Below are 1,143,633 nucleotides of genomic sequence, written 5' to 3'. Positions count from 1 at the left end.
CTGCTGTGTTTTCAGAAACCTCTCTCAAAGCCATTGGCCAGCTCCTGCACCAACAAGTCACAACCACTCTTGCCTGAATTAGTCCACTGTCTTTTTGAGTAATCTAATACAAGCCAGTTTTTCCTTCCTTCCTTCCTTCCTTCCTTCCTTCCTTCCTTCCTTCCTTCCTTCCTTCCTTCCTTCCTTCCTTCCTATTTCTTTTGAGGCAGGATCTCATGTTAAGATGATCTCAGACCTCTCATCCTCCTGAGTTCTACTTCTCGAGTGCTAACAGAGTCACCCTTGCCTCCTGTCTGTCAGTCTATCTGTCTGTCTGTCTGGTTCCCATCTTGCAACCAGAAAGGTCTTTTCAAAATTACTCTCCCCACCATCTTACCAAGACTTCTTTCAGGCCCAGCGGTTCAGGCTCTATCTAGGCCCTCCACCTCACTGAACACCCCACGGCCTCTGTTCCTTTTATTTAGCGGACACTTTGCATTTGCTTAGCTCCTTCTAGCCAGAGAACACTGTTACATTGATTCCCAGCCAGAACTCAGTGGTGATGAGTTTGGGTTCCTTTTACAAGCAGTGGAGACACTGAAGGAGTTTGAGCTGGAGGAGTGACAACATGCATGTTGGTTTATGCCCCCGAAGGCACACCTGACTACTGGATTAAGAGTGAACTTGAGAAGAGAGGATTAAATATCTAGGCAGCTGTTGGAGTCTGTTTCGGAGGCCCCAGGTGGAGGCTTGGACAAGGGTGAGAGGACAGAGAGAGAAAACCAGTTTGGAAACCGAGATGGTCAGAATCTGGTGATGGACTGGGTGACGGAGAACAAGGGGCATGGCAGACTCGAATTGGACTCTCCAAGCTTTGGCTTGGGCCACTGAGAGGATGTGGGCTCATTTCCTGAAGTCCTTGGAAGGCACAGATGGGGATTCACTGGCTTTCTCCACTGACTGCCTCCTGCCGGGTTCTTCATGGGCTCTGAACTGTCAGGGCAAGGAGGGCAGAGAATGCTCCACAGGTAGTAAACTGTGAAAAATACCCCAGGGAGGAGAAGACTGAGGAACCTGGCCTGGAGAAAGTACTGAGGAAGGGCAGTCCTCGGAGAGGAGCTTGAGAAATTACCTTGCCTGTCCATGACAACACAGCCATCCCTCCGCACACCAGCCATCATCCCTGTCTAGTCCAGATACCATTTCTTACCGTTTCAACTTCTCTCCCCCATCACTTCCCACAGCCCAGTGCTCCCCTAACCCAACTTCTGGCAAAACACCAACTTTGGATGAATCCAATTATCGCATGTCTCTGGTTGCTAAGCAGTGTTGGAAATCTACAAGGATTGGTGTCACTGTAAATTGCTGGTACCACTCCATATTTGCTGTCTCGGACTTCAGTGGACCCAGTATGGCTGGCTTCTCTAGTTCTCTTGTTAGCTCATGGCTGTTCTTCTATATACTGATTCAGTCTGGGTTCCAAACCTGCCTGTTTGCTTGAAAAATTCTATCCATCCTCTCTCTCCTTAGTACCCAGCCCCTCCTCTATCTGCTTCTCTATAACTATATTAAAACTTGCTCAGATCTCCCTATTGTTAAGCAGAACACTGACAAATGACTCATTTAAGGACCTCAACGTAAGACCTGAAATTCTAAAACTGCTAGAGAAAAAAAATTAAGGATTTTTATTTAAATTTAACAAACAGTAGTAAAGTAGAGGCTTTCTGAACAGAACTCTAATGCCATAGAAAACAAGGCTAAACAGTCGACAAATGGTACCTCTTGGAAATAAAAATATTCTGCACAGCAAAGAGAACTTCAATTGGGTGAAAAGGCATCCCAGGAACTGGAGAAAACCCTGGCCAGCTATGCATCTGACAGAAGCAGCTTCTTGTCAGAACTATACAAAGAGCTCAAAAAGCTAAACGAGAAAACAAACTACCCAATTAAAAACTGGGCTGTGGACCTAAACAGAGAGTTTTCAAAAGAAGAAATCCAAGCGCCCAGTAAATATTCTAAAAGGAGCTCATCTTTCTTTAGCTGTCAGAGAAATAAATGCAGGTTAAAACTATTTTGAGAGTCCATCTCATCCCAATCAGATCAGCTATCAACAAGAAAACAAGTAACAACAAATGTTAGCATGGGTGTGAGGAAGGAGAAGCTCTTGCACACTGTTAGTGGGGTTATAACCCGAGTATGTACCCAGCAGCTTCTCTAAAAGGCTAAAACAGAATTACCATGTGAGCCAGTTATGCCATACCTAAGTATGGGCCCAACAGACCCCATGTTCTACTACAAGAGACCCTCGCGCATCTACATTCATTGCAGTTTTATTCACAGCAGCCAGGAAATGGAGATGGCCTAGATGTCCATCAGCAGATAATCGAAATCTGTTCGTATACACAGTGGAATTGTATTCATGTGTAAAGGAAAATGAAATTTGCAGGAAAACATATGGAGCTGGAGAATATTATACTGAGTGAGGAAACACGGGCCCAGAAAGTTGAATGCCACGTGTTCTCTCTCGTAAGTGGACCAAAGCTTTGGAGTTTTTATTTGTGTGTTGAAATGGTCTCTGTAGACATGGAAGCTAGAGGAAGGCCATGGTGAAGAGAGAGGTAGGGTGAGTAGGGAAACCACAACACATGTCGTATGAAAGTACAGTGGAAATACTGATTGTGGCAAGACTCAAACAAGGACGAGGTGGAAGTGGGGACAGGAAGGGCTGGAGGAGAGATTAGCCAAAGCTAAGGATATATGTTGATGTCATATGAAAACCTACTGGTTTCCAAGCTAATTTAAATATATAATTTAAAAAGGAATTTGAATAGAAATACCTTGCGTGAGTGCATAATATTGATCCCAGAAGATGTGAGTTATTAAACTGAAATCCCAATGCCAGCTATGAGATACATCCTTATGAGCTGTTGATCAGAAAGGTCTCAGAGGACCCCAAAACAATGCAAGTTATTACAACGATTTTGTTTGCCTACCAGGACTAGATGGTAAGGCCATACTACTGATGACACCACACATTTTGGATGCAGGGCATGAAAAAGCCATGCTGCAACTGAGCTGGAAGTGTTTTCCCCGCTGGCTAGGGTTCATGGTCCCAGAAGCTGCTTGCAGATGATGAGAGAAGAAAAGCCAACAATGATCTTACCCAGCTGTGGCACTTCCATGCTGCTATACCAGCATAGTAGACAAGATGTACCCATTGGTGCACTGGTCCTAGGACAGTTACAAGGCTGACTATTTGTATTCTGACTGGACCTGGGGCCTACTCCCAAAAGGGAGTTCATGCCTGCAATTCTGGACTTGATCAAAGGATATCTTTGATCTAGGTCCTTGTGGTAAAACTACTGCCTCTGATTTGCTAAGCGGACATGATACCAAACTGTCTCCATACATAATTATGTTTACTGAAATAGACTGCTGCTCTTGGTCTTACTCTGAAAAACTTCTTTCTTTTCTTTTTTTTTTTTTTTCTTTCAGAAAATGAAAGTTAATCCAGAGATTTGTAGCTGCTCAGGGTGCTGAGCATAAGTGACTTTCAATACTCGACAGATCATCTAAACCATCCCTTCCAGGGTTCAAAGAACATCACAGAAGAGGGGGTAAGAAGAATGTAAAAGCCACATCACAGGTAGAAAAACTGTGAAACACTGTCTCCTCGGCATGGCATGGCTGTTGCACTCATGGACTCACAGACACTATGGCTACCTGCACAAGACTGATGGAATCAACATTCAGTCATTGATGACAGAGGGGCTCAGGAATAATGGGCTTTCCTTGGAGATCTGTTGGCAATCGATGACTTTTGGGAGAGGGAGGCTATTGTCTCTATTGGTATGGCCACTGGTGAGATACCCATTCTCTAGGAGACGGCGCTCCACCCATGTCCAAGAAGGCAGCCCTGGTTAAGCTCAGTGGATCGTAGAACAACAACAATAACAAAAAAAGACATGACAGAAGAATAGGAACTGAATGAGAAGATAAGGATTTAGTGGGGAAGAGGAAGAGGGTAGTGTGATAAGTGTGGTCAGAAGGTATCACCTGAATGCATGAAAATTTTTACTTTTTTAAATTACAAAAGGATAAAGAACTTACTTCTCTCTTGTCTCCCAACTAGATCTCTTACCTGTCCTCTCATTAAAACTTTCTGAGAACATTGTCAATATGTTTTTATTTCTGTGTTAGTTGCTATCTATCTATCTATCTATCTATCTATCTATCTATCTATCTATCTATCATCTACATATTTTGAGTCAGGCTATCCTGTATTCCAGAGTGGCCTCTAACTCCTCATTTAGCCGAGGGTAACCTTGAAGTACTGATCCTCCTCTCAACAATTACTGAGTGCTAGGATTACAAATGTGTGACTCCATGTCTAGTTTGTTCTATGCTGATGATGAAATCCAAGACTGTGTATCCTAAGCAGGACTCTGCTAACTACTCAGCCATACCTCAGGCTCTACTTACACTTTTATATTATAACTTTACAACTTTTCGTATCAGAAGGTAGAGTGTATTTATATGATTCTTGAATCCGGACTAGTCTTAACTTATGGTAAAACATATCAAAGAAACTTAGTGCATGTCTCTCCACTCCGCCACGCCTCTCCATCATATGAATAGATGTGAGCTAGTCTTCTGGAAACGATAATTATTGTGATCCAGCCATCACAGCTCATATCCAACCAAGCTTCAGGCAACCACCAGGTAACTACAGGCAAAAGCTCATCTGTGGTCAGCTGAGCCCAGCCAATATCATGGAACCTAATGACTGGTGAGCAGTAATGCAGGATTGCTTTAAGAAGCTAAGCTTTGGATGATTTCTTATATTATAAATAATATTATGGTTTCATTCCCTATCATTCCCACAATGGTTGCCTTTACTTTGCTGAATTCATAGCTTATGTGTCTGGCATAAATTGCCTTCTTTGTAACATTCACTCACTGGACAGTAGGATTTATTCATCTTGGTACATGCTCCAGATGCAATGCTATGCAGACAATCTCTTTATCTCTTAGCTGCCCAGTGGTGTGGGGTTTTCATCATTTCACCTGCCCTAGTTGTTTCTGATGCTGTGAAGAAAAAAAAAAAAGACCCTAGCTAAAATGAATTTAAGGGAGAACAAGTTTATTTTGGCTCGCAATCCCAGGTTATAGTCTATCACTGTAGGGAACTCTTTGTGACAAGTGCTTAGAATCGCTGGTCACATCACATCCACAGTCCAGACGAGGGGTGGGATGTGGGGGCGGTAAATGCATGCATGCTTGTGCTCATCTCAGCTTGATTTCCCCACTTTTACACAGTTTAGAACCCCCTGCTAGGTAATGATGCCACCCACACTGGGCTGGGCCTTCCTACATCAGTTAACTTAATTAAGGCAATTCCCACAAACACACACACAGGCCAAGCCAGTGTAGACAACCTCATTCAGACTTTTCCACGGGTGGTTTAAGGCTGAACCTATCACACTGTCTTATAGATAAAACACTCAAGAAGAGGCTAATGACTTGACCACAATCACGTAGACGATATTGGTAGATCCTAACTTTGAACCCAGGTCTTTCGAATTCTAAATCTCTCTCTGGAACCATTTCGTTACCTTCCCCCACTACATGCAGCTCCAGGGGTATACTATGTTCTCATCTCTTATTCATGGACTTTTTTTTTTTTTAATATACCCTAGCCTTCTGTTTCTCTTATCCCCTACTCACCCTTGAGACCTCTGTTGAGATAGTAGCTCCTAAAGAAGCCTCTCTGGCTTCCTTTCCTTCCCTAAGAACAAACTAGAGAACCCTCTTCTCCTCTGGTGTAACTATTGCATCCTGTGGGCAAACCTGCCTGCTCCCGTAGCCTTTTGTTGAAACTGGTTCTCCCTTTCATGTCTGTGAACCTCTTGAAGACAGGGACTCAGACCCAAGAGAGGAGCCATGGATTACTGTGTCTGTTTTTCTCAGCCAAGGACCATGATCTAAACTATTCCAAAAGAAGAGCTGCCGAAATGTCATGTTGGCAGAGCCAGGGTCAGACGAGCAGAGTCTGAGTACCCAAAACTGCTCAAACCAACAGCTGCTCTTGCAGAAATGGAAACTCAGTCTATTGGGCAATGTCTAAGCCAGGGAGTCTTAAAATGAACTTCTCACAGACAGGGCGTTTGCAAAGCCACTCACCCCACACCCAAATATGTCGGCTTAAGAGAAACTGCAAGAGATCAGGAGGGCTCGGCTCTTTCTTCTTTATTTCGCCAATAGACATTTTCTACTGTGAAAACAGACTCTAAAAATGTGCTAGAAATGAGAGATTTATGGAATAAAATGGGTTGCCTTGCCCATAACTCAGGGGATGAAAGACTGAAATAGCCTCAAAGGGTACATGCGTTCAACCGTGAAAGACAACACAGGGAAAGACTCGCCCAGAGCCCACGTCTCAGAAGCTGCCCTCATCCAACCAGGAAGTACGGACACCATGTAGCATAGGGCCATCGACTCCACTTTAGCTACCTCTGATGTGATGAGGCAGTGATGAAAGAAGCTGCCTCAAGGAGGGGAAAGTCTTTAGGAACAAAAATCTGCATTCTAGAAAATGTCCCAAGCAATTAAAAACAAATCAGTAAGTGTGTGGGGAGCAGACTCTGATAGGGCAACGCAACATATCCAGAATACAGGACAAGAAGCTTCTCAGGGAAGCATCAGGAGTCTTTAGCTATTAACCATTTAAGAACTTTCTCCAAGACCTCAGCTCTGAAGTCGAGAGAAAAGAGTGAATGAAGGGCTGTAGCGGGTGGGAGCTGCTCCTGAGACTGGGTATTTGTATGGTGGCAATGGCTGGGTATTCGTTTGGATTACAGGTACCACTTTGTACACAAGTGTGACAAAGACTAGAGGAATTCATGCTTTCCTAGTCTGTGGACACAGCCAAACTACATTTCCCAGTATCCCTTGCAGTTAGAGGTGTCTACAAGACCAAGTTCTAGCCGTTGCAGTACGGGAAGAAGAGATGTGTACATCCAGGCTTGCCCTTTAGATAGCCTCATACATAATCTGTACAAGATAAAAAGGCCTGGAGACAGATGGTAACAGTGGCCACACAGCAGTGTGGACGCGCTGAAAGACCACTTGAAAAAAGGCAGAACGGTAAATTTTATGTGATTGAACATTTTACTCATTTAAAGTTTTTAAATAAAATAAATTTATTTGAAAAAAAATAAAACTCCCAAGCATGCTTCTCTTCCTTTCCAAAGGCTGAAACAGAGACAATTTTAGGCTAATCTAGGAAGCCCCTGAAAATGTTGAAAATGATAATCTCCATAAAAGCATGGTTAGAAGGATGGTAAATAAAGTTCTGTGGCATTTGAGCCACTGTACTTGTTGGGGTTTATGTTCATTACCTAATGCTGCATGGCATTGCCCCAAATCTTAGTGGCTTAATATGGCCTTCATTCCACACAGTCTCTGTGAGTCAAGGCTTCAGGTAGGGCGTTACTGACCTAGGTTCTCACTTCAAACTCCTCACAGGCAGCTGTTCAGTTAACACTCAGAGCTACAACCATCTGAAGCTTGACTGACTAAGGAAGGCAATATCTGCTTCCAGGCCCACTCCCGAGATGGTTGGCATGATTCAGCTGCTCTTAGGCTGTCTGCCAGAAGCAGCCCTCAGCTAGTGGCTATGGGAGCCTCTCCACAGAGGAGCTTGCAACATGGACGGATGCTTCATCACGGCAGGCGAGCAACAGCCAGGGGGCATGGAGGAGTAAGATGGAACTCTGGGTTTGTAACCTCACCCCAGCAGGGAAATCTCTGCTTTCCGCCACACTCAGTTCACTAGAAATGAGTCGCCATGTCTGGCCCTTGCTCAAAGGCTAATACACATAGGTAATAAAGGAGAATCATATGAATGAAAGCCAGAGGCAGTATCTTTGGAAACTACATGGCCTATTTGTTTCAGCATCTGTCTTGCCTAACTGTTACAATAAGCCCAATGGAGCCGTTTTTGGCTTTGGCTTTGGTATGGGTATTTCTGGCGCCTTGTGTATCTCTCCCATTTCTGGAAGCAGAGGCAAAAGTTCAAGTTATGTCTAACTGAAGGGTAAGGGGTGGGTGATAACATTCTAAGAGTGAGTTTTTCCAGAATGACCTATGTCAACCTTGTGATCACAGTTGTCCAACTCCAATATCAGATGAAAAGCTTCTTTGGTTTGTTTGTTTGTTTGTTTGTTTGTTTGTTTTTTTCTATTCTACCCCTACTGACGGAAAACCACAACAGAACATTCCTGCTTTTTTGTTTTCTGAAGATTCTGCCCAGCTTCTGAAGATTCTCCCACTTCTGAAGGTGGGAGCGGAAGAGCATCAACCCAGCTTTCACGAGGCCTGAGCCAGGGAGTTGCTGGCCAGACAGCTGTCAGATGCAAACATCCTTGCTATGTGCACCGCTCCACTTAATTGCTCATCTGGCTGAGCCCCATTCCTCTCCAGATGTTGCATCAGAACACGGCTGGAATTCTGCTCTCAGCCCCCTCTTATCACTCTAATTAAGCCAAAATAATAAGGCAACATGTTAGATGCGACGATCAAGTTTTAATTAGACTTTGATAAACCCAATGTGAATTTGGTCTCATCAGGTGCCCCATTTCTGATGAGCAGTGAGGCTGGTGAATCATGAGATGGTCTGGGTATAAATAGAATGTGGTCTCGGTTTTATTTGTGTGTACAGAAGCCAGAGCTTCGGTGTGTTTGTCACAATAACCCTTTACATTGGGAGAGCACTTTACAGTTTGTAAAGTTTTTTTTGTTTTGTTTTGTTTTAATCGCTTTTGTTTTTTACTCCAGCCCATTGCTGTGTAATGGTCTGAACCAAGGCTCATTTGGCACCAAGCATGCAAGCCCAGATGGCAGAAGGAGAGAAAAGATAACATTTAATCAGTTCCTATGCTGTGCCATGCGCTGTGCTGGGAGCACCATCCACGGAATAGAAGTCAAACGCCCCATCAAAAGCCTTAGATCTTAAGTGTTGAGGGAGAACTCCCACCCAGATCTGTTTGCTTCCTCTGTGGCATTCTCTTTGCCACCTCCTGAGAACAGTTTTCCAAAGCCATCCTGAAAGATGGCTGTCATGGAGTCACAGAAATAGATCCACCCTCCTTACTGGTCTGATCAGGGCACTGAAAGATGAAGGCATGACCTGGGGCACACAAAAATTTAGTTGCAGAGCAAGACAAAAAAAAATGAGTATGACACAGCCACTCCCTAATTAAATTCAATTTTATTTAAAAATTCTTGTTGAGAGTGAAGTGTGGGCTGTGTACTGCTTTGGGGATGGATCCATGAATTAAGGCAGGAAAAGTTCCTGGATCCAGGGGTTTCCATTTTGTATTGCAGGAAGGGGACAGTTAGTGAACAAAAAGGGAATTCCGTAATTCTGATTTAAATTGTACGTGAAGGGAAGTTACATACTGTGGTGGTTTGAAAGAGAAACGTCTCCCCCAGGCCCTGGGATTTGAGCACTTGGCTCCCAGTTGGTAGTGTGCCACTTGGGAAGGTTATAGAAGGTTATGCTTCAGGAAGTGTAAAGTTCCTAGGGGAAGTATTTCACGGGGGGGGCAAGTTTTGAGAGTTCACAGCCTCAACCCGCTCTCATTTCTCCCTCTTCTTTGTGTTTGCCATTGGAGAGGAGAGCTTGCCCCGGCTGCTGCCACCATGCCTTCCCCACCTGCCTAGACTCCCCTTCTTGAACCTTAAGTCAAAATAAACTTTCTTCCATAAGATGCCTTTGCTTATGGTGTTTTACCACAGCAGCAGAGGAGTAACTAATAGACACATTCTGGAGAAAGAGACCAAGCATGGAAGATCAAGAAACTGTGGGAGAAAGACTTGGAGAAAGATGGTACACCAGATGGGGGCTGCAAGCAGCAGAACTGAGTGAGACTGAATGTTCCTAAAAAGACACTATAGGACTAGTCCATGGGTGGCCTGCACAAAGGCACCTGCCCCTGGGGGTGGGTGTCAGAGGCAGTGCCCCCTGCAGGAGGCTGCATGCACTTACAGCAAGGAGGGCTATTTTTCTTGCCCAAGGACAGTGCCTGGACTTTCAGGGGCTTTTAGCCCACCGCAGCATGTCTACGGAGGTCAGAGGGCAACTTGCAAGAGCTGGCTCCCTCCTTCTACTATGCTGGTCCCAGGGATTGAACTCAGGTCATCAGGCTTGGTGGCAGACACCTTTGTCTATTAAGCCATCCTGCTGGCCTGTTTCCCTCCATCCCAACTGACCAGCCTCTACAGAGTGTGACTGGTTGTGAGGTTCCTCATCTCTGCATTGCCTCCTTCCTCGTGACTCTGATTCTGAGTGGCGACCCCTTTGCTACTCTCTCCAGTGCCTTTGCTGAGTTCTACCCACAGGACAGCCTTGTGGTAGGGCCCATGCTTGCTCACTGCTTTCATTCTCTATGGTCTGGGGACCATTCCAGGCATTGTAGATACTACTCACCAAGGGAAGATACAATGCATAGTTCTGTTGGTGGTGGTAGCAGGCCATACTCTATGTGAAGAGGCAGAGTGGCCCGAGGGTTATGTCTGAACAGAGACATATATACACATGAAGAGGATATGGCCAGTGGCAGAGAAGCACAGTAGGGACATAAGAAGAGTTGCTAGAACAGGTCTGGGCAACAAGGTGTTTGACATCTTCAAGAAAGCTACTGTCACCAGAGCAGCATGTGACAAAGACAGTAACCAGAGTGAGTGCTCCAAGAGCGAGAAGAGGGCTGTGGAAATGGCTCAGTCAGTAAAGTACTCCCTGGCAAGCATGAGGATCTGAGTTCACTCCCTCAGAAGTCTCATTCAAGAGTCAGATGTACATTTCTTTAGTATCAAACCACTATTGGAGGTGTGGTTCCCTGGCCAGGAGGACTGGGGTGGCACCCGTTGGAATATTATATCTATACCCATGGAACTCCTTTTGGAGGGGGATGTTTCTTGGCCAGGAGACTGAGCTGGCCCTCATTGGAGTGTTAGGTCTGCACCCAGGCCCGAAACTCCCTTTTCTCAACTAGGAAGAATTTCCTCTTGACAGATCTTCTTTGCTGCTTTTCTATTCGCCTCTCTAACAAGGAAACTCCGGTACCATATAGAACCGGGTTAGAGGTTAGAGCTCCCCAAATATTTTGGCTTCTTGCAAGAATGAAGCTGCCAAGATTCCCAGGGATGTTTCTGGCATTTAGTCACAAAAGGAATTGGTTATTTTTTTTTGGGGGGGGGGAGCCTTTTAACCCTAAACTTCCTGTACAAGTTTTAATCCTGTACCCAGCCCCATTCTTAGCCTCCTTCCACCTACCTCAGGCTTATGAGTCAACTCTTATTAAACAGGCCCTTCTTCCCTATTGCAGACTCTTACTCCAAGATAGGACAGAAAGGAAAGTCAATGTCATAATGAGCTTGAAGAAAACCATTTTAAAAATAAGAGGAAGGTTTTTTTTAATATTAAATATGAGTCTTTTTGTTAAATACAATAAAACTTCTGTTGAGGGCAAGGAATTAAAATCTTTTTATCTCCCTCATCTTAAAAGATTTTTTATATGAATGTTTTAATCCTTCCTTATCCAGTAAAACCTTTGTTTATGCAAAGGCCTCCTGCTGTATTCCAGGAATTTGAAAGCCTGGAAAAAGGACCCCTTTCCCCTTCATTCTTTGTTTTTTGTAGTGCCAATTCTTTTCAGACTAGTCAATCAAATACGGTTGTGAGGTCAGACCCCCACCAATGAGAAAAAGACACAGTCACCATCTAAGTTAGAATAAAAATCATGTCTCTTTGTGTTCACTCTTCTGAGCGCATTGTCTTGATCAATAGTAAAGTTTGCCTTGTCCAGACACTTTAAAAAAGGGGGAGGGGAGCACGAGAGTGTGCAGTGTAATCCCAGCACTGTGGAAGTGGAGATGGGAGGCTCCCTGGGGCTCACTGACCAGCAAGCCAAGACTAACAGGGAGGTCCCAGGCCAGTGAGAGACCCTGTCTCAAAAATAAGGCCAATGTCTCTCCCGGGGAACAACATACCAGGTTGTCCTCTGGCCTCCACACACATGAGTGTTCAACCCCCTCTACACACACATACACACACACACACACACACACTCACACACACTCACACGCACACACACACTCACACACATACCTAGACACGCAGGGACACTCAGGCATACAAGATTAAAATTATGAGAAGCCCAGTGTGACAGCTGTCACTGTCATTCTGCCTACATTCCACCCTTTTCTCTACATTAAGTTATTTGGGGGGGGTGGAGTGTAAAATAATTCATTCAACAAATGAAGTGTTTCTAGGGCCCATGCCACGCGCCAGTCATTGTCCTTAACACCATTCTAGTTTAACAATTAGCAGCAGAGACAGATATTCCGCCATACTACGGCTTCTGCTCCCAGCAGCTGAAGATGCCTTAGAGATGCTTTCTCCTGGCTGAGACCCTAGTAAGGCTAAAGCTGCTAATGGAATTTATGAGATGTCTTCTCTTTAGATCCTCAAGGTTGAGGAGTAAGCCAGGAAGGGCTAAGGGATCCAGACTGGCGGCACTTATGTTGATCGCTACTGTGAGGAAGATGTGCTTTGTCCCCTGAAGCACATCCTGGGGCAGCTTGGGCTCCAGGATGGCAGCACAGAGTTGGTATGAACGTTAGGGAGTGGGGTCTAGTGAAAGGTGTTTAGTTCTACCAAGTAGTTGATGTGGCTCTGTCTGCTGTGCGTTCTTGTTCTTCTGGAAGGTTCATTACCCTTTCTTTGTTTCTCTGCCCAGCTGTGATGCATGGGGTAGGCAGGGAGATTCACAGGGGCCCGAGGGAATGTGGCAGCCTGATGATTAGGCTTTCAGCCCCCAAAACTCTGAGCTATATATACAAATCTCTTTTCTGATGACATTCCTAGCATTGGGTAATCTGTTATAGTCGCAGGAGATGGACTCACATAGTGACTCTTAGATATATTAGGAACATGAGGTTGATACTGGATCAATGGGAATCTGGGAGAAAATACGGCCCAAGAGGGCCTTGTGAGGATGAGTTTCTTAGGAGAGTTTGACTTGCCCTTACCCTGGGATGCTCAAAAATTCTAAAGATAAAAGGTAACAGGATGGGAGGCTTGACCCCACTTGTGTTTCACATGTGTATGCATAATAATTCCATCCAAATTATACTTGCCCTTCAGGACCCAGCTTAAGAATTATCTCTACCTTGGGGCCATCCTGTGTCCCTCTTTTCTACAACTGCCTCATTCCGTACTTAAGCCAGGGCTCCTGGTACCTGCCATAGAACCCAGCTCATGCAGTCACTCAACCAACCCTTGCTAAGGGCATGATGGAAGGAGGTGGGGGGTAGAGAGGGAGGATGCAGGGCCCATCTGGGTATAGTTTCATTTCAGGCAAGCTTACTGTTCCTAGGAGTATGTGTGTGGGGTTGGAGGAGCCTCAGGAAATGTCTGAGACTCATTAATTAGTCTCTCTTCTCCCCCTATGGCCCCTAGACTGTGGTCTTGTACATAATAAAAGTTCAATAAATGTGTGCTGAATGAAAGAAGATAAGCTTTGACCAGAAATATGAATCCAAGGGTTCAGTTTTCCCATGAAACTTTAATGCCAGAAAGGCTTTCTGCATATGAAATTCATCCTCCCCTCTCTCACCTTTACATAAGTCAGGCAGCTGGGGCTCCTTTAGGGACTTCTCTGGACATTAAGCTCTCTCTCAACAGTCTGAGAATTGAGCAGTTGCACTTAAGCAATTACCATCGATTTGTCACTATGAGCGGGGATGGGAAGAGGCTTGAGAAAGGACATGGAGATCAGAGACAAAGGTGTAGTGGACCCAGGGGGCTGAGAGGCCCAGGGACCTGGAGGCACGGGAAATGAAGGCCATGAACTCAGAGACATAGGGGCCTGTCCACTGACTCCTCATTTGCTCACTTCTCCTCCACCCTTGCTTCCAACAGTATCATGAGAGTTCACAGCCCTCAGCACCCGTTTGACAGGCACAGCTCAAACCAGAAAATCGGGGAACGGAAGAGATTTTCTTTGTTTTGGATCCAAAACCCAGGAGAGGGTTAAGAAAACCCTGGAGGTAATTTTTGAAGACAGGAGTCTCCTGGGAGCTGTCAGAAGAGGAAGGGGGCCTTAGAGAGGAACAGTGGCTCTCCCACTCTCAGTTTCCATAAACATGTGTGCTCATGGCTGGAGGTGATTCGGCCAGGGTGGAAAAGACCATGGATGTAAAGGACTAGTCAGCAAGGACTCCCTGGAGCAATGTCAGTAAGCGACTCCAAGGAGGGTCCCAGAACCCAGAACACTACACATCTGGATTAAGTGACAGAAGGCATGGGAAGCAGAGGAGGAGCCCTGGGAAGACAGAGCAGAGTTCATTAGACAGATACAAACCACAGAATGGCTGGAACCAACAGCAGCCTGAAGAAGCAAGGACAGGTTGTTCCCTGCTGTCCCCAGCAGGAGTGGGGCCCTGCCCGGTGCTTTCCTCCCTGTTCTTGCTGTTGCACAGGACACTTGGTGCGTGGCAAGCAAGCATTCAGCAAGATCCGTCAAGACATCACCAAGGAAACTTGCTTAACTCTTTTCAAGTCAAGGTTCTTCTGAACTTAGTGAGTCCTCCAAGCCTTTCCATTATAGAACCAGGGAACATCTAGTCTGGGGGTCTTTGCCAAGGAGTTGGGACTTGAGGACTTGAGAGCCCATAGAGGCTGTTGTCCCACTGGGAAAGAGAGATGCCTATGACATGGTCAGCATGAGCATATCTGTAGGACTCAGTGGCTGAGGAGACCCAGACCAGACTGAAATTCAACATGAAGAGAACACTGTGATGATAGCCAAAGGCTTCCTAGACTGAAAATAAAAGAGGAACAATCCAGGGTAGAGCTGGGGGGATGGATTAGGACATATAAATTTTTTAAATTAATTCTTTGAGAATAATACATATATATTAATAAATATACACATAATTATAACATATATTATATATAATATATATTTTATATATTTATTCCCAAAGAATAAATTTTTAAAACATAAAAAGAAAATAACAGACAAAAATATCAAGCTTTGTCAGACATCAAAGCATAATAAAGATCTGTACTAAAAGGAGTCAGTCGCATTGGAAGAGAACTGAATCCAGGCTGGGTAATCAGAGCACGCACTAGAAAGATCACCACAAGTCAGCGTCTAACCTGGGCTACAGGGGAAGTTCCAATCTCAAAAGGGGGAAGGAAGGGAAATAGAATCCGGACAGAAGAGTGAGAGCACAGGAGCTCAGCGTAGGATGAACGCGGCATCAGAAAGCCTCCGGGCCGCAAAGGTTCTTCAGTAGGGTGTGTTCAGGGCGGCCGAAAACGCTAAGCTGCTTTTTGTCTTCCTTTCTCACACTGTCCTGGTAACCAGCCCAACTCCAGCTAGAGTTATTCGGGCAGAGGAGCTGCACCTGACAACATGCCTCCCTCAGTTCCCTAGAGGTGAGTCTGCAGGGCATTTTCTTGATTAATGGTTGATGCGAGAGGGCCCAGTCCGCTGCAGGCGGTGTCTCCTCCAGGCAGGTGGTCCTGGGGTGTAGAAAAAGGCAGGCTGAGCAAGCCAGGAGGAGCAAGCCGGTAAGCCGGTGGCCTGCACTTCTGTTCCTGCCTTGACCTATCTTCACTACAACTATAGGCTGAAACACACCCTTTCCTCCCCAGGTTGTTTATGGTCAGGGTGTTTGTCAAATCAATAGGAACTAGCTAAGACATACACCAAAGCAAATTCCAGATGGAGCAGGGATTTCATCATAAAAAATAAAGCCATAGAAGTACTGCAAATAAAACATGGGAGAATTCTTTTTTTTAATGACTGTGGTGTGAAGACAGATTTTCTAAGCATGATAAAGATAACCAAGCTGAAAAAGTAATGACTGGATTCATTTGAGTAAAAACAGGAAGTTTTCTCTACGTCCAAGAGTACTGTAAATAAATGTGGAAGACAACAAACAGTCCGGACAAAAACATCAGCAACCCATGTGGCTGAGGCCAGTTTTGCTTCATATGTAAAAAAAAAAAAAAAAGCATTTTGCAGATCAATAAGAAAATAACAAACGAACCGATAAAAATAAAAAAGCATGGGCGGAACAAAACAAAATTCACAGACCAGGCAAAGAAAGAGTTGCAGGTGTCTGTTACTATTTTTTAATATTTTTAAGCCATTCTTATATTTGAAAGAAGGGAATGAGACATTCTCTTGTACTAGGTCTGAGAAATCAGGGATTTGATACAGTCCAAGGGTTACAGGGAAGAGATATCAGCCCTTCTAGGTGCTGTTGGTGGACACAAACTGGTGTAGGTTTTGAGGTGAGGACCTTGACAACATCTCTCAGAATGGAAAGAGGGAACCAGATGGTCAATGGATGCAATTTATGCCTCAGCGCTAAGCTCTTCCTGGCCAGTCCTCAAGGCACCAAGTCTACTGTTCTCAGCCACATCTTGAGAGCCATGCAGCCAGATCTAGAGACTCTCTTCCAGGCCAGGTCAGCCCAGAGAGTGGCACCTCTGTATCTACCACCTGGTCCTTACACGCCCATGATGGTGAGGTGACTGCAGATGACGGCTCTGCCCACCACTTTCTCTCCAACCCTCATTAAGAGGAAAGGTGAAGAAGCCAGGGGAGCTCCCAGACCCGCTGGGTGTCCTGGCTTCCTCCAGAACGAGCATCAAGAAAGCAGCCTGTGGCAAAATGCTGGCTGGATGTGGGCCACAAAGTTTTCACTGTGCAAGAAGGAATTGGTTGTTATAGAAAGGGGATAGGTGAGGGCTGGAAAGTTGCTTTGCACGGGTAGGAATCTGTCACTATGGAAACTGTGCAGAGTGCCTGTTGACACAAATGACCCTTATGTTGTTTCTGAACCCTGCTACCTCCGTCCAAAGGAGGTAGTCACCATGGACCCAAATTCTCCCACAAGACAGTGGTCCAGGGATATGGTGTGATGGTGGTCGGGGGAGGGGATCTTATGACAGGCGTGTCCTTTAAGAAAGTGAGAGTTGAAGCTACGTCGCCTCTGCCTTCCTTGTGTTTGTAGGAGTGAATCCCGACTTCCCATGCCCAGACACCCACCTCACTCTCTTCATCTGTTTCTACCACACCTTCCATAAATAATCACGCCCCTCCTCCCCCAATGAAATATTAAATCAGTATAGACACTTTAACATAGCAATCTATCTTCTGGGAACTTAGCTTTTAGATACGCTCATACATGTGTCAAAGACATGTAAGATTACATGATTGGTGGTAATCGTAAAAGACAAGAAATAATTTAAATGTCAATCAGTGGGGAACTAGTTAGATAAATTACAGGCTACCATGCAATGGAAAATTAGGCAGCCATGAAAAAAGATGACAGCTGATGTAGATGCATCCAAGATATATTAATTTTTAAAAAGCAGGTTACTGAGCATTCCATCATTGATACAAAACAAGAGTACGTGTGTGTGGACTATTTCCAGAAGCAGAGGTGTCTAAACAGAAGTTTTCCAGTAACGAGGATCCCCCTCCATCACGTGCAGACCACCTCTAGCCAAACCCTAAGGAAGAGAAGGGTTTCACTCTCTGAAATATAAGGCTCTTCCTGAATGCCCAACCTAGCAGTCCCAAGCATAGAACTAGGCTCTTGCTTAGGGTTGTTATATGAAAATGAGCTTGGTCAACAAGGTCTCCAGCAAAGACAGGGCTGGTGGTGCTCTCTCCTAGCTGGATAACTACAACTGCATGGGGTCTTCGTCAGAAGGACAGAAACACGATCCCATGCTGAGCTTTCCCCTGACCTTTGCTCCAGAGACCTAGCATCTGAGTAGAGATTTTATGCTACCTCCCGGGGCTGGGCCATGCCCCTGGGGGTGTAAGCAGAGGGCTGGCTGCTCCTGGGGTCCCTAGATCTGCACTTGGACAGAGAGCCAGGCACAGTTACTGGCTTATGGTTCTGCTCTCAGGGATTCTGTGCATGCCCTCTGGAGTACTAAGCCGGCCCCAGAGCCCTCAGCACTGCTCCTGAGCTCTGTCTGCGGAGCAAGAGCTGTCTGTCTCAAGAACAGAGTGCTGCTTGTCTAGTCAGGGAAGACCCCAATACTGGGCACTGCTGCCTGCTGGGGAATCTGTGCTGGGTGGGCCTGTGAGCACTGGGTACCACAAGTCAGGACCGGAGGGTTGAACGCATCCGTTGAGTAGCGATCATATCTCTGGCCTGCCTTCTGCTGTTGCTGCCGACATCACTTTGTCACGAACTGCCTGTAACCAGGATACAGGTTATGTTACTTTCTAACCTTCTGACCTTTTCAGTATCTTCCCCAAGACTTCTACCCTACAAATAAGCAAACGTATGTATCAAGTTCCTTCTGTACGTGGCACCTGAGGTAGTGTTGACTTCTGCTGTGCGCTTGGTAAGACAGAAGCCTTCACACCTACTGTGTGTCGGGCACTGCGGTTATCTTGCTGCCTACCATGGGCTGGATCCATCATTTGATAGTAGTGGGGGTAATAGCAAAAGCAGGACCCGCTCCCTTGTCACTGGGACAAGCGCACAGTGCTCTGGTTGTTTTCTGGGCTTCTAGGAGTGAGTTCAGCCGTTAGCACAGAGAACTCAGTTGGCCACACTCCCAGAAAGCTGAGGGCTGGAAAGATGTATGGACTTCATTTCAGGAGAGGTCAGGAGATCTGTGATTGGCTTTGAATGCTGATGGATTGGAGAGCAAGACAAACCCAGTTAGTCCTGGCAGGCTCGGGGAGCTCTGTGTATATCATGGGTCAGAGGCTAGACCAGAGAGCCCAGGCTGTGCCATGGCACCCAAGGCCTCACTGTAGCCGCTGTACTGCTCATTCCTTTTCTCCCAAAAACAGTAGTTTAGGCTACTGCAAGCCGCAATAGCAGGTTTCTTCTGCCAGATGCTTCTAGGAGAGGATGCCAACATCTGTGTCCCTGGCCACCAGCCTGGAAGTGTGGTCAGTGGCTACGACATGGTCCATTTAGCAGTCCATCTCTGCTGGGGGTCATTTTCTTTCCCTCTATCCTCCTACACATGCTAAATCTGCATCCCAAAGGCTGGCCTAGGCTCTCTGGAAAAGGATGGCTCCAGATGGTCTCGTGCCTTGCTGAGATCCGTCACAAACTCCAACACAACCCGAGAACTTGTGCAGCCACTACTACAGCCTACGGCATGCAACACCCCTGAGGTGGCAGGTGGTAAGTGTAGCAGCCTCCAGCTGCCCATCTGAGTCACTAGCGAGTCTCCTTGAACTTCTCCAGGCTTTAGCGTTTGCAACAGCAGCAAAAGAAGGAAAAGGGTGTCTATTTTACAGGGTGGCTGTGAAGATTAAATGAATTAATATATCTAAAAGCACTTAAATCAGAGCCTGGCACACACTTAGTGCTCAATAAATATCAGCTAACAGCGCCACTAACCATGACATAGTGAACACCAGGCACCATGCTTCACTTCCTTTATGGAATTCTCACACGGGGCTTTGGTGGCTGTCATAGCCCTCATTTGCTGATAAGGGAACTGAGTCAAACACAGGAGAAGGAGCTTGACATTGAGGAAGCAGTAGAGCTGAATTCAGAGGAGTCGTTCTAACAGACGGCTCTAACCCCTGTGCTGGGCCATCCAGCAGCAACAGACTCTGGATGGATTTGCTGGAAGCATCATTGGATGCCATGACAGTGCCCCTCTTCACTAATGCCAGGGACTATTCCTTGTGCCCAGATCATCTGTGTCCATGGGAGCTGGCTCTGAGGGGGCTGCAGTAGCTCTCTCTTGGCATCAGTTTACTGGTAAATACAGTAAGGCGGTCACTTTCTCCCATCACCAAAGCTCTCCTTGTTTTTATCTCCTTTGTTCTTTTAAAAGAATTACGGGTCACTGTAGGGACAGAGACCTACAACAGGTTGATTTGTTTAAGGAAGAAATGATACCTCTCCCCAGCACCTTGTCTTGGGTGGGGGAGGGGAGTCCTGGCTGGGCACAACAAACACCACTGGCATTGGAACATGTGAAGAGAGAATACCTATATCATTGATATGGTGCCTCAAGGGGTCCATCCTTGTTAGCTTTAACTGTCAATTTGACACAGCCTACCTAGATCAGGTTGGCCTATGGCCGTCTCTGCAGGGGATTGTCTTGCTTGTGAATTGATGTGAGAGCGCCTAGCTCACTGTGGGCAGCATCATTCCTTACAGGGGTCCTGAACTATAAAAAGCTAGCTGAGCATGAACCTGCTGCCAGCCAGCATGCAGTATCCTCCACAGTTTCTGTTCCAATCCTGAGACTGTGTAGTGAGTTCCTTGGTCAGACATAATGTTGTGTGGATTAGCCATCAGGCCTGCCTTGAGGTTTCTGCCTTGGCTTCCCGTTAATGATAGATTACAACCAGGAATTACAATCCAAATAAACCATTACCTCCCTTATGTTTCCTTTGGTCAGGGCGTTTTTGTCATAACAACAGAAATGAAACTAGAGCATTTCCCAAAAGGTAGACTGAATTCTGTGCAGCCTCCCGGACCCAAACCCAAACCCGGGGGGAGAAATGGAAAGGCTCTGGATTTGCTCTGTGCAGGAAATCCAGCATGTGGGTTGTCTTACGAGGAAGGCACTTTTCACCTCTGAACATGGCTTCCCCTCCTCATAGTTTGTGCTGTTGTTCACAGACCATTTATTCACCCAATGATATTTTACTTTGTTTTGTTTTAGCATTTGCTTTTGAGATAGACTTGCTATGTATTCCAGGCCAGCTTCATATTTGTCATCCTCCTGCCTTAGCCTTCCAAGTGTTGGGGTCACAGATACGCACCACCACACCCAGCTTCACACTGGTTGAGTACCAACCTTGTGTCAGAAACTGGAACAGGAACAATTGACGAAGAGCACCATCCTGCCTTTGACACAGCTGGATATTGAGAAGGTTTCTCAGAGTTGGAAAGGCAGCCCAGTCAGCTGTCCATCAGTCACTTGCTTAGCACGTGTAAAGCCGAGAGTTCAATCCTTAGTTCTGGAAGAGCAGCAAAAGACTATTGTTTTAAAGGTGAGTGTGTGTGTGTGTGTGTGTGTGTGTGTGTGTGTGTGTGTGTGCATGTAGGCATCCTCAGAGACCAGAAGAGGGCATCAGATTCCCCTGGAACTACAGTTACAGGTAGTTGTGAGTCACCTAACATGAGTGCTGGAAATGGAACTTCATTCCTCTGAAAGAGAAACAAGTGCTCTTAATCTCTGAGCCATCTCTCTAGCCTCCAACAGAAGACTGTTGTCCACTGGGCCGTGATGTTTTGATGGCTCGCACACCGCTTAAGGAAGGCTTTAAGAATGCTCTTACACATTGCAGTGTTTCACATTTGAGTTTGATGTCTACATGGCAAGCATCCAACCCCCTAGCCCCATACCCACACGGCTGAGCAGAGGCTGGCTGGTGGCTGGTTCCGCTGAGGAGATGACAGGGATATGCAATAACACAGAGATGGAGGCTGCAGAGATGCAGCTATAGCAGGCAGCACTAGAGTCCAGGGAAGCCGGTCATGATTAGAGAATCCAAGGTCTGCGTGGGCAGACCGGCTCCATCAGTTCAGGGTCCGGGAAGAGTTCCTACTGGCAGGATGAGCAGAGGAAAACGCATGTGAGATGAAAAACGGCTATTGGGAGAGAACCAGAAGCAGGTGGGCTCGCTTAGGATTTAGGGATTTGAGGACACAGGCAGAAGGCAGAAGGCCCTTGGGGGATTAGATGGAGGAGCAGGTGGCTATGAAAGCAAGACATAGAGGAAGATACTCAGAGAGTTGGTCAGTGATTCCGTCTAACTCAAGGCTCTTCAGATTTTTCTCTGCTCAGGGCAGTCAACATCTCTCCACAGTGCAGAAGAACCCCAAAGGCTAGAATTTGAGCACTTGCAGGAACCTCAACAAGCCAAGCCCAGGTGTCAGTTGGATAGTCTGAGAGGTCCGGGGTAGGGTCATGGGCTCCAACATTCCTCCCTGAGTTAAATCTGGAAAGGAGAGGGTCTGGGTCCTCCCCGTAGAGATCCTGGGGACATTAGAAACTAGGGGACGTTGGGATGAGAGGATCTGCCTCTGCAGCTGGCCACCAAGTCATCCTCCATAAAGGAAGTCTTCAGAGAGCTGCTCCCTAGGTCAAGGTCTTCCCCAATCTAGGAGTGGCTGCTGATAGCAGGAGGTCCCATGGGACAAAAGGGGTTTCCTCAGCTCTTGTTCTAGAGATGCAGAACCACAGAGCCTGGGGTCTTCCTCTGTTGTGTGACTTCTAGAGAGATTCATAGAAACCATCAGCCAGAAAAAGAGCTAACACCACCCCCAAAACCAATTGCATCTGAGGCCAGGCTACTGAGCCAAACCATTCATTAGAGATACTTCCAGGCGCAGGGAGGACTCTGGGTAGCTTCAGCGCTGTAAAGCCTACCCCAGCATGCCCTACAGCCTGAAAAGCCTGCATCCTCAGGGTCACCCACACAACTTGAGGAAAAGTCTCCTTTTGCCCAGCAATTGTTCACTGCTTGAGGAGAAGCCTCGGGAGCCCCATGACTTTCTCGGAAATTTCAAGGGCCTCCCCCTCCTCCCACAAGGGGACGTTTCCATCTGGAAGAAGCAGATGTTCAACAAGCTCGCCCTGGGTGGCCACCATGGCTACTCTGCATCTAAAGGTCTGCAATCCCTGACACTCTCTATAACCAGGTGAAGAGGAATGATATATGGGAGGTTACGGTCTTTGTCCCAGATCACAGTCCTGTAGGTCTAGAATTCAAACAGGGCTGTGAGAGGCCAGGTGGTTGTGTCAATCCTCCCCCTTGTCATTTTCAGGGAATTGGCACCTCCAGTCACACCACAGGGACATCTTGTTTTATGGCCTTTCACATGGCATTTCCATAACCACAACAACCACGCTCCTTGGCAGGGATATAGACTCAGCTCTTGTTGGCGCTCTCGATGGCTAGCTCGCTCTGCTCCTTCTCTCGCTGGGCAGCGTGAGCTCCAGACAGCTGGAGCCCATTTCCACCCTTGTTCTGGCTTCTTCCACGTGGCAACTGACCCTTCCAAGCTGCTGATTCTTAACACTAGTGTCAGTACTTTTGTTTCTCTCCGGCCCCTCAGTGGAATACCAGCTCACCCATCGTTCTGCCAGCTGACACCCGGGAGACAGACTGGCCCTGCCTGATCTGTGCACGCCGTCTCCCCTTCCATGAGGGCTGTCTCCCCTTGCTAGAATCTCTCCCTAAATATCTACTGATGATGTCACAGTCTTTGAGCCAGATCCTCACCCACATTTAGTCCAGCTTTCCCCGACCACACAAACTCATCTTTCTCCAAAACTGGTTCTGCCAGCTGAGATGTTTCTATCCTTAAATGGTCTAGCCCAGGATGTCCAAAAACCTGTCCCCATGTTAACTGTGATCTGCTATGCTGCAGCTCAGCCTAGGAAAGACCAAGAAGTTCAGCAGATTGGCCACGGTGATTGACAGGAGAAGCTGGACCTGCTGTTCCATCTGGCACAACCCTGGATGAGCCCAGGCACTTGGCCCCTGAACAAATGCTACTGTGAGTCGTGACTTAACTGTTTCTTGTCTTCTCTCCCTGAGTAGGCTGTGGTGTCTTGAGCTTAGCCTCAGATTCTAGGTCAAAAATAAATAACTGCATCAATGATTAGAGGAGGAGGAGGAAAAGAGAAGCAAGCTCATTTAACAGACATCTGCTTTGGAAAGGGCACTTAGCAGCGGCTGTGAACTGAGGACTCTACCCAACCCCAGTTCATGTGTTGATGCCCTAATTCCTAAGGTAAGGGTATTTAAAAGCCATTGGGGGCTAATCAGGGTTAATGAGTGCATACGGGTTGGGCCCTAGTGATAGGATTCCTGTCATAGAGACGCTCCTCTCTTTCTCCCTCCGTCCCTCTCTCTCTACACAATAGAATGAAGTCATGTGGGTACACTGTACTATGGTGACTTCTCCATGCCAGGACATCAAGACTCCAGTTGCAGCCTTACCTTCCTGGCACCTTAGCTGTGGACTTCCCAGTCTCTGGAATGGTAATGGAAGCTACTGAAGACACCAAGTCCCTGGCATGTTTGTCATGCAGCCTGAGTTGGATGCACCCTGTCTTAATCCTCACTACCCACTGAGGGAAGGATGGCTTATATCCTTCTTCCTTATAGTACTCCAGTTTCACTTCTGGTGCAGGTGTGTCTCTCGTGCTTCGTGAACCCTGTTCACAGTTCAGCTTCTGACCTTTCACCCTGCCACAAGGTAAGCCTGAACATGTGAACATCACTATCAAATCCTAGCTACAGCCGAGCCCAGCCATCTGGGTTCAAACTTTAGCTCCGAGAATTACCCTTTGTAGCCTTAGGCAAGTATGTTAAGGGGTCTGAAGCTTTGAAACAGTACGTATTTCCTGGCCCCTTGAGGGTATTCGGTTAGCCCATGTGATGTCATGCCTATAGTGTTGTAAATGCTCAACAAACACTGTTATCCATGTTGTCAGTACTGGCGGGAGCCTTAAAGGGGACAGTTCATTGTTACAGCTAGGCAAGCTCAGCCTTCTTGGAAAAGGAGGGACAATAAAGAAAGCCGCCTCGTTTCTCCTGCCTTGAGTTTGATCATGATGTGGTTCTGCTGTTATGGGTTCGAAACCAATAACCTAAGGACAAACCCTTCAACATGTTAGTGCGACAAGTCAGAAATTTGGAGCAGTGCAAGCCAGAACTTCTGCTTAAATGGGATGAGATCGGCCAATCCGTGTTCTGTTCTCTCAGTGACGAAACTGAGGCCGGAGGGGTGACAGAGCAGTAAAGTAGCTCACTCAGGATCACACAGCTAGACAGCAGGTGGAGGACTCGAACACACAACCCAAACCTCTTTCATCAGAACCAAGAGCAGTGGAGACTTGGAGAGAGGAGTGTGTGGCTTGGAGAGGAGGTGAGGGAGGGGCATACTTCTCCTGACTCTACTCGGAGCTTCCTGGGGAAGAGGTGTACGAGCAGGTGCCTGCCTGCCTCCAATGCCTCAGCTGTCAATAAAACCCCCAGCCTGGCTGTGGCAAGCTGCAGATTCATGCAAATTCGGGGCCTATATTTAGCAGTAATTTAGCTGTCATCAGTCAGAGAGAGAAGAAAAAAGCCCTCCCCGATGTAATGGTTATTCATATCCACTACCTACTCTTCTGGTGCCTCAGAAATCCGAGGCAATCTGACTCAAAGTGATGGTGGCACAAAGGGGGCTGACTGGCTTGAAATATCCGACAACCCCCCCCCCACACACACACAGGGCAGGCAGAGATGATGGGGTGATGGTCTGAGGACAAAAGGAGGGAGGGTACGTTGTTTCACGGAGAGTCATGATAAAGGGAGCAGAAATGGAGATGAGTCAGTGGTAGCCATGAGTCAGAGGGTGTCAGAGCTGGAAAGGTCTGTGAAACCAAGCAGCCTCATCTCCTGGGAAACTGAGGCCAGGGAAGGGAGTCATCAGAACAGCAGTTGCCCTAATTGCTACTGATTGAATCTCCTTCTCCGTGCCAGATAGTGTGCCTAGTCCTGGCGGACACTTGCTGGATCCTCCCAGAGACGGGAGCAGATCAAAATGAATGCCCCCAGCTCACAGGTTGTTGACTGGAGACTCAGGCACAGTGAGGCTACCAGCTGGGTCTGTCAGATGCCAAGGCCATTGCTTGTAACCATAATTAACAGTTTCACAGTTGACACTTGCCAGGGCTGGACTAGACCTTGGCTTGACCAACTTCCTGGTCTTTATATTCTCCCATATCACATGAGCACAGGGATGGTGATTGGTGGGGAAGAAGGAAGGAGGCAAGGGCGAGGGCGTTTGTGATTGAGGTGGCTGGAGGTTCAGAGCAAACAAATATTGTTGATGTCTACTTTCAGCCAGGCAGCCATTGGGTTCCTTAAGGGCTGTGTCTGGGGTGTTGGAGAGGCTGGGAGGAGAGGAGGGGCTGCTTTCAGAAAGATGCAGGATGGGAGAAGGGGCATTACCATTATAGGAATACTGGGGTGGGAGGCTTGGATGCAGAGACAGAAGATGGGGATTCACTCTCTCACCCAAAAGAAACCAGGTGTCACCATGCAAGGAGCCTCAGAGAGAGTGCTATTCAGTGAGCATACTTGACCTAGTTTTGCCTGGGTCAGGAAGGAGCTCTCAGCCCACAGAGCCTAACTATAGACTTCGAGAACAGCCAGGCTCCTTACCCCGAACCATTAGCACCCGGCTTCCCCCCAGGCAGACTCCCAAGCACTAAGAACTAACTAACGTGGACTTGTGAGCCAGATGACACAGAGCAAGTCACCTGACCTCACACCTCAGCTTGCTCCTCTATCCAATGGAGGTAAGAAAATCTCTTCTGCACGGGTGGCTCCATCCACGGAAAGTGTGGAGTTCTGAGCCTGGCTCAGTGCTCTGGGTAAGTTGTTCTCATTATTGTTGTTTTTAATATTATTATCGTCGCGTTTGTGGTTGATAATTCTGAGGACTTTTGCCCGCTAAAGCAGAAGGTGTGTAGAATGGAGTGCTTTCCCTCAGTAAATTCCAGGTGATTAAATTACCTTCTTGCTCTGCCACAGGCTGTCTGAGCCAGCCATTCAGATAATACATGAACACATATTTCCACCCAGTTCCCCACCACCGCACAACGATCTCTGCAGCCCATCTGGCTTCACACAGGATGTTTAGACCCAGAGTGACACCCAGCTGCTCCTGTTCCACGTGCACCCCAGAACTGTATCTGCACAGTCATCTCCCCCTGGGCTCCAGTCACCTGAGTCAGAGGCCCAAGAATCCCTCCTCTCTGTCCTGGAAGCTTCCGATATTGACTGTAGCTACAGAGTCAGCACTTTGTAACTCATGCAGCCAGGAAAAATTGAGCCAAATAACGGCGCTAATGGAGAGGATGGAAAGAGAGAGACTGATGTCTCCAGGCCACAAGATGAAGGAGCCATGCTTCAGATCGCAACCAAGTGCTTTAGCAGCTGCTGGCTCCCAAAATAAAGAAAACATGAGAGCTTGCCAGACGCGGTGGCACAGGTAGACAGTCCCAGCGCGCAGGATGCTGAGGTGAGAGGATTACAGGTTCCAGGCCAGCCTGTGCTACAAGGTGAGATCCTGTCTCAGAAGACTAAAGCAAACAAACAGGATGACACAACAGTGACTCGGGAAGGTCGTGAGAGAACGTTCTGTCTGTTCGGCTGCTTCTCAAAAAGGCTGCTTTGGCTGTTCTCTTTCAGAGCCCTTCACCAGGGGACAGGTGCACAGAGCACAAGGTCACCAGCCCTTGGTGGCTCTCACCTTGGGTGCCATGCAGCAGCAGCGGCCGACGCAGCAGCAACGGCAGCAATAAACATTTGAGACCTGTCAGCTCCCAGGGTCCCCCTACATCTGTTAAACACAGAGTCGGCAGCTCCCAAGGAGGGTCCCCACAGTCGGTTTAATAAACCCTCCGGGGAATTTCGGCAGCACCCTCCGGGGGAGGACCACCAGTCCAGTCAACAGGGCTGATGCCTTGCTGTTAGAATCATCTGGGGAGCTTTCAGCACTCCCAGTGGTCAGCCCGCAGTCCAGACCAATTAAATCAGTCTCCAGGGGTGGGATTCAGACTGCAGCGTTTCCAACTCTCCCCACCCCAGGTGATTCTCGATACCCTCGGAGGGTTGCAAATCGTCGATCTAAATATTTAATAGACAACACCGCAAACCTACAACTTTCCAATCGGCTGCACTTAACCAAAGCCATAAAATAGTTTTGCCTCCACTTGAGGGGAGGAAGCTCAACTTTATGCTGCCTGCTGGAGTCTGATACGTCACTGTGTCTGTTTGCTTAGGAGTGGACAGGCAGATAAGGTTATTAAGGAGCTGCTCAAAGCTACCTTTAAGGCAGACTGCACAAGTCCTGACCAGTCTCGGGCTAGATCCTCGGTCCAGAGCTAGACCGTGACGTCACAGACTATATAAAATGTGAATGTCACTTCCCACCATTTCTGTTTCAGCTAAAACAGTTACTTCAACTTCACGTCAGCTCTTGGAAATGACATCACTAGGTGGCTCAGAATCCAGTAAGGCCAAAGCCACACATCAGTCACACACAAAGAATAGTTTGTCTATACTCCCATCACAGGGACTGACAGCCCGTGGGGGCATAGCACGCTAAACAATGTAACTGAGAAATATTTGCCAGCGAATGTGAAACTTCCAACCGTGGTTCTTCGTCCAGTAAGGAGTATAGGTATATGTCAAGACTTGAATTAGTGTATACACGTGTGTGCCTAAGGAGGCTCTGGGTATCAGGTATCAGGTATTCCGTGCTATCTTATCTTATCCTTCTCCATCTTACCCATTTAGACATGTCTCTCACCGAACCTGGGCTAGGCTGGCAATCAGCAAGCCCCAGGCTAGCAAGCCCCTAGCTAGAGCTGGGGTCACAGGCATACAGATGGCCATGCCCAGCTTTTTACATCAGTTCTGGGGATTTGAAATCAGGTCTTTATTCTTGTGCTAAAAGTTCTCTTACCCATTAAACCATCTCTCTGGTCCATCGTCCAGTATTTGAATCTCCCTCGGTCAGATTTCAAAGCCCATGCTCTTAATTCTACTCTAGAAAAATAATCATGAGGAATCAACAGAGGCAAAAACAACAACAACAAAAACTTCATCATTAAAATATTTATCTTATCAGCAAGGCAAGGAGGTGCACGACTGTAATCCCAGCACTCAGGGAGGGAGAAATAAGTGTATCTTGTGAGTTCAAGGCCAGCCTGAATCTACAGAGCAACTCCAGGACAGCCAAGGATACACAGAGACACCTTGTCTTGAAACAGACAACAACAGAAAAACCAGAAACAACAAAAGAGTCTCAAAGCCCACCCTCAGTGACACTTCCTCCAGCAAGGCTGCATGCAGCACCATTTAAAAAAATTATTTTTAAATAAGATATTTATTTGTCACTCTTACTCTACTTCCCATCTCTTGATGGCGTGTTCACCATTATCAGACTAGTGACCTGAGAGGGAAAGTGAGGCAGGAAAGGCTGGGGGATGGTGGAGAGCTCAGACCACAGGTGAGTGAACAGGAAACAGATTTCTCTAGAGGCAGACTTCACAGAGCATCTCATTTAATTGCAGAGAAGAAAGGGTATTTAAAACTTTGGGGAGTGGGTAGAGGCTTTCAGGGTAAGTGTACGTCATTGGACAGGGCCAAGGTGCTGGGGATTCTTTATTTGCATGAAGAGGAATTCCAGGTGCTTGCTGGACATGTCTTTCTAAGGAGAGAGAAAGTTTAACCTGTTACCAAGCCACGTGACCACCTTAAAGGTGGCAAAGGTCGGGTTGGAAAGTCTACCTACACCAGGGCATGCAGGCACAGGGCATGGTCCTACTCTTGTTGGCCTCCAACAAGAGTTTGAACAGGCCTTGACCTCACTCCTGCTCCAGGGCAGCTTTCCTGGTAGCAGGGTTTACTAGCTCCACGGTTATCAAAAAGCTGCCTACAGCAGCAGGAGGAGTTGTGAGACCTAAATAAGAACGTCAGTAAGAGCAATGCAGACAGGGCCCATCCTTCCCTGCTCAGTGGCCAGAGGCAGGCTCTGCACTTAGAACTTCATGTGGCATAACCGTGCCATTTCATTGACCCCTTAGCTTATCTGTGGGTTCCACATCCATGAGTCCAATCAACCGCAATCACGAACATTCTAGAAATGTGTCATCTGTAAAATGCACGTGACATGAGGAGGAATAATCCTGCGATATTTAAGCCACTTCGACTTGGGGGTTTGCAACCACAGTACAAGAGGCTGGTTCATCACCAACGCTTTGGACTCCCTTACTTCCCGTGAACCCATCGCAGCTGTCTCCGGGGTGCTATGAGTGATCTGAAGGCCAACTCGGAGGGCAGAGGATTGCACCTAGGTTATATGCAACCACCCGAGCCTCTGGGGGTTTCATTTGGAGGTCCTCATCACCAGTCCCTCGTGGAACCTGCGCCACAGCTGTGCGTGTGGTAGAAAGAATGACAGTGACGCAGAGTCCCAGGGTTTTATCTTGTGGATATTATCAAGAACATCTAATCTCACCTCTGTGGGATAGCAGGCACAACTGCACCAGGCTCCCTTTGTCAGTGGGTGTGGCAATGCAAAGCTGTTGAGCGATTTATAAAGACAAGTTGCTTTAACACTTCCAGACCCTCAGACACTGCAAAAATTGGAGTCATACCACCACAACCCCTCTTCCAATAGTCCCCCTGTGATACACACGGGACGTCAGGAAGGAACAAGCCTGTGGCTTTTTGAAACCACTGAGGCACGGAGAGCGTGACCACAGCATAACCGATTTTCCTGACCGATGCTTTTCATAGTATTCTTTCATTAGCCTTAGGACATGCAACCATCTGAGTACTTCCTACCCATCCATAAAGGTATAAACTGAAGCTTGAGGGGAATTCAAATACTAACTTGCCCAACTCCCTGAACTCCCGAGGTTCTGAATGAGGCTAGCTCGCTGTAGGCTGTTAATGCAGAGAGTCAAGAAAGAGCGCGGCCGCTCCAAAAGCCTGTTAGAAGGAAGTCACTGAGATCAGTAACCTTAAAGGCAATGTGGCAATGGGGAGGACATTTCTGATGAAATATCAAGTGAAGGAAACAAATGACCAGGCCGAGGGGACATCACGTTTACAATCAGCTCTGTGCGGCTCTGCTGTGGCTGACTGTGGTTCTCCCTCACGTAATAAACCTCGTGTTGAAACTTAGCTTCCAGCGTAGCAATGTGGGCAGCGGTTAGGAAGGAGGTGACTAGGTCTTGAGGAAGCATTCATGATGCTCACATGGAGCTGGCTTCTGGGAGACAGAATTGTTAAAGGAGTTTCTTAGGCTGAGAGGAAGCTCATCTGGTGAAGTGCTCTTGTGGGGACCTAAATTCAATCCCTGGAACCCGTATTAAAGAAAACAAAGACCACTGTGGGCCAGAAAGATGATATAGTGGGGAAAGACACCTGCCACAAGCCCGACAAACTGAGTTAGGTCCCTTCTGTGGTGGAAAGGAGAGACCTGACTCCCCACCGCCATCCTCAGAGCCCTACATACCATGCACTCACCCTTATACACACACAAATAAATAAATGTGACTTTTTAAGTGGCGCTGTGTGGGTCCTGGAATTGTCATGCTGGGGCGGGGGGATCCCTGGGGTTCCTGCCCACATGGCCAGTTCCAGGCTTGTAAGAGATGCTGTCTTAAAAACAAACAAACAAACAAGCAAACAAACAGAAAACAGAGTCAGACAGCACCTGAGGAGAAACACCTGAGACTGTCCTCCGCCCACCCCACCCCGGCACCCCGTGGTCCTCACTTTTTTCCACACAGCCACTTAAATGCTGCGTTTCCACACCATGATGTTAGTTTAAGTTTCTCACCAGAGGCCCACGGGAGCCATGGTGGGGCCATGCCCTTGGGCTACCCAGCCTCCAAGTATAGGAGCCAAACTAAATACATCTTCTCTATGAGTGACTCTGTCTCGGGCATTTATTGCCGCAGCAGGAGACAGGCTGACAGTGCTGAGGGTGAGTGTGAAGGAAAAGCACAGATGTAGAGGTGGCTGCTGTGCCGTAGCACGGGGACCGTACGAGGCCCGTCAAGTTTCCCCGGTGTTACTTCATGACTATTTCATTAATAAAACAAATCAGTCTCTCCGCTTCCAGATGCCTACATCTGCGCAGTGTCAAACGCGTGGGTGGAATGTGAAAACGCGTCATCTGTCAGCACCGAGCATCCCTCGCCCAACATCCAACATCCGGAAAAATCTAAATGAGCCAAATGACTGCATTTCTCATACCTCGCTGGGGGCTGGGGAGTGAGGAGGGCAGGTCTCTCTGAGCAACTTGGGATCTTTGCGGAGAAATCGAGTAGGTTGCAACGCTGAGGGGAGTAACACTCCTCTGGGAAGAAAGGCCAGCGGAATAGACAGACAGTCTCTGCTGGCAAAGCAGGCGCGAAGCACTTTCCCGTGCAGCCACCCCTACCTCAGCAAGAAACACGGTCACCAGAGAGGGCACAGTTAGCTGATGACAGGTATGTGAGAGGGGTACGTGTAACCAGGCTGGCCCCACATCTCAGGGTGTGATGCACTGGACGCTGTTCTGGCTTCTGTGCGGGAAACGATGCCCGTGGCATACTCGTCAAGCACGGAGCATGCCCAGTCTCGGGACTGGACAGATGGAGTCCACCCACAGAGGCTGTCGGGAAATACCCGGTAAAATCCCCGTGGGTGCATCTCAAAAGGGCGCTTGATCCAAGGAGTAGACAAGCTACAGGTTTCCTGGTGGCCTCAGATTTGGTCGGGCCACAGGACAGTGTTGCCTCAGAAGAACAACCAGGGTTGAAGAGATGACCCGTGGGTTAAGAGCACTCACTGCCCTTGCAGGTGACGTGAGTTCAGTTTCCGGAACCCACAGCATGCTGCTGACAAAGGCCTGTAACTGCAGCTCCAGGGAAGTGTCTCCAGCCTCCTTACACAGCTGCACTCATGGGCATATACCCACACATACATACACACGCACGCGCGAACATAATTAGAAACGTAAAATACAAAATTCTCTAGTAAGAGTCTGAACGTGAGACAGACAGGGTAAGAGTGGAAATACAGTGACACAGAGGGAGAAGGTGAGGCAAGAATGTGTCCCTATCTTCACGCGCAGGAAAAGTCTCCATGACTCGGGCATGGCTGGCAGTACAGCCTGGTGATCAAGTAGAGTCTTCCACATGCCAAACTGTCATCCAGTGAGAAGGTCAGCTGGCTGTGGGGCTATGCCTGGGATAACTTACCTGGTGTTGTTTTCTCAGGGTCCTTCCTACAACCTACTGTTTCCTGGAATAGCAGGAAGTGTTTTTGTTTGTTTGTTTGTTTTTGTCCTAAGATGCTGCATTGGTTCCTCCTTGCTCTAATGGAAAGAAAATACCTGAGGCAAGCAACCTGAGGAAGGAAAGGGTTATCTTGGTTCTCAGTTTTAGGAGGTGCAGTCTATTGTGTGTGTGTGTGGGGGGGCATAGCCTCAGGGGGCTCTACAGTGGCAGAAGGTTTTATGGTGGCACAAGAGTAGAGCTGAAACTCCTGAGCTCGTGTCTTAATAGAACAGGATGAGGAGAATAGACTGGAAGTCGATTTGTTGGTGACCTTGGGGAGATGTTTTGGCTAGCTTGTTCTGACCATCAGGTTGCTCATGTTGACAGTAATGTGTCCACATGCTGTTTGGCAACGATCTTATTGAATGTCCTTCTGACAAACAAGCCCCAAGTCAGGGTAGTGGTGGGATTAACCCGGGAAGCAATGCCATGAATCCTCAGCTTGTGTCCATTTCTCCCACTCTATTGCCTGAAAGCCTCTCCGTTCCTGGATGTCAGGGTCATCCCAGTAATGGGACAGTATGAAGATAGTGAAGAATAGGCTTTTGAGCCTCATCCTCATGGTTTCTCTTCCTTCTGGGGAAAAGCAGCTTCCTCAGGTGTGGGAAGATAGTGGCTATTTCAAGAGAAGAAAACACCATCTGCAAAAACAAGAACATATTTTGACTCTATGTATTCTTTAATTTTTTTTCTTGTTTCCAGAAAAGTGTATTTCTTACAATGCCCAGCCACTTTCACGCCCATCATTTTTCCCTGGCATACCATACTGTTGCCTTCAAGCCTGTTCACTAATTTCCAGCTACAGAAAAAAAAAAAATTACTCCCACTCAGATATCCAGTCCCCATGGGCTTAAGATCTATTCTTCTCTCAACTTCTCTGTGGCTTCAAAATGTCATTTTCAGGTGCTGAGTTTCTTGGGTCTACATGCAGGGAAGTTTCTTTACCCCTTACCTTGTGTGTGCAGACCGTGGTCAGGTCTGCTACATTCTGCCTCCCTAAGTGACCTCAGGTATCAATTGCCTTCACCTCCACAACTGCTTCATTCCTATCAGCTTCCAGGGTCTTCTTTGGGTGTTGATATAATGTTCTTTTGGAATGTATACACCTTACCCTGTTCATTCAAATGCTGATTTCTCTCCTCCACTCTCTGGTTTCAATCCGGACACTGCATTGTGTTACTTATTCTAAGGATTACCTGTCTCAACTTTGTGTAAACATGCCAAAATAAAACAAACAGCCACAAAGTTGAACAATGGAGAGGAAGGGAGAGTTGAGGAAGCAGAGGACTGGAAGGAGTTGGAGGCAGAGGAGGAGTAGAGAGGAGAAAAACTGGGAGAGGAGAGGCTGGAGGAGAGGTCTTGAAATGACGTGGAGAAATGAACCGAACCTAAGATATAACTAAAAGCAAGTATAATTTGGGAAATCTGAATGGTAGGAAACTATGTGGGCTTGGAGGTTTAGGATGGAGTAACTATTGCCCAGCATTGTGTTCTAGGTTAACTAAATAAATCCTAGTCTTTGTGTGGTGACTTGGTTATACAGCTGTTGAGGATAAACTGCAGCTTTATTAAAAGATATATCAATAGTAAATCTTAAACGCCATGTACAACATTTGGGCTTTCTCTTTCCCCTACAGTTAATTCGCAATCCTTTAGCTAGAGAGACCATTTTAAAAACAGAACTGATAGGCAGTGCATGTTTTATGCTTAGAGAGCACAGCCGAGGTGTTCACGTGCCTCACAAGTTCTGAGGTACACTAACATTGCCTGCCCTTCGACCCCATCCTGGAACAGTGTCCTTGCTCACACATCCTTTTTATGCTGGCCTCTTCTCTGGTCAGTGACCACAATAAGTCTCTCTACTGTCCTGTCCTTTATGTCTGGTGCTTCCTGTGTGCGCAATGTTCCCCTCTCCCCATTCTCAGTTCCTGTTGTCCCCCAGGTCTCAGTTCAAACACAACCATCTCCTCGAGGCACCATATTTAAAACCAAAGCGCCTGTCAAAATCACCTCACCTCTTTGCTCCAGAACCTTGTCTTGGTCTTCAGTGAGTTTTTGGATGTGTGTTGGCTTATTTGATGCTGTCAGGGCCATCTAATCTCTGGAGAGGCAGAAACCGTATCTGTTAGATCTGCCATTGCTTCCCCAGTGCCTCTGAGGGCAGCTGGTGCAGAGTCTGCGTCCAGGAAGTGCTTGTTCACTGACTGAGAAACCTCACCTGACCATATGTGGACAGGATCCCAGAGGATTTTCCTCCTCCTCCCAGCCACAGCAGTCGGACCACAGGTCCCTCTCAGGGGAGAAAACCAGAAGCTATTTATTATTGCTATTGTTTTGTGCTAATTGCGTGTGTGCCCTGCGTGTATGTCTGTGCACCATTTGTGATCCTGGAGCCCAAGGAGGCCAGAAGTGGGTGTCAGATTCTCCGGAACTGGAGTTGCAGATGATTGTAGGCCGCCATGTGGGCACTAGGAACTAAACTACGGTCCTTTGGAAGAGCATCCAGTGTGCTTTTAACTGCTGAGCCATTTTATAATCGTTATTCCCGTGACGTGAGAAAACGCGAGATTAACCCCTTCAGACACCTTCGCGCACTAGCCCTGCAGCGCGGAACTACTACCCATGAGCACGATGCTGTAGGGTAGGATTCGAGGACTTCATCTTACGTAACTGAACTTCGTATCTGTTGAATGACGCTGACACCTCCGATCCTCCGCCTTCCTCCAGGCCCTGGCATCTATCATTTTACCTTCTGCTTCTGTACTAGAGGCATCTATGTAATACGTGCCCGTCCATGACTGGCTTATTTCACTTAGCATAGTGTTCCCAAAATTAAACAGTGTTCTGTCGTGTGGCAAGATTTAAGGAAGGACTCGGTCGGAAACGTGCTGGGCAGTCCACAGTCTTTGCTTCTCAGACTAAGTCAGAAGACGCTCAACTGAAAATGGATGAGACTCAAGGACCCGGCGCAATAGTGAGCCCTAATGTCTCTTTACTATAAGGAACCCCCTTGGATCTGGGTTTTAGTGTCCTTGCTTTGCATGCTATCGTCATACTCTAATGAGGGAACACCAGTACACATGTGAGGCAAGGGTGAAGGAACTCAGGGGTTGGGAGCAGGGCAGGTCTTTGGCGGTTGCCTCACTGGGGAATCTTGATCAATGCAACATCAAAGGACGATATCTGAGGACTTTAGAGAAACGGACACCTATGAAACAGGAGCTGCCTCATCACTGCCTTCTCCGGGTCCTAGAGCAGAATTGGGTGGGCACCAGGCAATGGACACGCTCTGGGAATCAATCAGAGGAAGAGCCCAGCTCTTAGTCATCAGCTATGGCAGGAGCAGAAGTCAGGCAGCTTATTAAGGTTATTGTGGCCAGAATCCTTCGCCTTAGTCACAACTAAACAAACAAACTGGAGGCCCAGAAACAAAACAAAACAAAACACAGCTTGGCACAGAGAGGCCTGTAATGAAGTGTCTTGACACTGATTGGGATTTAACTGTGGGATTCAGCACTTGGAACCTTGTTCAGCCTGCTTCTTATTTCACCCTTTTCTCCTCTGTCCCTGGAACCAGTATATTTCCCAGCAGCGGCTCTTCCACATTACTTTTCTCCCATGCTTCACTTACTCCAGACAGACTCTGGGATTAACTCTGGCAATCCATTCTGTTCAGATGAGGGAGCTCTTCATTTGGTCTGATGAACGTGAGAACACAAGTAAATGATTCATTCTCAGTTTGCCATTCTCTGTGGAGTGCGATACGGATGCTGCTGTGGGGACCCCAGTCTCCTCCTGTGCTGGCTCTGATGCCTTGGACTGGTGGAAATGGGGCCTCCACAAACTGGTTCAGCCCAAGGCCTGCCCTTCTCTGCTATGTAGGTTTCCAAAGCACAGCAATTCACAGCGGTCATTTGGGGTCCTAACAGCTCAAGGCACAAGCCAGCGGTGACTATTGGCTGATCGTTGACTGGGTGCTTTCTTTGTGAGGCTGGTGCATAGATGGAATGCGGGAAGTAGGAAGCCCCTGCTCAGCCGCCACCTGCTCCTAGCCTCCGTCACAGCAGACCTGGAATTGGATGTCATCTGAGCTATTCCCTCTGAAACAAACAAAAACAAAACCACAAAAACAAACAAAACAAAAACCATCCTTTTCCAGGCTCTTTTGTCCCTGGGAGTCTAGCAGAATGACTTCCTAGAAGAACACCGAAGAGTGGAGACTTCAAGGAAGTCTTGATTTCTCTGGCTGAGTCATCCACCTGACACTGATATTGGCTCCAGTACTGCCTTTAACCTCCTTTCTGGCCCCTCTACATTGAGATTTCCTATGGCAGAAACTTATTCTTCTTTGGTTCCCAATTTATAGACAGGACCTATTCCACAATGACCATCACTGACTGCCAGGGTTGAACCACACAGCCCAGCAGTGGCAAAGCCGAGTGTGTCAGTGTGCTTAGAGTTACAACGCCCAGATCCCAAGATCTAAGTTTGTGCTCCTGTGAGCGACCTCTGTATTCCAGGTGACTCCTCATTCTAGGAATAAGGCGGAAGGACTATGCCCGGCCTGGGACGTGCCCATTCTGAGAGACAAAGGGACAAACCAGAGGTTGGACACAAGTGACACATCTCAAACTTCTACTCAGTCTAGTCCACTCATCTTCCATTGGGCAAAGGAAGAAACATGACCAAGTCTTCAAGTAAGTAGGATGATGTGCCTGACTCCTAGGGTGGGAGCTGGGGGGAGTGCACAGAAGTATGGAACAATCTAGAAAAGCAAGGCCTCCTGACAGTAGAGTTGTCCATCTTTCCTTGGTACCTGACTTCTGAAAGTCCTCTCTCTAGGCCTGACCTTTAGGCGATGAGAGAGAGAGAAAGAGGCAGGTGTGAGGAGGAAGAAGGAGGGGACGACAATGGGGCTACCTTCCCAAGAAACCTATGTTTGCTTTGCGTCTTTGGTGAAGACTCCACAGCGTTCATACCAGCACGAGGAGAGCCAGGACAGGACTTCACAGCTTCTGGGACCGATTTCAAACATTTTCAAACAACCATTAGTATTCTTTGTCTTCCAGGAACCATGCCCTCAAAATAAAATGCCCAGAGCCACCATTGTAGGAAACAGGACAAACACAAATTCAGCCCTTCCTCTAAGTTTGCATTCGTGAATTCTGTTAACATGAGCACAGAAGAAAGAACTGCTTGATTGGGTCTCTGCATCTCAAGCCAAGATGCAAACAGAATCTCCAGTCAGAGATGCTGTGCCTCTTTTGGAACTTTGGAACTCCTTTGGAGTCTGGATTCCCCTCCTCCCTCCATACCCTGCCTGCCTGTGGCCCGGGGTGGTACCTGGATATCACACTGGGTCCATGAGGAAGAACAAGAAAACCCGAGTAGAACTGCTGTCTATCTGAAAACTACATTCTGAGTAGTGACAGGCAATAGTGGAGAATAGTCTGTAGATGTCACTCAAAACTTCATACTTCTAAACCCTAGGGAAATCAGAAGATGATGTCTGGCTAGCTTGATCTCCCACAGGGCACTAGAAAACAGAGGTGGACTGATGGCTGTGCCTGGTAACTGGATGTGGGCCTTGCCTCCCAGATGACACCCAGTATGTAACTGTACACATGAGTTTAGCATGTTCCATGCATTTACGGTAGCATCTGGTGGCTGTATGTCTATTGTTTTCAATTCTTTATGTGGCCTGTTGTTTTCTAGAAACTGTCTATTCTCCTTTATACAACTTCTGCCAAGAACAATGAAGGGGAACGTTGCCCCCTTTTTTCAAACTTCTTACCTAACGATTTTGAAGCCATGACAAAGGGTACCCCTAAAGCACAGAGGTTGGTCTTGGGTAAGTGTTTGGTACCATTCACTTCTGAAACATTCTCTAATGACTTGTCTACTTTAGCATTCATTTTTCACATCTTGCATGGTAGAAGGATTGAGCAAATATGATGTTTTGGCTTGACTGACCTGGACTCAAATTTTGGCCTCTAAGCCATGTCTGTTCTCTGAACCTCAGCTTCCTCATTTGTGAAACGAGTTTCTTCACTCTCTTTTCTTGTGGCTGCTGTGTAGATGAAATAATGAGGTTATGTGTATACGAAAAGAGTGCACATTGTAAAATATTCAATAAATGTCAACTCCCTTTAAAAATCCCATCCACTTAGAGTCTCACAAAACGCAAAAGCTCGATACATGCAATAATTATACAGCAAGAGCGCTGGCTCGCAGACACGACTGGGAGAGACAACTGCCCTTTCAGAGGGGTCATGTGAGGCAGGCCAGGAGCTCCCTCTGCAATTAGGAAAACAGGTGCCTTTGCCCACGATACCCTGCCCTGTCACCTGGCTTTCTAAGGACAGGCTAGTCTTGCTGGGGGCTGGGAAGGCGTTTTCTCTTTCTGACTGTCACATCTTGCTTTATGAGACCCGGGAGTCCGGCGGAACATCTCACAGTGGCACACACGAAGGCTTGGTTACTGTACTCAGCGTTCCTGCTTGCAACGACAGAAAGCCACTTGGGCCGTTGTTGGCTGGGCAACCTAAGGATCAAGCAAGGCCTAAGGAACATGTACAGCTAGCTGATAGCCACAGGGATGGATATGGGCAAGCTGGTGGTCCAGGCAGAGTTTCCCTGGAGCAGTTTCCAGTCTCTCACAACTCTCCTCTGATTACTTTGCTTAGATTTTTCCCTAATAATACAGTGAGCCTGATCCTACCAAGGTCCTTTTAACTTAGAGGCTTTGCACAGTCCAGAGGGTGAGCCTTGGAATCAGAAGTCCTTGCCCCCTGCTGAGAGGAAGACAGGTGCAAGGCCCTGCTTTGATACTACACTTGTTTCTGCAAGTTTGTCTTGTCTTCTGCTATCCTCCAACACTTAGCCTGGAGGAGAGGCAGTATCCAAAAGATGATGTGTCACTTGTTATTCTTGTAGCTGTAGACAATATCTGACAAAAGGCAATCGAAGGAGGATGGATTTATCTAAGGCCATGGCTGGAGATTGTAGCCCCTCAGGATAGGGGCAGGATGGGCAGATGAGCTTGCTCTCATCTCAGAAAGCAAAACAAGGACAATGTGGAGGCCAGGCAAGTCTCAAAGCCCACCCTCAACACCTTTTTCCTCCAGCTAGGCCTTATCTCCTTAGGGGTCACAACTTCTAAAATAGTGTCACCATGACCTCATGGGAAACATTTTACATCCACACTGATGGAAAGTTAGGGTTTTCAGGACTGAAAAACAGACATACTAACAGGTAGATAAATCTAAATGAATAATGCACAAATAATGATGATAACAATGATTATGTCTAGTCTAGAATATTATAGAAAAGCTTTGAACAGTAATGACCTTTATCCATGAAAATGAATAAGTACAGTCTTAAATTTTGTTACTTGCTTGTCTAGATACCTTATACATTTTGTTTATTTTTTTATGCTAAAGGGACAAAATCTCTAAGCTTACACATACTTTCCATACTATGAAGATGGTGAATACATTTAGGGGAAAAACCAATCAGTACAAAAGAAGGCAAGAAAGTAGAAGGGAGGCAGGTACAGCGGCGCACACTTTCAGTCCCAGCACCAGAGAGGCAGAGACAGGTCAATCTCTGTGAGTCTGAGGTCAGCCTGCACCACACAGCTTCCAACTAGCTAGTGCCGTGTAGGGTGGCCCTGCCACAAACAAACCAGCGGAAGGCAAAGCAAAAAAGGAACCCCAAGAGAAAACACAAAATAAAATGGCAAACTAACTCCTTAGCAACCTTAACAGTAATCTCAGTAAGTATAAAAATGAACAAATTTTCTGCTCAAAATAAAAAGGTGGCCAGAATGGGAACGGCTTCCTTCTAGAATTTAATTTTTGCTCTGTGTGTGTGTGTGTGTGTGTGTGTGTATGTGTGTGTGTTTGTGATTAGGTTTGTGACTGGATATGTGTGTGATTGGGTGTGTGGTTGGGTGTGTGTGATTCTGTGTAATTGTATATGTGTGTTATTGTAAATGTGTGTGCATGCATATTTGCACACACATAAACACACAGTCATATGTGTGGAGCCAGATCAGAGAAAAACATGCAAAAGTCAGAACCACCATGTGTGTTCCAAGAATCTTGTTCCAAGGCTTGGCAACAAGTGCCATTACTGCCTGAGCCAATTTGCTGACCCAAAACAGCTTATGTCTATACTGTGTATAAAACAGAAAGTAATCAGAATCAAACAAGATTAAAACATGCAGAAAGAAAAGATAGTCCAGTTAGACACTAAACTAAAAGAGGCTGATACAACTCTATTGGTCTTATCTGGTTAAATAGACTTTAACACAGAAAGCATTGCTAGTCATAAAAAGGGTCACCACATATTGATAAAAGTTTCATTGTTAAGAAGATTTAACACTACTAAATGTGCATGCATACACAATATTGCCTCAAAATAAATAAAATACAATAGATAGAACTGTAAGAAAAATGTGTTAAACCTGATTTTACAATGTGGGTTTTAAAATATGCTTATGGTATAGCCATAAATATGCTAAGCAAAAAAAAGGTCAGTAGGAATGTAGATGATATGAAAATGTGTGTGTGTGTGTGTGTGTGTGTGTGTGTGAGTGTTTCCAGAGCTGAATTAGGGGCTCATACATTGAATGTAAATTTTAAAAGCTTGATCTAAGTGAACTCCATGGCAACAACTAACTAGTAATATTTTTTCTCATGTTAATAAGAAATGTCAAATGAAGTCTAAACAAATTTCAAATAATTTGTACTGCATTGACTATACTTAATGACCATAATGCAATTAAGTTAAAACAGTAACAAATCAATAACTAGAAAAACACTCACTCGAGAATTGAAAATTAGGCCTCTAAATAGCTCCTATGGCCAAAAAGGAGAATGTAAATTTGGAGGTGCCTAAAGCTAAGCCATACTGAAAATATTATGAGTCAGCAATGTGAGCAACACTAAACAATACTGATTGGAAAATGTGCAGACTGAAATGTTTATATTAACAAAGAAGGACACACATTAATGAGATAAATTCATTCTGACATAAATAACAAACACTAGAATAAACATGTATTAGCTTCTTTCTGTCGCTGTGACAAAACACCATGACCAAGTCAATTCACAGAAGAAAGCATTTAATTAGGCTTATGCTTCAGAGGGTTAAAGACCATGAGGGTGGAGCAAAGACATGGCAATGGGAAGAGCAGAGATATCACATCTTGATCCACACCTAGGAGGCAGAGAAAGAAAGCACACAGGGAATGGCTAGAATCTTTTGAAACCTCCTCAGTGACAGATCTCCTCCAGCAAGGCCACACCTCTCAATCCTTCCCAAACAGTTCCACCACCCGGGGACCAAGTATTCAAACATCTGAGCCTACAGGAGCCACTCATTCAGCCATTCTCATTTCAAAACACAATGAAAGTAAACAGAAGAAAACAAGAATAAAAACAAGCTATTAAAAGTCTGAGCAAATACAGAAGATTTGACAAAGGCGTAGATAAATGCCTCAGAAAGACTGAACTCATTGCCAAATGCATAGTAAGCTATCTTAAGAGAAATTTAAATATTTTATATGGAAATGGAACACATGATGCACAGAATAAGAAACTAACAAGAAACATTTATCGCCAAATTATACCAAACTAAAAAAACATACAATATATAGAAACTTTTAAATTTTTCAAAACAAAATAGAAAATATAAACAGTTCTATCACAAAGAGCACCAGTATCTTAAAACTGCCCTGTATCAGAAACAAGGGACCCAGGAACAAAAGCATAAGCATTACCTTAAGTATTTAACAAAAAGACCAATCCAAGATTACACAAATCATTTTAGCTCATTTTGTGGGGTTAGTACACTTTAACACATGAACTTAGAAAAAGCAACAAATTAAGAGAAAAATCATGGTTTCTTGTTCATAAATACTGACACAACAAATGTAAACAAAGTAAGAGCAAATGACTGATAAAACAATATCAATAAATATAGTTCCCATCATTAGAGATTAAAGAAGAAACAGCGTGTGATTATCTCAGGAGATGAGGGAATATATAAAATATAGTTTAGTTTTCATTGATCACTTTCCTTGAAATAAATATTTATAAGTGAAGAATAAGAGGAAACCTCTTTAACATGATCTAATGGCTTTCAATAACTTCACACCAGGGAACATGCTGATTCACTTAAATTTGTTTAAATTAAATTTAAAATAAGAACACATCATGTGTTTTTTTTTTTTTAACTAGTAAAAACTATATTCTAATCCTAAGCAGTTGAATAACACAGACAAATGAAAATCTGCAGCGTTACCTAAGAGCAAACAAAACCATCATTATTCTTGGAGGGGTTGAAGCAGCTGCTTCTGGTCTTGAGCTCATGGATTTGTAGTCCTCCCCCAACCCCTGACTCCCACAGCCTTCAACTGAGTTTTTCCACCTATCTTCCCTGCCAGTGACTGAAACTCCCTGAATCCATGAGCTGAAAATAAAACTTTCCTTGTCTAAGTTGCTTCATCAGGCATTCCGTCAGAGTGAGTACTGTACAAAGAGACTTAAAAATTATGTTAAAGAGGGTACTAAAGCTTTGGGGTGACAGACAGATATCAACTATTTCATATCCAAACACCACAATCAGATACAAGGACAGTGTAAAATAAAACTGTGCAGGATATGGAAAAAAAATTACTCAACTCAAAAAAGATATAAACAAATGAAGAAATATACTTTTCACAGACAGAGGGGAAAAAAGTAGTAATACATTGAGCGATGCAATTCCTATCACAATTCAACAGAATTTCTGATGGAATTTGACAAATAAGCTATAAAATTTACAGGGAAAAAAAAAACAAAAAACATCCTCCAAAGAAGAATTAGTGTAAGGGATTGGCTGCATCAAAATTTAAATGTACTGCACAATTATAGCAATTATGACAGTGTTGTTTTATTGAAGGAACAAATCTATGAAAAAATCCACTGGGACAGATTGGAGTGTCCAGAAACAGACCCATGAATATTTGGAAATTTAATGTCTAAATAAATAGGAAAAGAATAAGGCTTTTTAAAGTGTTCCTTAGAGAGCCAGCAACTGTTAGAGAAGAAAAGTAAATTGTAATATTGTCTCAAATCATAAGCAAAAAATCAATTCTAAATATATGAAATACTTGGTGCAAAAGAAATTATATAACTTTTAGAAAAGAATATCTTTAAGACCTCAAAGTAGGAAAGAATTTCAGAAATAAGACTTCAAGAGTATATCACAAAGGAAAATATAAATTTGATTCGGTTGAAATTAAGACTTTTATTCATTTTGAGAGCCCAGAGTGGAAGGAATAACATTCATAAATAAGGAATGTCTCAAAGGGCACATATTCGGCAAATACACAGTGCTACTACAAATCAATAGGAGAAAAAAAACAAAACAAAAAACAAAAAACAAAAAAACCAGGCAGCAGGTGTGGAAAGCCAGTTACCAGACAGATGTGGAAATAAAAATGACCCATATGAGAAAAAACTGCCCTGTTTTTAAAAACAAAACAAAAAAAAGTTTTTTATAATTAAAGCTAGTGGGGAACATCATTAAGTTATTTATTTAAAAGCTCTCTCTGACTTTTTTTTTAATGTAGATCCATCATAGCTTTTAACTTCCCTTTTAGAACTAATTTTGGTATGGCTGGATCTTGAGGAAGCGCTATTCCTAGTTGTCTGAGAAAGCGCCAGATTGATTTCCAGAGTGGTTGTACAAGTTTACATTCCCACCAGCAGTGGAGAAGGGTTCCCCTTTCTCCACAACCTCTCCAGCATGTGTTGTCACTTGAGTTTTTGATCTTGGCCATTCTCATGGGTGTAAAGTGAAATCTCAGGGTTGTTTTGATTTGCATTTCCCTAATGGCTAGTGAGGTTGAGCATTTCTTTAAGTGTTTCTCTGCCATTCGATATTCCTCTACAGAGAATTCTCTGTTTAGCTCTGTTCCCCATTTTTTAAGTGGATTACTTGGTTTGCTGCTTTTCAGCTTCTTTAGTTCTTTATATATACTGGATATGAGTCCTCTGTCAGATAAAGGGTTGGTGAAGATTCTTTCCCAATCTGTAGGTGGTTGCTTTGTTTTGATGACGGTGTCCTTTGCTTTGCAGAAGCTTTTCAGTTTCATGAGGTCCCATTTATTGACTGTTGCTCTTAGAGCCTGTGCTGTTGGTGTTCTGTTCAGGAAGTTTTCCCCTGTACCAATGAGTTCTAGGGTATTTCCCACTTTTTTTTCAAGCCTATTTAATGTGTCTGGTTTTATGTTGAGGTCTTTGATCCACTTGGACTTCAGTTTTGTGCAGGGTGACAAGTATGGATCTATTTTCATTTTTCTACATGTAGACATCCAGTTAGACCAGCACCACCAGGTCCCGCCTCTGAGAAAAAGGTATCAGACGGGTCTGATGCTCTTTGGGTGGATGACACCTAAATGAACATCGGTACAAAGTCCCAATTTATTTCTAATATCAGAGATCAGACCTCTACTCTTGCCTGATGCGTCTAAAACAAAAAGGGGGAACTGTAGAGAGCTGCGGAATGCTATGCCTTAAAGATGGAGCTGGTTTCCGCCTTCCACCTTCCCGATGGTGAGTGCTCTCTGTCATGAACAATTCCACATTTGGCTAAGGCTGAGGATCTGGCTTGCTTCCATGTATGTGGACCTATCTGCATTGCCCATGTGGCATGCCTGGGTTGGCTACCCAGAGGCTATTTAAGCTGTGGGCTGGCTTTCCCCAGGGTCAGATGATTGTTCAAGGTTCCTGAATAAAGTGCATTGAAAAAAAAAAAAAGAACTAATTTTGTTTTGTTGTTCCATATCCCACAGAACACAGTATGTGACACACAGACCAACTGAAATAAAGGAGGACCCAGAAATGAACACTTCCAGCCACAGCCAGGAGACTTCCAACATGAGTGCCCAGAGTATACTTTGGGGGGAAAAACACGCGCTCTTAAACAAGTGGAGCTGAGGACACCAGCTATACACATGTATGACCCAGAAATTAGTTCTCTACCTCTTGTCTGCGCGGAAAACAAACTCAGAATGGATCAAGGGCCTTAAACATAAGACCTGAAGCTTTGAAACTGCTGGAGAGAAGCAGGGACACACTTCAATATATGAGCAGAGACAAGGACTTTCTGAGTAAGGTCTCAGTGGTTCAGGAAGTGATAACCAGAACTGACGAATGGGACTGCATCAAATTCAAACACTTCTGAACAGCAGAGACGGGCCACCGGAGTAGAGGGACAGCCTGGGGAGCAGGAGAAAGCCTTTCCCAGCTATTTATCTATTAGGAGATTAATATTCAGAGTATTTAAGTGACTCAAAAATTAAACAAACAGCAGTAGCTTGAGTAATAAATGGGCAAATGAGGTAAAGATTTGTCAAAAGAAGAAATACAAATGGTTACTAAACATATGGAAAAAAGGTTTGTCATCTTTAGCTATCAGGGAAATATAAATCAAAACTACACTGAGATTCCTTCTCATCGGAGTTGGAATAGATATAACCAAGGGGGGGGGGATGCTAGAAGATGAAGGGAGAAAGAAACCCTTCTATATCTGCGGTGGGAATGTAAATCATTCCCTATGAAAATCGGTATGAAGGTTCTTGAGAAAGCTCAAAACAGAACTGTCACACGATCCAGGCTAGGGATGACACACGGAGCAATCTAAGTTGTCATATCCCAGCAACACCTGCTGATACAGGTTTGTGGCGTTACAGAACCTGCTTAGATGCCCATCATTAGGTAAATTTTAGCTACAGAAAATGTGGGTGCACACGCATATGGAAATGTATATGTGGAATATTATTCAACCAGTAAGAAGAGTGAAATTGGCCTGCAGTGGAGGAGCATTTGCCCAGCAGAAGCAAGGCCATGTGTCTGATGCCCAGGACTAAAAAAGAAAGAAGTCAAAGAAGAATGGAATTGTGTTGTTTTCAGGAAAATAGACAAAAATGGAGATCATCTTGTTAAGCAAAATAAGCCAGACCCAGAAAACAAGCATTGCATCTTTTCTCTTGGGGGATGAGTCTAAAAACTAAAACAAAGACCCAAAGGCAGATTATTATGGATGAAAGGGGTACCAGGGGGAGGCAGAAAGGGAATGACCTAGAGTGCTAGGGATGGTGTGATGCAGATACACAAAAATGTCATAATGGAGCTCATTATTCTGTGCAATTACAAGTTTAAAAACAAACAATGAGATACATCGCTCTGTAAGACTGTCAGCATTGAAGGAGAGAGGAGGCTCCTTCACAGTTTAGCTGCCTGCAAGTTCTGCAGAGGACTTGTGCAAAGCTTTCCTGAGTTGTCACCCAAGGTGGCGTTTGGCTTTTCAGTGACAAAGATCTCTGGTCACCTGTGTTCTATAGGTTATCCCAATAAACATATTGGTCCACCTAGCTGGGTATAGATGGAATCTTTTCTTGATCTGTCATTGCTGTCTCTGTTTGGGCTGAACAGAAATAGTCTCCCCAGGAAAAGTACCGCAGACTTATAGTTCATACCTACATCTAATTTCTGGTCCTTGTAAAGAGATCGGTCATATTAAATCAGGAGCCCACTGTACTCTGTATGACCTCATCCTCACTTATTAATTACATCTGCAAGTTGTAATTTCCCCAAGTTTACATGCTGAGCTACGAGATTTTAGGGCTTCAATTAGTCGATGTAACAGGTGGCAGAAGGTTGTTTAAGGCAGCGTACGACCTCCTTCCATCCTCTGGGCCCGAAAATCCATGTCCTATGTCATAAGCAAAATCTATTGAACCAAATCCCAGCATCCCCCAAAGCCTTGAGCCATTCCAGCATCAACTCTGAATCTAAAATATCACCTAAATATCATCTGCGTCAGACACGGGAATGACTGGTGAGTGTTTTTTCCTGGGGATCATTTCCTTTCCATCTGTGAACTTGCTATCTGTTCCTAAAACGCAGCACTGACAAAGCCCATCCCACAGCACTCGGGAGCAGCCAGAAGGGGTCACAGCTCCCGAACAAGTCCAAACACTACAGGGAAAAATTCCATCAAATGGTATGGCTTCAGCACAGTTCCTCTTGGCTCTCAGGTCATCCCTTTAGGACATGGGAATTGAAAGTCCTGTCCTCTTGATCGTGAGCAGGAGCTTTGTGAAAATGACAGACCCACTGGCCTCTCATACCGGTGGCTCCTTCTTTCTTTCCTTCCTTCCTTCCTTCCTTCCTTCCTTCCTTCCTTCCTTCCTTCATCTCAGCCAGTTTCTGCTCCTTTCCACTCAAGCCAGAAGGGTTTCTGCTGGCATAAAACTTTTCAAAGTCTTATTGGCCTCCTGTGAAATTCATGTTGGAATCATGCCATTGCTAGAGGTTTTCACACACCTTTCCTAAATAATCATTTCTCATTCTTGGTTCCTGTACTACGAAGATGGTTGGCTGAGTCTCCACATTGCATGCTGTTGTGGAATGCTATTCTGCAAGCAGAACAGCCATTGCCATCTTAATCCTAGCAGTTGCGATTCCCCAAAAAGTGACCCTGAGATCATCCCTTCACAGGAGAAAGAGGTTGGCACTGACCAGAGATTCCAGCCAATCTCTCTTTCCTCCGCTGCCTCTCAGTTGTCTGTAACTCTGCCCCAGTTGCATTTGGTCCCAAGAAGCACCACAGCATACAGAAGCTTAACTGGAGCTGAGAGTTTTCGGTGATGCAGCTATTTGTGGTGGGGGAGGACCTATTCTGCCATGAATGACTCCTCACCCGTGTTTCTATAAACGTGCCTAATAAACACATTGTTTCGTCGAGCCAGACTTGGGAGGAATCTTAACTTTGGTCAGCCGTTGGTGTGTTAGGTGGACAAACAAACATCTACCTGCCCACATCTCCCCCAGAAAAGTCACAGGAGGCGTGCCGACCCTCTTTAGCAAGTGGTTACCTGGCGGCAGGCATGGCCGAGTTCACAGAGCATACAACAGTCTACAGAGGCTAACTCTTCCACCACATCAAGGGCTGCCTCCTCTTTACTCCACAGTCCTGCTTTAATTCATCTCTCCTTTCTCAGCAGGGACTCAGCAGGACAAGCCTTTAGCACTTTGTGTAGAAATCTTCTCTACTAAATACTTATACAGATGCCTCCTTTCCAGCTCACAGAGAACAAGGCAGCACTTCCTCCTAGCTTTCCTTCTGTCAGAAACTTCACCAGATGCACTGTGTTGTTTTGAAGAGAAACGGCCCCCATAGACTCATGTGTTTGAATGCTTGGCACATACAAGGAACACAATTAGGAGGAGTGGCCTTGTTGGAATAGGTGCAGCCCTGTTGGAGGAAGTGTGTCACCGTGGAGGTGACTTTGAGGTCTCTTTGCCCAGTGCAAAACACAGTCCCCTTCTGCTACCTGCCAATCAAGATGTAGAAGTCTCAGCTTCCTCTCCAGCACCATGTCTGCCTGCATGCTGCCATGCTTCTGCCATACACTAAACCTATGAAACTGTAAGCCAGCCCCAGTTAAATGTTTTCCCTGATGAAAGTTGCCGTGGTCATAATGTCTCTTCACAGCAATAATCCCCAACTAAGACACACACATCTTTCAGTGGACACCTGTATCTTCTGAGACAAGAGATGCTTTCTGCACAATGCTTCTCGTTCCTCTCTAAGCCTTCATCCTTTAATGTTGATAGTTCTACCCGCAGTTTGACATCATCCCGATTCTGATTTAACTCACAACATGCTAGAAGGGTTAAACACTACAAATGACCTTAAACTGCCTTTGTAAGTTAGAGGAGCATATTGTAAGTACCAAAGCATAAACTAAAAACATGAATAAATAAAACGATAGGAGTATGGTTGGCATGGCAATGCGAGGGTGAACAGATTATAAAGTGTAGAAGGGGGAGAGGAGGAGATGAAAGAGATGGAGAAAAAGGAGAAATGGAGAAAGTGAATAAGGAGATGATAGAAGAGGAGAAGTAGATGGTGGAGGAGACGGAGAAGCAGGAAGAGATGGAGGAGAAAATGGAAGAAGAGGGAGAGATGGAGAAGGAGGACATGAAAAAGGATGGGGACATGGATAAGAGAAAAGGTGGAAGAAGTATCATGGGATAAGCAGAAAACAAATTACCAGGTTGCAAACTGAAACCTCACCACACTGATAATTACATTAGGTGTAATTATTGTCAGCACTCCAATTAAGAGAGGCTGCTGGGATATATTTATAAATCAAAGATCACCTGTATACTGTATATAATATAAGAAACATAATTTAAATATAATAACACAGGTAGGCTAACACACAAAGAGTAACCACAGAAAACCTGCTCTAATTGTACTGACATTAGACTAAGCAACAGAAATAAATAGGATCATTGCACCGAGATAGAATTTTGTTCATCAAAGAAACATGGCCCTCTTAAATGTGTGGACTCATACAGAACTGTAGGCTATATAAAGGCTTTGGAGGAGCAGAGCAAAAAGAGACAAACTCAGTCAGGGCTGGAAGTTGTCATGGCACTCGATCCAAAGCCAGTGAGAGGTAAAAGGTGGTCTGGGTAGAAAAACCTGACCTATCAAAACACTGGGAAGAAACTGGCAATTTAACATACTGCTCCAACACCAGGAGACACGTGCCATTCACTAAGACAGATCCAATGCTGGATCATTAATCTTCGTTAATCTAAAAGAATTGAAGTCCTAAAAAGTGACTCTCCAAACACAGGGAAATTAAATTGGAAATCAGTACGGAAAAAAAAAAAAAAAGTACCTAGAAAAATCACTAGATGTTTAGAAACTGAACCAAACATTTTTTTCCTAGCTCACATCACAAGGAGACTTGGAAAATACTCCAGGTTGAATAAAAACAAAGCAAAATGTATCAAACCCTGTGCAATAACGCTTGAAAGGGCTTGAATAGGGCTTGAAAGGCAGAGCTTCTGTCCCCAGATCTAAGAAAGAGTGTCTAACACCAAGCTTCTGCCCCAAGAAGATACAGAAAGAAAGCTATTTAAGGCCAAAGTAAGTAAAGAAACAAATTTTAAAAACCATAAATTAGTAAACTATAAAACTGACCAAAATGATAAAGTTAATAAAATGGAAACCTCATGTTTTGAACAGAACAATTTAATTAAGAAATCTGTAATGAGTGGATTTGATCAAAATACAGAGAAACGTATCCAGTATCAAGAAAGGCTGACACCATCACTTTTATTATGGAATGGCACATGAAGAGCAGCGGCCTGCAGTGAGTTCAGCATTGTAGGAAATACAGACAAACACCTTGACCAACAAAATCTTCTATAGCCCATTTGAAAAGAAACAAGGAATATGAGAAGCCCCATATCTAAGAGTCAAATCCAATTTATGTGTGTGTGTGTATATATATATTCTTTTTTGTATACATGCTCATGGGTGTGGCACACACGTATGTGCAGAGGTATGCATGTATGTGTGTGCATTCACATGTAGACAACAAAGGTCAGGCTTGGGTTTCACTCTTCAGGAGCTGTACATCCTGTTTGGTGAAACAGCTTGCTCTTATCTGGAGTTCTTGGATTCAGCGAGGCTGACCAGCCTGCCTCACAGACCCACCATCCCCAGTTCACCGGTGCTGGGGTTGCCACGACACACCACCATTCCTGGATTTTTCTCCTTGGGATTTGGGAACCGAACTCAAATCTCAATGATTGCGTGGCATGAAAGAGCCATTGTCCCAGCCCAGAATTGAATTCTTCTTTGACGCTTCCTCGTGAGGAAGGTGTGTGGTCTATGTAGCTTTGCTGCACATTCTATAAAATGTATTCTTTCTTTCTTTTATTTTTATTTTTTACTTCTTTTGGGGGACATGTCACAAGGGGTGTGACATAGACGAACTAGGAAAAGATTGTGATCAGGACGCATGATGTGAAACTCTCAGAGAATCAATAGAAATGTTATGTAAAAAAAAAAAAAACTTAAGGAAGAATAAGCAAAATCCAAGTTTCATATAAAATCTCTCAGGTAACACAACTGGGAGAAAATAAATGGCTAATACTTTGTGAGTACAGAATTGCTATGACACACAGCCTAGATAAAGAAAGACACTATGAGAAAAGCAATCTATAGTTCACCATCCTCTGTGAACATAGGCACACAATCCCTAACCACATACTGGCGAATTAAATTCAGCACGCTATAGAAAGATAACACATCCAAACTAATTGGGAAGGTAATATTACTTAACCTTCAAAAATCAATCAGTATAACCTACCATAATAACAGAATAAAGGAAGAAAAGAGCCTATGATCATTTCAATAGAAACAGGAAAAGCATCTGAAGCCTATTCATGACATAATCCCTCGGCAGAGCAGGAATAAAAGGGAACTTTCTCAACCTGATAATGGACATCTGAAAAAGAAACACCAAAGCTACCATTATACTTAATGGTGAAAGACTAAATGCTTTGCCCCTAAATTCAGAACAAGACAAAGAACCCTGTTCACACCGTTTCTATTCAACAGTGTACTTGGTGTCCCAGGCAGCACAAAACAACAAGACAAAGATACCAAAGGCAGAAGTTGACACCATCTCCATGTAGAAAATCCTGACCAATGTACAAAGAGAGCCACTATCAATAAGTGGGCTTGGAAAGGGCAGATTGCAACACGGACTGCAGTAATAAAAAGTGCATGTATTTAATTGGAAGAAGAAAATCACACCACTTACAATAGCATTGAAAAACATGAAATACCCTGGGTTAAATTCAACGAAATAAGTTCCAGACTCATTGCAACAACAATGGTAGAAGGAGAGAGAGATGCACCTTTAGGAGCATGGATGCAATGTTGATCCGATGTCTATCAGATTTCTACTGGTTTATAGGTTTTATGCAATCAAAAGCTAGGACCTAAGGGCTTCTCTATAAAAGTTGAAAAGACGTTTATAGAACTTGAGGGAAACAAGGTATAATACATAAACCAGGCCTGGTGGCACACACTTGCTATTCCAGCAAGCACTGGGCAGGTGAAGGCAGGGGGAACAGGTAGGTGTTCAAGGTTATCCTTGGCTACATGGTGAATTTCAAACCATCCTGGTCCATGTGAGACATTGTCTCAAAACAATAAAAAAGAAAGAAAGAAAGAAAGAAAGAAAGAAAGAAAGAAAGAAAGAAAGAAAGGAAAAGAAAAGAGAAAACCTAAAAAATGAAAGTTATAGAAGAGCAAAGACTATTTTTATAAGAAGAACAAAATGCAGGGTTTCTACTCTCTGATTTAAGGGTTTGACCTATGGCTAAAGCTGAAAGCAACGAGATAGTGCCTCATCAGTACAAGGGTAGGCATACAGACCAATGCAAACTGGATGGAATTAGACTCACTTACACTAGCCGGATTATTTTCCATAAAGGTACTGAACGGGTGGGTAGCATTTTATTGCACCTCACAAATACTATGTCTTTTAACAAAGTACAGTTTTCTTCCAGCCCTGGATTGGGCAAACCCAAGTATGATATTTTCTCCAGTGTAATACACTCATGTACCTGTCACATTTTGATAGTTTCAACCTATGTTAGTTACTTGTATATTGCTATGGTAAGACGCCATGACCAGCATGACTTATAGAAGAAGGGACTTACAGTTTCATAAGGATAGAGCATGTGAGCATCATTGTCGGGAGCATGACAGCAGAAAGGAAGGCACTGGAGCAGCAGCTGAGGCTTACTTCCTTATCTGCAAGTAGGAAGCAGAGAGGGCACACCAGGAATGACGTGGGCTTTTAAAACCTCAGAGCCTACCCTTAGTGACACGCTTCCTAAAATTAGACCACACCTTCTGATCCTTCCAAAACAGTTCCACCAACTGGGGACCAAATATTCAAATATGTGAGCCTGTGGGGGCCATTATCACTCGAAGCACCACACAACCATATTTCAAATTTCACAATGGTGAATAAAAGACTACCATTGTGAATGGGGGTGATCAGTGGTCTTTGCTATCCTTATCGAGGTGCTTTAGAGGCACTCTAACCATATCAATATGGGATGGCAAACGTAACAACGGAAGAGTGCTCTGACTAGTCTGGGTCAGTCTGCTGTCCATCTACCTCTTCTCCAGCTGCCCTGCTCTCTGAAACACAGCAGTATCAAAGTTAAGCAAAGTATAAACATCCAGTGGCATTGAGTAGTGAAGGGGAAGGTTTTATACAGCTCTCATTTCAAATGAAAAGCTGGGAATAATCAATCTGATCAAGGAAGGTGGGTCAGAAGACGAGATGGGCTGAAGCTGGGCTTTGGGTGCAAAAAGTAGCCAAGCTGTGAGTACAAAGGAAAAGTCTAGAAGGAAAAAGTGCCACTGCAGAGAAGGGTTAGAAAGTGAAACAGTCTATTAATGATACAGAGAAAGAGTATATTAGTTCATTTTTTTTTTACAATTACACACACATACACACTGTATTTTGATTATATTCACCATCTGCTCTCTTCTCTTGTCTCTCTCCACCTGCTGAATCTCTCCTTTTTCCCAAGTACACCTCCTTTGGCTTTCTTGTCTTTTGTCTGTGTTACACGGAGTTTAATTGGAGTTTCTTGCATGAGCATGCTAGGGGTAATTTACTGAAGCATAGGCAGCTTGACTTCACCACTCAAGAAATTGTCTCCTCTCCCCCAAGATGCTATCAACTGGCAGCCTCATGAGCATCTCTCTCATCCATGAGAAGCTGAGGGTCTCCATCTTATGCAGGTCTTGTGCACTGGGTGCAGTGGCCATGTTATGCCTGAAGGCAGCTTTCCACAATGCTCATCTTCTAGCTCTTACATTCTTTCTAGCCCTTCTTTCATGATGTGCTTTGGGCCTTGATGGGGTTCTATAGATGTCTCATTTAGGTTTCTGGTGGTCTGGGCAGATGATTAAACCCACTACCAGAGTCCTTAAGCCAAGTCTAATGCAGAGCAAGACGGAAGTCTTCTCCAAGTCTAGAAATGCTGAGAAGTGAGAAAACTGCAGAAGGCAAGCTGTGTCTGTCAGAGGTCAGTTTGTGTTGCGTAAGGAAAGAAGCTATCTCTACAATGAAACGAAGAAACAAGAGCTGGCATGGAGATGCCATGGATCTAGCTGAGACCATTGAGGAAAGCAGATACACTGAGCACCAGACTCCTGGAGGACAAGAAACAGCATTATATTGAAAGTGATGACATCTGGGACTCTCGCGTTCATCCGAGACTCCAGTGACCTAGAGAAAGGTCATTCGCTGGCTTCCAAGTCTCAGAAACAGGCTAACTCCTGCTAGGGACTAGTGATGGCTGGTAACTGTAAGTTGAAGTTAGTTCTCATTTCCCTTTAGAATCACACTAAATGAGCTCAGGTTGGGCTTTATAGATGGAACAAAAACCCAGGGAGATAGCACACCCGATGTGCAGCATGGCTGCTGAGTATTTTAAGCCCACAGTTGAGACCCACTGATCAGAGAAAAAGGGATTCATTTCGAAATACCACTGCTCATCGACATTGCACCTGGTCACCCAAGAGCTCTGATGGGGATGTACAATGAGATTAATGTCGCTTTCATGCCTGCAGGCACAATATCCATTGTGTACCCTATGGATCAAGGAGTAATATTGACTTTCAAGTCTTATTACTTGAGAAATACATTTTGTACGGCTGCCACCCCTGTGGGTAGTGATTTCTCTGATGGATCCCAGCAGCACACACTGAAAATCTTTTGGAAAGAATTTACCATCCTTGATGCTGCTATCAACATGGCATCAGGGGTGGAAGCCAAAACACCAACACTAGCAGGCATTTGAAAGGAAGTTAATCCCAGTTCTCATGTGTGAGTGGGAAGGGCCCAAGAATTCAATGGAGGAGATAAATGTGGGTGAGGTAGAAATATCAAGAAAACCTTGACATTTTTTTTTCTTGAAAAATCAAGAAGTAGAGCCCAACGATGTGACTGAATTGCTACACAGTCATAGTAAAAGCCAGAATAAATAAGCTTCTCTTTTTATTCTTTAAGAGCGTTTTATTAGGCTTACTCTGCAGATGAGAGCATAAACTAGTACAACCACTGTGGGAACGGAAATGGAAGTTCCTCTGTAGTTTAAAACTAGAACTTGTATCTGATCCAGCTACATCACTCCTGGGCACACCGTTAAGGAACTCAATGTCCTGCCACAGCGACAGCTATGTTCCTGTTTATTGCGGACCTAGCCAACAGCAAGGAACCAGGAGCAGCCCAAATGTCTGTCAACAGAAGGGATAATGAAAATATGCCACACATACTCAAGGCCTTGCATACTATTTGTGGGTTTTGTTATGAGAGCTGGGTGTCTGCACTTCTTTCCTTTGGTTTCATGTCTGAGGTTGAATAATGGGTTAGAACACAGGAATGTACAGCCTAGGCTGGGTTGGAGGTTGCCTGTGGCACATTCAGCCAAGGAGGGGTTTGGTAGATTCAGCAGTCTCCATGGAATTTTGTTGAGCTCTTGAGAAAAAAAAGTAATGAGAGTATGAGATTTGCAGGAAAATGAGTCGAAGTGGTAAAGTCTTTTATTAAGTGTGTTTGGTGGGGGGTGGGGGTGGGGGTGGTGCCCTAATCTAAAAGAGAACAAAAATCACACATTTTCATCCCCATATACATTCCTGCTTGCGTATGTGCAAATTAGGAATGTGGAAGTGGGTATGGACTATGAACCTCCATGGGAGCAGCTGCTTCTTGGAGCTGAGCAGACACGGTTTCTAGAGCCAGAAGCACCTGGAGAAGATGCTGTGAACATCAAGATGATGACAAAACGTTTAATGCATCACACACTTCGCTTATAGACCAGCGGCAGAGTCTGAGAGAATGGGTTCCAGTTCACCTGTCGACAAAATGCCAGGGGTCAGCATCACACACCACAGAGATCCTTCCTGAAGGGCCAAGTCAAACCATATGGTAAACTTCCCTGTTGTCTTCCTGCAGGAAACTGTAACCGCCACCATGACCTGAACTCATCAGCAGCCATCAGCTCAAGGTCCAGATCCTCCATCTGAGAAAGAGCATGATCCACTGGTGACTCAGGGGATCCTCAGCATTTATTGACAATTAAGTGTTTTAAAGCAAGGGATGCCCAGTTATCTCAGGGATGTAATGCTGTTGCCCAGTTAACAGACCTCAGGACGGCATGAAGATCACCCTTCCGTACCGGAGAACTGGGGGAAAAAAAACCCACATCACTCAAGGACTAATGATTTGGCTCAGCGACAGAGGCCCCACCTACCACTTCCAGGGACCTGGATGCAACCCTAAGCATTGAAAACGGAAATCGGGTCACTCACTCTATTTCAGTAGTCCGGAAAATAGAAATCATACCATCTACAAGGTATAACTGCGTTAGTCTTCCTCTGTTGTGGTAACAAGTTACCACCAAGTTAGTGGCACGTAACAGTATAAATCAACTAGCTACAGCAGCCCAGGACATGTCGTGGGCCAAGCTAAGGCTAAGGCGGCAGCGAGGCTGTGGCCGTGCTCCTTTGAAAGACTCCAGGGGTCCATATGTCACTCCCCGAGGTTGACCACACTCTTGGTGTGTGGCTTATATCCTTCCGCCTTCAAATTCGAGAACAGTGCTTCACTGGTCTTTACACTACATCACACTAACTTCTTTTTTGTCTTGTATGTGTGCGTGCGCGTGTGCGTGTGTGTGTTCGTGTGTGTGTGTGTGTGTGTGTGTGTGTGTGTGAAAAGGTCTCTCACCATTTGGCGAGCCTGACTGTCCAGTCAGCTGTGTGGACCCTCCTGTCTCTGCCACCCCAGCAGGAGAGTTGCGGCTGTGTGAGAGCACACCTTTGTTTCACGAGCATTCTGGGGATCAGAACTCAGGACGCCATGGTTGTGCAGCAGGCACTTTACAAACTGAGCCATCACCCCAACCCCTCTGAATTTTCCATCCTGCTTTCTTGTTCACTTACTAAGGGCTGGTTCAACCCAGACCATCGAGGGTAACCTCCCTACTTGAGCATTAGGATATTCCCACCCATAAATCGATCTCTAGCCTTAATTATCCATTGTCATGTTATTTTGTAGCGGTGGGGGTATATGCCCATTTCCTCATGAGTGTGTTTGCCTTCTGTGGGGGAAACAGAAACTTTCCACCAACTGGTACTGGTTCAACTGAATGCCCATAAGGGAAGGCGAACCTTGCCCGTTACCTTATCCCAGCTACAAAATTACTTTGAAAAAGATCATATATTGAAATAAAAAAGATGAAAGCATGAGACTTCTAAAAATTCTTACGACCTAGAAGAAAGGTGAAGACGTTTCAGTACACAGAGGGAAAAATCCAAAGAAGAAAAACATGGTAGATCAGTCCGAGTCTGTGAGAGAATCTTTGATCTTTGGAAGATGCTAATTTTCTTAATGGAGAAGGCAAGCTTCAGACTTGGAGAAAATATTCACATTCATGTGTCTGGTGAGTGATTTATATCTAGAATGTCTAATGCCTCTGGCTGAGTAATAGGAAGGCAAACGCACTCATTAGGAAATGGGCAAATCTGGGCTGTGGAGATGGCTCAGTGGGTAGGAGTGTTGCAGAGCAAGCATAAGGACCTATGTTCAAATCCCCAGCACCTACGTCAGAAACCAGACATGGCCATGAATTCTTATAACCCCAGTGGTGTGGGAAGAAGGAAACAGGGATTCCTGGGACTTCTAGCTTCACATTCTGTGAGAAAGTTGATTTCTGGAACAGGATGGAGAGTGACACCTCCTCTAGCTTCATGTGCATGCCTGAACAGACAACCACATACATGTGTGTACATGCACCACACACACACACACACACACACACACACACACACGCACAGAGAGAGAGAGACAGAAACAGAGACAGAAAAGAAAACAGGTTAATTTTGAACCAATAATTCTCCCAAGATGATACATAAGTTAAAAAAAAAAATACATGATAGAATGTTTCAATACCATTAGTCTCCAGGAAAATGAATACGAAAATAATGGAAAAGATAACCACTCTCAGCCAAATGGCTACTATTAACATGACTGACAATAGCAAGTGCTGACAAGGATATGGAACAGCTGAAACCCTCATTGATTCCCGGTATGTGGAGCATAGAGTGCTACAGCTACTTGAAAGACAGTTCGGATGAACTCAACGACGAACTCTTCCACTCCCCTCCCATGAGGGAAGAGCAGCCTGGCTAGGCCACAGAAGAGGACGTTGCAGCCAGTCCTGAAGAGACTTGATAAACTAGGGTCAGATGGAGGGGGAGGAGGTCCTCCCCTGTTAGTGGACTTGGAAAGGGGCAGGGAGAAGAAGAGGGAGGGAGGGTGGGATTGGGAGGGAATGAGGGAGGGGGCTACGGCTGGGATACAAAGTAAATAACCTATGATTAATATAAAAATAAAAAAAATGTAACTAATAAAAAGAAAGAAAGACAGTTCGGAGGTTTCTTATAATGTTTAGCTTTTTTTTTTTAACCTGAAAGGCCAGGACTTGCACTTGCAGGTGTTTACCTTAGAGATATGAACACGCCTGTCCACACAAAAGCTGGTATTTAAATGTTCATAGCAGCTTCATGTCCCTTAGCCATTAACTCAAAACAACCCAAGAATCTGCTTTCAAGAACACGGCGGCATATTTACATAATAGAATATGATGTAATGCCGAATGTCAGTAAATATTAAGGGCGTTAATACTGATGAATCTCATAAACATAATATTGATTTAAGTCACTGCATGTATCAAATCCATAAACATCTCCATCAGGTAAGTGTTTGTGCATCAGGGAAACTATGCAGTAGAGCAAGACAGTGGGTGACACAACATGAGGTTCTCTGGAGGAATTAAGTAGGAATCTGAGTCAGGGGCTGGGCTTGCAGAAGGAGTCAGAAATACAACCAACTTGCTTTTTTTTTTCACTCTGTCTTGTGGGGGTTAAGTTTGTGTTCTTTTTTAGAAACGTCATCCTAACTCACTTCTGTATCAACCTAGTATTTAAAGATTTGAAATCAGGGTATTGGAGATGCTTCCGCTTGCCCTCTGAGACCCCAAAGTCTCTGGACCCTAGCACAGAGGAAGAAACAGACTTACTGTTGAAGCCATCTGCCCCCTCGCCATCCAACAGTTCTTCCCAGTGTGAGGACCCCAGACTGCAGAGCAGACCCTTCATGAGTTAAGTATGGCCACTACGGAGGAGTTTCACTCTTCTAGAAGCAGAACTAGATTGGGGTGGGGGGTGGGGGTCCTTGCTGGAGGAGAGATAAGCCTTGGGGCTCCCTTCTTTTACCACAAGCAAGCTAGGAAAGCAGTGTGATGTTTGGGGAATGGTCACAGGTTCTCTCTCTGGGATGGTTTCTTCTGTGCGGCGGTGCTCCTGGCAGCGCCCTTTCCAGGACTGCATTAAAATGCACCTTCTTTCCTTCAGCCAATAGCAGGCTGTTTGCCATTAGCGCATCTACACGGAGGAGACCAGCTCTCTTCAGAAACTGCTCCTTATTCACTCATTAGCCCCAGCATTTATGAAGTACTCACTAATTGCAGGTGCTGTTTTGTTGGGGATGACACAGAGGCATAAAACAGTCTAGGGATTTTTGCATAAGAAGCTTTGAAAGGGAGAGAAAAATATATTAACATGTAATTACCACCCATTAACTTTGGTGCTGGCTGGGTTCTGTATGGAGGAGAGAGCTGCCGGGCTCATCTCATCGGGAGGCAACGTCTGAGATGGACCTAGGAAGAGGCAAGAACCAGACATTCTCAGAAGCTAGACAAGGCACTGGGCTTCTTGTTGGGGTCTCTGCTGAAGCCAAGAGATTTCTGCGGCTGGAGCTAGGACCTCTGTGGGAAGCTGATGGTTAGGAGTAAGGCAGACACATGGAGCCAGGTTTGCTGATGCACACCTGTAATACCAAGACCTGAGGGGCACAGACAGAAGAATCACTTCAAGTTCAAGGTCAGCTTGCTCTCTCTAGGGATTTCCCTCCTGTCCAGGGGCATATAGTAGAGAGACCCTGTCTCAGAACAAACAATAATAACACAAGTTTAGAATTTAAGTTCTAGGGCCGTCAGGCTTAGTCAGGGTCCCTGAAGACATGAAGCTATTCAAAAGGAGTCCTTAAATTGTTATGTGCACTAAGTATTGAATCATAAACATTGCATCAAAGAGCATTTTTAAATCTAAATAAATATTGCCACATTTTTTTAATTTTATTTTTCTTTTTTGTTACATTTTGTTAACTCTGTGTCCCAGCTGTATCCCGCTCCCTCATTCCCTCTCCAACCCCACACTCCCTCCCTGGTCTCCTCCCTGCCCCTTTCCAAGTCCACTGATAGGGGAGACCTCCTCCCCTTTCATTTGACCCTGTTTTATCAGGTATCTTCAGGGCTGGCTGCAAAGTCCTCCTCTGTGGCCTAACAGGACTGCTCTTCCCCTGGGGGAGGGGGGTGTCAAAAAGCCTTCCCTTGAGATCCTGTTAGAAATAGTCCTTGTTCCCCTTACTTTGGAAAACTACTTGGTTACTGAGCTACCACGGGCCACATCCGAGCAGAAGTTCTAGGTTATATCCATAGATGGTCCTTGGTTGAGTGTCAGTCTCAGAAAAGACCCTGTGCCCAGATATATTTGGTCCTTGTAGAGCTCCTATCCTTTCCATATCATACTAACTCCCCTTCTCACAATTTCTTAAAATTTAGAAAAATTTTAATAGCTGTGCTATTTGGGGCATCATGCACTTTCTCAACCTACACCCCCTAAACATATGTTGCCATCATGGATCCAGGTTACGGGAGTTGTGTAGACACACTGACCAGTTAAAGGAAGGGGTGATGGACCTCCCATTGGCTGAAGCAACAAGCGAAACAAGGCAGGTTGAAGAAGATTACAATACAGTCATGTTTCTGATCTAGAAAGATTACATCAGCACCAAGGGGTCAATGTGGGTTACGGAGCAAAAGTCTCTTTGGAGACAGAGCCACTCATTGGGAGACTGTGAGTGATGGGAAGACAAATGACAAGCTGAGCTGACAGGGTGGTGGTACTAATGTGTAGAGAGAAACATTCAGGAAGCATTGAAAAGGGAGAGTTGAGAGGCTGAGGCAATTGCTCAGTTGGTAAAGTACAGGCATGAAGACCTGAATTTGGCCCTTGTTAGAAAAATAAAAACTGTTGCCATGATATGCTTCTATAATCCCAGGCAATGGGGAGGCACAGGCAGGAGGATCCCTGGGACTAATTCAGCCAAGTCTGTGGGCTGTCTTCCACATGCACACAAACACACACACAAAGAGAGAGAGAGAGAGAGAGAGAGAGAGAGAGAGAGAGGTGAGAGAGGAACTCTGAAGAAGACAGTGGATCCAGGATGAGTCCAGGTGTTTTGGTCTCACGGTAACTGAGACCATTCACCAAGGCCACCTATATCACTTCCTGTTTGCCCTCACTGGCAGCCTCCTGGGTGGCGAGTCCTGTGATCAGCCTCATTCCAGATATAACCTGGAGCTTTCCCCAGGCTCCACGGAAAAAGAGGAGATTTGGGAAGCCTTGATTGAGTGCTTGAGGAAAGAGGAGGCAAAAGGAACACAGACAAGAGGTTTAGGCCCTAGCGGTCCCTTGCGAGGACAGAGGCGACTGCGCTAAGTCTGAGCCTTGGTTCTGAGCTCTGTGCGTTTATTTCATGAGTGACATTACCATCCCCATTTTTACAGAGGGGAAAGCGAGCCCACAGGGGTGAAATAACGTATCTAAGAGAGCACATACGGTGAGTGGGGAGAACAGAACTTAAACCTGGCCATCTGCCACCAAAGGCCACTCTCTTAGCGGCATCTCAACACCCCAGACCCATCTGATCACGACAAAGCCTGCCTAAACGGAGCCACGCCACTTGACCCTAGAGAGAGCTCACTCGGAAAGCGAAAAGATTGAGTCTGCCCAGGCCAGAACAACAAGAGGCCGGGGGAAGTGGGTGGTCACCTAGGGTCCCTTGCTCAGCGAGGAGGACGTGGGTGGGGGCTGTGGAGCCTGGAGGCATCCGGCTGTGGGCCTCCAAGCCTGCTCACGTAAGGGAATGAGGGGCTGCAAATTTCCATGGGAGCTGAAGGGAAGGCGCTATGGTGGGAGGGGCTCGGAGGCTGGCTGGAAGCTCTCTGGGATATGAGGGGGAGGCATTTTACAAGAAAAGTCAGGTTCTCTGGGTCTTGTGAAATTGATTTTATTTTTGTGTCTTAAGTTTGTGCCAGGATGTTATTTCTCAGTTGAATTCCTTTGACTACTTCTATCTTGAAATTACACTCTCATCTTCTTCCTGTAGCTACGCATTCATTCCCACTTGCGAACGGGGCCATAGAGCAGACAAGCCTTGTTTCCTGTAGGCTAAACATGCTGTCTGCTGTTGGCCATGACCCAGAAAAGCACGCTCCTCCGACTCCAGCAACTCACACTAAGTCAGGCCTTTTCCCTAACCAGTCAAGGCTGATTTGCCTCTCTTTATTTTTTCGTTTCCACTTGCCTCATTAACTCTTCACTCCAAAATCCCAACTTTTTTTTTTTTCCGTTTTAGACACTGCAGAAAGTCAGTGGTGCCAAAGATGAGGAGTTTGAGGACCATGCTCCTTTGCTTCCTGCCTTACCCTCAGCACCAGATGCCCTCCTAACAGCACCGCTCTTGGCCAAGACTTCCTCCTACTTCTCCAGCCTGTAGAGCTGACTCCAGAGCAAGAACCACGGCAGGTTTCCCCTGCTGTTCTTAGGGGTTCAGGGAGACACCGTGGTCACTGACTACATCTGCGTCCTCAGTCACCTGATCCTCGTAACTTAATCCTGATATTTATCCTTCATATCTCAACTCAGAAAACAAACAACAAACAAACAAACAAACAAAACCCACAGTGTCTAAAAGGTGAGAGGGCGAAACAATTTCCTCCACGGCCTTTGTGGCTAAATTGGTTTCAGATCCTTACTCTGGATCTGATTGGTCCCATTTGGGTTTGTGCATCATCCAGTGGCCAGCCAGGATGATGGAATGTGAGGCTTGATTTTGCCAGGCTCCCACATGCTGCCCCCTAGAGGTCAGAAAGGAAGTCGAATTCTTTCCGAGTTGACACAGGAAGAATTGATTCCTTAGATAAGAGCAAATCACAGGGGTGGGGAGATGGACAGCGGTACCTGCCTGCACTCCCAGCACTGGGGAGGTGGAGACAGGAGGGACTTCCCACCCAGCCACTCTACCCAAATCACTGAGGTCCAGGATCAGAGAGAGTCCCAGTTTCGGTGGCTAGTCATAGAAGCGGCCATGCAATGTCAACCTCTGGCCTACAAACACATGTACCCCCAAAGAGCACAGGCACACACACAATAAAAAGAAAGAAAAGCAAATAAACGGGGTTCAGTTAGGCAATGCTGGCCCAAGAAGGAGACAGGCACACATTTGCAATGGCGGCTTGTTTCCCAGGGATAATTCTAGACCTTGATTAAAAATTCCCCCTCTGTCATCTTCCGTTTGCCTGTGTACCAAGTACACCATTATTTAATTAGCATGTTTCAAGGCTTTCTCTATGTACTTAGAACCTCATTTTTAAATACATTTCTTTCTAACACGGTTACAAATGAAAAGCCAACATTATTTGCCGAAAATGGGAGGGAATCTTACTTTTTTTTTTTAACAATAAAAACAAAACCGTGTTATTAAATTCATTTCAGAGACAGTGGCCTGCTAAAAACAACCCCGAGACTGTGGCCTTGTTCTCTTTGTTAAAAAGAGAGATTATCAAGCGTTAGAGAGGTGTAAAGACACACTAACACCAAGCAGAGCCTCTCTCCCCGATGTAATCAGAAGGCCTCGGCAAGAATTGAAAAGGAAATTACTTTCTCACTGTGTGATTTGATGTGATGTGGTGGCACATCCGCGCGGCCTCGGGAAGTCACGTGCGTGCCACTCAGGATACTCCGAGGTGCCGCTGGTGATCCTGCTCCACGCTCTCCAGGACACCGAGTCTGAGCTCGGTCAGAATCACAGGATGAGGGAACGAACACGGGGAGGCTGAGGACCGGCCGGGTGTTGGCGGGGATGAGGCACGCGAACAGTATGTTTCATCCCTAGGAAATCCCCTCTCTGTCTCCTTCGCCTTCAAAGTGAACGGAAGAGATGACAAGGGTTGGGCCTCTCCATCCTCCCCTCCCCAGGGGGCTGTCTTTCTCCTTCAGAGATGTGCTTCTTAGATGGCGCCAACAATCTTCCCAAAGGGACCCTTCCTTCTGCCCAATGCAAAACCTGAGCTCCACCCTTCACACCTCTGTTTCATTCTGCTTTTCACCAGGACTGTTTCCCTGGCGTGCTCAGTCCTTCCACCTCCTAAATATTCTCAGTGGTGTGTGTGTGTGTGTGTGTTTGCTTGCATCTGCCTCTGCCTTTCTTTCTCTTTCCCTCTGTCTCTGTCTCTCTCTCACACACACCCACACATATCTGTCTCTCTCTGTGTGTTGCTCTCCATGACAGTCACAGTGGTTCATACCTCCATGATCTCCCTTTGGGGCTACTGCAAACCCCTTTTCAGAGTGGCCCACCGTGTGCCCCCTAGCCTTCCAATCCACTTCCGTCTTTCAGCTGAGTGGTCCTGTCAGAGTGTGCACTGGAATACTTGCTTCCTTGTACTAAGATGTCAGCGACTTTGTTGCAATTAGGATAAAAATTCTAGCAAGTCGTGTGTGTGTGTGTGTGTGTGTGTGTGTGTGTGTGTGTGTGTGTGCTACTCCCATATGACCCCACATTACCTGCCTGCTCCATCCCTGGCCTGGAGGCAGCCCTCTCCTGTCTTTTTCCCACACTTTTTATTCTACTACCCTGGGAAGACTGCCATTGATAAACATAGATTTGTGCATTCATACATGTGCACACACCATGTGTGTGTACGAGTATGCCTCTCTCTCTCTCTCTCTCTCTCTCTCTCTCTCTCTGTTATTCTTCCTAACCAGACAAAAGGCTCCTTGAGAGAAGGGGAAGAGTCTGCCTTGTTAATTGGCATTTACCAACCACTAGTCCAGGACTGGTTCTCTCTGATTTCTTTAAAAATCACAAATAAATACCTCCCACAAAGCATGTCTTTAACATTTAAATTGACAAAGGAGAAACTGTGCTGACTTAGAAGAGGAGGAAACTATAGGCTAAACATTAAATGTGTCTGTCAAGAGGCTTGGTAGCAGAACAGTTTTAATTGTGTGGCTTCGCTATGTTTAGGGACAACTGGCATTTCATGCTTAGAGCTTAGTTGGTAGAAATGAAAATCTTTTTAAGTCAGGAAATGTAAGAAAAAACATGAGAGTTCGTTAAGAAATCGGGAGGGGGCACCTCAGTGTGGCTGAACACTCACCTTCTTGTGCCCACAGGAGGAAGGGGACCAGTGGGCATGTACGAATTCCAAAAAGGGGGGGGGGCTGGGAAAAGGCTCACCAAATGACACCTCCTCACTTGTCTTGCTCCTTCTGAGAACTCAGCCCGACATGGGAAAAACCCACCTGGGACAAATGGGCCCAGAGAGGGAGTAGGCAGGCCTGTTGCTCAGCTGGTAAAGTATTTGCCTCCACAGCGTGAGAACCTCAATCTGGACACCCCCCCCCCCAACCAACATACAAGGCATGTAGAAAGTGGTGGGCCCTTGCAGGCCCGGTACTTTGAGGCGAAAGGTGGAGGCATCAGGACCTATGGCTGTTTACCAGGCTCATTTTGGCCTCCATGGCAGAGTTCCAGACCCAGGAGAGATCCTGTCTCAAATAAAAAGTGGAGAGAACCTGAAAGCTGACACCAGGGCAGGCGCATACCACCATCCATTTACCCATCAGCCGCAGGTGAGTGCTCACGGGCCGGAGTCTCTTGGTTCCTGTCTCCGGCTATGCAGGCTGGGCCAGGGAAACTCCTTATAGGTGGGTTTTAAAACTCAAGTCTCTTCTTCCCATTACATCAGTTAGGCCACGAGGGCCAAGGGCATAGCGTGTGCACAGGACAAACTCTCATGATGTCGGTATGAACACACTGCATGCCCATGCTCAGAGCAAAGACCCCAGAGCTTCCAAGCGATCTGCCTCTTGCAAAGTGGGTCTATCAGAGATGTCAACAACGGAGTGAGTCTGACCATCAACACCAGCCTGCAGCTGGATAAACCAGTGGATGCTCAGTGACTTGCAGAACTTGACTGCTAAACTTCCTAGAACCTTCTCAACTGCCTCTCAGAGGTAGATTACTATTTTAAGTTCAATTCTCAAAATCTACAGATAGAGAAATTGTTATTTAAAACACAGGTAGTCGGGGCAAACAATTACCTATAACTCCAACCCCAGGAGATCGAACACCCTCCTCTGGTCTCTGTGGCACCTGTACACACTTAACACCACACACACACACACACACACACACACACACACACATTCACAGACACTTATGCACACACATAAATTAAATAATTGCACTAATAAATACTTTTTAGCACACAGGTAGTAAGTATCCAGAGCTCTGCACATCATAATTAGCCTATTGCTGCCTATGCTTTTGGGATTATTTACATCTACGGCATAAGCATGGTGGAAATACTGCCTTGTGGCCCTATTCCCCATCTCTTCCCCACTGCGTTCAGTGACATCATGCTGGTGGTTTGAAATCAGCCATGGTGGGACTGTTTATGCCACGGAAATCAGGAAAGGATACAAATCAGGGCTTCGGTTATCGTTTTGTTGATTGTCAAGACTTGAAAAAAAAGGGGGGATGGGTAAAACATTAATGACACAGATTAAATGGAAAACCCTGCAGTGTCTGTAAATGTTACATAGAGTGGCACGCAAGGAGGGGAACCTTCCTCCGGTGTTTGGAGTGTTTTCAAGTTTGGTAATGCAGCTACTCATGGCCTTGATGAATGGAGGGAGTCCTGGCAAGCCTTCATTGCTTCATGTGTGTCCTACTCCTTAATGTGGAGAAAATACCGGCCACCAATCAGAGGGCTGTACTTATTCCCTAGTTCCTTTCACAGGTTGGCTGTGAACACAACGGTTCAGCAAAAATCAATGAAGGTGTTGAGAGGCCCTTTAGCTACAGGGAACACACAATATAGTATTTTCAGGTTTTTTTTTAACCGTATGCTATGTGTCCTTTCAATTTGTGACATTTTAGCAAACTTACAGAGATATGCTTATGGTGCATGCTCATATTTTTGAAATGTAGCTGTCAAACATTGGCAAACCCACAACTTGTGACCTCCCATACCAAGCAGGAGACTGTCCCAGAGAGATTGCTACAGAAAATAACATCGGTGCAGGGAAGCTATACTCCATGAAGCCCTAAGAGGATCCAGGATAGAGCAATGCCAATGTTTGCCCAGCCTTGATTGGAGGGGAGTCACACTGGGCTTTGGAATAGGAAGCATGAAAGGGTTTCTGCTGAAGCATGCCTGTTTCTGCTGTTGTTGGAGAGAGCAAAGGCTTCAGTGGGTGTCTCCATGTTGATATCATGGTTTCTTAACATCATATTCTGGTCTTTATAGCTGTTGCTGGTAAGCATTCATAATGAGGTACAGGCTGTTTTGCATTATCTCTGGGGTTTCCCCCAATAAATCCCCACAGCATCTCCATATTGTGGCAACCCAAAATGTCTGAAAACATTGCCCCAGAGAGATAAATTGCCCCTGTTCAAAAAAAAAAAAATTCTACTCAACCAGAAAGGTCACTTGTGTGGGAGTTGCTGTTCTGGACACCTATGTACAGGCCAACATAAAAGACAGGCCACGTGTCTTCGCTTACCCTCTGGCTTACTTTCATCCACTAGAGTGAAAGTCCTGTGAGCAGAAAGGGGTCTGAAGCCCATCAGGGGACACAGCTGGCGCTGAGGTCCTCAGTAACTGAGCTGTGCTGACCAGACCTGAGTCTAGCATTCACGTCCAGTACACTGCTGGTAAGAGTCCACTCTCCTACCTTTGAGTCCACCACAACTAAGAAGCATTGAATGGTGCCTCAGCTCCTTTCACTTTGAGACCTTTTCAAACATTCTTCCCCAAGCATGTTCATCTTCTACTGACACATGACAATGCACCACCAGCTTAGCCGCCCAGAGCACCCATTTTTAAAGTTCTGCGATCTATTCAGAGTGCTGTTGTAGGGTGCATCTTTTACCTCCCGTTTCTAAGCTCCCAGAATAACAACTCATGAGACCCAATTATTTTCTTACAAATACCTAGGCCATATAGCTAGGCTCTTCTCTGACTAGCTCGTAACTTGAAATAACCCACTTATACTAATTTACATTTTGCCACATGGCTGGTTGCCTAGGTTCAGGTACCATGAGTTTGTCCTTTTCACATCTTGCTGGCTAAATCTAGCACTCCTGACTTCATCCCAGAATTTCTTCTGCCTGCAGGATGTCCCACCTTCTATTTCCTGCCTCAGTTATAGACCATAGGATTTTTAATTGACAGGTGTTGCATCCATACAATACACAAGACATTCCTACAGAATATTTCAGGCATCCTGTGGGAGTTCTCCACTCAGAGTCTCCCAAGCCTGAAGCCAAGGACTTCATTCTCATTGAGAGCTCAGAGTCCATGCTCAAACTAATTCAAACTGATGGCAGAATTCATCTCCTTGTTGTCAATGGGGATCATGCCTACCACCAAGAGCTCACTCTCCTGCCCCTGTCACATGGGAAACTCCATGTTCAAAGTCAGTTGTGAAGAATTTCCCATAGCTACAGCCCCTCATTCTTTGAATATTTCTTTGAATCTCTCTCTCCAGGAAAAGCTTTGTCTCTTTCCAGGATTCATGTCACTAAGCCATACAATATACCACATAATACAGCCTACTTATAGGAGTGATGTCTCACAATATCCATACATTTCTATCTACACAGAGGTCTGTATCCTTGGGGAACTGCCTATTACATTTGGACTCTATGGTCCCCATTCAATTTCACTATCTCAGCTCTTCTCTCTTTTACACTCAACTCAGATGTCCTGATTTAATAACAACAGTAGTTTCCCTTTATTATTCCTGACAGTCATGCCCCATGCTTTACATATAGCATTATCTATTCTCCATAGCAACCACATGGAATAAATATGGATGTTAGTCTTTGCACATGAAGTTTTCTCTTCCTAGCACTCTTCCCCCAGATCATCTCTATGTTTATTCTCTTGGTCTGCTCTGATATACATTCAAATGTCACCTTCTTGGAGAAGCTCTTCCTGATGACCTGTAATGGTTAATCTTGATTGCCAGCTTGACAGAATTTAGGATCATCTAGGAGGTAAACCTCCAGGCATATCTGTGAGGCATTTGCATAGTGGTTTAACTGAGGTACGAAGACCCATTTTGAATTCCTTGAGTTGGGGTCCAAGTACAGTATTCATCTCTCTCTGCTCCTTCATGGCATATGATGATTAACCATGAGTGTTAACTTGGTGGAACTTACAGTCACCATAGAAACAAGTCTCTGGGCCTATCTGCAAAGGCTTATTTAGATTAGATTATTGAGGAGGGAAGGCTCACCCTAAATGTGGGTGGCACCATTCCATGGGTTATGGTCAAGGATTAATTCAAAAGAAAAAAAGAGAACTGAGCACACCCACTCATTTATCTGTTCTCTGACTGAAGATGCAATATGGCCAACTGCTTTGAGCTCCTCTAGCCAAGACTTCCCTGCAATGGTGGCTGGTACTCTGGAGCTGGAAGCCAAGTAAACCAACCCTTCCTTCTTTCCCAACCCCTCTCCCTCCCTCCCTCTCTTCCTTCCTTCTTTCCTTCCCTCCCTTCTTCTTTCTTTCCGTTGTTTTTTTTTTTTTAGTGTGTTTCGTACCAACAACAAGAAAAGAAAGTGATACATTTGGGGATGTACATGGGACCGGCTGCCTCTAGCTCCTGATGTAGTGTTTTCCCCATCACAATAAATTCTGTCCTCAAAATATGAACCCACATAAGCCTTTGCTTCCTTAAGTTGATTTTATTAGGTGTTTTATCACTGCCTGAGAAAAATAACTAATTCAGGCTTTCTAACTGTACTGGGAAAGCCACTTTCATCCAGACAGTTTTCTCTGCCCCATGTAGCTCCCAAGACAATTCATCCAAATGGTATAGAAAGTCAGTGCTTCCCCACAGAGATGCTGCACTTTCACTATACATTATGGAGAGACAAGTAGATCTGTTCTTAACGCCCTGCTCATGAAAACAAAGAACACCAACAAGAAGCCACAGGGCAGCCATCAGAAGAGCTGAACGTTTTGTGGTTGGGGTTGGACTCTACCCCCAAATTGTGAGCCAAAATAAACTCTTTTCCCTTGCTTTTGTCAAGTGTGTCATCACTGCAATGAGAAAAGTAACCGACACATAACTGTATCTAAAAATAAATCTCCAGAGAATGCCAACTAGTAAATCCAGAGGGGATAATGGTAGAATTAAAGTTATCACTACTGGTCAACCATTGTGCTCGTAGCTGGTTCTGGTGACGCTCCCCTTGCTGGGGACGATTGCGGAAGCGAGTCAGGTAGAGCTTGATGAGTAATTGGATAATCATGTAGCCTCAGAGTGTCTCCCCATGAAATAGTTATTCAACATGAAAGGAGAAAGAAAGTGTCTTTGTGCTGGAGAAGGATGGAAAATGCCACTTTGACTGAACGACTCGAGCTAATTTCACCAGTGATGATGGGACAAAGCCACCGGGTACCTCCTGATGGGATGTGCTGAGCAGGACAAGCTACAGCTTGTCCTGACACATCAAATGTGCCCAAATGAAGAGGGACGGCCTCTGACATGATCTGATTGGCTGTTCTTTGATCACCTCCCCCTGGGGAGAAGCATCCTTACCCGGTCACAGAAGACGACAATGCAGCCACTCCTGATGAGATCTGATAGACTAAGATCAGATGGAAGGAGAGGAGGACCTCCCCTATCAGTGGACTTGGGGAGGGGCATACGTGAAGAAGGGGATGGGAGGGTGGAATCGGGAGGGGAGGAGGGAGGGGCTTATGGGGGGATACAAAGTGAATAAAGTTTAATAAAATAAAATAAAATAAAATAAAATAAAATAAAATAAAATAAATGTGCCCAAATGGAGAGGTCACTCTATAAAATAACTACTCTGTATTTCAAAAGGTTTCATGGTTAAAGTATTTCATTGGGATAGCTTAAATGTAATAAGATTTATGGAGGAGATAACAGCATTGGTGTTAATATTCTGACTGAGGATGTCAGATCAGTTTATAGACTCTGATAATTGTACAAATAACAGGTTTTGTGTGTGTGTTTGTGATTGACACCCACAATGTTACAAGAACTCAAAATATTAAGCATTAAAGGAACAAATAACCTAATCATAAATAGGCAAATGAGCTGAACACTTTTCACATGAAGAAACACAAATAGCCAATAGATTAAGAACACACAAAAAAGTTCAACGACTTTAACCATCAGAGACATGCCAATCAACGTTACATTGAGATTCAATCTCACCCCCGTCAGAAGAGCTATAATCAAAGAAACAAAACAAATGCTGGCAAAAATAGAGGTGGGAAAAGCACTTATACACTACGTCTGGGAATGTGAACTAATGCAGCCACTGAGGAACTCAGTACAGAGGTTGGTTCCTCACAACACTAAAAATAGAATGGCCATATGATCCAGCTGTGATGCTTTGAATAGTCCTCATAAGTATTGGGCATTTGAATACTTGGTCCCCTTTTGGTGGCTGTTTAGAGATAATTAGAAGGTATGTGTGGCCTTGCTGGAGGAAGTATGCCACTAGAGACAGGCTTTGGAGTTTCAAGAGATTCACAGCATTTCAAGTTAGCTCTCTCTGCTTCCTGTCTGTGGATCAAGGTGTGACCTCTCAACTTCCTGCTCCAGCTGCCATACTTGCCTGCTGTAATGTGAATAGACCAGCCCTCTGGAAACTTAAGCCTCAAATAAACCCTTCCTTCTATTAAGTTGGTCATGATGTTTTGTCACAGCAATAGAAAAGAACTTATACACCACTTATACATATACTTGAAGGGATTAAAGCCAGCAGACAGCAGAGAAACCTGCATGCTCAGGTTTACTGCAGCACTCTTCTCAAAACCATTATGGAATCAGCTCATTAGTGGGTGAATGGATGAAAAAAAATGTGGCACCTATACAAAATGTTATTTATCCCTTAAGGAGAATGAAAGCGTGTCATTTCCAGGAAAATGGATGGCACCAGGGATCATCATGTTAAATGAAATAAGCCAGGCTCCATAAGACAGGTATCACATTCCTCATATTAGAAACCCACAGTTTCCTGATTTTTATAATTGCTCTGTCACTCTGCAAAAATAAAACAGCCCTTGCTCATAAGAGATACATACTAATGTATTTCAAGCTTAGGGACAGCCAATCAGGAACTTGCTTTCAAAGGGCTCAGGGGATGATAATATTAAAGGAAGAATGATGATGTGAACGTGGCAAGATGGAAAATTAGAGAAGCCGTGTAAAGGGTGTATGGGAACTCTTTCTTACAATGTTTCTGTATATTTAAAATTATTTCAGAATAAAGTTTATCAAGAGAAACATATAATAAGCATAGCCCCGCCCCATTCTTTATCCCTTTCTCTGCTCTTCTCTGCAGTCTTTGCCATCACTGGGCACAGTATGTATCTTACTTAACTGTCAGAACTTCCCCAGAAAGTAGGTACTGTCACTCTTTCCTGCTCATACAATCCCTCCCCCGAGACTGCCTCTACCCGTGGGTGTGTCCCTCTCTCGCTCCTTTCTGATGCTCACAGCAATGCTCAGGTCTTCCTTGACTAGACTGAAAACTCCATGCAAGCAGCCCCTTTGTTCCCTGATGGTTCCCCTGCCTCTTCCACAGCATCTGGCAAATATTTTATTAAATACCTCCATTACCAAGAAGAGACCTAGGGAAAGTCATAAGTGGTAGTACCAGGCATTAAATGAGGGCAAAGTGATTCTAGAATCACAAACAACTCTACTGAATCAGCTCTGCTTTTCCAAGATGCTCTCCAGCTTACCACAAGACAGCTCTTAAAGACACTTCTTGACACGCCTCCCAATAGCCTTCAAATCCTGGTACTTGTGAGACCTTCCCCTTTGAGTGTTGACTGGACTTTTTAATTTACTTCCAGTAAATAGAATATGGTAATAAAGGTGAAATACCTCTTCTACGATTGGTCTAGGTATAAAAGTCTGTGACATCTATGCCTTGCTAGTAGATTCTGGTACTTTCCCTGCCTTCTTTCTGACTTACTACCTGTGATATACTCATTGTAAAGGTCCATCAGACAAGAAATCAAGGGAGGCCTCCAGCCAATGGTGTGCAAGAAACTGAATCTTGCCAACAAATAGGTGAGTAGTCACTTAAGAAACAAATCTTTTCCAGTGAAGATCTCTTGCCAGACTGTGGCTCCAGCAGACACTTGGATTACAGCCCATGAGAGATCTCAAAGCAGGGGACACAGGTAAGACAGGTCAAGGTTTCTGACTCACAGAAGCAGGACAATAAATGCTGTCATTTGAGGACAGTGGGTTTTGCAGTGCATCTAAGAAGCACAGCTCACCAACAGTACAGATCACCTTAGGGTAAAAGAGTTGGGAAAAGGTATTCTAAGAAAATGGACCCAAGAAGCAATCAGACAGAGCTATTTTAATATCTAACAAAATAGACTTCAGAGCAAAACTAATCAGAAGAGATAGGGAAAAACACTACATACCCATGAAAGGAAAAATCCACCAAGAGGATATTGCAGTTCTAAACATCTATGCACCCAAATGCGAGGGCACCCAGGTTCATAAAAGAAACACTTCTGCAGCTAAAATCACATATTGGAGCAATTTGCTGCTGCAGACCAGTGCCTAGCTAATATTCCATCCTCCTGCATCTGCACTTCATAATAACCAGGAATTCTGGGTGTGTGTCTGTCTGTGTTTGCCACCCTTCCTGTCTCACACACTTGAAACTTCTGGGCACCAACTGTGATTTGCTCAACACTTCCTCATAGCACAGTGCCTGTCTGATCCTTAGAATTTGAAGAACATCTCCACACCATTGGTGGCAGTGTAAACAGGTGCAGCTGCTGTGGGGACCGTGTGAATGTGCCCCTGAGCACTGGAAAGCAAACTAACCTGTGATTCAGTCATATCACTTCTGAGTTCCTACCCCAAAGCACCAAGGAGCACCAGGAAGCACCAAGAAGACAATAGATTGGCATTTCTATAACAGACGAATGATGGAAACACACCAGCACCAGCAGATAAAGAAAACGTGGAAAACATACACAGTTATTGCTTGCCCACTAAGAAGAAAGAAATCACATTTGTTGAAAAAAAGAGAAAAACTGGAAATCATGTTCAGTGAAATAACCTGGACTCAGAGACAAATATTGTACATAGAATTATTGTAGAGGCACAAAAGTATAAAAGGGATCATTAGAGAAGAAAGAAGGGGGGATATATGAGAAATTACCTTAAATATATAAAACAAATGGTCTATTTTATACAATTAAATATATACTAATATAAAAGAAAGTAATAAAAACACAGCACTATGTATTATGAGAGCATTCATAGGAAATTCAAAAGTTGACAATCCAAATGTGATACCAACGGTCTGATTTGTGATTCTCTTTGGGGAGTGAGCAGAGCTGGTGACTGGGGACACAATATTAGCATTCTGGGATGTGATGTCTGGCTCCTGTGCTGGGTAGTGATGACATGAGTTCTTGTTTATAATGGTTCACTGGTTTGAAACCTGTGTTTTGTGTTTTTTCTACTTGCTTATCATATTTGATTATTAAAGCTTTATTATATATATATATGTATATATATATATATATATTGAGAAATCAGAAGTAAATTTTGGGATCCAAGCATGGAACACTTGATGGTCTTTGGGATACAAGCAGGGACTTGATGATCCTTGATCACAGCACTAGGAAGATCGTGATGAGTTCAAAGTCAGCATGGGCTCATAGCAAGATGCTGTCTTCAAATGACTAAATAAGTAAGAGTTGAGCCTATGCATTAGCGTAGGCATTTAGACAGTTATTTGGACCTAATAAAATTCTTAGTTTTGCAAGTCTCTGGAGCAGAAGCTGAGTTGTGGCCACTTTGTCATGGCTTGGTTCCCTGTGAGCTCTCAGCTGGGCGGCCATCTGTACCCTAGACAATATATTTAAGTGTCTTCAGCATGTAATTCTATTTTGTTAATTGTGTGTGTGTGTGTGTGTGTGTGTGTGTGTGTGTGTGTGTGTGTGTGCTGTGAGGAGGATTCACATACTGCGGCATGTGTGTCAGGATCAGAGAACAACTTTCAGGACTCAGTCCTCTCTTTCCACCTTTCTGTGGCCTCCGTGAACTGAACTGAGGTCATCTGGCTTGCACCTTTGGATGGCAAGTACCTTTACCCAAATTAAGCCATCTTGCCAGTCATCCAGGCAATTCCTGAAAATAGTACTTGTAACACTAAACCACATGAGAGGACAGAGTGACCTGCCCATCTACCTGTTCTAATTGATGTACTTTTAAACCTTTCAAGGAAAACTACTTCTCCTCCTTCCTCTTTACCGCACAAAGAGTTAGCCATAAAATTTCGGCTAGGAGTAATCACATCCTAAATCAATGGCTTCTTTTATTTTTTCTTTCCTTTTTTTTTTTTGAGTTTAAAAATAAAATTCTTCTAACATGTTCATTTTAATTTAAAAAAACGCTATTTTAAATGGTAGGGAGCCTTTTAATTCTCCACTCTGGGTTATAAAAAAATAATAGATAGGCAGAAATGTGTTATTAAAGCTATTTTTCTTGGCGTTCTGGTAATTTAATAAACTGCTGAAGCTCGGCCTTAAGACTTTACGATGCAGCAAGAAGAAGACTTGTCCTGTTGATTAATAAATAGCCCCTGAGAGCCCCTCCCCCAACCTGGTTTCTGGGATGCATCCTGAAGGACAGCAGGCTGCTACTGAAGAGTGAAGGAGACGCAGGGAAATTTGCCTAAATATGAATTAGCCAATGGATTTTACAGTAGGATCTCTCTCAGTTTCTCTTTCAGTTTCTCTCTCTCTCTCTCTCTCTCTCTCTCTCTCTGTGTGTGTGTGTGTGTGTGTTTTCCTGTATATGTCTCTCTGTCTCTGTCTCTGTCTCTCTCTTTCCTCTCTTCTCTAAAGCTTAGGTTGTTAGCAGATGGTTAGGGTAGCTCTCAGAAAACAAGTTTTGGGGTTGGCAACTCCTGAGCATATCACCAACCCCAGGAGGTTTCCACAGGAAGGTCATTGAGGGTACTTTCCTGCTTCTCAAGCCATCATGACAAAAGGCTACATGCTGGCTGACTTAAATAGCAGTTTTATTTTCTCTCAGTTCTGAAGGTCAGAAGAACCAATACAAGATCAAGGTTGTCATCAAGACTTGACTCTTAAGTTCACTTGCAGGTGGATGCTGTGGCACTGTCCTGCTCTCTTCTCATGTATCCTGTTCTTTAGAAGGTGAGCAGGCTCTCTAGTATTATCTCTCATTATAAAGGCGCTAGCCCTGTAGTGACAGCTTTACTCTCAAGACCTCATCCAACCCTAGTTGCTTCCCAAAAGTTCATCTCCAAATAGCCCGTCTCAGCACAGTGAGATTCAGCACCTGTTCAGTTTGGTAGGGCAACATCATTCAGCCTATAACAGAGGATGGGCTGGGTAGCAGATCTGATCCTTGGCTCCCAGGGGTCCTGAAATTCTACAGACCATTTCTGCTCTGCCTGCTGCTCCCCTCCTAGGCTGTGCCAGGACAGGGCACCAGCTGGACACCCAAAGCCAGAGGAAGGACAATTCCCCACGGATCTTCAGTTCATACTCTGGTCAGCATCATCTTACAGTGGCAATTTCCACCCAGTTCCGGTTGTTGCACTCGGTTTATGAAATTCCAAACACTTAGCAAAAACAGCCTTGCTGTGGCTTCTTCCAACACAAACACCAGGAAGCTGGCTTCTCCTCCTCAGAGATGAAGAGCACTGCTCATGAGTGACCTCCTCTCAGCCCAGACACACTAACCCCAACCACACATCTCTGCTCCCAGATGCAGACAGGAATTCCTGCTCTCCACATCTCCTAACCCCACCCCCTTCGGTTGAATGGCAGCTAATTCCTGCAGTGGCTGCCTTTTCTTCCTGCAGGTGTTTCTGAGCCTTATCGATTGTAACAACCCCACCCCCTTTCTCCTTTCTCCTTTCAACTCAGTTAGCTCTGTTAAGGCGAAAATATGATAGTTTGTGTAACTAACATCTCGTTCCAAGTCTGATGCAAGGTAGGTAAGTCATAAATGACTTGTTTGGAACTCCCTCCCCAAATGCAAAATGAATAGAACAGTTGGAGAGGTAGACGATTTATATATGTGTGTATGATGTACATATGGATGGATGGATGGATGTGTATGTATGTATGTATGTATGTATGCTTGTATATATGTACATTACCTGATCTCAAGAATCTTTACTAGTGAGAATGAAGATCATTATTTCGTTTTTTAATGTGCCAGAATTGGAAATGTCTATATGTGAAAGAAATTCACAATAGCATTTGATTTTTATCAAGAGTTTGCTTCTTCTCAGATGAGCATAGCCCTTGTACAGGGTTTGCCTGGCAGCTCTGGGGCCAAAAGGGTGCTAAGAGCTCAGTCAGCCCTTTCTGTCTTGTGCTCAGCCTGCCTCACAGAGCACTCCACCTCCAGTAATTATGCACACACTCCTGCTTACTTCCCGTCTAGCCAAAACCAGGTCACATGTGCCCGGTAGTAAAGTGTTGATCTGCGAGTGGGGTTCTGTACCTAAGGGGAAGCTGGAAAGGCATAATCTTTACAGCTAGAAAATAACTAAGGGTTGAGGATGCCCTAGCATCCTTGAGGAAAGCCATGGAAGAGGACCTGAAGTCCTGGAGGAGAAGTTCATAGATCGAGTAAGCCTCCCAACTTTAGGCAGCTGCCTTCCTTTTCCTTGTGTGAGAGTCTACTGCCAATACCCGCCAGGCCTCCATCCTTGCACCTCCGTGTCTTATTACAGTGGCTTAACACTGAAGAGTGACGTGGAAGTTTTAGTTCTCCAAAATATTAGCAACAATAAAACAGATGGTATAAGTTATAACGACTTTATCCACTCTGGGTTGTGTTACGAGAAACAGGAAATCGGGTGAAAATGCTGTCTGAGTGACTCACCAAGCCTCTCTCCAAACTTTACTTTCTGCATGTGCAATAAACAGGAGACTCAGGGGATTACCATAACGTTAGGTAAATGAAGTGATAGATGTAGCGTCTGACCACCCCATTGGGGGGCTTGGCAATGAGAGGCTGTTAAAATGGCATGACGAATTTCTGGAACCCATGAAAACATGCTACTCTTCTGCTTTGTTGCTGAACTATGCATGAGCTGTCATTAGTTTTGAGAGTTGAAGATAATGTCATCCTGAGGAAAGGAACTGGCAAGGAGTGGGAACAGGACGTATGAGGTGATGACAGACCATAGAAGGGTTTGATACAGAGACCTGGGCTCAACATGAGTGTCTTCCCAAAGGCTCATGACTGAAAAGTTGTCTGAGAATCGGGTTGTCTACAGCTTTGAAGAGTTTGTTTCCCCTTGAGAAATCCTTGTGAGGGAAACATAGTGAAGGGAGGACCTGACACAGATGGCCAACAATTTCCAAATGCATCCTCTCTGGTGCAGCTCACCTCTCAGGGGGCCCCAGAAATAACCATGGGAAGACGTATGTTGGGAGCTTTTCCTGACTCAGGACTTGGAAGTCTGGGTGGGACTGAAAATAGCACTATTTTGGGACGTTCTGGAAACGTTGAGATGTGGAAACTACTTAGAAGAAGTAGGTCGCTGGGGGCAGCAGGTCCTTTGGGTTCATTGTTTCTGTCATGCTTTTTGACTTACGGTCAAATGTGAATTAAATAGCTCTTCTCTGTCCTTCATTTCCATCCATGATGGTATTCTCTACCTACATTCACAGAATCAAGTGACAGAGGACTAAATCTTCTCTCCTTTAGCTTGTCTTTGTTAGCAACTTTGGTCACAGTGATAAAAAGTTGACAAAATACCAGTAATTTAAAATATATATGTATGTATATAGGTATATATGTACATATACACATATATGTGTGTATATTATATATACTATGTATTAAGTATATATAATTATATATATGTATATGTATATATATATGTATATGTATGTATATATACATATATATATAATGTTGATTGTCTGAATTCCTAAAATCTAAAACGAGGTTTAGGGTCTATGTTCTTACTGATCCTTAGTTGTTTCTATAATAACCTCATCATCTTCATAATAACTGTGACTTAATGACTAAGTTTAAAAAGTCAACAGTTGGGGTAATGGCTGGGTAGGTAAGAATGATTCTGAGCAAGCATGAGGACCTGACTTTGGATCCCTAAAATAGCTGGGCCTAGCTGTACATACCTGTAAGCCTAGAACTGGAGAAGAGGTGGGGAGAGGAGATTTGCTGGCCTCCTGTATAGCATGAAATGGAGAGTTTTAGATTCAATGAGAGAGTGTCTCAAGGGATTAAAGTGGAGCGTGATAAAGAATGCTTGATGCTCTCCTCTAGGCTCTACATGCACACAGATAGGTTATTGGGGTGATATATTTGTGCACTATGTAAAGATTGTCTTTGTATTATTCAAATGTTGATTTCTGTACCAGCAGAGAGCTGAGTACAGGACAGACTTTGTGCCATTATTCCTACGACAACATCATATTTTGTAAACACACCCTCCAACACATTTTGATTGGTTGAACAAAGAGCTGACCAGCCTATTACAAAGGCAGGGGAGAATAGGCAGAACATCCAGGCAGAGAGAGGAACGAACTCTGAGAAGAAATCTGAGGTGGGAGGATTCACCAACCAGACACGGAGGAAGAAACAGGTGCTGAGACTAAGGTACTGAGGAGAGGGAACAAGCCACATGGCAGAACATAGGTTAATATAGGCAGGACAATTTAAGTTAAGAGCTAGTAACAAGCCAAAGCTAAAGCCGAGCTTTCATAATTAGTGAAAAGTGTTCATGCCATTATTCAAGAGCTGGTACTCCAAAGAAAGTCGTATTATAATTGTTCTCAGTGTGGGGGTCTACAGCTCCAAGCTTAGAGACTGAGAACAGTCTGGGGTGAAACACAGGAAAAAACATTTCCTTTAATCACAAGCTGCTCTGAACTAGGCCTGAGAGGTAGGAACACCTGCCACAGTGTGGGCCCAGAAATTTCCTAGAATGGGGTGAATAGGCTTGGCCAGCCATTACCAGCATGACGATCAGCTTGGCTCTCATGGGAGTGCAAACAGCAGCCCAGCCCAGCATGGCACATGGGTCCAGGACAGGCAGTGGAGAACCATTGAAACCTGCTGCTGCTGTGCAGGCAGTCAAACAGTGCTGAAACCTGAGTCTGGAAGAGAGCTGGGTAGAACTGAGGTGGGTGGAGCCAGCAACTGGAGCCTTGAGCTAAGCTAAACAGCTCAGAAAAAGACAACAGGCAGAAAAACAAAACAAAACAAAACAAAAAACAAAACCTAAGCCAGGACTAAAAACCTGAAGTCCTAAACTTCTAAAAGGGTAATGTGTTAAATTTGAATACAGTAAAAGAGAAAAAATAAACAAACAAAAAAACTGAACATAAATAATCATAGAAAATAATAATTTGAAAGTAATAAAATGAAATTCTTAAAAAGAGTGTTAGGTAAAATTAAAAAGAATAAGCCATGTAAGGATGGGACATTAGATGGTTTAAAAATAGAAACAGAAAATAAAAAGATAAATAACTTAACTGAGATTGACTCAATACAGATTATGATTACTATCATGCTAGTATTTCCTATTTTATTCTTAATAGGCATAATGGATTTCTAGGCCCTCTCAAAGGGAAAAAAAAAGCTTTATGGCTAGAAGAAATTAAAAATTGATTGATGAGAGACAAGCCTTAGGAAAAATTAGACTTATGAATAAAAATGAAAAAGATACTCAGAGACAGAGAAATTAAGACAAGAGCCTACTGTGCCACTATATAATAAAATTAAAGAAGGTGAGCCAAAAATTGTTAGAAAACCAACCTTAGCTTATCTGGTTACTATATGATGATATCATCAATCTGTACAACAAATACCAACAGATGATAGGCACCCCAAGGTTGTAAAGAATTTGGCTGGCATAAAGTAGAAATGCTAGATTAAAAAATTAAAGGAGCCATAATTTCATATGGCATACATTCACTATTTGTGAAGCAGATATTAATTTTCTGGACAATTCAAAATAGAGTAATCCCTGAAGACTTGAAAGATATGACAAAAGCAATAGTAGAAGCTTGTCATCAGTTGCAATGGTGATCATGGTGAACGGAAGAAACTTAGGAGATATAACAGAGAAATAAGCCTATAAATATCAATATTTCCCAAGATCAGTTGCTAGGTAAAGGTCCATATGCTGAGGTACAGATGCAAGTTGAAAAGGATACCACCTTGGCGCAATGTCATACTGCTGGGATCCTGGTCCCTCAGAGGAGATAAGGAGTCAGTGAGAGAGGAGTAAGTAAGGCAAGGTGTCAGGGGAATCTTGTATCCTGACTGACTGGTAGTAAAAGTGCTTCTTTATTAACACAGAACTCAATAGGCAGGGATAAAGTCATGTTGTTCCAAAACATAGATCATATCATTTTTGTCCCCAACACATGTTTTAACTTCCTCTTGGTCATAAGTTTAGTCATCATTGATAAACCATGACAGAACAAAATTGTCTTTTATAATCATTTTCCATCATCAACACTACAACCCAACTTTTAAGAATCTTGAAGCATATTTTGTTAAAGCATGACAGCCTGTTCTCAGGCTGGTAGCTTTTGTGGTTTCGAGGGCACTAGACAGAAAGAAAATCTCCAAGACAGCCTGGGCAGATTGCCATGTCCCGAGCAATGTATTATCAACGTTTAATGGTCACAGTAGTAATTGTCATTAGGCCCAAGAACGATCTTCAAGCCAAAACTGCTGCCATTATTATTCAATTTCTGCCATAATACAACATCTATATTTTATATATTTGTAGGATTTATACATCTAATCTTGGTTTTCTTTGGGGTTTTTTTGGTCATATGACACCATAGTGGCCCTACACAAGCTAACTTTTCTGAGAAAGAGAAGATCTTAATACTTTGTTATGCCAGGATCACGGGACCCTCAGAGACCACCAGGAGATGACTCGATGCAAGAGCAAGAGAGCTTTATTACAAGAGCGATCGAACTCAGGACCCAAGTCTCACTGTCACAGCAGTAGAGAAGTGGGACCCCGAAACCTGAGTAAGCAGGGTTTTTTAAAGAGAAAAACCGCAAGTAGGGGGTTCCCATGACAGCAAGCAAGGGGGTTCATACCTTGATGTTACAGGATTGGGTAAAAGCCATAGGGGTGAGGTGACCTTTTACATAATCACAATTGCCATTCTTCTAAACTACATCTGGAACGTTGGGGAGAATTTTCCCAACTGATTCTCATTGATTAGTGCCAGGTAGATTGTCTTTATTATTTTCTATCAAGTATTTATTCTGTGATGTTTCCTGGAGGCTGTTGCTAGGAGAGTTAACTTTGTTTTCTGCCAAGTGCATATTCTGCAATATTTCCTGGTACCTGAGTTCAGCTCCCTGTCAAGATGGTTCCTCATTTCAAACTGGAGTCACACAGGCTAACTTAAACTCTTCAACTTAATTCTTTTTTTCATTATTCACAACATTCTTTGTCTATCAGTATAAGTTCCAGTGTAGGGCAGAGATAATTCCAGCCAATTTAACTTTGTTGCTGTATCTTTTCCTAGAGGAGAATACCATATGTAGCCCCCAGTCACCTCCAATATGCCATATAATCACCTGGACATACAGCAGGAAGAGCTGCTCAACTTGATCTGCTGCCAACTCATCTAGCCTGCTGAATATTGTTTGCCTCTTTAAGTTTACTTTGTTCTGATGGTCTTGTTCTTTAGTAAGTACCGGGTCAGATGTTCCAAAAGTATCTTGGAGTCAGAGCCTCATAATGAGGTCTTGGCATCTTTATTTGAGTCACAACCTCCAAGGGTATAAGGAATGCCCTTAAGTAGGGCCAGATAAGGGTATCTCCCTAAAAGCAGAAATAGTTATGTTCAGTAGTTCCTGGGGAAGTTTAGAAGAAGTACTCCTGGGAGAATGCAAAATAATTCATAAAAATATTCCCATCAGCTGGGCATGGTGGCCACTAATCCCAGCACTCATAGAGGCAGAGGTAAGCAGATCTCTGTGAGTTTGAGGTCAGCTGGGTCTACAAAGCGAGTCTGGGACAGCCAAGGCTATACAGAGAAACACTGTCTTAAAAAAAAATGAAATGAAAATTCCCATCAATACATCATTGCACTTTGTACAAATAAGCCCCCAAGAATGCAACTTGTGGTGATCAAGATCAAAAGTGATCACACAATGGAGATCATACAGCTCAGCTTTGCTGGATCTTTGTCAAGCAGCAGTGCTTGCTTAATGGCTTTTGCTGTTCCCATTAAATACGGCTGCATCATCATACAGGAGCTTTAAGTGCTTGGGACAAGTTTGAAAAAACAGGAAAATGGTCTGAAATTACTAAAATTATGCAAGGTCCAAAGGAAGAAGTCACTGATGTTTTTACAAAGAATGACTTCAGCTGTAAATAGAAGACTATCAGATTCAGAAGCTAGACAAGTAAGAATCATTTCAAAAGTGCTAATTCAGAATGCAAAAAGGTGATCAGGCCTCTAAAGGCAAGATCAGCACCAATAGATGAATGGATTAGAAATACAGCTGAAGCTGGGTGTGGTGGTGCACTCCTTTAATCCCAGCACTCTGGGAGCCCAGAGGCAGGTGGATATTTGTGTTTTCAAGGCCAGCCTGGTACACAGAGTTCAGTATAGCCAAGGCTACACAGAAAACCCTGTCTTGAAAAAAATAAAAAAAAAAACAACAAAGAAAGAAAGAGAGAGAGGAAGGAAGGAAGGAAGGAAGGAAGGAAGGAAGGAAGGAAGGAAGGAAAAAAGGAAGAAAAGAAAAGAAAAGAAAAGAAAAGAAAAGAAAAGAAAAGAAAAGAAAAGAAAAGAAAAGAAATACAATTGGTATTGGATCTCATACTTAGAATGCAACTTTAATAGGAGAAAAAAAATTTAAAGGTTTTGAGAAAAAAACAACCTGTGCAATGTCTTGACTATGGCAAGCAAGGTCATTTCAAAAAAAATTGTAGGCAGAGCCAAGATAATTCAGAAAGAAGGCCTGAACTTTCTGGAGTATGCAGAAGATATGTCAAAGGCTGGCACTGAACTAATGAATGCAGAACAAGGAACAAACAAGGTAACCCATGCTGGGAATTGCCCAAGGGGGCCTTTTGCAGGCCTGGGTACCAAACTGAAGTCAACCATCTGATGTCAACAATATAGAAACTCTTCCACAGTACAATTAAACAGCACTGCATTGGACATAGCCATTAATAACCCAGATATCAAGGTCAGAGCAACTTAGGTGGCTAAAACAGAAAAGCCAGTATAGACCAGAAAACAAATACTTTGGCAGGCTGCTATAAATGCTCAGAGGCCAAAATTAAAAGTATTTATAAATGCTTTTAAAACTGAAGTTTTGGTAGACATGGACAGATATAACAATAATTTCACTAAAAGCTGGGCCTCCAGATTGGCCTCTTCCTGAAGTAAATATTCAGCTCCTAGGAACTGAGACATTGTCTCAGGTAAAATAAAGTCTACAATGGATTAAATACATAAGACCAGAAGGTCAAACAGGAAATTAAAACCATATGTGACTAATATAGCCGTAATCTATGGGAAGCGATCTATTGTAACAGTAGGGAGCACAGATTAGCATTCCTCCAGTTTTAGAGACAGGCTGTGAAAGAAAAGATATTCTTAGTGAAGATATTGAAAATGTGATCAATAACAGTTACAGACTATCCATGAGCAGGGCACAGCAGAGGTTGGCTCCTCAACTTTATGTGGGGGATCCCCTGCTGATAGAACACCGACTAGCCTACCACTAAAATGGCACATAATTAAAAAAAAAAAAAAGTTACAGGCATTAGAACAGCTGGTCCAAGAGCAGCTGGAGGCTCAACGTGTAGAAGAGTCCACCGGGCCAGCCCTTGGAATTCTTCTGTATTCTTTCATTAAAAAGAAATCTGGAAAATGGAGGATGTTAACAGGCCTGAGGACAATCAATAAAGTCATCAGCCTATGGGTTTCCCACAACCTGGGGTACCTTTAACCTCTTTATTACCCAAGATGTGGCCTATTATAGTATTTGATTTAAAAAATTGCTTTTTCATCATCACTTTGCATAAACAAGATAGAAAAACATTTGCTTTCATAATGCCTACTTATAATAATTCTCAACCTGTTACAAGGAAGCATAGTAAGAGGAACAGGGACTATTTCTGACAGGAACTCAATGGCAGGCTCTTTGACCTCCCTAACCCCGCCCCCAAGGGAGGAGCAGTCCTGTTAGGCCACAGAGAAGGACTTCGCAGCCAGTCCTGCAAAGATACCTGATAAAACAGGGTCACGTGAAAGGGGAGGAGGTCCTCTCCAATCAGTGGACTTGGAAAGGGGCAGGGAGGAGATGAGGGTGGGATTGAGAGGGAATGATGGAGTGGGATACAGCTGGGATACGGAGTTAATAAAATGTAACTAATAATAAAAATGTTTTAAAAATGAAAAAAAAAAAAAGGTAGCATTGCCTCCAACGTTAACATCTTGCCGCAGGGATGTTAAACAGTCCTACCTTATGTCAATATTTTGTACAACATATTTTAGAAATAATCCATAAGCAGTTTCCTCAACCTATGATTTTACCCTTACATGGATGATACTTTGCTGACTCAGATGCAGATACCTTAGAAAAATATTTAATGAAGTAAAAAAGAATTTTGCCTTGTTGGGGATTACAATTTGCTCCTGAAAAAATACTAAAAGGATATCCTGCTAATTATCTAGGATATAAGGTAGGCCTGCAGAAAATTTGATCACAGAAAGTACAAATCAGAAAAGATCCATTGCAAACTCTTAATGATTTTCAAAATTTGTTGGAAGGTATCAATTGGCTAAGGCCCACAATTGGATTGATTACTCAAGAGCTAAGTAATTTATAAGGACTTAAATAGTCCAAAAAAATTATCATCTGAAACTGAAAAAGAATTGGCTCTGGTAGGAAAGAAATTACATGATGCTTGTTTGGATCCAAAGAGGGATTGTATTTTAGTTATTTTGCCTTCCTCTCATTCTCCCACAGAAATTCTTATGGAGAGAAGATAATATCTTAGAATGGATATTTTAACACACAAATAGAGAAAAAAAAATTAAAGACTTGTGTAGAAAAGGTTTCTAAATTGATTCTAAAAGGAAAAATAAGACTTGGCCAATTAGGACGAATAGAACCAGCAGAAATTGTGGTACCTTTTCCTAATGCTGAAATGGTGTTATTAGGGTAGAAAATAAACATTGACAAGGAGCTTGCAGTAATTTTGGAGAGATTAACAACAAATACCCCAAAAGTAAATGACTTCAATTTATAAAAAGAACTAATTGAATTCGCCTTCACATAATAAAAGGGACACCAATTTCTGGAGCTTCTACATTCTGCACTGGTGCAAATAAATCAGGAAAAGCAGATTACAAGTCAGAAAAAAATAAGCAGAATGGCTTATAGCCTTTATGGTTCAGTATAAAAATCAGAGCTATATGCCATTCTTATGGTGTTATCATAATTTCCTGAAACTCTTAATAGACTTATTGACTTTCAATAAGCAGAAAGGGTTGTTTTACATATAAAAACCATTGAACCTATTCTGGTAACTTCACTGTTTATTCAGCTACAACAGTAATCAGAAATAAAAATAATCCATTGTATATAACACATATCAGATTCCATACAGGTCTACTCAGCCCTCTAGCACAAGGTAATGATAAAACTAGTAAGTTACTAATAGGAAATGTTCTAAAAGCCTCAGAATTTCATAAGAATCACATTGTTAACAGTAACGGTTTGAAGAAAGATTTTTCTATCACTTGGCCACAAGCCAAGGAAATTATAAAGGTCTGTCATACTTGTTCTTTGCACAACCAAACTTCGTTACCTGCAGGAAGTAACAAAAAGGCACCAAAAAAATTGCAAATGAATGTTTCATTTTGCAAAGTTCAGAAAATTAAAGTATATGCACCGTACTACAGACACAAATTCAAGATTTCAATGAACTGCTTTTAGTTCTGAAGAGGCTGATTCTTTAATTGCACATTTATTAGAAGTTATGGTTATTATCTGGATACTTGAATAACTTAAGACTGGCAATGCTCTAGCATAGGTCTCTAGTTAAATTAAATAGATTTTTGCATATTATAACATAAAAGATCTTACAGGCATCCCCCACAGCCCTACAAGACAATCAGCTATGGAACAATCTAAAGGTACTTTAAAAGAGATGCTTAGTAAAGAGAAAGGGTTAACAAAGACCCCTAGAGATGGATTATATAATACTTTCTTAACTTTAAGGTTTTTTTGAATGTTAATGAGCAAAAAACAGCTGCTGAGAGACATTAGATAATGCGGGGGGGGGGGAACAACTGAATTAAATCAACCTATATATTTTAAGGTGTCCTAACATCAGAATGGGAATGAGGAAATGTGTTCCATTAAGGGAGAGGATACGCCTTTGTTACAACAGGAAATAAAAAGCTGTCGATTCCTTCAAAATTAATAAAGATTAGATTTGACCAGGAAATACCTCTTGAAAATTTTGACTACAGATATAAAGAACAAAACCAAGAAAAACAAAACAGGTAATGTAAATTCTAATCCCTTTACTTGCAAACAGCTCTGAAACTGGCTAAGACATGAATGCCTATACATAGTCAATAAATCTGGCTGGCTACAGAGAAGAAAAATTTATATTATAGTTTGGTTACAGTCCAAATTAACTTATAAAGTTTGATGCCTTTCGCCTGCTCAAACAAAGAGCAGAGAATCATCTTTAGCTGACTTATGTGCACTGCTCATTCCCTACATGTGTTAATATATATATATATTACCTTTAAAAGTTTGCATGATTTCAGAACAAAAGGGCCAAACACCAGTGAAGACAAGACAAATAGCCCAGATGACCCAGCCTCACAGACTGCTGTAACAGCTCTTTCCTCAAAGATCTGCATACAGAACAACTTCAGAATGACTAGTAGGATGGTCCAGCCCCATAGTCTGCTCCAGCCAGGACGTTAGTTAAGCCTTGCACTTTTCTGTCACACACAGGCTGAACAGCAAATGTGACAGCTAGCTCTCCTGGGACCTCAAAAGATGCCATAGCCCTCAGACTATAGAAAGTAATTTAAGAAAACAACACCTCATTCCCAGGAGATAGAATGGGTGGTGTTTTTGTTGTTGTTGTTGTTTGTTTGTTTGTTTGTTTCTTTTATTGTTCAGTGGGTGATGGATGATTGTTGTCATTTTGTGGGGGTTGTTTGCAAGTTGTTAATAGTCTTAGTCAAAGATAAAACAAAATAAAGGAGGTTAGATTCAGGGATTCCTTTCTCTCTTTTTTTTTCCTCTATCCTTCTTTCTCTCCTATCTAGTGTTAAGGGAAAAAAGGGGGAAGGGATGAAAAGAAAAAAAAAGAAGGGATATCAAAAATCATAGAATAAAATGGTAAATTACTGAATCTACTTTTAGACTAAAAAGTTAACAATAAGACTCAAAATTCATAATTGGTATAGATTATTTTATGTTGATACAAATTTAAGATTATATTTTTCCTACAATATTTTATATATATATATATATATAATGTTTCAATTTCTTGTTTGATGCATTGTATTTATGAAACTCATTATAAAAATATAATATGAAGTTCTAGTCCTTTTGAAGCTATTATTACAAACTGTTTAGGATAATTAAAAAATACAAGTTAGTAGTCACTCAATCAAACTTATGATCTAGTTAGATACTGGTTCAGTTAACCACAGAAATAAACTTTATTTAGCCTCCTGTAGATGTTTTCAAAGTGAATCAGATAGTAAATAGCTAAAAACAAGCAATATTTGCCTACTCAGATATACTATAGATAGATGGTCATCAAATACTTCAGAGATCTACATAATATAGCATTTAAATATGTTTTAATAATGAAAAGCTTTTTTGACAGTGAGACACGTCTGCTCCTGGCAGCACCCCACACTACTTCAAAGAAGATGATTAGCATCAAAGAACCTACATATAGAGTTTGCTTCAAATGTGGCAAAGCTAGCGACAGGACAAAAAAATTGCCCTTGACTCAACTGCTGACAGCACACTGTCCGAGCTATGAACAAGCAGGACATAAAGAAAGTCAACTGCTGAACTTTGCCAAGACAGGGTAGGCCAGTCCTTCATAATTCCTGCTTCACAGAAAAGTCTGCTAGATATTCTGGGACAGTAGGCCAAAGTGATGAATGCTCCACCCAATCCTGGGTGACTTTCCAGGCTGCCAACAGTCTCTGTCATTTGTATGGTTTTAGGAGCTGCTTGCTCTGCACTTTCTGTTAACTCATGCAGTATTTATTCTTCTCCAATCTCTGATGGGGTTGAAGACTAGATAGCTATAGCCTTACAATTTTCCTTGTTACCAAATTCAGAAAAACACCTCACAAAAGAGATGTAAAGTTTGTAAAGAGACACAAAAGTTTAAGTTGTAAAGGATCTAAGAAAATGTTTTAATGTCTAAAAAGGTGTTTTTAGGTTGGTGAATGCAAGTTATGAAAGTTGGAGGTTATACAAGCAAGTTAGGATAGAAAGTATTTTGCCAAACACAGATGGACTGAACATTGTGAATGTAATTCTTACTTAATTGTTCTTATTGTATACAGTTTATTGATGTTAGAGAAAGAGCCTTTTATTGCACTAAAAGGGGGAAATGTTGTGATGACCTTTTTGTGAGCTGTGTAAAGATTGTCTTCGTATTATTCAAATGCTGATTTCTGTACCAGCAGAGACAGGACCGACTTTGTACTGTTATTCCTATGGCGACATCATATTTTGTAAACACACCCTCCAACACATTTTGATTGGTTGAATAAAGAACTAAATGGCCTATAGCAAAGTCAGGAGAGAATAGAGGAGACATCCAGGCAGAAAGAGGAATTCTGGGAAGGAATCTGAGGTGGGAGGATTCACCAACCAGACATTAAGGAAGAAACAGGTGCTGGGAGTAAGATACTGAGGAAAGGAAACAAGCCACACGGCAGAACATAGGTTAATATAGGCGGGACAATTTAAGTTAAGACTAGTTGGGGAACAAGCCAACGCTAAAGCCAAGCTTTCATAACTAATAAAAAGTATTTATGCCACTATTCAGGAGCTGGCACTCCAAAGAAAGTCTCATTATAGATAGGCATGAGCACTTACACAAGGAGGGGAAATATGAATGGGACAGGCACTGTGTCTATGCACTTTCAGTGAGTAAGGGGTCAATTTCCCTGGATAGGGGATAGTTACCTTGAACGTTAGGCAGTTTCTCTGAGTCAGGGAAATGTTTAAAGATGCCTCTTTTTATGACTGCCCATCTGGTTCTGGGGTCTTTGGGAGGTGATCAAAGCTACAGAGTATAATGTTGTAACATTGGAAAGATATTGGGGATTGGTGTCAGGCCCTCCCTTAACTAAGTTTTCTCTCAAGAATATCTTAAGGAAAACACGATCACAAACACTTCAGAAAATCTGACTCTTGGCCTGTAATGAGGCCCTGGGCATCATGTCCTGCTGAGTCAGGAGGAATTGCAACACAATTTAATGGGCATTTTAACACCAACCTTTATTGGGCACCAAACTAGAACATGATCTACATGCAATTTCTCTGCCTCTCTTTAAACATTTGTTTCCTTTAAGGTAAAACACCACATACAGGAACCCCACCCCCACCCCACCCATACACACACATTAAAAAATCTCACTGCTGGGACAGTGTTCCCCACACCCTCATCCTCTGTAAATTCATACCGCTTCCCATAGGCAGCCCTTCAGCTCCCCTGGCTCTTTATTCTGGTGTTTATAGCAGGACTTCTTAGTTGGTTCTGTGAGTTTCAATGTCTCTGGAATCATCTATTTCAGGTATGACCTCCCATCATAATAAGCAACTTTTCTCTCTTTGCCTCCTACAGCTGTCTTGCTCCTGTATTTATATCACCATGTTTTGCTTAAATTCATATTTGAGCATTTTATCATGAGGGCCACATAGTATCATTCACTGGTGATTTTGGGGGTTTTGTTTTTTGTTTGTTTGGTTTTTTTTAGCTAAATTTTCCCACTCCTACCAATGTCATAAAATAGCTGTCAATACAATTTTTGAGAGTCACCTATGATAATTAATCTCCCACTTTCCTATTCCTCGACCTCTCCCATGCCCCTATTGACACACCTCCTTTCGAGAGGTTACAGACTTCCTACTCTAATTCAAAATGGTGTGGGGGGGTGGGGCTCTAGGAAGGTGCTCTTCCTTGAGGTTCTTGAGCTAAACCTATCCTGTCTTCTCACCCTGGAAATCCCCTGAGAAATCTTCTTGCATTGAGTCCCTGTTTTCTTGACAGGATCTCTTTCTTGGTCAGTCCCCTTGTCTTAGGGGACCCAACCTCCTTCCCCCACTTTCTGGCAAATATGCAGGGAGATAAACTTCTGTGGTACTTTGCACGTGTGAAAACAACTTCATTCTACCTTCATCAGTTGACATCTGGGTTTGCAATTCCAGACTGAAGTTAATTTCCAGTTAATGTTATGACTTTGTCAATGGATATTCTAGATTCTGGTGTTGGTTGAGAACCGTGGGACCATCCCAATGGCTGAACATTGTATGTTGGATGTTCAAAGTCTTTCTGGAATTTTTAGAATCTTATCCTTAATTTCATAAGGCTATGCTTTTGTTTAAGTCTCTCCAAGTCACCTCTTGGAATATCTGTTTGGACCACTCCATTTGGGAGAGTACCTCAGGATCCACCTCTCTGTTTTTACTAGAACTCCAGCTACCCAGATATCCAGGCCTCTGGCCTTAACCGTACTTTGTTTCATCTTTTATCACTTATAAATCACCCTGTTTCTCTTTATTCGCCTTGAGAACTCTCCTTCTGACCCCTTAACAAGAAAAAAAAAATCTTGAATAACAAGAAAAGAAGACTCCAAAATTCTTTTTTTTTTTTTTTCTTGACTTTGGTCACCAAAAGTATGCTTGCAGGAAAATTTTCCTTTAAATAAACAAACAAATAAAATCCTTTTATCTCCTTTAATTTTTGTTTTTTAATTTATTTTTAATTAATTACAGTTTATTAACTTTGTATCCAAGCTGTAGCCTCCTTCCTCATCCCCTCCTAATCCCATCTTCCCTCCCTCTTCTTCCATGCCCCTCCCCCAGTCCACTGATAAGGAGGTCCTCCTCCCTTCCCATCTAACCCTGGCCTATCAGATCTCATGAGGACTGGCTGCATTGTCTTCCTCTGTGGCCTGGGAAGGCTGTTCCCCCCGTAATGGGGAGGTGACCAAAGAGCCAGCCACTGAGTTCATGTCAGAGACAGCCCCCGGTTACCCTTACTAGGGAACCCACTTGGAGACTGAGCTGTCATGGGCTACATCTGTGCAGGAGTTCTAGGTTATCTCCATGCATGGTCCTTGGTTGGAGTATCAGTCTCAGAAAAGACCCCTGGGCCCAGAATTTTTGGTTCTGTTGCTCTCCTTGCGGGGCTCCTGTCCCCTCCAGGTCTTTCTATCTCTCCCTTCTTTCATAAGATTCCCTGCACTCTGCCTAAAGTTTGGCTATGAGTTTCATCATCTGCCTTCTGCATTGATGCCGTACTGGGTTGAGTCTTTCAGAGGCCCTCTGTGGTAGGCTCCTGTCCTGTTCCGTTTTCTTCCACTTCCGGTGTCTACCCCTTTGGCCTTTCTGAATGATGATTGAGCATCTTACCCAGGGTCCTTCTTCTTGATTAGCTTCTTTAGGCATACAGCTTTGGTATGTTTATCCTATATTATATTTCTAATATCCACATTTTAGGGAGTATATATCATGTGTATCTTTCTGCCTCTGGGATACCTCACTCAGGATGATCTTTTCTAGTTCCCCACCATTCACCTGCAAATTTCATGATTTCCTTTAATTGCTGCATGGTGTTCCATTGTGTAAATGTACCACAATTTCTGTACCCATTCCTCAGTTGAGGGACATCTGGGTTGTTTCCAGATTCTGGCTATTACGAATAGAGCTGCCACAAACATACTTGAGCATATATGGATATATGGCTAGGAGTGCTATAGCTGGATCTTGAAGTAGCACTATTCCCAATTTTCTGAGAAAGTGCCAGATTGATTTCCAAAGTGGCTGTATAAGTTTACATTCCCACCAGCAGTGGAGGAGGGTTCCCCTTTCTCCACATCCTCTCCAGCATGTGTTCTCACTTGAATTTTTGATCTTAGCCATTCTGATGGGTATAAGGCGAAATCTCAGGGTCGTTTTCATTTGCATTTCCCTGATGACTAAGGATGTTGAACATTTCTTTAAGTGTTTTCCTGCCATTTGATATTCCTCTATTGAGAATTCTCTGTTTAGCTCTGTACCCCATTTTTAATTGGATTACTTGATTTGTTGCTGTTTAACTTCTTGAGTTCTTTATATATTCTGGATATTAGTCCTCTGTCAGACATAGCGGTTGGTGAAGATCCTTTCCCAGACTGTAGGCTGTCATTTTGTTCTGATGACAGTGTCCTTTGCTTTACAGAAACTTTTCAGTTTCATGAGGTCCCATTGATTGATTGTTGCTCTTAGAGCCTGTGCTATTGGTGTTCTGTTCAGGAAGTTGTCTCCTGTGCCAATGAGTTCAAGGCTCTTCCCCATGTTTTCTTCTAATAAGTTTAGTGCATCTGAGTTTATGTTGAGATCTTTGTTCCACTTTGGACCTTAGTTTTGTGCAGGGTGATAAGTCTGGATCTATTTGCATCTTTCTACATGTAGACATCCAGTTAGACCAGCACCATGTGTTGAAGATGCTTTTTTCCATTGCATGGTTTTGGCATCTTTGTCAAAAATCAGGTGCCCATTCATGTACGGGTTTATTTCTGAGTCTTCAATTCAATTTCATTGATCCACTAGTCTGTTTTTATGTCAGTACTATGCAGTTTTTATTACTGTTGCTCTATAGTACAGCTTGAGATCAGGGATGGGGATACTTCCAGAAGATCTTTTATTGTAGAGGATTGCTTTAGCTATTCTGGGTTTCTTGTTGAGAATTGTTCAAGGTCTGTAAAGAATTGTGTTGGTAATGTTATGGGAATTGCATTGAATCTGTAGATTGCTTTTGGTAAGATGGCCATTTTTACTGTTAATCCTGCTGCACTATGAGCATGGGAGATCTTTCCATCTTTTGATATCTTCTTCTATTTCTTTCTTCAGAGACTTGAAGTTTTTTTCATACAAGTCTTTGACTTGCTTGGTTAGAGTTACACCAAGGTACTTTATGTCTTTTGTGGCTAATGTGAAGGTTGTTGTTTCCCTAACTTCTTTCTCAGCCCTTTTGTCTTTTGTACACAGGAGGGCTACTGATTTTCTTTTTGAGTTAATTTTGTATCCAGCCACTTTGCTGAAGGTGTTTATCAGCTGTAGGTGTTCCCTGATAGAATTTTTGGGGTCGCTCATGTATACTGTATCATCTGCAAATAGTGATACTTTGACATCTTTTCTGATTTGGATCCCCTTGACCTCCCTTAATTGTCTTATTGCTCTGATGTACCAACCAAGGATCATGCATGGAGAGGACATAGACGCCCTGCAAGATGTAACCCATAGGCAGCTCAGTCTCCATGTGGGTCCCCAAGTAAAAAAAAAAAAATTGATGTCCTTTATTCCTTAGTTCATTTATTTAAAACCTTCATCTTGAGTTTCTTATTGGGAAATATCTATTTCTAATAACCATCAGTTCCTTCTGTGATTAGGAACTATTTACCAAAGGACATTTATTGTGGGCTGATTTGCAAACACCTCTTTAGACCTTCTAAACCTCTGCTTCTCCATCATAGCCTAGCTGCTGCCCTCAAAGTATGTATGTGTATTTCTCTCCCAGTTTTCCCTCTAGGCCCTCAATGCCACAACCTTGACATACTGCCACTAAATCTCTTCAGAGACGATGTCTCGTGTCTTCCATAGAACTGCCTTGGGGTCTGTGAGGCTGGGATGGCAGCTGCTTACAGTATCAACCCCTTGCTTTCATCAGCCTTGAGCAGTGCTCAGCATGTGGGACCCCAAGCTCTGTACACTTTGGCTCTCTGTGAGGAAGTGTTACTCGTCGTAGCTCCTTTGACAATCCTGCATGATCCATCCTTCAAGGCACTTACCGTTCCCCCATCACTCTTCTGCCTTACATATAGGATGAGTGTGCTGGTTAGTTTTAACTGTAGGCCTGGGATGGGGGGTGGTGTTCTGGGTTGTTGAAGTGAAAAGACCAAGCCCATCATGGCAGTACCATTCTCCACAGAAAGGGGGCTCTACCTCTATAATAGTGAGGAAACCTAGAAGCAAGCAGGCAACAAGGATGTATTCATTTCTCTTCAATCTTGACTGTGGATATGAGGCTTTAACTTCCTGCCTTGACTGTCCTACAATGCTGGACCATAACCTGGAATTAGAAACAGAGAAAAATTCTGCCTTCCCTATGCTGCTTTTGCTTTTTAGGGTATTTCCCTATGTTGCTTTTAGTCAGGGTATTTTTTAAAAGATTTATTTATTTAGTTATTTGTGTATATGAGTGTTCTACCTGCATGTACTCCTGCACTCCAGAAGAGGGCATCAGATCCCATTACAGATGGTTGTGAGCCACCATGTGGTTGCTGGGAATTGAACTCAGAACCTCTGGAAGAGGAGACAGTGCTCTTTCTTAACAGCTGAGTCATCTCTCCAGCCCCCTGGTCAGGATATTTTATCTCAGCATCAAAAGTGAAACTTAGACAGTAGGGTTATAATGTCCCCTATTTTTCTTAACTAAAAAAAAATCTGTTGCTGTTGTTGTTTTGTTATTTGGGAGAAAGTTTCAGTAGTAGTCAGAAATATATTTACTACCCCATCTTAAACCATAGTCTATTGAGTAGACATTAAGTCTGTCCTGAGTCTACATCATCTTTTAATCTTCAAAACTCAGGCCACTTTCATTAACAGAACTGAGGTCCAGAGCGGATATGTTCTCTGCCAATGTCAAAGTTGGGAAGTTTCTAAGACACCAGATCTAGTCAGTGGTTCATTCTCTCTGTCTCTGTCTCTGTCTCTGTCTCTGCCTCTCAACACGCTGAGATCAAGGAAAAGTGGTAAACTATAGTCATACTGGGCTGTGATAGTTTACATCTTCAACCTGACAGGATCTAAACTTGCTTTGCAGATAGCCCTCTGGGTATGTCTTGAATTTTCTAGATTGAGGGCACTGGAGAGGGACCAACATTTCATGGGCCAGGTTTGCAGACTGCATGCAAGGGAGAGACCTGGCTGAGGACCAGCATCCATCACCCTCAGCTTCCAGGCTGCAGATGCAGTTGAACCAGCAGCCTCATGCTCCTGCAGCCAGGCCTTCCCCAGCATGATGAACTGCTCCTTGAACGATGAGTGGAAATAAACCTTTCCTTCCTGAGGTTGCTTTGGTCATTTTCAAACCAGGAAGATAATTAACAAAGGACAACCTGTTACCCAAGCATATCAAGAAGAAACAGAGTCGTGGAGGTCCAAAAAGTAACAGGAAGCTCAAAATTTAGACCACAGAGAAAGATGAGGTATTTAGTCTTCAGGGAAACTGAGGGGGAGAAATTACTTTCCCAGATTCCAAAGGAAAGGTCAGTGAGTCTAGTAACATCATACTATGAGGTCAAAAGAAATACTTTTGTGGCTTAAGCCCATCCCAAGACTTTCTGTGTGCCATTGCTTGTGGGGCCAGAGTATAGTGTCTAACGTTCTTCAGATCCACCTCTGACTGTACAGTTCAGCCTCCAGGGACCCAGCACCATTGATAAGTGTGTTATAGAGGCAAGAGTGGTGGTCCATTTGTGTGCATGGACCAACAAGTGCATCCTGACGTTAACAACCCCCGTTTAACTTCATCTTGATAACATGCATTTAAAACGACAGCACATGGGGGATTTCACTTCACATACCAACTCTGATTGATAATAGCTGCTTGCAGCACCATCAGGAAAATGATTCTTCAGCTCTGGCCAGCTTCAAGAGAATAAAATCCTACAGTTGACTAGTGATGCCTTCCCATAGATCACCCAGAGAACCAATTCACACGGCCTCCTATGTCCATAGTGTGTCTTCCATGAATGTGACCAGGTGTCTCTCAGTCATTTAAGTCATTGGTCAGAACTGGACACGACAGGGTCAAGAATTGTGTCATTAAATGCAGAGTTGAAATTGACCTCGAGGTTGGCACCAGTGCAGCATCGTTAAATAGTTTGTCACATTTTAGATTGATTTTGGTTCCATTTGCGTGTGTGTATGTGTGTGTGTGTGTGTGTGTGTGTGTGTGTGTGTGCATGCGTAGATCAGAAAACAACTAGGAATCCGTTGTCTCTCCTTCTAACAGGTGCCCAGGGATAGAACTTAGGTCATCAGGCTTGAAAGCAAGGGCCTTGACCAGCTGAGCCATCTTAACGGCCCTTAAGATTCATTTTGAAACTGTGTCCTGTGCCATTACTGGGCCCAAGAGAGACTTTCTGCGAAACGACTTTCTATAAAACTTCTACCTGGGACAGACTACAGGTGAGAGTGTTTTTTGTATAATGCTAGGAATGCAGAACCTGGGATGTTGGGGAATAAGCGACTCATGGGAGAAAAGAGTTAGGTGCACAAGCTTTTGGCCTCTGAGGTTCCTCACATAGATAGCAACACTCCCTGGACCCCAAATGGTGTCTGAAGGAACACTGAGACTCATGGGAGGAAATTGAGCAGCAAAAATTGGAGACACCACAGCAAAATAAATGAACAGGTACATGCATGTTCAAGCAGCTCATAGTTTTATCATAAAATATAAACGTTCTAAATTAAGTGTCTTACTTTCTATCTTACCAACAACAACAAAAACAAAAACCAGTCTTGTTAGCTAAATACAGGTGCCTGTGTGGTCTTACGAATGGGGGGTGCGTCAGTGGTGTGCTCTGTGTGTGAGGGGGGCTATGAGGTGAGCGTTGGTCAGTAGATGAATCTGGTCTTGCTGTTTTCTGTCGGCCACCTGGTTGGAACCTTGGCTTTCCAAACTTCACACCAAGTTGTTGCAGAATCCAGAATTCCAGAACCTTTAGCCCTGATCCAAGGGCAAAGAGAGGAGGTGGGGAGAGAGAGAAGTCTAAAAGCGGATGCCATTCCCACTGGAGGAAAAATAAGGGCTGTTCATCACGGGTCCGCTGGGCGCCGAGTTGAACCTGGAAGAGAGGGGTGATGGGTGCTGTGATGAAGTCTGGCGTTCCCGAAGAGACTGGAAAAAAAATAATCTGTTGGTGCTGTGGCCGCCAAAGGTTAGGAAGCTGGAATGGGCTTGGAGTTGAAAGCTTTAGCATCCTACAGAGCCTCTGGCTCTGGGCAAGTTAAATACAAAATGGCGCTGTTGAAGGACGATGAAGAGCTGAGTTCCCTGCTAGGGTGGTGCAGGGTGCTGTGGGGTGCATGTAAGGATAATGTCTGAGTACAAGCTGTCTCCAGGAAGGGCCACAAAGAAGGCAGTGTTTGGAACTGAACACCTATCTGTCTTAGAGGAGCACATTCGTCAGGGAAGCCCAGAACTTTGAAGAAAACAGGGCCTGTCCTGGCAGCTGATCTGCCTTCAGGCAACACCCCAGTGCCAGTTCCCCACTCAGCTAGCCTCCAGGCTCAGCCCTGCTAGATCTGTCCTTTTATCTCAACACTCCTCAGAGAAGCAGCTTTTCCACACCACTGGGTGAGTGCCTGGGATGTTGTGTGACTCTGTTTCCAAGAGCAGAAATCCACACACTTCTCTGATTTCTTTCACTAGCACACTTGTATGCACACTTCAAAACAGAGTTCAAAGGCCGTCTCCTCCACAAGGCTTCCCCTGACCTCTTCAGACCAAACAACTAACACAGACCTCTGGGACCTGACTGCAATTTCTTCACCCATCTCCTATCACACTTCCAATGGAACTAGAGCTTAATACAAATTGCCGCAGAGCAAACGGCTAGATTTAGTCTAATCCAGGGATTCTCAGCCACTTTTCCACTGGGCGCATGCATATTACAAAAGAGAGTCACCTTCAAGTCACCCTCCCATAAAATGAAAAAACAACAAAGTGGGAGGGCTGGGGAGGGGCGGAGAGTCAGAAGCAGAAGACTGTGAGTGTGCTAATGGTCTCAGCTGCTCATAACATCTGTGGCTTTTTAGTTAGGATAGCTCATGGACCGACTAAGATTTGGGTAATATTTCATTTCCCTTACACTAAAATAAGCTCCAGGACAGCAGAGATAATGCCTGGCTGCTGAGCACCCAACCCAGGGCCCGCCAGCACATCCCTAACAGGCAAGTTATCTGTGAAAACCACACCTCTGTTCCCCTTTTAAGAACCATACTGGAAGGGCTAGAGAGATGGCTCAGCGGTTAAGAGCTTCAGCTGCTCTTCTAGAGGACCCAGGTTCAATTCCCCACACCCACATCGTGGCTCACAGCCATCTCTAACTCTGGTTCCAGGGGACCTGATACCCTCCTCTGACCTCCTTGGGCACTGAACAGATGTGGTGTAAGAAATACGTGCAAGCAAACACATATGAGCATAAAAAAAAAAAGCACAAAAAAGAAAAGGTGAATTATAAGTGACTGAAAGTGATGGTAGCATGGTATGTGTCTGTTATCCTAGCGCTTGGGAGGAGGATAGAGGGAGATCACAAATTTGAGGCCAGTCCGATCTCACCAGATCGTGTCTCATACAAACAGGGGCTGAGGTGTGCCTCGGTGGTAGAGTGTTTGCCTGACGCGTGGAAGGCCCTGGGTTTCATCCCCAGTGCTGGAAGAAAAGCAGTCATTATAAGATACCATGGATATTTGGTCTGATTTATAAAATAAAAGCTGAAACAGTAATGATTATCAGTAAGTAGCAAATTAACCAGTTTCTTTTTTCCTCTCATAGCTGATCACTGCACCTTATGCCCCTAGCTTCTCTGGGTTGATCACCTATAATATAAACTGCTAAGGCTATGGTCTAGAGAGCATGAACACAGGGCTTGGAGAAGAAGTGGTGTATATGGACTAGAGCTACCAAGGAATGCTTCCTGAGGAAGAGGGGAGAGAGGGGAGGGAGGGAGGAGGGGATACGTCAGCTCCTAGCAGTGGCTCTCAACCTTCCTAATGCTGAGACCCTGTAATGCAGTCCCTCGAGTTGGGGTGACCCAAAACACAAAATTATTTTTGCTGTTACTTCATAAATGCAATTTTGCTGCTGTTACGAATCCTAATGCAAATATCTGTGTTTTCTGATGGTCTTAAGCGACCCCTGCGAAAGGGTTGTTTGACCCTCAGAGGGGTTGCGACCCACGAGTACGGTGAGCGTGCACCCTGACTCACCTGAGATGGCTGACACAATACTGTTTCCAGAGCAAGGATTGCTCATGCCCCAATAAACGCTCACGCTCGTTAGTTTACTGCCCGGAGGATAAGTTATGTCGTGTCATCATCCCCGATGGGGAACGCAAGTCGACTTAGCAGAGGGACTGCGGGGCTCTCCGCCTCTTCTGAGGCCTAGAGGCCCTTGCTCCTTCCTCTCTCACTCCACCCCCTCTCATCTCTTGCTTCCTCTGCTTCTGATGATCCTGCCTGTCTTCCAGACCAAACTGCCCGCCCAAGTCCACGCACGCTTCTTCCCTTGCCTGATCCAGCCTCACCAGGTCTTGTCTAATCCTTGGTTACATGAGTTTCACAGCAACAGTATTACCCAGAATCCCCCATGTTGGCTGCCATAGTACATGGCTCTCATTTCCCCACTAGGTTTTCCTGGCTCCCATGTGCTCCCTTGCAGAATCACTTCCTACATGTGGCTTCCACTTTTTTCCTGATTCTCCCATAGCTCATACACACACACACCCCTCACTAAAAGCTGCTTCCTAGATCTTTTTCTGGCCCCTTTTCCCCTCCCAGACCCTCTACCTGCTGGAGGCCCCCAGGCTAGATCCTTGGGGTCTCCTCTATGCATGCATACTCCCTAGGGATCCATCCTGTCCTGTGACTTCATCTATCATCTATATTCTAATGACCCCCAAATCGGTCACCAGCCCCAACCTTGTCCCCAAGCTCCAGGATCCTGTATCCACCTAACTACCAATAGTTCTGTCTGTCTGTGATGATTTGAATGAGTAATGCCCCTCTCATAGTCTGAGGCATTTGAACCCCCAGCCTCCATTGCGGGGCACTGTTTGGGGAAGTTTGGAAGGTGCTATCTCCTAGAGGAAGGAGCTATGTAACTGAGAGGCAGGCTTTGAGAGGGCGGGGCCTCCCTTGACGTCTAGTTTGCTCTTTTGGGTTCATGCTGTAGTTCAGAATGTGAGCTCTCAACTTCCTGTCCCTGCCTCTATGCCTGCGGTTTGTCGCCATGCCTCCCCTCCCAGATGGACCAGTAATTCCTCTGAAACCAAAAACCTAAATGATCTCTTCCTTCTGTACCTTGCTTCTAGCCATGATGTTTTATCAGTGAGAGAGAGAGAGAGCAACTGACACCAACAAGTTAACAAGTTCAGTGCCCAAGGCCGATGAACCGTGGATGAACATCCTTGCTCTAGCCATGGCAGTCTAAGCATTGGCCACTGTCACTCGCCCGGTGCACAGATCAGAAGCCTAAGCCTTGTGCTCCCACCCCCCACTGGCCACCCCACCACCCGAGAGCCTGTCCCCCCTCGTTCCTGCCATACGCAGCCGTGATCAAGTCCAACCGATTCTGCCAAGAAAGCGAGCACCCTAGATCCGTTCACATGTCTGTTTCCTCACAGGAACCACCCTTCTCTACACCATCAGCGTCTGTCTATCTCATGGGCCGCACTGAAGACCCCAGCCCTGAGCCCATTCTCCCCACCTCGGCCAACATGATCTGCTCTGTACAGGAAATGAGAGCATGCCGTTCCCCAGCTCAAAGGTCTCCACGACACCATGCTGCTCTTAAAATTCTGACCAGGCTGACTGTTCCCAACCTGCTCGGCCATGGCTGTGTCTCTGAATTCTGTTCCACCCACTCTCTCAACATCCCCTTGTCCTCCAGCCACACAGGGGCCTTTGCATGTCTCATCCTGGTGGAGTGCGTGTCTCTCTGTGGGTGCATGGTGGTTCAGAGAGCCTCCTTGGCAGGTCCGGTGGTTCGTGCCATTACTCCCGGCACACAGAATGCTGAGACAGGAGGAAAGCTGTGAACTCAAGGCCAGCTCTAGGTAGCATACTGAGACCCCGTTTAAAGAAAAAGGAGGAGGAGCCACCTCCTCCTTTGGGTCTTGCCTCTGCTGACATGTTTTCATCTTATGACTGTGCCCCACCCCCAACTGTAAAGTTTGTGAGAGAGAAAAAAAAAAGCATTTTGTGTGTTTTGTTCACTCCACTTCACATTACCTCCGACAGTGTGAGGCACAGAAATTATTCGAGTCAGTGTATTTTGTTTTGTTTGAGACAGCGTCTCACCATGTAGCCCAGGCTGGCCTCAAACTCAAGATCTCCCTAATTCATTCCCTGAGTGTTGGGATTTCAGGTATGGTTAATCCCAGAGATCAATCAGATTTGTATGTATGTATTTGTATGTGTGTGTGTGTGTGTGTGTGTGTGTGTGTGTGTGTGTGAACCTCTGTGTGCACATGCATGCACATACTTGTATTCAGGTATATGGAGCCTAGAAGTTAACTTTGGGAGTCTTTCTTCGGGAGCCATCCACCTTGTTCTTCAAGATTCTCTTACTGGGACTGGAGATCACCAATTAGATGAAGCCGGCTAAGGAGGCTTCAGGAACCCACCTGTTTCTGCCTCTGCGGCACCGGTGTTACAAGTGCTGCCCTGTTTTCTGTGCAAATTCTGAGGATCAGTGTCAGGTTTGCATGCTTGCGGAGCAAGCCATCTTCTAGCTTTTCTTATTTTTTATGAACAAATCATCCTCTCTAGGGATGTGAGCTGGCACCTGTTTCTGGTCCCATCCTCCCGGTTTCTCCAGCTTCTCCGGGTTCCATTACCTTCCATTAACTGCCTTCCCTTACTTGTCTCTCTTTTTTGTTTCCAATGACTCCTACTCTTCTCAGTCGTGTGCCTACTTCTTGGGATGCTCCTTCCTGTCCTTTCTTTCCCCCCACCATCTCCCCACAGATACACGGAGACCAGGCTTCCAGCCTTCATGCTTACAACTCCCCTTGCTCCCTGGAGAGCTGGCTTTCCGGTTTGTCCCTTAAAGAATCGTAGGTGGTGATGCCGGCAGGGGTGACTGCCAGCTGAGGGGTGTTTCTCTGTGTCCCCTGGCAGCCTCATTCACTCTCCCCTCCAGGAAGGCAATAGATTACCTCTTGCTGAGGCCCCCAGACTGCACCTTGCCTTCTGTTCTCTCCCCTCGGCCTATGTATTTGCTCTGATGTGTACAGGCCTTTATTAGATACCCTGGCCCTACCATCCAAAATAGCCTTTAATAATCCAGTCCCAACCTCCCTTTCCAATCCTGTTTTCCACCTTTTCCAGGGATAAATCAAATACTTCAAACCATGCACATCTCTGTCCCCAGGCCTCTAGCTTGCCTTGCACCTTCTGGGCTGGAGCGGGGGGTTGGAGGGGTGATCAGCAGAAAGTCACTTGGCTAACATTGCCTATCATGAGTGGGGACCTCGGTTCAATTCACAGCACCTCCAAATCAAGAACTCAAGGGGAGCCTTTAAGTTATTGCCTTGCCCCTTCCCACAGCAGGGCCTGAGTCCCCTATCCAGATTGCCTCCTCTAGCCACTCACTTGTACCGCCACACCCCGAAACACACCTTGGGGCCAGAGAATATGGCATCAGTCCTGTAAGCCCTCACTTTTTTTTTCTTTTACGTGTATGTATGTGTGTCTGCATGAGTTTAGATATGTCATGTGTGCCCCTGCCTGTAATCCCAGCACTCAGGGAGGCAGAGGCGGGAGGATCTCTGTAAGTTTGAGGCCAGCTTGGTCTACAAAGCGAGGATAGCCAAAGCTACACAGAGAAACCCTGTCTCAGAAAACCAAACCAAACAAACAAACGTGTGTATGTATGGGTTGCCTGCAGAGGCTAGAAAAGGGTATCGGATCTCCTGGAACTATAGTTACAGATGTTTGTGAACTGCTGTATAGTGAGTGCTGGGAACCGAACCTGGGCCCTCTGCAAGATAAGTGGTCTTAATGGCTGAGCCATGTGTCTAGCCCCTAGCCCTCTGCTTTTTGAAGGGAAGAGGTATGCCTTATTATCCTGGTAGCTTTACATTAACTCTGTGGACTAACACAGCATGTTCTAGTGGGTGTGATGATGGTGGGGGCGGGAGGTTCAACATGAACTGCTGGGGGGGGGAGCAGGAAAACGTGGAAGGAAATCACAGGGTAGAGTAGTGAAGTACCACTATCGACCGCATTCTCCCAGTACCCCAGGCAATTAAATGATCAGAGCGTTCCAGCCGTCAGGAAATCTGCTTGGCTTTGTTTCTCACAGTTTTCCCTAAATAGCTCTGACTATCAAAACCTCTTTGAAACATTGATCCCTTTTCACGAGATACTAGGGGAGATGGAGGATTCAAAGGGCGAGAGTCTGGGGTCATGCAGTGGGTCGGGGAGGGGGGAGGGTGTCTGCTGGGCACAGTGAGAGATTGAGAGGGCAGGTTTCGGTATCCCCCTTGAGAGCCAGTTCTTAACCTAGGACCTGAGCTTCTCCAAATGGGGTGCACACACCCCATGATCTGCCTAGGAGTCTGAGGTCCACAGGAGTAGCGTGATGGCCCCTGCCTTGGGTCACCAGTGTTAGCTGAGGGTTTGTCTTGTTGGAGTGAGTGGCTACTTGTTAAGTTTAAAACAAACAAACCCCACAACTTTGTTAGTCCACACCACGCAAAATCCAAGAGGAATCTTAACTGGCTGGTTTGTGTTGGGAGTTTGCAGCTGAGCCCACACACAGGCCCAGGAAATTCCGGACTTTGCAACTGTTCGGGAGGTTTCAGTGGCTAAAGCTGTGGAAGACCCTTCACGGAGACTTGTCAGGAAGACCGGAGGGGATGCTTGAGAGATTAGCCTGGAAGGCACTCTAGATGCATCCAGGAAGGGGATAGGAGTCATATATAGATTAGCTAACCATATTCTTTGCAAATCATTAAATGATAACGACAGGGCATCCTGAGGCAAGTTACTTGCAGCACCCTCTAGATTCCGATTGGGCAGCTGCAGTTCTACCACCAGCCTATAGGTGGCAGCCAGCTAAGGCCCTTCAAAAGGCTCCTCTTAGACCCCAGCCCAGGCTCACCTCCACCTCCAAGTCCGCAGAGACGTTGGGCAGGGGTACAAAGATATGTTCCACCGCCTCCCACAGGGGAACAGACACCGAGAAAGGCTCTCTAAAGCCCGCCCCATTCACCTGCCCTCTGTGACAGCCATCTAGATGCAGGTCAGCTCCCCTCCGCCACCACAGCTGAGGACTTACCCATATCCCTGGGGGAAGAGGTATGGAGGCCCGTCTCCTGCCATCGGGGGAGGGTCTCGGGGATTGGCGGACAGCTTCTGGGGTGTCCTCTGAGGATAGGGGTAGTTGGGCTGGACGAAGGGGATGTAGCTCATCAGGGGGGTGTAGGAAGAGCGGAAGATTTGCTGGCCCATCTGCTGTGGATTGTACGGTGTCACCTGCAGGGTAGAGAGAAGAGAGGGGCAAGTTCAAGCCCTGACCCTCATCCTGTCTACTAGCTTACCAATCTGTGCGTCCCTTACTTGGGTTCTGAATCTGAGCCTCAAACTCCTGCTCTATAAACTGTGCGAACACTGTCTACTCTGTGCGGGGAGGGTCGGTTGAGAGAAATAGAGGAGGAGGCGCGTCGTGGTTCAGAGCAACTGGCCATCATTTCTGCACTCTCTCCTGTCTCCCTGCCTTTCTGTCGAGAATCACCTCCCCGCAAGCTCCTTCTTCAGTTTTAGCTGTGAAAGAGAACCCACCTGCTGTGATTCAAGGTTACTGGCTTCCGCATTAGGACCTTGACCAGACTGTGAGCACTAGACAGCCCCACCCACAGTAACACCCCCCCCCCCAGGAAGAACAGACCTGTGCTGGGGGGACCACCGCATCACCACCAGCGGCGGTTATCAACCCCCTGAAATCCAGCTGGAGAGGCGGCTGCCAGCCTCCCTTAATGCTGCGGCCCTTTAAAGTTCCCCCAACGATAAAATTATTTTTGTTGCTACGTCATAACCGTAAGCTTGCTACGGTTACCAATCGCGATGCAAACATTTGCGGTTTCCCAGGGTCTTAGGTGACCCCTGTGGAAGGGTCTTTGGAACACAGCCTCCCCCCAAAAGGATCATGACCTAGACGTGGGCAAACGCCCACCAAAAGCTGGGGCTCACACTTTCTTATGCCCAACGGGTCCCACTACTGACAGCTCAGGCACCGGAAGGCCTTTCCTCACATGGGTTCTTCTGTGCGCTGAGGGGCGTCTCTGTCAAAGCTTGGAAAGTTTCTGGATTTCCACTGTAGCCATAGAAGCCTGCAGTTCTCAAAAGCTCCCTTTCTCCCTGCATGTCCACGTCTGCTATAAACCCACTTGGGCTAGAATCCCTCAGAGCTGCAGGAGACCCTGCAGCCGGCCTCTGTCACTACACCTCTGTACCCCGAGAGCCAAGACCCTGTGGTCTTATCCTGATTGTCAGTGTCATTGCATTTAGGGTGTGCTGGAAGGGTGCTTCCAGAGAAGGGTAACAGGATGGAGCACCCGTGCTAAATGTGGGCAGCTTGGGTTGTTTGTTTGTTTGGTTGGTTGGTTGGTTGGTTGGTTTTTGTTTTTTGAGACATGTTTTCTCTGTGTAGCCTTGGCTGTCCTAGACTTGCTTTGTAGACCAGGCTGGCCTTGAACTCTCAGATTTCCACTTGTTTCTGCCTCCCTGCGTGCTGGGATTACAGCCGTGTGCTACCGCACCCAGCTTGGCTTGGGGTTTTCAGGCCAAATAAAAAGGAAAAAAAAGAAGAAGAAGAAAACCGCTTGAACACCAGCCTTTATCTCTCTTAGCTTCCTAACTGTGGACACGATGTGATCAGAGGGCCTCACTCACCGTGGTGGGCTGTACTCTCAAGCTAGGTGAGGGAACCAAAGAACAACAAGGCTAAAACTCCCTTAAGTTGCTTTTGTCTGTTCTTTCACCGTCACAATGATTACTCCCATTTGAGAGACAAACTAAGGCTCAGCAAAGTAAAATACAGCTTAGCAAGCATCTCCAGTCTCTCCAGCCCTGATTTGCAGCCAGAGCCCCCAGGGAGAGCCCAGAGTGTGGGTCCGGTTCCAGCCTTGCTCTGTTGTGCACTCTCTGGAAGCTGAGCTCATCCCTCCGATCTTTGCCGTGATGCTCAAAGAGAGGTTGCAAGGCCCAGTGACACTGGATTTGTGTGTGAAAAACCTGAATGGCCAAGTGACCCAGGGGCTCGTGGAGGGGACAGGGGAGGACACCTCCCAGGGCAGACTCTGTGGGGGCCATACTGGACTGGGAAATATCCCTGGTCTCCCACAATGGGACTGGTAACGGGTGAGTCCCAGAGCTCACACCAGCCTTGTCCAGGGATACGCCCATGATTCCATGGCGCCAATCAAAGCCATCGCATGCAACGTCGTTCGCTGCTCTGGAAACCACCTTCAAATATACTCTTATCTTTTACAAAAGCACAGAACAGTGTGCTAAGAATGATAGATACCCTTGTTCCAAAAATCTTATATAAATAGATGTCCCTAGCAGGATGTGAAAGAAACCAATAAACAGTGCTGGCCTGTCTTCACCATGTTTTACACTACATTCTTCAAATAGATACACACTCATAATTGCCTAGAAAAAAAGACTCTGGGCCTGGAGGAGGTGTTACTGTTCGTAGGTGGAGAGAGGTAATATGACTGGGATTTCTGAGGCAGACTGTCATCTCAGGTAGGATGAAGGAGGCTCTTATTCTCGGTGGCGCAGGTCCTGACCAAGGTAGTTTTCGCCTATGGGGCCATCGCTACCCTCCAGAACATACTAGCATGTGCCAGCCCAGAGATGAGGTTTTCAGGGAAAGGCTGGGACTCCCCGGGAAGGAGAAAAGCAGAAGAAACTGGAACTGAAGGGATGGATTCCCCGTGGAGCTGTGTGTGAGGTCTAAGTTCGTTGGGGAATGTGGCACACTGGTCTTCAGCCCCCTCTATGTCCCCAGTCTAAATTACTTTCCTCATATCCTATGTTTGCCCCAAGTCACAGTACCCTGAGCCTGCTTCCATGTCAGTCAGTGGGTACTTGTGAGCCTATAGGCTGGCTCAAGCAGCTTGGGAACATGGGAGATAGCTACATGTATTTCTCATGTGGTGTGTGTGTGTGTGTGTGTGTGTGTGTGTGTGTGTGTGTATGTGTGTGTGTAGGTACTCGCACCACTGTGCATACGTGGAGGTCAGAGGACAACCCTGGGTGCCAGTCCTCACATTTCGCCTTGTTTTTGAGGCAGTGTCTCCTGTTGTTCACTGCTATATATGCTAGAATAGCTGGCCTGTGAGCTTGTCTTTGTCTCCCGTCTTGTCCTAGGCATGCTGGGATCACAGACTCACGCTGCTGCATCTGGCTTTCCATGGGTTCTAGGAGTCTGAACTCCATTCCCCATGCTTCGAAGGCAAGCTCTTTCATCCAGTGAGGCATCTTCCAGGCCCACCATCTGTTTCTCTCCATGAAGGTGTGTTCCTATCTGTGTCCTACTCTTCTGACATTGTACTTTTGTGCATTTATCTATGAGAGGTGTCCATCATGGTGGCCAAGAGTATCTGGCTGCTGGGACCAGGCCTCCATTTGTCCTCTGAATTAATATCCAAGAGGCCTTTGCACCAGAAGTACCTATGTAACTCAGACATTCAGCAAACAAAACTGCAGGATACCAGTTGGATCAAACTGGAAATTAACTGTGAACGTATTTTTAACATAAATAGTTCTTGTACAATATTTAGGATTTACTTTTATTTTAAAAAAATGTATTCACTATTTATTTGAAATTCAGATCAGAGTGTCTTTTATGGGAACTACATAGCATGGAGATGATTCTCTGGCCCGCACAGGCTGGGCAGAGCTGTGGGGTTAGCTCTGGCCAGCTGAAAGTACGTGGCCATCGCCATGTACAGAGCAGAGGCTTCGGGAAGGACTGTGACTTTCCCCTTATCTTTATGCACTCCTGTCACTCAGTAAGAGGGGAACGATGGCTCCTGCATCTTCAGGTCACACCTCCAAAGAGAAAGGAGGCTAGACCTGACCCTGATCCACATGCCAGTTCAGCCAACCCAGAGACTCGGGAGCAAGAACAGTGACTTTATGAAGGTCCCCGAGTCGTTGAAGCTACTTGGTTGTCACAGCAGATCCAGGCTTATATGTAAGTGTTACGGTACAATCTCTTTGTGCCTCAGTTTCCCCGTCAATAGCATACATTATAAGGTGGTTGAGAAGGTTCAGTTAATATAGGAGAAGCCTTTGGGAAGGGCCTGGCATTGTCGTAAGGTAAGGACTCTGTTGAGTGATATCTGGTATTACCATGTGGCGACACTGGTCTGTGATTCAGCAGCTCGGTATGTGTGTGTCCCCTTAAGAAGGTGATAGGCCAGAAAGTAGTGGTGGTGAGTGCTGGGCGAGGATGAAGAACAGCTATCTTTCTGACCTGAAGACCTCCATGGAGCCAGGGCATAGGAGCGGAAGGCACCTACTCACCTGTCTGGAGTAGCACCCCAGTGGGGGGTGCACAGCCTGCTGGTAGGGCATCCTGGTTGACCTTTGTGGGTACAGGCCCTAAGGAGAAAGAGAGAGGTTCCTGATGCTGGCTGAGCATGAACACTGTATACCTCAGCATCCACTCATGGGCCTAGACCTACTTCCAGGGCTGACTTCCCATATCCAGCTGACCAACTCCAGGAAGTTGCCTAGAGCTGACTGGATCAGGCTGTGGCCAGCTCAGCTCAGATCACATGAGAAGCCCCTCTTCAACAGACTCCAAAGCTTTCTTTCTGAGTATTTGCGGAGGCTGGTGGGTCCCCGAGAAAGCTATACTCCACCTTCTGAAAGACTCTCCATTATCTTCAGAAGAGTGGGTGGCCAGGCCCACGAAGCCTGTGGGAATGGCCACATAATTGTTGTCACAATTCTGCGTGTGTATGTAGAAGGCAGAGACGAACCTCCTGTGTCATTCCTCGGGTGCTGCCCCTCTTCATTTTCTTAAGATAAGGTCTCTCGCTGGCCAGAGGCCCACCAAGTAGACTGTGTTGGCTGGCTGGTAAGCCCCAAAGATCCTCCTGTCTCTACCTCCCCAGGACTGGGATCACAACTCTGCCTAACAACGCCCAGCTTTTTCATTTAAGTGCTGGTGGGTCAAATCCAGGTCCTCAAGCTTGCAAGGTAAGCAATTTATGGACTGTGCTGTCTCCTCAGCCTTTGTGGGCCATTTGTACCTTTCCCTAAGCCCATTCTCACCCAGCACTTGAGGTGTTCTACACTTCTGTGCATCGTTTCTGATATTTTGATAAATCCGTGTCCAAGAATATCTGCATGTGTAGGGACCTGCATCTAGCCAGCTGTGATTCTGTGTACAGATGTGCAACTGTGCTCTCATGCGCTCTCATTTGGGTTTCTGCTGTTACGGGCCCGTGTGCATCTGTAACTCATGGTGAGGGTAAGCAGGAGGATAAATAAAGCAATGCCAGGAAAGAGCGGAGAAAGCACCTGGGCACATAGTAAGGACTCTGTAAATGTTACGTCTGTCCATCATCCCCCACTGGCCCCTCCCTCCAGAATCTCTAGCAGCTTAGCCTGAGGGGATGGAAATTTTATTCACAACTCTGATTAAGGGTGGGATATCCTTGTGGCCATACAAACACAAGACACACACACACCTAGCAGAAATGTTACAAAGCATGAGCCCCTCCAAATGTCCACCCAGTCATTACCTACATCACAAGGGTGTCTAGTCCCAACCCCTCAGGCTACGTGGAGACCAGGATAGCTACAAATGCAGCCTAACATGAAATTGTAAGCTTACTTAAAACACTATTGTAAGATTGGTTTACAACTATTGTGTAACTTGATAGCATGATTCTAAGGCATGAACATCATAGATGACACTGTATGGTCCCAATGTCATGTAAAGCAAACATGTTTGCTCTTGTAGCCCACAGGTCATGGATTGTATACCCCTTGATTTTATGTGTGGCTCTAGGCAATTCTTCATCCAGCGTGGCCCAGAGAAGCTAATAAGCTGGACACTCTGCACCTAGGATGATACTCAAATCCCAGTGCACCTCTTAGCCCAGGACATCTTTCCAGAGCATTCTTCATCCCAAAGTAACTGCCTCTCTTCTAGGCTTGTGTCAATCACCAAAGTGCTAATGATGGACACCAGCTCCTGATGATGTCCTTAACTCCTCATGAAGGGCTCCCCAATCTCTGATGTGAAGTCAGCAGAGAAGCCTCCTGAGCCTTCCTTCCTATCCCAGCTTCCAGCTCTCTGAGAATTAAGAATAGCACATCCTGTCAGAGAGCCCTGCCCATCTTCTGTTACTAAGCAGTGACACTTGAGACCTTCCTGTCTTGGCCCCTCCCACTTTCGCCAGCCCTTGCCTAAAGCCAGTCCTTTCACCACCTTTCATGCCCTATAGCTTAAAGTTCTGCAACCAGGACAGCCTCACCCACTACCATGCTGCAGCCAGCTCCCAACCACCTGCCCTGGCATAAACCTGGACTGAGAAGTCCTGCCAAAGGGATGGGATGACCTTGCTCATTCCCGGCCCTCGGTGAGCTAGCTATAAGACCTCTGGGTAGGTTGCTGAGGGCTCCTCTATGGCTGCTTCATTTCAAATCCATTCATTCGCCTGACACCTCTCCCAGGGCTGTAAACAACCAGGCAGCCCTGCACCAATACTGCCTGTGCTGCGCAGGGCCACACTGAGGCTGATGGAGGGCATGCAGCTGGCCAGCCCTGGCCCCTCCTTGTGAGAAGTGTTGTTGTGTTCATTAGTATGAGAAAGGCTGCCTGACTCTAGGGATGTTTGCGGTTGTTAGAATTGCAGCTTTGTAAAATCACGAGCGAATAAGGGCAAATAAAGCATTCACTCCTCTTCGCTTGAGGCCATAGCCTTTCCCGGCACAGCGTTCCTCCTTTATCTTGAGATGCCCAGGCTTCGTGTGGGGGAACCTTGTCTTCCTATCTCTGAGCGTCTCCACCGCAGAGCTCTGAGTAAATTGGATTTGGGGCCTCATCTTTATTCCTTAGGCCCTGTGTGGAAGACACTGTGACAGACTAGTCCCCTGTTCTCTCTGCCCCCTCAAGGTCTACTGAACTCCCTGACCCCCTTTTCTTAGAGGGCCATAACTGAATATTAATGAAATGAACATCTGTGTCACACTGGGGATTTTAAGAGTCCTTCCCTGTGAGTGGGCTCAATTAATCCTTACAACCCAATCAGGTTCTGCTGCTGCTGTAATTATGATAAGCCCTGCTTTCCTACAGACAAACTGGGACTGTTAAAGAACTTGCCCAAGGCCATACAGCACAGATGCTGCCGAACCCTCTCACTTATCTTCAGGTTTCCAGATGTGCCTTCTTTCTACTATATCAGAACTCCTGATCAACTCCTGATCCTGGAGTTGTCTCCAAGCAAGTACTAGGAGATTCTGAGATGCTGATGCCGTGAAAAGATAGAAATGCTGTCTTTATCTACCACCTGAGAGGATCACTTCCTTCATGGCCAACTTCAACTGAGCCCTTTCACTGCCTGAATTGCTCACAGAATCCAGTAGGTCCTCTTACATAGGCATAGACACAACTTCTTTGCAAAATTGGATGGATGGATGGATGGATGGATGGATGGATGGATGGATGGATGGATGGATGGGTAGATGGATAGGTGGATGGATAGGTGGATGGATGAGTAGATGGATGGATAGATGGATAATGGATGAATAGCCAAGTGAACAGAAAGATAGATACATAAAACAAAAAAACCAGAATGAGCAGCAGTCAGGGAATGTTTCAGCATGAGCCTGAGGATATACCTGTTTGAGACACTACATGGCTAAACTTCTAATGCATGTTATAGAAAATCTATAATTTGATCTACAAGAAAGTACTCTCTGCTTCTAGAAATTTGCCATGCAGAGGTGCTGACTCAGTTTCCCTCCTTCTAAAATTCACAGCTGAAGATTAAAAAAAAAAGTGACAGCACATGCTGGGGAGGATGAGGAGAAAGAAGAACCATCCTCCATTGTTGGTGGAAGTGCAAATTTGTACAACCACTCTGGAAATCAATCTAACACTATCTCAGGAAAATTTGAAATAGCACTTAAAGGCCCAGCTATACCACTCCTGGGCATATACCCAAAAGATGCTCCACCCTACAAGGACACTTGTTCAACTATGTTCATAGCTGCTTTATTCATAATAGCCAGAATCTAGAAACAACCTACATGCCCCTTCACTGAAGAATGTATAAAGAAATTGTGGTACATTTACACAAGGGAATACTAATCAGCTATTAAAAACAAGGAAATTATGAAATTCGCAGGCAAATGCATGGAACTAGAAAAGATCATCCTAAGGTAACGCAGATCCAGAAAGACACACATAGTCTGTATGTACTTAACGTGGAATTTAGCCATATTGTACAGGGCAATCATTTTACTACTCACAGACCCAAAGAAGATAAGTAACAAGGGTTCAAGGAAGGAAGCTTAACTCCCACTCAGAAGTAGAAATAGAATAAACAGTAAAAGTGGTTGAAGATAGGGAACAGGTGAAGAGAAGGAGCATGGAAAGAAATGAGGGTGATATCAGGCCTGGGGAAAATGGAGCGGGAAGACAGAGGGCTTGCAGAGAGAAGAGAAACCTTGGGCTTCTCTGTGACAAGGCGGAGACCTACAACAGGGTAGGGTCCTGAGAGAATATGAGAGCGACTCTGGCTGAGACAGGGATCATGGAGACTGAAGAGGCCACCCTCTAACTAGACACGACTCCTAGTGGAGAGAGGGGAAGATCAACCCCCCAGAAAAACTTCAACCCAAATTTACCCTGCCTACAAGATGTGCAAGGATAAAGGTAGAGATTGAGGGGATCTCCAACCAATGACTGGCCCAATCTGAGACCTCATGGGGGACAGCCAGCCTCTGACACTATGAACAATACTCTACTGTGCTTAGAGACGGGAGCCTAATATAGCTGTCCTCTGAGTTGCTCCACTCAGCAGCTGATGGAAACAGATATAGAGACCCACAACCAACCATTGGGTAGAGCGCAGGGAGCCTTGTGGAAGAGTCGGGGAGGGGGAAATAAAAGGACCCAGAGGGGACAGGAGCTCCACAAGAAAACCAAAAGTGCCAATAACCAGGGCCCACGAAGGCCTGTGGAGACTGAGGCACCAACCAAGGGCCATGCATGGACTGAACCTAGACCCCCTCTACAGATGTAGCTGATGGGCAGCTCTGTCCACCTATAGGTTCCCTAGTAAGGAGAATGGGGGCTGTCTGTGACATGGACTCTGCTGCCTGCTTTTTCATCACTTTCCCCTAGCAATGCTACCTCACCAGGCCGCAGGAGAATAGGATGTGCTCAGCCCTAATGCAACTTGATAGGCTTGGGGTGGGTTGGGGTGGGTGGGTGGGGGTCTCCCCTCCTCTGAAAAATAGGGGAAACAGGGTAGGACCGGGAAGAGGGAGGGGGTTATAACTGGGATAGAAAATAAAAACTTTTTTTAATTTTAATTTTTGTTTATTCAAAATTTAATTTTTTTTAATTAAAAAAAGAAGTCGGGGAGCCAAGATGGCGGCGCCAGGAGAGCACTGTGTCTGAGAAGCGGGTCAGCACTCTCTGTGCAGCAACCAGGAGACTGAACTCTGGGCCCTGAAACTACAGGGATCGTGTTTCCCAGGTGAGGGGAGGCTCCCACAGCGTGGGAATCGGTTGGGTCCACTCACGGCTACCCAGCCAGAACCCGGAAGAAATCCCGGGTAACTCGGGCTTTGGGTCTCCAGGCTGGAGCCGCAAGTCTGCATGTCCCGATCACTTTCCCAGGCTGATGGGTAGGCACAAGGGTGCCTGAGACTGGGAGTCCCAGTCGCAAGAAAACCCCACGGGGAAGCAAAGTTGTGAGTCTGATCACGGGTCACCCAGTCTTTCCCCGGAAGGTCTCTCGGACCTCGGGTACCCACCGCCATCACAACTGAGCTCCCGCCACTCGGAGAGCTGCACGCGCAGCTCTTCTGTACTGGTGAGCTGGTACAGAAGAGCTGCGCACCCCAGTGCAACAGGGACTGGGAACCCCTGTCCGGAGAGGGCCCCACAGGGAAGGAAGAAACCGTGCTGCTGGGGTCACCTAGGGAAAGTCTAGCAGACTGCAGATCGCAAACAGGTGAGTACGCCCAGCCATCACAGATCCGGGCCCAAACAGGGAAACAGAGTGATTGGAAACTCAGCTCCCACATACTAGCAGGCGGGCACACGCTCTGCCAGCCCAGAGGCCTGCTTTGTACCAACTACTCCTTACAGACAGAACTGTGTGCCCCAAGACACCAGAGTCTTAGAGTCACTGTCTGGAGAAACCCTCACAAGGAACAAGGAACGAAGCAAAGAAGATGAACTTAGGCAACCCAGTATATCTCCGGAAAAGGTCCCACAGACTGGCCCAACCCAGGGAACTACTGTGCCCCAGATAGCCTGCTGTTACCAGGACAGCAGTATTCACCCGCCACAGATTACCTCTTGGGTTCTGGGGCACAAAGCCCCAACCTCAGACCTACAAAAGACCGGGAACCGTGAGATCAACCCCCAGATACTGCTCCAAGGGGCAACCAGTTATCCCTAACAAAACAGACCAAACCACGGGACACACAAGTTACAGCAGCTGATCACTAAATTTACAGCAAGAAACCCAGAAGGAGGGCAGCCGTCTCCAGGACTTCTCCTGGTAAGAGGAGAGCCCTCTTGACTAATCAGGACCACAGTTACCACCCAGGTCTCTATGCCTGAGGTGAGCTGTAGCAACTCCTGAAAAACACCGGACATCCAGTGACTATACCCAAAAAGCTGAGAAGTCTTCCTTCAGGAAAAACCATCTTCCAGCCAAAGGGATTCTCTCCACTACAAGAGTCCAGGAACAACCAGAAACTAAATTCAAACAACTAAGATAGCCCAATGGGTAGAGGACAGCGTAAAAGTTCAACCAACAAAAGCCAGAGCAATATGGCATCTCCAGAACCCAGTTATCCAGGGGCAAATAGCCCTAGACACCCCAGAATAATAGAAATTCAAGGAGATGACCTAACATCTATGCTCATGAAGAAGATAACAGAGGAAACAAATAAAATACGAAAAGAAATAGAGGAAGCTGCAGCCAAACAGTCTGTGGCCTTTAGAGAGGAAATGCTTAAATCACTGAATGATATAAAAGAAACAGTGGATTGTTCAAACAAACAGCTGAAGGAATTGACGGAAAAACATGAAAATACAATCAGACAGGTGAAGGAAACCAACAAAATAGCTCAAGACCTGAATATAGAATTGGAAAAATTAAAAAAAAAAAAAAACCACAAATGGAAGAAATTGTGGAAAGAACTTAGGGAAGAAAGCAGGAACTACAGAGGTTAGCATAACCAATAGGCTACAAGAAATGGAAGAAAGAATCTCAGGTGTGGAAGATACAATGGAAGAAATAGATGTATCTGTCAAAGAAAATGTTAAATCTAAAAAATTCCTGACACAGACCATCCAAGAAATTCAAGACAACATAAAAAGACAAAACCTAAGAATAATAGGAATAGAGGAAAAAGAAGATTCCCTGCACCAAGGCCCAGAAAATATCTTCAACAAAATCATTGAAGAAAATTTCCCCAACTTAAAGGAGAGGCCAATAAGAATACAAGAGGCCTATAGAACACCCAATAAATTAGACCAGAAAAGAAAATCCTCCCGCCACATAATAATCAAAACTGTAAGTATACAGAACAAAGAAAAAGTACTAAAAGCTGCAAGAGAAAAAGGCCAAGTAACATATAATGGCAAACCCATTAGAATTACACCTGACTTTTCAACAGAGACTATGAAAGCCAGAAGGGCCTGGATGGATATCATGCAGATCCTAAGAGAACACAGATGTCAGCCCAGGCTACTATACCCAGCAAAACTCTCAGTCCTCATAGACGGAGAAAACAAGATATTCAATGACAACAACAAATTTCAACAATACCTACAAACAAATCCAGCATTACAGAAGATACTAGAAGGGAAAATACAACCCAAGAAAACTAGCTACATCCAAGAAAACACAGGAAATAAATAACCCCACTACAGTAAAACAAAAAGCAACCAAGCACACAACCGTATGACCACAGCCAACATCAAAGTCAAAGGATCTAACAGCCACTGGTCATTAATCTCTCTCAATATCAATGGACTTAATTCTCCAATAAAAAGACACAGACTAACAGAATGGATACGTAAACAAAACCCAGCAATCTGTTGTATACAAGAAACACACCTAAGTCACAAAGATAGACATTACCTGAAGGTAAAGGGATGGAAGACGGCTTTCCAAGCAAATGGATGCAAGAAGCAAGCAGGAGTAGCCATTCTAATATCTGATAAAATAAACTTTCAACCAAAATTAATCAAAAGAGATGGGGAAGGACACTTCATACTCATCAAGGGAAAATTCCACCAAGAAGACATCACAATCCTGAACATCTATGCCCCAAATACAAGGGCACCCACATTTGTGAAAAAAACATTGGTAAAACTTAAACCACACATAGATCCCCACACACTAATAGTGGGAGACTTCAACACCTCACTCTCAACAAAGGACAGGTCAACTAAACAGAAATTAAACAAAGAAACAATATCTCCAACAGAGGTCATGAAACAAATGGAGCTAACAGACATTTACAGAACCTTACACCCAAACACAAAAGAATTTACCTTCTTCTCAGCACCTCATGGAACCTTCTCCAAAATAGACCACATAGTTTGTCACAAAGCAAGCCTCAACAGATACAAGAAGATTGAAATAATCCCTTATATCCTATCTGATCACCATGGAATAAAGCTGGACCTCAACAACAACAGATATAGCAAAAAGCCTACATACACATGGAAACTGAACAACTTGCTACTAAATGCCAGCTGGGTCAGGGAAGAAATAAAGCAAGAAATTAAAGTCGTCCTAGAATTCAATGAAAATGAAGGCACAACATATCCACTTATGGGACATAATGGAAGCAGTGCTAAGAGGAAAGTTCATAGCACTAAGTGCCTTCAAGAAGAAATTTGAGACAGCGCATTCAAGCAACTTAATGGCTCACTTAAAAACCCTAGAAAAAAGAAGAAGCAGACACACCAAAAAGGAGTAGACGGCTGGAAATAATCAAACTCAGGGCTGAAATCAATCAATTAGAAACAAATAAAACAATTCAAAGAATCAATGAAACCAAGAGCTGGTTCTTTGAGAAAATCAACAAGATAGACAAACCCTTAGCCAAGCTAACTAAAAGGCAGAGAGACACCATCCAAATCAACAAAATCAGAAATGAAAAGGGGGACATAACTACAGACACTGAGGAAATCCAAACAATCATTAGGACTTACTTCAAAAGTCTATACGCAACAAAATTTGAAAATTTAAATGAAATGGACAATTTTTTTTTGATCGATTCCACTTACCAAAGCTAAATCAGGACCAGGTAAATCAATTAAATAGTCCTATATCCCCCAAGGAAATAGAAGCAGTCATCGAAAGTCTCCCATCCAAAAAAAGCCCAGGACCTGATGGTTTCAGCGCAGAATTCTACCAGACATTCAAAAAAGAGCTAACTCCAGTTCTCTTCAAACTATTCCACAAAATCAAAACAGAAGCAACATTACCAAACTCATTCTATGAAGCCACAGTCACCTTGGTACCTAAACCTAACAAAGACCCAACAAAAAAAGAGAACTTCAGGCCAATCTCCCTTATGAACATTGATGCAAAAATACTCAACAAAATACTTGCAAACCGAATACAAGAACACATCAAAGATATCATCCACCATGACCAAGTAGGCTTCATCCCAGGTAAGCAGGGGTGGTTCAATATACGGAAATCCATCAATGTGATCCACCATATTAACAAACTGAAAGAAAAAAAAAACACATGATAATCTCCCTAGATGCTGAAAAAGCATTTGACAAAATCCAACATCCATTCATGATTAAAGTATTGGAGAGATCAAGGATACAAGACACATATCTAAACATAGTAAAGGCGATATACAGCAAACTTATAGCCAACATCAAACTGAACAAAGAGAAACTTAAAGCAATCCCACTGAAAAAAGGGACAAGACAAGGCTGCCCACTCTCTCCATATTTCTTCAACAGTTCTGGAAGTCCTTGCTAGAGCAATAAGACAGTTGAAGAAGATCAAGGGGATACAAATTGGAAAGGAAGAAGTCAAATTATCACTATTTGCAGATGATATGATAGTATACCTGAGTGACCCCAAAAACTCTACCAGGGAACTCCTACAGCTGATAAACACCTTCAGCAAAGTGGCTGGATACAAAATTAACTCAAAAAAATCAGTAGCCCTCCTGTATACAAAAGACAAAAGGGCTGAGAAAGAAATTAGGGAAACAACAGCCTTCACAATAGCCACAAATGACATAAGGTACCTCGGGGTAACTCTAACCAAGCAAGTCAAAGACTTGTATGAAAAAAACTTCAAGTCTCTGAAGAAAGAAATAGAAGAAGATATCAAAAGATGGAAAGATCTCCCATGCTCATAGTGCAGCAGGATTAACAGTAAAAATGGCCATCTTACCAAAAGCAATCTACAGATTCAATGCAATTCCCATAAAATTACCAACACAGTTCGTTACAGACCTGGAAAGAAAAATTCTCAACTTCATATGAAATAACAAGAAACCCAGAATTGCTAAAACAATCCTCTACAATAAAAGATCTTCTGGAGGTATCTCCATCCCTGATCTTAAGTTGTACTATAGAGCAACAGTTTTAAAAACTGCATGGTACTGACATAGAAACAGAATGGTGGATCAATGGAACCGAACAGAGGACCCAGAAATAAACCCACACACTTATGGACACCTGATCTTTGACAAAGATGCCAAAACCATACAATGGAAATAAGATAGCATCTTCAACAAATGGTGCTGGTCCAACTGGATGCCTACATGTAGAAAAATAAAAATAGATCCATACTTATCACCCTGCACAAAACTGAAGTCCAAGTGGATCAAAGACCTCAACATAAAACCAGACACATTAAATCGACTAGAAAAAAAAGTGGGGAATACCCTAGAACTCATTGGTACAGGAGAAAACTTCCTGAACAGAACACCAACAGCACAGGCTCTAAGAGCAACAATCAATAAATGGGACCTCATGAAACTGAAAAGCTTCTGCAAAGCAAAGGACACTGTCATCAAAACAAAGCGACTGCCTACATACTGGGAAAGAATCTTCACCAACCCTTTATCTGACAGAGGACTCATATCCAGTATATATAAAGAACTAAAGAAGCTGAAAAGCAGCAAACCAAGTAATCCACTTAAAAAATGGAGAACAGAGCTAAACAGAGAATTCTCTGTAGAGGAATATCGAATGGTAGAGAAGCACTTAAAGAATGCTCAACCTCATTAGCCATTAGGGAAATGCAAATCAAAACAACCCTGAGATTTCACCTTACACCCATCAGAATGGCCGAGATCAAAAACTCAAGTGACAACACATGCTGGAGAGGTTGTGGAGAAAGGGGAACCCTTCTCCACTGCTGGTGGGAATGTAAACTTGTACAACCACTCTGGAAATCAATCTGGCACTTTCTCAGACAACTAGGAATAGCGCTTCCCCAAGATCCAGCCATACCACTCCTGGGCATATATCCAAAAGAGGCTCAAGTACACAGACAGGACATTTGCTCAACCATGTTTGTAGCAGCTTCATTTGTAATAGCCAGAAGCTGGAAACAACCCAGATGCCCCTCAACTGAAGAATGGATGCAGAAATTGTGGTACATCTATACAATGGAATATTACTCAGCAATGAAAAATAAGGAAATCATAAAATTTGCAGGTAAATGGTGGGACCTGGAAAGGATCATCCTGAGTGAGTTGTCCCAGAAGCAAAAAGACACACATGGTATATACTCACTCATATAGGCATACAACATAGGACAAACCCACTAAAATCTGTGCATCTAAAGAAACTAAGCAAGAGAGAGGACCCTAACTAAAACGGTCAATCCCCATCCTGAAAAGCAAAGAGGATGGACATCAGAAGAAGAAGAAAACAGGAAACAAACTAGGAACCTACCACAGAGGGCCTCTGAAAGCCTCTACCCTACAGACTATCAAAGAAGATGCTGAGCCTGATGGGCAACTGTTGGGCAGAGTGAATGGAATTTTATGTAAGAAGTGGGAAATAGTAAGAGCTGGAGAGGACAGGGTCTCCACAAAGAGAGCAACAGAACAAGAAAATTTGAACACAGGGAACTTTCCAGAGACTCATACTCCAACCAAGGACTATTCATGGAGATAACCTAGAACCCCTGCACAGTGTAGCCCATGACAGTTCAGTGTCCAAGTGGGTTACATAGTAATGGGAAGAGGGACTGCCTCCGACATAATCTGACTGGCCTGCTCTTTGATCACCTCCCCCTGAGGGGGGGAGCAGTCTTACCAGGCCACAGAAGAGGACAATGCAGCCACTTCTGATGAGAACTGATAGACCAAGATCAGAAAGGAGAGGAGAACCTCCCCTATCAGTGGACTTGGGGAGTGGCATGCATGCAGAAAGAGGAGGGAGGGTGGGATCGGGAGGGGAAGAGGGAGGGGCCTATGGGGGGATACAAAATGAATAAAGTGTAATTAATAAAAAATTAAAAAAAAGAAGTCACAGCCAGCCCTACAATAAGAATAGCAGTGTCTCTGAAGACATGAGACAGACTTTTATGCTCAGAAACCATGTTCAAACCTTGCTCAAAAAGGCCAAGTCGATGAAGCATTGCAATGCGTCCTGACACCATGAGCTTTGGGCATGCATTCAGCAGGCCTGACTTCCAACCAGGGAAAAGCATACAGTTGTTCCTGATTTTGAGATTGAGTGTATCCCCCGTGTCTTTGATTGACTCCTGGGCTTGCCCTGGACTCCAGGCCTCTTCATCACCTTTGAGTGCCCTCACCTAGCACGGTGCTCAGCTTACAGTAAGCACAGAGCAAAGGTCTTTAAAAATTACTTAAGAAGATGAATAAATAAATAAAAATCAGTCAGTCAATGAGTAGGTGAATAAATGAGCGGGAATTAGGCAAGCCCCAAACTGCAAGGGGCTGAGAATGCCAGTGAAGGATGCCATGAATTAATGACCCCGATGCTTCTCTTGAGATTGTGTGCAGATGATATCACTAATGTGAAGATGATGCCCCGTGATTACCCTCGGACAATCTCCACCCTCATCATGAATTGCAAAGATTTTTGTACCGGTGGAGGGCGGGGAAGCAGGGACTAATTTTTTTTTTTCTTTCTTTCTGAAAATGTTGAAAACAAAACAGAAACGGGTCCTTCGCTAAGCTCCTTTAAGATGAAGATGAAAGGGAGTCCTTAGAGCAGAGAAGCCCCCTGCCTACCTGGGATGTCTAGGCCATTTGCTTCCTGCTCTGTTGTAAACAAAGGAATGGCACTGGCCCCAAGCAGAATGAACATGGAGGAAGACAGGTTGAGCGTGACACAAATTCCTTCTCCATTTCCACGTTCAAGACCTGCTTAGGGTGGGCCAGGCCAGCACATGGCTCAAGGTCTGGATGCACAGGTCTGAGACCCTGTGCTTCCTAGAGGAGCTACGTGACACGATGGAGAAGAGCCAGGAGCAGGAACAGAAGGCGATGGGGGAAATCTTGGACGCTGAGCGCCTCTCCTGAAAACACGGAGCACTACCTAAGGGGACTGTTAAGTTATTGGATCGGACAAAGGCTTAAACTAGAGTGGACATTTATTTGATTCTTTCTTCCTTCTACCAAGCAGGCCACGGCTCTTAAGGGATATTAAGTTAAATGGACAAAATGAAGAAACTACATTTTCCCTCGCATAAATAAGCTCCGTGAGTAAAATTTCAAACCTGGCTACAAGTTCTTCACGATCTACTCTGTGTGGGAGTTGTAATTCTTTTTTCAGCTAGGATCCCAAGATCATGTGTGCATACATGGTATTCACGTGTGGGAGCACATGAGTGTGTGTGTGTGTGTGTGTGTGTGTGTGTGTGCACCAAGTGGTGAGACGGTCTGATCACTATGAAGATAAGAGCAGAGGTCCGCGGGTTAACGATGTCGACTCTCAATCCTCATGTAACCTATGGTTAGGGATGGAGTTTGAGGGGAGTCCCGAGGTTCTTGCTGCAGCATGCTCCTTGGAGGGGTGCGGGGGAGGAGCTGCAGCGGCTCCCTTACCTGATACTGTGGGAAGGTAGAGTGGCTGGAAAACACCGGAGGAGGTGGACAGTTCAGATTGAGCCAGAGAGGCTGGTTCAGGGTGGTGGAGGTCAAGGCTGTGGTGAAGCGGGGGGCGAAAACGTTCCCAGCATACTTAATGTTGTTCTTGTCAGGCACCGTCGCGGGTGGGTTAACTGCAAGTCAAACAGAGGGAGAGCATCTAGTGCCTGTCCCAGTGAGAAGCTGGAAGCCCTCTTGGCCACAGCTACCTGGGGTACATATTCTCGCGGGTGAGGTCCTTTGAGTTCCAAGAGGGTCCTTTTCGGTTTAGGAGATTTCTAATGGCGCTTGCTCATTTGGAAGGGCTGGCTTCTCTCCCCATCACTCACTGGTAAATGAGGCTGGTGAGCAAGGCATGCAATAAACCACATTACTGGGGCTGTATTTCACCTGCTTGCAAAACCGAATTCCAGCTTTGTCCAGACAAGTGCAAAGCTGTTGCAAAGGAAGGGTCCCCCCTGTAATGATTAAATCCACGGGACCAGGGGTGGCTACCCGGCAACACTAGAAACTTTGTGCAGGTTGTTGGCTCTGTGTGTGGGAATGGCTTTCTAAATATTTCAAAGGTTAATTTTATTTTTTTCTTTATGTGTATGTGTGAGCGTGTGTTCATGCATGTGCGCGCACGTGCACATGTGTGTTTGTGTCATGTGTGTGTAAAGACAGCAGGTGTCAGATTCCCCGGAGTTGGAGTTAGAGGGTCCTGTGAGTCATTCAACATGCGTGGCTGGGGACCAAAATCAGGTCCCCTGGAAGAACAGTAAGCAGTCTTGACCCCTGAGCCCTCTCTTTAGTTCTCAAAGCCAAGTATTTAAAAACATGAGATAGTTCAGTGCTGGCTAACTTAATACTGAGTTTAAAAGAATGAGGTTAAGTTTAATTGTTATTGAGTGTGAATACTGGATTTTTACCCTTTGCAGAGACAACCATGGGCTATGAAATCAGCATCTCTTTTTTATTGACTTGTTTGTGTTTGGAAAGGGGTTTTTGACTTTATGACTGACGCAGCTGTAGGAGGGCGAAGGAGAGGCAGCCGGGCTGGGTCACTAATTCTCTCATTGTGGAAATAGTACAAAGCATGGATTTCTCCATGGCAAACTGAGAAGCTGCAACACATCTCAGGTTGGAGGCGTGTGCCACATCAGTTTTTGTTTGTGCCCGTGGGATCTCTGAAAACCAATTACATTCCTCTAGCAGTTGGATTCCCTTTGGGGATGCTGGGAGAAAATCATTTCCTCCATTTGATGGAGTTAAAAATCCTGAGACCTGAGGGGAAACAGTGACTTGCCCACGGACAGGATGAGGTACCCCTACCTGGACTTAGGAGGGTTTCCAGGTAAACCTCCAGGTAGATTTCACTTACATTTCAGATCCAGCCCGTCCATATCTACTTTGCTTCGAAGCCTCAGCTGCCCGCTGGGGTTTTTGGTGGTCCCAAAGAACTCATAGAGCAGGTTCTTCTCAACTGGCCACACAGGCTTCTTGGTTGGCAGAGTCACGGAGATGGTGCCCACTGCGTCACTGTGAGCCTCCTCACCACAGGTGTCCTTCCGGCTCTGGGGCCACTGGCTAAGAAAGAGGCTCTCTCGACCTTTGGCCAGCTCTTTGGTGCCAGGGGTTCGTTCTACAGGAGAGAGCTTGAGTCAAAACCTCTGGAAAGCAGATACTTCTTGTAGATTACGTTCTTGTAGCCCATAGCTCACACTGAGGTCTAGGCTATGTGAGGAACCAGATCTCAGTCAGTTGCATCCACAGGCTCATGCTGACGTCTGCTCTGATTGCTGCCCACTCTGAGATTCTTGCCTTATACATTTGCCTCTTTATCTGTCTGCTCATCCAGCTCCCTATTGACCCATTCACCTACCTACTCACCCATCCACTCTTATCCATCTTTACATTCTCTCATCTGTTCATTGGTTTATCCAGCCAGCCACTTGTCTATTTATTCATCTATCCATTCATCTACCTATCTATTCATCTGTCCACTCATCCATCCATCCATCCATCCATCCATCCCCATTTATTTATCCATCTATTATCATCTATCCATATACTCATATCTTTTTCCTCTTTTTTTCTTAGACAGGGCCTCACTGTTTAACCCTGGTTGACCTCAAACTCACTTTGTGAACCAGGCTGGCTTTGAACTCACAGAGATTCGCTTGTCTCCACCTCCTGAGTGCTGAGATTAAAGGCATGCAACACCATGCCTGGCCATTCATTCTTATTCTTCCCTTTCTCTCTCCTCTCTTCTCTTCCTTCTCCCATTATTTTTCCCTTTCTCCCTTCCTTCCTTCTTTCCATCCACAGTGCTTGGATGTGGTCCAGCCATGAGGGAGCACGTGGCTTATTAAGGAGACACACTTCCCCACAGAACACACAGTCTGGGCCGTGCTGTTTAGTCCCTCATCATGCGCTTCACCTCTGCTGTGATTCTCACAGGCCGTTCAGCTCTCCCATCAGTGCCAGGCCAAGCCCTGAGTACTGGGGACACAGTGATGAGTCAGAGCCAGACTGCCCTACAAGAGCTCACACAAGGAAGAGGGAAATGTGCCCAGAAATAGCTCTAGGACAGCAGATGGGCACTATGAGGTGACAAAGAGACAAAATGGGAGAAGATACTGGCTGGGATCTTGTCTGTCTGAGAGGATCCTAAAGCCCAGAAGGAAGGAAGGTTTAGCAAGGCTCTTATTTGAGGCTATCAGAAAGGTGTTACAGGCCTGGGCAACTACAGAGGAATGCTGGGAAACATCAAAGGGACAAAATGAGTCACAGTAAATGACTGGAGTGTACAGAGGGCCTGCATAGGCACCAGAGTCAGACCTCACTGAAATGCTCTGAGCACCCATCCCTCCCAGAAGAACACTCTGACCCAGAGCTCGCACCCTTCGTTGCTGTAACCGGAATGTGTATGGGGGGAGGGGGTGGGTAGTGGAGGCAAAACATTCTAAGAAAGCACAGTGTCCTCACTGAACACTGACAGAACTTCTTGCCATTATTCCCCAAACAACGTGCTGTAACCACTATTTATACAGCATTTACATTGGATTAGGCATCATCAGTCATCTATAGTGTGTGGGAGGAAGTGCGTAGGCTGCATGCCATTACGCGTAAAGCTCTTGAGCATCTTTGGATCGGGTGTTTCTCCAAGAGATAAGGCGATAACTTTATAAATGTGCACACACATATATTTTATATACCATATACATATAGTCACACACATATATATGGACATAATTACAATTAAAAGCAGAAAGCTGGCTTTGCCCTCTGCCCCTTGCTCCTTCCTCAGACTGGACACCTATCTCTGAACTTCCTGTCTCTGAACACCTCTACGGAGCTTGGCTGAGAAGCCAATCTGCAGGCTGATGGCTAGTGCTGCCCTAGACACCTTGCTGGCACTCGGGAATTCTGATAATAGCCCGATCCAAGGACCTGTGTGTCAGTGTTACCGTCCTATCGTGGACCCCCAACCGACCCAGCAGCCCTGAGGGCCTCTGCATTGGGCCTGGACCTTACCTTCCCAGCAAAGGGAAGCACTGCTCTAGCCAGGGCCAATTTAGGGGACAATGACACTTTTAGCAGAACACGTCCCCAGAGTCTCTTCCAGGAGTTCCTTGGTTGCTGAGTTTAGCCCCCAGCTAGAATGCTGAAATAACCGCTAATAATAGTCATTCTCCCCAGAGGCTGGCATCTTTGCAGCCTCTCACACACCTACAGTCAGTCTCTTGAACATCTGCAAGACACCCCCCCCCAACAGCTGGGCACTCTCTATCCCTCTCCCTCTGTCTGTCTGTCTGTCTCTGTCTCTCTGTGTGTCTCTCTCTTCCTCGCCTGCCTGTCTTTCTGCTGCCTCCTAACTATGCAAACACACGCACTTCAAGCACACTCACCAATATTCGCACGCAGGCACCCTCAGACGTGCCACCCCTGTGCTTTCTCTAGTGAGTGCACTCACCCTGTACAACGATCCCTCCGGCATAACTTGTTCTTGTTTCTCAGAGAAGAGGGTGTAGGCCCTCCCCAGACCGGCACTGTCAGTTAACCAGCACACTTCAGCTTGGGGGTGACCTTTCTTTTGGTTGGCATGAGTATAATGTATTCTCCTAGTGACTGGGGACTGTGGGAAAACAGTCTGAACATACACAAAGTCCAGAGATGGGTAGGGAGCATGGAGAGGGGGATGAGATTCCTGGCAAGACTGGAGTTCCTATTCAAGTGTTGAAAAACATGCTTATCTGAGCCTCTGGAGTACCAGAGGACAAATCCCAGGACCTACAGTTTGAACTGTGCCTGGATAACTTACGCCCTAGAGAGGGTGGACCAGTCCTGATGACTAGTGTGGGTGCCTCCATAATGAGGTAAGTGACCTCCAGATGCCAACCAACTTTCTCTCCCAGCCTAGACCTCAGGCAGGGACCTTTCCTGATAAAGTAAATACTTCCTCTGGCATGCTCTGGGTATCTAGTAAATCAGAAATTACACGTCTTCAGGGCCTTCACAAACAACTGGTGAAATGTTTGTCACATCTGCCTGAGAACCTGGTTTTGGATTCCCTGAATCTATATAAAGAGCTAGATGCAATGGCTTATGTCTGTAATCCTAGTGCTAGGGAGACAGAGCCAGGGCATTTGGAGCTCACTGACCAGCTACTCTGCCTATGCGACCCTAAATGTTTCCATCTCAAGAAGTAAGATGGAGAGCCACAGAGGAAGCCACCTGACATTACCTCTGGCCTCCAGACATAAGCATATGTGTATTCCTCCACATATGAACATGCTCACATTGACATACTCACCCAGACACACCCAGACACACCCAGACACACACACACACACAGACTGCACTGTTTTGCTTTGCACAAATATGCACTGTGGCTTTTATCAGCTTCCTGATCAAGACTCTCCTCTCTGAAAACCCCCTCACTCCCATTCTCAGTCCCACTCACCAATCCAGTGGTGGCCCTCAAGGTTGGGGTCAGCCTCGGTCTTGGAGCAGATCTTGGCAAACACTGGGAGCTGCCTCTTTGGAGGAGAGAACTCAGGGAGCTTGTCAGGGAGTGTGGGAGGAGGCGGTGGTGGCAGCAGCAGGAATGGGCCCAGCCCCATAGGCTCTCGGGGTCCAGAGCCATTGAACATGCTATTCTGCAGGAAGTCCTTAATGACCTTGGTCTCTTCCAATACCATCTTGTTGTCCGGGGCCTTGGACATTTCAGTAGACTTCAGCGGGAACTGGGCCAGGAGCTTGCTGATCTCCGAATTAGAGGCACCCAGACTATGGCCCTTGTCCTTAGTCCCTTTGACACTCTTGACCTTGGCGGCATGAAGGATGTCCGTGACTGTAGACATGGCAGAATCAGAGTCCTGCCTGCTACCGATGATGGGCATGGATAACTTCTGCTCCCGAAGCTTCTCACCAGCCATTATGGAGGACCCTGCATACTCAGTGCTGTCTACCCCGAGAGGAGGCACAAGAAAGCAGGGCGCCAGCTCTCGAGTCCCCTGGGGAGTGACAATAGGTGTTGCAAGCTCCCCAGAGCCCTCTTGGACCAAGATGAGATGTTCTTTGGTGAGGCTTAAGAACTCCTGCTCCACCAGTAGGGAGATCTCATCCTTGCCACCGCTCAGCTCCAAAGCTCTGCAAAAAATAAATAAATAAAATAAAAGGGTCCAAAGACACAGAGGAGTTAGTATGTTCACCGGCTCACCAACCAGTGGCCCTGCCAGCAGGATGCAGGCTTTGGGGAAAGAGGGTGGATTCCCAACCTGTGGAAAACATGTTTCCTCGTGAGAAAACCTGTTGCTTTCTCAAGAAGAAAGATTAGCCAGATAGACACAAAGCCAACTACCAATAGGGCTCAACAGTACCCACTAGCCCATTGAGGGACCATCTGGGAATGAGGGGCCACCTGGTAATGAGAAAAACAACTGTGGTTATTTGAATTGAAGCCAGGTGCAGAGAGCTCTTGAAGGGGTGAGCTGTTCTGAGAAAGAACCAGCTGTAAACTATAGACCAAAAGTGATCTGGTTTTCAGGTATAAAAACCCTGTGCTTTGCATGTTCGGGGTCGTCTCCTGTCTTTGGAGGGGCGACCCTATCGAGATAGTAATAAAACCTCTTGCTTTTACATCGAGTTGCGGTCTGTGAGAGATCCTGGGAAGGGCGAGATCCTGAGCTCCTGAGCAGTGAGACTCCAGGTCTTACATTTTGATGCGTTTGGGCGGAAAACAGCGTGCCCCTTCCCCAACCCTCATCAGACTGGCCTCAGAGGTCGAACTCGGAACAGGTTAGTCTGATTTCTGGTTGTATCTGTTTAGGCGCCTATCTGGACCTTTTTGGTCGTCTGATCAGTCGTTGCGATAGACAGATGTGTCAGAATATTGCTTGACTGGGAACTGCTCATCTGTATGACCCTGAGTAAGTTATTCAGCATCTCAGGCACTCTGATATCCTTGTGTGGTTCCCAGGAAGATGGGGGAGGGTTGCTTGAACAGTTCAGGCACTCTCACAAAGGTCATCCACCTATCAGCTATTATGTCTGCATAGCTCAGGCTCACAGCCTGACCAAATCCTACATCCCAGATTCCACAGTGCAACCATCTAAATTCCTGTATCCACCATTGCTGGCGTGGCCCCCAACAGGGTCATGGCATCTGATTTGTGTGTGTGTGTGTGTATTTGCTTGGACACTGAACCAGTTCATAAGGCTCTCCCTGCACCCCTGTCACTGTCCCTGACCTCCAACACTGATCTATACCCCAACAACCTGAGGACACTTGATGGGCCAATGAATACCTAGCTCCTGGTTAGTGGTTCTCATGGGAGGGAGGGGGTGGTAAGCCTGCCATCCCAACCTACTAGCAACCTTGGTGAGGGGCACCTTCCTTCCTCACTGTGCTCCCAGGGACCTTGGGAACCCCAGCTTAGAAGCATCAGCTATGCGTGCTCGAATGGTTCCTGGAAGGGGCAGGTACAGTTGCCTATGCCTGGCACATTGTGGAAACCTAATCAGCTGCCACCCAGGGCATGGGGAAAGGGAAGATGGTTAAGAGACAGAAGGGAAAAAAAATAAAAGGGATGTCATGGGGTTCAGCTGCTGCAGCTTCACTTGTAGGTAAACCAAGACATGGTCTCCTTGACAATCCACTATCCACTAAGAAGGCACAGGAAGTACCCAAAACAGTGTCCATGGGATGCCCCTACTTTTCCGATAGTGACGTTTGATTATGCGGAAGTTCACACACACATGCAAGCACATTTCTCAATGCACACAGGTCTGTATAAAACAGTCAGGTTCACAGCTCCCTCAGAACCAGGGGAAGCGAGCCTTGATGGTCCACAGAGAAGACTCACTTCCTACTCTCAGCCTCTCTTTCCCTCATAACTCTTCTCTCCCTCTCAAATATTCCCTTCCTTTTGCCTCCTTCCCATGTCTAGACTTAGGGCTATAAATAGGCCCTACTCTCACCGCTGTGCCCTCAGAACAATCAGAGTAAAGAGGATGCCCCAAGTTTCAGATCCTCCTCCTCCCTTTCAAGGGATCAGGTGTGTCTCCACTCCTAGGAAGGACCAGTCACCTGAAGGGCCAGTTTTAGTTTTCTCCCACCCCCCACCCCACCTTGGAAAGCCAGGTGTATGCCAATAGCTTTTCTGAATTAGCCTCACCCCAAGGATGCTTTTTTTTTTTTTTAAACACTGTGAACATGGCATTGTGGTCACACTTAAACAACAAAAGAAGCCTTTATCTCTCAGAGCTACACGTTAAATATGTGTGGATCAATTATATCTGGGGTTTCCTTTAAAAACTAATCCAGCTGAGGGAGGAAGGTAGAGGGAGGGAAGGAGGGAGGAAAGAGGAAAGGAGAGGGAGAGAGGAGGGAGGGAGAGGGCACCACAGACAAGAGCCTTCATAGGCTCTATGTGTCAATCACCGGGAAAGCTGGAGGCAGACACCTGGGGCCATCACGTTAGTCTACTGGCATCTATATTTGGTTTCTGGGTTACACATACACACACAAGAGTCACGCACTGAATCTTCAAAAAGGCACCAAGTAGTAGGAAAGCAGCTTCTTTTTTTTTCCCCAGTGTCTCTCTGTGTAATTGTGCACATGAGTGTGTATGTGTATGTGTGTGTATGTATGTGTGCAAGACTACCTGTGTGGGTGGGTGGGTGGGTGGGGGTGTTGTGTGCTTATGTACATGCAGAAGCCAGAGGTCAGCTTCAGGTGTCTTCCTTAGGAACATTGCTCACAGAGTCTCCCACTGGTCCAGAGTCCATCAGTCAGTTTAGATTGGTTGACTAGCAAGCCCCTGGAATCCTCCTGTCTTCACCTTCCTAGGGATGGGCTTATAAGTACATACCACCACACCCGCCACTTTTGTGTATGTTCTGGGAGTTGAATTTAGGTCCAACGGTACTTGCAAGGCTAGTAGTTGAATGACCGAGTTATTCCCTAAACCCTCCATAGAAAACACCTTCTAAAAGACCATGAGAACACCCCAGGCATGGCTCCCACTTGACATCAACTGATACTCCCATCATTCCCAACCTGGGAGCCAGGCGATGGAAAAGGAGCAGTGGTTGCTGGATGGCAATTCCTGTGCTGCTCTTCACCTTCTGTCTAAGCCTTGTTTCCCCTGTCTGTCAAGGAAGTAACCGCCTCTCAACGTTAGATGTTGTGTGGTAGGTAAGTTAGGCAAAGGCAACACAAGCCTGGTGCATAGCAAGCCAGATGACCGGTGTTCTTATCAGTGATTATGTCTGTAAAAGGACACCCTAACCCACTTCTGCCCAGCCTGCCACCAACACCAGACTGCTGTGGGCAGCTGGAACAATTCAAACCTGACTCACTTGGTTCATTCCCCTCTGGGTGCTCTGCCCAGGCCAATGGGGTTGTTTAGAAGAAAGCACTGTACCTAGAATAGAGGTGCACAGCCCGGCTGTGAGCTCTCCAGGCACCTCCCCCAAGGCCACTTGAGGCATCATTTGTTATAAATCTACCACAAGGCAAACGGGAGGCCAGAGAGCAACATTCATGCACACACTTGGTCCCTTCCACATTCCCAGACACTTGACGGTATCATCCCCACTTCACAGATTGGAAAAGTAGCCCTGAAAGACTAAGAACATTGTCAGCATTCTAGGAAGGAAGCCCGTGTAGGGGAATAGAGCTGGTCCACCTCCTGGGCTATATCAACCTCTTTAGCCAGCCTCCTTCCTGGAGAGTTCCTCCATCAAAGTGCCCCAGCTCCTGCCTGGGCTTTGTTCCCCAGTCTAAATGCAATCAGGGATGTTTCCACTCCATCCCATAACATCAGCCCTCGGAAGATCACCATGGTGACTCCTGAGCCTGTCATCTGTGGCATTAGCCTTCTCTGACAGCCACATGTCAGCAGCATGTCTGATGAGCATGTCCTTGGAATCTTCTACCAATTTACAGTTTGAACTGTCTAGCTGGGAAAGAGTCCAGGGCAGAGCCATGAGGACACTGCCAAAGACCCTACTTGCAGCAGGACAGTAGCATGACAGTTACCCGGTAGGGTATCAGCACGTGGAGAAAATAAAGCAACCGACTCCATACCATCCATACCTCTGTGAGAACCTTTATCAAACAGCCCGCTGAGATCAAGATTCATCGAAGACCCAGAAGTCCTTAATCCCATGTCTTCCCTGCCTCCTCAGCCCTCTCTATCCCCAAGAAAATAAGATAGGCTCGTTCTTGTTTGCTTTAGAAAACTGCATGGCCACGGAGCAGGGACATCCTCAGAAATCAGATCAAGCAATTCCCTTGCTTAAAACCATCTTGTGGACTCTCATTACTCGTGGGATAAATCCAAACTCCTTGATGATCCCTAGGACACTATAGGAATTGGCCCATCTCCCTCTCCTTCCACCAGGTTGATCTTTTTTTCTACCCCTTGAAATGCCAAGCTCATTTGTGTGACAAAGGACCTTTGCATATTCTGTGGAGTGAATGCTCAGTGTACTCCCTGGATCGCACCTGGTTTCTCTGCAACTTTCAGGTGTCAGTTCAGATCCCATAATCTTCAAGTATCCTTTCCTATCTGACTATGAAAGAAATGGTCTTCTCTCTCAGCATGCTCTGAGGGGGTCTCCATCAGTCTGTTTTCTTCTTCTTCATGGTGACTGTCCCTGTCATAGTGGGTTTTCATTAAAAAGATATTCCTTCCGTGTCATATGCAGTCCACAAAGGCAGGGACTCTGTCTTGGTAGTCACAGAGGCTTTGGAGCCTAGAACAGCACCTGTCACAAAGCTCCAGCTCAGAAAGGATGTGTTGGCTAAAGGAAGGAAGGAACTCTCTTGTCTCTGTCCTGTGCTGTGTACTCCCCCTCCCCTCTCCTGGCCAAGAACGGTGCCAGCTTCCTTGACTTGTTGCTATCTGTCTGGCTTTGCTTTCTCTCTTGGTTCTGGACTGGCATCCCCTTAGGCTGGTCAAAAGACCACCTCTCCAAACCCTTCCACTTAGCCTGCTCCCCAGGCACTCCCTGCCAGGCACAGGTGGGGGCCTTTCATCAGATGGCCATGCTCCCTGACTGGTGTGGGCACTGGGGTGTGCAGAGCCTCAGAGAGCCCACACCTGACTCTCAGCAGTTACCTGGGGTTTTGAGGGAACATTTCCCAAGTACCACTTAACTTTACTAAGTTCAAAGATAAGCACACATTTCCTGGAATCCAATAGGAAGTCGTGGGGGAGGGGAGGGATGGAGGTACTCCGTGTTGTTTCAGATATGTAAGCATGTGCATCTTAGTGTATACCATCAGTGCCAGAGGTCTACATCAGATAGCTTTCTTCATCACTTTCCACTTTACTCACGTATTTTTGAGACAGGATCTCTCATTGAACCTGGAGCTCATCAGTTTGGCTACGCTGGCTGGCCAATGAGCTTAAGGGAATCTGCTTGTCCCTGCCCCGCCCCCCAGCACTGGGATTACAGATGTGCATTGCCAGCCTTTATCTGGGTGTCAGGAATCTGAACTCAGGTCCTCATGGTTGCACAGAGCACTTTAACCACTGGACCATCCCACCAGCCCCTCACCTCTTCCCCCTGAGCTTTGCTAGCACTGGCAGCCTGCAGTGTTCGCTCTTTCCTTTGGGTTGAGAAGCACCACAAAACCAACCCGACTCTATCTAGTGAAGCATTCCAGGAAGGTCAGCCCAACTCCTGAGCTCCGGATAAAGGAATCAAGTACGAACCTATGCCAAGGTTCTGGGACTCCAGGTCCATACTTGCCCCTCTGCTTCACCAGCCTCTGAAAAAGATGATGGTGTGCTCTGTGGCCCCAGTGCTGTGTTAGTTCTGCATTTGCAATGTACAGAATTGTGTAAAATATATAAAATAAAGGCTACTGGCTGGCTGGCACCCCTTCCTTGCGTACTGACTAAGCAAGCATGTCGTTAGCTCCCCCAGCAGCAGTTCTGTGTACATGATAACACAGAGCAAAGATGAAAACTGCTACTCAGCTGAGCCAAACAACAAAAAAAAAAATGCAAGCAGGAAGTTGTTAGTGCCAAAGGACAACACCAAGACAAATATTTTCTTCCAGACATGGCATCTTAAAGCAATGGGAAACACATCATCCAGCCCAGGTGCCCTGGCTGATTAGAAAGAGAAGCCAGTAGAAGGCTTTGGAGTCACACACACAGAGTCAAGCTTCAACTGCAGTCCATCTGCAGACTGACCTCTGACCTCAAGGCTCTTTGCGTGGTGGAGAACAGCTCGGTAGAGTAGCTAGGAGGCAACTTTCTGGAGGGAGACAGAAACTAGACTCAACTCCCCAGCATTTAGCAGAGGCCAGATCGTTTACAGGTGACCTCATATCTAAGCCACAGGGCCTATTTATGACAATTAACAGTAACTGTTAGCATTTATTACGTGATAACACCCTCCACACTCTCCACTATAGCCTCGGTGGGGTAATATGATCATCTGATGAAACACCTCTGCTTTATCACGGTTTTATCAAATCCTTTGACAGCTGCTTCTCTCCAGGATTCAGTAAGAATCAAAGACTTAAAACATGCTCGCAATTTAGTCTTAACCTGTTGTTTCTCTGGAGACTGACTACCCTACCTCACCTCCACGGCAGACTAGCCCAGACTAACCTGCTGAAGGATGACACACGAGATGGAGGAAACCTCCAAGGCGCCTCAGCCCACAGTTGTCAGGCCCAGCTGCAGAAGCATGTACTAGCCATGGAACCAGCTCAGTTCAGTCAAGCTGATTAGAAGAATCAGCTGAACTCAGCCCACATTGCTTAACCATGGAAATGGGGGCTAAGTATGTGGTTGTAGTTGCAAATCACTGAGCTTACGGTGTCTGACCAGCCTTGATAAGCTGAGATCCAATCATTTAGGCCTACCTAGCCTTTGCTTCCGTCCAGCCCGGTGTTTCCATATGACTCCAGTCCACTGCTACCGTCCCCAATCTCCAGACCTATCTTGGGTTAAACCTGTATGTTCAGACTCAGTCTGGTGAGTCCTGCCTGGACAGTTTCCAACCTCCCGGTTTGGTCCTAGTCATGTATCCTGTGGGCCATCCCAGCCTGGCCCATCCTGAGCCTAACCTTCCCAGACCATATCCAACCTGCAGGCCTAGCCTAGATGGCACATGTGTGACCCAGCCTGACCTGGTATGTCCTGGGAATCTTGCCTTTCCCTACTATCCCAACCCTCAGGTCTAGCCTCAGACTCACAGGCACACAACCAACAAAATAAGAAAATCCACACATCTAGGTCTCATCACAAATACCAATAATATGAAAGGCCAAAACAGTATATCCCATAAAGTCCACTAGTCCAATCGTTCTCCCATGAGAATTACCTAAATGAACTCCAAGACACAACACTTAAAAGAACAATCAAGTTCATCAAAGAATTCAAGGAGTTTAAAAAAGACATAACAAACCAGCTCAATGAACTTAATGAGACTAGCAAACAATATAAATGCTTGAATGAGGGCCAAGAAAACACAAACATGGCAGAGTGAAGTGTCAAGGACTATTCAAGATTTGAACACTGAATTCAGTAGAGAAATATTGAAGAAAACTCAAGCTGAAGTGAAGATGGAATTGAAAAACTCAACAATCCGATTAGAAAACTCAGGGCTTGGCCCACAGACTGTCGTGATGAACACATGTGGAAGAAACTAAGAAAGTGAATGAACAGTCCGATAAATAGCATCAGCAGAAAGCCTAGATCCCTCATTTTGAGGCTGAGGAATTTTAGTGATACGGCAAATGAAGGAAGATGTAATCTTCTAGTATGAGTCCAGTAAGTGGCTTGTCCCAATTCTCTCAATTCTCTGAGTCCAAATTTAAGATTAATTAAATGACAACTAAACAAAATTCTGGAGTTTAATTGGCTCTAGACAGAACGATTGTTTTCTTAAAAAACTTGTTTCTCCCCACTTTTTCCCCATCTCTTTAAATGTCATCATTGTTCAACTGTGAACTCAAGACAAAACTCTAGGTTCTGCTTCAGGTCTATTGCTCACTCAAACTGCACAGGGAACCCCCCAGTGGATCAAGTAGAAGACAGGATATCTTCTTATCCTGTCTTGACGTTGAAGTAGAGGAATTATACCACACAAGCAAAGAAAAAGAGGAAGATGAAGACAAAGATGAAGAAATGAAAGGAACATTCAGGAACTGTAGGACACTGTGAAAAGACCAAAATCTTTGAAATAGGCATATATGAAGAAGAATGATGCCAGGTCAGTGACCTAGACCATGTCTTCAACAGGTTCATGGGAGAAATTTTTCCAAAGAAAAGGAAAGACACCCCCATACAGATAGAAGGAGCACTCAGAACACCAGAAAAGAAGCTCCCCACGGCACATCACACTTAAAACATTATATATTCACAACAAAGCATGGGAATGGAAGGATGCAAGAAAGAAAACAAGAAGCAAAACAAATGAAAACAGAAAAACACCCCAACATCACAAGTCACATATAAAGTAAAACCCATCAGAATAATATTTCATTTATTAATGGAAACTTTAAAACCCAGAGGAGCCTGGAGTTCGGTAAGTTTTAAAAAAACAGAAACAAAAACAAAAAACCTAGACTCCTGTACCCAAGGGCTCCAGAGAAGGAGAGACCCCCCCCCCCCGGGGAGACAGAGGCTCATGGGCTGGCCTGAATTTTCCCCAAGGGAGTCCCATCCTGGCTAGGGCTGAGGATGGTGGCGTCTCTGTTCTTTCTGCCTACATGGGTTCAGAAGCCAACATTCTATTCATTCCCAGATATCACACTGCTCGGGGTGGCCTGTCACCAATGTGGAGAGAAGAGGGGCAGCTGGTTCAAAGCTGCCTGTCTTCCTCCGACTTCCCTCTGCTCAGGTCCAGCACTCAGTGAACTGCTGGGTATCCTCTCCCCATACATCCTGCAGCCATGCCACACATCAGTTATGCGTGTACCCGTGCACCCCTGCCAGACATGTATATGCACACAATCATGCATACACACCACAGTAAAACACATATACCACATATCACAACATATGCACTTATGTTGTGTATATGTGTGTATACACACGTATCACAACCAGATATGCACACTGTAGCCACATATCCGTCCATACACATACACACAACCATAGCCAAGTACACACACATACATCCTAAAGCCACACATAAAACCTGGTTATACACACACACACACACACACACACACACACACACACCCATAACCTTCTTGCTTACAAATAAATGTTGAGTCCACCTCTCTGGCCACCGAGAGACCCTGACTACTACTCTCAGTTCAGAGGTGCAGTTCAGTGGTCATCTACACAGCCTGTGGTCCAAAGGTACCTGGAACCCTGCTCAGCTGCCTGCCCTCTCTTTTCTGGTAGGGAGTAGACGGTGGACCTTGAAAAGGCTTTGGCCTCCCTGGCCTGCCAGCCCTCCTCCCCTCTCCAGGCCTCAGCAGGATTAAGTGAGATGATGAACGTGAAAGCGCTTGGTAAATTGTAAGGAGCGCTATGCAAATGTTAGCGGTTCTGACTGAGAGGAGGCAGAGGGAGCAGGAGAGCCGGACCTGGCAGCATAGCATGCGGTGGAGTCCCGCAGGCCGGGTTCATACCTACACAGCCTGAGTCCCACGACACACAAGTGCCAGCCAAGGTGTAAAATCATTGAGACCTCATTTCCTCAGCTGCTAAGTGGGGACCGGATGGTGACACCATCCCGGTCAAAGGTAGCAACACTGTAAAATCGCTCTGCTCCCAGAATGCCAAGCCTGTTTATCACATTTCTCAGCAAAGGTCTTCACACACAGTAGAGCCCACTTCCTTAAGTGCCCTGGCAATGCATAAAGGACTCAGTAAAGATCAGTCTTCTGCCTGCCTGCCTACCATGCTTTCCTTTGGAACACTCCCTTCTCAACTTTCAGCTTGGGTTTTCTCACCTTTGACCCCTAGAGTAAGCCAGAAGTGTCTAAGAGAGGCAAAGCATTTGTTTCTATAGTAGATTCCTGGGCATTAGGGTGTGGAACTGGTCCCAAGTATAAACACTTTGAGTGTGTCCTTCCTTGCCCACCCCCTACTTCCCCTTCTGCTTTTCCTGCATGTCATCCTTAGAGACACCCTGGATGTGTGGCGCTCACTGCCCTAGATTTATTTATTTATTTAACAATTCATTCATTATATATCCCCATTTTAAGACCTCTCAACTCCTCCCAGTTCCTCCCTCCCTCCCTCTTCCCCCCACCCCCTTCCCCTAGTCCACTGAAAGGGGGAGTTCTCCTCCTCTGCCATCTGCCCATAGCTTATCAGTTCTCATCAGGACTGCCTGGATCCTCTTCCTCTGTGCCCTGCAAGACCGCATCACCAGGGACAAGTGATCAAAGGGCAGGCAATTGAGTTCATGATAGTGACGGCCCCTGCTCCCCTTACTCAGAGACCCATATGAAGACTGAGCTGCCTATGGGCTACATCTGAGCAGAGGGTCTCGGTCCTCTACCTGCATGGTCCTTGGCTGGTGCATCAGAGCAATAAGACAATTAAAGGAGATCAAGGGGATTTCAAATAGGAAAAGAAATCAAAGTATCACTATTTGCAGATATGATAGTATACATGAGTGACCCCAAAAATTCTACCAGGGAACTCCTACACCTTCAATAAAGTGGCTGGATACAAAATTAACTCAAGAAAAAAAAATCAGTAGCCCTCCTGTGAACAAAAGGCAAATGAGCTGAGAAAGAAATTAGAGAAACAACAACCTTCACAGTAGCCACACACACACACACACACACACACACACACACAAAACAAACAAACAAACAAACAAACAACAAAAAAAAGTATCTTGGTGTAACTCTCCTAGATTCTTTACAGTAACCCTGGCACTATCAGTCATTGGCAACTGGAAGGAAGTCATGCCCATCCATACTACCTTCCTTGAGACTCCCTGAGGAGAGCAAATGTTGAGTGGGACAGAGACCTGGGAGAACGGGGTGTGGGGAATGAGGGACTCAGTCAGCTGGGGAATGAGACAGGAAATACTGGGAATAAATACAGCAATAAAGGAACTTCGCTTGTGAGCTACCGAGTGATTCTTATTGTTCAAATTATCTTTAAAACTTTTCATTTGAATCTGTTTAATAAGGGAAGGCTTACCCCAAGGAAGAGGTATTTTTTTAATGTGACTTGGGAGCTGAATTGGAAAGAACGTTGCAACAAAGATATTAAAAAGGGGATTAAACCAAACCACTGGTGGCCCATCTCTGCAGGCTCCCACAACCTGCGACACAGCTCCTGAAACCATAAAATTAAATTACAAAGGGGGACACGGGACGCGGGACGTTAATCGTGATTCATCATCCTTCCCGGCTCATGGCTCCTGGTGCTAAGCAGCCTCCGAAGGCTGTTGAGAAAGGTGCCTGCTGTCCGGTGAGCTCAGACACTGAAACCCCTCAGGATTTCCATCTTTCCTCAGCTCCTTTCCTCCTTTGGTCAAGTTGCCTGACCTCTCTGAACCTCATCAACCCCGTTCACAAAATGAGAGTAATAGTGACCATCTACACAGAAAGGTTTCTAGGAAAAGGCAATAAGAGTAACTGACGTCTAGAGCTTCACGTATGCAAGTTGCTTGAGAATGTGCTAGCTCCCTTTCATGCAGCCTAAGGCAGAAGGACAAAACCTGCCACGTCTTAGATTGCATGATATTCTCTTCCCCACATGCTTCGATGCTCTTTGCGTTGGCTGTGACCCTTTGCTTGGATCCTAGCCACCTCTAGGCCTCACTCTTCTCAAGGTGGCATTTTAATGGCTCATCCATCATTCACTTCCTCCCTCACTCGTACATACTGCATAATCACGGAGTGCCAGGAACTTGGCTGGACGCTGTAGAGACAAAGATGAGTAAGACACCATCCCTGTCCTTAAGGAACCCCGTGGTGCAGTGCTACAGGGGGCTGTTACCATGAGGCAGTATGCCCTATGCATCCGGTGATCATCACCTCATCAGAACACCAGGCTCCCATACCAGGAAGGAGCTGACAGCAACGAGAATACTGGCTTTAGTTTGGCTTTTCAGTTCCATCACCGTTATAAAGACCACACTACTCTGCCGTTGGTGTCAGGGAGGCATTTCTCTCTTGGGATTATTTCCTCTGCTTTCTCTCATTAGACAATAAGAGTTGCAGAATCACCTAAACCTGTTCTTCATTTTTGCCATGGTTAACACAAATCTCTTTTTCTTACTTGAGTGGTTTCCTTTAGCTTGACACAGGAGACATAAACTCTCCTCCCCCCCTCCATTGCATTCTTGTGCTCTCATTTCATCTTTGATGGTGAAATGTTGATGGTGAAGGTAATTATGGTGGTGGTGATGGTGCTGAGGAGGAGGAGGACGTTGAAAGTGATGGCAACAGTGATGATGATGTTACAATGACAACAAAGATGGTGGTGTGATGCTAGTGATGATGATGATGGTGAGAGTGATCATGTTGGCAATGATTGTGTTGATGGTGATGGTGATGGTGATGGTAATGGCAATGATGATGGCAGTGTGATTAGTGGTTATGATGATGATGATATGGTACTAGTGTTGATAAAGATAATAATAGTTACAGCCATGAAATGATGCTGATGACAATGATGGTGATGGTGTGATGCTGACAGTGGTGATGATGATGTGATGTTGAGAATTGTGCTGGTAATGATAATAATAATGATGGTGAACATGATGAACAATGATAGTAACAGCCATGATTATGGTGATGGCAACAGCAATGATAATGACAATGATGGTGTTGTGACAATTATGGTGGCAGTGGTAATAATGACAATGAGTAACAGAGCTTTTATCTCATTCCAGGTACCATGAAGGCATGACATTCATTTCTCCACCAACACAACCCTTCAGGGTAGTCACTGTAACCTTTCTCTATTTTTCAGATGAGAACAACAAAGGACACATCCTAAGTAACTTGGTTTCAGCTAAGGAGGGCCATGATTCTAATCCTTCCGTCTAGTTTCTGTCTTACAGAATTTTAGAAAACCCTGAAAAAAAGAAGGTGAATATACTTGTTTGTTTAAAGTACTGAAGTGAACAGAAACTCTCTGCAGAGGAAGCTTAGGGATAGTACACTTGCCAGGTCCCCAGTTCAATCCTCAGTGATACAGGAGATAGCATACTTATCCCCTGTTTTTAAGAACACATAGGAACTCAACAGATAAAAGGAGAAAGGCATTCCTGATAGTTGATAGCCTGGGGAGAGACAAGGCCATGTATGTCTGCTGGTGCTCAGCTTGGATTACAGGACATTGAGAACAGTAAGACGTATGTCTAGAGATGCCACACAGGGCTGCCAGCCTAGCCAAACAAATAGGGGCCAGTGGGAGATGCTTGAGCAGAGCTCTTGACAAGCTTCAGGAAGATGAAGTCAGTGAAGGGTAGAGGACATCCTTCAGGAGGAGGGACCAAATGCACCAGAAGATGAAAGTGAATGATGGTAGAAATGATAACGATGAGGAAGGAATGACTCAAAGGCCCTGATGGAAGGAACCAGAGGAGAAAGGCCAGGGGCTCTTGAGTCTCTGTCTCTCCAACTCACTTACCCACTTATTAACAACTGTAGAAAGAATGCCCTGTTGGAAGAGTCCTTCAAACAAGAGAGTGCCTTGGTTTCCCAAGTCTCTCTGGCTTGTCCTGGGTAGAAGGCTGGAATAAGTAAGGATCTACTGAAATGAGTGAACTTGAGCACAGAGCACCAAGCTAACTGGACTCACTCCTGGTTTTGTTTTGTTTGAGTTTTGATTGCCATATACTAGCTCACATGACAAGCAAGGATGCAGGTTATCACACAACATCAACAGGACAGGTGCTGAGACTCAGCCTGGGAGGCTGGGGAGAGAGACACATCTGCTTATGGGTTCCAACCTGCAGCCCACAGGGTCTCCACTATCATTCTTCACCTGGTGAGAGATGTAGAAAACATGTGTTCCAGCAGCATGGGGCACAACTGCCTTCTACAGACTCTCAAGGAGGTGTGGACTCTTGGAGGGGAAGAAAGCATAGCTTATCCCTTTAGACCACAAAGATACCCAGAACTGGCTCCTGGAATGGGGCACCAGGCTGGGTCTCCACGTGTGGGTCGTGTTACTTTCAGTCTCATCTCAAGGCTCCAAGCGTTCAAGATAATGGTAAAAGACAGTGCGTGTCTGAAGTGATTTCTCTAGCAAAATAAATCCACTCAGTTGCTTAATAACAATAGTAGAAAAAAATTGCCCTGTTGGGAGCGTCATTCAGACAAGGCAGTGCTCTGGCTTCCGAAGTCTCTCTGGCTTGCCCTGCGTAGATTGGCTCAAGCATCAAGCACAAAGCACCAGGTTACTGGGCTCATTCCTGATTTTGCTTTTTGTTTTGTTTGGATTTTGGACGCTTCATACAGATTTCTTACTGCAGACTTGATCTTCCTGCTAGACTCTGGCTTCGCATGATCCTCCGCAAAGCCTTTGAACGCTGTAAACCGGGCTCTACCTGATTTGACAAGCGCCGTTGCCCAGGAAGGGCCTGAAAGCAGTCAGGGAAGCTGAGCACAGCCAGCCAGCCCAGGGTCACCTTCCTACTCCTTTCCTCTCTCATGGTGCAGTCCATCCTTAGAAAGCGCCCAGCCTTCTCCAGACTTGCTGGGATTTTTCCACAAGCTCTACCTTCTCTACCTTCACCATCCTCAAGAGCATGATAGTGAAGCTATTGTTAATGATGGCACCATCTCCTTCCAGGTACCCACATATTCTACTACACTCACAGTGCAGGGGCACCCAATCTATTCTTAAAGCCTTCCCCGAGTCTCAACCACATGCTCCTTCCTTAGCATTAGCATGCTTATTGTCACATGTCACTCTTCATCCTTTACAAGACACCGAAGCTCCATGAAAGATGTCAGGCCCTGTCTCCTCTTTTCCATCACAAAATAATGTTTTGTTTTGTTTTTTAACCAAACCATTTTCTCGAAGACAGTAAGTGCGCCTTAAATGTTTCCTGGGTGTTGCTGCTTTCTGATGAGGAGTCTGTGTGCTATCCTACTTATTGGACTGGCAACAATTCAAGGGAAGGGGGTTTGCCCTTCTTAGCCCCATGCCCCTGAGGCCTGGCCTACAGAAGGCAATGGCAAGCATTTGTTGGAGGAATTAAAACAAAAACAAATCAAGGAGTACTGTTCTGTAAGTCGGAGCAGTGGAGGTAACAGAAAACCCAGAGCCCCCATTCTGAGGCTGAGGAATTTATTAGTGTATGCTGTGGCGAATGAATGAAGATGTAATCCTCGAATATGAGTCAGTAAGTGGCTTGCCACAATTCTCTAAGCCCAAATTTAAGGCTAATTAAAAGATAACTGAGCAAGATTCTGGAGTTTAATTGACTCTAGACAGAACTATTGATTTCTTGCCAAAACCCGTTTCTCCCCACTTCTTCCCCACCTCTTTAAACGGCACCATTGTTCAACCAGTAACCCAATCTAGAAACCCCACATTCCACCCTCAGAGCTTCGGTGTGTCCAAGCCATCAGCAGGGTCCCTGGCTCCCTCATGTTGCACATGGAACCCCCCACTCCTTTCATTTGTGGTGCAGTCACTGTGGTCCAGATACTATCCCATGTGGGCCTCAGCTGGCCTAATATAGCATCTTCCCACAGACCCTTGACTCCTCTCACACACCATAAGAAACTAAAGGGATCTCTGAAAAACTCCTAGAGTCTGCCAGCAAACACGCAGTAGATCTAAGCTCTATGCAGTGGCACTTTGAGACCTCCTAAGACCTCACCAGGCGTATGTGGGTCTCAGCTGCTGCCATGTCCCCACGCTTCAGGTCCCTCCAGCCACAAAGCTTACATTGTCCTTTCAGGGTCTTTGTGCTTGCTGTGTCCCCCTGTCCTCCACCTAGATGTTTCTTCTAGGATTGCCAGGTAGCCAGCTGTTCTTTGGCATCTGAGACTCAAAGGGTCCTACGCTTTGGCCTCATGGGTCTCTTGCTGTTACGTCGTTGGATGTTGCTTCCATCACTACACTTGTTGCTCTCTGAAATTATCCCACCACTTTTACATGCTTATCGTTGGTCTCCTCCAGTGAGAACATCTTCATGTTTTGCACCTACCGCAGACTTTTTAAATTTTTACTTATTTTCTGTTCTTTTATCTGGTTCAGAAAGGTTGTGTCCCCCCCCACCCTCGCCATCATTAAGCACTGTACCTTCTTAACAAATACTTTTTTGATTGACTAAATGAACTCCTATGTTCCTATAGAGCAAACAGCGTGAGAAGGAACGTGACCATGGTGCCAATCATCACCTGTAGGAACATATAATGCAGAGGAGCACATACAGTCAGCATGCACTGGCCCCAACCACATATCTGCACTTGGTTCCGGGGACCCTACTGCCATGAGCACCAGCAATGTAAAAAGGAATCCAACAAATGAGTCAGTTAAAGTGGAAAAGAGAACCAAGGGAATTCAGCATGCAAAATAAAAAACAAAACAAAACAAAACAAAAGTCCTGGGAGGGATCTTCTGCTATCCTTTACCATCTAAAGCAATACAGAGAGAATAGATTAATTCTGGAGTTACCCCAAAAGGGAATGCAGGTCATTTAGTTTGAAGGGAAGAGATTTCAGCTGTAGGGGATTCAGGCCCCTTTGAGAGAGCTCACAGCTTCAGATGTGGCATTTCTCCATCAGAGAGGTATGAATGAGTGCTTGACAAGGTCAGCAAGGAAGTGACTCAAGAAATTCAGGCTGGCCTCCAAGAGCTCATGTCCAGGTTTCCGTGACATGTAGGGACAGGGTCAAAAGAAATTTTTTTTTTCTGGGGACTGGAGACATGGCTCAGCAGTTTAAGAGCACGGAGTACTTTTCCAGAAGACCTAGCTCCAATTTTTTCCAGTACCCATATGGCAGCTCACAACAGTCTGCAACTTCAGACTGAGGGGATCCTATAACCTCCTCTGGCCTCTGTGGACACTAGGCACACATGTGGTACACACACACACACACACACACACACACACACACACATACTTTAAAAAAATCTTTAAAATTCATGAATCACAAGATCCAAAACCTTAGCTATCCTGCAAAGAGATACCATCAAATCCATCTCTACAGACTAGGCAGGAAAATGAACAGTAGGCAGCTGTCTCGTGGCCTGAACACACAAGGCGTTGGTTGTGGCGTGCTCTCTGGTTTTAAAGTCTGTCTGTGATCACTCAGAACTTGGGGCAAACTGACTGCTAATAGATGTCTTACGTTGTAAGGAAAGATGGCCAACCTGGTTACAGCTGGGCCAAGATGGTCCAGTACTTCATTTCTGAAATTCTACTCTTTTTTTTTTTTTTTTTTTTTTTTTTTAGGAGTAGAACCTCAGACCTCAGGCCAAGGAACTAATTCAAACCTCAGCCTACTCCCCTATAACAAAGCATTTTAACATCTTGGGAGGCTGTGAGTTTGAGTTCATCCTGGGATGTATAATGAATGAGTCCCAGGCCAGTCTGGGCTGCACAGTGAGACCTTGTCTCATGAAAACAAGCAAATAAATGAGAGTGAATTTTATTTAAAAGGAGGGAGAGGAGCAATTGAAATTGGAATGGCACAGTTTGATAATTATGGAAATTTAGGTCTACATGCACATGGACTCTCACTTTCCTAATTTATATTTTGGGTTTGCATATAGTGAAAGTAAAAAAAAAATGGAAAGTTTCAAAAGGTACCTACCCTGTGCAAAAACACACAAAAAAGGGCAGAGTTTACAGAAATTATAATTGTCATTATTAAAGGGAATCTGTCAATCCTAATTGCTAGCAGAACCACCGGACAATCCTGATTTGTCACCTCCTGCAGCCCCTCCCATCAGCCCCATTTGGCAGATGAGGAAACCAAAACTGGGATCAATCACACAGTCACGGGTTCTGCAGTCAGCAAGGGGCTGAGCCTGGTTATCTGCCTGCAGTGGCGCGGCTGGCTTTCATTTCAAGAGCTCATTGTGTTCCACGGGGTGGATGGCTACACAATTATGATGTGGTTTATTCGTCTAAGCCAATGGATTCCTGGGTCTCTGCTCAGCCTCAAAACTCTTTCAAAGGCAACCACACTCAGAACTCCGGTTAGTAAAATTGACAAGAGCCTGAATAGCTCGGGTTGAAGTGTATGGGGTCGGAGAGAAGGAGATCAGCCCTGTGAACAGCCTGCTTGACTCCAGGGTGGCCATCTAAAGGAGCCTCTTGGCGCACAACACGAAAACCTTAGATGGAAGCCAACAGCGGGGTAACCCTCCCACCCCCAAACTCAATGAATTGCACATTAAGGCAGCCTTGTTTGTATAATTCATCTTTCACTTTTTTTGTTTCTCATCACATTGGACCCTTGTTATCAACTCTGAGGCAGACGAGGCAGGGTGCATCATCCTTAATTTTCAGATGAGGAAATCAAGGCCAAATGGGGTGAAGCAACCGGCCAAAGGTAGGCCAGTTCAATTTCCGGCCAACTGAAGACTGGAAGTAGAGTCTGTCTCCATGAATTCGGTATGACCTGGCAGAGAAGGGGCTGTCTACTGGAAATTGCTGCTGACCTTTGATCCAGAAAGTGGATGATCAGCTCATTGGCCACTGGGAGAGCTGAGTACAGACCTAAGGTTCCCCATGCCAAGGCACTGTCCCAGAGCAGATGGCAAAGGAGTTCAGTGCCACTGAACAGGCTAACGGCAGGATTCTGGCTGTAGGAAGGCCATTTCCCTCAGAGCTGGGTCCTGCTGAGCACAGGGCAGAGAAAGCAGAAGCAGCCAGCATGCCTTCCACCTTCATCTGCAACCAGCAAAGGAGCCTGCAAAAGGACTGCAGCAAGTGCAGACCTGAGCCTCAGCTATATTTTGCTTTCCCACCCAGCTATTGCTTGAAGAGTCCTGAAACCAGAGGCAGCTGACAAATGCCTGAATGGTTCCCCTCACTCCTGAGCATATCTGAACTGAGTTGGAGCATGTGTTTCGGGGCAGACAACACTTAATTATCACTCAGTCTTTAATTAGCACTTAATTATTAACACTTAATCCATCTGTAAAATGGGGACACTAATACCTGTGTCACAGGGATGCTGGGAGGATTAATTAACACTTGCAGCCCACTTTGAAGATGCAGAGCTTTGAAAGAGTACTCAGCAGTGGCGTTAATCACCACAGCTGATGCTCTCCCTTTCCTAATGAGATCCCCTCTTCCTCTCTGCTCCTTCTTCTCTCCAATAACCAGCCCCGATGATATCTCCTCAGTGTTTCCCTAGTACACAAACACTTAGCTCTGTGTTTCCCAGACATGGGATTTCCCATCCGGGAAACCGGCTATTTACAGCATCTTCCCGCACTTTAATTTTCTATTATGTCCTCTGAATATGTCAATGCCTTCCCAGTAAATATTTTGATGTGTGCTCTTGCAGTAGCTCTGCGGAGGCTAAATGGGACAGCTGCTCTCTGTATTAGGGGATTCCAGATGTGGTTTCCAACCACAAGACTCATCTGTGCCAATGCCTGGACTTGTCTCGGGAGACAGGGAGTGATCATCTAGTTGCCTCTGGGGACAGTAATGAGTCACTTAACCCTTTGGCTTGGCGAGAATGCGCTTGCAAGGACCCTAGATCTTCATCTTAGTCTCCTATGCCTTTAGAATGAAAGAAAAAAAAAAAGTCTCCTTAGTTGCTGGAAAAGAAGTTGCCAGGAATGGTCTCTTTGCTCACCCCTGGAACTTCAGGACCGTGGCCAGCTCCACCAAACCACTGAGACTCAGTATTATGGGAATGGAGAAAATCTATATAAGAATTTAACACTGGACACGAGCTTTCAACCCAAAGTCAGACTCCATTCTCCCTCCCTCCCTTGACCATCAACCAAACTGGGGACTACTCACTCGTCTTGGAAGCTGACAGTGGCAGTCATGGGGGCAGAGAGTTTCTCCAGGGAGGTCCTGGGCTGCAAGGATTCCGGCAAGCCCTGAACTCTCTTCCAGATGTCATGGCAAATCTTGTCGAGGCTATCCTGGGGTGTGTCCTGGTGGATCCAGACGTATCTGGGGAATGGCCCCAGGGCGGAGGGACGCTTGGCCACCAGGGCCGAGGATGGAGGGAGACCATTTCCACTGGCCATCCTCTTTCTCTCTTTCCGGAAGCCCCTTTGTCCACCCAGGGCTGGGAGACAAAGGGACTGTCCACCACCAGACCTCATTCACCAGAAATGGAGCTGAAGACTGGGCCTGGGAAGTAGTCAGTTCTGGCCGGCTGTCGCTCCAGCCAAGGGGTGGGTTTCAGAGGCCTTTGGTTTGGGTAGGGATGAGGAGTAGGGGGCAACTTTCTTTTGGGGAGGGGGGGCTTATGTTGACTTGTTTGTATTTGCTCTTTCCTGACTTTTGCCCCCCTCCCCCTCTCCCGTAGAAGAAAATATTTAAAAGTCAACAAAAACCAGTAACTTGGTAACCGTGGAATGGCCCGGAACTCAGGAACCAAGCGCCTGGGCGGGCAGAATGACATCTGGGAAAGGCTGGAGGGGAGGACTGGCTCTCCCCACAGACCCCGGCACTCCCCCGTTTGGGACACCCCTGTGACACTTTTCAGGGCCTGGGACTCAGCCCATTATCGCAGGCCAAACCGCCAGAGGGGCTGGGTAAGGGCGGGGCACTGTTACTAGACTGGGCCCGGACCGGCCATGGGACTGTGGGTTCCCACCTTCCCAAGGATCCGGTGCACCCCGAGGGCTAACGGCCCCAGCCCGCCTCAGGTCCTGGCTTTAGTTCTCCCGGCCGCCCCCTTCTGTCCCTCTCTCTCTGCTGCTGCTGTTCTGCCTCCCAGGAAAGATATCTCCAATGCGGTGTTGCTGGCAGTCAGCCTGGCCCAGGTCCCCAGCGGACACCTGTGGTTCCCGGCACCGCAAAGGGTCCCGACCCTTAAAAGGGCGCCGATTGGGCAGGGCAAGCCCGGGCGGGGTCACCGGATTGGCGTGCCAGTAGCTCCCACACCCCTGCCGTCGAGAGCTGAGATTCTTTCAGTGGGTTCAAGCGCAACGGCTCGGCGGCGGCTGGGTGCGCGGGGTCACGGGCCGGGCGTTCGCACCAAGGGTCGCAGGTGGAGTGGGGGCGGGGTGCAGTTGGCAAGACCCAGGGAAGCTCCCCCTTAGAAGTAAGTCAAAGTGAAACACCCTGTCCGTACCCAACCTCTGCATCCAAACTTCAGCTGCTGCGGGGGTGGGGGCGGGAATTGGCGGAAACCTGCCCCTTTGTTCTATGGTTTCAATCCTAACAGCCTTTCTTATGCGAGCACTGAATAGCTGGAGCTGAGCTCAAATCTATTCAAGCTCACGAGTTCGGTACCGCTTTTTATTCGGCGCACACGGTGGGAGGAAACTGAGCCTCCAAGTTAGAAATAGTTGTGTCCCGAGTTCAAGAAGCAAGACCGGAATTCAAAGCTCAGGAGTAAAGCCTGATCTAACGCCCTTTAGCTCCCAAGCAGGCCGCAGCACTAGGACAGTGAGGCGGGAGGAGATGGAAAACAAACAACAACAAAGACCTCACTCACTCAGGCTTTATTAGGGACTGGTAGTCCGTCGTCCAGTCAGTCCCCCTCCCGAGAAAGAGGCGTTTTCCTTACAGAAAGCCTGCACAGCACCTTGCCAGGCACTCCCTGGTCCCCCAAAGCAGCGGTTACTCCTCCCAGGGTCCACCCAGGGAAAACAGCCGCCGGAAGTGGAGGAAGAGAGACTAGAATCAGGTAGTCTCAGCCTGGAGAAGCCAGTCACAGTGATCTCCTCGCTTCCCCTGACTCTTCCCTTCCCCTCCAGAACTCATGGACCTTCCTTCTGTACCAGGTGAGCTTCTGGGCACCGGAGAAGCAAGATGATGGAGAAAGACCTGGTACTTTCCCCCGCCCCCACCCTTTGGGGCTGTATTCTGACCGAGGGAGGTGTATTATTAACCCAAATAGCCAGAAGCGGTGATTACAGATGGGCCAAAGAGCTGCCGTTAAAGTAACGGATTATGAAGAATCTCATTTGTGAGCGGGGTGTGGTGGCGTGGACTTGCTCTGTAGACCAGGCTGACCTCGAACTCAAAGAGATCCTCCTGCCTCTGCCTCCCTGAGTGCTGGAAATACAGGCATGGGCCACCTCCCAGCAAACTGCAGATTCTTAAAGTGTCATTACTGCACAGAAGATTAGTTAAGTGTCACTAGCTTGCCTTTGACATGATTTGGGGGGAAGCATCCAACCCCATGGTCCAGATGGAAAACTTACAGGTGTCCAGCCAGACCAGCCTGAGTTGGATAGAGACAGTAAAGATAAGGGAGTGTTCACGGCTCAGGCCTTGGGGGCTCAGGGGGCCAATGGACGGATGGTGGGAGTAGGTCCAGGTTCTTTTTGTCTTTGTTCTTTACCGTTTCAAATAGCCCAGGCTGGTCTTGACCTTGTGTTTCTGAACATCCTGCCTCTACTTCCTGTGTTCTGGGACTACACACACACACACACACACACACACACACACACTACCAGGATTGCTTTAAGTGGTCCTGGGGACTGAACCCAGGGTTTTGCGCATGCCAGGCAAGCACTCTACTAAGAGATCTGTGTTCTAGCCTTACCCTTTAAATTTTTTTTATTACATTCGTGTATGTGTGTGTATGTGTGTGTGTGTGTGTGTGTGTGTGTGTGTGTTTGCAGACAACAGAGGTCAGAGGATAATTTGCAGGACTTTGTTTCTTCATCCCATTATTGGAGTCCTGGGGTTCAAATTCTGGTCATCAAAGTTGCTGGTAAACACCTAACCTCACGCTAAGCCATACTGCCAGCCTACCCCTAACCCTTTTAAACTAACCCACGTGTGTAAAATACCTGTGATGTCGGCACTGAGGAGGCTAAGGTAGGAGGATCTCAAGTTCCAGGCTAGTCTGAGCTACATAGCGAGTGCCATCACATTTCTGGTTCACAGTAGACGCTCAATAAATACATGTCGGATAAACTAGCAGTATCCCGTAGAGAGAGTGTCTGGCATGCTGTAGGCACCCACTACACAGCTCTGCTCTTTACAGAGGGGCTGAGTTCCTGGAAATGTTGACTCTGAGTTTTGCAAGCTGAGCTTCATTCCTTTTTGATTTTCATTATGAAATTGAAGATGTGCTCCTTTGGGGAAAAATTCCGAGGACCTAGACTGAATAAAATTATAGTTAAGAATGTAGAAAACCTTTTAAGATAGTGTATTTAAAGGAAAAGTGATCACTTCTGATGAAATATTAATAGTTCTGAAAATGTCACTCAGTGTTTGTGCCGCTTGGCATTTGGTTGGCTAACACCCGTGCTTAGAGCCGAGTGCCAAGACCTTGCACTGCCCAGGCCACAGGATTCAGGAAAGCCAGATGCCTCTCCCTCTCCCCAGAACCAGGCACTGGGGGGCAGGGAGGAGGGGCTAACCCAGAAAGGACAGAAGGAAAAAAATAAAACAAACAAGCTGGGATAGGAAACAATGGTAGAGGTGGGTGTCTTCGATCACAGAGGCTTCTTCAAGATGCTGGAAAGATCCTTGAGTGCTGTCTTTAAAGCTGCATAAAGCCACGTCCCATATGAATGCCCCCCGTCACACGGGGTTGTTGAAATTTTAATTGTATTTTAACATAGGTTTAAAAATTCAGTTCCCGGACTGGAAAGTAGATAAAGTACTTGCCCTGGAAGCAGGAGGCCCTGGGTTTAGATTTCCCCAACGTCCACGTGAAAGAAGTTAGGCAGCAGACGCCTGTAATCCCAGCACTGAGGAGGTGGAGACTGGAGCGTCCCTGGCATCCTGGATCCTTCACTGTTAGCCCCACACAGCTTAGAGCTGTCGGAGAGGAGGGAATCATAACCGAGAACATGCCTCCATGCAATGAGTCCACAGGCAAGTCTGCAGGGGCATTTTCTTAATTAGTGATTGATACGGGAGGGTCCAGTCTACCTTTGGTGGTAGAACCCCTGGAGGGGAGGTCCTGGGGTGTATGAAAAACCAAACCGAGCAAACCAAGAGGAAATATGCCAGTAAATGGCACTTGTCCCTGGCCTCCTGCTCCAGGTTCCTGCCTGGAGTTCCTGCCCTGACTTCCTTGGATGATAAGACCACGACACACAGCTATAAATAGAAATAACCCTTTCCTCCCTGAGTTGCTTTTAGTTATGGTGTTTTATCACAGCAATAGGAACCCTAACCGAGACCCTGGGGTTGGTGTGTGTGTGTGTGTGTGTGTGTGTGTGTCCAGCCATTCTAGAGGAATCAGTGAGCTCCACTGTCAGTGAAAGACCTTGTCTAAAAAAAAATTAGAATTCACCTAGAATTGTGAGAATCCTTTCTCCCTTAATTGGCTTTTGTCTGGGTATTTTGTAACAGCAACTGGGTAGAGAAAGGAACCCAGTGTGTTGACCTTTGGCCTCCATACATGCGTATACACACATAGGAACATGTCTGAGTGCACAAGCCCCCCCCCCCGACATATACACCAATTTTAATAAAATAAAGTAAAAAAAAAAAAAAAAAAAGAGTTCCTCTCCTGAACTAGGCACATCTCCAGTGCTCAAGAGCCACCTGTGTCTGGAATTATGTTGGAGAGCACGGAGGACATACTACAAAACACATGGACTCTAGAGTCAGATTACTTGGGTTCACATTAAGATTTCATTAGGTTTTGAGTTGTCCTTCACTGGAAACTGAGGTGAACTGCTGTGTTCTTTAGCATATTGGTTTGTCAGGGCTAGAGAGGTGGCTTAGAGGTTAAGAGCACTGGCCTCTCTTCCAGAGGTCCTGAGTTTGATTCCCAGCAGCCACGTGGTGGCTTGTAACCATCTATAATGAGATCTGGTGCCCTCTTCTGGCGTGCAGGAGTACATGCAGATAGAACACACACATACATAAAATAAATCTTAAAAAAAATCAATAAAAGTATATTGGCTTGTCGAGGCTGTCGCACTACTACACGCTTAAAATGCAGAACTTTGCTTCCTAATAGTTCTAGAGGCTAGAAAGTTCAGGATACAAGAGTCAGCAGAGCTGCCTTCATTCGCAAGTTTGATGATCAATTTTAATTGCCATCCTGACATCATCTAGAACCCCCTGGGAACGAAGTGCGGGTGAGGGAGTGTCTACATTCGGGTGGCCTGTGGGCATGGCTGTGGGAGATAAGATAATCAGCCCAGATTACGTTAATTGATGTGGGAAGCTCCGCCCACTTGTGGGAGGAGCCATTCCCTGTGTAGAGGATCCTGAACCGAGAAGTGATGAAATGGGCTCAGCTTTAGCAAGCAATCGTGAAGTCACTGTCCCTACTCTCCACCGTGGATGTATGGCAGCCTTGCCTTCCCCTCATTGGCGGACTGTCACCTAGAATTGTGAGAATCCTTTTTCCCTTAATTGGTTTTTGTCTGGGTATTTTGTAACAGTAACTGCAAAGAAACCAAGACAGGATCTCTTTCCCCTAGGTTTCTCCCTCATCTTCACATAGGTTCTCTCTGTGCACGACCCTGTCTCAGCTTCCTTTTCTTAAAAGGATCTCATGGGCTGGGGAGGTGGTTTGGCTGGAAAAGCACTTGTCAAGCAAGCACTAAGATGTGCTTGCTTTTGATCCTCATTACCCCATTGAAAAACTGCACATAGTGGTCCTTGCCTACAGGGTTGGGGAGGCAGAGAGAAGTGACTCTCTGGGGCTCGGTGGAATGGCGCTGGTGCTAGATGCTCTACCGTGAAGTAACTGTTTAACACACAGTAATCTCTAGCACAACACCTGGCCCCGAAGGGGCCTACAAAGCACTGTCCTTCAGTTTGCTTTTTGATTACACTGACATTTATGCTACTGGAGTTTCCAAGCCACAGCTTCTGGGCCAAGTGCAGGGAGGGAGAATTTGAACTGTTCTGGGGAAACCATCGGGTGAACCTCCCCAGGATGTGTTTTTTTTTTTTTTTTTTTAACACATGCATGTGTGCTTGGCGTGTGTGTGTGTGTGTGTGTGTGTGTGTGTGTGTGTGTGTGTGCATGCATGTGTCTACACTTGTGTAGGCCAGAGACTGACTTCAGGTGTCTTCCTTGATTGCTCTCCACATTTTTTTTATTTTTTATTTTTTATTTTTTGTAACTGGAGCAGGGTCTCCTCTCCCAGCCAAGAGTATAGCTCGTCATGTGGGCTAGTCTAGCTAGCCAGCTTGCCTAGGGAAATCTCTCTGCCTCCCAAATGCTGGGATTAAGAGGGTGGCTATGGTCACTTGGCTTTTTATGTGAATTCTGGGTAGATGAACTCTTTCTCGGGGCTGCACAGCAAGCACTTTATGCACTGTACCACCTCCCCAGCTGGCTGCACTTTTGAACACCCAGTCATGAACCCCCTTGTTGCCAGGCACAGGATTAGAGGAATCCCGTACCCTAGACAGATCACCGCCTTGTGAAGGAGCAAAGCATCCCATCAGCACGGAGCAGGCATGGCACAAATTAAGCTCATCCAGGGAGTTAGCTGAGCTTAAAGCGGTCACAGACACCATTTTATTTATGAGTTATTTTAACTTGGAAAAGTTCTTAAATTCCCTGTTACTCTGACTGTGACCCCAGGCAGCTTGTTTCACCCCTCTATGCTTCAACTGGCTCCTCTACAAAATAGATGTAATAAAAACACGGACCTCAGAGAACTTTCTGGTGCCAATTGAGACAATATATGCGAAGAGCTCAGAAGTTAGTATGGTGACCACGGTATCTCCAGTGAACATTAGCTGTTGTAAGGGGGAGGGTTCTTGTCCCCACCTACCCTTTTCCTACTTTCTTTTTATTTTTCTTTAAAAAACAAAACAGACAAAAACAAAAAGCAACATGGTCTGTGTAGCCCAGGGACAAGCTGAATTTCTGATCCTTATGGTCCTATTTCCCAAGGAGATGTTGAAACTACAGGACACACTTTCACACCTGTTTTTTTTTTTGTTGTTGTTGTTTGTTTGTTTGTTTTTTTTTTGTTTTGTTTTTTTTTTTTTTTTTTTTTTGCTGCTGGAAATTGAATTCAGTGTGAGGCAAGCACTCTTCCAAATGGACTACACCTCTCCAGCCCCATGCCTTTGATCTGGAATCAGAAAGATCTCTGGGGAAGACAGCATTCCTCCCCCCCATCCCCCAGCCAAAGACTGCTTCCATGCCTGACACAAATATGACTAGGTTACAAAACTTACAAAAGTGGGCATGAGCTAGGTGTGGTGACACACGCCTGTGATCCCAGCACTCTGGAAGGCAGAGGCAGGCAGATCTCTGTGAGTTCAAGGCCAGCCTGGTCTATAAAACCAGTCCAAGACAGCCAAGGTTACACAGAGAAACCCTGTCTCCAAAAACTAAAGAAAAAGAAAACAAAGAAGAAAAAAGAAAGAAAGAAAGAAAAAAGAAAGGAAGGAAGGAAGGAAAAGAAAGAAAGAAAGAAAGAAAGAAAGAGAGAAAGAAAGAAAAGAAAGAAAGAAAAAAGGAAGGAAAGAAAAGAAGGAAAGAGGAAGAAAGAAAGAAAGAAAGAAAGAAAGAAAGAAAGAAAGAAAGAAAGAGAAAGGATGAAGAAAAGTGGACATGGCACAGGCTCTTTTAAAATCTCAATGGAGCACAGGGCACAGCTCAAAGTACATGCCCTAGAACAAACACATAGAGAAAAAGAAATTCAGAAAGCCCGCTGTTTGGAGGCTGAGGCAGGAGGATCTCTAAGTCTGAAGCAGCCTAGTTTACGTAATGGGTTCTAAGTCAGACACACATAGTAAGACCCCGTCTCAAACAAACAAACAAAAAGAAACAAACAAACAAAAAAAAAACAACTGAAAACAAACAAACAAAGTCAACCCGTGTCCACCCTCCTCCTCATCTGGCATATGTTACTAAGCCCACCACCTACTTCTTACACTAAAGGTAACTTTTCAGATATAAAAGAAATTTGCAGAGGTTTTTCTTTTTTGTTGTTGTTGTTTTATTTTGTTTGCCGTTTTGCTTTTGAAACCGTTTTTGGCCACAAGTAATTTATTTAATTTATGGTCACTGCAGGTTCTCCCCAGTCTTGGTGGTTGCTCAGGAAATCTTGGGCAGCAAGCAAACTCTAACCTGTAAATCCTTATCAAAGGTAATGAAGTTTTTATGCCTACCAAATCTGACCGTTTATGAAATTGACATGTTACACTTTTCATTTAATTAAATACACACAGATTTCCATGTTGTCTTCTTCTTCTTTTATTGTGGGGCTAATAAATTTCCAGGCCTCAAATTCTTTTGGAAATCCCTAAAAATCTATAAGGACACACCCCTCATCCCCATTTTCTTCATATCCAAAGAGTCAAACCGCCCAGAAGTGGGTCTGGGACATTTGATGATTTGAAATTTCTTAAGGTACAAAGTATGAGAAGAAAGAGGATGTTGATGCTATGCTCTCTCAGTTGTGGGAGAAGGCTGTAGACTAGCCAGCCGTTTCCAGGGCTCTAGAAAGAAATGTATGTGCAGTGTTCTGGAAACAAGGCTGTGCCTTGGTGCCATCTGTCTCTAGGCAACATCACCAGCAATCCCTCAGGCCTGGCGGTGGTGGTGGTAGGGGGATCATTTCTCCTTACTGCCTCCTTTTTGCCCACATGTGAGGTAAGTAGGAGCTTGGAAGGTAGCAACTGATACACTTGAGTTAAAATGCATGCTCTGCTATTTGCTCACTTGCTCTGTGCCTTTGGAATTCGCTCTGCTGTGCCTTCATATGCAAACAGACCAAAATAAAAATAAAAACCAGCAAGCAGTTAGTGGGATTTTGAGTAGGGAAACGAAGGTTGGGGATATATTTAGCTCCGTGGTGGAGTTTTGCCTAGCATAAGTGAGGCCCTAAATTCAACCCTCAGTACTAAGAAAAAAATAAAAAAAGAAGTAAACAGGGCAAGATGTACATAAGATTCCTAGTATGGGTTCTGGCCTTCACGATAGAAAAAAAAATTACAGAAATTATTATGAACAATCTTGTAAAAACAGCAATCTATGAGAACTATCCTTAAAGTTGGGCTGATGGATGAAAAGAAAAAAAGTTGGGTGGTGGTGGGGCACTCAGGAGGCAGAGGCAGGCAGATCTCTGTGAGTTGAGGCCAGCCTGGTCTTCAGAGAGAGTTCCAGGACAGCCAGAACTACACACAGAGAAACCCCATTTCAAACAAACAAACAAACAAACAAAACAAAAGGAAAGGACAGGACTGCTCCTAGGTATGATGAGGGAGAAAGTTCATTATAGAGATGTGGGAGAGTCAGAGGTAGGGACATCTGGGAGAGACCAGGGTGGACATGACCGTGAGCTGTGGAAGGATGGGGGAGGAGATAGGGCAACCAGATGCAGCAGCCAGGCAGCACAAAGAGAGTCGGTAACCAAAGTGGTTGGAGTATAGAAGGAAGGGCAGCTAGGGAAAAAGCTGGGCTGGAGAAGTCTAGGATGGGATAGGGGCCAGGGTGTGCCACCCAGGAGGACCCTGTAACAGGTAGAGAATGAGGGATGCAAGTGGAACATGGTGGCCACCATCTGCTTTGGTATGTTATATAGGCACCTCAGCCATTTGTCCTGAGTTTGAAATGTAGCAGACAGAAGTGGCTTGCAAGGTTGGCCCAATAAAACATCAAAGCCAGTATAAGGCTAGCATTTCCCCTCCCATTTTTGGTTTCTCTTCTAGACCTCAGTTACTCTAGCCACCAGGCAATTTTTTTTTTAATTCTTCATTAATTACACTTTATTCACTTTGGATTCCCCCTGTACCAGGCAATTTTTAAAGATACTCTATACAAGATCTCTGCTGGGTTAGGTAGTTTATGTCAATTTAATACAAACTGTAAATCAGAAAGAGGAATTGAGAAAAATGCCCAAATCCTTGGAACATTTTCTTGATTGGTGATTGATGTGGAAGGGGTCCAGCTCATTGCGGGCGGTGCCCCCCGGGGCTCCTGGTCTAGGATGTTACAAGAAAGCAGGCTGAGGGGCTGGAGAGGTGGCTCAGCGCCTAAGAGCACTGGCTGTTCTTTCAGAGGTCCTGAATTCAATTCCCAGCAACCACATGGTGGCTCACCACCATCTATAATGGGTTCTGATGCCCTCTTCTGTCATGCAGGCATACATGCAAATAGAGCACTCATATGCAGAAATAAATGAATTCTATCATAAAAAAGGAAAATAATAATCTTAAAAAAAAGAAAGCTGGGCAAGCCACTGCGCAGCACTTCTCCATGGCCTCCGCATCAGTCGTTCCTGCCCTGACTTTCCTCAGTGTTAGCGTGTGACCTGACGTGTAAGACGGAATAAACCCTTTTCTCCCGGAGTTGTTTTTGGTAGAGGGGTTTTATCATAGCAATAGAAACCCTAAGTAAGCCATCAAATAGGAACTTCGTGCTTTATCCTTCCTTTCTTGACTTTGCACTGGGACACTGGTCCCCTCTATGCGTTCCTTTCAGCTTCTACAAACTTAATGCTGAGCTGCTGCGAGGCGGGCTTTCAGACTTATAAGTACGAGCCCACGATGATTCCATCAGAAGAGGGTAGGAAGAGCTGCCGCTTCCAGGCCCCTGAACGGCCTGACCGAATGGAGGTAATACGATAATAAAGCTAGATGTCCCTGCTTGTGAGCCAAAGCAGAAGTGGAAACAGGTCGAGAAGCAGATTTTTTTTTTTTTTATTTTCTGACAGCAGAAAGCACACATCTTCATCTGCAGAGACAGAGTGCTTCCTGGAAATGACCCCAAGCATGAATTTATCATGAGTCCTTGTATAAAGGACACTGAGTGACATAGGGGGCAATATTCAATCCTGCTTCCATACAAGACAGAAATGCTGTGAAGCTGGTCAGTTTCTCATATCAGGGCTCTCTGAGGACAGAGAGTGTAACATTAAATCACAATCCAGGGAAGACATTTCTTTAAGAAATTGAGTCAGTGAAGTCTAGGAGGTAGTAGAAGGCCCATTTCACAAACACTACTGAGAACCTTCTCAAAATTTTACCCTTCTGTCTGTTCATCTGGCCGTTCACACACTCCCCATCTCCCTACCCATCCAAGATCCATCTATCCATCCATCTCCTCATATGCCCACTTATTCGTGTTCACTGAATGTCCACTGTCTAATTTTCTGGTCCTGTGCTAAAATACGCCAGTGAAAGCAATTTAAGGGGAAAGGATTATCCACATCTAGGAAGAGGCTGAATAGGAAAGTTGTGTCAAGCTATAAAGTCCCAAGGATGACCCAAATGACACACTTTCTCTGGCAAGGATCCACTTCCTAAAGGTCCCACAGCCTTCTCAGGGATCCACGTCTTCCAGTCTGTGAACCTACATGAGACATTTCACTTTCAAGCTCCAAAATCCACCAAGAACCCTGAATGGCACTAGTGAGGATTACTTGTAAGCTCTCACATCTGCACCAAGTTTGGAAGGGCAAATAAGAGAAGGCCAGACGCAGGAGGGGGAGGAGAACATTGCAGGAGGATGCAGCAGCACACAGCAGGGTCCTGAAGGAAGGCTCCCAGTAGGAGTGTGAGGGCCTCAGAAGGGCAGAAGCAAGGAGCAAGAACCTGAGCTTGTCTTGACAGACAAAGACAGATGATGAAGACCCTTGCAGAAGGGCCTGGCAGACAGGAGTTTGGATTTCACCCTGTAAGCTCACAGAAAGCACGTGAAGAGCAGTCAAATTATGAAGCTAAGTTAGTATTTAAAAAAAAAAATAACTGATGACAAAGAGTAAGATTGGCTAGGGTAAGAGCAGAGGCAGGGTGCCCGTGGCTTAATGAATGGCATCTTGGTCAGGATCTTCATAGTGTTAAGGAGGCTGATTTTAGAAGACTAATGATACTGTAGACATGGGAGCCAAGTGAGAGCATTAATGGTGACTCCCCAGGTGAATGAAAAAGAAGGAAAGGAAAGGAAATGACCACTCCTAGGTATGGAGGAGGAGAAAGTTTAGGATGGGTATAAAGTAGACACAGCCAGAGGCGGGCTTCTTGCAGAGTCTGGAGTGATCATGAACCTGAACCCTGAGGGGAGGAAGAGGAGAGGGGAACAAAGTACAGCAATGTGTAGCTCTTCTTGCCTCCATCACACCCCATCACTCTCCTTGCATAATTAGCTGCGCCTTGTTGTTTAACTGTTCTTGATAAACCATCAATCAAGTAAGGGCAGGACCCATGGGGGATGTCTCAATGTCTCCTTCTTTGTTTCCTTAGGATCCAACACAGAGCCAGACACATAAAGGAATACTTGTGGCACGAATGAATGAGTGAATAAGTGGGGAGTTTTGAATGGACTGCCTAGGAAAACAGAGAAAACAAAGAAAGCTATTCCAGGGCCCGACTAGCTGCAATAGCAGCCCCCAGTCACTCAATGGCTTATTACTGTGAAAGAGTAGTTTATACAGAATGGTCCAGGGTGGGTATTTCCAGTGGGCAGGTGACTTCTCATGGTGATTTGAGAGCCAGACCTCATCTATCTGTGGTTTAGCCATCCCCAAATGTTCTACAATCTAGTCCACCTCTGCTTACTTTTTTTTCTTTTCTTTTTTTTTTTTTTTGGCTAGAACCTTGTCTCACACTGCACCTAGCTGCAAAGACGTCTGGGAGATGTAGCCCTGCTTCAGTTTGCACTAAAAGCTCAGTACTACCAAGTTTGGATGGGACCATTATTTGGGGTGGAAGGAGCCTCTCCAGGCATCATAGGACAGTTAGCAGCAACCTTGGCCTCTGTCTCTTAGATGCCAGGAGCACCCATCAGTGTGACAGGGAAGAATGTCTGCACACATGGTCAAATGCCCCCTAGAGGGAAAAATTACCCTCCATTAAGAATCTCTATCTTGAAAGCTAGCAATAGAGGCATAGGATCTCTGTGAATTCAAGGCCAGTTTGGTCTGCAAAGCAAGTTTCTGGACATCCAAGGAGACCATGATTCAAATAAACAAGCAAACAAGCAAACAAACAAATGGAAAGAAGAAAAAGGCAGTATTTGTAGTGTCCAGCCAGCAAACCATGCCTAAAGGGTCATCTAACCCAACAGGGGATCAGAGTGGGAAGGACTTAGGGAAGACTTATCTGGAGGAGGTAGCTTTTGAGCTGAGTGGTGGTTAGGAGAGGAAATGATGATGCAGGCATGGGAAGTCGAACGAGGAAGGCTGTTAAGGACAGCTTGAAGAAGCTATACTTACCCTCATTCCTTCTGATAATATATTTTTCCCAGGGTTTTTTTTGTTGTTGTTGTTGTTGTTGTTAACATTTAAAACATCTATGGCATGAAAACTAAGGGAAGATAAAATTCCTTTCTGCTTGTGATTCTGTGATATTATAGGTTTGGTTCCACAGGTTGGTAGAATGTTTGTTTTAAGACATAGTGTAATCTACTGTCAACTTTGTGGTTGAGCTGGGTTCCTTCGTAGACCAAATCCTTTGTCACTTTAAGTGTTCTGAGATATACATGTTTAGAAAGGATAAAAGTTAAGGTGACTTAAGTTTCATCTTGTAATTTTTTTCATCCCATGTAGTTTTAATTCTGCATGTACTAGTCTTAGAAGAGCACAAGTTAAAGCAGCTTGACAGAGGATTTCCCCTTGTGGCTTGTTTTTCAAAGTACTGAGAACAAACCTTAAGCTTCTTCCCTAGGTCTTGTAACTCAGCAAGGCTTGTGAATGGAAAGAGTACCCAACCACATTCTGCTTTAAAAGGTTAATACAGATGAGATAAAAAGGTGAGAAGAAGAAGAAGAAGAAGAAGAAGAAGAAGAAGAAGAAGAAGAAGAAGAAGAAGAAGAAGAAGAAGAGGCTATAATAGCTGGTTGATGATGGTGCATGCCTTTAATCCCAGCACGAGGGAGACAGAGGCAGGTGGAACTCTATGAGTTCCAGGCCTCAGCCAGCCTGTTCTACAGAGTTCCAGGACAGCCATGGCTACACAGAGAAACCCTGTCTAGGAAAAAAAAAAGCTATAATAAACCCTGCAGAGCCCCCTTTCTATGGATTGTGACCTGACACACGGGGAGAAAACTGATTTGCCTTGTCCATGATGTGAGCCCTGTTTCTTTCCTCCTTCCACGACTAGAGATTTTCCCAGAAGAGTACGAGAACTTGGTGGCTCCAGCATTCAGTAACACTGGAGGATAGTGTGGACTCCGGCCCTACGCACTTCTCCCTCTGTGTTGTGAAGCTCCGTGTGGCTCCTCCTGGGCTGTTCATCCATGATTCTACAACCTGTCCTGCTAGCATCGTACTCCAGCTTTACCCCTGAGAAATCTTCCCTTCTGCCTAATTATACTGAGGGCTAAAACACCAGCTAGGCCCCAGTCTTCCTTCTGAGTCCAGCCTTGGCTGCAAAGACCCTCTGTAGGCTCACTCCTCCGCTTGCTCAGTACCCATATCCGGCCTAGCCGTCACATGGCTGTAGCTCTCGTTTGTGGACTCTCTCATCCCTCTTTCTCTTGCTTCCCCCTCCACCCCAGCTGTAGAAGGCTCCCTGATTTCTTCTTGGGTCAGAATGAAAATTTCAGGGCTCCCAGACTACAACAGTCCTTACTCGAACCAGGCTGAGTTCTCCGAAGCATCAGGCTTTGTTTTCTTTCTAAAACAAACTACGATCTTATCTGGATATTAGGCTTATCTTGGCAAGTCACTTCACTGCATTGGGCTTTTTTTATTTTTTATTTTTTTTTTCTTTTCTTTTCTTTTATCCTCCCTGCAATGTGATATTATGAAGAGACCTTGACCTGGGGCTGTCTGTTGCTTATCTGGGGAATGGAAGTGGTGGGCCAAAGAGCTGACTCTGGGCTGACAGCCATCCTCTGCTAGGCCTGAGGGAGCAGGAATATCTGATTCCTACTTCTCAGCTCCTCTGAAGGTATCACCATTGCAATCCCCCAATCCTTCCCAGTCCCACCTTTACCCATATTGCACTGACCTGGGATGCAGACCATTGCGGGAGCATCCTGAGGGGTTGAGCTTTTCCTGGGTTCCTCCCCTTCCTTTTTCACTCCTCACAGAGAGGCCAGAGTTGTGCCGCTTGGTTCCATAGATATGAAAATGTACCTCTTAAACCAGTGCTGTGTCCACCCCCCACAGTAGCCCCTGCTACAGTCTCTGTGATGTCCACAGGCTAGGAGACACCCCTCTTTGTTTCTTCTTTACCCACCTCCATGCTGGGGCTCAAACTCAGGGCTTCATGCTTGCCGGCCAGCCAAATGCTCTACCCTGAGCCCCAGCAGACACCTCGCTGCATATGTATTCTGATTGTCATCCGTCCCCATTCCCCTCTGCCTGAACAGGCCCCCTCACATGTTAGGGACTGACTTCCTGCTCCCACTTCCCAAAAGACATACCCTGATGGCTCTTCTCCCATTTTTAGTATATGACTTTATTTGGAGATAGAGATTCTAAAGAGGCGATTAAGTCAAAATGAGATTGTTTACGGTGGGATATTAACCCACAGTTATCGATAGCCTTCTAAAAAGAGGAAATCTGGATGCAGGCATGTAGAGCGGGGAGAGCATGGAGGATGCGAGTGAGTTGAAGTCCTTTGTATCAACAAGCCAAGGAGAGAGACCTCAGGAGTAAGCAAACCCAGGGACATCTTGAGCCTCCATAGCTGTGAGGAAATCATTGTTGCCTAAGCCACACAATTGGCAGTTACCTCAGTCCCAGCAAGCAGACACACCTCTCTTTCTACCGCATAAGGATAAAGTCCAAATCCTCACCAGCCCTGAGGGGATCTGCAGGATCTGCCTCCTGGCTGGGTGTCCTACAGCTCCGCTCACCTCAATCCAGCTTTACCCTGTGTCACTGAGAGCCTTTCATGAGGAAGCTTGCTTGACCCCTCTGTACAGAAAGCCCTTTGCAAGTTGCTTAATTAAAGAACCACTTCTGGGGTGACATCGGAGAGGGCTTCTCAGGTGTTCCCAGAGAAATGCTCTCCACACTTCCCTCATAAGCACCCTTCATCAGGAGCCTTAGGCATGTTTGCTTACTTAAAAGCTGCAACAAGTCAAGAACCATCCACTAACCTGTGTATTCCTTACCTAAAACGGCACCTGGACACGTAACAGCGCTCAATAAACATTTGTCGAGTAAATGAATCTTCATCCTCTTCGAGACCTTATCCTGGCATCAGGGTCCAGCTCAGATCCTCCTCGCCTCCCTAAAGTAGCCTTCTGATATCCCAAGTTCAAAGCCCACTTGGTGTGCTAACGTGGCTCTCAGTAGCATGCCTCTCCTTCATCCGTGGTGATTAAACCTGTCTGACTGTATCAATTACCTGTGGGTTTGCACCTCTGCTTCCTCCCAAACCGGGACCGCACACTGAGCAGCTCCACAGGGCTCACAGCACAGCCTAGCACAGGGCCCCTGAACGCAGGAGGTGCTGTGGAAATTTGTGTAGACCCAGATAGATCAGAGTAAACCCCAGAGGTGGATGTGAGTAAGTGGGTCGTTTACAGGGATTAAAAGCGTGCCCCTGACTTCCACAGACCCCAGGAGTGGAGAGACAAGCACTCCCCGTCCCCCACAAGAGGAATAAAGGCTAAATCGGGGCTGCCTATTGCTTATCTAGGGAATGAAGGGGCAGCCAGAGCTGATTTCTTGGGTCGGAGGAAGTCCATTGGCTTCGAGCCCCGGAATTATGGAACAGCCCAGCTGTAGGCTGCAAAGGCCTCGCCATCACTGCTTGCCTTTCCCTGGAAGAGAATCCTGCCCACAAGAGGGAGGAGAAGGGCCAAGAGTCCATCCTAGGCAAGACCCAGGCAGCTGGCAACCTCCCCTAAATCCACAGCACCATACCACTCCTCACCCCTCGCCTTGCCCGAATGGTGGAAGGCCCAGCCAACCTCAGTTAGCTGAGCTCTTTGGGGGGCTGGGGCTGGACAATGCGAAGCGGACACCCCACCCCCCTCGTTTCTGCCCCAGGCATATAAAGCAGGCCTTTCACTGGGGCTTTCTGGCTGCTTCAGTTGGTTCTTGGCACCCAGCGAGAGATGGCCCAGGGAAGCAAGTGTGATGGGGGTGGGGAATGGGGCCCGCAATTCAGAGAATTCTCCATACCCACCCCGGGGGCCAACGGGCTGGCTCCCCAGCTGTGAGATGAGCTCATGCGGGGAAACCGGAACAACCAGGGGTGGGGTGGGATGGGGGAGTGCTCTGCTGAGCAAGTTTTTGATGGGAATAAGAAACTGGCGTCCACTCTTCCTTCATCCCCCCTCCTCTCCAATCCCAGCCGTAACCCCGGAGCCCTCTCGCGTGCCTTTCCTGCAAAATTCCCAGGCTCTCCCACAGCTGGCCAACTTGGCTTTCACCCACCCCCAAACCCAAGTCACCAACCCCGAAGCCTCTCGCTTAGCCTTTCCCAGGAAATGTCCCGGCCCTGCCGCCCGCCATCAGTGGTCCCCGTCTCCTGAGCCTGCAGGATGTCGGAGCGGCAGCTTGGTCAAAGCACTTGATTGCCAGACTCGCTAAACGCAAGAGCTGCCTCTCTGGGTGCCTCTAGCAGAGGGGGCGGGGTGCCCGCCGGCAGGTGCCTCTACGCTGCGAGCGCCAGGCGGGGCCTCCTCCCCCAGCCCTGTAGCTCCTGGTCCCCTCCGGCCTCCGCCACCTCCCTAAGCGTCTCTTCGCCCTAGGCAAGAGTTTGGCGTAGACGACGGAGGAGCCATCGTGACTGGCAGAGCAGTCTAGGGTAGACCAGACCGAGACTGCTGCCGAGGCGGGGTGGGGGATGGGGTGGGCACCTACTCTGAGCGCTTGGGGTCTGAAGGCAGCCGTTACCAGCCCGAGGAAGAGAAAGGCTCACTTTCCTGGGAGAAACTCATCTGGCTTGGGGCTCTGGTTGGGAGGGTGTGTTGGGGGGGGGTACAAGCAGGGCCCGGTCATTTAAATTAGAGGATAAATTGTACAAGTAACTCTTACACGGTGCTTCCAGCGATCACATCCCCAACCCCCATATCCCAGTAAACATCCCTGCGATTTTGTCTTAGGCTGGGAGTAGGACTGAGTGAAGGGGATCCTTCACCCCTGCCTCCCTCACCCCTCAGTTCTTAACCCTGCCTTTCTCTCCATCCGCGCACCCATCTCCTGGAACCGGCTACTGCCAAGTGAGCTCCCGAGAGTCCTCCCCAGCTCCAAGACCGCAAGTTCAAAGCCAGCACCCGAGATTGTCTAAGAGCCATGACTTGGGGAACTGCAATCTTCTTTGATTACCTTTCCCCAGACAGTATTCCCATTTCCAAACCCGGAGGAGGCGAGTATGCGCCTGTGTATGCGAGTGTGTGTCTCTACGCGTGTGCATGCGTGTGTACGGGAGAGGGTGTATTAATGGTGAGCCTCAAAATGAAAGCCGGAGGACTGAACTTAAACCGGTCAATTGTAAAACAAATAGGAATAAACAACCCTTTAGATGTAATTTGTGCTTTATTTGGAGGTGCAGGTGGCGCTGAAGAAGCCCCCCCCAGTTTTTTTTTTTTTTCTTTTTTTCCTTAGCTGAGCCTCCACCCTCAGCATTTGGAGCGGCGGAGAAGCGGCTCCGGAGTGATTAATCCGGGGATAATTCACCCCCCCCGCCCCCCGGCGCGAACCCCGCGAAGCAGGATTGGAGCGAGTCATTTCCGAGAGCGCAGCGCGCCTCTCCCCGGCCGGGCGGACACTTGGTTCATTCCAGCCGCAGAAGCTCAGGGCTCCCGCGTACCGGGATTTTTTTTTTTCCCCCTCCCGGAGCAGGAAGGAAAAAAAAAAAAAGCTACAGAGCTCTCCTGACCTCCTTTCTCCTCGGCGGCTAGCGGAGCCTCTCCCTCGGGCTGCTGGCCGCGCTATGCCGCGCTCGCGGGGACCGGAGCAGAGATGTTGCGGCTGCCCGGCAGGGAGGGCTCGCGGCGAAACCGGGATTTGGGCGCTCGTGCCGGGCACCGGGAGTCGCTGGGGCCGCCCGCCGCCGCCGCCGCCACCGCCGCCGCCGCCGCCGCCGCCGCCGCTGCTGCTGCTGCTGGGCTGGGGGCTGCTCAGCGCCTCCGCTGCCGCGGGTGAGTCCGGCCCGCGCCGCGCGCCCCACCCGAGCCCACCCAACCCCGACGCGGTCCCGTCCCTTCCCCCACGCCGGCTCAGCTTCCTCCTTCCGACTACCCACCCTCCTGCTCCTCCTCGCCTCGGTCTGCCTGGAGATCCTTCATCTCCATCTTCGACCACATCCTCACCTCCTACCCTCACGGACGTCTCCAACCCCAAGCCGCAACTTGGCCCGATCCGGCCGGTGTGGGGGACCTGGGACCACAGACGTCCCCTCCCCGGGTTGCAGGGCACCCGGACTGTGGCTTCAGTTTCTCCAGCCTGCCAGCCTCCCCCCTCCCCAAGATGCCAGCTTTTCCGGGATAAACTTTCCCGGAGCCCTACTCCCCCATCCCCTCCCCATTCTGCCTGGCACGCCCGTCCTGGGGGTTGGAGAGGCTCGGCGCGCCCCCTCAGCGTCTGCAGGGTCTGTCTTTCCCTGCCCCCGCCCATTTTCTCCGACCAGAGCCCTTGCCCCCGCCCAAGCAGCCCGGAGACTGCGGTCGCCACCCTCCTCCTCGTACGCCCTCCGCCCCCTCGGTGCTCCAGCTGGGGGCGGGATGCAGGTGGGAGCGCGCCCAGGACCTGGGTCCGGCGCAGTCTTTCTTGAAGGGCCCGTGTCGGGGTCTGGAGGGGTTCGAACCACTGGAGGTGGAAGCAGGGGGTCGCGCCAGGTGGGGAGGGAAGAGGGGGAATGTCGCCGCCAGAGTCCGCGCCGACACATCCCTTCTGCTCGGTTCCCACTCCGCGCCAAAGTGCCCTTTCCCGCGCCCTGCTGCAGCCAAACGCCTGGGCTGCGGCATCCGTGGCTCGGGTGGCGGACCCGATCTCCTTAAGCCAGCCGGGACAGACTTGAAGGGTGTGGAGAGTCCCGGGACTTTAAGATGGATGTCTGGCTGCAGCGTACAGCTGGGGCGGGGGGAGGGGGAGGACGAGGTGGGAGGTAGAGGGGCCTGGAGGCACGTGGACCTTTTAAGGAGCCCGGCCACACTGGAGGTTACTGGTTTCAACTGGTCCTTTTCTACTTTCCCCGCCGCACCTTCGGAAGCTTAGCCGCCATCTAGAAAGTTCCGTTTGCCTGAATTGGGACCGGTCTACCCGGGGATGCCTGGAGCTGCGTTTTCACACCCCCTGGGAGAGAAAACCCTAAGCGCTTGATGCCTGGGTCCGGAGCCGGGACACCCGGCCTAGAGCAGCGCTTTTGTGGTTGTTGCTTGTTTGCCTGGTGTTTTAAAACCACAAGTTGAATCTCTCCAGCCTTGTCCTGGACCATCCCCAAATCCTGTAGCTTCTTCGAAAGTGCGCCCCTCCCCTGGCCGGCCAGAGAGCGAGTGGTAAAAACTCTCAGGCCCTCTTTGGCTTTCAGCGTCTAGTGAACTGTTCCCTCAGACCTTGTCATAGTCCCGACAGTCGTTCAGTGTCAGGGTTCCCTGTCGTGAGGGCTTCCTAAGACAGTCCTGTCTATCTATCCCTACTTGACCGGACTTTCTCGGGTTCTCCTGAGGAGTCATAGCCACTGACACCCAGAGAGGGGCGCCCGCGGTGCGCGTGCCTCTCAGCTTTGGCCTCTCGCACGCATTCACACCCACCGGGAGGCTGCCCGCATCAAATGCTTCTGGTTACCAAGACTTCTCACATGAGGTGTGGGGTCTGTTGTTCTTTGCTGTGGGGTCCATTAGGATGTCTGTCCAGGCAAAGACCCTCTCCGTCTTGGCCAACTGGAACTTGTTTGGGAATTGCCAAATTTGTTTTTCTTGATAGGTTTGTCCCTGCCCCCTTGGCCCCGGGAGAGAAAAAGGCTAATTCACTCGGGCCTGCACAGTGTTCATCCGTACTGGAAGGCTGCCTTGTTGAGATCCGTTTGTCGTTGTCGCTTGGGTAGGTGCGTACGTTGGAGGGTGTGTGTCTCAAGGACGGGCAGTTGCTCCCTGGCAGGCCCAGCCCTGGCTTGCAGAGCGCTAGTTTCTTTTGGAAGCTCTCCTGTGCATTTCCACGTACCGTCCCGCCCCTGTGCAAGCAGCGAAGATTTAGAAATGGAGTTAGGGACCGGAGGTCTGCAGGAAGTGAGGTGTGAGGCCTGGCGGAAGAAAAGACATTCCCTTTGTGATCTCTTTGCACCGTTGACTTTATAAAAGATTGCCTTGGGATTTTGGACCTCTCCTGGCCAGGGGGCTGCTGGATAGAATGACTAGGAGGATTTGGTGTGTGTGTGTTCGTGTTCCTTGTCGATGCCTGTTTCCTTCCATCCTTCCTGGCCTGCCTCCCATCACACTCATACCCCCTCTCTGTGGGACCCCAGCCTCTCTAGAGACCCCTCCTCAGTTACCTGCCCTCCTACTTTCCATCAGTCGTCAGGAAAGAGGCTTCCTCCTTGAAGCCTGTTTACTGCCGGCTTGTAGGCAGGTGTGTCTTTCACGTAATACACCAAGAAAATGTCTTGCTTGGCCTTCCTGACCTCATTCACCCAGCTCCGCCCCCCCCCCAAAAAAAAACCTGTTCTTCAAAGGGGATATTCATTCACTTTCCCTGTTCCCAGTAGCTCCTCTGAGCCAGTCCTTTGAAGTTTCTCGTTTTCAGGCTGTGGGGTTCTGTTTCATTGCCTCCCAGCCTCTAACATTAACACTCAACCTCCTCCCTGAAGCGTGGGGCCCTGACACAGTCGCTGTTCTTACCCTCTCCGCACTCTCCTGGCGAGCTCATCCCTGCTTCGTTCTGTTCTCTAATACTTTTCCGAGGCTGCCAGACAGATCTGTCCTGCCTAACAATCTCCTGGTATACGTCTGTTGGCTCCCTAGTCCACAGACACGTTCAGTCCACTCAGCCTGCACACTCACCTGCCCTCAGGGCACCTTACCTTGGTGCTTCCTTCCCACGTGCCTCCAGAACTGCCCAGCTACCCAGAGCCTTAGGAGGGCCTTCATGCCCTTCTGCAGCAGCACTGGTCCTTGAGGTCTGAAATTTGATACCCTCAGTTCTTCCTCAAGCGTTGTTGCTATTCTCTGGAATGAGAGACTCTAAATATTGAAAAGGCTGGTATGTCCCGGAGTCCTTAAGGAGTAAGGACAGATTTAAGGAAATAGAACAGATATTAAGCTGTACATGTAAGGAGTTCTGATTTTTCTCGCATGTCCCCACCTTTCTGGTTTAAAAACGAAGCTTTAGTCAGTGTCTTTTCCATCGCTTGTTACTTAAGGGTTGACTTCTAAGTCTGCCTCTTGCACCAGAAAGACCCAATGTTCTGTTATGGTATCCAATAAATGTAACAGTGTTTGTCTCAATACTAAACCGTGAGCTTGGGGGGGGGGGGGGACAGAAACAGTGTTTTCTTTCTCTCGGTAGCCCCAGCACCCAGTTACTCCAGGCCTGCTCAGCACAGCGCTGGTGTTTGATGGACAGCTGTTCCACCAGCAGATCCTTTTTCAATGGTCTTTTCCTTGGACAGTTTTTCCAGGGACCGATGAAGCAAGCCCGAGTTTTAGGGACTAAGGAAGCCAGCTAGTTTGCAGAGGAAACACAGGGAAACACACCCAGATCCTTGTTGTGTTTTTTTTTTGTTTTGTTTTTGACTCACAACTAATGTCACAACTAATGATGAGCCGGTGTGCTAGATTCTAGAAGCAATGCAACAAGTCCTCAATACTTCCGGGCCCCCAAAAGGGGAATGTGCAAGGAAAGGCATTTAACTGCTTGCTCACCAAGGGGTTTGGACTTGAAATCTCATTTACTATTGATTTGTGGGCCTATGGTTTTTGTTGTTGCTGTTTGTTGTGGTGGCTGTCTTTTTAAATTAGGCCGACTGTAGTACAGCAGGCAGTGCTGGCCCATCTCGGGTTGGTGACTGTATGGCTTTATTGAAGGAGAAGCTGGAATCCAAGAGACTGAAAAACTAGTGTGCAGGCTCGGATACACTGAGGGGCTCTGTTGGTCCAGAAGAATCCAGCAGGTGGCTTTGGCAGCAGCAGCTCTTGTGTCTGACTCACCCACTTCATTGTCACTGTCACTGGAGCGGGAGTCAGGGAAGCTGGCCGCTCAGAAGAATACATGCTTCTCCTAGAGACCTGGATGATGTTCCGAGGTCTCTGAGGCACAGGCTCCCCAACTCCAAAGGGACACGTCATTCCTCTGTTAGCATAAGATTCCAAAAGAGAAGGGAAGCTGACCGACTGAGGCCGCTGTCCTTGCCTTGGGAAGGTGCCGCAGAGACATGGAGGACAAAGAAACCAGCCAGGGAGCCTGTGTACCTTTAGCACACATTCTTCAAGCTAAGGTGCTCGTGACGTTGTCTGGACATCCAGGGGATTGAGACCTGTAGCAAAGGCTCACTGAGAGGTTGCTGTCAAAGTCTCAAGTGCTAGTGGCCAGGCCCCAGGTCTACCTGACTTGAGATCCTGTATACATTCCTCCAGATGCCATTCATCCCAGGGGACCTAAAAGGTATCAGCCACTTGGACTCCTTCCCTGGATCCTTTACTTTCAGTCATCAAAAAGAGCAATGGCTCCATCATCTTCAGGGCAAGTGTCTCAGAGATGAACGCAAAGTCACTTTGGTGCTGAGCCCCAGACACCTCTCTAGGTAGAACGCTGATGTGGGAGCTTATATCTCCCCACATCCTCCCTAAGATTCCTTAAAGTTCAGTCAGCTTCTTGCCTGAACTGTGGAGCTTCCAGGACAACAAAGCCCTCCGTTGTACCCTCTTCTCCCACCTGACATGGATCCTAAAGTGCTATTGGTTTTCCTATCCAACGGCAACGAATCATTCTTCAGGGGGAGTCCTGGGTGGCCACCACCAGGAGCCATAATCGGAGAAGTGCCTCTGTACAAGCCAGGAGCATCAAGGCCACTCATGTCAAACCCAGTACACAGAAAGCCTTCGAGTCTGTTCTTGAGCCATCAGCATCTGAGGCCTGGGTGGGGCAGGAGCTCTTGACTCACGACTGTCCTTGTTGGAGAGAGTTTTTCCACTGAAAACTCCATTTCCCACCTATCTGTTGCCATATCACCGGAAAATTCAAAACTGAGCTGATCTCTGAGGGGCTGGCGGCCCCCTCCCAGGAATCATCATCAGAAGGATTTTATTTTGTGATGCTAAATATAACATAGGTAAATTATTGAGAATGCCAGATAACTCTTATAAATTTACTTGAGACTCTCTGTGTGGTCGAAGGCTCACATTGCTGCACAAATAGCATTCTTCCCAGCCAGGGTCTCCTTCAGACTCACTTAAGTGCAATTATGATCCAGAAACTTCAGAACAGGAATCGCGTCCATCTTCTACGTTTTCAAGTAGAAAAACAGACTAAGTTCCATTACTAGGGAGCTACATCTATTTATTGATTGAAAGTAAGCAAGTGTGACAGTTGTAACTTTAAAAGGAGAAACCGGAGAGACTTTGAAATTTAGACCATTGGTGGAGTGTATCATCAGAGGACACAGGCGTTTTGTGCAGCGTGATTGATGGCTCTTTCTGAGACAAGCCGGCGTGGTGCAGTTGACTCAGGCCTCTGGAGGTTTGTCTCTCCATCGCTGCCTGCCTCCTTGCCCCACCCCAGTCTTAAGTCCCATTGACAGTCATATAGCACCACTTGAAGAGTAGGGGGTCAAAGATGGATAGAAGTTCGGAGATTGGCAGGATTGGGGGGTGGTGTGGGTGTGCCTGATTACATTATGGTGATGAGGAGTTGAAAATGCAATAGTTTATTTTGCCATTAAACTGTCCCTAGCCTGAAACAGCCACCTCCACAATAACAGCTTGGCTTCCTGGGTCTTGTGTGATCCTGCCCTCCTGGTCCTTGTCATATAATCAATCCTAAAAGGTTGGCTTACAGCAGAGAGTCCAGGAGAAAGGCTTTGTTTGCCCAGGAGTCAGCAAGCTAGTTTTCCAGCTTTGCATTTGGCCTCTCACAATCTGTGTGGCCTTGAGATAATGGGCCTTGAGATAATGAAAATCATAACCTCTCTTTAATTGGGTCTCTATTTCGTTACCTGTAAAATGGGAGCAGCAGTAAGGACCACCCTGCTATGCCAGAACGGACTTAGATGCTCTTGATTCCACAAAACAGAAGGAAGCCAGAGTTGTTACTCTTGGTTCTAAAGTTCACTAGGGTTAGTTCTGTACATCGGTCAGGCTGATGGGTGTGAGCTTCGAGAAATGAGGCGCCTACAGTCTGCCTGCCTGTGCTTTGTGGTGCTCAGGGCAGCAGGTGAGGATGGGCCCCCTCAGCCTCCCATCTCTCACCCACCCTTCCCTGCTAAAGCCAGCAACAGCTGCTCCTTAAAACCGGGAAAGAAGAACGAACTCACCCCCATCCACAGCTCACCAGACCTCCTGGATGCAGCCTCCACACCCTGACCCCTGGCAGAAGTGCTCTGTGAATCTGGGAGAGGCAAAACCTTCACCAACACGTCCATTCAGGGAACAAGATCCAAGCCGAGGGTTCTAACACAGCCTGATGTATTTGAATTGTAAGTAAGGTCTTGTAGGTCTTGAATTGTGCACGGTCCTTATAAAGTATGGAGGGGTGTAGCTAAATGACACCGACTTATAGATTTCACCTGGTTTCAGGTTTCCAGCTTGATTTACTCAACACTGAGCTTTGAAAAATCTCACTGGGCTTCTTCTGTGGGTCTAGCCAAGGACTTGGGTTTCTAAGGCAGTGTAATATTAGGAGTTATTTACCTGTTATGTCTTCTGGATCCGTTTTTCCACTCCTGGCTTTTTTTTTTTTTTTTTTTTTTTTTTGTGCCCTCTGACTATGCACAAAGTGCCGAAGAACCTCTTTGTACCTTTTCTAGCTCCTACAAGTTTTCTTGGGACCCCACTTGATGATAACTGTCATTAGGAATGGGAGCCTGGGGTCCCTCATCACAGGCTATTTTTGTAGCAGCTGATATGCCAGGACCTGGTTCTACCCTGAGTACCCAGACTGTCTGCTTTCCCATGCCCTCATCAATACTTAGTGTTACCCACCTTTCTGATTCTGCTGTTTGTGTGAGTTTGAAGTGACATCCCACTGTTTTGATAGGCGTTGCATCTTCTGGTTACTGGCCAGTCTGCAGGTCTACTAAGTCTACTATGTGCTCTTCAGCCGTTGGGTGATTCTTTTGGGACTTAGTTTCTGCAGAGCTGGGAACTGAACTCCGGCATTCTACGCAAACACTCTCTCACTGAGCTGCATTTACAAACTCATGTCCCCTCATGTTTTACTTTGAGACAGGATCTAAGTTGCCCAGACAGGTCATGAACTTGTGGCCCACCTGTCTCAGCCTCCCCAGTAGTTGGAATTATAGGCCTATACCACAGGGCCTAACCAAATTGTTAAATTGGATTGGATTCTCTCTCCCTCTCTCTCCCTCTCCCCCTCTCTTCCCTCTCCCTACTCAGGACTTATTTAGTTTTACTTTACATGGATGGATGTTTTACCCATATGTACGTCTGTGCACATGTGTACTTGGTTCCTCTGGAGGCCAGAAGAGATTGTTGGATCCTCCAGAACTGGAGTTATAGACAGTTGTGAGCTGACAGATGGGCACTGGGAATTGAACCCAGGTCTTCTGGAAGAGCAGCCAATGCTCTTAACAACTGAGTCATCTCCCCAGCTCCCTAAATTAAATTGTTACTTAAACTTTTAGGGGTTGATTTGCATTTTGTATGTTTTGAAGACATTGCCCTTTGTCATCTTGAAGGTTAAAAATAGCTTCTTTCTTTCCTTGTTTGCTGTCTCATTCTTTGGAGAGAGGTGTTTCAGTCTGACTCAGTCCAACACATCACATTTTAAAAATTATTTAATGTTTGAGGCAGCATTTCCTATGTCCCAGCCTAGCCTTGAACTTGCTGTGTAAGATGACTTTGAACTTCTGATTGCCCAGCCTTGACCTCCCAAGTTCTGGGCTTATAGGCATAGATTGCCATGGCTGGAAGCTGAGCCCCTGGCCTCTTGCTTGCTAAATGAGAATTCTACTAACTGAGCCACATCCCATCCTCAGCAATGTTTCAGGGAAGGCGGGAGCTGAGGAATCTGAGAGCACTGGAGAGCTTGGGAACACGGCAGGTTCCCAGTCCTACCTGGCCCACTGTATTGTGGAGCCCCAGATCCGCTTTGTCCGTCCCGCACTCACAGATTCTATAAGAGGTCTCCTTAAAGGCCCTGTTACCTAAAGATCTGAGTTAAATACAAATCAATCAATCATGGGTGCTTCACTGAGAGAAGATGATAAAACAGGGACCTTCTGCAGGCCATTTGCTGAGGGCCTGTAATATCCCAGACCCTTAGATGGGCTTCAGTGATCTTATATTCAGTGTCCACAGCATCATTTCTCATGGTAAAAGGTGGTAGCAAACCTAAACATACATGGATGGAGAAAGGAATAAATACGTGCTGGCGAGGGTAACACAGCACAGATGTCCTTAGTCATGTTGAACTGAGCTCTGTGTTGGTTGATCTTCTCTTTGGTGTCATTAAATACCCGACAAAAGCAAGTTAAAGAAGGAAAGATTTATTTTGTCCCACAGTTTGAAGGGACAGTCCGCCATAGTGGACTGGTGGCAGGAATGTGAGGCAGCTGGTCACACTTGCATACGTCATCATTGAGCCTAGAGAGATGGAGGCTGGCGTCCAGTTGGCTTTCTCCTTTTCATTTAACCCAGGACCCTAGCCCATGAAATGGTGCTGCCACACTTAGGATGGGCCTTCTCACTGCCATTGACTCAGTCTAGACATTCCCTCACAAGTGTGCCCAGAGGTTTGTTTCCATGGTAATTCTAAACTCTTATCAAGTTGACAACAGAGTAGGTCAATGATAGGTCCATGGCAGCATGGCCTATGACCCCTCTCTGATGTGGACCCCAGGGCAGGACAGAGTCAAGAGGATATAAAGGAAAAGGGGGCATGGCTGCTTGTCCCAATGGGATGACCCAATGCAGTGGGAAGTGACCAGTATCCAGGCCAACTCACAGAATACAGTGAAGACGGTAGGCAGAGGGGCTGCTGGTGCTGGGCCAGCTTGTGTTCTATAGTGGTATAAGCCAGTGTTTGTGCTGGAGGCCACAGGGATCAGGAGGCTGCTGTTGGATCCCTAGCGAAGCAGAATTCCACTCAGGTGCCAGGAGGAGCCAGTGTTGGGTGCTGGTCTCAGGCCACTCCTGCAGCTCAGAGTCACTGCCTGTCCTTCCACAGCCTGTGCTGAAGGGCTGATGAGGAGTCGGGCAACCAGAGGAGGGACAGAGAGCATGCTTGGGCAGGCAGTGAGGGCCATGGCCTTCTGTGCCCTTTGTTACAAGAAGGCCTCCAGAGTCTTCCTCTCTTCACGTGCCTCGTTGGGCTTTGTGGCCTTGAATGCTACTTCAGACATAGTGAAGCATTAACCATCACTGTCCTCAAAGATGGTTAAGACAGTAAAGTTGATGTTATGTGTAAGTTACCACAACATCACTGAATCGAATAGGGGCTGTCTGTGTATGTCTACAGAAGGAGCTGGGGAAATCTCCCAGAAAACAGGATGCTGGGGTGAGTTCTGAAGGAAGGTATAGCAGTGAGTGGGCAGAGGCTGTGGGAGCTCATGGGCGTGGGTAGGTTCTTGGTGGAGTGAGTACAGGGCAAGTTCAATTTCAGAGAGTTCAGTGGTGGGAAAGCCTGCTAAAAGGAGAGAAAGTTGGCATCTGGAGCAGAGAATGGTGGTTTGGTGGGTTGCCAACCACCGGTGTCTGAAGGCTTAGGGAAGGGTGAAGGTAGGGTGGTCTCAGAACACAGGTGCTGTTGGGGAACCTAGAGGACCATAGAGAGGTGAGCTGGGAGGGGCCTAGAGAGGACCTTGTTCCACCCATGCGTCTGCCCTGTGTCCTGGCCTCCTGGACCTGAAGGAGCTGTCAAAGGTGCATGAAAGCCACTCACAGATCCTCGATCTATGTCACCGTGCTCCCTCTGCATGAGTGTTACGAAGTTTTCCTCACCGGGGAAAAATGACAATAGAGCCCCTGTCTGCTTTAGCAAGGCACTTCAGGGTTCCCACTTGTGGGGAGGCGTTCAACCTCATCTAAGTGAGCCATGGGTACTATTCAGTCTGGTTTCTGCCTCACCTTCCTTCCCTTCCCTCCTTTCCTTTCTGACACCCCCTTTTTCCTAGTCCTGTACTTCCCTGGACATGAAGACCCATACTTTCTGTGGAGGTCAACTTTCTCTCTACCTAACCCGCCCCACCACTCACAGCCTCTTCCTCAAACTTAGCTTCCTTGCCTCCACCCAGGACCCTCCCTTCTCTGGCTTCGCCTCAAGTCTGGCTTCAGCCCAGCAGCTCTGCCAGTTAGCAGGGTTTTAAGACCTTTGCTTGCTCCGTCTGCTGTTGACCCAAGGTCTGGCTCTCTAGAACATTAACTGAGAACCAAGTGTGGTGGCCCTGAGCTGGAGACACAGATGCAAATGCCGTTTCAAATCAAGTTCACTCCCCAAAGGACAGTTGTAAGGACTAGGAGCCCAGGGAGCTCTCGGCAAAGCAAGAAGCAGTGTGGCGCGCACTGAGCTGGCGCGCACCGAGCTGGCCTTATCTTGCAGATTCTTCAAGCGTGAACAGGTAACTAGTTGGTGCCAAGGATACAGGGTTGGATGTTTGAACAGCAGGCTGTTTTGGGTGCTTTCGCATCTGTACTCCTACCTCTGCATTCTAACTGTTTCTCCAAAGCTGTTCCTTACAGAACTCTCACAGAAATGTTGAGGCCTACACCTTTCTCTCTTTATACCTCACAATACTCCAAAGCGATGGGTCTTTTCGAAGTTGGGTAAGCTGAGGGATAAGAAAATTCAGTTTAGCCAGGCGTGGTGGTGCATGTCTTTAATCCTAGCATTCAGGAGGCAGAGGCAGATCTTTGTAAGTTCCAGGCTAGCCTGGTCTACACAGAGAGAGTTCAAGGATAGGTGATGCTACACAGAGAAACCCTGTCTGGAAAAAAAAAAAAGAAAAAGAAAACAAAAAGATTCGGTTGCTTGTCCAAGTCCATACAGGCAGGAGCAGAGAGAGTCTGGATTTGAGATTTCTTTAGTTTAAAAACCCATAGGCTCAGCCAGTCCACGACTTCCAGTTAAGAACCAAGTCCCAACCTGCCTCTCATCTTCAGAATCAGTTATCTTGAAGTGAGCCAGATCGCTGCATTTTTCGTACATTTGCCCCACCATCTTTTTGACCCACCTTCTGTCTGTCTGTCCAGGAGCGATTCAGGTGCTCATCTCTCTAGGATGGAAAGTGAAGTTTACTGGAAACTATCTCCAACACTCCACACTGTGGTCCCATCCCTGTGACCCTGACCGTGAAGGATGCTAGGAAGGTCTTCCTTGTAGGAACATCCTCATTGTCTTTGCAGTCGCCTTTCTACCCGTACTCATTCTCCTTACTTCCTGTCCCTCTGCCTCTCCTGTCCCCGGGACTACTGTGCCCAGGAGGTGATTGCCAGGGTGACAGCTTGTTAGTGAGATGTGCACGATATACTGGGCAAGCTTAGCATTCCTGAACTGCTCAGCACGCTTCACATAAGCCCTGGGGTGTGGGAGTTCCTCAGTCACCAAGTCCTTCCTCCAGCCTGGATTTGTTAGGTGACACCCCAGCACACTCGGGGAGCCTGATCCTCAGCTTCCTTCCTTTCTTTACTAATTCCCACTATTCTGGATTTAATGCTTATTGGAAAGTGAACAAAAGCACGCACATGTTGTTTTCCTCAGGTCGCTGGTGGGAGGCAGCATGGAAGGCTGTAGAAGAAAGCTCTGGAGTGGGGCAGCCAAGCCCAGTCTTCAAGTCTCCCCTTCATCCTGGATGAGGCAGCACCTAGTTCCGTGGGAGAGATCCACCAGAGCAGAGGCGCCCTAGCCCAGGACAGGGCATTTAGAAATACTCCCTGAGAAAAGCCAGAGGCTTATCAGGGAAACTGAGGTAAATGGTCAGTTATGCAAATAAAAGTGCTAAGACAGGAGGTCTACAGACACTAGAAGGCTCAGGGATGGCACCTGTCTATCTATCCACCCATTTATTCACCCACCCACCCACTCACCCATCAATCCACCCATCCACTCACCCACCTACCCATCCATCTATCTACTCACCCACCCTTCTACCCTTTCATCTACCAATACACCCATCCATCCATCCACCCATCCATCATTCACTTTCCTACCCCTCCATCTATCCACTCACCCACCTACCCACCCATCCATCCACTCACCCACCCTTCTACCCTTTCATCTACCAATACACCCATCCATCCATCCTTCCACCCATCTACTCATTCACTTACCTACCCCTCCATCCACCCATCTACTCACACATGCTTCTGTCCATCCATTCATCTATCCATCCACCCATCCACCCATCCATCCATCCATCCATTCATCCATCCATCCATCCAGCCAGCCAGCCAGCCATCAGTCCATCTACTCATCTACTCACTTACCCACTCCATCCACCCATCCACTCACACACTCTTCTGTCTAGCCACCCATCAATTCATGCATCCACTCACTCACCCTTCTACCTATCCATTCATCCATCCACACACCCACCCATCCATCCATCCATCCATCCATCCAGCCAGCCAGCCAGCCATCAGTCCATCTACTCATCTACTCACTTACCCACTCCATCCACCCATCCACTCACACACTCTTCTGTCTAGCCACCCATCAATTCATGCATCCACTCACTCACCCTTCTACCTATCCATTCATCCATCCACACACCCACCCATCCATCCAGCCAGCCAGCCAGCCAGCCAGCCATCAGTCCATCTACTCATCTACTCACTTACCCACTCCATCCACCCATCCACTCACACACCCTTCTGTCTAGCCACCCATCAATTCATGCATCCACTCACTCACCCTTCTACCTATCCATTCATCCATCCACACACCCACCCATCCATCCATCCATCCATCCATCCACCCAGCCAGCCAGCCATCAGTCCATCTACTCATCTACTCACTCACCCACTCCTCCATCCACCCATCCACTCACACACCCTTCTACCTATCCATCCATCCATCATCCATCTATCCATCCATCCATCCATCCATCCATCCACTCACCCATCCTTCTTCTGATCCACCCATCTACCCACCCACCCATTCATTTATTCAGTCTTTCAGGAAGTGATGGGGAGAGTAGTGAATGCACCAGAGGACAGGCACGAGAGACAGTAGACCGACTGGCAACATGCCCCAAGGCACTTGGTGGTTTCTGAGAAGTTCAGCTCCCTAGGTTCTACTATACCTATGGAAAGAGAATCTGTATTTTCACAAGATCCACAGGTAATTCATGTCCCCTCAAGAACGTGAGAGCACCAGGTGTTACATTCTCTGAGCACAGACTTTGGACTGAAAGCAGTGGGTGACACTTGACTCTGGTTTACCCTGGGCTTCAGTTGCACTGGTAAAATGGGCTGAGATTATGTTTTCAATGTCATGTTTGTGAATATCCATGCTTGCAAAGTGCCTGGTGGGTTTTCCTGTCCGCATAATGATAAGCTTTGGACCTTTAGTTTATACAACTATCCCCAGCACCTGGGACGTTGTCTGTAGCCTTGTAGATGCTCAGTAAATACTTAGTGAATGAATGACTGCTCATCAGGTGGTTGTCAAATCAAACTGGACACTCTGGTGATTGCTTTCAAGAACAAGTAGGGTTTTTCTCTCTGTTTTCTGTGTGGCAGATATTCCATGGTGAAGGGTTGTCCTGAGGCAGAGCAAGGGGACGTTTTAGATCTGAAGCCGGGAGACAGATGCTCTAGTGAGACTGTGTACCAGGCAGACGAGATTATTACTGACGGTTTGGTCTGAAAGCCACTGTTACAATGGAATAATAATGCAGATGCTAGACTCAGTAAGAATTAACTGATGGCTTTAAAGAGAGAAAGATCATATTTTGGACCCTAAAGTTAATTTGAACTAATTCTCTGCTTCCCTTCCCTCTTGCTCCAGCCCTCGACAGCCCCTCCCATTTGTCTCTGTTTCCGGTGTTTCTTGCCCCTTCTGGACACAAAGCTCCATCTTGAGACTGTTCACATCTCTGGGGTATTTCCCTGCACCACTGCCTTTCTTGAACGTCTTGCTTCATGCAAGAAGTAGATGCTCAAAAACCGGTGTGTGCACTGTGCCGCTGAATATGTGCAGCAGGGACCCGAGGATCCTGTACTCCGTGCTACCCAAGGCTCTTACCCCAGCTTTACCGTGGCTACTCTGGGCTCCAGCCCCTCTGTTTCCTTTAGCCCAGCAACATACTTGATTTGAATCTTAAAAATACTCTAACACCCGTCCTCTGACTCTGCACCCACCTCTGGCTCTCACCCTGTCTCTCTCCTCTCCTTCCCATCCCAGCCTGCCTTCCTGTGAGAATGTCTGCCAAGTCCTTTCTCAGTGCTTGTCATCTGGCTTTCACCCTCCTCAGCCCAGGGGAAGTGCTCCAGCCTAGGGCACCATGTGACTTCCTATTTACCAACTCCAGGCAGCTCTCTTGACTTCTGGACCATCACTTCTCTGGCTGCAGCCTGCCTCTTGACCTTCGGACTGTCATTCAGCCTGCCTACCCACTCTGGTCTGGTGATCGTCATTGCTCCTTTCCACTTAGAGCTCTCTCAATGTTGCCTACCCTTTGGCTGGCTCTGCTTTTGTTCTCCATTTCAGTTGGTTCTTGGGGTTTTCATAGCCTCATGCGAATGCTGATTGACTGTATATTAGGTCTCTGGAAGAATGGTAGCTGCTCACTGCCCTACACACCCACATAGCAACTGATGGTCTGCCTCCGAACGCCACAAAAGGAATTCTTCCTGTCTGTTGTTCCCCTCTGTGCCTGCCCCTTGCCCCCCATAGTTTTACCATTCTACATTCGTTTTTGCCCCGCCTCAATGAATGGTTTTGGCAGCTATTTGTCTTCCTGGGCCAGGAACCTGGGAGTTATCTTTGAGTTCCTCTCCTCTCTATCCCTTTGCTAATCAAGCCTCAGACATTTTATCTCCCCAGCAACGCTCCAGCCTGCAGCAGTGTCTCTGTTTCTGCCATGGCTTGGAACTCACATGCTTTGTCCTGGACTTTGGGAGCACTTAAGAGTAAGTGTATGTCCTTATAGTAGTGTTGTCTATTGTTTCTCTTGTGACCTCTTTCTGTCAGTGGACTGTGACTCAACAGGGCAATGCCAGGGCTGGCTTTCATCTCTGAGCTGGAGGAGTTGGGGCCAGATCAAAACTGGGGAGAAGTTGGTATCCCCGAGGAAGCAGCAAAGAGTGGGAAGCTGGTGAGATAAAAGTGGATAAGAGTGTCCATGGGAGATGTTTCAGCTGGCACGCCACTGGGACCCACTCCTGTCTGCAGTTCCAGATGTTAAGCAACAGGCAAACTGAGGTGATAAGTTGATTCATTTCCTGGTAGCTGGGTCCATGGGATACCTGCCAAACACAGGCTGGTAGGCTCCGTGGTGGAGAACGGAGTCCCCCTGAGGTAGACAGATTCTTCCGCCGGGCATCGGAATTATAACATCTGCTGAACTGAGGTGACGGTTGAGTCTCCAGCTAAGACTCAACACACACTTCAACATGAGCAGCATGGCCGTGCTCTAGCTGCCAGATGCCGAAGAGCCCAGGGCATTTGCTAGAGGAGAAAGATGGCAAGCTGCTTTGCTAACCCTCCCTCACATGGACAGAAGAGAGCAGCTTCCTCTCATGGTATCACCTAGGTAGGGGTGAGGTGCCTAGATAGTTCTCCTGCTTTTGATATGACCCAGCTCTGTGTCATGGCTGTGGATGTTCTGGGTCCCTCTAAAGAGGGGTCCTTCCTTCTACTACCCCTATCTCCTCTTTCACTGGGGGTCCAGTGATCTCCAGATGTTTCCTTCTTCTATTTATCACTGTGTTTACATTCAGCTTTTCTAGTGGATGCTGTTGATACAGACTTGGGTCTCTATGCTTGGGTGCCAGACATTTTACTCATTTCACTCAGCTGTCTCCCCAGCCCTAGGATGCATTTCTTAAGAGGTAAATGGATTCTCTTCCCACACCTATTTTTACTCCTGTGTTTTCAGCTCTTTTGGCCCATATCACCATATCAACTCTATCCCTCAATCCCAGCCACCTTGCAACAGTGTTGTGGTGACTTCTTCTGAGAGCCAGGGACACGGTTCATAAGAGTGCTCAAAGGGCCCTACTTCACTGAGGCTCTGTGAGGGCAAAACTGTATCCAGGTGAAGAACGAGGCCTTTCTTATCCTAACGCGTGTCATGACTCACACTAAACCATTCTCTTTTTTAACTCGGGTGGTTCTGTTCTTTGGCCCCAAGAAAAGCACTTTTCTTGGGGTCCGGTTCTTATTCCTTTTGCTTAAGATTGAAGCCACCCCATTCATTCTCGCAAATGTACCTCATTTCAATCCCCTCTTTCAAGACCCCAGGCAGTCTTGCATATGGGTGAATTTGTCATCCAGTCAGGCAGAGGTGGCCTGGGAAATAGCATTCTTTAACTGTTGGACCTCCAGGGTCTTTGGAGGGCTACAGCTCAGCCCCACCAATCAGCATAGACAAAAAAACTGTGTGACCTCACTGCTTGGGAATTGGTCCAGCCTGAAGCAGACATTTGGCATTTGGCCTGTGCATTTTGATCATGGGTAAATGCACTTTCTGTTAGGCTCCTTGAAACATTGAAAATAGCTCCCAAACTCTCATTATTGCCTTTAAAGACCTGTAGGGGTCTGGGAACCGCAGGCAGGGAACACATGTATTTTCTAATTTTCCCACTACACCCTTCTCCGCCACCATGCCTTTCTTTCCCTCTTCAGATTGGAATCAAGACAGTAGAAAACACAAGAGGAATCAAATGGAGACTTTAAGATACTAGCTTCCTGGTTGGTCAAGCAGATCAGAGAATGTAGCCTTTGCTATGTGGCCAGATTACCTTCTTGATACACTAACTCTTGGATCAGAAGGATGTGGGTACTCATTGTCGTCCAGTGGGCTGGCGATGACCCCAGGCTTCTTCACAGCACCAGGCTGATGGACAAAGGTCAAGAGTAGAGGCAGACTGGATGATAGGGGAAAATGCGAGAGCCGGAGGGCGACCTTTGGCAGCCCTTGCCAAAGTGTGCCCCTGAGAAACTACACCACGGAACAGATCTAGTGTAAGACATTTACTGGGGGAGGGAAGAGTAAAAGGCAGTCTTGGAGTGGGGATGTGAAAGAGAGATAGAGGCAGACCGACAGCGAGTGAGACAGAGAGAGGGAACAGGAGAAAGACACACAGGAGAGAAGGCAGAGAGAGGGGGAGAGGATGAGGAGAGAGAGGGCAGGGAGAGAGAGAAAAATCTGGGGTGTCTGGGGCCCTTTTACGCACAGCACACATGTCCAGCACACCTGGTGGCGGCAGGTGATGACGTAAGTCGCTGCTCGGTCCCAGTGGACTGGATCCTAGCTCAGTGGGCCAAATTATCTACCCCAAATACTTCTGTTTCAACGTAGGGGGAAACAGAATCCAGAGACAGGCCAGAAGGAGGCATATACCATTGGTACACTGCCTGCTGGGACACAGGATAGGAATATCCCCTGCCCCCACCCAGACAGGATTTAAATCAGCGCTCACACAGATCTTTGCCAGAGGAGCTGGTCTTCAGTGGGTTGGCACCACTGGCAGCTGAGCAGGGCTGGCATAGGCAAGCCCCGCTTCACCTGCTGAAGAGGAGGGCAGGACCCCCACCCCCACCGCGGGCTCTGCTGTGGATGCCACTGGAGTGGAAGGCTCCTGGAAGGCCTCATCCAGACTTAGGAGGTGTTGACTAAACTTGTGATCACCTGACCCACCTGACCCAGGACATGTTTGAGTTAAAAAAAAAAAAAAAAAAAAAAGACCGTCTTTCTTTTCTCGTCATTGTCTCTGGGAAGAGTAAGTGGGTAAGGAAGATGAGTTAGCAGGTAAAATTGTTAGGACTGGGGACCATCGTTTAACACACGTTGGTGCCTGGTTTGCCTTGGTTAACAACTCCGTGGTGGACCGCTCTGTTTGCTATGTAGGTGAAGGGATGAAATGGGGTGGGAAAACAGGTAAGGGATGAGAGGAGCTGGCCAGGGGGACAAAGGTGGTTCAAAGCGGGAGACCTAGCATTCCAGGACGCTTTTCTTCCTTCAAGCATCTTTCTGCTCTCCCTCCCCTGGCGGCTTTTTCTTTGTGTATATCTAGCTGCCCATGCACTCATTTAATCAAGTTGTACTGCCTGCTCCCGGTGGCTGGCACTGTTCTAGGGTATCATAAGGGTTTTTTGGTATCTGCCACCCGGCCCTGTCCCTTAAGCTTTCATTCATTCCAACACATTACCTCTGGAGTGATCAGATAATTAAACAGATAATTTAAATGCAGTGTGATTAGCTTGGCAACAGAGACTAGCAGGGTCTGGGAGGGGATTATGGGAGCAGAGAGGAAGGAAGAGGAGAGGGATCCAGTCTGGGGATCAGAAGGGACTCCCTGAGGGTGACCTTGTTTACTGAGGTTTGGAGTTAGTCTGGGACAAGGCTGGGAAAGGGGAACAAGGGCTTTTTTCCACTGGCCACTGCTATTGCTAATGGCATGAGAGGCAGGACCTCTGGGATGCCCCTACTCTGAGACCCATGGGCCCAGTTCTGACTCTGATGATGTTGGGTATCCCTCTCTGTCCATGCATTATGCTAGATGGTTAATACATGAAATCAGAGTCTGTGGTTTCCAGACCTCAATGAGGGAGATGGTGGAAATGTTTCCATTTTATAGACTTAGAAACTGAGGTTTGGAGGAATGGAATAGCTCTCACCAAAGTCCCACAGCAAAGGAAGGAAGAGATGGAACTGGGACACTCTTTTCTACCCATGTGGAGCTGATCTTTAATGGGTCAGTACCACTGGCTTTTCCCACCACAGAACTCAGCCAAGGAGCCCTCTAGAGACCCCAGCACAGGCCCAGGTCATACTGATTCCATTGTAATGGTAATACTGTTTTCTCTGTGCACGCAGTTTTTGTCTTGGGCCTCCTTACCAAGTAATGGAAGTCTCAAAACAGATCCTTGGGGCAGATGGCCTTATTGTCTTCATTTTGCAGACGGGCAAACTGAGGCTCTGTGATGTTCAGTTACAGTTCAAGGTCGCAGGTGGCGGGTCAGTGTTGGAAGTGTACAAAACCGCACGACTCCGAATCCTACTGAACAGAGGCTGTGATAGGCCTGCTGAGTGCTGATCCCATTGGGCAGGTGAGGTACTTATCAATGGACTTTACCACAGCTGTCTTCCAAGGAGCCAGTGTCTTGTCTGAGGGGTGGCTGAAGGGGCAGAAGAACCACCTTTGGGTCTCAGCTCCAGGGCTACAGTGTCCCACTCCTTTGCACAGTCCTTAGTCTCTCGGTTGTGTGTATCATTTTCTCACGGCCACCAGATGGAGATGACTGAGGGAGAGACCCTAGGGACAGGATAACCAGTCTCTTTCTTGCAGGCCAGAGCAGTAAATGTGTGCACGTGGTGGAAGGAGGGGCTCAGAAAAGTTGCTCAGGGACTTTGTGAGTCACCTGCTTGACCTGCGTCCCCTCTGCACGGGTTATGGAGATGAAAGGACATAGGCCCAGCTTGCTGAACACAAGCTCCTGTCAAGGAGACAGGGAAGCCACCACTGCAGAGTGTAGGGCTCTGGGAACCAGGCAACACCCTCCGCACCTCTTCCTCACCCAAACACGACCAAACCCTCTTTGCCCCACCATCTGCGCCACAGCCCCCTCATGCCATCCCGTCATCCTCTTGGAACCTGAGCTTTGTTATCTCCTTCTGTAAATCCCTACAGAAGGACATCTCTGGTGGCCCCCCTCTCTTGCCGTTTCTCCTCCAGTTTAGCAGCTGGAGCTTCAAGAGCTTCAAGCCATGTGGAGGAGTGCATCTTCTTCTACCCCGATATTGTTCTGGCTTGCTCTGCTCCCACTGGGGCCTTCATTGCCATTGTTCAAACTCACTAGGCATTCCTCTAATAATGGGGGCTCCCCATCCCCTGGGAGCCTCACTCTCAGCCCCTCCCTCTCATCATCCAGTGGCTGTCACTTCCTTTCCTGCGGTAGAGCACTCCCCTGTGCCCTCTGTCTGGGTGATTTCAGAGTCTTTTGAACAGCCAGCATATCATCGGTGTGTGTTTCCGCTTGTCCTTGGTCTCCTTCACTCAATCTCACACCACTAAGGAGTTTGTCTCATTCTCTGTGGCGTACTCAACTCCAGGAAAGATGTCTTACGCTTAGTAGGGGCCTTATGAATATTTATGTGATGTTGAGTGAAAAGAGACACTGAAAATTCATGGAAGCCAAACTCAGGGGAGGAAACACCTTGTGTGGGCGTGGAAGCATTGCCTGCTGTTGTTGAGGATGTTAGAAGAGGGATTAAAGGGGCAGCAGGTTCTTACAAGGAGGGGAGATGGGGGAAAGAATCCAGTAGACTGTCTTTCTCATAGACAGAGTCCCCGTGGTTGGAATGTACCTATGTGAGCTGGGGCTGAGAGTAGGAATTGAATTTGAAGGTGGGCAGATGGGCTCATGGGAAAGGGACTGTAGACACAGATTTGTCCCAAAACCTTGTGAGTCACTTTGGAGGTGGCTGACAAATCATTACAGAGGTTCTCAGGGGACAGTGTGAGACATCAAAAGCATAGGAGATTTGGACGGACAGAGAGAACTCACAGCCAGGCCCTCCCATAGAAGAGACTGCCATTTCCTCAGGCCTCATTCTCCACCTCTAATCTCTAATCTACAAAGTCTTTGCAGAGAAGCTGGAAAGACAATGTGCACAAAGCATTTAGCTAGGCCTGGCTTCGTCCTAAGTCATGGTTGCCAAGGTGACAGGGCCTGCTGAATTCTCTGGGATCAGTGACACTGAGAGGAAGCTTGTTCCTTAAGCTTCTGGTGTGGCAGCAGGTGGTCTTGGCCCTCGCTTGGGAGGAGCCCTGTGTTTGCTCAGGCAGCCTGCAGTCAGCCCTTGCTTTCCTCCAGGCCCTTGGAGGGCCAGGCTCCCTCCTGCCCACCTCAGGGCCTTTGCATGGACTGAGCCTTCTCTCTGGAGGATTCTTGCCCTTTTTGCTTCATTAACTATGACTGAGATTTCACATCCTCCTTGGCTCCCCAAGCCGAGATTGTCCTCACAGGCTCTGTCCCTTGTCTTCAGAGGGCTTAGCTCAGCTGATTATGTACCAAAATAATTTATCTATTGCTGCTGTCTTCCTTTGTGGGAAAGCAGACTTCAGGAGGGTGAGCCACAGTAAACAAGAGGTCCTCAGCTAACATCAGTAATTACTCGGAGCTGGAGTGACAGCTTAGCTGGTAATGGGCTTGCCTTGCAAGCGTAAGGACCTAGGTTCGAGTCCCTAGAATGCTCATTCAAAAATCAGGATGTGGCGGTATGTATTTGTAATCCAGCATTGGGGAAGTAAAGACAGGTAGATCTCTGGAGTTCGCTGGCCAGCCTAGACTATTTGGCAAGCTCCAGATCTTGTCTCAAAAATCAAGGTGCCAGAAGAATGACAGCTGAGTTTGTCCTCTGACCTCTACACACATGTGTACACACATGAACCTGCACATTCCTACATGTATGTATACACACACACCCACACGAGGACTTAAGAGGGACATGACATACACAGTTGAGTAACCTTGCCTTACACTGTCCCTTCCAAATGAGAAAGACCAGGCCCAGGGAGCCACTGCAGCTGAGACTCTCCTAGCTTTAGAAGGGTCCCAGCTCCTTAGGGACAACAACAGCAGCAGCTAACTGTGCTCTGTGCTCCAGTCACAGCCCCAGGCACCCTGTGCACTGTGGAATGAGGAACACAAGATCCTGAGAAGTGCATGTGGTATGATCCAGTTTAAGAAAGTAAACATCGGGCTGGAGATGGAGTCGGAGGTTAAGAGCTTGCACTGCTCTTGCAGGGGCTTGCATTAAGTTCCCAGTATCCCCAACAGGCAGCTCACAGTTTCTTGCAACTCCAAACTCAGGAGATGGGAAGTCCTCTTCTGGCCTCAACACACACACACACACACACACACCCCAATTAAAACTGAAAATAATTCTTACAAAAAGATAGCACCAAACCCATACAGCATATGTGAACGTTTTATATGGGGTATATAAGATTATGTTTGTATATGATTTGAGAGCAGGAAGAAAACATTGAAAGATGCAATGCAGATTTTAAAACAGTCACCTCGGTGACTATGTGTTGGCACTAGTGGCTGGTGTGCATAGAGGAGATGTGGAGTAAAGGAGACAGAACCAAGTGGAGATAGGGGGAAAATCAAAGGCAGCAGTGTACTGAAATTCCAGGATTCATGAGAGGATTGTACATATGCATTTAGGCAAGATTATCTGTGAGTATGGAGAAAAGAAGGGAGAGAATGTGCCAGGAGAAAGGAACTCTCCTGGCAAGGTGCAGCATGACACGCACTTTTCTAAGGTCCCACCCCCATCCCCAGAAGTGCAAATTGTTGCAAACTTTCTGGAAAGCACCCTAGCAATGCGTTACCAACAGCCTATAAAATATTCATATATTTAGACTCAGTATTCCATTTCAAAGAGTTACCCTGAAGAAATGGAGCCAACCAGTCATGTATATCATACAGCTTGTTCTTCAGAATTGACAGGAAGAACAGAAACTCAGCAGCTAACTATAAGAGGAAAGGTAAACCACCTTAAAAAGAGAAAGGAGCTGTCCCAACTGTCCTAGATGTGTAGGCACTCACGTTGTCTTCATTCTGCAGGTGGGGGAGACTGAGGCTCAGTTGTGATGTCACTGTGAGGCTTGTGATAAAGGTGGACCAGCTGTTTAACCCAAGTCCTGGTAGAGACAAACTCCATGGTTCAAGATACGTACCCCAGTTCCCCGAAACGTAGGAGTTGCCCGGCCAACAGTGATGACCCCAGCTTTTTTTTTTTTTTTTAATGAAATTATAGACAGGAACATTTTTGGCGACAGAGTTCTTCATAAGTACCTTAACTTCTGATTCACATGGATGGTCATGTTTTAGGAGGTAATGAGTGGCTGGGAAAATGGGAGATTCTAATTTCTCCTCCCTGGGGTGGCTTGGAAATTGTTCTCTTGATGGCAGCTTGCTGGAACGGAAAGAACTAAACTTTTAGAGTCCAATCTGAATTGGAATTCTGGAGCACTCTCGGCTGCTGTGGGATTATAAATGAGTTACGGAACCCCTCTGATTGCTCTTCCCGAGTCAGACAGTGGCAGACGCAAAATGGAAAGACGTCGGTGTCCATCCTGCCTGGCTGCATGTGGGTGTTTGTTAAGTGGTAGGTTGCTGGTCTTCCCACTTGGAAAACACACGTTTTGGTTGAAGTCTTGCTGAATGCCATTATATGGTCCATGGTGTCAGGCTTGATAGTAGTAGGTCAGACCAGGGTGAAACTGGTCCAGGGGTACAGACATCACAGCCAGGACATAGCAGATGACGGCTCAAAGCTGGGGTGGGAATGAATGAGGAAAAAGGGTACATGGTCAGTTATGTGGTTAGGACCCTTAAAGTTACAGGGTAGTTTTAAGCCCACTGCGTTTCCTCTTGTTTGTACCCTAAAGTCTCACTTAATCAGAGAGCAGTGGGAAAGCTTGGAGAGGGAAGGAAAAAGATGATGAAGGGTTGGATAATGAATTGTTGCTAAGAGAGTTCCTACGTCAAAAAGAACTTAGTGGAGCTTGGGGGAGCGGGAGGGTTTCAGTCTCTCCTTTTCTTGAAAAGTTGTTAGACCTTGGTGGTTCCTGTGACGTAAGCAGGACCAGTCTCTAGGCCAGAATGGGGAGATGCAGTTCCTGAGTGAACGGCTGGAGGGATAGGAAGCGATGGAAGGAAAGATAGGTAGATGAGATGGAGAACTAGATTGGATTGAGCTCGGCTGACAGATGAACAGTGGGACGGACTAGGATGTGGGGCAGCTGATGACTGCATGGGGGAGTGGAGTTGACTGATGAGCTGGTAAGATGGAAGGACAGATGGGATAGGGAGGCAGGATGGAATGAATGAGGAGATGGGAGGAGCGAGAACGGCTAGATGGAAGAATTGGCAGAGATTATAAGGATGAAATGGGGTAGCTAAATGGAAAAAAGTTAATGGAGCAGACAATGAGTGTACTTTCGCGCGATGGGATAGATGAATGGGCCTAAGAAGAGAACCCTGGATGGGCAGGTGGAATGATGACTGTATAATGGGTAGGTCGTGGTTTTCATGATTTATTCCTTAAGCAAACCGGTTTAAGGACTGGCTAGCCAGAAGTGGTGAGGCAGGGGGGTAATGTGTACCAACTCCTAAAGGGAATGGCTGTGGCTTGGTCCCTGAACTCTGAATCTGTTACCAATTCTCACTTCTTTAATGGAAACTCTTGGCAAATGTGCAGGGACACCATCACAGACCATGTTTATACAGCTCCATGGAAACAGCCCGTGTCTTCTATTCTAACCCACACACAGTCCTTACTGAGTCTGACGTGCACGCACATGCGGGGTTTGTCCACTCTCATGTTACCAATAATGGATAGCACCTGTTTGGACTCTGCCTAGATCCGCACGAGACCCGGTGGCTAACAGCCCTGGGACAGTTCGCTTCTATGGCTGTGACAAAACAGCCGAGATTAGCAAGTGGAAAGGAAGAAAGGCTTATCTGGGCTCATGGTTGCAAGGTTTTGGTTCATGGTTTCCAGCCCTACTTTTGTTGTTCTTCGGTTAGTCAGAGGATCATGGTGGGCATCATGCGCCGAAACAGAAATTCTCAGCTTTTATTTCATGTGTGTACGCGTGTGGTGTGCATGCATGTGTGTTTGCATGTAGTTAGGTTGGAGCACATGTGTGTGCAGGTATGTGTGGTCTGCATGTGTCTGTGGAGGTCTGAGGTGGGTGTCATGTCTTCCTTGATCACTGTCCACCTAATATATTGAGCGAGAGATAATTGAACCTGGTGCCCACTGTTGCTAGTTGGGCTCCAAGGCCTGCCCAGGGAAGTCTCTGTCTCTGTCTCCCAGGAGCTGGGATTACAGGCAGGACACCACCCCTAGCCAGCATTCAGGACAGCTCTAGGCATCCAGATGCCGGTCCTTCTGCTTGTGTGGCTTTCCAGTGCTTTACAGGCTGAGCTATCTATCTCCCCACATCTCCCCGAGACAAAGCACATGTACCCAGTCTGGCCTCAGACTCATTATATACCTGAGGATGACCTTGGGCTTCTATTTCTGCTGCCTCATCCTTCTGAGCGTAAGAATCAGTGTGGTATATGTGATGGTCTGGATGGAAATCAGTACTTCATTCATGCTAGGCAAGCACTCCACCAGCTGAAGGAGGGGGGAAGAGAGGAAGGCAATGAGGGAGGGAAGAAGGGGGAGGGAGAGAGAGAGAGAGAGAAAGAGAGAGAGAGAGAGAGAGAGAGAGAGAGAGAGAGAGAGAGAGAGAGAGATGCCTGGGCCTCCCAATATGTCCCTCAAAGGCATACCTCTGTGATTACTTCCTTCAACCAGGCCCCACCTCCAAGCATTTCCAACAGCTCCGGAACCTAGGAATTTCTCAATGGGTTAGCCCAATGATGAGGTCAGAGCCCTCAAGATCTAGTCACCACCCCTCCATCCCCGCCCTCAGGGCTGCTTCAAGAGGGTCCAGAGCTTTGGAGACTTTTAAAGATGTCAACCAGCCACCCACACACACTCACCTGGGCGGATGGCCCTGCTGCAGCTAGGGGAATGTCTCCGGGAAACAGCTTGATTTGAAGGCAACCTCTGCAGCGAAGCTGAGTTTTTCCAAAGCTTCTTGTCAGCGAGTCCATCCGTGTGGCAGAAGCCGAAGTACACTTCTCCAGGTTCTCAGGTCCAAAGAGTTGCAAGATGTCGTCACCCCTCAACGACCTAATTTCCTTTTCCTCCCAGCCATGGGTCTATCACTTGCCTGTTCTTTCGCCTCCCCTTAAGTTTAATTAACTATAACTACTTCTTAATTACTATAAAAGTGATCCATGCTCAAGGCAAAAATCCAGACAGATGGTTAAAAAAAAAATCCCCCTAGCCCCTAGTTCCACTTATTAAAAGTGTTCTCTGAAATACTCCAGAAAATTTAAAATGTATAAGAAAATAGAATCATAAAACAGACCTTACCTTTCACAAAATAGAGTCATTCAGGGAATATTGGGAAGACCTTTCTGTAAGGTGATTATTTTTTCACTCAGCAATGTTTCTTACACATCTTTCTGGGTAGGCATATAAAATCTGAGTTCCCCTCTCATTGGCTTCATAATATTCATAAACTGCTGTCAATAGGTCAATCGATTATATATCATGTAGGCATTTTCTAGTTTCTGGCTACTCCAAACAATGAAACAAAACAATTGAAAGAGAGAGACAGAGAGGGAGAGAGAGAGATAGAGAGGGGGAGAGAGGGAGAGAGAGAGATAGAGAGGGGAGAGAGAGAGAGAGAGAGAGAGAGAGAGAGAGAGAGAGAGATTTTTAACAGGAGCAAACCTGCCTGTAGGATGGATACATCACGCCAAAAGGTGTATGCATTTATGCTGATAAACAGGCTAGACTGCATGGGTTTAAATGATGTCAAGAGTCTGGGCAGTGGTGTCCCACGCCTTTAATCCCAGCACTTGAGAGGCAGAGGCAGGTGGATCTCTGAGTTTGAGGCCAGCCTGCTCTACAGAGTGAGTTCCTTCCAGAATAGCTTGTCTCATAAAACAAACAAACAAAAAAATGCCTTCTCATGTATCTGAGAGTTCTTAGTGACTTTTTGTTCTATGTCAGAATCTTCTAGATGTCAATGCAGGTTTCAAGGTCTAATAGTCAATGGCTCAACAGGCTGGGTATGTGCGCCAGACAGCAGGTTTAGGGTGAGGTTGGGAGATTTGCTTGTCTGAGGTTCCTGGTGGGTTCTGAGCAGCATCTGGATCCCACTCCCTGTGTCCCCCAATAGCTTTGGGGGAACTTCCCAATCTGATGCATACCAGACAGGAATCATGCCGTTGCATTATTTTAACAAGAAACCAAACATCGTGTGTGTGTGTGTGTGTGTGTGTGTGTGTGTGTGTGTGTGTGTGTATGTGTTTCTGTTTGTGTATACACTGAAGTCAGAGGTCAAAATCAATATCAGGTGTCTTCTGCTTTCTCTTTCCACCTTATTTTCCAGACAGGGTGTCTCACCGAGCCTGGAATTTGCTGATTTGTCTAGACTGGTTGGCCAGCAAGCCCCAGGGATCCTCTTGACTCCACCTCCCAGCTTTGTGCTTACAAGCGTACACCACCATGTCCTGCTTTTACAAAGATGCTGAGACTCAAACTGAGGTCCTCTAGCTTGTGAGGAGAATACTTTGCTCACTGAGCCCTCTCAGCCTATCCCCAGCTCATGGACATCTTTCCATGTTTTTTTTTTTTTCCATTTTTCCATTATTTTTTAGACATCTGCGTTTTTCATGGGGTCTTGATCATCTTCTTTAGCATTAGTCATGCTTTCCTTGTTGATTTGTGAGATTCTCTGCAGATGAGTGGCACATGCTGTTCATCTGTGCTAGTTTGGCAGATACTTTTCCTCATTTGGATGCTGTCAGTAGACACTGTAGTATCTTTATTTTTACATGCACGCTTTTTTATTTTTATTTTATTTTTACTAATTACAGTTTGTTCACTTTGTATCCAGAGGGCTTTCTTAAGATTATGTAAAAGTTAAGAATAAATGTCTCCCCTCCTCCTTCCCTAGACAGGGTTTGTCTGTGTAGCCTGGCTGTCCTGGAACTCCCTCTGTAGACCAGGCTGGCCTTGAACTCAGATCCACCTGCCCCTTCTTCCTGAGTGTTTGGGTTAGGGATATTCACCACAACTGCCCTGAATGAATGTGTCTTGGTGCTTCTTCTTCTTCTTCTTCTTTTTTTTTTTTTCTAAACTGAAACAGAACAGCAAATGTTACTATGGCAATAGAGTAATTGCTTAATAAGAAATGGAAATGTGAAGTTTTCCTGCTTCTGAATTAACCCAAAGGGCTCTCTGCAGCCTTTTCATCCCTTGAGCCTATGAGAGAGAAAGAAGCCCCCATTTGATGCTCTCCTCCTCTTCAGGCTATAGCTGTGATAAGTTGAGATGAAAAAGAAAAAAAAAGTTTGATGTGTGAGGGCAAAGTGTGTCAAAACGAGGAGGCCGCTTTTAGGCAAGCAGACGTTTCTAGAGAGATGGAGACAGAGAGAAACATGGATGCAGCCAGCTTGAGGCAGCGTGGGGAACACAGAGTCTCCCAGCTTGTTTCTGGAGGTCTGGGCGAGGGACTACTCAGAGCTGTCTCCTGCGTACTGTTACCTGGCCCGTTCCCGTTTGACTGAGCCTCAAGGGCTGCTATCCTAAAGGAGGTCCAGACACAGAAAATTGGGAACCAGCTCTTTGGACACCCCACAGTGATGGACTGACTCCATCATGGAGTTACAATGCTTGAGAGATTTCTAAAAAGCAAGAAGGATGTTTCTGGAAGGTTGTCACTATGCAAGGACCAGTACAATAAGTCATTCTGTCCTAAGACCTGACACGGGGCTGACGTGCTGGGAGTGTGGGAGCCAGGCTCTGTGTGTCACACCTGTAATCCCAGCTACCTGGAAGAGGAAGCCTAGGAAGAGGATTTCCAGGCCAGCCTGGGCTACAGAGGAATCCAACAAGTGGGACTGGACGGGTTAGAATCCATTTGAGTGGTCCCTGAGGAACATACCCAGCAGGACTTACCTAACTTTGTACCCAGGAAAGAGACTTCTGTGGAAATTGGTTTGTGTGGCTCTGCAGGCTGGTGAGTCCCCCGCTGTTCCATCCAGGAGCTGGGTCCCACAGATGTGCTGACGTAATTCAGCATGTGGGGGTGGGGGTGGGGGACCGCGACCAGGTCAGATAGAGCTCTGGTGTCCACAGACAGGAAACTCTCCAGCCTAAGGAGAGAGGCCTTTCTTGTGCCTTTTTGAATTTGGGTGGCACCTATTCGGACAGGTGGAGGGGGTCCGTCTCCCTCACTTGGCGCATACACTAGCTTCTTCCGGAAGCACCTTTCCACATACCAGCAGCAAGGCCTTACCTGCTCTCTGGTGTGTCCGTTAGCCCAAGCACGTTGGCACCGAAGATCAACCCATCACAGGAGCTGAGAGGAGGAATCAGATCACTGAGGTGGGGATATTGGGATCGTAAATGGGAAGAAGGGTGGCTGAGGGAAGTGGGTATACACACAATTGGTCTCTGTGAGTACAACCTGTTGCTTGGTAGGGCCTGGTGGTGGTGGTGTGAGTCCCTGCAATATCTTACAACTGTGGCGGAGGCAGGCCTCCATTGGAAAAAGGGAAAGCTGACAGGCTTGGCCTGCAGGACACGTCTGCGGTGCTTCCATTCTGGACTCAGCGAAAGAGCAGCTGGGCTATGGGCTCTGCCGCCATTCAACTTCTGCCTATATTCCAGACCAGGACTGTTTCTGCTACCTCCTCACAGGTCAAAGCTATGTTACAGCCCATGCTTGTTCTCAAGTCTGGGGTAGGAGACGTTGATCACAAACAGAGAATGTTCCGGAAGGGTGGTCTTAGAGGACATCCTGCTGTGGGTTGTCGGTGGAGTGGCCCCCATAGGTTCTTGTGTTGCTTGGTGTTCACCTGGTGGTGCTGATATGGAAAGCTGTAGAACCTTTAGAAGGTGGAGCTTTGCAGGAGGCAGTGGGTCTTTGGAGGCAGGCCTGGTCCTGTGATTTGTGGTCAGGCTCCACTTCCTGCCTTTTCCCTGCTTCCTGTTCCATAAAGATGTGAGGAGGTGGGAAACCCAGCCATCCCTGAGCTGCCTACTGCAGTGTCTCCCCTCCCTGGTGGGCTGTTTCCCCTCAAACTGTGAGCCGAGTGAGGCAAACCCTTTTCTCTTCAAGTTGCTTCTTGACAGGAGAAAGAATAGCATCACAAAACTTGGGAAATGGATTCTGCTGGCTGAAACCAGGAGAGGCTGCTGACAGGGGATTCTAGAATGGTGGAAGGTGGATAGTGTGTCGGGGGAGGGATAAGGGGAGGACAGAGGGCAGGAGGGTCCTTTAAACTCAGTCCCCTGGCTGGTCCTTCTGCATCTCCTGATCTCAGCTGAAGTTCAGGGTCATCCTAAAATACGAACACCAGACTCACTCACGCTGCCTCTGAGAAGTAGGACCATCCTTCTGGGCTCCCGTCCTCTGTCCCGTTTTACCATCTCTCTGCCAACCTGGGCATAGCGAGCTGCGGTCCACCCCCAGTCATTATGCCTGGCACTTTGTTATCATCATTGCCTGGAATGATCTTTCCTCATGGTCTTCACGTAGCTCCCTGTTCCTCAGCCTGCCTGTCTTTACTCAGGCGTGACACCCTGAGGGATGACCACTGCAGGTGCGTCGCCTTCTCGCTGCCTCCTCTCACCCTTCGTCACGCTGCTCATGGGATTTGGCTAGCGTTCACTTGCTGTCATCTGTCTCCCTCACTAGAAAACAAACCGCGTGGGTCACGAGGACAAGGACTCCGAACCCCCATTTGCCTATGGCAGTCCTGACGCACATTTAGCACCTCATCAATATTTATCAGTTGTATGAAGGAGAGGCTTCAGGGTGGGTGGCATCGAGAGAGAGAATGAATGGTGATGAGTGTTTATCGAGCTCCCTAGGGCCCGAGCTTCCTATCTGCCATCTTCCTTAATCATCCCATTGTGTCTGCAAGGGAGGTTCCAGTATGCTTCCCTTATAGATGACAGAGCTGAGGTTCAGAGAGGGTGAACTGGTGCCCAGAGCTGCACAGCCAGCAAAGAGCTCAGAGGCCAAGGGGGACCCACCCTGCTGTGCTTCATCAGGTGTCAGGGAGACTGTGCATGGTGTGTGTATACACCTGAGCGTGTGCCTATCTGAAAAATGATGGGCACAGCAAGCGAGAACCTAGATGTCACAGGACATCCCTCATACTTCTGTGTGTGTGCCCAGGCGTGAAAACCTGTTCCTGTAAGCACACATATGCAGATATGCTTCTGTACAGGCCGGACGCTCGCAGCGGTGAGATGCACTGCCACAAATAAGCACAGTACTGAATAGAGGGGTACCCATAGTGTTTGCAAAGAGTCTTCCAGAAGGCAGCTAGGGCCCAGGAGAAGGGCACTTGGTGTGTGACTGGGTGCTAAAGAACTGTGTATGCAAAATAATTTCCTGTGTGTGTGTGTGTGTGTGTGTGTGTGTGTGTTCGCATGCCTGAACATGAATTCTACATGCCAGCGCTTGGGCACTGGGAACCATCTTGCCAGTCTGAGTCATGGCCCCAGGAACAATCAGACCTTGACTTTGAGCACCATTCCACTCCCTACCCCCTAGCCCCTGCCATTCCAAGCTCTCTCCAGTAAACAGGTATGTTCAGGGCCATTCACTGCCCCAGCTAAGACCATACTTTTGGTTCTGTAAGGGGTCCAGAATGAGCTGGGCTGGGGAAGAAAAGCCAGGCAGGCCTATCCTGCATCCAACACCTCCCTCCCAGATGGGCTGCTTCTGCCCATCTCTAGGCAGCTTGCAGAAGACCCAGGATGTGAGTCTGTGCTTGGCAACCACGCCTGGCAACAGGCAGGGATCATGGAGGCTGGCAGCAAGTGGAGCCTGCAGGGGCCTGTGTTGCTCAGGAGGGCTGAGGCCTGGTACACTGAGGTCAGTAGGCAGATTATATTCCTGAGCTCCTGCTTTCATTGGACACCTAAGACTTGGCTTTCACTGAAGCAGCGTTTCTTGATAACCCGAGGACTTGGAGCCCATGCTGCATGCTGTGCGTGACTTCTGAGGGAAGGGGAAGGTTGGTCATCCCCTCAAGCTCAACTAAGTGGCTCCGCAATGGGCACAGTCACCTGGACGGTGTTCCCCTGAAGCTCCTGTCTAAGTCAATAGATGTCCACATTAAGCCTCAGTGTCCACACTTCCTGCTTCCAGGACTCTCGGGAGCCTTAGAAGTTTCTGGGCAAGCAGTGGCTGCTGAGCTCTGTCCAGTCTGGAGGAAAGGAGAAACCCTCAGACTAGGAACACTGAGCTCAGAGCCCAGAGAGGGAGATGACCATGCTGTGCCCCATGTTGGGGGTCACACATGTGGAATCCGGCAGATGGAAGGAGATGCCACTTCCCAGGCGGGAGACTGAACCAAGGGCTGCAGCCAACAGCAAACTCGGGTTCTCACTGGCCATAATTTGTGGTCATGGAAGTCCAGGGTGGAGAAGGTACCAGATGAGGTTGGGGTGATGAATTCTGCTGGAACTGTGGACCGAACCTCTTCCCAGGGAGCTCCTCCCAGTCCCTTCCCTTCGTTAGAGGGACCATCTCTGCTGTTTATCTCCACTGACGGACCTATGGGGCTGCTCTACCCTCACTCTTCCGGCTGCACCTGCTGTGTGCTCTCTGGCCTGAGTCAGTCTCACAGACAGATTTCATCTGACCCCTGGAATGAGGATCCCGCTGCCCCTGGGGTTCCACAGACCCTAACCTAAGTACAGGGTAACCAGCTATCTGCCGGTCTTCCTGTCAGCTGCTTGACTTAATCTCAGGCCACCCCCAACAGCCACCCTGGGATAGCCTCAAGTACACCTTGCTAAGAGCCATTAATAATAGACTTAGAGGCTGGGGTGGGGTATTTTAGCCAGTAAAGTACTTGTAGTGCAAACACAAGGACCTGAGTTTGATCCACCAAAGCCACATTAAAACAAAACAAAACAAAACAAAACAAAAAACCCTGCCTGTGGCTGAGAGATGGCTCAGAGGTTAAAAACACTGACTGCTCTTCCAGAGGACCCAGATTCGATTCCCAGAACCCTCAGGGTGGCTTGCAACCATACAGAACTTCAGTCCCAGAGAATCGAACACTCTCTTTTGGCTTCCAGGCATACCTGGCAGGCACATGCAACTAAAGCACCCCCACAGATAAAATAGAAACAAAATGAATCTTTAAGAAAAATATATGTAATTAAGATAGAAATCGACTGAGGAAGACACCTGGTGTTGACTACTTCATACAGAAGTATACACTCTTTCACAGCTGTGTACATACATACAGGGAAAAAAACCAAAAGGATTTAGTTTTATTGCTTTCTGCCCCAAAGTGTAGGGGCCATCACTTTCTGCCTCCAGGTATGAATTTTTTGTTTTTTCCTGAGGGTTCTCAGAGCCCTGACCCTTCCTCTTTCTCCTCTGGTATTTGTCTCTTTTCTCACCTTGATCCCTCTCATTTTATTTTTCTCCTCCACTGCCTCTTTAAAATTAAAGCAAGTTTACAATAAAAGAGGGTTGCCTGCCTCTCTCTCTCTTGGACCTTGAACTGTGCTCTGGCTTCTCCCTTGCTCTTTCACCTAAGGCCAGGCTGTTCATTGTATATGCCCTCTCCTTTTCCTCCTGCACCCGGGCTCTGAACAGCAGGTGACAGGGCCTTTGTCATGGGGCTCTCATGGAAACCCTGACTTCTCTCCTGCCTGCCTCGTCACTCTCTTGTTGCCTTGTGCTGCTCCCGATTTGGTCTCTGGGCACGTCTGCCTCTCCGCTGTTTCTCTGACACTTCCACCTTTCAGGTTCTTCCCCCCTGGCTCCCGCCCTGGTCTCTCTTCCCACCTCTTTTCTGCTCTGCCTTTGTGTCTTTTTGTCTATCAGCCCATCTTCGTTAGTGCCTGAAAATGAGTCTCTCACTTTCCCTGTCATTGTCTTGCCTTTCTACCCATTGGACTCTGTGTCCTTGTCTTTGCACACACACACACACACACACACACACACACACACACACACACACCTGCTTCATTTATGCATCTCTTCTACAGCCCTGGCCGGAGCCTCCCTTGTTCCACCTCACTACCAGGACCACTCACAGTTGTTCTGCGCTTTCCCTGCCCTGAAGTGCAGTGGTTCTCAACTTGTGGGTCGAGATTCCTTTGAGCATCAAATGACCCTTTCACAGGGATCGCGGATTAGATATCCTGCATATCAGATATTTGCATTATGCTTCACAACAGTTGCAAAATGACAGTTATGAAGTAGCAACAAAGTCATGGTATGGTCGGGGCCACCACAACATGAGGAACTGTATTGAAGGGTTGCAACAGTAGGAAGGTTGAGAACCACCGCTCTAGTGGAACATGGGGTTCCCGAACCTGCCCCCCCTACTCTCTGTAGTCTCATATCCAGCTGCCACCACAAGGAAGTCAGCGCTCGTGACTCTTAGAAACCCCACAGGGTGTAAATGGTAGAGCAAAATGGGAACTCAGCACCCTCTGCTTCTCTGGGATGACACTTGGTGATTGGACAGTGGCTTCATGCTGGGTCTAACCAACAGGCTCGGTTGGCTCCTACAGCATCTCAGAAGCTCTGCCAGCCAAGGGTCCTGGGCTCTACAGCAGGAGGCAGGGACTGTGAGGCACAGCCCAGCTTTATCTTCTAGGCAGTGAAAGTGGGGGTGCTGGGGGTGAGACGGGGATGAAGTGAAAGCTGGTCCTGATTTACTTGAGGCAGGCCTCAAACAAGGACTCCAGTGACTGCAGGTTAAGGGCAGGTGGTCAAACACCAGCTGAGGAATGCAGATAGGTGGCTTTCAGGGTGAGGCTTGTTTCCAAGCCAGTTACTGTATGGGCACTGGAGCTGATCTGAGCCACGGCTCAGGCAGGATGAGCTGTCTGGCTCCTGTGTCTACAATGAGGCCTGTTGGGTTTTAGATGTGTTTGAGGAAGCTGGGGTCATTGTTCCTTCAGCATCACTGGGTCTGGGGCCACATACGAGGGTCTTTAGGTAATCCCCAGGGGCTTTGTCAGTCCCCCTCGGAGCCTCTTTTGGGGCCTGGATGGGTACAGTGTAAGTCTGGCTGTTCTGAAAGGCAAAGCGTTGTGGCCCCATGAAGGAAAATGCCCTCAAGCGGCCATGGAGCTGGTATGGGGGAGGGGAGTCTGGCTCTGTGGCTCTGCGGAGGTGTAAGAGCATCAGGCCCGGCAGCACCTCGCGTAAGTGTAATTACATCCCTCCTGCTGACAGTTCCCGCCATGCTCTCAATTGGATGTGACATTCTTATTAAATAACTTCACCAGTAACTAGTAATAATAACATAGTCTTTACTTCCTGACCTAAATCGCCCGATGCTATTTTGGTGAGCAACGGCAATGCCGCAGGGCTTCTTCAGGAAGGTCTACCAGATGCCCCGGACTCATGCACACAAGCATACACAGGCACATCTCCAGCTACGCACACACATGTATGCACACACGCCCGTTACCTCGACTACACATGTACGTATGCGCGTACACACACTCAGTTGCATGCATGCATCCACACATGCATGTGAAGACTGAGGCTGACCAAAAGACTCTTTGCATTGCCTGAGCACAGCCTACTGTGTGTACCCCGGCGCACAGGCCTGGGCCCAGAATTTGCTTTCCAAATTATGGAGGCCTGGATCCCCAGGCGGTTAGCAGGACCCTCCAGCAAATTCAGCCATCCCAGCCAAGCTGCTGCGCCCCTCTTTTCCTGGGTCGCTTTCTCTACCTGTTCATTTATGTCTGCCTTCCCCCATCCTGGCAGTTTCCTGTCTTATTTTTATTTCTATCAGTGAAATTGTATTCATCTTCCGAAGACCAGTGCAGACATTCCCTCTGCCAAGAAAGCCATCTCTGCTTCTACCCTAGGCTCACACTCTGGGTTATCGCTTGCTTTATTGGATGATTCTGCCCTACATTCTCTCTCTCTCTCTCTCTCTCTCTCTCTCTCTCTCTCTCCCTCTCCGTCTCTCTCTCTCTCTCTCTGTCTGTCTGTGCTGCGTGCCCTTATGTGTGAGTTGTATGTCCCTGTGTGTGTTACACATTTATAAGTGTGTGTGTTTAGAGGCCAGGTGAGGATATCAGACATCTTGCTCTATCTGTGCCTTATTCCCTTGAGACAGATTTGTTACCAAGCCAAGTATTATGCGGGCACCTGGAGCAAGTGGCATCCAGTGAGCCAGAGACACTCTCTTACCACCCCTCCCACCATGGTGCTGAGTTTACGAAGGCACACAAGGCCACGCCTTTTAAAGAGATCGTTTTTATTTTAAATTTTGCATGGGCGTGTGTCTGTATACGTGTGTGCACCTGAATACAGGCACCCACAGAGTGCTCTTAACCACCGAGCTGTCACTCCACCCCTGCACCCACCTTTTTATGTGGGTACTGGGATCCGAACTCAGTCCCTCACACCTTTGCAGCAAGGGCTCATACCTACTGGGCCATTTCTCTAGACCCTTGACTTTATTTCTGTGGGAGAGAACACACACACACACACACACACAAAACACCAAACCTACCATTAATCACCAAGTCTCAGTGGTCAGTCATACCTCCTTACCATGATCTTATGACCTTTTCAAATATAGAAATATATATATATGTCTATATACACACATGTACATATACATGTATGTATGCACATATGTGTATATAGACATATGTATATATATTTGAAAAACCATGAAGTGTATTTGAGACAGGATTTCTCTGTGTAGCCTTGGCAGTCCTGGAACTCACTCTGTAGACCAGGTTGGCCTCAGACTCATAGAGATCTGCCTGCCTCTGCCTCCTAAGTGTTGGGATTAAAGGCGTGTGTCATCACTGCCCAGCTGATCTTAATAATTTCTAATAAGGAGTCCACCAGTCCCACTGGGAGACCACCAGAGTGTTCCCTGGGCAGAAGTGGACGCAGGGTCATGGTGAGGGGGCATAGCTGACCACCGAGACTTGGTGACTGACAGTAGGTTCTTTTCTCTCCCACAGAAATGAAGTGCTTCTAAGTCTGCTACTTTGTCTTGTGTTTTTATTTTCCATCTTGACAAAAAGGAGGAAGAAAAAAAGGGAACTGCTCACTCCTCTAGAGCAAATAGAACCGTGGCTTTGGTTTCACAATTTAGGGGGTTGATTTTGTCTGCCTTTGACAGTTCTGTCGTGTTCCTGACAGTCACAATTTGGTTTCTCTCTGGGCCCTGGAGATGATAAGTTGGAATGCCAACCTTGCATTGATCCACTGGGGGGAGGGCACGGCCTCATCCTGTCTCTCCTGAAGCTGTGCTCAGGAATTGGGAGTTCCGAGCAAACAGGGAGAACAAGAGAGGGAGAAAAGAAGACAGCATGGGTATGCAAGTGAGTATGGGCCAGCCCTGTCTGACCCAGGGGTTTACCCTGAGTTTGAGATGGGCCCCTTGGAGTTTCCTAGACCTCTTTTCCACATCAGGTCAGCTTCCTAGAGGACAAGTGTGAACAGATCCTACTGTGTCCTCCACCTTCTCCATCTTCCTCAGTCTATTCAGCCTGCATCGTGTTTCTATCCTGTCCAATGGATGTGATCACCTGAGCAGAGGGAGCCTAGAGGGTTTCTCTCTGGATCCTCACAGCAAAGGCCTGACCTACCATAAGTGTTTATGTGTACACTGACTGTATAATGAATAAATTGATGGAGGGAATATATATATATATATATATATATATATGTATGACAATGGATAGTTGGAGAATGGATGGATGGGTGGCAGATAGATGGATGGAAGGATAGTTGGATAAGGATAGATGATGGATGGATGGATGAATGGAAGGTAGATGTCTGGATAGGTGCTGGCTGGCTGGCTGGATGAATGAAGCATGAATGGAGGTAGGATGGGCAAATGAACGATGGCATCGCCATCTAGAGCTTATAACTTCTCCCGTAAACTGAGCAAAGAATTTCACGTCTACCTTGGACTTGACCTTCAGGTCTGTGTTAGCTGTGAGACTCTGGACGTTTATTTTGCTGGGGATAAGTGTGGTACTTATCTCACAGGGCATGCGTACCAGGGTGCCTTGGCCGAGATGCAGATGTTAAGACGCTTTTAGGATCCAGACCACATGCTCTCCTTCCAGGTAACTGAGTGCAGCCCCAATTTCCACAGGGATGAAGGACTTCACGAGGAAGGATTTGAATCTTGAGAATCAGACTGACCTGAAGACATCTACTGGGTTGGGGGAAGGCCCATATGAAAATTAAAACACTGGGCATAAACAAAAAGCTTCAGGGAAACGAAGGGGCCAGACAGCGAGAGAACAGACTCAAGGGCTTAGAGGTTGCAGAACTGGAACCGCTGCAGCCCATTCTATCTTCTGTGACCCCCAAACGACAGTGCCTTCTGAGGGGAAGGGCAGCCAGGAAAAGGTGGAAATAAAAACGGCCCATACTTCAGTTGCAAAATCTCTCCATGCTGAAGTTTCTCAGCCTTGGCCACTGGGCTGGTCATGTTGCTGAGGAGTTCGGACCTGAGCATTGTGGATGCCCAGCAGTCTCCATAACTACTTGCCACCACCACACCCCTCTTCTTCCAGAATTGTGACAGTCACACACGTCTCTAGACATTACCAAATATTCTCTGGGAGCAAATGCAGCCCCCAGCTGAGGACAGTTGTTCTTCTGGACTGGAAGAGGATGTGCGAGCTGGAAGGGAAAGTGAGAAGTGGAAGTCAGGAAGTAGGAAAGAGATGCAGCAAAATTCCGTGTAGCTGTCTACAGCATTAACACTCTTGCATGTCCGAGTATCTGAGATCTAGACGAATCTATGTTAACATGTGGCTTTCAGCACCACAGTGAAATGAGGACTCTGTTGGGAAAGAAGACAGTGATGGGACAAGGACTCTAAAACCCAAACATATGATCTTACAAGTGAGAGTGCACCCCCAACTCCTAGAGGGCCGATTCTCAACTTTAGCCACACCATTGCTAGAGCCCCGCTGGTGGATAGCTAATGTAATCGGTCTGGGGTACAGAGCCTAGGCACTAATTTTACAAATTCCCAGGTGCTGTATAGTTGGAAGCCAATGTGTTTAGGTAAGGATTTGCAGGGCAGAGGGTAGGGATGGAATAGCGTAAGCAAAGACCTGTATTATGTCCCCAGCATTGTAAAAAGCAAACAAAACCTCCAGCAAGGGTGAGTGCACTCGGCAGCCAGGCAGGCTTTCACCCCCTTCCGCTCCCACCCAGACCTTCTGAATACCTTGGTGGCTATCATACACATTAGAATTTGAAAAGCGCTGGCTTGGGATACAGGAAGAGCGATGTGCTGGAGTTGATGTCAGCCTTCTTACAGAAAAACAGTTACATCAGTCTGACACAGTGTTTTCTTTTGCCAACCCAGAAGGGATGAGGGACAGAGACAGTATCATAGATATGTCTGCCTGGTCCTTGGGCTTTGGAAGGTGGTCTGGTTGCCTCCACCAGATGAGTGAAAAGACATCTTGTCCTTCTCCTAGTCTGCTATATGTATTTCTCCCTCTCTTCTTTTCTTTCTGTACCGAGAAGACTGAAGAATAAGGAAGACCCAGGCTCCTCCCCACCTTCATGCTTCCTAATCTAGTCATCGGGGATTCTAGACATACAGTGAGCTACACACTCTATAGGCACTGAGGATCCAAAGACAAGAGAGATAGACAAGACAGACAGATGGATGATAGATGATAGCTAGATAGATGATAGCTAGACAGACAGATAGATGATAGATAGATGATTGATAGATAGATAGATAGATAGATAGATAGATAGATAGTGTTCTGTCCAGTTCACGAACCCCAAAAGACCAGGAATAAACAGACTCCGCTGTAAATACATGAGGTTCTTTTTATTGCAAATTACAAGCTGCAGCTTGGGCCCACACACCCCCCACCGCCGAAGAGGTGGGAGCCGAGCACGCGCGCGTGCCCAAGTTAGTTGGGTGATTTAAAGATTCTGGTCCATCCCAGCATGCCCAAGGCAGGGGCAACTCCTGCCTGGCAAGCCTCTATTGGTCAAAATGCTACATTATGAATCGATTGGCTGTAGAAAGGTTCCCAGGCCATTAATGATCTGGTGTCCCTCCCTAGGGGGATGGTCCAGTTTCCTAGCAACTGTATCTCTAGTGGGTGGGGAAAGAATGCAGTAAGGCGGTCCTTCCCCTCAGGGCATTACTGGACTTCTCCACCCACCTACTTCAGGTCTTAATAATAGCTAATTTAGCTTTTGGTCTCTCAATAGATAGATAGATAGATAGATAGATAGATAGATAGATAGATAGATAGTAGGTGCTAGTTTTTCAAACACTACTTTATTTGGGGGTTTCTTAAAGCTTATACCTCCCTTCCAGCCCCCCAACCCCAGGTAGGAAAAAAACAAGATTGTAAGAGAAAGGGCATGTAGACCTCTTCTTCTGGCTGGGCAGGTTCTTAGGGGCAATACCAATCTCAGTTGTCAGGATATCCAGAAGTCCAGGTAACCAGGTAACCAGCAGACCAGCAGACCAGCAGACCAGCAAACACAGCAAGAAGTCCTCTGTCTGCCTCCTCCAAGCCTCCTCGCCTTCTTCCTCTGGGCTATCATATTTATACCCCCCCCCAAGTCCTCAGAATTCAAATAACCCCAGCTGGCAAAGACCACACCCTCGCATGAGACAATTATCAGCTGTGGACAAACTAAAATCCCAGACTTGGGATTATAACAAAAGCATGCTTACTTAACATAGCTGAGTTTAAAAAAAAAACAACTTTCATTACAATAGATAGATAAGTAGATAGGTAGATAATAGATAAATGGTAGGTAGGTAGGTAGGTAGGTAGATAATGCAGGAAGTGAAAGAGGTGGGGAAGGAAGGAAGAAAATCAATGTCTGTCCTCAGGGAGTCTGGATATTTGTAAGCCACACAGTTAAATAAATAATATTGTGTTGAGTGGTAAGGACTGCTGTGTGGGAACATAATTGCAGAGGATGGTGACTGGAGAGATCTCTCAGAACATATATGGATGGTAAGTGGCAAGACCCTCCCCGTTAATTGGTAGAGAAATTAAAATAACTAACAAAAGTTACCACTCTGTTTAACATCTCAGATTGTTTTCTCATTAATCTCACTTCAATTCCCAAATCTTACAGTGGTTAAAAATAGTAACATAAAATGTTCTGTCATTATCATCAAGGGTGCACTATAGCAGTGCTAGCTGTATACACTTGCTGTGTACCAGATCTCTAGAACATTTGTGTGAGAGTGTATATCTGCTAGTGTGTGTGTGTGTGTGTGTGTGTGTGTGTGTGTGAACACGATTCACAGTTTGAGGGATCCTCCCCTTCCCTCATCCATCCTAACACTAGGGTTGTGGGTATATTTCACTGTTCTCCTTTTTACAGGCATTTTGGGGTGCAAACTCAGATTTTCACACTGTATAGAAGGCATTTTACCAACTGAATGTCTCCAGTCTCCTGAAGAAGGTCTTCATCTTGTAGAACGGAACTAGCCCCTTTTGACTCACTCAGGAAGAGGTGACCTCGGTTGAGGAATTGCCTCCATCAGATTGGCCTGTTAGCATGGCTGGGGTATTTTCTCGATTGCTAACTGATGCAGGAGGGCCCAGTCTACTGTGAGGGATCTGTCATCCCTGGGCAGAGCAGGTCTGGGGTGTATAAGAAAGCTAGCCAAGGACGCTCTGGGAAGCAAGCAATCAAGCAGTATTCATCCGTGGTTTCTGCTTCAGCTCCTGCCTCCAGGTTCCTGCCTTGAGCCCCTGCGCAGGTTTCTGCTAATGATGGACGAGACTCGTTAGTCAAACATGTCCTTTTCTCCCTCAAGTTGGTTTTAGTCACTGTTTCATCACAGCTCCTGAAACCATGCTAGGACAATCTGCTTCTGGCACAACGGTTATTTCTACCTTCCTGATTCATGGCAACTGCCACTGTAGTTTTTGTTTCTAAGCCAACTTTGGTTACTTCATATACAGAGAATCAGCAGTATTGTCTTACTGTATCTTCAAGGTCTATCTGTGATGGAGTGAATAAAAGAGGTTTTCTTTTTGTTTTTTTGTTTTTGTTTTTTTTTAAGACCAAATAATATGCTATTAATGTGTCCAATACAGTTTCTTTCTCCATTCCTCCATCGGTGGGCATTCCTGTAGCCTTTACCCATTGGCTATGGTGGGAGCATGACAATGATTAGTGCCAGCCAGACTTTTCTGTGATCACATTCTTGATTCTTTCATAGGCATAACCAAAGTAGGATTCCGGAATCAAATAATAATTTTATTTAAAAAAAAAAACTTAACACTTCCCTCCTTTTTTTTTTTTTTAATAAAAGCAATTGTAGCATCTTAATGTCAATCAATGAATAAATGTTTCCATTTCCCCACTTCCTCGACAGTCCATGTGAGTGCAGGAGCCCACAAAGATCAGAAGGGAGTGTCAGAGTCCCGGGAGCTGGAGTCAGATCCCCTGGAGCTGCAGCCATAGGCCCTGACATAGTTGCTGGGAACTGAAGTTGGGGCTTCTACAAGAGCAGCGAACACTCTTAACCTGAGCAGTCTCTTGTGGGTCTGTATTATTCTCTCTGATTCCCCCTTCTTACTCCCTTTCTCATTCTCTTTCTTCATCCCGAGTGGTCTCCTTTTATTTTCCCAGCGTGCTCTTTAGTTTTTGTCAGCTTGACACAAAGTGGACAAACCTGGGAAGAGGGCACCTCAAACCAGCCAGTGGCATGCCCCTGGGGTGTTTTCTTTTCTTTAAAAGATTTATTTATTTTATGTATATGAATGCTCTATCTGCATGTACACTGCATGTCAGAAGAGGGCATTAGAATGTATAGATTTTCATGAGCCTTCGATGTAGTTGCTGGGAATTTAACTCAGGTCCTCTGGAAGAGCAAACAGTTCTCTTAAACACTGAGCCATCTCTCCAGCCCCTTCTTTTTTCTTTTCTTATTCTTATTATTTTCTTCTTTTTCCTCCTCCTTCTCCTCTTCTTCTTTTTTGGTTTTCCAAGACAGGTTTTCTCTGTGTAGCCCTGGCTGACCTCGAACTCACAGCCACCCACCTACCTCTGCCTCCCTGAGAGATTACAGGCTCGCACCACTGCACCAGGTTGTGACATTCTTTCTTTCTTTCTTTTATTCTTTTTCTTGCAGCCTTTTTATTTTTTATTTATTATAATTTATTCACTTTGTATCCCAGTTGTAGCCCCCTTTCTCATCCCCTCCCAATCCCACCATCCCTCCTTCTTCTCCTCCCATGCCCCTTTCCCAGTCCACTGATAGAGGAGGTCCTCTTCCCCTTCTATTTGACCCTAGCCTATCAACTCTCATCAGGACTTGCTGCATTGTCTTCCTCTGTGGCCTGGGAAGGCTACCCCCACCTTCAGGGGGAGGTGACCAAAGAGCCAGCCACTGAGTTCATGCCAGAGACAGTCCCTGTTCCCATTACTAGGGAACCCACTTGGACACTGAGCTGCTGTGGGCTACATCTGTGCAGGGTTCTAGGTTATTGCCACGCATGGTCCTTGGTTGGAGTATCAGTCTCAGAAGAGACCCCTGTGCCCAGATATTTTGGTTCTATTGTTCTCCTTGTGGAGCTCCAGTCCCCTCCAGGTCTTTCTATCTCCCCCTTCTTTCATAAGGTTCCCTGCACTCTGCCCAAAGTTTGGCTATGAGTCTCAGCATCTGCATTGATACCATGCTGGGTTGAGTCTTTCAGAGGCCCTCTGTGGTAGGCTTCTGTCCCATCTCCTGTTTTCTTCCTCTTGTGATGTCCATCCCATTTGCCTTTCTGAATGAGGATTGAACATCTTACCCAGGGTCCTCATTCTTGCTTAGCTTCTTTAGGCATATAGATTTTTAGTATGATTATCCTATATTATGTGTCTAATATCCACTTATAAGTGTGTGACTTTTTTTTTTTTTATTAATGATTGACATGGCAGAGTCCTGCCCACAGTGGGCAGTGCTGCTCCTGTGCTGATGGTCCTGGGATTTAAAAGAAAGCAAGCTGAGGAAGCCTAGAGGAGCAAGACAGTGAGGCTTATTTCTCCATGGCCTCTGCTTTGGTTCCTGATTCCAGGTTCCTGCTTAAGCTTCTGCCTGGCTTCCCTTGATGGTCATCTCTAGCCCTAACCAGATGTAATGAACCTTTCCTCACCAGGTCACTTTTGGTCACGCTGTTTGTCATAGTAAGAGAAAGCAATCTAGAATATGCCATCTTTTGTCTCAACTGACATCTCATGTATAGGAGAAAACGTGTAAAACCTGTCTTTGTAGGACTGGCTTGTTTCACTTAACAGGACCATCTCCAGATCCACCCATTGTTCTGCAAGTGATATAATTTCATCTGTGCTTTAACGGCTGAGTAGGACTGTGATATTTACCCTTTTATTTGTGGGCCGGCATCTAGGCTGGTTCCCCATTTTGGCTCTTGTGAATAGTACAGGTGATTTTGAATCTTTTGTGTGCGTACCGAGAAGTCTGGATGACATGAAAATTTTATTTAATTTTTATTCAGAATCTCCATAAATATTTTCATCATAGCAGCACTAACTCATATTCTCCATTGTAGGGAATATGCCTAATGGTCTCAATATCTCTCTCCTTCCCTCCTTATCCTCCTTATCCTTAGTAGTATTTGTTCCTTATCCTTAGTAGCATTTGTTCCTTTCTTTACTTTCTTCCTTTTTTTTTTTTTTTTTTGTTTTTGTTTTTGTTTTTGTTTTTAGAGACAGGGTTTCTCTGGTAGCTCTGGCTGTTTGGGAACTCACTCTGTTGACCAGGGTAAGATGAAAGCCTAATGCAGTTTTTCCATTTTCAAAATTGTTTTGGCTATTTAGGGTCCTTGAAATTCCACACTAATGTTAAGATTCTTTTTTTTTTTCTTCTGTTTCGGTGAAAAATGGCATTGGGGTCTTCCTACAGGTTGCACTGAGTCTGATGATTGTGTGGGGGGACATTGTGAACACTTTCACATCACTTCTTCCAGTCCAAGAGCTTAGGATTAGGAGCCCTTCCATTGATTTGTGGCTTCGTTAATTTTTAAAAATATTTTGTAGTTTTCACTATTCATGTCTCTAAGCATCTTGATTAAGTTTAATCTTTAAGTATGTTGTTCTTTTTGATGCTATTGAAAATGAGGCTATTTTCTCAATTCCTTCCTAAAGTTGTTCTTTGCGTGTACATAGAAACAAAGTTGACATTTGCGTGTCAGTGAGTCTATATCCAGCAATCTTGCTGAATTAGTTTGTATTTCTGATGAGTTTGTATGTGTGTGCACTCAGTGTAATTACATAGTGTAATATGTGTGTGTGTGTGTGTGTGATTATTTCACCAAACAGAAACAATACTAATCTTTTTAATCTTTTCTGTTTTGGATGCCTTTTATTTATTCTCTTTGTCTTCTGGCTAGGACTTCCAATGTTTTTAGTGAACAGACATGATGAGAGAGGACATATGTGCCTTGCTGTGGACTTTTGAAGACAAACTTTTAGTTTTCTGTTATTAAATGTGATGCTGGCTTTTTATGTGTGACCTTTATTATATTGACTAACAAATCATATTGAGATCGATTTTTGTAAGTTGAACTATCTTTGCATTCCAGGGATAAATTCTGTCTGGTCATGGCGTCTAAACCTTTTAATGTATTACTTAATTAGATTTGCTAGTATTTTGCTGAGAAAATTTTCGTCGGTATTTATCATAGATATTAGCCCCTAGTTTCTCTGTAGTTCATCTGATTTTCCTAACTGGATAATGTTGGCTGCATAACATTATTTTGGAAGCACTCCATTCACTTCAATTTTTTTTTTTTTTTTTTTTTTTTTTTTTGAGGGGGAAGAGTTTGAAAAGGATTAGAGTTAATTCTTCTTTAAATGTTTGGTAGAATTCTCCTGTGAAGCCATCTGGTCCTTGGCTTTCCATTTTGGGGAGGGTTTTGATTACTGATTCAATCTACTTTCTGGTTACATCTGCTCATATTTTAATCTCTTTATGATTCAGTCTTAGTAGTATAGTGTGTTTCTGGAAACTTATCTATTTATTTTTCTAGGTTAGCCTTTTTTTTTTTACTTAGATTTTTTTTCAAGTAGTCCCTATTATCTTTTTTATTTATGTGACATCAGTTGTATTTTCTTTTTACTTCTGATTCTTGAGTGTTTCTTAGATTGTCTAGCTAAATTTTGATGGACTTTTAAAAAGCAATTCTTAGTTTTATTGATTTAGTCTCTTACCTTTCTATTCTCTATTTTTTTAGTTTCTGCTCTGATCTTTGTAATTTTTTTTCTTTCTAATTTGGGGTTTAGTCTGTTGTAGTTCTTTGGGTGAAAGGCTTGTTTGTAAATGGTTGGTTTGGGATATTTGTGAGTCACTGCACTACTGTTAGCCTTCCTTTTCCCGAAAGTCTGTAAAGTCTGGGGATGTTTTCTTTCCGTTTCATTTACGATGTTTTAAAGTTCCTTTGTGATTTCTGTCTGCTTGAAGTCATTTATTCTGAGGGGTAAAATGTTTAATTTCCACGTACTTGTTAACTTTTCAATTTGCTTTTTTGCTCTCAGTTTACAGCTTCCATTCCATAATGGTTGGAAACAGTGATGGGTGTGAGTTAGCCTTCTAAAAAACTAAATTAATTTATTTGTGTGCATGTGTGTGTTTGTGTGTGTGCATACTTGCATTCATGCGTGCGTGCGTGCGTGTGTGTGTGTGTGTGTGTGTGTGTGTGTGTGTGTGTGTGCTGAAGCACACATGTAGAGCTCAGAGGATAACTTAGGGGAGACATTTCTCTTCTACCATGTGGATTCTGAGCATCAGGATGGAGCTCATGCTGTCAGGCTTCATAGTAGCCACTGAGCCATTTTACTGGCCATTCTTAAACTTCTTCAGACTTTTTGGTGGCCCTAACATGTAATCTGGTCTGGAAAATGTTCTGTATTTTCTGTTTCTTTCCAGTGTATGTCTTAAGGATTCCATGGTCTATCTGAGATGAGATGCAGATTCTCTTTGGCTCTATTGCTCTTCTGTCCCCTTGACCTATCTCTTATTGGAGGTGAGATACTGAAGCCTCCTCTTGTATTGTGGAGGTGAGATACTGAAACCTCCTCTTGTATTGTGGAGGTGAGATACTGAAGCCTCCTCTTGTATTGTGGAGGTGAGATACTGAAGCCTCCTCTTGTATTGTGATTCCCCTTTAATTCTGTCACTGTTTACTCCATGTATTCAGCTGTTCTGCTGTTTGACACATATGTTTATACTTACAAGTTTCTGCTTGAGCCAACCTTCATTCCATCAGAAGACATTTGGTTGTCCTGGACTTGCTTTGTAGTCCAGGCTGGCCTCGAACTCATGGAGATCCACCTGTCTGTGCCTCCGCGAGTGCTGGGTTTACAGGAGTGCATCACTGCACCTGGTGTCAGAATAGTTTTTGACTCTGCATTTTGTCCACAGTAAGTTTGGTGATGCTACTCATTTGTGTTCACCATTTAAAAAGAATATCCCTTTACTTTTAGACTGTGTGTCTTTGTATTTAAACTGAGTTTCTTGTAGAGAGCATATAGCTAGAGCTTGTTTTAAAATCCACTTATCTATTCAGTATCTTTGGGTTGCTGAGTTAATCCATTGCCACAGGAAACAATTACCAGTAGAGAAGGTTTTATTCTCATTTTGCCTATTGTTTTCTGTCTTTCAATTCTTTCCTCCCCGTTTTCCTCTCTTGCTGCCCACCCATTCTATAGTTTCCTTCCTGTTTTTGTAATAAAATACCCTGACCAAAAAGCAACTTAGGGGAAAGAAGGATTTTATTTGTCTTATATTTTTAGATCACAGTCCATCACTGAGGGAAATTAGGGTAAAAACTCAACTAGAACTTAAGCCAGAAACTGTAGCTGAATATTGCTCGCTGGCTTGCTTATTCGCAGACTCATGACTAGCTAGTGGTCTTAGACAGTCCAGGATCACATGCCCACGTAATGGTGCTGCTCACAATAGACTGGGCCCTCCTCCATCCATCAAGACCATCAAGACACTCTTTCACAGCCAGTCTGCTCTGGGCAATCTCTTAATCAAGACTCTCTTCTCAGATAACTCTAGGCCGTGTCAAAGCAACAGTGAAGCTAACTAGGGCAATTCCTTTGTGTTTTATTGATTTTTCTGTTCTGTTATGACAGGATTTGATTTGTTTATTTTGTCCTTCTGTGTATCTCCTGTAGGTGTTTTCTTTAGGATTAAAATGGAGACGATACCAGGCTATCTTAAACTCAACCCATAGATGTGAATCCCAGGCAAGAACCCTGCTCCTTCACATCCTCCACACATCTCATTGGTCTCACGGGTTGCACCTCCTTACATTTTGCATCAATTATCTTAATTTTGTAGTTATCTTGATTTTGTGCTTCCATCTTAAAAATACTGTTTAGGAAGACAGTTGGATGCTCTATTGTCTATCTACTTATGTTTACCAGGAAGCTGCATGTTTCCGTGTTTTCATGTTGCTTTCTAGCACATCCTTTCATTTCCACTTGAAGGGCTCTCTTTAGTAGTTCTTGTAAGGGAGATCTAGTGGTAATGAATCGCCTCAGCTTTTGTTTATCTGGGAAGGTTTTTACTTCTCCTTCGTTTCTGAAGGACAGTATCTGCCAGATAATGTGTTCTTGTTTGGCAGTTTGTTGCTTTCAGCGCTTTGAACACATCACCCCCTTCCCTTTGGGCCTGTCATGTTTCTGCTGAGAGATCTGCTGATAATCTTAAGAGACCACCCCTGTCTGTGATGAGTCATTTTTCTCTCACTTTCAAGTTTCTCTCCTTGTCTTTGACTTTTGATTATTGGGAGTCTTTTTGTGGCACCCCACTTGGACTTCCATTTATTTGGAATCCTTAAAAAGCTCCCTGAATTTAAACATTGATTTCCTTCTTTAGCTTTAGGACATTTCCAGCAACTATTTTTCTTAAATAAGCGCTCTGCTCCTTTTTTTTTTCTGCATTCTAGGATCAGCCCATTGGACGGTCTCCTTTATATCTTGTGGGCTTTGTTTGTCTTCTTTGTTCTTTTGTTCAGCTTTTCTTCTGATTTCATGGGGCTTGTCTTTGAGTTTGTGTATTCTTTGGCTTAAGTTGTTTGTTGAAACTCTTCAGTGAAATTTTATTTATTTTAGAGTTATTTCTATTTATGTGTCTCCATGTGCATCTTTCTCTGTGAGGGTACACGCATGTGTCCGGGGATGCCCTTGGAGGACAGAAGAGGACAACATATCCCCTGGAGCTAGAATAACAGGCAGTTGTGTGTTGGGAGCCAAACTAAGGTCCTCTTGGAGAGCAGAAAGTGCGCTTAACTACTGGGCCACCTTTCCAGTCTTCCAATAAAAATTTAAAATTTTATTTTTTCAGCTCCACACTGTCTGTCGGTTCACTTTCTATTGTTTTATCTTGTCAATATTACCACATTGCTGCTGCATCATTTTCCTGATTCCACTGGTTTTTCTATTTGTGTCATCTTGTGGCTCATGGGCCACAAGATGACACAAATAGGATGATCATTTTGAATTCTTTGGAAATTTTTAAGTGTATTGTTTTTGAAATGTTGGTTTCTGATTCTTTTCCTTGGGTTATTTTTTCTTCTATGTTTGACAAAACAAAACATTAATTTTTCCCAAACCATTTGGACCAGCCCTGTACAAAACCCTTGCCAGTCTGCCTGGTGTTCTGGGTTCCCTCAAACCTTTCCTGGGGTGTATCTTCTGTTATTTCCATGTTGGAGAGATTTGGTGTATTTTGTCTTGAGTTTGTGGCCTTTTGCTCCTCGTGTTTCCTTTCTGTAGCACTGGGGTTCTCTGGGTTACAAAAGATACTGGGCTATGTAGTATCCTACAGTGTAACTCCCCCCACCCCCGAAACAGCTAAGTTATATTTGTCCCTGTCAACACTCCAACTTCAGGAAACATTTAGTCAGCACTTCCCTGAAGGACTGGAACTTTACACACTTGTTACACTCTCCTTTTCCTTTTCAAAAGAGAGAAACTGCATGATAGATAGACTTCTCATCTCCCTGAGCTCTGCTGCCTTGGCGGGTCAGGGGCAATGGGCACAAAAACACCTTCTTTTACACATTTCAATACAGTTCTTCTTTACTTTAACTCTTCCTGTGTTACTGTGACTTATTTACCGATTTTTGTAGTAGTTTCTCCCCCCATCACTTTTTTGTTTTTGTAGTTTTTTTGTTTTTCTCTTACTCTATAGCCCGAGCTGGTTTGACACAGCAGTCCTCCTGCGTCAGCCTCCTAACTGGAGAGATTATATGCTTTAGAGTTCTTATAAAGGTTTCTTCAGACTATATATTGCTGTTAAGGAAGTTTTTCTGTGGGAGAACATGGCCCTGGGCTTCCTATCCCATCACTTGGGTAATGTCACTCCTCCAGGTCCTCCTTTGTGTTGTTGTTTGGAGCTAACATCTTTCTGTATGAGCCCATGTTGGCCTTAAACTTGTGCTCCTCCTGTCTCGGCCTCCCAAGTGCTGGAGCCACCCTCAAATGCCATTTCCTCCACGCACCCTTTTCCACTATCCCACTATCCCTAAAGGCCAGTGGATCAGGGTCGTTTACTCACACAGGTCTTGCTGAACTAATAAAGTCCTTCCAGGCTAACAGATGGTTGAAAGCGCTTTTAGTGCTTTTAGTTTGCTCGCCCATGTGCAGTCCGGAGAGCTGGTCCATATGCCCTCCGGGCACTCTGGAGATGGTTGTGTTTTAAGAGAATGCTCTGTTTCTGGGCTCTTCCTAGAACCAGAGGATATGCCTCCCAGCTCTGCCACTCCTATTGTCCCTCAGGCTTTTGATTCTCTCAGTTCTCTCATGACCAGACTCAGGCATCCTTTGTGATCTGCAGAAGTAGTTGATACCTCAGAAAACTGAGGGCCAGAGTCTATTTCTCAGCAAGGCTAAGAACTCTGAGCCCTGAAGTGGCTTGATGAGGCACAGAGATTAACTCAGTGCATCAGAGATGAAGCAGGTCGTATTCACTCACCGGGTGACCTCAGCTCTGAGCACTATCAGGGAGGGTCAGACTGTCATGTGGGAAGCCTTAGGGAGGATGCACTGACCTCCCATAGTCCCATGCTCCTTAAGCCCATGAAATGTTCACATAAAATCCTCAGCATGGGGACTATGTGGCTTCTAGAAACTACTATTAGACTGTGCCCTCTACAAATTTCCCTGGTAGAAGGCAAATATATTTATTCCTTTATTCAGTGAATACTTTTGATTTTTTTTCCAAAGGTGGGAATTTCTGCCCCAGACTCTGACTCAATGACATTACTTCAGTATGCCCACAGGCATTAGGGACTTTTGGAGCTCTTGAAATGTTCTTGGTCCCGTATTCTTAAAACCCATAGATCAGACCACTGACTAGGGATCCTTTGCAAAGTGTACAGTTATAGTACTTGGTGCCAGAGTAGGAAGGATGCTAGGACATTTGGTATACTACGTGGAGCTGGAGCTCATCAGGTCTAGTAAGGTTCTGGATAAGCCGCCAAGGCCAGAACTAGATGTCTAGGGAAATAGCCTTGGGAATGATGTCTTATGGTGGAAGAATGGGGTCACTGAAGCAGGTTCTGAGCCAAGTACTTGAATATGGTCAGCCTCAAGTGTTGTTCACCATAGTTAGCTTGTACATGGAAAAAGGGGAATAATGGAACCATTAGAATCTCCTTCTACAGAGATGTTTAAAACAATGTGTTTCTCCACTATTCTCTGACAACATTTGTAGGTTATCTGTTACCTACTTAGAAATACTTAAAAATAAATTTTCTCCCAGGCTAAGATGTACCATCTTGTCCTCCATCTGGGGAGAGGGAAAGGGGTACAAAGCTGTCATGGAGTCAAAAACCATCTTGTCTTATCCTGCTAAGGAAAAACATTTCAGCCTGAGCCAGCATTTCAGTTCTTCATGATACATGTGGTATATGGCCAGCCCTACTGTTCTCCTCTCTTTCTCTGCCCCCTCCTTTGTCCTTCCCTCTGTCACTCCACCACAGTATAGAACGAACGTGTTAAAGTCTCTTTCTCACGTCAGATAAAGCCAGGTTTGGTTCCTGGCTTTGCCGGCTTTCACTGTAGGTGTGGGTGTGGCTGTGGCATTTGCTCTCACCCTCATGAGGTAAGCAGGGATAGGAGTAAACATTGCATGTAGAAGTATTGGTGGTGTGTGGTAGTGGGTGGTGGCACTCCCTTTGACCTTCTCACTAATATTTGAATTCCATGCTGGACCTTCATGGATCTGGTGGCGAAAGAGGCAGGCCATACTCGGTGACATCAGGAGCTTAATGTTGTGCAGGATGTCTTGGGAAACAGTAGACAGATTATACCCGGATTCGACTCAGTCCAACTATGATCGTGCTGACTGCTGATCTCTGGCTTTTCTATTCCCAAATGCTTTCAGACAGAGCCATGGCAACTGCTTGGACTCTCTGAGCCTGCAGTGAGTCGGGTCCATATGAATTTTATTTTTATAAATGCACTAGATTGTAGTCTGTTTCTTCTTTCATTCAACAATTGTTTCCTCAAGGCTTACTACATGACAAGTACTACTTTGTTTGGTTGTGTTTATCAGTGAATGAAACAAAGAATGTTCCAGCAAGAGAAACCAAACAATCAACACAGTATGAAAGTAAATGACATGGAGTGCCTTAGAGAAATACATGCTACCAGAGAAAGAGAATGTAGCACAGGTCAGGGGCTTCCAAGCAGCCAGGGTCAAGGGCACACAGTGAGTTTATCTTCTACAGAGGGTAGTTAGGTAGAGGCAATGCTGAGCAAGTATTTAAGGGAAGAAGACAAAATGAGTTTGGCTTTTCTGGAGGAAATGATTTTGTAAGCAGGAGGGGAATCAGGGTCAAAGGCCCCAGGAGAAAGCATAGCCCACTCATTGGAGGAGCAGGTAATACAGATGTGTCAGGAGAGGTATGAGCTACAGCAGGAAGCTCCAGGAGGGCAGTGTCTTTCTATTCCATGCCTGGCTCAAGACAGCAGCAAACAGTCCCTGAATGATAAATCCTTATTACCATTCAGGCTGGTCTGAGCTGAGCCAGGCCAGGACTGACCCCTTGCTAATTAGCTTGGGCTTTCCCTTTTGATGGGAGCAATTTTCAGATCACCAACAGAGCTCATGTACATTTCAAATGTGCAGTTAGGGGCAGGAAAACATAAAGCTTTTTTCTTTGCATGAAAAAAGAGCAAAACATCTGCTGAAGAGTGGGGAAAACAGGGCGAAATGCTCCTGTCCCCAGTGCCTTCATTTAAAGAAAAGTCTGGTCTGAGCCAGCCTGATAGTTGTTGTGAATCCCGTGGACATTTTAAAAGTGTCTGAAGGAATAATGGGTTGAGTTCGCAACAGGAGAAGGGAAGCAGCAGGTGGCCACAGGTCGCACTCTGTGGTCCTCAGACCTCTGCTGTCAGATTGGAGTTTCCTTTTTTTTTTTTTTTTGTCTCTAAGGAGCCAGCCTCCTACCTATCCTCCTCCTTGTCTTTGGATGCCGGAAACATCAAGAAAGCACCCTTTTCAGGGCTGCCATTTTCCTTCCTCTACTTACCACCAGATTCCTATGATGAATCATTTTAAACATGACCTCTGGTTCCATCTGGAAGAAGGCTGGAGGACAGTGCTTCCGCAGTCGAGTTTCCAACGTCAAAGTTGCTTCCTCCCTATCCCCTTTCCTTACCCATTCTGTCTATTCTTCTCCCACCATCCAGTTGCCAACTCTCTTTTTCATTTCCCACCCTGTGCATAGATCCTGGGATGTGTTGTCCAGGTATTCCCAGTGACCTGTGGTCAGGAGAAACAGTCATATCCTAGGACTTTAGTGCTTCAGCACCATGGACAGGGCAGCAGCAAGGCACCAATGTTTATCTGGGTCAGAGTCCTAGGGGCAGCTACATGAGGGTGACTTTGAGACCCCCTTGTTATTGACAGAACTGGGGCTTGAGGTAACTGAGGGATTCAGCCGTACTCCTTGATAGTAAATAGCAGAGTTAAAAGCCCAGACTTACAGATTATTTTCTGTTATACAAGAATTTTGCTATTCATTTTAATCAACAACTTCTCATTGCATTTGTCTAGTGTTTGTGTGTTCACATTCACACACACATGAGCACATACATATACATGCCATAGTGTGTTTTGGGGGTCAGAGGGCAAATTGTGGGACTTGATTCTCTCCTTCCAACATGTATGTCACAAGAGTTTTAAATTCAGGCTTGGACCAAGTGCCTTTATCCATTTGGCCTAATTCTCATGCAGGCAAAAAGCTTACTGGTCTCCTTCCCTTTGGACTGAGGCCACTTCCGCTATGAAAAGATCAGGGCCAACAGTGTCCATGGGTTTTTAATGGATAAAGCTACAAATGCAGAAACAAAATAAGTAGGTGAAGGCACGGGTGACTGCCACATATCAATCTGTTCATTCAGCAATTATAAAATGAGTGCTGTGAAGAGCCACAGCCTGACTGTGGATTTGGGAGCAAACCCACTGTGCTTTTACATTCATGTCAGTTCATTTCTGTTTGCCGAATTACTGTTGCTGTTTTCTGATTTTCCTCCTGGGAAGTCCTCTGTGCACTGCCTTCCCTGTGTGGCTTCTTCTGGGTTGCCGTGTCAGAACTTGCTGTTCAGGGCTCATGCCCCAAATGACAGACGGTGGGCAGGCAGAAGCCTGGAAGTTCAATTTGATGTGACCAATGCTGAGGAAAGAGTCCCTTAAGCCAAATGTATGCTGAGAGTACTTCAGGAAGAGGGTAAGCTTCCGACATTGTCCAAAATAAGTATCTACTCGCCTTTTCCATCCATCCACCCATCCATCCATCCATAATGAATGATGCAGTAGTGGATAAAGAGGGAGAATTTTGCCTCTTATTACCTAGTGTTAATTTCTGCTTCTGTAACCTATTAGCTACTGATCTTGGGAAAGTTGCCCAGTCTTCCTGAATCTCAGTTTTCTTATCTGTGAAATGAGAATTCTAATAGTGCCCATCTAATTCAGTTATGAGGGTGTATGAAATGGACTGCTGACATGTAAAATGCAGAAGGCAGAAAAAACATGGAATGACCTATGACAAGACCCAGCACTCCAGGAGAGCTGCGGTCATGCCCTGGACATAATGGGTAACCAATACTGTTCTTCAGATTAGAAAATGGGATGAACTGAGCCTTGGAGTTTTGGATGTTGATCCTTCTGCTTAGCCTTTCTGCCTTGGGCCAAAAACCATAGCCCAGGTATCTTCTCAGAATCAGACAGTTCAGTGATAGTGTCCTGCTTTCATTCTAAAAGGTCTAGCAAAGAGCTGCCGCAGACTGGCAGAGATACCTGTCTCCAGACATACTCAGGTCCTTTGGTTAGTACAGCCCAGGGACATGGCATAACCCAATCAGCAAGAGTCTGCCCCAGCAGAAGAGATGTCACTGCAGTCCGGAGTCCAGGATTCCCCCAGCAGAGAACAGCCCCTGGCTGGTGGCAGCTGACGTTCATGAAAACAAGCTGCATCTGGACGGCCAGGCAGAGAAAATTGCATTTGGTCCACAGTGATGGCTTCCATGCTCAGCGTGTCCAAGAGAATCCGAGAGCCTGGAGGTAGAATTAGGATGCCAAGTGCTTTGGGATTATTCCCACAGAGCAATTGGTTGTGGTTCAGGGGCAAGCTTGCTGCCTTGCCCCTTCCACCAGCAACAAAGGTCTCCTGCCTTTGTTGCTCATGTCCTCAGGTTGAGAGGAAGAAAGAGCCCCCGCTTTGTTTCCATGTCCCTGAAAGCACTATGACCACGCCCAGCTTTTCCTAGTAATTCCCAGGCTCTGACCAGTAGTGCTAGGTGCAGAACACAGCCAGGGTTGTGGCTTTGGGAGACAAGGGTCCTTGGAAGGGGAGGGGCAGTGAGGTGGGATGTCCTGAGCTTTGTTTTTGACGGCCTGGGTTTGAATCCTAGCTCTTCCTCAGCTATCAGTTTAACATGGAAGTGTTTCCCTTGCACCGGTTTTCTCAACATCTATTAATAGGACAAAAGAATGGGTTTAGTTTTAACATTGTCATACATGTATGCTGTGCACTGTAGTCAAACTCACCCCTCCGACTGCACTTTCTTGTCTTTCCTCTTCTCCCCTCCTTCTCAAATAATCTTCTTTTCACTTTCTTACTTTAGTGAAAGTGTGTGTGTGTGTGTGTGTGTGTGTGTGTGTGTGTAAGGTGAGGAATCTGCTCATATTTATGCACGTGTCGCTAAGAAGATGACATCAGATATGCTTCTCCAGCACTTTCCCTGCACTTTAGTTTTTTTGTTTTTTTTTTAAGCCCACTGCCCCCTCCCAGCACCAGAGTTACACACATTCGCAGAAGCATCAGGTTATTTTTGTTGTTATTGTTCTTTTATTGTTGTCTTTATAATTACAATAACATCATGAACACAGGAATATGAACTCAAGTCCTCATGTTTGCAGCAGCAATCACTTTATCAGCTCTATGTTTTGTTTATTTTTTTAATCTAAATTTCATATATAATATCTTGAAAACATGTGATATTTTTTCTGTACAAGTCTGGCTTTTCTGGCCTCTCTGGCTTTATCCATTTTTCTGTAAATGACATAATTTCATTGGATGGGTATTTTTTTTAAACCTTGAAGAATTCAAGGCCTTCACCTTGAGGAGGCCAGAGGTGTAACAGCCATTGCAAAGGGCCATTTCACAATCTCTGCCTCCCTTCCCCTCCACTACCTCCCGACTGCCTACTAGCTCTGCCGGAAACCAGAGCCTCCTGGAAGCAAGCAGCCCTCCTCAGCCCCTCCGAAGGAGAGACTGAATTTGGCTTGGGCCTCCAAGGTCCTCACTGGAATCCGGGGAGTCCCTAACTTGGATGGGTGAAATTACATCTTTATTTGAAACAGAGCACATTAGGGTTAGCTGTACCTGTGTATTTGCCCCTGATATGATCATAGGTTATTTCCATAAGATATCACAGTCGCTAAAGCCACCTCCACATAAATTGCTTCAAATGACACCGTTATCACTTCTGCGGCTAGATCCTGGTGGCACTGCTAGGACAAAGGCAGAGCTCTGTTACTGTATAACAAAATCTCAAAATATTTTGAAAACTGTAGTTCAGCATCTTTTGAAATCATTCATATCTTTTTCTTATACATTTGAAGATGTCCTTTACAGAGGGCTCACCAGGCTGCTCAAGGGGACCATGGCACAAAAAAAGGTGAAGAAATCTTCTGAAAAGTGAACAAAAAAAAAATTTTGGCAATAGGTCCCCGTGTGCATTAGACAATTAGAACAATTTTCAACTGGGTGTTATTCCCCCCAACCCTCACCAGGGGGTACTTGTCAATTCTGAAGCTGTTTGTGGTTGTTGGAGGTAGTTAGTATACAGCTTGTCCAGTGGATGGAGGCCACTGATGTGGATAGGAACTATCCTGTGACAGAGGCTCTTCAGATGTGCTGAGAACCACTGGGCCAGGCTATCCGCTTAGCCAGCTTGGACACCTCTTATTATTAAGTCTGCTGGGGCCAAGCATCCTACAACTTCACTAGAAACACCCATGACCACTGTTTCCTGTAACGCCCACTGCACATCTATTCTGCATACTTGAGTGTGGACTGAGCACCAAGATCGCGGAGGTGGGGTGTACTGAAGCCTCTCTGTGGCTGAAGGCCAGTTGGACGCGACCTGGTGAACTTACGTGCAAGGTGTTTCTGGGTGCCAGGCAGTGCGCTGGCTGCCAGCTGACACAGCTTCTTGTAATCTGGCCTTTGGGTCCCTCTTTCAGGGGAGTGGCTTTAAGCTTTAGCCCTGTCCTGATGGGACCTATGGAAGACACTCGTGGATGTTTCCAAGGTGTCTTTCATAGGACCTCTTTGTTCTGGCAGGTACCCTAATGACTGTCAGCCTGTGATCCTCTCCAAGGAGACTTGGCACATTGGCATATGTGGTTTCTCTTGTCTGACTGTTGTCTTATTGATGTATTAATACCACAACAGCTCTTCCTTAGGAGAGCTCCAACAGGGAGGAGACATAGGCTCGGGTGTGCCCGTCAGGTGAGGCATCCAGGGAGCAGCTCAACAGAGTGTTTGAAATCCTGGAAGTGGAGCTCATCTCTTACACTGCCCGCATTGCTCAGCGTTGTTTATAGAGAGAAGAGAGCAGCCTGTCTCATAGGACCAGTGAGAAGGGAGGATTGTGGGGGACATACACGCTCATAGGGTGGGGAACTCTGGTCAGAGAAAGTAACCAGTGAGTCAAGGCCTTTATTGGGGTCCAGCATGTTATTCAGGTGGGTTTGCCATCAGATGTGATGATTGGTAGATTTCGAGCAAGCAGGCTCAAGTTCCTGGAGCTCATGCCAAGATCTACATAGTCCATGTGGGGTTTAGGGGCCAATGGAGCAACTTAGTTAAGTAGGTCATATCTCACTGTCCCTTAGGCAGGTGGCCAAGGCTGTAATCTGGATGTATCACGTAGGAAAGGGAAGATTAGAGAATTGCATCAGGGCACATAAGGATCCTTCTGCTATAAGAAACTCAACCCTTTATTCCAAATGGACACTGAAGCAGTGTGAAGAAGTAACATACTCTCCTGGGGGTAGGTGGGATGGGCCAGCCCATGGTCCGTACCCTCACGGAACCCTCATCTCAGGAAAGACAGATGCTAAACAACGTGTTAAGATCCAATGGAGATGCTCTAAGAGCACACATCAGAGTGCTTGTGTGTGTGTGTGGGTACCACTTAGTGTGGGAGTCAGGAGGTTCTCAGTGGAGTTGGTGAGAGCAAGAGAGAATGTTTCAATACAAAGAGAGAATGTTTTAATCGGAAGAATGGTTAAGTTACAGGTCTCAGAGGGAGTGACAGCGTGGGGCATCAGTGCACCCCGAAGGACTCTGACTCCTGCTGGGGTGCCCTTTAAGAGGTGGCAGAGTGCGAAGTCTGGGGAACGAGCAAGAACTGGCTCAGGAGGAATCGTGGGTGCCATGCTTGGGATCAAGGGAAGGACAGCTGAAGGGCTTTAGGCAAGAGTGGCAGGGTGTCTTTGTTTCTCGGAAAGGGAAGAGAAACCCGTTTCCACCTGGGACACCAGTGAGGTTTCCATGTAAACAGAGTGTGGAACCAAGCGCTAGGCTGACGAGGTGACGATACTCCCCCATTGGTTGAGCAAGGTGAAGAACAGACCAGGGAACTCTGAGTCAGAACAAGGGAAGCCCACACAATCTGGATGGAACTAATTTTCGTGCCGTGTTCAGGATGAAGGAAGATTGAGCTGGATTGAGAGAAGAACTGTGTGGAGGAAGTTTGATTGTAAAGAAGCAGGGGTGTGGGGAGAGTCGCTTATCTGCTGGTCACACTAGGAAGACTCTGAGGAGATGGTCCATAGATTGTGCATGGAACAATTAGGTAGGCACAGCAGACAAGGACACACCAGGCAAAGGACCTAGCCTGAAAGGACCAGGCGAGCTCAGAGTGAGGAATCTGTTCGTGATGTATGAAAACACGAGAGGCACAGTGAGAGGGGTCAAGCTGAGGCTGGCCACCAGCATCCCTTACTGAGGAGTTCTTGGTCCTTTCCTCGGGTATTATTGAAGAGCCATCAATGCTGCTGGGCCCAGCCTCTGCCATCTGCATCCAAAGTGTCCTGCCAAGAAGCATCATAGAGATGGCCAGTGGCGGGCGGCATACTGGAGGTGTTTAATGGTGTCCCTGTGGCCAGTGGGACACCTTTGGTCATGATGATTTATTCAGCGTCTGCCACCATCTCCTGAAGTTTCTCTTCAGGCAGGTTCATTAATTACAAGGCTTTGACGAATCCATATCTCCAGCCCAGACTGCGCTCCCAGACTCCAGTCTCCAGTCTAATTGCCTTCTGGCCATCTTCGCCTGCCTGTCCCACTGGTATCTCCAACTAAATTTGTCCAAAATTGACCTTATCAGTCAATAAATATTTACAGAATTGAATTGAATTTTCCTGCCAAATTTCTCCAAAGAGCTAGCTCCTCAAAAATTATCATTATTTGTAGACAACATGATTGTGTACCTAAAACACCTAAGGGAATCAACTGAGAAATTTTAGAATTAAGAGCCACGTTGGCCAAGGGATGAATACATAAAAATCAATAGGTTTTCTGTGTATTGGTAATAACAGAAAAAAAGTAGGAAAAAATGTTATTCACTAGGGCAACAAAAAGCACAAAAACTTTCTGGACATAACCGGAGCAAGATGGGGTAGGACTTTCAGTAAGAATGGTATAAGTCTTTCCTGAAGGGTTGGCTTGTATTTATTGATCATTTATTGTGCGCCAAGGGCTATACTGAGTGTTTAGCTATGTTGCTGTGGCCACCACATTTGTCTGTACCGCCATCGCAGAAGTGGGTTTTCAAGTTATTTGTTTATTCAAGTGTTATTTATTGAGGCTTGTTTGTGCATGTGTCACAGTGCATGTGGAGGTCAGAGGTCAACACTTGGGGGTCAGTTCTCTCCCTCCACCATGGGTTCTGGTTGTCAGGTTTGTATGGCAAGCACTATCAAAGTGTTGAAACTAAGTCTGAAAGAGTTTAAATAAATAGCTCAGACAGCACTAAGTGGCAAACGTGACATTTGAATCCAAGGCTTTTGCTTCCAGATTTTATCATTGTAACCTGTTCATTAAGCCACCACCCAAATAACCCATATATAGGCCAGTGAAGTTGATGTTTTTTTTTTTCTGAATCTTATAATATTCATTCATCTCATTCAGTCATCTACTCAAAAGCTATGTACTGAGTTTCTGCTACAGCTAATTATTATTGGATTGGGTACTAGAAAAACAATCTGAATACAATCTCCAGGAGCCTCTTGATGAAGACAGCCACATACACATGTCATTATATCACCATCCGTGGAAGCAACGGTGTTCAGAATGAGTGATGATTGGGCAACAGGGTACTTGAGGCTGCCCTGAGAATTTTGAGCAGGTTTCTGGAGGAGGCAATGAAGCTGTAAGTGCCTGCAGTTAGCTTGGTGAGGAGTAGCCTGTGTGCAGAGCTGGGTGGGCAATTAGCATTCATTCATTCTTTCTTTCAGCCTCTATGAACATCTGCTAAGGGCCAGATGTGGGATCGGGGGCCTGAGAAACTGCAGAGAATAAACAGGGCCATGATGTCATGGAGGGGCACCTTTGGAGGCCAGTTGGCCATGCAGATTGTTACAATATACAAGTCACAGGCACTTGTGCTGGGATCATTGGAGTAGAATAGTAAGGCCTGGACTTCACTCATGGTGACCTCCTGAAAGCATGACACTAGCTTGAAATCCTGAAAGAACTGATTGTGTCAACCAGACCTGCTGCGAAAGCAAGAGATTTGGTGGGCTGAAGGACCAGAACTTGCCAGAGTCATGAGGAGGGGATGTGATGGGCTCTGGGAGCATCCCAGATGCACAGTAACAGGTGATCAGGAAAGACAAAAGTAGGACGGAAGAGGTGGGTACCTTAAGGCTTGGGGGGTCAGGGAAGAATTTTGTCTTTTTTTTTTCTTCTGCTGACTGTTATGCCTGCTTGAGTGACTTTGTCAATGTAAATAAAGGAAGAACATTACTGAGAATGAGAAAGATAAGTGTGCCTGCTCATAAAAGCTGAATGTTTTAATCTGTGTGAGGAATCTAAGCAAAACGAAAGACACACAACCAGGTGGAAAACAATGCTGGCAACAAACATGATGGAAGATTAAAAGCTTGATTCTACAGGGTGAATACAAACTGACAAGAAACAGAAAGGCCTGATGCAAGAATTGAGTGCAGAAAATTTTGAGCACTCTCTATGTCAAATGCAATAAGATTAAAAGTCACATGGGATGCACAAAGGATTTACATATAATATACATGATATATAAATATGTAAATCAACTAGAAAAATTATAATGAAAAATGAGCCAAGGATTTCATCAGATAGGTGACTCCCAAGAGGAAGAATTAAAATGATTAGGAAAAGGTGAAGTGTTATACAATGGTACGTGTCTACAATACCAACGGAGGCAGGGGAATAAGGAGTTTCAAGCCAGCCTGGGCTTTACAGGGAGACTCCAAAAAGTTAAAAAGAGTGAGAAGAAATGGAAGAGAAGCAAGGAATGGAGGAAGAGAGGAGAAAGGAGACAAAAAGAAAAGGAAAGCCTGTTTGGAGAGATGGCTTAGTGATTAAGAACGCTTGCCACATGAGCATGAGTTCAAATCCACAGCACCCCTGTAAAAAGCCAGGCATGGTTATATATGAGTCTGTATCCCTAGCACCATGGAAGGTAGAGAGGAGGAGCGCTGGGGCTTGCTGGCATCAGCCCAGCTCCAGGTTCAGTGAGAGACCGTGTCTCAAAGGAACGATGTGGAGGGCTGTAACTGGTCTTAGCGACTTTGTGGGATCTTTTTTCTTCCATCCTTCTCTAGCCTCCTCTCACCCTTTCAACCCCCTAACACTAGATAAGAGAGAAACAGGATAGAGAGGGAAGGAAAGAGATCCCCGAGTAAAGTCAGGGGTTGGAAAGGGGGCATATCACTATCGTTAGACCACTTAATCCTGATTAAAGGTGTCAAGCTCCTTGGGGCAAATTTGGTCTTCGTCCTCAGAATATCTAATTTCTTCTTGTTGTTTCTTCTTTGCACACGACTTAACAAACCATGACCAACAGCAACCACCAACCAACCATCAACAATCCATTCTGTCTCTCGGGGCCCTAGCATTTATATCCCCTCTAAAAAGCACCTAGATTTCCAAACATCACACCATCACAGAAACCATCTGCAGCTGGCAGAATCACGCCTTGCTAGAGCACGAGGCAAATCATAGTCAGCTGCTTCGAAGCAACCCTATCTTCCCACACCTAGGACTGGAACAAAAACATTCTTATTATATTTCTGTGTTTTTAAAAGAAACCGAAATTCCAAAATTGTCACTACAGAGGGGAGTAAAGAGGATGCTAATGTCCTCCTCTTTCCTCTGCACATTTGCTCATGGGCATGTATAATTGCATATATATCCCATATATAAGACACATACATATGCAAACACTCACACATATGCATACACACATGTGTTCTTGGAAACACACACACAAAGGGTGAAAAATAGATGTAGTTTCTGTTTCAACCAAGCTAGCAAAACCATCTCAGCAAGAAAGTCCACAATGCTGGCGAAGACGCCCCGAGATAGGCATTTAGAGACATGGTGATGAGAACATAATTGGCACACATTCTAGAGGATACTTTGGAAATCTAGAGGCGAAGGCCTCAGGGATGTTCATCCTCTTTGACCCAGCAACCTGAATGTTTGCAGGTTTGTCATAGAGAAATTATCTAAAAACCACCACCAACAAAATCTCATCCAGTTTTCTGGGGTGTTCTCCTGTCTCGGCTTTGTAGGGTAACTGTATCAACCAGAGCCTGAGAGCAAGGAGGATCATTGTGGTTACTGGAAGAGAGATTCAAGCTCCCCTCCTTTTCCTTTCCCCACCACCATATAGGAAAAGGTGCCTGGCTACATGAGTCCTGGCTCCCGCTTCATCAGTATTTCTGGCTGCAGCAGCTGCACTGGTTAACTCACTGACAACCATTTGATTTCAGGGAGACTTCCAAGTGAACCGGCTTTCACCCCTTTCTAACCATGCCCAGCAGTGCCCACTGCAGAGGTCAGTCAGCCTGTAATTACAGTACCCCAGCAGACGGCAGAGCTGGGTGCAGTGGCTGCATAAATGGACGCTCATTCTGGGCTTCTGGCCATGGAAACCTGTTTTCCTCTGCACGGCCTGGCATCCTGTCACCAGACCTTGCTCAAGTCCAGGTTGTATTTATAAGCAGGATTAAAAAAAAGAAACGATCCAGAAGCAATTCAGATGGCTGACAATAGAATGGTTGAGTAAACTCTAGGATAACTGTACACTGGGATGTTAGGCATCGTTTTAAAATGCAGTTTATGAGCAGTTTCAGGATCTTGGGGGAGAAAAAACTCATGTTGTGTTTACTGAATTGTTACAAAAGAAAACCAAGAAATGACCCGAATGGCCATACTCAGAGGAGTGCCTGAATGCATTGAGACACATCCATGCCAGGCAATATTACGCATTTATATAAGAAATAAGTTAGATCTGTAGCTACTGAACTGAAAGGTGTCCCTGTCGTATTGTTACGTTAGGAGGCAAGTTGCAGAGAAACGAGCTAAACTGCAATATCGTTTTAGAAAACAAAATCATAAAATTTCTCCCAGAATATGTCCATATGCTTACATGAGCAAGGAGGGGATGGTGTGTTGGGGGGGGGGGTGTCACCATCCTGGATACTGACTTGGGTAACTCTGATTGGTGCTTAAGAGAGGGAGTACCGGGGCACCCTTCTAGCTCAGTCTATAGAGCAAGAGACTCCTAACGGACGAGGCTGTAAATAAACTCATTTATGCCTGTGTATCTATGTGTATTATAACAACATCGCCTTTTGTAATCTGAATAATAATTTACTGCAAGGCCTTCCAAAGGATATGCGCTGTACTTTCTCAACAATTTTAACTGTGCATGGGAAAAAAAATTTAGGAAACAGAAATATAAATAGCCGTTGCCTCTGAAGGAATGCGAGATTAAAATCATTTCATCCTTTTAAACCTTGCCTGTAATTTCAAGTGCTTTACAAAGAACGAAATGTATGTTATTATTTCACACACGGTGGCCTTGCCCCCTCTTGCCAGCCAATCCTGCGTCTGCCTGGTACAGCCTAGCCTCTGCTCACCTTTCTCAAGCCCTCCTGCTCACCTCTGCTGTGATTCATGTATCTTTGCAGCAAATGGTGATTGAATTCCGGGCACTGGGGACGTGCCGGGCCAGGACTGAGCTCTAACGTTATAGCATCTTAACTTCCAGAGGGACCATTTAGGTATCAAACTGAGTGACCTCCTCCAAAACCCTCATCACGGTCTCTCAATGGCATCCTCCTCTTTCTGTCATCTTCCTCTCTAAGAATCACCCTCTGGGTCTCTTCCTCTGTTGTCTCTGTCTTCTGCCTCCATCTCTCTCACCTTTATTGTCCCATTACATGGACAGTGTTTCTGGGATCCATGTCCTGGGCCCCTCTGCTTCTCTGTTTATGGCAGGAGAGATCATAACCGGATTCCAAGTCAGTGTCTCCAGGCTTGGGCAGGTCTGAGCGGGGAAGCCATCTCTGGTAGTGTGTATGGTGGTAGTGTTGGTAGCAGTGGTTGGACTAGGCACAAATGAGGTCAGATACTAGCCTCTGTGAGGTCTCTACTTAAGAAACACTGTAGGTACTCCTTAAATGAGTACAGTTAAAGCCTCGCTTCCATGGGTGGATGAAGGCTGTTCTGGTGCATGACCTAGGCTCCACGGCTTATCACAGGATTGACCTAGAGGAGTGAATCATGAGTGACTTAATGCAGTCACATCACTGTGCTTTCACCCGGCTTTTAAGGTTCTGGGGTGAAGCAGTCTTGGTGCCTGTAGCCAAAAGGGGGTGTTCAGGGAGGGGTACTTGGGTGTTTTGGAAAGCTGTAAAATGAACGCTTTACTTCATTATTCTTGCAGTTGGATGTCTGGCTTCTCTTCATTTGTGAGCTTTCTTGTCCCTTTGCAGTGTTCGTGTGTAGCGTTTGTTCTGTTCCCTGTTATTAGTAACAAACACTCATTCTTTCCACAATGAAGGTATTCTTTTTCAACCCAATGTTTGCATGCCTTTTGATTTTGTCCATTTCAAACAACTCTCTGTCACACACACATACAGAAACTCACACACACATACGCACCCACAAACTCAGACTCACATACCCACACAAACTCACACTCACACATATATACTCTCAAACATACACATACACACACTCTTATATAAAACTGTTAATCTTACAGTATCGCTCAGAAAATTAGGGAACCATGGCTATTCATTTACTTGTATTTTCTCTAATAACATTATAACATAGATATTTTGTTTTTAGAATTTTGTTAGTCCTTTATTCCATATGCAATTTACTTTTATATATTGTCTGAATTCAGAAGATAATTCTTTTCTGAAATAGTTAATTATTTTGGTTTTTTTTTCTGTTTTTATTGATAAAAAAACAACTCATCTCAGTTTTTTTATTTTTAAATTTATTACAATTTATTCACTTTGTATCCCAGCTGTAGCCTTCTCCCTCTGCTCCTAACCCTGCCCTCCCTCCCTCTTCTCCTCCCATGCCCTTCCCCCAATCCAGTGATAGGGGAGGTCCTCCTCCCCTTCCATCTGACTCTAGCCTATCAGGTTTCATCAGGACTGGGTGCATTGTCTTCCTCTGTGGCCTGGTAAGGCTGCTCCCCTCTCATGGGGAGCTGATAAAAGAGCCAGCCACATCAGAGGCAGCACCTGTTCCCCTTACTAGGAAACCCACTTGGAGACTGAGCTGCCATGGGCTATATCTGTGCAGGGGTTCTAGGTTATCTCCATGCATGGTCCTTGGTTGGAGTCTCAGTCTCAGAAAAGACCCCTGGGCCCAGATTTTTAGGTTCTGTGGCTCTCCTTGTGGAGCTCTTGTCCCCTCCAGGTCTTTTCATCTCCCCCTTCTTTTGTAAGATTCCCTGCACTCTGCCCAAAGTTTGGCTATGCTCATCTTAGTTTTTGTGCATATTAGGTGCTTTTCTTTTTTTTTTTTTTTTTTTTTTTGGTAGCATTACTTCAGGTTCTATCTGTGCACTGAGAATCCCCTCCCCGACACAGTTTCCACATGGCATTCATAATACGACTTAGCATCCTTTATTATAAGAATACTAAATTTTCTACCCTTTAAAAGACAATACACTGTCCACATAACCTATTTTTCCGGTTAAATTTAGGTGTCATTTTCTCAGAGTTAAAACATGGCCTTGGGCTTTTGACGAGCATTACATCAGGCGGATAAATTAACTTTTCAATAATTTTTGAGAGGTTAATATTATAAATTAACCTTTCGGTAGTTAGGTTTTTCCACTCAAGACTACATCATTTCTCCCCAGTGCCTCTGATTTAAAAAAGAAAAAAAAATTCCTCTGTAAAACTCTTTTCCATAAAGTGATTACACGTTTTTTTTTAACTGCCTCCCTCCCTTCCATCCTTCCTCCTCTCTTCTCTTCTTCCTTCCTCCCTCCCTCCCTCCTTCCTTCTTTCTCTCCATTTCTTCCTGCTTCCCTTCCTCTCTCCATTTCTTACTTATACCCTCCGTCCATCTCTCTCTCCCTCCCACCATCTCTCCCTCCCTTTGTTTCAGGACGCTAAGGTAGAATCTCGGGGCCTTGTTCTCATTAGGTGAGCCCTGCATCCCGAACTATACCCACGAGCCTGCCTACACAAGTCTCCCTAAGTTTGTTTCCGTGCGTGCTGCGCGCTTTGTAGTTGCCACGAAAGGACCTTCACCTTCCCACTTTCATCTGTGACTGGCAGATACGAACTTTATTGACTTTTGTACAGTTTGCATTGGGCTACTTTGCTGAAATCTCTTCTCAATTCTAATAGCTTTGTGATCGATTCTCCTGGACTTCCTGGGCATATTAACATGCCGTCTGCCAGCCATCTCTTTGCATCCGTCCTCATTTCTCGTTTATTTCTCTGCTGTTGCACGCTGAGCTTTTCCAGGCAGGCACGTGGTCCTCGGGAGGATGCTGACATCTCTGTCTCATTTTCTGATCCCTATCGGGTGTTTCACCTAAAGTACAGTGTAAGGGACTGATTAATGGAAAGGCAGTGTTTTTTCTCCCTTGTTCTGAATGCTTACTTTAATCAGAGTTACATGTCTAATTTTATTAAATGCCTCTTTAGCATTTATTCAGAAGCCCTTCACTTTTTCCCCCTTAATGGAATACTTTGTATTAAGAGATTTCTTAATAGTAAAGTCATTTTAGAGATTAAGTATCCTTTGTCAGTTAATCCCTAAGGTGGTTTTAAAAAATTAGTGTTGAGTCAACTTATCAGCACCATCATTAGAGGAAGTGGCCAGCCTGTGTGAAGTCCTAGTACTGAGCAACGGGAGCCCTGGCCCCATTCTTTAATTCCCCTCTGCTCTAACTCAGCCTCTGTAAGTGAAGATATTACTAGTGTCTGCCACGTGTGGCTATTGTGAATGTTGAGTCAATGAAGGTGAACTCAGAGTTGTCTAGACAAACACTGTCTGACTACAAAGGCCCTCCTAGCTGATTTTGAACTGATTGTGTGTCTGCCTGTTACTGAGACTGTAAGATTTAAAGCTTTCAACCCACATGGTTTCTGTTCTTGGGCTTGCAGCCTCAAACAAAAGAATGGAAGTATGCTGGTATGCTAAGTGTTGGCCAACATAGGTGAAGGCGGCATGGCCTTAGCACACTGCTGAGTCCTCTGGCAGCGTAGTGAGAAAATATAGACATACAGGACTGAGGGACGCTTTGGCTAGAAAGCTGAATGTAGGAAGGGAGAGATTTCAAAGCATCAAACCATGCAGAGACTCCCATGGACATCAGTTTTCTTTCCTTGTTGAAGAGCAGAGAGGAGCCAATGGATACTGGAGACAGTGGTGATGGGGTTGGCTCGGTTCTAGTTCTCTCATGGAAAGATGCCTCGATGCCTCGGAATGAAAAGTGAAGAAGATGGGAAGGACCAGAGTACATGGAGTAGTTTGGAGACCAAGGAAGAGCTTGGAATAAGGGGGCGGGAGAGAGATAAAGACAGAGACACTGGCCACGGGGCTGTGAAGAGAAAGGTGTCACTTTCAGTCTTGTTTAGTGGGGACACCATCTCATCCCCTAAGCGAAGGAGCAGCAGGCAAGGGAAGAAGAGTGGGTGTGCATCCCAAAGCAGTCAGGCCTGGAGCCCAGGGCTGGCAACTGGCTCGCACCATGCGGCGCTACACCATCGGTGCACCAATGGGCAAGTCCTCTGGGCTGGACCGAGATAAGAGGCTCCACCATGGAAGCAGAGCAGTCAGATGAGAGGAAGAGGGTGCAGCGGTACGGGAGGAACCCGCAGCATGGCTGCTTCTAGTGTGGTCCCTGCTGTAGCAGCATCAATGGTATGGGAGCACCAACAGGAACTGCCACCTCTCTAAGCCCCCTCCCGGCCTCCCACTTACCATCCATCTGAAGCTCTGTTTGACCCAGATCTACAGCTGGCAAACGCAGAGTGCGGCCCGAGCTGCAGCAGCCGAGCAGCGTGAGGGCCTCAGAGAGGTCACTTGGCAGGAAGACAGGTTGCAATATCTCCAGCACATTCGGTCCGTGACCTCGCTGCACGTGCTCGCAGGTAGACACGTGGGGACTGATGGGCGTGGAGAAGGATGAGGAGTCAGGCTGTGGTTCCAGTTGGTCTGGCTGTGCAGGAGAGGAGAGAGACAGGACTGGTGTGGGGTTGCTTTGGTGAAAGGTAGAGTCTGGAGCACATCTGAAATGAGAAGACCCCAGGGGAGAGGAGACAACAGGACAGGTGCAAGAAATGTCCTGAAAGGGCCAGGAGGTGTATGACTCCAGTGATCCCATCTAGGTGGAGGAGGAAGGATGGCAGCAGGGGGCAGACACACTAGTGGCTTGTATTTTCTAGGGAGCTTGGGGGTGGGGTGACGCCATCATCTGAGAACAGGGAAGCTGCAGGCAACGGAGGAGGCTTGAGATGGTCCCCTGGCTTGGTTGCAGAATCGCCGATGCAGTCTGGCTGTGGTTGTGTCTGACTTGAAGCTATGAGCACCAGTTTTACTCTTAGAGGGCTGTTCCGAGGCTTCAATATGATGGAACACAATGCACCACGTGGGCACTGGCTGTTACTCATCTTCCCTCCCTGCCTGCTATGCCCAGGGCGGCCCATGGGAAGTACTCAGAAAAGTGATGGTTCTTTGACACGGTATTCCAGCTCTTGGAAGCTACTTGGAGTTCTTCTGGCCACACTGAAGTTCTTTCTTTCTCTCTCCCAGGCCAGAACTGCACGTTCCAACTTCAGGGTCCCAACGGGACAGTGGAGAGCCCAGGGTTCCCTTATGGCTACCCCAATTATGCCAACTGCACGTGGACCATCACCGCGGACGACCAGCACAGGATCCAGCTCGTATTCCAGTCCTTTGCCCTGGAAGAGGACTTTGATGTCCTGTCAGTATTTGATGGGCCACCCCAGGCAGAGAACCTTCGGACAAGGTACCATCCTCCCCACCTCCCTGGTGCAAGCAGCTGGCCCTGAGCCGAGCTTGGCGAACAGCAGACCTCTGCTTTATTACTTAAGTTTCTATTAGCATACATGAATTACACATGATAAGGTATACAATGAATTTTGATCACAACTGCTCTTTTGCCCTCTCCTGCTCCCACTGACTCTTTTCCAACTTCCAGTTAGTCCCCCTTCTGCTTTCGTATCTCCCGTCTCTGAGTATATAAGTGTCTGAACCAAAGGGTTAAATTAGGGTTACCTACCACAGCATGGGCAAGGCCTGAAGCATGGGCACCTGACCAGTTGCCTACACCACTGAAGAAGGTGCATCTTTTTCACCTCCAGTAATTATTAACTGCCTAAAATCCTCAGGGAGGGGTGGGACCTTGTGAGACCCTCCCCTCTCCGAACCTTGATGGGCTCAGTTTTATACTAGGAATTAACTTCCTTTCCATGAGGCCCTCCCTTAACACTTCTGCTTGCTTGCTATTGTTTTGTGACTAAGGTTTTGCTGTTGTAGCCCATTATCTCAAATTTGTAATCCTCCTGCCTCAGTCTCCTGAGTGCTGGGGTTACAGGCAGGCCTCACTCATCATGCCTAGCTTCTCTGTTTTTTTGTTTGTTTGTTTGTTTGTTTGTTTTGTTTTGTTTTGTTTTTTCTTTTTAAGCCTCCCAATTCTTTCCTCTTAACTTTGAAAAATACGATAGACAAGGCTATGTCAGACACTTGGGAAAACTGGGCAGAAATCAGAAGAAGTAATAGAGAAATTTCAGTCTTTTCATTGGTACTGATTTTGTCAGCATAAGTACAGCTTTGTCTGTCTGTCTGTCTGTCATCTGTCTGCCTTTTGGGTATATCCTCCACACACAGAGAAATGCTTATATTTTCACCTGGCCCCAAGTCCTGTGGAGCTGAAGGCTGTGAGTTATGGTTGGTGCTGGGTTGTGCATCATGGGTCTGGAACCATGGAGATTTGCTAAAATTGCCCTTGCATTTGGATACCTTGACTGTTGGACTAGAATTGAATCTTCGGGATGGCCCTCATCTTCTCCGACTCCATCATGTCCACTGGAAGCTAAAAGCAGAGGGGCGCTGAGAAGCCTAACAGTTGGGCCTCTGAGTTGCCTCCTAAGACAAGGAGGTCAAGGAAGAGGCGAAGATGGGGTAAGAGGGTGTTACCCTCTGTGGGAAAGGCAGACTTTTGGGCAGAGATCTCCAGCACAACAGCTTTCTGTGTTTCATTGACCCAGAGGCCTGCCACTCTGCATTAGCCCTGCCTTCTTACTTAAACGTCCAAACTTCTCAGAGACCTAAAGGGTTTTTTGTTCACTAGCCAAGTTCCGGGGTATGTGGGGGGTGAGCTTGTCTGTCTCAGGCTTACACTCTAAGCTGGCTTGAGGATGTTCCTAGACTATATCCCACATCCTGTGCAGGGTGTCAGTGAGTCTGGGAAGCCTGCAGCAGAGGTAGGGTACTTTCTCCCAGGGATGACAGGGTTCACCCATCTTCCTGTGATACTGTGCAGGGTGTGGCATACAGGTGATAGTCAATGAAACCTCGTGAAAGGGACTAAAGTCCCCTTTCATTTAGTCAACAAATATTCTGTGACCATGTCTTATGCTGGTGCAGACCTGAATGCTGGGGGGACACGGCAGTCAGCAGAGCAAAGCCACCGTCGCCATGGAGCTCGCACGCCGACGTGGAGACAGCCATAGATATCTTAGCGGAGGCTGTGCAGGCAAAGTGGCACAGGGTAGCTCGTGGGGCTGGGTTTTCCAGGGAGGCCAGGGAGGGCCACCGAAAGGGACAGGTGACAGGTGTCCTGGCTGGGCGTTTAGGGAAAGTTTGCAGGCCACGGGCACGGATGTTGTTGAGGTCTTCAGGAAGGTGTTCCCCCTAAGCGCAGCCCACCCTGAGGAGGCTGACTCACTACCTGACTCAGTTGCTCTCTGGTAGGCTCCCTGTGTGGGCTCCCCTCCTTGTCACATTCCTGATGTTCATTTCAGTTCGTTTCAGGGTCTGGCAGCATCAGCCAGGAGGAAGGGTTGGAAGGATCTCACTGCCTCTGAGCTCCCTGGGTAGCGCCCACATGGGGCAAACCAGAAGGAGGAAGGAGCCCAGATAACACGGGGGTGTGCCACCCTGGGAGGGGAAGGGTGGTGCTTCTCAGAGGCTGGGACTCCCATGATGATTTTTCTGAATCATCATATTACATCTGGCTGGTTTACTCAGGTTTCCTTGTCGAGGAATCAGTTGATGTTTTTCGTGTGTGTCGAGGAAATCAGTCATTGTCACATACGGGCCTAGGACTGTGGGCATCTGTCTTCATGGCACCTGGGTCTGCCTCTCCTTCTTCGTGGGCTCCCATGTTCTCTCCATTCCCTTAGTCTTGACAGACATTTTCCTGCTTTATTGGTCTTTTGAAACCTCCAGTGCTGGGGCTATCAATTTTATTCTTTCTCCATTATCTCACATATTGATTTCTGCTTTTATCTTTATCCATTCTTTTCTCCCACTTACCTTAGGCTGGCGTTGCTCTTTGCGGGTTTCATGAATTGAATTAGTCCCATTATTTCTTGTTTGATAATAAAAGCATTAAGAGGCATTTTTCCCCTAAGTGCAACTTTGGCCATATCTTGTAAATTTTGATGGGTAGTTGTTATTTCAGAAAGAGTTTCTAATTGCAGTTTTGTTCTTTCTTTGACTCTGGAGGCTTTCCCTCAAATTTCAAATGTTATTTGTTTATTCTCTTAAAACTTATGATCTAGTTTTATTGCATTATGATTGGATTATGCCTTTCAACTTTAGGGGGTTGTTGATTTTCTTTCTTCCTTTTAAGACCGTATTTTATAAATGTTCTATGAGTATTGGAAAAATCAAATATTCTGTATTGAAGGATGGGAATTCACATTATTAATCCTGTGGGCTAATTTCTAATTTCTTATTTATTGTTTAATCGATATTTATCAAGAGAAATAATAGACTGGTCTCAGGCTTGCATTTTCTTTTGTCTGCTGTCATTACTGCTATTTATAAGTTTAAAAAAAACTTCGTATGCTTTGAGGCGGTATCTTCAACATATACATCTTTTCGTTTTTACATTTTATGTGTGTGTGTGGCTTGTTTGAGTGGTGAACACGTGTATGTGGGTACTTCTGTGTGCAGAAAGGTCAGAGGAGGACTTCAGGCGTCTCACTCTGTTCTTCTCTGCCATATTCGAGCCCAGGTCTCTTACTGAACCTGGTGGTAGCCAACAAGCCCCAGAGATCTTTCCGTCTCCATTTTCTTACAGCAGTGAGGTCATAAGCTTGTGCACAGCCATACCCAGCCGGGTGCTAGGGATTCAAACTCAAGTCCTCATGTTTGCACAGCAAATGCTCATGCCCACTGAACCATTTCATCAACCCAATTATATTTTTAAAGAAATATATTCATTATTTTTGTGTGGGGGGACACAGGCATGCAGGCATGCTTGCATGAATGTAAGGTGAACGCAGGCGCCCACGGAGGCCAGGCATCTGGTCTCCTGGGGCTGGAGTTACAGGCACACAAGAGTTACCTAACAGGGGTGTGCTGAGAACTGAACTCAGTCCTCTTGCAAGATCAATATGGTCTGTTAGTCACTGCACCTCCCCAACTCCTGATAAATATTTTTAAACATTGAATCTTCACAGTGAAATTTTTTTATTTTCCCAATATAAAAATTATCTTCCTTAATCAAAAATTTCTTTTGCCTTTTGTTTTTTAACTTAGATACTAATAATGCTATTTTTTTCCTTTTAGGATTACATTTATCAGGGCAGTCTTTGCCAGTCCCTCTATTTATCTATGGCATTTTTTTAGGGATGGCCCTTATCCCTAAAGCATCACTGGGTTTTTGAGAGTTCCTGACAGCATCAGCACCTTTTAGCAGCAGTTTTGTCCACTCACCCTTCTGGGGTATCACTGATGTGCTTATTCATCTCTCATGTTGAATGCTTTCTATTTTTAAGCTCTGTGGCTGTCACTTCTTTTTTCCTGTGTTCAAGTAGAAGATTTCTTTACTTTTTCCCCCATGATTTTCACTCCGCTCATGGTTAAAGTGACTTCCTTAAAGCATATTTTAAGCTGCAGCTCTCTGTCAACATCCTGCTAACCTTTCCCTTAATGGAGCCTGACTGGCTGGGCGGGCGTCGTCTAGAGAAGTTCCTGAGTGCAGTAGAGCCTGGGGATCGAGACCTCTTATTTTCTTGATGTATCTCTTTCACACCTTGGGTTGCTTCCACGAGAACTGTGAGATCAGGTGGAGTGGAGTCTCACTAGAGCCTTGATGCTCCCTGTTGAACTGGACAACCAGCAGGTTTTTACTCTTTCGGTGCCATTATGAGTAGAATTGATTTTCTGATTTCATTTTTGCTAATCCATAGAAATGTGGTTGACCTCACTGTATTGATCTGTGCTCTGTAACCTTCTGAATCCTCTACTGCTCTGCACAGCTTTGTGTATGTCTCTGAGAGAAGGCGATCTGACTTCCACATTTCTAGTTTGAATAACCCACCTTTCTATCTGTGTCTAAACACTGGCCAGAAGCTCCAGTAAGACACTGGCCAACCATGAGAGTGGCATCCTTGTTTTTGTCTGAGTGACAGAGGGGAAGCGTGTAGGTTCCCACCATGAAGTGTGTTAGATATAGTTGTATTGCAGATAACCTTTAGACAAAGTCTTTTTGTTCTGTTTGTTTTGTTTTGTTTTGTTTTGTTTTGTTTTGTTTTGTTTTGTTTTGTTTTGAAGCTGAGAGCTTTGGGATAATCTGGTTACTTTATGAGAGATACACAGCAAAGGGTATGCTCAGGAGACTGCCAGGCCAGATGGCAGCCTGGACCAGAACAATGGAGAGAGGAGATGGGGTAGGTCTTTATGCTATGAGGAATAGCAGTCCCAAAGGTCTCTAGTATCTTTCTGGGGACTTGAAGGGAGTGAAAGAATAAGCAGATGATGACCCAGCGATGTTTAGCTCAGACACAGAAAATGGGTGCTGGGAGCCTGTGGTGAATCCCAGCCCACAGGAAAATGTGCACACAAGCATGTTACATATACATGCCTATCATGGAATATCTATATAAGGTAGATGCATGCGATGTGCCGTGAACACTCATTTGATGTGCAACAAATAGCACACAAACATCTCTAATATAGATGCGTGATGTGTGAAATGTGACCTGCCATAAGGCCAGGGCATGCCTGACTAGCATGTTTGTGCACTGACGTTTTTCTTCAGTAGGACAGGTGAGTAATCTCTTGCAGTGTTATCCTGTGAGACACTCTCGGTAAGATCCCCAGGTTTTACACTGTGTGTGTATGTGTGTGTGTGTATGTGTGTGTGTACACATGCATAAACATATACACACAGACATACGTATATGTTGCAGTGCTGGGGATTGAACCCAGGGCCTCACATTCGCTAAGCCAGCGCTCCACCCCACCCTCTCTCATTTCCAGCCCCTAATCTTTATTTTTCATTATTGCTCTGATGTCATGCAAGTCTGGCTTTCCTGAGCTTTAACTGTGAGGTGGAGGCAACCGTCTGACCTCCCGGGGCTGCTATGTGAGCCTTCAGATGCAGGGGAAGCATGATCCCCACAAGCTCCAGAAGTGTCGTTTAAGCCCTTCCTGCCCTCCAGTGCTTGAACCTAAGAACTCAGCTGTTTCCCAAAGGCCTTGGGGCTGTCCTGACACTTCACCCGTGCCTTCCCACCAGAGAACTGAAGGCACTGTGGGAAGACAGTAAGGAAAGCACTGTGCCCAGGGAAGCTTACCATGGTGCGTGCAATGGAGGTGCATGCTTCGTGTTACTCAAGGCAGCAAGTTTACACATGCAGCACATAGGCAGATCATACAGCATGCACGTGTCTGCCATGAGTATGTATGGGAGGCAGCATTGGGTGCGTGTAGTGTGTCACAGATCTATCTGATGTGTATGTGTTTGTACGAAATGGGTGTGCGAGGTAACCTGTGCGCGCTGTGCTTTTGTATAATGGATCTGTGTGCCCCGCCTCCCATGATGCGCCTCTTTCCCTTCCTCTCCCACACTGATGGTGGAGCAGGGCCTCCAAGAGGCCTGCAGGCAGGTTTCTCTCCACCCACTTTACTCGCAGGCCTCTGTATCTATTGCCTGCACCTTAGCAGGCAGGCACTCGCAGTGACTGCACTCAGAGCACTCCTCCCTCTCCTCATCCCTCCAGCAGCACCCTGGTCATCTTTACCATATTCTGGTGGCTCAATAGTCAACCTCACACCCACCTTTCTGCAGCTGCTTACCCCTAGGGTGGGTTATGAGCTGCGGTTTAACCCCCTTTGGAAACCTAAGCACTTTGAGGCAGAGGCAAGCCTCTCACCAGATTTTGCTGTGTCAGAACCTTGCAGGGAACTGTGCTCTTATGCGCACGTCAGACCTCCAGCTCGTACCCAGTTGTGAGGCCCTGGCAGGCTGCTGTCACACTGCCCTCGGTATCAGAATCCATAAAATTGGCCTGTCATAATATATCTATCTTAGTTATTCCGTGTTTGGCTGATGATGATTAAATAAAGCCATGTGTGTATACTGTCTTGAGTTGCACTAGAAATGAGTGAAAGTAATATTTACAGAAAAAAACTGAGAAAATACAAGCCTAAATTTCCAAGTTGTAAGTGGCTCTTGACCAAAGGCAATCTGTATGTTCGCAGGACCTCTGACAATGCTTGGAAATTTGTGTGTGTGTGTGAGAGTGGCAATCCTGGGAATTGAACCTGGGGCCTCGGGCATGCTAGGCAAGCACTCTGCCACCGTGTTAGAATCCTGGCCCTCCTAGATGTTTTTGATTGCATGTCTGCAGGGTGCCAGTGGCCTCTGGCACACTGAGGCCAGGGGTGCTACTACAAATCACATGATGTGCAGGGCACCTGAGCACAGCAAATGGCTCTGGCTCTAAATGCAGGAGCACTGAAGCTAGGACACCCCAGGGACACTCCAACATTCAAGGACCCCAGCCTCAGACTGCTGGCGTGCCGTCCTCCTCCTCCTCCTCCTCCTCCTCCTCTGTCCGTGACCTTGGGCAAAGGCATCAACCCATCTGAGCCTCAGTTTCCTCCTCTGTGAAATGGAGCTTTCTCAGTGACACTGTACTGGCAGCCACACCTGGCATCGCTGACAGAGGGGTGCCAGTAGGCACCGCGCGCTGTGCGCAGCTTGCGCTATAGGGAGACACCATTCATCTCCCCGCGCCTGCCTCTCTCCAGCAGGAGTTCAGAGCATCTCCTTGCAAGATCTCACATTTCATCTAGTGCTATTCACAAGCAGCCACATCCCGGGGTGCCAGAAGGCAGCGTCTGGCTGCTTGAAATTAAATTTACAATAGAAGCTGATCAGTTTCTTCACATAATGGATCAGGGTGGGAGAATGGGGTAGGGAATGGTCCTGGAGGCTGAGGAGCCTGTAGGAGTTTGGAAATTAGCAAGAACGGAACAAAGTGCCTTTCCAGATAATGCAGTGTCAGCCCTGCCTGGATGAATTACAGAAACAATCCCCACGTCCCTGCTTTTGTACAATTAGATGGCCTTTCAGAGCTGGCAAACATCCCATTGAACTGCAGTTTAATGTGGAATGAAGTTTGCTAATGGAGCACCAGCCAACGTAATCTACGGAGGCTCTGCTAATAAACTGCATCTCTGTAAGTCGGAGGGTTTATAGGGCGCTGGTGATGACTGCCCCAGTTAAGCAAAGCTAAGCATCCCTTAATTTAGACGTTCGGGCTCCCGTTATGGGAAGCGCTATGACTCGCTCCTTCAGTTACTGGCAGTCGACATTCTGCCATCAGCCTAAGGTGGAATGGAGTCGCAGTCGTTTGGAGCTGGTTGCAGATCTCACTCAACTGGCGTTAGACACCTGCTTGCAAGTTGTAATGATCCGCAAATTTGCCAGATTTACTGTCTCCTCATGAATATGAATCGCAGCGGACGCCCACCGTAGGACCTTCCCAATGGATCCCGTAGGGTGCTTTGCACATCGGCAGAGCTGTCCTTGGCAAGTCCTCCCTCAGGTTTCCTTTGGGAATGTGCTTTTTTGTGGACAGGAGGTGGCTGAGAGGGCCCCTGGGGGTGAGGGAGAAATCTTCTGGCGGCATGAGACGGAGAGAGGACATTGAAAAAGGACAGGAAGTTACGTGACACAGAAAACCCATTGTTTGCCAGCCACTGTGCTAGACACATTTGTTGATTCACTCACTGTTTGATTTGACATTTATTGGAGGCCTACCAGGAGGGCCAGGTGTTGGAGATGTAACAGTTAAGGAGACAGCTTTTTCCTTCAAGGAACTTCCAGAATTGTGAGGGAGCCCTGTCACTTACTAGGCTGAGAGCTGAGGTAGGAAGCCATCCTCATCTGGGACGAGGGTCCTCTGTGGCTGCTTGTTGAGATACTCTCTTTCCTGCTAGCCCTTTGCTTGGCCACCTCTCAGCCTCCACATCCCCATGCAGCTGTCATGTCCTCAGCCAAGGAGACTGAGGTAGTGACTTGCCCCGTTGCTGTGACAGAATGCCTGACACGAACAACCTAAAAGGGGGTGTGGCTTCCTTTAACTCAGGGGTTCAGAGGTGCCAGTCTGTGGGGAGAGCATGGCAGAGTGGAGCAGGCCACACCGGAGTGGCTAGGAACCAGCAAAAAGGGAATATGGCTCCGAAGAAGCAAGGGCAGGATACCCTAGCAGACACGCATCCAGTGAGCTACTTCCTAGGACACACCTCCTACTAATGCCAGCATACTAACAAACGATCTATCAGTTGACTCCCCAATTCATTAAGCCCACTCCCCCAGAGTCCAGTCACTTTCCCCAAGTCCATTAGCTCACGGCCACATCGTTAGTACATGAGACTAGGGGAACATTGGATTCCTCAATATCCAGAGGCTTTCCCAAACAAGGCTCCTTAGTTTACAGCCAGACCCTGAGTGTGTGAGACTGCGGGAGACATTTCACAGTTGAACCATAACAGATTCTGGTACACACTTCCTCCTGACCTGGTGAGATGCCCACTCAGGTTTTATATGTGTGTGGTATTTGTCCACCCCACAGTCCTGTGATTCCAGAACTCTTTCTTCTCCCTCCATGGTAGTTCCAGGGGCTACTACAGTGCCTGACATACGACAGGTATTTAAGAGTGAATGAATGAATGCATCCTTTCTGGAGGAAAGGATTGCAATTGGATGCAGAAGGAAGAATGCGGAGGGTAAGCCATGATGACAGGTTCAGGAGAAAGCAAGAGAGGCAAGATCCAGAAGGACTAACAGTGGGCTGACTTGTTGTGGCTGGAGTGCTGTCGTGGAGAGGGACTGGACCGTTGGGGGTTCTGTGTGCCTTATGGGAAGCTTGATGTATATCCTCAGAGAAGCACGGAGGTTTTTAACTGGCACTATTCTTGCCACCTGTTAGAGAATTCCAGGCCTCTGCGCTGCCAAGGGGCCAGAAGATAATATGTGACTGAACTGTGGATCTCCAGAGTCCCAAACTAACCTTTCCTACCACAGATATATGCCATGCCATTGGATCCGTGGCACACATATCATTTCTTTAAAAAAAAGAAACTCCACCTCACTTGTTTTCAAGCAATTCCCCTCAGGTAGTAAAAGCAATAAGCACCCATTGCTTCAGAAAAGGCAAGCAGTATACAGAAAAAGACAGGGCCCAGTGTCTCCATCCCCAGCCCTTGTACCAGCCTGCTCCCTGGAGGAAGCTGCTGCTAACAGTTTGGTGGGTATCCAATTTCTTCTTAAATAAAGATTCATTAACTGCCCATGAGGCTTATTGGGACATCCATCAGCCCTTTAAAAATTGTTCTGATGAATTAAGTGTAAACTAATTAGAAACATGGATTCAATTACCCTCGAAACACACAAGGGTTTAATAATTAATAGGAAGAGGGCTTGAGGCCAAAGACATTATGGATTTTTTCAAGCCCCCAACATTGGAAAAGTAAATATGTTTGATTCACCTAAACGCTCAAAAATTTGTGCCCAAAGGCAAACGTGTTTCTGGGAGCTGTGTCTTTCCTCAGGAAGGTTACCTACAATGAATGGACAGTCATTGTAGGATCCAAGCTCTGTGGGGTCTTGCTGGCCAGTGCTTTGGGAGATAAGGTGGTGGTTGGAGGTTTGGGGCCACTGTATTCAATTTCCTTGGTGACCTTAAGCAGGAAAAGTTTGGAGAGAACTGGATGCCTGCTGAGGTCACCTGTGAGATTACCACTCTGAGTTGTGGGCCCAGAGCATCTAGAGAGCAAGGCCAGATCAAGAAGGCAATTGTCGGGGAGGAGAGGAAAAGGGGCAGGTATTTCTGTGTATCTTTTGACCTGTGATTGCCCATTTAGATGGCGTAGAAGAGAGTCAGATATGAGGCTAGAATAAATAGTTCCCTCTAGTGCCAGAGGCTTTACGAGCTCTGTTTCCATTAATCATCCCAGAAGTGACAATTATTAACCCCCATTTTTTATTGCCAATGCTGTGTAGCTGTGGCACCCATCTTCCAACTCTCAGAACTGCCTGCTACCTGATTTCACACAAGTTGACTGACAGGAGTTTGAGGGCAGAGTCCACCAGGGTTGAAGTTCTGGAAAGCCATTGCAGCGATCCAGGGATGCCATGTGTTCCTGGTAGGTCTGGGCAGACACTGTGGAGGGAGGAGTTGGCAGCAGGTGACTGCACAGGCAGGTGAGCAGCAGAATTGGGGTTCAGGAGTGTTTTCAATCATAGCAGGGCCTCACAGTTATGTGAACCTTGCTTATCAAGCAGCTGTGCTGTTTAATAGCAGCCAAATTTTAAGGCACTGTAGGACCCTAGGCCAAGGCCAAAGAAGTGGTGCTGTCTCTGCTCCTCCTCACCACTGGCCCCACCCACAGTGTTGCAATGGTCACAGAATCAGCATCGCTCAAGAGTAAAGCTGACTGCTTCTGCATGTTTACCTGCTTCTCACTTGCCTATGGCATGGTTGCTGAGATAGTACAGTGCCCCTTTCTTAACTTTCAAGTCTTACTTCCTGAACATTTGAGGGCAGCAAAAACTGCTACTCATTGGACCCTGATAACCTGAAGGTGTTGTCTTCAGGGTTGAGACGAGCCTGAACTTGCGTTTCATTCCAGCTTTCCTTATCTTGGTTAGCAGAAATGGCACCCACAGACACAGCCAGGGCTTCAGTTCTTTGTTCTCCTAGATCTTAAGTAAATTGAAAAGAACACCAAATCATCTCATCTTTTGTGGGAGCAAAGAACCAAACTACTCACACTTAGGAAATCTGGGCTGTATCATGCAAGGGTGAGCTGTGATGAGTGCCAGTAGGAGACTTGGGTTCCATCCCTTCCTGGCCAGTACTTTACTTGAGATGATGGTGGTGGTGCTGGTGATGATGATGATGATGATGGTGATGATGGCAATAGTGAGTATTTTGGTGTTTTGAGGCAGGATCTCAGACATCCAAGGCTGGCCTTGAATTCTCTGTATAGCTAAAGGAACTTTAGCTTCTGATCCTCCTGCATCTTCCTCCCAAGTGCTGGGATTATACTCATGTGTCTTTGTATTTGTTATTGTTTTCTTTGTACGGTGCTTGGATTTGAACACAGGGCCTCATGCAGGCAAGGCAAGCACTTTACCAACTGAGCAACATCCTAGTCTTACTTCAGTCCTTCAGGCTAGGTTCATTCTTCTGACTTTTAAAATGAAGACTAATATTGAGGGGAGCCCCAGAGCTTGGTCCCATCCCAATACCTGTGACTGAGTGATGACAAAGATGTCTTTGACATCAGGGTTTATTCTCCGTTGGCACATTAAGCATCATGGTAGAGAAGGCTAACTGCTGACATCCATCTTGCCTCTACTCTGATGTGTAGACTTGTCGGTGGGAAGCTGCTGCCTAACCAGCTAGGTAGAGCACGTGGTTTAGTAACCAGTAGGCAGAAGTCATGTACTCTCTGACCAGCTCTGGCCCAAAAAGGCTTCCCTACCCTGTTCTCCTGTCTCCTTTCCTGAGTCAAGAACTGGAAGAACTCAGGTCCCTAGGGGACTCCACAGGACAGAGCCAACCGAATCCCAACAGCTAGCTGCTCCTGGTTGACTGGCTTGATACTCTTGTCCAGGTTCCCCTTGCACCATAGCTGGTGCTTCCTTAGCTACTTAAGCTCTAAGGTGGCATTTGTAAGTTTATTTTAGAGCTCATAAGCAAACAAGAACTCGGGACACCTCAGGCCATAGCTTTGTTGGGGGAGGGGCTGACCTTGGGCTTTGTTTGCTCTGAGAAGTTGAAGCCAAAAGATGCTGTCTCCTTTAGGGACTAAACCACATGTGTTAAACAGTAAGGCGCGACTTTAAGTAGTACTTTTTCGTGCCTCTGACTCTCCCTCTTTCCCTCCTTACCTGCTCCCCTTTCTTTCTTCCTTTCCTTCCTTCTTCTCTCTCTCCCTTCCTTCCTTTCTTTCTATCTCTTGTAGTGCCAGGGACTAAACCCAGGGGCCTGACACAGGCAAGGCAAGTACTGTACTGTCAAGCTATAGTCACAGCCATGGTGTTACTGTTTATTTAGAGACAGGGCCTCCTGCAATTGCCCAGGCTGGCTCTGAACTCACTCTGTAGCCTAGGCAAGTCTTTAATGGATAGTTCTCTTGCCTTAACCTCATGAATTACACTTGTGTGACACCATGCCCAACTGTGGCCCTGATGTTTGTGGCTGTTTTCTTGACATCAGGATACGGGCCTTGCTGTTCCTACTCTCGTTGCAGCAGACAGGACACAGGATGGGTGGTGAAGAAGGAAGGCCTAGATGCTCCATGAGTGAGCATCCTTATCTGCCTCTTTCTAGCAGTGTGGCTTTGAAAAGGCTTTTCCTCTCTGGTCCTCAGTTTCCATACCCACATGATAGGGTCTCTGTCGTGGTTGTTTTTAACTGTCAACTTGATAGAACCTAGAGTTATCTGTGGAGATACTCACCTGAGGAATTGCTTAGGTCAGATTGCATTGTGGGCATGTCTGTGGAGGACTGTCTTGGTTGTTCGTTGATATAAGAGGGCTTAGTCCACTGTGGGTGGCATCATCACCAGGGAGGTGGTCCTGCACTATGTAAGAAAGCTAGCTGAATCCTGAGTGAGGTAACCCAGAAGCAGGAAGACACACACAGTATATACTCACTTATAAGTGGATATTGGCTATATAACATAGGATAAAAAACTAAAATCTATAGCCCTAAAGAAGCTGAACAACAAGGAGGACCCTAGGGAGGATGCTTTGTCCTCATTTAGAAGGCCAAACTGGATAGACATCGGAAGCAGGAGAAGACAGGGAACAGAACAGGAGCCTACCAGATATCCCCCGAAAGACTCTATCCATCAGGGTATCGAAGCAGAAGTAGATGCTGAGACTCATAGCCAAACTTTGGGCAGAATGCAGAGAATCTTATGGAAGAAGGGGAGGATAGTAAGTCTTGGAGGGGACAGGAGTTCCATAAGGAGACCAAAAGAGCCAAAACAAACAAACAAACAAACAAAAAAACTGGGCAAGGGGGCCTGCAGAGATCGATACTCCAACCAGGGACCATTCATGGAGACGACCTAGAACCCCCTGCTCATGTAGCCCATGGCAGCTCAGTCTCCAAGTGGGTTCCCTAGTAAGGAGAGCAGGGGCTGTCTCTGACATGAACTCAGTGGCCAGCTTTATGATCACCTCTCCTGAGGGATGCAGCCTTGCCAGGATACAGAGGAAGGCAATGCAGCCAGTCCCGATGAGACCTGATAGGCTAGGGTCAGATAGAAGGGAAGGAGGGCCTCCCTTGTCAGCAGACTGCAGGAGGGGCAAGGGAGAAGAGAAAGGGAGGGTGGGACTGGGAGGAGATGAGGGAGAGGACTACAGCTGGGATACAAAGTGAATAAATTGTAGTAAGTAAGTAAATAAATAAATAAATAAATAAATAAATAAATAAGTTAAGAAAAAGAAAGCTAGCTGAGTATAAGCTGGCCTGAGAACCAACAGCTAGCCTCTTCTGTGGTTCCTGCTGTACTTTATTGGCTGTGAAGTGTGTTTCTTGGTTGGAGGTAATGCTGTCTGGAATAGTAAGCAGGACTGCTGTCAAGTTTCTGCCTCAAGTTCCTGCCTTGAGTGTCCATTAATGAAGGAATTGTAAGCCCCATAAACGCTTTTCTCCCTTGTATTGCATTTGGTCAGTATTTTTTTCTTCTTTTAATTACAACAGCAGAATGAATCTAGGACAGGCTCCTGTAGTACTGACCTCACAGACAGGTTGTGGGGACCCTGCTTCCTGCGAGATTTAATACTCCTAGGACATTCTGAACACACAGTGAACCCTCAGCAAATGCTCTCCCGTCATATATACTGTCCCATCTAAAGGTCCATCTCTTCTAGCCACCCCTCTGCCTAACCCTGGTTACACTGATGTCACCTCCTGTCTCAGGGATTCCAGGGACTTTTGCTGGGTCTCCTTGCTGCCAGTCACCCTTGTCCTTTCATTTTGCCCTTGAGGGTAGAGACAGAAGGATCTTTTGTATGCCTTTCTTTTCTTTTTAAAGTAAAACTTTTTCAGCTGGGGAGATGGTTCAGATGGTTGTTTCAGATGCTGCTAAGCCTGACGACCTCCATCCCTAGGACCTACATGGTGAAAGGAGAGCACCTGCTCCTGAACATTGTCCTCTGACCTCCACATGTGCACTGTGGCAAGCATGCACCCCTAAACACACACACACACACACACACACACACACACACACACACACAGAAATATACACAGAGTGATAAATAAATCAAATAAAATTTATTTATTTGTTTGTTTGTTCATTTATTTTTTTTGAGACAAGGTTTTTCTGTGTGGCCTTGGCTGAACAAGACTCACTTTGTAGACCAGCCTGACCTTGAACTCACAGAGATCCACCTATTCCGCTGGGATTACAGGCATGGGCCGCCACACTGGGCTTATCCAATACAATTACTTAGAAGATATGGTGGGGGAAACATTTGTTAGATTTTCCATGGCAAGTTACTCCTTCACCATCACCGCGTGCTGGTGCTGTGGAAGGAAGTGCTTTAGGCTATGGATAGCTCTAAGAGATGGGGTCCTCCTTCCTTTCACTGAGAGTCTTCTCACACTACGTGGGATACATCTGTTCTCACCCATGTGTTCATTTTTGGGTGTTTGTGCCAGTACCCTTGTGTGTCTAGGTGTGTGCTTTCATGTGGAGGTCAGTGGCCTTCAGATGTGATCTCACAGGGGCTGCCCATCTTGGTTTGAGACAAGGGCCTGTGGGTTACTGAGTAAGCTAGGCTGGCTGGCCTCCGAGTACCTCTCTCTGCCTTGTATGCCACCATGCCTGTGTTCCTGCATGTGTTCTGGGAATGGAACTTAGATTCATTCTCACGTTTGGGACACTCACCCAGACACTTTACTGACCAAGCCGTTTCCCTCGCCTTCATTTGTGCATCTGTTCGGTCGTTCATTCATATCCCCGTGGACCGTGTCTATTGATTGTAACTTTCCTGGGAAGCTGTTTTGAGGGCTCCTGTGTCTTTGATACTCCCCGCCGTTATTATTTATGTTCTGCAGCCATTAGGGCATGCTTCACTTTCCCTGTCCCTTGAAGATGCTCCACATTTGTCGTGTGTGTTTCCTAACCCAGCTCTCTAACCAGCCATTTTCCCCAGAAGCTTCAGCTTCTTCTGTTGAAGAATGAACTGGAAATGAGTATCTGGATGTCAGGTGTATGTGTGTCCATTGGGGTGTCACTGCTTTTAGGCCCCCTCTGCTCACAAGGTAGGGGGACATATGAGCACAGTATCCCAGTAAACCAAATCCATCTCTACTCCCACAAGTTCACATCAGTATTTTTATTAAGCACAGCACGTGTTCAGATTGGAGCCTTGAGCTTGGATTCAATTACCCGTGGATCATTAACGGGTCTCTCTTAGTCTCTGACCTACCCCAACAGCAAGCAAAATGGCTCCACCCACCAGGCATCTGTGCATGGTTCAGCAGGAATGGGTAACTGAGGACTATTGGCCTGTACTCCCAGGGGTATGACTTTACAGTCTAGAGTTCTGTGTGTGCTGCTCCTTCAGCCTTTGCTCCTGCAGACATCAAAGCTTTCCAGAGTTATTCAACACCTGTCCCTTCTCCTCCTTCAGTGATTCCTGATATATTTGTAGTACAGATACATTCTTTAGCACTGCCTGTATTCCAACCTGACAACCCAGGATCTCTTCAATGAATTTTTTTAAGTTTATAAATACAGGGATTTGCCAGCCAGGGAACCTGCATAGAATTGACATAGGCCCTCTGCACCTATGTTAGTTAGAGTTGTGTAGTCTGGTCTTCTCGTGGGACTCCTAATGGTAGGCTATGCTAGGGCTGGCTGATCTCCCTGGGGAGCCCCGCCCTTCTTCTGAAGAGAAATGGAGAAGGAGTGGATGTGAAGGAAGCAAGAGGAAAGGTGGGGGGGGGGACTGCAGTCAGGATGTAAAAATAAATAAAAAGTTAAATGATAAATAAATGAGCCAGCAAGTAGATAGATAGATAGATAGATAGATGATAGATAGATAGATAGATAGATGATAGATAGATAGATAGATAGATAGATAGATGATAGATAGATAGATAGATAGATAGATAGATAGATAGATAGATAGATAGATAGATAGATAGATGATAGATAGATAGATAGATAGATAGATAGATAGATAGACAGACAAACACAGGGATTCATTTTTTGTGTTACAGAGTTCCATAAACTTTGACAAATGCATGCTTCTAGGTGTCTACCATGAAAGCATATACAGAGCAGGTTTTTTTTTTCTGACTTACATATAGTGACAGGTGATTCCTTTTCTCTTAGGTGTGTGTATGATAACCTCTGGTATTGTTCTCCAGGCACCATTCACATTTTCTTGGCGTCAAAGTCTAGTGGCCTGGGACTCTCCAAGTAAGCTAGGCTGGCCAGCCAGTGAGCTCCAGGGATCCTCCTGTCTCTGCCTCCTGGATTCTGTTATTCCAAGGATGCACCACCATGCCTGGCTTCTTTTTTTTTTTTTTTTTTTTTTTTTTCAGTGCAGTTTATTCAGGAACATTGAACAATCCTCGGACCCCGGGGAAAGCCAGCCCACAGCTTAAATAGCCTCTGCATGCCTGGCTTCTTAAATGAAGCTTCTGGAGATCAAATTCAGGCCTTCATACTTATAAGCACATTACCAATTTTTCTCTCCAGCCCCTCAGAGGACTGCCCCCACCTGGCACTGTCATACCCATGTTCAATGAATTTTCATTGTTTTCACCGCCATTACCCTTCTTCAGCTGAAACCTTTTTCTCCCCAAGAGTCCTACTTTAACTTTCACATCTTTTTTGGTCTGTGACTAACTGAGTTGAGTTAGCGTTGCTTGTGTGAGCTGGATGGGAGCTTATACGCTCACAGTTTATTTTTAAACAGTGGCTCGGATCTTCTCATTCCCCTCTTCAGAACTCCAGCAGTTTCCATCTCACTGGGAAAGACCCACTCCCAACCATGCCCGATCATGCCTCATGCAGTTTGTCCCCATCCTCCTCTGTCACCCCTTGTCCACACCACCTCACCTCTTTAACCCAGTGTACATGCATGCTCCAGTCCCAGGCCCTTTGATAACTGTCCTCCAACTGAGGTGATCACTTCAAGACACCCATACAGGAAGTTCTCAGCACTTCAAGAGTCTCTCTGTTGCTCTTCACATGTGTTTGACATGTTACATTTGCACTCTCTCAGCTGTACCTTTTCTCTGGGGCATAGACTCCCAATCTGACATTGCAGCATTGTCATTTTCATGCTTACCGTCAGCCTCCAGGGAATGGACTGGAAGTTTCACGTGACTGGGCCTCTGTTCTCTCTCGTATCCCCAGTAACCAAACCAGACAAAGAGTAGGGTGCCCATTACGTTGTCAAATGAGCGACATGGCGGTTTTTCATGCGTCCCTGCAAGATAAATCACGTATCATTTAGTGCACCGAGTTTTAGCATCCACAATGCAAGGTTTTCCACCTTCAGGATGCTCATATAAACCAGCCTCAATAATCCAGTGGGCTCCTCTCTGTGTCAGCTGGAAATGTGCTCTGCCTGCCTCTACTGTCTCACAGGCCCTCTTCTGTGGTAGGATGCTACACTTTTCCCTGGAGTCCTACTTTCCAGCCATGGGATGCCCTTCCACTTCTTCCACACTGAAAGCTCTCCCCAGCCCCCATGTTGCTGCTGTTCCTCAACACACACACACACACACACACACACACACACACACACACTACCCCATTACCCCTGGCTGGGGCGTCACTTCCTCCCCTCAGGGACTCCTGGTTAGAATTAGAATTACCTCTTTTTCTCGATTCTATTTTCCCATTTCTCTTGGGAGACACAGTTGTGGTTCATATGTAGGATTTTAAATATAGTTGAGTGCAGTTAGCCTACAGAAATACAATAAATATAGGCCTCCCATATTTGGTTCCAGGATCCTGTGGTGGTTGATAGTGATTTTCAAGTTGACAAGACTTGGAATCAGCAAGGAGACAAAACTCCGGGTATGGATCTGGGGAATTATCTAGATCTGGTTAATTGATGAGGGAGGGCCCAACATAAATGTAGGTGGGGCTATCCCATGGGCTTGTGGCTTGGACTGAATGATAGCAGAGAATGAGTCAAACATGACCATCCATTGCTCGCCACTTCTTGACTGGACAAAATGTAACAGGCTGACTCAAGTCCCTCCCTCCATGAGTCCCCAGCATGATAGACTGTCCCTTCAAACTGTGGGCCAAAATATGCCCTTCCTTCTTCTTTTTTTCCTTAATTATTTCTTCTCAGGTTTTTTTTTTAAATCTATCAATGCAATAAGGTCAGATAAATACAGACCCCCAGAGACACTGGAGTCTATGGATGCTCATATAAAATGGCACATCATTTATATACAATGTAGGCATAGCCTCCCTACATTTTAATTATTCTCTAGATTATGTGTATAAAATACAATGCAAATGTTATGTAAATAATTGCTATGCTATGCTGTGTTGCTTAGGGACTGACTTAGTGGTTTAGGACAGAGAGAGAAGTGAGGCAGAGCCTTCTTACCTCTTGGCACTTCACTTTTCTCTGCCTGGTCCTGCCTCTGTCTACCCCCTCCTCAAAGCCTTTGCACTAAAGTCTTTGGCCCTTCCTTACCCTACCACCACCGGCATCTCTGCTATAATCATTGGACAAAGATATTAACCCATCTCTACCTAACAAATATCTAGTACTCATAAAGATTTTACCTAGGATCAGAGCGAATCAGAGTGGAACAGGGACCAAAAGGAAATGGTCCTGGGTTCAATTCCTAGCATGGCAAAGAAATCGGGTGGGGGTGAGAAGGAAATTCAGTGAGTTCATATGCATGGAGAAGTGTTTGTAAAGGCTAAGAATAGAATAACCGAGGACATTATCACTAGACAGATGACTATTGTGTCATGGCCTGAAAGAAAAAAAAAAAAAGCTGGTGTCTCCACCTATTTCTCATTGCCCCAGAGGCACCTGTTACCTAGTTGTGTGCTTCTAACCTCAGAATGTTCCAGTAGGTCTGATGCAGAAAATTTAAGGGAGAGGAACCCGACCTCATCCAGGAAGTTCTATCGACATAACTGACCCTGAAGTGTACAACATGGCACCCGTGTAGTCTGGAACAGCGATGATGACATTGGCCAGGGTCATATGTTCTGGCCGTGCAGACAGTGAGGCTAGGTACGGGTGGCAAGCACTGAGGTGATTTATGACCCCATGGTGCCCCTGAGAATCTGTAGCTGGTAGGGCAGCACCTTGAATCCCACCCTAAGGAGAAACTGTGGTCCCAGTTGGCACCACTGAGCTCCCACGCACATGACGGGCTGTTTCTCTGCAGCCCCTGGTTCGGTTTTCCCATCGCCCTCCATGTTTTGCCCTTTGATAGACAGTGGCATGCCTGTTGAGCCGCCGCAGAAGGAGGAATGCCCGTGTGCTGCCTCAGCTTCCTCTGATTTATTACTTATTCCCAGAGGACTCTGCATTATTTTATGGTGCCCTGGCTGACTGACAGAGGCACCTCCAACTTGTCCTTTCCCCAGAATTCTTCAGCCATACATCACAGACAGTGCTGATCTTGGACTCACGTAAACTCCACAAAGCAGGGGAGAAGAGTAACAGGTCCCAGCTCGGATAACCTAGCCAGGTCAGGTTTTAGTGATAACAGGATACTGAGGCTGTACTGAGACAAAGTCTCTCAGAAATCTAGAAAGCCAGCAAGACCTTTGGTAGGAGGGGTCAAGGGATGCATCAAGAGCTCTCCCAGATCACTGCAGGCTTGAAAAACCTACCACCAAATAGGACTCCTCTCTTCAGGTGCAGCCCCTTGAATAGGGCTCCTCCCAGTCTCGTGTAGTGGCTGAAGCTTCCCAGTCCTCATAATTTATTTATCTTTGTTTCATTAATGCAGGGCATAATTCATTTATTCCATTTTGTAGATGAGAAAGCTGAAGTTCAGAATAGCCAATAACCTCAGGGCTAAAAAGAAGTCAGTCTTCAGCATTTTCTCCCTATCTTGATTCAGTGCCCTCCAGTCACATGGTGACTAGTTTTGTGGTGGATAAGATAAAGTTGCAAGGCCAAAACAACTTACTAATCTACCCTAAGGAATTCAGGGAGGGGTGTGGATAAAAGGAAAATCATTTACAGACAGCCATCTTCTCCTGCAGCCTCGTAGATCTGCCATGTTGAAATTAACTTGAACTTAGCCCAAGAGGAATGCAAGGTAGACCAGCTGTCTTTATCGCTTGACTCTTCCTCTACCATAAGCTGGGTGAAAGCCTTGACATGGCATGGTGAAGTATCTGGAGAACCCCAAAGGAGTGGGCTCCTTCTATTTTGGAGTATGTAGAATCGTAAAGATTTTCTTTAATTAGATAGTGCCGGATAGATTTAATTAAAGCTTCAAACCTGCAATTTTCTTTGTTTGATTGATCAGTCGGTGCTGATTGCCTGCAGCAATTATGCAGGAGGAGGGGGCTTTCAAATTCTGATGGCAAGAAGAGGCAGATGGGGTCCCCTCTTGGGTACTCAGTTGTCAGAGTGGTCCCAGAAAGGTTTGAAACACACAAATGTCTGCTGGCTGGGCGAGTGTAAAATAGGGCACCCAAATCATGCTTCTGTTTAAACCATGGTTTTGACTTGTGTGCCTCAGTAGAAACCTCCCAAATGTATCCATGCCCCCAGGCTATGTAGTATCCTGTTATTTTTGTTTTTCTTTTATGAAATAATTGGAGCACATTGTTGAGAAGGTTTTGCAATGACCTTTTAATTTGTCTAAACTCTAGTAGAGTTTCAGGAGAGACAGAAGGCTTCCTACTAACTGTGAGTGTGAAGGGGACTGAGATACAGCTTTGAACATGGGAAGTCCTGGGTTTGAATCTTGCTCCTGCTGATTACTTGCTCTCAGATCCTGGGCAAGCACCCTTGAACTCTTCTCCCCCATCTGCAAAGAAGATTTGTGGCAAGGATGTGTTGAGCTGATGTGTGCATGTGAAACATCATTGGCTCCTGTGTCTTGAGACCTTATTGGATGTCTGCTCTTCCCCCTCCCTGCTCTCCCCACCTTACTAAAATACCACCACCATCAATTCTTTATGAGCTCAGGAGGCCGCTGTCACCTTGGTCATTATTACACATGTAGCCACTGACACCTCTGTTTGATACATACTAGGCCTCAACAAATACTGCTCTAATGAGCGAATGAATGCCAGGTACATCTAGGTCCCCAAAGTGACAACAGCACAGAATGGAAGAGACAGCTCTGAAGAAGTGCCACACTCATGAAGCCTGTGGATGTAGACTGTAGTGGCCTGTAGCCAGGCAAAAGTGCTCCTTAAAAGCAGGCTCTTCTCTTCAGACCTAGTCAAGCTGTCTCAGGGCTAAGATTCCTTCTTAGTTCCACACTGGTGCAGGAGGCCAAAGACGACCATCACAACATCAGAGCCTAGAAAAATGTTTTAAGTTTAGAAATATAAAACAGGAGCCAGCAAGATACCTCAGTGGGTAAAGGAGCTTGCCGTCAAGTCAGACCATGACCTGAATTCCGTCTCTGGGACCCACACGGTGGAAGAAAAGGCCTGACTCCCATAAGTTGTCCTCTGACTTCCCTGACATGCTCCTGTGTTGAGCTCAGAACACTGCAGACCATAAATAAGTAAATGGGATTTTAAAGCCACACAACAGGCCTCAAAGATCTGTGCATGAGGTTATTGGCTGTGTGAGAATATGGACCTGGCCAACAAGGCACGAGGAGGCAGAGGCACCTGGTAACCATGCAAACACGGGGATGATTCATTATGTTTCAGTTTTTTTCTTTACTTAAAAAGGGTTTAACACATGGTTGCATTATTTTTATAATAAGAATACATTTTCAATCAACACAAAGTTAAATGTAGGAAACAAAAAAAAAAAGGAAACAAATAAACAGATTCTTCCCCACCCAAACCCACAGAGGGGCAATGACAAACTCAGAGCCCAAAGGGGAATGGCCAGGATGAAGAGAAGGTCAGTGCGTTCTGGAAGACAGGAGGACTTGGGCGCTCACTTGAAGAAAGGAGATGCTTACAGGGAGTGAGACATGTTGTCACAACTAGGAAAGGACATAAGAGCGGCAGGCATCAAATGTTGGCGCTCAGGCTGTGACGTGGACATTCCAGGAGAGCAAACCTCTTTGCCCTGACCTTGGCATCTATCTGGAGTGGGGTTCCGTGGTTCTGGTATTACCAGTGTGAACAATTGACGATCCTGGGACTGTTCCTCTGTGGGACACCTGCGCCATTGGTCCTTTAGTGCAGGTCACATTTGTGGCAGCCCTGACTGTGGAGAATCAGGCCTTGTAGCAAGCAGAGGGGAGAGAGATGCACAGCTTGGAAAAAGGCTTTCGAAGGACTGTTGATTTGACTTTGTCCGAGTGTGTGTGGGGTGGGTGGCCCTGCAACCTGGAGGCCTGGGGCTGACACCGAGGGTCTCTTTTGGTTGCTTTCCACTTGGTGTCACTGAGTCGTGAGTGTACTCACCAGCTAGATTCCAGGGGTCCGCTTGTCTCTGCCTCCTTAGCTTTAGTATTGCAGGCACATGCTGCTGTGCTGGGCTTTCTCTATGTGGGTGCTAGGGATCAGAACTCAACGTCACCAACTAAGCCATCTTCTTAGCCCCAATTTGATATTTTTAAATGTGCTTTATTCCAACCTTTAAACCACACTGAAGCTGTTATTTTGTAAGAATTCTGAGAGACTCTGGGCATATCCACGGTTGACAGCCTGGTCTCAGTGGAACCTCTCAATCTTGTACATGAAGGGATTTGCTGGTAGTCTGGGGAATTGACCATTTTCCTGTAGAATGTCTGGGGACGACCCAGGAATCTGGGTTTCCAATGTGGTCGCTGGAGGGGACGAGGGTGCTGGTCTCACAACCTACTCACTCTGGGCTCTCAAGGAAAGCCTTCCTGCTAGTCTCCCTGAGCCCCTGGCTCCCCTGAGCGGTAAAGTATTGGTCACTTTGGCAAAATCCTCAGGCTGTAACTTCAGAGTCTGTGAAAGGCACCAAAGCCACTTCAGGACCCTCCACCCCCCTTTTACCCATCCAGGTGTGCTGGACCGTATCTCAGCGGCACCACATTACAGACACAGTACAAAAGCTTTACGTTTTCTTTGCAGGGTTCTGTTTGTCCCCGTGTCTGTTTATCATTTGCAAGTAATGCTATGTTGTATTAATCTGACTTTTCTGGCTAATAGTGCATGTGCCTCATTCCGCTTGAGCATGGGGTTGGAGTAAATGTCCACTTCTCAGCATTTCCCCATCTGTGTTCTACTGATGGCCACGGGTTGTCACTGAGAGGACCCGAGCGTGAGTTCACCTCCCAGAGCCAGGACTCTTAGGGTGTCCCTTCCCGCCCTGGTGAGGACCAGCTTGTTCACCCTTTAAGAATTCATCTTCTCTGCAGGTAGGGTGGGAACAGTGCTACTTCTTCCGTGAATCTTTGAGGGCACGATGGGTCTGCCAATACCATTGATTGTCCTCTGCCTCCCGGTTGGGCTGCTTCATTCTCATTTGCAGGAATGTGAGATAATTCTAATTCTTTTATGTTGCACATCACTCTCTGCCAAGCCTGCGCAGCGGCTCACAGTACCACCTCTCCGCCAGAGTTTGAGCTCTTTCTGCTTAGCCTGACCATCAGAAGGCCCCATTATTGCCATACAGTTGCCAGAGGCTTAGCATCCTGGGCAACTGATGTGGTAATGGCTTAGATGTATCCCTGAAGCATGGCCATAGTGGGACTTCCTGGTTGAGTATTTTAAAGCATACACACTCCACTGACAGAATGTCTAGGTCCCTCACTTGCTACTAAAGGCCGATAGCTCTGACAGTGCCCATAGCTTACTTGCTGATCAACAGCTGAAGGCCTGAGTGTTTATTTTTAGGCTGCCTCATAGTGTAATGGCTCTCAGGGGCCCTGGTTGGTGTTTTACTGTTTTCCCTCTGAACTGTTGCCAGTGTCACGTTCCACTGAGGTCAAGGACCGTAAGAGTACTACATGTCCTTATCAATTTCAGGCTCATTAAGGTCAAGAAGTTGAGGTTTGAAAGAGCCACCTCTGTCTGGCTTGACTTGTCAGTAAGTGGCCATTTTCCACACTGTGGTGTGGTCCTGTTCTAGTGTCCACTCTATGAGGCAATACACTGATCCTGTATGTGGATTTGGGATGCCTGACACAAGTACTTTCTCACCTAGGAAATGAGTGTCGTGGTTTCAGAATCTTGGACTGCAGGTAGATGACAACAGCAGTACCAGGCTACAGGACTCAAAGAGGGATCTGGGACTTAGGTGTGGATTTGTGTGTAAGTGGAGCTACCTTGTGGCTAGGGCCAGCTCTGGTGCCCAGTGATGCTGTTTGGTCCCCTGGGTAATCACAGCAATAACCGCCACATGCCAGATAGTAGTGCCCAGGGCCCAGCTACATGAGTTCAATCCCCAAACTTCTATTTACATCTCACTCCATCTCCCACAGCCTGAGCTGTAAATGGAAATTCATTCCATGGAGTATTAAATATATTTTCCACACTGGACAGCAGTGAGTGATGACGGCCCTTAGTTCTGAAAGAAGCCACCAGCCTGAATGTCTGGATGACCCAAGGATGGGCCTGGCATTTTAGGGGCAGGGAGATAAGATGCAGCTTGGCACATGGCTTAGTAGCCTTTCTCCACTGTGGCTTGGCTGAATTCTGAGTCTGTAGACAGTCTTTGTTGTGGGAGCTGACCTCTCCATCCTTGGCCTGCTGGTAGCCCCTCTCCCTCTACTGTAGAAACCAAGATGTGTTCAGACAGTGGCTAGTGTCTCCCAGGGCTGGGTTGGAATATCTGTGAGAATTAAGAGATGAGACACCCCAGCACTGCAGCCTGGGTCTCTTCCATGCCACAGGATGTGTATGGTCTATGGTTAGTTGCCTGCAGGGAAGGCCTTGAATGCAGGTGCCTCCCAGCTTCACGACTGAATCAGGGGTGTGGAAGGGTTGGGACCCCAAAGGCAAGGCCAGTCCGAGAGGGCAGCAGACAGGGCTTGTTCCTCAGCCATCGAAAGCCTTTTTATCTCCTTCCATTAAAAAGATTCACGGCCCTTCTGTTACTCCGTTTCCGCAAAGAATCAATTGAAAAGATCAAAAAATACGGCATCTGGAGAGGTTAAAATTAGATTCTCACAAAATACAAAGTGGGGAAGAGAAGGAAGAAAATAGAAACAGGAGGCCCCACGACCTGCACAAATCTCCCATTTGCTGCCAGCGAGCTGAGCTCTGAGGCTCAGAATAGGAGTTCCCGGATGGCCTGTGGGGAGAGGAACGTAGCCGCCCTCCAGGATGTACCCCCCCCCCGCCGTGCTTCCTCAGGCTCTCAGCTTCCTCCTCCCTTTCCTTCAGTATGAATTTGCATTATATAAACATTCTAACTATAGGAAACTTGGAAAATGCAGACCATCCTAAGGATTTTTAAAACCTCAGCTTGATATAGTGACCCAGAGAGAATCATCTAGATTTTATCCTATTAGATCATACGAAACACCCATGGCCCCTTGGAGCCCCCTTCCACTCTAGATCCTCCTTCAAGGGTGGTTGGGCCCTTTTGGCTCCTCCTTTGTCCTCACCCTTCCTGGACCACTCTTTGAAGCACCACTCCTTCTAACCTCCTTCCAAGAGGCTCACTGCTCTCCTTTTCATCAGTCTTTCCTCTTCTAGATCTCACTCACCCAAGGGTGCAGTTCAAGCCACAGTTGTGGTGTGGACATCCCAAAGAGGGCCTGTGATGATGGTCTGATGGCCAGGTTTGGTCAGGGGACAGAAGTGGGTACTGGGGTGAGCACAGGTGGGAGAGAGCCAGGAGACAGTGGGAAGAAGGGATCCTGGAGGATTTAGAGGTGTCAAAGAGCTGGAGAAAGTCGGCAGGATCTAGGCTGGGCTGTGGCTAGCATAGAATGGGATTTTGTCCTTGGGATTTATTCGTTCATGCACTCATTCTCCAAAGGGCACACTGCCAGGGGCCAGGCACCGAGGCAGCACCTGTAACACAGTGATTACCCCAGGCTGTGATCAGTCTACACTCGTGTTTTAGGAAAGGGGAAACAAAAAAGCACAACACACAAATCCCCGGCTCTTCTTCATAGCTGGCCTTCTAGAGGAGACCAATAGGCAAAGAGAAAGATGCAGGGTTACAGTTTGATAAGCTCTCAGTGTGTGTGTGTGCGTGTGTGTGTGTGTGTGTGTGTGTGCAGCATATGTACAGGCACATGTTAGAATACTCATGTTTCTGTGCACATGGAGGTCAGAGGTCAACACTGGCTATCTTCTTCCATCACTCTGCACCAGAGTTGTTGAGACAGCATGTCTGAACCTGGAGCGGGTGGGTTTCAGTAGACTGGGTGGTCAATAGACTGCAGGAATCCTCTTCGTCTGTGTCCACCCAGAGCTGGGGTTACAGACACTCAGCAGCATGCCCTGCCTGGCCGCCATGTAGGTGCTAGACCTGAACTTGGTCTTCATGCTTGCACCCTAAGCACCCTGCCCACTGGTCTACCTTCCCGGTCTCTTGATAAGCTTTGTAAAGGGAACAAATAGGATGCTCGGGGCAGAGTCACGGGACAGTTGGGTGCCCATGTATTCATGGAGGGGATATAGGGATTGCAGCCAGTGAGGGAAGAGGATGAGGCAGAGGCAAAAATCCACTGGCTGAAGAGTTAGATCTTTTTCCAGGTACTGAAGAAAGTCCATCAGTCCCTAACTCACCAACATTAACCAATCAGAATGAAGCACTGGCTGGCACAGGGAGCCTCATGTCCCCTGAAAACACGGGTAACTGTCCATCTTTTTTTTTTTTTTTTAAACAGGTAACAGTGATCTAGCCACAATGTCACTGAGTGCTTGAGCCTAGCAGGAACAAGTCAGGCACATGGCTGAGACCACCCCCCCATTCCTTTGTATCCTACCGTGTCCTTATGCTTCGGTCCCAGGGAAACATTCAATCAGTTTAGTCTGCAGTGGAGTAGGGGGTCCTGAAGCTTGATGTAACTTGGGGTGCCAGTTTTATCAGGAAGCCAGTTGGGAGAACGGAGCATCTTAGGCGTTCAGTTTGTACAAATGCTTCTTGCCCAGCAGAGATGGCGTGGAAAGGCAATTCAGGGCTGGGGTGCAGTGAGTAGGAGTCAGGCTTCTTGCAGTGGAGGTGGAATGAGCTTAAAGGCCAGTGAAGGACCAGGTGTATGCTAAGAGCCAGGGCAGGCAACGTGGTGGACACACCCAGATCCCACAGAACCTCACAGTGGACAGAATCTGTGCTTCTGTGGGCTCCATCACACACTTCCGTTTGCCACTGCAGCCCTATTCACTGGTGGCTTCCCTCTCTTAGCAGAGGACACTTATTTTTCTTCATTGATACTACAGAAGTTTAAAGGATTTTTCCCCCTGAGACACGGTCTTATATAAGCCAGGCTGGCCTTGAACTCGCTACACAGGTAAAGATGACCTGGAGCTTCAGGTCATCTTTCCATATAAGGTGCTGCCTTACAGGTACACACCACTGGTTCTGGGGGTGGAGCCCAGTGCTTCCTGCATGTTTGCCAAGCACCCTTTCAACTGAGCTATACCCCATTCTGAGGGTTTCCTTTCCCCCTTCCCTACCTCTTTCCTTCTACTTTTAGGGAAGGTATTCTGGGAATCAAACCCAGGGACTTCTATGCACAGGGCCAAGGCAGTATCACTAGCCCATGGAAATTCAATATTTTGTCATCACCATCATAGTTGGCACCGCTGACATCATCATCATCTTCGCTGTCATTATCACCACCACCAACACCACTATCACTACTGCATCCATTCCTTTTCCTATGCCAGACCTTCTGCTAAGCACCTTCCCGTATGAATAAGTGAGTCAGCGCACAGGTTTGTTTGTTTGACAGTGCTTCCTATTATACAGAGGAATTAAACAGAGGACAAATGACCCACGAAAGGCTTATACAATGTGAATGACAGGGGCAGGGGGTCTGTCTGATTGAAGAGTGTGGGCATTCAGCTCTAGTTGGTTCTTAGACAGTGCTTGAGAGGAGCATGATGGCCTTCTGCTCACAGTCCAAAAGCTGTGCTTTGCTACTGGCTGTCTTTGGAGTTACCATCCTCAGCTAAGCCTGAGTCCTTGTCTGACCCTGACCAGGTGACAATGATTGGCTTTCCTGTCACATACACCCCTGGTTCTCTCTCTCTCTCTCCCTCTGTTTTTAGGGCTGGAGAAGTCAGGCCTGCCAGGCATTATGGGCTGGAGGAGGAAGCTGGAGCCACTCTGACCAATGTCATTGTCTGCCTAGAGTCTGGTTCACCTTCTTGCCCCACCTCCACCCCCAGCTTGCTTGCCAGTGCTCAGACGTGTGGTGCTATAAAAAGCCAAATAGTAATATGCAAATCACCCCGATTATTTATGGCCAAGTTAGTAAATAAGCTAGAGGGACAAGGTAGGCTGTTGTTTTTATGATCTCTGCAGTCCTAGCAGGAAAATCTATGGGCAGCAGAGCAGAGGGGAGGGGAGCAGTGCAGGATCCCATGGCTTAATAAACACAGCCTGATTGTCAAGTACTGGGATAGCCAAGGAATCGGGTGTGGAAGGGAGCAAAGAGAACAAGAAGCGGTGGCTAGGAGTGGGGTGCAGGGAGTGGAGGGTAGGAAGCAGCTGCTGGATTCAGTCTCTGCCCACACCACTGACCCAGCCTCCAAGCTGCCTGCTGGGAGGGGTAGAGACCAAGCCATAAATCAACTTAATGAGCTGTGGTTGCCTTGGGTCCTGCCAGTGTGCAAGGCACTGCCCAGCCAGGAGGCATTCTCTAGGAAGGATGCAGCCACTGACATCAGGAAGGGGTGAAGGAGGCCCAGGTTTCAAGTTTCAGGGCCTACAAAGGAGACAGGAGCTTTCTGACATCAACCAGCCTCATTAAGTGGGTTCCTCTGCATTATTTTGCAGTATCGTATCTCTAGGGTGCCAGCGTGGGGAGCAAAAAGACCTAGCAAGAGGCCCTTGGCATGTGAAGGCATCCAGGTGCCAACCAGGGTAGGGCCTAGCTGAAAGTCCTGTAGGACATTAGCCCTCCAGCCCTGTTCCTTAGCTACTCAGGTATTAATGGGAGTAGAGAGGGCTTGCCAGGTCCACCCCATCTGTAGCTAAGTGGCTAGAGCTCATGAGTGCTCAGGAGTGATGGGCAGTTATAGAAAGGAATTCAAAGGAACTTCCTTCCCTGTGTTTCTTGGACTCAACTCCCAAATAAACTCCCCTCTACTGAGATCCCTAGCCAGGTCTCCTTGGAAACCCAGCCCACATGGTTGTGGCTACTGGAAGCTGAGCCTCTGGTAGGAGGACACTCAGCCTTGACCTTTGGCTACCACACTCATGTACACACACACACACACACACACACACACACACACACACACACACACAAACTGAACAGCAACAAGACCCTGACAGTTTTCTTAACTGTGACACTAAACTTCAAGACTTTCAAACATTCTTCAAGTAACCCTCCGTTCCAGGTTTTTGGCCCTGCCTTTAGGACCCAGAAGAGAAGTAGGCAGGGGCCTGCTCTTAGAAAGCTTCAGGTTTTGAGGGAGAGCATGAATGAAGCAGATCAATAGTGATGCCTGGAGAGGCACAGACCCAGAAGAGTAAGAGGCAGGACACGTGGAAGGACAGGGGATACGGCTCAAAGAGGCCTCCCCAAGAAACTGAGGGAGATCCCAGAGGGTGGATGAGGTGGCAGGCACAGTCCAGATGTGGGGAATAATGGGGAAGAGTAGATTTATCAGACTCCTGGGACACCCAGGAAACGGAGTTCTAGAAGACCGCAGAGCTGGCGGCCAGCTGGCCACTGGCTTTTCTCTCACTGGTTAATTGACCCCGCGTGTTTGAACCAAGAGCTGATGACGGAGGAGGGGCCGAGAATATTGGAAGGGTCCCATCACCATGCCAACAGGAGAGAGAACTACCCAGGGTTTCCCACTGGGTTGCGATGCTCATTTTCTTGGCAGGCATTGGGCACACAGTTGCAGATTATGTCCCTGCTCCTCCTTTCCCGTGTTTTGTGATTTAGAAACAAAGACAGTTAAAGATACACGGGAGGAGAGATGGGGGAGCCATCAGCCTTTCCTTAGGGACATTCAGTCCTAGAGCAGTGTCCTAAGGTCCTCTCAGCTCTCTCGGAGCTCCCAGGCTCCCAGAGTCAACCCTAGCTCCCAGGCAATGGCAGTTTTTGGAGAGTGCTTCTCTAGTTCAGGTTTAGGGCTCAAAGACCACAGTGTGCCCTTACCTGCTTTTAAATGCAAGTTCTCTAGATTGCAACCCAATAGAACCTTTTGGATTCGGCCCTGGGTCATGCCAGGCATGCCTTGTGGCTTTATGTGAGACATAGGGGACCAGTGTGCCTTCCTCGTTCCCAGATGACGTGTGGAATCTATCGTACATCAGACTGAGGAACGGAGAAATGGTGTAAGGGCTGGGGAGGTGGCTCAGTTGCTCAAGTGCTTACCTTGCAAGCGTGAAGACCAGAGTTCAATCCCCAGACCCCATCTAAAAAAAAAAAAAACAAAAACAAAAACAAACAAACAAAAACTCCAAGTGTATGCTTGTAATTCTAGTGCTGGGGAGGCGGAGACAAGAGGATTCCTGGGAACTGCTGGCCAGCCAGTCTAGCCAAGTCAGTGAACTTCAGGCTCAGTGAGAGACACTGTCTCAAAAACAAGTAAGGTGGAGAGGATCTGAAGAAGACACTTGATGTCATCTGCTGGCGTCCACACTATGCGCACACACACATAAGTAAATACATAAAAACATAATTTCCTTCAAAGTATTGTATTACATTGATTGATTGTATGTGTGTGTTCAAAAGCTTGGGTGCATGGGTGCCCGTGCACACATGGTATGGCAAGCATATGGCGGCCAGAGGACAGCTTGCTGGAGGTTCCCTCCTTCAACCAGGTGAGGATTGAACTCGGGTCATTGGATTCGGTAGCAAGCACCTTTACCTGCTGAGCCATCTTGCTGGCCTATGAATAATTTCCTAAAGAAAAAATTATTTGCCTGATTCAGACATTTTTACACTTAAAAAGAACTGAAGATGATAATGGCTTCTGCAGAGACATTTCTCTTGACCAGAACACTCTCCAGAGCCCAACCCTGCCTTAAGAAGTTTATCCACCAAAGCTGGTTTTCCCTCTGCCTCTTCAGAAATCTCTAGAACAAGGCAAAGGTACAGAGAGGGAGGGAGGGAGATGACTTCCTCTCCTGGGTAGCCAAACCCTGTATAACAATGGACCCATGAAGAGTGTCCTTGTGTCGCTAATGGCTAACCTTCCTTTGGAACTTTCTTGTCCCCCCTTTTCTTGGAGGGATTCAAGAAGGTGGACTAATGAGAAGCCAGTGACCCCTAGAAGTGTCCCAGTCCAACTCAGAGATATGCTGACCTTTCTTTCTTTCCCAGACAAGCTACCCAGCAAATTGTCCTCCACTTATACCCTTCTAATTGTCCCTGCTGATTAATGAGATCACTTACGGTGTCAATTATTATCCTGCCAAGAGAATGGATATCAGACACCCATGAACTTGCTTATTCTATTAAAAAAATAAAGTAATGAGAGATGATTAATGGTGTGCGCCCTGAGAGAACCACTGGGAGGGATGGGAAGCAGAGAAAAAGCAAGGATGAGCATGTTCCAATTAGGAGACCAAAACAACTTTTGTTGAAGAACAGCTTCCCAGTGACCTGCCCCCTTTCAAAGCTACTTCTGCAAGAGCAGTCTGACCCTAGTGGTTCCACGTGCTTCCTTACCCAGTGGATCCACTTCAGATGCATGGTCCACAGACACTTCTCTGGAGTGAGTCTCCACATCCTCCTCATTACCAACTCTAGCCTGCCCTGGCTCCCCGTCCCTGCCCTTGGTAGGTTTCCGCAACTGCCATGTGCCAGGCCCTGTCCTAGGCATGATGCATACTAGGATAGCCAGAAGGACAACATCCTTGTTGGGACAGAATTTATAGGCTCAAGTAGAGGAAGCTGGGTAACGTGCACATTAAATACCTATGGATGAGCTGAGCTGTATTCATGTCCTGAGAACTGGAACCAATGGGAAGTTTATTCTGACATGGCTTTTGTGGCTATGAACACCACAGCATCCCAAGACCTTCAGCCAGAGCGCTGGAGACCCAGGAGCTCTGGTTCTGGGAAGGTCCAGTTACCTATCTCAGTCAGAAGGCAAGAAGGGGAACCCATGTCCCAGCTGAAGACAGTCCGAAGGCAAAGTCTTTCTTCCCCAGACCTTTGCCCTAGTTAGCCTTTTGTAGATTGAACGAGGCCCACTCACTCTGGGGAAGGCGTTGTGCTTACTCAGTCTATTGATTCAGATACTAGGCTCGTCAAGAGACAGCCTCACAGACTTGCCAGAGTAATGACTCACTAAACTTCTCAGCATCTTGGGCCTCATAAAGTTAGAACATAAGGGCTGGAGAGATGGCTTATCCAGTAAATGCTTGTTGTATAAATATGTAGAGCGGCGTTTGATTCCCAAAACCTATGTTAAAATTTGGGAGCCACGAGGCTCACTTTTAATCCCAGGGCAGGACAAGCAGAAGCAGGCAGGTCCCTTGGCTCTCTGGCAGCAGCCTGGCTACTTGGTGAACTCTAAGCCAGTGAGAGGTCTTGTCTCCACAGGAGCAGCACGTGAGGAACAACACTTGCATTCACTGGCTAACACCCACAGAGATGTATCTAGATGCACACATGTACCCACTTACACACAGAGACATCTCCCCCCACCACGAACATGTGCACACACAACGCAACACAAATTAGCTCATCACAAACCCACTCTTTGTCAACTTGGCTCTCAAACTCATCTTAAAGCACATTAATTCCCCAATTAAGACAACAACAGGCTGATAATTCCATTTTACTTGTCACAACCATCCAGCACATAACCAAAGAATGTACCAACCCCTTCCCTGGAGGAGGTGGTAAAAGCCAGGGGGAATGTTGACTCTTCTGTTTGAAATCCTCCAGCTGACATGCAGAGATGCAGAAATAACACTTAAACACACTTAGAAATAACACTTCGATGTAATGTGAAATCATTACATCTTATTTTCTATGATAAAGAGGTAAGAGATAAATAGACAAACACATATGCCTAATATGTACATTCTCTGTGTGAAAATGTATGTGCACTTTCATATACATGTCTGTGGGACTTACAGCAGAATAAGGAACACCTATACAACTGAAGTCTTCATTTCTGTATCAGGTCGCATGGTCATAGCTAGTATGTATAACTAATGCTCCCCAGCAGCCATACAATTTGCCTTCAACATGTACCTCAGTTGGTTGTGGTTCCCTGGTGAAGTGACCCAGATTTCCGTCTTTGAAGGGTGTGGGCCACAAACAGACTTCTACAGACTGGATTGTCATGCTTTTACACTGACCATAGCCACAGTCATTAGACCCAACCTAAGGGCTCTCTTCCATTTCAGACATACTTGTGGGAGTGTCGTGATGGGTCAGAGTCAGTCTCCTTGGCTAGAATGTTCCCTTCTTTGTTCATTAATACAGGGCCTTTCAGAATAGAAGGTGACACCATGACTTCCAAGGGGAATGGGGCCATTGTTGTGTCTCTGATGGAATCATGTTTCCTGTTGGAATTAAGACTTCTAGGGCAGAAGACCATAAGATTACCAGAACAGGAAGGTAAAAATAGCAAGAATAATACTGAGGACAATTAATCTTATTTGTACTCCAAATTCCTTAACCTATGAATCCCAATTCTGGGAGCAACAATGTGATACACTGATATTTTAGTCAGGGTTCATAGACTAAACTGTGAGAAGGGAAATCCATTCAAAGGAGATTTATTGGATGATGAACTATGTGCTAAGTAGTCTAGCAGTGGCTGTCTGCATGCTAGGGGTTAACAGAAACCCTAATAACTACTCACTCTCAAGACTAGATACTTTGGGAATCCCAAACTGTTGCTGAAGGCTTGGAAGGTTCCTAGAGAGCCACCAGTCATCAGTGAAAGACTGCAGAAACCAAGTTCTGATGTCAATGAAAGATGACAGCCGGAAGCAGTGGCAGCAACAAGGCCAGTGTGCTGGCCAGCAAACAGAAAGGTGGACAGGCACAAGCAGTACAACTACTCAACCTCTGTATGTCTGGGCTGCCCCCTGAGGGTCTCCCCTCGGAGCTAATCCTTCCTGGAATTGTCTTCATGGACCTGTCCAGTGATGTTTTAAGAGGGAGTCCCAAGAACGTCACTCAGGACAACCTCTAGTAGCCAGCAAGAAGAACCTTGTGGTCCAAGGGCAGGCGATGGGGTAGCCCCTTCCACTGTCTGTACAGCCTACCACCTTCTCTTGGCACCTGGGAGCTCACCTAGAATGCCAGAGATTCCACAGGTTCCTGTCCCCAGGTTGGCTTCAACTACACGTTGGCCATTCTTTAGTGTTTGGACACCTGGTGCTGTTTGCGTCTCCCCGGTCCACAAAGGAGAAAACCTCAGAGCTCTTCTGTGCTGTTTACTCATCTTAGTGCTGTGCTAAGGTGCAACTCAGGACCTGTGCATGGGGCAAGGGCTCTATCACTGAGACACATCCTGATCCCCCCAGAGCTCTTCTGCATAGGGCTGATGTTAGGCTGGGGTAAAAGGAACTTTTATTCTCCTGTTTCAGTTGTCTTGAAGGCTTACTGCCTCCTTCTGCTAACCTAGGCCTAGTCCTCGACGCTTCTAGCCTCTGTACCATCTAACCTAGGCCTAGAATGTTTTCTGGCTCTGAGACTTACTACTAATAAGCTCACTCTTTCATGTTCTTATTGAGTTCTGGGCCGGCTGGATCAACTGAGCTATTCTGGCTCAAATTCCTCTCCCACCCAGCATATTTACATAATGTGATTTTTCTCTCAGCTTACTCCTTCTCATTATCTGGCTCAGTCCATCTTCACCTGAGTTCTCTCTCTGCAACCTGTCTCTATTTCTGTTCCAGTAAAAACTGCCTCCTCTCTCTCTCATTGCTCCTTACATACCTTCCCTTTCCTCTCTGTTACCGTGAGAGTTAGGTGTACCCTATTCTGCCAAGTCTTTCTCTGATTTGTCACCTTTCCTTCCACTCAATTAGGCATCATTTTCAAACATTGGCACTTCCTTCTACAGTCTTTACCATCATTGTTTGGGATTAAAGGCACGTACCACCACACCTGGATCTAAGCTTTGCTTTACCTGAACCTTGTCCCATACCAGAATGGCCTAGCACTCAGATCTGCTTGCCTCTGTCTCCTGGATTAAAGGCATATCCGCACTCCAGCCAGATTACAAAGACATAGAAGGTCTTTGGATATGATCTCTTTCCGGAACAGCTATGTTCTGAATTAACATTACCGTATAGACTGTAGAGTTCCTGAAGTGGTGCGTCGTTCAGTGGCATTCCTGATAAAGAGTATCTTCCTTTTCCAGGCAGGGATGCTCTGTGGTAATGACCTGAAGGATGCAGGTGCAGAGGTAGGAGGCTTCCGGACCGTAATGCCCCATCTTTAGGAAAGGTCTCTTCCCCATTCACCATTCTTCTCTCATGGCTCATGTGCCTCAGATTCTGTCCCAGATGTTGGGCCAGTTTTTCAGGCTCCTGTGGAAGGAAGTAATATCTACATCTGCTAGAAGGCTCAAAAAAAAAAAAAAAAAACCCTCTCTTGGGGAGGCTGGTAATTAAGCAGTCATGGTAAACAAATGAGGACGAGCAGCTGGTTGTAGCCATTTGTTCTCCTGTCATTGGTTGTGCAACAATTTCATAAATTACATAGGAAGTTGGGCTTTCTTCTCTCCCCCTCCCTAGTGCGTTATCTCCTGGTTTGAAAGTGTCCTTCCTTTCTTGTTGCGGCTCCCCACGCCATCTAGATGATAACCTGATACTACCCTCTTAGACCAGTGCAGGCTGGTGATGTCAGATCCCCTGGCTGCCCTAGCACGGCACTCCCTGGGTAGCATAATACCGGAGTCTTCAACAATAAAAGTGTTAATTAGCAACTGTGTTGGTGTGCCCAGCACTGTTTTCAATGCAGGGGTCAGTCAGTGGTGAAAGCCAATGGTGAATCCATGTCCTCACAGATTAATGCCCTCACTGGTAAAGTGGACGTAAAAGTAAGCCTGTGAGATGGCTCAGACGGTAGAGGCACTCGCCACCAAACTGAAGAACCAGAGTTCAATTCCCAAGCCCCACGCAGTGGAAGAATACTGACTATTCACAAATTGTCCCGTGACCTCCACAAGGTGCTGTAGCATGACCACACACCCTGAAACACGATAAATAAACGTGATGAGAATTTATGAGTAAGGGTCAATCAGAGAAAACTTCAGATGTTGGTCATTGTTTCGGAGAAAACACAAAATGGGAAGATTAGAAGCCAGAAACCAGACAGGCAGAAGTCCCCACTGTATAACAGAGTTGTCCATGAGGTCCTTGGTGCAGGTGATGTGCAAGCAAAAACCTGCAGAGGAAAAGGGAACCAACTGTGCACAGCTGAGGAAGACGGCTGCAGAAAGCTGGGGGGACGGTGTGTGATGTGGGAAGGGCCTGTAGCAGACACTGCCCCAGTGTGCTTGAGAGGTGGCAATGGACCATTGCGGTTAGAGTGAGAGAGCAAGGAGAGGCTACCTGTGACATTGAGGGAGAGAGGGAAGGGTGGAGAGATTCCTTTAGGTCACTATGAAGACCGCCATCTTTTTTTTTTTTTTTTACATTTAAAATTTTTTTAATTAATTACACTTTATTCACTTTTTATCCCCTTTGTAGTTCCCTCCCTCCTCCCCTCCCAATCCTTCCCTTCCTCCTCCTTCTCCATGCATGCCCCTCCCCAAGTCCACTGATAGGGTAGGTCTTCTTTTCCTTCCTTCTGATCCTAGTCTATTAGGTCTCATCAGGAGTGGCTGCATTGTCTTCCTCTGTGGCCTGGTAAGGCTGCTCCCCTCTCAGGGGGAGGTGACCAAAGAACAGGCCAATCAGTTCATGTCAGACAGTCTGTGTTCCCATTCCTATGGAACCCACTTGGACACTGAACTGCCATGGGCTACATCTGAGCAGGAGTTCTAGGTTATCTCCATACATGGTACTTGCTTGGAGTATCAGTCTCAGGAAAGATCCCTGTGCTCAGATTTTTTTGGTTCTGTTGCTCTCCTTGTGGAGCTCCTGTCCTCTCCAGATCTTACTATTTCTTACTTCTCTCATAAGATTCCATGCACTCTGCCCAAAGGTTGGCCATAAGTCTCAGCATCTGCTTTGATAGTCTGCAGCACAGAGCCTTTCAGAGGCCCTCTGTGGCAGGCTCCTAACTTGTTCCCTGTTTTCTCCAAAGAAGGAGAAGACTGGTGTCCATCCTCTTTGTCTTTCTGGATGGAGATTGAGCATTTTAGCAAGAGTCCTCCCTCTTGATTAGTTTCTTTAGTAGGTTTTAGTAGGTTTATTGTATATTATATGTCTATATGAGTGAGCATATACCGTGAGTGTCTTTCTGCTTCTGGGATAGTTCACTCAGGATGATAAAAAGGTGCATTTTAATATTCAATCACAGCAGAGGTACAAATCTAAATGACCAACAAATATATTAAACTCAGACCAGCTTCTATTTAGAAAGGTAAAAATAGAAGTGGTGTTGCAATGATATATATCTAACACTGGACAAAATGGATATGGTTGGCAGATCTTGGGAGGAAGACCTACATCTTTATCCCAAATCATAGGGAAGGCCTTGAAAGTTCTGAGCAGAGAAGCAGACTGTCCTGACTTCAGTTGGTGCTGCTGGAGGCCAGGTTGTGCGCAGTTTGTAGGTACATAGACGGGGAAGGAGGGGGCCTGCTTAGGAGATGTTGGCAGTGACAGAGGGGAGATCAGCTGCTCGTCTGGTGTGGTCCAGGATGACAGGCATGTGATGTTAAGAAGGGGCTGGTTTCTGGATACCCTTATGTAAATGCCTCTGTGTAGGGTGTGTGTGTGTGTGTGTGTGTGTGTGTGTGTGTGTGTGTATGTGTGTACATGAGTGCCTGCATGCGTGCATGCGGTGTTTGTGTGTGGTATATGTATGTGGTATATGTGTATACATGTGTATGTGAGTGTACGTGCCCAGGTGAACATGAGTGGAGGACAGAAGACAGCATTAGGTGTCTTCCTCTATTGCTCCTCCTTTTACTTTCTGAGACAGGGTGCCTTATTGACCCTGGAGCTTGCTGGTTGGCTAGGCTGGCTGCCCGGTGACAGACAGAAGGGAATCCTTCTGCCTTCACCATCTCAGTTCTGGGATTATAGGCACACCACCACGCCCACGTGTATGTGGTGCTGGGGGTTGAATTCGGTCCTGGTGCTTGGGTAGCATCTCATCCCCGGTGCTGGCTCTCCAACCCTGTAAACGCCTCCCTTCGAGGATGAACTCCTTGAGGGCCACAGACGGCTTGTGAATATCTGCTCTCAAAAGCAAGCATAGCACATGACATTTAATCAGGTGGATATTTTTTTGCATGAATGACTATGAGCAAAAATTACTAAATGTTACCAGTGGGAACAGTCAGCTTCAGGTCTTTTTTTCAAATCTATCAGATCTCTTTGATCATTGAGCAAATCTCAAGCAACATCTTGCTTAGGCTTCCCAAGTTGCTACCAAAAATAAGATTGTCCGTGTTCAAGTCTTACAAGGTCTGCTGCCTTAGCTGTGCTCCTTATTTTTGCATAAGGACTTCTCCAAGCCATTAGTACACAAAAGTTCTTAAACCTTCTTCATTCAAGGTGCCAGTAATACCTCCACCATTGTCCCATGGTGCTTCATGGGTAAAAAGAAGAGCCCATCGGCCCCACATATTAAATAGTTAGAACCAAATAACTCTCTCTGTGTGTATTCGTGTGTGTACAACTTTATAGTAGCTAAAAGATAAATATAAGTTGAAAGATTTCAATTGAGTTCTTAATAACTATAGCCAGGGTCAGGGTATATGGCTCCATCAGTAAAATGCTTGTCATGCGAGGATTTAGGATCTGAGTTCTGATCCCTACCACCCATGCACAAACCTGGGCATGGTTGTGTAAGCCTTGTAATCCTAGCACTCAGGAGGATCCCTGGAGCTTGCTGGCCAGCTCCTTAAACATGAAACTCACTAATTTGGTAAGATGAGGGTTAGTGGAATGACTCAGTGGACAAAGGCTCTTTGCTGACTCCTGTGGGCACCTCCACATGTTCATCTGTGGCGTGTGCTAACCCTTCCGTACAGCGTAAACCAGTGTAAATAAATTTGAATATGATAAGAGAGTAACAGAGGAAGACATTTAATATCAACATCTGGCTTCCACATGCATGGGCTCACACATGCTGCCAGGTGGATACTGCATACATGTAGCCATACAAACTTGTATTCATGCCACACACACACACACTCACTCACACACGAGCGCATGTATAGAGGGATGGAGGGACAGAGGAAGGAAAGCAGGGAGACTAATAGACTAGTGGAAGGTACAGACTTGCTGCTCAGAATCTCCACTCTTGGAACTGAGTTGAAGACGGCCAGCCTCCTACCCTGTTGCACCCACTATCCCATGACACTCATTTTGTGTCACACCAAAGCCCCAGGCCATAGCCCTGCAAAGGTATATTATGTGATAGGACACAACTTGATGACAAGGCTGCTCTCCCCACCATTCTTCAACCCGACACACGCTACCCCAGAGTCACTGTGAGTTTCTGGTATCATCATGATAGTTGGGAGCCACGGCTCAGTTTCATACGGGGCATGACTTGTTCACCTTCTCAGGAAAATCTGCTCTCACCCCCCTGAATGCCCTTCTGTACCACAGCCGGGGTACCCAGTTGGCAGGCCCAGGAGCTGCAGTATTCTGGAAAGCACTTCTGCTCCGAAAACCCCTGTGCTTGGTGAATTTGCATTCTGCCTGGGCACAACAGCTTCCCTATTTTTAGACCTGTTTTAGCAGGTGGGCCTTTTCTGACTCCAGTTCTTGGCCTTGAAGCCAGTACACATCCTAGAAGAATACATGGGGACTCAGAAGTTACCATCACTTCCATCCAAGCATGCCTGGTATTGGTACCCTGGCCTCTCCGAACAAATGTACCTGTGCAGCCGAAAGCAGAGGTTTCTACAACCAGGGTTATCTTCTGGAGAGACTGGATCCCCCCTGGAGAAAAGTCTTTGGGAGCTGGATTGTCTTTTCAGCAGGCAGCAGGCCATTGCCAGCTCCCCCTGAGAAAATGGAGGTTTAAGGCTCTCAGTACGTCAAACAGCAGTATCAGGGTCTTCAACTCTTGGGGCAGCCTCAGCCCTGGCTGCTCTGTCTTGCAATCACTGGAGACTCTAAGGACTCTAGGATCAACAGTGTCATGGTCTCTTGGCTAATGTAGACACTCCCCGGCCTCCGTGAGGATCTGTCAATTCTGAGAGCATTTCACCACAATGCATGGAAGCCTGATTTTTTTTTTTTCTAAGTTTTCCAGTTTGGGAAGCTCTTGATGAAATGCAAATGGGAGTTTCCAGAGAGAGCATGAGTCTCTAGGGGTGTGGGAGGGGGTCTGTGTATTGTGTGTGATTATGACTAATGTCCATCAATTACCTGCTAATTACTAGATGATACCCATAATGATAGTTCTGTTTTTAGCTTAATGGTTTATGTATCTAGCAAGTGGCTGCTGTCTGGTGTGGAGCTGCTAACACATCAAAACGCTATTTGCCCAGCTTGTCAGTCTGAAAAGTTTGCTTACATTTGCTCTTTTATTTCCAAGGTCAATTGACATGACTTTTTTGGATATCATTGTTTGATGTGCTAAAAGCCTTAAATAAGAACCACTCAATAAATGCCCAATTGGCTATATTACTGTTTACTCCTAGATAATTCTATATTAGTCGTGCTCTTTAAGATCAAGAGTAGCTATATGCATGAATGGACCTCAGACAAGGGACTTTATTGCCAGGGCCTCAAATCTCCAAATAGCTGGGTGGGATTTAAGACTCCCAAGAATCCGAGCGACAGCCAGTGTAGCAATAGCCTGGATACCCTGACCTGCCTTCCCCGAGCACATCATGTCCCCAGAAAGGGTTCCACAGAACCTCAGTATACAGCAGGCACAAAGAGTAGAAGAGCCTGAATCATTAGAGTTTGGGAACTTTTGCATTAGAAGCCATTTCTGCCTGAGAAGTTTTCACTGACTGACTGTGTGTGTGTGTGTGTGTGTGTGTGTGTGTGTGTGTTCACTCATGTGCTAACTGGCTGGTGGTAAGCCCCAGGTGTATCTGTCCCCATCTCCACAGCACTGGGACTCTGACAATGCTCAGATTTTTCATGTGGGTTCTAGGGGATCCAACTCAGGCCCTCATGTTTGCAAGGCAAGTGCTTTACTGAATGAACAATCTCCCCAGGTCCCTACCTTAGTTTATTAAAGCCCCACAGGCTCTTTCTGTTTGCTTCTGAAAAGTCCCGGCTCGCCCGTGCTGAACGCAGCAGCCCCAAGTCTCTGTTTAATCAGTGAACACCCTGACACTCATTTTGGAAAGCAGCTCTTCTAGGTTCTGGGTCCTCCCCAGCCCTCCCAAATATCCCACTGTTGGAATCACATTTTAAACTTGTAGCAACCCCATCTTCCAGGGTGCTTCCTGGCTTCCTCTCTACTTTCTTCTGCCCCCTCCCCTTCATGACATGTGTTACAAAGTCTGTCTTTCCTGAGTGTTTCCTGGGAACGCCATATTCAAGGCTGTCTGAACGCCCTGGTGTCTCAGCCTACTCCATTACTCCATGGGCAGAGGTCACTTTCAGTCTGCCTTATGCCGGAGAGGTCAGAGGTAAACCTCTGGCATCTTCTTCGGTTGCTCTCTACCTCGTTTCGTTTATTTGTTTTGTTTTTGTTTTTAATACAGGGGCTCTCACCTTTTTTAAGCTGAAAATTGCAGGTTTGCCTAGGCTAACAAGCTGGTAAACTCTAGATACTCCTGTTTCCACCTGCAGGGACTGGAGGATTTCCAGCAAGGCTCTGAGTTCCTCAGTCCACATCTGAGGGTCTCTTCATCCTGGTGGCCATATGTTTAGGATGGATGCTTTTGAGACTGTGTGGCTGTCCATAGAAATGCCAGTAGGTCTATGGCAATGATAGTAGGTCTATCCATCCATCCATCTGTTCGTCCGTCTGTCCATCCATCCAACCATCCATCCAGAAACCTTCCTGAAGCTTGAGCAGGACACTCACAGAGTCTTCAGTCTGCTCAGGAGGCTCTGACCTGAACACAACAACTTCAGTTAAGAATTTTCTGATACTTGGGATCAGCGTTTGGAAGAAAACAGGATTTGGGTCAGGAAAGACCAGGTTCTGATGTGGCCATTAATCATATTTTTTTGTTTTCTGATGCTTTGACATCTTGGGTGGGAGGGCCATGGCTTGCTAATGTGAGACAGAAAAACCAGAACCTTGTTCTTTATCAAAATATCCATCCCAAAATCAGCTGCCTCCTCTACTGCTCTCTCAAGTGAAATGCTAGGACTTGGACCCTACCATGGCATCATGTCCGTGGAGTGGGTCCTGATGCAGCAAAGCACTGTCCCACCTTGCCTTGTTCTTCCCTGCAAGTCACAATAAAGGACTTAGCCCTACCCCTGCCCCCAAACCTTCTGTCTCCTACAGACCGCAGTACTCCCCCAGTGACCCTGTCCTTTTGGGAACTCTGTCAAACTCTTTTTTTGTCTTTTCAGACTGTTGAGACAGTGTCTCATTGTGTAGCCCAGGCTGGCCTTAACTCACTATGTAGCACAGGCTGTGCTGAACTTGAGACAGTCCTCTTGTCCTAGTCTTCAAAGTGCTGGGATTACAGGCATTGAAGCACTGTATCTGACTCCAGACTCTGTTTACAGTATCTCTTGATCTGTTGGCCACTCTGAACTTGACAATACTAAAAGCTACATTTGAAAGCACTGTGTCAACAAACCTTCCCATCCCAACGGGAAGTTTTGTTTTCTTTTCACCAACGCTTACTTCTTTCTAATCATGTGTGTTCTGAAAGGGCTAATTAGCTCTCTGTTTCATGGAATGATACTGGGATCCTAGGTGAATAAGGTTCAGAATCACTGCAATAAGGGACCAGCGAGGGGACTTGGCAAAAAGCGCTCCCCACTAGATACAGCATGCTTCCCAGCTCCCCAAACTTCTATGAACCAAACCCAGCTCACGGCCAGCTCGGACCTCATTGGGTTGGGAAGGCTTCATTCCCCTGGGCCTGTATGGAAAGCCTAGAAATTCAAGGATGTCTGGCGTCCTTGAGAACTCCATGGACTTTGGCAGGGATCTCAGCATGTAGAGTAGACTAGTCTGAAAAAGTCAAGATGCCTCATGCAGAAATGAAGCTGAGACACTGTGATGAGATTTGAATGATGAAGTCGCTTAGATGACAGCTGTGCGTTGGGGTGGGGAAATGACAGAGTGTTCTGCAAAGGAAGCAGAATACACGAGTATCTTGAGGCTGGGGCACTGAAGGAATGGAAGCCATTATTGTCCAGGAATGGGGACCAGAGGGACATAGGGAAGAGCACACTGTCATCATTTGGTTTCTGCACACATGGTGGGAAGTGGATTCTTATGAGTCATTTTCATTAGTGTCTTCAAATTCTCAATTTGAAGACCCCTTCATTGCCTGTACTGTGGACGGACCAGTGACTGCAACCCTTGAAATGCCCCCAGCCAAAGACGATGGGAAGGATCAGGGCCAGGAAGAAAGCGGAGCAGTAAATATGGCTGGTTTGGGTCAGGCAAGCATGTGCTCTCCCCGGAGCTTCTGCTCTTGACTGTAAGAACTGTAGAAAGCTGTGGGTGGGTTCTGAACTAAGAGTGGAGGCCTGGGTATTACCAGTTTCCAGGGCTCTGGGTTACTCCAGACAGGACTGTAAAAGCAGACAGAGGACGGAGGAGGAGTTGACACACACACACACACACACAAACACACACACGAGAGAAAGAGAGAGAGAGAGAGAGAGAGAGAGAGAGAGAGAGAGAGAGAGAGGGAGGGAGGGAGAGGAAGAGAACAAGAGCATATGCCATAAATGGAAGCAGAGACTCACTTTGCAAGTCTGGCCATATTCATAGAGTCTATATGGCTGATGGCAAAAGCAGCAGAACTGGGCTTCCCTACCACCATTTTGTCATGTGCCCCTCCTCTCTGCCACTGGAAGACCCTCTCATCCTTTTAGTATCATCTCTAACTTTGGACGAAAGTTAGAAAGACTGAAAGTTTGACCTTCTCTTCTAATAGGCAGCATTCTCTGGCCTCAAAGTCAGCAGCTAGTCAGAGCTAACCTCAGAGGGAATGGGCTAGTGGAGAGAGAGGGAAAAGGATGCTTTATGTATCCAAATATCCAAGATTTAACTCACCCCAGGTCCAGCATTATTGCCTTTGAGTGTTCTGAGCTAGAATTATCTACCAACCTAGGGAAGCAGCAGAGTGCTGGTAAACACCCGATTAGAGGAAATGCCTAGCAAACCGCAGCTCCATATATTGCAAGTGATAAAACTGTAATTGTTTGTTGACAGTGTACATTAGCTATTCTCAGCTTGTGTCAATATAGTAGCAAAGAGCCAGGGTCTAGGAATCTGCAGTGACAGCACAGGAGCACCACCGAGCTAACTTGGGGACCAGGATTCACAGTTTCCACACAGTAGAGGAAAGTACTCCCAAAGACACCTGCACAAGAAGAGCCCTGGCAATCTGGAAGTTCCCCCATGGCATTAGTTCCTTTTCTCAATGTGCTAGCCAAATGTCACCACACAGAAGAGACTTGGAGCAGGAAGGATTTATTTTGACTCATGGCTTTAAAGAGGTACAGTCCATGATGGTGAGAAAGGCAGAGTCTATGGTTGCGAGAGAACATGGCTCAACTCCTCACACCTTGGTAGATCAGCAAGCAGGACCAGAAGTGGGGCTTGGCTAAAACTCTCAAGGCTGGGCCCCATGTCCTGAAGTGTTCAGTACCTCCCAAGGAAATGTATTAGGGACCAAGGTTCATGTGCCCGTGAGGAACATTTCATATGGATTTATAACAACCGTGATAGTGTGTGTCATTAAAAAACAAAGTCTCACTGTTGGTCGGTGAAGGAGAAGGCTCTACCCGGGCTGAGTCTGAGATACGGACACAGCAGCAGCGTTCTAGTAGACACAGGCAAGAGGTCCATGGCATCTGCTGTGAACTAGGCTGACCAAGGAGGCAACAAGAGTCATAGGGGTGGGACTGGGAAATCAGAGCCAGTGTGGCTGAGCCTCGTTGGAGGTGAGGATAAAGCAGAAGTCTGTCACTGGCACCATTGAGGATGAGACAGGGCTTCTGGTACATCAGAAAAGCCAGAAGAAACTAACATCCAAGTGAGTGGAGATCTGTGGAGATCAGTCCATCTCCAGTGAAAACCCAGAATCTAATGGGAGTCTTCATTGTATAGAAATACAATACGGACCACAAACGTAATTTTTTAGCTTTTAATTTTGAAAAAAGTACTGTGCGTTCTAGTATTACCTACCAACTAGATAGAATCTACAGTCCACTGGGAAAAGAGCTTCTGCACACAACCGTGGGGATTTTCTTGATTGGACTGACTGAGGTGGGAGGACCTGTCCCCTGGGGGTGACACCATTCCATAGGTTGAGGCCCCGGATGGAATGAAAAAGGCAAAAGTGCGCCGAGCATTCATCCTTTGCTCTCTGCTCCTGATTATGGGTGTTATGTGACAAGCTGCTTCAAGCTCCAGCTGTCCTGACTCCCCTGCCATGACCAACTCTGTTTTTGAACTGTGAGCCTGAATAAGTCCTTTCTCCCTGAAGGTGTGCTCTTGTTGAGGTATTTTACCAGAGCAACAGGAGAAAGACACTTACACAATGATGGGCTCTTAGGAATTTGCAAAGATAGTACGGAGAGGTCCGGATTACCTTTCACTCAGACTTCTCTGCTGCTTACATCACGTGTGACTGGAGTACAGTGAAAGCCTGGAGTCTGACGCTCCGGCAACAGGTGTGTATGCTTCTGAGACAGGCAAGTGTAGGGATAGGTTAGCAGCCCAGGACTTTGTTGGCTCAAGTTGCACACACACACTCATTCCCAGGCACTCGACTTAGCAACCTGTGCTGCCGCCTGCACTGAGCTGCACGCGCCGCTCACCACACATAGCAGTGAGGTCACTGTGTTATATAGCCGTGTGGTAAATAAATGGGATTGGGCTAAATCTGTTTATTAGCCCTATAATTATCACGGCGGAATTATCTAACCCGCTATTATGATCAATAAGACACAGACACCTGTTATATTTTATAATTGCCTTAAAACACCTTAGGCTAGGCAAATAATTCCACCTACGCTATTTCAATAACCTCCCCCTTCATCTCCCAGCCCTATTCCAATGCTGTCCACCTTAACCATTTCTATCTGGCCTATCTCTCATCCATAATTCCATAAATACTTGCTTATCCTTTATCTGGATCACTCCTTTCCAGGACACTTTCAGAGTCCTTCCCCCTGGCCCATGTGGTTCCTTTTCCAAGCTTACCCATCGTGTCTTCTTCTTCCCTCCTCTTCCCATCTGTCTGCTTCTGTGAATCCCTAAGGCCCAGGAACCATAGCGACCCCTACCTTCTTCCGCCCTGCCCAGGTGTAGGCCTTTTTAATTAACCAATCAGGGATAATTGGGGAACATTCCTTTTCATCACGTGGTTCCAGGAGATAGTTCAACAGAATAACAATATCTGTGGTAGGGCGGTAATCAGATTGCAAGGCACTGAAATCAGCATTTGAATAAGCCCCAGACCGACCCCCCAACATATAACTCCTCATCCACCTCTAGTAACTGCCTCTTTGTGGCAAACAGCTGGAAACTAAGGGGAGTGGCCTGAGCCAGTCTAGACTGGTTTGAGGTGAATGCTCAGTAAGGCAAACTGTCCTCTGAGTGAACCTTTTGGGATAATTCCCTGTTTGTCATTTTATAGCAAGCATGTGATTAAACAGATGCACCATGGGAAATACATACGCGGTGCATTTTTATAATCCAAGTGTGCCAATCAAAACAGGAGATCACCTGTATCTCACTCCTAGCAACAAACCCTTCTCCTCCTCAGCTCAAAAAAGAAAGTCCCCAACGGTAACCAGGTCCTGGTGGGTACTTCTCACTCAGAGTCCCCCTCTCTGGCAGAGCATCTGCTCCGTAACTCCACTTTGCTTCTGAATAAACCATCTTCCTCCTTTGCTATTTGTACTTTGTTGGTTCTTTTAGCCAGATGCCAAGACCCTGGGAAGACTGGTCCAGACAGAACCCACCAGTAATGCTTCTGTATCATTTTTTTATGACAATAAAGTCTGTAACCCTCAACCACAACCACTCCACAATATTAGCCCCTCACACAAAAATTGCCCGGCACCACCCTTTTCCTGGCCACCCCACTCTCTTCTTCCCACCACCCCTAACCCACTCATCTGTTTTTATACCCCACTAATTTGACCACTTCAAAATGGCTGTGCAGAGGCTACACTTGCGTGGTGCTCTTGTAACCCCAGCACTTGGAAGGTAAGGTAGGAGGGTCATGAATTCCAGGCCAGACATGGCTACATTGAGAGTCTGAGACCAGCTTGGGCACATGAGATCCAGCTGCCGTGAATTGGGGTCACCGGGAGGAAGTAGTATTTACATCTGTGAGGAAAGGACCTGGGGACCAGAGCCAGTCACGTTCCCCTCCTCACAAAATAAATGTCATACAAATGGAGTCTCAGGGCTCATGATCCTTTGGGGGTCCCTTCATTTTCCACTGAGCCTGATGTAGTGGGCATGTGCCCACTGTGCTCCAGGTCTGTTTCTCATTCCCTTCTATGGCTGGGCAGCATTCCGTGGGGGCCTAGTGCAGGCTGTTTAACCGGGCCTCTGTTACTATGGGACATTAGGCTTGTTTCCAGAATTGAGTCATTAGGAGCAGAGCTCCTGTGGACAGCCACACACAGGTTTTTGTGTGGAAATAAGTTCTCACTTGGGCTTGTTGTCACATACCTATAATCCCAGCACTAGGGAAGGCAGAGGCAGACAGATCTCTGTGAGTTCGAGGCCAGCTTGGTCTACGAAGGGAGTCCAGTACAGGCAAAGCTACGGAGAGAAACCCTGTCTTGAAAAACCTAAATAAATAAATAGAGAAATAGAGAAATAAATAAATAAATTCACGTCTCTGAGATGGATGTCCAGCGATGTAGTTGCTGCACTGTGCAATTAGTACCAATTAGTACGTGGGAGTGTTTTCTTTTGAGAAACTGCTGGACTCTTCTCAGAGTATCGGCGTATTTTTACATTTCCATCAGCAGTCGCCCTATGCCATCACCAGCATCACGTAAAGCTATGGTCTTATTTTAGTTATGTGAATACATAGCACTCACATCTCACTGGGTCTTTTTACTTTTTATTTGGGGAATTTCACACGTGAGCATCGTACTTAACATCACCCCCACCATCCCTCTCCCTGCTCCATCCTTCACGAGCCTCCCCTCCCTCCCTCTCCCTTTCAAATTCATGACCTCTTCCTCGATTGATGTTGTTATAGGTGTGTGTGTACAGGCACATATATGCATGCATTCATACACACACACACATTCATTTAGTGTTGCTCATGTGTTTAGAGCTGGCCACATGGGATTGGATAACCTGCCAGGATGGTCACCCCTGGAGAAAACAGATTCTCCCTCTTTTGGCAGTTGTTGGTTGCCCCAGATCTTCGTCGAGGAGTGAGACCTTGGGAAATTTCTCTCCTCCACACTGGCCTGATGTTGTCCTTAGGCATGTCTTTTTAAGGCAGTCATGCTGCTGAGGTTTCAAGGGCACCGCTGTTGGAAGGCACTGCTTTTCGCCAGCCGTCCTGACCCTGTATATCTTACAGTCTTCCTGCTCGCTCTGCGGAGTCGCCCTAAGCTTCAGCTGTGGGGGTTGTGTTGTGCTTTCTCAGCTGGGATTGGCCACCATGCTGTTCTCTGCATTTTGAACAGTTTCGGGTCTCTGCAATAATCACCATCTGCTGGAGAGGGAATTTTCTTTGGCAAGGTGTGAGAGTTACACCTATCTGTGGGTATAATAAAACCATTTAGGATATACTCAGGGATTATATTGGTGTAGGAAATAAGCATAGTAGGTTAGTTCGCATGGTGTCTGATTTTTGCATTTTCTTGGATTGCTAAGATATTCCCCATCTTTTCATGCTCATTTGCCATCCATATATCCTTTTTGGTAAATGAATCTTTATTTTTCTGATTGTCTAGTTGGGTTGTTCTGTCCTTTCCTTGCTTTTAATCCTAGGGGAAAACATGCAGTCTCATACCACTCAATGGCACCAACTGGGCATGTTGCAAATGGTTTTCACAAAGTTGGAAAAAGTTTCTCTCTGTTTGTAGCTTCCGAATATGTGTGTGTGTGTGTGTGTGTGTATGTGTGTGTGTACATGTGGCATATGTATATATGTGTATGAATGTATATATGTGTTTGTGTGCATATATACACACAAATATATATCGTATATAAACATATGTCATACAGATGTTGAATTTTTGTCAAATGCTTTTTTTTTTACACCAGCTGATATGGCGAACAAATGTTTTGCTTTTAGCCTGTCAATATGGCAGTGCTGATGATTTGTTTTCAAATTCTGAAGCAGCCTTGCCTTCGTAGAGTATTCCCCTTCCCCCTGCCTTTGATCATGGTGTCTGATTACCCTTGTGTGCTGTGGAATTGCCTTTGCTCAGAGTGTGCTTAGGATTTGGGGGCTGATGTGCACATAGGATGTTGCTGGTCTTTGATTTTCATTATTTGCCCCGTCTTTGGTGGTATGGGAGTACTGGCCTTATCGTAGGAGTGTGGAAGGGTTTTTCCCCTTTAAATTGTTTGGAAGAGATTGTGCCCTGTAGAATTGGGGTTCATTTGTCTTGATACAATTAGTAGGATTCTCCACTGAATCTTAATACTGCATATTCCTTTTGAAAGAGTCTCCTTTAAGAAAAAGGCTTATTTTGTTATTTTTATTCATATGTATGTGTGATGTTCTGTGTGTGAGGGAGCCAGCAGAGGTCAGAAGAGGGTGATGGATCCCTGGGAGCTGAAATTACAGGCACTTGTGAGCCTCCTGGAGTGGGTGCTAGGAACTGAACCCTGGTCTTTTCTCAAAGGGCAATATAGCTTTTCACCACGGAGCTGCCTCTCCAGCCCTTCCCTTTTAGTGAGTTTGAAGGTTACCAGCTCAATTTGCATAAACAGTGTAAGGTTAATCGAATTGGCAAAGGTATGGAAATGTGTGCTTTTTAGGTAACTGATCATTTTCATTTAATTTGTGGAGAGTGTGTCTTCTGTAGTCATGGCTCTTATTTTAATAACTGCAAAACTGCGCTTCCTTAAACCTTGCCAACTCCGAATATCTGCCAATCCAATAAATGAAGAGTGAATCTCTAGATGTGATCTTCATAGGTTTCTTCTTTTTTCTTTTTTTAATTTTGGATTTGTGCGCGTGCGCAGGTGCTTGCGCTCAGTGTTTGGGGGTTTAGTTCCACAATGTGCTAATCCGCTTGAGTGTTGGATGTATGTGTGTGCACACGTGGATGTACCTGCTCACGTGCACGCATCTGGAGGCCAGAGGTTGCTATCAGCTGTCTCCCTCTATCACTCACCATCATTCGTTTTTAATTGTTTTTTTTAAGTTTATCATCTTATTTCACACATGTGGGCGTTTTGCCTGCATGTATGTTTGTGCACCCGGCACAGAAGAGAGTACCACCCTCCCTGAACCTGGAGTAACAGACAGACGGTTGTGAGGCATCGTGTGGGTGCTGGGAATTGAACTTGAGTCCTCGCCTGGGGCAGCCAGTGCTCTCCCTCAGCAAGCCACCTCTCCAGCCCGCTCTACTTAATTGTTCAGTTGGGGTTTCCCTGAACCCGGAACTCCCTGACTGGCTAGCCTGGCTGGCCAGCAAAAGCCCAAGATCTTCTTGCTTCTGCTTCCCAACAAGGGAACTATAGACACGGCCATCTGTGCCCAGCTTTTACAAGGGGTGCTGGGAATCTGCATTCAGGTCCCCAAACTTGGGCAGCAAGCTTTTATTTTTTGAAACAAAGTCCCTCACTGGCCCAGAGTTCACCATGTAGACTAGGATGGCTGGCCAGTCAGCTCCAGGGATCCTAGATCTCTGTCTCCCCATTGCCGGGATTGAGAGCACATGCCAGCCGTGCCCAGCGCTTTCCACTTTCAGCCTGGTGTCTGAAGACAGAACCCAGGATGATTGTGCATTCAAACCCTGTGCTTTACCCCTCCAGCTGTCTCCCCAACACTGTTTTTTTTTTTTTGTTGTTGTTGTTTTATTTTGATCACCCTTCAGGGTTTGTGTGTCTTTGTCCTTGTCTTCACCTTCTCACTTACTGATTTGTAAGCAGTCCCCTAGCTATGTATGGTTTGTGCAATCTCCAGTTTATGTATTCTCTTTACCCCTGTACTGTTGCTTTTGTCTCCCTCTCACACACACACAAGCACACGCATGGACGCACACTTTTAATTTTCATGTAGTTCATCCAGTAGATATTTAAGGCCTCCGGGGTACCAGGCTGTATCTGCACTTAATCAATTTTAAGAGGTAGACGCTCAGGTCAGCCTGGCTTCAGACAAAACCAAAGGAGAGAAGGAAGAGGCACCGATGTGTGTAGGTAGGCCCTGAGGAGCAGCATCTTCACGTGGGTGGAGCCTGACCGGTCTGGCAGCACTGTGTGTGGTCAGGCCTGTCTCCCGCCCCACTGCTCACTTTACCTCTGAGGCGATACCATTTGCTCTGCTAACATGAAAGACCCCTGGTAGTCCAGAGCTTACATTTTGCTGATTTAAGATCCAAAAATGAGAGGCTTTCAGGGTCTTTGGCTTATACCAAACGAAGGAGTCAGGGTGGCCATGCTAGGGTGATGTCAGCTCTGTCCTCCTCTCCACACCTTGAACCAGTCCGTGAAGGCGAGAGATGGTGTGAGGACAGGTCCGAAGCGGATGGGAAGATAGGTATAAGTCAGAACTCTGCGCTGTGTGGATAGCTCCCTGGCAGAATGGAGGACAGGAAGAGGCAAAAGAAGGTCTCCAAGCCGAGCCTTCTGAGAAGAACCATTCTCCTCCTTACAGGCTTCTAAAATTCTGTTTCCTTGTAATATAGGTGATAAAAAAGACTGTTTGCAGTACATGTATGTATGTGTGCATGTGTACATAGCTGTGTGTGCATCTGTATGTGTGTGCATTTATGTATGTACATGTGTGCATGCATGTATGTGTGTGTACATGTGTGCATTTGTGTGTACATGTGTCTTGGGAATGTAAATATGGAGTGAGGTAGGAAAGCCTTGTTAGATGCCTTTATGCACTGACACACTGAAATGTATTTTCTCACCCACGATCACCTTTTCTTCCCATTCAATTGAGTTTATTTTAAAATTAACATTAATCTTACAAGATTGAGGTAGTGGGAGGTGTCATCCAGCGTGGGACTTTTCACAGTTGGTATTTACAGATATGTGCTCTGACTTGTGGGAGCCCAAAGCTCTTCATGTGACACCTTACATGTCAAGATGATACACACCAGTGGGATTCACTGAGCGGAACTGAGTCTCCACAGATGTCCCAGCCTACCTAAAAACCAAGGTTGAAAGTGAACACTGAATTCGCTCCCAGTGCCTTCAAGGGCATGAGAGGAGGCAGGGGGAGTCCCAACAAGGGCTTGAAGGGCAAAGATGAAGAAGAGACTGAGCAATTTCACACCAGCCTGTGCACAGTTAGGTCTCAGGTGGGAGCTGTCATGCGCAGATGCCCCATGGTGGGAAAATGTGTCCTGAATGTGTTCTCTGGTGTTCAGTACTCATAGATAAATCGCGTGCGTACACACACACACACACACACACACACACACACACACACACACACTCCAGGCTGGCTCTGAAGTATGATTCTCCTGTCTCAGCCCCTGAGTGCTAGGCATTATAAGGCAAGTGTCACTATAGGTGTCCACTGTCATACTCTAAGCCTTAGAAGAACTTAAAAATGCCTCAGTGCTAAGCACTTATCACCTGAGACTCGGCAGTGCCTTTGTTTTTAACCTGAGCATTTCTTCCAATGTAAATTTTAGAAACAAAACATAAACATTTTTTCCCATTAAAAGCACGCCCAGCACGATTCCATTCCTGTGAAGTTATTTCATGGAATTATGGTCTCACCTGGTGATCCTTGCATCTTTTTGTATGTCAGCTGTCAAAATGATTGCTAGATTGTATTGGGCCCTTTATCTTTTCTGCTTTCTTCTTCTTTTATTAATAAGCACTTATTTTTTTATAAAATGGTAGATGTTCCTTTTAAAAATAAACAATCATAAGAGACATCCACACCCTGCTCCTAGGAGTCAGATGTGTTTTTCTCAGTAGGTGAACAAATCTTGTCTGAGAGCAGCTGTCAGTTGTAAATCCATCATGGATTCCTCTCAGGCCTTCAAAGGACCTCTGCCAGAAAGGGAGAAACTAGGAGATGAAACCAGAAAAAGGAAGAAAAAAACTACCAGCTCAGGAAGCAGGACTCCCACTCAGGGACCTGGCCTTGGCCTTGTGGAGTTGCCCTGCCATTTTTCTGTGTCAGAAGATACTGTTTCCGGTCCTTCCACTGGAGATCACTTTGCCCTTGAACTTTCTCTTTGTGCCTCTAGTTTGGGCTCCTTTCCTATTTCTCTCATTGTTAGTCAGCTTTGTGTTACTGTCACGACATGTCTAAACCGATCAACCTAAAAAGGGGAAAGGTTTATTTTGGTTCATAGTTTTGGACATTTCAGTCCATGGCCAGTTGTGCCCTTGTTGATTTGGGGCTGCATACTGTGGCTGCAAAGAAAAGCTGTTCATCTTAGAGCAGGCAGGAAGCAGAGAAAGAGAGTGTATGTGTTATGGGTAGGCGGTAGAGTGTTTGCCTAACACATGTGAGGCCATGGGGCTGATGGCAGTGGGGACAGAGTCCTAACACCACCTTCAAAAGCACAGCCAGTGACCTACTTTCCCCCACCAAGCTCCATGTCTGTCTTAGTGTTTCTATTGCTGCAGTGAGACACCATGGACAAAAAGCAAGCTGGGGAGGAAAGGGTTTATTCGGCTCACACTTCCACATTGCTGTCCATCACCAAAGGAAGTCAGGACAGGAACTCAAACAGGGCAGGGACCTGGAGGCAGGAGCTGGTGCAGAGGCCGTGAAGGGGTGTTGCCCACGGCTTGTTCCCCTGGCTTGCTCAGCCTGCTTTCTTACAGAACCTAGGACTACCAGCCCAGGGACTGCACCACCCAAAATGGGCTGGGCCCTCCCCCCCTCCATTGCTAATTAAGAAAGTGCGTATGGAGGCATTTTCTCAGTTGTGGTTCCCTCCTCTTGGGTAACTCTAGTTTGTGTGTCAAGTTGATATAAGAGCAGCCAGCACAACCTCCTAAAGGTTCTTCCACTTCCCAGTACTACGCTGAGGACCCGGCCTTCATTCAACACACTGGCCCTATCCAAACTCTGACATTGCTTCTGTTTAGATCTCTACTGTGCATCCGGCAGATACTCAACGAATCCTTAAGAGATATGCAGATTGTAATTAATATAAAAAATAAAAATTTAATAATAAAAAAAAAGATGTGCGATTTCCTCACGAGGTCAAACCTCTTTGTCTTTCAGGCTCACCGGCTTTCAGCTACCAGCCACCATCGTCAGTGCTGCCAGCACCTTGTCCCTGATCCTTATCAGTGACTATGCAGTCAGTGCCCAGGGCTTTCGTGCCAGCTATGAAGGTAGGTGTCTCCCAGTGGGACTGCAGGAGCTTGGAGTGCTGTCATAGCCACAGGCAGGTCTGGGCCCCTTCTGCTCAGGACAATAGGGCTGCAGATCTGAGCCTGCGCCTGCATGATACTAGTTAATAGGCAGTAACTCAGTTCCTACAGTTACCCCTTCCTGGACTCTCGGATTGTAGAGGCCAGCTGTCCTAGTTTCTCAAAAAGGCCTGGGGATATCTTCTGTGCCCTGTTCAACTGGTTTCGGGGTGTTTTCAGTTTCTGAACGCTGTTCTGTATTGCATTTGTTTCGATGAGGTGGCTCAGATTGGTTTTGAAAAGAAGAGCTATAAATTGTAAGTAAAAGTAAATAAGTAGCAGAGAGCTCAACACGGCGATGGCAAAGAGTCCGGATCACGTTAGTGGGAGGATAGTTCATTTTTCCTTAACAGTGTGGATTAGGGCTTCTTGGCTTGAGCTGTGCAAATGATTTCTGCTTCTCTTGGTCTGTTTAAAGACAGTGTCAGAATTCAAATTAACACTAATATCTTCAGATTATACACTATTATTATTATTAACTTTATTATGTTAGTTTAGAAGGTGGTTCTTGTACATCTCTGTCATATCCTTGGGAAATTTACATCTCATTAATAGGTAATTATGCCGCTCTTGGCTAAGACCTGAACTGCTATTTTGTGTTGCAGTCATTAATAGGCGTATTTTAAGACTGTTCATGATAATTAATAACAGCGATGACATAACACCCCAATAAAGCATGCCAATTACTCCAAAGCCTCTCTTCCTCACCTTTAAGAACTTAAAGTGTTAGTGATGCGCTCCTGAATGAAGCTGTAGCAGCACAGAAGTCAAGCCTACCACTGTCCAAAAGGCCAGGCGTACCCCAGTCAGAGTGGGTCAGGTCTCACCCCTGGTCCAGGGTGACCCAGCTGCGGGAGGGACAGGGAGGCAGTTGATGCGGCAACTGGATCCATTGAGGACCTCTTGAAAGATCTCAGGGCACACACTCCTGGGAAGGTTCCCCACTAAGTTGCGCAGGCCTTTAACCGAGGGCTCTGAGATGATCGTGCCCTGACCCCACCCACCATGACTGAGGGTCCCTGTCCTGACTGCCCACCTCACCTCAGCCCTGAACCTCCACATTACCTGAGTGGCTCTTGACAAAGACACACGCCTTTCACCTGAGGGCTCCTGAGATGCCTGTTTAAAAACGTGACGAGCTGCTCCCATTACCAAGTCTGAGAGCTTGGCCACCCTGTTTCTTTTTATAGAAAAAAAAAATCCCAAATCATTCAGTTTTACCAATGAAGACGCAGGAAGCCAAATGCCGTCTCAGAGAGGCAGAGAAAGAAAGCACCCAGCTGACCTTCCTACTCAGCTCACGTCCCAGAAGGAAAAAGCCAACAAGCCCAAAGCCAAAAGCCCAGGGCCGAAAGCTTGCTAGCTCAGCTCTTAGCCCAGGAGAGAAAGGCCTGCTAGCTCACCTGACAGCCCAGGAGGAAAAAGTCAAAATCCAAAGAGCTCAAAAAGCTCACTGTTCCCTGTTGGCTGGCTTCTTGCTGGTTTCTAGGGTTAACTTTATTAAATCCTGTGAACAGAAAGCTCTCGGATTAAAGGTGTGTGCTAGGGCTGGGTGAACCACACCACAACCGCAGGTTTACAATCAAGAGAACGTTCTTGGATTAAAGATGTGGGTGAGGGCTCAACCACACCAAACAAAAGACAGGTGTTTACAGTTCACAGTCCGGGTGTTCACAGTGGGATCAGATCTTTTGCAACAACCTTCACCTGGCCCTGCAACCAAACAGCCCCCGTGTTTGTGTCTCAGGCTTCTTCCTTGAGAGAAGCCTCTTTCAGAGCTTCTTCTTATTTTCTTCAGTAATGTATACTCACATACAAAGGAATGGATCTCATAACGACATACTTTAAAGTATCACATTTTTTACCATAGTCATCTTCCATTTTCTTCCTTTTTACTGTTAGTCTTTTTCCTCCCAAAGCATCCCCCTTGTACTTTCATTTTTCATAGTGTGTGTTTGTGTGTGTGTGTGAGTGTGAGTGTCTCTGTGTGTGACATGTGTATAGGTACATATTTGTGTTTGGTGCACATGCATGTGTGTGCATGCATGTGGAGGTCAAAGGTCAACTTTGGGCGTTCTTCCTCAGGAGCTATATACCCTGTTTGTTTGCTTGGTGTTTTTGTTTTGTTTTGTTTTGTTTTCAGTGTACTGGCACATGGGGCTTGCAAACTAGAATATAAATTGGCTGGCTAGAGAGCCCCAGGGAGTAATCTGCGCCAACCTCTCTAGCTTTGGAATTATAAGCATGTTGCCCATGCCTGGCTGCTTATATGGGTGAGGTTGTTGGTGCTGGGCCTCAAACTCATGTCCTCATGCTTGCGGGGCATGCTCTTTACTTCCTAAGCCAGCTCCCAGTCAAACTGTCCAATTCCATCAGTTCCCTTAGTCTTTGTGACCCAATAAACCATCGTGGATACATGCCGTATTTTCTTCACCCATGCGTGTGTCCTTGGTATCTCGGCTGGTCCCAAGCTTGGCTGTTGTAAGTAGAGCCACACTAAGCACAAATGTCCTGGTGCCTCTGCCACAGTCTGACTTGGCATCCTTTGGGCAAAGACTCATTAAGAATGCCACAGCTGGGTCATATGGTAGCTGCATTTTAGCTTTGTAAGAAACCCCCATGCTGATCTTTATACAGCTCTTCAGCCAGGCCTTGCTATCTCCATCTTGCAGATGGAACCAGCTATGCCAAGGTGGAGTGGGGACGGGCACCGGTGTGCAGCCTCAGGGGACTGGATGGTCAGGGGTTTTAATGATAGGACACTCTCCTGTCACAGAAGACTCCTGTCCTGCTGTGAGACCCTGCGTTTCCACCAGCAATGTGTAAGGGCTTTTCTTTCCGCACATTTCTCCCAGCATTACTGTCTTAAGCTCCTGGTTATAGCTCCCTCCACAGTGTGTGGCTTTGGAGAGATTGTGTTTCGGTCCTTGAGTTGGAGACAAGAAAGCGGTATTGCATAAACTCTAAGAGTGACAGACACGGGGGTCCCAGCCCTTTGTCCTCATGGTGTCCCAGTTCATCCCATCTTCTAAATGTTTATCTGGGGCCTCACCTTCATTAAGGCTTCAGGGAAACACCTGTGCCATTAACCCTGGTCACACTGCTCTATCAAGGGAGCACCCCACACATTAGCCTTCAGGCAGACCCCAGATCCTCTTCTAATGATGATGCCGTGACTCCCAGATTCTAGAAGAGCACCCCGTCCAGCCTGGGAGGCCCCCCGCCCACCAGGACTCCATCCTGTTCTCCATCCTTACACCTGCTCTATTTCCAAATGGCAATCAGGGCGCTGCTCCCAGTGGCTCCTCTTGGCTGGCATCCAAGCTGCCTGTCTGCTATCAAAGCAAGTCTGATCCTCCCTTCCTCCCCCCGCCCCACCCAGGGTGTGGAATGTGAAGATAAGGAACTGAACTGCTGGGGATTTGTGAGGAAGGTGAAGGTAGGTGAAGTGTCAGCAGCCACTTCAAGGCAGAGATCAAATGCCGCTCCCCAAGCTCGCAGAGGAGAAGGGTGCTCAGCATGTAATCCCCAGGGAAAGGAGCGTGGGCTGAGTGTGGACCAGAGGGAAGAGGATCAGCGTGTATTGAGCACTGACTGTATGCCAGGCACTTTGCATACATTTTTTCCTCTAATCTCCCACGACAACTCCGCAGCCAGGCCTTCCTATCTCCATCTTACAGATGTAACCAGCTAAGCCAAGGCGGGGAGGGGATGGGCACGGGTGTGCAGCTTAAGGGGACTTGATGGCCATAGAATTTAATGACACTCTTCTGTCACAAAAGACTCCTGTCTTGCACTCTGAGCCCTGGCAAAATTCTGAGTGAAGGAGAGGCTAAAGTCTGTTTCTCAGGTAAGAGGATTGGAGCTAAGATAGAAACAGGAGGACACGGGAAGGCTGCCCCATGTCCTTCCTGGATGACCTGGGCCACCCCAGAGTCAACAAATGTGCTCCCAAGTCCAGTGAGGGTCACCAGAAAAAAAAATAAAGTTGATACTAAACATTGAAATAATTTTCAATGTTGGTACATCCCAGGGTCTTTATAGGACAGATTTGAACTAAAACATCTTGTATGTTCATGGGCGTGCAGGTATGCTCATATATGAGTGCACATGCTTGTGGAAGCTGGAAGACAATCCTGTGTGCTGTTCCCGAGGAGCCATTCATCTTGCTTGATGACATGGTGTCTCTCACTGTCCTGGAGATCACCAAGCAGGCTAAACTGGCTGGCCAGAGAGCTCCGTGGAAGCACCAATCCACCGTCTCTGCCTTCCCAACACTGCAATTATAAGCCTGTGCCACCACACCTGGCCTTTTTTTTTTTTTTTTTTTAAATAAGGATTCTGGGGATTACACTTTGTGTTTGCAAAGCAAGTACTCTCCAACAGAGCCAGACTCCCCATCCCTAGACCAAAATTATTTTATCTGTTGCTAAAATTCAAATTGTATTTAATAGTCTGCATCTTAATTTGCTTCATCTAGAACCTTCATTTCCAGCCCCAAATCTGAAAATCATTTCCAGGACTCCTCCTCCTGCCCTCCCTCTTCCTCCTTCCAGCTCCGCCCCTGTCCTGCTCTATGTCCAGGTCCAGCCCCAGCTCCGTCCTGCCAGTGTGGACACCACGTGCCCACGCACATGCACACGTGGGATCATCTATAGACTCGATTGTGTAATCTGGCTAACAAGCTTAGCCTGTTAATAAAAGGAAACCCTCCTCCGCCCTTCCTAACATCCATTAGAAAGGGAGCCGAGGGGGCTTGCACACACCACAATTGTCTAACCGGGCAAGTCTTCAGCTCACATTCAGATGAAGAACAACCGTGTTTACACAACTTAAGGCCTCTAATTATCTTCCTAAGATGAATTCTTGGAAGGCCAATTGCTCAGCCAAAGAGTCTGCAGGCTTTACGCTCTGGTGCACAGTTCCGGGGTGTCCCTGGAAAGGTTAGAGCCGCGCACGTTTGCAGTGGCAAGCGTGGCGGGCTCAGGCCTGCGTCCCCCTCACCTAGCCCACCCCAAGTGCTAGTGAGGTTTAAATCAGTTTCATTGATTCAAATGGGCAGAGAATGAAATCTCATTTGCGGTGACAATTTGCATCTCTTTGATGATGGAGAAGGTGGAACACCTGTCGCCACTTACTGGCCATTTGTGGATCATTTTCTAAATTGCCTGTCCCAGTTTTTGCTTACTTCTCCATTGGGGCTGTTAGTATGTTTCTTATCTCTTTTGCATATTAAGGATATTAATGTGGTGGCTTTCCTTTTGATGTGGAGCAGTTTTAATTTATATGTCACTAATTTAAAATTTTAATTAAAAAAAGCCAAACCTTTTTTTGTGTGTGTGTGACATCTATTATGGGTGCTGTGATGAGAAAGACCTTTTTTTCTTTATGCCAAAATCAGATAAATATTCGTTTAGAGGTTCATCATATTCTTGTGTGTGTATGTATACGTGTGTATGTGTGTGTGCGTGTGTGTAGATACATGTATTGTTTCTCAGCCTCGACTCCTCTTGGTTTTTGAGGCAGAGCCTCTCACTAGCATGGGCTAGTGAACCCCAGGGGTCCTTCTGTTCCTGCATCTCCCATGCTAGGATTCCAAGCATACACTAAGTCAGCTTTTTACATAGGTTTGGGGGATCGAACTGAGGTCTTTGTACTTGACCAATAGAGGCCACTCCCCAAGCTTTCATTCTGATCGTTTGTATAATTTTTTGCTTCTTATTCTGAATTCCCGGGGAGGCGAGTGACATTTGTCTTCAAGTCTATGACTCGCTCCCTGCATGACAGAGATGGTCTCTGTGTCAGTTCCTGAAGGTGCAAAGCCTGGATCTTCCTCAGTGTGATCCAGAGTGTCCTCCAGATGCCTCTGGCCTCGCTGCCCTGTAAGTATCAATTTATTCTCTCACCCCAGGCCTCACATTTCCCAGCATCTCCCACAAGGCTCTCAAGGATGGCGTGAGGCTGTTTGTTTCCCTTCCAAGCTGAGCACTGACAATGTGAGCATATCAGACTTTCGAGTGAGGAGCCAGCCTGCTTGCAGGCCTTGCAGTCCCTACACCGTAATGGCTGAGGCAGGAGGATCTCCACGTTTAAGCTTGGGTGGGCTTCAGAGTGAATTCCAGGCCAGTCTGGGAAATTTATCAAATTAAAAAAACAAAAATAAAGGAGGATTTTGTGTGTAGCTCAGTGGTATAGCAAATTCCCAGGATGTAAAGAGGCCCAGGGTTCAATCTCTAGTAAGGAGGAAGGAAAGGATAAATAGAACGCCAATGTAATCCAAATACAGGCTCCTTCCCATAAATCTCCTATAGACACTCGGAAACTTGGTGAAGACAAGTTCGTTTATCGATGGGCCTGGGTCAGTTCAATGTATTCGACAGTGGAGTTACCTCCCCCTGGAAGCTGGCAGGATGAAGAACAGTTAACCTCCCTGGCAACCACATGGGCGAGGGGGCACAGTGCAAGGCTGAAGGGCTTGGGCTTATATTTCTGCATACCTGGAACCCTGCGCCTCCTGGCCCTGCACTTGAACAGCTCACCCATTTCTCTGCTATGGCCAGCCATGTATGATGAGAGGAGTGTTTGTTTTAAAATATCTTTGTGTGTGTGTGTGTGTGTGAGTGTGTGTGTTCAAGTGTGTGAGTGTAAGTGCATGTGTCACAATCAGGGGACAACCTCGGGTGTCGGACCTCTTCCTCCTCCTTGTTGGAGTCTTGACTCTTTTTGGCTGGAGCATACACCAGGCTCTCCCACCTCCGGTGTCCACTGCTTTCTTTTGTCTTCACCGCTCAGCTCCTGCGGTAAACACCTGGAACTGCAGAGTTTTACTACGACATTCATTTAGTACGTGGGTTCTGGGCATCTGAACTGAGGTCCACAGGTGTGTGGCAGGCACTCCACGGGCTAGGCATGCTCCCTCCCTAGCTTCAGGTGGAGCCGGTTAAGCTGACGATCTGGAAGGCTCCAAAGTGCAAGACTTTATGAAGTACCAAACTGACACCACGGGTTGAAATTCCACACTCGATGTCATGGGACAGGTCATTGCCAAAGCTCAGACACTCCAAAAATACCGCTTCAAATTAATTACCTTCTGACTCTGGTTCTCCCCCCTCTCCCCCCCAAGGTCTCTCGTAGGTATACAGAAACATCCCCAAACCTGTAAAACAGCCAAAATTTGACAACATTTTTCATCTCAGACATTTCAGATAAAGAACGCTTAGCTTTGTAGAGCTGCCCTGATAATTAAGGGAAAGGCAAGGTCACATAGATCCAAATGCCACCGAAGACACTCAGCCCAGGGCCTGCCATATTGTCGATTCTCACTTGTCAGCTCCCTGGTGCAGCCGCCCTCATCCTGACCTAACTTTGACTGAAATTCTTCAGGAGACAGAAGACACATGCCAGTCCCACAGAACCCGGTCCCAGCCTCTCCCTGTTTCCTAACTCCTGGATTTACATGAAACCCTTGGTCCAGGTGTTTGCTTAAAGAAACCCTCTATCCAGCCGTTCTGCTCTTAGAGCCTGACTGGCTTCTCCTGAGAAGTGGAATGGTTTGCAGCCAGGGCTCCTAGCCCCAACTGGAAGCATGCCCACTGGCCCCTGATGAAGTCCCGTCTCTATGGTCTACACCCTGAAGCCAGTGAGGAGTGAGGGCAAGGCCAGCACATCGGTGTCACTGGGGTATCTTTCTTCAGGGCTTGATGCTGGCTTTTGAACCAAGGGTCTCATGGCAAATGCATTAGGCCCTAGAAGTTTGGAGCTCTAGACAGGCAGACAGGCAGGAACGCACGCACGCACACACACACACACACACACACACACACACACACACACACTGCCTAACACTGACCTTTTCTTATATAATTAATCACAAAGTTCACAGATAAACAGATGTTCTACATCCCACATAACTCCCTACTTCACTTGAAAATCTAAGCTTACCGGGGCTGGCGGCACATACGGCTTGTGGTAGATGTTCTAGCATTAATTGAGCAACTACTGTATGCAACCATTGATTTCGCATTGGCGTCTCCTTGTCACAGTGTGCAGTACACTCCTAGCCCTTCTTCATCCTCCCCAAAGGGAAAGGGTGAGGAAGAGGTGCCGCTTCACAAGGGATCACAGCAGGGTGTGCTTCTGCTCCTGGGGAATGGGGGGGGTCAGCTGTGGCACTTCTGCCCTTCATCCCGGGGTAGTTGGACAGTTGGACATGGCAGTCCTGTGAAAGCAAGCCTGGGGACAGCATGTGCTTCCGTGTCTCCTGGAGACGAGGAGGTTGAAGGTGACTTGACAGTGCCACTGGGCTCGCGGGAAAGCTGGGGTTCAGAGCTAATCCCAGGACATTAGAGCCTTAAATCCCTCCACTTTCCTTTTTCTTGCAATTAGATAACCCATTCCCCTCCCCAGGGGCTCCGGTCTCTCAGACAATTTCCTGGTCCTGAAAGAAATTCCGGTTCTGGGGCATTATCGAGATGTCTTGAAATTGGGCTAATGGAAGCCATTTGGTACTACATGGATATGCATTCTGAATATGCAATTTGCTCCATTCAGGTCACTCTGGGCCAGAGCAGCAGGGCACAGGCTCCTCAGGGGCAGAGGTGACCAGCGTCCATTTCTTCAGCACCAGGAGTCCAATGTGCATTTGTTTTTTTACGTACCCGACTCCATCCCCCACGGCTCTGCCTTGAGAGCAGAAACATTCCTCTTAATCAGGGCTTCAGATTAGCAAATTAATACACGAGAGGCATGACCTTTAGACAAAATGTGTAGCACTTCTTCCCAAGTTGGGGGTTGGGATGATTTTTTTTTTTTTTAAATTACATCCTCCGTAAACCCAAGCGAGTTCTTCGTGAACCGTGCTGACACGCTTGGTGTGGCTCTCATGAGATAACCCTGGTAGCTCTGGCCCTGTCCCAATCATGTCTATGTCATTACGTGAGGCCCAGTCATACCTATGTCATTATGTGAGGGGACTCAGAGGGGCTAGTGCTGACGGAGGGAACATATGTCAATGGTGGCATTGTGTCCCATGCTCCCCTGTCCCCCTTCTCTCATTCACCCATTCAACACGGCTTTCTGCCCCAGACAGCCTCCCAGAGGGCGTTGAGGTCCTCGGATGCAGAAGCAGCCCCTCCTTTTGTGGCGCCCTGAGAACTGAGAACCCTGAGGTGGATAAAGAACAGAGACCCCGGACTCACCCGGATGGGGCTCACTGCCTGGATTTCTCTCCTACCAACAGGGAGACGAGGCTGAAGTCCTGTGCACAGCATGTCCGCAGGGCAGAGGTGGCAGGGCCCTTCTCTGTGGGGTGTGGGGAGGGTTCATAGTTGATGCACGGGTGCAGAGTCACCGTGCAGCCAAGGCTAGCTCTGCACCATTCGGGGGAGCCTGCACCCACCCCTGGCTGGTTCCAAGGAGATCGAAGTTCCCATGACTATGCCCCGTCTCTGCTGTGTGTCCTCCGGCAGGACACTGAACCTCTCAGCTCCTCCCATAGAGGAGGGTAACCCTTTCTTCCTTCTGAAGGAGTGTGGCAGGCTGTGGGGAGCAACCTAACCTGACGTGTGACCCATGGCAGTTTCCCTGTCCAAGGAGACTATGGCAACAGGTCGTGGTGTGCTTCGTGAGTAGAAAAGGAAAAAAAAAAAATCTTTTCCTTTGTCAAAACCTTTGGTCAGCCTTGTGGTTCTTCAAAGGCAAGGACTGTCACCTACTTTCTGTTGTCCCCGCTGTCATCACTCCTTAGCACGCAGCTGGGGCCCTGCAGTAGTAGCCAGTGCATGCCTCTCCTGACCTGGATCCCTGTGTATCTGGGCACACGATGCTCTTGGGCAGATTGGCCCCTTGAGCACGTGGCTCAGGAGGTGGAGTACAAACTGAGTAGTAGCCTCCTTCGTCTGCTCTCCACTGTGAGCGCGCGGTTGCAGCACGGGGCATGCGTGACATAAAGAGCGACTCGCTCTGAGCCCTACCTGGCTGTCAGTCAACGCCTTGACAGTCATTGTCATCCGTCAACGCTGTCAGTCATTGGCCTCCCGTACATCCCTTCCTCTTCCTGCCACGCAGGCCACTGGCAAGCCTTTGGAGAAAACAGGCGGTTTTCTCATCCTTCGGTCATGCCAGGTCCCCTCTCCTGACTCCCACAAACTCTCCTAGTCCCTGCTGAATCCCAATCCAGGAGACCACCTCTGTGTAGGATGTCTTTGCTCCCCAAACCATGTTCTTAGTCTTGGGATCTTTGCCTTCTCCGTCCTCAGGCCACCAATAGCCAGAAGCTTTATAGACCATCATGGTTGGAGCTTTGAGGGGTTGGGGAGAAAATAGACAACCACGTCTCCTCTACACCCAACCCCAAGTAACTCGTGATCACCAGCAACTCATCCAGTCTCCTTCGACTCCCTTGTTACAGATGGACAGTGACAACAATAAGTCCGCACCATAGGCTTGTTGGCTTTCAGGTGTTCCTCACAGGGACCGTCACAAACCGAACGCTGCAAGAACAAACGTGTATGCCCATCCATCGGTCTGCCGTAGAGCCCATGGCGGCTTCTCAGTAAACTGAGTGAGTTCTCCTGTGGATGAGTTTATACTCAAGGCAGCTGAGGAGCCAGAGCCAGCGAGAGCCAAGACCCAGGAAAGCCACAAGGTCCCTTAGTTATCAAAGATTGAAACGGCTTCAGGGCTGGGCATGTGGCTCAGTCACTAAAGAGCTTGCCTAGCCTATGAGAAGCACTGAGTTTCATCCCCAGCACCTCCAAAGGGGGAAAAAAATGAAAATAGCATCGTATCGCCTATAAAACTAAACTGCCCCTCAAACTTTTGAGAGTTGGTATAATACTGGGACAGTTGCAAAAAAAAAAAAAAAAAAAAAAGATGGGACACACTGGTCCTGGTGGTTGGTTGGTGGTGGTGATGTAAATGAGTCCTGCGGGACCATAACCTGACAGCCATATATTGGGAGTCATAAAGTGCTCGTAGCAGTTGACCCAGTAATCTCATCTCCCTCCTGGGAACAAATCCTACAGAAATAATTCAGCAGCAGAAGAAAGTTCTGTGCACGAGCATCTTGGTCTCAGCATTATTTATAATGATGAAGAATTGGGAACTGTAAAAACGTCCAACAATTGGGGAATGGCTGGGAAAGTTATGGCATCTCTGCCTAATGGATTTACACGGCCATTTAAAAGTATAATGACATTACTGAGAAATGCAGAAAGATGTTTAGGATATGATTTTCGGTGCCAAAAGTGGAGCACAGCGCTTCATTGTATTTATCACAGGCGTGTGAGGGAGTCCTCTAGGAATGGGCAAAGTGGGGGGCATAAAAAATGACCATTGACAGGGAAGGCAGGGAGTCTGTGGAGGGGGTGTTGAAAATGTTTTTAAAATGTGTCTTATGCATGTAGATGTGTTTGCCTGCATGTGTGTGTGTATACCATGTGTGCATAGTACCTGAAGAGGCCAGAAGAGGGCACTGTGATACCCTGGGACTGGAGTTACAGATGGGGGTGAGCTGCCGGGTGGGTGCTGGGAACTAAACCTGGGTGCTCTGGGACCATACCAGCGTTCTTAACCACCGAGCCATTTCTCCAGCCCCCAGTGAAAGTCTTTTTTTAAGAGTTCCTCTTGGTGGCTGCTTTGGTGTCACCTGTGTGATTAACGGGGAGTGGACCTAGCCCACAGTCAGAACAGAAACCAAGACCAAATGCAACAGCTAGGAAGTCCTCACTGGTGAGAAAAGTGCACCGATGTTTCACTGGCAAAGCCTAAAACACGAGCCACAAGTCGTGTGGTCTGTTAATAGCATTATAAATTCCGGGGGAGGAAATTCACGTGATAAAGCCCTGATAAGAATCAAGATCCCTTAGAGGGTTGTGGTCCCTGTCTCCAGCATAGGATACACAGTATCCACACAAAGAATAATTTGTAGAGGTCTGGGGGTGCCAGATGTTCATTCTGGATTGCTCTGGAGGATGGGGTCATGTCCAATGGAAAGGTATGAAAGTTAGGTCTTTTAGTGCAAGCTACTTGGGAGGGTTCTCAAGTTCAAGGCCCGATTAAGCCAAAGACTGTGTTCCAACTAACCAGGCATTTTCATTTGACCCTGCCTCAAAAAAATCCAAAAAGATCTGGGGATGTGGCCCAGTGCTGGAATGCTTGCCTTTCACGACTGTAAGTCAGAGTAACTGGCTAGTGAGTTCTCCATCTCCGGAGATGATCAAGCAGATATTTGGTTGATCAAGGCCTGCCAGGAAAGCCATTTGGTGTATACCTAAAAGTGGTGTGTGCGTTGGATTTCATCAAAACTAGAACTGGTGGCTTTAAAATGTAATGTTGTCCTATGTGCCACAAATAAAGAAAAAAATCTCTGCCATTTAAGTGATGGCATATCCTTGAAGGTAAGACTCATCCTGTTATTCTTGTTGTTGTTGTTATTTTAGTTATTCCAGTTTGAAAAAAAAAATCAACACAGAGAGAAAGGAAACTTAAGGGATGTTCTTGTGGTTTCAGTACGATACAATCTAACCACGGAGGATACGTGGGGTATTGAGAACATTCCACACCTAGGTTAAATGCTCTCCGACCTCCCTGACTCTCTCGGCCTCAGTTTCTCATTTGTAAAGTGCCACTAAAACAGACAGGCCTTGCAGAATTCTCCCAAGGACTTGGAAGCAGTATGAGTCAGCAAGTTAGCCCTGTCATTTTCAAGCTCGGCAGGTAGCCATGTTATCGTGGTGTTCCAGCCGGGGAGGGAGGGTGCAGCCACGCAGCTGCAGCCATGACTCCCTGAGGCGGACTACAGTGGCTGGATCTTACAGGAAGAATATGAGTCAGGGAAGGGCTGAAGACATGGATGAGGGAAGAGTCCAGAAATGAAGGTTGCCTGAGCAAGGGCCTGGCAGACAAGGCTGGCAAGAGAGGTGAAAGGCTTCCTCCTTAGCTGAAGTATGGGCAGGAAGGGGGCATGGGTAGGTGAGCCTGTGGGCATGGAGGATGTTCCCTTTGCTAATGGAGCACCTCCACCTGGCTCTTGGAAGCCAAGAAATGACACTGTCGGGCTTTTCATAGGTTTGCTGTGGTGCCAGGAAAGGACAGCTGATGGGTTTCAATGCAGCCTGAAAACCTCTCGGTGGTCCAGCAAGGCCGTGAGGCCTGAACGTGGGCAGGAGTGCTTCACGGGAGGCAAATGGGAAGGTTTTAGCATTTCAATCAGCATAAAGGAATAGGAAAATGAAGGCGTGCTCCCAGGAGGTCAGGCAGCTTCAGGACAACTGCTCCAAATGTGCTGATGGGCGGGGACAGCACACTACATTTGACTCCTGATTCCTTTCATGAAAGTGATGGGTCCTTGCGCAGGACTATAAGACTACCACTTGAGCCCTGGATACAGAGCAGGCAAGACAGGAGGCCACAGGGAGGCCACCACAGAGATCTGGAGGGCTATGCTGGCACTGTGTCTGGGCTCCTGCTAGAGGGCACAGCATAGTAGAAAACCCAGCCAACAGATGGAACAATGGAGCCCACTTAATGCCTGGGGACTATCACTTTGGCCAGTTGCTCAAGAGGAGCAGAGATCACCATCACAGGGCCTCTGACTAAGCACCATGTGGGGATGAAGTCTGAAGTGGAAGTAAGCCCTTGAAAGGGGTAGTTCTGCACTCCCCCTGACACAGTAGAGTCCTAGGAGGAGAGGTGGGCCACATGTGCTGGCTGTAGTTTTGAGTTATGTACCCAGGCTGGATCTAAAGCAAGAAAGAGCTCATTGGAGGGCAGAGAAAGGCTGCAGAGAGCTGCGGGGCAGGGGTGGAGTGGGCTGAGAAGGAGGCAGAACCCCTTCTCCCCAGCTGACTGCAGGCTTCTAAGGATGATAACAGGTTAAGGTGCATCCTGTATTTTGGGGATGGGAGGGCTGGCAGAGAAACCTAGGGAGTCCTCACAGTCGTCATCAGTTAGGCTGAAATCAGAAGATCAGTGAGGACTTTAAACTAGCATCCATTCTTTCTTTCATGCAGTCATTCATAGTGAAAGTGCCACCTACCTACAAGGCTTGCCAGGGGCACCGGAAACACTTCTGGGTGGTGTGGGGTCATGCCCAAGCTTCCAGTCTAATAAAAGAAGAGACATTAAACAGATAACCACACACTTAACTATAAATAAATGTCAACAAGTAAATGAACGTGTGAATGTGCAAGCATCTTAAGGCTCCTCTTTCATTCTTCTTAAGATGCATCTTTGTTAAAGGCTGCCCATCTGTGTGGAGAGATGGGAAAGCTGGGTGAAGCTGCCCGTGCTCTGATGAGTTCCTGGAAGATGATGGCACGGGGTTGGATCTCTGTGGCTGACCACCAGACACTGACTTGTAGCCAGAGTCCACTGGCACAACTGATATAAACCAGGCCATTGTCCTAGCGTTTTAGCCTAGCATTTCTTCACTTTGACTCACCAGAGCTTCTGCCCAGCCAAGGTGCTTTAGATGACAGGAGGCAATAGGGCGCAGCTGAAAGCATGGGTATTTGGAGTCAGTGCGGGGAGCAGGGGCAACTTGGTGCTCCAGAACGAATTCTTGCTGAGTCCTCGCCCATGGCAATGGAAGGCTGAATGTAGGACCATGGAGGAAGGTGAGTGGGAGACACTAAGTGCCATGTGCAGCTCTGGGCTTTGTTTGCTCCTGCCCCTCTCTCTGAATTAAGCACACTGGCCAGCATCTCTCTCATTGGTTGAAAGGACAACCAATAGGGGCTCTTCAAGGGGTCAGACATTTGGACTCAAACTACAATGTGGCATTCGGTCTTGGGGATACTCATTCACTCGTCCTTTCTTTAAGAACTGTGTCTCCTTCTCTGCCTCTCTCCCTGTTTTCCTCCCTCCCTTCCACCTCTGTTTCTGTCTCTCTTCCCCCATCGTGTGTGTGTGTGTGTGTGTGTGTGTGTGTGTGTGTGTGTGTGTGCATGTAAAAGCTAAAGGACAAATGTGCCTAAGACATGTTCTCTTTTTGACCTGGAAATTTGCCAGTTCTACTAGGTTGGCTGCCTAGTAAGTCCCAGCAATGTTCCATCTCTCTCTCTCTCTCTCTCTCTCTCTCTCTCTCTCTCTCTCTCTCTTTCTCTCTCTCTGCCAGGGCTGGTATTGCAGGCATTCTCCACGCATAGGCATTCCACAAACAGTCATTCCCCACCATAGGCATTACTCAGATTACTTTCACGGGTTCTGGGGCTGAAGCTCAGGTCCTCATGTTTGCACACCAAGCTCTTTTTTCACCCTGCCATCTTCGTCACCTGCAGAGCTTGCCTCTGGTTCTTGACTAGGGGTGGCAAGGGAACGAAGAAAGGACAGCGACACTAAGGAAATGACAGACACGTGGATACAGAAAAGCCGGGCTCAGGTGGTCTGTGCACACTCTGATGGATCCCCCACCAACTAACCTCAGTGTGTTTATCGCGTACAGCACAGGGAGAGAGGGCCACGCGGCGTCCTTAGGAGGTATCTGTGGGTGATCAGTCACAGGCTGGAAACCTCTGTGAGGAGGAAGCTGCAGTGCCAGTCTTTGCATACACTGGATAATGGCTTTTAAACACTCGTGTAGACAGAGGAAGAAAGCTTTGTCGATTTTGAGTCTGACCCATATGGGGAAGGCTTTTCCTTCCTCATGGGTTTCTCATGGGTCTGTGGCATCGGTTCTTGACATGGCTGGGCTCTTGTCAACCGTGCATGCTCACTCAGGATGTCATCTGCTCTTTACACCTCCACTCAGGCCTCCCTTGGCTTCCCACACCCCAGTCCCTTGTCTTTCCTTTTACAAATCATGGCACACATTCGTGGTGGGAAGTAACAGGGGGGTAGATTACAAAGTCACAAGGGTGAGAAATTAAAACCATCTGTTATCTGACCCCCTGTATAGCTTCATCTAATATATTGTTCTTCCATGCATCCGTGCATAAAATTAGAAATACATATGTACACATGTATATATAAAACACTTCCATATATTTGCAGTTTATATTGCCATAATTATTTAAGCAGTCCCCTGTGTTTAAAATTTAGCTTGTTTCCACTTTTTCCCTGATAGATAATGCTGCAATGAGAAATTCCTATACATAAATCATCGAGTTGCATCTGATTATTTCCTTAGAATAAATCCATACAGACACAACGAAGATTTCAAAGAGTTTGGGTGTGTGGTTTTCAGATTGCTTCCCAGAAAAATTAACGTTCTTACCAGAAACATAGATACATCCCCTCCCATCCTTCCCAGCACTACCTAGTGACACCTTTGAAGACTGAGGTGCCAGTTTTATTTGGGGGGGGTAGGAAGGTCTTCACTGGCAGGGGTCAGAGGAAACCATGCCAGATTGAGAGGTTGACCTCATGTCAGGCTATGTAAGAATCTCAACAGAAATTCCACAGTAGGGCTCCAGCCCTGATTTATACATTATTTAGTGAGGTTATACTGGAGTGCTCCCTGAGAACTGAGGGTGTACCCCCTATAGTCTAGATAGTGCTCCATAAGGACTGAATGAGTACTTCTGCAACACCAAAGAGAGTACTCCTTGAGAGCTGACAAAAGGACTCACTGAGGACTGAAGCAATGCTTCCCAGGACCGGGGAGTGCTTCCTGAGGACTTGGTGACTGCTTCTTAAAGATTGAGTGAGTGCTCCCTAAGAGCTAAGTGAATGTTCCCCAAGGATGAGGGGGTGGTGAGGGGAGGTGCTACTTAAAGACTAAATGACTGCTTCCTGAGGACCAAGAACATGCTCCAGCTGATCTTGTCACAGAGGCCACTTCCACAGCCCTGAGATCCAGCCTGACTCTCAGGAACATCTGAGTCCCAGAGAGAAATGGGGAGCCTCAGGCTGCTCAGGACATTTTCCTCATTAGCATTTTGGCTAGGATTCTGGGCTTTGACTCTGGTGTCATATTTTAGCTTCTATCATGGGCTCCAGCATGCTTTAGTGGGTCACAGGGCCTGCCTCTTTCTGAACTAGATGCAGAGCCTCTGGAAGTAGGGAGTTGACAGTCTGACTCTGGCAGAGGTCATCTGACACGTGACTGAAGTTCAGTGTACATGTAGATGGCCGGCCAGCACTCACCTTTCTCACACTTCCTGGGCACTTTCTGTTCTTCTGACCTAGGACAACTTGGGGTACTTATGTGTCTCTCCTGTTCTGGTATCAGGGGAGCTGGAGCAGCAGTTGAAGAAATGGGGGCAGAAAGCCAAGCACACAGTGGGCTGGACCAGGTGTTTCTAGGTTCTTGGTGTCTTGCTCAAAGAATTGAGAAAATGAAAACAGATATTTTATTTGGGTATAAAACAAAGGTACAGAATTGATACCCTTGCAAGGACACAGAGGGCTCTGAGTGGAATTTTTTTTCAAGTGCCCCTGCTCCCTGTCTGGGGCTTCTTTTTGGGAGTCCAGGAGGAGGTGGTTGTTAGGGGTGGAGTGTGGGTGAGTTTCTGTTTTGATGGACAGGCCTTTGTTATTTAAGGCTTTGTTCAGTGTGCATGCCCTTTCCCATGAGGGGTCTGATTTTTATCACATGAATACCCAGTCACACATGGACAGAGGATGGTAAGAAGGGGTTGGAGAGAGAGCTCAGTGCTTAAGTGCACTTACAGCTCTTTCAGAGGACCTGGGTTTGGTTCCCAGCACCCACATTGAGATCCACTGCCCTCTTCTGGCGTCAGTGGGCACTGCATGCCCATGGTGCATATAAACGCGTGAAGACAAGCACACAACACTATTTTATTTTATCTCATTTAAAAGATGGCAAATAGGGACTGTTTTCTAAAAGTGCAGAATACACACTTTGCCTCACTGTGCCTGCGCTCAAAACCAGTGCAGCCTGGACTTGGTGCGCTGCTCCCATCTCTACAGCATGCTGCAGAATGTGCTTGACCACCAAAGAGGGGGTGCTGGGCTGGCGAGACGGATCAGTGGTAACGAACACCGGTTGCTCTTGCAGAGGACCTGGGTTCAGTTCCCAGCACACACGGGTTGGGACACAACCATGCATAACCAGTTCCTGGGAATCCGACCAACGACCACCTCTCCTAGAATCCACAAGCACCAGGCGCCAAGAGAGGCACACAGGGGAAAACACACACACTCACACACAAAATCAAATAAACAAATCCCCTTTTAAAAAGACAGTTGCTAAGGTTTGGAGGGAGCTCTGGGTAGAAGTGGCAGATTGCCACGCCTAGATTCACTGAGAAAGGTGCAGAAATCACTTAGTAGAGTCTGCCTAGATCTGAATGGGAGGACTGCTGGTATATGTGCTACTTTTGCCATCCTAGACCTCAAATGTCACAGAAGAAGACATCACTGGATTGGTGATGCGGCCACCAGGATAGTATGCATTATCTATGCTCGTCTCCAGTAAAGCTGTTCATTAGCGTAAGGTGTCAGGGGAGAAGCAGGCACTACTCGTGGGAGAAAATCCCTAGCTCTTCAGATCACTGGGCCCCCAGCCTGTGTGGCCAGATTCAGAGAACATTCTGGCGTCAGGGAAGCTGCAGCAGCAGTTGAAGAAATGGAGGCAGAAAGCCTGGCACGCAGTGGGCTGACCGAATGAGGTGGAAGGCTGCAGCTCAGAGGACAGGACCCTCCTCGCTCATGGTTCCGAGGCCTGTGAGCTCCACCCTCTGATGGCGGCACTCCTATTTCAGGAGTACAGCAGAGCCTGTGTGACAGAGCCACCAGGAATTCCATGGATCACACCTGCTCCTGAAGGTGCTGTATAGGAAAGCTGTCTCCTCTTTTCCAATGCTGGGATTACAAGAGCCAGCCACAATGCCTGGCTATCTTACGTGGGTTCTGGGGATCAAATCCAAGTGCACTTGCTCACACAGCAAGCATTTTACAGGCTGATTTATCTACCCAGTGTATTTGGGGGCATTTTGAAATCTCTGCTTCTCTCCATCTCCCACACCAAACCCTCTCCTAAAACCTGGGCACCTCCTATTTTATCTCAGAGGTGACCCCATGGAGTACTCAAGCGGAAGTGAGCACACACCCTGCCACCAGCCAGGCAGAACCCTCACCCTCTCCCCTCTCTCTTGGCTCAGACGGAGGAAGGTCTCCCAGGCAGACATGCTTTGTCTGGTTCTATTTCTACTTGGGTATTTCTCCATTTCACAACTAATTGGCTTCCCTATCGAGACATCATTTTCCCTGAGCGGGGACTCAGCTCATGATTCTCAGTAGCAGTAAGAACATCCACTGATGGAAGACAGTAGAAGACGGTGCCCCGCTGCAGCCTTTCTGTGGCTACCACTATCAGAAGTGATTGACAAATGACCCATGAATGACAGCAGGCATCCCAGAAAGGATTGAGGGTGTCCATGGTAATCTCTCGCAGGTCGTCATGTTCCGTGGCATAGGGGAAAGTTGGAGATGATCAATTGGATGGAATTGTGATGGCATTTGAAGAAACCACAGGAGGACCTGGACCCTACTTCAAACCATCTGTCCCTACGAGGTTCCCTGGGGGAAACCCATTCCTCCCCCATTCCAATATGTGCTTCCTGCCCTCCCAGATAATCAGTGGTTTAACCCTTGAGAAATTGAAACGTCTTACAATCAACAGTTATAGCCCGGGTTCTGTTTTTCTACTTCTTTTTCTTCCAGAAAAAGCTCTAATTAAATTGACAGCACGTGTCATTATTGAAAGTGTGCTCGAATCAAGGAAATATGGTAGATATTCAAAGAATGAGGCTGGCAAAGAAACCCTTGATTACTAGATAAAGCTGGGGTTCCCAGTGCTCCATTGAGCTGGCGGGGTTCCAGTGAAAATGTCGTTATCCTGCTTCTGGGACAGCTTGTCGTGGTGCATGAGAAAAAGCAACTGCGAAACAATCTGAGTGAGAAAGGGATGCGGTTAGCTTAGTTTCGGGGCTAAGTGGTTTCAGGAAGAGTTGTATCTAGTGTCACTCCCTCGTCTATCACACAGCTTTACCGTCTCTCTTATATCCAACATGGAGGCTCCTGGGAACTTTGGCTTATGTGATACTAGAAAAAGAGAAAAAATGTGTTTCTCCCAATATTATAAATCAACAGTCATGAAAAATCTAGTATTGGCCATCTTGGGTCATGCCTCAGAGAAATCACAGGAGACTGGAAATGGGGAGAATACAGTGTTTGCATTGTGAAATGTCTCCTAAAGGCTCACATATTTGGACATGGGGTCTTTGATTGGCCGCCCTGTCTGAGTGTGGAGCCTTTGAGGATGGAGGTGTGGCTGGTGTATGTAGGTCACAGATAGTGGGGCCTTCATCAGTTAGAAACCAACCCCTGCCTCTGGTCTGAGCCTTTCACTTTCTGGTTGGCTCCCATGCAGCTTTGGCTCCTGCAAGCTCCTACCCTAGCTGCCATCCCTCCCTCACCACCGTGGACTATATCCCCCGAGCCGTGAGTCTGAACAAACCCTCCTACCTCAAGTTGTCCATGTTAGGTATTAAGCTCTGGGCATAGCGATGAGAAAATAGCTAATGCAGTTGTCCCATCTGATTGTCACGCCTGTCAAGTAAGCCGGGAGGGTATTGTGATTTGATGGAAAATATGTACAGAACCACATGAGATGGGGGGAGGGCATTGCGGGACAAATGCTGGAGAAATAAAAGCAGGAGCTGTGCACTTTGGGTTGACCTTTCTGGAAGGGCTGAGAACAAGCCTTCCTCAGAGACCTGATTTTGACCAGCCCTGCCTGAAGGAAGGCCAGTCCAGCACAGAACACCAGTGTGTGCAGGTAAACATGAAACACACACACACACACACACACACACACACACACACACACACATACACCGCTGCCCACCTGTGAGGGACTGGATCTGGGCATATACTCATGGAGGGAGCTTAAATCAGGCTAGCCAGGCAGAGGAGGGACCATATCTTCCCACGAAGAGGAAAACAAGTAGGGATGCCATGGCCAGTGCCTGGCACCCGGCACCCAATCAATAAATGGGAGCTATTATTATTGCCCATTAGGGATCATCCCTCAGCGCCGGCAGTCGGGGCGTGATGGATGCAGGCTGGGTTTGTGTAATGGGGATTATTTATTAGTCACCTTGTAAGAAGCAATGACAGTAAGGCACAAAACCAAGTTCCCGCAGAGGAGTCTTATCGCCTAGAAATCAAAAGCCTCTGTGCTGCCTCTGGAAACCAAGAGCCCTTGTTCTCGGAGATTAATCCAGTGCTTGCTGGTGAGAGCGCAAGGGGAAGGGGTTGTGATTCCCATGGATCTCAGCACAACTTCTACAGTAATTCTCTTCCAGGCCCTAGGTACCCAGGACCTAGGTGCCAGGAGAAGGGGAGAGGGAGCAAAGAATGAGTCCAGGGAAGTCCTGCCCCCCCAACTGACTTCTTTACTTGGCCTGTCTCAGAGGTGACAGTTTCGACAGTCCGTTCCTACAGGCTTGGGAAACAGATCCACTCCCCTTGGATCACGCACTATAGGCCCTCTTACCCTGCCCTCAGCAAAATCCTGGACCCTGAGCGGGTCCTGCTGACTTACATGTACTGCCTTAGAACGTGTAATGTGGTTTGTAAGGTTTACGGTTTCAGGAGCAGATGGAGCAAGGCCGCATTTATGCAATGGTGCTCATTTAGGGGTTGATGATGGCTGCCAAATCCCCGTGCGTGCCATCAACCCCTTTGTTAATTATTTGTTTAATGACATCTCAGCCTGACAACTGTTGAAAGCCTAAAGACAACAGTAAGAGAACTCTTCCCCAAAGATCATGGGGAAATTTTAAATTTATGTGTTGCCTAGAAGGCAGCGTGCAAATCACTTGTAATTAGCATGCAACAAGACTTGATGGCCACTCTGAATATTAGCATTTATGAAGTACCAGCTTTGCCCTGGCCCTCTTCGGTCATTATCTTACTTGTTCCTCACGGCTGCTCTCTGAAGTAAGGTGCTGTGAATTCTCATTGTCCCCATTTGACAGATGAAGAAAGTAAGGCACAGGAGACTAGTAGATGAGTGAATCGGTTAATTTCCTTGTTGCTTGTGACCAACACCTGGTAACAGGAGGATTTATTGTGGTTGCTAGTTCAAAAGATGCAGTTCATCCCGGTGGGGACAGCATGATGGCTGAAGTAGCTTGATAATCTGTGGCAGCAATGATGTATAGCTGTCACTGCTTACCTCTAGTCAGCTCTCTCCCCTAGCTAGGTCTGTGGCAATTGTTCTTATGTTGCTATAATAAATTATCCTAACAACTTAGGAGGGAAAGGCTTATTTCTGGCTCACAGTTTGAGGTTTTAGGTCATCATTGCCGGGGGGTGTGTGTGTGTCTCAGAAGTGGTGGTTTTGGGGGGCAGCCGGTCCCATGGCATCTGCAGTCAAGAAGCAGAGAGGGATGAGTGCATCCCGCAGCTCAACCCCCTTCCTCTGCTCACGCGGTTCGGGATCCCAGCCAGGGAATGGCGCTGCCCACACCACCAGTCGGCAGCTCTTCCCACCCTAGTTAATCCGGTTAGGGTAAGCTCCGCAGGCATGCCCAGGGGCCTGGCTCTAGATGCTATCAAGCTGACAGTTAGCACCAACCATCACTCTCTGCCACCACACAAGATTCCTCTTCCCCAGACGGCTCCACCAGCTCTGTTCAAACACACGCAGGAACCGATGGGGAGCCTTTCACAGCCAAACTGCAACCACTAGGGTGCCCAGAACCCAGAACTTCAGAGCTTGTGTCTGATGTGACCACAGACCAGACACCCTGGTACGGAGCTACCTCCTCAGCACGGATAATGATTTTAGTCTTTTTAAATAACGGATTTCTGTTATGGACACTAGAGCAATATGGTACAAAAGGAAAGTACAAAGCGTTTTGTAGTCAAACAGCATTCCAACAGTGGGAGAGTGAAGCATCATTAGTGTTTTGAAAGTGTCACCCTGTTCATCTAGCTACCTTGGGAAGACATCAAGTCTTTGGGACAGCTGCAAGGAAAGGCTTTCTGATAAAAATGGGCTTGCTGCATGGTCCCAATTTTGTTTTTACTTTTGGAAATTTTTACTTAATTTGAACAGATGGAGAAAATTAAGGAAAAATTGAAGGCATCATTAAGCTTTGCATAAATGGAGCTAGTTCCTAAAATACACTTATAAAGACAAGAGCCAAGTTTGATGAACTCATTAAGAAGTTATAGCCATTATCATCATTATTTAGTATTATTATTTTGAAACAGTCTGTCACTGAACCTGGAGCTTCCTGATTTGGCCACAGCCCTGGGACAAGGTAGACTTGAACTCAGTCCCCATTCTTATTTGGAATGCTCTTTGCTGACTGAGATCTCTCCTTACCCCTATTTTCATTATTTTTTATGAGGATGATTTTTTTGTAATATCAATTGTTATTTTGAAAGATGATGTCTTCATTAAATTTTTTTATTGCTTTTACTTGTTTGTATATTCTTATACAGGCTCTCACCATATAATTTTGGTTGGCCTAGATTTTTATTGTGTAGACCAGACTGATCTTGAACTCACAGAGATCAACCTGCCTCTGCCTCTCAAGGGAAAGAATTAAAGGTGTGTGCCCATGCTTACCCTTATTTGTTGATGTGTGTGTGTTTGAGTATGAGTATGTGGGTATATATGTGCCCTGACATAGGTATGAAGGTTAGAGGGCAGCTTTTGTGAGTCAGTTGATTCTCATCTTCTACCACATGGGATCTAAGGATCAAACTCAGGTTATCAGGCTTAGTAGCAAGTGTCCGTACCCACTGAGCCACTGTCCTGAGCAGCTGTTCTCATAATGTCAAATCTCAGCTCCATATTTCATAAGACTGACCACTCAACACCCATCTGTTTGCTATGTATTTTGCATTCTAGTGTTCTGTATTTTGATTGATCTCTTGTTCTACTGAAGTTCACTGTCAGGTAATTTTTACAAGAAGGGCTCATGGGTGTTGTATTTTCAAAATTCTTACATGCTCGGGGATGTCTGCCTGTTGTCTAAATACTTAAATGACAACTTCAGCGAGGCTACAGTTCTTAGGCTGTAATTCTCTCCAAGCTTGCACGGATTGATCGAAGCGAGGCTCGCCAGCATTATTTCTCTCCTGTTTATCTTGGGTTTTCTGCCTGGATGCCTGGGTGATTCATTCTTTTCCCCTCAAAGTTCAGTAGCTTCATAAGGGTATAGCTTGAAGGTGATGGCTATATATAAGATTTTTTGAGATCTCCTGGGCCCCTTTGATCTTGAGATTCAGCATTCTCTATTTCGGAGATGTTTTCATTGATTATATCTTTCTATATTTTTTCTCTATGGATATGTTGGCTCTCTCTTGTCAATACTCTCTACCTGTGTTCCTCTTCATCATTGTATTCATATATTTGATCTTTTTCATTCATTTATTGAATTTCCTCAAGCTTGCCGGCAATGCCCAGATCCTGGCTAGAGTGTTCCGTGTGTGTGTCTAATTGATCTTACCCACTTCTTCCTGTCTTCCTCTCCCCTCCTCTCTCCTTTCCTCTTATCCCTGTTCCTTCCCCTCTTGCTCTCTCTCTTCCTTCACTCATCTTCTGGGCTGTCTTTTTCCTCCCCTGTTCTGCCAGTGCACTTTTCATTCTGGCTGAAGGCTTCTTTGACATCTTGATACTATTGTTTTTAAATAAGTAATCTTAAAAGTAACTGGCTATTTCTTTGAGACTAGAGAATCGTGGTATTTTTAAAAATTCATCTTGTTTCTTTTGATCCCCTCTTTCTTTCTCCCCTCTCTCTTTCCCAATTCCCTCCCTCCCTCCCTGAATCAGCTGTTTGCTGAAGAATAAAGTGCCAGCCTCTGGGTTAGAGAGCAGAGGACTGAGCAGGTCTGCCCAGGCCAAGTTAGGCAGATCAGGTTAGGTTTGGGGTTGCAAGGTAGGTTTGGGGTTGCAACTTCTCTGCCCGCTGCCTCACCTTGCAGCTTCCCTGGGACAGAGGCTGGCCCATGGCAGTTGATGACTTCTCATCTTTAAAGCATTTTTTAAAGATTTATTTATTATTTACATTTATGGGTGTTTTGCCCACATGCGTGGCTGTGTGCTACATGAAGTACCTGTGGAGGCTAGCAGCGAGCATCAGATCCCCTAGATCTGGAGTTCCAGTCGTGAGCTGCCATGTGGGTGCTGGGAATTGAACCCAGGTCCTCTCTGCGAGAGCAGCCAGTGCTCCTAACTGCTGAGCCATCTCTCCTGTACCCTCTTCACCTTTTGATGGTGCTAAGTCTTCTTCTGATGTTCCCACTTATCCATGGCTGACACATTTCTACTTCCTGAGACTTACTGAAAGTTCACAGAAGACCTTTGTAGGGTGAGGTGCTCTGTCACAGTGAAAGCTGGCTTTGCTGATGTCTGAGCACGTGTGCAGAGGCTCTCAGCTCCCCTCCACGCCTGACTCCACACTGTATTTGTTCTTTCTGTTTTGCGGTGGGCCATGTCGTCTTTCACCGAGCTGTAGCCTTTACTCCCTGCTTTGTTTTTCTTGTTGCTGTTCCCTTTAAATATCAAGGGAAATAAAAAGTGTAAATGTCTTTATTTGACATCTTTAAAAAGAAATCTTTCCCATATCACCATTGTTTAATAGTTACACAGAATTCCATTATGCCAATGTAATAACAACATTTACCAAATTTATTCTTTCTCCTCTACTCCCTCCTCCCTCCCTCCCTACACCCTCTCTCCCTTCCTCTCCCTTTCTCTCCCCTGCCCTCTCCTTTCCCTTCATTGAGCTCAGAGCTTTACGCATGCTGGGCAAGCACTTTACTTAGCCATCTTTCTCATGGTTTAATTTGAGATAGGGCTTCCTTAGTTGCTTAGGCTGACCTGAAATTGCTTCTGCCTCAACCTCCTGAATAGCTGGAATCACAGGCATATGCCTCAAGACCCAGCTTAAAATCTTCTCTTGAAGGCTGTTCATCTTATCTCTTTTCCTTCCACGTAGTCTTCATCCTCATCTTCTTACGTTCTTTTCCTAAATGTAAACCAACCAGGCTGTGCGAATGTCCTTGGGTGTCTGCCCAGTTGCCCTAAGCAAGTTTAAAGGTCTGGGAGGAAGCCTCAGAGAGGTTAAGGATATTAGCTTTGTGGCATCAAGGCTCTTGTTCCTGAGACGGGAAACACAGTTAGGCCTTGAGATGACAGTATTAAAGCCTTCTAGCCATTGGTTCAGCTCTCTGTCCATCGCAGAAAAGACCCTTCCCACTGCCACCCCCCAAGCCCCTCTAATTTGCTTCCTTCTTTGGCTCCTCATTCTTGTAGTCTCAGCCCCTGTTCTCAGAGGGATTATCTGTAAGAGGATTTCTCTGCAGCTTTTCTCTTGGATTCACACAAAAGAACTCATATAAGTCTTGGCTTACGGGGCCTTAATGGGCCATTAGGGGAAACTGTAACATCTGGGGCCAGCTGTAGCCAGAGGCAGCATCAATGAGGTTGGCTGCTGGAGAGGCCCTTCCAGAGCCTTTTATTCACTGATTCACTGTGTTCATTAAGGCAGACCCCAGGCTGTGCATGACACCTGTACATTTTAACTTTCTTAAATCGTGGGTCAACTCTTTGGGAGTACCCACACATAAAAAGCTAATAATTGAATGCCTCACCTCTACTAATGGATGGATTCATGGGCACATGACCTGTGCTGGGTATCAAGAGACCCTTAGCCTAGTTCAGTGGTTTTCTCCAGTGATCATTAAGTTCTTCTTGATGATTGAACAAGGGTTCCTGCGTTTTTATTTGGTATTGGATACCTGTTGTATAAGCTGATCTTCCACGTGCCAATCACAGCCCCAAACTCCTTCACCTGGGCCATGCGAGTCTAACTGACAGAGGGGCTGAGCACTAGGTCTGAGCTGTGCCAGACCTGGAAGTCTACTAGCCCATGGGCTGGAGTCAGGACAGTCTAGAATGGGAACAACAACAAGGCTGGTCTGGGCATATAGATGGAGTGTCACATGGACCACTGTCTTCTGAGCAGGTGGCCACAACTGGTCATACTGAAAACTGGCCATTTTGCATGCAGGTGAGCTGGCCTCCTGAGCTGCATTTCAGGGGCCAATGGCATGTGTCTCTTAGATGCAGCTGAGCCATGGACATGACTAGCAATGTAAACGTTTTGGGGATCCTCACCCCATCGTCTTCCCATCATCTGTCACATGGCCAAGGCAATGAAACGCCATTCAGAAGATTGTGCAGCCACACCCCAGCCTGCCATCCTAACCGTCATGGCTGTCTAGCCTCCTTTCCCCTTCCACCTTTCTTTCTTGCTTTTCTTTCTTCTGTTTTATTAGCTGTACACAAAAAAAGATTTTTATTACTCAAATGAGCTCCCAGCATGTCTACTAATACACTCCTAATGGGTTTTAAGACTTAAAAGCAGCAGCATGGATCACCATTTGCCTGCTCAGCAAGAATTTGCCTGGTAGGAGGCAGGACAGGGGAGGGAGGCAGGCAGGGGACAGGAGCCACCTCCCTTGGCCATCCCCACCATGCAAATGAGCTGGGATGCGGTCCCAACATATTAAACAGATCAGAGCAGCTTCCCGTTCACATGTGCAAATTAGATTAATCAGCCCAGACTCAGAGAGGGAATAATAATGCCATTACTAAGGACACATGGGGACCCACTGGGATGTGAGGGAACCTTTCCTGAGCTGGGAATCATCTCTGAGTGACAGGCCATGACCTGGCTTCTCTCAAGGGGTCTAAACCTGCAGACGGGCAGCTCTCCAAGTGCTTCTTGTTAGGCTTGGCCAGCTCCCTCAGCTTCCAGAGCAAGGATAAGAAAAGAAATCCAGCTGGGGTCTAGCCATGGGTCCCTTGGTATTTAGGATCCAGCCCCACTCGCCAGGCCAGAGAGACACAGTGTGGACAGAGGCTTTGAAACACAGAGCCTGGCCCCTTTGCTCACCAACTAGGCAACCCTGGGAAAGTGATTTGAACTTCTGTGTTTGTGCCGATGTTCACTCCCTCCAAAGACGTTTCCGTGGGATCACGGAGGTGACACAGCAGCGTGCCGACCTGGATGTACCAATGCCACTAGTGCCCCTCACCTGCCACCCCTGACTCTCCTCCTTTCCCTCCCACCCCCTCCTTTTCCTAACTTCCTATCCTTTCTCTTTCCCTCCCTCCATCCCTTTTCCCTGTCCCTCTCTCTTTCCCCCCTCCTTTCATCTTTCCTTCCTTTCTTCTCTTCCTAACTTCCTTTCCTCCTTCCTCTGCTATGTTCTTTTCTTCTTTCCTGGTCCACAGAATCAATTCCGGTGTCCTCCAACAATTCCATTTAATCTGTTACACAAACTTCTCTAATTTGACGTTCCAGTAGACAACAACAAGCCTGTTTCACATAGAGATGATCTTTTGGGGGTCATCCTGTTCCCTTTCCTGAAGAGTGAGCCTTAGTTGGGTAATATTTTCCTTCTAGGTTTTTTTTTTTCTTTTGGTTTTTCTTTAAGCTCTCAGGTCCCCCTCCTGGGACTAGGCTCAGCCTGCATATCTTCCAGCTCCCAGCAGCCCCAGGATGACCAAGATCTGCAGCCAAGACATTCTGTCAGTTCCCAGCATGCTGCGCTCTGACAGCTGACAGACACGTAGTCTGTACACCTGTGCCAGGGCCTGTGGGCAGAGAGGTTTTCATGGAAGAGCCGGGTAGAGGGACTCCAGGCTCCACAGAACATGGCGTCTCCTCACCCCTCAGCACTTTCCTATGCCCCTGTGTGTTCTATTCCAGCAGGCAGCGTGTGTCCAGACTGAGACAGGTTGAGCCAGGGTGGCAGTTGCTTATGTGCAGATGACCACATTTTTTTTTCTGTTTCCTGTCCTGTGGATTTTTGTTTGCATCTTCTGTCTGTCCTCCTGAATCATTTGGGTGCTTTTTATCTTCTGCAGTAATACACAGACACTTCGAATTCTCAGTAGGGCATCCATTGTTGGCTTGGTTTGCTGGGCATCTTTTCTTCCTGGTGGATGTTCATTCTGACATTGCCCATCATGATTTTCACCACATCACTCCAGCTGACCCAGAGGCAGGCCCCTGTCCTCAGGCATCTTTGTATACAGGCCTACAGATATGGTTGGGGTCACCCCTTGGGTACCACCTGCCTGGTGCCCTACAACAGGAAGATACACATGGACTCCCACACCCCTGCTGCAGGTTACTAAGTATGAACCCAAGTGTACTTCGGAGCACCTAGAGCATGGCTTTTCCTCTTTGCAATAAGTGATTTTCCTTCCCAGGTGAAAAATGAGCAGAGATAAAATCAGGCCCTGTTGAGATTGGAAACTGACTTTGAATAAAATCATTAGTGGATGATTCAGGATGGGCCGGGACGACTAGCAAGACAGTTGTTTGGTTTCTACCTCCTGAGAGCCAAGATAGACTTAAGTGCTCTAGAGACTGCCAAGGTTCCTTATAGGCCTTTGATTAGAAGGCCAGTCAGAGAGCCTGAATCCCCCAGGCAGGAGGCCGGGCACGCTGTGGCTTCTGGTCCTGCATTGTTGAGCTGAAAGAAAGTAGACTCCAAGTGTTTGATGACCCAGAACGCAGCCCTGAAGCTGCCAGGCCCTGCCTGAAGCAGCGTCTTGGCAGTCTGTGTTAGAGGCCATATTTATACACTTGCCATCATGAGTGTAAATGGATGATTCTAGTCGGGAGAGAAGCAAGGGAGTCTACCCTGATGGCTCTTGGCGAGTTCTTCTCCCTTCTTCATCAACAGGAACTACATTTACCAGTTGCCTCCTGTGGTGGGGGTGCCGAGGGACCCTCATGAAAATATGAGTTAGTTCTGTAAAAGCAGCTGGTCTGTGGATGAAGCCAATGAGATTAAACTCCCAAGTCCATCAGTGTTTGAGAAGCGGAAATGACTTGAGGGAAGGGCTCCAGGGGGGCAGGCATCTTAACTAACAGCTAACTGGATTGTGTTCTTTGGGTGAATATTTATGGAATACCTACCATGTGTTCGGAACTGGGCTGGGATCTGGAAATATAATGAAAAACAAGAACAGGTGCTGTCTTTCCCTTTGCAGATTGAAAAGGAGCAAGTTTCCTTATAGAGCCTGTAAACGCATGTTAAGTGCAACTGTAAATAGGGTCAGGAAGGAGCTGCCCAAGGCACCGTGAGTGTGGCATTGGGAGGGCCACTCTAGTGGAACATGGCGGAGTCTGAGCCAACCCTGGAGAGTGGGAGGTCGCCAAGAGAACAAAGAGAAGAGTCCTAGCCCAGTGAACTGAGCCCTCTGCCCTCCATCCTCCCTGCCAGCAGCCCCATCCCCCTACTCCACAGCACTGTCTGTCTGTAGGTTCTCTGGGTGGTATTTAATGTACCTCCAAATAGGAGTAGCTGAATCTAGCACCCCTCTACACATCTCTCCACTGTCACTGTCTTTATTTGTTTAACTCCACCCCTTCCCCGGATTCCTTCGTGAAAGGCGCCAGCCCCCTGACCTCTGTTCCGTTGTCTCATTTCGCAACGCTGTACTTTCTGGAGTCAGATTCCCCTTATTCCTTCTGCAAAAGCTTTTTCCGCAGAGCACAGTGTGTGTCTGATGGACCCAGTGACTTAGTCGAGTTTGCACTGATGCGACCACAGTACTTAAAATTACAACTGAAGCTGAGAAAATCCTTCTCTTTAAATACTGTTTTAGAGCATTCTTCGAGACTCTCCTACAACGTAGGAGATTTTTGACCACATTTCATTGTGGTCATCTAAAGCCGCTGGCTCTTCGACTCTCTCTGTCCCCTCTTTTGCAAAGACCTTTGAGGGTGTTTGGGGGGAGGGGCACGATGCAGCTGTCTCATTTGGTGCTGAGCACTCTGGGGTCTCTTAGCATCTGCATGACGACCAGTGCGGTTCTCTGCGTTAAGTGCCGTCTATTGCAGGCAGTTCCTCTGACAACGGCTTAGAGATACCCTAATCCATGGACATAGTGTTACTGTTTTAGGAGTCGTTTCAATGCTGTACCTGTTAAGAAGAAGAGCACTAGTTGGTTTCTCCCTAGAGTCTGTGACCTATCTAGTTACTGGTTCTTATCCCCAGTAATGGTGCCAGATGTGGCTTCCATCTTATAGAGGAGGAGAAAGTGACTGGTTACTCCTGTAATATTCATGTCACTGTTGCACAGACCAGTCTTACTGTAGCTCCCACGGTACACAGCTAGGTAAGGTTGATAATTCCCCCCCCCCCCACACACACACAGCAGTGTGGATAGTACCTTCCAGCACTATGAAAACGAGCCAGGAGGTTTGAATCTCCAAGGTCAGCACCAGCTTGATTTCTCCATGTTCTATGACTCAAGTTTGCATTGTCTTTGGCAATGGGCTCTTACCATCAAGTTTTGGAAGAGCAATGGTGATAACTGGTAATGTTTGGATGTCTATGCAGCCCTTCTAACCAACAACCCAAAAAGGTAACCCAGTCCCGGCATTGGGGGTCTTTATTTGCTAGCCTGAGGTATCCAGTAGAAGCATTGTCCCTTATTTTGACTCACAGTTTCAGAGAGTTTATTCTATCATGACAGAAAAACATTATGGGACATTTCAGATGACATTAACAGGAATGTGTGCTAGAGAGGCTGGTCATCACATGGTCCAGGAAGTGGAAAGTAAGAAGAAAGCCAGGAAGAGATGTTGAAGGACTGGCACCTGGCAACCTACATCCTCCAGCCAGACCTCACCTCACAAAATTTTCAGAATAACAAAAAACAGTAGTAGCATCTAGAGCCAGAGCATTTAAAACATAAGCCCATGAGGAGGCATTAAATATTCAAACCATGGCACCAACCCTCATGGTTATGAGTTAGACACTGAGGGGCCATGGAACTTAATAGCATAAGGGATTATGTTCCCTGGGAGGAACAGCCTTTGAGCCATGCACAAAATGAAGCGAATTTGGGGGGAAGAAGTGGGAAGAGGAGGATGGCACAGGCCCTCAAAGGAGCAGCACTCAGTATTGTTTAGGGGCTGAGGGAGCTAGAGCAAAGGAAAGACAACTTTGTATGGCCACAGAATGGGAGCACCCAGAGAAGTGTTTCTTCCCTGAGGGAGGAAGTGTGCAAAAACTGGAGGGCATGAAGTTCAGGGTCAGGGTACTGCAGAGATGTCCTTCTAATCAATTGTTAATTAATCAGCATGTGCATGTGTGTGGGTAGGCATAAGCTGTACCACAGCATTCACCTGGAGGTCAGAGGATGGCTTGCTGGCGTCAGTTTTCTTCTGGCAGATGGGATCTGGAGATCAAACTCGGGTCAGTAGGCTTGGTGGCAGGCATTTGTCCCCACTGAGCCACCTTGCCAGCCCAGGAAGTGTCTTTTAAGATGCTCTTTTTGTCGGTGAGAGCAAAACAAGATGGCATCTGGAAGAAGTGGGATTAGTGAAGGAAAGAGGTGAAGAGCAATTGGGTGGGTAGATAAGATGCCAGGAGGGTGGGCTCACTGAAAGAGAAGAGGCAGGAAAAGCGTGTGAATGCAAGAAGCCAAGTTGTTAAGAAGGTAAAAGCTTCTAAGAAAGGAAGCAGCAGGGATAAGGGCCACTAAGGGAAAAAGAGGGAGGAAAGCCAGCGGAGACTACATGATGGCTCACCACAAATATGTAAGACAAGATTTTGAGTGATAAAGGAAAATGTAAATTTTCAAACAGTACAACCATCTAATAAGTTTGTTTTTTGTTTGTTTATTGTCAATTATTTCCTCCAACGATGTTGCAGAGAATCTCTGGGTTCATAGTTTAGTGTGAGGCCTCTTAGATCTCTTTCTCCACATCTAGAGCATTGCAGATATATCAAGATGAAGACACGGGCAGAGAAGCACGTACAAATACAGACATTATTTTGCTCTTATTTGCATAACTGGGATAATGTGCAGTTCTGAAACTCACTCTTTCTGCCCACGTCATATGTCTTGAGAACTCTGAATGTTTAGGTTGTTCTTGGAGCTCTGTGGGTTACTAAGTTTCTGCGGTGTGAGCTCTCATGCTGGATTCTTGAAGAAGCTCCTAGTTGTCTGTGAAGAGACCGATGATGGTATCTAGGCAAGCTCAGGGGCTTATGTTAGAACATCTGTTAGATGGATAGGGAGGAGAGGAATTGTCCGGGACAGTGGTTCTCAGTCTTCCTAATGCTGCAGCCCTTTAATACAGTTCCTCATGTTGTGGTGACCCCAAACCATAAAATCACTTTGTTGCTACTCCCATAACTGTAATTTTGCTACTGTTATGAATCATAAGGTAATATCTGATATGGAGGATATCTGACATGTGACCTCCGTGAAAGGGTCATTTGACCCCCCAAAGGGGGTCAAGATCCACAGGTTGAAAATTGCTGGCCTGGGGGAAAATATTTCTAGGGCTGGAAAGATGCTTGGTCAGTAAAGTGCCTGAATTCGATACTAGCGTCTGTGTGAAAGCAGAATGTGATGGCACATGCCTACACTCCCAGCCCTGGGAATGCATACACAGGAGGATCCCCAGAGCCTGCTGGCCGGCCAGCCTAGCAGAGTTGGTGAGAGACCTCGCCTCAGAAAATAAGATGGAGCTTGATCAAGCAAGACACCCTCGTTGAACTTTGGTTTCCACATGCATGTGTACACAAATATATACACACGAACACACATACAGCCTCAATTTCCAAACGGTCCTTATTCATGTTCTCACCCACCACGTAGGTTGATCTCCTCTCTCCTCTAGTCCTGAATTTTACCAGCCACTTTTTTTTTGTTTCTGCCAATCTGATTGTCAAATATTGCTTTCTCATTGTTGATTTGAATTGCATTTCCCTGATTATTAATGAGGCTCCTCTTTTCATATGCTTATCCTTTGTTTTCATTTTTGTTTTCAAGTGAGCTACCTGCTCATATCCGCTGCTCATTTATTCCACTTGATTGTATTTGCCTTTTTGTTATTGATTGAAGGCTCTTAGTGTATTCCAGCACCACCGTTTCCTCTGCTTTGTACATTATGAGGTTTTTTTCACCTCCTACTCTATAACTTGTATTTAAACTTTCTTTTGGTGTATATTTTAGAGAAGACTGAATGTAAAAGATAAATTTTAAATATTTTTTCCAGGGTTCTTTGGGCTAGAAGGGTTCATTGACTCCCAAGATCCATTCTGACAAGTTTATCTTCAGCCTGTAGGGGCTTGAGGCCATGTCTTACCAGACCTCCCATTCAGGCAGCCATGAAACTCATATATCTGGATGTGTAATCCCAGTCCCATATAGCTGCAGAGCTGGCTAATGTGGTGTCATTGGTGGTGGTGGTGATGGTGGTGGTGGTGATGGTGGTGATTGTGGTAGTGGTGGTGATGGTGGTGGTGGTGGTGGTGGTGGTGGCGGTGGTGTTGGTGGTGGTGGTGATGGTGGTGGTGGCAGTGGTGGTGATGGTGGTGGTGGTAGTGGTGGTGATGGTGATGATGGTGGTTGTGGTGGTGGTAGTGATTTTGGTGATGGTGATGGTGATGGCGGTGATTGTGGTGGTGGTGATGGCTGTGATGATGGTGGCGGTGGTGGTGGTGATGGTGGTGGTGGTGGTGGTGGTGATGGTGGTGGTGGTGGTGGTGGTGGTGGTGATGGCTGTGATTATGGTGGTGGTGGTGATGGTAGTGTGGATCTGTGATGGTAGCTCTTGCTGGGTTCTACATCCCCTTTTCTTTGTTCTGTTCTTTCCTGTGGATGACATAGAAAGATCTGCCAAGTTCACCAATGAGGTGGTGTCGTAAAGTAGACAGTTTCCAGTGTTCTCCGAATCCCTGACAATTCAAAGGTAGTGGCCTCAGTGGCCACCTGGAATGTGATCATCAGATTTCTCAAACTGAAATGCAGAACACACAGATGAATGTGAAGTTCATATAGAGAATGAGTACCCTTTAGTTCTAAGCATGTCCTATATGATAGTCCAGCATAACTATGTACCTCAACCCTTACTTATACTAAACAACCCTTCATTGTGGCATTGAAATCCTGTTTATTTAGCAACCCCACTGGCACAAGATAAAGATACCAGGTGGGCTCAGATCAGCTCACCTCTGGCTTTAACTCCATTAAAATGACAACTCAAAAAGTAACTCCATTAGTCTAGGGTCAGATGGAAGGGGAGGAAGTCCTCCACTATCACTGGACTGGGAAAGAGGCATGGGAGGAGTTGAGGGAGGGAGGGAGTGCATGAGGCTGGGGCTACAGCTGGCATACAAAGTGAATAAATTGTAATAAAGAGAAAAAATTATATTTAAAAAACAACAACAAAAAAGCAACCCCATTAAATACCCACATATTTAGACTTTAGGAGGTAAGGCACAGAGGATGAAGAGACTTGGCAGAGCCGGGATGTGGATGAAGGTGTGGGGTGGAGCTGCAGAGTAAGTGAGAGGGAGGAGATCATCTCTCTCCCTGCCCCTCCCAATGATGGAAAGGGCATGCAGGAACCCTGAGAGGGATGCAGAGGCAATCCCATGGGGAAAGTGGAGTGAGGGGCTGGAAGGCAAGAGAGTAATGTGTATTTCCTTCAAGACTCTCATCACCTTAAATGGAGTGAATCCACATTAATTCAAATTAAATAACTATTTAATTGGCTCTAACTCCATTCCCAGGAGTGAATTCACAGCTCATGTATGGATCCTTGGGCCTCTGATTACTGTTTATCTTATGCTACTACCCATGCTAACGTTTTGTTGGATACTTAAATTTTTCATTGCCTTATTGAGAAATATCATTAACATGTACCAACATGTACGCATGTATGTGTGTGTGTGCATGTCTGTATGTGTGCATATGCATGCAGGTGTGTGTGTGTGTGTGTGCGTGTGCCATGCATATGTGTATGTGCAGCAGTGGATGTGCTTCTTGTGTTTAGAGAGCACAGGTCAACATAATTTCCTTATCACCTTCCACCTTCGTTTCTGAGACAAGCTCTCTCATTGAACCTGGAGCTCACCAATCTTTGTGAAGATTAGCAGACAAGCAAGCCTCAGAGATCTTCTTGTTGCTGCCTGTGTCCTGCCAGTTCTGCCCCGCCCCCAACCAGCACTGGCATTATAAGATGCTGTGCCTGGCTCTTTACACAGGTGCCGAGGTCTGAACTCTGGTCCTCATGTTTGCCCAGCTGGCACTTTGCCGACTGAACCATCTCCCCAGCTCTAAAATGCACGGTCCTTAAGTGTGCATCTCACGAGCTAATGTAGTCACTTAGAAACCGACGCAGGCAAAATACAAGCCCTTCCATCAACCCCAGACTTCCCCTCTGTCCTTTTCTTAATCCTTCACCCCTACCTCCATCTCCAGCCAGAGGCAACTCAGCTCCTATTTGATTTGCTGCTTGCAGAATTTCACAGAATGGAATGATACGATATGATCATACAGAATCTACTTCCCAGGCCTGGTTCCTTCCAGTGTCAGGACTCTGTAGTTCATTCCTGTCTGCCAATGAGGGACAGGCAGTGGTAGCCATTTACTCTATAGAGTATTTACCTATTGATGGAAGTATTTATCTATTGATGGAGTATTTATCTATTGATGGAGTATTTATCTGTTGATGGAAGTCTGCATTCTTTCAAGTTTAGGGATATTCTAAATAAATGTGCTTTTGAAGGAACACTTGTTTCGTTTGTAGCATGATCATTTGGGTTTATAGCTAGGAATGAAATTATGAGTAGATCGTGTCTTGCACATATGTTGAGTTTCATTATTATCATTTTTTAAAAAACACCGGCTTAAATATTATTCAATGTGCTTATACCATTTTAAGTTTCATCAGTGATGTGTAATAGATACAGTGATGTGTAATAGATACATCTTTTCAAAACGTGGCATCCCCAGGCTTTTGAGTCTTAATCATTCTTAACAGGTGAGAGTAGTGGTTTGTTGTGGTTTTAATTTGCATTCTCTGATGGCCAATGATGGTAGGCATCTTTTCTACAACCATTTTGGATGTTTCAGTTCACAATTTTTGGTATTTGTTTTCTTAATATCTATGTGACTATATACATGTATTTTATTTATATGGAAGTATGTACCTGTGTGTTTGTGTGAGCAAGAGGCCAAATAGAGGGGGAAGGGCAAGGAGAGAGAAGTGATAACGAGGGAGAGTTTGGCTGTTTGATTCTTGCCTGTCTGAAGTCGTGAACAGTGCCCCTTATTTTCTTCAGAACTTGGATATTTTATCTTATACATACATTTGAGCCTGTGACCCATTTTGAGTTTATATTTTTATGAGTCACAGGGTCAAGGGTACTCCCCCTCCCCCAGGGTTATCCAATAATTCCAGTGTCATTGATAGAAACGACTACTAGTTCAAGTTGTGACTAAGATGCAACATGGCTGACTGCTGGTGAGCTCTTTTACTCCTTTTCAGCTTTTGTTTTCAATTAACATATACTGTTGAGTTTCTGCCACGTGTTAGGCATGGTTTCAAATGCTGGCCATCAACTAGAGATGGGGAAGGAGTTCCTGCTCTCAAGTCTCAACTGAGGAGACAATTCACCAAAAGATTTATACGTACAATAGACTACTGCTATTCAGTCATGCATGGACCTGGAAAGGCACTGTGTTAAGTGAAATAAGCCAGGCCCAGGAAGACAGACAGCACACATTCTCACTAAGATGTGGGACTGAAAAGACTGACCTTAGAAACTCAGAATGGTGGTCTCCAGAGTCTGGGGATTGTAGGAGATAGGATGAAGGGGTGTTGAGCGATGAGAAAAACCAAACAAAAAAAATGTAACAATAAGAATAAAGCAGGAACTGAAGCAAGATAAGACAAAGTTAGGAACAGCAGCAGGGCATGATGGAGTGAGATGAGGAGAGAGAGGTTTCTGAGAAAGAGACCTGAAGGATGGGATGTGGCTAGGCCTCAGCTTTCTGTACATGTGCATTTAAGGCGAAATGCACCTTCTCATCCCCAGAGTCTCCAGCCTGGCCTCCCTGTAGGGTTTGCTGTTATGGCTGGGACCCCCTGTAGAGCCCATGTTCGCTCAGATGTCCCATACAGCCCCTCCCTTTGTTCTTGATGCTCTGGCTTATGCAGTGTGATTGCATCTTGGCTGCAGGTGGTTAGGGGATGACTTCAGCAGATCTTACTCCATCATTCATTTCTTCAATTCAAAGCACGCTCAAGTGTCCTTGGCACAGCACTAGACCCCAGGGAGACAGGGATGACTGTAGTTACTGCTTTACTGGGTACAGCTGTAAGAGATTTACTTGCACTTCGGGCATGAGGTCGTTGCTCTGCAGGCAGGAAGTACCTCAATACAGCTCCTACTAGTATGTAGCTGCTGGGTTAAGTGCAGGACAAGTCAGGCTGAATCTAGGAAGCTCCTGCAATAGCCCAGATGAGAAGTGATACAGATAGGAATTCAATTAGCAAAGGAGTGTCCAGAGAGTGAGGACCCTATGGCTTCTTACTTAAGCAAAGCGGAGTGCCAGTGCCACTCATTTCTGTAGAGGGTACGGGATGAACAGGGTTCAATGAATAGGTAACATGATGAAAGGAGTCATTGGGGAGCGTGGTTGGGGTAAGGAGATCCTGGTAGAAACATCTAGTACTGTGATGTACTTAGAGGCCTTTGCTCATGAAAAAGGTGTAGGCTGGATGCTAGGTCTTGAGATCGTCCACAGAGGCTGTGATGGACGCCGGAAGGAGATTAGCTCCATTAGGGATGTATTCTCTGTTCTTGGCACATTGACAACTGTTCCGTATACCGGTGAAGATGTTGGATTCCAGTGCCCAGTTCCTTGGGTTCAAGTCTCAATATTACCACTTCCTGACAGAGTGACCTTGGACAAGTCACCTGTCTCCTGTTACTGCTTTATTTATAAAATGTTAAGGGACATAAACTTGTGATGTTTGATGCGGGATGCATTACTTGGTACAAGCGTGCTAGACAGTGTATTGTTTCACTGTACAGCTAATGAGCGTTAACCGTCATATCTTTTTAATTCCGATAAAATAGCAGCATCATTATCCATATTATAGAGGGGAGAACTGCCAAGAGTCCTGTAATCAGGTAGTGGAACCATTAGGACCTAAACACAGAACTATGTGTCTCCAGAGTCCACCATGCAAGGCTGTCTCCCTTGTAGGCAAAGCCCTGTGCCTTACTGAGCTCTTGACTAACACCCCTCTGGGCAGAGGCCATCCAACATTTTCCTGAGCCTTCATCACATCTGTGCTGCCAACCGTCAGCTCATTTACACCTCAAGCCTGGGGACAGGGGACCCTGCAGACAAGTTCCCAGGCCTTCCCCACAAGGAATGCTGTCTTGCCTAGACCCTATGGGTGTTTTGGCCTTTTGTAATCAGATCCTTCCTTGCCCAGGAAGCCCTCTGTAGGACCTCCTTTTCAGGATGTCCCTGTTCTGTGCCCCCCTGGCTCTCTGATCCTGGGCCTTTTAGGGAGAGATGCTTTTCCCCTAGCTTATGTGCCAAGTCAGAATGGGGCAGTGCCTGCCCCCTACCTGGCCAGGAGATAGAGGAGGAGAGGAGGCTTTTGTGTAGAGACTGATGGGAGTCTGTTAAGCACTGTCCTATGTTATGCTCCGGGTGTCCCATTTGGAGAAGAGAATTAGGCCGAGCCAGGAGAGCATAGAGGCTCAGGGCTGAAGCCAGGATTCAGACTTGCAGTAGGGAATACTGTTAGCAAAGAAAGTGCAGACAGAGGCAGACTGTGTGACAGGAGCCTGGTTAAGGAACAGGCAGGCAGTCCAGAAGAAAGCACCAAGAGCAGACGGAACTAGACATGAAGTCTGGCTCTGCTTACTGCCTCATCACAAACAACCCTGTCTTTCTGGCCCTTGGTCTCCTCCTCAGGAGCATGCATGTGACACTGGCAGTTCCTCCTAGGGTTGTGTGAGGATTTCTGCTATACCAAGGGTATCCTGTCCAGTTTCCCTTCTCTCACAAGGTACAGTCCTGCAGAAGGCACACCTGATGCAGCAATGGGAGGCAAGGAACAGAGTGGGCCTTGTATCTGGACACTGAAGCTCCACTGAGTGGAGGTTTCCAGGACTGAGCCAACAGTGGGCAGAAGTCATTAAAGAAGGAACTGGCCAGTGCCAGCTTTGGTCTAGGCCTTGAGCTGGATTTGGGAGGTGCTAAGGCAAAGGAGGAATCTTTCTGCCCATGTGGAACTCCAGATGATGGGGCAATTGGTCCTATCATAGAGCAGTCACAGCCAGAGTGTCAAGTAACATGGTCAAGGGTGGAGCTAGGGAACAGCTCCTAGGGGGATAGTTGATGATGTTGGGGTTCCCAACAGCCTATGATTAGACCATGCCTCCTGTGTCCCTGGGATGTGAGTGTTATGAAAGATCAAGGCTCTCTGTGTGCACCTCTAGATTGGAAAGAAGCACATGTCGGTACCAGCTGGACTAAGCTATGCACTGGCCTAAGAACCTTGACCTCTATCTAGAGAAACATCTAGACATCTAATCTACTGAATTGGTGTTTTCACACACCCTGTTTTATTCTCCGGAAAAACAAAAGCATCACTTGCTTTTTTATGTCTGGTACCCAGAGAGGTCAACTGACTTGCCTAGTGACACACAGCGAGCAAGGAGTACCCAGAATTCTCACTTGGGTCCTCCAGCTCTGCTGGTCAGATCTTCACTTTGCATCCCATCCCCTGCCTGCCAGCCGGGATGCCTTCCCAACAGATGATGCTCTTCTACCCAGCTGCCAAGGCCTGCCTTTTCTTCAGAGGAGCTGAGGCTGCCTCAGGCCCTGGCTCAGATCCGTCCCTCCTGTCCTCCCCCACTGTCAAAGCACTAGCCAGCACCCCTGGCATTATGGACTCCAGTGTGTGAGAGCAATTGTTCACAGCTTCCCTCTCACTCTCTCACATCCTTCAAACCCTGAAAGCCTGGCTCTAGGCTGTCTTCCCAGGGAGGGCTGGGATGGATGGATAAGGAAGGATGTCTAGAGCCCGGGAACTCATGGGCAGAGAGTGGCAGGCAGCTGCATGGTCCCTTCTAAAAGGATCCTCCAGGCAGCCTCTCCTCTACCCCCAGCTGGCCCAGCCTTAACACCTTGGCATTCAGCTAAGGTACGTATTTAGTTTGAATATGTTGGATGCTGAGAGCAGTGGGTGCTCTAACGTCAGACTCCCGTCTTTGTCCAGAATGCCTTGCTCCCACTGACAGAACAAGCAAACACAACAGATTTGTGTGTCTGGGGTACCTTTAGGTGAGCACCATCCACCTTTTGCACGGGGTTCTGCTCTAGAGTTCTTTCGAGAGGTTTGTTTCTTTTAAAAAATGCAAGGCTAAGGGGGTGGAACTCAGGTGGCAGGATGTTCACCAAGCACATAGGAAGTCCTGGGTTCAATCCCAGCACTGCATGGGAGTGGTGGTGGTGTGTACTGGTAACCCTAGTGTGAGAGAAGCGGAGGCAGGAGGATCAGGAGCTCAGGGCCATCCTGAGAAAAATGAGTTTGAGGCGAACCTGGGACACCTGAGACTTTGTTTTAAAAAAATTAAACCGTTTGGCCCTCCAAAATTTCAACATTACTTCCTTGCTGTTCCCGCTGTGGTCCTAGGACCCAAAGCTTGAGGGTGGACTAAGGCTGCATAGAGGTAAGGACCTCAGAACTGACCTACAGTGAGGATGTCAGAACCCACACTTACTGGGCTCTCATCTGATGGAGCACCATGGTGACAGGGTGGGGTTGAGATTGCAGACTCTCCCTCAGCCCTCAAGATGGACATGCTCTTCCACTCCTGGAAACAGGGGCACAGCAGTGATCTCTCCCCTGAGGGTCCCTTCCTCATCTGACCAAAGATCTTTTGCCCCAAGATACCCTATCTGCAGCAGTGTGGTGACAACCACTTGGAACAGCAATTGGGATCCACATCTTCACAAGCGCTCATTCTGGCCTTAACCATGGCAATCTCCTTCCTTCCGCTGCCGCAGAAAGAGAAAGGCTAAGAGGCAGCTGACGTGGGAATAGTGCTTCCGGGGAGGTGGTGGGAGAGGTAGAACTAAGTGGGGAGACACCGGACAGGCCACACCCCAAGGACAACTCTGGAGCACTGTGCACGGTGATGCTCCAGAAATGGAAAGAAAAGGGAGGGCACAAAGCCCCCTCCGATCCTGGGACCCCTCTAAAGGATCCCTTTGTCTCCACCACACCCATCCTTCCGTTCACTTTCCTTGGGGTACTGGGCCCCACTGTTCCTCACTCTATCCCATGCTCCCCAGGGACTCAGACTCAAACTCTCAGGAAGGCTTCCAGGCCTCCACGCCTCTCCAGATTGGGTGGTTTGTGTGTCTGTGTTCGTGCGTGTGTAGGTGCATGTGTGGAAATGTGCATGTGTGGAAATGTGCGTGTGTCTGCATGCATGCAGAAGCCAGATGCTGTCCACCCATTTCTCTTGCAACAGGCCAAAGAGGCTTGGCCAGAGAGCTCCAGGGTGCCACTTGTCCCCGTCTTCCCAACACACATGCGCTGAGCCATCTCAGTCCCCAGGCTGAGTCTCTTCCAGGCCCTCCACATACTTTCTGCCCCGCACCCCAGTTCTACCTGACATCCCAGAAGCCACTTCCCCAGCACATCCATCATTCAGTTATCCAACAGTCGTCCAGCCAACGCCTTCCAAGTTCTGTGTACCAAGCTGGGTTTTCAGTAGGTGCTGTCAACCACTCCTGGTACTGAAGGGCCAAACGTTGCAGGACAGGTAAACACCCGCCCCGACATTTTGTTAGTGAGAAGACTGAGGACTTGCTCAAAGGTAAACAGCTCGAAAGTAGAAAGCCTGGACTTGAATGCAGAGGTTTGCTTTAGAGCCCAAGTCTTGGTCACAGAGCCATTATGTAGGCTGGTGGCAGAGGGCACTCTCTTGTCCTCCAGATCCTTCCACCCTGTCAGCCTTCTGAGCTCCCAGCTCAGCAGAGAGACCCTCTGCCTCTGTCAGGAACTGCTGCCTCTGCCTTCTAGTCCTGTTTTCTGCTCATTACTTCTCATACCAGCCCGCTTTCTCCATCATCCTGCTGCCCCTGGCCCCAGGCTCCATCCTCTCTCACCTGGATGCCACATTAATTGCCTTGCTGTGTTCACCGTTGCTCCTGACAGCCCATTAAATGGGATTCCCGGTCAACATCCCCCCTGGGCCCTCTGGCCTCATGCACTGAGCTTTCTTCCTTTGCAGCTGTCTGATCCCCTGTTCTTCCAGGAGTCACCCATTAGTCCATCTCTGCCTGAGGGATGTCCTCAACTTCCACCCCAAACCAACTGTGCCTTTTAATCCTCTTAGATCCCCTCCACGGGATCTTTGTATGGATGTCTTTGCTTTATAAACATGTCATGTGTGTGTGCATGTGCATGCACATGTGTGCATGTTTTTGTATGTTTGAGTGTTTCCATACATGCACGCATATGTGGGGAACTCAAAGGTCAGGTGTTTTGCTCTATTAGTCTTTACCTTATTTTTGGAGAAAAGATGATCTAATTTCACAAACATGGAACTCATTGATTTGGCAAAGCTAGCTGCCCAGCAAGATCTGGTCATCCACCTGTCTCCACCCCTCCAGCTCTAGGATTACAGGTCCACACACCCAGCTTTTTATACTGTGGATACTGGAGTCAGGAACTGAGATTCCCACTCTTGCATGGCAAGTGCCTTAGCTCCAGAGCCATCTCCTAGCACCCCTGCTCCACTTTATGATGACACAGCAATGCTGTCACTTCTTGGTCATTTGTCTTTTTCAAGAGGCTGAGGACTCTGGAAGGCTTGGGGTCTGTCCACCTCTAGTTTTCATTGTATCCCCAGCACCTAGTCTAAGGTGTAAGGCTGCTCAAGCCAACAATATGTGATGAGCAAATGAATACCAGGGGTTGTGTGAGGTCAGAGGACAGCGGGCAGGTGAAAGCATGCAGCCCAGGCCCTTGTTCCACACAGGCACTGGATGAGAACTTCGGTCTTGTGGAAGGTATAATCAGGCTTGGGTAAGCCCTCCCTGGTGCTGAAATAGGGACAGAAATCTCCTGTGTTTGGAGTGGTGACTGCAGACAGCTGCGGGAGACTACCAAGTGCTTCGAGGGCTTCCTGCTCAGGCTGAGAGGGAACAGAACGGCTAGCGGGTAGTGACTGCAAATGTCTGTGGGTGGTGACTGAATGCAGCTGGAGCCAAGGCCACATACTCCTGAGGATAAGGCCCACAGAGAGGTGGGTGGTGATGCAGAGAGCTAGTGCTGAGCCTGGCAGCGAGGAGTCAGGGCTGCAGCGCCTGGGGTGGAGGCTACAGAGGGCTTGGAGAAAAAGAGCGAACACCCATTCAGGCCTTTGGCTATGTCATGCTCAGACTACACTGGCCCCAGGCCTCTTCTGCATCATACTTCCCTGATTCCTTACAAAGTGTGCCAGAGTCCCCAGGGATTGTCTCCTGAGCCTCCAGTGTTCCGTCCTCACTCCAGGATGATCTCCCAGGACACTCCTTTCCTTTCCCCATGTGTGTCAGCCACCTCACCTCTTGGTCCCTCAGTGAGCTTTGCCTCTACCACCTGGCCTTTGCGCATGCCAATCTCTGCCTTGAAAAGCTCCGCCTTCCCTTCAGATCTTAATTCCAGTGTCACTTTCTCAGAGGGCCTAGGCCAAATGCTACATCTTCATCCTCTTTTGTGTCTTCATCCTCAATAAGAGAACTGATGAGGGTACCTTTGTGCATATGTATTGGGCTTTCTGGACGCTTTTTCTGGAAGCGTCCAGAAAGCATGGCTTAGCACCATGGCTCTAGAATCTGGTATGCAGCAGATGCTCATACATGAAGGATGAACAGAGGGATGGAGAAGCCAAAGTCATAGCTCTCATTAATTAAGCACCTACTGTGTGCTGGGCCCTATGCACCCCCCCCCCAACTCCCTGCCTCCAGCCAATTTGGGTATGCATTCCTGAGCTTTCCTCTGTCTGTCCAGAGCATTTGAAGACCCTATCTTCCCTTATATTCTGCCACAGTTTCTCTTCACCCAGCTCCAGACCTTAGCAAGGAAGGCGCCTGTGGCCACTAGGCCTCGGTTTACTTATTTTAAAACAGGGCTTTGCTCTGAGATCAACTCTGAGGACCAACCCTGTCAGATGTGACCCTCTGCCTCTGTGATTTATTTCCCAGGTAGTTTTATGAATTCATTTCAGGACCAACCAGGTCTTCCCCAGGATTCTGAACTCCTGCAGTAGCCTGGTGCCTGGCTGTTCCTGCTCATTGTCATGGCCAGTAAAGTCTCCACAGTGATGGTTCTTCCTGGCTCCGGGTCATGCACTCCATCTGCCTACCTGCTTATGAGAATCTGGAAGATTTGGAAAGAGACATAATACCCAGACACAACCAGACATATAAACCTCAGAGACTCCAAGAAATGAGAGCTGGTAGAACCACTGCTGACTGTCAGGCATTGCCCTGCACTGAAGCTCAGAGAAGTGAAGGAAGTTGTACAAGGCCACATAGCTAGCTAGCCTTTGGACCCTGGCAAGTGGTTTCCAGGGTTCCTGTTAGCAGTTGTGTCGTGAGTCTGAGATATTCAGCACAGCCAGCCAAAAGTTACAAGCCAGGCTTGTAAAAGTTACAGTTTCACACACACACACTCTCTCTCTCTCTCTCTCTCTCTCTCTCTCTCTCTCTCTCTCTCTCTCTTGCGCGCTCTCATGCACTCTCTCCCAGTGAAGCTAATATATGATCTGACCCTCCTCTTCCTATTTCTGTCCCTGGGGTACATTAGTACCCAGCTCCCCAAAGCTGCCTCAAAGCCCCACACAGCCGGAAGGGGTCCCTGCTCAGCTCAATTAGATCTGCGCCAACAGTCTCTCTCTGACCTGCTGGAACCGAGGCTTGGTTAGCTCTGCCCTCCCGGTTCCGCTGGGTATTGTGTGACCTGCAGCAGCAGATGGGAAACTGTTTCTCAGCAGCTCAGACTCTCATGGCTGCAAGTGATATGCTTTCTTTATCTCTGTCCCATTAATTCCAACATGCCATGGTGGACACGGGAGGAAAACACTGAACAGACTTGCAGGAGCAGATAGAGTAAGAGTAGACCCAGGTGATGGAGAGGACGTTAAGTCCTGCCTGGAATTGCCAGTGGTACATCTCACCGGATGGGTACAGAGTGGGCACACATGGAGCCAGCAAAGAGCTAAGTAAGGGCCGAGGAAGTCAGCAGGAGAGGAGAGGACAGGGGGGTGCCAGAGTGATGGATGGTAGAGACAAGAGTGCTTAAAGGCTGCTCTTGAACCCAGTCCCACCACTCCCTGGCTGTGTAGCATTGGACAAGTGGCTTGACTCTCTGTCTGCAGGCTCTTCTTCTGTGAGACAGAGATGGCCACCTGACTGTCAAGGTGGTTGAGATGGAGGGGACTTAAAGAGATGGCCTTTCAGAGCTAAGTTAGTGCCATGCCTGGTGTGTCATGAGCACGCAGTAAGTCTTACTGCTGTCCATAGTGATGACAAAGATGATGAAACTTCAGAAGAAAAGAAGATGATACCAGGGTAAGGCTAGGATCCCAAGAGTGAAGCTGGAACTTAAGGATGCCCAAAAGCAAGAGTAAAATCAAAGAAGCCCGGGGAAAGGGCTGAGGGCTCAAGGGAACTCAGGGACAAAGCTGGGAGTTAATGGATCCCAGGAGAGAGGCTGTGACTAAAGAGGGCCAAAGGGTGAAGCTGGGACTTATGGATGCCCAGCAATAAGACTGGAACTCAAGAATCCCAGAGACATGGCAAAGGAAAGATTGACTCTTGTGTATCCTTGCATGGTCCATACCCAGGTACCTACAGATTCTCTAACACTTTATCAGAGGCCCTGACACCTGCCATGTTTACCAACCACAAATGCCAGAAGAATCTAAACCAAAAAGGCAAAGGTGCATTCAGAGAACCCTATAGATGTATAGACCATGCTAAGAGCCATGCACAGGTCACTTTAAAGAATATTATAGTGTCCTTATGAGGACCAGAGACCAGGGCCATTCGGAGGTGTCTGGTAGCACATCCTAGCAGAGCAAGAGGCCTCACCTCAAGGTCCACAGTGGACCTCCCAGCCTGATGCTGGGACAGTGGGAATGATGCTGGGGACCCAGTTCCCATGATGAGAAGACCCAGTTCCATTCAGCTTCTACCCCAGGCTATGTTACCTGTCCCTGTTGTTTCTGGCCTCCTCAAAGATCATTTTCACCAACAGGTCCTGTTTTCTGTACCAGTTTCTAGTCACGGCCTTACTGAGTACATTGAAGCTCACCTTCCCTTTCACCCTCCTTTCTTCCCTTTTACTTCTTCCTTCCTATCCCCTTCTTTCCTTCTTTCCTTCTTTCCTTCTTTCCTTCTTTCCTTCTTTCCTTCCTTCCTTCCTTCCTTCCTTCCTTCCTTCCTTCCTTCCTTCCCCCTCTCTTTTCTCCTTAAGCTTCCCATCGCCTGACTCTCCTCACTTTGTGGTCCATCAGCCTCTGTCTGGACCCTTATCACCATTATAATATCTTCAGTCCTCTCCTGACTCATGTGCCCAAACTCATAGTCAGCTCCAGAATTGGCCATGCTGCTTCCTGGGTCTCAGTGTGGCATATGGAACCCTGAACGATCAATATCCTGAGATTCCAGGCAGACTGAGTCAGCGCATTTTTCTCCAAAGAGACAGTGACCCAGATCCCATGGCTCAGCACCAAAGGCCCCAGAAGTACCAGCAAATTGTTGCTTTTAAAAGAGCAGAGAAATGAAAATGTGCACGGATATAACTTTTAACTTAAAACTCAGTGCCCAGTGCATTTGGGTGTCAGGATGGCTCTTGAATGGCATTTATGGAGCTGCTTGGGTGAGCACATGAGGTCAAACATCCTTATCAGCTGGGTTTGGAGGTGGGAGAGGTGACATCCAGGGAGAGTGAGAACACAGAGCTACTTCCTATCTGGAGGTCATCAGAGCTCCAATCCAGCTTGGCATACTCAGCCAGGGACCATTGCCAGGAACAGTGAGAGCATCCATAGGTGTGACGGAAGAGGCCGTGCTGGCCGTAAATCCTCAGCGCACTGGGAAGGGGAGGCCAGAGTTGGTCCTGTACATAGCATGTGTAGACTGCCTCCATGTGTGCAGTTGCCTGTATTTAGAGCAAGCAGGTTCTTGGTTGCCTGGAATTTATCATGGAAGGAATCTGGGCAGCCAGACATTGTGTGGGATTTCCTGATGTACGCAGTGTGTGTGTGTGTGTGTGTGTGTGTGTGTGTGTGTGTGTGTACATGCACATGCCTGAGTGAACATTTGGGAGGAGAAGAACTCTTATATACTCATATAGGTACATCTATTTAATTACAGTTCACTTGCTGAGCAGTTACTGTGCTGAGCAGGTCTTGTGAGTCCTAGGGATAGAGCCGTGAACCAAGCAAAGTCAGTGCCAACCCTGATTCAGTATAAAGTCAATACGGTAACCAGATACATCCATCCCAGGCCTGTCATGGAAAACCAAGCTTACCCAAGAGTATGCAGAAAGAGTAACAGGAGAACTGATGGACCGGATCCTAGAGCCACCAGTATCCCTTGATGTGGACCCTGAACAGATTGCAGACCATATGAAGGCTGTCCCTGGAGCCATCATATTTGGGGAGCAGATCTGTGGATGATGCTTCAGAGCTCAGGCCCCCTCTGATGGGCAGTACACTGAGGATATCCACGGGGGTGCTGTGGGGACTTCCTCTGTACTGCTTGCCCTGTAATGACTTCTGCAGGGCATGCTAGAGTTAGCTTGGTTCTGGGTAGGTGAGCAGAGCTTCAGTAGTAAAGAGTGACCAGCCTGGTCCAGCTCAGGTGGGCCCACCCAGCATCTTCCTTGGACATCGAGTGTGGCTCAGAGTGGTGGCACCATCTATGACGCCTTTGTCCTTTACCTCATAGGACAATTAGAGGTAAAGAGAGAAGATTCATTCCAATGAGCTAAAGTGGCTGGAACTAAGGAGGCCAGTTCTAGGTGCCTTCTGGGAGAAGCCTGTGGAACCCAGTGACTTCGCTGTGCAGCATAGGTGTCTTCATGGTTCCTTCCATTTCTCAAGTTCACTCTCATACTCCTTCTGGTATTTTCCTTAGGGATGCCATGTGCCCAGCCTAGATTGTAGTGGGCAGTACTCAGCTGTTGACCTTGGCATACTGGTCCTTTAGAGGATACATGCAGAAAAGTCTCTGCCACTAATCAGCCTCAAGATAACAGAGAGACCACTTAAACGTCTCCGGGTCTCAGTGTCCTTATCTGTGAAATGGAGGTAGCCATCTCAGGCTTTTGCAAAGTTTGCAAGGGTTTCTACACACGGGACATGCAGGGGAGCTAACTTCTAGAGTACACAAGGTCTGACCTGCTTATATTTGTGCCTCTGTTGCTCAGCAAGGTGCCCGTGTTTAGAAGTGGGTTCAGGAGAAAGGAAGAATGAGCAAACGGCAGGAAGAGTCCCTTCTGACGCTGGGGTTCTCCGTTTCGGGAGCAACGTGAAATTTGTGCAGCCCCACATGACCCACAGGGAGCTCCTGCAGGCTGCTTTAAAGTCACTGCCAGCACCTGGCCCTGTGAGCCTCCGCATTGTGTATTTGAGCCTTTGATATACGGAGGATGTTTGCCAAGGGAGAAAAATGTTATTGGACATTTTTTTTTTTTTTTGGTGGTTGTAAAGATTACTTCTTGATGAAAACACACACAAAGAAAGACTTACAAGCTGCCCTTAAAGTAGGCAAATGAATGATGTGTGTTTACAGGATCCCAGCCGTTGCTCTGGGCTGTCAGTTCTGCGGACTCTGGCTGGACTGAGGTGTCCAAGCTGGAAACAGCCTGCACTAAAGCCAGACAGTCCACATCACCAACTCCTTCCTGCTCTCTCACCCCAGTTTTTCCGTGTTCGTCCTTCAGAGGACCCAGCCTTTTTCCTGAGGTCAGATCTGGTCCATGCCCCCTTCCTAAAAACTAGTGAGTGCCCACCCCTTGAGCACGGGGGAGGCCCCTCCCATGTAAGATCCCTGTGTCTTCAACCAGCTCCTGAGCCCTAATGGGTACACGGCGGTCCCTTTAAGGCACTCTTGATCTGAACGCAGTTTCCTGAGTTCCCAGTGAGAAGAAAACTGTCTCCTAAGGCAGATGGGAAATGGTGAGTTCTGGCTTGGCTGAGCCTGGTGTCTGGTTGAGGAGGGGTTAAGGTAGGCAGGGTTGAGGTGGTAATGGGTGGCTGGCAACTGGGATGTGAAGCATCAGGGGACAAGCCAGGTTGTCTTTGGCTGCTCGTGTGACACTTTTGGTTTGTTCTTGCCGCTGAAACAAATCTCTGACAGTCACATGGCTGAGGACTACACAAATGTATTCTCTTTTAGTTTGAAGCCTCAAGTCCAAGGTCAGTCCCAGCAGGTTAATGAAGGCCGAGCTGTGGGCAGGGCTGGCTTCTTTTAGAGGCTCAGGACATGGTTGGCCTCCTTTCTGCTTCTTGGAGGACTCCATTCCTTGGGTGGTGGCCCTCCCCAGTAACTCAAACAAGATCCTTAGGTCATATCTCCAGTTCTCTAATTATCCTGCTCCCGTCTCCAAAGGATCCGAGTAGTCCATCTGGATAACTCCAGAGTAACCCTCCCCATCTCAGGTCCCTCAATTACAGCTGCAGGGACTCTTAGCATGACCTGTCTCCTTCCTAGGATGAGGAAGATATGGATGTGGATAGATATGGCTAGGTGGAGTTATTAGGAAGCCAGCCACAGTGTGAAATGGAAGACTATGAATGGATAGCCATTAAATAAAGGCATTCCTATGAGTCCAGATAACATTAGCTACACAGCACTATGCTGAGAGGTAAGACCGGAGCTTGCTCTGACTCCCGTGCCGCAGAGCTGGGCCTCATCCTGCCCAGTTCCTTTCCACTTCTACTCCATCCACCAGGCCAGCCCCTGCCCACCTGCCCAGAGCAGGTGAACTCGCTTTTTACCTTTCTCAAGTCCTGTCGGTTTGCACAGCCCTGGAGGCGCCAGTGAATCCCTGGGCAGGTCAGATGACCTCTGCCCATCCCCCTGACCAGGGTCACCAAACATAAGAGTGGTTTTCAGGAACATAACCATGCTGTCCCCTCCCAAGCAGTGACCTTGAAAGACACTGTACTAGGGAGTATCTATGGCTGGCATGTGGCTATCATAAGCATCCAGTCAGATGTATGGCCTCTCTCCTCATCAGACGCTCCAACTGTCCGTTGCCTTCACACATCTTGTAGGGCTAGAGCATGTCACCAGGACTCCCAGGACCCTTGAAGAAGCCAAGTGGCAGCAAGGATGGGCACTTAACTCTAACATGTCACCAACTCCAGATTGGAGGCTGGGATCCTAGGAAGTAGACCCTCTTCCCTATCTCTCAGAATAGATGCCACTCATCCAGCTGAGGCTGGGGCCCAGTCTGCCTTCCCAAGAGTTCCATAAAGTTCAGAATAGACATACCCTCTCCATTGAGCTTCAGGGGAACTGCTCCAGTTTCCCCTTTCAAGAATGTGAGTCCTGGATCTGCCTGGAAGCCTATATCTGTGCTCCCACCTACAGACAGTGTGGAAAGAATATCATTATGTGTCCTGCTTCCCACAAAAGCTGACTCTGGGGCATCGGGAGGGAGGCTCAAGCCTGGCTCTGTGCTGCTGGAAGTTCCAACGATCCTCCCATCCATAAAGGTTGAGAGGTTGGAGGAAGATGGGCTGTGAGCATTCATTTTCATGAGGCCGCTTCTGCCCATCCTGGGGACTCAAGGTCACTGCTAACGTGGCCCATGTGAGGCCTCCAGGGAGGACAAAGACAGGTGCAGCTCTGCCACTGCATGTTAATCACTAGCCCCAAGCCACCTTCCTCCCCAGAAGGTGTCCTTGGCCATGGTCCTCCTCAGTGCCAGCCACTTCAGAACCTCCGCCTCAGAGACCACAAGGGCTGCCGTAATGACGATGGTAATGGCTCTGATAATGATCATGGCGCTCATTTGCGGAGTGTTTAAGCTGGCCAGACACTGTGCTAAGATCCTCACACACATTATCCCAATTAATCCTCCCAGTAGTCATGTCATTACCAGCCTTACTTCACTCTTGAGGAAACTGAGGCTAGGGAATGAAATGTTGGTGGGGACGGTCAGTTCCAGAGGGCAGTGGCATAGACTCTGGTGAACAGCCTGTGTCCCACAGTTACATAGATCTCAATTAGACTCCAGATGTGGCCACCTATACCTGCTAGGTGTCTCGACAGTGACTTCACAGCCTTGGTCCTGAGTCTCGGAGAAGTGGGAGAGGGAATGCCGGGCCCATGTGGGCAAATGGCTTCTCCTCTGTCACACATAGTCTGAATAGTCTAGGAAAGTGCCTGAGAAGCAGCTGCCTTCCTTCCTTCTGGGGAGGGCCCAGCTGTTCTTTTGGGCAAACATCTGTTTTGCCCTGGCAGGCGGGATGGGGGAAGGGAATGTTGAATTGTCTACTCCCTTTGTGTCCAGGCCTGAGCTTCCTCTTGGAAATCAAATCATTTCTCAATGCTATGACAAAATGCCCAGCAAAGAGCAACTGAGGAGAGGAAGCTTTATGTTGACTCACAGTTTGAGGTTGAAGTCTGTCCTGGTAGGGAGGCTGTGGTGGCAGGAGTGTGGAACAGTTGGTCACACTGCTCCCACAGTCAGAGAATAGGGAGTTCTGAAGGGTGGTGATAAGCTCGCTTTCCCCCGTTTTTTAGCCCGCGGACTAGTATCGTGGGCCTTCCCACCTCAAGTAACCTAATCCAGAGACCTCCTTACAGAGTTGCAAGAAGTTTGTTTCCATGGTGATTTTAGATTTTTTTCTTTCTTTCGGCATCTAAACAGGGGTTGGGAAAAACAGCAACAACAGAACAGCAGCGGCAGGTGTGGGTGGTGCCCACGCTTCAGTATCTGAGCGTGCTCCAGCAGGAATGTTCTCACTTGGGCTGCCGGCCTCCTGCAGAAACCATCCGGAGGGGAAGGCCACCCTTCAGAGAGTGTGCTGACCTTGAGGGAACCTTCTGTCTCTGCATCCTTTCCTCTCTCTCTCTCTCTCTCTCTCTCTCTCTCTCTCTCTCTCTGGGTTCATGATGCTCCACGGTGGCCCTCATTCACAGGTGAGAGGTCTGAAGGAGCCACAGTCATCTCGAAGCACCGGGTGCAGCTTGGATCTCTCCAGGGACCCATTGCCTCAGAGGAGGCATTGGGTTGAAGCTCCCACACCAACTGGCCTGACCCTGGTGACACTTCATCCACCTAGGGGAGTCCTCACTTCCTGCTTAGCACCTGGCTGGTCATAGAGAATAAACTTGTTTTCAAGGATGCCTCTGGAAAGCCCTTCCGAGGGATGCGTGTGGGCCAGTGAAGTATGTTTGATGAGAGGTTGAGGAGAGAAAGGGGCATCTCTGTGGAAAAGAAAGAAATCAGTAAAGATCCAAGGATGGTCTAGTGTGGGGGGGTGTACACCGGAACCCAAGCTTACCCGTCGGTGTAGGTGTGCTGCCTGATATCCCCACAGGGCATACCTGAGACCCCTGGGGGTGAAGATCCTTGGAATTTTGAATCCTGTTAAGGGTTGTGCTGAGAAATTAACATCCCAAATCTTCAAACTTCTTTCCAGTGTGAGTGTGTGTGTGTGTGTGTGTGTGTGTGTGCGTGTGTGCGTGTGCACACTCAGGTGTGGGTGTGCCACTTACATATGCATGTTCATGCCTCTGTGCACATATGCAGAGGCCAGAGGAGCGCATTGGTACCCTGCTTACTCTCTCTCGAGTCTCTGGAGATACTGGCTGGCAGGCAACCCCAGCAATCCCTCTGTCCCTGCCTCTCCCCATCTCCAAACACTAGAGTTACAGGTGCACAATTGGCCAAGCCCGACTTTTATGTGGGTGCTGGGAATTCAACACAGATGTTTGTATGAATGCAGCAAGTGTTCTTAACTCCTGAGCCATCTCCCCAGCCCCTCTGGGCATGTTGTTGTTTTTTTTTTTAAAAATAATAATAATATTTCCTATTACATAATCAGAAGATTGGACATGTTGGTGCATGCCTGAAATTCCAGCTCTTGAGAGATGAAGGCAGAAGGACCAGTGTTCTCAGTTATCCTTAGCTACGGAGGCCAAGCCTGGGCTCCTGACACCATCTTTAAATAAATCAGAAGAGTGTGTACTTGAGAAAAAAAATAAATAAATGCTTTGCTGACCTCTTTAGACCTCTAATGATTCAATACGTATAAGACAGGAGTCATTTATGGAATATTAAAGCCAGTCCTCCAGCCCCGGCACCTGCTCCCATGGCGGTGACCAGCATCCACAGGGAATGGGCTGGAAGCTGCTGCAGAGCCTTCTTCCCGGGCTTACAGACACCACGCCACGCCAGCCTCTCCCTCTCAAAGGGACAGCACTTTGCAAAGTCTTTAAACTTTTCCTCCCACTCAAAGGCCGGTGCCACTCCACAGGGCTGCCCAAACCCCATGTCGCTTAACAAGAATAGGGACGTGGCTCCAAGCCGTACCTTGGGCTCCTGTTCACAGACAAAGGCTCGCTCTCACAGTGCTCCCTGCCACCTTTTAAACTGTCACCAAAGTAGGCGCTCTCACTCAGCGAGCACTTCCTGCCCGGGCTGAAGCATTTGCTGAAACCATTTACTCAGTCATTTTTTCCCCCTTGTTTTCAAACATCCATGAATCAGAGCCTCAGACCAATTGAGCGCCCCCTCCTTCTCTCACCCCCAGCTTCCATTTTCTACGAGCTCTCGTCTCTCGTTTCCTCCTCCCTTCTGCTCCCACCCCAGCCAGTGGGATCTACTCTGCAAGGCAGTTTTTCAGTCAAAGCAAAGATTTCCACCACTGGACACTGTGTAAGCAGAACAACGCACAGCCCCCCTTCAAGAGCCTGCGGTGTGCAGGTCAGCTGGGCTTCCTTGCTTGCTTGCCAGGTACCTCCACCACATGCCAGCCTACTACGTGCGTGATCCAGATTTAAGCCTTGGCGTATTTAGGGATTATTGTTTGAGCTGTTAGTTCGTCTGCTGTGGCCCGTACCTTGAAGGATTTCAGTTGTGAGGGAAGAAATCGTCTGCTGCCACCGCCTAAGCATGTGCAGGTGTACAAGGTCGCCAAGGATTGCCGTACCGCAAAAGGGCTGCCGGAAAGCTGCCCTCAGAGCCCAAGGTTTGACTCGTAGAGGAGGGAATTGAAAGGTCAGGCATTCACATGGATTCAGGTCTTGCAGCCTTTCCTCCCGGAAGCCACCCCTGACCTCTCCTTGCTGGCCCAGAGCAGGTGTGTGACGTCCTGCAGCCACACACCATCCTGTCCCTCTAGATTGGGCCCGTGGATCCACTGCAAACTGTGCCTCTTGCTACTTCCTGTCTGAGCTACGATTCCAACTACTTGACCACAAGCTGCTCTAGGCAGGAACTGTCCTCCAGGTCCCTTGCTGGTACTTGCTCTATGGTTGGTTTCTGGCTAGCCAACCTGAGTGGTCACCCAGGGTACCAAGGGCCTTGTGTGCTTTCATCCCCGGGTGCTGCCATCTTAGAATTCTCAGTCATGATTTAAATATGTCGGGCCTGTACTTCTGTGGGTCCCGGGCCCTGCATAGTTAGTAGTCCTTCCTGCCTGTACTTAATAAGTGGGGCTCAGTGTACTGTAGGGCCTGGGCTTCTGATGTCAGGTGAGTACTAGAAGAGAAACCCTGAAGGCAGGCGTTCCAGCTCCATTGCCCTTTGAGCAGTGCCCAGCTCTGGCTTGGGTACAAGGGCATCCTTCATTATTACCCTTGAGGTATGGCCTTGCCTAGTGTAGGCTGAAGAGGAGAGGCCCACTTGCCCTTAAGCGGCTCCTCCAGCATGGCCCTCTGCCTACGTGTGTGTTTATGCTGCTAAGCAGAGCATGTGTTTGTCCCTGGCATCATCTCAGAGCCAGACGGCGAGAAAGCCAGACATGACAGGCTCTGACGAGGCTGCACAAATCAGAGAGGACATGGCACCAGACGTCCAAGCTCTTCATCAGGCCTCATCCCAAGCAGTCCTCAGTGGGAAATGGGAAGAGGACCAAAGGGAAGAGGGTGTGGATGGGAAAAATTCCATGCCAGGCTGGGTGCCTCCAACTTAGGGGTCATGGACTTGAAACCCTATATACCTGGCAAAGGCAAGGGCACAGAGAAGACACCCCATCCATGAGGCCCTCTCTGCTTCTATACCTTCAAGGTGCAAATAACAACAGTGAAAGATGCGTGAGTGTCCTATGTGTGCTACTTGTCACATTACTCCAAGCCTCTGTTAAGGGTCTCTGTGGCTTCTTAGGGGAAGTGGGGGGAAGGTTTTGTCTGCCTCTATTTGAACAAGGAAATGGAGTTTTGAGAACAAGTGACCTGCCTCCCATCACTTGGGTCATAGGGACAGAGACAAAGATGGACCCGGGTGTTCCAGTGTCCCTCACCCATCTGTAGCCCGTAAGCCCCGTGGCTTTACAGGAGGGAGCAGATTGAAGAGAGGGGGCTCGGGGTGCTCAGCAGTGACCTCGAGGCGTAGGAGCCAGGTTAGGGTTGGGATGGTGAGGGCCAGCATCATATCAAAAGGTGTGTGGAGCCTGGAGTGGAGAAAACTGGGGGATTCCGGAAGCTCTGCCAGGTCTCCGCTCTAGTCCGTCAGTGTGTCAGTTGTAAGTCAGTCAGTCTGTCTCCTCCGTGTGTGTGTGTGTGTGTGTGTGTGTGTGTGTGTGTGTGTACCTGAACATGTGTGCATTCAAAAGACAGAGGTCAGCCTTGGCTGTCACCCACCTTGCTTTTTGAAACAGGGAGTCTCACAGCCCTGGAACTCACCAGGTAGGCCAGGCTTGCTGCCCAGCGAGACCCGGGCCTGTCTCCAGCTCCCCCAGGCTGGGAGGACAAATGTGCCATTACACTTGATGGTTTTTACTGTTTTGTTTTATTTTAATGTGGGTTCTGGGGCTCAAACTCAGGTCCTCACACTTGTATGGAAAGCACTTACTGACTGAGTCATCTCCCCAGCTCCAGTTTCTTGCTTTTTGTTTGTTTGTTTGGTTTGGTTTGTTTTTTTTTGTTTTGTTTTGTTTTGTTTTGTTTGTTGTTGCTGCTACTGTTTTCCAGCCAGTTATTATCTCTGATAAACTCTGTTAGGTACAAGGAAGGCAGAGAGGAAAGGTGGTGCTGGGCACTGATGAGGGGCTGACCCCAACACCAGGGACCATGTTACACACATCATGTGCACCTTCTCAGCACAGCCCAGGAGGCAGGCATTATCATCACCCCCACCTGATGACATAGTTGAGGCACAGAGACATAGCTGAGACATAGAGAGGACTGAGTTCTATATACAGTACGTGGTGAAACTGAGAATCCATGCACTCTTGTGATGCTCACTCCCTGGCCCCATTTTAACGGCAAAGTTCCTGTTGTTCAAAGAGGTTGTCCTGAGCCTCCGTTGCAACTTACAACACGCTAGGAAATCTTCAGTAATATTGGTGTCCACCAATGGGCATTTACTGCCAACTGTACCGCCAAAAATCTTTACAAAATATTTGGTCTTTTTAAAAAAAATAAGCAAACACCTTTCCTATAACTCAGCCACTGTCCATCCAAATAGGTACACTCAGATGCTTACAGCATTACTTGTAAGAACCCAAGGTCATAAATTGTGCAAATGTTCATAAGAAAGGCAAATGAATAACCTGTAGTCTGTGGTATGTCAATTCAATGGAATACTAGTCAACAATAAACAAGAATAACAAGCCTGAAGGTGGTGGCACATACCTTTAATCCCAGCACTCAGGAGGCAGAGGCAGGCAGAACTCTGAGATTGAGGCCAGCCTGGTCTACAGAATGAGTTCCAGGATAGGCAGGGCTACACAGAGAAACCCTGTCATGAAAGACTAAAAATAGATAGATAGATAGATAGATAGATAGATAGATAGATAGATAGACAGACAGACAAGAAGAGCAACCAACATACAACATGAATGGATCTGAATTATCCTTAATGAAAACAATCTAGACCAAAAAAGACACCTTTCTGAACCTTCTAATCCTCCTAATCGTTTCAAACAGTGCCACTCCCTGATAACTAAGCATTCAAGTTTGTGAGCCTGTGGGGGTCATTTTTATTCACACCACCACAATAGTTGTCACATAGTTGTGTTGGTCACTGTTCTGCTGCTGTGAAGAGACATCATGGCCAAGGAAACTCTTATAAAAGAAAACATATAACTGAGGACTTGCTTCAAGTTGCGGTGGCTTAGCCCATTGTCATCACAGCAGGGAGTATAACATCAGGCAGGCATGGGGCTGGAGAAGTAGCTGAGAGCTACATCCCCGTTGGCAGAGACTGAGAGACTGAGCCTGGCATGAGCTTTTGAAAGCTCAAAGTCCACCCCAGCAGTGATACACTTTCTCCAACAAAGACACACCTCCTAATCCTTCTAATTTTTAAAAAATAGTGCCATTCCCTGGCTGGTATGCATTCAAGTCTATGAGCTTACAGGGCTATTCTTATTCAATCCATCATAATAGTATATAGTTCCATTTATATAAAATTAAAATTCTAGCAGTTGCAAGCTAATTAAGAGGAAAGGCAGATTTGTGTCTGTACATTGGATACTAAAACTTATCAGTATATACCTACAGTATGTGTGGTTTCTTGCGTGAAATTATAACTCTGAGGACATTATAAAAGGAAGGAAAATATTTCTGTACTTAGACTTCGTACCAGACCAAATAAATCAGTGTTTAGGAATACAGCCAGGCAGTAGTACCTGGGAAGGCTCCTTGAGACTCCACTGGGCTGTCAGAGAGCAGAAGTGGCAAGGCAGCATTGGGAAGACAGATTAGCCAGGAATGTGCTTGCCTGGGAAGCCTGAGGACTGGAGGCTGGGCCCCTGAAGCCATGAAAAAACCCAGGCCTGGTGATGTCCACCTGCAGTCCCCATACTAGCGAGCTGGAGACAGGTGGATTTCAAGATCTCACTGGCCAGCCTGCCTACAGAGCAGAGAGACCCTGTCTCAAAAACAAAACAAAAGTTTGGATAATAATTTATTTAATATACCAAGAGAAGGATGTGTCCTTCAGCCTCTCTTTCCTTCAATGGCAGGGTCCGATATTGGGCCAAGAGTCTTCCTGTTTCCATTCATGAATGCATCCAGCTGTTCACTGAGGACCAAACAGGCAGCAAATATACCTGAACAAGCTAGGGATCAAAACGAGTAAAACAGACTCCCTCACTCTCATGGAACCTCCTAGGTGAAATAAGTAATGTGATTATATGCCTTCTTGGATACATTAGATGCTTAGAAATTCCATATAGAAAAACATATAAGGACATGGAGGTGAGGACCAAGATTTGTAGTGTTGAGCCCAGGGGGGGAGCAGGAAAAGAACTCACAGAGAAACCAGCATTTGAAGTAATGCCTGAAGGAGATGAAAGAATGACTCTCCCTGGTTTGAGAAGAGGAGGGTCCTATGCAAAGGCCCTGAGTTAAGGACATAGCGAGTTGGATAAAAAAGGACCAAGAAGGGACAGTGCAAGGGGCCAGCCAGGTCTTGACAAGGACTTAAACAACTCCAGGAAATAGCTAGGGAGATCTTTCGGGCTTTGACCAGGGAGGTGGCACTACGTCTATTTCTGCTGGGTGTCTGCAAGTCTAGTTAATCTCACTTAAAATCCCCTCTGTAAACCCAGGCTGCATGCAATGTTTGGATCCTGCAGAGCAGGTGGGTTTGTGCAGACGGAACCCGAATTTCCCTATTAAATTTTGATGCGACTTCCACAACCCCAAAGCCTTCTGGGTAAGAGAGCGAACCCCCCAAAAAGCAGCACTGCCCACATACAAAGCTCGCTTGCTTCTCCTCCCCGGGGGCTGCTCCCAGGCGGATCCTCTCACCCTCATTAAATCTAGATGAAGACTGCAAAGAGGAAAGGAAGCATGCAGGGGAAGTCTCTATTGTAAGCTGGGCTGCCTGGCTTTGCAGTTGGAGTCCTGAACAAAGGAGTCTGCGCCTTCTCTTCTCTCTCTGGCTCAAACCACTGGAATTTGCTAGGATGATTTCTATTCCGTTTTTTTCCTCTACAGCCACAGGCCCGTTCACAGAGCCCACACTAAGGATCTGTAATAAGTTTATTATATCACGCACATTGTTTAGTTCTCTAGACATCAGAGGAAAAAGGAGACCTATGCGGATCAGACAGGGGCAGTGTATTTCTTCAAGCCACACAGCCAACGCAGATGCCTAGGTCTGTCTGACTCCAGAATTATGCTTCCACCTCTCTGTGACAATGCCACACCCTCTAAGCTGTCCTGGAGACACTGGCATTCATTGCTTTCCCAGTGGGACAAAACACATCTGGCTAGCAAGAACCCCTGTTCCCGCTGTGAGTCCACCCACATAGCCCTCCAAGGCTTAACGGGACAGCTGTAGCAGTTGGGAAGGGTGGACTCGGGACAAGGCTGGAGGAGGCAAGGCTGGAGGAGGCGGCTGGTTCTCGGTGGGTTGCCTAGCCCATCATCTGAAAGCCTTGCGTGTCCTTTGACAGCTCATCAGGGGCTGACATGGGAGGTGCGACAGGACGGGGCGATCCCTGAACTACAGAGGTCTGACCCTCAATTCTTTTAAAGTAAAAGAGTTCAGCTGGTGAGCGGGGGTTGACAAAGAAGGGATGTTGCTGTCTATTGCTTATTGACAAGGCTTAGTTCTGGGACCAGTGCTGGCACAGAGTGGGAGAGAAGGGCAAGAGACAGAAATGGAGTCCTGTCCAAAGGTTATTTGGGTCAGAACATGGAGCAGACAAAGGATGGGTGCCACTCATAAAACCCTGCTGTGGGTGTACTCTTGGGTCACTGCCTTTCCAGACTCAACAATCCCCTTCTCCACACCCCCCACCCATCAGAGGGGGCTTCCCAGACATTCTACAGGCATATCCTGCTAAGCAGTAGGAAGTGCCTGGCCATCTCCAGAGGGGCCTTGTTCACTGAGGGAGAGGCTGCTGACTACCCAGCCCAGCCTGGTGGCCAAGACCACCATCTGCATGATCAAAGGCCACCTCTTCTTCCTACCTTGTGTTCCCATGGCACCAGCCTCCAGTACTTCTTTCTTACCTTCCTGTTTGCCTATCCATACCTTGAGCCCCTAGAAGGCAGAGCCAGTGTCTGCCCCATGTCTCTAGCCCCAGGTCACTTCACACAGTTCTAGCATAAATTCCTGCAGGATTAGGAAACCCCAGTTCTGAGCCAGCACTCTGGCCCTGTCCATGCAAGTGAGTCCAGCTAGAGGATCTTACCTACTGAATAACTGAGGGGTGCCAGAGTCTGAACAGACAGGATTTCTCAAACCTTTGACAGATAAAAGATGGTTTGCAATACAGAGGCCCCATTTCTGGACAGAAGACCTACCCAAGGGTTGGCTTTCAGGGGATTCCAGGACCGATCACACTAGGATGATTGGGGTAGGGACACAGCTTGAGCAGAGAAGGGAAGACAGAGTCCATGACCCTGGAGAGCATGGGGCATGATATAAGGCGACCAGGGTTTGGGGCAGGGAGAGCAACCTTCACAGATCAATTTGGTCTTCTGAGACCTAGAGGGCTCTGTTAGTGGGGGGAGGGGCAGGATTTAGAAAAAGGAAGAAAGTCAGATTAACAGGCAGAGCTTGGTTCGTTAATTTGACGTCTGTCCACATCACTAGAATCCAGCATGCAGCGATGAAGTCACTGCCCACATGTAGTTGACTTCTGGGACACAGCCGAATACTCATGATATGATGAGGATGATGGCTCACAGAGTGAAGGACAGAGAGCTGTGAGTCACGTCACTGGCCATCCAGGAGGACCGACTAAAGTTGCTGACAGCACAGTGGAAACCCAAGCGCTGTGAGCCATCCAGCATTTAGGCACAACAGGGCTAGGGCCAGCATGGAGTGTGAAAGGACCTGTGGGAGGAGCCTCTGGAAGCTTCTGCAGTGGGGGTCAAGGGTACGCAGAGGAAACGAAAGGGCCACTGGGGTGAACTGCTTTGGCTTCTTACGATGAGAGACTATTGGTATAAACCCTGACTACATCCCCCAGAAATCAGGGCTAAGTCTGTCATATAGAAGTAGAGCGGGTCTGAAGCCTGAAGGCCACCCCTGGAGTGCTGGGGGGGGGGGGGGCTTTGACAGTGGGAAGGAAGACAGCGGCTCATGTCTGAGGAGCAGGCTGCCCGGTGCTGCATTCAGCACTGAGAAAGGATGGGTGCGCACACGTCACTCCTGTGGAATGAAGGCCTCCTGCAGTCCCTTGCATTGTCAGTTAAGCTGCCAATGACATGAGATCAATGAGACATCACTCACAGACGTTGTTTCGCCGCAGCCATGTCCCTGAGCACACACTGGTCTCACGTGACACCCGGGCCATGCTGAACATGAAGCTGTGACTCACTTTCACTGGGCACCTGTGTCAGAATGTCACAGGGCAACGGGAGAGTTGAGGCAGACAGGCATGCAATGAGGGAGGGACCTGCGGCAGGTAGGTGTGATGCCCCCCCCCCCCGAATGAGCAATCAGTCCATGGTAAATGCATCAGCCTCCTACTGCTCTGTGACAAATACTCCCTGGTTAGCATGCATAAATAGTCTCAGGCTTCCGTGACTTGGAGGTCTCAGATAGCTTAGCTGGGTTCTCTACTGAAGACCTCATAAAACAAGAATCCCCAGGTGTCACAGGGGGTTGAGGTCTTGTCAGGTTGCTTGGGTGTAAGGGTTCCTCTCTCCAGGTCAGGGGACTGCGGAAAGGGTTCAGTGCTCAATCTATAGAACGATAGCATCTTGCTTCAAGAGCAGCAGAGTCCCTGATCCCTTTGAATGTCTGACCTCCGAACTTTTGGGGCTCGGCTGATTGGATCAGGCCCCATGTGGGTCAGCTTCTCTTCCCATTAACTCAGAGTCACCAGTGAGAAGGAAGGGGGACAAATTACATGTACAAAGGCACCTTCCTCTTTGCCATATATCTTTATCTAATCATGAGAGAAACACACCATCATAATCATGGCTGCCACCATACCTGGAGGAAGGGGTTTGAGGGGTGGGACCCAAGGCTGGAATTCTTGGAGGCCATCGTAGAATTCCACCCATCACACTAACAACATATACACATGTGTTCAATGTTCAAAACAATCCTAGATATTAGCACTTTCGGTTTACATGTGAGGAAACTGAGGCAGAGGGAGGATGTATAATAGGCCTAAGGTCCCACTAAAGTGGACCCAGGCCTTTGCAGAAACCTTTTGGAGTGAGGATCCCTGTGGCAGGAAGGGGAGGGGAGGAGAGAGGAGTCCACCAAAGTTCTCGCTGCTGTTTCATAAAGTGTTGCCATGGAAACCCTGCATGGAGCATCACTTAAAGAGCTGTTTGATTATTTTTGTGGGGTGGCGTTTGCGGGCGCAGAGCAGCAGTGCAAACACACGCGTGCACCGTGGTTGAGTTAAAAGGTCTGACAGCAGGCGCGTACCAGGAGTGCTGAAGGCCTGTTGGTAAGTGGATGCTCTCATTGGTAGGATCAGGGTTCTGCTTCATGTCCTGGATGCACAGAACCAGGCAGGTTAAGATGGCGATGATGCTGTCAGTCTTCAGAGACCTTGATTTAGAGAACACTGTTCTCAGTTGCTGCCTCTGCCTCCAGCTTTGGTGTTCCTTCTAGAACCCTTGCCCTCCCTCTCACAGGCCTTTTCCCAGGCCTCTCAACAGCAGCGTTGGAGTCTCCATCCCACTGCAGGTGGGATAAGATAGTGCGTGTCCTCAGAAGTTAATCTCAGATGCACTCAGCCTTGAGGCCCCTTTAATGAGTTCTAACTCCCATCAGGACACATACAGTCTGGGATCCTTAGGATTTTCCTCTTGTCTTAACCCCAGGGCTGGCCTTGCAGATGGCTGAGGCTGGAGGAAGTCCAGGGTGACAAAGGATGCCAAGATGTTCCCTGTGACTGCCACCTAGTGGGCCTGAGTGCCAAGCCCCATGCAAAGAGCTTTGCCTGAATGCTGTCCCACTCTCACCTGTCAGTCATTTCATCCCACTGGTGTTTAGTGAGTATTTAGTTCTGGAGAATGCGTGAAGCAATGAGCTGGACGAAGTTCCTGTTCATATGAACCCTGTGGTCTAGATGGACACTAGGTAAAACAGGGAAATAGCCAACTGTGTCAATAATTCAAACAGAAATGACCTGTGCAGTGATTACAGGCCTTTTAGATATGTGCAGAGTAGGGTGGCTCGCCAAGAGTCCATATGTAACTAGACACCTGAGTAAAAGTTTATGTTGAGGACATACGACCTGTGCAAATTCCCTGCTCTAGTATATTCTTGTGTTGCTGTCATAGCACACTGTGACAAAAAGCAGCTTGGGGTTAGAGTTTATTTTAGCTCATACTTCCAAGTCACAAGTCATCACCGAAGGAAGTTGGGACAGGGACTAGAGGAGAAAACATGGAGGCTCATTCTCAACTAGCTTTCTTATGCAGTGCTTACCCACCTGCCTAGGGATGGTACCGCCCACAGTGGGCCAGGCCCCTCCCACATCAACCATCAGTCAAGACAGTATCAGACAATGGCTAGTTCACTCAGTTGGACAGTTCCTCAACTGAAGGCCCTCTTCCCAGATGACTCTGAGCTGGTCAAGTTGGCAATCACAACTCGCCTGCACAGGCCCTGGCATAGGAACTAACTTCATAAGCCCAAGAAACAGAATAAAAGGATCTCCTGTGGTTGGAACAAGGCGAGAAAAGACCATGGGTGCCAAGAGGTTGGCCAAGGTGACACCCTACGTTTGTGTAAGGATGACTGGTTTATTAGAAAGGATATGTGAAGAACTTTCAGAGGATACCGTGAGGGAGGAGACGTGTTTAAAATATTTTTTCTGACCTCCCTGGCTGCTGGGAGAAGATATGCTTGGTTGTAGCCATATTTGGGGGTTCTAGTAACCAAATCTCTATAGACTTAAGTGTGTGGGCCACCCAGAGCAGAGATGTATGGATTCAAGCATGGGTGGCTCTGAGGGCTTGGATTTTTGTCAGGGAGAAGAGAGGCTTCTGGAATATTTTCAGCTGAGGGTGTCATTGGGGCGGGGCTAACAGGATGGTGGCCCTGCCAGCTCTTTTCCACCCAGCCCACTGGTGGCCCACACCTGGTACTCCAGGCTCCAAGATTTCCTGCTTACCCTCCTCCAGTTAATGAGTGGCAAGGACATTGGAGAGTCCGTCTGAGGAGGACTGTCATCCACACAGCATATCTTAGAGGTGGCTGGATGCCCTGCCACAATGCAGATAAACCTCACCGCTACCCACAGGGGGACAAGCCCTGTGGGATGTCACTCTTAGGAGGTGCCATTCTTGAATGACATTCAAGAAGAGAAAGCCGAGGGGTGGGTGCTCCAGCACTGTTTCCCCTCAAACCGTGAGCCAAAACAAATCTCCCTTTAAGTTGATTTGTCAGGTTCACAGTGATGACGAAGGCAGCTGCCACTGGTGTGGACATTGATGAGTCCACATGGTCAGCTCCACACAGAGACCTATGGGTGTCCAGCCTTATGCACAGCACTTTGCATCTGTGTGCGTGTTCATGCATGAGCACACACGCATGTGTGTGCAATGTATGCACACATCTGAAGCTGAACATGCCCATGTGGATGCTGAGTAGAAAGTAGGCCCTCAAATGTCTTGCTGATTCTCTGCCTTATTCCCTGGAGACAGAGCCTCTTGCCGAACCAAGAGCGAGGCTGGCAACCAGTAAGCCTTAGTCACCTCCTGTTTCTGGACCCCACAGCATTGGGACTTCATGTGGCCATGGCCAGCTCTTTGTGTGGGTGCTCGGGTCTGCATGCTTATGTAGCAAGCACTCTTACTGAGTCATCCCCACCAACGCTGCCGCCGTACATAGCAGTTTCTTGGTTCCAACTTTGACCTACCACACAGGTGCTTCCATTGTGCCCATTCTACAGATGAAAAGATGGAGGCCACATGACAGCAAGGGGCTCCTGCAATGCTATGGAGTGAGCGGAATGCAGACTCTAAGCTTGGCTTGTTTGTTTCCAGGCCTCGGTGCCTGTTTTACTAACACCCACATTAAATGGGGAGACTAATTACAAAGGTAGTACGAGTGTTCTGTTCTCAGGGATGATTTAAAGGCACACTGGGTGATTATTTCCTGGAATGAGCATCCTTTGCCTGGGCCCCAGGGTGCTCCGCGCTCAGCCTTCTGTGGGGAAGCTGACACTCCTTTTGCTTGATAAGTCACAGGAAAGCTGGGCACACTACCGTCCCGCCCCCCTCAGGAGGCACCTCATGGGGAAGAATAAGATAAAAACAGCATCAAGCTGAGCTCCTAATTGGCATTCCGTCTCCGGCAGCCCCTTGATGATGAAGGATTCTCGAATTGGCGATGAGTCACGTGGAGCAGGTGAAAAGCTGGGTGGTGTGGCTCAGCAGTGAGGTTCACCGGGGCAGTGCTTTTCGGACATGGAAGGCAGGGCTCACCCACACCTGGGGGTCAAGGACTACCGCCTTCTCAATGCTTTTGAAGACTGGCTTCTGTTTTCTCAACATGGGAAAATACCCATCACAAAAGCTGACCCTTTTAAAGTGCCCATTTGGAGTCCCTAAGGACATTGACATGGTCACACAGCCATCACCGCTGTCCATCTCTAGAGCACCTTCAGCCTCCCAATCATCACCACATCCACTGAGGCCTGGTTCCTGCTTTCCGGGCAGCCACCTCTGTACTTCCCATGTCTGCAAGCTGAGTGCCTTCTGGGATGCCACGGGAGCTCTACCTTACTGGCAGGCTGTTTTACTTAGCGTGGTGTCACTGGGGTTCTGAACAGCACTCGTGGTCTGGGCAGACCGTGGTCCATTCACCCCTGGATGAACTCTTCTGCTTCCACCTTTTGGTATGGCTCCCTCATACCTCATTTTTCACTCTCGCCTGGACTGTTACTGTCTATATGGTGGGAATCCATGTGACTGGGGCTCCTCAGTGTCAATCGACAGGACCGCCACCTGAACAGTACTCCCTCCCACCTGTCTCACCAGATCTCACCCAATGCCTGGAGGTATCCATAGCAACCCATATCCATGGGCTGTAGTTATGTTATGGCAGTGCCTAACAGTTTTGACTCAAGACAATTAATCCATGTTGAGGTTAGTTTCTTCGTCTGTAGGATTCCCACATCTGGGATCCTTACATCTGCCGCAGAGCTGGGGAGGGGACGCAGGAATCAGCAGCAGCCATTAGTACAGGCCAACCATCCTGGGGACGTTCTGCATAGACCAGATGATTTAGTCATCGAAGCTTCTCGGAGAAACTGAGACTGCAGGAATCTTCAGGTCGTCACCCAACAGCCAAGCTGCTATGATTCCGGTTCTGGCCATAGATGCTCCTTTGCAGGAAGCACCCACCACTGAGGCCCAGCTCATACATTTTTTGACATGATCCTAGCTGGCTACTACGCCAATGAAATCGATTTGTCTCCCTCAGGGAACAAAGCTTCCAAGCAAGGTTCTCATTAGGCTTGCATGTTCTGAGTCTGGCTCTGGGCTGCCCAGCTGGGCAAAAGCAAGAGGGATCCAGACCTGGACTGGAGATCATGCACATACTGACTCCCAAGAAGACTGTGTTGTTGTTTAGTTTTTAACATTTCTCTAAAGATTTCTGGTTCCCAATGGGTAGAGGCCTTCCTGGTTCTAGCCCCTGGGCCCCACAGATCCAGACATGCTAGCAGGCCTGACTATGGCTCCCAGGAGGAGGTGGGTCTGGAGCAGGGTGGGAAATGGTTTGGGGTTATGTACAGTGAAAGAACCTGAAGGCAACAAGGAGCTGGAGTCAAGAGAATCTTGTTTTTTCTGGGCTTGGTTGCAACACAAATGAGCCGATGGCCCTTGGGACAGGGGCCTGAAAAGCAGAAACACGCAGCGGGGCCTCTGTGCTCCTGGGCCAGGGCCAGCTGCTCTACCTGGAATGCTGGCCCTTCTCTGCCAAGATCGTGCCGAATGTCCCTTCCAGGAAACATGACTATATTGTTTTTTTCTAAAGGCTGGGAGCCCCTTGCTGTAGAGCTTGTACGACACAGGGCAACCCCAGAGGGTAGGAGGGTATCTGGGTACCGATATGCAAGACACATCCTGATTTTTGGTCCATGTTTCCCTGGTCACTTGGGGGTCAATGGGACAATGCGCTTGTTCTTCTGAGTCCCTAGGGGAAGCGTTGCAGACTCAGACCGGAAGGTCCCCACCTGACTCCATAAAACCATTTCAGATCCAGGCGATGCCACTGTGTGTCAGGGACAGCTGCCCACTCCATCTGTGGGGCTATCTGCACTCCCCAGCCACTGTCCACATTCTCTCTGTTTCAGCTCCACCCTCCAGCATTGGCCTGGCATCTCCCAGAGAACTCCAGGGACTTAGATGTAATCACAGCCCCAATTTACTGAGCATTTACTTTGTGCCAGGCGCAAAGCTAAGCACGTTGCCTGGTCTGTCTTACTCAGTCTTCATCACAGCTCCCTGAGGTGAGCATGGTAGGGAGTACCCCTGTGTGATCATGAGGCGGAGACTCGAGATGCAGTGGCTTGCTATTTATGTCACAGATTTGGGATTTGAACAGGAGCCCACGGTGTGCTCTGCTTCCCACTGTGTCTCAGCTGCCGAGGCAAAGACAGTGGGAGCACAGGATCCAAACCCAGGTCTTTGGGTTGGAAGAGCTATTCTCAGACCCATGACATTCATGGCTTCCTAACCCCTACAAAGCTCCCATGTACCTCCCAGGTCCTGGACTGAACCCATGGGTACTTGAGACAGTCCCAGGGTCTGCCATGAACCCTCAGACTATTCCAGAGCTCAAACACATTCCAGGCAGGCCTGTGAGTGTGGAGAAATTGACACTACTTTCTAGAGGTCTTCTGGCTGTGTGGAGAGACACCTGTGAGGAAGGATTTACTATTAAGCATGGTGGCTGAGCGGGGAGGGTGAACATCCTGACATAAACACAGACGGTTTCGTTGGATGTGTGGAGAGGTATGCTGAGTCTGTTGTCAGCTGTGTGAACAAACGAGACAGGCATGGAATTGTTGCTCCAGGCAACATCTACCTAGCATGCATGAGATGCTGGGTTCAGATAGAACCTGGCAACACACAGACACACACAGAGAAAGAGAGGGGGGTTCCATCTTCGTCCCTGACATCCCTTGAGAGGAAATTCTAGCCTGGTGCTGCAGAGGTTGGAGAGAAACTGAGCAGTGGTTAGGGAGAGCAGGTGTGTAACTGTATTCTGCATGTGTCTGTTCTTGACAGCTTTATATATTTATAATCTACTGTGATCATATTCACACACACCATTGATCTCTCTCTTATCCCCTTCTCACATCTTCCTAACTAGTCACCTGTGTGTGTGTGAGAGAGAGAGAGAGAGGGAGGGAGGGAGGGAGGAAGGGAGGGAGGGAGGGAGGGAAAGAGAGAGAGAGGTGGAGCAGAACAGAGAGATCCTTGTTGGTTAGAGGTCCTTGTTAATCAAGGCTGACTGTATAGGCACAGGTAGGGGGGCTTTTTACTCAAATGCAGGTGACTTCTAAGTGGCTCCCCCACTGAAGAAAACGACTCCCCCTCCATTTGTCTATTTCCCCTGCGTGCATAGTGGTGTGCACACTAATGAGTGAAAGGGTGCCCTGGGGATGGGTGTGTGTGTGTATGTGTGTGTGTGTGGCCGGAGAACATAAGGATACCTGGCAGATATGCAAGTCACTGTTGGCTCATCATAGAATGGGCTTCTCCAGGGTGGGGCCTATTCTAACTTCTGCCCCTGTGACCCCGAGGATGGATCACAGGGCCTCCACCTGCAATGGGGCTCCCAGGAGGACTTTGCAGAAGACACTAAACTCCAGAACTAGATAAAAATAAAGCAACAGGCAAGAAAAAAGCCAGGCCTGTCCTTTCCTCCATTCTGATTATCAAACTCAAAATGCTTGCTGAGTTCTGCCTTTGGCCTTCTTAAGGGAACTTGTGGGCACTGGAGCTCCAACGCTGATTCTTTAGCCAGAGGGCCACCATGCACCTCACCACCCCTCCTCTACTGTGGTGTGACAGCAGAGACAAGTCAGAGGACAGCTGATGGGGTCTACACCCAACTCCATATACCCTGGGCTTGTAAGATGAGCAGGCGTCCCTTTCTTTCTGTTCTTGTCTCCTGTGATGGGGAGAACCCCCAACTCTGTGTTATGATGTGATTTAGAAGGATTCAGGGTAGAGCTAGTCCACCGACGTGGTTAGTGAGCCGTGGGGAGAATGAAAAACGAAAGGAGAATGGCAGTTTGCAGAAAGCGTGTGAGGGCTGGGAGCACGCTGTTTGTAAGTATAGCAGCCTCCATCTTTGGCCTGTGAAGGGAGTGCAAGAGAAGGCGGGTGATGGTATTCAGAGCGTTGCTTCTCTTCTTGCAAGACACTGTGTCTTTGCTCCTGTGGGAAGCAAGCTCAGCTACTGACATTAAGTGAGAGATGGTATTTCAGGGCCCCAGACAGAGGGAGCCAAGGGGGAAGAAATGAGGACCGTGATTCTGTTGGCCAAGAGGCTAGTTTGCTGAGGAGAGCATCTCCATGGACATGGGTTCTCTGTTGGGTTCAAACAGCACTTCTCTGTTGCTCAGTGGGAAGCAGGGGACCAGGACCCCATTCTGGGGATGGGGTGTGCCGAACATGTCAAAAGCATACCTGCTATAAGTGGCCAAATGAAAATCTGGAATTCATTCCTTTGCCCCTCTTCTGCAATATACACTATCGTTAGCTGAAAGTGATAAGCTTACCTCTTTAGCAAGAATTGATCTAGCATCAAAAGTTACCACCGAGTAGAGGAAGCTGGGAATTCTGAGCCTCAGTCCCAGAAAAGCATAGGTTTGCATGATCCAGAGGGGATCATATTTATAAAAAGAAGAAAATTGGTTTCATGCCCAGCATGCAAGCACATGTCTAGGAAACCATACCCCTCTGGTCAGAGTTCCCAGAGTGTTGGGTTGAAATATAAGATACACCATTACGCTTGTATTACAAAGATCGAGTCGTCCTCAGCATATGTGTATCCCAAATAGCACAGGGTTTCTATTTAGGCTAAAATCTGATCTGTGTTTATCTGAAATTCAAATGTCACTGGTTGTCCTCCACTGCATTTGGCAGCTCTGTTCTGGGGCCTGGATGTTCTTTTGGTGGTGCTGTCCCTAGAAAATTAGAGATGACAGAGTGGAGGCCACAGGGTGAGAAAGCGTGGAGAATTCTGTTCTGATGTCTTCTGTGGCCTCACGGATCAGGGGACAGATGCCTTTGCAGCCTCCACTAGTCTAGGTCAGAGGAAGGGATCAAAGAGAGAGCGGTCGGTGTGGGGTGGCAACACAGGTAGAGGGCTTGAGCCTCAGGGGGTTGGTTTCAAGCTCAGCCCTGGTCCTGAGCAGGTCCTTGTGGCCTTGGGCTCCACTGCCCCTTCCCCACTGTCCTTTCTTCTTCTCCTGGAAAGAGGACAGATGCAGTGTCTCTGTCTGCGCAAGATTTGTGTCCAGATGAGGGCTGGTGACATGACTCAGCCGGCAAAGGTGCTTGCCCCAAAACCTGACCTGAGTCCAGTCCCTGGAACCCACGTGCTAGAAGTAGAAAACTGAAATTGTCCTCTGGCCTCCACATGTGTCCCGTGGCACATGCACATCTATACCTCCTACAACACACACACACACACACACACACACACACACACACACACACACACAAATGTAAAGAGTGTCCAGATGAAGCTCTGAGCAGCACCCCAGGGTATATTAAACATTCAATAGGTGGCAGCTCTTGAGCCGCCCCCAACCCCGACTCCTTTGGCTGTCTACATCTTCTGCTATGTTTAGCAAAATAGGTTTTCTAAGCCCAATCCGAGAAGTAGCAATGATAATACAGGTTGTACACCCCAGATCAGGCACAGAGCAGGCAGAATACCAGTCCTTCAGGTCAGCTCTTCACAGCCTGGGGCTCCTTCTGCCCCAGGAGGTTTGACTATGGTGTCAGTGGCTGTTTTCACACCACAGGGAAACTGAGCCATTGCAGCAGAGAGCATATTTTATTAGCTGTCTCTTTCAAAAGAAGTTTTCCAAACCGCCAGCCTAAATATGTATATATATATAAATATTATATGTAATATATATAGCATATAACATATTAATATATATGTATATTTTGCACACACATGTGTATACATATACAAATAAAAGACATGGTTTTCTCACTTAAAGACTGTGCATTTATTTATATTGAATTCACTCATTCCATATTTGTCCTCTCAGGCAGTAGGCCTACCCTAGCTGTGTAAAGATCACTGACACTGCTCTCGCCTCTCAGAGAGTCTAGAGATGGAGTCATGGAGAGAAAACTCACAGGCAGGCTCTGCTGCAGGGTATGTGAATGAATGAACAGGAACTTGTGATGCAGGAATTGACATGTAATCAAAACACAGTCTGACTGCACACAAGGCCTCCAGAAGCCCCAAGCACTTACAGCGTGAACTCATGTAAGTCTCGGGTGAATTAAATGGCCGAGGGAGCCTGCTTAGTGAGTGGTCCAGGAGTTCCAAGGCTGTGGAAACCACGGACTGATGGCATTGGGACAGCATTTTCTATTCTATCAAGATCTGCTCTTGAGGGATTTTTGTGGTTGATGCTAAGACACCGTATTAATTGGGGCTCTCTAAGGAAATAGAACTGAAAGAATGAAAAAAAAATAGTACATATACATATACATACACATAGGTATCTAATATAATATATTATATATGCATTATACATAACATGTATATGGAGGGGATTTATTAGATGGCTTACAGACTGTGATCTGGGTAATCCAACAGTGGCTGTCTCTCATTTAAAAGTCCAAGAATCAGGAAGTTGTTCAGTCCACAAGACTTGACATATCAGCATCTCAATCTAATGCTGGATTCCCAAGGAAGTCTTAGAGAACTGCCGGTCAGGCTTTGTTAGAAATCCCAAAGAAGTAGATCCTAATACCAGTGAAGGAAAGCCTCAGTGACAGGCTAGCTGGACTTGTTAACAAGAATGAGGGCAAGCAGGCAACAACAACAACAAAAAAGCCCCACAAAGCTTCCATCTTCCATGTCATGTATGTGGCAGATTTAGGGTGGGTCTTTTCACCTCAAATGATCCAATCAAGAAAACCCCACACAGGCGTGCTCAGCTTGGGTTTTAGTTGATTCCAGATATAGTAACGTTGACAACCAAGATTTAGCTGTCACAGACACCAAGGATAACAAGTGGTGTCACATAGAGGCAGGGATACTTAACTGGGATTTTGATGGGTGAGTATGGGCTTGCTAGATGGACACCTGGAGAGAAAAAGAGGGTGTTTGGGGTACTTGCTCTTCAGAATAGTAATGATAGTGGGAGCAGGGAAGGAAGCAGAAATGAAATCACACATGGAGCCTTACCTTGAATTTATCCTCAGAGCAAGGAAACACTTTGTTCAGAGGGGCCTTTCATTTCCCTCCCTTTACTCCTTGTTAACCTTCCAAACCATTAGTTATTCTCTAATGAGTATACTGGTATACCTTGGAGGGGTCCTCTACAGTACTCCCTCAGACACTAACAGGGAACAGAGTATCAGAAGCAGGGGCCCTGGTAGTGGGGAGAGTTGGGTCACACACAAACACAAAACTGGTGTTCAGAGAGCAGGACATGGCCAGAGCCTAGAGATTCCCTCAAACAGCTGACTAGAAAATGGAGTGGGGCAGATTGTCTATCTCAGCCTCATCTTGCTATCTCCTGGAACTGAAGTTATAACACAGGAGGTTTGGGACCTGGTGTTGGCCTTAGGCTCTGTAAGATTCTGAACCCTGTGAGCCCCAGTGCCAAGGATGGCAAAGATCACCAACCTGAGTTATAGGAAGAGGGTCAGGGTGAATGACTCATGTCTGACAAGGGTCAGAGTTGCTGGACAGGACAGGGCTATTAATTGTGGGGTGCTTGGTACCCCTGTCTTGCTTTGATTGACAATTGGCAGGAGATGGACAGATCAAGCTTGAGGTCTACCTACCTGCCTGAATGTCACCCTTGTTCTTCCAGGGAGGACAGGGTGACTCCCTGATCAGCATGCTGGGCCTTCATGTGGAATGGTCAGCACAGGAACAGCCCACTCTAGTCAGGGGGGATGTGGGCTCAGGGGCCAGGCACTGATAGGTACAGCCTTGCACATTTGGCCTTGGGTCAGCATCCTGTCTTCCCTGGCAAGCTCATGTACCTCAACAAGGAGTCCCAGTGTCTCTGTCCATAGGTTATTGAGAGAGTTGTGTGAGCTCATTAGGCCACTTAGTAAAGTTTTATCCGAATTGTTACTCACCCAGAATTATTCTTTGAGACTAGACCCAGTAGAGAACAGAATCAGCCTCCAATGACGTCCTCATGGAGTATGCTTTGTAGTAGGGCAACACTGTAAATCAGTGACTGTCAAACTGATGAGCTAGCAGGTGATATCTCATACCTGATGTTAATTTTATGTGAACATATTAAATCATATGTGAAAATGTGTTAGGTTTTGTGTATGGTGGTGCATGCCTATAATTCTAGCAGCACGTTGAAGATAAAGGCAACAGGGATCATGAATTCAAGTCCATCCTTGGTAACATAGTGAATCTGAGGCCAGCATGGGCTACATTAGACTCCGATTTTTAAAAAAAAGGAAAAGGAAAAAGAAGGAAGGAAAGAAGAAAGTCATATATGTAGCATGTAAACATACAGTCTATACATTTTATATAAATATATGATGATATATATGAATTTATTATATAGACATCTCTGGTCTAATAAAGGCTGAGGTGAATTGGAGACAGCGAGTAGAGACAGCTCTTTGGGGAATAGAAATACAAGCAAACCCTTGCCAAGACAAGGCATGGGTAAGTGAGTTACATTCAAAAGTCTAACAGCTAAAATGGCAGGAGTTGTGAAGGTGATGAGCATCAGGGGTGAAGCAGAGGGCCGGGCATCAGAATCATATCTTCTCTGTCCCTTCACCCTGGGCCCTAACCTTCCCTGTCCTGATGCAAACTCATCCCACCCACGGCTTCCTTTCTTCTTTGCATGCTGGGACTGTGGGAAGACGAAATTCTTTGCCCCGAATCTTTCCCAGCTCTCCTGCCACTTTAAGTCAGTCACATGGCCATGGGGAGTAGTCTGGTTACTTGATGTCAGGAGACATCAAGACATACAGATGGTAGCAAGGACATCAAGACATATAGAGGGTACTTATGGATAGCATAAGGGACTCTTTATTCTCAAATTAAAACAAAATCTGCATGACGCAGTTCTAGCTGTATTTCAACCACAGAGGAGGGCCATTGACGTACAATCAGAGAATATTATGTTGATTGGCAAGAGCGGGGCTCTGTAGAGGGCAAAACTCCCCACTGCTGATCTACAACAGAACTGTTCAATGCCAAGCACTGCTTTAATAATACCATTCAGGGCTGTGTTGGATGGAAATACCACACTCGTGATTTTGTAAGCAATCAAAGGGAAGTTTTATAGACAGGAGAGCAAGAGCGGCTGTAATATCTGTGCCAAAAAAACTCATGGGGAATACAACAACAGCAACAACAAAGAACTTTGCCTTAGAAAGACAGCTTTGCGGCTTATCTCTAATCTGTGTCTGTCCATAAGAACCTTCATTAGACACACAACAAAAACTACGCTTTAGACGTTATCCTTGATATTATGTAGGGACAAACACACAGATGGGTACAGTAAAAACTTAAAACTCAGGATATTAAATGTGGGCTTTGGGGTGATCACTAACTTCTGATGGAGTCCCCATCCCTAGAGGAGGCAGGAGGAAGGAAACTCAGATGTGGAGGCATTCTGCCTCTGTCGGAAGGGATGTTATGGCAGTGTGAACTACAGAGCCTGAAGACACGACCAGGCTCTTCTATTTGCTAGCTGCATGTCCATTGGCCAAGCATGCTGCCTCCACTCTCTGCTTCAGCACTGTCATCTGTGAAGTGGGGACATCACACACGTGCCCTAAAGGTTCCTTTGCTAGATTAAGTAAACTTGTTACACAGGCCTACAAGTATACCAAGTACTCAGTGGAGTATTGGAAATAAAATCTTAACCTCCTCTGCAGCCCTACTATGTGTTAAATAGAATCATCTCCAACAATCTGTTGAAGTCCCCAGTACCTTTCCAAGGTGACCTTTGGAAATGGTCTTTACAGGAGATGACTTCACGTTGAGGTCATGAGAGTGTACGCTGTCCTGTACAGGACACAGAAATGTTGCATTATGGGAAGAGAGACAACTAAAGGGACCTATCTACCCGCTAAGAACCCCAGAAGTTGCCAGCAGCCAGAAAAAGTGGGAGGAGGGAAGGAAAGTCAACCCCCACCCCCACCCAGCCCGGGCAAGGCTTCCTTCTGTGACCTTCTGGCCTCTATCACTCCTCTCCAGCGCTGACAATGATAGAGTATAGTTGCTAGCACCCAGTTGCTGTTCCGTCGTTACATCACCAGCCCTACCGCCTAGCATGGCCTTAAGAAGAGAAAAACTGCCTCGATTTCAAATGAGGAATGGACACCCAAAGAGACATGTGGTACAGTTTGTACCTCTGCATCCTGCCAGAGATGGAGAAGCTGGGTTTGAACCCAGCCCTCTCCAAGCCCCAAGACAGCTCACTCTCCCTTCAATGTGTGACCTCAGAGATTGGGATTAAAAAGTGACGTGAGGGGTGGGCCCCACTCGTTACAGCTGGGTCCCAGTTGAGACCCATTTCAGAGTGGTCTGATTATGAACAGCTCATTAGGTAAGGAACGGTAAGCATTTGAAAGTGACTTTTTAAAAAGAATCAACTTTTATTTATAGTGACGTTCCAGTCATTAATTTCAAAGGAAGAAAGCCCAAAGCAGAAGCAGGTTCATTAAAAATTTGACATTAGTAATTTAATTAAATTGGGTCTTTGCGTTTTGTTGCGGAAAATGAAACGTTAGTTCTACACCAGTTCTCAGCCGGTTTCCTGTCGGTTCCCTCCCCTCACCTTAGCTTGCTTTCTTCTCTAAATGTTTACCTGGCCCCCTCCAATCCCAGCACCCACACACGTATCACCATATTGCCTGTGCTGTAAGCCAACAGCAGAACACCGTAAGAAAGACTGGGGGAGTCAGGAGTAGGGAATCATGGGAAATACAACTCAGCCAGCAGTGGGGCATCTTGGGAAAGGCTGGACAAACCAGCAGTAAAGGATTATGGGAAATGCTCAGTGAGCCAGCAATGGGCATCTGAGAAATGTTCAGAGAATCAGCTGCAAGGAATCATGGGAAATGCAACTGAGCCAGCTGTAGAGGGTCATAGGAAATGAATGGGTCAGCAGTGGGGAATGATGGGAAAACTGAGCCAGCAGCAAAGGATTGTGGGAAACATTTAGTGAGCTATCAGCAGAGGGTTGTGGGAAACATCTAGTGAGCCAGCAAGAGGAGATCATGGGAAACAATGAGTGAATGGTAACAGAGGTTCATGGAAAATGGTAGCCAGGGCCAAATGACAAAATAGCAAAAGCTATAGTGTCAGGGCTAGAGAATGGAGTAAGAAGAACTCTTGAGTCCTTAAAGTTACTCCAAAGCAAGCCTCTGAGGATGGAGACCCATTCTACCTAGATGATTGTACTCCAAACACTGAGTGCAGTAAGCCCACAATACATGCTTGTTGCACAAATGAATTGATACATGAATGAATGAATGAATGAATGAATGAATGGCTTCAACAACTAATTGATGAACATACAATTATATCTCTTTAAGTACAAGACACTCTGTTAGTCTCTGAGTGAGCCAACCCCAGCCACTGTCCTGAAATGCACACATACACACACACACACACACACACACACACACACACACACACAACCACTGGATGTGTTGAGGAAAATGAGGCTCAAAAGAGCCATGTGTGTCTCAAAGTCATGCAGACCCTGACTAGAACAGGTCCAAAGCCCGCCACTCCACTCCGAATGGAGCTGTGGCCTTGGGGAAAGGGAAAGAAGGGCTACAAGGAGAGGGAGAGGAAGTTGGAGAAGCTGCCTTGTAGATGGCTGAGAACATTGGTGCTGGTGGAGAGGATCAGGCAGGCAGCAACAGCAATGTGGGCGGGAAGAGGCTGCTGCAAAGGCTTGAGGGAGGCCAGAGGGTGCAGCCTGCTCTTCTCCAGCTTCTTCATTGTTGCCCACTCCGGGGCTCCTGGCTCCTTATGCCAACTTTGTAGATAGAGCTGTAGCATTTTTTGTTTGTTGTCCCAGCTGCCTGAAACACCTTTGGCCTTGATAATTCTTGCTAATCTCAGAGTTTTACATTGGTGTGACCTTTTCAGGAAGCCACTTCTGAGGCCCCTGACTGATCCTTCTCCAACCATGCCGTGTAGGCCATCTTTAATAGTGCCATCACACCCCAAGGGGCTGAATGTGCCATTTCCTTGCTTTGTGCGCATGTGTGTGCCTGGCTTTTGTCCTGTGCCCTTTGAGTGCCTGGGCTCCTTTCAGTAGTTACCAGGACCGTTTTCAGAAAGGTGCTGTTGCCATCTCGGTTTACTAGTGGAGAAACTGAGTCACAGAATAGTGAAGAGACTTTGGACTCTAGTACTGCACGGGCTTCTCGGGGATGGCTTCCCTAACTGTTTGCTGGCAAGGGGAGGCTGGAGATTCATGGGGAAGAATGAACAATGACCCTGTCAGGCCTGCTCTGTGGTGCTCTCCTGCAGCCTTGGGAAAGGGTGGCCTTTGGAGCGCAGGCACTTTCCAATCCTGGGAGAGGAAGCTGGGTCAAGGGAAATGAGGAGACACATGGGCACACGAGTGCCGCATCCCCCCTCCGAGGCAGACAGGTCAGGGTGCTCCTGAACTCTCAGCGAGGCCATTTGCTCCGGATAATGACAGTACACACGCGGGTGCCGTGATTGCTCTGACTCCGGTTACACACCGTACAGCCTGTTCCCAGCTCCCAGTCCCCACTTTAAACAGGCTGGGGCCGATGAGAATTTTAAGTTTGTCTCTCCTCCTCTCTGCTTAGCCCAGTGGCGCCTTTAACTCCCTGCAGCTACTCGACCACAGCAGCCTCTGCCATTAGACAGGGCGGCAGTCACAGAAGAAAGGACACCGGGTTTAAAGAGGAGCGAGCAAGCGCTGTTCCATACTCCTTGGCTCTTGTGTGGGTTTTCTAATTAAGGCAGCCATGTGCAAGAACTTAGGGTGCCCCCCCCGAGGGTGGAGCGCTAGTAATGAGGGTGGAGGCAGCTCACACCCAGTGCCACACACCAACAAACAGAACACCTGGGTGTTCCATGAAAAATCCTCAACCTGCGACCTCACGCATATAACCCATTCTCTGGAGGCTGACAGAGGAGAGTCAGGTCCGTAGTAGCTGGCGGAGTTCAGAGAAGAAATGAGATCCAGACTGGTGGTTTGGCCCAAGGGGGCTTGCTAGGGCCTAGGATTCGTGAGCTCCAGCCCAGCTCACCGGCTGCACCCCCCTCCTCTCTTCACAGTTCTCCCGAGCCACACTTGCGGGAACCCAGGGAGGCTGCCCAATGGTGTCCAGCAAGGCTCCACCTTCAACCTGGGGGACAAGGTCCGCTACAGCTGCAACCCCGGCTTCTTCCTGGAGGGCCACGCGGTGCTCACCTGCCATGCCAGCTCCGAGAACAGCGCCACGTGGGACTTCCCCCTGCCTTCCTGCAGAGGTAGGTGACAAAAGAGGGGCCGGTGGGAACTGGAGACAGCTGGGAGGGAGGCCCCAAACTGCTAGTGGGATCTGTCTGTGGGCAGAGTTGTACCCCTCCCAGTGAGACTTGGATTCTCTTTCCTGGAAATCCCAAATCAAGGAACACTGAAGGTCCTTGGGTCCCTAGCTGCTCCCCCTAGGTCCTCAACCCCACCTGACTTCCTGTGCTTGGATCTACGCTCCTGTATTGGTTGCTATCCCCACAAACTGGCAGCCCAATATATGGTTATATATTCAGTCCAATATATCCAATAGGATTGCTCCCATATTAAGAAATTTACTGTAACTTTGTGGCCCACCCACCGGCCCCATTTCAGAACTATCTGCTTCTGTCTTATTAGATACCATTGCTGTTAGACACTCAGCCATGGAGCATTCCCCAGAAGATTCTTACTAGCCCTGTGTTGGCATCCTTCCTTTTTCACCTATAAATTCAACATTTCTCCTGCCTTCAAAACCCCCTTCTTCCAGCCTTTCAGAAAGCTCCAGACCCATCATCTTCCACGACCTGGGCGACCAGCTATCTGCAGGATTCCCAGGATTTCCCATTTGTAGTCCTGAAAGCGTCACGTCCCAGGAACCCGCTCAGTTCCTGGCAAGTCAAGACCTTGGTCACCCCTACTATTCTTTGTTGTCCCCGCCCACTCATAGCCAAATAAGTGTCAGGGGTTCCTATTTGATAACAAATAATGCATGATTTTTTTTTAAAAAGAGCTTAGAACCAGAAAAGAGGGGGAGCCAAGCGAAGCCTATAGGTTTTAACCACGGTGTGTGTACGCTACCTTCTGTGTCGTTGCTTTGCTGCTATAACAAAGGCAACACATAAGCAAAGTTTATTTTGACTGCTAGTCTGAAGGGATAGAATTTATCATGGTGGCAAAGTCATGGCTGCACTAGGCAGCCCGTTTTGTCTGCAGTCTAAAGGCAGAGAGAAAGGAATGCTGGTATTTCCACTTTTTTTTTTTTTTTCAGTTGGGGAGCCCAGGCTGTGGGATGGTGCTGCCCACATTAAGGATAGGTGTCCCTGCTTGAGTAAATCTCTCTGAAAATGCCCTCGTAGAAGTGCCCAGAGGGGTGTCTTCTAGGTGACTCCAAAGCTGTCAAGGTGTCAGTCAAAATCAACTGTCCCTCCTTCTCATCACCTTCCATTGCGTGATCGATTTGTTCCTATATTAAGGTATATACCTGGGTTGGCGTTCTTCTGCCTGTAGGTGATTTTCAGTTCCTCTGTAGAACTACTGTCTTAGTTTGCTTTCTGTTGCTATGGTAAAACACCATGCCCAAAAGCAACTTGGAGAAGAAGGGTTTTATTTGAAAGAATAAAGAGGAAGCCAAGACAGGAACTCAAGGCACAAATAAAGCAGCGGCCATGGAGGAATGCTGCTTCCTGGTTTTCTCCCCACGGCTTACGAAGACTGCTTGCTTTCTTACTTTGACTAGGACCACCTGCCCAGGGGTGGCATCACCCATGGCAGGCTGGGCCCTCCCCTCCCACATCAATCTTCAATCAAGAAAATGCCTTACAGACTTGTGGACAGGCAATCCAATGGAGGCATTTTCTCAGCCGAGGTTCTTTTTCTCCAGGTAACTCTAGCTTGTGTCAAACTGACCAAAAGTACTAACCAAGAGAGCTGCCATGCTCACCATGGCATACCCATCTTACCCCAAGCCTAGCTCCTAGTGCTGCCAGGCAATGCTACCCATTGCTTCCTCACTGCAGGCTAGCCCTGAACACCATCCTCAGAAATGCTGTCCCAGTCAAATGGGAATTGTTCTAGCCCGTAGACCGCCCGACTTCCCAATGGCCTTCTGCACTACTGACCAATCTTTTCTTCCTAAACCCTCATCTTCAACCCCGTAGAACCAGAACCCACCGGTGTTTGTGTGGGAGATCCATTGGCAGCTTAAATGGCTGCAGGTAGCTCTTCATTTGCTTCAAGTTTGAATTTCCTTTCTGATAAATCTTTCCTCTCAAAAGACCAGCCCCAGGGCCAAGCCCCTCTCGCTGCCCTCCCTCCGCCATCTGCACAGTTTATTCTCAGCAGCAGGGATGAAAATTACCTGGCACACATACCTATTCCCTTCTCCCCCTCTCACGTGACAAGACACCATCAGCTGATCCCAGCACCCTCTCCTGCTGGAGTCCATCTTCCAACAGACAATCCACCAGGTAACCAGAGTTGCCACTGCCTTAAGCTTGTTTACTCCTCCGAGAGAATTAGCCTGAACTGTTGCACCTCCCACAGACAGGCCCATGGGGACTGGAGCTGCTGCCCGATCTTCTCAAGCCCCATATCTTGCTAGGATCAGCCTCTTTTCAGGGAAGCCCAAGCTGGTTGGATCTGACCTTGGATCCCTCGCACAGGTGTGTGGCCCTGTGCGGCCTGATCCTATGTGCATCCCCCCTTCTCTGTACTACCCCTACCAATTCCCTACCCTGGGGATGTCACCCTTAACATACCCATCCTCTGAGGGACATGTCGGCATTGTGACATGGTAGCAGAACAGGAAATGGAGGAGTAAATGATGTTGTATGAGTTGTAATCCAGGAAGCAGAGTTCTTTCTTAAGTACCACAGACACCACAGCCTTTGGCCTAAGACAAAAACTAAATACACGTGTAATCCAAGTCTCACCTACAGAGCCCATATTCATCCTATGAGGCAGAATTCCTCCCAGAATTTACCTCAACTTTCCCTCTAACTGCCAGCCCTGGTTCTACTCTGGCAACTAGGCTGGGAACTTGGAACATTTTCTGACTCTCTCATCTCCATAAAACCCAACCCTCTAAAACTCAATAAACAGAAACCCAGAGACATTCACAGAACAGTATCATTTGGTGAGGGGTGTGGCAGCGCCAGCAACTCCCACCTCTGCACAGCAGATGATTTACCCCAAACATGGCTGATCCTGAGGCTTGTGGGCTGGCCTTCCTGCTGCTTCCCTCTGCTCTCCCTTGGTGACTCCACCTTTCCCTAAAAGGACCAAGACACCAGCCACCTCTTCTTTCTCCAGCCCCTTCTGCCTCAGCCCAGGACTTCTAATTCACTTTGTAAGCATTTAAAATCTTGATTCCCTCCCGATTTTGCATTCCCCAACACTCTCCTCTCCCCTAAAGTATAGAATGCCCTTTTCCTAACTACAGAGGACTCTCTCCCTGAAAGAAACGGGAGCTGGCTGCTAAAATGTCTTTTTGCAAACTCCAGTAGCAGAGACAAGTGGTGAGAGCCAGGTGTGAGCAGGTCCCCACCACCCAGTGTCTGTGTGTCCTGTAACGGGAGCAGTGTGTGCCTGCTGGCAGCAGCCACACCATATCTGCAGTCCATGAGTGTGACATGTATAGGACTCTCTCCTAATCTCTCCCAACTCCCTGCAGCTTCTCACAAGGTCATGATTCTTCTCTTCTTCATAACTTCCTTTCTGGAAACTGCCATATCTTTTTGAATCTCTTATGTGCAATATGATAGCCTGTTCTGAGTTCTAGTCCAGATGCAAATGACACTTTCACTACAGCCCTCCTTAGATAGGCATCATGCTCCATTCATTCGAATCCTGTTTTCTCCAAACTTGTTCTTTTGGTTGATTGGTGATGTTCTGTGAAGCATCACCACCCATGGTGGCCACAGTGAGCCACCATAGGCCCTGACCACACCCTTGGTCCTCTTCTATAGACTAGGCCCTCACAGCTCCAGGTTTCCCTCTGCAGACTGAAACCTACCAGGCCCACACACTGCACCTATCCTCTGTCACCATGGAAGGCACAGATCTGACCAAGTCTCCCATTCCTCAGTCTCAGCCCAGGAGCTCTTTCTCACTAACTTTGACAACTTTTGTTTCTTTAACATGGAAGCACAGTATCTTTCTAGAAAGATCCCCCCAAACCAGCTTGCCCCCTGATGTTCATTCCCTTCTGAAGTAGCTCCCACAGGAGCCACAGGGAGATTGTCTCCATCTGCACATAGAAGAAAAGCTTAGGGAGGAGGCCTCCTGCTGCCCACAGGGCTGAGGTGAGGTTCCTTCCTCCACTCAGAGTCCTGGACCTCCCTCTTACCCTGGAGCTTGGTCTTTATTCATGCTTCTTCCGTACCATAATTGCTCATCTGAAAGAGATTCTTCAGGCTGTCCTTCTCAGGAGGTCAAGCCTTCTTGAAGCAAAAGGAATGCCATGCCATGCCAGGTGCCACAGCTGTACCAGCATGGCTGGGTTCATGCTCAGGAAAGATCATGAGCCTCCCATACAGGGCTTTCCAAAGCTGATACCATTTGCAGATCAGCCTTCCCACTGGAAAGCTGCATGTGTTCACTGAATGAGCAGCAGCCTGGCTAGGCCTTGTTTAGCACTCGTGTTTAGCAGGCATGCAACTCAAGAGGGAGATTTCTGTGGAACACACAGCCAAGGTTCCCAAAGAAGACTGGAAAGCCCAGCTCTATCCAGAGTGCCACTGAAATGGGGATTGGAGGTTGGGGCAGGATCTAAGTCACAGCACAGGCAGAGGTTGGCTACTGGAGCAATTGGGGTTCAGGCACAGTAGTCCTGAAGTGGACTCTCAAGGAGCCCTCTTTCTGAGGATCCTGGCTGATCTGAGTTCTGTCCAGCCAGCAGAGAGCAGAAGGCAGGGCTTGTGATGTCTCTTGATATGCCTCTCTGGGCACATTCACAAAGGCAGAGGTCCCTAAGAGACACAAGCATGGTGGAAACTCTTTGATCCACAGCAAGGAAGACCACATGTGTCACAGGAGCCAGCCTGTGAGTGGAGGGCCATCAGCCCAGGATCAAAGGAAGCTTTAGAGAGGGGGAGGAAATCCAGAGAGAAGCAAGGAGGACAAGAAGCAGGTGTCAGGTAGAAACCGGCTAGAACAAGATGGCTTGGCTTGGAGAGTCAAGACAAGCACTGCTGGCTGCCACCAGAGCCCTAGGGGACAGGCATTCAGTCAACAGAGTCTGGACAACAGGCTTCAAGCTCCAGTGGGCACTTCTGGGCCCCAGGGGTCAGAACCTACAGACTATAAAATGGGGCCATGCTTGGAGTCATATAGGCTCTGGCAATAACAGCTAGAACTGTGTGGTCACTAGAATGAGGCTAAACTTCTCTGAGCCCTAAAATTGGCCTGTTAGCAGCCTTCCAGGGCTGATCACTCCTTCACTTGTTCCCTCAGTGATCTGACAACTTTCTCTTAAGTGCCTTCATATTGTGTACCAAGGAGACATCATTCCTCAACAGCCTATTTGTGTGCCATCTAGACATCATTAATTAGCTGCTAATTATGCCAGGTATTGGTCTAGATACAGGAAGCTACAGCGATGACCGAAGCAAACTCAACTCCCGTGAGCTAATGGAGTTTACATCCTGGCAACCAAAAGACAGGCAATGGTGAAAAATCAAATAAACTCAGAGAAACTCGGGAGCCAGGAAGGCAGTGAGGAAGACTGGATGGATGAAACACACCTTTCAAGAGAGACCTCTGAGGAGGCGAAGGGTAAATTGAGTCCTGAGTGACAAAAATGAGCCTGTTAGGTACAGATTGGGGAAGAACATCCCAACAAAAGGGACAACAAATACAGAGCTTGACTTAGAAAAGATCTGAGGAACTCAGAAAAGTCCCTCAAGGGGTCCAGGGAGGTGTCTTGGTAGATAAACTGTGTCCTGTGAAAGCATGAGAAATCCAGTGTGAACCCAGCACCCAAGTAAAAGGTAGGCCAGGCAGCTCACACCTACAATCGCGAGCTGAGAAGGCAGAGACAAAAGGATCTTTAGGCTCCCTGTAAGCCATTTTAGACAAATCAGTGAGCTCCAGGTTCATTGGAAGACCCTGTCTCAAAAATGAACACACACACACACACACACACACACACACACACACACATATGATTAAAGAAGACACCCCCCAACATTGACTTCTTGCCTCTACATGAACCTCCACACACATGTTCACACAAACACACACACAGGCTCATACATGTGCTCACATATACACACATTCCCTCTGGACACAAGGAGATGGACCGTGCTTGGGCAGGAGTCAAGAGGAGACAATTAGGAGGTGCTTGTTGCATACAGCTTATTGGGGCCGATACATCTAGGCCCAGGGTGGCCTCGGCAGAGCTGAAGGGTTGGGCCTAGAGGACCTGGGCCAGTTTGGAGTTTAGCTTATACAAACCTTGCTAATAAGCGAAGGTTTGAAGTTGACCAAAAAGCTCTTTCTGAAGTACTGGCCAGATCAGGATGATGATGGGCAAGCGAAGGGTGACCAAGACAAGTGCTGTGTCCTCCAGAATCACAAGAACTAGTCTTCTCAGGGTAAAGTTTGACTGCTTGTGAGCCAATGATATGGGGGTGCTCCAGCCAGGACTATACAGTGAGGACTTCCTGCGAGGAATCAGATGTCCTGGATAGCAGTTCAGATAGTAAGGGACCCAGGTGCCATACCTGTGACTGTCAATCGAATTAAATAGCTTGCAAAGCAATGCGAATTGTAGTGTGGGCTAGGACTAGCTGAGCCTGGGCCATACAATTGCAGCTCTGATAGTCTACCCCCTGCGTTCACTCTGGAGTCCTGAGTGCTTCCTGGAGGATGGCAAGCCATGGTGTGGGATTTGAAGTCCCATCCCCTGATCCAGGTCTGTGCCTTGTCACTTGTGTCAACTTGTTAAGAGGCTTTGAGCCAGTCACTCAGTCTCGCTGTGCCCATTTTCCCAGCAGTCATTGGGAGTAATGGCATTACTGAGTTCAAAATGGACTGGGGTTCTGCTTATAGATGCTTCCGGCAGAGGGCTTTGCTCCAGCTACTATTGTGACTCTCTGCCACAGACACTGCTGGCCAGCATAGAGTGACATGATGGCCCTGCTTTGTCTAATTTGCTCTTTACAGAAGTCTAAAGAGGCCACAGTGTTGCCAGTCCCTGTCGTGAGCGGAGAGGCAAAGGCCTGGAGAGGTGATGTGGATAGCTTTGTTTATGGTGATATTAAGAGGCAGTGAAGCTGGGACAGCCCAAGGCTGTGTTCCTGCTGCCACCACTTGACCACCAATGCCCCCTGTGGGCAAGGATGTTGGCTATCTAGTGACCTCAACAGGAGACTCATAATCCCAGCCATACACTGACTGTGAACTTCCTTCCGCTTGCTGGTGCAGGGTTTGAGAGTGGGCCCTCTGCACGTTGGGATGGCCCAGAAGCCTAATGTGTCTGCCTTAACACAGCTAGATCAGGCATGGCTCAGTGAGGCAGAGAGACAGTTGTGGAATGAGGCAGCTCTGAAGCCAGGGGTGTCCTGGGTTGCAGTTCCAGTTCTGGCATAGGTAGCTATGACTATGGGACTGTTTTAAACTCAGCGTCAGTTTAACCTGAAGGTTGTCTTAGTTCCTCTCCAGTGGCTGTGATATGATATGCAGATTAGAACAAATGAAAGCAGAACATTTCCTCCTGGCTCACAGTTCAAGGATATAGTCAACAAGGATATAGTACATAGCAGGGAAGTTAGGGTGGCAGGGGCTTGAAGCAGCTGGCCCCATGGCATCCTCCATTAGGAAAAGAGAGATGAATGCTGCTGCTGCTGCTGTTGCTGCTGCTGTTGCTGCTTAATTTCCTGTCTCCTCTTACATAGTCCAGGGTCCCAGCCAGGGAATGGTGCCACACACAGTAGACAGGGTCTTTCCACATCAATAAACACAATCAAGAGAACCCTGCACAAATGCCCAGGGGCCTTATCTCCTAGACGACTCTAGTGTCTGTCATAGACAGTTGACACCTCCCATCAGAGGGGTGACAAAGCTGACTTCTTAAGTGGCTTGAAGGTTCTCAGCGCACTGCCTGGCCCATGAGGGAGAGTCCACAAAGAAGAGCTCCCTAATCCATCCCGCACTGATCAGGAGTCCATCGCTAGGACAGATACATGAGAGAAACAACTAAATAGGTGGAAGGATTTGTTTTGGCTTGTAGTTTCAGAAGCTCAAGGCCAAGATCAGCTGGCTCCCTTGCCTTGGGCTCAAGAGAGGCAGAGCGACATGGGGGCAGGAATATGTGAAGGAAGCTATTCGATCAAGACATCCAGGAAGCGGGGAGAGAAGATGGGTTCACAGCACAAGGGACAGCCTCAAAGGACACACCCCTGCAACCTACTTTCTCCAACTTTGCCCTCATGGCCGGAAGTTTCCATCAAATTATGAACCCATTGATGGGTCGCTCTGGAGGAAGGCAGGGCCCTTAGAATCCCGTCACCTCTTGATGACTGGCTCTCCTTGCTAGAGTCAAGATCTCAACACGAGCCTTTGGAAGAACGCTTTGTGAAACTGTACAGGAATTACTGACCATAGCTGTCTGTTCAGGAGACCCAGATGAGGGGACACTGTCTGTGAAAAGAATGTGGCTAATGGCAGATTAGATTGTGAGATTATTCTCGTGAGCCTCCATCATTACACAGAGCTTCCATTTGTGGTTCTGGGAGGAAGAGGAGCTGATTTCCAGGCACATTGAGTAAGTGGTCTTCTTGTTTAGATGTAGAAACTTGGGTTATGTAAGCCTTAGTCTACTTCACATACCTTCTACCATGGTTCATCTGCTTTTAATCGCATGCACATCCACTCCTGCATAGGCAAAGGATGGTAAACGGGGTTTTCTCTAAGAATTCATTCTGAAGACACAGTTTTCCTTCCTGCACATGCACCTAAAGCCAGTTCAGACTAGATCATTTCCCTGTTTCTAGTTTTAGGATAAGTTCCAGGAGGAGGTTGTCAAAGTAACTAAGGGTTTTAGGGAACTACAGGTCAGAGTGGCCTATTTCTTTCTTAGGAGATGTGCATGCATCTCAGTATGGGTGAGGGATCCCAAATTTCTACGTGCATTGTTGGGAAATGTGTGTGCAGTTGAAGCCATGAGGGGACTTGGGTTGCTGAGTATTCTTATGTACCTGCCTCAAGGCTCTGACTTTAGGGGGTCAGAGCCCTGCTACTCCTGTTTGCACTCTGGAGTTCCAGGATAGTGACTCCACTCTAGGCCCTGTGGTGTTTTCATTCCTCTGAGGCTAAGGACCCTGAGCAGGAGGAGATGGACAGAATACGCATAATTAGTTATGGGGATATTTGGTATTTATGAAAGCATATGGTGGGGAAGATCTGATTCCGGCCAGGACCCCATGGCTCCCAGGCGTGCTCTTGGAAGAGGCCTGACACACACATTCCTGGTTCTTCTCATTCCTTGCTGCACTGAGTCGCTGAGCAGCTAACAGGCAGAGGGGACTTTCTGAAGTCATAGTTAATTGGAGAGACTTCAGGAGGAGCCAAAGCCAACCATAAATAAAGCCACAAGCTTGGAAAGGCAAATATCAGTACCTGTGCGCCGGAGAGCATGACTTGATGGTGGTACCGGAGGCCCACTGCCAGAGGAGAAAGTGTAGATGAATATTTTAGGGCTTGGTGGAAGCTGAAGGTTATATTTTACGATTCCAAAGTTGTAACTGTGAAATACGATGTCTTGTTTAAAGTGCGAGGAAATCTCCAAACAGCTTTTACAGCATCTTCAATCAGAACAGGATGGCTCCAGAGCCGGGGGTTCAGAGGAGCCCAAGACAGAAGAATGACAAATTCTCCTCTGATCACACAGGTGACTCTGGCCTAATGATTTTTTTTTTTTGTGACCAAGTTCCTGCTTGCAGTATGGTCCAGGGGTCCCTGACTAATGTTGGGACATTTGAAAATCTTCCAATGGTTTAACAAGCCACTGTCAAACTGGAAAGGTCTTTAGTATGGAAGAGACCCCTATTCTGGTATACAGACTCAGCTAGAATCCCAACTTAGCCACTTTCTGTGTGGCCTCAACAATGTAACTTAACCTCTCCGATCTTCAGTTTTCTGCTTAGTCTCCCCATTCACCAGATACTCACTGAATGCCTATTTTACACCAGGAAATGTGCTGGAAGCTGATCTCAGATAGTCTCTGCCTTCATAGAGTTTAACCACTAGATATGAAATACGTGATAATGTCATTGGCCAAAGTGTGGGGAGTAATTATAGGAAAGCATATGGTGTGTGTGATGGGGGTGGAGGGCGGGGGATGGGAGGCAGAGGGTGTTGTTTCTGGAAAGATCTTTGAGGAAGTAACAGATTAAGACCTGAAAGCTTGGGGGTGGGGAGAGCCAGGCTCAACAAGAGAGAGACAAGATTCTAGAAAGAGAGATAGGTGAAAGAGCCAAAAGGAAGCTTGTGGTGCCCCAGCTGGGGGTGGGAGGGGGGTGTCAGGAAACTGGGAGTGGGTCCTGATCCCACCTGAGAAGAAGTTAGGGATGGTTTTTATGGAGTGAGTGCATAGGGTCAGGCTAGCCCTCCTGCATCCATCCAGCCTTGCCATCATGAAAGAGGACGGGAGATCAGGCTGAGGTAGGGAGGGGCAGCCATCACTGTGGTGACTGGAGCACCCAGGACCTCAAGTTGTGTGCTGTGGGAGACATCAGTATCCTTGGGCCTGAAAGAGTAGGCAAAAGTCAGGTACAGGCCCACCCTCTGCAGACCAAGGTCTAGGACAGGACTCACAAGAGGAAAATTTGCTGAGCTGAGTGAGAACACAGTGCCACCCCTACCTCCACCCTCTCGACACACCCCACTACCCACACCTCCATCCCTTCCTCACATCACCCCCAAACCTGTCAGAGCTAGGATCCTTCGGGAGCCCTTTCGCTCCTACGCTCCTGCTGTAATCCACCCTCCTCAGTCTCCCCCACCCCAGGCCCACCCTCCTGCGGCTTCTACCATCCTCTGTCTCCATCTCAGCCACACCAAGGGCTTCTTTCTACTCTGGCTCTCTGTCTTCCGACTCCCTGCTGAGAGCCTTGCCTTCACCACAATGCAGCTTTCCTTCCACCTTCCAGGCAGAGCCCAAACCCTTCAGCAAGACTTGCAGCTTTTCTAGCTGACCTCTCCTTCCTCCCACTCTGACTCCTGCACCCTTGCGCTTTCATTGTCCACCCTGACCCTCTTCCTTCTCAACACCCACTGCTTCCTCCTGATCCCTTTCTCCTTCTCCTATTCTTCTCTCAAGGTTGGGATTGAATGTCCCTTCCTTCAGATGTCCCTACCCCCCCAGGACCTTCAGATGAAGCCATTTGCTTCCCTCCTCCAGGAACCTACTCTATCTAGCAAACCCCAGCTCTAATGTGGTCTCTTTGGTTTTTCTTCCTCAAGTTGACTCATTTAAGCAACATGTTCCGCTATTTATTTATGTCCTTAAAGAGTGAGCTGTCCTTTTAGGAGACCAGACCTGTGACCATTGTCATACAATCAGACGCCAGGACCCTTTCTTCTGCCCCCAAAATGAGTGAAATCAGGAGGCAGGAACCCTACCACTCACAGGCACCTCTTGTCCTTCCCCACAGCGGATGACGCCTGTGGCGGGACCCTGCGGGGCCAAAGTGGCATCATCTCCAGCCCACACTTTCCTGCCGAGTATCACAACAATGCTGACTGCACGTGGACCATCCTGGCTGAGCTTGGCGACACCATCGCCCTGGTTTTTATTGACTTCCAGCTAGAGGATGGCTACGACTTCCTGGAGGTCACAGGGACCGAAGGCTCCTCTCTCTGGTGAGTTTCCTGCCAGCCCCGCCCCCTCCTTCCCTCCTGGCCTCTGCAGCTGGGGAGGACCAGACTGCCCAAGGTGTCCTTTTCATCCTCCTCCCCACTGGCTTGTTTTGAACCCTGGAGTCTTTGCATCTCATCATAATGAGAAATCAGTGCACGGTTTTAAAGTGGAGCTGCGTTTATACGGGGATTTTTTTTTTTTTTCATATCTGATTCAAAGTGTGTCCTTGTTAGTTTCAGGCTGGAACTCAGGTGAGGAACCTGAACTAAAGCGGAAAGTGTTTTGGTCTCACGACACAAGCTTTGGATGGGGTCTTGTAGTGCTGTGTGGAATCAATGTGCATTTCTGGATGACACAAGCACCTTTGGGTGCCATTGCTTTTCCAAGCACTGCTGGTGCCTTGAGATGTGGGGAGTGCGTGTGTGTGGAGCAATGAAGCCACTTCCCTCCCTCTCGCCAGCTGTGCCAGAGGGTTGCTCTTTTTCCTGAACATCCCGAACATGCCCAGATGTTGGCAGGTCAGGCAGGACATGGGAGGATTAGGGGCCTGACAGCCATCCTTCATTGGTGCCTGCAAGCTCACAGTGTCAGCGTGTGCCTAAGAAGACTGAGGATGGCTTAGGGAAGTACCCTGCTTCCCTCTGTGTGAGCGGCCTTCCCATGGTTGTGTGACATATGAATGTGTGCCCTAAGAGTCACGCTGTGACTCTCTAAACAGAATAAGAAAGTCCAGGAGTATTTGTGTCACACTGGGATTCAGCAGAAAAGTTATAGAACAGACTGGAGTGGGCATCTTTGTAGATTTTATGGCAGGAATGGCTCAGGGCATGGGACACAGAGCAGAAGGGCATTGTTGAATATTCCTGGCAAAGCAGGAAGTAGGGGCTTGAGAGCCAGGGGAGGCTACTGTTTAAGGATACAAATTAGGGTAGTTACTGGGGTGATGGTCAGGCAGGGAAAGAGGGAGCTGGGAGGGAGGGGAAGGATGGAAGGCCATGACTGCATGCCTCCTCCATGCCAGTTATCATCATGGTAAAAAAAAATAAAAAAACCTCCTGAGCCAGAGCCAGGTGGTGGTGACGCACACCTTTGTCCTAGCACTCACTTGGAGGCAGAGATAGGCAGATCTTTGTGAGTTCAAGGTTAAGCTATTCTACAAAGTGAGTTCCAAGACAGCCACTACTATTACACAGAGAAACCCTGCCTTGAGAAAAAAGAGAAGAAAATCTCTCCTGAGCCAGATGCAATCCATTGAGGAGTGTGCTCTCTGTTGGTGAAGAAGTCTACCCGGGAGGTTGAGTGTGTCCTGTAAATGTGCCTCTGGGCACTGTGGAAGCAAAGGACTGGCATTCCCCTGAGCTGCCCAGCCTGCAGACCCTGGGAGCCAGCCTCATTTTGTAAAATGCTCATTTTTTTTCCCTGAAGGCAAATGTAATCTTTGTGCTCCTTGGAGAAAATATGAAAAGACAGAAATAAGGGACGCTGATGAAAAGCGTGGGGTGTGCCCCTTTGACCTTTTTTTTTTTTTAAGCTGGCTATTTATTTATTTTAATATTATAAATAGTATCCGAGTATCTCCGCTCATGTATTTTTAACTTAGCATGGAATCATGAAAATTTCTCTTGCATCATTACAGAGCCCTCCAAAATAGAATGTGATGAAAGTGGCAATTATGGAACATTTTCTACCCATAGGTGCCAGGCCAGTCCTAAGTTCCTCATAGCTGCAAAATCATTGCATGTTCATAAGATTCCTACGAAGCATAATTTCCCTCCCTTTAGAAAAGAGGAAGCCAATGACCAGAGCCCGGGGCTCAAGTTAACCCCACTCAAATCCTGTCTTTTTAGCTAGTTCCAGCATGGTGTCCGTGATGGGTTTCCATGGCAGTGTGGCTAGCTAGCTACCACTCAGTGTCTTTCTCTCACTGCTAAGACTGTGACATGGCTTGTTTATTAGGTCTGTTGCTTCAGCTTTTATAGACAGTCGTAAGGGTGAATGTTCCCACCAGCTCCCTCTCTTCAAGCCTCAGGCCTGTTTGACTTGGTTGTTCACCCTGGGGCCAAATGACTGAGTGTGGCTTCTGCCACCATCTGTGAGTCTACGCTCCACCCGAACTTCTGGACCCAATCAGATCTCAGAGCATCAGCCTGTTCCTTTCAGTCACCCGGTGGGGAAGACATTACACAGAAGAGAACGTTGGCGGGGTCATCTCCAACTCTTTGCCATAAGATTAAATTCATTTCTGCTTATTCGGAGGGCTGGTGTTACAGGTGCCGGGCGGGATGCCTTTGCTGCTCTAATTTATACAAACCTGGCACTTACAGGCGGAGTAAGCTTGGGGAAGAAGCAACTTTCTCCCCTGCACCTCTCCTTCAAGGCTCCCCGGGTACTTGCAAAAAGCTATGCTTCTGGTTTGGGTAGACCAGTAGGTGAGCACAGATGAGATTCTAGGCTGTGCTCTTGAACTCTGGGTCCTCTTGGAAGAGGCAGATTTGAATAAGTGGGCATCTGTTCATCTGTGAAGGAGAGGGGAAGTCCTTTGGAAGAGCGTAGCTCCCACCCCCTGCCCCGGCACCAGGTTGCCATGGATTCCGAGGCGAGGGGGCATGCGCTACGCCTGACTCACTTTCCATTCTCTTCTCTGCCAAGTGAGAAAAACATTGGGGTTTTTCATGAGGGACTGGGTTCATTGGGATGTTCTGGGCTGGTGCAGGAATGGTTTGTAATCTTCTGTTTCGCCAAGTAAAGCTATTTTAAAAGTGAGCCTGCCACCCCTCGGCACAGGAATTCATAAAACAAAGGAAACCAGCAGCCAAGAGTGCAGCAGGAAATAATCACCTGGCAACCTCGAGGTGATACAGTGAAAGATGGGTCGGGGGAAGGGGGACACTACAGATGAGCAGCAGGTTTGCCCAATGTCGGAGAGCATCAGCATACAACACCTGAGTGGAGTTAGTCCCCCTGGTTTATACTGTTTTTCCAGAATCCCTGGGTGCCTGCTGTGGAAAAGGCTGTTAGTACCCTGAGCCCTGAGCTGGGCTCTTCCACCATGTTTAGAAAGTCCCAGGACTTAGACTCTCTCTTTCTTCCTTCATCGTGTGGGAGCAGGAGATTGGCCCTGAGCAGTGCTTGAATAATCCCAAGGCAGTCTGCCCTACCCCTGACATACATATGCTGTCCAGATCACTGCCACCCACATATATACCACAGAGCCAGCATCCCGTCCCTTTCATGGGTGTGAATACACATATACACACTGGATTTTTTTGGCTGACATGGGGGGGGGTGGGGGGGTGTTCTCTCTGCAGGTAATACTCTTATCCAGTGTGGGAGGGCTTGACCTCTGACCCTCAATGGACCCCACGCCTTGCCAAGCACATTAAGTGAAAATTTCCTCAGCATCGATGATTGTCTTCAAGAGACCCTGGTATCTTCAAAGGGCTGGGCTTGAAGATGCAACAAGCTTTGTTAGGCTCTGGAACTTGGGTCTCTGGAGGACGTTGGGTTGGGTTGAGATGAGAAGTTGCTGCCAGCTGGCTACAAAGACGGCCTCTCCATGAATGGGGTGATCATTTCCAAACAGAAACCACTAGACCTATCCCTCTTCCTCCTTCCTCTGTCTTGTGGCCTGTCTTCCCATTGCAGCCCCTCTGGGGTTAGGCTTCAAGCTCCACCGTGCCATCGAGATGAGAAGAGGACAGCATGGAAGTCAGATACACTTGGCCTTCCACAGCTGTTAATCCCAGGACAGTAAACGACTGTCCTTTGAACCTTAGTTTTCACGCTTGAAAATGGGGTTCGTGCTATAGAGCATGCAGAGAGGGTCCAACGTGTGTACCGCTGCTGGGCTCCTCCCTGGTGCAGGACTCCCAGTGTGGGAACTACCCCAGGCCCATTCTCAAAGGGCTTCTTAGACCCCACCCTCACCTTCAGAGTCCCCCCTTCCGTTGTTTCTCCTTTCCTTCACTTGCTTTTGTTTGTATAGTTGGGGACACGAAAGTTCCAGTCTACTTTACAGACAGTCAGTTTCAGTGTTTTGGGGCTACTCTCTCTCCTTTTGAAAGACCTTATTTTAATTATTAGGCACTTGACACATGGGATTTGAGCACATTGGAGCCATTTGATCTCAGTGACTTTTGACTAGGTCTTTCACTGAGGGCCCATTTGAAGCAGCCGGAATCAGAGGGCACACGCTGTATGCCTGTGGGGGTCTGCTCACAATACCTATTTGCTTATTTGTTCATTCACAGCCAACAGTTGGTTCAGATTATTTGTGTGCTGTGCTACTCCCTCCTATTTATTTTTCATAACCACTAATTGAGACCCTTCCATGAACTGGGCTTTCCTAAATGCTGAGGACACAAAGACACAGACTGGGGTCCTGGGGAGTTATTTATTCACTTCACAAACGTTTTTGTAATAGCCATGCACCGTGCTGGACCCTGGGGCTCACAGCTAGTGCCACAAGGAGAGTATTATTTGATGGTTTTACAATATCATACGTTAGGTATTTTTCTAAGAGGTATAAAGGAGGTTCTCCCAGGGACTGAAAAGAGAAATGCAATGGCCAGGACTCTTTCAGCTCAACAATCGAAACTCCATTTTCAACCGACTTAAGCTAAAAAGGAAATGTGTTGGCTTCTGTCGTGGAAAAATCCAGGAGTTGGCTTCAAGTGCCACTGGATCAAGGTGAACAAATAATGCCATCTCTCTTCCCTAGGGTTTATGGATTCATTTTATTTTCAGGCAGGCTTTATGCATGAGTAGACAAAAATGACTTCCCTAGGTCCCTGCAACCCGTGTTAGCTGTTCTTGAAGGAAGGGGACATGATGCCTTTCTTTCTTTCTTTCTTTCTTTCTTTCTTTCTTTCTTTCTTTCTTTCTTATGTAATTTTTATTGATTGAGAATCTCATACATGAATTTAATGTGCTTGGATCAAGCCTCGTCCTGTTCCCTCCCTCCACTTCCTCTTCTATTCGCACCATCACCATCCCCTCCCAATTTCATGTGTTCTCTTCTGTTCTTCTGAACACGTCAAGTCCATTTAGTACAGCCAACATGGTCATGAGTGTAGGGCACCTCTCAAGGACCACATCCCTGAAGAATAAAAAGGACCCTCCTCTCCCAGCAGCTCTCAGCTGCCAGTGGCTCCTCAGCTAGGCGTGGGACTTCCTGACCTACTGCCCACAGCATGCCCACACCATGTCTGGCTGATTGTCCATGCTGTCACAGCCACTGCCCTTAGTTCATAGTGCAACTCCCCTGCTGGGCCTAGGAAACGCTGCTTAGCTGTAGTCAACCATTGCCTCTAGCTCTTGTTATTGCTCCACCCCTTCTTCCGCAGGGATCCTTGAGTTTGGCGGGGAGGGGAGGAGATGTGATGAGGTTCCATTTTGTGCTCAATGGGCTGAGCACTCTGCAGTCTCTCACTCTCTTCGTGCTCACCAATTGTGGGTTTCTGTGTCAGTCACCATCTACTGCAAGAAGCATCTCTGATGAGGGTTGAGAGATTTTCTGATTTATGGTTATAACAATATCTTTAGAAGTCAGTTTAATAGTATGTCCATTTGGCAGAATATCAGTGGTAGGTTCTCCTTTAAGGCCTGTGACCTAGGTTCCTGGCCCATTTAGTGGTGCCGGGAATCAGTTCTCTTATCGTAGAGAGGGCCTTAAATCCAATCAGAAAGTGTTTGGTTACACCCACCGCATTGGTGCCTCTGTTACCAGTGGGCATTTCTCTCGACAGGCTGGTCATTGCTACAGCTTACACGTTCACAGCGAGATAAGACTGGTAATCATTTTTCTTCCCCCTGTAGCATGCATAGCACCTTCCGGCACTGTGAAAGCTAGCCAGTAATCATGAAGCTTCCGGGTCAGTACTAACTCCAGCTTTCCAGGTTCTATGAGGCAAATGTGTGGTGTCTTCAGCAACAGACTCTTAAACCATCAAATTTTGGAAGTGTCCAAGAGAGTAACCAAGAACAACGGTGATAGTGTGTAATGTTTGGGGGGGCTGGCTATGTAATCCCTGCCTTTCTTGATGGTTCTCGCAGAGGCAGCACCACAGCCGCACTCAATCCCATGCCCACCCCCTCAAAACTTTGAAACCAGAGATATTCCCATTGGCCACAGTCAGGTCACATAACCGCAGACCTCTTGCTGGGAGTAGAGTAGGGATGAGTTCAAGGGTGGGTACCCTGGGGGCTGCAAAGTTGAACATCAAGGCTGTCTGTCCTTCAAACACATTGTCAGTCTCTTGTCAGATTACATCTGAGGTTCTGAGAAATGTGTCCCCCAGGGGTGGTTTTTGTGTTGAGTGGAAGAATGAATACGATTTTGCTACCAGACTAGAACAAGAAGGAAGGATCCGTGGTGTTGGGGGGGCATTGTAAGCCAGGTGCAAGGAGTGGGGCAGGGAGATGACAGTGCATGAAGGTCAAGATGAACAGCAGAAGAGCATGGGCTCAGGAAGAGTCTCGCCCTTTTCACAGAGAGGGTCGCCGAGTTGGAAAGCTACTGAAAGCCTTAAGCACAGGAGCAAGAAAACTCTGAATTTTAGTGGGGTCAAACCTGAAGGCCCAGAAGGCAGCTGTAAAACTGGTTTGCAGCCACCGGGGCAGCAGAGGGACCTGCCTGGGCTCCTGCAACCCTGACGGGGGGAAGGGAAGACATTAAGAACATCTCAGCCCTAGGGCTGAGGTGGCAGCTTAGTTGGTAGAGTGCGTGCTTAGCATGTACGAAGCGCTGGGCTCAATCCTTAGCCTCAGATACGCTGAGAGAGAGAGTGCCAAGGACATAGGTCAGTGCTAGGAATGTGGAAAGTGATTGCAGGAGCACCACCACAGGCACACCTACAATCCCAGCACTCAGGAGGTAGGGTGTAGGATGATCCTCAAGTTCAAGGTCATCCTCGGATACATAGTGAATTTGAAGCTAGCCTGAGCTACATGAGACCTGGAGGCTCACATGAAGGATGATGAAGGTAGGAGGAGGGTTGGGAGCCATCCATAACTCTTAACGAATGACTGTGGGAGGCACGTACCGAACAGAGTTCACAGGGGAAAAGATGGGGCTGCTGTAGAGGAGAGAGGTAATAAGTACATGCTGGCCACTCTAGCATAAAACAGGCGTTGTAAGGAAGCCAAGTCTACAGCAAGGATGGAAATAAGGCTGCCTGCAGGGACAGGGCAGTTCATAGCTCTGAATAGCACAACTTTGGGGTAAGACCTATAAGGGTGGTCAGTGAACTCAGCAGTCAAGCCAGCCAAATTTGGTGTTAGATTTCCCCGAAGAGTCAACACTGTTGTGGGCCGCCCCCATTTCTATCGCCAGTCTCCCCCTTCCACCACAGCTAATCTATCTCCACATAGTTCTTTGGCTTCTGCCTTGTCTGGCTTTGGGCCTGTCCCTGGCAGAGCATGGCGGTTGAGAAGACAAACCGGGCCTGTGCTGTGCGGAACTCAGGATCCCCAAGCAATCACAGAATGAACAGCAGGCCCCTGTGAAGTCGCCAACAGAAATGGGCAGGGTGGGGGAGGAAGGGCAGCAATGACCCATGAGAGAAGGGTCGGGGCACCATCACCGAGAGGAAAGGTGGAAGCTGGAACCCTCCTGCTGGGGGCGGGTTTAGCTTGTGGGAACCATCATGCCCTGGCTGCCTTTGGACCCCATGCATGATATGGAATGTGTCTTCTGAGGTTTTGTCCTCCCTGAATGTCAGAAGCTGAGTAGGATCAAGGTCCCACCCTGGCTGACATGCCCAGAAAGCTGTGGGGAATGTTACGAGGACCAGGGATGTTAAGCCTAACTCAGGGAGATGTGGTGAGCAAGCAGACCAACAGAGGCCGAGACTAGGAACCTGCTGCAGGTCCCCAGCTGTGTGATGCCCCCACTACCTCTCCTTGCCTGCTACACGGCATTGCTTTAAGCCACACCGAGAAACTGTTCGCGTCTGATGGAGCCCATGAAATCGCATCTGTTGTATCCATCAGGAGCCAGGCCATAAATAACTAGCCTTTTAAAATCTCATCTCATGCATCTCTCAGAGTTGGAAATAGCATTACAAGCTCCGTAGCAAAGCCATAGGAAAGGATTAGTGCCCTAGGAGGCCACTGGCATGCACAGGTCCGTAGGGCCACGGCCCCAGTTCCCAAGCTCTGTACTGAGAAGCAATGTGGCCACCTCTCCCACCTTTTGCAGGTGAGAACATGCTTTCAGGAAGAGAACAAAAGGCTGAGCTGGGAGAGCCAGGGCTCAAGGCTGTGTTGTCTGCCATAGACACAGGGGCTCTGCGGAAGCTCGGGGCTCACAGTTCTGTGTGTGGGAGGTGGAAGTCGGGCAGCTGGCCTGCCCCCGCCCCCCGTGGCTCTGACGGCATGCAACAGGTTTATACTAAGTACTTCATCTGCTAGGAGGCCTGCGCCAGGGCTGTGAAGGGCACAGACAACAAGACGCTGTCCTCGACCTCTCCCGAGGAGCTGCCAGGTGCCTGTTGGCACAGCTGAGACAGATGGAAAGAATTGTTTTGGGCCCTTCTGGGGGGCCCCCACATTCTGGCAAGTCCTGTCTTCCAGAACAATGTTGATTCATTCAGAATGTCCAAGGTCTCCATTTCCTTGTTTGGCCACAAATATGCACTCCACTCATCCCTGGCTTAGCCTAGCCTGCATTCCACCAGCGCTTCTCTTTTCTATGGCTCCTGCAATCACTTTCCACATTCCTAGCACTGACCTATGTCCTTGACACTCTCTTTCTCCCTTGCGCTCTCTCTCTCTCTCTCTCCCTCCCTCCCTCTCTGAGCTTATGCGTCATTTAATTTTGTTTTTTTCTCTAACCAGTGGCTAGGGTGTGATGCTCACAGATTCATCAAGACAGCAGCATGCACATAGAAAACTGGCATTTGAGAATTTGTTTGAATGGTTGGACTCCACATTCTGGGTCATTTGGGAAGGATGGAAATTGGTCCGAATAGGGAAACTTCATGGAAGACAAGATGGTACCTAGGCCATTTGTCACCAAAGCTTCTGGGTTTTTGTTCGCTTGTTTGTTTGCTTAGAGAGAGTCCCACGGTATAGACCAGGCTGGGCCAGAACTTGCTATGTAGGCCAGGCTGGCTTCCAGCTCACAAGGATCTACCTGCCTCTTCCTCCTTAGTGTTGGGATTAAAGGCGTGCACCACCACAGGGAGCCGAACCCAAGCTTCTTTGGTCCCTGTTATTCCCCTCAACTACTTCCCCCTTCCATCCTCAGCCTCCCTGACCTCATTCACATGGAGAGCATTATCAGAAGGCAACCCATCCCTGGACCAAAAAAAAAAAAAAAAAAAAATCACTGACTCCAAAGGCATTTCAGATGTCATCTTGAAGGGTGTTCTGTAACTCTTTTCTCCACCTTCAGGCTCCTCCTTCTGAATTTGGGCTTTGTTTTGTGTTTGCTGTAGTGCTAAGGTTTGCATCAAGGGTTTGGCAAATGCTAAGCAAGTGCTCCACCTTGGCACTATATCCCAACTTCCCTCGAGGCTCTGATCCTGCCTTATTGGCCTGCTCAAGGAACACCTCCTCCCTGGGTGACCTTACCTGCTGTCAAGGCTTCAGACACCATCTTTTCTCTTTGAAACCCAAAGGTGGCTCCCTAGCCCATCTCTCCTCTGAATATCAATCCATAGAGCCAGTCACATGATGGGAGTTGCCCAGCCACAGGACTACATTGTCTCTAACCCAGTTTGTTCCTGTCTCTGCTCATCGTATACTGCATGAAGACCATATTCATTTCCTTTTTTGGTTTTTGGCACTGCCTAGTTACCTAAAATCCTGGGACTTGTCCCCACTCCGTCCCCATCTCACCAACCACATTCAATTAGGGGCTAAGTTTTCCCAGTGTACCTTCTACAACATGACTTCCTGTTCTTGCTGCCACTCCCTGAGCTCAGCCCATCATCTTCTCTTCTTTGTGGGTCTTAATAGCCCCTCTTTTTTTCCCCGATCTCCCAGCATCTTGGCTCTCTCTAATTCATTTTCTCCACTGCCACCAGAATGGCTTAATTAAAATGCAGCTCTGACATGCTAAGCCCCAGGCGAAAGCTTTCAATCATCCTGTTGTCTGACAGAACAGAATTCAAGGCCTTGATAAGGCATGCAAGATTCATTTGGCTCTAGCTAGCCCTCGCCTCCCACCCCAGCCTCATCTCTTGACTCCACCCTACTTTGAAAACCATCAACCAGGGTGTTCTTCCAGAGAACCCAGGTTCTATTCCCAGTATCCATGATGGCTCACAGCCATCTGTATCTCCAGCCCCAGGGAATCCAATGCCTCCTTCCGTACACTCATGTTGCACAGACATATATGCAGATAAAATAATACATATACATAAAATAAATAAATTTTAAGAAGAAAAGGCCATCAACCCTAAAACTCATGTAATACTACTGTAATACCACTGAGAAACATTTCTTACTTGTTGAAAGTGTCTTTAATCCAGAATCGCAGAATCATTCAAGTGGGCACTCAGACTCAGGAACATTCCACCGTCTGGTGGCCACACTATCTGGAATATGGGGCCTTCTCCAGTGGCATGGCAGGGAAAATGAATTGAAAGTCCAGCATGGGCTTTTCACCATTCTAGCCCAGACATGGCTTCTGGTTCCTTTTCCAGACCTTCCCTGAGTCATACAAGAGTCATCTTCTCTTTTCTTGCATCCCTTATTGCCCCATCTTTTGACCACTCCGGATACACCTAACAGCACAAAGCCATGTTCTAGTATCCACCATCTAGACACCCACAAAATGACACCCACAAAATTCTGCTTCTCCACCCCAGTCACTTACTACATGTTTTTCAGCTACACCAGGTGCCGAGGCCATTCTCTTTCTTATGTATACCCAACACTGTCACTAAACCAGACCCTGCTAAGACCCCCAGGTGGTCAAACCCAGTGTCACTTATCCATCCTCATGTGATTTGGTTTCCTAGCAATGTATTTGCCATAAGCTAGAGTCATTAGAGAGCGGGGAGCCTCGTGTGAGAAAATATCTCTGTAAGTTCAGGCTGTAGGCAAGCCTGTAGGACATTTTCCAAGCTAGGGATTGATGGGGAAGGGTTCAGTCCACTGTGGGTAAGGCCACCCCTGGGCTGGTGGTCCTGGGTTCTATAAGAAAGCGGATGGAGCAAGCCAGTAATCAACACCCTTTCATGGCCTCTGCATTAATCTGGGTTCCTGCCCAGGTTTGAGTTCCTGTCCTAAGCTCCTTTGATGATGAGCTGTGATTTAGAGGTGTAATTTCTCCCCAGCTGGCCTTTTGGTCACAGTGTTTCATCACAGCGATGGTAACCCTAAGACAGTCTCTTTCTCTTGGCTACCAGGAACCACATGCCTGCTGCCATGACCATTCCTATGAGCCTTTTTTTTTTTCTTCTCCACTGCTCACCTCTGCCCGGCCTTTTCACTTAGATCCAAGAGGTCCAAAAACCCTCCCATTTTCCCATCTTCCCTCATTGCCAGGTGACCTCACAGGTCAGATTCAGTATCATCTGTATGCCAGTAGCTCTCAGTTAAATTTCCAGCCCTCCAAGCTCTGTGTAACAGGAATCTCAAAATGAACACATCCAAAGTAGATGTCTTCTCTTAGTGTGGTGAAATATGTATTGCATGAAATTTGCCATTTTTTTTTCCATCCCATGTACAATGTGGTGTCATTAAGGATGCTGGATAACAGCCCTGCCCGTCATTGCCTACACATCTCTCCTTTCCTCTCTGTCCCTCTGAACCTGACTCCTCATGGTGTCTCACATGAGCAGATTGCACGCATGCTCCTTTGTGTTTAGAATAACGTTTCCAGGTCTGACAGTATCAGAATTCCACGTCTTTTCAGGCTTGTATCCCATTGTGCATTTGTGTCTCCTCTGGCTTACCTATTCTTCCACTGATTTTGCTGGTTTCTTTTCAATTTGAACTCCCCTGCCCCTTCTTTTTGTAATGGTTCCTCACCCACCCTTCTCTATGGCTTCCCATATGAGTCCACCTCTAAGGATAAGCTGATTCCACCCATTCTGTCCCACCGTTGACTTTGGGCTGATCCTACCCATCCCAGAATCCATTCTCCAGGAAACAAGGGAAGTTCTAGCTGGTAAATCAGATTGCATCTTGGCTTTCCGCCTCATCCTGCAGTAAGCTTCTACCTTGTTTAGCCTACCCCTCTGACTTCTTCCCTGGCTCTCTCTCATCCTCACCATGGCCCAGCTACAACCTGTCTTCATCCTTCCGTGGATGTGCTAATAGAACCTGTCTCTGGACCTTTCCCTACTGGCTTTAAGTTTCTATTCCTTTGGTCTTTCTGGGGTTTGTTGTTGTTGTTTTGCTTTGGTTTGGTTTTTGTTTTTTGGGTTTTATTGTTGTTGTTTTTGAGACAGGGTTTCTCTTTGTAGCTCTCCCTGTCCTGGAACTCCCTCTGTAGACCAGCCTGGCCTTGAACTCAAAGAGATCCTCCTGCCTCTGCTCTTGAGTGCTGGGATTAAAGGTGTGTGCTACCACCTTCCCAGCTTATTTGTTGGTCTTTCTTTAATGAGTTCTCTCTCTCTCTCTCTCTCTCTCTCTCTCTCTCTCTCTCTCTCTCTCTCTTACACACACACACACACTCATTTCAAAGGCTTGTGTGTTTTTGAAACATTAAGTTCACTTTGAATGTCTCCCTCTCAAGAAAGCCTTTCATAGAGTCTCAGCATACTCTAGCTGTCTATCATAATATCTTACTTTCTTTCAGACCTTTGTTGATACCTGGTTCAGATATAATCTGTATTTTTTAATGTCCTTCCTGTTTACCCCACTCCCATTGTCTGCAGAATGAATCAGGGGAAGCCCCAGGTCCTGGGCTTGGCACTTAGTAGGACGCTAAAGTGGTCTGGACTTAGCACTTAGGAGGACTCTAGGGTGGGTTTGCCCCGAGGACGAAGCTTGGCCAACCTCAGCGCCCTGTGGTTAACTGCAAAGGTTAACATGGAGCCTCTCCACCAAGTATTTTAAGTAATCACCTTCCTGGGGGACATGTGCAAATTAGCACTGACTCTTGCTGATTACTCCTCCTAAACTTCGTCTGATTAATAATTAATCAGCAAACTGCTTGGCCAGAGAAGGCTGATCAGTGCCAGGAAAGATCTTAAATCATGCAAGTCATTGGCCAGTCCTAAAATCACAGAAACAGCCCAGCGGTGGGCAGGACTGGAGAGGGCTGATCGCCACGTGAGCCAGGGATGGTCTCTGGATTGTTTGTTTTCCCTTTTTATATTTCCTCTCTACCACTCACCACCTTTTGACTAAGAAATCAGTTAGGCTCCTACTTAGAGCCAGAGAGAGAGAGAGAGAGAGACAGAGACAGAGACAGAGACAGAGACAGAGACAAAGAGAGACAGAGAGAGACTGGGTAGCACAGAAATAGAACTGTGTTAAATATCACTTTCTTTTTTATTCTTTTCCTTCAAAAGAGTTTTGGTCTGAGAGGCAGAGGTTAAAATTAGCCAGTTTGCTAAGCAAATGGCTGTCTGGCAGCTAGTGTCATTTTCTGTAGCCCCATCGGTTTCAACTCTTCATTCATGTCCTCCGACCAGCACACCTAGCTAGCAATAAGGAAGAGGCTTAATGGGCACAGCTCGCTATTGCACCCCAGGCCTGGGGAGGAATCAATTTACCAGCCACCTGTCTCACCTGGATTTCCTCTAGTGCCTTTTGCCTCCCGCCTAGAAACCCCAGGGTGACAGGAGAAAAAGCAATCAGAGAGGGATGGACGCACTTCCATTGTCAGCCATGAACTTGATGACCACTGGGGGCCTCTTTTAAGTCTCCTATCCTAGGCTTTATCTCCTATCTCAAAAGGCAGGCCTGTGTGGAGCTTCGTCTTCTCTAGCTTTCTTCACTGAGATATGGCCGTGGTAAGATGCAGGGAAAGTATAGAGGTCTGTTGATGTTGAACCCTGGGCCAGATGGGGCAGAAAGAAAGGCTGACTGAGCTAGGGGCGTGCAGCCTTGATTGAGGTGAGAGCCATCAGTGGGAGAAGGCAACACCTTCACTAACTGTGATAGGTGTGAGGTGGTGGGTCTCAGTGTGCACTGCTGTGGATGTCCTTGGCCTGATCCAGCCTGGGAAGCTTTGGGGAAAGACACGATGAGGATCATTAAAGAGTGAAGCAGGGAATGAGCCTCTCAGAAACTCATTGTCTCCTGGCTGTTAGGTGACAGGCAGAACACAGGGTGAGGGGGAGGCAGATACTGATGCTTCTAGGGACCCCAAAGCTTATTCCAAATACCCTTTTGATTGTATTCTTGCTTCTCAACACACCCCTTAAAGCTGACTGTACTTCTCAAATTCCTCTTCCCAATTTTTGGCGGCAAGGGAGCTTCAGAAATCACACCACTACCCCTCCTTTTCTTCTCCGGACTCCACAATCCTATACTTCTCCAAAATAGCACATGGGCATGGTAACTTTACGTTGTTATTTAAAATCATGTCTATAAATGAAATGAAGTTCTGAATGTGGGTGCAGTGCCCGCAGAGGCCAGAAGAGGGCACTGTGTCTCTGGAGTTACATGAGGTGATTGGGAGCTGCCTGACATGGGTGCCAGGAACTGAACTCGGGTCCTCTGCAAGAGCCATCACACACTCCTAACCGCTGAGATGCTTCTCCAGGCCCAGGGTGAAGTATTTTATTTTACTTTTTAACTGCTTGTGGGAGTTTTGAGGCAGATGAAAGTTTGAGAAGCCACTAGGCCTCTGAGGAGCTCCTGCAGAGCAATAAGGAAAGGGGTTTGTTTTAGCCATTGAGAAGCAGCCCTCTTACGAGTGGATTCATCGTTGAGTTTCTCAACATAAGCTTGACATGCATGTTGGCCTATGATTTATTCATGAGTGAGAGCCATGACCCAAAATGAAGCACACTGACTCCCGGTGGACATTCTTCATGTATTTCACAAGTAGATTTGCCTGACAGTTTTATGCTGGCTTGGGGGGGATAAGCCCTGAGTCCTTGAGGTTGGAGGCACCTCTGCCCTCACATTCCCAGTCACTCACTTCCTGCCACGCTGGCATGAGCTATTTTACTGTTTCACACATCCTCCCTACCTCCTTAGAGCATAGACTTGACTCACCGTCTGTGAACCCCCAAAACACAGTCCCAGCTCCAACAGGTGTGAAGGTTGGCCTAAACTCCTAAGCATCTTCATGCCCTCCTTGTTGGCACTGCCTCCCACCACCAAATGGGAAAACGAGTGGCACCAGGCCCTCCAGGCCTAATCTGAGAGCCCTTCGGCAATGGGAACACCCTCAAGACAAATGAGCAATGTATAAAATAGACCTGAGATTAACTGCAGCCTGCATGCCGTACATCAGTGTCCACACATTCATTTATACAGTACCTGCTTTCTTTCACCTGACTTAACGTTTCCCCAGCTCCTACCCCTCCATCTGGGAAACCAATTGTGTGTGTGTGTGTGTGTGTGTGTGTGTGTGTTTCCACATTTCTGTACTTTATCTATATGTATGGCCTTCCTCTATTTTTGGGAGTTCTGCTTCTCTGATCATCAGTTCCTTCTGTGATCGGCTGATACCACAGGGAGCCAGGCATGCAGTTAGCCCTGTGAGATGGTGGATAAGCCAGTGGGCTCCGCCACAGCAACCGTGTGCCTAGCAGTGCGAGCACACGTATCTTAAAGCATTATCTTCTAGACCATAAACACACATAAAATTTATTTCGGACCTGAAGAACACAGACAGGTGTCTATTGCTTGCTATTTTGACTGAACTAGGGTCGTTACATGTACTGAATATCACCCTTGTCTTGTCCTGGTGAGCTTCCGCTGCCATTTTGGAGTTAAGGGTCAGCATGACCATTTTACAGATAAGAAAATGAGCCTTAGGGATTTAGCCTCCTTCGCACAAATCTTCTCCCAGACAGCTGGGTTTCCCATCTGGCTTCTCGGTCAAATCCCACACCAGCCAGTTCGGGGTCCTCCCCTCCCTTCCCCTCAAAGCTGGCTCTGTGGTGTAGTCTCTCTGTAAGGTATACTCCTCTCCCAAAACAACAGCTCATCATCCTCCTTCATCATGGGGAAAGTCTGAGGTGTCAAGAGATAAAGAGGGGTGCTCAGTGTCACACAGCTGGTAAATGTCTAAGCTGGGAGGGAGTTGAGCCCCCACCTCTGGACCACAAACCCGGATGTAGGCGACTCTTTTCTCATGTCCTCTGTGCCCATCTTCTCATTTGACCCCAAGGAGGTCCGAGAGGAGGCACATGGCCTTCCCAGTGGGTTCCGGCACCAAGTGTGCTGCCAGCAAATCCCTGTGCCCTCAGTGAGCTTGCCCTCTGGGGCCTTGCGTAGAGTTACAAGAACTCATTTGGCACAGCGGGCTTTGGGCAGGCCCAGCCTTCCAGCTGTCCTTCCTCAGACCTTACATTGCAATAAATAGTACAGGGACTGGCCGCTCTCCCTCACCCCTCCTCCACTCCCCGCCCCCAGCAAGTGCTCCAGGGTCAAGGTGCTGTTAGTCTCTGCTGAGTCAGGGGTGCAGCATCAAGCTGCTGCAGGAGGATGGGATGTCCCTCCGGGCCAGGTGGCTCTAATATCCCAGAGTCATTTGGTACTGTCCTGCAGGACTGCAGGGAGAAAGTCAAGGGTGAACAGTCCTGACTGAGACTCCGGATGACTTGCTCTACATCCTGAATGCCTTTTGCTCCCCCGTTTCATAAGGCAGGTGGCAGGTTGTAGCTCCTCCTTCCAGATTCTTGGGATTTGAGACCTGGTACCCCGAGATGTCCACAGTTTTTATGTCTGGGCACAGCGCTGCCGACCTGCCCTCACTCGCAAGCAGAATCTGCCCCCCGAAGGTAAGATTTCTGGACACTAGGATAATGTGAGAAAGAAAGTGTCTGTGGAACACCTACTGCATGCCAGACACTGTCCCTCCTGGTTTCCTTTGCATCTTTAAGCAACTGTGTAGAACAGATTCTTCAAGGTCACGCACCCAAGGTCACAGATCTTCGGAGGTACCTCCCAAACCCTTCTTTGTCCCCCAGCCTATTGCTCTTTCTGCCCCCCTGGATCTTAGTGTTCAGCGAGCATTATCTCTGGTCCCACACCTCCTGCCTCAGACCCGCTGCCTCTGTGCCAGGTTGTCTTCTGAGGCTGTGGCTGACAGAAGCCACCACAGCCAGCCAGCGTAGGACAGCTGCTGTCAGCCCGCCTGCTCAGGAGAGCCCTGTCACTGTAGACAAATGGCCCGCGTCACTTAGCCACATCGTCCTCATTGCTGGTCCGAGGCCTGAGTTGTCCAGATAGCCCATTTCATTTCATGTTGTCCTGGCGGTGCCACGAGGCTCCCCAGACAGTGACAGCCTAGCCTTTGACCCGGCCAAGAAGAGTCGCAGACAGGCTCGCTTCCTGACTTCGGCTTGGAGCCCAATCGACTCACAATTATTAGACTGTCAACCTCCATCAAGTGACACCATTCACAGGAGGGCAAGTGTCCCTAGGCCTCCCTCTGAACAGAGATGACATCCCAGACACTGACATGCCATCCACCCTTCTACCAGGGATTCCTGTGCAGTTGCCAATCTCATGCCGAACCCTGCCGGTCAGTGAGCTTCCGAGCTCCCCAAAAGAACAGCCCCCCCCCAGCCCCTCTGCTTGTAATTATCCACGCCCAGCTCCTTCCTGAGCCCCACCTCCCCCTGGCGCCTTAGCGAATAATTACCTTCACAAGGAAGTAGACAAGTCTCTGGTGACTCCTGGCCCGGCTGGAAAAGATTCATTATTCTGTATCTGGAAATAACAGCCCCGTCAGCAAGGGGGCTGAGATAACACCAGTGTAAAACCTCTCCATTCAGGGGAATTAATTAGGAGTCCTTATTAAACATCCAATTAGGCAAAAGGGCATTTTTATCTGTGATAGTCAGCTGCTCTTATTTTTCTTAAGCTATAACTCCAAGTTTTTTTGGTGTTTTTTTTTTCCTTTTTTTTTTTTTTATCTTTTTATTTGAGAAAAGCATGGCTTGCGTGCGTGGTTCTGTGGAACGATTCGCTCCTCCAATGTCAGCTATGTCTTCATCAGCATGTGAAAATAGATTTTTTTGCCATTCAATTTGCAATGCTTTGCCTCTTTGGAGTGTCGTCATGACTCCACCAGGTCCCTCCCTTCGGTGGGAGCTGTAGCCTGGATGGCTGACTTGGGGAGTGGGGTGCAGGCTGTCAGTGTTTCTTAGCAGCCGGATTCTGTGGGCCAGCCAGAAATGATGTCAACTGTCTGTGTGACCCTGGACATGCTGCTCCACCCCTCTGAACTTCAACTTATTCTCTTAATCTGCCACCCTGGGCCAGGGTGAAGATTAAGAATGGATGGGTGTGTGGCTGGAGAGATGGCTCGGGAGATTAAAAAAAAAAAAAAAAAAAAAAAAACAAAAACACTTGTTGAACAAGCACAAGGACCTGAACGCAACCCCTCAGCATCCACCTTGAAAGCCAGGAGTGGCTGTGCATGCCTGCAGTTGCATCGAGACAAAGCCTGAGACAGGAAGATCTTAGGAGCTCAGTGGTCAGCTAGTCTAGTCGAACCAACAGAGCTTTCCCATCCAATGAGCTCTTGTCTCAGCTCACTGATGAGTGACAGAGGAAGAATCCCAAACATCTTCCTCTCCGTCCTCCACATGTGTGCATAGTCACTAGTACCTGTGTGCTCAAATGCACGCAACACACAGACACACACACACACACACACACACACACAAATAAATGCATACACTGCAAGAAAGTACCCATTGGGTGGAAATATGGTCCTTTGGCAGAGCTCTTGTTTAGCAGGTACAAGGCCCTGGGATCAATCATCAATACTAATAGAAGCTTGGCTTAGACTCCAGGCCACCTGATACCCATACTTACATGGCATGTGACCTTGGAAGTGTTGATTTCTAAATCTTGGCGTCCTCACCCCAAGCTGAAAGGGTTAACCGGGATGAACTATGAAAGCGCTTTTCTGTGGAGGGTGTCTTCATCGCTTTTCTAATGCTGTGACAGAACTCCATGACCAAGGAAGCTTATAGACGAAAGAGTTCTTTTGGCTTTATTGTTTCAGTGAGTTAAGAGTCCATGATGGTAAAGCAAAGGCATGTTGGGCCGGAGCGGGAAGCTGGGGGCTTTCATCTTGAATGTCTGCTCTCTCTGCAAGCACAAAGCAGGAATGGTGAGAGTCGAGAGTCAAGGCTTTAAGCACTCAAAGCTCAGCTGCAATACCTCCTCTAGCATGGCCACGCTTTCCAAGCTTCCCGAAACAGATCCATCCACCAGTCGGGAGCCACATATTCACACGCCAGAGGTTGGGAGGGGGGTATCTCATTCAAATCACCATGGCGTATTCATCTGTTGAGCTTGAATCGCTTTGCTTTGTCTCCTTCAAACAAGTTGAGGGAGGCTCCCTGGAAAGAGCTTTTCCTGTTCCCCACTCTAAAAAGAGTTGGCTTATGTTTTGCCAGGTCGTCTGGGTGATTGGAGGCCGGAGCCCCTGGTCTGTGTCACCCAGCTGCACTCTCAGTGATTCCCGACAGAAGCAGACTATCAGATAGGAGAGGGTTGCCTCTTGGCCTCCTTCCCAAGATCTCCTGGCCATGGCCATGAATACATGCATGTCCACCTGTAGACTTGCAATCATGTTGCCAAGGAGACCAGCCACAGCTCATTTCTTTCAGGGAAGAGGAGATCTAGAGAAATAATAGAAGCTGAAGCTTCCAGAGAGTTCTATTGAAAGGGTGTCAGTTGGCATGGGGGCTGTCTCTGACTCTGTTGCCTGTCTTTGGATCCCTTTTCCCTAGCTGGGCTGCCTTGTCTGGCCTCAGTGGGAGAGGACATGCCTAGTCCTGCTGCAATTTGATGTGCCAGGGTCGGTTGGTACCCATGGGGGTTCTCCCCTTCTCTGAGGAGAGGGGGAAGGGAGAATGAGAGGAGGGGGTGTGAGGGTGGGACTGGGAGGAGAGGAGGGAGGGGCCTGTGATCAGGTTATAAAGTGAGTAAGTAATGAGAGGAAAGGGCATTGTTCCACGCCCCACGTCCCACAGAGAAGGAGAAGGAGCCCCAGCCTCACTCAGCATGCAAGTGGCAGGGCCCTGGAGGCACCTGAGCTCTCCAAGTCAGCGCTCAGATTCCTACCACACCTTTCCCTGCCATGTGTGACTGGACCCAGCACTTGGCAGACAACAGGGTCAAGGCAGATGCAGAAAGCTCAGCATCCTTGTGAAGTCTGCCTCAAGCCATGCCTCTTTCCTGCCTGCATGTCTAGGCTGCTTCTGCCCTCTGCCCTCTGCCCTTGCCCCTCCCCCACCACCTCTCTGCCCATTTCTCTGCCTCCTCTTTCCTCTTCCCCTTCTCTTTCCTTTTCTCCCTATACTTCTCAATCTCTCCTCACCTCCCCACTGAAACCACACCAGTCTAGCAGCAGCTGCTCCATGTACAGCAGGCATGCTCTTCCCACCCCAGGGCCTTTGCACTCACTGCTACCTCCATCTGGAATATTCTTACCCCCCATGTCCATTGAACTCAGTCCCTGGCCCCTTTGACCTGCCACTTCCAAGCTCGCATCCTCAGTGATGCCTTCTAGGAATTCCTACTGAAGGTAGCAAGGGACCCTTGCCATTCTCAGAGCCTCTGAGAGTGTTCTCAGCTGACTCCACACCCCAAAGGGTGCCCGGCCCCAGAAGCTCTGCCATTTGAGAGCCACCTCAGTCCTCAGATGGGGAAACCGGCACATGAGAGATGAGTGTGCCAGGACTGGGTGTAGCAGGGTGAACTTAAAATGACTGTGAACGCAGCAAGCTCCCTGGAAAGCAGAGCCTGCTTTGTGGCCTTGTGCAGGACTCAGTCCTGCACCATAGAAACCAACTGTCCTGCTGCAAAAACATGCTTCTGGGAGAGAAGGCAGGCTGGGCTGTGAACCAAGAGCTGGCTCCTCCCCGCCTCCCTCTCCCACCCCCCCTCACCCCCTGCCAATTCCCCCATCAAATAATTCCTGATAATGAAGTTAGGATGAGTCATTGGTTTTCTGATGAGCGCGAATTCATCATCAAAATCTACATATTTCAATCCCCTGATATGTGCTCAGATTCCTAACCTGATTAATATGTAAAGTGCTTCATCCTGGGGCTTACCACGAGTGAACCCTGCCTGGTTCCTGGGACCAGCGTGAGCGTGGCTCCTGGCTTCCAGGGACCTGGCACGTGTAAGAGATGCAGGGGTGGGGTGTCAGGTTGGGAGGGACTATGGGAGTTCATCACCCACTGGGTCAGGGTACCAAGGTGCCCATCTGAGAGGGGACATCAGACCCCTGAACACCCGGCGCTGCGGCTTCAGACATTCCTGTTAGATAACCTGGATGGACATTGCTGCACGGCTCAGCACACAGCATCCCAAAGTGATGCAGCCCTACGCCCTGTGGCTACAAACTCCAGTGAGACACAGCTCCCTTCTGTACCTAAGAGCACTCCGTCTGCCAAAGCCATCAGGCCAGATCTTTGCACTGTCTCTGCATGGCCCCCTACAGAGAAAAAAAACAAACCTTGGCAAGAGGCCCTTTGGCCTCCCCCTGCAGCCACAGCCCTGGTCCTGCCCCTGCCCCTGCCCCTGTTGCCTCTAACCAATCTCTTGTCACATCCAAGATTTAAGATGTAGCTCAAAACCTCCATCATCTCACCCAGGAGACAAATCCTTCTCTCCACCTGAGATCTTGTTGGCCTAGGCTGGACCAGTTTGGGTCCATAATTCCTTGGACTCAGATTAGTGCCCCATAGAGAGATAGCCCGTGCCCCTCTGGTCACATAGGGGAGGTTAATGCTGTGAGTACTGCACACATACACAGACACACAAACACAGCACGCACACCTACACAGATGCTCATGCTGTGATCTCCACACATATGCTCACACAGGGACTCATGCTGTGGCTATCACATATACAACATAGGCACATGTGTGTGAGTGTGAACACACACACATAAATGCACATATGTAGCTCATACTGTGGCTGCCAACATCACTAGAGGCTGTTTCTCACTCCAAAATAAGACCTGAGCCCCAATCTCAGCACCATGCTTTGGCTTGGGTTTAACCTCCCTGGTTTTCTTTCCTTCTTTCTTTCCTTCCTTCCTTCCTTCCTTCCTTCCTTCCTTCCTTCCTTCCTTCCTTCTTACCTTCCTTTCTATCTTTCTTTCTGAGCTTTAACACAACCTTGGGGAATGACGGGCAAATTCACAGGAATGCTGTGAATTTCATGTTGGCTCTAAGTAGAAGGTCCCACATACAGTGTAGGCAGTACTCCTTCTCCATGCTGGGATTGAGAGGTGTTTGGCCATGGTAGCACTTCATATACATAGCATCCCCCAGAACCTCTTGGGTTTAAGATCCTGTAGAAGATAAGGGTGTCATCTTCCGGAGAGATGCCCAGCAGAAGATAGAGAACTAACAGGCAATCTGGTATCTCAAGTAAACAGAGGGGATCTAAAAGCCCCCCCCCCTTTTTGATATATCATTCATTTGATGCTAGAGCCCTTATCTATCTGGCACCAGGGCATCATCCTAGCTTTCACATACTCCAAGTAGACCCGAGACAAGGGTTCAAGTGCAAGTCGCTCATTGGGAGGGTAAGTCCCACTGTATAGCAATAGGACATGATCTGCAGGAGGGTACAAAAGCAGAACATCCCTTCTGGGGACAGAGTCGCACAGGGAAACTCTAGCAAACCTACATCTTCCTAGGATTGTGCCATCCAGGGCCTGCAGGCAGTGGGTTCATAGGCACCAGTCCCTGAGAGCCATAGAATGCTACCTGGGTCTTAATTACTCACCCCTCCCTGTCTCCTTTGTGCATGGTCAAAACAGCTTGGATTGTGATAAGACACGCCCTGGGCACAAGGATGTAGATGCTGGCAGCTGGCAGTGAGCCGGCCCCCTGAGAAGTCACGGATGCCAAGCAGGGTGCTAACAATAGGTGAGCTGTCTGAGAACGGCCTGCCAGCGCAGCCTGCCTTGAGGCAAAGCCACTGCGTGCTGGGACCCAGCCCAGTAGGTATGACCTGAGGAAGCATCTTTGCTTCAGCCACGGGAGCCGCTGAGACTTAAGCAGCCCACGGAAAACTACAGAGGGCACAGAGGCTCTGACAGCAAGTACAGAGGACTTTGGAGGACCAATAATGCTTGGAGCAGTGGCTCTGAGCATTCAGCCCTTCCCTGTCACCATTATTAGACACCAGCCCTGGAGACCACTTAGGACAAGAAGTGGAAAGGACCGATACGAGGGCATGCTGGGTTCTCCTGCCTCTTCAGCAGCCTGCAGCCAGCAAAAGGACTGCTTTTGAGTATCTCCAGGCCCGAGGATCCCAGGGAAAGGTTGGCTTGTCCTTTAGTCAATTAGCTACTGAGATCTGGAAAACCAACCGCATGAAGCCTCGATTATAGACCCACAAAATGATGCTCGCTGAATTTAGGTCAGACGCCAACACGTACGCACACACCCCAATTACCACCAAGTGCAGGAGAGTCTACTGCCAACCTTCAAATCTATTTGAAAAGTTTGTGTTTCGGGGGCTGTGGATTGAGTGACTCGGCTTCTCGCAGTCACCAGGGTGAAGTCACAAAGAGCTCATGCATGGCTGAGTAGGAACGCCCACCCAAGGGCTTTATTTAAACCCACCCCAGCATTTCCTCCGTTACTTTCCAGAGCCATGGAAAGAAACTGCAGAGCTCGGGGAAGGAAAGGGGCCTTATGTTCAGTCCTGTTCTCCCATGAGGTACGTTGGTGAGAGCACCCTTCTGCTTCACGACACACCTCAGTTTCCTCCCCTGCTCCACATGGCAGATCAATGAAAAGCCCAGAACCTCAACCCAAATGAATGAAATCCCACGAGGCAACCTTGAGCAAGTACCTCATCTCTCGTGGTTTCCATCTGCAGAGCCCAAACTGGTGCTCAAGGAGCAAACAGTATACAGTAGATGCTCAATAAAAGCCACTTCACTGCCTTGCTGTCCTTTGGGTAATTTGGATTCTTCCTGTCTTGATGCCTGTTTCTTCCTCAGTCATTCGGATCATCATAGTCAGAAATATGACCCAGGCGTTGGCACTGATGGAGCAGGTTGCGGGATGGGGGTGGGGGAGGGGAGACAGGTAGCACGATGGTTCAGTCTCAGACATAACAAAGCACCATCAATTTATTGCACGCATGCTATTATGTGAGGAACAGGCCATTCGTCATTTTTAATGGGATAACGCGAGCCCTTTCTTCAGAGCCGTTTGCTCTCTTCAGCATCTGCTTTTGATTATTTGCCTCCTACAGTACATTCAAGTCAATGCCCAGTACCCCCAGGGTACCGAACTCCCCCCCCCCCCGCCTTTCTGCTTCAAATTCACACCTCTGCCCTCTGAAGAAACTGAAGGAAAGAGCAATGATTTTACCTAACCATTTCCCAGCTAAAAAGAAAATCAAACTTTAAAAGCTATAAAAGGTTTTAGTCATCTATTTCTACTACAAATGTAAGGTACAGTCATCAAAGGAAATTCAGAAAATAGAGAAATGCTAGATAAATAACAAAACAATCGCACGGGAACGTTTGTATGCGTTCTGTTCTCTTTCTCTAAGCATGGCCCTTGCTTTGTCTTTAATTTAAATAACTGCATTTATGTGTGCATGTGCGTGCATGTGTGCTGTGTGTGCGTGTGTTTGTTTGTACACGATTTACAAAAGCAATTTGTGCTCATGCTAAAAATTTCAAAACATATACTGCCGTCTCCAAAGGCAAGTTTTAGTAACTAGTTGGTAGGTAGCCTTGTAAGGAATGTTCGGGGTAAAGGGTGGGCACACTCATTTTTAACAATTGCCTGGTAATGCATCTTTGCCTGCAACCTGCTGCAATCAGCAGCACCGGGCATTTGTCTTGATGCTCATTGGAACACAGAGAGGAAAACTTCCTTAAAGTGGGATTTCTGGGTCAAAGCAGACGTTATTTTTGAATTTGTATTCTGCCAAAATGTACTCCAACAGAGCTGTGTCGATTTGGGGTTTCCATAAACTATGTATGAGGCCAGCTATTTCTCTACTTCCTCTCTCAAAGTTAAGTTTTGTTTTGTTTTGTTTTGTTTTTTTAACCCATCTCAGTGGATGAAAAATAATATCCCTTCTAGCCAGGTTCGGTGGCATTCCTCTACAGACGACAGCTGCTTAGGAAGCTGAGGCAAGAGGCCTTTTGTGCACACCTACCAGCCTGAGCCACACAGCCAGACTGTGACAAATGCAAAAATAATGATAACGCCTCCCGATTCCCATTCAGACGGTTAGTAGAATCACAGTCTTGTTGGTTTATGTTTGTTTTATTTTATTCTCAGTATGGCCAAGTCATAATCTCTCCTGCTCTTCTATTTGTGTTTTTCTTACTGATTTGTAGGAACTCTTTATATATTTTGACAAAATAATGGTTCTGTCAATAAGTAACTGGTCTTATAGCATTACTTTGTTCTCCCTCATCGAAGACATTTTAAATGTTAGAACACACCTCCTCCCAATTTGAATCGCATAAAACAACAAGAGTTTTGTCCTAACCGGGGATCTCTACTCTCTTGGAAATAATGCTGTACGCTGGCCCGCACACCTCCAGACATTCTGCCACCGCTGCTTCCCGTCTCCTCATGGGAACACTGGGGCCGCTGATGCCTGCCACCGTGCCCAGCCCTGTGTGAGTTCTGGAGATCCAAACTCAGGTGCTAGGTCTGCTGTCCCATCCCCAGCATCCTGCTATGTTTTCCTGTCTCCATCACTCTGTCTCACCATAGTTTGAGGGTGACCTGTGCTTTCCTGTGGAAAGGGACCTCTCTCTTATTGTGGGAACACTCCACCAGGGGTCCCTGCGCCTTTGTTTTCTGGTAAACTTCAGGGTAAGTCTTTCAGCTTTCCTGCCAGATAAGGGGTGGGTAGGAGGCTTTGGAGAAAACTGCCATATTGTTGCTAACGAGTCTTCCTCCCCAGAACCACAGTGCACCCCTCACCTCTCCAGGACTTCGCAAGACCTTTAATAATGCGTTTATAGTTTCCATCATGGACACTTGGTAAATTGCTTCTTAGGTTTATTCCTGAGTGATTTTGCAGGTTTTTCTTGTTCTGGTGAATAGGATCATTTTGCAATTGCATTTTCTAATTGTTTGTTGCTGGTTTAAAAAAAGAAAGAAAGAAAGATATTGATTTTTGTGTATTTCTTTTGTAACCTGCCATCTAACTGGACTCTCATTAGCTTTAATAGATTTAAAGCTGGTTATTTTGGTTTTTCTAGGGTAGGCAATCATACTAGCTTCAAGCAATGCCATTTTGCTTCTTCCTTTCCAGTGCACATGCTCTTTTCCTTGCCTGTTTGCTGGCTCTCTCTCTCTCTCTCTCTCTCTCTCTCTCTCTCTCTCTCTCTCTCTGTGTGTATGTATGTATGTTTGTATGTATGTATGTGTCAGCATGTGTGTGAGGATGTGTGCATGAAAGTGCGTGTACACCTGTGCATGACAGTATGTGTACATGTGTATGGATATTCATGTGGCAAGCTCATCTGTGCACTGATTTTTTTTCACTCTCTAGCTTATTTTTTTTTAAGATTAAAAAATATGTATGAGGGCTTGCCTGCATATATGTATGTGCACCACATGCATGCCTGGTGCCCACAGATTCCAGGAAAGCACATTAGATACTACATAACTAGAGTTACAGATGCCATGTGCATCCTGGGAACTGAACTTATGTTCTTTGCACAAGCAGCCAGTGCTCCTAACCACTGAACTACCTACCTCTTCTCTCTCTCTCTTTACAATTTATTCTCTTTATATACTGATTGTAGCCCCCTCCCTCATCTCCTGCTGGTCCCACCCTTTCTCCCTCTTGCCTCCATCCCCCTCCCCTAGTCCACTTAAAGGGGAAGTCTTTCTCACCGACTATATGACCCTAGCAAGTCTCATCAGGACTGCCCGGATCCTCTTCCTCTGTGGCCTGGCAAGGTTGCCCCAGCAGAGGGAAGTGAACAAAGAGCAGGCAACTGAGTTCATGTCAGAGACATCCCCTGCTCTCCTTACTAGGAAACCTACATGGAGACTGAGCTGCCTATGGGCTACATCTGAGCAGGCGGTCTAGGTCTTCTCCATGCATGGCCTTTGGTTAATGCATCAGTCTCTGCTGGCCCTCCTGGGTCCAAGTTTTTGGCTTTGTTGGTTTCCTTCTGGAGCTCCTGCTCCCTCTGGGTCCTTCTATTCCCTGCCCCCTTCCAAAAGACTCCCCATACTCTGCCCAAAGTTTGGCTGTGAGTCTCTGTATCTGCTCTGATCCCTGCTGGGTAGAGTCTTTCAGAGGACATCTATGGTAGGCTCCCATCTTGTTCCCTCTTCCCACCACTTCCAGTGTTTATCCTGTTTGCCCTTCTGAATAAGAATTAAGCATCCTCTCTAGGGTCCTCTTGTTAGCTTATTTAAGTCTGTAGGTTTTAGTACGCTTATCCTATATTGTATGGCTAATAATTGTGAGTATATGCCATGAGTGTCTTTCTGGTTCTGGGTTATCTCACTCAGGATGATCTTTTCTACTTCCTTCCATTTGCCTGCAAGCTTCATGATTTCCTTGTTGTTAATAGCTAAGTAGTAATTTACATTTACATTGTGTAAATGCACCCCATCTCTTTACTCTCATCCACATTAATTTTGGGCCGAGTCTATCTCTGACCCTGGAGCTCACTGATTGGTTAGAGGGGCTGGCCAATGAGCTCCAGAAATCTTCAAACTCGGGTCCTCATCCTCACACTTAAGGCACTTCACCAACTGAGCCATCTGCAAAGCCTCTTTCTTGCCTTTTTTTTGGCTTCCTCCACGCCCAGTGCCTCCAAGAAGTACTGATAGATTTGGCAACTCCCAGATTTCTTCACGAGATGGACTTAAAGGCAAATACAGTGCCTACTCTGTTCTCTATTACAGGTCATTTTACACACGCGCACACACACACACACACATACACACACACTGGAGTAATTTGATTTGGAAGGAGCTGATGGGTACTAGAAAGAGAAGTGCCTCAGACAGTGTCCTAGTGCAAGCGTTTGTAGTCAGCCCCATCGCTGGAAGCTCGTGAGTGGGCCTCAGCATCATGGCCACGTTGAACTCATCACAGCAGCATTTTTTGCTCTGATAAGCCCTTGCCCTCACTCTGCTGGGTGATTGGGTCACAGTTTACTTAACCATTTCTCTTTCTGTGGACATTCAGACTCTTCCTCATTGTTCATGTTACAAACACTTCTGGAAAGAACATTTGTGTGTGTGTGTGTGTGTGTATGTGTGTGTGTGCCTATAAAGCTTTTTTACCCTTGAATTTATGGTCGTTTCTTTAGGAACGATTCCCAGAATGAATATTTTTTAGGACTCTTGATTCTTATTGCCAAATTGCTTCCTACAAGCGTTCGATCATTTTGCACTGCTGCTGCACCATGGGAACGAGATTTTTAAACTGAAAGATGACATATGTCTCAAGGGAAGAGGGTGGGCTTTGGAGTCACTGTGCTGGGTTCAAATTCTGGTCCTTCCTGTGAAACACGGGGTTATGTGCATAGGACTGTGTGTGTGTGTGTGTGTGTGTGTGTGTGTGTGTGTGTGTGTTAATAATGTGCATGTAACTGTGGAGGTCAGAGCTCAACCATCAATGTTATTCCTTAGGAACCATATACCTTCTTCTTTGAGACAGGGTATCACCGGCCTGTGTTTGTTAAGTTGTCCAGGGTGGCCAGCCATCAAGCCTCAGATACCCGCCTGTCTCTGCCTCCCCTGCTCTGCGCTTGCAAGTACGTGAAGGACACCTGTCTGTATTTACACTGGCCCTGGTGTTGGCAGCAGGCTTTCCTATCCACAAGGCAAAGGCTTTACTGACTGAGCTGTTTGCCCAGTCCCTGGATCATATTTTCATAAGAAGCTCTTGAGCCTCTGTTTGCCCGTTGGTAAAGAGTGGGACGAGCTCCTTCTGCAGCCCTGCTAAAGGCTGAATGAGAGCCGGTGATGGCACTTGGCACAGGGCAGTGAGAGGCAAATGGGAGGGACGGCCCCTCTCTTTGGACTGTTTTCAGAGGTCCTCATTTTCTAACTAGCTTTGGAGCCTTCCCCTGAAAAACAGGCCGCAGTTAGGAATGACTTCTGTCCTCAGCTGAGTCCCATCTGCCAAGGGGAAGCCCTTTCCGGTGGCTGACTGCTGGCCCTAGCTGTAAGTTTGGAATCCTGCACTGTAGAAGAATGTCACGATCTGCCCTTTCAGATCCTGTGCCAGGACTCTGCTCTGTGCCTGGGCAGATGAAGACAGCAACCATCCCTAACATCCCGAGGGAAAGCTATGGCCAGCGTCTCCAGAGAGGCCATCAGGGCTGTTCTCTTTCATCAACGTAGCACTGAGTAGGACGGTTGTCATCTGTTCATCTCTTGATTGCCTAGTGCCAGTCCTAGTGTATCAGTATCGTGGCCATGCTTCCCTTTCTCTGCACCCCAGCCCCTGACCTTGACCTTGTTGAAGACACCACTAAGCTGCCCCCTACTGGTTTGCAGAATGGCTCTCTTGTCCTTCCTCTATTGCTGGCCAGTATGCGCTTGCCAAACGCCCACAGCTGATCAGGATTATATCCAATCCTAAAAGTCCTCGGTGATTCTTGCCATCCCTAGGGTAGAGTCCAAAGCCTCAGCTTGGCTCCCGAGGCCCTCCAGTGGCTACCAATGCTAAATCATACATACCACTCAGGCATGCGTTTATTTCATGCATTTATTTATTTTACAAAGATCAGTGACCGGGCAGGGTATTGAGGTTATAATTAGTATAAAGTGTTTCAGGCTGACCGATCTAGAACAAGAACTAGAAGCGAAGGGTACGCTCTCCCCATACTCGTGACCACATTGAGCACTTGATATCTTTCCTTTCTCTACCCTTTCCCACCTTTTCAGGCTCCAGTGAGGCAGGTGTTATCTCCATTCCTCTTTCCGGGGGAAACTGAACCACAGAAAGCAAACACGGCTTGCTGGAGGCATCTTCTCTGGAAAGTATAGAGCCACATCCTTTGTCTCCAGTACCCTATCTGTCCCAATTTCTTTTACATGTATCATGTCTGCAGATAACACTGGTGACACATTAGCTTTCCAGAGCTGTGGAAGACAATGCCTATGAAAAGTGAAAGGAGTTTTACTTGGGTTCACAGTTTCAGAGATCTGGTCCGTGGTCGCTTGGTGACACCATCCCATGAGTGTGGCAGGAAAGGATGTTATGGTGAGGGATGCATGGAGGTAAAGTGCTTACAGCACAGCAGTCAGGAAGTAGGGAAAGATGGGGAGAGGGAGAAGGAGAGGGAGAGAGAGGGGGGAGAGAGAGAAGGCTGGGGAGAGGGAGAGGAAAAGAGACCCAGAGAGAGAGCCCAAATGTCCTTCAAGAAGCCATCCCATCATGTACTTCCTCCAGCGGGTTTCCCTCATCTCTCAATAAAGCCAACTGGAGTTTCAACACAGAACCCCAGATACTGTAATAGATAGTACTTGTGCGTGTATTTTGTAAGAAATCTGAGGGAAAAAGAAAGAAAGAAAGAAAGAAAGAAAGAAAGAAAGAAAGAAAGAAAGAAAGAAAAACTTCACAGCTCCACGTAGCTCCTCACTGACAAAGGACTACTAAAGGGGCTGGAAAAATCTTCCCAAGAGCTTCAGAGCTGCTCCCCCTCCCCGGAATTCCTGTCCCATAGCCTGGCTCAGATCGTCTTGCCTTGCTCTGTGGCCTCTCGGAGCATACAGGGTCTGTTTGAGCACTGGATAACTGCACTAAATTAAATGAGACCGCATTCAGCTAAATTGAATTGAAAAGCAGGCATTTCTGAGCAGTGGCTGGGCCTTAAGTTCATTGTTGTCCTAATAACCTTGTGGTAGATAACGCAGCCTTCCCCACAAGCCAGGCCGAGTACTCCTGGTTTGGAGGGCTTTCTGTTCAGGCTCAGTAGCTTTCCCTGCCTAGACCACAGGAAATAGATGCACTCTCTGATGGCATTTGCTGATAGGTCTCCGAGGTCAAACATCTGAATGCCTTTCATTGTTGCGTGGCCCTTGCTCTAATTGCTTACCCTTTCCAGGCCTTCAGCTTCTTGTTGGCCTGTGTCGTGTGGGGATATTGTGGTAATTAAAAACCGAGAAATTGAACATAACGCTCTCACTATGCACTGTGCAGAGTCAGAATGCACAAGTTTGGACATCGGTTCTGACCATTCCTCCTCTCCTGACCACGGTGAGCTGCAGGCAGTAGACACGGAGACTTATACAGGAAAGTCAAGGCAGAGGCAGAACTCTGAAGCTGTTGGTCTTCAAAGAGACTAGTGAGACCAGGGTTGTGGAAGAAGCTGGAGTCCTCAGGCTCCGTGCCTTTGAAGGTAGCAGAAAGACGTAGAAACTGGAGAGGGGGTGAGTTGGATTAGTAGAGAGAGGCCTGATGATTAATTAGTGTTTTATTCTGAGGGAAATAGGGGGTCCCAAAGGGTCTATCACAGGGCAGTGACCTGATCAGCTTTGCACTTTTGAGAAGATCGCCCTTGCTGCTTTGAGAGAATGGGGTGGAGGCAACAGCAGGAATGCAGCACGGATGACAGGAGCTGCTGTTGTTTCCAGAGCTCAGGTGAGACTAGGAGGGGTCTAGTTCAACATGGTGTAGGTGGAGGTTGAGAGGAAGGGTGCAGAGGAGCAAGAAACACAGCAGGAGAGAACCGTCATCAGCTGGCATCCGGGAAACCAGATGGAAGAAGCAAAGCAGAACATCAAGATTCAGGCTGCTGGCTTCTGCCTCGAGTGGCTGGTGAAGGGAGCCTGGGCACACTGGGCTGCAGATCCCTGTGGGGCACCCAAGGCCCCACATTGGAGGCTAAGTATTTGAACCAATGGTGAGTTGCAGGAACCCATCCCTGACTCTGAATGAAGACAATTCAGAATTAGAATCTCACACTTAGAACACTGTTCTGGGTACTAAAAGGGAGCTGGGGACTCAGGAGATGGCTCAGTTGATAAAGCTACTGCAATGCACATGTGAGGGTCTGAATTTAGTCCCTAGAACCTTTATGAAAAAGCAAGGCATGGTGATGCCCGCTTGCAGCCCCAGTGCTCAGAAAAAGAGATGAGGATCTTTGGGGTTCCCTGGATAGCCAGCCTAGCTTACCTGGTGACCCCCAGACCAGGAGAGACCTGTCTGAAAGGGGGCAGTGGTGCCTAACAAATGACAGCACTAGAGGCTGTCCTTGGCCCTCCACATGCTCGTGTACATACATATGTACACACACACACACACGCACACACACGCACACACACACACACACACACACACGCAGTGGAGCTAAATAGTCTTAGAAGGAAATGTGTGAAATACATGACTCTGATCGTCTTTCAACACTGTGACATTTAGGATAAGAACTTGCAGTGGTTTTGGTGGCCTGAGTCTGGTCCCATGCTGACCCTTGACCCCGTGGTTTGCTGTTGTCACTGTGATATCAGTAAGGGGCTTAAGAGGGCTCCATGGCTTCTGGGTCTTCTCTCCTTCACTGAGTCGGAGGAACAGACGGCACTTTGTGTTTCCTATGGCTTGAAGCTCATGTCCACTGTGAACCTCTTCGGCAAGCCCAGGGCAGATTGGGGGACAAGGGGGGAATAAGTGAGCCTTACCTGTGCCCTTCCCACCGATGCCAGCCCGGTGCCTGGGAATCCCGAGGAATCCTGGTCAGGAGAGAAGTCAGCATGTCTTGCTTCTCTCTGGTCCGAACGCTCCTCTGCAAAGACAGGAGCTTTAAAGAGAGGATGAAATCACAGGTATTGTTCGCCCATATCGCCCATTCTTTAAAGCTGCCTCATTAGACCGTTCATCTTCCCAAGTCAGCTGCCCGAATTCACACTCAATTACCTCTGGCCACTGCACTCCCAGCTCCAAAAAGAAAAAAAATTCCTGCCTTTGCCCCACAGAGGGAGGGTCTAAGTTAGATCCCAGGCCTTCCACTCACAAGTCTTTAATCTTACTCGAGCCATTTAACCTGTTTGAGCCTCATGCCCCGTCGGTGGAATTATAAATTGGCACAACCTTTTCGGGAGGTAATTTTAGAGTCATGATTAAAATGTAGAATGCGCATAACACTGTTAGGAGTTTAGATCAAGGAATTAGGAGCTGGGAAATGATACGCAGAGAATGCTCATGGCGGCGTTATTTATTATGAAGGGAAATAGGAAACTGCCCCTTGTCCAACATTAACAGTTCAATAAATGTGGAGGATAAAGCACACGGCAATTAAAATGATGATTTCAACTAATATTCAGAGAAAGTGGAAAAGGCTTAGCATATATAAAATGAAAAACGGGCAGACAAAACTGAATATATAGCTAAAACTAAAAGTGTTACATGTATTCACATATAATAGTTGTAAAATAAGAAAAAAAAAGCCAATAAAATGTTGGCATCCCTAGTTCCAAACGGAGGTATTAGTGGATTTTTTTCTGTATATATTTTTTTGTATTATCTTGAAGTTTTACAACTACTGTATTATAGTACTTTTTAGCTATAGGAAAAAAAATCAGAAGTTCAGATGTATTTATTTTCGTAGCACTGTGGGTGGAACCAGGGCCTTGTGCACGCTAAGCTAAGCAATGCAGTCTCCCTAAAAGCTGCTTCCCAGCCTTTGGCTAGCTCCTACTACTTAACAGCTGGAGAGCCAGCTCCCCAGGAGGAGTTCCAGACTGTCTTCCCATCCTGAGCTACTGCCCAAAGCTTCTGCTACCTCCTCCCATCATCACAAGCAAACATACACACACACAGACACACAGACACACGTGCACGTGATTCTATCCACCCTGCTTCAGCACCCCACACTGCTTGCTAGGCTGTAGCTATTTATAGCTATTTCTGCTGCCATGTCTGTGTGTACTTCCTCACACATTTCAGATCCAGCTTTAGCCTCTCCTTCCTCCTTGATTGCTTCCTGCTCCCCCTCCCCTTTGTTCCTGGAGAACACCCCGCATCCACCGAAGCACTTACCTCACGCCTGTCACCTCCACTTTCCTGTCTCTAAGAGACTGTGGGGACCTGGGGGAGGAAAGACTAATTCTGTCTTGGAGAATTAGGAAAGGATTCTTGGAGGGAAGATAGGAGTTTGTCAGCGAGGCCAAATACAAGGAGTATCCCACGCGATTCCCAGCTGGTGCAATCGAATCCCTCTTTCTCCCTCAGACTGTCTTCCTGGAGAGTCTGCTACAGGTAGATCCATGTTTATCCCAGCGGCCAAGAGGGGCTGCGCAAACAGGAAGCTGCCTGGGTACCTGAGGAAGGCTGGGCACCACCAGCTTATTCTTCTCCCAAAGCACAAAGGTCTCAAAACGCCGATCCCGTCATTACCTCCCTCTTGACTTTGGACCATATTGTTGTTACTTCTCATTGGTTTCAAAATGGGCCTTGAAGATGCTGACAGTTTCTTAACATACAGTCTACCGACTTGAGCCAAATTAATGATGTTATTTACCTGGCAGACAGGGAGAGGCTATTCTGCAGCATTTGAACTTTGCTTGACTGTGACAATCCCACTCGCACGAGCTCTGCTTCCCCTTTAAGCAGCATGCTGCTGTTCCAGAATGACGCCTTCGAAATAAATCCTGTTTGAGTAATGTTTCTCTTGGACTCATAAAATCTTTATGGCAATCTCTCCTCATATCATAGACTCGGAGAAGGAAGCAAGAGCCAGAACCACTGAGCTACAAGTGGGGAATGCAGTATTTTCTCATATGGGTCACCCATTTAATGCAAATAGTCGTTTTAGAATGCAGATCCAATGCTGACTACACATTAGCATGGGTACATACACGGGCATGCACTCACCCACGAGCACACACACACACACACACACACACACACACACACACACCTATACACAGGTTCTGTCCAAAGTGCTGAATGTGTATCCTGCAATGACCTAATCTCTGATTGAAGAGTAGGTGGTAAGGAAATGTGTTCACTGGGGTTCACAGTTTGAATGTACTAACAGAGTACTATGTGGCAGGGCCAAGGAGACGGCTCTGGAGGTGAAAGCAGTGTCTGTCACTTCAAAACTGAAAGCTCAGTTGGTCCCTGGAACCCACCTCACAAGCCAATCGGGCGGCGTGCACCTGTAATCCCAGACTTCCTATACCAAGGGAGGTAATGGAGGCAGGAGAAATGGCCAGAAACGAGAGAGACCCGGCCTCAAATGGTAGAAGGAGAGGACCAGTTCCCAAAATTGTCCTGTGTGTCCTGTATGCCATGGCTTGCATAAGAACCCCCACCGTTTCAAAATAAATGAATATTTTCAAAGGTCCAGTAATAGCCATACGAGGGAGAAGAACAAAATCTGAGCAAGGAAAAGAACCACAGAGTAGCTTCACCCCTCCCTGCCCTCAATAAGAATAGAGAAACAATTAAGTGGGTAAAGCTATGCCTCCAACCCAGACTTCGGTGGCCATGTAGCCACTCAACACACATCTTTTGAGGACCCCCTGTTTAATAGGTGTTATGCTATGACATTGACGTAGATAAATCATCATCTCTGGTCTCCACGAGGTCACAGTCAGTGCTCCTTCAACAACCACTGACCAGACATCGACCCTGAGCAATTTACTTAACCTTTCAAACCTCAGAATTCTCATTCAAAACTATAGGATAATGGGGTCCCACAAGATTGTTGTACAGATTAAATAGAGTGACGCTTGCAAAGCATTTTACACAAAATTGAATGTCTGGTAAGCCCCGGGTGAAGGTTCGCATATTAGTGTTAGGTGTGAGGCACCATTCTGAGCTCTTCCTGGCCATTATATCTCCTGTTCTCATTTGCCTAATCTCAGACATGTTGAGCAGTTTCAACATCCCCTTTCAAGAAGGATAAGGTCAGGCAGCTCACCTAAGCTTGCCCAGTTAGTACGCACAGAATTCCAAGCGGTTCTTTCTTTCTCTGAAGCTAGTGCCTGGGTTCATGGTCAAGCTTACTACAGTGGACTCTAGGGGGTCGACCAGTTCTCCAAGGCAACCATCCAAGGAGACGAGGCCAGGGGGATTCACACCTGTGTCCGAGGAGGCAAAGCTATGGAGAGGAACCAGGTGGACGCATAACTCAGGTTCTTATGGGACTAGAAGTGAATTGATAGAGATGGAGAGGGAAAGCCTCAGCCACTGGGGAGATGGGTCTAAACCCTAGCTATATAGAGTGAGCTTCAATGGGCTCCTAGCCCTGGGATGGCAGGAATGGGGACCAGGGACTTTAAATGAATAGAGAGATTGGTGCAGACCAGCCAGGCAGTTGGGCCACAATCAGGCGGGTGGTGTACCTCCCAAGGGCAGGAGCCCCACGAGCTCTGTTTTATGCCACAATAGATGAGGCAACCAATAGCACTTGAGCAGGCTCTTTTGAAGTGTCAGATGAGGCTCATAGCACAGGGACAGGATGGATTGACCTGAAAATGTGCTAAATGAGGGTGGACTAAAGCGAGGATCCGATAGCCGCTACCTCATGCGCTGTCCTTGGGAACCCCACGCTGGAAAAAGTCTATGCGCTGTACTGGGTCTTATGGAGCAGGAAAGAGGGAGGTCCTTGACTAGTGAGAAGCACACTGCTACTCTGGAGGTAAGAAGGTGTCTTTTTCTTTTATTCCAAGAACATTTGGTATGGTCCTACAGACACCCATTTGTGTGTATGTTCCCTGCTTTCCACTCCTTGTTAACTGCAAGGATTCAAATCACCAGCCCCCTTTTCTCCCCAAGGCTGACCCCTCAACAATGGAGCCATTCAGGGTCTCTCCATTGAGGTTGGAAAGGTCAAGGCTCAGTGGTGTTTGTCCCGGCTGGCATGTCCCATTCGTGATGCTTCTCTGCTGTTCCAGCGTTCCCCTCAGGGGCCTTTACAGCAGTGACCTTCCTGAGTCTTTCCCACACAGTCTGGACAGCAGGTAGGCTGATCAATGGGGATCACACATCTAAGGATCCTGATCCCCAGGCCTCCGTCTGCTGCTTTCAGTCCTCACTTGTTGGATCAACGGGGGAGCAGGTGGCTGTGCTGTGTCCTCACAATGGCTCCCCTGCAGGGCCTTTGGTCTGTCCTTCTGTCAAGCTGGAGAGGTCACAGACAGCCCTGCCCAACAGGCTGGAGGCTCTGGGGAGGCCCATGTTGATTTCTGATTCAAGTCAGCAGGCGGCAGGGGCAGGGAGATCTCAGGAAGGGCCCCTCCCCACACATGTGGATTTTCCACCCCACTCTCAGCCATCTCGCCTCTGGAAAGTGGAGTTGCTTCTATCTCATGTATTAAGCACCCTGGGATGTGCAGTTCTCTTCTGAGGAGGCTCAAGAGAAGTCCTGGCGTGTCTGAGAAAACAAAGCAGAAGTTCTGTTTATTCCAGTGCTCACCTTCATGTGACATTGACCTCACGGGTTGACCCCTGGGCTTTAGCAGGGTGGAAAGAGGCTGAAAAATTACACAGGCTAGGATTGCTGGAGAGCAGCCTCCTGTGTCACCCAGGTCCTCCTCCTCCACTCTGCACACGATCCCAAAGGGTCATTTCAGCCCCAGAGTCTGCCTGACTTTCCACTCCAGGGACTGTGCCAACTGACACCTTTTCTGAATCTTTTATTCAAATCACCAAGAGAGAGAATCTGAGTGGCTCCTCTCCTCAGTTGATGGCCATGCCTTGTCCAATCAGCTCACGGCTAGGAAGAGGCGTGCTCAGCAGATGCAAGCCGAACTGCAGGCATCTGTCTCCTCAGTGATGGCTTGTCCAGGAGAAGTCCCCAGAAAGGGCTTAGGCCAGGCGCACAGCACAACCCTCGGCAGAGCTTCTTCCTCAGCCTAAACTCTCTGTTTACCCTCTGGGCTCCCTCAGGAGGTGATAGAGAAAACTGCCCTTCATACCAGCCTCCTTGAACTAAACGAAATAATGCAGAATAACCACCCCAGAGCTCTGTGAAGAGAGCTTGAGAGCCGTCTCCCAGTGTGCTCATAACGACTGTCTTGTCTGAATGACTTGGAAGGTCTGGGGAAAAGAATCCTTGTGATTATTCTGAATCCTCTAAGTAGCCTGGTCTGAACCCCTTCCTCCTCCCCCAGTTCTCAGAATGGTAATGCCCTGGGATCTAGAGATGTAATTAAGAGCAGATGAGCCTAGAAGAGGTTGATGGTGATGAGTCTGGGATTGTACCAAACTGCAAAGAGAGCTGTGATGTGAGTGTCAGGTCCCCATCTCCCCCGTGTGGCTGTACAGAGGACTGGAGGAGTCTGGTAGAAAAGACCCCAGTTCCTGGAGTCTGCTGAGCCCAGGAGTCCTTCACCTCCACTCACCTAGCTCTTGAGACACAGTCCTTGAACCCAGCCCAACAGGTTGGAAAGAGGCAACACACTGAGTCAGCCCTGGGCTGTGAGCATTCTGGATAGCTCTGGGCTGCTAAAGAACTGAAGGAAGCCTGCCAGTCTGCCCCGTTTCCTCTCCATGGCCGTTTGTCTTCTACCCACACAGCACTCTTGCCAATCAAAGGCAGAAGCATTTGGCCAGCCCCTCCTGTTTTCGGCTTTACTCACTTTCACACTTACTGAAAGGTGTGGCCGTCCCAACAGGGCAATACCAGGTTTTACTTGATCTATTGACTGCAGTGACCTAAATCGATATCATCTGTCACACCAAGAATGCTCTGACCTTCTACAAGGAAATGAATGCTCTCTGAACCAGAGTCGGGCAGGCAGCTTAGGCCTAGCCACTAGTGAAAGTCCAGGGTCTAGGGAGTTCTGGGGCATTAAATCACCATCAAAGCATGGCCCTGAGCCTGCAAGCTTATGATCTGGTGTTGCAGTGTTCAGGGAAGGAGTCCCATTGCTCCCACAAGAGGTAGCGGAGTGAGAGTAGTAGACCTAGAAAGCCTGCTTTCCTCTATGATAGCCCTGTGACCTCAGGCAAGTGGTTTAACCTCTCTGCATCTCCACCATTTTTTGGCAAATTAGCCAAAAGTGATTGCAGATTCTGCCTGGTGAGACTCTTCTGCAAGCTATGTGTGTCGATGTGTAGGAGGCACCTAGAACCATGTCCGGCACACAGCCAGGGCCTGAAGTGGTGTCTGTCCCCCAGGAACTGCTTAGGTATCTTATCCCACATCTCATTTTTATCTCAAGATAAACCCCAGAAGCAGAGTTTTGGATCCCATTAAGCAGGAGAGAAAACTGAATCTATCACACTCAGGATATTGCCCAGGGCCACATCACGGGTCAGTGTCGGGGACAGCTCCAGTGATGGAGAGTCTGGCTCCAGAGCCCACATTCTCTCTCCCCAGTCACAACTTCCCCTCCTGGACAGTCCTGCCTTTCACAGCAAGCCCATCCCCTCCAGTCTGCTGTTGGCCCTTGTTATCACCGGGGCAGCAATGTCTCTGCAATCTCCGGAGCACGTTCTGCCCTGAGAATGTGGATAGTCAGGTCCATGAGGCTGTGCTTCTGTGTCTTTTTTTTGAAGCTGTCACAAGACACTGAGAGGTCAGCAGCGGCTCATCCCTGAAAGGCCTTGGGCTGAAGCCACCGGTTGCCCGCCAATTGGCCATGGGGAATGGCCTGCTGCCCTTCTGTCATCATGGGGTTATCCAGATGAGGCCACTCTCTAACAAAGCTAAGAGCTTTTCTAAATCTCATCAGAACTCAGGCACAAAGGACATTACTCAGAATATGAAAACAGGGTCTAGTGGCCCCTCCCTCCATCATGGTGAAGAAAGGCAATGGCTGCCCCTTTGCCCTCTGCCAGCTGCAGCTCTAGTCTTGTATCAGCCACTTCACCATCTGGATTCAATCCAGGAAATATCCACCCATGGAATCACATTGCCCACTCCCCACCCAGCCACACTGGATCCAGGGCAAAGCTCAGCTTCCCAAACATGGCGCTGAGCAGAACCTACTCCCCATGCCGCACCGGCTTCCTGTGGCGTAACTTCTCTCTCCCACCCACTGTCAATGAGCGGTGGGCCCATCTTTGTTCAAGGGAAACTGGATTCCCGAAGGCCTTCATCTGAAGAAGAGCAGGTGGATTCCACACCTAGAATGCAATGGGACAATGCCTGCAGAGCACTTGGAAGGCGGGATATGATGAGCGCCCCATAGCCTGCTTGCCAGTGGTCTGTGTACTGCAGAGGAGCTGGGCATCCTATGGCTCAGCTGAAGTCCCTACAGATGCCCCTTTATGTGGGCCCTCTCCAGATCACAGATTTCTGCCTCACCTTGCAGACCAACCTCTTCCTTCAAGGGCATTCAGGGCGGGTATCTACCTTGTCATTCAGGACTCCCATGGAGGACCTTCTGCCAGGGTGTTTAGGGAGCAGAGAGAGATGGCAGAGGGAGCAATGGAATGGAGCTGGGGTCAGGGAGCAATGGAATGGAGCAGGGGTCAGGGACAGAGATGCTATGTGGATGGAAAGTCCCCTACCCCCTTGACATGGCAGTGTGGACTAGAGGTGCCCGGCCGGATTCTTCAGCACAAATGTATTTGCAGCTGTAGCAGGGAAGGGCAGCCCCAGGGAACACTGATCTCTTCCATGCTCACTGCTGCTGCTAATTGCAGGCAATGCATTAAAAATACAGGGCAGCTTGATAATAACTGTATTAAAAATACAGCTCGTTCTAATGTGGGTACCAGGTAGTCAGGGTGGCTTATAATGAAGGGATGTGAGCCAGAGATGTTGCTGAAAAAAAAATGATGGTGGTGAGCTTGGGAATGCCAGGCAAGTCCTTCTTGTGCAGGCACCGAGGAGCAGATCAGGCGTCAGCAGCCAAACGTAGGATGTGTGTCCAGATACACGGGGACCTATGGCTGAAGTCTGGTGTTTGCAAAGCTCTCCTGAAATGAGAGCATTGGGACAAGAGGAATAAGTCAGGTCCCATCACTCACCCATTCCCCAGAAAGCACAAGCATATATACTCCAGTGCCTACCTATTTCGTCTGCAAAAACGGAATGTTTAAGGTGCCTTGCAACCGGGACTGTGGGTCAGCAGTACAGCACTCGCCTGGCATGGTCAAGGCCTCAGGTACCTTCAAAATAATGTAGGGGAGAGGGACGTGGCTCGGCCTATAAAGTGCTTGCTGGGAAAGGCTAAGGACCTGAGTTTAGATCCCCAGCACCCATGTAAAAAGCTAGGCTTCATGTTGGTGCGTGCCCGTGTTCCCAGGGTTGGGAAGGTAAAGATGGAAGATCCCTGGAGCTTAGTGGCCAAGCAGTCTAGCCAAATTGTGAGTTCCAGCTTCAGCACGAGACACCGAGTTTTCACCATGGGTAGGCGTGCTGGTGGCGAACAGGCAACACCCACCCAGCCCCTCCCTTGTAAGGTCCCAGTGACAACCCAAAGTTCTCCGTGACGAACCTTTGAGTTTATTAGGCTTACTCACAATGGGTAAGAGCTCATGGTCAGGAGCATAGGTGACCTAAAAGATGCCTCCATGGGAGACTGAAACGAAGCAGGGACGATGGCTTCCCCATAGATGCAGAGAGGGTGCCTCCTCCCCTACTCCATCCCTCTTTATATACCATCGCTCCGGCCGGAGATCTCAAGGCTGTGTGCAATCAGGGCAGAACTTCCGACAATTGGCCAGGAGAAATGGCTGGATTCTCAGGTGGGAACATCAACAGCCAGCAAGCCAGCTGTGATGAGCAGTTGTGAGCAGGCCCAGCTGAACTCCTGAAGATGGCAGCCATGATGGCTGGGAAGACACTCCTATACCTTGACTCAAAAAAAAAAAAAAAAACAACAACAATGTGGCAAACAATTGAGGAAGACATTGTGGTCATCCTCTGCCACACACACACACACACACACACACACACACACACACACACACACACACTCACGCATACTCCCATACCCACACAAACATGCAGGCGCTTTCATGCAAGCATGCAAGAAAGTACCTACCTCGTTCAGATTTTGGTTTTCTTTGTTTTGGTTCTTTTTGTTGTTTGTTTGCTTACTTGCTTATATAGACCAGCCAACTAGTCTGACCTTGAACTTTCGGCTGCTAGTCTCCTGTGTTAGCCTCCTGGGTGCTGGGATTGCAGTCTTGCATCTATGTGCTCAGCCCCTCTAGGTCTTTTTATTAAGGAAGATAATTACATTAAGTTGCTTCACACCTAAACATCAGTAAAAGTTTGTTATTCTTTTTTAATCTGTGGGAGACACCGTATCAAGTTTTAGGACACTAGACTGAGTGAGACAAGGTTATTGCCTGTCTCCACCGGCTGGGCTACAGCTCCCTGGGCGTTGAGATGGCCATTAATGGGCTTTATAGCTCTTAAGGGAGCGCAAAGGGCTTCCTGGAGGAAGTGCTACCTGACTCATAGGACAATGGGAATACTTCCTGTCCTAAAAGAAGGAATGACCCCAAGGCGGGAGAGATATCATCAGATAACACTTGCCCCGACTCCCAAGCCTGCCAACCTTACTTGGATCCCCAGGGCCCACCTGAAGTAAAGAGAGAATTGACTCCCACAAGCTGGCCTCTGACCTCATCCATATGCACGCTGTGGCACATGCACACATGTGCCCACGTGTACGTGCGTGCACCCAAAATAAATAAGTAAATGTGGAATGTTAGAGCATCAGGTACAATGATCTAGTACTGGAAGGATTAGGGCGACATGCCTAGTGGAAAATACATTATAGGACGTCAGAGTGGCTGAATCGGTCACTGACTACCTATAACAAATCCCCCCCCCAAAACCGGGCAGTGTGGAATAATGTTCATCCTCTCCTATCTCCTAGGTGTGGCTATGTAGGACTCTCGGGCTTTAAATTTCCACTAAGGTCAGAGCGGGCTGCACAGCAGGACTCCCACTGGGGAAAGATTCACTTCCAAACCAGTCTGCGTAGTGGTGTACAGGCCAGCTCCTGGTTGCTGGTGACCGGAGACCACCTCAGCTCCCTTCCACAGGACGGCTCTGACAGGTTGCTCTGCTCATCAGAGCAAGCTGAAGAGAAGATGACAGAAGTCACGGTCTTTTTCTATATAACCTGTTATCAGAAGTGACAGCCCACTACTTTTGCTGTATTCAAGTCATTAGAAGTGAGTCTCTTGGTCCAGCCCAAACACGAGGGTGGGGGTGAGGGTGAGGGGATGGCATCAGAGCAAGGATGCCACATGGAAAGGTCATTCTTCGTCACTTTCGAAGCTGCAGACCACAGTCTGCCCGCTGGCCCCTGCTGGTTCCTGTCCCTTCCATGCTCAAAACAGCCAACTCATTCCCAAAGTCCCCACCCATGATGGCATTCCCACATGAATCTGGCCCAGTGTGCATGAGGCTACAGCACGCATTCTTTAAATAGAGACTCCGGAAAGTTGTCCCTTTGGACTTGGAAATCTTTAGAATGGAACCAAAACAATGACCCTTCTCCACCTGTCTTAACATATGATGGTGCTGGATCACAGCGTCAAACATTCTCCTTGGAAAGAAACATGCAGAGGAGTCGCTGGCCCAGAGCAATTTTGAAATCCAGCCAGAGAACGTGGACGTTTTCTTGATTCTATCTGAAAGCCTGAGACAGTTCTCCATGACTCAGGGCTCCTTCTAAACTCTGGGATCTTCCCCTTAAGCCCTCCTTCCTTCAAAGTGTGTGTTTTGTGGTGACTTGGCTCTTCACGCAATAGCCCCTTTATATGTTGTACTGGGCCAGGTCTGTACAGGTGCGTTTCTGTAATCTCAGACTGAGACAGGAGGATCACTATGAGTCTGAGGCCAGCCTGGGATAGATGGCAAGATTTAAAAGAAATTATTGATTCATTAGCCCGTTTGCAGCCTCGGTCTCTTTCAGCCCCAGCTCTGTCTTTTCTCTAGTAAGACCTTTTTCAAAACCTTTGGGGGCGTCTCCTGTAACCGTCATTGATGCTCCACATACTCACTGGGGCTGTCTCCAAACACAGGACTGTTAGCCCCGGAGACCGCCTGTGCTGCACCCGGCCCCCGACAAGCAGAACCTATGCGATGGTTCGTGCCACTAGGGTTTGAGCTCAGCTGCTGCCATCTGGAGTAGACCACCTGACTCTTATAACAAACTGACCATAGCGATACCCACATATTCACTGGAACTAAGCCTGCCCTACTCAGACCTTCATCTAAGATAGCCAAGGGGAAGCTGTCACAAGTTTGATCGAAAGGATCCTTGAGGCCATACCTGATCTCTGAGTCTCCAGGAACTTTTTGAGCATCTGAAGTCTTAACCAAAAAGCTTATACCATCCCCACCCCAGCTTGGTCTCCAAACACCCCTTCAAGCCTTTTCCTAATGTGTAACATCCCTTTCCCTCAGTAGACAGGATGTTTCCTCTGTCTCGGGGATTTCCTCTCAAGGATGGAGTGAGAAGTCCCATCTAACCCTGGGCACTTCTTTGCAACCACAGACAGCCCTATCACCGAACTATGCCTTGCAAAGACCCCGTCCTTCCAGTTTCGAATATGTGCTCCTCACCTTCCTCTGAGCTCCCACAGGCAGGCACCGTCCGAGTCTGGCTTTCAGTACTCTGCTTAACATTTGAAGATCCCTCTAACAGTCTCCCCAAAGCACTTCCAGCCCCACCTCCCAACCCCCACCAGCAGACACCAGATTCCCCCTTTTTACAGGTCATAGCTCTCTCCTTACCTTGGTGCCAAACTCTGCACCCACTGTCTAGTCCAGGTGGTAGCAAATGGACTTCAAGCCTTAGTGGTTTGAAAGATGAAACACCACCTCTCAGGTTCTGTGTGTTGGGACTCGGGTTCATCTTAGCAGAACAGGTGGTCCCTGGGACTACAGAGCCCAGTTCCTGTCTGGGGACGGTCCGGTTTGTCTCTCTTGGGTTTCGGAAAGATTTGTTCCTTGAGGCCCAGGCCAAGTACCTCAGTTGCTACTGTGTGCCGCTACCGTCTACCCTCTGCGTCTTGCCACGTGACCTCTTTGAAGGGCAGTTTTCATGTCAGTGTGCCTCAAGTAAGAGGGAGTAGGTTAAAGTCAGAGCCTATGTGGCCCCATGTTCTTTAAAATGACGTGGTTGGGGGGTAAAGGTTGGCATTTTATCCTCAGAACCCAAATAAAAGCCAGGCAGGATGGCATACTGTTGTATCTCATCACAGGCCAGGGACGGGTAGACACTTGTCAAGTTCATGCCAGTAAGAGACGGTGTGTGGGCATGCATGCGCTCGTACATGTGCCTCTGTGTGTGTGTGTGTGTGTGTGTGTGTGTGTGTGTGTGTGTGTGTGCCTGTGTGTGTGTATTTTAAGCACCTGAGAAACAAGATTCCACACACGGGAACATACACAAATGACAACCCAATACTCTTTCACTGCTCTCTGTTGGAATGGAGTCTCCAAGTGCAGCCCGCACTGGCTGGGCAGGGCAGCACAGGCTGAAAATATCAGGAGGCGGGGCCGCTGAGACCTCCTACAAGCCCAGGGACAGTGTGACTGGTGAGGCCTCCATGGCCTGATTGTGTCATGTCTGACTCCCACAGGTGACAGGCAACCAGGCAAACATTTCACTGTTAAAGGGGGACAATCTGAGAAGCTTAGGCAGCCCATCTGCAGAGCAGGGACCAGACAGGGAACCCTGAGTGGGAAGAGCAAAGCTGTTGCGGAGGGGGGCCAATAACCGAAAGTTCGCTGTCCCTGCGCCCCACCTCAGAGATCTCCTGGTCCCTTTGGCTGATTCTGCTTCCTTCATGTGTGCCCTCACCTTCTTCAAGCTACTCTTCTGCAGACTAAGCAAAACACCATCTCTCATTACCAAGGGCACCCCCGCACAGAACACCATTTACAGCAATGGCCATGCCTTACTCTCAGCTCACCTGAAGGTCAGACCTTATCTATGAAAGTGTGCCCTTATGACCTCACCTTGGTGACTGCACCCTGTCTGTGGGCCTTCCACATTGGAGAACTGGAGCTTTAATCCCCGAAACAGCTGAAGCTTTGGCGGATGGTGCAGCCAACAAAAAGATCCCAGTGTGGCTGAATGACATCTCACATCGATCATCCTGCAACCTTGATCTACTTCTCTGTTGGGATTTGAGGGAAACCCAATAAATGAAATATTCTTATTTCCCTCCCCGGTGCAGAATCAATTGGCAGATGGAGGAAAAGCAAGAGGAAGGTCTGCTTCATTACTGAGCTAATCAGCAGGCGGACCTGAGCACACTGCAGGGAGGGGGAGGGGAAGAGCTAGGTGCAGGACTGGTGCAGAACAACCGACCAACTCCTTCCCCCCACACACACCCCGCCAACACACCCCTGAACATGAGATCCCAAATGAAGCCTTTCTCTGGAACATTCTGGCACACATGCCTACCAGCCCCATTTCTGGGGAGAACAAATCACAGAGAGAGCAATCTCACAGTTATCATGCTGGGTTTTTAGCTATGGCCACTCCAAGCAATTCCCATTGGAGGAGCCTCATTATCTCTGTTCTTGGAGGGGAACATGAGTTTATTAGCCTCGTGTCTTCTAGCTTTGCCTCCTCTTCCTGCACTCATGGTGGGAGATTGGCACTTGATAAGTCTGAAGACTCCTGAATGATCAATAACAGCCATTATAGATGGGAGCGCACGGCTCCTCTCGACTGCATGGAAAGCCCTCTGCAGTTTCCTACCGCAGTCATACTTCAGATGAACTTGCCGAGCCTAGCACCCCAAACTTCGGCTTACACAAGACACCCTGGCATGCCTTGAGTCCCCCTTAATAAGCCACACCTACCTCTGGCCTTAGAACCTTAGCACTTGCCGCACTGTGGCTTCTCTTCAGGGCTCATCATTCTTAACCGTGCTTTAATCACAGACACCGGGATGGTTAGGTGGCCCCACAGCTAGAGGTGCTTGCCACAGAGCCTGATGACTTGACTGATCCTTGGAACCCATGTGATGGAAGAAATCCAACTCCTATTAGTTGCTACACACACACACACACACACACACACACACTCGCCTCTGACCACCTAGAGTGCCCTCTACCCAACCTGTCATTGTCTTCTCACCTGGCGTTGACCACCTAGAGTGCCCTCTACCCAACCTGTCATTGTCTTCTCACCTGGCGTAGTGATGACTCTAGTGATGACTTTTCTGTCCCTTCCTCGCTGGACATGCCCAGAATACCAGAAGTTGCTAGTATGATGTGGGAATTTTTTTTAAAGTATGTTTTGATTAGATGGAAAATTAATGATTACACAGACAGAGAGGCACCAGAGACAGAGGTACACAGAGAAGAATTTGGCCATGAAAATGGTGATGGGTCCAGAGCCTCAGTCTCTTGTCTTCTCAAGGGCAGCGCATCACACTGGATTTGCCCACTCCCTCACCCACCATGTTAGATACAAGCTCCTCTCTTCTCCCTCCTGCTTTCCGTGTTCCTCCATTGTCATCACAGTATGGTCATTAGAAGCCGATGAACTTATCTCCTCCTATTGTCTTTATCAGAAAAGCTTATGAGTGTTTTGTTTTTGTTTTTGTTTTTGTTTTGTGGGGGGGTTGTTGTTGTTAGGGGCCTTGCATGCTGTTGTCAAAACTCTGGCTTGACCTCCCACATTCTTATAATCACACCAGAAACCAAGGAGGAATAGCCCAAGATCCCAGGGCAGAGTCTGCTATGCTGTGCAGCTATCCACCAGGCCTCTACCATTCCAGAGCCAGCCATGAGGAAGGATAGTCTGGGTCTAAGTACCGGACAGAGGGGGAGCTGTCTCATTTAGTCTGCATTCCAAGGGCTCGTTGACAAAGGACTGGAGACAACGGACAGGGCAGCAGCTAGGCAGAGAAACAAGGCTGCCGGTAACGCCTTCTAGAATTATGCCAGCTGGCATCCTTTGAGCCATGTCTTAGCACCTCTGTAGAGTTTAATCATCGGCTGGCTCGGGAGGCTCATCCATTATGCATCTGCTGAAGACGATAAGGCAGGAGGGCCTTAAGTTCGAGGCCAGCCGATAATGAATATCTTTACCTTTAGACTTGCGTCCATTGCTTCCATTGGCCTCACAAGGCCACAAGCAAGGTTTCAGCCGCGGTTGAATTGTCACACAATGGCTCAAGCTGTGGAGAATCTACAGCCTGCTCATATGGTTGCCACAGCCTTGTGTTTGCAGGGCAGAGCCTCAAGCCTCTGCTTTTCACTGTTTAGCATTCTTCAGCCGCCGGAGGTTTTCTTCCAGTTCCTGGGACTGCTTACTTCATCCAACAAGAAGGAAACTTTCTAGGGTGAATTGGCTAGCAAGGTAGTGTACCCACTGGCTAGAAGCAATGCCACCTATTAGGTATTCAGAGCTGGGCCACCTCATTCAGCCACTAAGATAACTCATAAAGCAGGTGCTGTACCCCACTTCAGAGGAGGAGGCGGCTGTGGTTCCCTGGGAGAAGCAAGGCGGGAGGGATGAGTGTGGGTTGCCTTTTGAGAGAAAGGAGAACACTTAAGTTTGATGATCTCTGTCTTTTCAATGAAGCAGAAAATGAGGGTGTCTCCTGAGAGGGTGGAGGGGAGGCAGGGCCGAGCTGGAATACCAGCTGTAAGCCATGGGGGAGTGGGGATTTCACTAGCATGAGAACGTCATGGGTGGCCTCATCCCTCCCTCACGCTTCTCACTCGCCATGACTCCCAAGGCTCTGTCTGATGCCGCACCTTTCTCTGTTGTTAGGTTCTCACACAGAGGAGCTTCACAACCTCTCCCCCGACATACACACATGTACACAACCACCCGGTCCCATGGAGCTGGCATGAGGGAACCCAAACAAGCTGACTGCAAACCCAGAGTTTTTCACTGCCATCAAAATCAAAATGGCTGCCTGGACAGAGCACAGTCCCTCTCAGTTTGGTCCCATTCTTGGGAGATGACAAATGTCAACAGTTAGGACGTTTATTAATTACCAAGTCAGTCACTAGGCTTCGGTCACAGAAGCAGCTGTGTGACCTAGAGGGAGTGGAATGGGTGGCAGCTAGTCAATAAATGCATCCCCAGCCTGATTCCAGGGGTGTCCTAGTGAGAGCGTCAGAGGTACCCAAAGGCTAGGGCTAACCCTGCCTTCCTAATCCAGCTTGGATGGAATGATAGCCTGGACTGAGCTCTTGGCCTGCCATCCTCTGTTCACTAGAACATGGCTCCATGTTCCTATTTCTTGATTCCAACCCAAGGAGGCTCCCCCTGCTCATACGACTTTCAATTTCTCACACATGAGCTCCACCACACCTGTCAACCCAGGCCAGTTGGACCCTGCAGTCATTCCCCGCTTAAAGCTACCTCTCCGAAAGCCATCCTCCTCCCAAGACCTCTCCAGCTGGACCTCAATAAAACCACTCACTTTCACAGCAGCACATCAAAGCGCATTCTAACCACACACAGGACACCAGAGCCAGAGAGCCAGCTCATTGACATTTTATTTTTTCAAACTGGCTCTCGCCGACCCCCGGCGGGTCCGCTTCCGACCCTGGCATTGCTTGCGGTAGTTCTCCACTTCCTCGAAGTACTTGGCACGCAAAAGTGCAGCCTTCTGTTCATACGGCTGCTTGTCTGCATCCGAGATGGTGGACCACATCTTCCCGGTGGCCTTGGCCACCTGCACCACTGACCAGCTGGGGTTTTCTTGCTTCAGCTGAGCATAGTGGTCCAGGGAGAAAAGCAGGAAGGACGATGGAGGCTGTCTTGGGGCTTGCGGGTCTTTCTTTCTCCTCCTTCTTCTCTTGCCTATGTAATTCATCATTTCTTCCTGGTACCGGGCTTTGTCGAGCTTGGCTAGGGCTTCATACTTCGCCTTTTCATGCTTCGAGATGGATTTCCATTTTTCTGAGCACTTTCTTGAGAACTCTTTAAAGCCAAGGTAAGTATTTGGCTGTTGCTCCTTGAATTTGTTCCTGTAATTTAGCATAAAGTGAATGTAAGACGAGACATTCACCTTGGGCCTTAGCTGTACGTCTTTTCCCATGTTTATATAACCATGATTTTCTTCTCTGGATCCCGCTAATTTGGATAGCAGAGACTCCTGTCTCCACACCCAGGAGCAATCTAGAAGGTGCCCTGCTTGCGGTGAAATTTCCTCTGTGTGTGAGCCTCAGCCAGGGCCTGGCCTTTTCAGGGCTGGTGGCTTTGTTGAGTCAAAGAAGGGAAATTGTGATGTCATCCCCAAGCTGGCCAATGCCAGCTAGGTTCAGGTGTCATTTGCAGGTTGGTTAGTCCTGGGGGGGCTTTTTTTTTTTTGCCTCTGAGGAAAGATGAGGGTTTATCTGAACCTTATTAGAGTAGCTACTAGCCCTAGGAGTCTTTCTCCTTGGCTTCCTGGAGGCTCTGGGCTTTGCTCAGCCTCTGGCCTCTTTATATCCCTGTACCCCCAGGGGTCATAACAAGGGCTGCCTTTTTCTATGTGAAATTGTCAGGTTGCCACCTCCTCATCCTCCACACAGGCTAGAAATAATGAACACGAGGAGGGTGGATGGCTCAGGAGCTGTCACGATAATATGTGAAGGCTTTCTGTTTGCCTTGAGCAGTGGCAGTGCCTGCTGCACAAAGGGTTTAGTAGTAACTCTAAAAATAATCAGCGATGACAGCTGGGACTCGGTTCCTGTCAGGACAAAGTTGTCTAATTTAAAACCCAAGCACTCCGGCTCTGAGTCTGAATCCTTCGTTCCTCTGAAGAAATTTGAGGTGGGGGAGGGAAGGAGGGAAGAGAAGCTGGGAGTTTCTTAATTACATTGGAGTTCTTGGAAAACGTGAATTCTTAGCTCTTCCAGAGGCCCCCTCATCACCCTCGAAAGAGTCCCTATTTCTTAGGGTTAGTTTACAAAATGCTAGTAATCGGCAAATTGGCTTCTTTTGGATAAAAGTAGTTAACATCCCACTGAGGAGAGTGCAATAAGGGCCAACAGACTTATCTGTGTGTAAGCGGATTTACTAAGACTCCAGTGGATGACAGTAGTGCCACATGCATGGGACAAGAAAATGGATTCTCATTGACATAAGGTCAGAGTTCAAAATTAAGTAGCCACTAACAGGCAGGAGCTGTGGTTCTTGGGCATTGTTTGATTGATTGGAGACATAGTACCAAAAACTTTTTTGGGGAGAGCTAGAGGTGAGATTTTTGGTCTCAGCCTGTGTAGACTGTTTTCTGGGGTTCAGGGGGAGGAGGGGTCAGATGTATATACGGTCTCAGTAAGTGTCCTTACAAGGAAGCTGTCCTCAGACCTCCAAGACTGGCTTCAACATTTGGCTTGTGGTAAAGAAAGTCACCTCAGCCATACTCTCTGCCTCCCTGTGAGGCTATGATTTCTCCTAAAATGTGTTTGCACTAGCAGGGGGCATTGTTCCAGGTGACCTGTAAGGCACTCTGGCAGTCAGAAATAAATAAATTAATTAATTAACAGACAAACAAAATAAATAAATAAATAATAGAAAAGCTACGGGAATCTGTTAGTGTGCAGGCTACACTGTAGACTTGGAGGGATGATGGGAAATGCTTTGGCCAGAGGAGCTGATCTAGGTCCCCTGCTTCTGAAGTCAATGCTGTGTGCTGGTAAAGGCCTACTGTTTGCCTTTCCCTGGCTACTCTACTTAAAGATGACCAAGGTCTATTTCCTGTGACCTTGAGGAGCCTCAGGAGATCAGGAATGGAGGACTTGAGTTTGGAGGCCTGTGTCCTGGCTCTACCCGCTAGAGGTCGCCTGGAGTTGTCACCTCCCTGGACTTGGTAAGGTGCCCTGTCTAGGCTGGTGACAGTTCTGTTTCCACCGCCTCCAATCCGATGTCACTTCCCTACACCCCAGGACCTTCCTGAACGCTGTCCCTCACCTTTATGGGTAGTCTTGTTCATTAAACATTCCTCAAATCATTCTAATTTGAGTCACCATCTGTCTTCTGCTGGGAAGCTGACCAAAGTACCATGTCAGCAAATCTTTCACCATATAGACTTCAACCCCAAGCAGAAGGGTATTGAAATTCTAGAGACTCAGATTTGCACAGTCCCTAGAGACCCAGAAGTACCTTCAGGGGCAGGGCCTGCTGAGAGTAAGGCAGCCTCTTCCATCTAGTGTCCCAAATTACAAGACGTCCTTTAAGCAGGGACATTGGTCTTGTAGCTGTACAGTAAAGACCTTAGGCTTCATGGATGGCGGGACTTCTTGGTGCAAATCCTCAGCTCTGCCATTCTGGTTCAAGGGTAAGCACAGGCAATGCACAAACAAATGACTGTGGCTCTGCTAATAAAGCTTTCTTTACACAAACAGGCTATAGGCCAGGAGTTCTTGGTCTGGCTATGAGTTCAGTTTCTGAGGTCTCCCGATTGCAGTCCACAATCAAAAATACACTTTTTCTCATGGCTCATTAGCATAAATGTGCATATATAATGTGTGTCAGCCTCTGTCTCTGAGGATGATATATATTCATGCAGTCCTCATTGCAATGCAATGGGGTGATGTTTTCCTTACCGCTGTAAGGAGGTCACGATTCAAATCTTACTAACATGTACTTAGTAGGTGTGTTCTATACTTCTCTTTCTGGTGTGTTGTATCTTGATGGTTGTAAGTAAACCCACAGGCTGATCGCAAGGCTCACTAATGATCCTAGCTCATCTGAAGAACTCCATCCAGGCAAGTTCACTTGGAAACCGTGAGGGCCCCTTTCCTTGGCTAAATGAAGTGGGAGGAGTACGGCTTCCAAAGGCTAAACAGACAGGAATTCCAGAGCTTGTCATTGGGTGACTCCGGTCAGGTCTTGTTCTCAAAGTCACATCTTCTAAAAAGCAGTGATGGAACTGAGGCGATGACTCAGATGGTAAAGTGTTTGCCGAGCAAGTGTGAGGGCCTCAGTTTCGTTTTCCAGAACCCACAAGAGCACTGGCTGCCCTTCCAGAGGACCCGGGTTCAATTCCCAACACTCACAGGGCAACTCCTAACTGTAACTCCTGTTCCAGGGGATCCGATACCCTCATACAGACATACATGCAGGCAAAAATACCAGCATATGTAAAATACAAATAATTATTTATGGCACCAAAGAGGTAGAGACAGGAGGGTCCCTGGCATTCAATGGTCAGCTAACCTACCTCAATCAGCAACCCCAAGACCCGTGAGAGGGGCCCTGTGTCAAAAAGCCAAGGCAGACAGCGGTGGCAGGAGCAACACCAGTGGCTGTTGACTTTTCCCCTCCATGTTCACACACACACACACACACACACACACACACACACACCCACATACATGAACACCCGCACACAAGAAAATCAAGGGCAGTATGAGAAGCCGATAAAGCCAGGGTTTACAGGCTGAAATGAAAGCAGGCAAAGCCGTTGGCCCACCCTCTCTGGTATAGCACAGGCTGGGACGCAGGGTCAGGAAGGGGATAACAGAGTGCCTCTAAGAGCAGAGGAAACTGGCAGGCATCCCCTCAACCACGCTGTCTCAGAGGTCAGCAGCAGGAGTGACAGCGCATGGGCCCCTTCTATGATGCCATTATAAGCTCATCGCCCCTCCATGGTGGCCTCCCTCCACACTCACGTCCTGCATCCAGTCCCAAGAAAACATTAGACCAAGCCACATACGGGGTCCAAACATAGGATTGATGCCCTCTGAGCATCAAGTCTTGGGAAAGCAAGGACACAAGTCTACATTGGATGAGAGAGCTCAGTGGGAGGAGGGATGCTGGGTTGGATGTTGGAGCAGAAAAGGGCTAAGCCTTCCACTCAGCGGACAGTGCCGCAGCAGCGCTGACTTAGTTTTAATGCGTGTTCTTGAGGTACGATGCCAACCTTGGAGAGCCTGGGGGAGGGGAATCCGGCACCATGATCTGGTGGGTAGGGATACAAGAAGAGGAAAATGACTGGGTACAAGAATGGAAACACGATAGTAGTAAGGGTCAGGCAAGCCCGGTCGTCTCTGGTGTGGAAGATCTAGGACCACACCACGTTTGGGGTGGAGGGAATCCTTCAGGGCCCTTGAGAAGCCACTCGAGCCACAGGGTTAGAGAGCGGCCTCATTTCACCCAGTCTCATGACCTTCTTCCAACCACAGTGAACATGTCTGGCACCCCTTCCTTTCCACACATTCCTTCTCTTGGAGAACTATTCCGACACCAGTCCTAGGGGCTGGGGTTGGGGAGGGGGAAGGCGCCCTAGAAATCATGCCCTTGTCCTAAGGGATGGGGACATGGCCTAGGCAAATGCTCCGAGACCTGCCGTGAGCCTTTTCTATTTACTGCTGGCTGTGTTCTCTCTGACGGTGAAGGTGAGAGGCTGAATCAGGGAGCTGCCGTTGGGTGGCTGAGGTTCAGCCTCGAGCAGCTGCCCTTCGCCGTTGGCCAGCAGACAGCCCTGCAGAGCAAGGCTGATGGCATTTGAGCTTGTAGCTCCGGACATCCCCGAGCCAACTGCAGCTCTGATCTTCTGTGCTTTAGCTACAACGGCTACTGGTCCCTTCTCTGCTCCAGAGTGACCTGGATTTCTGCAACCCAAAGTCACCAGTACATGGAACGTATAGGGTGTGACAGGACGGGGTACAAAGCACGGATACAGGATAAGAGGAGACAGGAACTCCCCCCCCTCCAATGGTTTTGGTTCTCTCCCTCTCCTCCATCTATTAAAGCCTTACCATGTTGATAGCCCACCCCTGGCTTCTTAGAGACAGAGGATGCCTCACCCACTGTGGCCCTCACAGCACACATGTGTTCGCCTGGGGCCTGCTGTGGACCAGGCACAGTGCTGAGGGTGCCTGTGTGCGCTGTCTCACCTCAGCTCTCAGGCCCTGTGCAGGCTCTTCACTCATCCGGAGTGAACCAGCTAGGAATTTAAAAGATGCAGAGTCACCACAAAGACTACTTCAGGGGCCCCTGTGTAGAGTGTCTCCTCATATCGCTTCCACTCTGATAGTCCCTTATCCCTGGAGTCTTCCTGGCTGCACAGAGATGTGGCCTCTCCCGGGGAGGTCACTGCTGTACCTTGAGGCTTCTTGACAGCTGGCTCTGCCTGACTGTCATCATTAAGCAGCATCCCCAACCCTTGTCATGGTATGTGACTGTGGATCCAGAGAGTAACGCCACTATCACACAAGGTCACAGGGTCAGTGTAGGGGTGGGAGCAGGACACAGCTCCATGACACTCCAGGACCCCTTGCTGGTCTTAGTGTGCAAAAGGGTCTAAACCCCTGACTCTGGCCAGGGGTCCCAGTCATCCAGCCTTCAGAGCTGCCTTCTCGGGGTGAAGAAATGACATTCAGAATGGCAGTGGAGTGGGAGGTGCCCTTGGAAGGCATCTAAAACCTTTCCTCTGTGGAACAATTCCAAGAGAAGTACGCCAGAAGCCATCATGAGGCAGGTGTGTTCACCCTTCCTGGAAGAGGCAGGCTCTTCTTTCTCCCATTTCCTCCATCTTCCAGCGAAGGAGGAAGATGGGCAAAGCTGGGATGGTAGGAACTACTGGGCTTGGGGGAGGGACTGCCAAGGTTCCTGCCTTTTCCCCCAGCTCTGTTCAGTCTCCAGAGCAGATGCTAGCTCTCTCGTTGATCTTGGAAGCCTGTGGGGGGCCAGAGAGGTGTGATTAATCAATTTAATCAACCCTATGTCCTCTGGAAATAGAAGAAGCATTCTTTGTACATTGCTCAGGTACCATCCAAATTCCTCTTGTGAGGCCCCTACTGTGTCAGCACAGTCCCCAGGGCCTAGTACACAGAGCACAGCTGTGCGGAGGAATCCCATGGCACTGGAGAGGAAACAGAAGCGATGTTACGTGTTTACCTGGTAAGAAGCAGAGCCTCAATGTCAATCTAGGACTGGCTGATTGCCCAAGCCCTGGCCCTGGACCTCCTCGTGTTGCATCTGTGCAGGGTCAGCCGGTGGCATCAGCCCTGAGATAGGTACCTGGGCAGGGGGAGTGTTGGTACCCTGGGAGGGTGTCATGGTCACGAAGCTCTGAAAGCCTGCTCCATAGTCCTGGGTCATGCCAGGTGTGAGAGGGTTCAGCGTTCCAGGGCATCAGGGCCACCACCATGGATCTCAGATCTAACCTGCCAAGTTAGAGACCTGGGTGGGAGCAGAGCACAGCCTCCCCGAGAACCCTGAAACTGGTGAAAGCAGTCTGCACTGAGATGCTGCCCTGGGCAAGCCTGGACCAGGACTGGAAGAGAACCAACGGACACAGCCTGGGACATGATTTAGGTGCGTTGGGCAGGGTAGGACAGCATGGCTGGATGACTGCACTTTCTGGCCAGAGTCGGGGGGGTAGACCCTTTTGCACATTAAAACCAGCAAGGGGTCCTGGAGCGTCCTGGAGCTGTGTCCTGCTCTCACCCCTACACTGACCCTGTGACCTTGTGATAGCGGCATTACTCTCTACATCCACAGTCACATACCATGACAAAGGATGCTGCTTAATGATGACAGTCAGGCAGAGCCAGCTGTCCAGAAGCCTCAAGGTACAGCAGTGACCTCCCCGGGAGAGGCCACATCTCTGTGCAGCCAGGAAGACTCCAGGGATAAGGGACTATCAGAGTGGAAGCAATGTGAGTAGACACTCTATACAGGGGCCCCTGAAGAGTGGAAGAAGAGATGCTGGGACATCTTCCCTTCCCCATTCATACCTCACAGAACTAGACCAGTAGGGGAAACCTCCCTCCTCTTCATCCTTCTCCTCACCAAGCAACCTCAAACCAGGTTCCTGGGACCTTGTTTTCCTGAAAGAAACCCATCTCCTGATTGGCCTACATTAGGTCACATGGCTACCATGATTCAGTTGGCTGTTAGTAACTGTTGTGTCATACATATATGTGGTCATCCCTTTGGGTTGGGGGACACAGAATGGTCTTTGTGTGCTGGGTTTTAGTGCTGAAGGAAGAGTGGAACCATGTGACTTAGACTGGACCAGAAGGGGACAGGACTGGACATCATCCCTAGGAAATTTCTGAGGACCTATCCCCAGGCCCCCATACAATGCCCCCGGCACTCTCTCTGTTAAATCGCTTCAGCATCTCAGGACACATCATGTATGTCACAGGCTAGAAGCATCCATCCCTTCAGTCCTGTGCCTGGGATGCCAGGCCACAACTACCCCTACCCGCATAAAACCTTAGAGTGCTACCACCCAAAAGGTACCCCTCAGATGTCAACAGCAAAGCTCGTTTTCCCCAGCCACAGACCCAGCTCAGGACCTTGTTCCTCCACACTCCAGGCTCAGACACACTCTCCAGAGAGCCACACATCTGAAGGAAAAACATTTGCCTGGTGCATCTAGGGGACTCCCTGGAGCTCACAATCAGCCAAACTGCAAAGTTCTGCCCGTTGGTGGAGTCTGAGGAGCCACTTGTGGGAAAACAGAAACATTTGCTCACACTGACAAAGACCCCACTGCTGCTGGTTCTTGGGGTGCATGCATCCGGGTGGTCCCCTGGGAAGGAGGTCCAGCAGCTGCTGAGTGGGTGCACAGCATGCCTGCCACCCCCAGCAGCCCTCCACACTGCCACCTCCTCCCTACCCCCCACCCTCTGCTTTCATCAGTCGGTTCTCCATCATACATGCGCTCACTTCATGGTCTCTTCTTCCACTGTGAGGTATTCAGTGAGTCTGTCCCTGGTGGAGAGCACTCTGCCATGTACTGAGGAATGATGGGCAGACAAGAGAGAGGCAGTGGTTTTCCATAGTCTGCAGAGAAACAGGCCCGGGAGAGAATGAAGTGAGCCCTGGGGACATAGGAAGAGCCAGCCAAGCCAGGCATTCGTGGGCGGGTTTCCTGTTGCTAATATTCACCGTCCTGAAGGAGGAGAGGAAGTAGCTGGGATGAGGGTATGAAGGGAAGCTGGTCAGGGAGAATCGAGAGATGAATTTTTCATCGCTGTGAACATTCCAAAGGAAAGAAGACTATCTTAGGGTTTCTATTTCTGTGATAAATACGATGACTTAAAAACAAGTTGGAGAAAGTTCATTTCATCTTAGAGCCTGAAGCCCACCATCCAGAGAAGCTGGGGAAGAAACTCAGAGCAGGGACCTGAGAGGCAGGAGCGGATGCAGAGGCCGTGGAGGAGCGCTGCTTACTGGCTTGCTCTTCGAGGCTTGCTCAGGCTGCTTTCTTACAGCACTTAGAATCAAGGAGTACCTCACATAGCAAGCCGGCCCATCTCATATCAGCCATTAATCAAGAAAATGCACCACAGCCTTGTCCACAAGCCAATCTGGCAGAAGTTCCCACTTCCAGAATGACTCTAGTTCGTGTCAGATTGATATAAAACTAACCAGCGCAGGGGTTCACGCGAAGGTGGGTACCAGGCCAAAAGGCCCCGAAGGACTTCTGGAATCTGACCTAAGATCAGTTAGTGGTGTCTCCCTCTCTGACTGCAGAGGAAACAAGTAGTTGCTGTTAGTTCATCTGTTGTTCTGAATACACTCAACCCAAGTGTCCTGGGGCTGGAGAGCTCAGTTGGTAAAGTGCCTGCTGCTCAGACATGGGACCCTGAGTTCAATCCTCAGGAATGACAGCAGAGGTTAACCTACACTCACACACACACACATACCCGAGTGACACCCCCCCCCCGGAGTATTCTGGCGCTCCCACCACCTTGACAGAGCTTCTTGCCTGCTGCCTGTGGCCTCCAGCCAGCAGTCTCCCACCCTACCCTCCCGCCTCTGAGCTCCGGCTTCCTCCAGCTGAGCCTTGCACTTTCTGAGAATCGGCTGGGTCTGTTGCCAACTCTCCAAGTGCGAGTCATATTTGTTATTGTAATTATGTGATTTAAATTAAACATCACATAAACGGATGAGATACGAGCATGGAAGGAAATACAGTCGCTGCGATGGCAACTCCATCGAATGCTCTTGAACGATTCTTCGAAGCGGAGTCTCTGGGAAGAATTCGGAGGGCACAGCTACGCCCAAAGTTCAGTTCCTCGGGTCAGGAACAAGATCTTGGTACATGGTGCCAGTTAGTAAATATTTGTTGCCTAGGTGTCTGGTGTGATTTATAGGAGATACAAAGTCTGGACTTGCAAGCCTGTGGGTGGGGGAAAGGACTTAGTTCTCTGCAAAGCTAATTACATGGCAATTACATGGATGTTTGAGTTGTTCACATGGTAATGAAATGTCTAAGGCACATATTTGTCCTTTTGTGATCCCCTCCTTAGAAATTCAGCTTTAATTTAGTGACATCATCTGTGAGGCTTGCGTGCCGAGAATGAGCAAACTTTTGCAAGGGACCAGACAGTAAATGACATGACAGTGCAAAGCTTTCTCACTGAGTAGCCAAGAATGACCTTGAACTTCGTTGCCTCTCCCCACCCCTCCACCCCCTCCCAATTCCCTGTAACCATTTTATGGGGTCTGGGGTGGCTTGACCCTTTGCTGTAAGCACAGCAGCCTTGTACAGGATGCAAATGAACGGATGGGCGTGGCTGTGACTCAGCAGAGGGTGAAACTTCATGCGCAGGAATAGGCGGGGGGGGGGGGGGGGGGGGCCTTGCTTGGCAGCTACATTCCCCTACTAATCTGTCCTGCAGTGTGGCTAGAGGTATGGGAAGGAAACTCCCATCCCTCATCTGGTGCAGTTTGCCTTCTAGCTGGGGAGACTGTCATCCGGTCAATAGGCCGAGGACAGTGGCGTGGGAACATGCTACAGAGGGGGACACACTGAGCAGGCAACAGGCGACCAGGCTTGAAGGACCAGTGACGTTGTGCCAGGGAGTCAGATGGGGCAGCGGGGGAGACACCCTGGGTAGCGTAAACTGTAGCGGCAGCGACGGGGACTTAGAGTGCAGGGGAGGGAGGAGGGTATGGAAGAGTTTGGCTCGATTCTGGAGCTGGTGGGTCTGTCCCTCCACTAAGATTCCTCTGGAAGGATGAGCTTGCTTGAGTCACAGCGACCCCTCCGTCTCCCTGACAGGTGGCTGGGAGGAAGTGACATGGGGTTATGCCTGTCTCCCCTTTCTGGCCTCCCCGGGGCCTACTGTGGAGATGAGGGATGAGGGCTCACACTGGAGTCTAAGGTGCAGAAAGGCCCAGGGCCCCTATCCTGCAGGGTTACACTGGCTCAGGACCACTGCCACGTGAGGGGCCGTGGGTGCTCTTGGCAGAGGCAGTGACCGTGAGGGGACGGGCCACTGCACAGAGACAGGGACCGCCCACTCAGCTCTTCATGCCACACAGCACCCTTGTCCTCTGTATTTCCTCTGGAGGCAGGCACGTCCCCCAGGACTGGCAGTTTTCAGAGATGCTGGCTCTTGAACCAGTCTCCTGTGTCTCTGCTGATGGGGAAGCAGTGCCGTGGGACTCATTGTTGCAAGGGGCGTCCCTCAGCTCCGCAACACCCGGACTGCTGGAGATACTTCCATGAAGGAATGCTTTCCACAGACCACCTTCCTGCTGCCGCCAGGAGCAAGGCTGAGCGCGCTCTGCAGAGGCGCTCCAAGCCACTCTCTCCCTAATCATCTGTGGGCCAGATTCCATTAATGAAGCCCCATTTAACAAAAGTCAATTTACCAAAAAGAGAGAAGAAGAAAAAAAAAAAAAAACCTCGAGTGTAATTGCTTAAATACATTTTATGTAGTACCGCCGTAGCGATTTACTGGGCAAGCTTGGAATTCCCCAGGCCCCCTAGAGAGAAGTTAATGTGGACAGAAAGGTTTGAAGGGGGAGCCTCTGCCTTTGTGTTTCTCTCCTTTAATTATGATTCTAAGAGGGAACAAAATTAAAGAGAATCCTGGAGGGTAGAAAGAGAGGAAGACGCAGGGTGGGATTCAGCCTGGGCTGGCCCACAGGCGTGAGTATGTGGCAGCGCCTCCCTGGCTGGGTGCCCAGGCTCTGAATGATGGCCTAGGTTACGATCTCACCTCTCTGTGTAGCCGGGTGGCCCAGGTGTAGTCAAGCTCTCCTGCTTTACCAGTTAGTAACAGTGCTGTGTGCACGTGTGTGTGTGTGTGCGCGTGCACCCATGTACAAGTGCTCAGGTTGAAAGCCAGGCAAGAGACACACCAGGAAGAGGAAGGCTCCACTGAGGATGTGAAAAACAGGCAGGTAGGGGTCTAGAAGGAAGGTTGGCACGGCAGGCAGAGGGAATTGGTCAGGTGCAAAGGTCCTGGGGCAGAAGCCGGCCTGGGCAGGTTTTCACAGCAAAGAGCCCGTGCGGCTAGAGCATAAAAATCAAGAGTTAAAGGTGGGAGCAGGAAGGGAGGCCCTCCCGAGGGCCATGGAGGTCCACACTGGGGGCTGCACTCCGAGGACAGGAACACCTAGGGATTCATCTTACTTCGTCTCCTGTTGAATGAGCTCTGCTAAGGGCTCATTTACGTAAAATCAGACTCCCGGCTGGGAACGCACAACTCGTTGGATCGCTGGCAGAAGTGGCCTTCCCACACAGTTAACAGAGCCTAGATCCAGATCATCTCCCTCCTCCTCAACCACGCAGGGTCCACCGGCAGCCCTCAGCCTCGCTCTGGTTCCCACAGGTCCACACGCTCTCACTGAACATTCGGCTTTCCCAGAGTTCCAGGGAATGGGACTCCAGGGTGCCTTCTGCGTTCATGGTCTGCACTCTCAGCCCTTACTCGGGATTCTTACTCACGGCCCGTGCTCACTGTCCATACTTGCTCTTCATGATCATGATCTACCCTCACGACCCACACTCATGTCCACACTCGCTCTCTTTTACCACCTCTGATCCCCATAAATCTTCACTCTTTTGCCTCAGCATGACTTCAGCCTACAAGCTTACCCACATCTTTGTCTTTACTGGCATGGAAAGGAATATTTCCGTTTGTTGGTTTGGGGGTTTTGGTTTTTGGCAACAAAGCTCTCTTGCTCTGGAGCCCAGACCGGCCTCAAATTCCCAGCAATCCTCCTGGCTCAATCTCCTGAGGGCTGAGATTTCAGGAGAGAGTCACTGTGTGTGGTTCAGTTAAAAGCTCTGAGCCAAAGCTGGCACCATCTCTCCACAGAGATTTGGTGAGGATCCTACCACAGAGGCGCCAGGTTCTGTGTTAGGGCCAAGGACATTCTCAAATGCTCAACAGACATGCTTGGAAAGACATGCTTGGGGTGGGAGTGGGCAGAGTTGAACACACAAACACAGTCATGAATGCCCCACACACGTAAAGAGAGAGAGAGGGGAAAGAGAACACACAAGCCTTGCCATCTAGGCATGATGGGACCTCTGGAAGGTGCAAGGTAACTATAGGAAAATTAACGTCAGCTTCTACCTCACCCTGGAGCTGGGAAGTTCCCTGCCCCAACTTCCAATTATAGACTGGACGGCTAGACTACCCCCTCTTTGCCTTTTAAAAGAAGCAGCCGTGGGTTCTGAATTATTCAGGTGAATTTCCCCTAGTTCTACTTCCATATGTAAATAGCCTCCAAGCTCTGTCATTGAGCTCGAATTGAATCTGGCCTAGGGTGGGGGGTAGCCCACGATACCAATTGAGGCTCCTTAGAAAATTTAAATGACTCACCCCGTAATAAACTAGTTTAAATGGGATCTGGTGAAATACAGTAATTGGTTTCTATAATAGTTCCTGCCCAAGCACTATGGGTTACGTTCCTGGAGTTTTGTGTGTGTCAGCATTTTCATTCTAGTACGAATTCGGTTCAGAGGGTATCAAGCTTCTTGGTTAAACCTTTTGTTTAATGTATATTAATGGAGAGGCACTCTGTCTTCCCTGTTGGCTTTCCAGTGTCTGTCCCTCGGGATCCCCCTCTCTCGCCTTCTCCTCCTTCCCCTCTGACTGGGAGACCCACTGTGGGCTAGCATCACTCTTTCATCAAGTTTCCAATGGGCCAGATCAACAAAAGCATTAGGGAGTCTGGGGGAGGACAATGAGAGTGTGCTTGGGTTGTTCATTCTCGCTCTTTTCTGTCCTGCTTTTCATAACCCAGCTGAAGTCTGGGTAGAGTGGCTTTGGCTACCCTGCCCTATGGGTTAGGGATATTTCCTGCTTCTTCTGCTCTGGGGGGCGGGGGGGCAATAATAGGTCCTGTCCCTCGTTAGCAGCCTACAGGACTGCCCCCTTCTTACTGGTTTCCCCACTGTCTGCCCTCACTTTAGTAAGGACTGCTTCTCCAAACTGCTCTCTGCTGGGGCTCTGACAGGCCTCTTTGTACCTAGTGTCCTTTTGGGTCCTGAGCACCAAGGTGAGAATAAATAGTTCCCAAGAGTTTGCTGTTGTTGGGGACCCCAGGCTCTCTGCAGGGTGTCATCTTAGGGAGTCCCTGAAACCCGGAGGAGGGGATGTCACCGGAACCTCCTCTGTAGATTAGGTCACAGAATCTCAGAGGGTCTAAGTGACTTTCTTGAGTTCACAGGGCACAGCTGGCTGGTCCCACTGAGACCCAGCTGCTTCCCTCCTCAGTCCCGCTGACTCTTAGTGAAGGGTGATCATTGGAAGACCTGACAGAGGGATTGTAGCTGGAATTGTGGGATTATAAGGCAGGGAAGGAGCTGCTGTGGGTGAACTGGGATGTGCCAGGCTCTGGGATAGCCTTAGTGCCCAGACATTTCCTCACTTAGCCCCACAGACTCCGGGGCTGGGCTTCTCACTGAGAAAGGCCAGGTGCTAGGTACAAGGTCACAGTAAGGAAGCCTTTAAATGAGCCTAAGCCAAGACCTACGTGGCTTTCAAGTCCAGAACCTTGGGAAGACTATCCTGGGACTGGAGTATTTCAGGGACCTGCTGGACTCCTGGGACATGTCTGTATATATAGTGCAGGAGGAAGAGAGACACAAGAGAGGCCAGTCAGGAGAGTGCAAAGATCCAGAAAACAGGAAAAGCAGTAGAATGCCGATGGGGTTGTCTATAGAGAGCCCTCCATTTAGCACCAAGCATGCTTGGGGTGGTCTCAGGCCCTGAGCATATGGTGGGATTTGGTGAATCAGGGGAGGAGGGGGTGATTTGCCTGGAAGTGCCTCCAGCTGCACAGGCCCCGGGCAGCTAGAGTGGGTAGTGCTCACCTCTTGCTGCCGAAGGGGCGCAGACTCCTTGCGGCCCCTGACCTGTCTGTGTCCTGTCCCCCAGGTTTACCGGAGCCAGCCTCCCGGCCCCTGTCATCAGCAGCAAGAACTGGCTGCGGCTGCACTTCACCTCAGACGGTAACCACCGGCAGCGTGGCTTCAGCGCCCAGTACCAAGGTAAGCATAGCTTGACTGGGGCTTCCTCTGACAGAGCAGAAGCGACCTTGGGGGCCTTGGCCCCTCCACACTGCTAACCCACACGTGACTTCGGGAGCCACTGTCTTGGGTCCGTTACAATGGGGGACCAATTGGTCTCCACGCCTGCATCTCTGCACCTGCCCGGATGGCCTTTACCCACCAGAGCATCAGTCCCCAGATGCCGTAGGCTTGGCTCTCACTCTTCAGGCCAGGGTCATCATCACGATGAGCACTAAGAGTCAGGCCCCGTTTAGCAGATGTCTTCACTGCTCCTCCTCACCACGCTGTAAAACAGATGCTTAACTACACGCCCATTTTTACAAGGGAAGCCAGTTTCCCAGCTACAGTCCCCACCACTCTTCTGGGCCAGAGCCCTGCACTTCCTCAGCAGTTAATAGCTGACTCCCTACAGTCTGGAGGCCCCCCCCACGTCTCCACCCTTCTTCAGGCTATCTGGAGCACAACTTTATTGCAAGCATGGGCAAGACCCCTTCAGGGAGTATCCGTGCTTTCTTCCCACCTCCTGTCTGATCTCAGAGCAGGAGCAGCAGGTAGAAACCACGGGTAAGCATATTTACGCTCTAATAAGGAAGGCTTTCTGAACCCCAGGAGCCACCCCCCAAAAAGAGGAGTGGGTTAACCCAGAAGGAGGATCACACCTTCCACCTGAAGGAGGGGGAAGACAGCCCGTGGGCGCACAGTAGGGGACCAGATGTGCCTCAAAACCTTGCCTGTAGTTTGAGGCAGTATTCAGATTTGATACTCTGGGGTCTCAGGTTAAAGCTGCAGTCATGCAAACTGTATTTTCATACCTGGACTTAATGAGTGGCCTCATTCCTTTTGTCTACACCAAAGAAAACCTTTGCAATATACATAAAATAAGCCAGAAGCCCACGGGGCCTGAAGACTTCACAGAGTCTAGCTGTTCTGGAAACAGTATTTACCACCATGGAGGCCCAGCCCCTGAGCCAGAGAGGCAGCCGCCTGCATCTTCCTGTCATGTTCTCCAAAATAGAAAAGCTGAGCTTAAAAGTGCACTTTCTTCTGATTAAATAAGTGCTATGTGCACCTAATAACAGTTCAGGTTCTTGAGTCCCCCAGTGTGACTGTGATAGGTGAAGGCTCAGTGACAGGTCTGAGAATCAAGATCACACACCAGGCAGACTCTAAATTATCTGATTACGTTCCTACTGTGTGTGTATGTATGTTCATGTGCTTGTATAGACATGAATATATGTATGCATACATATATGGATGGATGCAGCTTTTCCGATCACAACCTACAGTGCACACACATCTATAGAACAAACTACTACCCATGGTGTTTGGCCTGGGTGTCAGCCACTCTGAGCATCTCTCTTTCATTTTGTGATGCTAGCAGAAACCTCTCACCTGATTCCACATGACTGAAGTGGGCGGGATAGGCCCACAATCTGAGAACTTCTGCTTTGGGCATGCCCTTCTTGAAGCTTCGTCCTCCAGTCTGCATCCCCAAACCTTCCCACTCAGGGCTTTTGTGCTCCCGACTCTCAAGGCTGCCAAGGTCATGAGCCCTTGGTCCCAGGTGACTCTGTTTCATCCTAGACGTGTTTCCATGAAACAGGTGTATAGGCAGCTACATTTTAACAAGCAAACAGAGTATGGCCCAGCTCTGGTGTACCAAAAGCCCCAGGTTTCATTTACTGAATCCCAGTCCAGGAAGATGCAGCAAGGACATGGGCTGCTTAATGGCTGTGTTAATGCATGGTTGTTCCCCAGAGCCTACGTTTTCTAGTGGTGGTAGTGGTGGTAGTAGTGATGGAGGTGATGATGGTGGTGGTGGTGGTGATGGTGGTGATGGTGGTGATGATGATGGTGGTGGTGGTAGTGGTGGTAATGATGGTGATGATGGTTCTGGTGGTGATGATAGTGATTGTGGTGGTGGTGGTGGTAATGAGAAGGAGGAGGGATGGATGTGGTGGTGGTGAGACCGGGAGATGACTCAGTAGGTAAAATACTTCCTATGTAAGTGTGAGTATTGGAGTTCAGATCCCCAGAACTTACATAAATGCCGTGTTGGTGTAGCAGACTACCTGTACTCCTAGTGCTCAAGAGGTACAAACAGCAGGCCCCCTGAGCAAGCAGGCTGGTTGGTCAAACTGGCAAGTCCTGGGTACCCTACCTCAGTAAATAAAAAAATAAAAGGGAGCATGACTGAGGAGGACACACACACACACACACACACACACACACAGCAACACCTGAACGTATGCACATAAACATGAACTACATTCATACACACACACAAAATAATAGTAATATTTCATGACACATGAAATATTAGATTTAGATTTTAGCCTCCATGAAGGAGCATGTCTCCATTCATTCTTTCATAGCCGAGTCTCTGGTTGCTCTAGAACTTTTGGGGCAGAAGAGACCATTCACAGCCAAGGAGGGTGGCCTTCAAACACAGTCTAGAGTCAGGAACCCCTTTATGGAAAAAGTTTTCCATCCCAGGCAAGGTGCCAGCCGGAGCACAGGGCACAAGAGACAGTTATCTTGGGCTGCGGAGTTAAGGTAGGGCAGGATGTAAGAAGCTACTTCCTCCATCGGAACCCCACCTGCCAAAGGTTCCACCCCCCAAAACAAAACAAAACAAAACAGTTCTACCAGCCAGCAACCAAGTATTTAAACCCATGTCCCCCTGTTGGGGATATTTCACACTCAAATCAAAGCAGCCCTTGACCTCCTTCACACACATGATTTCCAGGCACCACATTACTGTCCTCTTCTGGAGACAGGGATTGAGATTCACGCCGTAAGGACTACAGGAAGTAAAAGGAGCCCCTGACACATGCTAGGTCCTCAGAAAAGGGAGCCCTCCTCCCCACCCAGCCTCTGTCTAGACTTCTTGTCTGTGGGGAAACCTATGCAGTGGGAGATACAGGGTGAGGGCAGCCCCCTTCTCCTTACACAGGCGTCCTTTGCCTCTACCTCGCACCCAGTGATCATCATCTGGTGCCTGTTCCTCCTGTAGCCACATCCCAGCCTGGTTCCAGCACCCCTCCCATTGCCTGTCTTTCCATGTGAACCCTAGTGCCACCTCTCGCCTCTTCTTGCACTGGGCTCAGTCATCAACAGAACAGCTGTATTCACTTGAAGACACATTGCATTATAGCCCAGAAGCCTGAGGTTTGTGAGCAGCTGATGATAGTTTTGTTTTGTTTTGTTTTGTTTTGTTTTGTTTGTTTGTTTTTGTTTTGTTTTGTTGTTTTTTGTTTTTTGTGTGTGTGTGTGTTTTTTTTTTCTGCTGTGACAAATCACCTGACAGAAAGCAAGTTAAAGAAGAAGAGGCTTGTTCAGGCTCACAGTTGGAGGGTACAGTCCATCATAGCAGGGAAGCCATGGCTGCACGTGAGCAGTCAGGAAGCTGAGAGAGACAAACACAGATGCTCAGCTTGCTTTCTCTTTTTTATTTAGTCCTAAACTCCAGCCTAAGGAGTGGGGTCCCCTAAATTTAGGGTGATTAAGGCTCTGGCCCCTGCCAAGAAATAGTCAGATGGAGATGGAGGATGGAAGGAAGAAATGGAGACAACAGCCCAGCACAGGCAGCTGAAACCAGGAAACGATGGAGGTAGAGAGTCACTTAACCATCTTCCCTCGGGTCACTTTTGGCAGCTGAGTTCTCTGAAGTTGTCTGTGAAGCCCACCACATTGCCCACCAATGATTGCAAAGACACCATTCCAGGAGTTACTGGGCTGGGAGATGGCTCAGTCAATAGACTGTTCGCCATTCCAGCCTAAGGACCTGAGTTGGGCTCTCTGGTACCCATATAAAAGGCAGCTGCAGTAGCACATATCTGTAACCTCAGTACTGGACAGAAGAGGAGAGAGTGGAAATAGGTGGATGCCCCAGAACTCCTTGGCCAGCCAGCCTAGCCAATCAATGAACTCAAGATTCAATGAGAGACCCTGTCTCAAAAATAAATAAATAAATAAATAAGATGGAGGAAAACAGCACCAGCCTCTGGCTTCTGTCCCTTCCCTTCAGAAATTACAGTAGCCACACATTGTTTGTTCAGTGGCTAACCAAGAAGTCACAGCAACATTAACGGCATCCATTAACATGCTCCTCAGAACCTCAACGGGGCCATGATGAGGCTCTCTGCCAGATTTGAAACAGCTCCAAGCATCATGCGCAACCAGCTCTGAAAGCTTTGCATAATTTTCTCAAGTATCAGTGATCCTCCAACAGTTGCCTTCTTATCGACAGTTTGTGCTAGAGCTTGGGTTACTCTTCGCATTATTTCTGCGCAGCTGTTTGTTCTTCATTCACTGGGGCAGTGACTCCAAGGACGCCAGGGCACCCTAATGGAAGCTTTTCCCATCACCAGATCCAGTAGCCCTCGGTCTACCTGTGTCTGTTTCTTTCAGTCCTGTCAGTCTTCAGCACAGCTACTGCACTGACATTTTGTCAGATACCCCCCTATGTTTTTTGTTTGACTGTTTGTTTTTTAAGTCACAGGACAGTAGTAGCAGAATCTCACTGCTAAACATTCCTGCATCTGGTTCTCAGTTTGAGTCTCGTCACCTTCACTGTACAAGAACATGCCGCCATCTTGTGTCCCAGCAGCCTGTCCCAGTTTTTCTAAGGCCTTCATGAGTCAGGGTCATGCCCTCTTTTCCAAACAGCACACCATCAGTCACAATAGCTTTGACAGTGAGTTCTATGTCACCAAAGCCCAACTGGCATGTCCAACCTTTTGACATGTAACTGAGTTACAAAAATCGCAGCAAACAGAACAAAAACAGCAAGAACAACAAAACACTCATACTGTTTTAGGTAAGCCTATAATTTTTCTTGGTCCACGTCCACAGCTATTCTCGGCCTTGCATGGCTTGTGGGCCATGGGCAACACATGCCTGACCTTAGAGCATTGATTGCTGGAACTTCAAGCTAAATCTTATCCGAGAGATCTCAGGCAGTATGGCCACAGACTTTAGGTGGTCATTGTCAATTTCAAGAGAGTTCAAGATGCTGGAAACCTAAGCATCTTGAGGCTCCTGTGGCTGAATTTAGATGTGCCGTGGGAGGAGTGAGAGCTGGAGTCTGGTCATCTTCTCTGGCTTCATTTTCTAACTTATCATTCAGTATTTTTTCTGTCCTTTGCTACGCTGACACCCTGCCAACCTCTGGGGTTGATACCAGGAATGATGGCATTAATGCCTCTGTCCACATTTGCAGACATTGGAGTAACATGAGCCCTCCCTTTGGGGGCTGCCACAGATTCGGCTGAACTGTTAAGTTCTTTTAAATATGGTGTTGACATGTGCCAAGACACCTGTCCTGGTTTCTACCAGATGAGCACCCCTGGCCTCACCCTTCCATTCAACTACGCATGCCAGCACATGCGTAATGGTCCGCCCAGCCCCTTCCACATCAAGTCTGGAGCCCATAGTTTGTGTGCATCCTATGAGTCAGCTGGCCTGGAGGCAAAGCCAGCTGCACTCAGGAATCATCATTCTCCCCTTTGAGGTGGCTGCAGCATCTGTTAGGTCTCAGCATCTGAGACCTCAGGCATCTGCCCTGAGTGTCAACCTGAATTGGAGAGCTCAAATTCTGGGTGCCGGCCTTGTCTAGCAAAAGGCGTGAGTAGTTGAGGTAGATCCACAGAACTGATGACAGAGCAGAATCGTAGGTCCAAAGCAGCAGCAGCAGCGACAAAAGCAAGGAGGGAGGGAAGGAGAGAGAGATGTAGTCTGCACACACATCTTTCTTGTGTCCCATAAAGAGATTGGAATTAAGTTCTCAAGTGACTACCCTAGCAGCTTTCAAAAGGTGAGCTTGAGGGACAACACACAAGATCTAAGCAAGACAGGGTGAGATTAGACAGGAGCAGCTGAGATCCTCGCAGGGAGGCTTGGAGAAACTTTCCGAAGGCGAGCAAGCAATTTGGGGAGGACTGATCGCAAGGGAGTTAGGGTTGACATAGACAACAGGACAGCCAGCCGCAGCCCAAGGATGCAGAGTCTGAATCCACAGGCACAGGCTTTGTCTTGGTGTGCAGTCCCAGAACCTCAGGGGGTGGTCAGGCTTCCCTCTGCCCTAAGATGTCCTTGTCTCCTCTTAGTTCAGCCTGACAACCCAAGCTTCAGGCTAGAGAGCTGTTTGTATCGCTGGAGTCTTCCTGCTCACGGCATGCCTTCCTTGAGTCCCGCTAACATTCATGACATCGGGAAAACGTCTTGTAATTAACCACAATGTGAAGGATGAACGGAGCAGCCCGGCAGCCTTCTGTAGTCATCCTCTTTCAGACGAGATGGATATGGCTGCTGGGACTTCAATCAACCCGGTAGAGCCAGCAGGCTTCTCTTGGGAGTCCTGACTCTTCACCCACAGTGAGAAAGTGCACATCCATGTGAGACTCGCATTCTCTGGGTGAATATGTATGCTTGAGAGGGCCCTGCTTGCAGACATGAATGACCGTATGTGTGTGTGTGCCACCTATACCCATGTGTGCAGCAAGCGGTGGGCATCTGAGAGTGCTGAGAGGCATCAAGCCAGCACCAGGCTGAACCTTATTGGTAGGTACAGGTCTTTACCTTATTGTTGTTTAATTATTGGTCTTTAATTATTGTTGTTTATTATTGGTCTTTACCTTATTTGTAGTTACAGGTCTTTACCTTACTATAATGTCTTTGCCTTATTGGTAGTTATAGAATCTTATTTATTTTTTTCCTTCTTTTCATGTCTCTGTGTAAAGTGTTTATATGTATGTTCACATGTGTGTATATGTATATGCGTATATATGTATATGTGTGCTTGTGGAGGCCTAAGGTTGATGCCACAAAACTTCCTTCATCGCTCATTCTTGCCCATTCTTCACGGAGAGAGGGTCTCACAGTCAAGCCCAAAATTCACTGGTATGTATAGTCTGGCTAGCCAACTTGCTCTGAGGACCCCATGTCTCTGTTTTCTAGGGATAGAATTAGGGGGAGGCAACATAACCCCACTCCCCTGGCATTTACGTGGGTTCTGGGAGCTGAACTCCAGTTCACTTGCTTGTACAGAAAGCAGTCTAACCATTGAGCTGTTTTCCCAGACCCCTAGATAAAGCCCTCTTTCTATCACCTAGTGCCTGAGGCACCCCCAGTAGCACAGCGTTTGCAGGCACACCCACTAATGAATGAAGGTGTAGGCAATAGGAATGAATGCACCCCAGGAATTCTCAGGGTTCTTGCTGCTTTACCCAACTATTCATTTGATCCTCCTTTTTTCTTTTTTTCACTTTTATTTTTTCTTCTCTTATATATTAGATCTCAACTGCAGTTTCCCCTCCCTGCCCTCCTCCCAGGCTTTCCTCCCCCATCTTCCCTCTCCCCTAGATCCACCCCCTCAACCTCTCCTAAGAAAAGAGAAGGCCTTCCAGGGACATCAACCAAACACAGCATAAGTCTAAGACCAGGCACATACCATCACATCAAGGCTGGACAAGACAATCCAGTAGGAGGAAAAGGGTTCCACAAGTAGGCAAAAAGGAGTCAGGGACAGTCCCTGCTCCTGCTGTTAGGGTTCCCACAGGAACACCAAGCTACTCAGCCATAATATATATGCAGAAGACCTAGGTCAGACCCCCCTCTTTTCTGACTGGGCCTGCAGACTGGGCTCTCGGGGACGCAATAGCATCATCTGTTCTGCGCTTGGAACCTCTCCTTGGCACCCTGGCCCACTTGGATCTGCTGAGTTAGTTTTTCTGTGAGCTCATTTTGTGGCTGATTTCCCCTGGTGCGCTGTGTTCCTCCCACCTGGGCAGGCTGTTTTGCTATATGCAAACGTAAAGTGTGATTGTGTCCCTGGGATCCTAGCAACCGAAGCCCCAGTGTGTGAAGGTGGCTCTTTGATGCCAAGGTCCCTGGTGATATATAGATCTTGCCTAGATCCACATTCCTGACTGTCTTAGACAAATACCCAAGAGGAACAACTTGAAAGGAAGAAAGATTTATTTTGGTTCAAAGGCCGCTGACTCCATCGTTTGGGGACTGAGGCATGGCGGTGGAGTGCGTGGTAGAGAAATGGCCGGGAAGAAGAAAAGAACAAGAATGGGCCAAGACCAAGCTGTACCCTTCAAAGGCACACCCCCAGTGACCCACTTCCTCTGATTAAGCCCCACCTCTCACGGCTCTGAACTCCCAATGGTCTGTTTAGATTTGAAATCCATAAATGGACAAAAATCATTGACTAGGTCAGAGCCCTCAAGTCTAACCACGCCTCACAGACACTCACTAATGTGCTGTCCTCAGGCTCAGAGGTGTCCCTCGGTCCAGCTGCTTGAAAATGAATACTAACCATCATAAGTCACACCCCTTTCCCTGTTAACCTGACACCCAGCAGCTCCTTAAACCATCGTTAACCTTTAAACAAAACCAGTAACAAGTTCCTAGTTCCATCCAACATAATACAACTGCCCTGCACTGAACCAAGAAAAAGCAGTGAGTCCTACCCTAGAGCCTTAAGACCTGGACAGACTGTAGAGAAGTTCATCACCACAGTGTAATATGGATCTCCCACATCCAGTTCTCAGTAGAGGTCCTATCTACATGATTATCTTCTGAGCTCCAATCGGAGTTTCCCATGAGTCTCTGCTCTCAGCATCCTAGGCTTCCCAGCCTCTTCCTCCAAACTCTTCTAAAGTCCCTCCCAAGCCCACCTTTGTAGGCTTCTGAGCCCAATGTAACAACCCCACTTCTCCAGAACCATTCCTCTGTCAGGTGTTTGTTGCTGTGATAAAATAAATTTAAGGGAAGAGATCTGTTTTTGCTCTCCATTCAAAGGTTTCAGTCACTGCTCAACTGGACACATTGCCGAGGTCCTAAGGTCTGGCTGAGCAAAGCCACCCACTTCACAGTGCTCAGGAAGCAGAGAGAGACACAAAAGAAGGGTTGGGGGCAAGATACAGACCCCAAGGAGATGCTCCATGCCCAACCCCACTCTAATTAAAGTTCCCAGCACCTTTCAAAGTAATGCTATCAGCTAGCACCCTGGGCTTCATAAGCCTTCCCAGGGACATTTCCTGCTCAGATTATAACACTGACTATCCATCAGCTCCCGCTTGGTGTGGGCCACCTGGACGATACCTCCCCAGAGCCTGGGCCTGGGCCAGCTGGGCCTGGTTGGGCATCTTCTAAGATTGTGTGCCTGGAATGAGGACAATTCACTCAAACTCTTGTGACTCCTGTACTTCCAAGGTTAACTTCATGAGGACCAAAATTTTGCTCATAGATTCTAATGTGTGTCCAGTGACCTTGTGATGCTCAGAGGTATCATGGGTAGTGCAAACCTGGAGACCTGGCTCCAAGGAGTAAAAAGTAACAGAGTTAATACAGGCATTAACTGCTTAGATTCCTTCTCATTTAGCACTCATCACCTTGGTAAACTGTTCCAGAGTAGAAGTCAGAGGAAATGAAAGGGAAGGATGAAAGTGAGCTCCAGCGTGGGCCGGGGGAGTAGATCATTTTCCGACTGAGAGCGGATGCAACCAGCTACCAGGCTGCCAGCCTGAGGCTCAGGCAGTTCTTCCGGGGGAGAGGAGAGGAGGGAAGCTCCGTCCTGTCTTAGTAACACCACGACCAATAGTGACCTGGGGAGGAGACAGTTTGCTTCAGCTGACAGCACCACATCACAGTCCCTCACGGAAGGAAGTCGGAGTGGGGACTCAAGGCGAGAACCCGGAGGCAGGAACTGAAGCGGAAGCCATGGGGGAGTGTGCTGCTTACTGGCCTGCTCCTCCTGACTTGTTCATTTTGCTTTCTTCTACACCTCAGGAGAAGCTGCCCAGGGGTGACATCAATCAAGAAATGGCCTCATGGCTTTCCCACAGGCCAATCTGGTAGGGGGATTTTCTCAGTTGAGGTTCCCTCTTTCCAAGTAACCCTAGCTGTGCGTCTGGTTGACATGAAACTAGCCAGCACAGATTCAAAAGTCAGAAGTCCTTCTGTGGTCTCTAGAGGGCATTGGGGTGGGAGGCTTTTCCACAGAACAGTTTTTTTTTTTTCATTTTTACTATTAGTTACATTTTATTAACTCTGTATCCCAGCTGTATCCCACTCCCTCATTCCCTCCCAATCCCACCCTCCCTCCCTCATCTCCTCCCTGCCCCTTTCAAGACCACAGATTGGAGAGGACTTCCTTCCCTTTCATCTGACCCTGTTTTATCAGGTATCTTCAGGGCTGGCTGCAAAGTCCTCCTCTGTGGCCTAGCAGGACTGTTCCTCCCTTGGGGGGTGGGGGGGTCAAAGAGCCTGTCATTGAGTTCCTGTCAGAAATAGTCCTTGTTCCCCTTACTATGGGAAACCAATTGGTCACTGAGCTACCACGAGCTACATCTGAGCAGAGGTTCTAGGTTATATCCATACATGGTCCTTGGTGGAGTGTCAGTCTCAGAAAAGACCCCTGTGCCCAGATATATTTGGTCCTTGTGGAGCTCCTATCCTTTTCATGTCATACTTATTCCCCTTCTTTCATATGATTCCCTGTATTCTGCCGAAGGTTTGGTTATGAGTCTTAGTATCTGCTTTGAAACACTGCTTTGTAGAGTCTTTCAGATGCCTTCTGTGGTAGACTCCTGTCATATGTTCAATGCACATCCCATTTGTCTTTCTAAGTGAGAATTGATCATCTTACCCCGTGTCTGCTTTCTTGTTTATCTTCTTTGGTGTATAGACTTCATTACCACAGAACAGTTTTAAGAGAAAAAGTAGCCTTCCTTACCAGCCCCTCTCTTCTTGCCCACTTCTCTCTCTCTCTCTCTCTCTCTCTCTCTCTCTCTCTCTCTCTCTCTCTCTCTGTCTCTCTGTCTCTCTCTAGGAAAACTAGCATATTGTATGCCCTTAGAATGGTATCTACAGTTCTCTGCTCTCATCCTCACTCCTTCCCTCCAGTGGACACCAGAACCAGAGAAGGAAGACCAGTAAGACCCTCCCCAGCCAAACCCCAGCCAAACCCCAGCCAAACCCCAGCTTAACCCCTGCCTCTTAGCCAGGTTTGCTGCCCATCTCTGTAGACTTACCTCAGGTAGGCTGCATTGGGACTAAGCCACGTCTCCCACCACCACCACCACCACCTCCTACTACTACCCTCGTTGGCCTGGGGCCTTAGGAACAGGAACTTCAACTTTCCTCACAGTCCTCAGACAGCTCTGTTTCTCCCAGAGATGGTTGAATCCCAGCCATACCGTATTAGCTGGGCTTGAATAATGCATGTTTCCCCGCTAATGCCCTCTGTTTGATAATGCGTCCATGTTAGTGTTCATTGGAAATTTTCCTGCTGGATACACACAGAGAGCAATGCACATTTATAAAGGAGGCTCCAGAGTGCCGAGGGAGAATGGGGCTCTGTGGTAGTGACTGAATTTCATCATGCATTCCACGTAGACAGACACTTGTCAGGGGAACAAATCCCTAGGCCGGCTTTTTTATTTAGCCGGAAATAGGGGCACTGGGAGACCCTCACGCACGTCTGACTCTGCGGACTTTGGTTGGGGAAGTGGTGTGTTCCCTACCATCGTAAGTGAGTGTCTGAGCCTTCAGCACCTGGACTGGGACACGGGGAGGCTGGGGACAGTGGATAGCACCATTGGAGTCACTCAGGGGACCAATCACAGACAGTCTGGGTCTCGTCTTTGTGTTCTAACTCCTGTTCACCTGACCATCTTTGATCCCCAGTTTCATTTTTTATTAAGCAAGCAGGATTAACTACCAGGCAAGGAGGTTGGAACTTTGAAGGACCCAGTGACTGATTCCTGGGACCCTAGATAGTTTTTTTAGGCACTGAGAATGTAGTAGCCAACAAGAGGGCTCTCCTTGGTCAAGCTTCTGTGGTGCACACACCTTTAATCCCAGAACCGGGGAGGTGGAAGGCAGGTCTCTGAATCTGAGGCCAGGCTGCCCAACGTAATGAGTTCCAGGCCAGGTAGGACTACATAATGACAACCTGCCTCAAAAAATTAATTAATTGCTAAGTTAGTTAGTTAGTTGGTTGGTTAGAGAAAAAAACTAAAAATGATATAGTATGCTAGAACCCTCAGGAGGTGGACTGAGGAGGGGCAGGAGGTGCCATTTAGTGGAGTGCTGGTGAAGGCTCATGAGGAAAAGAGGTTTTCCCAACTGTTTCCAGGGCACAAATCACAGACATGTAAGGGGAATCATTCTAGAGAAACTGGCAGTCAGGGAAGTCTGTATTCCTGGCACATTGCAGCAAGGTCTGTGTGGCTGGAGAAGAGTGGTGGAGGTCAAAGAAAAAGGCAGTGAGGCCAAGGGGAGGGCAGATTGGTCCTCGTGGGCCATTTACAGACTCCAGCTTATGCTCCAGGAGAGCACGGTTCCACCAGAGAGCTCTAAACAGAGATGGATGTGGCATGGTCTGGCTTGCACTCAACCAGCATTCCTCTGAGGCTTGAGCTAAGAGCAGGCTACTTGGATACGAAGGAGGAAGGCAGAAGTTCATAGCAACCAGAGAAGAGGTGTCCACACTCATGACAGATACGGAGGTGACAGATAGGGAGACTGTCAGCAGTGGCTCAGAGGGTATACATTGGGGAGGGTTTGCTGAGGGATTGTGTGTAGTTCCAGAGTGAGGAGCCAAGGAGGCCAGTGAAGAACTGGTAGAGCACCCAGGACCTGGCACATGGCAAGTGTCTGGGCACAGCCATTACCACTCCTGGGCACCAATCAAGGCTGAGTTGGCAGCGAAGGGCAGACTGACAACTGACGTGGCACAAGGGGACCTAAGATTGTACAAATGTACCAAGGTTTTACAACCAGAGGTGCAATGAGTTCTTGGTAGCCAGGTGAATGCTGCGAGGAGCAAGGGAAGCCAGACCGCAGGAGACAGAAGGGGTGAAGCATGGGCCATTGTAACTGAGAGCTCTGCCCTTTGCATGCCACTCAGCAAAGACTTGAGGAGCTGCGGAATGGACAAAGTCAAGACTTTTATCCATCGGGCAGCTACCCAAGTTCCATCCCTCAGTGACCTCCATAACTCAGCTTCCCCTGCCTCCAAGCCAGCTGGTGTGGGCTGGGTCTAGCTGGGTCTATTGGCTCAGCTCCACAAACAACATCTTCCCGTGATGGTGAAAATGCAGCAGACAAGCCTAACCCGGCAGGTGCTTTTCAAGACTTTGGACTCCAGGCCCCCAAATTTCCAGGGGCCAAACTCAAAGTCAAGGGGTGGGAGAAAAATATACCTCACCTCTGCAATGGCTACAAAACTCATACCACAGGGCAAAGATTTGCAGCTCAGTGGTAGATGCATGAGTTCTCATTTGACTTTCCAGTATCACAAATATCCACATCACAAATGGTATGATGATATGGGAAGCAGTGATAATTTGAACTTGACCCAGTTTACCATTCCCTGTCAGGACTGGCTCAGAAATTGTGTGTGGGAAAGGATCCACAGGGTACGGGCATGCAGAGGCTGAACTATGCATTCATCGGCTTCCCATTGCCATAACAAATACCTAAGGCCAATAAAATTAAAAAGGAGAAAGGGTTGTTTGGGCTCATGATTTCAAGAGGTATCGATGTATGGGTTAGGCCTGTGGCAGCACCATACATGATGGAGGGAGTGCCTGGTGGAAGAGCTGCTCACTTCATGGCAGCAGGGAAACAAACACTAGCACCTGCCAGTAAGTGGCACAGACTGGCAGCTGAACCCTTAGTACATAGCCTGGGGGAGAGCATTCCAGGTCCAAACTTAGCAGACTGTGGATCTCACAAAAGATCCCCGCTCCCCACCCACCTCCAACCCAGGAGAAGACTGAAGTTAGTCCATACCCAGGGACCTCAGCAGCAGTGGAATTTCATTTCATTCCCAGGAGAGGCCTGGGCAAGCCCAGAGCTCTGCAGACACCACAGGGTGAGGGAGCTCCTTCCCTGCTTCCCTTGGAGGTCTGTTCCTTCACGGCAGAGCCCCTGCCACCCTTTGCTATGTTACCAAGAGACAAGATAAATCTGACTCGCAGGCACATCTAACCTGTGGCTCCTGGACCGAGTGCAGCCCAGCATAGGTGTGGATACAGCAAAAAACATAATTAAAATGAGATAATTTGCCCGGGGGGGGGGAGCATAGGCAATGTTGTTGCTGCTGGATCCCATGGTTCTCAAGCTTGAACTTTGTAGATGACAGTGTTATGTCCCAGTTGTCACAAGGAGAGGCACAACTCATTCTGCAGGAACCCCGTGCCAGTGGCACACTACTCCTTCAACTGTTTGGTTTTTTTTTTTTTTTTCCTTCTCTGTCCTCTCTAGTCAAGAAGCAGATCGAGCTGAAGTCTCGAGGCGTGAAGCTGATGCCCAGCAAAGACAATAACCAGAAGACATCTGTGTGTAAGTGTTGGCCGGCCCGCCCTGCGTGCTGGGGCACAGGGCTCACGCTTGGGTCTGAACCTCTGGTGCTGTGACCAGATGTGGCCACAGGGAAACCAGCCACTGCTAGATGACTTCCCTGTTCCCTCCCGCCCTCCCTCTGCGCATGGACTCACTGAGCCTGCAGCCAATGAGCAGCTCTGGGGCTGCCCTCTGCCTTCTCCTTCCATCTTCTCTTTCCTCTTCCCTCCTCACTTCCCATTCGATCTGCAGTCCAGGGAGTCATTACTGCACATTTCTCTCTTTATTTTTTCCTTTTGACTCACTTCCACCTGCTAAGACAGTCCTCTCTCTGGCGCCTTTTCAGGCTGGGGTGTGGAGATGGGTGGCTCCTAAGGTCAGACGGTGAAGAGGAGGAAGGGATGTGTCTAATGAACTTCTCCAAGGGTACTGGACCTGGCTGGGCAGAGTGGAGTGGGGACTCAGGTCCTGGCTCTGTGGGTGGTGGGGAAACCCTGGCGGCACCCTGCTTGGGCAAACTGCGTCTTTGAGAACATGTTTCTGCTACCGGTGTTTGGAAGATGACAAGAGGTCTGGTGCTGAAGAATGGTCTAGAACATCAAGTCCAGAGAGACTCCTGATGGGCCTGTGCTGAAGGGATTTAGAGTGTAAGCCTTGGGGGTGGGGAGCAGACACTCTGTCTCCCTTCTGGAGCCAAGTGCAAGGAAGCTGCTCTGGTTCCCCAAGAGACCGATTCTGAGTTTCCTTCCTTCCCTTTCGCTGCCCTCCTACCTCCCTCCTCTCTCTCTCCCTCTCCTGACCTGCCTCTGCTTCCCTCTGCTTCTCTTCCTGAACTCCTCCCTGCACTTATTTTTTTTTTTCTGCAATCGCCAGAATTATACTTGGTAAGAGAGATGGAAGAAAGCGACCAGGTTCCCAAGGTCTGTGCTGAGGCAGAGATGGGGCCCTAGGAGAGCCATGGTCCAGCCCAGAACCCTGCAGAGGAAGGGCCACTTAGGCCATGGGCCCAAGTGCTCCTTTTGTAGCCATGGAGACCAAATGAATCACAGCAACTTTGGCTTTGCTTTATACTTCACCATGGAGCCATAAACAAGCCTAAAGAAATGTCCAGCATTGGTGGGGGAGGGGCGGGACCTCACATGGCTATGCCATGCTACCCTAGAAACTAATGACTTAGTTTAAACCTCTATAAAATGGTGATACAGAACCCTAGTTTGCCTTCCTTCCAGGGATGCTGTGGATCTAAGATGGGCCTTGCGCACAGGGCTTTCCATCCTGTGGGAGGCCCACAAAGTAGCTGAAAAACTACATGTGGTGTGGGTTACATTTATCTGAAAGAGCCCATGGTTTTCATCACCCACACCTTCCCTCCCCAGGTGCCCACAACAACCCCAGAAAACTGAAGAAACCAGTCCAGGGAAGTCATATAAACCATCCATAGACATATCGATGTGTATGTGATATCTCTTCTAACAAGGTTGTAAGACTTCCTCAAAAAAAAAAAAAAATGTGTGAGTTTGGCCCAGGTTCCTCTGAGGTAGCTGCCGATATCTGCATCTCTGCTCAGACCCCCTGTAGACGGCTGTCTTGAGCTCAGAGAAGGGGTGAGCCCTACCGATTTCCTCCAGCAGACAGTCCGTGGGAAGCGGCTCCTGGCGTGGCTCTCAGCTGCACACCTGTCAGCATCCCCCTTCATTTTGGGTAGAAGGCATCGACACGTATTTGTCCTCCTCGTGGGGCCGTCCCTGGTTGGGTCAGGATTACCCTGCGTTCTTGACCCCCAGTGGCCAATAGCAAGTCAAATACCCATTTCTGGCGTAGACTGGCAGAGGAGGTAGAAAGTTCTGAAGAAAGACAGCGGGGAATGTCTTTTGCTTCTGCAATTCGTGTAGAGATCTGATCCCTGGATGTAAGTTTGCTTCTTTCCTGGAGAGCTGGGTAGGTCTTCAAAGGACGACCATTAATCACTGTCCAGGGAAAGGATGATGTGAGTGCATCAGGGGGTTTCTAACTTCCTGAATGGTACCTTAGGTGCTGCCTCAGGGAGGCAGGGTGGTGGGCTTTGTCATCCTTAGCTCCAGTTCAGCTTTGCCTACTTCCTGGATGGCTGTCAGTATTGAACGGGGACGGGCGGGGGGCAGGGGCGGCAAACTGCTGAGAATTCTCAAGGTGCTGCTAAGGGATGGGTGTTTCTGTTAAGGACTTTAGGATGGGTGCGGTCCCTGGACAAGTTGAAAGGGCAGTACCTGAGGGAGATGGGCACTTAGCTTCGAATCTGCGGCAGGGATGGTCCACAAGCCATCAGGGACAGCTCTTGGATTAGGGACCATCTTCCCCTCCCGGTTACCACCTTTACTACCCAAACTCCTGTTCACCTGGAGCCCGGTTACCCTCTCCTTCCCTGTCCTTGCAAAACAACCCTGGCTCATGAAAACCCACTCTGCTCTAGAGACTTCAGTTCGTAGTTCTGCTAGGTTGAGGACGTAGAACGTTGGAAGTACAGGGTTGCTATGGGAGGGAATCGGGTAAAGATTAATGTCTGGAGATCTGGCATGACACAAGCTGGAAGTATGGAGCCACCCAAGAGGCCTTGCTGGCATTGCCACACAACCAAGAGTTCAGCCTGGCTCTGGCCTGAGCTAGAGCCTGTCTAAGTGGCCAGATTCCCTTGTCAGCAGTCAAGCCTGGGCTACTTGGGGGATGCGAGCAGGGGCTGTTCTAGGCCTCTCCTTGTGGCAATGAGCTGAAACCTCAGCAGTCCCCTACCTTCCATCAGCTACCAGCGTCCTCAGCCCCAGGCTCAGGAGGCCCCTGCTCTCCCTCTTCCTGCCTCATCCTTCTACATTCTCTGACGCCCTCTTTTTCTCATCTGTTCCCCATGGCACATGCCTCACCAGACTCTTGTCCTTGGCTTGGACGAGCATAGAACTTCCTTCAGCAAGGATGGCTTTTACGCCACCCAGGACTCTTCATTTGTTTTGTTTTGGGGTCTTGGTTTTGTTTGTTTGTTTCACTATGTAGCCCTGGCTGACCTGGAACTCGTGTGTAGTGCAGGCTGGCCTCGAACTCATGGAGATACACCCTTTACTGCTCAAGTGCTGGGATTAAAGGCGTGTGCCGCAGACCTGGTTGCACAGGTCTCTCCAAAAGCCCCCTTTTCCTGTGTATTCAGGATAAGACTCATACTCCTCAAAAGTCATCTATCTGAAGCCCCACATTCCACCTTGTCATCTTCCCCTTCCCTATACTCTAGCTGCACCTGACAATCCCTCCCCCAGTTCTGTCTCTCTGTCTCCGCCTCACTCTTCTGTGCCTGCCTTCTGCCTTGTCACTGTCCCCATGTGTCTAAATCTTGCCCCTTTATAAGATGTGTGTCAAGTGCCGCTTCCTCTGGGAAAACTTTCTGGTCCCTCATCTGAGCATCTTTCATCACCTCCCAATTCCTGTCCTGAAATTTCTTGAATGCTTCATGGCCTCCCTCAATGGGAAACTCCTTGAAGACAGTGGTCATTCCCAACCGCCATTGGCTTCTCCCTCTTGTAGCCAAAAGAAAGTCTTGTACGAAAAGCTGGGAAATGAGTGAGTAGCGTGTAAGTGGGTGATAGAGTATCTCTCTCACATTATTGGTGCCGAGTGGAAGATGGGGGGAAGATGAGCAAGCTCAGAGACTGTTGCTGTAGACGCCCTGTAACTCCTCAGCTGCTGTTGCCATGGGATTGGTGGGTCCTTGGATGAAAACTTCTCTGGCCAAGATGTCTGCCTGGGCTCGGTTATCAGTGATACACCACTCCAGGAATCCAGAGGTGTGAAGTTAGGCCAGCCTGACCAATGTGAACCGTCAAGAACAATGAACAGACAGGGGCCTAAGGGTTGCCCACTGTCTGGTCTGTATGTACCCGCCGCCCCAGACTGAGTTTTGCTCTATCTCAGGCAGCCATTCATACGGTTTTTGTAAAAAGGTGTAAGAATGTCATACCAACCTGCTAGAAATACCCCAGATAGCAAGATACCCAAGATACTCCTGGCTGGTGTAACATTGGGAGGGGTGGGAGAGAGTATTCTGGTCCTTGTTTGCCTACTGTGGTTTGATGGGAGTCTGATGAGAAGAGGGCTCTCAGAAGAAATGTCCATATCTGAGCTCAAGTCCTTGTTTTGAACTTGAAGCTGCAACTCTCTCTCTCTCTTTCTCTCATTCTTTACCGTTTCTAACCATGCATTCACCTTTTATTTACCTTTCTTTGAGTCATCTCTCCATCTGGGGCTGAGGTTGGGGGGACAAGGTCATCTCACCTAGAGTTTCCATCCCTGGATCTGAAGTGCAGGATGGGGAGGTCACCAGGGCCTTTGGACAGTCCACTTCTGGCCACTGGTGTGGGGCGAGGGAACAGGATGGTTGTTGGGCGAGAGGGCTGGCTTGGAGCCCACAGGACCCCAAAGAATCGCACTTGAATTTTTTCTTGCAAAGGAATTTTTCAAAAGCAGCCTCCTACCTTGCACAGTCAGGAAAACCCTGTCCGGTAGAGCCCCAATACCCTCCACCACTCCAGGGGAGCAGGGCCTCATCCTGTCTCCTCCTCCCACCCTGAGACACTGCCCAGCCTGGTGCCTTCCTGAGACTGTCTCTCTATGTGTGTGCTGTTTTGTTTTGTTTTGTTTTGTTTTGTTTGCCTTGTAGTAACTCAGGTTGGTGTGTCCCAAGGACATAATATGTGTCCAGACCCTGGCATACCAGAAAGGGGCAAAAGACTAGGCTCAGACTTCAGGTAAGAAGCTACTGTGGGGCTTTCTGATTGCAAATGTGGTGGGGTGGGGTGGGGTGGGGTGGGGTGGCATGGGTCTGAGGGAGGACAAGTCCTGGCTTTCCTGGAGGTGGGGTGGAGAGGGTGAGATGGATGCAGGAGTGACGTTACTGGGAAAAAGCTGTGGTGTCACCAAGTCTGATCCTTGGAACGATATCCCTACCTTATGGGCTGTGAGGGGGTATGGCTAAAGCCTGCCCATGTTAAATGCCTCGAAACGCATGTATCCAGAGTTCAAAGGGCTGTCACGCTTTGACATGTCACACAAATGGTGACAGGCCTACAGTCATCCGGCATACCTCAGAGCCCCTCAGATGGTAAATATTTGCGGAGGTTTGTCCTGCCAAGGCATCTTCCCATAGTCCTCTGTTTTCACCCTGGTTCGTGGGTACCATCCTCCCACCCTTCGCCCTAATTGATACTTACCTCCCAGCAGTGCTCTTTGCTCACAAAGTCTCCTTTTAACTCAATCCTAAAACCACCAAATGTTCCCAAACAACCTAGATGAAGGGCAGCTGCATCCTCCAACGGAAGATCCCAGATGAAAGGCCCAAAGGAGAATGAATGTTCCCCGGGAGACTTGTGTTAGGAGCCAGGATGTACTCCTTCAGAGCAGGGCTTTGGTGGGCCTAGGGACTGAATTCACAACACACTTTGTCTCCCAGATTAGGATCCAGCGTCCAGTTCACCTGTAACGAGGGCTATGACCTGCAAGGGTCCAAGCGGATCACCTGCATGAAAGTGAGCGACATGTTTGCTGCCTGGAGTGACCACAGGCCGGTCTGCCGAGGTGAGGGCACCTGGGAAAGGGAATAAGCTCAGACAGCCAGGTTGGGCATGGAGACCTGGGTCATTGCCCCAGACTGGCTCATCTTGCTCTCTACTGCTCCCTAAACCTTAGGTCTTGCTACGTTGACTAATTACTGCATTTATCCGTCATTTTCTCTGTATCAAGGTCTTTGCTAGGAGCAGGCATGGAGAGGTGGGAAAACCGACATAGCACGGCCTTCATAGTCTAATGGGAGAGGAACGTAGGAAACAGGTTGCTGACACGCTGCACAAAGAGATCAGAACCACACAGAAATAGGAAAGCAAGCCACCCCTTATACTCTTGTCTTAGATCCATCCGTTCTAACGGAGACACAGCCCAGCCTTCTGGCCCCAGTGCTCTCGTTGCTTTGCCCAAACTCTGAAGTAAACAGCCCTGTGGCTTCTGAAGCAACACTTTTAGCTATACAGAGAGGACGTGGAGCATGCCATCAAAAGGCTGCTCTGTGGGCTTCTCTGACAGCACACCTAGCCATCCTGTCCTCAAGGGCCCTGCGGCCCACACTCTCACCTGTCACGTGAACGGAAGAAGACTGCCTGCCAACAGCCATAAGCGATCATAATGCTGCACGTGGGCAAAAGGCCATCGGTGGGGCAGGATGGCACTCAGCTGTTAGACAGCCCTGGGGAGCCGAGGACCCCTCATGGGGAGAAGGTGTATTGACCACTAAAATGATTGTATTCTGGATCCTTCTGACCAAAGGTGATGCTTTACTTTGTAAGCACCTTTGCACGAAGATGAAATCCGTGCAGAGCAAAAGCGGACCACGGAAGGGAACTAAACTGTTACCACACAGAAGAACATGCAGTCAGAGCTAAAAACCCAGTGCATCTTATAGATGCGTTAATGAGGAATCTGAAAGAGAGTCGTGAAAGTATCTCCCAATTAGGCCTTCTATTCGTTCCCGCCTGTTCAATTTTAAGGTGGCCATGATCTCCTGTGTATGATGTGCTTTGATCTTGTCTGCATGTTATTCAAAAGAGCCTATATAGCCATACCTCTTACTTTTTTTTTAATTAAAGACACAAAGGAAAGTATCCTTGGAATAACTGAGCATTTGGACAGATCACCTGTTTCCCTCCGGATCGACCTTCCTTCCAAAAGCATCCGGCAGTGCCCGCCCAAGCTTGCAGGGCTCAGGGTGACAGTGGTAGGATGTAAGCATTTTATGGCTTGTCAGGTGCTAGAAGGAAGATGGACATCCTGTAAAGAATGGAGACTCCTATATTGGTCAGCACTTAGAACAGGACTTGCTTTATGACATGTGTCGAACTAGTAGATAGAATGGTTGAACAACTGACTGGCACATAAGTCCAGGTGCAGAACTCCCAGATGCCAACCACATGGAAAGGCACAGAGTATCTAGTCTGCAGACCATGAGACCGTTGGCCAATCTGTTCTTTCAGAGCGTCTTTGGGAGGCCAGAGCAGTGAGGCCTTTGGACAGTGGTGGGATCTGATCTCTTGTCAAGATCTTTCCCTTGGAGGAAGGTTGTTCTTAGTCACAGTGATTTATTTACAAGAAAAAGTTCAGGATGGGAGAAGGGCTATCATTCTAGGGTGTTTTAGTCCAATACTCTGCCCATTTGTTTTCTCTAGATATGTTATGGGCCCCATGTGGGCCATCTCCAGTGACTCTGACACCAGACTAAATTTTCTGCATACTTTCACTAAGCACCAGTCTGCTTTCACCTCTCTTCCCCGATTGCCCCCCCTGCTTGCATCTCTGTTACCCCATTGTACCCCTGCCACTGTGAAAGTGGGTGATAGGGGATTGCCACTCTATGGCTGTATATCCCTAGGCTTTTATCTTCACCTCTCTGGATTCCTTTTTCCTCCCTGCTGAATTAAAGACACAATACCCTGTTACCCCATGGCATCACCAAGCAAGGCAGTGACCTTGACAGTGCTCATTTAGAAGTGGCATAGTGATGCTTGCGAGGCTCAGGTGCACATCTGTGTAGCTTACCCAGCTACACAGCTGGGGCTGCTGAGCACACCTCATCCTCTAGTGGCCTTGGGTTCTCTCAGAAGCCACTGTCTTGTCCACCGCAGTCCTGAAACTGGCTAGACATAGCAGGGACCCTTCATTAGCCTTCACCACAGGGTCCTTGTTACTGAAGGAGAAAACCAAACCTTGCCTGCTTGGTGACTGTGAAATGGAAGCAAGGGATGTTACTGAAGGGGACAAGAGTCTCAACACAGCCTCACCCTCCTGCCTTCCTCCTCCTCACTGTTCCACAGGCTGTGGAGAGGGAGGCAGTGAGAAGGCCAAGGCTTAAGGTGACCATTCTCCAACTTTCCTGAAGGTCAAGAGCAGAACTCCATCCTAGATGGTCTACTCCGGCAGTCTTTGAGGCGTCCTCCGCCCCCCAGATTTTTTGTTTTAAACTAATTGGAATTCTACTGTAATTGTGATTTTTTTTTTCTTTTGAACAGCTTGGGTAAACCTCACTGTTACTATTAAAAAGGGACAAAAGTCCTTCAGTTACACAAAGCTCCAATTTGAAGCAGGTTACCAAAAGATGGCAATCTAAAGCTCCCTGGCCGTTCTATGTGGAGTATTGTTTTCCCTCCATCGTGTAAAATATGATGTGGCTTTAATTATTCACTTTTCCATGCAATTAATTATACCAGAGCACACAGACAGGCAAATAATAGGTTCTCGATAAATGTTTGAGGGCCACCAGAATGAATCGGCTTTGTGATTGATGTGAATGAGGACGATGGAACTATGGCCTCATTTTGGAATTTTTGAAATTGGTGATTTATTGGAGCCTCTTCTTTCCCTCCCATCAGAAGACATTAGCCTCTGCTTTGACTCCTGGAAAATCTTAGTTGTTTTCATTTTTGAGACAAGGCCTCAAGTAGCCCAGGCTGGCCTCTTCATAGCTCAGCCTCCGAGGATGACCCTGAACTCTTGAAACCTCTTTCTCTATCCTCCAAATACAGGGATTTCAGACACATAGCACCACACCTAGTTTCCTATAAAAGCTTGATCATGCAGAGGTGGCTAAGAAAAAGCCAGGACACAGGTTCTATTGGTTACTTTTGTGTTGATGTCACCAAACACCTGACAGGGCGTGAACAGGAAACATGGCCATCTGCATGTATGTGGCATGTGTGGGTGCCTGCCTGCCTGCCTGTCTGACTGTGTGTGTTTCTGCCTGTCTGTGTATCTGTCTATCTCTGTGTGTGTATGCCCATCTCTGTGTGTGTTTGTGTGTGTGCCTGTGTGTGTAATTTGTGTGTGTGCCTGTCTGTCTGTCTGTCTGTCTGTCTGTGTGCATATACATTTATAATAAAATCATTTAGAGTGGATAGAATACCATATTGGGACTCAAAGACCTAAGTTTCAGTCCCAAGTTCCTTATTAACAAGCTAGATGGCACAGAAGACATTTGATAACATGGATCTGCATCTTTTCCCTTGACTGTAAAATGAAAGGGGAACGTGGGAACTGTGCACAAAGCAGACTTGACCAGATGGCATGCTCATTACTGGTGTCTGTCTTTCTCCTTGGTGTCCATTATCAGACCAGAGTCCTGAGCCAAACCCTCAAACACCGGTGTCCAGTTATATTCCCCCTCCCCTCCTTCTCCTCCATCCCCTACTATGCCCTCTTCTCTCCTCCTCCCCCTTTCCTCCATTACCCTGTCTTCTTTCCTGTTCTGGTGCAGATTTCCTGAGTCACTAAAACCCATGCCTCATTGTCCCAGCCCTAAGAATGTCCCTAAGCCCCTTACTTGTATGTGCTAATGATAAAGCTGCTGTTCATTAAGCCATCCATTCATACTTGTCTAAAGCTTCGTACTAGGCATTTTTCACCATTTCCTCATGAGGCAAGTGGCAATGACCATATTTCATGTTGAGCTGAACCGTCTAGTAGCTGATCAACTTGCCCAAGGACACAAAAGCTATCAGTTGAGCTGTTCTAACCCCTCACTCCAAACACTCTGGCCTACTTGAGAATTGCTCCTGGACCTCCTACAGAGTCAGAATGTAGGGGAACTGTGTGGAGCTTTGCTTTGACTAACGTCTAAGTGTATAGGAAAATTGTCATTTACATACTGAGAACTTCGGTCTGAGAGTTCAGCTGCTTTGAAAGAGTTAATGAGGAAGCAGGAAAGTGAGAATCAGAGCAGTAGGAGGAAAACCAAGGCATGCGTGTTGTTGTTTTTCTAGTAGAGATGGTCCATGGCGGTGGGACACTCCAGAGAGGTCAAGGGTAAACTACCAGGGGGATTGAACGTCGTGGTTCAATTTGGAGGTTGTTCGGCAGAGAACTGGAAGGGAACAGAAGGGGGACCAGGGATGGAAGCCTGGTTTGTTTTGATGGCAAACTTTGAATCTCTGGTACCTATGGCTGCCGTTGTCCCTGTGGCCATCAGGCCCCAGAGTTAGGAAGAGGAAAGCAGATAGGAGGTTTGAGCAAAGGTCAGGCTTTTGATCAGGTACATATGAAGGTGCAGAGGGAGCTGAAAATACTGGTGAGTAGTCTTGAGGTAGTAGTAGTCTTAAGGCAGCAAAACAAACGAAAAATAAACAAAACCGAAAAGAAGGTCAGCAGGATCCAATCAGTGGGAAGAAGTACAGAAGTCAGTGGACTAGAAGGGCCAAAAAAAATAAATAAATAAATGTAGGACACCAGTTGTTGCGAACAGAGTGATCCTACTGGAAATATTAATGAGAGAAGAAGGGAGGCTGTGATGGCTGGACTTCCTGGTTCCAAGGACATCAGGGTTCTGTGTGTGGCCACAGATGCTCCTGGGACGGAGAGGGCAGTGGTCCAGATCCTATAGAAGGGACCAGCATTTCAAAGAAAGGGCCACCTCTCTGATAGAGCAGGAGATGAACATCAGCAGGCAGGGTTACACCTTCGGGAGTCAGGAAGAGGATGTGTCTGCTAAATAGCTTCCCGTTTCCTCCAAATACAGGAAGGCAGCAAAATCACCAGCCAGCAGAGAAGGGCTAAGGGGAAGGTGAGAGGCCCGAGGGCCATGTGGAAGGCGTGCGAGGGTCTCTGAGCAGTAGGAGCATGTGAACTGACAAAGCTCAGGGGCAGGGTTGTTGGGACAATCCAGGGAAGAGTTGGAGGTGAGTAGCAAACTCACAGAGACACCAGCTTTGCTTCTCCTGTGGGTTTTTTTTTTTTTCCATCAAAGCTCAATTATGTGCAGGCAGATAGAGAGAATATTGAGGAGGAGGGATTCACAATTGATGAAACTGGTAAGTAGAGAGAGAAGAGGGGGCTGGGATTTGCCAGAAAATGACCACAATGGCAGACTCTGAGGTTTAATCTGGGTTAGGATGGAAGGTAAAATGGGAAGATTGGGGGAGGGAGGCCTGGTGAATGGAGAGGTAACACTGGCAGTAGCCATGGGGCCAATAGAAATTCCAGTGGTTGCCAGACACGTTTGCAGAAAGAAATGGCAACAGAAGGAGGCAGGTGTTCACTGCAGAGAATATCAGAGTATCAGAAGCCGGGGTTGGAGAGGAGAAAGTTTTCCGTTAGGCAGAGGGCTTTGGGAAACGTTATGGTTACAGCAGAGATTGGTTGTGGGAGGCCAGCCATGAGAGCGCCCACCTGCATGTCTAAATCAAGAGAGAAAAAGTTACAGGCCAGCCTAGGCTGCATAACAAGACCCTGCCCCGCCCCCCCCCCCCAAAAGTAACTAACTTATGTGACACGGGAGTTGTTTTCGGGCGGATGGAAGTCAGTCATAGGAGAAGCAAGAGCAGGCAACCTGGATCAGGCTGGAAATCAGGGCGGAAAGCTAACCTGAGCAGTGGCTGTGTTTGCACTGCATACCTCTTGAGCAGATGCGGCTCCCTGCTTTGGCGGCCAACGATTCCCGTGTTGGAACTGGCTGTGGTTCCAGGCTGTGTCTCTCCACAGCTCCCGCCACAGCTCCCTAGGGTCCTGTTCCTGGTCAGACAGCACAGTGATGTCCCGAGGAAGGGTGGGAAGCACAGAAGGCAGGAAGACGTCTCTGTAGGAGAGGCTGGATGGGAAATCGCAAGGAGGGAGAGAAGACACACTCAGTCATTGATTCAGAAGCTGCCGTTTGGCTAGCCCATCTGGGTCACAGTGAGGTGCCCTCCATCCGCTGGTGGGATCCCCGGAGCTGGCTCCTGGGGGGGGGGAGGGGAAGGAGTCAGTCTGTCTGCAGCAGCCCCTGCCTGACCTTGCCCAGACAGCAGACAGAAAAAGCAGCTCAGACTCCATCCGGAACCTGTCCTGAGGTACTCGGTGCTAAGTAGCTACAGATTGTAATATTTTAATTAAACCCCTCCAAGTCCGTAAAGTGGTGAATGCTTTTTGACCTATTCTCTCTAATTACCTTCGGCATATTTTAACACACTGCAAACACCATCTAATTTCTTGGAAACAAGCGCAGGATAAATCGAGTCTTTTGGCAGCAAGATCAGTCTTCCCAGAAGAGGTGGGAGTTGCTGCCAGGGGAGCTGTGTGGGGATTCTCAGTGGGGCTGGAGTACTGGAATCCTCAGTCTTTGTTGTAACGGTGGGGTGGGAATCACCTCAGAGGGAAAAGCCCAAGTAAAGGATCTTCAGGGCCTTCTCTGGAGATGGCTCAGACAGTAAAGTGCCACGCAGCCTGAGGACCTGAGTTCAAAACCCCAGAACCAATGTTAAAGAAAAAAAAAAAAAAAAGGCGTGTACAGGAGCTGGTACCTGTAATCCCAGCACCACAAAGGCAGAGGAAGTAGGAGAGCTGAGCCTTGGTAGCAGCCAGTGTAGCAGACTTGGCAAGCTGTAGCCACAGTGAGAGATTCTAAGGTAGAAAGTGATTGAGGAAGGTACCCACCGGCTCCTGTGGATGAATGTCAACATACACACACTCACACATTCACACACGCACGCACGCACGCACGCACGCACGCACGCACGCACGCACGCACGCACTCATGCACAGAAACGTAAAGAAAGCCAGAAAAGCACTCCTTAGCCTGGGAGGAAATCTTGAATATAGAAAAAAAGCAGTGAGCATGACACCGAGTTTTCTGGCAGTCCTGGGACCCCTTTGTTAAATACTGAGAATGTCGCTAGCACAGGAGTCTTCCTGTGTGTCATTGAGGGTGATTTCACTCTCAGCTGAACTCACTGAGGTGTGTCATGTGGGTGTGGAGGGGTTCCCCACTCCCGCAGGCCAGGACAATCAGCAGATGGATTTAGACTGGGAAGTTAAGTTAAGGGGCTAAGCACCCAAGATTGGCCTGACCTCGGCTATGCCACTCTCCCCAAGTGCGACCTGTGAGTCAAAGTGTCTTTCAACACAGAATGAGAGGAGCAATTGGATACTCATGAGAGCATGGGGACTGGGGGTCAAAACTCAGCTCAGAAGCTGAGAATATCAGTGGATAAGGTTCTTGCCGCACAAGCATGATCGGAGTTTGAATCCCAAGTCCCCATGTAAAACACCTGTTACCCAGGGCTAGGGGAATTCTGGGAGCTGGCTAGCCAGTCAGACTAGCAGGCTCAGTGAGCTCTCTCTGTTCAGTTGAGTTGAGGACACGGTCTCAAAAACTAAGCTGGAAAGCAATGAAGAACTAGAGCCAGTGTTGACCCTCTGGCCTACACACACACACACACACACACACACACACACACATACACACACATGCACACCAAATAAATTCAGTTCAATCAGTATTGGAGCTCAGTTGTGGCAGACAATTCCTGTAGGTGCAGAAGAAGGTGAACGACAGTAAGAATTCATACATCACAGAGCCCCTCAAAGCAGCCCTACAGCTACAGCTGCTGGGCTCACGGGTGAGGTCCCCAGGTTCTCAGGAGGCCTCCAGCTTTAGCTGTGGCCCTTGAGACAGGCGGGGCCTAGCCCTGCCGGCATATTCCTCAGCCCGTGTTCTAGCTGGCCCATCACAGGCACTTAATAAATGTTGGAGCGAATGAGCGTGGGAAAACTGCAAGCCACAATGAGAAGCGATCCGTTACTCCAGGGAGCTGTGGAGGCTGCTTCTCAGACTCCTCCTCCGGGGAGGGGCTCCCGGGGAAAGGTCTGTCATGGCCGGCTCCACACAGAGAGCCAGGCTCCAGGAGGTTTGAGGTCATCAACAGAAGTCAAGTCTGGCAGCTCATCCATTCCCCATGCTTGGGCCTGTTGAGTTTTGCGCGCTGTGCCTCTCCTGGTAGGCACTCAGCCTTCAACTGGGATGAGTTGCCGTGGGGGCAATGATGGAGCGGGCTCACAGAGCCCTTTATGAAAATAGCTGGGAGCTAATGTTGAAGAATGAGGTGGCTAGGACTCCGTTGCTTGTGTTTTTAAAAGGAAGCAAACACCTAGACCCAACGTGGAAACCTTAAATGAGATCAATCACCCCTTAATCTAATTAGTTTCGAAGCTATTTTAAAGAGCTTAATTAGATTAAGCCGTGATTGATAACACTTTATATCTACTTGAGGAGAGCACTTCTTCTAATTCACCTTGAGTCTTGATGCTTCCAGTCAAAAGCCTGTACCAGCGCATGGGCTGAGTAGCGGATGGATGAGGGAAACAGCAGGCTGGTTCTGAAGCCACTCTGGTGCCTGGAGCTGTCTGAGTCGGGCATTTTGGAAGAGTCCTAGGGCACAGGCACTCCAACACCAGTAGGGTGCCCTTCACCAGGACATCCTGAGACTCTGGTTCAGGGAGCCTGCACAGTGGTAGGGGGAAGGGCTGAAGTCAGGCCTCTAGGGGTTCCGTGCAGCACCCAGCTGGTTTGGAGAAACAGGCCGCAAACACGAATGGAGCAGGATGCCCGGAGCGTCCTTCGGTGAGCAGACCAGGCAGGACCACCCAGCCCAGGTCTGCTCACTCTTCAGGAAGGTGAGCCGCCTTATCTCAGCGGACTTGAGGAGGAAGGGTAGACATGAAGAGAGTGTTGAGCTTCAGGCACCGCGACGTTCCTCTGAGCCCGCTGGGAAAGGTGGGCACCGATGCAAGAACAGGTGGTTTCCGGGGAGAGAGTGCCCAGGCAGCATCTCTCCTGTGCGTGGGAGACGGGAAGGATGAGTCTGCTCTAAACTGAACTGTCCGTCTTCTCTCCTCCCCGCAGCCCGCATGTGTGATGCCCACCTCCGAGGCCCCTCAGGCATCATCACCTCCCCCAACTTCCCCATTCAGTATGACAACAATGCACACTGTGTGTGGATCATCACCGCACTCAACCCCGCCAAGGTAAGGATCTCACAAAGCGGGAGTCAGGGCCCTGTGGACAGTTGCAGGTTAGGGACACATGGCCTACCAGGGACTGCCAACCCACCAGCCTCCTGGAAGTAGAGTCTCTGCAGAGAGCTCTGCATTAGGTTTTGAATAAATAAAAGGACATAAGAAAGACATAAATAGCATTAATCCAGGGAACACCAAATGTCCGTGTCCATCCTAAGAAAAAGAAAAGATCAGAAATAAATAAACAAATAAAACAGCTACCTTGGTGGTGCTCTGCTCAGACCAGTCCTCTCCCATCCCCAGAACCTTCCTGTGCCTGCCTGCTTATAATTAATTATGTTTCTCTGGAGTAGGGACGTCTGATCTGCATACAAATGTAATCTTGTTTTTAATGAGCTTTCCTTACCTTGTATCTTGTTTGTGTATGGTTCTACTACTCCACAACTCTTCATGTGTTCATTCCTGTCACTGGGGGTTGCTGTTGTCGCTGCTGTTGTTGTTTGGGGTTTTTGTTTTCTTTTTTCTTTTTCAGTTGCAAGTATGTTTTTGTTGTCTTTTTTTTTTTAAAGTAACAGTCTTGACAGTGTCCACAGCAAACTGTCTGCATCATTTGAATTTTGTCTGATTTGTTGATGCCCAAAGTCCCTTGGGTCCATGGATATGGTATGCCTTCCTGCTTGTTTAGGGTTTCTTGTATGGCTCACAACAAACTTATCTCCATTACAGCTCTTACTCATCTCTTGCTACATTTGCTTCTAAATGCTATCTATATCTTATGTTATATAAACATAGCAGTTATGGTTTATATAAATATAAGCTGTCGCTATCAAAATCCATCACCTAACCCACCTGTTTCTTGATGCTTATTCAAAAAAAAAATGCAATCAGTTTTTGTGCTTTGATTCTTTTTTATACGTAGCAAATATCTTGAGATCATTTATCTGAGATTTCCTTGGCATTGTCTGCCAAGACAGTTGACACCTGCAAAGAATGATGGTTTTATCTCTTCCTTTCTGATCCACTTATCGTTTGTGATGGTTGGTGGATTGATGTTGAGTGGAATTTGTTTCTTTGCTATTCTGTGTGATGTTTATTTTCAATCTAGAGGGTTTCCTTTAGGGCTTTGGGGAGTGTCTTTCACATCCTAGTTTACCAAGACTTTTTCCTAAGGATGGATGTTGAATTTCATCAAACAGCTTTCCACACCTATCATACCATCTTTGTTCTGCTCCTTCGTTCTCATCCTGTAGTGAGCGGTGTTTGTTGCCTCTCCCAATGCTGCCGGTCTTGTTCCTAGGTCCTTTACTTGTCACTTAGTGTGGATGCTTTCCATGCTCGTCTATATTTAATTTGCTAGCATCTTATTTAATAATATGTTTCTATTTTGTTAGGTCTGCTCTTTTGTTTTATCCCTGCCAGAATTCTGTATCAAGAAAATGCTGGCTTCATAAGACAGTTTGGAAAGTGTTTCACTCTGTCTCCTGGGATTGTCAGTGGAAAATTGCAATAACTTTTGCCTTGAAAGTTTGATGGACTTTTTCAGCCGAAGTGTCTGGGTCTGGTGTTGGGGGATTAAAGCACAGATTCAATATCTGTAATGACTAAAGAGTAATCTAGGTCATTTGTTTTTGTCTTGAGTCCATTTCGCTAAATTTTTCAAAGTATTATATATATATATATATATATATACACTTATGCTTACTGTCTCTTACTGTATCTATGATATCTGCTAATATTTTGTGTTTTTTGGTTTTTTTTTCCTTTCTGATTTATACCTTAAAAAATCAGTATTGCTAGAGGCTGCATGTCTGCTGGTTTCTTTAAATAACCTAGTTTGATTTTGTTAATACTCCTTTAAAAATATTTTCTGCCTCAGCAATTTCTGTTTTTTATCATTTCTTTTCTTCTGTGTGTTTGTTTTTATTTTATTTTTGTCTAGCACTTTATTTTTCCTGCTTAGCCCATTATTTTCAATTTTACTTCAGCATCTAAGGCTACAAATTTCCATCTGAGGATTATTTTGACCATATTTATACAAATTTTTATAGGCAATATTTATAGCATAGTTCTGACATTTAGTCCTTATAGTTATTGGTATTTAATTTCTATTTTAAGGATTATCTGTTTTTATTTTATATGTATGAATGTTTTCTCTCTCTCTCTCTCTCTTTCTCTCTCTCTCTCTCTGTGTGTGTGTGTGTGTGTGTGTGTGTGTGTGTGTGTGTAGGTACACCAGGTGTATGCCTGGCATCTGAAGAAGTCTGAGAGGGTATTGGGTCCCCTGGAGCTGGAGTTACCATCTGAGTGCTGAGAAGCAAACCCAGGTCCTCTGCCAGAATGGCAAGGGCTTATAACCACCGAACCAGCTCTCTCCCTTTCTATTTATTTTTTCTAACTAATGAATGAGCCCAGAGCCTCACACTTGCTAGGCAAGTGCTCTACCAGTGTCTGTTCCCCTAGCTCTCTTCTGAATATCTTCCAGTTTCCATCATGTTTTATCTTTCAATCATGTGTTATTTAGAAAGAAAGAAAGAAAGAAAGAAAGAAAGAAAGAAAGATAGATAGATAGATAGATAGATAGATTTTTTCATTTTTTTATTAGTTATAGTTTGTTCACTTTGCATCCCAGCTGTAGCACCCTCCCCCACCCCCTCCCAATCCCACCCTCCCTCCCTCTTCTTCTCCTATGCCCCTCCCCGAGTCCAGTGGTAGGGAAGATCCTCCTCCCCTTCCATCTGACCATAGCCTATCAGGTCTCATCAGGACTGGTAAGGCTGCTCCCCCCCTCGTGGGGATGTGATCAAAGAGCCAGCTACTGAGTTCATGTCAGAGACAGTCCCTGTTTCCCTTACTAAGGCACCCACTTGGACACTGAGCTACCATGGGCTACATCTGTGCAGGGGTTCTAAGCTTTCTCCATGCATGGTCCTTGGCTGGGGGTATCAGTCTCAGAAAAGACCCTAGACCCAGATTTTTTGGTTTCTGTTGCTCCCTTTGTGGAAGTGGAGCTCCTGTTCCCTCTAGGTCTTTCTATCATCCCCTTCTTTCATAAGATTCCCTGCACTTTGCCCAAAATTTGGCTATGCATCTCAGCATGTTTCGATACCCTGCTGGGTGGAGTCTTTCAGAGGCCCTCTGTGATAGGCCCCTGTCTTGTTCCCTGTTTTCTCCCTCTTCCCATGTCTGTCTCATTTTTAGATCAGAAATGGTCATTTTTCATGTGTTTTAAGGGGGCTTGAAAAAAAATGGATGTTTTGTCAAGGTGCATTCTGCAGTCTTCTCTGCCGCATCAAGCTTGTTGGTTGTGTGTGTGTCTTGTATCTTACTTGACTTTTTTCACCTTCTTAATCAGTGCCCTATGATAGAGGGATATTAAACTCTCACACTATGACAGCAGGTATGTCTCTTTTTCTGTGAAGCTCTGTCAATTTTTGTTTTGTATTTTGAGGTTGTAATTAGAGACACAAATTGAACCTTACATGCTTTCCTGGTAAACCAACTATTTCAAATAAATTATGTAATGACTCTCTGTCTTTTCCTTGAGGCTTCCTCACCTCTCCCCAAACCCCAGTGGTTAGATCAAGTTTCTTTTGGTCTCTACATTTTCTGTTCAGCTTTTACTTGATTATGCTGTTGTTTGTTTGTGCATAGCTGGATTTAAAAAACAGACTAATAGTCTTTAAACTAGAGAAACCAGACTGTTTAATCATATTTAATCATACTGTTCTGTCTAGTGGAGCTAGCCTAAAATACTCTGGAAATTTGCGTGTCTATATTTAGTAAGCCCCACGTTCTATAATTTTGTGTTTTCTTCTTCCTGAGAGGTCAGGGATCTCAGAACACTGCACCTTGAATAGCCCCACTGTTCTCCACTGCGTGTGTTTCTGTGTCCCCCACTGCCTCCCACACTCTGCAGTGTCCCTGTTTGATAAGCCAGCCAGCGCTGGCTCAGGCTTCTGGTTTGGGCTTAATTGTGTATTCACCACCTCCTCATTTCCAGTCGCTTCCATCACAATTTCACTCCATAGGATTACCTTCTTCCCTCTCCAGCTCCACACCTTTGGACTCGTTGTCCTGTGCCCACTAAGCTTTCCTCGTTCTCTTTTGTCTCGGCACATCTCTTTACCTTTATCTTAGAGGGATATCCCAGGACGTTTGAGTTTCTCTGCCGGTTCTGACTTCCACTGTCACTGTCAGTTTGTCATCAATTCTTTGCATGGTGTCCTTCTGTCTGCTTCATGGCCTTCTCCTTGTCCTTGCTGCCCAACATTACACTGCCCTGTGCCCAGAGGTGGGCATCTTACCCATCTTCCTGTGTGAGCTCACCAAGCTTCCTGGATCTGTGGCTTGTGCCTTCCCTCCAATCCTGGTAGTGTTTAGCCATTGTCTTCCTCACTGTTGCTTGGTCTTTGTTGCCTCGCTTCTCTTTTCTTCAAGAGTTTGGAAGCACTTCATTTTGTCCCTGTCCTCTGTTTCTTCAGTTCATGTTTTTTCCCTTTCTCCTGGCCACATCTCCTCCTAGCTATTAAATTCTCTCTCTGAGGACCTATTGTAAGCCGCTTTCCCGTGTGACTCCATCATCTGTCTTTTGTAACTTGTTCTTGATCACATTTCCCCTCCGTATATGCTGGGAGCCTTCATCAGTTTTTTTTTTTTGTTTTTTGTTTTTTTTTTTTTATACATATTGGTTATTTATTTAGGTCTACACCCACTTTTATTTGTGTGTGTGAGTGTGTATGTATGTCACAGTGCACATGTGGAGGTCAGGGGGAAAGCTTATGGAGTTAGTTCTTTTTTTTTTTATTTCTTTATTTTACATATGAGTGCTCTATTTTGCATATACATCTGCATGACAGAAGAGGGCACCGAATCTCATTATAGATGGTTGTGAGCCACCATGTGGTTGCTGGGAATTGAACTCAGGACCTCCGGAAGAGCAGACAGTGCTCTTAACCTCTGAGCCATCTCTCCAGCCCCCTTAATCAGTTTTTAACAAAGCCTCTTTTGTATTCCGTGTCTGTTACTAAGAAGCCTGTACATTTGATTTGTGTGGGGGGGGTCAATTTTGACCACCCAATACTCCCATAATCATGTTTTCATCTGTGCTGTATAGTTTTTTGACTAAATGACCAGAATAATAAACTTTTGGGATTATTTGGTATCAGGGTAGAACTTTTTTTATCTCCATTCAATGCTTTTATTGGCCTGCACCTGGCGCCAGGAGCTCCTCTGGCTATAACCCTCTTCAAATTTAAGTTTTCACCATAGAGGTTTCAACCTGCTTAAGGAACACGGAGGCCATGGGGTCATGTGAAGGGCCCCTTATCATCATTAATGATCAAGGGAAGTCTTACCTCCTGCCCTCTCAGGATCAAGATCTGGTCCAGTACAACTTCCTGGTCCACTCACAGGGCAGATGGGCCCAGATGAAAGCAAACAGACTGATTTCTAGTTCATGCTGCAGGACTGTCCCCACCTCGGGAAGCTCTGGCCTCTGGCACCTGTCTCCTTCCAAAGTCCCTAAAACCAACACTTCATTTCCCCATGACCTCAAAGTTTTCCCCTTTTCCTCAAAGTTCTGCAGGGCAGGAGGTCTGATCAAGGTGCTAGCACACTTGGTTTCCACAGAGGCCTCACCCTGGCTTGTAGACCTCCTATTGATCTTGTCCTCTCTCAACCTCACCCCTCTGCATACAGAGGAGCTCTCTAAGACTGCTGCCTCCTGCTCCTCCTGAGCCTGTTCCTCCTCCTCGTCCTCCTCCTCATTCTTTTCTTCCTCCTTTTATGAGAACACCATACCTCTCTTGTTAAGACTTTCTTTTAGAACCTCAGCTTACCTTAACTGTCACCCTAGCAGGCCTGCCCCTTAATAAAGTCCCAGGTAGGTTCCACCTAGGAGTTTACAAGGGATACCATTCAGTCTATATAACCGATGAAGAGCTTTTTAAATTGTTTTGGTTTTATGTGTACGCCAACACTTCAAAATCCTTTAGTTCATGAGCCCAAGGTCACAGCAGTGAAAACACAGGATGCGTGCTCTGCAGCACAGCATCTTACAAGGAAAGATCCACACTTTCTTGCATTGTGTTGTGGTGAGCCTGGTCAACAGGGAAGGCTGCCTCTGCCACATGGAGTGAGGCTAGACCACAAGAGCTTACCACCATAAGGTTATAAAGTGGCTGGCCAGAGGGTTCTTCCTCAAAGGTCAAACACATTCCCCTGGTTTCGTTTCTGAGCTTGAAGGTTGAAGTAGAAGGAAATCTGGATGAGGCTTGAGAATTCACTGAGGACTAGTTTATACTCCTCTCAGTGGGTCAAGCCTCACCCATATTATGAAAGTTCGTAACTCCACGCTGGCCCCTCTACCACATGTCAAAGAAGGGGTCTGGGCTCCTGGAGTCAGGTCCTTTGAAGAGAAGACCCTTCAAATCAAAAGTTTGCTCTTAGCCTCTCTGTGGATTCCAGAAGTGGCTAAGGAAGAGCAGAAGAGCTGAGTGAGCAAGAATAAGTTTTCTCTGGAAGCTGCTCCTTTCTCTGTAGGTCTCAAAGATCCCCAGAGTTCTGATGCCAGGTGGGAAGGGAGCCAGAGAACATGAACATGCTTTACAATGGAGGGGGCTAGCTGGAGTCTCAATGCTGAAGGTGAGGCAGTGAAGTGGCCTCCTACTGAAGAAGGGGAGCGTGCATACTTTCTAACCAGTTCCTGGAAATAGCCCCTTGGGGGAGCCGCCCCAGGACATCTCTTTCAGCAGAAAAGCACAGTAGCTAAATCCCCACTATATTTTAAGAGATGGTCATCTGTTTGGCCATCGGACTTCTTCTGCTCTTGAGGGTGCATACTTAGAAGTAAAAGCAGGTGGATAAGTTAAGACAGGAGGACCAGGAAGTGCGGCTGGAAGGGTGCCAGAGCACTAGGGGAGACCCAGGAAGAAGCCACTAACTGGAATGTCGGGATGTTTTCACAGAGGAGAAGGTTGAGCAGGATCTTAAGGATAAGTAAGTAGGAAGGAACTCAGAGTGAGCTGCTGCAAAAGCACGGAGGCTTGGGACAGCCTCTGAGAATGCAAGTAAGTCCCCAAGCCTGGATCAGCCACTGAAGGAAAGGCAAATAGGATCCACGTCATAAGGCACCCACAAGCTCAGCCCAGAGGTTTAGGCTTTATTTCGAAAGAATGTGAAGCTAAATGCATTAGGCTATCGTTAATAACAATAATAGCTTTTGCTGTACGCCTAGCCTGTGCCAGCCACTGAGCAAATGAATCCCGCTCTATAAAGGATCCATTGCATTTTCTTAATTGCATAATGAATTGGGTTTTTAACAGACCTACCAGATGGGCGAGGAAACTGGATTACAGCTAGGTTAAAGGTTTGGAAATGGCCAGCACACATGGCCATTAAGTGCAGAACACAGATTTGACCTGCAGAGTCTTTCTGGCTCCAGTGTCCCTGCAGTCTGAGTTGTGGCACTCTCTGCTGCTGACTGGAAAGGTACAGATGGGAGCAGCTGGGATGGACACTGTAGGGTAGGCAGGGTAGGGTGAACCAGAAGAGCTTTGGAGTCAGAGACCTTTGACCAATCTCACAGGGCAGCAGTGGAGAGGAGCAGAGGAGGATGTATGGAGAGAGAGAGACCGTTTAGGAGGCTGGTGCAGTTAACAAAGTGAGAAGATGGTGCCATCAACCAGGAGCAGATGAGAGGGCTTTAGAGTGTGGGAGAGGTGTAACGGATGGTCAGTAGAGAAAGAACACAGCATTCCAAGTGACGATTGGTGCTTTGGCACACAGTAGGCACTCAACAACTATTAATCTAGTGAGCAAGTGAACGATTACTCGGTGCTAACTTAAGCCAGTGAGGGTATTTAGAAGAAAATATAATGGCTGAGGAGATAATTCAGCCTGGTAGAGTGCTTGCCTTGCAAGCACGAAGCCCCGTGTTCCATCCTCAAAACTCACAGGAAAAAAAAAAACCCAAGCATAGTGATGTGTGCTGAATTCCATAAATCCATCCCTGGGGTTTGCTGATGATCCAACCTGGACTAATTAGAGAACCCCAGGTCCAAGCAAAAGACTGTCAAAAAAAATTTTTTTTAAAGGCGGCAGATGTCTCCAGGTATGCTTGTGAACATGCATATACACACACATAAACTCTCCTCCATGGATGTACACACATCTGCCCCCTCACACTCATATACATGCATGAATTTCTGCAAACACACAAAGAGAAAATGCCAAAGGTTGAACATCGTTTTTGCAGGGCAGAAGAGGGAGGGACACAGACTGTAGGGTGCATGGGTGCTCCATGATGCACAAATCTGATTCAAGAGAGAGGGACAGACACATGGATAGGAATAGAAGCCCAAGGAAGGGATCTGACTGTGACGAGAACTGGGAGATTGCATGGACATGGAAGCCATCCTTATGAGTGAAAGAGGCATGGGGCCATGGGGAGGTAGGCGGAGAATCAGAGGGGAAAGCAGGACTTCCCCAGGCAGGACATTCCTGGCAATGGCAGTGGTGATGGAATGGAGGCTGAGTATGGACCAGACAGCAGGGCTGGGAGCTAGGTTGGTGGAGGTGAGGCAGCAGAGGCTGGGGATGAAGATGCTTTGACTTATGAAGAGTGGACACAGAGGGAGAGAGGATGGATGGGGCTCTTTTGACCTGTATTCTTTTTTTGAATGCTGACCGAAACCTGGGGTCCATGTGCAGGCCAGGGCTGAGCAAGCAGGGACACTCAGGGTGGAGAGTGGATGGAGGCAGATGTTGAGACCTGAGTATTTCTGACCAGGCGATAGAAAGCCAGGGTGGAAGACCATTACTCCCTCTGCACAGACCAGGCATGGTGACAGGTGGGCCTGACATCTGAGGACTGGGGTATATGTGATTCGGCCACTTCCTTTGAAGAGCAGTGTTACTTCCCGGGCAGCTGAGCACCATGTGGGCAAGAGCGTCCTTTTTGAACTTGCAGCTTCTGCATAGCTCCTACTAGCAGTGCCCAGCAAGGATCTGGTGTGTGTGTGTGGGAGGGGTGTTCCAGGCCTGCAGAGAGGAGCAGTTATGGTAGGGGGCTGGCCATGAGCCTGCATTAGCATGATCACAGAAAGAACCCAGAGGTTCTGAAGTCTACACCACAGAGGCAAGAACCTAGTCCTGAAGGGGAGGCAGAGAGAGGGCCCATCCCCTCTCAATAAACTAGACATAAGTAACCCCACTTGCTTAGCATTTCTGGAGCTTGGCACGCTCAAGGAAAGAGAAAACAGGTGTGTGGCATCCCTGGGCAATGCCAGGCCCACTCCAGGCATTTGGGCCACTTTGCAATAGTCATCTTAGTGTTAATGTGATATCTGCCTACACCATCAGAAATAGCTAGGGAGGCCCCTTACTGCTGCAGATTCCCAGGACCGTTCCCTGCAAAGAACCCATCAAGCCAGCCCTGTGAACGCTTGGAGCCTCTATGTTCAGTGGCCCTCCAGTGGCCCCACCAGCCAGGCTTCGATAAAGAACTGTTTCCTCCTGTCCATGCTCGGGGATATACCCACTGCCCGCTCCAGCAGCCCCAGTGCCAGACATCTTGAACTGTGGTTAAAAGCCAGGCCTGACCCTTGAGTCTCTTTGCCTGCTGTACTTCAGAGGTGTATCCCCATGCCTTCTCTGTTCCTCCAGGCTGAGGAGACAGTGTAGTCTTCTCTGGGAGGCCCATGCCACCCCGGCATGCCCAGCTCCCCATTCCTCCCTCTGCTTTCTTATCAGCACAGCGGTGGCTACATAGTCCCAGGCCCTACCACTGGCTCCCTAGTCTCCCTGAAAGCAAGACTAGAAAGGCTCCCGGCACTGTGCCTGTCTCTCCCACCATGAGCACAATGCGCAGTGGAGAGATACTTTACCCTGTTTAGATCGTCCAGGCCTGGGCTTCTTCCTCTGCTCAAGAACATCTGGCACCATTTTCAGGAGAAGTTGTCTTGCACCCAGGAGTCCCACCTGCAGCCCTGTCTGGTGCACTCTCGGTTTGCCATCAGAGACCCTCGATTCACCAGCCCCTCCTCCCACCCTGGGTCCCCACAACCAGCTCCTGCACTAGGTCTCTCTGCCTCCTGTCCTTTAATGCTGACTCATAGCTTCCGATCTACTTGACCATGAAGTCAGTCCAGACAGCCAGCCTTGGGGCACCATGCAACAGAAGCTTCATGGGGACTGTTCTTCTAGCCCCACCAGCTCCTGCCTCGGTTGACCTTTCTGCTCCTCCCTGACTCCGAACCACTCATAGCATTTGCTAGCAGAGCCTGTAACATCCTCTGCACTGCCAGGCCCTTCGTATCGTCTCCTTCCTCCATGGATCCTCCTCCCACCCTTCTCTTTCTTGCAGTTCCCCCGTGCTCGTGGTCTGTGTGCATCTCGGTGTTTCAATGCTGCTCTAAGTTGTGGTGAGATCATTTAATGGGAAGCGGCCAGCTCCACGCGTGGCACATGGCAGGCACTCAGTAATCATGTCCCAGAAGATGTGTTTGTTTATCCATTTATCTAATGGGCTTAAGTTGGATGTCAGAGCTGTATACAAATGTGGCTCTTGATCATGCCAGTTGCTCCCACTGAAGGCTCTCCTGCCTCACAAAGGGGTCTTGTGAGCTTGATTGATCTGCATGGTAGTTAATGAGTCATTATAGCATCCTGCATTTAAACAAAGGCAAAAGCAGAGAAGAATAGAACAAAGGGAAGCGTGGATACCTGGTGTGCCAGGGCCTGCTGGAAGGCAAGTCGCTGTGTGCTGAACCCGCCTCTTGATGTAATTAGCCCCTGCATCCTGGTCTGTACTCCTCAGTGTGGTTCATGTCCTATGGCAGCTTGAACCAGTGATGGGAATCATTTTATGACTCAGGGTTCTGCCCTTCAAAGCAATGTTTTCCCATTACGGGCCTGGTAATCAGGCACTCCCTCAAGGAGTCCCTTACCCCAGGTCTGGCTGGAAGGGACTGATACAACAACCATGTTTAGCCAGAGCTGTAGAGCCACCAAAGAGCGTGACTGATCCTCCTTCCGGGGACATCATCTGGCTGGGGGTGCTTTCTGTGTGTCAAGCATTTGTCAAGCACCTGCTGGGACCCAGCTGAGAGCCTGGGGCAGCTTCAGAGGGTAGGTCACTGCCCCTGAGACCCTGCAGGGGTGCTCCAAGGCAGTAGAGCACGGAAGCAAGGAGCCTGTGTGACAGTAGTTCTCTGCCATCGGGTTGGGTGAGCCTAGGCAAGCCACGTCATGTCTCTGTCTGGGCCTTCGTCTCTGTAGAATAAGAGCTAGCTTGATTTTCACATGTGCAGGCCTGAATAATAAGCTTAGAACACAGTTAACCCCGTGATAGGCATGAGCTATTGTAGTGAAGAAATCTTCTAAGATGATTAAAGACTGTGCTTAGACATCTCAGGGACTCTCCAAGGCCAGGGCTTGGCAGCCCAGGACCTAGGGGCCATCAAGCTCATCACTTGCTTTATAAGATTTGACTGGGACACAGCAGCCATGTCCATGGAAGCACCTGCTGTGTGGCTTTTTGCGTGCCGCACAGAGCAGGGCAGCATGGCAGAGAATGTGTGGTCCTCAAAGGTATTTCTGATGTGACTCTTTACCAAAATGGCTGGCCAAGCTCTGTTCCAATATTGTGAGGGAGCCTACAGTCTGGCAGTCCAGGCCAGGCCAGGAGTCAGAAAAGGCTGGGAAAGCACCATGCTATTGGATACTTTCTCAGCTTTTACGTATGCCTGGAGTATGGACAAGAACTGTGGGTTCAGAGGTGGTGAGCCCTGGGGCAGAGACAGTTGCCAGGGGAGCTGTGAGTAGAGGGGAGGAAGTGAGCATATCCTGATGGTGGCCAGTCTTAGCTTTCCCTTTCCTCGTTTTGACCAGCTCTTTGACCAGAGCAATGAAAGCTGAGACAGTGTCTCTCAGTTCACAGTTTGAGACGAAACAGCACAGCATGGAAGGTGTGAGGGAGTTTGGAGTGGCCCGGGACTTGTGGAAGGCCTTCTCATATCTCAAAGGACCAGAGAGCAGAGTTGAAACAGGAAAACAAGGCCAGGCTGTGCACCTCAGGTCCCGCCCCCAGGGTCCTACTTCCTCTAGTCAGGTCCCACGGCCTCCCGAAACAGTGCCACTCACCGGTGACCAAGTGTTCAAACACGAGCCTTTGAAAGATGGTTTATATCCCAGTGGTCACTGTGATGAGAACCCAGCCCTGCAAGGGAACAGATGTGGAAGGGCTCTCCATATGTAGTCTTGGATTTAACACTCCCAGAATGACTTTACATAGCAGGACTTTGGAGGACAAGAGATGGGGAGGAGATTCCAGCCTGAACAAGGAATCATTTGATGATGCTGTTAGCCAACAGGGAACATTCAGGACAGAAGGCCAGGAAGGAATATCCAACTCACCCCCCCCCCACACACACACACACACTATAGATGATCACATTCTATCACATCTCGCTAGCATCTCTTCCCTCAGTGACTTCTTGATGAACTTGTCTCTTGGGTTGCTTCTGCAGCAGGCACCTCACATCAAGCCCTGGCTTCCAACATTCTCACTGGTTCCCTGTTGTCTTTAGGACACAGGCCCAAATCCATAAGATGGCAGACAGCCTTTCTTAGCGTGGTTCCTCCTGCCGCTGTCATGCTTCCACTCCCTGCTCCCCGCTTAACTAAATAACTGGATTTACCAGACGTCTCTGGACAGGGGCTGGGGAGGTAGCCCAGTTAGTAAAGAGGACAGAAATGTAATCCCCAGGACCATCCCTACCCCTACACCTTTTTGAAAGCCTTGTCTGTCTGGTGCACACTTGTAATCCCAAGGTTCCCTGGGGCTTGCTGGCCAGTCTGGGTAGTCTTATTGGTTAGTTCCAGGCCAGTGAGAGACCTTGTGTTTAAACAACGGTGGTAGAGAAGGTTGGTGTTACTAGAGGAACATGCAAGGTTGTTCTCTGGCTTTGACAAACATACAGCATGCTTACACATACATACACAGAGAGAGAGAGAGAGAGAGAGAGAGAGAGAGAGAGAGAGAGAGAGAGAGAAAGAGAGAGAGAAACAGATATACACAGACACCCAGACACATATGCACAGACACAGAAAGCACACACACACAGACACACACACATGACACACATACACAGAGGCATACACACAGACACACATAGAGACACACACAAAGACACACACACACAAAAAAAACATGCACATACACACAGAAGTCTCTGGACAAGTCACACTGTTTTAACATTTCTGTTCTCCCTCCACTCTGATGATCATTTTATCATCCACATCCAATAGCTTAACTCCAGGTGGTTTATTCTCTAAATGCCACTGGGCTTCACTTCCTCCAGGAAGCCCCTGGGCTTTCTCCCAAACAGAGTATGGCTCCCTCCCTTATCTAATCTTCTCACCAGACATGTGAGCCCCACACCCAAGCTGAGGGGTCTGTGAGGAGGTGTTAGCTCACCAGTGTGGGCAGCATTAGTTTGCTTCTGCAGTAAGTCGGGTAATAGGAGTAAGACTCACTTGGCCTCTAGGCCTGGGTGCTGGGCTGGCTGATTGGAGCAGAGAAACCTGAAGAAGGCATCCATCACAGTCAGGGAAGACCCTGCTATAGGGAGTCTGTCAACAGCAAAAAGGACATCTTCAGCTTCCCAGGAAGATCAGCATCAGAACCAAAGAGGCAAAAAGAGACCAAGCTAGACATTGGTCTGGAGTATCCACAATTGGCCTCACCCGCTGCCCAGCTGCCCAAGCCAAAAACCTGTCAGTCATCCTAAATTTCCCTTCTTTATTCCCACCCCATCCGAGCCTCACACATTCAGGCACACATCCCCAAACGTCACTGGGTCCTCCGTCTCCTTTGCTGCTTCTCTGCCAAAGGCCTCAGCCCTTCTCATGACCCAGCTCACAGCTGCCAGTCAGTTCCACACCAGCAGCCAGACTGATGTTGCCTCTCTCAGAAGAAAGGTCACGTGCGTGGGTGGGGACTTTGAATTAAGCTCCAGGCGAACTGTAGTTCCAAACCTTCCGGGTGCTCTGCAGGTCTGGCCAGACAGCCTTCAGAGCGAGGGAGCTGGCAGGCATGCCGTCTGTAGACCTGTTGTCTGCTGTTTGTTCTAGAATTCTCCTTCTCTGCTATAGCTCAGATTCTTTACCCTGGATTCCCTCTCAGAGCATGGCCTGTCCCCTTCAGCCACCCTTAAGGTCTGAATTCCCTCAGAGGCCTCAGTCATGAGTAGTGCCCCACCTCCTCTCTCTGCTCCTCTCATTCCATGACTCCCACCACTGAACCTGTCCTTGGAGTATCAGGGTGCTTCTTGGAACCCCTATCTCAAGCAAGGCAGACACAGTATGGTATACAAATGGCATCCATGTATGGCAGGGACTGTGCTGTGTTAACAGAAGAGCCCACTGCAGCCTGGTATATGGCAACTGCTTAGTAAATATTTGTAGAAGATGGGACTAAGGCAAGCTGAGAGAGAGAGAGAGCTCTTGTTGAAATCTCCTTCCAAGAGCATTAATTTAGTCAGCAAATAAACCAACAGAAGGGATGGAAGAGTTGGTAGGGAAGAGAGGAAATTGCTGGGGAGTCTTCTCCAGCCCCAGGGGACAGGACAGCTAAGATTAGACATGTGGTCTAATACTGCCACCAAGCCTGGGGGGACTTCTGACCATGAAAGCATGAAGAACGAGTCCAATCATCCTGTGGTCTGCCAGCTGTGCCTGGTGGCTCTTTGACAGCTGCCAGAACTGGCCAGATGTGCCTCAAACATCCTCAGAGACATCAGGCCCCCCTCCCCAGGGACCACATAGCCTATGGAGAAATAGTCTTGTTCCTCAGGATGACATAGAAATGGGCAGTGTGTCTCCTCCCCCAGAGACACAGTGAGGCTTCCAGAGACTTCTTCACTGCCACTGCCAGGTCCCTAACACTGTGCTCCCTCGTCTAGGTCATCAAGCTGGCCTTTGAAGAGTTCGATCTGGAGAGGGGCTATGACACCCTGACAGTCGGGGACGGTGGGCAGGATGGGGACCAAAAGACAGTCCTCTACATGTAAGTGAATTGCTATGTCTGGGTGGGGAATGGGGAAACAGAGACAGGTTCATAGAGTCTGCACTGGTCCCCAAACAGGGGGCTGTGGTGCTCCCGGTATCTGCAATGATCCATCTACCTCTCTCCACCCCAGCCAAGGCAGACAGACTTCACGGCGAAGTTACATGAAAGGTTCAGACTGAGCAGTCTCGGGCAAAGCCAAACAAAGGCTCTGTGCCTATATGCCTGGCTCTTCCTACTAGCCAATGGCTTCTTTGGAACACCCTGATTCGGCCACCTCACAATGTCTACTCTAGGTGACCTCTGTCCCTGGCAGTCTAATCTCCCATTGAGGCGATCAAAGTGTTATTATAAACCACTTTTATTATAACCACTTTTCCTGGCCCATGATACCATGATACCAGGCTGTCCTGGACTTCCTCGGGGCTGGGCCGGACCTTTGCTTTGAGAGACCATTCAATGCCCCTACATCTAACACAGTAACCCAACAAGAGCCAGGAAACACCTCTGCCTTGTGCACGTGGCCTAGCTCCAGATTTAGAGCATAATAGTCCCGTGGTGGGTCTGGCTCCTTCGTTCCCCTTGGCCCTTGGCAGGGTACAGACTTCTAAGGATCTCTCTCCCAACAGCCTGACGGGTACAACCGTCCCAGACCTCATCGTCAGCACCCACCATCAAATGTGGCTCCTCTTCCAGAGCGACAGCAGCGGCAGCTCCCTGGGATTCAAGGCTTCCTATGAAGGTAACTGCTTTCAAGGAGCCTGGCAGGCTCAGCCAGGGAGAAGGAAACGTGGGGCCTCCATCTACTAGCACGAAGCCTAGGTTCAAACTCTAGCCCCTTCCATGCCTCTCCTTGGACTCAGTATTTGACCTCTTTCTTGGTTCAGTGTCCCCCAGTCCCCACCATACCGGACAATTTTGAGGATTACCTGGGACAGATCAGTTGGTGTGCAGGGTATCTTAGGCCAGCTGTGGACACAGGTTTCATCCCTAATTCATACATGGCATTTGCAGACTTGCTGAGCCTCGTTTGGTTTTGGTTTTGTTTTGGTTTAATCTTTGCACTGGGCCCACTGGTCTCCCAAGCTACCTTGTGATGAATGAATGATGGTGTTTAACACAGGAGGACAGGTAGCCGCCATTGTGGATGGCCTGGGGAAGATGCAGACAAGGGTCTCCACTCCTTTCAGTAACCGACACTAAAGAAATGGCACCTTCCAGGGTCTGTGGGATATCCCTATTATCACCCGTCATGAACTTTAAGATATGTTGGTCAAAAGAAGGCAGAAGGAGTCGTGTTGTGAGGGATCAAGCTCTGGTATTAGACCCAAGGCCTTGCCCCATTCTAGTAGGGAGACAAAACAAATGGATATTAATGCAAGATGGCTTCCCACCCCGGCAGTGAGAATGAGAAAAAGGGAACAAGCATCTTTCTGGAGGAGTGGGTACTGAGTCCTAAAAGTAATCCATTATTACTATTAGAACGAGGAGTCCGGACACAGAGAAGAATGTCCCCAGGGTGACTCCCCTACCCAGACCTACCTGGTGCACTAACGGTTTCTCATACCAGGACCTCTTGTGTTTCTACGCTGGGCACACCAGAGGTGCTGGGTGTCCCAAACCAGGGACACAAACCAAAACAAACCAGGTCCCTTAAAGTAACAGCAGCATGTTCCTGCGCACATGTGTGTTCCTGTCTGGAGGTGGAGAACCTGGTACCCAGATGTCAGCAGGGCATGTTCCCTCTGAGACTCTGGTAGCATCTGTCTTCACTTTTCCTCACATTTGGCAATGTCTAACGGTTCTTGGTACTCCTTAGCTTACAGACACATCTCTGGTATCTCCACACATTTTGGTGTGTATTTCTTCTCATAAGGGTACCAAGTGTTGAGTTAGGGGCACACCCCACCCTCTCTGTATACCCCCTCCTGATGACATCTGCACAGACTCGATCTCCAAATATGCTCTCAGTTACAGAGTCAGGGATTTAAAACTGCAGCCACCCAATAGCTAACAGGGGGTAGCCCATAATACTAACGCTCGCTCTACCACGTCACCAGAGTAGAGACGGCCAGTGTACTCTTCTCAGAATGGGAGCCTGGGTCTAGTGGAGGCAGAGCTCTGGACAGGATGCCTGATTGGCCATGCCAAGTACAAATCCTACTTTTGACAGTTTGCTGCTCTGTGGGGGCCATGGGGCCTTTCCAGGCACTGTTTCCTCACCCAGAGAAACACAGTGATTAAATAATTTAGATGCAATTAAGCAAATAAATAATAAATACATAAATATGAATAAAATAATAATATGCCGCCTCAGTCACAGGACAATCTGTAGAGATGATGAGATTTAATAAATAAATTAATTAATGAAAAGGGGGCGGGGAGGAGGAGGAGAAGAAGAAAGAGGAGCCCAGCCTGGCAGTGTAGGCCTGTGATCCCAACTACTCTGGAAGCTGAGGCAGGAGGACCACACATTCAAAGCCTGCCAGGGCTACAAGTGAATTCTAAAACAGCCTAGGCAGCTCATTGAGATCCTGTTTCAAAATTAAAACCTGAAAAGTTGGGCTGGAGAGATGACTCAGCGGTAAAGAGTACACACTACTCTTTGAAACTCCAAGGGTGCCGTTCCCAGCATTTAGGTGGAGGCTCAAAACCTTCCTTGAACTCCAGTTCTGGAAGGCCTCTTCTGGTCTCTGTGTGAACCAGTCATCCATGTTGTACACATACATGTATACAGACGCTCATAAAACAAAAATATATAAAACAGCGAAAAGAAGAAAAGTCCATTGAGGCGTGCTCAGTGGTAGAGTATCTGCTCAGCATGAGAGAAGGCCTGGGCTCCACCCTCAGTAGAAGAACGAGGGAGGGCAGGGATCAAAGCAGCTAGGGCTACCTGCAGGAGTGCACAGGAAGTTATGTCCTTGGGGCCATTCTGAACACCTGAGCAGCTGTGTGATGCAAAGAGCCCCAGGCAGGAAGCCAAAAGGATCCTGATGGGGCCCCAACTCTGTCACTCACTGCTGTGAAAATGGGGATGCATGTTCTGCAGCATCCCTGATTCCAAAATCCTGCAAATGTTCATCAGTGCTTGGGGAGGAAATGACCGCTTAATCGGTTCATGCTCCACCTGAGGTTTGGATGTGACACAGATACCTTGAGCCTAAAAGAGATAACACCAGTCGGCACACACCTCAGCTGCTAGAATGGAACCCAGGCCTTCTCACACTTTCTTCTGCCCTGATCAGTCACTGGAGAGGAGAGCTTAGCTGCAGAGGGCCCCAGCTTTGGAGAGATTTAAGCCAATCCCCATGAGAAATGTTTGTGATCCTCTAATGTTTATATGGTGCTGGGGGAGAGGGACTCAGGAGACTTGAGAGCTGTGTCCAAATATTTGATGTTTAGTCACACAGGAGAAAGAAATCAGATCAGTTTGAGGTGACATTACTGAACTACAAAGCCCATGACACTTGCTGAGAGCCTACTGTGTGCCAGCATCCTTATGACCGACATCTCAGGATTGTTGAGTGTTGTCATGTACAGACTTGGTGGAGCCTCAGGGACCATCAGTGTGGAGTAGGGAATAGCACTGACCTGCTTTTCTTTCCCTTTGTCTCTCTACTTTCTTCTTTCTTTCTTTCTTTCTTTCTTTCTTTCTTTCTTTCTTTCTTTCTTTCTCTCTCTCTCTCTCTTTCTCTCTCTCCCTTCTTCCCTCCCTCCCTCCCTCCCTCCCTCCCTCCCTCCCTCCCGTCCTTCCTACCAGAAAAACATCACCTCCTCTCCCCCAACCCCTTTGAGGCACAGAGGGGTTAAGTAACCTGCCTGGGGCTACACAGAAGTCCAGGAAGTGGCAGAGCTGGGATTTGAGCCCACAGCTCTCTAGCATCACAGCATGCGGTTTTCCTCCTGTACTGACAGCTTCCCAAAGCTACTGAATTTTAAGCCTGTATAAAATCTTTACAGGAGCCGAAACTTCCCCCAATTAGGTGCACCGTATAGCAGACACCTGGAGTCCAGGTCACTGGAGGTCAGAGGTGTGTTCATTAGTTCCTGATTTTGTTTCAGTCATCTAGAATTGATTAAACACCTGCCGTGTGGCCAGTTTGGTGCTGGGTGCTTCAATCACAGTGACAAGCCTCCTCGCCGTGGTGTAAGCATACCCGTGTGGATGCCTGTCACAGATTAGTACCATCAGGGCTTTCCTGGAGCCATGACTGATTATGAAAGACAGTCTGTGTGTTTAGGGGCCTCTCCAACCTCCCCGGCTGTGTCAGACTGTGTGCAGCAGGGTCTGTGATGATCAAATAGACTCTGGAATTGGCTCAGACCCCGCTGAATCTCAGCATGGTTCCTCAGCCATGACCCTGGGAACCCCATGTGGTCTCTAAGAGCCTCAGTTTTCCCACTCACAAGACAGATAATGATGCTGGCCTCAGAGCTGTTATGACAGTGAAATGATAGCACAGAAAATTCATCAGTGTTCCCTCCACCCTGTCCCTCGGGTTCTGGACCTCTGGGCCAGACCTGGATCTGCGTTTTATGGCCCATGTTTGCTCATAGATCCTGTTTTGAGGACCCACCTCATTCCACATCCTCTTGCTGTTCAGGCTGGATGGAAAACGGGAAGGCTCGCTGTGGTCAATATCAGGTGTGGGGATGTGTGGGGTCGGGGGGGCGGTTAGTCAGAATTGTCATCGTCATGACAGAGCACCTCTGGGAAGAAGGCTGGTTTCGAAGGAGTCAGTGTCCCAGGCTCTACTGATCCCAGAGCTGAGGAAGACAAGACATAGTGGGAAGGGAAGGGTGTGGTGGAGATGGCTCACGTCCCAGTGGGCAGGGAGCGCAGAGACTGGGAGAGAACAGGAATAAGATGTCAAGGATCATGCCCACTCATCTATTTCCTCCACTAAGAAACGCCTCCCAAGGTTTCCAGTACCTTCCAAGATAGAGGGTGGGAACCAAACTTTCAATGCACAGAGCCCTTAAAGGGACATTCCATACCTAATCTGTGTAAAAGGGGCGCAGAGGGGCAGAAGCGCACTCATGGAAGGCCAGGGGGAATCATGGTCCAGTGGTAAGAACCTGGGAAAGGTTCATTCGCCAGGACCCATGCTTCCTCCTGTCCTCTCCCTTCTACCTGGACTTCATGTTTGAGGGATGGGTGAAACCCCTCAGCCTTCAACCTCCACTAATATCAAATGGTGGTGGGTTGAGCCCCCGGTGTGATTCCACTATCAGAGCCTGGTCCCCCAACACATCTGGCTGTCCCTTCCCACTGGCTGCAACCCACCCCCACACACACACTGCTGCTGCTTCTCAGCATGTGTCCTAGCAGTTGGTCATACTGACTCTTCAGTTTTATTGAAACTAAACCCTACAGACTTTCCCCAGTTCTGTCGTTGCTCGTGCTGGTGGTTCTGACACCTCAAACCAGCCCATCACACTAGTGAGCCAAGGTTCCCACAACGAAGTACCACAGACTGCCTGGTTTGAACAACGGGTGAATTTGCTTTCTCATAGCTCTGGAGGGCTGGAAATGGATGGTCAAGGCTTTAGACAACTTAGGGCCTAGAGAGTGCTTTTTTCAGGGCTGGCAAACAGCCACCCTATCCCCACGTCCTCATGCAGCCTTTCCTTGGAGAGGGCATGACCTCTCTTCTATAAAGACATAAGTCCTATCAGGCCAGCCCTTTCCTCTGACCTCACTTAACAACTTTAAAAATTGTCACACTGGAAGCAAGGCATCAGTATTCAAATCCATACAAATGCCCAGTTCATATTATCACCCCAAAGTAGGTTCCCCCAACTCCACCCTTTCTCCCACCACCCCTGTACCTCATCTATGCCCCAGGGTTGATGAGCAGCACGACCATCTATCACTGGACCTTGTCTCAGTCTCCTTGTTTCCATGCATTCACTCAGATCCCAGATCCCTACAGTTCTCCCTCCCCTCGACAGCATCCCACTCTGATCGCTGTGGTCCAGGCCTCCGTCATCCTCTGTTGCTGTGTTGCTGGCAGCACAGGCCTCCCACCCACCCAGCACCCTTCCCTCCCCATCTGCCACATGGCACACAGTGATCTTCCAGACTCCAAGTCTGGCATTGTGTTCTCCTATTTGAGGGAGAGAGAGAGAAAAAAAAAACAGACTTGAGTGACAGCTTCTCCATGTCCCATTGATTTCATTAGGAAGTACCAAGTCTTCCCCATAGCACACCGAGTTCTTCGTGATCATCCCTGACCACATGCTGACTCCTATGATTCCACCCAAGGCAGAGAGGCCATGGCTTCTCCCTGGACCTTCTCCCTGGACCATCTAGAACATGCTCTCAGAAAAGCGTGGAAGAGTTCAGCTGTGATGAGTTTACCCCACCACTTTCAGAGGCCTTCCTCAGAACGTTCTGATTCCCTTTTCCTCAGAACGTTCTGATTCCCTCTTCCTCACCATTACCACATGGTTCTCAGGTGCCAAGAGTCATTCACTCTTCACTGCCCCATGGGCTTTAGGGTTGGGCAACCCCAGCTTACACTGAGATTCTTCCATGGCCCCTGGGAGCCAGTCCCTTCACCTGACTTTCCTTGTCCATGAAGAGGCACAGATAACTGGTTGGATCACCCACGGCTCTCAAAGATTTGGTATCCCCATGCATCCAGCATGGGCTCTGGCATTTAGGAATCACTGGGTTGACAAACTGTTCTCTCCTTCCTCCTCATCAGGCCTGTGACTATTCTACCCCACAAACACTGCTCAAAGCATCCATGTTTGTTACATGTGACCCCATGTTGGCCTTCTACTGATCCCAGCTTCAGGGAAATTCCATGTTGCATAGATATCTTGGGCAAAGGCATGGGAGGTTAGCCCAATGTTGATGCCCTGAGGGATGTCAGCAGGCATTGGAATGCAGGGATGATATCCATCATTTCGACTGCTCCTTCTGGGCATAGCTGCTTCCTGACCCCATCCCTGAGAGCAGGGGTGCCACTCTGGAGCAGACAGGCAGACAGTTCTGTAGCCTCCCCACAGTAAGAGTCCCTCCCTAACCCAGGGCTGGAGAGATGGCTCAGGCAGTAACATATTTGCTATGCAAGCATGAGGACATAAATTTGGTCCCCAGAACCCCACATGAAAGAGCCAGGCATGGTAGCACACAGTTGTAGTCTCAAAGCTGGGGAAGGAGAATTGGGTGGATTTCTTGGGTTTGCTGCTCAGACAGCTTAGCAAAGCCCAAGTAAAAGGGAAAGACCCTGTCTCGAAAAGCAAGATACACAATTACCTGAGGAGCTATGCTAGAGACTGACTTCTGGCCTCCACACTCACATGCATGCATGTGCACACACAGCATGAGCACCCATATACACACATGCCAAAAGAAAAAGAAGAAACTTCTCCATCTTTAAAAGCTTAAGTCCTAGTAGAAAAACTGGGGCATTTACTCCCAGAGACTCTTCTGCTCTGATGTCATCGCTCCAGCTTGAGTGAAGGAGGAGGCTTGGGATCTGCCAATACAGGAGCCCTCTGAGCCTAAAAAACATGGTCTCCCTCCATGGGGGCGCCAGCTGTGGGAAACACATTCACAGTTGCAATTGCTTTGCTTCCCAGTAGAACCAGAAATATTTAAGGAACAGGCAATTAGCACTTACCAGAAACATTATAAAATTACACACAACTTGCTAACAAGTTTTCACATCAGTCTGGATGTCTCTTTGCATCCCTACTGAAGCCTGGGATCTGGCAGCCTGATGCGCAATCTGGGAGGCTGACCCGGGGGAGGAGGAACTACACCTCCCCCCGCCCCCGCGCCTTGCTCCTGGGGAGATGGAGGTACAGAGAGGTGAGGATCATTCAGGAAGGGTGTCCAACAGCCCAGGGACTTGTGACAGAAATGAGATCATCTGTTGACTCATGTCCCTAAGACCTTACAATGTGTTAGGGACACTATTCAGGACACTGGGGCCATAGGGACTGGGCTGTGTCGGCCTTCACTCAATTTGTAGTCTGTTTTCACCAGCATGGAGTAAGTGGTAGAGGAAGGAGTAACCTCTGCCCTTGTTGGAGGACACCAGGGAAGTGAGTGAAAGTTCTTAGGGGACCCACGGTCAGAAGCTGAGACTGCCTTGAAGGGCCCAGAACCAGAGTGTCAGAGTCACCCGAGAACGGATTCCTTGGCTGGGAGAGATGGCTTGTTGAGGGGGCGGGAGGCTGAGAGACGGCTCACTAGGCAAATGCTGCCATGCAGTAATGAGCATCTGAGCTTGGATGCCCAGCAACATGTAAAAAGCTGGGCACAGAAGTGTGTATCTATATGCCCAACCCTGAATAGGCAGAGACAGGTGATCCCTGCCCACCAGCCAGCCTTGCTGAATCAGTAAGCTTCGTGTTCAGTGAGAGACCCGGTCTTGGAATATAAGATGGGTGATATTGGGGAAGACTTCTGATACCAAACTCTGGCCTACACACAAGGGCTCACACTTTGCACATATGGGCATGCATAGGAGCACACACATATGCATGCACACACATGAAAGTGCACACTCATGCATTACACACACACACACACAGAGAAACACAAGACATTATTTAAAATTCAAATCTCTGCCTAAATCAAGTTCAAGAGTGAATAGGGAGAAGATGCCAAGACTGCCTCTGAGGGCAAGGCTCATGTCTCCTTCTCTGGCACATAACTGAAGATGGGCACGGGAAAAGGCAGCATTGACCAGGGCTTAAAAGGAAGCCAAGGGCAACGGCCCAGCAGGATCAGCTCCCCTCCTTTTAGGGCCTCATTGGCCCTGGTCTCAACAGATTAGTTAGTTAGGTGCATACCCAGCCACTCCTTACCTGCTCTTTTCAGGACACCCTTGCCTGCTACCTGGCATTCCCAAACTCCTTCTGGCACCTAAATGGTGCCCCTCTGGGCCCTGGCCCCATCAGAAATGCTGAAAATACATTTCATCTGAAATACATTTCAGAAATGCTGCCTGGATCCCAGAGACGTTAAATATTGACTGGAGCCAAATACAGCACCCTGAGTGGAGATCACTGTGGCAGCAGGCCACTAAAGGAGCCCCTGAGTTGGCCTAATGAGTCTAAGGAGGCCCGGATCGGATGTACTCTGGAAGACGGCTCTGTCTGGCAGCCAAGCAGGGGGTGTTCGTTTTAGAAAGAGCAGACAGCGGGTGCCTGGTTCCTTCGCGGATGAGCTGGCAGGGCTCTGCAAACAACGGAGACATGGTAACAATGAGGAAGTGCCACCTCATTGCTGGATCTGCGCCATGCATGTTCCAGGCATCTTGGCCATGAACTTACACACGCCTAAGCCCGTTTAGCCCTCACAGTGACCCTGGTCCGTAGAGCTGTTATTACAGTCTCCGTTTTATGCAAAACAAAAACTAGAGGTCAGAAAGAGTTGGCAGGGTGGGCAGGTAGATGCTTCAGAGGAGAAAGCCCTTGCCTTGCAAGCATTAGGACCTGAGTTCAGATCCCCAGAATACACCCAAAGCTGGACACAGTAGCATATATATGTCTGTGAGCCAAGTATTTCTGTGGCAAGATGGGAGACATAAAAAGGAGAATTTCTGGATGTTCACAGTCCCGAGAGCCCAGCCCGACATGTGGAGCAGACGGAAAGACTTAAAAAAAAAAAAAAAAAGGTAAAAAGTGTGGACCAGCAGCCAGGCTTGTCCTGTGATGTCCACGCATGTGTCATGTCATGCATATCCTCACACAAACACGCTGATTTCTACATTGACAATGTGATCCAGGCCTACTACATGGCATCAAAACCAGGATTCAGTTCAAGAGTGCTGTGGCCTCACGGCCATCATTATACTACATCAGCTCCCCACAGATCACTGTTTCCTGACATGCAAATTCCAAGGTGGGCGCTGGAAAAGGCCGGCCCCAGGGTGGTGGGGAGACAAGGGCCCTCTACAAACAGGAAGCACAGGTTAACCTGAGGACTTTAGGAAACTGTGGGGAAGTCAGATGATCTTGTACCACATTGAAGAATACGGCATAGAGAAGACAGGAGGAGACCAACCAGCTAGCTACTGCCACTCAGACCGGAAAATTATGAGACCTGAGTTGAGACCAAGAAGAATTCGAAAAACAGGATACCGGGCTGTTAAGAAGAGCAGCTGAGAAGAGTCCCATTGGAGCGAGAGGAGAGGGGAGAGCCTCCCCACACATATCTGACTGTGTGTCTTCTTAGCACAGGGTTCAGAGGTCAGGCAGTGCCAGGTCTTCCCGCACCTACTTAGCCTGGCATTCAGCACCATTTCTACACGATAAACATCTGGTCTACCTTGTGCATTGCACTAAATGTCTACTGTGCTTCCAGCAGAGTGCTAGGTACACAGAGGTCCATGATTCCCCGGGCAAGGCATGTCTGCTTTCATAGGACTTGCCTCCAGGGGCGGGGCCACAGGGGCAAGGAGATCATGGAGCTGGTACAAGGAAGGTTGTCAAGTTGGGGACTCAGCTGGTGCCCGATGCCAGGTGGGTAATATTGGTCCTTTTTCTCACTGTTCCATCCCCAGTGTCCAGGACAGTGACCATTAGAATGATTCTTGAATGCACAGATGAGCAGCTACAAGGGGTGCCTGGTACCACAAAGGAAAAAAGCAGTTGCTGGCAGAGAAGGTGGGTGGGTGGCCTCCACGCTGTGGTCTGGGGGCAAGTGTCTTGGGGGAGGTGACCTGAAGAGATTGTATGAAAAGCAAGACATGAAGTTCTAACTTGGGTCGAGGCATCATGAAGAAGTAAAGGAACGGACGGAGCCACATTCTCTGGAAGGGCAACAGAGAACAGTTTAGATTGGGCACCCCAACCCCCACCCCAGCTCCCTCCCAGCAGTTTCGCTTCTCAGAGTACATCAAAGGACTCGGAATATATCGAGGCACATGATACCAGCCCTTCTGTGCAGACATTGTCATAAAAGAGGGTTCCAATTTAGAATCAGAAATTGAAAAGCCCGAGAAGATGGGGAGAAGCCTGAGCGTCTAGCACCAATGACAGGGCTAAAACAACCAAGCGGAGGGTGGAGGGGAAGCAAATAAATCGAGGCCAGTCCCCATGGAATGCTAAGACACCTTGCATGCCACCTCTGGGGCCTCCTGGCTTGCTTTTGGTGGGCCCAAGGGGGAGGGGTTATACACTTACAAAGCGAAATTGGGTTAAACCAGATGATAGGGAAAATTGCAAGACTCATTTTTCTCCAAGTCAAAATTGCATTTATCTATTTGTAATTCTGGGTGCCGACATCAGGCATGGCTGGCATCTGGCCAGGCGGGGCCTTTCCTCCAGGCAGAGGCGCATGGGAAGCCTCTGTCAGCAGGCAGAGCCTCCGTTTCTGCATTCCCAGTTCAGTGATGGGCTTGAGGAGAAGGCCTAGAACAGAAAGCAGCTTCCTGCTCCTCTCAGAAATAGGTCCCCAGTTCTCATTCCTCATCCTTCCACCTCTAGATCTGAGCTCTTCAGGGAGTCCTTCCCTCTATACCCAACCCTCCTCCTCCTCTTCTTCCTCCTCTTCTTCCTCCTCACAGCTAACAGCTCCTTCCCTCATACTTGATGACCACCGTGTTGGAGGAGGCTCATGAGCTCCATGTTGACCCTTCCCCCCTCATCGTAGTTTTCTCCTTGGACATCACACAGCCTCCAGCTCCCTGCCTCCTCCTCATCACTGCCCCTTTCCCTCTTTCTTTACCCTACATTTTGCCATCTCCTTGTCTCTCAGATCTCCATCTTCCCACTTCCTTTCAGAGGTGGAACTTGTCCTCTGGCTCTGCTGGTCATGCCACCTGCTCTGGGGTCCTTTGACCTTTGGCTCTCTCTCTTGTCAACCCTCTAGCTCCCATTTGGTTATCTTTTCCTTGGAGTCTCCATTTCCACTCCTAGCTCCTGCTCTCATCCTTACTGTACACCTTTGTCATAAAAGAGGATTGCAAGCTAGTACCAGAAATGGAAAGCCCACGAAGGCGAGGAGAAGTGGCAGCCCTGGCTACCACTCAGCCACAGTTATAGCAGAAGCCTCTGCTAAAACTCAGAATCAGTCCCACCATCCCTCTCATGTCTGTGTGAGCAAGGCAGGCAGTTCTGCCAGGCGCTGTCCATGCAAGAGACTGGGCTTCATCCTTACCAGACCATGGCTACACAGCTGTCCACTGAGCTTCAGGCTACTGTTTGCTAGAGTGACAGCTTCAAAAGGTCTTCTCAGTATCCTGCTCTCTACCTGAAAACTCATTGCCGCACTGTCCTTGTCCACTCCTGTCAGTGGGGAGAGTCTCTGCCCTGGTTGCTAAGGCCAGCCAACCAGCAGGCACAGGGGCTCTGCTCCCTCTCCCTCAGGAGCCTCCAGCTGCCCTTCCCCACTTCTCTGACCTAATCCATTTCCATCACCATGGCCAAACTCATCCCATCTTTAGAATATCTTAACCACCATCCAAAGGTGGATAACCTAAGAGTTATGACCTAACACTTCCTCTTTTTCCTCTCTGTCAAAATAAACAAAAACAAAACCACTTTCTTTGAGAGTCCTCTGATCCTCCCACAGTGCCATCCTCCCTCCCACTGGACACTTGCTCTCATGACACCGGTCCCCACAGCACCAGCGGTGATCCATCCTCCCTTCCCATTGAGCATGGACTCTCACGATCCTGTTGCTCATTGCATCAGCAGTGGTCTCTTTTTCATCTTCTGCTTTCTGCCCCACCCTTCAGTTCCCTGTCTACTGATCTCCTCAGCTCATGCTCCTCCAAGCTCTCTGACCCCCACTTACCTTGGGCTGTCATTTGCTCTACTACTGCTCCCCCAAAACTGTCCATCATGTCCCATTTGGGGTCATCTCACCTTGCTTGATTAGTGTCCTAGTTCTCCTGGCACTAATCACTAAGACGTAATGAATTACGTCTTCAGATTTTGTACTTCTGCCCCAAACTTGAGATCCAGGTAACTGTTTCTTAGTGGCAGTTCCAAAAACAAAACATAACCTTGTGAGCCTTCATGCTATCTCCTGCCTCCTGTGTTCTTGTCTGGGGGGGACCACACTCTCGTGGCCAGGCCAGACCTGTAGGTATGGTAGACCTCGGCCCCTCCCTTACTCCTGCATCCTTATCCTTGGGAGAGCCCGTGGCTTCTTCCTGTTCCAGACCCCTCACATCTTCCTGCTTCTCTTCATCCCCTCTGCCTGGACCCAGTGTAGGGTACCATCAGAACATCCCTCACCAACACAGAGGCTCCACGGAAGCAAGACATCTGTCTGCTCTGGTTCCGACTGCATTCTCTACCATCCAGGTGGCCCACATGAGATTGACAGCCCCAGGATTTGTTGAGGGAATGAATGTGAATGCTCTCCCAGCCTCCAGCCAGCTACTCCTAGGCCATGCCCCAGACTGGGATCAGAGTGAGCTTCCTCCATGCAAGTGTCTCCTGCCAAGTAAAGGAGAATCCTTTATCAGCTTCCCACTACTGACCGTCTAAAGTCCAGTCTGGCACCTAGATCACACAAGGCCCTTTCATGGGCTAGTCCTGCCCATCAGAGATGTCCCCAGCCTTAGCTCTACCTTGCAGAAAGTGCTTGAACTTGCAGAGGGCAGGTGCCCGAGAACTGAGGAGCCTGGGAGCCAGGCCACTATCTGTAGGTCTCAACTCTACCACTTCGAGCCCCTTGGGCCTTACCTAGTTCTGAATGTCTTTGTTCCTGTTTCCTCCCTTAAAATGGGAGAAAAGAGTATCTTCCATTAGAGATACTGTAAGGGTGACATGAGTTTATATATGAAATACTCACAGTGGCCACTGGCTGGAGTCAGTGTGCAAATTGGTAGTTCCAAAAATGAAAGTTGGTTGTGATATTAATGATGCAGTAGTTTTGTTCGCTGACAATGGTGCATCCGGGACTTGGCCTGGCTTCTTTCTTCCACCCAGAGAGCCCTTCCTCTCCATCTTACTGCTGAGCCTTTTAATGCTGCCTCCTCCTTGGTCTTAGGCCTCAGCACAGATAGGGCCCTCTCCAAGAAGCTTTCTCTGACCCAGGGCTGGGATTCCATGAGATGAGCAGGATACTCGCCTTAGGTACACTGTTTGAGAGTGGGGCCCCTAACTGAAATTTTAAGATAAATAGCATTTGAGACAGCATTTTTTAAATCAAGATTGATGCAAAGAACTCATGGCTTAAAAAAAAATCAGTGTTTTAATTGAAGAAGTTAAGCTGAGATCACAGGAGTTGAGTAAGAGGAGGAGGTAAGCCATCCAAATGTGAGGTTGGTGTCAGTATTGGTTCTAACTGTTACACACGTTAATCATGATCTCCTTAAAAAACACTATATCGTGTTACGATTGAGCTGTCATCAGAATGATTATAACATAATGAAAAAGAAATTTGTCTTACTGAGTCCTCCAGCCACTTAACACTTTGTGTGCCTTACTCTGTGCACCCTCTTTTCAGCCTGAGACCCTAGGTCACTGGCCAGATTTCCTCCTCTGGACGCTCCAGGTTGACAGGGACTGTGTATATCTCCGGTGCCTGGCCCAGACCCCGGCCCACAGCAGGTGTTCACTAGATGTGCGGGTCCGGCTGATACAGAGAAATTAGGCAGGTGTGGTTATGTGCGAAGAGATTTGACTACACAGTGGGGTCTGAGAAGACCACCTCCATCCCCAAACGCATGCTCTTTTGAGGCAGTCAGAGCTTCAGACAAGGCGAAAGCAGTGACTCGGGCAGATGTACCCCACTCGTATATTTTGTATGGCGGGACCTCACTGAGGAACCCTAAATGTGGACTCTGTCTTCAGGGGCCGGGTCATGTTTACCGTCACTGCCCTGATGGTTCTTGAATCCCAAAGAGCATGTCTGGGGACACTGAGAGAAGGTGGGTTCTGCGGCTTACACGAGCACGTGAGGCCATTCTTCCTGTCCTTTAGATGACTGGAACTCTGGAATCTGAAGAAAGCCCTCCCTCCCTTGGAATGCTTCGGTGTGGACCAAAGCCAGCTGCAGCAAAGGAACATACATATATGTTTAGCCTCTCTCTCTCTCTCTCTCTCTCTCTCTCTCTCTCTCTCTGTGTGTGTGTGTGTGTTTGGATAATACAGAGGACACTTGAGATATGAGTGAGTTGACTTGTACTAAAGATTCCTTGGTGCTTGCACATGATCATACTGATCCCTACAATCTGGGATCCCTGATGTTTGACTTGGAACACACACACACACACACACACACACACACACACACAGTCAGTCTCTACACAGCATGCTTTATCCTGTCTTTTCTCAGCAGACAACAAGAGGTCCTGGCTTGGGGGATAATGTGACATTCTAGAGCCTGTACAGATGCAGCTAAGCCTCTGTAGCTCTGATCAGCTCAGAGAAACAGCTGCTAGCAAGAAAGCTTTTGCAGAATCACACAGTGACTTCTGGAACCCTTGGCTACTGACCACCCATAATGGCATCCACTGAAAACGCAGGTCCCTTCCACCTGAGAGTCCTGGAAAGTCACCCACCACTCCCTCAGTGACTCCAGGCCCCACTCTCCCAAACCTCAGGCCTTTCATAGTCTCCTTTCAGCACTTGATGCTCTCCCAATGACTTCCTGCCTTCTAGTAGGCCATCTTCCTCCTCCCTAGATGGAGCTCCCCCCCCCACAGCCCCCCTTCTCTCACACAGCATGGAGCAGGGCAAAGGGTAACTCAACATCTAAAGATGCAGCCAGGACAGAGTCCTTACCTGACGTGCCTGGGTCCTGGCTGACTCCCAGAAGAGGAGCCCACCTTTCCTGCTGTGTTCCATCACCCCATGCTGTATCAGCTGCACCTCCAAGGATGACTCACCAACTGGCTCAAGCAAACTCTAAGTGTGCTTAATGCATCGTTTGTTTCTTGTTATCATCTGCTACTGCCTCAAATTGGAAAAAAAAAAAAAAAAAAAAAAACTCTTGAAAGTGCTTCTGTGTCAGAAGGCAGCCATTATTGATTCCCACTTACTCTGGTTTGCAAGGAGGACAGGATGTACAGGGGCCCTGCTTCTTGCCTGCGCTCGCTCACTCGCATGCTGTCACTGCAGGCGGACTGTTCTTAAAACTCTCTCCAGCAGTGTTCACAGTCAGACAGAAAGTGCAACTCAGGCAGGATGTCTCCAAACTTTGGGACACGTTAGCTCATCGAAGAGGTCTGTGCCAGAATTACAATTAAAGGTTGAAAGATTTATTCTGTTGCATTGTGTCACGGGGATAGTGTCGGACCTTGATGGGGCTCCTTCCATGGCAACAGAGCTTGCAACACAGTTTGTTCACGTCTCGGCGGAGCAAGAGGCGAAGAGCTCAGGTCAAACAGAACCAGAGCAGATGTCCCTCAAGGCTCCCTCTCAGTAACCAGCTTCTGTTAACTAGGTTACTGCCCCCAGAAGTTCCGCAGCCTCCCAAAACAGTACTACCAGACGGGGACTCCCAAGTACTCAAAGGCATGAGCCTGCAAGGGAAATTTCACACCCAAAACTGTAATGCCCACCTTTCACGAATGAAAAGATCCAAGTAGCTGAGATACGGTATGAATCCACTGAAGGCCCTTTTTTCCCAAGACGCTGCTCTCCAGGACTCTTGAATCCCGTGCCCCAACTCATTGTAGGCGGGCAGCAGCGCATGCAGTGGGGGACACGTACCTCTAGGACAGATGTAAAGTCATCTTTTCGTCTCTTGTTTTCTTCTTGTCTTTCAGAGATCGAACAGGGTAGTTGCGGAGACCCTGGCGTACCTGCCTATGGCCAGAGAGAAGGCTCTCGCTTCCGCCATGGTGACATACTCCAATTTGAATGCCAGCCTGCCTTTGAGCTGGTGGGGCAGAAATCGATCACGTGTCAAAAGAATAACCAGTGGTCGGCTAAGAAGCCAGGCTGTGTGTGTAAGTGAGCAGGGGTGGCCACTTCTGGGCTCCCTGGAGAGACAGGCTGGATCCCTGGCTAAGGCCCCGCCCTTGAAAACCTACAGCGGGTATCCACAGCTCCATTGGGGGTGGTCTCTCTTGCTCCGAGAAAGGCGGTGGCTATCTGGGTTCCCACATCTAATGTAGACTACAGCTCTTGACCTTTGGAGACCTTTTGACATAGTATCAATGATGAACCCTTAAATGCAAGGTAGAGACTGCTGAGCATGGCCCATGAAGGTCACACCAAGACATTTCTCCTTCTTCTTGTCACCACTGTGACACCATGCTATTGTGGGGTGGGCAGGATGTCTCTGGGTGGGTAGATGCTGTACCAGCTTTGGAGTGCTATAGGGATATGAGGCCTTGAGGGATTTGTTTCCCAAGATCACTGCCTCTTGTGTGGCAATAGGGAGGGAGGAGGACTGCAGGTCTTTACATGGCTGATCTTCAGGGGAAGAGAATGGAGTTTTCTGTTCCATGGAGACAAGAAGGCAGCCCTTCATCTTTCTTCTTGTATGTGTTAGACATACATTGCGGCACCACAAACATCAAGAGTCATTAGTCTCTTAGTCACAGTGAGATTTTTAAGTGTGAGGGGCTGGGGAAGGCGGCAAGAGAACGCTAGACACAGTTGGTGTCAGGAAGTCTGAGGTTCTGGCTTCTCTGGGCTGTCACCTCTTTTTTTCCTAGCCCTTGACTCTCAACTCCTCTGGCTCTCAATTCCTCTGGCTCTCAACTCCTCTGGCTCTTTCCTTGAATTATCAGGGAAGGGTACACTGACTGACCTTCTGATCCTCTGTCCACCTTAGTGGACATCTTAGAACCTCTGGATTCTGCATGCCACAGACTGAGAGTCCTTTGAGGATGGGGACAAGAGAGCTTAGGAGACTCATCTCCTGTGAAGAAAGTGGCTGGGTGAGTCAGGTCATACTACAGGGATTATGCTGCTCAAGCTAAAAATAAATGCTTTTTTTTTTTTTGGACAAAGCATTTTCTGTGACTGATAAGTTTATGTAAAAGTTCTTCAGAGGTTTAAAGATCAAATCACTCTTAGCTCCATGTAGAATAGCTCTTGGTGGAAAAAAAATCAAATTGCATGATATCTGCCCAGCTCTCTTCCCGATATGTAAGTTGGAAGCATTGTCTGCCAGTGTTGGCTCCACTGAGTGCTCAGAACCACGGGGAAATGAGGATAAGGGAGAGCTGGCAGGGCCAGCTCAGAGTAAGCAACCAATGGCTCTGAGAGCAGGCCATGTGACTGCTGCTGGAGGCCCTAACTAAGCTGGCAAGGCAAGGCAAGGCCCAGACTGTGGGTTATCCCCAGGCAGCATGGGGCTTAATGTTTGAAGTTCTTCTTGATAAAAAGAAGCAGGGAACACTGGAAGAAGATGAGCTTCATGGGCAGAAACCTGGGATGATCAAAGTCAGAAGGGGGTGTGCTTATGGGGAAACTGAGCTCCCAGGCTTCACAGGCCAAACTGTGTCGAGCAAACAGGATGCAAGCTGGGGGAGGGTAGTGGCAATCACTGGAGGCCACAGATACTTAACCCTGTGCTTCTAGAACAATTTTCTAGAATCTTCTCTAAGGGCCGAAACCCTTGAAGTGTTACCCAGCAGGCCTTCATCCCTAGAAGCAATGTGCTAAATTCTGTTCACAAGTAGCTAAAAGGAGGAAGACTGGGCTATCCTGTGGGTCCAACCTGTGCTCTCTCTATGGCTTGAAGCAAGGGTGATGGACTGAGGCTTGTTGATAAGAACTGCAAATCAGGCTCTCTGGGCATCTGGCATGAGGTGCTATCTGGAAAGTTCTGGGATGGAAGAGGAAGTGTGTGTCTTCAGGCACCTCCATTAGTCAGCTGTGTCTGCTTACTTCTGTCTAGAAGCCCCTTGAGTCCTTGAGTCCCTTGGCTTGAGTGGAGGAAGGCAGGTAGAACCAGCTCTCCCCACACTCTACACCACGGGACAAGCCCCTCTTTGTAGCTTACCAGTACAAGGGCCTGCCATCTGTCTGCTCACTGCCAAAGGCCCAGTCCCTCTGCTCATGCTTCCATAGGTCCCGGACAGGACGCTCGTGGTCTGGTACTGAAAGAATAGTGATGACATAACTCAAGATCCCAAACCTAGAGACCCAGTTCTTATCCCTCGCTGAGCTTCGAAGCTGCAGCCAGGCCGTCCTCTCTCCAGGAAGTCACTGACCCAACAGGGTGGCCCTCCATTCTCACTCCCCAGAGGCCGCATCTCCACGATCGTATTTATAGCCAAAGATAACTGTAACCAGAGAGGCCCCCACACTTTCCATGGTAAATGCTTGGAAACTGGTCCCCAAACTGGGTCATCACAGCACAGGTCACACTTTGACTGAAAAATGCTCCAGCTCCCAACTCTAGATCAAACGTATGCACACCATAGTTTCCGATCAATAGAAAGGGGGCAGCGTCTATAAATGTCTATAAAGATGTAAGGTAGTGAGCTTGCCTGTCTGTGTCGTAGAGTGTCCCTTACACATACACACACAGGCTCTTCCAGCAAAATGCGCTCACCTGGAGAGCCACGTCAGTCACCGTAAACATCAACCCAGCACTTAGTTGCTCTTTTTCATAGGAGCTAGAAGGGGACCGGGGAAATTCTTTTGATGGACCAAATGTCTTACAGTGGTTATTCAAAGAAGTGTGAAACGCTACAGTGTTCCTCCTTCAAAATGGCTCCTTCCTAGGGAGTTGCCCTGTGGAAACCACACACATCCACCTTCAAGATGCCGAGCAGTTTCTGCAGTGAGCACCGACTTGAGCATCACTCCCTGGCTCCTCTCCACAGACGGCTTTCCCCATCTAGGGTTGCACGTTGCTGCGGGATGATGCAGCAGAAGCGCTCCAACTGGGCACACAGAGCCAGCTCTCTGTGTGCTTCCCCTTCGCTCTCCTGTCCTCCTCAGTCAGTCCACCTCTCCAAGGACCCTGCTCCATATCGGCCCAGAGTAGAAGCGCTCTCCATCCAGTCAGCCATGTTGACTATCAGTCCCATGCCAGGTGCCAGGTACAGGAATTCAGAGATGTTCTATCTCTGCTCAGAGTTTGCTCACCTCGGGCTGTCCTAAGGACAGGGCCCGGGAAAGGGAGCCCATCTGCCTTACCTCTCGGAAGCTCTGCTTGTTTTAGCCTCATCCTTAACAGAGATTGCAGGGCCTCTTCAATGTGTCTTCAGGTGCTTCTACAGGCAGTAGTCACTGCCATTCCAGAGAGACAGTGGGAAGGAAGATACTGTGAGGGTGGTTCGTAGTCTGTAGTCTGTGATGCTTTGTTGACAGGCTGACAGAGCACTTCACACTTCATAAGGAAGGCAGGAAACCAATTATCAGTCCATTAGCAGCCACTTTCCAAGAAGTTGCCCAACAGCTCTCACCAGAGCCTGGCCAGAGGCATACAGAACCCTGCTTTCCTCCCCCTTTTCATGAAGCCCATAAGAGAGTGTGGATCTTAATTGCTCCGGTCTTAATGGATAGGGTACATGTGTGAAATGAGGAGGTGGGGCCTCCCAGGATGTATGCGATTCAAAATATGCATCAACAGCAAAGACTTGAGGGTTTGGTCATGGAGACTCGAACCCTTGGGTGCCTGGGGAAGATGCTGCAGAGGAGAGGATGCTGGGATTGAGCTTGGCTTTGAAGATAGGGAAGAAGGGTGCCTCCCCTTAGGGTTGCTATGAGAAACAGTCCTCTCCTGGTATCTGCCCATCCTTTCCCTAGTTTGCTCCCAACCCCCATCCTGCCTCCATGCTGGAGAAAGGACTGTGTTGGATCACAAGGCCATCAGGATGCCTTTTCAGCTGTTAGAAGTTACTCCAGATTTTTCAGGCTCTGTAATGTTGATAACTTTGTCCCAGAGGCTTGTCCGGTCTTGTAGATTGCTTTAGCCACATCTCCAGCACCACACACTCCACACACCAGCCGGGACAACCAAAAACATCTCTAGACCCTGACAGACATTCCTTGGTGGAAATCAAGATAAAGAGCCCTAATCTAGGGTAACTTCATCTTGAAGCTTCATGATGGTGAGAGAGCACATGTCAGGGAGGGAGGAGGCTGGTGTTTTTATATGTTTCATGTCATCGGGAAATAGTGAATCTTCCCTGCAACGTTTGCAGATCATTTCTTCCCTCTGATTATAGATGGGAAAACCAAGCTGAGGGGGATGAAGGTACTAACTCAGAGGCTATGCAGCCACCCCATGGTGGGAGAGAATCCGAGGCATCCATTGACAGAGCAGCAATCAGCTACCAGATTTCCTCCCCCACGACCCGTTGGTTGCCCTCCATCACACCGGATTCCCAGAATCCGAGGGCTCCACCGAGAAGCAGGGACAGAGAAAGAATGCTCAGGATAAGCCGCTAGGCTGGAGCGCAGACACTTGCTGTTGATTGGGTTTCCCCAGGAGGCAAACCCAACTCTTAGCAGTTCAGCACCTCCATGAAGGGGAAGTCCATGACCTGAGGGGAACGGCACTGTAGGAATAGGTAAGGAGCCCTATTCCTCGCCTGCCCTTCTGCCCATCTTCTGTCTACCAATCTTTATTTACTGAACCAGCTCTCTCTGTAAAACGTCAGTGGCACCAGGGGGTGCGTCTGTTCCCAGTCACATTCTGAACTGGGGCGCCCCGGAGGGTAACTCCCCTGGGAATACCATGCTCCAGACCAAGGGTGACCTGTGCCCATACCATAGGCTACAACTGTGTAGCCAGAAGCATCTGCAGCTCAGGGGACAATAGCCAACACAGGGTTTGGTATATTCTAGAATTTTTAAAGTGTATGTAAATAGGATGATTTCAATGCAATTTTCAAAATTTAAATAAAGTGCTCTCAGTCTCCCTCCCATAAGTGAAAAGCAGTTTCACATTGATCCATCCTTTCTGTCTACTGAAGGTTGTCGGTGCCTTCCATCTGTGTGCGCCTTTCTCGTGGTCTCAATTGAGTTGGGCATACCAGTTTGCCTGCTCCGTTTCGAAGTCCACATGATGCTGTGTATCTTGCTGGGAGGCTACGTGCCTTGCATGCTTACATTTCCTAAAACCAGTGGAATGTTCTGTCGAGTGAATGTGCCAAGGCTCACGCGACCACTTATCTTTAATTATTTTACATAAGACCATAATGAAAACCTTCATGCATGGGGCTTCCCCTTCCTTGTTCTCTGGTGATAAATTTCCAGAAGTCAGGTGACCTGGCCAGTAAATGGGCATTTTTTTATAACTCTCTATAAATATATACTTTTATGTAACTACCCTCACGTATTGTACCCATTCATAATACCACTAGCTGAACGTATTGCTCTAATATCGCTGGGTGTGTGGCCTTCCTGTCAAGAAGTGTGGCATCTCTCTCTCTCTCTCTCTCTCTCTCTCTCTCTCTCTCTCTCTCTGTGTGTGTGTGTGTGTGTGTGTGTGTGTGTGTGTGTGTGCTCATCTGCCTTCACCTTTCCAGAGAGAACAACTTTGTGGCTTTCTCTCCACAGGTGACATATGAGGTAGCTTGTGACCTTTAACAGCTCCATTAGACCTCCATATTTGTGTCACCCTTTTTAAATGTGAGAATTTAACAAGTACATATTGAACATACCCTAAAGCATGCATCCATTGATTTCTGGGAATTTCCCAAGATTCTTATAAACTCTGTGAATCCAGGAGTGAGGGGCACAGGGCACGACCTTGGAAACTCTCTGCATGGAAAACAGACCCAATTATGTGAAGTGAAGCTGTCTCTTTGGGTCATATTTTTTTTTCAACAAAATTTCTTGGTGTAGCAGGCACCCTTAGGTTTGCGTCTATGTGAGTCTCATGTTCTGGTCTGTGTGTAGCAGACATCACCACAGATGCTGAGCAGCCTGCAGTGTTCAGCTGACTAGACATCATTGCTATTCAAAGCCTTGACCTGAGAATGCTGGGCAGAATTGGAGCTGTGATGGAAAAGGGGATATCTATGTGGTAGCAGTGAGTTCTCAGAGGACCCTGGCACATGTGTAGAACCGTGTGAAAGGAGGACGTCCCGTGAGCACATGCATACAAACGCAAGCATGCATGTGAATTCATGCACACATAAGCACACACCTATACATCTGTGCACACATAAGCACATATAAGCATGCATCTATATATACCCATGTACATACAGGCATGCACACATAAGCACATATCTGTACGCAAGCACATGCACACACATGCACATCTGTGCACACATAAGCACACCTGCACACACATGCACAACGTGCTCTCGTGCATTGAACTTGAATGCTTGGGTGTGCAGTGTTTCCTCGAGAGATGTGGGTGAGGGACAGTGGAGCAAAATGACAATAAAGTCTGGCAGGAGCCTTGGACTCCCTTTGGGAGCGGAAGGTCTGAATGGGGTGTCGGGTGTCCTAGAATTTCCATCCTGGTCATTAGACAAGGCCATTAGGCCTGGATCCAGCCATGGGTCCTCAGGTGCAGGTCTAGGAGGCTTGTATTTTCCTGTCCAATAGGAAGGTGCTCACTCCATTGTGTGGACAGAAGCTCTGGGTAGCCTTCACACACACACACACACACACACACACACTTTACCAATCTTATACTCATTATTTTTGTGTTTTGCTGCTTTCTGTTGTAAAGTTGTTTTACATTTCCATGTAGACAGATCCCTCAATATTTGTGGTTTCTTCCCAAAGCTGACAAAGTTGTCATTCTGTCATGAATCCGAGAGACGTTTTGTTCTATTTTTAGCTATTTGTCAGTGATTTGACTTTTAAGATGTAATTTGTTAATCCATCTGGAGTTTATTTGGATGAATGTATAATATTGTCCAAACTCTTAGGCAGTCTTCCAACATAATTTTTAAGTAATTCTCCTCCCTTGTGATCTGGGGGAAATAGATTGTTTTATCACGCTCCGAATCCTCAAATGTAGTTAAGTCTCTTTCCTGAGTCACCCTTTGTTCTCACACTCTGTGCTTGTCTTGGCCCTGGTGTTGAATAATTTTAATTGTTGTTTTATAATACGTTCTAATATCTAGCACAGCTAAAAATGACTCCTTCCTCCCTTAATTATTTTCTCTTTCAGAATAGTCATTGTTATTCTCATCTGTTTGTTGTTCAAGATTAATTTTAGAATCATTTTGTCAGAGTAAAAAATAAAAGCCTATTGGGATTTTGAGTGTGCGCTCCTGTTAAACTATAAATTAACTTGAAGAAAATAGACGCTTTCCTAATACACGGCTTCACACCTAGACTCTCGCGTGTCTCTTTTGCCTCCTCTGCTTGCACTTGTCTAAATATAACAGCTCCATCTCGGGCTACGTAGAGGCCACGGCCATAGCTCCTTAGCTGTCGTCTTACTGGGAGGTGCTTTTTGCATGACCCTGCCCACCTCTGCCCCATGCGCCACACCTGGGTGAAATGTGTCCCTCCTTCGCTCCCAACTAACTATAGCCAGGTATTTTCCTGTAAAGACCCAATTCCAAATTTTTCAATTTCAAATGTCCTTTCCTTTGGCCCAGAAAATATGATCACTGTAAACAGAGCCCTCGGAAATTGCCTTTTTCAAATGCCCAGGGCCGGCGTTGGGGTGGGCCTAGATTGAAACTGTCAGCCTATGTGAGCTTCCTTAGCTTGAAGAGATGTCTTCATTCCTCCAGGCTATCATCAAGATCCCACTGACTGCAGCGAACCCAAGGAGATGAGCCAGGAACTTGGGGAGTCCCAGGGTACTGATCCCTCTATCCTCTAACCCTCAAAAAACTTGGCCACGGAGAACCTGTGGCCTGGATTTGCTGGTGTGAACAGAGTGGGAACTGGCCTGTTCTGCAGGTGGGCCTCCTGGGAGCCTGTGGTGTTGACAGGAAGTGGGATGTAGATTTGTCACAGCACCAGAAATGGGCGTGATGGTCATAGCTGTGAAGCATTGTGCTGCCTTGAGGTCAATCTGGGTAAGGCAAAACCAGATCTGAGAAAAGTCCAGGGCTGAGAGAATTGGCTCTGGGAAAAGAGTAGATTCACTCCATCATTATCAGTGTGTACAAGGAAGGAGTCAGAGCAGGCTGGGGTAGGTCCCATAATCACTTGTTACCTATTTCCTTGGAATAGGCATGGGGAGAGGAGACTTCTGGGTAATAGAGTCTTCCTCTTTGTCATTCATCCATCTACCAGGCAGGGGCCGCAGTGACAGAAAAGTGAATGTCTGAGAGCAAAAACCAGAGAAGAAAGCAAGAACCAACTCGGGAGAGGCAGTGCTGGCTGGGACGCAAGCATTAGGAAGGCTCATCAAGAGAAGGACAGTGCTATGAGTAAGCTGTGCTCTCCCCAAGTGACTCTGGGACCATACCACACCTCAGCCACCGGCGTGTGGGGATGGAATGTTCTCCTCAATGTGTTGTCTGACCTAGATAAGCTTGGCTTAGAATCTGGCTATAAAAAACCAGATCTGTGGGATATAGGTGTTGAAGCTGTTCAGAGGCAGAGAAGGCAAAGGCTCATGATGGGTGCTCCCTGCACGCCTTCCATTACGGGGTCTAAGGAGATAGCATCAGGCCAGTGCCGACCCTGCCTATCACTACAAAGATCTTGTAGGTTAAGGTGGTGCCTTGGGTGACTCTGCTCCGTCTGAAACAGACCTAAACCCAGCTCGTCATTAGTAGCATCGTTCTCGGACATTTCAAATTACAAAACCCCTGCCCTCGTTCTCAGAAGCTTCCAGTTCACTGGGCCCAGGAATTATAAGTTCTAGAATGTTCCTGAGTGATCTCATTATTAACCACTAACATGGACAGGGATTTTTTTTTTTTAATGGAGTCTTTGAGATGTTTGTTCCAACCATGAAATGGCAGCACATGGCGGGTGGCACCGTGCCACATGGAGTGATGTATTATGGTCAGACGCTGGGTCTGGCCAGGTCGTGATCTCCTGGAGCCTAGGGAATACTAGCCTCCATGCTGTATCCTAGCAAGGACAGGATGCACAGCCCCGTGACTGGTCCTCACATCTTGTAGTGATTTTCAGCTTTTGTTTTGTTTAGGAGGAGAAGAATGGTCGTGGGAGGGTCTCTGCACGCTGAGCATTGTGTTTGCAGTGAGAGAATAGAAGAGATGGTTCTCCCGCAATCCTCTAGGTTGACAGTGTGGTCTCCAAATTATTATAATGATATGTGTGGTCACAAACCGCTCTAGGAACGGTTCTAGTTAGCAGCTTTCTGTTCTAGCCCTGGAATCTATCCAGAACTGAACTGAGGACATAGCTGAATTCAAATCCTGGTCTACAGGATTAGGAAGGACTGTCTGAATGTTACAGGGACTGGGAAAACTGCCTCGGCTGTGGGTGTCTAGCCACGCACAGTCCCCGGCACCGGTGGGGCAGTGGAGATTACTGTCCTCACCCCTGCCTCCAGGTGTGACATCAGGTCTTCTATCTGTAAAATGCCCAGAGATCTGGGTGTGCCTTCTCCGTGAGCTCTCCCACATCTCACTCAGGAAGCTGTGGAGACAGAGGCCCAGCTCCACAGACCAGCATCTGTATCGGGACTGGAGTTTGAAATCCTGCTAGTACCCCCTCCGTGTTCTTTGAGCCCTTAAAGAATCCGTCATCAGCCTGGGACATTAGAGCAGCATTTTTGGTTGTGGTTTTCTTCAAGCTCTGTGGTGCTCAGGAAGGTTCCTATCTCTAGGACCCTTGGGTTTATGGTTGACCCTCCAGCTCTTCAGGACAATGGCTGTCTTTTGGGACAGTCAAGGAAAGGGGTTTCCAGAACAGGGCTGCTAGGCCTCACCTTCTGTATGGACTCCAGTAAGACTCCACCAAGGTCTTAAAGGTCAGATTCCTCGGGCTGTGTATGCCTCTGGTGGCAGCCTGATCTCTTGGGGCGGGGGTAAATGAACTTTCATATGGCCATGCTAAATGGCCATGTGGGTTCTTCCCCAGTCTTCAGTGGATGGCAGCTTGAGGCACAACTGGATGTGGCTATCTCTAGACCTCATGAAGGTATCTTGCTCAAACTGCCTTAGGAAATATGTCAAACTCTGACAGAGCTCAGCACTCGGGGATGAGAACAGATATGAAGGCCTCAGAGCCCCAGGAGTCTGGGCTTGCGGCACCATTTGGGCTGTTGGAGATGTAGCCATTCCCTTTCTTGAAGTCCTCTGAGCTCAGGAGCTAACTGATAAATTGATATTTTCTGCTCAGCTGATCCTGGGTCTGACTTTCCAGGAAAATAGAAACTAAAGCTAACTCTAGAAGGTCCCCTAAAGGACAGCTGGTGCCTGCCCATGTGACAAAGATACTTTATTTTCCATTTTTGGTTTTTTGAGACAGGGTTTCTCTGTGTGGCTTTGGCTGTCCTGGACTCACTTTGTAGACCAAGCTGGTTTTGAACTCACAGAGATCTGCCTGCTTCTGTCTCCCCAAGTGCTGGAATTACAGGTGTGCGTGCACCACTGTGCCTAGCCACACAGCATTCTTGAAGACTAGGCGCAGGCAGCTATGGACCCCATGGTGGTGAGGTAAACTTATGAGCAGCCATTGCTGGGGACATGGAAAAATTGAGTCATTTGGGCACTATGTCTTATTCGGTGTGTCTCAGAATCCCACTGCAGAATCTAGACTTAGAATATATATCGCTCCAATTCGGGTTATTTAGTCTGGCGCCCCCATGCAGCTGACAGAGCACCCTTCTGCCCACAGAGAGGGGTGGCCAAAGCATGCTGACCAAGGCATGCACCTTCCCTGTAAGTGGGTTCAGTTGGAACCTCCTGCCTGGGTCTGGAGGAGAGTGAGAATCCTGGGTTCTGAGGTCCCTGGGCTTGGCGGAGGCCTGTGGAGGGCGAGAGGCATGTGTGTCTTACTCTCGGACAATCTGTGTTGAGGCCAGCGGAAATGCCGAGTGGAAGTGTGAGGGAAGACCCTGCCTCTTGTCGAAGACCCAGGCCACACTCCTTATTTCAAAGATCAGCAGCAACTGAAGCCTGTCCTCTGCCATCCAAGCTCTTTGCGGCGGCTTTTAGAAGTCATTGATCGGCTCTTTATATGTGCGAAGAAAGGTCTCAGTTGGTGAAAAATGCATGCCTCTTCTCCCAGTCCTGCAACGGGAAAACTGACACCACATTGTTCGGGACTCGCTCCTGTCCAACCTTGAGATGGTGACTGGGGTTAGCTCCAAGAATTCGTGGTCTGCTTTCAAGCTAAAACCTGAGCCCCACAGTTCAGGCTCAGCTGCTTAGCCAAGTTGTGCTGATCACAGGACCATTTCTGTGCTTTGTCTCGTGGGCTGCCAGAATTTGTCATATCAGCTCGTAACACGGAGTCTCAGCTCACATCCGAAAAGCTTGTGAATAGTGGGGTTCAGAGACTGGTCATGCTGGGGGACTGGAGCCTAGGACAAGCACCAGGACTGGCTAGGTGGGCTTGGATCATGGAGATGTGACAAGCTACCCTGACCCCCAGATAACCCCAGGTGGCTGACGGGTCATACCCTAGAGGTGGTGCTGGTAAATGGCAGATTTTTGATACCAAGAACCTAGCCAATCTCAAAGGAACTCAGGGAACAAGGTGACATTGTTAAAGGGGCGAGAACCTAATTGCCAGAACCTACTGGAAAGCGTCAGTGTAGGACTGGGAGTAGTGAGTGAGAAACGTGGACCAGAAGGCTACTGCCACAGAATAACGGTTCACTGGTGACTGGGATAAAATGGATCAAGAGTGGGATGACTGTATATCCCTATTTGCTTTTGTTCTAGGTACCATCTTTCATTTTTTTTTCAAGTTTCCTGGACTCAGCAATACATGGCCACCCTAACCGTGGCCCAAAAGACACCATGCCAAGCGGGCAATTTGGATACCAAGGGGCATCCTGGCATGCACTCTCTTCATACACTTTTTCAGAAGTATGTTAGTCAGTTTTATCTGTGGCATCAACAGCCCCCATATCTCAGGGTGGTACAATAATCAGTATCTCTCTTAAGGTCCATAAAGGCTGTATTTAAACTATGGTTCTGTTGGACCCTATGTAGCATCTCATTCTGGGACTCACAGTAAGGGACCAACGTATAAGTAGACTACTTTGCTCTCACAAATGCTCCGGAGGACAGAGCCACCCCCCAGCACCGCCCCCCAAGTCTCCAAGCATTGATAATTTGGAAATGTCTGGATCATGTCCACTTACAATTTCCTGTTCTAAAACTCATCACAAGCCCAAGCCAAGGTCAGTGACAGTAGAAAAAAAGATGGGGTATTGCCCACCAGAATGTAGAGTAGGGGCAGGGGAGAGGAGATGTCGCCATTCATTACAAAAAACAATGATTGCTGCATTAAATGGAAGGCGGAACCCTATATGCCTTGGTCACCATTGTCTCTCCAGTGATAATCAGATGGGTAGAGTCTTGGATCGCTGTTTTTCTTAGAGTGACTGTTGGTGATGTTGATGTGGGTTCTATGATATCTATCGACGGAACCAACATTGTAAGAGTGGGAATGGGCTTGGTTTGGAAGATGCTTGGCCATCCGGTTACTAGGAGCAGCAGGATTTTACTCTCTAGCCTTCAGTCTGCTGGAGTTGGAGCTATGGATGTTGTAGGCCTGGAGTCAGGAAGCCTGATCTACAGACTCTGTGAGTACAGTTAGGAAAGGTAAGTGTGAAATAGGCAGGACAGGACCCGCATCACTCTCTGGATGTGGTGCTTAGTCGTTTTATGGAGGAACAAGAGAAGAGTACATTCTAGAAAATGAAAATGGCCTAGGGAAAAAAGCAGACAGAGGGTGGGCTTTGCACATCTGTAAAGCTGCCAGGTCTACAGTGTGTCTGGAATGTGGGACCCACTCGGGCAGGAGGATAAAGATCAAAGGGTTTGGAAAGGGCTTTCATCATGAGTTCCATGCCCTTGGAAGGGTCTAGACTTCATTCTCTATGCAGCAGGGAATTTTTAGGGTGCTCCAGACAAATATGGAACACAACAGGATTTGTGATGTACAAAACTGACCGTCCAGACGGCGCCGACGTGGAGGGTGGATAGCGGAGGAGAGAGATCTAAAGTTTGAGAGCAGAGAAAGGCAGCATGCGGACAGGGCCTCAACCTCTGCGGGTGTGACGAAGAGGTGACAGATACAAGAGATGCTGAAGAGAAGCAATAAGAGAAGATAGTCACGGATGGGCTACAGCAGTGGCTCTCAACCCTCCTAATGCTGCAACCCTTAAGTACAGTTCCTCATGTTGTGGTGACCCCCCAACCAGAAAACCATCTTCGTTGCTACTTCCTAAACACAACTTTGCTACTGCTATAAATCATAATATAAATACCTGATATGCAGGATATCTGACATGCGACCCCTGTAGAAGGCTCATTTGACCCCAGGGGGGTCACAACCCCCAGGTTGAGAACCACTGGACCGTGGAGTAAGGGAGGAGGAGGCAATGGTGTTTTTGCTTAGGCCTTGGAGCTGTCATTCACAGAGGTAAGGCCTGAAGGAGGCTTTGGAAAAGGGTAAAGACTTTGGGTCTGGGTGCACGTTTAAAGTACTAGTGGAATGCCTGATAGAGATGTGTGACAGGCAGTTTAGGATTGTGCCTGCAGTGTGGGTCTGGGCGTTTCTTGATTCCAGACACCTTTTAGTTCCTCGCTTCTAATAGAACCGGAGTGTGCTTTGAGACATTGGTCAGTTCCTGTAATACAGCTGAAACTCCTTCTATGACCCTTCAGGCTTGTCATCCTCTGCAGCTCACCTATACGTCTCTTTTTCCATTCACTACCACTCTCTGCCGTTACTGGAGTCTCGTGTCCCTCACATATGTCACACTCATTCTCCCCTCCTCTTAGGGCTTTGGTGTCTACAGTTCTTCCTGACGGGAGCAATCATCCTGGGGACGTCTGGCTTCTTAGCATCAGGCCACAGTTCAAAAGCCACCACCTCCGACAGGTCACCTCGAACCCCCTTGCTGAAAACTTTCCACCCCACTTTGTCCACTCTTTCCCCCTCTGCCCAGTCCTGTGTCCTTTGTGCCCTGTTAGGAAGTGAATGTCACTGGGGATAAGGATACGTTTGTGCATCTTTTTAGCTGCTGAGCCAGTCCATAGGACAGCGGATGGCACTCCGTTCCACTGAAACTCGGGCTCGGTGGAGGCGTGCAGAGGCTACCTCACAGGCAGGGTTACAGCTTGTGAGAGAAGCCTCTCCTGGATGGGGTAGGTGAGGAGGCATGGGTGCAGCAGGCTTCCCCAGGAGAGCAGGACTAGAGAAAGCTAACCCTGGACATTGCAAGGTATGAGAGTGAGGTAGATGAGGAAACCTCCAAGTGAGTAGGAGGGAGCAGGCGGAGGGAGAGGGCAGTCACGGAGTGTGAGGAGTGTGTGGAGCTAACAGCTGAGGGGCGGTGAGTGGTTCAGAAACAAGGGAAGGAACAGCTCCATGAGTCACCACACCAGTGTCCACGCCCTGCCTAGCCAAGCAGTAAGGCTTGGGCTGAAAAAAGTAAATGGAAGATACTGAGTTCAGTCTGTGGACTTTAGGGAAAGAGTCTGTCGGGTGTGAATTGATGGGGCAACCCGTGAGCTCAGGAAATACATGGTCAGTACTGTCCATCTCTCTGGGTGGCTTCCCAGTATCCTCAGAGGGAACCGCGGCTGAGAGAATTCTGCCAGGTGACTGACGTCACCAGAGACCTTCACACAGCTTCTTTGGAGCTAACAAAATTGGATGATAACTTTAAGCAAGCTCCGACACCAGAGATGATAGCAAGAGAATTGGAGGAGGGTATTAACATACGCCAACCACTAGGGTTGTTGCTCAATTGGGAGAGTGCTTCCCTAGCATATGGGAGGTCCTGGGTTCGATCCCAGCACCACATAAACCAGCCGTGGTTGTGGTAATCTTGGCATTGCGGAGGGGATGAGTTTAAGGTTATCCTTAGCTGAGTGCAAGGCCTAAGCTACATAAGACTTTCTCTTTTAAAATGGAATAAAATTATATATATATAATATATAGTATATATGTATATACTGCAATATGTATATGTATGTATATATCAAAATATATTTCTGTATTATACTACATATATTAGAATATAGTATACATTATAACTATATATATATATATGTATATATATATGAATAGGGCAAAAGAAACAGGAGGGAGCATTTGTGATCTTTCTGCTTTTAGCTTGGCCGTGCTAGCGGTCAGCACAGATGCCTCAGTTTGCTGCTCCAGAGACAATGAAGCAAGCAGGCTCAGACTGGGTCACTTGCGCTCTGGTGAGCAGTGCTGCAGAAAACCACCTAAGCAGGCAACTTGGCATTGCTGCAAGTTCATGGAAACCATTTCCAGCCAGGCCTGCAACAGTGCCCAGCAGTCCATCTGTGTTCTCCCGTCTGCTCTCCCCCAGGTTGTGGAAGCCGCTGCAAGCATTCCCTGCTCCCCCAAAGCCACCCCAGCCCTCACATTGCCCCTGAGGCTGACCTTCTGCCTCCCAGACGATGTACTCAACTGCTAACGCTAAAGACACCGAGGCTACAGGCCCCCAGCATCCTCTCTTCTCCATCCTTACCTCCTTTTGCGATGATCCAACGTTCCTGCCATCAAAACACCAGTGTAGAGTCTACATCAAGAAAAATACCCGGGGGCTGCGGATACAGCTCAGCAGTTTAGACGTCATCTGCTCTTGTGAGGACCCAAGTTCAGTCAGCAGCATCCACACCAGGTGGTCCACAGCCACCTGTAACCCCAGCTCCAGGGACCCAACATCTCTGGACTCCGGGGACACCTGTGTGTACGCATGTGCGTGCGCTCGTGAACACACACACACAAATTTAACTAAAAATTAAAAATAAAAAAGACTTAACAGACCCGCATTTAGGCTTACAGTTTCAAGACCTTCAAATACCTTTAGTGTTACCAAAAAAAAAAAAAAAAGTATCTGTATGTCCTAGGAGCATAGCTCAGAAGGGCGATTGCCTATCATGCGTGACATGCTAGGTTCAGTTCCCAGCACCGCATACAATGTGTGATGGTGCAGATTTGTAGCTCACGGACTGGGGGATGGGAGCAGGAAGATAAGAAAGTCAAATACTGAACCTGAGGCCAGCCTGATCTACATGAGACTGTCTCAACTAAAATCTTCCCTCTTTCTGGGAGCCTTCCTGTCCGTATGACTCTTCTCTCCTTCTCCTTCTCTGTCTTAGCTGCATCCCTCAGTCCTGACACACCTCATTTTTTTTTCATGCATGTTTCCACACTGTGCTCTTGTATGATACTGCAATAACTGGAATTTAACACTTTTTTTGTTGTTTTCTGTAATAATGTCCTTTTTCCTATCTCTTCGTTGACCGACCTTATTCTTTTGTGAGTTGTCTCTTAATTTCCTTGGTGAGTGTTTCTGTTTCGAATCTCTCTTTACTGACTTGTGGTTCTCTGCATGTGAAGTGGAGTGGGTGTTTGGCAGAGATAACACACTTGGGCTTCCCCTCCGTTTGCTCCTCGCCACTTAGCTTTTGTTTGTGGCCATTTTTGAAATGCAAAAGCTTTCCTTTTCTTCAGTGTGAAGCAATAATTGTTTCTTAACGATTTCTGACTTTGGAACAAAGCTCAGAAATTACTCGCCCATCTGAGGACATATACAAATCTCCTGTGTGTTATTTGCCTCTCAATGGCCACACCCATGTGCCCTCCGCTTCTCTCAGACCTCTCATCTTAGGATAAGAAAGTCATCCCCCTCGACATCCGCAAGGTCAATTATATTTTCTTCTTCTACTTCCGTGACGCAGTGAGATAACGGCCCTACCTCTTCTTGGTATCTTGTCTGCTTGAATACTTGAACCCTCCCCCATCCCCACCCCGCTCTGGTTACATGCTACTGTATGCTTTCTTTGTCCGGCTGCACTAATTGCTCAGTTGTAATCAACTCATGCAGATTTTTTTCATTGTGGCTTTGTAACAAGTGTTAATACATGAAATTCAGTGTCTGCCCTGGCAAGCCTTCCCACCCCTGGAAGGAATCAGGTGTCCTGACTGAGAACCAGCCTCATCACTGAAGGCTGCGTGACCATGAGCAGGCGGCTTGAGCCCTTAGCCTCGACTTACCTGTCTTTAAAATGGGCTTATTTGGAATATCTCTCCCTTCAGCGATCGCTGTTACAGGCACTCTGAGCGAGGTGATGACACTCTCGGAATGCCAGCTGGCACCTTGTCTGCAGCTTTTATCTGTTTATTCTAACAGGTGAATCATTTGTATAAGTCCCAGGATAAGTAATTGCTGTGGATCTTACCTAGAATCGGGTTCACTTTCTTCTCTGATATGAGATAATTGTACTCTTCACAATGTTACCTTTCTAAACCAGGGTATTGTTTCCCTGTGTGTGTTTGAGTGTATGTGTGAGTGTGTATGTGTGTGATATATATAAGGTGTGTGTGCATGTATGTGTGTGTGGTATATGTAAGGTGTGTGTGTGGTGTATGTGCTCTGTGTGTGTATGTGTGTACGTGTGTGTATGTGTGTGTTTGTTGTATGTGTGGTATATGTAAGGTGTGTGTGTGTGTGTGTTTGTTGTATGTGTGGTATATGTAAGGTGTGTGTGTGAAGTGTATTTGGGGTGTGTGTGTGTGTGTGCATGAGTGTGTATGTTTGTGCTTAAAGCTTGCATTTTTCATATCCAGAGCAGGGTTGTTTTGTTTGGGGGCTGAGTTGGATCAGCTGACACTTTGCGTCCTGCATGTGTGAGGAGGCAGATGTGAATAGGGGCGTCATCCCTTCACTTCCATAGAAATCTTTGTCAGGGGTTTAAGCTGAGTGGACATTACTGATGTGTCTCACCCTGTGAGGTTCTGGCCCTGAAATTGCCCCACTCACTCAGCAGCTCCAGCTCCTTCGGATTTTTTCTTCATATTCATTTCGGTAATTCAGATTTGTCTGGGAGATCCTCCAACAGGTCACAATTGTGTATTTATTAATATGTCACATACTGTCTTTAATGAGTAGATAATCACCTTCATTTTATTAGAGTCTCCTCTATCGTTTTCTGTGTATATATACATGCCTGTGTGTGTGTATGTGTGTGTTTATGGATCCATCCAAACAAACGCACAGAACATACGCTGTTTTTTGAGTGGATCAATCAGGAAATTTTTCTGGTTGTCCCTTCAGAAACCAGCCATTTTTTCTGCTTTTACCACTTCTGGGTTTATTCTCTTTTCTCTTTATAATCCTGTTTACTTGCTCTCTTTGTAACTCCTTCAATGTAAACCCTCACTTCATTTTTATTTCTTTGTTGTTCAGTCATGGGTTAGGACTACAGACACCCATGCCCTCCCTTCAGCTCCGGGCTGGCCGCATCAACCTAGAGGCATTGCGTTGACTGCTCAATTCTTCTTTCTCCTTTGGACTCAGACACTTATTTGAAGGTTTCACAAAATGAGGCATTTTTCTTTATTCTTTCACGGTTGATTTCACGGCTTCATCGGAGAACAGAGGTAAATGTCACTGGACCTCTCCTCCGAAAGAGACTCCTGGCTGTGAGTTGCTCCCACTGAGCTTGAGTTTGGAGCTTGGGTGGAGTGAAGGAGCACCTGCTGAATGTCACTCACTGTCCTGTAGATGGCTCAGCAGCCGAACGGGTGCACCAAGTCCTTAACCCCACTGACATTTGCATCCTTGCAAACAGAACAATAGGTTTCGTTCTGTGGCTGAATTGGTTTAGATAGCCTTGCAGCCTATCTATAAAAGTCCATCTTTTCAGTATTCTCTGAGCATCGAGAGAGGTCGTAGTCCAAGCAGACATAGGGGCACAAACTTGTGTGAGGCATTGGCGAACTGAGGCAGGAGGATCACCACGTATTTCAGACAAACCTGGGCGGCATGGCAAGTACTGGACCAGATGGGGCTACAAAGCAAGGCCCTGTGTCAGAGAAACAGACCAAGCCAAGTACAGTAGCACATGCCTCAAAGTGCAGGCAGGAAGACCAGAGGTCAAGGTCATCTTTGGCTGTCTAGAGAGTTCAAGGCCAGCTTGGCATACGTGATACCCTATTTCAAACAAGCAAAAAAGGTTGGGTTCTGAGTTTAAAGGCTACAAAGTATGATTTAATATACACTTGTCACATCTTTTGGACACTCTTCGACTTTATTTATTTATTTATTTATTTATTTTAGGTCCTTAGATTTAGATATTTTATTGTGTCTGTATCGGTGCCTTGGGACACACAAAATTATAACTGATGTGTCTTTATTCTGGAACCTTCCCATCCGTGTTATAAATATCATCTTTGGCCTTTAAGTCTTTGTCAGGATTAGTGAAGGCAAGCTTGGCTTTATCAGCCAGTCATTTTAATTGGCATTTTGAAAACAGCGACGCTGCCATAAGGACCCCAAAAGGAAAACATGGTGAGTTTTCCAGCAAGCCTCTTGTTTTTTTTTCCCCACTCAAGATCAGTATTAAATTCCTATTATGTACAGTAATTACAAATGAGGTTGTTAATGAGTTGAAGCTTTAACCATTATTATTTCTCCAGTCGAGGCCCCATGAGAGCTGTCTGACAAAGCTTTGCTCAAGGTCAAGGTTCTCAAACCTAGCCCAGTAACCACGTCGGCAGCGGAGCCTCCCAGTCTCTCCCTCTTCTGGGCCGGATGGCTGAAGGTGGTGATGAGATCCAATTACAGCTCTTCTCAGTGTTCCTCCTCATTTGGGACACTGAGGTCTTGGGACAGAGAGTACTTCCTGTGTCTGCCCTCCCTGGGACAGGTCCGGGTCGGCCATATTCCTTCTCTCACAGTGGCACCTCATCAGCCCTGTCTCTTTCACAGTGCAAGAAGAAATGTCTTGGGAGCTCTCCAGAAAGCTCTTGACCTTAAAGAAGGGTCAAGAGTCGGGAGTAACAGAACAGGCAAGAGTTGAATGCTAAATTTAAGGGTGTTTGTATGTGGTGTATGTATGGTGTGTGTGTGTGTGTGTGTGTGTGTGTGTGTGTGTGTGTGTGTGGTGTATATGTTGTATGTGTGAGTGTGTGTGGTATGTGTCCATGTGTGTTTATACGTATTTGTGTGTATGGTATACGTGTTGCGTGTGTGTGTGGTATATGTAGGGGGGTGTATGTTATATATGGGGTATGTGTGTGTTTGTGTGTATTGTGCCTGTGTGTGTGGTGTGTGCATGTGTGTACAGATACACATGCATAAGAGGCCAGACGTCAACTTCAGGTGTCTTCCTCAAAGACTCTTCACCTTATTTTTGACACTGAACCCTGAGCTCCTTGAGTGGACTAGGCCTGCTGGCCAGTGAGCTTCCGGAATCTGCCCATCCCCACCCTGAGTACGGGAGGAACAGACTTGCCCCTTCGATGGCTGCCTTGTCTGGGTGCTGGGATCTCAGGCTTCCCCACTAGCGTGGCAGGCATTGTACTCACGCCTCCAGCCCCGAGGAAGTCTTAGCCCCTGGCTGCTGTTGAAGATCACCCTAATGCCCTAATGTCTGGACCCCTTTCACCAATTGAATAAGAGTATTGGGGGACCCAGGCATTGGTGAACTTGAACCCTCTTCCTGAGTAAAGGCTGAGTGGCCCTTCGTTTCCTGTCAGCCGTTCAGGGTCTCTTTGTCTTAGCTGTGCGCCTCACCTTCAGTCGAGGGGCTTGTTTTACTAGCAGTAACGTGTACACATTTGTTGTTATAAATTACGTTTTGTCTTCCTTTTAAAGCGTCCTGCTTTGCATTTCCTCTCTTTAAACAGCCGCGGCTTTTCCTTTGAATTCCACCTTTTTTTTTTTTTTTTTTTTTTTTTTTCTAAATTGACTGCTTTGCTTTTTCCCCTTTTGGTAATTTTGAAGATAAGCTACTTCATATTCTATTACTAATTACACTTAACATCTTTAAATACATGCTCTAACCTATATTTCTCTAATTAACCACAGGAACTATAAAACAGACTTTCTTGCGAGATGAGGAAATTAGCATATCTCCTCACTCCACCTTTCCCCATGGTATCAGTAGAATCTGAAATATTTTACCCAAGGGTTCTGACTGGAATGATATTGTATGTGCTCTCTTCCAAGAAACATTTGTTACATTTACGTTCCATTTTTACAACCACCTTCATGGCAGTTATCCAGATTCATTACTGTGTTTGTTCTTTGCTGACTTTTTATTTTTTATGAACCACAACTTTCTGTTACTTGAATTCTTCATTTTGATTCATCTCTTTGTTGCATAGGAAACCCCTCCAAGTGGCATTTTATGACATTTAGGTGAATATTGTATTCCCTGAAGCCTTTGCTCTCTGAGAGCAGCTTTCTGTCATCTTGGCTCTAACAGTTCTTCTGGATCACATCCTGCATCATCTGATTCCATGTCCGTACCATGCCTGGAGGTTCACTCCATGCTATCTTCCCTAGGTTCCTGAGTTGACTCAAGTGTCCACCTGCTTCCGCAGAGCTTGGTCAATTGAGTTGCCTGAGTTTTGGAATAGGATGGCTTGTGAGGTTGACATCCTCATGCCACCTTTTCAGGGCGTATGACATAGCCCATTGATTCATTCAGTGAGCATTAACTGAGCAGCTACCATGTGCCAAATGCTGCCAGAGCCGTTAGAAGTTCACGTGGACAAGATTTCTGCCCTCAGAATTATCTTCTGGGTGTGTGTGTTGGAGTGAAGAGGGCAAGTCTGCAGTGCACTGACCAAGTGACAAGTTGATTGGCAAGATAAGCAAAGGTGTCATATCTAACTACCCTCAGGGTCCCAAATGGTACCGCTTAGAGCTGAGGATGTAATATAGCTCAATGGTTACACGCCTGCCTAGCACATAAGGGGTCCTGGTTCACTTCCCAATACCGTGGGGAAAAACAAGGCAAAATGGTGCCTTTGCATAAAGATTCAACCGTTAGCCTGGTGATGCCAGCGTGGTGATGCCAGGCATGTGTGCTAGGAATTAAATTCTCACAGCAAACCTGTTTATGCACACGCATCTTCTGCTCCAGCTCACCTTTGGTCAGAAGCCGTGGTTGTTTTTGTTTGTTTGTTTGTTTGTTTGTTTGTTTTTTCTGTCTTTAGCCGATCTTCCACTTCTTTAACCCGCGATGCGACTGTCTCCGGTCTATCTTGAAGGTCATTACCTTCGTATATCATTCGCATGACACTCTGCCTGGACTCGCCCAAATCTGGAGCCAGCGTGGCTATTTGTGGGCATTCCCCGTCCAGCCTAGTGCTGACATCACGCCTGGGTGGACAGGTGGATCTTCTGCAGCCATGAGAGGCTTCCTCGAGGACCCCGCTGGCAGGCTCGGACCCCGTGGGCGTTCTTTGTTTCACGCTAGGAGACAAAATGTGAGGCGGTGGCTGGGAGCTTCCTTCCTGAGGTCAGAATACTTGGACTGAAAATTTGGGACCGCCATTCATGGGGTTTTGGGACCTCGGCAAGCCGCCTACTTGCCCTCTGTCTGCCTCAGTGCCCTCATTTTCAAATAAGAGTAGTAACAGTCCCTACCCTGTGGTGTTAGTGTGATAGTTAAACCGAGGCTTTGATGGAAGCACTTAGAACAGTGTCTATACTTAGTAAATGCTCAATAATAGCTAATAATCGCTACCGTCAACTTCATCTGGCACTACCTAAAAGTCTTTTAATGTCCTTCTCTCCCCTTGGCTCAGATTCTTTCTAGGTCTAAGCAATAATGTGATCGAAAAGATGAACTGGCTGGATCGTTGGGTCCAGCTCTTTTACTGAACTGAACACCAGGGCCTTCCAGCAGAGGCTGGAAAGGAAATACTTCATTCAGAAAAGAATGTGGGGTGCGGCAGGCAGAACCAGCGTGAAACGCCACAGAAGGAGTCTTGACTTCCTGTGTGTTTGTCTTCTTTGACGTTTAGCAAACATGACTTTATTTGATTTTCATTTGTCTATTTGCTCCATTGTTTGGGTGTTTTTTAGACAGGGTTTCTCTGTGTAGCCCAGGCTATCCTGGAACTCGCTCTGTAGACAGGCTGACCTTGAACTCAGAGATCCGACCGCCTCTGCTTCCCAAGTCCTGGGATTAAAGGCGTGCGCCAGTAACTCAAATGTATCCATTCAAGCCCCTCAGTATTATTTGTGTGTGTGTGTGTGTGTGTGTGTGTGTGTGTTTCTATGTAGTAATGTACTCCTGTGTGGGTGTGTGGGTGGATAGGTATGCATATACATGTACACACACACACACACACACACATATATATATGTATATATATGGATATACACACTTGTGCACATACATCCTGCCTTGCCAGTTGAGGCAAGGTCTCTCCCTGGGACCTGGAGCTCCCCAGTTAGGCTACGTTGACCGGCAACAAACCCTGGAAAATATCCTCTCTTCACCTCCCCAGTGCTGGGATTCCGAACACATACCACCATGCCCTGCTTTTCATTGGGTGCTAGGGATCATGCTCATGTCCTCACGAGACCACGCTCAGCAACTGAGCCACCTCCGCAGCCCCTGAGAGCCAGTATCACTAACACTGTGCGTGAACAGCAGTGTTGAAAGGCTCCTGTTCATTTTTACCTCTTTGTAGTTCCGTTTGTTTACAATGAGCCTGCGCCATTCCTGAAGCCACAGAAACTAAAGGTAATTTCATTTGGAAAGAAGTCACCCAGAAACCTACAACCCTAATACAGTTTTTATTTGGGGGCTCCTGTCCAACCTTTACCCATATATAAACAAGCGTTTAATAGCTATCATCAAGAGTACACGTATAATTTTATGACCTACTATTTTACTTAAAACGATAGTTAACACTCTTTCTGCAGGGTCGTATTTATCCCTTTAATGATTGCCTTCAAACGGCACCACATTAAAGGCTATAATTTACTTCCCTTTATTGGACCGACATATAGGTGGTTGGCATTTTTCCTCTGTGATAGAATTATGTCACTGTCAACATCTTTGTCTCTGTGTCTCGTTTCCTTTTGAATTAATTCCTGGAGATTATGAGTCGGAGTGTTTGGGTGGTGGATGGCTCCTCATACGAAATCATATACTCGCTTGCAGAAAGAGTGCATCTCCTTGAGTTGGCTCCCTGCAGCAAGTGCGTGTGAGCTCCCATAAGCCTCAGCGGGGTCGAGTTTTCTCTTTGTGCTTTCTCTCATGGTGTGCCCTACATTTTCACAGTGATTCTGCTTTCTCGTTTGACTCCTCCGAGTGCACACTTTGCTGGACTTGGGGACAGCCCTGGAGTAACAGGAAAGCTCCTACTCAGTAATGATGTGCTCCCCATACCATAGCTATGCTATTCTTTTTTCTCTTCATCCTGTCACTTTTGTTTTAAAGTTTGGTTTAGTGTGTCGGTTTGCTTTCCCATGCCTTCCCTCAACCTCCTTGTAGGGTCTGTTAGGAATTGGCATGAGGGTGGCTCAAGGCCTCCAGGAGAATGGGTCCTTGGGGGTGGGGAGGTGACAGGAAGTGGGCAGAGCATCTAAAACCCTGTCACAGGTCCCTACCCTGTTCTTCAAAGGTCTCTAACAGGTGGTGCTCACTAGCATAGTGTGGCTGTAGTTTGAAGGGGTTAGAATCCCTGTGGATCTGACCCGAATCATCTCCCATCAAGGACATTTAGAGGAAGAAGGTGGACACGCTCCTCTCTATTGGGAGATTATCGCCTCTGTATCATTAAGCCATGCCCTCTCCTACTATTACAAACCAAGCTGAAAAGGGTCAGGGCTATGCCTCTTCAAGCCTGCTTGAATGCCAATTTCTTCCCCAGCACAAGGGACCAAGGGCAGCGAAAGCTGCCTAAGGTGGGCACATTGAAAGGAGAGACACTAATAGAAAAGCAATTCTGCCATATCTGTCTTTTGCCGAAAGGACACTTCAGTGCTCTCCCCAGCATGGAACCCAGCATGCCTCCTGCCTACAGCCTCAAACCCAGCCAGTCCAGCCCAACCCTGGTGTCATTCATTCTTTCTATTTCTCTGAAGACTAAGAAAACGTTCCCAGTGCCAGCCCATAGTGGCCACTGCAAAGTATGGGGGATACTTCCTGACCTCTCCTGTTCTTCCTTTTCAGTTTCCTGCTTCTTCAACTTCACCAGTCCCTCCGGGATTGTCCTGTCTCCAAACTACCCCGAGGACTACGGCAACCACCTTCACTGTGTCTGGCTGATCCTGGCCCGGCCCGAGAGCCGCATCCACCTGGCCTTCAACGACATTGACGTGGAGCCTCAGTTTGATTTCCTAGTTATTAAAGATGGCGCCACGGCTGAGGCCCCGGTCCTTGGCACCTTCTCAGGAAATCAGCTCCCCTCCTCCATCACCAGCAGTGGCCACGTGGCCCGTCTAGAGTTCCAGACTGACCACTCCACCGGGAAGAGGGGCTTCAACATCACCTTTACCAGTAAGTGCTCCGTCTGTCACCCACATCACCTCTACCGGTGACCCCTCCCTCTGCCACCGTTGGTCGAACACACCGCTTCTACTGAGAGAGTGACTGAAGGTGCCCCCACAGAGGGTCATCAATGCAGTGGGCCGGCTCCAAAGCATGCCTTACTGCTGGGTCAGGCATACAGTTCCCGGCTCCCAGGAAGAAGCAGAGAGCTGTCTGCTGCGCCAGCTACTTGCTTCGGAGGCGTGCCGGCCTGTACGCATTTATTTCCACACACGTCTCAAAGGGCTTAAAGAAGGCCAGATCTTCCCACCTTCTCCTCTCAGCTAGAAGCAGAGAGGCTCTAGGAAACAAAGTTCCTCCCCACCCTCCCCCATCCCCAAATTCTGCTTCCTGTTGGCCACTGCTGTTGTGCAGTTTGTCTTGCCAGAGTCGCATTCCAATAATCGAAACAGGAGCAAAGGCCTTGAGCTGTGTTTCCATGACTCTTCCCGAAGGCTTTTTGCAGCCACTCACGAGTCATTTCTCACAAGTCCCACGGTCCCTCTCAGGGCCAGTGTGGAAGTTTTCTCTTTAATCTCCATTCTGAGCCCATTGTCCAGAAGCAACCTGAAATTCAGCAGTGGGTGTTTTTTTTTTCTCCCTATTTCCGTATCTCCTGGATTAGTGGACTCGGGAGACAGGCAGGACCCAGAAACATGACGTTTCCAGGGGGCAAAACAGTCCATTCGGAGGACACAGGAAGCAGTAAACCTGGTGAACTTGGCTGTGACTGAGAGTTGAGTGGGGCTGAAACCGGGACGGGGCGGGGGGGAGGCTGCTTTCCATGGGACAGGAAATTCAGGCTATGGTTCGGGCTCTCCCCGCCCCCAGGAGATGCTCTTCAGTTGTTTGTCATCCATCTCCTGCAGAACATCTCTCCTTCCAACTCCAGCTTCCACCCTGGACACAAAAGCCTTGCTCCTTGTCTCACCTGCCCTTAAAAATTTAGGTGCTGTGGAATAGGCCATATGTTACCCAAACTAAAACCCCGTTCATCTCACCGCCCATGTTCAGGGCAGCAGACTGACTAGAAATAGGCAACCCTCCTGGGGTCCCTCATCACCAGGAGGTTCCTGTCCCATTGACCTAGCGACAGACAGAAGTAGAAGGGCTTTCTCTCTCCTGGGCGTGCCGGTGTGACGCTGATGGCTCTGGACGTTAGCTTATCTCTCTCGTACCCATTTACCACGGGGCCGTGAGGCCTGGAAAGGAGCACATATGTCACTCATCTTCCCATCCGCTTGCATGCTCTTAGATGTCAGAAGGAGCACCAAATCATTGCTGTGAAGGCCTGTACACATGCATGCAGAGATGCAAGTATGCATGTGTGTGCATGTGTACATATATGTGACTGATAGTGTTTTTAACTGCCAAGCCCCAAGCTCCACTCAGCCCTCTGTGTCAACCTGATGGTCCTAGTTCCTGGGGAGGATGGGTGGGAGATGAAATCTAGGCTGAGCTAGGCCTTACATTTTGTGGAGAAAGATGTGGGGTTTCAGCCCTGCTCTTGTTAAACCAACAGTCTTCGTGTCAGGGGCCTGAAAACCAGCCTTTTTAAAACGGTACACGCCACACAGCCAGGGAGCCTAGTACCATCCTCAGAACAGCTGGAGCATTCATGAGGCCTGGCTTCCCAGACAACATCTGGTGGAGGAAGACCAGGAATGTTCTCAGTGGAGATGGTGGAGGAAAGGGTTTCCTTTTGTGCAGGGGTGGTAAGCCCCTTGGAGGATAGGGACTCACCCTCAGGAAATACATGCTGTCACCAAATCCTCACTCATCAAGTTCTCAACTTAAGAGATGTGTAATACTCATTTTATAGGAAACTGAGGCTTGGTAACATGACAAAAGTGGTCTAGGACCACATACTAATAAGAGAGACAGGTTCAACAGCACTCACTGTGTCCTTTTTTTTTTTTTAATTTTTTTTTCTTGGCTTACTTGCCACATTACCAATTACCTGACAGAATGAGAAGCAGCCCTGGCATGAGGCAAGGATGCAAAGGCAATCGCTTCGGACAGGGCTAATCCCAGGGCGCCCACTTTATGATGTGTGGTGCGTATCAGTGGCACGGGACTGGGAGCCAGCATCCCCGCAGCAGGCGTGATCCCTTAACCATCTGAAATTTGGGAAGCATGGAATGGATTTGACACTGAAAAGACAGGTCTTCCACTCAGCTGCGTGGAACCTCAGTTTCCCCTCTGGTAAAAGAGAGTAATCGTATCTCTGTGATAGAGTTTTGATGTGATACGATTAGTTACCATGAGAAACACAGCTCACTGCCCAATCTGTCAGCATCGCTTAGAAGGAAGTGTTCAGACAGGCTGAAGAGCAAGTTTGATGAGTGCCTGTTTTGTACCCAGTGGGTTCTGTCTCATAACCCCAGGGTCCCAGGTTCTGGGCCACCTAGCATCCCTTCCATGTGCCACGTTCTCAAGGAAGCACGGAGGTCTGAGGCTGACTTTCAGCAGCTCAGTTTTCTTTGCTGTCCATCTATGTACCACGTCCATCTAATCACGACCTGAACCTCCCTTCCTCAGCCTTCCGACACAATGAGTGCCCGGATCCTGGCGTGCCCGTTAACGGCAAGAGGTTCGGTGATAGCCTGCAGCTGGGCAGCTCCATCTCCTTCCTGTGCGACGAAGGCTTCCTCGGGACGCAGGGCTCCGAGACCATCACCTGTGTCCTGAAGGAGGGCAGCGTGGTGTGGAACAGTGCCGTACTGCGCTGTGAAGGTGAGTGGCCGTGGGCTAGGACCGTGGCGGTCATCCTGGGAGGCTGGGGAGAAAGACTGGCCCCAACCGCTGTGGTCCATCTCTGCAGTCATCCGTCTTCTCCTCCAATGACCCAGGGTCTCTCCTTTGCCCTCATACTGGGATGAAAGGCCTGATGGGAATGCTTTGCCTGAGAATTTGAATTGTGACCAGAAATAAGACTGGGGAAAAGACTGATATTCTGGAATATCAACCATCAAAATGTCTTCTTTCGGCTCAGAGCTCACACTATGACAGCCAGGAGGGGCTGGGTTTCCAGTCCACAGCCCAACACACACAGGGATGCCAGAACTCCTGAGCTTGCCCTCTCCAGGCTGCCTGTTGTCTTTTCCTCCACATGTCCCTTCCTCTCATTCCTGGACTCTCCCTGTTTCTTCAGCTGTGCCCCCTGGTAATCGCTTTCATGAAATCCTATGGCCACTCTGCAGGTGATGTAGAGCAGGCCACCTGGGAGACACATGGCTCTTAGCAAGTGCCAGGCTCATTGCAGCACTTGCCCAGGCCCTGTCTTGTGTCTCAGGGAAGTTTTGAAACTTCCCAGACCAGCATTTGTTCCATCTGAAAAGCAGACACAGATTATGCCTCCTTAGGACAGGGATCATGTCAAGTCTGTATCCCGAACACAGCCCTTGGCACAGAATCAGCCCTCAGAAAGACTCAACAGACAGATGCACCTGGCACAGAATCAGTGCTCAGAGGGACTCCACAGACAGAGACTGCCCGTCCCGGAGACGCATGAAGGGCAGCAGTGCTATTTGGACAGGCAGGGGCTGTGGCTTTGAGGGCAGAGAGCTGCTTCCTCTCCTCTCCTGGGATAGACAGAGGATGGGAACCAAAGAGACCAGCCTGCTTACCCAGCCCTCACCCCACAAATGAGAGGCCCCAGGAGGGGGAAGAGGGGAGAGCCCGACAGGTGTGAGCTAGGAAGGGCCGTCCGGAGGCCACTGGATGAGCCACTTTTCTTCTTGAGCCTCTGGTTTTCCAACTGAAAAGTGGAAAAGAGATGGGAGCGAATGAATAAAAGATGGCCATCCTTCAAGGGTCGCAGGGAGGGTAGAGCAAGCACTCGTCAGTATTTGCTGTGCTCCCATTAAGGTGTGAGCTCCAGGAAGGTAGGACACCACCCTGGCTCGCAGCCTTACACACTCGGGGTGTCTGACACTTGGCCCACCCTCAGTCAGTGCTGCTGAATGAACGATGGAATGAATGAATGATTTATTAACCAGCCACACACACACCCATGAGAAATGTGTCATTGGCAGACGTGCTGTCTCCACCTTACAGCCAACCGGTAGGGTCACTTTAGGAAAGTCATATGACCCTTCTGTGCCTCACTTGCCCCATCAATAAAGCACAGGTGATTCAGGACCCACGCAGCTGAGCTGTAAGCATGGCTGGCACACAGAGAACGTTCAGTATGTATGGCGGCTGGTGTTATTTGAACTTGATTTTGACCATTTCTTCATTGGGCCAATCAGATCAGGAGTGACTTCCCTTATTTAGGTTTAAGAACATTAACATTAAAACTTTAGAGTGGAGCTGGGCGTGGTGCAGCACACCTTTAACCCTAGCACTCAGGGAGGCAGAGGCCGGCAGATCTCTGTGAGTTCAAGGCCAGCCTGGTCTACAAAGCCAAAACAGGACAGCCAGGGCTACACAGAGAAACCCTGTCTCAAAACCTCCAACCCCCCAAAAAACAAAACAAAAACAAAAACCTTAGAGTGGGAGAGATAATCAAGGCCCAAGAACCCACCCTCATCCCCTTGCTCCTTCCTTTTATCTGTACCTGGTTGAGGCCCCGGTTCTTCATCAACATCTTTGTGTCTATTTTTTTTCTGGGTATTTTTTTTTATTAAGTATCCCCACCTGGTGGACAATTAAATGCTGACACTAATGGTCTTGTAGACATTCCTTTAATCTATTCTGAGAGCCACTCCGGTTCGGAAAGACTGTAATAGGACAAGGTAGGAAGGAAGTGGCTTCTAAATTTGGAGAGGAGGAAGATTGTCACCTGCAGGAGTGGAACAAAGGTTTTCTTAAAGGACTGGAGAGGGGATATTTTCAACCTCAGGGACCCTAAGGCCTCTCTCTCCTCAACTCTGTCACTGCCACTCCAAAGCAGCTATGGGCTGCACATGAGTGGCTAGGCTGGGTGTGGCCGTCAGCAGGGGCCTGTAGTTGTGTGTGATGAAAAGTCAGAAATGTCCTACAGAATGTTTGCAGGTACAGGAGACCTCTTCCTAGCAGTGCCTGGATGTCCCTCATGTTCGTCTCTTCCTTGTCTATGTTTCAAGGAAGAACCAAGTAGCCGTGCCTTTCTGTGACAGGTGTTAGGCAGGTGTCACCAAACTGCAGGTGTAGTTATTGTCCCCACTGGTGCTCGGAAAGACAAGCCACCTGCCCAGCACCCTCCCAGCACCTGAGAGATTGTGCAGGAATCCACACCTAGATTCTGGGCTGCCCTTTTAGGATTATATCGCTACAGAGACTATAATATCAAATGTCTAAATGTCTTCATGAAAGACTTCAAAGTATTCACAACGAGAACAAAAAGCAGGTTTTCTCCTTTTCACATCCCAGTACAAAATTAAAACAAAAGGAAGCATATTGCCTGCTGCCAAAGACAAGTCTCAGAAACTGAAAATATAAAAGAAAGTGACAGTCGTAAGACAAATGTATCAGTTATGACAATAAAGGCAATTAAACTCCCCATCAAAAACAAAGACTCTCAAACTGGACTCAGGAAAACATTCAGGCTCACAGAATTACACTGGAAAAAAAAGAAAGAGATCAGTGAGCTCTGATGAACGCTTTCATATTTCCGTTTTTAAAAGAATCTATCGTGAAAGTTTCAAACCATGTCTAAGTGTAAATATTTTTTAAGTTCAAAAAAAAAAAAAGCCCATTTCCCATGGAAAATTTTATTTAAGAATTTGCTGCAGCGGCTGGAGAGATGCCTCAGGCGGTAAAGCTGTGCCCAGCTGGGCAGGACCTGAGGTTGAATCTCTGGCACCTGAGTCAAAAGCTGGCCTGTGAACATGGGGGTCTTCCTGAGCAAGCCCAGCTTACAACTGGTATTTCTTCCCTTCGCAAATGTTTGCCAACCACATCGTGTTTGTGCCAGGCACTGGGTTAGACCCAAGGTCTCTCCTCGGTCCTCTTACAGAGCCTTTACCCCTTCCTTCCCTTTCAACCTCAAGTACAAATCTGTAGCCTGCTGAGCTTGGGTCATGCGCCCATTCGTTTCCCAGCCATCACTACGATGCTCTGGGGTGAACTTCCGGCATGATGGGACATCCCTAGGAAAACTCTGATATGTTTCTGTGACGATCTCTAACAGATATAAGAGGGCTAGAGCGGCTTTCTAGTCCGTGCACTATATAAACTGACAGCTCTCCAGTCACTTATTAATCTCAGGGTCTCTATTCCTGCCTCCTGCCATTTCTTTTTAAACTAAATTACTCCCATAACAAGACATCTCTTGCTCTCTGAATTTGTGTGTGTATGACCTGTGTGCGGGTAGATGTGCAAGCATCCCTCTATGGGTGTGTGTGTGTTGGTGCAGATGTGTGTGTTTGTGCATGGATATGGATTCATGTGTGTATATGTGCATGGTCACATGTCCACACAGAGACGAGAAGACAGCCTTGAGTGTTGCTCGGATACAAACCTTGGGTTGTTTGTTTGTTTGTTTGTTTTGGAGGGTTGTTTTGTTTTGTTTTAGACAGTCTCTCACACACCAGAGGTCCCGTGTTACCTCTCAAGAGCTATCCACCTGTTTTACCAGACAGAATCTCTCACTGGGATCTGGGGCTTATCAGGTTTAGTTAGGCAGCCAACAGAGTCCCAGTAATCTAGCCAGCTTTTGATGTGTGTTCCGGGAGGCTCGAACTCAGGTCCTCGTTCTTACACAGTGAGCACTTTACTGACTGAGCTGTCTCCCTGCCCCTTGCGTTCTGAATGCTTCTGGTAGATTCCCTGAGTGGCTGGTGAGCATGATGCCCTCTCTCTTGTATTTCTTCAAGTGGCACCGAGGTCTAGATGCTTAATCACACGTGAACTCCTTTCGTTGTTGTCACTGTTTAATTACCAGACCCTTTAATAGGCAGAGCGTTCGTTGTGCCTCCATCAATAGCACGTAATGTCTCTTTGGGGACACTAGGGGCTGTCTAGGATCCCAGCCTGAGACTGCAAAATGGCAGGACTTTGTTGTTTCATCTCTTGTAAGCTGGAATACTTGAAGGAAACACTGAAATCTCCAAGAAACAGTTATTTTCTTTAATATATTGTTATTATTTGCATATTAATGAGTGGACTGCCTAACGTCTTCTGAGCATTGTTTTAAGATTGTTTTAAGCATCAATAGAGGATAATGGATGGACATTTATCTTGTGTGTTTACAGTTCTCATTCTAACTGATGTTCACATTGTCTTCCTGGCTAGCAGGAGCCCTTTGAAGGTGGCCCAGCCTCTTCTTGGACATCTCCTGCTCCTGACCTAGAGTCAGTTGTTTTCTCGAAGGCGCTTCTTAGTGCAAATTGATGTTTAGAATCTAGAGTGCTAAAGAGTGCTTATTACTATCGACTCGCTCTGTGTAAGCCTTTTCAGCGAACGCAGCTGAGAAACGCTTTCTCCAAGAAAACGTGTGTGGGATCATTTCCTTTCAAATAATGAAGCTTTTATCTTTTAACCTTAACTTCCTTGGTACCGTATTCACCCGGCTTTTCACTCCTGCCCCCAAATGCAAATCCCACCCACCCACCCATAACTTCCCATGCTGGGATGCACACCCAGGACTCTCAGAGTAGTGAAGACGTTGCTATGAACAGTAACACACTTACCAGAATTGGCTCATTCATCATCATCACCACTGTTGTCATCGTCACCATCATCCCGTTCTTTATATCCGTATTTCCCCAGAGGCATGGGCCATCAAATTACTACCTCTTAAAAAAAAATCTCTTCACGTCCTTAAACATAAGTGCATAAGACAGCACTGTATTCCGTTTAAGTTTTTAGAAACCGCACATCAAATTTAATCATTTTTAATTACGCAAAGTGATTATATATTTCCAGAGTTAAATCTGCCAAAAAAATAAATAAATAAATGTACATTTGGGGAAAGTAAAGCTCTGAGCGTATCCCTTCTGCCCATGGGGAATGCGTCCCGTTCTCAATTTACCTGTTCATTGATTGTTCATCTGAACAGGTACTAACACTTTAATACCAACTTAACTTTTTAAAGTTTTATTTTTACTTCTCAGCTGTGTGCATATGCGTGTCTACATGGGTATACATGTATGTGAGCACAGGTGCCTGGAGAGGCAAGCAGAAGGTGTTAGATCCACTGGAGCTGAAGTTAGTGGGTGAGAATGAACTCCCCCCCACCCCCGTCCTCCTACACGCAGGTGCTGGGAACTAAACTCGGGTCTTCTGCGAGGGCAGTACTCACTCTTAACCACCGAGCCATCTCTCTAGCCTAGCCCTAATTTGACTTTCATATGACCTCTTCTTTAGATAAACAGTATCAAGGGCGCCCGCACTCACATGAACACAGAGATGCACTACATTAAAAGTTAAACGAGTAGTAAAGTGTTAGCGCCCACTCAGATGAAGCACAAAAGACGTGTGATGCTACTGATCTAAGTAATGCTCAGAAGCTGAACTGGTAAAGAGACATTGCATCCAGGACTCCTCTCTAGAGCCTGCCAGTCATGGACCACTCTGGAATATGCGAGTAACAGGATGCAGGATGGAGAAGAGAGGTCAGTTGGCCAACACATGTGCTCAAGAAGAGATTAGCCATCTAAAGCAGTACTAGCAGAACAGAGAAAAAACAGAACAGGGGGCCACCAAAGGAAGGATTTGAAATTGAGGCAGGACTGCGTTTATCTGACTGCAGCCAGGGAACATAACTCTGCCTTCATCCTGTGGCTTCCCGGAAATTGAACGAGGAGGTTAACATCCAGTAGCCAGAGAGGCTGGGCCTGGAATGACTGACAGCCCAGACTGAGTACCTGCTTGAGCCTTCTCGGTCCCAGCAGCAGGCACACCCCTCCCCACCTCCGAGGTCTCACACATGCGCTGAAAGAGGTGATTTGAGTGAGATGACGGATGGGTTCTGTGAACCAGAGCTGCAGAAGTGACAGAACATGTGTGTGATTTCATTCTCCATGTTTTATATAGCCACCATCTAATTACTTAGCTTCTCTAAGCCTCTACTCACAGAAATCAGAGCAATAATCCCCTTCTATAGAATGAGGGTAGTAACATATGTGCCTTGTTGCTTTGCAGTTTTCACAGGATAATCCACGTTAAGCCCCGACACCTGGCAATCGCTGGGTACCCTCCAGCTCATTCCGGTCTGTGTGACAGGAGCTTGCTTTGTGCTGCTGGAGGATTTGGAGACAGAGGTCTTCAGGTTAAATCTCAGCTCTGGCTCTATTAGCTTAATGTCCTTTATCTAGTGTCTTAACCTACTTGGTCTTGGTTACCTCCTTTGTAAAATGGGGATAATAACTTTATTAGCATGCATTTGGATGAAATCATAAGGCAACCCAAGTAAGGCATCAAGAGGTATTGGCACCTTCTTCCTGTTGTTATTACTATTGTTATCTTCTTTTTAAATTAAATATCTTAACGTGCTTTTCTATTCAGAATGTCTGGGCTGGGGCTGGAGAGATAGCTTGAGCACTTGTTGCTGTTCCAGAGGAACCAGGTTCGGGTCCTGGCTTCTACACAGCTGCTCACAGCCACCTGTAATGCCAGTTCTAGGAAATATGACACTCTCTCCTCGCTTCTTCAGGCACTAGGACAGGCATGATGCCCAGACATACACGCAGGCAGCACACTCACACACGTCAATTTCTAAAACGAAATGCAATGTTTTTAGGAGAAGAATCTGTGGGCCGAGGATGCATCTCAGCTGCTATGTAATGCTTGCCTAGCCTGTGCAAAGCCCTGGGCTTGATCCCCAGCACTGCACAAACTATGTGCGTGAAGCTACATGCCTGTAACTGCAGCATTCTGAAGGTGGAGGCAGGATCAGAAGCATACTTGGCTACGTAGTGAGTTTGAGCCTACCCTGGACTGCATGAGACCCTGTGACTAAAAAGAAAGAGAGGGAGGGAGGAAGGGAGAGAAGGGGAAGGGAAGGAGAGGAAGGATGGAAGGAAGGAAGGAAAGGGGGAAAATTCAGCTTGAGGAACATCAGACAATGACCTGGAAGCATCTAGAAGAATTTGCAAAGCAGGCAGTGCCTGGTGGGTCCTTTATATCCACCTCAGTCCTGTTCAGGAGTGTTTGGCCTCTGGTAGGTCTGCAGTAAAAGGCACTGGAGCAGCGGTTCTCAACACATGTGTCAAGACCCCTTTGGGAGTTGGAAGACCCTTTGACAGGGGTCACCTAAGACCACTAGAAAACACAGATATTTACATCACGATTCATGACAGTAGCAAAATTACAGTGATGAAGCAGCTATGAGAATTTTATGGTTGGGGGTCACCACAACCCAAGGAACTGCGTTAAAGGGTCACAGCATCAGGAAGGCTTGAGAACCACTGGTCTAGGGGAAGCAAGAGTTTCTTGACAGCCTAGAGACTGCTTATTGTGTTAGACTGCTTCTGTGTTGTCTTACCTGATTCCAAGCCCACGCTAATGCCTCCGTGATCCTCAGCTTCCCATGATGATCACAGCACCAGCCTCACAGTGAGGACTGTGGTCATGTATGTGTGGAAATGCCTGACACGGCATGAGCACCCAGTGCTCAGCTAGTGACAGTGGCCATGACAATGACAACAGCCTTAGTGTGCTGGTGGTATGGTCACCCTCCTCTCGAAGCTTGGGCAAGTTTTAAGTGACCTACATTAGACTGTTAAGCAATGCCCCACCACCACCAGCATCCCCAACAGCTTCCAGTCAAGATGGCGGACTGTTTCAGATAAGTGTTTGGGTTACTTTTCTCATCACTGTGACAAAGCAACTCACAAAAGGAGCTTAAGGAAGAAGAGGTTTAATCTGATTCACAAGCGTGCAGGTCCTCATGGCAGTAAAATCATGGTACCGAAGCTGGGGGCAGCTGGCCGTGCTGCAGAGGGAGATGAATGTGGCTACCCTGTTCTCTTTCTCTTTTTATTCAGCCCATGGAAATGTTGTGTCCAGCATTTAGGGTGATTCTTCACCACCACCCCCTCAGGTAACCTGCTGTAGAAGCTCCCTCACAGACATCTCTGGAGGCTTCTCTCCTAGGTGATCTTAGATCCCATCAAGTTGACAATAAAATTTAGCCATCACAATGTTTAGCATGGCTCATAAGTGGGCCCACTTCTCGGGAGTCGGGTGGGTGGGGCCAGGTGGGTGGGGTTTCCATCTTGACACCTGTTCCCACAGTGACTGAAACAGGAAGAGGATATTTTGCAAGCCACTTGCTGGCTTTTCACATTTCCAGGTGGGCATCACTCATGTTCTCAGCCTATTGACTCAGCCGCGTAACTTAGCATGGCTTTAAAAAGGTTAGACAGTGAAACCCCTCATGGGTCCTGAAGGAAGAATGATGGAGTAGCCCTGATGACCATCACGCAGGATAGGAGGCTAGGGCGTGGCATCTGGAAGAAGGAGTCATGGGGAAGAGCCTAAGCAGGAAGCAATGACATGCTTCATGAGACCAAAACTGGCCAGAGGTTGGGATGGACCAGCCAGTGTCTTGCCAAATCACCTGCCCCAGACTGCATCCATCCATCCTTGCATCCATTCTTTTACCCAGCAGCCATGGAGAGACAGTTCTGTGTCACATGCTATGCTAAGTACTGAGCATCCCTTTTGGAGAAGACAAATAATGTGGTACCCATAGTACAGCGAGACATAACACTGCCCTGAGCTGACCCCAAGTCTAGCCATTAGCTCCCTAGCGTTGATGGGAGGAAGTGGGCCTGGGCTGATGCCTCTGCCTCAGGCCCAACAATTGAGTGGGGAACAAAGAAAAAGGCAGCGTGACCTAAATATTAGCCCCACTGGAATGACAAACAGACTCTGCTGAAAGAATTTTCAGCCTTTTCCTTTAGGCCTTTTATAAACCTGCAAATGATGTAACGGGTCACATCTATAAGGGTCCCGGTTGGCAAAGCTCACAGTTCAGACTTTATGTAATTTTCCATAAAAACAAAACAAGTCCTTGTTGGCTAACACATTTAGGGTTTTTTTGTTTATTTGTTCATTCATTTGTCTCTCAACAAATCCTCTTTTCTCGCTCTGTCCCCCAGCTCCCTGTGGTGGTCACCTGACTTCCCCCAGCGGGACCATCCTCTCTCCAGGCTGGCCTGGCTTCTACAAGGATGCCTTGAGCTGCGCCTGGGTGATCGAAGCCCAACCTGGATACCCCATCAAAATTACATTTGACAGGTGCTTCTGACGGCAGCCTGCGGGTGGGGGGGGTGATGTCTCCACTGTGACAGTGTTGTGGGGAATGTGGCACCAATGAAAAGACGTCAGCCAGGTGGAAGCCATGGGCTTGACTGCCTAGATGACTTTAAGCTTGAATTTAGTTGATGTATCGGGAATCTGTGGACCCTAGAATTACTAGCCCCTTAAAGAGAGATGACAAGCCAGGCAGTGGTAGCACACGCCTGTAATTCCAGCACTCAGGAGGCAGAAGCAGGCGTATCTCTGTGAGTTCAAGGTCAGTCTGGTCTACAGAGTGAGTTTCAGGACAGCAGAAACTCACACAGAGAAACCCCATCTCAAAAGAGAGAGAGAAAAAAAAAGCAGGTAAACAGCATCAAATTTAGACAGAACCCACACATTTTCAGCATGGGAAAGAGTGCCCCTGCCAACCTCTGTCCTAAATCCTGCTCAACTACTCCCTCTGCTCAAAAGGAGTGCTCTACTTGAGCCCCGTGGTGGGAAAGCAGCCTCCCGGATATGAACCTAGACTTCCTCCAGGTGGAGCATCAGTGGCATGAAATTCATGGTCTGCAAACTGTCCTGTGAAGGTTGGCACAGGCAGCATGCTGTGTACCGTGGGGCCCTTGACCTTGCGTGACCTGCTGTACGCTCTTTATGGCTCTGGGCTTAGAAACATCTTTTCACAGATGTAAAAGCTAGTCTTAGTTCCCTAAGCCAAAGATCAGATTTGATCCCGGGGCTTCAGTGGATGAGCCCCTGGCCTAGAACATTCCGAACCCCATAAAGCTTTTGTCTCTGGGTCTTAAGATGGGTTCTGGCCCGTGTTCTAGAGAGGACTGTGAGTGTACTTTCTTGACTGGATGGGAAAGAGAATTGAATACAGTAGAGGAAGTCCTTCCATGGGGCTAGAAAATGTATGCAAATTATATTAAAAACACCCTATCTGCTGAAATCTGGTTGTCTGGATCCCCGGGTGAGGCAGGGCAAAAAATACGCTCTGGGTTTCGTCAGACATCTCTATTTGCATCAATTGGTAGGTTTAAGACTGAGGTCAACTATGACACCCTGGAGGTTCGAGACGGGAGGACATACTCCTCGCCTTTGATTGGAGTTTATCACGGGACCCAGGTACCCCAGTTCCTCATCAGCACCAGCAACTACCTCTACCTCCTCTTCTCCACTGACAAGAGTCACTCGGACATCGGCTTCCAGCTCCGCTATGAGAGTGAGTCTCAGTGGGTGGTGCAAAGAGGTGGACAACCAGCCCCTGACTGTATTCCACCCTGGGCCCAGCCCCAAGCATCCTAGAGCATTATCTGATAGAAATGTACTCACTGGAAGGTGCTCCTTTGTTCTCAGCCTCTCTCACGGGTCACCTCACAGCTTCCTCTGTATACGGGTGATTGGCTGCGGCCATAGCTTGCATGATGGGATCAAGTACTTGACTGACCGACCCGAACTTGAAGTCAGCTGCCTCCTCCTTCACACCTGCCTTTTCTTTCATCATCTCCAATTCATCCTCTTGACTTAGAGGATTAACCTCATGTCAATACTTTCCAGATCAAATTAGGAAGTGCCGTGGGTGTGGGCTGAGAGCATCACGAGGACAGAGTCATTTGCTCGCTCACTCTCTGTCACTCACTAAGCCGTGACATCGTGCCTAAGACATAGTGAACATTCATATGGCAGATCTGACCTCTCATGAGTCGGTTACTTGGCTGACTCCGCCCGATGTCTGTTACAGCCGTGGCCTCTCTCTTCCAGCTATCACGCTGCAGTCAGACCACTGTCTGGACCCAGGCATCCCCGTCAGTGGGCAGCGTCACGGCAATGACTTCTATGTGGGTGCCCTGGTGACCTTCAGCTGCGACCCTGGCTACACATTAAGCGATGGGGAGCCCCTGGAGTGTGAGCCGAATTTCCAGTGGAGCCGCGCCCTTCCCAGCTGTGAAGGTGAGGCGCCACAGCGGGGTGGGGGGCGGGGGCGAAAGAGCACATTCACCTCCTGCCCTGGCGAGCCAGGACCCCGAGTCACTGACTCCCCAACCTCATCAGTGAGGTCGGCGGTTTTGGGGGGCTCATGAAGGACGGCTAGGGGAAGCTCTCCGAGACGCTCTGACATTCTCTGCCCACTTCGCTCCTGCAGCTCTCTGCGGCGGCTTCATCCAAGGCTCCAGTGGCACCATCTTGTCACCGGGGTTCCCTGACTTCTACCCCAACAACTTGAACTGCACCTGGGTTATTGAGACCTCACATGGCAAGGGTGAGTGTTGAAGCCCGAGTCAGGTACCGAACTCGTGGCCAGGACTCCAGGGTCCCAGGTCAGAGCAACTTCCATGAAGATTTCACTACACGGGGACGTGTGAACCTAGTCTGGGTTTCCTCACCAGTAAGAAAACTTGCTGGAGTTGCCCACGTGTCTGTCCCAGAAGCCCTTCGTTGAGGACTGCTGAGACTCTAACCCCCTCTCACAGAGCTTCCTTATTTCTGGGGGGGAGGGGTGACACACATTCATTTGCCACCATCACCCCCAGCCTGTGCTGCTGCCCCAGCTGTTAGGAAGCAAATGCAGTCCCGGGGAGCTCGAGTTCAAAGCAGCGGTGCACGTTACAAGTTAGCGCGTACAGCTGACCGACGTTGGCCGGATTCCCCTCCTGTGCTAGAGCTCAGCAGGAAGCGGGCTGTCACAGCCTCTGCCCCCAGACGCTTAGTCTAACATCCCTCAGAAGCGGCTCCTCCACTCTGCAGTTTAGCAAGAATTCTAGCACCTAGGCTCACAGCTTTGGGTTTTCTATACTGGGAGTAGAAAAACTCAGGCATCTGAGCGTGACAGTCTGTCACTGATAATTGTGATGTGTGCCTTTAATTAAAAAAAAAAAAACCCTCTGATCTAGAAGAATTAGCATGCAGAGGAGCGGGGTTGAAATAGAACAACCCTCCCGGATACCCAAATGTCACTGTGGTCTATCAGTGCGGGGTGGGTGAGTACTTTAGGCTGGGAGAGGGACACCCTTTACCCAGCAGGGGTATAGTACGCGTCCAGAAATAGATGCCACTCTGGGCACATGCCAAACCAGACTGTGACTAAAGTATCATTTTAGATCCACTGAAGAGGTTACATAAACAGAATTTAGAGACAGTGGGATCGTGCCCCGGAGAAGAATCTCTGTTGGTGAAACGCTTGCTTTGCAAGCGTGAGGACCCGAGTTGGATCCCCGTCACTCTTGTGAAAAGCAGGACATTGTGTCTGCTCACCTCTGTGACCCCAAAGCTGGGAAGACAGAGAAAGGAGGATCTCTGGGCTCCCTAGAGAGTCAAGCTAGCCTAATCGGGGAGCCCCAGGTCCAAGTGAGAAACATTGTCTCTAAAAACAATATAAATATGGAGGAACAGCACCGAACATTAATCCCTGACCTCCACATGGATCCCCAAACATGCTCATGCAGCCTCCCTATAAACGTGTATACACACACACACACACACACACACACACACACACACACGAGTGAGTGTAACCATTTGAAAAGGAAAGTTTAAAACCCCCATCCACACCTCATCCACGAAGCCACAGGGATAGAAAGCCATGGATAGTTTTAGTCTCTGGTAGGACGTGCCTTTAACAGAGATAATCCATAAAAGCAAAGGCTGCTAGATTCAATTGAAATCTAAAAATTGATAGGATTTGTATTAAAAAAAAAAGGCCTCCATGAAAATGCAAAGTCAATAGTAAATATACAAAAAAAAAAAAAAATCTGTGATGTATGTAATTGACTAAGGACTGCCAACCTAATGTGTAAAGAGCTCTTAAATTCTGTAAGAAAGCTCTGCCCGGCCCATCAGCCTGAAAAATGAGCAGACCTATAAACTAACACTTCATAATTGAAATACAAATTGAAAACATCAGCCCCGCCAATAATTAAAGACATGCAATTTCAGCCAGTAATGAAACACAGTTTCCCTTTCCGCGCCATGTCGGCGCATCATAATGCTTGGTGTGGTGTGGTGTGGACACGGTTATGCCACACGGCCTCACTGCTGACCAGTGTGGACGAGCCTGGGCTTCCCCTAGCGGCAGCCCAGGAGTGGGAATCAGTGTGGCCTCTGCAGCCAGCCATTTCACTTAGTAAATCTGCATAGTCTCATGTAGCTCTCAGGAAGGTTTTTTCTTTTTTTTTAAATCACATCAAAAACTTAGGACCCATGGCTGAGGTGAACATGCTTGCTCAATGAGCATGGGGACCTGAGTGCAGATCACCGCACTCAGGTAAAGAGCCCTGCGTGGCAGCACATGAAACGCTCTCTCTGTGGGAGCAGAGGTTCTTGGGAAGTGTCCGCCCACTGCGCACCAAATCAGTGAGCGCCAGGTTCAGTGAGAGACCCTGGCTCAAATAATAACGTGGAGAATGATAGGGGAAGACACCAGCATCAACCCCTGGCTCCTACACACATGCTCATGTGTGCATAGCACACACACAGCACAAACAAATTAGCTAATTTAAGTAAATGAGAAACTGGAAAGATGACCCAAATTCAGTTCTCAGACCCACTTCAGGTGGCTCATGACTGCCTCTAACTGCAGCTCCAGGGAATCTGGCTCCATGTAATGGCCTCCACAGCACTGCATGCAAGTTGCATATAAACATATACACACACATAAGCACATGTATGCACATACACAAATAAAGACAAAACATGAAAAAAACACAGAGGGCAGATACATAATGAAATCCCAGGCAGCTACAGAGAGGACTAATATAGGAAAAAATGTCTGCAGACCGTCAGGGCTGTGCCAATAAGTCAGAGAGCAAAGTAAGCCCCACAAAGCCGTTTGCATTTATCAGGCAGAAGCAAAGCTTTTTGGGGAGGAAATGGTCTGCAGAGATCTACCCCGTGTGTTCATATGAGCTGTTCTTTCTTTATTCTCATCTTTGCATTTCTTTTTCCATTAATGAGAATGTATTTTATGTAACCACACTATTTGCATAAGGAAAAAACTTAAAAGAAAGATTATTTCTCTACATAACATATGTATTGAAGCATCCATCCACCTTGGCTTTCAAGGCCAACTCTGCCCAAGGCTAGGATGGCCCAGAGTTTCTCCATCAAGGCAAGGCAGGAACGAACCTCTTGGAAGTCAAGGCAGCCTTGAGGGTCCCTAGAAAGGTACCTTGAATAGGTCCCTAGAAATACCCCTATATTCAAGGTGCCCTGTATTCAAGGCGCCCTGTATCTGGGCACCTATGATCAGAGAGATGCATATTTTTATGTCTGAATGTCTGTGAACAGGCAAATGTAGATATCATTATATTTCTGTGCATGTCTACCTGGAAGTCACTTCAGCTCATTGACTATTTAACACACGCTCATCTAATGATGTAGACCCAGATCTCAGTATACCATGATGAAGCAGACAAAAGTCAGAAAAGCCAGGATCTTTGCCAAGTGTCCTGGAATTCAAATGAGACCTTGTATTTAAGGATGATGTCCAGGAAGGAACTGGCCAGGATAAAAGGCCCGTGAATCAATGAGAGGTTGTGGTGAATGACCAGACCTTCTTAGAACTTCTTCCATAGAACCATACACAAGCTTCCTCTAACTGATAGCATCGAGCCACAAGAAACCAGTCAGAGAAACCCTGGGCAGCAGCCAACCCTCCGCAGCCCCCTACTGAGTCCTAGCTCCCCAGGCCTCAGCTTCAGTTTCAAGAACTTGCCAGCATCAGGGGAGAGAAGATGGTCCCAAATTTGGACTTTCATTTTAACCCCTACCTCCATGACATATTTGGAGTATGATGTGGTCTGCTTACATCCAACACAACTCAAACACCAGGTCAATGCAGATGACAAAAACTTATTGTAATCAAGCCACTGCTGATAAATCAGAGCCTCAGAACAGACTCGGGCTGAACTATGACCCACCCACCCCCCTTCCGAGCCAGAATGTTACAGTTTTTAAACTTGAATACCACAAACATCTCTGCCAAGCTAAGGTTACATTTTTCTGCCGACCAGAACTTAGGGATAGGGGACTTCTTTAGGGACATATCTTTGTGGTACACTTATCCTGGTCTCATTAGTTGGTTTATTCAACTGTGGTGGGATGGCCTGCCTAGCATGCATGCATGTCAACCTGCCGTCCATGGGGTACCAGTTACCCACACACATGTCTCTCTCTTTCTGCCAAACAGGCTGTCAGTTACCCAGAGAGGTCTTGGGAACTTAAATTTTGTTTGACCCCTATTCAAAATGGAAGTTTTATTCAAAATGGCTTCAGTTTGGTTTCTCCTTACAGGGGTTCTTTGAAAGACAGATCTCTGGTTCCCAGCAATTTCCCCTCTTCTGATTTTGCTGGTCACACCAGGAGCTACAGATCTGTTTGGTGGTGTGAACTGAAAGGAACTGAGCCCACACCTTTCTCCTGTGCTCTGCTCCGGGGACGATGTTGTGCTAACAGACCCACAAGTTGCTTATTTGAGTTGCTACCAAACAATTGGAAACCTAGCTGGGGAAAGTTGAACTTTATTCAGAATTGTTCAGCCGCCATATGGCAGGGTTACCAGAGTCAGGGTCAAACCCAGAACCTTGGCAGCTTGAGAAAACCAGCTTTGGCCACCAGTCCTCAATAGGCCAATTAAGGGAATGATGTATTAGTGAAAAGCACAAAAGAGAGACTTATTCAATGTGGACACATTGAGAAAAGAAACAAAGAGGTCCAATCACACACACACACACACACACAGAGAGAAAGAGAGAGACAGACAGACAGAGATAGACAGACTCCACATCCATTCTTAGAGTCCTAACATGAGATTTAGGTTTAAATAGATGGCAAGAGATATGCATAGCTCAGCAAGCAATCCTAGTCAAGGTTTGGTCTCACCCATCATCATTCTAAGGTCCAGTCTCTCCTACAAGATGGCAAGTTCTCAGAACTGTGTGAGATCTCTTTCCTGGAGACAAGCCCTCAGCTCTGGCTAACACCAAGACCCCAGCTCTTTCCTTCTCCCCACATGAGATTCCTTCAGTATGAAACCAGTGTCCCCAGGGGTGCTCTGTTTCAATAGTGGGTGATAGCCAAGAAGGTGTGCACAGGATGTCTTTAGGTTGTGTGGGGTTGTGAAGGGAATTAGCATTGCAGGGGTCCAGAGGATGTGACTTTGCAGAGACCTCAAAGTTACTGGGGAAAATTGGGTTCCCTCTTTTGAGTTTTTAATATCATTGATAAAAGAACTTAAAAGCAGACTGGGAAGCTTGAAGACAATTTTATTAAATTATAAGAAGAAAAAAAAATTAAAAACCAAGATGGGCAAGATGGAAATCCAGGCAGTTGCCAGAAGGGGAGATGGAGAAAAAGTTGTGCCTTTTAGACATGGAGGTCAGAAGCACTGATGTCAAAATGTTGGAGAAAGCAGGCTTAGGACTACTGACCTGGGTTCACACGACACAGGTTCACAGGCTTATGTGCCCCTGGACAAAGGCTTGCACCAGGGACACTTGGTTAGAAATAGAAGAACAGCTTACTAAGAAGGGAGGGGGGCGGGGACGGACACCTCCAAGATGAAAGCCAGCTGAGGAAAACGTCAGGCTACATTGTACACAGCCCTTTATAACTCTTCATAGTCCATGCTCCTCCCATCTGTGACCCCCTTCCCACTCTGAATGTTCTGTTCCGTGGATGAAGCCTCGAGATGATGAAGGGATTCTAGGCTCTCTCTCTGCAAATGGGCTCTAGTCCCTCATCTTTATGCCGTATCAGGAATGGCATCTCCTAACCTACCAGGTCATCTGGGGATCTGGAGCCCAGATCACCTGTTGGATCCCTACTGCGTGCCAGGACAGCATCAGGAGGGTGGCTCCTCCAGCTGGGCCTCACCCTGAAGACTCTTTGCCACCCGGGAGGGGAGTCTGCCATTCGCCCACTGCAGCTGAGGAAGGAGTGGACAGACCCGTGACCCCCTGCAATTTCTGCCCTGGGCAGTAGCCCACGCCACTGTGTGCATCTGTCACACCAGATAGGATTCAAACTCCAACTGGTACCTCTCTCTCTCTCTATGACAATGTCTTCATTTTCTCACAGCGGCCAAAAGAGCCCCAAGCAATCAGCACAGCTGGGAAACCCAAGGGTTTCAGCTGGGTTTGCTCATCCTTACCCTCCCGGCCAAATGTTTACTCCCCGGGAGAGGCTGTGTTGGCGCGCTGAAGGAGCAGGGGCAGGCTGGTGTGTCATCAACCTGTTTCTGCTGGTTACCGTGTCTCACCCACATGTTCCCTCCGTGCACGCCAGGGGCGATACTGACCTGCTCCCCGTGAAGGCCCCCGGCACAGCTGCTCACACTTCCCCTACCTTACTGAGAGCAGCCACTACTGCCGTAACCCTCTCCTTCACTAAAGCCAAATCCTCCTCAGCACAGAGCACTAAGCACCAAGCCCAGCGCTCGGGAGGGACCCAGGACCTGTATCCTTGAACATATTGGTATTTGGTGCTTCTTGGTTCCCTAGATGCTGAGTAGTTACGAACCACCACCATAGCCCCACCACCCCTGCTGGTATTTTTCTTCCCAACTCTCACAGAAACCCAGACACTTGGGGATTCCCAGCTTCCTCCTGTCCACACGGAGGCAAGAACATGAAAACATCTTGAAAGGCTTTAGCCTTAGGGGCTTGGATCCAGCCGTCATTCACCAAAGGTGCCATCTGCGTTGGTGATGGTACAGAAATTTACCATCTTTTCCATGCCTTCGGGTCCGTAGGATCTACTCAGTATGCAGATTGTAGCCCTCTGTGGAGAGGCATTTCTCACAAGCTCCCAGGTGATGCCCTCTGCAGGTCTATAGCCCGCACACAGAGTAACAAATGGACCCTGTCCTTGGCACACTACATGGCCCATGTATGTACTGGCTTGTGGACTGGCTCTCACAGAGACCCACACAAACACATCAGGACAAGCTCAAGAGCTGTCGCGTTACTAACGCCCTTCTTTCCATCAGCTTCCTCCCCACCCTCCATCCTGCCACCTACTCTCTTCCTCTAGCCCCAGAGGCTGCATCCTGGAGTGGGTGGTGGGCAGAATCGCCTCTGCAGTCAGGTGGCCTGGGTTCAGCTCTGTTACCTGTGTGGAGGACCTTGGACTCCAAGGTCCTCATCTCGGCGTGCCTTGTTTTCACCGGTACAAAGTGGAGATGGAATAGATCACACCCACGTTTCAGGGGTAGCTGGCAAATCCGTTTCTACTGCTTCACTTGTAGCTGCTAAGTGCTGGCCTCAGAGCAAGCAGAACTGCAAGAATAGTGGCGCCAGGGACGTAGAACTCAGTGATGGAATATTATTAATTTATTGTTCTTTACAGTCTTGTCCCCCTCCCCAACCCGGACGCTTGGTAGGTGGCAAGGATGTGTGTCCTTATGGAAATCGACACACAGATACATCCCCGATGTTGTCTCACATCCCCCTTCTGTCCACTCCCCAGTTCTCCTTGCTGCCTCTGCCCCTCCCCAATCTCATGCCACTTCTCAGCTCCCACTTTCCCTTCTCCCCTTTGCGTCGCAACTGCCATTGCCACCCACCCACCTTCCTGGGATCCCTTATCCACTGCCTGCTCTTGCCGCTGATGCCAAGCCCCACCCCCACCCCCAGTCCAGGGCAAGAAGCCATCCTTGTACCTGATTTCTCTGCCCCTCTCTTCCAACTCCGTCCTCCTCCTGACCACCATTTGGCTATAACCAAAGTCTGACCTGTGCTGGGAGGGGACAGCCATCTTGTTGGCTCCAGTGAAGTGCCAGGTCTGTCCCCAGCTTCAGGTCCAGATGGTTCTCCTGAAGATGTCCATCTGCTCATAAAGCCCTGAACACCACAGCTGCTCTCGCCCCAGAGATAGCCGGTCGCCTCCTGGGGACAAACTTCCTTGAATGACTGAGCGTCCTGCCGAGATTCAAATCAAGCATTCTCTTCTTTGTGAAGCTGTCTCGCGCGCCTCTCTTACTGCTGCATCTTTTATCTAATTACTTAGTTACATGTGCATGTATGAAACACTGGTACACATGTGTGCAGGCCGGAGAGCAGCCTCGGGTGTTGCTTTTTTGAGACAGGATCTCGCACTGGTCTGGGGTTCACAGACTAGACTAAACTGTGTGACCAGTGACCTGCAGGGACTGGCCTGTCTCTGCTATCGCCCAGCCCCAAGTCCTGCTGGAGACCGCTGTGTGGGCTACCATGGTAGGCTGGTCTCCACTCAGTGCCGCATCCATCCCTCTAGCTGTAGTCACTTGTTTAATGCGTTGGCTCTCCCCTCCTCCACACCCTGGATTCTCACCCATGATACAGATTCCATAAAGGCTCAGCGAATGGCTGTGGAGCAACACTGTAGATAGATTATCCATCCATGTTGACCACCAGAATGAGGAGTTTGCCCCCAGCCACCTGCCCACCCCAGCCTGGGCCTCTGCTCTCTCTGCAGGCGTGTTCTTTACCTTCCACACCTTCCACCTGGAAAGCGGCCATGACTACCTCCTCATCACTGAGAACGGCAGCTTCTCCCAGCCCCTGAGGCAACTGACCGGCTCAAGGCTTCCGGCGCCTATTAGTGCTGGGCTCTATGGCAACTTCACGGCTCAAGTCCGCTTCATCTCTGACTTCTCCATGTCCTATGAAGGATTCAACATCACCTTCTCGGGTAATGAATGTGACTGTCTCTGGGGAGAAGCAACCGGGGAGCCATTTTCTGTCTTTTCCTCTGGGGCAGCTTTCCAGTCTCAGGGTGGATGACCTCAATAACGTAGCCAGAGGTTCTTAGCTTAAACACAGGGAGGAACTTCCCAGGAATGGCCTTGGCATGGGTCAGTAGGTTCATTCTCTGACTCGGGGTACACAGTAGGCTCACTCTCTGACTTGGGGTACACAGTAGGCTCATTCTCTGACTCGGGGTACACTTTGAACATGACGACCCAGACGGCTGACTAGAGAGTTTCACCACAGTCCTTTCCCACTCTCCCTGCTTCACACTTTCCTCTTTATTCACTCCTGTTTCACAACCCTAACAATTACAGAAAGAGCTGAGGGTTAGTGTATCAGTGATTCCGTCCCATTCAGCATCTGCCTCGATGTTAAATCTCAGAGTACTATATATTTAGCTCTGCATTTGGGAATCCTGAAAAGAAAGCTGTTTCTTGGTATTCGGGGAGAAGAGGGCTTCATTCCCGTTACCGCTGCCTCCACCAGCCTCGGCCCGAGGTATCCAAGGCCTCCTGTATCAGCGGGACAGAGAGGGATACTGAGTAGCACCTCCTCGGCTATGTCTCAGCCTAGTCTCCTGCTGCCCTCTTCACAGAAGTTCCCAGGCCACCTGCCTTCACGGCCAGCGGCACCTTCATCCCTACCATGCAGAGCCCTGGGCATCAAGAGATAGTCAATAAGGATGTCTCAAACTTCTAGAGGGACATTTGGAGTCAGGATCCTAGTATAGGTTGCCTGAAGCAGGGTCACAGACCCCGACCCCCTGAAAACATCTGATTATGTGGGAGTTGGTTAGTCCCCGGGGAGAAAGTTTCAGAGCATCTGCCAGCTCCACGTCTCAGATTCAAGTAGGCATTTGCTCCACCATGTTCATAGCAGCTTTATTCATAATAGCCAGGAACTGGAAACCACCTAGATGTCCCTCAACCAAAGAACAGATAAACTGTGGTACATTTATACAATGGAGTACTACTCAGCCATTAAAAAAAATAATAAGAAGAAAGTCCTAAAATTTGCATGCAAATGGATGGAAATAGAAAAGATCATCCTGAGTGAGGTTACCTAGGCCCAGAAAGGCACACATGGTATATATACTCACTTATAAGCGGGTTTTAGTCATATAGTACAGGGTAGACATACTACAATGCACAGACCCCAAGAAGATAAGCCCAATCGGTATCTTAGGCTTCATGTGGGCCCGCTAGTTAAGGGAGCGGGGGATAGCTCTGACATGGACTTGTTGCCTGCTTTCTGATCACTTGAATAGATGAGCTCGGGTGTCTGGGTAGCGCCCCCACCCCCATCTGAGGAATAGGGAAAAGGAGATAAAGGAGGGAGGGTGGGACTGGGAGGAGAAGAGAGAGGGGCCTGTGACCAAGACATAAACTGAATAAATTAATTTTTAAAAATGGATCCAAAGGGCTGGGGGGTTGTAGATCAGAAGTCTTCCATGGAGCAGTTTTCCCAGAATCTGAGCCCCTGTAACGAACTGAGCCCCCATAATGAGGACTCCCAACATTTCTCTCGGCCTCAGCTCTCAGGACGGCTCTTGTTTTCTACACACTTGTTGAGGGCTGGCATGCTGTAGTCTCTGTTTTCCTCTCTGGTCCTTTCCCCCCAGGGCTGGGCCTGTCCCCTGCTTTCTGTGGGCCTAACACTCCCACTGCCTGCCTTTGCAGAATATGACCTGGAGCCCTGTGAAGAGCCTGAGGTCCCAGCCTACAGCATCCGAAAGGGCTTACAGTTCGGCGTGGGTGACACCTTGACCTTCTCCTGCTTCCCCGGGTACCGTCTGGAGGGCACGGCCCGCATCACGTGCCTGGGGGGCAGACGGCGCCTGTGGAGCTCGCCCCTGCCAAGGTGTGTTGGTAGGTGGTCACGTGCTTTCCTTCTGCTTCACTTAATGGGGTGGGCCAAATGTAGTGCGAGGTGGAGGGATGCACCCAACCGGGAGGCAAAGGGCCTGGGTGTCGGGATCAGTGCAGTCACACTCACCTGCAAGGGAACCTTGGGCCTGTAGCCTAACTGCCTCCGTGAGACACAGAGGAATCTGCTCCGTGCCGTGACCCGGCCTTTGCCGAACAGGTCCAAAGGCTCTGGGGTGCAGCCGACCTCCGTAGGCTCACCCCCAGCCGTTCGCACAGGCCCTGGCTTTCAGATGCCTCTTGCAGAGCACCCTATGTAGGCTGGGGTCCTAGCGGAGGACGAATAGCCTTTGCCCAGCAGGAGTCCCACTCCAGCTGTGTAGGGCCAGGGCCTTCTGCTCTTGGAAAATCCCTAGAGAGACCCTCCACCCAGGGAGGGGGAGGGGTGGAAGCTGGGATCAGTTAAGATGCAGCTAGTATGCCCCAGTCTAGCTTCTCGCCCCTGGAGGTACAAAAAGTATACACCACAGACACACACACACACTCCGTGGGGAACACACCAGGAACGCGTAGATATGTGTATGCCTTGGAAGCCGTGATGAGAAGCACAGAGGAAAGGGTCAGAAGGGACAGTGCCAGAGGGAGGCTGCTTCTCTGTGAAGGTGGGCAGGAAAGACCCCTCTAGCAGAGGACATTTTAGCCCAGATGGAGAGGAGCTGGACATGAGGAGAGAGAGTGGCCAGGCCTCAGCCACGAGTCTGCTTGGCGTTGGAGGAACAGCTGGCAAGTCAACTGGGCACAGGGGGGCAGAGGAACTGGAGATGGCGAGGAGGACAGGGAGTAGGCAGGGTGTTGGCACCAGGCTGGCCTACATTCTTGCTAGAAGAAGAAGGTTGGTCAGAGCTCTCGGCCCAGGGGAAGCAGAAAGTAGGACGGCAGCCTAGGCGGTGGGGACAATTGGTACTGTGGCTGGAGGCTCTGTTCCCTCGGTGCAGGACAGAATAGAACACGTGGTAAGTTGGTGACACACTCACGGCGCTCTCAGGTAGCCATGGAGCACTCAGAAAGCATAAAGGCCAGACGAGAGTAGCCGTGCACACATTAAGACAGGGCCAGCGCCTCTGGCCTGCAAGGTTCCAGGGATGTGGCTCAGTGGTAGAGCGCTTGCCTAGCATGCCGGAGTTGCCCAGTTCAGTCATGGAGTGGGGAGGCAGAGAAAGAGGAAGAAGAGAGAAAGAGACAGGATGGAGGAGGAAGAGGAGACAGAAGAAGAAGAGGGGGGAGGGGATAGGGAAGGACAAGAAGAAGAAAGAAGGCTGGGGTGATAACCCAACCGGTAAAGTGGTTGTCTTGCAAGCATGAGGACCCGAGTTCAATCCCCAGCACCCATCTAAAAAAAAAAGCCAAGCATGATGGTACATGCTTGCAATCCCAGCACTGAAAAGTGGATCAAGGGGATCCCTAGGGGATGGCTGGCCACCCAGCTTACTATCTTGGCAAGCTTCAGGTTTATTGGACCCTATCTGAAAAACAAAACAAGGCGGACAGTAGAGATGACATTGTCACACCCAAGTGCACAGACACAAAAACGGGAAAGAAGAGGAAAGGTTAAAAGCAAACAAGCCCATGAGGCCAGCCCTGCCGTGGACAGCTCTGCGGGGTCCACGGCTGTGCAGAGGACAGCTCATCGGGCTGTCAGGATGGGCTGAGCCCTGCTGAGCAGGCACACAGATCACGGTCAGGCCTCTGTTCTGCCAGTTACCAAACCACTAGCACCACCAGACCCTTCATTCAGCCTGGCTTCCTTTTTTATAAAAATGGGGATAGCCACATCTGACTCATTCTAGCTGAGGTGTCGCCGTTTCCATAAGCCAGGGGGAGCCGCATAATTGTCATCTTGCCGATAACATCTTTATCGTTTTGCTTACGGATTAATGACTTGTCGTTGGTTCATCGATAATCTTTTACAAATTCAGAAGGGGAGCATTCAGACAAAAAAAAAAAAAAAAAAAAGCTGCAACAGGACTCACCCTGGAGGAGGTCAGTTCAGACCTGCCCGCCAGCAGCTGCCTGCACATCTGGCAGGCCCCTCCATGAGGGCCTTGGAGGATGTTTGCTTCCAGTGGGGCTCTCTAGGTCCCTAGATAGATGCTCACCCCACCAACGTCCCCGCCTCGCCAGTCTCATTACACCAACTCGTTCTTTAACTCATTATTCCAATTACTGTTTGTTCATGACACCACACAATATTTTCATTACTGCATTTGTCTTTTGTTTCATGTGGTATTAATAACACGCACCAATTATAATCACCTCTAATTACAACCAGCCCTGCAGTGGAGACTCCTGCCAGAGTTATGGCAGGCCTGCCCACCCGTTGGGGGGGGTGCCCCCACTTGCCACCCTCACTGTAAGGTGTAACTTAGATGATTTAGCCCACTCTATGCCACCAGGGACATTCCCAGACACGCCCTGCGCTCTAATGCACAGTGTGGCTGCCCTTGACAGCCTCGGGGGCCCCTGCGTTTGATGTGGAAGAGATAGCCCTGACCATGGGAGGGGACCCCAGTGTGCAAAAAAGAGATGTGGTCCTGTCCTTGGAAACCCCAAAGCGGTGGAGAAGACCTAACCCTCCGCCTCATCAGCTCCAGGCTGATGGATAAGACACAGCCCCCGCCCTTACTGGGACCTCGCCTGACAGGGACAGCAGAAGTCACAGATGTCTGAATCAGCAGTGGCACTTCCCTGGGCATGTGCCTGTTTTGTTTCTCTGGAACACTGGTTTGTCTCCATTTATGCTTGTGCTTGGCTTCCTGTGGCATCTGCGCATCTCCCCTGCCTCCTTGGAAACTCTCCCAGAAGCAAGTGTCACGTCCCTCCTAACTCTTGTCCCTTCTTTTGTACCTAGAATCCAGGCCCTGACAGGGAGTCAGGACCTTGTCAGTGGGTAGTGCCTGGACACCTATGAGGCAAGCAGCCCCGAGTCCTCTTACGTGTGCCCTGGGTGTGTGGGGGAGATGGGAGGGTCTTGCTAGGCCAGAAGTAGGACAGAAAGCCAGAATGCAGGAAACCAGGGGCTGGGAAAGCAGTCTGAAGCTCTGCCAGAGGCCATGTTTGAGGAAGCCCACTGTCACGAGCCGGGCAAAGGGCCAAGGGCTCTAGAAACAGTAAGGGCACTATGAGCTTGAACAGCTAAGACTCTCCAGTAAGATTCCTGAGATTTCCAGGGCTGACAGGACCCCCAGTGGAGCTGGCAGCACAAGCCTGAGTGAAGGCCTACCAGTCTGTCTGTGTTCACCTGTTTCCCACATCAGACCTTACACGTTTATTCCCTAGTCTCAGGAGGATGTTCTTATGGTGTAGATAAAGAGCCCAGGCTTCAGAGAGCTGCTCTGAGGTTGGTCTGCCTCCAAAGTCTGTCCATCCCAGAGCACCTCGTGCCTCGGCCCTCGATGGAGGAAGAGGCGTGTGAAGCCCGGAGACCACAGGCTCTGCTTCAGATAGACTGAGCTGTCGTGTTAAGCTGTGCACAGCCCTCAGCGGCCCCCCCAAGCCTCGCCCTCAGCTGAGGGCACCCAGGAAATGTGCAATCTAGAAACATGCTTGAGGGAATCGCTAGCAGCTGCTTCCCAGCTCGTGGTTAGCCTCCTCGTCCCTTCCGTTTTATAGTCCAGTTTGGCTGATATTTGGTCACCGTGCTCACCAGCTGAGCTCCAAGCACTCGAGGTACCCTCTCTCCATCAAGATGAACAAACAAGCTCCTGTGAAAAGTCTTGGGCAGCTAAAGCAAAGAACAGAATGGGAGCCAGGGAACAGGGCCCGTTGAAAATTAGAGACTTGGTGGTGGCCGGGGCCACCTTCCAAGAACTAAGAGTAGTTTTGGGGGACAGGAGAGCAGACAAGCATATGACAAAGGCCACAGAGACTCAGTGCTGACGGTCTCCATGTGACCCGTGGCTGTCATCTAGCACACTCCCAGCTTAGGGTAACTAGAGCTGGCTAATAGCCTCTTAGTGGACTTGAAGGTCCTTCCAGCCAAGAGTTAAGGGCACAGAACAGCAGCAGGGGACAGCAGACGTGCCACCAACCACCACAGAGACATGCTCCAACCCTCCCATCTGTCCAGACAAGTAATGAGTCTGCCATCTGGCCTCCTGTTTCCATCCTTCTGGAACCTGACTATTTTTAGCCCCGTGCCTCTTCGGAGATCGGCGTATGATCGCATTCCTCCATTCATCCGTTTATTCGACAAATATCTGTTTTACAGATCTGGGCCTTGGAGATGTACAGCTCTTCAGGCATGGCCCTGGCCCTCATGTAGCTCATAGTTTGGATAGGAGATGAATGTGAATGACAGGCAAGCAGGGAGCGACGTGGCAGGCGCCACATGGGGAGTTATGGAGGGAGCCTCGTAGTTAGGAGTCTCAGAGAGCCCGCTGAGGGGTCCCCAGCTCTGCCCTGCCACCAGGCAGGCACTGCCCAGATGTAGAAGAGGCAGAACCGTGACAACCCGCCTCCCAAGGAATGCTAAGACAGTGGAGGAGATGGAAATACTAAGAAATCAAGCAGAATGTGATGCTGCTATAAATGAAGGCCCGAGAAAAGTGGGAAAGACTGTTTCTGCAGAAGAAACAGGCTTCCAGAGGTAGGATGGTTTTATTGGCTGGCGAAACGGAGCAAAGTTTTAGCATGTTCTAACACTGTCTCAGTCTCAGGGCCCCTAATGTAAGCCCAAGGAGGCGGTCTTCCCAGCCCTTCCTCTTTCTGGATTGACACTAGGGCAAGCAGCTAAGTACAGGCTCCTATGTTTAAACTAGGGAAGATGGCTGCTCTTTGCCTCAGTGGTCTGGCGTTTGTGACTCTTAGCTACAATAGCCCTGGTAAAGGGGCTATGTGGTGTTTTGCTTGTAAGGGTTAGTGATTATTATTATTCAGTCTCATCCCTTACAAACTCCGATCTTTGAGTACTAAAAGGTCTCTGCTTTCTAGGTTTGGTCGTCCCCTTCTCTGGCATCCTTCTATTGCCATGACACCATGCCAACAGATGTGGGGGGCCAGTTCTTAATAAATGAACACAGTGAAAGAAAAAGGCTTCTGGTGATGTGTTTTCTGTGTCTATGGAAAAGGGACAAGCAAAGAAAGATGAAGAAAGCAGGCAGAATTGTAGTGTCATTAAAATTTTGGTAGGCTAGCCAGGCGTGATGGTTCACGCCTTTAATCTCAGCATTTGGAAGGCAGAGGCAGATGGAACTCTGTGAGTTCGAGGCCAGCCTGGTCTACAAAGGGAATCCAGGACATCCAGGGCTACACAGAGAAACCCTGTCTCAGAAAAAAAAATAAAACAAACCAAAAAAGGTTTGGTAGGCTGTCCTGGAGGCAGACAGACAGATGGACAGGTGGGCGAGCAGACAGCCCTGACACCCCTGTGAGGTTAATACAGAACGGCGAGTGGCTTTCTGTGGGAGTCGGTTAACCTGTGCACACATTGTCTTCCAGCGGAGTGTGGGAACTCGGTCACAGGCACGCAGGGCACTTTGCTGTCCCCCAACTTTCCTGTGAACTACAATAACAATCACGAGTGTATCTACTCCATCCAGACCCAGCCGGGGAAGGGCATTCAGCTTAGAGCCAAGGCCTTTGAACTCGCCGACGGAGACCTCCTCAAGGTAACGACAGCTGACTCCCTTCAGGGTGTAGGCGGCCACGTGTGGTCGCTTCCCCAGCCGTCCCTGGGTGGACAGACTTCTCTCGTCCACCTACGCCCTGACGGGTGTCCTCACCTGCTGGGAGAAAGGGAGGCCCAAAAGGGAGGGCTGTGTGGCGTCGGGAACTGCCTGCCCTCACGCGTGTGGGAGCTGACGTCCTGATGAGGTAGTGGGGAGACGGGCTCGGCGGTGGAAGCGCCTGCTGTGCAAGAGGGAGGAGTCTGGGTCCCCCACCCCCACTCGAAAGCCCGGCTTGGTGGAGCACAGCTGTAATCCCGCCCCCCCCCCGTGAGTTCCATGTTCACCGAGAGGCTGTCTCTAAAAATAAGTGGAGGACACCTCCCATCGACCCTACCCCACATACCCAAACACACAAGTGCATACGTACATGCACACGCACAGAATGTGTGCATGCACATATACTACACCCCACACATGCGCACACGCACGCACACACACACACACACACACACACACACACACAGGAAACATGTACTTGTTTTCAAGCATTTTTATAGTGCATTTTTACGCTATGCCACACACACACACACACACATGCACACACATAGAAGTGTACTTGCGCACTCACACACACACTTTAAAAAATAGCGATGAATTCAGTTGGAGCTGTCAGTGGGTCATATTTTTCATTGTGGACCTTAAAATCTGAGCAATTTAGAGCTCATAGTGTGTGTGAGAGAGATTTTGTACGTGTGTGCGCATGTGTGTCCTAGTTGATTTGTTGTTGCTTTGGTTTGTTTCTTTTGTTGTAGCTGTTATTTTTGCTTCTTGTCAACCCGACACAAGCTAGCGCTATCTGAGGAAAGGGAACCACACCTAAAAGACTGCCCTGCGGACAAGCCTGCGGGACGGGTAGTGCGAGGGCTGATAGGAGAGCAAGCTGGGCAGGCCATGGCGAGCACGCCTGTAAATACCACTCCTCCATGACTTCTGCCTGAGTTCCTGCCCTGACTTCCCTCCGTGATGGACTGTGAGGTGGGGTGTAAGGAGAAGCCCTCAAGTTGCTTTTGGACATGGTATTATTACAGCAGGACAAACCCTAAGGCTGTATGTGGGTGAGCACATGTATGTAGTGGGTATACACGCATGTGCATAACATGATTACATGCTGTGTATGCTGTATGTTATAGTTTCACATGTACACATGTTATATACAGTATATGGATACATGTACGTATGATTGCACGGTGTACACGACATGTGTGCATGTCGTGTGTGTAGTGTCTGGGTTTGTGTAGATGTTATGTGCCTGAGTACATATTTTGTATATAGTGTATGTGTGAGTACATGTATGTGCTGTGTGTGTACATGTTTGAGGTATATAGTGTATACATGTGTGTGTGGCACATGTGTGTACATGGTTGGGGTATGTAGTGTTTGTGTGAGTACCTGGTATGTGTGTGCACACAGTTTCTTGTGGATGTTTCCACATGTATGTGGATCTATGTGTCTGGCCTGGTACATCTGTTCACTTACATCCACACCATGTGTCAGCATGCTTTGTGCTTACGTATGCTCTGAGCAGGCAGTATCATGGCTGTGCTGTGACAATGGCCTCTGAGCATCAACAGGCTGAAGGAAGTGAGCTCATTAGGGAATTAAATGGCAGGACTCAGATGGCAGAGGCAGTTATTAAGAGCCTGAGAGACGTGGCTTGGATTTCTTTGTGTGTGGCTAAGTGGCTGTCACCAATAATGTGTGGGGTGTTCGTGTGTGGGTAATAAACAGCAGAACCTGAAGAATGTACTGAGGAACTGCAGTAATGAAATGGATTATATGGAAAGCAGCACCCAGGTTTAGTCATTTTCATCCTAAGCCAAGGAACTTTACTAGCTTATCCTAATACGATTTCATTCTCAGCGGCTGGAGAAATACTGACATGAGGAGCATTCCGGATGACCGAAGGCCATTGCTCTGGGCGGTATAAAGAGCAGCCATTAAATGACTGTGGTGTTTATGGACAGTTGGTATACTGACCGATCCCTGAGCCTGAACGCTCTCTCTCTCTCTCTCTCTCTCACACTCACACGCATGCTTGCTCGCTCATTGTGTGGGAAGCATTGCTCCCCTTCTTACCTCACTCCTCGTGAAATAACACACGCGTGCACGTGTGCAGAAACCACCTGGAATCACTGAACCTTCCAGAACAGCAGTTCTCAACCTGGCCTGCATGTCAGACATTTACATTATGATTTCCAACGGCAGCAGAATTACAGTCATGAAGTAGCAACAGAAGTAATCTTATGGCTGGGGTCAGCACAGCAGGAGGAACTGTGTTAAAGGGTGGAAGCCTTAGGTAGTGAGAACCACTTCGCTAGAGGAAGCTTCTGGATAAGGGAAGGCACGGAGACTGGAATGGCATTATTTGTCCCTTTCCTGTCCTAGATCTTCTCCCCAAAACTCTTTAACCTCTTAGAAAGAACTCAGGACATGAACATATAAGGAAACTCTTAGGACTCAAGGAAACTGGCAACCATAGTTTCCTAAGTGGGATTCAGAGCTGCCCTGGAATCAGTCAGCAGGCATGCCATCCTCGACACAGCTACGCAAGGAGCCCAGAGCCTGAGAGTTGCCCTTAACAACTTCCGCCCCTTGCCTTGGTACAACTGGCTCATCTTCCACACTGCTTGGATGTCCTTCACCTGTGCGAACGAAGTTGGCTGGTGCTGACACACCTGGGAATCTGTCACCTTCTCCACGCATTGTCTCTCAAGATAGTACCAATATATTTCACGTCCTTGACTGCTTCCCCAAACCTGAGGGCTTGTATTTCTGACCTGGCATGTTCTCATGCATATGTAACTTCTGACATGGTCATTACCCTAAAAGCTAAAGGTTTCCTGGGATATGGGATTAGCCCACCACACATTCTGGTTGTTTTCGGTTGCTGCCTCACTCTTCTTGATACGGTCCCTGCAATAGATCTTTCTGCCGCTCAGTCATGAGTGAGACAGGAAGAAAAACAGGAGTGCAAAAAGACAAGCTCCAGGGAAAGACCATCAGGAGTTGTCAGGCTCAGCAGAGAAGGGATCCACCATCCCCAGCACCCACCATTGGAAGTGCTTCGGTGTGCTGGGGCCTCTTTGGCACAGTCCCTATGCTCCCCCCCAGAAAATCTAGGGGGGGGCTATATTCTCCCGTTTCCATTCTCCCTCTGCAATGATGTGCCAACAAGGAAATTAACCAAACATGTGTGAATATTCAGCAGATGAGAAGGGGGCCTGCCTGCGGGATCAGAGCTAATCTCCCCTCCGTTTGCCACAAAGAACAGAAACATACTTTTAAAGTTCCTAATTGGTATTCTTCACAGGACTTGAGAGAATATTGTATTTATGGCACAAAATAGGCAATAATGAAAACAGAGCTATCTCAGATGAGGGAAGATTGGACAGAGATGAAAAACACGATCATCCAATTAAAACACGAAACGGAGACAAGGAAGGGAGGTGCTAACATAGAAAAATGAAATCAGCTCATTAGAAGATGCCCTGGAGAACGTCTCCATGCCTCAAAAGGAAATGAAGAACAGGATTCTTTTGTATTAATGAAATGTTCAATTGATCCACAATAACACTTGATGTGCCAAATAACATGCCTAGGAGAAGTTACATGGAATATTCTAATATACCTCTGTGAGCCTATGACAAGTCACCCACATGAAAAATAAATGAGGGCTTAGTGACTTGAATAAGACAGAATAGAGCCAAAGAGAGAAGAAGAAAGACAGATGCCTGCTTGTCTATTTACTTGCTTGTTTTGGAGATTCTCCAAGTGTAGCCTGCAAACTTTCCATCCTCTATTCTCAGCCTCCCACGTGCTGGGATGGCAGTGATGTGCACCCAGACCGGAAAAGGATGGTTTCTAAAGAAGAGCATGAACTGGGGATAGTGGATCAAGTTTATAACCCCACTTCCTGGGACCTGAACAGGAAGAATGTCATGACATTCCAGGACAGCCAAAGCTGCTCAGGGAATTCCAGGCTAACCAGAGCTGCCCAATGAGATCCTATCTCAATCAGTCAATCAATCAAATAAGGAAGTTACTAGGAAAAAAAAACACACTAGCAGTAGCATTATCAGCAAAATCAACTTTTTTTTTCAAAAGTGACTAATAAGATAAACCTGGCAAGACTGATCAAAAACAGAAGTGAAGGGTATATACAATATAGTGGTGAAAGGGGATATAAATGTAGGTGTGATCCAGGTTGCAGTGAAAGCGAAATAAGAACAGCTGTAAGTCAAGGAATCTATCTGAAGGCTGAAAAGAAATGGAAGCAGACGTTTAATAGATTAGAAAATTCTGATATTTGGGGCTGAAGACATGGCTTAGCAGTTAAGAGTTTGTGCTGATCTTTCAGAGGACCCAAGTTCAGCTCCCTGCACATGGAACTTTCAGCTCATAACTGCTTGTGCCTTCAGCTCCAAGAGCTCCAAGGCTCCTCCTTGCCTCTGCTGGCACTGCACTCACAGGCAAATACCCACGCTAAGACACACATAACCACATAACTAATATTTTTTTAAGCACTAATATTCTAAAGTGAGAACCACTGGGCGATGGTGCCACATGCCTTTAATTCCAGCACTAGAGCGTTAGAGGGAGGCAGATCTCTGTGAGTCTGAAGCCAACCTGGTGTAATTCTGACCAGCCAGGGCTACAGAGAGAAATCCTGTCTCAAAACAAAGGAAACAAACAAACGAAACACCAAAATGATGATGATGTTGATGAAACAAAGACAGTTGACAAGCCAAATAGACCAGAAACCATTTTTACAAATTTAAAACCCCTCTATCGTCCCCCAAAAGCCCCAGGCCAGGCCTAATTTATGACTAATCCCTGCAGTAATAAAGCTGGGTAGCATACATATATTTCACAATCATGTGACAAAGAATGATCAGTGGGGTGGGGAGAGTGCTCATTCAGCAAAGTGCCTGCCACACACAAGCATGAGGACCTGAGTTCAGATCCCTTGAGCCCGTGTGAAAGCCAGGCTCATCACACTGGTGTATATCTGCAGTCCTGTGCTGGGGAAGGTAGAAACAGGGAGACCCTGGCACCTGCTAGCCAGCCTGCCTAGCTAAATCAGAGAACTGTGGTACAGTGAGGCTCTCATTCTGAAAGAAAGAAAGAAAGAAAGAAAGAAAGAAAGAAAGAAAGAAAGAAAGAAAGAAAGAAAGAAAGAAAGAAAGAAAGGAAGGAAGGAAGGAAGGAAAGAGAAGAAAGAAGGAAGGAAGGAAAAAAGGAAGGAAGGAAAGAAAAGAAAGTAGAAGGTAGAGCAAAGTGTGGTGGTGCACACATTTAATCCCAGTGCTCAGGAGGTAAAGTCCCCCTATCTCTATAAGTTCAAAGTTCAAGACCAGCCTGGTCTACATATGTCTCATATGTAGATTTCATACTATGTCTCAAAGGAAAAAAATTAGAGAAGGTTTGAAGAAGACACCACACAAACACGCACGCACATACACACAGACAGACAGAGAAACAGAGACAGAGAGAGACAGATGGACAGAGGGACAGACAGAACCAGAAAGAAGTAGTTGAGGTGATGAGTATGTTGATTAGCTTTATTTAATTTTTCCCTTTTTAGTTATAAGTCAAATCATTCCTCCATATTCCACACAGATAGAACTAAATTAAAGGCTAAAAACAGAAGCATGGATCTATTGGGCCAGTCTTGTTTATGACCATTGATCTGAAAACCCTTAGACAATCTCAGATTGAATCCAGGCAGCCTATCAATACAAAGGATCCAGGACCGTGGGGCCGTGTCGACCCAATAGAAAAACTCATGATGTTGCCATTTACATTGCCTTCATGACAATGCCATTGTCTCGGTCTGAACTCCTTAAACATTACGACTTTCTTGTGCTTCGATATAATATGTTAGGAACAGGTTAGAAAGAAGGAAGAAAGAGTCCTGTTAGTATATCCCAAAACACCCTTAGATGAAAGCCGATCTCCAGTAAAGATGCTTACAAGATTCTAAAAAAAAAAAAAGAAAGAAAAAAGAAAAAAAAAAAGAGAGTTGATTAGGACAGCCAAAAGGCCCTTCTAAACACCACACTAAACATTAGGTTTAATGGGAAATTTCCCTGCAGGTTTCCAGGCAGCTGAAAGACAAGACCAGTGGCCATGACGCTGCCAACCATTGTTGGCATTGTGCTGCCGCTCCAAGCCATTACAGTGAGACCCAGCCACAACAAAAAAAAAGAAGCTATAAAAATTAGAAAGGAGAGTAGAAAATTGTCTCGTTTATTTAGAGGACACAAATGATTCAACTAATAAGCTATCAGAACCAATAAGACGATTCAACAAAGCAGCTGGTGTTTCTGTAACCAATTAAAACGTGCAGTCAGGAAAATAAAATTCTCATTTGTTATTGAGGCAAAAGCTGGAAATCATCTAGAGACTTGTCCCCCCAGCACGTGGATAATCTTTACCAGAAAATTATAAAAAGCTGATTTTTCAAAGAAGACAGAACTGTAATGAAGGTGGGGAAGTGCCAGGAATAGAGAATGATGAACTCCTGGAGGTTCACAGGAGGGTGGTGGGATTGTTGGTGAACACAGTCACCCTTGCTCGGTCTGGGTGGTGATCCGGGAAAGTTAAATGAAACTGCAGCGCTGTTGCACATCCATCAAATTGGAAAAGAGCCTAACGCCTGAGAACCCAAGTTCTGGCATAGATAGAAAGCCAGGGAAACTGCTGGATGAAACTTATGTAAAGCTGGTGGCAGCACCCCTCCTTGGAGAACAGCCTGGCCAGCTCCGACGTGATGGAAGGTGAGGCCTGCGCTGAAGCCAGCTTTCTTGTTCTGGAAGAACGGAAGCCCACATTCGCAAGCAGGCAAATTCACGAACGGCCACAGGAATGCCGCCCATGTGTGGAAAGTTCTGCACTTAGGGGGGTGGACCAGATGTGCGTAGATTGTCTGGGGTTTCTCGGGAAGATGTTTCCATCTCCTCTACATACTGATGAACTGGCCCGTCATTGTTGGCTAGAATATACCCAAAACAGTATGGACAGAGCACTGGAAGGACAGACAAATGCAACAGAAGAGAAAATTCACAAACAAATCCCAACTTGTGGAATCATGCTGAAACTATACATGCCACAGAGATGGACATGGTTGTGTCCATGTCCATCAACAAGTTGGTTGTGGGTGGGATATTTCTAAACAGGATTTTGCAGCCCAGAATGCTGGTGCACACCTTTAATCCCAGCACTCAAAAGGCAGCAGCAGGTGGATTCCAATGAGCTTAAGGCCAGCCTGCTCTACATAACAAATTCTGGGCTAGCCAAAACTACATTATGAAAGTGTGTATCAAAAACAAGTGAAAGCAAACAATCCCCGAACTACAGGATTTTGCTGCATGACTAACGGACCAAAGGAGAAAGGTAGAATCTTGCATGATATGCAAAATAAATTCCAAATAGATTTAGGACAAAAATATTGTAGTAAAACACCAGCTTTCTTGTTTGTGGGGTTTGCTGAGTCTCCTACCTCCTCAGCACACACTCTGGAAGCTGCTAAGTAAATAATCATGTCGCAGATTGTGTTAATTTTATGCTGCAAATCCCTACAGCGATTTAAATGCTGCTGTGGAAAACTATTTAAAGACTTGAAAATGATATGTGCTATAGTAAGCAGAGGAACTGATTGTCACATGTGTTTATAGTTTGATCCTGTGTGTATGTGCATATTCATACGTGTGCACTTGTGTACGGAGACCAGAGGTCAATGCCAGGTGCCTTTCTCAATCACTGCCCCTTTTACTGATCCCGGAGCTCACCAGTTTAGACTGGTTAGCCAGGAAGACCCAGAGGTCCTGTCTGCCTCCCAAGTGCTGCAGTTACAGGCACACGCCAGCACCAAAACATTTCTAAATTGGTGACAGACTGAAGCAGAAATGACAAAAGAGGAAGTTCACAAACAAATCCGAGTTTATAGACCAGTGCAGAATTACAGGTGCAGGAGAGGTGGGCTTAAAACCAGTGGGGGGAGGAGTCTTCACAAGCAGGGTTTTGAACCCCGGCAAGGTGACTCACAACTGAATCCCTGCTCTCTGAGTTAAAGCCTGGCTTTTTAGCATGGGTGCTGGGAGTACACACACACACACATACACACTCACTGCACAGAACACAAGAGCCTGGGATGATCTCCACAGAAGCAAAACAGATCTAAAACCTGTTTTGTTTCCTGTGTGCTTTTCTGTTTTATACATTTTTCTGCAATGAATATTTTACCATGATGATACAAATAACCTTTTGGTCCTTAATGGATTAGGGCAAATCATGCTTTGAGATTAAGAAGGAAAAAAAATTTCCACACCCGCTATACTTATTAATTAACAATAATCTCCTAACACCGTCACCCATCTAGGTAATGTTGAGATCTCCAAATTATCTCGTAAATGTCATCGTATATTTTTGGATTTACAGTTTATTTGAGTCAGGCTCCACATAAAATCTGCATGCTGGCTTTGCCGTGGGCTCTTTGTTAACCTGTAGCTTTCCCCGTCTCCTTTCCCTTTTCTCGTCGTCTAGTTTATTTGTTGAGGAAGGCATCCGCTGGCGCAGTGGCATTTTCTACATTCGGACTCTGATTGCCACCTGCCCAGTGTGTCATTTCATCTGAGCTTCTGGCCCCGGTTTTCTGTGTTAGGTGGAGATTGGACACAAAGGCTCGATTTGAGCAGGTTTGATGTTTCCGGGTACAGCAACCCTACATCCAGGGGTCTGTTCCCTGAGCTTATGGCTTCTTAACGTGATGTATCGACCGTTGACTATTGATATCCTGATCCTTAAGTCCAGCAGATGTTCTCGTGGGTGGAAGACATGTTTTTATGGCTCTGGAGATAGCTCAGAAGGTAAAGCCATTTCTTGGGCAAGCAAGATCTGAGTTAGACTCTTCAGAAGCACTATAAAAAGCCGGATGTGGTAGTGGGTATCTCTAATCCCAAGGCCCCTTATCACAAGATGGGAGGTGGAGACAGGAGCGTTCTGGCAGCTCCCGGGCCAGCTAGCCTGGCATGTTCAGTGGCAAACAAGAGTGAGTCTGAGCAAACAAGAAATCCTGCCTCTAATAAGGTAGAAGGCAGGATTAACACCCAAGACTGGCCTCTGGCCTCTGTACACACACTATGTGACACATATGACTGCAAACACACACACACACACACACACTTTTCGAATGAGGTTTTTATAGCCATTTGAACAGAGCAGTGGGCTCAGCTGTTGGCAGAGGTGTCAGCTCAGAATGGAAGCCCAGGATTCTTTTAACAGGATCGGGAAAGGGACTGGGCTCGAGGAGCCTCCACAAAATTCTGCTCCGCACGGCACTGCTGTTAGCTGGAAGGATGGCGCTGCTTCCGAGGTGGAAGGGTGGAAATATTGCTCCAATTTGCTGGCAGCTGGCACCACGTTGTGTGCCGTGCACAAACATCCATCTCCCACCCATAGATCCCATCTTTGATATTTACCAAAGCGCCGGGGGGCCTCCTCACTCAATCACAACTTCTGTTGTTATTTGTATAACTATCCAGAAAGGAGCAGCCACCTCGAGACCTGGGGAGCCAGTTCATTATTCTGATGATTGTTGCCTTTGCTGGTACTCAGAAGTTCAGGGGACAGATGGGAATGAGGGAAGCCAGATGCCAGCACTATTCCCTCATTGGCAAACCCAGCAGGCCCTAGCTGGAGCCCTCATTATGCCAGGAAGGGGAGAGGCCAGGCCCGGGGAAAGGCGGGCCTCCATCGCCCGGTGGTCAGTTTTAACTACATCCTGCTTGCACCCCAGGGATCGTGCTCAAAAGAACGGTCAAGGCAGGGCCACCCCCACAGGCAGGCAGAACAGTGGCTGTGTCATCTACTGGAAGGACAAGAGAGTGTTGAGTGATGCCCACACGCCGTGTGACTTTAGTCTATCTGTCGACAGAAACAGATGGCTTGGGGAATCAGGGCCCCAGTTTGCCCTCCCAAGGCTGCTGGAGACTGAACCAGGAGGAAACAAGCAGATTGCCACAGGACGGTTAGGGTAGCAACCAGTTCCCAAAGTCTAGACAGGCGCAGGGCCCAGTGCTAACCGCGCGGGGAAAGGAGGCAGCTAACTCAGCTGCTGGCTTCGCTTGGCCGCCCTTCGGGCATGTGAGGGCTGCCTGCCTCTCCAGCAGCTGTTGCTGATGCCACACGCTGGAAAGGCAGGCTTCGGGGCGAGAAGGCCTTGTCTGAAACAGGAAACTCTGATGACGTTGGCTTGGGGTCTCTGGTATCCAGGTCTATGATGGCAGTAACAACTCCGCCCGCTTGTTGGGGGTCTTCAGCCGCTCTGAGATGTTGGGGGTGACTTTGAACAGCACATCCAGCACCCTGTGGCTTGACTTCATCACAGATGCAGAAAACACCAGCAAAGGCTTTGAACTTCAATTCTCTAGTAAGTCTTTACTGGGTCTGACTAAATGAAGTCAGACTCTTTCATTTTATTCGTATAAACGTATTTTCCTAGCAGACATAAAGAATGCATGCTTATATGTGTCTTTAAATTCCAGTGAGCGGTCAGTAACTAACAAGTGGATAAAGAAAATGTGGTATGTCCATACAGTGGAGTATTATTTGGCAACCAAAAGGACGAAATGATTGATTGGGACTTTAACATATATGAAGCTTTAAAACAGTGGTTCTCAACCTGTGGATTGTGGCCCCTTTGGGCCTTTCACAGGGGTGGCACATCAGGTGTTTACATTATGATTCATAACAGTAGAAGTAGCAATGAAGTAGCAATGAAATGATTTTATGGTTGGGGTCACCACAACGGGAGGAACTGTATTAAAGGGTCACAGCACTCGAAGGTTGAGAATCACTGCTTTAAAACATTACCCTGGGCAAAGAAAACCAGACACAAAGGCCGCCCATTTTAAGAACTCCATAGAGCAAATACATAGAGACAGAGGGAAGTTGGCCAAGGAAGTGAGAGGAAACACATCTAAAACTTCTTGAGGTGACAAAAAAAAAAAAAAAGTTCTACAACTGTGGCAATAATTTCACGGTTACGTGAGTGTAAGAGACAGTGGGCTGTTGTTACTTGAGACTGACAAATTGTGTGATAGTGACTCCACTAGCCCAGTGGGTTCCTCAAGATTTCCCCCGACTGGGTGCTGAGACGTCTCACACGGGGATCTTCACCTGTTTCAGAAGTGGCTCCGCGTAACGGGATTAAATAAAGTCACATTTGAATTCCATTTCTAGTAACTGAAAATGGTGTGAATTTCAGACAACTTAGGTTAACCTTCCCAAGTCAATGCTCTCGATTGTAGAGTGCCAATAATTACACCCACCTGCAAGACCTCTATGAATAACAAATGAGAGCCAAGGTCTTTGGAGTCCCATGGAGTGGGAGCTCCTGGGAGTCTCTCCTCCTCCAGCACTTTCAACACAGCGGCTTGCCTGGTGACAGTCCCATGCTACCCTGTCTTCTCACGGCGTCCCAGTGAGCAGAAGGGAAACCACAGATCCCACCCACTGAATGCTGCCCGGTCAACCAAAGAAATAGAAAACCCGGCCCCAAGCATGCACACTATTAAAATCTGAGTTCCTTTGCATGAAGCAGCATGCAAAGGCCGGATCATGAGCCTGAGGCTAGCACACCCACAGTGGCGGCCAGGGAAGCTCTGGACACACAGTAGAGAGGAGGAGAAGCGACATGTTTTTGCCACTAGAGTCTCAGCTTACTGTGTCTCTCCCATCTTCCCCAGGTTTTGAGCTCATCCGCTGTGAGGACCCAGGGACCCCACAATTCGGCTACAAGGTTCACGATGGAGGTCATTTTGCAGGGAGCTCAGTGACCTTCAGCTGTGACCCTGGCTACAGTCTGAGGGGCAGCGAGGAGCTGGTGTGTCTGAGTGGAGAACGCAGGACATGGGACCGGCCGCTGCCCACCTGTGTCGGTAAGGTGCCTCTTGATTTGCAAGGAACTCCTTGGTCCTTCCCTAACCTGAGCTCAAGACGGGAGTCCAGGGCCTCCGGCCATCAGCCAGGATTAGATCTACCTGTTAGTGAGCACTGTGGCTTTATGGGCACCTTTCTCTATTTCCTCACATTCACAGCTCAGCACACAGACAGTACAGTCCACACAGTGACTTGCCATTGTCACACGTTTAGTCTGTGGGACAAGAGTCCAGCCACGCCCTCAGGGTTGCAGCACAGGCGATAGAGAAGTGTCAAGGGTCCCTGTTTGAATGAGAAGGGACTCTGGGGCTTCCTGCCACACTAAGACTGGAATGAGCCCCCAGTTCACTCCAGATCTCCGTCTCCCTATAGGGGAAATGAATTTGTGCTCCCTTGTCTAGGAAAATGCTGGGAGAAAGGCTGAGATCATGAGCTAGATCTGATCTCATGCTCACAGAAGACCGTGCTGTGCCGATGCATCTTCCCTTCCGAAGCCTGTGGTTCTCGCGAGTTATCAGCAGATGCTTTCCCGAGGCTTTGTGCTTGCGTCACAGAGACAGTGGTCCAAGCCTGAATGAAACAATAAGCAGCCCGCCACCATTCTGTTTGTCTGGCCGCTTTACTTCCCTGCTGCTCAGAATTCCATGGCCCTTTGTTTCCTCCAAACCAGACCTTGCCAGTCAGGTCTCCTGTGCCCAATACCTATAATGTACCTGTGCATCACAGGCAGATCTGATGAGAATGAAATAGCCGTGGGGGAAACCATGAGTGCCTACCAAACCACACAGGCTTGAAAGAGGCAGGAAGGTGTCTGGGGATATAGAAGCATTAAAAAAAAAAAGAAGAAAGAAAAGTCTGTCCCTGCCACTGGAAAGCCCCTGAGCTACCAAAAATAGCAGGTACACAGATGGACCACTGTCATGAAGATGATCCCTGTCCACAGAGCTTCCTGTCCACAGGGCTTCCTGTCCACAGGGACTTCAGTTCACAGAGCTTCCTACCCACAAAGCTTCCTCTCCACAAGGGCCTCCAGTTCACAGAGCTTCCTGTCCACAGAGCTTCCTGTCCACAAGACTTCCTGTCCACAGGGATTTCTGTTCACAGAGCTTCCTACCCACAAAGCTTCCTCTCCACAGGGCTTCCTGCTCACAGAACTTCCTGTCCACAGGCTTTCCTGTTCACAGAGCTTCCTGTCCACAGAGCTTTCTGTTCACAGGGCTTCCTGTCCACAGGGCTTCCTATCTGCAGAGCCTCCTGTAGGTAGGCAGATCCTGAGCACACAGAGGGCCAACTGGATGAACAGCACTGTGAGAAACCTTAGTGATCATGGCTGATCCTATTGCCCTGGATAACTGCATTGGAATGGGGTCTCCACACAACACACAGAAGGTTAAGAGCAAGAATTTCAACCCAGAAAGTAGACAGCAACAGCCCATAAACAGTACTTATGGTCTTCTTCCTTTGTTACTGAGGTTAAGACAGGCTATAGGCATGTCTCTTTCCTCTGTCCGTGTGTGTGTGTGTGTGTGTGTGTGTGTGTGTGTTTACACATGCCATGTTGAGGAATGAGTTCAGCATGGGCTACTGAAGTGACTGTTACAGCTTTAAATAGTCAAGTGTTTCCTTCATTGAGAAGGAGAAGCTCAAGCCCAGCAGCCAAGGCTCCAGGATGGAAAGAAGGGGGCAGGCCAGGGGGAGTAGCACCTCAAGGAGTCACTGCTAATGAGTGCTGCAGGCTGGAATATGCAGGCCCTCCTACCCTCCTGCCCTCCTGCCCTCCTACTCTCCTGCTAGCCCTTGAATAAAGTGACCCATGGGGAAGGATGAAGGGATGAGGTCCCTTTGAAGCTCTTCCCAGGGCTCCTGTCTCCAAACACCCACCCTCTAAGGTGGAAGCCAAGGTCCATGGATGATGCCCTCCCACTGTCCCAGCTCCCTGCTCCCTATCAGATTGTCACTCAACCTCTCACTCAACTCCCCCACCCCATTTAAATAAAGGAGCTAGCCTCCTAAGCACTTTTACAGGAAGGAGGTTCCTCCCTCATCTGTTCCTTTACAGTCCCAAGTGAGGCTCAGGGTCAGAGTGATGCTTCATGGGTCAGCCATGATAACAGGTCAGTCTCCCCTCTGTAACTCTGAACCCGTCTTTTCTCCCGCTTAACTCCTTGCTTAACCAATCGCTCCCTTTCCTAAACAGCTCAGCCTCAAACCTCTTCATTTTCCCTCATGCTTCCCTGGTTCAGACACAGTAATTTTCCTGGGAAGCAATCATCTTCTACTCACTGGTCCATGCATCCATTCACTCGGTAAACACTTATTAAACTTGTGTTGTGTGCCCAACACTCTACCACAGATCCGATGTGCAGTCTCCGACAAGGTCTCTGCAGCCACGAGCCTGGTCTGTCAGAGGAGACAGACGCTATTCTAATGCATCTGCAATATACTCATTTCATTCGCACTGTGCTGGAGATAGATACAAAGGAAGATAGAATCCGCTCTACCTGGGCAGGGAAAGGTGTCACAGGGAGGGCACTGACCGTGGAGTTGGTCCAAAGCAGAGGCTGCCTGGGTTGTGGAGTTAGTTCATCGGACTCAGCAGGACTACCAGGGCTCCTTCTGGAGTCAGGGAGGCCAAAGGAAGGGCAGCCAGAGGGTGTGGACTTCATTCCAGAAGCATGGGGCATGGCCTTCTCTTAGGAAGTCCCTTGACTAGGACTGTGCCAGCGGAGAGGTGATGGCCCAGGCTGAGCCTCTAACATTGGGGTCAAAGTAGAGACGACGTGAAAAATGTCTCAGAGATTTAGGGACAGAGTCTTAGAAGTAGACCTGACTAGAGGAGGCCACGGCTGGGGGAGCCACCAGCTCACGGGTTATGGGGAGCACAGATCTCTCCACTGGCTCCCTTGCCTTGAGGCTCAGTCGTCTGTGGCCTTCTGAGCTGCCACTCCAGTCTGCTCCCTTTGTAAAGAGAGCTCATTCACGTGTACATACTATACTTCTTCTCTGTGGCGGAGGACATTCTCAGCAGCTTTGGGTACATTGTCTTTCAAATCCAGTGTTTGCCCAGATCCCTAGTCCTGTTGCCCACCACTGCACTTCCCCAGCCTTCCCTACAATGCCCTTCCTCTTCTCTCTGACTACAGGGTCTCTTCCTTTTGTCCTACCCAGCCAGTTCAGCTCCAGCCCCTCCTTCAACTCGCATTTGAATCCAAACTCTCCCTGACTCTCTGGCCTGCACCAGCGGGGAACTGGCCTCCTCCTTCCGGGCAGCAGCACTTGCTAGTACTGTGCATGTTCCAGGATGGACACACGTGCAGTGGTGTCTCCTCCACTGGCCCTGACCAGTGGAGAAGGGCTGAGTCCAGTGAGCAGTGCATGCCCTGGCACCTAGCACAGGTCCCTTTGCATCATGACCAGGTGCAAACTCCTTCCTGTTCTGCCTTGGGAGGTTCCAAGGAGTTTGGTCATAGAATAAGCAGCGAGTCCTACCCTTGGGAGATATTTCTCTTACGAGTTTATTAACCCATTGAAAGCACACAAGTTGGATGACTTTGTTCATTCACATGTGTGTGTCACCATTGCCACTAAGTTTTGAGCGGTTTCTCCATCAAAAAGAAAGTGTGCTACCCATTAACAGTCACTCACTACTCACTCCCCCAAGCCTTGGTAAGCATAATGCACCTTCCATCTCTCTCGTCTTGCTTATTCTGGATACTTCGCATAAATGCAATTGCACGACACACGGTCTTCTGTGCTGGCTTCTTTCACTAAGCGTCATGTTTTCCAAATCTTCACTGTACCGTGTATGTGAAGTGCATTCCTTTTCGTGGATGACTAATATTCTGTCATATAGATACACCACATTTTGTCTTTCCTTTCTTCAGCTGATGGACACTGGGGTTGGCTCTGCTTGTTGGCTACTGCGCATAACACCGCTAAGAACATTTGTGTTTGAGCTTTTCTGTGAATGTATGCTTTTCACTTCTTCTAAGAAAGGCATTACCGTATTGTATGGTGACTTATATTTAACAATTATAAGAAACTGCCTACCAGCTTGCTTCCCAAAGTGGCTGCCTCATTGTACATTTCTACCAGTAATATCAAGGCTCTGGTTCCCCCACAGCCTCACACTTGATGTTTCACTATCAATACTTGCCTTTTGGTCATAACCACCCTGATGGGAATGACATGACTGTGATTTTGATTGGCAGCTGCATGACAATATTAAATTATGGTAAGCAACCCCTCAAAATCAAATTAGCCATTTATATACTTTCTTTAGATACATGTCTATCAAAAGCCTTTGCTTAGTTTTTAATTGGGTTGTGTGTCTTTTATTATTGAGTATTAAGAATCTGTTTCCAGTTCCGGGCACTAGTCTCACCTAGCAAGCTTCTGACATGCTCTGCTTAAGTACCTGGAATAGGCTAGAGAGACTTGGGGTCCACTCAGTAACTTCTGGATGCTCAGGCCACCCCATGATGCTTGTTCTGTTCCAATTTCTTTCAGCTGAATGTGGAGGGACAGTGAGAGGAGAGGTGTCAGGACAGGTGCTGTCGCCTGGGTACCCGGCCCCCTACGAACACAATCTCAACTGCATCTGGACCATAGAGGCAGACCCAGGATGCACCATTGGGTAAGTGTTGAGAGCCAACAACACTTGACACTTGTCACAAGCATCATTGACAGACCCGTAGCTATTTCCAGGATCCTCCTACCACTGCTGAAAAGCTGTGGGATTAACAGTGGCCACAGTGACCCTAGGTTGGATTGGGCATTTGGGACTCAGCCTCAGCCTCATGGGGGCTGCATCCAAGGCCACACAACTCACTGCTGGGACATTTCTACCACAGAGCAGCAGGGGCCCAGGCCTGAAGCCATGCAGCCCAGCCTTGGATCCCAGCCCCTCCACTGACTGCTGGTGAGACTCAATCATGGAGCATCTCTTCTTTCCTCTGTGAAGGCGGGGTCTCAGTTGAAACTCTAGAATGGCATGCTGCACTCTGGGCTCAGTGTGGCACTTCAATCACGGTGATGGCTAGTCCAATCACAGTCCCCAAGGCTAGTCCCAGTCTGTTTGATCTGCATGACCCAGGAATTTTGGTTCTGGTTCCCTGTCTGCCTCCTTGTCTATAAAATGAGGATCAGAAGTGCTCGTATTTCAGGGCTGTGAGGAATTAAGTAGCAAAATCCAACCATCTGGCGTTGGTACATTCTCCTCCCACGACAGCTCTCTTCCCAAATCAGCACATGACTCAGGAACTCCTTAGTGTTCCAGGCCATGAGAAAAGAAAAGACTGACAAGTGCACAGCCTTTCTCATGACCTCTCCCCAACAGCCCTGTTGATGGCGATCCATTTACATAGAAAGCTAAGAGTTCAAGAGAAAGCTCCGTGTGTCTGTGCTTTCCAAGCTACAGAAAGCTGGAGAATACCCCCAGATCTTTCCAGATCTTCACAGTATGTCCCACTGCTGGCCAGGGTGAGCCTTGAGTGGTGTGGTTCAGAGGAGGTAGGAGGGAGAGAGCAGGCTGAAGGGGCAGTATGCTCAGAGGTGTGCAAGGAGGAAGACTGAGAGAACAGGCCGCCTGGAAGAGAGGCCACATCTGGATAAGGGCTAGATGGGATTAGAGTGGCCTGGTTATGGGGAACGTTAAGTGGCACTAAATAAGAGGGAGCTGTGGGAAGTCTTAAGCAGGGTTGGTCCTCCGTGGCTATTGGCAGTACAGAGAGCTCACAGGAAGTCACCGTCGAGGATTAGGGATAAAGAGAGAGCCGAAGAAGTTGTGGAGTTGTGGCTAGCGGGGTTTTCAGTAGGAGATGTGAACGTGTTTCTGAGAGAGAGAGAGGTGAACATTCATGTTCCCCGGTGCACGCCATTCACTGAGAATTAAGGAAATGCAGCGTTCACCCTGTTCTCATTTCTGAACTATACCCCGTGCACTGAGGTGAGTGGCACACGTGACAACTTAGGGTTTTGTAAAGTGACAGCGCTGCTGGAATGGCCTTCTGGACACTCACCAGCCCATGTGACCCCCGGTGTGGGTGTGAGCCCTGATGACCACTAGCATGTCACAGAGTGAAAGCTGAGTGTCTCATTCCAGCTTCTAGAGCCAGCATGGCTTCAGCCAACGCCTCCATGTTCTTTCTTGCCACTTGTCTGCAGTGAGATGAGGAAGGAGGAACAAATTCAGAGGACGTGTAACTAACTGCCCCTGCCAACTGACTGCATTCTTAGTAAATTCACAGATGCTGGTTCCTCTTTTCCCATCTTGGCTCTGCAAGGAGCAATACCTAAAATATACAGAAAGGCTGGAGCTGCAGTAACCGGCGCCTGCCACTACATGAGGGTCGTTCAGACTTTATCTCTTTTGTCTTCTTTTTCTTTCCTCTGAATTTCTCTTTTTGGCTGAAACACTCAAAAGTCCGCTGGAGACATCCTGGTGCTTGGGCTCTGAGTGTTTTTGACCAGCACTGTCCAAAGAGAAGGTGCAGCCCACGAGAGCATCCAAAAGAGCTGTTCCAGCACTTCCTCAGGAAGTGAGACTCTGGAGCAGAGATAGAAGGCCAGACACGTTCACAGGCATAAGATTCAGGGGCAACAGGGAATGCATGAGAAACAAGAGTGAGGACAAGCTCACTGCTAAGAAAAGCCAACCAGGAAGTGGCAGGAGGCAGGAGGCTCAGGTCAAAGTCAACATAGGAGATAGCCTCTCCAGAACTAGGAGGCCATGGGACCTGTTGCAGGTGTATGCCATGCTCTTTGGTGTGTGTGTGTGTGTGTGTGTGTGTGTGTGTGTGTGTGTGTGTACACGAACAAAGATGAATAGACTATGAAGATTGTTGGACATGCAAGATGGCTCAGTGGGTTGGGGCACCCGCTGCCAAGCCTGACCCCCCCAGGTTCAACCTCCAGGCCTCTCATGGTGGAAGGAGATAATTGATTTTCCCAAGTTACCTTCTGAGCTCCACAAGCATGCCACGGGTCATGCATATGCACACAATAAGTAAATGAAAATGTAAAAAGAGTATGAAGACAGTACCAGCTCTCTCTCAGATAAGCTGCTTGCAGCCGTCGCTACCCATACAGGGGCTGCTGCTAAGTAGGCAGCTGTGGTTCCAGAGCCAGGGTCCTGCTATACCCAGGCACCGATGGTGGAAGCAAGACTTGAAGGAATGAAGCTTCTCTGCGGGTTAGCAGGATCGGTGCTGGGGAGAGGGGGAGGCTTCTCCCGTACAGCTCTTCCAGTGATACAGTCCCTTTATTAGAAAGAATAAGGACCATGTAAACCTTGGGGAAATGAGTAGAGTTTTGGGGGTGAATGCACATCACTGTCTGGGCTCTGAGTGCTGGGAATGTTTTATATGCACGGAGAGGAATTCCAGGTGCTGGCCGGACATGTCCTTATGAGAAAACCTGAAAGCTGGCCAGGCCCAGAATAGGGAGGGGGCCATCCTTACTCCTGCAGATAAGGATCATTTGGGCATTTGGACTCAACCTTACTCTTGCTCCAGGCTGGTTCCCTGATTGCATGGTTTATGTGCCCCACAGGCAGAGGTCTTCCAGACTCACTGAGAGATGCCAAAAGCAAAAATGGGGGACAACACACTCTCCACATTGAGTCCCCACCCAGCTCAGTCCTCTGCATCCGTGCACATTTCACAGATGCATGCAAAGCTGTGTATACATCTCTTCATTCCCTCTCCTTCTCCCTCCCTTCCTCCACTTGTCCCTTCTCCCTCTTTCCTTACCCGTCTCCCTCCTTCTTTCTTGCTTCCTCCTTCCTCTCCCTGCATCTCTCTCCTTTTCCCTTCTCAATCCTCCACTTCATCTCTCCTTGAAAAACCAGCAGCTAAGTAAAAGGAACTAGTAACTACACACATCTGGAGGGGCCTTTAGTGTTTCAGTCCCTATATAGTTTTTTTTCTCCTACTCTGAATATTGTTACAGAATTTTTCTACTAAAATATATATATATGAGGCCAGCAAGAAGGCTCAGTCTGATGACCCAAATTTGATTCCTTGGAAGGAGAGAACCATAAAATTTCTTCTCTCTCTCTCTCTCTCTCTCTCTCTGACACACACACACTATGGCACATATTTTCTCAAATAAAAGTCACAAAGTACGACACAGAGCCCTCAAATCTCACGGAGTAATGTTACTCCTCCACACTCTGCTTAAAGTAGCCTGTGGTCTGCTTTTGCTTTTAATGCTTTTAGGCATTTCATGTAACCACGTACACAAAGCAAACCCAGTGAGTAGGCTTTATTAAACAAGTCCTCCTCTTGGCCTGCCTTAACAACTTGCTTTTTTTTGTTTTGGCTCTTAACCACGGTCAGGATCTTACGTCATATTAGGAGGCCACCTACCCTGGCTCAAGGCTGCAGAGAAGGCAGCCATAATTGATAGAACCACTCTCCTATGGATAAAGCGAATAGTTTTGCTCCAATGAATATCTTCATCTATGATTTTTTTTTGAACATGTATCCAATTATTTCCTTCAGATATATTCTTTGAAGGCAGATGTTGACACAGGACTTCAGATTTCCCTCCAGATACCACATCCGCTTTCCACACCCTCAGTGGCCTGTGGGAAGGCTAGCTTCCCACACACCATCCCTGACTCTGCCCATCTAATACCTCCCTACCAGTTTCCTGTTTCCATCCCTTTGAGGGTAAAGGGATTTCTCTTTCATACACAGTGGACACTGCCTGGGCTCATTTCTAAACACTTTCTCATTTCAACTTACAATCTAGGAAAACCTAAAATTCATATTAAAGCCACTAAGTGCTTATGATGTGTGTGTGTATGTGTGTGTGTGTGTGTGTGTTTGTAGGAGGCCAGACCCCATCAACACTGGGTATCTACCTTGGCTGCTCTCTACTGAATTCTCTACCATGTCTCATTAAATCTGGAGCTGGTCCCACTTATCCAGCCAGACCGGCTGACCAGCAAAGCCGGGGGAAACCGCTGCCTCCCCAGCACGGTGCTACAGGAGTATGTTGCAGTGCTAGGCTTTTTAGTGGAGTTTAGTGGGTTTTGGTGGCTTTTTCCAGGGACCTGAACTTGGGTCCTCGTGCTCCTGAAGCAAATGCTTTACCTACTGAGTGATCCCCGCTGGCCTCATGCATTTTTATTCCTACTGCATTTGTGCCCTTTTGACTTTTTCAAGCTCTGTTTTATTAATCTTCCCCAGATGCTTGAGCTATGAAAAGGCTCCGAGCTCTCCATTTCTCTCACACCCCATCCAGCCTGCTCTCCTTCAAACAGAAGACGCTACGCTTCCCTGCTGAGTCCCTCCGGTTTTGAAGCTGCCATCCTTGGCTGATCTGTTCATTGGCTTTGTTTTTCCTCTACCACTGAAAGTTTTCTGGGTTCTGTTTTCAACAGTCACCATCCCCTCTCTCCCTGATCACAGTCCCCCCTCTCTGTTCACCCTGGATACCTTGTTATTGTTTTCACTCCAAGCCTTTTGTTTTCCAACTGCTCTTGACAGCCTGTTTGTTTTCATCAACCCGCCATCATCAGAATCCCTCTGAGGACACCACTTGTGTTTTGTTTTACCGTGTGGCTTGTTTTCCAGCATCCACGGCATGTTGTGGTTGGACCATTCGGCCTGATTATTCAACTGGATTCTTGATGTCCCACGAGTTTCATTGTTCATGCCACTTTCAGTCATAGCTAGGGGCTGGACTTGGGCACAGGGCTACCTGTGTGCTTATTAACTCCTCAGCTTGGGGCCCTCTTTCAGCACTATCTGTCTCTGTTCTCCAGCGAAATGGTGATTAAGGGTGCTGTCTCCCTGGAAGGGTTAAGTAAGTTAATATTTATAAACCACTCAGAATGGTAGCTGCCCCAGAAGTGGGATGGAGCGCTGTTCGTTTTGTCCAGGCGGTGCATCTGCTAAGCACTGCAGGCTGTGGGTCACCTCCTAAAGGTCATGAGAGGCAGGTGCTGAGCAGAAACAGTGGTGCCAGGTGGCGGTGGCTATGCAATGGCCACAGATCCTGGAGGCACAGACAGCAGACTCCAAGGGACCTTTCCAGGGCTACCGACCCTGCCCTGCTGAAGTATTGGGTATGTCCAGAGGGACCTGTTGCCAGGTTCCAGCCCAAAAGCTGCATAAGAGTGATTTCTTCAGGAGACTCCAAGAGGGGCAGTGGGTACCTACATGAGCCTAGCCAAGCCCTCATCACCACCCCAGGTGTAGCCAGGCTGGAGAATAGGTACTTCCTGCCATGCTTAGCAAGAGTAGGATGGCAACTTAACCTTTCCTTTGGATACAGAGATCTCCATAGCATTTAGTAGGTACTCTTTCGTGAGGCCCAAGAGCTCATTCATGGAAAGGTGTAGGACATGGCTCCCTCCATGTTGTCCCGCCTGATAACAATGCAGGGAACATGGGGTGCTCACCCCACAAGGCTAGGACCTCCTCTCCATCTCCAGGCTGGGGCCAGAAGTTTCCTTCTTACGATTTGTGGGACAGTTCAGAGAACTAGAGAAAAAAATGGCGGCAAAGGCTTAGGTACTAAGCTCCGCCCTTCTGTTCATTGTCTATTGAGCATCTGTAGCATGCTAGGCCAGTGTCTGTCAGTCCTGTCTCACAGAGGAGCATCTAGAGGCCCAAACAGTTCCCCAGTGTGGAACACACAGAGCCCATTTGTCTCTCCAGCTGTTACTTTCTCACCTGCCCTTCTGACCCCGGCCTAGCTGCACTTAAAGCAGTTTGGGCACTCGGAGACTTCCCTCTGCAACATGGTCTTTGTCATGTTGTACAGGGACAGCACAGAGCAGACTGAAGTCCAGCCCTGGATTCAGGGGCCATGGTCAGACAGTCGGTAGATGCCACAGAGAATGCAGTGACAGGAGAGAGAGAGAAGTCCTTCCTGCAGGGCAGGAGGAGATCTTTACTGGGGGGGGGGTAGCAAAGACCCAATCCAGGGACAAAGCTCACCATGCTAGAGTTGCATGATGGGTATAGAAGGAGGAAGTGCTCATTAGAAGTTGCATGATGGGTAGAGGAGGAGAAAGTTGCTCACCGGGATTCTGAAGCCAGGAGAACACTGAATCAATTCTCAGTATAACAGGAACTGTTGGAACATTTTGAAGAAAGTAACAATATTCCATTCAACTAAAAAAATGTGGAGCAGTTTCCCAGTGCCAGGCATCGTGCCAGGCACCAGGAGTATAAGTATAAATAACACAGTCTTTTCCCTTCAGGGTCTCAGAGAGAAATTATATCTATTAGAAATGGAAATAGAAACACATACTAAAGCTGGCTTCGCAGAGAGGGAGGGTTTTTGTTGTTGTTGTTTTGAGATTTTGTTTTGTTTTTTCCCTTCTAAAACAAGAATCTTAATTTCCCATCCATATGTGGCCCAGCTGTCCATGGCACCTTGACCTTTCCTACTGCTGTGCCATCCCGAGGCTTTCAACCTCATGGTTGTCTGGTCAGCTACCCCAGCTCTAGACATCACATTTGTGTTCTGTTCTAGAAGAAAGGAGAAGGAAAGGGGCTGGAACTCTGCTAGTGAGGGTTTGTGTGTTTGCCTAGGAAGATCCAATACCATTTCAGACACCTCCCTACAGGTCACTAGCTGGAGAAAAAGCAAGAAACCAGTGTTGCTTTGTCTTTACAACCTCCACAGCAGAGACAGAGGAGAGGTTCGGAAATAGTGCAGATCAGCCGAGAGCCCAGCATAATGTGACAACAGAGACTGTACCCGTCTAGGTCGTGCTACCAGGTGGCATTTGCAAGCAAGGAGTTAGAAGCAAACCACGATTCTGGCTGTACTTGAAAGAGCAGAGGGAGAGGGGCTGGGGACACAGGTCAGTGGGTATTTCACCTGCTGCACAAGCATGAAGACCGGAGTTGGGAACCCCAGGACTTATGTCAAAAAAAAAAAAAAAAACAGGCTCAGCAGTGAAGGTCGGTAATGGTAATTCCGGTGCAGAGGAACGGTGGATCACTGAAGCTTGTTGGCCAGCTGATCTAGTAGAATTGTTAAGTTCTGGGGTCACTGAGAGACCCATTCTCTACCAAGTAAAGTGCAGAGCAATGGAGGAAGATAGCCGTCACCAACCCCTGGCTATGTATGCACATCCATCCCCATGCATACACTTCACATACACACACACACACACACACACACACACACACACACACACTCCTGCACACATCCATACAAATATACGCCGAGAACTTAGACACAGCAGCAGCAGCAACAACAGTAGGTGCTCACTGTGAAGCCTGCAGGCAAGGCCTCCCAGGCTTACAGAGTGGAAGAAGGCATGGATGTACATAGCCATGCTTAAAGATCTCATGATCTGAAGTGACGAGTGACACTTCAGATCATGAGTGTTGCTTCAGGGTGATCAATGGTAGAAACTCAGGGTAGAAATTGACTGGGAAATCAGAGCAGGGCCTAGGATGACTGTTTGGCAACCCTGATTACATTCAGAGTGGAGTTTCTTGCATGCAAGCACAGTTGGGAGAGGTAGCCATAGATGTATAGAGCAACAGCAGGAAGGTAGAGGTGATGGTCCATTATAGAGATGTCCCCCCCCCGCAGGGGTCTCGGACCAGTGGTATGTGGGATCTTCTTGCTGTTGAACATTGATTCTTTGCCTAACACGCATATAGCTGCACTATTTCTACTTGGCCAGTAAAAAGCTCTTTGTTAGTTGTAATGTGTAGGACTTCTTTGTGACGAAGGTGAAGATAAGCGTCAATCCTCATTCTTTGCTGTTGGCCATCCAGCAGCAAAGCTGCCAGGAGGAGGTTCTGAGGAACCAGCTTCCCTGCTCAGCGGCGCTTGTCTTGCTGGGAGGATGCTGGACTTGACAAAATAGCTGGCTGTGCCTGCAGCCCAGAGCCCCTGCTGCACTCTCAGATCTGTCATAGCACAGAGCTGTTCTCCACAGCGGTCAGCCAGTAAGCGGGTAGCTGGCCCGGAGGAGGCAGAAGGCATTGGATGCAAAGCTTGTGTTCACAGATCTTGCCAGGAGCGCTGGCCTCGGGTTCAGCAGCTTCCAGAAGGTGTCTTTTAAAAGAGCAACGGTGAGTTAAACTTTAGACAGGGAAAGTCCGTGTAGCTGCACTGTGAGAGCGACCTCCTGAAGAAGCCACACAGATTGGCACACCCAGCAGGCATCGCTTTTCAGCCTTAGTTTGCATTGAATTGGGAAATAGCCAGAACATTGTTCTGAAGGCGAGGAGGTGGACAGCCTAGGAGGTGTAAATGTGGCTTTAAGAACAGCGGTGCACACTGATGATTCTGTTTCCATGGATCGCCTCTAGAGAAAGAAACACAAACTACTTCAAATTATCCTAGTATGATAATCCAGCCAGGCTACCCCAAGTAGTTGAATTGGCCAGAACATACCTTCTGGCTGCTAGCCTATGATCCCAGGAGTGAATTCTGATGTCTCTTAGGAGAATTAGCACCACCTGCCTTCTTGGCTGGCACGCTAGACCCTTGGCAATCATTCCCTTCAAAAATGACAGATTAGAAATAATAATGCACAAATTAAGATACACGCACAGGATGTTTCAGAAAGAACAGCACCCCTGAGGAAAAAAATAACTGTTTCGCTAAAGAAACAGAATCATTTTTTTTAAAGAAGGATTTTTTTGTTTTGTTTTGTTTTTAATACTCCAGGAGACAGAAAGAAATATAAAGGACCAAGACTGGGGTTGCAGCTCAGTGGCCAAACAGTTGCCTAGTGTTCTAGCTTCATACTTTTGCTGTGATGAAACACTCTGATCAAGTGCACCTTAGGAAGGAAAGGGTTTATTTGGCTTACACTTCCGGGTCACAGTTCATCATTGAAGGAAGCCGGTGCAGGAATTCAAAGCAAGAGCCATCTTGGGAAGCTGTTTTCTGGATCCTACACAGGCTTCTGTTTAATTGGCCTTGTTATATAGCCCAGGACTCCCTGCCTAGGGATGGTGCCAGCCACCATAGGCTGAGGCCTCCTCCATCAATTAATTATCAAGGCAATCACCTACAGAGATGCCTGCAGGCCAGTCTGATGGAGGCAAGTCTTCAATGTAGGCTCTTCTCTCAGATGACTCTAGGCTGTGCCAAGTTGCTAATACATGCCAACTAGGACGCCTAGCCCTTGATTGCACCCCTAGGGTATCAAAAAAAAATAGATTAGATGGCAGGTATTCTAATGGACTATATGCATACTTCTGTCATATAATTATAAAATGTAGAGAGGCAGGTGATCTCTGTGAGCTTGAGGCCAGCCTGGTCTACAAAGTGAGCCCAGGACAGCCAGGGCTATTACACAGAGAAACCCTGTCTCGAAACAAACAAAACAAAACAAAATCCACAGTGTTAGCATTTGCTGTGCAAGAAATAAAAGCGTTCAAACAGGAGATAAACTAGAGAATCTGAGGCTGAAGGAGAGCACGTGATAGTGCCAGAGTCCTGAAAGAAACATAGCCAAGCATGACCCAGAGTGACAGCCACGGGCTGCATAAATGAAGGACAACAGGCAACAGATATATCCGGTTCACAGTTCCGGAAGCTGAGCAGTTCATTAGCAAGTCCCTCACAGACGACAATGCAAAGAGGGCTCCTGGTCCAAAATTACTCGGCATCCAAAAGACATCCGACACCAGCCTAGAGGGTCCCACCACTTCTTCAGTGTCCTGAAGCCCACCCAGTTTCGTTCCCCTCCTTTCGAAGAGAACTTAATTCCAACTGACCTCAGGGACCACAGTGTCAAAGCTAGCACCCAACAGGCATGCCGGCTTGGAGCCTCCACTTGTCTGCACAGCACCCTCGCTTTGGATAGCACGATAGCACGATGCTTTCATTCCCGAGCCTGCTGTCACTATCACAGCTTAATAGCGAGTGTGCTATTGGATGGCTCAGAGGCGGAACCTTCCGTAGAACAAGTATGAGCCCCTCCTCGTCACTTCCTGTGCCTCCTGAGGCACTTCCTGTGCCTCCTGTGCCAGTTAAGCTACGCTGGCATCCGGGGACTGACTTCTGAGCCCCCTCCCTCCAGCAGCTGTTCACTCGCATGCCACTTTCCCCTGAAGTAAAGATCCTCCCTCACCTTGCTGATCCCCACAGGGCCTCTGGGGCTTTGGCCTGACAATGCCTGCAGTGCTTTCACTTTCTGCCTCCACCTCCCCCACAGTCAGAGGGCCTGTGAAATCAACAACCCAAGCAACCTCAGCAGTTTTTCTTTCTTCCTCACCTTTGCCTGTCTTTCTAATGTTCAGTGGTCACAGAGTGAGCAGTGTCCAGGCAGACTGATGTGTTCAGTTTTCCTTCAGCCTCAGAGCACTGAGACGTTTCCAGCGGGATTTGCCGAGAACTGCTCTAAGGGGAGGGGAGGGGGGTGTCGTACGAAGACAGTCCAGAGCCCTCCTGGCTGTTTAGATGCAGGCTGTAGTAGACACAGACAAAGACATAGAGATCAGCAGCCAGTGGGGTCAGATGAATGACTCTAGAGGAGGAGAGGGTGACAGGGTAGGGGGAGTCTGGGCCCACTGCCTTTTCCTCCCCTTCATGCATCTGTACTCGAGCTGTGCTCTTTCTTGCCCTCCCCTCCACCTCTCCATCAGTCTCACTTCTTCCTCCAATACTGTTTTAAAGACAGTATTTAAAGAGCTCCTCCTTGAAGCTCTCTTTGCACCTGTGGTCAAGGAAAGGGCTTAGCACACCTGGCCCAGGAAGACATGGTTTCAGAACGGGTTCTGACCCTTCCTTGCTGTCTGGCCAGTCACTAACATGACATGACTCCCTTGGATCTTCACTTCCATCTTTGCAAAATGGCAGCAGTGGGGCCCTAACCCGCCTGCTTTCCACGAGGGTACTGGGAGCACGCACAAAGCAATCACCACGTAGGGGATGGTCTGCAAAGGCTTAGTGCTCTTTATCCCTTTGTGATTTCAGTTGCACCTGTGCAGGCCACTCTTTTCAGCACCAGTCACACCCATTACTGTGTTTTGAGGTGTCTCCCTCAGTGAGCAGCAGGCTCCAGGGCAGAGGCAGCTCTGTACACCCTGGAATCTATAAAGGAAGAAGTTCATTCATATAACGCCTCATCCCTCTTCCCGAGAGATGGCCTGTTCTTTGTCTGTGGCCCAGACAAGCAGGTGCGTGTGTGTATGGGCAAGGCATCCACAGGAAGCGATTCCATCTCACCCCAATACCTCCTCACCTGGGATGTACAGGTGTACTCTTCAATGTCAGTCTTCTAAAAACCAACAGAAGATGGGCCTCACCTCTGCTCTGCAGGAGGCAGCCCAGATAAGCCGAGTTGGGGGCCTATCCTCATCTCTGTTGATCAGAAGCTCCCAACCACACCTATAGACTTTGATCTCCATAAGACGAGGAAGGTCTTCAGTGAGAGGGTGAGTGACTTGGGGGAAAAAAAAAAAACAAAAACCAAAACAAAAAAAAAAAAAAACAGTCTCTCCTGGCCCTCATCAAGTCCCATCGTAAGAGGGTCACTGCTGGCCGCAGCTGAGTCCCCCAGCGTCAACTCTTGCCTGCGCCTGTTGTTCTCTCCAGCACAACAAGAGTGTTCCTAAAATACAAACCAGACTTTTGCAGGCCTCAGCCTAGAATCCTTCAGCAACTTCCCTTAGCAAGTAGAAGGAAATCCAAACTTCTTCCCAAACCCGCACATCCCAGCAGACCTGGCCCCCGCCCGACACCCCAAAGCCCTTACGACCTTTCTGTTTCCCAGACACCCTGGGGCAGCTCTTCGTTTGGGACCTTTGCACATGCTGCCCTTTCTCTGGGGCGCTGCCTGCCACCTCTTAACCCAGCCAGCCCTGCGGTGGCCAGCCCCCTCTGAGCCTGCCATCTTGCTTAAATGTCAGCCTTCTGAGAGGTCCCTCCGTGCTCTGTTCTAAAGTCGGTTACTCTATCACGGCACGCTGTCGCGTCTCTCACCAGCATTCGCCACCACTGTGGGTCTGTGTGTACCATGGTGTCCGCATCTCCCAGAAATTGGCGTCCTGGGTTTGGAATTTCACGTTCTGTCTGCTACGTGGCTCCTGTATTGTTTGCGCAGTCCTTCCTCTCCGCTCCTCATCCTCCTGCCCCACCTCTCCTCTCGGCCTCATCAATATGAAGTTTTTGGCTTTGTGCGGTTATCAGATCAGCTAGGCTGAACAAAAGGAATACAGCCTCGGCTCCGTGTGGTCCTCGTGTACACTATTAGAATCTCTCTGCCCATGCATGCTCCCCTCCATAGCGGCCTCCTCCAGGACAGTGTCAAAGGGTCTAAGTGCCAACGTCTGGCCGGTAAGATAATACAGTGGTAACTACAGTTCACGCTCATCCTCAGACTAGACTAGGAAATACTTTAGAAATCTCATTTATAATGAAGTGAGAAAACATAAACTTCCAGACTGCTGAAGAACAGATTCAAAAGGTATGTAAAGAAGACACCTGGAAAAGGAGCAAAACACACCAGGTTATACCCACATGTTGCTTGCCTGGGAACATTAGCAACAGAGATGTCCAGTCTCTATACTGGCCAGCAAGTGTGGCCAATTCTAATTGAAGCCTCACTGGGATTGTTTTGGGAACTTGGTACCATAGAGTTGATCTGATAGAATAAACTGGAGGAAGTGCCTGAGTAAATCGGGGGTGGGGGGGTAAGATGAAGGGGACCAAAATTCGAGGCTGTAGGAAACTGCAAGGAGTTGTGGCCCCGGTCCACAAGGAGCAGCCAGTGCAGGCAAGAAGGGCTCACCTACCAAGACAGCTGTCTCTGCCGGCACGGGATCAAATGGTGCGGGAACCTGGAGTCAGCCCTTAGGAGCCCATCTGAACAGGCAAGCATGCCCAAGCATGGAGCACAGTAGGAAGCAAAGTCAGCCACGCCCTCCCAGACACCTTACTCAGGCTGGAGGGAGAAAACAAATAAACACCTGAGTATGGACTGCTGGGTGCTAAGGAGCCGTGAACAGGGGCTTCAGTGTCTACAGTATAGAGGATGTCCCTTCAGATAGGCTTTGGGATAAGTAAGCAACATAATAATGATAAATATTAATGCTTTCGATCTCAAAGTATGAAACTGAAAGGTCTAGGAAAATAGTACAATTTGGATTTTTTTTTTGTATTTTCTTTCTTTCTTTCTTTCTTTCTTTCTTTCTTTCTTCCTTAAAAATCTTTTTGTTGTTTTAGGATGCCATAATGCATATAAATGTATTTTGATCAAATCCTTCCCATCTCCTTCCTTCTAGTCCTATATCCTAATACCACTTTCCCTTCCCAACTTCGTGTGCTGTTTTTTGTTTTTTAACCCACTGAGTTCACTTAGCAATGCGTGTATATAAATGGCCGTAGGACCGTCTATTGGAATCATAGTCTCTCAAGGACCACCTGCCTGAAGAACTCTCCCCTAGCAGTCATCAGTTGCCAGTAACCCCCCAACCAGAGGTGGGATTTCATGAGTGCCCCATCCCTGTCCAAGTCTTAGTCCAGGGAATAGTTTCCCTGATACTCCTTCCTCTTACCATCTTTCTACCCCGAGTTTTTTTTAACACCTTTTTTATTTATTTTTGTTTGTGTATCTGCACATGGGCATGCCTGTGGAGGACAACTGTGGGAACTGGCTGTCTACACCATGAAACCCAGGGCTTGAACTCGGGTCATTGGGCTTGGCTGCAAGCACCCTCAGCCTCTGAGCATCTTGCCAGTCCTGTAATTTGGTTTTTTAATCACAGTAGAGAAGTTTGCCCTGGCATACCCAGCACACTTAATGGGGAAAATAAACATGTTGGAGTTACTTCTTACTGAAATAGACAACCATAAACAAAATTTAAAGTGAAAAAAGTTTCCACACACTAGAAGATACTACTAGCACTGAAAAATATACCCCACAACAGGAACCAATTTAGGTAAAAATAACAAATAAAGAGCTTGGTATGCAAACAGAATTTTTAAAGATAAGTAGCCCAATTAAGATGGATAAAAGAATATAAAGAGATAAAAATGTCCTAAGACTGTGTGCAGAGATTTTCAACGTTATGGAAAATACTAAATTATCTAAATTCAAAATGCCAGGGAGGTTCCATTTTGGTCCAGCAGATGGGAGAGTATTTTAATGTAGGATATATCTGCAACATTATAATAATACAGTATTGAAGAGGTGGAGTCTTCAGAGAATAGTACATTTTAATGCCGCTTGGAGGGAACTGAGATTGATGGAGTCACAGGACAGGGTAATTTAACAGCCTTTACCAGGGAAAGCCTTAGGTACTCCTCTACCCCCCCCCCAACCCGCACACACCCAACCCAAACTATCACTTCTCCAAGTCTACTGCAACATTAGCACAATGGGAAAAGTGTCAGCAATACAGGTGTGTTCTTGCAGTTTACTGAGAAACTGAGACTCGGGTTGTCCATTTTCATAGGAAAAAAGTTAAGTAGGTATATTATTGGAGAAAGAAAGTGAGTTAAAACCAGGGCCGGGGATCTAACTCAGTGCTCTCCGAGCATGAATGTAGGCATGGGTTCAATCCCATCGGCACACAGAAGCAGGGGTGGTGGTGCACAGCCTGTCGCCCAAGCACTGCAAATAGGAATAAGAAGAGGGGTGGGGGGAGATACAAGCCCGTGTTGGGGAAAAGAGTGTATGTGTGTGTGCGTGTGTGTGTGTGTGTGTGTGTGTGTGTGTGCGTGTGTGTGTGTGTGTGTGTGTGCTCTCGCGCTGAGAAAACTCTAAAAGGAAATGTGCTAAAAGTGCAAAACTGCAGAGAGTCGGTGGTTGTGTGAGGGAGACTTCAGGATTCCAAAGCTTCTGTATACCGTTTGCTTTTCTGCCTTGCACGTGTCTCATTTTTATAATTTAAAAACATATATATTTAAAGGACTTGCAATAAATGGAGGGGGGAAAAATGACATTGGTTAGAAAGCAGTGCCATTCATGTGAAGTCTGGGGTTTCACTCCCAATAACAATAACGAACCGGGGCTGGCTTTGTAGTTGTGACAAGTGTGTACAGGTAGATGGTGGAACCAGGTGAGAGTCTGCAGGAATTCTCTTTGTTAACTCTGGCACGTTTCCACAGTCTCAGTGGAGCCCCAGAGTGACAGGAAATAGGCTCATAGACAGAGTCATGTCACCCAGGTTTGTAGCCATAGTAACCTCGGATACTAAACCCTTTTTGTCTGGCATGAATCAAGGCTCCTACCAGGCTGGATGGGACACCACCCCCCATACAGACAGAGGCCCCTGTGTGACCTGAACCACTTTACAGGGTCCCCTAAGCCAAGTCTGCCTGTAGCTAACAGCTTCAGTGTCCGTCCAACTCTGAGACAGCCAGACACAGGTTTACTCCAACTCCCCTGCAGCTGCTCAGCCCCTGGGAGGCCCCACAGTTCCCCTTGCCTGTGCCTTTTAATAAATGTGTGTGTGTGAGAGAGAGAGAGAGAGAGCAAATGCGCGCTCGTGCGTGCCATGGCTCAAATGCAGAAGCAGGAGGAGAATCTACATGCATCGTATAGGTTCCAGAGACGGAACCCAGGTCTTCCGGTATGGTGGCAAGCACCTTTGTCTGCTGAGCCGATCTCACCAGCCTCCATGACTCTTTCAAAGAATCCATCCCCTTCCTTGTCCCACTCCACTCTCAATCTAGAATTAGAAGGACTTATACTCAGGAGCTCAGTCCGGCAGCTGTGCAGAGTTAGGAGGAGGGATGGGAGGTAGCCATGCTGACATGCACAAAATCCGTACTCTTGTCCCCACCGCTACGGGCCCCAGTGGATGAAGCTGGAAGCGTGAGGGTGCTTCCGGAGGACGCCTCTCCTCCTCCCTGTAAATCTTCCTAGGCTGTGTGTGTGTGTGCACACGCGCGTGCGCGAGTATGTGTGTCTCCCGATGAGAAGTTCCCGGGAAGGAAGTGGTAGGACTGGAGTGACCTCCTGTCTCTCTTTCTCGGCCCAGGCTCCACTTCCTTGTGTTTGACACCGAAGAGGTCCACGATGTGCTACGCATCTGGGATGGACCGGTGGAGAGCGGGGTTCTCCTCAAGGAGCTGAGCGGCCCAATGCTGCCCAAGGACCTGCAGAGCACCTTCAACTCCGTCGTCCTGCAGTTCAGCACGGACTTCTTCACCAGCAAGCAAGGCTTTGCCATTCAGTTCTCAGGTGCGTGCTTGACTGATGCCGGCGTCCTGAGCACCTCCCTCCTTCTGTCTCTCCACCCTTGGAAAGACACTGGCATCCGCTGTGTATCTGCTTCATGGCTTATTCAGATATCTGTATGGAGGAACCAAGAAAATAGCTTGGGCAGTACTTGCCACACAAGCATGAAGCTATAACTTGGAGCCCCAGAATCTTAAAAAAAAAAAAAAAAACACAAAATGAAATGAAATAGTTAGGTGAGGTAGCATGCACTTGCAATCCCAGCTGGATACTTGGAACACACTGGCCAGCTGACCTAGACTAATTGATGTGTTTCAAGCCAATGAGAGACTCTGTCTCCAAAAAATGGTGGGAACTCAGGAACAATCAACAATGCTAGAGGTTAGCCCCTGACCTCCACATGTACACATATGTGCGTGCGCGCACACACACACACACACTGTATGTGCATTAGTCTCTGGCCATCACAAGTACATGTACACACACACAGTGTATGTACACACAAAAATAGTTCATGTATGCTGAGCCTACTTGGGTAGGGAAAGCAGGTGGATTGGAGATAAGAAATGCGTGAGTGGAGAAATCCATGCTACTGAGGTCACTGTGAGCATCCAGGAAAAATGTTCCAGAAAAGGTGTTATCCACACTCACGCCTGAAGGATGAATAGACATTAACTCAGGAAAAGAAATTGTCTGGAGGGTGAAATGGTCAAAGTCATGGAAACGAGACTACCAAGCTGGCCTTCAGGGGCTCTGTGGACCCTAACAAGCAGGAGGGGAGAAAATAGGGTGTCACGTCCTAGGTGCAAGAAAAGTACAGGGGAAGTAGAAATTGGTCCCTTGGGGTGAGTGGAGGGATGTGAGAGAGCCTCAATGCCCAGCGGTGTAGGGCCCAGTTCTGAAAGTGTTGATGCCACGTGCTGCAGGCTCTGGTCCTTCCTTGAGTTCTTAGAAAAGGACTGGAAGCCGAACGTAAGAGTGAACCTAGGAATCTCAGTTTAATTAAGTGTTCACAGCAGTGGCCAGTTACAGAGAGGTATGACAAATAGCTGCCCAAAATGGGCAACACGCGAACGCTCAGGTCCCAGATTGGCTGCTCCTCCCAGAGCTCAGTATCTCCGGACTTTCTCTTCCATCTCTCAACTTCTTGAGCAACCTAGCCTGCCTTGTTTGTGCTGAGGCTTCAGCAGCTGTCATCCCTGCAACCCCATCAGTCCACCGCGCAGGGCAGGGTGTGGTGGTGGTTCTATGGCAGGTGGCTTTGTCCCCACGTCCTCTCCTAGCTGCTAGATCAGCCCCAGGTCCCCACGAGACTGCGACAGGATACCAAACCCTACTTCCAGATCATCCCCGCACCTTTTTTTCTCTGTGGAGATGAGCATTTGCCAGGGTGTGTGCAATAGGATTTTCTCAGGATCTGGTAGCGCCCACTTCCTGTCACAGCTGAGCCTCTGTATCTGGAATTCCACATCCGTGGATCCAACCAATCCCAGACCAAAAGTTCTGGAGGGTAAACCACATCTGTACTGGACATATACAGATTTTTTTTTCTTATAATTATTCCCAAATATTATAATAGCTACCTGCATATCAGGGAATAGGTATTAGAAGCAATCTACATATTTTAAATGCACAAGGGGGTCACGTGGGTTGTATGCGAGAACTGCGCCATTTTTACACAAGGGACTTAAGAGTCCTGAATTTGAGTGTTCCTGGCTGGGAGGATGGCTGGAACAAGGTCCCTCCAGGGTACTGAGGGACACGTGGACTTTGTAGCTTGCCCACAGTGACATACATGAAGTCCTCTGGCCTGGCATTTCCTATCTATTCTTGACACTCCATGGACTATTAATTGATACCAACAATCAAAACAAACAAACAAAAACATGCATGTTGGGAAGAGGCTTGGTCGAAACCTAAGCAGATTATCTGTAGCGCTGATGCGGCTTCTGAGAGCATTTGGTATGCTCACGGTCGTACATTCAAAACATGTCAGGTGGTCACACTTTCCAAATGTGTTTGGCCGTAAATGACTGTCTTTTTTGAGGCCGGCTCAGGAGACTGGCCTTTTATGGAGCAAACCTTAGCAGTGGCTGGGATGGCCAATAGAATCAAGGGGAGGTTCCCAGCATACAGAGCAGAGAGTGCGGAATAGACCTCAGGGCACTCTCCTGGGGAAGGAGCAACATGAAGAGTTAAAGCATGGTGCATTTTCTCTGACTGAGCCCCTGCTGACAGAGGTGGCTTAGAACGAAAATTACAAAACCCCCACAATTCCACATGAGCATCCCACAACTTTGCATCATCCGACCTCCACTGTGCCCTCATCGTAGCCACACAGGACGGTCCCCAGTCCCCGACACTCTCTGCCAGCTATGCCTCACCCCCACAGCTTTATCATGCATCACCCAGATCTCGGGAGTCAGACTCTTTCTTCGGGGTCTGTCTCTGATGCTGCTGCTTGCTACGGCAGCCTCTGGCACCCCCACTTCTGTTTCTCTAGCACCAGCCAATGCCAGCCCTCTTGCCAGTCTTGCTGTGGCGCATCCTTGGCATCACACGTCTCTCTTAAAGCCTGAAGGCTTTGGCAGACCTCTCAAGCTCCTTGGAATAGATGTATGCAGCAGGTGTTCCAGCGCGCGAAGTCATGAACACACGAGGAGAGAGGTTCCCCAACATCAGGATTTCCTTAGGCAAGCTTGTGCCAACAAAAGTGACCTCAGCTAGATAGCCTGGGCGCTCCAGAAAGGCCGTGACAACCTGGCCTCTGTGCTCTGGGTACACCCAAGTTTCGGGAAAGGTCACCTTTCCTGTTACTGTCATCAGTTAGCAAATAGCAGGACTCCTCTGGGGAGAGGGAATGGCTTACCACACGTGAACTTGATAGTGCTTGTTTGACGAGGGATTGGGCAAAAATGCCAGCGATGATTAGCAGAAGCTTGGCTTTATTAAGTAAACACAACTGTGTAACATCTAACATCCTGTCAGCACCTGAAGGATCTAGCCTTTCCCTGGAGGCTTTGGCAAGCTGCTGAAATCCAGGAGCATCCAACAGAGAAAATGAGAACCCACAAGAGGTGAGCGGGCAGCGTGAGCTCAGCCCCCTACAGAGCAGGCAGCAGCTAAACTCCCCGCTGGATCTCTCTTAAGAGGTTTTTACAGAAACGCGATTCCACAGACACCATTCTTAATCCATGTTGCACATACGGGCTGTGTGGTTTCTCATCCGAGGCCGGATAGTTAATGAGTTGCAGAGCCTGGATCAAAACCCACATGTCCGTTTCCCCAAACCTAGTGCTTGCTCGATCATTGCATCTGTGTGGCCTGCCATATAAAATAACCTTTCTGAATGCGGCCAGGACTGCAGGCTGTTTTTCTCCCAGGGAATGATTTACGTGCGTACAGCACCTCGTGACCCCGGGGGATGAAAGCTAAGTCCGCTTTTAATTGGGAAGGCAGGAGAGGATGCTTATTTGACTTTCTAAATAAGTTCAGCGAGTGTCAAACGGGCGATGATCTGTTCGTTCATTCATTCATTTATCCAGCAAATATTTACTTAGCACTGTCGTGTGCTGAGTACTGAGTACCCTGGGGATACAGGGATGAACAGAACTGCCTCTGTTGGCAGAGAGATGCCCCCAGTGAGAGACAGGATGCAAACAAGTAAATTTAGCAAGGTTAGTACACGTTGTGCCGGGACAAGAACTGAGCAGGGTAGCCTGACGAAAATGATGGGGGAATTGAAGGGTGAGCCCAGAGAAGGGGATGAAGGGAGCCTGTCTAAAAAGTGATATGGAGCCGAAAACTGAATATCAAGATGGAGACTTGCTGCATGGTCATTCCAGACAGAAGGACTAGCAGGGGTGCAAGGTCATGTTAGGAGGAAAAGTGAGGAGTGTGAGGGGACTATGGGAGAGGATGTTTAGGAATATGGCTGGAACACAGTGATGGAGCATCGCTTAAAGTGAATGAAACAAAGGAACAGTTTTAGAATGCATCCGGGGGGTGGGGGGAATTTCATCCTCAGATGGGGAGGGCTTGAGATAGGATGCCAGCTGGGCATGGTGGCACAGGCTGTGATCCTAGCCACCCCAGAGGCTGAGGTGTTAGAAGGACAAGTTCAGGGATCGCCCATACAACTTTGTGCCCATACAACATTCAACACAGAGCAATGGTAAAGTACTTATGTAGCACTGAAGAAGCCGGAGGTTCAACTCTCAGACTATTTTCTCAGAAGGGGAGGGGAGGTAGGAAAGGAGAAGGGAGGAAAGAACAATGAAACAAGAAAGGGAGAAAGACAGAAAAAGAAGAGAAGGTAGGACACCATACGGCAGGCTTTGGCAGCATTTTCTGTCAGAAACTACGTCCCTTCCGCCTTCGTGGTCCTTGTGGCTTCTTGTTGCATTCACTTTCTTCCTTCAAAGCAGGAAAGCAGGGCACCATGTAAACAAATGGCCACTGCCTGTGTCTCAAGGAGGCTTTATTTGTGGTAATAAGCACATAGGAAGATTTGTGAAATGCTGCCTTTGGTGTTGTGGAATCAAAGGTAGCATGCCAGGTAATCTCAGATCTTGTCTTGAGTGACTTTAGCGACAGGTTTTCTGGGCTGCCATTTCCACTGAAGTGCTCCTGGTGTCGAAGCAGAAGGGGCGCATCTCCCCACAGGGTTGGGAGGCATGGCCAGTCCAGAATCTCTGTGAGGCTTCACGCTTTTGTGTAGAAGCCAATGTGAATTTTATACTCTGGGCCAAAACAGATTCTTTGGTTTGAATGGAAAGTTAAAAACAAAACAAAACAAACAAATAAAAAGCCCCTCACAGTTGTGGGGTAGAGAGCTGTAAGTAAATCACAGGGCCTCCAGAAAACTCCTGCCCCTGAGATCTGCAGAGCACAGTCTGCAGGGACAGGCCCCACCATCTACTATGGTGGCTTCCTCAGAGTTCTTTCTCTGCCCTGTTGTGCCTCCACCTCAGCTGAATTTTCTTGTGTCACGTTGACTCCTTCAGTCACTCATTCCTTCATTCCTTCCTTCCTTCCTTCTACCCTCAATTCCCGTCTTGCTTTAAAAACGCTTGCTCTCTATTAGACTTGGATAAGTACCAGACCACAAACATCTCTTAAGTTGCTGAGCCCCCCTTTTTTGGCATGTATTTATGTGTATTTGTACAGCATGTACGCATAAACGCATGGTCTCATGTATGGGTGCACATTCATGTCCGTCTTGGTATGGAGGTCAGAGTTTGAGGTTGGGTGTCTTTCTGGATGATGCTACGTTTTGTTTCCTGAGACTCTTTCCTGCATCCAAGGCTTCCTAATTCAGTCAGTGTAGTTAGCTTGTCTCAGAGATCCCTTGAGTCAGGACTTCAAGCCAGCTGCCACGGCCACACAGCTTTTCCAAGGGCTCTCTGGCCCTCGGGCTTTCCACACCAAGTCGTCTGCCCTTTCTGAGTTTTTAGTACAGACCAGCCACTTGGGTTTGATTCTGAGCTCAGCTCTGCCATGTTTGCCGTTCTCCTGAATGTGGAGAACAGCGCCCGCGGCTATTTTTACAAGGGAGAAACCTGACCTCAGCAGACTCCCTGTGTCCCTCACAGGCAACTACTCAGCACCCTAGCAGGTCAACTCCAAACCCCTTTGCTTAGATCCATGGTGTTTAAACTTTCTTCTCTTCATTCACACTGGTCACGGTATGAGAGAGCAATGCTTGGTCTGTGTGGCCATGTTGGTATTTGTAAACAATTCATTTCTGGAATCATAGCGGTACAACCAGGCTTTAAAAATATGCCTTCTGCTAGGCCACTGGTTCTCAACCTTCCTAATGGCTGTGACCCTTTAACACAGTTTCTCATGTTGTGGTCACACACACCCCCAAGCCATAAAATTATTTTGTTGTTACTTCATAAGTGTAATTTTTCCACTGTTATGAGTTGTCCTGTAAACACCTGATATGCCAGATACCTGATCTTCGACCCCTGTGGGGAATGGAGACCTTCAGGTTGAGAACCACTGTGCTAGACGAATGATGGTCACAGTGAGGTATTGGTCCAGTGGTGAGGGTGATGTCAGCGGCACAGGCCGGTGGATGCAATGACGTGGCGCCCTGTGGCGAAGGCAGTGAGTAGTGGGCCAAGGAGGACGGTGTTGCTACAGCTGATGGCAGAGGTAGGGAGGTGACAGCGGTCGCTGGCTGGGGCAGGGGTAATCAGCACTGCTGTGAGCCGGGCTGGCAGGCAGACACCGAATCGGCCTCACTCCCTCTTCCGTTTCCTTGCCTCAGTGTCCACGGCAACCTCCTGCAATGACCCCGGAGTCCCGCAGAACGGGAGTCGGAGCGGTGACAGCTGGGAAGCTGGTGATTCCACTGTGTTCCAGTGCGACCCAGGCTACGCGCTGCAGGGAAGCGCCGAGATCAGCTGCGTGAAGATCCAGAACAGGTTCTTCTGGCAGCCCAGCCCGCCCACGTGCATCGGTACAGAGCAGCTGCTGGCTTCTGCTCCTCCCTCCCTCCTCAGCGCTGTCTTCAGGCTCCCCTACACAGCAGGCAGGCAGCTGCCTCTCGAGCCTGGGGCCAAGAGAATGGTCCAGCAGAATGGTACAGAAAACCCAGTTTTCCTACACACTCACACACGCATGTGCACACAGTTTACAGACACACACTCAGAGACACCTACATGCAAATAGACATGCTTACACACAGATACAGACACACACACATGCACACAGGCAGGCATACATGCACACATCCTTATGGACTTTAAAAAAAAAAATGATCTCCAAGAGTTCTGAGTAAGGCACACCTGCCTGTACCCGTGTCTCTGGCCCATTGTCTAGGTTGGATGGGTCATCCCAGGCCAGACGATGAGCAGTTTTCAGGGACAAAGGACAGACACTTGTTCTCCCTCCTCTAGGGAATTGCTGACTGTCTGAGATCTACCCTTTGTCTTAAAAACCTCCTCATTCAACAGATGAAGGCTCTTACTAACTTTTAAAAAAAAGCTCAAGGTCACATTGCTAGTAAAGGGAGGGGACTCCATGATCCTGCCCCACCACCACCACCAGCTGCTTGAGACAGGTAGGTGGGGGGGACTTGAAGGCAGAGGCAGCAAGTAAAGGCAGAGAGAAGCCAACCCCCAGGCTGGCTTAATAATAATAGTTAATACATCAGGTGCTCACGTGCCCCAGGTGCTCATATGCTTGCGGTTCTTTTTCTCCTTGGGTGAAATGATGAACTTAGTTGTTGCCTGTGCCCATGACAGATGGACACAGAAGAATAGAGAAACCAACCAGGCGGTGGTGTCCCACACCTTTAATCCCAGCACTCAGGAGGCAGAGGCAGGCAAATCTCTGAGTTTGAGGCCAGCCTGGTCTACAGGATGGCCAGGGCTATGTACACAGAGAAACCCTGTCCCAAAACAGGGGTCGGGAGAAAAGTAAAGAAATGACAGATACTGGGTCTATACATGTGCTGAGCTCATGCTAGACATTTGCTTAGAGAACCCCATGCAGCTTTTCCCCGAAGCTCTCCGAATTTAGCACCATTCCCTCATTATAGCTGCAGAAGCTGAAATAGACAAATTTGGATATCTTGTCCCAAATTGCAAAACTAAGAAACAAGAGCCAAGATTCCCACCCACGTCAGGCTGAGTACAAAGCCTCTCAATTTCCCACCACCCGTGCTCCGTCCCTGCCAGAGATAGATTTGGGGGACTTCCTGAGACCTCTCCCAGCTGTGTTCACCCTGGAAGGTTCTGTGGTAGGGCCATCCTGATACCTGAGGCCTGGCCTTGGCTGCTCCCAGCTCTGGGGCCTGGTGCTGAGAGCAAGGCACCGAATCCAGTTCCTTGCTGGAAATAAGGTTAGCTCACAAGCCAAAGGGGTTAACCCGAAGCCTGAAGCTCAGTGCTGTGAAGCAGGATTTACAGACGCAATCAGACCCAAGTACAGGGTAAGGAGCTGCCACTCCCTGGCTCAGTGGCCTCAAGGAAACTGTTCATGTCTTAGCCTGGGGGCCTCACCTGTGAGAGAAAATCCACATTTCCCCTGTGGCGTTGTAGAGTGACAACACATGTAACCCTCATGTCATCAAATGCCATCTCCCTTCCTTTCTGCCCCCAGTTCCCATCTTTGTTTCTTATTTCCACTCTTTAAGCCAGAATCTTATTGGTGTGGGGAGTTCTGCTGAGGAGCATGCAGAGGCCTCCATGGCCCCTTTCAGAGTCCCCTGCCCCACAAGGCTCTGACCCTCTTAGTATACTTTCCGTAAAAGTAAGCCCTGCCCCAGCACGCCCTGGAAAAGGTCTGTGCTGGGCTAAGCTGACAGGTTTCAGGCGGGCACCGGGCAGAGCAGTGAGGTTAATTCAGCTTTCATTGCGCGCTCTTCCACACGCGGCCTCGGGGAGCGTTCCTCGGGCCACAGAATATATGTCTTCGCCTCTTCTCACAAACAGATTGGAAATCCCAGCGATGAGCCCCTCATTTCCAGCTCCTTGGCAGTCTGCCACGAATAGAGCCCACTGGCCTTGATAGCCCTGCCTTACAGGAGAGAAACAAAGAAAGAAAGCAAAAATCTGCCAAGCACCATCTCTAAGAGATGCTGGGCTGGATCACAGTGAAGTCAGCACATGAACTCAGAGCTCTGGTTCCCGAGTTCAAGTCTGTCTTCAATCGCAGTGAGCTGTGTGACCTCCCATAATTGACTTGACCTTGCTGTGCCTTCACTCCTTTCCCTGTAAAGCAGGAAATGGGTAGTGCCTGTCCTACATTTAGAACTGTGCCCAGTCAACACTGTACAGTTAGAAACCATCATCATCAGAAATAAGGAAGTGAAAACTCAGACAAGGGGAGAAGACTCCCAAATTCACATGTAACGTGTGACATGTGACAACCGTCACATGTTAAGAGCCACAGTGTCATAGTTTTCTCCCCAGGACTGTGTGACACCATACTAATGCCCTTTTCACGGCTCTCACTCCTCAGCACACTCCATCTTCCTCCTTACCATCCAGAGTAAGCTTGAGCAGCTGGTTCCTACCCCAAGCAGGCACCATAGCTGACTGAGTTCGTCTGTGCCCCTCATCTTTGCCCATGCACCTGTTGGTGACACAACCCAGGGGTCCCTTCTAGAATCTTAGGTTCTAAATTGGCAGAGTGCAGAGAATCCCACACAGCATACCGAGTGTGAAACAGATGCTTAGGTGTCTAGTGCTAGGGGCCATCTGGACAAAAGCCATGTGTCAAAGCTGAGCCCTGGAATCCTGACACTCGGATATTCTTCGGCCCCGGACGAAGAGCAAAGGTGGAATTTTAGACACACCCGCCCTCACGCTTTATGCAGAAGCCGAGGGAGACCCCTGGCCTGAGCTGGCAGAGGGCATTGAAGCCATGGTCCTGACCCAGAAGCGCGGCATCATGGAGACTCACAGAGAAGAACCCACACACACACTCGGGCTCTCTACATTCCAGGCTGACAATGGCAAAGCCACTCTTTGCAGTGTGGGGCACCACAGTCCAGCATTGTGATCCTAACCAGCTGCCCCCACCAACCCTGTGCTCAGGTGAAAGTTCAGTAAAGGAGAGCAAACAAGAGGTGGGTCAGATAGAGGAAACTCCCTATCTGTGCTTCTCCTTTGGACCTGTAGTGGGGGAGACACTATTCCCTCCCGGGACCACAGGCAGTTTGGAGGCCATCCCACACTCCTGCTTGTGAGACCTCCAGGCTACCATTCAGCTATGTTAGGGCCTCTGTGGCCCGCCTGGGGAGGTGTTTTTTTTTTTTTCTTCCTTTTTTTAGATGCCCCTGTGATAGCTGACCAAATCAACAGTGTTTCTGTAAGCGATATAGCAGTCCACTTTGGACTCCTGAGCGATCGTAGCACATTGGTCCTGGTGAGGTACACATTCATCCTTAAGCAAGGAGTTTGGGAAGCTGGGAGGCATACGGGCTCCAAGCAGATGCCAGCAGAGCTGGCAGCCAAGGAAACCAACAGTGCTTGGCAGGCAAGCCTGATGGTGTTTTCCGCCCCCTGTGACATCCTGTGCAAGAGGCAGTAAATACCCGTGAGACTCTCCTCAATTCTGCACACAAGACAGCTGGAAAATGCCAAGTGTTTCATATGTCTGGAAGACAATGATGGCACCATTGTGAGCTCTCCACTAAGCATCACTGACACCCCACTAGGGGGTGACATCACCTCCTTTTACCACAAGGGAAAATATGCAAGCCCAGAGGCTAGGTGATTTCCCAAAGGTCACAGCTAAGAACTAGGTCTTTCTTTTTTATATATAAGTTATTGAGAGCTGAACATGAGCCTTAGATGGTAGATTGACTGACTGCCTAGGATGACACAAAGCCCTGGGCTCAGTCCCCGGCATCATGTCAAATCCGGTGTGGTCGCAATCCACCTGTAATCCCAACACTTGGGAGGTAGAACAGGAAGATCAGGAATTCAGAATCACCCTTCACCACAAGGCAAATCAGAGGCCAAGCTGGGCTACATAAGACCCCATCTCAACAACAATAATAGTGTTATTTTTAATACATGTTTTAATACATTTGTACATCGTATAAAATGACCTGTTTTTAAGTGACCAAGTAAAGGGGGACAGCCTTACTTTACCCTTGCCTTCTTTTCTCCTCAGCCCCCTGTGGGGGAGACCTAACTGGACCATCGGGAGTCATTCTGTCACCAAACTACCCGGAACCCTACCCACCAGGCAAGGAGTGTGACTGGAAAGTGACCGTGTCTCCTGACTACGTCATCGCCTTGGTATTTAACATGTATGTACCTTTCCCAGGGTGGGAGGACAAGGGTTTTGAGACCTTTGGGGTTGAAGACCTAGGTGCCCAGGTGATAGCTCACAGGTGTGTGGCAGAGTTCTCAAGTCCAAGGGTAAGAGAGGGATGAGATGGGTAGGGGTGTATAGCATCCGCTGGCTGTCTTTTCTGTGCCAGGCCTTGTGTCTATGGTACCCTGTAATAATTTCTGAAGCAGCTAACATTCTCTTGGGCTTCTGCAGCTGCTAAAATTGCAAAGGAGTCCCACCTGGGACTGTTTGTCCCACAGTGCATGGCACTCTCCCCAATGCCTCCCTCCATCCTGATGCCTAGCAGGTCTCCGTGACCTTTCCTGACCCCTATACTCCCATCTTCATCCCATTTGTGAGCAAGTCTCCACAGATCCGCCCCATCTCTTCCACACTGCCTCCCTCCAGTGGCATTCCGGGCCGCTAAAGCCTGGCTGCTGCGCCAACCGTCCTGTGGCGAACTTTTCTGATGAAAGACTCCAGCATGGGCTGAGGAGATGGCTCAGTCAGTATTTGCCACATGGTCCTAAGGCTCTGAATTTAAAAGACAAGGCATGGTGGCCCATGCTTGTAATCCCAGCACTGGGGAGGCAGAGATAGGCAGCTCCCGGGAGCTCCCAACCTAGCCTCCTTGGCAAGCTCCAGGCTAGTGAGAAATTCTGTCTCCACAAACAAGGTGAACAGCTCTTCGAGAAGCAGTGTCCAAAGGTGACTGCTGTGTGTACGTACACACGTCAGCAAGCTCCCACATGTCTCCCTCTTCAACCTGCTCCAACCTGAGCCTCACTTGAGCCTCTATCACCTTCCATCACAATGATGTCCTAGTCTTCACACTGGGCGCTCTGTTCCAATCTAGCCTTCCAGGGCCCTCTCTCTTACAGACAACTTAAAAGCAAAGAAACAAACAGGCCTTTTAATTTTTATATTCTTTAATAAATCTCTCTTGCCTGTAAGTCAGTCTGAGTTTCTGAGTTTGGCTCCTACCATCTGGTACACATCCACCTCTCCAAGCAGGCTTCCATCCATCCTGAGCTCCAGCCAGATGGAATGCCTGGTGGTTCCCTGGGTCTCAAAGACTCTTCCATGCCCTGGAGCGTCTCCTCTGCTTCTGCCTCCCAGTGGCTTTCTTTTTTGCTCTCATGGTCCCACTGCTGAGGGTCATCTCATTCCCTGGGATAACCTGAGGCTGGAAAGCCTGAGTGTCTTGCTCCTTGGAGATTGCACATTTTATAGACCTTATGTTATATACTATTGACCATTGTGTATAGTCAAAAGAGTGGCCTACAGTAGCCACATTTTTGGCTTTGAGTGAGTAAATTTATTGAGTGTGCAGCAAGCCAGAGTAAAAGAATAAATAATGAGTGAGAGAGCAAACTGTCATCAAATCATGCTCTCAAAGCGTGCAGCTGAAATCAACTGGGCAGCTCATGTAAGCAGCCAGCTGGAGCTCCAAATGGAGCCTGTCCCAGGCAGAAGAGTCTGTCCCTTCTGGTGAGGTATAGTGAAAGAAGAAATAGCAACAGATAGAGGTAACAGCGTCAAATCAGACACCCATAGCATCAAGCCAAAACCAGCTGAGGACGTTGAGGCAGCTGGAGTTGCTGAGCGAGCTTTTGCTCCATGGGTGAGCATCCCATGGCTGATCTTGGCGTGGATAGACTTCTCTTTCCCACTGTAGGCTCTCTTGTACCATGGGATAAACTATAGTAACTTCTGCTGGAAACAGTCTACCCTCTAGTTGTTCTCAAGCACACAGTGTCTTCACACCCAGGGTTTTTACTCTCGGGCTCTTTTGCCCTCCCTGTCACAGAGTTGGGGGAAGCCTGCTCATCCTGGAAGGTACTCGGAAGGAACTGGATGCAGCCCCACTTTGACAGTCAGCTTCTTGCCGAGGTCAGTCAGTTTGTGGCAGGCTACATTACGTTCACAGAGCGTCCACTGCTTCTTCCTGCACCAGCTACTTCTGGAAGGCGAGGCACAGGTCTAGCACATCCCCTGCCCTTGGTACCAGACGCAGGATTGGGCATCTTGAGAGGGTTCAGATAAAAATTCAGTGATGTGAAGAGGGTAGGACAAATACAGGCAGAGAAATGCTGGTTCTACCAGGGTATGGCGCCTCGTGCCTGTATTCCCAGCACTGCTGTACTGATAGTGATGAGTTCAAGAGTTTAAGGCCAGCCTAGGTAGCAATGTGAAACTGTCTCAAAGACACAGAAAATACATAAATAAATAAATAAATAAATAAATAAATAAATAAATAAATGAATAAATGAATAAATAAATAGGGGGTCATTCCACAATTTGTGATCAAGACAGACTCAGCCAGGGCCTTTCCCTGAAGCCTTTTGAAAGGCTGGGTAGTTTCCAGGATAAGGAGACCATGTCACTCTGAAACAGGAGACAACGGTTCAGTCAACACCAGTGTGGGAGGACTCCATGTGCGGAGGACACACATCTGCTTTCTAGGCTCCCACTCCGTTTCCCTCCCCGCCTTCCCCTCTTTGTTCTAGCCAGATTGTGGCCCCCTCTCTCCACCACATCTCTCAGCAGAAGGGAAGAAGGGCCAGTTCATTCTCAGCCTAACCAAATGGTGCATTCCAGTGTCCTCATCCATCCCAGGGCCTGAGCGCCTTTGCATCAGAAATCTGCCTTCTGAAAACACATCTCCTTGTCAGTTATTTTCATCTTCTTACCCTTGAGTTAGTCTAAATCACCTTTATTGGACACATGCTTAAGAGCAGGCTCACATTAGGGATTATCAGATATATCACACAGAGCTCCAGGACAGACGAGCCAGTTAACACAGGCGCCAGCAGGGCGCAAGGGCTGCCGAGACTCCACTCCTCTGCATCACATTCACCCTGGCCAGGTATGTCCAGCGCGCAGCCTGTGGGCCTCATGTGTCCCACGATGGCTATGAATGTGGCCTGACAGATCTGTAGATGAAACATGATGTCACAGTACCAAAAGCTCAGATACCCCTGCTAGCCACCCTAAGAAGATGAATCACATCCGGGAACTGCAGTGTTCGATTTGTTAAACTAAGGGAGTCTTTTAGGATGGGTTTTCATCCCACACCAGGGTCAGGATAGCTCAGAGAGACATCTGAAAGTCATGCTAGGATCCAGGTGGTGGCAGACACTGAAGAGCTCCATGGCTGACACAGGACGGAGGGAAGGACAGCAAGCTTTTCATGGTGGCAGGTCCCTTCCTGCTGGAGATGGCTCCCTGGGTGGCTGTGTGCTCTTAGCAGAGTCAGAGCAAACTAGCATGACAACCGAGCACTGGAGTCGGCTAAGAGCCCCGAACTCAGACCTGCCAGCCTCGCCCCTTCATGCCTAGAGCTGGCAACTTGCTTTCCCTCCCACGTGAGCAAGAATTGAGGTCTTTGGCTTACAGAATTGAGAACACTCACTGACTAGAATCTGCCACCAGTGCCCCAAGCCACAGTTAGTATTATCACCCCTGATCGGGAAGTCATCAGGGCTTCGTCCTCTTCAGTCTTCGGGCGTTGGGTACATTGGGGTGATGGACTTGCTTCCTGGGAGGCCCCAGCGCAAACCCCTGTTTGACCTCAGTGGGGGTGGGGACGGGCTGTTTTTGTTCTCCAGATTTAACTTGGAGCCTGGCTATGATTTTCTCCACATCTACGATGGACGGGACTCTCTCAGCCCCCTCATAGGAAGCTTCTATGGCTCACAGCTCCCAGGCCGCATTGAGAGCAGCAGCAACAGCCTCTTCCTTGCCTTCCGCAGTGATGCATCTGTGAGCAACGCTGGCTTTGTTATTGACTATACAGGTAAGGGCCTGGAAGGGAGCATGATAGGCTAAACCACAGGGTGACAGGCTAGACCACAGGGAGCCTGCAGAGGATTTGTCTCCCCTGGGTCCTCTTCATCCCCGGTGGCTTAGTCTTCCATTTTCACATACCCCAGGGCTAAGAATGCATGGGGGTGGCATCCTTTTGGATCCCACTTCTGTTTTCAAATCACTAATGCTCTTCTCCCCTGCTCTCCAAGGCTCATTTCAAACCCTACCTCAGTCTCATAGTCTCTCTCAATACCTGTCAGCGAACACCTTCCTGGTCAATCTCCCACCTTGTGACGGTTCATGTTGAATCTCAGTCTTCCTCTAGACCTCAACCAGAACTTCCCACCATCTTGGGAAACTGATTGTCTCCTTTGTCATCTTCTGGTGCTGTAAGAAATACCCGAGGCTTGCAACTTTTTAAAGGAAAAAGAGCTATCTAGCTCACAGTTTAAGCTAAGCTTGAAAGCCCAAGATTGGGTTTGGCCTTCTGGTTGACCTCTTCTGAGGCCCTCGGGAGTAGAGAGAGCAGCAGCACAGCAGAGGGAACCCATGCATCAGAGATTACATGGCTGGAAAGACCCAGGAGCCAGGCTTCCTGTGTCTGCAACTGCCCACTATAGCTGAGAGACCCTTAGAATTACCTTAATCCTTTTCAAAGGCAGCATCTGACCGCCTCCCAGACTCCACCCCTAAAAGGTTTCACCTGCACCTCAACACATTGGATACCCAGTGTCAGCCTTTGGGACACGCATGCAAAGCAAAGCTGTCTCATCCCACATAGACAGGGTAGTCTGTGCAAATCTAGGGTCCTGGTTCTTGGATACTGGTACTCTGTCATGGACCGGTTACCACCTGATAGCATCTTGTTATCCTTCTGGCTCTCCCACTCTCTTACTGCCACCACATTTTAGAATTATCCAGTACATAATGGAGAGGTCAAAAGAAGGAGTTAATGGGGTTTTTTTCTTCTTAAAGATAATAAATGTTTTAGATAGTGTTTTCCTGTCATGGCTTCTAAGTTCTGTCCTTGTAGGGCTCAAATAGTCATAGGCAAAACATAAAGGAATGAGCATGTGTTGAAAACTCACTTGGGGTAATGTGGAATTGGCTCAGTCAGTAAAGTGCTTGCATGCGTGAGGACTTGGGTTTGGATCCCAAGCACCCACATAAAAAGCGAGGGAGCAGAAGAGATGACCCAGTGGGTAAGAACCCATGCAGAGCAAGCTTGAGGATCTGAGTTCTGATCTCAGCACCCACATTAAAAATCGGGCATGGCTCTGCACCCACCTCTGACCCCAGTGCAGCGAGAGACAGAGAGAGGAGGGGCACTAAGGCTTGGCTAGATGCCAGCCTGGCTTCAGGATCAACAGCAGCATCTGTCTCCAGAGAAGAAGGTGGGAAGTGCTCGAGCAGGGGAGCAAATGCCTCCCTTTGGTGGATACCCCACACGAGTGTGTCTGCATATGCCACATACAAACATCCATATAACACACACACACAGTACGTGTTTCATGTCTGTTTATCACAGGCACTCAGCTTTGCCCTGAGATGCTGAAGCAGCAAAGAGCAAGCATAAGGAAATGGGTGTGACCATGTGCCAAAAACACTTCACAGAAACGGCCTAGGTCCTTGCCTGGCCAAGAGCATAGCCTGCCAGTTAACTGGATTGAAAGTTCGTGTTTACTGCTTAGCAATTGGATGACCTTAGGCAGGTTATTTAACCACCCAAAGCCCCCATCTCTTCATTCGTAAAATAATGGCAGGAAAATTCCTGCACAGCAAAGCTACAAAGCTCAATGATCCTGAGCATTAAAGCCGTTGGTACGGCGCCTGACGTGTATCAGATACCCTGTGCTCTTCAGAGGTTATTAATAGTCAGGACAGCGTTCTGGGCTCCCAGGCGCTTCGCATTTTTCTCCTCCATTATCTGCTTTTTTTACGTTCTTTTCTTCTTTAATTATCCCCGACAGTCTCACTCAAATCCTAGCTCCACTTCTTCCTTGATTTGTGAACGTGGCAGGTTATTATCTTCCAGGACACCATCTATATAACATAGGCAGTAAAAATTATGTTTCAGATGGTTAATATTCAAAGATTGTATACACACACACACACATAAATGTATACATACACACACAAGAGTGAAAGAATGATGTATTAGCCAGAACATGACACATGCCAGATACTCTAGAGACAGCCCAATCCCTAACCATCTAGGTTCAGCCAGACCTCATCAGCCTGTGTGCACGAATGGGCCCATGCTACCATTTAAAACCAAAGCTTTCCTGACTGACATTTCTCACTTCACAGAAACAGCCTATGATTTTCTCCACATCTACAATGGACGGGATGAGGTAGGGCCTCAGCCACCCTGGGAATACCACTTATGTGCTCACAAATAATGCTAACTGTGACTGTCACCCAGTCCCATGTTTGTCGTCTGCCAGAGCGCTATGTGTCTTTCTTATCCACCAGCTGGTTTGCGTCCTTTCCCTGTCGGCCTTTCTGGAATGTGCAGTTCTGGAATTTGCACGGAAGGCAGGCTGTGTTCTCAGTACTGCCCTGGCTGCAGTGGCAGGCCTGGGGATGGATATCTTGTGGTTCTCTCATCTCAGTTTCTTTTCCTGTTGCTGTGATGAAATACGGTGATGGGAGTGATGGAAGGGAGAAAGGGCTTGCCCTGGCCCACACTTCAAGGGGACAGGACTTGACGTAGGGGAAGTCAAGCCTTGAAGCAGCTAGTCAAGTCACCTCCACTTCAGAGAACAATTCTGTTTGCCATTTCTGTCGTCCAGGATGCCACAGTGGGCAGGTCTTGCTACCTCAGTTAATGGAATCAAGGTAACCCCTGACCAGGCACACCTAGAGGCCCATCCCCTGGGTGATTCTAAATTCTGTCAAGCTAAGTATTAATGCTAGCGTGACACCTCTTCTTTGAAGACCATGTAGAGTGCCTATACCCACAGCTCTCCACATTCACGCCTCAGGACATACAATCTGCATGTGGCGTGCTCATAAATACGGATACATGAGGAGACCGGGTCACCCTCACATTTCATCCTCAAGAGTGCTTCCTACCCTTTTGAGAAAGAGTCTTTTACTGGTCTGCATCTCACCCAACAGGCAAGGCTGACTGGCCAGAGAACCCACTTCTCTCAGCCCAGGGCTGGGAGCTCATGATGAGCACACAGTCCCACAACCACAAATTTGAAGCCCCTGTTTGCAAGGCAAGCAGTTTATTAACTGAGACATCTCCTTAGTCAGTACCATCTTCTTAACCAGTCTCCGACTGGTTGAACATCTTGACTATTGCTCTAGGCTTTTGCTCTTAGAAAGATCAGGAATGGGCCTCATCAATGAAGACCAGAAAGAAGCTGTTTCTGTTCTGCTGCTTTGTGCAGCTTGGGTTTTTATTTATTACCAAGATGGTGATGGTCTGATCATCTCATCTCATCTCATCATTTACAGCCAGGCTCGGGCCAGCTGCAGATCTGTTTTTGGTCCTCATTCCATCTCTCACTAGCTAAATGGCTTTGGGGATCCCATTCTGCTTCTCTGATCACCACATTCTTCATGTAGCTCCTGAGTTGCGAAGGTACCTGGCTCTGCCTGCTGAGGACACGGTCGAGATGACAGATTCGGAAGGGCTTTGAGAATGATAAGGTGGTATTCCCATGTGTAAGGCTGTCATCCATTGTTATTAGTGTGATGGCCCTCAGAACGGAAAGCCCCGTCCTCTCCCGCAATGTGGGTGGGTGTGAATACCTAATTCACACTGGCCACGCCCCACTGTTCCGCAGTTGTCTGTCGGGCCTGTGCAAGTTCTGTGGTAATTGATGTGGCTGCGGGAAGGCTAAGTAATTGCACCCCTCCCCCAGAAGTTCAAAGTCACTGGAGAAAATGTCCTTGCCCTGCCTGTCAAGAGAATAGAAGGCAACGTATTATCGGAAAACAGAAGCAGGTCTGCCAGAGGGAAAGCCGTGTTCAAGAAACCCACCCAGAAAAGGTAGCAACGAAAAGTACAGGAGAGCCAATCATCATTGCAGCACAGGGTGGGGAGGGGCTGGTGAGCCCCCCCCAAGTGAGGGCCCGTGGGTAATTAGTGACTTCTGGATAAGGAAGGTTCTGTTTCCTTTAAGGGTTCATCTCCTCGTAGGTCAACCATGTGCTAGTGAAGGACCCCACACCGGGGTCAATGGGTTGTTCAATTTAAAAACGTGAGAAAGGGACCTATCCAGATGTAGGGACATGCTGTGCACACAGGCTTCCGTGTCTGGAGAAAGCCATCAGAGGAGCAACAGGGGATGACATCACAGATGTAATGGTGAGGCAGTACCCTCACCCGGGTAGGACTGGAAGGATTTTGTCTCCTCTGAAGGAAGGAGAAAGTCTTGCTTGTGTTTCCCATCTCCTAGGTCAGACCTGGCTGCCCAGGAGCCTGGGATATGCTAGTACCTGGGAACTGTCACTCAAACCTGGCTTCCATCATTGAAACTGGAAGGGGAAATGGAAAAAGCAGGTGCCACAGCTGCTGGTTCAGGCTCTGTGTGAGCTTTGTTTCAACTTCCAAATCTCAAACATGGCTTGACTCATTAGGAATTTATGGTGACAGGTCATCATATCTCCGAGATTTGAATGTGGGTTACCCAGTGGCCATTTATAGTCTAGCCAGAGCCCCAGGCGTAGGGGAAGGCCAGATTTGATGCAGGGGTCGGGATGGTGTACCACGGGGCAGACCAGGGAGCCGAGGAGGGGCCCTTTGCCAGGCGAGCGAAGGTTCTATGGGCCCAGGGAGTCTCAGCAGCGCAAGCAGGACCGCTGCCTGCTCAGCTGTATGGGGAAGACTTAAACAGCAGGGACATTAGAAAGGCTCAAATGTGAGAGCTGATGGACATGACAGGATGATAAATCCTTGGGGTCCTGCCCCATCACTCAGCCGGCTGATTGGCAGCTGAGTGACAGCCTCCAGCAACAACTGCCATGTATATATGCATTCTAAGAGGTACCCAGGTGACAGGGACGGCCCTCAGCAAAATTCCTCCTGAGCCACTTATCTCTGAACTCTAATATCTTCTCTCCCGGTTCTTTCCTCCTTACCTCTGCTCAGTCAGAGCCCCTCCGCCAAGGTGGCTGGCATGTTAAGAGTGACACAGCATTCTTGCCCAACACTAACACTCTAAGCAAAGCCCAAGGGCCAGTGTCGGGTTCCCAGTGCCATCTGGCCATAGCCGTGTGCGGCCACTGCCTAGCTGACGGCACTGATGACAGGAATGGGGAAAGGCTGTCACTGGTGAGGTAAGGGTTGCCTTCCAGGACAGCTTGGGATTTCTATAGGAAGAAAGAACGTAATATTGAGTTTCCAAAATACCCAGATACCCAGATACCCAGACCCCATCTAGCGCTCCTAGCCCTTAGGAAACACTAAATATGGTGCAGAGAGGTGTCAAAAAAAACAAAATGACTCAGGGATATCCAGAATTGCCTGTCTGGGGAGATACCTAAGAGTCTGTGGCCAGACAGAAGACATTATTACGTCAATAAATTGGTGAGCGCTTGCTATCTGCTGAAGAAACTCAAGTTGGAGCTTCTGATGTCACAGGGTTTGGGGGCATCCAACCAAAGGTGGGATGAGGTTTCCCACTTTCTCCCTGAATCTGCCTTTAGTGCCCTATTTGTGAGCCTTGTGGAGCAGATGTCGGTTCCACCCTCAGGCCAGCAGGGCAGAGGAAAAGACGAATATAAGAAAGAGATGGTTTCAAACACTAGCTGTTGTCAGATTTGTGGCTGGAGATAGGGAGCCAAGGAAACATAGCCGTTGCCGGCTAGGGTGAGAGAGAAGCCAATGGCTGGGCCTGAGCACTGTCCTTTTATGGTAGTACCCCCTGCCTTCCCCCAGGATGTGGGCAGGGGCGTGGGTTCACTGCAGGCAGAGCAGTACTTGCTCTCCTTGGGGAAGCCAGCAAAGAGATGAAAAAGAATATCCAAGGTGAAGATCTCACTTCCTCCCCGGTGGGTCCCACTGAGAAGGACCCTGGAGGAAGGAGAGCTTCGATCCTGAAGAACCCTGAAAGGAGGAGAGCTTTAATCCTGGTGACCATTCCTACCCTCAGATCTCTAACAAAACTTACAGGTGTCTCTAGGCACGAAGGCAAATGGACTGGGCATCTTTAGCCCCTCATAAAAATGCTCATAAGTCACTAATGAATTCTCCCCACCCCCTCTCTTGTGCTCTCTGTCTGTCTGTCTGGTTTTCCAGAAAACCCAAGGGAGTCATGTTTTGACCCTGGTTCCATCAAGAATGGTACCCGAGTGGGCTCCGACCTGAAGCTCGGCTCTTCCATCACCTACTACTGCCACGGAGGCTACGAGGTGGAGGGTGCCTCCACCCTGAGTTGCATCCTGGGGCCTGATGGAAAGCCACTCTGGAACAATCCAAGGCCAGTCTGCACAGGTGAGAACAGCCAGGACCCTAGGGGTCTAAGGGCCAAGGGATGCCTTCAGTGGCTGCTGGGGCAGAAGAGTCTGAGGCGGGGGGAGGGGAAGCAGGATATGGCCCCAAGGGGACTTCTGTGAAGCAAGCAGGGTCTGACAAGTGAGTTTACAATGAAGGGTAATGGCTTCATCACCCATCCAGTGTCTCAGTCCCTCGGGGGGAGGGGAGTCATCTCTTTTGAGGGTGCCTGCTCCCATCCAGGCCTGCCATCCAGGAGAGGGAGAATAAAGGTCACCTTGGACTTACTCCTGGGGCTGAGGACATTCTGAGTGGTGTCTGTGATAAAGTAAGTAAGGCTACAAGGTTTACCTGCATTGCCACCTGTGTGTCAATACCCCCAGAGCATGAGTAAACTGAAAAATAATGACGACTCTTTGCCTGGGTAAGTGGGAGAGGCCAGTACCAAGACCCCTTGTGGAAGTTGGCACAAAGAATGGGAACGGGCGGTAGCATGGATGGCTGAGTGGTTCCCAGAAGGTAAATTTGGGGAAAGAAGCTCAGTAAACACCAGTGCATGCGTGCATCAGCCATAGAGCCAAAGACAGTGCCTAGGTCCTACACATAAGCATGAAAGTCTCATGATACCAGTCCTGAGTGTGTGCCTTCAAGGACCCACGTCGGTGTTAACACCTAGAGGGCAAAGGCTGGTGTGTGTCCCCTGGCAGATTTCAGGCTAGGAACATGTAAATGTCCTTGGCCAGGGCAGGGCCAGAGGCTCGGGCTGGGTGAAAGGAAGAAGAGCAGGTGACAAGAGGCCACCAAGTCACTGGGCTTCTTTTTCAGCTCCCTGTGGTGGACAGTATGTGGGTTCAGATGGAGTGGTCCTGTCCCCCAACTACCCCCAGAACTACACCAGTGGACAGACCTGCTTGTATTTTGTCACCGTGCCTAAGGATTACGGTAGGGTTTCCTTGGCTTGTTTTTCTATTTTCTGATTCCTCCCTGATTTCTTCCAAAATGGCAATCCCTCAAGCTCCCGTTAGGAGACAGGACATGCAGGACAGCAGATTATCCCAGAACACACCAGGAAGAGGCTTCCTTAACGGAGGAGAAAGAGGAGTATACGCAGGCGTAATGTGGGGGAATGGGGGAGACAGTGAACTGGTGAAGAGGGCTGAGGAAGGCCAGGAACTCCTGAGTCTCCCTGGCTCAACACAGATTGAAGGGACTGCAGATCCAGCCTGGGGGGAGGGGGGCTTGAGCAGTGAGTGGTCTGGGAGTGGTAATGGAAACTTCCTCATTATTCTCTGAGGAGAATCCAGCAGCTGTAAGTAGAAGGAGCAAGAAACACATTGGCCAGTGTCGAAGAAACTTTCTAGGAAAAATATGCTACTTCTCCTCAAACATAGGATGGGAAGAGCAGAGAGACTCAAGTCAGCAAGCATGAAGGAGCAGCCATCAAGGCCATCTGCTCTGCTGAGGTCTGGCATCAGAGACACACTCCCATCTCTGTAACCCCCAGTCTCATCCTTACCCATGGCTTTGCAGCAGCGCCTGCACCCTTAGCTGTGTATACGTACATCTCCCCACCCCCCACGAGAAAGGAGCTTTAGACCTGCAGGATTCCACTGAGGAAAGTCATGAAACATTCTCCAGAAAGTCAAGAACCCTTGATAGCTGGCATGCAGTGAAGGACCTCAGTTGTTCTCGTGACAAGGAGCTCAGTCCTTTGCCAGTAACCCACCCTGGCCTGGACAGGATCACCGAGCTAAAACCTGTCCATGAGCAATGGCTGCTAAACGGCTATGCTCCAGGGAGCTCCTCTTTGCGGGGGAGGTCAAGCCCTGAGCCCAGGGAAGAGAGGCAGACGTTCCCTTCCAGGTAGGAATGACTTGTCCCCAGCTCAAGCGTCAGTGCTGACATCAAGCTGCCAGAGACCTTTCTGGGAATCCCTCTCAGAGGTAGCCTGCCTCGCTGACCCATTACCTAGGGGCTCCCTGAAATTTCTATTTAATTGTTGAGTGTCTGCGTGTGTGGCAAGAGGCACTAAAATGCACACACACTCTGTGAGAGCAGGAACTCTGTGTCCTGCTCACTCTGTGGGATTGCAGACTCCTGTCACCGGTGCTGTGCCCATTTTCAGGGCATGGAAATATTTCTCCGTGTTCTTCCTCTCTTCTTTGGCCCTTAGGCAAGAACTAAAATTAGTCTGACGGCTGCTACTTTCTGTACGGCAGACTATTTTGTATCATGAAGTTAGCCCCAAGGCCTGAGTCTCCGTCCTCTCTGTCCCGGCATGCAATATATACAAAACCTAAAGAAAATGTATACAACAATCATGCACAACACACACACAAGTACAGCCCGTACAAACTCACACGTATGTCCTACTTCTTACAAACTGAAGGTTCTGTGCCAAAGCAGGGACAGGACCTGCCTGGCTCTCGTTGGCAGTACTCCAAGCCAGCTGGGAGACAGGTGGCCAGAAGCTGTGCCCACGGTGACTGCACCCCACCACCAGTCAGACTGGTGGAAAGAAGAGTGCTGAGGACAGCCCTGCTTTCCCAGATGGAGACCTGAGTTCACGGGGTCCCTTCTCAAATTAACAGAATGGTCTGAGGAGCTCTTTTTAACTTCTGAACCTCTGCTTCTTGGTCTACAAAATATGAATAATTGCTGGAGAAGCCATAGTCAATCAAAGAAGACACGAAGCCAGCGTGGTCCCTGGCACCCAATGGGTGCTGGGTGGCTATCACACCTGCTTCTGGCGGGGTTGTTGCCCAGTCTGTAGACTGTTGTTCCCAACCCAGGACCAGGGCGCTGCTCCCCACTCTCATACCTTTACTGCCCAAGAGCTGGTCCCCAGGGGCTGGCCTGGTTGGCCAGGAATTTGAAAGAGAAGCTAAGTTGACCACAGGCTCCTGAGACCAGGGCAGGAAATAGAGGCCCTTTCTAGTCCTCCAGTGGCTGCTGCATATGTTATATAGAAAAGAGTAAGACCGACTTAGTCTGCCTCCACTGGCCCAGCCTTGGGTGCAGGTGTGAAGGATGTCTTGAACCCTGTGGAGAAGACCAGCCAGCCAGGGACTCCCCAGCTCTCTGTGTCCCTGTGCCCAGTATGTGCTAACCTTGCAACAGAAACCCCCACTGACTGTTGACCCCAGCGCCAGCAATTTCCTCATAACTGCCTTCCTGCTGGCCTAAGGCCAGAAGATCCCCGTCTCCTGCCCGTACCCCTCAGCAGCCTGCCGGTCCTCCGCACTTAGATTTTCTTGCCATGTCTCCTCCACAGTGGTGTTCGGGCAGTTTGCCTTCTTCCACACGGCCCTCAACGACATAGTGGAGGTACACGATGGCTACAGCCAGCACTCCCGGCTTCTCAGCTCACTCTCAGGCTCTCACACAGGTACCGAGGGCCAGTGAGGGATGGGTGGGGAGCAGCGGGTAAGGGAAGGATGGGTCACCCTAGGGCGACAGCCAGGAATGGCCAAAGATGTGCTGCTTTAAACTGCTGCCGTGTTTCCACACCAGAAGGGCCACACACAACAGAGCACCCAGGCACCCTGCACACTCACACCCAGACCCGAGCTCTTCTTTTCAGCATAAGCATGTTGTGTTTTCATTGAAGAAAACCAAAATCATCATAAGAGGTGATTCTAAATAACTCGCAGAAGAGGTGATTGCCAAGGTATAACGTGTGTCCTTCTACTCTTCAGATCTACTTAGACAGACAGACTCTTACATATTTTATTGAGCGAAACAGTATATATAAATGCATTTCACTGTAATTACTCACCATGAACTTCCCTCCGTAGTTATGTATCTCTTTTATAAAGGGGTTTTTAATGCTCCTTTGTAGTTTCTCCTATAGTCATTTAAGATTTATATAAAAAATTCCCTAGTGCTGTGCATTTAGCTTGCTTCTGCATTATGAATACTAACTCACTGCATTAAACACACATCTTCACACATATCCCTGACTGCACCCAGCATATCTAAGAACAGAGGAGTCGAAGAATGCAGTGAGGTCATTTAGGCTTTTAAAATAAAGATTGCCAAATAACACCGATAAAAAGATCTTGTGGCTTTGTTTTCCCAAAGTGAAGTAATTTTTTACAAGTTATCCCTTTGAAATCTGTAAATAGTATATCATTTTCTAATTTGCCATTTTTATTGCTAGTGAAGTGGTAACCTTTTTTATGATGTGTTTATTGGCCCATGCATCCTTCTTGCAAATTTGTTTCGATTTTTCTATTAGCCCTCATCTTCTTATTCATGAAGTAGAGCCCCACATGGCTACAGGCAAAATACATTCTAGAGCATAGGAATCTTATACACTGTAAAAATTCCTCCCCTCCAGTTTGCCATGTAATTTTCTTCAGGGTATGTTTTGATATCAGAAAATTAAAATGTCCCTTGAAAGACCAAATAGCTCTTCCATCGTTTTCTCCTTTGCTTGTATATGGAGCAGATGAATATCCCTCTGTTTTCTTTTTCTTCTCTTTAGCTCCATCTCTTTGCCTTAACGCCTCTGGGTTTTATTTTGATGTTTTATTTCATATGGAGACCCAAACCAATTAATCAGTTGTCCTGATACATTTTCAAAATGACAAATTTACATGTTCTAATTTTTACAGGAATTGAGTCTTTTCCTATACTTTTAATTTGCCAAATGTATGTTTCCAGGTGTGCATTTCTCCCTGTACAGGTTTCGGAGAGAGCTTACATATTCATACTAACACTGGCTGCCAGTGGGCAACCAGTCTCTCCATTTACCTGTTAGAAACTTTGTGGGTGAAGCTTTCACTTTCATTAGGCAGTAGTGATTTGTTTCTGTTTTCTTAACTTCATTTCCAGCTATCTCGTGGAGGTTTTTAGCAGTCTTTATTGCTCTCTTATAAATGGGGCCCTTTCTCCCCCTTTTGCATTTTCTAGACGATCTCTGCTAGTCAACTCTAAGACTGACTGTCAGAGTGTATTTCTTCTGTAAATCCGTTGGACCATCCTCAATAGGTCTAATATCACAGACTAGTTCTTGGCTGCCGGTTGAGAAGCACCGTCATTGGCAAATAAATATGCTTCATTGTTTTATTTCCTCTTCTTCAATGGTTTTTCTTTGATTTCCTCCTATGGTTCCCAGTCTATCCAGGTATAGCGTTTGAATTTCAATGCTAATATTTTGTCTTTTGGTAAAATTAATTCCATAATTTCTCTTCACCTTAGCAGTGGTGTTTATGTAATATGCGAGGATTTTTTTAAAGCCCCTTGCTCCAGTACATATGTTCTCTGCCTCTGGAGTGCTGAGTGGGTGCTCATAGTCTCCTTCTCTGCCCCACTATACCAGAGGTTTATGGGGTTCTTGTTGCTTTGGGAAATTCTTATTGCTCCAATTGATCAGTACTTCTATGGAGTCTGTTGCTTTCTAATTAGCCACTGATTTTATTTCACAAATTCTCTCCTCTGTTCCTTCTTCAAATTACTGTGTTCTTCTCATCCTAACATCCTGAGCACAGGGCGATGTTTGTGCTTTTCCCTGTGTGAGAACACGCACATTTACAACACTGTGCTCAGTTTGCACATGCTTAAAGCAGGGTGGCTTTGTCTCATTTGGGCTTCATGCTATTCATCGTGAAATACACTATTTGATATGTACTATTTTAACACATGATACTCTTTTTGCCCAAGAGTTAAGAATATCTCTTCTGGGGCTGAGATGGCTCGGTGGTTTAGATGTCTGGTTGCTCTTGATGAAGACCCAAGTTCAATCCTCAGCTCCTACATGATTGCTCACAACCATCTCTAACTCCATTTCCAGGAGACTGGTCACCGCCTTCTGACCTCCATGACACAAAGCACACACGTAGTGCACAGATCTACATGTAGGCAAAAACTTTACACGTATAAAATAAATCTAGAAAGCCTTTTTAATTAAAATAATAAAAAGCGAATATCTCTTCTGGGCAGAGCGATAGCTCTGTGGGTAAGAGCGCTGGCTGCACAAGCACCAGGACCTGAGTCTGAACCCCCAAAGACCACATAAAAAATCACGCATGGCAGTGTACACACCCATAGCCCCAGTGATGCAGGAGTGGAGACAAGAGGACAGCTGTCTGCCGAGCTGCGGGTTCCGTGAAAGACCCTGTTTCAAGACTATAAGACAAGCGGGGCATGGTGGTGCACTCCTTTAGTCCCAGTACTCAGGAGGCAGAGGCAGGTGGATCTCTGTGATCTGGTCTACATAGTTGAGGCACATAGTAAGATCCTGTCTCAAAACAAAACAAAACAAAATAAACCTCCTGACAGACAGGTGATTACTGTTCTTCTTTAACTTTCTGAGCTAAGAGTGTTGTTTAGTTTATGATAGAGAGGTTTGATGATAGACTTATTTAAAGGTATAGAAGGAAAGAAACATGGCTGATAGGTAAGTGTAAATGGGCATATTTCTAGGACCTCTGTATGGGTATAGATATAGAAAGAAGGAAGGGAGGAAGAGATAGAGGGAGGGACAGGAAGAGGGAGAAAGGACATCAAAAAAGAAGAGAAAGAAAAGAAGGGATAGACATGGAAAGGAGGATCAAAGGAAGGAATGATCAGTAGAAAGCAGATTAAGGGAGGGAGAGAGAAAAGTAGGAAGCAGACAGAAGGGAGGGAAGGAGAGAGGAAGGGAGGGGGAACAGTACTCACTTCTGATCTGTCGCTTAGAGAAACACTCCACTGAAAGTACAAACTGCGCCTCCCCCATCCCTCATGACCAAGGTGTGTTGGGTTTGAGGAAAGCTTAAAGTCTCATTCAGCATCTGTGATGTGGCTTTATATTTGATACAGCAATGGCTGAGAGTAGCGTGCAAACATCTTCCATGACAATTGTGATACTTGGGGTAGAGGAGGGCTTCGCGCTTTTCTTACAGTTTCTGCTTCCACGTTTGCTCAGCCTGCCTTTCCTCGTTTTCTCTGCATGCCCTTTCCTCTTGAGGTTAGGGCTGCTTGGCTTTTACAGGTCAGATATTTGTGCCGGTGTCTGCCGGCCACTGCTTCGTTCTCTCTGGGGATTGGCTTCGTGGGTTTGGAAAATGCGTCCTTGATTTTCCATTCATACTGGGCGGTCTCTAGTTTTCAATGTTTCGTTGGTACACTTGGGATTCCATGTTAATGGTCTTAGTAATTATTTTTAAATCAGGGACTACCCACCCAAGGATAAGTTCTGACATTGGAACTTAGTCTTTACCTCATTGACAAGAGTCATCTGGGGTTAGTGATTCTTTGCTTCCTAGCTCCTGGCTTCTCTCTTAGTTCTTTCCTTCTATGGGACTCTGAACCACAGTCCTCCCCCTGTCACCTTGCAGATGTGCAGATGGCTTCCTCTGGCATACCTCGTAAATGCCAACTTGCTTGCAAATCAAATTACAGGTCACACACTCTCCCTTGAAAAAAACTGCACAGATTGCTCCATCTTATTCCAACATTTCATATTACAGACAAGTGGGAATCCAAGCCGAGTCCTCATCCTTGTGAACCGCCAATACTTTGCTGTCCTTGGGGCTTTTATACTATCTTATTTAGAAAATTAAACAGGCCTCTAAGCTAAGCTCTTTTTTTTTTTCTCATCATATCTGGTACTTGGCAAGCGGCTGCAGCCTGAGCCCCCAACCATCTTTCTTCTTAAACTCTTTTCTTTAGGATTTTCTTCCTTTTCTCTCTGGAGTTCCCCCTATCTGCTTGTCGGATTTTCCTGTCTATCCGCTCTGTGTGGCTCATCATTTCTCTCACGGCTCTGGTCTTTTCGTGTCTTTTTTCCTCTAGATTCTGAAAGAGTGCCCCTAAGTTCACATCCACACCATTTCTGGATGTCTGCACAATCCACAAGCCGTGTGTCAGGGTGCTCCAATCCATGTGTGAGAGCATCCGCCTCCTCCCTTCCTGTGCAGCCTTCACTGACCTTAGCCCCTCTTCCTCTGCCTTTGCAGGTGCCATGTTCTGTTCAACCTTGTGCAACCAGGACCGAAAACCTTCGCTCAGTTCTCCATTGTAATTCACATGAAAGATTTGCTTTGACTTCTTGCAGCTGCCCCTTCCTTAGATGTTTTCTTAGAGCGCCGATTTCTGTGCCGGCCCCGGAATGGAAAGTTGGGGGGGGGGCGGGCCGAAGTCACCTGGTCCTTGCAGCCATCACTGGGGCCCTCATTCACAGATGTCAGACAGGAGGACAGGAGAATGGTGGGCATAATGAACAGGGAGACTTGCTTTTCCCCAGGTTCCTTCCACTCCAGCAGACAGAAGTGTACCTGGAGCAATGACTCTTAGCTAGGTTATCTAACTCTGGGCCACATGTTAACCTCAGTGTACTGAGCAAACATTTCTCTCTGATCCCTGTGGCTGGTGGTGTCAAGAGGCATGTGTGAGTTCTCTCAGTGACTCCCTCTGATCTGAACTCCAACCCTCTCCCCAGTGAACACAGCCCTCTGTAACTCCCACTTCCTTTTGGAAGATGGAGTCCAGGGTCCCTAAGGTCCTGGAGACTCCAAATACAGAGGAGTCAAGCCACTGCCCATCACCACATCGTGCCTGGGCTTCCATGAAAAGAAAAGGATGAGCAGGGCTGTACTTCATAGCTGTGGGTCCAGATGGTGCTGTCCTGCCCTCTGTACCACACCAAGCTGGCCTAAGCCTGTGTCTTCTGCCGCCCTCACCAGCGCCCTGTATCCTTACAGGCTTTTCGTGTCTTCCGCACAATGTGGTTGGAGGATAAGATACCCGGGCTACCCGAGACAGTCCCGGCTTCTGCTGAGCTCTCCCTTTCAAAGTCCTGACAAGCATCCTCTTTGCTCCCAGAGGTGTACTAGCCCGAGTCTTACATCTCTTTCATGCCAAGGATCGTCTGAGAAAGGCCAGGGCTTTCAGATCATATTATCTCCTTCCTTCCCACAAACCCGTGTCTGATTTCTTATGTATTTCTCTTTAATCAGCCTGATTTTTTTTTTTTTTTTAGTAGCTTCCTTCTTTCAGTCAGGTCATGTTATTTTCCAAACCTCTTCATCTTGCTTCGTAAATGAGGGTACTGAGCCCTGCCATGCTGGCCTCACAGTGACTGCGGATCAAGAAGAGTGTGGGTGTGAACCATCTCTATTTGGGGGAGGGGGCAGGATCTCATGTAGCCCGCGGTGGCCTCAGGCATGCCACGTGACTGAGGATGGAGGATGGACTTTTACTTATGATCCTCCTGCCTCTGTCTCCCAAGTTCTGGGATTAGAGGTGCATGCCACCCTGCCCGGTTCGTGCAGTGCTGTGGGACCGAACCCAGGACGTTGTGTATGCTAGGCAAGCACTCTACCAGCTGAGCCACATCTGCACTAGGCTGCAGTGACTCCTGGAATATGGAAGGTGTCACTGTGTGTGGCGTGGCGGTCCCTTCTTCTCAGCCGGGATTCTGTCTGCTGAGTGTCACAGCCGCGCTCACCGGCTTCCTTTCTCCTCCTTCCTCTTGGCAGGAGAGTCACTGCCCCTGGCCACCTCCAATCAAATTCTCATTAAGTTCAGCGCCAAAGGTCAAGTATCAGCCAGGGGCTTCCACTTTGTCTACCAAGGTATGTTGGATGTGATCCCTGGAGGGTCAGAAGTCATCTCGGTGATTGTGTGTCCCAAGGATTAGACCTTTCACCTCCCGTCTGCACCTCTCTATGGAGGTTTTAAGGGGAAATTACTAATGTGGGGTACAATTTCCTGATGTCCATTCTATTGCTTATATCATTTTACGCAAGCAACAATTCCTGGGCTAAGCTCTGTGCTGAATTTGGAAGGAAACCACACATGGGAAATTAATTCCTTTCCCAGCCTCCCTGTGCTCCTATCACCACCACACAACATCCACCAGCAACCTCTGATGGTGCTGGGGACACCAGCCAGGTCCCAACTTCGTGGAACTTGGTTTTTGTCTGTGGTGAATAATGAAAGGGCAAATACAAGGTCCAATCAGTGGGCACTAACCGTTCCGCCTCTTAGAACTGCCAACTGCTCATGTATGAAATGAGGGTAAGGCTAACGGCTGGCTGCTCTGATTAAAAGAGTCCACAGCCAGGCAGGCAATCAGCATCCATTCCGGGTCACTGAGACCCAGCGGGATGTTGGGGCATCCTTGCTTTCACCTGCCGAGCCCAGTCTAGCTTTGCCCGGCTACAGCCACATTGTTCCGGCTGCCAGTCTCTAAGCACGGCCCTCCCTATTTGTTCTACGCTACCCAGGAGGCCATGTGTATCCTCGTGCAGGTGCGATCCCACTACTAGGGATGCCACTCCTGATTCCCACAAGCCGCCATGGTGCTCAAGTCAGCCACAGACCCTGGGCAGGGCCTTAAGAGGAGCTGATGCACAGGACAACGCCTCAGAGTGGGGAGGGGGAGGGTGGCTGTTGCTTTTAGGGAGGACGAGGCCCTGGTAAGAAAGACGTATTATTACCAGGGAAACGAGGAACAGCCTTGAGCCTAAAGTCTGCGCCCTGAGGCTCTCACTACCCACCATGATTCCCAGAAACTGTGCCCAAGCATTGACTCCTGCGGTGTGCCTCATAATGAGCACTGCCCTGGAAAGTGCCCATGCCAGCCTGAAAATGTACCCTGAGCCCCCTCCTGAGTGCCCCTGTCCCCACAGCGGTACCCCGAACCAGCGCTACACAGTGCAGTTCTGTGCCAGAACCCCGCTACGGCAAGAGGCTTGGCAGTGACTTCTCTGTGGGGGCCGTCATTCGCTTCGAATGCAACTCGGGCTATGCCCTGCAGGGGTCCCCAGAAATCGAGTGCCTCCCTGTACCTGGGGCATTGGCCCAATGGAATGTCTCTGCACCAACCTGTGTGGGTAAGTGACTGACAGCCAAGACTGAGAAGGAAGGGGAAGGAGAAATGGAGAGAGGAAAGGACTGAGGGCAGATCTTCTCCCTGAGGGTTGCAGAGATATCCTCAAGGCACACCGCAGCCCTTCTCAGCCCCTGAGGAGAAAGTGGCATTCAGGCTAGATAACTCCCTGCTGGGCCTGCCAGGCAGTGTGAATACAGAGAGGATGGAGCTGGAGAGGGGTGTGCATGAAGAGAACAGGTACAAGCTACTGGAGGAGCATTGTTTGAGGTCAAGCCATCAAGAAGGCCAATCCCAAAGAGGGAAGCCATCATGTCAAGGAGGCCCAGCAAAGGCTAGGGACCCTACAGGTGGTGAGACTGGGGGTGGAGTCAGGGATTTGAGAGCTGCAGAAAAAAACAGCTCAAGATGAGGTACAGCACCTGAGAGAGATGGGCCTGGGTGGTCGGGGAAGAAGCCAGCACATGATGATGGCCCAGCAGAGGCCAGAGATCCCAAGGAAAGTGGAGCTGAAAGTCATCAGAGACGCTAGCCCAGGAGGAGGCCCAGCAGAGGCCCAAGGCCCTGAAGGAGGCACCCTAAAGATGAGCCGAGAAGCCTCTGACCAGCCCGTGTCTCTTCCCAGTGCCATGTGGTGGCAACCTCACTGAGCGCAGGGGCACCATCCTGTCCCCCGGCTTCCCAGAGCCATACCTCAACAGCCTCAACTGCGTGTGGAAGATCATGGTCCCTGAAGGCGCTGGCATCCAGGTAGGAGCAAGGAGGCACTTCTTAAGCAGCTGCCCACAGATCCTGGCTGTTGCTGGACCTTGAACCAGGCTGAGACGCAAGGAGAAATAACATCTTCATCCCTGCCCCTGTGGCTTTGGAGGCACAGTGCAGATGTGGAGATAAGGCTCCCAAACAAGAGATCACAGCATCTCTGGGGGAAGGTGGAAGGAAAGACAGCAAATTCGGGGAGGATGAGACGTAGAAATTAGCTCCAGCCAGCCAGGAGAGCCTGGAGAAGAAAGTAGGCTTACAACTGGAATCTGAATTTGGAAGGTTCATAGGAGACTTTCAAATGGTTTGAGGTATTGGTTCATCTGAGACCATTAAGGAGAGAAAGGGGGCTTTGATGAACAAGGGAAGAGTGGGTCACCAAGCACAGGTGAGGCGGAGAGAACAGCGAGGCACACACTGGGGGCTCCTGGGATGTGTAACATATGCCCAGGTAAGAGCAACACAGAGAGAGGCGTAGGAGGAAACCCAGAGCCTGCCAGGCCAGTGATGTGATCAGGACATCGCTGGACCCACCCAGTGGGAGAAGGAAACCCAGAGAGGTGGTTTAGGTGGTAGAGGTCTTGCCTGGCACGCACAAAGCCCCGGGTTCAGTCCCCAGCACAGCATAAACCAGGTGTGCTTCCGCATGCCTGTTATCACAACTGCCAGGAAAGCAGAAGCAGGACAATTAAAAGTTCAAAGTCATCCTCAGCTACATGGTGATCCAGGGTTAGCTTGAGCTACCCAAGACCTTATCTCCAAAAGCAAAAATAAAAAGGCAGGGGAGAAATCCAGCTGGAAGGAAGAATTCCCGCCTCCTAAAATGTCACTCAGTGTCCTGTGATCATGTATCCCATGCTTGTCCTCCCCCTTATTCCTGAGATAGGTATGGACCACATTGTGCTTTTATGGGAAGGAGCCAGCACAGCGTCAGAGGAGGTGTCTGAGAGACTGAACGACCCATTGAAAGAGAAGGGTATGAGGCACTTGAGCTGTGTGACCAACAGCTCAGTCCTTCTGTCTTTCCAGATTCAAGTCATCAGTTTTGTCACAGAGCAGAACTGGGACTCCCTGGAAGTGTTTGATGGAGCAGATAACACTGTAACCATGCTGGGGAGTTTCTCAGGTAAGATGGGACATCCCGGGCTTGCACTAGGAGGCTCGTGGTAGCCATTGTCATCATCATCATCATCATCATCATCATCATCATCATCATCGTCATCATCATCATCATCATCACAGTCTCATCACTGTCATCGTCATCACCATTACCACCACCACCATTGTCATCACCATTACCACCATCATCACCTTTGAATGAGGTTTGGTGTATTAACAGTGGTCTGCAACCATCAACTCTAACTAACTCCAGAGTGTTTCTGTTGCCCTGAAAAGAAGCCAAGTACCAGTTGCACTCATTCTCCATCCCCAATCCACCTCCAGCCTCTGGAAACCACTGACCTTTCAATCACCGTGGACTTGCCCTAGTCCAAGGGGTCCATACAGATGAAATCTTACACCATGTGGCTTTCTGTCTGGCTTCAACATGTTTTCTGGGTTCGCCCAGTGTCAATTGGAATCAGCACTGTGCTGTGTGAGTAGGCCGTTTCCTTTACTCCCACCCATCACTCAGCAGATGTCTGTGTCCCTTTAGCTATGAAGCTGCTGCGACTTAATGCTGGGATAGACATTCACGTGCAAGTCCTGGCATCACCTATGTGGCCTGTCCTCGAGAGGATATACACAGAAATAGAATCACCATCATCTCATTCTTTTAAGGAACAACCCAACGTTTTCCCCAAAGTAGACCTCCCTCCCCCGCCCCAACCACCGCCCATCCAATGGCAGGCATGCGCCAGAGCATGGTGTGTGGTTTTGCACAATGCCCTTGGAAGTTACCTGAATCTGCTAGGCCCAGAGATCCATGATGTGAAGATAGAAAAAAAAAAGATTCATGCACATCCAAGTAAACTGTCTGGCCTGCCAGGTTGACCAGATAATTGTAGGTGTTGGAATCATTTTGAAGATGACTGAGTAGGGACCAGACTCACAGCCCAACGAGCATAGGCCTGTGGCACTGTTCATTCATGGCTTCCCTTCCCTGGTCCTTTGACCACCTGGTGTTTGTCATTTAGTAAGTTTGATAACTGGGGGCATTGTGGGGGCAGAGGGCAGGGAGCAGAATGTTAGCAGGCAATAGAAACAGAGAGATTGGGTAGAAATTGGTACGGGGAGGATATGCCTGAATGACCCTTGGTGTTCTTGCCCAGGAACAACAGTGCCTGCGCTCCTGAACAGCACATCCAACCAGCTCTACCTCCACTTCTACTCTGACATCAGTGTGTCTGCTGCTGGCTTCCACCTGGAATACAAAAGTGAGAATCCAAGGTCATGGCTGTATGGGGGTTTTCTGGGTGGGAACAAATGGTGAGCTGGATCCTACCCTCGATGGAGGCTATATTGGGCTCTGCTCCCCACTTCCCTACCACTGACCAGAGGAAGATACTAAAGGTTAGAGAAAGCCTGAAGCCCTCTCAAGCTTGCATATTCTCAACAGTGGGATAAAGGCAGGACTCCCTGAAGTATCTACCCTTACCCTGGAACCTGAGTGGACAGTGCTTAGCATCAGCCTTGGCCCCAGTAGACAACCTGGGACATAAGAAAATGGAGGTGCTCTCTCCTCTGATGCCCATTCTGACAATGCCTTGTCTTCAGAGTTCCTTCTCTCACTCGAAGTCTCGCTTGTCATCTACAAGCTTCACTCTGGTCACCGCTAAAAACCCTCAACAGCAAGAGCTGTAACTGCGCCTCTGGAAAGACGGCTTACCTCCTGGGACTGCTGGCCTTGCCCCTGTTTCACTCTAGGTACAGGGAGGAAGCGGAGGGTGCTAGTGTTTGCTGCACAGGCACTCAGCAAATAACCACTGAGTGTTTTTTCCCAACACATCTGGGGCTCTGATGGAGTTTGCTAGGATCTCTGATAGAGTTTGGTAGGACCAGAGATGATCAAAATGAATCCCAGAATCCAGCTAAAGAGACACAGGGGGGCAAAGAAGCATGTCACAGCTCTCATAGGTCTGTACTTTAGAAAGCTGTGCATTAGTCCAAAGACTGGCATGGTGCCGTCCACCATGGACAGTGTCTTAGTTCATTAATTTTCCTTTGCAGTGAAGAGACACCATGACCAAAGCAACTTATAGAAGAAAGTGTTTATAAGGGATTACAGTTTCAGAGGGTGTCTTAGTTAGGGTTTTGTTGGTGTGAAGAGACACCATGACCACTCTTATAAAGAAAAACATTAAATTGAGGCTGGCTTACAGTTTCAGAGGTTTAGTCTATTATCATCAAGGCAGGAACATGGTAGTAGGCAGACATGATGCTGGAGAAGGAGCTGAGAGTTCTACATCTTGATCTTCAGGCAGCAGAAGGAGTCTGGGTGCCACACTGGGTGTAGCTTGAGCACAGGAGACCTCAGAGCCCGCCTCCACAGTGACACACTTCCTCCAACAAAACCACACCTCCTAACAGTGCCACTCTTGATGGCCAAGCTTTCAAACACGTTAGTCTATGGGGGCCATTCTTATTCAAACCACCACACAGAGCAAGTCAGTAATCATCATGGTAGGAAACATGGCAGCAGGCCAGCAAGCATGGTACAGGAGCAGTATCTGAGAGCATACATTGATCCACAAGTATGAGGCAGAGAGAGAGAGAGAGAGAACTGGGAACAGCATGGGCTTTTGAAATCTCAAAGCCCACCCCCAGTGACACACCTCCAACAAGGCCACACCTCCTAATCCTTCCAAAACAATTCTACCAACTGAGAATCAGGTAATGAAACACATGGGCCAAAAGTGGCTATTCTCATCCAAATCACCACAGGCAAGTAGAGAGGTGGACATCATGAAGAGGCAGGAGGTACCTACCACGTGCCAGGTCTTGGTTAAAGCCCACAGAGTCTTCAAAAGCACAAAGCCTGTGGGGGGCAGGACAGATAGATGTGGAAACAAGAGGCCAGTCAATGCAACCCAGTATGTTACGAAGCACAAAGGAGGCAATTCCAGCCAGGCAAGCCTTAGCCCAAGGCCATGACGGAGTTGGATTTAGAATCGGAATCAAGTAACGTTGATAGGCTTCGTTGGTTGAACCACCGGTGACAATATGGACTCGTGAAAGGGTCTGATGAGGTCAGAATGGGGCCAGTAGCAGTTGTTAAGCACACGGCCACCTGAGTCGCCTAGAAGAGTAAACTTTATCCAGGTGGTTGAAGGAGGACCAGTTGGATCCCAGGATGCCATCACGTAAAGGCCCTGAAGTGCTCCAGTAGGTGAAGCCTGCAGCTGCTTGTAGATGTGTTCAGTCTCCTTCCGTCCTCAACACCTCTCCGGGAGAGGGTTTCTGGTTGCTGAGCTGTGGGCACGCCCGCCGTATGCTAAGGGCATTCCTGCAAAAGCAAGCAGCAGGCAGCCGTGATGACGAGCCAGCCTCACATTCAGTTTCCCAGTCACTTTACACAGCATCCTTAGAGCTTCTCTGTCACTTCGGAGGGTTGGGACCTAGACACCAACAGGCTTCATTCCCAAGCATCAGAGTCACATCTCAGAGGTGTGTACAGACGAGAGCTATCTGGGAAGGGGGAAAGGGGCCAGCAGTGTATTCTGGGGTGACAGCTGCGTTTGGTTTTTATCTTTGTTTGTGTTAGGGGTTTGTGGTACCAGGGGTTGAAACCCAGAGCATGCTAAACAACCACTCTATCCCTGAGCAACACCCCCAGCCCAGGGTGCCCTAGTTTTGATAAGAGCTACGCAAGGGCAAACATTTGTTGAAACACGACACGTATCCTCAAATGGTAGTGACAACTGCCATGGATAAACAGCATATTCACATGTAATTTCTGTACTTTATCATATGTCAATTTCCTTCAGAAGCAAAAAAAAAAAAAAATGTTATCAGGGCTTTACCTCTAAAGCGGACTGAAGACTCAGGAGACAGGCCAGCAGCAGGGTTCCCTGGACTGCCAAGTAAACCCTTCTTTTTTCCTGAACATTTGGCTAGCAATAGGCTTCCCAAGAGGCCACCAGAAAGGTGAAGGCTACCCTCTTTCAAACCTCTGAGGCTCAGCTCATACAGCCATGCTGGCTGCTGGCCCCTCTACAGCCCTGCTTTGGTGCAAAGCACACTTTGAAGGAGAGGAGAACTGTATCTAACAAGCCCTGTGCCCCCTCTGGATGTCCTAGCACACAGGAGTCTACTTTATACATCTTAAGGCTGGAGTGTGCTCGCATGGCCTGAACTTGACTGCCCTTGGCCAGATCTGGAGTCAGACTGACTCTGCATCCCAATTTTGTGGCTCAAGACCACATGTCGGGGCCACTGTCACCCTGGGTCCTCTCTATGGGGTGGGAGCGAAGGCCCGCAGCAAGGGGGTGGAACGAGGTAACAGACTCAATGACGCTGCCTCACTCAGGGGACCGGCTCAGAAAGAGCAGCTCCTCCTGAGATGGCTATGATGATGATGATGTCACAGCCGGCTGGGGAAGGACGATTAGGACGCCTGGACTGAAGGGGCATGGATCGAACTTTACGTCAAGAAGAGAGAACCAGGGAGAAGTCTCAAGCCCACGGAGTTAATCATGGAAGGGGGTGTGGCCAAATCACGAAGGTCCTTGAGTTACCCATGACGGCTGTGAAGATGCACTTGAGAGTGGACAAGGAGGGCAGAGATTCAAGGAGAGAATGTAAGAGTCATCAGCGCCTCTGAAGATGATTGATGGAAAGCAGCTGAGAGCTGTGACAAGTTCCTACAGTGCTTGAGGGCCAGTGCTGAGCATGGAGGACCCTGCGTGAGCAGCCCCCCTTACAGAAGGGGGCTGGTCTGACCTTGAGAAAGAAGTCAGGGGAGAGTCTTGCTGGTGGACCAACTTCTCTCAGGCCAGCCTGTCCTGGAAAGGGGGCCTTTGATTGGGGCCTGAGCATCACAGAAGTACCCTTTCTTTAACTGGCACCTGTTCTTCCATACTTTCTGTGGCCTCTCTTCCTGCTACAAACACTGTCTTCTGAGGGCACAGAAAAGGAGGGGGGGAGTTGAGGGCAGGTACAAGAGGAGCATGGGTGGGGCCCAGACTAAGAGGCCTAGGAGTCTGCAGCTGGGGTGTCCTGATGCAGAGCTCAGTAGGTTCACAAAGACACCCAAAGTCCCTGACAAGGCACCTCCTGTCTCATCAGCTCTGACTTGATGAGCCTCCGTATTACAAATTCTAACTTCCACTGTATGCCAGGTGGAGGTTGGCAAACATCCAGGAAGGCACAAGCCTTGGACCCCCTCTAGCTCTGTCACCTTAGCCTACCAGTCTTGTCCATCCTCCTCTCTCTACCTCTGTCTTGTCTAGCGGTGGGCCTGAGCAGTTGTCCAGAACCAGCTATTCCCAGTAATGGGGTGAAGACAGGCGAGCGCTACCTGGTAAATGACGTGGTCTCTTTCCAGTGTGAGCCCGGATATGCCCTCCAGGTACCTACCTATCCTCCGCCAAAACCCAAAGGCAGGGAGCAGGGCTCCCCTGAGTCCATTGCCCAGCCCTGTACTAGCTATAGCCACCCAGCACAGGGGTAGCCTTCATGCCACCCGCCCGCCCCCAACCCCGGGGACAGCTCTCCACTCCTGGAACTGTTCCCACAAAAACAAACTTTGTTGACGGTAAGGACTCTGAACAATCCAGCCTGGAATGTGTTCCCGCAAAGCCAGATTTGATTGGACTTTGGGAATTTTTAATTTCCCTTTGAGGCCCATGAGGGAATTTAGTAATTAGAGGAAGCTCACGAGGAAACCTCTTGTAATGAGAATTCTTTAGTGATGGTTCTTAATAAGTGGTCCCCCCACCCCCAAATCTCTCTCCTTCTGTCTCACCTCAAATCCCAAGGTGATCCCGCATGGTGTCTGAATGTCTTGTCCCTTAAAGTGAGGCCGACAGCAAGCCCCTGTTCTGAGTCGTGTGTCTAACTTTGCCCCTGAGGGCCCACTCCTGTTCTGATTCCCCCAGGGCCACGCCCACATCTCCTGCATGCCTGGGACTGTGCGACGGTGGAACTACCCCCCTCCGCTCTGCATCGGTAAGAGAACCCTGCTTTGAAATCCACTGAAATCCAAATCCCTAAGGAGCAGGGCTCACAGCAGTATTGCTGAGCTCAAGTTGGAGTCAAAAGAAATTCCAATGTTCTGGATTTGTTCCAAGTCAGTAGCTTCTGAAAGACTTTTTCTTTTTTCTTTTTCCATTTCTAACTCTCATTGGAAGCTGCCCTGACTTCTAGATGGCTCTTCCCACCAACCGAAAAATCACAAGAAGGTTGCCATCACGAGGGCCACTGCGATCCCCAATAACCAGCCAGACCCTGGAAGGTGTTTTTAGGCATTGGGCTTATCCCATGACCCTGTCAAAGGACAGACTAATAAACCCACTTATAATGTCATGGGTTGCACATAAGATAAGAACTTGGCTTGGTTTCCCTGCTTGGCTCATGGTAGGCAACGCTGATGTTGCAGCTCTGCAGTGGGAATTCATAAGCTCTCTCTCTCTCTCTCTTTCTCTTTCTCTCTCTCTCTCTGTGTCTGTGTGTGTGTGTGTGTGTGTGTGTGTGTGTGTGTGTGTGTGTTTATTGTGTTGTATACACCTGGTGTGGGCGTCTATGCATGCCTTCCTCAAACACTGTCCACATTTTTTTTTGAGGCAGGGTCTTTCCCTAACCGGGGAGCTAGGCTGGCTGGCCAGTGAGCTCTGAGAGTCCTCCTCTCCCTGCCCATCAACACTCAGATGTATTACAGGTATATCCCTGCACTAGGCTTTTATGTGGATGCTAGACATCCAAACCCAGGTCTTCACACTCACACAGCAAGTGCTTTACCAAAGGAGACATCTTCCCCAGCCCAGAAAGCTGTCCTCTGAAGGTAAAGAGAAGTGAGAAATGGAATGTGAAGGTTCTTCAGCGCTGGGCTGATTATAAAGCACCACCTTGTCCCCCAGAAAGTGACTCAAGGAAACATCACATTGGCATGACAGCATTTCACATCTGGGCTTTCACTCACATATAGAGCGGGTCACATATGTGGCCTGAAGCCCTAGGCATCTATGCAGTATGTCCTACAGAGGCTTGGCCAAGGACACTGAATGAGGATCAGCTGTCACTCATGGAGTTTGCTACAGACATCCCTTCTCCTTCATCCCTTCCCCCACGTCCCCTCGAGGCAGCAAGGGGTAGAACTCCACCCACAGTCCCTCGGGAAGTGAAGTGGGAACTGTGATACAGTGGTGGTACTATTCTATCGCGGTGTGCTTTCTGGTCACCTGCTGCCCAGATCGTGACAGTCAGGACCCTGGCATTTCCTTCCCTGAACACCTTTCCTGGGCCTCCCTGGCTGATTAGCCCCTCTTTGCCCACACAGTCTTTCCTCATAGAACACAAAATACAGAACCATTTTCAACTGAGCAACTGCTGAGGTATCCCACACAACTTGAAATCAGATGTCTCCAGACCCTCCCTCATAGCCAAGAGGTCATGCTGAGCCTTGAGGGGCTCCACCCTACCCCACAGAGGACATATTTGGAAAGAGCCTGGCACAGTTGTAAGCACACAACGCAGTATGTGTGCCAATCCCTTCTCTTTCCTCTATCCAGTGTCTGCTGTCCTGAAGACTGGATTGGGAAGGAACTGGATGGGGCAGGGTGTCATAGAAGGACAGGATGAGCCAGACTTCTCTTGGAGCAGAGCTGTATCACTTCCTGAATGTCCTGGATGAAGTCACTGACCTGTGAAGGGCACAATCAGGGCTGGCACTCCTGGCATCCTAAGCTGTGCTTTAATCCTGCTCAATATTATGTGCGTGTACAGATGTTTAGGGAGACCCTCTGGGTTCTCAAAGGGGCTTAAGACTCAAGACATGTTTAAAGCTGTGGCTCTGGACATCTGCAAAGCCCTGTGCCCTCCCTGATGACCTAACCTGACTACTCTCATTGTCACAGCGCAATGTGGAGGGGCAGTGGAAGAGATGGAGGGGGTGATCCTGAGCCCCGGTTTCCCAGGCAACTATCCCAGTAACATGGACTGCTCCTGGAAGATCGCACTGCCTGTGGGCTTTGGTGAGTCTGCAGCCCCCGGGGAGACAGGGGCTTCAGGCCCAGGCCTGGATCAAACCAGCTGTCTTCCGTATCCCAGCATAAGCTCAGCCCCAGCACTGTCCTTTTCCTGGGCTTCATCTGCTGTCTTCTTGTGCAGTCTTGGGGAATAGCAAAGACTGAAGTGTAAGGAGAAGAAAGGCTAGGGGTTGGGGTTACCATAATTTGAGTCCTGGACTAAAGCTAGAGGTATAGAATAAGGACCTCAATAAGAGATGGTGCTGAAGGAGTAGCTCAGAGCTAGAGAGCTTGCCTTGTGCCAGGTTCCTTCTCCTGGACCATTTTAAAAAAGAAAGAAATTACCTGGAATGAAAGAAAAGGAAATCCATTTAACTGAGACTGGACCTCGAGTTGTGCTTTTAACTCCCCTATCCCATTTATCATCCTAATTAAATTGAGCCAAGGTCAATATGAAATTGAGTTGGCATTCTTCATAGACACATTCTAGCTGGCCTGGAGATTGAAAAGAAGGGAGATGGAATATTCCAGGCGTGGGGGTTGTTGGCTGTGAAGGACATTAGCCTAGGTATATATTTTAATTGCTGGCAATCCATAGAGTGTGTACTGGCAATATAATTTAACCCTAGTTATCTGTCCCAGTGAGATTAAGGCTTTGTGCCGACAAGGAACTGATGGGTAAGTCCATGGGGTTCCTCTTGCCCAGTTGTCCTCTTTCTTACACATTTGCATTAGCACAATTAACTCTGCAAAGCAATCAGTTTCACTGTGACGGGTAACAGACATTGGTGATAACCACCATACCCCATCGGGCATTACCTCCTCCTCCTCCTTCCCCTCGCCATGAGGACTGTAGCTGCACAGGCCCGGAACCCTTCCGTCCACTAGCCTCAGTCTGAAGACTACTCATTTGGCCATCTGTTAAACAGTCCAAAGTATGAGAGAAAGCAGTGGTCCAGCTGGCCTTCTTTAAGTCAGCATGTAGGGGGAGGGCCATGGGGGTGACCCTCAAAGGTTGGAGTCTAGGGTCCAGTACCATCTCCTGAAGGAAACTGGGGAAAGGAAAGACAACTTTGGAGTCCAGATTTGAGACACTGAGCCAAGAGGACCAGAGTGCCCAGTGCTCTGTCTTCAAGCTTGGGACTGAAGACCCTGTAAAGGCAAAGGGCGGGAGGAGGTAACACACAGGCAAACGGGAGTTTAAATGGGTGGCTGCCCTCTATGAGCCCTTGCGCTCAGCCACCGGGTCACTCTTTCTCTATGTCCTACATCTGTATTCCAGCTCCGGGGAATGAGCCTGCTGCAGGTCAAGTGGTCTAGCAGGACCTCTTGCTTTCAAGTGGGCTCTGACACCCTGTTTCTCACCTAGAACGCAAGCGTAAAGAGCCCCTGCAGTAACATGCCTCTGCCGTTAGGTGGCGAACACGGCACTGTTCCTTTCACACAATTCCAAGAACCCAAGGTTGGGCACACAGGCTGCAGAGCTCTCCAGCACGGGAGGCTACACAGACAGGGACTAGACGACACAGCTCTACTCAGGATGGTTCAGAGATTTAAAAAAAAAAGAAAAAGAAAAAAGAAATTGTACGACACGTAGTTAATGTGAACGCACAGGGCAGGAGATGAAAGATCTTCAGCATCTTATGTCCGGTCTTTGCTCTTAACACAGGAAGACACACAAACAATTGTATGTGTGTGTGTTCGTTCTGCCAAATTAGAGAATACAGACGAACACCTTCTAAAATCAAAAATCTGTGAGTGACCTCACCACCAAGAGATGTTTAGTAGCAGCTTGGCGCTCATGGGCACAGGGACCATGCCACCTTTGTTCATCTTGGGCTATGCCTAGCATGACACTAGCCCATGGCACATGCTCGCCCGGTATTAGCAAACAAATGTGTATCCTTCCAGGCTCTCAAATACTAAAGAAATCACAACTGACATATACATTTTTCTATTTCCATTGTCAATTTTTTTTTTCCAACATGATTTTATTTTTGGTTAACAATGTAACACGTGGGCATTTCTCACACTTGGCAAATAGGTTTCTTTGAAGAACATTCTCCCATAGTAATCCAATTTTGAAAACCCTTGTCTGTAAACAAATACCCGTGTGTCTGTTCCAACCTCCATCCTCCGTGGCTTATGTAAATACGTGTCCCAGGGGCTTAATTAAATCCATGTAACCTGACAAGTGGCTAAGAGATCTTGATTAACCCACCAAGGTCCCACAGTGTAAACTTCATTTGTCTTCTCGGTGGATCAGGTGACACAACATTTACTTCCCAGTGTGTCCTTCGGAATCACCTAAAGAGTCCAGAAAACACCAGCAAGAAAGGCCATGGGTGCCCTCTGATTCAATGGGGGTCATTACTTTTTTAGCTAAACCTTATTTTGGAGAAACTACCTTTATATTGACGTTAGACATGATTCCGGTGGAATCAAACGTTGACCCTGAAAGTCAGCCTCCCATAAAATCAAATAGACTCTGGACGGAACCCAGAAATAGCTGATACCTTTGTCCCTGAATAAAAACTCTGTGGACCTTCTGATCCTCCCTGATGGCCAGAGGAGGAACTGTTTGGGCAAAGTTGGAAGACCTGCCCAGGTTGGGGCTTTGGTAGTGGGCGCTCTGGACCCTGAAGGAGACACTGCGGGTGTCGGGCTGGGTGGCTTTGGGCACTGTCTGCCTCTGTCTTCCTCCCAGGTGCTCACATCCAGTTTCTGAACTTCTCCACGGAACCTAACCATGACTTCCTGGAAATCCGGAGCGGCCCCTCTGAGACCAGCCGGATGATGGGCAGGTTCAGCGGGAGCGAGCTTCCGGGCTCCCTGCTCTCCACGTCCCACGACACCATTGTGTACTTCCACAGCGACCACTCCCAGAACCGGCCAGGATTCAAGCTGGAATACCAGGGTAAGGACGAGAGCGTCACAGTAGCTCCACTGTCGACCCCATGTCTGGCCTGCAGCCACTCATCTCCCCATCCTCCTGCAGGGAAGAGATGCCAGAAGGGCTGAGGGACAGCAGGCCTCTGTGGCCGCGTCCGGCTGGCAGCCACCTCTCTGCAGCCCACCTCGCTAACCCTGTTTGGCAGACAGTTGAAGTACACCCAGTTTTTCCCAGAGCCACCGGCCTCACAGTGTCCCCTGAGGCGCCACAGTGTCTAGAGCTGATAGCTAACAGCATCCTAGGCAAGCAGCCTATCAGTCTCCTCTCAGGCATCCCTGACACCCACTGCCCTCCATTTCCCCTTGGCTTTGAGAGGCTCGGTCTCAGCAAAGCTCCCCCATGACAAAATGGAGAATTCCAGCATTCGCAGTGCTCATCACAGATGGGGTCTCCTCAGGACGACTCACCCATGTGCTGGTCCAGTGCTCCTACTGTGCATTGCCAGAAGAGACCTCCATCATGCCAGCTCAGGCTTACCTGTGCGAGCAGCCAATCGTTCACCACCACTGAGAGTGGGGGTTGCCCAGCCCACACGGCTGTACATGGCAGCCTCACATCGGCCTAACTTCCTCCCTGAATGCTCTCCTAGTGAAGCGCTTGTTCTGGTCCCAGCCGGGCTTCTTTCACGCCCTTCCTGTTCTGTACTTTTATATACCTATTGCTAATACCAGTGCATGCTTATTTTAAAAGCCCTGAAGCTGTACAGATGTTTCAGTGAGCAGGGGGCACCAGCCAGCTCAGGCTGCCGTAACCAGTGCTGCAAGCTGGCAGCTCAGAGACAAAAAAGAACTCATTCCTCCCTCTTTGGAGGCTGGCAAGTCTAAGATCAAGGTGCCAGCAAATCCCATGTCTGGGAAGGCCTGCTCTCTGCTTCATGGCAGCACCGTCTTCCTCCTCACTTGGTAGATGGAATAAAGGACCTAAGGCCTCTTTTATATGGATCCCAGTCCAGTTCTCCAGGGAAGACCTCCAGACGCCCAGCCTCCAAATGGCCTCCCATTAGAGGATGAGGCTCCAGTGTGTGGTATTGGCTAGGAGGACACACACACACAGAGGCTATGTCACATATCATGGAAGCCACATTGCTCGCATCATCCTGCCCCTTCCCCTGTACAGAGATAAGCACTCTCTTCTGTCCAGACAGCCCCGCATCCCACTCACTGTAAGTACTTCCTTGTGATTTTCCACATTCAAAATTAATTTTGAGTTATGCAGATAACTCAGGAACACATTCAGCTTGTTAACAAAACCAAGAAAGAAAAAAAAACAAAAACAAAAACAAAAACAGCAACGGGATGGGATTATTTCCCAGAGACAACTGCTAATTTTTTTCTTCAGTGTGAGCGTGTGTGTGTGTGTGTGTGTGTGTACCTGAGAAGAGAATGTAAATGCAAAGTGTTTGACCGTACATATGTATTTTTTTAGTATGGAAAGAGTTCAGCGCAATGTGTGGTTTTCTGAAACTTGGCCTTTTCATCCCTGTCTCTGGGAGGCCCTCCCTTCTCAGACAGGAACACTTAGCAAGGACCGGGCTTCTCATTCTGGGACAGCCGTAAAGGGTGTCCCCTGAAGTGGGTACATGTGGGCCAGTTGCACAAGGGTTGGCCTTCATGCATGTGTCTGTCCTGGGAGCATGGCAGGCTCATACTGCATGGGCCCAAGAGCTTGGCCTTCCCAAACCATGCCACCTTTGTTGGTACTGACCAGGCAGTCACACCCAGACAGGGAAGCTGGGGGAGGGGTTGTCACGGAAGCCGTTCCCATGCAAGAGTGTCTGTGACTGACAGGTGGAGGGGGTGGGACTGACAGCCACACATCAGTAATTCTCCTCTGTCACAGTGGTCTGTCGTAGAAGATACCTGATTCCAGTTACAGAGTCCATGCTCTGCTTAAAACAGCTGCCACCCCACCCCCCCCCAATCACACACACACCACTGTCACCATCACTTCCTGGGTCTTGGTTTTCGAAGGAAAAAAATCACAAGGTACCAAAGACACTGTTTGAACAACAGAACTTATGTCTGGGGATAGAAGTGCAAGCAATGTTAAGGTATAGGCAGAGTGGGTTCCTTTTGAGGATTATAAGGATCTACTTCAGCTGCTGGACTGGATTTGGGTGGTTTCAGCCATTGGGTCAGCTTGTAGGATCAGCACCCCAGTCTCTGACTTCATCTTCTTATGGCATCCATCTCCAAAGCTCTGCTCTCCCCTTCCTTGACTGGCATATAATTATTGTACATACTTATGGAATACAATGTGATGTTTCAAGACAGGAAATGCTATGTTTGATCACATCAAGGTGGCCTGCATCCCCATCAACCTAAACATTTACAATCTATTGGATGTGATTAACACTCAAAATGGCTTCTGTTGTGTATTGGCAAGGACACAGGAGAAAAGGGAATCTTTTATGTTATTGGTAGGAATGTAAAGGAGTAGAGACATTATGGGGTCACTCCTGCTCCCCTTTCTTATAAAGACACCAGCCGCCTTAGATCACCATCTGCCCTTCGGCCAATCAAGTTTATGTGAAATGGGCAGAGGTTATCTCTTCAATAAAAGGTCACTCTCTGACATTCTGGGCCTTCAAACATCAACATGTGAATATGTAGGGACAGAGTTCAATCTGCGCTCTCTCCCTGACACTGACCTCTTGTAAATGTAAGTGTTGACAGCTGGCCCAACTCACACCTTCACAGGCACAGCCCACACACCGAACCCATGCCATAGGATGATGGCTCCCGCATACTCCCAGTGTGACAAGCCCACTTGCCTTTGTAAAGTTGTCTTACTCAGATCCGCCATTGGCTCCTGGATCCCCAGAAAAGACCTAACCACTCCCAACAATACAGCTGCCACCCCTGTATCAGCAAACATCCTCCCTGCTCTCCCAGCCCTTTCCTTTCTTTGAGAAGGGCTCCTGTTGCGCCTACCCTACATGAGGTCCCCAGATGCCCCTCTGAGGGGTCAGGCCTTTCCTTCTGAGTTTAGGACCTGCCTGCTGCTCCCTTGAGTCACAAGCCCACCCGTGTGTCACTCAGCATCAGGCCACCTGCTCCTTCTTGGGCTGGAGCTCAGCTTCCATTAAGATTTCCTGCTGTGATGGTCCCAACCTCTCAGCCTGGAGTGTCTCTAGTGCCAGAGGCCCAGCTGCTTCCACTGAGGCCTTTAATTTCTGATAGATGCACATGATTCTCCCTGACCAACTGGTCCACATTCTCCACAGTGTGCAGCGAAAACAGGCTCTGAGCTCTGTGCCCTACCACATGCTTCCCCTCCAAAGAAAATGGGTTCTTTGGGTCCCCAGTTTTGAGGAAGATTCATCTGTCCCCACTGAGGCTATTTCTGTCCACCCCAGTTCTCTTTGCCCCCTCACCTTTCCTTGGAACAATATAGCTCCTCAAAATTTCCCCAACTGGACAGTCCAGCATCCCTAGGCTGCTGCTTCCTTTTTCTTTCCTCAGGCAGATGTTCCCATAAAATGTTTAATGGTAGCTAAGTTTGCATACTCTTAATTTATTCCGTGGCTCAACAGGTAAAATTCCTGCTACACACCCCTGAGGCCTCTATAACCCTGGCACTGCAGTGAGGAGCAGGAGGATCTTGGGAGCTCATTAGCCGACAAATCTATTCAACCACTGAGCTCCAGGTTCAGTGAAAGATCTTGCCTCAAAACATGGTGAAGAGTGATCAAGGAAGACACCTGAATTGACCTCTAGCCTACACACACACACACACACACACACACACACACACACACACACACACATATACCTATACACACACAGAGAACACATGCATATACTAAAAAGACACATACACAAGAAAAGTTCAGAAGAACAACGTTCATGCACAACTGCTGTGAAATGTCGGGAGCTGTCAAAACTCAGGTTTCAAATGATGACAGTTTGTCCAGAATCACAAGTGTCCTCTCCCTTTGGGAAGCCCGGCCCCTCTCCCTGACGAGGCCTGCTTTAAGAAATGGAGTGATTCCTCTCCTCAGGATTTATCACTCCCTCTGAAGCACCATTCAGGGCTCTGAGATCAGTCCTGGAGTGTGAAGGGAATCCAGGCCACCCTCCTCGAAGTTTCTCCCTTTCGGAAAAGCTACTTGCTCAAGTGACAGCACTCTCACCAAAGCTGCTCTGGACTTTGACTTGTGGCTGCTCTCTTCAGTCTCCTTGCTGTCTGTCTTCAGCCCACAGAGTTCCAGCGGAGGCTTCCGACGCAGCATACTGGGGCAACAGGCTTCTGCCTCCTCCAATCACCCGAAACTGTTCCACTGGCAGGGCCACCTCTCTCTAGCCTACCCTCCATACCCATGGTGTCTGCTCAGTTCATTGACACACCCAGTCACTTCAGCATGGTGTGTGTGTGTGTGTGTGTGTGTGTGTGTGTGTGTGTGTGTATACATATGTTCATCCAGGTGAATGTACGAATGCAAACACAAGTGTGTGCATGAGCACGCAGAGGCCAGAAGACCATCTCCTGTGTCATCCCTCATGCATCAGGTGCTGTGTACCCTTTTCTGAGACAAGTTCTCTCACAGCTTGTATCTCACCAAGTAGGCTTGATGGCTAACAAGCTCCAGGAAACTGCCTGTCTCTAGCCCCTCAGTACCGACATCATAGATGTACCCTGCTACTACTGCTACTCCTGTCAAAGAAGGAAGGAAGGGAGAGAGGGAGGGAGGGAGGGAGGAGGAAGGGAGGGAGGGAGGGAGGGAGGGAGGGAGGGAGGGAGGGAGGGAGGGAGGGAGGGAGGCAAATCCACACAGATCCTAAGTGTCAAACTCAGGCCCTCCTGCTTGCAAGGCAGACCAACTGAGCTTCGTTCCCTTCACGTGATTTCTAGTGAAATAGGCATATTTTCCCCCACTGAAACAGCCCTCCGAAACGTCAGATGGAAACGCATAGTGCAGCTGCCGCTGCCGAGTGGGCGCGGAGGACCCGTTAGCCTTGAGGTCATGGTTATTCTTACTACATGAGCTCAATCGTGCACTTCCACAGGGCATCACTCAGCCCCAGCTGTTCCCACTGAGTGTTTCTGCTGCACAAACAGCCCGTCCCCTTCTTCTGCCAGTTCCCTGTGTGGAGAGTGCCCAATTACGCCACAAAGAATATTCCTCAGCCAGCGTGCCCAATTAGTTGGAGGCCCTCCTCTGTGGTGCTCAGCCAGTGCCTCAGCTGACTTGGCCTGTCGGACAGGCCTTGCCGTGAGGGGCTCTCATGAGGGAAACTTTTCTACCACCCCAAAGAACACTCTTGCACAGCAGTCACACCTTCCTGACGGCCCACCCTGTCCCCTCAAATGTTTTCATAGGTTCTAACTCAGTAGAGCTAGGAAGGCCCCACCTCACTGCTTCCGGGTCTGTGACCTCTCGAGAGAAGCAGCATGAAGACACCTAGACCAATGGCCGACCCTGAGAAGATGTTCAGTGAACAGCAGCTCAGCCGTCAGGATGCTCCTGGAGCCTAGTTCCCCAGTGGAAGTATGAACCATCAATGACATCTATGGGGCTCTTCCCACGTGCCAGTATTGCGTGAAGGGCTACACGGATGCCATTGCACTCAGTCCTCATAACAACCATGAATAAGACAAAGGGGTCATAGAGAAGTTGAGGAACTTAGCCAAAGCTGACAACCAGTCGGGCCCATCTGTGCCCCACCCTGGAGCTCCGAACCAATGCTAACCCTCAGGCACTGCAACCATCCATTTGGGAAGACATTCCCCAGAAGGAATAAAGTGACCTTTTCTCCTTGTCTGTTCTAGCCTATGAACTCCAAGAGTGCCCAGACCCAGAGCCCTTTGCCAATGGCATAGTGAGGGGAGCTGGCTATAATGTCGGACAATCGGTGACCTTCGAGTGCCTTCCAGGATATCAACTGACTGGCCAGCCTGTCCTCACCTGTCTACATGGCACCAATCGGAACTGGGACCATCCCCTACCCAGGTGTGAAGGTATGTCCCTCTCTTCCCCCTGATGGTCCTGCCTGGGGTAGTCCTAGAGACAGAGCATCCTACACCACCCGCTACTCCATGGGATCGCCAAAGGCGGAGGTCCAGGCGAGCCTTGTTCATCCTGTTTCCACGTAGGGAGGAGCCATATGAGACGGGAAGATAACCCACATGACAGACTGATCAGGTGCTAGGAAGGACCCGGAGATGTACACTATAGCCAAGGGATTGACACATCCAGCCTTCAGGAAGGTCCAGCCTGATGGGGTACTGTCCCCCAGGTGCTACAGTGAGACTGCAGGAGCTGGATGGTGGAGGGAGTCAATGTTAGCGAACAATGACTTTTCCTAAGAACTCTGTCTCCTCTTCACCCGCCTCTTCTTCCCACGTGTATTTGGTGAGAGCCAAGCTGGCAGTCTCAGGTCACTGGAAATGGAGCATTCTTGGGCCTTCTTCCTTAAGCAGAAACAGGGTGAAGATGACCAGGAGGCTGTGTGCCCCCCTTTCCCACCCTTCCCCTGTTGAGACACCCCAGTTCCACTTTCTTCCCTGTCTTATCCTGACAGCCCAGAATTTTCGTGAATGGGGTGCAAGAATCAATCATGAAATGGGAAGGCTTGGCAGGGACAGTAACCCAGCTCTGGGGTCAGCTGTCAGTTCCATCTCTGTACCTTGTCATTGAGTTTCACGTCCTTTCATAGTAAAGCAGGACACTTTCTGAGAACCAGAAGGTTCCGCAGAAGGCTCTCCCAGATGCAGTGAATGCACAAAAGTAGTGATCTATAGAAAGCGACCTAAAACAAGGATGTATTTTTGGGCAAGAAGCTGAGCCAAGCATTTGGTTGATTGATTGATTAACTGACTGATGTACTGAGGTTCAAACCTAAGGCCTCACACATGCTACTCAAGCTCTCCATCGCTCAGCTTCGTTCCAGCCCTGACCAACCATTTCTCATACATTGTTATACCTTCTTGTCCCCACAGTACCATGAAAGGTATTCTTAGTCTATTTCACTCCTGGGTAAACAGCTTCAGAGAGAATGAACTACTTGTCTGTGGTCATGTGATTGATATGTGGCATAGCCATGATTTGAACCCAGCCTTAGCCTTACTGCAAAAATAATCCAAAAACCATATAAAACATTTGCTCTGCAAGTGTAAGGACTTGTGTTCAGAGTCCGATGTAAATGGTGGGTGTGGAGACCCAAATGTAATTCCAGCACTGGATAGGTGGAGACAGGAGGCCCCCCGAAACAAGCTGTCTAGCTAGAATGGCCATGTTGTCAAGCTCTGGGTTCAACTGAGAGACCCCGCCTCAAAGAATAAGATGGAGAGCGATCAAGGAAGATTCCAAACATCAACCTCTGTTCTCAGTGCCCTCCCGTGCATGTGTGTGCATGAATGCACACACACATGCACACACACATACACATACACACACACACATAGACACACACACAAACATGCACATATACACGTCACACCTCCCACATGCGCACACCCACAAAAATAAGGAAATGCTAAATTTAATTTTTAAAAATTTAAGCCAAAAGTGCCACTCTAGAAGAAGTCAGAGAGTAAACAGTGTCCTAACCCCTCAGCTCCTCACAGCCCAGACCCTAACACCTGCTCCTCCCCATTATTAAGAGAGGGTCAGGGGAGCTTTCAGGGGTAACTCCTCCACAGGGCTGTTCTGTGAGAAACAGAGAGAGGTAGGCTGAGGTGAGATGACCACAGTGATGGTAGACAGCCAGGGAGCAGTGTTGGTGACAGCCAGGCACAACCACACAGCCCTGTGCCTTCTCCCCCTCCACCAACTTCCTGGCAAAACAACACTGGGGTTCTGCTGGGAAGGCACCTCGGTTCCCAGCTGGGTGGGTAGGAATCTCAAATTCTCATCCATTCGTGTTTCCTCCCTGGCAGTCCCCTGTGGTGGGAACATCACCTCTTTCAATGGCACCGTGTACTCACCTGGCTACCCCAGTCCCTACTCCAGCTCCCAGGACTGTGTCTGGCTGATCACTGTGCCCATTGGCCATGGCGTCCACCTCAACCTCAGCCTGCTCCAGATAGAGCCCTTTGGAGACTACATCACCGTCTGGTAAGAGCAGATGCTGTGTTGAGAGCAAAACAAGAAGAGAGGCTCAGCTTCAGGTCACCAACCCTGTGACAAGGGGGGAATGAAAGATCAGTGGCCCCCAACCTGGGGACCTTTCTACATCCAGTGACGCTGCCTGTGGGCGCATAATTGGGGGGTGGTATGAATATGTAGCCTTTCCTTCACGTTTCTAGTACTTTCTTTGCATTCTGCATACGCTTAGCCAAGCTGTCCAGCTTAACTGAAAAGGCCTGGCATGACGGTATGTCAAGCTCCTCTGTCATGTGCTGAGCCGTGTGCTGCCCAAAAGAGCATTCCGAACTGATGGTGGCATTTTTACATCCATGCCATCTAACATGGCAGCCACCAGACCGGTTTTTAAATATTGTTCACTTTCAATGAGTGTAGATGTAAGTAGCCATGGCAACTCAACCCTTGGTTGCCAAGTTCTACACACAGTGGCCTGGGTGGATTTTAAAATGGAAGTACAGATTCATAGTTGATTAGGGGCAATTTCCTAGACATTTTCCCTCAAACGATTGAATCTATGGACAAAGACATATAACATTTTCAATTTTCCTTTGAAAACTAATGTCATTCTGGCAATCATCACAGGGTGGTGGAATAATTTTTCTCCAAACCCTGATTAACTTCCAAGCAATGCATAAGAACAGAAAGGGGACACTAGGTAAAGTTCCAGGCAAGAAATCATTTGCCCCCAAAAGTCACGTGGGTGTGTCCTTGCGTGGGCGGCAAGGGGCTAGCCGAGAGGGCAGCAAGAGAGTCCAACCGCAGCTCCTCAGCCCCTCACGATGAAGATCTGTGGTCGAAGCAGCAGCCCTGCCCCACGGTGCCTTTGTTGCCCCAGAGGTCCAGCAGGGGGTAGGACTAGTGAAGAATCAGAAGAATAAGGGTTCCGTCAACTCCGTCGGAAGACCGCACAGAGAGGGGCTGGAGAGAGTCCCACAGAGTAACGGCTACCCGCTCCAGGTCTCTCTCAGAGCCACTGGTAGATCCAAGACAGCGGGCACTCGTAGCAACTGATGACAAGCAGGGCTTTCTTTCCCATGCGCAGGGACGGGCCTCAGCAGACTTCCCTGCAGCTTGGTGTCTTTACCCGGAGTTTGTCCAAGAAAATAGCACACAGCTCCTCCAACCAGGTCCTGCTCAAGTTCCACCGGGACACGGCCACAGGCGGGATCTTCGCCATTGCCTTCTCAGGTCAGTGGGAGAGCTTGGCTGGATGGGGCAAAGAGGCTTTTCCAATCAAGGCTGTGTTTTGCTTATTTGTGTGGCTTTTAGTGAGTCATGTGGTCTCTGTGAGCTATAATGGTCCCAGCCTAGGGGAGCACTCCCAGCCCAGGGCTCCGTTAGCATATCACTTCCCTCACTCCACTGGGGTGCAGAGGCATTTGAGGCCAGCCCTGAGTGCCAAGCCACCTGCTCACACCTACTCACTGCTGACCCGTTCATTTCACTGATTCCTCAGCCTGTCCCTTCAGCTCTATCAAGCAGTCTTTCCACGGGGCTCTCGGGGCTCTATTTACCTCGGAGGCTTTGCTTGGTGGCACGTGGGCAGGCATAGTGGTCTCACCCTGGATGAGCATAAACAGGCCAGATGGGATTGCCCGACCAGCTGCCTATTTTTGTCTTGGAGTCTGAAGTTCACTGGGGACCTGAATGTTTCTCCAGCTTATTATTAGCAGACATAGCTCAGAAGGGTCATAGAACCATTTTCGTGAGCATGTGCTTCTCTTTGGAATGACAGCCAAGTTCCAAGCTTACAGAGCAGTGTACATTTGAAATTTATTCCTAACCCTACCTCAGGCCAGTATGGTGTGATCTTCTGTGACCTTTCCCTGATGGTGGCCTTTGTCTCTTCACCTTGGGGTTGGTGACCTCTGAGAGTCAGGTGAGGTGGCTGTTATCACCCACACTTTACAGAAGAGGAAGAGGTGCTGGAAAAGGTCTCAGGACTTCCCCAGGATGTCCAGGCGGAAGTGGGGAAAGGCCAGCACTCAGGCAGTTGAGTCCTGCACCGTGATCCGGGGTGACTTCACAGTGGGACATGTTAGGTATACGTTGATGGAAACCGGAGTGTACTCGGCTCTGAGCCTGGAGACAGACAAAGGGATCATGTAAAGGCCACAGGCAATCTAGGTCTGGTGTCAACCCGTAATTCCAACTATTCGGGAGACTGAGAGACAGGAGGATCAAAGTTCAAGGCCTGGATAGGCTAGTGTGAGGTCAAGGGCAGCTTAGACGACTCAATGGAATGACACTATGTCTCTAAGTAAAAGGTGAATGAAGGCTTGGGCTAGTTCAGTGGTGGCTTCTGCCCGATGCACACAAGGCCCTGTGTTTGAGCTCCAGCGCCACAAAAACAGAGGCGAGGGCAAGGAGAAGACCCCAAAGGGGAAATGCTCTCCCTGAAAGCCAGGCTACCTGAGTTTGATTCCCCAAACCGATGTGAGAAGCCGGTGGGACTGCAAGGAGAGGAGGGAGAGGCCCATGACCCAGATGTAAACTGAATTAATTAATTAAAAAAAAAATCCAGGTGTCATGGTGCACATCGGTAATCCCAGCACTCCTAGGGGCAAGCTCACAAACAGACCACAGAATAGACTCTCTTCTACACAGTGGCAAGCACAAGAGAGACGCTGCCTCAAATACAGGGTGGAAAGGCAAGGACCAACGGCTGAACGTTGTCCTCAGACCTCCACATGTGCACCATGGCATGTCCAGGTGTGTGTGCATAAACAGACACACACACACACACACACACACAGCACTCTGATTTCCCCTTACAGCTACTAAGGTGATTGGGACCTAGAGGCAAGACCCTGTTCTCTCTTCTCTTCTGTCGCTGCCTCTTCCCCAAGCAGGGAGACCCAGGCTTTTAATTTCTTTTCAACTGTGTGTGACCATCCCCCAGAGCAGGGGCACCAGAAGCACAGACCAGGTTTCACGCCTTGGCTCTGCCCTGGATGAGCCATGAGGACACTGGGTGCTTTTCTTCTTTCTGGAGTTGTGTGATATCTGCTTTCAGTACCCAAAAAGGGGGATAGCAGTGGCTCCCGGCAGCACAGAGCTACCTACAACCACGTGTGGAAATGCTTAGCTCCAGCAGAGGACCAGGTAATGATAGTAAATGGTAGCTTCGTCATCACCATTATCATTCTACATAGTTCATGTGGCATCATGAGGGCACTGGACAAACTGAGGTACCTGGTTTTTCTTGTTGTTGTTATCTTTTATTATTATTCACATTAATGCCTGTGACTTTACTTAGTTCATTTTTTTCATGCTGTCTAATATTCCCCTGCACAAAAGCTGAGTGTTTTTCCTCATCTTATGTTAATGAGCATGACTTGATTTCAGTCAAAATGAACATTGTTGTCTGTTACAAAGAATACCCCGCCCTGGCATTGTAAGGTGACAACATTCACATACTCAAGGTTGTTAGGGGATGTAAATGTATCTCACGAAGGGTCAGCTTCTCAGCAACAAAGGATGCACCTCCCTATCCGGTGCCCTCACAGCACTGAGGTTTTACCTCACAACACTGAGTTTTTACCTCACAACACTGAGTTTTTACCTCACAACACTGAGTTTTTACCTTTCTGTTGTTGTTGTTAGCCAGTCTGGTGCATTCAGCACCTTTTGTGCTATGAGGAGTTTCTTCCCATGTCTCCACTGACTGTTCATACTCCCTTCCCTGTAAAATGCCAACTGCCCCAGAGACCTTGCTCCCTCTGGGAGAGAAGACAGAAGTGGGCATTTGGATCAGTGAATCCTCTGTGGCTAATAGCACAGGCTGGGAGAGAGTGTGGGAGTGGCCTCATGGCAGGTGGGATGGAGGGGAACCCTACTTCCTCTGGAGTCGTTTGTGGAGAGCTAGCGCTTCGGGATGGAAACTGAGGAGTGAGGAGAGGAGAGGAGAGGAGAGGTCAGGGAAAACAGTGCTCACCTTCCCATTGCCAAGTACTGGTCCTGGCAGCTTTGTCTTCATAGCATCAATAAGCAGGAAGGAAAGATACCTCAGGGAGGCTTATGAAATGGCTCTGTGACATGTTTTCAGAAAGGAGAAAATGGATTTAAATAGCAGAGAAAATGTCCTTGAAGCGGCATCAAAATAAGCAGAATTGGGGGGAGCGTCTCCCTCCACCACCAGAGCCTCAATAACATGGGCTTCAGATAAAAGGTGAGACACTGAGACAGGCCGCAGTATGACGGAGACCAGGCATCTACGCCTGGATGAGAGGGAATGAGAACTTCGGTAGCCTCAACCAGGATGATGAGGGAAAGGGAGGCCACACGGAGGAGCTGCCTGACTGAGGTGACGGATGAGTGGGTGTCTGAAGGGGAGAGGGTTGGCACATGGTGTCAGACCCAGGGACAGATGAAGAGACACCTCAATCAGGTGCTAAGCCCAAACACAGTGAGGAGGACATCCATGCAGAGGAAGAGTCCAGATGGCACAGTCAGAGCCACGTGGGTGTGGAGGAAGGGTGACAATGAAATGGGAATTTGCTTCCACGCAGTGACTCATCCGCTAAGGAAAGGACACTAGAAGACAGGCTTCTCCGACTGGAGGAAGGCTGCCACCGAAACATAGAAAAAGCAAAGCTCGGGATGTAACCGTCTGTGTTGGCTCTGAGCTGGCGCAGTCACGCTGAGGTCACGCTTTGCAGTGTGAGAGGGTCTGTGTCCGTATGGAAATGTGTGCGGACATAAAGGCTCAGACTGCTCAGCTCTGCCACCAAGAGGCTGTGAGCGGCATCTCCGTGAGCCGTGGGCACATCCAGCTCCAGTTCTGTTTCTGAATAGCATTTTCTAATAGATGGACCAGAGCTCCATGAAGAAACAGCTAATCCCAAGGCTGGGGCAGAGGTCTCAAAACAAGACCGAAGCACCTTAGAGCTGCAAATCAGGAAATGTCTAGGGGATGATGGAGCTGGGTCAGAAAGACACAGAAATTGGCTTGAAGGGACACCTGCTGGCCGTGTTGGAGATAATTTGAAAATCAAAGTCATTAATAATAGCAACAAATAGTAAGTAACCTGTCAAACGGAACAGGTAGAACTAAATTGAAAATAGTTTAAGGATGAGATGTTTACACAGTTGCAAGTCATTTCCTGTGCTGTGATTAGAAGGGGAATGGAGAAGCCTGGAGTGTGCCACTTTAACCAAGTGATTGGCCGGATGCATCAGAGGCCATGAGACAGCGGGGTGACGGCAGGGTCAGAAGAGCCTCACTTCAGTGATGGCCCAAAAGACGCACGGCCCGGATGTGCTTCAGCAGGAGCTCTCTCAAGCCTCGGTTCACCACACGGGGCCATCCAAAGTGTCAAAGGCCACAGAGATCAGTGGAAGGCTTTGGAACTGTTCCACATTAAAAGAGATGCCGGGTCTCCTGGGCTGGTGACTCTGAGGCCACAGCCTTCTGCACAGGACTCTGCTGCTGCTCACAGTTGACAAGCCTCTGGGCGTGCCTGTGAGGGATGTTTCTAGAGTGACGTTAACTGAGGTGGAAAGACCCACCTAAGTGTGGGTGATACCATTCTAAGGGCTGGGAGCCTGGACTGTACAAAATGTAGGAACCAGCAACATCTCTCTCTCTCTCTCTCTCTCTCTCTCTCCCCGTCTCTCACCACTTCCTAACTGAAGATACAAAGTGACCAGCTGCCTCAATCTTCTGCAGTCATGCCCTTGCCACCATGATGGACCGTACACCCTCAAACTGTGAGCCTAAATAAAACCCTCCTTCCTTAAGTTGCTTGTGTCCAGCATTTAGTCTGTCACAGCAACAAGGCAAGTAGCTAATAAAAGCAGGGAAGCTTTCTCCCTCAGTAGTGCTGAGTGTGGGACCCGCCTGCTATGTGTGCTGGGCAAGATCACCATCCCAGCCCCAGCCCTGAGGAACTCCCATGAGATGTGAGCCTGGAAGCCAGTTGTATGTCTGTGTGCATTTCCAGACACTCATAGCTGCCGTGGTTACACAGGAGACTCTGCCTGTCCAGGAAATAGACTCCGAAGCATCCTGGTTAGAGCCTGCTATTTTGAACATTCATGGATATTTTAAAAATCAAAAGGATTTTTGTGCAGTTCGCTCCCAACTTTAATCATAGCTTTGGTTTTGGTTTAATTTAGTTTTGAACTCGCCAAGTAACCAAGGATGACCTCAAACCTATGCGAACCTATAATCCTCTTGCCTCCAATTCCCAAGTAGTGGAATTACAGGCCTGTGCTGCCACCACACAGTTTTACTCCATGCTGGGTTTGGGGGGTGGAACTCAGGCCTTCATGAGTGATAGATGAGCACTCCACCAACCAAACAAGATGTACTCAGCCCGCTCACATATCTGTGACTATTTCAGATTAAAACTTTTATTTACAAGGGGAGCTAAATAATAAGAATTAAGATTGAAGAAATGCAATAACACGATTTAACTCGGCAGGAGAATCAGAACAGGGCAGAACCACACGGTAGAGGAGTGACTGGGGGTGAAGGAGAACAGAACTGGAAATGGCTGTGTGACACAGCAGAGCAAGGGCTTGAGTGGGATGAAGGTGAGCAGCAGGGGAGCCAGTGCACACAGAGCCAGAAAAATGGGTGGAACAGAAGTAAATGAACTCCTCTGAGGTGAAGCAAAGGCCAAATGTGGAGAATCAAAGGGCTGAGTGGGTAACTGGAGGCAGAAAGCCTGACAGTGTTTTCAAGTGATAAGATAAACTAGAATCCAGAGTGAGGAAGTTACCTTCAAAGGAACCAAAACCAGGCGATTCTCAGACTAATTTTTGGCATTAAATGGAAGAAAATAGAAGGAGAGAGGCAGTGTGTGTGTGAGAGAGAAAGAGAGAGAGAGAGAGAGAGAGAGAGAGAGAGAGAGAGAGGTTGGGGGTACATGGACACATGTCTGCATGCAGGTGCGCACACAGGTCAGAGGGAGGCCAGGTACTGGGTGTCCTCCTCTGTCAGCCCTCACAAATTTATTTGAGACAGGGACTTTTCATGTTTTTGTGGGTAGGCTAGTCAGCCAGCAAGCCCCAGCCATCTTCCTGCCTGACCCGGACTGTCCTTACAGCCAGGCACAGAGATCCAAACTCTGATCTGCGTGTCCCCCCCCCCCAGCAAGCACTCTTCACAACCGAGCCGTCTCCCCAGCCCCAAAGATCAGGGGTTTTCAACCTGTGGCCTGTGACCCCTTCGAAGCGGCCCCATATCAGCTGCCCTGCATATGAGATGTTTACATTACGATTCAGAACAAACAGTAGCAGAATCAGCGGTGACTGTGGGTCACCATAACATGAGGAGAAACGTTAAAGTGCTGCAGCATTAGGGAAGGTTGAGGACCGCGGCTGTGGGTGAGGTGGGGAGGGAGAAAATTCTCCAGGGACCAGTGAACGGGGTTGTTCTTTGCAGGAACTCAGAAGCTTACCGCCTCGGTCTAAACTGTCAGTCAAGGTCATAGTCACCCAAGGACAGGTGAACCGAGAATCCAAAGATGTATAAGAGAAGAGCAGGTGGAAAGCCCTAAGCAACAGCAACATTGCCTAAGTAATGATGGGGAAGTTTCCTGCAAAACAGAACTCAGGCAGGCCAGTGATGGTTAGTGTTAACAGTCTTTCTGTTAATGAGCGTTCCTATAGGTGGAAGAGAGGCAGTCCTTACCTTTTGAGGGCATGAAATCAGTAGGAATCCTTCATCTGTTGACTTGAATTCAGGTATTAACTGTAGCCACCAATACTTTTTTAATTTATTTTTTATTTATTACAATTTATTCACTTTGTATCCCAGCTGTAGCCTCCTCCCTTATCCCCTCCCAATCCTGCCTTCCCTCCCTTTTCTCCTCCTATGCCCCTCTCCAAGTCCACTGATAGGGGAGGTCCTCCTCCCCTTTCATCTGACCCTAGCCTATCAGGTCTCATCAGGACTGGCTACATTGTCTTCCTCTTTGGCCTGGTGAGGCTGCCCACTCCTTAGGGGGAGGTGATCAAAGAGCCAGCCACTGAGTTCATGTCAGACACAGCCCCTGTTCCTATTATTAGGGTACCCACTTGGAGACTGAGCTGCCACGCGCTACATCTATGCAGAGGTTCTAGGTTATCTCCATGCATGGTCCTTAGTTGGAGTATCAGTCTCAGAAAAGACCCCTGTGCCCAGATTTCTTGGTTCTGTTGCTCTCCTTGTGGAGCTCCTGTCCCCTCCAGATCTTTCCCCTTCTTTTCTAAGATTCCCTGAACTCTGCCCAAAGTTTGGCTATGAGTCTCAGCATCTGCTTTAATACCCTGCTAGATAGTTTTTCAGAGGTCCTCTGTGGTAGACTCCTGTCCTGTTCCCTGTTTACTCCCTCTTCTGATGTCTATCCTGTTTGCCTTTCTGAATGAGGATTGAGCATCTTACCCCGGGTCCTCCTCCTTGGTTAGCTGCTTTAGATGTACAGATTTTAGTATGTTTATCCTATATTATATGTCTAATATCTACTTATAAGTGAGTATATGCCCTGTGTGTCTTTCTGCTTCTGGGATACCTCACTCAGGATGATCTTTCTAGTTCCCACCATTTGCCTGCAAATTTCATGATTTCCTTGTTTTTAATTGCTGCATATATTCCATTGTGTAAATGTATCCTCCTCCAATTGCTGGTGGGAATGTAAACTTGTACAACTACTTTGGAAATCAATCTGACGCTCTCTCAGAAAATTAGGAATAGTGCTACTTCAAGATCCACTATACCACTCATAGGCATATATCCAAAATATGCTCAAGTATACAACAAGGACATTTGCTCCACCATGTTTGTAGCAGCTTTATTTATAATAGCCAGAACCTGGAAACAACCCAGATGTCCCTCAGCTGAGGAATGGATACAGGAATTGTGCCACCAATATTTTTTAAACCCAGGACAGCACTTCCAAACCACTACCAGCAAGGAGGCTAGCACAACCTAATCCCAAATAAAAAGTTGAAAGCAAAGGAGACTGTTTAGGAGCAGAGATACAGAAAACACAAAATAAGGTGAAGCAATAGATAAAATTAGTAATTCTTCAATATTCAAGGCCCATTCTCCGACTGTAAAAATGCTCTGAGATATGGCTAAATAATACCCAGTGTCTTAACCGTTTAAAAATAAAAAGGTAAAAAAAAAATTTTAAAAAGGTAAAAAATAAAAAAATAAATAAAGGTAAAAAAAATAAAATAAAAATAAATAAAATAAAAAGGTGTTGGTACTTGGAAGGCCGAAACAGAAAAATTGCAAACTCAAGGTCAGTGTGGACTACATGACCTTGTGTCAAAAACAAATAAGCGATGGCGGTGGAGGGGAGCATACCGCACCAACACGAGGACAACAGCAATACAAAAATAGAATTCAAAGCAAAAAATAAAATAAAATGGAAAAAAAGCGAATTATGTTGGAAAGTGTGTCTATCTACTGTCCGCTGTGACAGAACACACGCTCAGTGTCCAATCAGGCAGTTCAGAGGCCCTGCATGCATGCTCCTCCGTGTGGAACTGTCACTACCATCTATCTCCAGAACGGTCTCACCTCTTTTTTTTTTTTTTTCCAATGCAGTTTATTCAGGAACCTTGAACAATAATCTGACCCTGGGGAAAGCCAGCCCACAGCTTAAATAGCCTCTGGGTAGCCAGCCATTGAAGCAGGACAGTCTCCCCAAGCATGGTTGGCTACCATAAAAAGCTAAAATGTTACGCTCAGGATGCGAGGCTAAGCACTGCACTCAGGGTCAGCCGCTTTGGACCCAGAGAAGAGCATGTCTGATTGCATGCGGGTTGATGCCCCAGGTCCCGCCTCTCAGAAAAAGGTATCGGACGGGTCTGATGCTCTTTGGGTGGATGACACCTAAATGAACATCAGTACAAAGTCCCAATTTATTTCTAATATCAGAGATCAGACCTCTACTCTTGCCTGATGCGTCTAAAACAAAAAGCGGTCTCACCTCTTAAAACTAAAGTTCTGTCCTCCTTAGCCAGCTCTCCTCTCCCCCCGCCCCCTCTGCTTGCAGTCTCCAAGCCTGACCGTTCTTTGTCCCTCAGAAATGGGACCGTGCAAGATGCATCCCTCTGTGGCCAGCTTGTTTCACACAGCACGGCACCTTCGAGGTTTGTGCACGCTGTCCCGTGTCAGGATTTCCGTGACCCACAGATCACACGTTTCCCATTATCTGTCAATCTGTTGCCGAAGCCGAGTCCCTCCTCCTGTTGGCTGCTGCACGCACAGCTGCGGGGAAGCATCAGAACACTGCAGGCAGTGGTGGCCCATAAATGGCATTCCTCCTGGAAAGCTTGCAGGGAAAATGCCTGTGTGGTAGGTAGGAACTTGAGAACTCACACTAACATGATGCCACTAGATGGAATTGTTCTGCGTCGGCTGCACCCCTCACAGTGATCTCTCCGTCCGTCGTCATCGTGTGGGTAGCTGGCTGCTCTTGCCATCCCCACCCCACCCCCAACACCTCTCAGCGCAGCCTGCAGCCACAGCAGCTTAAACGTCTTGAACCACATGTGGACATATGATCTGGCACAGTGACTTCTCTTGGGAACTTGAAATCGAAACAGAGATGTTGTCGTGCTCAGCTCATCTACCTCCCAAAGAGGGGAGGTATGAATCTAGGTGCAGAGGATTGCCTCCCTGCTGCTAACCTGTGGACTGAGAAGTGGGAAACCCTGTGCAGAGAAAAACACTGAGGCTCACGGGAGCTCCCCCCTGGAGTCCTAGTGACCCTTACCTTCCACCTAAGTGCAAAAGATACACATTTGAAGACAGCCTTTGAAACGTACTTGGAACAGATGAATCAGAAAGAATCTACGTGCAAGATAACAGATGTGGTATGCAAGTTCTATGTAAATACACATTTTATTTGTGCACACGTACACACAGATAAAGAGGTAGTCCCTAAATATCATTCGTGCAGGATACAATCCATTGATTTAAAGTCAGATTTATTTTGCATTGTCCAGGGAAATAAAAAGCAGGTTGCTGTCAGGTCTCAAGTGCTGCTAGAAGGCAGTAACTATGGCTCCACTCTCCACTAAGCCAATATACCCTTGTAAGGTTCTTGAGAAGGAGATATGAATATAAGGAACAGTGGCAGAAAGGGGCATTTGAATAATACCTAAGCCCGGCTCCCAGACTCAAAATCAGAGCCGACATCATTAACTTGCCTGAGAAGTGCAAATGAGCTTGATGAACCATGGTTTGCTCTGAAATAGCTAAGCCAAAGACCAATCCTGCAGCCCGAGGAAGAACTTACCTGGACAGACGTACGGAGGAGCAGGACATACAGCTGGCATGCGGGCTGCTAGTGCCCCTCACGCACTAGCCACCACTCTAACGTGGCCTACCAAACCACAGCAGTTCCTCACCCGATGACCTGAACAATGGACCCGACACCACCCAGCCACCACAATAATGTGTACTAGGCCTGGCAAGCATAGCGGTACCTCACCCCAAAGAGAAAGGGGGAAATGAAGGCGTCTGACTCGAATGTCCTCCCTCACCTTGAGGTGTGTCCTGAGATCAAAGCAGACAGGGTGAGACTGCTTCGGGTGGGGGATGAAAGCTTGTTAACCTGAGCTCGGTACTCAAAATGGTTGAGACTCCTTATGCCTAGAGGGGAAATTTCAGGAAGGTTTTGTTGTGTTTTGCTGGCTGTTTAGACAAGGTCTCACTCTTTTGCCCTGGCTGGCCTTGAGCTCACAGAGAACTGCCTGCCTCTGCCTCTTAAATGCTAGGATTAAAGGTGTGTGCCTCCACGAGTGACAGGTTCTGTTTGTTTGTTGGTTGGCTGCTTGTTTTGGGTTAGTGATTTGTTTATTTGTTTATATTTCAGACGATTTTTTTTTTTGTCTGTGGCCTGTCAGTATTCCACAAACTTTCTGTGTGGAGCAAAAATCTGTAATTTTTAAAAATGCAACACAATGAGAAATGTCCCTGACAACCAAAAAATGCAAACTCTGAAGGCTCGTGTTAAGGGCAGATTTCTGTGTATTGATTTTGTTTTTCTAGAAAACTTGGTCACGCCTTAGAAGTTTCAAAGGCAAGTATGAGGCCCAGAAGAGATCGATTTTTTTTTTAACTGTTAAGGAAAATGACAGCTGACTAAATAAGATTTTTCATATCTCTAGAAATTGAGAAATGACATGAATAAAATGAAACAAATGTTAAAGTACGTGCATAGCATTAAGAAGTCAAGGTCAAGCTTGAGTATTCAGAGAGTCCTTCAATTTCATAAGAAAAGCAATGGTACACAGGACCCGACTGGACAGCTGAAGAGAGAAATGCAAATTACTAACTTGAAAAACTTATTAACATATGAAAAAATTAAAAATAATCAAGAGTTGCTGAGGAGAGGGCTGAGAGAGTTCACCGCTTCCTGCACAAGCTTTGAAAGCTGAGGGTGGTGACATTTGCTTGTAACCCCAGTGCTGGTGGATGGGGACAGAGACAGGCAGATTCCTGGAGCTGCCAATCAGTGAGTTCCCGGCACACACACACACACACACACACACACACATACACAATTGTACATGTGCACTTACATGGACAAGCACACACACCACCACCACAAAATAAAGGGAAAGGAACTACTGGGTGTGTTTGTTTGTCAAGCCAGTTGACGACGCTGTCCACAGTGGGGTTGAGCATCCTAGAGGAGCAAGAACTTTGCTGGCTCTTGCATCGTCAGCACCCACACTGTTCTGAGCTAAGTGAAGCCCAACAGGTAATCTCAGTGGACTGCATGAAAGGAGGAAGATGGCCCCCTGAATCATAGCAGTTGTGATCTGCCGACAGCATGAGTCAAACGACTCCTAGACAGAAGAACGGAAGCACACCTCAAGGGCAGGCCCAGCTCTGGCTTCTGTCAACTCAAACTAAAAGCCACTTGGATGCCTGGAGAGGGCCTCTTGAGTGTTGAGACACTTGCTGCGAAAGCTTTCGTCTCTTTCTAGGTGGCTCTTACTAGCCAACAGATCTGTACAAGACTTTACATTTCCCCAATGTAAGAAAACCTTTTACATAAAACTCGATACAGGCCAAGTCTCCTATTACCTTCCAGCCTCAGTTGGTAAAATGTCAGATCCCAGGGGAACATTTGGAAGGAAGTTGGCTCCGACGGCCTGATGGGGACCGTGCCGGGAATGCTGTGGTCTCAGGAGGGTGTCACACTGCACGGTTGTCCCAAACCTATCCCCCCCTCCCAAAGCTGGAAAGTCTTACACCGCACGCCAAATCTCTGTGATATCAGGACGAAGCTTTCCTGTGGACGCACCAAGCCGCTCTTACAGCTGTGTTATTATGAAGTGATGGTTTAAAGCACCCGGTCTCCATCACAGTGGCTTGCTGCCTGAGCACACACATTTTCCTGTGTTTTTACTTCCTCTTGGACTTTGATTTCCAACTCAGTAGAATCTTTTCCCTCTTAAAGTATTGAGGAGAGAGGTCCGAGTCCATACTAATAGCCAGGAAAAGGTTACTGACATTTGACAAGGATTGCCTGCATGTTTTATAAAGGTTAGACACTCTAATCATTTCTAGTTTAAGAGAATCAGCAGAAGGAAAAGAAGGAAGAATGTTTTTTTGAAAAGGAAAATGCAAAAGAAATAGTGAAGCCAGGCGTCATGATGTGCTAGTGAGGTGGAGGCAGGAGGATCAGAAATTCAAGGTCATTCTTGGCTGTACAGAGTCTGAGACCAGCACGGGACACATGAGATTTTTTTTGTCTAAAAATAATCCAGACACATATGATATACATGGAGAAATAATTTTGTCAGAACTGTAAATGGAAAAACTTAAGAAACTCAATGGTTAGCATCAGGGACATCTGAAATAAATCTTAGTAAATGTATATGATTATATTTCACAAAATCATTTCAGTCTCATTCTTGAAGAAATTTTATCATACAGGAAACCTCTTCTGACATAATAGCAGCTGACAAGGCAGGGCTCGAGGTGCATACCAGATGATGCAGATCTGGCTAAGAGAAAACCCCTTAACTATGCAGGGGAACAAACACCCAGAGAGGCCATGGCACGCGAACAGTAGCTACGTCTGGGAAGACAATGAATACATTTCATTTTCTTCCCACCGTTTTCTTAGAAAACCCCTGGGGTTTTTAATAACATTACACGATTTTTAAAAAACATAGCCGGGGATGTGGGGGTTTGGGAAACAGTCGTGGCTGCAGCAGCCACAGCAGCAGAAACAGGATCGATAGCGCTCAGTCAGGTAATAAAAGCCGTTAGAATTCCTCACTGACCATTCTGAACACGGGCACCATCCAGCCTCTGCCCCGAGGGCCAGACTCCGGTTTACAGAATCCGCTGAGGTCAGCTGTGTTTGGACAAAGGTCAGAGGAGGAGACACGGACAGGATGGGGATTTGGGCTGTGGCCAGTGGGAGGATCTGGGCTTGGGAACAGCCAGAGCTGGATTTAGGTCCTGACTGCACCATGTATTCCCTGCACGACCTTGAGGAAGTAACTTTGCGTATTAGCTAATCACCGGCTCACAGGTGAAACGCACCGCAGGGTCAGCTTCCAGGAGAATCAGAGCACTGGTCTGCAGAAGTGCCCCAGCCTGGAGGATGTCCTCAGCCAGGCTCCTCCTCCCGACCCCACCCCCAGGCCAGTGACATCACTGAATGCTTCTTAGGTCGTGTTAGATGTGAGTACAGCTGGTTTGATATGACAGGTCTTGAGACGAATTGCAGGCAACCAGGCCCATTAATAGCTCCAGCCCAGGGGAATGGCTAATCGAAAACAATATAAGGCTTTGCTATGAGGAATACAGAACTTGGACACAACTCAAGGCCATAGCCTGTTTGAGCTGGGCAGCTGAGCAAGGGGAATGCACAGAGGTGCCCTTGGTAGCACTTTGTTCCTCTACTTGTGAAGGCTGGGGAGTCAGGCTGCAGTAGTTAGGGCCCTCCCTGGCTGCCATGTCTCTTGACTACAGATCAGAGTGACCACGTCTTCAAGCGGCAGGTCTGTAAACCCTTCCTTCCTTCATTACTGGTGTTGAAGCATGGCGTCTCGGGTTTTATGCCAGAACCTGACAGCAGGAGATAAGCCAAGAAGTGCGTGGCTGAACTGGCCCAGTGCAGATCTAAACACCCGTTCATGTGTGTCTCTTGCGCCAACGGCTGAGGACGCGGCTCAGTTGGTACCTACCACAGTCAGAGCCGTGTACCTGTCACCAGCACCACTTAAACCAGACATGGTGCTGGAGAGCACCTGCAATCCTGGCACTTGCAGGGCTGAGGCTGGAGGATCAGGGGTTCAGGATTATCCTTGGCCACATAATAAGCTCAAGGCAGCCTGGGGTACATCAGAAGACCTTGCGTGAATTCAACAAAAATAAGGACATGCCTGCTCTGTGAATGAATGAGGTCAGGATTGGTCAGGAACCTATCCCAGCCCAGGAGTGACACCTTGCACCTGACCTCTGTCTTTCTGTCTTTTTTTTTTTTTTTTTTTTTTTTTTAGCTTATCCACTCACCAAGTGTCCTCCCCCGACCATCCTTCCCAACGCTGAAGTGGTCACAGAGAATGAAGAATTCAACATAGGTACCACCTGCCAAATGGCCGGGATCTCAACCCAGGGTGGCAAAGAGGGGCCAGGAAGCAGTAGAAACTAGACAATGGCTCCATCTATGCAGAGGGAAACTGAGGCCCAGACCATGGGTGTATCAGTGTTCTCTCAGCTGAGTTTGTCTCCAAAAATGCAAACCCTCTTCCTTGACTCAGCCCCAGGAAGAGGAACTGGGGCATGACTTCCCTCTGCTATCCATAAGCTTTAAGAGAGCCAGGAATTTCTTAGACTATGAACTATCCAGAAGGCTGAGCTGGTGGGGTGGGGGGAAGCATTTGTCTGCATCACAGCAGGGAGTTGTGCCTGAAGCCTGACCCAGTGCTGGTTACCTTCCAGGGAAGTGGGTTTGAGGTACTTGGGATGCCAGCCCTTCTGAATCAGGGGATGCCCATGCTCACCTCTCTTGACAGGCGACATCGTCCGCTACAGGTGCCTTCCAGGTTTTACCCTAGTGGGGAGTGAAATCCTGACCTGCAAGCTGGGGACCTACCTGCAGTTTGAAGGTCCACCCCCAATATGTGAAGGTAATTGCTCTAACCAGCACCCCAACAGAACCCTGCTTCTACTCCTCTTCCCGTCCCCAACTCTCAGCTCACCCCCTGCCCTCTGAAAAGAGGTCACCAGTCACCGGGTCAATGGTGTCTGATGAACAAGTGAGTGAGAGTCCTTCACAGGGGCTCCACCTAGTCTGAGCTGGGGGCTGTGAAAGGGCCAGGCCGTCCCTGGCTTCTTATCTGGGCATTCTCTGGAGTTTGTGTACTGAGTGCTGTCACGAAGAAGTTCTGGAATGTCACCCTACCTCCGGGGTGCAAATGTACCCAACATCCTGTGTGCATGACCCTGTGACCCCAGACCTCAGCTGCCTGCATCCCAATGCAGCGCCTTGAAAAGATGAACTTGCTTCACCCGGTTACCCCAACTCAGATCAAATCCAGCCCTTCCCCATTCCTAAGCACCCAAGGCAACACAGAGCTCCTTTCTGCCCTGCAAAGTGAGGACAGTGGTTGAACATAGGCCGAGGTTTATTGTGAGGAGTGGGATGGCTGGTGGCTCCAGGCATTCGAAGATGGCGTGTGACCCACACCGGCTGCTGTGGGGGTTGGGAAACTTCCACAGCTGCCGAGGGCCCTGAAGAAACTGATTCAGTCCTTGAAGCCTTGCCTTGGGGTCCCCAGCCCAAGCAAACGGAAGCAAATTATCTGGAAATGTGTTCCATGCAGACTGTTATGGCACTTCCCTGTGCCCCAGGACAGAGACCCTCCCCAGTGCCTGGGGTGTGCAGGGCTCCTCTGGACCAGCCTATTCCCTCCCCTTTGTGATGAGTCCTAAGTGCCTCTCTTCCTTCTCCCCTGCTCTTCCACCTGCTGCTGCTCCTGCTGTTCCTATTCCTGTTCCTGTTCCTCCTGCTCCTCCTTCTCCATCACCTCCTTCTCCTTCTCCTCTGTTCCTCCTCCTGCTGCTACTGCTCCTCCTTCTCCTCCTCTGTTTCTCCTTCTCCTGCTCCTCCTCCTTCTTCTCCTCTTTTCCTCCTCCTCCTCCTCCTCCTCCTCCTCCTCCTTCTTCTCCTCTGTTCCTCCTCCTCCTGCTCCTCCTGCTTCTTCTTTTTGGAGGTCCACACTGCCTTCCTTAGGAAAATACTGCTTTCTTTAACCGCCTATGAATCGGGCTGCAGCCAAACCTTCCTGCTCCTGATGCAGTTACCATCACCATCTCTGTGGTGTGTTGAGACATCATGCTCCAGACCCTGCATGTGTGATTTGACATCATGAAGTATGATGTTTTCTATGATACAGCCGTCCTGTGAGGCAGGGATTTCTGCTTTGTGCTGGAAAAGCCATCACACTGAAAGGGAATAATTGATTGGGGGCCACACAGTAAGTGAGTGGTAAAGCTGGGCTCTAAATCCAGGTGTGACCGACCCCTCGTCTGTTGCTTACTCCTGCACTCTTGTCTCTTTGTACGAACTAAACCCATTTTGAAGAGTGGTTCTCTGGGTATGGGTGGCCTTTCTGTTGCCTGTACATCCCCAGTGACCTCAAATCCAAGTAGCAGCACCCACACCCAAGCTAGGAAATGATTTCAACCAACTGGCCTGCTGAGAGTTCCAGCAGCACTGCCACACTGACACGCGATCTGAAGTTACTTCTCGCCATGGGGCAGTACGATGGTGAATGTGAGGACGTGTTTAAAGTAGCCCAATACTAGCTTCTCAGTGATGGTTCCTGTTCTGTCCCCATGCCGTCCATGTACACAGCATCTCTTTCTTCCTCCCAGTGCACTGCCCAACCAATGAGCTTCTGACAGACTCCACCGGTGTGATCCTCAGCCAGAGCTACCCCGGGAGCTACCCACAGTTCCAGACCTGCTCCTGGCTGGTGAGGGTGGAGCCGGAGTACAATATCACTGTCACCGTGGAGTACTTCCTCAGCGAGAAGCAGTATGATGAGTTTGAGATCTTTGATGGTGAGTCCCTCAAAGGCCATGAGGTTCTCCGCTACAGAGGAGGCACCAACTTTCTCCCAGCCCCTGGGCGGGGGGAACTAAGCTGCATTTTCCTATCAGGACTTGCTGGAGGCAGCACACAATGTCTTACCATAGAAACCCAAGCCCAGGGAATTGATGATCTGTGTGGCTGCTGCTTGCATAGTAGCCTAGATCCGATACCAGCCTGAACCCCCTGAATACCAGCCAATACGTGGATCCCTGCCCCTCCCCCCTCCCCCGTGAAGAGCAGGCTTCCTCCAAAACCCAAGAAGATCTACCAGACTCCATACTGCTTCGTTAATGGTAGGATAAAAGGTTCATTTGCTGCTGTGTCTAGAAAAAAAAAAAAAAAAAGAACGCCTCAGCATGTTCCAAACCAACGAACCCTCAAAATACCACGTCACCCTTTGTAGGGTTTTTCCCCTTATCCACACTAGTTGTCCCCAGCAGCTCAGAAAAATCCAGTGTAAACAACGGAAATGCTACGTTCTGCAGAATGTTCAGATCCCCTGCCCCCTGTCACCGTATCACAGCAAAAACCCGACTTTTTAACAGAGCTCTGGGACATAACTGTGCACGTACGCTCTTGCCTGCCTCCCGCCAATGCGAGCTGCTGCGTGTGCTCCTCCCTCCTGACAACCTGGAGAAGAGCACGCGGCAGAGCCACAGCTGCATTGCGAGGGACCAGAACAGTGCCCATCCGCTCTGCTAGCACAGGCGCTCCATCTACCTGTAAGCTTGCACTGTGGGGTAGAAACAGCTTCTCTCCTCGTGCACCCTTGCCAGACAGAACAGCCACAGTAGGACTGGGATCCCCGGGAGTCAGCATCACTCCAAACTCCGTATCCAAAGCCTTCAATAACTTCAGCTGCTCTTGTGTCTACAGTATTTATCTACATCAGGAACAGCGGTGGGCCTGTAAAGGGACGGGCCAGAGGAATGACTAATTGGTGTCAGTTTCTAGGGTCTTTTTTTTTTTTTCGGTAGGAACCCAACCTCTTTTTTTAACAAAACCATTCTGGAATGAAGGAGAAATGAAGCCTGGCTTGGGTCTATAAACTGGACAGAGGGTTGAGTCTTTTCACTGAGGGTTCTCTCTATCTATCGGTCATAAACTCATACTATTTCGGTTGCTCTCTCTGGCTCCCCAGCTAGCTTGCCCTTAGGAGTAAACTCCGTTCGTGTGCCATCCCCATGGGTCCCTGGTCCTTCCAACTACCGCCCCAGCCTTGCTACCCCCATTTCCAACTGTGGCATTCTTGCTTCAGTCCATGAAGTGTTTCCCCCTGATCTCTGACCTCTGTGTCCCAGTCGTCTGATCCCTCTTACTCTTGAGGAGCCTGGTTTCATCAGGCCCATGGAGTCTCTGCCAGGCTCTCAAGGATCACAGTTATCGGGCAGGAGTGCTTTTCTCATGACAGAACTGTTCAAACATGTTGCTTCCTCTTGCTTCTGGATGCCTTCCTTCCTTCCCAGTTTGCCATAGCAGCTCAAACGGCCCTTCTCTGTTAACTGTAGCCCATTACTCTTCCAAGCTTCCAAAAGCTGTCTCAATGGTGTATTGGAACCTTCACTCATAGCCTTCTCCAGGACTATAAATCCTAGGTTATGGGTTTCCTGGATTTATATTATGCTCCTTGGACTAGAGCCCTGAGATGCAATCCAGGCATTTAAGGTAGGACGTAGGAGAAGGTGCTTTCCTGGAGAGCCTTGGGAAGGCATGTTAAGAAGCGTTATTACTTATGACCCTGAGAACTATCACTTTCCTCTGTTCTGTGGCTCTCGATTTTTTATCTGTTCAATAAACAAAATTTCTGCATGGCGGGCACCATGCTATTTTTAGCATGCGCAAGAGAAATCAGAAGAGGGTCCCAGTCTGAAAACCAGCTCTTCCATCTAACTGCTCGGCCCTGGAAACCAGCAAAGAGATTTCAGCTCCCTTGCTGCCCTCAGGACAACGCTTCAGATAAGAGTGGGCAAAAGGAGTCCTTCAGTCAGGCCACCAGAGGCAAAGTCTCCCAGCCATCCCAGCTACACTTACACCTCTCTCTAGACGTGGAATGGCCTGTAACCCTGTGTCTCTTTCACCCAAGGTCCGTCAGGAACGAGTCCTCTACTGAAAGCTCTCAGTGGGAATTACTCAGCGCCCCTGATTGTCACCAGCTCAAGCAACTCTGTGTACCTGCGCTGGTCATCTGACCACGCCTATAACCGGAAGGGCTTTAAGATTCGGTATTCAGGTGAGTAAGCCATGAAAACACCTAAGAAGGGCCGCCACTCTGAACCCTTGAAGTGTCTCACCTGAAACATCCAAAAGAAGCCATGGTCCATCTCCTCACCAAGGCGGCGGCCTCCCTCATGTGGGTGGGGCAGCCTCCTGCTCCCATTTTCCCTCATGTGACACAGTACAAGACCAGGAGCCGTCTCCTACCTCTTCATACCCATGTCCCTTCCCTTCCTCTAACCTCTTCTCTTTCTTCTCATGCTCCCACCATGAGTCTCTGGGATTGTATCTATTCAGTATGAGATCTGATGAGAACAAGGGGATCCTAGCCCCTTAGACAGTTAGGAGATATTACCGGAAGTCCTTCTGCCGAGCGACTCTCAGACAGAGTCCCACAGGGTGGGCAGCAGAGGAAACCCTCTCCCGCTATACAGGCCGTAAATCTCATTATTATCCTTTCAGTAACAGACGCCAATCAGACATATTTGTGAGGGGCACAGTATGACACTCTGATGTGTTTACACAATTGTGATGATCAAAAGGGAGGAATTCGCACATCTCCTCAAAGTTTTGTGCTGGAGACTGCTGGAATCCATTCTCCTACCAGTTTGCTATGAATTCCAGCTGCCCATCTGGGCTGCCAAGCACAAGCACTTAGTCCTTTCTGCTTCTGTAGGCAATAACTAACCTCATTCCATCCCTTCTGCCTTCCACTGGTACCAAGCTCTGGTTGAGCCCCATTCATACTCTCTGCTGTGTAAAATCATCTTTCCCTAGCTTTCACACATGAGTGGGTGCACACACAGATCTGTCTTTCTGCACCTCACTCACTTAACATTATGTCCTCCACTTCCGTCTATATCGCCGCGATGGACGGGATTTCACTCATCTTATTGTCTGGGCACAGTCAGATCAAAGGCCAGAACTTTGGAAATATATATATATATATATATATATATATATATATATATATATATATCTGGGATACAGTGATACAGAGAAACTAGACTTTCTCTGAACCCTCGCTCTGGGCACCACTCATCCACTTGATAAGCTGAATCCTGGGTGCCTGCTTTGAAGGGCAGTCCGGTGAACCGTTGCCAGGCTGCAGGGAACGCCTGAATCCTGGGAATTCCACCACATGCCTGCAAGCCAGGCAAGTATTAGATGAAGTTTTAAAGAATAGTGGTTTCAGGGAGCCGGGAACATAGCTGTCAGTAAAGTACTTGCCACACAAGCACAAAAAGCAGCACCCCCCCCCCCCAGCACCCAGGTTAGAACCTGGGTGTGGTGGCATGCACCAGCAATCCCACCCCTGGGGAGGCAGAGGCAGGAGGGTCCTTGGAGCTCTCTGGCCAGCACAGCCTAATCGGTGAGCCCCAGGTCCCAGGGAGAGACCCTGCCTCAAAAACTTAAGGTGGACAGCATCTCAAATGACAATCTGAGTTGACCTCAACCTCCCAGTCACACATGCACACACACGCACCTGCAGACACGGAAACATTCGTCGACACACAAGAATATTGGTTAGGAGGGATGTCCCCTCGCTCTGCCTGAAGAACCATCTGTCCTTATCTTGTAGTGGGTCTCCTCATTGCAAGACCAGCCCACTCTAGGAGGACCCGTGGGCGTGCTGAAGCATGGTGAAGTGCTGGGGGTGAGGAGAGGCAACCAGGCGGAGCTGAGGGGAGCCCTGCCTTTACTCTCTCCAAGTTCATTTCCTCTGTAGATTCCACCCCCAGGCTACTCTCCCAGATGCCCATGGCTGGGGAAAAGACAGCCTCACGACCCCATGATCAGGGATCTGTCCCGTTATCAGCTGGCAACAGGGTTAGTTGACAAAGCGCTTAACTGTTTGGGCCTCGGTTTCCTCAAAATGAAAAAGAAACCTCAAGATAGCCATCAGGAGAGTCCGGGGCGGGGTTCCTGCTGGCGGCTCCTGTGAAGGGAAACCGGAATTTTCCTGCTCCTGTTGCTACACTTGGAGCTAAGAGCTCCCAAGGATTTCCCTTTGGCTTTCTGCTCAGAGACGAATGTGTTCAGAAGCAATGAATCAGTTGTAATTACAGTACTTAAGCCACGTAGAAAAGAGATTCGTTACACAGCACAGCAATTACTACTTAATACTTAAGATGCAGCAGGCATGTGTAACTTGCACCCGTGTCTGTCATAGTGACTACGTGTATTTTGTATCTGGGATTCTCATTCCCAGGTGAAGGAGGTACATAGATTCGAGATGCACACGACAGAGGAGGCCTAGCGGGCGAGCGCACATCTTTAAAACACCATTTCTAGAGTCATAGTCTTCAGACAGGAAGTCCAAGGCCTCCCTGTGAGAGCATGTGAGGAGGGTGTCTTCTCCAATCTGCTCGCCCCAGCAGGAGACCCTCAAGCAAGGCTGGATGTGAGGCCCCTGGGTCATATTCCTCTCGCAACCTCTTAGAACTAACCAGTATTAGCTCTCTTTCTCGTCGCTATGACAAAATGCCTGACAAAACCAGCCTAAGGAGGAAGCAGTTTTATGTTGGCCTGTGGCACGAGGACACAGCCTGTCAAGATGATAGGAAGGCGATGACCGCAGGAGCTTGAGGTACCTGGTCGCATTGCCTTTGTGATCAGGAAGCAGAGGAGAGATGAATGCCGGTGCCCAGCTGGCTCTCTCCCGTTTGCTCAGTCTAGGAGCGGCCCATGGGATGGCGCTGCCTTACATTTAGGGCGGATCAGTGCACTGTAGGGACCCCCTCACAGTTGTGCCCAGAGAGTTGTCCCTAGGGTTATGCTAGGCCCCGTCAAGTTGTCAGTGAGAACTGTCACACAGCCTACGGATCTCTGGCAGGAAGCGCAGTGTGAATTCCCTCCATCTGGGACCTTTGTCTGCGTCCCTCACTGCTGCATGCCAAGGATTAGAAAAGCAGCTGGCACTTAATGGACTCTTGAGAAACCTTTACTGGATAAACGGATGAAATATGTTAAGCCATACGTCGGGGGGACGAGGAATGAGCCCTGCAGGGAAATGTATGTCCTAGATCCCTAGGCGTCCGCAACACAACAGAACAACAGAGAACTAGCATTTATTGAGCACTAAGTGCCCTGCACTGCACTGGGAAGCTTAGCATCATTGTCTCGTCTTTTAAATCACGCTAGCACCTGTGAGGGAGGTGATGGGGTGGGGGGGAACTGGAGCTGCGCAAGCTCCAGTGACTTGTCCTAAGTCACAGAAGGCGATGCCCGGCCATCGTACGTTTAGGAAAGCAGCCTCGCTTCACAAGGTTGCCTGCAGTTCCCGGGGCTTTGAAAGCGACCCAGGCTGAACTCAGGAAGCCTGTGATTCACAGAGCGGGTTATCGTTATAGTTTTCAATTACCCTTGGTTTTGATTTGTCTTGTTTGATCCCGTTCTGGCTTTACTTAGCTGTCGTTCAGTGTCAGCCACTCAGCCCTAAGTGGCAAAGAACTTGGCAGTGGTGGAGGAAATGTGACGGGGGAAGCGGGCCCGGTGTGGGGCAGCCCGCCCGCTTCAGCGGTGGTTCTCGGACACTCCTCCACCGAGCATCTTCTCACCCCTCAGCTCCCTACTGCAGCCTGCCGAAGACTCCACTCCACGGCTTCATCCTGGGCCAGACAACCACCCAGCCAGGCGGCTCCATCCACTTTGGCTGCAACACAGGCTACCGTTTGGTGGGACACAGCATGGCCATCTGCACCCGGCACCCCCAAGGCTACCACCTGTGGAGTGAGGCCATCCCTCTCTGTCAAGGTGAGCAGCAGGGACTGAAGCAGCAACAAAGTGACTCAGCTCCAAGTCACCTTGGGTTGGTCTCGGGAGCAGTCCAAGCCACGCGAGTCTCCCAGGGTTTGGTGACAGATCATTCCTTCAGCAAACATCTATTTACTGAGGCTCTCTGCATCTCCAGCGCTGGGGATGACAGCTGCGTAGTGGGCTCCATTTCCAGCACCACGGGAGAGGTGGTGATAGGAGGCATGAAGTGACAGGAAGAGGAAGTGCTGTCTCAGAGGGGTGTTGGGAACCCCACAGTACGAAGGGATCTGCCTCTTCCTAGCAGCTAAGAAGGACTCCCAAGGCAAGAAGGCACAGGCACGGGGTCTGGCTCCTAAAGCAAATGAGTCAAGCAAACCCCTGAAATTTATGAGCGCTTTTCCCATTACAAGAACACATGTTTTTGTCAGGATGAAATTCCTTGTTTTGTATAATCAATAAACACCAATATAAATAAATAAAAATCACAGGGGCTGGAGTGATGGTCCATTCAGTAAAATGTTTGCATTGCATGCCTGGGACCTGAGTTTGGTCTTGCAGAATCCACATAAATAAGCCAGGGGTTGTGACATATGCTTGTGATCTCATTGCCTGGGAGGCAGACACAGGAGGATCTCTGAGGCTCCAGCCTGGCCTTCTTGGTGAGAAGAAGGAAGGTGCTGCCTTGCAAACCTAGGATGGTACCAAGAGGAATCAGAGTTAAGGCTGGCCTCTGGCCTCCACCCCTACATATGTACACTTGAACACACATATACATACTCACAAAAATAAAGCAATGCACTTCCGGACTAGAAATCCGAAAAGGCAAGAATAACAGGTAACACCAAGGAAAAGTGTGAAAATGGAGTACAGTTCTGCCATGAGATCACCACTGTTAATAATTCAGTATATTTCTTCTAAATACCAATCAGCATCTTTCAGATAATCGCCAATACTCACTTGTCATGGTTGTCAATGGCTGCATAGCATGATGGGAAAACTGACACTTACTTAAGCGTCATGTCCTACTGTGGATCGTTTGAGTTTCTGTGTCTTTTGTTTCCATATCGTTGTGACTCTGTCGTTAGGAGCATTCCTATTTATTTCCTCAAATGAAATTCCCAAGAAGGAGATTGTTGGATCGTTGCATACACAGAATTTACAGTTCTTGATGCCCTATGCCCTGCCCAGATTTTGTCCTCATCTATGCTTCTCCCAGCGGCAGTGAAAGCGCCATTTTCTGAGTCTCAGCATCATGTGCTACACTGAAGAAGAGAAGGAAAGCATTGCCCACTGCTGTTTGATCTTACTTCTCTTAGTCCCCAGTGTGTTGAAGTCTTTAATGACATCTGTCACCTCTGACCCTTGCAACCTCCTTGCCCGTGACTTCTTTGGAAAAGACCAAAGGTGTGTTATTATTATTCTGCAGAGAGACTGGCTGTCACAAACAGCAGATGTCATCGGCGTCACTCTCTGTGTCTCCAGCCACATCAGCACTGACACATCTATTCCAGAATCCATTAGGAAACTGCCCAGTGTCTGGCCTCCGTTAGGTCTCCCCCACCCCTCTCGGCCTGTGTCCTCTGACCGTCTACTTTCCGCCTTTAGTTTTCTTCACGCCCTTTCTTTCCTATTCCAGAAGACCAACCAAGAAGCAAATGCTCCCACTTACTAGCTGGCAGGCTCGCCTCGCTTCCTCCTCCACGGAGATGAGGGATCTCCTGGAAGCATCCACAGCAGGTCCTTTCACAAATAGAGGGCATCAATTCCCCACTACCACCACTACCCCACTTACAATGGAGGAGCCTGCCATTCTGTCTGTTCTCTGTCCTTGCTTCCAAGCCATGGCTTCTTCTTCTTTGTGAGACGCTACGTACCCCAAATGACTTTGATCCCCCCCACCCCACCCCGCTCTCAGCCAGCTACCTCTCTGTGTCCACTCTCCCATAGATACCTCATCCCACCACAACTTTCAAAGACTTTGTGCTTTTTTGCTCCGGGCACTTCCTACCCACGGACTGTCCCTCCTGCCTCCGGGGTCAGGACACTCGGGCTGAGTTCTGAGCTTCTCAGCTGGGAAGTTTTCACCTGGTTTTCTCACCAGCTGTCTACGCCAGATGGGGTCAGGCCAGGGCTATGAGAAGGTCCTGCTGCCTCTGCCTCTGCTCGGTCTCTTCGGTCCATTCTCCAAGCAGACCACCTGCAAGGATCTGGTATTTCTGCCCAGAAGGCTCAAGCCAACAGGGCAGTTAGTTAATAATTTAAACCATGGTCCACTATGATGGTTTAGCTCACCCAGACCCATTCTGGCTCGGGCCTGCTGTTTGGACATTAATCCTTGGGTGCTTCCTGCTTACTCTTTCCTTCTGAGCCCTATATTGCTCTCCCCCGCCCCATCTTTTGGTTCTATAACCAACTTTTGAATCTTTTTCCTGTCTTGTATTCCAAGTACTTCCCCAATCCCTGGACAGCCAACCTTCCCTTGTCATAATGGAGTCCTACTCCAGAGCTGTTGGAAATTATGGAAAATTAAGCAGAATCAGGCCTCATCTTGGCCACCATCCGAGGCCTGGCCTCTGCCAGAGCTTATTCTGAACGTGAAGGAAGGAGGCCTCAGCTCCAGACTAGCGGTCGTGGGGGCAGTGAATAAGGGGTCGTACGAAATACTCAACTCTCATTTACCATTTTTTCCTGCCTATTCCTTCGCTAACAAAACATCAAATCACAGACCTTGTCGTAGTGTTTGTTGTACATGTCTGAGGTACCACCTTCACACCCCATTTATTTGAATTCCTTAGTTTTCCATAGAAATGCCAGTTTTGCAATCTCTTGGTTTTCATGTCGGTTTGGGTGAAGAATCCGCTCAAGTAAGCTCCTCAGAGGGGATTCATGAGAAGCTAGATTCCTGCGTCTCTAAGTGCACGAAGACGCCGTCAGTTTTGCCCACCTTATTGGGTGGCCAGATTAAACTCTGGGTTATAAATCGTTTCATTCACAAGCCTGAAGCCACTGTTCCGTTTTCTTTGGCTACCTGCTACAGTCGATGGGAAGTCTGAGGTCAGTCTGGGTCCCGTCCTTGCCAGGCTCCCCTCTACCTCTCAAAGGTTCCTTTTCAGCTTGAAGACTTGTGTCTTCTTTCAGCTCCCGGAAATGCCCAGGTTAGTTCTGTCAAGCCACCCACTTTGTCTCTCGCTTTCTGGAGCTCTGAGCAGTTGGACGTTGGACCTCCCAGACTGATCCTTTCAACCTTCAGCCCTCTTCTCTTGTTTTCAGTCTGTCTTTTGGGTCCTCGCTCTGGCAAGTTTGTTGTTTTTACTAACGGACCCCCTTGTTCAGTGTGTATGTTAACAGTGGAAGAGCCCTCCCTTTGCTGTCTTTCTGCAGAAGGCTCTGTTCTCGTCTCACGTCACCTGCCGCTTGATCTTCTCCGGGTCTTTAGCCTTTTTGTCAATCACATTGACACTACTGCCTCTCTTCATCTGTGCAGTAACATTTGATGGTCCGTATTTTAAAAGTGAAAGCTAGGTAGCAGTGGGGGGGGGTTCCATTAATGTGTGTAACTACCTTTGCCTGTGAGGTTTTTCCCATGGGTAGCATCTCGATCTGCATGTACAGCAGGGATGAGCAAGGCATCCTTCATGTGGAGAGAGCCTTGATTCTACAGGCCAATGAGAAGGCTTAGTGGGTACAGGCACTTGCCACTGAGCCCGACAACCTGAGTTTGACCCGCCTGACCCACACGATAGAAGAACAGTGCCAACGCCCGCAAGTTTTCCTCTGACACCCCATGCATGCAAGTGTGCATGCTCAAGCGCACTCATGAATGCACACACACACACACATGCACACACACGCACATATGCACACAAATTAATTAAATAAGGTTTAGTAAGAATTTTGTATTAAAAAGAGCATCCCTTTGTTTGCTAACCCCCACCGTGGCATCCCTGACTCTCTCGAGGGATTCTGGCCCACACCTTCAAGAGGAGGGGACGCTTGGCTCTTCTCAGCAAACAGAGAGGCTTGAGTGTGAGAGCCTTGACACTACACCTGTGGCAGAATGAAGGAAGGCCCCCGCAGCCCTCTCCCTACATTTAATCTGTGAGCACACACCTGGCTCAGTCCTATCCTCCGATATGTTCATCTTCCTTATCTCTGATGATGGGTCACGTATTGTCTCTCTTCATGGGGCTTTTGCTGTTTGTTAGTGTTTCCTCTAAGTCTGAGGGCCTTCCCGGGGGAAGGGAAAGTCTGTTCTCAGACCATCTTGCGTCAGGAATGCCCACGCCGTCCTTTCTCCTCCGCCAGCTCTCTCCTGCGGTCTCCCTGACGCCCCCAAGAATGGAATTGTGTTTGGCAAGGAGTACACGGTGGGAACCAAGGCTGCGTACAGCTGCAATGAGGGCTACCACCTGCAGACGGGTGCTGAGGCCACCGCAGAGTGCCTGGACACCGGCCTGTGGAGCAACAACAATGTTCCCCCACAGTGTGACCGTGAGTCCAGGGACAGTGGGGGCAGGGGTAGGCGATGCTGGGCGGACAGCTTCGGAGCCTCCTGTAAGGCCTGGGCTTCAAGTTCAATAGAGAGCCGAGAACCTGTGTTAGGAGACTCGGGGAGGGTGGAGAGTGGCCATCTCTCAACCGCGGTCCCCACTGCAAGGTCCTGCCAGCACACTGAAGGACTGTCATGCTCTGGGGCATTTTAATAAACCACCTGGGATGACCACAAAGCTGCACGAATGTCCCTTGATCACAGAACTCAAGTGACAATTTGGGGACCAAAAGACAAACAGTGAGCCATTTTCGGTCCAATGATACAGACTTTGATTTTGTTTGCTTAATTTAAAATGTACATATATGTGTATGCATATTACTCCTTAACGTTTTGCAATCAAGAAAATTTAAATAAAGATTCAGGTTTCCGGCTTCTCTTGAAAAAATAATAGAGATCCCCAGCCAGGGTTGCACCTCAATTAATAGCACTTCCCCAACATAAGCCAAAGGTCTTGCTTGCCTGAAATCCCATCACCCCAGAAGTGAAGGCAAGAGGATCAGAAGTTCGAAGCCACCCTTAACCTTGGCTATTTGAGATCTGTCCAAAAAAGAAAGGCGGGAGGAGGGGGTCCTAAAAACTGACTAAATAGAATGTGCAGTCCACATCCGACAACCAACACCGGCGAAACAGGAGTCCCGTTACTCCATTTCACAGATCTGTGCACCCCAACGTGCAGCATCCTCCTCCTCCCTCTCCATGCACCCATCAGACCTGCCCAGGACCCGGGTGTCCCTGGGGTGGTTACTACTGCACTGACTTTCCACGATCCCACGTCCTAGACCCCTGCGGTGTCTTCTCTAGTCAATGAGCTAACGCCCTTCCCTGCTCCTTGCTCTCCCAGCTGTGACCTGTCCCGATATCAGCAGCATCAGTGTGGAGCACGGCCGGTGGAGGCTCATCTTCGAGACCCAGTACCAGTTCCAAGCCCAGCTGATGCTCATCTGTGACCCCGGCTACTACTACACCGGCCAGAGGGTCATCCGCTGCCAGGCCAACGGGAGATGGAGCCTAGGAGAGTCCATGCCCACCTGCCAGAGTAAGCCCAGGAAGGGCGGGATGGGCCCTTTTGCATGGTGCTTCCTACCTGAAGTATCTCATACATGGAGTAGACTGAGGGGTTCTTAGCACTGTCTCATCTTAGGAAAGGCCTCCTGTCCATAATCCTCCAGCTCAGCGGGCACTGATTCATTCATTTATTCATTCATTCATTCATTCATTAGGGCCCAGCTATATGCCAGGTACCAGAGAGGTACAAAGATAAAGGCATGTGGCCTGCCTGGGGTCACGGCTCAGTGGGTAGAGTTTGCCATGCAAGTGCGAGGACCTGTGTTCATATCCCCCCAACATGTGTGAAAGCCGGTCGCAATGCTGAGTGCATCTGTGACCCTGGCATTCCCATGGCAAGACTGGAGGCAGGGAGAAAGGTATCCCTGGAAGATCAGGAGACAGCTAACCTGGCGAATGTGGGGGCAATGAGACCCTGTCTCAAACCAGGTGGAAGGGGAGGAACAGATACTTAAAGTTGACCTCTGACCTCCACCCATGTACATGTACACACACACTATGATTTTTAAAAACTAGAATGTGGCTCCTGCCTTCCAGAAGCTCAGAATCTACTAGAGAGATGAGACAAGAGGCGGCATGGAGGACCCCCTAAATCTGTCTTCCTCCTCTTCCTTGTTAATTGCTCTTCTTTAGTTCTTTGAGCCTCAAAGACCAGTCAAGGCCCAGGCGAACCAGTGTGTGTTCTTGGGGTCGCCCGCAGAGCGGATGTGAAGGCCGTGGGCCCTACGGTGTACCCCGCCGTGATTACGGCAGTGTTGGTCATGAATATGAGGCAGCCTCGCTGCAGCACAGTCTTTGTAGTCAGACTTCCCCTCGCACATCAGCCAGATGCTGTCAGCATGCTCCCTTAGAAGGACCGAGAGGCTGCAACCAGCTCAGCAGTAGAGGACAAGACCGATGCCATTGTCTGCCCCGAACACGCCACAGACTCACCATCCCACCTCAGCCACCTATGCCGTTCTTTACAAGCATGCAAGCCTGAGCCTTATCTCCAGAGAGGGAACCTGGGCACACAGCCAGCACCTCCAGGGGTCCTGGGAATGGGGGCAAGTCAGCGTCATCCATTCCGGCCACACCCCAGGAGAGCAAGGCTAGGTGGTTCTTGGCTTTGGGTCATTATGCTCCTCCATCTCGCTCAGCGAACGTCGCAGGTCCCCCATCTTGGGACCGGTTTACTGAGCCTTTTATGATCTTTCCAGTCATTTCCTGCGGAGAGCTCCCCACACCTCCGAGTGGACACCGCATCGGAACAATGTCCGTCTACGGGGCAACCGCCATCTTCTCCTGCAATTCCGGATACACGCTGGTGGGCTCCAGGGTGCGGGAGTGCATGGCTAATGGGCTCTGGAGTGGCTCTGAAGTCCGCTGTCTCGGTAAGTGGCCCCCCCAGGCCCACCCTACCTGCCTGCTCTCAAAAAGTCCTTACTCCAAGCACCAGCTTTCAGAGACCCGCCTTGACTAGCTTCTCTTGGGGAATTCAAAAGGATGAGAAGACCACTCTTTGAGGGTCTACACTCAGAAAGGCTGCCTGCATCTAATTAGGATGGCAGTCACCCTAGAGGAACACATTCTTAAAATGCACCTAAAATATTCTCTATATTATATCTTAGAGAATTATTTAAATGTATCCATCTATATGGACATTATAATGCACACATGCATGTACACTAAGAAAATGACGGGCATTTACAAACAACCAGCTTACAAAGAAGAAAAGGGAACATTGGGTTATCTGTCCCTGGTATACATGCTAGTGACCTCCAGGGTAGGGGCAGTCATGTCCAGTGGCCTCTTTCTTGGGCACTTGTTTGGGATACAGTTAGGAGTTGCTGCTGCACAATCAGAGGAACCAGAGGAATGCCGGGAATCCACTGTGCCCAAGCTTCGGTTAATAAAAGACTCAGTGAGCTGCCACTCACAGAAAAGGGTGAATTTCAGCAAGCACCCGGTTCTGCATGCTTGTCATCGGCAGGATAAGCTGTGATGGCTTTATTTAGGCTCTGGTGTGAGACAGACTGTAGGTACCCAGCGATGGTCCTTTTGTCAGCTTTCCATCACAATGACAAAATACCTGAGTAATCAATATACAGGAAGGAAAGATTGATCTTGGTTCACAGTTCTGGAATTGTTGGCCCATGACCCCTTGGCCCCCACTGTCTTTGGCCTATGGTGAATTTGCACACATCATGGCAGAATCGGGGGCAGAGGACTTATGCTCTAGGGGCATGACCTAACTTCCTCCCCACGTCCTAGAGGCTGGGCATCAAGCTTTCAACACAGGAAGCCTTGGGGGTCTTACTCAAACCATAGCCATCCCAGAGACTGGGAAAAGTGGTACCTCCCCCCCTGTGTATAACCACAGAAACAGAGCCCAGGATGGCCACTGGGCTGCAACTTTGATGTTGGGGTTCACCAAACCCACAATACCATCGCTGTCACATACAGAGTTCCTGAACTCACTCCTGGAGCGCTGTTCTCCAGGGCGGGTGGGGAAAACGAACTCAGCACGGCTGAGTGTTCACCCCTTTCCCTCCCACCCCACCAAAGCTCTACCCCCCCTCCTTCTTTTTTTGACTCTCTTCCCCCCATCCCACCAAAGCTGGACACTGCGGGACCCCGGAGCCCATCGTCAACGGACACATCAACGGAGAAAACTTCAACTACCGGGGCAGCGTGGTATACCAATGCAGCGCTGGCTTCCGCCTGATCGGCATGTCTGTGCGCATCTGCCAGCAGGACCATCACTGGTCGGGCAGGACCCCTTTCTGTGTGCGTAAGTACGCCCTTCGCTCTCCCGGCTCACGGGGCTCGGTCAGCACGGACTTCCTCCCTTACCTCGTGATTAGGTTAGCAAACGGTTTCGTATACTCTATTTCCCGGAAGATGTGACCACTACATCTACATCTTCAGGTCTCTGCGTCACTAACGACTGTTTCTATCATCCCTTCTGATGTCTTCTGCCTCACTTCGCTTGTCCGTTCTCTAGTTTGTGTGTGAATTGTACCACACCTAGGCATATACAGTAAGCAAGTGACAAAAGAGTTTACAAATAACCACTTATTTTCCCTCTTTCATTTTATGTTATTTTTATGGCTTGTAAGTATTTGGAGCTAGAAATTTTTTTCTGATCAACTGTTAATTATATCTCATCCATACTAATAATAAATGCTTTTTAAATTTGTCATTAATTGTCCCCACACCTGGAAGATTTTAATAAATGTTTTCAATTTCTACACCAAGGGGCCTTTTTTTTTTTTTTTTTTTTTTTTTTGCTTTTTGCTTATATTCATTATGCACAATAATTCTATTTCTCGAAACTCACCGATGCTTTTCTCGTGAGTAAACAGTTGGTCAATCATCACGAATGTTCCATGTGCATTTGAGAAGAAAAGCATTGTGGGTAATTCCGCTCCACATACGCACACATGTATCCCTAAGGTGTACTTTATGAATTATGTCCTACTTTTTTTTCTTTATTTTGCCCACTTGAGCCATTTTCTTTGAAAGACATGTTTAAAGTTTTCCGTTATCAATGCGTTTCCATTCTTCCTCACATTTCCTGAAGGTGGTTGCCATGTTGTGTGGTCCATCTGCATTCACAAACTATTATCGATCTGTTGTAAATTGTGGCCTCTCACCCTTAAAAAGGGATCTTCATCACTTTTAACGCGTTTTAGGTTAAGTTTTAATTTTCTTGGTTCCAGACTTACAATTCAGATCCCACACCCGTCACCACCCCTGAATAACAGGCACACACATTAGATTACACTCTGCACGCCAACATGAAAATATCCCTGTCCATAGGTTAAAGTCAGGCACATAGGTTGATACGTCTTTCCTGCTTGATCCTGGTTCTCTTGTGTTTTCTGTGTTTATGGCACGCTCTCTGTGAGATTTGGGTCTCTGATGTTGGCCTTTGCGTGTCACACTGTAATATCATCAGTTCCCCGTTCTTCCATTCAACCGTTTATTATCTATTTTGCAAACACTAGTATCCCTGAACTTCCACATAACGGCTACACAACATGTTCCTCTCTCCCGTTTTCGTTCTCAGTGGCATTTCTTCTCTTCTGTCAGGGCTGGGAACATTTACTATGGAGTTCACATGTTAGACTTATAATCCCTCCCCCCCCCCCCACCTTTTGCTTTATTCTTGGACCTATAATTAAATTCATCACCAACACTGCAGAAGCCTTCCCGATTACTTCTTAGTAAGGTCAAGTTCAGCCTTTAATAGAATATTCAGTACAACTTTTGCATAGTTTTTTTTTTTCAAGTTTCTCCATGGGTTGTTGTGGTGGTGGTGGTGGTTGTTTGGTGTGTGTATATGCTGCTGCTGGTGGTGGTGAGTTAGTGTGTGAGTGAGAGAGAGAAAGCGCTACAGATCAAACTCATGACCTGATATGTGCTATACAAGTACTTTACCATAAGCTGCGTCCCCAGCCATTGGTTTTTTAGGACGGGTCTGCTTATGTAGCCTCAAATTCCAAATCCTTGTCCTTCTGCCTCCTGGGTGCTGGTGTAATAGCCACACACTAGCACACAAAGGAGTACTTGAATGTTCTCAACTCTGTTCTATTTCCTGTCCTTTAAAAGGCAGCTAGATTGGCCACAAATCCTGGATCACAGGTTATTTCTTTGATTTTCTAAAACTATTCCTCCATCATAATTTTTGCAGTGTATGTTACTGTGTGTGTGTGTGTGTGTGTGTGTGTGTGTGTTCTTCACCTTTATTTTTTTGTTTTGTTTTTCGAGACAGGGTTTCTCTGTGTAGCCTTGGCTGTCCTGGACTCACTTTGTAGACCAGGCTATCCTTGAACTCACAGAGATCCACCTGCCTCTGCTTCCCCAAGTGCTGGGATTAAAAGCATGAGCCGCCACACCCTGCTGCTTCACCTTTTTTAAAGTTGTACTTATTTCCTTAGGGAAATGATGACAGCTGTGTAGTAAATCACAGTATCATCTCCTTTTTTTTGGGTGTGTGGTGAGCATACCTGAAGTCTGCTCTTTTGGGAAACTTCCAATGTTCCATATATACTGGTAACTGTAGACACTGGACCCCCAGACTTTGCTGTCCTGTCCTGTGTCACTGCAACTTTGAGTCATCACACCAGCATTTTCCTCTTCCACTCAGCCCTTCCCCGAGTAGTCATGGATCAACAGTCTGTCTGAGCATTCAGCTTTTAGCAATACAGTGTCGGCTTCACTCTAGCTGGTTTTCAGGATGGGTGTGGTTGTTCTTCACGTGGTCCCTGAAGTCTGATATTTCTCCAAGGGTTGAATGCTACAAGACAGTTTCCCTGGCTGTACTGTGGCTCTCTGAAAGTATCCATTCCACTCCTGTTCCTCAAGCATTCTCTTGGATTACAGTTTAAAGATCTGGCTCGGGGCTGCTGTGCCTCAGCGTGCTCATTCTTCAGCTTCGAAGCGTTTTAAAGCCCATGGCCGTCCCTGTCTTGGTTGCTGCAGACCTGGGTTTCCTGTTCTTTTGTTTGTTCTTGTTAATTTGCATTTGGGGAGATTTACACGGCCACCATTATCCTCTGCTGCCTACAAGTAATTTGGAAAATTCTTCACTTTTTAGAGTTCCCGAAAGTGAGCCTTTATGCAAAATGCAGGGGTTTGTTCTTAACTATTATGAGGTAAAGTTTTGTTTTTAATTGCTCCTCTCCCTCTAGCTCCTCACACAGAACAGGACTCTGACATAAGCTGGTTGCTCCACAGCAATGTCTAAAACCAGTCTTAGCAGCCTCTTCGGTGTTGGTTTTACAGAAGGAGAGGCCCATCCCTCCAGATGTGTCTACACAAAACACATTTCATTGCACCCAGGAGATTCACATGAAAATCCCCAACGCTGGGGCCTGGATTGAGAATGCCTCCCCAGCCTAAAGAAGGCCAAGGGCAATACAGGAAGAGGCCAGGGCCCCTAGAAAAAGCCTTTGATGATGTACTTCCTCCCTCTAGACCCAGCCTCTTCCTTTCCTCAGTCTCCCAACTGCTGTAGCATTATTATTCCATCAAGGGATTACTGGCCAGTCAATTGGGTCAAAACCCTCCTGGTCTCATATCTGGGCACGCCCTCATAGAGGCACACAGCCCATGTGCTTTTTCTGATCTCCAGGGCATTCCTCCACTCAGTGAAGTTGACAGCTCAAGCTAGACATCACCGATGCCTACTCTTATCTCGTTGGCAGCAAAAGCCCACACTGTAAAGTTCTGCTCCCCGCATTTCTCTGCCCTAGCCAGAGAGAACCTGGTCATAAACCCTGCTACCGGAAGATTCAGGCCAGGAGACAGGATGTCAGATGGCAAGTGCAGGACCCTGGGAGCAGAGCGGTGCCCACAAGGTGGCACTGAGCGCCACCGGCTGCTCCCGCTGTCCCTGGACAGGGCCTGCAGCCTGGGAGTAAGTGGGAGGCAGTGACCTATGCCTACAAGAGCAGAAGACATGCCTGGGTCACCAGTGACCCGCCAGGCAGCTGCTCTCTCCTTCAGCTACTTGGCAGCTCTTGAGATTCTCCGGAGGCTTGGGGCTGACTCCGTGCCTCATGCCAAGCGAGGCCGGGCTGTTTCTGACCCCTCCTCGGTTCCCTTTGCAGGCGTTCCGGTCTGTCTCCCCCCAAAGGTCAGGGCTCCTTAGGTCATCGTGCTCAGTGTTCGCTTCACTTTTGAATGAGACTGGATGATATTTGAGCTTGGGTGAAGGTGTCATGATCCTTTGCCCAGTATATACAAGGTTGGCACATAACGCTACCTGTAAGAGCATACCCATTCCTATCCCACCACCTCAGCGACCCGGCAAAAACCTGCCCTCCCTGGAGACAGATGCAGGTCAGGTGAGAAGAGGCTGATGGGGTGTGGAAGAGTTGGTGGGCTCACCTGTCTTCTGTTCCGATTGCAGCAATCACCTGTGGACACCCAGGCAATCCAGTCAACGGCCTCACTCAAGGCAGCCAGTTCAACCTCAACGACGTGGTCAAGTTCGTTTGCAACCCAGGATACATAGCCGAGGGGGCAGCCAGGTCCCAGTGCCTGGCCAGCGGGCAGTGGAGTGACACGCTGCCTACCTGCAGAAGTGAGTCTCCCTTCCTGCCCTGCTCTCTTCCCTGCCACCCCAGCTGTCTGAGCGCCTGTGGCCCAGGAGGGCAAGCCATGGAATTCAGTCTCAATATTAGTATCCCTCGTGCAAGGAACTCTTAGGACAGAGAAGGGTCATAAATGGAGACTCTTAACCTCTAGCTACAGTTAGGTAACATTTTACCAGGGGTCATATGAGCAAATCAACAGTTTCATCTTGCAAGCCTTATTTAGATCATGGAACAAGTAATTTATCATCATCATGTAATGCCCCAGTGTTTGTGTGTGTGTGTGTGTGTCTGTGTGTGTCTGCCTGCCTGCCTGTCTGTGTACATATATGTATATATACGTGTATCTGTCAGTGTGCATGTGAATGTGTCTGTGCATATATGTGTATGTGTGTGTGCATGCACACATGTGTCTGTCTGCGTGTGTCTATCTTTCTGTGTGCCTGCTTGCATGTATGTGTCTGTCTGTCTGCGTGTGTCTATCTTTCTGTGTGCCTGCTTACATGTGTGTGCCTGCTTGCAGGTAGATGCCTGTCTGTGTGCCTGCTCGTGTGTGTGTGTGTGTGTGTGTGTGTGTGTGTGTGTCTGTGCACGTGTGCGTGTGTGTGTGTGTGTGTGAGCACAGGGGGTCTTTCCTCACATGGACAAGAGGTTTAGAGGTTGTTGCTCGGTGTCATCTCCGAGCAACATCTTGGTCTGCCCTCATGGTTGCAAAACTGCTGCTGGGGCTTCTTTGCAACCACGCCATGTAGAGCTCTGTTGATGAGGAAGAAATTTACACAGCAGAACCGGGATGAAAAGCAAGTACAAAAGAGTCTAGGAATCGAGGTGAAGATGTGCTAGTGGAAGGTAAGAGGTGCAGAGGGGAAATCAGAAACTCAGGAATTGGCCTGGGCAGAGGCTCTTCTGGTCCTAGGTAAACTATTCCGGATAACCCCAGAACAGCCTTGACGGGCTTTTTACAACAGTACAGCAGTGAAGCCTCAGAGATACTCATCAAAGCTCAAGCAAATACCTTAGGGCTGGGGGAGAGGGGGTGTCAGGAAGCCCAGCATTAAAGCAGCTGCCTAAGAGCCATGAGGACCTGAGCCAAAGTTCCAGAGCCATGGCTAATAGCCAGGTGTGGTGGCAAGCCTGTGACCTCGCACTAGGAAGGTAAAGGAAGGCAGGTCCCAGGGGCTCGCTTCAGCCGGTGGAGCCTGCGTGCTGAGCTCCAGCCAGTGAGAGGCTCTGTCTCCAAGGAGGTGGGCAATGGTCCTGAAGATACCATACGAGGTTGTCCTACATCCACAAGTACATACAGCACATATGTGTACAGACATTTGCACATGCACAGACACACGCACATTTAACAGTAAAGTAGACACCTCACTTCACAGAATGAAAACACACCCATGCTTTTCCTGCCGTATTCTACATGTATGAGACGCCAGTAATAAGATGCACATGAAAGCATTTGAAAGCCAAAGCATGTAGTATGGATGAATTATGATGAATATTGTCATTATTCTAAACACGCTGAATTTGAGCAAAGCTCCTTTGGAAACCCTTGCTCATTTTAAAGCCAGTTGAGTCCTCCAGGACACTGAGGCTTATTTGAAATGCTCATCAAAGTGACTAAAACGGTTTCAGAAAGAGTGCCAATCAAGCTGGGATAGATGTGTCTGCCTTGCAGCAGCTAGACTTTGGGAAGGAGCCACCTTATGTCAGGGGTCCGGCACATGGAGACAGGACGGGCCCTTGGGGTCTGCATGGATGGAAACAAGCTAGCGTGCACCAGCAGTCAGCACTGGGGGCACCGAGAGAGAAAGACTGAGTGGTCTAGGAAGGGAGGCAGGCTCCTAGGGGAGGTGGCGGCCACCTGGACATGGAGGATTAATCCATGACTGAGTGACCGAGGCAGAGAAGGGCCACAGCCTCAGGACCAGACCAGCCTCCCAGGCAGGATCCACTTTGTTGTCAAGCTTTGATCTAGAGACTTGGCTGGACTGAGAAGCGTCCGTCTAGACCTCTGAGTTCTCACTTCAGAGCCTGAGAAAATCCTGCATAGCCAAATCTCAGTGTCTCACTGTCGCTTTTCAATCCCAGTCATCAACTGCACGGACCCTGGGCACCAGGAGAACAGTGTCAGGCAAGTCCACGCCAGCGGCCCCCACAGGTTCAGCTTCGGCACCACCGTGTCCTACCAGTGCAACCACGGCTTCTACCTCCTGGGCACACCTGCCCTCAGCTGCCAGGCAGATGGCACCTGGGACCGGCCCCGCCCACAGTGTCTCTGTAAGTAGCTCCATTTGCTTCGAGCAGGTACCGCCATACACCAGGAATCCTTTGAGGGTCCTCCCCTTTAGAGCTGGCTGTGTAGCGAGACACCGTATCTCCGTTTTAACCCTTTCTGGCTTTTCCAGGAAGATAGCATGTGTTAGTCACCCTTCCTGTTGCAGCGACAAAATATCTGACAAAAGCAGAGTCTGAGGCTGTGGCGAGGAAGTCACAGTGGCAAGAGTCCGGGGCCACTGGTCGCACTGCAGCCGTCGGTCAAGCTGCAGCCGCAGCGAGGAAGCAAAGAGAAATGAACGCTGCTGCTCAACTCATTCTGTCCTTCTCTATCTAGTCCGAGACCCCAGGCCCCGCAATGGCGCCACGCACAGTTAGAATGGGCTTTTTCCCTTTTACTTAACCCAGTCCAGAAACTTCCTTACAGACATGCCCAGCGGCTGTCTTACAGGAGATTCTAGATTTTGCCACGTTGACAATCAGTTTTAGCCAGCACACAAGACATGCCTTTCCTCAGGAGGACCAAAGCAAAACTGCCAGTGGGTCTGGATGCCAGTACCCGAGTCAGCGTGGACGCTGACTCCAAGCGTCATCATTGGACCAGCTGCAGAGCTTGGGGGAAGTCTGGTGCCCTCCCAGAGCTACGGCTTCTTCCTCTTTGAAAATGCTGGGGATAACCATCTCACAGGGTTGTTCAAAGACTGCGTGGACAAACCCAGAGCACTGGTTCGCTCTCTGGTACATGAGGCTTCGCCCTAAGTGACAGCGGCGTTAACTGCTGTTAGGAGAAGTTACAGGGGTCATACAGAGAAAAGCAAAGCTCACTTCCCTAACACTGGTTGCTGGCCTTACACTCTTATGAGATGAGCTGTGCCCTCGGGTCTCTGCGCTCTTGCTGCTGACGGGGAAGCTTGTGGGTCACTCTCTCCCCATCTTTCTAACAGTCCTGAGGCATTCCTGTTTTTTGATAGTGGCCATCACCACTGTCCCTCTCTTTGTGAGACATACAGCTGTTGTGAGATGTCAAGTCTGGGTGACTTTCTCCAAAGCCCCTAGTTTCTAGGCGTGCTAGGAGACTGGTACCACTGCTCCCTGCCCACCTTTCCCTTGCCTGGGGACCCTGCCATGGCCATGCAGCCCCGTGCACGATGACAAGTCATTTCACCTGCATGCATACGGCGTGTCAGCCAGGCTGCCAGCTTTGGTGGCTTCCGACCATAACAAGGGGTCCCCTGTTCCCCTGTCCTTCCCACCAGGAGTGTCCTGCCTTGTGCCCTTGTTTGGATGGTAGATACCGTGACTGTGGAAATTCTCCTACCCCACCCCGGTATTCAATCAAAGCCACGAGCGTGTCTTCTAGAACCATCGAAACACTGGGCAGCCTCACCCTAGTCCTTCCTGCACTGGGCAACCAGGGTGATCCTGTTGTAGCATAAGCCAAGTCATGTCCCTCTGGTGGCTTCCCGTCATGTGTAGAATAAAATCGGAATGTTCCACCGTGACCTGGCTCCCAGGGCCCCAGTCTCATGTCTGCTGCACTTCACCTACACCAGCAGGACTCAGCCTGTGGGTCCTGGTCCCTTTGTGGGTCCTGACAAAGACCCTTTCACAGGGGTCACATATCAGATATCCTGCATATCAGATACTTACATTACGATTCATAGCAGTGGCAAATTTACAGTTATCAAGTAGAGATGAAAATAGTTCTATGGTTGGGGCGTCACCCCAACGTGGGGAGCTGTATTAAAGGCTCACAGCATTAGGGAGGCTGAGAACCAGCCGTCTACACACTGCTGTGGCTTGAATAGGAAAAGTCCTGGACAGGCTCACAGGTTTTGGCACTGCGTCTCCAGCTGGTGTCACTGCCAGTGAACGTGGTGGAAACTTTAAGAGGCAGAACCTCCCTTCAAGAAGAGGGTCGCTGGGTACAGACAGGCCTTGGGGCTTCGTAGTCCAGTCCCATTTCCTGTCCACTCCCTACCCAGACACAGTGTGGCCAACCGCCCCTCATTCCTGCCTCCGTGCCGTCCCTACCAGGATGTAGCGTGTCCCCTCAAACTGAACCAGAGTAAACCCTCTTCCCTCAAGTCTTGCCAGATATTTGGTCATAGAAATAAGAAAAGTAGCTAAGACACAACGTCAAGTCCATTCTAGCCTCTGGCCTGCACACCTCACGGTCCTTCTTTGATGCTCTTACCAGCCCTCCAGACAGTTCAGACCTCGCCTGCCATCTCAGAGAGACCCTCCTTGTCCACCCTATTTAAAAGTAGCTCCGTCAGCTTGCCCCCAAATGCTCTCTCCCTTTCTCAGTTCTGTTTCTTATAAAACCACTGTTTATTTATTCCTTTTATTTCTTAGCCTCTCTTCCCCATTATAAGATCTAAGAGTGCATGAACTTTCTTCCCCAGACACATAGACTGGTGCCTCGAACATAAGAGACACTCAATAAGCCTGTGATGACTAAGAAAGGTGTTGACCTGTAAAGAGGGAAGCTAAGCCCAGGGCTGGTGCCCTAACCTGTGGGTCTCATTTCTGGGATCTTAATCTTACCACCAGTCTTCGTGGTTAGGCCTTGATGTTTCGGGGAAAGGAATTTGCAGAGTGAAGGGGGTGTGTTGGACACAGTTGATGAGGCAACTTTAAGAGTCAGAGAGACAGAAACAGCTCTGGAAAGATGGCTCCTAATTTGCCTCGTGTGTTCTGTGTGTATCATCTTTCTCTTGGATATACCTTGGGTCTACCCGATGGCAGGGAGGAAACAGGGGGAGAGCAGCATGAGGGACAAGACAAGGAAATGACATTACTGCATACCTACTATGTGCTACATGGGTATTGGTCTTTTCCTCCCAATTCAGAAACAGTGTGGTGGAGGGGGCAGGCTGCATGCCTACTATGTGTTATTCAGTTATTAATCTTTGCTTCCAATTCCAAAACGGTGTGGTAACATAGGCAGGCTGCGTGCCTACTCTGTGCTGCGTAAGTATTAATCTTTGCTTCCAGTTCAGAAACGGAGTAGTGACGTGGGCGGGCTTCATGTGCCTGACCCAGCAGGAAGTTCACTCCCATAGATACCAAGGTTTCCTCACTTCCCACACCAAGCACGTGTGGACTGATGGTGGCCTATCCCCAACGGAGCCACTGAGATGTTTGTTCTCTCCCCACAGTGGTGTCCTGCGGCCATCCTGGCTCTCCGCCCCATGCCCAGATGTCTGGAGACAGCTACATAGTGGGGGCCGTCGTGCGTTACAGCTGCACGGGCAAGCGGACTCTGGTGGGGAATGCCACCCGCATGTGCGGACTGGACGGACACTGGACAGGCTCCCTGCCCCACTGCTCAGGTATGGAGAGTGGAGCGTGATGTGCAGGGGCTGGAGGAGCCTGGTCCATGCCTGGGAGGGCGTTGTAATTCAGGAGCCTCTAGCCCATCTTTCACAAGAGCAAGTTCCAGGAAGAAGGAGCTTTCGGGAAGAGATAAAGGAGGATAGTCATGCATTTGCCCCATCTCTCCCATAATGATACCTGTACATGGTGTTTCCCCCTAGACTTTGTCCAGGACAATGAATGGCCTTAAAGTATGTTTGATCTACTTTGGGTGTCCTTGTCTCCATGGAAAGAACAGGGTCAAGTAGGGGAGACAGAAGCAAAAAGGTCATCCTGTTGGGCACAGTATAGCAGTGAAAGTTTCTTCTAGCCCAGAGAATCACTTTCCAGCATTGTGTAAGGAGAAGCTATAAAGTGTTAGAGCCCGTTCTTGTCCAGGAAACTAAGTGGAAGCCTTCCTAGCTGAAGCATGCACAGGTTGTCTTTTGCAGAGGCGTCTCCTGCATGTCTTTAAGAAATAACATGTTCATTGTTGGTGCACACTTTTAATCTAAGCACAAGGGAGGCAGAGGCAGGAGGATCTCTGAGTTTGTAGCCAGCCTGATCTACAGAGTGAGTTCCAGAACAACCAGGGCTATAGAGAGGAACTCTGTTTTGAAAAAGAAGAAGAAGAAGGAGGAGGAGGAGGAGGAGGAGGAGGAGGAAAGAAAAAGAAAGAAGAAGTAATACATTCAAGGATTCCAACTTTGAACCTCATCCTTAGCAATCGGTAATCTAGATAAGGAATAGCAAAATACCTTCAGTCCCCGAGTCATCAGCCCCTGACTATGAAGGAAGACAGCTCAAGACCCATTTCAGGTCTCGCCATCTTTGCTGATGTACCCTTTCAGTACGGAGTCTCCCTCTTCTATCTGCCCCATGGTGCAGTTTTCTGTCCCAGACCTCATATAGCACAGAGCTAGGTTCCTGTTAGAACAAGGCTGGGACTAGAGCACTCAGCTCTCGTGCCTGCTCACAGCAGTGCTGGCTCTAGGCTAGCCAGTGTGAAAACTGAGCCTTTTGCCATCGGAGGCATCTTCCAGAACCCTAGCACTAGCCATTCCCTCTTCTTCATCCTGGAAAACACCAAAAGACAACAAAATCCAGCCAAATATGATAGGCTCTCTATTTTCTAAAGCTTAAAATGCCATTTGAAGGAACCCCATTCTTTGAGGGGAGATGAGGAACGCAGGGCTGCTTCATATGCTCATGGCCTAAGACTAGACTTAAAAAATAATTCTAAGGCTGAGGGCGAAAGAGCTATCCAGGGTAAAGGCTGACAGAGTCATGACTAAAACATTTGTACTCCAGCAAACTCAGCGTAGTTTCAAATGCTACTGTCCAATACTTATGCATGTGCATTTGTGAGAGCGCAGATGCCCCGAAAGTTAGGATCTTTATCTCCTGACAGACCGCTTGTTCCGACAGCCTCTTCTCCGTGGGCTCTGCTCCGTGTCCCTGTAACAGAGAGTCTGGCTCCCTAGATGCCTGGTCCACTAGCCCTGTTGTCTATCCTCTCTCACTTTTTGGGTCCTTGAGCACTCTCTTAAGAGGGCTTGTAGAAGGTTGAAAGCCAGATAAATGAGAGAGTGTAGCATAGAAAAGGGGGCAGGACAAAAATGGAGTGATGGGGTGTAAGGCATTCAAGCCACAGTTCACCCGTGTGAAAAATCAGTGAATTCTCAACTAAAACACCGGCATTAATCACCCCGAATAGTTACCATTTTCTCATGATAAGAACATAGACAGCAGATGCATCAACACAGCATATGGACCCAATTCTTGTTGTGCCATGTATTAATCATAACTTACCGATTAAAAATAAAATGAGACTTTAAAAGTAACTGCTGGCTCAGTGGGTAACCATGCTTACCACCAAACCTGACAAACCTGAGCTTTATCCCTGGAACTCATGGTGGAAGGAGAGACTGGACCCTTCTAACTGTCCTCTGAGCTCCACACAAGTGCTGTCACCTCCACATCATACTCCATCATTGAAGGGAGCCAGGGCAGGAACTCAGACAGGGCAGACACCTGGAGGCAGGAGCTGATGCAGAGGCCATGGAGGGGAGCTGCTTCCTGACTTGCTCCCTCTGTGGCTTGCTCAGCCTGCTTTTCTATAGAACCCGGAACCACCAGCCTAGGAATGGCACCACCCGCAATGGGCTGGGCCCTCCCAGATCAGTAACTAAGAAAATGCTCTCTCAGCTGGCCTACAGCCCAGTCTCATGGAGGTGTTTTCTCAATTTGGGTTCCCTCCTCTCAGATGACTCTAGCCTCTGTCAAACTGACACAGAATTAGCCAGCTCACATGCCATGGCTCATTGTGTGAGCGCGCGTGCACGCGCATACACACACACACACACACATCAGACAGACAGACAGACAGAACAATTTTAAAGCAATAGAAGATAAATGAAGGCCAGGATCAAGTTCAGGCTGAGCTTTTGATAGGAAAAACCATGGTAAAGAGTTTGTGTTTTACCCCGTCAGCACTAAGATTACACACACACACACACACACACACACACACATCCGAGATGTTTTTACAGGAAAACAAACAAACAAAACGGGATCAGATGACTGTCCAAGGTCAGTGACTGTTAAAGTTGGAGGCTTAAGCTTGGAGGGATTAGGAGGGACTGCTTGGGAGGCCTTTGTAGTTGCTGGGGGTGAAGGATGGTGAACATCTAAGCTGAGACAAAGAATGATGCTGAGAAATGAAAGGGCATCACTGGCCAGCAGGTTTGGGAGGAAAGAGGTGAGTCAAGAGGGAGAAGCTGGAGATGAGGCAGGCTGGACCATTGGAGGTCTAGCCTGATGTAAGCTGCCCTTCCTGTGTGGCTCCCAAGGACTTGGGAGCTGTGTGTTCTGGCTGCTGAGTAGGGTGGTAGAGCTACTTATCCTGACGTCTTCCTCCTCTCTGGGGCCCTGTACTGTGTCTCTATGACATGGAACCTGGTTTCCTCAGGCACCAAGTTCCATAGCTCTGCCTCCTGTGGCCCTCCCTCTCCTCACCTTCTAAACGCTGAAGTTGTAGTTTGCAGACACTGGGGGCTGGACACAGTCTCTTGTCATCTCCGTCATCCGAAGGGTTCATTGCTTCCTCCGTAACACTAGACCATCTCTTTCTTCCCTCCCCGCCCCAGACCTCTGCTCCGTTTGCATCCACGAAAAAGACGATCAGTAAAAACCTGCCGCTGTTTGCTGTGGTCTGCTTTCACAGGAACCAGCACGGGAGTTTGTGGTGACCCAGGGATACCAGCCCACGGCATCCGGCTGGGGGACAGCTTTGCCCCAGGCAGTCTGATGCGCTTCAGCTGCGAAGCCGGCCATGTGCTCCGGGGATCCTCAGAGCGAACGTGCCAAGCCAATGGCTCATGGAGCGGGTCGCAGCCTGAGTGCGGAGGTAACGAATGGGACCCTTCTGCTCCCCCCCCGCCGCCCGCTCACCCCCCAAATGCCCACCCTTGCAGGCTGTGCACATCAACAGACAGCTCCTGTCCATCTTTATTAGTAATCCAAAGATAACCATGCTCCCCCTCCATCTAAAGAGAGAAAAGCCAAAAAAAAAAAAAAAATACTGCTTCCTTCTTGGTGCTTTTTTCCCCTAAGCTGTAACACTTACACTATTATTTTAACTCATGTTTAAATGTGTGGATTTCTTAAGAATAGATGTAAGGCCTTGGGGTGGGAGTGGGGGAGCATGAGTAGATTAGTGAGCAAGAGCACTTGCTCTGACAGCGTGAGAGCATGAGTTCAAATCCCCAGCACCCGTGTAAAAAGCCACGCATGGCTTTGAGTGCCTGTAGCCACAGGACTGGGAATGGAGACAGGTAGTTCCTGGGAGCTGGATAGCCACACCAAAACATCAGGTTTCCAGTTCAGTGAGACCCCCGTCTGAAAGCGGAAAGGTGGTGAGTGGCGGACACCTGACATCCTCCTCCAGGCTCTGAGTGCATGGGCTTGGGCGCAGACACCCACACACTCATGAACGCGCACTGCACACAGGCACCTCTGCCGTAAAGAACAGACAGACTCCTTAAGCGCAGGGAACATAACTTGTTCGCTGTATCACAGGCTCCCTGGCAGCACAAAGATCAGTTGGGTGACCGGAAGGCAGGGCCTGTCTGCTGTGCTGATGATGCAGAAATTACTTGCAGCCTTTACGCCGGGGCTGCACAGACATTCATCATTACAAAACCAAATCAACTATTAGAATTCTATGTTCTCTTTATAAAAAAAAAAAAAATACAAGTGACCCCCAACGACCTATCAAGTTGGTGAATTCATAATTCAGATAATTATTTCGACTGTCTAGTCCTGTGGGACTTGTCCAGCCTTTACATCCTAAAGACAACGAGAGCTACAAAAGAGTTCTCAAGCTATTTCAGCCATTAGGGTATTAGAAGCTGACTTGGACCAGCAGATCGCTCTTCAGTGACAGATCCCCGAGAGGAAGGACCAGGAGGGTCAGAAAATAAAGAAGGTAGGAAAGATGCGGTCAGGAGGTCTTACACGAGCCGCGTTGTATGTCAAGCAAGTTTATTAAGAAGTACAGGATCTTATATATGGTTTTCAGAGTGGAAATGGGACAGAGTCAGCAGGAAGCCAACCAAACGGTGTCACAGAAAGGGAACACAGTACATCTCAAGCGTGCCACAGAAGGAGTGGCCAGTGGCCTTGGGTCTGATAACCATATTCCTTTAGAGGGCAGAGCTGGGGTCTGAAGTCGCCGCTCCCCCAAGGTCCTGACCCAGGCCATTACTAGTCTTGCCAAGCAAGTCCCTGGCTTTAGACAAGGAGCTACGTTCATTCTCCATTCACCAGGGCCTCAGGGAAAACTCTGGGTTTCCTGGTTCCCAACAGAAACAGTGCTGGTGTTATTACTCAAAAGCTATTGCACGTGAAGCATAAACTAGATAGAGAAAACAAATAGCAAGTATTTATTGGCATCAAGAGCCAAGACTTTCAGCACATAAAAATAAAGAAGTAGGGGCTGAGGAGGTGGCTTCTCGGGTAGGAGGAGTGTTTGTAACACAAGTGTAACAAGGTGAGTTCAAATCCCCAGTGCGCACAAGTTAAAGAAAATAGCCAGGTGTGGCCATATGCCTGTAACTCCAGTGCTTTGGGGGAGCAGAGAAAGGAAGACTGCTGTGGATCGCTGGCCACCGCCCTAACGCCGGGTACAGCGAGAACCCTGTCTCAAAGGGACAGGGCAGAGAATGATAGAGCAGGTCACCCAATATTGTCCTCTGGCCTCTGCGGGTATGCAAAGGACACATCCGTGTGGACACACATGTGCACACACACTACACACTCACATACACAGGATTCTTAAAAATAAATAAATAAAATTTAAAAAAAAAACTAAAAAAAGGAAGTTATGGCAAACTCTTAACCCCAAAGTTGGACTGACACCATCACTATATGCTCCTGACATACGTATTTTCAATTCAAAACAGCCATCTACACATCCCAAATGTCAAGAATCGATGACTGAGAACCACAGTGAGGACCCTCAGTGCTCACTTGTGGGCCCTGAAGCCATTCTCCATCAGAAGGAGGCGGGTTCTTTGGAGCAATGGTTGCAGAGCTGGGTCAGAGAATTCACAAGATAAACCTGTCTGCCCGGCAAGGAACCCTCCCTCCAAGGATAAGTGAGGTTGTGTGAAAGAAACCCAGGGGCTATCCTGAAGAAGCTCCCCCAAGCCAAGTAGAGCAACTCAAATGCCAATAGGAAGAACAACAGCAGTGCATGCTAACACACTAAACACATCTAAGTCCAGGAGCTCAAGTGTTCCTAAATAAACCCCCCTTTGAAGCAGGCTAGGAAACAAAACATGTTTTCTTATTCCTAGATTTTTTTATGAGAAAAAAAAAATATCTAGCGTTGTGCCAACCTTTCATCATGAACTGTATTTCAAGCCAGGCCAATATTTGCTGTGGGGGCCTAGTCACAGAGTTCTCACTTCTACTTCCTTACTCCCCTGCTTTAAGCTTCCCTTTCTGGACTGGAGAGATGGCTCAGTGGTTAAGAACCCCCCCGTCTGCTCTTGAACTCGGGACCTCCGAGTTCAATTCCCAGCAACCACATGGTGGTTAGCAACCATCTACACCCTCTACTGCCCTCTTCTGGCATGCAGGTGCACATGCAGATAGAGCACTAATACGCATAAAATAAAGAAATAAAATCTTTTTCAATAAGATAAATAAACTTTCCTTTCCGTGGAAACCGAAGACCAGAGGAACATACTGACCAAAGAGGAGCAGAAGGCATGGAATAAGAATGGTGAGGAGTCAGGAAAGGGTTGAGAGGAGATGAGAAAGGGAAACTGTGATGAGAATATAAAGTATGAAGTTAACTTTAATTTCAATAAAATAAATAAGGTTTAAAAAGAAAAGACCAACCAGATCAAGAGTCCCACTAGCCAGCATCCTGGAGAAGTGTCTAGAAGGAGCCTTACGTAAATTTTACAGTCAGCGGGAATGTAGAATTAGGATCAGGGCTCAGGAAACGGCTCAGATTGCCCGATGTGCAAACATGAGGACCTGAGTTCTGATCCTCAGCACCCGTGTGAGAGCAGACATGGTGGCTTGTATTTATAGCCTTAGCGCTGGAGGAAGGAAGAGACAAAGAGAGGCAAATCCCTGAGCTCACCTGCCTAGCCAAATTGATGAGCCCAGGATTCGGTGAGGGACCCTGCTTCCAAAAAAAAATAAGGTGGAGAGCAATCAGGAAAGTCACATGATAGCAACCTTTCACCTCCACACACAGGTTCACACATACACAGGTGCACAGGAACACGCACACACACACAGATAAAAGTAATTTTAGAAGTAAAAATTCTATACAAAAGCAGCATGAGCTGTGTCCCCGCCTTCAGGGTTCTATGCGCGTCTTCAGCTCTGGCAGTTCTGGTTCTGGGGAATGACGCTCTCTCTTGCTTCCCCAGTGATCTCGTGTGGGAACCCTGGAACCCCAAGCAATGCGAGAGTGGTGTTCAGCGACGGTCTGGCGTTCTCCAGTTCCATCGTCTACGAGTGTCGTGAAGGCTACTATGCCACGGGCCTGCTCAGCCGGCACTGCTCGGTCAACGGTACCTGGACAGGCAGTGACCCCGAGTGCACAGGTGAGAGCCGCGCCCCTGGGCTCTGTGGCAGATGCTAGCTCAAGCCACCCAGTCCCTCCCCGCTGAGTAAAGCTGTCAGTGAGAGTCTGGGGAAGAGGATCGGAGTGGGAGCCATCATCCTCTGTGTCCTGAGCATGTTCTGGGCGGCACCAAAGGAGCTAAGTTTCCCACGTAGATGCTGCCGGAATCTCACCACATCCCCATGCGGTAGCTGTGGGTCCTTACTCTCTGACAGCTGAGGATGACGCAATACATCAGCCATTATCCAGGCCCTAGCCCAGCCCTCCGGCTTTCTCAGGACTCACTCACACTCTTCCCACTCAGGAGGTGGCACCACCCGACATCTCTATAATTCTCCCCCCTTGGGCCCCTCCCCCCAAGTCCAGCTCCTGAGCAGCACATCTGAATAGCTCCCCTTCCTTGCCCCTCTTAAGGTACCCCAGATCGTTTCCTTAGAAATCCAGGTAACTGTGGGACCCAGCTAGAGGGAAGAGATGGACTGGATGACTCTGAGGTTTCTTCCTTTCAAAGTCAACGCTGTGGGTTCAGACTCAATCTGAAATTCCACATTAAATCCACAGACCACCAATCATACGCCACCTCATAGCAGAGAGCTGACTATTGCATAAGAGAGCATGTCTAAGATTCTGCTTCTGCCCCATTCCAGCCCGGAAAAGCCTCCCAGGAAGACTATCATGGGATGTTTTGCATCCCGGGGCAAGCTGTCTTTTGATCCACTAACATATTTTAAGTTCTACAATCTAGAAACTCTCCTTGCCCAGGACCTCAGCTACTTTGGGGGGGGGGGGGGGGGGGGAGTCCTGTGATGCTTCCTCTCAGAGGAGTGGATTTAAATAAGAAAGTAGCCATAACGTAACTGGACGGGATGCGTAGTGTAGGCATGGACAGTGGGCCTGTGGGTCAGCTGATACAGGGAAATTTGTCTGTGCCCAGTGGTGCCCAGGCCCTGGCTGCTCTGACAGTGCCTTCTTGGGTGGGCGGTGTAGGAGTGATGGAGGTGGGCTGAGATCCTGGACTAGGAATCAACAGTGCTATGCCCTTCTTACCCCAGTGATAAACTGTGGTGACCCCGGGATTCCAGCCAATGGCATCAGGCTGGGCAATGACTTCAGGTACAACAAAACCGTGACGTACCAGTGTGTCCCCGGCTACATGATGGAATCGCACAGAGTCTCCGTGCTGGGCTGCACCAAGGACCGGACATGGAACGGTACCAAGCCAGTCTGCAAAGGTACACCTGGAGGCCGAGGATACGGATGGGGGCCAAAGAAGATACACAGGGTCCAAGGCATTCGCCTCGGACGTCCAGAAGGGAGGGGTGGCATCACAGCAGAACTGTGCAAGGTGAAGGCCGGTCCCGCACAGCGACTGTCAGGAAGTCGGAAGGCTCTGAGGAAAGACCTCAGCCTCAAGCATCCTGGAGGGCCGTGTGATGGGAGAACAGAGGTGTTACACATGAGGGGTATCCGTGTAAAGTAAACGATCAGAACTAGCTCTGCTTAGACCAGTCTCAAGCTGGTGCAGGGTAGCCGGTGGCGACGGTGCAGTTACCAGGCTCTCTTCCCCAGAGCAACCTTAGAACTCAGCCTTCTCCGCTCTCCCCCACAGCTATCATGTGCAAACCTCCTCAGCTCATCCCTAACGGGAAAGTGGTGGGCTCTGACTTCACGTGGGGCTCTAGCGTGAGTTACGCCTGCCTGGAGGGGTACCAGCTCTCCCTGCCTGCCGTGCTCACCTGCGAGGGAAACGGATCCTGGACTGGAGAGCTGCCCCAGTGCTTCCGTGAGTGACTCCCCACAGGCCCTGGTCGTGGCCTCCATGGTGGCACATCTCCCCACCCACCCATCCACCCCCACCCCCATGCACATGCGCACTCACACACCTATACCAGAGCCCTCTATGGGAGGAATGAGCAGCCCCCTCCCTGAAGCAGAGATCTCTCTCAAGACACCAGTTAAGTGGGAGGGAAATGTAAAGGAAGAAATTGAGACCGTTTTATCCGAGGCCTGAGGTTAGACGCTGTCTGAAGTCACAGTGGGAGGAGACAGAGTCAGAGATAGCAGCAGCAACCCCTGACCTGGAGGGACAATACCCAAGGAGGAGAGGCCATCCCGTGCTGGAGGCACGTCTGTCCTCCTGGAAAAGACATCTTGGGGGGAATGCAGCTGTCTGTCCGCCTGGCCCAGTTGTGTTGTGGTGAGCTCAAGTCTGTTTCAGGACTCGGGTTTCCTGGGTTCCTAGAGAAGCAGGCTGCAGGATTCCAGATGCGCCCATGGGTGGCCTCTGGAAAGTCCACTCCATCTTTACGTCGCACACAGCAGTAGGGTTTACTGGCTTTCTTCCTACCATTATCCTCCCAAAACAATCTCCAGACTCTGGCCACTGTAGGTACCTGTGGAATTCTGTTCTGCTTTGGGAATTTCCACCATGCTTAGAACCAGTAGCTCAGAAAAAGAACAAAACAACAACAAAAACCCACAGGGATTTTGCCTATGGTCAACACCTCTGGCATTCTCGTGACACCAGGGAGGCCTGTGCCCGCTCACAGCCTCAAGGCTGTCTGGACTCAACTTTACATTTCCTCCTGAAACAAAGATCTGCCTTGCCTTTAAATAACCATGATGAAGGCCGTGTAGCTCAGTAGCAGAGTGCGTGCACAGTGTGGGTGACATTGTGGGTTCCAGCCCCGGCACACCCAAAAACAACAGAGAATAGTCATTGTAAAAATAATAATAAAACAAAATAAACAGAAACGTACAGTCACTGCAGGGGATAACTCAGCCAGCAAAGCAGCTGCCTTGCAAGCATGGGAACCCGAGTGTGATCTCCCGGAACCCACACTGTTTAACGAAAAGCTAAGGGTGGCGGCATGAGCTTGTGATCCCAGTACTGGGGAGGCAGAGGCGGTCAGGTGACCCCTGGGCTAGCCGGTCGGCCAGCTTAGCAAGCTTGGCAAGCTTCAGGCCAATGAGAGACCCTGTCTCAAGAAGCAAGGTGGACAGCACCTCAAGAATGATAGCTGAGGTTGCCCTTTGGCTTACACACACACACACACACACACACACACACACACTGTACTGTACTGTATTTTAAAAAAAGGAAGGAAAAAAATAGAATTTCCCAAATATAACCATAGTTATAACGATGGTTCAAGTTCAAGTATGTTCAAGTTCTGACACATGGTATTGGGTCCCGGCACATTATTCATGACTTGTATTTGTTGGCAGGTCGCCAAGAGCTTCCAAGCACCCGTGTCTGTCAGGACACACTGATCGGTGCACCATCATCTTTAATGGCTTTTAAAGCATTTTTAAAGATTTGTTTGTGTGTGTGCACACGTGTGTGTGTGTGTGTGCGCACGTGTGTGTGTGTGTGCGCACGTGTGTGTGTGTGCATGAGTGCAGGTGCTGGGGAGGCCAGAAGTGGACATTGGATCCCTTTGAGCTGGAGCTGCCAGTGGCTGTGAACCCCCTGATCTGGTTTCTGGGAACAAAACTCAGGTCCTCTTACCTGAGTGAGAGTGCTTACCCAGGCATGCCCCAGTGTCCAGGGAAAAACAGAAAAAGAAAAAGAAAAAAAAAGCTAGACAGGAAAAGGGGGTGAAGAAAACCAGGTTCCAGAAAGCACCCTGGGCCCACCTTTCTCCCCTGTCTTTCCAGCCGTGTTCTGCGGAGATCCAGGAGTCCCGCCTCGAGGGAGGAGAGAAGACCGTGGTTTCTCGTACAGGTCATCTGTGTCCTACTCCTGCCATGCCCCTCTGGTGCTGGTGGGCTCCCCGAGGAGGTTTTGCCAGTCCGATGGGACGTGGAGTGGCACGCAGCCCAGCTGCATAGGTGAGAGGGGCTGGGGGCAGCGGCCTGGCTGACAGGGAGCTGTGGCAGGGGGATGGCTGAGAGGGTCCACTTCTCTGTGGAGAGGTCCTTCTCTGAGCTTCTCCGAGTGAGAGCTAAGGTACTGGGGACCGCCATGTCAGCTCAGGCCTCAGAAGGTGGGGTCAGGAGGCCTCCACATCAGAGCGAGGTGGGCAGGGCAGTGAAAGCGCCAATGACCATCTTTGTGCTGTTCATCCAGATCCCACACTGACCACGTGTGCAGATCCTGGCATGCCGCAGTTCGGGATACAGAACAGCTCCCAAGGCTACCAGGTAAGGAGTTCAAATCAGCCTCCCTGCCTTCAGTCCTTCCCTGCCACTATCAGCACCTGAGGCCCCAAGAGCAGCCCAGGCAGAGATGGAGACCTTGGAAGGAGAGGAAGGACGTGCTCTGTGGAGCATCCTTCATAAATGGAAGGTGCTGGCTGACAGGGAAGGCAGCAGTGGGTGGAACCATGAATATTTCCCAGAAACCCCACAGTTCAGGCAGGATATTTGTGGAAATACCAAAACAAGCAAGACACCCACACTCCAGCCACAGGCAGGGCTAGTTTGAGCAGTGGAAGCCAGACACCAGACACGGCCAGGCATGAGACATCAACCAGACGGCCTTCCCATCCAAGTGTGGTTCTTACGCGTCTGCCTCAGAATGAGCCCTGGGCAGCCTGGGTGACACTGAGCAGAGCAAGGGAAGCAGGGAAGTCAGGACAGTTAGCTGGGCCTAAGGATATACACACATACATACATATATACATACATATATATGACTATATATGCATATATATCCTGTTCTCACCCACAAAACATGAGCTGTTCCAGGTGCTAGGTATTCAGGAGGGATGGGGGGGGGGCTGGGGTCCTGTTTTAATGGACCTTCTTGGCAACAGCAACCAAGCAAACTTCCAATTCTGCACACTTTGACAGTATGACATGCCCAGTAAGGGTACTGACCTGGTCACAAGGCATACTTTCAGTTGGTCCCAGAGGACCAATGGGACTCAGGCAGCCAGAGAAACTCCATGGTGCCAACAGAGGCAATGGCCCGAGCTGGCGTTCTCTCCTGGGAAGTGAGGGAGTGGTGGCCAGTGACGCGCTGCTAGCTGGAAGATGATGGGGGCCCTTCTGTCCTCGCTGCAGGTTGGGAGCACGGTGCTCTTCCATTGTCAGAAAGGTTACCTGCTGCAGGGCTCCACCACCAGGACCTGCCTTCCCAACCTGACCTGGAGTGGAACCCCACCTGACTGTGTCCGTGAGTGCCACCCTTACCTGACTCCACACTGCACCCACTGGCCCAAGCTGGAGAGGTGGGATGTGTTTCCATCAGGACCAGTGTTGATCTCTGTAGAGTACTTGCCTTTTAGGGCCTCACAGATGTTTCTACACAAAAGCCTTTCTGGGATTTGAAGGTCATCTCTACACCTCAGCGAAGAATAAGCAATCCAGAACCAGGGAGAACTAAGAACCTGTAGAGGCAGGGCTATGGAATTGCAGACACTGGGGTCATCTTCTCAGTGTTGCAAACTGAAGTTCACTGCAGCTGGCTAAGCAATCATGCAAGAACAGTCCTAAAGTGTGGGCTTGCAAACTGGTGAAAGAGGGTGAGCCAGGCATGAAAAGGCAAAGACGGAAAGGAACAGGGCTCTACACAGGGACAGGGGGTGGAGGAGAGGCCCCTCAAATGTGTCTGTCACGTAATATTACATCCCAGCTTCCTAGGCTCTAACACTGTCTTTGCTCTCGCCCAGCCCACCACTGTAAGCAGCCCGAGACACCCACACATGCCAATGTCGGAGCGCTGGACCTGCCGTCCATGGGTTACACCCTCATCTACTCCTGCCAGGAGGGCTTCTCCCTCAGGGGTGGCTCTGAGCACCGTACCTGCAAAGCCGATGGCAGCTGGACAGGCAAACCACCCATCTGCCTGGGTGAGCAAGGCCCCTCAGGGCAGAAGCCGGGGAGGAAGGGCTGGCAGGCACTAGAATGGGGCCAGGAGGAGGACAAACCCCTGCCTCTGATGGAAGAGACAGGAGGCCACTCCAGAACAGCTCACACAAGTTCATGTGGAACCCACCACTTGCCCTCACTGAAGCCAACACACTGTTTGTCCCTTTCACTTATGCAAGTACACACCATCTCCAGCACACTAGATTCCATTCCTCTGAGCACCCCGTAGCGAGATTGCTGGATCATATAATTCTATGTTCAGTCATTCTCGGCTACTTCACAATAGTCTGATACTCCAGTAACTGATGTGTTTGAGCCCCTCCTTTGCCTACGCATTGTGCTTTCCTGAAATGGGTGGATAGCATCCCCAGACCATCACTGTCCTGGGAGGAGGAGAGCCCAGTGCAAGATCTCAGAGAGCACGTTCACCCACCCTCAGGCAGGCAGCCGTCATTGTTTGCCTGTAGCGCGTGGGCCAGGGGCTGACCCTCTTTCCCCCTCCCCCATTCCTTTTCCCCAGCAGAGGTCCGGCCCAGCGGGAGACCCATCAACACGGCCAGGGAGCCTCCACTCACCCAAGCCTCAGGTAGGCAGAGTCCAGGGCACTGGGTTACAAAACAGATGCTGCCCTATGGTTAGGCAGCTTTGCGCACACAGGTCCCATGCCTACTGGGAAGGAATGAAAGCCCTCCACAGATACCAAGCAAGACAGGTCCCTGGCAACTCCTACAGCAGACGGACTTCAGGAAGAAGTGAGCCTTGATGAGAAGTGTCAGCAGAGAGAAAGCCATGGCCCTTAGAAGAGCAACCAGGTTCCTGAGCTCTAGAACCACTGGGCCCTGCAACCCTTCCTGGCACAGCACCCACCAGTGTCACAAACCACACTGAGACTCGTGTCCTGCTCAGGGGGCTCCCTGGACATTGGGACCTCTTTAAGACAAGTACTGTGTCTTTAAGAGTGTCACATCCAGAATTGGGCACAGAACCACTGATACAGCTTGACCGATGAAAATTATTACAAACTTCGATGTCCTATTTTGGACCTCCTAATTTTATCTACTGTGGCCTTTTAGCTTTCTACTGCTGTAACAAGTATCGTGTATCCAAATTAGGAAGACAATAGGTTTATTTTGAGTCACAGTTCTGGTGGTTAATCTACGACTGGTTGGCCCCGACCGAAGCTTTGAGGTTGGCCGTAAGGCAGTAAACATAACATCATGGTGGGAGAATGTTGTGGCGGGAGCCCACTCACCTCACAGCTGCCTGCGAGAGAAACAGATAAAGTGGCTGCGGCCCCACAATTCCCTTCAACATCATGCCCCATTGACCTAAAAACCGCCCGCTCAGCCTCAACTTCTAGTTTCTGCCGCATCCCATGAGTATCAAGCTGAGAGCTGAGATTTAGTAGTAGGCTTCTGGAGGGATATTTCACATGCAAACGGTAGCTAGCACCTGTGGATGAAGGCTCTGTGTTAAGCACCAGCTTGACTTCTTTATGTTCAATGGATTGTATAGGTGTTGTCTTCAGCAATGGTGCCTTGCCACCGTTACAGCCTGGATTATTTGGAGATTCCAAGGAGACCCATTTGGCCAAAAACTCCTAGGATTGGAACTTTTATCTGGTGACAAGAGATGGCCCAGCTGGGGCTTTGTCTCCTCCATTATTGGGAAAATTAATTTAGATCTCCTTCATACATGGATGTATTTTGAGATACTTCTATTATACTAGATTTTCATACTATGCCCTTCAAATGGCCCTTAATTTTAGCTGTCGTCCTTCGTATTTCCTACCTCATCCCCTCTCCCCCGACTCACTTGATCCTGCCATTCCAGCTCCCCCATTTATCCATAACTATTTATTCTGTTTTTCCCTAGGAAGATCTGTCTGTCTCCCCTATGTCTAGTCCCTTGCTCTACACCTAAGCTCTGTGTTCCTGTGAAAAGCAGCTTAGCCATCATTGACTTAACAGCTGGTATCCTCACATAAGCAGGCAAATACACTTATATTTCACTCTTAACTGACAGACAGGCATTAATGAGACACACTATGAAGTCCTGCTGTGCGTATACATTGTAATTACATGAAGCTAATTAACACACCTCACCTCACTTAGAACACTTAAAGTGAGCTCTTTAAGCACATTTAAAACACATCGTTTGTTATTATCAACCATAGTCACGGCACTGGGCAGTAGATCACTAACGTCCCTCCTGCCCAGCTGAAACTTTGTCCCCTTTGACCATGTATCTACCTCCAATCCCGTCTCTCCCCCGTTCTCTACTTCTAAAGTTCGGCATTTCAGCTTGGTCTGTAAGCGATACCTCACAGTAATCCTCTGCCTCTGGCTTATTTCGTGTAGCATCGTGTCCTCCAAGGTCATCCATGTTATCACAAAGGAGAGCATTTTCCTTTTAGAGGGATGAATGGTATTTCATTACCGGGTCCACGTTCATACACGGATACTGCCGCTGTCATAGCTGCAGTGAACGTGGACATACAGATATCTCTTCAATATGGCGCTTTCCATTCCTCCCACTAGTCCATTCTAAGACCCAAGGGGATCACACAGTCACCAGAGCGCCCTACCATCACCCTCCTCCTGCCTCCCCACACAACCCAGCAATCAGATGCTCTAAGAAGAAGAGTCTCCATGTATGGCTGGGGCCAGTCATCAGGTTGTCTGTCCATGGCTGTCCCAGCAACAGCCAAAGGCTACCTCACTCGTTCCTCACTCCCTCCAGTTCCAGGGGATGTTTTTGCCAAGAATTCCTTGTGGAAAGGGGCCTATGAGTACCAGGGGAAGAAGCAGCCAGCCATGCTGAGAGTGACGGGCTTCCAGGCGGCCAACAGCAAGGTCAACGCCACCATGATCGACCACAGTGGGGTGGAATTGCACTTGGCAGGTAAGGAGACGTGCTTTCACCACGTCTGTGAAGGCAGGGCGGGTGTGGGCGTGATGGGCGCCCGCCTCCGCTGGGACGAATCTATGTCACTGCGTCGTAGGGTCATGCGGGGCTCGAACTGGCTCGGTCAGGGAAGAGGGGTATCTATCTATTCACCTGCCCATGGACTAATGACAAGGGTAACAACTCAAAGGTATGAGGAACTCTCTCAAGGAAAAGAGAAACAGCCTGAAGACTGAGCCAAAGGTGGAAGCCGAGAATGCCCAGTAGCCCAAGTGCAGTCGATAAATGAAAGAAAAGGACTGGGGTGTGGTGGCCCACGCATTCAATCCCAGCACTCGGTAGCAGAGGCCTGTGGGTCTCTGTGAGTTCGAGGCCAGCCTGGCCTACAGAGCTGAGTTCCAGGACAGCCAATGCTACCCAGGAAAAATCCTGCCTCAAAGATAGATGGATGGATGGATGGATGGATGGATGGATGGATGGATGGATAGATAGGTAGATACTAAAGAAAAAATACTTTTCAACCACAGTCAGGGTGAGAAAAGCAAACACAAAATGCCTCCTAGCAACTCCATCATGGTGTAAACCTTGATGGTGCTCCGGCTGGGTAGACGCAAAGCACACAATAGTCCAACCAGTTCCCGGGGAAAGCTGGGCAAGTCCTCACAAGATCCTTCAAGACTGCTGTGTTTATTAGTCACTTTCGCCATACGAAGTTAAACAGAGAAAGCTTAAAATTGTAAGATTATAAGCAATGTTCACTTTAGAATTATATTTATATTACAAAAAGCTCGAAACAGAGCATTTTCCCAGAATAAAGATGTAAGTGGCTTTACCACATCACACCTCCAGGATAAAATGTACCAGTCTGGGGGCTTGGGAGATGGCTTGGTGGATAAGAGCACTTGCTGCTCTTGAAGAGGACCCATGTTTGATTCCCAGCACCACGTGGAGGCAGCTCCTTTTGGCCTTCAGAGACACCCTGCACACATATGCACTCCTGCATGTACATACACACTCACACATGTGCACACACACAGGCATGCTCACACATGCATACCCATACACACATGCACACACACATGTAGGCACACACATACATGAACACATATATTTTAATAATGACAAGTGCAGCTTTAAAACGTTAAAACCAATGCCAGTTTAGGAGTGAATATGCCCATCAGAACACATTGGACCTCCACAGGAAAGAAAACACATCACACGAAAGCATCCACGGCAGCTATTTCTTTTTTATCAGCACTTTAAAGTTGTGGGTGTTTGTGGGCATTGTGGTGAGTTACCATGGTAACTGGTGAGACCAGAAGAGATCTTTTTATCTTCAAGCATCTCCGATCTTTTTAAAGTTTGTTCAGGTTTCAACTTTAATCAGAAAACAAGTGTTTTTTTTAATAGCTAGATGGATGGATGGATGAACGAATGATGAGCATACAGCCCACATGTAATCATGTGTGTAGGTAGCCCACCTCCACACACACACACACACACACACACACACACACACACACACACACAGAGTCCTATTCACTCATTTGCTCTAACAGAAGACACGCACTCCCACATGTGTGTCTTCTGTCCTGTGCCCGTGGACTTATAAACATACCTATGCATTCGTGGTCACGTGAAAACACACAAACCATATTTATTTTTAAAACTTTTAGATTGACTGATTGATTGACATGCCACAACACGTGTGTGGATGTCAGAGGTCAGCTCTCAGGAGTAAGTTCTTCTTCTTCTCCCATGTGGATCTGAAGGATGGAACTCGGGTCCTTAGGCTTGCCAGCAGGTACCTTTCCCTGCTGAGCCATCTCGCCAGCCCCACGAAAAGTATACCTTTGTTCAGACACATAAAAACAGAATCACATCTTTAGCTCTTAACCCAGCTATCAACATGTTTCTTCACATTCCTGGACATACTCTCACTCAACCACCCGAAAACATAGGCCCTGGGCTTCTGCACCGACAGGTGTGCAGGGATGTTTCCACCAGTGTCCGAGTGGAAGTTTCACACAGACATTCCAGCCCCCGACACCCACGGATGTAGGTTTTGAGAACTTTGACGGAGATCCATGTATAACCTACTTTCTTCCTCTAGGAAATTATAAAAAGGAAGATTTTCGCCTCCTGCTTCAGGTCTACCAGGTCACGGGGCCTGTGGAGAGCTTTGTAAACAAGTTCAAGGACGACCACTGGGCGTTGGATGGCCACGTAAGTGCGGCACATTGGTCTTTTCCCGGCCTTGTACCCCACCCCCTGTTCCGGATTGCCGACAGAGAAGGGGTGACGGGGTGTGGAAACTATTGAGAAGGCATGGCTTCCTGAGGAGAGTCTTGAGACCAGGACTGGGACACAGAGCACTTGGGAGACGGAGGCAGGAGGAACAGAAGTTCGTGGCCATCTTTGGCTGTGTAGAGAAGTTTGAGACCTGCCTAGGCTACTTGAGATCCTGCCTCAAAAGATAGAAAGAGAGAGAGAGAGAAAGAGAGAGAGAGAGACAGAGACAGAGACAGAGAGAGACAGAGAGACAGAGAAGAAAAAGAAAAGAAGGAAAAGAAACACACACTTTTTGTTGTTGTTGCTTCCTGCTCCTGCTGGGTGTGAATCTATTAGGCATCCCTGATCAGCCAACTGGCACACATGTCAGCTATGCCCTGGCCTGGCAGGAGTTCCAGATTGCTCTAACATAGCTGGCATTTATTTCTCTCTCTCTTCCTCTCTCCCCTCCCCCATCCCTGCTATCACAGGTCTCCTCAGAGTCCTCTGGAGGCACCTTCGTCTACCAAGGCTCCGTCAAGGGCCAAGGCTTTGGCCAGTTCGGCTTTCAAAGACTTGGTAACTAGCATGGGGGATGGGGGGCCTTGAAGTGTGAACTCAGGGGATGGGAGAGGAGTTGTGTTCTGGGGCAGAAAGGCAACTGGTGAATTTCTCTACCTGAAGCAAGGTTTCCTAGACTCATCTGGATCTGTACCACCCAAAGACCAGACCAAAGCTGTAGTATCTCCAAAAACAGACCCTAGTTCTGACACTTGGGTGCCACAGGCATCACCCCTGGCCAGACGATCAGGGAGTCCCTAAAGCACACGCCCCTACATGAGCCATCAGGATGCCCTTCCCTGTGATGTCATTTCTTACTTAGCATTTTCCCAAGAGGTTGGGATTGTCCTTATGTCACAGACACGAAACCCAGACACTAAGAAGCCTTCTCCCCCGTTCGTTCTGCCTCAGTTTTGGACTCTGCATGCTTGCTGCATGCAGAGCAAAACATCCTCACTCCAGAAAAAGGTCCTGACCCAAGGACTCTGGCTTATGTGAGGTAGGGTCCTGGCTTCTCGCGAACAGTAAAGAAAAAGGACAAGGCAACCATGTGTCCTAGAACGCCACCTCTGTATCTCACATACCACAGCCCTGTCTTCCCTGGGGCCCCTGCCTACCAGGCTGTCCATTAGCTTTCCAACAGCTCTCACAAGCCAGCCTCGTTGTGCTGTGTGTAGCCCGGCTCCATCTGATTAAAGTTTTCCTCTAGTGACAGGCTCTGATGGCCAAGAAAAGTGTAGGAACTTCGAAAGAACTGCATCCTTTGATGGTTGTGTCCAGAGACAGGGCTTCAGGTTCATCTGTCACCTGTCTTCCCTGGAGTCTCCAGGGCTAGCTGGGAAGATAGCCCTCAGGCACAGTCCTCTGGACACAATGTAACCAGAGGCAAATTTACAGGGAGCTCTCTGAGTGCAGGGGAGGCAGGCGGCTGAGGTCTGGGTAAGGGCTTCCACCAGCGGAGCTAGAGGACTTGACGGTACCTGCCACTCACAGGGTAGAGTGGCCGTCGGAGAGCATCAGGTGACTTGAGTGTTATCCTTTGGCCCTCTGCAGACCTCAGGCTGCTGGAGTCAGATCCCGAGTCCATCAGCCGCCACTTTGCTTCCAACAGCAGCTCAGTGGCCGCCGCCATTTTGGTGCCTTTCCTCGCCCTCATCATCGCAGGCTTCGTGCTCTATCTCTACAAGCACAGGTACTGTGAAAGCAGAGGCCAGGGACAGCAACTGTGCGCCCAGCCCCCACCCCCCCAGCCCACCCATCTTCCTCCTGACTCGGTACGGAACTTTCCAAAAGGAAAGTCTTGCTTTTGGGCCCTGTGTCCACCCTTTCATTCAAGGTCACTGTCACTTATTCCCAGGAGAAGACCCAAAGTTCCATTCAATGGCTACGCCGGCCATGAGAACACAAATGTGCGGGCCACATTTGAGAACCCCATGTATGACCGCAACATCCAGCCCACAGACATCATGAGCAACGAGGCAGAGTTCACGGTCAGCACAGTGTGTACCGCGGTATAGCCCCCAGGCCTGGCTGCAACCGCCACCGCCACCGAGAGCCCCGCCGCCAGCAGCCGGTGAGACTGGGGACTGGAGGGTGGGAGCCAGGCCGGCTGCAGGGGACACAGGGGCCTGTGTGTGCACTGCTCCTGCACACGGGGACACCCCCACACCGTAGGCACACCGTAGCACGTGAGCATTAAGAAACTTGAACAAGACCACGCATCTCAGAAGAACGGGTCAGAATCCTATTGGCCCTTGCCAGGGCGACCCACAAGGGAATAAAAGGTCATAGACAGAAACACAAATTGAAGTGTTGAGAGCTGGGGAGAGAGCTCAGAGGAAAGCTCTTACCACACGAGACTGGGATCCAGACCCCACAGCACTCACAGGAAAGCCAGGCAGATGTGGCAGCCACCTGCAAACCCACTGTTTGGGAGGCAGAGGCAGGAGGTGCCAGGAGCAAACTGGCTTCCAGACCAGCTGATGTGCTAAAGATACCAAAGCCAACATCTGGCCTCCACACAGATACATGCATGCATGAGCACTGCATGATGTGTTACCCACGCATGTGCAAACCAGCAGGTGCTACACACGCACATCACACACACACACATCACACACACACACACATCACACACACACATCACACACACACACTACACACACACACCACACACACACACACACACACACACACACACACATACGGGGGTGTGTAATAAATGCTCTGTCGTTGTGTGTTTTCTACAAGTTCCCATCCCCAGTTTGAGAAAGACTGAGCTCCAAAAGTAAAAGGCAGAACAAACTGATGCCCCTCTGTTCTTTCTTCCTGCTTGGCTTTGCCACACCCACTTCTGTCCCCGCCTCACCCCACCCCTTCCTCTCTTCTGTGGCCTGTCTGTTGGTTCCTAGCTCCCCAGGGGGCAGGAAGGAGCTCCCCTGAGCACAGTGCCCAGTGCCCATCTTCGTCTGTCCCTCCGCCTACGTCTGCCACTGCTGGGACTCAGGCCCTTGCTCGCCCTGCCACCATCTGCCACCCCTGGAGAGGACTCCGCTATGCCCTGGCGTGGGGCGATAAAGGAAGAGAGGCTGCAAGATGGAGGAAGGCAGTCCGCGGATTAAAGCAGCAGAGCAAACTCTGCGTGTGCGCCGAGGCACACACCGACACACAGCCTCTCTTTCACCGTGTCCTATGGAAGAGACCACAGAGGCTTAAAAAAGGGAAGCGTGTGTGCACCTGCGCGTGTGTTTGCGTGTGTGTGTGTGTGTGTCTGTGTGTCTGTGTGTGTGTGTGTGTGTGTGTGTGTGTGTGTGTGAAAGATGCCCTAGACCCTGTTCTCCACAATCCTGAAGAAATGATGGGAGAGGCATCATTACCTCTCAAACCAACATGTCCCCATCCCGTGTGTGGGGACACGAAGGATGAGTAAGTAGGACACGTCTCTTGGGAGGTGGTGTCATGCAGAAGCCACCTACCTGTCCGAAGGAGTGGTCCCATCTGCCCAACCATAGCAAGGATCGCCTGGAAGAAAAGGGGGAAAAAACTTCAAATCTAGTTTGGTAATCAATTCGATTTTTTTTTTCCAACCACAACAGCACTGAGTTCTAAGCCCAGTGGGCAGCTTCGGAAAAGAAGAGTTAAGTAGGGGTGGGGTTGGGGGATAGAGGAGGGGTCTGGCTCAGAAGCCCAGGGTCTCATCTGGCTGTCAGCTAACCAAGAGAAGAGGAAAGACCTCTGTGGACCAGACGGCATACCCTGAGAGGACAGGAGCAAGCCAGCCCTGGCTCCCAAAAGGTGGCGGCCACTGCTTACTGATTTATTCTCCGTGCCTGATTCTTTACTTGTTACTTCGAGTTCCTAAAACACCACCAAAGCAGGACTTGCCGTTTCCACTCCGAGGTCAGGGAAGATGGAGGCCCGCGCCCACAGTGTACACAGAGTACACCGGGAATGCCAACGCGGATCTCTCTGCCCAGGAGTGAAGCCTGCCGCCCCTGCTGCCGGAAAACCCAGGTCTATCTACAATGGGCACCAAAGACAGGAAGGTAGGGGAACCTCCACCAGAGGATGCCCGCGTCTAATCTGGGCTCTGCTGTCTGTGCCTGGGGAACACCAGGTCAAGGACCCCATGCCCCAGCCTCCTGAATTGGTGCTCACCCCTTGGCTTCCAACGGCCCGAAACCACAGCAGAGGACCTGACAGCTCCTTAATCAAGAGACCTGAGTAAAAGGTACCCTCTCTCCAGCTCCTGGCAGGTGGCTCGGGGGGTCATTTAGACCAGTAGTTCTCAATCCTGTGGGTCGAGACCCCCTTGCGGGCAACCCTTCCACGGTGGTCACTTAAGACCATTCTGCATCAGATACTTACATTACAATTCATAACAGTAACCAAATTACAGTTATGAAAGAGCAACAAAAATAATTTTCACCGTTGGGCGTCAGCACAACATGAGGAACTGTATTAAAGGGTCGCGGCATTGGGAAGGCTGAGAACCACTGATTTAGACAATGTCACTGTGTTTAGATCATCAATGAATTCCATACGCGTGTGGTCGGGAAGCCCGTGAGTTTCGAAATCAACACAACGACATTTAGAGTCGCTTTCTCTGTCCTGTGGAAGGTCCCCACGATACACCCCCACTTCCACATGCACAGCGGCCTCGGCTATTTGTGGGGATGCATGGAAATGACAAACAGAATGTGTGGGGATGGAGGGGCAAGAGCAGGTTGGAGCAGTTAGAAGAGGAGCTGGATGACAACGGGCTAAAGGGAGGGGTCTCAGTCCCCAGCGGATGGATCGGAGACTGGGAGGGCGGCCCACCGCTGCCCACGAATCCGTCTGGGACTCGGCATCCCTGCCCAGGTGGGAGAGGACCAGTCTAGACAAACCTGCTCATGCGCATTCTCTTCTGCCCCTGGTAAGGAAGGCAGGAGGGTCTTGGGCTCCTTCCCCCTTCTTCCTCACAGCTCACCCAGTGCATTCCTCCTGCCCCACTCCCTCCCCTGCGTGTCCTTGGAAGGTCCCCGGAGACACTCAAGGAGCACGGGCTGATGGGCACCTGCTATGTGTCACCCTCTCTGGCCTAGGGCACCTTCTCTTCACCCCCAGACGCTCAGAAGGGAACAGGCAGATTAAGTCTTTCACCCGCCCTGTACCTATCACCTCCATCCCACGAGGAGAAAAAAAAAAAAAAAGCAAAACAAAAACAAAAAAATCTTTTGTACAGAGATATATTTTTATTATACAAAGTTTGTACAGTACCAAAAAAAGACAGGAAAAATGGTGTACATTTTTTTTTCATTATTGTAGGTAAATGGTAGCGGAAGCCTTTTTTTGTAAATGTAATAAAATGTATAAATATGGTTTTCAGAAAGCATCACCTGCTGTAAATATGTAATCTACACCCATTCTCGGCTTGTCTGCAGTATATGCATTTAATTTATCTGTCTCTGTATATGAGGCTCCCCCCGCCTGGGGTTCTGCATTATGGTACTTTCTGGAATTTGAAAGCAATTTTAAATTTTTTGAATTCAAATAAAATATAAATTTTTGCATTGGTTTTCCTACATTTTTATGACTTCTTTCAACGGCTGGAGCAGGTGTTCCTTGGTGATGAGGAGGTGGAGTTTGGCTGAGACTGGGGAGGTCAGGATGTGGGGAGGTCTTCCAGACGGAGCAGTCTCTAAAGGAACAGGGAACATGCTGGGAATTAAGAAGCTGTCATTTTCTGTGGAGAGTGCACCCAGGTTACCTTCAGCTTCCCGGCTCCCGTTAATGCTTCTCATCTGCACTACGCTTTAGTCCCAACTTCCTCTCTTTGGTAAGCAAATTTAAACCAACTTTCCCAGTTTTGGTGAAGGCATTTTGTCTGGGACATAGCATCTGGTATTTACCTTCTAGCCTCCAGAAGCCAGCTGGATGGGCAGATCCCTGCCACTGAACCTCCCTCACCTTGGCTGGGCACACTGGCAGGGACTGTCTCGGGTGAAACAAGCCCCATTACAAAGGAGATGGCCCCGAACAGAAATTTATCCCAGTTTATCCGAGGAACTGCAGGTAATTTCTCACTGCCTCTAAACAACAGGGCATGGTAAGATCTCCATAAAGCTAAGGGCGCAGAAAGAGGGGCAAGCCAACCTACAGTGCCAGAGAGGCCAGGCACACCATCCCCACCGCCCCTCTGTACAAAGAGAAGAAGGTAGATGCTGTGTTTTGAATACAAAATGTTCTCCCGTTGGCGCACGTGTTTTAACACTTGGTTGGTGGTGCTATTTCAGAAGGTTGTAGAACCTCTCTGAGGCGAAGCCTTGCTGAGAGGAGTAGGTCGGAGGGGGCTGGCCTTGAGATTTACTAGAAGCGCCCCTGTTTTTCTCACTGCACCTACAATGACAAGCTGCCTCAGCTCCTGCCAACCATGATGACCTAGATCCCCTCAAACTCTAAGCCAGAGCACAGCCTTCCTCGCTGGAGTTGCTCCTGTGGAGTACTGGGCCTCCACATAAGGAAAGTAACTAACACGGTGCCCTTGAATGAAGACATCGAAGGCGATCAAAGTCACTATACCCCTCCCCCCCTTACGACTGGCCCAGGTCTGCAGACTTCTTTCATCATGAACGGAGGAGGGTGTCAAATGTGTTCATGAAGAAGAAGTAAGGGCTCGGCGAGATGGTGCTGCAGGTAAGGGCGCTTGCTGATCCGGCCTGACCACCTGGGTTAGATCCTTGGAATACCTGTGAAAAGGCCAGATTCAGTGTGCTTCTGCAAGAGGGTGGAAGGAGAGAACCGACTCTGAAAGCGGTCCTCTGACCTCCATACCTGTGCAGGGCATGCGCGAGCACACACACACACACACACACACTATAAATAAGAATGTAAAAAAATGGCAGTACAGCATAGCAACGAATTAAGATATCCCTAGAAACATACCAGGGGAGAATGCCTTTTAGAAGCATCATGAAGATATTTATTTAATTAATATAAAACTAATTAAATAAAACTAAGTGCAAATATTAAAAATACAGCACCGGGGGGGGGCTAGAGAGACGGTGGCTCAGCAGTGACGAGCGCTGACTGCTCTTGCAGAGAAGCCCAGTTCAGTCTCCAGCACCCGCACGGCTGCCCACACCGTGTGTGATGCCAGTCCTAGGGGATCCAGTGTCCTCTTCTGGACAGAGAAAGATGACTCATGTGCAGTGGGAGTCCCGAAAGGAGAAACCTTAATAAACAAAGCAGAATTAACATTTAAAATTATATTTTAAAAAATAATAATACTAGAACCAAAAGAAATACTTTGACCTCTGGGTTAAGAGGTGCACCAAGTTTCCGAAGAAAAGTCATCCAGCAAGCTTGGCTCTGAGTCCTCCCAGGAAAACTTTTAGGATCCTAAACAAAAAGAAAGCATTCAAGCGGGGGCCGTGACTCGGTTTCCAGCATGCTTGCTTATGGTGTGCAAAGCCCTGGGTTGCTCCCCCAGCACTGCAAAGAAAAAGGAGAAAGAAAACATCCCGAGTCTCTTTAAAAATAAACCCGTAGTAAAGGGAGGGCCTGTCAGTGTAGAGACTGACACAGGCAAGCTGCAGAAACCTTCTGGCTTCTGTAGGGAGCAAGCGGGAGGCGCAGAATAGTGGAGGCAGTGCCGTGGTAGAGGTGCCCTGTGAGAGTAAGGAAGGTAGTTAGCGCGGGGTCACCTGCAGGCAAGTACCAGGTCTCATCACAAGCGTGGAAATTTCCACTGGTACCGAGCCACGCGGGCACGGTGCGTGTAGATAGGTTCTTACAAGTCATTCATCCTTGAAGAGGCCTGGCCTCCCTCTGTGGGCATGAGGTGTACACAAAGAAGCAATAGAATTGTCATCCCCCACAAGGATGCAGAGAAACGTGGGAACCCACACTCTGAAGGGTGAATGTGAGCCATGTTTAAGATCCAAAAGAAAAGGAGGAGGAAAACAAGGAGGAAGGGGAAAGCAGGAAGGAGAGAGGGAGAGAGGGAAGCAGCCGCTAATGCTAAGGAGATTTTTTTTTTAATAGAAATTTCTTAAAAAAAAAAAAAAGAAAAAGAAAAGAAATTTCTAGTTAACAAATGAAGAATAGGGTCCTCGAGTTGTCATTTGAAAACTTCGGTTAAAATAGATCCTGGCCACGACCCACAGTGGCAAGCCAGCGCCGCTGCACAGAAGGAAACACACTTACCCGGAGAGTAAATCTGGCCACACGCTCGGCGCTCACAGGCCACAGAGGAAAACCTGCTACTTCTCTGCAAAATGGACCTCGTGCCAAGCTGTTGTCTAAAGTTCGTGTGCCCCTACCTGTTGATCAGTGCGACCCTCTGACCTCATCAGGAAAGTTCCTTTGTGCAGAGGACGGTTAATGAAAAAACTCACAACCTGCCAAAGTATAGGCAGTAAGCGTCAGTGGAGTGCTTAGCCACAAATGGAACATCTGTATCACACACACACACACACACACACATACACACACACACACACACACACACACACACCCTCCAAGGCTCAGGGACTGCTACAGAAGAGGGCGCAGAAAGATGGCAAGAGGCAAGGACCAGAGTGGGGCGCATGCCTTTAATCCCAACACTCGAGAGGCAGAGGCACTTAGATTTCTGAGTTCCAGGTCAGCCTGGTCTACAGATCAAGGACAGCCCAGGGGTACATTCAGAAACCTTGACTCAAAAAACAAACAAAAAAAAAGAGAGGAGTTGGGTGGAAGGACCAGGCTCAGGCTTGTGCTACTTTTTTAAAACACGGTTTGAGGATATTTCATTTAGATGTGTGTACCGGAATTCTATTTTTTTCCTGGTGATTCTTTTTTTACTTGTTGTTAGTGAGCGAATAGCCCCTGCATTCATGTCCAGTGTACACAACAAACCCAGTGAAACACACACTCACTGCTGAATGGCTGAGCCAATCGCCTGTGTTACCCCATACACTTACCCGTGGTGAGACCACAAACCTGCTCGGCCACGTTCAAGCACACGATGACTGTGTTTGTAACAAGATTCGCAGAGCTGCCTCCCCCATCCACCTGAAGTGCTGCCTCCTTTTCTTGGCATCTCCCACTCACCCCGGTCTCTAGCCCCTGCTGACCATCACTGTGGCACACACCGCCCCCCCCCAACCTTTTTAGGTTCCACATACAAATGGCATCATGCAGCACTTCTTTTCACCCCTGTGGGAGTTCGCTTATGGGAATGACGAGCTCTTCCTGCTTTTTGAAGGCTGAGTAGTTCTCCGTTATCCGTAGCCCACATTATTGTCTTTACCCCTCACCTGTGCGATGGTGGTCACAAGTTACTGGCTACTTTGAATAATGCTGTGAGAAACATGTTAACATACGTGTGTCTTTGACACACTGATTTTCATTGCTTTAGATATACAGTTGTAGGGGAGCTGGGTCTTATGTATATTTAGTTTGGGGGGAAACCTCCAGACTGATTTCCATGATAGCCGAACTCATTTCCACTCCTGCCAACTGTGTGCAGGTCTCCACATCCTAATCACTCTCTTGAATCTTCTGTGTGGCAGCTGTCCTGGCCGGCGTGAGAGCAGAAACTTTAGTGTGGATGAATTTGCATTCCCCTGAGGATTAGAGGGCTCTCTATGTCTACGCCAGGGTTACACGACTTAAAAGAGGAATTTCTCCAGCGAATATATAGATAGGGCCCGTCCCTCGCATAAGTCATCTAGGAGTGGGAGGAAAATTCTCCACGAATGTGAGACGATTAATCAGTTCCCTGGGTTAAACAAAGCATAATAAGTAAACCTAATAAGATGTAAACTTTGTGAATACTATCCCAAATAAATTCTCATGTAGCACCCAGTCAGGGCACTTCTGTAGGAGTCTACTGTAAGAAGAGGGGGGGGGCTGTGAAAATCATAAGACTGGGAACAGCCGTGGGCACCTCCAGCCCTTGGATTTATTTCTTTTGTAAAGAAACAAATAACCTCACTTTAGAAAAGATTAATTTTTACCGTTACACTTTGAAAAAAATCACAAAAGAGTAAATATCTGTAACTCCGAGATGATCACCTTAGCTTCGTACTATAGAGCCGCCGGCACGCGCCCGTGTCGCGTACACACTGAGAACATTACACACCTCAGCTATTTATTGTGGGCTGGTTGTTTTCACAGTCAGTCAGGCTAATGCATCTTATTTGCACGTTTTAAGTGGCTGCTTATTTCCCGTGCCTGCCAGGGCTGTAGTTTGTGTCCCAATCCCTTTTATTGAGCATTCCCATTATAAAATGTTTTACCATCATCTTATTGCCGGAAACAAGCTCACGGGGCGATTGTCGGGCATTCTGTGGGACCTAATTGGCTGTGAATTTATTTTGGTGACAATCTCTCTGGTTGCGCTTCTGTTTTCCTCTGGCCACAGTCAAAAGCATGAATGTTGGCAACAGAGAGCTTGCCTGTCTTTGGATCCTTGCATGATAGAAGGCACCAGGTACACGTGAAAGAAGACGCACAGAAGAAATGCGAGGTTTTGCTCCATTGGCAGCAATACCTGAGTTGGGATACTTGAGCTAGAGTGAAGGGGAGAGGAAGAGGGTCCTGAGGCGGGCTTCTCTCCACAGCAAAGAAGAAGAAGTATGCCTCGGACTACCCTGGAAAGACACCATCTTTGCTTGAGACCAGCCTAGCTAGGGCCTCCAACTTTGCCTCTCCGCTCTCTTGTGAATGGCACTGGCTTTGGGACCGGAAGTCCACTACACAAAACCTTCGTATGTGCAGGGAGACCAACCTGGTCCGGCACAGGCACTGAGAATTATACATGTACTGACAAACTGTAATTACAAGGAAAGCAATGGGTTGGGGGGATGATCCCGGTCGGGGTAGGAGTTAAAGCATGACTTAAACGGAGACCTGGATTAGGAGTGGGAGTTAAGCAGCTGATGGGTGCAGGGAGGGGCATTCTAGTAGCAGGCGTGATGTGTAAAGCCCGGCCAGGGCCCAGACTGTGGGAGGAGTCTGAAAGAGACCTACGTGGCCAGATGAAGCAGGGAGAAGAGGGTAGAAGGCAAATGTGAAACCACAGCTCTGTGGCAGGGAGGGAGTGTCGGTGCCCTGCTCTGCAAGGCCTGAGAAAGCAAAAAGGCAGCTTTTTGGAGTGTGAGTTGAAGAAAGCCTAGAACAGCAGCACATGTATCAGTTCGGTCACTGGGTGTGAGTAAGAGGTGGCAGCTGGGTATGGGGAGGAAGAACGGGGGGGGGTTCCAGCTAGGATAGACGCAGCAGTGGTAAGGCTGGTCAAACATGGGCGGGGTGGGGACACCCCAGGGAGACTGATCGCACAGTATAGAGACTGGCAGGATGTAGAAACGACAGGAGGGGAGATTCAACCCCGACCTCAGGATGTCCGGGGTGGATGCTATTCTTTATGGTGTGAAATGAAGAAGGGCAGAGGGTTAGAAAGCAGGCTTACGTCCACACAGACAGGCTGATACCCAGGGGAGAGGCTAACCAGCCAGCTGAGACAATCTGGAGCTCAAGAGAGGCCAGAGTCTGGACGACGCTGACTGTGGATGCCGAAGGTGACACGTTCAAGGCTCAGGCTTTCAGGGAGCAGCTGTGATGTCAAAGACGGCAATCCCACCTGACCCCCTGTGGAGGTCCAGGGCACGCAGAGGGACAGCAAGAATTGCATAAAAAGGAGGACAACCGGCCGGGGAAGCAGTCCTGGGTGGCTGTAGAATGCTCGGCAGTGAGGACTCACACAGACAGGGGAATGGTAGGTACCAGAAGACAGAGAGCAAGGTCTTCCAAGGGACACTGGGGTGGAATGCTGGTTTGGAGCTTAGACCCGGAGCCAAAACACTGCATCTGACTTGGGTTTTCGGGATTTAGCAGCTGGATGTTGCCTAGAGTGAGTTACTAACCTGGGCCTCTCTGAACCCTCCGTAAAGCCGGTGACAGCACCACCTCACTGAGGCTGAACTTGTACATGGATCCTTTGCAAGTAAGAGCCCTGGGTGGCTGCTCAAATGAGTGGGGAAGCAAAGAAGCAACAGTGCGGGTAGAGCAAGGAGCGAGGAGCACGGCACAACCTGCGTCCCCGTTGGGAGTCAGTTCCGCACTCAGCAACCGAGCAGCCTCCATTCGAAAAGGCTCCCGGGGGCCCAGGATCTTTTCAGAAATCTGTTTGCAAAAGACAGCTTCAGTGGTTAGCCTCAACTATCAGCTTGATGAGATCTGGAATTACCTGGGAGGTGGTCCTCTGGGCATGCTTGCAGGGACTGTCTTGATTGGGCTGAGAGGCAGGAAGCTTCACCCACTATGGGTAGCACCATCCTCTAGGAAGGGATCTGAGACCATAATCATGGGAAGATGAGCTGAGCACAGGCACTCGTCATTCTCTGCCTCCTGACTGCACAGGCCACAGGCTCCTGAAGCCACAAGTTCTGCCTCACAGAACTCATCTGCAAGAGCATCTTTATGAATGCCATAGACGTTCAAAAAGGGAAGGAAAGGGACTGTGGGTCCCGCCCTGCAAAGGAGGGACCACACGCATCACTAGGCTGGGAACAGAGTAGGTCCAAAGATGATCACTGGCAAAACCTTTATGCCATACTAAAATAGTGTTATTAATAACCACTCCAAAAAAAGAGGCAGACCATTAATCCAGTGTTTCTTAGGGTAGCAAAGGAAAGGAAATTGTGAAAACTGTAAAAGAAATGTGGTGTCTATTATCAAAGGGCTAAATTAGACGAAACTCCATTTTCAGAAATATGAAGAAGCCACTTGGCAGACATTCCAATTCCTCCATGGTCAGCCCTTCTTGAAACCAGAATGCATGCTGAGTCCAGGACAGCCAAGGCTACACAGAGAAACCCTGTCTAAAATAATAATAATAATAATAATAATAATAATAATATACTAGAAGAATCCAAACCTAGTTTTTTCCCCTCCACTTTTGGTCTTTGTTTAATACACTCACTAGGCCACCTCACCCTAAAATTAAAGTTTTCCCAGCATAGAAAAGAAAGAAAATAGCAAAGTATGAGACAGCAAAACAAAGCCAGAATAATAAAATAAAATAAAGCCAGGTCACTTAACACAAACTGAAGGGCCTGTTTGTTTTAGAGTTAAAAGTCTCCAGTCAGTCTCTTAGAGGCTAAGATCCAACCAATTCTAATTTCAGTAACCTCAAAAGAAATAAACATCGATCACGAATTTCTTTTCTAAAGAAATTCGCTTATCAATAAATCCCTGATGATTGTACCCGCTTTGTTTCCCTGACACACAGGTTCGGGGGCGCCTGCCTACCTCGTCCCACTTCTTTCATGTTTCTTCAGAACAGGGCTTCTCAGATGTTGTCAATGGCCGTCCACAGATGTGCCCGCCCCTGCTCTGGGCCCACGAGTTTGTAGAACGCTTCTCACCACTGTCTCCAGGGGGCGCGCCCGAGCCACCACCTGCTGGTCTCACCTGCCTCTTAAGACTGCAGAAACTCCTCTATGATCCATTAGTTTCCCGGGGCCCTGAGGCTAAAACCAGCCTGTGTGTGTGTGTGTGTGTGTGTGTGTGTGTGTGTGTGTGTGTGTGTAAAGCCCTCCTTCCCTCCTGTGTCACCACCTGCCACCAAAGTAGGACTTCTGGAGCCCCAGGAACTCCCAAGACTTTAGTGACAACAGCCTTCATTGGCAGGCACAGCTCTTCTTCTATTTGGGCTCAGAGACCTGGCTTTTTAAATCTCCCTTCCTGTGGCCCTCGCCCTCTAGGTGGCACGATGATGGGGCATTTCCCTGCAACACAAATGTAAGAAGCACGACTTTAGCCCCGAGAAGAAAACCAATGACCACGTGACTGCCCAGGCCACATGTTCAGTGCCTTTGGAGAACAGATGGTTGAAGAGGATTCTGCTCCCTGACTGACCTGAGGCTCTGCTTTAACTACGTGGCTGTTTAAAAAGAAAAAAAAAAAAAAAAGCCATTAACATTGAGAGCGGGAAAATGGCCACTCACTGAGAACTGGGCAAACGAACACCCTTCTACATTGGCTAAGAAATAGTGACAGGGAAATGATGCAAAGGACATCCTCGCAGTCCTGCAGATGTTGGGAGGGGCAAGAGAGCCAAGAGAGAGGGGAGAACCAAACTGCCACCCCTTCCCAGTGACAGGCCCAGGTCTCCTTCAAATCCCACCCTACCCCACCCTGCAGGCTGCACAGACCCCTTAGAGCGGACTGACATAGGAGATAAAAAACGGTGTTTTGCTCCAAACTGGAGGATGTAAGGAACATCCAAAGCAAGGAAGGGATCAAACTGAGGCTAGAGGGAAAAGAGAGAGAGAGAGAGAGAGAGAGAGAGAGAGAGAATATTTCGTGTGACTCATTTTCACTTTGGGAACTGCCCATCCCAGCAGCTGGGGAACCCAACCCAACCTGAAACACCCAAGGAGAAATCATGTCTCGGGGGCTGAGGCTGAGGCTGGAGGGGTGTGTGAAAGCTCCCCGGGGCTGCTGAGGACACATGCATGTGATGAATGCGTAGGCAAACGGCCTGAGACAGTGCAGGCAAACAGGGCTTTGAGGGCCCACAAGTCAACACAGGCGGGGCTGGATGGCAGACGGCTGGCTCCCGAGAGGCCTGGGAAGGAGACAGAGCAGAGTCATCCATCAGGAGAAGGAAAAGGGGGAAACGGGAGGTGTCAGGGAATAGCAGGCTTTGACAGCACACAGGAGCACAAAGGGCACCCGTCGTGCCCACTTCCGCTCCAAATGTCACTGTATTCATTGCTTCAAAAACTGCTGGCTCCCTGGGCCAGGGAGATGATGGCTCAGCAGGAACTTGCTATCAACCCTGATGACCCAAGTTTGGTCCTTGAAATCTATGAGAGAGTGAGAGAACAGACTCTCTGTCTGTCTGTCTCCCTTCTCCCGCCCCCACCCCAATAAAGCAATAAAGGTAAATTGTTTTCAGACTTGCCCCCTGACCTCAGTCAGTGACACCAGCTCTGCTCTGCAGCCTGTAACAGACTTAGCCCCACAGGGGCCAGAAGTCTCATCTGCTTTACTCTGCTTTGGAGAGGGGTCAGGAAAGGCAGCTATAACTCTGAGTTCCACACTGGGGGCTTCAAGGGAAACTGCTTTAGGCTCCAGCGCAGCTCTGCCCACATTTCCTTCACCTTACTTTTGGGTCCGCCGCTCTGCACTGAGAACCTTTGGAAGGGGAGGCCTCTGATACCTTTAGCCTGCCTTCAGCCAAATAGAAAACTCTCCCGGTGCAGCAAGCACCACTCCGGTTTTCCAGAGATGAGGCTGAGGAACAGCCTTCCACTGTGCAGAGTGAATGTGCTGCCCAAGAAGAGGATGGTAAAACCCAGACACCAGTTTACAAAAGCAAAATCCTTCTGGAGGATGCTTGGGGATACAGGCAAGGTGGCATAGGTCAGGTCCAGAACAAATATCACCTGAACGATTTCCCAAAGACTTGAGAAGACAGAGGGTGGAACCAAGGCCCAGGGTTCCCCTGGTCCCTGCTACCTTTGCTTTAGTCGCTGAACTTAAAATGAAAACAAAGGATAATAAAAGATAATAAAGGTAGCAGAAGCCATTACTGAAAACAAGAGACACCAGCACAGTCCCAACAGCAAAAGGAAACATGACACTCAAGGACTGGGCAGCCATTTCATTTCCACAGGGAGCTCAGTCCTTCACAGTGAAGCTTCCAGAAAGCTCAAGACTAAACTGAGAAGCCAAAACTAAACTGTAATCAACAAGTGAGGCAGCGTCCAAAGATGACAAAAGTAAAGTGGGGAGGGGCCCACGTCGCCTTTGAGGGGTTTTCCTTTCATTTTGGTGCTTCTTGAGTTCTGTCTTAAGCACAATACTCCTTTGACTTTGAGCATTACCGCTTCCTTGACAGCCTGACTACCATGCTTGAACATACAACTCTCTAGGCATCACTCCTCCCCCAACTTTAGGCTCAAACATACAAATTGTTAAACAAAGGTCCACTAAGGGAACCCAGGTTCAAAATGGCACAAACTAAGCTCTTATTTTCTGCCTTCCTGGGTCTGCCTGTATTTTGGAGTGACGCATGCTCCACCCAGTCACCAAAGGCACTTCATCTCCCCAAGGGTGCCTCCAAAACCCTAGCAAGGTATCTCTTCCCCTCAGCAGAACCACTGCACTGGTTCAAACCCTTATCTCTTAACTGGAATATTGCCTTAAGACCTAACCACAACACAATCAAGCTCCATCAGTTGTCAGATCTTGACAACGCACGTCTGAACACAGCACCCCAAGTCTGCCGTGTCAGCTCCGTCCACACGACTGTGGTGGTTTGAATGAGACGCGTTCCCCGTAGTCTCAGGTATTTAAACACGTGACCCTTGGATGGTGGTGGTGTTTGGGAGTTATGGAACCTTCAGAAAAACCTTGGTGGAGAAGGTGTGTCACTGGGGTGGGCTGACATTGCTTATAGGCTCACTCAATTCCGGTGTGTTCTCTCTGCTTTGTGTTTGAGGTGGAATGCTATATGCAAAGCTTAGCGGGCCATGTGGTAAGATCCAGGACAACGGGAGTGCTGAGAGTAATGAAGACTGTGGGGGCCCAGCTCAAGAGGGGTTCAGAAGGAAACAAGGTCTCTATTAGCACCTGGTCTATCAACCATTTATGTAATGCTTTGGCTGCCTTCTGCCTGTGCACTAAGAACTTGCCCGAGGCTAAGTCCAATGTAATGAACTGATTCTTTAGTATAATATTGTACCTGTGGCATAGTTACTACCAATAACTTTTATGTGGATCTACAGTAAAAAAAAATAAAAAGAGCAAGGGAGACAGAAAGAAATACAAAATGTACAGTTTGGAGAGAAAAAAAGCACTAGGCAATTTAATTGTATCTAAGGCATTGCTGAAAGAGAGGCTAAAGTTAATAAGGAGATTAGCACCATTAAGGGTCCACCCAGCTACGCTTCCCACGGGGAAAGGAGAAAGCCTAAGGAGCTGCTGCACCTGGAATGACCCTGCCCAGCACCTGTGCAATCCTGGACGCCACTGTCCCACCGTCCCAATCCCTTCCCTATGCTAGAAACCTGGAACCCATGCTATTTCATACCTTGTTGACTTTGTCTAGAATGCTTTTCTCTCCTTCCGGGCCCTTCCTTCCAGACACAGGGCAGTCTACATATCTTTTTATTACAGTTGTTGACACTTGCTGGTTTCCAGCCACAGGGCTCATCCCATGACCCCTGCTCCTCAGAGACGAGATGAAGCAGGAAGGGTAAGCTGAGGAGAGTTGATGGAGGTTGGCCTCCGGTGGACTGGTTCCTGGGAAGGGGGTTCTAGAACACAGAAAAAGGCTAGGGAGTGACCGCCTTTGGTGGGAATGGCAAGATCTTGCACCCCCTTTTTCACATGCAGATAGAAAGGTTCGGTCTTCAAAGTTTTTAACAGCTGCCATCCGATCAACACTTCCCACAGCCATGAAATAACGGGGACATGATGGCAGTCTAAGGCCACACGTAGATCTAAGACAGTCATCTTCCTTTGGAAAGAAAAAAAAATCTAAGAAAGCCAAAGTTCTTGGCCAATATTTTTAAACTCTCTCTAAGGAAAAACTCTGCAGGCCAAAGTGCTACAAGCAAGAAAGCCACTGTGTATGAGCCTCTCCAAGTTGGTCTCTGTGCGGGGGGCGGGGGGCTGGTCTGAGAGACCATGCTGGGCAGCTTGGAACAAGCAGGCTCAAGCTGAAACAGTGCCATGAGGCTAGACAATGGAACCATTTTCAAGTCCTCTCAGCAGAGGACAACGTGTCCACTCCTTCCCCTCAGGCATCAGGATTGGCGGTGAAGAGAATGGGCCAGAAGAGGCTAAGAGGCAGGAGTGACTGGGCACCAGAGGAAAGGCCTATTTGGTAAGACTTATGTGATAAGCCATGTGTAGTGAGAATCAGCACTGACCCAAGAAAAGGACTCCTGAGCCCACTTCCTAGCCAAAGCATGCCATCTCGCTGCAAGATGCACCAGTCTCTGCTACCTGCCCCTCTCAGCCATATTACTCTAAAGATGGAGGCTCCTGCCCATCACGTTGGTAGCAACTTGGCCTTACACAAAGTGTTTCTCCAATTCTGAGCATCCCAGATCCTTTCATCGGTAGGAACTCTCAACTTCTGTACTTTTTAAGAAAATTCATTAGTGATCACACTTTGAGAGCCTAGCCTAGTCACCCGCCTTCACGTCAGAGGACTCAGTGGACCACACAGCCCCTTGGACTCTGGGGACACATGAGTCTTGATGAACTCTGCCTCCCCTATTTTCAGATGTATGACCAATGCGGGCCACCCGACTTTCCCGGCCCTCGGTTTCCTACTCTGGGAAACAGGACTGTTTTGAGGATTGAAGGAGGGGATACTTAAGGCGCTTGGCACACAGGCTGCCAGAGAGCAAACATGCACTGGAGAGCTGTTTCCGCTTACTATAGATGCTGCAGTGGCCACCACTGCCCCGCTCGCCGCTGACCTGGCGGTGGCTCTGAGTTTACATCTTCCCTCACCATCAAGTTCCGAGGTTTCCCTGTGGTTTGCCCCAACTGCAAACTACCAAGAACAAGAACCACTTTCCACAGGCAAGGCAGCGAAGGCACAGGAAGAGACCGAAATCAGTATGTCGGGCCACAGATTCTAACCCCCTTGTCACCCATCTGCCTCGAACACTGGCTACGCTCTTAAGCAACAGCAAATGTAAGGCCACCTTAACCATTCTGCGGGGGTTTTAATGTGTGTGTGTTGGGGGAGGGGAAGTTGCGAACCAAATTACGCTTCTTGAGAGGTCCCTCCAAACCTTAATTGTTCGTTGCTGTAATTCATTTAAAATGACCTGAATTTTACCAAAATAGCATCTCTAAGTATACATCAAGCTTAAAACACTTTAAAAGTTTCTTTCTAGCATGTTTAGTAACATGGGCGGTGTGAGGACACATTATTGCTCTTCTGTCGGGGGGAGGGGCCGCCTACAACGCTTTCCCCCCGGTGTGGGTTCGGCGGTGGGCGCTGAAGTGGGAGCTGTTGCTGAAGCCTTTGCCGCACTCCGTGCACCTGTAGGGTCTCTCCCCCGTGTGGATCCTCTGGTGGATGATAAGGCTGGAGCTCTGGTTGAAGCACTTCCCACACACTTCGCACTTGTACGGCTTTTCTCCCGTGTGGATCCGATGGTGGGTGATGAGGTTGGACCGGTCTCGGAAGAACTTGCCGCACTCGAGGCATTCGTAGGGCTTCTCCCCCGTGTGCACCCTCTGGTGGGTGACCAGCTTGGAGCGCTCGCTGAAGCACTTGCCGCAGTCCGCACACTTGTGCGTCTTCACACCTCGGTGGGTCCGCTGGTGGTTGGACAGGCTGGAGCTCTTGCTGAAGCTCTTCCCGCACTCGGCGCACTCGTACGGCTTCTCGCCTGTGTGGGTTCTTTGGTGGCTCGTGAGGGCAGAGCTCTTGGAGAAGCACTGGCCACACTCAGGGCACTGAAACAGCTTCTCTGCCGAGTCGCCGCGATGGCCTCCGGGCGAGCCCGCGCCCATGCTCACACTCGGAGGTTGGGTAGGCGTCTCCCATGCAGAATTTCTCCAGGGAACACTAGGAGACGGGCTCTGGCCAACGTTCTCCACGAGCTCGTTACGCTGCTCAGGAGTTTCTCCCGCGTGGCCTCGCTGATGCTTCCGTGGGTGTGGGCTCTGGATGAAGCTTTTCCCCCTCTCCCCACACTTGTGGGACTTTTCCCCTGCGTGCGCTCTCTGGTGGGCGATGAGAGCAGAATGGTCAGCGAAGCTCTCCCCACACTCCAGGCAGCTGAGGGGCTTCTCCCCAGTGTGGGTTCTCTGGTGGGTGCTGGGGTTGGAACAGTCACTAAAACCCTTTCCACGGTCGGGACAATGGTGGGGCGCCTCCCCTGTGTGGGTCTGTTGGTGGGCAAAGAAGTGGAATTTCTGACTGAAGCCTTCCACGCGTGCGTCACATTTTTGGGGTTTCTCCGTGAGGTACAGGCCTTGATGGTCAATGAGTTTTTCTAAGTCCTCCTCAGAGGAGTACTCTTCCCACAGGACAGTACTTCTCCACTCGCCCTCATCCTCGTTCTCACGGTCCTCCCCCGAGGCATGAGGCTGCCCAACAGCTTCTGTGGTATATTCTGATAAGGCTCCAGGCCAATCCCCAAAAACATCCTGCTCTGAAATCTGGTCTTCATCCTCATGCTTCACCTTAAAACCTGAAAGAAGAGACAGAACTGAGAGTCCTTTGTTTATTCACTGGTTAGCATTAAAGTACCTATAGTCGTGTATTTTGTGACTTTGGCTAACACAGATTTGTACCTCATATCCCATTGCTTATAAATGTGACCAGCGTGAAAGCTATCAAGTTTTTGTGTACACGAGTGCTTCTAACCCCTTAAAGCTGAGGAGCACGGTCTGGAATACAGTAACCCCACCCCAGCAACCATGAAGCCTGGCTCACCAACCCAGCCATTCCTCTGAAGTCTGTTCAATAACAAACAGCTCTATCATCCTCCAGTACATTAAACAGACCCTGTGTCACGAATCAGTTCCACACGGGTGCAGGACAACACTAAATAAGAGATGACAGAATCTACACAATGCATGAAGTCTTTCCCTGTTTGATCTCATTCATTCTTTTGGCTCAGAGACAAAGATAATATACCTGCTTCCTCAAGGGCTCTAGTAGGCCCAAGCATTGGCAGACATAGCCCTGGCAGGCCTTGCCCTCATTCCTTCTACCTTGCTAAAAACCATTAGATTTCATTCCTAAAGCTAGACACCAAGCTCCATTTCCTTATTTGGCCACTTCCTCCCCCTGAGGCTGACTACCAAGGTCCAGCTATCGAAGTATTGATGATGTCCAGCAATCAAGAGCTCCCTTTGGCTCACCTAATTAACATGCCCAATTAAAATTAAACACCTCATCCTAACTCGGGGCTCCCTCTTTTACCTTTATAAACTGCCATTTGCCTATGGGTCACGTCTGTCTCCTCTCTATCCAGAGGCAGTCCTTTTCCCCTCAGGAGCAAATATCCTTTTCTCCCTCTTCCCTGTTCCTTTCCCCTTCTCCCTCATCCTCTGTCTCCTGTCTTTGTCTCTTATTCTCTGCCCTTTGACCCTCTGGGGCAAAGAAATCTCCTTTGTGCTGAGAACTTGGTCTTGGTGTGTCGTGTGCTGATCCTGGTCCTTTTGGTTCCCCTCTTTGCACAAGGCCACCATCCAATGGCTCCAGGCTTACCTACATCTGGAGTTTGGGGATCTGGGGTCAGAGGTTTAATGGCATCTTCATCTTCCATCTCGGCCCAGCCTTCTTGGTCATCAGCCTCAGTACCGCCTTGCCCAGATCCAGGAAGACCTGTGGCTTCTCCTACCATCTCCATGGCCCTGATCACAGTCCGAGCCCTCATCAGGGAGTCCAGCTCCTCATAGAAGGGGCAGGTTCCTGGTGGATGGCTGCTCTTAGCTTTCCTGTAGCTTCGAAGGAGGTTTTTAAATCTGTAGCGGCACTGTTCCAGAGTCCGCAGGAAGCCCAGCGCACACAGCCGCTCCGCAATAGCCCGGTAGACCTGGCTGTTTTGGTGGCAAGTGCGAAGCTTTTCGGAGAACGGTGACTCACTGAGAATTGCCAGAAAGGCCTTGGTCTCCTCGAAGCCCCAGTGCACACCTGCTGTCAGAAGTGAAGAGTTCAGATGTGGGAGACTTACCTAGGTCATTAGGACTGGGGTCACCTGTACTTCCAAATATCTAGAACACAGGCCTCAAAAACTGTCCAAGGACCTGGGAATACAAACTGGCTTCTCACAGATACACTAGGAAAACCAGCCAAGGCATCCTCCCTCACCACCTCAAGAGACAGTCTCGAGGAAGGGGAGGAATAACTGTACCATGACCTGCTTAGTGGCTGACAAGCCACTGACATCCATGAGATTCTCCCTGTATTCGCTCAAAATACATCCCCTGTCTCCTTTGTGAATTCTCCTTTCAGCACGTGGATTCTGAGAATCCCCAAGGATGAGAGACACAAATGGACCTGTGACCAGGTGACACACCACAGCTTAGAAAACCCCTTCCTCTCTGGGCCTGTGGGGGTAACCCAAGGAGGCAGTATGAGGTTGGGGTGGGGGCACATGAACACGAGGCAGGGCCTGGGCTCTGCTCCTGCCTGCATGGCTTCAGTGACGCTCCCTTTGTAAGGTTAGGTGCTTGGCACACAGGACTGTCACGTCTACGCTCTCAGTTTCTCTACACTTCAGCATACCACTCACTCTGACCCTAGACTTGCTACCTGTGAATTAACTGGCTGTTCTCACACACATTAAAAGGAACACAGTTATGAAAGCAAAAGTTCACTCGGGTGCCACCTGGGAGCGTCATCAGTGACACACCTTGAAATCTCTCCGGGTCTAGCATCGCTTTGGAGTTATTTGCCCCTATAACTAAAAGACGTGGCCACCAGAGAAGAGAGCAAGAGTCACAGGATGAAGAGTTGGCACCTGACTCTAGCGTCAGTGATCCGACTCCTAGTCTGAGCTCTAACCTTAGAAAGCAGCAGCCTGGTTGACATTCATCCAGTTAAATGCCATGTTCTTACCAATGCGGCTCTGGAGCAGGGCTGGGCCCCCTGAAATGCTGGACCCCTGAATAGATTCCTCAGTGGCCAGGCCAAAATCACTGCAGCCTTCTGTTGCTTCCACAGGCTCCCAGCTCCCTTCCTCTTGGTCATCCATCTCAGTGTCGCTGTCGCCCAGCCTGGGGAGTACCACACCCTCTTCTGGCCCACTCGTTCTTCTGATGGCTGTCCGAGCCCTCACCAGGGCCTCCAGCTCCTCATAGAAGGGGCAGGTCCCTGGGGGGTGACTGTTCTTGGCTTTCCGGTAATTGCGCAGAAGGTTTTTGACCCTGTAGCGACACTGCTCCAGAGTCCGCAAGAAGCCCCGGGCCCTCAGCCGCTCTGCAATAGCCTGGTATACCTGGCGGTTCTGGTGACAAGTCCGGAGCTTTTCAGAGAATGGCGACTCACTTAAGATTGCCAGGAAAGTCTTGGTCTCCTCGTAGCTCCAGTGAACACCTGACATCTTCATGTCCTCCCCATCCCACTGGCATTGTTCTTCCTGGGCTGATTTGTCTTGCTCACTGTCCAGGCTATCATCTGCAGTGCTCCCATTCCCACAGTTTGTAAGGCTCAGCCCCAAAGTCTCTGGTCCTCGCTCATGATGGGAGGTGACACTTGGCTTTGAAACTGGAACTCCTACACAAAAGGAAGGACAAACATGACTAGGCAGAAATGACCTATTGGATGGTGTTTCTCTAAACTGTTCCTGAAACTCACATCCTTCTCTTCAAAGAGCTGATGAGAGAAATTCCCATGCTGGTGTCCCTGGAGAGAGGTGCCTAGAAGCAACAGGGCCCTCACTGAAAAGGAAAGTGACCTGCCGGCTCTTCATTTGCTGTTATGAAATACGTCATAGACACAGTGGCTACCATGGATCCACAGCTGACAAACACAGGACCTCAAGAAACCCAATGAGACTCAACTCCACCGGAGGGGAGAAGGGGGGAAGGTGGCGGTTCTCTCTTGTTGGAAAATTTCTGACCTCCACTGACACTATCACTGTGAGATAAAACAAGACAAAACATGGAGCAAATCCTGACAGCAGGGGCAAGGAAAGAGAGAAGGGGGAGGGAGGAAGGGAAGGAGTGAGGGAGGAAGAGAAGTGGGAAGGCAGGGAGAGAGAGGAGGAGGAGAGAGGCAGGGAAGAAGGGAGGAAGAGACGAAGGGAGAAAGGGAGAGAGAGTAAGTGCAGAGCCCTTAGGACAATGCTGAGCTAACATGTGGAGTGTCTGGGATACTTTTGTTGGGATCAGTAAGCAGGCACTTCTACAGGCGGCCCCAAGGGACCTGACAGACCAGTTATCAGGCATTTGTGAAGACACCCAGACCACCTGCTGACCACCTGGAACTACCTGCACATGCCCTGGGTCACCCTATAAGAGAACTGGAGCCCTCCCCCCTCTCTTCTTCCTCTTCTCTTCCTTTCTCTCTCCCTCTCTCTGCAACTCCCTTCCCCTAATAAACCTCCCACGTGGAACCGATCTCGTGGTGTGATTTGTGAACCCGCGTGTAACCTCCACATTTCTGCACTGGTCCTAACATTGGTGCGTTTTGGCCGGGATAGGTTACCTCCAGCAAGTTCACCGAGCGCGCCGGGGCTTCTGGAGACCTATTTTTCTCCAAATCTGCCCGAGATCTCCACTTTCCTGCTTCCAGTTCGCTACAAAGTCATCCAACACCGGTTAGATTGGTAAGTTTCCCTTTTGGTCAGCATATCCCTATTGCTAGACCCCATCTCTACTAGGGCCTCAGTTTCCCTTGGGAGCCTTCTACACGAGGTTTTCTCTACCTGCTCTTGCAGAAAGTCCTAGCTAGGCAAAACCGTATTCTTCCGGCCATGCCATGGGGCACCGTGCCTCGATCCCTGGCCAAAATCTGACGAGATATTGGACCAGACCGATCGCTCTCTCCAGAGACCCGCCTTTTTCTGGGACGCCGTTAGGGGCCAGTCTCTCTCGCCTCCCAATGGGTAACGCCCATACGCCGCAGTCTGTTCCCCCAGCTTTCTTTCTCCTTTGCTCTAAAACTCCTCTCTGTTCCTCCTGTTCTCCTACTAAACTCCTTCTAACCATAAAACTAAATCTAAGGAGTTCTGCCTTTGACCCAGCGGATAAAGTTCCACCCCGCCACTGCTGCCGCCACCTCACTCCTCCTGCCTCCTGCCCGGGTGGCCTGCTGCCCACCCTGCCCGGCTCGGCCAAAGGCGGTCGGGCCCGGAACTTCGCCAAGGTAAACAGCCCGAATCGTGCCAGTCCCGGCAGCCGACAGCACTCTGAGACGCGGAGACACACAGCGCCGTAATCGACTTTTCAAAACTTGATAGGGAGTTTTGCAAAATTTAAAATTCCCGCAAAAATCCCTGGGCGCAGCCATCTTGGCTTTGGGAAAAAATGGGCAGGATCTTGGTTTCATCAAAGGCTTCCACATGGCCAGCGCCATCTTTAATTCGGGCAAAGAGGCCCCGCCTCCCGTGTTCCTTTCTCCAGCGCCATCCCTCCGCCCCTTTCCCAAGCGGCTTCTATTTAAAAGCTCTCAACCTGATTCCTATATTCCACTCATATATTTTCAAATGCTTTATATAATCTTTATAATTTTCTCATTGGGTTTACATTCCTGGTCTTTTGGGGTTCGTAAACTGGGCACAACATTTTGGGGGCTCTTCCCGGGACCCCAAGACTCCAGGAACCTGTCCCGGAGGTTTTTATGCCGGCCGTAAGTGTAATGTTTCTGTGCAGTGTTTGTATGTGTAGTACTTTCTGTTCTCTGTTCTGAAAATTCCTCAGAGCTTGAGGTGTCTGTATCTGGGTAGCAAGACGTGATCAAGGTGGTCACAGCTGCCGAAGTTCAGGGGGACGCCCCTGGCTTCATCAGTATTTTCAGTATTTTGGTGGGTAATCTGTACACCTGGTCCCAGTGAGTGCCACTGGGTGTCTCCTGGGGCAAGAGCCCACTCTCGGTGTCTTGCTGGGGCATCAGGGCCTTTACCTCGTGCACCCAATGCAGGAGGAATCAGTATGTTCGGCCTGCCCCAGAAGAGTCAGTTTTGGTCCCAGAAAATTTGGCCAGCTGGTTAATGGTTTTTGTCTCAATGTCTCTGTGCAGTATTTGTTTGTGTCTACCTTCTGTTTTCTGTTCTAAAAGGCCTCACAAAACTTGTTTAAAATGTGTGCCTATGTGTTTATAAGCTCTATAAACGCATATGTTTAGGTTACCACGTGGTATATGAAGTGCCTCAGTGCCTCACCGCCATCTTGACTTTACCATGTGGGTTATAATGTGACCGCCATCTTGGTATGGGTAAAAAAAAAAAAAAAAAAAAAAGGAAACCTTGGTCAAATAATTCTCATTTCCTTCTAGGTTAAAAGGATGAGTTATTTTAAATTGGTATTGGTTTTAGAAATTAAATTGTTTATACTGGTAAATTCTGGTTTTAAAATCTGGGTTTGACTTTTAAGATTATGGTTATGCCTTGTGACTTCTACAAAAGGGGTACTTTGTTTTGATATTACAAAAACGGGTTTTAAAAAATGTTTAAATGTTTAAGGCTATAAAATATTTAAAGTTTATCAGGCATTTGGGTATAAAAATGATCTTGGGTAGTCTTAACAAAAAGTTTCTTGATCCTTTGGGGGAGAATAAAAATACTTTGGTATTTATTTTATTAATTTTACTAAATAAAACTAAGCCACATGGTTTGCACTAATTAAAAGGATTACAGTTGTTACAATGTATCTTATGGAGAGCTATTTGTTTGTTAAGCTGCTTTGTTTATGGAAAAACATGTTTCCACCCTGATCTTTACCTTGAGACAAAGAGGAAGTTTCACCAAGTTCCTTAAAACTTGTTCTAAGTTCCTTAGAGTTTGTTTATGTTACCTGCTACAGGGAAGTTATTTTAAAAAACAATTTGGCAGTTTCAGAACTTTTTGTATTAATGTAACTTGTTTTTGCTTTTGCCTATAAAAAGCAAATTGTAGACGCTGGGCTCCAGCAAGATCATGTCAGAATGGAAAAGATTTTCATGAGAGTTTTTAAGGTATATAGAATGTTGCAAAAGGTTAGTAGATGTATTATAAAAAGCCAGAGAGTTAATATGATTTAAAAAAAAAAACTATATTTAAATATGTTGTACTTCATTTAAAAGGCTGATGATTCCTCATTACAAAATGTTTTTATGCTCTTTTAAGGAAAAAAAAATTCTGGCTAATAGGTTTGGTATGGCTAAAATAATTTGTACAGTTTAAAATTGCTCTGTACTGTCCTGTTATGCAGTTGGTTCTAAAACTTTTGGTTGTGGGGGATTGTGGATGCTCCACAGTGTTTGCTGTATCATCAGTAGCACCTAATGGCTATGTTTGGTATTGTCAGTCACAGCCTGTGCTAACAAATGGCTAGTCGCCATGATGGTTCAGGGATAGAGAGCACATGAAGCTGTAGTTTTGCTGTCATATTTGTTTAGGGCTTCCAGCTGAGTTCAGTTACACGTGGCCAGCCACCATGCTAGTCCAGAGATAAAGAGGGTGGAGCCATGAGTTTGCGAACACTTTTGTTTAGGTCTGAGTTATGTTCAGTTGTCTGATTAGTGCTAAATGCAAAGCTTTTTACTGTTCAATTTTAATACAAGTGGTAGGAGCAGCAAGATTTACTAGCCTCTCTATAAGCTGTATCTGATTAAAAGGTTTGCTTTGATTTTAGTTCAAAAAGAGCAGATTTAAAGTTATGCTAACAACTACAGTTGGTTAAGATGTTGAGCTATGCCTAGTGTCTTTGTTTAGTTTTTTTAAGGTTAAGCCTAGGGTGGGTAACTAAAGTTGCCTTTATAAATCTACTTAAAATATGGTTCTAGATAACATTCTATTTTATTGGACACAGTTTAGAGCAGATAATAAAGACAAAGTAACTCAGACATGCTAACCCTCAAGCTTGTCAGAGATCTGATGAATATGGCATTTTAACATGTGTAAGCTTATTGTGACAGAAAGTCCCAAAGTCCTGACAGTAGCTCCCCAAGGTCTCCGAGAAGATTTGGGCACAACAACAGATGACTTCGACTCTGGATTGTGGTATGCTAACCACTGGACAATACTGCCTCAACTGGCCCACTGCTAGGGCCCAGCCTAAACTGTGGACAAAACACCTGGAGAGTCAATGTTTCACGTTACTAAGGGTGAGGTGAGGCCATTCTCTCGTTTCTTTCTCCACAAAAACAGTCTAATCTTCTGTGTCTAGCTGGACCACCTCTGCCCATGACGTTATGAGACCACAGGAGCCAGGGACACTGCCTAGGTGATAAACTAACTTGTCATCTCTGTCATTTTGATTGGCACATGGATTGGTATATTTATTTAGCTCATAACTTATCCTTCTCAGGTCTCTGATCACCTTGACGGCTATGCTAAGCTAATGGTAGCTTTGCAGCTAAAGAGCAGACAATTAGATCCACTGTTAGATAAAATATATATAGCTTATGTAGGGTCTAAGGAAAAAAGGAGTTTAGGTTATAAAAATACAAGTTACACATATTTGAGGTTACAAGGTCTAAGGTGATTTAAGCTATCTTAAATAGGCAAAAAGGCTTAATATTTCTTCCTGTTGTTATGCTACTGTTGTATTGACTGTCCAGAGTTTTGACCTTTATCAGTAAAACTCTAATTTATTAATCTGACTCTGATACAAAAACATTCCACTATTAGGTCCTAAGCTCAAGATTGTAAGCCTCCATAATGTATATGCTTATACTAAAGTTAAAATCAAGTGAGCGTCCCACCTTAAAAAATACTTATGCTGTTAACACATATGTATGTCTACTGCCTTTTTCTCAATACACAAAACAATTGTGATATTAACATGTTTAAAGTTTTATCTCTTTCTTAAAACTTAAAAGTAATTCTTGTTAGCTGCAGAAAGTCCACCTAAATCTACTTCTCAGGACAACTAGATTCCAGATAAGTACTGCACTTATTGCCTATCTCGAAAGGTGGGACTCCTCCCCTTTTCCTGGTTTGGGATTTCCTTTCCTGGCTACCAGACTGCTATTTACTGCATGCAACCACTGGCTGGATTGGTAAATTCACTCCATTTTCTCAGCATACATGCCTCTCTTGGTAGGGGAAGCTTGACCACAGAGCTCTGGCAACTTCCTCTTATCTTTTGAGACGGGGGGAACCCCTCCTCAGCCCTAGCCTTAATTGTCTAGGTTTGACCCTCTATGCTGACTTTCACTTTAGGGCCACACTCTCCCTTGGGTGGTACAACCCCTCTACGGGTTCCTCCCCCCCCCTCGCTCGTGCACGCGCTCGCTCGCTCGCTCATGGGAAGGTCTCCTCTCCCACACAGTTCCTCTACTTCTCTGCCCCCAATGGGAGACGCCCAGACCTCCCTACTTCGCCCCCAGTAGCCAGAAGAGAATCTACGCCCGTTATTCACTTGTTAACAAAAGGCTGAAGTGGTGTGCTTCAGGACCAGGACAAGCGGCTCCCAGTTCTCCCAGTGTTCCCCAGTCCCTACCCGCTGCCTTGCATGGCTGGCAACTCTCTCTGTTGACAACCCTCTACCCTAAACCCTCTACCCTGAGTTTTCCAGGACAGAGACTTCTCTTATTCTTAACCTTGCAACCTGACCATTTGTTGCTATAACTCTTCTCTCTCAACCTCTTGCATGAAAACCAAGAGCTGCTTCCAATGAGTCTAAATTTATATACTTTAACTTACCTTATAAAAGGCAGCCCAAGCTCCCTATTTTTAATTATAAAAAAGGGAGGAATGTTGGGATCAGTAAGCAGGCACTTCTACAGGCAGCTCCAAGGGACCTGACAGACCAGTTATCAGGCTTTTGTGAAGACAGCCAGACCACCTGCTGACCACCTGGAACTACCTGCGCATGCCCTGGGTTACCCTATAAGAGAACTGGAGCCCTCCCCCTTCTCTTCTTCCTCTTCCGCTCTCTTCCTCTTCCTTTCTCTCTCCCTCTCTCTGCAACCCCCTTCCCCTAATAAACCTCCCATGTGGAACCGATCTCGTGGTGTGATTTGTGAACCCGCGTGTAACCTCCACATTCCTGCACGTTGCACGTTTCCTAACAACTTTGTCCTCTGGGCTCCTGACAATGTGAGGAGATACCATTTCTCGGCCTGTAGCTGGTCGACGAGATGAACTTCCCAGCAGTGCCTGGTCCTATCAAAGCAGAAAGCCCTTCCTTACAGTACCTGTTTGAGGACAGCTAGATAAAGAGTTTGGATGTGAAGCCTTTTCAGGGTGCCCTAACTCAGCATTTCTCAACCCGTTCTTTTAAGCACTGCTGGGGTCCCACTATCCAGTGGGCAGTCCTCAAACTTCTGGCGTAAGCCCGTCATGAGCTGAACCTGACACAGCCTTTTCTACTTCACCCCATTCCTGTGTCTACCCTCCCTCAGGGGAAGGGCCCTTTAGCGTTGGCTTTCCCTATGGATAGCCTTCACAGAGGTGTGCTGGTCACATGAGCTTTGAGCATCATGCAGCCTGTGCTCCTCACTTTTCTCCTAGCTTCACACATCAGTCTCATGAGCTCAGTTTGCAGAAGTCTGTCCCCAAGAGGCAGTTCTCAATAGGTGCTGAATTTTTGAGACAGAGGGCTGCTGGGACTGATCTGGAACTATTATATATTCAAATGTTATTGCTTGGCCCCCGTGCTCCTAATGAGCAAATTCTCACGTATAAAAAAATGATGTGGTGTGAACAAACCTTCCCTCCCAAACTCTCCCTGATTGGCAAATAAAATTGCCTACACCTGCAGGCAGGGCAGAAGAGAGGTGGTCAGAGCCAAGGTTGGAGGGCTTTGGGCGGTGAAGAAAGACCATGAGAAGGCAAGAGGAAGGAGGAGAGAGGAGCAGGTCGCTGCTGGTTAGCATAAACTAGAAGCACGTGGCCAGGAAGAGCTCGCTCTGAGGACTGGCGTGGTGGAGAGAAGCAGCCTAAATGGAAGACATGTGCGAGTATTTATGGGAGCTTGGGCTGGGAAATAGACAAGACAGCTTAGACGGTTAATATCTGCCCTGCCCGAGTGCACGCACTAAGGCTTAGCAAAAGTCTAATAGGTTTCAATGTCTATTTACATAATAGCGGGCTAAGGAATAAATGCTGCCTTAATAAGTATATGAATCAATAATAAATACTGATAATCATTCATCCGAGGGCCTGGTCCAGTTCTGGGCCCAAGATGACTGCACCCAGGTCATGAGCCCCAGCAGAGGCCACTCTAGGAAGCAGCATGCAGCCTCGACCCCTGCCCAGCAGATTCTCTGTAGGGGTGGCTACAAAGAGCCAGTCTTCTTCCCTTGAAAGTCCAGAGAGGGCAGAGGTTTGGTTCTGAGAAGTGGAAACTCCCCTCTGGAAACAGAGTGTACCGGAAATAGGCCAGCTGGGCCCTGGAGCAGAGCACACTTTCCTTACCCAGGCACACACCGGTTCCGCAATCATCTCCTGCAGGGTCCTCGCAGGGCTCCTCCTTGGCTTCTCTTCTGGGGCTCAGGGTTTCCTGTGATACAACCAGAGAGTACCTTAAATATCACTGACATTTTAAAAGCAGCCTGGGACCCTGTCCAGACGTGAGAGGGATCAGGACAGCGCAGCGATGCCATGTGAGCGACATCACAGGCAGTGAGCACCAGTAGGCCCAGCAGGGCGAGGGCTCACACCCCATGCTCCATACCCTTTTGCTGAGGAGGCCATGGGTGGAAGGGGGCGCACAGCAAGAGGACAACAAGAGGAAGAGAAAACGGCAGTTTACCTGGGACTCGGCTGCCACCTCCCAATCTCCAGTGTTCTCTATCTTTGGATCAGCTGGGACTAGGGGCGTGAAGACAGCTGAAGAAGAGGATGACCCTGTGAGATGTAACTTTCAGTTCTCTAAAACCACTTCCTTCCCAAAGGTCGTGCTGGGATCAAACCAAGGGTGTCCCATGCCCGGCCCACACTTGCCACTTCGCCTTCCTTTCGAGGATGGGACTCCTCAGCCATTTTCAGTGATGTGCCAAGTGTCAGTCCCCACCCTGTGAGCACCCATCCCACCACCATGCCGGGCAGCCCCTTCTGTATGACTCCAGCTCAGCATCAATGTCCATCAGACATTTATCCTGTCTTGTACCTTGAATTCTCTCGCTACCTCCCACCCCCCACCCTGACCTGTGGGAGGAAAGCCTCCATTCTCTTATGTCCTCATATCCCTGGCACTCACCATTCTCTTTCAAGGACTGAGGTGGCATCTTGGAAAGGTCAGGGCATGTATCCTCCGCCCACAGTTTCCGGGGCTGTCCCTCAGGGCAGGGGGACCCTGGCTTCAGATGGAACTTCTGATACTCCTCAGCTGCTTTGAAGGGCCTGGACTCTTCAGCACACAGCTCGAGTCCCTAGACACAAAGTCAGAACTTCCAACCATCAGTTCCGTAAGGTCCCTTCAATAGGACAGGAATGGCATGCTGAGTGTGAGCGTGTTCCACAGGTTAACAGACTCTCAAGACCCAAAGAGGGTTTCAAACACACTGGGAAGGCGACCAGACTGACCTTAATAAACAATCAGCATTTACACTACCAAATGAGTACTGTCCCGCTGAGCCCTGGGAGGCTACCCAAGTATTTCAAGCAGGTGATCGCTGTTCAAAATGTTCTTGAGTCACAGAAACAAATTACATAAAATTTTGTGCTATTACAAATTATTACAAAGAATTGATAAGCCTGCTAGCCTCTTAAGTAGTTATAATCTACAGAGAAATTACATGACTAGACCTGATGATGACAATCCTTATGCTCCAGCTATTGCTATACCAAAGATTCAAACAGGTCGGAACCGTCAACACAGAAAAAAGCAGATTCAAGTGACAATGAAGATACATGAAACAACCATGATCTCGTGTTTCTAAGTCCAGTCAGTAAGAAGCTCAGAAGTCGCTGCTCCACCTCAGCAAGAATAAGGTAAACAAACGAAAAACTCAAAGCTCTTAGACCCAGCAGAGCAGTGAGGCCATGCCACATAGGCCTGCCCTCAAGCTGGAGAAGAGAGGTAGCCACCAGAGCAGAAACCTCTGCAGGGACCATGCGGGCAGGGAAACCCGACAGCATGCCTGACAACACGCTAAAGGCACAATGCAGACCAACTGAGAGTCCAGCTCCAGGACACCCGGTCACTGAGACTGGGGCGTGAGAGCTTTCAAGTTTTACTTCCAAGATTTCTACCCTTTTCACGGTGAGTAGCACAGGAAAGTCCCCTCAGGCTTCTGTGGGGGACAGGGACAGGACCCACTGTGAAACACACCAGTGTACTCCGTGAAAGGTGCCTATCTCCGAGGAAACCATTTTGCCAGAGCATAACCTAGTTCACGTAAAGGAGCCACACAGACGGAAGCACCACCGGAAGTCCTTTCTGGAAGCCTGCCCCATGCAAGAGAGGATGAAAACTGAGAAATACTAATGGATTTTAGAGTCCAGGGCACAAGCTAATCACAGAGCTACCGACTTGCCCCTAGACGTACTCTGCCACTCCATTACAAAAGACTCATTTACATAGCTCCTTCCACCCGAGACATCCTGTGCCACCTTTTAAAAGAGGTGAGCAACAGTTTGGAGAGAGTAAGCGTGAAAACCAGTACCAGATAGCAGGAAGCTGGTGTTAGCAAACCACGGAACTTAAAAATAGTAACCCAAGTGAAGAACTACTCACTTTCATTGTCAGTGGTCTGGTCACACTAACTAGCTGGTGACACTCATCTGAAATCCCAGCAGCTGGAAAGCTGAGGCAGGAGGATTGCAAGGTTGCGGCCAGGCTGGGTTACACTGTAAGACTTTATCTCAAAGTCAGGTAAATAATAAACAAGAAAACAAACAAATAAACCAGCAAACTGAACAGCCATGATTGTACAAAAATAAGACCCAACTATATGCTTATACACAAGAAATCCACTTTAAATATAGAGATACCTTATAGATAAAAAGTAAAGGAGGAAGGCAGAGATTCCAATTTAACCCTAAGCAAAAGTGAGAGGGCCGAGATGCCTCAGTGGTTAAAATTCTTGACACACAAGCAGAGACCAGAGTTCAGGTCCCCGGAGCCCATGTCAATATGCACAGTAATCATGATGACCTATCTGTAATGCCAGCTTCAGAAGGCAGAGACAGGAGATCCCAGGAGCAAGTCAGCTAGCAAGACTGGCTGTAGCTGTGATCCCTGGGTCTGACTGAGAGGCTCTGCTCGATGAATGAGGTAAAAGTGATGAAAGATGACTTCTGGCATCAAGTTCAAGCCTCCAAGTGTGCATGAGCACACACACAGACACACACGTATAAGCACACCCCGCATACATGCAAATATACATATACACAAATGCACAGCACACATGAAGGGGGGGCAGAGAGAAAGTGAGAGGAGCTGTATTAATTTCAGAACAGCAGACCTCAGGGCAAGAGAAGTTACAAGGGATAAATGGCTTTATGAAATGATACAGGGGTGAATACTCGACAAAGGCATAGTGATCCTCAATTCATGTATTACACAGACCTTAATCCCCCGCTCTTCTAATGACACAGTCCAAAGCTGACAGAACCACAGAAGAAAAGGAGGAGTACAGTCGGAGACATCGGCAGTGCTCTTGGAACAGACAGAACCAAAGACGGTTGAGCTGAGGAGTGTGTGGAGGGGTGTTAGATTCACTGGTGGGGCAAAACGGGGGAGGCAGCGCTGAATTCTGTAAGGTGGAGCTTCTGTCAACAGAAGGCAAGCTCTGTCCTCCAGCTCTCGAGCATCGTTCAATGCCAAGGCAGGCCACATTCCAGGCCACAAAACACAGCAAGCCAATTTGAGAGGGCAGAATCATGACATGTGTGCTCTCAGATCACATGGAAGTAAATGAGAAAGACGGCTGGAAAATCCCAACATACTTGGGGTTCAAACAACATACAAAGAATTATTTGAGTGAAAGAGGAAATTCCAAGAGAAAGCTTTCGAGGTGACCTTCACTCACCTTGTATTAAGGTATATCCCTTTGTATTTGATTGTTAACTGCTGACCCGGGCATTGAGCTAAATGCTAACAGATTCCGGTGCTGTCATTATTATTATACCTTCTGTCTCAGCGCTGTGTAAAAACTGTTCTCCGTCATCTCTAATTGGTCAATAAAGAGCTAAACAGCCTAGAGTAGGCAGGAGAGTTGAGGCAGGACTTGCGATCCCAGTGGGGCAGGGAGTCCCAGGTGGAGCAGAGAGAGGAGAAGGAGGTCGCCGAACCTCAGGGAGGTGACCGTCAAGAGGTTGCCATGAGAGTCTCCAGGAAAACAAAGTCACGGGGAAAGGAGACCCAGAAAAGATGCCGTGACTTTATTTCTTTTCTCTGTTTTAGAAGTGTTCAGCCTTTGCTCAGCTCTCGGGGTGTCATCTGAAAACCTCCAGCCTGACTTCTCATTTCGCAGATGAAATATCAAAAAAGCCTTGATTTAAATCAGTGCACCTCTCAGGGCCTCACGTCCTCCACCTTCCAGCTCCAAAGTCCTGAGGTTTCATGGTTTCCTCTCTGGCACCTCAGGCGAACAGTTGGCTTCTTGAAAGAAATCACCCGGGGATGGAGTAGACTTTTAAAGGGCATGTGCTCAAGCTCTGCTCTCTGACTTGAAATAGTAGCTTTCTCCCGGTCGGTATGAAGCTTGCAAGCTTCCCCTCCCCCCTTGCCCTGCTCTCACATCTGCACAGAGCTTTACAGTTAGCCATTCACAACACAGGTCTTCTCAAACACAGAATCCTCTCAACCAAATGTGCTCAAGCATGAGGCTGTGCAGTCTGTAACAGTGGAGAACTGAAAGGTTTTGAGGTGAATGTTCTGACAGGCTGCCCTGGCCTGAAGCCAACCACCGGAGCTGACTGCACAGGGCAGCTGCAAGCAGGGTCCAAATTCTGTGTCACAGAAAAGTTACACACTGCATCAGAGGCCCTCAGAGTGGCTTATAAACTGCTAAGACTTTGAATAGTGACTCCAGAATGCCACGTGCCCTGCGGGCCCTACCACGCACAAATTCGGACGAGTTACTTACCTCGCTGTTAACTCACTTGCAAAACAGCAAGAGGAGAACCTGCCTTGTCAGGTGGCAGGGGGTGCACATAAAAGGGTCGCAGCCGAACCTGGTGCGTGGTGGGTGCTCACAGAGTGCCAGCAAATGCCTTACCTGAGCCTCATACTCAGAGGTATTTGCATTCCACGTTTGCGGAGGAGGCAGGCATCTGTTCTGCGGTGGACACAGCGTGAGCGTGAAACCCAAGGATCAGGGTCCAGGGTCCGGTTCACTCCCCGAGGAACCTCTGCAAACCATCTGATTCTTAGAGCCCTCATCTATAAACTGGGAACAGTGACACTATTGCTGTGTGTGTGCTGCTGCTATAAGCTTTGAAAGGAATCCAAGTATGTATGATGACATGTTAAACATAAAACAAAATGCAGATTAGGCATGAGTGGTACTAGGAGGCAGCTTCAATGGTGGTTAGGCTTACAGCCCCCAGTTAGACTTTTCCAAATACAAATTTTGTCTCTATAATCCGGTAGCTAGTGATTTTGACCAAATTACCTATCTTTTCTTTGCCTCCATTTCCTTACCGGTAAAATTAGGCTAACAGTACTGACCTGCTGTATTAAACTGTGGTAGGATTAAATGAGCTAATACAAGCCAAGCAGTTAGAATGCCACCTGCTTCACAGCAGGAGTCAATAAAGAGCAGTTGCTCAATGATTACTATCATAGTGACTCGGGGACAATTATTAACTCAATCCCAGGCCCTCTACCTTGCTCAACCAGCATCTTGTGAAACGGACCTTCGGCCTCACCTGCTGCCCGGTAGCCCAGGCCTCTCGGTGCCAGTCCTCTACCAGGGCCACCGCCTCCTCCCCGCTCTCAGGGTGCCGTGCCTGCACCCAGGTCTGCACCTCCTGGGGTAAGATGGACAGGAACTGCTCCAGCACCAGCAGCTCCAGGATCTGCTCTTTGAGGCGGATCTCAGGCCTCAGCCAACGACAGCAGAGAGCCCAGAGCTGGCTGAAGGCCTCGTGGGGTCCTGCTGCATCCTGGTACTGGAACTGCCTGAAACACCGGCGGGAAACCTCAAGGCCAGGGACAGTGTCAGGTGCCTCCTCCTGGGGTTTGGAGTCAGTTTCCCACAAGTCCTCCTCCAGTTTCACAATGAAGAAGCCTTCGGACTCTGGTGCTGGGGAGGCCACAGCCATCATCTGGCCTGGGTGCTTCCCTTCCACTGAGCTGTCCTCATCCAGAGGCTTTCTGCATTGACAACGTGTCCTTCAAGGGACTCCTGGGAGGGACTGCTCCCCAAGACTGTGAAGGCAAAGACAAGGGACACAGTGAGTGAGAGGGCCCAGAGCATCGATTTCCTCACATACTCATACCTTCCGCAACCTATGACAGGCACAGACAGACTCAGAGACACTCCTTCGCAAAAGGCAGGAAGTGGGTCCGTGATCGGACACCCAGCTCACTTCACAAAAAAAAAGCACCATGCTACATCCTTTGGGACACATCTAAATGTTTAATCCAAGAACCCCGGGCCTCTGCGCTTTGGCCCTAGTGTGGCCATCTTTCCTTCTACACCATGCCCAAAAGCTAACCTGTCCTCAAGCTGGGTTCTGAGGGTCACCTCCTCCATGAGACCTGCCTTCTGACACTTGACACTTGGTGTGCCTCTACGGATGATCATCTTGCAAAATCCCTCTCACTCTCTTGCCATCCCACACATCTGGTATTATTCACCATCTTTAAACAGAAGTTTCTCAGAACTCCAGGCCCTACAGACCTCATGACTCCATCGTTTCTACCTGACTATCCCTAGACACCTCGTATTCGATGTGTCAAAACTGAATGCACCAGCAGGTACGATACCCACAATCCCAGCCATGGGGAGGCCGAAGCAGGAAGATCCTAAATTCAAGACTAGCCTGAGCTACAATAGCAAAACTGTCTCAAAAACCGAAAATCCAAAAATAAGTAAGTAAATAATAAAACCCTGAGTGTCGCATCTTTTAATGGCAAGCCCCTCCATCTTTTGGAGCTCTCCATTCAGTGCAAGGTATCATTTTCATCATCCTTTCTCCCGGGTGTCACACCTTGTTCATCGTGCTGACCTGTCTACCTGGCTCTTACAGCCTCAGTGCCACAGAATCACCCCAAGTCTTCCTGAACATACTCTCCTAGTGCCGTACCAGGCCCTCTCAATCTCCCTGCGGAGCCCTAACCCACAGCCAACCCACAAAACACCCAACTACCTGCTTCAGCTGCCCGGCCCGCAGCTCCTCCCCATTGCTCCCTGAACCCCCCACAGAGCCAACGCCAGTCCTTTCTCAGTCTCTCCTCAAACTACACATTTCCCAAGGCCTTCACATTCCCTGAAACAGGACCTGTTTTCAGCCACCAGCTTCCACGGCATCTGACGGTCTCCCCTGCGACCGTGAGCGCCCAATTGTGATTATCACTGTGACCACACCACACAGTGCTCCACACACGGGGGAAACACAACGGTGACGCTGTGAATGGTGAACTCCTGAGGACGGGATCACACTAGGCAAAGGACAATCGGTTTCCTGCCCATGTCAAAGGGGGTCCTTTCTGCCTGACTTCCACCATTCCATGACACTGTCTTCTATAACACACTGTAGAGACACGTGAATGTTGGCACCCAGAGAGGGTACAGCCTCCCTGATGACACCCACGCTGGGTTCTCTCAGAAAACAAGCTCTTCACGGCAAGTCTAATGACATAAAACACACCTAGCTGAAGGAGACCACTGGCTGTATCTAAGCTAGGATGGCACAGCAGAAGCCAGAGAGCAAGAGTAGTAGCATTTTGTAATCTGGGCCATCTGACTGGGCTGTAGGGAAACAAGGCAAAGGTAACAGGAAAGTAGAGGCTGGCCATAGGATGTACATGTACTTGGGAAGATGCTTGGAGAACCACATCGGGCAACTCCTGGCTCCTCCTGCTGCTGCCAAACCACTTGTCACTTCCTTCAGCAAGACTTCCTTGGTGTGCCCTTGTCGTGCTCCACCCCCATCCTGAGAACAGGAGTTCTCCAAACAGCTGATACACACCTAGGAGACAAAAATGTCCATCCACGCTTTGTAACCACCTGTCCCCTACACTGACGATGGCACCACACTGTGTCACAGTACCTAGCTCCTAGATGATCAACAGTAGGGCCATCAACGAGTTTTCTTGCCTGGTGTTAAATAAATAAATCTATTCTGTAAGAAGAATGTCCATGATTTACATTAAAGAGTTAACATTTCATAACTTTTTTATAAAACATGTTTTCCTGACGTGCTAACCCAAACACCTGTCACTGTCACATACTCTATGAATGCCAGGCATTCACAGAGCACCCATTATGTACCCTGCACTATACCGGGAGCTACAGGGCCAACAATAGCTGGGACAGACAGTCCCTTCGGCCTTCACGAAAGTTACAGTCTAGAGGCAGACAGTGAGTCGGCAAAGACTCCTATGCTCCTGCACACAGGGGACAGCCTTCAGGCAACCAATAGCCACCAGTCACAAAGCCAGAGCCTAGGACGTCTTCTGGGGGAGCGATCCTGAAAACCTGCAAGGTTCACTTCAAACAGATGTCAGAAACCCCTGGTGGAATCATATATCAATCTTCTCCATATGGAGTGCAGACATTGTGGGGGAAGGGAGGCCAACACAGTCAACTAGGAGCTGGGCGAGGGCATTCTCCAGGCCTGAGGCTGCCAGGAGCATACTCAGACCTCCAAGAGGGTGCCTTTTATTGGCACTAAGTACAGGGCTAAGCATTCTCCATCCATATTTGCATGGAGCCCTCCAGGCAAGGAGGCAGAGGGCCATTAGTTCAGAGCTGAATGTCACTGACCTGTAACACCCGCAACACACACAGGCTAGCGAGAGAAAGAGCACTATTTGACACTCAGTCGGTGCCATCCGTGTCTGTTCCAAAGTGGGTCTGTGGTGTTGATCCCAATGTCTCTGCTACTCTCAGCCTGCTTTTAGTTTCTGGAGCCTTTCTTGACGCTGAATGCAAGTGGGGTATCCTTCCTACAGCATTCTCCCAGACCAAAGTCAATTCTTCTGTCTCATGTTCACACTAAAAAACCTGGCTGTGTTACTGGGCTCATGCAAAGACAGAGTACTGACGGCAACGGCTCCTTACCAAAGGACTCCCAAGCTATGGTGTATAGGGAGACTGAGCTTCTGAAGGGTGGGGCAGAGGGAGATGGAGAGGGAGTGGGGGGAAGGGGGTGGGAAGGGAGTCCTGTGTTATAAAGCCATCAAGTGGCTGAGTTAGACCTAGGCCTAGGTCAGTCTTCTCCCATCATCTTACTTAATCGCATCACATGGCCTCAGACCCGCTAGGATTATGCTATGGGAGACGGAAAAGAATCTCAAGGGAAGAGTGAGAAGACAGACTCTAGACCCACTTCTGCCCCTCAGCTGCTGGGTGACTGTGCAGGTCAGGCGGCCTCCTGCAGCTGGCTATCTGAGCCCTTGCCCCAGGCTAACTTGTTATAAAAGGGGTTGGTGGGGGGGCAGAATAAGCAGCCAGTGAAAAGTAGACTGGGTAGGGGCTGTGACCATCCATGATACCTGAGGGGGATGCGGGCCCAGCATTTTCCCAGTTCTTCTGCCTTTCCAAGAGAAACTAGACCTCAGGAGTTTAAATGCTGACAACAACCACAACTGTTGCAGATGCCGCGAGGATTCAATACGGCATGATGGCAGGCTTCGCCCCACGTGGGCAGCCACTATGCCTCCTCTTAGCTAGATAAATCATGAAGGTACCTCCCAGTACTCAGAAAGAGGTGGGAGGGGCGCAGACGCCGCAGATGATGAGGGAGAGGTGCTCAGCCAAAATCAGGGCCACCAGAATTCATTGTATGAAATTCTCAGATTTAATTAAAAAACAAACAAACAAAAAAACCTTTTTTAAGAAAAAATTAGGCCCACTTAACCATGGGGAAGCTGAGCAGGGCCTTGGCTCCTGAGGCACTGAAAGTAAAGGTGGACATGAGCTCTCTTTCCCACCTGCTCCTGCAACAATAGGAAGGCGAGAGAAGATTCTCCCTGGGACCTGGGAAAAGGCCAGATCAGTTGGGCACCTCCAAACAGGAAGAAACTGGGAGCTGCGGATAGTTGTCAGTTCTACTTGCTGACAGTACAAGCTGCGGCTTCAGGCAGGTGAGACGTAGGCTGGGGACAGCAGGTAGGCCCTGGGTGGGGGGGAGCTATCTGGAGCAGTCTGCTGAGGAACGCGTTCCGTGTGGTTACATGGCTGCAAGGAAGGCCTCAGTAAAAGCAAACAGCAGCACTCACCGCTGTGTTGGCCACCCCTGTCCTTAAACTCCCACCAGCCTCAGCTTACAGTGGACATAAATGTCAGAAAAAAAGACCAAAGCTCATAGCCCCGGAAGCCCACAGCCACCTTCAAGCATGGTCTAACAAAGCTCGTCCTGATGGTCCCTAGTCCACATTCACCAAGCATCTACTCATTTGCTCAACCAACATTAGGTGTTTACTGTTCTGGAATAGAGGTGAGCTAGACACTCTCTGTCCTGCTAATGCTATCTAGTGGAAGAGGGGGAAAAAAAGTCAGATAATTATATTAATCAAACATGGTATCAGTATGATTTAGAAGCTGGGAAGTTGGAGGTGACAATGTGCTTAAAGGAGTTCAACAGGGGTTACCTGTTGAGTTGGTTCCTGAGTGCTCCTTTGCACCGAGAATGGGGGATGGGTACAGCGGAGAGACAGGATAGCAATAGTGGAGAACCAAAATGGCTCCTGGCCCACCCAGGAAACGGGAAAAAGTTAGACAGCGGAGGAAAGCGGGCTGCAAAGGGAGTCAGGAAGAGCCTATAATATCAGATTTCATTCAACACGTGCTGCACGCCAGGGATGGGATCCAAGCTGGAGAAAGGAAGGTACAATGGGACTTGAGGGTTAAACAGATCACAAGTTTGTCAGTGCTGGATAAGTGAAAATGTGGACACTTCTGTAGAGACCCTCAGAAGACAGAGGTGATTTTAAGAGAGACTACAGACATGGCAAGATGTGAAATGCAGGAGGAATTAGCCGGTGAAACAAGTGGATCGGCGGGTGGGCCAGTCGACGACGGTAGATGGATCACGAGATAAGGATACCTTTCACTACCATCAGGAATGAGGCAAGAAGAACAGGTTTGGGGCAAAACATAATAACCAGTCCCATCACAGATGACATGAACTCTGGTGTAGAAAATGAAGCATTATTTTAAGGTCAAACTTCCAGCTCGGCCTCTCCACTTGTTAGCCAGAGCCCTGGACTCCTCTCTCCCCAAGCCTGTCGGTGCTCTCCAGACCCTACGGTGACTTCCCCCATGGCCAAATCGCGATCCTATCGCCTCACCTGCCGACCTCTGTAAGACCCGCCTCACTGCCCGCCCCTCCAACTCACTCTTCATCCAAACCTCTCGGTGACCCTTGCCCATCTCCTGACGCTGAATCCTTTGCCCGCCCCTCGAGGCACACACACACACACACACACACACACACGCACACACGCACACGCTGCTGCTTCCCCCACCCCCTCACCTTCCCAGGCCCACCCCAGGGTACCAACACCTCCTAAGCCTCCAGCCCAGCATCTGAGACTGAGCTGCACCCCATCCGCCACCCAGACTCACCCACCGAGACACCCACTTCACAACAGGGCGGAAGTGCTCCCAGGTTCGTGCAGGGAATGCTGGGACGCGGAGTCCTGACGCCGTCAGCCCGGGAACCGGGTCTCCGAAACCACAACTCCCAAAGAGCATTGCGCGAGCACCGGCCGTCAACTCCCCCTATCGGCCGCCTCTCAGATGACGTCAACCGATGGGTGCGCCATCTTCTCACGAGCTCTGGCACCGGAACAAATCTGGCAGGGTCAACGCCCGGGAGCGTAGCCCCGGTACGGTTCTGACTCTTTCCGTTGGTTCTGCGGTGACGGTACCGCCTAGTAGGTGGAGTCTGGAGTAGAAGTGGGTGGGGCCTACTGCTAAGGCGCAGATGCTCGTGTTGCGATGGAGAGAGCAGGGAAAAGTAATAGGAAAGGAGAGAGGCTGACCGCAGTGACCTTCTGTTGGCGGGAGAGAGCTGTACAGTTATAACCACAATTTCCAGTTCACGGGTTAGCTGATTGATTTGGACGAGTTCTGTACCAACTTTCTTCACTTGTAAAATAAGAACGGTAGTAGCATCCGTGTCACAGGTTTCTGAGAGGCGTCAGTGAGACATTAAACCTAGAACTGTTAGCTCAGATCCAGAATCCAACAATGGATAGCAGCTCTTAGTCATTATTATGTAAATCAGTTTGTAAGAGCTTCCAACGCCTCGTGGGTGTTGGAAATTTGTTAATCCTTGTTGCTGAATAATCTTAATATATGGTTGCTCTGTACCACTGTCCTGGCTAGTTTGATACCAACTGGGCACAAGCTAGAGTCATCAGACAGACGGGATCCTCAGTTGAGAAAATGTTTCCAAAAGATGGGCTGTGGGCAAGCCTGTGACACTTTAGTGATTGACAGGGGGAGAGAGGGGAGGATTCTGCCGATTGTGGGTGGGGCCAACCCTCCGCTGGTGGTCCTGGTTTCTACAAGAAAGCAGGCTGAGCAAGCCAGTGAACTGCGTCCCTCCCTCCATGGCCTCTGCCTCCAAGTTCCTGCCCAGTTTGAGTTCCTGTCCTGGCTGCCTTCAAAGACAGACTGTGATGTGAAAGCGTGAGCCAAATAAAGCCTTCCTCCCCAAGTTGCTTTGGTCGCGGTGCTTTGTCATAGCAATAGTAACCCTAAGATAACAACTGCAAATGCTCTTGGGGCAATCTAACAGGAAGCTGGAAATGTGGGTTTTGTAGTCGGGCATAGGTCCAAATACCAAATCTGATACTCCTATCTGTATGTCTTTGAGAAAGAAAAACAAAAACAAAAACAAAAAAACCTCCATCCAGTTTGTCTTTGATTTTTTTTTTCAGCTGTAAAATTCGGGTGACAGAACAGAACCTACATCTCAGGGTGTCAATGCAGGGCGCATGCGTTGACAAGTCCCTAGCTGCAAAACCTCGAGCACAGCGCGAAAGCCTCTCCTGTGCACGTGTGTTTGTGTGGTAGCTGCACTGTGCATGCACATGGGCACGCTTGTGGGGCCTGAGGTCTATATGCGCGCCGTTCATGGAGCGTTCTCCACCCTGTTTCTTAGAGCTGGGGTCTCTCACGGAGCCTAGAGCCCAAAGATTCCGTGAGGTTAGCTATGAGCTCTGGGAATCTGCCTGTCTTTGCCTCCCCATCCCATTCCCCAGTTACACATGGCCCTGACACTCGGTGCTTTTATATGGATGCTGGGGACCTGAGCTGAGACCCTTATTGGTCCTGTGGCAGGCATCTTATCAACTGAGCCGTCTCCCCTTCACTGTCCTCATCTGGGAGGCGTGAATGATAATGGTGAAATCTTCCTTTGACAGTCGTTGAGAAAAAGTAGGTGAAGTGTGTGAAAAGCTTGTCTCCTTCCAGGTCCTCAAAAAGTTGAATGAGTACTGGCTGTAATTTTTATTGAGAGCTACGAAACTTGGGCAAATTGAAAGACAGGGCTCGCCACATTAGCCAGTGTTACATTTAGGGGAATTCTACACTTTAGTTTTAATAACTTGCTTCGGATTCCTTAGCTAGAAACTACATTCTGACTCTTTTTTTTTTTTTTTTTTTTTTCTTTTTCAAAACAGGCTTTCTTTTTGGAGTAGCCCTGCCTGTCCTGGAACTTGCTCTGTAGACCAGGCTGCCGTCCTCAGAGAGATCTGGCTGCCTCTGCCTCTCGAATTCTGGGATCAAAGGCATGTGCCACCATTGCCGGGCTTCTGGCTTGTTTCTTAATATACCACGTGATTTACTTTGTCTATGTAACGCATTGGTATTAACAGGTCACATTCAATTGTTCCCGCAGCTCTTTGAGGTTGGTGTTCTTATCACAATTTAGGAAAAGGGGTGTGGGCTTAGAAATATAATTTAGCCTGTTCAATATCACGTACACAAAAGTACCTAGAATTTAAACCCCTAGAAGTTCCCTTGCTCTCTGCCTGACCTTTCATGAAGAAGAGACCACAGGTGAAAGGAGGAGAGGACTTGGAGTAAACCCTGGCGCAGTGAGGAGGCCTGAGGAGGCAGAGTCGTGGAAGAGACTGTTGGGGTCTGAAGGTGGCAAGACAGCTTTGCAGGTTCCGGCGACACCCTCACATCAGATGGAGGTAGTGTACAGAAAGAAAAAGACACCATTAGGCCACAAGAGGGCGCCCCTCGCCCTAAATCCAGCCTGGGATTGTCCAGCATCTCTCAGCCTTTGTCTAAAACCTGGCATTTTATTACAGAAGTGGAAATCCCGGCCAGAACCAGCCAGGGTTCTGTCTGGCGTGGCAGCACTGGTGCAGCAGCCTATTTTTTCAGCTGGCAGGATTATGCTCCAAGGATGAAGATGTCAATCTTCATCTTTGCTCCAGGACCCCATCTCTGAACTTTCAGGATTCTGGGAGTAAAACACACTTCAGTAAAACACACTTCGAGAGCATGTTTCCAACATATGGATATTTGCTTATAAATGATAGACATTTAGCCTGTAGTAATATAAAACATCATTTTAATTTTTTAAGGATTCTTGTGTGTGTGTGTGTGTGTGTGTGTGTGTGTGTGTGTTGGGGTGGGTGTGTGCACATGAATGCCAGTACCCTCCGAGGTCAGAAGGTGTCAGATCCCTGAAGCTGGAATTATAGGTGGTTGTGAGCAACTGCCCCAAAGCAGGTTCGTGATTGCGAGCTCCGGTGCTCTTCAAGAACAGTATGGATTATTAACCACTGAATATGGATCATTAATCCAGACCTGAAATAAACTTCTGCCGGGCATGGTGGCTCATACCTTTAATCCCAGCACTTGGGGAGGCAGAGGCAAGTGGATGGCTGTCAGTTCAAACACACGTGTAATGAGTTGGTAGGTGTTTTCCTTCCTTCCTTTCTTTCTTTCTTTCTTTCTTTCTTTCTTTCTTTCTATCTTTCTTTCTTTTTTCCATGCTTATTTTGGTCCAGGTGTTCTATCACAGCAACAGAAGTGAAACTAAATCGTCGTCTATGACCCTAGAAGCAAGAGGACCCACTGGCCTCTTGAAAATCAGGTTGAACTTGGCCTGGTCCCAAGCCCCATAGCTTAAAAAGGCCTTCCCTTCTTCCCAATATGCCCCATGAATTCTCAACTTTATTTTCCCCTTTGCCCTCTGCCTCTTGCATTTCCAGTAAATAAAAAGTTCACTCAGGCTAAGCATTTCATCGACTTAGCAAGTTTACTGCAGATTTGAAGACCTTGAGAATGTCACATATCCCATGGGCACCTTCCATCTCTCAGCTTTCCTCATTCAACCTCCAGGCCTCCCCAAACCTCTGTTCCTAGCATCTGCATTTACACACCTGCAAAAGGCTGAGTTCCTCAACTCTATCCCACGGTGTCCCCTTACTCACAGTGACTCCCTGCAGGGTGGCCTTGCTTCCCCTACCCCAACCCTAAAATTCACATGTGCCACCCTATCCCAACCCCGGTTGCCCTAGCCTGTCCCTCAGCCAAGCCCAGAAACCATTCTTTCTTTCATCTTCCTCTGGCCACAGGCATAGTCTCCCCACCGAAGCAACGGAGCCATTCTGTGGAAACCGGGGAGCTGGTGTTGGGAAATGGGTTCCAGGAACGCTAGCAGCAACGTTGGTGGAAAAGGGGCAACTAGGAGGAGAGAGGTGGCCAACGGAGCTCCAGGCGGCAGTGGGGGCTACACAGGGGCTGGCCGCTCAGCACACAGAGTATGATCCGGCTGCTCACCGTGCTGTCTACCACGTTATCAACCACATCCTTACCGGGCTCAAAGTCTCGCTCAGGGAGACAGAGGCGTAGGCCCAGGCCAGCTGGGAGGAAGCCCTCCAGCACAGGCAGAAGTTCCTCCATCACCCAGTCCTGGTCTTCTCTGCAGTGAGACACGAATACATCAGAAAGGAACCTCTTTCCCTCATTTCCCTGACCCCTCAGACCCCGGAGCCAAACCCTGAACAAGGCCTGCAGGTAGGGGATCCAAGAGTTCCTGGCTTCTTGGAGGAGTGGCAAGGCAATCAGCAGAAACACCAAGGCAGGCCTAGCCAAAAAGAGGCTCGGCTCCAAGGTCAGGGGGCAGCGTACCCAGAGGAAGGAGAAAAGGGAATTCATAGCAGGGCCCGCAGCTTCCGCACGACAGAAGTGATGTCCTTCTATGTATATGTACATCTTAGTGGACTGCTTAACCCATGGCTCTAGCCATGCATTGGCACACTGGCAGGCCAGATTTGGCTGCAGAATGTATATATGCTGGGGCATCTGAGGGCTGTACCCCTCAGGCTGTCACACAGCATCAAGCCTTCCTCCATGTACAGGGCTAAGACCTGGAGACCGAGCAGGAGCTGGAAAGCCGCAGCCGGACAGTGACCTGAGCCCTGTGAGGGACAGCTGTAATGCCTGGAGCTGTGGAAGCTCGCCCACCAGCTCCTCCAGCTCTACTGAACGGGGCTGGGTTTGGGACTAAAGTGACTCCAGCCTCAGCTCCCGTAGGCTGGGCAGCCAGGGGATAAGGCAGGGTCTGGAGTTGTTTCCAGCACCCCATATATTCAAGGACTGAAGTTTGGGGAGCTGCCAGAGAAAAACGTCGGAGGTGTCCTGGGAGCAGAAGGTATCCAAGCTCTTCTGGGGCAGAGAGAGCAGGAAGCTTCAGTCTCAGTGCGCAGACTCTTTGCTCCCCAGAAGCCAGGGCCTGGGCTCACAGATATCTGGGTGTCTAGCAGGCTAAGAGTGGTCAGTGCAGGTAGAGCAGCCAACCAGTTCCCAGCCAGGGTGAGCAGGGAACTCGTATCCAAGCTCAGGGTCTCCAGTTGCTGCAGATCCTGGAACAGCTGCCCATCCAGGGAAAGCAGCTGGTTGTCCTGAAGCAGCAGCTTTCGCAAACAGGAGAAGGTGGCTGGAGGCAGGATGCGCAGCCCATTGCCGCCAGATTCAGAGCCACCAGTCCCGACACGTCTCCTGTCTCATTCATGCACAGTGTGGTGCTGTGCAGTTGGTTTCTGGCCAGGTTCAGCCTCTGGAGCCTCGGCATAGCAGCCAGGAATCCTGGTGGCAGCTTAGTCAGGCCTTGAAGACCCAAGGTCTTCAGGCTGTGGCAGGAAGCCAGGGCCTCCTGGGATATGGACCCTATCTTGGTGTTTCCCACACTTAGGCCCTGCAGCTCAAGGTAGGCCACAGCTCCGGCAGGCAGTTCAGCCGTGGCAGTCCACGCAGACAAGATGTCGAGTTTCTGAAGTCCCAGGGCCCTCACTGCCACTGCCTCCAATTGTGTTCGTTTCAGGTTCATGGTCTCTACCTGGAGACCCTGGAGAGACCCAGGACTAGCCATCTTCAGGCCCCGGTTGAATGACAGATCCAACATGGGCAGAGTTCACGGAGCCCTGGAGGAGGGGCTTTGCACCAGATCCAGGAACATGCCAGCCAGCTCGCCTGCATCCTGGAGGCAATTGAACTTGACAGACAGCCACTGCAGACTGGGAGGCAGTTGGATACCTGCCTTCCTGTCCAGGCAGTAGCCTAAGATACGGAGTCTCTGGAGGGAAATCAGGTCACCAAAGGTGTTGGGAGATAGAACGAGATATCTCTTCTTAAATGGTTGCTCCCAAAAGGAGAGTCTCGGCAACTTTCCCAAGTCCCGGAGAGCTCCTGGCAGGAGTCAGGTAAGATGCAGATTCAGTACCAGGATCTTGAGTCAGGGAAAGCAGAGAAAGCATCAGGAAGCAGTATTGACACAGAACCACTGAGGCAGAGCCCCTCCACAGTCTGAGGCACAGCTTCCACGGTCTTCGTTAAGTTGGTCACAAGGTTGCATGCAGCAAGGACGGACAGCTTAGAGTCTGAGCAGAATGAGAAGTAGCGGGAGGCCAGGGGCAGTCGAGAGTCTTCAGTGAGTAGGCATTCGGAAGTGGTCCACCCTGTTACCAGAGGCAGGGAAAGGAGCAGCCCAGGCAGCAGGGAGTATGCACCCATCCCAACACCAGCAGAATCTGAGCAGTGAGGCCCTCAGACGCCCAACCCTCTATGTATGCTCGCTGCCAATACTCACAGCAGTGGGCACTGAGCCTCGGAGTACCCACAAGGTCTCCAAGCGTAGTCTAGGGCTGCAGAGCCTTCCACTGTGGAAGCTGGGAAGCTGGAAGTGAGGACCCAGACTTGGAGACATTATCACTAGGGCTCCAAGGGTGGAAAAAGGAAGTGCGGGGTAATGAAGTATGATGTGGGTCTCACTTCTCTGTCAGGAGAAAGCAAATGGAGTTTCTTTTCCTCTTGTTGTCTTTTCTACATTTGGTCCGATGCAGCCCAGGCTGTCTGTGAACTCAATTTGTAGAGACTGACCCTCTTCCTCCCACCTCCCTGATGCTGGGATTACTGGTGTGCAACCATATAGTTTATGCTACCTTAGAACCCAGAGGTCCCTGGATGCTGGGCAAGCACCCTACCAACTGAGCCCCATCCCCATCCCCCAAAGTAAAGTCCAGTTTTCACACTGTTGACCTCAGCAAGGCGTCTACCCTCTTCGGAGCCTCTGTGCAACAAGTGGATTAACTCCACTTCATAGGATTGCTGCAAATCCGAGTTCAGATCAGCATGAGTTTTCCACCTCATCACTTTCATTACAACATCCTTTCTTTACTGATGCCCTAGAGTTCTTGGATAAACACAAAAGGGGATGTTTTATAAGCAAAATAATAATACATCAACAGGATGCTGTCATGGACCTCTTGTAGGCTCCTCATGGAAAATCCCAAAGGCATCAGTTTGACCTGAGAGGATTGGGGGTGGGGAGGGCTCCATCCCTGCTCTCTGGGACTGAGGCAAGAAAGGAAAGCCCCAGCCTTGACCTTAATACACACTGCTGGGACAGGGCTTGGACCCAAGTGGAGATAGAAAGGGAAAGAAAGGAGCTCTGTGGTCACCTCAAACCATGAAGGAAAGCATTCAGCACAAGCCAACATCTGTTCATGATTTGAAAAACTAACAAACTCAGAGAGAAGAAAACCTTCTTGCCTTCAAATAGTTTCGCTCTCGGAGATCTGCATGGATCAAAGAGGGAACCATGCTGAAAACCAGGATGCAATTCAGTTGAATAATGAGGAAAGCACAACATAGGGAAACATGTTGGGTAAAGCTAAAGTGGAATCCATGGGGGAAACATCCACCCTCAGAGGTCTGTGTTTGGAAATCAGCACCAGGTCTACAGCCATGCCACCCAAACACGCCCAGTCTCATTCGGAAACCAGAATCGAAAGCGAGGCAACATCCTTAAAAAGTTAGGAAAGGAACAATTACCAAAAAGAAGACTCCTGCTTCCCCCACTGTGCAGCAACTCATACCGAACAAACCCTCGCCGTGAGCACCTGTCACACTGTGCCAAAGACAGCAAACGGCTTCTTCCAGACATGAGGGCGTTGTCTCTGGCTTGTCTGCGTTGCTGCAGAAGAATACCACGGACTGAGTACACTTAAATGAACAGGAATTTGGAACCAGTGGGAGAGGGTGTCAGAAAAGTACAATGATTATATGTGGGGTGTGTGTGTGTGTGTGTGTGTGTGTGTGTATGTGTGTGTACATAATAAAACTCATTATTCTGTGTGTTAGCAAAACCGTGAATCACCACTCCTCAGGATCACTGTGATAACTAATTTTGGCTGTCAACCTGAAAAGCCTGGGAAGGGGGAACCTCAGCTGAAGAACTGCTTCCTTAAGATTGGCCTGTGTGCATGTCTGTGAGTCGTTTTCTAGATTGCTAATCGATATCGAAGGGCCGAGCTCAGTATGGTTAGTACCACCCCTAGGCAGATGGGCCTGGATTGTATTAAAAAAAAAAAAAAAAAAAGGTAGGCAGACATAAGCCAGGGAGCAAGCCAGAAAGCAGCATTCCTCCATGGTTCCTGACTCTGTTCCTGTTTGAGCTCCTGTCCTGACTTCCCTCAATGATGGGTTGTGACTGGAAAGCATAAGATGGAATAAACACTTTTCTCACCAAGTTGCTTTGGGTAAGGGTATTTATTACAGCAACAGACAGGCAAACAAGAACAATTACAGTGTCAAAAAAGGTATCCAGGAATTAGCTAGAATGGTTACGTAAAATGTTTCTGTATTTATCTCATACAGTCCAGAGGCTGGGGAGCCCCACAGAAGGTATCGCCAGGCTTGGATGTCTACTTTCCAAATGGCACCTGCATCTGCCTTCCACCCCAAAGCAGGCATGTGACAGCGGATAGAAGGGCAAGATGGCTGAGCGGTGTATAAACCTCCCTTTATAGGAGCCTTAATCCCGTTCCCTAAGGCGGAGCCTTTGCAGTCTAACCACCTTTTAAGACCCTGCATTGGCAGCATCTGAATCCATGTAGAAATCGTGATGATGCTGGCGGTGAAGGATGGTAACCCCCGGGAGAAGGGGAATGAGAGAGGAAAGTCCTACAGCTGCCAGAACTTTGGCAACCACCTGTTGGCAATTACTGAACTCCAGCACAGGTTGCTAGAGAGAAGCCAGGTCGACCACGCCGGACTTCCAATCAAAAAAACACCCCCCCGTCAGGACGACTGCTGCTTGTGGGGCGGAAAGTACAGGATGGCGCTAGCCAGGGCAAGGGTGAGTTCTAGAGAGCTCTTTGGGGGTCTCTTTGGGGCTGAGCAGTTTTTAGAATGTAACTCCGAAGGTGGAGGCAAAGGATTAACTGTCGGAGAGCTGTGAGAACAGTAACCTCCAGAGTTCCTGCAAGGCTGGGAGATGCTTATGTGTGACAGCTCAAAGTGAGGGCACGTTCAGAGCCCAGAGCATTCTGCTGAGAAGGAATGACAAGGTGACAGCTTGGCAATAGCGTTCGTTATGGTTATTTTTGGTTGTCAACTTGACTGTGTCTGGAAGCCGGGCACGGTGGCGCTAGCCTTCAATCCAGCACTCAGGGGGGGAGAGGCTGGTGGATCTCTGTGAGTTCAAGGCCAGCCTGGTCTAAAAAGCAAATTCAGGACAGCCAAAAATCCACAGAAAAATCCTGTCTCAATAATAATAATAATATAAATAATAATAATAATAATAATAATGTAGGGCACACCAGCGATTTTGCTTAATTTGAAGTAAAAGACACATGTGTTTAACCTGGATCTTGAAACAGGAAGAAACACCTTTAAAGTGGGCCACGCCTGCTGCTGGAAGCCTATATAAGGACATGAAAGAACGAAGCTTTTGCTCTGTGCCTGCTTGCTTTCACCGCCCCAGCCATCCAGCCCAATGAACTGAGAAAATTCTGAATTCTTGGACTTTCCATTCAAAGCTAGTCATTGTTGCATTAGCCAGACGACAGCCTGTAAACAATTCTAACAAATCCCCTTCAATCATGGAGTCCTGAGGCTGGCTTTGGCTTCTGAAAACCCCAAGGCCAACCCCCAGTGACACACTTCCTCCAGCAAGGCCATACCTCCTAATACCACCAATGCCTGGTGACCAAGCTTTCAAACCTGTGAGCTGATGGGGGCCATTCTTATCCAAACCACCACAGGGTTAAAGACCCAGAGCACAGCCTTAAAAGAAAGTATTAGAATTTCCATGGTGAGCCCACAAACTGCTGCCTGTCCAAACGCAATAGACTCCAAAGGAAAACAACAAAATTCAGCTTGTCAATAATGTATTATTTACAGTGCCCAGAGCTTAATAAAAAATGTAAGTGAAAAGGAAACAAAACAAGACTTATAATGAGGGGGGAAAATGGATCAATGTAAGCACACCCAGGAAGGACAGAGGCGATAGTTAACAAAATGGCAAACTAGCTCATATGAACATGTTTGTGTGTGCTTGAAGATTTAAAAGAAAATATGAACATAATGGAAAAAAATGTTTTAAATGAAATGAAACTTCTGGAACTGTTGGCACGACCCCTACCTGCCACCCACCCACCCACACGCTGAAGCCGGAAAGCCCATTTCAGCACTGTTTCTACTGTGGCAGCAGCTCTCAGAAATGAAAGTGTGTATTTCTCGATGATTTCACATTGATTTCCAGGCAGTCAGCAATCATGGGGCAAAGATACAGCTCTATGCCACCACCCACAGAAGCCTGAGGGGTTCCCTTAACCTTTTGGGGACTCAGGCTGAACTACAATTTGTGGCAGAATTTCAGGCCCAGCCCATCTGAAGCACATTGGAGGTTTTATAGAAGACATTTTAACATAGGCTTAAGCATGAGGGGTAAGGAGAAAGGAGGCACCCAGAAAGAAAGATGTACACAAGTGTGCGTTGCTTCCCAAGGGACAGTGTGAGTAAGGGCTCCTCAAGAGAGAATTAGGGAGGGTTAGACATAGCCAGGAATAGGCAGGGATCCTCAAGGAAGGGTTGCAATTAATTGCCTTAGCGTTAGCCATATCTACGTGGGGTTTTTTTTTGTTTTTTGTTTTTTGTTTTTGCGGCTATCAAAGTTATATTTCTACGGGTTGCTAATGTACCTTATCCTTTCCCTTCCCCCTCTGTCCCTTTTGATAACAGTGAAGTGGCTCTAGTGATGTCTAAAACCAGGAGTCACTAGGTTTATACAAAGAGTTTAGTCCATGTCTATTTTCTGTAAATGAGTTTCTGGTGAGATTCCTAGGAGTCTCCAGCAGGGAAGGGAGGAAGGCATAAGCAGTGGGAAATTTGCTTTTATCCTTGCTCTCCTGCTGGCAAGAAGCTTCCAGTGGATTCTATCCTGCATGGCTTCTCTTCTTTCTTAAGTCCCCAAATTTCCCATTTTTCTATCCTGCCTCAGGTCTATGGTGGGAATTCTGGAGAGGGTGGGAGGGAGACCCATCACATATAGAAACATGCCCAGGACTCCAGCTTCTCTTCCATTTTAGCCCAGGAGTTTAGGGCACTGTGGAGCTTTGTTCCATACGTCACTATTTCTACCAAGACTCAGTCGACAAACTAAGCAAACAGAACCTTTGGTTACTCAAAATCACCAAAATAAGAATCTTGATCTCCACATTAATAAATTCTGTCCAATCTAAAAGTCATAAGATCACATTCTTGCTCTAAATTTTGTCAACAAATCACCATATTTTTTTTTAATCCCTTTTTGCCTCTCTTCCCGGGCTTGACCTTGCAGTGACTATTTTCTGAGTACCGAATGGTATATCTCTAATTCTCCATCTCTGGTCTCCTAAAATGTTTTCTTCCCTTCTTCCCTTCTTCCCTCTCCCTTCCCCTCATCCTCCCCTCTCTCCCCCCTCCCTCTCCTTCTCTCCTCCATCTTCCTTTCCCTCTCCTTCCCTCCCTCTCCCTCTCTACTCTCTGTTCCTTCCTCCTCCTTCCCGTCTTCTCAGATCTGTCTTCCTCCTCCTCTTCCTCAAATGCCTTCCTCTGCTCCACATCCCAAGCAGACTGGTGCCTTTAGGTTGTATGTTCTAGCTTTCATGTAAGAGGCTGACCGAGAAGGGAGGCCACTCAAGTGTGTCTTCTGGAGTGCTCCAGCCAGCCCAAGCACGGCAGACATGGCTCTGGCTGGCCTTGCCCTTCTCCCCACTCCCTCTGCCTTGCTAAATACCGCTAGACTACATTCCTAAAGGTACCCACCAGGGTCTACTCCCTTATTTGGACACTTCCTTCTCCTGAGGCTGACTACCAAGGTCCAGCTATCAAAGTACTGAAGTCTAGCAAGCGAAAGCCCCCTTTGACTCACCTAATTAACGTGCCCAATTAAATCTAAACACCTCATCCTAACACGGGGTTTCCCCCTTTCCCTTTATACATGGCCATTTGCTTATGTGTCACTTCTGTCTCCTCTCGATCCAGAGGCAGTCCTCAGTCCCCTTCCCAGGACAAATATCCCTTCCTCCTCTCCCTTGCCCCTTTCTCTCCTCTCTCTTATTCCCTTCCCTTTCTCCTTCTTCCTCTATCTCCTGTCTCTGTCTCTTATTTCTGCCCTCTGTCTGTCTGAGGCAAAGACATCTCCTTTGTGCTGAGAACTTGATCTTGGGGTGTCTTGAGCCAACTTCGGGATTCCCTGCATCTCCCCCTCCTTCTCTGCTTTGGTGGAATTTTTAGCTACGTCTGAAACTCTCTGTGGCTCTAAGTCCCACAGGGCAGATCTGTTTCAGTGCCAGCTCCCCCTGGCTCTGACCTCCGAACTGCAGAACTACAGAACTACGGTCATGCTAGCAATTCCCTTGATCCCTGCCTCTGCGCACATCAGCTGAGTCTTTACTCACAGCCACTGAGGGTGGACACTTGAACCCAGGAGTTAGAATACGAGCTTGCACAGTGCAGTTAGAAGCATCCATGCCACCCCCTGCTCCTTGGGTCTCCATCGCATTCACACTGCTACATAGCAATGACCCTGGGCCTCCTGAGTGACTAGAAGCTCTAATAATAAGATGTTTTCACAAATGTATTGTTAATCCACTAGAGCTCAGAGCTGAGAGCTGGGTTTTCATGTCTTTGGTCCCAGCAGGCCCTGAGAACCCATTCTCAGACTCACCCTCATTCCCTGGGCCTGTTGTCAACAGCTGTTCCTCCTACAATCTCATCTCTGCATTCATTGCTCTGGATCTGGCTGTGTGCTGCAGACTCTGACTCTGAGCAGAAAAATAACTTTAAAAAATGGATTCTGGTTAACTTGTGGGTTTCTGTGTGGACAAAGGGAACCAACTTTGAGGCTGCACAGCCAGAATCAGTCCCATAAGGACACCACTTCTGCTGCTGCTGTGGTTAGCAGCTTGCTCAATCTCCCAGACATGATACACTGGGGCTGCTGCCAGAATAGAAGCCAGAGACGGTTGCCTTTTTGCCCCTGAAACCATTTACCAAAGAGAGTCTGCTGTCGAGAGTCTTGCCTTATGATTCAGAGTATACCAAATAATAGTTCTTGGTGCTCGCTACAGGTCAAGAGGGGTGGAGAAGGCTGTCACTTTCCTCTCTTCTAGAAATGATCAGACCCTATCTCCCTAGGGGTTGGGGGAGTCCTCCTCCCTTAAAAGAAACAGAAAAAAGACTGAGATATTGGAGCCCCACAGGAATGATTGATATCCACTAGCCTGTGTGAAGTATATTGAATTCAGGGTCCTTGCCTGGAACATGTGGTTTGGGACAATGTTCTTCGATGTAAAGGAACCTCCTTAGGTATGACCTTCCTGGCTTGCTTTCTCCTTCCCTTTTCAGGGAGGAAGCAGGACTTACATTAACGATGAGTTTGGGGATACGGCAGAAGCATCCCCTCTGCCTTCCTCTTTTCTTTCCTTTTGGGAGCATACACCTTAATCTGCTGCTCTGTGTTCTGGGTTTGTTAGGAATGGACTGCATATGGGAAAAAAATCAGCATATCCCCTTCACTTTCTCCAGCTGGGTGGATAAAACTAATTCTGGGCTTCACTTGCAGGAAGCCCATATGTCTGTGGCTTAAGTCATGGAGTCCAGAGCCACCTCAATCCCCTAACTCTATCACCATCACATACCTAAATGTACCACAGCAGTTGCTCTTGTGCAGTTTGGAGCCTACTGGGAGAGAGGTGTAAAAGAGTATTATAATATAGGTCCATGTTTAACTGCCCCTCTCTACAATATGGATGCAGAGCCCTTACTTAAAGAATTCAAAACTTGCTGTTCTTGCAGAGGACCTGTGTTTAGTTCCCAGCACCTACACTGTGTGAGAACCAAAGTTACATTTTAAGTTTTAATTACTGTGCCTAACAGATCCATAAAATGGGCTGGATAGGTGGCTCAAAGGTTAAGAGCACTGTCTGCTCTTCCAAGGGTCCTGAGTTCAATCCTCATAACCATCTATAGTGAGATCTGGTGCCCTCTTCTGGCCTGCTAGCTCATATGCAGGCAGAATACTGTATAAATAATAAATAAATCAATCTTTTTTTTAAATCCCCATAATTGGGCTGGAAAGATGGCTCAGAAGTGAAGAGCGCTGGCTGTTCCTCCAAAGGTCCTGAGTTCAATTCCCAGCAACCACACAGTGGCTATTAACCATCTATAATGAGATCTGTTGCCCTCTTCTGGTGTGTAGGCCTACATGCAAGCAGAATACTGTAAAAATAAATAATAATAAATAAATAAATAAATTCTTTTTTAAAAATCCCCATAATTTAAAAAGGGGGGGGGTCCACAAAAACAAAAATGCCTCTACGCTGTAAGGGCTATTGTTTATGTATGATAAGAAGCCACATGTTTTTCACTCCCCTAAACACGTTTTGTTTGATTCAGCTGCACCGGATGTTCTAAATCATGGGTAAGCAGGAGGTACCCAGGCAGAAAGGTTGTCAGGGTACCTGTTTGCCCCTGAGTGGATCTGGTGGCTCATACATGGCCTTATGGTTTTGCCTTTATACACCTTGGCAAAATGTGACTCATGGCCATTTTCTAGGAACCCCAGAATGGACCTGGCCAGAGTCCATCATCCCAGCCAGTATTTAACTAAAGCTTGCTTCAAATTTGGCCCACGGTGGGAGTGGTCTTATTCTTGACCGTGGGGTTAACATCAGAAACGCTAGTTACAGGAGATCTAACACCCTCTTCTGACCTCTGAGGGCAACAGGCACAGAAGGAAGGAAGGAAGGAAGGAAGGAAGGAAGGAAGGAAGGAAGGAAGGAAGGAAGGAAGGAAGGAAGAAGAGCTGAGGTCGAAATCTAGTCTGAGAGTAGTTTAGATGGGATGATGTGTTGGTGACAAAAGCAGCCTTTGCTTGATGGAAGATGAATTTGCAGGGAGGAATGTGGAGGGGAAGACAGCGTTTGATGGGAAATTCTTCGGGATTCCTGCTCATGCCTCCTTCTCCTCCCCAGAGATCTCCTCAAAGATCTCATAGGCTTATAAACTGTCTGTGTGCCAGACAGCAAGTGTTTTATATTCCAGAATCCCCCGTTTTAACCAGCCAGAGGGTTTTTTTTTATTATTATTCATAAACTCAACTAGCATCTGTTGAGAATACATTATGTGTAATCCCTCCATTTCCATCCCCCACCTCCCAGCAGTGTTGGGGATGAAAACGAGGACCCTGTACCAGCCAAGTGCTGTACCACCACACATGTCCCAAGCCTGTTAATCCTCAGGACCCAGTTTCTGTGAGCACATGCCCCTCTCCCTCCCCAGCCTCCAGATGAAGACCTTCTGCCCAAGAAACTCCAGTGAGCTCCACAGAACCCAAGATAATTTCATTCTCTACAGAAGGCCATACAGAGGCAAATGGGGAAGAAGGAATCTTCAGAAACCTTGTGATAGGTGGGGCAAACATGGGAGTGGAAGAAGAGGAGGGATGCAGAGCCCCCTTGGTTTTCCTGTCAGGTGACCACACTTTCCTGCAATGCATTAGCAGCAGCCTTCAGCCTTCAAGACCCTAGGAAAACAGGCCTCTTCTAGATTGCCTTTCACAGGGACTTCTGAGATTCTTACAGGCCCATCGCTTCCTCACTCCCATCTTCTCAACTGGACCTTGGTCTGAAGTAGGTCTACGCTCAACACCTGCTTTCCTCAGACTGCTTCTTGTCTGTTCCCAACACGAGCAAATTCCCAGCAAACCTCAATGTGCTAGTTGGTTTTGTAAACTTGACACAAATGTAGACCTATCTGGAGAGATGGAATCTCAACTGGTAAAAATACTTCCATAATATTAGCCTTTAAGAAAGTCTGTGAGGGGGCTGGAGAGATGGCTCAGTGGTTAAGAACACTGACTGCTTGCTCTTCCAGAGGTCCTGAGTTCAATTCCTGGCAACCACATGGTCACTCACAACCACCTGTAATGGGATCTGATGCCCTCTTCTGGTGTGTGTGAAGATGGAGCACTCATATATTAAATAAATAAATAAGGAAATAAATAAATAAATAAATAACTAGAAGTCTGTGAGGCATTTTTTTAATTAATAATTGATGTGAGTGGTGCCATCTCCAGGCAGATGGTCCTGAGTTGTACAAGAAAGCAGGCTGAGCAAGCCACAAGGAGCAAGCCAGTAAGCAGCACTCCTCTGTGGCCTCTGCTTCAGTTCCTGCTTGAAGGTTCCTGCCTTGAGCTCCCGCTGACTTCTCTTCATGATGGGCTGTGAGGTGTCAGATGGAATAAATGTTTTCCTCCCAGATTTGGTTTTGGTTGATGTTTCATTACAGCAATAGAAAAGAAACTGAGACACAAACACACACACACACACAAACTCCCTTTCCCTGCATTTTCTCATGAGGCCTCATTGTACAGTCTCCAGGCTCTTCGCATCTAATTTGCCAATCAATGGCTTCCTACCTCCTGTTGGGCACCAGGCTCATATGCAACTATCTGTTTGCCATCTCTGCTCTAGGGGTGGCGTATTAAGCAAGTAATTTGGAGTAACTAGCTAAAAATAAGGTTCTCATTTCCAGCCTGCCCTGTTGTACTCCCTGTGTCTCCACCCTTTTTGTTTATGGTGGTGATGGGGATCAGACCCACAGCCTTGCACATACTAGGTAACCATGCTAGCACAGAGCTATACCCGAGCTGTCTACCACGTTCTTTAATCCACAAACCTGAAAGCCAGCTCTGATTGCTCTTTTCATTCATCCTCAGAAGGCAGCCCTGGCGAGGCCACACAGAATCCTGCTCTCTTTTCCCCATCTCCATCACCATACTTCTAGATGCTATGGCCATCACCTTCTGCAGGGGCCACGGCTATGTTCTCCTGACCTGATCCTCTCTGATCTCCTTCCTGTCCCCTACAACCCGCTTTCCATGCAGAATGGAGAGTAATCTTTTAAAGACACACACGGCGCCACTCCATTCTGCTTACAGCCTTCCACAACTCTCCACCATGTTGAGAATAAAAGGGCATGACTTGCTGTGGTATGAGCTAGCCCTGCCTACCTCCTCCTGCACATCCTCCTTTCCCTCTCACGCCATGCTGTGACCTTCTCTGTGTTCTTTCCTGGAGAGCTCTGCCCATCGCTCTGTGGAGGTGGGAGTGGGAGATAAGCGTTGGGGGGTGATGCAGCCTTCAGGGACACTGGTTGTTTTGTAGCTGTGTCTTTTTGTGTGCACAGGCCTATCTATTGTTCCTGACTAAGACTTAATGCTGTCAAATTCATGGCTTTGTATGTGGGCCACTGCTTTAGAGACTTCTTGTCGGAGACAAAACAATTCTCCAGAGTCGTGGGAAAGGTCCATCCTATTTTCTCAGTAGATAACAGGACTTCAAACCTAAAACCAAACACTCTGAAGTCTTGCCAAGGACAAAAAGACCATAACTCAGTCTCCATACTAATGTGAAAACAAAATGGAAGTCATTGTGTGAAATAAGGGGTGAGTGCTGAAGAAGAGACACTACGGACACACACGTGACTTTTAGAAACTTTCATCTTTCAGGCACGTGAGGAGAGGCAGGGGACATGGCTTGGCAGTGAAAGAGGTCAAAGAAGAACCCTCTGGAGCTAGAGTTATAGGCGACTGTGAGCTGACCAGTGTGCTGGGAACAAACTCAGGTCCCCTGCAAGAGCAGTGCATGTTCTCAGCCCCTGAGCCACCCCTCCCATCCCCTGCTTTGACCTCATTCTGGAAAGTATCCAGCTTCTTTGAAATGTAGAGACAATCAGGCAGACTTCAAGGGGCATCATTTTAATTCATGCCTACAGTTTTTTTTTCTTTAACATTCCACCTAATAAAATCTGGCTTCTAGCTCTTTCCCCTTTACAGATGGACAGACCCCAGTGAGCTGCTAATGAGGAGAACGCAGCCCTAGGTGCACTAATGCTTCAAAGGCCACTAGCCAAACATCCATCTGGCTCTCACTCTGAGGACACCTACCCGTGGGACCCGGTCATTAATGAAAAAGTCCAGGCTAAAATGAAAGGCCACCTCTAAGGTTTGGCTCAGCCCCAGCTAAGGTCCCAGCCTCCACCTCCAGACTTGCAAGTGCCAGGGCCTTCGGATGATCACATCTGTCCCTACAACACTGAATGGAGTCGAGACAAGCTGTTCCGGCCAAGCTCTCCCCAAACTGCAGGTGTGTAAGCGGCATGAATGTTGTTTGGGCTTGTCGTGCTAAGCGGCCACAGAGAGCTGGAGTGCTGGGAACTGGCAGATAGCTCGGAACACTGGAAAGTCATCCATAGACATGAATCAGGAGTCAGCAGACACAGCCAGCTCCCCATGCCGTGATTCAGCTGAAAGCTTTCCTAAAGTGAGATCTGGTAAGCTCGTGCCTGTGGTCACTGAGCTGGTGAGACTGAGGCAGGACTTTTGCAAATTCAAAACTAGACTTCCTTCAGAAAAAAAAAAAAAAAAACCACACAAAAAACTCCAAAGATGGGTGCCATTTCAGGACACGCTCTGCGGATACCTTGCAGAAACCATAGTCCTGAGGGAAGCCCAGGCCTCCCTCAAGGCCAGTCTTAGACACGTGCTACCATCCATAGATCTTCAACAGTATCCAGACTTGTCTCTGCTCTTCCTTTTCTTCCTCCACAGCGTTTGTTCCCAAATCCCCAGGAACCTCCTTTCCCACACACAGGAGTTTGTTTTTTTCCCCACTCAGATCTAAACAGGACCCGGGAGCCCTCTGTGGGAAGGGCTCACTTCTGTAAGGGCTCGAGCTCTGAGGCCTCTCTACAGCGAGGGCATGGCGACTCCGAGCAATGGCGGCTGAGAAGACAGGAGAGGGAAGCAGGGGCTGCTACTGCTGGTAACCTTGACTGCCAAGGGAGGGGAGAAGGAATTAGGGCCATCTTCCAGTCTGCACGTAGGACTCTCAGCATTCGCTCCAGCCCCACGCAAAGTGTTCCCACCAAGTTTTATAAGTCCCCGGGCTCTAGGTTCCGTCTCACTTATGCTAAAATAACAAATCTGTTCCCACAGCAGCCCTGCCGTTTTGCTGACCCCAGGGCTGTCAACATCCTCCTGCAGCGTTTATGCTTCCCAGCCAGTTTCACACGGCTGCTCCCGCCAGGCGCAGCTGTTGTCTGTGAAGGCCTGCAGCCACGTGGTCTGCCGTGTCATAGATGGCCCCCTCCTCCTGCACAGCTGCCGCCTCCTCCCACTCCATCCAGGCCCAGCCTTTCCCACACCCACACCCTGAAGGTCCCCCGACCACCGCCCGCCCATATGATGTGCAGCAGCAGGAGGCAGGGCTTGCCGGGGGCTGCCACGGGGTGAGGTCAAGGCATTTCAAGGCTGGCCCCTCCAGATGACTAGGGGAGGATTTGCCCCAGCTCCCTCTCCTTGGTTTAGCTGTATCTTTCTGTACCCTGTATCTCTTCACGTTGTCCTCTGCATACTCAGTCAGTTGTCTTGGGATAGTGACGCAATGACCATGTCTAAAGGTCACATTCTGAGGTGCTGGGGTTAAAACACCAACATGGCTGTCTGTGGGGGAGGGGCAAGGCTTTGCCTCTAACGGGTTCCTCCTGGTTGTCACAGGAACGGCTACAGAGCCGATTTCATACGCACAGAGCCATCGTATTATTTGGACACATGCTGCCTGGCTGCCAGTCCAAGTAACTGCAGGGCTCAGAACCATTCCAGGCTGCTTTCTTTCTCTCCCCCGCTCCTGGCATGGTCACTGCTTGCCAGCATCACCGGGCTTCCCGTACTGTCTGGGCCAGTCAGGGCTGCTCATGCCATCTCCCATACTCTGCCCCTGTCACCCTTCACTTCCTGTTCCCTGCTCACCTCTGGCTGAGACTGCTTAGCTGCCACCCTCCTTGAGTCAGCACCTGGGCCCTGACTCTGGGTCCTGCGTTTTATTCCCATGATGGGAGCCACAGCAACACGCTTGTGTCATGAGGTGGCGTGTCATCTGGAGAGAATGCTCTTCCCTCTGCATCCTCAGAGACCTATAGATGCTAGACCCAGAGCCAACACCCGCTGTCATTCCTCAGTCTCAGTCGCCTTTCCTGCCTCCTTCATTCAGTCAGACGCTGGTTGCAGAGTCCCTGACATACTTACATAACTGTGACCGTAAACTGCTTGTGTGTTTACGAAGCACGGAGTTAGAGTCCTAACAGAGCACGGTATGTTGTCCTGCAGCACACACGCTGGTGGGCCAGGAAGTTCATATATTCCCTCTCCACGTGGAGGCAGCCTTCTGAGAGGTTGTGGAATCTTCCGGAGGTGGAGCCTCACCAGAGGCTTGAGTCTGCTTCCTGTCTGTTCTCTACTTCTAGGGCCACTAACTGTGAGCAAGCAGCTTCACCTTCCAGCCGCCACAGGCACAAGCTGTTCCTATCCATGATCGAGTGCTCCCTCAAACCATGAGCCATATATGCATTCTTGTTCAAGTTTCTTCTTGACTGGTGTTTGGTCACAGTGATGAGAAACATCACTAGCTCACACCCACAGAACCACTGTCATCATCCACTCCTCTTCAGGAACCACGCAGCTGACCAATAGGCACCCCGCCAGTGAACCCTTACCCACAGGTTTCCAGCTGGCTTCAGCCAATAGAAGCACTAAGAAGAGATGGCGGAGCTGTGGGGTGGGGAGGGGCAGTGAGGGGCTGGGGTGGGGTGTGCGTTCCTTGCCTTAGCCCTGCAAAGCTGCGTAGGCTGCTGCAGGCTTCAGTTGAGGATTTCAGCTCTTGTCGGTGGCCTTTTCCATGAAGGGCACCAGAAGTGAGGCAATTGCCCTTTTCTCTCTGACCTTCAGCCCTGAGGATGGCAGCAGCCTTGTGCCCTCCCAGCCCCAGGCTCTGTACTACCTATGGTTTTCCTAACCTCTCCCCAGCTCTCCAAAAAGACCGTTCCAGCCTACCTAGTGTGATTACGTTCTGATGGGAGGCAGTGGAGGGTTCACCACCACCACCCTGAATCCAGAAATCCAGATGTTCCCTAACGTTCATCGGCTCATGGGCTATTGTCCTGGTTTTCAACTTGACTCAACCTAGATCACCTGAAAGAGGAGTTTCAACTGAGTGATTGTCTTTGTCTGGTTGGTGTGTATGCCTGCATGTCTGTGAGGGACAGCTTTGACGTTAACTGATGTGGGTGCACCCAGACCACCATGGGAGGTGCCATTCCCTGGGCAGGTGGCCCTGGGTCGGGTAAGGAAACTAGCTGAAGATGAGAAAGCGAGCCTGAGCCTGTGAGCAAGCCATCAAGCAATGCTCCATCGCTTCTGCCACACACCCTTGGCTGGGAGTGGGTTCCTTGGTCAGAGACCTCACAGCACGGAACAGTAAGCCATCCTGCCTTCGGGTTCCTGCCTATGCCCCTGCCCCGACTCCGCTTGATGGCGGACTGAGACCTGCAGGTATAAGATGGCATCAACCCTTCCCTCCCCTGAGTCGCTTTTGATCAGAATGTTTTATCAGAGCAACAGGTCACGTGGTGTCGGTAGCAGCGTTGTTATTGCAGTCCTGTCCCCGAGGCCTGTAGGAATACAAGGTCTTCTGAGTTTCTAGGATTCTCCTCATGCTGCCCATGCCATTCGGCAAGTCACCTCTAATGGGATAGAACTTGGCACCAGGCTATTCCTGAGGCCAAGGGCACACAACACACACACACATACCATACATACACACAAACCTTTAGGTTTATACGGTACACATACTGTCTCTCAACTAGATAGGGCTGGCTTTGGTAGACTCTGGATATATTTGTTGATGGTACATGACCCTTGAATCGGACCTAATCCATGAGTTTCTTCCCTCTTTTTCATCAGTGGCCCATTCTATGTCAGAATCCCCTCCCTTTGGGATCATTCACAGAAAGAAGCTTTTGGGAAGGAAGAGCTTGACATTTATTCCCACTTCGCATCTACAAATATCCCCACCGCCTTGCCATCCATCCTCACTGCCTCCCTCTCCTCCTGGAGAAAGGTTCAGGGCTATCCTTCTCACCTTTGCACATAATCCCTGTACCAGGTGCTTTTCTCATACTTTGGCAAAAAGCAACTTAAGGAAGGAAGGGTTGTTTGGGCTCACAGTTCCAGGGTCCAGCTTATGGAAGGCGAGACAATAGAGCTTGAAGCTGCTGGTCCCTCTGAATCATCTACAGTCAGGAAGCAGAGAGAGAGAGATGAAAGCTGATGTTCCACACTCCCTTCTGGTTAGGCTGGGGCCCTGCCCTGTGGAATGGCACCGCTCACAATCAAGAGTAGATCTTCCCGCTTTAGCAAACCTAACCTGGAAAAATTATGCACACACCCAGATATGTGTCTCCTGGGTGACTCTAAATCCTGTCAGGCTGACAATGAAGATTAAGCATCCCCGAGCCTTCTGCTGGAGGTCAGTGTCGCCTAGAGAAGGTAAAGGTTCTGTCCCCCATCCTCAGACTCTACCAAAACACTCCTGTTTGTAAATGTTCTCAGAGCGGGGGGGTGAGGGAGAGGGGGAAATGAAAGGACAGACAGAGACAGAGCCTCATTTAGATTTGACTATCCCCTGCCTTTCTTTTCTCCCCTTCAAATTTATCTTACACTCTAGCCCCCTAACCTCACTTCGCATCTTCAATCCATTGTTATCGGACCCTCCTCCTGTTGGCATCCACCTGCCTAGCAGCCTGAGTGTCGGAAAGTGGAGTTTATCTACCTATGACTCCTCAGATCTTCTTCAACCTCCCGACCTCCCATGACCCTCTTCCATTCCTGGCATCGGAAGCTGGGCCTCATAGGCTACCTCTCTGTCCTCCCGTACCGTATAGCAGAACCTGACACAGAGCACATGCAAGGAGGTCAACTACTTCACTCTTCAATCACTCTCCAATGGTTCTGGGCCAGCTTGGCATACATCCATAAATCCTTATCCTGGTTTCCAAAGCACTGGCTCCCTACTGTCTGTTGTTGGTGGTGGTGGTGTGTGTGTTTGTGTGTGTGTGTGTGTGTGTGTGTGTGTGTTTTACCTCTATTCTGTGCCGTTCTCCTCACATCGTTCCGGTCTCCAGACACACTGCCCCTCTCATGCTGGCAGGTTCTTCCGAGTACCACTTACCACTTGACTGCGGTGGGGAAAAGAGGTGGAAATGTGGATGGCAGAGATGGTACTAACTCTACCACTTACAGCATGTTTCCATCCACTTTACATACATCACCCTTCATCTTCACAACAACGTCACAGGGTGGGTTCTGTTCTCCCTGCACTGCAGATGAGAAAACTGAGGCTTCTGAGACTCAGGGGCTTGCTTCTCGGTCACATCGGTAGGAAGTGGAAAAGTCAGAATTTGACTCCAAACCTATTGGGCTCCAATAAAAACAAAACAACAATGACAAACAAAACCTGCCTAGATCTGCCACCATTTTAGAACTCGGCCAAGAGAGGCAGCAGTCAGGACTGGGTTTGGATTTTAGGGCTCCACCAATTCCTAGGAGGGTGGTTGCAGGCAACTCACTCAGCTCTGCTGAGCCCCAGCTCCCCGAGGCTTGGGCTGGCTGGCTGCGTACACAAAAGTAGCTCTTCCTGCTTTGCTATTCTTCCTTCTACCCTCTCTGTGTACCTCACTCGCCTCTGGCCTGTCCAAGAGGCTCTGCAGATTGTCACAGACACGGTCTGAGAGCTGCTTCTGGGGCCAGGCCTGCGCCAGCCTGTGGAAGTAACTGGGACAAGCAGAGCAATGGCCTGTAATGGATCTCAGTTAGAGCCGGGCAGGTCCTGTCATCCTGGGCAAGGGCCTCAGGAAGCAGGGTGCTGCCTGATTTATGTCTCCGTTGCACCAGAGGTGACCCGGCGCCCTCTCTACGTGTTTGAGCACCAGATAAGGCCATAAAACAGAATTGGTACTACATGTTTGCTCCTTCGCCGCTCGCCTGTTCTCTGGTGCTCCCAGTTGAGGTCAATCCCCTGCAGTATTCTCCATGGGAATGGTGTGTGTGGCCATCCTGTGTGGTCAGGCCTCTGGGAGTTCTGGACCCTGATCTTGGCCCAGCCTCTGGGAACAATGAATAGGAGGAAAATCGAAATCTTGGTTTTTGCGGTTTCTGTGACCCTTATTGTATTTACAAATGTCCTCCAACCACATCCGGAACCTATATCCCCTCCCAGCTTCACGCCCAACCAGCCACTGGCCTGCTGGCTGCTTCCTCTCACCCAATGCTAGGATCTCAGGTTGAATTCATCCCTCTGTGCTCCATCCCTGTGTCTCTCTGGCTGGAGAGCTCCACACTGGAACTGAGAAAGCTGCTTCTCCTGGTGTGGTTCAGCTCCTTTATAGCGCTGGGTACTTTGTTTCATACTTAGGGCTCTTGGAGGACTGAACTCCTGGAAACTCCTGGGTCTGAGTCATTCCTCTAGCTATAGCGCACACAGGAGGAGCCACAGACTTTTGACTGAATGAGCAAATGAACAGAGATGAACAGTTTGGTAAGATTGCCTACGGAGAGGGGAAAAATACACTTGCTGAACACTGGGTCTCAGATAACCAAGACTGGCTTCAAACTCACTATATAGACAAGGATGACCTTGAGCTTCTGACCCTCCTGTCTCTAGCTCCCAAGTGCTGGGATTATAGGTATGCACCACCATGCCCTGGTTTGCATAGTTGTAGAGATCAAACGTAGAGCTTCACACACATGAGGTGAGCACTCTACCAACTAAGCAAAAGGCCCAGCCCTGCCAACAGTTTCGAAATCTTCATTGGAACAGTTTCTAAGGTTCCACTGGAAGCAGTGAAGTTCAATAGTAATTTCTTGATGCTTACTACAGTTTTTGTTGTTGTTGTTTTGGGTTTTTGTTTGTTTGTTTTGTTGTTGTTGTTTTGGGTTTTTGAGATAGGGTTTCTCGTGGACTCGCTTCGTAGACCAGGCTGGCCCCGAACCCACAGAGATCCATCTGCCTCCCCCACCCTCCCCGCACCCACTGGGCTTGCTTACTACAATTTAAATGTGCCTCCCCCTGCCGAATTCTTGGGTTAAAAACTTAAACCTCAATTTATGTTATTGATATTTGAAGGTGGAGCCTTGAGAGATTAAGATTTGATAAAATTCTAAGTGTGGGGACCTTCATGAGAGCATCAGTCTCTATAGAAGGAAAGGAAGAGGGATAGATCAAGCTTCCAGGCTTTCCCTGTCTTGTCATGGGAAGCCTTGTGCCATGCTAAGATGCATCAAGAAGGCCCTCACCAGAAAGAAGATGCTGGTGTCCCACATTCAGACTCCGCAGCCTCCATACAGATAAACAAAGCTCTCTCCCTCATAAACTACCCCATAACAGCAAGAGAAGACAGATTAAGATGCAGCCACCGGACTAAGACCCCTATTTAGGGTCACACCCAGTACCCTGCCATCTAGAACCAGCAAAATTACCCAAGTCTCCAGGTTTAAACACGGAGCTACCAGCAAAGCCCTGATTCAGCTCCTAAGCCTGCTGGGCTCGGTCACAGCCTTTCCCTCTTTTCCAACACACTGGTCCTATAATCCTGGGTTCCATCTCTCTGCTGTCATCAGCAAACATAAACGTTGTCAGTTTGACGGGAAAGTTCGAGCGTCTTTTATTTGAAACACTTAAGACAAAAGTATTTCTGGCTTTGTATTTTTCCAGTACGGAAATATTTGCATATACAAGCACTCTGAAGATTGGGACCCAAATCCAAACGTAAGAATATTTTCTGTTTCATGCACTGTACAAACAGATAACCTGAAGCTTATTAACCAAATGTTTTAGTGTAACTGGACTTAAAAAAACAACAACATTCATTTATTGGCCTGGCAGTGGTGGCCCGTGCCTTTAATCCCATCACTCAGGAGGAAGAGGCAGGTGGATTTGTGAGTTAGAGACTAGCCTGGTCTACAGAGTGAGTCCCAGCACAGCCAGGGCTACACAGAGAAACCCTGTCTCGAAAACAGAAAAAAAAAAAAAACAAAAAAACAAAACAATGACAAAAACACATTGATTTTTAGTTTATGTTATGCATATGGGTGCTTTGTCTACGTGTATGTCTGCGCACCACATACATGTCTGGTCCTTGCAGAGAGCAGAACAGTGTGTTCAAGCACTTGGAAGTGCAGTTACAGATAGTTTTGAGGCACCATGTGGGTACTGAGAATCAGACCTCGGTAGAGCAGCCAGTGCTCGTAACCATAACCAGCTTTTGACTGGACTCATTCTCATGAGACCAGGCATAATTTTTTTTTCAGCCTCTGTCATTATATCAACTTGATGCTCAAAATGTTTTAGATTTTGGAGCATTTGGGGTTTGGCTTTAAGAATGCCCAAACTGTATATATTTGTTTGTTCCTAATTTTTTTTGTCTGTCTCTGCACCACCATGTGCTCTCCATATTGCTTTTCTTTAGCACATATCCCCCAACGCTTGGCCCAAAGCTGCCACATAAAATCTTGTTAAATGAATGTGTGAAAGAAGGAATGAAGTTGCTCAGCTTCTCTAAACCTTATCTGTAAATAAAGAAACATTTCAAATAAGCAGGGGCAGAAAAACTGGAAAGCATTTCAGTGCCCAGCCTTAAGCTATTGAAGACTATACTGGATAGTGCAGGTAGATATTAACTCTTTAGTCACTGTACGAACAGAGATCTGAGGGATTTCGGGGGGAAACTGAGGATGTCAGAGAAGGATACAGGAGCACCCAGGAAGCTAGGAGAAGCCATCAATAGCAATGTACTTCAGTGGCTTCATAATTTGAGTTAAGTGTCAGCCCCATCTGTCTCATGGGCAGACAGCTCTATCTAGCTGACTGAAAGAAGTAACGCACATCAGCTCCATGGAATGGAAGAGAAGGCTAGACTAAAGGAAGGGACTCCCTGGGAGCTCCGCACTGCTGCCTGTCACCGCTCCCTAGCCTCAAGAAGGGCGAAAACTCTTCACCATTGGGTTAGCTACTTTTGTCACTGCTGTGGCAAAAGGACACGGCAAGAAGCAACTTCAGGGAGGGAGAGTTTGCTTTAGCTTACTGTGTGAAAGGGCACAGTCCACCGTAGTAGTAGTAGAAAAACATGATGGCAGAAGCCAGAGGCTGTGGGTCTTCTGCTGTCAGGAAGCAGAGAATGAACAGAAAGAGCGAGGCGGGACTATAAGCCTCAAGGCCCGCCCCTCAGTCACCTACTTCCTCCAGCAAGGTCCCACCTCCTCACAGTCCTACAACCTTTCCAAACAGTACCACCAATTCACATTCAAACACAAACTACCAATTCCTGGTGTGTTGAGAATGAGGTCTATATGTTCAGTGAGCAGGACAGCAGTAGGAGAGGCTTTGCCTCTCTTGGATATTTCTCTTTAACTAAAGAATGTTGTCTGCTAACAATCCTTCCCCTGAAAGCCTGGCCTGACATACAATTACTGTTCAAGGCTCAAGGCCTTTCTTTCCATCCATGTTCTTCAAGTTCTCAACTATGTTGTTAGCTCTTCTTCCTCTTCTTCTTCTTCTTCTTCTTCTTCTTCTTCTTCTTCTTCTTCTTCTTCTTCTTCTTCTTCTTGTTACTATAACCAAATATCTACCAGAAACAGCATAAAGGAAAAAGAATTTATTTTGGCTCAAGGTTTTTATGAGTTTCGTTGATCCATGGTCACTTGGTCCCATGTGATTAGGTAGAACATCATGGTGGCAGGAACAGGGACTATTCTTCCATTCTGTTTGTTCTTTTGCCAACCCTGCAGAAACGTGAAAGGATAAAGCCATTTCTAGAGATAACAGGCCGCAGAAGAAGGTACCTTCTCCATGTGACTTGCCCAATGTTGCCCGACTAGAAAATGGACCACCAAGTGTAAATGACTCCTTCATTTGTTTGATTTTCTTCCCTTCAATGTAACGGCAGTTGTGTAACGAAGGTCATTGTGTCCAAGTGGCACCAGAGGTAAAGCCCAGAGACTCTGAATCCAACAAGGGCTCGGAGGGCTGAAGGCAGAGAAGAGAACCATGCTTGCTGTACTGACTCCCTGCCAGCGTGTAAACTGGGGAGGATTATTGGTGTTTAACAAGAGGGGGGGAGTGAACATATTAACGGAATGAATGAATGATCAAACAGGTTAGAAACAAACAACTGCACTTCCAAATGTCTTCTAGAGTTTCATAAAAAGAAAGACCATAGCAAACACACCCATCATTGTCATCATCATTGACCTTAAATATCTGTATTAGTCAAACTTGGCATCGCTGTAACAAAACCCTGACACAAACAACTTAAGGGAAGAAATGTTTGTTTTAGCTGATTTTAGTCGGTAGTTCTTAGCACTGCTGCTTTTGGGGTGTATCATGACACAGAACATCTTTGTGTCAGAGAGGGAGCAAAGGAGAGAGAGAAAGAGACCGGTGACCATCCCCCAGTGACTTACTTCCTCCATCTATGTCCCACCTCCTAACGTTTCCCCTATCTCCCAATGTCACTGTCTGAGGTCAAGCATGCTATAACAAAGTTTATGTAATTATTTGAACCTGAAGCCTGATAAATAGCATTGCCTGCCTGTGTCCCCTTCAAGTAGGGGACCCAATCCAGATCAATTACAAAAAATCCCTGGGGACCTGTGAGCAGAAGGCCTTACTCAGAAGACCTGATGATCTGTCTTTCCAAGGGCCTCAAGCTAACAAGGCCTCTTCCTCAGGAGAGTCAGGAGTGACCGTACCTGCCCTAGTTCCTGGACTTTGATCTCACATCTGACCTCCCTCTCACCCCTGCTCTCATCTGACAACTCCTGCTGGGTTGACCCCATCTCTGACCCCTGCCTGGCCTAGTTTTCAGCCTCACTGCTCCAGGCTGATCTCTCATCTCAGACAGCTCTAGGCAGGACCATATTCACACAAGCCACAGATATTAGGATCAAAACACCATCCTTTCTTACAAGGAAATGGCAAGTGGGATATTCAGATCAACAGAGACCCAACAGTAGAATTCAAGCAACTTAAGCCAATCTCAGTCTGTTCCTGTCTGCGGGATGTAGGCCCGTAACTACAGAGAGCTCTTAGCACTATTTGGAACCACATGAATTCATTCACTGAACAAATGATTCGTGTGTCTTGAGGGGGACATGCATGTGTGCATGCAAATACAGATGTGTGTGAAGGCCAGAAGTTGACATCAGTCTATCTTCCTCCATCACTCTTCTAAATTATCTTTTGAGACAGGGTCTCTTGGGGAATCTGGAGTTTCCTGTTAAATCAGGGGTTGGCTGGCCAACAAGGCAATGGGCGTCCACCTGTTTCCATCTTCCTCTATTGATGGGTTATTAATGTGCCACCATGCTGGAGAGCTTAAGACCCTCATACTTACCCAGGAAGCACTTTAACCATTGAGCTATCTCCCCGGCCCACTGAACAAATAATTTTTCAAGGAAAATTCCATGGCAACTTCTATGGTATCAGTGGGACCAAGAAAAAAAAAACAAAAACAAAAAAACAAGTCATTGTCTCCACCCACAGGAAGTCCCCCTGTTCCCAATTTAGCCATTGCATCCAGAGATGGTGTTTTTAGGATTGGGCACTTAACTGGGTGAAAGCAAAGAAAGGATGCCAGATCACACTTAGAGCTGGGATGTTTCTACCTGTGCCCATGTCTCCAGGCCCTTCAGATCCTGGATCAGCTGGTGGAGCCTGGGGGACTGGCTGATGCCTCAAAACAGCTTTTATAACTCCGATTTATCTAAGAACTAGATGTCTGGGTCCAGAGTGATGAGCAGCCTTCCAAGCAGGACTCAGCAGGGCTCAGGATCAGGGGTTGGGATATTTTGCTCTGCGCTTAGCCATGCTCAGACTTAATGTGTGAATCCTAGGCAACTCACACCCAGTCTCTAGACCACCTCTTCCTCAGCAGAGTTTGACAGGTGTTTGTAGAGTGAAGAAACAAATCTCTGTAAGCCCTCTGGTCTGCTATGGGAGTGTATGTTATGGAGACCTTTATGGAGAAAGAATGAAACTGGCCGAGAAGGAAAGATTGGTCCCATTTCTGGGGAACCCTGATCACACTCCTTATTGCTGCTACTGTGAGCACAGACCTCCACCACCTCCATTCTTGCTCTTCATCCCTTTTCTTCAACTCCCCCCTCCCCCATCTCTATCACCTTGTTCCAAACGTACTGTGGTAGGTTGAACTGCATGTCCAAATCGCGGTTATGGCCCAGTGCCTGTGAATGAGAACTCATTTGGTCAAGTCACAACAAGGCTGCACTGTATTCAGGTGAGTGAAGGAAAATTTGGACAGAGATACACAGAGAGAATGCCATGAGAAAACAGAAGCAGAGGTTGGACTGAGGTACCCGTGGGCCAAGGATGTCAGGAATTGCTGGAAGTCCCAGGAAATAAGAAGAAAGATTCAGGACAGAGGTCCCACTGAGCATCCAGATCTAAGATGCTAGGTTTTCAGATTCTGGCCTCCTAGATTGTGAGAAAACACTTCTGTGTTGGTTTAAGCCACCCAATCTGTGGTATCCCATTACAGCTGGAAGCTAAGGCTCCCATGGAAATCACCCCTTCTGATGCTTATTAATAGAGTCCCCAGCAGGCTCCAGGAGGCTGCTGCCATCTCCCAGAATGTGTGCTGAAGATGAGTCATCTGTGGATACAGGGAAGACTCCTGAAACCTACAAGATGAGTTCCCCACAAAGAAAGGAGGGAGCCCATCCACATGACTGATTAGCAGGCTGAGGGTACCATTGGGTGAGGATTCTTCCTCCTGGGACAGCCCAAGGTAAGCAGGTTCCATCACCATACAAGAATGTAGACCCCAAACTAGTACTCATCTCAAAGGGAATAAAAGTTCATTCTGGAACCAAGTAAGAGTGATCACAGTCCGTGAACACGAATTGGGGTTTTCCAAAATCCTATGCTATACTGTAGATGTTGTTACGTGAACTTGTTAATAGTTACAGAATGGAGAAGGCCATAGATCAAAGTATGCACCAAACACGCTGAGGAGGTGGGCATGAATAGGAGGTTACAGCCAAGGGGGAGAATTTCTGCTGTAGATTTCAGATGCTATTTGATGACATTCTTGGCATTCGGATTAGTGAAAGTTGTTGATCTGCAGTGAATACATTGTGAGCTTTTGATCATCACAAGGAAGCTAGGTTAGACACAGGTGCAGGCAATGAGTGGCTTTCAAAGGGACCAAGGGACTAAACTAAAAATAGCCCAGGATAATTTGGTTCTGGTCTGCCATGCTTTCATGTAAACTTTCTCAAAGTTTAGTCATTTGACTTTGTAGAAACCTTAATACAAGTGTGTCTTTTCTCTTTTCTCCCCCTCTTCCTCATTCTTGGAACCTGTTCAGAAGAATGTCACCTTCATTTCTTTCCACTCACTCTGTAAATACGTATGTACACATGGAATATATACACTGTGCTGAGCCCAGGTGGCTCTCTCTCTCTCTCACACACACACACACACACACACGCACGCACGCACGCACGCACGCGCACGCGCACGCGCACATGCACACACACATGCACACACACACCTGAGCATTAACAGTCAGCTGGAGTGGGCAGCCTGAGAGCAGCCTGATGGGTTCTCAGCATATACTCGGGAATCTGATAGTCTTGGCAGGACTCTAGCTCTGCCTCAGACTCCCGTGGAGATCTTGGACAAGCTACTGCCTCTCCCTGGGGCCTTGGCCCAGTGTGAGAATTAAGAAAGCTGATGTGTATAATCTTTAATTATTTTCATGACTGGAGAGCTGAATTAAAGAGGAGAGGACTTAGATGGAGCAGAAACTCTGTCCCATTCAGGGCTTCACCATCTCCTGCCACCCCCATTGGACCGCAGGCTGTGAGCAGCCTCAGGTGGTCTTAACCTCCCTTCACAAATGAGGGCCCTGAGGCCCAGGTATGTAAAATAACTTGTTCTGGTTCACAGGTAGATCCTGGGTGATCCTGGGTGCGAACTGAAGCTCTCTAGCACTGGGTCTTCCTTCCCTGGGAAACCTTTCTACAGAGCTTAGAGGGAACTGAGGGTAACCTGGGCTGGAGAGAAGGCCGGAGGCAGTCTGTGTAAGGCTACAGGCACACCTCCAGAACATGCATTTCCTGGACATGCGGTGTTCAGTTACCCGAGGCATCGGCGATGCTTACTGGAGGGTGTTCTGCACTCTGTCTTAGCAACTCTCTCAGTCCCAGCCAGGATCCGTGGAGTTGACCGCTCTTTGCCCCATTTTACAGATAGGGAAGCTGAGGTGCAAGGGCGCTGAGGAACGCCCCCACCGTCACACACCGACACTCGTCTGGAGGAAGCAGGGTACACATCTAGTCCACCCGCTCCTGGGACACTGCCATTAACCACTGTCCTATACTGAGGTGTCTTTAGGGGATGAGGGGTGGGCGAGTTGGGGTACCAGCTGGCGCAAACACCCACAACCACACGCCACCCTTTGGTGCCATGAGAGCATGAGTAATTTGACCTTCCAGGGAGAATGGCAGGATGGAGGCTGTTTAGCCCTGGGGCTGCTTGAGTCAACAACACCCAGTCTACAGCCCACTTCCTGAACACTCCTTGTGCCTGGGCTTTGAGAGCCTTTGAGCACAAAGAGCTCATTTCCTGTGGCCAGGAAGGACGGCACCAGTTCCTGAGGGCTGCTCATCTCCCTCATTAAGGCCCTCATAAAACTGCTTCAAGGGGCCTGACTTATGACTGCTCGGCTTGCCAAGCCCCTCTTCCATGAGGAGCCACTCTGGTAATTTGGTGCTAGGAGATGTGCAAGAGAAACTGGGTCCTTTGAGTCCAGGAATTATTTATGGTCCCAAGAAGAGAGAATGTCATTTGCAGAGATAACAAGCCCCCGCCACCGGCGAAACAGGCTGTTTAAATGTGCGACAGGGGTTGATGGCAGCTTCAGTGTTCCCAGTGCCAGGAAAGGAGGAGAGATCAGAACACGTGGGCTGTCTGTCCTGTGGGAAATCCTGCAGCAGATCTAGAAATAATCATATCTAGCAAGGATGGATTCTTACCTCCTGGGCTAGGCATGTATTCTTATGTATTATAATTAATTTTATGTATTAATTCTTCAGTGCTTCCAACATTCCTGTCCTGTCTTATTAGTGAGGAAACTGAGGCACAAACAGGTTATGTAACTTGCAGTAGATCACACAGCAGATGAGTGGCCAAGCAAGATGTTAACCCAGGTAGGCTTGCCTCTATGTTTGTGCCCTTAAGTACCAAATAGTCCTAGGATAGAAGGAAATTGGATTTTAAATCAGCCTGGTAAGATGAAACATTCATGCATAGATATATATTTTAAATGATCTTGAATAATCCCTTAAAGTGCCTAGACAGTTGGCTTAAACCACAGAACCTGATCTAGTGATCCATACATTGCTACATTAAAATCAGTGAGCCACTGAGCTAAACAAGTCCATATGGGAACGTTTGTCCCTTCAGGTGAATGACCCAATAGATCCACAGAATTGAAGGCAGGGAGACAGAGTCCACTATTTACCTTCTGTGACCTTAACACATGGCACTTGTTACAGAGCATATTCCAATCTTGAGTGACAGTTCTATTAGGGAAGGTGTTCTATGCCTAAATATAAATTAAATGAGCCCGGTACAACGAGACACCGTTAGAATATAGCGTTGGAGCCAGATAAGCCAGGATTGGAATCAAAATGTGTGAAGTACTGGAGGGAGGTTCAGCGTCTGCATCAGAAAAGTGGCCACAGCAATGCTGCCATTAAGACTTGATGCAAAAGTTGTAGATCCGAGTGATTAACTGTTGGCCCCTTAATCGCTGTTTGGCTCAGGGCAGGTCCCATCATCTGCAAATTTCGTTTCTCTCATCTGTAATAAGGGTACAAGGCTTTTGCTTCAGAGGGTCATTGTAAGACAGCACAATGGCGACCCACGCGTGATGTAGAAGGAGTCTTTCGACTGTTTGTACACTGTCTTTTTCTCAACTGTTTGGAATTGTGAGAGGTGAAGAAGGCAGGAGTGCCCTGGGCCTGAAGTTCTCATATCTCCACTTCTTCCATGTAGTGTGCTTGTGTGACTTTGGGGGAGTGATTGAGCCTCTCTGAGCATAAGCTTGCCCCACTATCAAGTTTATGAAATGTATTTCCAGAGGTTACCAGAGAGTTATCTGCAGAAAAAATGTTAGGCACGTGGTTTAGGTGTTAGAGCGTTTCCGGAATCTGAATTTCCCTGGTCAGGCCAATTTGAGGTGCTCTCCTTACGCAGAGTAGGAAAAGTACGCGGTGGTCCCGGTACGGAGCTCAGGTAGAGAGATGCTCCCGGGGGACTTCGAGGCTCCAGCGCCTCCCCCTCCTGCGCCCTCCCCATCCGTTGCCATGGCCACCGGTTCAGGCAGCGAGCAGTACCAAAGCGTGTTCGGTTCAGTCCCCGCCTTTCCAGAATGACCATTGGCTGGAACAGTCACGTGATGCGCCCCGGTATGCTAATGCATGGTAATCGTCCCCAGGCCCCTCCTCCGCAGGCCGCGGCGGGCAGCCTGCAGGGTGCGCGGCGGAGAGCCGAGGGGGCGGGCTGAGGGGCGGCCCCGGGAGAGCGCGGCCAGGTGGAGGAGGAGCGCGGCGGCCACCGCAGGTAACGGGCGGGCGCGTGCGCGCTGGGGCCGGCTGGCGGCGGCGGGGCGGCGCGCGGGGGACACCCGGCGCCGAGCGGCGGCCTTAACCCTTTGGGCACCCAGCTGTCACGGGGCGGCGAGCCGGCCGGGTCGCGCGAGGCTAGGCAGCGCGGTGGACACCGGTTCACCCGGCCGCGATGGGGACCAGCGGCGATCTCAGGGGCACAGGGCTTGCGGGGGGCTGCGGGGGAGCCGCTGAAGTCCCCGCGGTCGTGCGATCTCGGGGGGCGCGTGGACTCCTTAGGTGAAGAGGGCCGCCCCTGCGGCCCGAATCCTCTCGGGAGCTGCGGGGACACCGGGGTCCCGCCTGCCCACCGCGCGCCTACACTGCCGCGGCCTGACAGCCCAGGCACGGGCACTTTTGATCCCGAGTTAAGCCTGGTGGGGGTTGCTGGGGGACGAAGGGGCGATCGAGACGGTGTGGGGGGGAGCAAACTGTGGTTGTTGTTACTGGAAGAAAACCAGGGCTCTCTCAAGCAATAAGTCCCAAGGTACGAGGAGGGGTGCCCAAGGCAGGCACTGCCCCCCTCTCCCCCTCACCCTGTTTTCTCACCTGACACCCGAGGGAGACCAGACCCTGGACGGCAGGGTCTGTTGCCATGTCCTGTTTTGCTTGAGTTTCTAGCGGATTTCTTTTAATGCGAGGTTTAAATCAACTTCCTCCTCCATCTCCGGCTCCTAGGTCTGCTACAGAAATGCTGTCTTCTAATTACCCCCTCCCCCAATTCACTAAGACTGGTGGCCGCTTTAGGCTCCTGGTGTAATTTAGCCTTCGCCACAATAGAAATGCTAGCACTGGAGATGTGCTGCTAATATCAAGCCGGGCCCCAGGAGGTTTAGTGTGGAAGGGAAATGCTCCCGTCTCCAGGGTATGAAGAGCAGACTAATGTGCCGTTGTGGATGGAGCTTACTTCATGAGTCTCAAATCGTTTGTTCGACAAGGGAAGAGTCCCGGCAACCAAACGGAGTTTTGCAAATGAAGTGCGAATTGTACTTGCGGGCTGTGTATTTATCAACACGATGACAAACACTTGGTGTGTGCGCCAGGCACTCTGTTGTGTCTAGAGGATGCAACACTGAGATAATTAGCCCTTGTCCTCAGAGAGGTGGTGGGAGAGACAAAACTGTTAGATAAAGTGAGAGCAGAACGACAGATGGGGAAGCAAGAACAGAGAATGTTAAATGGATCCAACCTCAGAGAAGGCTTCCCAGAGAACACATTTCAGCAAAGTGTTGAAGGATGAATAGGAGTTTGTTGGCAAAGATTAGGAAGGACACCAAAACAGAAGCCCCGGTGAGTGCTGCCACCAAGGAAAAATTCTATCTCACAGGAATAGGCGCCCCCCCCCCCCCCGCCTTCTTTTTATTTGGTAAATGGCTTTATTTTGCACTTCTGTCTCCTTTCCTTTATCATGTGATTTTTCAAAAACTGGCTTACATGTCTTGTTCCAATCACAATTTTCCAGTGGTGTTTTCCCTCAGTATTTCCCTGGTCGGCTTCTGTGAGCCTCACTCTTTGTCTTTGTCACCCACATCTTCTGAGAAAAGGTTCAGGAAACAGCAGTAGAAAATGGTGTTTCCAACAGCCCCAAGGTAGCAATCCTGACCTCTGGGCCCAGTGCTTGGCATGCAAGGCAGCTTCGAAGGAGGGCAAATATAAACCATGTGCAAAAAAGTCACTGTCGGGAAAACATGCTGGATGTCAAGCCTGCGAATCCCGGAAGTAAGATCAGAAGCTAGAGAGTGAATTCAGAAAGGTTGCAGGGCCAGACATTAGTGGCACATGCCTGTAATCCCAGCACTTGTGGGGGGGGACAGGCAGATCCCTGAGTTCAAAGCCAGCCTGGTCTACAAAGCAAGTTCCAGGACAGCCAGGGCTACACAGAGAAACCCTGTCTTGAAAAAGAGAAGGAAAGAAAGAAAGAAAGAAAGAAAAGAAAGGATTGCAGCCATGAAGTTTCACACTCCTGTAATCCTAAAACTTGAGCAACTGAGTGAGGTAGGAAGATCTCAAGTTCCAAGTCAGCCTGGGCTACATATAGAGGTCTAGGTGAGTGTTAACTGTATGCGAGTTCCGGGCAGACCATCAACCGTGTAAACAGGCCAGAACCTGCTGTTGATGGTGTCAGCCGTGGACAACAGCAGTGAGCCTGACAGCTTCAAGCAGCTGTGCAGAGCAGGGCCCGTCTATCGCCTGTGTGGTCTATGACCTGTGCCGCCTCCGTCCTGTCCCTTCCCCTTCCTTCCTAAGATCCTTTCCTCCCTTTAGTTCCCTTCCACCAAAGATTCACTTCTGTAGCTTCCTAAGCTGAGAGGAACTGTTAGAGCCGAGAAGTCACACCCTCTCCTCAGTGTCTAGCTCTGAGCAGTCTGCTACACCGTGGGCCCTCAGCTAGACAGCCTGTTTTCACTTCCTGGTCACTATGGAACAGAGCAAGGCTGAGCCCAGACCCACATGTAAGGTGGATCTCACCCCCAGAACTCAGTACGTGTTTAAATCAGATGAAGGCCCCTTAGCTTTCCTTAACCCCGAATTTCTTTTGTGTGTGTGGGGAGGAGTGAGGAAGTGTGCATGTACAGTGTGTGTGTGTGTGTGTGTGTGTGTGTGTGTGAGAGAGAGAGAGAGAGAGAGCGCGCGCTCTTATGTGTGTGGTGTATCTATGTATGTGTACAGCATGCACATCCCACCACATACATGGAGGTCAGAGGGCAACCTCAGCCATCAGTCCTCTTTGTCCATCTCTGTCAGACAGGGTCTCTTTGCTGCTGCTGCTGCTGTTGTTGCTGCCCTGTGTGGGTCCGGCTAGCTGACCTGTGAGCTTCTGGGAATTCTCCTGTCTCCATTTCCCACCCTGCTGCAAGAACACTGGGATTACTGACACTTGGGTCCTCACACTTGCCTGGCAAGTACTTGACCCCATCTCTCGCCCTCCAGATTTCTTCTAGCATGAATCATAGCTAGTTTTTGATGCGAAAAGTTAAGCCAAGTAAAAGAGATGACTCAGGTGGTCTCCCATGCACTCCAGCTGGGCAGCCAACCCTGTCAGTGCTGTGAACTCCTGGGTAGCATTGAAGCAAGCTTCTCGGTCAACACAGTTACTGAACACCTAGTTGTGTGCAAACACCATGGGGCATTTGTGCTTTGGAGGAGACAGGAAATGAGGGAGGTGGCCTGGGTCTGGGTTTTCTCAGCTGAGAAGGATCTGGATCCTATTTCTGCTGTTACTGGCCACATGACTTAACGTGTGTGTGTGTGTGTGTGTGTGTGTGTGTGTGTGTGTGTGAAGTAAATGGGTCCCAAACGTAAGGCACCTCCTTGAGGTGTAAAGCGCTACATTAATTAAGGAAGGGAAGTCATCCGCCACTGTGATTCCCAAGGAAGAATTGTCCAGAACCATGCCAACACATGCTTGGAATCCCAGCATTCGGGAGATGGAGGTAGGCAGATTGGAAGGTCAAGGTCATCCTCAGGCACATAGTGCCTTTGAGGCTAGCTTGGACTACATGAACCCCTCTCTCAAAATGCAAAACCAGGGCAGAGAGATGGGTTGGTGGGTAAAAGCTCTTGCCATGCAAGCCTGGTGGACTGATCCCTGGAACTCACTTAAAAGTTGGGTGTAGAAGTGCCAGGTCTGTAATCTTCCCTTTCTCTCTACCGGGAGGTAGGAGGTAGGGCCTGGAGAATGAGCTGGAAACCCATGGGCCAGCCTGGGGTACAGCACTGAAGTGGAAATAAGAGCTCCTGCCTCAACTGGAAGATTTGAGAAGCAGCTCTCTAAAGTTGTTCTCTGATCTCCACACACAAGCTGTAGCATGTGCCCCATCCCCCCCATTTCCCTATGTCTGTCTGTCTGTCTAACACACACACACTAATATAATAATGATGATAATAATAGCATTAAACAACAGCAGCAAAACAAACCCAGAGCCATGGTGGATTCTTATGGGAGGAATTCCCAAACAGAAAACACAATGCTCGTAAAATGAGGCCGGAATATTTTGAGAGTGTCAGAGGTCAGCTGACAGGGCTAACCAGTTCAGCAAGATCAAGCTCAAATAGACAGACTGAAGTATTAGAAGAGCGGGTGGAGACATAGAACAGCAATCTGCAGAGTTAAAATTTTATCCTACAGATGGGAAGCAGAAGATTTGGGGTTTGGTAAGTGTGGTATCGTGACAGTAATACTTGAGAAGATTCTCAACGGTAGGATGGAGACTGGAGTTTTATAGGAAGAGAAAGGACATCGTCAGTTAGCAAGTTACTTAAAAAGTGCAGTGGTGACAGGATAAGGAATTAGGGTGAAAATAAGAGGTGATTCCGGTCTGTGACAAGCAGGGCCATGATTGGAAATGGAAGACAAAGATCAGATAATGTCAGTGTAGTCTTGACTGTGGGTGAAGAGTTCGAGAAAATGAGACAGACCATGCGGAAACCGGGTGTGGGAGAAGAGAAGGTAAGAGCTGAAGAACCCTGAAGCAGTACTGCATCTCCACAGGGGACAAGCCCTAGGCTTGGGAGGAGGAGGCGACTGGAGACCCAAAGATTGAGGTCAGGGATCTACTATGGAGACTGCAGCAGTGGAAGCCAGGAGGGGTGTCACCTATGGTGACAACATAAAAATTCCAGTGTAGAGATCCAAAGATGGAGCCCAGAGATTGCCTCCTTTAGGCATCGGGGAGAGGGCATGGAGTCAGCATGGCAGAGAGAACACCAGGTATCTGAGGAGCAAAAGAAAAAATTAAAAAAAAAAGCGTAGCACAAGGCACAGATTAGAAATGGCAGTGGTACAAATTATCCTTATGGGTTTGCCACTCAAGAAGAGAAAGGAAATCAGTTAGAGTCCAACAAATGACCTGGCCTTCCCCGTCGGCTTCACAGTTCTGTCCTAAAATATTGTCTCTTTTATACCTTTTAATAACAGTTATTTATCTGTGTGTGCATGCACTCATGGGTTTGTAGATGAGGAGTGTAGAGGACAGTCTCTGCTGTCATTCCTCAGATGCTGCCAATCTTGGGTTTTTTATTGTTGTTACTGTTGCTGTTGAGACAGGCTCTCTTGCTGGCCTGACACTCACTGATTCAGGCAAGGCTGGCTGGATCCCAGCAAGATCCGGGACCCACCTGTCTCCGCCTCCTCAGCTCTGGGATTACAAGAGCACATTGCAACACTGTCAAGGCATGGTTCTGTGGATGGAACTCAGGGCTTCATGCTTGCATGGCAAGAATGTTACCTTCGGCTCTCCAGACCCAGAAGTTTACTTCTTGAACTTTTAAAATTGCTACCTGCACATTTTTTTAAACAGTGACTGTAGAGTTGACATTTCTTGAGAGCTTGCTGTACGCTAGCCATTCTGTTCTTTATCCCATGAAGTTCCTCACAAGACTGGAAGAAACTGCCTTGAGGTTGCTTAGCAAATGTGTGTCATGGATAGGGTCTGGATCCCTGAATAAGATCTGTGACTCAAGCTCTTACACAGGGCTGGTTTTCTGAGAATGCAGCCTACATCCTGGTCTCAGAGTGCTCTATGTTCGGCTTAATGCTTATTGGATCTTTTCGTTTGCTTTGTTTTGTTGTTTGAGACAGGGTTTCTCTGTGTAGCCTTGGCTGCCTTGGACCTGCTTTGTAGACCAGGCTGGCCTCGAACTCACGGAGGTCTGCCTGCCTGTACCTCCCCGAGTGCTGGGATTACAGGCATGCGCCACCACACCCAGCACTCAGTGGATCTTAACTGTAGGGATTAGGCATGCTGCGCCGGGGCTTGTGTGTGGAAGTCGAAGGACCACCACTGCTATTGGCCCTTGCCATCCACCTCGTCTGTGTTTGAATAGCTAGCACGTGAGCCTCTGGGGGTCCTTCTGTCTCCATGTTCAGTTAGGAGTGCTGGGAACAGTCCTATACCACCATGTCCAACTCTATGCGGTTTGCAGGAGTTCGAACTCAGGTCTTCATGCTTGCACAGGCTGCCTCGAAATCTTTGTTTTTTAACAAGATGCACTGAATGTTTGTTCAGCGTGTGAGAGGCTTTGCAGATTAGGGTCTGGCTGAAGGTATGAGACTCCTGAAGCTGAAAGAACTGCTCCCTTCTTTTCTGTTGCCTTTATATTTTGGACAGATAGTTTGGTGGCCTTACAGTGCCGTGGCCCCCAATCCTGTTTCATCTGTTCCTCATGCTGTGGAGACTCTTGGGGTCTAGACTGCTGCTGTAGAGAATGACAGGGAAGTTTTTGAACTTTAAGTGGACGCCTGGTCTGTATGAAAGAATAGAGAATCAGCAAATCCACCCACCCCATATTTTGAGGGGCTTACCGGGTGGAGTTGCAGTCCACCCAGTAAGGTGGTCCTTTGTGCCCAGTTAAAACTAAACATGAGTTCACTTCTGTTCATTTTTTGTGCGCCGTTGTAAGCTGTTTGCTTGTGGGAGGCTGGGAGACTTCGTCAGGCTTCTGAGGGAGAAATGAGTTGAACAGGTGTGCTGTGACTTGTCCGCCCTCATCTGGAGATGTTTAACTAGGCAGCGCTCCCGTTTCCCTCTCAAACCACAGGCTCCCTGTGGGGCCAAACCACCGGCCAGTCCCCACAGCTGTCGGCACTGCTCATGTCAAGCCCTTGCCTTTGTTGCCCTCTCTGTGTTCGTCCACACACAGGGTTGGTGAAAAATGGGGAGAGTTCATTCTTCATGCTCTTTCTCCTTTGGGGATTCATGCATAGCCCCTTAGTAATAGGCAGCGGGTTAAGATTTGTGTTCATGGTTCCGGCTGTCTCAAAACCAATTTTCACTCGCCCTCTTGTTCCTCCCATGCCTCTGTGTAACACTTTAACCAAATACTGACCAAAACCTGACACAGCTTGAGACTAACCCACCCAATAGGTCAAGTCCCACCGGACTCATGGAAGAAGCCAGACAAGGCTGTACTGGTGCTCAGCCTTCCGTCATCTTCCTCCTGCTCACTGTGTGTGTTCTTATTTCCCGCTACCAACCTGGGCGGAGTGAATGTAAGAATGTGTAAGAATGAAAACATGAAAAGAGTTTTGGATACAGTGAAACCTACAGCACATGTCTTGAACCAACCCTTTAATGGCTAAGTCTTCCACAGCTCCTTCCGGGCTACTGGCAGTCTTGCTATGGTAGGGCGAGTGCTAGTCTTGCTACCGTGTTGTGGAACACCTCACCCAACCTATCCACTTCCAAGCACCAGCTTCTCTTTATCTGTTAAGATTCGTCCCCGGCTTCTCAGGAGGCTTTCCTGTGTTAGCACCCTTCCTTTCCCACGGACTTCTTCACTCCGCCACCTCATCATGGTGCTTCCACACTGTTGTACGTTCTGGGGACTGTATTTCTCCACCCCCGTGAGCCTGTTCCTAATGCTGTCCCCTGAACAGAACAGCTGTGTAATAAACGGCTGTTGAATGAACTATATGCTTTTGCTGGTCTCTAAAATACTGCCAAATATCCACACTCGTGCCCTGCGATGAGTACGTTCTTCCTCGTCCCCCCTCCTATGGGCTCATGTGTCACCGATGGGAAAGAAAGGAGCTGTAAGGAAACCGCTACCTACGCAGAGAGTGTCTGACTTGGTAGCTCACCTGCTCCAGTGGGGACTGCCTAACCTTGTTGCCTCCCGTCAGCCCCTGTGCCATCCCTACTCTGAACCAGCTCTAGCCCTCCTAAAGAACCACGTGTGTGAAAGTCAACATTGGTTCCTTGTTGATGGCAGGGTGTGTTTTTGGCCTACTGCTGTATTCCCAACACCAAGCTGTTCGGTAAATACTTGGCAGATTAATGAGTGAAACCCCACTGTTGATAGCACACACCCCGTTCCTTTGACCTAGGTCCTGAGACTCTGCCTAGAACCTCTATTTTGTGTCATCACTCCATGGGACCTAGACCTTGGCTCTCCCCCTGCTTACCTCTTTGTCTCTTGATCATCATTATAACCCAATACTCCCCAGCTACCCATAGGAGAGCACTTCTTTCTCTACATACAACCAAAAAAAGTTCAGAATCCCTGTGTTGTTCATGTCCAGAATTAACATTCAAGCCTCTAAAGGAAGTTACCAGGAAAACTCATTACAAATATCAGGTGGGCGGGTTATAGCAATGCAGGAAACGCTCTGCTGTATGTCTCAGATGCTGTCTCATATAGGCAGGGTGGAAAGACAGGGAAATTATAGGGGAAGAAGCCCCTCAGCCCAGAGTCTTCTTACAGCAGGTCAGCAGCTAAGGAGAAAGAATCCCAGCAAAGCCATCCTCCGCTGTGAGGAGTGTGAAGCAGGCCTGGTTGTCCATGGCCTCACTCCCCTCCCGCACATTTTCTGGGACTCTTTGGCATGTTTACAGTGAGGATACCTAGCCTCTTCCCTCTCAGTGATCTTACTCCTTACAGTCCAGTCAGATGCCTCCTCAGGAGCCACCCTAGGATTCCCTTCAGTTCCTTGGCAACCAGTTACCATGACAGCCTCAAACAACACAAAAGTGGTATCAGTAACTGCTGTGAAGGCAATGAATTATGGGAGCCAGAGACAGCTCAATGGGTAAGGTTGTTCCCCCAGCACCCACATCAGGCAGCTCACAACCACCTGTAACCCCAGTTCTTCTTCGGGTCTCCACAGGCACCAGCACATACATAGTACACAGTTAAACATGCAAGCACACACATACACATTAAAAATAAAAATTTTAGAGACATTGAATTCCTAGAGATGCTCACAGTCATGCTTCTGAGCATATCTTTTAAAGTCTCTCTGTCTCTCTCTCTCCCCTGCATTCATCTTTAATATCTATACCAAAATGTCTTTAATAAAACCCAACTCTGCTTAAAAACTAAAAAGGTTGGCAGATCCTTTTTGGGCAGAAACCAAAGTCTGCAATTTGGTTAGTCTGTGAGACTGACTTGAAATTTTCATCAAGTCACTGCCCATTCATTTTTATACCAACCAGTGAATCAAAGGGAGGGAAGGGAAGGGGGGGTGTAAATACGGTTGCCAGAGGCAAATTTTCCACAGAAGTGTGAACATCGAAAGAACATACACAGGACAAAAGAGGCCATGCTACCTGATATCCAGTCCTTTCTTAGTGGGGGAGGACAGGTAGGAACCCCAACTACAGATCAGAGAGGCGCAAGGCTTTTGCAGGGCCTTGAGGAGGAAGCTCTCCAGGGGAGGGCAGTTCTCCAGGACAAATGATGACTGTCACACAACACCTGCTTCTTTCCGGAACTAGCTAGAAGAGAAAAGTTCCTGTGAGCCTGTTTCCAAAATAGCATTGGGTTCTTGAACAATTATTAATTCAACACTTTTTCAAGTGATCCATTGCATAGAAGATGAAATGACAACAAAAGCCTGGCAGTAGTTTAAAAGCAAAAGTTTACAGATTACTCTTTGGAGTATAAGGAGAGCAGAGCTTGACTAATCATTTTGCATCTTAGAGATGTTTTGGTGCCTTTGTAGACACAGTGTAACACTGAGCCTAATGGTGCATGCCGGTGATTCCAGCACTTGGAAGTTGAGGGCAAGAGGATTCTGAGTTCGAGGCCAGTGTGGGCTATAGAGTGGGATCCCATTTCCAAAGAAAAGTCAGGGAAAATGGACCTGGGAGATGGCTCAGCGGGTAAAGGGGTCTGACACCAAGCCTGACAATCTTAGATGTCTGAAACCTACAAGGTGGGAGAGAACTGACTCCTGAAGCTTTCTTCTGGTGGCCATGTCTTCTGTGATGTGCGTGAGTCCGCATTCCTCAGTATGCACACTCAGTAAATAAATGAATGAATGTATGTATAAGAGAGCAAGTGAAAAAAAGTATGGCACTTTTATCTCCTGATACTTCTTACCTTTGGTTCTTGCCTGAGGAAAGTCTCTTACTGACCCATAATTCAAATCCTGAAGTAGACTTCTGTCTAGAGACAGAGCCATTTTTGCTGCAAATACAGGACCAGTGAAGGACAAATCTGTCTCCATCAGAGCTAAGATCACAAAAGTACCCATTTCTTGCTCATTTTCTTTTACGCTTTGTTTGAAACAAATGTAATTTTTAAGCCCCTTTGAGCTTTAGAGTAATGGTGGATTGCTCTGTGAATGGCTGTGGCTAGCCTGTAGGGAGCAGGAGGTGGAGGTCAGTAGGAGGGACACTTAGGTTCCAGCCTTGCCTCTGCCGCTCAGCTACAACCCTCATTCTTCCTTCAGTCGTCCTCTGTGCCCCTGTCTTCTCGTGTGTGGTGGGGATACCCATAACTTGTACCTCAAAGAATTAATGAAATGAGATGGTTTAGTGCAGTGGTCCTCAACCTTCCTAATGCTGCAAGCCTTTAATACAGGTCCCCATGTTGTGGTGACCCCAACCATAAGATTATTTCACTCCTACTTCACAACTGTCACCGTGCTGCTATGTTTTACATTACTATGGGAATAGTAATGTAAATGTCTCATATGCGGGATATCTGATACACTGCTCTAATGGAAGGGGTCACGACCCACAGGTTGAGAACTGCTTGGCAAGCCATTTGCTGCACAGTAAGCTGTGCAGTGGGAAACCGGCCTCGTGCTGTGATCAGCTGTATGAAACTGACCTCGTGCTGTTGGCTGTGACCTCCCATTTAATTCCATCGGCAATGGCGGGGTTGGAGGGGGAGGCTGAGATGCGCAGAGGTACAGTGACCTCCCTGAAGTTGCACAGTGCGACCTCCGAGTCTCATCCTTAATGGAGCACTGATGCTCTTCCAATCCGATTAGCGAGAGGGGAGGAAAGGGAGAGTCTGCGTAAGAGGGAAGACTGAAAGCAGAAGCTACCTACAGAAGAAGGCAAGTTCAGGGAAGGCAAGTTCAGGGAATCCTGGAAAATGGGATTTCGCTTGGGGTCAGGCCTGTGGGATGCAGCATCCGTATTGAGGGTGGGTCTGTCCCTCACTTAAACCTCTCTGGACGGGCCGTGCCTCTGTAAACCTCTGGGACTCCAGTGTGTGTAGCCTGCATACATTCAAGACAAATGTAAACGGCTGTGAATCTGGCCCAACCCATCTCCATATTTCTGGATGGCAAGGTCATGGACACCCCGGCTAGATGTCATTTCCTTCATTTTTTTTTTTAATTAATAATCCTGAAGTGTTTGAGCAGAGGAGTTTTGTGTATTGCGTCATCCATGCCCTGACTCTATTACTTAGGAATAATGCAAACGGAAACTTGATTGTCACAACTTGGTCTGGGACAACGTGCCCCCATCCTCGAGAAGAAAAGGCAGTTCAGCTTTTTTCAAATTCTACGGCAAGCATTTAATTTTTCACAGCTTGCTGGCGATGTTTTCCTCTTAGAGAAAATGCTTAGACTCAAACCACTCTCATGAGCTGTTTTGTTCTTCTTTTAAATCATATTATTTTGAAAATTTCATACTTGAACACAGGTTGGAAATCAGAATTAACCTATTGGCCATGAGTGGGTGCATTCCCCTCCAGTTCGGGAGGTGTGCCAGGCCCTGGCTGGCAGCTGGGGAGCAGCACCCTAGCCATGGCCTCGAGCTGTGAGGTCCTGTTTGCCCAGAGCATGAGCTGCCTTGATGCTCCTTGCCCAACCCTTGCTCAGTCATTCGGTACATTCCTACAGAGAATGAGCCTCTTGGCTCCCTTGAAACTTCACTTTTCCGCTTGCCGCCTCCAAGCCTCCAGTATTGTCGGCCTCTCTGACGCACATGAGGCTCTCTGGGTGCTGCCTGTCAGCCCTCTTCTTCCTGTTTCCCAGGGATGTGCGTCTCAGAATTGTAGACTCATGGCTCTTTCTGCTTTTTCTGCAGTGCTTTGCCTACGACATCACAGTTCCCAGGGGAATAAGTTCCCTGCTCCAGCAAAGAAAGAAATCCAAGATGAGAGGACATTTCTAGTTTATTATAAGATGCAGCTGCGGAACGGTTTTTGTTACGTACTGATGACTGGGAGTACATTAACTGAGCATTTGCCTTAGGAACGACACAGGCTCTTGGTCCACACTTGCAGCAGTTCTGCAGGGATGTCACTCAAATCGCCACCATCAAATGCACTTCCTCCCACTTTTCTTTACTCTGGTTAGTGGTCTTAGAAAGCTGTTTTAGGGCCAGAGAGATGGTTCTGTGCGTTAGAACGTTGCCGCAAAAGTCCGAGGGCCAGAGTTCAATCCCTGAAACACATGTAAAGGTAGAAGAAAACTGACTCCACAAAATTGCCCTCTGACCACCACATGTGTGAGCGTATGCACACGCACACAGTCTTAGAATAGTAAGAATAATAACTAAGTGTATATATTGTATATATATATAATATATATTATATATATTAATGTAAGTTGTTTCATTTGAACCACAAGAAGGCTCACTGTTTCCAGGAATTCCCCACAAAGTTTGCGGTGAGTACCATAGGTATGTGGCTCTGAGTCTGTTACCATGATGCTTCGGTACAGTGGGGAGATCCTGCTTGTGGTTTGGGACTAGCCTTCGGGTGAATATGGCTGCTGGGTACTAATAGGTTCGTTTTAGGGAGAGCCAAATATCCAGAGAAATGTTATGTCGTAGTTGCCACGCCACACAACTTATCCCTGCTGGCGTAGACGGGATAATGACTCCTCAAATCTAGAGTCCAAATCTCTGGGGCCTGTAAATGTTGCCTCAAAAGGAAAAGGTGGTTTGACGATGTGATTAAGATAAAGATCTTGACCCAGGGAGATTGTCTTAAAGTGTCCAATCAGGGACATCCTGGTCAAAGGGAGGAGGCAGCCTGGGTTGAGAGCCACAGATTGGAGCGATAAGGGTGTAAGCTCTAAGGAATGCTGGAAGCTACCAGAAGCTGGAAGAGCCTTGGGAAGCAATCCCTCTTAGGTTCCCCCCCCCCCCCCCAGAGAGTGCAGCCCTGCTGATTGCTTTGATTTCAGCCCAATGAAACTAACATTGTCCTCCTGGCCTCCAGAATTTTGAGAAGTTACATTTTGTCACGCCAAGCCACTCAATTTGTAGTGATTCGTTATGGTGGCAGTGGGGACTAACCCAATGAGGACAGTCACTCCCTTCCTTCGTCCTTCGCTTTGAGGGCAAATATACGGAGACAGCTGCCAGCGAGCACGTGGGTAATTTCATATACGTAGTTCTTTTCACAGGCTAAGCTCCGGGTGAGCATTGGCCAGGTTCCCACTGTGTGTGTGTGTGCGTGTGTGTGTGGTTGTAGTGTGTAGTGCGTGTGTGTGCGTGTGTGTGTGTGTGTGTGTGTGCATGTGTGTGTGTGTGTGTGTGCATGTGTGTATGTGTGTGGTTGTAGTGTGTAGTGTGTACACTCACATGCACACACATAGATGTGGAGGCCAGAGGTCAACCTCAGGTGTCATTCAGGAGATATCCATCTTGTTTTTGGAAGGAGGGTCTCTTCCTGTGACCAGGGGCTCACCTCTCCGGCTGGCCAACGAGCCCCAGGGATCTGCGTGTCTCGGACTATGGGATTATAGGCATGTTTTGCGGTGATCAGCTCTGAAACTTGGGCATCGAACCCATAGCCAGAAGGTGGGTGGCCCACACCTTTGATCCCAGCACTTGGGAAGCAGAGGCAGGCAGTTCTCTGTGAGTTCCAGGACAGCCAAGGCTACACAGAGAAACCCTGTCTCCAAAAAAACGAAACAAAACAATGACAACACCCCAGCTCCTCATGATAGCAAGGCTGTACCCCTTTAGTCTTCACAACAGCCGTCCAGCGGGTGCTCTGTTAGCGACTCTGCATGCCAGTGGGAAGACGGAGGCACAGAAAAGCTGACTCCCTTGGCTAACGTCAGGCTGGTGAGCAGTGGCGACTAGACTCCATGCTGCTCAGCACGGGCTGCTGTTCTTGGAGGACAGAGGCAGGGTGACAATGCCTGTGCGATTCCCGTTCTCCAGCCTCTGTGACGTGAGGTTTTGTCTGTACTTGTGCCCCTTATTAAGGATCCTCCACCTTTAATGCCTCCAAAAACATTTTCCGTGGTTTTGGTTTCCGAGGGATTTAGGCATCACAGAACGGGTAGATGGTTGTCCTCTTCTATCTTCTGGATGTATTCATATAAAACTAACTTTTTATCTTTCCTGAATACTTGGTGGAATTCACAAGTAAAGTCATCTTGTCTTTCTGGGAAGGTTTCAAACCAATTAATTCATTTTTTGTTGTGTTGTTTGCTTTTTTTTTTTTTTTTTCAAGACAGTTTCTCTGTGCAGTCCTGGCTGTTCTGGAACTAGCCGTGTAGACAAGGCTGGCCTTGAACTCAAGGATTTGCCTGCCTCTGCCTCCCGAGTGCTGGGATCAAAGGCATGGGCCAATACACAAATTACTTTTAATAGATACAGTGTAGCCAGCATGGCGGCACATACTTTCAAATCCGGGTTACTCTGTACCGTGAGCCAGAGTAAAGAAAGGGGGAGGTAGAACTATTTGGCTGTCTGTTTCTTCATGTGTGAACTCTGATCATTTGTGTTTCCAGGAAGTGGTTCATGGTTTCGGCTCATTGTCCTTTTAACATTTGTGAGATTTCTGTCATCTCTGGGTTTTCTCTTCCCGTCACTCTGGCTAAAAGTTTTCACTTTTACTGCTAATCTCAAAGAACTAACTCTTCATTTCATTGATTTTCCTGCCACTTTTATGCTCTGTTTGTTTATTTTTACCTGTCCTCTTTTTTTTATTCCTTTCTTTATGTTTTTTTCTTCTTAAGACAGCAGCTTTCTGGAACAGGCATTTTAAGTCTATAAAATGTTTAGGAACCACGTATCTGTCTCTCTCATGGGTTTTATATGTAACACTTTTTCACTTCATTACATTCAAAATATTTTCTAATTTTCCCTGTGATTTATTCTTTGACTCATGAATTACTGTAAAGTGCATTGTTTCTCAAATATTAGGGACTTTCCTAATGGCTCCCTCTTACTGACTTTACATGTCATTCCATTGTGTGCTCCTATGGTTTCACTTCTCTTAAGTGTGTTTTTGGTTTTGTTTTTTTTTTTTTTTTTGGGGGGGGGATAGGGTCTCACTATGTATCCCTGGCTGGCCTTGAACTCACAGAGGTCTGGGTGCTGGGGTTAAAGACATGTGCCACAGCCAGCAACATTTTCAATAGTACAGTTATTCTAGAGTTCATTTGTTCAGTATTCATCTGTCTGAAAAGCTCAATTTTACTCTCATTTTAAGAGATAGAATTTGAAGCTGAGTTTTAATTTTTCTCCTCCTCCTCCTCCTCCTCCTCCTGCTTCAGTTTCTCTAAAGCTGCCTATCCAGTGCCTGTTGTGTGGTCATGTATGAAAAGCCTCTGGATCCTATTTTTGCTATGTAATGTGTCCTTTCATTTTCTGAGTGTTCTCAGGATTTTCTTGTCATCTGCTCAGCAGTTTGACTATGCTGTTTCTTGAAGTCATTTTCTTTCCACGTATTCTGTTTAGATGGACTTCTTGGACCTGCGAATCCATGGCTTTCACTGAATTTGGAGAACTTTACTGTTTCTGTTCCCTTCCACCCACGTCTCTCTTCTGGGTCTCATGAATGTTAGATTGCTTGATAGGGCCATTGATGACGGCTTGTCTCTCCTCCGCCTTCTGTCTCTTTCATGCCAGTTCATTCCCGATGCCATGCTTCCTAAGCCGTTTTTACTTCACCCGGTTTACTTTTGTTTGGGGTGTTCTTTCTAGTCCCTGGAAAGAACATGCTCACGTATCGTCTCCCTCATGAGCACTTGGCGTGCAGTTATTAATGGCACTTCCTGAACACATGGGGTGCAATTATTAATGCTGCTTCCTTAGCACATAAGGTGCAGCTATTAATGCTGCTGCCATACCTCGTCTGCCAGCTCTTCTGCTCCTGCTGGAATCTGGAGTCTCTCTCTGGCTTCTTTGTTTGCCTTATCGTTTTCACCGGATAGCAGCCATTGCGAATTCGATATTCCCACTGCTGAATTTTGTTCTAGTCCTTTAATTCATTTTGATGTAGAGCTAGCTACCTGAAGAGAAACTATTCCTGCCCTGTGTAAACAGGGAACTGCCCATCTAATCCTTCCGGGTGGTCTGGGTGGTCTTGCGTGTGTCTGCACATCCATCAGAAGGAAGCCCGACAGTCCAGGGGGGCCTGTGTGCAGAACAGAGTCCCGAGTGCTCTTCCTCTCCACCCTCATCCTATCCTCTCTTCACTCACCTCTCCTTGCAGGCACATCACTCTTTCACTCCCAGATAGCTCAGTCTTCTCCACCCAGGGAGCTCTCTAGACCCCTCCTCACACTGTTCCTGGAACCAGTCCAGGAAGCAGGCTAGTGCTCACTAGGGTTCACTTTGTGTCTTTTTGCTCAGACATCACAGGCATGTGTTGTCTGTCAGCTAATGTCTAAAAAACAGGTTTAGTTGTTTATGAAGAAAGGGTAAGTCACATCCCTCCTCTTCCACCCTCTTGGTAAAAATCTCTAATTTCCAAGAGACCTTATATCTTTTAGATCTAGCATTCACAAGGCCCTGGTTTTGATACCCAGCACCATGCAACACACACACACACACACACACACACACACACACACACACACACACATGCTTCCACTCAAGGAATGGTTTTTGAATAATTCATGATGTATATATTTAGATAACTCTAAATTGAATCTATCAGATGAGATGAGACTGGGGAGATCTGTGCCTTCCAACAGCATCTCTCATATGATGAGAGGCTAAATCACTGGTACAGATCTTCGAGGATTTGGAGGGAGTTCAGCCTTGGCTCAGGCCGACCGACTCTGCTGCCCTGGGGGCCCATGATTGCCAGGAGCTGTGCCCAGCTCCTGTGTGATCACCCCTGAAGCCGCCTCACTCTGTTTAAACTCTGTCTGCATTTTCTGTGTCTTGCTTTTGGCATCTACCCCAGTACCAAACAAGGAGGAAGGTATTTAGGATCCTCGAGATAAAGACCAAAACCAGATGAGCTGGTCACGTCCAATTCCGATTGGGGCAGTTTCCCAGCTGCTGACATCTGACATCAGAACTCGTGTTTTCCACACATTCTTGCTGACCACGTTGAAAATCAGTGAAACTAATTATATCATCTGCAATGGACCAAGTTCTGCGGGGCAATAAATCAACCTCAACTGCTGGTCTCTAGTGTACACGACACATGGTGGAGGCACCTCTGTTTCCATCTTGGCGTAAACTCAGATCTTAGGTACGTAATGAGCCAAGAGGTAGGAGCACTGAACAATGTGTTCAGGAGTTCCATCACCTCTCGCCTCCTCTTACCCTGCAGCACAACCCCTGTCGTCCCATAATTCAGCTGTCAGCAGACCACAACTGGCACGTGAGACTTCTGCTCTGGCAGTGGTGCACTCTGGGGCCACAGGAGGCCTGCCTGGTAGGGCAAGGTTGGATGAATGATGCTTGCTCCTTCCACTGGGAAAATAATCTGAAACTCACAGTTTGCATAAAGTGGATCAAAACAATGATACAACGGTGAGGACAGCACACAACTGCAGATACAGATATGGATAAGGATAGGGACAGAGATAGAGACGATCCCCGTTTAACTCAACACCACACACCACATGCTGGAGCCTTTGCGTCTGAGCTTGTTGCACTGTTAGCCAAGTCTTAGTGTGCTGACAGCTCTGTGTTTTAAACTTAACAGCTTCCAAAGTCAGCATTCACATTTGAGATTGCTATCATGGGATTTAAAAAGAAATCACTTCCTCTTTGCATTTATTTTCTACTGAAAGTTAAAAAAAAATAACAAACAAGGTTTTCTCCTATTAGGAGCTTCTAAAAGGAGAAAAATCTAATTGTCTGCCCAAGTTATTACTTTCTGGCCAGATAACCCAATATTCTCTTTGCACCTTTCAAGCTATTGTATCTTTTTCCTAGACTTGATGCTTCATGGGAATACCTGAAACTCACTGGTCCTTCTTTAGGTCAAAGCAAAGCATAAAGGCATAGTGAAGTCATTCATATACCTTCAGACTGGTGACAAGTCTGGAAAATACCCCTTTCAAGCAGAGAACTGCGTGGTGGGGCCTACACGATCACACATAGATTATTCTATGTCACTGGATCCTTGCCCAGGAGGTGGGGATCTCTCCCACTGTGTGATGAGTGAACAGGGTAAGAGTCGGGCCTGAATCCACCCTTGGGTGTAATCACTCCCTACTCTGCCATTCTCAGGATCCCCACAAATACTGCAGGTCCACTGACTGGCTCCTTCTCACTTGAGGGGGAGCACCATAACACGAGTTCTCTTTCAAGTCAAGGCTATCTTATTGATCTATAAGCTTTTTCTGCTTTTCTCTCTGCATGACTAATAATGTCCGGATTCCTTTCCAGGTGGCAGGAAAGCCACCTCTGGTTTCCCACAAGATGGTTTTGTTTCTGGCCTGATCCATGGCATGGAATGGACCTTCTGGCAGAAGGAAGAGAGCTTGGTACTGGGGTTGCAGATCAGGCTGTGAAGGACATTGACTAACATTTCTGGCTCAGCCCGTGAACTCTTCAGGGGAATTTTCTTCATAGAACATGTAAAAAGACCCAAGAGTCGCAGTCCTGTTAAGCATTTGTGATGTCCCCACTGGTGATAGGTGAATGCCTCAAAGCCCAGCTCCCAAATAGCCTGAGAAACACTGCTTGGTCCCGGGACGGACTGAAATCCCACGTTTGAGCCGCGGTGGTGATTTCCAGCTGGACCCACTACAACCCTTCCCTGGAAGGCTGGGATGAGAAGCATTTTAGAGTATGGCTTTTTAAATTTTGGAATATTTGCTTCTAAATAGTGATACATTCTGGAGACAGGACCCAACTCTACACATAAAGTTTGTGGCTTGTGTATACCTCATGTACAGAGGCTGAATGTAGCTTTGTATGGCGTTTTAAGTGCCGTCTTCATGAAAACAGGTCTCATGATAAAATTTTCCAAAGAGGAGTATTGCCAGTGCTCAAAGTTCTCAGATTTGGGAGATCTTGACATGAAGGATGAGCCATGTACCTTACGGCCACCGTGATTTTACTCCTTTTTACACCGTGATTTTACACCGTGATTTTAAAGAACTTCGGGCTGCAGCTTCTCTCTGTCTGCTGTTGATGGACAGCGTCATGTTCCAAACCTCAGCATTACACAGTGGGTTCAATAAATGCTTGTTAGTTTAGCAATGTTTTGTTACCTCCTGGTTTGTCTTATGAATCTTGAATGTAGCTCCTCCAGAAGTCCATATCTGAAGTCCTTGATGATCACTCCTAAGAAGGCATCAGGGCCAGCCGCCTTTACTTTGGCTTGTGTCTAACTGGGCATTTAGCACCTTGCTTTCAAACCTATAACAGGCTCTCAAATTCCGCCCTCCTTCAGACCTGAGGGTGATGCCCTGCTGTGCCTTTAACACTCAATTCTGTCTTCTGGTACTTAGAGACACACCATGCCAAACTCAAATGTCTGCCATTTATTGGGGAAGGTTGAGGCAGGGTACATATGTCTGACACTGTACTGGGGAGGATGTTTTCAGTGTGCAATATGCAGGCCTGTGTAGTGATCACATCTGTAATTTCCATGACTAGTCAATCAGTTAAGTTTCCTGCTTCTCATAGACAGGAGTTAGGATTCATATCTTGTTTATCTTATTAATCCCCAACAAAATCACAAAATCGTAGACATTGGAGAGGAGACATGATGCTTAGTATTTGCATTTAACACTTAGGTCTTATTTCTTTTTATTCTCCCTTTTTCTGAAAATACTGAGAATTGAACCCAGAGCCCCTCCCCCCCACACACACACAAGGCAAGCACTATATGAGCTACACTCCCTACCCTTCTTTTTACTTTTTCTTTCGAGGCAGAGCTTCATTCTCTTTCTAATAAAAAAATAATTTTACATATTTGTGGGGTACCGTATGATTCAGTACATGTATATATGGGTAATTATCAGTCCAAGGTAACTAGCATTTCCATCTTATCTCTTTGTGTTTGGGGCCTGTGGTGGTGTTAATGGTCCTCATAGGCTTCTACATTTGAATACTTAGTCTCCAGTTGATGTAACTATTTGGGAAGGATCAGGAGGTATGCCCTTCTTGGATAAGATTTGTCTCTTGGGGTGGGGGATGCAGTTTTAAAACACTCACACCACGCCTCCTTCTCTGTCTCTGTCTCTCTCTGTCTGTCTCTGTCTGTCTGTCTGTCTGTCTGTCTGTCTGTCTCTCTCTCTCTCTCTCTCTCTCTCTCCATCCTACTATGGATCAAGATATGAGCTCGCAGCTACTCCTGCTGCCGAGCCTTTGGCCCACCGTCATGGACTCTTACCCTTTGACCCTGTAAGCCCAATTAAATGCTTTCTTTTCTAAGTTGCCTTGATTATGGTGTTTTGTCACAGAAATAGAAAAGTAATTTAAGATAAAGCCTTCAAACTCCTCTTTTCCAGTTGTTCGTAAAATGCAGCATAAGTTGTTGCAAATTATAGTCACAGCTGTTTGCAGAACACTGGAACTTAGCGCCTTCTGGTTGTATTTTAGAATCATTACCCCAATTCTGTCACCTGCTCCCACCCGTCCTAACCTTCAGCACATCTGTTCTACCTTCTTACTTGACAGCAAGTTTTTCAGCTTTTCGTATGGGTGAGAGCACATAGCATGTGTCTTTCTGGCTTATTTCACTTAACACCATGACCTCTGGCTTTGTCTGTTTTGTGGTGGGTGACAAGATTTCACCTATTGTGACTAATGGCATCTCAACTTCTGAGTTATTATGTAAGTATTGGTTAAGAGGAAGTCTCTGGTCAGACTTCTTTAGAGACTTCCGGGACTTGACCTCCGACTTTTCCAATTACTAACTGTAAGTGTAACTTTGGACAAGTTGTTTAACCCCTCTGTGTTAATGAAGTCACTGTGGCTGTAATAGGGTTGGCAAGCTTCTTGTGATTTTCTGTAAACACGATCGTGTTTGCACACGAAAAAAGTTTTTCTTTCCAGTCCCTACACCTTTTTAAAAACCTGCTGTATTGCACCGTATTGCATCGCTAGTGTAACAGTATAATGTTGAACTGAATTGGCGTTCTCAGTCTTAGAGGAAAACAGCCTTTCACACATAAACATGTTAGCTGTCGGTCTTATCACAAGACCTTCTTAAGCTGAGAACATTTTCTTTTGTTTCTGTTTTGCTTAGACTTGTTATGAGACTGGGCATTAAATCTTGCAAATGCCTTTCAGCTTTAGCATTGGTTCTCAACCTTTGGGGGTCAAATGACTCTTTCACGGAGGACACCTAAGACCATAGTGCATATCAGTATTTGCATTATGATTCACAACAGTGGCAAAATTACAGTTATGAAGTAACAATGGAAAATTTTATGGCTGGGGGTCACCACAACACGAGGAACTGTATCAAAGAGTCACCACATCGAGAACCCCTGAGCTGTAGGGATGATCATATGTTCATCTTCTTTATTAATATGATGTATAGTGATTAATTTTTCAAATATTGAGCCACTTCCTGAATATAACAAAAAGAAGTCCTTTCCTATAGACTTGTTGCAGACTAGCAGTGTCTTAAGGTAGTTCAGATTCTCTAGGTTTACCTCTCTAGCTGTCTTAACTATACAGATACTATGTTAAAGAAATACTATATGTTGGGTTAACAATACTATATGTTGGGGTGGAGAAACCAATGATTATATTGAGACTTCCTAACTAGTAGTTTAAATGCATTTTAGTGACATATAAACCAATACCAAGAGAATAAAATTTCGTACTAATCCTCTAGTCATTGACTCGTCCCACCATTCCCAACTTAAAAAACATCTTAAATCTTTTGAAATCTTTCTTTTTAAAGAAATGAAAGTGCTGGGGCCTGGAGAGATGGTTCAGCCACTAAAGTGCTTACCACATTAGCATGAGGACCTGAGTTCAGATCACCAGCATCCAAGTGAAAAAAGCCAGCACAGCAGGAGGCACCTGTAACTCTATCAGTGCGGAGGAGACAGAAGTATTCTGAGAGCTCACCAGCCAACTAGCCTAGCCAATATGCGAGCTCCAGGTTCGGTGAGAGACCTTGCCTCAAAAAATAAAGTGGAGAGTTTAACAGGAAGGACTTTGACCTAGAGAGAGGGAGAGAGAAAGAGAGAGAGAGAGAGAGAGAGAGAGAGGAACTTGTGCATACACTACACACATAAAAGGAAAAAAAAATGAGCATACTGAGCAAGGAGGCTGCTTAGTTCCTGTTGAAATCCAATTCATTCCATACCTGGAGGTCTTTTAGAATAGTGATCACAAGGACAAGAGACGCTCAGGTGAGGAAAGGACCCCACGCTTGGTGCCCTGGTTTGCTGGGTTTACTTTTTCATTGTGACTACGATAGGACATTCTTCTCTTTATGGGGGTGTTTTTGTTTTCTGTCACCCGTCCCTTTTGTTGTAGGACTGCTGTTTTTCAAAGACGGCATTTTAAAGTCAGTTTGACCTGGGTAAGAAGGATCCGGTCCCCCAGACCTACAAATGAAAAGAGTGTGAGGGGCCCATCAGCTGAGTGAGCCTTCCATTAGGGTTGCAGAGCCCTGATCCCTCAGGGCGCAGTTCACGTGCCACCTTCTGTCCAGAGTGGAATCAGGTGAGTGTAGCTGGAGCCACCCTGGAATGTCACTGCTTTGCACATCCCTCTCTGCGCACACACAGCCTACAGGGTCACCCCAAGCAGGCGCCCTCAATCAGCTCTTTTATTGCACTGGCCTTGGCAGCCTCAGAGGCAGCATGGCCTGCCGCATTCTGCTCCAGCTCTCAGCCCATTCTTCAGCATTCCCATGGATGCCTACCCTACACGCTCCTGAGGGTCATTCACAAAGACCCTGCTCTGGGAGAAGTGGCTAAGTCAGCTGAAGAAGATGAGGACTCAAACCAATCAGAGGGGAAGACTCAGGCGTATTGGAAATGACATCAGCGCAGTGAGCCCGGAGGGATTAATACAAATTGAGCGGGTATGTTTTTCCTGGAAATTCCAGCTCATTCCAGGCATTCGTTTTTCTCTGTAATGGAGTGGGGGCAGGTGTTTTTCAGGCCATTCAGCAGCAGAGGCAATTAAGCCTGGTTGCTGAGGGTGTCACAAAGCCACCAAGAAAACAGCAGACCTTCCGGGATATCCTTCACATATGACATGATTATAGTGACTTTTCCCTTTGAGCAACCTTTCAAATTATTTTCATTTAGTTTGGGTGAGAAAAAAATATAAAGATAGGAGGAGAGTATAAAATGGAGATTATTTGGCGGGAAACCATCAGTTTTAGGTATTTGACATCCTACCGTTCTGCAAGCATATTTCTGTTTCTTAGCAAACAATTCAGCTCAATAACTATGCACTATGCGCCTCCTGTGTGTTCGTGGGCAAATCCCTGTTTTTTCGGGGGACCAGAAGCTGTGTGTGGACCTGAGTAGGACTAAGGGTGAAATTACAAGCATATAAACGTGCCCACTAGCCAGCAAGGGGTTAGGGCATTAGATCGGGAAAGAGTAACTCTGAGGGGCTGGTTATTTCTCTATTAGATGTAAAATTAGTTTATTTTTAATAATTCATGTTGGGGTTTTTCTTATTATAAAAATGTTTCCAATTGCAGAAGATTCAAGGGTTAAAAAAAACTTCAGAACTCTAGTGTAATGATATTAGTTTTTAAATCCTTTCAACATTTTATCAGTACAAAAGTAAAATCTTGTTTTGTGCTTCTTTTTATAAGCTGGCTTTGTAACCTTGTTGTGAATATTTTTGTGTAATATCATTCTATCCTATTTTGTAAAAGTACAACCACTTTTCCCCTTCTAATTCCACTAATTCCCTACTGGTAAAATTTAGCATTTTCCCCTTATAATAACTGCCCAGGAACCCGAATATTCGTAAACACTGGTGATTTCTTGAAGGGCCTCCCCTCCCCCCAGTCTGAACCAGCCACCCCGCTGCAGCGCCCTGTGTGGCTTCCCGTGCTGTCTGCCTTCTCACTGCTCCGTGTCAGATGTAAAACACACCGGGAGCCTTCTCCCGCTCATCACTCCGTCCCCAGGGCGCACGGCACATTCTCTATTAATAAGTGTCCATTAACTGAGACACCCTGTCCAGTTATGGAGAGGAAATACAGGAGAAAAGTAAGAACACAATGAAGAAAAGCCATGAAAGACTTAAGGACTATGAAGTGAAAAGAGAGAAGGAATGTGAGGAAATAGGCTCCAAGAGAGAAGAAAATATTCTAATTGTAAGTATTACTGTTATGCTTTGGAAAAACTCTTAATTAAAGGGAAAGGAACTAATTGTATTGAACTCCTTCTGTATTGAACTGCCAGATGTGGGGTTTTGTTATTAGTTTTGTGGCAGTTTTGGTGTTCTGAGGCAAGGCCTCACTCTGTAGGCCTGCCTAGCCTGGAACTTATTCTGCAGACCAGAAGGACTGGCCTTCCCTTCCAAATGCTGAGAGTAAAGGCATGCATCACCAGGCCCTGCTATTTTTTTTTTCTTTTCTTTTTTGAAGCAAGAACTTTAAAAAAAAAATGTTTCTTCTTGTTTTTTCTAATTTAACATCTGACTCCATTCTGAGCCCTACAGCCTTGGCTCCACATTTTCTAAGTCTGTGCTGCTGTGTAGAAGTATAGGCTAATTGTCCTCACTGCGCCCGCCGTGACCCTGCCCTACTTTTCTCCAAAGCGTGTGCTGTCGCCTAGCATCCCTGCTCTGTCCCCCCAACTAGGATGCACGCTCCATAGGAAGAGGCCCCGTTTCGGTCATCACCTCACCCCTCGCTTGCGAGCACTGACTGGCTCAGCGCTTTGTTGAGTGAATGAACAGCAGGGCAGAAGGCGGTGACTGTCACCCCAAGGTGCAGGCATCCTCAGGGTCCGCAGAAGAACGAGCCGCTGTGCAGAAACAGGCAGTGCCAGAAAGAGTGACAAGCCAAGTAACGTAGCGTAGCGTGAGCTGGGCTCACGTGATGAGCCAGCGGAGCGCCTGGGGGAAGAGGGAGCCTCGTGAAGTCACCGATTGTGATGAAGGCCTAGACTAACAGGGGAGCAGCAGAGGGAAGACAAGGGGAAGCTGCGCAGGCCAGTAGCATCCAGGCTCAAGAAGAGCTGTGTGTGACGTGGCTTAAATGGCCTTCAGGCGGGGTGCTCCCAGTTGCACCACACCTCCAACCCTCATCCTGCCACCTTGCCAGACTGTGATGGCCGGACCCACACTGGCCTGCCTGATTCTTCAACCTCGTTCTCTCCCATGCACGGCTCTTGAGGAACATCCTTCCTCCAAACAAAAATGTCACGTCAGCTACTCACCTGTGCAAGTAAGCTGCCGGTGGCCGTGGTGTTGTTTTCCCTTGTTTGCTTTGGTTTGGCTGTTTGAGACAAGATCTTGCAATGTAGTCTGTCTGGCCTAGTGCTCCCTATGGCCCAGGCCAGGAGTAATCCTCCTGCCTCAGTTTCCCTACAGCTGGAATTACAGGTATGCACCATGTACCCAGCCCTGGGTTATACTTTAAATCCGGACCTTGGTTTGTCCTTTAAATCTGGCCGTAGATTTAATCTGGTACATGCTTGAAACCTCGAACCCAGGATGCTTAGGCAGGAGTTCTGAGGTCAGCCTGGGCCTCAGAACAGCAAGGCCCTATCTCCAAAGAATCCTAAACTCTCCCCTAACCCTCCCCCCAAAATGATTCCCTTCTCATTCTCCCTTCATTCTTCAGCTCCCACTCTGTCCCATGCTGAGGGAAGGTTTGAGAAGAACCCACATTTAAAATGTATATGTACCAGCCTCTAACCCACACACAAATAAAATTATTATTTTTACACTACAAAATGATTAATATTGGACTTGAGTATTTTCGACAGTTTCCCTGAGGATTTTACTTGTTTATCATTTTTTTAAATATAGAATACAGTGGGGTGATGACCCACTGATGTGTCTCCAGCAAGGACAGGCACCCTGGAGCAATTTCCTCCAGCCTCCATCCTGCTGGCCAGCAGCGTGTCTTCCATGTCAACATGTGCGATTCCAATTAAGACTGGTGCAGAAGACCCCACTGTGTATGTGTGTGTGAAGATACATGCGTGTGTGCAGGTGTGTATCCAGATGTGTGCATGCGTGTGCACGTGTGTGGTTAGGTAGATATGTGCATACAGATGTATTTATGAAGATGTATGTGGGTGTGTGTATGTGTACAGATGTGTGTGTGTGCAGATGGATGCAGGTGTGTGTGTGTGTGTACAGATGTGTGCATGTGTGTATGCAGGTATGTGCTTAGCCTAACAGCCCTGTCTGTCTTGGAACGCTGCTTCGCCACCTGCTAAGAGACTTCAGGCAAGTCTGTTCATCTCAGTGTGTCTCATCTTCTTCATTTCCAAAGCGGACAGAGTAACAGAACCGCCGTGAGCATGAGATAGTTTGTGGAAGCCTCGGAGCCTTCTTGCTACCTAGTAAGCGCTCAGCAGCATCCTATGCTGTCCCTCCCCCCCACACTGCTGTTAGCGCTTGGCTTGTTTCCAAGCTTTTGCTGGGCTAGACATGTTGTGGTGAGCATCCCTGGACATGCATGCTAGAATATTTTGTGCAGCCGGCGGATGACTCCGCAGGCAAAGCTCCCACTGCCCAAGCATGAGACCTGAGTTCTGCCTACAAGCCATGTCGTGCTGTGACAGTAACGTGGATCTGCAACCCAGCACCGACAGCGAGGTGCGAGGCAGAGACGGGGACTCCCCAGAAGCTCGTGGGCCCGCCAGCCTGGCGACACAGCAACAAACAACAAAAATACCCCGTCTCAAGCAAGGTGGAAGCCAAGCGAAGCCACGGTGCGCTCTGAGCTCCACAAACTGACCATGATGTTCTTATGCCCCCAACATATACATACATGCACAGTATATATGCACACGTATACGCATATTGTACATACACACATATGTACACACATGCAAATGAGCGCGCGCACACACACACACAGTTTCCTGTGTTCCATATCATTTAATTCCTGAAAAGGAGGTTCTTAGGTCAAAGGTCATGTGCCTACAAATGCTAGTTACTATCAATTTCTCTCTTTAAAACTGGAATTCCAAATTACACTTCTTACCAGGAGTTCAAGGGGCATATTACCTACCTCACCTCAGCCCTAGCTACCAGTACGTTTCTAAAGATTTGCCACACTTGGCTATTTCAATTTGTTTTCTTTAAATATGGGTAAGGTTAATGCTTCTAGAGATGGCATTTATATTTTCACAAACAATGATACACTCCCATTCATATCCCTTCCTATTTTCCTGCTAAATCATATATATATATTTTTTTCTTTTTTTTTCTTTTTTTTTTTTTTCCTGAGTTCCCCGTGTCTTAAAAATAAGAAAACTGACATCAGATTTCAGGAACGTAGTTACTGTGAAAGTCAGACATGGCTGAGTTAGTTACACACACTTACATTATGTGGTAAATAGTTTGCCGCTTCCACTCTTTTCTGTCTCGGTGTGTCTGGAACAGTCCCACCAGTCCCCTCTCTCTGCCTCTGCTGCTTTGGTCCTTCCTTTTCCCTGCTCCTTCCTTCCGACCAGCTGCTCAGCCAGACTCTGGCTGCCGAGACAGCCTCCCTCCAGAAGGCTCCAGGGTGTCTGAAGACATACAGCGCCCCTGTAGCACCCGGAAAACAAGCACGCTTGAGCAGATCTCAGCTCCGTACGCGTGTGCAAACCACGATGCTCCGGCCTGGGACAGAGAACGGAACAGCTTCCCCTGCTTGTGGGGCTGCCATCGGGAAATCTTAGAACCGGGAACAGAGCTTTCTGGCGCCCCATCACTTGCTCCTGGGAATCTTCCCAAATGGGGACAGCAAGGATGAGAGTGTGGCTGGACTGCGGGGCTCATGAGCTCAGTGTCTGAAATAAGCCGCATGCCCTTGGGGAGGGTCCGCTGTGTTGTGGTCCAGACACCACACACACACACACACACACACACACACACACATGCACACACACACGCACACACACCTGCTTCATTCTCCCACGCCTCCTCAAGGGAGTCGGTTTCCTCTGAGGTCGTTCTCTAGGTCACCCTAGGCATCATACTGCTCTGCTGTACTCATCTCTGCCTGACTGTGGTACGGTTGCTCATAGTTTTGCCTTGTGCATCTGTACCTCCTTCATTCTTAGAATATAGTTGGAGTCACTGAAAGTAGAAACTGGCTTTTTTTTTCCTATCACCCGAGCAGCTTGAAGTGAGGCTGGCGAGATCCACTGGATTTGCCCCCGAAACACTTCCTGGTCAATGCATGGGTTCGAGCTCTTCCAACCAGCTGTCCGCACTGTTCGGACGCAGTCCCGGGAATCTGATATCTGTCTGTGTGCCACTAGGTCTGGAAAAAACGCTGGATCGGCCCGGAAGCTTCCGAGAGTGCCACCACCCCGTGGGGCAGCAGGTATCCAGACACCAGGGCCGTGCAGGCAGATCTTTGTTGCTACTGTCTGAGCGAGCCGTTGTCCAGATAAAGGGAGAGTGCTCTTCAAAAAAGTGTGTCTGTGACTCGTGTTCTAGGAAAAGAGTACTGTGTCTGCTGTGTCAGCCCAAACACTATTTTAAAACCTTAGGCAACTTAGAAAATAAAGAAAAACAGAAGGAAATAAGAATTCTGAAGTAACCCTGTTGCCCAAAGCAGCTTTTCTTAACGTTTAGAACAGGTCGCCTTGGCTGGGCTGTGTGTGAAGGGCTACACGCGGAGTGGGGTTGTGTTGTTTGGCACTACTTGTAGCAGCCTTGATGTTCTGTTTATACTGGTTGTTTTGATTCCTTGGCAGGAGGGGAGGCAGGGATGGGAAGCTGTGTGTGTGTGTGTGCATGTGTGTGTGCGCGTGCGTGTGTGTTTTCCTGTGGGGTGCACATGTATGTGAGGGTAAGTGTCCTTGGGTATGCATGCTTCTCTCTGTGTGTGTATGTGTGTGTGTTCCTGTGGAGTGCCCACATGTGTGAGGCAGGATGAGTATGAAGGGACTGGGGATTGAACTCGGGTCCTCACCCTTGCACAGCGAGCACTCTACCAGCTGAGCTGTCTCCCAGCCCTTGGTGTAAAGCTCAACCCTCCCTCTCACTGTGAACTCACAGAGGGGAGGTGGGACATAAGTACTACTTACTTTTTATGTCACTGAACGCTTTTCCAAGTATTTCACCCCCTGTCCCTGTTTCCCTGCTGAGCAGCACCCGGGTCTGTCTCTGTACCCCACACTGGGTATCCCCAGATTCCTGTGTGGGCTCTAGGTCCCTGGTGTTGTTTCCTGCTGGTGTTAATGGTCTGGGGAACTCTGTTGAGTGGCAGGCCCCATGCTAAATACTGCAGATACATCCAGTCTCAAACTTTACAGTGACGCAGTGAGCTAGACACTTGCACCCCTGTTCTGCAAATGAGGAAACTGAGGCTCAGAGAAGCTGACTGCTCAGGAGCACCCAGCTGGTAAGAGGCCAGGCAGATGTTCCACATCTGTCCTGACCTCCTGACTCCATACTTGTGTAAATGCTAGAGCAGAGCGCTGCCCTAGAGCAGAGGCCAGCCTTGGAGGCCAGTTCCATGAGGATGCCTCAGCCGGGGCTCATGGAGGGGATACTGTGTCCATCAGGAGAGAAAGCCTTCCTGGGCTCCAAGGCTGGATCATTCTGCAGGAGTGATCCTCTCTCTCCACGGGAGGCTTCCTGGCTGTGAACAGCAGCACTTGGTGTCAGAGGGAGGCCACCGGCCTTAACAGGCCACATCTATTTTCATTTACCTTCTGAAAGAAGATTAAGGAGAAAATTCAATTTTGCCTAATGCCTGCCCCCCAAATGGCTAATTTATATGCTAATTAGTGAGATAGGGATCGATGAAACTGGTAATCAATATGATATCCCAGGCACCAGTAATGAAACTCATTTGGGGATGCACTGCTAGTGGAAATGAAGCAATTACGCAGAATAAATGGGGCAGCTCAGGGAGCAGGGGCTCCGCATTGCACTTGGCTGCGTTACTTCCCCTCTCACACCTCCCCTCGTTCTTTCCCACCCCAGGAGAACCACCATCCACTCAGGCTCTTCATGGCGCTCCCTATGCGCTTCTTCCTCTCTAAGGACTGGCCCTGTGGCCCTGGGGGAGGGGAATAGACCCTCAGGGGAGGGGTGGACAGCTGTAGGGAATGACCGTGTCAGAAAACCAGAGGCAGGGGGATGGCTAGATGGAGCTCCCTGCAACATACAGTCAGGGCTGTCATACCTGCTGAGTTCGGATACTTTTTTTTTAAATTCAGAGGTGTATTAAGCGCATCACCCAGATGCCTCGTACTGTCTCAATTTCAAGTGTGTCAGCTCCCAAGGCCACGTGTCAAATGATACGTCCTGAAGAAGTTCAGAGCGAAGCAGGCCATGGTTTCCAAAAGACGTATGTAGTCGAAAGGCTTGTGCACTGGATATTACACACGTCCTATCTAAATCCTACAACTAACAGCTTAGCAGATTATCCTCATTACACCACTATCAAATTATCCATCCTTCTCTCCATTCATCATTATCCCCTTTTAAGAACCTATTTCAGCTGGGTGGTGGTGGTGCCCGCCTTTAAACCCAGCACTCTGGGAGGCAGAGGAGGGCAGATCTCTGTGAGTTTAAGGCGGGGCAGCCTGGTCTACACAAGAAACACTGTCTCAGGAAAGGAAAACAAAACAACAACAACAGCAAATATGCATTTCAGACTAAGTTGCAGAACTCTGTGCACTTCGTCTCTAACAGTTCAGCAGAGCTCAGTATCTGTTCGTTCTTTCCTTTTGAGGGAAGATTTACATGTAATGAAATACACCAATCTGAAGAGCATCATTTTCTAGGCCTGACAGGTACCTCCACGGAGTGACGCTGACCCGTCAGTATCCCTCCAGACCTCCTGCCCTCCTGTTGTTTGCAGGAGCCGCCACTGTTCTCTCTTTTTTTCACCATAGAAACTCATACAAGTGAAAAATCTTTTCTTCATGTTGGCACATTGAAAATCCTCTCAAAACTATGCTTTCCTGTGGTCGCCCTGTTGCTACGGAGCATCAGAAGTTAGTTCTCCTGTGTTTTGTACCATTTAGCAGTCCTAACAGAACCCTTAACATATGTGTACTCTCTCATTTCTTATAGTATTTACAGATAGCAACTATATTACCTTTGTGTGTGCACACATGTGAACCACCATGGGTTCTGGGAACTGACCTTGGGTGCTCTGGAAGAGCAGTACATACTCTCAACCGCTGAGCCATCTTTCCAGCCTCCATTATAATGTCCCTGAGAGTCTCTCGTGTTGAGTAACCAATAGTCTGTTTATTGATGGGTTGCATTCCCTTGCGTGACTATACCACAAGACTGTAGTTGTTATCAACGATGCCGTTGTGAACACAATTGTCCACGACTTCGCATAAAAACCTGTTTTTATTTTGCTTAAGTAAATTTCTAGGATGGAATTTTGTGGCCAATGGGATCATTCTGAGAGTTTAAATTTTGTAGAAATTCCATGGACAGTAGAACCATGGTTGTGGAGGCTAGAAAGGGCGTGGGGAGAAGCCAGTAGTCGTGGTAAATACGGGTGGAAGGAAAGGCTACATTTCAATGTCCCCACAGCATGCTAGAGCAACCAGAGTTAACAGTGGTTTACTGTGTTCCAAAGTACTGCAGAGAGAATTTGTTTTAATTTTTTGTCTTATTTATTTTCTATTTATAAGTGTTCTGCCTGCATGTATGTCTTCACACCAGAAGAGGGCACCTGATCGCATTACTGATGGTTGTGAGCCACCATGTGGTGGCTGGGAATTGAACTCAGCACCTTTGGAAGAACAGCCAGTGCTCCTAACCTCGGAGCCATCTCTCCAGCCCTCACAGAGAGAATTTTGAGTATAAGAAATAGTAAATATTTGAGGTTCTACTAGTCACCTTGATTTGACCTGTATCAGAAGTTTGCACTATACCCCATAAATATATGTAACTATTACATGTCAATCACAGTTTTAAATATTGAAAGAAATCTGTTTTCCAAAGTGACCTGTTCTATACCTAAGAGGCTTTTTAAGAATTAGTGCCCTTCAGGACTCAGGAGGCATCTCAGTGGGCAAAGTGCCTTCTGTGCAAGTGTGAGGACCTGAGTTCAGATCCCGGCACCCTCATAAAAAGCCTGGTATGGTGTGCATCTGTAAGCCAGTGTTGGGGAACCAGGCGGCAAAGGCAACCCATTGGCTAGCTAGCCTAGTCAAATGGATAAGTTCTGAGTTCAATGGGAAACCTTGCCTCAGAATCTGAGTGAGAAGCAGTAAAGAAAAAAGGTTGAAAAGGGTGCATTCACACACACACACACACACACACACACACACACACACGCACACATGGGGGGGTGTTGCTGCCCCTCCCTGGAATTTTTTTTTTAAGATTTATCTTATTTTTATTTTATGAGTGTTTTGCCTGCATGTATATAAGGGCGCTATGTGCCTGTTGCCAGAAGAGGGCGCCAGATTCCCTGGACCTAGAGTTAACTGCTGCCATGTAGGTGCTGGGAGTCAAACCTGGGCACTCTTAACCGCTGAGCCAACTCTCCAGCCCCTCAACAACAACAACAAAATCCTCGTGAGTTAATTGGTGGTGGGAAGGGGCCGGGCATCCAGGCCTAGGCAGCTCTGACACGTTCACCTATGGATTGCCGTGCTGACAGTCACTGCAGGCTGGGCTGCTGATTCACGTGAAACACCTTCACCTGCCATCCAGTTGTTTCTATTTTTAGTGATTTTTTTTTTTTCACTTTGAAAACTAGCTTTCTGTTGCTGTTTCCCTTTTTTATCTCTTGCTTTAGAAGGTCTCGGGCGTATTTTAGAGTTACTGGGAACCGCAGTGCAGATGTACATGAAGAGACCTGCCTGCTAGTCTCGCCTTCTGACTCTTGGCCTGGGTCACTTGAGCAAGTCACTCGTGGAATTCCTTACTACTGTGGGCTTCAGGGTTCTGAGGACAAAAATATCTGACTTGGAATTTTCTGGAATTTAAAGAGTAGGGAAAAGATGGTTTTCCATCAGTGAACAAAGGTGGGTTCTTTGCCTCCAACATCTGGCCGTGGTGGTGAGGCCGTGGACATGCAGTGGTTGGGGGCTACAGCAGCCTCTTGGCAAATAGCAGGAGACTGCTCTGCCTTGCTGGGAAGCAAGCAAGGGCCGCAGGGGTCAGTGCGCTCTGGAGCAGACCATCAGCTTCTAGATCCGGGCCCCGGATGGCTGCTGCTGAGACACTGTCCCAAGTTTTTGGCCCCATGAGCGTCTCTGCAGAACTATGTTCTCTGTACCAGGCAGGGGGTAAGGGCTGAAAGCAGATGGCCCGCCCTCTCCTGCGTGCGCCTGGCTCCAGCTCTTCCCGCTTTGGGTTGGTTGTGTTCTGTAATGTGTCCCCCGAGAAGACAGACCAAGCAGCCTGTGTTACCCTGCAATTTCTCCAAACTATTTGCATGAAATACTGCAGACAAAAAGCCCGGCCCCTGATTGGCTGTCGCTAGGTAACAACATAATCATCAGGAAATTAGGCTGTCCTCCCCCCCCCCAATCCAGAGTCTATGTGCGATTGCAGCCTTGTGCAGGAAGAGAGGGAGTGGAACAAAGAGAGATAGATAAATGGGATGGTCTTGAAGGCGGGGACACCACAGCCACAAACCTGCACCCCACGGTAGGACAATCTGCTTCGGGTTGGGCTCTTTATGCCAGTATTGGTTTATTTCCCTTTTTTTATCCCCTCTTTTTAAATTTTTGGTTTTATTCTTCTGTAAGAACGGCGAAGCCGGCAGGGCCCTGCAGACAGCAGCGACAGGAGCTGTGGGAGCAACTTTGACGTCTGCGGTGATTGATAGGTGCAGAAGGTGGTGTCTCACATGTGGGTGACCCAGGATGAGCCGGGGAATGGGTCTGGAGAATGTGTCTAGAAAGGAGGGATCCGTGCGCGCGCCTTTAGAGTGTCTGCAAAGAACAGAACGTTGGAGAGCGCATGTGGCTGAGGCGTGCGGCGGGGGAAACAAGCGCGCTCTGGAATGTGCAGGGAAGGCCCTCCAGCTCAAGTTTGGAGCCGGCTCTTTAACTCCACCCCCGGCAGGCACTGCTTAGATTGTTCAGCCAAGCAGTCCTCAGCCTGCCCCTCTGCCTGGTTAGGCTTTGCAGGTGGATAAGAGCGGTGTGTGTGTGTGGTGTGTGTGTGTGTGTGTTTGCGTGTGTGTGTGTAAGCGTGCATGTGCACATAACGGAAGCACCTAGTATGTCTTCAAGATTGTGTCCAAGCATAACAGTGGGTAGAGCCTGGCAAGGCTATGGCTGCTTCCACTGTTTGATGGTCAACCATGAAGACCCGTGGCGCCTTCCTTTCCCCTCACGGTAGCCCCAGGTGGCTTTCCCACCTCCCTGGCCTTGTCCTCCTTTTCTGTTCCCCAGCAAAGGCCCTGCCCTTCCACTAGACCCTCTGGGGCCTTGCTGCATACCTCATTGGCTTGCTACGACCCCAGGAGAGCTAATTGCCTTTTGCCATTCACTGTCTACCAGATTAATGATTTTGTGGATGTGTGGATGCCCACAGCGTCCTCAGAGATAACTCTGTGTACTCTCTTTCCTTCCCCCCCGCCCCACTTCTCTCTGAGCACCACATCTGATATATATATATATATATACACACACACACACACACACCCTTTAGAATGTAAATGCTAAACTGCAAGCACTGCCTGATCAAAGGCTACAATCCCAGGCATATTGCATAGGGACTGTTTAGTGGGCGTGGTTTAAGATATGCAAATTCCTGTGAAGCCAGACTGGATGAGAGCCAACAACCCAGATGCTGAAGGAAAGAGCCTTTCAGACACACACACCCCCAAAGGCTTGCCCAAGGAGACTCATAGCCTGCCTGGGAGGGAAGAGCCATCCTTAACTGCAGGGCTCAAAGCCCCTCTCTGGTGTCCCGAAACGCGTCTTCCGGTGACTCCCCGTACCTCTCTGGTCTCAGTTCTTCATCCCAGCTTGCTCATGCAGTCTGTCTTGCCCCCTGGATGGCCACATCACACACAACTCAGGGGGCGGGACTGGGCAGTGTTTGAACTCTCTGGTTGATGCTGATGCATGCTCAAATCTCCGAGACCCGCTGCAGAGCAGGAAGTTTGCGTTTTCAGGTAGCTCCTAGGTGACGGTGCCCATCCAGCAAATCTCGGCTCTAAACTAACGGGGTGATGTGTGACAGCCTGACCTCCGCCTAAAATGATCCTCCTGGCTCCAAAGTCCGCCTGAAAGACCCCCCCAAAAAAACAAAACTTGATCTGATTGGATCAAAAGTTGCCTTACGAAGCTTGTGGAAAGCCTTCGGCTGAGTAACAGAACTTACAACTTTTAAATGGAAGACGGGCCGAAAGAGAGTATTCAATACAGACTGCCCGTGGCCCCGAAAAGCTTACTAGCTTACGCAGTACTGGCCCTTTGTAGGAAAAACAAAACAACAACAATGAAAAAAGGCACGTCACCTTTTCTAACCCCGTTGCATTTACAGATTCATCTGGTCTCACACCTTACATGTTAATTTCCTCAAGAGCAGAGCCAGTCACTTCTGCTTCCCATCCAGTGCCAAGCATCTAACAAGTATTCACAAATGAGGAAACGATGAATGAGTTAGCGGTGTGAGAGAGCTGGCTGGCTGGTTGGTGAAACCAGCTCTCCTGCTTGGCTGCCCCACCCATGTGATGGGGACGGTGATTTCCTCCTAAGTGGGAGCCAGGCATCGGGAAGGTCATACTAACAGAACTTCGTCTTTTCTTCATTAAGTAAAGCCAGTTAGGGCTTGCCCCACACCTTAGAGAACAGACAGACAGCATTAGCCTTTAAGGCATTCCTATATAGCAGAGCTATAAAGTATAGACACTTACAGCATGTTCAAGTGGATTCCTGGTGTCCAGAAAAAAAAAAATATCTTGGAGGAGTCATATAACACCAATGTTGGAAGACACTGCCCTGTGAACTACACCTGCCTGGGCTGCCCAGCTCTGCTCCATAGTCTCACAGGGAGCTGCCCCTTCTACTTCCTAACCCTCCAGGCTCTCTTCCTTTGCATCCTGGAGACCTCAAAACTAAGTACTTGTCAAAACTAGCTACTTGCGATTTTTAAATATGAAAAAAAAATAGGGTAGAGTTATAGTTGACAGGTAAGGGTGAAATATTGATCCTACCAGTTTGGATTTACTCTTCTGCAGAAAACAGGGGGCGCTTAGGGGTACAGGAAACTGGAGAGAAACTGATTATCTGGGTAAAGTCAGCAGATATGCTAAGAGAAGAAAGGCTGGTGGGTCACAGTAGGACACAGCTTACTGGGCATGTAAGAATGTTAACTGCAGTTAAAGGCTGCTATTTGGGACAACTGAGGGTGAAGAGGCCTGACAGCTGGACCTTCAGATTCTGAAATATTTATTTTCTTAATTTTTAAAAAGTTGCTTTGCAAAAAACCTATGTCTATATTTGGGATTTTGTGTGTCATTTATGTATGTTTGTGTACTTTGTGTATGCCTAATTCCCACAGAGGCCAGAAGAGGTTGGAACTGGAGTTAGAGACAGCTGTGAGCTGCTGTGTGGGTGCTGGGAACAGAACCCGGGTCCTCTGGGAGAACAAGCAGTGCTTGTAATCACTGAGCCATCTCTCCAGCACACACACACCCTCCTTTTTAATTTTTGAAATGGGATCCCGTGTATTACATGTTGGCAATAAACTCTCTCTATCCAAGTCAGTTTCTGTGGCTCTGGGATGGAACCCAGGCCTTTCTGCGTGTGTTAGGCAAACACTGAGCCACATTCTCTGCCCTCTGGGTTGCTTTGTGATTCCAGGGCTGAGATCAACCGGGATGAGACACTGCCAGGGCAACCCTGAGCAGGAGAAAGCCCCTTGAGAGAGCTGAGGCTGAGCCAGAGTGGAAGAGGCTGGAAGGAGAGGGTGGGGGGCGGAAGCCCAGATTTCCAGCTGTTCCCCTGTGGGTAGTGTAATACCCTTGAGAGCTGATAACCCAAGCCCTGCAGGAGGAGTTGCCCTGCGGAGGGCACCCACGGAGCAGCCTCCCTCTGGACATGTAAGGTAGAGCAGGCGTGGAGGTGGGGTTGGAAACAGAACTGAATGGCTAGCTTCTAATCTCCCACTTCTCTCTCTTCTCAGCCCACGTATGTTCATGAGATCATGTGTGACACAGTATAACATACACACACACACACACACACACACACACACACGCACACATGCACACACGCGTGCACAGGCTTATATGCTTTCAATTTGACCTGGGACTGAGGGGAGTTTGGGGGGTTGTTTATTTGTTCATTTATTCTTATGTCCCTCCTCTCTCTTTCCTTTTCTCTATAAGAAAGCTCCTATGCTTTGAGAGTCTGGCAGAAAGCATATGTCCACGCCAGCCCTCTAGTGTCCAATCACTACCAAGGACCGTCTGAGTCCTCTCTTTTCCACGGTCAAGGCTCTGATGCACTGATCTGGCGTGCACTCCGAATTCTGGCTGTTCTGGAATGTGCCACTTTGTAGCTGGGTGATATTGGGCTGGTGCTGTTCTCTCTGGGAATCTGTTGCCTGTCCCTAACCACTGCTCCATAGCATTGTGAAGCTGAAGCCAGTGAAGGGGGCTTGCTTTAACTGTGTGTGTGTGTGTGTGTGTGTGTGTGTGTGTGTGTGTGTGTGTGTGTTGTGCCTGGGGCTCTGTGTTTAGCTAATCCTGTCTTCTCATTTTCCCAGTAACTCTTAGTTGTCAATGTTATTAAATTAACATCATTTTAAAGATAGAGAAACAGCATAGAGAGAGAGGCTGGGTGACTTCTCCACGGCATCCCCACCGAGACAAGCGCAGGAATCCAACAAGCTTATCTGACTAAGCAATTCCTCCTTTCTTAAATGGCACTCTGCCCCTCTGACATGATAGCCCAGTGTGTGGGGGTGGACATATAGGAAAGAAAGGCTGCCTCTGTCCCTTCTCCCCAAAGCACCGTTGGGCAACCAGGGTTTTTTATATTGATTTTGAATTCAGTTACCGCAGGGGTCACGTGAACAATCCTGTGACCAGCTTTACATGTATTGTGTGAGAATGCTTAGGAACAGAAAGAGCCCACACATACTAGACACTCCTCATTATTTCTCCAAGTGAGGTTGGGGGGGTGGGGAGTAGGCAGCACCTGGGAGAGATGTCATGGCCTTGGATTGACCTTGCTGGGGTGATTCTCCTGAGACGCCCACGGTTGGGTAGGAGGCTGGAGGAGCCGAGCCCAGAAGCACCGGCTGGCCTAGTTTGTAATAAGCACGGGAGTTCCCGCCTCTGGTCTGTTAACCTAGTTCAAATCCAACACCTGCTGTTTGCTAGCCCTTGCAGCCTCCGGGAAGTCAACCTCACTTTTCTTGTGGGAAAGGTGGTAAGGTGATCCCTTTGTCAGGGGTTCATGGGGACTACATGGGATCATGCATGGGAAAGCTCCCGTCTCCACGCAAGTGTCAAAAGCTGTTCCCCTCCCTATGCCAGCCCCAGAATGCTGGCCTCCCACCCAGGAGAAATCCCTCGCACGATGTATGCATACGTTCAGAGGCACCCATTTACCCCCGTAGCCTGTCTTTTCAGAGCATGTTTACAGCTCTGACCCTGCTGTCTCCTCCTAGCCATGGAAAAGAAAACGCTGAGCTCCACCCTCACGAGATCTGAGGTAGCAACCCGTGTCCACAGAAGATCAGGGTACCCCAACGTAGACCCTGATGGGTATAACAGGAAGAGAAAGGAAGACTGCTCAGAAATGTCCACACTAATGTGCAGGTCCTGGAACAGTTGTTCTGAAAACCTGGAAATGGGCAGCTCACCACGATCCATGTCCCACTTAGGTTTGTGGGAATGCAATAGACGAGACTAGCTGCCTGGGCTATCCTGCACCAAACCAGACTGAGGCAAAGTTGGGATCGCAGATCATACAAGTTCTAGAAATGCTAGGTCTGTGTATATGTGTGCACACAGGTATACATGCATGTGCATGCATTTGTGTGTGTGTGTGTACATATGTGTACATACACACATGCTTACATACTTTATAGGGAGGTTCAGTACAGTGAAATTCTTATAGTGGTCTTTTATAGCCTCAGCTAAGATTTCTATGTTCAAATCCCAAAACTTTATAACTCTACTAGGACTACTTAAAGGATTATCCAGGGGCTGGAGAGACAGCTCAGCAGTTGAGAGCAACGGCTGCTCTTCCAGAGGAAGATTCCCAGCATCCCCTGGTGGCTAACAGTAGTCCAGTTCTAGGGAATCGGATGCCTTCTTCTGGCCTCTGTGGGCACTAAACATACAAGTGGTTCACAGATGTACATGTAGGCAAAACACATCCACATTCGTAAATAATTTGTAATTGACTCTAGCAGAATTGGTGATCTGTAATCATAGCTGTTCCAGGGCCCGGGGCAGGATGGTTGTAAGCTAAGGCCTACCAGAGCACGCACAAAGCCAGACTGGGAAGCCTGTCTGGTCCAGCACCAGCCCAGCACGTGCAAGGCTCGGGATCCAATGCCCAGTTGTTCTGAATGCTTTATTGTGTTCAAATACTGATATTCTTGAGGGTGAGGGGGTGCATGCCTTTGAGCAGAGGCAGGTGGATCTCTCCGTGAGTTCAAGACCAGCCTGATCTTGATAGCAAGTTCCTGGCCAACACGGACTCCATAGTGAGATCTTGTCTCAAAAGTATATGTGCTCTTTAAAACAAACGCGACATCTCTGCTGCTACCCCATCCATTCTGAAAAATTGGAAAATGAGTCAGAAAGAGGGTGATTTGACATACAAGTGATAGGTTTATGCAACAGCCCTGTCCACTGAGTCCGAACCAGGACCAACAATTTTGAATAAATGTGTCCATGTTGACTCAAGGTTTCAAAGGTGTCAAGACCACAAAATAGTGTCCAGGGTGCTTTGGTGTCTCACCTGGTTGGGAGCTCTCTTCAGGGGTAAGATGTGTCAGCAGAGCCTCGGGCCTGCTCTTCACACCGCCAGCATCCACCGTTGCTGGCCATGCCACACTGTCCAGCATAAATGAAATAACCAGTCACGGTGTGCTGGGGAAAGCAGCTGGCCTGCTGGCAGAGCAAAGATGTGGAGGGCTAAGAGACGGCTCGACAGGTAAAGGCACTTACTTCCGCCAGGCCTGATGGCCTGAGCTCAGTCCCCACAGAGTAGACGTTGTCCTACTTCCCAGTATGCACGTGAGCGCACACCCACTAAATGAGTGTGACACCTAACCAAGCGACCGTTCGCCTTCTCCAGGAAGAGCAGACACTGTGACTGCACAGGAAAAGCAGATCCTGGCCAGGGAGGTGGGGCATAGGGAGTGGCCTCAGCAGGGAGCAGGGGGACACAGAATGCTGGAAGCTGCAGCGGGTGGGCCCAAGAAGCAACGGGGCAGGTGCCTTGAAAGAGCTCCGAGGGCAGCCAGGACCGTCCCCTTTCTTCATGAGAGTGCTTTTCTATTTGTCAAGTCTTCCCTCTCCCCTCCTCCCCTAACTTAGCACCCTCCCTGGGGAACTTCACTTGGAGCATCTTGGGCACATGGCCTTTTCTTTTCCATCTCTTAGTCCGAGAATGGCCTTCTGAATTCTGTGCTTCAGAAACCCTGCCTGGCTGGTCATGGCACAGGTTTCTGAAGCCCAGTTGTGGAATTTCTGCCTCTGGGGGTCTGGAGTGGGGTCTGAGAGCCAGCATTCTTGGAGAGCCTGCCGAAGGCCTCATTTCAGGAGCCCCTGAGGTGACACGCACAGAGCCCTCATGTTGGCAAGACTGTGGGTCGTGGCTCCTCAACTCTCCTACAGCCTTCACTTGACCTTGTTTGGCTCGTCAGGATTAGAAGTAGGTGGTATGTTCTAGGACTTCCTCGGACTGCCATAACCAACAAGGTGGTCCAAAACTGGGAAGACTGTGTTCTCAATGCTCTGCAGACCAGAAATCCGAGTGGAGGAGTCATGGGCAGTGCTCCCCTGAGTCCCTCTGGCCTCTCCCTGGTTTTCCGCTTGGCTTACAGCAATGTACTCCAGTCTTTGACTCTTTTCACCACTCACATCAACCAAAGGCCTAAGGGAGACTTCCCAGCCTCAGAACATTAAGACTAAAACTGCCTGAGCCAAGACAAACACGTTCGTCCTCAGCCTGGCCCAGCAGGGCCCTTGTCTAATGTGTCTACAAATAAGATCAAATCTTTCTCTTTCATCTCCAAATGGCTCATCAGCAAATCAGCACCAGCTTGGAGTAGAAATGCTTGACAGAATCTGTCTTTTATAAGGTACCAAGAAGTAGTCAGGCACCATCAAGGCAAGCTTCTGTGAACATATGCTGTTGTGTTTTGCTGTGAAGTTATTGTTTGTATTGCTAAAATGGTGGTCTGTTCTAGCTGTGCCTCCTACGTGTCTGTCTTTGCTGCTGTTCATTAATTTACTTTCTTACTTTCATTGCATACCCGCCCCCTCCTCCAATGTGTGTGTGTGCTCCTGTGTGTATGTACCCCTGTTTGTTCTCCTGTGTGTGTGTGCCTTGTGTGTATGTGCCTTGTGTGTGCGTATGTGCTCCTGTGTGTATGTGCCCTGTGTGTATGTGCTCCTGTGTGTATGTGCTCCTGGGTGTATGTGCTACTGTGTGTGTGTGTGTGTGTTTGTGTGCTCTTGTGTGTGTGTGTGTGTGCTCTTGTGTGTGTGTATGTGCTCTTGTGTGTATGTGCTCTTGTGTGTGTGTATGTGCTCTTGTGTGTATGTGCCCTGTGTATATGTGCTCCTGTGTGTGTGTGCCCTGTGTGTGTGGTCCTGTGTGTGTGTGCATGTGTGCATGTGTACATACAGCATGCGTGTGTGTGTGTGTGTGGAGTCTAGAGATTGGTGTCAGGTGTCTTCCTTAGTCACTTTTCCACTTTGATTTTTAAGGCGGGGTCTCTCCCTGAGCATGGGGCGTGCTGCTTTGACTAGACTGGCTGGTCCGCAAGCCCAGGGGTCCTGCTGTCTCTGGTCTCCACCACCCAGTGCTGGGGTCCCGGTGCATACATACACATCCAGCTTTTTAGGTTCCGGGGGATCAGCTTCGGGTCCCTGTGCTTGCAGGGCAAGCATTTCATCCACTGAAATGCCCCTTACCTCAGTTGCTAAGAGACACAGCAGGTAGTACAGGACTGGGATTGGGAGGGAGGACTTGAGAGAGGACTGGGGATCAAGCTCAAGCAGTGGGGGGTGGGGAATGGTTGAAGTTCCAGCTGGCTGGGTGTCTCCCTGCCTTCACAGTGCACAGGAGGTCTGCCCAGGATGGAGTTCACGCTGCAGCCTGGGGAGGGGGCTCCCCCCAGCTCCCTCCGTCTAGAGAGCTGAATTTTCACTTATTGTCTTCTCCCTCAAAGAGAGAGGCACCCAAGACTAACCCTTCAGGCTACCTTTTCAGACTCAACACACAAGCCAATACGATGACATCAGGAGCAGCCATTATGGGGCTCGAGAGACCTCTGACTTCCTGACATGCCCTGATTCCATTAGAAAGCCTCATCCCTCTGGACCCCGTGGACTCTGGTTAGGTTTGAAGGGCTCTGTTTTTAGTACCTCTCCCCTCTGCTTCCCTGGACCGATATCACAGACATAATCCATAGCAAATGGATTTCCCTGACCCTGGGGACAAAAGCCTAGTGTTTCCTAGACTTGGCGGCTCCTGAAAGGACAGGGCCATCAGCATTTCTCCAGCTGCCGGGTCTCAAGCCCTGTGGGCAGCAGAGACCTGTAATAAGATCGCTATCCAAGCCAGTTCCAGTCAGAACATCATTCAAAGTGGTCCCTTGCGGTCGGGAGGACTGCCTGAAACAGGAATTGCAGCCTTTGGAGCTCAGGCTCACACAGAACCACACAGTGAGTTGGAACTAGAGAAAAACAGATTTCTAGTTCTGGCTGTCAGCCATTAGTGAGACTGGCTGCGGTTCACAGTGGGAGTCCACAGGGGTGGGTGGCCTTGGGAAGAAATAAGGCAGTCATTAGAAGGAAGAGAAGGGGGAACGAGAATAGGAAGTAAACGGAAATTGAGTAGGAGTGGAGAAATGTTTAAAAACGCAGATGCCGTGGAATTTACCGATTCAGATTTCTCAAGCAGGCCTAGTAAGAGTCCACAGACGATTGCATCAGTAGCCCTCGCTAAAACTCCAGGGGGCCTCTCTTGCTTCCCACCCACCCAAAGCTTTGAGGCACAAGTGTGAGTAGGGAGATGTGAAAGCTTCGCCACCCAAACTGTAGAAGCAGAAGTTGGAAAGCTGCTGCAGTGCTCCAAATTTGAGTGAATTCTTTTCCAAATCCAAGTTTCCTTGCATGAGGAGACCAGCTTGCTTCTGGCTTCCCCTCAGGCTGAGCTCCAGCCCTCTGGCTGAGTAAGTCCCGTTACCATGGCCAGCTGGGGATGCCTCCCGTGGTCCTGGAGAACAGTCAAAGCCGAGTCACTTTGAGTCAATCTCTCTCTTCCTCAGAAACTAGGCCTTGGGTCTTTCAGAAGTAAAACAAGGGAGCTTGCGGTCATCCAATGTCTTATTTCTTGAGATGGCTGATGTGTACACATGTATATACACATGATATGTACATACACATACATGTACGTATGCATAATATAGAGAGGTGGGTTGTTTGTGTGAAGATCTTATGAACATTAATAATTAGGGGGCTCAGTCTAGTACTCTCAGTCACTCTGCTCTGGGATGTTCTGACGGGGACCGGGCCCAGTGGCACCAAAACGGTGACCCAGGTCAGAGTCACCTGAAGTTGTAGGGCACTGTTTTGCGGTCACACCTGGCTTTGGAATGCCAGTTTTGTTCTGTTTTTGACCACCTTAGGGAAATTAGATGGTTGTTCCGCGCCTGTGTGTGTGTGTGTGTGTGTGTGTGTGTGTGTGTGAGAATATTTTGAGACAGAATCTTACTCTGTTGTCTAGGCTAACCCGAAACCCACCATTTAACACAGATTGACCTTAGACTCATAGCAATCCTCCTACCTCAGCCTCCTGAGTACAGGATTACAGGTGTGTGTCACCACACCCGGCTGAGATACGTTCGTATTGACAGAACTGGGAGATTAATGATGACCCCGCACAGTGACCGTGAACCCACCTAAAGCATCTGCCACAGAGCTCACCAGGCAGGAGCAAGCGCTCAGCCATCTCTGTGGATAGTATAGATGCTGTTGGCAGCAGGTACAATAAATCATGAGCGGTGTGTGTTCTAAACCCGCTGGGAGAATTCTGCAGACGAGGCAGAAACTAAACTCAGCCCTCGGCGAGCAGAGGGAGCCCTGGCCTGAAACCCCGGGCATGCGTGGGCCCATATGACATGATGGGTACAGGAGGCAGACAGCGAGCAAACTCTTTCCTTGCAGTGGTGCACTGTGACTACGAGACAGAGGTGAGCGCCAGGCCTGTGAGCAGCCCTCTGACTGGATGACTCGAGACATGAAGGGGGCGGGAGGACTTGGAGGAAACCACGCTTCAGCGCTGTTCTGCAGGGCTCAGTCCGCACTGCTGACCCGAACAGGCTGTTAATGAGAACTGGAAGGAAGGCATTTCAGGGGCAGGAGCAACATAAGCAGCCACGGCAGTAAGGCAGAGGTGAAAAGCGTGCCAAGACTTTTCAGGTCAGTCAGAATAATCCTGAGCCCAGAACGGCTGCAGCGTGGTGGGAAGGAAGCTGGGAAAGACAGATAGTGCTTCACACACACAGGAGCTTGAGGGGAGCTCTGTGAGCCTCAGAGACACGGTGGCAATTCGACAAATGGCACGAGACCATGCCCCTCCGCAGAGCTGCCCCATGATTTACAGGCACTTACATCCCAGAGAATTAGACCGCAATTCACGGCGAGCATTGCCAGGGGTGGAAACAAACCAAGTGTCATTAGCAGGTGAATGGAGCAGCAAAAGGTGTTAGACACACATGAACACATGCAAGTGCAAATGCATGCATGCACAAATATATACATACATATACATACACATATCCACACGCAGATATATATGCACATACAGAGAGAGAAATGCTATTCAACCCCAAAGAAAAATACAACTGTGGCATTAAGCTGCAATGTGAATGAACCTTAAGACCATGGTGAAAACGACAGTGTGACCCCACTCATCTAAGACACTAGTATAGAGACAGATCTGAGGCCTCCAGGGTCTACTCAGCTGGACAGTGGGGGGTGAGACTGAAGTTCTAGAAATAGATGGTGGTGGCGGCACACGTTCTGAGTGTGGTCAGTGTTTCTGCACACTTTGAAAGGCTGGTGCTTAAATCAGTATGGCCTTCCTTTCCCTGCCCTGTGCATGGGTGGCCGACAGAGACCAAAGAGCAAGTGCTCCTTGGGAAGACAGCTGTAGCCACTAAAAGTCAGGACAGAGGGAGCCAGAGAGACGGTGCATCTCCAGTGTGCATGCGCTGTCTGGGGAGCGAGCAAGTGTGTGTGAGGATGGGAGAAATGTGCTTGACCCAGCCTGTGTGTGAGATCCTGAGAGGAGAGAGGAGGCTGAGCAGTAAAGGATGCCGTCGGGGAAGCCAGAGAGAGGTCAGTGAGGGGTAAGAGGGGGCTGGAGAAGGCAGAGATCAAGATTAGGGGAGAAGGCCCATTAGTGAGCTGGGAGCTGGGCAGGATCCATCACCGGAGGACAGCAGGAATGAGAGAGCATGCTTTATTCCAGAGAGCACAGTGGGAGCAGCATGTACACGCGGAGGTCACGGGGGACAGGATGCTGCTACAGATGAGAGGGTAATAGCGGGTGAGCGTGAGCACAGGTGTAACAGAGGGCAGGGGCCACAGTCAAAGGAAGAAGACCAAGTGAGACAGAGCCCATCAAGGAGGGAGCTGACGGTAAGGACCCATGAGCAGAGAAGGGATGGGCCGTGGCCAGCAACAGAAGGAGACAATTGTGTCCCCTGGTGGCTAAGGGAAGTGTCAGTCTGGCATGGGAGCCAGGCTGTTCTTACTGGCAGCATCTCTATAGAGAAATGCCACTAGCATTTGTCAACAAGGCCAGAGTACAGGCTCTACAGTACCTGTTCAACCAAAAACAAAGACTGGAAGCTAAACCCGGTCAGCCAGGACCTGGACGTCCCCTCTGCTTTAGCTGCTGTGACTAGCTGTCTGCCATTTGACCTCTTCCACTGAGGTGTCTTAGAGTGTGAGCTGAAGCCCAGTTTTGGCCATGGGTTAGGAAAGGGGAGACAAGGACCTTTCTGGGCAGCACATGTTTGGAGATTGCTGCCACTTACTGCTTTGCTAAGATCACAGCGTGGGCTGAGGCGGTGAGACAGCTCAGCAAAGCGTGAGGGCTGGAACACAGACCCTCAGCATTCGTATAAAAGCTTGCCTGTAACTTGGCGCATGGGAGTGGGAGACAGGGAGTGCCTGCAGCAGTCTGGCTAGCTAAGCGAGCCAGAACATCGAGAGCCCTTGCCTCAATGCGTGAGGTGAAGGGAAATGAAGAAGGCACCACACATCACTCTTGGGGCGCCACATGCTGGAACACAAATGTGCATTTAGGCCCACCACACACATATATCCACAAATTAATTTTTTTTTATTTTAAAATCAGTTGGTAGCCACTTTTTTCAGTTTCTGTAAGGCCAGGAACAGTGCTTTGCACCACTTTTCATCAGCCTCGACTCGTGTCCCTGGAACACGGATAAAGTAGATCTCAACAGAGCTGGGCACAGAAAACACGTGCTGCCATAGCTATGCCCCCTGTGCCTCACGAGTGGCCATGATGAAGCCTGGCTCCAGTGAAGGTGGAATTCATGGACAGGGGCCTCTGCGGCAGCAAAAGCAGACAGGTTACATTTACAGAGGGGAGCGGCGCGCATTGTATGGAGTCCAGAGGCTGACACCAGGCGTCAGTTACTCTACCTTCTTTTGTTTTTTTTATACCTGGTTTCCATCATCCCAAAGGTGCTGAGGTCGGTGGGGTGTGAGGTGAGAAATCACCCTCGATTACTATTTTATCTCTGTGGCAGAAGACACATATCCTAGGCTTTATAGATCAGATACAGCTGATTTCAAAACTCCCCTAAAGAATCCAGCCTGGCCCTGTTCTTCTGGGGTCCAGTGTGACTCAAAGCCTCAGTTCAGAGCTGGGTATCCTGCTCTGAGCACTGAGTAGGCAGAGACAGGAGGATTGTTACAATCCTACAGGCCAGTAGGAGGCTACAGAGAGAGATCCTGTCTCTAAAAACCAAACCAAAATAAAACAAAAGCCCCGAGTTCACGAGTGGCCCCATGGCAGCCTGCTTGGGAAGCTGGTGTGTGCCGGTCCAGTCTTCAGCCTGCCCACCCGAGCCCTAAGCTCTGAGGTTGCCTAAGTCCCTCACGTAAATACATGGAAGCTACAGACATCCTCCCATGTATTCCAAAAACACTCTAGGTATCTTCTACAGCCCAACAAGACAGAAGTGCTAAGTAGGTTGTGCTGTATTATTTGAGAACTAGCAAGAAAGGGGTCCATATATGTTTGATTCTGATGCAGTTTCCACCCAAGTTTGACGGAATTCAAAGGATCAGGAGCCTGGGACATGGAGGGCCAGGCTTGCGCCTGCAGGAGAAACATTTGCTAAACTTTTCGTTCCTCTCCCTTCCTTCCTAGCACCCACCTGCTCTTCTGCCACCTGTGCGCCCCGACTGTGCCACCCCATAGGCCATGGAGAATGAGCTGCCAGTCCCCCACACATCCAGCCGGGCCGGCGTTGCCAGCAACACCAGTGGGACTAGCAGCAGCAGCAGCTGCAACAGCAGCAGCAGCGGCGGCGGCGGCAGTGGCCGCCCCGCCGCACCCCAGATTTCTGTGTACAGTGGTATCCCTGACCGGCAGACAGTGCAGGTAAAGCCCTAATAAGCCTGGGGTTATATCGCTCCGTGGACAGGGCTGCCCAGAAGGAGCGCTGGCATGGTCTGGTGGGATAGCCAGGACAGCTCCAGAATGGGCAAAAGGGGAGTGGATCCGTGGATCCGTACTTTTGGGTGATTAAAAGAGGAGACGTGACTAAATGGGTCCAATGCAGGAAAGTGGGAGAGAACCGAGGACAGAAAGCCCTGTCCCCACTGGCAGGTGGCTGGTGAGGGTGCTGTCTGCAGAGAACAGATGTGTGTAAGCATAGGGGCAGACAGGTAAAACTACCCAACAGCAAAATGACTGGGTGCCGCTCGGTCACAACCCAGGCTGGTCATCTAAGTGGCCTTTGCCGCTTGAAGAACAAACTTGGGGGACTGCTGACTGTCTCAGTCAGTGAAGCCTGCCATGCAAACATGGAGTCCCCAGCACCCACTTTAAGAAAACTCTGTAGCACCCGTGCTCTTGGGGGTAGAGACAGGGGGATCCTTGGAGTTCCTTGGCCAGCCACCTAGCCTACTCAGTGAGCTCCAGAAGAGAGAGACCGTGTCTCAGAAGGAAAAAAAAAATGGTGGAGAGTGATCAAGGATGGCAACTGACCTTGACCTCTGGTCTCCACATACACACATGCATACACATGCACACACATGCACCGTGATCATGTACTGCCCACCAGTCGGGGCAAGTGCCTGGCATTATGATAATTAACGAATATCAGTGTTTGTTGTTACTATGAGACAGGGTCTCACTCTGTATCCCAGACTAGCCTGGAACTCAGTGTTCAGCCAGGCTGGCCTAGAAGTCATGGTGATCGATCCTGCCTCGGCTTCTCAATGCTGGGGTTATGGGCACGTACCACCAAGGCTGACCAGTTACAAGGATGGTGTTCCTAGGCACAGGTCCACACTTGACAAAGCGCAGTCTCAGAAGAGGCGATGACTTTACCAGTGTAAAGGGGGAAAGAACCCACCTCTCCAAGATCCTCAGGCAGAAGGCATTTGCCATTTGTATTGCTCACAGTAATATCTATTTGAGCATCTTTGCAAAGAGGGCAGATGATAGAGGCCACCACTGAGAAATATTTACTCTAAGTGACCCTGCTGTTACAGTTTGGATAAATTAGACAAGTGAGCTCACCCTGCATTGGTCTTGGGCCCAGAAGAGGGAATGGGGTAGAAGACAGAGCAGAAGTGGGAAGCCTGGGAAGTTCTCTGACACTTCTGGCCTCTCCCATCTCCCAGTTATCTCTGCTTCACACTGAGTCAAGTCCCATTTCCTGTTCCCACCCCCAGCTTTTTCCCTGTCCCTTTACACCTGAGTGTTCAGCTCTGGTTTTCAGCATCTGGATCAAATGTATCTGTTGTTTGTTGTTGTTTTTGTTTTTTAATTTAAAATCCCAACCATTCAATTTAACAATGAAGACTCAGGAGCCAGATGCTGGGGTGAAAATTTGCTGGCTCAGAGAGGCAGAGAAAGCACCCAGCTGACCTTCCTATTCAGCTTATATCCTGAAGGAAAAAGCCAAACACCAAAAGCCGAAAACCCAAGGCCAAAAGCGTCTAGCTCAACTGACAGCCCAAGAGGAAAAGACCTGCTATCTCACCCCACAGCCAGGACGAAAAAGCCAAAGCCAAAGAGCCAAAAAGCTCCTTCTCCACACTATCTTAAATAGCCTTCAACTCAGAGTCCCTCCTTTCTCTTTGTTCCTGTCAGCCGGTTACTTGCTCTGCCTCTGGACCTAGGGATAACTTCACTAAATCTCGTATACAGAAAGCTCTTTGATTAAATGTGTGTACTAGGGCTGAGCCACACCATGGCCACCTGTTTACAATAAACAGAAAGTTCTTGGATTAAAGGTGTGTGTTAGGGCTGAACTACAACCTGTAAGAAACAGGTTTTTACAATGGGATCAAAGATCCTGCAACACATGTCCTCCTGCCACTCACCAGAACCCTGGGCAAAACGCTGTTGTGTTTCTGCTCTGGTGCATCTCTGTATCGGCACCCAGAAAGGCGCACTGGCTTCCACTTGATTCCAGTAAATGTCACCCCAGGTGAGGAGGAGACACAGAATCTCAGCCACTGCCGGAAACTACTGCAGGGGGTCACTTCCAGAATCTAAAGGACAAAAACCAATGAAACTGAGGACAATGAGACAGAAAGAATGGAGTTCTTATATGCAAGGTCTCAGAGTAGAATGCACTCAAGCAGAGAGGAATCAGAAATGCATTTATAGGAGCATGGGGTTCTGAGCAACCCCAGAGCCCGTAGAGGATCTGTGACATCAGTCTGCTAGAACAGAACCCCCAAATTCAGGCCAAGAGCCCTGGAGCCATTTAGGGGAGATCCTCAGCAGATACTGTCTCTAGTCACTGCTGCTCAGGGACAACCCCAGACCAGAGACTGCATGGGGTTAAGGGCCTGAAGCAGGAAGGCAGGGCTAGGGCCCATACAGGGCATCACACGGCAGAAACGGCCCAGGTGAGAGAAAAAGTGTCTCTGGCCTTAGTCCTGGGGATGAGCAAGGAACAAAGGCTAGTCTTTCACAAACTGCTCTCAGAGGCAGCACCTATAAAAGGGGAGGAAAGGAGAGCCGAGATGAGGGAGAGGAGAGTCAACCCCAGTATGTCTCCTCTGTGGTGTGAGCTTGCCCCCAGAGGCCATAAAAACCATCTCAGGGACTGACAGGACTCTCTGGAGGGGGGCGCTGGGAGGGGCCTCCGGTTGGCTTTCTAGGAGGCACTTGCCTTCCTATTAGTCAATTTTCCCGGCTCCCTATTACCCTTCTGACTGACCTTTTCTTCCTAGTCCCTCCTACTTGTGACCAGTAAGGGGAGGAGTGGCCAGCAAGCATGGCCTGAGAGGCTGTGGTTTCCCAGGTTGTGAGCAGAGCAGGAGGGTGCTGGCAGCTGAGGCAGGGCACCTCCCTCGCCCCATCAGGCAGGAGCTGAAGGCAGGGACACTCTGAGAACAGCTCTCCGTGCCGCCTGGGGAGCAAGGCGCGGTCCTTGTCTGGGCAGCTGACGCTCCTGCTCCCCCTCGCACTTTTCTCAGGTGATCCAGCAGGCCCTGCACAGGCAGCCCAGCACGGCGGCGCAGTACCTGCAGCAGATGTATGCAGCGCAGCAGCAGCACCTCATGCTGCAGACGGCGGCCTTGCAGCAGCAGCACCTCAGCAGCGCACAGCTCCAGAGCCTGGCAGCAGTGCAGCAGGTGAGTGACGGCTAAGCCGGCACCTGCGCGCTATTGGAATCTACATTGCAATATGGGAGTGGTGTGAGGGGAAACCAGTCCTGTCGCCTTGCCTTCCCAGTTCCTCTCAGAGTCCCCACAGAGCCCCCAAGGGGGGACTGTCGTCACGCGTCCTTTAGCAGGTGACAAACAGACGCCGAGGCCCACTGCTGTTGAGTAGAACATCCAGCATTCTCACTTGCTGCTACAGGAAGTGCTGGCAGAGCCCATTTAATGACTTACCCAGCAAGCCTGCCTGTCTGGTGACTCTTTCTCCTTCCACAGAGGGAGACATACGCCCACTGATGGATTCTTTCCTTCCTGTGCAATGTTTTACGCACCTTCTGTATGCAAAGTCAGTGTCAGGCACAGCGTGTGCTGTGGACCCTGTCTCCTTGGAGCAAGTCAGCAGACCCTTTATCTACACCCTGCTGCACACTGTAAGAGAATGGCCTTCTGCTGCTGGACGACAGGAGGCTGCCTGTCTACATCAGGCTGCCAGGGAAGCTTTCTCTGCTGGGGGGGGGGGGGCGGGGGGGGGACACCGAGACTGACACTTCAGTCCTAGAAGCAGCTAACCAGAGAAGAGGGGCAGGTTGGACCTTCCGCTGTGCCGCACTCTCACATGGTGCCATGGACTTCACGGGTGCAGTCGGTGGGGTGGTGGTCTGGAGGTCTGGAGAGAGCTGGTGCTGCTCGGTGGTGACGGCCAACTGTCAGAGTGACAGTGCTCAGTGGCTCCTCCACAGATTCGGCTGTCACTGGTCCTTTATGAGAGAGGAGGCCAGGACCATGCTGAAGGCCTGTGTGGGTGAGGAAAATGGGGTTAGGCCCTGGGGTGGGGGGGCTGCTCTCCTGACCACTGTCCAGAGCACTTCCCGGAAAATAAGGGCCCATGAACCACTGAGGCAGAAGACACTGGTAACCAGAGTGTGTTCTTTTCCAGGCCAGTCTGGTGGCCAACAGACAAGGAAGTACTTCCGGCAGCAGTGTGTGCTCACAGACTCCCACCCAGTCTTCTTCAGTGAGTAGGGCATGGGGACGGCAGGCAGATTCCACACGCGTGGGCTGGCGCCTGCCTAAGGCGCTCCCTAGTTCCCAGATCCAGCTGAGGAGAATCCTTAGCCATGTAGGGTCATAGCTGGGATCTGTTGCTCTTGCCAGGAAAAAAAAAAATGCACGTGCTCTTCCTGGCTCTGACATCAGCAGTCCAGCATCTTCCTGGTGTCAAGGCTCTGCTGCTAACCGCACTTGTGCCACAGGGTCCTCCCTGTGGCTGTGCATCCAAGCCAGCTATGGGGCAGAGTTAGAGGAGGTACGAGGAGCCCAGAGCAGGAGGCGGTCCTAAGGGACGTGAGAACTGAAGAGGGAGGCAAGAAGTAGAGGGGACGCTGCTCGCCCAGGCCTCCTGTCTCCTAACGGCACTTGTTTCTCTTACTCACCAGCTCAATCTGGCGACATCCCCGGCAACAGCCCAGTTCATCAAGGCACAGAGTGTCAATTCAGCCACAGCCTCAGGCCTGGCCCAGCAGGCTGTGCTCTTGGGCAACACATCCTCTCCCGCCCTGACTGCCAGCCAAGCACAGATGTACCTCAGGGCACAGATGGTGAGTATGTACGGCCTGGGTGTGCCAGACTGTGGGGACATGGTCAGAAAAGGTGGGAGATGGGAAATTAGAGAAAGGAGGAATGCTGGGAACCAAGAGCAAGAAGAAGGGGAAGGAAGAAGTCGAAAGGCTGATGGGAGGCACAGGGCTCAGGAAGGGTCAGGTCCAAGATGGAGCCAGGGGGGAGTCACCTGCGGTGCCTCTCTTCCCTCGCCTTCCCAGAACCAACCAGATAGACAGGACAGGAGGCATGTCCAGATGGTGCCTAGAACTCTCAAGTGAGGAGACACATATCCTAGCTGTTCCACAGAGGTGGGCTGGCTCCCATGATGGTCCTCTCAGCTTGCCCTCGTCTACTTAGGGCCAGGTGAACTAGTGTGTGCAGAACATACCGGGGCTGGCACTGGCATGCCTGGAATCTCTTTTCCCTATCTGCCCCTCAGGGTCCCTAAGAACCCTGGGAAGAGCAGAGCAGGAAGCAAACCCATAACGGAAGTGGGCTCTGATTGACAGGTCCCAGCTCATGCTGCCCATACTCTCTTTTACACCTTTCTGAAGACAGTGCAGTCCTGCCCCGCCTTTGCTGTTATGGCCAGAGCATCACACAAAGAGCCTGTCTGCTCTTGTTCCCACACTTTTCCTCCTGCTTCCCAGCTCGGCACTGCAGGCACTTCCCTTCCAGGCGATGCCTCGGACAGCATATGATGGACTTCCATGTCCCCAGCCAACGGGCAGCCACACTTCACTCAGTGCCCCACTGGGGTCCCGATGACCATCTGCTGTCCCCTAAGAGCAGAAGGTACACAGGAGGGATGAGCCAGGAGGCATCAGTACTGAGATGAAGGGAAGGCCCCTTGCCCAGACACCAGCCTAGCCACATGCATGCAGAGGCAGAGCACACGGAGGTCAAGGAGCCTGCCGGCGATGGCTCGGCACCTGCACGCCTCCAGACGAGATACAACCACCACAGCCCCGGGCCATCTCCTTCCTCTGCAGTTGCTGCTCCTGGGCGCCCCTCCCCACCCCTGCTGAGTCAAAACTCGACTAGAAGGTGACACTGCATACCTGATTTGATCCTTTCTGGGGTCAGAGGTAGCTTAGACCTGGAAAATAGGCCTGTGACAGCTGCCCTAGGTTCCTGCTCACCAGGGTTGAGGAGACAGTGACTAGAGGGTGCCCTGGGAACATCCGGAGTCCCACGGAATGAGCCCCTGGAGGGTTCCTCCTCACCCACTCAATGCCTGGCTTGGTTCATCACACCCCAAGCCTTTTAAGTGTCCCTAGGCTTCCTGCCTTCTCTTAGCTTTGTGTCCTGCTTGCCTACTTGTTCCCTGGCTACACTGTTCTACCCTGTGGCTAAGCCCACACTGGGCAGGTAAAAGGCACCTCATTTCCTGTGATTCCAGGCCCAGCCAGGTAACTTGGTGCAGGTAGCTAGGAGCCTAGGACACACTGTTCCTTTGTCCCCTCAGCTCATCTTCACGCCCACGGCCACCGTTGCTGCTGTACAGCCTGAGCTCAGCACTGGCTCCCCCGCTCGGCCCCCTACTCCTGCCCAGGTGAGGATCTTGGGCTTGAGGGAGGGTGAGGGGGCGGTCAGCTCTTAGAAGGGCAGGAGTGCTGGCAGTGGCAGGACTCTTCTAGGAAGAAAAAGACTGGACTTGCGTTTAAATTCCCACCCAGCTGGCCTCAGCACCTCTCGACTCTGACTCTGAGTATAGTTAGGCAGCAGACGGCGGTGTGAGGAGGCTTCTGTGAGCCAGCACTGAGGGGTGGAGACTGGGGGCAGGGACACACTGAGAGAAGGAACAGGATGGGTCCTGGCCTCTTGCCTTCTGCCGCAGCACGTGAATGCTATTGTGTCAGAGAAGTCTGCAGGGAGCTGAGAACCTACTCCATCTCCCCACTCCATCTCCAGAATGGGGACACCCAGTTCAAGGATGGAGAAGCTAGGTTATGAGTCAGGCACTTCCCCCCTTTGTCCAGCAGAGGGCACCAGGGACCAGGCTGAACAAACACTCACGCTGTCCTGGAAATGCCTGGCGCTAACCTGATTGTGAGGACAAGCTGAGTCTTTGCTTGCCTGTCATTTCTGTGCTGGCTTTTTCCATGTCATGCCTCACCTTCGTGGTATGCAGGCAATCCTGATAGTATCAGAGAGGTGGGAGAGCAACAGAATAAAACATGCTGGCCTCCCTGCTCCTGTCCGCCCCAGCCAGGCAGCCTCAGAATTCAGTTCTTATCACCAGCCATACTTCCTGTGTTCTTTACAAACTCCACCTGCCCCTGGCTCCTCCTCCAGCCCCCTAACTCCTCACTCCCGAATGTCTCTCTGTCTGCTGTCTCTTTTGTCTCTGTCTCTTTCTCTCGCTATCTCCTTAGACAACCCACTTTCATATTTGGCCAGTCCTGGATCTGCCCTAACTTCCTCTAGCTTATATGTTAGTGTTGCTCCTGCCTGCACCCTCTGGACTCTCATAGGCCCCTCTTTTTTCAGGTACAGAACCTGACCCTACGAACACAGCAGACACAAGCGGCAGCAGCCTCGGGCCCTACCCCCACCCAGCCTGTCCTGCCCAACTTGGCCCTGAAACCCACACCCAGCAGCAACCAGCCTCTGCCTGCCCCACCACAGGGCAGGAACTCGGCTCAGGGTTCCCCTGCAGGTGCCAAGGCTGGTATACCTGACAGTGTGACAGAGACACTCAAGAAAGGAGATGGGGGCGGCAGCATGCCAGGGAACACGGAAGGCCGGCCTGGGCTTGGCCGAACAGCTCCTGCTGTGGCTACGCACCCCCTTATCGCACCAGGTAAGGCCCCCCAGAAAGACGAAACCTGGGCTGTGGATCAAGAGGCCCTCCCAAATCTTCTTTCCTGTGTGTGCATGAGCACACCAGCCTCTCCCTGTCCTCTCCCAATCCCGGGGTGTTGGCTGACCAACTCAGACTCCGTTTCCTGTTCAGTCTGCCTTGAAGGAGGAAGTCACGGCAGTAGGGGTAAGCCGCTCCTTTTCAGTGACACAACCCCTACTCTGGGAGCCAGTCACAGTCTTAGCCTGAGTGGGTGGAGACTGGTTCTCGGACTATTCTGAGATTCCCAACGTTAGTGAATGGGATGTGGCCGGCCAGAGCTTATGAGAGCCGCTCGGGAAGAGCAGAGTCAGGAGGCCTTCAGCAGGCCTCTGCGAACTCACGTGTGCCAGCTTGTGTCTCTTCTTCTGAGTGTGCAGAGCTCAGGGAGATCAAAGAGGGCGGCACTGTGGCCGGTTCTGTGTCTAAGTTCTGAGCCCACAGGAGCGTGGAGGGACCGCCTTACCTGGAGGACAGGAGCTGGGAAAGGTTTGCCAAGGATTCCCACACTTGAGAGTAAATGTAGAAGTGTGAGACCCCAGGTATAGGGGGGGAAAAAGAGTTGATTGTTTGTGGAGCACATTCTGCGAATGGGGACGAATCAGTGTTCTCTAGCTAGCCTCTTTCTCTGCCCACCGAACCTCCCAGCCCATCTTTAAGGAGAAAATCTGCCAAGAGCCCCGGAAGCAGACTTTCCAGTCTAAGGAAAAAGTGCAAGCAATTTGACCACAGGAATAAATATAGCAAAAAACATACTGCTTGGACAGTCCCTGTGGTCAACAACTTGAGAAAGCCAGTGTCCCTCACCACACCCACCTCACTTAGAATCCAATAGAATCCTCGTCGGCTTGGAATCTTTCCTGAGAATCTGTCACTAGATTAATAAACCAAGATGGTCAGGGCTGGGGTATAACATGGTGGTACAATACCTACCTAGAATATGGGACACCCTGGCTTTGATGCCAACTGTCACCAAAAAGGTTTAAAAAAAAAAAAAGGTCAAAGTACAATTTCTTAGCTAAAAGGAGGGGCCAGACACAGCAAATAATTCAGGTTTTAATCCACTGTAAGTGCAGCAGGCACATAGGGCCAACTCACTGCCAGGCAGCTGCATCTGGGGTGCTGTCTCTCAGAGGAAGCAGCACCCGAGTCTTTTTATGTAGCCAAGGCTAGCCTGGAACACTCCATCTTCCTGTCTCCGCCTCACGGGTTCTGAGTACTGGGGTTACAGGTATGCGCCTGCATCCAGCCACACCCCAGCTGGCAGCGTGAGTAGCAGAAGCCACACAGACCAAGTGGAGATAGGCATCCCAGGTAGGCAGAAGGCCCCATGGGGCAAGCACCTGAACAGGAATCATTTCTTCACCTTTTGGAGACTTCAGAAATGGCTCAGGACAAAGGAACTGCCTTGCATAGGTCCCTGCTGAGCTGAGGAGGGCAGCCCCTGCAGAGGTGGGAGGTTCCCAGTCTTCATCCTGCCTGGCACTGCTTTTCCAGAGGCTGCTCCAACCTTGCTTGTTCTTTGATGGAAAAAGAAACTGAGACTCTGGATGGCCCGGCTAGGTGGAGCCACATTTGTTGAGAACACTAGACCAGAGCTAGGGCCCCAAAGCTCCTCCCCCTTCCTTTCTTCCTCCTCCTCCTCGTCTTCTTTTGATTCAACTACATTTTTAAATCTTTCTTGTTAAAAAAAAAAAAAAAACAACTCATACAAACAACTCATACATATTGATCATCTTTTCCCCTCCCCCAATTCTTCCCAGATCCTCCCCACCCCTACATCTCTCCCCCTCTTAAAAAAAAACAGAAACAAAAAACAAGAAATTCTCAGCAAAAATGGAAATCAAATCAAGCCAAAGACCAATAAGACAAAAAAATAAAATCCCAAAGCAAAATGAAATTTAAAAAAAAAAAAATTCTACAAAATAGATTGGCTTTGTTTTGTGTTGGCAGCTACTCTTGGGCAGGGGAGCCACCCTAAAGCGTGGTTAATACACCCAGCGAGACTCCGCTAGAGAAAACTGCGTTTCCTTTGCCAGGGTACCTGTTGCAGACAGAGTCTTGATTAGGGCTGGGAGCTGTGTCCACGTTCCCTTCTCCTCACCGTACAGGCTCTGTGTGTGCTGCCACAGTCTCTGTGAGTTCATGTATTCATGAGCCCTGCTGCTCCTGGAAGACACTGTTTCCTTGAAGTTACCCATCACCTCTGCCTCTACCGATCTTTCTGCTTCCTCTTCCAAAAGGCCTTGAGGTGGGGGGGGGCAAAGCCCCACTTCTAGTTCCATAGCTAGAGCAGTCTCAGAACCTTGGGAATCCTATTCCTGCCCAGCCCAAAGTGTAGCTTCTGTCTAGACTGAAACCAGCCTCAGACTCTAAGGATCGTTCAAAACAAGGCAGCTCTTGAGTTTCTCCCGGGGCTGCTGGCATCTCTGGGATCCCCAGGAAGTCAGGCAGAGGGAGGACAGACACCAACGCAGTCCGTCCTGAGCTGGAGAGCACGAGATCTGTGCGTGCCACTTCTCTTTACCTTTCTTTGTGTTATAGATGGGAATGCGGAGCCCCAGAGAGATGTCCCCAAGAACTTCCTACACACAGCCCTCAGAGTGGCTCAGGTAGTCAGTGCAGGATGGATCCACACTGTACCCCCAGCTCCTGCACCCTGCTTGATGATTATCAAGCATTGATGCAGCGACTTAGAGCCAGCCTCCTCGCCTTTCTTTCCTTTTCCCAGCTCAAAGCTCAGAGAGCCTGAGGTTTCTAAGGTTGTTTGGGGCCTGCAGAGCCAAACCGCCGGCTCTCCATTTTTGAGCCCTAGAAAGGTATACAAGAGGCAATGGCGGGCTTGAGGGCCAGCGCCTAGGTGTGGTCTGAGCCTGATAGTGTGGGTGTGAAGCAGAGCTGAGGCCAGTGGCCCCGCAGAACTTTCCAGGAGCAGCTGTGTGCTAAGGAATACAAAGACCCTCTCCCCAGAGACACAGATCAGTGGGCTTGGCATTGTTCCTGCCTCCCACTGTCTGGCCCATTCTTCCTTTCTCTCCCACCCCCTCCCTTCTATAAGCCTCCCCACTCCTCGACTCCCACCTCCCCAAAGGAAGGCAGCTGGGGGAGGCTTAGGAGCCACTGGGCCTCTCCGGGCCTGGGGAACAAAAAGACTGAAATAATTCTTTCAACCTGATGGGGGGTGGAGGACAGGGCAAAGCAGCACCTGTCAGACTGCACAGCTCCTCAGGCAGAGGGGACGGCTGGCCTTCTGCCCAGCCAACCCACAGTGTGTCGGTGAGGAAGGGGCTAAGCCAGCATGCTCCGGCTTGTGGGAGAGCCCTGCGCCCTGGAGGGGGAGAGGGCTGCAAGGAGAGACGGCTTTGTTAAGGGAGCATTTTTTTAAAGCTGGCGGGCTGCCCCAGGAGGAAGGTAGGCAGTGGAGACTTGTTGGGGGGCAGGGGCAGAGTAGCAAAAAGGAATGTGTCTTCCCTGGGGGTGTTTCCTCCAGAGAGGCAAGCCCTCCTGCCCCAGCTGGGACTGCTCCCACTGACAGCTGTTTGGGGGCAGAGCCCCTCCCCCATGGCAAGCTCCCTGCTGTTCCTGCTCCTGTCACCTTGGCAACCAGCTTCTTTAGGCTGTGCAAATAGAAAAGGTCCCTTATGCCCTGAAAGAGGGTGGATTGGGGGAGGGGAGGCAGGGCAGGAGAGCGGAGCCTAAGATGTTGGGCCTCCTCGGAAGGGAAGGCAAAGGGTCTGGCCTTGTCCTTCGCAGGGCCGGGAGGACTGGAGCATGGAGAGCAGAAGAGGACAAGCAGAAGGGTCCTATGGGCCTGGCCTCTGGGGCAGCCTAGGCCTAAGGGAGCCTGGCTGTGGCTCCAGCTAGGAGGCTTGGTCTTTCGAGTCATTCTAGATGATAAATTCCGTCTGGGCTCTGGGTGACACTCAGGCCCAAAGGTGAGGAGACAGTTGCTGACCAAGAGGAGTGTGCTGCTATGAAAGGGAGTTGCAGGGCCTGGAAAGATCCTGGGCCCCTTTCACTCAGTCATACAGATAACCAGGCCTTTGTTCAGTCTCCTCAACCCGCCTCAGGTCTTGGCTCAGGAGACGGAATCTTCTGGCAGGCAGACCTGCCACATAGCTGTTTGGTTTTATCACAGGGGACTTGTGTCAGGGCACAGAGCTTTCCTTCTGTGATAGGCTGCACATAGAGGTGCTTGCTGGTCCAAGGATCCTTGGGTACTATATTTCCTCACAAAGCATGCAGGTGGACCTGTTATCCAGCTGCACATCAAACCTGCCAGTAATACTGATGTCAAAAATCATACAACCAGCCGGGCGGTGGTGGCACATACCTTGAATCCCAGCACCCGGAAGGCAGAGGCAGGCAGATCTCTGAGTTCGAGGCCAGCCTGGTCTACAGAGTGAGTTCCAGGACAGCCAGACCTACACAGAGAAACCCTGTCTTGAAAAAACAAAAAAGAAAAAAAAAAATCATAGGACCAATCTTGTAAGTTATTTCAACTATCTACCGTAGGACCAAATTTAGACCCTTAGGCGGAGGAAAAACCCTTGTCGGTGAAGGGGATTGCATTTTGCTTAACATCCTTCCCTGCATGGGTGGGCAAGAACGTGCACATACACATGTGCCTCCGTATGGGCGTACACACGGGTGTTTGTGCCAAGAAAGAGAGGAAACCGACTGCAGAGCGTATCTCTGTTAGCCCCAACGATGGCATCCCCTCTCACAACCGAGGAAGACACGGCTTCCGACGGGTAATCACCTTCCATCCCCAGATCACTTTCCCTGTCTCTTCAAGTCAAGAAATAATCACTCGACACTTGCGCTGTGCTCGCCGCTCTGCCGAGCCATGGGAGTCACAGAGCTGAACAAGAGCCGAAATTCCCTGAGAGGTGGCGGAAATCTGAGCTATTCTTTGAAAATGAACATTTCTGGCACGGAATAGGAGGGCTGCCTCAGCCAGCACTGACTCACCCAGTGTAAAGTGACCCACAGAAAAAGCTCACAGTAGACGTTGCTGGCCTCAGCCGCTGCGCCTCAGCCGCTGCGCTCCCAAGCCTACCGCCCTCATTTTCTGGACTGGCTTTCTCCTCTGCTCAAAGCCCGCCGGGCAAGATGGTGGTCGGCAGGGAATGCGCCTCACAGCTCTTGCTCACATGCTGTGGTCTCCTTTCTCTTCAGACACCTTCACTTTGTCTTTCCTTTCCTACCTGACCATGTAAGGACCTTCTGTGTGATATGTTGATCACCGCTGATGGACTCGCCCCGACTGTGGGGCCTTTGACACGCTGCCACACTGCACACAGATCAACTGCCGTGCTTACAACGGATTTCTTACCCTGACTATCTGCTACAGCCAAGCAAATACTCTCTTGTCTCCTCATACCCCACCCCCTCTGGGACTGACTTGATCTCTCTGTCTGTCTGTCTGTCTATACCTTTGGCCACCTGCCCTCTCTATAGCACCTTTTCATTGTTCTAGGTCACTTTCAAAGTTGTCAACAGCCCACGGTGAGCACTCATGGGCTTGCTGTGCTCATGTGTGCCTGATGACGTGTTATTTGCTCAGCCTTACCTTTATTGCAAGACACCGTGCCTCGTCGGTCAGCCTCAAAAACCTCAGCCTTCTGCACGGGGCATGCCATTAGAGACTCCTCTCAGTTCTTTCTGTAAGATGAGAACACTGCTCATAGGCTTACTGTTAGGAATAAGTGAGATTCAAGTTATAAAACCATTTGAGACATTCAAAGAGATATTCTCTAGCAGAGAGTACTTGAGAACAGCTACCATTCCTAGCATCTACTATGTACCAAGCGTTGAGCAAAAACAGTGATTTGTGTGTGTGCGTGTGCGCGCACGTGTGGTTTAAATGTATTACTGTATTTAATACTAATACCTACCCTATATGATATGTATCAACATTGACGGGACTGAAATTCAAGATCCAGAGAGCTTACGGAATTTATCTAAGGTTGCATAGCCTTTAGGTAGCAGAGCCAAACTGCCATCCTAGATCTTGCTCTAAGACTCATACCTGGAGCCACCTTGCAGTGCATCTTCTGCCAAGGGTGTGGTGTGTGGTGGGGCAAAAATGCCAGGTTTTCTTCTAAGCAAGGAGGCTTGCTAGACAGGGCATTTGGTGGTCTTACCTTATGGCTGCCAGAAAGGCCTAAGGACATGGGGCCGACCAAAAAGTGTCCCCTGGTGACAATCTTGTTTTTATACCTGGTTACCTCTTTGAGGGATTTCTCTTCATTCTCCTTCCTTTGCAAACTGCTGCTGACCCAAGCCTGGGGGGAATTCATCACTGGAAATTCACGCAGGGCTTAAGGTCCGTCTAAAAGGAGTGTCCCTGCCTACTCATGCGTAGAAGAGCTGCCTCCTCTATAGCCAGCTTTAGTCTCAGCCTCTCCCGGAAAGCTGGGTCACACAGGCATCTCAGGAGATGAGCAGCGCCCAGGAAGTGCTGCCACAGTTAGACCCATCCTGAGAGGACCTTCTCTTTCCACATCCACCCTGGGCTTCAGGGAGCAAGCCCGTGGTGTTACCTTGATAGGCTGATCCTCCTACTATTATCTTTCAAAGGCTGAATTGTGCTAAACCCATCTTCTGGGAAGCCCCCCCAAGCACCACTCCCAAATCCTTCCAAAGCCAAATCCTCATGCCTGTGCTCTTTGTATTCTGAACTTTTCTCCTGTCACATTTACCAAACTGCACCAGAGCCTCTGTCTACCATCTGATCCGGCTAGGAGTCAAGTCCCCTAGGCAGGTGGCAATGAGGAGTCACTGGCATGTCCCCTCATCCCTGGTTGTATCTTTTGCCAAGATTTGTCAATAACCCATGTCTGTTGATCTCAAGGCTCCCAGTATGCAGGAGACAGTTTGCTCTCCAAGAAGTTCCCTGCTTCAGCCGGAAGGCTGGCATCTGCCCTTGCTTTTCTAAGTGTCCAGAACTAGACTATGGAATCACAAGATCAAGGTAGGATTCTCATGGAGAGAACCAGCGTATTGTTTTACTAACCACTGCATTCAAGGGTTAGAAACCAAGCACGCTGTTTGGTCTTGAATGTCCTTTGCCCTGACCACTAGCATCACCACACCCCTCTGCCAAACAGAAAGGGTTGGTGAGACTCTCAGTAGCTCTGGCTGACATCTCTCACAACCAACCCGCTGGGTTTCTTAGAAGGGATGAGCTTTATGCTGGGCGAGTAGAAAGAAATAAGACAGGCTCAGAGATTTCTGGGCATGTATAGTTCACAGATAAACCCCATCCTGGCTATAAAGAGTGGACATGATTTTTTCTGGCTTCCATGGTAGAATGCCCCTTTCAGCGCCCCCATACTAAACTGGGAGGGCCTTGGAGAGGGCAAGGATGAACTGATCTTGCTTTGATTGGCAGCAGGCAGCGTCTGAGGATCTGTAAAGTTATAGAATATTCTGTTGGACTGTGCAGAAGGCCAAAGAAACTCATCTTTTAAATTAAACGCATGTCTTTTCGGTTAATAGTAAGGTATGTGTTCAACTCAAAAAGCATTCAATCTGGCTAGAAAGATGAGGGCAGTTGTACAGAAAAGTACTCCCCCAAAACTTCATCTCTGCACGTGGCAGAGTAGAGCACCTCAGTGGCAGTCCAGAAAGAACTAGCCCTGGTGATGGTGCAGTGCAGAGGAAGACTCTAGGATCCGGTCTGCGGCCAGGACCAAAAGGTAGCAATGCTGTACAGCAAACAGCAAAGCTTGCCTGGTCAGACACATAGAAATAAAACACTAGCTTATGCTACAAAGGCATACTGAATGTCAGGGCTTTGGACAGCTGGACAAAGGGGAGCCCTTGTGATTGAAAGCTGCACCTTCTGACTCTTAGAAAGAAGCACACTGATGTTCTACTGACATCACTTTATCATGCATCCTAATTTGAAGATGCTAAAGTGGGGGAACGTGACCAACGTTTAAGGATCAATGAAATGCATATTTAGCAAGCCTATGTTACCTCACAGTGGATCAAACAGAAGAAGCATCTAAGAAAACACGGGTAACTAAGGGTTCTGGTAAATGGAGAAAATGGCAACCGAGCCTGACCTAAAACCCTGAAATCAGAGGTCACTGGAGCAGAAAGAACACATTCCAGCAAATGGAAGCTTGAAGCTGGGGCCCCAAAGGCACACAGCGACATGCTGTTTTATGGCACAAGTAGGTCATTTAGGTTGCTGAAGGTTAGTCCAAGAAGTTAATGAGCAAGGATGGGACAGACGCAGGAGTTCCAGGGAGAGCAAACTGCTCTGAAAGATTACACCTGTCACTCACGCTTTGGCCCTGAAGAGAACCAGTTTTGTGGGAGAAACAGATCCTACAAATGGAGCCCTGCCTTCTTCAGCCAGTGAGTGTTACTGCTTAGTATTTACTACATTCAGCTTGTTTTAGGGGAAACAAGTGTGCGACATAAATTCTGCCCATCAAGTGGCTTGCTGAAATAAACACAATGACATAGGCATCATGTTTAACTCCATTTTAAAGGTGGTGGCCCAGAGAGCCAGAGCTAACCAGCACCACACGGCTGGTAAGAGGCAGAGCTGGCACTCAGATCCACATACATTGGCTCTAGATCCCCCAGTGCTCAGCATACTGCTTCTCTGAGCACACTGCAGAGCAGGCACCCTCAGTGTCTGTCCAGAGGAAGGACAAACCCTGGCAATGGTTCAGTGCAGAGGAAGAAGACTCTAGGATTCAGTCAGTGGCCCAGACCGAAAGGTAGCAATACTGTACAGCAAAGAGCAAAGCTTGCTTGGTCAGATACATAGAAACAAAACACTAGCTTATACTACGAAGAGATATTGAATGCCAGGGCTTTGAACAGCTGGACAAGGGGGAGCCCTTGCTGTTTCTTAGTCAGGGGTTGTATCTGTGCACTAGAGAGATTCATTTGAACTCTGTCCATAAGATGGATTACAGCAGGAAGAAACCAGAATCAGGAAGACTAAGTAGAAATTTACTGCAATATGCTGAACAAAAGGATTTTTGACCCAGGATAATGCTGCAGTTAAACCATGGTCTTTGCTTTTTATTAACCTCAAAAGATTAATGATGCACACTTCCCCAAAATGCCTTTCCCGCTTTGATCTATGAGTTCGCTTACCCTTCTGAGCTTTCACCTCAGCTTGGGCAGATATGGCACCATTTGTCCTGTAACAATTGTAGTTGCACATGAGTGCCACAGTTTGGAGGAAACACAGGCTAGGAGGAGAGATGCAGGACAGGGGCCAGGAGTCCAGCAATTCCCATGCCTTATCTCTTGGTGTGTTAGTCTGTAACACATCGCTGCGTTCCTCAGCTCATCGAGAGGGAGGGTTTGTTCTTGTTGTGTTAATCCGTAACACACTGCTGTATTCATCAGCTCATCGAGAGGGAAGGTTTGCTCTTGGTGTGTTAGCACATAACACTTTGCTGCGTTCATCAGCTCATGGAGAGAGAAGATTTGCTTTGGCTCACATCTTTGTAGGTTCTCATTCAGGGCTGGCCGGCCTTGCTGCTTCAGGCCTGTGGTGAGGCAACACATTGCAGTGGAGCCCATGGCAAAATCAAAACAAGGAACTAAGCGTGTTCTGTATCTTCCAAACTACACTCTTTATGTCTTCCAGCATTAGAACCTTGTTTTTCCAGCCTCATAAATCCTGAAATATTTTGTGCATGTGGATGTTTATGTGTGTGTGTGCCTGCTGCTGAGTACATGTATGTATGTGTGTGTATGTGTGTGTGTGTGACCAAAAGCTGACAATCAGACATCTTTCTCAATCACTCTTCACCTTATATTTTGAAACAAGATCTCTCTCTCTTGAACCCCAAGTTTGCTAGTTTGACCAACTCCCTAGCCAGCTTGCTCCAGGAATCCCGTCTCTCCCTCCCAAGTGCTGGGATTATAGGTGAGCTGCCACACCTACCCAAACCCTCTATGTGGGCACAAGAGATTCAAACTCTGCTTCTCATACTTGCACAGAAAGCAATTCCCCCATTGGGCCATCTTCTAAGCCACCTTGAACCCTGAATTTTAAAAACATTTTCCTAATGATTTCCATCAAGATGCAGAGCTGAAAGACATGTATGGCCTCCCAGACCTCTGCTGCATGGAAACTCTGAAAGGAAGAAGCCCTTCCTTGTCTCGGGTGTCATAGCAGCAGGTGGCAGAGAAGCAACCACTGATGCCCTTGGCTCCGAAGACCTGCCCCGTCTCCAGCTCTCCCTCAGAGGGCAGCCTCTGGAGTGACTCGGGCCAGCAATTCATGGACAGGTCATTCTAGCCATTAGAGCCTGGTGGGCCCAAGGACCCCTCGGCACCTCCCATGTGTCTTACACTGAGTTCTCTCTATGCCTGATGAATGGTTTGGTTTGGTTTTTGTTGGTTGTTAAACTCTGAGCTATCCAGTGAGGGATTAGGAGACAGGGCTTAGACTGGAGCCACATACAGTTTATAATCTGCAAATGCTTGTCTGTGCCTGTGCAGGCTCCTCCATCCCCACATGCCCAGCACATCCCCCTTAAATCCACACTGATCCCCATGTTTCTCGGTTCATCACTCATTGTCATAACAAGAACATGCTGTGCCAGCCTTGTTTACTTCATCTCCGACTGTAGGGGCCAGCCCCCGAGGGCTATTCCGCTTGCGCTTCTAGTACCTCTGGTTTCTGTTCTTTCCTTTCTATTCCTGTTGGCAAACTGCTTGGGATTCCATATGGGGCTCTGATGACAGTTAGAAACTTGCATCTGAAGAGGCAAAATTGAAGAATCGACATGCCTCCCCTAACTCAGTTTGAAGCCTTTGTGGTTGCAGAGTCTCAGGGCTTGACCCCACAATCTGTCCATCTTTATGTGATTATACAAATCTGGCTGTGAGTGTCCAGCTGTGGCCCTCTACATCTGCCTGGCACACCTACTCACCTGGCTCTCCAGCTGTGGCAGTCACTGTGGAAGGCGGCATCTAAAGAGGACATATTCAGCTGACCTGTTCTTATTCAGAGCTAGCCTGGATGTTCTCCAGGCAGAAGATTTGCACTCTGCACTGGATTTCCCGGGTCATTACTACATATAACATAGAAGCTAAAAACAAAACAGGGACTACTTAAAAATTTAAGAGTCCTGGGGTAGATTAGATGGCTCAGTCAGTAAAGCACCTGCTGGGCAAACATAAGGACCTGATTTTGGGTTCCCAGCATCCACTTAAAAAAAAAAAAAATCCAGATGCTGGAGTTTCTAAAACTCAGCCCTAAGGGAATAGGGAATAGAGACAGACAAATCCCTTGGAGCTCACTGACCAGCCAGCCTAGCCAAACTGATGACCTCTGGTTTCAGTGAGAGACCCTGTCTCAAAAACAATAAGGTGGAGAGTGATCAGGAACACCTGGCTTGGACTTCTGCCTCACCACACAAGCCTACACACATGCACATGTACCCACACCACATGTGCACATACCCACGCCAGCATACACACACACACCCATAACAGATCCTTACCTCAAAGAGCTAGCCTGGTCAGCCAAGTGCGGCGGCACACTCCTGTCATCCCAGCACTCAGGCCGAGGCAGGTGGATCTCTGGGAGTTCGAGGCCAGCCTGGTCTACAGGTGGAGTCCAGAACAGCCAGGGCTACAGAGAAGAACCCTGTCTTGAAAAACCAAAATCAACCAACCAAAGAGCCATCTGGTTAAAATGGAAGGAAGAAAACTGGCAACGTGGGAACTCTGGGTGGGGACAATGAACTGATTTATTTATAACGTGCACTGCTGGGTACCAGGCTGAGTTCTGGGTAAAGAGGACACGGTAGTTGCTAAGGCGAGGTTCCTCAGGAAGATCAAAAGCAAGGAGAGGCTTCCAGGCTCTGGCACTGACCGGTCTCCATGTGAGAGATAATAGGGAGGAAAATAGGAGACCCTGGGAAAGTGTTTGCGTTTGTGTGTGAAAGGGACGGGGCAGATGAGGCTGGCCATGCTGTATCATCTGGATTTTCTCTCTGCAGCTTATGCTCAACTACAGCCACAGCAGCTCCTCCCACAGCCACCATCGAAGCCCCAGTTTGTGGCCCAGCAGCAGCCACAGCCACCACGGCCTGCACCCCAAGTCCAGTCCCAACCCCAGCTTGCCCCAGTCTCCCCAAGCCTGGCCCTACAGTCCAGCGCAGAAGACCATTCCATGCCTCTAGGCCCAGAGACGCCTGCCTTGCCACCCCAGTGCCCTACTGCCCATCTACACAAGCCAGGAAGCAGTCAGCAGTGCCACCTTCCCCCAGCAGACACTGGGTCTCAGAATGGACATCCTAAGGGTGTGTCCCACGCCCCTCAGCGAAGGTTCCAGCACACCTCAGCTGTGATCCTCCAGCTGCAGCCCGCTTCTCCAGTGGTAAGTAGGCTATCAAGGCACAGGGAACAGTGGGGAGGGCTGTAGCTCAAGCAGTCCCGCCCTCCTGACTCCAGATATTTCAGGAGAGGCTAAATGTTGAGATTGTCTCTGAATATTCCCAGAAAGAAGAGAGGGCTCTTCCTGCCTTAGAGATGACTGAATCTTTACAAATCTTTGCCCAAGCTTCGCAGAGCCCAGAGTAGTTAGTGTCCAAGAATGCAGAGGTGATTAAGGAGACTTCTCTCTGCCCTGCCCCTTGACAGCCCCAGCAGTGTGTTCCTGATGACTGGAAGGAAGTGGCGCCAGGGGAGAAGAGTGTGCCTATGACTCGGCCAGGCCCAGTCCCACACCAGCAAGCCATCATCACTGCCATGCCTGGTGGCCTGGCTGTACCCAAGAGTCCTAACATCCAGCAGTGCCCAGCTCACGGTATGCAGTGTTGGTGGAAGGGAGGGAGTTGGCCTTCCCTGCCACTTCCTGGCATCTTTTTCTTGGCATGTAGGAGGGGAGATAAACTACCACAAACCTAACGAAGCAACACAGCAGCTCGGTAGCTGGAAACAGAGGGGGATGTGAGGGCATGGGCCAGGGACAAAGAAAGATGACCCAGAAGCTAGAAAAGCAAGCAAGAGGATGAGGAAAAAGAAGAGTGGGGTTCTGTAGCTCTGGTTCTGTAGTCACTGGTTTGGGATGCTGCATATATGTGGGCCAAACTGATAGTGAAGGTGACAGAGGGTTTAACTGTGGCCAGAGGACTACAGAGTCTCCAGGAGAAGGGAGATGCCTCAGAGGAGAGCCAGAAGGGGACTCAGAATGAGCTCAACTTGCAGAAAGCCTCTTTGAAGGAACTGTGCTTGCCTCTGAGGTTTCCATCTGTCTATCTGAGTGACAAGTGGACTTCCTATGGCCTGGGCTTCAGGATGCTCTGCTAGAGCACTCCTTCCTGCTGGGAGAGTCACAGTGGTACCTCCGCCTTCTATAGTGATCCATTTGCTGGCCTTCCTTTCTGCCAGTCTGCACAGTGATCTTGGCCTAGATCTCAGAGCTGTTCTGAGCCAAGGGCTGCTGACAGCTCCAATCATAATGCTAAGTGTGTGCTGAGAGTAGGGGTGGGAGGGGCAAGAGGAAAGAGGCTTGGAAAACGAAGGATATTTGAAGGGAGAAATACTTTGAGATGAAAAAAAAATACAAAGTATGAGAAGTTAGACAGTCTTATAAGGAGCAAGAGGGGGGCATCAAGGAAAAAAAAAGCAAAGGGACACCAGAAAATGAAAGGATGGAAAGAGGTCATCTGTTCTCTTTCCGCCTGCATGCAAGGAGAAAGATGACTGAAAAGAGGCCTGGGCTGGGGTGTGGCTCTGTGGTCGAGCATTTGCCAGGCATGCAGGAGACCCTGAAGAAAGGGAGGTGGGAGAGGGGAACAGCCCATTCCCTTATAGGATGCACTCTAATTATCAGAAAATTCGTCTTCTAATTATGCCAGAACCTGCTGTTCTTGAACTTGGCCATTATTGTTTGTGATCCTATCTTACAAACTTAAGAGTCCATCTCACAGTATTTCTAAAACCTTGTCCTGACTGTGACAGGGAGGGTCTAAAGATCTGAGATTTCTTTGATTTTTTTTCCCCATCATGACATGTCAAGACCCCCATTCCCATCTTTCTAGTCATGCTTCTCTATGTTTTAACTTCTCATTGATTCTCTTAAAGCGTAACTCCCCAAATTAAACTCATTAATTCCAAATATCAAAAGCTATTGTCTCCATAAGGCAGGACTGTTCCCTAGTGTCATGTGGAATGGTCAGAGAGAACACTGAACATTGGTCATAGTTGAACATCCACTATGTGCTGAGAATTGTTCTACCTTTTACTCACTTATAGCAATCCTGAGAGGGAAGCATCCTTCTCCTCTTTGTTCTGAAATGCAGACCAAAAAAAAAGAAAGAAAGAAAAAGAAAAGAAAAGAAGGAGCAGCTCCAGGCTACAGAGCTGTGAGAGGGCACCCCACACACACACCCTAATAGAGGCAGCTCTCTCACCCGCCTTTATCGGCCACACCTTCATTCCTCCATCAGCGGGAACAGCGCTCTTGGGTTAGAGTGTTGTGCCAACTGGATTCCAGGAAGCTGGCTTGTTTTGCTTTTGCTTTTGAGGTTTCTTTGACAGGAGTTGCTGCCCTGCTGGGTCTCCTTGGTCTCCAACTTGTTCTATTTATATGTTGAACCAAAGTACAGTTACTTATTCTGTCCAACGATCTCATGTGAATTTAGCCCACAGTTCCAGAGACTTACAGATCATAAAGCTGTCCTTGAACTTCTTCTGCCAGCCTTTACATAGATTCCCTCCCTGCATCCTGGGAACAGCCGTACGGGCGGAACTTTATTACCCCCCTTTTAAAGAAGAGGAAACTAAGGTGTATCGTGGTGGAACTGGAAGCTCTTGTGTCTGAATTCTGTCCTCCATTGTGCCAACTCCTCTGCAGAGCATGGCTGCAGGCGAGATAAGGGAGTGAGCACTTCCCGGCTCTCTATCCTGGGGGTGGGGGGTGGGGAGGACCAACCTCAGGAAGGAGCAGCCCAGTTCCTTCCAGAACACGTGTTCCTTTACCAACTTGACGGACAAGCAGCTCAGATGTGCCTGCGGATCCATGCAGTGTTTCCAGGGTGCTGGCGATCAACACGCCTTGTTCAAGCACAGTTATCCAAAATCCCCCAAATCAGCTGGCCTTTGCCTTCCTTTTTATAATTGGCCCACAAGGCTCTCAAAATTTTCTGAAATCCAAGCAAGGCGATAAGCAGAACACAAGCATCCTGTTCTTGAGGGCCCCATCTGCCAAGAGAAACCAGCTTTGTACAGTGGAGGCAGTTGCCGGCCACCCAAGCTTTAGACGGCTGCATGGACTGTGTATGTCTGAATGCCCATTCAGGCAAAACACTGTAGGATGGACGGTAAGGCCCAAAGAGATAAGGATTGGTCCCTATCACCATGGAGCTTAGAGTCTGCTGGAAAAGACGGGCGCAGGAAATTACAGTGAAAGTGACAATTTGATAAGTGCCACAAGAGGCTCTCACAAGAGGTAAGTGCTTTCCAAGCTACAGAGGGAAATGTTACTGCCAAGCTAGACTTCAGAGCAGAGGTGGCATCGCAGAAAGCAGGAGTTTGCAACCCATAGCCCCAGGCTACACCTATTACCTTGCCAGTGTTGGTCAGCCCCACAAGTTAGTCATGTACAACGATCAAAAGAATGCTGTTTCCCGGTGTGTGAAAGCACATGAGATTCAGATGTCAGTGTGCACCGGGACGCTCTGTGGGAACACAGCTACTCCCAGTATTCATTATGGCAGCTCTCAGATGCAGCTGGGACACAGGGCCCATGGTCTCCAAGGCCTAAGGTACTTCCTCTTTAGTCCCTTTCAACTGCTGGTCTTTTGGCCCTGAAGGATGGGCAGGACTTGGGCTTGTGAAGTCAGACACAGAGCATTTCTTGCTGGACAGTGGAAGTTAAGCCAGAATGTGGGCAAGTGCCAGACTTTGAGTGTCAATCCCTTGCATCTTCGTTTCTTAAGACCAAATGAAATTGAAAAAGGGAAATGTGAATTCTACCGTAAAGAAGGTTTGAAAGTTCCAAAAGTAAAGGGGAAAGAGTAAGGATGGGAGCGAGAAAGGAAGAGAAGTAAGCCTGCAGGAAACAGAAAACACGGACAAAGTGAAGCTGGAGCAGGGAAAACGACAGCGTGGCAGAGGAGAGTATGGGTGACGAAAATCAGTGAAGGGGAAAATACGGAGACTAGAGGGAATGGGAGTCATTGTGCCCATCCAGAAGCTACAGTTTGAGGATGGGACCACTCTCGTGTCCGCGTATCCCCAGCGCTCCTAGCCTGCTTTCTTCATGAAGGTACTTCTCCAGGACAGCTCAAGCTAAAACAGTGTTTGGGAAAGAAAACTAACATTTATTGGGCTCCCACTGAGCACCAGGCACTGCAAGCAATTTGTAAATCAGTTAACCCTCACATTAAACCTGGCGGTGGGGATTACGCCTTTTATGGAGGTAGGACTGGGTCCCTTTGGCAATTACTTCACCTCTGATCCTCGCTCCCAGTGGGGAAGGTAATGACCACTTGGAGGGTTATTGTGGACAATAAGGGAGAGGGTGCGTGCACTTCGCCCTGACACGCACTAACCCTCAATCATCAAGACTCGCCTCCGAGACCCCACAGTGAGCCACCGGGGCGGGGGTCACAGGCCACGGGTCTCCAGGGGCCCGCGCCGGACGCCTTCGAGCCTTCCGGAGGACGCGGGGCGGGGCTCGGGCGCACAAAGGAAGCGCGCGGCCCGCGCCGGCCGCCGCCCCGCCCCGCGCCGCCTCGTCCCGCCCTCGCCCCGCCCCGGCGGAGGCGGCCCGGGAGCCGGCCCGGACGCGCCGCATTGTCTCCGCGGCGCCGCAGCCCTCGAGCGCTCGCCGCTTTCCCGGCCGTCGCCCGCTCGCCCGCCTGCCCGCTCGGCCCCGCGCCCTTTGTCCGAGCCACCGGGCCCTGCGGTCGGATGCGCCGCGGCAGCCCCGGGCCCCGGCTCGGAGGCTCCCGGCGCGGAGGACGCGGCCCGCCCGGGTCCCCGCTCCAGGCGGCGCCGGGCCGAGGGGCTGCGTAGGCCCCGCCCGGTCAGGCCCGGCCGGGCCCCGGACAGGTCAGTGCTGCCGCGGGGAGGGATCGCGCCGTGCCAGCAACGGGCGCCGCCCTGGGCCTCGCGGAGGCCTGTGGGCCGCGCCGCCGCGCTCGGCCTCCAGGGAGGGCCCGAGCCGCCTCCGCTCTCCCGCTCGGGGCCCCCCGACCCCGCGGCTCCGCGCGCACTTGTATTGATGGGAAAGGACAAGCTGTTTTGTCCTGCCCTCTTCCAGTTTTTAGAAGAGCGTTTTCTCGCCCTCCGGTGCCAAACCAAGGTATGCTGCATCTGCGGGCGCTTTACGTTAAATCCGGAATCTTGAGCGTCTGTTTTAAGTTGACGTCCGGAGAGAGGCAGGTAATGTGCAAGGCCAGGATGCGAACCCGTGAAGTTGCCGCCAGTGCGCCTAAGCCCCGATTCCCACGTCGGGTGCCAGTGAGACCCTCCCTCACCTCAGCTGCCGAAGGTTTCTCTAGCTTAACACTAACCGTTCCCGTCAACTTTCCTTCCCCGCCAGACCTAGGCTGTCTGCTGAGCTCACTGTTTCTTACTCCTGCTTTGCAAATCAGTGACAGCTTTCCCCTCCGACTTTTCCCACCCTTGATCCTTAATCCTCTCATTAGCATATTAGGCCAGGAGAATCCCTTGGGAAGTGAACTACCGACCTAAATTCTCTGATGTCCGCAGTTTTCTAGGATGGCCGAAATTTAAACTGTTCCATCTCATCGCCAGCCTGAGCTTTCCGTTTCAGGTTTAGAAAGTAATGTCACTTTCACTGCACCAGACCCCACTGTCCCGGCCTTTTCCAGCCATTTGGCCCTGGGGCATTTCAGGATAATCCAATTATCATTCACCTGGGATTTTTCTAACCCCTCCTGAGTCAACCCAAATGTTAGAACCGCTAGGATTTCTAGGTCGGTGTGAGCATAACAGGCTAATGAAGCAAGAGAATTGTCCCTTGTTCTTGTATTTCTGCACACATCCACTCTCCTCCCAGCCTCCCCACCTTTTATTCCCACACACCTGCAGACCTGCACTGCCTGTTGGCTAGTGTTTAGGTTTGGGTCACCAGGGATATAGGATTGTCCCATCATTTTGCCTGGAAACTAGAAAGCAGTTTGTTAGCATAGGAGCAAGAGAATTTTGCTTTAATCTTCCCAGAGCCACACAGCTGAGCAGCTCTGATCTGGTTCAGTTCTGTTTTGCACATTTTATCAGGCTCCTGCTTTATGTAAAACCTGTTGGGCCCCATAGGCAGTTTAATGAAAGAGAGCACCCAACATCCAGATTGTTTGGGAACCTTCAGACTTTTGCCCACAAGCTATTTCCCGCCGTTCCTTTCTGCTCCTGAGTGCCAGCCCTTGTGAGGTAGGGATTTGGCTTCTTCACAAGGGTGGCGTGTTCCATGGAGGGTCCAGCAGATGGGTAGTGGTGCTCTTTTGGCACCTGCTCTCTCCTGGCACTGTCAGGCGAGTTCTGCTTCCCTGCTCACCCAAGATGCTCCAGGCTTGTCTTTATATACCACAGAGAACAGATGTCTTCCCCCCACCCCAAGCGTTAAACTTGAGAAAGTGGGTAGTTTCCTGGATCACTTTGCTGTGGACTAAGGAGGCTCAGGAATACCTCTTGTTTTCACCCCTCCTCCCCGCCTTGCAACTGTTCTTTACACCTGTGGCCATGGGCATTATTGAATGTTGGTATTTTGTCCTGTGAATGTTGGTCCTGTGTCTGCCTCCTAGCCCTTTGCACTTTTCTGGGTGTTACTTTATGGCTCTGGGAATGGAACCCATGGCCTATAGACCCTTTCCACTCTCCTGTGTCCTGATTTAGTTTTCAGTTTACCTCTGCCAAGTGGGCTTCGTAGTACTATTTCCTTCCTGACAGTGAAGAGGAACACTCCAGCCCCCTCCTTCTGTGGCAGAAACAGTTTTCTGGCTGTAGGTCTTAGGCACTTCTCTGTGCCCCTACCCTCCTGTGGAGGACAGCCTTTTATCAGGACAGCATTTTGTTCTAAGTCTGCCATTGACTTTAATCTAAGCTGATTGACCCTGAGATTGCCTTTTCTGCCAGGAGACCCCCTTTCCCCCGCTCTGACCTGGGCTGCCTATTTGCTCTGGCTGAGCCCCAGAATCCACTCTTTCAGACCACATCCTCTTTCCTGCCTTACTCATTTCCTGCCCTCACATGCTTTGGATCTTTTAGTTCTGATTTCTTGGAAGCAGAGGGAATAAATTGGAGAGGGATAGAGGGGAGAGATGAGCTTAAAATTTGAACCGTTCTTGTCTATAGCCGTTCATGCTCTTTCTTGTTCACCTTCTCCTGAGGTTTTATCTCTTAGGGAAAAGCACATGGAGAAAACAATTACTATTAAGAATTGGGAGTTTTGTGGGTTTTTTGTTTTTTACCTGGGTGCTAGCAAGTGTCACCGGGGAATAACTTTGCTGTCACTTTTTCCTTTCCTGTCTTGAATAGAGAGAGGTGGCTGGCCTGCACTGTACCTGATAGTTCTGCCTTCTTCCCCACTAAAGCCCACCTTGTCCCCTGTCAGTCCTTACAGGAAGCTGAGTGAAAGTTAAAAACTAGGGACCAGGGTGGTAATTCTGGACCTATTATGTGTTACTATGAAAATAACACAGAACTTTTCTTGAGTGAGTCCAGTTTGTACTAAAGTTCTTCCAGCTGTCCAGTATTTAATCTCCATGCATTTGGTCCCACGCACAGAAAGAATTCTTTCGTGAATGAGAGTAAGGTGTCATCTTAAATGAAGGTTTGTTCCTTTGTCTTTTGCCCCTTGGCAATGGGGTGATAAAGGTGATGGCTCAGTAGTTGGGGAAAATCTCAAAAGAGTGATGCTCTTTGGTACTCTTCACGACCATTTTCAAGCAAGGACCAGTGGGAGCCTTCACCCCTGTGGGATAGCAAGGTGCTCTGAGCATCCTGGTCCGGCCTTCTTGTTAGTGACAGAAGCCCCTCACCAATGCTTCAGTGATTCAGAGCTGGGCCCCCCTCAAGGTAGAGGCCTGAAAGCCACACACTTAGGATTTAGCTCTTGGTGTGGCATGGTGCAGACTACTGCATGAGTCACCATTTGAAAAGGCTTGTAGCAGGTTTTCTGTTTTAAAAAAATGTGCCACTTAGAATAAATTTAACCTACACATTAAATAGATGGAGGTTTCATTTTAAGAATTGACATTTAAATTTCTTATTTTGAGTGCCTAGCTACATCAGAATACTGGTTTGGTATTTGTAAAGATATTCAGAGGCAAACCGTCTTTGATTCTACTTCATATCCTAGATACTTGAGGAATTATTAGGAAAATAGTCACTTGCCTAAGACAGTATTCTTATTAATTTAGATTTTCTCTCATTACTAACACAATGGAATCTGACATGATCAAGAAATGAGCTTTAAGAGTTTTTAAATTTATTTAACTTCCTGTGTATGACTGTTTTGCCTGAATGTATGTATGTGTACCACCTGTGTGCCTAGTGCTCATAGGAAGGCAGAAGAAGACATCAGATCCCCTGGAACTGGAGTTACAAAGAGTTGTCGGTTACTATAAAGGTGCTGGGAGCCAAATCTGGGTCCTCTCCAGGAGCAACAAGGGCTCTTAACCAGTGACACATCTCTTCAATCCGCCAAATGTGCTGTCTCTACAGTTCACCAAGGGTTATGCAATAAAGAATAGTAGGGGAGGTGTGAGTATACGCGCATGTTTATATGGGGGGTGTTCTTTATCACACTCCTTGTTTTGTGACAGTCTCTCACTAACCCTGAAGCTCACTGGCTAGATTAGTTGGCTAGCAAGCCCTAACGATCCTCCGCCTGTCCCTACCCCCAGCGCTGGGGTCATAGGTGTGTACCACAATGCCTGGCCTTGTGCATGAGTGCTGGGAATCTGAACTTGTGGAACAAGCACTTTACAGACTGAGCCATCTCCCCAGAATGAAAACAGGAGTATAGTCAGAAACGACATAATTTAAATAATAAACTCTCACTCTGGGATTCATCATAACACTACACAGGCCCCTTTATGCCGCCCCCATCACGTTTAGTGAAAGGGACACGCTTTCCCTGTCTTTCAGTTTCCAAGTCTTTTAGTTCAGGTGAGTCCAAAGACAACACTGTTTTGTACATTTGCTAAAGAAGCAGTTGCTGCTCCGTGCAGCTTGCCAGTGTTATGAGAGAAATCCAGATGTTAGAGAGGCCCAGTTTCCTATTTTGACTCTGTTTTAAAAGCATGCTTAGCAGTAAATGTATTCTTACTTCCGTTAAGAAAAGATGGCTGTTCCATGCCATGTAATAACCAGTAATCAGGAACCAGGCCTGATGCCATGTTGGAGCTCTCGGCAAGAAAACAAAAGTTCATGGCTACTGAAAGTTATTTTCAAAGCCCTAGCTGCACTGCTCTCAAGCCTCAAACACTGCATATTATTCCTAGTTACAAAGTGTTTGTCAGAATACTTTGATGACCCATTCTTATGTGGTCCAGAGCCACACAGCTGTGTTGTCGTATGGAGCAACCAAAGTAAACTCTAAAATTAATGTGAAGCAAATGCATTTTTTTAAAAAGTGGGTTTGTTCCATTTTTCCAGTATCCAGTTATCAGTACTCAGCAAGTAAGATGATGGAAAGATTAGATGACAACAAAGATAGATAGATAGATAGATAGATAGATAGATAGATAGATAGATAGATAGATAATACAATTTTTAAAAAGGTATGAGTGACTGCCAAGCTGGCTACCAGAGGTCTTTCTCAGAGTCCACATGACAGAGAGACCCAACTCTCACGTTCACGTGCATCAGCCTCTGTCATACAACTAAGTAAGCGCTAGAGAGAGTAGTGTTTTCTGAGAAAAGCCATCAGAATGTAAAGGGGTATCATCTGGACCTGACACGGGCAGGACAGCTGAGGCTGGGTGCCACCTCCTGTAGTTTGACATTGGCTGCCATTTGTTACCTTTGGGGATCCTACAGTTAGTAGCCAAAAATAATGAGATTGGCATATCAGGGAGCGAGATTGCCTTTCCTTATTACCAGCCTGAAGGTAATTAGAACATTTACTAAATACTTCAAAAGTTTTTTATATTTTATTTTTTTACTTTTTTGGGGGGGTCAGGTCTGGTCCTCTCAGTACTACCATGAAGGCTCTTTATTATTTATACAGTATTCTGCCTACATGTTTGCCTGCAGGGCAGAAGAAGGCAGCAGATCTCATTATAGATGGTTGTGAGCCACCAAGTGGTTGCTGGGAACTGAACTCAGGACCTTTGGAAGAACAGCCAGTGCTCTTAACCTCTGAGCCATCTCTCCAGCCCTATTTTTAGCATTTTTTAAAAAGATTTTATTTATTTATTATTTATACAGTATATAGTACTCTGCCTGCATGTGTGCCTGTAAGGCAGAAAGAGGGCACCAGATCACAGTATAGATAGTTGTGAGCCACCATGTGGTTGCTGGGAATTGAACTCAGGACCTTTGAAAGAACAGCCAATGCTCTTAACCTCTGAGCCATCTCTCCAGCTGTATTTTTAGCATTTTAAACTGAGCTTATTTCACAGGTGAAACCACTTCTTGGCTTTGTAAGTTCCACCCTAAGGTTTGTAGTCCTAGGTAGGGGTTCTTCCTTTGCCTTGACTCCGAAAAACCTCCTTTGGTTTCTGGGGTTCTTCTGCATTGTTCGCTGGTAAATCTTAGCCTCTTTATGAAAGCTGATGTAGAAAGGACATCTAACATTTGTCTTCTTGGTCTTCGGATTAAGTCTTGGTGACGGTGCATTGACTTGGTTTGCTCTGAAGCGCATGTTGCAGTCATGTCAAAGCAGAGATAGGTAGTGACACTTCTGCAGACTGACCTCGAGGGTACAAAGACCAGGTGTGGGGTAAACCCTTAGTAGACAAAGTGTGGGAGCACAGGAACAGGGGTCAGGCTCAGTGAGAGTGAGGTCAGGGCCTCTCTGGAGTGTTGTGCTTCGTGATCTTACTTAACTCTCTCTCTGCAGGCACAACAGGTATGAGCACACATCACAGTTGAGACTGAGGCTAATAGCCTGCTGGCCTGCAGGCTAGGATTTAAGCCCAGTTTCTTTCTGCTTCTCCATTTACTCAAAACCAGAATTTCCCATAAATTTAAGTTACAGTAGTTTTTGGTTTTTCAAGATAGAGAAACTGAGATTCAGTGAAGATCATGTCTGAAGTCACCACAGGTGGGGCCAGAATGAGCTCCGACCTGACCCAGAAAATTTCCAGGGACGTGGAATAGCTCTGTAAAACTTCTCCCTCTGTCCCAGGTACCATTTGCAATTCTACTATCGACCAGAACACTGTGATGGAGACCAGCTGGGGGTCCTTGAGCTGGATATTAGACACCGTTCTTATGGGCCTTCATGTCAGCGTTAAGCAGAACTTCCCTTTGCCTCTGCAGCCAGGACTAGCCAGCATTGTTAGTACCCTGGACTGCTGGACGTCATTTTGTGGTCCTGCAGAAGCTGATTCCACCACCGTGGCAGCCTCTTATCTCTGACCTCAGCCTGTTGTGGCACTCTGCCTGAGAGCTAGGAAGCAGATCAGGACTGCTCCTGTGTCCTCAGCTGTGTGGTGGAGCAGGGTGGCTGCTGCCTGTATTGATGGCTTTCCTTCTGGCTCTGGTTGACAGCTTAGCAGACATCTACTTCTGCACACTCTAGCCTGTGGTTTTGGGTGAGACGGAGGGGCCCTGCCTCTGCCCTGAGAGACATCATGAAAGTGAGCTATAGAGTAATGGCTGCCAGGACGGAGAGTTTGGCCCTCCAGCCAAGGCTGTAGACAGAGATAGTCAGCTCTTACCCAGAACACTGAGAAGCTTGTCTGCCCTCCTGGCCTGCCAACCTAGCCTCAGTGAGGTCATCCTATAGTGATACTCAGGCTGGCTTGAGGTCACCTGACTCAACTACTTTCCCATTCTGCTGGCCAGCTCCCTCCAGAGTCTCACCTCTGTGCCTGGAAAGCTCCCTGCTGTGCTAGGCGGAATGGCCAAAACCCTCTGTCACTGCTGCTTCTTCCCTTCTCTGGAGAGGTTTAGAGCAGCTGCAGCTTGCTCAGCTGAGGATGGTGCTCTGAGAGGCAGGCTGGTGCCAGAGCCGTAGCTTGTGGCCTCAGGCAACAGGTCTTCTGTCGCACAGCCCTGTTCCTAGAAGAATGGAAAGGGTTCCAGGAATTGACTCCTCCAGGACTCAGGGCACAGTGTAGGAAGGAGCTGCAATTCGCTTTCCACTGAGAGCCCCTTTGGACTATGCCCTGGAAGGTACCATCTTTCAAATGGCACTCACTCTTGCTTGGATTCTAAAAAGCACGCCTGGAACTTGTACAGTCTGCATGGGAGATGCACCGTGGTCATCATCTAAATTTAGTGTGAAAATTGGTGGGAGAAATGACTCGTCCCAAATTCTAAATGTGGGAAACACAGCGTTAAATAGTGGTGTGCTAGGCCTGTTGGAAGAACACGAGCTCTTCCCTTCTGACATCTCGGAATATTGAGTGCAGCTCCTGGATCCTGACTGACCACGGTCCTTTTCTTCTTAGTCCAGGATTGCCATCTGGGAATCACCTAGATCACTGCCAGTTCCCAGCCCTGATGTCCTAGACCACACATGATGCCTCAGCTCCTTGTCCTGGAATGGAGGTTACGTTTCCTGCTGCCGCCCTCAGGTGCCCTCATGCTGCTCCAGCCAGCCAAAGCACAGCCCTCCCCACCCTGTCTGGCCTACTTGCCCAGCCCACCCCAGGGAAGTGAAGGCACCGTGTTCTACCCAGCTTTCCTTCATGACCTGGGACATAGTCAGTACTCATCTTGCTGTGGCAAAATACATGGTAGAAGCAACCTCAGGAAGGAAGGGCTTAAGGACACTGGCCACCACGGTGGTGCAGGCAGAGGGATGAGCTTGAAGCTGCCGTTCATATGTATGTGTCCGTGCACACACAGCCAGGAAGCAGAGAGCTGAATTTGCTGTTACACTCACTCTCTCCTTTTCACTCCAGTTTGGGCCTCCCACCTCTATAACCTCTCCGGAAACATGGTCACAGACAAGCCTGACGTTTATCTCACGGGTGACTCTAAACTCTAACTGTCCCTCAATCCTGAAGGCTAGTTCCCTCATCTGAAAAACCAAGGCCGTCAATTCACCCCTTTCATCTGGCTGTGGTCTCCCTCCCACCATAGCTGGGTCACTAAGGGCCTCAGAAGGTTCAGAAAGGCTCTGCGCATCTGAGCAGAGAACCAGCTCACGGCAGTATCTGAGTGAGCAGGACCGCACTTGCATTTTAAAGAGTGTTCTCCCTGTGAATCTCTGTGGAGTGCCTAACTTGAACTCCAGCCTGCCCTCTCCCCCCTGCCACCATGCCCCACTTCTCTTCCGGGAAGGGGCAGCTCCCTCACTGTCACAGTGCCACTCATTTCTTTCGGGATATAACTAAACGGATTGTGAAGGGTGGCCCCATGCCTTTCTACAGGCCCAGCAGCTCTGCCTCCAGCTCTCCTCTCTGTAAGATGACCTGCTGCCGGGCGCAGCTGTGGCTCCTGCCGTCTCCTGGATACGAGTTGAGCAGGCCTCATTGTGCAGGTGCTTCACTTACATTCCCCAGAACAGGCTGAGCTGAAGCACAGGGCATGGTTGCTGGAGCAAATGCTGCTCCAGGTGGCCACTGTTGCTGTTGGTTGAGCCCTGTTAGCAGTTTCCTTAAATTCTTTGAATTTCATTCCCTTGTTCTCATACCATAACCAGCCTCAACACTCAGTGTCAACCTCACCCATGCACACACCAGAAAAAAAAATCCTCCACATTCTGGTATAACAGATGGTTTCTGTGTCATCTGTACATAGGAAAACCTGGTTCTGAACTGGCCGGGCTTTTCAAGGCTGGACCAGTGTGGCCTCTCTCCAGCTGGCTGCAGTGTCCTAGGTGCCTTTCTGCCTCTGCCTCTAGAGGTCATCCTATCTTGCCCAGTTTCTGGATCTAACTTGGAGCCCTAACTAACTCCTGTGTCGAGGAAGTCCTCCGGAGTGACAGGGAAAGTGGACTACCAAACTACCACCTGCCTGTAATCCCAGCACTCAGGAGGCAGAGGCAAGCAGATCTCGAGTTCGAGGCCAGCCTGGTCTACAGAGTCCAAGAGAGCCAAGGCTACACAGAGAAACCCTGTCTCAAAAAACCAAAAACAAACAGCAACAAGAACACAGCTATCATTTATACACAGTTTTGCAGAAATGCCACTTCTACAATAGACACCACTCATTGTCACAGCCTTGGAGAGCAGGTTTTTAAATCTCACCTATGGCAGATCTCTTTGTAGTACCAACAAGACCTATATTCTTTATGGTAATGATGAAGACTGAGTTTATTATTATTTATTTTATTATTTATATGAGAATTCATTGCCATTAACAGGCCTTAAGCATGTGTCATATTTTGGACATTGGGTTAGCCCCTGGGGTGACTGGGTCACAGCCCCTGTCTTAGTTAGCAGAAGTGGCCAGTCCAGAAGAGATGGTTTCAGAACAGTAGCATAGACAGGGGCCGCTGGGTAGACCTTCCTAATTGTTTCATGCAGAAGAGCTGTTTCTGCTGGAGCCTGTGAATGAGATCAGCAGTGAGAAGTAGCCTCGTTGCTGATCATAGCCTTAGTGAGACTGGCACACACTAATGGTCCGTCCGTTTGTGGTCAACTCCAAGGCATTTCCAACCTGTTTCTTCCCAGTGAAGCTTGACCTATTTCCCCCTCCGGCCCCTGGACCTAGAGGAGCGCCTCCCCCCCCCCAACACACATTCTGTTGAGGTGCTAGCTATAGGGAGGCATCTGAGACCTGTGGGAATCCCCCTGGCAGACCCTTCAGCCAAGGGCATTGGTAGAAAGCACCGAGGAACTGAATTTCAAAGACAGAGTTTCTTTGTCTCTTTTCTTTGCCTCAGGCCAGCAGGGCGGGTTTCTGCAAGTTTCACTGTCAAAGCAGCTCCCCACCCCACCCCAACGGGCTGCAAAGCAATCTGGGAAAGTGGGAAGCAGATTAAATTAATCTCAGTGTGCTGAGCATGGCAGGGGGTGAGACCATTTGGTCATTCCAGAAATAGCCCAAACTCTTTGTTACTAAAGCAGGTGATGAACTAAAGGCCTTTGAGATGGTGGCAAAGCCAGACAGCTGTAAACCTTACTGTTTGCAGAACACCCTCCTCTGCCCCTGGGATCTGTCTCTTGTAATCTGTCCCAGAGTTACGGTGACTAGAACTTGTGGTGTCAGCGTGAAGGAGTTTATTTGTCTTCTAGTCATAAAATCTTAAGAAGACTAAAGATTTCAGAATCGTCGTTCCTGTCAGTGAGCATTGATTTGTAACCTTGGCTGGTGAATAGTAGACCCCCCTCCTCCGTCTGTCAGCGTCCATCAATAGGTGCAGGTCGAAGACAGGAAGGAAGGGGAAGACAGGGCATGGTGCAGTTGAGCAGGGCTAGAGAGAGCTCACAGAAGGGGACAAGGTATCAGGAGCAGCTTGGCAGTGAACATCAGTGACCGATGGTTGGCAGCAGTGATCCCAGAGTGGGAAGGAGAGTGGACTCCTTCCTGTTTAATTCCATAGCAAGGACCAGTGACGCTGTAACCCACTCACTCCCTTCAGCCTGTGCTCTCAGGCAGACTGTGGCTGTTCAAAAGCAAACAGGAGCCAGCTGTGGCAATGCACAGCAGGGATCCCAGCGCTGGGAGGCTGGGAAAAAGCATGGCCAAGACAGTAGGATCTCAGGTTTAAGGCTGGCCTGAGCAGCCTGTGAGACCCTCGCATCAAGGGGACGGATCACGAACCAAAAATACCTTACGAGTGAGCTCTCTGCATACTTGGTAGTCACGTGAAGGTAGTTCCTGACATCTTTCTATCCCATGAAGCAGGCTATATGAGAGGGCCAGGATGTGGCATAACTCACTCACTGATGGAGACAGTCCCTACAGTTTGTCTAAGCCTGTGTTTGCTCCGTGCACACATCTGATTAGACTATCTGCTCCTAGGGAACGTAACCAGAGTTGGAGGGCAGAAACTAGCAGGAAGACAGATGTGGGCTCATTATAAAGAAGACTGTAATTATACTCCCCAAGGTAGCAGCAGGGTACCTCAGAATTAGTTCCTCTGTCACTAGAAGCGTTCGGATAGACAAGCGCTAGAAGTCACTGGACCAGGAGCACTGTAGAGAATGTTTGAGCGTTGTTAAGACACTGGGCACCGAGTAGCTGATCCTGTGGTTTCTGTGGTCCACAGGGTGTTCAGCTCCTCAGGGACTGCTTCTCTGGGCTTTAATTAGGAGGAAAACAGCCACCATCTAAGTGTAGCATTCAGCTTTCAGAGTGAGCTTTATATTCGAACAGCATTTACCTGTCCTTTGTTTTTTTAAGATTTATTTATTATTTATACAACATTCTGCCTGCATACCAGATCTTACTATAGATGGTTATGAGCCACCATGTGGTTGCTGGGAATTGAACTCAGGACCTTTGGAAAAACAGTGAGTGTTCTTAACCTCTAAGCCATCTCTCCAGCCACTTACCTGTCATTTTAAATAAAATCGATATATCTTTGTATACTTAAAATACTAGAAATTAAAAGCAAGGAAAAAAATGAATAAACAGACTTTAAAACTTAAAAGACATCCTAGCTGTTTCTAGATTGTAAAATTTTGTTTTTTCATTTTCTAAACACTTACTGATTAAAGAGACTAATTCCGGGCTGAGAGATGGCTCAGAGGTTAAGAACACTTGCTGTTCTGCCAAAGGTCCTGAGTTTAATTCCCAGCAACCACATGGTGGCTCATAACAATCTATAGTAAGAGCTGGTGTGCAGGCAGAATGTTCTATTAATAATAAATCTTAAAATAAAAAGAAAAAAGAAGAAGACGACGACTAATTCCAAAAGGGAGAATTACCAGCCAGGGGTGGTAGATACACACACCTTTAATCCCAGAATTCAGTAGGCAGAGGCAGATGGATCTCTGTGAGTTTGAGGTCAGCCTGGTCTACAGAGTAAGTTCTAGGACATTCGGGGCTCAATATGAAAACCTTATCTAAAAAATCCAAACCAAATAAAAGTGGGACTGTGTCTAGTTTTCTACAGAAAATCCAAAGCTATTAAAATTTATTTCACATTAACACAAACATTTAAAGAGTATTTTTTAACTTGCTGTTATGGTTTTGGGTCAAGTACAAATTAATCACACACAGGTTGTAAAGTGCAGGTGTGGAGGTCAGGTGACAACTTTGAGAGCTTGTTTTCTCTTCCCCTCATAGGTTCTAGGCTTCAGACTCCGGTCATTTGAAGGCTTGTCTGGCACTGGCATGCATTGAGCCATCTCACCAGCCCCAGGAGTTAGTTTTTAAAGCCCCTTACCAGTCCCCTGTCCTGGGTAGCTTCTGCCCAGCTCTGCAGTCTGGTCCTCTTTGGGGTCTATAGGAATGGGTGTCAAAGCCTGGACTCTCATTATGAAAGCTTGGTTCTGGTTTTTTGAGTCAGAACTGCGGAAAGCCCAGTTAGAAATCGTCACTGAAATGTTTGTTTTTATTTCCTTGTGTGCATGATTAGACACCATTATGAATTCCCATTTCCTGAGAATACTTTGGGTCCTCATTATGAAATAACATCTTCATAGAAAGTGTTGTACAAAATTACCTGTGTACTGCAGCTATTTTTTGCTTTATTATTTTAATACTGTTTTAAGCTTTTTCTCACACACTACTGGCATATGCTTAATATTAATAGGCTTGTTGCAATAAAGAAGCAGCTTTTCCATTTTTTTTTTTTTTTTTTTAGGAAGTTCCCGGTTAGAGGCACAGCTCACTGAGCACTTGGTGGTGACAGAAAACAACCTTGGGAGGGGGAGTCTCTAAAAATGGACTGGTGAAGCCTTGCCCCTCTGCAGCAGTGAGGCGCAGCACTGGGGAGATGCTGGCAGAAGGGAGAGGAGGCCCAGCCTGATGGGCTGTGGGGGGCCTCCCATCCCACTCTTTGGAGCATTGTGTTGAGTTTTCCAAAGGAGAAGTTAGGGAGGTTGTCCACAGAGAGATGGAGGGAGTGACTTGCTGAGCGCTGGATGAGTGCGCTCTGAGTAAGAGGTGTGATTAAGAGCAGGGTCAGCAGAGAAAAATGGCAGCTGTGCCAACATCTTCACCATGGAGAAAGAAAATCCTGTAACTTAGTGCAGTAGCCACCACAGGATAGTGCCTGCTGGTGTTGCAGTCCCCAGTTCCCTGGGCGTCAGTTTCATCGCACTGTTAGAATCTGATCCTCCAAGGAGACCCATGGAGGGTTGCTTTACCCTCTGTCCACCAAGCTGCTCTGCTGCATGAGCCTGTGTTGTGGACCTTCTTGGTTTGCCGTTAAATATCTTGGTCACTCTTTGGAGCTCTCTGTAAACTTGAGAGTCGCTCTGTTTAACCCAGTGCTGGCCAAGGTCTTACCTCCTCAGGGGCAGAATTCCATCCTAGTCTGCCTGGTTAGGTCTGTCTTAGATCTGTGTTTAAGAAACCCTGTTAACTGCACAGCCAAATTACTGCAGAACTGAAAGCGCTCACTGGGTGGCCTCTTAAGCTGTACCACTTGTGAACAGGCTATGGAGGGTAGGGCTGCCTGGTTGGCACTTCAGGTGCTGGTTGTCCATCTCCAAGCTGGCCTGTGTTCTGATCCCCACCCCCCATCTCTCTTTCTCTCTTCCATGCAGAGACAGGGCAGGGCATTGTTCATGCACTGACCGACCTCAGCAGCCCCGGCATGACCTCAGGGAACGGAAACTCTGCCTCCAGCATCGCCGGCACTGCCCCCCAGAATGGTGAGAATAAACCACCACAGGCCATTGTGAAACCCCAAATCCTGACGCATGTTATCGAAGGGTTTGTGATCCAGGAGGGGGCGGAGCCTTTCCCGGTACGGACTACTTCTTTTCCCCTCTTTTTTTTTTTTTTTTTTTTAAAGTATGTTTTGGATGTGTACTAGAATATTTTTACAATTCCATGTAAATTTTCTGAAAATGTGAACAGTTTAGTTGTCCTTCCCTTGCTAATTTCCCCCATCCTGCAAATGTCGGAATAATTTCTCTGTAGGACTGAGTTTCTCCAGAGTCCAAAATGACTTTATGATCAAGAGTAATTGATAAGAACCTTTGGTTAGAAGTTTGTGCACACAGGTTCAGCAGTATCCCTGACTAGTGACCTGTGACCCCTTAAGTAGAGGGACTTAGTTCCCCTTGGGGTGTTTGGTCAAAGACAGTGGACTTTGGAAAAATTACACTTTATTGAATTTCAGTGCCAAAATCTGAACAGCAAAACTTCAGCCATTAGCAAAAGGAACTGTCAGTACAGCGTTTTCGAGCTGTATGGGAAGTCAAGGTGGTGGCGTGGGAGTGCAGCCTGAGATGTGCTTTCTGGGAGCAGAGCCTTGGAAAAGGAGTGAATGAGATCAAGGGGCCTCCAGAAAGGGCACAGCTCAGGAGGATTGTGTGAATTGGAAACCCAGTCCTCCTGGGGGACCATCTGCCTGTTGGTTGTGCTTTGAACAATTCACCAGAACACTGAGCTTGATTCCTGCAGTGCACAAACCATGTTCCGAACTGCCAACAGACAGGCACATTTGTGGCCTCTTCTTCTGGAGGTTGGCCAAGGCCAAAGGCAGATCTCCCGGGAGCAGCTTACCGTATAAGGAGCTAGCTCTGGTCTCTGCCCCCTCTCTCCCCTAGTCTACTTCTCCTTCTGCCTCTGGACAAACACTGGAAGCTTCTGGGCCTGCACAGTGAGGGCAGCTAGAGCAGCAGCTCACATCATCCTAGAGCCGCATACCCCGAGCTAGCTGCCCATGCATTACCCAGACAAAACAAGGGCCAAAAGAGGCAGAGCCTTTGTCAGCCCTTAAGGCTGACAGCCATGGGGCATGGCCTCGGTGGCTTGGGTCACTTGAGTCCTGCTCTCCCCTGTGGCTGCCTGTCCCTCTGGCTTGGCTGTGGTCAGGTAGAGAACAGTGAAATCAAAACAGGGGTGCTAGTCCCTTGTAAGTACACTCTCACACTTAGCCCTGCCCCTGCCGGTGCCCTCTTAAACATACAACCTGGCACCTGATCAGTGAGTGGTGAGGGAAATCCGATCCCTGGGCAGAGATTACCCCTGACTTCTCGAGCTGTTCCCATACTGTGGTGCCCACTGTTTCTTGCTTTGAAAGCCAGACAGCACAGTTGAGCCCTGAGTGGGGCGCCCTTGGGTGATGGCAAGCAGGAGGCTGGGTGGGGGGAGGGGGGCTGATAACTGCCTAGCTGCTTTGTACCTGTAATGTTATGAGTCCGCATAGCAAGGAGGCTAGGATCTAACCCTTGTGGCCTCTGTGTCACCTGTCCTCTAGGTGGGACGCTCATCCCTGCTGGTGGGAAATCTCAAGAAGAAGTATGCACAGGGATTCTTGCCTGAGAAGCTTCCACAGCAGGATCATACCACCACCACCGACTCAGAGATGGAGGAGCCCTACCTACAAGGTACAAGCCACAGTCGTGGGGCTCAGGGCTTCTGGGGTAGGCAGAAGGGCAGGCCTCACAGTTCCCCTTTCTCAGTGTCTGTGGAGGATCCCTGAGCAGGGACCAAGCAACATTTCTTTCCCACCGAACATTTCACCAGCACCTGCTCGGCTTCTTCCCTGTAGAGCAGAGACAGAAAGAATAAAAACCCCATCTCTGTCTCTCCAGCAACTGTACACCTTCAGAATGTCCCTTCCTATGGGGGCCATTGCCTGGCTCTAGAAGTGAGGGTAAGGACAGCACCAGGCACGTGTGCTCCTCTTTTGCTTCCTTTAGAGCCTGAATTTGAGACGGGATGGGTCTAAGGCCTAGCCATGGCCAGGCAAGGATTGCACTTAGCTTTTATGAGCCCTCTGCTCCTTTCATGGTCGTGGAGAAGGATGCTGACTTCACCCACACGTGCTGTGCCCCTGGCTCACATTTGCAAGATCCGGCACCAGACACTCTTGGGGACTCCAGTGGGAGACCTAATCCTTTCACAAGGAGTGGCAAAGTCTGCCATTTTCTAAATGAATGCAGCTGGGTGTTGTATCCCAGTGGCAGGAAGAGGCAGGAGAGGGGCTTCTGTGGTTGTCTGCCTGTCACCGTCTCTCTACTCAGCCGTTTCCATACTTTACAGAATCCAAAGAGGAGGATACTCCCCTCAAGCTCAAGTGTGAGCTGTGTGGACGGGTGGACTTTGCCTACAAGTTCAAGCGTTCCAAACGCTTCTGTTCCATGGCTTGTGCGAAGAGGTAAGTGGCCCACGCCCCACTGCTGTGCCTAGCCCCTTTCCTGTCCCAAGAGTTGTACCTAGTAATACCCATCTTAGATGCTGCAGGGGAGGCTCGTCCATCTTCTAAGCTCGCTGGCCTGCCTCACTAAGGCACTGTACCCAAATGCATCAGGTGAATGCACTAGGCCTGAGAAACTGGAGGAGCCTCCCCCACTGAGGATGTAAGAGGAAGCAGTGCTGTCCAGGCACAGAAGGCAGCCCATTAGCTGGGCCCCAGGGGCAGCTGCCAGCCTGGGAAAGTGATGGTGATAAAAATCACTGTCCTTTACTGAGATGCTACTTCAAAGTGGGCATGGTGCTGCGGATCGATAATCCCAGCACTAGAATGACTGAGGCAGGATTGATTGAAGAACGAGGTTAGCCTCCAGTGTAGTAGAGATTACTTGAGAGACCTTGTCTCAACCTAAAACAAAGACAGGCAGTCAGGCAGACAGACAGACATAGAGACTTGGTGCTAGGCGCCCTGCTAGTCAATTGTCTGTCTTCAGAATATCTGCTAGGCAGCTATTACTATTGTCACCATTGTACTTAGCTATTGTGCCCTCTCCATGGTTTGGAAGACTAAGGCAGAAAGGAGTGGTTGTACCTAAAGTGACACAGCTGATGATCAAGGGGACTTGGGCTCTGACATGCCTGTGCTCTTTGTAGGAGGAGCGGCTTAACCTTGAAAGCCCAGGACCAAAAAAAGAACTCTCTATAAGTTCTGGGCAGAGGTGTTGTGTTATGCCCGAGAGTTCCTGTCCTCCGCCATGCAGCCCAGGCTGTGCCAAGGGAGCCAGGGCCCCTTGGTCAGGCTTTGTTGGGCCACATTCAACAGTAGGACAGTAGGAAGAGTACGTGCCTAGCTCCATGAGGCAACCATGCGCTGGGTAGCTGAGTTAAACATGTCACTGGCATTCCCTCATGTCTTCACGAGCCTGGTTTTAGAAGGCAACTAAAATCACACAGTGCCTCCCAGGAAGGGCTCAGGGTTCAGGGCCTGCCAGAGACTCACAATCATCAACAGTGTGCTGGAGTCAGGATTCCTTCCTGTAGACAGACTGAGATTTCCCAGACAGTGGCTGTTTGTGCCACCCAGGACTCCCGCCCTGACTTGCTTGCTCCTGCCTGACAGGTATAATGTGGGATGTACCAAACGAGTGGGACTTTTTCACTCAGACCGGGGCAAGCTTCAGAAGGCAGGGACCACAACCCACAACCGCCGGCGGGCCAGCAAGGCCAGTCTGCCCACGCTCACCAAGGACACCAAGAAGCAGGTAAGAGGCCACAGAGCCCTGCTCCCACAAATGCTTAACAGCTTCACATGTCACACTGGCCCAGCATACTGCTCTCACCTCGTAGAGGTCACATCCAGCCTCCCCTGGGTTCTTTATAGAGCCCTTCCTTTAGGCCTACGGGTCTTTACCCTTTCCAGTGGGTCTTATCTTAGAATTACCCCTTTGGGGTGCCATTCGTTCTTGACTTCTTGGGTCTCACCCTGTTGGCCCTGTAAAGACAGGCTGTTCAGTTACCTCCTTGTCAGGCTGGGAGAGAAAGCTGGCAGCCTCCACTGCCCCCTCCTACCTTTCTGCCCTGTGAACACTGCAGCACTGAGTTCATGAAGGTCTCCTCCAGGACTGAGGATGCTCATCTATTAAGTGTTTTCCCCCAGCCATGCCAGGAACTCTGTAAGGCACTAAGGGTCCAAGGGCATGGTCTTAAAGGAACTCACAGCCTAGCATGGCAGTCTTCATCTTTAAATCCATCTTGCTATGGAGGTGGATAGTGGTGATGACCTTGTCTTGTGCCTTTTTAAGAATCTGCTAAAAGCTGCAGTCCAGAGTATACACATGCAAGAAGTTCTTTCTGCTAGTCCAAGCCACATTAAACATCACGTAGAGAACAGACACAAAAGCAGATTGTTGTGTAAAGTACAGCACATGGGACAGTGCTGAGGGACGGAGGGTTGACGAGCAGGAAGCACAGAAGATGCCACTCCAGGAATAGTAACCAAGCAGAAAAGGGAGCAGCGCCTGCCTCCACCTTTCTTGATGCTGGAGTGGTCCTTTCCCCCATCCTGAAGAACGCTGTTTCTCTCTGCTCCCAGCCCTCAGGCACTGTACCCCTTTCAGTTACTGCTGCCTTGCAGCTGACACACAGCCAGGAAGACTCCAGCCGGTGCTCAGATAACTCAAGCTATGAGGAGCCCTTGTCACCCATCTCTGCAAGCTCATCCACGTCCCGACGGCGACAAAGCCAGCGGGATCTGGAGCTGCCTGACATGCACATGCGGGACCTGGTGGGCATGGGGCACCACTTCCTCCCCAGCGAGCCCACCAAGTGGAACGTGGAGGACGTGTACGAGTTCATCCGCTCTCTGCCAGGTAAGCTCCTTGGAAACGCTTCCTCTGCCGGAGCGGTGGGAAGAGACGGGGCCTGGTCTCCTTCCCGGAGGAAGCAGAGCCAGGGTGCCCCGATTAGCACCACAGGGCTCCTGCACGTGAGCCTCTGTTCTAGCACAGCGTGGACTAAAGAGGACGTTACAGCTGCTCATCTAGAAAGTGAAGGGCACCAAGTCCATGGGTTGCGAGGCAGTGTGTCTGCTGCTGGCCCCGAGACACACACTTGGAAAGGAAACTGATCTAGCATTCCAGATTCCTCCAGGGGAACCCTGAAACTTCTTCCATTTCTGCCAGCCTCACGCACCTACTGCCAGGTCAGCAGTGAGGGCAGCCACAGGCCTATTGCAGGGCGGTATAGCAATTGGGAGCACAGACCTGGAGGTCACAGGACTGGGTTCAGTTCTCGAACTGTCACTAAGCTAGTGTGTTTGTTGTCCATCACTGTGCCCTTTAGTTTGTCATAGCACAGTTACTGTTGGTAAAGACGTAGGAAGCCTCTGCAGCCCTGTTCCTTAGGATGTTGGAGCGTTGTGTCGGCCAAGGCCACCTGGAGGCTTCTCGGGGTTCTAAGATCCCCACTTACATGGTTTGCAGTAAGGAGCCGGCTGTGGACAGAGGCCTCTTAGGGCAAGCATGACAAAAGGTTCCCCCACAGCTAGTCGACTCTAGAGAGCAGTCCAAAGAAACCATCATGCCCTCTTGGACCTAGCCTCAGAGATCGCATTCTGCCATTCCTATAGTATCTTTTTGGCCACACAGATAGCTCTGTTCTTTGGGGAGAGTCACAGGCCGTCTTAGTTAAGGTTTCAGTTACTGGGCTGAAATGCCATGATCAAAGTCAAGATGGGGAGGAAAGGCCTTTATTTGGCTTGCATTTTCACTTGTAGTCCATCGTTGTAGGAGGTCAAACAGGACCAGAACCTGGACACAGGAACTGATGCAGAGGCCATAGAGGGGCGCTGCTTACTGGCTTGTTCCCCGTGGCTTGCTCAGCCTGCTTTCTTACAAAGTCCAGTACCACCAGCCCACGGATGGCACAACCTACAATGGGCTGGGCCCTCGCCCGTCAGTCACTAGATGAGAAAATGCCTGACAGGCTTGCCTAGAGCCCAGTCTTCGGGAGGCCTTTTCTTGAGTCAAGTCTGGGCATGGAGCGCTGTGGCCCTGCTGCACAGGTGTGGTACCTAGTCTAGAGATCTGAGAACTAAGACGAGTTGTCTCCTGCCCACCACACCCCCGGTGTCTAATAGGTAACAGGGAAGAAAGGAAAGGCGCAGCAGCTCCGACCAGCCCTGGGTCGCTCTTGTTGCCATTTCCTTCTGAGGAGTCCAAGCCTGGGGCGACTCTTACCCACCCGTGCTTGGTCCCACCCTCAGCGTCACCTGCTCTTTCTGTGAAAGGCAGCCGAGTGTTCAGTGCAGCTTAAATTACAGTGCTTATTGTAATTCCTGCTTTTATTTTCTGAGCTTTTCACTCCCACCTGGCATTATTTCTGACAATATAATTTTCTTTAAATCTTTATAGTCTCTGAGTCTTGTCGGGGTTCATTCTATCAAACAAAAAACATACTGCAAATCGTCTTTCAAATAAGCCTTTCTGTAATGTTGGACTTCTTTTGGAGCCCTTAGGATTCTTGGGAGTCCTGTGCTGGTCAGAAGCTATGAGGCCAGCCTATGGACACTGTGGAGAACCTTTTCCCCCATGGTGTCACTTTTAGGTCCTCAGAAGCTGGGAGTTTGTTTGGTTTAAAGCAAGGTCTTCCTATGTAGCTCAGGCTAGGCTTGAACTCATCCTCCTCCTCCATCCTGAGTCTCCCAGTGTTTGTATTACAGGTGAGGGCCACCACTCTAAAGGCTTAAGGAAGCATGTAAGTTACACCACCAGTTCATAAGAGGCCTCAACCTAGCCTAGAAACTGGGGGGTTTCTGGTTAGTGGGTTGGTTGGTTTGGTTTGGTTTGGTTTTGGCTTTGGTTTTTTGGTTGGTTGGTATTTTTGGTTTGTCTGTTTTTGTTGTTGTTGCTTGAGACAGGGTCTTACTATGTAGTTCTGGCTGTCCTGGAACTTACTCTATAGACTGGGCTGGCCTCAAACTCACAAAGATCTGCCTGCCTCTGCCTCCCAAGAGCTGAGATTGAAGGCGTGCGCCACCACACTGCAAGCTGTTCTCTAATCCCCAGCACCATCGGCCATCTGAAAGGCTGAGGGCTTCCTGAACCAGCAGATACTGGCCATGCTGCATAAAGGCGCCTTTCTTCCCCTCCCCTCCCCTCCCTTCCTTTCCCCTTCCCCCCAACAAGAAGCCAGGCAGCACCTTCAGCCCTCTGCTTGAAAATGTCTCTAGGCCATTCAGCTCCCTGGGAACTGTACTCTTCCCTCCTCAGCTCAGTGCTGCTGTGCTGCTGCTTCTCAGCCCTTACAGCCCCCGGAGCCAGTTTCCTCTCTCTCCTTTCAGCTTCTAACAGTGTCCTCCTTGGCTATGGGACTCCTGCTCAGGGCCCCAAATCACCTTAGGCAGTCATTATTACTCTGCCCGTCCTAGCTGCTGCTGGCCCCGGTATAAGGCCATCCCTGCATATTCAAAGTTTTTAATAGCTCATCTCTCTCTAGGGTATGAAAATCTGTATTATCAATATATTGCTGTGAAAAAAAAAAATCACTTGAAAACAGCTTTAAGCAGTAATGACCCATTCATTTTCTCAGAGTTGTGTGGGCCAGTCATTGGCTGTGACTCCAGTTGATGTCCCATAAAGAGTCTCAATGAGGAAGTCAGCCAGGACAGCAGCATCTGTAGCTGAGGCTGATCTCCACTTCCAAGCAACTCAGTCACATGATAAGAGGACTTTCTTGCTCTCCACCAGTACCCTGTAGAGGGGCTGATGGAGCATTCTGATGTGGTGGTCAAATTGCTCCAAATAAGTTACCTCAAGGATAGGTGAAAGCTACTGTCCTCTCTGTGAGGCCTCAGTGGCCAAATGCTTGTCCTTCATACCAACCCAACACCTAGGACAGTCAACGGAGGAAAGAGGGATGAGGAGCCCTTCCTCTTGACTCCCTGGCTCAGTCATTAACCTCTCAGGCTGCATGACAAGAGCAGCAGTACTGCCCTGAGGTGCCATGTTGAGGCTCTCCTCAACCAGGACTTGTCTAACTGCTGCTGTTTGTCCATGGTCCCCAGGCTGCCAGGAGATCGCAGAGGAGTTCCGTGCCCAGGAAATTGACGGACAAGCCCTGCTGCTGCTCAAAGAGGACCACCTGATGAGCGCCATGAACATCAAGCTGGGGCCTGCCCTGAAGATCTACGCACGCATCAGCATGCTCAAGGACTCCTAGAGTCTCTGCTGCCTGCCCGCTGCGCCACCGGGCAGCCAGGGTTTCAGCCCCAGGCGGGCACCGCCCCCTGATGGAGCAGAGCCACAGATATTCCTGAGGAGCCCGGGATAGGGCCAGTTGGAGGGAAGGGGCTCTCCCTAGGTGCAGCTGTGAGGAGGACTGAGTGCCTCTTCAGTGGCTCTCAGGGGCCATTTCTGTGGGAAGGGAGAGGGAGGTGGCACAGGAGATGGGGCTTTGCGCTGTAAATACTGATAGCACTGGCTTCCTCCAAAGTCCCAATGTTCTAGCACCCCCTCTTCTCCTTTCTCTGTCCCCCGTTTTCCAGGGGGTTTATGGTCAGGGCTCCCCAACCTGAGTTGGGTTACTCCAAGGGCAGCCAGCAGGCCAGGACAGAGGTCTTGAAAGCCCTTGCCTTCTCTCCTCTTCTTTCTCTCTCCAGGCCTGGTTAACCTTCCGTTGCCAGCTTCTCCCCCTTCAACCTGTCCCCACAGCACCCAGGGATTCCACCCCTGTACCCTCTGCAGGTGGAGAGAGAGAAGCTGGGCCCAGTTTGGCCATGCCTGCTGGCACAGACGCCTTAACGCTGTGTGTATGACTGTGTGACTGGGAGCCTGGACTGACTGACAGGCCATGAGCTACCCTCTGGCATCTCCAGGTGTTTTGTAGCAAACAGCCACTTAGTGCTTTGTCCTGGACTCCACTCAGCCTGAGGCTGGGGAATAGAAAGAAAGGGCAGACCCCAAAAGTTGGAGAGTAAAGCCCCCTCCAGATGGCAGGAGATCTCTAGGAAGGTCTCCTCCTAGCAAACTGCAGTGTGTCCTGCTGGCCGGCAAACAACAGAAGGAAGCTACAGGGGCTAAACCATATGGCCAAAGGCTGAGCCTCCTGCGGCTTACCTTGATACTCACACACAGCTCAGCCCTGGGAGGGAGTGTGTGACGGAAGAACTGGCTGGAGGTGCGGCGGAAGCAGCCTTTGGCGTGCCACTCCCACACTTGCTTGTAAAACTTGTATAGCCGTAACAGCTACCTAAGGAGGGGCAAGGCAGGAAGGGCTGGGGCCTGCCTCTGACTTCCCTGTCCTTTCCAACTCTGGGAAGCCAGACTTCTTCCCAAGAGCGGTGGGCACTTTCTCAACTTGTTCTGCCCCATTCCCCAGACCCCCAGGCAGGGTTGGAAATGAAGGACTTTTTTAACCTTTTGTTTTGTTTTTTAAAAATAAATCTGTAAAATCTGCCTCATCTATGGCTTTCTCCTGGGGGTGACTGTGTACCTGAATTGTTGTTCCTGGGTGAGGAAAAGGGCGGGTCTTGGGTAGGGGAAGGCTGGCTGCCTTAACTGAGCAGCATATCCATAACACTTGACTAGGACTGGATCATTTCGTTGTCCCCACCCCAAATTCACATCCCTCAAAGTGAACATGCAGGGCCCTTCAGCTCTGAGCCCCCTACCTGCCATTCCCACCAAGGCCACATGGAGAGCCAGCATCACCTGTGGCACTTGAGCCAGAGCCCAGACTCTGCCATGGGCAGCAGGGGTCTGGATGGAGCTGTCCCATGTTGACAAGCTGCAGGCACTGGCGACAGTGTGGGTTCACTGGGCACTCCTCAAGCATCATATGCAGTAGAGGAATAGGTAGGGAGGAGAGGTCCAAGCCTTTGAAAGAAGAAAGCTATCAGATGTGGGAATATGTGCCAGAGCGCAGTGGGAGGGCAGACAGACTGAGGTGACAGCCCCTCGGCGGGTGGTGGCTGGGCTTGGCTGGGTGAGGGTGGCGGCCCAGGGCTCATACACGCATAGCCCAAGCAGCAGCCTGCCACCAAGCTGCCGACAGACTTTCTTAAGGTGCCTCTGAACCCACCGGAACCTCTACAAGGATGTGGGACATGATAATTTGAGAATCAACAGTGCTGTCTTGATGGCTGAGCCCGCAGGGGCCTATTGAAGTGTGGTTGCCCACTGGAGGAGATACTGAATCATCCCCTCGGGAGGCCAAGACCCGGAAACTGGTGTCTCACAAGCAAGGAAGCTTGGGGGAAGTAGCCTGAGGGAGGGAGGGAGGGAGGGAGGGAGGGAGGGAGGGAGGGAGGGAGGGAGGGAGGGAGGGAGGGAGGGAGGAAGACACCCTAGTCAAGAGAGCCTCCCACCTGTCCTTTTGCTCTCTGGGCTGTGTACATAGCCTAGATGGCCTTGGCCAGTATTGCCACTTGAACCTCTACTTTCCCTTGTTGGGGAAAAAAAAAAAGTACCAGGTCCTACACAAGTTTTCTTTTAAGAGTGTGATAGAGAGGAAGCCTAGGCCTCTCAGAAATGGGTAAATTAAGTCAGCCAAGTTGTCCACACTTCAGATGGAAAGACCTAACCTATCTCATGGTTTGTTTGTTTGTTTGTTTGTTTTTGTTTTGTGGGTTTTTTTGTTTTGTTTAGAGACAGGGCTTTATATAGTCACAGCTAATCTGGACATCAGCCTCCTACTTGCTAAGATTCCAAGGGTGAGCAGCCATTCCTGGTTGCTTCTGTGAATTTGAAGGCCATGTTCTTACCTTACATCCCAAGGGCAACCCCCTCCCTCCTCTTTTCCCAGCTCCCCCTCCCCTTTCCTCCCAGAGAAGAGGAGACCCCTCCCCCATAACAACCCTCTCCGTCATATGAAGTCACATCAGGACTGAGCATATCCTCATCCCCTGAGGCCAGGCAAGGCAGCCCTGCCAGGGGGAAGTGATCCAAAAGCAGGCAATGTTGTCCGTCCATGTTAGAAACAGCCCCCTCCCCCAATCCACTTGCCAGTCACCAACACAAAGACCAAGCACCCATCGGCCACGTATGTGCAGGGGCCCTAGGTCCAGACCGTGCATGCTCCTTAGTTGGTGTCTCAGTCTTCTGTAAGCCCCCATAGGTCTGTGTTACTGTCTTTTTTGGTCTTCTTGTGGGGTTCCTGTCCTCATCAGGTCCTTTCATTCCCCCCCACACACACACACACACACTTCCACAGACCCCTGGAGCTCCACTCCGTGCTTGGCTTCAAGTCCCAGCATCTGTCCTGATCCACTGCTGGGTGGAGCCTCCCAGACGGCAGTCACGTTAGGCTCCTGTCTATAAGCATAGCGGAGCATCATTAACAGTGTCAGAGGCTGGCTCTCCATTATGGGGAGGGTCTCCAGTTGGGCCAATCATACCCTCAGTCTCTGTTGCCTCTTTCTCCCTGTAGGGAGGGTAATTTTTGAATCAAAGGTTCTGTGGGTAGGTTGTTCCCCTCCCTCCACTAGCCATGCCTGGCTAGAACATGGTCACTTAAAACTCCATGTCCACCCTCTGGGGGCAGTCACAGCTAGAGGCACACCTATATCCTCCCAGGAGCCTACCCTGTCACAGGTCTCCAGCTTATCAAAGAGATGCCCCCCGCCAGCTTCCTTTCTCCCAGCCCTCTCACCCCCTACCCCTTTTCTCCCTACGTCTGATCCCCACCCCATTCCATCTCCTGCCCAGTTCCTTCTCTTCATCCACTTCTGATATCTATTCTATTTCCCCTTCTGAGTGACATTCTGGCAGCCTACCTTGGACCCTCCTTGCTACTTAGCTTCTTTGGGTTTGTGGATTGTAGTGTGGTTATCCGGTACCATATGACTAATATCCACTTACAATTGCGTACATACCATGTGTATCTTTCTGGGTCTGGGTTACCTCACTCAAGATGATTCTTTTCTAGTTTCCATCCATTTGGAAGGCTATGTTCTTAAATATGTAATTTTTCCTGGTATTGACACTTTACATAGACTTTCACAAATGTTTGGTCATTACCCAGTTAAAAAATGTTTTTCCACCAGATACGGCAGCACATGCCTTCAATCCCTGCATTCACAAGGCAGAAGCAAGATCTCTGTGAGTTCCTGGCCAGCCTGGTCTACAAATCAACAGGACAGTTAAACAAAGAAACCCTGTCTCAAAAAATGATTTAAAAAAAAAATTTAAATGTCAACCTTGGAAATATAAATGAGTACACTTTAAATACATACACCCACACATACATAAACACCTGAATAGTTACCTTACATGCGATACATTACAATATTGTTCTTAATCACCTCCCTTTCCAACATAAAAGCATTTATCATACCCCACATATAGCACCAAGCTGACTTCTGGGCCCTCTAGAAAGATTCAGCTTACACTTTTAAAAATACTATCTGTGGTGGTGGCACACGCTTTAATCTCAGCACTCAGGAGGCAAAAGCAGGTGGATCTCTGAGTTCAAGGCCAGCCTGGTTGGTCTACAGAGAGAGTTCCAGGACAGCCAGGGCTACACAGAGTAACCCTGTCTTGAAAAAAATCCAATACTGCTAGTGTAAGCTTCACAGCCATGACCTTACGTGACTCACACGTGATGCCAGGCATGCGCACCCCACGTTACTGGGGAGGAAGGGGGCTCTAACAAGGAGTGACGTTGCCCAATTACAGTGCCCAGTGCTTTTTGGCTCTTGCTGGTGTTCAGTGCCATACAGGACTTTTCCTGGGTGGGAATGACCCTAGCTCCTTCCGGAAACAAGCACTGATGGGGAGCTCCAGGTCCCAAGGGGAAGAAAGAGAAGTCCTCACAGAGGACTTTCCCTTGGTCAGCCTGGCCTCTCTTGTCCACTCTTCCAGATGATTGGCTCCAAAGGGCCTGCCAGCCTCACCCCACCCCAGAATCACTTCTTTCCAGTCAGCCCTACCACAGACCGCCTCAGGGGGTGTGGTTTCTGAGGCTGGGAGGCAGAAAGAAACTGCTTTGTCCAAACACCTGGTCACATTCACTGAGTAAGTCATATCTTCCATATCTCTGGGCTGAAAAAAAAAAAAAAAATGACAGGTTATCACAACTGGCTTCTCCCAATGGCTCCCAACGGACTCAGGTAAGTGGGTGCAGGGCCTGCCAGATGGGGGGGTACAAGTATAAGCCCCAGGCTGATTGACCTGAGAGGGGTTCAGTCAGGTGGTAGAATTGCTGAGGGAAAAGTGTGGCTCCAAGAACAAGAAGGGAGAAGAGGAGCGAGGGAGCAAGGGAAAGGGAGCCTGTGGTGATGTCCTCTTCCTTTGTCCTCCGAGTGAGGCAGAAAGCCAGGGTTCAGCACTGTACTCCCCCCTTAACTGAAAGTTCCCTTAAGGGGAAAGGGCGAAGGAGCGGGAGTTAATGAGCAGTAAGCTATTTTCTGCAATGGGCTGGAGCCCACAGGTCCTCCGGCAAAATCTGACCAAGAAACAGGCACTTCCGGAGTAAATCTCTGAACTTGCACCCCAGAGGGGCAGGATGGCAGGTCACTGTAGTCCTGTGGTCATCCTGCCTCCATCCTGGCCCCAGCACCCACCCTCACCTAGCCCTTTAATCTAGCTTGGGCTGCTCCAGGCCAGCTTTGCCTGGATGCCCCCAGGCCCAGTGCTCAAGGTAAGCTTTCCCTACTCTGGTGTGTAAGAGGACAAGGGAGAAGACTGTGGGACAGTCGCTGGGGACAAAGAGAAGCCCGTGCCAGCCTTTTCATGTTCCTGCTGCCAGTCTAGCCGGCTGCCAGGGTTCAGATTGGGCTACAGGCAGAGTGGGAAGGGGCAGGCTTCTCACAGAAACCACGCTAGCCGGACATGAAATTGCTGCCAGGAACCTTTGTGAGAGGAGCTGAGGTCGAAAGCGTAGTTCAAGGCCAGCCCCAGCACTTACCAGCCTCTTTCCTGAGCAGCTGGTTTAACCCTGCTGAGACCCGGCGTCCTCACCGAAGACTGGTAGCGATCCAGGTTCCTCTCCAGGCGAGACCCCATCTGGCCCCGTCAGCGTCCAGGATTAGGAATGAGCACAGACTCAACTCTTAGAGTTTTAAGCAGAGGCGGCGTAAAGGAGGAGTTGGGGAAAGAATGTGAAGCTAAAGCCACAAGCCATTACTTCACCGTTTATGAGGCTGGTTCTAGGACTCGGTCCCAAGACTGCAAAGTCTACTAGGACAGTGAAGAGTTCCTAGGGTAGACATGGGCTAGGCAACGCCCCACGGAAGGTCTGGGCAAGGTAGAGATGTAGGAAGGGGGACCGGATGCCGAGGATCTGGGGAACGAGTGAGTGACAGAAGGAGGGAAGCGGCCCTGCAAAGCCTGGGATGACAATCCCAGTGAGTCATGGGAAACCCACAGAACTTAACGGGTGGGGACTGAAGGGTGGCACCCAGCAGCCTGACTGGGAGGCTGCTACACAAATCCAGATGTAAAACAGTGGGGCCGAGAAGACTGAGCGAGCGAGCTTCCGTGTGTAAACAGGAAGATCCGGAGACAGGTGCTGTTGAGGGAGGATGCGGTTCCGGGGTCACAGGGACCCCGAGGAAAGAATGGGAGGGACAGACAGCAACATGCAAACTGCTGGCCAAGATGCTGCGATTTTAAGGTGAGCGGGGGACAGACACAGCAATCTGTGGGGACACGGAATACCTGTGGCCATTGTCTCAGCCAGAGCACTGGAGATACGCACAGTAGGTACGTTACCGAAGTTATAGAGCAATTAACAGAAGAGGTGCGGCCTTACTGTGCAGGGCTGAACACAGCTGAAAGGCACTGAGCCGACACTCTTCAACGGCCCCACGTCTCTCCCTGGAACTTTTTAACCACCACCACCACCACCACCACCAATCCGGTATGTCCCTCGCTATTAGCAGCAGCTCATAGCCACTGAGTCTTCCGTGTGCTGTACTCACTGGAAGACAGAGATCAGATCTAGGATTTAGACTTAGAAACCACAGGCAGGGAAATATGTCCAATTTCATACCGGTTACATATTAAAAGTACCTGGAGGACGTATTAGCATAAATAAAAAAGTGTTTAAAAAATCACTTCCACCCGCTCTGCTTTCGTAACGTGGCTCCTGTAGGATGTGCTGTCTCCTCTGTGGGGCACATTCGATCCCAGGGGTCTTTGCTGCCCTTGCATCCCCAGGAGGGGCTGGCGCCGCTCTTACGGATGTCCTGTGGGTCAGCACACGAACACGCTGGGAGAGGGGCTCCCCCCCACGGAAGTGAGACCTGCCTCTCCATAGAGTTCCGGTCTGATCTCTGTCCCGTGGTGTGCACGTGTTCACTTATGCTTCTCGCTGGCCACACTGACCACTGTTAGACACACGTAGGGCACTCACCCAGTCCCTGGGTCAGTCAGCTCCTCCAGGAAGTCCCTGAAAGCCTCCTGGCTCCCTCCTTCCCCTCCCAGGCTGATGTGCTGGGCTTAAGTACGTTTCTCCTCCTCCTCCTTTTTCTCTTTTCTCTTTTTCTCGTTCTTTCGAGACAGGGTTTCTCTGTGTAGCCCTGACTATCCTGGAACTCACTCTGTGAACCAGGCTGGCCTTAAACTTGAGATCCACCTGCCTCTGCCTTCCCAGTTGCTAGGATTAAAGGTGTACAGCACTTTTTTTTTTCCCTAGCTATTTTTAGCTAGCGTACAAAACAGTAGGTTTCACTGTGGCACTTTCAGACAGACCTGTCATTATACTTTATCCATCTCCATCTTCCCTCCTTTCATTAGTCCCCTCCTCCCTACAAACACACATTTTCATTTTAAGTTTTAAGTGTGTGTGTGTGTGTGTGTGTGTGTGTGTGTTTGTGTTACAGCGCATGTGTGAAGGTCTGTCAGGAGTCAGTTCTCTCTCTCCCCCTTCTGCATGGGTACTCCGGACTAAACCTAAGTCATCAGTCAGGCTCACCAGCAAGCACCACCACCATTCCAACAGCCACCGTGTGCCTTTCTGAGTCCTGCTAGAGCACCCTTGGACAGTCCGCTGTATACACTGGAGATGCAGTGACAGGAAGGGAGCGCAGGTAACACGGATGGGCCCCGCAGTGCACAGGCCATGCTTCAAAGGCTCCTTCAGCCCCTCTAGGAGAAAGCAGACTTTAGGCTTGCTGTTAGCCACAGGTGCTAACTCTCTGGTCCTTCGTTTAAAGATCAACCCAGTTTAAGAAAGACCTGAGTTTGAGCCCACACTTGTCATCGGGGCTCTAGGAGAGATGGAGACAGGTGACTCCCTGAGACTCTGGTCACCCAGGCTAGCCCACATGACAAAGCAGGAGCTGGGATGAGGGTCCAGTGGCAGAGCACCTACTAAGCTCAACTGAGACCCCGAGTACAATCCCCAGCACAGGAAGGGAAGGGGGGGTTGCGGTGGGGACAGGTTGTACAAGGATGACTGAGGCAGACCCCTGCCTGGTCGGCATACACCTTGACATGTGTACCTCCACACTCGTGAATCTGCACACACATGAACACTTACAAGTAACACAGACACACAAAGCAATATAAGAACGTCACAGACAACTGAGGAGACGAAGAAGAAAACCCGTACCACGATCATGTCACACATATTCTTAAGTGCTTCCTTTTCCCCCCATTTTCTGGTGTGGACTTTTATTCTTGCTCACTAGCTGTCATGATGCACGACGCTTTTTTCATTTCATGCTCCCGTGCAAAGCAGGTTTCCACATGACTCCAGTCTTCACGACAACTGCATTTAGCCAGTCCCTCTGGCTAGACGCTGGGGCCTTTTCCAGGTACATATGAGCAGCTCAGACAAGGACTGTTCCTGTGACTTTAGATCCCACGCCGTAAATACCTTCTACCCACTGCGAGTCTTTGACTTCTTCGGCCTCTGCTTGTCTTTATTCTTTACAGTCCAGCTGGAGGGAAGTCACCCACATCCCTCCACACCCTCTCACACCACCTCCCACTTCGCCAGCCCCTCATCTGACACGTACATACCCAGGACTCAGCGCTCGGGCTGGCCTCCTCCACCTCTGTGCTCCCTCCCATAACACCCCTGCCCTCCTGGTGAACCCCAGGACTCGCTGCTGAGCTCCAGGCCTTACCCCCAGCCAGCCAGGTAGAGTTGGGCCCTCGGATACAGATACTCTTGGATCCAGATGCAAATACCTTTGCCATCAATGGCCACATCCCGCCCCTTCCTTCTTCAACCCTTCCTCACGTTTTCTTCCCCACTCCACCACCAGCGTTCTGCTTCACGCCCCGGCAACTCCGGGTCCCTAACTGGGTTTCTTATCTCTAATCATGCCCTCCCACCCAGTCACCTTGTCCAGGTCCAGAGTCCAATTGGAATATGTCTATTTTTTTTTTTTTTTCAAAATGCAATTCTGCCAACACCACACCTTCCCTCCCACACTAAAAAGCTTTCTGTGATGGGAGGCCCCTGGGTACACCGGTGTCGTGTTTCCTTGTTAGAGATTGCCTTTCCCCCACATCCATGTCTAAATAGTTTCTAGTTCTAGGCCTGGCTTACAGTCAGCTCCTCCAGGAAGTCCCTGAAAGCCTCCTGGCTCCCTCCTTCCCCTCCCAGGCTGATGTGCCGCCCTCCAACTCCTCCTTGCATGTGGCCTCCTTCCAGGGTTCACTGTGCGGAGCTCTCTCCTCACTCCACCTTCCTCAGTGCCATCTCTCTCACCATCCTCACTCCCCATCCTGAAGACAGGGTTTACTCTACCATCTCGCTCACCTTGACGTCCTTGGACCCAGCACAAGGCTTGGTGCCTCACCGTGACCAATATATAATGCCAAGCTCACGGCCAAGCAGACGCTGACAAACATCTTGACGTATGATCGTCTTCTATACCGGAGGGCATCTTCTTCTAAGCGATGGACAGAGACTGGGGACAAGTACCGGAAGCTAAGCAGCTCCCTAAAAGGCCGGGGCAGTTCCCACTCCACCAGCAGGCCAGGAGCCCCCTTTTTTCTTATTGTATGCAGGCAGCCTTGTTTATCTTCATCATAGCTTTTTTTTTTCTTTCTTTCTTTTTCTTTTTCTTTATGTGGTCATTTTATAAACAAAACCTGCCTTTGGTTTCTAATTTGTATGGCTTTGCCTACTAACAAGGGTGAACGTTTTTCTATATATTTGCCTACAAAATGCATTTTTTCCCCCTTTGAGAATTCAGCTGCTGGTGTGACTATTAAGGGAGGGTAGTCCTTTCAGAGATGGTGCTGGGGGCTGAATGGGGAGTGTGCTGGCCAGGGTCACATGGAGGCTGCAGAGAACAGAAAGGACAGAGACAAAGAGGCCTAGGGAAGCCAACCTGGGGACTGCCGCGGTGAGTGTGGAAGAGGGAGGAGCTGGGCTGCATGCTGGCTTCTGGCTTAGTCACCCTCAGGCCCTCTGTGCTGAGAGGGTTCCCATGTACGCGTAAGCACAAGGCGGGTTCTTGGAGTAAAACCTAAGCACAGATGGTGATAAGGGAATCTGTTGTAGGTGGCCTTCCTCAAAGACACCAGAGAAACTATTGGGGGAGTTAGAGGGCAAAGACTGCAGATAAGGGTTATAAGAAGGAAGAGGAGAACGTGAGGAGAACATCTTATCAATACCCTTAGCAGCTGAGGTTTGGTGAGTTTACAATGTGCAAGGCTTGTTCCGGTCACCGAGCTGATATGAACTCCGAGTTCAGAGTCGGCCTCTGAGGAGATGCTTCTAGTTCCTATGTCTCACAAACGAAGACTGAGGCCCAGAGGGCCAGCATTGCTAACAAATGGTGAGACACCAGACTTCAAAACAGGCACCTGCTCCCCGTGTCTGCTCTTTATTACGAGGCACATACAGAAAACAAAACAAAACTAAACTAACCATGGACAAATCCCAATGCCCACTCCCTCCACGCCACGACTGTGGTTTGAGCTCGGTGGCAGGAACACCGGCTGCCACCCACCTGTATCTGCCCAGCTCTTCACTCCCAGCTACCAAGGCGCTCTCCTCTTGGACTCACTCACCCCTTCGAGACCCCCATCCAAGATCAGCCTCACCACAATTCATTAAGCACACCAAACCTAAATGCTACCATCCCGCAGGCCTGCCCAACTCACACTCCGCCACGCCACTGTCCAAAGCACCGGATGGGACTCAGTGCTCCTTTAGACAGATCCTGCCAGGCCGATGAGCTTCTCCAGCTGCATGAGGGGCAGCTGGGTAGGAGGGTGGGAGGTTTGTTTGTTTGTTTGTTTGTTTGTTTGTTTGTTTGTTTTAAAGAACTGGGATGAAGCTGGGGCACAGTCCGGTGGCAGTAACCTTGCCTAACGTGTGAGGCCCTGGGTTTGACCCCCAGCACTGTAAAGACAATGCCATCTGTAAACACCAAGGTATAAACCGTCTTACATATTACCAGAAAGACACAATTGTCAGCAGACCCTGTGAGGTGTAAGGCAGATTGTCCACTGTGCTGTCATTGTGTGTGTGGGGGGGGGGAGTCAAAGGAACAAGGGGTGCTTGCCGTGATATCTGTATGTGCCTTCTCTGGCCAGACCATCTCTGGAAGGGTGCGAGACACACTGATACCACTGGCCACCTTCACGCACAACCGCAAGGGCCTTTGTGCCGTGCAAAAACTCTTGAATCTGTTTGAATGTCTGCGCTGTGCGAACGGGATAACAGGTTCCTACTCGGCGATCAAGTAAAGCAGGACAATCCTGTGTAAACGAGTCTCTGATGCCCTCCCCGACTCCCCACCACCCCAGGGCGAAGAAGAGACTCCTGTGGCGGGTCTTCCTGTCTGCATGTGGTTTCTTAGGCCTGTACCTATACGGGCTCCGTATTCTCAGGTACTCCTCCTTCCCCAGGGTCAGGGTTAGAGTGGATCTTTCCAAGGGCTTCCTGGAGGGAAGGAAGGAGGTAGCTGGCTTAGCCTGGGCAAATGTTCAATGGGTTCTCCCTACCAGACAAGGACCATGCCAAATGTGCCTTCCTGCTTCCACAACCCACAGGCACTTAGAAGTCTTCATCCCCATGGGCATATGCCCTCCAGCCACCGTGCCTCTGCTCAGGGACAATTTCACGGGTGTTCTGCGCCACTGGTAAGCAGCCAGCATTCTGCCACTCAGAATGTCCACAGATCGTACAGGTCTGCCCAGGCCCCTGTCCTCTTCTCATCCACACAAAGGCATTCTGTCTTTGGGAAGCCAGGGGCCCCATCAGGTCACCCATCATGCAGTCTATCTAGTTGGTTTTAAGCAAGGGGTCCTTAGGGACAGGTCTGAGATGATTGTGAGTCCCCAGGGCCCAGCCATGGGGAAGTGGCAGTAAGCAGGTACCAAGCAGCTGGGTGAACACAACTGTCTTTCCTGCTCCTCCTGCTCGTGGCCAGGGCCAGGCCTGAAGTCCTGACCTGTACCTCTTGGAGAGCCCCAATTATTTGGGATGGCATGTTCGACCCACTTGTAGCTGAGCAAGAGGCGAGACGGCAGAACCTCACCATCGGACTGACTGTCTTTGCTGTAGGAAGGTAAGGTCCAGGGAGGGGGTCATGCTTCTAGGGAGGGAGCAGGAGGGTGTGCACACACACACACACGCATGGGAATTCACGGAGCCTTGTGCCATGCCATAGGAGCTCACAGTGCAGGCTACAGGCTGTACCCACTGTCTCAGACTCTCAGGCAAGCACAGAAGCACCCAGGGCTGTCCCCTTCTCCCTGGACATCAATGCCAGAGTCCACCCAGCAGCCAGGGCTCAGAACTACTCCTGAAAAGGAATGTGCCTGGGGGTAGGTCCGGCACACATGGGAACACGGGGTTTGTAATGAGGACATAAAAAAGCTTTTCAGATTAATGAGGGGCAAAGGGAGGCCAGCATCTAGCTAACCGAAGGTTCTCAGTGTAGGTGACACACAGCGCGGCAGCGGCTTTGCTGGCGAAATCTGATGAAGAGAGAAGGGCCGGGAGCTCGGGAATTTACAAAGGGGTGACCACAGGCTGGGTACAGAAGGACACGGGGGTGGGTGGCACTAGAGAGCGATAGATTGGAACTGACAACTGCCAGATCGCAGAGCTCAGAGGGGTAGGCCTGTTTGCCGGTGAAGGGTCAGGACAAGTGAGCTGGATGAATGAGAGTCTCAGGCAGTGACGCAGTGACGTTTTGGAGGTACAGCAGTGATGATGACCGTGTCAAGGGAGTAGCCACAGAAGCAGGCGACTGAGGAGGACGAAATCCTTGCCGGCGAGGCAAACAAAGGATAGGCCTCAGGTGAAGAAGGAGCTGGGTAGGTGGAAGAGACGGAGGGCAGGGCACTGCCCTCCCACTGTGGGAGGCAGGGAGAGTCCAGCATGGTGACCACTTTGCCAAGTGGTGCAAAGGGGATTCCCGGCTGGGTGTGGAGTCGGACCTATGGCCCTAAGACACAGAGCGGTGGAGAACAGGATGGGGTGGGCCGTAGCCAAGGCTCCTGGGAAATGCAATGAGGGCACCCACGCAGGAAGAAACACCCAAAAACCCGAGCAAAGAACTCTGAGGCCGCTGGATACCACAGAAAACTCTTCAAGGTTTTCCCAACCGTGTCCCAAACCCCAATTAAGGGAGAGAAAGCCAGGAGGGTCGTTGCAGGACAAGGAGGCTGAAAGATCCACATGGCTGGCCCAAGAGCAAGGCCACAGAGCCACTGTAATGCTCGGACCGGCTCCTCCAGCCTCTGTGCCTGCCGGCGTTAGAGAGCCAAGCAGAATGCTCCAGGGGCCAGAGGCTCCAGAAACCAGGAGTTCAGGACTCCTCCCTGGTGTCCCAGATTAGGAGGGATGCAAACGGTCAGTCCTCTGAGCATTCTGTTTGACCTTGGGAAGAATGGCCACCGCAGTTTCGACTTAAAATAAATCGCTGTAGTCAGGAATTCAGGGACTCCCAGGAAGGGCTCTTCCCTGCCAGATGTCTGAGTCTCAACTGGAAGAGCAACAACTAAAGGCCCCTGGGTGCTTCTCCCTCCACGGCTGGCGTGGGCTATGTATTGATTGATTTATCTATTGTGATAAACATCCTGACTGAAAACAGGGTTGATTTTAGCTACTTCAGTTGGTAATCGACAGAGAAAAGAAGTCAGGGCAGGAACCGGGAGGCAGGGACTGACGAAGATGGTTGCTCCGCGCAGGCTTGCACAGGCTGCATTCATTCACACCCCAGGCCCGCCATGGACCCACCCATCGTAGCTAGCCCCTCCCACACCACAGCCTACAGGCCGACCTGACTTTGGCTTTTTCGAAATTAAAAGTTTCCTCTTCCCAGAAGACCCAGACTCGTGTCAAGTGGACAACAAACAAACAACAAATAAACAAAAACCTAAACAGCACAGGCATCATAGCAGCCTCTGATCCTGGACCACAAGGCTAAGGGTACTTCAAACACCTGTCTGCCAAGGGTGTCCAGCTCAGTCCTGTCCGGGTCAGAGGAGTCAGAAAAAGTCCATATTCAAGGTCACAGGGCAGGGCAACTCATCCCTTCCAGGCAGAGGTGGTAGCAGCTTTCAACCCTTTAATCCACCACCCCAAGGCTGGAGATCTGGGTTCCATGGCCCGGTGTGGGCAGGGTTGGAGGACGGAGGGACTGACTCTGGCCTGACTGCCCGGCAGGTACCTGGAGAAGTACCTAGCACGCTTCCTGGAATCGGCAGAGCAGCACTTCATGGTGAGCCAGAGCGTTGTGTACTACGTGTTCACGGATCGCCCGGAGGCGGTGCCCCACGTGACCCTGGGCCAGGGTCGCCTGCTGAGGGTAGAACCTGTGCAGCGGGAGAGGCGCTGGCAGGACGTGTCCATGGCGCGCATGCGCACGCTACACGAGGCTCTCGAAGGGCCGCTGGGCCAAGAAGCTGACTACGTGTTCTGCCTGGACGTGGACCAGCACTTCACCGGTCACTTCGGGCCGGAGGCGCTGGCCGATTTGGTGGCGCAGCTGCATGCCTGGCACTACCACTGGCCGCGGTGGCTGCTGCCTTACGAGCGGGACAGGCGATCCGCTGCCGCGCTGTCGTTGGGGGAAGGGGACTTCTACTACCACGCCGCGGTGTTCGGGGGCAGCGTGGTGGCGCTGCGCAAGCTGACGGCCTACTGTGCGCTTGGCCAGCAGCTGGACCGTGAGCGCGGCGTCGAGGCCCGGTGGCACGACGAGAGCCACCTCAACAAGTTCTTCTGGCTGTACAAGCCCACCAAGCTGCTGTCTCCCGAGTTCTGCTGGGCCCAACAAATTGGCCGGAGGACAGAAATCCACCACCCTCGGCTGCTCTGGGCGCCCAAGGAGTATACGCTGGTGCGAAACTAGCAGCGCCCCCTCGGCCGGCCAGACACAAGAGCATCTTTGGTACTGCGGGTGTGGAGTGGGGACTGTAAAATGTTTCAAGACCATGAAGCCAGTTAGAGCCGGCTACAGGGCCTCTGGAAGGGGGACCTTTGGAACTCAGGTATTGAAAAGAGGCTCGCAGGTGCCTGGAGCCTGTAGATCCTTTGTTTCCAACCAGCTGACTGGACAGTCTTTTTGCTCTAACCAGATGCAAATTAAGAGAAGCCGAGAAGCAGCTAGCTCTGCCAGGCTCTCGCAGCTTTTGTGAGCAGATAGCAAGCAGGTGGAAGTCGCAGCAAGTGGCGCCTTCTGGTGTTGAACTTTCACCTAGGCCTAGGAGTCCAGGCTTTCCTTAGCTCTCCTCAGCAGCTGAAGTCTCAGCTTCTGGGTGGGCCTCAATATCAGGGTTCCCCAGACCTTGACAGTGACCCGTTTCTAGCCACCAAGCCTTCCGTATCCGAGGCTTCTGTAGTTTCTCTGTGTCCTCTCAGCCTTCCATTCGACTTCAGCCTCAGCTTTTCATCCTCTCTGCCTCCTCGGTCCCTCTTGTGTGCTCTGCTCCCTCTCTGCTTTTGTTCACCTGCCTCTTCCTCCACCATCAAGCGGGCTTCCCACTTCTGCGGCTTGGCTGCCTGACCCAGAGAGCACCGCCCTTCAGCTCCTAAGCTCCCAAGCAGCTGGCTGCCTTGTGGCTGTTGTAGCTTGGCCTATAGACCCACTCGGCTGTCACTGCCTCTACCATCACCACAGCAGTGCTGTCTCTTCCTTCATGTTACTAAATCAGCCCTCACCCTTAAGAATTGGCAAGATTTAATCCCAGCACTCAGGCAGCAGAGGCTGGCGGATCTCTGAGTTCGAGGCCAGCCTGGTCTGCACAGTGAGTTCCAGGGCAGCCAGGACTACCCAGAGAGACCCTGTCTGGGGAGGAGGGGGCAGGAGAAGGTGGCAAGACCATTCAAGGGAAGGCTTTTATAGGACCAACAGTGCAGTGTCAGGGGAGCAGCGAGAGAGAGAGAGAAAGAGAGAGAGAGAGAGAGAGAGAGAGAGAGTCATCCCTCCCTCTCACCCCACCCCTGCCTATGGGCTCACTAAGAGCAGCTCAAAGTCTAATTCTATAGCCATAAAAGAGATATTTGAACCAACCCAGACTTACCTCTCTGCGGTTCCCAGGAGTCGCTTCTGTTAGGCCTCCTCTCCGTGTGAGAATGGGTATGGAGTCTTCTAGAGTTCACAAAGCCTTTGACAGCAAAAATAAAAATAAAAAAGTCTGTTTCAAATAACCATGGCTATGGCTGTGCCTTCAGGAACCCATCATCAGCTGTGGCTGTGTGGCACTCTCAAGGTGTCTGTGGACTGTGCCAGGCACCTAGTGCTGATACAAGTGTAGTCTAGAAGGCTGGTTGGCTGACAGCCCTTTGCTTAGGCAGCAAGAGAGAGTCTAACATCTACTGAAGTGGGACTCGGGTTGCTCCCTCCCTTATGGCCTTTGTTTATTTACAGGACAGTGGACACCAGCAGGATATTTACAGTAAAGGCTCAGGGAACTTATCATTAACACTTGTCATAATTTTAGGAGATTTTTGACATTGCTTAACAGCACCCAGGGAGGGATGAGTCCCCTTCCCCCGGGCCTTTCACCTCCCATCTTACTCTCTCCTCTTTTGAAGTTATGTTTCTGAAACAAGGAGAAGGAGACTGGGGCACAAAGAAGGGCCCAAACCGCCCAGACACAGGATCTTTTCTAGTTCCTGAAGTGATGTCAGCTGCAGGAGAGTGAGGGTTAGTCCCTTTCTCCCAGCCCAAGGCCCTCCAGGGATGCTCCACTGAGAGAGATCTGCAGGCTTTCCAGCCAGGGGTATTGCCATGTTATCTCCTGTCTATAGCACAGCTTGTGCAATTGAGGAATGCTATAATAAATGAGTAATTTCAAAAATGATCCTTACGGTGTTTTATACTATAGAGTGGACATTAAAAAAAAAAGGAAAAGAGAGAGGAGGAGGTGGTGGCTGAATTTTCTCATCCATTCTCATCTCTAAGAAAGACACAGGATGCTGGGGGAGATGGCTCAGTCAGCTAAGTGTCTGCTCTTCATGTATGAATGCCTGAAGTCAGATCCTAGGGACCCCTGTGACCGCAGGCAGTACTGCCACATGCTTATAACAGGGAGGCAGAGACAGAGTGACCCTTGTTGAATCAGTGAGAGGCCCTGTCTCAAAACTTGAGCTGGAGAGGCAACGGAGGGAGATACTTAACATCCCGTCTTTCCACACACGCACCTACGCGCAAGTGGTTTACTGGTTGAGCCGTTTGCCCAACCTCCTGACTTTGTTTTAGCAGCTTCTGCTGTTCTCAAGTAAGGCAGTGGCTCTAGCTGTTTGTCTGGCCCAACCCTGATGTCAGTGTTTTATAATCTGATACTGTTTACAAGAAGGTTCCAGTATTGATTCTGGTATGGAGCAAACAAGCCTTTCTGCTTCCCAGCATCCTCCACCTGCACCAGATGAACAGAAGCCAAGCCCTTTGGACTCTAACAGAGGGACTGAGTGGGCCAAATGTGCTGAAAGGCAGGTGGGTGCTGTCTACAAGCTGGCACGGTCCTTCTTCTCATTGGACAATGCCTGTCCCCCATCCGGCCCTGCGACACTCACCAGTTCTAACAAGCTCTGCCCGGCTGGAGAGCTGATTGTGAGCCAGGAAGATCTTGTTGTGACTCTTCCCTTCTACAAACTCTGTGTGATGTGGACAAGCTCTATTCACAGGAAGATGGGATTCCTCCCTGCAGGGTGTGTGTGTGTGTGTCGTGATGCTCCCTCCCTCTCTAGGCCTGTCCCATTGCAAGTGAGCAAAGTCATAGAGGGTGAGGGAGTCTCCTAAGAACAGAGAACGGTTTCAGGCTTAAAAGGGAGTAAGGGGCATGAGCAAGAATTTCCAAGGCCTAGAGTCTGGGCAGGCATGTGCTGCTGAGGGAGACCCTCTGAGGAGGGGGCAGGATGCAGGAAACTATGGGGTTGGATAGGCTGGTACTTTCTTGGGATCAGTTAGCTCCTGCCATCCTTAGAGGCAGGAGCTAGAGATGAGCCCCAGTGGACAGGGAGGAAGGAAAACCCCACCCACTTCTATAGCAGAGATTGCTATAGAACCATGGAGACATGGTTGCCACTACTGTCCTCGGGGCCACAGGACCTGCCCACATACCCTGGCAGAGGAAAACAAAATCACAATCTCACAAGCAAAATCTAAATAGGGCTCTGGGGCCTCCCCCCCGCCCCAGCTGTGCCAGTGCAGGGCCTGCCCAGAAACTCCCAAACAGCTCCAGCTGTCTAGGGACTGGTGGGGTAGGGGGTTGTGGGGAGGTGGGCTAAAAGCCAGCAAGGCGGAGACTAACGCAGCTGTATTGATGTTCTAGGACTCGGACAGGGTCAAGTGCCTCACACCTGCTGACTGACTTCACCTTACATCCGCCCTACTAAGCGGTTGCTATTATCGATCTCATTTGACACAAGATGCAACCAGGCACCGAGTGGTCAAGTAACTAACTCATCGTCAGATCACTACTAGCAGCTGAAATTCCTGAATTCCAGAACAAACCGGAAATGAAATACAGCGAGAGGTTAAAGGCCGAGGCGACCACTCTTTCCAGTCTCCCCTGGCCATTTCTACAGCCTCTCCCTCCTCTGTCTTCTGCTGGAGTCTGCCTGAACACAGCAACCCCAGGGCCTAGTTTCTAGAGCCTTCCAGCGCAGTGGCCCACCATCTCCTAACCGGCTTGTGCCGGATACATGGAGCGGAGAAGCTGACTGGAGAGGCATCGTCACAGAGTGACTTGCTGGTAAATCCTTATCAACTGGCTCTTCAAGAAAACAGGAGATGGATGGCTCAGGTAGTCACGTGCTTCCTGTGCAAGCGTGAGGACCCGAGTTTGACCCCTAGAACACATATTAAAAAAAAAAAGCTGAGCGTTGTGGCTGGCTCTAATTCCAGAGCTGGGGAGGCAAAGACAGATACTTGTGCTCCTGGCTGGCCAGCCTGATCAGTGAGCCCCAGGGAAGTGAGAGGGCCTGGCTCAAAAAAGAAAACGGAGGAAGTGGACAGAGCCCGAAGAATGGCACTCAAGGTAAGCCTTTGGCCTCCACGCTCGCCGACACATGAACACATCCTGGCTGATGCCAAACCGACACTCCTGAACGTGTAGTGGCGGGGGTGGGGAGTGACCACCAGTTCTAATGAGCCAGGGTGGCCCATCGGCTGTGGATAGCATGGGTACCAGGCTAACGGGACATTTGGCTGCTGGCTCTTTCTTACGTAGCGGAATACAGAGGTCAGCCTTAGAAAAAGACCAGAGGCCCATGAGATTGTCAAAAACATGTTGGCGCCATGCTGGTCCACATCCATTCTCAGCTCAGTGGTAAAACATCGTCATCAGCGCGATAAGGAAGTGCACCCCCAAACGGCCTGGTCCTCAAGGGTGGAGCCAACTCGGCTGGAAGGCTTTGACCCAGTCAGTGGATTTATCCATCCATGAACTCATAACATGATGGCACCTGGGGAAGAAGAGCCTGGTTGGAGGAAGCAGGTCACCGAGAGCCTGTCTTCGAAGGACATGGTGCCTCTCATCCCTTCCTCTGTGTCTTTCACTCCGTGTTCTGCCACACCCTTCCACGGGGATGCCCTGCCTCCCATAGTCCCAGGAACAACGGAGCCAGCCAACCATGGTGCTGTCTGTACACACAGCGCCCACCAACCCAAGTCCATCTTGCCTCCTCTAAACCATGTGGTGTTTGTCCACAGGATGAAGAGTCTGCAGCACAAAAACTTATACCAGAGGATTAGGTCAGCGCTGGGACTATCTGAAGCCTTTGGATCTGTTCTGTGGGGAAGAATTTGGGAACATTAGTAGAAGTCTTGCTAAAGCCTACGATGCTGTGGGCGGAGCTCATGGGCAAGCCTGTTGGGAGCTTGGAAGACCAGAGTGCGGACAGCGCTGTGAAAACAAAGCCTGGGCTCACTGGGCTTCAGGCGGGAACGTGTGTGCTGCTGGAAACTGGACTGCAGGGTCACACTCAGGCAGAGAATCTGAGTCTGATTCTAGGTCTGTGCAGGGCCAGACATCAGTGCTGAGAATGTCTGGCCCTGCACAGACCTAGAAACAAAAGAGGGCGTGTCTCGCCTCCATCCTTTCCCTGTCTCTGCATCCTGGCTGCCACAGGCTGACCATCTTCCGGCTTCCCGGCCCTCTCTCCTTGACGGTCAAGCCTCAGGCCTGAGAGCCAATGGAGTGATACCAAGAGCCAATGGAGTGATATTGTAAGCCAAGAGCAGTCCGACCCCGCCCCAACCTGGTTATTTGTCACGGTGACAAAAAGTCTAAAGCAGGCCTGGGGCAGAGTGGTGCAAAGGTGGCCCAGCCTGCTCTCCACACACCCCCCACCCCCGACACAGCACCAAGCACTCTGTACGCAGCCACTGCCCGGGTGTAGGTACGGTTTATTCTTCACATCAGAGAAATACAAAGAGCAGAGGGGTTGCAACCCTTGTCTCTCGCCCCCGGCCCCCGGAAGTGTTCCTCTCCCACGTTTGAGTGGTTTGGCTCCACTCCCTTCTTTAAATAGAGCATAAGCTTCTCTCCTGACAAGGGCCACCTGCCCTTGCCTCCCTGCCACCAAGATGCAGACTGAGAAGCCAACAGACCGTTTTCTCTTTTTTAATAAGGTAACTATTTCTAAATACGGTGGCCTGGAGGTCCCATAGAGGGGGGAAAAAAAAAGCAAAGGATGTTAACAGTATTGGAACAGCATATTTACAGGGTAGTTAACATGCAGACGAAAAGCTACAATACTGAGTATCAGACGACGCAAGTCAAACAAAGGGGTTGGGGTTGGGGGGGAGCTGTGGTACCCCCCCAGTGGAAAAGAAACCCCAGGAAACGTTAAACTGGTAAATCAATGGCGAGTTAAGGCTTAAAAAGTGTATAAAAATAACACAGTTAATATTCAAATGGACTCCAGATACAGAATATATAAGATGAGTTTTGTCTAGTTTTCTTCTTCTCTGGGGGGAGGATGCGGAAGGGTTCTCTGGGTTCTGTACATAGTTTCTATATACACGGACACGCATGGCTTTCGGATTGGGATGTGTCTGGGGGGGGAGGGGAGGCTGGGGGCAGGGTCTGCTCCTGGGACCTCCTTTGGAGGATCCTATCCCTGCCGCAGGGCCTGGGGTATGGGTTGGGGAGCCCTCGCCTGTGGTGAGAGAGCAACCCCTCCCTGGGCACTGTCCCCTTCTGGAGGGAATTCTGGAAGCCCAGGCCCGCTCCCTCCCTTTCCCCCTGCCCACAGTCTGGAGTGGTGGGAGAGGTAGCCGATAGGTTTCCTGGCCAGCACCGAGGTAGACTGGGGTGGTTCTTCAGGGCAGCAGGGGAGGGGCCGAGTCTCACTGGCACACCCCCAACCCATCCCCCTGGGCTCTGCCACCCAGCCGTCACTGCGCCCTTTGGTCCTGCGGCTCTCCAGACCCCTCGTTTCCATGCCCTAAAGCCAGGCAGCGCTGGCAGCTGCTGCACCCTCTCAGCTCATGAAGGCCAGGACCAGGCTCAGGCAGTTTGACTGGGTGACGGGGCTGAAGGACTCACTCCAGCTGTCTCCTCCCACCGGGGGGGAGGGTCCCCTTTGAAGTCCAGAACCCCAGGCCTGAGCCTCCCTTCAAGAACCTGAGGCTATGGCCAGAGAAGTTCCCACGCTGCCCTCTGGTTCTCTGTATCCGTCTGTCCGGTCCTTTTAATTTCTCGTTCTTAGCAGCACCAACATTCTGGCCAATAAATATCCTTTTTTTTTTTTTTTTTTTTTTGTTATTTCCAAAACAAACTTAAAAAACAAGAAACAGTGAAGCAAGTGAGGGAGGGGGAACGAAGAGAAAAACCCAACAGACAGGTTCAAAGTGCTCTGAGCTTGTCTTTGGATGCCACCAGAACAGTCCAGAATCTTACAGCTGGCCTGGCTGCCCAGGAGCCGGACCAGGTTGAGCTTCTGAGGACCAAGCTTTCTGGCAGGTTGGGAGGGTCATGAGAGAGCTTGGTGGTTCCTGGGAGGCCTCAGCGAGAGTTAGGCTGAGCGCTGCCTAGTTCCGTGTCTGCCAAGTGGGCGGGGCGGGGCCGCAGCTGGGCTCAGATCAGAGAGATTCGCACCGGGATGCCTGGGGACTCCGTCCTCTGCGGTGAGTGATGGCTCACCAGGTGCTCCACCACTGTGTGTTTGGACATGTGCTTCATCAGGTAGGTCTCCTGCGGGCGGAAGGGATAGGCAGACGCCGTCACAACAGAGGCTGCAGTTCCCAAAGCAGCCACGAGAGGGCGGCCCGCTGTGACTACAGCCTCGGGGCTCAGTTGGGATGGGCTCTAGGGGTGCTACGGATACTGGGATGGTTCTTTGCTTCGCTGGAGTCCAGTCCTACACAGTGCTGGCTGGAGGGCTGGGGCAAGGCCGACAGGCAACTAGGCTCACCCTCAATGCTTTCCACCCCAAACCCTGCACTCTCCAACCCTGCCTGCCATGCACATCTTAAAAATCCACATCTGTATCTGATCCGTGTTCTCTGCGGCACTGAGGCAGGGGCCTGGCTGGAGTTGAGTTCTGCCATTTCCTAGTGTTAGGAAAAGTCTCCGTTTCCTCCTCTTTAAGGGGGGCTCTTTAAGAGCCCTTGGCATGCAGTGAGTTCCCCAGACTCAACATTTTATTCCAGTTGGAGGCAGGAGTCCTGGCCCCTGTAAATCTCCAGGGTAATCTCTGAGGGTAAAGCCACGCCTCAGTCTTCCCCGTTCCCCGCTGGCTCTGCTAAGTCTACCCGGAGGCATCATGACTGGATGGGTGAGGTGACCTGGGCTGTCTGCATGCCCACATCCTCCACTGGCCTTGGCTGGGAGCGAGGTCACATACCTTGTCCCTGGCCACCACCCAACATGCAGTCAGGCAGAGAGAGCCTACGAACATGGAGAGGGGATACATAGGCCAGAGGAAGCAGTCAGCAGCAGCCAAGGCAGAGACCGGTCTCCAGTGAGCACACGGCAAAGGAAAGGGCGAGGGAGGCCGAGGCCTGAAAGACCCAGGTTGTGGTGATGTGACTAGGAACGGCCCCCACAAACTGTCTGAATGCTTGGCCCGCTTGGCCCACAGGAAGTGACACTATTGGAAGGCGTGGCCTTGCTGGAGGAAGTGCTCGGATGGGCTTTGAGGTCTCCTATGCTCAAGCTATACAGTGTGGCACATGGTCTCCTTCTGCTGCCTGCGGGTCAAGATGCATTGGCTACTCCAGCACCGTGTCTGCCTGCTTCCCACCATGATGATGGACTAAACCTCTGAACCGTAAGCCAGCACCAATGAAACATTTTCCTATATGAGGGTTGCCGTGGTCACAGTGTCTCTTCACAGCAATGAAACCCTCACTAAGGCACAGGATAATATAGGAGCCATACTTGGGTCTCGATCTTAAAAAAAGAAAAAAAAAATCTGTAAATAAAAATATGGCATTTAGGAGACAAGTGACTATATCCACGCTGTCCGAGTACTGGACAACAGGACTTTTGAATAAGGGATTAAAAAGGTATTATGGGTATGTTTTGAAAAGGAGTCATGACCCTTAGAGACATAAAGGTTTTACAAGCAAAATAATAGGCTGTCTAGATTTTGCTTCAGAGAGCAGGGGCCAAGGAAAGTCGGTGACATGCCTGATGAACAAGCATGAAGACCTAACCAAGACCGAAACCTCCAAACTTGGGAGCCAAAGCGAACCCTTCATCTTCTAAAATCGGCTGTCTCGGGTATTCTGTCACAGTGACAGAAAGTTAATGTGTGTCCCTTCCTCGGTAGGCCTTATTTCAACTGTCCCCAGCTTTACCTCCTTGGCCCCGCTGCGGTCTCTCAAAACAGTGGTTCTCAACGGGAAAAGGGCTGCCCCTGCGGTGGCCGCCCACAGTACCTGGAGACGTTTCTGGTGATTTCATCTTGGGGAGGAGACATTGCTACCAGCACCCGTGGGTAGGAGCAGAGGCTGTTTAACGTCCTAGCAGGCATAAGGAAGTGTCCAGCCAGAGAGGGGCGTCCTGCCCAAGGTCGATGGGGCTAGAACCGGGCAGTTCTGCTTTGATGAAGTAACTGCTGGCTGCCAGTAGAAGTTCACGTGTGTGGTTAGGTATTTTATCCCTATCTGATCAGTGTTTCCTGCTTCCTTAGTGCCTGGCTCAGTGGTCAGTGAACACTGAACGGTTCGCTGACCCATTGAAGTTTATCTGGTACTCCTTTCTCAGCCAGGAGCCCTGAAAGTAGCCACTTGATGAAGGAGGGGACTGACTGTCCTGAGCACTCCTGCTATGGTGGCCTGTCACGGGGACAGTCAAAGGACTGGAGACCTGCATACAGCTGAGTCACCTCAGTATACAAGACCCTCCCTCTGGAGGATTTTCCCACCCAGGAACCGTCTCTGATGTCCTTTCCCTGAAGGATGGGTGGCTCTGGCTCCAGTACTGTGCCCCCTGGTGGCCCTAGCAGGGATGGCAGTGGCCCCAAGTAGGAAGGTGCTCTGAATTCCTGGGCTGGGAAGAGCAGAATCTCAGGCCTCCAGCCCTGCCTTGAGGCCCTGGGACTTGGTGCCAGGCAGCAGGACTCACCGAGGTGTAGGCCCGCCCGCACATGCTGCAGCAGTAGGCCTTGGCGTGCTTGATGGCGTGGGCGGAGAGGTGGATCTGGAGGGAGGCGGAGTCTGAGTAGGCCCTGTAGCAGTTGGGACATTTGTAGGGCTTGTCCTTGTTGTGCTGGCGCTGGTGTGACTGTGGGGAGCACAGCAGGGGGCGGTGAGGCCCCAAACCTCCCCCCATGTCCCTCCCCCTCACCTGTGGGGCCCCCGGAAGTAGGGGCAGGGTTGGGGGGTGTGCCGGGTGGATTCGCTCACCTGGAGGTTAGAGAGCTGAGTGAAAGCCTTTTCACAGCCAGGATGTGGGCACTTGTAGGGTCTGTCGCCTGTGTGGATTCTGCAAGAGCAAGCCCAGTGAGGGAAAAGCCCTGCCACATCCCCACTGCCACTGCAGACCCCAGGCCCTCGCCTGGCTGCAGCCAGGCCTCTGCTGCCAGGCACCCCTGTCCCCTGTCCCCAACCCCACCTGCTTTCCCTCGTGGTCCAGTGCGGGCCCCAGCAGGAGCTAGGGCCTCCAAAGGCCGCCGGCATCCTTCCCTGGACTCCACTGCTGGTCGGAACAGACTTTTCAACTCCCCCAGATCCCGGTGACACCCTACAGTGTCTGTTTTCTTGGCTCCTTCCTTGACGGCAAGACCTCTCTTGGTCTTTTGCACTGCTGCCTCCCCAGTTCCTGAGTAAGCTCTGCTCAGAACAGCCTCATTGGACAGCTGGGGACAGCAGAGAGAGAGGGCTCCTCACAGATACACCAAACCCCTTGGCTAGCCTCGGTCCATCCAACTATGCCAACTGTCCACCCTCCTCCCTGGCTCCAGTTCTCCACTATGTGACTTGCAGGCATCAACCCCAGGTCTTTAAGCTTGGCAGAAAGTGTCATTGCCAGCTGAGTCTTCACACCAGCCTCCTTTTTGTTTGGTTTCTTTACGGAGGGTCTCGCTCTGAAACTCAAGGCATTCTTCCTGCTTCAGCCTCCTGCGTGCTGGGCTTTCGGAGGTGAACCCCCACACTCAGCCAGCTTGCTTTTATTCCCAGGCATTCCCCACTACTGGCTGGCTTAAACCACCCTGTAGTTCACAATTAAAACAAGGGCAGATGCACTAAAATATTCACGGAGCAGGATCCCTCTCCTCGGCCTTTTCCACTCACTTGCAAAAGCACACCCCACACAAAGACCTCGAGGGCCCCTCACATGTTGATGCGTGCTGGGCACACGGGGGCCCTTTGAGTAGCTGTTCTTAATACTGCAATTATTGTCATCAGATTCGAGACAGCCAGATGACACTGTTCCCAACTGCGGTTACCATCGGATCTGTACATCTCTTCTCACAGCCAGGGAGCGGAAATCAAAGCTTGGCGCAGTTGGCACCCTGCATAAAAGCCGCCACACAAAGGTAGTATCGCTGGGGCTGGGGCTGGCACTAGCCACAGATAGACACTGAGCGCTCTCCTGTGCTTTACCGAACCCCTCCTGAAGCAGCTTCATCCCTGACTTTCACACCCCGGTATCTGGGGTACCTTCCTCACTGTATCTCTGTCACAACTGCGGAAGTCACATGCCCTGCGAATAGACCACAGCAGAGAAGGTCCTGCTTGCGCGGCTGATACACAAGCATGCGGTTTGTGTCGTTATCCAGAAGTCTGAGCTTGTGGGATTGTCTGGGAGTCACCTGAGTTACACGTGCCTCCCTTTCAGACACAAGCTGTGTGTGAGCCACTAAATTCCACCATCCCAGCAGTGGTCTGGGGGACAGTTCCTGCAGCTTCCAGGGGCAACCTGCCACACTCCCTTGCTAACTCTGCATCTTTACGGGTGCCCAGCAAGGCATCTGCTTTGGACTAACCCTTTCATTCCCTTCATGACAGTAACATTGGGAAGGTAGGTTTGATCTCTCGGAAGATGGGCCTCAGACTCTGCAGGTCCTGGGCCTTTTCAAAGCCCTCTCTTTGCCACTGAGTTAGGACATGGTAGCTTAATTGTATGTGCCAGTGCCCCGTGACTTATAATTATCTCCTAAGCCTATTACAAACTTGAATCACACAAATGAGGGAAGAAGAGAGAGAGAGAGAGAGAGAGAGAGAGAACAAAACTCAGAAATAGAAGCAATCCCCAGGGTCTGGGAACGTTCTGGCAAAACAGCCCTCTTCAAGGACCAGTTAAATTTTTTTGTTTTGTTTTCTTGCTCACATTCTTCCTTTATTTTTTTTTCCGTTTTGTGTGTTTGTTTGTTTTCAACAGGATCTAACCCTGCGGTCCTAGCATGGCCTCAGAGTTTCAGCAATCATCCTGCCCGGCCTCCAGAGAGCTGGATTACAAGTGTGAACCCTCCCACATTTATTGTTAGATAGGCTCAAAGTCTACTTATGCAAAAAAAAAAAACAACAAAAAACAAAAAAACCGAATTCTTAATCATTATTACTTTTTGCTACTGTACTATTCTCTTTATTAATTTTAAAAAAATGATTTATTCTATTAAGAGTGTGTGCATGTGAGAGTGTGAGAGTGTGTGTGTGCACGCGTGCGTGCTAACAGGGGCTACAGGAACTGGACTGTCCTGGAGCTGGAGTCACACTCCAGGTCTTCCAGAAAAGCTGTGCGTGCTCTCACCCGTCGGACCCCGACTGTGTCTGTTTGTATCTGATGCTGACTCTGAGCTAGGTGGCCTTTCTCAGAATAACAAACTTTACCAGTTTCTTCTTCATGAAAACACTCCTCGGGTTTCTGGATAGTTGCTGGGCAGCCCCAACTATTTGAAAGGAGGGTGCTCAGAAGGATGGGGTTCCCTGTTTTCAATTAGTTGGATAATAAAATTACAGACACCCTATGAAGTCTGCAGCTCAAAGAAGAAGCTCAGTTTATTTCATACACATAAAAGTGTCTAAAACACACATGTGCTTTGTGCCCATTCTGCTTGTTGCTTTGAGTCAGGGTCCTATATAACCCAGACCTCAGACTCACTATGTAGCTGAGGCTGACCTTGAACAGCATGCTGACTCTCTGGCCTCCAGCTCCCAAGTGCTGGGATTATAAGCACAACACCATACGTGGCTTAGACTTCAGAAAAGCTTTATTGCACGTATGCATTTATTTTGTGTATGTATATGTATGTGTGCGAGTATGCATGCTCACACACCCTGTCCCATATGGAGGTCAGAAGACAAACTGCAGGAGTCAGTTCTCTCCTTCCAAATTGTGGGAGTTCCAGATCTACCTGACTGGAGTAACTCAGGTCACCAGACTTGGCTGCAAGTGCCCTTACCCGCTGAGCCATGTCACCGGTCCACAGCATGTACTTTTTAAGGATGGACCAAAGATGCTAACGTGCGCACACATTCCTTTAACCCAGGCACTCAGGGGCCAGAAGCCAGGGCATCTCCTGAGTCTGAGGCAGCCTGCCCTACACAGCCAGTTCCAGACTAGCCAGGGCTACAGAGCGAGACCCTGTTTCAAACAAACAAAACGATATAGTTACACGTGTCTTCCAGGCCTGGGGGGACAGCTCAGCGGATAAGGGTGTTTGCTGAGCAAGCATGAGAATCTTGAGCCTGAATCCCCAGCACCCACATGAATTCTGGATATGGCTGAACACACAGAACCCCAGTGTGGGAGGCGGGGACAGAGGCAGGAGGACTGCTGGGCTTGGCTGGAGCCGGCCTGATCTCCAAGTTTACCGACAGACCTGGCTGCTAGGGAGCGAGGCTGAAGGACAGGACAGGAGACGGCATCTTCCTCTGGCCTCCGCACTTGCGCTCATGGGGTTGTGTACCCACGTGTGTGTGTACACACCAGATCCATACCACACCCACCCACGCATGCACACGTGGCTTAGTGGGAGATGCTTGCCTAGTGTGCCCAAGGCCCTGGGTTTCATCTCCCTGAACACAGACACACAAAAATTCTTTCTAGATATGAGATACCTTTCTCGGCTGGCCATGTGAGATAAACTAAGAGCCCCTGCAGGACAGCCTCGCTTCCGCAGTACACCATGTTCTCCGCACAAAGAGCAGCATGCGTGAGACTGAAAGCAGACTCCAAGCTCACTTCTGACCTTGCGGCTTCTTACAGCGCTCTGGGCAGAGCCACGCGGCCCTGTCAACAGGTCTCTGGGCTACTCGCATTTGCCTCAGGGCTTCGGCTCTGAGCAGCAGCTCAGAAAATTCCTGAATCTTCCTGATGAGCATAAAGAGAATGGAGCCCGGGAGAGGCCCTGAACAGACCTCCTTGTGCTTTGGAGCCCCGGCTTCGAAGTATACCATCCTGAGACCAGACGCTGCCTGAGTCTAGGCAAGAGCAGCCCAGCCCAGTGGACTGACAGACGCCGGGTCAGAGGACAGGGATTACCACCAAGGGGAATGAAGCTAATTTCATCATAGCTGATCTCTCTCTCTCTCTCTCTCTCTCTCTCTCTGAACCCAAGAGAACCACCTTCCACTTGGTCTGTCTCCAAACCTTCATTTAGAAAGCTAGAGTTAACAAAAATAGAATAAAACGGTCTCCAAACAGATGCCCTGCTTCATTTAACCCTCCAGATCCATAGGGGGAGAGGGACCACAGAAACTGCACATCTTTACATACTAGTAAATCACCAAGGAAACTCTAAAGTCAGACCGCTCTCAAAAAACAACATGTGTGATTGACCTTGTCTACAAAACCACAGAGAACGATTGTAGCCCCCCTCTGCTTGGGTGAGGCACCGCTCCTCCCTCCTTTTCGCCATCATTAGTTCTGTGAGTAGGCTCAAAAGGAATCCACTCTTCTTCTTAACAGAATATAATTGTCTAAATCAAATTTGTAACCATGACCATGCCAGAAATGTCACATTTAAACACAAATCTCATTTAATTAGGCATGGCAAGCCTGATAGGACAGAGCCTCGTGTGAGAACGAGGCTGCCATGGTAAAAGGCTGGACCTGTTCCACAGCTTATGGAATCTAAGCCTCCTCTTCCTCCTCTTCTTCCTCCTCCTCCTCCTCTTCTTCTTCTAACGTTTCCATCTTTGAGACAGGATCTCATATAGCCCAGGCTGGCCTTGAACTTACTATGTAACTGAAACTAGGCCTGAACTTCTGATCCTCCTGCCTCTGCTACCTGTCGGCTATCGGCCCTTCATGCAGACAAATAAAACAAAACAACAAGAAAATAGCCCAGGAGCCTTGACACGCTGAGCCTTAGTCTCCAAAAAGGGGTAACCCTGCTGTCACACAATCCGGACGAGGCGAAATCCATTAATTCTTAGTTCACTGATCTCTAATAATGTAAGAAAAAATTCACATACACACAATGTTTAAAATTCTGGCCCAGGGGCTAGGCAGTCTCCTGACAGCATTTTGTATCATATGCTGTAATTCCACAAATCTCAGCAGCTAACGGCAGGTCTTTGCGTCTTCATCAGTGCCATGTGTCATTTATCTATGCACATGAGACCAGCCAAGTTTTTAAAAATCAAGGCATGACAAGCTCAGACAATTGCTGAAACACACGCATACAGTCCTCTCTGTGCTTGGGGAGACACAGAAATGGAAAATCGGGCTGATAGCTTTCCCTGGACCACTCTGTCGTTCGTTCTGGCCACTGAGCCTACACATGATGCCCCGCACCAGAGAGACAGGCAAAGCAAAACATCTGCACCCTGGGATAAAGGACACAGAGATCACAGTGACCGACAAACAAGAACAACGTCGCCTGCTCTGGAGAACACATTACAATCCTAGCTACTAGGGAGGCAGACGGGGGAGATGGCAAAGTTCAACGTTAGAGAACAGGTCCTTGTTTCAAAGGAAAAGAGGGAATTGTTAGAAGGTTGGGATGGAGTTCCACGGTAGCCAACCTGCTTAGCACACACAGGGCTCTAGGTTTAATCCCTGGTAACAAAAAAATCACTGCGACAAAAATTTGCCAGGGTGGGAACATGGCTCAGTGGTAGAACTCTTGTCTAGCACACATGAGACCATAGGTTTGACTCCCACCACCACAGGACAAGCAATTTTTAAAGTAACACTAACAATAAAATACTGTTTCTTGGCCCGGCCTGGTGGTGCACACCTTTAATCCCAGCACTTGGGAGACAGAGGCGGGAGGATCTCTGTGAGTTCGAGGCCAGCCTGGTCTATTTAAGCAAGTCCAGGGCAGTTAGGGCTCTGTTACACAGAGACACCCTGTCTCAAAACACCAATCAATCAATCAATCGAAAAGATACAGTCTCCTACACAGCTCCATTACAGTAGAGGAAACCTCAGCTGTCAGTCATTACAGATGACACAATCAGACAGTCCTTTCACTGACTTCGGCCCTGTCGACACTGGTGAAGTAGGACACCCGACCTACTTTCAGACAAAAGAGTCATGTGAGCAAGCTATACCTCTTTGATCAGAATGCATGGAGCACTCCGAGTACGATCTTCTGACCCTTTTTTTCTTTTAAACTCTGGTTCGCTGTATCTAGTGAGCCTTCTTCCCAGCATCTCTTCTCTCCCTTGCACACACTTGTATTTCCTTAAATCTCCTTTGACTCACTCAGCTAGAGTGAGTACATTCACCACCGGGCAGAGAATTTTTTTTTTCTGGTTTGTTCCTAGAATTCTGGCTGGCGCGGCATAGGCGCTCGGCAAACGCCTGTTAAATGGATGAATCATGTTCTCTGTTCAAACTAGGTCTATCTATTCCGCAAATACTTAACAAATGCCTTAACCCTCCTATGTGCTGCCTCCCACGGGGATAGAGGGATGCGGGACGCCAAGGCCTTGCTTTCCACAGCTCCCAACATACGGAGGGAAGCGGAGAACCACACCAAACCAGCCTAGATGGAGGAAGTGGGCCCCAAGGGTGCAGGACAGGTGGCCAGGATGTCTCAACTAAAAGACACCATTCAGTGCAAAGGCCTGGAGATGAGAAGCAATCAGAGTGGAGCTCGGTGAAGCTGAGGGGCTTCGCCCAGCATGGCCCAAAAGGCTCAGCAAAGGAAATCCGGTCTTGACCCCCCAGGGCAACAGGCACCCGAGAGTGAAGGCTTCTGGGAGGGAGGCGCCTACCTGGTGTGTTGCTGGAGGTGGGAGAGCTGTCGGAAAGACTTGTCACAGTAGGAGCAATGGTAGGGCTTGACGCCCAGGTGGATGCGCAGGTGCTGGGCCAGGTAGGAGGCGTTGGCGAAGGACTTGGAGCAGTGCGGGCACTTGTGGGGCTTGGCCTCTGTGTGCGACTTGGAGTGGATCTGCATCTCGGACTTAGTGAAAAAGGTGAGCGGGCACACCTTACACCTGCAGGCGAGAGGCAGCGTCACACCTGGGGAGACTCCCCACCCACTCTGCTCTCTGGAGGCCATGGGCGTGGGGCAGATTCTACTGGTGGAGTCCAGAGGACATGGGACAGACAGGGGCAAGTTCCAGTGCAGGCCCCTTCTGGTCTGGAGGGGCTCTGACATCTGGGAACATCTGTAGCTATCTGGGGACACGAGGCTACACAGCCCGGGGGAAAACAGGAAAGGCCTTGCCTACGGATGCACCTGTGGTCCGGGGGGAGAGGAGGTGCTCACAGTCTAAGTCATTCTGACCTGGTTGTGCGTTAGAATCTCTGGAACCTTTTCACAAGTACAGGTAGGTGCCAAGCTCCCCGCCTCCACCCAACTGGCCCAGAACTTCTGGAGGTCCAGCCCTGGCAATAGCATGTTGTGAATGCACGTCACAGGTTTAACAGGGCCCAGACAACCCTCATGGGACATGAGGACTCTTAGCACCCCACGATGCTGCCTGCCCTGGCCCACCTCTGATGGAGCTGAACTCTGCTCCTCTCCCTTCCTTCTCCCTGTGGCCTGATACACTGGTGAGACTCTACCCCACTCTTTGAATCTCAGCTCCCCATTCCTAGCCCTGGGTCCCACTTCCCAGCTCCAGGCATAGACACCACCACCACCTCACCCAGACCCCACACGAAGAGACCCTCACCTGTATGTCTTGCCCTCCTTTGCGGTCTCACCGGAGGCCAGGATGGGGTAGGGGACAACAAGAACAGGGGGACCCCCTGGGTTCTCTGCCTTGATCTTTTTGCGGCCGCGTTCGGACTTGGGAGGGCCAAGCAGGCCGTGGCCCTGGATTGTCTTGATGGAGTCCAGGAGGGGGGGGCTGGTGATCCCTGAGATGAGGGTGGGGGACGAGGCGATGAGGCGGCTCTGGCTGGTGGTGGTGGGTGTGGACGGGGTACTGGTGCCCGTGCCAGTGCCTGGAGTTGACTCAGATGTACTCACAGCGGGGGTCCGAGAGGAAAGCCCTAGACCTAGGAAGACACACATGGGGGCGGGGATGAGGGCAACTTAGCACAGGCCACCCAGCTCTGTGACTTTCAGGTCCTCTTACCTTTCCGAGCTATTCCCAATCCTAAAGGCATAGTCAGGGGTGACTAAATGAGAGTTTGCACATACTACTAAGATGCCTTAGATAAGCTGAAGACTGAGCTGTCCGATTAAAAACTGAGTTTAGGGGCTGGGGTGATAGCTCACTGGTAGACAGCGCTGGCAGAGCACAAGGCCGAGGGTTCGTACGCGAGCACTACAGAAACCAAGAAGCATTTTGGAAATAATTCCACCCACAGAAAAAGTCCCAGGCACACAGACATTCATGGCCATGTTATTTATAATAGCAAAATTTTTAGAGACAACTGAGTTATGCAAATTGGGGAATGGCTGAGTCTCTTCTTCGGAAGTTCTCTTTGTTTCAAAGGGCTGTGGATGCGGGCACAGGAAAAATAAACAGACGGTGTGCCCAAAGGTGATGTGGGGGGCAGGGCAGGTTCTAAAAGTAATGGTTTGACTGTTTTCTGGTTCAGTGACGATGAAGTTTCAAAGAGAAAACCCTCCCAAATCCTATAATGTCAGCTTTTATTCATTTACCTTATTTTATCTTATTTTTTTGCTTCTTGAGAGAGGGCCTTGTGTAGTCCAGGCTGCCCTGGCCTTGAAGTCCTAAACCTCTTGTCTCCACCCTCCACATGAACCACTGTGCCTAGCTGAAAAATTGTTCTTTTTAAAAATGAAGGCAGGGAGATGTGCCATAGCCACCTATAACACACGCGCTTGGGAGCCTGAGACAGAGGAGGGCCAGACCTGCTTAGACTACACAGTGAGACCCATCAGGAAGGAAGGGAGGGGCTAGGAGCATTGATAATAGCATTTAATTGCACTAAATACTACTACAGTAGATAAACGATGATGCTAGCATTTATCACCTGGCTCCATTTATTTATATCTACCTTTCTATATGTTTAAATCAGCTAAAAATCTGTGCATCAAGAAAAAAAAAAGAGAATGGTATGAGGGTGGATGGTTTGTGCCACCCTGGGAGCAGAGGTGCCCACCTGTGCAGCCTCCGCTGAGGACAGTTTGGCAACAGCCATTAAAAGTTTAAACGCTCAGAACTTTCAGCCAGGCAACTGACTCTGCTTCGAGAGAGCACCGCCGTAAAGAAGCAATCACTCCTAGGCGAAAAGATCTCCATGCAGGGGCTTTCCACACAAAACTGCGATTCCACAGTGATAGAAAGCGCTTATCCTCAACACAAGCTGTGGACACGGACACGGGGCGTGCTGCCGCCAAAACAGGAGAGCTGGAGTGCAAGGAACACAAAGAAATACCAAACTGCGCAAGCCCACGAGGGCCCATCTTCCCCAGAAAGCTCAGACACGGGTGTGCCGGCACGGAGTCAGGCCCTAGCCGCTTCAGCAGGCTAACACAGCTCTCTTCTGTGACAGAGGGGAAATTTTCGGTCATGGGGGATTTTCATACTTTTGTCAATCTGCTTCAAACTTATTTGAATCTTTTACTTGGTGAATTCACTCTTTTTTTTTTTTTTAAACATCTAAGATCAAAGGGTAAAATAAAATAGATTACAGAGAAAACGTACATAAAATACTAACAAAAGCAGAACTATGGGTAATTTTTTTCCTCCTTTTGAGTTCTCTGAAATTTCTAAAATTTTCAATAATGACTATGTTATTAGCTTTACAATAAACATGCAATAAAGATGTCTGGGATAGAATGGCAAACAGGCACGGCGGCGGGGGCAGCGGGGGGGTAGGATAGGGAACTGAAGAGGACAAAAACAATTTAAACCATGGAGTGGACACAGCCCTGCCACAAACACAGCAAACACATGCATATTAAAGAACAAACAAAAATATGGAAAAGGAAAAAATGCACTAAAAGAGTCTCTAAGATTTTGGGTTGGGGGGGGACGATTCTGGGTTAGGCATCGGGGATTATGAGTAATTTTTTTTCTTAGTTCCTCCTTGTCCCAAATTTCCCTTAATATGCTTATATTGCTTTTTTAATATTACTTTTGCGATGAAAAATAAATTTAATAAAATCATAATAACTGAAGATGTGCAGAGTACAGCCTGGGGAGGCGCACAAGGCCCACAGTTTTGGGGCGTCTCTAAGAGAAGGGGGAGAAAGGCACCTGACTGCTGGCAGAGGTGGGCCACTGAGGGGGTGGACCCAGCCGTGGTGGGGAACACAGCGCCTTCTGCCCTGCTTTTTTCATCTGCTGAATGGAGACAGCAGTCTGGACCGCGTGGAGACGCTGGTTTTGTACTACAAACTACCCTTCAACCCAGCGCTTGCTCGGCCCATCACCAGGCCAGATCCTGCCCCAACCTTCTTAGTGGACCCTGCCGGTCCGGCCCACTCCGCAGACACCCCCCCCCCCACCTCCAGCCCACTCAGCCCTACCTGTGACGGTGCTAGTGGCCGGCCTCGCGTGAAGCGCCACGTCGGGCTGAGGCACAGACTGCGGGTGCAGCCCCGGTACCTGCTGCAGCTTGGGCAGCGACATGACCGCCTGGCTGCTCTCGGCGGGCGCGGGGGGCACTAGCAGTGGCTGCTGGGACGAGGCTGAGGTGGGTGGCAGGTGAGGCGGCCGGATCTTCTCGGCCATCAGCTGCTCTTTGATTTTGTTAATCAGGACCAGGTTGTCCAGCTGCGGGAGGAAGAGGAGCCAGGTTGGCATGGGTGGGCCACACCCCAAGGCCCTCTCCCCTGCAAGCTGCAGCCGGAACCCTGGGTAAAGCCTAGCAGCGCCAACTCGGAAGGCAGCGGGAACAGCCCCTCTCAGTCTTACCTGGCTGGGCATGGTGGGAGGAGGGGGCCAGAAGTAAGGGTTGTTAAATCGAGGTTCGGCCATCCTGCAGGAAGGGAGAGCGGCTGTCACTATCAGCTATGAGATCTCTTTACCCCCTTGGGACTCAAAATTCCTCAGCCAAGTGGGCCTCCCACCAGGCCCAGAGACCCACATTCCTGGGTTTAAAACTCAGGAATTCAGTGTCTCCCTGGGTGGATCTCAAGGGGCAAAGGTCACAGTTGGACCAGAGTGCTCCCAGTCCTGGGCCCCCCCACACGCTGCCAGACCAGTTTCCATCTCCCAGGTTTCAGAGCCAACCCAGCCGGATTGAACATAGACCTTCCCAGTCCCCTTTCCCCCCTCCCCCGCCCCTCAACCTGGAGAGCCCTGGGAACACCTTTGCCACAAAGCAAAGGTGAGATCCTTGCCCTTCTGCCTCCTCCCCGAGGGAGGCCATCCTCCGCAGGATTCAAGAGATGGGGCCTCTGTGAAGGGGAGGTTGGTAGAACAATTTACACAGCCCCAAATAAGCAATCGCTTCAAACTCAAAAATTACACTCTGGAGAGTTCAGGCACGGGCAGGTGGAACTGTACCGTCCGACCTGCAAAGTGGGGGTGTCAGCCGGGGCAGGGGGTGAGGTGGGGAGGTTGGGTTTTTCTGTGATTCTAGTAAGTCAAGAAGTGACTCACAGGGACTGGGTGCGCATGGGTACTTCATGACTCTGACTGAGCGGTCTTGAGGAAACCCCTTCCCTACCTGGTACAGCAGCCTTAGACCAAAAGGAAATGCCTACAACCCCTTTTTCCTGCTGCAGTGAGCCTGGGAAGTCCCTACTGGAATGGAGGCAGGGTTTGGGGGCCAAGGCCTGCCACTCGAACCCAATCTAATCTGAATATATTCAGGAAGAGCTTTTATCTGAATCGCCTTTTGTGTTCTTTACTTGGTAGGTAAAAGCCCAAAAGGCTTCCCTGTCTCTTCTCAGAGGTGAAAACAACTGGGGCTTGAAGACCCAAGCAACACCTCTAGGGTGCTAGATTAAGCCTGGAAATCAGATTACTCAAACTGCTTCTCCTGCCTGTTCGCTTTGTAAATTCTGGTCCTCGGTAGAACAAAAGCCAGCTCACTGGGAAGCCAGCAGCTGCTGTACCCTGTTCTCCTCCTCACTCCCAGCCTGGAGTGGTCTCAGCCCCTAGGTGAGAGCAGATGACTGGGGAGGACGGTCACCAGGACAATTCCTACCCGGTCAGCCTCCTGTCCCCACAGGCACAGACCCTTCCCTCTGCCCGTCAAACCCCACGCTGGCCTCTTAAAGACAAAAAAAGCCTACCCATCTCCCTGACTGCCCCAGGCCTTTAGGATTTCTTTCCAAGAAAAAAAACCTCCAAGCAAAACTACCAGGGAAGGGGCTGCGGGTTACAAGTATGCCTTGTACCAGGCACACTGACCCCAAGAGCAGGAACTCTCACCGTGCCTACTTTTAGAAGCGAGGAAACAAAGCTCAGAGAGGTAGAGTGACTGGCTCAAAATCACAGAGCAAGTGAGCATACTGCTGAGCCTCCACCCTCCTCAGCCTGACCGAGTCCACTGCAGCACTGGCCTCTGAACTGTTCAGGGAGAGGATGGCTGTAGGCTCGTGGGTGTGTCCTGCCTCAGAGTGACACGTTGTGACCCCATGAGTGGATAAGGCAGAGGTGGGGGAGGAGAGACTGGGGAGCTAACTAAGGTGGTTTGGGAATGGGTCCACCTGTCCTGTTCATCCTGGTATCCCTGGCCTCTAGGCCCAGAGGCCATCGGTGTGAGCTGAAGGAAGGACTGGACAGAGAATAAAATTCTGAATTCTCTGAGGGGCGAGCCCTCCCTCTGTAGAGGGCTCTTCGGGGGCCAGGGGGATGACAAGCGGGGAAGGCTTCCTGTCCCCATTTCCTAGAGGAGCTCATCAGTCACTGGAAAGGAGACCTGCTCCAGGCTGCAAGGCAGGCCAGCAGGCTCGGATGCCGCCCCCTATCAGATGGGGTGAGACAGGATGCCCTGTCAGTTCCCGGGACTCCGCCCACTGCAAGAGGCTGCTTCCAGGCAGTTCTGGGAAGTTACCTTCCTTTCCCTCTAGGGAGCTGAGAGCTTCCCTGGGGTCCTCTTGCTGGAATCAAACAGACTCTAGTGTTTATCAAGCCTCTGAGTAGCCAGGATGGCCTTGCTAAGGCTACACAGCCAGGCCTTGCCAGGGACCATCTCTGCTCCACACAGCCGTCTCTTGTCCTTTCTCTACCCTTCCCCAGCTATGAGTCTGTCAATGACCCTGGCGCTGGTCTCCACCTACTGTGTGCCAGATGCAGGGGGCAGGACAGGACCTGAGTGTCTACTGAGTTCTCACCACTGCCTGGCACTCCCAGGCAGTCTGGCCTGTGGGTAAGCCCTGCCGTGGGGAAGGGTGTTATGCAGGAGAGAGGCCAGGACAGGTGCTCACTGAGGACAGACAGAGGAGGATGAGGGGGGAGTGATATGGGGACAAACACCTTCCCAGTGCCACAGTGGCATGGGACACCAAGGCCAGCTTTAGGGCCTTGAATGCCAAGATGAGATAAGGGATGAGATAGCAGTGGTGGGAAGGCAACAAGAAGCATGCTGGGTGAAGGGAGCAATGTGGCAGAGGGGACACTGGGGCAGGGAGTGGTAATACTGGCATAGAGGCAGGAGCCAAGCCTTCTGGGGCCGAGTGTCCATGCCGAGTGGGCACAGGAGACACCTGCTGCTCAGGTGGGGCCTTCAGCATTGTGCAGAAGCCAGGACTGGGAGCAGGGAGCCACACACCTTGACCCTGACCCTTGTAACCCACCCACAACTGTCATTTGCTTTTCTTGTTCTACAAGGTAAAGAAAGTTGAACTGTTCTGAACACCACCAGACCAGTCCCCTCAGAGCCACCACAGCCTGTGAGGGGTTCTGGTGTGTCTGGGGCTTCTTCCTTGCCTTTCTGATCTATCTCACAACTTCCTCTCCACAGTGGGCTTCTCGGAATGGGCCAGGACCCCCCATTCCATCGCAGCTCAGCACAAGCGGCCTATCTACTTGGGAGCTGTAGGTACCACAGGTCTGAGCCTCCACCTGGAGTTTTAGGCTCAGCACCACGCTCGTTCTCAGGCTGTCTCTCAGAAGCTGCCCTCTATCAGTTGGCCTGACTTTCTCCGGGCAAGGCCCGCCTCCAGTCACCCACCTCTCAGCAGGTCATAGGCGCACAGTGATCCTCCTGACTCAGACCAGCCACAGCTGAGATGGGTGGAGAGGCCTTTTCCAGACACTCTCCGACCCACCCATGCCTCCCTGGCAGTCCTGGACGTGAACGCTTCCCTCCCACCAGGGAAAAGGCAGGCTCTGGTTAAAATCCCGATTCCACCTCACCGAATGTATGACCTTGGGCAAGTCACTGGCCTGGCTTCTAAGTAAGGGAGAAGCTGCCTAGAGGCTGGCCTACCCTGCAGAGATGAACCAGGGGAGGATTGGGGGGGGGGGGAGGGAAGATGAATCCTGCCTTGACACCCAGAGAGTGAGCCTAAATCAGCCAGCAGGTGGGGCAGGCATTCTGGTAAAGGTGACAGTGTCAGCAAAGGCCTGGAGGCAAGGGCTGTGCAGCCTCCCAGAGACTGGCAAACAGATGAGCCTGGACAGTCAGCCAGGGCCTGGCTCTTAGGCCCAGAGCCCAGATATTTGCCATCGGTAGGTAAAGGGTGGAATATGGATTTTTGAAGACCCTTATAACTGCCAGATATAGCGTATTCTAGAGAGGCCAGAGTGGGTGCCAGGGGCATTCCCAATTAGAGGTGTGAGGGTAGGGCTGCACCCAGGCCCAGAGGGGAAGGACCTGGCTACTCGGGGGGAGCTGGTAGCCAGGCAAGTGTACGGGCTGTCCCCACAGTGTGGCCCAGATCTCTGGACACTGACGGAGACAAACACAGAGTCAACATAACATGCAGACAGCACCAAACCCAGACAGCGGACAGACACAGACCTGTGGCCACGAGCATGGACCCATGGGAGCGGGAAGCCAAAGCCACCAACACTAAGAGGGCAAGCACACTCCCCCCATGACCCCCCCGGGATAGCCGTGAGGGGCACTGGGGACTCTTATGGACACAATGCCCTGCTCCCCAGAGAACAAACCCCTCATTGACAGACCCGCAGCCTGGACTCACAGGTTCCTTACCTAGAAGGTCCTTTCCCACTTGGTGAACTTCTACTCATCCTTCAAGACCCAGCTCAAGTGTTCCCTCTTCTACGGAGCCTTCCCTGAACCCCCAGTCAGTGACTTCCTCTGTGTTCCCAACAGCACCTTGTACATGGGAATAACAATAACAATAACAATAAAACGACAGCCACCGTTGACATAAACACCTGTGTGCTGAGCATATTCCGATTCGAGTTAATTGACTCTTCCCAGTGACTCTCAGAGATGTCAGTCAACTTGCCCGGTCACACAGCACGTGAGGGAGGGGGTGGGGATGCCGTCCAGCCCTGGCCCAGCCCTGTAGGGTCACATGCACTCTGGTGTGGTTCTTCCTCAGTGGCTAGGAGAATCTGTCAGCTCTTGCCGGGTAGGATGTGACCCGAGGCGGCCACCTACAATGGGCCGGGGGCTGTGGCAGGATTTTACTCACTACAGCAATAGACCCATGGTACAGATGAAGAAACTGAGGTCCAGAGAGGCTAGGCAACCTGGCTGAGGGCTACGGAGCTCGGCACAGATTTCAAAGCGGCTCACCCCCTGTCACCCTTTCCCAGAAAGCCTCTGAGGCCAGTCTAACCAACCCCACAAGAAATAACCGAGGGAAGGGCACACTGGTGCCAGGCTCGGCCGCAGGGAGAAAGCACAGACTCAGACCAGGGGACACAGAGGACACACAGCCGTTGGCGGGTCGTAGGGAGCTGGAGGCCCTGCTGCCTGGGTGGAGGAAGTGATTGTTGTCATTTCAACAATTTAGGCCCCGCCCCCAAAGCAACAGACATTAAAACTGAGACCTGCCCAGTTCCACAGGGGAAACAGGCTTCCAACAAAGCAAACGGGAGTGGGGGTGGGGCTGGTGGGTAGCGATCGGGAAGTGGGAGGAGCAAGACCCAGACAGCGGGGACTCTGATTGTACGGAGGCTGCAGGGAACCACGCCCACAGGGGCCCGCTCCCAGGGGGAGGTGCTAACCTCAGCGGCATGGGGATTTGTCTTTGTTTCTCTGATTTCTAAATTCCCAGTCATGGCATTCCGTTTCTTTTAAAATGAAGACAATACATTTATTATTTTTTTAAAAAAATGAAAGAAAGTGCTTGGGAGCCTAAGGGGGCTTGGCTAGAGGCTCATGGGAAAGTCAGCTCAGCTGCTGGGGGCACTCCCCGAACCACCACACATCAGGCCTTTCACAGCCCCATCCAAAGACTAAGCTGGGAGGACTGTCAGGAGGGCTTCCTGCAAGAGGCCACATATCCTGCACTTTGACCCTGATCGGGATCCCATAGGTTGGGGCAGGGCACAAAGTAAGTCTCTGCCCCTCCCCTCAGCTATTGCAAGAACCCTCCCTTCCGCAGGTTCTCCAACTCCATCCTCATCCTCCCCTAAACTCCACTGCAGCCACTGCACCCTGTCCTACCTAGAAACTTCCACGACTTCCTGCCGCAGTGCTTATCCCACTGTACATCGGCCAACCACGTGGACAGTTCCTCTCCCAGCAGTGTCCACTTCCCTTCTTGCTTCCTCCCCTTCAAGGACGCCAGGGCCACTCACTGATTAATTTCAACCCCTGGGTCCCAAAACACAGGTTCTTCTCCCTACATACGGGGTCTGTAACCCCACGAGGGCTCTGTACCCTGTGTGCCCACATGTCCTTCATCAGGGTGCTTCCCAGACCTGTGTTTTCTTAGCCATCTGTAGACATGGTGCCCCACCAGAAAGGACCAGAGACCTTTTAACTAGAAGCATTTGGTGTTTGAATGAGTGAAAAAAGATGGATGGATGGATGGACAGACGAATGGATGGATGGCAGTGTGCATGCATGTTAGGTGGAGGGAACTGAAAACATTACAGCCTGGACAAAAGAAAGTGCCCTTCCCTCCTCTGGTTGCCCACTGCATTACACTCGGTCCTGATGCTCAGACCTACCCAATCTCATCCCGACTGGCATGAGGAGAGGGTGCTGACCCTGAAAGATGCGAACACAGCTAGTGAACACAGCCGATGGCTCTACCTTGCCAGCCAGGAGAAGTCAATGAGCTTTACCTGCCAAAGGACCACAGACAACTATGAAAATGGTAGCACCCAATACTGGTGAGGGCGAAATGAGGTTGACGCGCCTGTCAGCTTGTCAGTGGGGGGTGTGAACTGGATCGGGCATTCCTGGAAAGAACCGGCCCATAATGTGTCAAGAGCTCTAAAACTATTCACACCCCCTGGCCTAGCAAGCCCAGTCTGGCTCATCCGTCCCTAGAAAACGACCCAAGGTTCCACGTACAGTGCTGTGTGCCCATGGGTTTTTATGGAACAGTCAAACTTGCAAGCAACAGAGAGATGGCTCTGGAACTACTCTCTCTGAGTGTCCACAGCACCACTGTTGTGACCCGTCAGCATGCACTGAGCCTGTGACCCAGGAGCACAGAGGAAACTTAGGGAGCTGCCCCAAACCAAGCAGGGAATCTGGGGCTCTGATCCAGACTTTGGGGGATCTGGAGCCCAGGCTACGACACTCATTAAAAAGCCTGGCTAATTAATAACACTGCAGGGGCAATTAGAAGATACTCAGGAGACAGTAGTCAGGAGGACAATGAAAGATAAAAATCACACTCAAGGCTGGGTGCCGGGAGAGGGCCCGAATGCTAACAGTGGGGGTGTCTGGGGCTTGGAACAGGGCAGAGACAGGGCTGGGGGCTGGTCACCTCCTATCCTTCTTTTATGACCTTTCTACAGTGCGGCTATCTGGCTGGTTTGAGGAATGTTCAGAAAGCAAGACATCCTTTCCTCCTATCCAAAGAGCTAAACTCTCCAAATTCCTCCAAAAGAAAAGCTAAGGAGCCTGCTCCAAGCCCCAGCACCCCCCATGCCCAAAGGTGGGAGGGCAGTTAGGAAGGGAAGACAGGCCAAGGGATAGCCCCTCATTCTCCCACAGAAAGCCCTGCATGGGCCCTACTGTTTGGGGAAGTCCTAACACCACAGCTGATCAGCCAAGGCCTCTACGAGGCCCTGTTGGCCACATTCATCCCTACCATCCAACCACTGCACCTACAGCGCCTGCAGCCCCCACCCCAAACAAGCTGCCTGTGCCACCATCTGAGGGTTCAAGAGCTAGAACCCGGACACCAAATCTCAGCTGAGGTCACACTGCTGTGGGTAGATGGCCTGGTCATCTCTCCCAGTGCCCCATGAGGACAGCTCACTTGAGGGTTCATGATTCCATTCCTCGATCCTCAGTCTAGCCTCATGGCTCAACTGACAGGTCTCATGTTCAAGGCCATTTTTTTTCCTGAGCTTTCCCCTACCTAGCAGGAATTGGGTTACTCATTTCCACGCTCCTAAGGCCCCTGTACTTGCTACCTTTCTTTTCTTGTACTCAAAATACACTGGTCGCCCCAGCAGCCAAGAAGGATACCCAAGTTTAGGGTCATGGCAAAGCTATGCACCCACCAAACTGGAGCTGGGCAGGGCGCAGTCCACATTAGTGCTCCATTAGGCCTGGAGGGACTCAATGAGGCTGGTCTCTGCATGTCAGAAGAGCAGAAGGGTGCAGGGGCATTCCCAGTACAGAGAGGGAACACTGTTAACGCCCTCAGGAAAGCAGAACTGCACAGGCCAGGAAGCAGGAGAGCCCGGGCGGCATATTCGTCTGGAGTAGGTAGAGTGCAGGGAAGGCGCAAGCTGGTGGCCAGAGGGGTTCATTTGTGCAAAGGGGGAGGGTGGTCCTAAGCAATCCAGGGCAAGGCTTCCAGCAGACAAGTCCTTATGTGGCCAGGTGATGACTGCCTTCTACCTGGCTCTCTGAGACCCACCCACCCATGCTCAAAATCCACCTCCCGAAGCCCCTCTGACTTCCACATCCTCCATTCCACGAAGCACAAAGCCCTCGCTGCTGCCCAGACCCTACCCCTAAAACTCCAGCCAGGCCAGGCCAGCCTCAGAAACCGCTGTGAGGACAAAGGCTGAGGACCCTGGATCCAATGAGGGCATATTTTCCATGCCCACAGGCCTGGGGAAGGACTGTTGGCACTATGATGGCAGAGTGAGGTGACCCTGGCAGACGGCTGATGTCTGTGCCCAGGGCCCTCCCTGATTTCCCACTCCCCCATCCCTTTATCCAAGCCCACCTCCAGACACCCAGAGGTGGCCAGGACAATGAGCCTTGTCCAAGCTGAGACCCTACTATCCTACTGACTCAGACCAGGAGCCTTTCTCTGTTGCCAGCTCTCCCAAGGATGCCAGGTGGGTAAGGGTGATGGTCCCCAATACTTTCTCCACCCGAGCCCCTTCAGACACTTTCCAGGCGTTTCTCACTCGAACTCTTCCCGACCTCACAAGAAGGACGCTGTGACCATTTTGAAATGTGGCACACTCCCAGAAAGATGCCCAGAACATGCCTGAGCAGAATGCTGGTGTCTCAAAGACTATATTGCAGGACACCTGAAGGACCCTTACCCTCCACTACAGTTCTGCCCTGACCCTGCCCTCCTGGTTATCAGGGTGCTCTTCGATTTGTGGTCGGGAATGCTGCTCTGTGGTTATTAAGCCACTAACTCACTAAGGTCATGAGCTGGTGAGGACTGAGGGAGCAGAAAGATCTGGAAAGCCTTTTTGGGTCTCTGGGTCCTTCTCTAGGAAGTGACCAGGTTCAACCAATCACAGCTGAGAAGGGATGGGCCTACGTCTTGACAGGAGGGCTGAAAGGGTGGATTTTTACAGTTAAAGAGCCCAGGCTTGGGCCTTGAGATCAGAACAAGCTCCAAAGCTCAAAGTTGCCACTTGTAAACTTACACGGTGAGAGCGGGGTGTCTGTGACAGTAAGACCACAGGGCTGTTGCAAGGACAGTACAGGTTAACCCACATGAGGGTCCATGGTGGTGCCCAACTCAGTGATATGCAGTGGCTACACATGCTAGCCTGCCAGTGGTGGGCTCTTAAGGCCCCCTGGGCTTCCTTATGTTAGCATGCCGGTATCTGGGGTGCAGGAGCTTCCTGTGGCTCTCCTGACTTCTCCCCACATCAGGGCTGCTCCGCTGACATGGATCCATCAACTGGGAACCCTGGCATGTGATCATAACACCCCCCCCCATGAAGTAGTTCCATCCCCCTCCTATGCAGACAGTCTCTGGTCAGGTCAGGCAAGGCTCGGGCCAGCAAAAAGGATGGACGCCAAGCAGAAGAATTGGATGGCCGTGGGGGTGGGAGGTCCAGGGAAGATCTACGACAAACTGGACCACACTATCCCCGACCCTACCTGGTTGCTCATACCCTCCCCGGGTCCTCGGGGCTACTTCCTTCTCACGTTTCCCAGTGGCTCCACTTCTGCAGGCAGATCCAGGCAAGGTATGGGCACACAAGGGCATACATGAAGAAAGGTGAATGGGTGACTGTACGAGTGTGCATGTTTGAGTGTAATGGGGAGTCTACTCGCTGCAGCCAGGTGTCCCCCGTCAGAACCCCAGCACCTGCCTAACGAGGTTATCCTCTGGGGCAGCGGCTCTCAACCTCCCTAATGCTGCGATCCTTTGAGACAGCCCCTCACGTTGTGGTGACCCCAACCATAAAACTATTTTTGTTGCTACTTCATGACTGTAATTTTGCTACTGCAAACATCTGATATGCAGGATATCTGATATGAGACCCCCATAAAAGAGTCGTTCAACAACCCCTAGGGGTCATGACCCACAGGTTGAGAGTCACTGCTGTGAGGCGCCTGAAGTCTTTACCCAAAGTTCAGACTTGAATATCCTTTCTGGCCACATGGGGTGGAGGGCTCCTCAGGCCTCAGAGTGAAGGCCCTCAGCCTGTCCGACACACCTGATCTACTGAGGACGCTACTCAGCCACCTGCCCAGGCCAGTCCACTTGTGGTCTGGGGTTCCAGAAAGCTCTCCTACCACCACGGCCCCAACACACTTGCACGCAGTTGCCTTCCTCTGTGTTGGGCATAATAACCCTATGCTCCGGAAATACTGCCCCATGATGGAGGAAAGGCTGGTATCTAAGCGGTCGGAGCTACGCCAACCTCTCAGCTTCCTCCTGCCCTCAAGCCCCCAGGCAAAGGCTGGGCAGCCTGCTGAAACCCGAGGAGCAGAGAGGCCACCAGGTAAAGCCTCAGGAGACACAAACGAGCTTAGACACAGTTTGGCTCCACAAGCATCCTGAAGCAGAAAGCAGGTCTTCTATCCCTGAGAACATCAAGCCTGTCCAGAGACCCCAGGCAAGTGTCAGCCCGGCGCTACAGGGACGGGAGGGGCCCATTCATTCACTCACACATTCAATGCCATGCACCAAGGCCACCAGGCTGACCCGGTCGACGCTCAGGGAAGCTGGCACTCCAAATGGCTTCCCAGGGTCATTGACTGGGAGGTGTGGGGACTGTAGGTTCGTAAGGAAGAAACAGTGTCCTAGTAGTGACAGCTGTCTTACTACGGATGACAAAGCTCGCTGGGAGGTGTGGAGTTCAAGATGAGAGCAGAGGCTCTTCAGTCAGGATGTGGCCGCGGGTAGGGTGAGGCTGGGTTTCCCCACAAGTGTGGGAGCCTAAGCTGAGTTCCAGACCCAGCAGGGTACCCACCTGCCACCAGGCACCCCCTGTCCTCTGGGGATAAGTTCCCTGACTTCCTTAGCTGCAGAAGAGAATAATAACAATGACCACGGTATATCTCCATATGCACAAAGCCCCGGAGAACAGGGTCTGGCCCAAGGTGAGCCCTCTCTGCCCCTCCCTAAATAACAGCAACAGTTCACGGTAAGGTCACGTTCACGGTGTCATAGGTTCTGGGTGGGAAAGCTGCTCAGATTGTACAGTTCTAAGTCCAGGATTTAATCATCTCATTAATGCCTGACAACAACCCCAAGACTCCCAGGGGAAGATGACAGACCTCAGTGTAACCTCATCTCCCAGGCACTGCCGGGACACCGGGGCTGCCACCACACCTGGCTCCCCAGCCGGTCCTCACCTCTGCTGAAGGCTCGGGCCACACCTCCCTGGAAGCTTGAGTGGAGCTTAAGCTGGCCTAGAACTTAAAACACGTCTCCTGGCAGACAGTGAGAAGTACAAACAAACAAGCGAACGAGAAGGTCTCAGATGCCCAGAGCCACAAAGGAAAATACGAAGGGGCTCATGTGACAGCGGGAAGCTATTTACAGCAAACGGTCAGCAAAGGCCCCGATGTTCCATGGTGGATGGGGCCTCCAGCCATGGAAGGATTCAGGGGAAAACGTTCCAGGCCAGGGAAGGCACACAAAGAAGCCAGCATGACTAGTGGGGGTAAGATAAAGGGGGTGGCAGGGGCAGGGCAGGGGAAGAGCTGCAAAGCAGGGGTTGCAAAGAGGGCAAGGCTGGGAGTATGGAAGCCCTGTAGGCCCACAATTAGGTTACTTGTTTTTCTACTATTTAGAAAACAGTGGCACTTTCAGCAGGGGAATAGAGAGGCAGAATGGGACTGCCACGGTCCCCAGATCGCTGGTGTCCTGAAACCCCCACCATGGTTCACAAAGTCAAGGCAGGGCCTAGGAAAGTAAGTGATAATCCTTATGGGTCGACGCACATATCCAGAGATTCCCAGCACATGCCTGGCCAGGGGTGGGAGGCATCCAAGATACTGTTATCATTTCGCCCTGGGATCAGTGAGGCCAACAGGAGGACACCGCTTTACCGGGGCTCATCCCGAAGCTCCCAGACATAAAGAGCATGCTCAGAGCCCCGAGGACCCAGGCCCACTCTGAAACTCTTATTCTTGGGGAGACAAACCCTGGGAATGCACCTGAAGCCTTGGCTTTTCTCCCTTGTCGGCTTTACAACATGCCAGGGCCACACTTACATCTCGTATCTGTCCAACCTGGGCTGAGGAAGCTGAACTAGGTGGATGGATGGATGGATGGATGGATGGATAGATGGATGAATGGATGGATGGATGCATGGATGGATGGATGGATGGGGCAGACAGGCAGACTACTGAAATGACTAACCAATAAACTAATGAGTGGACAGTGGAAGAATAAATGAATGGCCTAGCAAGAAATGAAAGAACATTCAAATGATCAGAATACTGCACGACACCCAGAGACAGAGGCCCTGGGAAGGGCAGGGCTATGCTAGCTTTAGACCCAGGCCACGGCTCATGCACACACAGTTTCTTCTCACCTATGACCAGATGGCCTCCATTTCCCAAGATTGCACACAGACAATGCTTTAACCCCTGGAACCAAGCTATCTAGTACCAGCACTATCCCCCAGCCCCAGCCCCAGCTAACACTACTCTGCTTAGCCCAGTGGCTGACTGTCTCTCTGAGCATTTCACAGAAGAGAGGAGACAGAAGACCAGGGCTCCAGTTCTAGCTAGGGCCAGACTTGCAGCCAGTGGCTTCCTCTGAGTCCAGATGACCTCTCAGGGCCTTTCTGTCTCTGACATTCTTAGGGGTGGGGGTGAGCCTCTGGATTTTTACACAGCCGCTGGGGTCAGCAGAAGAATTTCAGACCAAAAGCTAGAAGTTGGGAAAGGTCCTGCCCACAGCACCACCCACTTAGGAAAGGCCCACACAAGGAGTGTGCAGGCCTGGGTGAAAGCCCTCCTCTGCCATTGCCCAACCTCTCCAAGCCTCAGTTTCTTACATTTTAAGACGAGCTCAGCTGTCCCCTACCTGAATATCTGACTTCAACTCAGTTTTGGGGGGGCCGGACATGGTCACAGCCACATAGGACACTGTACCAACTGTAAAGTTCGCTTTCCTGAGAGAGTATGATGATGGGGTCTGGGTGAAAAATTGAAGGGATCTCACTGTCCTATTCCCATTTAGTTCTGTCTGAAACAAGGCACCCTCCTGTCAAGAGTCCAAAACAGCCTCAGCTCTCTTCTTGCTGGGTAGTGTCCTGTGACCTCTGGACCTCGGTTTCTCCATCTAAAACCTTGCTGTTAAGAACCGGTGACCTAAGCATGCCCTGAACCTCACCTCTCCCAGACGGTGTTCCCACTGACTGTCCTGAGGGAACTCACACAGAGCCAGGACATAGATCTGAAGAGAGACTGGAGTGTTTTCCCTCCAGGAAACAGGGGGCGGAGGAGGTAGATCAGCACAAAGGCCCTGAGCAGCTACGGCAGGCACCGGGTCCTCCTAGGTCAGTCTCCCAGAAGGGGAAAAGACGGTTCAGATTCTATGGGCCTAGCCTCGGACCACTCTTGTGCCTGCAGAGCCAGCAAGTCCAGTCAGACACTTCAGAAACTCAATTGCTGTCCAATCAGGAGACTTCAAAGCGGCAGGCAGGTTGGCAGAAAGGAGTTAAGAACACAAGCAGAGGAGAGGCCCGCATCACAGGAGCTTACTCCTGTGTGTGCCGGGAGCCACAGGAGCGGCAGGCCTGGACCCGGCCAAGAACCCACCACCAAGGACATTCACCACCAGAAGCCGTCTCTGGAGGCCAAGAAGACCACCCATACCCGGAGGGGGCTCTTCAGCTACATTCAACCAGACTTGCCCCCAGAGGGGGTACCCAAAACTTCCTGTCCACCCAGGGGCTGTGGCCACCCATGAAGGGAAAAACCTCTCCACCTCCAACACGCGCAGGGCTCATAAAGGATTCACGGGGAACAGGGTGAAATGAAGGGTCTTGTCCCGTGACAGGGGCCTTAGCTCCAAACCCTGGGCCTAGTCCAAGCTCCTAGTGCCGGCCACCTCCCCCAAATCAGGGGCTACAGTATAGTTCCTTACGATGCCACTTTGATACAGAGCCTCATCCAAAGGACTCCTCCCAAAAACTCTCACCTCAACCCTAAACACCACACACACACACACACACACACACACACACACACACACACTCCACCCCCACCCACGCAGCTCTGGGGAAACCGGCAGTTAACTTTTCCCAAAAAACCCTGCAAAGGCGGCTAGCTGGGGGGAAGAAACAGAGAAATGGGCCCCCATATCCTTTCGCGGCGTCTCAGAGCCCTCCGGGGAAGAAAAAAAAAAATCTTTAAAAAAAAAAAAAAGCAAGAAAGAAAAGAAAACTTTCAGAGTTAACTTTAAATTCCCAGCCCCCTCCCCCCAAATCACCCGGCAGCTTCTCTCCCCCTTATTTTTTCCTTTAAAGTGTAATTGTATTGTGTCTCACCTCCCCGAAAGGCTCCCGGCTCTCTCCAAAGAAAAGGAAAAAAGCCAACCCTTCGGGTGCCCCCTCTGCTTCCAGCCGCCTCTCCCACATTCTCAGACAGTTTTATTAAAATCTTCAGACAAAAGAAAAACAAAAATGGCAGCCTGGCTTATTTTTAAAACAGGACAGGGACGCCATATTCTGCAGATCTGCAAAAAAACGGAGAAATCCGGCACTGGCCGCTCCACCGGGCCGGCTGCTAAGTGCGCGAACCGCGCCGTTTGCAATCCGTTTATTTGCATTAAGCCCCATGAATCATTGTTTACCGGAGAATTGCAGCAGGTTTGAATAGCCCGGCTTAGGAAAACACACACGCACACACTCGGAGACCAGCCCCAGACACGCCGCGGGAGACGCTGCCTAGCCCGCGCGCGCAGCCGCCGCCGCCGCGGCAGCCCCGGGCCGGGCCCGAGGCACCGGCGACCCCCGGGCCCTGGCGATGCGGCCGCCCCGCGCTGACAGCGCTCGCGCCCGCCCGGCCCCCGCCCCGCAACTCGGCGCAACTTTCCCGCGGGCGGGCCCGCTCCCCCGCGCGCCCCGGGCCCGCACGGACCTGGCAGTGCTGCCGGGCGCTCCGGGACGTGGCCGCAGCCCCGAGCCCGGCGGCCCGAGCAGGGCCGGGCTGGGGGCTCCCGGCTCCGGCGGCGGCGCGCGGCTGGGGCTCGGTGCGGAGCGGCGCGCAAACCTTCCGGGTCGCCTGCTGTTCACTTCTGGGTTCTGCAGGCGCCGCGGCGGCGGCGGCGGCGGAGGCCGGGTGTGCAGCCGCGCGGCCCCGGTGCGCTGGGCCCCGCGAGCTAGCCGTGTCCGGCCCCCCGCCTGTCGGTTGCGCAGCCCGCCCGGCCCCGGGGCTCCGGCGAGTGGGCAGCGCCCGGCGCTGGCGACGGCGAGGGGAGGGGGCCGGCGGGGCGGGGACGGGCCGCGCGCTGGGGGCCCCCGCTCGGCCCCGGGGCCTCGTCTCGCGCTCGCCGCCGCCGCCGCCAAGCAAAGTTGCGCGGCGCCCCCTGCCCGCGCCGCGCCGCGCCGGAGGCTGAGCCACAAAGGAACTCCGCGCCCCCCTCCGCCCGCCCGAGCCGCGCGGGGAGGGCACCGGCGCCCGGCCCTAGGACAGCCCCTTCCCCAGCACGGGGGCTCTCCGGGCCCGGGCGGCCGCGGCCATTGTCCCGCCCAGACTCCGCTCCCGGGTGGCGGTGGCCTGGGGACCCGGGACTGGCGGGCGGGCCAGGTTGCCCTGGGGAGGAGGGGAGCGTCCCTCTCTGGGAAACCGCAGGCTGGTGCGGACCCCCACGGAGCCCCCCCCCCCACCCGTCCACACCTGGTGACCAACGGCCCGTGCTCAAAATCCGTGCTAAGATTTTTGTTATTTATTTTTGAAGACAAGGACATGGGGGCGGGGGTGGGGGGGCAGAAGTTTGCGCAGGCCAGGACAAGGCTCCTTCACCCTAGGCCTGAGCCGCCGCGGTGGGGCGGCCAGTGGCTGACAGCAGTTCTTGAAGTCTAACAGAGGTGGCACCGGCTTGTCCCCCAGCTCCAGACCTCAGAGCCATCTGCGTGACTCCTCCTCCCGCTTCTCCCTCCCCAGCCAATCAGTCACCAAGTCCTCTCCATTCGGCCTCGCGGGCTGTGTCAACTTCTAAACTTCGCTTCTACCTGAGGAGGCAGGCGTTCCTGACTCAAAACAGGCTTAGAGTTCTGTGTACACTCTGCGGTCCACCTGCAGGCCCGGTGGATCGAGGCTTCCTTGACCCTCGAGAAGCATCCCAAGGAAGGATGGACACATTAACCCTCCTGTCTTCTAGGAAGTAAAAAGTTTAACGGCACTGTGCCTGTCGGCTGGGAGCACAGTTCTGAAGATTGGGCAGAGTCTCTGCGGGGATTCCAGGGTGTCACATAGTGGCGCAGCTGGAGAGTAGGACCCGCAGAGTCGTTGGTTCCTTCACAAGCACCAAGCAAGTGACACGAAATAGCTGAGATGATACGGTATTGAGAACACAGAGAAGGCCACTCTCCTAGAGAGATGGGGGCCCTTTTCAGAACGTGGCTGGGGGTGGGAGGTTGAACCTGGTGGAGAAGAGAGGGAGGCCTTTTGGCTTCCAGAACAAGGGTGGGAAAGTCACTAGCCCGTGGTTGAGAAGGCTCTATGAGGAAACACACCAACAAGGAATGAGACTGAAGAGGGAAATCGCTCATGCCGGAGAATGCGCAGTCAAGGTGTGGGGCGAGGGGTGTGGGCTTTTACGGCGACTTCCTTCCGAAGAGCGCCGTATGGGAAGAGGGCAGGAAGTGATGAAGGCCACATCAGCAGTCGTGAATCATGCTGATAAGTGTGCACACTTGACGCGCGATAAAAAAAGCAGCACCTTGGGGCTGGAGAGATGACTCAGCAGCTAAGCGTGCCCTCTGCCCTCGCAGAGGACCGGAATTTGGTTTCCACCACCCATGTCTGCCCGCTCAAAACCGCCTGTGACTTCAGCTCCAGGGGAGCGGATGCCCTCTTCTGGACGCCGCCAGGAACTTCACTTTTATGTGCACATAACCCCCACCCCCGCACACACATAAGTAAAAATAATAAACGTTCTTTAAAACACACACACACACACTTTAGGGGCTGGAGAGATGGCTCCCTGGTTAACTGCTGCTCTTTCAGATAAGTAGAATTCAGATTCCAGTACCCAGTTAAGCAGGTTCCAGGGGAGCTGACACTCCTTTACACTCATTGCTATCCTCCCTGGCACTCCTCCCTGGGTGCCTGGGTCTATTTGTGCACTAGCACACACATAGAGGTGTGGAGAGGAAGAGAGAGATTTTTTCTTTGTTTTTATTTATGCGCATTGGTGTTTTGTCTGCATTCGTGCCTGTGTGTGGGTGTGGAATCCCCTGGATCTGGGGTTACACACAGCTGTGAGCTGCCATGTGGGTGCTGGGAATTGAACCTGGGTCCTCTGGAAGAGGAGGCAGTGCTCTTAACCACTGAGCCATCTCTCCAGCCCTGAGAGGTTTTTTTTGTTTTTAATGGCACATTACCTTGGCAGTATTCTTTCCTATAAGGAAAAAAATACCAGGTACACTCCACTAGCGGTAAATCAAAATACTTTATTTACTTCTCGGGTCTGTCAAGATCATTAGAAAAACAAGAGAAGTCTGAAGTTCAGAGCCTTGCAGAGCCTGAAGAGACACGACCCTGAATGTAACATGATTGCCTGAGGTGAGGTGTTGGAGCAAAAAAAAAAAAAAAAAAAAGGATTAGAGGAAACTTAAGAATTTCTAAATAAACTATAGTTTCTAATTAATTATGTCAGTAAATGTATCTACCAATAATTGTGGAGAATGTATCACATAGTGATGCTATGGTAGTAATGGGGGAGAGTGGTGGCAATATATACTCAAAGCTTTGATAGCTATAAAAATATCCCTTAGAAATAAAGTCTACTCAAGCCTGGTGGCACATGCCTGTAATCCCAGCACTCTGGGAGGCAGAGGCAGGTGGATCTCTGTGAGTTCAAGGCCAGCCTGGTCTGCAATGTGAGTCCAGGACAGCCAAGGCTACACAGAGAAACCCTATCTTGAAAAACAAAAAACAAACAAACAACAAAAAAACAACAACACAACAACAACAGCAACAAAACACCCAAAAACAAAAAGAAATAAAGTCTAACCGAATGTGGTGCTGCACGACTTTAATCCTGGCATTATGGAGGCAGAGAGAGACAGGAGCATTTCTGAGTTTGAAGCCAGCGTGGTCTACATAGTAAGTTCCAGGCCAACCAGAGCTACTCAGTGAGACCCTGCCTCTAAAACAAAGAAACAAACGAACAAGTATTAAACCTAGAAAGAAAAAAAAAAATCCCAAGTGTACTAATTATGGCATTGTTGAAAGGTTCAACTCACTGCTGCCCTGAACATCCTAAGCAGCTGTGTCATCATCACTGACACCTAGAATAACCCTAGGAAGGGCACAGCAATAGGGCTGAAGATCAAGGATACAGGACAACAAAGGCATTGGCTTCAGAGCTGGGACCTGGAGCGGAGGTTTGTAGCGAGCAGGTCACATCACCTGGCTCAACCCTGCCTTGATGGCCTCCTCTCTGACCGCCCAGAAAGCTGTTTCAACCAACAGAGCTGCCATCCCACCCTTGCCATAACCCCTTTCATCGTCATTCTCTCCACCGGGGACTCACCTCTCTTTTCACAACACCCTCCGTGACTACCTTCAACTCATCCTTCAGACTACAGCTTGGAAGTTTAAAAGCTATGGGTTGACAGGGTAGGGGCTTTCGGAGGGACAGGGCGCTCAGCAGTTATGAGGCCCCGCAGTGGGCCTGCCTGTAACTCTACTTAGGAAGGATCTGCTGCCCTCTTCTGGGTTCCTTGGGCACCTGCACTCACACTTGTACAAACCCACATCCGGACGCGCACACTGGACACAGAATCAAAAATAAAGTAAAATCCATCCGGGGCCTTCCAGAATGCTATGATGTGGCCTGAATGTAGATGATGTGGCATGACATATGGAAGCCAGGGGGAGGACTCTTGGCCCTTTGTCACTGGCATTCACATTCCTCCCGCTGAACCCAGGTAGGTAGTTCCCTGTCACCCCCGGGCCTCTGCTCACGCTCCTCCGTCTGTCGGGGACCTCCGTCTTTTTTACCGTTTTATCTGTCTGGTAAACCCCCATTTGCCAAGCCTGCGCCCAGATACCATCTTCCTCCCGAAGCCATGGCAGAAGCCAACTCCTGTGTGGAAAGAAGTGTTTCCTCTGGTTCTGCTGAACCCCACGGGTCACTACCACCCTGCTAGCCAACTGGTGATGGCACATGAAAATAAACGCTTACTGAACAGATGGATGAATGATGAGGTGGCCAGCAAACCCATGCACAAGCTCTCCGATTCTGCAAGTCTCCTCAGACTCCCTCAGGAAGCCCTCTGTGGCAGAGGCTGATTCCCCCAACCCATTTCTCTAATGTGGACAATGTGGCTCCTAACTATATTCAACCTGCTGTGTAGATGTAGTTGTTCCTTGAATCTGAGCTTAAGGGGGAAAAGAAATTAGGATCTCACTGTGTAACCTTGACTAACCTGGAACTCTCTGGGTAGATCAGGCTGCCCTCAAACTCACAGAAACCTGCCTGCCTCTGTCTCCTGAGTGCTAGGATTAAAAGCATTCACCCACATACCAGCCCATGAGGAAATTGCTTGAGGAAGGAACCAACCAGGTCTTACATTTTCAGTAATTCAGCACACAATCACAAAGGGTCTACTCATGTGTCTCATTCAGGGTCCAGGGTGCTGCAACAGAGGACAAAACCCTAGTCCCTGCTCAGATAGAGCAGAGTACCAGCTAGAATACGCTGCAGTAAGAAAGAGCGCCAAACCTCGGGTGCAGAACGCAGCAGCAGACTGCTGGCCCACATGGATCCCGTGCACTAGTCAATCAGGATCTTAGACTGGCCGGTCAGCCCTTGACATCTCTGAGCTGTGCCCACTGGAACTTAAGACTGTCTCAAAGGCCAGGTAAATGGGTTTTCTACTGCTCTTGTCTGGAAGGGACTCATACCACTTCTCACCATCCATTGGCCAAGACAAGTCACATGGCCTGCTCAACCACAATGGAAGCTGGGAGATAGAGTTCCCTGTGAGGAAGAGCAGTAGGTGCTCTGAAGTGATGAAGTCCCCGAAAGTCTGTTCCCAGAGACAGGAGTTAGCAAAGAATTCCTTTACTGACTGTTACCTAAGGGCCCATGAGTACTATAGAGGAGAGATCTGAAGTGCCTGGAGACAGAATAAAAGATCTTAGAGAAACTTTCCAGAGGTAAAGGGGTTTAAACCTAGAGCAGGAAGAGAGCAGTGATTCTAGGAGAGAAAATGGCCCGTGGAGGCCCAGAGCGAGGAAGAGCTCACCACACGGAAGGGACAACAGACCTGCAACCAAATGAGGCAACTGTGACATGATGCCAAGGGGTGGGTGCTTCATGGGGACCCAGAGAACTGAGGGTTTAGGGTTTCAGTTTTAGAGAAATAAGGTGTCATGGCAGCGGAGCAATTCAGCAGAGAAGTTGTCTGTCATGGACCTTCCGAGTCTGGCGTGGTGTCGCTGGCTTGAATTCACAGCGCCTGTGATCACCCAGATTCGGCCCACAAGGCCCTCTCAGCCTTCTCGAATAGAAGGAGTGAGAGAAAAAAAATCACCGGAGCCTCATCTGAGATTGAGGAGACCCACTCCCTGCAGACTCCTCCAAGAAGCATGTAATCCCGCCTTAGCGGCATCGGGCCTGGGGAGGAGCTAGCTAGAGTTCTCAAGAGGTTAACTGAAATGAGCATTTTTATAAGAGCGTCTCCCATGGTGGAGAAGGGCTTTTCAGTGATGTGGCTGTTTGGGGCTCACCTAGGAGCCCTCACCCATAGTCCTGTAAGTAAATCCAATAAATTCCCTATCAGACTAGAGTTACTTAGGCAGGATCGAGTCTTTGGTCAGCTCCTGGTGCCCTGTCTGGAGCGAATAGACATCTGTTCCCATCTTCCTAGGAAAACTCACAAAGCATAAATCTGGTTCTCACACTTGCATGGTGCACTATCTAGAGCTCTCAAGAGGAACAGGACCTACAGAGTAAATATTGAGAGATGTCTTAGATTGCAATATGAAATAAAGCTGAGGAGTCCAGCAAATGGCTGTCTCACACCAGGAGAGTCAGACAGCTCAGCAGTTGCCGAGTCTACAAGACCGGCTGTTTTGACAGTCCCAGCCTGGCACCAAAGGCCTGGAAGATTCCTGGAGGTCTTCAGTCTGCTTTGGAAGCCTGAAAAAGCCAATACTAGTATCAGTGAAGGAATCAGCTTCGACAGAAACAGGGGAGATGAGAGTGCCACCCACATTCAGAGTGGGCGTTTCCTCATCAGTTAAGGCAATCAAGACACACCCCAGACACGCCCACAGGCCAGCTCAATGTGGACCACCCCTCACGGAGAACCTCTCGCCAGTGATTCTAGCTCGTGTTGAGCTGACAATTAAAGTTAAGCATCACACGTGGCCAGCACTTTACCCGCTCAGCCATCTCCCCATCCCCTCTAGCCCATTAGTAAGCAGCTTCCCAACTTGGGATAAGTCACAGTTGCCTGTGAACTGGTCTCTTTGTCTTCAGCCACCCTCAGCTCCCACCTCGGCATCTGTCTCCAGCCACAGAAACCTGAGCAAAGCGTATTGTTTCCTTTTCCTGCAAGGCTTTGGGCATGTAGCCCGCTTAGAATGGATTCTCCAACTTGTAGAAGGACTCTCTTGTGTATGGGTGCAACACCTGGCAATTAAAACAAAACAAAACAAAACAAAAAAACAACAAAACTATAGCCCATGGCTGAGTTAGGAAATAGGTGGGGCATCCGGCAGGTAGGAGGCATTCTGGGATAGAGCCAGGTGCTCCTGAGATTTACTGGCAAGTCATGAAAAGGGGGGATGCATGGTGCCTGACCTCAGGTAACCAGCCACACGGCAGAATGTAGATTAGAATAAATGGGTTATTTTAAGTTATGAGCTGGTCAGAAAAGAGCCTAGCTATGTGTCCCAGGTATTTGTATAATATTTAATGAGTCTTGTGAGTGTTATTCTGGGATTATGGGTCAGGAGGAAAAAGCCACCTACTGCACCACCTAACCACACCCACAGTCTCTTCACCTAGGGAACCCTTGCTCACCCACCATTTCAAGGCCCATAGATGCATCCTAAGGACGGCCTTACAGGACCTTCCCATTGTTCTTGTAGCTTCCCTGGGCCTCTCCTATTTTTGCACAACTATTTCAGCTATAATTCTGCCTTTAGGTTCCTCATAGTTGGCTCTGACGTCAGATTACAAATCTAACACTTCCGTGCTCATTCATTTTATAAGAATGTGATGAGTATCAAAATTTTGAAGGTGAAAGGGGCTCAGAGTGAAGGAGCTGAAACCTGTGAGCCAATGTTGACTTGACAGGTGGGGTGACTGGGCAGAAAGGAGACCCTGAGGAGGGTGGCAGATGACCTGTATGAGAGAGCAGAGTTCTTACTCGGCTCGCCACCCTTTGCCTTCATGTGATGTCAGCGTCTTCCATCACCTTAAATATTTAGCAAAATGAGCAACACACTTCGAGTGGCACCAGGTGGGCTGGCATGGCAGTGGGGAGTGGGGCTGGAAGGCTGAGTTGAGGGTAAAGACAAGTAGAGATGCGCTGGGAGCAGGAAGTAGGATCAAGAGGTGACCAGGATCTTGCAAACCGCTGGAAACTGAAGACATCTTGAGGATAGTACTGGATGCCCACCAAGGCAGGTGAAGATTCTAGTTAACTATCCTCCAGATCTGGAGGGCTGAGGAGTCGGGGCTGCAACAGGAGGGGTGCTCTGACTGGTCAGTGATGTCTGCCAGCTTCAGCCTGCAATGACAGCCCAGAGAGAGGCCACCAGGAGGCCATAGCTCCAACTCTGCGGTTAAGCTCAGTTCTTACTTGCCCAGAGTTAAGGCCCTCCTCGTAGTCCTCTTCCTGTGTCTGACATCAGCAGAGCTGGGTTTGGGGATTGAGGTGAGAGGCAGGGGAAAGGCAGCCCAACAGAGCAGAGCCAGCAACAGGCCAGAGCCTCATCCAGACAGGGCAGGACACCAGGTCCTCACACTTAGATCCCTGAGCTTCTCGGGGATTTGGTGCCTCTCAGCATCAAGCTCTTCACCCGAGAAATGGCCAGTAGTACAAGGACCAAGCCCCATCTATGGTGAGAGCACCAGTGCTCTGAGATCAGGCACTTGGGAGGCAAATCTTGCTTTCCACTAGATAGAAGACCCAAGGACAGGACAGTCTTCTACTCCCCTTTCAGATTCTCTCCTCCCTCCCCTGACCTTGAATTCAAAGGTAGCCAAGGATGGCCTTGAACTTCTGATCCTCCTGCTGGTGTCACATGTACCACCCCCCCCTAGTTTGTGCAGAGCTGGAGACCGAACCCGAAGTGTGCTAGGCAATCACTCTACCAAGTGAGCGCTGCCTCCAGCCCTGAGATACTAGTTTTCTACTCTGTCCGTGGGTATGGTAATCTCTCCTCAAAGGGGCATGTGCCAGGGTAGAACACACCATCACAAGCCAAGCATTGTCTGTAGGCAAAGCATCCATTAGGTGTTCAGAGAAGAAGGGGCACCTAGACCTGTGCCCAGGACATGTCCAAGGCTCCCTGTTCCCAGGGGGAATGGAGGAGCTCCTGGGCTTGGGAAAGTGGAGTCACCCACAAACCACCCTTGGAAGGTGAAGCCCCCAGCAGTAACCATCATAGCCTTTCTTCAGAGCTGGGCCATGTCCTCTGGAGAGACCCTCCCAGCAGAGCTTTGCCAGCTCCCTTTTATTGCTGGCCTGGGGCTGCAAGAGGAGAAGGGCACAAGTGCCATAATGAATGGGCGGGCAATTACTTTCCCTTCTAATTACCACTCGCAGTAATTAAATAATAATGGCCTTTGTCCCCTGGAGAATTCAAAACAGCCTGCATGGGAACATCTGGCTCCCTTCTGCCAGGAATAGAAAGCCCATAGGGACAGGATAGGGAAACTGAGGCAGAGAAAGATGAAGGCCACCACCCTCAATGACACAGAAATCCCTCAGTTAGAGAACATCCTTCGAAAGAGGGTTGGAGCGGCAGACACCCGAGGCCCTGGGTTTGAGGTCCCCCTCGCAAACGCTCGTGGCCTGGGTGCTTCACCCCTTTCTCTAGGACTCAGTTTCTCCACCTGCGAAGTGAGGTAAAGCCAACGTTGTGACTTCAATGCCACATTCACTGGCCTTTTGCCTTTCCCTTTGGGCAGGCCACAGGCGGAACATTTATGTCAGCTGTGACGCTACCTGCCTTTGGAAGTCTTTAGGAATGACTCTAGTGGGGACCAGTGGGGACCATGACACAAGTCTGCCCAATCACCACCTTTTTGTTTTTTTCTTTGGAGCCGCTCAAGGCCATGGGCCCAAAAGCAACCATCTGAAGCAATAGATGGAGAGACAGTGTCTCCTGCCTGGCCATAGCTGCCCCAGAGTGCAGCCATCCCTCGGGCCTTCTCCCCTTGGTTTGGCAACAGTCAAATTTCCCTTTGGGCATCTGTGTTAGCGTCTGAGGGCTGTTTCAGTGTATTACCAAAGCTTGAAACAGTGGGGATTTGTTCTTTGCTTCTGGAGACCAGGAATCCCATGCTCCAACCTCAGGCTCTAGAAGAGACTCCTTTGTTTAAACCCTCGTGTGTGCTCAACTTCACCTTCATCTTCTCATGGCCCTTCTTCATCTTTTTACTCTTAGGAACTCTAGCTAGAGTTACCATCCAAAATGAGAAGTTCTAGGTTTTCTTTTTGGTTCTGGAGCTTGAAACCAGGGTTTTGCATATGCTAGACAAATGCTCTACCAGTGAGCAACATCCCACCCCAAATGAGTCCATCCTAAGACTCCCTAACTCCTGCTAGCAACATGGCCCAGTTGGTAAAATTTTACCCACTGAGTTTCAGCCCTAGGATAAAAGGGGAGAATCAACATCTGAGCATTGACTTTTGACCTCATGTGGTCAGTCATGTACATGCCTGAACCCTCACATACCTGTACTCATACAGGCTACATTAGTCATAAATAAGTAAAGCATCTTTTAAAAGATCGCTCCATTCCATTTGTAAAGATCCTTTTGCCAAATAAGTTCACATTTTTCTTTTTCAGTTCTGGGAGGCAGGACGTGAACATGGCTTTGGGGAGTAACCGCAGAACCCACTGCCCCCACCCCCCACCCTGCCACTAACCAAAACAACCCTCACTGGCTCTCCTACCATTGAGCATGGTTTGTTTACAGTTCGGGTTGTTTTGTTTTCTTTTGTTTGTGGGAAGAGTTAAACGTTCTTGTGAAGGTAATTTCGATTTTATAGAAAAGTTGCAAGCTAGCATAAGCACCCCCTGGAATGTCTTTTCTTCAGGTTTGGCCTTGTTCACTCCAGCTTTCCTTAAACAGATATTTTTCACATGAAAAAATGCACAGGAAAGCATCATGCCTACTAAACATTTCAGAGTGTGCTCCCTAAGAACAAAGTTCCCAGAAGAAGCAAAAACAAAACACAATCAGAAAATAGGAACCAGAGCGAGGCAAACTGGCCTGTTTGAGCCGCAGTCCACGTTCAAATGTTGTCAGTCTCTCCAGTAAAGGCTTTGATAACTATTTGCTTTCCTGTTGAGTATATAATCCAAGATGCTGTGTCTGCATTTACTCCCTAACGCTCCCTTTATTCTTCTTTAATCTGAAACAGTTAACGACCTTTTCCATTTTCCTTGAACTTGACATTTCTCTGTCTTTCTTGAACCTGACATTTTGAAGGTTCTCTGGGCCAGTTACTTTGTAAATGTCTTTCGGTTAGTTTTATCTGATGTTTCCTTGCGTTCTGCAGCAGACTGTACAGTCTTTATAGGAGTAGAATAAAAGCTGTATCCTTGGTGACTGTCCTAAAGCACTCAATACCCAGGTCAGATATTTTTATTTATTAATATTCTCTCTTTTATATGACATGACTATTTTCAGAAGTAATCATGAAGTTATATGAATGATAACAGCTATAAAATAAACACAGAGACATCAGGAACAATATCAGAAAGTTAAACATCTTAACAGAAAAAATTAATCGATTTGTGATTTTTTTTTAAACTAGTTTATGTATGTGTATGTGCCTCCGTGTGTATGTTTGTGTGTGTGTGTGAATGTGGACACACTTGAGCCACAGTATGGAGCCTCAGTATGGAAGTCAGAGGTCAACCGTAGGTGTCCATTTTGTGAGAAATGGTGTTTCTTACTACTCAAGCATATGCCAGAAGAACAGGCCCGTGAGCTCCTGGGGAGTTTCCTGTCACCCCCCTCCTCCTGCCATAGGGTTACCCTGGGTCTATAGACACATGCCACGCCATACAAGTCTACCTGGGTTCTGGGGATTCGAACTCAGGTCATCATACTTGCACAGCAGATGACTTACCCACTGAGCCATTTCCCCAGTCCAGATTCTTAACCTTATTGGTGTAGTTTTAAAAACCTGTCTCCTGCCCTGAGAAACACAGAATAACTCCACACCACGTGTTTCTTTCTGTGCCTTCACCTCCATGAACTTCTCATGCTTTCACCAGGATCGATATTCACAGTTAGCAAAGGTGTGGTCACGTTTACAAATCCATATTCACAACTGATAAACCTGCTCTTACAAATTTTGATTCCCATGATTCATTTCACGAGCACCTGATTGTATGAGGTATAGACGGAAAGAATCTTAAACGCGGGAGTGAGTATTTACATTTAAAACACTCGGAAAAATTTCTTATCGTGACGGGCATGAAGGCTCTGCAATTCTACAGTTCTAATGCTTGGCTGAGGCAGGAGGATTGCAGCTAGTGCAAGGACAACCGGGGTTGCACAGTGAGGTCCAGGCCAGCCCAGACGTTGTATGACACTCTGTCTTGAAACTTTCCCCGGCTAAGCAGTCCCCACTCAGCACATCTTCCCTACCCAGCGGGAAGGCGGGAGGACAACCTGTGCTGCCTAGGGAAACTTTGTCTCAAAAACGAACAAATAGGGAGCTCAGTGATGCAGCGCTTGTCAGTGCAAGCGTGGGAATCAGAGTTTGCCTCCGCAGCACCCACGTCAAAGGCCAGGCGGGCATGGTGGCACACCCACAGCGGCAGAAACCAGGAGGTGACGGTGGGACTCCTGGGGCAAGCTGGCTGCCAGACCAGCAGAATGGGTGATTTCTGGGTTCTGTGGGAGATCTTGTCTCAATAACTAAAATACAGATAAGTAAACCTGGCGCCGACTTCCGGCCTCCACAGACATGTACAAACGCACACAAGTGCTTATGCACACACACACACACACACACACACACACGCGCAAACCCCCATACACAGATACACGTATGCCACGCACACACACACACAGGAGATAAATAAAACATATCTGCCACGAATTCGTCAGCTATTCCTATTATATTTGGTTTAAAAGACAAACAAAAAAATTACAAAAAAAAAAAAACAAAAACAAAAAAAACAATAACCTAAATAAATAAATAAACCTCAGCCAGATGGCTAGGTGGGCAAAGTTGCTTGCCAACAAGCTTGAAAACTTGAGTTCAATCCTGAGGCTCCACACGATGGAAGGAAAGAAGCTATTCCTCCTGTAAGTTGTTCCCTGCCCTCAAAACCCACAGAGTGACACACACACACACACACACACACACACACTCACACACACACACTACACACACAAATAAAGATTTTTTTTTAATCTGTTTTGTTTCTTTTGCAAGAACAGAAAAAGCGTGGCTGCACACCAGCATTAATGGCTCCACTGTCTCTGAAGAGGACCCAGCTCTTCCAGGAAGGCGGCCCTGCCTTTCAGGATTTCCCTTGTATTTCTTCTGACAGCCCAAGCTAGCCTTTCTATCCTTCCGCAGCTTTCTTCTTGGCCGGTTGTTTGTCCTCGCTGTGTCAGTGCCCGCTTCCTTCGCGTCATGCGCACAGCCAGCCTTCTGGGATGAACCTACCCAGGAGCAAACTTCCTCAAAGCCTGTGGCTGTGCGGACCTGTGAACGTGGCCGCTTGTAGCCGGTCCCGAGCATTTTCATGCCTGGCTGACCTCCCCCGGAACGTCCCACTGGAAAGCGCAGGCTCTGAGGGGCCCCGCCTTCAGATGACAGCGCGCTTCAAAGGTGGGGTTCGCATGGCACACGCCGGCCCTGCTGAGGGCTGGGCTCCGCGCAGAGGCACCGTTTTTGTCTGCGGACGGCTTTTCGCTCCGCTGTATTCTGCAGCATTTCCCATCACCCTCGCGGGCGCCGCGGTGTCACCTGTGGGAGAAAAAAACCCCAAACAGCCCTGGTCACACAGATACCAGAATCTTGCTTCCTGGTCATATTGTGAGAGCCTCACATATTTGAGGTGTTCTCCTTACGGTCGAGGACACGGGACAGAACAGGGTCTGAGGACAGACTGCGTCCACATTGGCTTATCCGGGAAGAAGCCAACTGAACTGTCTCAGAAAGCAGATGACAAGCACACAAAAGCCTAGATAGGGGACATGTATAGTCCATTATAAAGCTAGGACTTGCATTTTTCTTCTTTTCCTTTCCTTCTTTCTTTCCTTTTTTATTTTTATTTTTTCTGTTTTGTTTCTATTAAAGCTAGTGTCTCGCTATGAAACTCACACACTGTCTGCAACCTTGTATCACTCTTGGCTCTTGCCTCAGCTTCAGCTGAGGGGCGTCCACCAGGGCGCACGAAGAAGCCAAGCTAACCTCACGCCTGTGCTTGGAGTACGGCATTTACTGAAGAAAGGAACTAGATCTTCTCAGTGGCCTGGGGATGTATCTGCGGACATATCTCAGTAGCAGAGCGCTCGCCTAGTGATGCCCACAACCCACGCTGCACAAAAACGCTTGCTAAATTGTGTCATCTCCCACACTTGTGTCATCTCCCACACTCACAGCAATGGCCACAATGTTTTCAAGGATGGCTGTTTTAGCACCGTAATTCGGCACATGGCAGTAACAAAATCCAATGGATTTTTGCCTTTTTTTTTTTTTTTTTTTTTCAAATCTGAGGCCTGAACGGATGGCTCAGTGGGTAAGAGCTCCTGCTGCACGAACGTGAGGACCTAAGTTTGAATCCTCCGCTCCCACGTGGAAGGCTGAGTCTGGTCATCCAGGACTGTGGAGGATGAAGACCTAACTGTGGCTCAAAACCTAACTCCAAGTTCAGGGAGAGACTCTGTCCTGAGGGAACACGGTGGAAACCAAGAGAACGGATCACCTGATGTGGTCTGGCAAGCTGTGTGTGCGTGCACGCGCACACATCAAAATAAAACCATTTTCTAAAGTCTTAGAATGCACATGGCTCCAGTGTGGCTGCACGGACAGCAGAGGACTTCCGAGCGCAGCCTGCCCTTGGCAACGCCATGATACAGGAAGGACATGGTGTCAGTTTGACCCCGTATAGGTCACGCTTACTTTGGTCCCCTGGTGAGAGCAGACCTCTCTCTAGTAACACGGGGTGAGCCCCTGAGGCCACTCTGCTCTCTTGTTTCATGCAAGGATGTCATCCATTCTACTGTCCTTTGGAGATATTCTGACTCAGTCTTCCTGTATTTAGGAGTTGGTCTTCTTCACTGTAAGGGGGAAACATTGCCTGCTCTTTGGCTGGCTAATTGGTTTTTGAGACAGGCCCTTGCTGTGGAGCCCAGGTTAGCCCACCCTCGTCATGTTGGCCCTCAGCGTTGTGAGCACTGTGTGTCTCTAGGCAGGACACACGGTGCTTCTTCCCCTCCATTCATTTACTCTTTTCCATCAGGGTGAACCTACAGGCCTTTATTTTTTTTTTCTATAGCTTCTATTTCATTACTATCATTATGTATTTGTGTGTGTGTGTGTGAATGTGTATATGCAGGTCCACATGTGTGTCCATATGCCTGCATGGCAGCCATTTAGAGGACGACAGTGTCCCTCCTCAGAGGCTGCCCATTTTTAAAGTTAGATTTCCTTGTTTTGTTGAGGGACTGTGCATGCCATGGTATGCAGGTAGAGGCCAGAGGGCCACATGCAAGCACCGTCCTCTCTCCTTTCACCGTGTGGGTTCTGGGGGCGGGACTTAGGATGTCAGTCACGGCATTAGGGACGAGCCATCTCCCAGGCCCCACTTTCTTTTCTCTCTCTCTCTCTCTCTCTCTCTCTCTCTGAGAATGCTCTCCCATTGGCCTAAAGCTCTACAAGTAGGCTAGGGTACTGACGGTACACACAGACCCTCAAACCCTGCGGATGATCAGCCAGTCTCTGCCTCCTCGATGCTAGGATTACAAGTGTGTGTCATCACACCCTGTTTTTTTCTGTGTGTCAGGTTTAGTGGGGAACCCTGGGGATAAAATTTAGGCCCTTCACTGACCAAGCCCGCTCCCTAGTCCTGTCATTATTAAATTTCATTCCAAGTTGTCCTTGACTTGACCAGTGGGAACCCCTTCGGAGCTCCTCTGCACTGTAGACTCATCCCCAACAGAGCACTTTCTTTACTTTCCAGTGTGAACCGGTATGTGTGTGAACACACTTGTCCATGCACCAATACGGAGAGTAGGTGACCTAAAGGACCCCGGGGGAAGTGTGTGGAGTCAATATGAGAGCCCATGTGTAAGAGCACTAAGGCAGGAGAAAGCAAGTGAGCCGCTTGGCCTGCAAACCCCTGTCAAGGGCGCTGCTTACCCTCCCCATATTCTTCTATGCGCTCTCCTACTGGCAGAATTTAGTAACGGGGCTGCAGGCACAAGCTGGGAGTGGAGCAATGTCGCCCTACTCAGTGTCTCCCCAGCACTAAGCCATCATGCCTGTGCCAACCCCACCACACCCCTCCCCACCCCTTCCCTCCCTTCCCCTCCCCTCTCCTCCCCTCCTCACCCCTCCCCTCCCCTCAAGTCACTCCTGCACTTTGGGAAACCACTTCTGTCCTCTGTATTCATCTGTTCGGGCTGCATTAACAAAAGACTACAGTCGAAGGAGGTGAAACAGCAGGTGATCCACTCCACAGGCCTGGGGGCCGGAAATCCAATACCCAGGAGCCACGGGGCTGGATTCTGAGGCGGCCTATCTGCAGCAGTGAGGGGAGTCGTCCCTTATTTCCTCATTTGCCTTTTTGCTTCGTGCATGAGGGGGTGGGTAACACACACACACATACACACACATATATGTATGTATATATAGTTTTTAAAGATACCAAAACTTCCATTACACACACACACACACACACACACACACACACACACACACTTCCTCTTTATAAAGACATCAGTCTGGGGTTTAGGGAGTTTCTGGATATAAATTAAGTGATGAAAGTCCATAGCCTCTCCCTTTCCTCTGGCTGTGTGATCCAGTCTTCCTGAGTCAAGATTGGCCAAGGACAGTGCTTCTCTTCTCTCCAGCGAGCATGATTGGTCTAGTTAAGGGTACATGATTCAAGCTGGCTTTCTGCAGATCTGGAGACTGCAAGCCCACCCAGTTTTGTGTGTGTGTGTGTGTGTGTGTGTGTGTATGTGTGTGTAATGGAAGTTTTGGTGTCTTTAAAAACTATACACACACACACACACACACACACACATATGAGTTTTTTGAGACAGGTTTCTCTGTGTGTAAACTTAGCTGTCTTGGACTCACTTTGGAGACCAGGCTGGCCTCGAACTTACAGCAATCCACCTGCCTTTGCCTCCCAGAGTGCTGGGATTACAGACACGAACCACCACACCTGGCCTATTTTATATTTTTAATTAAAGAATTTTATTTCCTTATGAAAAACAGTAATCATAGTGTTTCTTAAAATGCGTGTAGTAAATGTCTCCGGCATGGGCTGGGGTCTGTGACACCAATGTCCCCTCTAACATTCAGGTTGGAATTTAATTGCCCTTGTGATCAGTATGAAGAGGTGAGGCCTTTAAGAGGAGATGAGGCTACCAGAGCTTCCAGAGTTGGGGGGGGGGGTCTGTTACAAAGAAGCAGATCAGTCCCCCAGGCATGGCTAGCCTTCAACCCTGTTAGTGTGCTTCAGGAAGGTCCTGATGGATGCCAGAGCACTAACGTCAGATTCCCCATGCGCTACAGCTGTGGCCCCATGACATTAGTGCTCTTTATAAACTCCCCAGCCCCACGCTGGAACTCACTGACCATGCCGGCCAGGGAGGCCAGTAATCCAGGGAAGGAGGTAGTCAATCTTCAGATCTTCGCCCAACTTCCTCTCCTCCAAACCCAATCCCCCAGTCTCATCCCAAGCTTTGTTGCAGACTACTGGCTGTGGCCCCACCTCTCTCTGTGCACCCAGTTTCCGGAAACTAAGCAGATCTTCTCGGCACACCCTGTGGATCCTCTCAGCACATCCCCTTACTTGGAGCCCTTCTCCACCCCTAGGTGTCAGCTTCCAATACTAAGAAACACATTCTAACTGGAACCCCCAGCGGCTACACCTGGCAGGATCTCAGAAGCATTTCCTGCTGTGGTGGTTTGAATGAACATGGCAGCCACGGGCTCATAGGGAGTGGCACTGTTGGGAGGTGTGGCCTGGTTGGAGGAAGTCTGTCACTGAAGGGGCAGGCTTTGGGGTTTTAGAAGCTCAAGCCAGGCCCAGTGTGGCGCTCTCTCTCTCTCTCTCTCTCTCTCTCTCTCTCTCTCTCTCTCTCTCAGCTACCTCTCCAGCACTATGTCTGCCTGCATGCCTCCATGCTCATCAGGACAACAATGGACTAAACCTTTGAACTCTAAGCCAGCCCCAATTAAATATTTTTCTTTATAAGAGTTGTCATGGTGTCTCTTCACAGCAATAAAACCCTAACCAAGATACCTACCAAGCAACCCATAGCCACGACACTGAACCAGAAAGTACAACAGAAACAAACAAACAAACAAAAAAAAATTGAATCACACCTAACAACGACAAGACCAGGTAGCAGAATTACAATTACCCCAAACCCAGATTCCTAGACGTCACTGTAAAAACACTAGCCAGTAACAACCAAGACAGCATGTCTCCACTAGAGCCCAGAAAGTCTGCTGCAGCAGGCCCTGAGAAATGCAATACAGCTGAAGCACAAGACAAAGACCTTAAAATAGCCTGTAGTGGAAGTTCTGTTTGTGTTTTGTAGATATGTTTTGGTTGTGGCCCCAAGTGTGGGATATGGGAATGCTTTGTCCATAGCTGATAGCAGCCTCGTGAGAGGTCCGTGATCTTTGTCAGTTGATAAACATCCTTGTGAGAGGGTTGTGATCCTTGTCAACATGAAACTACCCCGTGCAGGGGTTGTGGCTTCTGTCTGATGAAAAACATCCTGGTACAGACTCTGAGAAGGTATAAATAGAAGCTGAGAGACAGAGACAGAGAGAGAGAGAGAGAGAAAGAAAGAGGAGAGAAAGAGAGAGAGGGAGGGAGAGAGAAAGGTGGCTTCGCTCCTAGGGAGGAAAGCACTGGAGAACTCCTCCTGCTCCTGCTGCTGCTGCGGCTGCTGCTGGTCCTTGTTGCTGCTTTTGCTACTGCTTGGTTGGTGGATTGCTAGTTTACTGGTTTGCTGGACTGCTGGAAATCCTGACAATGAAGAGTGGAATTACTCCAAGGAACTAGATCTAAAGAGGTCTACATCGTCTGTCCTTAATAATCTTCTTTCTTTCCTACTTACAGTCAGGAGTTTGAAGGGTGGTAGAGGAGTTTAGGAACCCAATGACCCTAGCCAGCAGGAAGTAGCTAAGAGAACTACACCCCCTCTCCCCACTAACCTTCTTTCTCTACCTGGTGTTGGGATGTTGGAAGGGATTGAGAGTGGAGAAGGGAGAAAGAAACATAAGAAACCCCCAAATAAAGTATGTTTAAAAATTCAAAGCCTACAAGAGCTTTCACGAAGAATATGTTAGAAGTCCTCAAAAAGGAAATGAGTAAATCTATTTTAAAAATCCATGCAAACACAAACAGTGGAATGAAACTAAAAAAGGAAAAGTTAAGAACTTGAGCAGGGACCCCAGAGGCAAGCTTTACCAACCAACAGAATGCAAGAGCTGGAAGAGAGAATCTCAGTAACTGAAGACAAAAATTGAAGAAATAGATACCTCAGTTGAAGAAAATGTTAAATTTAAAAAACCCAGGCACAAAACATCCAGGAAATCTGGGGCACTATAAAAAGACCAAATCTACAAATAACACGAATAGAGGAAGGAAAAGAAACCCAGGCCAAAGGTAGAAAATACTTTCTGTTGAAATAATAGAAAAAAAATTCCCCAACCCAAAGAAGAAGATGCCTATAAAGGTACAAGAAACATACAGAACACCAAATAGACTGGAACAAAAAAGAAAATCCCCACTTCACATAACAGCCCAAACATAGAAGCTGTAACAGAGAAAGACCAAATAACAAATAAAGGAGGACCTGTTAGAACTACACCTGACTTCAGTGGAGACTCCACAACCAGAAGGGCCTGGACAGACATCCCAGAAACTCTAAGAGCCCACAGATGCCAGCCCAGACTACTATACCCAGCCAAACTTTCAATCGCATTAGAAGGAAAAAGAAAGGCATCTCATGATTAAACCAAACTTGAGCAGTATCTAGCTGCAAATCCAGCCCTACAGAAGGTACTAGAAGAAAAACTCCAACCTGAAGAGGCTCGCCATACTCATGAAAGCAGGCAAAATAAATGATATCAGACCAGCAAATCAAAAGCATGGGGGGGACCCAGAAAACAGCAACAAAGTAACAGGAATCAACAGACAATGCTCACGGATAACTCTCATGGGAGCTCTCCTCATTAGGGGTCTCAATCCCCCAATAAAAAGACACAGGCTAACAGAATGGATTTAAAAACAGGACCCATCCCTGTGCAGCATTGAAGAACGCCGCCTTAGCATCAAGGAGAGACATCACCTCAGGGTAAAAGGAAAAAAAAAAAAAAATTCCAAGCAAACGGACCGAAGAAGCAAGCTGGGATGGCCTTTTGAATATCTGACAAAATATCCTCCAAACCAAAACTAATCAGAAGATATAGGGAAAGACACTACGTACTCATCAAAGGAAAAAAATTCACTAAGAGGATATTGCAATTCTTAACATCTATGCACCAAATTCAAGGACACTCAAGTTCATGAAAGAAACTCCCATAGCTTAATCACATATGAACCTCACACGGTCATAGAAGGTGACCCCAGTACTCCACTCTTGCCAAGAGATGGGTCATTCACACCAAAAACAAACAAACAAACAAACAAACAAACACAGTAGAGAAATGAAACGCTAACTGACATCACAAACCAAATGGACCTAACAGATATTTACAGAACATTCACCCAAACATAACGAAATACAGCTTCTCAGCACCTCGTGGAACTCTCTCTAAAGTTGACCACATACTTGAACACAAATCAAGTATCAAGAGATAAATAATAATAATAATACCTGTATTTTATCTGACCATCGTGGATTAATGCTGGGTATCAGCATCAGAAAGCTTATAAATACAGGAGCTGAACCACTCACCGCTGAATGAAAAATGGGTCAGAACAGAAATTAGGAAAGAAAATTAAAGCTTTCTAAAGTGGAATGAAAATAGCAACACAACACACCCAAACTTATAGGACATGATGAAGGTGGTTCTAAGAGTTGACTTCATAACACTAAGTGCCTGTGTTGTTTTTCTTTTTTTTTAAAAAAAAAGAGGAGAGATATTGTTAACTTAACAACACACCTAAAGGCTCTGAGAAAGAACACCAAGAGTCTTGATTCCTGCCTTCAAGATGGCAGAAGCTGGTGGCACCTGCTAGGCCTCAGGGCTACTCAGAGGGGCCAGAGAATCCCCCAGGGCCTTCAAAGGGACACACAGTAGCAGAGGATGAGCCCACAGCTCGCACAGTATTTCTGGAACAAAGAAAGCCGCGTCTTATAGGAGGATGCTTTTAAAAAGTGGTTTCAGCCAGGTGTGATATCACAAACCTTTAATCCCAGCACTCAGAGAGGCAGAGGCAGGTGGATCTCTGTGAGTTCGACGCCAGCCTGATCTACAAAAGCCACAGGTACACAGAGAAACCTTGCTTGTAAAAATAAATAAATAAAGATGGCGGAAATGAAGCGGCCCTGGCAGCAGAGAGAAATGGAACTAGAGAGACTGTGGTAACAACAGAAGTGGGAGCACAGCCACACCGGACAAAGGAGCATGTCATTGTCCCCTAGGGGCTGATCCTTATCACACCAGAGGCTTGAGTCACTCGTCAGGTCAGTGCCACTGCTGGGCCCGCAGGCCTTGTCTGCTGCCTCTTGCATTGCTCGGCCCCTTGCTCATAGCAGCCAGCAGCAGCACAGATCGTGGGCATGGTTTCCGGCAGCAGCGTGAACGACGCACATCAATTTGGCCTCCATCAGCAGCATCTATCGTGGACACGGACACGATCCCCCCCTGGCAGCACGGACCACAGAGGTCTTTCAGGGAGGCTTCATCCAGAAAATTAGGAGAATTTTAATGCCAGGGTAAAGAGGGCACGGGTGCGGCGCTGGCCGAGGGCTGCAAACAGGGCTGCCGGCTGGGAGGCCTGTGCCGAGGGCAGGGTGCTGTTCGGTCGCCTGGAGCTACTCCCGAAGCTACTGTCCCTGGACCGGCTGCCCAGTCACACCCTGGCTCCGAGCAACCACAAGAGTCCGGGCAGGAAGCTCTTGAAGAGAATCCTTAAAAACTGGGATAAAGAGGCTGAAGTGCAGCTCTTCACAGGCTGCTGGGGGGTGGGGGTGGGGTGGAGAGGGACTCAGTTTTCCTTAAGGGGCTGGCCACTGGGAGTTTGCCCATGCTCCAGTGAGTATATGGGGAACACGAATTGGACACGGTGTATTTTTTTGGTGGGGGGGGAGGGGAGGGGTGGGACTCAAGGGAGGGAGGGTGGAACTGGGAGAAATGAGGAGTGAGTGTGATTGGGGTGTATTGTATGACATTCCCAAATAATTAATACAAATATTATGCTTGGGGAAAAGTCAGTGAAATTCCAGAGACTGCAGTGGGTTTTTTTATGTAATGGGAAGGTAAAATGATGCTTCAAAAGAAAGGCAAAGAGAAAGAACACAAAAAGGCAAGAAAGAATCAAACTCAGGGATGAAATCAATAAAATAGAACCATTAAAAATATAAAGAATTAATAAAACACTGAGTTGGTTCTTTGAGAAAATCAATAAGATTAACCAAACCACAGCAACATTAACTGAAAGGTGGAGAGAAAAGATTCAAATTAACAAGATTAGAAACAGAAAGGGGGACACAACCACAGACACCAAGGAAATTGAGAGAATAAATAAGAACATACTTTAAAAACCTGTACTTCAGGGCTGGTGCACACCTTTCATCCCAGCATTTGAGAGGCAGAGGAAGGTGGATTTCTGTGAGTTCGAAGCTAACCTGGTCTACTGAGCAAGTTACAGGACAGCCAGGGCTACACACACACACACACACACACACACACACACACACACTCTCACATAAAACCTGGATCAAAAAACAAAACAAACAAACCCTGTACTCCACCAAATTAGAAAATCAAAAAGACATGGACAATATTCTCAATATATACCACATTCTAAAGTTAAATCAAGAGCAGATAAGCAATTTAAACAGATCAATAACCCCTAGTGAAATAGAAGCAGTAACTAAAAGTCTCCCAACCAAAAGAACCCAAGGACAGGTGGGTTTTAGCACAGAATTCTACCAGACTTTCAAAGCAGAGTTAATCTCAATACTTCTCGAATTATTCCACAAAACAAAAACAGAAGGAATGTTTTCCAATTACTTTAAAGAGGCCACAGTTACTCTGATATCTACACATCATAAAAACCCAACAAAGAAAGAGAATTACAGACAAGCTTTTCTCATGAACATAGACATAAAAATTCTCAACAAATACTTGCAAACTAAATCCAAGCACACATCTACCATGATATGTTCAACATTCATAAATCGATAAATGTAATCAACTCTATAAACAAGATGAAAGGGAAAAAACCCACATGATCATCTCATTAGATGCACAGAAGGCTTTTGACAAAATCTAACAGCCCTCAATCATAAAAATTCTGGAGGGATTAGGGATACACAGGACATACTTCAACATATTACAATTGACAGAGAGTTCATACCCAACATCAACTTAAATGAAAAAGAAAATCAAAGCAATTCCATTAAAATTAGGAACAAGACAAGGTTGTCCACTCTCTCCATATCTATTCATATAGTACTTGAAGTCTTAGCTAGAACAGTAAGACAATTTGTAGTTGTCTCTTAGCTTGAGACTCAGGGTATATACAAAAGGGTAGGGAATAAGCCAAATTGTCTTTGTTTGCAGATGATATGGAAGTACACATAAGTGACCCCAACATTTCCATCAGGAAGCTCCTGTAGCTGATAGACACTTTCAGTAAAGTAACAGGATACAAAATCAGTACACAGAAAACCAGTAGCCTTCCTATATACAAATGACAAATGGACTGAGAAAGAAATAGGGGAAACAACACCTTTCACAATAGCCTGAAATAATATAAAATATGTTGGGATGTTGCTAATCAAGCAAGCAAAAGAGTTGTATGATAGAAAACTTCAAGTCTTTGGAGAAAGAAATTAGAAATTTCAGAAGATGGAAAGATCTCCCGTGCCGGTAGGATTAACGTAGTAAAAATGGCCATCTGAAAGCAATCCCGATCAAAGTCACCACACAATTCATCACAGAACTTGGAAGGACAATTTTCAGCTTCCTGTGGAAACACAAAAATCCAAGAAGAGCTAAAACATTCCTGAGTGATAAAAGAACTTCTGGAGGTATCACCTGTCCCATTCTCAAATTACGCTGCAGAGCTATAGTAGTAAAACCAGCATGGTATCAACAAAAAATGGGCATGTTGAGCATTGGAATAAAACTGAAGACCCAGGAAAAGTCCACACACCTACGGACACTTGATTTTCTTTTTCTTTCTTTCTTTCTTTCTTTCTTTCTTTCTTTCTTTCTTTCTTCCTTTCTTTCTTTTTCCTTCCCTCCTTCCTTCCTTCCCTCCTTTCTCTCTCTCTCTCTTTCTTCCTTTCTTTCTTTTTCAATAAAGAAGCCAGAGATACACTCTGGAAAAAGGACAACAGCTTCAACAAATGGTGCTGGTCAAATTAGGTGGCTGCACATAGAGGAGCGCAAATAGATCCATACTTATCGCCTTGCACACAGCTCAACTCCAAGTGAATCAAAGAAATCAATATAAGGCCAGATACACCGAATCCGACAGAAGAGAAAGTGAGGCATAGTCTTGAACTCACTGGCACAGAAAAGGACTTTCTCAACTGAACACCATCAGCACAGACACTAAGAACAACAAATAACAAAATGGACCTCATGAAATTGAAAGCCTTCTGTAGAACAAAGTACATCATCACTAGGACAAAGCAGCAGCCTACAGAATGGGAAAAGATTTTTACCAACTACACACCTAATAGAGAGCTAATAGAAAAGTCCTCAAAAAAACTAGGCATTGAGAGAACAAGTAACACAATTTAAAAATGGGGTACAGATCTAAACAGAATTCTCAAAAGAGGAAACTCAAACAGCTGAGAAGCAGAGAAATGTCCAACATCCTTAGTCATCAGGGAAATGCAAACCAGAACTGCCTTGAGATTTCATCTCACACCAATCAGAGCAGCCAAGATCAATAAGACAAACGAGAACTCATGCTGGTGAGGATGTGGAGTGAGTGGGACTCTCTTCCATTGCTGGTGGGGGTGCAAACTTGTACAGACACTATGGGAAGCAGTGTGGCAGTTCATAAGAAAGATGGGAGCCCCTCTGCCTCAAAATCCAGAAGGACCATTCTTGGACATACACTCTTAAGGACATCTTGTCCTACTACACAGACACTTGCTTAACCACGTTCATGGCTGCTCTAGTCATAATAATTGGAAACAGCCTAGATGTGGGCCAATGGATGAACGGATGAAGAAAATGCGGTATATTTACACAATAGAGCATTACTCAGCTGTTAAAAAAAATGAAACCATGAAATTCACAGGCAAATGAAACTAGAAAAAAAAATCATCCTCAGTGAGGTAACTCAGACCCAGAAAGATAAATACGGCATGTATTCAAATCTCTGGATATTAGCTGTTAACATCCACATGTAAGCAAGCTACAGTCCATCTAAGCAGAGAGTTTAAGCAGAGAATAAAGGCCTAGAGGGGAGGGGCAGATCTCCCTAGGAAAAGGAAATAGAACAAATATTTATAGGTGGACAGGGCAGGGGTGGGGACTGGAATCAAAGAATCAAACAGGAAGGGGAGGCAAGAAAAGCTGATGGGAGGAATATGGGGGAGGGGCAGCTCAAACCAAATGCTATTTGAGGGCTCATGTGGAAACCCAACCCAGCAGAAGCTTCCTAAAATGTATACATATATGAAGGCAATCTAAATGAAATTGCCAAATAACGGGGGAGACAGATCCCCCAGCTGAACAAATGCAGTTTCCTGTGGTGGGAACGGGCCACACCTAATCCAGTTTTTGGCCAAAATGAGTCCTATGGGAATCTCCTAACCAACCCAGGCTCTTGCCAAGGCTATTGCTGGCTCTTCACAGCCAGAAAATACAGAGACCTTAGAACTCTCAGCCCTAAGCGGGATGTCTCCATCAAATTGCTCCCTTTGGGGCTCAGGGAACCCTGCAGAAGAGAAGGTGAATTGAGCGTAAGACCAGAAGGGAAGGAGGACACTAATGACCTAGGATCGAGGCCTTCTAGGAACGACACACTTGGCACACATATGAACTCACAGAGACGGCCGCAGCATGCACAGGGCCTGCACAGACTTGCACAGATGGGGTCCTCGAGCTGAAAGGAGAAGCGGACATGAAAACAGAAGTGGACATGAAAGGAGAAGTGGGCACATGCCCCCAGCCCTAACCCGGAAGCTATCTCCAATTGATAAGCTGCTTGCAAATGAAAACTTAGTTTTCTCCACAGGAGTCTCACTGGGAAACAAGCCACTCCTATCGGCCAGCCACGTACCCCGCAGCAGATGACACAAAACAAACTCAACAGCGTCTTTGCAGATTCTCCGTCTCACGATGCTAAGCCAGGGAATTTTTTTTTTCCTCCCATATAGGACTTTCGGGTATATATTACGCCTTCTGGTTTGGGGTTTTTTTGGGGGATTCTTGTGTGTGTGAACATGTGTGTCTCTGTGTCTACATGTGTTTCTTGTACTTTTTTTTTGGCTCTTTTACTTGTTTGGTTGTTTTGTCATATTCCAATTTGCTCATTTTTGTAAAAGGAACTTTTATTTGCCTGCTTCAATTGTTGTCTGCTAACCTAGGCCTAGTCCTGGAAGCTTCTAGCCGCCGTACAATCTAACCTAGGCCTAGAATGCCTTCAGCCTCTGAGACTAACTGCTTCATAAGCTCATCCTTTTTTGTTTTTGTCTGAGCTCATAGCTGGCTCATTCAATTCAACTGTTCTGGCTCAAACTCCTCTCCCAGCTAACTTATTTAGTCTGGCTTTTCTCTCAGCCTCTAATTTCTCTGCTTGGCCTCAAACTAACTCCAGCAATCTGCTCTAAACTCCTGGCTCCTTCTGTCTTCACCTGAGTTCTTGCTCTGCAAAACTGCCTCCTCTCTCTCCCTGCATTGCCCCCTTAAGTAGCTTTTCTTTCCTCTCTCTTCTCCCAGTTCCTCTCTGTTCTGAGAGTTGGGCTTATCCTGTACTATCAAACCTTTCTCTGATTTGTCACGTTTTCTGCCATTCAATTAGAAATCGCTTTCAAACATGGGTGCTTTCTTCTACAACCTAACTTTATCTTCATTGTTTGGGATTAAAGACATGCACCCACCAGGTCTGGACCTAAGCTTTTCTTTACCTGAAACTTTACACTGATACAAAATTAAACTTCTATTTGGTTACATTGGTTTAGATCTTTCGTATGTTGATACAAAGACCTATAAGAGTAGATTCAACAATCTACCCCCTTTCCCCATCCTTCCGCTGTTATTTCTACACATTTTTGTTTTATTTTATTTTGTTATTTTTCCTTAGATGCCTATTTGTTTTTTTGTTTTTGTTTTTTTTTTAATGAAATACAGAAAGACTATGGATCTGGATGGAAGGAGAGATGAAAGAAAATGGGGGAGCCGGAGGGGAGAAACTGTAATCAGAATATACTGTACGAAAGAATCTACTTTCATACAATTTATGAAAATTCATGAAAAAATTAAATAACCCAGTCTCAGGTATTCTGTTGCAGTAGCGTGAAACTGACTTAGATGCAGGAAAGGGGCACATGCTCTACCACAAACTATTAGCTCTGTGTTAAACCCTGTCCTTGCTAGAAACCCTCTGTGGTCTTCTGTAAACACCGTCGACTCAGTGTATCGTGTGGGTCCGAAATCCGTAATACAGGGCTCCAAGGCTGGCTGGCAGGTTAAAGGAAGGAGGAGAGCATGGGAGAGCTTCACTCCAAACCAGTCTGGACCATGGATGACTACCACTCAGACCCCACTGGCAAGAATTAGTCACATGGCCCCACAGAGGCAAGGGGCCTGGGCAACGACCGTTCCTCAGATTCAGTAAGAGTGAATGTGCAGGCTGAGCCCTGAGTCTCTCAGACCTGGCCTCTGCCCTGGGTTGGTATGAGGCCAGAATAAGAGGACGTAGTGAGGCTTTGAACCCTGTAGCCTACAACAATGCTAGCCGTGAGTAAGTGTCATGGGAGCTGGAGGGGGATGGAATTTTCTTTTGCTTCTGTCCACAGTGCAGGCTGCAGCAGCCCCTACTGAGGGGCGAAAGCCTAGCATAGGAGAGAGAGAGAGAGAGAGTACAGTGTTTGAGAGCATAGGCTATTCTTCCAGAGGACCCTGGTTCTACTCCTGGCACCAACACAGTGGCTCACAGCCACCATCTGTAACTCCAGTTCCAGGGTATCTGATGCCCTCTTCTGGCCTCCATAGGTGCTATGTGTATGCGGTACACAGACATACATGCGGGCAAAAACACCTATATACATAAAAAAATATTTAAACAGAAAAGAAGGGGCATAGACATGCCCTAATAGCAGCCACAGAAGCTGGAGAAAGAGTCCTGCAGTTACTGAGGGGCCTATGAAGGTGAAGCCCGTTCTTTAGTGTTTAGTCTACTGCTATCAGGGCCGCAGAAGACAGCTGATGTTTTAACAGTAAGCCTTATGTGTGCTCTCCCTCCCTTCCCCTCCCTCCCCCCCCCTCTTTGTGTGTGTGTGTGTGTGTGTGTGAGAGGGGGGGGGGTGTAGCCCAGGCTAACCTTAAATTGATGATTCTCTTACCTCTTGTTGATACTGGATCACAGGTATGGGCATACACACTCATCTATATTGTTTTAGTAGATATTAGTAAAGCGTGTGTGTGTTTTGCATACATGTGAATGCGTGCATGGTTTATTGTTCTCTACCTTATTTCTTTAAGACAGGGTCGCTTGTGGAACTAGAAACTTGCCATTTGAGCCAGGCTGTCTAGCTAACATGCTCTCAGGATTTGCCTCTTCCATGGGTCATAGGCATGCACAGCCATGGCCAATTTCTTTCTTAAAGATTTATATTTTGTGTGTGAGTGTTTGCCTGCATTTGTGTAAATGCACCACATGGGTGCAGTGCCTACAGAGGCCAGGAGGGGCATTAGAGCCCCTGGCATGGGAGTTACAGGTGGGTGTGTTGCGAACCTTGATCCTCTGCAAGAGTGGCAAGCGCTCTCAACCACTGAGCCCCCATGCCTAACATTTTTACGTAGATGCTGGGATTTGAACTCTGGTCCTTGTGCTTCCAGAGCAGACACTATTTATTTATTTATGTTAGAGTGCGTGTGTGCGTGCGTACCTTCTGTCTGCACACAGAGATCAGAGGAAGGTTTCAGGTATCCTTCCTCACTTACTTCTTTGAGTCAGAGGTTCTCTCTGAATCTGGAGCTTGCTTCCTCCCCCCTCCAGGCTAGAAGCCAGCAAGACCCAGCAATCCTCCTGTCCTCAGCCCCCACAGCCCTGGAGTTCTATGCTCTTGTGGAATCCAAACTCAGGTCCTTGTGCTCTCCCAGCAAACACTCCTCCCCACTGACCTATTTCCAAAGGACAACATTACTAAGTTTTAAACTCAGTCCCCAACTCATAGCAAGGAAAGGAATCACAAAATGATTTTTTTTTAAGTTGGCACTTGGTTTTTGTTTTGATAAGAACTTGCTGTGTAGCCCAGGCTAGTGGCAAACTCATGATCCCCTTGCCTTAGCTCCCTGAGTGCTGGGATTATAGACATGTGACACCATGATGTACTACAGAAGTAATTTACACCTCTATCTATCTATCTATCTATCTATCTATCTATCTATCTATTTATCTATCATCTATCTCCCTCCCTTCTTTTCTTTCCATCTCCCTCCTCTCTGTCTCTCTATCTCTCCCTCCCTTTCTTTCCATCCCCCTCCTCTCTATCTATCTATCTATCTATCTATCCATCTATCTATCTATCTATGTATCTATGTATCTATCTATCTATCTATCATCTATCTATCTATCTATCTCCCTCCCTTCTTTTCTTTCCATCTCCCTCCTCTCTGTCTCTCTATCTCTCCCTCCCTTTCTTTCCATCCCCCTCCTATCTATCTATCTATCTATCTATCTATCTATCTATCGAGCCAAGGATTGAGCCTAGGGTATTGTACATGCTATACAAGTGTTCTGTCACTGAGCTATACCTCCGGCCTTCAGCATTTTTTTTTAAATAATAGATTATTCTAGAACTGACTGAATTAGCACTGAAATCATCACAGCATTTCACACGTAGTAAAAATAAACAGTTTTATGGACTTGCACTGTACATCTGTGTGTGTCTCGTATCTTGGCTCCTGTCGTGAGCACTGTTTTTCTTCCTCAGGGCAGAAGTCTCTGCCTAATTCACTGACTCCAACGATGCAGAGGAGGAGGGGTTATTCTAAACCCTGCCCTATAGATAGGGAAGCAGAAGCAGCGAGGTGACCTCACTTTCTCTGGGCTGAAGCAGAAAGCGGCAGCCCAGAATCTGCGGGGGTCTGCCTGCGGACACTCGCTGTAATACCCGGCACAGCGTCTCTCTCGCACCTCAGCGTCTGCCCTGCTTTAGCCGTCCTCGAGTCAGATCTCTGCACGGCGCATACCGAAGCATGCTGAATGACAGAGTGATGGAGGAGAGTCTGGACGGGGCTGATAAAGATCCCTGGCTTACCCAAACTTCCGTCGGGCTCCTCGTGCCCCTCCTGGACCTGACTGCTCATTTCCTTGTAGATCCAGTTTCACAAGCGCCCAGCTAAGTCAGCTTGGCAAGAGCTCCACCCTGGATATCTGATCATCCTTGAGACCCTACCAGTCCCCCGTCTTCCCCTCTCTCTCAGCTGATGTCTGACCACCCTGGCCTGCCTCCAGGAAGAAGCCTGTTAGATCAGTTTAAGCTCCAACTTCCCTCTGATGTTTCCTCTTAGTCACTCTCTACCTACTGACCCCTCCCCACCCCTTATCTATAAACTCCCTCTTGTTCCCACTGTATTTGCAGCTGAGTCTAAACTCTCTTCCCCCTTGCAGTTCCTGCCACAGTGGCCCATGCCCACTGTGGCGGTCCTGAATATAATCTGCCTCCTTGTCCTTTAGCGAGTACCATTAAATCGTTTATCTTTTTAACAAGGTACAGGAGACAGGACCCAGACTGGCCTCAGCCTGGAGCTTGATGGGGACCTTCCACAGGATCCCTGGATCTCTGTTCCCTCAGATAATGCCTTAGTCAAGTGCTAGCCCCGCCGTTAGCCCAGCGGGAACAAGGACGTAGACTTGTTGGGCAGAGCCAGGAAAGCATAGCCAGCTGAGGTCCAGGATGATGGGACGATCGTCAACTTGACTGAACCTGGAATCAACTCAGAGACAAGCCTGTGGGCGGGTCTGAGGGCGTTTCCAGGAACAGCTGTGTGAAGGGGCTGGGATCCTCTCTCCGAGCAGACATTCATTCCCTTCAGACAGAGACTCGAGTGTGAAGAAGTCTGAGGGGGAATTCTTCACTCTTTTAAAGGCGGTCATTCATTCTCCATGGTTAATACTCATTTAGACCCTGACTGGCCATTGAGACCAAATGGTGCCTCCAAGCCCGGCTTCTCTTCCGTATGAGAGTGCTCTAGAAGGGTCTAATAGACCGATTACAGGGTTCTGCTTTCTGCCTGTCACCTTCACTCCTTCTTGGGGTGAGCAGTTACTCTATGGTCGTGCCTTGTTGATATCAGATCGCAGCGTCTCCGGCTTTCCAAGATAGACTTGAAGACCAGGGCTTCTCAGGAATCTCCCGGGCTCTCAGCACTAGATTGGAACTGCTAAGGCACCCAGCTTCTCAGACCGAGGAGCTACAGTGTCCTCATCTCTCCAGAATGTAAACATCTGCATTGCTTGACTACCTGGCCGGGCCATGTAACCTGTCTATTAGACCCTTCTAGAGGAGAAGCTGGGCCTGGAGACATCATTTGGCCTCAACAGCCAGTCAGAGTATAAATGAGTAGTAACGGCGGAGAATAAATGAGTGGTTTTAGAAGAGTGAAAAAGAAATACACCAGTGTCCTAAGGTTCAGACATGTTTCTAGAAGTCAACAGCACAGGAGGGAAAATGAGATCAAGAATCTCAAACCTGTGACCCAGGACTGGGGCAAGAAGAGTAAGGAAACCCGACATGACATCTGACGTCAGTCGGCAGAGGCCTCTGCCGTTCCCAGGGCTACACAGCAGGCTCTGTGTGGAGCAGGAAGCCAAGAGCTGCTCAGGGGGCAGGCAGCTGCAAGGCCTCCTCTGGGAAGGCTGCCTTTGATCTCCCCAGCAGCCAGGGGTCCTGCTTCCTGCATCCCAGAATGCCTGCTCCAGAAGAGAGTGCTGAGGTCACAGAGTCTGGCCCCACCGGACAGATGAGGCTCCCGGGATCCTGAGAGATCCAGGCCTTGGTTCAAGGTCACACAGAGAGCCAGCATGGACAAAGGAGGACCAGTATCTAGGCCACAGTGTCTGCTCAGAGAGACCACAACTCCCTCCACCACCTTCTGCTTCTGCTCTTTCAGCAGGGAGCCTGCGGGGAAGGCTCTGCTGTGGAGGGGTCCACTTCCTGCCAAAGCTGAGTGAGTTCAAAGGCCCCCGGATGGTCTGGGATCTGGACAGTACAAGCAAGAGACGGGGGTCTTTAAGTCACAAAGACTTCTTTATTCTTTGAGATTTTAAGTGGACCAAAGCCAATCCCCTAACATTCCTCTGATGTGGCCCTTGGCAAAAAAATATTATGCTGCTATACCCTGGGCGTGGTGCCAGGTGCGTCTTCCACAGACGTAGTCTTTCATGGGAGGTATTGTTTCTTGGTTTCACAGATGAGGAAATGGAAGCAGCGCAGGGAGGCGAAGAAAGGTACTCAAGGTCACACAGCTAGACCCTGAGCCCAAGCTTGTCAGGTTGCACGGGCTCAGCAGAGCTGGCCCTCCTGTCACTCCAGGGCCCTAGGGAACCGTGTTCCAGTAACCTGAATTCTGCTGCACCATTCAAACAACAGATGCCTGACAAAAGTCGACAGCTCTGAGTGTAGAGATAAAGATGACAACGTGGGCGGCTTGCTGCGTCAGTCTGCGTCAGCCGTTATCCTAGGCGTGTGATACATATGAGCACTTAGGTAATCATTACAATGGCGCATGAAGAAATTACCCAACGTCTCTTCATATATAGCTCTTTGTAAGAGCTGAGGAGCGAGCAGCTGAGTGGTTGGTTTGGGGTCACCCAAGGAGGCTCCCCGTTCGTTACCTGTAGCAAGGATTTCATGGATGTCACTGTCCAGGTTCCACCTCACACTACTCTTGACATGAGGAGCCAGAACTCAGAGACGCAAGGCAGAAGTGGACCAACACCACAGGACCCAAGGGCTCCCTCGCACCTATCGGGAGGCTGTGAGCACGGAGGAGCTAGAGCCCCAGTAGATACGGTCCGGGCCATAAGGAATTCATGAAATGGCAGGGAGAACTTCGGCGACTAGCTAGTTTCAGAGGCCAGGCTCCCTCACGCATTGATAACGTTTCCTTGTGGCCACAGGATGGGTGGAGCCGTGTCTGCCTTTGTCTGCAGACGTGACCAGTATTCAACGAAGAGGAAACTTTTCTGTGCATCTTGGCAGGAAGACAACCTTGACTGAGAGTCTCCCCATCAGACTTGCTCTGGCATCCCAGTGGCCATGACTGGAGCACATGCTTTTCATCAAACCAGCATCTGGCAGAAGGAACGTGATCACTACCATTGGCTCCAGCCAGTCGAGCCCCTGTGGGGACAGGACCAAAATCCCGAGCTTCTGCTAAGGAACTATCCTACACTGTTGGCAGAGATAGCTAACAGCATGAAGGGCTCGCAGAGAGCTAGAAAAATAATTATCGAGTGGCCCAGCCCAGCCTACAACGTATGTATAGTCAAAGGAATTAAAATCTGCGTGTTACACAGGTCGCTGCACAAATGTGTATTACAACTATTCACAACAGGATGAGAAATCAGCCAAGGTACCCATGAACGGATAACTGGGTATACTGGCTAGTTTTATGTCAACCTGACTCAAGTTACCATCATCCAAAAAGAGGAAACCTCAAATGGATAGAATGAGACTGAGCTGTAGGCTAGCCTGTAAGGCATTTCCTTAATTACTGATTGATGGAGGAGGGCCCAGCCCACTCCAGGTGGTTCCAGCCCTGGGCTGGTGGTCCTGGCTTCTCAAAGAAAGCAAGCTGAGCAAGCCACATGGGACTAGCCAGTAGGTAGCACCCTCTGTGGCCTCTGCCTCAGTCCCTGCCTCCAGATCCCTGCCCTGTTTGAATACCTGTTCTGACTTCCTCAAGTGATGAACAGTGCTGTGAAAGTACAAGCTAAATAAACCCTTTCCTCCCCATCTTGCTTTCGGTCATGGTGTTCCATCCCAGCAAAAGAAACCCTAACTAAAACAATGGGTAGAGAAAATGGGGTATATATCATGGATATTACTCAGCCGTAAAAAAAAAAAAAAAAAAGAAAGAAAAAAAAAAAGAAAAATGACTGAAATTCCGTCTTCTGTAGTCCCGTGGATGGAACCAAAGGATGTTATGATCAAGATAGACTGAGTCGAATATCTTGAGACTTAGAAAGTCTTTCCTTAGGGCGGAGGGAGCAGAGATGTGTCCCCAGTGCATCCTGGATTCAGCCCAGGGACATAGAGAAGGCTACACTCACTCGTTCGGTTTCCCAGTATTACCAGGACGGCTCCTTGTGGTGGGCACTCAGAGATGCTCAAAACTGGGCATGCAGCTTGCTGTGCCAGGCCCACCCTCCAGCTGGGGGCACAGTGACGTAGCCACCCTGGGATGAGTAGGATGACAAGCACGGTGACCTGGGACTGTGGTACTATGGAGGAAGTTGAAGAGTGTGTTACGGAGGCTGCTCAGTCAATGAAGGGTGTCTCGTGAGACCACGAGGACCTGAGTGAGTCTCCAGGATCTACTTCAAAAGTGTACAGGCAGGCAGGTAGCATCACACCACTGGGGAAGCAGACACAGGAAGCTGCCTGGAGCCTGCTCCCCACCAGTCAAGGCAGTGGGTTAAAGCACTCCACATTCAGTGAAAAATCATGTCTCAAAAAAATGGAGAGAAATTAGCCAGTGTCAAAGTGGTGGTGCACCTGCATTCCCAGCACTCAGGGAGGGGAGAAAGAGGCAGGCAGATGGAGGTGAGTTCGAGGCCAGCCTGGTCTACAGAGTGAGTCCAGGACAGCCAGGACTACAGAGAGAAACCCTGTCTTGAAAAAAAAATCAGAGTGAGAGAGAGGGAGAAATTGAGGATCTAATGTCAACCCCTAGCCTACACACACACACACACACACACACATGCATGCATGTGCGCACACATAAGCACACAGAAGATGGCAGGGACATGCAGAGAGGACTTTGGATGGAGTGGATGTCATTTACCGGTTGTGTGACTTTTCTAAGGTAAATTCATTTGACATCTCTGTGCCTTGGCTTCACTGGGAACTTGCTATCATCCATTAGAAAACCTACAGCAGACAAGGTGGGCTGCTCAAAGGTCGGGCAATTGCAATAACTCTAAGAAACCTCATGCAATGAACAGTGGGATAGCATGGTGACTGTACTTCCGGCTCAAGCCACACTATCTGTGGTGTGTGTGTGTGTGTGTGTGTGTGAGAGAGAGAGAGAGAGAGAGAGAGAGAGAGAGAGTGTTTTAGTTACTCCTCCATCTCTGTAATAACATTCCCTAACAAAAGCAACTTACTGGAGAAAAGATTTACTTTGGCTTATAATTCTGGAGAGATAAAGTCCTCTACAGTGAGAAAGACATGACGGTTGTGGCCACACTGTCAGGAAGCAGAGTCTGAACAGGAAGCGGAGCCAGGCTATAAAGCCCTAAGGCCTCCACCAGTGACCCACTTCCACCAGTGAGGCTACCGGTTCTCCAGCCTTCCCAAACAGTACCACCGCGTGAGAACCAAGTGGGCCGCTGGGGGCTGTTTGATATACAACAGTGTGTGTGCACGGAGCGGCTAACAAGCCAATGTCGAGTGTAAGGCCTCAGGAGACATCTGAGGGTCTCCTGTACCTTTCCACGAAGACAAGTCCCCAGAGGACAACTTTATGGAGTTGGTTCTGTCCTTCTTTCTTTACTTGGGTACTGGAGAGCAACCCCAGGTTACCAGGCCGAGCCGTGGTACGTGGCAGGGAGCTTCCTGATTACGATAGGCTGGATGGCCAGAGAGTCCCAGGGCTCTGCCTGACTGTCTCTAGAGCACGGGGACCACAAGAGTGCACCGCCTCATTCAGGTTTTTATATCAGTGCCAGGGATCAAACTCAGGTCCTCACGCTTGCACAGAAGATGCTTCACCGACAGTCATCCCCCAGCCTCACCGCCTGCTTTGAGCAACAACTTCACCTTCTTCTGCCCTTAATCTTCCCATCCGAAACACAGGGCCCAGAAGAGAGTGTTCCTGGAAAGGTTGGCTAGCCCCCTGCGTTGAGGGCTGTTAGCACCCAGCCTGACACATAGTGGGTCAATAAGTGTGTGAGAAGTGTGACTGTTCTTACGCATCTGAAGTTAATCCTGAAAACAAATGTGAAAATGTAGTCAGGTCAGAGGCTCGCAGTCTAGCAGCTGCAAAGCCATCCTTATTTATATCCTAATAACAACGAAGGTGTTTGTCATAGCCTTACCAGGAAAACTATGCCAGTTAAACACTCTCAACACCCCCCAGGTTTCTGTTGCGTCTGGATTTTCCTTCTGAGAGCTGCTCTGCCTATTTCTTTAGCACTGACACCGTGGGTACCACACCTTGAGAGGCAACCATTGTTAAGATAAACAAAGCAATGCCCAGCCCACAGCCATGCAGCAACCGCAGCCAGCGGCATCCAATCGCCAGCTGCACGGTGCAAATGGTGTTCCCTAATTGATTCATCAGGCTCTGTGCAGATCAGGTGATGACAACGGGCCCGGTGGGAGGATTGTGTGAGCACAAACCCCTTAGCAATGAGCCCAGGCAGGCTGAGCAGCATTCAAGGAAGACCAGCCTTCCTCTGCTTTGTGTTGTGCAGCCCAGGAACTGGCAGTGCTCCCGTGAGCTGGAGAGAGCCAAGCTGAGCTTTGCCTCCGTTGTGAACTCACCAGAACATCTCCAGCCTTCCCTAGTATTGCTGTGCCTGCTTGGAGGGCGGTCGCGCACCGGATGGATGCCAGGTATACGAGTTCAGCAATAACAACGTTAATTGAGCAACGGGGTTCACTGTCCCAGATTTAATCCCTGCCACCTGCTAATGAGGAGGGTGGTGGCACCGCCCCTACTTTACAGTCGAGGAAACAGGGGCTACTGAACACTAAGCAGGGAGGGCGGGGAAGGTAGGTTGGTCCATAAAGTGGATGGTGTTGCAGAGATGAGGACCTGGATTCGAATCTCAGATTGTATGCTGGAAAAAAAAAAAAAAAAAAGCCACGCATGCCTACAATGCCAACTCTGGGGAGACCCAGACAGGTGAGTGCCTGGGGCTCATTGGCTAGTGAGTGTGGTGAGTTCCCAGTCCCATGAGAAGCCGTGTCTCAACAATGAGGCGGGCAGTACATGAGAAACCATACTCAAGCTGTCCTCCACTCCCTGCACACAAATACACTCCTCCCTCCCTCACTCTGCCACCTACAAGACTCGGTAGGGCTGAGGCACAGCTCAGTGCCTTACTTAACATGCATAAGCCCTGGGTTTCCTTCCTGGCATCACCCTAAAAAAAAAAAAAAATTAAAGTTAAATAACCTGTTTAGAGTTGCAGAGCAAACAGAAATACCAGCTGCTACCACGTAGCCTTTTTTTTTTTCCTTCAAAATATGGCTTCAGCTGCGAGTCAATAAAGGCACGGCTACGTGTAGAAAACACAGCTGGGTGTGTGCTCTGCGCCTGTAGCACGCTCCCGACTTTGGGTTCTGCTGCCAACGGTGGGGGAGGGGTGGGGACGTAGCTGTAAATGCTGCTCGTCTCTGGATCCTGGGCTCCAGGGATATGCCTGGACTCCTCCTGTTTGTATTTATCTCTGTCTTCTATGTTTTTCATTAGAAAGACGTACTACTTCTGTAACAGGGGAAAAGAATGAAAATTAATGTTTTAAATGGCTGTGGCAAGAGCCTGGATAGGCTGGGTGGGTTGGGGGTGGGGAGTGTGGATTAATGATCATCTGCAGCCGTCGAGAGAGGGCAGGGAAGGTGCCAGCCAGGGTGTTGCCTGGGGTGAGTGTGGACGAAGGGATGGCTGTAGGGAACTTACACTCCTTTATTTCTTCCTGGGAAGGCAGGTCATGGGGCACTGTGATGGTCAGAGGACAACTTTGGTTCTCTCCTTTCCCTGTGGGGACTCAGCGGATTGAACCCAGGTCACCCCGACTCGGTGGCCAGGACCTTCACCCTCTGAGATGTCTTGATGGCTGGGTTACCGGAAGTCAGAAGACACGACAAAGACGTGACCAGTAGGAGGCTGCCATCTGGGATCTGTTCATTCACCCTGTAGATGACTGTTACAGCACCTCTGGTTGGCATGACAGGGATGCCCCTGGGCTCACAGAACCTCTGTGTAGCCGGGAAGACAAGTCATTTCGGGACACTTTGGTCTGACAAAGGAAAAAAAAGAATTGAGCGGACTACAGAGTTTGCTAGGGAGCCAGCTTGGATTGGCTTCTCCCTTTAGAAGCATTCGGGTAGCCGTGGGAGAAAGTGAGAGAAAGGGCTTCCAGGGTATTGGAGGAAACCCCTTCTCAGCAGTGAGAACAGCCACGTTGAAGCCTGTATCACAGGAGCTTCTTTATGGAGGAACTGGCGAGGACAGATGGCTGGAGTGAGGCAGGGTGAGCGAGGAGAACCAGGAGTTACCCAGCCACCGTCAGGACACAGACAAGCTGAGTGGGACGGACAGCTGAGCTTCCAGCGGAAGGCTTTACCTTCATCTTGAAAGAGGAATAGACAAGGGGCAAAGTCAGCGATAGTGACAGGGGTCTGTTGAAGTGGGAGAGTCACTGCAGTGGTTATATTCAGAAAACAATCCCAGCTCACAGCATGTGTAGTGCAGAAAAGGGTCTGGGGCAGCCCAAATGTGGGGGTCTTGCACTCCTGGAGAGTTTCTTTTCTGGTCCGTCTGTTTGGCATTTTATCTGTATGGGTGTGTCTCTCCTTAATTTGAGAACTTTTTTTTTCATGCCTATGAAAAAAATTAGGTTGGCTATGTACAAGACGCGTCAATCTATCATTCAGTGGCATGCTTTAAAAAAAAAAAAAAAAAGCTTTTTAATTCTTTGTTTCACATCAAACACCCCAGTCCTGCTCATCTCCCTGTCCCCTCTTTGCCCTCCCAGCCTCCTTCCCCCAAAATAAAAACCACACAGACAAACAAAAAAGAAAAAGAAACCATAGAAAACATCTCACTGTGTAAGCTGTGATGTGTCACAGTGTGTCCCATGTATACCCCTCTGTCCACACATCCTCCCTTGCAAATGTTCACTGCAGTACGTCACTGGTGAGGTTTCTCTGGCTTCTGGGACACCATCAATATCAGATCCTCACTGGGACTCCTCTCCGTCATCCCGTTGTTACCCTGTGTCATGGAGATCCTGCAGCTTTGGATCAGCACAACTGGCCCTTTCATGAATCTCAGCTGTCCTGGAGGGCAGCTGAGCTGGTCAGTGTGCTGGCTCTCCCTTACCTGCACCGCCATGGCAAGCTCTCCAGCACTGCTCCAGGTAGACCACCCAATGTCATCAATCACGGGAGGCTGGGCCGGCTCTCCTGCTCTCATGTCCTTGGGGCCAAGTCACCCACACCCAAGCCTTCAGCTCCACTCCGCTGCTCGGTCAAAGTGCCGGGGCCTAGTTTGCCAAATGCTGCAGCCTGTGAGGGACTGGGCCAGCTCTCCTGCTTCCACCGTCTCTGGGCTGGCTCACTATGTCTTCACCATCAGGGCCAGCTCCACCGTGTTGCCCAGGTGAGGTAGAGCCAATTTTTCCCCCTTTGATCCGTGTCTTTGACACAGGATTCTTCTCCTTCATCTCTGCCTTTAATTCACACGCTTGGTCTCTTTGCAGTGTTCTGTGGCTCCTGCATATTCCTTTAGTGTGTTTTTAAATTGTTTCTGTTCTTTGCTTGTGTAATCCAGTCCCTCTATTCTATCTTCAAGTCCTGAAATTGTGTCTTCTACTTGATCCATTGATCAGGCTTTCCCCTGAGTTGTCTACTTGGGTTATTGAGTTTTCTGATCACGTCGTCACTTTAGTTTGGGCTTTCCTTGGTATTTCTACCTCCTTACTGAATTCAGTTTTAAGATCCCAGACTGTCCTTGTTGTTTGACTCAGCTGTAGATTTTTGCTTTCCTGGACTTGACTCAGTAGCTTATTTCTGTCCCCTTTAAACTTGGCAAGCTCTAAACTCCTTGAATTATTTGCTCATGTGTATAGTTGTCTTAAATTCTGTGTCCTGGGATCCATCCAGATACTTCTCACTGGCATACATTGCTATGGGACTGGTCTGGTGAGGCTTGGGGGGGACATGGAATATACTGACCTTCCCTGTTGTTTGTGTTTTGGGGATGTGACTTGAGTGTGCGGACTTCTTTCATAGGTGTGTGCCTGATGTGAGATTCTAGGCTGCCTCTTTGAGTGGAAGGCTGGTTTTGTTGTTGATCTAGCATCATTGGTTTTGTATTAGATGTGGCTCCAGAGACACCTGAAAAGGGACCAGAGGGAATGGAGATCTGAGAGGCAGAGCAGGGAATGAGGAGGCAGCAAACTGCCTCCAGTATAGAAAAGCTCTGTCTGTTTTGTGGCACTGAGGGTTTCGGTCAGGGCTTCGCACCCTCTAGCAAATGCAGTAAGCCACGCGCCCAGCTGCCTTACTTTTTAAATTTTAGTTAAGTTTTTGGGAAGGGTTTCACTAAGGTGCTCAGCTTGACTTTAGACTCACTCCACAGCCCAGGTAGGCCTTGAATGTGGGGTTATCCTCCTGCCTCAGCCTCCTGAGTCTCTGTTTGTCTACACAGCTGATCTATGTCTAGAGACTTTTAGTCATAAGGGAGGAAAAGGAAAACACAGAAAAGTAGGCAATAGGTGGACCTTCTGTTTCTGCTGGCATGTTACAGATCATGTGTGTGCGTGTGTGTGTGTGTGTGTAATGTGTGTTACAGTGATTATTTTACACTCAAGTCAAAAGAGACAAACCAAAATATCAATACATAAAGCACATACTATGTCAGAGGCTGATAATGAACGGAGAATGATGATCCAGGGAAGAGATGCGGATCATGAGATGAAGTGTCATCACTATGAATGAGGGGCTTACAGTAGTCCTCACTGAAAATTAGTGCCGTTGGGCTGGCAAGATAGCTGGTAAAGGCACTGCGTTCAACCACCACGACTCCCAGGGCCAAAGGAGAGAGCTAACTCCTGGATCTGTGTCTCTGACCTTCACACAGGCACCATCGCTCACGAATGCACACACACTTACGTGATTGACACTGACATAAACAAAAATTTTAAAAATGAATGGTGACACTCATGGGAAATTTTGTAAAAGCAAAAAAGAATGATCACTCGAATGTCTGAGTAAATAATGGATCAAATAAAGGAAATCCATAATGAGGCTGTGTCTGGGATGAACGAGGAGCAGAGAGGCTGGTATGATGGCGACTAGGGGAAGGAAGGAGGCAGAAGACGAGATTACCAGCTGGGCACGTTTAATCCCAGGACTCAGGAGGCAGAGGCAGGTAGATCTCTTCGAGTTTAAGGTCAGCCTGGTCTACATAGAGAGTTCCAGGCCAGACGGGCCTACATAGTGAGATCCAGTCTCAACAGAAAGGGGAGGAGGAAGAAAAGCAGTCACAGCAGGAATGGGGATAGAATTCGAGACTGACTGTTTTCTTGCAGCAGTTTGAAGGCCTCCCTGGCTCCAGTGTCTTCCTTCCCCCAGGGTTTCTATGAGGAAGTTGGTGTCCAGTTCCGTCAGAGGCCCTCTGAAGACATGCTGCCTTCTGTCCCCCGGTTGCCCTCAACATTTCCTCACTGTCCTGGTTTCCGTGAATCTTACTATCACGTGCCCAGGCATAGCTTCCTTTCCATTCCTGTCTAGAAATCACAGTTAATTGTGTATCTGATGATTTGATGCCTTTTTTAGATTTGGAAGATGCCAACAATTACTCCTTCAGAATTCACACGAATTTCCTCTTCCTCCTCACTCAGAGACACTAATTACACATCAGCTAGACGTTTCCCCTGTGTTTCACGCATTTCTGGTTTACATTATTTTTTTTCAGTGTCTCCCTACTTCAGTCTGAACGTTTTCTTTTGACCTATATTCAGTCTAGTAGTTCTTTCTCTACTTGTCTCCACCCTGTCACCAATTCCACTGACTGCATTCTTAACTTCAATTGGCATATTCCTAGTTCTGGAATTCATTTTTATAGTCTTCATCACTTCCGTTTCTCTTCTGGGATGCCCCATCTTTTCTCTAACTTATTGATCATGTCAATCACTATCATTTTAAAGTCTGATAACAGGGCCGATGAGATGGCTCAGTGGGCAGACACACCCACCCGCTGGACAAACCTCATACCCCAAGTTCAATCCCTGAACCCCACATAAAGGGGGGAAGAGAAAACTCACTCTCCAAAATTGTCCTCTAGGGGGCTGGAGAGACGGCTCTGTGGTTATACACACTGGCTGCTCTTCCAGAGGACTGAAGTTCAGTGCCTAACACTCACGGTGCAGCTCACAATCATCTGTTATTCCAGTTCTGGGGCATCTGATACCCTCTTCTGATCTCCGAGGGTACCAGGCAAGCGAGTGGTGTACAAACAGGCATGCAGGCAAAACACTCGTGGACATAAAAGTTAAATTTTAAATGCTGTCCACTAACCTCCATGTGCCTGCTGTGGTGCACGCGGGATCATCGCCACCACCTCAAATCCCCGACACGCAACACTTTTCATTAAAAAATAAAGAAATAAATGCCTAACAGTGGTCACAGTTTGCGATGGAGACATTTTCCTCTCCTGGAGGTCTAGTTAATGTATCTTTGCATCATCCCAGGAACAGCTCCTGAGAGAGCAACTTAAAAGAAAAGAAAGAATCATCTGTCTCTGGGGTTTCGGGGATTTCAGTCCGCTGTTATTGTCACCATCGCTGTCGGCCTGCAGCGAGGCAGGACCTCACAGCAGCAAGACCTGCGACCAGAGCAAGGTAGCTCACCTCTCCGCCAGGAAACTCCAACAGGGTTCTTCTGACTTTACCCTGTCCTATGCCTGGTGTCACCCAATTTAGGGTAGGCCTTCCCTCCTTAGTTGATCTTAGGGAAAGCCTTAACGAACACACCCCAGAGGGTGGGTCACTGATCTGCTAGGCACTGCTCGACACAGTCAAGTTGATGATCAAGATTAAACAGCACTGAGCTGGAGAGATACCTCAGTCAGTAAACCGCTTGCTGTACATTGTGAGGGCCTGGGCTTGCATCGCCAGCACCCATCCCAAAAGCTGGGGCCAGTGCCACATGCCTGTGACCTCAGCAAAGAAGAGGCAGAGGCAACAAGACCCCTGGGGCTTGCTGTCTTCGCTGAACTGGTGAGTTCCAGGTTCAGGAAAACAGACCTCATCTCAAAAAATAAAGTAGGGCCAGAGGCAGGCAGATCTCTGTGAGTTCAAGGCCAGCCTGGTCTACAGTGTTCCAGGACAGTCAAGCCTACACAGAGAAACCCTGTCTCAAAAAAAACAAAAACAGATAGATAGATAGATTGATAGATAGATAGATAGATAGATAGATAGATAGATAGATAGATAGAGTGGAGAATAGGAAGACATCTAATATCAACTTCTGCCTTCCACATTTACACAAACACAAACTCTCTCTCTCCCTCCCTCCCTCTCTCTCCACTCTCCCACCTACACATTCATTCATACACATACACACACAAGATTGACCATCTCAAGGTGTTTGGTGGTTTTTGTTCTGTTTCCATTAAAACTGGACACTATGTCTGAAAAAAAAATGTAGAGATAGCTTGACGCTCCACCTCACACGATTCTGCTCATGCATCCACTTCACGCGAGTCACGGAGGCAGTTCGTCTTAATGAGCCAAAGCCTGCACGGATCCAGAGCTGCCTTTCTATCTGTGGGTCGATGGCTAATCCATCTGATTCACTCCCAATTCCCGGCGTGAAGCGTGCTGTGATGGAGGCCAGCACAGTGACGGAAGAGCGAGGGCTGGGGTGGGAGTAAGCCCGGGCTCTACTTAAGCTAAGACAGCGCAGGGAGGCCTCTTTGAGTGTGACACCTGAGTGAATGAGCAGACAACAGCAGCCATGGTGAACACAGAGACCACTCTGGAGAGTGAGCGACCGATGCTAGGGCCCTGGGGAAGAAATGAGCTTGTTGTTTCTGGAACATAAAGAAGGCAGAATAGCACAAGGTCAGCCATTAAAGCCTTGGCAAACGGGTGCAGATTTCATTTGAAACGCGGTGGGAAATCATTAAAGAATTCCATCTAAGGGAGTGATGGAATCTGCTTTGTGTATATGAAAGATTGCTCTGGCTTCTGAGAGAAATATCCATTGGGAAATAAGACTGGAAGCAGAAAGACCAGAAAGGCGGCTTGTAGCCATCCAGGAGAGAGAGGCTGCTCACCTGGACTAGAATGGGGCAAATGAAGACAAACAGGATCTGAGCTGTATCCAGGAGGCAGAATTTACAAGGCTTTCTGTCTTACCATAGACCCAAAGCAGAGACGCCATTTGTGGTGCTTAGGTTTGGGGTTGGTGGGGAGAAAAGAGTGCTTGAACAATGGGATGGATGTGGAGATGATAGAGATTTCCATCCATCTGCCAAGATGGAGGCCCATAGGGAAGGCATAGGTTCAGAGGGTAGAGGCCAAGAATTCCACAGAGAAGCCATTTAAGTGTCAGACAGTCGGCATTAATATAGTGTTCTCTTGTTACAAGTATCAAACTTGCTGACCTAAGCAATAATGAGACATTGTTGGCTAATGCTCTTTGGCTAACAATTACAAGCTTGTGAGTAACTTGATGCAGATGCCGTCACTGTGGCAGAAACACAGACACAGTGTGTGTGTTTGTCATCGGCATGGCAGTCATTTTTTTTAGTAATAAAACATAGTGACCAAGGCAATTTATTATTGTTGTTGTCATTATTATTATTATTATTATTATTATTATTAGTTTGTTTTGTCAAGGCAAGAGTTTCTCTGTATAGCCCTGGCTGTCCTAGAACTCACTCTGCAGACCAGGCTGGCCTTGAACTCAGAGATCTACCTGCCTCTGCCTCCCGAGTGCTGGCATCAAAGGTATGCACAACTACACCTGGCTGTGACCAAGGCAGCTTATAAAAGAAAGAGTTTATCTGGGCTTACAGTTCCAGAGGGTTAGAATCCATGATGGCAGAGTGAAGGCTTGACAGTAGAAGCAGGAAGCTGATAGCTCATATCTTAAACCACAAACATAGAGCAGAGAAACTGAACTTGAAAATGATGAGTCTTTGGACTCTCAAAGCTTGCCTCCAATGGTATACTTCCTCCCACAAGGACACACCTCCAAAACCTTCCCAAACAGTGGCACCCACTGGAAGCCAATCATTCAAATGTCTAAGACTATGGGGGGCATCTCATTCAAACCAAGACGTCAGGCTTACACGGCACTGAATCATCTCACTATCCTTGCAGGGGTTCATACTGTCCATCAACTTGACAGCATCAGAGTCACCTAAGAAACAAACCTCTGAGCATGGATGTGAGGAACTGTCTAGGTGAGGTTAACAGAAGCGGGAAGACCCACAGTGAATGTGGGTGGCACCATTCCACCGGCAGGTGTCCCCAGCTGGTGAAAGAGGAGAAAGCAAGCTGAGCACCAGCGTTTGTCACCTTCTGCTTCCTTACCGTGCACGGCGTGACCATCTGTCTTAGTCTGGGTTTCTATCACTGTGAAGAGACACCATGACCAGGGCAACTCTTTTTTTGTTTGTTTGTTCATTATTTGTTCATTTAATCAATCAACAGCCTGATCACATCCCACCCCCTCCTCTCCCTCCATTCCCTGCTCCTCTTACCCTCAGAGAAGAGCAGCCTCCATGGGTACCAACCTACCCTGGCACATGAGGTCACAGCAGGACTAGGCATATCCTCTCCCGCTGACGCCTGACAACTCTTAGAGAGGAAAACATTTCCTCGGGGCTGGCTCACAGTCTCAGAGGTTTAGTCCAGTATCGCCACGGCGGGAAACATGGCGGCGTGCAGGCAGACAGGGTGCTGGAGAAGGAGCTGAGAGTCCTGCATCTTGACCCGGAGAGGAAGAAGGAGCAGGAGGAGACTGTGTGCCACACTGGGGATAGCTTGAGCATAGGAGACCTCAAAGCCCTCCTCCACAGTGACACACTTCCTCCAGCAAGGCCACCTGGCCCGATAGCGACCCTCCCTATGAACCAAGTATTCAAACACTTGTGTTCTTGGGGGCCTGCCTATTCAAGCCACCACGCCATTTGCCTCATGACCCTGCTGCCTGATTGTTGCAGCCATGGTGAGCTGTACCCTCAAACCATGAGCCAAAGTACCCTTCCTTTCTTGTGTCATTTTTCTCAGATATTTGTCACAGAGGCAAGAAACGTAACTAGTTCCCCAACCACGAGCAAGAAAAACTCTGGTACCGTGGGCTAAAAGGGCCCTTTCCAATTTCCCATCTCAGGTGGCACCCTGGGTGATGTTAACTTACTGAGCCTCCAGTGTGGAAAAGTGGAAAGCAGATCAGCCTCAGAGCTGGGGAGTAGTTTGTGGATCTGATTCGTGGCTCTGATGTTTGACAGATGCCCGGCTTAGGCATGTCACTCATCCTCTCTGAGATTCACTTTTCCTCAGTGTAAACTCATGGTCAAATATATAAATTGGGTTGATTGTGAAATTTTTAAAAAGATCTTAGGTCAGGAACAGTGGCACATGCTTTTACTCCCAGTACTCAGCAGGTAGAGCAAGTGGGTTCGAGGCCAGCCTGCTCCAAACAGGTCTGCATGTTGCAACTCTGTTTAAACACTCACCGGTGCATGTATACACACACACACTCACACACACACAAAAGCACATGAACACATATGCACGCAAATCACCAACAACAAATACCCTGATGCTGTATTTTGATAAAGGAAAATATGGCTGAGGCCAAAACAGCCCAGCGAGTTGCTCTGCATGAACAAACAAGGAGGAAGAAGCTGGGGTGGACCCTAGCAGCAGGGAGGAAAGGCCAGCTCATGCGAGGGGGCAGGGATGACTAGGGCTCTCTGCCAATTCCAACTCAAAGCTGGCCTCAGCCCAAGCCTGCCTGATGAGGGCCCTCCAGGCTCCCCACCCAGAGTTGGGACAGGTCCCAGCCCGTACCCCACTCCTCTGCCTACAGCTGCCTCTTACTGTAGCCCCACACATTCCTTTAGGATTGATAAGGTTCTAAAAGCCACACCCACTACCCACCACCTTCCTGGAGCTAGATAGAGGTGAGGCACCCAGCCGGCCCACCCGGCAAGTCCAGCTGCTGGCAGCCAACCCCACTCCATGTACATACATGCCAGTCTGTCTTCTCAGGCTTACAGAGCCCCAAAGTGCCCCCTGCTGCTCTCCCGATGACCCTGCCCCATCCATTTAATGGGACTCCCCTCCTTGTTCCCCACCATGTACCCATCGGCTTCATTCTTTTCCTTCTCGAGCGTGCTGGCTTGGTTTTATGTCGAGTTGACACAAACCAAGGTCATTGGGGAAGAAGGACTCTTAATTGAGAAAATGCCTGCTGCAGGCAAGTCTGTGGGACACTTTCTTGACTGATGACCCACGCGAGAAGTCCAAAATCACCGTGGCAGGTCCACCTCTGGACAGGCAGCCCTGGAGTGTGTGAGAAAGCAGACGAAGCAAGCTGCAGGGAGCAAGCCACTAAGCAGCACTCCTCCGTGTCTTCTGCTTCAGTTCCTGCCTCCGGGTTCCTACCTTGAGTTCCCACCCCGACTTCCCTGGGTGGTGGACGACAAGCTATAAGTAGAAATAAACATCTTTCTTCCCAAGTTGCTTTTGGTTTACGGTACTTATCACAGCCATAGAAACTGTAACCAAGACATCCCGAAGTCCACGAATTAAAAGAACTTGCTGGTAAATGCAGAGCTGGGGAGACAATGGCTTGAGATGCCTAATGGTGAGGAAGGTGCCTCATGCCCTCAGGCATCCTCCATCTTTATCATGGCTCGTGGATACCAGGTATCCAGGACCCCAGAAGGAGACCTGAGACGGTGTTATGTGAGTGTCAATGGAGGTCCAGATAGTCCCTGTCCAGTCTAACATGCTGCAGGCCAGACTCCCAAGGGCTCTTCTCTCACTGCCCCAGACGGGTTCCAATCAGTGCCACTTCATGCCCAAGCGATACCTGTTAATGGGTGCAGTGTTGTGGGGGCCCGGAGAAGAGGTCCTGACTTCTGAAACTAGTGGCAGACTTGGAGGTACCACTGTGGCCAGGAACAAGCAGTTGAACCCGCCCCCCCCCAAAATTACCCTAACCTCACCTGGAGGTCACCTAAGAGAAATGGCAGGCCGATAGTAACCTAAGAACTGTTTAGGCCCCGGGTGGAGATGAGGGAGCTGCAAGCCGCAGCCTTCCCCTCCCACATCCTGGAGCCCTCTGACTGCAGTACTCCTCACCTGCTGTCCCTCCTCCCACAGAGCCCACACATAGTTCCAGCCGTCCCTCCCCTGCTGCCACACTGACAACTCAAGTGACTCATTGTCCCTTAGGCATAGTGGTGCCACCAGAAAGCCATTTTTCTGGTTTCCCTTCATGAGCAAAGCGAGGGCCCCTTGGGCCTGCCTTGCTCCTAGCCTAGGGGAAAGGCATGATTACCCCAGCTAGAAAAATGGTCACCTTGTCCCTCTATCAGACCTGGAGGGCAGTAATGTTGGAGAAGAACGGGGAAGATGGAGGAAGGAAGGAAGGAAGGAAGGAAGGAAGGAAGGAAGGAAGGAAGGAGACAGCCCCTCCTCTCTGGTCTGAATTGGTCTTAGGTAGCTTTTGTTCCAGGGCAGGAGTGGGCTTAAGGTGTGTGGACCTGGGAGATGGGGAGACATGACAGAGAGGAGAGGGGTCAGACTATGCTTCAGTTCTTGCTGCTGTGAGGTTGTGAGGGCTGGACATGCTGGAGTCTCACACTGAGCCTAGCCCTGGCAGAACTCCCATCCTCTGGCAAAACTGCTGCCCGCTGGGTCCCCCAAGTAGAAACTATAGCAGCCCATCAGAAACTGACCATTATAACCCAGTGGTCCCTTACCCCCAAGCCCTTCCTCTAGGTCCTCACAAGCCTGCTACCCTGCAGTATTTAACCCTTTAACCCACAGGGAGTCTGCTTAGACACAGAAACCCCAAACCTGGTCAGGCTTGAAGGAGCACCACCTCGTCTCCACAGGAGAAGCCAGGACTTCTTGCACAGCCGATGAGTGAGGGGCAGAGGCTGGTGTGAGCTAGACAGACATTGGCTGGGGCTTACATTTTTCCAGTTCTCTCTCTCTCTCTCTCTCTCTGCCTTCCTCCCTCTAATCCTCCCTCCCTTCCTCCTTCCCTCCCCCAGTGTGTGTGTGTCTGTGTGAGTCTGTGTGTGTCTGTGTGTCTGTATCTGTTCGGATCTGGTCCAACTCCTGGGCACACTGGTCCCTCTGACCTGAAAGTGAATCTTGCCCACTGCTGCCCTCCACTGACCGGAGGCAGAATCGCTTCAGTCTCTTGGGAATCCGGCTTCCAGACACAGGGCTCAACTCAAGTCACCCTAAGATACCCGACACCCTAAAGTTAAATCCTTAATAAACAAAGAGCTCTTCAAAAGCAATGGGATAGAATGTCATGGCACACACTATCGATCCCAGGACTTGGAAGGCAGAGGCAGGAGAATCTCTGTCAGTTCCGGGCCAGCCAGGACTACACAGATAAATCCCAAAGGAAAAAGAAAAAAAAAAAAAAAAAAAAACAGGAAAACAGGCAATAGGCAGGCAATAGACAGGCAATAGACAGGCCATGTCACAAGAGAGCATCCGAACAGCCAATGAAAATGTGTTTGATTTCACAGATAAATAAGTGAGAGGAAATAAAATAAAAGAAATGACCCACACCTGTCAGATAACTCCTTTTAGAGGGGGTGTTAAGAGGTGGGCACTTGCTTATCCATGGGAGGGGTGAAAATAGGTTTCTGAGTTTATACAGAAAAAATATCAAATTTTCAAAATACATATTTTTTTAGCCTAACAATTGCACACCTAAAAAAATGAATCTCAAAAAAGCCAAAAGAAGGTTGGTGAGATGGGCCGGTGGGTAAAGACACTAGCTAGCACCCGAGTCTATACACCTGAGTTTGATACCACACATGAGCCTTAGCACACGTCTGCACATCACGCACACATACACAGATAAATGAATAAATAAATGCCGAAAGGCTAGGGCTGAGGAGATGTGACAGCAGTTTGGAGCACGTAACAATCTTGCAGAGAACCTGAGTTTGATTCCCAGCATCTACTTCAGGTGGCTCCCAACTCCAGCTTCAGGGGATCCAACGCCCTCTGCTGGCCTCTTGCTGGCACCACACTCACGTGCTCATACCCACACTCAGACAGGGGCATACACGGGTAATTAAAATCAAATCTTTCAAAGGAAAAATGGCAAAGACTCGGTGGTCCATGAAAAGAGGACATGAATTTAGGAGGGAGACGTGGCGTGGGGTGAGGGTGGGGACAGGTATGGGAAGAGTTAGAGGGATGGGGTGGATGTGATCCAAGTACATTGAATGTGTGAAAATGCATGTGTGAAATTGTCAGTGAATTTTTAAGATGTCAATGGAGGGACAGCAGATACCTCCACAGGTAAAGCCTGGTGTCCTGAGTTCCATCCTCAAGATCCATGTGGTTAAACTGACTCCAGAAAGCTGTCTTTTGACTTCAACATTTGTGTGTGGACCACACACACACACACACACACACACACACACACACACTAAATAAAAAAGAATTTTTAAAGTTTTTTTTTTTTTTTTTTTAATGAAAAGAGAGGAACATTTAAGGATATTCATTGTGGCAGTTTTGAGAGTCTGTGTTACACATGAAAATAGAAGCCGCTCGGCAGAATGCTGTAAGTCAGGTGTGGTAGCACATACCTGCGATCTCAGCACTTGGAAGGCTGAGGCAGGAGGATCATGAATTCAAGAGCAACCTGGGCTACAGGGAGAGACACTATCTCAAAATAAAATAATTTTATCACAGTCACATTCTGAGGTGCTGGGGACTCAGACCTCAACATATAAATGTGCAGGAGACCTAATCCAGTCTGTAGTAATGTATCGCAAAGTCTCTTAGTGATAGAAATGCTTCAGACCTTCTGATTAACTGACCTCACTGACATTACAAAATAACTCACTTTACCCCTGGTGATAATCTTTGCTCTAGAATCTATTTTCACTTTGATTGGCTGTAACATAGTGTGTGTGTGTGTGTGTGTGTGTGTCTTGTGTGTAAGTATGTGCACCATGTGTGTGCATTTACAGGCAGAAGCCAGAAGTGGGCATAAGATCCTCAGGAATTAAAGTTACAGGAAGCTGTGAGCAGCCTAATGTGGGTGCTGAAAACTGAACTTGAATCTTTTGCAAAAGCAGCAAATGCTCTTAACTGCTGAGCCATCTATCTGGCTCCTGTTACATTTTTTTCATCACTTTACTTTTAATTCATTTGTTTCTTAATATTAAAAGTAAGGGTTTTTATTTAGGGAGCATATACCTTGATGCCATTTATTTTTAAAGATTTATTTATTATTTATATGGCATTCTGCCTGCACACCAGATCTCATTATAGATGGTTATGCACCACCATGCGGTTTCTGGGAATTGAAGTCAGGACCTCTGGAAGAACAGCCAGTGTTCTTAACCTCTGAGCCATCTCTCCAGCTCATTGATGCCATTTTTTTTAAACTAAACATCTCAATGTCTCTGCTTTTAGATTAGCATCTTTAGGCCTTTTGCATTTAATATAATTTTTACTATTTTGTTTTTGTTATTTTTTAAAAAGATCTATCTATCTAATTTATTTATTTGTGTATGTGTGTGTAAGTGCTTACACGTATGTATGTGCAGGTGTGGTCGTGCCTATGCACACACACAAAGGCGGGAAGGAAGTTCTGAGTGTTCTCACTGTCGGTTCACCTCTGAGTCAGGGTCTCTTCCTGAACCTGAGGCTTATGTTTTCTTGGCTAGGCTGGAAGCCAGTGAGCCTCAGTGACCCTTCTGTCCCTGCTCCCTCACTCCCCTCCCCCGGAACTTGGGTTCCAGGCATGTGCAGGACATCTGGCTTGCTGTGTGGGTGTCAGGCTTCAAACTCCAGTTCTTAGGCTTGTGCAGCAAGCTCTTAGCCAGGAAGCCATCTCTATGGTCCCTCCTTCCGTCCTTTGTTCCCCTTCTCTCTTTTCCTGCCTTCTTTGGGTTTTTCTATAATTACATTTTAGGTTATTTGTTGGCTTGCTGCTTAGGTCAGTGTGATTCTAGAATTGCTTTATGTACAATGTATGCATGTTAGCAACACAAAGATACCAGACCACTTATCAGGAGAATAAGAACGAGGGGGTGGCTGCTCTTCCAGAGGACCGAGATTCAGTTCTCAGCACCCACATGGTGGTTCATAACTCCTGTTTATGCCCCCTTCTGGCCTCTGTGCACACCAGACACACACACACACACACACACACACACACACACACACGGAGGGTGCGTAAATAAACACTTAAAATTAAAATAAATTTAGCTAGCGTGAGAACTGTGCCCCTCTGGCTTCTGAGCCGCTGGCTCGTGTCTTACTCCTACTTATAACGCTGCAGTGATCATGCGTTAAGATTCTCACCTTGAGTAGTTCGTTGTGTTTTCAAGTGCTCTAAGTAATCGGAGTCATTCTATATTGCTCACCTAGCTATGACTTCTGTTTGCTTTTTCTTTGTGTGGATCTAGCTTCCCATGTTCTCCTGTTTGAATAACTCCCTTTCATAGTTCCTGTAGGGAAGGATTTTCATGTACGAAGCTCTGGGTTTGATCCGCAGCACCACAGACACGCAGACCAAAAATAAATAAATAAAATTTAAAGATAAGTAGACTTTTTCTTTATTTATCAAGTGTTGTTTTTTTTCCAGGATGCTAGATGTTGTAAATGTCATTTGTCTTCTTGGGCGTTGGATATTTTCTATGCTATACGCTTTATTCTAAACATGGTTAAGTGACTCAGGAATAACTTGGTCCTCTCTGTCTTGCTCTTAAGATGTTTGCCAGGACCAGCATTTAAACACAAGTTACTTTCCCCATCGCCGAGGCCCAAGAATTCCGTGACTGTCTGCTCTGGCTGGCAGGCACGGCACTCTCCTTACCTGGAGGTGAGCTCAGCGGTCACTACCATGAAGTCTGCCCCTCTCTGCTTTTCTGTCCTACAGACTCTAGCTTCCCTTGCCTCCTGGGCTCCCCAGCCCCGTCTCCTCAGTTCAGGAGGGCTCCCCTGGTTCAGCATGGGCTCCTTGCCTGTGCGGGGCCTGGAAACTTTCTCTAGGTCGTCAGTTGGGGCATGGGGTGGATCTCATCCACTTTGTTTCTCTACCACTGCCCTTTGCTTCCAAGTATCAGGGAACTGTCATCTCACGTATTTTATCCAGCTTAGTTGTTTCAGATGGAGACATTAATCGACTTCCTGTTAGTTCATCTTGGCAGGAAGATAATTCTTCCCTTCGTGAGGTTCGTGACTTTAAAAAAACAAAACAAAACAAAACAAAACAAAACCCAAAACTTTTTTATTGTTTCTTTGTGAGTTTCACATCATATACCCCAGTCCTGCTCATCTCCTCGTCCCCTCACATCTACCCTTTACTCTTGCAACCCCTCCCCCAAAATAAAACACACACAGACAAGCAGCAACAGCAACAAAAACGAAGCATGGAAAGCATCCCATCATGGCAGCTGTAGTGTGTCATAGCGTCTCTCAGAGTCTGACCCTCTGTCCACACAGCTTCACTTGCAAATGTTCGTTGCCATGAGTCATTGGTCTGGTTTGAGATCTCTGGCTTCTGCGACACCATCAATATTGGATCCTCAGCAGAACTCCTCCTGTTGTTGCCCTGTGTCATGGAGATCCTGGAGCTCTGGATCAGCAGGACTGGCCCTTTCCTGTGTCCCAGCTGTTGACAGATTTTGAAGTGGGCCAATCCAAAGGCCTGGATGCGGGCCTGAGCGGTAGCTGAGCTAGCTCCGGCTGTCCCTTATCTGCACCACTAGGGCGAGCTCTCCAGCACCGCTCTAGTAGGTCGCTCAATGCCACCATCAGCAGGAGGCTGAGCCAGCTCTCCGGCACTCACACCCCAGGGGCTAGCTCACCCGTGCCTCTGCCATCTCCATACAGCTCCACCATATTGCCCAGGTGAGGTGCAGGGCCTGCTCTCTCGAATGCTACAGCCAGCAAGGGGTCAGGGCTAGCTCTCTCGCTCTCATGACCCCAGGGTCAGCTCTCCCAGCTACTGCAGGTGGCAAGAGGAGAGGGGAAGGGCATCAGCCCACCCCCACACCACCTCACAGCAGACAAGTGGCAGGGCCAGCTCTCCCATGCTCTCCCTCGGGGCTGGCTCGCCAGTACCCCCTGTTCAGGTGAGGGGTAGGGCCTGCTCTCCCAAGTGCTGAGAACTGTGAGAGATGGGGCCAGAGCATGGCATCCACTGAGAAGCAGGGCCACGTTATGTACAGCCCCTGGACATCCACGTGGTCTCCAGCAGCGGCCCTGACCAGGGACATCCCGTGTTCTCTAGAGGTAATATGAGCCACAGACATCAACCGCGACCGCTGCTGCTGCAGAGCTAAGGACTCAGACATGGCCCTCAATGGCAGCTCTGGCTGGGACCTCACCACGGCCCCAGGTGAGGGGCTGGCTGGTCATTCACAATAGCCTGCTCCTCTCTAGCTTCGAATCTCTAATTTCATCCATCTTTAGAAGGCTCAGGCTGCTCCACTTCTCTCTCTCTTTGTCATCTGACCACCACAAACTCACACACTGTGGCAGCTGCCCCTGCAGGCTGGCCGTGTGGCTGAAGGGCCCCGGGTGACATTCTCCATCCGTGCTGGCATGGTGGCAGGCAGGTGTCTATGGCCAGCCCATGCCATGCACTGGGGTCCATGGGTGGCATGGTGGTTCCCAGGTCTCTGTCTGTCTTCCTTTCCCCGCGCTGCACTGCCTGGATTTGATTTGAGTTGAGCTGATTTTTTATGAGACCTAGTCAGAAGACATCTCTGACCACCCAGCCAGGCATCAAGCTAGGAAGAACAAAGGACTGACAATCTACTCTACCCCTGACTGTTATAAGAACACCACCACCAACAAGGTGTGGCTTTGCCAATTGCCGGGTGTGTGTGTGTGTGTGATTTTTTTTGCAAGTTTTTATAATAAAATTTAGACACGCATATACACACACACACACAACAGAATGTACAAAACCCCAGGTTTGATCTCCAGCTGTGAAAGGAAAAAACCCAAATCTCCCCAGAATGCAATAGATGCTTTGAAAGGCCGACTAGACACAGACAAAAAAATGGTGAGCTCAAATTGATTCCTAGTAACACCCCAAATGTAGAACAGAACAAGCAGAGACATGGAGCTACGGTTGACAGAAGCCCATCACATCAAACGTCAATTCTGCCATTTACTGGTAAAAAGGTGTTCAGCATATCTTAACTGTTCTTAAATATATTATTACGTACTTTATGTATACGGGTGTTTTGCCTTCACCATGTCCTAGACAAAGGTGTCGGATCCCCTGGGACTGGAGTTACAGCACCATGTGGGTGCTGGTGCTTGAACCAGGGTCCTCTAGAAGAGCAACCAGTGCTCTTAATGCTGGGCCTCTTCTCCTGCCTCTATTAGGTGACATTTTTTTTAAAAGAAGATTGTATGTCATTTTAATTTAATCATTTTATCTAATTAACATATAATCACATTATCTCCCACTCCGTCTTCTGCCTACCCTTCTCATGCCCACTCCTGCCCTGATTCCTCCAAAATTCACTGCCACCTCTTCTTTAACCACTGTTATCACATTTACATATAAATAAATAAATAAATCTGTAACTATAACTTGTTGAGTCTGATCAATGTTCCCAGTTTTAGCTGTATTTTAACATCTCTTTGTGTTCCAGTTTTTCTCACATATGAAATGATGATCAACTAGCAAGCTACTCACAATGTTACTATGAAAATTAAGTGAATTTCCTGGTCTTGGCACAGAACTGTCCACTAGTGAGGCTGGAGAGGTGGCTCAATGATTAAAAGCATTGGTTGCTCCCCCAGAAGACTTGGGTTCAAGTCCCAGCACCTGCATGAAGGCAGTTATCTTTAACTTCAGTCCCAGGGGATCAGAAACTCCCTACACAGGCAGTATACATGTGTGCACAGACATTTTATGTGGACAAAACACTCCTAAAAATAAATAATCCTCTTGTTAAGAACGTCCTCTAACTAGGACCCAATACTGCAGAGGAATGGAAAATAGGAAGGAGAGTTAGAATGGATGATGAAGACATAGAGGAGAGCAGCATTTGAAGAAAGAGGAAAGAATTTTCTGCAGGTGAAAACAAAGGAGCCCCTGAAATGAAAAGACACTGAGTAGGATAAAAAAAATCCCATTCCTGGACATGTTGGAAAGAAATTATAAAACAATCAAGACAAAGGGGAAAACATTGAGTACCTGCAGAAAAGAAGCACCCACGAATAAATGAGATTCTGTCTGAAGCTAATTTCCCAGCATCCGCAAAAGATGCCAATGTTCTAACAGCCTCGAAGTGGTCAGAGGACAATTACACCCCTACATTCAGCCAGCGAGCCTTTGAAGACAAAGAAACTGCCAGATACTCGCAGACTGGCGGCTTATCCATAGCTTATTAAAAAGTGATGCTCATTTTCATCTACATGTAATATTTAAACATTTGCTCAAATAATTTATGAAGGATGAATGCTCGTAAAAAAGTCACTGCCCCCCTGTCCCTCACCAGCTGAGGTGCTCGGGAGAGCAGGCCCTGCACTTTGCCTGGACGGCACAGCAGAGCTGGCCCTGGTGGAGGGGACACAGGTGAGCTGGTCCCAAGGGGAGAGCTCGGGAGAACTGGCCCCTCGGTAGTCCAGAGAGGTGGCCAAGAGGGCACGGGAACGGGAGAGCTACCCCTGCCCCCTCACTGGCTGGCGCACTCAGGAGGGCAGGCCCTGAACTTCCCCTGGGCAATACCGCGGAGCCTGCCCTGGTGAAGAAGGCGCGGATGAACCAGCCCCAAGAGTGTGTGAGCAGAAGAGCTGACCCAGATCCTCCCAGGTTACAGCCGGTGGGATAATAGGCCCCAACCTTGACTGGACAGCACAGTGGAGTTGGCTCTGGAGGCTTGGGTGCAGGTGAGCCCGCCCTGAGGCCATGAGGGAAGGATTGCTGACCCTGCCTCCTGACAGTAGTGGCATTGGGGGGCCTAGCGGGAGCAGCGCTGGAGAGCCCACCCTGGTGGCACCGGTAAGGGAGAGCCAATGCACTCACCACCTCAGCTATCACCCAGGCCCACATCCAGGGCTCTGAGTTGGCCTTCCCCAAAATCTGTACCATCTGTGATATAGACGGTTAGGACGCATGAAAGGGCCAGCCCTGCTGATCCAAAGCTGCAGGATCTCCATGACAGACAGCAACAAACAGGATCACCAGGAGGAGTCCGGGTTATGCCAGCGAGGATCCAGTAGTGATGGTGTCACAGAAGCCAGAGAAACCAGACCAATGACCCACTGCACGGAACATTTGCCCATATGGACAGAGGGGTATAGCCTGGGACACGTGACACACGACAGCCTCCACAAGAAGTTTTCTATGCTTTGTTGTGTGTGTGTGTGTGTGTGTGTGTGTGAGTGTGTGTTTTATTTTGGTGGGGGAGGTTGCAGGAGCGACCAAAATTAACCAGACCCGAAGTCTATACATCTCAGTGAACAGCCATTCTGAAGCTGTGGGGCTTCGCTGTGGATTTTCCACTTTCACTATCGAATATATTTTTAGGAGCTTACCCACCACTAAAAGTGAAAAAAAAAAATCCACAACGGAGCTAGAATTAGAAAAACAACTGGCGCTTTACCTCTGCTTTCTTAGCTCGTGTCCATTCGGTCCTTTAAAAGTTCCTATTTTCTGTGTCTATTTGGTTTTCGGGCGGACTTTGCCCTTAGTGGCCCTCCCCGACGCCGTCTGTCTGCTGGCCCCCTTCCTCCTGATGGCCCCCCCCGAGCTGCTCTCACGCCACGACTGTCCTATTACCCCTCCCTTGGGAGCTCCTCCCGCCCCCATAGAATCCTTCCTAGTTCCACGACCTAAAACCACCTCCCAGACGCACGCCTACGCACACCGTACACAAAATTTAAATCTTGGACTCCAAGTGACAACAAATACTGGCAAGGATGATGAGCCTTTACTCACTGCTGGTGGGGGTGTAAACTGGTGCGGCCAGTATGGAAATCAGTGCGGAAGGTTCTCAAAAAAAAAAAATCTAAACTAAAAAACTGCCGCACGACCCAGCCACGCCACCCCTGGGTCTACACCCACGAGGACCCTGAACGCCATCACAAAGTCGCTTTGCGTACCCATATCGGTGCTGCGCTAAAGACTGGCCCCAGCCTGGAGGCCCAATACACAAACAGATGGAGAGAACGCCTCAGGATTTCTAGTTTTCAATCCAGGCGCGCGGCTGTCCTGCCTCTGTGGAGGGCTGTGCGCCAAGCGCATGCGCGGTACCCACAGCGGTCAGAAGATGGCATCGCGTTCGGAGCCCCCGCAACCTGGATTGTGGATGTTTGTGTTTACGGGTGCCAGGCGTCCAGCCCAGGTCCTCTGGAAGAGCAGCAAGCGCTCTTAACCCCTGAGCCCTCCCTCCAGCCCCTAATCTGATTTCTTTTAGACATACCTGCACTGAAGTCTTTCGGGTTGTTGTGCTGGCCTAATCTGGGAAAGGTGCGCCCCGTCAAGAAAGGACTTGCCTCTTGGCCGCGAGGAGCGCCGTCAGCAGCATCTGCTCGTGGTTCCTCTTTGCCCTTGTCAGATCTTCATCATGTCTGACTCTCTCCCTACCTGGCCTTGCTTGCTTCTGGCCTTTACCTTTGCAGTCATTGCCCTTGGATCCTCCCTTCTCTCCTAACTCCATCTGGGCATTTGCTCCCTGGAGGGCCCATCCGACACAGCACACGGCTTGCCCCGGCCGCTGTCTCTCCTGGCCTCCTCCCCCAGCTGTCTTTCTCAGGGTGGGAGCTGTTTTCTGTGGAAATCCCGTACACCCTGCAAGGTGAAGCGGTGCCCTGGGTAGCGTCCCAAGAAGTTCCTTCAGTGTAATCAGTTCTAAGGCAAATTTGATTTCTGTTTCTTGCCTTGGGTTCTCCCCAGGCACCAATATCACCATAACACGGTTAATGCAAATGGAATCTCACACTACAGCGTTCGGGCCGCGGCGATCATTGCTCCCAGGTGCCTCTTCTCTACATGCGTGGAATTTGGGCTTACATTTGAAAATGTATTTGCCAGGTATGGTGGCACACATCTCCAGGCCCAGCACTCGGGAGGTTGAAGCAGAAAGATTGCACATTCAAAGCCAGCCTGGGATACAAAGTGAGCTTGAAGGACGGGAGCGATGACTCAGCAGTTAGAAGCACCGACTGCTCTGGCAGAGGACCCGAGTTCAGTTCTCAGTTCTCAGCGTCCACTCCAGGAGGCTCCCAACCTCCTCCAACTTCATTTCTAAAAGATCCAATACCTTCTTCTGACTGTTTGGGCACTGCTCTTGGGTGCACAAAGAGCGCACACACTTAAAAATGAAATGAGAATAAACCAAATTTGAGGCCAAGCCTGGACTATCTAGCAAAGCCCTTAAAAATAAGTAAATAAAATAAAATTAATTAATCTTTTATCCAGTGTTTCTATATATTTAGAGCAAGAAATAAGGGTTTCTGTCTGTCTTATAGTACTTCATACTCAGAATTAAAACACAGGAACCTGACATATGATCATATAAGTGATATATGTATGTATATATGTATTATGTATGTATGTATGCATGCATGTATGTTTGTATGTGTGTATAAATATTCATATATGATAAATGATGTCTCACATGTGTCTTCTGTATAAAAACACCATGTGGGTGACAGTGAGATGGTTGATGAGTGTGTTGGGAGCCAGACAGAGCCAAGACTTGAAGGGCTTCATGAAAGGACAAAGGGGACACGCTTCTGTGTCCTTGTCCAGGAGCAAACTTGATAAGGTCCAGTCTGGGGCCAAAGCCTGGGCCTTGAAAGAGTTAAGGCTTGGGTTCCTTGGAACCTGGCTTTTCTCCACAAAGGGCTCTGGTTCTCCACCCCGAGGCAGTTGTGTCTGAGGTAGTCTGTGTTTTCTTTGCCAACATTGTTTGACCTAGCTTTCTGCTGACCTTGGCCCCTGCAAATAGTAGATGAGATGCTGGTGGTACATGCTTTTAATCCCAGCATTTTTGACCATCCTGGTCTACGTAGTGAGTTCCAGGGCAGCAGGAGGTACATAATAGAGAGACCCTGTCTCAAAGCAAAACAAACCAACCAAACAAGCAAAAACAAGATAGTTAATACTTCTTTCTTAATATAAGATAATTTAGCACAAGATTCTTAATAACTTGCTTGGCATAATTCATCACCTCCCGTCTCCTTCACTCCTTAACCCTGGTCCTCCCACCTGACACCTCATTATTCCTGTGGGTTTGGGCACAGGGGCTTGTTGCCAACCCTAACAACCTGCATCCCATCCCCGGAGCCCACATGGTGGAGGGAGAGAAGCAACTTTCGGGAGTTGTCCTCTGACCTCCGCACATGCTGAGGTATGCGTGCCTCCCACACACGTAAAGTTGATAGGTAAATGTGAGAAACACCTCACACGGCACACTATATATTGTTAAAATATCTTTCTATGTTAGTACCAGTTAAATGTGAAATTATATTTCCATACATGTTTAACTACTTCCATGCAATTTGTTGACATGGATCCTCTTTACCTCTTTTTAAAATCCTTATTCAGTTCTGAAGCGATTGTAGTATCTTGGGAAGTCGCAGAGGAATCCCCCGTATGCATCACACAGGTTCCCCCAATCAGGACCCTGTCCTTAAAGAAAGGAATTTGAGGGCTCAGAAAAGGCAGCAAGCTGTTGCGAAGCCTGTCAGTTTCCCATCCATGTCCCCTGTAACTTCCTTCTGACCAGAGCGTCCACCCTTAACCAACTGGCTGTGTAAACACCCCCACTTTCTTACTCCTGAGACAGGTTGTTCCTTTCACTGCTCAGCTGCTGTTTTTCTTTCTCTTATCACTTCCTGTTTCTCTCCCAGGGTAGCTGACTCCCCCAGAATGCTGGTTTAACTCAAGTCTTTGTCTTGAGGTTGGCTTCTGGGTTGTTTTTTTTTTTAAAGCAAAGACAGCTTGTACCGTAAGTGTCTTAAAATCAGATTCTGGGCCAGTGAGATGGCTTAGCCGGTGAAGACGCTTGCCACCAGGCCTAAAGCCACATGGTGGAAGGGGACAGCGGACTCCCGCAAACTCTCCACCTCCACACACAAGCCACGGCACAAGTGCACACCAGCACAAATAATCAGTAAATGTAATTTAAAACTTTTTAAACATGCTAGGAAGTGATGGTGCACACACCTTTAATCCCAGCACTCGGGAAGCAGAGGCAGGTGGATCTCTGAGTTTGAGGCCAGCCTGGTCTACAGAGTGAGTTCCAGGACAGCCAGGGCTACACAGAGAAACCTTGTCTCAAAAAAAAAAAGAAAAAAAAAATTAAACAGATCTTGAGAGATAACTCAGCAGTTAAGAGCACTGACTGCTTTTCCAGAGGACCTGGGTTAAATTTCCAATATACAGACGGTGGTTTACAACTGTCTGTAACTCCAGTTCCAGGGGACCCAGTATCCTCTCCTGACCTCCATAGGCACCTGGTGTATATGTGGTACACAGATATACATGTAGAAAATACCTATACATATAGAATAACATAATCTTTAAAATATTTTAAAGGGGGGGTGTCCTTAGGATACATTCAGGAATTGACTAAATTGCCAGCCACGGGCAGCAAGTTTCCCCTTACTTGACGTGGTAGGAACCCCGTCTTAAGGACTCATGTGTGACTAACTGGGACTAAGACACGAGCATGCGGAGATACAGGGAGTTACATATCTCTGCACACAACCCTTTGCCGGGGAGCAGAAGGCCCCTGATAACCTGCTTAGGGCCTGCTACAAACCGCTCTGTGTCTTTAAGCCAAGATTTTGGCTACTGTCAAGTCTCAGAGTGTCACCCTTGAGAAATGCTATCTCCGTCTGGGGAAATGAGAGTTTTCTGAAAAAGCGTTCCAGGCCCCAGTTAGTAGGCAGGAAGAGAGAGCTGAGAAACATGACTAGGAGTGGATATTGAGGGTGTTGAAGGGGGAAAGGGATGGAACAAAGAGATGGTGAAGAGAGTTATTGATGAGGAATCTTTGTCCTGGCCCTCAGCATTTACATCTCTGGATGGGATTGTTGGAGTTGGGGTGGTTTCTGGAATATCGGAGAGAGGACTGTCAGAGTCCATCAGGACACAGAGATCTAGCACTAAATTAAGCTGAGACTCTAAATAAGTTATTTTTGTCTTTTTTTGTTTGTTTGTTTGTTTGGTTGGTTGGTTGGTTGGTTGTTGTGAGACAGGGTTTCTCTGTGTAGCCTTGGCTGTCCTGGACTCACTCTGTAGACCAGACTGGCCTTGAACTCACAGAGATCCACTTGCCTCTGCCTCCCCGAGTGCTGGAATTAAAGGTGCATGGCACCACAGCCTGGCTCTAAGTAAATCATTGACGAGTATGGACAACATAATTAAGTGTAACCAAGTAGGTAAAAAGAGTGCTCCAGGGTTACAGAGATGGCTCTGCAGCTAAGACCACTTACTGCTCCTTCAGAGGACCTGAGTTCAGTTCCCAGCTCCAGCTCCCAGGTCAGGAAGCTCACAACTGCCTGGAACTCCAGCTCCTGGGGTGGGGGCAGGAAAGAAACATACATTATCCCACCGGAAGCAACAGCAGGACGATACCGCCGAAGGCCCGTGAAGAGAAGAGGGCAATGCTTTCAAGTTTAGTCTATTGGAGGAAGCGGTCCAAGAGCCTGAAACTTAGGACTCGGAGGACGGGCAGCGATGTGTTGGGAACTGGTGCTGCAGAGCGCTGGGAAAACTGCAAAGTGGGCTCAGCACCTGCCAAGGAAGGCACTGCTGATGCCAGGACGAAGAAATGTTGCTAGGGCGACGCTGCAGGAACAGGAAGCCAATAGAAATTAGCAAGTCTCCTCTTCCTGCTGCTGCTTTCCCAGCATCTGTCCTGCGCTCTTTCCTGGCAGCGCCCATCAGAGAGCAACTGTGGTCTTCTGAGCCAGCTTCTAGCATCGCGCACATGGTATAGAAGGGGGATGTGGCATTAAGAGGCAATCGCTTAGCTGACGGAAACACTGATTAACATAGACGAAGGAATGCACAAACTTTCAGAACTAGAGGGTGCAGCAGCTGAAAGGGCCAGAGAGGTAAGCCTGCTGGAAGAAACACAGTGCTTAAAACCAGAGGGTCCCTTGGGGGATGGAGAGATGGTTCGGCAGTTTAGAACGCTGGACTCACTGGGTGGTGTTTGCACACGCCTTTAATCCCAACACTCGGGAAAGAAATGAGGGCGGATCTCTGTGAGTTCGAAGACAGCCTGGTCAACAGAGTGATTCTGAGACAGGCAAAGCTACAAAGAGAAACCCTGTTTTGAAAAACCAGAAGAAGAAGGAGGAGGAGGAGGAGGAGGAGGAGGAGGAGGAGGAGGAAGAAAGAAGAAGAAGAAAAAGAGGAGAAAGAGAGAGAGAAAGAAAACTGGGCTGCAGGTCCAGAGGACCAGGGTTCAATTCCCAACACCAACTGTTTGTGACTCCAGATCCATGGGAATGGACGCCCTCTTCTGGCCGCCACAGTCACTATATGTGTAGGATGCAGACGAGACACCCACACACATAAAATAAAGCCAGAGGGCCCTCCGACTGTGTGCCTCCGCCCAGTGTTTCTCTCACCAGAGGAAACAGGAAGGAACCCTGGAATCACGAAGCAGCTCCCCAGCGGCTGTCCAAGCCAGGCGAGGTGGAAAGTAGGGGAGGTTGCTTCAGGAGCCAGGTGGTGGCACCTAACACATCAAGAGCAGTGTGGATGCCACCATCAGCAAAGTCAGAGAGCCAGCCAAAGGCCCCTACCCACAGGAATCCTATGGGAACCCGGAAATCCTAACCTGACATCAGTGGCCATTGTTGGCAAAACAGACCAAGAGCATCCAATGTGAAAGTGCAGAGAGCCATCGCCATTGAAAGTCACTGGGCTCTTTGTGATGTAAAGTGAATAAATTATAAAACAAAAAATAAAAAGAAAGGAAAAGAAATTCACCTAGAGCCCACCTTTGGAAAGAAAGACTAGTTTCTCTTTGCTATTGTCGCGTGTGTGTGTGTGGAAAGACTAGTTTCTCTTGCTATTGTCGTGTGTGTGTGTGTGTGTGTGTGTGTGTTGTGTTGTTAAAGATAAAGTCTTGTGCAGCTCAAGCAGGCCACACATTCCCTATGTACGTAAGGATGGCCTTGAGCTCATGCTCCCCCTCTTCATCTTTAGAGTGGCGGGGCCACAGACATGCACCCAGTTTTACGCAGCGCGGCGGTCACCCTAGCGATTCAGCTACATCCTCTGCCCTCACATTTCTTAACATGTAAAGAGAGATCCAGGTAGTAGGAAGGTCAAACGGAAGAGTCTGAAATCTGCGGGGCAAGGGGTGCAGGGAGAATGTTCTGGTAAAGGCGCCTTCTTCCTTTACCCCAATCAACTTGCCGAAAGGAAACGCAACTCTGCGGGCCGCTTGGAGCAGATGGCGGCGCGCATGCGTGGTCTTACCTCAGGGCTTCGGGGCCTTACAGGAACCGTCATTCTGGTTCCCTGTGGCGACTACCACAGGCTCATCTGGCCTGACGCAGAGGAAGCAGCAAGTGTCACGGATGCCCACTAAGACAAAGGAGATGCTGTGTGAGTTTTCCTAGGTAGTCGGGAACGTGTCCATTTACCCCCGGTGTGTGTGTGCTATGCGCACCTATTACGTGAATGCTCACACTCACGCATGCATAAGTTCAGAGGAGGCTATCCGGTGCCCTGCTTTATCAGCACCCTATTTCCTTGAGACGCGGTCCCTCACTGAATCTGGAGCTAGCTCGCTTGCTTCCCACAGGAGCGCTACAGACTGGAGCTCGGGTCCTCATGATTGCACAGCTCGCACTCTTCACTGGGCCATCCCCCCCTCAGCCTCACCGGACCCCGCCTTACTTCTCCTTAGGGTAATTTGAGTTGCTCTGATTTCCAAATGGCAAGAGCTGTGTCATACCAGAAGGGAATGAGAGCATGAAAGACGAAAAGATTCGGGACTCTGTCCCAACTCCTAGGGACAGAGTGGTCCAGGACATGTCGTAACAGACCTTCCAGGGAAACAGACAAACGACCAAGCTTTCTACATAGCACCTAGAAAGAGGCATCCAGTGGGCTTCTGGGTTTGGGAAACGGAAATCATCTCGTGTGAGAATACTGCTCCAGTCGATTCACTGTGTGAACGCTGCCCGTGTGACAGAAGGGTCCTAGTGCACAGAGACGCACTGTGGAGCCCTTGACAAGCGGCTGTAGGAGACACCTGGGCCTCTGGAGCTAGAGCATGTGCTCTGCGCCCAGGGATCCATGGGTCAGTCGACATCTGAAAGCCAGTACTTAGCATTGCTTGTAATACATACTGAGCAGTTAGCCGTCCAGGAACTGACCAGGCAACCAGGACGCCCCATTGAGGCTGCATCTTCTCAGCCCCACCTCATGCACAGTGATCCAGAGCAGGCTGGGAACGGAGCCTGCTGGACCAGCGGTCAAAAACAGACAGCAGAAGCTGCATCAGCGACCCCGTGTTATCACTTCCGTTTGCACAGGAGACTCCTCTCCCATACCTAGGAACCACTTGACCCAAGGAGGGAGAATGTCTGGCCTTGGCTTCTGGAGCGTGATAATGTGTCCTCAACACGGGCACAGCCACGTCGGGGACCAGTCCCCATGGGAATTCGGCAAAGCCTTTCTCCAACCTGGGTCAGGCTCAGGGAGTATGGCAAAGCCTTCCTCTCTCCCAAGTGCAGATGTTTGTCAGCGTGTGACAAAACTAGCAAAGGAAGCTTCCTCCGCCCAGATGTTGGCAGCCTGCGGCTGCCCACCTGCAAGTGTCTCCCGCTAGGACTGGCTAACTCCCCCTGACCGGACATAATAAACTCACTGAGGCCCCAGACCGCTGCACGGTGGTGCACGAGGCCCACCCGACCCCAGCTTTTCTGTACGCATGTCTGTGTGTCTGTCCTCCCTTCATTTCCTCGTTGTTCCAAATAGGTTTTAAGGGCCAAGCCACACTGCACGTGGTACTAGAGATTGATTGTTGGTGGAGAAAAAGAGGGTGTTTTTTTCTGCATTACAGCCCCTCTCAGGGGTCCTGAAGAATGATGTTCAGAAAAGATTTTTCCCCCCAGGAGGCAGAACTGCAAGCAGGGTGTAAATCAAGTCATCAATTTGTTGTAGAAAGGGAAGTAGATTAAGGACAGGGCTCCTGAGCAGTTGTGATGGTTTGGCCAATTTCTCAGGCCCTTGTGAAGAGTGAGACTTTCAAAATTGCACGTAAGGTCTAAAGAAGAAGCATGCGGGCCAATCAGTGAACAAGGACAGAGATGTGTGAGGCTCTGTCTCGTTGTTATTGTCTGCCAAAGGCTCCTTGAGGGAGATAGAATGACTCATCCAGTGAACTTGCCTCTCTCTTCAAACATCCTAGACTATGCCCAGCTGGCTAATGGGCAAAAGCCACCATGGCAGGAATCGAAGCCATGTGTGGCCCCACAGCAGGGGCTCCCGGCACCAAGGCTGATCTAGACATTGCCACCACTAAGTGTCTAATCTGTCAGAGCAGATACAGGTTGCACCGTCAAGACTCAGTTCTCTTCCTCCTGGAGAATGTCCAGCCACAGACGGTTGATTATACTGTACCAGAGTCTCCTGGAAGGACCATGACTCTTCACGGAACTGACTGATTAGCAACACTCTCTGAGCACTCACAGTATGTGGAATTTTCCAGAACATGACCGTGGAAGGTGTGGGTATGTGGCTGAGTCTCATGGTGTCCTCCTATATACCACTCAACAAAGAAAAGAAAAGAAATGAACTGAGCACGGAAAGAGAGAGGCCAGGGCACCACCTCAAAGGCGGGCTTGAGTTGTCCTTAATGGGATTCTATCCCTTGAACCAACAGCACCACAGATGGATCGAATCCCTATCTGGCAAAGTACATAGGTCTGTGACCCAAGAGACCCCCACCCCCGTCACCTTTATTGTTAATGTCTCAATTAAAACAATGCTTGCTATCTCTGTCAGGATAAAGATCCTAGCTCTCAGAGGGTAGGGAGGGAACACAGAGAGCCTGTTCACAGCTTAACTCAACTTAAAGTTCCGTCTGTTCCCTGGCAGTTCGTGGCTTCTCAGTGCCAGTAGACCCAATGGGCTAAGAAAAGAGTCCGACACTGGCAAGGTACGTTACCTGTTCTGACCCAGGAGGGGAGAGAAGAAAGATGATGATATCAGTAGTTACAGTCTAAGCAACGCGGGCTAGGGTTTGGCCTGCTCTGCCTCCACTCCCCCCACCCCCATCAGCTTCCCTAATGCTGAGATTGCAGGCGTGTGTGACAGAGGCCCAGCCCTTCTCCTTTTAATACAGGAGCTTACTCTGGGAGTGACGAAATCCGGGAAGGCCATAACAGATTCTGTCACTGGCCTGCCCTTATCGTTCAAACCCGCCAGTGTGTCCCCAAGGGGACCAACTGCTAGCCCCAGAACTACCGTGAGCCGCTGAAGTGTTGCCCACTGGTGTCAAGGAGTCAGACACCTCGGAGAGCTGTGTCCACACCCCAAGACGGCAAACGAATACCCCCAGCGCCTGCACCTTTCCGAGGGCGTGACTCTGAGATAAGTGTCGTGTGCCATCGCAACCTTGTAGCTGTCCTCTGTGAAAAGAGCATGGCCTTCCCCACCTTGCTTTCCCACTCCCCTGCCCCTGTTATTTGGTCTTCCCAAACAAACTAGCTTTCCTGGAGTCTTTTCGGAGCTCAGCTCTTGGAAGAAACCACACTAAGGCACACTGGGTTAGAGAGTGAACACACTGTTAGTTTTGAAGATCTCTCTCTCTCTCTCTCTCTCTCTCTCTCTCTCTCTCTCTCTCGCTATCTCTCTCTCCATCTCTGTGTGTGTGTGTGATATGTACTTACATGTGTGTGTGGTGTGTGTATGTGTGTAAGTGTGGTGTATGTGGGTATGGTATGTACCTGTGTGATAAAGAATATATAATCCAAGCGCTACATCCTTCTGGTGGTGGAGTCATGAATATTTTAAATTTCCTCAGCTCTGTCCTCAGTTTGTTTTTATACAGCAGCTCCTGCACATCAGAAGCTATTTTTAATTGGCAATTAGGAGATTATTAGTGAATGCAGTGGAGTCGCCGGCTGGCGCACGGCAGGGAAGGAGGTGCGGATGATTCTTTCAGGAATCTGGGCTACAGAAAGGCCAGCAAGGAGTGGTAGCTGACGGTGGGGGGCGGGAATGACCACGGTGTGGAACTGTGGAATCTCCTCTTGGGAGAAACTTGAGCATGTTTATAGGCTGAGGAAGGGGCAGAAATGGAGTCAAGAGGGGAGAATTGAAAGAATCTGATGCCAGGAGTGTCCTGAGGGGGTCAGGCCCAGGCGAAGGAACTCCTTTTGAACCTCGGGCCAGCTTGGGGAAGGAGGGTGAATAAAGGCAGAAGCGTGTTGACCTCACCTCACACTGCCTCATGCCACCCAGCACTTACAGTGTTCCTATAGAGACCTGGCTGGGTCTGAGGGGGTCAGAAATGGGGAAGTCCCATGCGAGGCCCCCCACTGAGAAGCAGCAAGGTGTCTCCCTTAGTTAAAAAGAAAAGTCGGAGTGAGGCTCTAAGTGATGGCTGGGGGTGGACAGAGGAAACTCCCTCACCAGAACTAGCCCATGGGCTTGGGAGCTGACAGCCCACTTAGATTCTCGTAAATGGAGTGGATAGGAGACCCGAGAGGGAACATGGCGGAGCTTTCTCCAGCACCTTGGTGGAAGGGAGCTTCCTTCCACCTATTGGAAGCCTGTTGGATTTGGCTTCACACAGGCCATTTTGAAGCTCCAAACAGTTTCCAACCCTGCAATCATGGAGAAAAATGTCAGTTCCGGAGGGCGACTATAAGGTTTTCATAAAATAATGGCCTGAAGCACCTAGGTCGGTGTATGTCCCAAGACCTTCACCCTCCTCTTCTCCTGCCAATGGCCCGAGCCAGCATGACCTACATGGAAAGGGATGTGGGTGTTGGTCCCTTGCATTGGTAGGTGCTGTTACACACAGTACTTTAAATACAGCTGCCTCTCACTATTCAAGGTAGTTACAGTCTATAAAGTCACTGCAAGAACTGACTTTGCAAATACTGAATCATTGCCCTGAGAGGAAACAGGAGCTGGGTTTCTGCAAGCCCACAAGCACATCCTCAGCCACTGATCAATATGCGACTTTATTTTATGCTTATTTCTGTTTAAAGACATTTTATTTAAAGTACCCAGCCATCCTTCAAGATCCCTGGGGACTCTCGAGTTAACATGTGAAATGGCATTGTATTGCATATAACTAATCCACTCCTACTCACATGTGAAATCATCTCTAGATCGCTTGTCGCATCTGACACAGGAAAACGAAATGACATATGAATTGACAGTAAATAGTCTTATATTCTTAAGGGGAAAGCGACAATTTAAAAGTCTGTCCATATTTAGCACTGATGATTTTTTTTTTCTTTTCCAAATATCTTTGATCTACCGTTGGTACCTCAGGTACTGGTTTTCAGGTCACAGATTTTTTTAAGAGCAGGTGAATTTGCAGATATGAAATCCACCAATAACCATGCTCAATAAAATCTTTATTTTTCTGATTATAAAGACGGTATAGCTATATCATGTGAAAGTTAAAGTCCTTCGTAATTCCAGCCCACATTCTTAGAGTACAAAGAATTTCTTAGAAACAAGTAGCCTACGATACAGTCAGGATCTCTGTCTTTTTTTTTAATGATTTATTTGGTTTTATTTTATATGCATTAGTGTGAAGGAGTCAGAGCACTTGGAATTAGCATTAACAGACAGTTGTGAGCTGCCATGTGGGTGCTGGGAATTGAACCTGTGTCCTTTGGAAAAGCAGACAGTGCTCTTAACCACTGAGCCATCTCTCCAGCCCAGGATCTCTGTCTTAGCCCAGACCATTCATTCACATCCATGCCAGGGGGCAGTGCCACTCCACACAGTCATTCCAGAGCCCAGGCTCCCCCCACATCTTTGCTCTGTTAGCCCCTTATTATCGAAGCCAGATCCCTGGCATATCCTTGTTCCAGCTCAAGGGGGCACTGCACACAGAAGAACAAAAACCCATTGCCTTAAAAATCTGTTTCTATTTACAATCCAGTGGGCAGAGCTTAGTCACCAAAGCCACGCTGTGCTGTGAGCGAAGCTGGGGAGCTCGGTTTCCAGCAGGCCGGATACCCTTCCAGCTGCTTCCTTACTACCATCAACAAATGGAAGGAGGAAGGCTTCTGATGGACAGCAAGAGAGTCTACTCCATTTCCACTTTCTGCACCTTGGTACCTTCCTTTGTAAAACGAGGATCCTGATCTACACTGGCTAAGGCTGCTTTGAGTCTCATATCCAGTAACGCACTGTGTAAGCCTAAGAACGTCTCCTTGTTCTTCCATCAAGTCTGCAAACCGCACAGTTATTTCAGACCCTAGCGAAAGGCCTGCCTGTGTCAGCAAATTCACCCTGAACAGCAAAGCCCATTTTATACATCAGCAAGCTGCTTTTTCTTCTTCTTCTTCTTCTTCTTCTTCTTCTTCTTCTTCTTCTTCTTCTTCTTCTTCTCATTTCTCTCCAGTTGTTTCAGTAATTTAGACTCTGCTCTGTTTGGGCGGCGGGGGTAGGGGATATATGTTAATGTATCAGTCAGGATTCTTTAGGTTGCCAAGTGATGGTCTGCCACTAGGAAACTTGCTTAAGCAATGGGATGGACCATCTTACATATCCAAAAGTCCAGGCTCGGCACCAGTTCCTCTTCCCTTGAGCCCCCTGGACCCTTCACTCTCCCTCAGGCACTGGCTGCATGCTCAGACTAAGCACAGCATGGATACTCTAATGCCAAAACAGGAAGAAACCACTACCCTCTCCCCTCTCCTTAGTCTTTCTCTCTGTTTTTGTTTTTTGTTTTTTTCAAGTCAGACATAACCAATCCATTCCTGGCAAGAGGGATGCAACTATCATGATTTGGATTACATACAACTCCCTCCTGGAGCTGGGCTGGGGTCTGCCTTTCTGTGATCATATTGGAAAGAGAATCCAGGCTCTGGGTGTAAGGAATGGCTGTCCCGTGAGCAGCCAACCTGTCTCTTGCAATGGTGAAACAGGAGTCAGGTGAGGGTGATGGAGAGCATACACAGACTTAAACGTTTCTTTCTTAAGTTTTACTTCAGCGGAATTTAATTCCAGTGAAGATTCTCCCGGAAGAGATGTCTGGGAGCCATTCTGCTTCATGGCCCTTTCTTCTGGATGGTGTATTCCTGCCCAGAAGGAGAGAAGCCTATCAAACTCCAAGAGTAAGCAAAATCTGAAAGGCTCGAGACGCTCAGACAGTTACACGGCTCACAAAACCCCTCCCCAGGAGTTCAGAAACCTTAAAGCAATGGGTAAAGCAAGGGACCCCCAGGCATGCTGAGCTGCCTGCAAGCTGTGTCGGGAAGCCTGAGGGTGCAACTTTCGTCCTTAGGGTGGGATCCTCAACGATTCAGCTGCCCTTGAGTCACCCATGCTCCTTGAACTAACCCCAATAAACTAAGTGCCTCACTCTGCCTGAGGGGCCCTGTCTGGGATGAATAAACCTTTGTTCATGTCTGCACAGGAAAACTCATGCAACATGCTCCCAATACTTCCTCTCCATCACCCCGTTTTATCCACCACAAACCTTCACAGTGGCTACATCTTTAATCTGATAGCCCCATTCCTGACCCACAATCAGGGTCCAAACTGGTCTCTTGCAGGCACTTGGACAGCAACCACCTCCCTGGGGCCCAGCCTTTCCTTCCTCCCACAAGCCTCGGCTTTGCTGACGTTGCTTGCCTGTACTTCTTTACTTGTGCCCAGCACTGCAAGCACGAAAAGGGTCCCTATCCATCACTGTACTGATGACGCAATGAGCATCCAGCACTCCAAGAAACCCAAACCAAGAAGGGTCACTCTCCCGCTTGAACGCTCACCACTGTCAAGAGAGTCTTCTAAGACCACCCGAGCCTTTCACCTTCCCCAAACCTCTTCCTCATCCCACCTCCAACAGTACAGAGCAGCTTCCACATCCTCTGTGTGCTTGCTTCCCTTTCAAGCCTCTGTTCTCTCTCTCCCTCACTCCCTCTCCCTCTCCGCCCCCTGCTCCCCCCGAGAGAGAGAGAGAGAGAGAGAGAGAGAGAGAGAGAGAGAGAGAGAGAGAGAGCAATGCAGAACCATTTGATGAATGGCAAGAACCCTTGAGGCCAGACATTAGCCAGGGTTTTCTCCACAATCTTCCACTAAGAGCGCTCCTCAGAAAGCGAAGAGGAAATGGGACCTGAGGGTTTAAGAGTGTGGGGTCTTTGAATTGAGCCTAAGCCAACAAAGCAAGCCTCCAATTTTATCACTACAATCTATGCAAACGTTATGTTATTCTGTGCAGTCTCCACAGCTTCGTCTTGTCTTAACACCCAGGATTATTTCCCTCAAATCTTCAAATTGATCATCCAGAGATGCTCCTTACTTAGGCGCTGTCCTCTCACGTTTCCTGCATTAGCTGTCCCCTCGGCCCCTGCCGCCAGGACCCTAAGCAAACCTGACAGCTGTGCAGACTCGGAAGAAACAGCTGGTTTTCACGTCCAGGGGGGTCAGGAGCACAGTGGAGGCGAGGCGGGGTCTGGAGCCTGGAGGCCCCTCCCCTCCCCCCGCCCGCTGCGGGGGCGGAGCGGTTTGGGTCCCGCCCGCGGGGGCGGAGAGGGAGCCGGGGCGCCGGGCAGTTCGGCTCGGCTGGTTCCGGGTTGAGAGGCTGCGCTGGACCGAAGCGGTGGCCGCTGAGCTGGTGCGGGTAAGGGGCCGCGCGGGGCCGGGATCTGCGGCCAGGGTCGGGCAGCTGAGCGGGCCGGCACCCCTCCTCTGCTCTGCCGGGCAAAGCCGCGGTGCGGCTCGGTCTGGCTGCTCTGTCCCGCAGAATTCCCCATCCCCAGCTCGCCCCGGTCCCAAAGCTGTCCGGGTCCCGGAATTCCAGCCCCACTGTGGCGCCCGCCCCCCCTCGGGATCTCCTCCTCGCAGCATTTATCCCTCGGGACTGTCTGGTCCTGTAGACCCTCCTCTCCTGGAGCCCCTTCCCCGGGACGCGCTCGGCCTCTCTCCTCCATCGCCCATCGCCAGTGGCCATCCAATACCTGGAAACCGAGCTCCGGGGCTCGCATCCCGGGTGGCCCCCACTCGGCACCGAGCCCTCGGGCCCCCGGCGTGGCAGACCGCACCCCCCGCGCTCGCCAGCGCCTGTCGCCCGTGCCCCCGTGGGCCTGGCCCCCGGGTGACGCCCCCGATCGCGCCGCGCCGGCCTCCGGCCTCCCGGGCTCCACTCCGTACCGCCCCTGGCGCCATGGCGTGCAGCCTCAAGGACGAGCTGCTGTGCTCCATCTGCCTGAGCATCTACCAGGACCCTGTGAGCCTGGGCTGCGAGCACTACTTCTGCCGCCGCTGCATCACCGAGCACTGGGTACGGCAGGAGGCGCAGGGCGCCCGCGACTGCCCGGAGTGCCGGCGCACGTTCGCCGAGCCCGCGCTCGCGCCCAGCCTCAAGCTGGCCAACATCGTGGAGCGCTACAGCGCCTTCCCGCTGGACGCCATCCTCAACGCGCGCCGAGCCGCGCGACCCTGCCAGGCGCACGACAAGGTCAAGCTCTTCTGCCTCACGGACCGCGCGCTGCTCTGCTTCTTCTGTGACGAGCCCGCGTTGCACGAGCAGCACCAGGTCACCGGCATCGACGACGCCTTCGAGGAGTTGCAGGTAGGTCGCGGGCAGAGGGGGGCGTAGGTGGGGTCAGGGCTCCGCTGGGGGCGAGGGCCCCAAGCCGGCTTAGTACCGAGGGGGCGTGGCTGCCGCGAGGGGCGTGGTAGGGGCGTGGCTCTCGGGCATCTGTATCAAATGAGCTTGAGACCGCTCTGTGGTGGGAGATGATCCGGTCGAGGTAGGCTGGACCAGATGCTGACTGAGGCTGAGGCAGAGGCTGAGTGCGAGACGTGAGCTCCTTCTCGGCGAGGGCACGGCTGCTATCACAGCTATCCCTGGAATTGGGTGGGGAGTGGGCAGCTGCTCTCAGTGCAGCCACAGGATTCTGATAGGTTTGGGAGCATCGTGGGTAGCGCTTGCTGCTCCAGGTGTTCACAGAGATCTAGAATGAGGACCCGGCCTCGGCTGTACCATGCAAGTGAGGGTTAAGCTTTGAGACGTGCCAAGAGTTAGGTCAAGGTGTGTGAGGGACAAAGGTTGGGATCAAGTTCAGATGTGGCAAGAACTGTTTTGGATTTAAACCAGAGTAGGGGCCAATTGAGAATGGAACCAGGAACTGGAGAGTCAAGATTGTTGAATTGGACTCAAAGGCCATTGGAGAAGTTGAAGACAGGCGTCTTGAAGCCTCTTGGTGCCTCCTGACTTGTCATCTTTGAGTTCTCAATTGAACACAGCCTTCAGCTGGAGCTTTTCTCCCTTAAACCTTCCCATTGTCACTGACAAGAAGGCCAGACTGTTGTCAGTGTCTCTAAAACTCCCAAGGCTCCACTTAAACATCTGCCCTGCAAAAGTCTTCCTCAAGCTCCGTCAACATATATAACTCATGATTATAAGTCATCACGGAGGTACTGGGAACCAAACCCAGGTCCTCTGCCAAAGCAAGGGCTCTTGGCTCCTGAGCCTCCTGAGTCTCTCCAGCCCCAAGTGTGGGCCTTTAAAAGGAAGCATGCCAAGATCAGCTTCATTTGGAGAATATAGCGTATCTTCCATATCTTCCCCCTTCGAGAATTTTCAGTCGCACATCTGCCCACTAAAGGCTTGGAGGAGTCTTGATGGAAAGACACCCGCGTAAGTCTTTTTAGTCATTCTCAAGCCTGTTTGAATCCTTTTCTCAGGCGGGGCTCACCTATTTCGACCTGGCAATTCTCTTCCCTGGCTTTGGGATACCAGTAGTGGACAGTTCCTCAAGGTAGCAACAGGTTTTTCCTTGGCATGTTTACTGTCCCGAACCTGACCCAGGCTTAGCCCACATGACCTATCAGTAAAAGTCGAATGAATGAATGAAAGAATGGCCAAGCTTGGTCTAAGCTGGATGAAACTAGAGGATTCAAAAAGCGGAAAGTGTTTTTTACTTAAGAAAGAAAGAAGAAAAGAAAAAGAGCCGGGCAGTGGTGGCTCATGTGTTTAATCCCAGCACTCGGGAGGCAGAGGCAGGCAGATCTCTGTGAGTCTGAGGCCAGCCTGGTCTACAAAGTGAGTCCAGGACAGCCAAGGCTACACAGAGAAACCCTGTCTCAAAAAAAACAAAAGAAAAAAAAAAGGAAAAGAAAGAGAGAGAGTCACTAACTTGGGAGTAATGAGTTCTCCATCCCTCAAGAAACTTAACCAGGAATTAAATGCCTGCCTTCCGGTCTGGACCTTGACGAGGCTGACCTGGAAAGAACATGTCTGAGGCCGGGGCAGGAGCATCATCAGCCCATAATCCCATTCCTTCCTCGTCCTGAGATCCCTTGAAAACTCCTGTACCCCTGCACCCTGCTGGCCAAACTTCCAGCCCACCCCTCTCACCTGAGAAAGAGACTTGCCTCGATGTCCCCTTTGGATTTACCGCAGGTGGTGGCGGCGAGCCTTGCCTCCCCTTGGGGAGACCATGCTGAAGGTGGGGTTCAGGCCACGCTCCACCCATCTGCCTCTTCTGCCTCCTGGGAGAGCAAGCTCATTAGCTATCGCTAGCACAGGGGACAGGCAACCTCCACCCTCAAGATCTGCCTCCCCCAGCAGCTGGAGGCTGCTGGAGCCTGTGCTGGGGCCCCTACCCCAGGAGATGACAGGCAGAGCTGGGCGAGCCCTGGAGATCATCTGGTGCGGAGATCACTTGACAGATGGAGAGCTGGGAGGGGGTGGAGACGGGACTTGCCTACGAGGCCAGGCTCATGCACAGCTGGGGTCTCCAGGGACCGCCCCCCCACACCCAAGAATTTGGCCTGCAGCCTTTACCTTTATTCTAAATCTTGGAGACTACAGAGTGCAAAGATTAGTAGCTCTGTCTCTCTCCACCCTGGCCCTCCATATGCTGGCTGCGTGTCCTTAGGAAAGTGACGTTGTTACCTCTGGCCCCTGGCCTGTGCAGGACTGCTCTGTGCCTTACATGCTGGAGGGCAGGGACTGTGCATCCTGGTGTGCTTCATAGGTCCAGTCAGGTCACGCTGTCTGAGTCTCCACGTGTCCCCAGTTACATTCCCAGGAAGGGCGTCGTAAGGGTTAATGGTTCCAGATCCAAAGTGCCTACAACTGTGGCTGGCACAGTCGGCAAGCATAACTTTTAGACATCTGTGTTTATTCTAGTGATGATGCTTACATAGAAAGTGGGACAATATGATAGAAAAGGCCAAATGCCCCTCATCCTACCTGTGGGTAAGCATGACTAGAATTACTGTATAGTCGTGTCGATGTTCCGTGCCGGGTATGTGCGTGTTCCCACACGCATGGGCAAGTGAGTGCCCCTCCCCCAGCTACTGCTGAGCACCTGGATCACAGAGCGAAGGGGAGGGAGGAGCCCATCCCCGAAGAGTTTGGGGTTCCTGAGCCAAGGGCTGCCCACAGCTGTCCTTGGCATACCTCGCCTAATCTCCGAGCACCTGCTGTGTGGACCGTTGTGATTTGTTCCTTTTATAAACGGAGGAGGCAGGCTCCCAAAGCTAAAAGTGATGGTGGTCAGGACTTGGGACCCAGTCCAACTCGGGCTGCATGCAGCCTCTCTGGTGCCTCTGAGGGCCATTCCCTGGCCTCCCCACTTGCCATCCAGAATTGTCCTCTTCCCACCCCATCTGTTTTTGCTAAGAGCACTTAGCACCAGACCAGACTAGGGACACAGTCTGCTGGTGCCAGCTGACACCGCAAGGGCAGCTGGCTGGGTGTCACCCTGATCCAGCAGGGCATCCGGCTCTCTAGCCATCTCAAGTTCCTGACCCCCAGAGACAGGATCCGATTCATCTGAGCCTCCCTTTCCAGGCCTCATGTGATCACTGGAGCTTTTCCTAAGGCGTGCCTCATGCCAACAAAGGCATCAGGGCTGGGCCTTGGATGGGAGCCTGACAAGCTGGGCACAGTGATGAGAGCCATGGAGTCAGCCCCAGGAGGGAGGAGTGGGGCTGGGGGAAGGGATGGGACTCAGATCTTTGCGCTGACTTTCTCTGCAGGGTGGAAGGCATGGACTTTTCTGTCCCCTCTTCCCGATCTAAGAAACGAGAGCCAGCCAGAGCAAGGCTGTTCACCTTCCGTGTAAAGAGAAAAAGCCACTGCCTATCCCAAGGGGGACCCTGGTCGGGAAGACAGATGAGTGTTTCTGTCCTGGGGAAATGGCCCTCTGCAGTCGCCTTTCCTAGGAAAGGGTGGGGGTTTTGTGCACCTGGCAACCTGCATGAGTGGGAGGCTGGCACCTTAAAGGTGCCCGGGCAGCTAGCAGCACAGAGCATAGGTCAAGGGGCAGAGCTGAGGGTTGAAGCTGGGGGCCCCAACATGGCCATTTTCTGCAACAAAATGGTCTGATGACAAGGCTGGCGGTGACAAAAGGCCGCCTCCAAAAAGCAGAGTGACTTACCTGGTGCAGGGTGATGGACACAGTCCCTTGAGACAGCCCTTCCTGTCCCTACACCCTGTGAGGGTCAAGGAACAGTGTTCTGCAGACATTCCCTAATGCTGGGAGCCTGGGAACTTGCCTGAGTGCTCCCTACGAGCAGGGGGAAGAGCAGGAGGCCACAACCTCTTCATCAGTGTTGCCTCCGGGAGCAACCAGAAGTACGAGTTTCAGACACCCTCCGGACCACTCCCCACTTTATGTAGGAAAACAGGCTTGCCGGAGCTCTGTACCCAGTTGGCCCACAGTCACAGCCTGGAAGACCATCCCACCTTGAACTCTGCTGGGCACAGGGTGGTCTCGGAGGATTTGGAGGTGGGATCACACTTGGATTCAAGACTGACTTTTAATGTTTTGTCCCGGCCTCATCACTGCCTGGCTCCTGAGGGTTGGTCCTGGGTTGAATGCAGGATGAAGCTATCCAGCTCTGCCCCTACCTTGGTTCTGAGAGCCAGGGCCCCTGGATACATAGCTGTCTCCAAGGTCTACCCAATTTACTGAAGTAATCTAGGCCAGAACAGAGAGGGCCTGCAGAGAACAAAAGAACACCAGGCTGGGTACACGCTGTGGAAGGACAGGACTCACTCTCTCCTTTACTCTCTCTTTTAATACTCACAACCATTGGCCCATTTTACAAATGGGGAAACTGAGACACAAAATCCGTGCTTAGGTGGCGCAACCAATAAGTCAATTGGAACTTGAATGTGGGTCATGAATATGGCCAGAGGCACAGGTGTGTGAGCACACGCACAGATGGACAGCTGTTGAAGGAGGGTGTAGAGGCTGGAAAGCGACCTAACTTGCCTAGGGTGGGCCCTGTGTATGGATGTGGTACACGGATGGGCGGGCTTCAGGAGTGAGAAGTTGACCCAGAAGATGCCGGGGAACCAGGGACAGCTGTGAGCGAACTGGTGTGGCCTGAGGCAGTGTGTGTGTGGCCGTCTGTGGGAGGCCCTAGGTCAGGGACTGTGAGGGCCGGGCCTCAAAACCCGTGGTGCCAAAGAAAGAACTCATGTGTTCCAGGAGGAGCAGGAGCAAGAGCAACCAGGGGAGGGCCTGGGAGGAAGAAAGAAGGAAGCAAGCCCACTCCGGGTAGGAAAAGAGGCAAGCGGTGCCAGGATTCTGACTCAGAATTCTGACTCGAAGGCTGTGTTGCCTCCGTGGAGATTAGAAGGGTCCCTGAGGCCAGAAATCTTCCCTCAGGGTCAGAAAGAGGGGCAACCTCATAGTGGAGAGTCTGGGCTGGCCTTTGAGCCCTGGCTCTATGCTCCCCATCATCACTGCCTCTGTCCTGATTGCTCCAAATAGAGGCAGATTCCCCACACAAGCGCTGGCAGCTGATAGAACTGTACAGCTGTGTGTATGTGGTCCTGGAAGGCATCTCTCCATTCCCTTTCCCACCATGACCCAGCTTTAATGGGCCCTGATGAATCCAACTCTCCCAGCTGACGTCCGAGGCCTCCACTCCAGCCCAGCTAGCCCTGGCCAGCCTTTCCAGTTTGTGACTCTCCCCACCCGTGTCACCTGCCTGACTTCTGGCCACTTCCTGCACACATCAGGTGTACCCTGCCTGACCAGTCCTTAGCACTTGGAATGGCCAGAGGAGCCCTGTCACCTGCCTTCTGTGCCCTTCCGTCAGAAGTAAAGTCAGAAGTGTTCTCCCTGTTCCGAGGTCCCGATTCTCTCATTGTTGGGGGGACCATCGCATGACTTTTCCTGGCGGTTCTGTTTCTGTTCACGTCGGAGAGGGCAATGGCAAACCAGGTCCAGCCGGATGAACCAATGAGTTTATTAGGGTTCCTTACAGGAGAACGGTGAGAGCTTGCTTAGAGGCATGGGTGGCTCTCGGAGCCACATCATGGAAAAGGTGACAGATCACGTAAACGGCTTTGCGGCTCTCCCCCTTCAGTTAACCTCCCGCCTTCTATGCGCTGTCAAAGGCTGGGGCGGGGGCTAAGCCAGCAGGAGAAGCAGAGGGTGTTGGGAGACTGGGATCTCTGGTGACTCCCCAGCGTCTGCGAGGGAATGCTGACCTCCTAGTCTTTGAGCAGATAGTCACAGCGTCTCTGGTTTCGAGGTGATGGGGGACATGGGGTGCCTGGAGGACAGGGCTTCAGAACCGTAACAACAGCACCTTAGGCTGAGCTCACGTGGCGTGGCGTGGCAGGAACCGAGCTGTTTGGTGGTCCCAGCATCTCTCTGAGGCCGAGGCTGTTACAGCAGCACTTTACAGGTTGGAAACCCAAATGGTGGCAGAGACACTGGATCGCGGGCAGACCCTCATGTGAATCTGGCTCCCCCAGACTCCTAATTGAGGTTTTGCCTCTCCGACTAGCTGCAGACTATTCGCAGCATAGGGTCTATGTCTCTGTGATTAAGATGGCCCAGTGGTCCAGGGCTTGCTCAGGATGTGCTGCTGTTGAGTGAAGGGAGCAGGGAGCTCAGGGGGTTCTTGAATATGTTTTGGGAGTCACCCAGGACCTTGTCTCTGTCTCTGAATAGCGTTACAACCCCTCGGGGCTGCCGTGTTCGCCTCACCCTTCCCCTGTGGCTGTTCTGTCACTTAGGAGTTCGTTGACAGTTTCCTGTTTGCTAACTAGCCTCTCAACCAGGAGTTTGTTTTCTGGCTTGCTCTCCCCTGGCAGGCTGTGTGGCCACGGGCCAGTCAGTCCCTTGCCTTAGCTTTGTTTCCCGTCCTGGCCATGGCAGGGGTTGGAGCAGATGGTCCCTCCCACTCCTTCCTGCTTTTGCCATCTCAGGAAGCAGGGAGGGGCCGCCTGGACACAGCATGGGACAAGGACATGAAGCAGCGACAGGAGCCTCAGGTGGGAGACAGTCACAGCCTCCCTGTGTGACTCCCTGTATTACAGGGTACCCTGTAAATGCCAGTGTGTGTGTCCTGGGGGTCTGAATACATCTTACTATTGCCTCATTTTACTGTCCTCACTCTAAGACCTATGATTTACCCCCATTTTGCAGATGAGGGTCTCGGGGCTCATAGACTTAGACAACATCGCGGGGACACACAGCTAGCAGGTGACTGAACCTTTCTCACCCAAATCTGTCTGATCCTGGGCTAGAGAAGATGGTGAAGTGGGGAGTGACACACACACATAGCTCAGCCTGCCTCTGGCACCCACCCTGTGGGCTCCCGGGTTTGGGCCTCCTGGATTAGCTGTTTGCAGGGCTGCATACCGGGCCCAGAGCTGCCTGCCTGGGTCCTCCTAGGCGGCTTTCTATCTCCTGTCGCTGCCATAGCCAGCTCCTCCCATCCTAGCATGGGGAGCTCAGACCGTTTCAGGGTCCTGGTCTCTGGGAAGGTTCACCTTGCAAAACTCAGAAGCTAGGCATGCCTGGCCCTGTCCTAGGTACTGAGAGTGAGAACAGCTCTAGGACATGGTCCCTTCCCTCAAGAGCCCAAGACCTAGTAAGGGAGACTGACCCTGTCTCAAAGGGTGGGGTAGGGGTGCGTTTGCCACAGTGGCACAAGGATGGGCCCTCCACAGAGAGCTGGGGAGCTGGGCTCTCAGGACAGGTGACCTCCGAGTCACATGGCCATCCTGAACAGAGGCCACATTGATCAAGGGCCAGGAGGCAAACACTGTACAGTGCTTAATGCTGTCCAATAGGGCTTTCTGGAACACTGGAGGATTCTGCATCTGTGTTGCCTGACACCATAGCTGCCGTCCCTAAGTAGACTACTGAGCCCTTGCGGTGAGATGAGACCAGTGAAGGCCAAGAAATTGGATTTTCCACTTCATTTCATTTTCACCCATTGCAATGTAAACAGCCACATGGGGCTGATAGCTCTCGTGCTCAGCTGTGCGGGTGTAGACGGAAGTGAGTAGAGACGGCGGAGCTGGTGTAGAGGGCCTCGAATGCTGCTCCCGAGGCCTTGTGCTCTTAACTCCAGACTCTGAAGAAATCCTGGGGGATGGTGTTGGGGGGGAACCTTTTTATGTCCACAGAAGGTGCTGTGGGACGCTTAGGGCACAGATGGCCTGGCCCTGAGGCTGGTGTTTAAAAGAGAAGTGATGAAGGCCAAACCAGGAACTGTGGACGTGGACCCAGGACGAGACTCCACAGCCTGAGAGCTGGCTGGTCAGGTTCAGAGATGAGTTACCCAGAGGGTACCCTTCACCAGACAGAGCTACCAGTCCTCAGTGAGGAAGGGCAGGTCTGATGTCCCCAACACCTTCCCCTCTCTTAGGGAAGACGTTTCCATTTTTTCTGGTTGGTGGAGATACTCCTGCACATCTCAGGATGGAGTCTCAACTTCCTACATCTGTGTCTGAAGAGAGGGTTGTGGCTTTGATGAAACAACCATGTGGGGATGTTGGAAGCAAGGTCTGGTCTTTTCGGAAGCAGCGTTAACATGCACCTCCTGACCTCCTACTGCAAATAAGAACAGAGGCTACAGCCTCTGGCAAGGAGCTGGGGAGCATGACTTTGCCGCAGTGTGTGAGTTTTCCCAGGCCTCTCTCCACACTTCACCCGGTCCCTCACCTCTCTCTCCAGCCCTGACGGTGTGATAGGTGTCCTAGGATGCCTTGGTGTGTATGTGAAGAGAGGTGACGAGTTTCCTCTGTCCCCTGGGTGAATATAGGAGGAAGGACAAACCAGTTGTTCTCAGACCCTGGGTCCGAGATCAGTGAGAAGTTTGTTCTCGTTATCAGGATGTTCCACACAATGTGAGAAATGGGGTTTCCAGGGCCTTATAGGACCCACTGGGGACAACCATGGGGGAAGAATGTCACAGTAGCCATCTCTCTCTAAACACCTGCCTCTTAACCAGACGAATTCCCAAGCTGGATTAGACCCCAGACTGTCAGGGGGCCAAGGGAGCCCCATTCTACACTGGGATGAGGTGGGCCTGACCATCCAGGACTCGGAGGCCTGGGAGCCGTAGGAATGACTCTCAGGTGCTAGCAGTGCAGGCTGAGGAGCGGAAATTCAGTGGAGGCGGATCTCTCATGCAAAGAAAACAAGTCCACCGGAAAGGACGCCAGGCTCTGGTGTGCTGGAGACACTGAGCTAGCTCCTGGATTTCATGTCTCTTTTGCTGCTCATCTGAGGACCTCACATTAGTGGCTTGAGATCTGCTCTGAGGAAAACATTGACGCACTGGGAATTAGCTAACGGTATCAGAGCCTTCCTTTCTTTCCTTCTTCTTTTCCTTCCTTCCTTCCTTCCTTCCTTCCTTCCTTCCTTCCTTCCTTCCTTCCTTCTTTGTTCACTCCTTCCTCATTTTCTTCCTTTCTTCCTTCTTTTCCTCCTTCCTTCCTTTCCGCCTTCCTCCCTCCTCCCCACCCAGGGAGCAGGTCAGGTGATGTTTGTCCACTCTCACAGTCCTCAGAGACGGATACCACCTCCCTTAGCTCTTCTGCTCCCGGCTTGTGACTTTTGTCTTTACAGTTGCCTAATTCCAAGGTGGCTGCCAGAGCTCCGGCATTGTGTCTGTTGAAGCTCTCTACTCTAATGAGACATGCCACCCACATTTACTGTTGGTTACGCCTGTTTTCATGGCTGGCCTCATGCTCATGTGCCTTCCTCTGAGTAGACTTCTAAAGGTGCCTGCCCATCACACCTCTTTTCTAGAGCATGGACCATGTTAGTCATTCCGTCGCTCTCTGCTTGTTTTTCCTGTTTATTATCAGTCTCTTCCACTGGACTGGAAGATCCCCGTGGACAGGAACTGCATCTGTCTTGTTCTCTGTTGCATCTTCATGGCCTCCGTGGTGCCTGTTTCATCATAGATGCTCAGTAAACAGTTGATAAATGAATGAGGGATAGTAGGCAGATAATTTCATGCCCTCCGTCCCTCCCTTATTGTGTTATCACGGCCATTTCCTCGTGTCAGTGCTTAGGCTGCAGAATGAGTTGGACCAGTTGTCTCCTGAGGATCCTCCCTGCTCTGACAATATGGATAAGTAAGAGGGAGGTAAAAATAGAAACCAGCCAGGCGGTGGTGGCACACACCTTCAATCCTAGCACTCGGGAGGCAGAGGCAGGCGGATCTCTGTGAGTTTGAGGACAGTCTGGTCTACAGAGTGAGTTCCAGGACAGTCAGAACCACACAGAGAAACATTGTCTCATTTATATATACATTTTGAACCAGTACCTCAGCCTGTGTGGCACCATTGCCCTAAGCTGACTGGCGTCCCCAGGACTTGCTCAGGGCCTGTTTTCATGGAAATTTACTCACACAACCCCTTTCTTGGAGCCTCATCTAGTACCATTTAGCCACTGGGTGCAGACCATAGAGGGAGGCAGAGCATTAAGGACCTACCATGAAGAGCCCAGGGGCTAATATGGGGAAGGGGGAGGGACAGACAACGGGACACTTGCCTATGCTACAGAGGCTGGAGGCTCAGGAAGTGCAGGCAGCTGGACTCTGTTTGGGACCACCGGCCTCCACCCTCCTTCACTTATTTGACAAATAAACAGGCCCCGCCCTGCCCTAGCAAAACTCTGGGTACCGAGGATACAGGAAGATGTAACAGCAAACACGGTGCACGCGATCCCTACCCTCATAAAAGTCCCATCCCAGCGAGTGAGGCAAGCAACACACACACACAAGCCACTGACAAGTGTGGTCCCTTCTGGCAAGGAAAGGGACAGCGAAGACCTCCCAAGGCTGTGTGAGGGAGATGCCTGCGTCTGCGGGGTGGTCAGACAAGACTCCAGTTGATAAGTGAATGATAGATACTAAGCCTGGGCAAACAGTCAGGGCAAAGTCCCAAGCCTTTGGGGGATGGGAACGTGTCTTGGTTGTGGTATGCTTGCCTAGCATGCATGGCGGGGGGGGGGTTGCATCTCTGCACCACCACCACCAAGTTTTGAGGCAGCTCTGGGTGAAGGAGGGGAGCCATCTTGGCTGGATGAGAGTGAGAAGGGAGGACGGTGGAGACGGGGAGGCAGGCAGGGGAGGGAGCTGCAGGATTGAAGCGGATACCAGACACCTCAGTGGTCAACATGAATAACACCCAGTACAATTCTTTTTTTCAATCAAAATTAATGCCAGAAAATCTACAATGAACAAACTATCAATATTTTAAGCAAGGCCATCACAAGGCTCTGGCTAAGCCAAATAGAACTCCAGACAGGAAAACAAAATCGAGATACTGAGTCTGGTTTTGGTCGGGGGATGGGTATATGGGTGGGTGCTTCTGTGTGTGCGTGTGTGTGTGTGTGTGTGTGTGTGTGTGTGTGTGTGTGTACTTGAACTGAATCTGGATCCTCTAAGAGCCGAAAGTGCTCTTCATAGCTGAGCCATCTCTTCAGACCCCAACCTTTTTTTTTAAACAAGGTGTCTCATTGGGACCTAGGACTTGCCAACTAGGTTAGGCTGGCTGGCCCCTGAGCCCCAGGAATCCTCTTGTCACATGCCCAGTGCCGGGTTACAGGCCTGTGCTGCCATGGCTAGCTTTGTCTATCAGTGTTGGAGGCCGAATTCAGGGCCTCGCGCAAGCACAGCAAACACTTTAGTGACGGAGCCGTCTCCCAGCCCCCAGCCCTGTCTTCATTTCTCGAGGTGACATCTTGTCTGCCTGTATTGGTTGCCGTGGATCACCTTAGACGTCATCATTGTAGAAAACATGACACCTGGCCCTAAGCTTGCAGGCTCCAGCTCACGGCGCTGGCCCTGACCAGTACAGGCTGGCTGTATGTCTTAAGGCCAGGTTCTTGACCTCTTTGTACCCTTTTTCCATTTGAAAATGAGGGTAGCGACGGTGCTCCAGAAAGGCTCCAGCGACTCAGTGCCAGCGGAAGGCTGAGGGCAGGGCCCAGCCAGGAGAGCGGAGACTAGGCAGGGAGCCTGCAGCTGCACTCTGTGCTGCTGCAACCCGGGTTCCCGGCAGAGCGCCACACAGTCGCCGGGCAGTGGCTGAGGGGCAGGGTGAGGGAGAGTGTGAGGAGATTGCTTGGCACCAGAGAGTGAGGCCTGGTAGCTCACGCCTGTCACCCTAGCTGCTTGAGAAGCTAAGGAAGAAGGGTTGCTGCAAGCTTGAGGCCAACCTGGGCGACATCATGAGTTCTGGGCCAGCTTAGTCTACAGAATGAGACCCTCTTTCAAAGCAAGAAGAGGTCTAGGATCCAGCTCAGTGACTGGGTGCTCCCTCCGGGATTTAGGAAACAAAGCCAACAGGATACAGAACGGTGATGGGAGGTGGGCGTTGGTTGGAGTTGGGGGGGGTCAAAGGCAGGAGAGGCCCCAGCTGCTGAGAGAGCTGGCTCTCTGTCATCCGAAGACTGCCCTGGCTGGGTGTGGCCTGCTCCCCCATGCAGGCCCTGTGTGTGTTTCAGAGAGAACTCAAGGAGCAGCTTCAGGCCCTCCAGGACAGCGAGCGCGAGCACACGGAGGCACTGCAGCTGCTCAAGAGACAGCTGGCAGAGACCAAGGTGAGACCCGTGTGGGGACCGGGGGAGCAGTGGTGGGGTGGATCTCTGGCCTGCCCGCTGAGGAAACCCTGCTTCTATGGGCATAAGCATGGTGGCAGGAGCAGAGCTTCTGAGGAAGTGAATGGGACCCCCCCCACCACCGGCTCACAGCCAGGTGGAGAGTGAGGCCGTCTCTCCTGAACTTCCACCAGGGAGCTTCTGAGGACTTCTGGCTTACCCGAAGGGCTGAAAAGATCTACTCGGTCTCTCTTTGTTCTTCTCTCCCATCTCTCCCTTTTTCTTCCCTTTCCCTCACTGCCCAGTAGCCAGTTGTGGCGTGGCTCCTCCAAGCTATGACTCCCCTCTTGCTCTCAAGCACAGCGATAAGGACTGTAAAGCCAGGTGCTGTGAGACACACCTGTAATCCAGCACTAGGGAGGCTACAACAGGAAAATGTTGAGTCTCGGGCCAGCCTGGGCTACATGGCAAGACCTTATCTCAAGGAGATGTGGGTATCTGACTCTCACTCTAAAAAGTAGGATGAAAGTCTCTTCTGTGGCCTCTGGCTACAGTGATGGGACACCCAGCCTTTTATCCCTACCTGAGAGGAGTGCTCAGGTCCAGCCCTGAGCACTGACCCTGTGACATTGGGTAAACCACCTTCCCGACCTCCTATCTGAACAGCGGCAACTCTGACCAGTTCAGTCCAGAACTCTAGGGCTGAAGGGAGAGAGTTTCACACACATGGCGACTCTGAGAAATGACTTCGGGCTGACCCTGCTCCAGAGATGAAAGCCTCAGCTGGAGCCGAGGCTTGGGGTCGCCAGGCCTGGGGAAGCCATTGGTTACCTACATCTGTTGACCCAGCGTGGCCACCAACCCGCTGCTCCAGCTCGGGAGGGTCACGACATACATTCCTTCAGGACATTCCAGAGAGCCCCTGAGCAGGACCCCTGGGTGGGCGACAGATGAGAAACAGCCACGGGGTTACGACCTCGGTGCTTCTCACAGCTTTAGGCTCTCTGTCTGTCCAGTGACTCCACACCGCTCCCGTGAGGAGACACAGATGGGAACCTCTCCGGAAGGGCGGGTATCCGAGGGTCTGTGCTTCCTTCCTTCCCTACAGTCTCCTGTTCACTCCTCTTCTCTCCCCACATTCCTTCTCCTCCACTGACCCCCTGCTGGCCTTTCCTGTCCATCTGCATGCTGCTGCCTCCCCGGCACTTTCCCCAGCCTGGCTTCCTGTCTGGACGGGTGTATTTATGTAAGAAATGCTGATGGAGGTTTTGAGGCCATATTTCACCTGGTGCCTGACTGGCTTCGCTGCTGCGCCTGCCTGCCCGCCTGCCCGCCTGCCCCGCAGTGGCCTCTCCTGGGGGCCTGGCTGCTCCCCCTCCTCCAACCGTGTTTTCCTTGGTAGGCTCTGGGATGACATGTTCTTGGCAGGGTGTTTGAAAAGGGCCGTAGTTGCCCCAGCCCCAGTGTGTGTCTGGGAATGTGGCAAGCTGGGCTGCCTTCCCCACCAAGGAACTGAAAGGAAAGGCAGGGCAGCAGGGCTCCGCCTTAGGAGTCAATGGAGGAGGGTCAGGGAGATGGTTCAGCAGGTAGAGGTGTTGCCACCAAGCCCAACAGCCTAGGTTCAATCCCCGGGTCCCCCTGGTGAGAGGCATCATGGGAGCGGAACTCCCCAAACTTAGCAGTGTCTGACCCGTAGCAAGAAGTTGTCAAGCAAGTTGAGAAAAAAAAAAAGATAGCGATAATAAGACACCTTTGGGAGTAGAAAAGTGTAATCCCAATTTTATCCCTGAGGAAATTTCAGCCAACAGGAACTGAAGGCCTGAGGCCCCCCCTGGAGCTTGTTTTAGTGGCAAGATGTGTGACGTGTGAAGAGTTTGGGAAGACCCAACGGAGTCGGGTTCAGACCTCCTGGGCCGTCACTCTGACGTGCCCTTTGTCTACCCATCTTCTCCTGTCCTGGGAACACTGGGCTCCTAGCCTGGAAAGGAAACGGAGTGTGCCCCCAGCTTTGTGATGCAATCTTAAGCGAGTCCCTTCCTCCGAGTCCCCTTCATCACTGAAGCCTCTCCTGGACCAGGCCCAGGGCTGCAAACAGGGACAGGGAATGTGCCGTTCCTCCCTAGGAAGGGCTCCTGTGCTAGGTAGAGGGACGAATTGCGGGGGACTCAGCAGATAAGAACCCTGGCCTACCTAATGCCCGGAAACTCCGGGAGGATCCCCACACACACACACACACCAGGTCTTGGGGAGGCACAGACACAGAACTAGAGACAAACCGGACTCTTTCAGCAACCGCTGGGAGCAGCGCTGCAGAGCAGGTTAGCAGGAACCGGAGAGGGTGATCCTGGACCCTGGTGACCCTGGGGGCCCTGGGAGACTGCCCTAGAGGAATCAGGGAGGTGCACCCCCTCCTCCCAGCTGCAGCAGCAGCCTTGCCCTCCCTGGGTGAGGGGCTCCAGGAGGCCTCTGTCAGCCCCCCCCCACTACCCAGCCTCTCCACCACTCCTTCTTTGTCTTCCTGGCGTGTTGGGTGGGCATGCGCAGGGAGGCTGGCCCACTGCCAACCGTTCTTCCTGCCGGCCAGCAGCCACCACAGGAGAGAACAGGCCCTAATTGAGGCTTTGTGGTGCCTCCCACAGAGCCCCGGGCACTGAACACAGTGGGGTCTCTGACTCTGCGAACTGCCAGCCAGAGGCCCACAAAGTGAAATTGCAGAGGCAGGACCCACAGGCCGCCACCTCCTGCGTGGCCTGACCCTCAGTGTTCCTCAAGCCGCCCCCTCTAGCCTCCCCTCCCATGCCCAACCAACACTCCCCCCTACATCCTCAGAGCCCCCTCAGAAGCCAACCCCCCACATGAACTCCGAGGATGTGCCTGTTAGAAACCATCCCTTTGCCACACATCAGCTTCGCCTCCGCGCCTGGGGTCTCCACCGCTGTCCGGCCTGGTGGCTTTTGTAACCCTGCTCCCAGAGAGAGAAACTGGGATATGCAGAGCTCAGGTAGTTGAGGCCACCACAGCTAGAGTCGCAGTTGGTGCTCTGCCTCCCCTGGGGCCTCAGGGAAGAGAGCACCTCCATGCATGCACAGACCCCCCTCTGACAGCGGCCGCCTCGTTCCTACAGTGAAGGTCTTCCAACGAGCCGGACGGGCAAAGTAACCACCAAGATCTGCCCATCCTGTGCCCGATGAGGAGGGCCTGTGCCCTCCATGACTTCCTGTGTCATCGTCCTTTAAAGCCGACATAGATGAGCTGCCTAAAAGACAGACCACTGCATCCCAGAGTAGACACGTAGGCATCCACGCCATAGATCTGCCCATCCCTGCTCCCTTCCTGGCAGCAATCTGGGCCATACCATCCGCTCGTGCCCTTCGAGGACTCATTGGCTCCGCTGTACCTCTTCATTGGCCTCCTGCTGGACCCCCGTGGAACTATGAGCCCTTCTGTCCTGTGCAGGTCCCAGCTTTTTTTTTTAATCCGTGTGCCAAGCAAGCTCCCCTCCCCCCATCTTTGGGTCAAAGCGCCGCCCCCCTCGCTGGCAACTGGACACAGTAAGATTCACACTACGTCCCGCCTACACTGTCCAGTAACCCCTGACGGTTGTCCACCCCCCCCACAGTCGTCCACCAAGAGCCTTCGGACCACCATCGGGGAGGCCTTTGAGCGGCTGCACCGGCTGCTGCGTGAAAGACAGAAGGCCATGCTGGAGGAGCTGGAGGCCGACACCGCCCGCACGCTGACCGACATTGAGCAGAAGGTCCAGCGCTACAGCCAGCAGCTGCGCAAGGTGCAGGAGGGGGCCCAGATCCTGCAGGAGCGCCTGGCCGAGACCGATCGGCACACCTTCCTCGCTGGGGTGGCCTCCCTGTCGGAGAGGTAGGTGCCCCCGGCCTGCAGCCCTGCCCCGGGTGCCTCCTCCTGGCCCATCTGGGTTCAGGCAGACGGTGTGGTCAGCAGGTAATTCATCCAGCCCCGTTTTCAGCATCGTTTGTAGGAATCCGGGGGAAAGGTAGATCCCGAGCTAGAGGCCTTCCATATTTGTGTAATATATTGTTTGAGCCGAGCGTGGTGACGGAAATCTGTAATCACAACACTGGCGATGTTAAGCTGGGAGGTTTGTCACAAGTTTGAGGCCAGCCTGGGCTACATAGTGAGTTGCAGGCCGCACCAGGCTGCAGAGTGAAATCCTATCCCAGAACAATATTATGTGTATATATTCTATCTATATTATAACAGCATAAGCAATGTTTGATGATGTTTACAGCCACTTACCGTACTTTTGTGTTAGATGTCACTTGTATTTTTTATGCTGTTTCATTTTGGGGAGATGGCGTGCATGTCCACATGTGTGAAACCCAGAGGACAACTTCAACTGTCATTCTTCAGGTGTTGTCCACCTGAATTCTCTGTGTAACCCTGGCCATCCTAGAACTCACCCTGTAGTTCAGGCTACCCTCAGACTCAGAAATCTGCCTGCCTCTGCCTCTGCCTCTGCCTCTCTGCCTCTCTGCCTCTCTGCCTCTCTGCCTCTCTGCCTCTCTGCCTCTCTGCCTCTCTGCCTCTCTGCCTCTCTGCCTCTCTGCCTCTCTGCCTCTCTGCCTCTCTGCCTCTCTGCCTCTCTGCCTCTCTGCCTCTGCCTCCCAAGTGCTGGGATTAGAGGCGTGTGCCACCATGTTCAGGCATCTTGGATTTTTTTTTTAAGATTTATTTATTTTATTATATATACAGTGTTCTGCCTGCATGCACACCTGAACGCCAGAAGAGGGCACCAGATTTCATTATAGATGGTCATGAACCACATGTGGTTGCTGGGAATTGAACTCAGGACCATCTGGAAGAGCAGGCAGCGCTCTTAACCTCCAAGCCATCTCTCCAGCCCACCTTGGATTTTTTTAAAACTTCTGTTTGATGTGTGTGTGTGTGTGTGTGTGTGTGTGTGTGTGTGTGTGTGTGTGTGTGTTTGTGTGTTTGAGTGTGTACCTATGGAGAGCTGAGGAAGGCATCAGATCCCCTGGAGCTGGAGTTACAGGCAGCTGTGAGCCACTGGGCGTGGGTGCTGGGAAACAAACTCAGGTCCCCCAGAAGAGCCGTGAGCACTCTTGACCAGTGGTGTGCCTCTTCAGCCCCTGCCTCATCTCTTGAGATGAGGTCTCTCACTGACCTGGAACTCTCCAGGCAGGCTGTGACTGGCTGGCCAGCAAGCCTCAGGGGAATCCTCCTGTCTCTACATTGTTTTAATGTGAGTTACGGGGTTGAATGTAGGACCTCAGGCTTGCAAAGAAGACACCTTAGGAACTGCGCTATCCCCTCAGCCCCTTATTCACAATAATATGGATACTATGTATCATTCTGCGTAGACACTGTAACTGTAACCTTCTGAGCGGCCTGCAGGGAGTTACAATGCTGTCATCCACATTTCCACGCATAGAATCTGAGGCTCAGAGAAGTTAGATCAATTGGTCAAAGCTACTTGGGCTGGAGGTGAAGCCAGGACTCAAGCCCAGGCTTCTCAAAGCTCCCCTTCATGGCGTCACTTAGTGTTGGCTTGCTGGAGAGCAACACTCCCCACTGACGTCACGTGTCTGACGCTGGCCTCCAGCCAGCCACCGAGCGAAGCATTTTCTGTCCATTATTCCATGCAGTCCTAGAAAGGCAGGGTCTAGCACAGTACTCCTTTGCATCTGACTTTGGCCAGGAGCCTGAGAAACGACCGCACAGTACCCATTTAACAGAGGAGCAAGCAAAACCAAAGGTGACAGAGAGGTCAGAAGAGGCAGAAGCAGGCGCTTGCCTCTCGGTCCCACAGACGGGTCACTCATGACCACGCCCTGGAGGTGGGGTCTCGGACCCCGTGAAGCTTTCTCTCCTTGCTGTCCTTCCAGGCTCAAGGGGAAGATCCATGAGACCAACCTGACGTACGAAGACTTCCCGACCTCCAAGTACACGGGGCCCCTGCAGTACACCATCTGGAAGTCGCTTTTCCAGGACATCCACCCAGGTGAGGCTCTCGCCTGTCCTCTCGCAGGGGGAGGGGAGCGTGGGCTGGCCACCTGGGCCGCGTGGGACAGGTGGCAGAGCAGGGGCTGAGCAGAGCGCCTGCCGACGTTGCGTTCAGCTCTTTAAACGCTGTGTCTCCACGTGGCCGCTCGGCTCCCGAGGCACCTACCACAGCCGTCCGAACGTTGCCCACGTTGAACTGGAGGCTCCGAGCTAGAGCGATCGGGTGGGCCGTCCGCTGTGCCCCAGAACCTATGCTGAGCTCACTGGCTCTCCAGAAAGCCCTCAGCTCCTTCACTGTGCCTGACCCCCAAGCAGAGAGGCACATGGTCCCTGTCCCGATCCGGGAGTCGGAGTCCGTCCACCTGGGTGGATTTATTATTTCATTCCACTCTCGGTTTCCAGAGTCAAGAGAAACAAGTGAATGATCAGACTGTGAGGTTTGCATGGAAGCACCGGGAGCGTGGCCAGGGGCTGGGGGAGGAGTGAGGAGGAGGGTGAGCAGAAGCTCCAAAGGGAGCGTGTGGCACCCCGGGATGTCCTCACTTGAGCCCCGGCAGGGATGGAGAGGACTTAGAGCAACCATGCAGGGTGTGGGTGCTGGATCACAGGGCTGGGCCTCCCGTAAGGCGACAGGCCTCATCATCTGACATGTCATCCCTGCAGGCCCGGAGGAGGCCCCTCGATCAGTACCTAACAATGGGTGGGGGAAGGGAACTTTTTTTTTTTTTAATAAACTCAACTGCCTTCCTGGGGCGTGCCCCCTCCCAGCCTCTGAAGGACTTTCACACTGCCCATGAATGTGTGGACCAGTGTACCTGAAAAGAGACAAGAACCCCAGGATTTTTTTTCCCTCTCCTCCCATGGGATCCAGGGATACCCCTCCGGTGGATAGTCAGAAGCTTTCTGCCCCAGCTGCTGTCTGCACCATCGCTGTCCCAGACACCTGAGTTGTCAGTCAGAGCCCTCTGAGACATCTCACTTGGGTGTCCTGAGCCATCGTCAGGCTGTGAGAGAGCCAAATTCCCCGTCCTCTGCACACTTCCACACATGCTTTTCACTTGTCTGGAGACCTTGGCACCATCCTCAGTATCTGACGGCCAAAACTCACTCTCCTCTGTAAGCCTGTAAACACCTCCGCCGCGATGCCTTCCTGGCTTTCCTTAGGTAACCTCGGGCTTTTCTGGTCACAGTGCCTGACCAGAGCCTGTGTGGCTTCACTCTCTCTGGGCTCTGAGCGCCGAGGGGCCAGAGGCTGGGTTCGGTTTATCCCCAGCAGCCAGCTGTCAATGTTTGCTGATAAAGAAATGAAGGAACAGATGTTAGACCCAGGTCTACCGCTAGAATAGTGCCAAGCGATACAGTAGGTACTCGATAAGGATCGGATGACAGGCTGCAGGCTCTTGCGTATGCCCCTTCCTCCTCTGCATAACAGGCATGGCGGTTCCTTCTTGCCTCTGTCACAAGTGAGCAAATGATTGCCCTAAGCAGTGTGTCTCAGTCTGCGGACCCGCTGACCCACAAGGTCTTGCTGGAGGGCCTTTCCTACACACAGAAGGAGGCTGGCAGTGTCCTCAGCCCCTATCCGTTCTAGAGATGCCGCAGTCTCCCTCCCTCCGGTACCTCGACCAAAAGTGTCTCCAGCCGTGGTCAGATTTCTTTTGGAAGCAAGCCAGTCTCAGTTAAGACCACAGGCCCTGAGAACCCTGCCCACAGAAGGACCGAGGGGACAGGCGTGCGACCTGAGCACTCGGCCCTGAGCAAAGGCCCCTGGGACTTGAGACAACAGTGACCTGGTTGGCCGGGCCCCTTCTTTGTCTGTGGGACCTATGAAGTCACTGTGGCTCCTCAGTGAGCACCAGAACCTTTTATGTCCAGATGGGAGGCCTGCTTTTCCTTCCTCCCCCGGGGACCTAGCTGTGGCTTCCGGTAGCTTCCTGCCTGCCCCTCCCTTACAGCCCAAGCTTCCCATCGGGTCACCTGAGAACCCCATCTAACACCTGTTGCTCCCCTGCTCTGGAGCTTCCACGCTTCACCACCTCCAGGCCCTTGCCCAGACCCCCTCCCAGCCCTTCACCCACCATCCCTTCTGCCAGCCCAGCCTAACCGCCCACTCCCAGGTGCAAACGCTCAGGGAGCCAGGCAGCCCATTGTCCCAAGGACACCAGACACTCCTCTCACTCCCCAGCCTCCCCTGCCTCGTCTGGCCTCTCTCCCACCGCTACTCAATCTTATATCTAATCATTTTGAGTCGCAGAATGTTCTCCGCCCCACCATGTGACCCAAGGCAAAGCACCCCCTCAGCTGAGCCTCCGTTTTCTCACCTACACCTTAGGGATGGTCCCGATTGTTGCCCAGGGTAGATAAGAGAATAAAGTGATTTCTTTTCTTTCTTTTTATTTATTTTTATTTTTTACTTTTTTGTTTGTTTGTTTGTTTGTTTTTCAAGGCAGGGTTTCTCTGTGTAGCCCTGGCTGTCCTGGACTCGCTTTGCAGACCAGGCTGGCCTCGAACTCACAGAGATCTGCCTGCCTCTGCCTCCCAGAGTGCTGGGATTACAGGCGTGTGTCATCTGGCCTGGCTGTGGAGCGATTTCTTTGCAGAGGTATCCTTGCACCTTCATTGTTTGTTAGTATGTATCACCAGACACTTTCCCCATGCCTCAGACTTCCTGAGCCATATGATGGGAAGGAAACCATGTGAAAAGACCCAGCTCGTGTTCCAACTCACTTTTCATCCTGAGTAGAATCTGAGCAAGCTGCTTACCTCAGAGAGCCTCAGTCTCCTCTTCCGAAAAAAGAAAAAACTAGCTACAGTCATTGTGATCCTGGGACTGGTGTGGTGCCCTCTGGAGCCGTGTGTATTCTGTGCAGGGATTATGAAGGGAAGTCTAGAGTACTGAGGGCCTACGAAGTTCGGAGGCCTGAGGACTTAGATTTCTTTTTCTAAAGCCTGGCTTGGGGGGTGGGGGACAGACATATTTCCTATCCTGTCAGACCCCTACTATACTGGAGAACAAAGAAACACAGGCTGCCGTTGCCAAGCAGTGGGCTGGGCACCTGGGCGGCCTTTCTCTGCTGCCTGGTTGGTGGTTGAGGAGGAACAGGAAACATTCTCATGGAGCCTGGAAGTCTGTGACCCTTCCTGAGTGACTTTTGACCCAGGGCCCTTGGAGAGGTTTCAGAGATTCAGAACACACCTGGAACGGAGACAGGCCTCAGGCCCAGCCTTTTGTTTATAAATCAGGAGTGTCGGGGTGTCACGGCTAGAAGTGAAGCATGACCTGTAAGGCAGGGAGCCTGGAGAAAGGCTTCGGTTTCACTGGGTCTGGCCACTCCCCTGAGGGTACAGGCTTCTTAGAGGGGGAGTTCCAGGCCCAGCCAGAGCCCTGCCCCAGAGGAGCTGGCCCCCACCCTTGGAGGACGGATGCTCCTGCCTTCCTCTACTGGGAGGACTCCAGGTCAGGCTTTCCTCTGCCCACAGGTCATGCTGGACTCAGAGCCATCAGGAGCCCTACTCGCTCAGCAGTAGCCCTGGCAGTGGCCCACAGTGGCTGGCACAGACGTTAAGGGACAGGCTGAGTTTTCATGCTGCTTCCCAGTGTTCCCACGGACCCTTCCTTGACTCTTGGGGTCTCCCTGTTGCTGGTCTCCTTACGACATTCTAGGCACCTGGGAAATGGGAACCTGGCTTTCCCAGTTGCTGCCGTTTTCCCTGGGACCCTAGGCACACGCACACACACTCCACCCCCAATGTATCCCACTGCCTGTGGTGTAAGCAAAGCAACATCTGTATCTAATTAGGTTCTTGTGCACACACTCACACGCGCCCTTCCAGCCTTTCCTCTCCCTCCAGGAATTCTCCACCCTGCACGGGGCAGGGTCTTTCTTGTTCTAACCAACTGCCCAGTGACTGACAGAATGCAGGCAAAAGTTCATGTGTGGGTCCCTTAGCCTCCCCCTTTCATGGCCCCGGACAAAGGATTGTTCCATGGCCTCTCTGTACCCGGGGCTCCTGGTTCCCACACAGCTCTCTGCACCCTGAGGCCAAGGGACAAGTATGAAAGGCAGAAGGGAATTACCCGTGACCCAGCTCGTGGAAAGAGCTCCGTGCAGGTCAGCAGACATCCTGTTAGGGAAGCATGGTGCCGAGACCGGCTGGGACAGCCACAAGCATTGGAGAATCTTATTTCTCTGTGTATGTGCAGCCCACAGGGTCGCTGGATAGGAAGCTGCGGGGGCTCCAGTCTAGAGACAGCACGCCCTGGCTCCAGCTGATAAGGAAAGAACTGGGGAGCTGGGGAGAGTCCTTGGACCCAAGGAACTGTAGCAGGGTTCCATCACTTCCTCCCGTTTCTTTCTCCCTTCTGTCTTGTTCTGGCCTGGAAATACTCATCTAGCAGAGAAGTGCCAATCCCAGGCTCCCTCTGGTCCTTGAGGGATTATTGGAATAAGCAGGAGGAATAAACAGAGGTCTTGACAAGAGCTCAGGAGATTCTCAGATCAGACCTGCTGAGCCGGTATGGCCAGCTCAGACCCAGGTGACCCAGCCTTCACCACCCGCCCAGCACTGTCAGGAGTGGCAAGTGCATTTGTGTGCCCAGAAGCCTGTCCATGCCAGGCTCCGTGCTGGGCACCAAACGCTCAAGGCCATGCCCTGTGTAGAAGAGCAGCAGAGATAGAACGCAGGGGTTCCGGAGGCTAAGGGAGGAACCAGCCGAGTTCTCCTGCATGAAGATGACCAGAGAACAGGTCTTTGAAAGAGCCTCTGGGGTGATCTCCATAGTGGAGAGGATGTAGTTGGGGGTGGGGCACAGAATGAGCAAAGGCGTCAGGCCTGAGTGAAGAGGGGGGCTGTGGCCAGGTGCCAGGTGGCCTTGAATAATCCCAGCTCCACCAGCATCTTTTGACCTAAGATTATTCAGGGCTCCTGAGTATCTTGATTTCCCTGTCTGTCCAATGGGAGAGCTGGAAGGATTAGAGATTTCCAACCTTTTGGGACACATTGTCTATTAAAAAAAAAAAAAACATAAAATTTTAAATCTCAGATTCTACATACAACCTCTTTAATTGTGCAATAATGAGAGGTTGTTTGCAGTTAGACTTCTTTGGAGACAGCCCCTTATGCAGCCTGGCCACTGTGGACTTAAAGATGACCTTGACTTTCTGGTCCTCCCGCCTCTGCCTCCAGAGCACTGCGATTACAGGCATATACCGCCATGCCCAGTTTTATGAAGTGCCGGGAATCAAACCTGTGGCTTTGTGCATGCCAGGCAAAGACTTTGCCAACTGAACTACATCCTCAGCCCATAGTTAAATATTTTGAAGGCCAGTATGTAGAAGCTTATGCAGGATTACACTGGAAAATACAACAAAGCCACCAGGCACCCATATTGTCGGCGAAACACCATTCAGGAGATTGTCCGTGTCGGTGGCGTCATCCTTAGAGATGTATCCTCCAAAAACTCAACGGTCTCATGACCATACATACTACTTTCGGATCAGCATAAAAAGATTTCTCAAACCCTTGGATGTCTGGAGGGACGTCTGAAATTCAGTGGTGGGGTGAGCAGTCCCTCTGGAGGCAGGCCTGCAGGACCCCCTCGCTTAGCAGCCCTCCAGCCCACCGGTCTCAGAGACAAGCGGCACGCATTCCCAAGCGCCCTCCAGGGGGCAGTATCATCTGGCTAATCTTCATGCTCCCTCCCGCCTCTAAACCTCCCTTAACTCTGGGCCTCCTCCTGGTGCTTTGAGCTGTGACCATGCAGCTGGCAGCTAACTCCCCTGCAGCCAGCTGTCGAGATGGCGGGCTGTTCCATTTTCCAGAGGAGGAAGAAACAGGCAAAGGGGCAGGTTTATATTCAGAGGCACACAGTAGGTCAGTGGCCTCCAGGAGACCAAGCAGGACCCCTCTCCTCAAGGAAGTATTGGATAGTGAGTCTACAGCCCTCTCCACTGATCTCTCCATCCTCTCCCTCTCCCGCTAGTGCCAGCTGCCCTGACCCTGGACCCGGGCACCGCCCACCAGCGCCTGATCCTGTCCGATGACTGCACCATCGTCGCCTATGGGAACCTGCACCCACAGCCGCTGCAGGACTCGCCGAAGCGCTTTGACGTGGAGGTGTCGGTGCTGGGCTCCGAAGCCTTCAGTAGCGGCGTCCACTACTGGGAGGTGGTGGTGGCGGAGAAGACCCAGTGGGTGATCGGGCTGGCGCACGAGGCTGCCAGCCGCAAGGGCAGCATCCAGATCCAGCCGAGCCGCGGCTTCTACTGCATCGTGATGCATGACGGCAACCAGTACAGCGCCTGCACGGAGCCCTGGACGAGGCTCAACGTCCGAGACAAGCTTGACAAGGTGGGTGTCTTCCTGGACTACGACCAGGGCCTCCTCATCTTCTACAACGCCGACGACATGTCCTGGCTTTACACCTTCCGGGAGAAGTTCCCTGGCAAGCTCTGCTCCTACTTCAGCCCCGGGCAGAGCCACGCCAACGGCAAAAACGTCCAGCCGCTGCGGATCAACACTGTCCGCATCTAGTCCGGGCAGAGGGAGACCGAAGCCTCCTGGGGCTGCGACCACCAGCAAGGGCCTCGCCCAGCCTTGCGGGGGCCTGGACACTTCCAGCCCGCCGCGGCCACCCTGAGACCTCGGGCCCGTTGTTGATGTCCTGGCTTCCCCTGCCTGTGAGCTGCAGATTGTGCTCCGTGGTTAATGTCCTGTAGCTCTGGTCATGACGGGATGTGACATGGCTTCTCCCCAGGGCAGCCCTTGCCCAACCCCTCACCCCTGTCACCCCAGGGACAGGGAATCTCCCTCCATCTTCCCTCCTCCTGCCCGGCTAACCTAGCTTCATGACAGATCAGATGGGGTCGGTAGCTAGCAGCCCAAAAGATATACAGAATCCTCTTATGCTCCTGGCCTAATACTTGGCTCACGCAGGGGCCAAGAGAGCAATGGGCCACTTTACTCTTGACCCAGATCTGCAGGGGACCTAGGCGGAAGCTGGTTCTAAGGTTGCCTGAGGGTCTCCCTCTCCTGCCACCACTACACCAAGCCGAGAGCTGTGGTTCCCTCCTCTCTCGTTAATCTGCAAGTCGGAAATGATGCCATGGCCTGTGATAGGCAGCCTACAGGGTACAGTATATACCACTGCCTTCTAGCCTGTGGATTCTGGGGCAAGATGAGGTATAAGGACCCCAGAAACCAATACAGAACACTGTCAGGACAAAGCACCAATGGATGCTCCAAGTCCCCAACAGCCCTGGGGACAGAGGTCCATCAGCCCTCATCAGCCAGGCTTCTGTGACCTGCTACATGAGCAGAGGGGGTGCTGGTAGCAGTTCCTCTCATCAGGACCTGAACCCCAGGAGGGCTGTTGGTGGGTACCACCTTGGACTTGGCACCTGGCTGGCTCCCTTAGGATCCTGCTTCACAAACAAAAGTCACTTTAGTCGGCTTCATCAGACAAGAATTTGCAGTCAGCTCCCTGGTGGCTTGCAAGATCGCTGAAAGGGCTGGAAGAGGAGGGCCTTTGCTGAATTTCCAGGAACAACTCCCAGCAGCTGCAGTGATCGTGGTCTCCTGACCAGGAAAGCTGCCCCGGCCCCACAAGCTGCTGGCTGCCACCCTCCATGCCAGCAAGTGGCTGTCCAAGCCTGTCCCACCCGCCTCTCTCTCAACTCAGGTCCCAGTTCTACATCTTTTGGAGGGATTCCTTTTGTGGAAACTTGAGTCAGAACCCAGATTTTGACTGCAAGGAAGTCTGGGAAATGTAGTTTTTCTCTTCCAGCCTCTACCACGCAGAAAGTTAGCATGGAGGTGGAACAGGCCCTTACACAATTTCCTTGCCGCGAATCCAACTGTGAAGAACTCAGGAGAATCCGTGAATCCATCTCGAGGCCTTGGCTTTGAAGCAGAATTGCTAGAAATGTCCTGCTCCGTGGCTCTGTCCCTGCCTGTCCCGGCCCAGTGGCTACAACATAAGGAGTAGGTAGCAGTAGGCAGTACAAGCAAAATGGCTCCCCAGCCTCGGCCTTCCTTTGTAGTCCTGGGGCCTCGAGTGTGTGCTTGAGATTCAGTGACATCGCCCATCTCCAAGGAGCCAGAATGGATGAACTTGAGGGCCTCCCGCTCACAACTGCCATGCAATGAGGCCTCCCTGAGCAAGAGGAATCCCGTGCCCTGCGCACCCCCCCCAACTCCCAGACTCCAGGCCACTCCTGACAGTGTTTTTATTTAACGCATCGCCCTCTTTTGTGCATTATGATCAATTTGTATTAAATCAAAGTTACAGGGCACAGGTGTCCGTTCCCTTCCTTCTGATGAACACAAGCAGCCCGCCGCGCCCTAGGGAGGGGACATTCATTAGCATGGCCAGGCCAGTCCTCAAGGCAGCCCTGCTAGATACGCATCAGGAATGCAGTGAGGTCCAGAGACGGGATGTGACAACTGGGAAGCCCACAGCCTCCGCTGGACAGTAAGAACCGAGTTCTAGGCCAGAAACCACGCCACAGCCCTGCCAGGACACCCCTCAGGCAATGAGGACCTTGTTTCAGCCTACAGGGAGAGCCTTGAAAGTAGACGAGGGTAGCTCACAGGACAGCAGCAGGAGTCTACTCTTAAACTATAATATAGGCCTGTGCCCTATCAGGCTTCACTTTAGGAAAAACAACTTAACCTCTCGGGGCCTCAGTTGCTCCCCTCAGAGAATGGGGATAATAGCATGGACTTCACATGGGTTATTGTGAAGCTAAAAAAATGTAGTTACCCTGTCTCACCTCCAGCTGTCTCCTGAGGTCTGTTGTTGGCCAAGAACTGCATAGATTTTTCTAAACTGTGCTCCCTGGGGAAGCCCATCTTCCTCCTGGAGCAGGGTAAACAGGGGGGGAATCCTTATGCTGCTATAGAGAAGGAAATCCATCCTGCCTCCGACTGATGGAGAAGCAGCCTGGCCAAAGTCCAGCAGGGTGGGTCCTGCCCGTGGGCACACAGACTGTGCCCACGGCTGACAAGAAGGCTGCCTGGCCCTCTGCAGCTCTGCAGTGCAAGAGCAGGAACCTCGGGTCTACTTCCGGCTTTTCTTTGATTCACCTCTACCTTAAAGTGCTGTTTCTTCCTCTCCTCGCCTGCAGGGTGAGGGGCGTCAGACCAGACCCTGTCAGACGCTGGGTGGGTCTTTATAACTTAGCGGTGGGATGAACGAGAAGAACACACACCTCCATAGTTTGAGTTCTGAGGCAGTGGGACGTGGACAAGGAGACGGAAGGGGCTAGAGACGAAAGATCCGGCATTGGAGTCGGAAGTCTGGTCTACAGAGTGAGAGCTGAGGGAGTGGGAGGGAGACGGGGGTGAGGTTGGGATGGTCGAGCTGACGACAGAGTCAGGAGGGGCGGCTGTCAGGGAACAACTGATTGTCTCAAGCCCCGTCTGAGCCCCCATATGCAGCCTGTAAGAAAGTGCTAGCACACTTGATGCTTTATCTAACCACGGAGAGGAGCCCATGGGGAGAGCGTCATTGTCTCAGGGTTAGAACCACGAAGCAACGCTGCCCCGGGGATCCACAGCTATTCCTTGGCAGAGCTGGAAGCAGGCCCATCAGTACCAAGGCCACACTCTCCTGGACCTCTCTGGAGGGACATTCTCAGCTCTGCGGACTGCTCGGCTATGGGGCAGCCACCAGAACTAGGTTCCTGGGCTTCAAAGAGGGACCTATGGTTTTAAAGGTGGGCTCGTGAAGCCCACCATGCATCCTTACCCTCACTGGCCTCAGTTTCCCCATGTCTACCAGGGAGAGCTGAGAGATCTACTTGACTGCGAGGGTGAGTGGAATGTTGAAACCCGCAGCCTGGGCCACTCAGTCCTCCGTAAATGAGGCTATTATCTCTTTGTCCCTCTCTCCTGGGTGGTTGCCAGAGACAGAAAACAACAAAGATAAAGTCTCCTGGCAGTACACAGCTCACCTCCGAGGCTCTGGGGACAGGCCTTCCCTTCTGCCTGGGAGGCCACCCCTAGAGGCTGACTGCTCACACTTGGACAGAGTCCTCCCCTCCTGCCTGGCTGTCCACTCTGTTCACCACTCACTCCCACGCTCACCACCAGCTCAGCTAGGACCAGGACTGTCACACCAGGAGGTCAGTCGCAAAGGCCTGAGTCACAGGCTTAAATGCTGAGGGAGGGGGTGGGAGGTGGGGGAAAGGCTGGGTGAAGGCGGGGGGGGGGGGGGGGGGGTGTTGCTGGCCAAGGTGCTGAATGGAATTCTGGACCACGTGAAAGAGGACAGAGACCATGGAGAGCAGAGCAGAAATGAGGTGCACAGAAATACCAGGAGAAAGACCAATGTCTTTTTTTTGAAATGTGCTCATTCTCCCCATTTTTCTCTTCTATCTTTACACAACAACAAATCTGTCTTGAATATAGAAGTCTTGCAGTAGTTGGGGAGAGAGCTCAGTGGGCAGAAGGCTTGTTGTGCAAGCATGAGAGCATGAATCCGGATCCTCAGAACGCTCCCAAAAGCTGGGTGCATCGGCACACAGCTGTAGGCCCAGCACCAGGGGGAGAGGGTGAAGACAGGCAGACCCTATCTCAAAGCTAAGACGGAGAGCAATAGGGGAACGCACCCAGCCTTGGCATCTGAAGCCCCACCCTGTACACTTAGGCAAGACACACATTACATGTGTGTACCTACAACACAGACACAGGGATCACCTGCTTTCAAGTGTTTGACATTTCTCATGTTTCTTATTATTGTAAGGTGGTCCCCCCTTGCCCTAAGAACAAGGTGAAATGAGGAAAGCATTGACAGGTTGGACCAGATGTCTGGGGAGAGTCCAACCTTCATGTCACAGCAAGCCTGTCATGGGGTCTGAAGTTAAAGGCACAAAAGACCAGATTCCAGGTGCAGTTCTTCCTAAACAATGGGCCTCAGTGTGACCGAGTCTGAATCCTGAAGGAGCCTAAGTCATCCCCAACCCCACCTGAAGCCCAGAGAGGATGAGTGTATAGCTCAAGGTTCTCAGCACGGGCCAAAGCTAAGACTAGAGTCCCTGTGTCCTAATTTCCAGGAGGCTCACAGGGGAGGGAGAAAAGCCAGCTAAAAAGGCTCCGGCCCAGACAATCAGAGGGACTGCAGGGGTGAGCTCAACATGGTAGGGGCAGGGATGAAGCCAGGAAGGGGTGCTTAGGAAAGAGGGGCCTCATGGGAAGAGGTGCAGGCTGGAGGACTGTCCGGCAGAGTCTGTGACTGCAGCACCCCAAAGATGAAGAAGGACATGGGAGTGACAGAATTAGGAAGTCCACTGGGTGGAGACTGAGCATGAATGGGCATTCTCTCAGGACAGTCGAGAGGTATCCAACCCACTCTTATTTATAATAGAGATGTCTCCCAGAGGACTGGCAGCTGACAATGGGATTTCAGGCGCCGTGGCAAATGTGGGATAAAGGTGACACCGGGGTTACAGGCGATGCTGTGCAGATGGTGGCAGCTGCCGCTCCGCTGTCACAGACAGGCTAGAAATACCAGGGCTCTTGTCAGCCAGAGCAGACCAACCCTCAGCCCTTACTCCTCCTGCCCAGCAGCCCAGTGCGAGATGATGATTACGCATCCCAGCCCAGCGGTTCCCAGGCCCTCCAGATGTGGAAGATAGTGTGCACATACTAGCAGTTACGCCACGAAGGCCACTAAGGTTCCTAACACAATGGACACGTGTGCTCTCATCCTTCACGCCTCTGCTTGGGCAAACACCCTTCCCATTCCTAGAACACCCAGTCTCCCCACTCCTTCCCTTGAAACCTGGTTGTGTCTGGATCATCCAAGGCCAGCAGCGTCCATTGCTCTGGACCCGAAACCCTCCTGGTCTCCCACTGCTGTGGGTCCTAAGATGGAAAGCAATCTTTCACTTCTGCCAGCGGCAGGCAAGAGAGGGCCCCAGAAAACAGGTGCTGGCTGATGTGGCAGAAGCTGGGGTCATGTAACCACCATGTCTCCAAGCTGGGAGAGATCTTAGGGCCAGAAATATAACGCCGATCTGGAGAGGTTTACGTGGAGACTGGGTTGCCAGGAGGCCCCTCACTGGTCATCCCAGACTGTGCTCGAGAACAACCAGGGAGAATTGGTAAGAGAGACTCAGTTAAGTGGTTTTTCTGCATTTGAAACAAATTATAAAATAACTTACATTCTTTTTTAAAAAAAATCAGGAGCTAGAGTGATGGCTCGGTGGTTAAGAGTACTGGCGCCTCTTCTAGAGTTTAAATCCCAGCACCCACATGGCAGCTCACAACTGTCTGTGACTCCAGTTCCAGGGGATCTGACACCCTCCCCTCACACAGACACACATACGGGAAAAATAAATAAATAAATAAATAAATAAATAAATAAATAAACAATGTATATAAAATAAAAAATAAAGAATAAGAAAATCAGACAAAGAGAAGAACAGAATTTCCTTCATCCTGCCTTTAGAGAGCATCAGCTGCTAACAGCCCATGTGTGTTCTTCCAGGCATTTTTGCACTTACGTTAACAAAAATGCCGTTTCTTCTACAAAGCCATCATCGTTCTTTTTACACTGCTTCTTTAATATACTTTTTCTGTATATTCTGCAGTAGTTTCCTTCTAATGGAGCAGTGGTCCAAGAGGTTTGCCCATTTCTTTCCCAAGTAGATGTTTTGTTTTGTTGTTGTTTTTTGTTTGTTTGTTTGTTTTTTCTCATACGCATCATGGAAAATACAGTCAAGATGTCCAAAGCAAAGCGTTAGTTCAAAGAATTAGTCACTGCCCAAACACCCGATAGAGCATTTCGCCCATGTGGTTTAGTCCGTTCCCCAAGTGATTATGCTTTACAGAAGTCAGGGTTCTGGGAAGATGGCTCATCTAGAAGAGTGGTCCGTGAGGACCCGAGTTCTGGTCCTCAGTGTCCGTGTAGAGCCCCGGTGGGATGGCGCCATCAGTAACTACAGAGCTGGGAAGCGGAGACATGTGGGTCCCTGGAGTTCATTGTCTAGCCAGCTTATCGGTGAGACGTTGATTAAGGGGCAAGAAGCCAGTGAGAGAGATCAAAGGCCAAGGGCACTTCCTGTCAACGCTGATGGCCTGCATTTGATCGCTGAAGCCATGTGTTAGGAGGAAAGACCCGGTTCTCACAGGTTGTCCTCTGACCTACACAGACACTCACACACACACACACAAAATCAATCAAAACATACTCAACTTCCTGGTCCACAGGCTGGCTTCCCCCCCCACACTTAATAAAAGATTGTGGGTGTACACTCATCCTATTAAATGGCCTCCTACGGCATCCCTTTAATATGGTGTTGGACTGAATCTACTTGTCCCATCCTATTCTGAACAGGGAGTCCTCTGCAGCTGGAGGCTAAAGCTTGTCGGTCCAGTGTGTAACACTTCCTGTCCACTCCCCTCTCAGGAATGAAATGCCCTCAAAGATCCTGACTACCTGCCTCATCCAGCCTACGTGCCAGCTTCCCCCGATGGGCATAGGGTCCTCCTGCAATTTCTCCACTGCTGGGTACCTGTGCAGTAAGTAGATGCCAGCCCTTTCCCCTGCCACTCCCTGGCCCCTGGGGTCCTCTAGCTTTGCTGTCAATCCAAGGCCCAACACGGGGAGAGTGTTGGCTTTGACATAAGCCAGTCTTTGGACTCAAGTTAGGTAGGGAGAAGTGTCACTGGCTTTGGTACCTTGGCCAGCTCTCTCTCCCGGAAGGGACAAGTGATTACCACCAGGTATGGGACAGAGGAGGTGATGATGCAAACAGTGTTGAACTAAGTGTGATTTGGGGCCGGCAGCTCTTCCCTGCTCTGGGGATCCCAGTCTCCTCACAGTTACATAAGGGGACCCATGGGCCCTGTGGTTCCTAAGGTACATCCCCCACTCGAGAATGTAAGGCCCAATTCAAATCCATGTTTCCTTTCTTCTCAAAGTCCCAGAACATCTTGTGATTGGTTTAATCCAGTCACGTACCAGGCCTTGAGACATTTTTAACATGGTAATTATTAGCTGTTACCTCATTCAACTCGCACAATAAGCCTAAAACAGGAGGTGCCATTTTTATCTCTTGTTACAGAAGAAAACCACTGAGTTCAGATTTTGCAACTCGACAGAAGAGCCCTGATTCTAAGATAGGGCAGTCCCAGACACAAGGCCCTGGGTAGCCTCTGTTCACTGTCTGCTTGGGGAAGCATGTGGAGAGAATCCTTGCCTGGATAGAGATGACGGAACTGAGGCCAGAGAGGCGAGAGGAGCTCCTCCAGAGCACGAGGCAAGGCCTCGGCAGAGCTGGGAGAAGCCAGGCTATGTGCCTCACAGCCCACAGTCACCTCTTGCTCAGAACCAAGTGTTCAAAAAGGGATAATGGGATACCGGAAGCAGCCCTGGACCAGAGTCAGATGGCCAGCAGGGGTGGAAGCTGGGTGAGGTGTCAGCTAAGAAAGGCTGTTTGTTTAGCCCCAAATCACTTCAGAGTAGTGTTGACTTTGGCCAAGTCCCCAGATTGCCTGTGGGACGGGCAAGGGCTGGGCCAGGAAGCTGCCTTCTTCCTCCCCTCCTGTGACAGCCGACAATGGTCTCCCCCTCTTTCAGTCACTCACGCTGCAGGCTCCTACCTCACACCTACCATGTGCCACCACTGAGATGTGCAACCTCAGACAGGGTCCTGGGTTCTGTCAGCGTGCACAGTGACCAGACCCCTCACCGTCCACTGTACACTGAGGGCTGGGAGAGGCGGGGTCAACTCAGACAAGAGGTGCCTCCTGGAAGCCAAGGCCTGGAGGCTGAGGAGGAGCTACGCGGTGTATCCGGAAGGCAACAGCCTCTTCAGAGACAGGAAGTTGGAATTGGGGCCTTACGCGAAGGATTATGCTAAGGATTTTCTACTGCTATGATAAAACAATGACAAAAAAACAACTTCAGGAAAAGGGTCTATTTGGCTTACACTTCCAGGTCACACGCCATCATTGAGGGATGTCAGGGCAGGAGCTGAAGCAGAAACTATGGAGGAAGGCTGCACACTCCCTCAGTGTCTGGCTCAGGCTTAGCTAGGTTCTTAACAGCCCAGGTCGGCCAGGCATGACATCACTCACAGTAGGCAAGGCTCTCCAGATCAATTATCGATCAAGACAATCTCTCACAGACAAAACCAGAGGCTAATCTCATCCCAGCAAGTCTTGTCAAGGCTCTAGCCTCCCTGGTGACCCTAGGTTCTATCCAGTCGACAACAAACCTACTCAGCACAGAGTACAAAGGAGCTGGGAAGAGAGCAGGGATAGATTGTGCCATGCTGTGAACCATCCTGGGAGCAACAGGGAGCCATGGCAGGGCTTTAAACAGAGAGAGGATGTGCCTACTGTTCAGGGTGCAGCAAAGCTAGAGGCAAGGAGGCCTGAGAGAAGGCAGCAACACTTGGGAGCCTGAAGCACGGGGTAGAATGAGAGATGAAGGAAGTAGGGAGCCAGGGATTTCTCCTGGGAATGCTGGGACTGATTTAGAGTTGGATTGCTCATCTTCGATCCCATTTCACAGGCGTAACAGTACTTGACAGCTGCTGTGGGCACGCCTACATGTCCCAGGACCCACATGTCCCTGGCCCCACAGAGCCCACAAGATACTTGTGATCTCAGTCTCCCACACCCCAGCATCCTTGGGTAAACATCTGTGATGACAGGGAGCTGACAACTTAGTCCCATTACTGAATAAAAGTTAGGTCTGGAGGTGGTGGTGCACACTTTTAATCCCAGCACCTGGGAGGCAGAAGCAGGTGGATCTCTCCCAAGTTGAGGCCAGCCTGGTCTACAGCGTGAGTTCCAGGACAGCTAGAGCTACAGAAAAACGCTGTATCAAAAAACAACTTTAAAAAAAAAAAAAGAGAAAAGATGGATAGATAGATAGATAAATAGATAGATAGTAAGATAGATAGATAGATAGATAGATAGATAGATAGATAGATAGATAAAAGTTACTAAGTATGTACTGTGTCCACAAGTCCTAGCCCTGTCTTCCGAGCCCCAGACCTGCTTGACCTCCTTTCCTTCCATGAGAGAAGCTTTTGTGGCTCTGTTAGTTCCCTTCTCCAGGACTTCCTCTGGCTGTTCTGTGGAGTAATCCAAGGCAGAGCAGAATTGGAAAAGGTAGAGCCAGGCTGTGTTTGAACCTACCTTGCTGCTTGCCAGCTGGGTGACCTTAAGTAAGATACTTCACCTCACCAGCCCCAGTTTTCCCATCTACCCTTCGGGCCCAAGGGAGATCTCAGCAGGTAAAAGCATTTTCTGACAAGTACGATGGCCAGAGTTCAATCCCAGGGACCCAGAGGTGGGGGAACAAGCTCCTAGACGTTATCCTTTGACATGCGCACACACTCACACACTCACACTCACACACTCACTCACACACACACTCACACTCACACACACACACTCACACATATACTCACACACACACACTCACACACTCACACACTCACACACACACACACACACACACACACACACACACACACACACACTCACACACACACACACACACACACACACACACACTTACACACACACACTCACACACACACACACACACACACTCACACACACACATTCACACCCTCACACACACACACTCACGCCACGGCATGCATATGCCATGCCTCAGAATTTTTTCATAATTTTTTAATGTTTGCTCTTGTTGGGTTGCCATGGATCTGCATACTAACGCCTGTTGACGGCAGAGTGTTCTGAGTGGCTCTTGGGAGCCAGGGCATTCTTACTGACCTGGGCCATGTGCCTGGCTCACTCATGGGCAGTGTTCAGAACACGCTTGGGAGAAAGCATGCAGACACCATGAAGGCATGGAAGCCTGCTGATCTAGGCCGAGGTCCCTCTTCTGTCCCGCCGCTTCCCCAGCTGGTGGCTAGTGCTACCGGAGGTGGCTTTCTGGGTAAAGAAAGACAAGGCATGGAAAGCACGGGGTGTGGCTGCCGTGTGCCCCTGTTTCAGTCCACAAACTCTGCCAGGCACCTGCTAGGCGCCAAACACTCACCCAAGGTGTTGGGGTGTATTTTTAAATATGCCGTACGTATGACAGATCTGGTATGAAAGATATTCATTGGATGGAGAAAGAGAGGGAGGGAAGGAGAGAGAGGGGCCAAGGGGGCACACCAACAGAGAGACAGACACAGAGAGAGAGAGGGATAAGAGCACCGAAATGTCCAGATTACATGGTGAGGAGGGGAAGCCCCTGCCCTGGAAAGTTCAGGGTAGAGGGTGGGGTTTGCCAGCCACGCACTGCAGCAGACAGGACAGAGGAACGCTAGGAGAGCCTGGAGCTGTTTGCCCTGGGCCTGAAGCACAGCACAAGGTCCCACAATCTCTGTTGCCCTGGACCGTCCCTCCTCCACGAACGGGAGCCTAATGTCACGTGGGCCCTGGCTGCAAAGGTCAGAGACACAGCCTGCCTTGGGAGAGCAATTCACCTGAGGTCGCCTCCCTCTGTCCAGACAAGGGCAGCCTGCAGGCTGCGGTGGTCATCGTCCCGGCACTGAACTCCTTGTCCACACTGCTGGTCGTCAGCTGCATCTTGTGGAAGACATGCCGACGGCGGCGGGCCCGGCTCACCTATCCCAGCCCACCATCCCCATAAACAACCCAGCTAAGCCATTCTAGGACCATGATGGCCATGGCAATTCGTACAGATGATCCCAGCGCTTGGCAGGAGGAGAGAGGAGGATGGTGAGTTCAAAGCCAGCCTGGAATACATAGGAATAGCCTGACTGGAAAAAAGTAAAAGGACAAGAGGGCTATGTACATATACAGTTTTCAGGGGTGGGGGATGGGGGGTGGGACAGAGTCAGCAGGAAGCTAAGGGAACACAGGACATCTCAAGTGTGTCACGGGGGCACACACCACTGCCTTGGGACTGATAACTGTCGCTTAGGATGGGAGGATTGAGTTCTCAGGATACAGTCACTGCTCTCCCACGGCCCTGGTCCCAGGCCATTACCAGCCTTGCCAAGCATATCTCAGGCTTTAGACAGGGAGCTATGTTCCTTCTCCATCAGAGCCTCAGGAAAAAGCTCCCCTAAGGCTCTGACCCCAGGATCTTGCTGGCTCTGCCAAGCATACTCCTGGCTTTAGACAAGGCTCTACATTCTTTCTCCATACCTCAGGAAAGCTTTGGATCAGCCTGGATCCTAACAGTTCTCTCTCAAAAACTTTTCCATGGATTTGGTAGGTTGAGCTCAGATCATCAGGCTTGTGCAGCAAGCTGGTCTGCTGATCCATTTTGTTGGCCTTAATTTTTATATTTTTAATGAAGAATGAACACACAACAAACACACACAGAGAGAGACACATGCACACACCAGTACTAGGGATACAACCTTGAGCTTTGACATGCTAGGCGAGCACTGTACCACTGAGCTATAGCCCCAGCCTTTTTCACTTGAGACTAAATTGTCCAGGCTGGCCTTGAACTCATGCTGGAGCTACTGCAGTTTGTGATCACAGGGCAGCTGAAGAACACCAATGTGGTGATGCTGTCTCTGACTTAACGGTAGGGAGATGAAGTCAAGAAGGAGGACTGAGAGGCTGGGGCAGCAGACCTCGTCATGATCACAACCCTCACATGGCTTCTTCCATAACCCGGTGTCTAAAGGGCTATCAGTGGAGCCCTCAGAAGGCTCATACTGTCTAAGTAGTAGAAACAAGAAATAAATACCCTTTTAATAGCTTACAGTCTAGACTACTGAAATGTGGGGACTGTTTGTTACTGCAGCACCGCTTGCTTAGCCTCATTGACTCATAGAACCAGAAGAAAGAATATTAACATTGGAGAGTTAACACAAAATGTAGAATTGGTTTGCTGTGCCCGGTGTTGATGGAGTCAGAACAGGAGGGAGAGGATAACTGGAAACACAGCAAATGCTGCTTGAAGGATTAGATTCGTGGAGAATTAGATTCATGGCCCAGCACGAGGCCACTGTAGTGAGTGGCAGAGATGGAGAGAAGGCAAGACCCTTGAAAGGGGTCTAGAAATGGGGATGACAGCATGCCAAAATCCTCAAAGATTAAAACTGTTGCAGAGCATTGGAGTGGCACCCACAAACTAAAAAGGTCTTGTTGTTTCTGCCTGAGACCAAGTGGTAAATGCAAGGATGAGGATTTTTGTGTCCACTTTCCTGTTCTCAGTACACAAAACAGTGCCTGTTACAGAAGACACTTGACGAACACATGCTGAATTCACCATCTGATGACGTGGGAGGAAAACACCACACACTTGGGTAAGCCAGTCTCCCCAGGGAAAGAGAATTCCCTCCAGCACTTACTGTCTGTTCTATTTTTCTTCACTCTCTCTTCTCTGGCCCACAGCGGCTGTTTTCTCTCTGCCGATCCCTGAGATTTCACTGTCAATTTCTCTTCCTGTTACAGGAGATCTCAGGGAGCCCCTTTTATAACTCATCTCCTGTGACCCGTGTGCTGGGAACGTTTCAGCCACCATCCCTCATGCTCCTAAACACAGATGCTATTCTCTCCTGTCTCCTCCTTTGTCCCCATCTAATTTCGTTGACAAATGTCTTCCATTCTTTTTTCCAAATGTACCCACAGTCATGTCCCCCACAGCCATTGCCTAATTCAATTTTCATCACCTCTGCTCTGGTCCTAAGCTTCCTGCATTCTCTCTACATCTAATCTCAGCAGAAGGCTCTATTGTGTGAAATTTTTACCTTGAAACTAGGCAAAACTTAAAGCCCCAGTTTCTTTGAGTCTGGAGCCTACATGTGGCTTACCCAGGTGCTGCTGACTCTGGGCCTGCCACATGGCCACAGTCAGCTGTTAGTCTACGCTGCCATGACCCCAAGCCCAGCCTGGGGGCCAGTCCACTTCCATGTTCACTCATATGACTGTGAGAAGATTTCAGATCTGGACATTGATCAGAGTCATCGGCTCCTATACATACAGACCCACCCACAGCACAGCCCATAACACAGCTGCTGCCTTCCCCAAGCAGGCACCCCTGAACAAGAGCAGGCACCCAAGACAAACTGCCTTGATGTCATCACTTCTAACACCGTCAGTTCTGTAGTCTTAATGGAATCCTTAGGCTCCGCCCCTACTCCAGGAGGGAGAACTGAACCAGGATGTGGGTACACAGATGCAGGATCATTGATGACAGTCTTAGAGACTGCCTGACACCTTCTTTTCAGGCCTCTTAGCTCAGCATCTAATGTGTAAAGATGACATCTTCTCTCCCCTCTTCAGGAACTCTGATGACTCACTTGTACACCCAGAACACGCTCTTTCATAACAGGCCCCCAACCTCCAGCCCATTCTCACCCTCCGCTCTGCGCTTGATCTCCCAAGGACTTTGAATTATCATGGCACTATTCCTGTCACATGCCATTCCCATGAAATGCCACTGCTTCTTAGCAAGTCTGCTCTGGGCTGGGCAGGCAGTTATATTTATCTCTACTTAGACATCCTTTGGAGATCTTTTCTCTGAAACAACCCTCAGCACGCCAAATTACAACTCTCTCCACTTGAGTACGTCATGAAATGGCAAATCTAATACGTCCAGAAGCCCATTTCATCCCTGGGATTTGCCAGCGTTTCACTCTGGAGCCATCCATTCCCACTTCTTACAGAAACCTGGCCCCTGGTCCGGTTCAGACAGGACTCTCACCAATTGCACTGGTGTCATTAAAATGTCTGGAGAGCAGTCATTTGTGATAGAGTGCTACCGAGTCAATACGCATGCTACTAATAAAGGCAATTATGTTCCTCACTGCTGCCTACACACGCAGGAAGAAACAGGGTGGGTGAGTACAGTGATTAAGAACCCTCTAGGGTTAGGCAAAGACGCTTTCCAACCTGTTCCTCTAGTTTCTGTCCATTCTTAGACAAGTTACTTCATATGTAAGCGTCTGTTTCATTTGTAAACAATTTAAGTAGTCACTGATGGTTACTATGTACTAGGGACTGTTTTGCACGTTTTAAATGTTAATTTAACAACACAAAGCAGGTACTATAATCCCATTTTACGGACACAGAAATCATGGCAGAGTAATTTAAGCCGTGAGACACTGCTGAGAAATGTTAAAACTAAGATTACCGACACAGGCAGTGTGGGTGAGAACCTTTGTCGTAAAATTCATTCCGCAGGATGGTGTGGGTAAAATGAAATACGAATTAAGGGCGAGGGCAGCGCGAGGCAGGCCTGACAGGAGGCATTCTTATTTTTAAATGCCCAGTATCCTGGCCTGGAAACACTCCGGCTTTCTGCACGAACTCAGCAGGGACAGCCGCACGGCTCTGCGGTTCTAGACTCTGGAAGGTTCCTACTTAGTAACAACGGCAGCTGATGGACCAGAGAGCCCCTTACTGCCGGGCATGGGTCCCGGCTATCTGAGAGCGTAGACACCAGGTCAAGCCCACCCCACGCCACTCCGTCCCGGGCTGACAGGTTTCCGGTGGGAGCCCCGCCCACGGCGAAGGGTCGCGTTTCCACCACTGGAAGTTGGGGGGCGGACCCTCGTCTCTGGCTTTCCACCTCTGGATTCTGCAGTTTTGCCGAAATGGGAACGTCGATTCCTCCTCCCGGAAGAAAGAGGGCGCAAGAGCACACGGCTCGAAGCCGAGGAGCTCCTTGGGTACGGAAGTGACGTCAAGAAAACGGACCTCTGCGAGGCTCGGGAGCAGTGTTGAGAAGTTCCCCGAAGTCGGACTCCCTCGCACTTTTGATTCCGCTAGGTGGTCCTTAAGCGTGCTTTCCAGCGCTTACACTCTCATTTCTCCTTTCAGATGAAAAAGGAAATCAGTGTCCTAGAGAAAGGGACTTTATCTCGCAGATCCTCCGAGCGGAAGGAGAACCCCTAGAAGCGGGCGGTGCTCGGCCTGAGAAGGTCCAGAGTCTTAGGAGTGGTTTGCAAGGTAGGGTAGGTTGCCCGAATTAGCTAATTAAACGCTGGATGCCCTGTTTAAACTTGAATTGCAGATAAAGAAGTAATTGTCTTTGCCTAGAAATAACCCCAGATGTTGCACGGATACGCACGCGCACACACAATTATTTATCTGCATTCAAATTTAGCTGTTCTGTATCTTACCTGGCAGTCCCATCCCTAAGGCCGCCTAGGAAGCCGTACTAAGGCTTTCTATATGCCCACATGTCTCGCGTGGAAGCTAGCGCTCTCGAAGTGTTTCTGAGTTCCGTTCTGCCTAGGTGTAACCCTAAGTTTATTTGTAGGGCTCCCAGCTCATCCTAGTGGTGACTGCACAATCTACCTGGGAGCCGAGATCAAACGTCTTCTTAGGCTTCAAAAGTAACCTCCACCTTTAAGGCTAATGTGTTCCAAAGACACTAAGGAATTGACATGTGAACTGGAGCCTGAGAGGAGGCTAGAGAGCTGGCTCTCTTACTGTCATCTCAGTGGGAATCAACGGAGGGATTTTCAAGAATTGTGAAATCAGCGGAAGGGGAAATGTTTCAGAACATTCCTCTGATCACTGGTGATTTTACACGGTGTCTGGGGCGGAAGGGGGGGGTTAGAACGCAGCAAAGGGGTGAGAATCCCCGTCTGCTGTTGCCTCCCCCGTGGTCTCTTTACTGCAGGATGCAAGCCCTGGCCAGGTGGGTTTCCTGGGATTTGGGTAGGGGAGAGGCTCTCAGGACAACTTTGCTCCCTTTGATCTGGTGGGGGCCCATGCCTGGGCCTGCTTCTCCCAGGTTGGAGTGAAAGGGTTAGACTAACTTTGTAACCTGTATGTCTTCTAAAGCCTATAGCTTTGAGTTTTAGGTTCAGGTTAAGCTAAAGCCTCTTAGTACCTTTCCAGAGAATGGAGGAATGTGACCCTATCTGTGAGGACAGATATAAAAAAAGGCAAGCAAGCAATGACCTTCACTCAGCAAAAAAAGGACCAGACCCTTGTCTTTGAGATAGCATTTCTTAGCAACGAACCCAGACTTCTTCTGAGTAGCTTTTGACCTGCAGCCAAAAGTCCGAAGCCCCTAATCTTCAAGGATGAGCTAACCACCCCCACCTTAAATTGCAGCTGCATCCACACTTGGCAGGACTGGCCAAGCTTGGGCACCTGAGACTAACCAATTCTCTTACTTTATAGCTTCCTCATCCAATCCTAAATTGCCAAGACTGCAACTTCAAATCTCCCACAATTTTTCTTTAAAAAACCTAAAGGCCTTTGTCTCCGGGTACCACTCTTTGCTGACTGGCAGGGGTGACCCCATTGCGCAATGGTTAATAAACCTCTTGCTTTTGCAATGAGTCTTGGTCTGGGGGAGTTTCTGGGAAGGGTGCGATCTTAAACTCCTGAGCTGTGAGACCCCAGGTCTTACAGGAGGAAGGAAAAGCTATCACTAAGTTTCCTCCCTCTGTTCTTTTTAAACACCGTTCTTCCCAAGTCCTGTCATACTGTGGTTCAGAAGTATGGCGGACTTCACACTCCACCATTTCCTATTGCACTGTGCACTACTAAGGGTCACATGGGTTCTTACCTCTGTGCCAGTCTCTACCACAGGTCACAGATGCAGTTCCGATAGCCTGCTTCTTTGTTGCCTAGCAACCTTGAACATTCTCACCTGCCACTGCCAGGCCTGATGTGTGCCTGATAAAAAGGACCCACCTGCCATCCCATGCTCTCTCTTACTCCTCAGTTTCTCTCCACTTGTCTATCTCTTTCTCTGTGTGTAATGAGTGCCCTTCCCTCCCTCCCTCTCTCTCTCTTTTCCCTTTCCCACAATAAATCTCTTTTGTACAAGACCTTTTTAATCAATATTATAACAACAGACACATTAAGTGTTGGATGAATGCTGAAGCAATCACCTTCAATGTAAATACTAGGCATTGGGCCCTGGACTTGTTAGCCACTTGCTTACTCTGAATAAGCCTCTGAGAGAACGATATTTAGTGGTCAGTGGTTTACAATCAAATTAATAGGTTCAAGACAGGCAAGGAGCTGCCTGTTCACTTGCCATATACTTTTGAGCACTTGCTCAGATCTGGGTGATGAGAACACAGTGAACAAAGAAGTTCCTGCTGTCAGGGAGCTCACATTCTAGACAGCTAAGAGAGGACACGCAGACAAGCAGGCTGCCAGGCGTACTGACTGGTGATAGCTGCTCCGAAGTAAAGGAAAACTAGTCAAGTGGAAGGACAAACTGAGAAGGCCGATCCCAAAGAAAACCGGAGTTACAAAAACCTGAATGAATGCACAGTGGCACACACCTGTGATCTCAGCACTCAGGGAGGCAGAGGCAGGCGTATTGCTGTGAGTTCAAGGCCAGCATGGTCTACAAAGCGAGTCCAGGACATCCAGGGTTACACAAAGAAACCTGTCTCAAAAAGAACCTGAATGGAGTGAGTGAGCTGCAGCTCCTTCTAGGGAGAGGGATCAGTCGATACCGACTGGCCCGCAAAGCGTTAGCAATAGAGGAGGCTGGCGTGGCTGGGACCAGGGAGGGAGGGATAGTGTAAGAATCAGAGGTAGCAGGGTAGAGCTTTCAGTGTCATAGTTAGAGAAACAAGGTGAAAAGAGCAACAGGGTCTGGCTTCTGGGTGAGAGGTAGACTGTGGGGTGGGAAAGGGGAGAGACCAGCCTTTAGAAAATAACCTGTGTGTGCCCCCACCACCCAGCTCCCCTCAAAAACGAAGCACAAATGGGTCCCAATCCACAGCTGACATGGCCATCTCAGAAATGGCCTCGCAGACCGCCAAGACCGAAGGGACTCGTGTGGGAGTCACCCAGCCACCCAGAGCCATGCTTTTTACAGGAAGGGGGGAAATTGCTCCTTGCCATTTTTCTGAGGTGATGTCCTGAGCTTCCAACCTGTTTCTTGTCAGCGTACGGAGACTAAGCCCAGTCTTGAAGAGGAAGACACCCTTGGTTATGGTTAAACGTGTGGCATACCAACTCATTAGATGACCGAAAAGCCATGTACAATCCCCGGCCCAGCAAACTCTGAAGCCAAGTGGCCAGCCTCATCCCAAGAAACGCCCCATAAAGGTGGAACATTGTCACACTGAGATGTCCCGGATGGGCAAGGCACAAAAATAGATAAATAGGGCCAGGGGTGGGGGGAGGGGAAGTGGAGGGTGAGGTTCAATCCTAGGAATACACTGAGGAGTATTAACTGTTACATTTTAAAGGATAAACTTGGGCCAGCGAGATGGCTTGGCAGATAAGGAAGCTCTCTGCCAAGGTAAAAGCCTGAGTTCAATCCTCAGAACCCATCCACTGGAAGAAAACAACTCTCAGAAGTTTTCCTTTAACCTATGCACACACAGGCACACACACACATACACACCATAGCACATATGTGCCTGTACGTATACAATAAATAATTTTTCAATAAGTAAAGGTAATCTTATGGCACTTGGCTTCCCTTAACTCAGGAAGAAAAGTCTCTAGGGGGCCTACAGGAGCTGGGGAAGTCCAAATTTGAACAACTTTGCTCAGCACACATCCCAGGAGCATAACTTAAGACAGTGGCAGTACAAAAGAGCCTGTGTCCTAGTAAGAACTGCCAGTCTGAGGAGACATTGGGACCCAAGGTACTGGCCATGGGAATTCTCTGTGCCAGCCTTGTTCTGACAGATGCTGCCTGAGCGAGCCAAACGTGGCTAACTCTTACTGTATTACCAGCCTGCAAAAGCTGTATGTGAGGGCACAGTCCACTCAAAGCACCCTAGCGGCAGGGCAATGGGGCTGAAACCGTAGCTCAGTGGCAGAGCACTGGCCTGGCATGCACAAGGCCCTGGGTTCAAGCCCTAGAACCAAACAACCTCCCCCAATTCCTTTGTTCTGCCAGGCCTTAGCCTTCATGGTAGGGGACACAGCCAAGTCATGAGTTTAGGAATCGTCACGGTCCTGACTCCCACCTCAACTGGCCCCGTCTCATGACACCAGGCATGCAGGCCTGTGAGGAAGATGATGAGTCAAAGAAGTGGATGACCATGAGCAACGCTGGGGCTCGGGAGCAGACTTGATGCTGAGGTGAGGGACTGGTTTTTACATGTTGGGTGGGCCAGTCTCTCAGCCTTGCCTGCCCAGGCTGCTTTGTGAATGATTCCACTGACATACTTAAAAAAAACATACATTTATTTGCTTCATATTTACAAAGGTGGGGAGGAGAGTAAGAGCGACCCCAAGTACACCCCCCACACCTGGATGGCCAGGCCCCTCACGCTGCAGAGGCAGACACAGCTGGAAGGGACAGGATTTATGTTGCATACTTGAACTACAGCGAGTGTAAGACTGGTCCTATTTACAGGGCAGAAACACTACAGGTGGAGCATGGGGGAGGCAGAGCGAGCACCAGAGTCCTGGCCAGCGGGTACCAGCTTGCTGCCTTGCCCACCTCTCCCGAGGGATCTCCTCGGTCCCGCTGGGATTCTCTGGGAATCCAGGCCCGCTCACATGATGCTTGCTGGGGTGAAGACAGGGCCCAAACACAAGGTGTCTGTGATCTCCCAGCCGCAGGACAGGGGTTTGCACACGTCCTCGGCATCCCGGTCCTCTTCTGCAGGCAGCAGCTGCCCTCGAAGCGCTTCCCTGAGAGCAAGAGACAAGTGCTGATGGCAGCTGCCAGGGCAACAGAGGCCTGGAGCTTCCTGTGGCCCCTGCTTCTATAGTCCTGAATACACACAGGACTCTCACCTGAATCCTAAGCCCAGACAAGAACAAGGACAAGGGAGGCCCGTGGTCCTTGTCCTCACTCTTTCTCCCCTGCGGTCCCCACCACCTAATAAACAAAAGGTGCTCATATTTACTGAGATTTTCTGTGCTTCAGGTATTGTGTCCTACTTGACCCCCCACTCCTGACCCCTAGGTTCATTCTCCCCAAAGCACTGTAGGAAAACCAAACCACCTCTCTTTTCCCAGAAGGAACAGACTCAGAAAGCAGCACCCACTCAAGACTCCTTCCTGGCAGGTGGGGAGACTAGGACTGAGCCCGGCTCACATCGCACCCCACGTTTAAGGCTTGAAAACTAGCCCATTGCCTGCCCCACCTCAGTGCCACAAACCGGGTCTTAACCCTCTCTCTCCTGTGGATGAGCAGTCCCACACCTGATCAGCTGCTCCGGCCACAGCCAGGAGCCTTGCCCCACCATGCCCGGCTCCTAAAGCAGCCCACCCATTCACCTCTGTTTCTAGCTGGGATCCTGCATCTTCCCTGACCTGCTGCCCCTCCAGTCAGACACAGCGCAGAAGGCAGATGCTCCTCCTGCACTTCCAGCACCTTCCTGCCACACTCAGAGTCCATTAGCTCCTGTGCACCACCACTGCACCCACAGACCCTGCAGGGCCCTACTCATGGAGCACCTCTCCTTGATAGCAGGGCCTCAATGTCTGCGTCCCCGCAGCCCTTCACCCTCCGCAGGGCAGGGCATGTGGCTGGACCTCATGGCTGCCGGGGAGGACACTCGGTGGGGAGGCAGCACAAGGGCCCCGCCACCCTGCCTCTTGCCTCTGGGCTCCACCCTCCCTCTTCTATCCAGTTCCTCCCACTCATTTTCCACAAGTTCAGCACATTCCGGCCCCCCACAGGAACCAAGACCTCCCTCCTGGCCACTTAACAGACAGCAAAGCAGAGGTGGGAGGTGGGAGAGAGAGGTCCTGCACCTTCATCTCCTTGTCTGTTAACATAGGTTGACCCAGTTTCCTAAAAGCTTTCAATGGCTCCCGGCTGCCTTCAAGAACAAGTTAGGCTTCCAGTGTTCTCACTCAGTCTTCCCTATATGCCACTGCTTGAAGACGGACAGCTATTGGCAATTCTGTGACAGAACAGGGCCCTCTCAGGCCTCCTCACTTTTCAGCCACCCTCTTGGCTTCCTTAGGCACCTGGGCTTCCAAGGCCTAGCTGAGTCCTGAGAAATTTCCAGGAACACCCCGGAGAGTATTCACAGCCCGCCCTCCCCAGGGTCCTTCCCACTCTGCCAGGGTCTTCGGGTACAGATCTGCATCTTGACTCCCAACAACATTACACACTCCTGTGCCCTCAGGGCCTGGCCTCAAAGCAAAACATGTTAGAGGCATTTTTGACCAGGGAGACTTTCTGACACGCCCTCTTCCCTGTGGCAGTTGCTGCTGGTGACTCTCCGCAGCCTCGTCCACCTGTAGCTGCTGATGACTCACAGTAAAGCCTGCACGTTGTTCTAGGATTTTTGGCTTTGTCAAAATACACTTCTATGGCAAAATGATGACATGGGCCTGACCTATACCCTATACAGGGTAGAAACAAGTATGTCAAATGGATGAACGAGATGTGTCTTTTCTGGTGCCTTGTCATCCCCTCTCCTGGGGGCTCTCGGGATATAGGCCTCACTCGGTTCTGAGAAGCCTGCCCCTCCCAGCTGCTCTGCCCTCCAAGCACTGTGATAGCCTGATACCAGCTGTGTGGCCTCCCTGAGGATCCTCACAGAGATTTGTGGGGTGAAAGGAAAGAACGTGACATGCCCAACACACAGTCTGACACGAGGGTTCCTCGGGCGTGGGCAATCTCAACCTCACACGCCTCTCACCTCGTAGGACGCAGGCAAGATTGACGTTACTCCCCATCCCTACATAGGAAGACAGAACTCACTGGCCAGCAGATCTCTCTAGGTCACAGAGCTGCCACCTCGCTCTCAGTGCCACCTGCATCTGCTCACATTCTCCTTCCTGCACCTACAGCTAGAACAGTCTTTAGAAAATGCCAACCAGACCAGAAAAGACCACGCTTCAAACCTGTGCTTGCATCCTGCATTCTTCACTCTATCTCCAAGGCCTCCCCAGGACTGGCCCTGCTTCCCCATATAGTCACAAGCAACCTCCATTGAGGAATATATCCATTCCTTTCCCTCACTTGCCTTCTGCCTCTCACCTCCTCAGGGAGCAGGCTTGGGCCTCTGGCAGGGTTGGAGCCCCTGTCCAGCACTATACCAGCTGTAGGACCGTGTGACCCCCTCCGGGACTCAGTCTCGCCTGTGCCCATAGCCAGGTGCCCAGCACAGGCTGTACCCAGGCGGCCAGGAGCTCCTTAGCTTCTGAGCTTTGTTTTTAGCTCTGCCCAACTTGGCTCCCTCACCCCATTTCACAGCAAGACCCCCTTACCAGGCTAGCCGGGACATGGCATAAGTGATTCTGTAGGCCTGGGTCCCCCTGAGGAGGGACTTTCTGTCCATGGTGTAGGCACCCATGTTGTCAAAGACCAGCCAATCCCCTACGTGTAGTTGCGGCAGCCACAGGCCCTCAGCCACACAGTCAGAGCCATCAACTGCTGGGCCCCACAGGCTACTGCTGTACAGCGCTTGATCGTCGGGTGGTTTCTGTTGGAGAGAGGGGGGACGCTTCAGCCCCGGTGGACGTACCACAGCCCTCGGTGGACGTACCACAGCCCTCAGCACTTCTCCCCTCAAACACCTGCCAGCGCTCCCACAGCCAGCACGGGTGGTATTTAAGGACTGCCCGACCTCTCTGCGTGTGTGCCTTTACACTCTAATCCAGGTTCCAACACAACCGGTGTGGCTTCTCTGTGCCTCGGGTTGCTTGTTGGTAAAACAGGGATTAATATTGCCCGTTTTATGGGGCTGAGAGAGGGTGAGTGGATCAGTGCACGTAGAACATTTAGAAGCAGCTGGCAGGGGCAAGAGGTCAAGTTCACACTAGTACCCTGCTGCTGCCATCAGATCTGTACCTCCAGCTGCCCTAGCCTCTTTCAGGGCTTCGCTGTATCCTCTTGTGTGTAAGCCCTCCCATCAGCTCATTCCCGGCCTCTCTCCCAGCCCTGAAGCTTCCTCTTCCAGGATGTTTGGCCAGGAGACAGAAGCTGGAAGCCCACAGCTTCTGAGCTTCACCCTGACTCAGGTCCCAGCCCATCAGGCTGTCCCCGAGTCAAACACACTGACTCCCACTTCAGGAAACCGAGGCTCTGAAGGCTAAGGATTTGCTCAAAGGCAAGCTTTTTTTTATTTTTTATTTTTTCTTTTTGAGACAAGGTTTCTCTACGTAGCCCTGGATGCTTGGAACTCTGTAAACCAGTCTGGTCTCGAACTCACAGAGCTCCACCTGCCTCTGGCTCCTGAGTGCTGGGATTAAAGGCGTGTGCCACCACCACCCACCTAGCTCCATATTCTTATTTGTAAGCTTCTGTAATAAGAGAGTTTAGCCTTGGATACTCTGATCCCTTTCCCGTAACCCCAGCCTCTAGATTAAGTTGATGGTCTAAGTGTTGAGGGACAGGTGCTGTGTTAGCACATCCACAAAACAGCCTTCCTCCACGACAAGGAGAAAAGACACCACTTGGATTATAAATTAGCATCCCCTAAAGCTGTGTGTGATCCTGGGGTCAAAGGCGCAGCCTCATGCATGCTAGGCACGAACTCAGCTGCTGAGCCGCACACCAGCCCTTCTGTTTTATTTTTATTGGGAAACAGATCTCTGTGATTACTCTCTGTCTCTCATTCTATTCGTTCATGTATTCCCTCATTCACTGTTGTAAGGCTAGGCATGGAATCCAGGGCCTGGCGCACACTACACACGTGCTCTACCCGGAGCTGTAACCACAACTTGCTTCGTTCTGTATGTCCCCCTCAGTTAGCCAAGCTGGACTCTGTAGCCTAAATGGGCCTTGAACTTTGTTTCAGAAAGACTGCCTCAAAAATAGAAATAAGACATTAGGGAAGGGGTGGGGATACGGCCTACGAGGACCTGGGTTCAGATCTTCAACATGCATATGCAGAGCCGGGCATGGCAGCACATACCTGTAATCTTGGGCTGGGAAGGCAGAGATGGGAGGATTCACGGCCAGCTGTTCTTGAGAGACCATATCTTAAGGAGGGGGTGGGGCACAGGGAAAGGTGGCGTACATGGCCTTGATGGGGCCCCTACCCAATTCTGTAACTTCTTAAAGTAAAGAATTCCTCCATACACCATGTAAAAATGTTTTCAATGGAAAACAAAATGAGTTACCAGGGCAACCCTCAAAAGCAGAGTAGAACACCTCAACAAAAACTTGTGATCAAAATCCTGTTTGTGGGAATATAGGCAGAGATCTGACAAATTTCAGCTGCTCAGATTTATCTTATAGTCAAAGAACCACCTTCCGTAACCAAGGAATTTACTTCTGAAAGGGAAAGAGGAGCAAACTGCCCAAAGGCCATTTCTGTCTTCATTACAACACAGGTCTACAACAACGCAGGTCTACAACTCAAACTCAATGGCCAGTACATGCCAAGCTGGCATGCAGCTACCTATTGCAGATTCTATGCTTGATTAAAACTACAGACAAAGCAAAGCCCCTCCACAGGTCGAGTCTATTGAGCTAACCCTATATGGGCCTCACTTAGAACCAGAAGTGACTTCAGGAGTCAAAGGTCGACCTCCTCATTTTCCAAAGACAGAAACCAGAGCAGCCTCAGAGCCATTCAATAGCCTGCCTAGGATGTCTCTGCTGTGATGTGACAGAGCTGGCTCTTGAACCTGTTTTCTGACTCCAAGTCTAAGGCCTTCTATCATAGTTACTATTTTATACATCATGAGAAATTGCTGGCAGCAGCTATTAGAGTGGAGGGATTTGTATAGAAAATAAAGAAATAAAATGCTACATTAAAGGCATTGCCTACCCAGCTAGAGAAACCATGAGTGAGGCTGCCATGATGGCCTTTAGCAAGTGTGTGCTGCTAAGCCTAACAGCCTGTGTTCAGTCTCTAGGCCCCACGTGGGGAAGGTAAGGTTCCTACAAGTTATCCTCTGGTGCGTGCACACTCATACACACATGCACACATGCACGCACACACACACACACACAGAGTTGGGGAGATGACCAGAAGAAACCAGTAAGTCTTAGCAAGTCAGCATCTCTGCTCAAAGACAAAGGAAGTTTCCACTCACAAAAGTAATGGGAACATTAGGTTATAAAATTATTGGACATATTTGGGCCACACTAATACTTAATCAAGAAAAGCAATAAGAACCTAATGGGGAAATAAAATACATGAGCTGTACCCTCTCCTAGCTAGTAAGTGTTTAATAAAGCAGAAGAAAATTCCTCCCTAACTTGAAACAGGTTAAATGACTTACCCATAGAAATTGCCCAGATACTTTTCTTACCACTAGAAAGCATATAAAATAATTATGAGCTTATCAAATAACATCGATAAAATAATGGCATTGTGGCAAGTTAACTCCTAGAACCCAGGCGGCCAGGAGCTCCTTAGCTTCTGAGCTTTGTCTCCCTACTGCTCTGCCCAACTTGGCTCCCTCACCCCACTTCACAGCAGGACCCCCTTACCAGGCTAGCCGGGACATGGCATAAGTGATTCTGTAGGCCTGGGTCCCCCCGAGGAAGGACTTTCTGTCCATGGTGTAGGCACCCATGTTGTCAAAGATCAGCCAATCCCCTACGTGTAGTTGCGGCAGCCACAGGCCCTTAATACCCTAATACCACGTGTAAAAGGACATCTGTGTGCTTGCCTGACAGCTAGTGAGAGACAGTGTCAAGGCAAGCGGAGGCTCGCATCGTGACCTCAGAACTCCAGGGACTGCAGCAAGAGCGTCACACTCTGGCAGCCTGGCTGCACAGTGACACTGCCAAAGAACAGCTGTTAAAACAAAAGAAAAAGAAAAAGAGTCTCTTGAAAACTCCCCGTGTGGCCCACCGCAAGCACGTCCCATTTCTTTCCTGTCTGGGGGTGACCACCATTGGGCTCAGCAGTTGCTTTAAAAAAAAAAGTGCTTCTAAGCAGGGCATGGTGGCCCACACCTATAATCCCAGCACTCAAGGAGGCAGAAGCAGGTGGATCTCTGTGAGTTCGAGGCCAGCCTGGTCTACAAAGTGAGTCCAGGACAGCCAGGGCTACAGAGAAACCCTGTCTCGAAAACAAACAAACAAACATGCTTCTAAGCATGTACCTAATGTCAAAGGATGTGTTCCACTCTGCAGGCTTTTGACGGTGTGGAACTGAAACTGTGGAGCATGGACTCTCCACGACTCGCTTTCTTATTGTTGAAATTTCCACGCCCAGGATCCAGCCCATGGACACCTGGGGCCACCGTTCACAAATGCGCTCCACGGGGCTGCCTATGCGGGACACACCGACTGAGTCTTGCTACCCTGCTGGCAAACATTAAGGTCGCTTCCGGTGTTTTACGCTGTGCAGCTGCTAAGGTTCTAAGATAGCACACATGCCAAGAGTTTCCCTGCTAAACACCCGTGCCGGGGCGCCGGACACACGCGTTACCTGGTAATGTCAACGTGTTTCCCAACACACACACACACACACACACACCAGCGGCTGTGTCTGGGACACCGCTATGGCACATCCTCACCTCCCTTTACACTACTGTCGGCAGGACAAAGGTGACATCTCACTTCGGTTTCGTTTGCATTCCCTTGGCTGCAGTGAGCAGCTCTCATTTTTCGGTCTGACTCTCCTCTTCCATGAACTGCCAGGCAATCTTTTTTTTAAATAAGTTATTCATTTAACAGAGGCAAACACCAGTCCTCAGGCAGGTACAGTGATCCCACTTGCAATCCCAGCACTCAGGAGGCAGGGGCAGGAAGACGGCTGCAAGTTCAAAGCCAGCCTCACCTACATAGTGAATACCAGGCCATGAACAAATAAAGCTTTAAAGCCTTCCCCTGTGTAGTTTTCCCATGTTGACATAGTCTCTGTTTCACGTTTCTTTGCCCCCAGGTGAGCTCCCTTCCTGTTACATCACTGATGTTCAAATTTCAGGTCACTTTGCAGAGAGGAGCCATTCTTCAGTTCTTAAGTTCCTTCCTCACGCACTTCCCTTCAGGTCCAGAGGTGGCAGTGTTTACCGCACTTGGCCAAGCTGCTGTGTGTGTGTGTGTGTGTGTGTGTGTGTGTGTGTGTGTGTGTGTAAAGAGAGAGAGAAGTTCTGGGACTTGAACCCATGTCTCAGACATGCTAGGTTCTATTACTGACTTGCCATGAGCACGCAGTTTTATTTAAATACTGTTATTAGGTATTGGGTTAGGTAGATTGTTGTTTTGAGACACAGTCTTCCTATACAGACTAGGCTGGACTCAAACTCACAATCCTTCCTCAGCTTCCTGTGTGCTGGGACTATAGGTATGTACCACCAAGCCCAGACAAGAAGGCTTTTGAGCTACATGCATACTCTTGCATGTTCAAGTGAACATGTGCGTAGACACGGAAGCCGGAGGCCAACCTCTGCTGTCATCGTCAGGAGCCATCTATCTTAGCTTCTGAGACACAGTCTCTGTGGTGGTTTAAATGAGACTGAAAACGTCTCCCATAGGCTCGCATGCTTGAATGCTTGGTCCCCAGTTAGCAGAAGTGTTTGCGAAGGACCAGGATGTGTGGCCTTGGGAGTGGGAATATCCATGGCAGGCTCAGCCTCCCTCCTTGTCCTCTCCTGTCTGTCTGTCTCTCTTTCTCCCCCTTGGTCCTTCCCGCCCTCCTGGAGATGATGAGGCTGTAAAGCCCTCAGCTTCCACTCCAGTCCATGCCTGCCTGCCCCCTGCCATAGTGACCATGGACCATAGGCAAGCCCTCAATCAAATGTTTCCTTTTGTAAGAGTTGCCTTGGTCCTGTGTCTCTCCATAGGAACAGAGCAGTGACTGAGACAATCTCTCACGGGGACCTGGGAACTTGGTGATTAGAGCAGGTTTTACCGGCTAGTAATCCTCAGGGCTCCACTTTCCGCTGCCTCCCGAGTGAAGGGACTTACAAGCGTACACTACCACACCCGTTTTGGTTTTTTTGCACGAGAGTTGGGGACTAAACTCAGGTTCGCACGCATGTATAACAAGCACTTTTCCAACAGAGCGGTTACCTCGAAGCACCTGTTACATGTAAGCACTTTAAAATAATGCGTATGCCGGTACCTCATAAATAGAAAGCACAATTGGGTGGGGGGAGGATTAGCAGAGTACGAGGGGATTTTATGTGAATCTTACGGTAAGGTTACAGTTTGTTTCAAAAGGCCACTGAGAGAGCTGAAGAGATGGCTCAGAGGCTAAGAACACTTGCCTCTCTTCCAGAGGAACCAGGTTCGGTTCCAGCCACCCACATGGCAGCTCCCGAGTCTGTAACTCCAGTTCCTGGGAAAGCAGTGCCATCTTCTGGCCTCTGGTGGAAAAACACTCACACGCATAAAATAAAAATAGATCCTTGTAAAGGCACCAAACGAGATACAACAATAAATACAATCACAGTGTTTATATGAAAACAATGGTAAAGTATGTTTATGAAAGTATTTCGGATGAATTGGCCAACAAGAAAAGGACACTGTGCTTGCTGCGGAAAGGGCACAAGTGGTAACAGCATGTAAGATACTGGGAAAGTAATCTGGAACCGTGAACCCTCAACCTGGTAAGATTTTTGGGATAATTCATTAGAAAATCATTCTTAAAAGCGCTTCCATCTTAACCGTGTCAGGTGAGCCAGTCACGCAGGGCTCACTCTGACAGAGAGGACAAGAGTAACAAGAGCCCCGCAGTGCTCAAGCAGCCGGGGATACAGCGATCGCAAAGGAAGGCAGTCATTTCACAGGCAGTGCTCAAGCGGCCAGGGATACAGTGATCGCAAAGGAAGACAGTCATTTCACAGGAGCTTTCCCTCCGGCAGGAGGCTAATCATCAGAGATGAATAAAGCATGACTCCCTCGCCCCCACCCCAAGGGGCCCACAGCCTGCAGTGAGTAAGCACTCCACCCTAGTAAGTCTGAGATTCTGAACAGATACTTCACCCTTCTAAGGCCATTTTTTTCTCAATAGAAAAATGAGATCAGTAACATGCACCTTACAGGATTCTTGCAGAAATTAAGAGAGTAATTGGCGTAAGAAATGCTCAACACAGAACCCATGGCCATAAGCACGTGCTATCAACTGTCACCGATACCTACGTGATACTATCGGCACAGATGCACTGTATCACAGAGAGAGAGCCTGGGCGATGAGCAGAGTTCGTAATGACCAAGAGGCTCTTCCCCCCTTTCTGAAAACTTCCTTTCAACTTGAAGTTGCCTACACACGTTTCCAACATCTGTTTGATTCCAGCAGTGACACAAGTCTGTGGCAGTCCCAGTTGTTCAGGAGGCCAAGGCAGGAGGCCAGCATGGGCAACACAGCAAGAGCCTGTCTTTTAAAAAGCAGGGAGGAGCTGGGCACCGTGTCACATCCCAGCACTCAGGGAGGCAGAGGCAGGCTGATCTCTGTGAGTTCCAAGCCAGCCTGGTCTACAAAGTGAGTCCAGGACAGCCAAGGCTACACGGAGAAACCCTGTCTCAAAAAACCAAAGGGGGTGGGGAAAGAATGATCTTGTCTGCAATGTGGCGAATGAATGGTAAGCAGGCAGGAGGAGGGGACAGAGAGGCAATGGGGGTCACTTCGGGGGCTCAAACAGTGGGTGGCCTGTGCAGTGATGACAGTAGGGAAGAACGAGATGAACTCAAAATGGATTTGGGATCTAAACACAAGAACTGTAGGTGTATTCCACAAGTGAAGACAGGGAAGGAAGGACCCAGCATGCTGTGGTGGTCAGCTGTGCTGACCACTAAGAGAAGGACCTACAGGCTGGAAATTAAGAGTTCAGATCTGAGTAAGTTTTGCCTGAGATGCATGTGAGACCCCAGAAGCGGGGAGGGGAGCTGGAGGCAGACAGATCAAAGAGCATACAAGTCTTGCAAGGGTGATGATCTGAGCTCTGGTGATCCTCCAGCTAGCTCCTGCACAACCTCTATCCCGAGGCTATGTGAGCCCCAGTCAGCACTGACCACGCAGACAGCCTCAGTTAAGGGTTGGTAGCCTGAAGGGGTAAACTGAGGCATCATCAGAGAAAGAACACAGACCATAGAGTCAGGAAGATCCTGGCACCAAAAACCCTGGCTGGACGGAATGGCAAGATTCCAGCCTTGTTCTCACTTTTCTGAGAAGCTGATAAAGGGAACAGAGAGGAAGTCAGGAGGGCAAGCAGCTGTGGAAATCACTTGTAAGCTAAGTGTGGTGCCACAAATGAGAGGCCAGCCTCAATGACAAGAGAAAAATCGTGCTGCAAAAACAAAAACAAAAAACCTTAAAAAGGCCTGGTCCACAGAAGGGAACTCATGCCATGCCCGGTACGGTAAACGAGATCAAAGGCTCATGGCTTAAGGGGTCAGAGACTCCAGGGAGAAACCAATTACTATTGTCTTTCTAAAAGGACATGCTGCCAAACTGCCCCCTAAATATTTGTCTATACCAGTGGTTCTCAACCTTCCTAATGCTACAACCCTTTAATACAGCTCCTCCTGCTGTGGTGACCCCCAACCAGAAAGTCATTTTGTTGCTACTTTATAACTGTAATGATGCTACTGTTATGAATCTTAATGTAAATATCTGATATGCAGGATATCTGGTATGTGACCCCTGTGAAAAGGGCCATTTGACCCCAAAGGCTGAGAGCTGCTGTCTGTACCCAAGCACGCTGCCTGTGCTCCTCTCTGCAGCGAGCGGCGGCTTTTGTGCTCATGGACTCATTAAAGTTGTGGTGACCTGCACCAGATCAACCAACATTCCGGCAGGCAGAACTCACTGGACGCCGTGGGTTATAAACAGGAGGGCGTGCGTGTGTGTGTGTGAAACTGGAGCAGCGTGTGTTGGGATGTGGGGCACGTTAAGAGGAGGGGATTGGGAGTACACATGATCAAGGCATGTTATTTACATGTAGGAGACTATCAAAGAATAAATAAAGCATGTTTTGTTTTGCTTAAAGTAGGAAATGGGAACTGGAAGTAGCAAGCTACTAGGCTGACCCAGGCCAGCCTGGTCCCTAAATCTGAAGAGCAGCTGAACAAAAATGTAAAAACTGAGTTCCTCTTGAGCGTCAGGGAAGCCTCCTCAGACCAGCAGGTTTGAGTGGAAAGCCCCACAAGGCCAACACACAATGTGTAGGCCCCCAACGAGGCAGAGATGGGCGCCCCTGCCTGCCATGGCATAAAGCGTAGGGAGAGCCTTGGGGAGATGCTAACGGCTGAGGATGTGGCGGCAGGCACATCTGGTTGTCTTTTCCCACTCAGCCATGCCCACCAAAGCTGCTGGACGCCCGTGCGCTTTGCTGCTCTTGTTCCCCTGGTCATGTGAAAACCCGTTACAGACAAATGTGCTAAGCAGGGATCACAGATGACTGCCAAGACACTCAGTGCTGAAAACAGGAAGTCAGGCAGCTAGGGCTATATTGGTTGAAGTAGTATGAAGCCACACACACACACACACACACACACACACACCAGCTGGGCACTGTGGCGCACATTTGTAATCCCAGCACTGTGAACATCAGAAGCAGGAGGGTCACCGTGAGTTTGAGGTCAGCCTGGTTTACAAAGTAAGTCCAGGATATCCAGGGCAACACAGAGAAACCCTGTCTCAAAATAAATAAATAAATAAAAATTAAAAAAAAAATTTTTTAAGATGAATTGATGGCACAGCAACAGCTCTGTCCCATATAAACGAAAAGAAAGATTAAGCAACAAGACCCCAATGTTATGAAAACAAGTACTTTGTGTTTTCTAAAAGAATAAAAATAAATATAACATTCTGCAGAAGACTAAGTAGCAATAATCTTCACCCTTGCTTTTTTCTATTATTATTGTTGTTGTTATTATTACTATTGACAGGCTCTCCCTATGTAGCTTAGGCTGGCCTTGAACTCATAATACTTCTGCCTGGGCATCCTGAGGCCGAGGTTCCAAGAACATACCATGCCTCGATCTTTTGTCTATTGTTTTTGAGCCTTTTTTAGTGTGTGTTGAACCCAGGGGCCTCCTGCACGTTAGGCAGGTTCCCACCACTGAGCTACACTCCCTCCTGAGAACACGGTTCAGTGATAGTCATGTCAGGACTCCGCATGCCTGAGACCTCAGGTGTGAACCCTGGCAGCACAAAGCCGAATTAAATAAATAAGAGTTAGATAACAGAAAGAGCACGAGCACGGGCACAGGCCGAGAGCACGTTCTCGGGGGTTGGGCTCACCTTCTGCGGGGTGGGGGTGGGGCAGGCATTGTCAAACATCACTGAGTTGAAGATCCCATAAACGCCCTCATCAAGGTGGTACACGGTGGTCGTAGGAGCTGAACTGGTTTCCTCTGCGAGGGAGGGAGAGAACAGGGGCCACACAAGCAGAGTGTGAGGGGACTGGGAGTCAGGAGCTGGCACTGCTGTGGACGCGGTAAGGATAGAGCTGTGGGGCAAAGGGTCGCCCTTCCTTCAGTTATGGGATGGAGCCCGCAACCGCAGCCACTAAAAGCCATCTTTCTGGTGGCATGGATTCACTTCTGCGCTGGGAAGGCTCTGCCCCCTTGCAACTGAGTCCTGGTGCCGTATTTCCCTGTTGCATCTAGAGACCCTGGAGGCCCCAGTAAAAGCAGGCGAGCAGCTCACCCAACTCAGGACACCAGCAAGACAAGCCGCTTGCTCAGAGGCGCATGACAGGGGGAGGCCTGTCAGGGTAAGAAACCTGGAGAATGCATGAGTGCACACGCAGGCACACAAGCTGACTCGCTGCCTGCGGCCTCCACGCAGCCAGCGAGCTCTGTCCCGGCAAGACCACACCACCATGAGGCTCTCCAGCGTGGGCGTCCTGGAGCAGAGGGCAAAGCCCAAACCAGACTCAGGGACACCTGTCACTCATGGGGCTCTGACAGAGCTGCGGGAATCGCCATCTGTCTGGACGAGCAAAGAAGAGCGCTGTCGCGGTGGCTTGGGCACGTGAGTGAGCTCTTTCTAGAACTTGCATACCAACCCTGTGACCCTGAACTGAGTGGCTGGACCTCTCCCTGCCTACGCTCTGTCCTCTATGTCAACAAATACGTTGTCATGAAGTTATGATAAAGGATGGGCGAGAGAGCCTGAACTCTTAAGGAGACTGACGTGGGGTCAAATGCAAGCTCCCCTCTAGCTAACTATTAAGCAGTTCGCTTCCATTCTCTTTGACTCCATTTCCCATCTGCAGAATGGGCCCAATCAAATACCTATCCACCCTGAGGTTGGCTTTGTGCTCCATCTGCATAAAATACAAATACATCAGCGGATAAAGCCGTGGTTCTCAACCTGTAGGTCCAGACCCCTTTGGGGGTCCAATGACCCTTTCACAGGGGTCACCTAAGACCATCACAAATATCAGATACTTACATGATGTAATTTTACAGTAGCAAAATTACAGCTATGAAGTAGCAACAAAAATAACTTTATAGTTGGGGGTCACCACCACGCGAGGAGCTACGTTAAAGGGCCACAGCATTAGGAGGAGGCCGAGAATAAAGGGATTAGTCTTTGGGGTGAGGGGAACTGACTGCAGCTTTCCCTACAGCAAACACCCATTCTCCAAAAGACCCCACCCCTGGTCGGCCCCCCACGGGCTCAGCTTCAGGGAAAGAGCCAGCTCTGCTGCCCGCCGGGCACCTACCCTCCCTGCTGGGCTGGTCCAGAAGAACCTCCTTCTTGGCAGCAATGCTGACAGCCACAGTGAAGGCAGAAGTCACGTAGTAGCGCCCCAGTTCAGCAAGGATGTCCACACCGCAGCCCTCAGGGAAGTACAGGTCCAAGGCTGAGTTGATCACAGAGGCAATCTGGCAGAGAGGAACCAGCGGGACCATGGGATTTCGGGGGGGGGGGAGAATTTGGCAGTTGCTAAGGTCCCAGCTGGAAGGCATGGTGGGGGTGGGGATGGAGGTGGGGGCGGGGCTGAAGACCTATCATTTGCATAGCTCACTCACCCAGGTAATCAACCCCACAGAGAGAGGGGTATTCCTTCCTGTAAAGCTTGGCGCTCAGATCCCAGATTCCCTGGGCAGGGAGCCTTCCTTCATAACCAGCCCGCTTGTTAAATAGTAGGTTAGGTTCCAGAAAAAAGCAAACATGCCAAGCTAGATCTGTCATCAGGGTGGGTGAGCCCGATCACTGTGAACTTTCAGCAGCTCCTTTCATCCTTAGGCACATACTATTTTGGGTTATGTGGTTTTTTTTGTGGGGGATTGTTGTTATTTTGCTTTTACTCTTTATGGGAGAAGGGTTGGTAATCTGAGCTCGGGCCTCAAGCAGCTGGCCTTGAACTCCTGATCTTCCTACATCCACCTCCCAGGTGCTGGATTACAGGCATGTAATACTACCCCAGTACATGTATGGTATTTTTTTAAAGATTTATTCATTTTGTGTGCATCCGTGTTTTGTCTGTATGAAGTTGTCGGATCCCCTAGAACTGGGGTTACTGACAGCTATGAGCCCCCATGTGGCTGCTGGGAATTGAACTCAGGTCCTCTAGAAGAGCAGCCAGTGCTGCTAACCACTGAGCCATCTCTCCAGCCCCACAAGTATGTTTTTATAACCTGTCGCACTCAATGGACTCTGAATGTCCTGCCCACATGAATAAATGTTTTCACCATAGTCCGGCCAGTCTGAGCACTGGGAAGTCCACTAGACTTCTGCTATGCACAAGGCTGCAATTCTCAATCTCAAGGCTAATTCCGTGGGTGTCTGAGGTCTTCTTGGGGTCACTTTCCACACATAGAGACTACAGAAGTATCGCACTACTAAGGGAAGGAATGCGCCCCTGGTGGTCAGAGTGGGAATCACGGAATTACGCTGCCCTTGGCCCACAGGTGGGAGGATGGGTGGGGGCGGTGACCTGATAGGACAAAGGTTGGATTTCCTTCCCGGCCCTTCCCACCAGGTTTCTTATCAGCTCCTTGGCTGATAAGTAAGGCACACACTCAGACCATCAAAGAGCTCACGGCATACAAACACGTCTTGGCTGAGCCTCAGGCGCGTGGGCTGGCGTAGGGCAGAGTGAGGGCTGCGGCCTGCTCTGCTGTGGACTTGGGAAGTGACATAAACTCTATCAGCCCGGCTGAGCCACAGCACAGGGACAGTAAACAGCGATCGAGTCCAGGGAAGCACTGAAGCCACAGGGTGTGACGTTCAGGCCAGACGTACCGGTCAGTGGCTCCCTGTGCTCGCTGCACCCTCCCCCCGCTGCCAAAGGACCCCACAAGTTACCTCTTCAAATCTCACTTTGGCTCCCTCTAAGCCAGGAAAGCCGCCACCAAGGTCCAGAATGTTCATCGTGTGGCCCAGCTCGGCACCCATTTGAAAGACAAGCCGGGCATCTGCAATGGACTGGGCGTAGGCCTGAGGGTCAGGACAGCCACTGCCAATGTGAAAACTGGGAAGGGAAAATGAGCCTCAGCTTACAATCAAGGTCCGGGTACCCCCGTGTTACAGACACAATGACTGAGGCCTGGAACGTTAAATGGGCTACAAGGGTCACGTTAATCTAGGAGAGGACAGGGGACCACTTCCCCCATCTCTTCATGCTTCTCTGGAGAGGAACCTTCTGGGATGAGAGCTGAGATCCCAAGGTATCCAGTATAACCCTGTCAGCCAGCACGTGGCTACAGCAAGTCACTCAGCTTGCTCTGTTTAAGTCTTGCCATCTACAGGCCAGGGAGGAAAGCCCTTACTGTACAAGGGTGTGGAGAAGACACTCAGCCTGCAACCTGAAGTACAGACAAATAAAACTAGAGAAGTGACCACAGCTATACCCTATCTCTGCGTGGAAAGACTCGTCTCCAGAACATGGTGACGCTGTGGCTTATAGGCATGCCCAACTCTCACAAAGCCATATCCATGGGAGGAAGCTCCTGGGATAAGCTTTCGGGGGGGGGGGGATGCTGTGGGGAAGGATGCTGGGAAATCCTCCTCCTAAAGAGAGGACAGTGTCCAGTGGCAGAACTGCAGGCCCTTCGAGAGGCCCAGGATATCCATGAACAATTCCTGGAAAAAAGGTAAGGGGTCTGGCCTAGGCAGGGTGGCTGGGTCCTCGTGCACACCTTACACCCACCACCTCCACATGGCTCTTCTTGGCGTTTTCTAGCAGATGTCTGCAGGATTTCAGCGATGCCCCGAACCTGAGGCTCAGGTGACTCAGAGAGTGGGAGTCCTGGGTAGCGATGCACAGAACCATCCTGCGGAGAAGGGCAGCACACCCCTACTGAGCGAGTCCCCGACCACCACCCCCAGCCTCTCCTCTTTGGACTAGCGAGCTGGGAACCACACAGCCGAGACGCCACTGCGCCCACAGCCTTCCTAGGTTACCCTGAGTTGCCAATTGATTTCTGAGTCACCTGCCAGGTCCAGACCTCATCAGCCCTAACCCGGGGCAGCTCAGGTCTTTCTGCTTAACCCCATAGCAGCCAGGTTTCCTAAGTTTTCTGACATACCACTCAAGAGCCAACCATGCATCAAACTCCTAAGGAGAGTCCTCAAACATGAGGGGTGCTGCTCTTCGGGTGAACCAGAATGGCTCTTGGACACCCTACTAATCCCTCAGACCATCAAGGGGTTAGTCACAGCCAGAGCAAAATAGCCATCCTCACTCCATGACCCCACCCCATGACCAAAACTATTCTGTCCTTCACTCACATGCTTGCACATGCTATATTCAAACAACACTACACTTCTCCGTATCCCTCGGGTACTCCATGCTGCTTCCCCACACCCACATATTTGCTTGGCTGTTTAAGCCTCCCCATATTTCACTCATTCCTCAAGGCCAACTTCAAATCCCATATTTGAAGCTGTGACCTTGACCTCCATAACGCCCTGGGCTTTTTCTACCTAGGGCTCTAACAGGTCTGCCCTGGATCTGGGTCCCCCCATCCTCCTGTAAGTGTGGTGAAATCCAAGGAGCATCCAGGGTGGGGACCTCTCCCCAGCTTCCCACCCTCACCCAACAGCGCAGCCTCCCTGCACGAGTGGCCCCCGGCTTACTTGGCACTGGGATGGCTCTTGACCACCTTAGCCAGCTCCACCTCGTTGTCGAAGCTCAGCAGGCTCACCCCATGCTTGGCAGCATACTTGATCTGTGCGGTTTGCTTACAGGGGTTGGCACATATGATCTTACTGGCAGGGACGCCAATATGCTGGACCAACTCCATTTCTGCCTGTGAAGTTCCAAAGGTTGTGATGAGGAGGCCCCAGGGCCTGCTGGCCTGTGGAGCCCAGGCGAGCCAGATGGGGGGCAAACGCATAACTAGTCACTGAGGCATCAACCTAAGTGAGCCGGCTCTCTTTCTGTGGGTTGGTTGGTTTTTGGTTCTTTTGTTTTGTTTTGTTTTGTTTTGTTTGAGACAGGCTTTCTCCGTGTAGCCCTAGCTGTCCTGGTCACTCTGCAGACCAGGCTGGCCTCAAACTCCGAGATCTGCCTACCTCTGCCTCCCAAGTGCTGGGGTTAAAGGCGTGTGCCACCACCATGGCAGCTCTTTAAGACAGCAGATAGACAACAATCACCTTGCATTCATTACCCATTCTCTGACGGCAGGGCCACCATGCTCAGACACACGGGTGATACACTGTACAGTCCTGGGAAGGTCCCTTTCATAACAAAGACAGGTCATATTCGCACACTTATTCTAACTTCCTATCAGCAGAAAAATCTCATTCTACCACAATCAGCCTGTTTATTCCAAAAATCCTTTAAAGGGAGGCACCCTGGGCTGAGGAGATGGCTCGGCAGTTAAGCACACGTGTTGCTCCCGCAGAGGAACCGATTCTGTTCCAGGACCCACATGGCATCTCACAACCATCCACTGCACGCTAGTTACAAAGGATCCTCTGCAGACACCAGGCATGCACGCGGTGCACCTACACACGTGTAGGCAAAACATCCTTATGCAGAAAAATCAAGACGTCATTAAAAACACACACATACACACAAGAACACACCAAGGCAGTGTGCGGACCCACCAGCTTCTGACAAACCGACACCTCGAATGAAAGGTGCTTGGAAAAGAGCACGAAGCGTCCTCAAATAATAAAACACACTCAGCATCTGTGATCACCTGCCCAAGACCTACAAGAAAGGGGCTGTGGACATCTTACCCTGCAGTGGGGAGGCGCTTAGGAGGCCCCACCCCAGCCTCAGGCAGTTAATGACAGAAAGTTAGGTGGGGTGAGGCAGGCCTTTAGTCCCAGAAGTCAGGTGGCAGAGGCTGTCAGACCTCTGACTTTGAGGCCAGCCTGGTGAGTTCGAGGCCATACAGGGCTATAAGTGAAACCCTCATGCTATCAAAAAAAAAAAAAAAAAAAAAAAAAAAAAGGTTGACAGCAGAAGAGGGAGTAGTTGGAAGGAGAAAGAGGACCCACTCGGGTTGGAGAGGGAAGAGAGAGCTGGGATGAATGTCCTCAAAACCCTTTATCGCCGTGCCTGAGATGTCCTAATGAAATCCGCTGTTTATGCCGCAGAAATCCCGTACAGGTAACATCAGAGGACTGCAAGTCAAAGAGACGCCCACCCTCCCCCGTTCAACGCAGCATCAACCCAACAGGCGCGACACGAAATCAGCATAGACACCCGTTCATGGGTGACGGCAGAATAAGAGAATTCACTCTCCTCAAAGCAGGAAGTCCTATCCTGTGCAAGGTAAACGAACACAGGAGACATCGTGGCAAGTGGAACGCACATGGACTCGCTTTGTGTAGGTTCTACGTGTAGGCCATATGAGTAGCGTATCCATGTTTGTGTGCGCAGGTGCACGTGAGTGCCTTTGAATGTGGAGGCTACAGGTCTACAAGGTAAATTATCTCCCTCGGTCATTCCCCATCTTGGTTTTTGAGCCAGGGCCCCTCACTGATCCTGAAAGCTCACTGATAGGGCTAGACTGTTCCGGGACCTTCTGCCTTCCTGGCACTCAGACTACAACCACAGGCCCATCATGCGGCGTTTTACAAACTCAGGTCCTCGTGCTGGTACGGCAAACACTGGGTATCAAATGAGCCATCACCCCACACTCTGCAGTAACTATGTAGAACCTACAAATGCCAAAGTAGGAGCAGCAGTAGGTAGAATGGTTAAGTTTCAGGGGCCGAAGAGCGGAGAAGCGGTGAGATGTTGGTCAAGGGATGGTGTTCCGGTTAAGAGGAGTAAGTTCAGGCGATCTACTGGACATCAGGATGATGAATAACAATATCTCTTAGACATCGCCAAGAGATAGGATCGCAGGTGTTCCTGTCACACAAGAATGAGTTAAAGCCTGTGTTAGCTTGGTCCAGCCATTCCACTGTCTTTGTGTATGTGTGTGTGTGTATAATTCACATGCGTACATTATCTGACATATGAGAAAAAGTCTTCAAGGCCATGGGTCTGACACAGATCACCCAGCCCAAAGGCCTGTGCTGCGCCTCTGTGCCAGTGAATGCATTCTCTCTCCCCACAGGCTCTCTCTTTACTTTTTGGTTACTGTTGCTTTGAGATTTCTTTTTAATTTGTTTATTTGAAGAAACATATGTGGAGGTTGGAGGACAACTTTGGTCCTTTCTATCCACTCTGTAGGCCCCAGGGGTCAAGCTCAAGTTGCTGGGCTCAATGAAAAGGGCCTTTACGAGCTAAGCCATCCTGTCAACCCTTATTTTTGTTTTTGAGACAGGGTTAGCCCAAGCTGGCCTTGAAACGAACTTTAAATTTTTTGTCCTTGTTTTTTGTTTTTTGTTTTTTTTAGGGGGGGCATGAAAGAGGGTTTCTTTATGTACCCTCGGTTGTCCTGGACTTTGAGATCTGCCTGCCTCTGCCTCCCCGATTACAAGCGTGCAGCACCACGCCCGCCTGAACTTCATTTTTTAAAGTACTTTATTATTATTGTGTGTGCACAGGCATGTGTGGGTGCCATGTGCACATGTGGAGGTCAGAGGACAACTCTGTGTAGTCAGATCCTCCATCTACCATGGAGCTGGACAAGAATGTCTCATGAAGCTGAGGATCAAACCCAGGCATGCCATTGTCTGTGCATGCCAGGCAAACACCCTACCAACTCCTCTATCCTTAGCCACTTCAGGTTCGGGGGTTCGAAGCATTGAGCCTCACCCCTAGCTCCTCCTCGTGCGCCTGTGTCAGTGATATGGAGAGTCATGTGGGGGTGTTAAGTAGGCATGTGCGCTGAGCACCTGCTGCAAGAAGGCCCTAAATGAGATGCTTTCCATAAAGTGCCAGAAAGCATTTCCTATAGAGTCACAGTACTGACAGCCCATGTGCTGTGCGGGGGTATGGGAAGCCATGCAAGGCCAGCAATGTCTTAGCACACGAGTTCACATGCACACACCCATGCATACATGTGCACACAAAATAAATAAAATGTTATTTAAAAAAAATAAAAAAAAGAGGCTACTGGGAGGCAGGGGCAGGCAGATCTCTATGAGTTTGAATCCAGCCTGGTCTACAGAGCGAGTTTCAGGAAAGCCAGAACTACAGAGAAAAACCCTGTCTCAGAGAAAGAGAGAGAGAGAGAGGGAGGAGGAGGGAAGGAGGGAAGACGGGAGAGAGGCATGGAGGGAGGGAGGGAGGGAGGGAGAAAGACAGGAAGGAAGGAAGAAGCTCTGCAGCAAATAACAAAGCCAGCATCCAGAGTCAAGTGTGCCTCTCCATGAATAAGGGAATCAGGGGACAGCCAGTTTGGGAACAAGATAGGAGAATTGAGAGCTGCTTGCAGCCACGGTGAGTCTAATTCTGACCAAGCAGCTTTCAACAGTGGCTGTTCCCATGCACTAATTCCTGTAAGGCTCACAGCTGTCAGGTATCAGCATTCACTCGCCACATTTCACGCCGAGGAACAGTGAGTTCAGAGAGCTCCACCTGCCAGTCCGTAAGTGGGAGGCGTGGGACAGAGATGCAGCTCGAAGCTGGACTTGTGGCTGCCACAGCCCGCATCCCAGACGCAGATCTGTCACGGAACCAAGCCTGGGTAAAGATGAAAATGTCCCCTCGCTCCCTACGCAAGGTGAAAAGGACCTGGGTGTTAAGTCACTGTGGCTGTAAATATTTGAACAATAAGCATCCCTCAGGGAAGGCTTTCTCTATGACAGCCACTGCATTCCAGTCATACACATCCTCATCTAATCTTCATAAATCACCTTATGAGGTAGAGACGAGGTTTGCAGGGTTAAGTCATTAATTCAAAGTCCTTTAGCTTAATTGTCAGAGCTCAACCTACACTGACAGGCGCCTCTTGAGCACCAATTAATTTGCCAGGCTGTGACAGGTGTTAAAGAGAACAAGCGGTGAATAAAGTAGATGGGGTCTCGGACTTTAGGGAGCGTTCAGGCTGTTGGGGCAGAGGCAGAGACAAATGCGTGCATGTTGAATAATGGCAGAATGGCCAATGGGTTCAAGGTATCCTGTCATGAAAAGGTACAGAATGCTACAGAATGAGCAGCCCTGGGTAGGAAGAGCAAAAGACAGCCAAATGAGTCAGAAGAGCAAGCAGAGGCCCGGGCAGAAGCTCCGACAGGCCGGGGATGGTAGTTCAGCAGACCGAGCACAGAGGTTCTAAGGCCTTACCCAGGGCTGAGAAAGCTGGAGTGGCCTGGGTGGGGTTCAGTGCCAAGGGGATGATGAGGGCTGAGGATGTGGGCAGAGGCAGCCACCTAGGGACCAGGAAGCAGTGTGTGCATTTACATGCTATCCTGTGTGGGGAAAACAACAGCTTCAGGAGTTCCAAGGAGAGACATGGCAGTCAGATGTGACAGCCAGATGTGACCAAGCACATCTGCAATACCAGCACTGTGGAGGTTTCGACAGGATTAGAAGTTCAACGCCAGCCAGGACTATTACAGACTCTGTGAAAAGGAGGAAGGAAGGAAGAAAAGGAGGGAAGAAAGGAAAGAGGAAAGGTGGGAGGGAGGGATTGGGTCATTTTGCATTATTAAGTGAAAGGTCTAAGTGCTTATTCTGGCCACCTGAAGAAAGACTTCATTGGAGACTGGTCCATGCCTGTCACAATCACCTGGGAGAAATGACAAAGCCACCCTAGAAAGGACAGAGACTGTTCTGGAGAGAGGATGGCATAGTGGATGTGGGGGTGAGGGTGTGAGACTGAACACAGACTGAACACCAAATGGGTGGACAGGTGTGAGGTAACCATTTAAGCGACGGAGGGAGGCAACAGTGAATGGACGGTGTTTAAAGTGGCAAGGAGCTTAAGACTGAGGCCAGAGGGCCACGCCATTCCCAGCAGCAGGCCTCAGAGAAGCCAGTGCCTAGGGCCTGCGCAGAGGCAAGAACAAGAAAAACACATACAGGATACATCATCAAAAGTGTTCTCTGAGGGTAAAGGTGGGCCCAAAGACCCCCCCCTCTCTCCTCTCTCTCTCTCTCTCTCTCTCTCTCTCTTCTGGGTACTTCTGAAGACTTTTAAACTGGGAATTTATATAATCTTGGATCTTTTTTTAAAAGAATGTTTGCTGGGCTGAATACTGTTAAGAGACGATAAAGCAGAGTTCCCAAACATATTCATGCAGAAACCTTTCCAACCAGCCATATTAAAGCAACATGGGCGTTCTCCATATCACAAGACGCCTGCTGTGCCTCCAGCCAGCTGTTCGTGTGTTTCTAGATGCTAGACACCCACCAACCCTGGAGCGCACATTCTCTACTGAGGCATACAACCAGCATCCCTCGAGTTCTCTTTGACTGAACAAAACAATGTGTTACTGGAATATCCAGTAAGGGGTTATGGAGTAGTTTCTGTTTGCAATTTTTTTTTCTTGTTTTGAGCTGGGTTCTTGTTAACTAAGAACTCTGTCCAGTCTCATAGTCACAACAATCCTCCTGCCTTCACCTTCTGAGTGCTGCAATTACAAGCATGCGCCATTACTCTGGGCTTATATGATCGTGTTTAAAGTAAGGTGTTCAATGAAATCTAGGAGCAGTGTCCATCCTATAATCTCAGTGTGGCTACGAGTTTGAGGCAAGCCTGGGTTATATAGTGAGACTCTATTTAAAAGAAAGAGGAAGAGGAGGGGGAGGAGAAGAAAAAGAAGAGAGAAAGGAAAAGGAGGGAAGGAAGGAAGGAAGGAAGGAAGGAAGGAAGGAAGGAAGGAAGGAAGATCAAGTAATCAAATAAACTGGGTGTGGTGGTATATGTGCGACTATAATCTCAGCACTCAAAAAGTGAATTTGAATTAAGAGGATCAAGAGTTCCCGGCCAGCATCAATTGCATAAAATCCTGTCTAAATAAAAAATAAAATAAAATAAAATGGTCATTGCATCCTCTCTGATCCCTGGGTACCTTGATAGAAGAAATTCTCAGGCAGGTCCAAACCAGACAGCTCTGCTGAGTTCAGCCACAGGGGGGAGCAAGGGAGTGGGCTGGGGAATGCATTAATCCGGAAAGAATCCAGGAGGCTGAATCAAAGACAGAAGTCTCTTGGGAAAGCAGCGGGAGGATCAGAGTGCAGCCTCTGCCTCTGACCCGACTGCTTGTCTATACATCCAGCCTTGCTCATGCCAGGCTTTTGGTCTAAGTCCAGAAAGGTCACCCACTGTGACCTACCAGAAGAGGGCAGCCTCCACCCTTAAAATACCTAAAAGGGGTGGGTAGCAATGTGGACTGGCGGTAATGTCCTTGCCCAGTGCATGGTAAGCCCAAGTGGCAAGTGCCAGCAGCCACCACTCAACTAAATCCACCAAGCAATGAAAGAGGACATTTTCCTCAGCCATGGGCCGGCACAGCCACCCTCTCCAAGAGGCTGAAAGCATATTGCCAGCCTCGAGCTGGCATCTCCCAGGGCATGACCCTAAGCAGGTGGCTGGACTTCTATGACTCACTTCCTTATAGGTTAAACACGTATTCCGGGGACTGTTGTCAGAATCCGGGCCAAAGAATGAACTCACGGCACTGTTTCGAGAATAAAATGAGATCATTTGCCGGGCAGAGATCAACAGTAATAGACACTTTCAGCACACCCCTCTCTCCTGTCTTTGAAGTTTTCCTAAGACTCTGTACCCCACAGTTCGGTCCTTCAGCAGCCGCCCCCTGAAGCAAGAGGACCAAACACCTCATCCCTGAGTCTCCAGAAGCTGGGGTTTCTAATCAGTGGGCTTTCACCCTATTTTGCAACCCTACTTCGGGGGAACCAAAGAGTCCTGCTCCTTCCTGCCTCTATAGGAAGACCCACCATGCTACAGGAACCATGCGACAGGAGGCAAGCAGGGAGAGCAAAGCCTTTTGGGCTTCATGGCAGACACATACAGAACAGGGCATGCAAAGAACAAGAGGAGAGCCCTCAACCACAAAGAGTGAACAACAGTTTACCTGCCTGAGTTTACCTGCCTGCTCATCTCTCACCCCAGAACATTTTCCTTCCCTGGAATCACTCCAGCCCCAGTCTTGGCCAGGCTAGCTCTCCTTTCTCCTCCAAGAATTCTTTGCAGGACTCTATCCCCATCGCCCAGCCACACTGCTGATCTCCTCAGAACAGCCATTACCAGTCATCAAGAAAATGATGGTGCTGACATCACAAGCGATGCCCAGCACGCTTCTTCCACCTCAGGGCCTGGCCCTAACCCCTCTGCCTGCAACGTCCTTCCTCTAGCTCTCCACCTGGCTCAGTCTTCGGCCTCATTCAGGCGTGAAGCCAAATCTCAGAGAATCCTTCCTTAGACAACCATCTAAGAGCGCAGTCCAGCCAGGAGTGCTGATGTGAATCCTCCTGGAATCCCAGCATTTAGACAGCTGAAAATAAGTTGTTTTTTTTTTTTTTTTTAGAAAGCACGATAAACAGCCAGGTGTGGTGCCGCCCGCCTGTGATCCCAGCGCTCAGGGAGGCAGAGGCAGGCAGGTCTCTGTGAATTCGAGGCCAGCCTGGTCTACAAAGTGTGTCCAGGACAGCCTGGTCTACAAAGCGAGTCTAGGCTACACAGAGAAACCCTGCCTGGGGGGGGGGAAGCCACCATAAAAGGAGGACTTTTTAAATTGTCTTACTCACAGTTCAATTCCCACCCGGAATAGTATTTTGCTGAGTGAGCGAATGAGATAGACTTAAGTGAGAAGGCTTTTAATCGAGCACAAACAGAACAAAACTCGCTAAATGAGCAGCGTGTGTCTTGCTTGGTGCCACACTGTGAGCCCCACCCCGGACAGCCACTGCTACACTGTAACTCATGACTACAGACGGCAAGTAAGCAAAGCCCATCAAAAGCCACCAGGGGGGAGAGTAAAAGAGCAGAAATCAAATTAGGAAAACAGCCTGCAGAAACAAAACTCTGAGAGGATTAGTCTGAAAAACAGTCACACGTTAAGCTTATAAAGGGAAAAAAAGTTCAACAGCATAGCAGTGGTTTTGTTTTGTTTTAATTACAGGATTAGCACCTACCGCTCTAGGCTAAAACATTTTAAAACTGCTATTTAATTTAATTTTTAAATAGGAAAAAAAAGCTAAAATATGTGTATTTCGTTAAAAAGAAAAAAAAAATAGCCTGGTATGGTGATATATCCCAGCACTTGGGAGGGTGAAAGTTAGGAGAATCAGGAGTTCAAGGCCAGCCTCAGCTACATATTGAGTTTAAAGTCAGCCTGGCCTACACGAATCCCTATCTTAAGGGGGAAATATATATAAATAATAAAACAGAAAGATAAATTCAAGACCATTGAAAAGGTGACCCCTATGTCCAGAGACATCTCAGGTTTCTTTTTGGAACTTCAGAGCTGACACATTCCGTGCTCATTTCCTTCTCCCTCCTCCCTGGAGCCTCCTCTTCTCTTGAGAAGTGACCTCTTGAGAAGGCCATGGTCAATCAAAGGTCCCTCCTCTTCCCCGGAGTCACCAACACCAGGAGGGTACTTGGAGGAGCGTCAGGGCCATGTGCGCGGGAGGGGCAGAGGAGCTCACCTTGCTGGCACAGCTGAAGCCCAGCCCCAGCTCAGCCAGGACCTTCAGCACACCCAGGCTGCTGTTGCACCTGACAGCATAAAATGGCCGGACTCGAGGCAGGTACTTCAGAAAGCAGAAGTGTTTCCTCACCACAGCACCCAGGTCAGCCACGAAGAAGGCAGCCACCTTGCCCTGCACAGCAAGAGGTGGACGGATGTGAGACCCGGCTCCCTCTCAGGGCCACCTCTCAGGTACTGCCTCCAACACCCTGCCGTAGCTTTCTGAGGCGCCCACCTCCTCCAGGATGGAAGGCAATCTCAGGCTGACATTTAAGGCTGCCTGAGCAACTCCAGTCCCTCCTCTCAGCCAAAGCCAACTATACGCACTGTCTCTCTCTCTCCCACTCCTGAGCCTGTGTTCCCACCATGCCCTCTGCTGGGTTTGGCAGATTCCCAATCTACTGTCATTTGGCCTAAATGCTACCCCCTCGTTTATACATATGTGTGTGTGATAATTATAGTATATATTATAATGTATAGTTTAAATATATACTAACACAAATTATTTTAATCCATAACACTTAATGTTTTGGCTGCATTGTGCACGTCCTTTCAAAGCAGAACTGTATATGCAGCGGTCTGCTCCCACAATGGACAGACGCTGTGGCTTAGAGAGCACTGCACTGACACACAGGTGCTCATCCCACTTGCAAGCCATGCTTGGTCCTCACAGACACATGGATGAGGCTGTGATGAACCCTTCCTGGGACTCATTTTCCTTTTCAAGTAACTCCTTTTTTTTTTTTTTTTAATGGATATCCACTTGGTGTCCAATATAATAATTAAGGGGCAGAGAAGGCCAAAGACCTTGAAAGGGCTTGGATCTAGAAGAGAAATAGCCCTTAAGTAATTACAAGTCCCTTCAATAAATGCTAGATGGGGCTCTCTACAAAATAGGTTAGTGGCCATGGAGATAGAAAATACAAAACCAGCCAGAAGCAAATCAGGAAAAAAAGGCAACAGTGATGGGAGGGGACACGAGAGCTGAGTAAAGGGGAGAAAGATGCCCCAGAGGGCACAGCCCAGAAAAGATACAGTAAAACAGCACATCACATACACGGCAATCCTGCTCTAACGGAGCAAAGTGCAAGACTGGGGGTCTAAAGCCGGAAGCGCGGCTGTGGAGGCTGACTGGCTCCTGTGGCAGTGGGGAGCTGTGGTAGGATTCCGCTTTGGAAGAGAGTTGCAGGAGGTGAGAAAAACAGGAGGCCGTGGGGGCTTGGGAGATGAGGACCAACTACAAACGGAGGTTCTCCCATGAAGCTCCTAGAGCCTTCAAGGTGAACTTCACAGAGGCGAGGACGCCTAGATAGGAGAGGAGAGAGCAGGAAGTGGAAACTCCTGGGTTCTCACCTGAATGTGCTGGGGCTGCTCTTTCCTCAAGGTGGGGAACACAGGGGTGGCAAGTGTGGGGGGAAAACAGAATTGGGGATAAAAGGAGGCAGTCTACTACATATCAAGTACCCGAAAGCACGGGGGGGTCTCCTACCAGAGGACCCACAACCCCATTCCCGTTCCCTCACCGTGGTGGCCTCTGAGGCCCCCAGAGTGAGTTCCTCCAGCAGATCCCGGGTGCTGAAGCCCTCTTCCACCATCACAAAGTCCGATTCACTCAGATAGCCAGCCATGCTGAGCAGGAGGCGCCCAGGGGCTCGATGGAACTGCTGCCTTGGAGCACCGCTGGCTGCCTTGGCCACCGCCTTAGAAAGTATGCAACACACTGCGGGGAGAGGGAGATGGAGGGGCCGGTTGCGGGGCAGGCTGCATCCCTCACCTCCCAAGGCCTGGATTCCCTGCCCAGTCATGCTCTGACCTCCCCCAGCACAAGCCTGAGAAGCGGAGGTTCGCTGGGAACCGTGATGTTGTGTCTGCTAGAGCCTCAATTGCCCCATCTGTTAAATGGGATTGCTCTGGAGCTCCTCTCCAGTTCTGAAATTTGGGGTTGGAAAGAAAAAAGCGAGCGTAGGAAACAGATCTGAGAAACCTAGGTGGGGAAATCTTGAGGGCTGGAGGCGCCTCCAGTCTCGACCACGCCTACCTAAAGGGCCCAAAACGCTGAACTTGAGTTCGCCTCTGCTCTCTGCTGCATGCATGACCTTAGGTCAGTTTCCCCGTTTATAAAAGGTTGGTTCTGACACTCTAAGGATGCTCTAAGAGCCACGGGTGAAACCCTCTCTCGAGCGCAAGGCGAGGGGTCCCGCGCCCCAGCCCCAGACCTCCTTACCAAGCCCCGTCCTCCTTCGCGGGGGCCAGAGCCAGGCGCGCTGCTAGGGGGGCTCGCCGGTGACCTCGAAACTTGTGCAACACCCCGAGGAGGAGTGGCAGTTGCGGAGCCGAGGCCCCTGCTGAGAGGAGGCAAGGGGGGCCCCCGGGGAGCGGGTCAGCGCCCAAAGCCGAGGGCGCCCGCTCCCCGAGGCTCCCCCCGGCCAACCCCTGCACTCGCCTTAAAACGCATTTACACGGCTTCGGCCCATAGGTCTCCCCAGCCAGTGAACCGGATCCTCTGCGCCTCCGCCCGCTCGCTCGCTCCCCCGGGCTCCGGCCCCGCGGCCTGCGCCCCGCGCGCCCAGCAGCCACCGACCCCACGCCCCGCCTTGCGCCCGGTCGCTCGCTTATATAAGGGCCCCCGAGCCCCGCCCCCCCGGTGCCCTGGCCCCGCCCCTGACCGCCCCGTAGCCCTGGCAACCGGGTGCCGCCAGCCCATTGGTCAGTTCGGACATAAAGCATTCAGCCCCGCCGGGGCAGCTCCGCAAAGCGGCGTGGCAGGGCAGCCGCCCGGCCAGTGTCCGCGGAGGTCCACGCGGGGAAATCCTTCGAGTTTCAGGCGTTTCCGTGCTCGGAGCCTCCAATCCTGCGTCCTGAGTCTCGAAAAGTGACTCCGGGAAACTTTTTCTGTCCCTGGCTGAAGTCGCTCCTCGCCCGGTGAAGTTCTAGCTTCTCCCTTGGAGCCCAATGTCCAATGTCCTCTCCGTCTTATTTTGTAATACGACCCTTTTACTCCATCTCCTCTTCCGGGCATCTTAGGCTCCCAACTCAAATGTCAGCTCAAACGTGTCCGGAGAGGCTTTGGTGGCCTCACGCGCTCAGGACGACACCTCCGGCCTTCGCTCACACAATCCGCCAGACTCAGATGAAATGTGGCGTCAACTCAAAGCGTCTCTTCTTCTGCAGACAAATTCCTTCTCCTCCACCGGTGTGAAGTGTCCTCTACCGAGCCTTTCGCGGCCCCCGAAACGCGATGGAATTCACAGTCCTGGTCTCTGGCTCCTCCCTCCTTTGACCCTTAGTACCGGTTGCTGATTTTTTTTTTTTTTTTTTTGGTCTGGTGAAACTTCTCAGCTGATTCGTGAAGCTGATTCGTGAAGGACGGAGCGAGAGCAGGGCTCCTCGGAGCGCTTACCGTGCACTGGGCGACGTTCGGAAGCCAGTTCAAGAGTTCACCGGGAAGAAGTCAGAATGCTGGTTGTCTCTGGACGTGTGGTTACTGATTGGGAAGGAACATAGTGGGACCTTTCGGGGTGCTTGGTGAGGGTTACAGAAAGTGTGTGTGTGTTCCTCTGAATTATACGCGTACGATTAGTGCCCAGTTAAATGCCTTACGTAAACTACATTAAGAATTTACGAGTTTTAAGCCAAGCGTGGTAGCGCATGCCTTTAATCCCAGCAAATCTCTGAGTTCAAGGCCAGCCTGGCCTACACAGAGAAACCCAGTCTCGAAAAACAAACAAACAAAAAAGAATTTACAATTTTTAAGAAAAACCCTTGGTAGGGCTGGAGATATGGCTCGGAGGGTGAGAACATTTGTTGGTTTTACAGAGGACCCAGGTTCGGTTCCTGGTACCCGCATGAGAAGTCCACATAACTCCAGTTCTAGGGTATCCAACACCCTCTTCTGCCTTCCTTAGTTATCAGACACACACGTGCACATACGTACACAAGCAAAACATGCACACACATAAAGTAAATTTTAAAACAGAGAGAGCCCTTGGCCTATAACGAAGCGCCCTATGAATGATATGGATGGGGGTGCTCGCTACACCATGAAAGCAGTGTTTCAAACCAGTGCGACCAAGAGCTTGGTCTGCTGTGAGCATCCGTGCACATGGGGCAGTGTGGGACCGTGAATTCTGGGAAGGCCATGTTCTGAGTCTCACCTTGCCTGGGCCACACCTGACAACTGAGCCTCCTTTCTCTCTGTGAACCAACTGGCTTTAGACCGATTTCTCTGGGTCCTTCGGCCTGGAAGCTTTGTGCTCTCTGTGTGCAGGAGTGTCTTTACAGGAGCGGCTCGCAGGTGCCTGCTTTGAGAGACAGCTGGCACTTAACAGCATGGGTCTCACGGTCCTTGTCTGTGAGCCCTCCCCCTCTTTCTCAAGGAGCAAGATTCCGCAGGGATCAGGCATCGGAAAGGACTGTAGGCCTTGAGAGCCATGGCAGAATCTTCAAAAGATGAGGCTCAGAGGAGGGGAAACGCAACCCAAACAGTGTTGGCTCTATGTTTTGTTTCTGAAGAGAGATCTCACTAGTAGCTCAGGCTGGCCTGAAACCCATAACAATCCTGCTTTTCAGCTTTCCAAGTACTGGGATTACAGACGCCCGTTACCATGCCAGGCTTCTACTGTTTTTATTGTCGTGGCTTTTGTCTTGTTTGGTTTGGTTTGATTTGGTTTGGCTTTTTCATTTTTGGAGTATTTTGGATTTTTTTTTTATCTGTTTGTTCACAACAGGGTCTTATGTAGTAGCTCAGACTAACCTCAAACCAGACATGTAGCCATGGATGACTTTGAACTCCTAGCATTACAGGCATCCAACACTATGCCCAGCTTTAAATTTTAATTTATTATTTGCCCATTTCATACACTGGCTTTCTACTTTAAGTGCCTGTTGAGCTGACTCTTTTAGGGTAGCATGGTCTATGTCTGCCTGGCATTAGTAGACACACAGTAGGTACGTTTAGCACCTTGGTGAATGAACACATTAGAGTCCAGGCTACCTACCTGAAATCTCTCAAGAGCTAGCAATGAGAGGGAAATGTCTACCTTCTGGTCTGTGTACAGATAGGCTGCCTTTCTCTCTTTCTACATTAAGTAAATATTACCTCGATGGACCAATATGACAGTCTTATGTCCTGAGAGCTGTAGTTGTTCCTGTTTTGCAGATGAGGTATCTGCAGCTCAGAAAAGTTCAGTAAGTTGCCCAGAATAGCACAGCAGGTAAGTGTTGAGCTTAGTTTTTAAACCAGTGGCTGGAGGGTAAATGTGGCTCATTGGTAAATGTGGGAGGCCCTGGATTCACTCCCCAGCATCACTCATGAAGAAATACTGTGCTGGGCGGTGGTGGCGCATGCCTTTATTCCCAGCACTCAGGAGCAAGTTCCAGGATGGCTAGGGCTGCACAGAGAAAGGCTGTCTCAAACAACCAAACAAACAAACAAACAAAACTAACAGAGAGAGAGACAGAGAAAGTGAGAGAGGAAAAAAGACAGTGACTCTTACTTGTGTGTGCGCGCAAGTGTGTGTGTTGGTATATGTATTATGTGTAGGTATATAAGCACATGGGCACATGTACCAGTGAAGGCCAGAAGAGCACCTCAAATGTCAGTTCTGAGTACCATCCATCTTAATTTTTGAGACAGGGTCTCTCCCTGGTCTCTAAGCCAGCAAGCTGGCTAGTTTGGCTGGCTAGCAAATACCTGCTGTCTCCTCCCCAGTGCTGGGATTAGAAGCCTGGCTCTGTACATGGGTTCTGGGGTTCTAATTTGGGTCCTCATGCTTGCCTTACCTGCTCCACAGCCCCTCACCCTTAACTTTTAACTTTTCTGTTTGAAAATTCCCAGCAACTGGCATTTCTGGCCTGAGCATCCTGCTGGCATCCAGCCCAAAGGCTCCTCTCCACCTGCCTCTCCTTTCCGTACCATCAGACCTTCCTAAATGCCGTGCAGAGGACTCTTGGGAGCTAGAGGGTTGGCAAAATGTTTATTTATTCAGGCTTCCCAAAACTGTGCCTGAATTCATTTCCCAGGGCTGTCGGAACAAAGAAGCAGCAGCTGGTGCTGTGAAATAACAGAAATGAAAAAAAAAAAAAAAGAAGCAACAGAAATGTGTCATTTCCCATTTCTGGAGGCTGGAAGCCGGCAATAAGGTGTTGACAGGCTGGGCCTTCTTTCCCTGGCAGCTCTAGAAGAGTCTCCTCCCTTGCTTCTCAGCCCCTGGTGTTTGCGGCCATCTTTGGCATTCCTAACTTTGTGGCACATCACTCCAGTACGGTGATTTTCAAGCTGTGGGTTGTAGCCCCTTTAGAAGTGGGGGGGGGGGAGAAGTGTTTGTGTGGGGGTGTTGAATGACCCTTTCACAAGGGTCGCCTAAGACCATTGGAAATGTCAGATATTTACATGACAATTCACAACAGTAGCACAGTTGCAGTTGTGGAGTAGCAGTGAAAATAATTTGATGACTGGGGGTCACCACAACACGAGGGACTGTATTAGAGGGTCGCAGTATCCAGAAGGTTGAGAGATGCCGCTCCAGCATGTAGCTGTCTTCTGAGAGGGTTCACCTCTCTCTCTCTCTCTCTCCTTTCCTCTCTCTGGATGTGTCTGGCTCTGGCTAAAATTCTCCTTTAACTGGAGACGTGCCTTATATCGTATTGGGACTTACCATAATGAGTTCCATTTGCCGAGCTCTGTCAAGTTCCAAGCAAGAGCACACGGTACTGTAAGTAAGAACGCTAACATGCTTTTGTGTGTGTGTACATGGTCATGCACGCATGTCGGGGTGGGGATTATAGGCAGACACCAGAGGTCAAGGCTTCGTGTCTTCCTCAATCACTTGCCATCTAAGGTTAAGCCACAAGGATAGGCTTCTGGACAGGGAGCCTGAGGGATCCTCCTAGCTCTGCTTTACCAGCATTGGGATTATAGACACACTCCCCCATGCCCAGCTTTTATGTGGGTTCTAGGGATCAAACATGTGAAGCAAATACTTTGCAAACAAACGTCTCTCCAGCTTAAGACATTAACACCTCTTGGGGAAAGAAGACATAGTTCAACCCATCCTGGCCATAACTACCTCATGCCACAGTCTAGGATGCACAGGGACACAGTGTGCCCTTTTAGGTGAGAACAGTGTTTAGCTGGGTATATTCCTTCCTCCCAGCCCCAAAAATGTCAAAATTGAAGGAAAGAAAGGGAGATCGTCTAACGCTTGCTGACTGGCGAGGCAGATTGTTTTCCTCATTTGCTTCTTTATGTTTATTTACTTGTGTATGTATGGGCATGCGCAATGGAGGTCAGGGGACAATTTGCAGGAACCGATTCTCTTCCTTCCAGCACATGGATCCCAGGGATCAAACTTAGGCCGTCAGACTTGACCAAAGGTACCATTTACGCACTGAGCCATCTTGTCAGCTCTGTTTCCCCCATTTAAACATCAGTGTGTTCTGTTCACAGTGAGTCACTCCTGGAGGAGAGGAAAAGAGAAAAACAGATAAACTTTACTGAGCACCTCGGAGAATGCATGTGAGCTCCTTCATCTTCAGACAGCCCTGCAGGAAAAGCATTTTACCTAGGACCTTTCTTACAGCCAGGAAAATTCAGATTCAATGATTCTCTAAGGTTACCTAGCTAGAAAGCTGAAGCAGGAACCTAACCCTGGACGGCCTGATTTAAGGCCAGTGGGATGAGCCCTGGGAAGAAAGCCACGGATTGAGGGGGAAAGAATGCATTTCGGCTGGTGGTTTGAGAGGGTAGAGCTGATCACGGCCGGGGAGGCGTGGCAGAGCTAAAGGCAGTGCGTGGCTAGCACTCTTCACATCTCCATGAGAGAGGAGAAATCAACCCTTGAGAGGGTGAGGGTGGCACTTTATTCAGGATGGGTCTTCTCCCTCTGTTAAACCTGACCTCTCTAGAAACGTCCTCACAGGGGTATGTCCCATAGGTGATTCCAGGCAAATTGATATCAATGATGAGCCAGCACAGGATGTCAAGCCAGAACAGGGAGTGTCAACCACAGACCAAGGACAAACAGCAAGAAAACTGCAGCTGGAGCTCATGACCAGACACACAGGAGCTGGCAGAAAAGATACAAACGCAAAGTCAGTACTGCAGACTCTTCTAGGGCTCTGGTCCTGAAACCTCCAGAAGCCAGAAATGGAAGAGCAGCCTGAGGACTTTTTTAAGATCAGAGCTGTTCACGAGTTAAGGATGAAAACCAATCATAGCGATAACCACTTTTTATTGAATATATATATATATAAAATCTCCCAGGCTCTGTGCCCTGTGCCTCATAGTAGCTGACATTCCTAAAGTGCTTGCTTATGTGCAGCAATAGATTTACACATAAATCTGACAATGATGCATAGAGACATTAGGCCCTTGGACTCTCTAACCCTGCCATGACCTTAAGTGCACGATCAGCAGTTCTGGGTTACAAGGCGGGAAAGAAGCAGAGAAGTTAACTCATCCAGAGTCACACAACCAGAAAGTGGCCCTGCTACACGACACACATCTTCCTTTCCCTTCATAACAGGCCCACAAGATGGGAAGCACTACTCTCATCCTGGGGGGGGCAGTGGGGGAGGGGGGCTGGAGCCCAGAGTAGCTAAGTCACATGCCCAAGATCACACGGCAGGCACGTGCCAGAGCCTGGCCTCAAATCAGGGTGTGCACTATTGAAGTACTGCAAGAGATGTTCAGAAACAGAACCAGAGCCTGAGAGCCCTGAATTGTAGTTATCAATGAGGCCTCTGTGTGCCCTAATACGTGGGCTGGCACAGAGGGTCTGTCTCTGCCAGCACCAAGAAGGCCAAGTTCCGAGGTGCTGGGAATTGAACCAGGGTCCTCTGGAAGAGCAGCCAGCGCTCCTCGTTATCGGGCCATCCAAGTATGTGGACCCAACGGGGTTGGGTGACATCCTCAGGCTTTCCCTAGGCGAGATGCTCCGGAGGCAGCACGCATTGCTTTGGGTCTCACTGTGTTTATTTTCATTCTGTTAGGCTACACCCAAATGTGAAAATAATAATAATAATAATAATAGAGTGTGATGATTAAGGAATTCACACGCTTTCCCTCACGCCAGACCTTCTAACAAATGTGATGAGAAAACAGACGCCACCACATACAAAAAGCCCACTCAGCCAAAAAAACAAAACAAAAAACACACACTGGCTTCCTGCAGCTGCTGACAGATTCCAGCAGCGAGTGTGGTGCGAAGGCCCGGGGCCAAGGCTCTCTCCTGCCTTCTCCAGTGGTTCTCGGTCCTAGGCAGGCATCAGAAACAACCGGGAGACTTGCGAAGCCACAAGGCTGCTGGGCCCCGTGCCAGACACTCTGGCTCAGGATTCGTGGGGGCCTGACCGGACATTTCCCTGGTTTGGTTGATGCTTTGAAAGGCTCAGGCTCAAAGGGACTTGAAGCTGTTCTGTCCTGATAGACAGGCCAGTGCCGGGCACCTTTTAACACCACGCTCCGGCCTCCGAACCCCTCTCTGACAGCAAGTGCAAACTCCAGCCTGAACTGGATGGTTACACTGTCTCTAGACAGTAAGAGCACACACACAAATTAATCCATCTCCTAGAACAACCCTCACTGTATAACCCCGGCAGAGTGACTCGCTTTCTGAGAGCATCACTTTGACCTTGTGTAAAATAGGCCGATTAGGAGTACTTTCTTCCTAGGCCTGGTTTCAGGAGCCTCCCGGCATGTTAAGACCTCCCACCTGGGGCCTGGCAAATGCATTCCATGTCACAGCCTTTGCTGTTAAGTAGCCTGAGCCCCGGCGCACAGAATCAGAAGAGAAAAATCCAGAGCCATGCCAGAGGGACAGAGCAGGGGTCGTGGGAGAAGCAGGCCCATAGGGAGGTGTAAACCGAGGCCTACCCTCTCACCACCTCCCCCAGAGTGAACCTACAACAAGCCAAAATATCATTCCACCGAAGTCCGACTTGGAGAACCAGTGACCCACGAAACAGCTGCACCTCCAAAATGGATCAGCAGCCCACCGCAGTCACGACTTCCTCATAGCCGCCTAGATGGAGTGTCCCCACAGAGACACACACCCTTCGGCCAGCCTTCCACACACCGTACAAGAGAGCACCTCCTGAGACCACGAGGCCATGCACAGCTGGGGAGGAACCACAGCTGCAGTCACAGCCGCTCTGATGGAACCAGTGACTCCTAGGCTCGGATGACGGCCCCTTCACAAGGAAGTGTGGAGACCTGGGCTGAAGAACACCAGGCAACGGGGCAGAGCCTCAGCGGGCGGGTCAGCATGGCACAAGGGGGCGCTGAGGAGCAAGGAAACAACTCCACGTTAGACGCGCTAAGCCTGAGTATTGCAAACCAGGCCCAAGCGGGGCCTCCTCCTCAACTGCTGTTTACTTCTCAGAAAAGAAGAGTAGGCCCAGGCAGCCACGTGTGCACCTCAAGGTTCTCTACTTCCCTCCGGCCTTGCTGAGGCCCACCTGTGTCCCCTCATCTGTGTGCCTCCAGCTAAGCCGATTGGTAAGCACCTCAGAGATGGGAGTCAGGTGACAGTCTCAGGACTGGACAGGGATCCTCCCACTTCTGTCGTTAGCTTGTAACTGCACTATTGCCCCTGAGACACCTTAGGTCCTTTGGCCCAGGGCGGGTTCCAGAGGCCGCATGGGAATCCTTAGTCACATGAACCTCACCCTGCCATTTATCTGGGCTTTATTTTCCTCCCGGTAGAGCGGCGGTACTAAGACTATATACCTTGTGGGATTGGTGTGGAAAGGAAAGAGGTGACCACGTGATATGGCTGGACTCCTGGTGCTCCCCTCCCCAGTTCACATTAGGGCCCAGTGCCCGCTATTATGGTGGTAAGGCCTTTGGGAAGCTTTATGAAAGGGACCCTTACCCTTTCAGCCACGCAAGGACACAACCAGATGGTACCACCATTTTTCCTTTAAAAAAAAAAAAGCGTATGTGGTGCTCACGACAGAACAAACACACTAGGCAAATATTCTCCCCGGTGGGCTACTTCCCCAGCTCTTTCTGTTTTTACAATATGGTAGGTCGGTTGGCCAATTAGCAGTGCAGGATGGCATACCATGGGAATGCTAGTTACTACAGAAGGTTTTTAAAGCATATTAAATCTCTTTCCCGTTTCAATGTCAATGTGAAGAGATTTATTTTTATACCTGTTCTCCATTTTGATGTCAGATTCATTGAATGCATTTTTCTGAACTTTTTTTTTCCCCAGACATAAAATTTCTTTTCTTTTCTTTTTTTTTTTTTTTTTTTTTTTTGTTCACTGGGTTTCCAATCACGGTGTCAACCTGGGAAATTAAACAGAATTCTAATAAAAACAAGAAAAGAGCCATCAGTGATTCAGGAGGCAGTGATTGGAACTGAACAATGAACTGAACTCTCTTCTGGGATTCTAGGCAGGAATTTCTTCCTATTTCCTGCGTTTTGAGAAGTCTAATACTTATGCAAATTTCATCTCTCTTGGTCCCCTTTCATCAGCAAACAAGGAAGTATAGGCTTTCTTTTTCAACGTATCCATTGTTACAAAGAAAACCCTTTTAGCCATGTGGGGTGGCACAGGCTTGTAATCCCAGGCTTTCGGGGTGGAGATTCAGAATCAGAAGTTCAAGGTCTGGGGCTGGAGAGATGGCCTGATAGTTAGGAGCACTGGCTGCTCTTCCAGAGGACCCCGGTTCAATTCCCAGCATCTACCTGGTGGCTCACAGCTATAACTTCATTCCTAAGGAATCCAGCACTTTCATAGCCTCTGAGGATACCAGGCATGCACACGGTACACAAATGTACATTCAGCCAAAACACCTATACATGTAAAAAAAAATTTTTTTTTTAAAGCTCAACGTTATCTTCAGCTTCATAGAGGTCAGTTTGGGTTATATGAGACCCTGCCAAGGAGGAGGAGGCAAAGGAGGAAGAGGAAACAGTGTTTCCCCCTAACAGTAACAAACACCTGCTTTTTTATTACTGTTAAGTGAGAATGTGCAGCTGTTAACTGCAGCAGGAGCTCCAACCTTTCTGGCTGAACAGCCTATAACCACCTACCTCCCAGAGACTCAGGCTCAGGGGGGACTTGGGGAAGCCTTCCTTTCTCACAGCCCCTCTTGCGGTGGTTTGAGTAGGAATGGCCCCCGTAAACTCATGGGTTTGAATGCTTGGCCTTAGGGAGGGGTACTATATGGAGGTGTGTGGCCTTGTTGGAGGAAGTGTGTCACTGTGGAGGTGGGCTTTGAGGTTATCTACGCTCAAGCTATGCCCAGTGTGAGAGGCGCAGTCTCCTGCTGCTGCCTTTGGATCAAGAAGTGGAACTCTCGGCTCCTCCAGCACCGTGTCTGTCTGCACGCTGCCATGCTTCCCGCCATGATGCTAACGGACTAAACCTCTGAAACTGTAATCCAGCCCCAATTATATGTTTTCCTTTATAAGAGCTGCTGTGGTCAAGGTGTTTCTTCACAGCAATGAAACCCTAAGACACCTCTGTTTCCCAACTTGATATCCTGAATCAAAATTACCTCTTATTTCCCCATTTCTTGTGGTCTTCAGAGACCAATGCTCAGGCTAAGCCTAAAATGCACATGACTTTTCATGGTAAGGTTTGCTTCGGGGGCCTTCGAAGTCGCAGATGACATTTCTCCTGCATGTATACATCTGCAAGCAGTGTTTATAGGGGTTTGTTGGCTGGAGTTTCTTGAGACAGGGTCTCCTTACAGAATCCTGGCTAGCCTCAAGTGTGCAGTTCTCTTCCTGCCTCTGCCTCCCAAGGGGCAGGGACAGTCATGTCTCACCATACCCAGCAAGCAGCGCTGTTTGTAATGCCGGGGGCAGGAGGACCAACTGCATCCCCAGCTTCTACTGATTCAACAGCAAACATCACCAAGAGCCATGAAGAGCAATTGTCTCAAAACTGAGGTCATGAGTTGGGATCTCTAGGTGTGGTCGTTTGAATGAAACCAGCCCCCACTGGCCCATAGAAAGTGGCACCATTAGGAGGTGTGGCCTTGTTGGAGCAGGTGTGGCTGTGTTGGAGGAAGTGTGTCACTGGGGGTCTAAAGCTCAAGAACAAGCCTAGTATCTCTCTCTTCCTGCTGTCTGCTGATCTGGATGTAGAACTCTCAGCTACCTCTCCACACCATGTCTGTTGAAGCTGTTGTTAAGGCCAAATTCTGGCATTACCGGATAGCCCTTGAGCTCAGTGCCAAAATGACAGACTCCCTTCCTCAGCTGGCTTCCCTCCTCTTTGCCTGATCTGGGGTGTCACACAGCCCTCAAGGAGATTACAGGCCCAACCCTTTCCTGATAAGAAACCTGTTCAGTGCGCACCTGGGGATTCCTGGAAATACCCTCCTGAATGTAATGAGATGTCTTGGTACCTTAGCTTTCACCCAGTGACTGTTTTCTGTACCCGGAGTTCTTCCCCTGCCCATAGGGTAATTAAGTACTTCATTCCCGTTCTTACTATAGGACCGTGCTGCTGCATGTAAATGAAGTATCCCTGGCACTCCTAACCCGAGTGAATCAAACACATTCATCCCGAAACCCCTCCCACTCCCCAAGGTTTATAATGTCCCTGATTCACAAAATAAACTCTCTCACTCTACTCTTTCACAAAGACCATGTGAGACTCATTTATTCTGGGGAAGGAAGGGCTCCCCTCCTCCCTGAAGAATTCGCCACCCCCTCCCCTTGGCTTGAATGCCAGTCAGGCTGTCACACCATTCACCGGGCATGGCAGCATGGATTGCTGCCACCATCTTTTTCATGCCCCTCCACCTACTGCAGTGCCTATCTGTGAAGTCAAGTGGCTGACTGCTCTCAAAGCAGCTATTCTGCTTGCTGGAACCAAACTGGGTCATGCCACTGCCTCTCAGTTTCAGATCTCCGAGCCGCCAACTCACCCAAGTCATGCTGGGCCCTCCTCATTACTGTCTGGCTCAGGTTTTGGAGACCTGAGCTCCTCACTGTCAAACTGACCTGGTGCTGGCATCTCAGCTAAAAGAGCATAACACTTACTGTGGACAAATCTTTTCTCCTGCATCCCTGGCTGAACTGGAGATCTTGTGACACGGAAGTCTTGTTCTGTGTCCAGGACTTCTGGGTGAGGCAGAGAGACACATGTCTCCATGCCGCCATGTTTCCCTCCGTGATGCTTTGAACTGTAAGCCAACCCCACTCAAATGCCTTCCTTTATAAGAGTTGCCGTGATCATGGTGTCTCTTCACAGCAATAGTAACCCTACGACACTAGAGGCTGAAGGCTTCAAAGAATTGAGATCTGACTTGAAATAGCCCCTACCTGGTGCTCTGGGCACTGAGGAGAAGGGATTCCATGTGACATCCATGACATCTCTTAAACATCCAACCCCCTGAAACTGTGAGCAATAGGTTTCTGTTTCTTATAAATTATCTAGTCTGAGTTATTCATTATAGCAGTCCAAACTGATTGAGATGCTAGGTAAATGATCAAAACGGTAGGCAGACTTGAATTACCTTTACTGTCATCTGTTCCCATTGGCTTGAGTGGCTTGTGTTCTGTCCTCATTGACCTGAGCACTAGACAGGAAGTCCTTGGAAAATCACTACCCTCTCCAAGTCTCCATTTCCTCTCTCTGACACTAGCCATCTCAGAGATCCTCCAGGCCCTGGCATTCTCTGCTAGTCCCTCTGCACATGTGGGATACGGAACAAGCATGTAGCTTGTCTCTGCTGGTGGAGTGTCCCTGCTGTGATGCTATGAAAGGAGTCACAGAAGCCCGGCGAGATGAGTGTTCTGGGCCTGCAGCTCTCTCTCTCTCCTCTCGGTTTGAGAGCTAGGTAGATGCCAGCCTAGAAACTTTCAGCGATCTGACAATTTGCTTCAGCTTCCGGACTCTCTCAGCTTTCTCCACTATAAAATAGGTCTTCAGAGGGGTGTTGAGGAGAATGTTCTAGAACATGTTAGCACATGAGAACCAGCCCCAGGTGCTGAAAGACCAAAGAAAAAGAGGCAGACAGATCAAGAAACACACAGAGTGCCGTTTGGTAGGGACTAACAGAAGCTTGGCCCTGGAAAGCAGCAAGAACGAGTTAGGTTCTCACTGTTTGGGCCAAAAAGAGAGGCATATGTACGGGTTAGGGTGGAAGTGATCTCATCCTAGCTGGCTGTACTTGGGTTATCTCAAGCTAGCATCAAAGAGTCAGGCTCACGCCTGGAGCAAGGATCCACTTTAATGGTTTTACCTACCTTTAGTTTGCTGGGAAACTTTGTAGGAAAAATCAGCTTGGGCTGTCCTGGGGTAATCATGGTAATTACGGCTCAAGATGGCCACGTTCATGTCAAGCCGGATTCATGCAAAGAGTAAAAAAGATGTTTGTGAAGCACTTTGCCTATTACCCAACACCTAAAGCATGTTGCAGTCATACCAGCTTGTGGCTAACTTTGAGCCCTGGTGGATTCCCACTGCAGCTGAGGTGCCACAGGTAGGGCTTGGGTGCATTTCCGGAGTCCTCTAATGCCCAACAGGTGTTCCCCTGAGCCTGCGTGCACCTACTGTGGGGCTGTTCAGTGGGCACTGTCTGTGGCTACTCTGGAGACACTAATTATTAGGTGCTAGAGAGAAATCGCAGCAGAGGCTGATCTCAGAAGTCTGAGTTACAGAGAGTTCCTGTGAAAACTATCTAGGCCAGGAGCCCTTCCAATAGCTTTCCCCAATAGTATGTGATCTATTGAAATTATTACGTCGTCGTTTATTACATCAGTCGGGGCCTGGAATGGAGCTGAAGGAACCTCTTCTATGCTCACTTCTATCCATAACTCAACATACAGCTTACTCCAGAATAAGTGAGTGGCAACAGCAAGGGAGGGAGGGAGGCAGTCCTTTATAACAGTCTTTCCTCCTATATCCCATGGACCAACCTGGAATAGTGTGGGTGGGATTCCAGGAGCACACCCGCTGGAAGGCAAAAGTCATCAGGGGCCATTTTGAATACTGCTCACCATGGGAACAAGTTACACATGATGGAGCTCACAAATGATGGGTGTGTGGTTTGTTCAGCTTTAACAACTGAGCATTCTAACATAACAGAGACAAAGGGGAAGAGGGAAGGAAAGGAAAGGCAGGAGGAAAGGAAAAACGGAAGGGAGGTGGAGAAGAAGGAAGAAAGGAAGGATCCATATTTAGAACACAGTTTTGAGACGAAAAGTCCTTGTACTTGGCCTTGGTAAGGAGCTCATAGCCGAGAGCTCTGCAATAGCCGAATGCTGGGAGAAGAGATCACACCGGAAGCCGGAGGGACTCAGGGCAGGGTTTGCTTTCCTTATAACTCCTTCTTGGGAGAACTCCCTCACAAGACCAACATAAGTTCCCTCTGAGGCTGAGGCCCTATGACATAGCCGCTTTCTCTAGGCCTTGCTGCTTTGAGGTTCTACCTCCTCAACACTCATGTTGGAGACCAAGCATCCAGTACTCAAGCCTTTGGGAGACACACTCAAACCATACCCAAACCACAGCACATACCTCAGCCATATTCCACTGGCCCCACCAGCCACCACAAGGCAGGATGTGACTCCCCAAGGGAGAGGATGCCAGGAGGCAGGGGTCACTGGGAGCTATTTTGAAGGCCTGCAGGCAGAGACCAGGCCTCTCTCCTATGCTTCCCTCCGTGGGCTCCACCAGCATGATAAAATGGCGGCTGTGTTGTCTGGTGAAGAGGGGTCTGTTACACAGCCGTGGGTTGCTGGAAGGAAGGAAGCCAGCTGTGTTATCCATCTGGTTTGAGGTGCCACCAGGGGGCATCTGACTTCCCCTTGATGAGGTCTGCCGAGTGGCTGGCTTCACTTGCCCACAGCCCTGGTGTTACTGAGATAGAGGAAAGACCTGGGCTGGGGAGGCCAGCGATGTGAGCAGGTGGCAAGTGGGCAAGGGAAGGTAGAAAGCTGGGTGCTTCCCAGGGCTGGGGCTACAGAGTCAATGCAGTGGAAGCAGCTGGTCTACTGGGAGTGACGTGAGAGGAGAACCAGAGAGAGGCCACCAGCAAAGGAGGGTTGCTTACGGCCCAGCCCTGATCAGCTTGGCCTTTTAGTGGTCCCACTCCCAGCTCTACTGGACACACTCACACACACACACACACCACTAGCTGAGCCACCTAGCAACACAGAGGTAGGAATATGACTCAGTTGATAGACTCCTTACATAGCATACGCAAAGCCCTAGGTTTGATCCCCAGCAGGAAATGGAGGCAGGAGGATTACCCTAGTCTACTTAGTTTGAAGCAACCTGGTTTACGTGTAACCTGTCTCAAAAACAAAACAAGCAATAGAAAAAAAAAAAGAGGGTAGCTACAGAGACATCTTGAGAGCTGTGGAGGGAGAAGGACCAGCAGGGGCCACCCAAAGAAACAAATCCTTTATTTCTTTCTGGTCTTAGCCGGCAGAGGGCAGGGGGAATTGTCAGACCAGACCACACCCACTTCCGCTCTGCCTGCTGGACTTTGAATCCAACTGGAGACTGACCTTTGGAAATGTAAAGACCAGGTTAATCCCTTCAACAAGAAACTACACATGCAGCTAGAAAACACCAGTAATTTTAGAACCATCTAGAAAATTTTTGAGGGGGCCAAATGCCCATCAACAAAGGAGAGATGTCAGAGTATTGTTAGTATAAAAAATATACATATGTATTTATTTATTTATGTTTGGTTTTTTGAGTCAGGGTTTCTCTGGGTAACCCTGGCTGTCCTGGACTCACTTTGTAGACCAGGCTGGCCCTGAACTCACAGAGATCCACCTGCCTCTGCCTCCCCAGCGCTGGGATTAAAGGTGCGAACCACCACCAGCGGGCTGAATTTAAAATATCTTTAAAAATAGTTGTGCTAGCTGTTTTATATACAAAACATGATCACTCCAGCTGAAAATCCTTCATATTTTTATATTCATAGCAAATTTCATTTTTAAAAAGAATAAAGGGGCCTGCAGAGATGGCTCAAAGGTTAAGAGCGCAGTTGCTCTTCCAGAGGTCCTGAGTTCAATTCCCAGCAATCACTTGGTGGCTCACAACCATCTATAATAAAATCTGAATCTGATGCCCTTTTCTGGCATACAGGGATACATGCAGGCAGAACACTGATTGCATAATAAATAAATCTTAAAATAATAATAATAAAAGAATGAAGGGAGCCAGGCAGTGGTAGTGCACAGCTTTAATTTAATCCCAGCACTCGAGAGGCAGAGGCAGGTGGATCTCTGTGAGTTTGAGGCCAGCCAGGGCTACATAGAGAAACCTTGTCTAGAAAAGAGAGAGAGAAAGAGGAAGAAAGAAACGAAGGAAGGAAGGAAGGAAGGAAGGAAGGAAGGAAGGAAGGAGGAAGGAAGGAAGGAGGAAGGAAGGAAGGAGGAAGGAAGGAGGAAGGAAGGAAGGAGGAAGGAAGGAAGGAAGGAAGGAAGGAAGGAAGGAAGGAAGGAAGGAGAGCCATTTGAGAGCCAGGGAGATGGCTCAGCCTGCAAAGGAATCTCCTTGAAGTCTGATGGCCTGAGTTTGATCCCAGAGTCATGTGGTGGAAGAAAAGAACTCCTGCAAGCTGTCCTCCACATGCATGCCAGACAAATGCCTGTACACACAAAACTAACACACACAGATAAATAAATGTAAATAAAAATGTTAAAGTAATAATAATAAATGGTCTGGAGAGATGGTTCAGCAGTTAAGAGCATTTGCTGTTCTTCTAAAGGACCTGATTCAGTTCCCAGAACACACACAAGGTAGCTCACCTATAACTCTTGCTCTGAAAGATTCAACACCCTCTTCTGGCTTCTGAGGGCACTTGAGCTCATGTGGCATGCATGCATACACAGAAATAAAAATAAACCTTTTATCCTAAATGAAAAAAAAAACAAACTTTAAAAAGTATTTTTGAATCCTTTTTAAAATTTTTTATTTCATTACTTTATAGCCTAATCCCAGCCCCCACCCTCCTCTCCTCCCAGGCCCATCCTCACAAACCCCTTCCCTCCTTTTAAATATATATCTTTTTAAGAAAGGGAAAAAAACCTGCTTGAGCTGATCTACTTCTTTAATCCCAGCACCCAGAAGGCTGAGGAGGAGTGTTTCACGTTTGAGACTTGCTTAGTGAGGTCTATGCCACATAATGAGACCCTCTATCAAAAATTATTAAATGCCAATAAAATAAGTAGCCATCAAACAACTGAATAAGTGAATGCACTGAAACCTCCTTAGACCAGCACAAGATCTGAGCACCGCCTGCTCACAGATGAAGCCCCTGACTCGGGAGCCAGCCTTCTGACCTCCCAAAGCTAAGAGTTCTTCCCATCCACTGCCCTCAGCTCTGGTTTGTCATCTTCCAGGAGAATGTCTGCTGTGTTCCACAGGCGTTTCCTCACAGGCTGTTTCATGAGCAGACCCCCCACTCCGCCCCAGTTGAGTGTGAGTCTGTTGCAACAGGATCCTTTGCTCTGCAAAACTGTAGTTAAATTTCTGTCACTTCTGCTAGGTCCTTCTGGATAGTTCCCTGGAAAACCCAGTTTCAGAGGAGAACCGCAAGTCAGTGAGAACTTCCTCGTCCCTGAGATCGGATGGTTCCTCTTCCTCCACACCCCAGGCTGGGTTCTCCTGGCCTGTTTTTCAGCAAGAATCCTGTTTGGTCTGTTTCAAAGAAATATTCCTCACCCCGGAGGTTTCCTCTTGGTTGATTTTCCATCTACCAGCCTCACCTTGCTGCTGGGATACACTCTCACTTGCTTCTCTGTCCTGTTGTGTTGGAGCTGAGCCTAAACTCTTCTTCATGCCGCCCACCCACACCCCATCACACTGGTCCCTTTACAACAAAGTTGGCTTTGCCAAGCGTCATTGAATAATCCTTTGTTTAACAGTTGCTGCTAACACCATAAGAGTGTTTTGGCTTTATTTTGGTTGCATGTGTGTGACAGTGTGTGAGCGCAGGTGTGTGTGTGTGTGTGTGTGAAGGCTGGCAGCTTTTATGGAACTACAAGTTTGACCACAATCACCTCAAAATGGTAGTGAATGGCTTAAATTGTTCAGATGGCCTGAGCTTAGTCGGTTCTTGAGAAAACCACATCTTGTTGCTGTGGTTTGAGTGACAAAGGGACAGGAAGTATATTATACAAATTGGAAAGACCCACCAGGTCAGGTGGGCACAAAAGGAGGTGTGCTGTCTGCCAGGTGAGAGCAAGTGGAGCCCAAAGCCTACAAAGCTCCCAGAACTCCATGTCTGTATTCCAGTGACCAAGGTAAGTGGATCTTGGCCACTGAGCAAGAGCACCCTGTCAGCGTGTTGGCCCCAACCCCCGGAAGAGAGAGATCAGTTAGAACAGACTGTTTTGCTGTCGTGACAGATGGATTGGGTGTGGTGGTATACACCAGCGATCCCAGCATTTGGGAGATTCAGACAGGAAGACCAGGAGTTCAAGGTCACCCTTAGCTGCATAGCAAGTTCCCGGCCAGACCTAAGCTACAGGAGACCCCACGTCAAACAACAACAAAAGCAACTGGAAAGTTTCCAGTAGCCTAAAACAACAAAATAAAATCCCTGCATTGACCATAAAGTGTGACTGTGCGATCATGGGCTTTGACAAAGAGCGGCCGCTCACCAAGCTTTCTCAGGGCCTTAGGCTCACGGAGTCAAACCTACTGCAGTGGGAGGGGAGTGAAAACACAGGAATCCTTCCCCAGGCTGATTTCCAATCTGAAGTCACTTTTCATCCCTGTTCCTGTCCCATTGGCCAGAGTAAGTCATGTGCCCTCACCAAAGTTCGACAGAGAGGAGATACATGACTGTCCTATCCGGAAAGAAGGCAAACATTTGTGAAAAATGGAACTGGCTACCACAAAAAAAAAAAAAAAAAAAAAGAAATTCGTGGCTACAGATTTCACTAGCTATGTGACTTTTTAAACCAAGGCTCTTAGCCACACTGAGCCTCAGTTTCCCCATGCATAAAAGGATAACCAGATAACTGTAACTGTGTCAACATGACGGTCTAAAAATCACCTAGGAAGAGAATCTCAGTGAGGGATTGTTGGAATCAGGTTGGCCTGTGGGCTGGTCTGTGGGGAATTGCATTCATCCGTGTGGGAGGGTCCAGACCCCTGCAGGTTTGTTTGTTTGGTGTTTTAAAAAGATTTCTTTTCACAGAAGCGGACAATGCAGCCACTTTTGATGAGAACTCAGAGACTAAGATCAGAAAGGAGAGGAGAACCTCCCCTATCAGTGGACTTGGGGAGGGGCATGCATGCAGAAAGAGGAGGGAGGGTGAGATCAAGGGAGGGTGGGATCGGGAGGGGAGGAGGGAGGGGCTTATGGGGGGATACAAAATGAATAAAGTGTAATTATTAAATATATATGTATTAAAAAAAGATTTCTTTTTATTTAAGTACATGAGTGCCTTGCTTGCGTGTATGTATGCACACACACGTGTGCTCGGTGTGCAAGAAGTCATGTTTTGTTGTTGTTTAAGTCAGAAGCTCACTCTAGTTTAGGCTGGCCTTGAATTCAAGACATTGCTCCTGCCTCGGCCTCCCAAGTGCTGGGATTTCGGGCATGTGTTACCAGGCCTAGCTTTGTTTGTGCTAGCTAGTTGCTAGGAATCGAACCCAGGACTTCACACATGCAGGACAACCCCTCTGCCACCGAGCTACGTCCTCAGTCCTCTTCTTACTTTTACTTCTTAAAAACGTTTTATCGTTTGTGCTTCAATACGGGCCTGTCCTATGTAGCCCAGGCTGGCCCGTCGTTTACTGTGTAGTCCAAGCCGGCCTGAAACTCACGGTTCTCCTGCCTCGGCTTCCCAAACGCTGGCTTCGGTAAAGGTAACGCGGATAACATCTGTTGCAGGCTGAGCATAAGCAGGGCCCTACAGTACATGAGCGCGGTATTTATTTTTTTAATTCATCAGTCCCTGCCTTAATCCCATTCTGCAGAAGAAACAGGTCCAGAAAGATGGGATGTCTTACAGGGTCGCTGTGCAGTATAGTTTTATGTCAACTTGACACAGCTAAACCCGTCTGAGAGGAGGGAACCTCCCCTGAGAAAATGCCTCCATGAGACTGGGCTGTAGGCAAGCCTGCAGGGCTTTTTTTTTTTTTTTTTTTTTTAAGTTAGAGGTTGGTGGGAGGGCCCCGTCTATTGTGGATGGAGCCATCCCTGGGCTGGTGGTCCTGGGTTCTATAAGGAGGCAGGCTGAGCATGGGAAGCAAGCCAGTGAGCAGCATCCCCTCCATGGTCTCTGCATCAGCTCCTGCCTCCAGGTTCCTGCCCTGTGTGAGCTCCTGTCCTGACTCCCTTCTATGATAAACTGTGATGTGGAAGTGTAAGCTGAAAAACCCTTTCCTCCCCAACTTGCATTTTGGGGATGGTGTTTCATTGCAGCAATAGAAATCCCAAGACGGTTGCCCAACAAGCTCCTGAACACAGAAATAAATGTTGCTTGAGTGTGGGGGTTTCTGTTCCATCACAAGAAGTCCAGATGACAGGGACAACGAGTTATTTGATTCAGCAGCGCAGTGATAACAGGCCTCGCACAGGGCTGCTTCTCTTGAGTCCGTTGACTTTCCCTAGTGATCCCATGAGCACTCGGAAAGACAGACGTTTTCCCCCCAGGCTCCTCTCTTTTTCACTGGAAAGCCTTCACCTAATATCCTGTGGGCGGAATTCCAGAAGGACCCAGCCCGTCATGTTGTAACTCCAACCAGACCCACTCCTTGGATTTGCACCGGTCCTGGTGCTTGGTGGCCAACCTTTAAGCAGCAGAGAAATTTTATCAACAATGTGAGTTTTCATGAATTACAAGCCCAGGTAGGAACTGAAAGCAAAAATGTAGCCGAAGTGCTAGCGCGAGCCACTGGCTACCGGCTGTGGCTGAACTTTAACCTGCTCCACGCAGCCACCACCCCTAGATGGCTCTCTTTCAAGGGTCAAAGTCGCCGGCAGAAATGCCCTGGTGGCTACCGGGGCATGTGCTCATTCTCCTGTTGCAAAATTCTGCCTTTCCACTTACTTTGTTTTCTGATTCCCGTGTATCCCTGACTGACCTCAAACTCACTGGCATCCTCCAGCCTCAGCCCTGGCCCCAGCAGTGCTAGGGTTACAAGTGTGCTCCACCACACCTAACTATTGCCCTTTCCGCTTCAGCAGAGGAAAAAAAATGGCTGTTTTCTACCAAATCCCTAGCGATAGAGGATTCTCCCAACAGGGAGGCACACCTCTCTTGGTGAATGCACTTCCTTTTCGCTTTCTAAGGACTTTTCCGTAGCCGCCTTTGCTACTTTGTGGGGTCTTCTCTTTCTCACCCCCTCCACAGTTTCACCCCCTAACACTAGAGAATAGCTGAGAAACAAGGATAGAGGGGAGAGAGGAATTAGGAAAATCCCTGAATCTAATTTCTTTCCCTTTGTTTCTTCTTTTGACAGCAGCCACTAGCAAACAACAACCAAGCTCCCTAGATGACCAACAACCACCGCGCTGCCTGTCGGGGCCCTTGAATTAATGAATCTGTAGTGATGATGCTGGAATTTTGGTTTCTAAAAAAAAAAAAAGAAAGAAAGAAAACCAGAAATATAAGAATATGTTTTTGTTTTAATCCCAGGCGTGGGGATATGGGGCTGCTTTGTAGCAGCTGACTACGATTTGCTCCCTGCTCTATTTTCTTGTATTACTATTATTATTATTATCATTACTATAGTACTGTTGTGTGTGTTTTGGGGCTTGGTCTGGTGCTATTTGTTTACAAATGCTAAATTCTGATTGCAATCTGGACGTGGCCATTGTCACATACACCGAATGACCGTGCAAACTTTGCTCTCTGATTTTCTCTGTTTGGTTAATAAAGGAAGTCTGGACAGCCTGTAACTGGGCAGAAGAGAGGTAGGCGGGGCTTCGGTTCCTGGGCTTGAGGTCTCCGGTAGGGACCACGAGGCAGGAAAAAGAAAAAAAGAAGAGGATAGAGAGAGAGGATGTGGCCTGATGGAGCAGATCCAGCACAGACAGAGTGAATATTGGCAAATATGACCGAGAAGTAATCAGACTAGTTTAGAAAATTAGGATAAATCGTGCCTGGCCAGTTATGGTGCTTAAGCATGTTAAATAAATCCATAGGTCTCCATCTCGATTATTTGGGAACTAGCCGGGTTACAGAAGCCCTCTAGAATTAACAAATATAACATTTTGGTGCCCTAGATGGGACTTGAACCCATGACTCTGAGATTAAAGAGTCTCATGCTCTACCAACTGAGCTAGCCGGGCTGCAAAAGCCCTCTAGAATTATGAAATATTTTACCGCACGTGTGCATGTACACTAGCGCCCACGTGCAGGTATGGAGTTGGGTCTCTGTCTTTAAGTGGGTTTTGGGAAACACACGATCTCGAGGCTTGCTCAGCGCGTACGTTTACCCGTCTAACCTGGCCCTGTTGTTTACTTATTACGATGTGTGGGTCACATGCCACAGTTGTGTGTGAAGCCGGTTCTCTCCTTCCACCTCTACGAGGGTTCTGGTAATTGAACTCAGACCGTCCGGCCTAAGCAGAACCACTTTTCCCGCCATTCTCTCTCTCTCTCTCTCTCTCTCTCTCTCTCTCTCTCTCAGCCCTAGAACTTCAAACACTGTTCGCATTGGAGCAAACTTCTTTCTCTAGGCAAACCTTCCTTAGCTTCACGGCATGGAGATGAAATTTCACCTCAAATCTGGGTTAGCAGCCCCTCCACTGCATTCTCCTCACAGCCTGCACTCTCCCCAGTGCGGCCTCATTCCAGGTCTTTTCTGTTGTTTTGTTTTGAGTCAGAACCTCGTGATGCCCAGGCTGGCTTTCAACTCCTTATGTAACTAACGATGACCTTGAATTCCTGCTCTGCCTGTCTCTGCTTTTGATCGCGTTATAGAGCCTGGTTGGCCTAGAAGTGAATTCACGGACATCTACCTGCCTCTGCCTCTCAAGCTCTGGGACTAAAGGTGCGAGCCACCACTGGCTGGCTCATTTTTATCTTAAAAAAATGTACTTCATTTTGTGTGTGTGGTGTGTGTGTGTGTGTGTGTGTGTGTGCACGCACATGCACACATGATCACGATGTCGTGATACTCTGGTTCCAGGGATTCAACTCAGAGCAAGAACTTTTACTTTCTGAGCTACCTCATCAGTCCTACACGTAATAGCGTTAGGATAGTGGTTGCCAATTTTGGATTGCTGTTACCACTACGGTATGTTGTTTACAAGTGTCACACGTGCACACGCACAAAGACAGGGCTGAGGATGTAGCTCAGATGGTAGAACGCTTTAGCAGTGCTAGCGCAGTGACAGCCCACTCTTCAACGTATCTGAGATATTTTTAAATGATTCGGTGGCGGCTGCAGAGAGCTCAGTACTTAAGCCCTCTTGTTGCTTTTGTAGAGGATCTAGGCTCCCTTTCCAGTCCAGCACCCACACACTTCAAACCCATCTGCGGCTCCAGTTTCAGGGGATCTAACACCCTCTTCTGACCTCGTGGGCACCAGGCAAAGCACTCATACACACAAAACAAATAAACAAAACCTAATATAATATTTGAAACTAACTATTTGGAAATATTTTTGGAAATGCTTTTTTAATGAAACAATCAGTGAATGGAGATGATGATTATTTTCCATGCTGGAGACTGAATTGAGGACCTCACACACACTATATTCTATCACTGAGCTACATACCAGCAATATTTATATGAATATTAATGACCCTGCCCAAGTCACTGTATCCCAATATTAAGACTTATCTGTTAGACCTGTCAAAAAATACATTTCCACAGCTGTCTGGTTAAGCGATCATTTAGACTGGCCAGACCACCGCCTCATTCTAAGTCAGGATTTCAGAGAGCACCCCCTCACTGGCTTTTGAGGTCCATTTTTTTCAGGAAGGATTAGGGTTGATAGAAAACAGCTGTTGAAGCCCTGCATGCTGGTGCAAGCCTGTAATCCCAGCACTTAGGTAGACAGAGGCAGGTGGATCTCTGAGTGTTGAGGCCAGCCTGATCTACAAAGCAAGTCTAGGACAGCCAAGGTTACACAGAGAAACCCAGTCTCAAAAAAACCAAAGGGGGGTGTGGAGGAGAAAGAGAGAAAAGAAAACAGCTGTTGAGATAATTGGTTTTTAGCATCTGGACAGAAGGGTGGGGGGACCTGGGGCTCAGTGCTGCCTGTGGGGTAGGTAAAAGCAAGAATTCATCAGGTGGAATCTAGGCATCACAGGCGCTCGGGAGTGTAGCAGGGCAAAGGTGTGGGGCTAGATCGTGGGGTCACAGGTTCTGCATAGGCTGGAAACATGGTTTGCAGGTTCAGGAAACAGAGGCTTGTTCTTGTAAGGTATGGATACTTAGTAACAATGTGGCTCCTGTTGGTTACATCCCCCTCAGCTGGTCTGGAGTCAAATCCGATTACTTCTACCTCGATCTTCTAGGCCCTCATCTTCCCTCTGACCTTTGTGAGCCCCGGCTCCGTGTATCTGCTGACACCTTTTTCTGCTTATTTGGGAAACTACCGCATGTATTTTGGGAAAACCACTTTTCGATTCCCTGCAGTCCTGAGGGAGCTGTAAATCAAAATCTTCTCTGTTTTCACCGAGAGGAAAATGAGATCCAAGCCAAGACAAAAATTTGCAATGACAAAAAAACATGGAATGAGTCATAAGAAATTGTGGGATCGGGGGTGTCCTCATCCAAGTTTATAAGGAAGTGATGGACAGCCACAGAAGTTAGGAAAGGGGGTTTAGAATATTGTTTTTTATACCCAAAAGCTGTTTGAGATGCATCTTTACCAGGAGATAAATGGAATCACTAATACCGATACCAAAATTGTACATACTCAGATAGTGTTAGAAAAATTATGTTTTTAGCAGGCTCTCTGTTCCAACCAACTACTCAAGAGGCTGAGGCAGGGGGATTACTTGAGCCTAGCAGTTCAAGGCCAGCCTGGGCAACGTAACACGACCTCATCTCTAAAAAGGAACAAAGTTTGGGGCTGGGTGGGTGGGTACACACGTATAGTCCTGAGTTTAGCTGATTCTCTGTAAATTCACTAGTCAGACACTGTATGCCGTTCATCCTACCCCAGAAGGAACAAGGAGGTGAAAGGAAGATGCAAGAGTGTCACTCTAAAGGAGGTCCCTCCCTGTGGAAAAAGCTAGGGTGGAGAATAAGCGTTCCCCTCAGCACGGTTCACCCATTCCTCCTATCCAGGTTACTCTGGCTCTGATCATTCCTGAGCCCTGTGGCTGAGCAGTTCTATATTCCCAATGAATTCCTTTTTAGTTTAATGTGGCCAGAATCTGTTTCTAATTGAGTGGCTTGTAGAATAACAGATTATGTTACAGGCCTGATCCGGCCTGGCCTGCCGCCTTTCTCTCTCTCTTTCTCTCAGTGTGTGTGTGTGTGTGTGTGTGTGTTTCCTTTTGGTTTGGTTTGATTTGGTTGTTTCATTTACAGTTCCCTCAGGACTGAAGGGAATAGAAATCACGGAGGACAAGGTTTCTCTGTGTAGCCTTGGATGTCCTGGACTGGTTTTGTAGGCCAGGCTGGCCTTGAACTCACAGAGATCTGCCTGCCTCTGTTTCCCCGAGTGCTGGCATTAAAGGCCATCACTCCTGGCTGGTTTGGTTTTCTTTTTTCTTTTTTGTTTTGTTTCGTTTTCCTCCCCAGTTCTGGGATCAGAGATACCCCTCACTACACTAGGGATACAACCCAGTCCCACTGTGTTACAATTTTGAAGGTCAGAAGTCCAGAGGGCCTCATGAAGCAAAAATGGAGCCTAACCCAAGGTGCTGGGGCTTGGGGTGTGGATTGCTCTGAGAGGCAGTTCTACTTGATAAAAACACTGGCCAAAAGAAAATTGAGGAAGAAGGGATTTGTTTCCCCTTACATCTTGCAGTCTATCACTGAGAGAAGGCAGGAACTGGAGGCAGGAACTAAAGCAGAGACCGCAGAGGCAGGCAGGCTGCTTACTGGCTCTTTTTTATTTTTATTAGTTTATTTTTTTATGGCTTGCTCAGCTACGTTTCTTATACATTCCTGACCCACCTGCTCAAAGGTAGCACCGCCCACAGGGGGATGGGTCCTTCTACTGAAATTAACAGTTAAGAAAATGCCCCCATAGATAGGCCCAAATGTAACCAGCGTTTGCTACTTTGTGAGTTCCTCTTTCTTCCACCCTTTCACTCCCCTCGCACTATATAAAAGAGAGACAAAAGGATAGAGAGGAAAGGAAAGAGATTCCTGAATAAAGTCAGGGGTCAGAACAGGGCGGATGTTACAGTTAGACTACTTTCTGCTGATTAGGGGCATCAAGTTTCTTGGAGCAAGTTTGGTCTTTGTGTCAGGATGTCTAATTTCTTCGTGTTGTTTCTTCTTTGTGCAGGACCACTCAACAAACCACAAACAATAGCAACCATCCAGTAACCCACCATCAACCCCACTCCACCTCTCAGGGCCCTACCATCTACATGCCCTCTGAAAAGTCCCCAGAATTCCAAACATCACACAATCACAGAAACTATCTGCAGCTGGCAAAAATCACGTCTCTGCTAGAGCACGAGGCAAATCATAGTCAGCTGCTGTTAATGCCGGTCCGTGTCCCCACACCTGGGATTAAAACAAAAACATATTCTAATAATATTTCTGTTTTTTTAAACAAACCAAAATTCCCAAATTGTCACCATACCCACAGGCCAATCAGATGGAAGCAATTCCTCAATTAAGATTTTCTCTTCCTGAAATGTTGTGGGGAAGATTGTTTGGACATGGGTTTAAGCCAACAGAAAGTCTTTATTCGCTGGCCAGCCAATACACTCAGTGTTTGGGATTCCCGTGTATGGAGCCTTTCTCAGAGTGAGCTTGTAAGCACAAAAACTATATTCTGGGCTGACATACTTCAGAACATAACTACAGAAATCAAGGAGCAAGGGTAATACATTTAGAGTCCAGAACTATAGACTTAGATGGATTAGGTGCTTATTTTCATTTTGACTGGTGGTTCTGTCTCCATGCTAAGTTTTATGGTCTGAACAGTACTTCCGTCATGGAGTCTATTGTGCTAAGGTGCCGGGTTACAAGATGACTCTAGTTTGTGTCGTGTTGACAAAGACTAATCAACATGGAGGCTATTATCTCCGCCTGTTCTCCTTCCTCCCTAGCCTGTCCAGTCAGTAATCTTTTCTTTAACACGAATCTGACCATTACTGCCCCTAGAAACCCCAATTCCCCAAAGCTCGCTGAATAAAACTCTCTTTCTCTCCTGCTCCTTCGGCTTCCCTCCCGATCCTCTCTCAGCCTGAAATGCCCCAGAGTCAAGTCTTCCTGTTCATCACGGTCCTTCTGTTTCACAAAGATCACGGTCCTTCTGTTTCACAAAGACCTCCATTATCCCTGGCGCTGGAACCAGCCAGACTGTGAGCGCCACGTCTGTTACCTGGTACCAAACAGACAGACCTTAGCTCAGCTCCCTGCTCAGCCACAGGTTAGTCATGTGACCTTGGGCAAGGTACGGTACTTAGCCTCCCTGTGCCTTAGTTCGTTCCATCTAAAACAAACGCTGATAATAAAGTAGCTACTGCATGTGCAGGTAGCTGTGAGACCTGAACGAGATGATGCACGCAAATTGTTTAACCTACTGAGTGGCCCATAGCACTCGGTAACAGCAGTTATTATTAAAAATTAATATGTGGGTAACTACATGAATAAGAGACTGTTTTCTTCTCTTGAGCTTTTTCTTATGGTCCTTTTGTTGTTGTCGTTGTTTGTTTTTTGGGTTTTGGTTTTGGTAGACAAAGAGTTTCTCTATGTGGCCTTGGCTCTCCTGGACACTCTTTGTAGACCAGGCTGACCTCGAACTCACACTCAGAGTTGCTTGCCTCTGAGTTCTGGGATTACAGCATTTTATTATAGTTCTTAATATGCTTCAAAGCCTAGAATATTCTGTAATAGGGCTGGAGATGTCATTCAATTGATAGAATGCTTGTGTAGCATGCCTGAAACCCAGGGTTCAAGCCCCAGTTCTGCATAAAACCAGACATGGCAGTCCAAGCCTGTGGTCCCAGCATTCTAGTGGTAAAGACATCCTTTAGAGGATCAGGAATTCAAGGAATTCAGCTATATAGCCAGTCAAAGGCCAGCCTGAAATACATGAGACTCTGTCTCAAAAAAAAAAAAAATCAAAGATAAACAAGCTAAGCTTACATTTTGCATCACTTATATGTAGTTTTGGTTGCTTTTCCTACTAAGTTAGGGGAGCCCATGCCTGGTCAGAATTTTAACAGGGATTTGTCATCACCAATGAAAGGGAAGGATGAAAAGGAACTTTGGCTACACAGAAGCTTCTCCCAGAGAAAATGTGCTTGCTCCCACAATCCCTGTGCTTTCTGGGGTACCAGCTAGTTACCCCAGTCTTTTGTTTTTGTGCTTGCTTGCTTGGTTGTTATTTTGAGAGAGCATCTCACATAGCCCAGGCTGGCCTTGAGCTTGCTTTGTGGCTCAAAATGGCCTTGAATTTTCTCCTCCTCTTCTCAAATGCTAGAATCATAGGCCTTCATTGCTGCACCCAGATTCCAGTCTCTCACCCTGTGGTGTGGTGGGTGCACATGTGAGTATAGGTGTGCTCACCTGTGAGTATATGGTGGCTCACAGGTGGGGAGACCAGAGGTTGACATCAGATGTCTTCCTCTGTATCCTCCCACCTTTTTAAGATTTCTTTATTTTTTATGTATACATGTTCTGTATGTACGCTAGAAGAGGGCATCAGGGTTCAGCATAGATGGTTGTGAGCCACCATGTGGGTGCTGGGAATTGAACCCAGGTCCTCTGGAAGAGCAGCCAGTGCTCTTAACCTCTGAGCCATCTCTCCAGCCCCCACCTTTTATTTTCAGATTTGTTTCTTTTGCTTTACAGATGCGAGTGTTTTGTCTGCATGTCTATATTGGCACTATGTGTGTGTCTGGTGCCTTCGGAGGTCGGGTTAGTGCGTCAGATCCCTGGAAACTGGAATTACAGACAATTGTGAGTTACCACGTGGGTGTTGGGGGCCAAAGCCAGGTCTGTCGTATGAAAAAAAGCACTGAGTGTTCTTAACCACTGAGCCATCTCTCTAGCCTCTCCATCTCATTGTCTGAGACAAAGTCTTCCACTGAATCTGGAACTCACTGATGAGGCTGGTCACTGAGCTCCAAGCATCTGCCAGTTGCCACCTCCTCAGGTCCGGGATCACAGATAATTCACTGGGGACCTGAATTAAGGTCCTCCTGCTTGTCCGGTAGACGCCATTGACTGAGCTATTGCCCCATCTCCCATTTCACAGTCTTATTTATAATCCTGTGACTGTGTAAAGGAGCCAGCCACTACATAACTCTGGACTTCAGCTTCCTTTCTTAAAAATGACTCAATAACCCCTGCTTCCTTCAAGGCCCCTAAGAGAATCCAGCCAGATCAGGCAGGAGCCCGTGAAAGCCCAGGATGAGCAAGAAGAATGAATGAACTTACTAGTGTGTGCATGTGTGTGTGTGTGTGAGAGAGAGAGTGCACGCATACACAGACTTACGTGTGCCACAACACCCATACGGAGGTCAGAGGACAACCTGTGTGAGTTGGCTCTCTCTTTCCATTTTTTGGGTCTTGGGAATCAAACACAGGTCCTTAGACTTTGGTGTCTTCACCCGCTGAGCCGTCTGGCCAGTCTGTTAACGTTAAAGTGCCTGAACAGGCAGCACATTCACCACTGGGACGTGGAAAATGGTTGCTATGTGCTTGTGGGGAAATGATGGTTTCCTAATCCCATTTGCACTAAAAGTCGAGAAAGGCTCCTTTGGGACAGGATGAAACTTCGGCACACCAAAAAGCTGGAGACATTATTTCCTTGTCCAAAACAGGCTCATCTCTCTGGATAAGAACTATCTTTCTCCCGACTTAAAAGTCAGAGAGGGTGCTGGAGAGATGGCTCAGAGATTAAGAGCACTGTCTGCTCCTCCAGAGGCCCTGAGTTCAATTCACAGCAACCCCATAATGGCTCATTAACCATCTACAGTGAGATATGGTCCCTCTTCTGGCATGCAGGCATTAATAAATAAATCTTAAAAAAAAAAGATCAGAGTGTTTGTGTTTATGTGCATATACATGTTTTATTTTGTTCGCATGCACATACATATTTGTTTTATTTTGTTTGCAGTCCTGGGGATTGAGTCCAGAAACCCCTGTCTCTGTACCACAGCCCTCGCTCTCTTCCTTTTCCTTTTGAGGGGTCTCATTAAATTGCCCGGGCTGGCCTTGAATTCACCACGGAGCTCAGACAAGCTTTAAATGTGATTCTCCCAAGTAGCCAGAGTTACAAGTCTACCCACCAGGTTTTTTATAGAATTCATTATACAACTTTTTACAGAAGGGGAGATGTCCCCAACCACACTCCGGAGCTCTGGGCTTTCTTGTAACTGCTGCGCTTTTGTATCTCCCTCTGTTAGTAAACAGTGTTGTTCAGTTGATGGGGCGGGCAGAATACACGTTTGTTGGGATTTACTTAACCGACCTTATTGCTGGATATTTAAGGTCTTTATCTTTCAGGGCTGAGCTTTGGGGATGTTTTAACAAGGCATCTTTGTTAGAAAATCGTTACATATTCCTTGGTTATGTCCTTTGAATTCCTGGAAGTGGAATTACCGGCCCCAAAGGGTACGTGAAACATTATTGCCAATTTGTTTTCTGAGAGTGATTTTTACCCACTCCCACTCCCACAGGCAATTTGACAGGGCTCAAACAGTCTCCGGAGTCATTAACTGTCAAACGCCAAACTAGAACTCACCTCCCGCACCGGGCTTCCTTCTCGTTTTCCCGCCCACCCCACACACCAGTCGGCAGCCGCACGCGCTCTCCGCCCAGCTCTTGCCAGGCGGACCCGCCTCTTCCTCGCTCCCTATTCTGTCCAATCAAAAACGAGAATCCCCAGCCTCCTCGTGTGATTGGTCCCTAAGAGTGCCCGTCAGGTTCGAGGGCGGGCGGAGAGCGCTGACGGACGCGGCGAGCGACCAGTGGCGATCCCGGAGTAGGCTGTGCGCCGGCCTGGAAGCGCCAGACTCCTAAGGCGTGCGGGCGGCTGGCAGAGCGAGGCTTCGGCGGACATGGCTCCCAACGCGCTGGCTCCCGAGCCGGAGTGTCGGAAGGGCATCCGGGCGGTGCTGCTGGGGCCGCCCGGGGCTGGCAAGGGGACCCAGGTGAGTGTCCGCTCCGCGCCCGGTGGCGGAGCCCGCGGAGCTGCAAGGTCAGCGCGGTCGGAGAGCCGGAAGCTCCTTTCCCGCCCCGAGCAGGGTGGCGAGCCCCGGCCTGCAGGGACCCTCGCGGGGGTCTCAGGCTGTGGCCCGGCGTTTACAGAAGGTTCCCAGTCGGAGACAGGGGAGGCTAGTGTGGGTTTACGGGGGAACCCAGGCTAAGGGATCGTGTTAGGGGATGCAGGGGCTGTTAGCTGAAAACTATGACAGGCAGGGCGATCCCCCGGATCACCGACCTGAGCGGGAGAAAGCTTTGTGGCCAAAACGCCCTCCCCCTGAGTTGGTAATGGATTTCCCTTAGTCGGGGATAACGTCTAGGCACAACGGGGTAGAACTTTTTATTTGTAGTGATTAATGATTAGGGGGTAAGAAGCCTCCAACACGTGGGGCCGAGAGGGAGCTGGCATATGCTGAGCGAGGCGTCCTGCCAAGAGTTGAGGCTTGATCCGTATGAGCCAGCAGTGGTGGGGGTGGGAGAAAACCCTTCCAGTTCATCCGAAAGCTGGAGGTGGGTGTGTAGATCGGGTTTATAAACCCCGGGAACCATGGGAGTTGTGAGTGCTTATGGAGCAGCACAAGATGACTGATGATTTTAGGTGAGCGATGTTGGGACGCTCACATGGAGGGCCAAACGGTTAGGAAAAGGGCTTAGGGGTCCAGTGGCTCTCCGTAGTGAAACCGGCTTCACAGAACCTTGTGCCTCCAGAGGATTGGAGTTGCCTTCTGCCCCACTGCGGGGCCTCACTTGGCATCTGGGTCATAGATCAGGGTTGGGATTTATGATCTCACTTAGGATTTACAAGTTGGGTTAGTGATCCCACTTAGGATTTAGACGCTCGAAGGTTGGGTTATTGGATGTCACTTTCTTGCCAAGTTGTTTGGCATCGCCAACCCGCCCCTCACCCCTACCTCCCCGCCTAGGCTTTGGGACCTCGCTGATCAATGGGCTCTGAAAAGGGAATTCTTTCAAGGTTGGGTTCCCAAGCAAATGGGCACTGTTCACCTCACTCTTCCTAGCACTACTGAGTTTATTATTTTTTAAAGATTACCTCTTTCTCTAACACACACACACACATTGAGAGAGGGCGTGCGTGCGTGCGTGTAGGAACATGCATGCTGAGGTTCTTACGTGAAGTTCAGAGGACAGCTTGCTGGAGTCGTGTTTTGTGGGGTTTTGTTTGTGTTTTTCCTAAAGGGATCCAGTTCAGTTCAGCAGACTTGATGGCAAACTACTTTACCTATTGAGCCATGTCACTTGTCCCATTTGCCAAGTTCCAGAAGTTTTAGCAAATAGATCATCAGCATCTTACTCCTGGTTGGGACACCCCCCCCACACACACTTGATTAATAGGAGTGACACAGATTAATGGGGGTGGCAGGATAAAGGAGGTCTTGAACTCTTAGTTCATTTCCTCCAGCTTTACCTCTGCCTTTGGGCTGTAGGTCCCAAAGGACCACTGTACCCTCTCTCTGTAAACTTAGGGGTTCTTTTGAGGTACCACCACCACCTATACCCAGTGATGCTGACGTGTCTTCAGTTCTGTTGCTGTTATCAGGTAATGGACAGTCTAATCATGTTTAATCTTGGATGTGGACAGCTCCTAAAAGGAGTTACAGAGTATAGGCAGGATCGCTCACGTGTGACTTTTTTTTTTTTTTTAAGTTTATGTTGAAGTTGACCTTTCACTAGGGAAATGGAGAGCTCATCCAGAGCTGAGCCAGGGGTTTTATAGTCCAGCAAGCTGTGTAACTTCCTAGCGCCCGTGTTTTCACCTGGACAATGAAAAGCTTACAAGGATATTGGAATATTACGGTCTTCAGATCAGGACCCATATGGCTGATATATGGCACATAACAGCTATTCAGTGAATGCTGACCACTTGGCAGCACATCTCTCTGCCCCCAGCTCTGGTGTAGCTCAGTGCTGAGCTGATTTATTCAGATGTGGAAGGACATTGTGTGATGAGTTCATTGCAGAAGGCACAGGAGTGGTGGGAGTTGGTCCAGAAGGCTTTGTGAAATGATTAAAGGTTTGGCTTGAGAGATAAGTGTGACAGCTCATGCCCTTCTGTAGACCCAGAGACTAAGGCCAAGTTTGAAGACAGTGTGGCCACATGGTGAGGCCCTGTGTCTGAAAACAACACCAGCAAACTAAGAACTGAGACTTGAGAAAACACAGAGCAATTATTTACCCTCTGTCTGCCTCCCCCTCCATATCAGGAGCCATAAAGGTACTGGTGGTTGTAGCTTCATAGAATTGAACAAAAGTTCAAACAAAGACTTGAGAATGGCAGCCTGGAGGGATATTCAGCCTGAAGACACACCTCACACACCCAAATGTCTTACCGGAAGTTTTAAATACATATAAGGGCACAGGTACAGGCTTGTAACCTCAGCTCCTAGGAAGGCTGAAACAGGAGATTGACAATTCAAGTCCCCTGTGGGGTAAGACCAAGATCAACCTCATTACCACACTAAGACCTTGCTTCAGAATAGCAGGGCTGGCAGTCTGTGCACTGGCAGTTCACTTACCCAGCTTGTTTGCGTCCTCAGCGCCACAAGAAGCAAAAGTAATGGGCCCCGTAACCATCAGCCTTCCCATCCATCTCCCTATAAATTATGCCAAAGCAACCCATAACATTTTTACAATATATAGTGCCTCTAAAACAAGTTCTTTTTTTTTTTTTTTAAAGATTTCTTTATTTTACGTATGAGTGCTTCTATTTGTGGGTATACCTGCATGACAGAAGAGGGCAACAGATCTTATTATAGATGGTTGTGAGCCGCCATCTGGTTGCTGGGAATTGAACTCAGGATCTCTGGAAGAGCAGACAGTGCTCTTAACCTCTGAGCCATCTCTCCAGCCCTAAAACAAGTTCTTAAAAAAAAAAAAGATTATTCGTGTGTGAGAGGGTGTGTGCTTGCCTGAGTGCACACGTGGATGTCAGAGAACTTTCAGTCCTTTCTCCTTCTACCATGTGGGTCCCTGGAGTCGAACTCAAGACATCGGTGGGTACTTTTACCTGCTGAGCTATCTTGCCTACCCTGTTCCTCTTTTTTTTTTTTTTTTTATTCCTTGTAATTTCTAATTACATTCCTTTGGTGTGCTTAACGTTTCCATCCCTTCCATCTCCTGCAGGTATTTATTTTGTTGCATCCAGTTTATCAGCTTCTGTTTCTTGGCCTGGCTGCCAGGTGCTGCCATGCTCTGTCCTTCACTCAGACACTTCCAGTGTTTGTTTCTGCTGCTGTCCAATGCCTAAGACCAGTAATTAAATATGGGTGGCAAAATGAAAGTGTTTTGATTACATGACTTGTTTCGTTCCTCAGCTGAAACGTCTCCCTTCTTCTGTCCTCCCTATACCATCGGTTTTTCTGCGACCAGGTCTCAGCAGGCAGCCTAGGCTGGCCCGGAACCTGCAGTGCCCCTTCCTCGGATTCTAAGCACGCGCCACAGCCGGCACTTAGCTTGTGTGTCTGTAGAGAGAAACTTTCTATCCCCTGTTTGTTTACCCAGTGATGTGGCTTATAAAGTCCACCTAAATGCTGGTCCCCGATTTGTCAGCCTTCCAAGTAATGGGTTGACTGTGGAATGTTTTCAGTTGTGAAATTCAAAAGAACAAGAAATCACGACTGTCAGCAGTGGGCCTCCATTCCAGGATGGCAGGATTGCAGCCGAGTGCTCTTTCTGCTTTGACTGCATAGACTGCCTGGCCTTCATTAGCAGCTGCTGGCACTCCTGACCTGTTCGTGCCTAGGGCCTGCTTAGTGATGTTCCAGTTTTTCTCCCACCACTTCCTCTTGTACCTGTATAATTTCATATTACATGACTCATGTCAGCATTGCTAAAGAAATGTGTTCTTTAGAACTTTTCTGGGCTGAGATACAACTCAGTGGGCACCCATAATTTTTATTTATTTATTTAAGGGAGACTTTTTCACTGGCCTGACTCACCTCCTATGTGTGTAGGTCAGACTAGCTGGCCAGTGGGTCCCAGGGACCTGTCTGTCTCTGCCACCCAGGTGCTGGGATTACAAACACACAGCACCGCACCCAGCTTGCATGTGGGTTCTGGAGCTCAGGTCTTTGGGCTCACTGAGCCAGTGCTTTTCCAGCCGAGCGATATCTCCAGCCCCACCCGACTCGTACAGCAGCGAGGACCTTAGACAGGATCCCGGCCAGACCCAAGTTTCACTGTTTCGGGGAGTGCACGCATGCGCAGCCTGGGTAGGTGGGTGTGTTCTCCCACAAGACCAGCAGGAAGCAAGGCATGGTCTTGCACCTTGCCGCTGGTGTGCCTTCTCCACGCAGCCATAGAGTCACCTGGAAGGGCGTGTGAGCAGCCCACCGCTGTGGGTAACAGCTGAACACTTGAGTCACCAGGGTGGCCTTTCTCTCTGTCGGTGTGACCCTGGCTTCTATGATTGCTCAAGTTAATTTTAATAAGCACGGGGAAGATTGGCAGAAAGCTCTGTTCCCGGGCGTGTGTCCACAGTGCAGCCGGCTTTCCACTGTCAGCAGTTGCTGGCCCTGATTTCTACAGGGTGCAGTCTCCAACGCCTTCTCACCAGGTTCCATTTCCCAAGCAAGTGATTTGCTCACCTTAGTGGAATCAATCTGTGAATCACAAACCAGAATTTCCTGCGTCGAGCCCCATCGATTGTTTTGTCCTGTGCACCCAAGAGAAGACCCAATGAACTTGTTTAAACAGGGGATCTCAGCTTCCAGATTTCTAAAACAGCTGGGCACCTGTGGCTACAGAACCGATATTGCAGGCCCCAAGACCGTTTTCCATTTAAAGCCGCCTGACCCTGAGTGTGCGCACGTGTTTGATGTCCTTGTGGAGAAAGCTAAATGTGATAGGGACCTTGTGTGTGCCTTACTGCCGAGATACGTCTACCCAGCACCACCTGGGAGCTTTGGGAGCTGTGTCCCCCCTTCCTTTGGGGTTTTTGTTTTGGTTTTGCTTGTTTACCTCCAAGGTTTGTGGAAGAGCCATGAGCAAATATTTCCTTTTCGTTTAAATAAACTGAACTGGGGCAGAGGTTGCTGCGACAGCTCACAGCGGATCTTTGCTGGTGCTTTGCATGCGCCAGTTCTATATTGGATGCTGGTGGGCTCCATGATGAGGATAGGATTAGTACCCTCTTCATTTTACTTAGAGATTTAAAACCTAGAAAGGAGAAGAAGCTCCTCAAGGGACTGAGGTGGTGCGCAGCTTGGCTTGAGCCCACCAGCTGGACAGGCACCTCTAAAATCCCAACCACTCAGGAGACAGGGGAATGAGGTCATGAGGCCAGCCTGAGCTGCCTGGTAAAACCTCGTTACAAAACAACCTAGAAGCCCTCCTAAAACTGACCTACAGTAGGTGATTACTGTGCACATGCTCAGCCTGCCCATCTCATATACACATCACAGCCCTTCTGAGTGGACTGTTCTTCATGTTGAACAGATGTGGAAGCTGTCCTGCAGCTTTGAGAAGTGAGTGATTTAGCCAAGGTGCTGCAGCAGTTCTGCCTTCCCTGCCCCAGCTGCCAGGCCTAGTGGCCACACATTCACCCCGTCTGTGGCAGATACTCAGCCACGCCATAGTCCATCTGCTTTATAAAATGAGCAGCTATGTGAAGTATTGCATGGCTGCTATGTTCTCCATTATAACCAGGAACATGGCCTTGTGTTTCAGGGGGTAGTGGCGATTGCTAGTATTTATGATGGCTTCCTGTGTGCTAAGTATTCCAACTACTTTGTATGCATTATCATGTAATCATATAATTCTTACAATAACCCTGTCATTGCTTTCCATTAGAATGTAAGGTAAGATGCTCTTATCCCTGTCAGCAGCAAGAAAGTAGGCATTTGACTAAGTTCACATAGCCAGTAAGTGCCAGGGCCTACAGTGTTAACTCTTTCTTGGTTTTTGTCTTTGGCTCCACAGGCACCCAAATTGGCTGAAAACTTCTGTGTCTGTCATTTGGCTACTGGGGACATGCTGAGAGCCATGGTAGCTTCGGGTTCAGAGCTGGGGAAGAAGCTGAAGGCGACAATGGATGCTGGGAAACTGGTAGGCTTGTCATACCTGTGAGGCATATACCTGCGTCCAGAACGGTGGCTCCCAGCTGCTGTGGCTGCTTGGTTTAACTTCCTTAAACATTTGCTTCCTTATTAGTAGTAGGCACTTGAAGTCTTCACCAGCCAGTGCAGACATAGAACAATTCCACCATCATAGAAAGTCTTCTGAGACAGCCCTGTGGGAGGCGTTTCTAACAGACTGGCAGGTAATAGGAACTTTGAGCAGAGCCTAGTGTTTGCCGTATTCTGGACTTATAATGAATGGTTCAAAATTTATTTGCACAGTTTTATTATTTTGTGTGTATGACAAGCACTTTTCCCATAAAACCATCTTGCCAGCCCTGTTCACAGTATTTTATTTTCTTTAATTAAAATATAGTTACAAGGGCTGGAGAGATGGCTCAGTGGGTAGGGGCACTGGCTGCTCTTTCAGAGGTTTGATTGCCAGCAACCACATAGCAGCTCACAACTGTATGTAACTCCAGTTCCAGGAGATCCTGTGTCCTCTTCTGGCCCCAGCAGGCACCAGGCATACGCATGGTGCACATACATCCATATAAATAATAAATTTTAAAAATTAAACATGTCTGTGGGTGTGTGTTTACCAGCCAGACATGGTGGAACACACCTTTAATCTCATCACTGAGAAGCAGGCAGGTCTCTGAACTTGTTCAGCCAGGGCTAAGACCCTCTCTCTCTCTCTCTCTCTCTCTCTCTCTCTCTATATATATATATATATATATATATATATACACATATATATATATGTATGTATGTATGTGTATATACATATATGTATATATATACAATTACATCATTTTCCTCTTTCCTTTCTCCAGCTCCTTGCATGTGGTCATAATATTGGTTTTTGTTGTTGTTTTGCTTTTTCAAGACTGGCCTCGAACTCACAGAGATGTGCCTACTTCTGCCTCCCTTGTGCTGGGATGTGCCATAACACCCATTGTTCACAATATTCTTGAAGATGCTTTGTACTAATGCTTTTTATAAAACACCCAAAACGAATATAACAAAGTGAAACTGCTGTTTCGTGGACAAGACTCCTGGATATATGCAAATGCAAACTCAGGAGACAACAGAAATATTTCAAAGCTCTTCTGTGGCTCACTGCTCTGTGTTTCTAACGAGGGAGTTACTTGGCAGTTGTGGAAAAGTGATCCTGTGTAATACGCCAGTTGGCCTGGTTGACAGATACAGTGAATTGACTAAATGTTTGTTTAGGGCCAGAGCTTGCAACTGGCCCTTATTCTGGAACCTGACCTCTGCTGACACTTGCAGGATTTTGTCTTGAACACAGTAGGCGAGTGCTGCACCACTTAGCACACTGCGGTCCCTCCGATGCTTTGCTCTTGTTTTTCATTTTTAAAATTGTACCCTGTTAGTGTGTGCATTCATCTGGAGGTGAGGACAGCCGTGAGAAGTTGGTTCTCTCCTTCCACCTTGTGTTTCCTGAGTTCAAGCTCAGGTTTTCAGGCTTTGGTAGCAAGCTACTACCACTGAGCTGTCTCATGGCCCTATTTTTGCTTTTGAAACAAGATTTGCCGTGTAGTTTTGGGTGGCTCGGCACTTGCTCTATGTTGAGATTGCAGGCACGGACCACCAGCCTGCTTTCTCTGATCCCCTGCTTCTGTTGCTTGGCTGAAATCTGAACTTTGTTTTTATGCCCGAATTACCTCCTATTAGGCCTGGAGATTCTAGAGCAGTATTGAGTGGTACCACAACCTGTCTGTCCACACGCTGCTTTCTTACTTTCCTTTCAGATCAGTAAGGCCATGGATCAAGTCAGAAAGATAGATAATTTGGACTTTGGGTTTGTGCAGAAAATTTCATGTGAGAGGAAATTGGGATGTGGCCATGAAGTTGCTTATCTCCAAGCCTCCGTCAGTTTCAGGGTGTTACACTTTGTCCCTAACTTCATAGCTGGTCCTGAAGATAAAAGGCTTAACTGCCAAGATTGGCGGTCTTTACTCTAATACAGAGGGGAGCTTTTCTCTCTCTAAAGGCTGTTGGGGGGGTGTCGGTGACAGTGAGTTTTCTTTTAATGCTGTGAGAGGTTTCTAGTGGGACTTTGGAGAGGCTTAGACTACGCTGGGGTGGCTTTTCAGTTCCTTGTTTGTGATCCAGTACTGCCAGCTCAGTGCAGTGTCTTAGACAGCCCAAGAAGCAAGCCTGCATCTCAGTCATGGTAGTGCTAGTCTAACGAACTGTAAATCAGGCATCATTGGTACTTTCCTACATCCTGGTCAAGCTACCATTCTGTCCTGGTTGTCAGGTGATGGCAGCTTGTAGCTGATAGTTAAACAGCTACTGGAAGAAGACATCCATAGGGCCTGAGGTGTGGCACTCAGGCTCTGATCTCTCTTCCCTTACCCACTTCATTGAACGCATTAGAGTTACAAAGAGAGACATGTCTGGCCACTACAGAATTATGGGAATGAGTGTTGCAGACGGAGCCTATACTGGTCAGCTTTGCATTACTGCAATAAATACCTAACAGAAAAAGAGCTAAAGAGGAAATACTGAGCCAGGTGGTAGTGGCGCATGCCTGTATTCCCAGCATTCAGGAGGCAGAGGCAGTCGGATCTCTGAGTTCAAGGCCAGCCTGTTCTACAGAGTGAGTTACAGGACAGCCAGGGCTACAGAGAGAAACCCTGTTTTGAAAAAAACAAAAAAAAGAGAGAAGGAAGAAAGGAAGGAAGGAAGGAAAGTTAGTTAGGTTGCTTGGTGCCGGTATTTCTGGACCTCTATTGAACTGTTGTATAGACATGTAGAGCAAAGCTGTGTCCCTTAGAGAGAGAGAATGAGCAAAAGTGCATGCTTACTCAAGCAAGGTGGCCCAACAGTGAAAGTGTGTTCTGGGTTCAGTCTGCTGAGCACACGTAAAGGTGAAAGTGGCTCCGTGCACATTCACCTTGGGTGGTTCGTGGGCCCTCCCTACCCACCCTACATACGTAGTAACAAAGCTTAGAGATATAGTTTTGGAGATCAAGCCTTCAACACTCAAGGGGAAACATTTAAGATCCAGCTCTCAATGGAAGCCCCCCACATGTGCTCTGATTTTGCTTCTGTGGGTCAAGTTGGCAGGTCTGAACCCAAGGCTCTTCTCTTCCAGGTGAGTGATGAGATGGTTGTGGAGCTCATTGAGAAGAACTTGGAGACTCCTTCATGCAAAAACGGCTTTCTTCTAGACGGCTTCCCTCGGACTGTGAGGCAGGCTGAGATGGTAGGCAGTGTCCATGCCCTGTTGCAGGAGGGCAAATGCTGGCCCTTTCTAGACTCACCCTGAAGGAGACGGGTCTCAGGGTTAGGAGGGTCACACGCTCTCTTACAGCTCGATGACCTCATGGAGAAGAGGAAAGAAAAGCTTGATTCAGTGATCGAGTTCAGCATCCCAGACTCCCTGCTGATCCGGAGGATCACTGGAAGGTAAGTGTCCATGGAGATGCCTTTGTGCTTCCCAGAGCTTTGTGGGGCAGGAGCTTGGTGCCATTTCAACAGGTTTCCATCTTGTGCATCAGTATGTACTAGTGTGGTAACCTGGGCCAGGGCATGGAGAGACGAGCAAGGGATTCCGGGTCAGACATCTGTGTCTAGGCATGTTTCTGCTTTTATTAATTCTTTGTGAATTTCATACATTTTGATCATATATGTCCCCCATTCCTCCCAGATTCAACCCTCTAGCCCTGTGAGCAAACTTTCCCCTTTTAATAATGCCCCGCCAAGTCTGGTTTGTGCAGCTCATGTACTTAGGGGTGTGGTGTCATCCAGTGAAGCATGGTCTACCCACCAGGGGCCATACCCTTAAAGAAAACTGCCTTCCCTGTTCCTCAGTTAGACGTAGGGGCTCATGAGCCCTCCTACTCCAAGCTAGAATGTTGACCAGTTGATCTTGTACAGGTCTTCTGCAGTGAGTTCATGAGCACAGTGGTCCTTACTGTGCCCAGAAAATACTATTTGCTCCTGTCCTCACTGACCTCTGGACTTACAGACAGTTGTGAGCTGCCACGTGGGTGCTGGGAGTCAGTTGGATCCCCTTGAAGAGCAGCCAGTACTCTTTACCACTGAGCCATTTCTCCAGCCCTCCCCTCCCTTTTTCTTTGCTTTGTATTTTGTTTTGTTTAATGTTCGCACAGCCTGCTTGCCTAGTGCCAGTGGAGGTCAGAAGAGGGCATCAGGTTCCCCTAGACTGCAGTTATGAACGTTTGTGGGCCACTTTGTGGGTGCTGGGAATTGTACTGTAATTGTACATCTTGTGCTCTTAACCACTGGGCCATCTCTTCAGCACCCCCTAACCCCATCTTTTAACGAAGTAAATTTTGTTTGAAGCTTGTTTCTCTTATTTCCCTGGAATAGTGTCAAACACAGAAATGCTTCTGAACAAGTTTGTGGAGACATCGTGCACTTTTCCAGGCTGTGGTTTCTCTACCCTGCTTCTCTGCCTCTGCTTCCTGTCTGCCAGCACTAAGAGCACCTTTATGCTTTTTCTATTGTGTCATGGAGGGAGGGAGGGAAAGGGGGAGAGATTATTGGTGAGCATCATTAAGGTGCTACAGCACAGCCGGAGCTCTCAAGAGTACGGCCTGCCACTTGTCCGGGGTCCAGTCATCAGAGATGGCCTGCTTCTCAGCTAGCGTACCTTCAGATTGATTTGAATTAATTTAGTAAAGTCCCACATTGAGATGTGGATCTTTTGGTGGCAAGGGAACTTGAACTTGGCCCTGTCCAGGGCCTCAATCGTAGGTTCCTTATTCTGCAACCAAGCTCAGATGTTCTTGATGACCTGACCAGTAGGAGTCCTGGGGCTCCTCAAAGTCACCCCACATACCTGTTTAGAGCCTAGATTGGGGACCTCATGAGACCAAAGGCATAAATACTGCTCCCAAATTGTAAATGGCCCTCCGGGCAGCCATTAACAACAAGCTGAGCACACATTGGAGGCTGGTCAGAGAACCTGGTCAGAGTACGCAATTGTCTAGAAGGAATGTGCCTTTCTCTTTTTTTCCTTTTTTTTTTAATCTTTGTCATCTGAATGACCCTCTGGATGGTGGTAAACCTGCTGTCTTAGACATTCACGGTCATTAATTTGGATTGTGGTACTTCCCAGCATTCCATAAATCAATCTTTGGGTGATGTCCCTTCTTAATATACAGTTGTATTGCTTCTAGTTGATGCTGCCACCATTGAAAGGGTGTGTAAATTTTATATTAGGAAGCAAATGTCTTGTTAGAGTATTACTTAGATTTCCTAATGAGGTTAAACTTTTTTGTTCATGTTTCTATAATGCATACCTTCAAGGAGAGACCCAGATGGGATTACATAACAGTGTGAGATGTGTTACCCAGGAGGCTGTGGGGGTATAGTTAAACCTAGTTTATGTTCATTTTCTTTTCAAATTTCCATTATCTGTGTTTCCAGCTATTTCATAGGCTTCTGCACAACAGAGACTTGTGTTTCTTTACATTCCCATTGGACATGAAGTAGACAGAATTGATGTAGACCAAGAAGCAGTGTGGTCAACAGTAAGGGCCATCCCCAGCCTTGGTGTACAAAGCATCAATAACAGATCCAGTGACGCTGGAGGCCTTTAATTCGATGAGGTCCTGGGTACCTGCCTTTACATCAGCCATACCCCAGGGCTGAAGACCATGACAAGCTCTAGGAGAATAGTACAACAACGTCTACTTCTGATCTCAAATTTGGGTGGTTCTGGCCACTTGGTACAGTGGGAAGAGAGCCTGGGGACAGGTGGAGAAGGCTGCCTAGGAGAAGTATGTCGTTAACTAACCTCGAATGAGGGTAGTTTCAGGGTCGCTTGTCCAGACTGGAGTGGAAGTGGGAATGAGGACCAGTTAGGGGCTGGGCTCGGGCTGGAGCCTGTGGTAGACTTGTTGAGCCAGGTAGGAGGTGTGCTTGGGAAGCTGGAGGGGCTGGGAAGAAAAGATGGGTTTGGCGGAGAGAGTGGGCCTTACAGAGTAATAATGGAAAGTCATTAGAGCTGAGGACAGAGCTGAGAAGTCATCACATGATGTGGAGCCACGTGGTATTGGGGCAGAAACAGCGCCCTAAAAACACTACCTCAGTGGTGACTGTAAACCGGGGGGAAGGACCCCATGTGGGAGCCTGGTCATGTTCACATGAAATGATAGAGATCTCTTTCTGTCTGGGGAGTGAGGAGTGAGTGAGAATCTAAAGAAGCTGCAGGATGGCAGTAGAGGGAGGATGGGAGTGTGACTCCTCCCTAGAAGACCTGGTGCTTCTCAGGAAATGCCAGACCATCGAGGACGTTGTCCACGTTTACTCACAGCCGTGTGGTAGGACTAGACCTGGCGTCCCTCCGCTTGCTGCTGCTTGCTCTGCCTTGCTGACGGGTGGAAAGTGAGGCAGGAAGTGGGGACTTGACAAGGAGCTCACCGTAACAGTCTTCTGAAGGAGCTGTGACTTCAGCTCTAATGACTTTCCGTTATTACTCTGTTTCTTGAGAATTTGTTCATAGTGGTTTCAGTTCCTGTTTTTCACATGTTTGCTTCTGGCACTCTGGTATTCTGGTTATCTTAGCAGTCGGCTCTCTGCTATCAGTGCCCTACTCTCCAGTAGCAGCTCCCGTTTGTGGTTGAAAGGACAAGGGTCTAAAGCAGCGGTTCTCAACCTGTGACTCTCAACCTTTTTGAGAGTCAAATGACCCTTTCATAGGGGTCACCCAAGACCATCAGAAAACACAGGTATTTACATTACTATTCATAACAGTATCAAAATTATAGTTATGAAGTAGCAATGGAGTAATTTTATGGTTTGGGGCCACCACAAGATGAGGCACTGTATTAAAGGGTCACAGCAATAGGAAGGTTGGGGACCACTGGTCTGAACTGTCATGTACAGGTCAGTGAGGTAGACCCAGCCCTGATCACTGCCCCGTGGCTCCTGGCTGTTTTGGTTGTTTCTTATCTAGTCCTCCCTGTCTTGGGAACTTGGAGCTCAGGCTCCCTTTCCTTTTCCTTTTGTTTTCTTAAGCAGTATGTGTCCTTTGTTCTTAAAAATGATATTTTTGAATGGTGAAATAGTTGTATATTATGTATAAATTAGAGGGCTGAGGGAATCTCAGTGTTTTTTGAGTGGGATATAGAGAAGAGCGAGTTGCAGCCTGGCTGTTAGATGCCCCTGTTCTGCAGAAAATAAATACCAGTCATCCATTTTTGTGCCCTTAGTCCTTTCCAGGGATGCTTCCTTGAGTCCAGTGGTCAGTGCTCTCCCTCTCCCTGGGCCTCCTACTGGATGCTGTTTCTGAATGGGTAACACCAGAGACAGCTTTTCAGGGCTCAAATAATGGAGGACCCAACTTCACTTTAAATATTGATGTTGCAAGCCTACTCATGCTTCTCTATACCTGGTTTTCTGTGCTGTCACCTTGCCCCTCGCTGTGAGCACTTTAACACCTTATTTAGTGCAAATCGGTCATCTTATCTCCCACCAAAAATGCTGTGATTAAAACACAGTGTCACATTTTATGGATAGGACTTTGTTTCTCATACTTTTTTTATCACTGATTATTTTTTTTTTATTTTTAAATAATTTTATACATTCACTTGTATCCCAGCTGTAACCCTCTCCCTCCCAATCCTCCCCTCCCTCCCAATCCTCCCCTCCCTCCCTCATCTCCTCCCTGCCCCCTTCCGAGTCCACTGATAGGGGAGGTCCTCCTCTCCTTCCATCTGACCCTAGGTTATCAGGTATCTTCAGGACTGGCTGCAATGTCCTTATCTGTGGCCTAGTAAGGCTGCTCCTGCCTCGGGCTGGTGGGGGGGGGCGCTCAATGAGCCAGTCATTGAGTTCCTGTCAGAAGTAATTCTTGTCCCCCTTACTAGGGAACCCACTTGGATACTGAGCTATGATGGGCTATGTCTGAGCAGGGGTTATAGATTATATCTATGCATGGTCCTTGGTTGGAAAAACAGTCTCAGAGAAGACCCCTGTGCCCAGATTCAACCTTCTGGGGCTTCTGTCCCCTCTAGGTCATACTAACTCCTCTTTCTTTCATATGATTTTCTGCACTCTGCCAAAGGCTTGGTTATGGGTCTCAGCATCTGCTTTGATATACTACTAGGTAGAGTCTTGAGGTGCCCTCTGTGGTAGGCTCCTGTCCTATTACTTGTTTTCTCCTACTTCCAATGTCAATCCCCTTTGTCTTTCTAGGTGAGTATTGATCATCTTACCCCTGGTCCTCTTTCTTGTTTATCTTCTTTAGGTGTACAGATTTTAGTATGTTTATCCTATCTTATAGGTCTAGTACCCACTTATAAGTAAGTATATACCATGTGTGTTTTTCTGCTCCTGAGATATCTCAGGATGATTTTTTTCTAGATCCTACCATTTGCCTGCAAAATTCATGATTTCCTTGTTTTTAATTGCTAAGTAGTATTCCATTGTGTAAAAGTACCACAATTTCTGTATCCATTCCTCCATTGATGGACTTCTGGGTTATTTCCAGGTTCTGGCTATTACGAATAAAGCTGCTACAAACATGGTTAAGCAAATATCCTTGTTGTGTACTTGAACATCTTTTGGATATATGCTTAGGAATGGGATAGCTGGATCTTGAGGAAGCAGTATACCTGATTGTCTGAGAAAGCACCAGATTGATTTCCATAGTGCTTGTACAAGTTTCCATTCCCACCAGCAATAGAGGAAGGTTCTCCTTTCTCCGCAACCTCTCCAGCATGTGTTGTCTCTTGAGTTTTTGATCTTAGCCATTCTGATGGGTATAAGGTGAAATCTCAGGGTCGTTTGTTTCTTGTACTTTTTAAACTTTTAGTTACTTAATGCCTCTTCCTCCTTTCTCCATCCAATCCCTTCCAACACCTTCCAACACTGAGTAGGAGAGAAAGGTTAGTGGGGAGAGGGGCCATAGTTCTCTTTGGCTACTTGCTGTTCTGAGTCATTGTGTTTCTTGGGGCAAGTTCAATCTTTGTTTCAGGCTCTCTCCCGCTTCTTCTTGTCAACCTGCAACAACAGCAACTAGAGCAGCGGGGAGCAGCAGCAGCCTTCCTCTCTCCTGGAGCGCCCCCCCCAACTCTCTGGGCCCTAGCATTTCTTCCCTCTCCAGAGTCTTCAGATTTAAACCATCTGCAGCTAGCAAAGAGCTTCTCTGAGAGCCACTGCACAAGGCAAATTGTTTGCTGCTGTGGACAGTCTGAATCAGTCCCATATTCCACACCTGGGATTAAAACAAAAACATGTTTACGTATTATAAACCAAAACTTCCACAACAGGACTTCAGTAGTATAAATAGAATTTCCCACATGGTAGACAAAATATGATTTCCCCAACCTATATGCCACTGGAAAGGCCTAGAAGGAACAGAAACACCAAAAGACAAGGTGGTAGGAAACTGATTGGACAGACTTCCATGATGAGACAAGCTATCCTTTAGATTAAGTAAGTACAACTTGCCAGATAGATGGTGCACACCTTTAATCCCTGCTCTCAGGAGACAGAGGCTGTTGGATCATTCTGAATTTGAGGCCAGCCTGGTCTACATAGCAAGTTCCAGGACAACCAGAGCTACATAGAAAGACCTTATCTCAAAAACCAACCAACCAAATAAACAAACAAACAAAAACCACCCACCCAACAGTAAAAAAGAAAGTACACACTCAAGCACTGGCTGCTGTGCGGAGTGTAGCCTCCTTCTCTTCTCCGGTGTCCAGGTTCCTCTTTGTGTGGCCATCCCCAGTCAGGAACACAGGCTTGCAGCCTGGTAGGGTTCGGCCCAGATGTAGTTGCCCGCCATGTTCTCAGAGCCACATAAGTACTGCCTGCTCCGAGTTAGTTCATTGTTTTTGTTTGTTTGATTTTTGAAACATTATTTTAAATTTTTAATAATATGTGTGTGTTTGCATGCGTGCGAGTACAGGTGACCACAGGTGTGAAAAGTGTGTCTGATCCTGGAGCTTGAGAGTCATGGGTAGTTGTGAGCTGTCCAGTATGGGTCCTGGAAACCAAATTCAGGTCCTCGACAAGAGCAGAAAGGAGTCTTAACTGTGGAGTCATCTCTCTTGCCCTGTTTACATTGATCTATGGTGTGTGATGGTATGTACATGCATGCATAATGCGGCTCAGAGACCATAGAGCCAGTTCTCTGTCCCCTGTGGGTCCCCAGGACTGAGCTCAGGTCATCAGTCTTGGTGGCAAGTGCTAATAAGCCTGCCCTCCCACCTGGTTGTTTTTTTCTTTTTTACTTTGTTATTGTTGTTTTGAGACAGAATCTCAGCTATGTAGCCCAGGCTAGCCTTGAACTATTGAAATTCTCCCACATTAGAGTTTCCAAATTCAAGACAGAGTTTTTTCGTTTAGCCTTGGCTGTACTGGACTCGCTTTGTAGACCGGCTGGCCTCAAACTCACAAGATCCACCTGCTTCTGCTTCCCAATTGCTGGGATAACAGGCATGTGCCACCATTGCCTGGCTTCAGAACATGTTTTTTATGTGTTTGCTTTATAACCAAATTAGATTAGAAAACAGCACAAGCAGGCACATACTTGTGATCTAAGACGAGGGGGTTGGTGCATAAGTAGCTTAAGCTCTTAACCCTAGCATAGGCTAAATACCAAGCCCTGTCTTTAATTAGAGGGAGACAAGAAGGATAGGCTTAATTTCTGTCTTCTGTTCCCCAGCACTTTGTACAGATCTTGGAAAGGAAAGTAAAGGAAGGGCTGTCCTATTTCTTGTAGCTGTTGATTCCTGCTAAGTACTGCTTGTAGCAGAGATTATGAGCCATCACCTCGGAAGCAGCTGGAGTCAGCATAAGATCCGGTTTCACCTAGGAACTTCTTTAGCATAGACGTACTAATAGGATGAATGGCCGTGTGTGCGCTCCCAAGGCTTAGATGAGGTCGTTTCGCCAGCAGCTTTTCTTATGCTTGGACAAAGCAGAAAACACACTGCTATTGGCAGGGTAATTGACCTAGTTATTTTCCTAAGCAAGAAGTAGCAATGACTCGTCCTCTGCTGGAAGGCCAGTTATTTTCCTAGGTGTGAGGTGCTAGCTGGGTTTTCTGCTGATTAAAGTCTTCCACTCAACTTCTCTGTCTCTGCTTGTCATTCCAGAGTTCCCTAGAGTACCAAGGTATTTCCAGCAACCTGACTTGTGACTCATGATCATTTGCCTTCTTGCAGGCTGATTCACCCTAAGAGTGGCCGGTCCTACCATGAGGAGTTCAACCCTCCAAAGGAGCCCATGAAAGATGATGTATGTAAACTCAGGACAGGAAGGGGGTTTGTTGGCTTGCTTGTTTTTCCTCTGTCTTCACTTAACAAGAAAAGTCACACTGTCTTGAAAAGGAGAGAAGCTGACAGATCTGGACAGTGACTCCCAGGATGCTCTATGCTTGTCCTCTGTCACAGCACCCTCTTGCTGCCACCATGGCTGTCTTAAGCAGTTGGTGAATAGGGAGATTGTTGCCAGGAGCTGGCCCTGAAGAGAATTTTGCTGGCTGCTGTGCTCCAGAATGCCCTGCTCTTGGGGTACTCAGTGACTTCTGTCCTGGGGTCTCATCCATGGTCACTGTCCATTTGCTGTACAGTCTTCATGGTCTGCTGTAGAGTGTGCAGGGAGCAGTGGCAAATTTTTTAGGCTTACCCTTGTCATGTGAGACAAGTTTAGGTCATCCAGGGTCTATAAGTATAGGTTACCTCTCAAAAATTGACAGCTATACCAGAGGCCTTTCTCACGTCACTTGCTGTTCTCAGGATGTTAGTGGGTGATGCTCCAGCAATTATGCTCAATGTTTAAGCAACGAAGAAAGACTGCAGTTGCTACTGCAGCTGACTGTGATGTATTCTCCAGTCTGGGGCCTCCCGCCTCCATCTTCCGACTCTAGAAGTGCTCATCCTAGAAGCTGAGCAGCCAGCACAGAGCAACAAGCAAAATGCATTGCTGTTTCTGGACCACAGTCTGCTTCTCTATTCGGGAGGGTCTCTATTGACTCTCTTGCCTTGAGTGGGATGTGGGATCAGACAGCATCCCAGGGAGTGGCCACATCCTTGTAACAGCCCCACCTTTCATTCCTCTTTGTTCTCAGATCACTGGAGAACCCCTGATCCGAAGGTCAGATGACAATGAGAAGGCCTTGAAGATCCGCCTGGAGGCCTACCACACCCAGACCATTCCACTGGTGGAGTACTACAGGAAACGGGGGATTCACAGCGCCATCGATGCAAGCCAGACCCCTGATGTCGTGTTTGCAAGCATCCTGGCAGCCTTCTCCAAAGCCACATGTAAAGACTTGGTCATGTTTATCTAATGTTGGGTCTAAAGGGTCTCTCTCCTTTCTGTCCTTTAAAGGAATGGGTAGGCATGGCTAGGTGGAGGGGGGCACTTCCTTCCTTAGACAGCAAGGTTATCTTCTAATGTACTGATTAAAAAGCACTTACTTGATGTGTCTTGTATGTGCACCACTTATCTGTATGTGTATGGCGTGAGAGTGTGCTCATTCCTACATTCTGGATCTTGGGTTACATTGTCTTACCAGCTGTTTGCTTTTCTTTTCTTTTTGTCGTTTAAAAAAAATGCTAGCACACAGGATATTAAATACCAGATATCACCATGACTTTTTCTCCCCTTGAGATGGCCTCTGTATATTTCCATCTGTCCTGGAACTCTCTATATAGGCCAGGCTGGCTGCAGACTTACAGATCTACCTGTCTCTGCCTCCTGAGTGCTGGGATTATAGGCACATGCTACTATGCCCAGCTTCATTATAGCATTTTTTTAAACAAGATGTGTTTGAGTAGATTTTCTTTGCCCTCCTGCCCTATAATCTCCCTTCCTGTGCTTTTAGCTCCCCTCCCACACACGTGCGCATGTGTACACACAAACACAAAATCTCCTTTAGCTACACCTTTAATTCTATTTTTTTTTTTTTTTTTTGTTTTATTTTTTTAGCAAAATAAACTGTTCAGTATTTATCTTCCAGGTACCCTGGTTATAAAGCCTCATAGTAGTTACCCTTAGCAAGCAGCTGACTCCCAAGTCTAGGGTCACATGAAGTCAGTCAGTGTCAGTTTCTGATGCACATTCTTGACAGGAAACAGAGAGCCATGAGTCAGTGGCTGCCCAGGGATTATTAAAATTTTCCCTTTAACCGGAGACACACTGCAGACTCCAAAAACCGATAGGATAGAACGCCCACGTGGAAGAGCAGCAAGGTTGAATATTTTCTGTGATCGACATCACAGTGTTACAAAGTTCAGACCACTTGGGACTTCCATTTAAAACAATGGGTTGTTGTCAAAGAATTAAGCCAGGTAGAAGGTCCTCTGGGGTTCAGATTGTCCTTGAACATCAGGGCTAGGTAACAGCCAAAGCTGTTTCCCCAGAGGTAGACCCAGGGAGAAAGGTTTGTTTTTGTTTGCCTGTTTCCAGGGATGAACCAAACAGTGATTAGGGGATACTCTCTTGTTGGATTCATTCCCATCATAACACAAGATGGAAAACCCAAGTCAGATGTGTCCGTTTCAGGTGTAACCCTCTACACGGTATTTCATGATGGGTAGGCTCCCCAAGAAAAGATCACTCACAGCAAGACCAGCTATGACCAGAATGTTTTTGTTGATGACTTTAGCTCCCATTATTACGGATGTCCTATGGTCTGTGCTGTGCCCTTTTGGCCTCTGGTTGATTTGTGACAGATAAATTAGTGGGAAGCTGTGACAAGACCTGAAAGCCTTCAGCCTCTGGAAAAGCCATTAGAAAGTCAGTGACATGGCCAGTAAATTCTGTCGCCTGCTTCAGCATAACCTCTTGCTGGCTCTAAGTGCTCAGTCCCCGTCTGGCCTGAACTCTCCTGTCTGAACCTGTCGGAGGGCTTCTCTCCACGTGGAAACTCAATATGGGTACGCGGCCATCTTGCTTCCCTTTTGGCCTCCAATTGTCTGCTGCTGCTGCCCTGCCTTGTTCCCTTGGCTTTAAACTAACTCTGTCTGCTCTTAGCAGAAACCCAGGCTGGCTGTGTGTGTTTCTGGAAAGCACATGACTGCTTGGAATAGGCAAGCAAGAGGAGTGAAACCAAAACTGTCATCTGGGCCTACAGGCATATGAGAGCCTTCTGTGAATGGGGGTGGCCTCGTGCCTCTTGCACTTGACTTTCCCTGGCTTAGATAAGTAGCTGCAGGCACTTGACCTCTACATGGAGGTCCCTGAGTGGTTACTGACTGAATGGGAGTGATCTGTGCACAGTTGGCATGTGTGTGTGTGTGTTGTGCATTCGTGTGTATGCATACGCCAAGTGCATGTGACATTTGGTCTTCAGGTAAGAGCTGGAAAATTATACGGGTGCAGATGTTCTTTGGTGGGGGTTGGGATTGTATTTTTGCTTTGTTTAATTGCAGAGTTGTAACCTCAACGGGCATGAGAGCTTTCACCTGGCAGAGAAATGTGCAGTGTTTAATGCGTTTGGTTGCATGCCAGCCTTCCCTGATACTTGCTTTTTTTTTTTTTAAAAAAAAAAAAAAAAACCATTTTGTTCTTTCTTGTTTCCTCTCTATTTCAGCCTAGTAACAGAAGGCCAGGCGAGACCGCACCCTGCTCATCTCCCCGCCGTGTGATCCCTGCTCTTAGGTGCTCGGCAGAAGGGAAGCGGGTGGTCACGGGAAGGAAGGATGGTGGGGGAAGTGGTAAGGGTCTCAAGAGGAGCGTTTGGAACAGTGGCAGTATTGTGATTAGTAAGGTTTGGGTTTGTTTTGTTTTTGTTTTTTTTCTACACGTAGGTGGAAATTTTTAAAGTCTAAGCAAGGGAAAAGATTAATTTTTTAGAAACTGTGATTGGAGGGCATCAGTGCCAATAAGGAGATATGGTATATGTAAACAATCATGCTTTCAATTCCTCTGGACTACAAAGCTAATGCTCGAAGGAATCTACATAAACCTCCTGGACTGCCAGGCCAAGGATGCAGTGGTCAGAGTGGGCCTGTGTACCCGGTACAGAGGACGGAGCTGCTGGCTGCTGCCGGTGGCCCCCATTCCATACCGTCAGAGACTTAACCCGCACAAGTGCAAGAGATGGGGCGACCTCACGGGTGGTGGTTCGGCAGATCATTGTTACTGGAATTATGGGGAGCAAGGGGAGACAGATCCCACGCTTCTTATGACCTAGTCGCCTGCTCTTGTGGCAAAGCCTTCAGCAGCCACCCAGCACACACTAGTCCTACAACTTTGCCTTCATTCATTCCTGGGATCCTTTAAATAAGTGGACAAGGGCTAGGAGTGTAGCTCAGGGGCATACGTGCACCTGGCATCATAAGGCTCTGGATTCAGTCCTCAGTAGTGAAAGGGGGGGAAGCTAAAATGTCTTACGCTAAATTATCCAAAGATTGTCCTTCTCGCCCTCATGTCCTGTGACTGGGATCGCCCGACAATACTGTGATGTAATTTTCAATGAGGTGCCTTTCATAACTGACCAAATGCTGCCATGTTTGGCCCCTGAGTCAATAAAGTATGTTGAAAATTTGTATCCCGGTTGTATTTTTTTTTTTTTTAAGAATTCTGAACTACAAGGCAAAAAATGATGTCAAATTCTGGACCTGTCTTTAAAGCCAGTTCTCATGGTGGTTAGCACAGTGTCCTGGTGATGTGCACGTGTGTACTTCTAAAAAGAGCCTACACCCTTGAGGCCATCAGCTCCTGTGGTGGATGACAAACACTGACAGTCACATACTTTGCTCCCGTCTCATCTGAAAAACGCCTTGGTGCTGTCTTCTAGGACTTAATGGCATTAAACAAAGTTTATAAGCAGCCAGCCTTTGGCTCAGTGCCCACCACAGCAGGCATCAGATAAGTTGGGTCAGAACATGCACAGACAAGTATCTGCTTCCTGCTGGGCTGGCTAACTAGGAATGGACAGTTGTCCGCAGCCTGGCAAGCCTGTGCCTCTAATGCGTAAGCCACACTGCTGGCCGCCTTCCCAGCTGCCACTGTTAGCACCCCGGCTGCCACTTTGTGCGTCCTGTTTGAAATCCATTTACTTCCCAGCAAAAGTAAAAAGCTTAGGCCATTGGTGCAAACGGAAACCTTCACTCTTGGAAAGCTGCCCCTACCAGTGAGGTTTCTGAGAAATTGCTCTTCTTCCCGAAACCACGCTAGGCTAGCTGGAAGCACCACTGTTCTTCGGGCATCTTGTGACTCTGGCTATGGAATCCTCTGTTCACTGAGCCAGCCCCTCCATCTGCTCCACGCCCCACCTCTGGAGTTGCCTTGAGGTGTCAGCATGACTAGTCTGCTCAGATCTTTGCTTTCTCCGGTCTGTTTGAATGTCTGGAAATTCTTGGCTTTTCTTGGTTGTCATCTGCAATTCTGAAAAAAAAAAAAAATGTCTGTCAGACTGACCTAGAAAATACCACAGTGTGGCCAAGAAGGACAAACTAAGTGAAGATTGAACTGTTGGCTGTGTGCTGCCTTTGATCTTGGCTTCCTCACCGCATATCAGGAGTGATGGAGAATCAGTTCTGCTCTGGAGGACTGACATGGTACCAGATCACTGCCCGGGCCTCATGCCCTGCTCTCCATTCCTGGCACCCTCGGCAAGTTGCACAGTGGAAACCTACCTCCTGCTTTACAGGCGAGGAATTCACAACTCTGTCTCACAGACAGGCATAGTTGGAACTCATCTAGCATGGGTTTGCCCCTGTGGCATTGCCGGAATGACCAGTAACTTGCGCGGCTGGGTAGGCAAGATCATCTTCCCCAGCAAGAGCTCTTTCTCATGGACAGTCGGCCAGTTCTGAGGACCGGGGAATGTGTCACCTCTTAGGGCCTCAGGTGTCACCAGTAGCCAAGCAGACAAGGAGCAGCCTCAGAAGCCTGATAGTCTCTCCTCAGAAGATGGAACTCCGTCACCACGAGCCACTAGGCAGCCCTTCTTCCCCTGGTGGAGAGTAAAAACGTAGGCACCAGGGAGAACTTGTCTTCCTGGGCGTCAGGAGCCAGGCTCAGGTGTGCTCACTTGAAGCTCCCCTAGAAACCATGAGCCGCGAGAATTCTGTAGGCAGAATTCTCTTGTGTTCTCATAACCAGTAGCTTAATGTACGTAGAGTGTGACCTGTGTGAGAGAAGGTCTGTGTGGACTGTTCACAACCCTTACCATCTCCGTGACACCTCTGCGCTCGGAGGTTCGTATGTCTGGGAACTGTGAAACCAGAGCCAACTACTACCACGCCAGCGGCTTTGGCTTTTTGCTGAAGATGGGGAATTGGTTCTCAACCATTCCTGACTCCCAGACAGCTACAAGCTGTGAACGAGAAGAGGAATTCGTGCAGGTGTGCGTGCACGCCCCGGTGGAGGGCTCCGGTGCTGCCACAGGGAAGGTCCGCTCTATGTTACGGGTCTCCGGTTTCCTGGCTGTTGGCCCGGAGCTTCTAAGACCACCTGTTCCAGCAGGGCCAGAGTGGGTGAGAGGAGTCGGTTTCCCAGCCTCCAGTTTTGGATGGAGCGGCGCAGGAGGGTGTGTGCTGGCTCTGTCTCGCAGCTTTCCATCTCAGCCCCCTGGCTGCTGCCGACACTGCATTATTCATTACTCCAGAGGAAGCCCTGCTGGCATCTCAGGCCACCCCAGTGTGTGACAGCAGTGTGTGACGGCAAACTTCCCTAGGGAAGGCCCCTGCAGGTGCCTACTCCTGGAGGAATGGCCCTGACCCAGAGCAGGGGGATAGAGGTCAAGGCCAGGCTTAGATCCTGTGCGGATGGCCCTCTGGCCTCTAGGCAGGGAGAACTGTTCCTCAAGTTCTGAAGCGGGGAAGCCTTCTGTACAGCCCTCCAGAACCAAGCGCTTACAGTTCTCACTTGGAGCTTCCCTCCACGTGGCAACGCTTATCCAGCTATGTAAAATCAGTGCACACATGAAACGTTTGAGCTCGTGTGCAACACACCTGTAATCCCAGCACTTGGGAAGTGGAGGCCGGGAGGCTTCGGAATTTACAGTCATCCCCAGCTATCAAATTTGAGGTCGGCCTGAGCTGCATGAGATCTGACCTGAAAAGAATAAATACAATATTAAAAAGTCAGACATTTCTTGGTAATAGATCACAACTATTTTTGTTTTGTTTTAAGACAGGGTTTCTCTGTGTAGCCTTGGCTTTCCAAGACTCACTCTGTAGACCAGGCTGGCCTCACGCTCACAGAGATCTGCCTGCCTCTGCCTCCCAGAGTGCTGGAATTATAGGCATGTGCCACCACACCTGGCTAACCCACAACCATTTTAAAAACATTTTTTTTCAGACTGAAAGGCAGGTCATCTAGTATAGTGCTTCTTGTGAAAGTTCTTAGGCCCTAGGACTTCCACATCCAGTACCCAGGTACAGAGCTGGGCCTGGTGATATGCCATGGTGACCCCAGAACTGGGGAGGTGGAAACAGGCAGATCTCTGGAGCTCCCAGCTGGCCTGCTTAGCTGGATTGCTGAGCCCCAGGTCCCCGTGAGAGAGTGTCTCACAAAAGGGGAAGGGAGCTGGAGAGATAGCAGGCTGTGAAGTGTGTTTGCTCCTCTTGCAGGGACTAGAATTTGGTTTCCAGTACCCACTCCAGGTGGCTCAGATGGCCCATAACTCCAGTTCCAGGGTCTCCAACATAGTCATGTACCTGCATACACAGACACAATGCACATACTTTAAAATCTTTGTTTTGTTTTGGTTTTGAGTTTTTTCAAGACAGGGTTTCTCTGTGTGGTCTTGGCTGTCCTGGACTTGCTTTGTAGACCAGGCTGGCCTCGAACTCACAAAGATCTGCCTGCTTCTGTCTCTCTGAGCACTAGGATAACAGGCAAGCACCACCATGCCCAGCTTTAAAATCATTTTTTAAAAGGTGCCACTGAGAAGCACCTGAGGCTGACCTTTAACCTCTCTACAAGCTTGTGCTCATAAACATGCTTACAACACAAATAAGCAATATATATACATATATTTTTTTTTTCTGTTTATTACAGACAAGCAAGTTTGTATACTGTTGGGATGGATGTGCTTTTCCTGTGCTAAGGAATCTTGGCTAGCCAGCTGTGGTGGCAAATGCATTTAATCCCAGCACGTGGGAGACAGGCAGATGGGTCGCTGATCAGTGTTTGTTTTTGTTTTTATGATTGTCAAGGCTGAGGTGTTGATGCCACTTTGAATAAGTGTGTGATACAATGTGGCAGAAATGTGTTTATGGCCACTTCAGAAATTACTGAAATTCTCTAGCGTGGGGCTGGTCAAAATGCTTCAGTGAGGCACTTACCATCATCCCCGATGACCTGAGTTTGAACCACGGATCCCGCAGGATGGCAGGAGAGTTGCTGCTCTTGCAGGGCCACAGCTCTCACTTGTCCTCCGCCTTTCACACACTGGCCTGCTTTCATACAAGAGAAAGGTAAAGAGGTTTAAAAGAAAACATCCTAGCACCATATAATCCAAAGATAAACTGTCAGAGTGGGAAAACCACCCCCAGTGACAATACAGCACTGTCACACACCATAGTCTGGAATCTGAGCCGAGGTATCTCAGGCTGAGTCCCTTGGCTTTGTGGGTTGTGCCAGCGCTCTAGGTGCTCACGTTCAGAACCGGGCTGCAGAGACAGGTGTGCTGCACAGGTGCACGCTGCCAGAAGCACCTGAGTCTTTAGCCCTGTCATTCAGAAACTTCGTCTTGCCGCATTCAGTTTTACCTGGCTCACAATCCAAGGTGCTGTGCCTTTAAAGAGTTGGGGCCTAGCACTACGGAGTCCTGGTGCTCCTTGGCTCTGATTCCCACTCTTCTAAGTAAGAAATACTTTGTTTTCTGTTTCCCTTTTTGCCCTGCTTGTGAAGAAACTCAGGATAAAGTCTCTCTTATTCAGCTGCCATGCTTCCTTCTGCCAGGGTTACTGCTCTCCAGTCTCAGGTCTCAGTGTGCGCCTGGGGTGGGAGATAAACGCCGTTAAGTTTATTTTGGAAAAGCCAAACATGAAAGGCTAATTGTGTGGTTTGGGAGGGAAGAGGCTCCAGGCAGAAGAGTGGGATTCCAGCAGAGGGCACAGCCCCGGGGAAAGTACAGGGATTCTCTGATCAAGGGTGCCAATGCCTAGAGTGTTTGGGAAATCCGCACCTGATTGGAATAGTATTTTTTCAAAGGAAATAGGAGAGAGGGTTTTTCAGCTCATGAATAATGTGAAGAGCCCAGAAGAGCAGAAGAAGGGTACGTACATACCCGTGTTGCTCCTGAGTTCTGTCCACAGGCATTCTAACCACCCCACACACACACCCGACATTCCAGTCTGGGCTTTGACCATGAATCATCCAGTTGCTGCTGTGGAGCTGACGAGTGGGTCCCTCCATTTTTGTCAGCTGTGTTCCATGGCCAAAAGTTTTCTGAGAACAACAAAATGACCTGTGGTTAGATCTTGCCACTGACGGCTCACACCTCTTGGGGGAGGCAGCCTGTGAATCTCAGTGAGCTCACTGTGAAGTGATTATAGCGCCCAAGTAGAACGGTGATGGATTTCATGTGTGTCAAGGAGCAGCAGCTGCCTTGACACTACCGAGGGCCGCTTACGAAGGCCAGCAGGTATTTCAGAATGGCTGGCTTCACCATTTCAATTCCCCACTGCCCTCTCCATCCTCTGTGGAAAACCACCAAACTTCTGGATTCTCCTGAGCTGCCAGATGTGGCCCTGGGTGGAAATGGGGAATCGTTCCATTCCTAGGGCTGCTGACTTCAGTGGAGGCTGGCGGGGTGAATGTGGACCTGACAAGGCAGCCAGCCAGATAGGATAGCCTTGACACAGGACCCATGACTCACTGGAAGCCAGACATTCACCAGATGATGAGAGAAACAGCGGCTGCCGAAGGCACTGCCCAGGCTGGCTGGACCTGCTCATATAGGAGAAACCTGCTGCTGTGGCTGCCTGTAGGAACGGCCCGGCTTGAGGCCGCTCGAGCTGAGACAGGACGCTAGGGAGGGGCTGTGCTGGGTAAGAAGAGTCCCTTGTGAGAATCGGTTGCCCTGTAATAAGGGAGGTGAGGAGCTGAGGAGTTCCAGCTCCTGTATTCTAAGGAAATGAGTAAGCATGTGCCGAAAGCCCTTCTAGCAGGATAGGGATTGGAAACAACCTAAGTTTCCAACAGCAGGGGAGGCTGGCTGATTCATCATGTATACAGGACGGTATACAGTTATGAAATCCCTTCAGAACTGAAAAGTCTCACGATAAGCTCTTGGGCCAGGAAACAAGTTCTAAGACAATGCAGAATGGAGTTTTGGGGGTTTTTTCTTGAGTTTTTAATCAGTTGCCCATATAGCCCAAGCTGGCCTTGAACTCAATACAAAGCTGATCCTCCGGGCTCCTTTCAAGCGTTCCACCATACCCATTGTGGAGTCACTTTTAAAACTGAACTTTCTAGACTACCTCTTAAGTTTACAGAGAAGCTCCTAGGATAAGGTGGAGCTTCTGTTTGTGATGTCACACCATCGTAGCTATGGTATGTTTTCAGCAATCTCTCCTCTGAAGACCTTTTTCCTAGCCTTCATCTAACTTTTTCCTCCCACTTTACATTTAACATTTTTAAGGGAATGATGCTTATCTTTTTAAAAATCTGTATCTATCTCGTGTGTGTGTGTGTGTGTGTGTTTCCTTCCACTGTAGGTTCTAAGGATCAAATTCAAGTTGTCAGGTTGTAAAAGCAAACGTGCTTTTACAAACAGCCATTTCATGGTCCAACATTTTTTGTTCTTTTCAAGTTGGTGTAGCTGGCTGGGGATGCATCACGGTTGATATTAAATCCTAGGTTGGATCCTAACACCATATAAACTGGGGTATTGTATACCTGCTATCCAAGCGCTAAAAAGGAAAAGCAGGAGGATCAGAACACAGAAGTTCTCCTCTATATACCGAGCTGTGTGAGACCCTATATTTAAAAAAAAAAAATTGCATAGGAAAGCATTTGGAATGGCTGAAGATAATTAACTATATGATAAAAGTTGCCATGGTGGACTAAAAGACGTTTATTTTTTAATTTTTAATGTGTTCTAATTTTTCTGTTGAAAATAATTTCAAAACACTGAAAAAAAAATGTCTTCAAAGTAGTTGGTTCCCTGTGTCTCTCTGGTAGCTGTGCTGTGATCACTTGTTCATTTGCTCTTAAGACAGAGCTCAGGAAGAAGGACCGAATCTGGCTCATCCCTGTCTGCATCTCCCACCACAGGACCAGACACCACTTGGTCTTGGAAGCACTTGGTCTTGGCACTCTTCTTTAGCATGAGGAAACCCCAGGCTTGTGTTTCCTGTTTAGTGACCCAAGAAAAAGACGGGAGTCCGTATTCTCAGGCTAACTCATGTCTGTCACTGACTGGACGACTGTGGCTGAGAACATGAATTGTGCTAGTTGGCTAGGTTGATTAACAGGGCCTTTAGATGGTTTCGAAAAGAGAAGTCAGGGTCTGGCCATCCAGAGGAGGGGAGTTGATGACAAGCAGGTCAAACTCAGCACCAGAGGCTGCCCCTGAGGTCAGCAATTTTAATCTCCAGTTCTTCCCACCCGAGTAAGTTTCCTGATGTTGGTCCCTAGCACTCGGCATGGAGCCTGGAACATAGGAGAAACCCAGTTAGATAAGCGAACAAATGCGAGTGTCCGTAAATGAGACGAAGTCCTTTATCTGGGGATTTGAGTCAGGATGCTTTGCACTGCAATCGACAGAAATGGTGCTCAACACAAAAGCATGTTTGTGGGTTCAGGGCTAGTGGAGCCTGGGAGTCACACACAATTTGATCAGCATTCTGCCGGTGTCCTGTCAGCTTTCATGGTACCACAAAAGTTCCAAGCATTTTCTACACCTCACACCATCAAAAAATGAAAGAGAGTAGATCAGAATTCCCAGAAAAGTCAGTAAGGACTGGATAAGGTCACACATATCTACCTCTGAGCCAGCCTTTGGTTTTGCCTAGATTTTTTTGTTGTTTTTGTGGCCTCTACCTCGCAGAGATCTGCCTGCCTCTGCCTCCCTGAGTGCTGGGACTATAGGCGTGCGCCACCACAACTGGCTTATTTTTGCCTAATCTTATGCCTCATCCTTAGACCTGGGGTATAGGAAAGAGAGCCAGCTTCTCTGTGTGGAGCCCTGAGAGGAACCACAGATCTGAGGAAGGGAGAAGGCAGCCTGTGGCCTGGGAAAGTGACCAGCAGGAATCTGGCCCAGTTTAAAACAGAGCTGCATGGTGTAGACCTGGGCTGCAGGATGGAGCACAGTGATGAGGGTAGCAGCAGTCAGAGGGAAGCTTCAAGGAAAGACCGCTAGAAACTCTTGAGGAGGTGTGGGCAGCAGAGTTAGAGGGGTGGAAAGCAGGGGTGAGCACCTCTCAGGCGGTGCCAGCAGCACGCAGAACCATCTGTGACTCACCACAGTTGGTGCTC

General features: G+C 48.8%; 11 protein-coding genes, 2 long non-coding RNA genes and 1 pseudogene across 41 annotated transcripts; 7 read left to right on the top strand and 7 right to left on the bottom strand.

The window, feature by feature from the left end:
* Positions 1–98,935: 98,935 nt before the first annotated feature.
* On the bottom strand, positions 98,936–166,925 carry C3H1orf94 (chromosome 3 C1orf94 homolog). Its single transcript, XM_060378660.1, has 7 exons — positions 166,164–166,925; positions 129,579–130,267; positions 125,994–126,254; positions 124,589–124,764; positions 110,825–110,902; positions 106,566–106,762; positions 98,936–99,342 (listed from the first exon to the last, which is right to left on the bottom strand). The coding sequence occupies exons 1-7, from the start codon at positions 166,202–166,204 to the stop codon at positions 99,267–99,269; spliced, it is 1,518 nt and encodes a 505-aa protein (XP_060234643.1). The 5' UTR covers positions 166,205–166,925; the 3' UTR covers positions 98,936–99,266.
* A 1,892-nt stretch (positions 166,926–168,817) lies between these two features.
* Positions 168,818–719,104, top strand: Csmd2 (CUB and Sushi multiple domains 2). Of its 3 annotated transcripts, none has more exons than XM_060379514.1 (71): positions 168,818–169,145; positions 238,841–239,057; positions 294,434–294,546; positions 374,103–374,297; positions 385,698–385,905; positions 449,937–450,049; positions 464,357–464,434; positions 469,110–469,197; positions 469,899–470,023; positions 479,139–479,260; positions 494,215–494,318; positions 494,948–495,060; positions 511,019–511,201; positions 536,222–536,548; positions 539,120–539,314; positions 548,611–548,749; positions 549,790–549,977; positions 550,517–550,705; positions 550,899–551,015; positions 559,205–559,420; positions 561,159–561,347; positions 566,841–567,010; positions 577,343–577,499; positions 578,818–579,009; positions 583,520–583,646; positions 599,944–600,146; positions 606,421–606,612; positions 610,782–610,920; positions 614,558–614,745; positions 621,013–621,207; positions 622,033–622,149; positions 624,482–624,595; positions 630,675–630,770; positions 631,830–632,033; positions 632,655–632,779; positions 633,821–633,917; positions 635,062–635,166; positions 639,181–639,299; positions 639,829–639,898; positions 641,803–641,919; positions 644,621–644,830; positions 650,639–650,827; positions 652,748–652,925; positions 653,998–654,143; positions 668,433–668,513; positions 668,949–669,062; positions 670,813–671,001; positions 673,116–673,262; positions 676,814–677,002; positions 681,311–681,496; positions 682,399–682,593; positions 683,822–683,995; positions 685,222–685,395; positions 689,524–689,697; positions 691,796–691,984; positions 695,146–695,319; positions 698,568–698,750; positions 702,298–702,474; positions 703,547–703,726; positions 704,104–704,277; positions 706,155–706,328; positions 706,567–706,640; positions 707,505–707,616; positions 708,113–708,292; positions 708,835–708,897; positions 711,054–711,215; positions 713,332–713,444; positions 713,981–714,068; positions 715,104–715,242; positions 715,408–715,623; positions 716,462–719,104. In XM_060379514.1, the coding sequence occupies exons 1-70, from the start codon at positions 168,938–168,940 to the stop codon at positions 715,565–715,567; spliced, it is 10,842 nt and encodes a 3,613-aa protein (XP_060235497.1). In that variant the 5' UTR covers positions 168,818–168,937; the 3' UTR covers positions 715,568–715,623; positions 716,462–719,104. The 3 variants fall into 3 exon arrangements, with proteins under 3 accessions (XP_060235497.1, XP_060235496.1, XP_060235498.1); XM_060379513.1 differs by having other exon boundaries at positions 168,819–169,145; positions 708,832–708,897; XM_060379515.1 differs by lacking the exons at positions 469,110–469,197; positions 469,899–470,023; positions 479,139–479,260; ... (1 more) ...; positions 494,948–495,060; positions 511,019–511,201 and having other exon boundaries at positions 168,820–169,145; positions 708,832–708,897.
* Positions 435,356–436,001, bottom strand: Hmgb4 (high mobility group box 4). The gene has a single exon (XM_021637393.2). It carries the CDS (start codon positions 435,899–435,901, stop codon positions 435,356–435,358), a length of 546 nt encoding a protein of 181 aa, XP_021493068.1. The 5' UTR covers positions 435,902–436,001.
* Positions 719,105–732,417: 13,313 nt separating the features above from the next.
* Zscan20 (zinc finger and SCAN domain containing 20) lies at positions 732,418–755,961 on the bottom strand. 9 transcript variants are annotated; one of them, XM_021637333.2, is made up of 8 exons: positions 755,857–755,961; positions 749,975–750,488; positions 745,368–745,539; positions 744,921–745,015; positions 744,584–744,668; positions 736,138–736,794; positions 734,785–735,213; positions 732,418–733,759 (listed from the first exon to the last, which is right to left on the bottom strand). In XM_021637333.2, exons 2-8 carry the CDS (start codon positions 750,383–750,385, stop codon positions 732,516–732,518), a joined length of 3,093 nt encoding a protein of 1,030 aa, XP_021493008.1. In that variant the 5' UTR covers positions 750,386–750,488; positions 755,857–755,961; the 3' UTR covers positions 732,418–732,515. The 9 variants fall into 9 exon arrangements, with proteins under 9 accessions (XP_021493008.1, XP_021493022.1, XP_021493037.1 ...); XM_021637347.2 differs by having other exon boundaries at positions 734,785–735,210; XM_021637362.2 differs by having other exon boundaries at positions 744,921–744,997.
* A 3,797-nt stretch (positions 755,962–759,758) lies between these two features.
* Positions 759,759–762,389, bottom strand: LOC110548246 (toll-like receptor 12; annotated as a pseudogene).
* Positions 762,390–790,516: 28,127 nt separating this feature from the next.
* On the top strand, positions 790,517–886,528 carry Phc2 (polyhomeotic homolog 2). 9 transcript variants are annotated; one of them, XM_060379505.1, is made up of 15 exons: positions 790,517–790,637; positions 838,281–838,514; positions 841,577–841,735; positions 842,700–842,777; positions 843,199–843,360; positions 844,833–844,919; positions 845,858–846,170; positions 858,212–858,591; positions 858,855–859,020; positions 876,974–877,176; positions 878,638–878,767; positions 879,426–879,540; positions 880,696–880,837; positions 881,668–881,944; positions 885,139–886,528. In XM_060379505.1, the coding sequence occupies exons 2-15, from the start codon at positions 838,335–838,337 to the stop codon at positions 885,291–885,293; spliced, it is 2,547 nt and encodes an 848-aa protein (XP_060235488.1). In that variant the 5' UTR covers positions 790,517–790,637; positions 838,281–838,334; the 3' UTR covers positions 885,294–886,528. The 9 variants fall into 9 exon arrangements, with proteins under 9 accessions (XP_060235488.1, XP_021492973.1, XP_060235490.1 ...); XM_021637298.2 differs by lacking the exon at positions 790,517–790,637 and adding an exon at positions 813,374–813,592; XM_060379507.1 differs by lacking the exon at positions 790,517–790,637 and adding an exon at positions 824,190–824,298.
* Positions 886,529–895,267: 8,739 nt separating this feature from the next.
* A3galt2 (alpha 1,3-galactosyltransferase 2) lies at positions 895,268–905,972 on the top strand. The gene is made up of 8 exons (XM_021636262.2): positions 895,268–895,380; positions 896,792–896,875; positions 897,038–897,127; positions 897,418–897,555; positions 899,664–900,490; positions 902,851–903,152; positions 903,776–904,483; positions 905,158–905,972. Exons 1-5 carry the CDS (start codon positions 895,268–895,270, stop codon positions 900,349–900,351), a joined length of 1,113 nt encoding a protein of 370 aa, XP_021491937.1. The 3' UTR covers positions 900,352–900,490; positions 902,851–903,152; positions 903,776–904,483; positions 905,158–905,972.
* Positions 905,973–906,056: 84 nt separating this feature from the next.
* Znf362 (zinc finger protein 362) lies at positions 906,057–936,365 on the bottom strand. 5 transcript variants are annotated; one of them, XM_060379504.1, is made up of 9 exons: positions 935,464–936,364; positions 925,346–925,471; positions 921,148–921,211; positions 920,760–921,006; positions 917,983–918,310; positions 917,074–917,298; positions 910,306–910,384; positions 910,025–910,183; positions 906,057–907,645 (listed from the first exon to the last, which is right to left on the bottom strand). In XM_060379504.1, the coding sequence occupies exons 2-9, from the start codon at positions 925,381–925,383 to the stop codon at positions 907,529–907,531; spliced, it is 1,257 nt and encodes a 418-aa protein (XP_060235487.1). In that variant the 5' UTR covers positions 925,384–925,471; positions 935,464–936,364; the 3' UTR covers positions 906,057–907,528. The 5 variants fall into 5 exon arrangements, with proteins under 5 accessions (XP_060235487.1, XP_021492961.1, XP_021492941.1 ...); XM_021637286.2 differs by having other exon boundaries at positions 935,769–936,364; XM_021637266.2 differs by having other exon boundaries at positions 936,056–936,193.
* Positions 908,498–912,396, top strand: LOC132652997 (uncharacterized). The gene is made up of 3 exons (XR_009590595.1): positions 908,498–908,723; positions 911,308–911,438; positions 912,284–912,396. It is a non-coding gene; the product is annotated as an uncharacterized LOC132652997 (long non-coding RNA).
* A 70,309-nt stretch (positions 936,366–1,006,674) lies between the features above and the next one.
* On the bottom strand, positions 1,006,675–1,009,924 carry LOC132652996 (uncharacterized). The gene is made up of 2 exons (XM_060379498.1): positions 1,008,655–1,009,924; positions 1,006,675–1,007,431 (listed from the first exon to the last, which is right to left on the bottom strand). Exon 1 carries the CDS (start codon positions 1,009,303–1,009,305, stop codon positions 1,008,670–1,008,672), a length of 636 nt encoding a protein of 211 aa, XP_060235481.1. The 5' UTR covers positions 1,009,306–1,009,924; the 3' UTR covers positions 1,006,675–1,007,431; positions 1,008,655–1,008,669.
* Positions 1,009,519–1,036,477, top strand: Trim62 (tripartite motif containing 62). 2 transcript variants are annotated; one of them, XM_021637253.2, is made up of 5 exons: positions 1,009,519–1,009,926; positions 1,022,093–1,022,188; positions 1,025,805–1,026,061; positions 1,028,068–1,028,183; positions 1,034,169–1,036,477. In XM_021637253.2, exons 1-5 carry the CDS (start codon positions 1,009,519–1,009,521, stop codon positions 1,034,717–1,034,719), a joined length of 1,428 nt encoding a protein of 475 aa, XP_021492928.1. In that variant the 3' UTR covers positions 1,034,720–1,036,477. The 2 variants fall into 2 exon arrangements, with proteins under 2 accessions (XP_021492928.1, XP_021492921.1); XM_021637246.2 differs by having other exon boundaries at positions 1,022,075–1,022,188.
* Positions 1,036,478–1,045,641: 9,164 nt separating this feature from the next.
* On the top strand, positions 1,045,642–1,048,958 carry LOC132652995 (uncharacterized). Its single transcript, XR_009590594.1, has 3 exons — positions 1,045,642–1,045,906; positions 1,047,365–1,047,456; positions 1,047,605–1,048,958. It is a non-coding gene; the product is annotated as an uncharacterized LOC132652995 (long non-coding RNA).
* Positions 1,048,959–1,054,264: 5,306 nt separating this feature from the next.
* Positions 1,054,265–1,083,495, bottom strand: Azin2 (antizyme inhibitor 2). Of its 5 annotated transcripts, none has more exons than XM_021637208.2 (10): positions 1,083,116–1,083,495; positions 1,082,415–1,082,611; positions 1,080,851–1,081,024; positions 1,071,961–1,072,133; positions 1,071,021–1,071,155; positions 1,070,188–1,070,353; positions 1,068,599–1,068,761; positions 1,067,167–1,067,279; positions 1,057,280–1,057,494; positions 1,054,392–1,054,738 (listed from the first exon to the last, which is right to left on the bottom strand). In XM_021637208.2, exons 2-10 carry the CDS (start codon positions 1,082,517–1,082,519, stop codon positions 1,054,600–1,054,602), a joined length of 1,383 nt encoding a protein of 460 aa, XP_021492883.1. In that variant the 5' UTR covers positions 1,082,520–1,082,611; positions 1,083,116–1,083,495; the 3' UTR covers positions 1,054,392–1,054,599. The 5 variants fall into 5 exon arrangements, with proteins under 5 accessions (XP_021492891.1, XP_021492883.1, XP_021492899.1 ...); XM_021637224.2 differs by lacking the exon at positions 1,082,415–1,082,611 and having other exon boundaries at positions 1,083,116–1,083,236; positions 1,083,335–1,083,495; XM_060379497.1 differs by lacking the exon at positions 1,083,116–1,083,495 and adding an exon at positions 1,081,949–1,082,196 and having other exon boundaries at positions 1,082,415–1,082,553.
* Positions 1,083,496–1,113,919: 30,424 nt separating this feature from the next.
* Positions 1,113,920–1,135,741, top strand: Ak2 (adenylate kinase 2). Of its 2 annotated transcripts, XM_021637194.2 has the most exons (7): positions 1,113,922–1,114,098; positions 1,120,088–1,120,213; positions 1,123,352–1,123,462; positions 1,123,571–1,123,665; positions 1,131,408–1,131,480; positions 1,132,313–1,132,508; positions 1,134,782–1,135,741. In XM_021637194.2, exons 1-7 carry the CDS (start codon positions 1,114,006–1,114,008, stop codon positions 1,134,784–1,134,786), a joined length of 699 nt encoding a protein of 232 aa, XP_021492869.1. In that variant the 5' UTR covers positions 1,113,922–1,114,005; the 3' UTR covers positions 1,134,787–1,135,741. The 2 variants fall into 2 exon arrangements, with proteins under 2 accessions (XP_021492860.1, XP_021492869.1); XM_021637185.2 differs by lacking the exon at positions 1,134,782–1,135,741 and having other exon boundaries at positions 1,113,920–1,114,098; positions 1,132,313–1,132,668.
* The last annotated feature ends 7,892 nt before the right edge of the window (positions 1,135,742–1,143,633 follow it).

The sequence above is a fragment of the Meriones unguiculatus genome, chromosome 3 (genome assembly GCF_030254825.1).
Source record: "Meriones unguiculatus strain TT.TT164.6M chromosome 3, Bangor_MerUng_6.1, whole genome shotgun sequence".
Classification (NCBI taxonomy): domain Eukaryota; kingdom Metazoa; phylum Chordata; class Mammalia; order Rodentia; family Muridae; genus Meriones; species Meriones unguiculatus.
This window is presented reverse-complemented; position numbering and strand designations above follow the sequence as displayed.

Coding starts and splice junctions, on each gene's coding strand:
- C3H1orf94 (XM_060378660.1), bottom strand. CDS start 166,204: ATGTTTATTGAGCGCTGTTACGTGTCCAGGTGCCGTTTTAG. Junction 130,268..166,163: donor GTGTCCAGGTGCCGTTTTAG/GTAAGGAATACA, acceptor TATTTTTTGCAG/AGCTTTGGAGCTGAGCGGTG. Junction 110,903..124,588: donor CTACCTTCCCACAGTATCAG/GTAAGGGAGCCG, acceptor CTTTCTCCTTAG/GGCCTGTACCCACAAAGGTC.
- Csmd2 (XM_060379513.1), top strand. CDS start 168,938: ATGCCGCGCTCGCGGGGACCGGAGCAGAGATGTTGCGGCTGCCCGGCA. Junction 169,146..238,840: donor CAGCGCCTCCGCTGCCGCGG/GTGAGTCCGGCC, acceptor TCTCTCTCCCAG/GCCAGAACTGCACGTTCCAA. Junction 539,315..548,610: donor TGCCGTACTGCGCTGTGAAG/GTGAGTGGCCGT, acceptor TCTGTCCCCCAG/CTCCCTGTGGTGGTCACCTG.
- Hmgb4 (XM_021637393.2), bottom strand. CDS start 435,901: ATGGGAAAAGACGTACAGCTAAGGCCCAAGGTGAATGTCTCGTCTTAC.
- Zscan20 (XM_021637333.2), bottom strand. CDS start 750,385: ATGATGGCTGTGGCCTCCCCAGCACCAGAGTCCGAAGGCTTCTTCATT. Junction 744,669..744,920: donor AGGTGGCAGCCGAGTCCCAG/GTAAACTGCCGT, acceptor GTTGTATCACAG/GAAACCCTGAGCCCCAGAAG. Junction 736,795..744,583: donor CGGAACCGGTGTGTGCCTGG/GTAAGGAAAGTG, acceptor CCTTTTGTGTAG/GAGTTCCAGTTTCAAAGCCA.
- Phc2 (XM_060379505.1), top strand. CDS start 838,335: ATGGAGAATGAGCTGCCAGTCCCCCACACATCCAGCCGGGCCGGCGTT. Junction 858,592..858,854: donor TGCAGCCCGCTTCTCCAGTG/GTAAGTAGGCTA, acceptor GCCCCTTGACAG/CCCCAGCAGTGTGTTCCTGA. Junction 879,541..880,695: donor TCCATGGCTTGTGCGAAGAG/GTAAGTGGCCCA, acceptor CCTGCCTGACAG/GTATAATGTGGGATGTACCA.
- A3galt2 (XM_021636262.2), top strand. CDS start 895,268: ATGGTGCTGGGGGCTGAATGGGGAGTGTGCTGGCCAGGGTCACATGGA. Junction 896,876..897,037: donor TACGGGCTCCGTATTCTCAG/GTACTCCTCCTT, acceptor CACAACCCACAG/GCACTTAGAAGTCTTCATCC. Junction 897,556..899,663: donor ACTGTCTTTGCTGTAGGAAG/GTAAGGTCCAGG, acceptor ACTGCCCGGCAG/GTACCTGGAGAAGTACCTAG.
- Znf362 (XM_060379504.1), bottom strand. CDS start 925,383: ATGAGTAGAAGTTCACCAAGTGGGAAAGGACCTTCTAG. Junction 918,311..920,759: donor GGCCACTAGCACCGTCACAG/GTAGGGCTGAGT, acceptor GTGTCTTCCTAG/GTCTAGGGCTTTCCTCTCGG. Junction 910,184..910,305: donor CTCAGCTCTCTAACCTCCAG/GTGAGCGAATCC, acceptor TGCTCCCCACAG/TCACACCAGCGCCAGCACAA.
- LOC132652996 (XM_060379498.1), bottom strand. CDS start 1,009,305: ATGGCCACTGGCGATGGGCGATGGAGGAGAGAGGCCGAGCGCGTCCCG.
- Trim62 (XM_021637246.2), top strand. CDS start 1,009,519: ATGGCGTGCAGCCTCAAGGACGAGCTGCTGTGCTCCATCTGCCTGAGC. Junction 1,022,189..1,025,804: donor GACAGCTGGCAGAGACCAAG/GTGAGACCCGTG, acceptor CCCCCCCCACAG/TCGTCCACCAAGAGCCTTCG. Junction 1,028,184..1,034,168: donor TTTCCAGGACATCCACCCAG/GTGAGGCTCTCG, acceptor CTCTCCCGCTAG/TGCCAGCTGCCCTGACCCTG.
- Azin2 (XM_021637208.2), bottom strand. CDS start 1,082,519: ATGGCTGGCTATCTGAGTGAATCGGACTTTGTGATGGTGGAAGAGGGC. Junction 1,070,354..1,071,020: donor GTGGAGGTGGTGGGTGTAAG/GTGTGCACGAGG, acceptor TTCCCTTCCCAG/TTTTCACATTGGCAGTGGCT. Junction 1,067,280..1,068,598: donor GGACCAGCCCAGCAGGGAGG/GTAGGTGCCCGG, acceptor CCTCCCTCGCAG/AGGAAACCAGTTCAGCTCCT.
- Ak2 (XM_021637185.2), top strand. CDS start 1,114,006: ATGGCTCCCAACGCGCTGGCTCCCGAGCCGGAGTGTCGGAAGGGCATC. Junction 1,114,099..1,120,087: donor GGGCTGGCAAGGGGACCCAG/GTGAGTGTCCGC, acceptor TTGGCTCCACAG/GCACCCAAATTGGCTGAAAA. Junction 1,120,214..1,123,351: donor CAATGGATGCTGGGAAACTG/GTAGGCTTGTCA, acceptor CTTCTCTTCCAG/GTGAGTGATGAGATGGTTGT.